This window comes from Felis catus, chromosome B4 (genome assembly GCF_018350175.1).
Source record: "Felis catus isolate Fca126 chromosome B4, F.catus_Fca126_mat1.0, whole genome shotgun sequence".
In the NCBI taxonomy this organism is placed as follows: Eukaryota; Metazoa; Chordata; class Mammalia; order Carnivora; family Felidae; genus Felis; species Felis catus.
The window spans coordinates 103,899,557-105,052,989 of NC_058374.1; the positions used below are offsets into that span (position 1 = coordinate 103,899,557).

General features: G+C 36.1%; 3 protein-coding genes, 3 long non-coding RNA genes, 2 other non-coding genes and 3 pseudogenes across 33 annotated transcripts; 4 read left to right on the forward strand and 7 right to left on the reverse strand.

Annotated features, from left to right (window-relative positions):
• Window positions 1-2,140: 2,140 nt before the first annotated feature.
• Window positions 2,141-128,118, reverse strand: LIN7A (lin-7 homolog A, crumbs cell polarity complex component). 2 transcript variants are annotated; one of them, XM_023257278.2, is made up of 7 exons: window positions 127,731-128,118; window positions 85,701-85,819; window positions 43,779-43,850; window positions 41,237-41,446; window positions 13,999-14,217; window positions 10,696-10,721; window positions 2,141-7,401 (listed from the first exon to the last, which is right to left on the reverse strand). In XM_023257278.2, exons 1-5 carry the CDS (start codon window positions 127,810-127,812, stop codon window positions 13,999-14,001), a joined length of 702 nt encoding a protein of 233 aa, XP_023113046.1. In that variant the 5' UTR covers window positions 127,813-128,118; the 3' UTR covers window positions 2,141-7,401; window positions 10,696-10,721. The 2 variants fall into 2 exon arrangements, with proteins under 2 accessions (XP_023113046.1, XP_003989126.1); XM_003989077.6 differs by lacking the exon at window positions 10,696-10,721 and having other exon boundaries at window positions 127,731-128,114.
• TRNAQ-UUG lies at window positions 36,016-36,100 on the reverse strand. Its single transcript has one exon. It is a non-coding gene; the product is annotated as a tRNA-Gln (tRNA).
• On the forward strand, window positions 128,018-131,518 carry LOC111561397. The gene is made up of 2 exons (XR_002743956.2): window positions 128,018-128,149; window positions 128,264-131,518. It is a non-coding gene; the product is annotated as an uncharacterized LOC111561397 (long non-coding RNA).
• Window positions 131,519-143,326: 11,808 nt separating this feature from the next.
• Window positions 143,327-144,362, reverse strand: LOC101091794 (annotated as a pseudogene).
• An 8,915-nt stretch (window positions 144,363-153,277) lies between these two features.
• LOC123386658 lies at window positions 153,278-156,948 on the forward strand. The gene is made up of 3 exons (XR_006600897.1): window positions 153,278-153,313; window positions 154,013-154,098; window positions 156,578-156,948. It is a non-coding gene; the product is annotated as an uncharacterized LOC123386658 (long non-coding RNA).
• Window positions 156,949-243,661: 86,713 nt separating this feature from the next.
• Window positions 243,662-400,906, forward strand: ACSS3 (acyl-CoA synthetase short chain family member 3). 2 transcript variants are annotated; one of them, XM_011284138.4, is made up of 16 exons: window positions 243,662-244,528; window positions 278,816-278,960; window positions 292,689-292,877; window positions 297,024-297,158; window positions 301,224-301,364; window positions 311,029-311,109; window positions 311,191-311,286; window positions 336,235-336,386; window positions 350,959-351,062; window positions 367,921-368,016; window positions 370,817-370,880; window positions 381,122-381,203; window positions 383,377-383,499; window positions 396,956-397,055; window positions 397,146-397,321; window positions 398,693-400,906. In XM_011284138.4, the coding sequence occupies exons 1-16, from the start codon at window positions 243,927-243,929 to the stop codon at window positions 398,759-398,761; spliced, it is 2,355 nt and encodes a 784-aa protein (XP_011282440.3). In that variant the 5' UTR covers window positions 243,662-243,926; the 3' UTR covers window positions 398,762-400,906. The 2 variants fall into 2 exon arrangements, with proteins under 2 accessions (XP_011282440.3, XP_044918047.1); XM_045062112.1 differs by lacking the exons at window positions 243,662-244,528; window positions 278,816-278,960; window positions 292,689-292,877; window positions 297,024-297,158; window positions 301,224-301,364 and adding an exon at window positions 308,030-308,220.
• A 721-nt stretch (window positions 400,907-401,627) lies between these two features.
• PPFIA2 (PTPRF interacting protein alpha 2) lies at window positions 401,628-879,822 on the reverse strand. Of its 24 annotated transcripts, none has more exons than XM_019835277.3 (34): window positions 879,646-879,820; window positions 875,203-875,453; window positions 795,804-795,857; window positions 600,406-600,507; window positions 589,762-589,926; window positions 583,656-583,730; window positions 551,264-551,380; window positions 524,740-524,961; window positions 515,664-515,810; window positions 514,513-514,647; window positions 509,544-509,630; window positions 509,033-509,116; window positions 508,640-508,771; window positions 507,043-507,105; window positions 502,177-502,268; window positions 497,850-497,985; window positions 495,797-496,017; window positions 483,076-483,313; window positions 479,720-479,749; window positions 475,733-475,863; window positions 472,432-472,586; window positions 463,237-463,330; window positions 449,482-449,490; window positions 437,979-438,060; window positions 433,852-434,052; window positions 425,905-425,967; window positions 424,324-424,353; window positions 422,543-422,718; window positions 417,779-417,876; window positions 411,255-411,430; window positions 410,296-410,364; window positions 406,552-406,711; window positions 405,247-405,338; window positions 401,628-402,998 (listed from the first exon to the last, which is right to left on the reverse strand). In XM_019835277.3, exons 2-33 carry the CDS (start codon window positions 875,449-875,451, stop codon window positions 405,280-405,282), a joined length of 3,852 nt encoding a protein of 1,283 aa, XP_019690836.1. In that variant the 5' UTR covers window positions 875,452-875,453; window positions 879,646-879,820; the 3' UTR covers window positions 401,628-402,998; window positions 405,247-405,279. The 24 variants fall into 24 exon arrangements, 23 of the variants coding, with proteins under 23 accessions (XP_019690836.1, XP_019690834.1, XP_019690841.1 ...); XM_019835275.3 differs by having other exon boundaries at window positions 422,543-422,736; window positions 879,646-879,752; XM_019835282.3 differs by lacking the exon at window positions 583,656-583,730 and having other exon boundaries at window positions 422,543-422,736; window positions 879,646-879,821.
• LOC102902549 lies at window positions 484,366-494,794 on the forward strand (annotated as a pseudogene).
• LOC109501687 lies at window positions 730,249-734,919 on the reverse strand (annotated as a pseudogene).
• A 53,269-nt stretch (window positions 879,823-933,091) lies between the features above and the next one.
• Window positions 933,092-933,197, reverse strand: LOC111561508. The gene has a single exon (XR_002744161.2). It is a non-coding gene; the product is annotated as a U6 spliceosomal RNA (small nuclear RNA).
• A 123,750-nt stretch (window positions 933,198-1,056,947) lies between these two features.
• On the reverse strand, window positions 1,056,948-1,071,951 carry LOC123386660. The gene is made up of 3 exons (XR_006600901.1): window positions 1,071,715-1,071,951; window positions 1,070,006-1,070,120; window positions 1,056,948-1,057,290 (listed from the first exon to the last, which is right to left on the reverse strand). It is a non-coding gene; the product is annotated as an uncharacterized LOC123386660 (long non-coding RNA).
• Between the last annotated feature and the right edge of the window lie 81,482 nt (window positions 1,071,952-1,153,433).

The following is a 1,153,433-nucleotide window of genomic DNA, read 5'->3' on the forward strand; positions in this document are numbered from 1 at the left end:
AAAACCTAGGAAATCAGTGATAAGAATTAACACTATTCTGTACCTTTTCTTTTCCTTTTAATAAAAATGCTCAGTAATTAGCATTTTTTCTTTTTTAAAAGTGTCTGGTGTTGAGTTCTCAATTCAGATGAATTTCACGGGTGAGCTTCAGAACACTGAGACCCCAAAATAATGCAGAAGCCATTCTGTGAAGTTGACAAGTGAAAGGTAATTCCTTTTAAGAAATATTAACACCCACTCCATACATAATTACTAACTGTGGGGCAAATTAGGATGATAAAGACACAAATAGGTATACCATAAGGGAAGCTAAGAAAAGAGCTAAAGAATGGTACAAATGTCACAGTGGAGTTTGATGATGGGGTAGATAACATATGGGTGGAAAAATAAGAAAAAGCTTCTTGGAAGAGGGACCATTTGAAATGTGCCTTAAATTTTTTTTTTTGCAGGCACAGATACAGGAAAGACAGAAGCATTTCAGAAATAACCAAAAGCTCAGGGGAAAGAAAGTTTGAGACAGTTTCCAGCAATAGGTAGTGGTCAACTTGGACTACAAGATAGTGGGGCACCTGGGTGGCTCAGTTGGTTAAGCATCAGACTTCAGCTCAGGTCATGATCTCACCGTCCATGAGTTTGAGCCCAGCGTCAGGCTCTGTCCTGACAGTTCAGAGCCTGGAGCCTGCTTCAGATTCTGTGTCTCCCTCTCTCTCTGCCCCTCCCCTGCTCATGCTTTGTTTCAAAAATAAAAATAAATAAATAATTTTTTAGAAAAGAGCAAGATGGCTAAAACTGCAGTGCTATCTAGTTAGGAAATACACTCATCCCATATAGTATGGAAATACATCTCAACCTATACCTCTCCCTAATGTTGGCATGGTGGCCTATCCATCCACATACACACATACATACACCTCAAGCAAATACTTTGGAATTTGTGGGTCACTGTTTGATGGAATCTTGGTATTTTCACTATACAACACTGCTAGTCTCTCTTTGCATTTAACTTCACCTTGAAAAAGAACTTGTAATTTTTTCAGTGTCATGAAATCCCATGACTTCTATTTCAAAGTCCATACACCAGACTTCAATATCATCACGTTTTGTATTCTAGGTTTTGCACTTGTGGATGGGAGAGCACTATAACGTCCTCCTTCCCCAACACCATATTAGTGTTCTGGTTCAGACTAAGAATGTGATTTTGTGTGTGTGTGTGTGTGTGTGTGTGTGTGTGTGTGTGAGTGTGTGAGAGAGAGAGATAGGGGACCCATCAGAGGATTTTGAACAAAGGAATAGAGCGAGTTACCTATCACCAATATATAGGGAAATTTAGGGAGACATGTTCATTGTGACAACAGTTAAAAGTTCATGAAAGTCCTGGTTAAAAAATACTAAGGTGCTATGCATGGGTAGGAATAGTTAGAATGGGTAAGAGAAGACAGTTTCAAAAGACTTTGCCAAGGTGAAATCTAAAAAGTCTAAGAATCGATGTAAACCGTAAGTGAGGAAGAGGACAATATTTGTACAGAGAATGGTAATATCAGTAAAAATAAAGGTGACAAAAGGCAGGTAGAGAGATGTTAAAAAGTATGACTTTGGAAATAAAGTATTTGAATTTCCCCATTGGCGTATTATATGCAAAGCTAAATTTTGCAAAATATTAATTATTTTGAAAGGGCTAATTGCTTAGGGAAGAATAATGATGTATTAAAAGTTTTAAGAAGGTTCCTTGCTGCCACCAATAGGAACCAGAACTTAAGATGTAGAACATGCCCATTTGACTGGGAGGGGCAGAGAGAGAACAGATGTAAATCATGTGTGGGATCCGTCTTTGTGAGTGAATCAGATGGAAGCAGGTGTTCCCTCTCCCCACAGAAGGTGTCAGTTCCTGTTAGCCTCTGGAAATGTGGTCACATCCATCTGATTGTGGTTATAACATTAGGCCAATCTCAATTTCTGCCTTTCCTATTGGCTTTAGAATCTACCCCTCAGTAGTGTGACCCCACTGTATGGTTTGGAATGAAGAAGGTCAAGGAACTTGGTGTCTAAATATTCAGGCACCATCAGCATCTAAACATCTTTCAATATCCGTATTTTAAATGAACTTAAAAGTCATTTGATAATGAAGACAATACTTCCAGTCTGGTGTCTAATACTTTTACTTCCCAGCAGCATAATACCACTTTGGTCAGGTTGAACCACTGCACAATTTTGCAGCTCTTTCAGAAAAATGAAGAAAACAATTGGAAAGACGCGATCACATGCAATGGTGAGAAAATAGTACTATTGCCCGATCTTTTCCCATAAATGTGAAATATCCTTGGTTCAGCTCCACACTGTGTACTTATTTTAAGCCCTTACAGCAAGGGATTTTGTTTCTTGTAGCACCAGATAGACACAGTGGCTAACAAATAATTCTGAAAAGTCATTGACATATTTCCCACATGTCAGAAATTTCCTGGATCTGTACTTTATCCGTGTCCCTGGCTTGAAGTGTTCTTCACAAGAGTAAGCTGTAACATAAGACTGAGTTCTTAGTCTGCTTCTGCCACTGATGTGGTCTGTTGAGCATAATAACTTCACTACTATGTTTTTGCATACTACTTTACAACTTCAAAGTAGTTTTATATACAGTGACCCATTTATATTAATGACTCCTATTTTTAATGTAATGGTGTCCCCCAAACCACAGATAATGGTTCGACGCATGAACTCTTGTTACACCACATGGGTTCAAATCCCCATTTCATCTGCTAGCTGTGTGACCTTGGACAAGTCACGTATCTGTGCTTCAGTTTTCTTGTCTATAAAACGAAACCTACTGGAGTTGTTGAAGGGATTCAATGATGTAGTCTATGGAAAGTACCAAGAACAGTAGAACCTAGTGAGAGTTCAGTAAGTGTTCATTATGAATAAATTATGACTTACCTACCTTGCTGGGGTAGAACTATGGTGTATGGATAAACTGAGCAGTATTTTTGAGTGATGTGTCTGAAAAGCAAGTTCACGTAAGTGTCTGCAGGGGGTTCTTTCATGATTTCCACGGAGTTAGGGATTTTATTTCTTCTGTTGGCTGTGAAGAGGGACCCGATGGAGAATAAACTCTACCAAAGTGTTGAGGAGTTCCTCATAGTAAGTTCCAGGAGGGCACTAGGTCTGTCTTGTTTGCCATTACATTTCTAGGACCTAGCAATGTACTAGGTGCACAATAAATATTTGTTAAAGGAATAAACACGTGGAAAAGTCTTAATTGCTATGCCATTAAGCATTAGCTCAGGTACATCCTAGAAATCAAATAGGAAAGAAGTGATCTTTTGAAAGCAGAAGATTTAGAGATGTGTCCCCAATTACTAGGAACTCCTTAGAGAAATGTTACTAGTAAAGAGATAAAACATTGAAAGAGATATCAAAAATGTGCTTGATGACATGACTTCTCTTCCTTTTTAAAAATTAAAACATAATATTTTATAAAATTCATAACTGGGGTTTTATGTTTTAATCGCCCTTGCAAAATAACTCAGGGAGCTTTCAGAAAAAACTAGAAAGGCTGAGTTTTATTCATTGTTAAAATATCTTACTCCCCAGACACTATCCCTTATCTAAATGCCCTCAAATCCTTGAAGCTTTTGAAGTAATTGATTCCAAATTCATATATCTGAAAAGCATTTATTTATGAAAAGAGTAAATCTGGTTCTGACTATGAAATTCAGAAATTACAGTGCCAATTACTGTAAATTGGTGAAATTTTTCAGATTATCTGAAAGCAACATTCACTTATTTGTCTATCAACCTATCCAATTGTTCATTCATTCAACAAACACCAACTGAGCGCCTATTGTGTGCCAAGCATCATACCAGATGCCAGGGATACGGCAGTTCACAATGCAGTCACAGACCTTTCGCTCCTGGAGTTTATGATCCAGAGAGGGACGAGATGGGTAGGACTGCCCCATTTTTGGGAAGATACTGCCTAACACTGGCTTCCCTGAATCTTCAGAACATTGATTTCTACTTCACAATGCTATTTAAAAGCTGGTCTTTGTTAACAGGCTGTATAATAAACACAAACCAGCTAAAAGATGAGAAACTCAGACATTATTCACACATTAACAGATATCTATAGAGGCTTAAGATAATGTAGACAAAATATCCCAACGTCTTGGAGTCCTATAGGCACAGCTGAGTAAAATGAACTGAGATCACATCAGTTTGATTTGTCACGGGTTAAGAACTGCATTTGTAAATTGATGTAATCCATCTCTAGCCAAGTTCTTCGGAGACAGCCTTGAATTCTTAAAAAGCCCCTGAAAGCTAGATTTTGCATTTAGATCTTAGCATTGTCTTAAAAGATAGTGGTAGTTCACATAACAAGAGAATTCCCTATTGATTACATGATTGAGGGAGCACAAAAGTCTGTTATTCTTTCCAAAGTCAATTGTAACTTAAGCTCATTATCTCCATGCGGATGTTCTATTTCAAATGGGAACAGAATCAAAATGTAAATGCTCCAAATGAAAAGGTTCAGGTTTGTTGTTTTTTTTTTCTTTCTTTTTCTTTTTTTTTTTTACTGAAGTATGCTCCGAGTACTGGCCTTCAAAATCACCGCAGAAAAGAGTTTAGAAAAATCTGGCCACCAATCTGACCAGGGGAAAGAACTAAAATTCACCAGGATCAAGAAGATACAGTCATACCAGATTTCCCCCCTAACTTTGAATATCTAATTTATTTATGATATTCAGGATTGAGCTTTATGTAAGAGGCACCTGTTATGTCTTTAATATGACTTTGGACATGCCAATAGCTCTACCAAGATCATTAATAGTAAACAACATTAGTACAATTTTTTCCCTTTCCCTCCGGCTTCAGTGAAACTTAGAGAACCTCAAAAGGACCTCTCTAAGTCTTAGGGTCAGCTACTTTTGATTAAAACTTTAAGGGAATGTTTATATTTCAATACCCAGATTTTACTGAAAAAAAAAAAAAAAAAAAAGACCAGCCATTGTATCATTTGTATGTAGGACCACCGTGACATGTACTCTGTCTTTAGATACCTTAGTTGTGATGGATTTCCCCTTCACTTTGACAAAGGACTTGGCATACATTTATTAGCATTTAACCATTATGCAAATGAAGCATAACATACAAAGACATCTAGAAAACACAAACGTAAAGTATCTGCTCACTTGATAGCTGCTTCTGTAACACCATGATAAGATTTATATTGATGTGAAAATATATGATAATTTAATATCAACCATACACTTATGGCTAAATGAAAACGTATCTTAAACTTCAAATTTATACAAGGCATTGAAATGTGTTGAAATGACCATTTTCTCATTACAAGGGTGCAAATATCTCCCTTTATGAGAATCTGTGGCATTGCCTGAATAGCTTTAACATTTCTTTGTTAAATGATAACTAAAATATATGTTTTATTAAATTTTTCTTATAAAAATGAGAACTACCTCTTTCAAACTGAGTAATACTCACTTAGTCTCCATTCACTCCCTTTAGTCATGCTTATCTCTTTTGTAAACCTATTTTACATAACATTCAGGGTCATCCCCCTTGCCCTCCCCTCCCCCCTCATTTCTCTCTAGTAAAAAATGATATGTTTTCAGGATGGTTGTTGGAATTGGTGTACCTCCTAGCTTCCTTGCTCTTTGCTCTCTGTTGGGTGACGCACTGTGAAGAGTAGGCAGAACTTGGTATTGATAATAACACCCTTTGAAAGGGCAAAATAAAATGTACTGGGTAGTTCTGATAGGTTTGGTTTTGTTTTCAAGAAATAGCTCCTGAAGTGAGCTTCATAAATTTCTAATTTGGGGGACTATCTGAAATGTAAAATTTATTTATGTTGGGGAATCAATTTCTGCGTTTGAGAAAAAGAAACATTCAAATATTGGCCTCAGTTTTAATCATCTTTCTAGAATGTTTCAACTGAACGTGTATTCTTTTTTCAGGTACATTTTTGTGCCTAAGGTATTTAACTGCGCAAATAATTATTGCTTTCTATTCATTCCAATGAGTAAAATCAGACTTATGTGCTTAGATTTACCATAAGTCAAAAGTGAAGATCTGTAGAGGTGGCTCATTTTCCAGCAAATGATACTTTCTGAGAGATGATATCACATTGTCTATTTTCCTATATGAATGTGTGTCATGAATTACGTATTTTTTCCCTCTAGAAGGAGCAGCATTTTTCATTCACAAAATTAATATCCTCATTTACATATGCCTAATTTTGAAAGGAATACTACTTTTGATCTTAGATTGCCAAAAACATCCACTTTGTCTTTGGGGAAACGGATTTAAACCTTATGTGACACATATATTTGTATATGTATGAACATATATCATAATTGAGTTTTGTAAAGCCTTAGGCTTTAACATATTAAATAAATTTCTATGACAACATATCAGTGTAGACAGAAAGATTTCTGACTTACCCAGAGTTTATCAATCAAAAAATATAAAACTTAACAAACAAATATTGAGAGCAGGGTTATATGGAAATATCACAGGAGGATCAGTTCATGAAGCTAGGTCCTTTGCTAGTATTCTCTTACCAGATTCATAACATTTGGTAAGAAAAGACCTCAGTTTGTAACAGATACACTCTGATAATATATATTTTGTGGAATAAATACATGTTATATTGTTAGAATTAATAATCATAGATACAAGTGATAGTTAAATTAAAAAAATATACAGTACTAGAGTTCTCTATCTGTGTCTCTAGCAAACCAAAAGTTGAGCTAAAATTGTCCCTCTCCATTAATGCATAATAAAATTCATGGAAACAGAAAATAAAAAGCCAATTGCTTAAAGAACCTGAACAGAGTATAAATATAGCATAAGGGGAATAAAGGTGGAATTTGCAATTAACTGGAATTCTAATTCAGACAACTCAGCAATATGGATGTGGAAGAGGTCAGGGTATAGGGCAATGAGTAGGTTTCTTTTAAGTGATGACAACCTTGAACTGATGCAGTTTAAACTATAGCCTAATGAGGGATTTGCTAATCTCTGGAAAAGCTGTAGAACAAAGATTCATTTAATCTTGGCCCGGTGATTTATCGGAAAGTCATGGACTTTATTCTTCTTGTAGCATTTCAGTCTGCGGACCGGAAAACTGCTCCCTTTACACACTGAGAATTCCCACTGCAGTGCATGGAAGGTCTGTGTGTGTAAAGAGCGCGTGAGCAGTGGGGATTCAGCCCCAGAGAAAGAAGGTGTCGAGTTGCCTGGGTGAAGAACTTCTGTATCACGTGGTCACAGCTTCTTGACAGGTATAATTATCAATGTTGTCTTTTCCTTTCATTATGTGCTGGGATTGTGAAGCACGGTTTCAAATTTGTGACTATCAGATGTTTGATCAAGTAGCCTCTCTTTAAGGACCTGAAAGGAGGGAAAAGAGTGAAGGGAAATCAGTGATTAGTATTCATTTGTCAACTACAATATGCTAAAAATATCAAAAGAGCATGTGCTATGTGAGAACAGCAAGGATTATTTTAGGCCCTATCACTCATGCACAATCTTCCACATATGAAAAAAAAATTGTTTGATGTTTGCAAAGGAAGTAATTATCGAATGAGGATGGAAAAGACACAGTTATTCCTTAAAATGAAAGACAGAACCCCAGTTTGGAAACATTTCAAATGTAAAACATTTCTTCCTCCCTATTCCAGATGACTCTGTTTTTCTTCATAAAAGCAAAAGATAGATAACCTTTACAGTGTGAGTCTTAGGGATCTTGTTGAGGTGCAGTCAGCAAAGCTTCTCTCTGACAGGCTGGAAGCACCAACATCCCTTCTCTGAAGCAGGTATCAGGCCTGTTTCAGGCCTGACACCAGGTAGCAAAGAGTAGGCAGCTGCCCTTATGGTCGGATCTGGAGGAGCAGCCTCCCTGAACACTCCCCCAAGACCCGTCCCTCTTCCGCCATTATGGAATCATTCCTTCCAGAGAGAACAGTGGTTTCCAATCTTTGTTTTTCAAGGCTGTGGATATTTTTATTTCAATGAATGCGAAGCATCATATACAAAACAGATTTTCACAAATTGTGGCAGGCCTTGCAATCTGCCTACTTTGCATCAACACTCTCCAGCTGGCATGCCTTCTAGAGATGTGCCTAAAAGCCCCTGGGGCCTGCAGTGTGGCTTGAAAGCCATGCACAAGGCCATTGTGCTTCTTCAGGAGTCACCTAACAACATATTACACACAAGCAGTATCTGTTAGTGACATTTTACTACTGTAATTCTACTACTACCCTACCACTTTGGAGTGCTCGCTAACTGCCACATATTTTATTATGAGTCTTACATATTTTTTTCTTACGAACAGACCATTTTACTGAGTCCTATATTGAATAACTGTCTACAGGTCCCCTAATTACCAAGTGAATTTTTAATGAATTAACTTATTAGATAGTTACACGTCCGAAGGGAATGGGACTCAGAACAGGTGAATTTTAGTAAGAGTCTTGGATCTTTTCATCTATCCAGGGGAGGGGGTAGGCCTGAGGGATATGCCAGCAGCTGAGATATGACTGGGCTTCCAAAATGTGGGTCACTGAAATACCCACCGGGAAGAACCATCTGCACCAAATGTTCTCATTATTTCTCTTATTCCCTTGCTTTGTAATTCCATAGATTAGTTATTCTTTTTATGCATTTAAATAAAAGCTTTTTTTCCATATTAGTGTAAATTTTACTGATCAAATTGCTTTGTTAATTGTATTTAATGTTTACTTATTTATTTAGAGAGACAGAAAGAGAGATTGCGTGTGAGTGAGCAGGAGAGGGGCAGAGGGAGAGGGAGACAGAGAATCCAACCAGGTCTGCGGGGCTCAATCCCATGAAATGTGAGATCATGACCTGAGCCAAAATCAAGAGTCAGATGTTTAACTGACTGCACTACCCAGGTGCCCCTGCTTTGCTAACTTTTTAATGAGTCATTGTGGTAGGCAGAATAATGGACCCCAAATATAGCCACGTCCTAATACCTAGTAGATTCCATGCTACAGGGAAATTAAAGGTGTAGATGGAATTAAGATTCCTAAACAGCTGATGTTAAAATATGGATATTAACCTGGACTATCCAAGTGGGATCTATAATCGATATAATTAAAAGTGGAAGATGGAGAGAGAAAAGGAGCCAGGAGAGTGGGTGCGAGGAGGAAGCAGAAGTCAGAGCACTGCAATGTGAGGACTTGACCACCTTTGCTGGTTTTGAAGAAGGAAAAGGGTCCAAGAGGCAAGGAATGTGGAGAGCCTCTAGAAGCAGGAAAAGTCAAGGAAATGAATTTTCCCCTGGAGCCTCCTAAAGCCCAGTGAGACTGTGCTGGACTTCGGTCCTACAGAATTACAAGACAATAAATTTGTGTTCTTTTAAGCCACCAAACTTGTAATTTTTTAGGGCAGCAGTAAGAAATTAATAAAACCAAAGTGATGGAAGTGCTTTGAGGTATGGGATGAGTGGTAAAGGTGAACTGGATAACTCCAGCTGTAAGTAGGGTGAGAATGAATCCCTGGAAAGCTTATGTGAACATGTCTGTGAGGAAGGATGGGACATGTAAGGGCAAGAGCCATCGAAGAAAAAGGCAGGGTAGCACAGTGATTAAGAGAAAGAGGCTTTGGAACGTATGTTTCTGGGTTTGAATCATGGCCCTATCACTTACTTACTAGCTGTGAAATGGTTTAAAAAAAATCCTACATGCCTCATTTTCTTTCTTTAAAATGAGATTTAAACTACTACCTAATACCTACAGGATTGTTGTGACAATTAAGTAATTTAACATATATGAAGCACTTAGAAGAGTTCTCGGCACACCTAATTGCTTAATAAATGTCATCCAGCGTTATGATTATTATTTTTATTATTCCAGTTTTCTACTCGGTCACTCTGGGTTCCTTGGATTCAATTTTATCAGAGGTATCCTTCCTTCGAGGCTGGTTTTCTCACTTCTGCAGTGGTTTTCTGGATCGGATCATCAAGATGGTGGCTGTGGCAGTGGTAGTGGAGGATATAGAACAGTCAGCAGTGGAAAAAGTAAAGGAAGTGGGGGCCTGACAGTTGGTGAGGCCACTAGCAAACTCCAGCTACTTTGTAAATATGTTAAGATCCAGAATGGTTTCAGATGCCATGAATTCTCCACCCTCAATCCAGCAACAGGAGGGCAGAGGAAGTTGACAATCTTTTAAGTCTTGACTTCCTCAGAATTTTTTCTAAGACAACTCAAGAAGGATTACTCTTCTTTCCCCCTTTTATTGTTCAAGAGTCTGGGTGGAATATGTATACAAATTCATGCTTTAAAAAATGAGATTCTGGGGCGCCTGGGTGGCGCAGTCGGTTAAGCATCCTACTTCAGCCAGGTCACGATCTTGCGGTCCGTGAGTTCGAGCCCCGCGTCAGGCTCTGGGCTGATGGCTCAGAGCCTGGAGCCTGTTTCCGATTCTGTGTCTCCCTCTCTCTCTGCCCCTCCCTCGTTCATGCTCTGTCTCTGTCCCAAAAATAAAAAAACGTTGAAAAAAAAATTTTTTTTAAATTAAAAAAAAAAATAAAAAATGAGATTCTGCAAGCCAAATAAATGTAACACTCTCTGTCAAGAAAGTGGGTATAGCGTAAAAGTACCTATATGCCTATTCTCTGTTTCGGTTTCTATAATACAGTTGTATAAAGATCATATCTATTACCTTTTAGAAGATGTAATCTACTCCTCCTGATTATCAAACATAAAGGGGAAAAAACAATTGAGTTTTATTTCAGGTGAGTTTAAAATTAAAAGTGAGCATAACAGACATTCTCCACACACCACTTGCATTCGACATATTTTCCATTTGTATGCACCACTTACCATGATTAGTACTTTATAACATATACCATTTTGGATTTAAAAAATTCCTAATTTAGAGAGAATAGAAACTGTATTTCATGTGGTAAACAATAAGACAGTATCTGATGAATATGTTGCTTTACCTGGTCTTTGCTTGACGTGTCAAACTTAAAAAAAAAAAAAAAAAATCAGAGATCTGTTCAGTCAGTTGGTCAAATTAGCTTCAAATTTCTTCCCCAAAGCAGTCATAGTATGAGTTAGGAAGTGTAACAAATCCCATTTAATCCTTAAAATCTAATTAATTAAAAGTTGAACAAGACCTAATGTAGGTCTCTTTGACTGAATTCACCATAAAATCCGTGCACAACATGACTTGGTTGTACTTGGCTTGTACTTGAAATGGTCACTACGGTTTCATCTCAAGGGGCCATGATGGTGTGTGTAGGAAGTGCTGTCTTGGCAGGCATAAATATAAATTTCATGTTCACTTAAGTAGAATCACCATATTGTGTATAAGGAAAAAAACCAGTTCGTAAATGTCTTTTATTAAAAATGTTAGTCTTTGGGGTGCCTGGATGGCTGAGTCAGCTAAGTGTCCGGTTTTGGCTCAGGTCATGATCTCATGGCCCATGAGTTCGAGCCCGTCAGGCTCTGTGCTGACAGCTTGTGAGCCTGGATCCTGCTTCGGATTCTGTGTCTCCCTCTCTCTCTCTGCCCCTTCCTGCTCATGTTCTCTTTCTCTCTCTCTCAAAAATAAATAAACATTAAACAAATTTTTTTTATGTTAATCTTTGGTGATGAGACAATAGGAAATTCTGAAGTAATTTAATGAAGACCGATGGAGCAGAGAAATGGAATTGAGTGCACAGCCCAGGAAATACAAAGATATTTGAAAGATATGAAGACTGAATGGATATAATGGTGGAAGCTTTTAGTAAGACCTCAGAAGTCTGAATGGCAACATATTTCTTTCAAAACACTTTAGAGTAATTTTACTCTGGGCCAGTGTGGCAAACCAATTAGAAAAATGGTACAAGTCTGCATTTTTGAGGATAGAAGAAAAAAAGGGGTTAGTGGAAAGCGTGTCCATGTTTGACTAAAGAATTGTGGATTGTTATTATTAGAAAAAAGATCTTTGAAGGGATTCTGAAAGCACCAAGGTAAAATACCTGTACATTTGGAATGGATAAGAGAGGAGAAGGATGTGGACGAAATGACTTGTCCACATGTATCCCTATCATTCCATCTCAACCCTATCATCCTGGCTAAGGCACCATATATCTTTCCTGGACTACTATATAATAGCCTTGTAATTAGTCTCTGTTCTCACTTTCACCTTACAATAATCTGTTTTCTTCAGAACAGCCAGAGTAATCTTTTTAAAAACATAAATCAGATCATGTCACTCCCTTGCTTAAAACCTTTAGTGGCTTCCACTGCAATAAAATCTAGCTTCTTTCAGTGGTTTAAAAAGCTTTCTGTGACCTGGCCCCCATCTACCTTCTTTCCTCACTCATTATTTCCTAACTAATTACACTGGCTCTTTTTCTATTCCTCAAACATCAAATAGCTCAGGAGTCTCTCTTAGAGCTACACACTGGCTATTTCCTCCTCTTTTTATGCTCATTTCTGGCTTCTCCTCATCCTTCAACCTCAGCTTAAGTGTCCCCTCCTTTGAGACGTCTCCCCTGATCACCTAATCAAAAGTTGTCACCTAGCCAATCTCTATCAAAGCACCCTTTTAACTCTGCAAAGTACTGGTTCCAACAGGATATTTTCATGTACCTGTATATTAACCATCTCCCCCAACCAGAATGTAAGCACCATGAGAGCAAAGACTTTGCTTTGTTCATGCTGTTTCTGCAGCCCATCGAACAGTGCCTGGCCCATGGTAGTACCAAATAGATATTTACTGCTGAATAAATGTAATTTGTAGAATGAATGGAAGGTGATTTTAGATAAAGTCACCAAACTGTGGTATATACAATAGCACTTACAGGCTATAAAAGAAAGACTGAATCCTCAGCACTGTCTGAGGACAAATCCTATAGTCTTTATGCTTCCCCCTGTAGCTTCTCCTTTTTGTGTTGCAAGCAACAGAAAGTCTTACGTCATATCCAATGTTTCCGGTTGTGCAAATAGTAATCTGATGTTGAATGACCTAAAACCACTATTACCCAATGTTCAAATGTCATTTTTCCAAGGACATTTGAAGCTTCAAAATCACATTTGCAGACATCACAGCACAGAGGTCTACAATGCTATTAACTCTCTTCCAAAGGATAGCAAGGACAATTTATAGAACTCCAGAATATCTGATGTTGGCGGTGAACTGCCTGCAAGAGCAAAAAGGAAAATAATTCTATGCCACTTGTAAGTGTGGCTGTGAGGACACCACAAAGCCATTGCAATTTCATATCATTCGTCTAAAAAATGGGATTTTAGTGATACCTTGAAGAGTTTTTCTGAGGATAAGGAAGAATACGTGAAAAGAACCTCACACATAGAGGCACTTCAAAGATGGTGATTCTTAACATTTTTTCTTGAATTTTCTTAAAAACATATAGCAAAACCTGACTTAGCATTTTTGTCACAAAGTGAAATTTAGAAAAAAGGGAAGAGCATCACATTTGAAGTGAGCACCCACAGAGAATTTCGAATCTCTTAGAACATCCACACTGGTCTCCACTTCATTCTTCAGAGTGGAGTAGTTTTCCAATAATTTGTAGTATTCTAAAGGGATCTTCCCAAGATCAGGTTGTTTAGTTTGTACACTGTGCAAAGGCAAATGGCCAAGGGGCTGAGTGGGGCTGGAATCCAACCCACACTCTTGTCATGTGGCTATGTGCCCAGTGATCTGGGTTACACAGAGGGTGTATTTTCCCGATTTGTATAAAGGCATCTCCTAATCTGTACCTGCCCCCCGCAAGTATATTATTTTCCAAAATATTTTACTTTTGCAGAAAATATGGCTGAATGACATAAAGTCAGCAACTGTCTTCTTGACATTTTCTGAGATCATCATTTTTTTATTTGCTTGATTGATTTTTGGGAGGCATTGTCAAACCTAATGACTTTAATCCAGCTAAGAAACTATATTAAAAACCGAAACAAACTTATACGGGTAAGGGACTTCCCTTGTGCGGAAGAAGGCACTTCTTACCTATGACATATGATTTTGCTGTGTTTGTTGCTGCTGCTGCTGTTGCTGCTGCTGGATTAGCAACTGTTGCTGCTGCCGACGCCGGGCGGTCCGGAGCTTTTCAAAGCGAGCCTCCATTTCTTCCAGGACTTTGGGGGTATATCGGACCACCAGCTTGACGCTGTCTTTAGCAGCCTTGAGTAGTTCTACCGCTTTCTCATGGTGTTCCCCTTCCACGCTCTGAAAAAACAGTGACATCTCTTAAAGGGGAGAGCTTGCATGTTCTTTTCCCTGCAAGACCAATCTGAAATTAGCATCTTATTAAGATCCCAGTTTGAAATCTCAAGAAGGTATGGCAAGTGGCATTCATTGCCATCATCATTATTTATTGCATTTGTAGATGAAGTATAGGCAGGTTAGGATGCAGTAGGGTACCGGATGGATTGAATGGGGGCTCACGTTCGGAGGATCAGAAGCAATCAAGACCTCAAATATCACACTAACGTTTAGAGTGGGATTTCTAAATTTCATCTGGAAGAATAAATGCACTAGTCAAGAAAATTCTGACAAAATTTTAAAAAAGAGTAATAAAGGTAAAGTCTCCCTATTGGATATTAAATGTTATTAAAAATCTATAATGATTAAAGCAGTGTCTTATTGTTGTAGTAAGAGTTCTGAACAGAGTCCAGAAGCAGATCCATGATTATGTAAAACTCTGTTATAGGACAGATGTGGGATTTAGACCAAAGGGGGAAAAGGACTGTTACATAAGGATGCTGAAACAAATAATAATTAAAGATAGAAAGTAATGTGGAGCCCAAACCTCATAGTCTATGCTAAATATAACCGATCAAAAATTTAAACGTAAAAATAAAACCATAAAGCAACTAAAATGAAATAGAGGTGAACGTTCATCTTGCAATGGAAAAAGAATTCTGAAGTAAAAATGCCAAGGGGAAAATCACAAAATCAGATGCATGAATTCTAAGTTTCTCTATCTCATATACCATAAAAGTCAAATAACAAACCAGAAAAAAAAAAACATTCTCAATTTCTGACAAATTTTTAATATTCTTAAATGGCAGTAAAGACCTAAGCAAAATGGGCACATGGACTCATGGACACATAATAATTAAAAAATAAAAACTCATGAAAGGATGTTTAAGCTTTCTTGTAATGAAATAAGTACAGATGAACACAAAATATTTCATTTTTAATTTAAAAATGGTAAATATGGTGTATTTGCAAGGATGCAGGGAAATGGCACTCTCATATACTGCTAATAACTTGACACAAACTGGTACAATTTTTCTAGAGGGCATTATTGTTATGCATTGAATAAGCCCTTTATAAAGAATAGTTTATTTTCAGAGAAATTTACTAAGGATATAATCAGATATGCACACATACCTATAAGGTAGGAGTGATAAAGCAGAAAGCAAAAAAATAAATCAATTCTCCGCTTTGGAGTACGAAGTCTTTTGAGCATTATGGTCCAGATGGTACAGATAATAGTTGGGGAAGCTATGTTTTTACCACAAGGAAATACAAAGAGGTTTCTTTTCCCAGAGCTTCTAAAGATTCTCCAGGTTAGGATTAGTGAGAAGCAAAACAGAAGAAAGCTGTAATCATATTACAAGGGCTCTGAGAAAAGGAGATAATCTTCTTCCCTCTCAGCTGATCTTCAGGGCAGATGACATAACTCCTATTTTGTAGGATCGAAGTACAAAGGTCTTTTGACTTGCTTCATGGATAGAGCTCCTAGGAGAATCATCTGTGTGAGGAGATAGGCTGAGAGACTTCCAGAAAACCTAAGAGTGGGCTAAGGTGGCCGAGAAGCCACCCAAAATTGGTTGAGATCACATTTTACAACCCAAGCAGAAAGGGGACTCAAAATGGATATTATATTGAGTTACTCAAAGTAAAGTAAGTTGCATTTTAAGCACACTTCAGCTTATCTTGAGATTCATAATTACTACATTATACAGATTTGGAGACAAAAGATTATGTTCCATTCTATCACTTGCTTCAGCAAGCTGGAGTAGACTGAGAAAACAAAAAAGTGAAAAAACCCCAAAAAACTTTGAATTTAGCAATGAGGCAGTCACGCTGGTGTGTAAGAATGCGGCTTCCCCATGTGTTGGAGCACTAGGCAGATACTAAGGGTTTAAGAGATGACCGTGGTGAGTCCTGGAGGCAACTTCCATGACTACTCCTTCACTAACTCTGTGGTCAATGGAGAACAAGGGCTTATAAAAAAAAAAAAAAAAGCTGCTGGGCAGAGTGAATTTTTGCCTAAGCTAAAGCTTAGGGAAATAGACTTATTCATTGGCGAATGTATTCTTTTAATTATTCAATCATGGACATGATCACTCAACAGATGCTTATTTAGTACATATTCTACAAATTATATCCTAAGTACTTTAGAAGAACATAAAGGACAGGTGAACACTTTGACAACTGTGCACAATATAATCCCTGTTTTCAGTGTGCACAAAATTTCTAATTTGCCCCAAGGTGAATTGTTACTGTGTGAATCTCTCCTTCTAAAGGAAAGTGATTTGGCTGTCCCTGCTCTTCTCTAGTTTCTTCTTTAATATTAAAATGTATTTGTTGATATGGTTCAATAACACTGGTTCACATGTTTTCTAGGCCAGATGATTAGTCTCCAAACTCCTTTTGGTTTTTGTTCTATTTGCTTTCATCTAATAGGGTTGGAAATTCTAGGCCAGACCTTTGGAGGCCCATTATCCCAGTTTAGGCATTATGCCTGCAATTTTGAGTTGCCACAGGAGACCTGTGGTACTAATACATGGGGCCATCAAATTCTCACCATAGGGACGAAAAGCTGAGAGAAATATGGCTGGTATGCCATACCGAACCCCACTGAACCATCAGTTATCCTCTCCAACCCCCAGCTCCACTCCTCCCCACACAGCAATTTATAAAGGAGCAGACGCCATGGTCTTCGAATCTAGAATTTTTGCCTTGATTCTCTATCTCTGGTTTAGATGATGACTCAGGTTCCTCTGAGCTCTCCAGAGTCAATAGGTCTCCTGGTTGGACTCTGCCTTTCGCTTTGCTTTCTTCACCAGGGCACAGAACCTTCCGAAGGTATTTGGGCCGAGTGTCATACTTCTTCTGCTTCCAAAAATGCTTTATGAAAATGGTAGAAATTACATGATTGAACAGTATAATAGAAACTAAGAGGTAATTCCAAGATTTGAAGAAGTGGAAGTATGTAAGATGTATTATTTCAAACACTGTTTAACTTTATGTTTTAATTGTTTTTAGAAAAATGTCTTAACTCTTGTCTTAATGACTGATCTGGATGCTCTTTTCCATTGGCTTTGCCTACTTGGTGAATACTATTGGGTGCAATTGCTTATCTCTTCAACCTATAATTTACCTCTTAAGTGCTTTTAGTCCCTCAGCATAACTTTTTTTTTTTCCCTGCAAATTTGTACTTAAATTTCAGTTAGTTAGCATATGGTGTAGTATTAGTTTCAGGTGTAGACTTTAGTGACTCATCACTTACATACAACACCCAGAGCTCATCACAAGTGCCCTCCTCACCACCCATCCACCATTTAACCCATTCCCCTCAGTACAACTTTTTAGAAGACAAAGGCCGTTTTCTCTCCTTTCTTTTTCTTTTAAGGCAAGAACAAAAAAGCAGATCACCTACGCATGGATGTCTTATTCCATGCAAAAAAAGAAGCCAAACTATCTGCTCAGTTAGGATACACATATTGATATGCAAGCACTTGTCAACAGGTATTCCTTGAGCCCTGAACATTTATCACCCATCCCTACTTCGGGCTTCTTCAATCTCTCACTCTTAATGAAAGTATGCCTTATTTTGAGCTAAATGTTTAAAACATGTTTTGAAATGCAATAGTTTATTTGTAAACGATTAAACTGTTTCTGTCAAGGCTGCACATCTAAAAGCCCTCCTGACTTGTTCTGTAACATTGTCCTGTAACAACCAGCTCAGTTTGATCGGTCACTTGAGAACCTGCAGCTCCAGTTTTTCACCCAGCAGGAGAATGTGGTCCTCCTGGAATGTGAAGAGACTGAGCAAGCCTTCCAATTTTACAGCAAAATCCCCTCTTGCATTTAAAACCTGAAATCCTTCCTATATGTTAAGATTTCATTCCCTTGCTTTGGAGTTTTTTTGTACTTACTGCAATTTTAGGAACTCATTAGCAAGGATTCATTTAATTTTTTTTTAATGTGTTATTTATTTTTAAGACAGAGAGAGACAGAGCATGAGTGGGGATAGGGCAGAGAGAGAGGGAGACACAGAATCCGAAGCAGGCTCCAGGCTCTGAGCTGTCAGCACAGAGCCCGACGCAGGGCTTGAACTCATGAGCTGTGAGATGGTGACCTGAGCCGAAGTCGGACTGAGCCACCCAGGCGCCCCGCAAGGATTCATTTAATAAAGACATCTGGTGAAAGTCAGATTTCAGTAAGAAAGGCGAGGGGTGGTCAAGAAGGCACGGGGGTATACAGTAGGTCCCTAGGAAATATTTAGACCAAAGAGAAGCAGGGACCGGAAAGAGAAAAGGTCCTAAAAAGAAATATGATCTACCCTACAGTTAGGCGTACTTTGGCCATGATCATTCACTGAAGTGAATTAAAATGCCCTAGGAAGAATGGACATTTCCATCCTGAAAAGATTTATTCCTTCTGCCGAACCTTTTAAAAATACACATAGAAATCAATATGGGGAGAATTCAAGCCATTTTATTGCCATTCCCAGATGCATAAATACAAGCTAATGAAATATTAAATTGATACAAAACCGTAAGAGCTGCATCTCCTGTAATGTGAATATATAAAAGAAGATATTTTCACTCAGGAAGCCAGGGAAAAATAGCTTAGTAAAATCCAGATGCATACTTGTTACATCAGCAATCCCATGCAGTTGTAAGTTCGAGGAAGCTTTAAAGCTAGTTAATTTAATGGAGGTTTAGCAAATCGGTGGCTGGCAAATGAACCAACCTAACAGTATGGCCATTCTGATCTTTCAATGGTTCTTCTATTTCCACACTTTGTGAGATATCAGAATGGTTGCTTTTTCATGGTATGCTCTATTTCCTAGCTGATTAAGAATTCTCTCTCATAAAAGAGACTTTGGATCACACCGCAGACACTAATTTGCTCATGACTTGTGTTTTCTCCTCGCTGCAATTGAGAAACTAGTTGTTAAATTTTGACCCTGGCTAGCCCTCAGATGGAAGAGATGCCTGCCCTGGGAAGGAAGCTTGTTATCTGTGCATAATTAGCTGTCAAATGGCCCATGCCCAGGTCTTTATGCAGGTCTTTCTCTGTGGGGATTACATGAATATAATCTTCACGGAGTTTGCTGATAGGTAAGTTGCGTAAACACTTTTTCTGATAACCAAGAGTTGGCTATGCTTCTCAGTTATTCTAGGCATATCTTGAGCGAGGTTTATGCATGGGTTCCTAAATGACATCAGTCATTCCTTTGGATTAAGGGCCAAATGATGTTATCAGGGAGTAAATGATATGAAGAGCATTGGATTACAATATCTAGGTAGCTCAGAAACACAGAACATTGTAGCTATAAAGACCCTTAGAAACAATCTTAGTTATCTCCTTGCATTTTAGTGTTTGTCTAGCTAACATCCATCACCGTTCACGTTACAAAATGTTCTTCTTGGGATGAGAACTTTTAAAATTGACTTTGTTAACAACTTTCAAACATGCAATACAGAATTATTAACTACAGTCACCATGCTGTGCATTATATCCCCATGACTTATTCATTTTATAACTGGAAATTTGCACCTTTTGTACAAAACTTGTTTGTGCCATGTGAAAAGGTAGGAACTAGTGACAAGGGTAAGATCTATAAGAGTTGGCTGGTGAAGGAGCAGCATGAGTCTATGTGAGGGGCTTAATATTAGTAGATTATGATTCTCAAGTTTGAAATGACCCGAAATAGCCGAAGACAGACCAACTCCTTTTCCACAAAGTTAACAGTGATCGATCATTTTGTTCTTATCACAGCTTTCCTTTTAGTCCGTTAAAGCATTTTATTAAGCGTGTGTGCATCTAGGGGCGTGTGGGTGGCTCAGTCGGTTAAGCTTCTGACTTCGACGCAGGTCATGATCTCAGGGTTTGTGGGTTCAATCCCCATGTCGGGCTCTGTGGTGGACAGCTCAGAGCCTGGAGTCTGTTTCGGATTCTGTGTCTCCCTGTCTCTCTGACCCTCTGCTGTTCACGCTATGTCTCCGTCTCTCTCTCTCTCTCTCTCAAAAATAAACATAATAAAAAGAATGCATACATTTATACATATAAATGTGTTCCTGTGTGTGTGTGTGCATATAGTCTAACATTTATGGAACACTTACTAAGTGCAGAGCACTGTTGGCTACTTTCTGTGCATCATATCTAATCCTCACAACTCTATAAGAAAGGTACTGGAGAGTTTAAGAAATTTATCCTAGGTCCCCAGGTAGTAAGCAGAACTGAGATCTGTTTCCAGAGATTAGGCTCTTACCTACAAAATCCATAGCCTTAAACAAGATACTAGACAGTAAATACTATATGGGTGGCTCTTCCTTATCTGTGGTTTTTTAGACCAGTAGTTTTTAAACCTGTATGTACATAGGAATCAATCGAGGCATTTTTAAAATATTAGAGGCCTAGACTGGGTCTCAAACTTGCTATATCCACAGCGGTATCACCTAGGAATATGTGACTTTATAAAACTCTGATATAGCCAGTCAGCCAGTCCCTGACACGTAGATTAGTGTTTGGACACAGTGCTCTAGACTATAACTAACCCAAATAATAAAAAGTAAGAGTTTCTTTACTAAGTTATTCCAGGAAAGAGACCTGGGTAGGTTAGAAACTCATAATTTTGCCTTGTAGTAGCTCTAGAATCATCATTTTTGGTCACTGAGAAAACGTATACATATTGATCGGTTGTTTAATTAAGAATGGAATATCTCTGCACAAGCTACAGGACATATTCAGAAAAAACTTTTTGACTTTTGATCCACTGTTTTCCTCAAATATGTTAATTTCTTGTTCTAAACGTATTCTCTTTTGCTGAAGGAAAGTGGTAAGTGTATAAAAAGTATCACATTTATCCCCTGGAAAAAATATGCTAATATTCTCCCATAGTACTTTGTTCCTGCCTAAATGATAATATCTATTTCAGTGCACTGTAATTTATCAGTTTACAATCATTCTGCTGTCACCAGACTGTCCAAGGGTAGGATCAGTCTTATTTATCTCTGTGCCCAGCATCTATTGTGTGCTCAATTAATAGTCAATGAATAAACCATCTTTCTCTTTTCCTCCTCTCCCTCCCGCCCTCTCTCTCATATATATATATATATATATATATATATATATATATGGCAAGCTGCGTAGTATCTCCAAGCTTTAATTTCTTCATCTGTAAAACTGGTATCATAGAGTATCTATGTATAAAGTTTCATTATGGGCATTAAACTTAATATACACAAAGCACCTGGAAAAGTGTGTGACATTTAAAAAGGACCCAACAAATGCTAGCTCTTTGTGATAATCTTACTGTAGGACTTCAGGGGCTTAAGGACAACAGCAACAACAAAATCTAATTCTGGAATAAGCAGAAGTTTCCTTTATATTATCCTGGGGCAAAGTTTACTAAATAAATTAACAGTTTGTTGGAAGAATGTTTCAAGCTACTTAAGTAAATCAACTGCTTCTAATCGCTGTTAAGTAATTTAGAAGCATCATTTCCATACATACAATTGATATGTTAATTACAAACAATCATTATTTATTCATAAAAAAATATTCTTCTCAGTCTTTCCACTAGGTCATATTTTGTTAAGGAGAGGGAAAGTGTGCAGATTTGCCTGATGCATGATGTGAGCAAACTTGAGAGGGAAAAGCCATCGAATAACCAAACACTACAAAAAAGGAGCAGAGAGGTTGACAGGAAAAAAGGTGTATGTAGTTACACACATTTTCATCCTGTTAGTTACAAATATAAAAATTTCTGAACCGTGAGCGTGGAGAGTATAGAGCATTACCAGCAGGCCCCAGGGGCAGAAAACCTAGAGGGAGCAAAAGCTTTAGAGAAAATCAGCACCAGCAATCACAAATCTAGCATTTGGGTGATCTCAGCTCACCTTTCAGATCTGGAGATTAAAATTGGAAACAAACGCAGCTGCTACATTTCAGTTGTAATGCTTTATAGTAACTGCTCAACCCTTGATATTCTGGCACCAAGAGGAGTAAAACCAATTCCTGATGGTTTTGGGGATGAAGAATAAACACACACACACAACTGCACATAAACATGCAATAAATACACACATGCATTCAATAAACATATGTACACACACGTGCACATACACTAGACATACACACCCATACATATGTGCACATAAATACACACACACACACACGCACACATAGCCATTTTCAGGAATACAAACGTGAGCACTAGAGATTTGGAAACAGAAGAAAGCTGCATGGGAAAATTATTCCTAGAAAATGAGATCTTCCAATGAAATCTGTTAATTTTTGAGTGGTAGGTTTCACCAAGATGTCGAGGTTACGGCGAACACTTTCCAGGCATGATTCACCTGATTTGTCCTTCTACAAGGCATGCTATGTCTGCTCACACTCTCCCAAGCTGTGACACTCTGTGACACTAAACCCCTGAGGAGCAGAGACTTGCTAATGTTCAGAAACAGGTGTGTGGAAATCGCCGGTTCTCGGTATTTGCTTCCGGGTGTAGTTTGGCAAACGGGGGGAGGTGTGGAGGTGTAATGACCACCAGCCCACATACCACCCAAAAACTGTCTCCTCCTCCATACTCAGCACTATTACAGAAACATGCAAAAATATCTCAGTCACTAAAACTTAGTGTGACTCCATCAAATCATCAAACTGACCTTTAGCCCAGCCCATGTGACAGCGGGAACAGCCCAGAGATTGAAGTCAAGAAGATTGGGGTGTGTGAAGAGTAGACAAATCACTGACTAAGAGTCTGATCTTTAGAAAATGCCCTTCCTCTTTGTGCCTCAGTTCCCAGCCAGAGACAGTCTTGGGTTTTAGCACTGATGTCCGAGGAAGTACCTCAGTCCCAAGCAATCGGAGACAGTTGGTCATCCATTAACATGCAGGAAGATGTTGCTGAGTGTAAATAGTAGTGCCCGGTACATGCTATTTCTTTAGTATACATTTGGTTATGTTTGTTTGTCTTTTTTTTTTTTTTTTTTAAATCAGCAGCCCTGTGGAATTTGAATTTTCAGTGGACATGAGGGGAAGAGATTTTACTAAACAAGGACAGGTCCCCTGACCAACAAAGGGCGACATGAGGAAGAGGAAGGGAGAAAGAGATCTGACTTAGAAGAAACGCTTGAAAGAGTAGGTTTTCTGGCACTTGGGTCATTATTGCTCACTTTGCAATTCTGCCAAGGCCTTAGATGCAGACCTGGTACCATGGAGCATGATCTCCTTCTGCCGCTGCAGAAACCCAAGAATGGTGGAGCCTGGCTTAAAACGGCAAACTAGTTTCGAAGGGGTACCCAGATTCAGTTGAGGTTTTAAATGTCAATGAAGTCGTGCTGCGTATCCGGACACTGGCTGAGATCCCTAAAGACAAACACCGAAGTCCCCCTTCCGAATTTTAGGATGGGTGGGCTGTTATTATGTCAGGGACAAGGCTAATGCTGGAAGGGTCTATGAAAGATTTTACAACTTAGAACAAAGGTTTAGTCTACAGGAGGTTTGGGGGAATCTTATTTAACTGAGTGTGGCACACAGCATCCTATCTCCTCTCCCTGCAATAACACTGGGATTCTGTCAACCAGAACCGGGTTTTTGTTTTTTGTTTTCCCCTTCAGTTATCTTACTCTAGTGATCTAGCGGAGATCACAGTCTTCTAAGGGGTGTCAGAAATAATAATGTGTTCCTGAAATTATTCAATCAAATCCTTCAAAGGATACACTTTATTATTTAACCCGTTTTGGAATCCTAGACACCCAGGCAATTCATAGAAAGCATAAGGGAGAAACAAAACAAATCTAGGCAGGGGCTGTCTGAGTCCACAGCTGTCAAATGTGTTTCTTGTGACGTGTGAAACAGCAGGGACATTTATGTCGCCGTGTACCATGAATGACAAACATTAATAACAGCTAAACAGTTGATTTAATTGCAGAGACTCAACATTACGGATGCCTTCTTGCAGGAGAAGTGAACATTTAAAGGATATTTCAGGTTTACTGTCCAATACCTCTCCGGCTCTGCATACACACGTCTTTACCAATTAAAAGCACACCCACAGAACATGTTCAGATCCGTCACCAGTGACTTACACTAAGATTTTTCATGTAGGTTCACAAAATAAAACTTATTGCCAATGCTCTAACTGGTTCTAACCTCCAAAGATTCTTCTCACCCCTCCTCTCTGGTTCCTGCCGTCACTAGCCACGCAGCCATCCAAACTGGACACTTTGGGGACATCTTTAATGCTCCCTTCAACTCACATCCAATTAACCACCACACTACTGACTGATATTCATTCCCCATGTAACATCTTACCTCATCCTCTCCTCCCTCTTATTTCTGATCATTTCTTGCCTAGATTTTAAAATATCCTCTACCTTCTCTCTTATCAGAACTCTTCTCCAGATTCTTGTCTGAGTCACTTGGTCTTTCCATGCTGTTGCTTAAATCTAGTGAAGGGCAGAAAATGCACAGCTCTGGTAGACACTGTCCTAGAGGCCAAGGACTGCGCCGCATCAATTGTTCTTCCCCAGTCCCCAGCACGGTGCACAGTACTTACCCAACAGCTCAGAGCCTGGAGCCTGCTTCCGATTCTGTGCCTCCCTTTCTCTCTGCCTCTCCCCCACTCTTATCTCCCTAATCTTTGCCCCCTATCAGTATTCACCCCACAGAAATAGTCACCGGGATACATGAAGATTTTCACTGAAGCAGTGTTCACAATAACAAAACAAAACAAAAAGCCAATTGGGTAGCAAGGTAAATGTCCATCACGGGGGGAACGGTTAGATTAACTGTGGTACTCACACACCATAGAATACTATAGAGTAGATTAAAAAATGTAAGTATAAACTGACATGGCAAGATACCCAAGACATACTTCTGAGAAAGCAAGTCACAGAATAATAAGCATGTGGAAATATCCGTACATTTTTAAAACTTATAATAATACCTAACATTCACGATTTACTATTTACTGGTAGGTATTGTTCTAGGTGCTTTAAATTTATCAAAATAGTTACTCTTCCTAAGAACGTGGTGAGGTATGTAATGTTATCATCCTAATTTTGTATGAGGAAACTGAGGCACAGTAAGTTTCCAAGGGCACACTATTAATGGGAAATGACCCTGTCTCCATGCTTGCCTTATAATCACTGCTCTGTCTTGTCTCATATGTTTACGTCTAAAATAATCACGTAAATGTGTGTGTGTGTGTGTGTGTGTGTGTACTTGAGTGCAAATAAAATGTTTGCATAAATACACATCACCATAGCGTATCTTCATGGGGAAGGTTTGGAGAGAGAAAGGAACTAGAATGGAAGAAGAGGCGAATGACTAAAGGGGCTTTTACAAAAAATTGACAGCAGTCTTTCTCACTGAAGTATTTGGAAATTTTTATAAGGATATACTCACATATTTTTTGTATAATTTGTTTTAATACAATAGTTCAGCATCATCATAAGGAAAATGAGAATAAACCGAAGAGGTGGGACAAAGGCCAAATGTGTTTAAAAAGTGCTTTGAAGCACAGCTTCGAAGTAATTTGAGCAAAAATAAATCATAACTGTAATTGCCTGGGTAATTTAGGTGAAATGAAGGGATTTTAGCTGCATTACCACAGAAATTATGGATGTAGAAGTGTGGTCTGTGTGAGCCTCAAAACCCCAATTATGAGAGAATGTGACTGAGATTCCCTTTGACCAGTCATGGCTGAATGTTTTTTCTGCTGGTACATTAATTTGCAGAAACCTGAGTTTTCCTTTCTTCCTCGTCCTCTCGGTTTATTGGTCTGTGCTGGCATTTCAGTGACATGGCCTGGTAGATCACTCATGTTGAAGTGGGAATGCTCTACATCCAGGTTTTCAGGGAATGATGTTTGAGAAATGGAGAAAGAACTATGAAATACTGCAGGTTTAAATTTTTGCTTCTCACCTAATGGCTCCTGAGATGAAAAACGGCAGTGACTTCCAGCTTGATAGATGTGAGCTCCCAGAGGGAGGTACACATCAGTCCACCTAGGAATTTTTTTGCAAATGAAATGAGTTGGCTTTATATTCTTGCTTTCATATGGTTATTATTGATCCTCTGCCCCTTGTCCCCCAAATAACAATGTGTTGTAACAAACACATTCTCTATATAATAGATTCATAATGAGATGCATGTTTTTCCTCTTACTAAACATTAAGTTCTATGCATGCCTGCCCGGTTGCCTTGCCTCTAATTGTGGTTCTCGCTAAACCACTTTGCACACTGCAATCAGAGTAATCACTCTAAAATGCACATTTAATCATGTCACTGTCTTGCCTGAAGTCCTTCTGGGTTGCCATATTGCTCAGACACAGCCCAGTGGCTTCAGGCCAGTGTGCCTCATCACAATATGGCCCCTGATTATATTTTCAGGCTCTAGACAGAAGAACTAGCCATTTTGTCTCATGTCTGGACTCTGGTATCGTTCTCCCTGAGGTGGCTCTGATATTCCTCGCTGCCTCCGTTCACCTACAGCATCTTCTCACCTGTGAGTCTCCTCCACAGGAGGAACCATCTCTAGCCTTTCCATGCCCCGGTTAGGTGCCCATCCATAATCTCCCACAGAACCCCATACTTAAGCCTATTTCTTTCCCATACCTATAAAGATAAAATCAGAGGTATTCATTTATTTATGTAAAAAATTTTTTTTAATGTTTTGTTTTGTTTTGAGAGACAGGCACGAGTGGGGCAGGAGCAGAGAGAGGGAGGGAGACATGGAATCCGAAGCAGGCTCCAGGCTTTGAGCTGTCAACACGGAGCCTGATGAGTGACGCCCGGCTCATACTCATGGACCACGAGATCATGACCTGAGTAGAAGTCGGACTGAGCCTCCCAGGCACCCCTAGAAGTATTTATTTTTTATGTCACCAATGACTCAGACAACACCAGACCCAGCGATATTTTGCTGAATGAACGAATACCTACATTTTACAAACTGACGTTCATCAACCAATTTGTAACTTAGCTGTGCTGTCACTTCTCTGAGAAAACAATGATCTCTTAGTTAAATTAATGGCTGCTGCCGTCATTATAAACTAGCCATGATCATCAACATTTATTCAGTTTTTATTATGTGTCAGGAACCGCGTTATGGCATTTTAACACCAAAACTTAAAAAAACGAGGTAGCCACTGTTACCATCTCTTCGCAATGAGGAAACTAAAGTTCAGAGAAATTACCAAATTACTTCTCAAATTCCAGGCATTCCATTGAATTCGTTTGTGAGAATTAAATCACCCAGCACATTCAGAGCGCTTGGCAAATGCCTAGACGCTCTCAAAGGAAGCCTTTTCTGTTACTTTTGTTCCTGAGTTTGTGACTACCGCCTGCTTTACTTCTAAACCAAGTACGCAGGGAATTTTAAATTGCCATTTTAATGTAGTGGCATATATATTGAATAGAAGATATATATATATATATATATATATATATATATATATATATTAGTTACATTTTTTAAAATTAGTACAAACTTGAAAAATTAAAAAAAAAAAGGGAGTTACTACCACTGACCTCATCTGTGGCTCCCCTGGTGCTTCTCTAACATTCCACCATGCCAGGTGTTCTTCCACTAGCTCTTTCCTCTGAATGGAATGGTCTTCCCTACATACTCATGTGGCTGACCCCCTCATCCCCTCTCATCCTCTCCAGTATCACCTTCTCTGACCACCCAGCACTGCACCCTCCCTGTCCCGTACCCTGGCACTCCCTATCCTCCTTACATTTCTTGTTTTTCCCTTCATACCTGCCACTGTCTAACACTGTATATGTTTGTTTATTTATTTCATTTATTGTTTATCTGGAATATAAATTCCACGAAGGAAAGAATTTCTTTCTTTCTCTTTTTTTTTTTTTTTCACTAGAGAATCCTGACTGTACCAAATAGTGCTTAGCACACTCGAGATGCTTAAAAAGTACTTTTTGAATGAATGAGTGAATATCAAGACTACAACCGGGCAATGTTGTGTAAACTTGTTTGGCCACATATGTGCTCCAGATACAGAGAACTTAACTATCTTTTGTCAACTGATTGCTCTATTTTTATCTCTCAAACTAAAATTTTTGTGGAATAACTGAGCAGGTAGGCTATTAGAGAAAGCAAATGACTGCGGTTAGATCAGGAGAGAGCTACACGACAGAGATAGTTAAAGTTTGACTCAGGTTCCCCATTTCTATAAATAATTGAAAACGCACCAGAGGGAATTTTAAGGAGTATAATTAAGTTTATTCCCAGAATAATCAAATATGCCTAATAAGTTGCACATAATTAACTTCTTGAGGATTTCCTTAAACAATACATTTATTAGAGGTCAAGCAGGTTAAAAATGATTGGGTTTCTTTGTGGAACACTCCAAATATGGGCAAAATATATTCAATGCACCCGGAGGAAATCACATTTTTAACATCTACAAATATTGACACCATAAAATGATGTGTGATCTGCGAGTTAGCATCATACAGCTGTTTATCATTCCTCCTGCCAATTCCATTTAATAAAATAAGGCCCATGTGAAATGGTGTGTGCAGTGGGTTCCTGTGGTAGTTAGCTCTGTCTCAATTGCTATAGCATGGGCAGTGATATTTAAAGTTGCTTCTAGGGGCGCCTGGGTGGCTTGGTCGGTTAAGCGTCCGACTTTGGCTCAGGTCATGATCTCACAGTCCGTGAGTTCGAGCCCCGCGTCGGGCTCTGTGCTGACAGCTCAGAGCCTGGAGCCTGTTTCAGATTCTGTGTCTCCCTCTCTCTCTGACCCTCCCCTGTTCATGCTCTGTCTCTCTCTGTCTCAAAAATAAATAAACGTTAAAAAAAAATTTTAAAGTTGCTTCTTACATTGCTTAAGAACGAGTAACGATGCAATCATCATTTAAATTTTCTAAAAGCAAGGACACAAAAATAAAGAGAATTTCAGGATTAGCAGCTGTCCGTCCTGTTTTTGCCTGGTGGCCAGCCTCATTCCAGACCCATGTAAAACTCAGACAGCTCTCAGTCTCAGGCTCCCTGCAGACTTCAGTTCCTGACTTTATGGAATGGTCAAATAGATACTGTGCCATCCAGATTGAGGCAGAAGAGAAAAGTTGCACAGCCTTAGCGTATTTCTGTTTATGACACACTGGCACAATATTTCTACAAATCACTCAAAACTATATCGAAGGCCAATTATGAGTAATGTAGCCATTTCTATTTATGAAAAACTTAACTTGATGTCTCCAGGAGACTTAGATAAAAGCGAGCCCCTTTAGGGTATGATCTATGTTTTGCTTAAACTGATCTTTTCCCGGTACCAGGCATGGGCACATGGTAAATAATTCTTTTTTTGACAGTCTGATTGAATCCGTTAAAGTCATTTTCTTAAAATACGGCTCGCCTGTAGACACAGATTCAGTCATAGAAGAGCTGTCAATCTCTTTGCCTTTATCACCCATGGTAACTAAGGTCAATGGCAGGGCTCCTGCTCATGGATCCTGTAATTCTGAGACATGCCTTGGATGAAGTCTCCTTTCCAGAATGGTTGTTATTTGTGAAATTCCCTACATGTGATGATTTGGTAGAAGTCCACTCTATGTTTCTCCATTTCAGAGTAGTCAGCAGTGATAAAATTACCCACTAATGATTCTGTATCTATGAGAGAAGAAGAGAGAATAAACCAAGGAGAGAAGGAAGGCCTATGGTTCAATATGACACACTTTGCAACTTCATTAAAAGTGGTCATGGCTGAACTTAGAAAGGTGTAGTCCTGGCATCATGACTGCCGAGACTCTCTCACCCCATTTCCTGTATCTGAGGCTCAGCAACTAACACCTAAGTTTGGGCATCTCACACGAACGTCTCAGTAATCACACATAGTTTATGATGTGTTACGTGCCTGCCATCTGTACCAGTGTCTTCTTTCTTTGAAAATAAAATCAAGAACAAGTCAAGATCAAAACCCATTGTGGAAAACTGCACAAACTCGAAGACTTGACTTGGTTTGCATTTCATTAGGTATACCTCCGGGACTGTGGTATATTAACAACATCTTAACTGTGCTTTAGGCTGGTGCCAGCAGTCTATAGACCAACGTTTAATAACCTAAAAGAATGTTGTTTCTCAAGCAAGTTAGGCTTAAACTGAATCACAAAGCATAGCTTTTAGGTCATAGAGATTGGCTTCTCTGCTAATGGTTAGAACAATAACTGGTGATTGGGTTTGGTGAATTCCTTAAAGCAAAAATGATACCAGAACTTGATCTAGTACAGAATTTTAAGACAGATGCTGTATTCCTTTGAGATAAACCACATATTTCTCAGCCAACAGAAGGATGATTACTCTACTTCCATTTTCTGCATTTGCAAATTAAGACTTAGTAGCAACAGGAAATACAGAGAGACCCATCTAAGAGCTTGGTGAAAAGGCTGCTGGATAATAATATACACCAATCATGGTGTGTGTTTTGTGGGAAGATAAAGTTTGTTTTTTGGGGTTTTTTTTTTGGACAATACTATCTATATTTATTAATTCTCTCTTTTACCCTCATTACTATTAGGCAAGGTAGATAGGACAGGTGCCACTATATCAGCTTTGCAGATGTAAGAACACCAAAAAATCCAATGACTCAACAATAACAACCAATGAATAGGATCCAACTGCCTCTGGACTTAGATGGTCAATGGGGAGGGTTGGGGGGGGGCATTTACTGCCTCTTGAAGATAAGCAGAGACCAGAGGAAATGGCTTGGTCTGAGCTGAGAGTTTAAATGCATAGGTAGGCAAAATTGTAAGATAAAGAGACTATTACCTGTCTTAAAGGAAAGGAATTTACCCTGATAGCTAATATAAATACTATTAATAAGAATTAACAGTTAGTGGCAGATACTTCCACATACTTTCTCTTAGTTAATCTTCATATCAGCCACTCTGTGAAAGAGGTACAGTTATTTCTGCATTATACATGATGAAACAGAGTTTCAAAGAGTAACTGACCATATTATGGTTAGAATATCCTTACACTCCTCAGAAGCTATAAGAACTTGAAATTTCTTGTCGTACTTGAAATGTTGAAAATATCAATTGGCAATAAAGTAAAAGTTTTGTAATTTCCATTGAAAGTAACAATAGAAAGACAGAAAATGGCTTCTGAAGTTGTTCTCAGGTGCCAGATCTTAGGTCAAGTGGTTTAAGGGTATAGAAAGAGAACGTCAGCATAGAAAAAACAATACTACTAAAATAGCGAAAAAGGATAATACATTTCATTTCATAATGAATAGCCATAGAAGGTATCAGAAATCCTTAGCCTAACTCTCTCTGTCTCTCAAAAATAAACAAACATTAAAAAATTTTAAAAACTTATAAAAAATAGGGGGCACCAGGGTGGCTTAGTCTTTTAAGCAAGTGTCCAACTTCGGCTCAGGTCATGATCTTGTGGTCCAAGGGTTTGAGCCCCATGTTGGGCTCTGTGCTGACTGCTCAGAGCCTGGAGCCTGCTTCAGATTCTGTGTCTCCATGTCTCTCTGCCTCTCTCCACGTCGTGCTCTGTCACTCTCTGTCTCTCAAAAATAAACATTAAATTTTTCTCCACCTCATGCTCTGTCTCTGTCTCTCAAAAATAAACGTTAAAATTTTTTTTAATTATAAAAAAGAAATCCTTAGCCTATCACCAGATTTCAGAATTGATGAACATCAAGATTCCTATTGTACTTACAATGAAAGGAAATAAAACCTTTTTGGTAGCACCTAGAAGAATCTGCCCTATCTGGTTTCCAACCAACTCTTCAGCTCATCTTATCTGACTCTCCGTGACCCAGTCGCTCTGTTCCTCTTTCAGCCACTGTAAGTCATTGACTTCCCTACTTGGGTATCTTCACCCAAGCTCCTTCCTCTGAGGATGATGGACTCTTCCTTGCCCTTCACCTCAGCCTATATATCACCCTTCAAAGGGACTATTCCTACCGCTATAAAGTAGCTCCTTGTATTCTTTTATATGGCGACTTGTTTTCTTCTGCTCCTTTTCCCTTTCTAACCCTTGTCATACTTGTCATGGTGTTTAATTATGAGGCAGTTTTATATCTTGAAATATAAATTTGTGTTCTTTACGTGTTCCCCCACCCAGCATCCTTCAGTCTCACCTAGGTGGCAAAAAAAAAAAAAAAGGACTCAAAAATAGTCGAAAACCCTTGGCTGTAAGAAAGAAAGAGATGGCAGCTTTTTTTTTTTTTCATCATCCAAAGACAAGATAGAATTGGGGCTGGAGGAAAGACAAAGAGAAGGCTGAAGGGCTTCATTGCTTGTATAGACAAAAAGTGGGAGAAAAGTGCCCAAAGTGGGAAGGGAAGAAGGAAGTTGCACTGTCAGAACAGTAGGGTGGAAAAGATTCAGCACATGCTGACTTGAGCGTCGAAAACCAATTTGTCCATGGCCTGCGGACAACTGGTCCTATGACATAGTACTGGACATGTGTCAGCTCACTGGATTTAGGATATTAACACACTGCATAATGTGCAGGAGGCTGAATAACGGCCCTCAAAGGTCTTCTTCCCTGGGACCTGTAAATGTTGCCTTACATGGAAAAAGGGTCTCCGCAGATGTGTTTAACAATCTTGTGATAAGGAGATCATCCCGTATGATCTTGGTGGGCCCTAAATGCAAGCACAAGTGTCCTTGTAAGAGCGGAGTGGAGGAAGATCTGACACAGAAGAGAAAAAGGTAACGTTACCATGGAGGCAGAGGTCTGAGGGCGGTGGCCACTGGTCAAGGAATGCAGGCAGCCACTAGAGCTAGAAGAAACAAGAAAGGAAGGGATTCTCCTCTAAAGCCTCAGGAGGGAGCACAGTCCTGTTCACACCTTGGTTTGGGGTCATTCAGCTGATTTCAGACTCCTGGCCTCTAGAACTACATGAGAACATGTTTCTATTGTTTACGCCATCAAGTTCGTGGTAATTTGTTGGAGCAAACTAATCCATACCTGGAGTGAAAACTCCGACCAATGTAGAATTGCACTGAAGCTTTGGGGGGATTTCCTTTAGGTTGGGATAAGTGATAGATCACTAGTTACACATACATTTATCATTTATTATTATTATCATCACCATCATTTTCTTACTCTGTACCAGGCAGAAAATTCCATGAGAGTTGCAACCTTTTTTTATTTTGTTCACCATCTATACCCAGGGCTTAGCTCAGCAGCTGTCACATAATAATTGCTCTACAAATAATCATCGGATGAATGAAAAAAAATGCTAAAATATCAGCAGAAAATGAGGAAAACACAAACAACACATGGTAAAAATAACTCTGAGAAAGACTGCACCAGCAACTACATTTATCAGTCACACACCCATTATCTGCAATCTAAATAGAGATTTAGGTCAGTCTGACCCCATGCGTAAGAATGCTTTCTAGCATCTACAGATTTGTACTTCATTACTCACTGACTGTGAGCGTGTCCTGGCACAGATACACTTTAAGTCAGCTTATCAGCACAATCTCAGTGCATGCTCAAAGCTCAAGCTGATCTGCTAATGTCTGAGAACCACTATACCCAGCGCTCATTTCTGCAGGCTGAAATCACAGGGCGGGGATGCGGCAGTTCTATCTGTGAGCTACTGTTACCGCTTCTATTGGCACAGCACAGTTCTTTCCTATTCCACTTTTTAAGTGAAAAGATCTCTGATCCTGAGCCAACTCAGAATGAGGGGGACCACACCACCGCCTGCTCAGGGTTGCAGCATATACTGGATTGTGGTGCCTTGCGTGTGTCATTCCAAAGGTGACTGGGATAAAACAACATGATCGCATTTCTCTTGGCTTCTTTACAATGGTGAGTGGAGTGTCACATGATGCCATCGGAGAACAAAAATTTTCAGTACTTAACTGGAATCCCAGCTTGCACTCCTATTTCGTTACAACCCAAACAACCTCCTACTTAGCTGCCAAGAAAGGTAAAGAATCTGGAAATGACTCCTAGACAGAAAGAGGATGGGAGGAGAATAGCTTTTCCTCGAGGCCTCGTAGCCTAGAACAGACTTGGGGATCCTGGTGCCAGGCCTCTAGGGAAAGCAAAGACTGAAGCTCAAACTCTCTGCCTGCCCCCTTAGGTCTGTGCCTGCTCCCCTCTAACAGCCAAGCAGACCTCGGCATCGAGTGTGGATCAATCCGGGCTGTAATTGGCTGTTTAGGCCACACTCTAGACTCTGAAATTTCTATGTCTGGCATGGAGTGGAGGGAAGGGTTAGGCAGATATAGAACAAGTCAAACACATTCAAACTAAACTCTTCAGGCCTCTTCAGTTTTCTGAGCCATTTGAATTCAAGTAAACTCCTCCTTTTTCGAAACATTACTATTTTTAGGAACGGTTCTTAACTTTTGAAACGGTAAAGCCCCTTGTGAGAATCTGAGAAAAAGAACAGATCCTCTCCCCATCAAGAATGCACTGACATAAACCCATAAAGGTTAAGAAACTTTGATGTTTTCTACAGATACATAAAAATACTAATTTATTAATGGCTAAGGTATATACTTACTTTTAAATTACGATGAATGAGGCCAGACTGCCTGAGTTAGAATTTCCAGTTCTATCATTACTTGATTTCTCTCTCTCTCAGTTTCCCTGTTTGTAAAATGAGAGTACTAACAATGGCACCTACCACAAAAGATCATGATGGGGAAATACTAAATGCATTACGTAAAGGGCTTACAATGGTGTCTGGAGTTCAATGATTCTGTATGGAGCCTCGACTACTTACAGGGACTGTTCTAAGGCTGAAGATAAGGCAATGAACAAAAATTACTGCTGTCAACGGGCACACATTTTGATGTGGAGCTTAAATTTTCATAGAAATCTTAGTGCATTTCATAGTAATTTTAAAAATCATTTTATTTGTGTTTTCTCTGCATTCAGGTAACAGGTAAATGAGTTTTTCATGCAGATTTGCCTTCTGGGATGCTACAGCCCCAGAGAGCTCAAATCTAAGGAATTCTCACTTCGCTTCGTCCACATCCCACACCTGACAGCCTTTCAGCATAAATAATTTAGACTGTGAGTACTCACCCTTAACTTGGCACAGGTAATTTATAAAATGGGAAAAAAGCCAAATTCCAGGAAAACAATTTATTCTGTTCCATCCCTAAACTTTTAGTCATTCATCTGTTATGCTTAAAAATCAATTAGCGTTGTGCATACACTGTAGCAACAGCTTCATTTAGGATTAACTACAGAGCTAGGCGAATTCAACTGCCATTTTCCCACCAATGATGCTCTAAAAACATGCTTGGATTTCAGAGGCTAATGAAAGCCTCTTTTCACTGTGACATATTTTTAAAATTCTCATGCTTTTATTTTATCTTTCTGTCTGCCTTCTGCTTCCCACCTGCCCTCTCTCCCATCAGTACCAGTAGGGCATCATATTTCAGGTTGATTCTTTCGGACTTTCTCTGTTTAAAACAAGATTATTAGGAAAGGTTATAGATTTATAGGAAGTTGAAAAGGAACAGACAGGGAAGTCTGATGTACCCTTTACTCAGCTCCTTCCAATATTAACATCTTACAAAACTACTGTATAATATTAAAAATAGAAAACTGACATTGGCACAATCCACAGAACTTACTCATATTTCATTGGGGTTGACATTGTTTTAATTTTTATGTCATTTATTTTTAATGTTTATTTTTGAGAGAGAGAGACAGATACAGATAGAGTGTGAGCAGGGGAGGGACAAAGAGAGAGGGGGACACAGAATCTGAAGCAGGCTCCAGGCTCTGAGCTGTCAGCACAGAGCCCGAGGTGGGGCTTGAACTCACGAACCGTGAAATCATGACCTGAGCCAAAGTCAGACGCTTAACCGACTGAGCCACCCAGGCGCCCCCAGGTGCTTTTTAAATAACTAATTATTACATTTGGTAAGTATCAGTGATGATCACAGTAAAGGCTGAAATTCAGTTTGTGTGTATTTCATGTGGGTTTCTGTGTATCCATTTCTGTATTTGTGTGTGTGTGTGTGTGTGTGTGTGTGTGTGCAAGTGTGTGTGTGTGAGACAGAGAGAGAGAGAAAGAGAGACAGAGAACAAATTCTGGCCCTACCCATTTCATGAGACTGTTCTAAGGAACAAATGGGAGAATCTCTTTTGTAAAAGCTGTTCGTAAGTTTTAAGTGCTAAATAAACAAAAAGTATTATATTGTAGTAGATTTCTAATCTGTTTAGGAAAAATCTCTCCTTAGTAGTGTACACAGAGAGTAGGTGGAGCCCACTTACCTGTATAAGGAAGGGTGTGGGGGTGTGTATAGCAGTGTCAGGAAAATCCCATCGAAGGGCATAGAATCACAGCTACAGAGTTAGAAGGGACCAACTGTTCCAGCTGTCTCTACAGGACACATGTTCTAAAGTACTCCTTCGAGGTGGTCTTCTAGTATCTGATTAAAACTTCAAATCATGGGCACATAATGTTTTATGATTCAGTCTTTCCCTATTCATAGAGTTCTATGTGTTTAAAAGCTCTTTAATATAATAAACTGAAATCTGTCTTCCTTGTGGCTTTTACCAGGGGTCTTGGTTCTGCCATCAGGCACCTGACACAATGCAGGACAACTGAAGACAGCCAGAATTCCCCTGAATATCCTCTTCTCTCTTCTAAACAACTCAAGTCCTTCTTTAACCTGTTCATTGTATACAAGCCTTCTCATCTCCAGATGAATTGAACTGTCCTCCACAAGGATGGAACCCAGATTGGAGCACAATGGGGTGTGAGCTGAACAGCACATTCCAGAGCACGACCAATCTCCTTCGATGTCTGTACACTGTATTTGTATTATTAGCCCCTATGCTCACATTAACATGTTTTTTGTGATTTTTTCCCTCAACTAACTTCCCTAATATTCCTCTTAAAATAAACTGAAATCCCCAGGATTTTGTTTGTTTGTTTTTTCAGGTTTTGATGGTTAGCCATTCTTCCCTGATTTTGCACCTATGTAGCAAGTTTTCTGGGCACAGGAACAGGATTTCATGTAGATTCTCATTAAATTCGGCCTATGCTACTGTTCTACTGAGATTTTTTAATATCTGGAATCTATCACTAAATTTATTTACTGTCTCTGCTGGCTCCACATTGGCTGCAGCCTTTATAAATGGTTCTTTAGTCCTTCTCAAAATTGCTGATGAAATACTTGGGCATAAAAGGGTGAAAAGAAGATCATTAGGAAGCTATAAATTCAAACTGTGACATTTTGACCTTCTGTTAATGTTAAATTTTAATTGAGCGTTCTGCTGTTTTTACTGAGGGTTGACCTAAGAAGTAGCCCTATACAAAGGCCTCTGTATTTTCTATAAAATTGCATTAGGTGATTCAGTGTCTCATCTGTAAGAATCCCATGGGAAATTTCTCTGGAGCTCAGGAATACACACACACAAAAAGCTTTCCTCCCAATGATAGCTGAGCATGTATGAGTTTCCTTCTGTTTTGACTTCCAAGATACTAATAGAGACACGGAAAAACACTTGCTCAATTGCTGTATCTTTTCTTTACTTCTACTTATTGATTTTCCCCTCTTTCCATCATCCTACTTTATTACCTAACAGCCATGTTAACAGTTCTGGATGCACATATTGTATTTTTCACCAAATATTGTGATATATCCTTTCTAAAAGGAGGCAGGGAAGAAAAACAAAAGTACATAATCAAGACATCCTTTCAAATGTCTTTTCAGATAAGATCCCCGGAATAATTTCTTCACTTTTTAAGCGGGACTTTAGGAAACTTTTCCCAGAGGTCGTGTACTGAAATAGTTCAGGTTTGCTTCAGCCCTTCAAATCACTTTCTTCTAAAATTTGTTCTCGCTTCATAATGACATGTTCTGAAAAGCTTTCATATTAATTTCCCCATGTGGTACTTTAAAGTGTAAGAAGAAATAATTTGATCATTTGCTAAATCTTTTCTCTTTTTTCACTCTTCCATTACAGAGTTGTTACTTTTTTTTTTTTTTTTAAGTACGTCTATCTGACTGAAATTTCTACTGAAAAGACTTCTGGATTGGGTTTTAGAAGCAAGGCCAGGTTCTTGCCTGGGGCTAACCACTCTGCATGACTATGAGAAATGCATGAAATTTCTCATTTACAGAATAAAAACTACCTCTTGATGAACATCTGAGCAATACTGGGTACTGTTAAAATGTATATAACTTACTTTCAAAGACTCTAAAATAGGTAGTTTATGATATATAGTTTGATTATATGGATGTACAATATTTTCTTAAACTCCAACTTCAGGAGCTTAAACCAGTCCAGGGTAGTCTGCAAAGCACTAAATCAGATAAGCAATACTCCAGAGCTTGGCTACCACAAAAGCATTTGTTATACCTATTTCAATGAACAAATGAAGCTTTGCTTATTAGCAAAAATAGGTCAGAAATGGATTCTCATTCGTAAAATCAGTGACTCATTAACTAGCATGGCAAATGGAATGTAAATGGTAAAATTAAAAGTTTTATATATATGTGGAATATTAAAGACTTTTGGAGACTTTGCCCACCTTTGCAGGAAAAGAATGCAAAAATCTTAAGAAGGCTCATAGCCCATACCATAAGATTAGTGGCCTAAGTTTGGTCACTAAACCTTCCTATTTCCAACTGCCAGTTTACTAGAATTTCTGGTTGTCTGAGGCTGAATATAAGGGTAACAAAATCCTGGCCCTGGAATGTTGTTTCATCTGCCTCAGTAAACCTTTTTTCCAAGGTAATGACTGGAACATTTGAATGGACAGAGAACTAGAATTTCATCAGCTTATGACAGAGGCTGCATGAGTGCCTTTTTGCTACTATGTTTGCTAAAATATGCTTACACGTGTAGCAGAATTTGCCTCAAGATTTTCTTTCAATGAGACTAGCATTAACAATATCATAGGGCTACTGCTAACCCTCTTCAACCTTCTTCAGTAACCACACTTACTTATCAAAGGTGTGTGTGACTGGGGCACATGGGTGGCTCAGTTGGTTAAGTGTCCAACTCTTGATTTCATCTCAGATTATGATCTCGCAGCTGTGAGATCAAGCCCATCGTCAGGCTCCATGCTGGGCATGGAGGCTGCTTAAGATTCTCTCTCTCTCTCTCTCTGTCTGTCTCTCTCTCTCTCTCGTTCTCCCTTTTCCTCTGCCCCTCCCTCACCCACATTAGCTCTCTCTCCCCTACCTCTCTCTAAAAAAATAAAAATAAAAAAAAGAAAGAAAGAAAAGAAAAAGTCTGTGGGACTAAATTATCACAGTACCATTCTTAAAAGATGTCCTGCCTCATTTTAATTTTCATCAGAGCTTTTAGTTACTACTCCCCTTATTCAGACTAGGAAATTCAAGTATAGGGGATATTAATTTATAATCACATGAACACTGACTGATAGAGACTGATGAGTCTGATTCCACTCTCCAATACCCCCTGCAGATAAAGCCACATGTTCATTGCAAGGAATGGATGAGAGATTATGAAATGCCGATAGCTGTGCCTATACATGGGTTAATAAACACAGGCTCTTTAGCTCCTTTAAAGACAGTTAAAAGTCAACCACCTATTACATTGAATTCACTTATATCTATTGTTGCTTCATATAATCACAATTTCTCTGACTGTGTTTTTGGTTCTTTTTTGTACTTTTCATTTTTAAAAAATCTATACTTTTTTTGATGTACCCAATATATTTAGATCAATTGTAATAAATTCATACACCGAGGCACAGATTACTTTGTGAAATAATTGCATGACCTAGCTCCAGAACCGTCTACTGGAAAGTTGGACTCTGAAATTATCAGCTGGAACATGCTTTGAAAAAGCCATAATTACCTAAAGGTCAATAAGAAAGCTCATCTCAAAACATGGTTACATACAAAAAAGTGAATGAAATGGTAGTTTTAGAATTGGAATTCTGAAGTGATATAGAATATTCATGGATTAATGATTTTGATGTATATCAGGGGTCAGCAGAGTTAAATGAGTAGTTTTGGGTTCTACAAAACTAGTCATGCTAAAAATAAAAAAAATAATAAACAAAATAAAAGATATAAATATACAACAATTTACCCCATAGTTACCAATATCACATTCTAAAAGCTGTTTATTTTGGATATTGTGTTCTTAGCAGAAATCAACAAGGTCACAAATAACCCAGGTCTAGTTTATTTATTAAAATCTTAAGTCCTTAGGGAAAAGATCTTAGGTTAATACAAACATAAACATTGATGTGTTCTTATTTAAACTTCTGAAAGTTATGCTTTTAGATTATTCTTAGTACGTGTAGAAGTTATGGGTAGAAAATTGTTCCTTTCAGATAAAGTTATTTCTTTAGCAGGTCTTTATTACATGTGGAGGTAATGGCATCCAAAGAATATGAATTTATGAACAAAAAAGTATGTTCCTACTTCTACTTTAAAATGTTACACATTTAATCTACCTTAACTTCATGTCAAAGTCAAAATATATATGATGAATAGATAATATAATCAAACATTTTTGGGGAAGAGGTTATTATGTTTTTATCATACTATAGCTGTACATTAAGGAATTATCTGCGCATTCTTTTTCCATGTGCGTTATTATTATGTATATTAAAAATATCCTTCCTCTTTAATTAAAAAACACAGGATGAGGAGTTCTGTCGTTACTTTTAAAATGCCTGTAATTGTTTATAGTAATTTGAATAGAAAGAACCTTGGAGTTATTATTATGCTCTTCTAAGCATTAATTCAACTTGAGTATCATATGGGGGAAAACTCTACTAGTTGGGATAATTTCTTGGGATAGTTTTCCAACTAGTTCACATTTATCATACCCGAACAGATGAAATGAGACATAAAAACTATAAAATTATTGCTTTTGTAGGGTTAATGTCCATCAATGCTGAGGAAGCTGTTTGGACACAAAATGATGATTTGTTCTAGGATTTCAACATTGACTTTAGAAACAGCAAGGGGCAAAAAATGTGCTTAGGGGAGAAAACCTCCGGTTATTTTATGAACATACCACTCCGTTCACGGATAGCAGCTGGTCTCCCCTTTTGAGGCCTCCGTGTCTTTCGGCCACCCCTCCAGGAATGATGCGGGAGATATAAATGGGGGAATTTTGCTCCTTTCCTCCCATCACGTTAAAACCAAGGCCTTCATCAGTCTTTGGCAGTTCGACTACCCGAGGGTGGGAATGGCCTTCACTAGCTGCAAAAGCTGCAACTGTTGCCTGAAAGAAAAGATGGTCATTTGGTAATACAACGAGGGAAATAAGGCTAATCGTATGCTTTGCAGTGCGTAGGATCAGGCAACTCCTCTTATTTTTATAGCTTTCTCCTGTGAAAGAAAGAACAAGATGGGGCTGTGGGGGCGGGGTGGTGGGAAGATTCGCTTCATTTAAACGTCATCTATGACTCCTTTGTTTGGTAAAGCCCTGCCTAGCTATTCCTGGCTTTCTAGAGCTTATCCATTATGATACAAATTTCCCTTCTTCATAAAAATCTTCCCCAGTTACCTTAGTTAGATGCAATTCCTCCTTTTCTTGGACTCCAAAATAGGTTGCGTCCTCCTATTACCTTTATACGGTACACACGCCATAACTGTTATGTATATGTGTTGACTATGAGCACCTGAAGGGCAGAGATGATGTAATCCACTTCTCTGTAGGACACCCAGTCTACCCCGGTGCATGTACATGAACGTTTATTCAATGTGCTTAGAAGCACTTATACGTGTATACTCTGGGGAATACATATATAATCTTGCTATTGCCAGAACACTGGCTTGGCACATTTTGTTTTTGCTTTTGTTTTTTGTTTTTTGATTGAGGATACCTAAAAGCAAATAAAAGCTAAAATAGGAAATAGATTCAAACGGATTATTATTATTTCACATCAGTACTCTGTGTTGTTATGAGAGGTCCTCTTGTCTGGTACAGATGTTTCCCCCTACATTTTACATTAATATTTCAACTCCTACGGCAACGTGGGCAAAATGAGCAGCTCATGGTTCTAAACCTAGATGTACAAAATATCATTTAATGTGGACGTCATTTTATTTTAAAATTCATACATGAATTTTTAAAAATAAGCTGGAAACACAACTTACCATTAGTTCCCACCCCTCATGGAAATAAAATAACAGCATTTAAGTAGTTTCTATCAAGAAAAGATCCTCTGCCTGCTTCTTATTTTCCATTTCCATTAACCTGACTTAACCACAGTTGATTAGATGCCTACTATAAAGTGATTTACTCAACACTGTGAAAATATTGATTGCCAACGACTGTACATTCTTTTCCACACACAGCATTATCACATCAATTGAGCATTATGCTACTGTCTGCATTTAGTGAAGTTTAGTGAATGATATGGAAATAATGGCTTGTTTTTAGCTACATGCATTTGCTCATGCAAACCTCGTCGTCATGCATAGATTTTAATGGCTGACATGGATGCAATGCAGACAGCCCAGAAACAACCAGAAAATATTGTGCTATTGCAACATTATGCTGCTATCCTGCTGTTCTACATGAATAAGAAATGAGAATGGTAAAACACTACATAATTCACTTTCCCCTTAATTAAACCATGTAGGGATCATTTTTCTGTGTGTGTTCCACTTCAGTACAAGCAAAGCATGATGTAACGATAATAATACCCTCCTTTTGCCTGGGTTAAAAAAACCTTACAAATCTACAGTGTTCAGTTACAGAATGAAAACTAAGAAATCAGGAGAGAAACCAAACAAGAGGTGATATAACACAAAAGAATTAAATGGAAAATTCTGATTATTTTCACCAGTTCTTATTTCTTACACATTATTAGAAGGATAAGAGCTTTTAAAAAGCAAGCTGTTGTGCGTCGATTACAGCACTTCTGTTTGTAAAATAAGAACTACATCAGTAATTTTAGTTTAAAACTACTGTTTCCTAATGGTCTATTTTCCAGATAATTTCACTATCCTATTGCTATAAGCTTACCATTCGTGTAAGATTTCCATTAGATTTCTCTGCAATGTGTGGATTTGAGTTTTTAAAGAGCACACGTGGTCACTCTCACAAAAGGTGACAGGCTTTCCCTTTAGGTCAGTGTCACATTCCTTCAGCAAGCTACCCACTGCTCAGCTGTATACTTGGAAGGATCCTATGTCAGTGGGTCTCAGGTGAGTTCTCCTCATGTCTAACTCAAGTCAAAGCTTTCGACTTGTGCAAGTAAATCTTCATGCACTGAAAGGCGAACAGGGTCTTTTGGATCAAAGGAACGTGTCAGAAAACCATGTATTATTTCATACAATGAACCAGTAGATTTGCTTGTGCCAAATGGACAGTTAGTGAGTTTAATGAAATCATTCTCCTTTCTTAAGCTACAGAAGCAGCAGAAACGTTCAATTTTCCATTAGGATTTTTACCTGGGAAGCAGTACTGGTTCTAGACTCTGGGCTGCCACTGATGTCTAAATTCTCTTACAGTGTACACACGAGAATACCTGAAACACACACGCGCACAATCAATTACTAGATCACTGGGGTCAAATGTATTTTTAAAGTTACTCAAGTCTTACCTTTGCTGTGGCCCTGGCACGGAATTCAGGACAGCCATTAACAGTTATCGTTTCATGCATATATTGATACACCTAAAATGTTCACATAAAAAAAAAAAAAGAATGTGTAAGAACATTAAGAGCATCAATTCTTTCACTGCAGATAGGATGACAAATTTTCATTTGTAAAACAGAAATTCTCTGTTACAAACTGAAATAAGTCTGAATCAATTATCCTGATGATTTGGACCAAAAAAAAAAAATCTCTCCTATTTGGTGGGTGAGGGCTGCAGCAGAGAAGGCAAGCACTTATTATTTGGTTATCCGTGTTCATCAGGTATAAAAACTCGGATACTTGATTTTATAAAAGCTACTTTGTCAGTAAAAATTTTTACCCCTACATATAGTGCCTTCTCTCAAATATCTGATAAAAATTTTATATATAAAGCTGCGTAACAATATCTTTTCCTTGCCTATCGGAATATATGTTACCTTTTGTGACACATATTCATAATTCATAAATAGAGAAATAAAATGATATCCAGGGGCAGGAACAAGTAAAATAAGAGATTTTAGCACTAGTAACACAGAGCAACCTATCAGCTCTGGTTCATGTTAACGTTTAAATGAAATAAAAAAAATACAGGTAAAATCTGGACCCAAAATGATATTGTAGAAAGCACATAGGTTTTGTTGGCTAACGGACCTAAGTTTCAGCCTTACAGTATAATTGATGGACTGTGAGGTCCTGGCTGAACCACTTCACCATGTTGACTCTCTTTTTGCCCTTCTGAAAAATGGGTAAAGAATATTTATTTCGTATGGGTTTCATTTGAAATAATACTTTCGAGGCACCTGGCACCTAATAAGCACTCCTTAAACAGCAGGTATTATTATTATTTATGATTTTAGGCACAACCACAAAAATTGTTAGTAGAAAAAAATGTTTTCCTTCTAAATTGTCAGGGATGGGATTATAAAATCTGTATATCGGTGGCAAAATAAATTGTTTCATTATAAATAACTTACATATACAGAATGACTCTTAAAGGATAGTTTGAGAAGATAGAAAAAAATAACAAGGCTAAGTATGTTAGACTATATGCCCATTTTAAAGATTTAAATAATAGTCATAAAAATCAACTGCATAATGTGCAGAGGTAAAAGTCCATTTGGGATTTCGCTGGGATATTTTTTGCGATTGGCCCATTAACTATTTTGTAAAAGATGAAACAGAAAGTTGCAATCAAAGATTTTTTTTCCTTTCTATTAATCATATTTTCCACACTTAAGTCCAAAGTTATTAAAGTGAATTCAGAATGTGATTAATACATCCATTCCACAACCATTCTTTGAGTATCTCTGACCAATCTCTTTCCAACATTTCTTGGCTGGCTCATCATTTTTCAAATACATTTGGTTGAATCTCCATCAATGCTGACTCATCTTTCCCAAGTAGCATGTTTGGGAAAAAGACAAAGTGGTCTAGACTAAAAAGGTAGGGGCACTATTTAGAATCTATCAGGTAGGCTGAAACTTCACTAAATAACTGGAGTATATACTATTTTAGTGAGAAATCGGAATGAAAAAGGAAGAGTTTTCCAGGAAAGCATTTGTGGAGCCTGGGACTTGTTAATGCAAATTTTCTAGGTTACCAGAATAGCTGCTTAACATGTTTCCATGTTATTTCCTTGAAAGTACATCACTTTATTTTGCAGAAATATCCCTTCTACAAATAAATTCCACTTACTTGATCTTACAGCCCATTTGGGAGGAAGATTTTCCTTACTCTGCTTTTCTTGTTAAGAAACTCTTTCAAATCTGGCCCTTCATTCTGTCTTTACTCATTATATCTTGCTCAAAGCTCTGCATTAGTGTCTTAATTGGGTTTTCCACCACCAAACACTACTGACTTTAGTTATCATTGTCAAGTGCCTACCTGATTGTGTCACTACCGAGCTTTTGGCTGTCTACTGCCCTTGGAGTAAAGGTTGCAAAGTCCAATGCCCACACGAGTCAAACCAGCAATAATAATGCAGAACGCAGCCTTTTCTCTAGTTTTATTCCCCAACTTCCTTTCCTCCATCCTCACTATTCCCCAAATATACAATGCCTTCCCAGTTGCCTAGGCCTTTGGATATGCTGTTTGCTCTGTTTGGAATGCCCTTTCATTTGGCAGAATCTTCTTTAACCCAGTTTAACATGATGATAAAAGACCCAATTCAAATTTCATTTTCTCTGTTCATTGTTCCCTGCCTCCTCCAAGCAGAGAAATTTCTCCCTCCTTGATTTTGGACCATTTGAATTTTTCTAGGGACATCTTGATTATCTTTTCCAGGGAAAATGATATATTTACATGCATCAAAGTATGTTTATGTAGACAATCATTTGTACACAGTTAGGAGATTGTCATCAACTGATAACAGCAAAAACTAATTTTGTAAGCTCTTAAAATAAAGAAATAAAAATTTAAGAATAACTATCCTTAACATTCTAATTTGAGCTGTGAATTAAAAAGTGGAGTATGCAAGAGGCAGTACGATGTACAGATAACGCCCAAGTTCTGCAGTGTATGATCTCGGTCAGTTACTTGACCAAGTGCAATGTTCTAATTTGAAAAATATGCCTTAGAGTTGTAACTAACTTCTAGGTCTGTTAGGAGGATTAAATAAGATTAGAACAGTTTGCAGCATATAGTAAGTTTATAAAAAATAGCTATTATTATTACTATTATTATTATTAATATTCAATGTTTCCCAACTTATTTGACACTGAGATCTTTGGGGAAGAATCTCCTAGGACTAGCAGTCCGTGAATACATTTTACAGAGAATTGATGGAAGACTGTAGTTCTTGCCTGGGGGCGTTTCTGCACCAATTTATTTGGCAATGTTTGGAGACGTTTTGGGTTGTCACAAATGAAGAGCAGGAGGATGCTACTTGTATGTAGTATTAGAAGACCAAGAGGCTGCTAAATATCCTACAATGCTCAGAGTAGCCCCCTGTAACAAAGAACTATGTCAACATGCCAATAGTCTTGAGATCGAGAAACCCTGAACTAAGAAATCATGCTGTATCATTTCTTCTTATACATAATAATTAGTAGGCCATAAAAAGACCCTTGCGTAGCAGTGAGTAAAGGATCTTGTAAATAAATTAAAGGGTCTTATTCAACGAATACGTCTTGAAGTAAGTAACCACAAGTCTTGTGTGCTGAATGCTCAACCGACTAAGCCACCCAAGCGCTCCAAAAATTTTTAAATAAATAATATAAATTTTACTTTTCTTTATATTAAGAAAGCAAATAGACTACTTTTTTCTAGATGGAAATTTTATCACTGAGAGAATAACAAATACAAATAAAGTAAAAGTTACACTTTTACTTCAACTTATTTACCAACTGTACAACAGAATTCCCATTTAGATAAATTAAACTGAATAGCTAAAATTCTAATGTAATAGGATTTTTGCTTCTGAGCTTTCATTTACACACAGGTTATGTAGACAATATCAAAATATAAACTTTACATTGAATTATTCTTTTTGATTCTGTACCCTGATTGGTACAGAGAGGTAGGTATGGGATGATAAATCTGTATTATGAGTTTCTCATCCTGATTCTCTTTTGTGTGTGACTTTAAGTGACCTACTATCTATGCATCTTAGTTTTCCATTATGTAAAGCCCTATCTTCGAGAGGCAGTCAAAGAAGATAAAGTATGTGGCTTTATAAACCATAACCTATTATTCTTATTAAATTCTTATGATAATAGCTACTATGTTTCTATTATTACTATTACAGGCATGCCTAAAATGCAATGGAAGTTACACCTTTAGAATTTAGCTGCTTGGTCAGCAAGTGTGGAAACACCTTGAGTTCAAAATTAGATTTTGATTGCTCTGTCTTCTGCTCTTACACTTTTACTGCCTTTTGTATTTCGTGTTATTTTTTAAAATTTTTTTAATGTTTTTATTTATTTTTGAGACAGAGAGAGACCGGGTGTGAGTAGGGGAGGGGCAGAGAGAGAGAGACAGACACAGAATCCAAAGCAGGCTCCAGGTTCTGAGCTGTCAGCACAGAGCCTGATGCGGGGCTCGAACTCATGGACTGTGAGATCATGACCCGAGCTGAAGTCGGACGCCCGACCGACTGAGCCACCCAGGCACCCCTGTATTTCGTGTTATTTTAAAATGGCTGTGTGAGGCAGATACTAGGTAGGCTCACCTTGCCCAGCCCCCATTTTCAGCCTCCTCCTCCTAGCACTGCCTCGCCATATGACCTAGTTCTTTCCAATAAGAATTTAATTGGAAGTAGGTGAGAGGCTTCTGGAAAAGTGTTGTCCTCTTGGTACAAGAGCTATCCTTTTTCCCTTCCCTACTTTTTGTTCTGAGTGTGAAGATGGTCAGCTGTAATAGCAACCTACGACTGCAAGAGAAAGGCCAAGAAAAAGTGTCTATATCAGCTCTGATTATGTGGAGCTCCTCAAACACTGTAAGCAGCTGCCTTTATCTCTCAACTTGTAATGAAGAAAAATATTTGTTTAAGCCAATGAAGTTGCATTTTCTGCTAGTTTCAGCCCAAAGAACTCCTGATTGCTGTATTATTTAAGTGAATGTTATACGGAACTGTGCTATCTTTAGAGTTTGTTTTCTTTGAGCCCCCTCCAATTCGAAGAGTTGTATAATTTGTTCACTAGAAATTAGTGAAAATTTGTTAATGTCAGGGTTTGGAAACTGAGAATCTGACTAAAACATAGTTTAAAAAAGTAGAAACTAACTCTCAGGGAAACTTTAAGAAAATGAAAAAACAACTTGATTAGGCAAAAATGTTTGTAAAACACATATCTGATAAAGGTCTCATATCCAAAATATATAAAGAATTTTCAAAAGTCAATAGTAAGAAAACAACCTAATTAAAAATTGGATAAACTCCTTGAATAGGCATGTCAGCAAGGAAGATCTATGGGTGCCAAATGTGAAAAGATACTCATCATCAAAGATACTCAATATCACTAGTCCCTAAGAAAATTAAAAATAAGGCCATAATTAGATACATCTACACTTTTATTAACATGTCTAGATTTTTTAAAAAATGAACACCTAGTATGGGCAAGAATGTTGAACAACTAGAACTCTTGTACATTGCTGGTAGGAATGCAAAATGGTACAGCCACATGAGAAAACAAGATGAACAGTTTTCTATATAGTTAAACCTACACTTACCTTAAGATTCCCTTACATATTTCTAGCTATTTATACAAGATAAATAAAAATGTATATTCATACAAAACTGGTATGCAAATACTTACAGTAGTTCTATTCATATTCACCACAAACTGGAAACAATTCAAATAGCCTTCAACTGTGAATGAATAATTAAATGGAAGCACACCTGTACAATGGAATACTGCTTGGCAATAAAAAGGAATAAACTACTCATACATGCAGCAATGCGGATGAATCTCAAATGAGTATTGCTTAAGTGAAAGAAATCAGACTCCATGATTATTTCGTTTATATGACACTCTGGAAAAAGCAAAATAATAGGAACAGAAAATAGATCAAAGGTTGCCAGAAGCTAGGGGTGGGGATGAGTTGACTACCAGGCATAAAGAACTTTTGGGGGGTGCTGGAACTCCTATACCTTGATAATGGTGATGATCACATGATTGCATGTCATAATTAAAAGTCTCAGAATTGTACACTGAAAAGAGGAAATACCAATATTCTATGAAAATTATACTTCCATAAACCCAACTTTAAAAAAAAGAAAATAGTTTTCGATGAAAATATTCTGAAACTTCATCAGGATTTTGGAAATTAAAAATAAGGGCTTTGAAACACAAAGACCTACCTATATTTAAGATGTGTTTAATATAATAAAAAGATGACATTAGCTCCCATTCCTTAAAGTTTATAAATGTGGAAAGCAACATATACTTTAATGGAGGGTAACATTTCTTTCAAGTACAAGATACTCCAGAGATTTTGTAGTGCATCATTGTGAACAGGCTGGCTACTAAAATGTCAATAGAATTACAATTAGGATACACCCCTCTATATCAGTGACTGCAAAAAAGAAATAAACCTTTCAGTAACTATGAAAAATCAAAATGTCTAACATTAGACCAAGGTACTTCAAGTAGAAAGACAAATGATCAGAATTATTAGAGCAAATTAATGAGGAACAAAGTCCAAACGGGAAAATGATATGGTCCAAATCCTACCACATTATAGTGTTCATTAAGGCTTGTTAAATGTATAGTTTTTGTTGAAAAAACAAGCAAGAATGTATATTTTTAAAGTAGGAAAAAAACCAATATAAGTATTAAGACTTTGTAGGGGCTCCTGGATGGCTCAATCAGTTAAGCATCTGACTTGATTTCGGCTCAGGTCATGATCTCAGGGTTCGTGGGTTCGAAACCCGTGTCTCGCTCTGCGCTGACAGCACGGAGCCTGCTTGGGATCCTCTCTCTTCCCCTCTCTCTGCCCCTCTCCCACTCATACATGGACACGTGCTCTTTCTGTCTCAAGATAAATAAATCAAAATTTTTTAAAAAACACTGATATTTGTATCTATATTTACAATTTTTAATGGTTTTCTTAATTTTTCAGATTTGGAAACTTAGATAAAAGTGGAATAAAGGAAAGTTATTTGATGCGGTATCTGATTTTAAAATATTTAAATATTCTCATAAACTAAAAGTAAAATCGATTCCTTCTGTACCCTTTTATTATTATAGGCCACCTGGCTGGGTGGACAACATTTACAATATTAAGCCACAATATATTTATCATAATATAATAAAAAACACGGCAGGTTTTCTGAAGGCAGAGTTTAGGCAGGGGAAGAGGTATCTATAATGAATTTGTGGCTCTAAATTTAACTGCATGTAGTGGAGTGGGTTTCATCCATGCAAAAATAAGTGCCCTGGTATGAATGTGTACACTATCGTTCATATGGCTGGAATGAAAGAGAAGTAAAGCTTAAGTTGCTGAAAACATAATCTGCTTATTTTAGGAGGTTTTGTAGAAATAATTCCAAATCAACTGAAAATTGGTTCATCTATTAATAATGGAAGAAATAATCCAAAAAGTATTTAATTTTTGCCTTGAATTTGTCTTCCATTTTGGAAAAATGGCAACCATAAATAAATGCTGTGTACTTAGAACTATAGCTATCCATGTATCTATCATCTATAGTTTCCATATGCTTTTGTAGCTGCAGAAACATTTTGTTTAAAATTGTAGTGTTGGAAGTCCTATAAACTAAGGGATTTAGGGTATGAGACAATGTCTAGAACCAACCATTTTGTTTGCAAAAAAAAAAAAAATGACCCTTACTGGTTACAAGTCATGTCTGCTATAATTAGACCATCAAGCCTCAAACCAATCCTGTGAAAGTCCAAGAAGGATAAAATTTCCAGAGAAATGTCTTTTTCTACATTTCTGTATGGCCATCAACTTTAGTGAAAACATGCCACCCACTGGACAAGAAAAATATTGACAGGTATAAAGAAGCAAAGGACAATACATCTCTATTAGGTTGAAATGATTTGCAAAAAACAGTTCAGTCATTAAGGCAGACATTTGATGGTATTACTGGTGAAATCAATATGGCAACTGATATTGCTTCCAGAAATGGGCCATCGACTTGAAGAAGCATTCCTCCTTGGTTCAGTGACAACTATGCCATGCAAAGTACTCTTTATGTTCTCAAAGCAGGAAGGGGAAGTTAAATGGACTCTGCAGTTTTTAGTCACAAAGGACACAAAAGACCTTTTTTAGGCAGTATGCTTCATTACTTCATTACTATTTTTTTCAACCATGCCGATGCAGTATATAGTAAGTGCCTTTGACAAGGCAGCATTTCTTTTTAGCACTCAAGAAAAAATCTCAGTTGACACTCTCCAGTGCAACTATATTGTTTTCAAGAATCAAATCAGCCTTACTGTAGAGCCTACTACTTCACTTGTATCCTGACAAAATACATCTGACAACTAAGTCATCAATGGGATGGCATTACCTATAACTAAAAACAGAAACAAACAAACAAACAAACAAAGCACTGAATTTGAAGATCGAAAACAAATATGACATTTTGGGACTAAAACCTTCTGGCCCTCCCTCCCACATATTAGTCTCTGCATCCCAGTTTTACTTATTGTCCCAATACCCCCTGGGAAGGAAGGCCTACTTGCTCATGCAATTGGTCAGCAACCAGGAACTGTATTGGGCCATGATTTTACTAGAGGTACTGATAGTATTTCTAAAAAGTTAGCAGTCATGAGACATACCTTCATCCCTTACTGTATCTATGTCACAAGAAATCAGGCAGGAGTTGCCTGCTTAGGGTAGATGTAAATGGTCCTGTTGTTTTCTATTCTACTTTCTTAGGCCTAACCAGACATCTCAGATTCAGAGTGGAGGAAAGTTTGGGGGGGGGCTGTTATTTAGGTGTCTGAGCCCAAGCTTCATTATCCAATCTATATATTTGGATATATATAGACAAGTTCTGTCTAGACCAGACAGAACTGCACTAGAGAGGATTTGGGTACTTCCCATGCAATTAACAAAGTGGTAATTTGTTTTCTCCTTCGTTTTGGTCCTTTCATCTAGCTTTCTTGGTTGCTAACTCCCTGAGAAGGAAAGGTGAAATGAAGATTTGAGTACTCCTGGACCACTAGCTATGACAGCATCTCAACAGCACTGAAACTTCAAGTCTATCTCTCACAATCCACGTATGTATGCCCAAGTTCAACTATATGACTCAGACTTTCTGCTGCAAAGTGATACATGCCATTCATGACTTGCTTTAAAGGATACTAAGTAACCTACAGCAGTAGAAAAGCTGAATTGAAAGGGTCCATAATTTGTGACCAATCCCATGTCTTAGAGAATTTATGTGAAAATAGCATTACTATTGCAAGTGATCTCCGATGCTTAGAGGTAGATGAAGACCGGGAATATTTTGGACAAAGTGATGCCTTTAAATATCTACCCACCTGCCTGGCCAAGTTACAAAGGAACTAGGAGCTTTTCTGAAATAGTGTGTATAGGTTAATTCTAATGAGAACACATTAAGAAAGTTCTCCAGCACTCTACCTCCTAACATATGTGGGAGGGATGAAAGGATCCTTAAGGAGGGTATTCTGGGACCACTTAACAGGGAGGATTAAACACCCCCTCGTGCCTGACAGTAAATGGCACATCTTTTTATTTGCTTTTGGTTTTGCAGGGACTCAGAAGGAAAGCATCAAAACTATTGGTATGCTACATAACACAGTCCTCAAATCTCTATCAATTTTGAAATTTCCAGAGGTTATTTATATCACTCGCTTTAAGTGAATTAAAATGACTATACTTATACTTATTTCCAAAGGCAAGAGAAAATACTTTGTTCAGTTTTATAGTTTTGTAACTAATTCTTCTATTGTATAAAAGCAGAATAATTAGTTGTAAAACCATAAAACTGAAGAATGGCTATAATTTTTAAAAATGTGTAACTAGCTATTAATTTCTCTCCTTATTTTTATAATTGGTTTGTATTTCCTAGCGGGTTCTTTACACATATAACTTTCATGAGGTAAGACAAATTAAATTCCTTGTACAAATCATTTAATAACTGGAGGAAAAAGTGAAATCATAAATAACAACATTTCCACAGAGTCCAAATGGCAGATGGCCAAGCCACCAGGGAGAAATCTCTTTCCTTATGGTTGTCTAAAAAAGGATTCCCTTAAGGCAGCTGTTCCCATCCTGTCCTTGTTACACAGCCAGAGTCCTCTGTGACAGGAAATGCCTGAGCAAAATGTTGGGAAGATGTCATTTCCAATTAGTATAACACCATTCAAAGGGACTGGATTATCTCTATTTTCATATTTGGGGTAAAATTCAAATGAGGTTTGGGGTTTAAAGACTTGTCTCTATATACTGATTGGATGAAGATGATATAAAATCTCACTGAGGGTCCCAAAATGCTAGAATATTTCTCAGTGAGGTTAAAATTTACCCATGTACTTAAAATTCTGCAAGAGTTGTAAAGTTAGTTTTTACTTCCAAAAATAGGTCTTTATGTGGTCAGTGAATTAATCATTTTGAGTCAATTCAGTGTATATTGTCATTGTCACAGGGATCATATGAACTCATAAGTAAACACTAAAGAAAAAATTTAACTCAGTTATTAAAAGCCAACCTGATTATTCAGTTGTTTGAGTTAAAATTATTATGGCTAATAATGGGTTTCCAGAGGTAGTAGTAAAAATAAGGGATGCTCAATTAAATTGGAATTTCAGACAATGAGCAGATTTTTAGTTTAAATGTGTCCCACACAATATTTGGGACACCATAAATGAACTGTGATGGAAAAGGAGACTATTATAGTTTGGCAGGCAGGAAGTGTTGGATGCAATTCAGAGCAAATTAGTGGATACAATTAAGGACTAGACCGAATGGAGCTTGGTGTTGGTAGGCTCTGGGTGAGAAAAGATGGAAAGAGGTCCAGGTTGGAGGTGTGGGCAGGCATGCAGGATAATGGGTTTGACTTTGGATGATATTGTATGAGCTGCCTTGTGATCTCCAAGAGATGTTCAGCAGACACCTAGATATGTAGATCTGAAGATCAGAGGAAGGATATAGACTGTAAGATATAATTTGTGAGTGATCTACTCGGTTGGCAAATGAAGCCCTCTGTGTATACGCTAACCTCTAGGAGAAATTTAGGTTGGGAAGATAAGGAGGTCTTGAGGGGCTCTGATATCTACTTAGGTAATTTATCAGCCAAGCCTTAGTCTTATTTTATTTTTTGAGAGAAAGAGAGAGTGTGTGCACACTTGCACCCGAGTGGGTGAGGAGCAGAGGGAAAGAGAGAATCCACACTTAGTGTGGAGCCTGATGTGGGGTTCAATCCCACGACCCTGGGATCATGACCTGGGCCAAAATCAAGAGTCAGATTCTCAACTGACTGAGCCACCTAGGCACCCTGCTTTAGTCTTATATTTAACTAGTGGAGCCAAGGCATCTGTTTTGAATTTATATAACTCACATATATGCCTTTTAAAATGGAATATATTCAAGAGAAAGAGAATACTAAGAAGTGCATTTTGTAAAAGTGAGTTGACAGTAAAAGTAATTCATATACGTTACACAAAATTTGCACAATATAGACCTGTATAAGCAAAAATATTAAAATAATTTATAATTCCGTACCAGGACACAACTACTGTCAACATTTTGGGAGACTTATTTCCAGTCTGCTTTATTTGTTTAAAAAATCAACATCAATTCAGTCACTGTATACTTTTTACAATCAATTTTTTACTTAAAATATTGAGAATATTTTTCCCATCTATTAAATACTCTTTCACATTATTTTAATGGCGCCATTATATCTGATCTTATAAAATGTGCCATGACATATTTATGAAAGGATGATAGGAAAATAAGAGTCACTCTATACTCTAGGTATAGATCTTACCATCTGTCCATGTGAATTTATCAATTACCCTTCCTGCTATAGTTTATATACTTGATGCTTATTCATTCCTATCTCTTCTTGCTTATGTTCAGATAGACTCAAGGAAATACAGGCCCATTTACTTGTAACTAGAAGTCTGTTAAACAATGGAAGAAATGGGATAGGGTCGGTAGAAAAGAGAAATAGACTATAATTATTTCTTGATCAATTACAATATGTTTACTGCCAAATATACATTAGACTTGTCCTGATTTTCTTTACGTCCTAAGCATAAAAAATTAGCATATAAAAATAAAATTAAACTGAGCATTTTACCAATTAGCATAGCCAGCTCATTAAAACACAAAAGCAGCCTGTATACATGATCATTACTCATCACAATCCTAATGCACAATCGTGTTAGGTAGTGCCTAAAATTCTGATTTTCATAAGAAAGTGTGAATTAGAAAAAAATCCTATTGGTGATAGTCCTATGATTTTTAAACCACAAAAGTTTGTTGCTCATGCAAAAAAACATTGGGATCAGGTTGTATGACTTACTGTTATAATCTACCAATTACTTTTTTATTGTTTTACTATTTTTCTTTCTACTTGATTACTTGAAAGTTTAATAACGTTAAAACTGGATTACAGTTGAATAAAAAGAGAAGATATTAACAAATTAATTCTAGTAATTCCCTATCTGAACCTCCTGCCAATTTATTTGGTATACAGAAACAAAGTTTTCTTATACTTACTACAGGAAGTAATTTTTGCTATAGATAAAATTTCCCATAACAAGTAAGAAAATTACTAAAACAGGTATTTCTTTTTTTTCATATTGATTTATTATTTTGAGAGAGAGAGACAAAGAGACAGACTGCAAGTGGGGAAGGGACAGAGAGAGAGGGAGACACAGAATCCAAAGCAGACTCCAGTCTCTGAGCTATCAGCAAAGAGCCTGATGCAGGGCTTGACCCCACAAACTGCAAGATCATGACCTGACCTGAAATAGGACACTTAACTGACTGAGCCACCCAAGCATGCCTAAAACAGATATTTCTGAAATTAGGTAATTGCCAGAAAAGATCATTTAATAAATGAACTTTCAGAACATGAGAGATTACAGGCACATATTGAAAAATGAGCAAAAAAGAATCCTGAGTTTTGGTCTGGGTTTTAATACCAAACTACTAAGATTGCATCATCACTCCGACCTTGTATATGTTCCATGATTCCTCCTACTATTTAGAAAATATTTTTAAAGGATGTGCTAACTCACCACTTAAAGACTTTTTAGGGGCACCTGGGTGGGTCAGTCAGTTAAGCATCCGACTCTTGATTTTGGCTCAGGTCCTGATCTCTGGTGGGGAGATCAAGCTCCACACTGTAAGCAAGGGGCCTGCTTGGGATTCTCTCTCTCCCTCTCTCTCCACCCCTCCCTTATTCACACTCTTGTTCTCTCTCTTTCAACATAAATAAATACACTTCAAAAAATAAAGACTTTTTAGATAGTGGTTGTGCAGTTCTCAAAATAAATCTTCAAAACAGAGAAGTAGAAGATACGGTTCTTTTCCAAAAAAGTTACCAGAAGGCAGATGTTATAACTGTCTGAGCTCTGACCAAGTCCTTCAGCTGCCACCAACTCTACAGCGAGGCACATTTTGGTGATCTCTGTGAAACTCATACAAATAGTTTCATCATAATTTCTAGGTATCTTGGAAAATAATAAATTATGAAACTTTATATTATACAATTGCATTCGTGGTCCTGATCTCTCTTCTTGAGAGATTATATTGAAAATGAGCGCTACAACTGATTCTTGTTACTTGTCATAGTTATGGTCTATAAAGTCTGCAAGTGCTGAATTAGCAAACACTGAGCCATTGTTCTTACGAGAAATGCAGGGCTAGGTTCCTACAAGCCTCTGGTCACAACACTTCCATCAACCTATCAGTTTATTAACTTGTTTTATGTGTGTTTTTTGTTTAAAGACACTTTACTCAATAAGTATTTTTGATCATTAACATTGAACTCAAGGCCAACAGCACTATAACTTATGCCTGCACAAAGTTAATCTAGTAAGAGCTCTCTCCGGTAAGACACATCCCAGCCTTCTTGTACTTAGGAACATTGGACCGCACTTTACCACTATGCATGGGAACCGGTTCAAACAGCAAAATCACCAAAATACAAAAATGAGATAAACATGACACTAAATAAACATGACACTAAACATGTAAAACATCTTTGCCATATATAAGAGCTGAAACAAGAAAGTGGAGCACTGCCTCGTTTTGTCTCAACCAGAAACATGAAGGTACTTACATGAAACATGAAGGTGACTCACATTTTTCACAACTCGAGCAAACAGAGTTTTGAGAGAATGGTCATTAGAGAATGACCACAAAATAAATTTTAGCAAATAGGTGAATTCACAAATACGGAGTACATGAATAATGAAGATGGACTGTGCAAGGATAATTCATTTAAGAAGCTGCAAAATGAAAACTATCAGAAAATGCTTGCCTTTCCTGACACTGTCCTGGCTCACTGTTACCAAAACACCAGACTATCCTGTTTGTGAAGAGTTTTCCATTTCGTCTTCTCTGATGTGCTCTATTAAATTCAGCTTATGTTCAAGGCACCAGGCTTTGCTCTGTTTAATTAATCTCGTAAAGCCCATAAAACAATCGCTAAGTTCTAATTTGTTCTCAAAGACGACCCCCTAGCTCTTAAACATGTGCAGGTTTGATAAAAAGAAAGAGGGAGGAAATGAAGGGGATTTTAAAACTGCTGGCTTAAGGCAGACTTCTGTTACAGTTCTATTTCAAGCTCATTCATTCAAGGGCTAAAGAGACACACAGAAATTGGTGATTTTGTTCTCCATTTTCTAGTCAGATTAAAAAGGTAATTGAAGTAGAGTAGGTAAATAAACATAATTAAACATACTTTGTTTATGAAGGTAGAGCCTAAAAATATTCTAAGTTTGGTCATACAGAAGGGCAGTCAGTGTGTCCTCTCACGGGTAAGAGAGAGAACAAAATCACTTACCCATGGGTGCACACAAACAACCAAGTTGTTCCTAATGACGGATTTTATTTGGCTTTAATTATCCATACTGCTCAGGTTCCTCCCCATTCTATTCTGATGAGTTGTTTACCTATATGTCCTATGATTATGATAGGTCATTCACCCAAGAAGGACAGAAAAGAGGCTCAAAATATCCCTTGTGGTAGTAAATAAGTTTTGAAAATGAGAATACTTTGATATGGTCCACCTGATGTGGCATTTTGACATACTTCTCTTAACATAAACAAGTAAATTTAAAATACTATATTTTTTTAATGACCAAGCAATGGCTATAACAGATATCTCTGGCCTTTACCCCATTCTGTACCCCATCTATTGGTGTGGGTCAGGCTTGCTATGATGCTTAGGAATAAGGCTGTCATGACTTTCAGGGCATGCATACCTTTTCAAGATCTTCATTTCAATTCTTTTGCATAAATACTCAAAAGTGTGACTGCTCCATCATATGGTAGTTCTATTTCTAACTTTTTGAGGAACCTGCATACTGTTTTCCATAACAACTACACCATTTTGCATTCCCACCAACCATGTGCAAGGGTTCTAAATTTTTCCACATCCTAACCAACATGTGTTGTCTTTGGTTTGAGTGAAATAAGGTAGTCACAGAAAGACAGATACTTCACGATTCCACTTAAGTGAGGGATATAAAATAATCAAATTAATAGACTCAAAGAGTGGAATGATAATGGTTGCTAGGGGCTGGGGATATGGAGAAATGGGGGTTTGTAAACAATGGGCATAAAGTTTCAATTAAGCAAGGTAAATTCTAGAGATCTGCTGTACAACATTGTAGCTACAGTCAAAAATACCGCATGGTACATTTAACAATTTGTTCAGAAGATATATCTCATATTAAGTGTTCTTACTACAATAAAATAACATTTTAAAAAGTGAATGGAGAAAGGGCATCTCTTGTGCGTACATGTGGAAATTCTTTTTTAAAAAGTAACTGATGAAAGGCTTGTGTTTTGGAACATATTAAAATGTTCCTTTGAGGAAAGAGCAGCAGCAAACATTCACTTTAACCCCAAAATATATCTAGAGTTTAGTTTTGTGAAAATCTCAGCTGCATTTTTGCAAAATTTCACATTTTTTTCCAATGTAAAAAGATTTGTTCAATTATATACCAATTATACCTGTAAAAGGATTTGTTAAAGATTATTTATTATACAGATTTACAAAGATCGTTCATTATTTTCATCTATAGAAATCTCAAAAGCCAAAGTTACATTCCTAAGTTTAAGGGCATATTACTTCTGGCAACTGTATTTCTTTCTTTCTTGATAGGAAATCAGTTTACCGGGACCTAAGGTTCAAGATGAGATGGCAAATGAAAGTCAATTCACAAGACTTGACCCTCTGCTCTCACTACAACTGCACTGCTTATCACACTTCCCCCTCTCTACTTGGAACCTGCATAAGATTTTGTAAAAGTTGGTTCCATAACAGGGCCAGAAAAAAAAAAAAAGTAAAAGAAAAGAACCACTTTATTGCTGCAACAGAACACAGCAAAAATGATGGGACAAAAATAATGGACTGTTTACATTTGCCATCTTAGGATGAAAGCATTTGGATTTTCTTGCTTTCAAAAATGATTGTTTTTATTTGCCAGGAAGTAGGCATGTGTTTTCATTAGGGATATTGTTGGAAGATCCCTACAAAGAAAAACATCTGCATCATTATCACTACTGTCGGAAAAATTCCCTGGCATGCAAAGCAGCAAATGCCACTCGTCTCGAGCAATGGAGATGCTAACTCATTACACAGCCCAGTCCTGAAAATGAACTAAACTTCATTTAACTTTTGGAAGTGATATGCCAGGTTTAATTATAGAATGTAAGAAGAAAGACACCAAAATGCAACATTTTTAATGTGAAAATATTTCATAAGACATTTCCTCTCTTGAAGAAAAAGTAGGTCAGTTTTATCAACACGGAAGATGATGTGAATCTGAATGCATTATTAACCTGTCCTTAGGCGTGACGAAAATCTGCCTTTGTATTTCCATATCCTTCAAATTAAATCCTGTAAAAATCTCAGTTTCAAAAGGGGGAAGAAAAGCTCAGAAAGTTTAATCAGGTTGAAGTGCTTCATTACTACGTATCCTCAATCAGGTAAATGTTATCAATTCAGATTGTTGCAAACAATCCCTCTCTCAGCCACTAATTATTTCTGTCACATTGCCCATTCATTTTTATCAGAAATAACTGTCAGTAACTCAGCACTAAAAGAAAAAAGCCTCCTGATACCACGCCTATTTCTAAATCTATAGTGTCCTCTATATTACGTTCTTACCCACCTATGTAAATACATATTTTCAAAAGTCTTTTATTTAAAGAAAAAGATTGGATAGTCACTTTTCTCATGTGTTGAGGAAATTATCTCTCTGTATTGTAAAATTTTAAAAATTCTACACTGGTGTGACCAATGAAATGCAAAGTCCATTTATCTGTCAATTTACAAGGCTTTTTTTTAAAAAAAAAAAACACAAAACATTAAGTGGATCTACACATTCAATACAATCCCAATCAAAATAGCACCAGCATTCTTCTCAGAGCTAAAACAAAACAGTCTTAAAATTTGTATGGAACCACAAAAGACCACGAATAGCCAAAGTAATATTGAAAAACAAAACCAAATCCAGAGGCATCATAATCCCGGACTTCAGCCTGTATTACAAAGCTGTAATCATCAAGACAGTGTGGTATTGGCACAAAAACAGACACATAGACCAATGGAATCAAATAGAGAACCCAGAATTGGACCCACAAATGTATGGCCAATGAATCTTTGACAAAGCAGGAAGAGTATCCGATGGAAAAAAGACGGTCTCTTTAGCAAATGGTGCTGGGAGAACTGGACAGCAACATGCAGAAGAATGAAACTGGACCAGTTTCTTATACCATACACAAAAATAAACTCAATTTGGATGAAAGACCTAAATGTGAGACAGAAAACCATTAAAACTCTAGAGGAGAAAACAGGCAACGACCTCTTTGACCTCAGCCACAGCAACTTCTTACTCAACATGTCTCTGAAGGCAAGGGAAATAAAAGCAAAAATGAACTATTGGGACCTCATCGAGATGAAAAGCTTCTGCACAGCAAAGGAAACAATCACAAAGCTAAAAGGCAACCGACGGAATGGGAGAAGATATTTGCAAATGACATATTGGATAAAGGGTTAGTATCCAAAATCTATAAGGAATTTACCAAACTCAACACCCAAAAAACAGATAATACAATGAAGAAATGGGCAGAAGACATGAATAGACACTTCTCCAAAGAAGACATCCAGATGGCCAACAGACATATGAAAAGATGCTCAACATCGTTCATCATCAGGGAAATACAAATCAAAACCACATTAAGGTACCACCTCACACAGGTCAGGATGGCTAAAATTAACAACTCAGGAAACAACAGATGTTGAAAAGGATGTGGAGAAATGGGAACCCTCTTGAACTGCTGGTGGGAATGCAAACTGGTGCAGCCATTCTGGAAACTAGTGTGGAGTTTCCTCAAAAAATTAAAAATAGAATTACCTTACAATTCAGCAATAGCACTACTAGGAATTTCTCCAAAGGATACAGGAGTGCTGATTCATAGGGGCCCATGTACCCCAATGTTTATAGCAGCACTATCAACAATAGCCAAATTATGGAAAGAGCCCAAATGTCCATCAACTGATGAATGGATAAAGAAGATACAGCTTATATATACAATGGAATACTACTCGGCAATGAGAAAGAATGAAATCTTGCCATTTGCAGCAACGTGGATGGAGCTGGAGGGTATTATGCTAAGTAAAATAAGTCAGTCAGAAAAAGAGAGAGATAGCATATATGTCACTCATACGTGGAATTTGAGAAACTTAATAGAAGACCATGGGGGGAGGGAAGGGGAAAAAGTAGTTTCAAACAGAGTGGGAGGCAAACCATAAGAGACTCTTAAATACAGAGAACAAACTGAGGGTTGATGCAGGGTGGAAGGGGAGGGAAAAACAGGTCATGGGCATCGAGGAGGACACTTGATGGGATGAGCACTGGGTGTTGTATGTAAGCGATGAATTATGGGAATCTGCTCCCAAAGCCAAGAGCACACTGTTTCCACTGTATGTTAGCTAACTAGACAATAAATTATATTAAATAAATAAATAAATAAATAATCCTTGAATCTTAAAAAAATGAAATAAAATAAAAAATTTAAAAAAATTGAGTGGCCTATCATTCTATCTAATGAGATTAGGGATGCCTACTTACATAATACCTATCCAGTTTTTTATGATCTTACTTGAAGACAAAGTAGGAAGTAAAGGCCCTGGTCCAATAACTGAGCAGTGAAGAAGAGGAATGGAATCAATGATAGGTAGGTGATACCAAGAACATTTTTGCAAAAACTGGAGGTTTTTTCTGGAAGCCATCATGTTAGATTATGAGGTAGTATGATCACAAACAAGGTCAAAGCGTAGGGTACCAAAACTTTCCACTCTTGGACTGGGGATGACACAGATTCTCAGCAAGATCCTAAGTCCACTGCAGTGTTTTAAAAGTGTGGGAAGAGACGCAGGCTGCTGCCCTCTGGCTCTTAAATAAGGAGACAGCTGAAGGGTTATTGCTCTGTAATCTCCACCCTAACGAGGTAGAAGACAGCAAGATCACCCCCTGAAAATGAGACAAAGTGTAGCCTTCTGGAGAGTAGAAAATGTTTCTTTTTGGTTAAGTCATAGAGTCATAGAGTCATAGTGAGCTGTTAGGTTTTTGCCTTGTCTATCCATGTGGAGTGTAAGTCACCATGGACCATTTCTTAGATGGTTTCGTAAATTCAATGTGTGTGTGTGTGTGTGTGTGTGTGTGTGTGTGTGTGTTTGCATGTGTGGTTAGGGGTTATTTGTAATAGCTGACAAGGATAATGAGTCTTCCTTTCTTGAAATTATATATAATAGAAGCCAACATTTGTTTCTGTTTTGTGGACATTCTTTAAGGACTAAATTTAATAAATATGGAAGGGTTCTCTCACTCATAATTATTTTACATAAATTAAACTTCAGGCTATTAAATAGCTATGAAGCTGTATAAAAGGAAATATTCAGTAAGACTACTCTATCAAGAGTTGTAGGTACTTGATTGCATTTGAATATGGTTCAATTAAATTGCTTAGTAACTGAAGTAGAATTCCTCTTGAAAACCATGAAAGCATTTTTTACTATTATACTCTTCTTAATATTGTTTCTGTTTTCTTATTCAGTGTAGCTACTCATATAATGCAAATAATGTTTTTTGTTTTGTTTTTGTTTGAATTCTGTCATTTCAGTTGGGAAGCACTCAAATGGAAATAACAAAAGATATACTTCAAAATGGCTCAAACCAGATGGTTTCCAAATGTTGCTACATAATGGAATCACCTGGGGATCCTTAAAATATACTGATATCTGGCTCCTACCCAATATTCTGATCCAACTGCAGTGGGGTGAGGGCTGGGCATTGGGAACTTTCAAAGATTTCCCAGTGATTCTCATGTGCAGCAAAGTTTGGGAAATACCGGCTCAAACACTGAGGAAAGTTCAAGATGAGAAGAATCTAGAGAATTAGCTCAGGGACTTAACCTTTTCATCAGACACCCTGGTTTTTACTCCTCTGGAATGCTCTGAATGTCAGCCTTGTCTTTGGAGGCGATTTCTCTTTGTAGCCCTCCAAAGGCTGTCATCATTCCAAAAATCACATCCAGACAGAACAATATCCCGTGGAAAAGAGGTAATCATCTGTTCCTATGTCTCTTTTTAATAGCTATGATATATTCCTCAGAAACATGTCATCGGACTTCCCCTCATGCCACATTAGCTAGATCAGGGTGACTTCCCCACCCTGCTAAACCAATCATTCACAAGGGGAATGACACTGTGGCATCTGTCTTAGATTAAGCCAATCAGATTTACCCTCCTAGCTGAGGGAGTAAATTCACCCTTTCCTGAATTATGCTGGGAGGTGTAGGCACCTAAATAAAAAATTATATTTCTGGCAGTTGAAGAGAAGTGATGAAAGCTTTTTGGTAGAAAACATGGAGTGCCTGCTCTTTCTTTTTCTTCCATATTCTACTCCATCGCTTGTATAGGTGTCCTCTTAAATAAAACTTCTATGCATTTTTTCTTCCATGTTTCTTTGCTCAATAAAAATAAGAAATTATGAAGGTGGCAGGGCTCAGAGGAATATCAACTGGAAATAATCCCATTCATTTTTTTAATGTTTATTTATGTATTTTTGAGAGACAGAGATAGAGCATGAGCAGGGGAGAGAGAGAATCTCAAGAGTCTAGCATGGGGCTTGATCCCACGAACCGTGAGATCATGACCTGAGCCAAAATCAAGAGTTGGATGCTTAGCCAACTGAGCCACCCAGGGATCCCAAAACAATCCCATTCTTTTTTTTTTTAATTTTTTTTTTCAACGTTTATTTATTTTTGCGACAGAGAGAGACAGAGCATGAATGGGGGAGGGGCAGAGAGAGAGGGAGACACAGAATCGGAAACAGGCTCCAGGCTCTGAGCCATCAGCCCAGAGCCCGACTCGGGGCTCGAACTCACGGACCGTGAGATCGTGACCTGGCTGAAGTCGGACGCTTAACCGACTGCGCCACCCAGGCGCCCCTCTTTCTTTTTTTTTTTTTTTTTTTAAATTTTTTTTTTCAACGTTTATTTATTTTTGCGACAGAGAGAGACAGAGCATGAATGGGGGAGGGGCAGAAAAACAATCCCATTCTTAAAGCATGTCCTTGGTGGCCCAGTCTTATCATAGTACATTCCAGTTTTTTTCAATTTTCATTTTGTTAGTATTTGCTACCCATTCCCTTCAGACTCAGAAATGTGTAAAAAAAATGTCTGCCACATGTGTTTTATATTGCCAATTTAACATTAGTAGAATTTTGATTTGCATTTAAGTATACTTCATGTATACAGTCCGCACAAATATGCTTATCCCTGAAGTGTTACTATATTGACAGCAGAGCAAAGGAAAAGCTGGAAGCAGCTATTCTGGGCCTCCTGTAGTGAAATAATGGATGATTAGCAACTTGACTGCACCTTGGTAGCATTCCTTCTCTTGGTAATGCTGAAGTTGCCTCCTACAAGAGTGTAATAGTAATTATGCGAGCCCATCTGTAGTAGCAAGACAATCACTCGCAGAGTTCTTCCAACATGTCAGTGTTTGCCTACTCAAGGACACAGGGACATCAGCCCTGCCGGTAAGACAGGAAAGAACCAGGCAGGAAGTATGCCTTTCTCCACAGCTGTGTGTTATTTGTCTTTTAGGTCAAACTTGCCAGGAACTAATTAATTCAGAAACCAAGAAGTGGCTAGTATCTCATTTAACTGTCCCCTGACAAGATAGATCAGAAACACTACCTGCCAACTTATTACTCAGCTTTAATTAATGAAGTGAGCATATAAAACTATTGGATAAGATCACTGAAGGCTGCAATTTGCCTCTTGGCTGGTTTCACAAGCGGGTTCCTATCAGTTATTAATCACTATCAGGTAGCAGGATGGGCTCACCCTTGAGGAAACCCTAGAGCAGAGACTGTTCTCCAATGTCAAAACCCAGACCCACTGCATCACAACTGCTCTGTATTTGACACTTAAGGTTGATAAGGATGTGACACCTAATCTATACAGTGACATGATTGCCCTCAAGAAGCTAGCTGCAAGGAGAAGCCACAAGGTGAAGAAGGTAAGGTGGCCTTAGTTTTGAATTAGGTGCAGAAAAGGCATTGGCATTTAACCATTTAAGCCAAAGTATCTTAAACTTTATTTTAAAATGTCATGTTGTGGAGCGCCTGGGTGGCTCAGTCGGTTAAGTGTCCGACTTCAGCTCAGGTCACGATCTCGCGGTCCATGAGTTCGAGCCCCGTGTCGGGCTCTGGGCTGATGGCTCGGAGCCTGGAGCCTGCTTCCGATTCTGTGTCTCCCTCTCTCTCTGCCCCTCCCCTGTTCATGCTCTGTCTCTCTCTGTCTCAAAAATAAATAAAACGGTAAAAAAAAATTTTTTTTAAATGTCATGTTGTATATGAGACAAATGAGCAAAAGCCTATGAAGTTCAGCCGAGGGCTTCATGGGAACTCACTTTAGTATTTAACATGCATATGTTTTTTGGTCAATATGAATTAGAGGATTCCTCTGTGAGGGGAATTCTGTGGGCATGTCTGTCCCTTCGACTCAATTCAGACTGCTTGGGGAGACTGCTGAGTTGGCCGGGTGTGGAGTCATTCAGGCACAGGGCACTGCACTCCATCAAGGCACTGTGGGATGCTCTTGGCAAAGAGTCCCCAGAGGTTTGGGCTGAAAACCACGTCTGTTGGAACCCTTTATTTTTTAAAATCACATCTCAGGTATCCTTGGAATGGACATATTCTTAAAGACTTTTGGAAATCATTTCACTGAGTAACATGTATTTTGGAAGATTCTAAGAAGTAGACGGCGATACAGTAGTATATGTATTGTTAGAAATTTAGATGACTATATAACTATTAAAAGCATAACTGAATTATGCCTAAAGCCATATATATATATATATATGTGTGTGTGTGTGTGTGTGTGTGTGTATGTATAAATGATATATATTATAGTTTCATATATTCAAAGTAGTCATTGAGGAAAACTCTCCTTTTACTCTTTTTTAAGCTGCCAATATGTACATCACTACCAAATATATATACATAATGTACATAATATACATAATATATAATGCATTTTGTCTTCTCTTCAGCCTGAGAGAAGGCCACACTTGAATGCTCTCAAATTTAGCCCACGGGGCACTGAGGGGTCGTGAATTACATAAGCGTGTTGCATGTAAACCAATCAGGCAAAGCTTAAAATTATAGAATCAGATATTTTCAGTAAGCATTTCTCATGAACTTTGGAGTTTATAGTTAAAGGGTATAAGTTAACTTATGAAGTTATAAGTTAACTTATAAGTTAACGATGAAAGTTAAAGGGTATAAGAATGCTTAAATTCAGGAGAGGCAGCTTGCTGGTTGCAAGGCTTTGAGAACTTCTGCTAACTCCTAATAGGCTCAAGATCCCTCTTAGAATTTCAGTGGACAAAGTATTACCATTCTATTATGAACGGACCAAATGACACAGAATATGTTATGAGAAATCCAGTCTCGTACTTAGCACAATTGGTGCCTCTGTGTGAGTTAGAAGAAGCTGGCACTTCTTCAAGACATAGCCATCTGCCAGGAAATGGCAATAATAAATATAAATCCGGGATGACCACAGAAATGGGTGATGTCCTTAAGGCGTGCACTGCACAGTCTTACTTGGTACCCTTGAGAAGTTCCAGAGGAATAACTAGAGCAAGTAGCCTCTCCTCTTCATTAGGAAGAAAGGGGAATCCTGCCAGGCCAGGTGATCAGACCGATGCCACACACAAGTACTGGACAAGTCCTGGGCACAGGATGGATGGAGGACCAGCTGATGTGAAGTAGAGCAGGGGGCTCAGCAAGCAGAGAGGACAGAAGAAATGTTCCAGACATACATGAAATTACAACTGGCATCGCAAACACCTCCTAGGTGTTTGGTGCCCCCATCTGTGGCTTATGGGGAGAGACCACTAAGGAAGACACAGTCTCCTGTGACTAGAGATTATAAACAGGGGAAAACTGGCTGAGCCAGGACTATGGCCAGACTATGTAGAGTCATTTCTTTCACCATGAGCTCCTCTACATGCCAGCTACAAATGGAAAATGAGTATTTCTTTGCACAGGGGAAAACATTTTTGTTGACTATCATGAGTACCTTCAGATTCACTGATCTGGTGTCTAATTTACCACTGTACATGAACACTGCAAATGGGATGTGTCTGTACTATTTTTAGCCACAAACGAAGATTCGAAGGAATTATTTGTACACCTTAGGAAAGGTCAATGGAATATTCTTCTGTAAATGGAAAAAGCATTCACGTAGAAATGATCTAAGCTCCGAGGTCACAAAACTAGTGACTGCTACATTTTTGAAAGAACCGATATCACAGTCAGAAGTAAGAAATCTTCAGCTGAAAACCGTGGCGGGGGCGGGGGAGGGCGGAATGTATCCATCTCATTCGGCTTCTTTCTCTCTTCCAGACACATTAGAGGATAAAAGCAGTGGGGTGAGAGGAGGTAAAGGGAATGTATCAGTGGTTACTTGATTTTTTAGAGGCTCATTGAAAGGGAAGCTAATGGAGAAGAATGGGGAAACAGGAAATGTCCCTCACAGTGAGCACACAACACATAATGAATTTATTTTCTAAATAACCTGCTACATTAAAATAAAATTATGTATATTGAATTGCAGTGTCTGGAACAAGATCTCTAAAAAATTATTTCTATATTAGCAAAGCAAGTCAACAAGCTTAATTACAATTCATCTGCTTTTAAATCCAACTAAATAGTTTTCTAAATTCAAATTAGTCATTGAGGAAAACTCTCCTTTTACTCTTTTTTTTAGCTGCCAATATGTACATCAATACCAAATGCGCTGAAATATATAGTTCAATAAGCATATGTTTTTCTACCAATTATAAATATTGCTTTCCTAAAAGAAAATCCATGTTTGTAAACCTCTAAACATTTGATAGTGAATAAACAAAATAGCCCGATAGATGATTAAGTTGTGAATATTTTGCTTGTAAACACATGTTTAATTAAGAACTCATTGTAAAACATCTTTCAAGATTAAATGTAAGTATCTGATGGTCACAAATTTTCTGAAGTCTTATAATAAATTAACAAACATAAATCTTTTCATCACTGGGAGTTCAATGAAAAAATGCCATTTTGTCTTCTACAGAATGGAAATATTTTATGGAAACGGCAATAGTTTATGGAATATAATCACATTAAGCATAATTCATTTTTCTCACTAGTAGATCATTATAACTAACTAAACTAAAAATAGAAAAAAATGTTCTGAGATTTTCTTTTACTAAGCTATAGCTTTACTGGGTCCAATTTTAATTATATAGAAATTCAAGTTAGGGAACATTCATTTATATATTCACATGTTTAAATGTGTGGCTACTTCAGTTTGTCTTTATACTGGGCAATGCAAATATTGTAAAGCCATAATTATACTAATAAGCAATTTCATTAAAAACAATTTTAATTCCATGATGATTAAATCAACATTTTAAATGGACTCTTTATTACGCAAGTTTATCCTTTCTAAGATGAAAATATGAGTATCAAGTATGACTCAGTGGCTCTATTATTTTCCATCAGTATGTCATGGAGATCTTAAAAATTCCTCCCTTGGCTGTAGTAATGTGCCAAAATTAATTAAGGCAAATGAACATTCTAAATGAATCTTTTCCTCCTAACTATTGTTTGAGTAATTGCCTATGCTTGACAAGGTATTTTGCATGAAATATCAACAATGTGATTTGAATCATATAATTACAAACTCTTCAACCATAGTAACTAATAAATTATTGTCCTCTCATGGGACTATCTTCAGACATTGAAAATATTTATTATTGAGAAGTTCTATGGAACTATTATGGTGTCTTTATAATTGTCTAAGACCTCAAATTTCTCCAATGTTACGATTTGGCCATTTTAATCTTTATCAAAATATAATTGATATGCAGATCTTTGTTATATCTGGATAAAAGACATATTTTTTTACCTTGTTTAGGAAAGTCTGATTTACTTAGCTAATATCTAGCAATCCCATTTCTCTCAATGTATAGTGGTAGTTGGCTTGTCTCTGTCCTGGACACAGAAGTAATTACTATCCCATCTGTGAGGAAATGGAATGATTTTCATAGAAATTTTAATAGAATCCAGTTATAATTCACTTTCCAAAACAAGGAGTAAAATATATCTGGTAGTCAAGCAGGTGGTCATAAAAGAAATTTAGCAGAATATCCTTTCAATTAGAAACTCGGGAGGTAGGATTCTTTAATTTTGCTGCACTGCCAGTAACCTTTCCCACATTGACTCCATATGGTATGGGTTTATATTCCTCCGAATGGTTAGCCACAGGTATTCTTTAGAAAGATGTGCGTGGCACCGTCATCCTTGCTATGGCTGCATATCTATATTGATATCCCCAGGTGGATAGGAGCTGGGAATTGTTTAGAAAGGTGTGTGCAAAAAATGATGTCAACAAAATCAGTGAGAGAGAAATTATCTATTCTACTGTGTGTTCCAGAAGGACTAATTTCCCTCTCCTTTCTTGACCTTAAATAAAGAGGGACATTACTGCATTTAATATGGAAAACACACATTTGTTTACTGTCATCAAGGTAATGCTTCTGTTGCTTATTCACACCTCTATGAATGCCCTGTCACTTGTCTCTGGTCACTGGCCCCATCCTTCCAGAAGAAAGACTGAGGAGAAGAAGAGGATGTATCTCTTTTGGTCCCTTTTGTTGATGGGTTTGTTCCTTATTTATTTTTTATATTTGCTTATTTCTTTGCATAGCCCCTGAAAAACTTGGAAAGATGCTTTTCAGAGTGATTACTGTCTCTTACCTAAGAACTGTGACTGTACCCCTAGGTGCTAGCAAATGGGAAATGAACTGCAAAGTAATTCTGGGCAGGACTTTAGGCAGTGGGATAAATTTGGGATGCACTATTGCTGACCTATGGGAAACAGCATGGAAAAAATGCAGTTCAAAAAATTTCCAAGTATTAGGCTTAATAAATATTTGGTATCTCTTATATAATCGAGAGGTAGACATGAGGAAAACCAAGTAGTCTGGAAGACAAGATTACCTGTAATAGGTTTTTCTTTTTCTGGGAGAGCAGGCATTCTCCCTAAAATATCTATTAGTTGAAAATGGCTTCACTGCTTCTAGTGCTAACATAGAAAGAAAAGGACTAAAGGCATATTTGAATAGACATGCATATTTGTGATAGATCCTGAAACACATTTGGAAAAGTCGGATCTCAAAAATACTAAATGATTTCAGCAGGGACTGAAATTTTCTGGAAATATCCTAACGCTTTTGGTGATATAATGCCAATTATACAATGATTAGTAACTAAACTTTTACACTGCCTCCTGGAAATTTGGATTACAAACATATGAGAGGATATATTACTAAGCCACAATGCATTGTCTTGTGTTAAATGAGGCAAAGAAAGAACTAGAAGGCAAAAATATTAAAGAATGCTGTTGGTACACATGGAACACTGATATGAATAGAAATTACAGAAACGGGAACCATGATGCGATTTTCCAATTATTTTGACTCATTACTGATAAGTAGTGAAATAATGTTTCATTGTTTCCACATTCCAGAATGTTCCGTTTTTGCCACTGTCCATAGCAAATAGAATTAGAACTGGACTAACGTTCAGGAAACTTTGCTCTGTTACTAACTCAGGCACTGACTAGCTTGAAAGACAACTTAAACTTTCCAGATCTATTTCCTCAGCTCTAAAATTAAAAAGTTATAACAGCTTAAGACTCCAAATGGATCCGTTTTAGATAATTTACCAACCACTGGCATTCAAAACAATTTGCATATGCATATTCCTTGAAAAGTGATCCATAATTTCACAAGATTCACAATCACGAGATTCACAAAGAAGTGTATGACTCCCCTATGTCTAAGAACTACAGGATGATGGGCTTTCTAAGGTTCCTTCTTCACCTTATACACATTACTAAATTTTATGTCAAATATAATAGTTATGCATTCATGACATGAAAACAAATCATATTTGCACATCTGTACCAGTGTATATATTTATGCAAATACATAAAAAACCTAGACATTTTTATGTTAATTAAAGATCAGTTTTCATCTCTGGAAACAATTTTTAAATGCAAATAAAATTTTAGTCATAATCACTGACCACCTTTCGAGGTTGGAAGCCGTTTTAACGTAAGTAAGATCTTATTCTAAACTAGCAGTGTTATCAGGTTTTGTCTGGGATCTGTATGAGCTCAGAATCCCATCTAAAAATCAAGGCCTATAAAAATCAAATATATGTTTGTCTACTAATGAAAAGGTCATCTTAATGAATTTGTTCATGCATCCAGCAAATATTTATTAAATGCTCGTTATTTGGTAGACAGTATGGTAGGCGCTAATTTTGCTATGATAACTGAAACATTCTCTGCCATCTGCTGAATAAGATTAATGACTGTACTTAAAACCTGAATTAACCTTGATGAAGGAAACTGAAAGAGACCCACAAATCATGAATGTGAAACTACTCGGTTTGAAAGCATTAAACTATGTTATTTTTTTTCTTTCCCCATGGTACCTCCAGTGCAAAAAACAGAATTGGAGTTATCATAATAATCTTTAGTTTATGGCACATACTTATTGTTCACTGATGCATGAATGGTTTGCTTTTATTAATTTACCTTCATGCAAACACACACATACACACACATGCAATAAGATTTCATAAATCTTCTAATAAAAGTGAAGATTAAAACTATGTGCCCCCCCAAGCCAACTCATTGCCTTGATTCTCCCAAATGAAATAGGTAGGCCATTAATGAAGGAACAGAGAAATTGATGAATTAATTAGAAACTCAGAAACAGATCCATGTACATAGTCTGGTATATATTAATTGGGCAAGTGACAGAGAAAATTATGAATTATTCAACAAATAGAGCAAGATATAGTTACCCTTACAGATAAAAGACAAAATCAGATCCCTCCTCACACTACATACAAAAAAATCAACTCTAGATGGATTAAGAACATAAATTTCAAAAATAAAAATTTTACTTTTAGTAGAAAACATAGATGAATATCTTTTAGACATTGGGGTAGGAAATATTTCTTATATAAGATACTCCAAAAAAGCATTGATTATTTAAAAGATAATCAATGGAGGGCACGTAGGTGGCTCAGTCGGTTAAGCATCCGATGTTTGGTTTTGGCTCAGGTCATGATCTCAAGGTTAATGAGTTTGAATCCCACATGGAGCTTGATGCTTGGGATTCTTACTCTCCCTCTCTCTGCTGCTACCCTGCTTGCACTCTCTCTTTTTCAAAATAAACTTAAAAAAATACAAAAAGGCAAAATAATAGACAATCAATGTGAATATTTAAAATTAAGAACTGTATGTATAAAGATATCTTAAGAGGCATCTGGGTGGCTCAGTCAGTTGAGCACCTGACTTTGGCTCAGGTCACTATCTCACAGTTTGTGGGTTTGAGTCCCGCATTGGGCTCTGTGCTGACAGCTCAGAGCCTGGAGCCTGCTTTATATTCTGTGTCGCCCTCTCTCTCTGCCTCTTCCCCACTCGTGCTCTCTCTCTCTCTCTCAAGAATAAATAAACATAAAAAAATTTTTAAAAAACACCTCAACTTAAAAAAACTAAAAAAACAAAGACACCTTGAAGACAAATTATAACGTAGGAGATACAATGTAGGAGAACTACATATACCATCAGTAAAAAGTTAATAACAAGAATATATAAAAAAATATAAGCACAAATCAGTAAAAAAAATACACGAACGAATTTTTCACAGAAAAAGAAACATCCACGGCCAGTAATTACAAGAAGGGCTATGCAGCAAGTTAGTGATCAACTAAATGCAAATGATGACTGCAATGAAATATTATTTTAGTATATTCAATTGATATGTGTTTTTTTGTTTGTTTTTTGAGAGAGAGAGAGAGTAGGGGAGGAGCAGAGAGAGAGGGAGACAGAGGATCCCAAGCGGGGTCTGTGCTGCCAGCGCAGAGCCTGACGGGGGCGCCACCTCACGAACCCTGAGATGAAGACCTGAGCCGAAGCCAGAAGGTTAAGTGGTGGGGCCACCCAGGTGCCCCACAACTGATATAGTTTAAATGTCTCCTATGACAATGCTGGAGATAGTGTGGATACACAATTTCTGTATTGCTTGCTGAGGTATAAACTGGAGCAACTAATTTTAAAAATTGTTTGGCATTATCTTTTTTTTTTTTTTTCAACGTTTATTTTATTTTTGGGACAGAGAGAGACAGAGCATGAACGGGGGAAGGGCAGAGAGAGAGGGAGACACAGAATCAGAAACAGGCTCCAGGCTCTGAGCCATCAGCCCAGAGCCCGACGCGGGGCTCGAACTCACAGACCAGGAGATAGTGACCTGGCTGAAGTCGGACGCTTAACCGACTGCGCCACCCAGGTGCCCCAGGCATTATCTCTTAAAGTTGAATATTTGTATACCTTCTGATCCAGAAATTCCAGATTTAGATATGTACCCCAAAGAAATCTTGGTCATGTGACAAGAAATGCATGTATGTTCACAGAAGCACTTGGAAACAACATAAATGCTCATCAATGAGAAAGTGAGTTAATAAATTACACAATGGAATATCACATTGCAGTCAAAACAAACGAACTACACCTGGGTGGCTCAGTCGGTTAAATGTCCGACTTCAGCTCAGGTCGTGATCTCGAGGTCCGTCGGTTCGAGGCTGCATCGGGCTCTGTGCTGACAGCTCGGAGCCTGGAGCCTGCTTCCGATTCTGTATCTCCCTCTCTCTCAGTTCCTCCCCCTCTCACACTCTGTCTGTCTGTCTTTCTCTCTCTATCAAAAATAAAGATTAAAAAAAAAATTTTAAATGCCAATTTGTAACTTAACATTCACTTTAGATGGCTTGTACAATTGGACTTGTCTACACATATGTTGCCAATACTGAGGCAATAAAAGGTTAAATGACTTTTTCACTGAAATAAAAATTGTCATCCATAATGCCATAAATAGAAGTTCTGATTTCCAGTCCTATGATCTCAACAGAAGACAGGATGTTCACTTTATCTGACTATATAAAATACAACTTCTTGGAGGACTCTATTATTTTGAACTACTATGTAAGCGCATGTAATTACAAGGTTCTGAAAATATGTACTGTTTATTTTACCATTTGTTACAGCAAATAGAAAGCCCAAGCTGAGTATTTACCCAACAGTGATGCTAACAGCATTCAGAGTCATTATAGACTGCTTGTGAGGGTCTGTTTAGATACCTTTAAGATCAATGACCCATTAGTGCAATTATAGTCTAAAATGGTTCCTGCCACACAGACCCTGTTCTTGCTACCAGAAAGTGACATATTGATGTTATAAACACCACTCACATTGTTACAAGTGTTTCTTTTCTGAGAAAGCTGCAGAAATATAACTTAGTTTACAAATTCCGTTTCTAGTGAATTGTCATTCTGTTTTCACAATTTTCTGTGATAAAATTATAAATTACATCCTTTGAAAAACTCAATAAAATGAGTACATTTACTTTTCTCATTATTTTTACCAGTTTAAAAATCTTTATAGTATCTGTCTTCCCTACCCATTCATACAGAGTCTCACAGAGTCACAAATGCCTACGATGCATACATGCTGAGCCTTATATAGTTCCACGTCATTTATGTGAAGAAAAACATGGGTTACTTGCTATGTAACTACAGATTCATCGAATTGGAAGGATTTTAGAGATGGAGACCAACTAGTCAAGTAGTATATGTCGACTGATACCAAAATCCTTTATTAGGGAGTGGTCTTCATTTTCTGGCAGGTAAGATGGAAAGATATATCATGGGCCTTTTTGAGAATCTCCCGAAGTTACGGTGTTATCTCAAGAAAAATACAATCGTGTGTAAATGTTCATGCTGTCTTTCTGCCTTTGACATGGAGCTATTTTATTTATTACAGAAGATTCTGTGACTTTTTCCTGTAAAAATTAATGGTAGCTTTCTGAAAAATAAAACCCAATTAACCAAATCACATTAACGAAAAGAAAACTTTCGTCTGCTTGAAATAAATTTCAGTGAGAAGACTGTTTGATTTGGAAGAAGCCAAAATTTGGAGTGATCTTTTACAAGGAAATGTTTATGTCATTTTTAGTATGCAATCAATTTTGAGTCTGTTTTAATACCAGCAAGGGCTCAAAGTTGCCACTCACACCACTTTCAAAAGCAAACGGAATTAAATTCCCTTACAGGAGAACAGACTTGTGTCAAGACACCTGCGCTTTCTTCAAGATACTTCAAGTTGAATTTAGGTCCTACCAAATCCTTTGTCCTCAAGGTAAATGAAGTTATTTTTAGAAAGGTTGGCATCTATGCACCCTCTGTCAGCAAAGAAAGACATTTGAAACCTTTTTTTTTCAATTTTAAATCATTTAAGCGGAAGTAACCTTTGAAAGAGTTTGCAGTCTTTCCAGTTGTTGTAGTTCTTCTCCGTGGTTAAACTGACAAGGCTTTCTCATTTTTGACTCCCTTTGCCCTCACAGGTATCCTTTCTGTAGCTCTGGAAAGGTCACAAGTTTTTGGCTCTAACTTCTGCTTCCAAAACGGCAGGTATTGCTAGCAGCAGTCATACAAGATGCGTGAATCTGGAATCTGATGACTGGCTTCCTTCTTACGGCCATCTTAGAGTTTACTACAAGAAAGTCTAGCCACAAATGAACCTCTCTTGTCAAACTGTTCTAAGATACAGCAAAAAATAAATCAGACCCTTAAACAAACAGATAGATAGATAGATAGATAGATAAGTAAATAAAGTGAAATTTCTGACTCAAGTTCAACCAAGTACATTAACACATATCCTCTGGAAAGCCTAAAGAAAACCAAAAAGACCAAAAAAAAAAAAAAACCACAACAACTTTTGACAGTGAAAAGAACACAGCTTGCTCTATTTAGAAATAAAAATGTAAATATAGGTTCCAAGCTATGACTGTGAAATTACTGGACCACTTTTCACAGAGCAGGCAAGGCATCTTTTAGGATAATTGTCAGAATCTTTGACACTAATGCATGCTGATGTTCAAAAGTAATAAACCTCCATAAAAAGTAAAAGCTTGGTCTTCTTCACCAAAATAATCAAGCTGGATGTTGGACCGAGAAACTCCACATGTACTCCACATGTACACAGAATATGAAGAGTTTTCCTCCATTAGGAGTTTTGCAGAACAAAGAAACTTTCTACTGTTGAACAACTTGGTCTTTAAAATATCAATGGGGTAACCCACATGTGCACACACTCGCGCGCACACACACACACAAAAGCACGCACACACATGGGCACGCATGCGCACACACACATAGACTTCAATAGGACCATCAGCATTCACATGATGGATAAAAATCAGAGCTTTACTGCAACAATCATAGTTTTCACTAATTGCCTGCCAAGTACAAATGGCACAGCTGTTATTTTCACCATAACTGGTTCAAAATATTAGCAAAATGTCAGAGTTCAGAAGCAGGTTATATCATGTGAACAGAGACACTATTTTTGCTGTTCTCGTGCTTCTGAGCAACCCACCAGTTCAAACGTTTCTAAAGTACAGGACTTGATCGAGATTTCTCCAATTATTCCTGGTTCCTTTTGCTTGGAAACGTGTCAAGACACGCTGGGACAAATCTAAGTTTTGGTACAGAAAATAAAAATTCTATATTGTGCAATGTATTTTCAGGATGTTCAGAAATAAGCTTTATTGACTTCATGCTCTTCTTGGCAGGAAACTTATCACACAAGAAACAATCTGGCTTTTGTGTCCTATCACATTTGGCAGTGCAAATAAAATCAAAGGAAATGAAAGAGCCATCAAGCTTTCTTTCCTTTGTCATCTGCCAACTTAAGTTCAATACGAACAGAAAGATATGTGTAAACATATGTCAGATATATTTTTGTTAATTCCCGCGAATATAGTGCTATTTTAAATGCCATTATATAACAGGATTCTAATTTTACATAATGAAATCCATGTTTAAAGTAAAACATTAAAAACATTTTGCCATAAATTTTTTGCGTGTAAATGGAAGGGAACAGAAATAGGGAAAGTAAATTATACGTATTTATATAGAAGTATTTATATAATTATACATTATAAAAGCATACATGTATATTTGCTTTTACTTCACCTATAACATGAAGCTTATATATGACCTTAAATTAAAAGCTCTTGTGAAAAAGTGATCTGAAATATGATCATCTAACCTTTGCTGTTGTTATAGGAAGCATCTTACATTATAAATGAGCCCATTGTTGGTTATCGCTAGTTATCTTCATCCTTCTACTTTTCACCCAGTGGTCTAGCATGGTTACCTTCCTCTCACCTCATCCTACCAAACAGTAAATGACAAGAATATTGCACATGATTCTTTTTCTTTTGTGGCTAACTATCACCAAGTCCTTAACTTTTTGTCAAATGACAAGGTTTCCAGATTCCTTACTATATTGGTTTATTCTAAAACCACTCCAGATTGCCAACATCTTTCTTAAAATGTGAGCCTCCTCTGTGCTGACAGCTCAGAGCCTGGAGCCTGCTTTGGATTGTGTCTCCCTCTCCCTTGCCCCTCCCCTGATCGTGTGCTCACTCTCTCAAAAAGAAACAAACATGAAAAAAACTTTTTTTAAATGTGAGCCTCCTATGGAGAAAAAAAAAATTATATTTGTCTGGATGGTTGGTAACTACAGAACTGTTATTCTCTGTATTTGTAACTAATATTTCTATCAGAATACAATAAAATTTTATTGTATTGTTACTAAAAGCCACTGAATTTTTCACCAGAGTAACTACCCTTTCTTAACTACTTACTCTTTTAGCTAGGTAGTGTATTAGTCAAGGTATTTTATAGTTTTTAATCTCATTTGATTTAATCTTCCCAACGTTATTATTGCCTTATTTCATGTTTAAAAAAAAGAGTAAACAAAACGAGGAACATAGAAGTTAAGTAATGAGTACAAGATCATATAATTAGATGGCTAAAGGATTTGTGTCCAGGTTGTCTGAAACGATTGTCAACACTCTGACTCCATGTTCTTGCCATATTTTTAATACACAACAACAAGCCATGATTCAGCATCAGCCTGCCTTCCATCTTTCCTTTCTTCCTGTCTTTCTTCCTTTCCTGTTTTCTGCCTTCCCTCTATCTCTTCCTTTCTACCTTCTTTCCCTTCCACTCTCCCTACCACCAACTTTTTTCTCTTTCTATGTATCCTTATTTTGTCTCATCTTGTCAGGATTGATCCAAGTATGTTTTCTTAAGGTAATTCTAAATCTGTTTTCTATCACACAACGCATCATTAGTTTTCTCATAAAGCTGATTACACTTGCTGGTCATGTTTTCATCCACACAGTAGATTAAGATGTACAGAACAACACCAAAAACAAACACGTGTGTCATAATGGTATGTCTCATATGATTGTGGAATTAGAATACAATGGCTCCATTTATTTTGTTTTCATGATTAATGGTGGGGCAATGACTATGTCTATTAGTCCTATGGATTTACTTAGATCTAGCCTATAGAAACTAACATTTCTCTTCCCATCTGTTACCCATTTCCTGACTTACCAAAACACTATACCTAGTGATAATTCAGGACTCTACCCTTTAATTACAATAGCATCCATTGATTGTGTAATTATTGGATGCCAGACTCTGTACTATGTGACTTTACATATATGATCTCTAACTATCAGAATCACTTCAAGACTGATGGTATCATTCCATTATTAAAAGTTGACAAATAAAATATTAGAGAGTTCTGAAATAAGCAGCCAAGTTGGGATTTGAACATTGGTCGACTTGACTACAACAATGCTCTAATGATGTTGCTGCTTCCCATGATCTGACAGAATGCCTCACTGCGAAATTTCACATGATATTGGTGGGAGTCACTGTGGTAATTCCCAATCTATAGCTCTCTCCAGGGGAAGAATCTCACTGGAGACTAAGAGCAACTGAATAGCAGATTGATACATCCTAACTATTCCTTCCATGTTGATTATAACTTTTAGTATATAAACAAAGAAATCCCTTTATTAAGCAACAGTGTAAGACTTGGATGGGGTAGGAGGTGGTGCTGGATGGTTAATGGGCTCCATCCTCAGGGAGAAAAAGTGAGAATAGGAGCAAATGGAAAATAATCTAGAAGCAAGATCTATGATCCAAGTGTCTCAGATTTTAAAATTTATGAACCATCCCATGGGTGTGGTACTTATATTGGTTATTAATTTCATATAGTTTTAAAAAGATTTATCATATCTTATTTAAAATAATAGACTTTAAACATTAATTTTGCTTTACAGCAGTTAAAAGGATGCTTGCTACTGCTTATAACCTTTATCCAAGCTAAATTTGGCTTGATGATCGTGTACTATCAGTCAGGATGGCTTGGATTATGTTCCAACCCAATATTCTAGAGGCTTAGAGTCACAAAGGTGTATTTCTTGCTCAGGCTGCCTGTTCGTAAAGGGTTCGCAGAGCCTGTATTTCTCATTGCCTCACCCTGCAACCCAGACTGATTGATCATTCACCAACTAAAAACATCACTAGTCGCATAGCAAAGGACAAGGAACACAACATACCATGCACTGACTCAAAGGTTTCACCAAGGAAGTGGCCCACACCGTTTCCATTCACACTTCCTTAGCCAAGGCATCAACCACATCTCGCCTTAAAGAGGATGGGGAAATCCAGTTGTAACATGTGCTGAGAAGAAGAGAACTAGAATGTTTTCCGACAATCCTGACTATCAGAATGATTCCATATGGAATTGGTTTATTTTCTTAATCTACAGTTCTACTACATTAGAAAATACTAACACACAGCATCTGGCAGTTGGCCAAAGAAGGCAGTTTTTGGCGACTGTGTCATTTGGTTCTGCATTTTTGGTTCAAAAATGCATAGGACAGCCATAAATGCGGGAGCAAGTCCTCACCACAGACCACTCTCAGCAGCACATCAAACACCAGATCGATGAGCACATTCCCCTGGAAAGCAGGAAGCCTAAATGTTGTAAAACTTGGAAGATGGTGATGGTAAATAGATTAAGTCTGTTTATTTTTTTATTATTTTAGTTTCAGAAAGAATTTCTTTGAACTGTGTTGCAGAAATGGGATGTCCTCTTAAAATATAACCACTCATATACTATTGATTTCTTTCTCTGAGGCATGAAGAATATGAAGTGTCAGGAAAAAGTTCATCGCTTGGCAATCGAACTATTTAAATTCAATTCAAATTCACCATTCAAGTCTCATAGGAAATTCTCTTACCAAAGCCAACATTTTACAATCCTTATATTTCAACCCATGTATTTCCTTACATTTCAATTTATAAATTTAGGTCGTTCAACCTAAATAATACAGTGACGAACAAAAACTTGAAGAAGACACTTAAAAAGACACTTAAAAAGGCCCAGAAATGGCCCTTACTGGGACTATCACTACCATAAAGTTTTTTATTTCATCTCTCATTCAAAAAGTTCTGTGAACTTTCTCTTGTCAGCTGGTACCTCTCACTATGGGAAAAGGAACATCATGTGTCAGTCCATTTATCGCCATGTACCCCAAAATTACTTACACAGAATGGTGCAATTTAACTATTAATCAGGTCCTTTGAGATCCTTCAACCAGAAAGTAAAATATCAAGGTAAGTAGTGCCATCTACTACCTTTATTCTATGGCTACAGCTGTATGTGGATTGGCATTCAAATGAAACTCGTTTATTAATACATCAATGTTAGTTGGGTACATAAATGGTCTTGTTTCAGTACTGGTCTCAACATGATTTTTTCTACCTTTATTACAGATTACAGAAGAATAATTAAGTAGAGAAAACATCTAATCTCTTTTAATCATTCATTTTCAGTAAAAAACAAAGTAAAATTTCATTAAACCATTCTTCCCATATAAGTGCTACCCACAGGCCAAGAGCTGATTCAGTGGTTTCATCCAAATGTAAAGCAAAACACGGGATTGCCTCAACATGTAACTATAACTACTGTTACACTAGTGTAAGGTGTATGGCAATTTAAAGAGTTGGCAACTGATTCTCTCCCTTTTTTTTTTTTTTGCATAATTTGGGTTTCACAGACTTGTTGACAATGACCTTTATCTGTTTTTGCTCTGGTGAATGCAACTAAGAATGATGCCCATGTAGTTCTTTGTCCTTTCTCTACCTGTCACGACAAAATTAATAACTGTCACACTGGAAAGTATGAATTAACAAATATTCCTGAAAAAACTCAATTAATTTAACCATCGAGATTCTAAGCATAACTTGAATAGGAAACTAAACCTTCAAAGGTTTCATGCCAGTAGAACAGTCAGTACCCAAGAAACCAGGAGGGAAAGGATTCTTGACTCAAGAAAATTTAATTTTCAGATATTTATTGCTGTATATTGCCATACTTCCCAGCTGCACTTTTCTTTACCGGCTTGTGCAGTCACCTGTCTGACAACATGGGTTCATATTTTATGTTTTTATTGAAGAACTTTTCACTAGATAGATATACAATATTATTCTATGATTCAGAATTATTGAATACCTATTGCTATTTTTATCATTACTTCCTGTAGTTAATGTAAAGTGATATAATGGGAATAATGAGGAACATTCCAAACTTAAATATGAATAATATCATAAAACTAGTGTAAAATGTGGGTCAAGATCAATTGATCAAAATAATATCTGTACAACATGCATTGCCCTTAAAGGACAAAATTATTATAAGGGCATTAGTATGAATCTAAAATTAATCTTGCTAGTCCAAATTTATAAAATGTAAAGCAGAAAAATTATATGATTTTTTCCCTCTGAAAGTATTGGACTGCCCATAATTCAGTTATAGATTTCCATGGACCACTAATGATGCACATAGGACACCTACCACAAACTGGGTTTGAAAGATATATTTATAATGCCTATACAAGGTCTTCATTTCTTTTCTATTTTACCCTTATTCTCTTTTTTGTTAGTAAACTCTTTAAAGAAAAAGGTCTGTGCATTTATTTGAACAGATATCTATACCACATTTATATCTCCAGACCCAACTTCTCCCCCAAGCTTCAGACTTAGATGCTTGTTAGACTCTCTACATGGATGTCAGAAAAGCATCATCAACTTGCTTTGTCCATAACAGAATTCTTGGACAGTCTTCTCCAAACTTGGTCCAAATGCAAAGATTCTATTTCCTTATGTAACTATCCATCCAATTGTTCAAGCCCAAACCTAAAAGGCGATTGAGACTTGCTCTCTCATCCATACATCCAATGCATCAACAATGCCTGTTGACTTTACTCTCAAAAAACACACATTGAACCTGAAGACTTCCCACAGCTTAAACTGTTATCACACAAGCAACCATCATCACATCTCTCACTTGATCTACTCATTACTTTGTTACTGGACTCTCTTGTTTCCTCTCTTGCCCACACACTTGCATTCTCACAGCATTCAGAAAGACCTTTTAAAAATCTAATCAGGTCAAGGCAAAATTCTCCAAGGGCTTTCTATCATGCTTAGAATGAAATCCAATCTCCTAACAACGGCATGCAAGGCCTCATGTGATCTGCTCTCTGGCTGCCTCTGGGAAGCCTACCTGGCTTATTTCACTGCATACATTCTGGCTTTTGGGATCTTCCTTCCATGGACTAAGATCATTCTTGGCTCTGGATTTTTGTACTTGTGGTTTCTTCCACCTGGAACACTGTATCCCACTGATACTTGTGACCTGTTCCATTACTTCAGTTAGGTTATTTTCCTACCACCCTAACTTCATAGAGCTTTATTCCTACTTCCCCTAATCCTGCTTCTTTTATTTCCATAGTTTTGTCACCCTTTGACATTGTATTGCATATTTATTTATCATCATTTTCTCACTGGAATGTAAATTCCACAAAGGTAGAGACTTTGCATTGCTCACATGCCAAATTCCCACTTAGCAGAGATACACATTTGATGTGTCCTATCCTTTAGTTAGTTCTGTGGAAAGTAAAAGAGTTGATAGAATATCTAAAAATGAAAAGTCGGCCATCAAATCTCAGGGGAGTAGCAAGCACTCTGTGAAGGAAGAAAAGAGCGTGTAGGGGATTTAACCTTGATCTACAGAGTGACTATAGGAATTGACCTGAAAGAGGCCCACGGGGTTTCCACATATCTATACCTTTCCCACTGAGCAGTCAGTGGCCGAGAACTCATACGCTTTCAGAAATTTCCTTTCAGCCTTTGGTTAAACCCATAGGTTAGAATTTGGAGACACAATTATGGTTATTTACTTAAGCTGTGTTCATCATAAACAAAAATCAAATAGTGAACAACTTCACCTGATAAAGATTTAGCACAAGCAGTCTAAATCAAATCTCAGCAAAATCCAAACTGTACCTCACTGGATAGGCTACAGTTTATTTTATTTTATTTTTAATTTTTTTAACGTTTATTTATTTTTGAGACAGAGAGAGACAGAGCATGAACGGGGGAGGGTCAGAGAGAGAGGGAGACACAGAATCAGAAGCAGGCTCCAGGCTCTGAGCCATCATCAGCCCAGAGCCCGACGTGGGGCTCGAACTCACAGACTGCGAGATCGTGACCTGAGCCGAAGTCGGATGCTTAACTGACTGAGCCACTCAGACACCCCTAGGCTACAGTTTAAATCTATAGTGAGAGAAGTTTTGTATGTCTCTGTCTTAGTCACCTGGGTCTTTCCTATGTAGTGACTACTCATATATTAGCATTGTTGAGGTAAAAATATATGCATTGGCCACAGGTAGAGTTGCAAAAAGGAAAGGAAGTTGGTAACAAGTATTCCTTGGCAAGTGTATGTCCTCTGCTACAACAAACTCTCCAGAAAGTCACTGGGTTCAACTGGTTTGGGAGATGACAGTAAATAATTCATTAGTGGGGACTTCTAGCAGAGCAAATATGCTGGAGTTATGGACTTCAGGTCCTAACTAATGAATTACTACTTTGTAGCTGGTGGGGAAGAAATGATGGACTTAATATTATTTTATTCAAGAAACAATATGGTATATACATCTTGAATGAACTTTATTTTAACAATTAAATTAATTAGTGAACTAGTCAGTTCCACCACAAGTCAATACAAGATTCAAACAGTCATTTCTACACACTTGTTTTATGTTAGGCTTCTTAAAATCTCTAGCAAGGAAAGCATCGCGAAGATTTGTTAGAGGGGCATATCAGTCTGTTCAGAGATTTTCCATTATTGCACTAGACAGTAATGTTTGGATAACTGTAACATTAGTCAGTAGGAGTTTACTCTTCCAGATTTATCTAAGGTTCAGTTGAATGTTGTTTTAAGAAAAGCACAATCCCCCACTAATTATGACTATTTTGAACTGAGTATCCATATGACTTCATGTGACCACTAAATAACTTAGACTGCAAGTAAGTAACAGCTACCTGCTGAGGCAGTGACCTCATTGGTACCATAAAGTCAACATTTGGTTTTATATGACTGTATAAATCCTGACTGGATCTAATTTATGAATTTAGCAGACTAAATTATATTTTATCATCTGTCCAAGCAGCTAAAAACAGAAAGCTAAGATGTAGTTCCAATCTTAACTATTTCAACTGTTTGTGTGGAAAAGACATCTTTTCTATTCAGGAGACATATAGCTAAATATCGTTATTAAAATTTTAGTGTCATACCTCTCGAATAGCAGTACAAAACTCACTCTGAAGCACTTTTTTGAGGGATTGTAGCTTGTGCACTGGTACTTCTCCAGATTCCTGTAGTTTTTCCAGTAATTCAATTGCTCTGGCGACATCTAAAAAAAAATCAAAATAGAGGGATCTAGAGTCAACTGTCTCTTATCAGCAAAGTACCATCATTCCAATGGGATGGTGTAATGAGTAAGTGGAATAAATTGCAAAATCAGAACTTATAATTCATAGCTTATTGATATCATCTTTTGATAAAAAGTCATTTTAATTTGTTCTACACAATTAGTCACTGAATACACCTTCTTTAATGGCATTTCATATATGTTCTCTGTCACGCAAATCAGTTTGAATATTATTTCGGGAAAGAAGAGGTAGCGTGTCTTTCATCGATACCTCAATAACCAAAGAAAGCCTGTCAATTTTACCTCTGAGATGTTGTTTTCAGTGTGACTTTTCCTTTCCCATACCACATTTATCACATCTGCAATTTTACATTTATTAATATAACAAATGTTTATCTATAAACTCTTACAATTCAAACTCTTACCCAAACTCTATCTTAGTTGGGTCACCTTGGCATCCCCATAGTATAATACAGTGAATAAATATTTGATGAATGAATGAAGGAAGGAATGAATAAATTTATGAATGAATGGGCTTTCTCCATATGGCTATTATTATTCCAAGCCCTTATCATCATCTCCCCTCTATCCAAATAGAGTCATTTCTTCTCCAGCCTCTTCATATGGTCCATAAGGTTATTTTCCTAAAATAATCTGATTGTGTACCCACCTACCAGCTTCTAAGAACAGTACCAAGCAAAAAAAATTCAATAATAAGTTAAAGGCTCATCTTTTGCTGGAGAATATCAAAGGTTAATGTATCAAGAAACATTGTCTTTTATACCCATAGCTTTAAAATTCCCAGGATGGTTTTGTAGTGCCTAGAGAAAATGATACGATGAAAGGACATTTTAAAAATAGCTTACGGTGACCTCTTCTATCTGTTGTAGTTAATAACTCAATGCAGTCACTTAGGCATTTATGTTTAAGATGGAAGGTTTTCAGTTTCTAAGTGATTAGCTCCAGAAAGCATCCCATATCCCTGCCAGATTATAAATTCATCCATCCATCCATCCATCCATCCACTAATTTCTCTTCCCATTAGACTTGGCACTAAGTTTAACTGGAAAAGTTAAGACATACTTCCTTTCTGAACTCACAATCAAATGAAAAAAAAATATAACAGCATTGCTACCTATAATAAAATCATTACCTCCTCAGAATTTGGGTGGGATTGGCATACATATATGTCTCTATCAAAGAAAATAACTAGTGAGTGACTTTAATGGAGACTCTCCCTTGAAGTATTGCCAACTGATTGTTAATTGTGGCCCAATGAAGCAAAAATCACGAAATCAACACAACACTGCCAGTCTGAAAAGTTTGTCTTTTTGTGCATAAATTGGAAGTCAATGTAGTCAATTAGACAATACCAACGGTATCCACAATCAATAAGTTACCAAGCTAAGAACGTATGCATTTTTAACTACACAAAAGACTACATGGATGTCTACAGGTATGTGGAACTCTCAACTGTTACAAACTGAGCTCATTAATTTTTTTCCTGAAACTAGTTCTTCTCTTTCCTTATTCCATAATTCCATGAATAGCATTCCTACCAAGCCTGTCCTCCAAGCTAAACATCATCTTTCACATTCACCCCCACATGCAGTTAGTCAGTAAGAGCTGTATATTCTATCTGAAATGTACGTTTTGAATGGAGCCCTTTCGCTTGATTACTTCAGAAAAGCCTTTATTATTTTCACCTGTATTACTGGAACGTCTCCCAACTGTTTTTTAAATTAGCCTTTTTTTGTTCATTCCATCCTCCACCTTGCTACCAGAGTGATTATCCTGAATGATAAACCTCACTATTATGCTCCGCCACATAAAACCTCTGACTTCCCACTGCCTACAGGGTGAAGTTCAGATCATTTAGGGTTACATACAGGGCCCTTAATAACCATCCTCTCCAGACTCATCTCTAGAAACCTCCTCCTGCCCATTCTATACTTTGGCCATCCAAAATATTTTTTATTCTAGGACATGCCACAGATTTCCATACCTATATGGCTTTGCACATATCATCCCTTATTCCTGGAATGCAGTTAATTCATTCATCCAATAAGGCCAGACACTGCAGTATGCATGGGACATAGTGGTGAAGGGGACAGCTGGTTGCTGTCACTTGCATGAAATTTATAGGTTTGGGGGGGGGGGGAGAGGGGGAGGAGTCACAGACATGCAATAAAATGGGCTTGTCCTATAAAAAAATTGCTTAAGGTTAGTGGATGAATGTATAACAAAGACATTTATCATAGCTCAGGAGGTCAGGAAGGATCTCTTCGTGGAAGTAACAGCTAAGCAGAATCCTAGGTAGGAGGTGCAGGTGGGGAAAATGGGAAGAGTGTTCTAGGCAAATAAATGCAGGTTGAAGTCTTGTAAGAGAGTGTGGGGCATTCAGAGAACTGAAAAGAATTAGGCAGGCTGAAATTGGAACCAGAGTAAGAGTAGCAAGAGATGAAGTAGAGAGATATCATATCATGGAAGGTGTTTTAAATCATGTATGGAAGACTTGGCTTAAGTAGCATCTCCTTAGACATGTCTATGTCTATGTTCTACATTTCTCTTTTCATTCAGCCACTGTAATAAATACTACTCAACGCTACACCTCTGTTGCATGTATACACGTCCCTTTACCCTTGCAAATCTATAAGCTTCTTGAGATTCCAGGAACAATATCTTATTTGTCATTGTATCCATTGTTCAATGCAGAGTACTAGACAAATATTAGGTGTTTGATACACACTTACAGAATGAGCAATAGATTAATTAATGAAACTAACTCAAAGGATTAGAGGTTTATGTCTAGGTGGACACATAACTTCTCATGAGACTAAACCTCCAGATCACTATGAACCTTGGTCAAGACTGGCATGGATCTGGTGTGGGGAAGGAGGCAAGCCTGCATCTGTAGGCTAAAGGGCACTGAGTAACCACACTGAGGGAAGTTCAGAAAAGCTGAAAATGACACCAAGCAGAATATTCAGGAGTTCTCAACTTTGACTGCACATTACATTCATCTGAGGTACATTTAAAAATTATTAGCACCTGGGACTCATCTCCCCCCCACCCCACAGATTATACCAGAATATTCAGAATATTGGTTCTCAGGGGCGCCTGGGTGGCTCAGTCAGTTAGGCATCCAACTTCGGCTCAGGTCACGATGTCATGGTTTGTGGGTTCAAGCCCCGCATCAGGCTCTGTGCTGACAGCTCAGAGCCTGGAGCCTGCTGCAGATTCTGTGCCCCCGTCTCTCTCTGCCCCACCCCTGCTTGTGCTCTGTCTCTCTCTGTCTTTCAAAAATGAATAAACATTAAAAAAAATTGTTTTAAGAATATTGGTTCTCAACCTTGGCTGTAGATTGGTATCACTTAGGGAGTTGTAAAAAAAAACATAGATGCTTACATCCCACCCAGGAGATTCTGATGTGATTGGCAGATAACGCCTGGGTATGAGGCTTTCAAAAAGCCTCCAGGTGATGCTGAAGTGCAGCCAAGGTTGAGAACCACTGGTCTATTTGGCATGGGTATCTTTATAGCCCCTATGTGATTCTAATGTGCAGTCAGGGTTGAAGAACTCAGGTACAGATTAATGGCTCTAAACCACGAATATGCTTAACAGTCGCCTGGGGGAAATTACTAAAATGTATGTTTATGACCCCTCTCCCACCCCCACTTTAGAGAGGTTAATTCAGAAGGTTGTGAAAGTAAGGCCTAGGAATTTGCCTTTTAAACAAACACTTCAAGTGATTCCAAAGTTGCCGGTTCACAGACCCCATTTGTTGAGAAAGTAAATAAAATGATTTTTCATTATTCTTTAATGCCCTGGATAACACTAAATGGGGTTTTTCCAAGGGTCTCAGAATGACTGATAAAAGCCCATGGATGAAAGTAATTAGTGTTAAGTACCACCCCATTCTAAACAGTGTTCCTTAGCAAAGGCTGTCACTAGAATCACTTGCAGAGTTTTTAAACCAGTCTGCTACCCCACACTAATTATATCAAAATCTCTAAACCTGAGATCCAGTCATCAGGATGTTTGTTTGTTTGTTTGTTTAAGCTCCAGATGATTCCTGTGACCATTCAAGGTTAAGATATATCATTCAAAAAAGGCGATCAAGGAAACCAGGCACATCCTATTAAAGGCTGGGCCAGAAATAAAAAATAAAAAATAAAAAATAAAGGCTGGGCCAGCCCTGTCACATTACATCATAGGCCTTTTCCAGTCCTGAGTAAACAGTAATTGTGAGATGAAAAAAAAAAAAAATCCATGGAGAAGTGTCACATCACTAATTGGGGTCACAGTACTGTCTTTGCTTCCCTTGTGTCACTGAAAAGTGTTCACAGTAGAACCAATGGTAGCCACTGGGGGTGCCTGAACAAAGGCAGACTAGACTCTTTCCTGGGTGCACAGGAAACGCAATGGACTTGGTGGTCTGCCTGCCATCTATGCCTATGTGATCAGAGGGAGAGAACTGGACAGCGGAGCCCACTGGAGCCTGACCCATCTTGTCGGTACCCACCCAAGAGAATCGAGCAGTATGAGGTTACGGGATATATAGCAGTTGGTAAAAGCCAAAAGAAGTCTAAGAACCTAACGTGGGAGAAATCAGATCCCTCCAGCCCAGACTTGGCTGGTGCTACAAAGAGGTGATGAGTGGATAAACTGGATACGAGACTGGAATTTTCAAAGTAATTCTGATCCCTTTTAGCTCTGTAAAAGTACCAGAAACCTACAAGGCCAGGACCTGGAAGGGAGCAAAAGAAGCCTTTGAGTCAGCAAAATGCTTGCTTTTAAAACTAATGCAATAAAGTGTGCGTAGTTTAGTTACGAGTCCACACAATGTTCCTATTCAGAACCTCCTTGCACTTATTTTATGAAACTGTTCTACCAAATTTGGTTACTAATATAGAAGTTTGGGCTAACTAGTTTAGCTCAGGCTAGGAGGAATATTAGGGAAGGATGGGGAGGCTGCCAGACAAACAATGAAAGCAAGAAGATCTCAAGAATATTTTCCAGAAACCCACTCCTCCTCTGGCCCACCATTTCTCAGGTTCATCCCCCTACTCATTACCTAAGCAAATGCTGGGTATTACCTTTGCCCCCTCACGCTTTCTCAAACTCTGGATTCCATTAAACCGCACTTCTTTTTTTTTATTACTAATGTAATTTTTATTGAAATATAATTAATATACAGTGTGATATTAGTTTGGGGCATAAAACATACTGATTCTTGAATTCTATATGCTATTCAGTGCTTATCACAATAAGTGCAGATAACATCTGTCACCAAACAATATTATTACAATCTTTTTTTTTTTCAGGTGTACAATTTAGTGATTCATCATTTACATACAAAACCCAGTGCTCATAAGTGCCCTCCTTAATCCCCATCACCCACTTAACCCATCCCCCTATCACTTCCCTTACAGTAACTATCACTTTGTTCTCTATAGTTAGGAGTCTGTTTCTTGGTTTGCCCCCTGCACCATGTTCATTTATTTTATTTCTTAAATTCCACATATGAGTGAAATCATATGGTATTTCTCTTTCCCTAACTGACTTATTTCACTTAGCCTCGTACTCCTTTGCTCCACCCAGATCATTGCAAATGGCAAGGTTTCATTCTTTTTAATGGCTGAGTAACACACACACACACACACACACACACACACACACATCTTCTTTATCCATTCATCAGTCAATGGACATTTGGGCTCTTTCCATAATGTGGCTATTATTGATAATGCTGCCATAAACATCAGGGTGTGTGTATCCCTTCGAATTAGTATTTTTGTATCCTTTGGGGAAATACCTAGTAGTGCAATTGCTGGGTGTAGGGTAGTTCTATTTTTAACTTTTTTTTTAAATATTTTTTTAACGTTTATTTATTTTTGAGACAGAGAGAGACAGAGCATGAACGGGGAGGAGGAGAGAGAGAGGGAGACACAGAACCGGAAGCAGGCTCCAGGCTCTGAGCCATCAGCCCAGAGCCCGATGCGGGGCTCGAACTCACAGACCGGGAGATCGTGACCTGAGCTGAAGTCGGCGCTTAACCGACTGCGCCACCCAGGCGTCCCTATTTTTAACTTTTTGAAGAACCTCCATACCGTTTTCCAGAGTGGCTGCACCAGTTTGCATTCCCAACAGTGTAAGAGGATTCCTGTTTCCCCACATCTGCCAACATTGTTGTTTCCTGTGTTGTTAATTTTAGCTATACAATAATCCTCACTTTTTAAAAATTTTTTAATGTTTATTTATTTTTGAGAAAAAGAGAGAGACAGAGCATGAGCGGGAGAGAGGCAGAGAGAGGGAGACACAGAATCCAAAGCAGGCTCCAGGTTCTGAGCTGTCAGCACAGAGCCTGACCTGGGGCTTGAACGCGAGAACAGCAAGATCATGACCCGAGCCAAAGTTGGATGCTTAAACGACTGAGGCACCCAGGCGCCCCAAGAGTCCTCGTTTCTAAAGGCAACCATAACAATAAACTTTTATTTAATGTCTATGAAGTAGGGGTCACTGTATACTAAGAGCTTTACATTTTCTCCTTACAACAACCTTTATGTGGTAGTAAATATCCACATTTTGCAATGAGAAAATTGAGGCTTCTACAGAGTTTTAAGTATCTCATTAACAAACAGGAGATCTGGGCCTGGAGTCCGAATCTAAGTGATTCTAAACCCTGTGCCTTTTATTTTTATTCCATTCACAGCTTTTCTTTTAGCAGCTTTTCCTTCAACATTCAGTACTTTTATAATAGCTCTGTGCTCTGCAGGCTTTCCTGGTCAGAGGCTGAGCTCTTAATCTTTCCTCCCTCAATAAAGATTAATCCCTAGTCCATTTACCAGTAGACCCCTTTCAGATAGTATTCGCTGATCATCAGAATCACCCGGAGAGCTTTTAAATGACAAGGAGTGGTTCCCAGTCTTGGCTACCCACTGTAGTTACCTGGGAGCGTTGGGGGAAAAAAAAAAAAAAAAGAAAAACACAACAACCCATACCTAGATCCTACCTACATATATTTCTGCTTTCATTGCTCTGGGGTATGGCCTAGACATCAGGATCTGCAGAGCTCCTCAGTGATTACAATGTATAGTTATAGTGAGAATCACTGATATGGAATCTTAAGATATACCCTGGGGATTTTATTTTTTTAATTTACATCCAAGTTAGCATATACTGCAGCAATGATTTCAAGAGTACATTCCTTAATGCCCCTTACCCATTTAGCCCATCCCCCTACACCCTGGGGATTTTAAATAAAAATGCTACTTATAATATTAGTATCAGTTATACATAATATTTAGTACCACACTTATTTAAACATTTTCCTCCTCTTTTTTAAAAAAAAGTTATTTAAGTTCAAGTTAGTTATCATACAGTGTAGTATTGGTTTCAGGAGTAGAACCCAGGGTTTCATCACTTACATACAACACACAGTGCTCATCCCAACAGGTGCCCTCCTTAATGTCCATCACCCATTTAGCCCATCCCGCACCCAGCGTTTTACTCTTCCTAACAGCACTATGAGATAGGTACTATTATCCTCGTTTTACAGAAAAGGAAACTGTGACCAATAGAGTTAAAATTACTTCCCCAAGGAAACAGTTAAGTTGTAGAATTAAGATTTGAATCTCAGTGACATGGCTCTAGAATCTGGGCTACACTGAGATGTGACTCAGAATCCATATTCTTAAAATCATTCCCAGCACTTCTCCAAGGTTGTTAACAGAGATTAAGCTAAGCTGATCAACAAATCCTTACTTGAGGGTGAAATGCAGTGGTTCTCAAATTTTAATCAACAAACAAATTTAACCCTGGACCATTTATTATTAAAAATTGACATAAAAAGGGGGCGCCTGGGTGGCTCAGTCAGTTGAGCGTCCGACTTTGCTTCAGGTCATGATCTCGCCCTTGTGGGTTCGAGCCCCGCATTGGGCTCTGTGCTGACAGCTTGGAGTCTGGAGCCTGCTTTGAATTCTGTGTCTCCTTCTCCCTCTGTTCCTCCCCTGCTCGCACTCTCTCTCTCTCTCTCTCTCTCTCTCTCTCTCTCTCTCTCTCAAAAATAAATAAACATAAATTTCTTTTAATTGACATAAAAAGAACATGGAGGATTGAGCCTTGAAATCTGCTCTTTTATTAGTCCTCTCAGATGACGCTGATGCAGGAAGCTGGTCACAGAGGCATCTCTTCAGTTTACTACTGACAGACAGTTTTCTATGTGATCCAGAGCAAGGTGAGGTAATGGTCATCATTTATTCAGTGCTTACTGACCCTACTTATATCATTTTGTAATATCCTCATAAATAAATAAAAGAATTACTATTGTTTCCTCTGTGTACTTAAAGATAAACAACGAAAAACTAAGGCTTGGAAAGATGAATTATCTGGGTCAAGACAATACAACGAATAAATGATAGGGCCAGGATCCAAAACCACATGTTTGACTGCAGTGTCCATGCTCTTATTTATTTCTCTATGCTGCCACAGAAAAGGGAGTATCAATAAAATAAAGGTATGGCCAAAAAAAATTTTTTTAGGGGCGCCCTGGGTGGCTCTGTGGCGTCTGACTTCGGCTCAGGTCATGATCTCGCGGTTTGTGAGTTTGAGTCCTACGTCGGGCTCTGTGCCAACAGCTTAGAGCCTGGAGCCTGCTTCAGATTTTGTGTGTGTCTGCCTCTCTGCCCCCTCCCCTACTTGCCCTCTCTTTCTTTCAAAAATAAATAAACATTAAAATTTGTTTAATTATTATTATTATTTTTTTTACATAGCATCATGGGTCATTATATGCTGGGGCAAATAACACTACCCAAAGTCTCAGGAGGTAACCCTTCAATATATTATGTTATAATCAATATGTTCATATTGATAACATATTTTGACCATTGAAAAGTGATCAATCATCAACTGCCTCATGGTAGCAAGATAACATATCTTGAAAAGATTTCCTTTAAGATAGGCTGGACATTACAACCCAAACCAAGAAAATACTGAGACTTAAATGGCATGTGCTTCTCGTGATCTGGAATAATCCAATTATCATTTTCTTTTTTCCTTTGCGGTGAATTTTTATCAACTTGACTGACATTCAGACTGAAGAATTTGACCTATGACTCATCTGAATCTGGAACCTGGGTGAAGATGGATCTGGGTCATTTAAAGCATATTGTCCACTAATTCCATAAACATGCACTGGGTTCTGTGGCAAACAATGCACATTATCTACTCCAAAACCATCTAAAACCCGCATGTCCCTTGCCTTCTACTATAAAAGCTGGAAAGCAAAAATACTTTTCTTTCCAGACTCTTGTCATCTGGCCAATTGTTTTAAGTGTAAAGGCACTGGGTATGGTTTCCAGGAAGTCTTTTTAAGTGGACAAACTGCTGACATATGCCTTCAGCAATTTGGTCTTTGCACCTTTCCTCTTTTCCCACTTTGCGATCATACAGAAAACCCTCCCATGCTAAGGAAGGTGGAGCAGGAAGAAGAAAGGGGCCTAGCCCTTGATGCCATCACTGAGCTGTTGTACTAGCCTTGAACTGTGTAACCCCATGATTCTTGATTCTTGCCTCTGAGACAAACACATGCTTTCCCACCTAGTTTTCTGTGACTTGCAATCAGATACAAACGAACTGATACAAGAACATGTAACATTTTTTTTTTAGTTTGTTTACTTATTTTGAGAGAAAGGACACAAGCAGGGGAGGGGCAGAGAGAGAGAGGGAGAGAGAGAATCGCAAGCAGGCTCCACAGAGTCAGTACAGAGCCCGATACGAGGCTCGAACTCATGAACGGTGTGAGCTGAAACCAAGAGTCAGATGCTTAACTGACTGAGCCACCCCGGCGCCCCACGGAGCACACTTTGAAGACACTATTCCAGGTTGCAGAGCTAAGGTTGATAACATTGAGTCACATGTGGTGGTCCCTTGATGAGGATAGTCTTGGAAAGCCTCTCTGGAAAGGTGACATTTAGAGTGAAACCTGAATGTTAAGAGACAACCTTATGAAAATCCAAATGAGGAACATCCAGACAAAGAGGATAGAAAGGGCAAAGACTTTAAACTGAGGGGAGCAAGTCTCCATGTTGGAAAAATAGGCAAAACCAGTGTCACTGGAACATGGTGAGTGAGGCACAGAGCAAAACAGCAAGAGTGGTGTCCTGGTAAATAATCAGTAACCAGCTCTCCAAAATAAATTGACAAAACAGAACAAAACAGAAGCCCTGACTGGTACCATTTGCTGATTTCTGTTGTGTAAATATTCCTACCATAGGCAGTTTCAAACCACCAATAAATTCTTCACTACTTCATAATCAGCTCCCACTACACAGATAAATGGTCAGTTTAAAAATCTAAAGCTGTACAACAGAGCATATGTGCCAAGAAAATGAAAGAAATGGTCAATAATGCTTTGCACTTCCATGGCTGTGTTGTGAAAGAAAACACTCTCACACTACCGGTTACTAATAAGACATGATCATCAGTGTGTCCTTCTCATCTACCAATCATTTCTGCTTTCATCCACCAAAAACTCGCCATGTTTCTTAAATGCAGACTAACTGGTAAACCCGAAAGATAATCAGCCCAATTTAAATGTGCTCAGATTAAAAACTTCACCCCCTATGGTGTTAAAGATATTCTACTCTGTGTTATTTATCAAAAACTGAATGACTTCTCTTCATGGGATTTGGGCTGGCATTGGAGTATATAACAAAAAACGTTTGACAATACTAGAATTGTTAAATCATGAATTTATATAATGACAAAATCCTGGCCCAGACTCTGCTTAAAGTGTTTGCCAAACCTACCACAACCAAAGGAATACTTTAGGCTCCAAAACGAAAAGCTGTAGTTGCTAAGAGAGTCTCTGAAATGGAAGGTACCTATTTCATTTGAAAGTGATTACTTACCCAATAAACAAATCTTTAGGTATACAAAGCTTAAGATACAGTTTTCTTTGTTAAACAATCCATTATGTGGTCAGAATGAGTAATGCTTCCCAGTTTTTCTAGGAACTATATTCAGCATTTTGTCCTTTTTCTTTTCTTCTTCTTCCTTCTCCCTCACCACCTTTTTAAATTCATTCTAATTTTCCCAAGCAGCTAAAATTGAATCTTGATTTGCCTGCATTACCTGAGACGTCAGGAAATCAAAATTCACTTCCTTTTGTTTGAGCTTTCTTTTCTATTATATTAGATGTCTTCCCTTTTCTTCTATAGTTTCACCTCACTTTTCTATTTAATCTCGCATCTGTGTCTGTACATCATGACAACCAACTATACCCTTGCTCCTTGAAATTAGCTCATTTCATTTTTTCTTGTTTCCAACCTTCATGGCATCCATGCAAATGAACACCTGATTTGATTGTTTTGGGAATCTGTCAGGAATTAGATCTGAACAAAATGTAATCTGTCTTTGCATGTTTGAAAGACGTTGAACAACCTACTGTCCTCTCCTATACTAAATACTAGGACATCCATGTCCTACTAATTTTTGTATATGCCATTGTATCCAATACAGCATCATGACAGTTGTAGGCACTTAAAAATTGTTTGTTGAGTGGAACTGATTGTATGGAATTAGGTTTTCTTGTGACATAAATATAAGTATTTGTATTCACTAGTTAACAGTGATACCTGTGTCAGGCCCTACTGACAAGATTTAGACTTCTTGCAAAATGTGAATTCTGAGAAAATGAGGATTTAAGGGACTGGACTCCATCTTTCTACAATGATCAAATTTAATCTTCCTTCCACAAGTGGGAGGAGTAAGAACCAGTGGGTATGACTCAAAAATATATCAAAGTTCATTTTAGCACTTGTGAAAAATTTTAAGGAAGTCTTATTTTAAGCTCTCTGGGGAGATATTTTAAAATACATTGTCCAAACTACAACATTTTGTGTGTAGACAAGTTGTTTCTGAAGTTTCTTAGAAAATGAATATAATGAACACTTATCCACTGGCCAGTTAAGTATACTGGATATATGACTGTAGGAATACAATAAAACTACCACATACAGATTAGCAATATGATACCTCAATAGTGCACACCCAGCTACCCAGCCTGTCCAGCCACACTATTATTTATTTATGCTTCATTTATGACCTCAACTGACCCTAGATGCAGCTGGATGAAAGAACAGAATATCTTTCACAGAGCTTTAAGTTTACCTTAAAATTGAAGTGTGTGTATTTTACCTTTTCTTCCACAACTCCCGATCTAATGATTTCTCAATAAAAGTTAAATACTTATTATTCAGCATCTTAAAATACTAGACACAAAATGATGTGGACCCTTCGGCTCTGTAATATTTCCCTAGCTTAGCACATCAGAAAGCAACCAAGATTTTATATTGGTAGTGATTCTACCCGTGCATATTGTAAAACTGGGAGGCTTTTTTCATAATTACCATTAGTAAATCCCAATTCCCTTTTTCATAGTGCTCAGGAAATTGGAAGAGAAAGACTTTATCAAGAAATTGCTGGAGAGACACCCAATCAAGCTGGGTAAGTTTTCAGAGAGCTTGTTATAAAGAAACCTTACAAATTTAACTTTCCATGTCCTCGAGTGTCTCCTCTACTAGAAAATGAATGAATGTTTTTATCCAAACTGACACACTTTGATATATTATTCTGCTATCAAGCTACTTAACAATATGTTTCCCCTTTTACCTTATCGCCGCTATATCATACTGTCATCCAATTTCTTAGTTACTTTGGGAATTGCATGGTGAGGTTAGCGTGATACTATCTACGTCTATATCTTTAAAAGATGTTCATAAGACAAGGTGAAGCTTGGAGTTTGCAGAAATGGTTATAGTGAATAGTTTATGCATTTTGTTAAGAACATGATTACTATTAAGATGATTTAAACTTCCAAGTAAAAAACAAAATAATGAGTTTCTCCTCATTATGTTAGATTCCCTGGGGCTGCTTTCTAGCTTTCTATTGATGTTTCTTTTATAAACTAAAGCTTGGGATAGAGAAGGAGGAAAAATACTTGTTTAGTAACTTACTGCATTTTCATATCAAACTAACAAGTAACTAATGAAGTGTTGCTTGGTTATAAGTATAGTTATATGGAATATTGGATAAAATTAAAGATTATCAAAAACAAACCTGAGTACATTTTCTCCTAATTATAAAACAAAATCACATCTTCTGAATTTATGAGGTGTATGAATCTCAATCCTGTGATTTAGACATTTTTTCTTTGTTTAAAAAATCTTTTAAGATTTTCTACATTTTTTCCTAAAATTAAAATGAAGATTTTCAAAGATGATGCAAAATAATTTAACTAAATAAATAACTTTAGGTTAAAATCAAAATAATATATTTTTTAATTTTTTTAATGTTTATTTATTTTTGAGAGGGAGAGACAGAGCATGAGCAGGGGAGGGGCAAAGAGAGAGGGAAACACAGAATCTGAAGCAGGCTCCAGGCTCTGAGCTGTCAGCACAGAGCCCAACTCAGGTCTTGGACCCACGAACCGTGAGATCATGACCTGAACCAAAGTCGGACACTTAACTGACTGAGCCACCCAAGTGCCCCTCAAAATAATTATTGTATGTAATTTTCTGACTCCTAAAATTCATTATTTTATCAAGACTTGTAATCATGGGTATACAGTGATTCCATTCTACAAAATGTTAGTTTTATGATAATCATTTACTCTGACATCAGATCATTTGTTATATTAGAATTAACCAAATGCTGGCTAATATTTTATTTATTGAGTTACAAGATACTATTTTCCATTAGTTTTAGTTAAAACATTTTAGAAGTCCCTATTCTTTGAAGGGTAGATTTCTGTAAATTCATTTGGAACTGGGGCCTTTCTTAAGGATAGGTTTTAGCTTTTCTTTTCAATTTCTTCTGTTATTAAGCTATTTCAGTTTTCTATCACCTGTCAGTTTTAATACTTTCTATGGTCTTAGAATGTGTATTTCATCTGGATTTTCTCTTTTTATAAGTTGTACCAGTGCTCTCTTTATTGACAAACATGAAAACATTTCACTTATGTTATTGGTCTTTTCAACAATCCAGTATTTGTTTTTATGAAATATATTTTGTGTCATTATGACTTACTAGTACCGTATGCTTTTATTCTTATTACTTTCTTCCTTGTAGTTTGCTTAGGTTACGGGTGTGTTAATGACCCTGCATGTTTCCTCAGAATCCCAATTATAGCTGTATCTTGTTTCTTTTGGCAGAGTGGATCATTTCATTCTTGTCTACCATTCAATTTTGATTTCAAATGTTACTTAGATCAAAAAAAAAAAAATGTTTCCAAGGGAATGGTTTTAAGAAGACTACACTTTTATTCTTTATTTTGTGATTTTCTTACATATTCATCAGAGAATATTACCTGTGTGATTTCTCATTTTTTATTTTAATAATATTTTTGGAGTCCTACATGGTAAATATTCCACAGATGTCTGAAAACAATAGATAAATATATATACAAACCTATATGTGTACTCAAGCTTGTTAAGTAATTTACTGAAATCTCAAATAGTCTTATTTTTTTGTCTGTTTGAGCTATTAATCTCTGAGAAAGTTGTGTGAATTGCTAATTTTTCTCACTATCAGTTTTTGCCTCATTCACATATATTTCAAAACTCTGATGCCAGATACATGAAAGTTTAGGAGGCTAATAAATTCTTTGTAATTTTTCTCTAAATTAAGTATTATCCTTTCTCACATTTAATTTTGGCTTAAATTCAATTTTGACTGGTATTTTAATATTGTTTTGCCATATTTTTGTGCTAATTATTCCTAGTATTTCTCTTTTTAGTGTATTTTTCATTTTGTTATTGTATTCTTCAACTCTGATAGGTTCCTTACATCTTTCATCTCTTATTTTCAAAGTTTTTCTTTATGATTGTCTCTTTTTCATATCAGCCTATTATTTTCTTGATTTTCTCTGATATTTAAAGAATGCAATCTGTTTGCTCTATGAATTCTATTTCCTCTGAGATAATTTTATATATAAAGATATACATATACCTTCTTCATAAAGAAGGTAATTCTCAAAGAGTCAGTGATTTTTTTGCTCTGCTTAATATGTATACTTAAAGACTTAGATTAAACTATATGCTTCCATAATCAAATATGCATTTCTATCTGTCAGTGGATACAGTTTCTAATAATAACAGCTTATTTCCAGGAGTAGGTATGCAAGTGACTCAAGAATGGCCACTTCAGCAAGGGGTAATAAAGAGATGGTCTGTCACTGTGTATGGTGGCTCAGTCCACTCCTGGCCTTTGGAAAGCATCTGGGGATATTGCTATGCCTCTTTTCTCATCTCAGCTCCTACTCCAAAATTCAAATGTCCTACTTTAGAGAGGTTTTAACCTAGGAACAACTGCTACTGTCTTGAAGTCTAAAGAAGGAAGAAAAGAGAGGGGATACACTCGATCAACTGAGTTCTTTAATCAATTACCAAATGTTTGTACTAGGAATCCCTTCTGCCCTTTGTATTTGAGTTTATGGTTTTTCTGTAGCCTTCACTGGGAGGATCTGCCCATACCCATGCACTACTTTCTCGGGTTGATGCTTTGAGTTTTAGTCTTCTCTGTTCTGGCAGAATATCACAGTGATTTGAAACAGACAAAACCCAGAGGCAGGGAAGCTGAGGGATTTGAGCATAGGGGATTAGATGGGGGTATTAACCTTACCTGAGTTTCCTTTTCATTAAAACAAAGATCATAATAGAACCTATCCAGGTGTGTGTGTGTGTGTGTGTGTGTGTGTGTGTGTGTTGAGGATTAAATAACATAATAAATAACATAATAAATGAAAATGGTCAGCACAGTGCCTGGTAAATGCCTAATAAATGTTACTACTGATTATTATTATTTTCACTCATCGATCTGATCCTATGTGCTTGTTACTTCCAGGAATTCTTCAAAATTTTGTCTTTTAATAATACCCTTTATCCCCCATCACCTTTTATTTTTTATTTTATTTTTTTAATGTTTATTTAATTTCGACAGAGACAGAGACAGAGCGAGAGCAGAGGAGGAGCAGAAGAGAGAGGGAGACACAGAAGCCGAAACAGGCTCCAGGCTCTGAGCTGTCAGCACAGAGCCCGACGTGGGGATCGAACCCACGGACCATGAGATCATGACCTGAGCCGAAGTCGGACGCCTAACTGAGCCACCCAGGTGCCCCTCCTCCATCACCTTTTAAAATTTATTGTTTGTTTCACATCTTTTTGACATTTATGATGCTTGAGATGGGAGGAAATAAAGGAAACAAAAACCTACAACCTTGGTACAAATCTTCCTTTTATCATGATCCACTTGCTCTAGAAATACATTACGGTATTATGAAAAACACAAAGGCTTAAAAAGCCAAGAGCCCTGGTTTCTAGTACTGAGATTGTTACTCTAACTTAGTTTTTGGAAATATGCTTAATTTCTGTCAACTTCAGCATTTTTATCTATAAAATGAGTGTCTTGGACTAGCTGATCCTCTTTTGGCCTTAAAACAAGAAGTGTTCTGCCTGAAAGACTGGTTCATTTAACAAGAGTGCTATTAAGTAACAAGTGGGACACAAAACATGAGTGGTGGGAGAGGGCAGTTTGAGTTCCCAAAACAACAGGCCAACACAGAATTTATGCTAAGATGGCTTCAGAGAGCTGAGTTCAAAAGGAAGAATCTCGAAGAAAAGGCAGTTATAGAATACCCTGCTACCAGGTAAACAAACAGTAAATATAAGACAGTAAAAGAAAATGAGTTATTTAAAAGTGCTCTCGATAGACAGTGAGCCTAATTTAAATTTTCCTATGTGCCTGAAAGTAATAAATCTGAATAGAAGCAATCAACTATTCAAATGGAAGGTACCCTAGTGGTAATCAAATTAGACTCCATAAATTTAAAGATGAGGAAACCAAAACCTTACTTGTCCATGATCTAAAGGTTGAGTACTTCTAAGTAGTGTGAAATAGTGATAAAGCCAGAACCAAAACTAAGATACTCTGAATCCCAGGGCAGATCTTTTTCCACTATCCTTTTCAATACTTAATTGAAATTGTTCAGACTTGCTTTTGTCCTGGAGTTCTAATTAAAAATAGCTTGCTGTATACAGAAATGTGTACCAATTATAAGAATGAGTCCAGCGTCTCCTGGGAGGCTCAGTCGGTTAAGCGTCTGACTTCGGCTCAGGTCATGATCTCGTGGTCCGTGAGTTCCAGCCCCGCACCCGGCTCTGTGCTGACAGCTCTGAGCCTGGAGCCTGCTTCAGATTCTGTGTCTCCCTCTCTCTGACTCTCCCCCCGCTCATGCCTCTGCCTCTCTCTACTTCTCTCAAAAAGCAAATAAACATTAAAAAAATTTTTAAAAATGAATCCAACATTTCCTAAAATCAATACTCACGTGTCTACTCTATCACTACTCATTTTTTTGGGGGGGGGGGTGGAATTCAGATAGATCAGTAATGAGAGTTAAAGTAAGAATTTGCCTCAGGGGAAAGGGTTATGAAAAATAATCAAAATAAATGCTATGGTTTTAAAATGCACAATTGTACGAGGAGTAGGTCTTACCAGAATTAGATATCTATCTGCATCTATTCATAACATAGATATGGCAAATGTAACTGAAGGAGGCTATTTTTGCTTGATTTTTATCAAAAAGTTGTCTCAATTTTAGGAGAGTAAACTAGTATCACAGGGTTGGAAGAGACTTAATGTTCCAAACTCTACATCTTACATTTGAGGAAACTGGGGTCAAAGGACACAATATGATTTGGCTGAGGTTTTGGACAGGGATAATTTTGGGAAGATGAGTGTTTATTATCAAATGAAAGGTAACTACTAGAGAAAGAGGATGGAAGGCATTGAGACTACATAAGAGATCTTGTATGAGAGAACCATTTCTATCCTGTCTGTAACTGAGCCAATAATCATGCACGGTACAGTTTACCTTTAAAAAAAAATCATACACAGGAATAAGGACTATTAAAAAAATCCTAATACGAGTATCTTTAGTGTAGTTTTAATTTGCTTTTCCCTAAATGCTAATGGTATTGAATATCTTTTCAGATGCTTACTTGGGTCCACTTATATATCTTCTTTGGTGGAGTGTCTATTCAGATCTTTTGTTTTAAATTGGGTCATTTCTTTTCTTTTATTGAATTTTAAGAGTTCTTTATATATTCTAGACAAAATCCTTTATCAGATATATTTTACAAATATTTTCTCTTATTCCTTGGCTTTTATTTTGCTTAATCTCTTTTGAAAACGAATTATTTTATTTTTCATTTTTTTGAAAACCAATCATTTTAGATTTGGCACTCTTTTCTATTATGGCTCGTGCGTTTTACAGTCAATCTAAGAAATCTTGGCTTAACCCAAAGTCTTAAAGATTTTCTTCTATACATTCTTTTAAAATAATATAGTTTTAGGTCTTACATTTATATTTATGGCCCATTTTGAGTTGATTTCTGAATATGGCACCACAGATATAGTTCATACAGGTATCCAATTTGCATAGTACCATTTACTGAAAGGCCTAGCCATTCCTCATTGAGTTTCTGAGCATAAATATTGAATATCAATTGACTATGTATTTGTGAGCCTTTTTTATTTTTTTAATTTTTTTAATGTTTATTTATTTTTGAGAGAGACAGCATGAGGGGGGGAGCAGCAGAGAGAGCAGGAGACACAAAATCCAAAGCAGGCCCCAGGCTCTGAGCTGTCAGCACAGAGTCCAATGCAGGGCTGAAACCCACAAACCAGGAGATCATGACCGGAGCCAAAGTCAGACCGACTGAGCCAGCCAGGCGCCCCAATGAGAGCCTATTTCTAAGCTCTATTCTATTCCATTGATCTATATGTCAATACTTAAACTAATACCGCCCTTTCTTGATTATTATATCTTTAGAATAAGTTTTGAAATAAAGGAGTACTATAAATCTTCCAACTTTATTTCTGCTTTTCAATTTTGCTATTCTATACCCTCTGCAGTTTCATGAAAATTTTATAATTAGCTTGTTAATTTTTCTTTTTTTTAAACAAGAGACTGCTGACATTTTCACTGGGATTGTCTTGAAGTTTTGTAACAGTTTAGGAAAAACTAACATCCCTACAATACTGAGTATTCCAATACCATAAATAAATGCCATTCCATTTATTTAAATCTTTAATTTCTTTCAGCAGTGTTTTATAGGTTTTAGTATTCAGTTCTTGCACATATTTTGTTACACTTGACTCTAAGTATTTCATGGTTTTGATGCTATTGTAAATATTACTGTTTCTTTTTTTAGTTTCTAATTGCTCATTGTTACTCTGTAGAAATACAATTGATAGTTTAATGTTAACTGTATATTTTCTCACCTTATAAAAATCAATTCGTTTTAGTAGCTTTTTTGGTAGATTGTGTAGGATTTCCTACATAGACAGTCATGTTGTCTGTGAATAAAGACCACCCACTCCGGCTATTTTGAACTTTTATTACAGGCTCATTCTTCTTTATCTGGCATGTTCTATCTTGCCACCAAGGACTTATTTTCATTTTTGTTTTAGACCCCCTTTCCTACAATCTTTACCAAGTGAAGGCTTATTCAGGCGTCAGATCTCAGATCAAATATACCTTCCTCAGGGAAGTTTTCTCTAAGAGAAGTCTCTATGTTATCCCTTTCCTTCAGTTATTCTTTCATTAATCCAGCCAACAAATATTAAGTGCCTACTATTAATGCCTACCACGTGCCTTCATTCTCTCATAGTACCATCTATCTTTGCTTCCTAGCATTTATCATTATTTGAACTTTACATTTATCCCCATAATTATTTGGCTACTTTCTCTCTCCTGTAGATCGTAAGCTTCATGAGAACAAGAACCATGATTGCTTTTTGTTTTGCTTTGACGTCCATGCCTAGCTTAATTAAGTTTGTAACATGACAGGTACTCATTAAGTATTTACAGAATAAATAAGTGAGCCAAAACAAAATACCTGTCCAGAGGGTAGAGGAAATATTTGGAGGTAGGGTTGAATTGCTTAATGCTATTCAACACACACTGTTGTTCAAAAGGCTGTTTACTGACTCTATAACAATAATTCAATCTGTATGTACATGAAAATGTATCAGAAACTTTTTTAAATGTAATTTTAAGGAAGTTCTATGAGATGAATTGGGACGTTGAGTTGTAGACAGCATGAGGAGTTAATGTTTAAATTCACAAGTAACATAATTGCATAAAAACAGATGCTACAAGCTCATATTAGATTAAATAGTAATTTAATATTTTGTCAGATGAAAAAATTTAATCCCACAGACCACTAGATGTCCTTAAAATTATACTTGTACCTTTTCTAATTCATGAGTCATTAGGATCTAATTAACTAAAATAAACAGGCAAATGCAATAAACCTGAAATGACTTACTCAACAAGGTCTCAAATTTATAGTAAATAACTTGGTTTTGTTCCATTTGAGAGAATATTAAATAAAATAAGCTTAACTTTATCTTTGGAACAAGATTCCAATCCTTAAATCTGACCATGGATTCTCTCTCCCTCCCTTTCTCTCTCTTTTTTTTTTTAGTGCAAGACAAATTACTCACACATGAACGAGTTTAATTTGAAAAGCATTTGTTTTTCAAGTGGTATTAAACCACTCCTGCCATAATTTACTGAGTAGTTTTATCTTATCTTTACTTGTACATACACTAAGCACCTTAACTCACGTGCAAATAAGTACTTCATCACATTTTACTAATGCTTTAGGCCCGTTACATTGATCAAAGTTATCTCTAACAGAAAGAGAAAAAAGTAATAGGTATCTCTTAGGAATCACTTTTCTTTTACATGCATCTCAATGTTAACACTTATTAATGCAAAAGAAATCACTGTGTTGGTTTATTAGGCACTGATAGAAGTAGCCTTATTATCTTTACCTGACATTTCAATAACAGAATGCCAGTTCAAATGCCATAGAAGTCTGAAAGCAGTGACTGAGAAAAGTACATTGTTTACCTGAAAATCATTGTTTATTTAAAGATATTATGTTCTTCTCAAGCATGGGGTAGATGATGTGTGCAGTAGAACGCGTGACTATCACATTCAAGAACATTTTAAATTCAATTAGGTATGAAATCTATATGGCTATCCTTATCATACATCATTGATCTACTTCTAAAATGCAGGCTATAGAAAAGATGTAATATATATTTTGAAATTGGACAGATCCTAAAAGTTACTCAAGCCAGTCTCCTGAAAAATGCAAAAAAGAAAACCTTTATGTGTGTCAAACCACTATACTTGCATTTTTATTATCATAACATATCATACAATTTGAATTATAAAATTCAAACAAGCATTCTCGGAATCCCCAAATATGAATATGTTACTTCATTCCAAGCAAAAATAAGAGTAAAAAACATAAGGGGTTTTTTTGGTGAAAAAAATCAGGATTTATTGTTTTTATTTTCAATTAAAATGTCAAATGCAAGAAATCACATGGCAGGGAGTGAGTTGAAGAAAACACAGGTGCCTAATTCACAAGCTACAGAAACAGTATAAAGGTGACCATCTGGGGAGAGCTGGCTGACTTAATTTTCCTATGAGCTTACCGTCTGCTCGATATTTTTCTTCCAAACTCCACATCCTGACCTTGAAAATGCATTTACATGTTTTGCTACATCCATTTCTTTCTGATCATAAATGCAGGGAGACCCAATTACATAAAGGGTATTCATACAACAAAGGACATAGTGCGTTATATTTCATTTAATTTCAGATTTCTGGATTTTTTAAAGGTTTTGTTTCAGGTGGTGGCGCTCTGTCAGCTTTTCTGCCAGTCAGTAAATTCCTACACTTTCCCTGATACACCTGTAATTGCTGACATGCACGGTTCTAAGGACAAATGCTTCTTTTTTTTTTTTTTTTTTAATTTTTTTTTTCAACGTTTATTTATTTTTCGGACAGAGAGAGACAGAGCATGGACGGGGGAGGGGCAGAGAGAGAGGGAGACACAGAATGGGAAACAGGCTCCAGGCTCTGAGCCATCAGCCCAGAGCCCGACGCGGGGCTCGAACTCACGGACCGCGAGATCGTGACCTGGCTGAAGTCGGACGCTTAACCGACTGCGCCACCCAGGCGCCCCGGACAAATGCTTCTTTGAGAACGATGGCTCTCCAGAAAGCCCAGAACGTAGACTTCTGAGCATGTCGAGGAGAGGAGACAGGAACCTAGTACTGTAATCCTGATGTGGCTACCACTGATGGATCGCCATCAATACTTACAGGAAAGATGACAAAGCTAAAAGAGTGAGGAATTCCTGACTTGTCACAAAACACTGAGTGCCCAAGTATGCTGAGTATGTTAGGATTTCTGAAGGAGGCATCACACTTTCCTGCCATGGTGAATTAATATGCTGAGCAGAAAAACATTTTTTACATTGGTTGTTTTTTTTTTTTTTTTATATTTCAGTCTGAACATTGAAAATGATGCAGTCATATACTAAAAAAAAAGTACTTATTTTAAAGTACTTGTTGCCATATCTCTTCTAAAACAAGTCTTTTTTGCTCTACCCTGCATTTTTCCTGAAAAAAAAATAGCAGCAGCTATTATTTCTTCAATATCCTTAATTTATGCTCTAATCATTCCCATTATTCTCCAGGTGTCTGTGCTTCTGAAATCTTTCCCGTCTTGAACCCTTTCCCAGGTCAAAGCCCTGGTTTATACTTCGTTGTTCCCCCAGCATCTCAAAGCTTGTTAAGTGCTAAGCTAAACTCATTCAGCTTTGGGGACCAAGATGTTTCTCTTCTGGCTTTTTCCTTTCCCTATTTTCACCACCTATTAATCAATAAGGCATGCTCATTATTGTCTCTTCCTTCCTTCCCATTCCTATAATTCCTCCTCAAGTTCAGGTTGGGTCATCCAGATCACAGTGATAATACAGCCCCAAATTGTCAAACTGTTCCAAAGAAAAATGGAGTTCTTGAACAAAGAGTTCTATGATGTGCATTCAACTTGGGAGACTCACAAAGCCAGTCAGAGACTACATTAAAGAAACATCTTTAAATCTGTTTAATCCAGTGTTTGGAAACCTGGTATTTCCTTATTTGTTTCACCATGGAACTTTTTCAAGGAGCATCCAATAAAATCTCTCAGAGTTGTGTTTGTAAAACACTGCTCTTCTCCATACATTTCAATCCTGCAGCCAATTTTCATATTAGTTAATAAATACACAGCTCAGATCATTTCACTTCCCTGCTTAAAACTTTCAAACACTCTTGACTATCCATCAAACAAAGCTAAGCACCCCTATCTATCTGCACCTACATATTTCATCTTATCTTTTGTGACTTCATTCATTTCTGTAGTTTCCTAGATGTCAGGCTTTCCTAGATGTCAGATCTATAGTACAACAATTGACCATTCTCATATAAAATAAATGCGTTTCATTAAATAAATGTGTACCATCACTTAGCAATAAATCAACCTTTCACATACAACTACTGTACTCCTTAAAGACTCTCCAAACCTAAATCAAAGTCTACTTTATTGAAGAAAAATAGATTTACTTTCTTTTCTCCATGGTTTGAAAAACTCTGCTACAGATAATTAAAGCTACCTGTCCTGAATATTTTAAGCAAATTAATCTGTCACATTGCATGGTTTTTCCGAAATAAAGGTGGTATGCAGTGTTCACACAATTAAGTCAGCTGGAGAATTGGGGAGTAAATGTGGAATAATCATATTATCTGTGATCACTTCATTTTTTTTTACCACTGTCAAAATACATATTCTGAAAAAGCAGCATCAATTGAAAATATTTCTAAACGATAACAAATTTGGGGTTGCAACTTTAGCGACATTGTACCTGTCTGCTTGTACTTCTACATCTCACTTAGGTCAGGTATTATGGTAAGCAAAAAGGAGTCAACCAGATGGACATAACTGTTAACCACAACGTACGGTTCTTACCATTCTTACAGACACAGGCATTGTAAGCACGTTGAGTATTATCTCTTCCTTCAACTACTCTATGATGTGTCTGCTACTTCTGAAAGCAAAAGTTCTCCAAAAAATAATTCACTCTGTCTTTAAAATATCTGCTTCCATTCCCTGTCGTAGTTGTTCCAATGAAGCCTTCACCTGTTTTTCACCAAAATGTCAGAACCACCAATGACGTCCACACGGGTAGACACAATGGTCAATTTCCAAATGGCATCTCCCCTCACCTAGTATCATTTCACACAAATAATCCTTGTCATCTTCCTAAACACCTTTTCTTGAACTCTGATCACCATCTTCTTTTGGTTTTCCTCCCCAGCTGGTGCTGGTGCCTCATCTTCTCCACCCTTAAATGTTGGAGTTGCCCAGAGCTGAGTCAACAACCTTCATCTTTTCATCCTCCAGATGGATTTAAATACTATCTATATGTTAATAATTCCCCTATTCACATCTCCATCCTGAACATTTCCCTTGAGTTCCAGAATTTTATATACAGCTGCCAACTCAAACTCTTCATTTGTGTGTCCAAATTTACACTCCTCCCGGAATAACCTCTTCTGCTCTGCTCTTCTGTTGTCTTTCCAATCTCAGTAAATTGAAGCCTCACTCTTTCCAGATACTCAGGCCAGAGGCCTGATTCATCCTCGCCTACTTGGTTTCTCTCACACTCTCCATTCAATCTCTCATCAAATCCTGCTGGCTCAACGTTCCAATGTATTCAGAATTTGACCACCTCTCACAGTTTTTACTACCCAGATCCCAAACACCATCATCTCTGTTCTAGATCCTTTTCATTACTTTCTAACTAATCTCCCTGTCTACTCTTTACCCTCTATGGTTAACATAGCAGAGACCTTGCTCGAACTAAAATCCCTCCCGTGGCTTTGATATCTTAGGGATAAAAACCAAAGCCCTAAAATAGCAAGCCTCAGCCTCAGCCAGTCCGTGGGCGCAGTGGCCTCCCTCCAGTGCTTGGCTCATCTCCAGGAAAACTTACATGCCCTCTTCCAGGAGGTGGGTAACGTGGCCCTCAGCAGCCACAGTCGTAGGGACTGGGCTGTGTGGGTCCCTCCCTACAGAGACCATCCGAGCAATACGTAAAGGAGCTGGGTGATGCTGACCTTCTGCTGCTTTGGCTGAGCTGGACCCAGTCCCAGGCTGTGACCACCGAACTGTACCTCAAACGGATCCCAGAACTGGGGACCGGGATCCCTTAAGTGGAGCGAACCCCCTCTGAGGATTCAGGAAAGGAGTTTAGGCCCACCAGCCTTGCAGAGGGCTGGTCCTGGAGTCCCCTAGAATCGCTGGCGGCCTCCGATCTCCCAGCCGGGGGCCGCACATTCTCAAGCGGCCAGTGCAGCCTGGCGCCATCTCGCGGCTGGTCCTGGGGCTACATCTTCAACGCGGGGTGCTCCTTTGACCATGTGCAAGGCAGAAGCCACACCCATCCCCTTCCCCCTCGGCCAAGCCCATCCCAGTGGTTGATAAAACATCACTAAAACAAACAAACAAACAAGTCCCTCTCTGACTTCATCTTGTTCACCCTTCCCCTTGTTCACCCTGCTCCAACCACACTGGACTCATTGCTGTCCTACAATACTTTTAGAACATTAGTGCCTCAAGGCATTTACCCTTACGTTTCCCTGTAACTAGACCACTTTCCCCCAGTAGTCCTCAGGGCCAATGCCTCATTCTCTTTAAAAACGTCTAATGCATGAGGACCTCCGTGGTCTCCTATGTAAAGGAGCTACCCCCAGTTCCTCGGCTCTTTCATTCCCCCTTAGCTTGCTTCATGTTTCCTCAGGTTACTTACAAGTAAACGCAATACTGTGTATTTACTTGTTTACGTACTTCTTGTCTGTCCCTTCCCACCCCAACCTCACTGGAATATAAACTTCATAAGACTTGGGATGGTCTGTTGTTTTGGACTGCATTCCCAGGGCCTAGGAAGGCATTGGGACATAGCAAGCACACAAAAACCATCTGTTGAGTGAATGACTGAGTGATAACCGGGAATTATAAGGTGCTCTGGAAGCACAAAACAGGGATGGAAGGCTGAGAGAACAAGAAAAGATTTCTTGCCAGGAAAAGGGATGAGGTGGACAGGAAGAACTTTCCCACAAAGCACAACATTGCCAAGACCTTGAGTTTATCTGTTCATTCAACAACTATTTATTAAACACCTACAATGTACCGGACTGTTCCAGGCATTGGGGACGTAGAGCAAAAGGGAAAGGTCATGCAGAATAAAATATTTGGCATATGCTCAATTAATAAAATTAAGAACATATAAAACATAGCAAGAATGTTGGACAAAGGGAAGTCACCGAAGAGTTTAACGCTAGGGATGGCATGACCAGATTAATACTCAGAAAACCAAAACCGAACATAAGGCTCACCCCCAGTACCTGGCTTGTTTAATATGTAACCCACAAGAACTTCCTTTCAGATTCCCCAGTAATTTCTAACTGAGCCTATAACATCAGATAAAGTGAAAAGGTTCCTATGTAAGTAATTTTTTTCCTGTATGTGAATGCACAATAATGGTCTTATAAGTAAAAGTTTTCAAATTTTTCAGAACTTTAATATCATTTAATGTCATTTTATTTTTAAAACAATCTTCTTTCAGTATTCTCTTCTCATATTTTTCAATTATGTTTCTCAAACATACCTATTACTTTTTCAGGGTCACATTCCTTCCTTTTAGTTTCCATTCTTCTAAACCACACTTTTAAAATAATTATAAATTGCTAATTTTATAGTCTCTTTCTGATTTTTTTTCCTACATCAACTTGTTTTCATTTTTCAGACACACCTTATTCTCTGCGAATTTCTGTTCCCTCTGCCAGAAATGCAGGGTTTATTCACTTAATGATTTGTCATGACTACTGACTCAGTCCAAGGTTCTAGTTTCTTCTCACATGTTTCTATTTATTTATTTATTTATTTATTTATTTATTTATTTATTTATTTATCTAGCTAGCTAGCTAGCTAGCTAGCTATTTTTAGAGAGAGAGAGAAAGAGAGGGAGAGCATGCACGAGCGGGGCAGAAAGGCCAAGGGAGCAATCTAGAGAATCTCAAGCAGCTCCAAGCTCAGCAAGGAGCCTGATGCAGGGCTTGATCCCATGACCCTGGGATCATGAGCTGAGCTGAAATCAAGAGTCAAATGCTTAACCAACAGAGCCACCCAGGTGCCCCTCTTCTCATATGTTTCTAATGTCTGTGAGTGCACCTCTGACAGGGATTATTTGTTTTATGAGAAACCAGCGTAGCTAGATGTTTCTCAAGAGTACTGTCTTCAATTTTCTTCCTCTAGTTTGTTCTAGCTTAAGAATCATTTTATGTAAATTTGAGAGAACATTTCCTAAACCAACTCCGTAGTGTATATTTAGAATCCTAGCTTAGTAACACAGGTTAAGGTATGGGAGTGCATATCTAATACCTCACCCCCAGTTCCTGCTTTGCCCCCAGCCATGGGGCGAATTTCTAAGTCTAGAACCACTTGACACATTTTTCATCTCCCTTCCCCTTCACTTCTACCAAGATGTCAGCTCAAAATCACTACCATTCTAGCCTTCACCTCCCTTTTCATTTTTGGCACCTGGAGATTATTCTTTCTCCCTTGCAATCTCAGCTATAGATAGTTTTATAATTGTTAGATTTTATCTGGCACATCTTGATGCTTGTAATGGGAGAGGTTCTGTGTTAGCTCAGTCTACCATATTACAGATTCAGTCAAATTAGTCTCTAAATTAGATTTTAATGTGAAATATGACTAACAACATAAAGACAGTCTACCTAACCTAATAGATACTCAGATGTGCAAATCAGTACCAAAAATTAACTAGGCTGTAAAAAAGCTTGCAAAGCCTGTCTTCCCAACTGGGAACACAATTCCTTACTCAACTAGGTTAGTATGAATTATAGCTCACACAGGGTGAGTTAACTTGGCAAAACAGTAGCTGCAAGGGTATAGAAACTCTTCCAAGCTGAGAGGGAGAATGAGCACAGGCAAATATTCATAGGCTTTTTTCCACAAATGTTTACTGGGAGCTCATGAGAAAGAATGGACCAAGATGAGGACCAGAAATGAAGACCCATTACAACCAAGAGAAAGTAAAAGAAAAAAACCCTCCACAACAAGGGGGAGGAAAAAGAAGAGGAAAAACAGTCCTAGTTCCAGGATCTTATGCGAATGCTATTAGAAATCCCCTACCACCAGGAACTCTCCCACATAAGACCCTCCAATGATGAAGGCACAATTTTTAGTCTGTAGAACAAAGACAGGCATTATCACTGAGAAAGCCCCATTCTTGAGACTTAGTTATAGGGACTTCCTGAGACTGAGGCTGGGCCAGGAAAACAGAGAAACCTCTCCTCCCCCCACCTCCTAGACTAATAAGTATCAAGTAACAAGCAAGAGCAGTCTGCCCTTGGGGGGAAGGCAGAGAGCAAGACGAAAGAACCCTCTGGAACACAGGTGACTAAGACTGAGAAGACTAAAAGCTGAGGGTGAAGACGCTCAAATGTTTAAATTGAAGGTAAATACAAAACACATGTTCTCTTCTCTATTTTTTTAATGCTCTAAAAGCAGAGGTCAGCAAGCATTTTCTGTAGAGAATCGGATAGTAAGCAGTGTGGGCTTTATAGGCCAAATGGTCTGTCACAGCTCCTCAACTCTCAACATTGCCTCTGTAGCTAGAAAACAGCCATGGACAAAATGTAAATGCATGACCATGGATGTGTTCCCATACAACTTTACTTATGGGCACTGAAATTTGAATTTAATAGAATCTTCATCCATCAAAATATTCTTTTGAGTCTTCTAACCATTTAAAAATGTAAAAACAAACAATCTTAGCTCATAGGCTGGATGGGATTGGGGGGCTATAGCCTGTGACCCCTGGTTCAAAGCAAAATTAGTAGCTGTGAATCATTGGTTTCCAACATGGGCACAACAATAGCACAAAAGATGGGAGTGAGCAGCGAGGTATATTGTTTGAAGCACAACTATGCTAAATTAAAGACGTATACTATACACCCTAGGGCCTACAACCACAGATAGAAAAAGGAAGGTAACAGCAAGATAAGCAAAGGCCTGCATCAATAACAGATCGGTAAAGTATTATTTGAATATAAGACAACATTAGTGAGCGATCCTTTACATTTGGAAAAGATATAATTTGCAAATAGAAAATCTCCTCTTGAAAAATATTCCAGAGAAACTTTTAAGAAAGATAAATGAAATGTATTTTCTTTTCAAGCCCTGAAAACAATGGAGAGCAATCCCAGAGAAGACGCTTTGAAAACTTGTTAGTACATGTAAAACAGAGATTTCTAAACCCGGAGAGGGGAGAAAATGGAATTAGGTAGGAAATTAGGCATGCTTTAGTGTGTGTCTATGTACAACACATCTTGCCTATGGCTAGTTGGTTTAGCTGCTAGGACAGAGGGTTGCTAAGGCCAAGACCGTGGGGTGAATGTTACACTGTCTTAGTTCAGAGTGACTATAGATATCGTCAATATAGTCAATGCAATGACTTAGATATCACAAAATAGCATAGAATAGGTGGCTTAAAAGGTATTTATTTCTCATATTTCTAGAGGCTGCGACGTTCAAGATCAAGGTGCCAGCAGACTCCGTTCCTTCAGTTCACTTGCTGGCTTGCAGCCTCTGCCTTCTGGATGTGTATACTCAATCAGTGAAGAGAAAACTCAGATGTCTTCTTATAAGGGCAATAATCCCATCTTGGGGCTCCACGCTCATGACCTCATCTAAATCTAATTACCTTCCAAAGTCCCCATGTCCAAATATTATCATCTTGGGGACCAGGGCTTCAACATACAAATAAGAAGGGGAGAGATACAGTCAGTCCATAACATATGCCCAACTTAACATTTTGCTATTTACAGTTATCATTTGGACGCCAAATTGGCAATGCTTGGAAAGTGTGTGACATCAGAAGAAATGAGTGCCTACGTGATCCAGAATTGTTCATTTATCCAGAGGCAGGTTATCTGTCAACCTCAACTAACTAAAATAGGTCTGAGAAGCAGGAGAGACGCAGAATTTCCCTTTGAGCCAGCCAAATAAGTACCTCATCATTCCTTCGGTAATGTGCATTAAGCCTCACTGACTTCTTTGTTTTATCTTCCACAATTCCTTTATAAAAATCCCACTTTCTGGAGAACATACACTGTACCAAAGAAGGAAAGTAAATGAATTTTTAGGTTAAAAATTAGTAAGTTTGGGGCCTCAAGGAATAAACTTCAGCTATTTGTTAAGTTTTATTTAGATGGAACATCTCTTTCACATTTAATGCTAAGCAAATACAGCATTACTTGGACCACTGGAATCCATATTAAAACCTCAGTGCATGCATTTTAATAATAATGAGTAAGCAGAGAGTATTTATAATCTTCAAGATATTTAAAGCTAATTTGGAAGAAGAAAAAGAAGTCAAATTTTCTTTGGGTCTGAAATTTAGGTCCTACTATATTCCCAAATTCCTCTCACTAATCCCACTTAGAGGCAAGGACTGTAAGGAAAGGGGATTTGGGACACTATTATCACTCACTTATAAGAGCCTGTCAAAATTCTATGTCTATTAAAGAAATTTTGGCAGTGCAATATAGGTCACTGAAAGGTAATCTGAATGCCACAGTCATTTTCTCTAGGTTCACTGGCACAACATGGGAAGGAACAGAATATTGCTAGTACTTCGTGATACTAGCATTTAGGAGTATTTTGCTCTTCGGTATTAAGAAATCAACAGTAAGCACCACCATTTATTAAACACTTGCTATTTTATAATAATTGTGCTAAACTTGTAAAATATATCACTTAGGGTCACCTGGGTGACTCAGTCGGTTAAGCGTCCGACTTCGGCTCAGGTCATGATCTCAGTTTGTGGGTTCCAGCCTCGCGTCAGGCTCTGTGCTGCACAGCTCAGAGCCTGGAACCTGCTTCACATTGTGTCTCCCTCTCTCTCTGCTCCTCCTGCATTTATGCTCTGTCTCTCTCTGTCTCTCAAAAATAAAAATAAAAGCTAAAAAAATTTTTTAAAATATCACTTACGTTAATCTTTACCAACATTAGTATAAGGTCCTTTTTGCGAGCATTGGAGAAAGTCATTTCTCTTTAGTCCAGGGTCACATGCTCTCCTGGTGTGCCTTCTGTCTGTTTGTCTCCTGAAGACTTTACAAGCACCTCTGCATCTTCTGTCCCTTAGAAGTAAGTTCAAATTCCTCAAAGCTTGATACAGACCCTGTTACAGACCTATGCCCTTGCTCTCCAGTGTAGCATAGTGAGTAAGCTGCAGGCCTCAAGAATAAACCAGCCTGAGCCTCGATCACTTTATTTAGCCTCTTAAGGCTCCAATTCCCACATCTTCAAAATACTAATAGCATCTGCCTCAAAGGCTCATTTTGACGACTAACTGGAATGAAATAAGAAGAGATCTATGCGTGGGGCACCTGGGTGGCTCAGTTGGTTGGGCGACTGACTTCAGCTCAGGTCATGATCTCGCAGATAGTGAGTTCGAGCCCCGCATCGGGCTCTGTGCTGACAGCTCAGAGCCTACAGCCTGCTTCAGATTCTGTGTCTCCCCCCCCCCCGCCCCCCCCGCTCACACTCTGTGTCTCTCTGTCTCTCAATAATAAATAAACATTAAAAAAAAAAAAGACGAGATCTACGTGCAACGCCTGGCTGTGTAGTAGTCTATGTAATGTGATGCAGTGTAATGTAGTAAATGCTCAATGTGTGAGCTATTATTATAATCCTTAAATTATGTTATCATAAGTCATCTGCTTAATGTCCATCTTCCCTAGACTGCAAGCTCTACCTCTAGCCCTTGACTTGCTACCAGGCACAAAGTAGACTCTCATTCACTCCTCTTTGAATGACTAAGTGAAGGAAGAATCAAAGGACTGTATCCCCACACAAAGTGAATGTCATCCCTGCATTAAGAATGAGAGAACTAAGATGTGGAGAGAATAAGCAATATTTTAAGTGTCCACGGATAGTAAGTGGCAGAATTGCAATTCAAATCTCTGTGTCTGAAACTGAAGCGTGTGCACTTCCCATTTATTGCACTGGGGGAAATGCATGCCCTGGGGAGAAGAGGTGGGGAATAATCAATCAGTATTGAGCACTTGTATGGACCTGGAAGTTCTAAGCACTTGCATATGTTTTCCCAGTTCATTTTTATAGCAATCTCAGGAGGTAAAGAAATACTATTTTCAATTTTACAGGTGAAAACTCAAATACAGAGAGGGTAGCAACAGGCCAAGTTTACATACCAAGGAGGAGGCAAGGATAAGTAGAATTTGAACCCAGGCATCTGGACCAGAGCTCACACCTCTGAGGGGCACATGTATGTTTCTCAGCATTTTGTGATGCCTAACAATTAAATAGTCCTAAAAAGGAGTTAAAAAGTCGTTTTCGGTTGTATTTTCCCCAGTCAACTATTTAATACATATTTGTTTGATATCTGCATATAAATCAAATCAAACATAAACAATGAACATCTACATAAACTCAAATCCCTGTCTTAAGCTATTACTGAATCTTAAAGTCATTCTGTAGCTTTTCCAGTTTGTCATTCAACTTTTGTCTGTACATTTCCCATAATCCAGTAAAAGGATTTTCACTGATTCCTGGAAGGCACTCATTTGAATTTTGGGCAGAATAGGTGTAGGGAATTTTTTCTTGAATAAAAAGCTATCATCTTGCGCCACCAGCTCATTTACCTAATCTTATCCCCCCACAAAACTATGCAACATGTGAAGACAAACCAGTGATTTATTTAATACACTGTGATAGGCAATGGGTACACAAAGATAGATGTAAATAACTTATGTTGTTAGGGTGACAGCAGTGTAAAAGAAAAAGAAAAGTTAATCCTGTGTGGTAAGTACTCCAATAGAATTATGAAGAAAAGTGTCATTTAAGCATCAAGAAAGAAGTGATCTGGGGAGAGGAAGTCGGCAAATGAGGAAACTTTTGGTTTCAACCTCCAGGCACTTCCAAATGCATCTTGCTTCTAGAGAATACCAAAATAAATAATTTCTACCTCTTAGTATAGCCTGAAGACAAGAAATATCTTCTGTCTTTGCCCCTTGGCAGTAGGGTGGAAGTACAGAACTTCCAGGACTCAAGGAAGAAATAATTATCATTGTCGAGTGGTTCCTAGGATGACCTGTTCTAACTACTTCATACATATTAACTCATTTAAAGCCAACATTTCATGGAGTTAGTGCTATTTTTGTCATTTGCCATTTTACAGATAAGACAATGGAGATTCAAAGCGGTCTAGCAACCTTGGAAGTTTGCAGAGCTAGTAAACAGAAAAGCAGGGCTTCAAAATCAGGCAGGCGGGCTGTGGAATGCATCTTTGCCATTTGACACCACCCCTAACTCCAGCCCAGGACTGAGTCATGATGACATGGCCCGTCTGTGGTTTTCAAAGTAACTGAGTGGAGTCTAGTGGGGCAGTATTCACTGGACAGTCTAACCAAGAGCAATAAATAGTCAAGGCTGGCTCCTTTTTTCCCAGTGGAATGAATGAATGAATGAATGAATGGAGGCTATATTCACTGTCCCTATATTTTTCTCTTATATTGTAACCTGCTATTCCAGCTAGGTATAATTTTAGAATATTGATAGGGTTTCTCAAATAATTTGCTATTCCTCCTAGTTCTATGTCACCTACATAAATCTTCTAGGGACTCTCATCCAAAATATCAGTAACCATGTCGAATAGGACAGAGAAGCAAACTGCCTTGTAGTAAGTAGTGTTTCAACCACTAGAAATCCAAAAGTGCAATCATCCACTTGACGTATTTCTACATTTTCCACAAGGCTTCTATAAAAGTTGTGATGTCATGGGTGTCATGAGGATGGTAGGGCCATAGCACACACTTGAAATTCGACAAGATCCATTCTTAGTGATCCCACGTAGGCTCTGTGGGATCACCACTTTCTTTTATAAGTGCCAATATCCCATTCTTTTATTAATATCACTAGAGTTTTTTTCTTTTTTTGCCAGAAAGCAAAAACAGTAGATTGAACGGTAGTCTCCTAAGACACTTTTCTCACCTTTTTGGAACCCAGGATATTTGTCCATGAGCAATTACTGCTCTTCCCCAATTTTTCTCAAAGACCTCTTTCAGGAGTCTCTCAGCCATATTCCCCACCTCTCTTATTATTATTAAATAGATTCAGCTGTAATTTAATGGTTTTCTTCCCCGCATAAATTGGGGGCTTAACTTGTAGTGTCACTTTGGATTCCCATTATCCTATCCTTTTTTGATTACAGATAATTCTTTGGTAGGAAAAAAAACCACAGATTTTATACTGAAATATCAGAACTATCACCACACTGAGCAAGTAAACAAAAATAGCAGAACTGGCTGGACCTGAAATAGCCACATTATTTCTGTGGGAAATTACCATCAGTTTAAAAAAGAAGCTATAGTTTTCTGTCCAATACAGATAACTATCCGAGTATAACTTCAAAATAAGTTTCAATTCAACATAACTTTTTTGCAAGTAATCCTTGGGCATATTTATATTTTATAAGACCAGTCTTCAAATTCAGCTAGCACATAACGGTGGTAAAATTCAATCATAAAACAACATGTCTATCACTTAAACCATTAGTAAATCATTGATGTAATCAATATGACTTTTAAAATGTGTGCTCACTTGCCAACACAGAGTGATTTCAAATTAAATCCATTTTAACTGCTTTATCAAGACACAGCTTTCTCATTCATCCATTTGTAATTTTTTAAAAAAGGATGAGGCAGTGTAGCTTGTGTGTGTTTGTGTGTGTGTGTAGAGGAAATTCTGCTAGACCTCTCCCCCTCACACACACACACACACACACACACACACACACACACTTTTTTTTGGGGGGGGATGGGGTTGCTTTTCAGTTGTATTTTGGCCTTAGTTTATGTGGTTCAAATAACAAGTTAAAATAGTGGGTGGAGGTGAGCAATGGAAGTAGGCTATGATATCAATACCATCACTTCACATCCTTTCTTGGCCGGGGAAAGCTGTCACTCTTAGGAGTTTGTTACACATAAGCACAGAAACAAAGTGATAAAGTAAGGTAGTCATCCCTTTCATATTATTATAGGTTGGAAGGCTTTGTTTTTTAAGCACTAAAAATGTGTCCATGATAACGAGTCCAGCTAGGTCAATTGCATTCACTCATTCAATCAACAAATATTAAGGGTGTGCCAACTATGTGCCAGACAATGTGTTGGGCTCTACATAAACAAATCCAGCATGGTCTCTGATCTGACGAAGACTGTATCCTAATCGACAGATGTCAAGACTAAGAAAAGAACTCTCTATTGGCTTTGCACTTAGAATTGCATCCCTAAGATCCAGTATACATTTGATGCTACTCTCTCAATGTTTCCTTTTCTTTACTAATAGTTAAGTCCTAGTTGTGATCCCTCATAGTTCTGTAACTATATAGTGCAGAATGAAAGACTCAAACATTGATTTGCCAAAAAAAAAAGTTCAGTGAAAGTATTTTTTTTAATGGGTAGTGAAGCTCACAGAAAACATGAGAAATCAAGCAAGCACTTAATGTTTGTAGACTAAAACATTCTGGCTGCTGCTGTGAGAAGGTTTTAGGACAAGAGCCGTATATAGTCAACCCCTCTTCTTTTTTTCTCCACAATCATGATCACTGGGGCATACATCTTTAAAGCAACAGAAGAAATAACTTACTTTTTTAAATTTTTATTTACTTATTTTGAGAGAGAAATAGAACAAGGGGGGGGGGGAGGCACAGAGAGAAAGGAGAGAGAGAATCCCAAGCAGGCTCCACACTGTCAGTGCAGAGCCTGACACAGGACTCAAACTCAAGAACTGTGGAACCGTGAAATCATCACTTGAGTTGAAATCTAGAGTCAGATGCTTAACCCACTGAGCCACTCAGGCACCCTGAACTAATTTAATTTTTATTTTCCTTTCTTAATCTCTCCTCATGTTAAAAAAAATAGTAAGGAGAGAGAAAAGGGGCAAGTCCCTTTGGACTGTGAACAAAAGCAATTTTCAGGCAAATATAGATTTTATAAAAACTGGTGAATACAGTCGATTAGAAAGCTATATGCTGCCCAAGGCTTGAATTGGGAGATATATAAAGTAATAAGCTCTGCATGCCTTGAAAAGTGAAAATAAAAGAAAGAAAAATTTTAATGTATCACAAATTCCATGAAAAGTGTGGTGCCCATGGGATTTTCATTTGCATTCAATTTCGGTTTTTTTTCCCCCATAAGGTTGAAACCCACAAAATATAAGCTCTTGGTTTTAGGTTTTATATTAGAATTTCTGAAGGACTAAAAGTTTTATTTTTTTAAAAGGGAAAACACATCAAGATTTGTTTAATCAATATCTTAGATTAAAATTCTTTTTAGAAGCCAGGAATCAAGATTTCCATTTATACTTTTGTGACTTAACCAAGTTGTATTTAATTCACAGAAAAAAGTTCGATGACTGACAATATTTTATTTTAAATAGGCACCTAATACAGATTATAAACTATCAATTGTGTCATTAACAAAGTCTCAAATATTTAAAATTAGGTAATTTTAATTACTCCTAGCAATTGCTTTATTTATCCCTATTTCTCCAAGACCTGGTTTTGTATTATTTGTTTATGAATGATGATTTAAAAAAAAAATCTCCCTCTGATTAAAGTTAGAGGGAGAAGTTACACAGACGTGAAATTTTGAAGAATTCTGTTGTATTTCCTTTTCCAACCTTGAGATGGAGAGTGAAGGAGAGTCTGAACTACTATATTTAAGAAAGTACCTAAATCCATGGAGTCTTGAATGTAGTGAAGTATTCCTGTGTTGTTACAAAAGTGTTAAGTATCGTAGATTGCATCCTGCTTTGTTCTCTTGAGTTTAGCTGAAGGTCATTCCTGGTTTTAGAGATTATAATGGGGCAAACTAACCTCTGGTGTAGGGAAGAATTGCTATAAACATCTTAAACTCTGGCAGAGAAGACTCCACGCTAATCTCCTTATCAGCCTCTCCTCTTTGCCACAAGGGTAAGTTATAGGCACTACTTCCTATATCACTAATATAAAATACTAGACTAAAAGCAACTATATCTCATATTACGACCACTTGGGTTCGACATGTAGATTTATGCATAGTGACATGTAAATTACAGTGTTCGGTATGCCTTTGAAAGTTTAATTATATGATATTTTAGCCTAGTAATAAGAAGCAAAAGCTGATCTATAGATTTCTCTTAGTATACTTGAAACCATATTCCTATCCTAGGATGAATACCTAGAGTGCTATTACTTCTTGGTAATTTTTCTTTTTGATTATATGTTTGGTTATAGATGTATTAATGGGATGGTAGTCAAGATATACACGTACTAGTTGCTTTTAGGGTCTTCTTCCCTTTATCCAGAATTATCCAGAATGCCGTTCCTAAGAATCTTATTAATATATCAGAACTCAGTTTAAATTTTCCTTTCTCATGGAGCTTACCTTGACCAGCACAATCTAAATAAATAGGTCCTCCCCCATTAGTCTCCATCCTTTTGTCATTTCCATTGTCTTCATAGTACTTCATACTTTCAACCCCAATCTAAAATCCTAATCATAAAATCCATCATCTGACCCCTGGCCACCAACTTCACACATTCATTTTCCACCAGTCTTCCCTGTGCTCCCATTTTCATGTTAACTTCCTTGTTTTCCCAGATTGCACACGTGACCTCCTTCTCCAGAATGCATTCCCCAAGACATCTGCAAAGTTTGCTTCATTTCCTTTGGATCTTTTCTCAAGCATCATCCATTTAGGAAGGAGGACCTTTTTTGACTATCATATGCACAACAGCAGCCCCTGCCCCTGTCCCTGACCCAGTCTTATTTTTTCTTCCTGGCACTTAAAGTTTTATGTGTATATGTTCTGTAAGTGACTCATTCATTAGTGTATAAACTCCATTAGACTTTATCTCTTATGCTCATTAGCCACAAACCTGAAAACAGTGCTTTCCATAAGGCTGACACTTAATACTTATTTGCTGAATTAATTAATTAATCCCTTATTTATTATCTATTACCCCCCACTACGCTCTTAAGGACCAGGAAAGCAGAAACTTTGTTTCTGGCATTTCTATAGTATATATATATATACTATATACACACACATATATGATACATACATTCAAGGAATGAATATTTATTGAATGAGTAAATTGTGTACGTGTGTGTGCAGGTGTATGTGTGTGTATTAATCTCTCTCCCCCCCATGGGCTCTAATTGCCACAGAGACTAGAATTATGTCTGTTTAGCTTACCACTGTATTAACCAATTCCACAGTAGGGTCTGGCTTATACCAGGCACTCAATGGGTTAGTGAAGAATCCAAAGTACTGGGACCAGAGTGAACAGGAGCCTACTCTGGCTCATAGCCACCCAGAGGCCTACACAGGGTTAATCTGAGGTCTTAATGACAGGTGGAAAAGAGTTTGGAATATGCACAGAGTGGTGAAAACCTTAAGTAACTCTGTTCATCCTTTCCAGGGCCCAGTCTGATCTTGGCAAAGGCTTTCTTCCCAAATAAGATCCAAGAAGCTAGTGCAGACCTCTGAGGGTCTTGCTTTCAGATAGTATCTTTTAAATTCTGGGAGGAGTAAATCTTAATTTCAATCGTAGGTTTGATTTCTTTAATTAAGACCTTTGCCCTGAAGATTCTAGATAAATCAGTTTATGGTGCCAAAGGGCATCAAACAAGAAAATCTAAATTTTACAAGAAAATCTAAATTTTAGCATAAAATGTCCCACTCACTAGTAGAGTAACCTTGAAAATACTTATCATTGCTTCTTCAATATTTTTCACTTGAAAAGGAAAGATGCTAGAAAAAAATCAAACTATGGATTCATGCTTTAGGTTTGCTGAGATGCCCTTGGAAGGTCTGGTCAAGCATCTTCTTTCCTTCTTCTCCTTTGCCCACCTGCCCCAACTCCTCTTGGTTATTAATCATAACTTTGGTGAGCTATGGTTACTGATTGGAATCCAACAAGCACACAATGGAAAAGAAAGGTTAAGAATCATTGGCCTGTGTTCTTCCTGCCATCTTTCCCAGGGCCAAAATATTGCGAATCTATGAACTGTACCTTGGTTCACTACTAAATCCCTATCTTTTAACATTGCTTAAATCACTGCAGTCCTTAGTTCACTTACACTAACTTACATTAATTTTTGATCTACTATGCATCAGGAACTATGACAGGCACAGAGAATACCAAGATGATTTTAGAAATGGTCTCTTCCCTCAAGGAGCACCATTCAGTAAGGAGACAGATACATCATCAGCATGTGAGAAATGCTTTGATAGGGCCAAATCAGTGAGTGACCTCCAAGCACATCAAAGGGCACCACAACAACCTGGGAGAGGGAGTAATCTGGAAAACCTTGCAGTAGATGACCAGACACTGAGTTCTGATTGCAACTAATCGAATTATAGACTGTTAAAGCTGCACAGTGTCAGAATCATCTCATCTAAATTCCTTATGGAGCAAAAAAACCAAACCAAACCAAAACAAACAACGCCCCTGCTCCCCCCAAAAGAACTGATGCCCAAAGATGCTAACCAAGCCATCCAATGTAAGTATGACAGTTATAACTAGATGGGACCAACGTACATATTATTATGCTGCCTTTTTTAAAAGACTTTGGTTTTTTTGTAGGAACATTTTCAGAACCCCTTCTTTCATTGGTTGAATGATGCTATTAATCAATTAATTAATCACATTTTAATAAGGTATGGGAAAAATATTTGACTTCATGCACAGCAATGATGTCAATAACCCATCATCCATTAATTACATACTTTGCAGTTAGCTTCTGGTTAATTTATTCAGTTACATCCACAGCCTCATTTTGCCTCTTGAGCTACTTACTAAACGGACCTAATCACACTGGAAAGGACAGGTACTGTCTGGCTGTGAACAAGAACAAACTTTAAGAATAGATCTAGGTCTGACTGCAGTTCTTCTCCACAACTGAGTAAGGAATCTAAGGGTCAGGATAAAATCCAAAAAGTGAAATATTTTCAGTGGTAGCAATATGTAAAATTGCCCAGGTATGCAGTTTTCTTGGAGTTTGTTTTTTCTCCCAATGTAGTCGTTTTACTTGGGATGTTTAAAGACTGATTTAGTAATGGGACAATATAAGAGCCCATTACATTAAAACAGAAATTCATGGGAAATCTATAATTTCTAATAGCTCGCCATCTGTTCGGCCCTTAGTGGCAATGGATTTATCCTGCTTAGTATAGATGATGATACTGGGGTGCATTCATGGATTATAGAGTGCATTTCTGAGCTCTTTAAGTACTGTTATTAATTTACTAACTTGCAAATCAACATTTCCCAACACAAAATCAATTATTACTTTTTTTTTTTTTTTTTTTTTTGGCTAATTTCTCAACTCTTACCCCAAGTAAGGTTGCTATGGGCACCACATAATATCTGTTCTGGCGCCAACAGATTGCGTTAAAGTCATCCTCAGTCTCTCCAAATTAAAGCCCTACTGAGTTCACCGGCTTTGCACTGTACTCGCAGCAGGATGCTCTTTTGCTTTGCTCCACAGTCCAGTTTAATCTGCTAGAAGAGTATTTTTAGAGGCACATCGGACTAAATCATCTTCGACTGAGCACACCATCTCCAAATGGCCGCCCAGGGTCCTAAATCCGGCCGCTGCGGGCCGGGACGAGCAGGTGTCCTCCGCTGCGGCGGCGTCGTGGGACTCCAGCGCCAACATAACTAGACGTCGGAAGCCAGAAAGGAAACCTGAACACACAGGCACAGGTATAACCTCGCACGCGCGCTCCAGAGAGGCCCCCAGCGCAGCGGAGCCTTCTAGCCTTAGGCTTGGCAAGGCTCTGGGGGGAAGCAAACACTGCTTCCCCCATTCAAGTCAGAGAGCAGGGCGCCGAGGGTCGCGGGTCAGAAGTTGAATTTCAACCCAGCCTGCGCAGCGTCCCGGCGCCTTCCGCAGCCCCGGCATCGCGCTGGCGCCCGGGCTGGGAGAGAAACCAGGCTGGCTGGGGCAGGAGAAACTGAGTTGCCACCACCGGAGAGCTGCGGATGGCGGGGGCAGAGGAGACCCCGACCACCTTCGGAGCACGAAGCCGAGCAGAGTCGGGCTCCGCTGCAGCGACGCTGCGCCCCTAGCCCGGCCACTGCTGCCCGCGCCCCGCGTTGCCCTTTCGGCCGAGGGCGACTCCCCGCCGCCGCAGCCCGGCAGCAGTGCGCCCCGGCACAGGCCACCCCGGGTGCGCCTCCTCCGCCCCCGGGCGGCCGCCTGAGCACCCGCAGCCGGACCGACCTTCGTCCTCCCCGGCGTCCGGACAAACTTCCTCCCTCCTGGACCCCCCCTCCCCTTCCCCCCCTCCCCCCCCCCCCCCCCGGGCCGCGCTGGCTAGCAGGCGGCTCTCTCGCCAGGCTTCCCTGGTCTCCGGCTGCAGGCGCCCTCGCCCGGCACGGCGAGCTTCCTCCCTGCCCCTCTCCAGCCCCGAGCCCGGGCGCCTACCGGTCCCTGCGCCTCAGCTCCAACAAAGCCGGCGGCCCCTAGGCGACCCGGTGAGGGGCTGGGAGTGGCGGCGGGGGCGCCAGAGCCCGACGAAGGCATCCCTCGGCCGGGCGAGTGCAGCGTGCGGGGGCAGTGGGGACGTGGCGGGCAGAGAAAGGGGAAGAAAGTGTCCTGCTCCTGGCGCGAACGCCTTCTACGCTCGTTTTCGCTCGTTTTCGCCCGCCCCGCAGCCCCTGCTCGAGCGCGTCCGGCTGTCCCGGTGGGAGTTGGCAGGGGCAGAGGGGCAGGCAGAGGGGTATAACCTCGCACTGGGCTGGCGGGCGAGCCGCTCCCTTACCTCTGTCCAGAGTGAGCGGCTGGACCACTGTCAATGTCGCCATGTCTGCCGTGGGAGCCGAAGTGACGCTCGGCTTCAGCATCAGCAACCGCTTGTAGTGAGAAAAAGAGGAGGAGATTGGGGGCGGGGGTGGAGAGGGAAGACGGAAAGGCGGGGGAGGCGGGGGGAAGGAGGGAAGGTGGTGGTGGTGGAGGAGAAGAAAGCTTGGGTGGGTTGGCAGCCAGATGGAGACGCAACTGTTCCGCGGCAGGCGGACCTTCAGTTGCGGCGTGAAGCTGAGCAGGTATCGGAAGGCGGCTGCATCGCGGGCTCCGGGCAGGAAGGCTCTGCCCTAGAACTTTGCTATGCCACCCCAGCGAGCGCCGGATGGGTGCAGCCGGTGTGGTGTTCGCTTTCAACTTTCCACTCAAATAAAAATGGTCAGAGTGTAGGTGTGCCTGGGGGTGGGGGGGGGGTGGGGGGGGAGGCGGAGTGAAAGCGGATGGGGAGGAGAGGGAGGGAGATGGAGAGATGGATTTTTTTTTTTTTTTCAGATTCGGAGAATTTGTCAATCCGGTAATCCCATCCCTTAGAGACAAAATGCTTCTAGTTCAGAAATGTTGGGATTTCATTATAGTTGCTGTTAATTTCTGTTAAAGTACCCCCCCCCCCTTTGGAATGTTGACTTGTAACAGTATATAAGATAACTGACTTAAGGCCAGGGTTCCATCATTACGTCTCCATTAGGGACCTGAGTGTATTGCCTAGAAAATTACTTACTTTAAACACAAACTTCTTAAAAATGATTTTGAATCAAAAAACACAAAGGGAAATTTCTATCACTCGGTTTGAAGAACATGTACCAGGTACCTAGCAGTTTGTCGGGTTAATTTATAGTCAGTCAGTGGTTACTGAGAGTTGCCACTTACTGATTAATTAGCATGTGTGACAGGAAATTAGCTAGGAGTGTTCCATGCCCTGTGCCGTGGTCTGACTTGGGGGTTCAGGACAGTTCCTGCCTTCATGTAGCCTGTGGTCTAGGAGGAGATGATGCTATTAAAAGGGTCATTTTAGAGTCAGTTGATCAAGATTCCATGACTAGACCTTCAAATACTGACTGTGACCCCTTCACCCCAACAGACTGTTTTCACTATCCTGCCACTGTAGGGACTTTCATTTTCTGATCAAGAAAATAAGGAGCATATAGAAATCTTATATAAGCAGAATGGTGATGACTGTGGGTTCAGGATCGAAAACGACAAGGCTGTCTCCATCCCCTTCCCTATGACAAAGCAGAATTGTTTTGGCTAGCAATCTACTCTTAGAGGCAGACACTGTTTTATAGCAAAATATTTGCATATTATCTACTTCATTGTCTTCAGATTATAGAAACCACTGGTTTCTGAAGATCTTTTCTATCCCATTTTCTACATTAAAAAAAAAAAAAAAAAGCAAGATTTCACCAATGATTCGAACAAGTCAAAGATGCCTGGCCACACACCAAATAGATCCTAAACTACTTAAAATAGTAGTTCAAAATGCCTGTGTTTTCACTTAGTGTTTAAGAAAGAACCCTGATCTTGAAATTCAAGTCTTAGTTATGTGCTCTTCAGAAATCATGTAATCTCTCACCGATCCCCTTCCCTCATCTGTCAAACAAAGGAATTAATAACCTTCCATTTCACTGAGATTCTGTAAAATGAGAGAAGTAATTCTACCCTGCAATCAAACTGAGTTTTGTGAAGGTCTGATGATACTCTGCATGTGAGCATGCTTTGGAAACAGTAAAGTATATATACATTTACTCATACAACAAACATACATCCCACATGAACTGTCCAGCAAGCACTATGCTGGGTGCTGGCCATGCAGAGATTAAAGAGAGTTGGCCCTCTCCCTGGACAGTGCTCAGTCCAAGTTGGGAGACAAAAAATGAGCAAGCTGTGAGAATTCCATGAAGTAAGTGCTCCAAGCAGCATAGAAAGGACAGGACAAAGCAACAACTATGGTTATCATTATTCACATCCCTTAAATCAAACAACAGAGAAAAGTTTAATTGTGCACAATAAACAGTAGAGTATGTTCTGTGGATTTGCACAAATATCCAACCTCATTCAATAATTGAAGATGAAAAGAACATACGAATCTCTTGGTCACTAATGTAGCTCTTTTAACAACATAGTTTATTATGAATATGCGTTTGAGTGGCTTGATTCATAAGTCTAAAAGCCATAATTGTACCAATTTCCACACAAATCCCAGATTGTAAGGTCTATAAAATTAGGTTTTTTGTCTTTTTGTTTTCTGATATATCCCCAGCACCAAACATTTTATAACGTGTTTCTATACTTATAACTTGAGCTCCCTAATTGAAAATTTGCTCTATCATTCTCTATGTTGACCCTGTGGGCTTTTGTAAGAATTAAAAGAAAAAGTAAGAGAAAGCACAAATCACCATATATTCATTAGTTATTATTTCTATTAGGGACAAGTTCAGTGTCTTAGCTTATGTGTATGTAGGTGTAGAAAATTAACAGCAAACACTGCATTATCTGTTAAGATTTATTTTTTATAGAATATGAATGACTATCTCCAATAGTATTTGTGAGTGTCTGCTTAAGACATGCAGACACATAAGAAAAGTTCCTTATCCTCTTCTTTTGCTTCAGTAGATGTGATCATACTTAGGTCTCGTGAATAATTGCCTGGATCACTACTATACTAACCATAGCATTTCATCAAGGTCAATATATTTGATCTATTCATATGTTTTTTGCTTTGTTGATTGTGTATTACTCAGGGAATTGTAAAACACCTGTAATTACGCTTGTACCTTAGCTATTGGGTTACACAATCACTACAGTCTTTCATTAAATCATGTATAGTATATGTGTAGTAACTATGTTTTCAGTGGAATTCATTAATTCAATAAATGATTATTGAGCACTTACTATATGCTAGGCTTAGTGCCAGGTTGGTTTCTCTCCTCTTTTTAGTCCAAAAAAGTAGGTATTGTTATCCCATTTTATAGATAAGTAAACTGAGAGCAGAGGGGTTAAGCATCTTGCTTAAGAATAGTAGCACCGAGGTTCAAGAGCCCCTGTGCTTTCTGCTAAGAAATATTACACCTCATTTTGTATTACTGAAGATTTAGGGAATTCAGCCTTTTATATTATATTTGTAATTGTGTAATATGTATAATATATATGTAATATGTATAATATATATGTAGTTTATATATATGTAACATATATATATATGTAATGTATATATAAAATATCTCTTCTCTCTTTTTGTTATGCTTGAGTTATCCTCAAAGAGAGGAATGCATGGAAGAAATTTAGGTCAAAGGAGAAAAGAAGTGTGATCCTGAATCCATTCTATATCCATATAGATTAATATTAAAATGACTACCTACTTTGAAATATAAAATCTGTTTTTTCTAAAAAAGTATTTCAAACCTATGTTAAGGTCTGTTTCACTTAATTGAATCTTTTTGAATTATATGACAAAACCAAGTGAGTGTTTGCATGAAGAATTAGTATACCAAGAAAATGAGTTTAGTTAGATTATAAATGGAGTATAATAAACAGTTTCATATGAGGAAAATAGCACCTTGAAACTGGAGTTCTTTCAACCTTAGGTGTTAGAAATTATTTTTGACTTATTCAAGATATCACATTATCTTCCTTGATTCTCACAGCTTTGTCAAAATAACACTAGATTAAGATGAAGTGCCAAACTATACTTTGGAATGTAAATGTTTGTGTTTTTTTAGTCATCATAAATATAGAATCCTACTAAATTTATTTAATCCTTGGATCTGTTTTGATTATTACTTTGTTCATTTAACAAATGCTTAATGCACTTGCTATATACTAGGCACTGTTCTAGGCACTGGGATATTACAGTAAACAATTATTCTCACTTGGTTTATATTCTGCGGGAGAGAGAAAGACAATAAACAGAGTAATAAACAAACACGAAAGAGTTCAATTAGTGACTAAGTGCTGTGCAAAGAATGAATGATTTGATGACGGAACTGGGTCTAGAATAACATTAGGTTTACAAAAGACAGTGATAGGGAGAAGGGCATTCCCAGAAGCAGGAGAGCAAAACCAGGGATGGGAGAACAGACATGGTGTATATTTGGGGGGAAGAAAGCTATTTAATCTGGAGTAAAAGAAAAACCTAAAGAGGGCCTTTGACAGGTTGTGAAAGATAATCTAATTAACAGAAATGTAATGAACCTTTTTATGAACTACTTTGTGTCCGTCATACAATGAAGTGTACCAATACAATGCAGGTAAGAAAAAACATTGTATTGTAGCATCTACATTAAAAATCACTCGCATCAGAATGAAATGAAGAGTTACTAATTCAGAGTTGGATGTTAGAAAATTAAAGATGAAATAAAAATACAAAAAGTCAACTCTAATTATTTTTTATTTCTTTCCAAAAAAATGAAAAAAGACTTTGAGAGACAGAAATCTGAAATATGAATAATTTTTCCTCAGTGGTACGGTCTTATTTGCATTTTTTTACATTACCAGTTATCCTGCAAATCATAAGTATAATAATTAACTTGTACTCTGATTCTGCCACAGGCAATGGCACATATAATAAGTCCAAAGTCTTTCTGGTACTAGGGTATTTTGTTTATGCCTATTTAACTCATTGAATATAACAATGTTTTTGTTTCATTTTGAAATGAACATTTTTATGTTTTCACAATTGCAAATTGTGACTGATCTTTTTATAATGAAATTTAAATTCAAAGCTCACAAGTTTCTTCTTTTTTTCTTTATACATCCCAACCTCTTATATACACCACTGAGAAAGCCTAAGAGATTTAAGAGAAGCAAGATAAAATGATTTTTACAAGGGATGCTGGACTTATCTCGTTCTCACATCTACTTAGGAGATATTTCCAAATGTTTAAAACTCACAACCTTTGGGAAAGGTTCAATAAAAGCAATTATTACTGTTACATTTTTTAACATTTAATATATTCAATTTCGAGTGGAGAATTACGTGTTTTACAAAAACTGCTTACTATGTCCTTGCTATGCTCCAGGCACTGTTTTATGGCTGGAGAGATTCGATGGTAAAATAGGATACATCCCTTTTCTTATGCACCTTAGTTTTTATGAAGGGAAACAGATAAACTACGAAGAAACAGTCATTATACAAAGTAATCTTAGTAATCTTATACCAAGTAATCTTAGGTAGTGGTAACAACCACAAACAGTGATCTGCTGAAACTTGTTCACACTGTTCACAAGACCCAATTATGTGCATAATATTCCAACATTGCTTTCAGTGACATCACGTACAAATGGCCACGGTGGGAGCATTTACACCCTGTGCATTGGCAAATACTCTATGCGAAGTTTTTTGTTTTGTTTTTCTTCTCCCCCCACCCACCCCGGAAAGTTAAACATTTACCAGCATACCACAAAGTCCACAAAAAAAATAAATAAATAAAAAAGGAAGTTGTGATGAAATATGCCTCAGGGGGTAAGTCTACTTTAGAATGGTCAGAAAATAGGTCACATTGTACTTGATAGAAAATTTGTTTAAATGACAAATCTACCCTGTAGTTGATGGAGTGCTGACTAGCATGAAATGTTATACTTTTGAACAGGAAGCTACTCTTTGCAGTTTTGAATCAAAGGATTGCTAACCAAGTGGGCCAGGATCTTTGGTGAGAAACTAAAGAAAAAGGAGGAATATGATCATTGTAATTGCGCATCTCCTTGATCCTTGAAGAGGGCACTGTGGCCAAGGCTTGTTTGTTTGGTTAGGTTCTCAGCTTCAATTAAAATATGGTTTACATGGGTTTTTATTGAAAAACACCTCAATCCTGACTTAAAAAAAATCCGCTCAACTTATTTATTTTTCTCTAATTCTGGTGCTATGGAATTAATTAAGGATATTAGGGAGAAACAGATGAAAAGGGCATCCTTGAATTCTTCCCAGATTGTGGTACAGTACAGTAATTGAGGCTAGTAACAGAATTTATTGTAGGTGTGCTGAGGGACATATATGTCAGTAATTAGCAAGCTTAACAGCAAAATGCAAAATTAGCATGGACAGCACATTCAGAACAGAGCTTAAAACTCTCATTTTTATCCTCCAGTGCTCTAATTTAAAGCAAAAATTGCTACAATTTTAATTGGTTTGCATTTAAATTTCTGACCCCAACCCAAAGCATTAAGTTTTTGGTTTTGTTTTTTGTCTTTGTTTGTTTTGTTTTGTTTTTGTTTTTAGTTTTTAGTTTGTTTGTTTTTGTAATTTAGCAGTTGGATTAAATTATGCTCTTTTATTTTTTATTTTTATTTATTTTTAATATTTATTTATTTATTTTTGAGAGACAGAGAGGGACAGAGCACAAGTGGGGGAGGGGCAGAGAGAGGGAGACACAGAATCTGAAGCAGGCTCCAGGCTCTGAGCTGTCAGCACAGAGTCCGACATGGGGCTCGAACTCACAAACCACGAGATCATGACCTGAACTGAAGTCGGACCCTTATCTGACTGAGCTACCCAGGCGCCCCAAATTATGCTCTTTTAAACTAAGTTCCTCTCTTTTAGCTTCTCTGCCTTCCCTGCCTTTCTGGTACTGGATGAACTCTTACCCATTTGCCTATGTCAGTGGCCCTTTCTGACACTTATAATCTCACTTTGCCTTTTCCAGAGTCTGTAGTTACAAGGTAGATCTGCCTCCTGAAATAGTGTCTCTGAGAAATTTCCTTTTTTAAAGATTTCTTAATTTTACTTCTTACTCAAAGCATGTACTCACATAATAAATCCAATTATGACTTGTATTTTTGCTTCTTGAGGATTTAACTAGAATAAGAAAAAAGTGAGGCAAATAGAAATGGTTTTAATTCCAAATATCTTCACGTTCCTGTCACCTGGAATTTTGCCTTGATCAGTAGTGGCAAATCAAGCCAAACAAATATTTTTGGCAGATAAATGGGGAGAGTAAACAAATCTCTACCGTTCGTCTAGGACAAGTAAATAAACTATTAAATATTTTATATGGTTTCTGTATTCTCTTTTTAACAAGTGTTTTTGTTTTGAAATTTTAAGTGTAAGACCATGCACATGGAAAACAATTCTCAAAAGGTACTGCAAAAGCTCTCTCACTCATTGCAAGCAATAAATGTTAACAGGGATTTTTTTTTTGGTGTATTCTTCCAAAAATTATACATATTATGTCACATTATATTATTGCATTATTATATTATACATATCTTATTAAATATTGTATATTATACATATATTAAATATTATACACAATATTTTAATTTCTATAGATACACACATGTGTATGCACATATCTTTTTTTAAACTCAAATAGCTTTGGGGCACCTGGTGGCTCAGTGGATTAAGCATCTGACTCTTGATTTTGGCTTAGGCCATCATCTCACGGTTGGTGGGATCAAGCCCTGTGTGGGCTCTATGCTTACAATACAGAACCTGCTTAGGATTCTCTTTCTCCCTCTCTCTCTGCCCCTTCCCCATTCATGCACACGTGTTCTCTCTCTCAAAATAAATAAAGCTCAAATAGCTTTTATTGTACACCATATTTACACCTTGATTATTTTATATACTGATATTTTCATAGCAATCCATATAGATATATATAACATTTCTTAAGTACTTCACAAAATTCCATTGAAATAGGCTCTTACAGGTATTCTTCCAGGTTTTTCTAGGTTTTTTTCCTATGTCAAACAGTGCTACAATTGACAATCTTTGTTATTTATATCATCATTATGAACGTAGATTCCACTCAGTGAAAGCTTTGTACTTTTGTATAATCCAGTGCTAAATGTGGCCATTCTCAATGATATGCTTCCAGATTGTAATACCTGTGACTATTTTATTCCTGCTCCATTAACATTCTATCATACACCAGCTGATACCTCTTAGCCACAGAAATGTTATATTTAATTGAATTTTTGAAACCTAAGATGACAAAGTGATTTAAAAAAATTAGTTGCCATAGACTGATGTCCATTATTCTGTCTAAAATATGTGGTATGATGCACCATCCAGCAATTCAGAAAGTCAATGATGATTACCATAATTTTCACCTAAGAAGCTAACAGTATATATGTCTAAAGCAAGTGAAAATTAAAAACTTAAAAATTCACTTTTAGATGTTTTTTTAATTGATTTTTCTATTTCCACCAAATGAAATGAGACAGGAACACCATGAAAACAAAAGGAGATGTTTAAGTACCTTATTTTTCAAATAAAAAGAACACATTGATTATTAATTGGAGAAAAACATAAGTAATATTTAAGATGAAAAATAATATCCTTTCATTAAATGTTGTTACTAGTTAGTATTCGAAAGAATATTTAAAAATTTAGTGCAAGCAGTGCTCTCTACTGGTCTTATATTTATTGCAACTACAATCAGTGTCAAATGGGTATTTATACAGAGTTACAAAAATCATCTCTATCCTAAAAGACTACTAGTATTTTTATTTTAATCTCTATTTGGTTTCCACTTTAACCGTGTGTGTGTGTTGCATGTATATGTATGTGTGTACATAAATATTCACTCTTGAATTTCTATACTAAATTTAGTTTTGAACTTTGCAAATGAATTGCTGTCATACATTATCACAAATAATTATATATTAAAGAGATAATACAGAAAAATGAATGGGGAGCTTTAATGTAAGGCATACTTTTGTATACAGTTGTTTTAATAAGCAGTGGCACTTGTTTTCCCTGATCCCTGGAAAATACAAGGGAAGGCCTCCCAAGGGAATGGGTGCCCGAGTATATGGGCAATTCAGAGTAAACAGTGACCACCACCATGGACTCTTTCCTCTTTTCTCTCTCTACCACTCCTTCCTATACCACTCTGCAAATACTAAAACAATCAACATATTGGTGCTTCTTTTAAAGCTTAGGAGAAAATTTTATTACAAGTACTTATGCAAGCCATTTGTTTCAGAAGGGTGTGAGAGAGAGAGAGAGAGAGAGAGAGAGAGAGAGAGGAAAATACATTCATTCATTCTGTGGTTTCATGTCAAGTGATTACCATGTGCTAAGCCTTGATGATAAAGCAGTTTTTAAGACAACAAGTACCCTACTGGAATTAATTGGTATTTATTGAATTATTTCTCAATTTAAAAAGTTATAAATGCTATTAAGGAAAGTACATGGTGCAATGAGAGTCTATAACCTAAACCAATCTGGGGATTCAGAAAAAACTTCTCCAAAGATGAAATGTTTATGGTGTGTTAAGGGAAATCCTTGAGCATATTTAAATACTTTTAAGGGAGAAGTAGCTACCAGGGATGGAAGGTTGAAGATATAGGAGAAACAATAATAGGTAGCATATGGTTATCAAGAGGGCAGGAGAAGGTAAGAGGGATCCAGAGAATAGGTGGCAAGATAGGTCTTGATAAGAGGAGAGAATAGAAGCTGTTGGAGGCAGGTTTGTAGAGTTTGTGAAGTGATTGGCAAAGCTCCCACTGCAAGGCTTCTATGATTTCAATGATGTAGGAAACGAGCCCATCTGTTGAGATAAAAGTGGGTCTGGGAAGAGTAGAGACTATCTGAAGCAACTATTTTATAGAATTGATAAAAGTGGATATAGGTCCAGATTCAATCAGTCTTAGAGGGATTTTTCTCCTGCGTTCACTAATAATGACTGGGTCTGTAAGGTCTTCTGATCTCGAATCCCTTAAATGCCAAACTGTGGACTCTGAATGGCTTTGTGAATTACTCTCTTTAATGTTCTTCAAAGTAGATCATAACATTCTATAGTTTATGGTTTAGCCATTGTTTAGTGTCCTTATTTCCTTCCTATAGCACTGAACTAATCTTGTGAAAGTCGTCTTTCCATCATGACTATCTGACTGAATAAACATGGCTGGAGGGAACACTCAACTCTGGCGCACTTTCTGGCCAGGAGTTTCCAGTAGGGAGGGCCATCATTTGTCTGAAGCAATACATACTAATCCTATATTTTTTTTATTATTAACATTTTGTAAATTATACTAGGCCTACTAAAATATTTGTTTGAAGCTGATTTCTTTTTCCTTAAGATTAAGTGCTTTTACTTAGTAAATACATGTGCCGGTACTCTATTTGGTCTACGCAGAGAGAAAGCAATCTAATTATTTTTTTAAAAAGACAACATTGATATTGACATATATATAATTGAACAAGTTGCATCCACTGTGTTTCTCTAGAGTCAAAATAAAATATAATGATATTTTTGAGCTATAAAAGATGGTAAAGAACATCAAATCTAACCGACAGTGGTAAATGAGATCCAGAGAGATTAAATTTGAGATTACAACTATCTGCACAACAGGGTAGTGTGTGGTAAATGCAACATACAAGACATATGAACAAAGCATTATGTGGAACATGGAAGGCTTTATAGAAGAGATGGCATTTATGCTGGGTATCTAAAAATAGGAGGATTTGTTAGATGGAGGTAGAATCAGAAGACGTTTTACTTAAACTGACAGAGCATGTAAATGGAGTCAGGAAACAATGGCATGCGTGTTATTGTTGAAACGGTTCACTTTACTAGAACATGGAAGACATGAAGTAAACAAATGTTAAGACGAGAAAGAAACCGGCAGGGAAGGGGAATGGCAGGGACTGCAGAAGGCTTTGGGAGTCACTCTCAGGACTTAGAATTTATTCAGAAGGCCCTTAGAGCTTTTGAGTGAGAAAGTCATATGTGGCTCTTCTTGAAATAGTATATTAAGATTTATTACAGAAAAATGATTACAAGTTCTAAATTGGATAAAACAGTCAAAATTATCCATATCAAGGAGGGATGTTCTAGCCACGTCACATTTGAAGACAACAAATCCATTCTGAGGTTATAGATACAGACCTTTACACCAAACTATAGCTCGATTCATTGGTTTGATGGCACTGACTACCATTTTCTTTATTGGGAGATGAGAAATTTTAATGTGGATAGGATATAAACAAAATATGGTATTACACCGAGGATAAGATGCTCATTAAGAAAGGCTTTAGGAAATTATCGAGGAAACCTCTTCATTCCCAGATGAGTTTTGAAATCATGATATGTTCCTTCAGTCGAAATGTTTTGAAGAAAATGAAGTAGGCAAGGAGAGAGAATAGCTATAGAGATTTAAATGGCGGCGCACACACGGAGTTACTTATGTCGTTCTTGTTACAATTACTATTAACACCAATTTTTAGATTAGAGACAAAACCCGGGAAAAAATGGAACATGTCACTGAGCCTGTAAAGATTATATTATCAGGTAGGAGAAATCTTCCTCTCCTTACCCCAAGTCTTTATTTGGACAACATTCCTACCAGAGACTTTCAGCATCATAATGTGTTAATGCACAGTGATTGCCATTTGTCTTCAGACAAGTGGTTATATAAGACAAAGATTCATGTGTGTAAGACATATCTTAAGCAAAGACATGAGATTTATCTTTCATTTTCATATGGGATGTATATAAACGTTATAGCTCTTAAGATACAAAATATCTGCATTTGACGTCAGTGGAACCTTCATGTTAGTAGATGAGATAAAATATTTAAAGAATAGGAGAGATGGTAAATGAGCAAGGTAGCAGTTTTGTATTATGTGCAGCTCATAATTGTAGTTCTGTAAAGAGCTCCCATTGAGTCAATGGGAAGTGTAGGTGGAGGTTAGTGCCAGGTTAATTGTTGCATTCAACATCATTCAGGAGAAAAAGTGGAGATAAAATTACAGCATTTATATTTCTGCCCTTCAATTTTCCTTCATCTCTATACTTGTTAGATTTTCTTCACTTGTTATTATTTACATCCCATGTCTGATTTTTTTTCCTCCCCTAACTCCTTGGGTTATTGAAGAAATATATTCCATAAAGTTGACTTTCAAGACAGTTTCAAAATAAAGAAAATGCCATTCATCTATTCATTTTCAATATAGAGTTGGAAATACAGTTTCATGGAAAATATTATCAAGTAACCTTTTGAAAAATAGATTTTATGAAGAAAGAGGTATTTTACTAGATGTCTCCATGGCATTCTAAAGATTGTGGTATATCACCAATGCTAAGCCTGCAGGTAATTTTAATTATTATCTGACAGGTCATTTTTCTCTTTTAGTAGTTTTCTAGTCCTCTGGGATCCACCTACTCAATGACTATAGAAATTTCTTCCCTGTTAAGAAAGAACTTTTGACTTCAAATACGCAGTTTCAATAATTTGGCTTTCATATTATCTGAGTCCTCATCTTTACAATGTGATTTAGATGTTGATTATACTATAATAATGTACTAGGATACTACTACCTAATTATCAATTTCATGTTGACATTGTCTTTAAATTTGAGACTTCAGATTACTATCAACATTGTTTACTTTGCTAATTCAGAAAGTTAATATTTATGTAAATTAAAAAATAGCTACATTTTTCTTTCCATCTACTAATGTATTATTTTCTTCATGCTGTCATTCTTCAAATTTCCACTTCTATGTTTGCTTTTATTTTTATCCTTTTTATTGATATTAATATTACCTTTCCAAATGTATATATTTTAAGACATTCCATTGTTCAGTTTGGAAACACACAAATCTTGATGAAGTTAAGGTGGCAAAGAGAAGTATAAAACAACCTTTTGTGAACTGTAAATTGTCATGCTTATTAAATGCAAAAATTACTAAAAAAGGAATAAACAAAACTTACTTTTCTTTTGTCTCTTCACCTTTAAAAGAGAGCTCTGGAAAAGAACATTCCATTGGGTTCCAAATTTTATTAGGTGGTTTAGTGAAACAGTCAAATTAAATTTATAGGCCTTTGTCATCACTTACATGTTTAAAATTGTATGGGGGTCCCTGGGTGGCTCAGTCAGTTGAGTGTCTGACTTTGGCTCAGGTCATGATCTCATGGTTCATGGATTCGAGTCCCGTGTCGGATTCTGTGCTGACAGTTCAGAGCCTGGAGCCTGCTTCAGATTCCATGTCTCCCTCTCTCTGCCCCTCCTCACTCATGCTCTGTCTCTGTCAAAAATGAATAAACATTAAAAATTTAAAAAAAAACTTGTCATTACCTTGCCCACCTCACAATTTAAGTTCTCTGTCAGAAAATGCCTATTTTGATAAAAAAAAAACAATCACTTAAAATTGTTTTTTAAGTTTTACAAAACTGTGTATATTCTACAGTAAAACTTATATATTTGTTCATAAGCTTGTCAGTGATTTTGACTGTTGTTTTATCTATATGGAAGACGTGAGTCATGCATTCATTTTCCTGGATATACAAACTACAAGTTCATCATAAAATTTTAAAATATTAAGATGTCTTTCTAAAACTTGACAATATCCTTGTCTCCACTAACGGAGATCTTCTCCAATGGGCATCACTTTATTGCAATGAGGGAATGTAAATGTGTTTCCTTCAGAGTCAGATGTAGGTTGAACTTCTTCATCCTATTGGCCTGGATTCTTCTCACAAGATTCATTTAATAATATTCTGGTAATATTCATGACTTAGAAATTTTCTTTTGGACAGAATAGCATTTGGGCATCAAACTTTGTAATTCTATTTGTAATGTTGGAACATTTAGAAATTAAAATCCAGGAATTCTTACTAAGAAAATTTTAAATGTGGAAACATAAAAATAGAATACAGATAACTGCATAGAATAGAATACAGATATCCTAGCTTGATAACAGATGGACGTTTTTAAGAGCTAAACACATTATTTCTATTATTTAGCAATAAAAGAAAGTGTTATGATGACAAGCAAATACATGTACCAAATTCAAAAGAGATTATTTTAATCCTCTTATTTTGCTGCAATTTTATCCATTAGAATTCTAAAATATAAGTATCGAGACATAATTCTACGCATCTTAAATTTTTCTATGGTTTTAGGCAAAAGGCCTAGTTCCACTGATTAATATTTGGCATGTTTCTTATTTATTTATTATTAATTAATTCATTTATTTATTTATTTTTGAGAGAGAGAAAGTGTGCAGGTGAAGGGTAGAGAGAGAAAGAGAGAGAAAATACCAAGCAGGCTCTGCACCATCAGTGCAGAGCCAGTTTTGGGGCTGGAACCCACAAACCATGAGATCATAAATCAAGAGTCAGATGCTTAACTGACTGAGCCACCCAGGCACCCAGGCATGTTCCTAGGAGGGAGGGCACTACTGAAAAAGGTAGCTGGTTCTTAGTCATTTGAAGGGCATAAGCTGAGCATGTTTGAGTTTTATTTTATTTGGTTTTGTTTGGTCCACATACCCAGCACATAGTAATGAATGAATTATGAATAGATGGAAAGAAAGGAGAGAAAGAGTCAAGGGACAAATGAGTGAATAAATTAATGAAGAGTGATTCAGGCTTGCTTGAAAAGGCGATATTGACAAAAATACATTTCTTTTTTTTTAGAAATATTTAGTGAATTTACTCAAATGAAGAAAGCTTAAATGATACAGAACTGAAAATATTAGAACTCTGCATACAATAAAAAGTGATTATAAATTAACCAACTCCATGGACATTTCTAGTTGAGCATTCATACAAATATATATTCCTCTTTTCCTTTTATATAGGAATAGCACATACATACATGACACGATTCTGGCAAAAAAAAATCAGAGATACTAAAAATATTCTCGTTTTAAAAATGGTATGGAATAAGTTTTAACAACATTCTACCTGATTGCATAATTTACTTCCATAATTTTATCATGCCAGAAGCATGGTTGGTATTAATTTTTTAAACAGATATTCATATCACACACATTGGCTTATTAGTAACTAAGGCATTTTGTATACACGGTATCTCAGTGTGGACAACAAATTTTTAGTATTGATTATTTCCTATGACAGTTTAAACTTGCAAAATCTTTTCAAAATAAGAAAATGGCTGCACACATTTAAGTGTTTTCTTATAAAACACAATCTTCAAAAAAGTCACAATGATTGGTCATTGTGATTCCTAGTAATAAGTCCTGTCTTCTTTCTGACATAGTATCAATGATATTCTTTTTTTTATTAAGAACATTTTTTAAATATTTATGTTTGAGAGAGACAGAGACAGAGCACGAGCAGGGGGAGGGCCAGAGAGACACAGAATTTGAAATAGACTCCAGGCTCTGAGCTGTCAGCACAGAGCCTGACACGGGGATCAAACTCACAAATTGAGATCATGACCTGAACTGAAGTCGGACGCTTAACCGACTGAGCCACCCCGGCACCCCTAGCATGACGCTTAACCGACTGAGCCACCCCGGCACCCCTAGCATGAATTATATTCTTATGCAGGATTGCATTAAGACCCAGTAGCTCTTGAACAATGTTACCAAATAACCATATTAGTCCCAAATGCAGCAAAGGCCACAGTCTTCACTGTGCACTTTCACCTCATTGAAGTTGAAGCTGCTCCTTTTGTATATTTTTCCACTTCAGTGTGACGTAGTTTGTTAGGGTTTCATTAGTGGTTTCATATGTGGCTTTTTAAGGAAAAAAAAAAGGTTTCGATTTCTTCCGCAATTCACAGTTCTCAGATGAGACTTTTTTTTTTTAATCTTAGTCTGGGGACATTTTAAATAATCAAATGTTCTTTATAGTAGACTGTGTCTCAATGCAACTGCAATAAATAAGCATCTACATCCTTGGCTATGTTACCAGTATATCCTGGAAGCAAAGTAAGGTGATTTTCCTGTTCCCATAATCCACTTAATTGTTGCTTTAAAATCTGAATATGTCCATCATTTATAGTTTCTGTTTTGGATGATAGTTCTGACCACCACCTTTTTATTTCTGCCTGAGGCCAATGTAAAGCAACTATTCTATATTCTTCAAATTTGCTTTTAAGTAGGGACTTGACCAGAGGTAACAAATCTACACAGCAGCCAAGTGAGATGTATTGTTTTTCCTTCTGTAAACTATTGGTGAGCACAAGAAGGCAATCCATGACAACTCCAAGGTATTCTATCCTCACCAAATAAGCTACAAGCTCACTTATACTTCTCTTTTTGCAGAACGTTAAAGCTATTCCTGCTGAACAAAACCTGTGCCATTGTTTCATGGTCCTGAGAAACCTCAGAGAAAAACCCACTATATTTTAATGATGGGCTTTCTGTCTGTGAAGAACCAGAATCACTGGAGTTAAGCAAGTATGTTCGACTATCATGGCGTAATTTTTCAGGTGGGTGGCCTGCACGAGCCAGTTCATTTTATTTGCCATGTCACAGCCCGCACTTCTAGGGGACTGTTTTTTTCTGTAACAAAGATTTGGAAAAGGATGATGCACTTTCTGCGATAGATCACCTCACGTAGTTTATCTGGGCTTTTCACAGCTTGTCCGACTGTTCTATTTATGTAAGCAGCCAACTGTTTTGGAGATTTCTTAACCTCCTTCATGTTCTTATTAGTAAAATTAGAGACCCTTTTTCTAGGAAGACCGGTGGAATAGGCCTCCATAGTATCACAATAAGTTCTTTTTTTAACACTCTGGGCTTCAGATGTCATCATGTCTTAGATACCGGCGTCTCTTGGTACCACAGCACCTCAGCCCTGCCCCAGGGCTGATAAACTGCGCCCAGCAGCCTAGAACGTCCCTCCGCTGCTGGGCCAAGCCCCACTCTGAGCCATTCAAATACGGCCGTGCCAATAAAAATACATTTCTAAGTACTTATTTTATATTTTGCATTTCATATACTAACTAATACCGCAGGCACACTAATGGTACCTAAAAAATGCCTAGGCCCAAACGAATAGATAAGTTATCCGTAGTTAGCATGTCCAAGAACCCTATTAGGGAGGGCTGGCTTCTACTTACATTACATTTACTTCACAGGCTGGCTATGATTTTGCACATTACAGTGAGATTGCTTCTTGCCAGGGTTAAATTCTCAAGTCAGCTAGTAAGGCAAAAATTGTCCTTGAATTCCTTTATATCATCTATAAAACTTGATTTGGGTCTATACCCTAATTCTTTTTTTTTTTTTAATGTTTATTTATTTTTGAGAGAGAGACAGACAGAGCACGAGCTAGGGAGGGGCAGAGAGAGGGAGACACAATCCAAAGCAGGCTCCAGGCCCTGAGTTGTCAGCACAGAGCCCGACTCAGGGCTCACACTCACAAACCGTGAGATCATGACCTGAGCTGAAGTCGGACACTCAACCAACTAGCCACCCAGACACCCCTTATGCCCTCATTCTTAAATGCATTAAAATCTGAGGACTACTATGCTAAGCTTAAAACCAAAGTTGAAACCTTCAGGTAGCAAGCGACTTGGTGCCGGGAGACAGTGTGGCCGGAGTTTAAGAGTCCCCCCCTTGAAATCAGCCCACAGACTTTGAATCCTAGAGCCATCACTTAGCACCTGTGTGACCTTGGTTAAATGACAGTGTCTCTTGCTCTGTTTCCACATCTGTAAAATTGGATTATAATTGTACCTATGGAATAGGCTGGTGTGAAGGTCAAAGGAGATAATCTGTATAAGCTGTTTGCAACCGTGTCTGGCATGTAGTAAATGTGTTCGCTATTCCTCCTGACTTGAAAACTATAAAAATCCTAATAGAGAGCAAATGATGGATGAGAATTATAAAATGTTTCTGTTTGCCTGAAGGATTTAGTCCATTCTGTTTTAATAAATCAGCCTCTGCAAACCTAACGAATATAAATAAATTGTTTCCTGGGAGGAGGTAACAAGATAAAATGTCACCTGGCACACAGTAGGTAAATGCTTACTGGATTTTAAGTTAAATCTTGTGTGCGCAGCTGGACTTGCATACTATTCTTGGAAAAAGTATGGAGAGGACCTTGACTGCTTGCATCTATGTTTCCAGTCTGTCAATACCTTTTTGAGGCCCCGCTGAACAGGAATCAGGCTCATGCTCTTAGGCATTAATGCCATGAAACAAGGGTTAGGTTCTAAATCCACCTCAAAAGTACCTATAATATAACTCCACTGCACTGAGACCTTCCAGGTCACTCCTTCGGCATAAAACGTTTTCAGCTTCTTGGCCAAAAAGCCCCCCCCCCCATAGTATTATAGCTCACCAAGTTTCAACAGCATATCCAACCCCAGCTAGAATTCCCAAAGGAATGGTTTCTCTAGGTGCTCTGTCTGAAAGCTGTGGGGTCCATTATTCACCCTGCACACACACACTCACACACACACACATACACACACACACGTTCTGTAACTCCAGTTACTTAAACTTCTACCTCTTTGTCACCATTACCTCCATTGAGCTTTTGCCTGGTAGAGCAGTCAGGAGAGCCCCTGCCTCTGCCAGTGTAAGGGCAGACTGTACCCTTTCCTGCTGAAAGCATACCTAGTCTGAATATCTCAGTCACCAAACCAATATGCATTCTGTATCGCAGCCTACCAGAGATCGCATAGTGCATTTAGGAGACCAATGGATGAGGAAGAAGATACACTGATCTCATGACACCTATGAGCTGGAAGGGAGGAATGAAAATTATATTAATGAAAATTTGCTATAATATATGCCACTGTTGCAACTGTGTACCTAACTTTCCTTTGTAGGATAGCAAGACCAGACCACATCCTACGTAAATATGAAACACTTGTCAACATTCAGGTATTATTCACATGTGAGGGGCAAATATAGTTGATGAGGGACCATAAGGCAAGCTGAGGGCCAAGCACAAGCTGGCATTAACCCTCCCCCCAAGGGTGGGATACATGTGACCTTCCTCAGACACTCCTGGCTGCCCAAGGACAAAGGAAAGGACAGAAAGCAAATGGGTAAACTGATAGAGTCTCCATCAGTTTACAAATATCTTACTAAATTACAAGAAAAAGCAATCTATTAATAGCCTAATCTCCAAAAACCTACAGACTCAGTTTCCTGGAGCCCCCAAATCACCTTCCCCTCCATAGTGATGTGGGGAACAAAGGCAAGAAGAAAGTGGCAGATAAAATTTGAATTTCCTTATAACCTGCAGCCCACTGACAAATACTTGAGTCAGGCAGAGTAAAATGTTTCTCCAGGAACTTCCTGATGTCTTGATTCTAACATCATTTTACTTAATCTTTCCTGTATCTCTATGAAGAAGATACTACTCTCTAAGAATAGAGAATCAATACACAGGCCACTTTCCCTCACGAGCTTGATTTCAAAGCCCACCTCTCTTTCTTTTGGCCCTATCTCCACCTCTCAAAAAGCTGCTTTTAAAGACCTACCCTGGACCATATCAGCTTTTCATCCACTGTTCAAAAGTGAATTCACCTATCACCTCCCCAATCTTCCTTGTTAATAATTCTGAGATTAATATTCAAGGCTGGCAATTGTTTAAATGCCAGCAGGTTAGCTGGCCAAGAGGAACTGTATTGATATGAACACTATTTTGAATAAGACTGTAATGTGGACAAAGCAGATAGAAATGCTATAATTATATAAAACAATGAGGATCGATGCTGAGGTTGATTTTTAGTTACAATGTATTTCTCACAAAAAGAACACACTCAAATGTTTTCTTTAGCTTTTCTTATATATGTATATAATTGGCCCTCAGATCTGAGGAGTGGTTTGAATGTACCACATAAGTGGAAAGTAATGTTGTTTCTTTTTTATTTAAATCTCTTGTTTATCCATATAAATCGTGCCCATCTCCAGCTCCTCTTAAAAAACCTTCAAGCATTCTCAAAGCACAGAAACAGTGCCTTAAAGACAATTTGCATTTTACATTTGGCTATTTCAATTACTGTGAATGGGTCCTTTCAGTTTTCTCTCTGTTTTTATGCTTTGTTCTATCATCCAAATGCCTTTGAAAAGTTTGGAAGTTTAAGAAACGGGAAAGGACCATATGTTTTAATCTCCTTAGTGAGCTCCATTTATCTTAATAATATTTCTTGCCCAGTTTCAAAGTTACTTTGGACATATTTACTTTCTCTAACATGATAGCTTTATGGCAATATAAACCAGGGACATACATGCAATGTCTCTGAGATGTTTTCTTCAACCACCTCTTTGTTGAGTCCCTAGGGCCCTTATCTCCCCTACTTTATTTTTTATATTCTTTTTAAAAATTGTGCTCTGTAACTTCATTATTGCTATGGACTGAATGTGTCTCCCCCAAATTCACATGTTTAAATCCTAATCCCCAATGTGATGGCCTTTGGATATGCAACCTTTGGGAGGTGATCTGATCCCAAGGCTGAAGCTCCCACAAATGAGATTAGTGCCCTTATAAAAGAGACCCCAGAGAACTCCTTTGCCCCTTCTACCTTATGAGAACCGGTTAGAAGATCCAGGAAGTGGGCCTTCATATAGTCTGCCGGTGCCTTGATCTTGGACTTCCCAGATTCTAGAACAGTGAGAAATATATTTTGTCTATGGTGTTTCTGTTATTGCAGCCTAAATGAAGACAATGATGAAACTTTCCACTGAACAACATATTAAAAATTTTCTTGATTTTTTAATGTTTATTTATTTTTGAAGGAGAGAGAGAGAGAGATAGAGTGCAAGCAGGGAAGGGATAGAGAGAGGGGAAGATACAGAATCCGAAGCAGACTCCAGGCTCCAAGCTGTCAGCCCGACATGGGGCTCGAACCCACAGACGGTGAGATCATGACCTGAGACGAAGTCAGATGCTTAACTGACTGAGCCAGCCAGGTGCCCCTAAACATATTAAAAATTTAAAGAAAACTTTATACCCTTGCATCCAAAGTTATTATCTTTCCTATAAACACCAAACATTGAAAGTTATCATTCCATCCTTTTTATTTTTTGTAACAATTTTATTGAGTTATAATGCACATGTCATAAAATTCATCCATTTCAAGTGTACAATTGAATATTTTCACATAGTTGTACATTCATCACCTCTATATAATTTTAGACTATTTTCACCACCCCAAAAGAAAACACCATATCCAGAAGCTTTCACTCCCTATTCCCACTTCCCCCCAGCTCCTAGCAACCACCAATCTTTTCTCTCTCTAGATTTACCTATTCTGGAAACTTAATACAAATGGAATAATTTTGTGTCTAGTTTTGTGCCCTTTACCTTGATGTTTCGAGATGATCCATGTTCCAGCAGGTATCAATACTTCAGTCCCTTTTATGGACAAATAATATTCCCTTATATAGATACACCATATTTTTGTATCCATTCTTCAGTTGATGAATATTTGTGTTGTTTCCAATTTTTTGCTATTATAATGTTGCTATGAACGTTTATGTATGAATTTTGTATAAACATAGATTTTCAATTTCTCTTGGACATATATCTAGGAAAGGAATTGCTGGATCTTTTTTTATTTTATTTATTTTATTTTATTTTATTTATTTTATTTATTTATTTTTTTTTTTATTTTTGGGACAGAGAGAGACAGAGCATGAACGGGGGAGGGGCAGAGAGAGAGGAAGACACAGAATCGGAAACAGGCTCCAGGCTCTGAGCCATCAGCCCAGAGCCCGACGTGGGGCTCGAACTCACGGACCGCGAGATCGTGACCTGGCTGAAGTCGGACGCTTAACCGACTGCGCCACCGACTGCTGGATCTTAAAGTAACTCTACCTTTAATAATTTTAGAAACTGCCAAGGTGTTTTCCAAAATGGCTGCACCACTTTGCAACTTCACTGACAATGTTGTTTGTTTAGTGACTTACCTGAGCTATTTCCACCTGAGTTCTTTGTTATGTGCAGCCAATGAGGACTTTTCTCAATTAACTTAGTGATCAGCTAGCGATTAGACAAATATTTCCTTAGAGGCCTTGAACCACTAAGTCATTCAGTCTTTCTTGACGGGCCCTGTATGCTGGGATATGCCTTCAATGCCCCATTATGCAGTTAAACTCTGCCTTAGTCTCTACTTCCTTCTTGGGCAGAGCATCAGTATCAGCCAAAGGTGAGAGACTAGAGCCTTCTCAAGTCATTCCTGGGCATATGCACAGCCTCGCAGGTGAGCATGTCCTTCTGGATTTCCAGAAATATGCTGGACCCTTTCAAATCCCCCAGGGGACATTTCATTACCCCATTTGCCTTGTTAAGATTGTGATTTTTATTTCTTAGCTAAAACTGGTATTGCTGCCTAAAGCAACCATAATGTTAAATAATTACTAGTAACCATTTTCCATGAATGCAATGGATGTAAAGCAAACAGAGAAGGAGTTCTGAGTTATGTCAACTAAACGCAAGCCCTAAGAAGGGAGCTATACCTTCTTTGCTGCTAGAAAGACCAAATAGCAACATTTCTCTGGGGATGGGGCTTTAGGAAGGTCCAAACCCACTCTGTTCCCTCCAGGGGCTGATGGGTGCTGATTGTTAGCTTGTGGGTTTTCAGTGATACTGAGCAGCTGGGAACAGGGTGATGGGAGTAAGGCAAATTAAAGTGCCACAGAGCTCACTGTTGTGATTCAGCCATCTTCCTTACATGAAAACTTCTGTAATCATTGTAAGCCTTTGCTTGATTTCCAGAGTTTTAAAAAAGTTGATTTTGACAATTGTTGCCAATGTTCTCATTGTTCTTACGGGGGGCAAATTTTCAGAAATCCTTATTCTGCCATTCAGGAAGTGCCACTGTGGCCATCCTTTCTTCTAGATCCCAGTGGTATCTTAAAGTCAACATCCCAAAATGGACTCATTGTATTCAACATCATCTTCTTTCTTTAATAATCTTTTGTTGTCTGTCCCAATGAAACTCCGCTACACTAACCAGAAATCTATGGGCTAATTTTTACACCTGTTTTTCTTTCTACACTAACAGAAACTACACTAACTAGAAACTACACTACACTACATTAACCAGAAACTATACTAACCAGAAATCTATAGGCTAATTTTTATACCTGTTTTTCTTTCTCTCTTTTATCTCCCAGCCCATGTTCCACCCATCACCACGTCCAGTGCATATTCTTTCTTAAATGGCACTCAAATCTATCCACTTTCTTAGAATCTCCAGAGAAAACATCATGACTCGGGTTCTCAGAAACTAACTCCCCTATACTGTAATAGCCCTTTAACTAGTGTATTTGAAACTGGATCAACCTTGTCTCATCATCTATCCACATAATAAACTACATGGCATGTTTGAAAGGCAAAAATAGTTACACCACTTTGGTTAAAACGCAATGTTTTCCTACTCTTTTAAGATAAAGGCAGATATTCTTACTGTGATCTCCAAAGCTCCTCATGGTCCACACTAACTTTCAAAGAATGTAGCAGCATACATTTTTCCCTCTACCTGGGAAATTTTCCCTCTTCTCCTGTTCTAGTGAACTTTGACTTACCCTTTAGGTCTGATCTCAAGTGTGATTGTCAGAGAAGATTTTCCAATTCTCTGATTATACCACATAGCACTATGTACTTGTTCTTCCTGCCAATTATATAAGAGGAATTTCACATTTACTCGTGATTATTTAATTAATATCTGTCTCTTCTATTGTCTTATAGGCTCCACAAAGACAGACACCCCTTTTTAATTTTGCTTACAATTGTATCCCTAGAGTTTTAGTATAGTATCTGATGCAAATTTTGTGATCAGTAAATATTTGTTAAATAAATGAAACTTGATTAATCTATGCTAAGGCTATACTGGAATAAGCAAAATTAATTCTTACTCTGGATCCAAGAACTGAAACAACATTAACTATTAAGCAGTCAAAGGGATCAGTCTGTCTGTTTCACCTTTACTGTTTTACTCTTCAATGAAATACCAGTTGTATTAAAACAACAACAACAACAACACTATGGACATCAGGCTAAAGCAAACATATGTAGAATTTATAATGCTCAATTTTTAGTTAGTCATTATAATAAAATTTTGACAATGAAGTTCCTAATAGCTCATTGTCTGATTTTTCTATATGTAAGTACAAATATAGAATATCGATAGCCAATAAATACATTCAATTTAACAGATATTCTCCCATCTAGTATCATGGAACTGATAAGTTAAATTGCTTTATTACTTTGAGTTGTTTGAGGACTATCTATCTTTAAAAAATTATTTCCTAGGCAAAGGTGGTATAATTCTGAGTGTTTCTATTCTTTCAGGGAAAACCATTGAAACCTGTGATTTGGGTTAACTGTATTCACAATAGCATGTCTTCTGAAGGGAATAACATCGTTTTCTGAAAGGTTGCATTGCTTCCTTGTATTTGAATAGATTGAAAAAGATATTTCCTGAGAATTGAATCCCTTTGCTTCTAGCATCAGAGGCCCAGGGTATCGATACCTTACTCCAACATGCCCTGACAACAGCCCTTGTGAAATATCCAGTTTCTCTTTTGGGAAAGGTTGCCAGTATGATTTAATTTGGCTTAGAGTCATCATTTTAAAACCAAGCATGGTGTCATGGATTAAAAATGCTTCAGATGACAGCTTTGGATTTTTTTGCTTAACTTTTTAAAAAAATTTTTAATGTTTATTTTTTAGAGAGGGAGAGAGAGAGAGCATGAGCGGGGGAGAGCAGAGAGAGAGAGAGAGAGAGAGAGAGAGGGACACACAGATTTTGAAGCAGGCTCCAGGCTCTGAGCTGTCAGCACAGAGACCGATGTGGGGCTCAAACTCACCAACCGTGAGATCATGACCTGAGCTGAAGTCGGATGCTTAACCGACTGAGCCACCCAGGCGCCCCTTTTTATTTAACTTTTAAAGCATTCAAACTTTAGCAGTCTCTAGAATAAACTGTGTGTCAATTTTAGATTTAGTCTTGGCCAAAAATTGCCCTTGCATTATAAGTTGCACATAATAAGCTGCACATTTTTTTAACCTAAAAACAGTTATTTCTTTGGGAAATATGCTTATGGCTTAGAGTATTTTTTTCTTTCAAAAGTAGGAAAAGTTTTTTTTTTTTTCTTATTATGCCCATGTCTTTCCTCCAATGTACAAATGAACTGCCACTTTATTGTACTGCTCTCTCTAATTTTCCTGACATTGTGCTAAGTCTCTTACTGCTTTTGGGTAGTTTCCAAAACACAATGCTTGAATTAAACATGTCCCCAGTAGATTTTACCCTTTAACTGTATCCCTTTCTCATTTTTTGTACTGCAATGACATAGAACCTCTGAATGACTTTATTATATTTCAGAACATGACTGCTATTTCCTGCTATTTTTGTCTTTTCTACTTGAAATAGAGTTTCTTATTTCTTTAGTACTTTTAGGATCAGAGCCCATTAGTTACAAATGCAAAAGCTGCAGAAATTCTCAAGTAAACATTTTAGTACAGTAGATTACTATAAGAGAATAAAAATATTTGGAACTTTTTTGTTCATTTTGTTCTGCTTTGTTAGAGACACATGGTGAAATAATTTCTACATGTAAATGCGTAGAGATAGCCATCCAAATACACTAGCTTTTCAAGTGTTTTCTCCCAAATCTTTATATAAACTTTTTCTTTTAACATAGTTTTAGATATACAAAAAGTATAAAAATAGAACAGAGTTCTGTTTACCCCAAACTGTCTCCTCTATTACTGACATCTTACATTAGTATGATGCATTGTTATAATTAATGTGGCAGCAATATTGATAGAGTATCATTAGCTAAAATCCATAGTTTATTCCAATTTTCTTAGTTTTTACCTATACCCTTTTTTTGTTCCAGAATTCCATCCAGGAAGGAACATTACATTCAGTAGGTATGTCTTCTTAGCCTCCTCTTGACTGTGACAATTTCTCAAATTTTCCCTTGTTTTTGATGACCTTGAGAGTTTTGAGGAGTACTGGTCAGACACTTTCGGAATAAGTCTCAATTGGGATTTTTCTGGTGTTTTTCTTATGATTAGTCCTGGGTTATATGTTTTGTAGAGGAAGGCCATGGAGGCAAAGTACCATTCTCATCCCATCATATCAAAGGTACATATTATCAATCTGACTTATTCTTGTTACTATTGACCTTGATCCCCTGGCTGCAGTAGTGTTAGTCAGGTTTCTCCACTCCAAAGTTACTCTTTTCCCTTTTTTTTTTTTTGTACTGTACTCTTCAAAGGAAGTCACTATTGCAGCCATGCTTAAGGAATGGACAGTTATGTTACACCTCCTTGAGGGCAGAGTATCTACATAAATTATTTAAAATTCTTCTGTACTGGAGATTCTTTGGTTTTATCCTATTAGTTATTTATTCAGTCAGGTATTTATATCACTTTGGACTCATGGAGATTTATTTTAGACCTTGAGTTACAATCCAATACCATTTTTTATTTGTCTGTTTATTTACTCAAATGTTTCAGCTTTTGCCATCAGGAGAACCTTCATTTGTCTCTTGTGTCGCGCTGACATACCCCTATTATTATTTATTTTGCTTTTTTTAATCGCTTCTTTATTTTTTGCCACTATAGGGTGCTCCAGGCTCATCCTGTGTATTTCCTGCCCCAGCCCTAGAATCAATCATTTCTCCAAGAAGCCCTGGTTCTTTTTACTGGAGGTTGGTTTAGAAAAAAACAAGACCCAAGGCACTAGGTGTTCTGTCATATTTTTTCAAGCTAAAAGGAACAAGACTACTATTTCTTGGTATTCTGCTATAATCTAAGCCAGAGATCAGCAAATGTTTTCTATAAAGAATAAGATAGTAAATATTTTAGATTTTGCAACCATTTGGTTTCTGGCACAACTATTAAATTGCTTTTGAAGTGAAAAAATAGCCATAGAGAAAATGTAAACAAATGGATATGGCTGTTTTCCAATAAAACTTTATTTACAAAAATAGGTGACAGGCTGAATTTAGTCTGCAAGTCATAGTTGGCTGGCTCCTGATATAAGCCAAATGTGTGGCATGTGCGTGCATGTGTGTGTGTGTGTGTGTGAGAGAGAGAGAGAGAGAGACAGAGACAGAGACAGAGACAGAGACAGACAAATGGACTGAAAGAGAGAGATGAATTAAATGAGTTAATCCTTAGAATAAAAGAGTCAGGGACGCCTGGGTGGTTCAGTCAGTTAAGCCTCGGACTTTGGCTCAGGTCATGTTCTTGGGGTTGGTGAGTTTGAGCCCCTTGTCTGGCTCTGGGCTGCTTGGGTTTCTGTGTCTCCCTCTCTCTCTTTGCCCCTACCCCCCCCCCGTGCCCCCCTCCCCCGCGCCTGTGCGTGCACTCTCTCTATCTCAAAATGAATAAACATTTCTAAAAATTAAAAAAAAAAGAGTCAGGGAATGAGTTCAAGGCTTCTCATTATAAAGTCAGTGTTATTTTTATTTCACCATAATGTCTTCCAGTAAACAACTTTGCAAATGACGTTCCAGCAGTTCTTTGGATTTTCTTCTTTCAGCTTTCAGAAAGCAATAAATTGTTTCATGTGTAGAATTAGCAGATGTCACAAGTAGTGTAACTGTAACAACAATGCTGATTCTAGTGTGATGCCTGGATATCGATCTTATTTATATTTACTCATATGTGGCATGGTTATCAGCTCCAGATTATTAATAAAGGCATCAACCTAACCAACAAAACTGCTTGCTGAGGGGCGCCTGGGTGGCGCAGTCGGTTAAGCCTCTGACTTCAGCCAGGTCACGATCTCGCGGTCCGTGAGTTCGAGCCCCGCGTCGGGCTCTGGGCTGATGGCTCAGAGCCTGGAGCCCGTTTCCAATTCTGTGTCTCCCTCTCTCTCTGCCCCTCCCCCGTTCATGCTCTGTCTCTCTCTGTCCCAAAAATAAATAAAAAACGTTGAAAAAAAAATTAAAAAAAACCCAACTGCTTGCTGAAAAATACTGTTGGGAACAGCCATTCAAAGTAAAGACATTTTTCCAGCTAACACAATTAATGTGTAATAAGGAGCCTCTTGTTGGCCAGCAAAAACAAGAATATAGGGCTGACAAAGTGAGTGATAGTCTTTGTCAGACAGCAACAGAAGAAGACAATGAGGAAAGACAGATATGACAGTTTTAAGATAGAATTAAGTCCTTGAAGAAAGAGAAGAATGAGAACCAAATCAAAATGAAGAGACTCTAATGTGAGCCAGATTGATCTCTTAGAACATTTTAAGTGCATTGCTGAGCCAGATGCTTTCCCTCCACATCAGTTTTATCTTTTCCAGATAATTTTTTTAAATTATTCCCTGGTTTTAAGCCCTCACATTTACAGATTTTTCTGTGAGTTTGTAATTCTAGACTCTAAGTCCATTGATCAAAGTTCCTCTTAGCAAGGCAGTCCAGATACTGAAAATAAACTACAGTTGTTTCAGCGGTACAAGGTCACCTGTGTGGTATATATTTTCTCCTTCAAACTGTTGTAAGTCATGAGTAATCAATAGAGAGTTAGAGAAAGATAATGTATTAAAGGTAAATCACACAATATTTCTTGACATGTTTGCTTTATGCAGGACAGAAGAACTCTTCTATTATTGATTACACATTTTTCTAATTGTTCAAAATCTGTTCTCCAAAACACCAATGATCTTCCTTAGACTGGTGTCAAAGGAAATAAATCTGTCCACCCATTAGGTCATTGATCAATGATAGATATAAACCCATAGTGGTGTATTTAAATGAGACAACAGTTCATACAACTATTGATCATTCATTATATATGCTTCTGGATCAAGGATTAAGTCTGTGGGGAAAAGAAGTAGAGGAGTGGATTGAAAACATTGGATAGGGATGTTATGTTCTTAGACATTGTGGTTCCTGGATAATGTTTCAGAGGATATGAATGGTAATATTAATACTATAACTGATATTAATAATAGAAATAATATAATAAAGTTATAAGAACTATGTCCATCAGTCGAAAAACAGAAACCATTAGATATCTCAAGTGTAAAAGGATTGAATGCACAGTATTAGGTACTGGCAGAGCTGGGTGAACAAAAGGGTACAGGGGTTTCTTCATTGATCCTGAGCTGGTAATATGCCTAGGCCAAAGCTCTGCCTAGCCACCACTCTGATGGGGGCTCTGTCTCTCTTGTTTTTGCAGCTGACTGGAAACCTGAGAGTGACATTCCCAAGGAAGAGCCTACTGACACTGCTGCTACTCCTTCTGCTGAAGGCATCTCCAAAAGAAAGGAAAATGGCATTTCTCTTCCTTTTGCTTTCCAAAAATCTGAGCCTAACTAACAAGGGAAATACGATTTTCAGGCTATGGCTCCTATAATTCACAAGGGAGTGTTGAAAGGCAAGAAGGAGTTATGGCAAGAGAAGATTGCCAAAAGATATGCGATATGATAGGCACCGCTTTAAGTCTTTTAAGATGATGGATAGTGATAGATAGATAGATAGATAGATAGATATTTTTAACTTTTTTAATGTTTATTTATTTTTTAGAGAGATGGACAGAGGATGAGCGGGGGAGGGGCAGAGAGAGCAAGAGACACAGAATCTGAAGCAGGCTCCAGGCTCTGAGCTGTCAGCACAGAGCCTGAGTTGGGGCTCGAACTCAGGAACCATGAGATCATGACTTGAGCCAAAGTCAGATGCCCAACCGACTGAGCCACCCACGTGCCCCAGATGGGTATACATTTAGTTCCTAACAACCCTGTGTGGTAGGTATGCTTTATATGTATTTCACCACAAGGAATTAGAGGTAATATGAAGCTAGATCACATCAATCAAACTCATATAGCTATCAAGAGGTGGAATTAAAATTTGAACCTGGACAATATGATTCTAGAGTTCATACCTGCAATTGTACTGCAATTCAACAAGCACAGGTGCTCAGCACCCTCATTCATTTGTCTAAAATTAAAAGCTAGTTTTTTCCAGGACCCCCTTCTAAGCATTGTGATACACACCAGCCTAGGTCTTTCATATGACCTGATCTTTGCTTACCACTGATGTTGACCAAATTCAATCTATACAGCTCTTTTTCTTTGTATAACCAACGATTTTAACATTATGTAATTTCATATAGGTTGTCTTGCTTGGTCACCTTTCCTTGAACCACTGCTGCTAACTATACTGGCCTCAGCATTTGGAAAGCTACTGTCCCTCCCTTTTCTCTCTGTGCTTAACATGAATACTTCACCCAGTCATGGAACAGACCCTCTGTTTAAGTTCTTATCCATTGGCTATCCATAGCCAAGAGGCTATCCATTGACTGGGTTTTACCAAAGGCTGGAGATACAGAAAAGCTATCAAAACACAGAATAAACACAATTACAATAAAATAAGGCTACTTTTGGAGTGCACCCCTCCTGGCTGATCCTTGAAGAATCCCAGTCACAGGGCACCTCCTGGCCTTATTTATGCCTCTGCTTGGGCAAAGCCAAGTTACTCTTACTACATGGCATGTTTTTGAGTCTACTTAGAGTCATCAGAGTCCTGGCCCACAGCCCAAGCTCCAGTTAAAGAAGTCCCTCTCTCACCCCAATATATTATTTTATTTTATTTCCTTTCCCTTACTGAGAAAAAGTATCCAAAATTTGGGGATACAAAGAATGACTGCACATCCTGTCCACGACATGCTAGAACACTAACAGCTCTAGTCAAAGTTTATCTGATTTTCTAGGAGGCTTCAGTTTTCTTTGATTTACTATTTACTATTGATAAAGTTCCAGACTCTGTGCAGTTAGATGTAACCTTTAGAAGATTGTTAAATTACAAATGATTTTTGTTCAGTTGAGATACAAATGAGTTCTGTCTGATAGAAAAGATAACCCCAAAGGTTATGTTTTATGGACCTGGAGGATATTAAATAGTTTTGTATTTAATTTAGCAATGCCATTTCAGCATTTTTTTCCCTTCTGTGACTATGCACACTTTGGTCTTTCCTATACTTCACTGAACTAGTTTAACCCTTAGCTTAGTCCCCTATGAATGTTTTCGACATGAGCTTACTTTATGTTTTTATGAGTTATATTTTTAACTGGTAGAAAATTATACTTTGATGCTCTGGCTTCTTCACAAGATTAGTGAAAATAAAAATGCCTACTTCCTTCAAAGCAAGACTCACTATCAGATTTACACCTGCTATTTGTGAGACCTAGAAAATATTATAAATCTAGGTCTATATACAATAAGATGGAATATTTAAAAGTTATAAATTAGACTTACAGGCTATTAAATGAAATATAGTCTTCCTTTTTACCTTGACAAACATCCCTTCATAATGAATACATTGAAATGTGTGCACTAAGCTTTGATAATTTTTATTACTGAAGGTCAGCAATACATCAAAAATGAACAAATTTAAATATGACACATGCTTGGCTATCCTATTGAAAGGAAGAAGGTATTTGGATGAATAATACAGCAAAGCAAATCATAAATTATTATATATTTATTTCACGTAATTTTCTAGCTCTCATGTCAGCAGAATTACTCATTATATTGCTATCATCAAGGTTTTCAAATAATTTTTATTATATTGACAGCAATGCCAAATTAGACTTTTGTCAAATCATCACAGTGCTTAAATACAGTGTATTTGCTTTAGTAACTTCAATTTGGAGAAATTTGTCTGGAATTGTTTATAAATTTATAGTGCAATAGTTGGAATTATTACATGTTCGAGCATTGTATTGGTAGTAATACATGAAAAATTAACACTTCACAGAAGCTATTACAAAAATATCTAATTGCACTATTTTATATTATTTATATCAAATTTTTGCCGTTTCATAATACAACTTCTAGAACTATATGTGTTTCTTTGACTTTTTCCAATAAGATATTATAATGAAAATTGAAAGTAGTAATATATGCTTCAGTTTGTATGTTTTATACTTTGAATTTACACTTTTTATACTTTGAATATTCTAGTTTTGAATTTATAGTATTTTATACTTTGAATTTATAATAGCTAGAAAATAGTATCTATAGACAGTTTCACTATTATTTGATGTGAATCTTCTCCTTTATAGTTATGCAAGTATTTTCATTTCCTTAATTTCTTCACATTTTATTGGAAATTCAATTTTGTTGCATATATTATATGCAGTTTTTTCCATTTAAAAATTATTTTCTCTAGATTTTGAAGTAGTGTGCTTTAAACTGTCTAAAATTGAGGTGTCCAACATTAGTGTTTTCTAACATTATCAATGTCAAGCAATAGTTCATACCAAACAATTGTATATAGAACAAAATTAAAACTGTTTTCATTTTCTGCCAAAGACCTTAATTCACTCCTTTATTATTGTTGATATTTGAAAGATTATTTTACTATTTTAATACCTTATCCAATTATTTACATTAATCCCAGTGGAAATTTTTAATATATAATGAACATTATCTGTAGTTAATTTTTTGCAGCACATAGACAACACTTTTAAACATCACTTGTGCAAAATTAAGGACAGATTCCAAAAGTATTGATAAACGTTGACATCTCAAATTCCCATCGCAGTATAAAGATCTGACACTATTTCAAAGATACAGCTCCACATTTATACACATCCCATGAGATTCTCAGACCTATTATGGAATTGGTCAAAGAGATACGAGAGTTCTTTGCTCAAGACAAATTCTTAATAATTTGGGTGTTCTGGGGGCAACACATGAACTGATTAACTTCATTTAACAAAACAATAAATATAAGATTTTGTTGTGATACTTGAATAACATATAGACCATGAAAGTTTTATAAACCTTTCCCCAAATGGAGCAAGATCTCCAAGCATCTCCTTTTCTTGGCACTCTTTGAATTTGGGGTCTGGTTTTATCAATCACTCCTAATTTGAGAACCTTGTTGGTTTTTTTCCCTTAATTTCTCTAGTGTGTCTTGTTTTAAAACCATGTGGTAGACATTTTCATAGTGAGTCTGAGTGTGGGATTTGGTATTTATTTCACCAGATATTTCAAAGAATATTTCCACTATTGGCCTAGTTGAAGCCCTGGGTTTTTTTGTTTGTTTGTTTGTTTTTATTTGTTTGTTTGCAGTAGTTTAAAGTAAGCTTATACACAGCAAACAATGTGATTCTAAGTGTTTGGCTGCAATTCTTGAATTTAGTACTAATTCGTGAGCTTGCCCTTAACATTATTTAACTTTATCATGTATTTTATTTTATTAGTCTTCTAACCTATTTAAGTAAAATAAAATGAAGCATTTAATCACTTTTTGAAATTTCAATTAAATCTTCCTAAACATTTTTACACTATCAATTGTAGCAAATACCAACCTATACTCACATTTAAGAGAAATATGAATTGTTTTATATTGTAAACTGTTTTCCAGCCTCCACAAGTGACTGGCACAAATATTGTACAATTTGAAACTGCCTCTGAGACTATGAATTGGATCAGTAGGCAAGAAAACATACACCCAGTTACAAATGGGAAATGAGATTTTGTTAGGCGAGACTTTGCTGCATGCCTAAGAGAAGGAATTTGAGAAGTTACTTAACTTGTCTTTTCTCTCACCTGTCGCCATTGTTCACCACTTAAATAATCCCTATCTTTGGAAGTACTAAGGTCTGTCTCAAACTTCAGCAAGGCACAGCACAGTGCGCAAACCTCCACACCTAACAGCAGGTGCCTTTGTTTTGAAGACACAAAAACGCTGGGCAAGAGATGGGGAACCTTTCCTGACCATTGTTTGTGATACGTGGATCCCTGTAAAGTGCTGGGCACATTATTTAATTCTTGGTTAAAGATCCGATACTCCTTACCTTAAGTGAGTGAGACTCCCTCCCCTCTTTATTTTATGAGTAACTTCCCCAAAGAAATAGAGCTCTGATTAATTGCCCCAGTTTCCTTTAAGAACAAAGAGGAGGCAGAGAACTCGCTTTGTTTATGTGTAACTGAATAGCCTAATAAAGTGTCTCCTTTCCCCAACAAAGCACTGTCCTTTAAAGGACTATTCGAATTCCACCATTTTCTCCTAAATTTCTTTCCAGTTCTCTTTTTCTAATTTTAGCTGACCTCAAAATTCAAGAATAATATTTTTCCAAATTGAGATCTAAAATGGTTAATGACTATTTTTTCAAGACATTTATTCATTCACACAAGCATATTTTATACTGCATCTGTTTCGTTCCAGCCACTATTCTAGTTGCTGGGAGTAAAAATGCACAATCGATGCTTTTGGTCATGTAAAGGATACATGTCATTGCCTGGCTTATTTATTTATCCAAGTGAAAATATCTCTGTAGGCAAGGTGCCTTGGGAGCACAGAAGGGATCTATTAGACAAGCAGGCACAGCCTCCTTTCTCAGTGCTATTTCTCCAGAGTAATGAGAATTAAATTCAATTCCCCATATTAATCTGCATTCATTTAATGACTGTTGATGACCTTGAACCCATGAATAACCACAATTCAACTGAGGGATTGGAGACCCCAGCTGAGACTCCTTTCCAATAATATATTGAATTCAATAAATAAATAAATAAATAAATAAATAAATAAATAAATAAATCCAACCTAGTTACAGTCACATTTTTACAATCCCCACAACTGTCCCCATTGCATAGAATTGCTTATTCTGCCAGAGGGATCAATGGATTATCTGTTGTTTCTGATAACTTGCATCATTGCTCATCTCTATTTATAGGTAAAATGGTGGTTTGGAAATAATACAATTAAGATTGAAGATAACAGCACAATGGATTTTATGAATTAATGTGAAGAATATAATTTGTTAACTCTATATAGCCATTGACTTAACTGTTTATAGTTGTAACGCAGGATAAAAAGGTCTGGGTATGTAATTCTGGGTTTAAGCTCGATGGCCCAGAAAGAAATGCTGTGAATGCTGGCCCATGAGGACTTACTAGAATGATCAAAACTAATGAACTCAAGAAGAAAAACTCAATAGCATTTATTCTGAATCATCTGAATCAGAGAATGTGATAAATCACTGATGCTTTTTTTTTTAATATATTGAATATATCTGTGTAATTTTATTTACATTAAAGTATAAAAATATTATTAAATGCCCATTCTATAGCTTCTCAATAGCAATTAATAATATAGTCTGGTTGACCTCTTAATCTACAGGCTGTTCTTCTAAATGACTCTTTCAAGTCTCTATACATACTCTTTCAAGTAACCCAAAACATGTTCACGTATATTATGCCACTTATCTTCATAATAGCCCCTGTGAGACACAGGGGAGTTATTATTATCACCTCCTTGGAAAAAAGGAAACAATAGGTTAAACGAATAGAAGCAAGCATAAATTGATTTATAGCTTCAAAGCCCTGCAAAATAAAATCATGCTTAGTTTACAATTTATTTTCAGAAATAATGGTTTCTCGGGTGTTTTAAAGACAATATTTATTGCCTTAGATTTTATCTGATAATTGTAGAATGTATCGGTTTTTCAATTACCCTAGAGGCTCATATTTTATTTCTGGAGGTATACTCCACATAAGAAAATAATGCCTGAATGATGTGTATCTAGCTATTATTAATACGATTTTGGTCAATAACTAACATATGAAGAAAATTCAACAATTTCCACTTACGCATGAATACTTGAGTAATTAACTTATGGGTAAATGTCAAAAATGCAGTTCACATTTCCCATTATGGCATTACGATTCTAAACATACCTCACATAATCATTCACTTTCAAATTTGCCATGTTGAGAGATTTCGTGAGGATGTAAACGGCTCATATATAATTCAGATTACTTTTATAACCTTGGTTCAAATGAAAATACGGGGAGAAAAAGTCCGATACGCCTTAGTTACAAAAAGAAACAACAAAACCCAGACAATAAATAAGATGATCTCTAAACCTTCCCTTAATAGACAGTCTGTTCTTGTGAGGCAACCCTTGGGGAATGGTTTAATTTATGTCCTAGCCTAAGGGGGTATGCCACAAAGGCTCTCAACCTGTGTTCCAGTATTTGGCTCTTCCCTTCATCTCTTTGCAGTATTGACATTATCTTTCCTTTCCTGATATTACCATATAAAAAGCTTAAAAATAAGTCAGAGGCAAGATGACAGAATCCTTTGTTTACTTTCTTTCTTTGTTCTTTCTTTTCTATTTTTTTAATGAAAGAGATTATGTATGTATATTTCAAATATGGTTACACTATAGGATTATCCATCTCCTAAATACACTTTCTAGGAGGGGATTTTATAAATATGCAGCCTTAGCCCCTGTGAGCGTGCATTTACTTCTTTTGTGGGAATAGGCACACTGCTCTTCTGTACTGATAAACCGTTACTATAGTCATGGAGTCTGCATGTTTACATCCCAATAAAAGCTGCAGAAGACTTGAACATAACTGAAGAGTGTTTATCAAAGGCAGAGGTTGATGCCCTGGGGAAGTATTTCAACGCCACATGGAAGGACACCTGGAGTGAGGAAATACATGCACAGTATCAAGCACATTCTAAATCTCTACTACCTTTTTCTTCCTTCCTTCAGATTGTGGGTGTCAGCTAAACCATTGTCCCATTTATGGAATATCATCTTCTGCATTAGCATGTGTGAAAAGCTCAGAGGGAGAATTTTTGGCTTTCTGTACATTGAGGTTCAATAAACGCCCTCCTAGATGTCAATGACTCAGATTCATTGGGTGCAGCAGTTTTGTTGCCCACTTAATCCACACGCTGTTAGTTTTTCTAAATGACTATTTCATTTGCTGTCAACACAGAACAAAATATCCTTGGTACTACATGGCACTTGAACTTCCCCTCATTGACCCTTTTTAAAATGCGGTTGTGATAAGAATAATTCTCCTTTTCATATCTGTCAATAAAAACACTGTGATAAAAATGGGAGTGTTTAGTGAATATAATACTGACGGTATTTTTAAATCTGAATTGCATTGGCTTCACATGTCTCCATGCCTGGAGCACTGCTCCGAGCCAAATGCACAGAGTCAGATGGCAGTGTGAATCACCACATTCATAAACCAATTTCGTTGTGATGGAAACTGTTTTGACTGGATTTGGACCAGGCCTCAATATTGGAAGGGTGACTGGTGTGACTGGCAAAACAGAGGAAGCTGATCAGGCTCTCTGGCGCCAATTTGGTCATAGTTCTTCCCAAACTCACTAATATATTTGTGGGCAATTGTTTGGGGCTAATTTTGTTTTTGTTTTGCACAGCACCTGGTGCAGTGTGAGCTCACCCAGAGAAGCACACTAATAGGTGTCAAGTCACACTAATAAGGTAAGGAGTGTCCCCTGACCACCCAATCTAAAGCGACCCATTCCCTGGCACTGCCTGGCACACCATCCTGTTTAATTTTATATGTAGCTCTTCTCACTATCTAATGTTTTCTAGTTCATTTGGTTTCCTGGTTATTATCTGGTGTCCCTATGAGGGCAGGGCCCCCAGCATACAGTAAACTGTCTGAAAGACTTTTGTTATAAAGTAAATATTTGTTCAATGAATAAATAAATGAAGAATGCTAAGGTTTGTAAGAGTTTCCTCCTCAGGAGGATGGGGGGAGCAGTTGACTGGCTCAGTTAGTTAACCCAAGTGTCCCACTTGGGTTCAGGTCATGATCTCTGTTCGTTAGTGTGAACCCCATGTTGAGTTCTGCACTGTCATCACAGAAGCTGTTTTGGATCCTCTGTCTCCCTCTCTCTTTGCCCCTCCCATACATAAGCATGCATATGAGCTCGTTTTCTCTCTCTCTCTCTCTCTCTCTCTTTCTCAAAAATAAACATTAAAAAAAAAAGAGTTTCCTCTTCAGGAAGGTAATGACTATCAGGCTTTCTTCCTTCCCACCTTTCCTTCATTTTGTGTGTGTGTGTGTGTGTGTGTGTGTGCGCGCGCGCACGTGTGTGTGTCTCCCTCTTTCTTTTTCTTTCTTTTCTTTTAGCTTTCACCCAATATCTCATATGGCACAAGAATATTGGTAAGAATTTGTGGTCACAAAATAAAAAGATAGGGCATTAGCAATGGATGAGAATGTCACTCAGGTCATAGATCTCGGGTTCTTTCATGTTTGACGATGACAATGACAAGACACATTCACATACACTCACTTTCAGTTTAAGAACTGAAAAGGCCACGTTATTGTTAGCTTTCACTGAGGCCACACTTCATGAGCTTTCCTATCAGAAGGAATAGGAATTATTGTGTGTTTTAACAAGCTGTGAGTCATGTATTGTCATCTCCTTGCTAGAAAATAGATGGTACCTTCATCATGCCCCAGCAGCCAATAGAACAGGCAAAGAGTGCCTGTGGCTCCCTCAAGCTGTTCCCAAAAGGAGGCTTAGCGCCACCACTTTTTTTTTTACACCACCACTTTTTAAAGTAGCTGAGCATCTGAAACTATGATTGTTCTCATAGATGCTCACTGGCTCACTTCAGTTCTTCCCAGTTAATAATACTATTTGAGTGCAAACCAACATGTACAGCATCATCACATATTATTTTCACCTTAGGACCTAAAAACTTTTCAAATGTGGTTTGGTGACCAACTAGAGAGTCTCAGCAGCAGGCGAATATTAACCAATAAACCATGACTAGAACATTCTCAGGAATTTTTCTGGTCATAAGCATAAACACCGTGTAAACGAATTTACAGTATTAAAGGTAGAATAATCAAAACTGGAAAGCTATAATAAAAACAAATGAAATTACAATGTGTTAATTTTATACATTTAGGGAACGCTTAGCAGTAAAAGCATTCTGTTGAGTCTTTTCCAAGGACACTCTTACTTAATCTTTGTAACACACCTATGACACAGCCATACTTTACTAACTCAGATGTGCCAAGAAGCAATGTCAGGTGAGGTGAAATTCCATCCATCTTCCTGAAGAAATCAAATCAATAGAACCTTCACAGAACATTCACAGAAGACCTAAAGAATGATTAGGGGTTGGCTAGTCATATAAGCATTCCAACCAGATGGAAAAACATGATGTCAGGAAAAGATGTAGTTTGGAGGAACTGGCAGGAACTAAGGTTCAAAGAGTGAAAGCACAAAGTGCCTTTTGAGCCATCCTAAAAAGTATAGATTTCATAGTGTAGGTGATAGGGAACCATTGAAGAACTATGAGCAAGAGATGACTATATTACTTGCTTGTGAAAAAAAAAGAAAACAAATCACCATGTGGTATGGAAGATGGGTTGGAATAATACAGATGAAGACTATAGACTTCTTTATTATATGTGTAGATATAACTCAGAGAATCTGCTGGTATAACCAGTATGGGCTTCAAGGACACAGAAACCTGGGTTTGATACCTAGCTTCACTACCTAGTAACTTTTTGACTATGGAAGTATTATTTAACCTTTTTTTAATGTTTGTTTATGTTGAGAGAGAGGAAGAGTGTGTACAGGGGACACAGAGAGAGCAGCAGAGAGAGAACCCCAAGTAGGCTCTGAGCTGTCAGTGCTGAGCCTAACATGGGAACCGTGAGATCATGACCTGAGCCAAAACCAAGAGTTGGACACTTAACCAACTGAGCCACCCAGAGGCCCCTAACCTTTTTTTGATTCTGTTTTTTCATCAGTAAAATGTAAATGATGACAGTACTTACTTTGCCAAATTGTTTAATGATTAAATAAGATAATGATTATAAACCCCTTAGTGTAGTGCCTTGAACATACAATGCACTAAAAAGTACTATCTCATTATTATATAAAATGCATCACACAGGATCTGACACATAGTTGCTTCTCATAAAATGGCAGTCTTTACACGTGTATTTATAGATATCAACATCTTTATCAGTGTATTTATCTACATGCCTTGGGTGTAGTACCAGATTTGTATTATACAAGAAAAAAATTGGAAAACTGGCTGAAAACAAAATGAGCAGAAAATAACACTCTAAGAACTCTTTTTCAAAGGTGAAAGATGAGGGGCACCTGGGTGGCTCAGTTGGGTAAGTGTCCAACTTTGGCTCAGGTCATGATCTCATGGTGTGTGAGTTCTAGCCCCACGTCAGGCTCTGTGCTGATAGCTCAGACCCTGGAGCCTGCTTTGGATTCTGTGTTCCCTCATTCTCTACTCTCCCCCTGCTCATGCTCTGTCTCTCCGTCTCTCTCAAAAATAAATAAACATTAAAAAAATTAAATTTTAAAAACAGTGAAAGATGAAAATGAATACTATCTCTTCATGCATTCCCACAAAGTCTCATAAGTAATCAGAGCCTCCCATAAGAAATCAGAGGTGCCCCACATGTTGTCCATGCAGAGACATCTGACTGAAGTGGGAAGAAAATTCTCTGGGCTATGATATTTCAAGAGCTAGGCAGCGGAGCCCACTACACCACAGGCACTAAGACAGTGACCTCAGCATAAAGCACCAGTAGAAAACTTTCCCTCTTTTTGTAGACAATCTGGATGAAGCTACAGCAATACCAAGGCAAGGGATATAGCAGCATGAGAAAGTTTCTTGTAATAATGTTTAAAATAAAATCTCTTACACATGTGGATAGAATTTTGATTTCACAGGACTTAAAAATGTGTGTGTGGTAAAGCCTCCAACGTAAATATATCAAGTTTCAATAAGAAAAAACAAAAATTATTCTAAGTAATATAAGAAGGCAAAGATTTAATACAAGGACTTAAAAACTTGGAAAACCATTGGGTATGTTGGAAGAGAAAAGGTAAAAAAAAAAAGGCTCTATAAGTCTCAGGTTCACTGTTAACGTTCTGAGACCTAAGCAACTTCAGGAAATGTGAAGATTCACTACGTATATTTATAGTCATCTATAGTATCCAAGCAGAAATTTATGGGAGAATTCTCAGAGGCTATGGCAAAACTTCACATCTGCTGAATCTCACATGTATCCCACTGTTGATCCAAGAGCAACCAGTGGCTTTTATTTCTCACAGGAGGGCTTTTCATGAAAAATTCATGAAAATTTGAGTCCACAAACCTGCCAACCTAGATGCAGAATAAGATGATTTAGGAATGATGCTAAATTGCCAATAATCAGAGATGATAATGACTGATAACTTTTATACCCCACCAGGTTGGTGTGACAAAGACATTCATAAGATTTATAACCCGTGTATGCGTTATTTTGTTAAAGAATGGATCTTATTTATACTGGCATGTGTTGCCAAATGACCTAGCAATTCCACTCCTAAGTGTGTACCTAGGACAACTGAAAACGTATGTCCACACAGCAACTTGTATATAAATGTTTATGGCAGCATTGTTCACAGTAGCCCAACTGTAGAAACAATCAACATTATCAGTCAACTGATGACTGGATAAACAAATATGGTATGTCCACACGTCCTATTTGTCCATAAAAAGAGGAAAGTACTGATACATGCTACCATATGGATGAATCTTGAAAATATCATTGTAAGTGAATGAAACTAGACGAAGAAAGCCATATATTGTATGATTCTGTGTATATGAAATGTACAGAACGGACAAATAGGCGGTGAATCCTAAGGACTCAGATAAAGGAGGAATGAGTATTGATTGCTCCAGAATTCTTGGGGATGATGAAATGTTCTAAAATTAGATAGTGGCAAATATACTAAAAACCACTGAATTGTACATTTCAAATGGTTGAATTTTATGGTATGCAAATTATATTTCAATAAAACAAATTTTATAAAATACCAGAGCTGAAATCTGAAGAAAAAAAAAAACGAACATTAAAATGCATACCACTTAACTTCTTATGTTGACAGATCATTAGAACTGTAATGTTATAAAATCCAAACTATAGGGGCACCTGGGTGGCTTAGTCGGTAAAACATCAGACTTCAGCTCAGGTCATGATCTCGTGGTTCATGAGTTCTAGCCCCGTATCTGGCTCTGTGCTGACAGCTCAGAGCCTGGAGCCTGCTTCAGATTCTGTCTTCCTCTCTTTCTGCGTCTCCCCCACTCGTGCTCTCTCTCTCTCTCTCTCTCTATCAAAAATAAATAAAAACATTTAAAAATTAAAAATAAAATAAAATAAAATCCAAACTATAAAACAATGAAATGAGATTTTTTTAAATTCACAGATGTAAAATGAGGAGGGATTTAGAGTGGTTTATGAATTAGATTGTAAATTACCAGAAGGCGATGAGCATTTATGTTTTGCTCTGTAGTCAGTTTTTCTAAAACACTAATTCACACAAGTGAAAAGCCTATAGCTAGTCTTTAAAGTTAAACCCATTAAAAAGATTCCTAGGAGCAGTTTGTCTTTGCTTACCACGGTTATTTCAATTTTCTACCTCTCTACAGGAATCTTAATCATCCTTACAACCCATAGGTTTTTTTAAGTTTACTGCACTGATGACATCTTTTTTGGATCTGGTTGACAAGAATCAACAGGTATCCTAGATGCCCTTGGTAGGATAAATAATGTGCCAGAAGTTCGCAAGTAATCTCCATGAAAATTCTGGAGCCTGCTACCTCAGCAAAGTTTCTAAAGTGCCAGTGGCCTCTGTCATCTTAACATGTTCCCTTCAAAGTACAAGAGAAGTTGCTACACCTTGCACTATCGCTGAGAACAAAGAGCCCCTTCAGATTCTGCAGTTAGCAAGCATTACCACCTCTCTCTCGGCCTACAAGGGTGACCTCGTGGGGAGTTTCTTATAACGGATTGTGTAAGAAAGAAAAATTCCAAGGCTGGTTTTGGTTTACACATAAAAAGAGATTTGCAACCTGTCAGAACTACACAACAGTAGCATAATAACTCTACTCAGTTGGGGTCCTAGAAGGCTGGGAAAGAGAAATCTTCCTAGTAGACTGAACCTTGAGCAAGGCATTTAGTGTTTCACTTTGCTGGTAATCTGGAAATGACCAGATATACAGGTATACACCAATTAATAGATGATTTTAATGGATTTACTAAATAGTGATAAATATGGGAGGAACATCACTGGAACACTGGTGACAAGGAAGTCAGAGAAGGAAGTAAATGAAAGATCAGCAGAAGAGGACTTTTTAAGTCATTGCTTAGTGTAAGGATTCTTGTGTCCCTATACGCTGCCTCACCAAAAGGTCATACACTGAGGAGGAAACTCTCAATAATCACGTGCATGTCAATCACTGTTTTTTAACAGCCACCCCAGCGTTTGCTCAATGAATTAAAAAACAAAGTATTCAATGTAGTTCAGGTGCAAGTCATGCAAAGTTAAGCCATTTGAGTGGAAGTTCTCTAATGCTAATCCAGCCAGTGAGTAGTATCACTGAGTCCCCAGTCCACCAAGGGCTGAGATGAAACCTGAGTCCCCAGTAGTGCACCATTCCCTACCATCAGCCAATCACATGGCGGCAAGTTGATCCATTGAATTTTTATATCTCATTAAAGGTAGCAATTTGAGCTCTGTTCAATAGACACTGTGGGTATAGATTTTCCTCGCCAGTCCCATAAACTTTGCTGGCAGAGTCAACCTCGAACTTCCTGTCATAGGATCCATTGCTTCTGTCAGAGAAAACATTGTTTCTGACCAAGGAACTGATTTATTGTGCTATAAGTGAGGGAATGAACTAATACCCCAAGGATCCACTGGTCTTATCAGACACGCAATCACCTAGAAGTGTAATGAGAATACAAGGGTCTGAAACTAAGGAAATAAGTGGGAGTGGCTCATTTCATTCTTAATGTCCCACATCCTGTCCTAACAACTTTTGCTTCCTGGGTCCCAAGGGAGGAATGCTTCTACTATAGGACAAATGGAATTTCTATGAAACTGGAAGATGAGATTGCCGATGAATCAATAGGTAAAGAAGAGGTTCACTAAAGGGTTTGGAGTGAATGGTCTTGATTATTAAGGAAAAATAAGATCTCTGCTACACAGTGGGATGGGGTGTGAAACAGAAGGGATTTTCTAGGACATTCTTATGACTTGCATCTATGGAGTACCATAGCAACCTAATGCAGGTGGGACCACTGAGGCTTAGGGCAACTCACCAGGTAAAGAACTACATGAAGCTAAAGTGCCAACTGAGCACAAAGGTGACAAAACAGTTAACACAAAAAGAAAGTTATTAAAATCAATTATTGTTTCCTATCTAGGTACAGAAATCACTATACTGCCCAGACATAATTTCTTGCCGGATTCATTATGAATATACTTGTGTATATTAACCTATATTATTTTTTTCCTTTCTCCTATTTTATATAAAGTATTCTGGTGGTGGATAACTTAAAAATTTATTGTTTAGGCTAAAGTTTATCAAAACAGTGTCATGACCAAACTAGAAGTGTAAGTAACATCACTCTGGTTTGGATAAAGTATCTGATAGAATTTGGTATCTTTCCCTTATAAGAAGAGAGTAGGGGCGTCTTGATTAAGTGTTGGACTTCCACGCAGGTCATGATCTCACAGTTTGTGAGTTCGAGCTCCATGTCGGGAGCCTGGAGCTGCTTCGGATTTTGTGTCTCCCTCTCTCTCTCTGTCCCTCCCCTGCTTGCACACTATCAATCTCTCAAAAATAAATAAACATTAAAAAATTTAGAAAAAAAAAGGAGAGTAAGCACACCTGTATTTAAATAAGAAATAATAGCATATGTTAGATTTAGGAACATTGTTATTTTTATTGTTGTTTTTAAACTTAAATATATGTAGAAGGGTCTATATGGATGCTGAATGGCCAAAGAAGTGACTTGCATATTATTTTTCCCAGAACGACTGGCATACACTTTTTTGTTTTTCTTGCTGTCCTCACATCACAGTGGCTGAGAGTCTAGAAAACACATTTCCCAGAATCCCTTGCTAACAGCTTTCTGGTTTAGAGTCCACTAAGCAGAGGTCACAAAGGAGGAAAGAAGCAGAAACCATTATTCTTCGTCCAGTAAGGAGACCTCATGGGCTTCAACAGATGTGATTCTTTGCAACTCCTTCGGATCCCTGGAAATTGTTCATCTGGTGCTGTGGTGAGCTGAGATCATTAGCGAACTTTCCTGTGACTCCTGGAACTTTCTAATCCTCTCATGGCTGGTGATAAAAGTGAATAACATTGAGTAATTGTGGGTGCTTTCCACAATCACTACTCCTCTAGCCCTTCTTAGGTATTTTTAAAAACATTTTTTTAATGTTCATTTATTCTTGAGAGAGAGAGAGAGAGAGACAGAATGTGAGCAGAGGAGGAACAGAGCGAGAAAGGGACACAGAATCTGAAGCAAGTTCCAGGCTCTGAGCTGTCAGCACAGAGCCCGACCCAGGGCTCAAACTCACAAGCCATGAGATCATGACCTGAGCCAAAGTCTGATGCTTAACCAACTGAGCCACCCAGGCGCCCCAATCCCTTATGTATTTTTAAGTCACTAGTTCACTGTATTAAATTTCTTCCTGTTCGAAATACCGGAGTAGTCCATTTTTCTGACTCAACCCTGACTGATACCACAAATTGCTTAAATCAATCCTGAAAATTTGAGATTTGGCAACACTACCTGTTTTAGCCTAAACTTTTTTGGTGAAAATTTGATTAACATTTACCACACTGAGCAAAATCCTTCAACAGGCTCTACAGGATAAGAAATGAGAACACTATTGATTTTGAGCGAAGAACATAATAAATCTATGATGCTCTATAATATCATTATAGTGAACTAACATTTCTTGAATATTTACCTTGTGCTAGGCTCTGTTCTGGAAACTTTATCTATCTTCTCTCATTTAATCCTCACGACTCTATGAGGTATACACTATTAGTACCACTATTTTGAAGATGTGAAAACAGAGGTTCAGAGAGGTAACTTGCCTGACACTGCATAGCTTGAAAATGGCAGAAACTGCATTTGCATCCAGGCATCCTGATTCCAGAGACCTTATTCAAACATTTAATGAGCTGCTTGTAATGTGATAAATAAAGGTTAATCCAAAGATGCATAGTCAATAAAAATGTTTAGAATGAATAATGTAGATGAGCATAGGTTTGATATAAATTAAAATGTTTCCAGAGGCTGCCTATGTGACATGAATGTGCTCATTTCCCTGTTTATCTTTTGTGGCCCAAAACTTCCACTGCTATTCTGGTATTACTCTTTGAAATAATACTCTTTGAAATAATTACTCTTTTGAAAAAATAATGATAATGGCTATGTTAATGGGTACCAGCTGTCGGGGAGAGATATTGGCCAGGCACTGTACGAAATCCATCACAAATGTATTTCATTCATTCCTCACCAGAATCTTACTACTGCCCACATTGTACAGACTGGAAAATTGAGGCTTAGGTGATTAAACTATTTGCCCATGAAAGTGACAGTTATAAATAATAACCTACTCTATTGGCTTCGGAGCCTGGCTTTTAGCCATCGGGCTATCATGTTTAGGAAGCTGCCACTATGAAGGAAATGCATTCATGTTCCTTGGAGAGAGCCCTGATATCTTAAAGGCATTGGAGAAATTCAAATTTAAACTTCTCTCTCGTCTTCTCTCTATAAATACCTCTGTGAAAATAAACTCATGCCCAGGACCTAAATTAAACTGAAGTGGCAAAGAAAATGAGAACACTAGCCTAAAAGAAAATCTATTTTCTGCTTTGTGGATAGTGGGTTTTTATGGGACTCTGTTTCTCAAGGAGAATTCTGGATTTATTTCCTGCAGGTGGAAACTTCTACTCTCTGAGTTTACAAGAAAGTGGACCTAACCAGGAGAAGTAAAGGCTGCACACGGGAATGGCGCGACTTTGCAGATAACTTGATGTTTGAGGCGACCAGGAGACATTTATTTGCTTTTTCATGACTGTCTTTCTCAAGTGATGTGAACACCTATTTTGGGTTGGTGAGGGGGGGGGGGGAACTGGATCCAAGCCCTTTGACGACTGAGGCTCCAGAACTCCAAGAGGAAAAGAGGATTAATAAAGCATGTCAGCAGACTGACACCATACATTGCCCTGTGCTTCAGTTTGATCTTCGTCAAACACATCAGCTGGAGAACATCCCTGTACCCATCAGCTGCCGGCCTTAATATAATCCAGATTCCACCTTTATCACAGCTTTGAAAAATGCATTGCTTCTCTCGGAGGCACTTACCCGCCAGGTGCCTCGTTATGTGTTTTCACAGCACCCTGTTCAACTTTCGTGGCACATACCACAGTTGTGATATGCTTATAAAATTGCTCTTTTTGTAATTGTCTTCTGCTTTGGCCTGGAGATTATGTCAAATTGTAGCCTCAAGAAGTTGGTTTAATTGTAAATGAATAATCCAAGTCTATAGTTACAAGGTTAAAAAATGATGAGTACTTTTTGAGGAGATAAATTAGTAAATGTGGTTTTACGTTTTAGAACTTTGGTGGACATATCACTCAGCAGGGAAATAAAAAAAAAAACCCAGATTTATTGCAGGCTTTGTCAATAATTCTGATTCTGTTGACTCGTGAATATTTGGGGTAGGAGCTGTCAAACCACTGGGTTAAATATAAATTTAGTTTGCAGACATTTACTGCATGTAGATTCCATTATGGTTAAAGTATCAAGAATTTTAGGCTTGGGAGCAACTCAAATGATAGTCAAATATTCTAATTTTGTAAGTGAAGATGTTAGGTACTCAAAGTCATAGTTACTCAGTTTCAAAGCTGAACTTAAAAGATGGTATATTCTCCTCCATATCAGTACCCTTACCAATAAGTGAAAGACATGACTAAGTTCCATAAATCTAATCAGCCAGTGAATGTCCTCTATTGTGAGCTATAGAAATGGACTCTGGTTAACTTTAGCAGAAATGCAATCTACAAAATAATTTCAGGGATTGTGGATAAAATGTCTATGAATTAGGCTTCAGTGGGGTCAACCATGAGGCAGAATTTCTTTGGTCAGAACTCCATTATCTTTCTGACTGCAGTAAACTCATTCTGACAGACTTCAGTGGTGATGTGGGATAATAGGAGATAACCAGGCTCAGTGTACCAATTCCCTGATGTGTTTGGGCCCGTTATGTGGGTGACTAGTCACGAGTGGCTTTAGGAAATAAACAATTAGGCTCATGTCAGCTGACTGACCTAACATATTGAATCAGTAATCTCTGGGAGGTATGTTTACATTAATACTTTCAGCTCAATTTCAAATTATATTAGTCCCTTTTTTTGAGTACTCTTAGAATCTATTTTCACTCATGTTCCCACACATTTACAGAAATAAATATCAACATTCTGAAATTCTTTGAGCCTATAGGAACCATGTTAATACCTGACTCCAACTGGAAGCCCAGAGACCATGAAGGATGGACCATGTGATATGAAGGAAATTGGCTTAATTTTCTATGTAACACTCTCATGCAAGAGAATTACAGTGTTTTAGGCAAATAAGAAAGGGCTTCTTTATATGGCAAAAGGAATTCGGTAGGATTGAAGAATGAGGATATTTCAAGTCCTCCAGAATCTCACCTATCTATCCCTATTGTGTCCTCACTTTCTCAACCAATGCCATAACCCATAAGCCAGAAATGTAAGTCTCATGTAGTTTAAAATTTTCTGGTGGCCACATTTTAAAAAGTAAAAATTAAACAGATGAAATTATTTCTATATTTTATTTCATCCAACATACCCCAAATATTATCATTTCAACATAAAACAGTATAAAAATTAATACTGAGATATTTTACATTCTTTTTTTCCAAGCATTAAGTCTTTAATATCTATAGAGTTTAGCCATATGGAGCTAGTGACTACCACAATGGACAACACAAGTTTTAGTCTCTTTCTTTTTCTTTCCAACATAATTAAAAGTAGCCACCCCACCTTACAGTCTTGAATTGTTCATGCCTTGCATACCTTTATTGCCAGATTTCCATGCATCATAATAACAGGAGATTCCCATTCCCCTTCCACATTCTTGAGCCCATAACTAATTCAAAATTTCTTATTTCTCTAAGTATCTGCTGTCTACAATCTATTCCCCCAAGTCAATTTCTTCACCAGAGCTTTTGTTGTAAGCAACACTATCAATTCTGGAGAACTTAAGAAAAATTATTTTTTTCAACTATCTTACAAAAACATCCAGGAACTAAAAACAGTGGAATACATCTATCTTCTTATTATGGCAAATGAATATATGGACTATAATAAATATGCTCTATAAAAACTAAGGACTAACCAACTTCTTTGAAATGAGAGCTTATTATTTTTTGTGATCAAATTTATATTGCTAAATATTTTAAATTTCAAAAATAATATTTCTTATTTTAACAAGTAGCAAAAAATTATAATCCTTCCTGCAGTAGCCAGTGTTAATAGTTTGGAAGGTTTTTTTCTATGTCAGGAGTGAAATTTTAGAGACTTCTCTGACCAAATTACTTTGAAGTGATAAAGAAAAGCCTCCATCCACTCTTTATACTTTTAATTTTGATGTTGTCAGAGTCTTAAAGTCCCTAGGAAAGGGAACCTTTTAGCTCTGAAAACAGCTTTAAAAAAAAAGCATTAAAAAAACTTTGTTATGAAATCAAGGCAGTAGTATAATACTTATTTTCAATAGAGAAGGAAGACAGTCACAGAATCACCACTTACATTAATTTCAATGTCACTATATTAGGATTTAAAATGGATTTTTATTGCCATTTGTCATGTCATCAGTTTCAAAGGTTAGAAAAATGATGTATACTATGCCCCAGTCTTCCCCATGCTTCATTTTCTCTATGTAATGAAATGTGAAAATGGCAAGACAGTGAACTCGGTGGATCAAAAGACTGTGTAAAACCTCATCACAACCAACCAATAAAGCCTTTTAATCAAGAAAAATGTACACAGGACACAACACACCCGAATTGTGATCCAGGGGCTGGCAGTCACATAGCAATGAAGAACTAGGAAAATTTTAAAATGAGTTGCAATCTAATTTTGATTGACTCTAAATGGAAAATGACACAAGGAAATTCAGGTGCTGAATGTTTTAGGGTGAGGTCTATTTTTCCTAATTTTCTCCACTGATGCCTCAGCACATATTTTAGGTTAATCAAAAACATTCATTGACAGCTAATAGAGTTTATATTTAGGACAATATTCCGGAGTCATAATGTAAAGATAAGTCTAATATTACAAAAAAAAATTAGCTGTGATGTTATTCTATTTTCCCTTCCATATGTAATAATTAACATTTTTAAGTGCCTACTAATGGCACATACTGAGCACATAATATTAACCCATATAAATGGGTAACTAATTCCACTTCCTTATAATGATTTGAAATGCCAATTTGGTAAATGTGTCCCGGCTGCTTATATTGGAAGCAATTTGATGTAATCAGCCAGCGAAGTGATTTATCTCCACCTGGCATATTGCTACTTTCTTCATTCTGCATCAGGAACTAGTGCCAAAATGAGCTATGATTCCGTATTTGCTGCTTTGGTATGCCCCTACCTATTCAGCTGTAGAACACTTTGCTTCTGTAGACACTGAGGAGCACCTTGAATGCTAGAGGAACAAACTCTATTGAGTGTCTTTATTTACCTTCTACTATGCATGCCAGAAGATAGGAAAAAATCAGTACAGAGTTGTTTTATATTTTTCAAGCTCTTATATTGCTCTTGGCAGTGAGGAGGAAGTCACAATGAAGATGACTGAATGAGACACAGCATCTGGGAATGGAGAAGCAACCTATCACTAGCATATCTGGTTCAGTTTTCCATCTTCTATATTCCCACCCTTCGTAGCACATGCTCATGCCATCATTTAATATTTTCATTGTCAATATGAATCCAGAGTACTGAGAACTTCATTCTTATTTTCTATCTCAAGATACTATCAAATATTACGGTCCTATCCAACTGTATAACTATTATGTGGGAATATAGAAACTCATATAGACCAGCTTCTGTTGGCACATGTTACCAAGAATACTAAATGCCGTATTGCATAATATAATAAAAAAAGTTTTATTTAAAAACGTTCTCCATTACTTCCGGTAACACCCTTGACATTTTCTATAAATACATTTCCATTTCAACCTGGGTTTTGTTTTTTGTTCAACAAATATTGATTGAGAAACCATTCCGGAAACTATTCTAGTAGCAGCGATTAGAGCATGAACAAGGGCATATAACATCTCTGACATCTCAAAACTTAAGTTCTAGAGTGCTGAGGCAGACCATAAACAAACAAACAAATAATAAGTAAAATATAAAATATCAGAGGGTGATAAACGCTATGAGGTAAAATAAATCAGGGTAGGGGACATTGGCAGCATATTTTTAAATAGGATGGCTAGGGAAAGGCTTGCCAGGAAGGTAACATTTGAGTTAAGACCTGAAAGAAGAGAAAGATCAAACATTGTGTATATCACAATTAAGTTTTTAGTAAGAAAATTGGTTTGGGTGGCTGGAGGTGAACTACATAAAAATGCATTAATGTAGGTATCATAGAAATTATTAACACAACAGCCACAATGCTGTTCTAGTACTTTTGACAGAAGTATTTAGTTTACTCTCAGAAGCAGATTCCATTTAGCACCTGTAAACTATGAATCAAACAACAATGGCAAGTTTGAATTAAACTTGAAATAAGAGCATAAAAAGCTCACAATATGCTGTGTTCAAAATCATATCCAAACTAGACGGCTGGAAATTAACCAAGCAGAAGGTGGCAACTTTTAAAGGTAATGATATATGATAGTTTGAAAAATGCATATAGTGTAATATTATGAGACAGGTTAGTCCTCATTAATATAAATCTACCACTAGAATTTTTAGGGACAATTTTGTTAGTGGGAGGAGAGACTGTACAACTGTGATGAATAATAAGCTTACATGTAGACGGCTTACGTGTAACTAGGATAAGAGTAGATCTTGTGTAGTGATCATTACCTAGAGCCTATTACCAAAAACATAAAAATTAGGAAGTTGCTAATACTTCTTTTTAATAGATATTTTAAAACTTACATTAATAGATATTAATGTTAATAGGTATTAATGTCCTTCCTCAACTTTTTAAAAAATTTGGATAGCCTTTCATTTTATATATAAAAGCTAAAGAAGTCCGGGACACAAATTAGTTTGATAACATCATACATACAATGAATCAGATCAAACTAATAAAAGAAGTCACAGAATAGTTCACTAGATCATATGAATAATTAATAAGTGCATGATAAAAAATATAGACTATTCTAGTGACTTAGCTTTCCAAATATTGAAGACATTCAAATAGACAATTAACTGTTTTTCTTTGGATTCATTTTATTTTTATCATTATCCTCCAAAATACCTTGTAATCCAGCTATCACTCTTGGTATGATTCCCTAGATATAAATTCAATTTAGCTTCTAAAATGTTAATCACACGTTCTTTGAATAGACACAGGATGCCTGAACATTAATTAACTTAAAGTTAGATGATGAAAAAGTTTAATTTAAAATTAACTTCAGTAGTGATGAGATGCTATAAAAAGGATATTCATATATTCAATGAGCAGAGACCATAGCAGAGAGAAAAGATCCTTTCTGCCATGGCAGATTTATTAAGTCACTATAAATATTTTACAAATTCAATCTCCAAAAAAAGTAGCAATGACTTAGTTACTTATCTTCCCATTGCTCTCCTACAAAGCATTAAGGAGAATGGAGGGGAAAAAAGAAGAATTTATAAATATTATTTTCTGCAAAACTATAAAGGATGGAAATTGTATGTACATCTAGCAAAAGCATGTGAGACTTGGGGAATCAGCAGGGGAAACAGCTGGGCACAGGGGCCTGGGGCTGAACAGGGAGGTCTGATTGGCAAGTATCAGACATTAATGGAAAATAATATTTCTCAGAGAGAAAGAGCCATACACAGAGTAAGAATTTAAAACCTTAATTAAAAAAAATCCCAAAGTAATTATTTGCTTAAATAGAAAATAAAATCTGCATTAATAAAATTCTTACATATAAAGAAAAGAAAAATGAGAGCTTGTAAGACAGATGGCCAAATGTATACTCAGAGGTAAAGTAACTTGCTTCAAAGAGGGCAATATGTTATTAAGAAAGGAGAAATTAATATAAATTATTCAAATAAAGAATACAGAAGGGACAAAAACAGTTAACAGAGAGTACTGAAATGGGAATAAATGGGATCAAGGTAGAAAATTGATAACTTATAAAATTTTAGTAAGAAACATAATTCATAAATTTAAAAATTGTGATTTCTGTTGTACTTGCTTTTGCTTTTACATGTGCGTGGAGGATGGGAATGAGGAGAAGGTGTGGTAGGATGGAATATAAACTCTGACAAATGTAATAAGGGAAAAAATAGCTTTAGACATAAAAGTAAGAAATATGTATTGGTTTTAAGAGACTGCTTTTCATAAACCTAAAAAATTTGAAAATATTAATGAAATAGATAATTTTCTGAAAAGTTACCAATATGGACACCAGAAGTGAAAAAAAAAGTATTCTGAATAATTAACCATGATAAAAATTTATGGGGCTCCTGGGTGGCTTAGTCGTTAGGTGTCTGACTCTTGATTTGGGCTCAGGTCATGATCTCACAGTTTGTGAGATCAAGCTCTGTATTGACAGCATGGATCCTGCTTGTGATTCTCTCTCTCTCTCTCTGTCTCTCTCTCTCCCTCTCTCTCTCTGTCTCTACCCCGTTTTGTGCTCTGTCTCTCTTTCTCTAAATAAATAAATATTTAAAAATATTTATTTAAATATAAAATAAATATTTATTTAAATATTTAAATATAAAATAAACATGTATTTAAATATTTAAATAAATATTTAAAAAATGAAAGCACATTATTAAACTTATTAAAGACATTGCTAAATTTATTTAAGAATTCTTCCCTGAATAGCTTTATTGCAGATGTAACAGGTGCTATGGGAACTACCAGAGGTTAGAAAAATGGAGAGTTTTTTCTATTATTTTCAAAGTTAACATATGTATTTCTGAGATCAAGACACAGGAAAGCACTCTCTCTCTTTCTCACTTAATTCAAACCTGCTTAGGAATATGTAGAATAAAAAAAAAACTTTGGAATTGATTACAAACAGCAATAGCTAATAATCCTCTGTAATCTTGTAGGTATTCATAGTAATTCAAGGATATATTAATATCAGGAAATATATTGATACATCATCAATGTATTATAAAGAAAACACAACCATTTAACAAGTGAGTGAAATAATACGTAATAAAATTATATGTCTAGAAGCTGGTGAACTAGGAGGAAAATGAGGCAAGGGTAGAATCATAGAAACCAGAGGAAAAAAAGTTTCAATACCAGGGTAGGTGTTGTTGGTTCTAAGAGTTGGAATATGATGAAGATAGAAAGCCCTTGCATTCTGTAAGATGAAAATCATTGTAACCGTGATAAGGAGAATTTCGGTGGATACAGTGAGGAATTATAGTAAACTTATGGTGTTTGGCTATAAGGTCAACAACATACAAATAATTAAATTGTGTGGCTAGCAATCCAACTTCATTAATATCAACCTGGGAATAGGTAGAATTTAGAAATTTGTGTATCTAACTAGTAATTCTATTATTTAGGAAATTCATTCATTTTTTTTTCCCTTTTATTCACCACTAGCAGCTAGTGAGTAGAAAGTACTATATCAAAGGATTTCAAAAACAAAATTCTATTCTATTCATGAGGAGTGTGTATTCTAGTTTGGGAGATTAGGAAAATTAAAATACAGAAGGGAAGGTTTAGGGCTCTAATAAATTTTTGTCCTGGAAAGAAAACTCACAGCAGCAGAATATTTCCCATAATACTTTTTCTGCAGGCCATAGCTTAAAATATATCCCAACAAAATGCATGTTGATACTTTTTAAATTGCACTGTGTCTAGAAAATAAAGGTAGAAATATGTAAATATGTTATACCATGATAATGTGGAACATCTCAAAATAAAAGGCAATTACTCGGATGCTTCTGGCAGTAATAATATATAACCATAAATCTTTCAAGGATAATTGTTGGTTATTCAGAATTTCTGTTTGGATAGCACAAATCTCATTCCTTCTGTAAATATTGACCTGATTTTAGTAAAATTTTGGGGTAGGACAGGTGAGTCAAAATCTTCAAATGTGAGGGATAGCAGAATTGGGCTAGGAAAACAAAAATTGCAAAAGTTGGAAAATAAGTTATTGATCATTCAGATAATTGGAAACTACTTTTTATTTGTTAATTAATTACAATAATGGATTGTAAGAAATTAATTCCTGAGCACCTACCTTGAGTAAGTCCATGACATGCGATGGGAGGAATACATAAAGGAGAAAGAGCAGTCTGCCCAATTCCATTTCATCATCTAGAATCTTTAGCATTTCTTGTAGTATACATCTCTGGTATGGATTATGTCAGTTTTGGCTTTACTGAAAAATATCTTTTTAAATCCTTATTGTTAAAGAATATTTTTTCTTGACATAGAATCTTGATTTCTTTTGGCACATTGAAGGTATCAGTCCATTCTCTTTATTTTTTTTTTCTAGTGAAAAATCAGCCCACTTAATTCATATTGCTATTTCCCTAAATGTAATATATCTTTTTCCCCCTCTTGCTGCTTAAGACACTCTCTGTATCTTTGATATTCTTTTGTACCTTAATTATGGTTTTCCTTGTGTCCTTTCTGTGCATTTATCTTGTGTGGAGTTAGCTGAGCTTTCTTGCTTGTCACCATATTGGTGAAAAATGTCTCCAAATATTTTCTGCTCTCTTCTTCTCTTTCTAGAACTCCATTTGCAGACCTCTTCATATTTATCACAGTTTAGTGAGACTGTGTCTGTTCTTTTTTTTTTTTTTTTTACAATTTTTTTCCTCTATCTTAAGATTGGATAGTTTCAACTGATTTGTGTTCAAGTTCATTGACACTTTCTTCTGTTATCTCTAATCCCATGCTAAGCACATTGGGCGTATTTATCATGGTTCCTTTAAAGCCCTGTCTGGTCATCCGGATGGCCAACAGGCACACGAAAAGATGCTCAACGTTGCTCCTCATCAGGGAAATACAAATCAAAACCACACTCAGATATCACCTCACGCCAGTCAGAGTGGCCAAAATGAACAAATCAGGAGACTATAGATGCTGGAGAGGATGTGGAGAAACGGGAACCCTCTTGCACTGTTGGTGGGAATGCAAACTGGTGCAGCCACTCTGGAAAACAGTATGGAGGTTCCTCAAAAAATTAAAAATAGACTGACCCTATGACCCAGCAATAGCACTGCTAGGAATTTACCCAAGGGATACAGGAGTACTGATGCATAGGGGCACTTGTACCCCAGTGTTTATAGCAGCACTCTCAACAATAGCCAAATTATGGAAAGAGCCTAAATGTCCATCAACTGATGAATGGATAAAGAAATTGTGGTTTATATACACAACGGAGTACTACGTGGCAATGAGAAAGAACGAAATATGGCCCTTTGTAGCAACGTGGATGGAACTGGAGAGTGTGATGCTAAGTGAAATAAGCCATAGAGGGAAAGACAGATACCATATGTTTTCACGCTTATGTGGATCCTGAGAAACTTAACAGGAACCCATGGGAGAGGGGAAGAAAAAAAAAAAGAGGCTAGAGTGGGAGAGAGCCAAAGCATAAGAGACTCTTAAAACCTGAGAACAAACTGAGGGCTGATGGAGGGTGGGAGGGAAGGGAAGGTGGGTGATGGGTATTGAAGAGGGTATCTTTTGGGATGAGCACTGGGTGTTGTATGGAAGCCAATTTGACAATAAATTTCATATATTTTAAAAAAATTAAAAAATAAAGTAAAAACTAACCTAGAAAAAAATAAAAAATAAAGCCCTTGTCTGTTACTTCTAATACCTTGGCCATCTCAAGGGAGTTTTCTATTGAACACTTTTTTAAAAAATTGCTTGACAATGATTTATATTTTCTTGCTTCTTTGAAGCCTAGTACTTTTTATTACATGTTAGACATTATGGAGGGGGGAGTTGTAGAAACTGTGCATTCTGCTACCTTTCTCTGAAAATGTTTATTTTTGTTCTAACAGGCAGTTAAATTACTCATCATTCCCCTAGACCTTGTGGAGGTTTGGTTTGATACTTTGTTACATTTTGGGGGCTCCCGGGTGGCTCAGTCGGTTAAGCATCTGACTTCAACTCAGGTCACGATCTCACTGTCTGTGAGTTCAAGCCCCTCGTTGGGCTCTGTGCTGACGGCTCAGAGCCTGGAGCCTGCTTCAGATTCTGTGTCTCCGTCTCTCTCTGCCCCTCCCTGTTCATGCTCTGTCTCTCTGTCTCAAAAATAAATAAAACATTAAAAATAAATAAATAAATAAAAATAAATACTGTTACATTTTTTATAAAATCTGAAACCTATTGTTTTAATAAATGATTTTTCACTAAATGTAGCTGAGACACAGTTGGGAACAACTATAACTGCAACAAGAAAATCTTCTAATGAAGTGAAAAACTTTTGAAGGATAGATTCAAACAAAAAGAGAGTAAACACAAAGAAAATAAGGCTGCTGCCTTCTCCATTGCCCATAGGATGAAATGCAATCTCCTGAGAATGACATACATCACCCTTCATAGTCCCATCCAAGAAGAACTTTCCAGCTTTCTCATCTCCGCTATATTCTACTAACACCCAGCAATAGAACTTACCTCTGTTCAAGCCTCACAGCTTTGCAAATGTTGTTTTCTACACTAACAATACTCTTATGGCTAATCTCTTTTAAACACTGCTCACATGTTACTCATGAAACCTGTCCTAATTCTATCAGATCCTGCACTTGAGACCTTCCGTAATACTTATTTTTTCAGGTCTCTAGTACGGATTTTATCTCACCATATCAGTTCTCTAGAGGAATTCTTGAGCATTCATTCATTTACTCAACAACAGCTATTCTGTACATAAAATGTATCAGCCATCAGTCTGGGTGCTCAGGATGCAGTGATGAAAACAATATAAATGATTTCTGGACTCAGCATATAGTGGGTGTTGTGTATACATTTTATCTTGAGGAACAGTACTGGAGGGTGTTTCAGGGAACAGACTGGAACTAGACTGAATGGTTCAAAGCCCACCTCTACCACTTATGATCTGTGTGCCCTTGAAGAAGCTACTTCTCTGTGTCTCATTTTCACTATTAACTATAGATAATACTTCATACATTTCATGTGAGTGTAAAATAACTTGAAATGTGTAAAGCATTTAAAATGGTGCCTGGTTGGGGTGCCTGGGTGGCGCAGTCGGTTAAGCGTCCAACTTCAGCCAGGTCACGATCTCGCGGTCCGTGGGTTCAAGCCCCGCGTCAGGCTCTGGGCTGATGGCTCAGAGCCTGGAGCCTGTTTCTGATTCTGTGTCTCCCTTTCTCTCTGCCCCTCCCCCGTTCATGCTCTGTCTCTCTCTGTCCCAAAAATAAATACACATTGAAAAAAAAAATTTTAAAAAAATAAAATAAAATAAAATGGTGCCTGGCATATAAGAGGTCAAGGAATATTTGATATTGTTGTTTTTGTCTCTCATACTTATTGTATTATGTCCAAACAATAGTTATTATAGACCACATACTGTTGAATGAATGAATACACGAATGAAGAAATATCCATGCTTCTGTATTGAAAATTACATATCATATGTTGAAGAAATTTTATATTACTTCTATCTTTTCTGGCTATGTTTTATAAAAGAAGCCTTGGCTAAGAGATGTTACAAGTGGATTTGTTAATGCAATAACTGTATTTGCTTCTTCCCTACTGCTACTTTCATTTACTCAACAATTTGTGTGTGTGTGTGTGTGTGCTCTTCTTCATTAGAAACAAATAAAAGTGACAGTTCTTAGGATTTTTCTAGCTAAATGGGAAAATGGTATGTTTAATTACATACAATAAAATGTATACAATGAGTACATGAGGGAATTAAATGAATGACACATTTGAGAGCATGCACTTCTTGCTTGACATATATTAATCTGAATTATATGAAATTGCCAACATTTTGATGCTTTAAGTATTTTAAATGGCAATCTTATATGGCTTAAAATAATGGCAGATAATAATATATATATTGCATCTATCAGAATAATATGTCATTCAGAAGAGGAGGAAGCGTTCAATCAGGATGAGCAAAACGAAACTTTAGGAGAGGAAGCAAGTGCAATAGATTTGAGGAAAAAGTAGATTAGGGTCAAGAGGTTCAAGTCAATAATTCTCAAAATGTGTCCCACGATTTTAGATGAGCATAGGAAATGGTGACCAAAATATAGCTAACGTGGAAGAACAATGATGAGGGGTTTTTGTTTGTTTGCTTGTTTGTTTTATTTTTTTGAGAGAGCATGCACCTGTGTGAATGGGGTGGGGATAGTGGGAATTGGGGTGGGAGGGGTTGGAACAGAAGGGAAGGAGTAGCAGGGGAGAGGAGGGATTCTCAAGCAGGTTCCATGCCCAAGGCAAAACCCCATAGAGGGCTGGATCTCACAATGATGACATCATGACCTGAGCAGAAATCAAAATCAAGAGTCAGATGGTTAACCAATGGAGCCTCCCAGGCACTCCAGGTATTTTTTAATAGTGATTTCACTTCCTTTTCTTTATTTTTCCTATAATATCCCACTTTCTGAAATTGGAAGGGAGAGAGAAAATTGCTCAAGACAGAGTATCCCTAAGCAGTAAACATTCTTATAATTAGCGAAATTGTACAGATCTGAGAATTTTATAGATCTAATAACTTCAAACATCTAAGTTTATGTGCCATATGGTAACATTTCTCCCAGGTAACTTTTACTTCACGTAACTTCTAAAATTCCAAGTGACTAAGCTGGTTTTCAGTTCTCTATTGTGTAGTACTAAAATATTCTCTGTTAAGTCAGAAAATTTTAAATTCAATTTCTGATCTACTTAGACATTCATTCAGTGAAATGCAACAACATGCATTCCAAGGAGGCAGCTCTTTGTTCAAAATAAAACATTTAATGAATAGAAGGAAACCAGAGCTACAGGACCCTCAATACTTAAAGCACTGCATAAAATTAAAAACTGTGAATTTAAAAGAGGAATTTTTAGTGAAGTTCCATGTTTTAAAGTGTAAGTAACTTGAACTCTAAAGATGAATTGTTTGTTGATATTTCTCACTTGAAGGCTTGGGTTTATGCTTTTCTAAAATGGAAATTTCAAAGGATGTATGTGTTATTTATGATAACTCTGCTTAACTAAGGGAGAGTTTTGACTATATTTCATATTCATTTGTAAGGCTTTAATGCTAATAATGTTATTTTAGTATCTTTATATGACATTAAAATAAGCAAAATCGCTACTCAGTTTTGAACAAAATATCGTATTACTACTAAAACAATGTGTTTTGCCTAAAATACTTATTCAAAAATTACTTCACTCTGTTAACTTACCTGAACATTATTCTCTTACAGTTATCAGTTCCATTCCTGAAACAATTATAAATAAAAATACATATGTAAGGAGACATTTTGATATTGCACAATCACTTCTGAACTGGGATTTAGGAAATCTTTGTTCATCACCTGGGAAATGAAGAGTGTAAATTAGATTGTCTTTATCAGCTCTAAAGTACCATGATACTAATATTAAGCACACAAAGAATTCCAAAACTACAGTAACAATGACTTAATGGAAAATGCAAAGAGTTTGACAGAAGATAAGCTATGTGTCTTGTCTTTTCCTTTCCCATAGTTTAATCTCTGTCTGTACATATCTCCTGCGTTTAGGGAGAAACAAAACAAAACAAAACAAAAACTTTAATACACGTACAAGAGATATCTGTTTAACTGAAAGCCCTTCCAAAGACAACAGAAGGGAGATAGAATTCTTCTCTATATTTAAATAATCCATAGGAAAGAATTAAAATAGAGTCTTTAACTTTGATTAAAGTATCCATTTTGCAGTTAATCCCACTTACAAAACAAATATATTTTTATAGAATTAATTTTTTTAACGTTTATTTATTTTTGAGACAGAAACAGAGCATGAACGGGGGAGGGGCAGAGAGAGAGGGAGACACAGAATCGGAAGCAGGCTCCAGGCTCTGAGCCATCAGCCCAGAGCCCCACGCGGGGCTCTAACTCACCGAGCGTGAGATCGTGACCTGAGCTGAAGTTGGGCGCTTAACCGACTGAGCCACCCAGGCGCGCCTATTTTTATAGAATTAAATATAGGCAAATCTGCGAAGAATCTATAGGAAAACGTCTTGAATTTCAAACATTTAATCATCACACTGGGCTTCTCTTTCCATTATCCTGATACCTTTTCTAACCTGGGCAGTTCTTTTTCCTACCCTACAAGTACTGAGACTAGTTTCCAACTGATACTTCCCTATAGGGCAAGCAGCCAGCAAGTTTAAGTATGATTCTACTCAGTGAGAAATACTTAGACTTTAATACTGAGGACCCAAAGGAGTGAATACTGAAGTGTTGAAATCTTGATATGACAATTTATTTAAACGAAATTGTCTTCTGTGAGACTACCAAATAGATACCTACAGGGAAAGCTGGTCATATATTTGCTCTTCTGTGTTAAACTCTAACAAATCTATTTTCTTGGGCACAAATTCACACTCACACTCACACTCACATCGACTCACACTCATATAAAGGAATAAGTGGTTTACAAGTTTAAAGTTAGGGGTAATGAGGAACTAGGTCTAGAGAGAAGCCATCAAAGGGATTTTTGGCAGTAGGAAGAAAGAGTAATTGTCATGCCAATCAAGCATCAACAGATAGGAACCTACTCAGGCAGAGAGGGGGAAAGCATCAAAAATGCACTGGAGGGGCAGCCTCTGTTGGATTTCAGAGTACACTGTATATCTGGTATGTGAAACACTGATGATGCTGATCAAGCTGAAACAGATTTCTTAGAATATTCAACTTATACTTGTGGAAGACTGTCCTTGTCTGAGCATACGTGCCCTCCATCTGATCCTTCACTAATGCTCTGCCCTTCTGAGAGTACCCAACAAAACACCAATCAACCAACCAGCAAATGAAATCAGGTAGACAATTTTTTTGCTTGATTTTTAAAATCATTTTACAGAATGGTGTAAAGTGAAAACCTTATTCCTTTATACTTGATAAAAATAAATACCTCTCTGGTTGATTAGACAGATGATACAGTATTTTTAAGTCTAGTTTCAAATAAGTAAAAATTTGGTGCAATTATAAGTGTTGGGAATAGCTAAAAGCTATCTAAGCTATGATGAAGAAATAAAAGTCAAAATTCCCGAATGTCTAGGACTGCCATTTCACCAATTTATGTATTATTGTCAATATCTTTCAAAAATATTTAAACGGTATATGTATTTTGCATAAACATTGTTTAACTATATTTGAACAAATCCATATTTCCCAAAATTCAGGTGTATTTGCTAAAATCTTAGCTCTCACATATTGAAGCGCCTTCAGAATTATTTTAAAATAAATAGCCGTTATAAAGGGTGAAATAGTCATAAAAATATATATTTTAGGTACAAGCTAACAAAACCCAAATGGTTAATTGGATTCTTCCACATTTTTAGGATGTTTTGACATTATCAAGACATGTAAAAATTATCTTCATTTTTATATTTATTCTTTTAGAGAGAAAGAGCATGAGTGAGGAAGGGGCAGAGAGAGAGAGAGAGAGAGAGAGAGAGAGAGAGAGAGAGAAGAGGGTGAGAGAAAGAGAATGCTTAAGCATGGAGCCAGACATAGGGTTTGATTCACGACCCTGGTATCACAACCTGAGATGAAATCAAGAGTCAGATGCTCAACTGACTGAGCCACCCAGGCACCCCTCATTTTTATACTTATTATGAAGCATATCTACATTATGCCACATTGATGACTTATCAGGGGGATGTTTAGATGATCAATTGGCACCTATAGTACAGTGGATGCAGTTACACGCACAGAAGGGTCTTCAATCCTTTCAAATTTTTTACTAGCTTTTGCCCTTCAGGTACTGAGACTTCATTAGCAAAGGTTATAAAAACAAAAAACTTTTAGAAAAAAAAAGTTATTTAAAAGATACCAAATACAAATAAAAAACGCTTTACTGGATTGTTGGTTATGGTTGATTGGTTATGAGAAAGATGGGGGAAATTATGCAATATACCAATCATTGATAGTCAGTAAGCTTACCTACCAGCTTGAAAAGAATTTTTGTCAAGAATTAACGTACTCTCTCATTGGTAATTGAGCAGAGATGGGAATTCTGAAAGCCTGAAGTAAGAATCCTGTGGAACTAACATGGAAGGAAGACAGGAGAAAATGACAGGAAAAATTTCTTAAGAGAGACAATTTACCACAAGTGACATGATAAAAAATAGTGTCTGAACAGCCCTATATGCTTTGAAGGAATTGAATCTGTAACTTAAAGTCTTCACAAAAAATAAAACTCCAGCCTTTACTGGTGAAGTCTTCTAAACACATAAGGAAGAAATAATATTAATCAAAAGGCAAAAAACTTCTTTGGCATATAAAAAGAAGGAATACTTCCCAGGGCATTTTAGGAAGCCAGAATAAATTTGATACTAAAACCTGAGAAGAACAATATACAAAAGAAAAATTATGGGTAGTGTTTTTCATGGTGTGTAAGTAAAACTCTTAAATAAAAATTAGCAAGTCGAATAAAGTAATATGCAGAATGTATGATATGGTATCATGATGAAGAATGTTTTATTTCAGGAAAGCAAGATTGGTTTAATATTAGAAAGGTTATCAATATAATTAATCATATGAAGAGAATAAAGAATAAAAATAATATAATCGTATTAATAGATGCAGAAAAATCATCTGACAATATTGAACACTCATTAGATATTAAAAAAGAAAGAAACCACAAATTACAGTGGAAGGAAGCTTCCTTGATTGGGTAAAGGATATTTACAAAAAACCCATAGGAAATATCATAACTAATGGTGACATATTTAACTTTTTTTTTTAGGGTGGGAACAAGACAAGAATGCCACTATCACCACTTCCATTAAATTTGTACAATAGGTTCTGTCCAATGCAAAAGACATAAAAAAAAGCATAAAATTGAGGGGACAAAAAAACAGATGACATGATTGTATATAAAATCTAATAATATTTATTTATAGATAAACTAGTAGAAGTTACTGTGTACATTTACCCAGGTTGTTGGATTCAAAGTTAATATACAAAAGTAAATTTTATTTTGATATGCTGAAAACAGCAGTTAGAAAATAACACTAAAATATTATTTATAACTGCACAAAAATAATTCCTAGGAATAAATCTTCCAATAGATGTGCTACAATGCAAACTATAAAATATGGTTGAGAGAAATTTAAAAGTGGCTTCAATAGGGGCGTCTGGGTGGCTCAGTCAGCTGAGTGTCCAACTTTAGCTCAGGTCATGATCTCGCAGTTCGTGAATTTGAGCCCTGCATCAGGCTCTGTGCTGACAGCTCAGAGCCTGGAGCCTACTTCAGATTCTGTGTCTCTCTCTCTCTCAAAATAACCAAAGATTGGGGCGCCTGGGTGGCTTGGTCGGTTAAGCGTCCGACTTCGGCTCAGGTCATGATCTCACGGTCTGTGAGTTCGAGCCCCGCGTCGGGCTCTGTGCTGACTGCTCAGAGCCTGGAGCCTGTTTAAGATTCTGTGTCTCTCTCTCTCTCTCTCTGCCCCTCCCCTGTTCATGCTCTGTCTCTCTGCCTCAAAAATAAATAAACGTTAAACTTTTTTTTTTTAAAAAATAACCAAAGATTAAAAAAATAATAATAAAAGTTGCTTAAATAGAGAAAATGGCATGTTCCTGTATTGGAAGACTTACTACTTTGTACTATGCAGAACTGTAAATGAGCTCTAATGATTCATACTTTATATAATCTCTTTTAGACTAGTGGTCAGGGCCCTTAGCTTGCTTCTTACCTAAGGAATATGGCAAAAGTGAAGGGATTTTGCAGATATAATTAATGTCTCTAATTAGTTGAAGTTAAGGAAAAGTGCAATTTTCCTAGGTGGGCCTGACTGATCACAGGAGCCCTTTAAAGATGGTTTAGACAGCAAAGAAGGAAGAAGTCAGAGACTCTCCGGGTCTTAAAGAACCAAGCTGTCAAGAGTTCTACATAGTAAGGAACAAATACTGATTCCTGACCGTTGAGTGCCCCTGAGGCTGACTTAAAGTAAGGAGAGGCCCATCCTAGGATTAATGGAGGGAAAAACATAACCAATGACCTGGTGAGAACCACCATGGCACTCACCATATTTAATGTAGAGGTCAAGGTAAATGTCATCTCCCCCAATGATCCAGGTCACAATCCACTTCCAGATTCACCTTGCACGTTCAGACAAGAGCTCATCAAGAGCATTGTGGCTGATGACTGTCCAGTTTTGTGTGTTGAACCCCTCTGAATGACCAGGCCTTGGGCTATCAGCTGCACCAACAGATCATGCAATTCATCTTCCTGGGAGTCAATATGTCTCCCACCATTTGTATGCATAACATAGACAGCCACACTATATGAACTTCACCACTGGCATCTACTGGTTTAACCTAATTGACCTCTACCTTCAGGACTTCAGTAGTATCCAAGGAATCAGGGAGAAAATCTTATGGCAAGCCTATGAGAACCAGGTGAAATTCATCTTTGAGTTGATGCAGAAGCTGACACAGACCCCAGCCAGTTTCTTATCTACATGAACTGAGGGATTGTGGAGCCAGCCAGATTAGGGGTGCCTGGCTCTAAACCAGGACTAACCCAAGGGGGAAAGCCAACCTTTGGTCTATATCATAGTACGTTGCCCAACTGCCTTGCTCATTTTTAAACTCACCCAAGTCTAAGGGTAGTAAGAATAGGCCAGCTAGAATCTGGTTCTCCCTTTCTTCTGACATCTCCATCCTTCTGACCAACTGACCTGTATTTATTTGCTATTGGCCTTCTTAGAAGGTATGTGGCTTCTCTGTCTTATGCTAATTATTTAGATGCTCCCCCCTTCAGGCTTGACTTAAGAAATGCAAATTTGAAAAATCTCAACCACTTTTTACCAACTGGAAGTGTTTAAATTTGGACACTCTTGCAGGACTGCTTTCACTAGGGTTTATATTTTTCTTCTTGTGGTAACTTCCTTTCCCTTCCCCAAATCCCCAAGTTGGATTATTTAGCTATCTCTTCATCTCTCCTCTCCTGCCCTGCATCCCATCCCTTCCCCTCCAATTTATTTTACTTCAGTAGCAGGACTTATTCAAACTCTGATATTACTGTCATCGTCACAACAAGTTGTTAAAAAAGTGATCTACACAGCAAATTAAAAAAAAAAGGAACAAGTACTTGGAAGAGGACCCCGAGCCTCATTTAAGACCCCAGATCCCACCAACACTTTGGCTGTAGACAAACAGCCTTGTGATTCTTGACCTTGGCCAGAGAACCCAGATAAACCATGCCCAGACTTCGGACTATGGAAATTGAGATAATTAATGTGTTGTTTTTATTCCTTAAATGTGGTAATTTGCTAGGTAGTGACAGAAAACTCAAATACTAAAGATTTTAGACCCCATCCAAATTAGTCTTTATATTAAATAAAATCCCAATCAAAATCCCAGCAGCTTTTTTTTAATGAAAATTAAGCTAATTCTATAATGTATAAGAAAATGAAAAGGATTTAGAAGGGTAAAGGAAATATTGAAGAAGAATAAAGTTGAATTACTTATATTAGTAGGTATCAATACTTAGTATAACGCCACAGTAATTGTGAAAGTGTAATATTGGCACGAGTATAGACATAGAGATTAAGGAATCAGAATGAGGAGTTCAGAGACAGATTCACACATACATGTTCCTCAGTTTTGTGATAAGAACACCACTGCAATTTGTTATACAAAGATGGTCTTTTCAATAAATGGTACTCTGCCAGTTGGATATTTATAACTAATAAAATTACACTTGACTCATAAAGGGGCACCTGGGTGGCTCAGCCAGTTAGGCATTTGACTCTTGATTTCGGCTCAGGTCATGAGCTCATGACTGTGGGCTGGAGCCCTGAGTCAGGCCCTGCACTAACAGCATGGACCTGCTTAGGATTCTCTCTCTCTCTCTCTCTCTCTCTCTCTCTCTCTGCCCCTCTCCACTCCCATGTGTGTGCTGTCTCTCCCTTTCAAAAATAAATAAACATTTTTAAAAATTTGACTCTTAAAAACTAGTTTGAGATAGATCATAGATTAAAATATAAAAGGTAAATTAATAAAGCTTCCAGAATAAAATATGAGAAGGCTTTCATGTTTGAGGTATGCAAGATCCCTGAAACAGTTCACAAAAAGCAAATCATAAAAGAAGGTTTGATAAATTAGCTTTTATGAAATTAAGACTATTCACAAAAGATACTGTTATGAGACTGGAAAGATAAGCCACTGACTAAAATGGATAATTGTCTCACATACATTCCTCAGAGGACTTGTCTCCAGACTATCTTATTCAATAAATAATCTATCAATAAAATTAAGGTTAAAAAAAAACAGTCAATAGGAAAACATAAATCTCAATTTTCTAAATGGGAAAAAGACAAAGGCATACAAAAGACATAAGAGTCAGTTGGCCAAAACTCACAAAATGTGCATTTATCATTAGTCATCAGGGAAATGCGAATTAAAATTGAAATGAGGTATCATTGCACAGCAACTGAAATTGTTAAGATAAAAAAAAAGGCTGATAATACTAAATGTTGTCTTCTTATATCTTTCCCTGTTAAAAAAGAACCTGGTTGGAAAGAATGATTCAGATCTTGATTTGGGATTGAGTTTGAATTGCTAATGCAGGGTCCTATTCTTTCTTTTACTTTTTATGTTAATATCCACAATGGACATTACAGATATTAACTAGTTAGCTTGTGAAAGATAATCTGTGGCTCTTCATGGTAACTAAGAAAACTATGGTATTCTTCAGTGTAGTGGAGAGAAGAGTCCAACATGCTAAGAAGAGAGGAAGCTCTTGGATAGCTTTGGACCAGAAAACTCAGTTATAGTGCAAGCCACTCTCTATAAAAGGATGTGAAGAGACATCTATAGCCATTATGTCCAGGGAAGTGATTATTGCACTTCCGAGTATGAGTTCTTGATTGTTCTATGTTGTGTTGTGTTTTGATATTCTCTTTTACTTCTTTGCTCCTGGAAAGAACATTTTTTAAAAGAATGAGTATAATAGCACAACACTTCCAGACAGCAATGTCTTATTACTGCAATATTCTGTAAAACGTGCTACTTACATGGTCTGCCATCACCAACTATAAGAACCTTAACTACAATTCTGCTGAAAGTCCCTATTTTGATATAACTTTATAAAACTATCAGGAAGGATTCTCTGACTCATATTATGAGAAATTGGTAAGAATGGTTCAACTCACACTACAGGAAAAAACAAGTATGTTATGAAGTTAAACATAAGTAATAACTATAAATAATTCATAAATTCCCCATGTTCATTACTAAAGCACTTATCCAGACCCTTAGACACAAAGCTAAGGAATTGTGCCTCTGCAAAGTATCTTTCCTGGTCCTTTGTCCAGCTTCTTCTGATCTCTGTATGCCCCGTTTTCCTCTAATCCTACTACGCATTCATATAGCATTGTTTCCTTTCATCAGAGCTGTTATACTAATAGCAAAAACTGGTCTATTCCTGTCCTCCTCATCCTCCTGTTCTTCCTCCTCCTCGTTGTCGTCGTCCTCCTCCTCCATCTTCTTGAACTATAAGATTCTTCTTACTAGATATAGGTGAGTGAATCATTCATGGACATTTAAACTTAGCTGGATCAATCAGATTCTTTATTCCAGGAATTTGAAACTATGATTTAGAAATAGGTAGACACCGGGCACGTGGGTGGCTCAGTTGTTTACAACTGAGCTCAGGTCATTTTCTCATGGTTGTAGGTTTGAGCCCCGCACAGTCGGTGCAGAGCGTGCTAGGGATTCTCTCTCTCTCCCTCTCTCTCTGTCCCGCCCCGGCTCACGCTCTCTCTCTTTCTCAAAAATAAATAAATAAACATTAAAAAACAAAGAGAAACTGTCTTTATGCGTGCATGAATATGAAGCTGTAAACTCAGGGAGTCTGGGGTTCTTGTGCATGGAAACTCCTGCTGGTTGAAGAGCTCTAAACTTATTACATAGCAGATGTGTGTGTGGTGGGGGAGGGGAGAGATGACAATATAAGCATTCTTTTGTGTAGGGACTTATTCAAACTATAAAAGCAACTCCTTGAAGCATAGAGTGCAATGAAAGACAGACTGACTCCAGAGTTCCCAATAATATGTGCTAAAAGGACCATAACATCTTTCACAAGGAATGTTACCATTTCAAGGATTAAAAGCGCTAAAGTGAGGCATCTGGGTGGCTTAGTCAGTTAAGCATCTGACTCTTGGTTGCAGCTTAGGTCATGATGTCACGGTTAATAGGTTCCAGCCCCACATTTGGCTCTGAGCTGACAGCGCAGTCTGCCTGGGATTCTTTCCCTCTCTCTCTCTCTCTCTTTCTGTCCCTCCCCTGTTCACACACTCTCTCTCTCTAAAAATAAATAAAGAAACATTTCAAAAAGAGAGAGATTTAAGGCATATAAAAATATAACACAGCCTCTGGGAAATAATAGGCAGTCAATAAATTTTAGCTAATATTATCATTATAAAAAATTGGGTTTGGTGAAGTGACATAGAATCTCTTATGATAAAAAAAGAGAGGTGCCTAGAAAGGGAAGGGAAAAGAAAGAGAGATGGCATGCTTATCAGAATATGTGAAAACATCTTGCAAGTTCACAAGATTGTGGTCAGAGTAGGACATAATATAAAACTACACAGTCACTCGGTTCTGAAAAAGATAGTTGAATAACTTCAACGAGAGGATTTCTTCCCTTTAATTTTCTGAAATGTGCTTTAAAAAAAATTACTCATTTTCTTTTAATCCCTTTAAATATTCAGCTCAAATTGGTGCATTTGAAAGTGTATCATGAACACATACAGCTTGAGAACCAATGAGCTAGTTAATGAAATTACTGTACTGTAGTTTTTATTTCCAAATAAACCATTGCTGAATAATTAATTTAATTATAAATATTTTTATGGAAATAAAAAGGGAGGATGAGAGCAAAGAATTGTTTGAATCAAGATATACGATTAGGCTCTCTGTATAAGTCAAATTCAGCACGTAAAATAACAACAGTTTAATTTAGTTATATAGAATAAGTATCCTAGAAAAATTACTTATAAGATACTCTATATAATTGTGCCTCCTATATTTTAGATTGTCTGCTAATAAAATCATCAAAGGAAATGAAAATAAAGTAAAAGCATTAGAGGAAAAACATTATCTCATGATTATGTATTTTTTACTGTGTGTCAGAAACTCTCCTGGGCACACTGTATAGATTACTTCTTTCACTCTATAACCACCCAATAAGGAAGGCTGCAGGGGACAATGATTTTGGCATTCTCCATTGCCATTTCTGTCTCTTCCCTCACTGTGAGCTTGCTATGTGGTGTGTTTACTACTGAGCCTGTGCCCAGATCAACACATTGGCTTAAGCCACTAAGAGTACTCCTCATTCTTCCTGCTGCAGAAACAATTTTTAAAACCTTCTAGATAGTTAAATCCCAATGAAACTTGAAGGGCTTGCATTTGACGATTGTAAGGTAGAGCTCTCTTACTCAGAAGGACACAGCGTGACATGGAAGCTCAGAACTATTGCAGGCATTTGGCCATCCTGAAGTAGGCCAACATTGTCACAAAACCTGAGAAAAATGAAGCCAGAGCTGGGATCAAAGACTTCTTGAGAACTCTGAACTCTTAATTTACATAGGCCACTGCATTTTGGTTATGGAGGTTTGTTTTGAGGAGTTTTATAAAACTTATAATCAAGCATCATAAATGATTCATAGGCATATTATTGTCTCCATTACATGCATGGAAAAAATAGTTTCAGAAATGTTATATCACTGTCTAGAAAATAAGTTCTAGAGCTAGGATTTGGATTCTGAAAGTCAGAACTCCAAAGCCCAGTGTGAGATAAATGGCCTTCCTAATTGATGACTGAAAACATTGTAGCATTTACTACCAGCACATTCAAGAAATTTTATTTTATTTTTCAACGATAGTTCAAATTTTTTTTTATTCAAGAAATTTTAAAGAGTATTTCTTTAGGGGCGCCTGGGTGGCGCGGTCGGTTAAGCGTCCGACTTCAGCCAGGTCACGATCTCGCGGTCCGTGAGTTCGAGCCCCGCGTCAGGCTCTGGGCTGATGGCTCGGAGCCTGGAGCCTGTTTCCGATTCTGTGTCTCCCTCTCTCTCTGCCCCTCCCCCGTTCATGCTCTGTCTCTCTCTGTCCCAAAAATAAATAAAAAACGTTGAAAAAAAAATTTAAAAATGAAAAAAAAGAGTATTTCTTTAATATTTCTCTATCTAATTCAAAAAATATTGATGGAGAAGTATTTTTTTTCATTTAATTTATTTGGCAAAGTGAAAGAAAAGATTGAAATAATTACTTGGATGTTTTGGAATCTGAATACTTGGGTTACACTGTACAAAAAAGAATTTTGGAAGTGTGTATAATTGTAATAATTGTCTCATTTTCTTAATTTGAAATCATTGTTGGGCTCTTGACTGTCCTCCTTCTCTGATGTATTGAATAGACCCCTTGGAGTTGTGGGAAGAGTATTAGTTTAGGGGACTAGAAGTTTGGAGACCTTTGAATTCTAATAGATCAAGTCGCTTACTTCTCTCAGGTCATTTGCCTAAAAGAAAAAAAGAATGCTTGAAAAGAAAAGAAATAAATGAGTGAATTACAAGAAATAGCATCAACCACAATAATAATATAAATAATACAGGGGCGCCTGGGTGGCTTGGTCGGTTGAGCGTCCAACTTCAGCTCAGGTCATGATCTCTCAGTCTGTGAGTTCGAGCCCCATGTCGGGCTCTGTGCTGACATCTCAGAGCCTGGAGCCTGTTTCAGATTCTGTGTCTTCCTCTCTCTCTCTGCCCCTCCCCCACTCATGCCCTGTCTCTCTCTCTCTCTCTGTCAAAAATAAATAAACATTAAAAAAAATATATATATATATAAATAATACATAAAATGTCTTCCAGGAATTAGTCATTATATTAATGTTCATTCCCATTTGTCTCTCTTACCTATCTTCTTCCTCATTGTTACCTGTGCACCACATCAGAGTATTCTTCTATGTGTAGAAAAATCAACATCTTTCTGCTTTAATGAATGAAATTTGTTCTCTTTGTGCTGAATATAGTTTAAAAGTGCTGAATATAGTTCAAAACAATGCTAAAACTAAAACAAACAATATTTCCTTCTATGTTTCAGATGAGTTAATGAAATCCTTCTGAAAATGTTGGAAAATGTTGGTTGGAAATGGAAAATGTTACTTTAAAAACTTCAAGTGGCTTAAGAAATGTAAGGTCCCTTGGAAGTCTTTTGTTTGATTTTTACTGTAAAATGTAAGACCATTTAATTCCATGTATTTTACTACACACACACACACACATGCACACACACACACACACACACACACACAGAAACCATACACAAAATAATATATCAAAATTATACAGATCCCAAATCTTTCTCTTTTTATTTATACATATATTGGAATTTTTAATCTGAAAAGCATAAATAATTGCCTTAGTTCTCCATTTTTCATGCATTTCATACATCAACTTTAAATTTCGCTCTTTTAAATTAACTTTGCTTGCTGTCCCAACAGACCAGCACTACATAGCATATATTAAATATGTAAAAAAGGTACTTTATAATGCATTATCTTCACCAAAGTAAATTAAGGCTCTTGGTCAAAGAAAAAGAATGTCTGTGTAGAATGCTAATAAGCTAAATGTTTATTCTTATGGCATCCATTTCTAACAAACAACAATGGTTCTTAAAAAAAAAAAAGAAGAAGAAGAAGGAAAAGAGCAGCAGAACAAAGCAATAGTCTAAAATAAAACCTGAGCAGGTGCAGAGTAATGCAGTATTCAGGGTAGAGTAGTGGTAACCTCTCCCTTTGGGTATTTGTCGTTTATGTATTTAGCATTAGCACGGTGTCTGTAAGAGATTAACTTATAAAAAGAAAACCAAATTGGAACTAAAGGCCTCTCTAAATGAGGTGTATATTGTGTAGGGACTATCTGTCATCTTGTGCTCCTGAGATTGGCTCTGACAATGGGCCATATTAGTATGCAGGCACTTGTGTTTTATTCCTTTTCCAGTTTTTGTTCTTGGAATGAGGTATCCCCATGAAACTCATTAAACCTCCTATTTCTGCAGCTGACACTTCACTCAGGCATGAATAATCTAAGGGGTAAACAGAAAGTTGATATAAATATGCAAGCATTTTTGATTAAACATAACATGATAAATAACTAAGAAACTAAAAGTGAGTCATCCACATGAAAAGAACATTTTACTACTTTTATTATGCTTAGTTATGAGAAACTTTAATCTGGGTTTTAAATGCTTGTCAAATGCATTTAGAACTCTTTAAAATTGTCAAGTGCTCATAAGGTATAAGATATTATTAGTATTATGACTATTTAAAGCCCAGGGATGAGAAAATTCAACTAAATAATTGTAAATTCCTTTTCCTTGATCACCTTTAAGATAGTCTTATATATAAGGTAACATTGGGGGAAGGATACATTATTTAATACATTCTTTGGGGATATTTGCTTCTCACTGAAAAAAATAAACTGGGATTCACAAATCATGCAAACTTAGAACACAGACCACCCATTTTGGAAAAGTAAGTGTGTAATATATCTCAAGTAAACAAATTGAAAGAAAAAACATCTTTGTAAAATGACTACTGATAGAACAATTAAGGCTTATCAGATTGGTGCAATTTAACGTTTGTTGATGCTCATGAGGATGTAGAACTCATACTTTACTAGTAATAGAACCAATTTAACAATTTCCTTAGGATAACAATTTTGGCAGTAGCTAGTGAATACGAAAACATGCATATTCTTCACCCCAGTACCTCCTCTTTTTCTTTTCCATGTGCTCATGGGCACAAGGAAGCCAGTTGCACCATAGTTTGTATTAGTGAAAAAATGGTTTCAATGTGGTTATTGATGCAGCAAAAATAAACTTTTGGAACCATACCTCAAATGATAACTAAAATCTATGGATTAAAGTCTCACAAGGAAAAGTAAAACTTTATAAAAATATTCACGAATGTATAGGACAATTATTTTCCTTACAGGGACAGGAGGTGGGGAAAAGCATAAAAACTTACCACCACAAGCCATATGTGACCATTTGTTGGGATATATACTACCTTAAAATGACAAGTTTTATTTCAAAAAGAGACACTGAAAATTAAGAAAACATACCTGAAACTTAAGAAAAAGATACTTGAAATGCATATAACAAATAGAGTACAGCTTTCCAGAGTAGGTTGAAGAATTATTATCAAAGAATCAAGAAGAAGAAAAGAAAACTGAGGAAAATAGGAGATATGAGCAGGTAATTCAGAAAAAATATGATAAGTATATTGAAATGAAAAACCTCATTAGTAATCACACAGTTAAAAATTTAAATAATATTTTGATAGCATTTCACTCCCAAGAGATTGGCAAAATTGGAACAGTTTGACAATAAAAATGTGGATAAATATATGTAGAACTGTTAAGTCTCCTAAAATATTGATGTAAATGTAAACTAGCAAAACTACTTTTATTTTATTTATCTTTTATGCCATTTTAGATAGCAATTTAGCAATATTTAGTAAATTTAAAGATGTATAGGTGCTTTGATGAAGCAATTCCCACATCTTGGCATATATCGCAGTGAAACTCTAGCACTTGTGTTCCAACCTACAGGCACAATTATTCATCAAAGTATTTAAAAAATAAAATTTGATTATTTTTTGAGTTCTGTCATCACACTTCTAGGCTTTTCTAAGTCTAATTGTTGCAATATTTTTATGTATTTATTTCTTATTTAATAATTTGGTACCTTTTCACTCATTTTGAAATAGTGGGTATAGTTTTAATATTTGTTTATTCTAAATAAAGTTCTCTAAGGAACTAAATCTTGACAGCAACCATGTGAGTGAGCCTGAAAGCAGATCCTACCCCAGTCAAGCCTTCAGATGCAGACACAGACCAATCCCTGATAACAGCCTCATGAGACTTACTGAGGCAGAAGAATCTAGCTAAAGATGGTATGTGTATTGTATCTGGAATCTCAACCCACAGAAAATGTCAGATAATAAGTATTTGTCAATTTAAGCTAAAAGTTTCTTATGCTATAATAGAAAACTAATATAATTCATATGTGCAAAATTACATATATGGGTATATACTTATATGTTGCCACATTATTTGTAGTGGCTAAAAAAATAGACACAGCTTAAATGTACATTAATAGAATAGTAAATATGCAAAGGTCCAATCATAAAATGAAGCATCATGCTACACTAAGAAGGGGTAAAGGATGCTCTTTCTTCACGGATGTGAAGAGATAATACATTATTAAGTAAAGAAAGCAATCTACAGAACATTACATAGCATGCTATCATTTATTTGTGCATTTAAAACATTTCTGGAAAGATACACAAGGAATCAGTAACCATGGGTACCTATTTTGGGGAATGGAGGTGGGTGGAAACTGGGTGGCTAAAGTACAGGGGTGGGAGGAAGACTTAATTCTACAGTGTTTTATGCTTATTGACTTTGGAACCATATGAATGGATTAGCACAAATTAATTAATTGTTTAAATGCTTAAGGAGAAAAACAAGTAAAATATTTAACAGGAATGCATTCGCTTTTTTGAACACAAACCAAAAAAAAAAGCCCATAATGTTGAATGAGAAAAAGCAAATTGCATTGTGTGCGGTGCATACGTAGCTAACCCTTGAACAACCCTTGACCCTTGACCCTTGGGTTTGACTGCAGGGGTCGACTTATGCGTGGATTTTTTTTTTAAATACAGTACATTACTGTAAATATATTTTCACTTCCTTATGACTTTCTTAAAGACATTTTCTTTTCTCTATCTTATTATAAGCGTATAGTATATAATATACACAACATGCAAAACGTGTAAATCATCTGTTTATGTTATTGCTAAGGCTTCCAGTCAACTGTAGGCTATTAGTAGTTAAGTTTTGGGGTAATACATGGATTTTTGACTGTGTGGGGGATTGACCCCCCAACCCCTGCATTGTTCAAGGGTCAACTATATATGTTTTCACAGCAGCCAAATCAATAATATATAATTTATTAATACCTGCTTATGTAGTAATAATTCCAAAATATGCATGGGAACAATAAATTTCAAATTTAGGTTAATGGTTATTTCTGGAAAGATAAAGAAGTGAATAGGATTGAAAGGAAAGCCAAGTGATTTCAAGAGTAACTTTCACATTTTAATTTTTGATTTTTTTAATGTTTAGTTTTGAGAGAGAAACAGAGAGAGCATGATCGGGGAAGACAGAGAAAGAGGGAGACATAGAATCTGAAGTAGGCTCCAGGTTCCGAGCTGTCAGCACAGAGCCCAACACAGGGCTCAAACCCATGAACCATGAGATCATGACCTGAGCGGAAGTCAGATGCTTGACTGACTGAGCCACCCAGGCACCCTCATATTTTTATTTGAGATTAGGTCACATAGATTGAAAAGTTCAGAAAAGGGCAGAAGGACAGATATACTTGTTTTTTTTTCAGATAAAGGAATTACTTTAGGAAAGTCTTTTGAATATATTTTATATTTTAATGATGTTAACATTAACTAGGATTCTGTAAAAAATCATGAAATTTTAAAATGGTTATAAATTGAATAGTCACTGGATCTATTTAAGAAGATTCACATAAAGAAACATAAAAGCTCATCTATCTTCAATATTAGGAGCTATGAAAGTACACTGTAGCATCATTAGGGTCTATTGATTATTAATTACTTTACCAAGGCAATTTCATTTTGTATTCATAATAAACAAATCAATCTGTAACACAGCTGAAGTTCACTTTTTTTTGTTTTTTTTTAATTTTTTTAACATTTATTTATTTTTGAGACAGAGAGAGAGAGAGAGAGCATGAACAGGGGAGGGTCAGAGAAAGAGAGTGACACAGAATCTGAAACAGGCTCCAGGCTCTGAGCTGTCATCACAGAGCCCGACATGGCGCTTGAACACACAGAACGCGAGATCATGACCTGAGCTGAAGTCGGACGCTTAACTGACTGAGCCACCCAGGCGCCCCTGAAGTTCACTTTGTAAAAACAAAGCATAATAAGTTAATTGTAACAATAAAAACAACCAAACTAAAACAAAACAAAAACCGTAATATTCCAAAGGTAGCAGAACCTATAATAGGTATAGTCACATATAATATGAGTCATATATAATAGGTATAGTCACATATGAGTAATTTTTTAGCACAAACTTAATAAAATCTAAGAATTTTTCTGAAATTCAGGAGTCTTCTAGTCCAACCTACTAATCCAATATAAAAATAGTCTCTGTTACACCCTGGAAGGTGTTTTTTAGTTCTATTTTTGTCCAGTTGGTCGCAATTATGTCCTCCAGAGATATAAAAAGCAAGCTCAAATCCTCATTACATAACCCTTTCAAATATTTGGAGATTGTTTAAAATACCTTCTAAATGTCCAAGCTGTACATTCATAATTCTTTCAACTATTCTTTTTATGATAAGTAATCCAGGTTTTAGTAAAATAGTTTTTAAATACTTCACTTTGTCAAATTCCTTTTAAACTCAGTCTTCAAAATTTGCTCTATGACTACTCTCAGTGCATAATTAAGTCAAAAAGGCAACTCATTGGAATTAGGAAGGTTAATTGGGATTGGTGGAGATCATGGTGAACTATAGACTGCCTACCACTGTCTGAAGAGACTGTATTAGGGATGCCTGGCTGGTTCAGTCAGTAAAGCATGTGATTCTCGATCTTGAAGCTGTGAGTTTGAGCCCCACTTTGGTGTAGAGATTAGTTCAAAAAAAAAAGAGGTTTAGGCTAACTATTGTAACAAACAATCTTCAAATCCTAATGGTTTAATACAGTGAGGGTTTATTTATTGTTTATGTTATAGTGTAGATTAGCATGGGAATTCTGTTCCATGTAATGGCTCAAGGATTCAGACTCCTTCTATGCCTCTATTGTCTCTTATAGCCTTGAAGTTTTCCAATTGTAGCCTCTGTACCAGTCTGACATACAAGGTAAGAAAGGGAACAGTGAGTATCATATAGGCAACTTTTTCAGCAGCCATTCCTCCAAGTTACATGTATCACTTTAACTATATTGTATTGGTTGAACTCAAACAGCCATACCTGTTTGATTGCAAATGCTCAGAAAAGAAGACAAGAAAAAGAAACAAGATTTAGTGAACACATAGCATTGTATCTTCTAACAGGATAACAGCTACTCAGCTCAAGCCTATTAATAGAATGAAGGCATGTTGGCCCAATGTTGCCAGATCTCTGAATTTTTTCAAGAACATCTAGAAATTCTATTTTCTTTTTTTAACATGACTTCTCCTGATTTTTAAATGTTGGCAACTAAATCACTCTTTTAATGACCTTACCGAGCCAAGTAAAATAGGTCTGTAAATCAGATCCAGTCTGTAGGCTAACAATGTGCAAACTTTGACTGTATTAAGATATCCTACAAGTGAGCACTGAGTGGGGCTCAAAGTGCAAAATTTCTTCTACTATGGATTGTGAGAACACAGTGTTCTAACACTAACATTCTAGTTGCAACTCATAAGAAGAGTTGATGTGTGACACCACAGAAGTCAAGGGGTGGGATGAAGCTTTGTAAACAATTCTGGTCAACAAGGTTACAGCTGCTAAACTAGATTGAAGGTTCAAGTGTCATTGGGTCCAGAAAATAAAAACCTTGGGTCAGTTACAATTCTATAGTAACATTGTACTCTCAGGCCTTTTGGAATTGAGATGCAGTTGGAAAAAGTCTGTATACAAACAGAAGTGCCTACAATACAATACCACCCAGAAGTTGTAGTATAGATGGAATACATGAAAATTCAGACACATAAATCATCATAATGAGGTTTGATAATCAGGAAAAGCTTTATGAGGAAGGGAAGATTTGAAATAGAGCTTGAAGACTTTAATAATGGAGAACCTGAGTATATTCACATAATAAGGGGAGATGTGGTAAAAATAATAAACAAACAAACAAATAAAAACAAAGAATAAACAGGGGGGTGACTGGGTAGTTCAATCGGTTAAGCATCCGACTCTTGATTTCAACTCAGGTTATAATCTCATGGTTCTTGGGTTCAAGCCCTGTGTAGGGCTCTATCCTGACAGCATGGAGTCTGCTTGGGATTCTCTCTCTTTCTCTCTCTCTCTCCCTCCCTCTCTGCTCTTCCCCTGCTTATCCACTCTCTCTCACTCTAAAAATAAATAAATAAACTTTTTAAAATTTTCTATAATTTATTTTTTTTCATAATTTACATCCAAGTTAGTTAGCACATGGTACAAAAATTATTTCAGGAGTAGATTCTTTAAGCCCCTTACCCATTTAGCCCATCCCTCCTCCCACATCCCCTCCAGCAACCCGCTGTTTGTTCTCTATATTTAAGTGTCTCTTATGTTTTGTTCCTGTCCCTGTTTTTATATTATTTTTGCTCCCCTTCCCTTATGTTCATCTCTTTTGTATCTTAAAATCCGCATATGAATGAAGTCATATGATATTTGTCTTTCTCTGACTGACTAATTTTGCTTAGCATAATACCCTCTACATAGTTGCAAATGACAAGATTTCATTCTTTTGGACTGCCGAGTAATATATATGTGTGTGTATATATAATATATATGTGTATATATATGTATATATGTACATATATATATACACCACATCTTCTTTATCCATTCATCCATCGATAGACATTTGGGCTCTTTCCATACTTTGGCTATTGTTGATAGTGCTGCTATAAACATGGGGGTGCATGTGTCCCTTCAAAACAACACACCTGTATCCCGTGGATAAATGCCTAGTAGTGAAAATTTCTGGGTCTAGGGTAGTTCTATTTTTAGTTTTTGAGGAACCTCCATACTGTTTTCCAGAGTGGCTGCACCAGCTTGCATTCCCACCAACATTGCAAAATAAATCTTCTTTCTCCACATCCTCACCAACATCTGTTGTTGCCTGAGTTGTTAAAGTTAGCCATTCTGACAGGTGTGAGGTAGTATCTCAGTGTGGTTTTGATTTGTATTTCTTGGATGATGAGTGATATTGAGCATTTTTTCATGTGCCAGTAGGCCATCTGGATGTCTTCTTTGGAGAAGTGTCTATTCATGTCTTTTGCCCATTTCTTCACTGGATTATTTGTTTTGGGTGTTGAGTTTGATAAGTTCTCTATAGATTTTGGATACTAACCCTTTATCTGATATGTCATTTGCAAATATCTTCTCCCATTCTGTCGGTTGCCTTTTAGTTTTGCTGATTGTTTCCTTCGCTGTGCAGAAAGAAGCTTTTTATTTTGATGAGGTCCCAATAGTTCATTTTTGCTTTTGTTTCCCTTGCCTCTGGAGACGTGTTGAGTAAGAAGTTTCTGCAGCCAAGATTAAAGAGGTTTTTGCCTGCTTTCTCCTCGAGGATTTTGATGGCTTCCTGTCTTACATTTAGGTCTTTCATCCATTTTGAGTTTATTTTTGTGTATGGTGTAAGAAAGTGGTCCAGGTTCATGTTTCTGCATGTCGCTGTCCAGTTTTTCCAGCACCACTTGCTGAAGAGACTGTCTTTATTCCACTGGATATTCTTTCCTGCTTTGTCAAAGATTAGTTGGGCTGTGGGTTCATTTCTGGGTTCTCTATTCTGTTCCATTGATCTGAGTGTCTGTTCTTGTGATAGTACCATACTTTCTTATGATTACAGATTTGTAGTATAGCTTGAAGTCTGGGATTGTGATGCCTCCTGCTTTGGTTTTCTTTTTCAAGATTGCTTTGGCTATTCGGGGTATTTTCTGTTTCCATACAAATTTTAGGATTATTTGTTCTAGCTCTGTGAAGAATGCTGGTGTTATTTTGATAGGGATTGCATTGAATATGTAGATTGCTTTGGGTAGTACTGACATTTTACCAATATTTGTTCTTCCTATCAGGAGCGTGGAATCTATTTCCATTCTTTTTGGGTGTCTTCAATTTCTTTCATGAGCTTTCTATAGTTTTCAGCATATAGATTTTTCACCTCTTTGGTTAGATTTATTCCTATGTATTTTATGGTTTTTGTTGCAATTTTAAATGGGATCGATTCCTTGATTTCTCTTTCTGTTGCTTTATTGTTGGTGTATAAGAATGCAACCGATTTATGTGCATTGATTTTATATCCTGCAACTTTGCTGAATTTATGGATCAGTTCTAGTAGTTTTTTGGTGGAATCTTTTGGGTTTTCCATATAGAGTATCATGTCATCTGCAAAGAGTGAAAGTTTGACCTCCTCCTGGCTGATTTAGATGCTTTTATTTCTTTGTGTTGTCTTACTGAGGCTAAGACTTCCAATACTATGTTGAATAACAGTGGCCAGAGTGGACATCCCTGTCTTGTTCCTGATCTTAGGGGGAAGCTCTCAGTTTTTCCCCATTGAGGATGATACTAGCTTTCATATATGGCTTTTATGATCTTGACGTATGATCTTTTTATCCCTACTTTTTTTGAGGGTTTTCATCAAGAAATGATGCCATCTTTTGTCAAATGCTTTCTCTGCATATATTGAGAGAATCATGTGGTTCTGTCCTTTCTTTTATTGATGTAATGAATCACATTGGTTCTTTTGTGGATATTGAACCAGCCCTTCATCCCAGGTATAAATCCCACTTGGTCATGGTGAATATTTTTTTTAAATGTATTGATAGATCCGGTTGGTCAATATCTTGTTGAGGATTTTTGTATCCATGTTCATCAGGGAAATTGGTCCTATAGTTCTCATTTTATGGGGATCTTTGGTTTTGGAATCAAGGTAATGCTGGTTTCATAGAAAGAGTTTGGAAGTTTTCCTTTCATTTCAATATTTTGGAATAGCTTCAAGAGAATAGGTGTTAACTCTTCCTTAAATGTTTGGTAGAATTCCCATGGAAAGCCATCTGGCCCTGGACTCTTGTTTTGGGGGATATTTTTGATTATTAATTCGATTTCTTTACTGTTATGGTCTGTTCAAATTTTCTATTTCTTTCTGTTTCAGTTTTGGTAGTTTATATGTTTCTAGGAATTTTTCCATTTCTTCCAGATTGTCCAATTTATTGGTGTATAATTGCTCCTAATATTCTCTTATTTGCATTTCTGTTGTGTTGGTCGTGATGTCCCTCTTCCATTCTTGACTTTATTTATTTGGGTCCTTTCCTTTTTCTTTTGGATCAAACTGGTTAGATGTTTGTTAATTTTGTTAATTCTTTCAAAGAACCAGCTTTGGGTTTCATTGATCAGTTCTACTGTTTTTTTAGTTTTGATTGCATTGATTTCTGCTCTAATCTTTATTATTTCCTGTCTTCTGCTGGTTTCGGGTTTTATTTGCTGTTCTTTTTCCAGATCTTTAAGGTATAAGGTTAGGTTGTGTATCTGAGACCTTTCTTCATTCTTTAGGAAGGCCTGCTATCTACTTCCCTCTTATGACTGCCTTTGCTGCCTCCCAGAGGTTTTGGGCTGCGGTGTTGCCATTTTCATTGGCTTCTATGTACTTTTTAATTTTCTCTTTAACTTCTTGGTTAGCCCATTCATTCTTTAGTAAGATGTTCTTCAGTCTCCAAGTATTTGTTATCTTTCCAAATTTTTTCTTGTGGTTGATTTTGATTTTGAGCATGGTAGTCTGAAAATATGCACGGTATGATCTTGACCTTTTTGTACTTGTTGAGAGCTTATTTGTGTCCCAGTATGTGATCTATTCTGGAGAATGTTCCATGTGCACTGGAGAAGAATGTGTATTCTGCTGCTTTAGGATGAAATGTTTTGAATATATCTGTTAAGTCCATCTGGTCAAGTGTGTCATTCAAAGCCATTATTTCTTTGTTGATTTTCTGATTAGATGATCTGTCCATTGTTGTAAGTGGGGTGTTGAAGTCCCCTACTATTATGGTATTAGTATCAATGAATTTCTTTATGTTTGTGATTAAGTGATTTATATATTCAGGTGCTTTCACATTTAGAGCGCAACTGTCTACAATTGTTAGATCTTCTTGGTGGATAGACCCCTTAATAATGATATGATGCCCTTCTTCATCTCTTGTTACAGTCTTTATTTTAAAGTCTAGATTGTTTGATATAAGTATGGCTACTCTGGCTTCCTTTGTCTACCATTAGCATGATAGAAGTTTCTCCATCCCCTTACTTTCAATCTGAATGTGTCTTTAGGTCTAAAGTGGTTCTCTTGTAAACAGCATACAGATGGATCTTGTTTTCTTATCCATTCTGTTACCTTATGTCTTTTGATCAGAGCATTTAGTCCATTGAAATTTAGAGTAAGTACTGAAAGATATGAATTAATTGCCTTTATGTTGCCTGTAGAGTTGGAGTTTCTGGTGGTGTTCTCTGGTCCTTTCTAGCCTTTGTTGCTTTTGCTCTCCCCCCCCCCCGTCTTTTCTATTCTCAGAGAGCCCCCCTTAAAATTTCTTGCAGGGCTGGTTTAGTTGTCACAAACTCCTTTAATTTTGTTTGTCTGGGAAACTTTTTATCTCTCCTATTTTGAATGACAGCCTTGCTGGATAAAGAAGTCTTGGCTGCACATTTTTGAATATTTCTGAATATTTTGTGAATTTGGCTAAGATATGCCTTGTTGATGGTTGGTTTTTGTTGAATCTAATGGGAGTCCTCTGTGCTTCCTGGATTTTGATATCTGTGTTTTTCCCCAGGTTAGGAAAGTTTTCTGCTATGATTTGCTCACATAGCCCTTCTACCCCTTTTAGTCTCTCTTCATCTTCTGGGTCCTCTATGATTCTGATGTTGTCTAACCCTAACCCTAACCCTAACCCTAATCCTTTTTAATGAGTTACTGATTTCTCTAATTCTTAAATTTGCTCTTTTGTCTTAGTCTCCCTCTTTTTTTCTGCTTCATTGTTCTCTGTAAAGTTGTCCTCTGTAATACTGATTTGGTGCTCTGCTTCAACCATCCTTGCTGCTGTGGCATCCATTGGAGATTGCATCTCAGTTATACCATTTTTTATTTCATTCTGACTAGCTTTTATCTCCAGCGAAAGGGATTCTAATCTGTTTTCAACTCCAGCTAGTATTCTTACTATCATGATTCTAAATTCTGGTTCAGACATTTTGTCTGTATCTGTGATGATTAAGTCCCTGGTTGTCATTTCTTCCTGTTCTTTCTTTTGGGGTGAATTCCTTCATTTCATCGTTTTAAAGGAAGAAAAGGAATTAATAAGGTAAAAAAATTACAACTAAAAAATTAAAAACAACACAAAAAATCAAATAAGGGATGCTACATTTTAGGTGTGTTCTGGTCTGGTTGTCGAAAGGAACTTGATAGATTAGAGAAAAAAAGGGAAAGATAAGAAAAGAAAGAAACAAACAAAAAATAGGAAAATGTTTGAAAATCTGAAAATTTGAATACAATGAAATAGAATAAAATAAAATGATGGAAGTAATAAAATAGAATTTGAAAAATTTACAAAAAAGTAAAAAATATAGTAGAAAAATAAATTAAATAAAAGTATTTATAAGAGAAATGGAAAATAAAAATAAATGTTTTCTCTTTCTGTATTCAAGAATAAGAAAAGAAAAAAAATTGAATAGATGAGCAGCAATCAGACTGAAGTACAACTGAAATTACATAGGTTTCCCTTAGAAGTCAAACTATGAAGCATTTTATAGTCTGTAAACTAAGCAAGCAGAGAGATTTGTGATGTTCCTGAAGAGCAAGGTTGGCCCAGGTGGGCGGGGCTTAGTGTAACAGCTCCATTCTCCACTAGATGATGTTGCTTAGCTTACTGAGGTGGATTGCTGTGGCGCCTGTAGGTGTGTATGCACAGGTGTTGGAGGAGTGAAAATGGCGTCATCCAGCTACCCAGTCTTTAGTATCAGAACTCTGTTCTCCCCAACTAGCAATTGCACATTCCTCCTTTGTCTCTGGCTTCCATCCACTGTCTGCTTTTACACTGTCCATGACCAAGCCATCAGATTGCCAGGCAGCACCTCCCTCCTGAGTTTTATCTCAGATGCAGCTGTGGGGTTCCCAACCTCTCACTTCTGAGGGACTATAGTTTTGACCCTTCTGGGAGAGGGTCATACCTTCTGGGAGAGGGTCTCACTGAGAAATGGCTGGGTGCTGGCCTGCCTCCAGGAACATTTGGGAGACCGTGCTGCTGATGATGATCAGAGACTCTGGCTGAGTGCCAGCCGGTCCCAGAAAAAGTTCACGCGATCATGTAGCAGCAGTGCTTCAGGATTTATGGAAAATCACAACACGCATCTGGCACCAGACTTCCTCCTTAATGTCATTGTTCCAACAACAGCAATGTGGTTGTTCTCCAGGGTCTGCTGGGACCTTGGCCTGTGAGGTGGCCACACAGACTTTACTAAATGTCCTCCCAGCAGGGGAACTGCCTCTCCCCATGTGGCCTGAGGACCCTGAGGACCTCGCTCTCTGCTCCTGGGGATTCGCCCTTCCCACCAGAGCACCGCCAGGTATCAGGCTGTGGAGTTTCAGACTCTGCACTCCCTCTGTTTATAAAGTCTTAATGGAATTTAAACCCTCTCCTTTCTCCTTTATCCCTTTTTTCTTCAGTCCCTTGTGTACTATTTCTTTTCTCTCCAGCTGCTTGGGCAGGGGTGGGGGGGATGCTTTCCATACTCTGTTCCCCCCATCTCCATACTCTCTCCTCAAGCAAAAACAGCTCCCTGCCCTCCGCAGCTTCTCTCTCCCCCAGTTCACCTCTCCAGGCCGGGTACCTGCTGAGTTCTCTGGTTCAGGTTGTTGTGTTAATCCTCAAATCAGTTTTCTAGGTGTGCGGGATGGTTTATTGTTATTCTGGCTGTATTTCAGGGACGGGTGACGCAAAAAAAAAAAAAAAAATTCCATGCTGTTTGACCATCTTGGCCCCTCCCTCAATAAACTTTTCTTTTATTTAAAGAAAAAACAGTAAATCTAAAAAGCTGATGCCTTAATTGGCTTCCTGAGTGGCAGAGGTTGTTAATTATCCCTTAATCACTATTCTCACTTTCTTCTCAATTTTTAGCTGGGCATATGGCTTCCTTGCCTTTAGGTTTTGACCATATGCCTAAATTCTAATGATGGATATGAGGAGAGAGGGGTGTGCAACTTCCGGAAAATGCTCTTAAAGAGAATCCTTTTGGGGCACTGGGATGGCTCAGTTAGTTAAGCGTCTGACTCTTGATATCAGCTCACATCATGATGTCCCAGTTGTGAGACTGAGCCCCAAGTTGGGCTTCTTGCTGAACATGTAACCTGCTTACGATTCTCTCTCATTCCCTCTCTGTATGCCCCTCCCCCACTCTCCCACTCGTGTTTTTTTTCTCTTTCTCTCTGTCAAAATAAATAAATAAATATTTTAAAAAAGAGAAAGAGAGAATCCTTCATCCTCCTCTTGTTGCTGCTTAGAACAAACACATAAATGCTGAAATGCCAGCAGCTACCAGGGACCATGATGGGGCCTTGGGAATGGAAGCCCATGTCATCGAGACAAGAGCCAGGGCTGGAAATCTTTGGGTTCCCTAAAGATATGAGAGAGAAAAAAAAACAGATATCCTGTTTATTACTGTTTTTCTTAGTTTTGCTGTTTTTTTTTCTTTTCTAATACTTAGACTTGAACATTTTACTTTATCTCCTTGAACTGGGATTTCCTTAAAGCAAGAGAGGTAAATTTATTAAACAGTTCCATTGACATCTTCATACTTTAATATTCTATATGATTCAGCAAAAACTTTCAAATAATTTATTTGAACAATCCATGCCACGTCACAGTCTGCATCAACACATCTCATATAGAAATGTGAAAAATTCAGTGACTCACTCAGGTTTTCCACATATACAGACATTTCTCTTTGAGAAAATATGTGATGATACACATCACACCTAAAATGTTATAGACTATGTCCCAATAAAAATTGGAATCAAAAAATATTTCAGATCTTCTCATTCACTAATATCACACTTAAGAAAAAAAACATCATTAATGATAGTATTAAACTTTTCATAATTGTTTCTTTAAAACAAAGTATTAACACTAGCTTCTACCAGGCCAACATTTCCCAAAGTACTTTCATTTGAGATCAAATCTTCATAAGATATCAACAAAACATGCTTGCTGCGGTGAAACCACTGTTTGTACCACTTTTATCCATATTTCCTTTTGAGGATTCACCAAACACATTAGAATACAAAAACCCCTAAGCCATCTCAAACAAGCAGATACACAAAAACATTCATTTTTGTTGAGTCAGTTATTTCTACATAACATGTAACCACATTGAAAGGCTGGGGAAACAGTTCTAGATCGCGTACTTGTCCAGAATTCTTTCTTTAATATCCTGCTGCTTTTCCATTTAGGAGAGTAAACAAAGCCCCAAGGTAACAGATAAGCTAAAATCAGTTTGCTATTTTAGGGCACATCCTGCAAGAAAACTGTTTGTAAACCACAGCTTGAGGTTCTCAGAGGAAAACAAGATGATCAGTGAACTCAGTTTAGACATTGCACATTTAATTTTGCCTTCTGGCTATGCCTATTACAGCAGAACTCAGCTTTGAATCAGAAGTACCACTGTCACATTATGAGCATCAGTCAGACATTTGATTTACACCCTGGAGTTTATATTCTTAGAGAGAGATTTTAAGAAGAGAATTTTAGTGGTTGCTTCTAGGTCTTTCCTTGGTAATAAACCTTATAGTTCACATAGGCAATAAATAATCTTTTTGTTACATCAGTAAACATGGAAGCAAGAAACTAACAAGTGAGGAAAGGACATACAAAAATAAAGTGAGTACTTGGAAACAGCTCCTTTCTGGTACAGAATAATTCATTTTGTTCTTTCAAATGTTTGTCTACCAAGAGAACAGAAATCTTCTATAGAGACTAGGAGATGTCATCGGGTGATTTTATACAATATTATTCCTTAAAAAACTCTATTTTTTCCCAATTTTATTACATCTAAAGACTCATTCTTTTGGGATTTCAGTGATTGTGCCTAGGGAAACAGATTTTTTAAATTTTTTTTTATCATTCAAGAAAATAAGGTAAAAGTTATTTTCATTATTTAAAACATGTCCATAGATTTGTAATGTAAAAGTAAGAAATGGAAGGTAAAACTGATATGTATCAAGAACCATAAATTCATAAAGTTGCTGAGAGTCCAAAATATTTTGAAATATGCCATCAAAAAAGATCTGAATATATTTCCTCTGGAAATCAAAATAACATGAAAAGGCTACAATAGACCGTGTTGCAAAGAGGTGGAATTTTAATACATAGAACAGATGGCAGGTTTTCATTTTATTCAATTGCTTTACAAATGGATGAAACAAACATCCGGTCAAATTTTTATTTTTATTTCATTTGCACTTATAACTCTAATTACATATAATGGGATAATAAGAACTGTTAACAGAACGCTTTTATAGAAATATAACAAGAATAATGTAGGATTATTGGTTCAAAACTGCTATTCTTGGGGAAAGCCTAGAAATCAGTAAGTTGCAAGTAAAATATAAAACATTTGCTTAGAAATAATTATCAACTTTACATTTCAAAATATGTGAATGATCATGTATAGCTATTTTTGGTAATGACTAGCCTTGAGGTATGTTGGTAGGTTAAAACAATGAGTACATATTATACAGAAAACAAAGAACATCTTTAGGAGATCAGACATGAGAATGCCAATTTTGGGTTTTAGCCAAATTGAATTTTACTGGGATGTTAATAATTTGATTGGTGGTGACCATTTGTGTTTATTTTTGGAAACTGTGCATTTTATATGTGCACAAAATGTGATAATGTACATGTAACTTAGACCAGAAAATACATTAATCTATAGACCTGAGGCTTCTTTGTTCAATTTTTATTTAAACGTTTACTTGCCCACAGGAATATTTTATGAAGCTCTTGAACTTATGAACTCATGGCATTCTACATGGCTAGTTTAACATGCGCGATGTTTGATTACTTTTCTGAATGACCGCTAATATTAATGCGTGTACATATTCAGAATATTCTATTTTGAAATCCAGAATAACATTGCATTTCAAACTACTGATTTAGTCTTCTAGGATGGACAGAGACTATTATATTTTTAAAGCTTCTTGGTGCTGTTCCTGTATCTAATAGAAATAGCCAATTGAAAATAACTACTGTGGTTTCTCCAGGGAATCTAGCTGTGCCTTATTACACAATGTCCTTTTTCTGAGACATAATGGAATCATAATTAATCTCAAGCTTATTAAATTTCTCTACTGGCCTTTAGAGATTGTTATTTTTTATGAAAATAAATTCTAAAAGTTTCTAAAGAAACAGTGAGGCACTGTGTGGTAATATTGTCATATACCTGCTGCTGTTGTGAAATTCACTGCTTCAATAAATGAATTTTATATAAGAATACCAAATTAAGGGGCACACCTGGGTGGCGCAGTCGGTTAGGCGTCCGACCTCAGCCAGGTCACGATCTCGCGGTCCGTGAGTTCGAGCCCCGCGTCAGGCTCTGGGCTGATGGCTCAGAGCCTGGAGCCTGTTTCCGATTCTGTGTCTCCCTCTCTCTCTGCCCCTCCCCCGTTCATGCTCTGTCTCTCTCTGTCCCAAAAATAAAAAATAAAAAAAAAAAAGAATACCAAATTAAGTATTAAAGATCACATTTTCAACAATATGTATTTTAAGTTACAATCCTATAGAATGATGAGAAAATTTAAAAAATTCTACTAAAATAAACACACTTCCTATTTGTTTTCAGAAAAAGAAAATCATAAGCATAATTTAGCTCTAACTTTAATAATTTAGAGTCCTTTCCATGACCATCAATTTTATTCATAGTTTTAGCATGGTTGTTTTTCTGTTGTCTATTGACTAGAACCTTGATTCAATATTTTATATAATGAATGGACATTTTTATTTGCTTTCACAAAAAGAAAATCATAGGTACAATTTAGCTTTATTTTAACAATTCAGAGTCATTTTCATGACCATCAGTTTTATTCTTGGTTTTAGTATGGTTGTTTTTCTATCCCACCCCTTGCTGTTATTTCACTATTATACAACATGTTAGTTTGTCAGTGCAGGGCTGAGCACATGGGAAGTTCTTTCAAAAATGTTTATGGAATGAATGCATGAATTCTCAAATGAAGCTTTAGTTCTTCTCCTTCTACTTTGATGTGGGCAGAGAAATCAAATACCCAAGCTTGTTGAAAATGTCCATTCATAATATAAAATATTGAATCAAGGTTCTAGCTAGTAGACAAGTTGCACGAATCTTCGAACACCAGGTATTTCAATAGGTCAGAAATGTCCCACTTGCAATCAGGTTCTCAGGTTGTTAACGATGCTGAAGCTGCCAGAAGACTGACCACTGACTAAATCAGATGTTCTTACCACACAGACAATGCCATGTGGAAAACAACATGTTGTACTCTTGGGCAATACTATTATATTAATAAATATATGCATCGCCTTAAATAGTTGTAATATATTTAGTCATTGGCTTCGATATTGAGGAAAAGTCTGTGCCCATTTTTATTTTATTTTAGTTTCTTATATTTTAGTTGTTTTATTTTATTATTGTTTTATTTTCACTTTTTCGCTGGATGCCGTCCATCCTTCGGGAACCCCTGGATTTGCTGGAGCTGGACTCCAGCACAATTCTACATTCTGAAGAATGTTAGAAATAATTAAGGGTCCATGATCTCTCTGATGGCTGATTACAAATAGCTTAGCTGTTACCTACCTATCATTGCCCTACTTTCTATCCCAACCCTGTTTATTTAAGCAGAACCTCAGGGAATAGGGACAGCTGAACTGTATCCAGACTGTAAATTATTAACCCAGGGTTTTCACTTCTTTGCCTCAATAGTGGAGAAATGGTGTTTGCTAAATCCAAGAAAGAAAGCCTCAAGAAGTGATACTCCATGAAATTAGAAGTCAATAGTAGTATCTTATTCCCCAGTTGAACATTTTTCTATGCAGCATATTTGTTGATTTATGCCTATCTGTTCAGAATTAAGAGAATTAGATTAAGGATATACATTAAACTTAATTTATTAATTTGTTAAAAATTTCCTATAGGTTTAACATGTATTTTTTTCTGGATCAAGTTATTTTAAAATTGTGTGCAATTCATCGAAACAACATATTCTACAAATGTCATCCAAAATAACAAAAGGTAAAATTTTATTACAAATATAAAATAATTAAAAATGAATCTCCTAATGAGACTGAGTTATCTATAAATTTAAATTTAAAAATATTAGTTAATATATGCAAAGATTAATATCATTTAATGTTAGAATACAACAAATTAAGGATCAATTCCATATCTGTTTTTTATAGTTGTATAGAGCTAAAAATATGCCTATATAAATATGTTGATAGGAATGATAGTATTTTTTAATATAAACATCACTCACTTATTTGAACTCTATGTTATAAGTAAAAATAGCACAGTAATCTATCACCAAAAATAACTGTTAATGAGCTATTTAGTCATAGCTCAGTTAGGTCTTCCTTCGGTTTTGTCAAAAGCGAATAATTTGAAAAGCACCAACTTGCAAAATGATTTGTTACCTAGAAGCGAAAATCATTTGCTTTCTCCAATTCTGGGAAGTATTCTGAAATGGCTGTACCAAAACTTACCAAACAACTGTTATCTGTAACAGTTACTCTAATAGTATCTAGTTGAACTGAATCATAGTTAAGACTTATTCTGTATATTTCTCACCATATGACAGGCACTGTTTGTTCTAAGAACTTTTTATATTAGGTTGAACCCCATGAAACTGAACTTATAGGTCAAAAGGTTTGGCACAGAAATTTCATACAGCTTAACCTATCTACTAACAATTCAATCCTCATCACAACCTTATGGATGGGTCCTGTTGATACCTCATTCTAAAGATGAAAATTGAGGGGCACCTAGGTGGCTCACTTGGTCAAGCATCCAACTCTTGCTTTTGGCTCAGGTCATGATCTCACAGTTTGTGAGATCAAGCCCTGCGTTGGGCTCTGTGCTGTCAGTATAGAGCCTGCTTGGATTCTCCCTCACTCTCTCTCTCTCTCTCTCTCTCTCTCTCTCTCAACATAAATAAATAAATAAATAAATAAACTTCTTTAAAAAAAGATGAAAATTGAAGCATGGAGAGGTTAAGTCACTTGCCTAATATCTCCTGGCTAGAAAGTGGTGAAGCCAGGATTTCCATTCAGATCATCTTGCTTTAGTTTGTTCTCTCACCCACTAAATTAAAGCTCCCCTCAATGTACTCAGAGATGTTTGGAAAATAAATTAATCTAAATTTTAATATATATTTGCCAATATAATATTTTTGATAATATGTTTTTCTCTTGCCATATGCTTTAAATAAGCTTTATAAAAAAAAAACTTTGGAGCTGCAGATTTAGCTAAGCTTGATTACTATGCAATTTAGTTAGTAAAACCATTTCTCATTGCCAAACCAAAAAAAAAAAAAAAAAAAAAAAAACAAAGAAAGAAAGAAAAACACATTATCAAAAATACTATCTGGAGCACCTGGCTGGCTCAGTTGGTAGAGTATACAACTCTTGATCTCAGGGTTGTAAGTTCAAGTCCCATGGTGGAGTAGCGATTACTTCAAAATAAAATCTTAGAGAAAATGCTTTCTGATGAGAGTCTAATATCAGATACTACAATTTCCAGAAAAAAGAACAAAGGTGATAAAGAGGAAATTCTAAAGAAATGACAGAAAAGAAGTTCCCAGAGCTAAAGAGCCAGGAGTCTTAGCACTGAAAGAACCCATCAAATACCTCGTATAACAGATGGGTAAAAATACCCAGAACCCACAGTGAGGCACTTTGAATATTTCAATATTCCAGGGATGAAGGGAAGATCTTAACAGGTTTTCAGGCAGAAAAACAAGTCTTCTTACAAAATAATAGGAATTATACCAATCTCAAAATGTTAGCAGTAACACTGGATGCGAGAATCTAATGGAGTAGCATCTTCAAAATTCTGTTGGGAAATGATTTGCTAGTCAGAATTTAATAAACAACCAAAACACCTAATCAAATGTAAGGGTCAACTAAAGCCATTTTATTTTTATTTTATTTTTTTTTAATTTTTTTTTCCTTCAACGTTTATTTATTCCTGGGACAGAGAGATACAGAGCATGAACGGGGGAGGGGCAGAGAGAGAGGGAGATGCAGAATCAGAAACAGGCTCCAGGCTCTGAGCCATCAGCCCAGAGCCTGACGCGGGGCTCGAACTCACGGACCGCGAGATCGTGACCTGGCTGAAGTCGGACGCTTAACCGACTGCGCCACCCAGGCGCCCCAACTAAAGCCATTTTAAAGTATTCATAAATGCAGTATTACCTCTGACGACCTCTTTGTTAGGAAGGGACTTGAGAATGTGTTCTTACAGAAGTGAAAGTAAATCAAGAAAGAGGGAACAGAAAATCTAATAAACGGTGAATCCAAACCAGAGTAGTGTTCTTCATCAGTAGAAAAGAAAAAAGTTTTGCATTAAATTGGCTATCTGTGACCTTTTGAAGCGGCAGCCTATCCTATCCTTGTTTGTTTCATTAAATTACACTCTCTCTTGCCTGTTAATAGAGTTGTTTGGCACACACCACAGACTCCTTGTGTGATACAACATGGATTGCTGTGTGCTACAGATTAGATGGTGTTCTCTAAATCTCAACTTGGGCAATAAAAATCTTAGCAAAATACAGTATGCTGGCTTATAGCATAGTTACTGATTCTGTCTTCTCATCTTCAAACAATACTATGTTACAAAATGGCTATCATCGCACTTATTTAATAAGTCAACGACACTACTAATTGCAAACATAACATTACTATTTGCCAAGCAAGTTTTTGCACTTGAACTGATGACACTAATAGTTGGACAAATCATTATGCTGCAGTTTAAATGCAATTATACATACCAGTGAATAAAGAAGAGACATATTCAAGAAATATCAATAGATACCTCTTAAAAATAAAACTTGGAAAACAGAAAAAAATACTTTGTGATAAGGAAAGTCTAATGGCATTTTTCTAGTCAAGTAAGCATGTTAATACTCGTTTTCAAAAGTATTACAAAAAACTGAGAAAAATAGTATAGAACATGTCTTGTAAGATAGAATCCTCTCAATCAAGATAAGATTAATTCATACAATTTTATAATAATTTATAAAATAAAATTGTAAATCAATGTACTATTTCTTATTACTAATTTTTAAAAGTAATGCATGTAACACAAAGCCTAGATCATAAATCATTTATTTACCCAGAAATATTTCCTTGTTAAATATGTGTACATTCATCTATCAGGGTCTGTTACTTGGTCACTGGGAATAATTAAATTTTTCCATATGAAATTAGAAAGAACACTATCAATTTTACTAGCTATCATGATCAAACTTTCCTTATATCTTAACAAAGGGAAATTTCTCTATTGTTAAAACCTAACCAGTCTAGAAGCTAGTATATACCTTTATTTTTCATAAATAAAAAGTAGAAAATATAGTCATTTTATAAGATGAGATAAGAGGAGAACTGAGTAATTAGAATAAGTATTTCATGATATGACTTGATAAAACAGGTTTTAACTCCTTTGTTGAATAATACATACCAACTCTGAAAGAAATCATAAAAATTTTATCCAAAGTATCTTGAAAATTTTGGTGGTCTCAAAAAATATTCCAATTATATTAAAAGGATCTACTTCATTAACCTATACTGCTTTAACTCTTCAAAATTTTTCTTTTCATCTAAAAACATGTCCCAAAGATGAGAAAGCTGAAAAGAACTGCTTACATTTAAATACATGAAAAAAGCTGTTTTCAATTTTTAATATTTCTTACCCATATGTTATTTGCTTTGCTTTTGTGGAACCCCCTCAAAATTGATGCATTCTTTGGCAAAAGTGGGAAGATGGAAGATGTATTGTTTAAACAATAATTAACAAAACCAATCCATTTTAAGTGTCAGTTTTTCAGCTTTAACAGAAATGTCTACAAGATAGGGAAAGGCACAAGTCGTAAAATGGTGTATATTTCCTTGGTTATCCATTGACGGTGATATATTTTCTTAGGTCAATATTTTGAAATCACTTTCTTTGATGTCCAGGGAGATTTTTGAAGTGTGTGCCTCAGGGAGACACAGGGAGAGAGAGAGATGGAGAGGGAGAAACTGCCTTTGAGTCTCTCCCACAGATCTCTCAAAACTAGATCAGTATTAGAAAAGAACACATAAGAAATTGAGTGTATGGAAACTGATACTCTTTCAAGTACCCTTGCTCCTTTATTACTTTTAAAGTCTTGGTGTTACAGCTGTGTGCAGACCTAGATTTAGAGACTGCTTCCAGAGCACTGCAAAGGCAGTGATTAGAGAAAACTAATGTCTCTATTTGTGCACAACCAAGTCCAGACTCTTCAATAACTGGATGAATAAATGGATGGATAGACAGATGTGCATGTATGTACACACATATTTTAGGTAATTCTATAGCTTCTTTTATCATCGTGCAACTGCCTTGTAATTTCTGTGTAAATTTGTGTTTATAGTTGTAGTAGACCCAGCTATAATGAGACTATGTTCAGTAGTTAATTGTAGTATTTCTCAATTAGGGTCTATAGACCCTTAGGGAACCACAGATACATTCTCAACAATCTGTAAGTTCTCCAGTCTGAAAAATTCTGGTCAATGGATTTAGTCATTAAAAGGTCAAGCTATCAGAGCCAATCTCATTAGGGTCAAATGCAGCTCTCCCACTTATTAGCTGTGGATCCTTAAACAAGTTACCTTCCTGCTCTGAATCTCAATATTTTCATCTGTAAAATGAGAAATTTAATGTAACACAAAATGCTCACTTCCTTTTAGAATTAAGGGGAACATTGCATTCACCCATAAAATTAGTAATCCAAAAATGCTATTTTAGAATAACAGTGATTCCTTGTTATTCTGATGTGGCTTCTGGGTATAATTAAGTGAAAATAATGTATAGTACTTTAGAAATAATGGTACTACTTTTGTTAGCCATCATGACCAAACTCTTTCTATGTATTTAAAGAATGAGAAACTTTATATTGCTAATAGCTAGTCAGTCTGATAACTAGCATATAATTTTGTTTTTTTAAATAGAAAGCAGAAAGTATATTCATTTTATAAGATTAAATAAAATGAGGATTAACTTTAATTTGAATGAGTATTTCATGATATGATTTGATAAAATGGGTTTTGACTACTAATATGGATTTTCATTAAATCAGACTCCCTAGAAGCCCAAAATATTCTTTTTCTACCAATAGGAAATTGTCCAGTAAAATGATCTTACAGAAAATACAGGCCATGTGGGAGAAGAAAGTATTACTAAGAACTAACAAAGGTATTCTAGTGTTCTGTGGGACAAAAGGAGAATAGTTTGGCTCTATGGTAAATACTATATACTTCTAATTTAAACTCACATTTTTTATTATAAAAATGCAGGAGACAATTGATAAATAGATTTCCTAGCAATATCCAGATCAATGCTATCTTTGTTTAGACCAATTTGTACACAATTAATGATAATTCAGTATGGAGCAAGGTTGAGCATGTTGGGTGGTATTTAAGAAAGGAAAGCATCAGACTAAGTTTAGAATCTTCTTCATATCCTCTATATTATTCAGATTAGACTATCTACTGTAGTAAACTATCCCTAAATCTCGATGGCTTACCATAGTAGAGATTTATTTTTTACTCATATCACCTCTAAGCCAGGAAGTGGTAGATGTTACTCTTCATGGTTTCTCAGGGATGTAGGCTTCTGTCATGTATTTCCACTACATTCTAAGGTCTTGGAGACTTCCAAAGGATTTTCTGCAGCTAGATAGCAAACAGGTAGAAAAAGGATCTGGAGCATCTTGTTCAAAGGTTTAGGAACCAGGCTTGGAGAATACACATCATTCAGGCCCACATTAGCTGTCCAGAACTTGAACTCTTGGCCCCACATCATAAGGGGCTAGAATGTAGTGTAGTAGTGTGCCAAACATAAGAGAACATAGATATTGATCATCAACTGGGTGGGCTTTGCCAGTGTTCTATAAAAATTAAGGAATCTTTGTTTAAGTTCACAGATTCTTGCTGATATAGTAATGGCATTATTTTTTACAAATATTTCTGTTACACTCAACACTATTTTATTTAATCCTAATTGAATTAATTCATTGATCCTAATTTCCTGAGACTCTGAACAATCTTGTATACATGTTGACTTAATTCTTTTGCAAAGATTGAGTTAATTATAATAAGAGCAATTAAATAATTGCCAGCAGGTTAAATTTGAGTGTTTTCAAATCCAATTTATTAAAGAAAAAAATCTACAAAGATTAAGTACAATTTTCCATAACCCCAAGTAAACAAGCAACAAGAATCTTGAGGTTAGTAATAAAAATAATGATCATAAAACTAAAATCTCATAGGAGATCTTCTTTCAAACAAATTACTACATTTATAGGTTATAAAATATAAATTTTATGATGGCAAGATGTAACAAGAAAGGAATATTACCCAAAACTTGCTGTTATATCTAACTGTCTTCAAAGGTATCTGACTTGTAAATATTATTCAGCCTTCTATTCTATTATTTACTAGATGTTGAAACATGGCCTATTGCTTTGTATATTCAAAAGAGTCATATGAAGAACTTTAAGTTTCTTATTCTCTCAAAATTCTAGTTACTCAAGCTTGGGGACAGGTGTCACTTCTAATTTATTTTAATTGACACTGCATTACAGACATTTGATATTTAAATTTAAAAGAGAGGGCTTAAATGAACAAAATTACTACTGAAAGAGAAGAAATAAGAACCAGCACCACAAAAATACAAACAGTTGAACAGAATATTATGAAAACCTCTATACCAACAAATTGAACAACTAGGAAGAAATGAAGGAATTCCTAGACACATTTAACCTACCAAAACTGAACCAAGAAGAAATAGAAAATGTGAACAGACTGATTACCAACAATGAAATTGAAATAGTTATAAACAAAGAAACAAACAACCCCCCCCCCAAAAAAAAACCTCCCAATAAACAAAAGTCCAGGACCAGGTGACTTCACAGGTGAATTCTACCAAAGAAGAAGAGTTAATACTTAGTTTCTCAAACTATTCCAAAAAATAGAAGAGAAAAAAAAACCCTTCTAAATTCATTCTATGAAGCCTGCATTACCCTGATACCAAAACCAGATAAAGACATTACAAAAAAAGAAAACTACAGGCCAATATTTCCAATGAACATAGATGCAAAAACCCTCAACAAAATACTAGCAAATCAAATCCAACAATACATGAAAAAAAAATCATTTACCATGATCAAGTGAGATTTATTCCTGGGATGCAAGGGCAGTTCAATATTCACATATCAATCAATGTGATACATTGCATCAACAAGAAAAAGGATAACAACTATACAATCATTTCAATAGATGAAAAAAAGACATTTGATAAAGTACAACATCTATTCATGATAAAAAAAACCTTCAACAAAAGACGCTTAGAGGAAATCTACCTCAATATAAAGGTCATATATGAAAAAACCGCAGCAAACATCGTACTCAATGGTGAAAAACTGAGAGCTTTTCCCCTAAGGTCAGGAATAAGACAGGGATGTCCTCTCTCACCCCTTTTATTCAACATAGTACTAAGAAGTCCGAGCCACAGCAATCAGAGAGCAAAAAGGGATAAAAGGCATCCGAATTGGTAAGGAAGAAGTAAAACTTTCACAACTTGCAGATGACATTATACTATACATAGAAAACCCTGAAGATTCCATCAAAAACTACAAGAACTGATAAATGAATGTAGTAGGATACAAAATCAATATACAGAAATCTGTTACATTTTTATACACTGATAATGAAGCAATACAAAGATGAGCAGTAAAATCTTTTTAAACATTATGGGTAAAGCGTCATTACAGTGTCCTGCTCTCCCTTCTTTCTTTTCATGTGTGCTCTTAAGTCTTTTTGTTTTGATTTTTTCTTATCTCATTCATTCATTCAGTCAGTCAGTCAACTGGCAGGTCAGATCCAGCCTCCAACAAACACTTATTAAACGGCCACTATGCAACAGTGTTATCATGGATTCCATGATTCCTCTGGAAGTTAGATCCTCACTTTCACAAGTTATAGTTTGTTGGGGCAGAGAGTAAAGTGTGGGAAGTGCTCTGACAGGCGAAGAATGTAACCAGAGGCATATACTGTGCTTAGCAAAGCTTTCTTGAACAATCAACATAGAAGGACAGATCTGAAGGCTAGGGAGAAATTAAGCAAGTGGATAAGGAAAGAATGATCTAGCAAAATGAAACCATGTGTAAAGCAGCAGGGGATGAGAAGCAGGCATAAAGAAAGTGAAAGTCCAGAGGCAACTTGGGGATGTGGCAAGAGATGAGGAAAGGGAGGTAAAGAGAGCATAGACATCAGAGAAACTTTTAAGTTAAGTGGAGAAATATGGAGTTTATTTGGAGTATAATAAGCATATCAAATTATTTTCCCAATTTCTCTTCTGTCTCTGACCCATTACGGTCCATTTCTTGCATCGCAATCTGGCATAAAAGCCTCTTGTGAGTTTTCTCAGCAGACAGTCATGTTTCTGTTGTCACCACAGCTGTCACTATCTTTTGGGCTGCACATTCTGAACATTTATTCCTTTATACTCTGCTGGGTTCAGTTTCTCTTCTTGCTGCATATATGAGTTTAGTATCACAGCAGATACTGTTTTCACACTGACTATAGAGCTATATAAATCTTAAATTAATGCTATAACTTTCAGCTTCTGGACCATTTCATCCGTGGGTCTTTTTTCTCAGCATCCAGGAAGATCCATTTCTCCTCTTCTCAATGTAAGTTGATGCTGTCTAAGTAAAGTACAATGAAGAATAGTACCCTCCAGGAAGCAATGGTGTCACATACATATGCACTCTATCTCTCTCTGTCTCTGTCTCTCTCTCTCTCTCTTTCACACACACACACACACACACACACACACACACACACTTAAAAACCTTCAATGACTTCTTGTGGCTCTGCAAATAAATTTCATATAACTTTGTGTGATTTAAACAGTACTAATATGACCTTGTAGGTCCTGATAACACCTTTCCTTGACCATTAGAAACCACTGTGTATGGGTGAGGTGGAATGGGGAGGGAGCATACAAAGAGGCAGAAAAGTATGCTAGACAGAGGTCACGGTAAGTAAAAATAACTAGAGGTGACAATAGGAAAAGTGTATGTCCATCTCAATCTCTGAAAAATAATAGGCCCATTTGCATATGCTTTTTCCTCTGTCTGGAGCATTTCTTACCTTGTTTCTTGCTTAACCCCTGTCTATTCCTGTATTTCTAAACTTTTAAAAATCATCTCCAAGCAGCTTTCTCTGGTTTACCTCTTCCCCCACCCTCTTCAAGAATGATCATGTGCTCCCATATTCCCACAGCACTTTCTTATAATGGATTATTTAATTTTCTGTCCTTCTTACTAAGTTCCATGACAAGAATCTTGCTTCTGTTATATTCCTATTCACCAGCAGAATACCTTGCATATATACCTGGTACCTAATAAATAGATGTTGAATGGATGAATGGAAATAACCATTGTTTAGTGTGAACAATGAATTAAGCATTGTACCAAGTACTTCCTATACATGACCTTACTTAAGCTTCCCAGTATTATTCTCATTTTAAACATGAGGCAACTGAGTCTTGAAATAAGAGACTTACCTCAAATTATACAGCTAATAAGAGACAGAATGTGGACTGAAATCAAGGACTGTCTGAGTCCGGAGCCTGAACTCTTAACGTCTATATGATAATAATTTCTCTCTGGTCCTCTCTTTGATAATTACTCCTTTGTTTTGATGGCCTAGAATTTACAGCTTATTTGGTCCACATCAAAGGTTATTGTGCAGAGTGGAAAAAATCATACAATTTTTAAATATTCTTGTTTCCTTTCTCTATTTTTCTCTCCTCTGGATAAATGTTAGCTACACATGTTTATTATCAATGTTTCCACATGTATTTTGAACAGATATATCTTCAAATTGTGCACCTCAAATTTTATTAATTTACCTCTACAGAATGGATAAAGGCCACTTTTTTTTTAATAAGTGGGGAGCTTACAGGTAAATTCAGAGTAGAATTTAAATAAAGAGTTGTGCTCTTTTAGGAAAGAGCCCAAATGTCCATTGATGGATGAATGGATAAAGAAGATGTGATATATATATATATATATATATATATATATATAGATAGATAGATAGAATGTGTATCTATCTACACACACAATGTGTATATATATATATACATATACAATGTATATGTATATATATATATACAATGTATATGTATATATATATATATACACAATGTGTATATATATACATATATATATACACAATGGAGTATTACTCAGCATTCAAAAAGAATGAAATCTTGCCATTTGCGACTACGTGGATAGAACTAGAAGATATGATGCTAAGCAAAATTAGTCAGTCAGAGAAAGACAAATATCATGATTTTGCTCATATGAGGACTTTAAGATACAAAACAGATGAACATAAGGGAAGGGAAGCAAAAATAGTATGAAAACAGGAAGGTGGACAAAACATAAAAGACTCTTAAATATAGAAAACAGAGGGTTGCTGGAAGGGTTGTGGGAGGGGGGATGGGCTAAATGGGCAAGGGGCATTAAAAGGAATCTACTACTGAAATCATTGTTGCACCATATGCTACCTAACTTGGATATAAATTAAAAAATAAATAAATTACATATAAAAAAGTTCTGCTCTTTTAGTTCTTAATAAATCTCTTTTGATTGCACGATAATTGAATCATTATTATTTTTTAATGTTATTTTTTAAAACCTATATTCCATCTCCAAAAGAGAAATTTGAAGTGGGTTGAACCTTTCCTTTGCAAGCTTACCAATTATAATTTTTCTAACCTAAGCTGGCTAAGTTTATTTTTTGAGAAGTGAAGGAAAAGTATTACCTACAAAACCCAAGTCTCCTGGATTTAAATCTTGCACAAAATCTTGATCAAATTACCAAAAGTAAAACTGTGGCAGTTCAGTTAAACATTCACATCATTCTCTATTTTGAATTCATTTAAATTTATATTACAATAAATCACTTAAGTGTTATTTTCTAATGCTATTTGTGGAGAAAAAAGCCAACTTGAAGGTGAACACAACAAAAGAAAATTTGATCATCATTCAGTTGTATACAACACAACCAAATCCTTAGGATATATTTAATTTATGTTTCACTGTAAAAGCATTTGCTTTGCCATATGTAATTGTTTTGACTTCCATATAAACTTAAGAATTTTGTTACCTACCTTAATTACAACATAATTTTAACAGCTTGGACTTTTTAATCACCAAAAATGCATTTATGGTGTTGAGGTTCAAATTTATTTTCCCTCTACAGAGTCTGAGAACAGTGCTGCTGCACACAGACGTTCCTTGTAGTGCTATCAAAACCAATGGACATTATATATTTACACGTCCGGTAGATAATAAAGAGGTACAGAGATGCAAAGTTAGTCACTTTTCTATTATTCCTTGTCTAATCCCAAAAGCATAAATGCTCATGTTTAAGGACATTTTGTTTTTTTTTTTTAAATCTAAATTTTTACTTCAAATATTGATTGGGGTCTAAGGGTTATTTATAACAATATTGTTCAAAGACAGAAATAAAGGTTTACTTTAGTTCCTGAAGCATCGAGTCCCAGGAAGACAAAGTATAAAGGGGGCATCCACATAACTGAGTCTCTTTCTACCTCAGCTATACTTGTTTATACAAGGTGCACTTTTGTTTGTTTTTAATAGTTTTCCATTATAGAAACCTTATATGGAAAAAGCATGGTCTTGATAATATTGAGGAGGAGAATTTTTGAGGAAAGGGGTAAGAAATATCTTTAAAAATTTTTTTTATGTTTATTTATTTTTTGACAGAGGGAGAAAGACAGATGGTGAGCTGGGGAGGAGGGGAGAGAGAGGGAGACACAGAATCTGAGGTAGGCTCTAGGCTCTGAGCTGTCAGCACAGAGCCTGATGTGGGGCTCGAACCCACAAATGGTGAGATTATGACCTGAGCCAAAGTCAGATGCTTAGCTGACTGAGCCACCCAGGTGCCCCAGGGGTAAGAAGTATCTTAAAGTAAATGATCTTTTATCTAAAGTTAGTAGGTTAAGAACTTTCTTAAGCGGTCTGAATGTTCTGGGCCTAGAATATCCATTGAATGTGCTCCAATTTGTAAAAAATAGTGATCAGTTATGTCACTGAATGAGCAAGGAATATTTGGCATTATCTGGCTGTGTTAAAATTGTATTTTTAAGGGCCTAATCCATTTAATCATTTTTAGTCTTAAGAAGCCCGGGATGGAGTTTGAGACGTTTGAGTTTTGGGGGTTCATTTGATTTTTTGGGAGGGGAGGAGGAGATGTGGAGGGGGAAGTTTCCTTATAGCTCTCTAATACGGACCTGACAAGGGAGTTAAAAAGGCTGAGAATGACTGAAGAATTGAGTGCCTGTGTAACCAAAAGGTAAAAGTAGAATATAGAATCTAGGAGAAAGGACTTCCTGAACTTGGGTGGGACTCTGTATTGAAGCTCCATGATATGTGAACATTGTAAATAGAAGAGACAGTGTACTCTTCTCAAACCCAAGCCACCTCTACTTTTAGATACTTTGAAGACCTTTTGTCACAGATGTAAATTCAGGAGCTAATGATTATGTTACCAGCTTAGGAGGGTCAGAACATCCCTTCGGTTTTTGAAATCCACCCAATGGCTCTCAACTGAATTTAAAACAAAACCTGAGCCTCTTTCCATAGTCTTCCTTCTTGATCTAGCTCCTCCTGTCTCTCATAATGCACCTCTCCATCTTTTGACATGCTCCAACTATACTTGTTAACTTTCTGACTCCCATACTTGCCAGACTTGTTCCAACAATGCAAACCTTGCACTTGTTAGTCTCTGTCTCTCTAAAGTTCTCGTTCCCCAGATATTCATCATGGCAGTTCTTTCCTATAATTCAGGACTTAGTTTAAATATCACCTCCTAAGGGAAGTCACTCATGCACCCTTTACTTTGTTTTATTTTCACCACAGTTCACATCCTTATCTGTAATATTTATTTATTGTATTATAATGTACTAGATTAGTATTTCTGGTATTTGCCCACTAGAAACTAAATATCAAGAGATATAGCTAAAAGTGTCTTTCTTTTTGACCTCTATTATCCATATATATGCCTGACATATAGTTGACATTGAATTGCTCTTTGCCAAAAGGCTACCTGAATGAATGAATATACATTGAAATAGCCATATTTCTAAGAGCATCGGAGGAGTTTAGGACCATGTGAAGGTCCAGGAAGCCATTCAGTATCTGGAAGATTTAGCGGAAGTCAGTCAAGGCATGATCATGACTGGCAGGCTGAATCTTTCATAAATAGAAATACACAAAAACAGACAATTCTGGGATCAAACACCAGAAGTAAAGCCCCAAGCCCTAGGAGGCTACTAAATGATTCTTAAATAGTACAGGTGCTTCTGTTAATAAGCTACTCCTTAAGTTAATGCATTTACATACTGCATTAACTCTTTTAGCATAGTAAACTTCAGTTTTCATAGCTTCAGATTACTGTTGTTCATAACTTAGCCCATTTCTCTTTGAGGATAGTAACCTTTTATCCTATCATTGTAGATCCAGTTTAATAAATTGTAGTGGCTGCAACATAAGATACATGTATTAACTCTTGGAGTTCAACATTTTAACATCATTAAATATACTGAGGCACGATTATTCTTTCTTGGTTTGTACTGGATCCTAAGCTCTTTAACATGAACATTTTCCAAAAGATAAGTGTATTAATCAGGTAGTGTCCCCTAAAATTTGCAAACACGATCTATGAAAACACAACTTTCGGTTATCCTTTGGTCAAAGATACGAGATGTTTATTGTAAAAACATATGAAATGTGAAGGTGAATTTTCACTTGAATAAGACATGAATGCAACAAAGCAGAATCTGGGTTGAAAGAGAGCACACCAGTTCTCAAGCTCTTACGTTCTGCAGTTCTCTCTCAAATGCCACCATCCTTGTAAACACATGTCCACCAACACAGACAACATCTCACTAAGTGGTTCATTCATTCAACAAACTTGTATTAAGAAGTATTTGCTGTGTGCAGGGACTGTGTAAGGTATGGGGACGCAGAGATTAAACTAAGATTATACAACATGTTCCTGCTGGGACTCTTAGTCTTCTAAGGGAGAATAGCTGGCAAAGGTAGTTACAGCAGTGTACTAAGTACTGTAAGTACTATAACAAAGATGTAAACAAGGCAGAGAAAAGCAAGGGCTCATCTGCTTAATGTGATCAGGGAATGCATCCAGGAGATGAAGGTATTTGTACTAAATCCTAAAGAGGGAGTTTGAAGGGTTGCCAAAGTGAAGAAGGCACTGCAGCCAGAAGGAAGATTTGTGGAGATCAGAAGAAATAGCATTTTATAGGGAACTGCCAGAAGCCAGGTATGGAGAGGCCCAGGTGTGTACATATGGGAAAAGGTAATGTACACCAAGCGTAGAAGAGCTATTTGGCAACACTGTTGACAGTTTAAAGAGTGGATACAATTCTTTCTTGTTCAAGACTTTAAAATCCTTGTTCTTTGCCCATGCTAATAACAATCACCAGTCATTATAACAAACCAAAGGTATCCAGTCTCCAAATGGTCCCCAATCATCTAGACTCTTGCTATGCACACCCTCGTGTAGTCTCCTCCCACTTTGCACTAGAGTTTGTGTGATCAGTGGCATGAAAGCAGTGACAAATTGCCTTTCTGAGATTGGATCATGAAAGACTGGGGAGTCTGTCTTGGTTTCTTTCTGTCTGTCTCTGTCTCTGCCTCTCTCTCTGTCTCTGTCTCTGTCTCTGTCTCTCTCTCTCTCTCCCTCTCTCTCTCTCACACACACACACACACCCTTAAATCACTCATCTCGGGAAAGGCAGCTGCCATGCCCTCTAAACAGCTCAGTGAGCTGTAGCAGTTTTCTGGAACAGCCACATGAGTGAACACAGTCCAGATTCTCCTGCCCTTTCAGATGACCATACTTCTTTAAAAAAACTTTTTTAACGTTTATTTATTTTTGAGACAGAGAGCAACGGAGCATGAACGGGGGAGGGTCAGAGAGAGAGGGAGACACAGAATCTGACACAGGCTCCAGGCTCTGAGCTGCCAGCACAGAGCCCGACACGGGGCTCGAACTCACGGACCTGGAGATCATGACCTGAGCTGAAGTTGGACACTTCACCGACTGAGCCACCCAGGTGCCCCTCAGATGACTATACTTCTGACCAACAACCAGACCATAACCTTAATATAACCAGAACTACCTAGTTAAGCCATTCCAATTCCTGATCCATAAATCTCATATAAACATTTGCTGTTTCAAGCTGCTAAATTGGGATAATTTATTAGTTAGCAATAGATAAGAATGCACTACTCACCTCCAAATGCCCTCCGGGAACAGTGTAAATAACAAATGAAAACCACAGATCTATGTGGAGGGCTTTAGACTTTTCACATTTAAGGTAAGGGAGTGATACAATTAAATTATGTTTTAGAATGACTATTTTTGCTTTGAACACAGAGTTTTCTGTTTGCTTCTCGGGTCCTTCACTATTGCCTTTTCACCTAGCTCAAAAGGAGTAACAAACTTTAATGGAATTTGTTGACTTGTTTTCCTCCTGACTAGACTGGGAGCTACCTGAGAACATAACTGAATTATTGGTCATTATAAATCATTCTTTGTATTCCCGGAATCCTTCTGACCATGGTAAGAGGCAATCAGTAAATACTTGCTGATACATTGAGTGATAGTAGGTAAATGAATCTGAAGACAGGATATTGGCTAGCAGGCTATTACATTAGCTCATTGGAAAAGTTTTGAAGAAAGAGATTTTAGGGGCACCTGGGTGACTCAGTTGGTTAAGTGTCCTACTCTTAGTTTCAGGTCAGGTCATGATCTAACAGCTCACAAGATCGAGCCCTGTATTGGGCTCTGCACTGACAGCATGGAGTCTGCTTAGGATTCTCTCTCTCTCTCTCTCTCTCTCTCTCTCTCTCTCTCTCTGCCTCTACCCTGCTCATGCTTTCTCTCCCTCTTTCAAAATAAATAAACATTAAAGAGAAAAGAAATAAACTTTAGAGATGTTAAAAAAGAAGAAAACAGAAATTAGTCATTTTACACACACAAGGATTTATAGTTAATTTTGCAGGTGTCATGAATTATCAAAAAGTCTAATTCTTTGTACTGCCTCCTGGTCTTGTCATAGCTTTTAAGCAGAAATACCAGGAAGACTGCTCTATTCTATTCTGCTAGAATGTCTGGCATAGCCCAATAATATTAGCTGAAGTTTGTAGTTATAAAAACAACAATTGAAAAAAAAAGGACAAATAATAAAATTTAAAAAGCCAATAACAGTTTTCTTGCTCTTTCAAATTGATGAGTTGGTTTATACTGAGCTGATACAAATATCAATAGGAATGAACAATAAAATGTTATAAAAATATAAACCCTATATCCACATAGAGTTATAAGTATATAGGCATAAAGAAATGAATTTTATATTTACATCAATGTATAGGAGTATCTGAATTAAAATTCCAAGTGTAAGCAAACAACAAAGACATGTTAATTGAGATAATTTTTTCAGAGAGACAGAGAGAGAGCATGCACAAGTGGGGGAGAGGGACAGAAGGGGGAGAGAGAGAAAGAGAGAGGGAGGGAAAGAGAGAATCTTAAGCAGGCTCCACGCTTAGTACAGAGCCTAACATGGGGCTCAATGTGCGGCTCTGATCCCACGACCCTGGGATCATGACCTAAGCCAAAATCAAGAGTTGTATGCTCAACTGCCTGAGCCACCCAGGCGTCCCAATCAAAACACTTTTTATACACAAACATCTCCACTGAAAATTCTGAATACATTCTGGATCTTTTAATAAAATTTACAAAAATCATTTTTTAAACATTTTTTAAAACGTTTATTCATTTTTGAAAGACAGTGGAGAAGGGGCAGAGAGAGAAGGAGACACCGAATCTGAAACAGGCTCCAGGCTCTGAGCTGTCAGCCCAGAGCCCGATGTGGGACTTGAACTCACGAACTGAGCTGAAGTTGGGACACTTAACCGACTGAGCCATCCAGGTGCCTCACAAAAATCTCTTTTAAAACAAATATCCTAAGCAAGCCTTAAACATTTACTTGTTCAACACTAAATACAGATAGAAAGTTGTATCAACAAATAAAGCATAAAGGTACCACAAGATTCATCTAAGCATTCCATCATTCAGCATGATGGCTGAAAAAGGGTGCCCATATACCTCACATGTACTTTATACTTTTTAGTTTTTTTACCTACACTGCTTCCAATAAATAAAGGAGACATCTGACTTCATGATCTATCTAAAGTAAGTCATTTATGTGTCCTTATATTTTTGTCTTCAATTAAAAAAATTTTTTTTACATTTATTTATTTTTGAGAAACAGAGTGAGACAAAGCATGAGCGGGGGAGGGGCAGAGAGAGGAGACACAGAATCTGAAGTAGGCTCCAGGCTTTGAGTAAGTGGTCAGCACAGAGCCTGTTGCGGGGCTTGAACCCGTGAGCTGTGAGATGGTGACCTGAGCGGAAGTCGGATGCTCAACCAACTGAGCCACCCTGGTACCCCTTTGTCTTCGATTTTAAAACAGCACTTCAGTTGAGATACTTGCGTTTTTTTGGAAACCCCCAAATTACTGCTCACCTCCTGGTTATATAAGAATAGCTCTTGTTGTCATAAACTGGCTTTAAGTTTCTTTTGCTGGTTCAATTTCATATGCTCCCTCCACATGTTCACAGAAACATAAAAAATGGCAACCTAATGTAATGGTAGGTAATTACACTGTATGAAAAAAATATTAGTACAAAAATATTTCTTTTCCTTTCATCGTTTATTTGCCGACACTAAGATAATTTCTTATGTATTCAAAGTCTTATTACAAATATATGGGCACCATAGAGTGATTTTAGTTGTGGAATATGAAACAGAAACAGGGCAATTTCTTAGCAATGATCTGTACAGAAGAATTAAAATGATCTCACAAGGATTTTGGTGATCTGAATTAAATATTAATGATTTGTATTGGAATTTCCATCACAACTTCATTATCTGATAAAGCATTTTTAAAGTTTTTATTTAGATTCCAGTCAGTTAACATACAGTGTAATATTAGTTTCAGGTGTACAACATAGTGATTCAAAACTTCCATATATCACCTAGTGCTCATCACCACAGGTGCATTCCTTAATCCCCATCATCTATGTAACCCCCCATCCCCACCCCTCTGGTAACCATCAGTTTGTTCTCTATAGTTAAGAGGTTTTTCTTGGTTTGCCTCTTTCTCGTTTTCTTTTTGCTCTTTCATTTTGTTTCTTGAATTCCACACATGAGTGAGATGATATGGTATTTGTCTCTGACTGACTTATTTTACTCAGTATAATACTGTCTAGCTGCATTCATGTCATTGCAAAAGGCAAGGTTTCATTCTTTTTTTAATTTTTTTTTTAACGTTCATTCATTCTTGAGAGACAGAGCATGAGCGGGGATGGGAGAGAGAGAGAGAGAGAGAGAGAGAGAGAGAGAGAGAGAGAGAGAGGAAGACACAGAATCCGAAGCAGGCTCCAGGCTCTGAGCTGTCAGCCCAGAGCCCGAAGTGGGGCTCGAACCACAAGCTGTGAGATCATGACCTGAGCCGAAGTCGGACGCTCAGCTGACTAAGCCACTCAGGTGCCCCGAGATTTCATTCTTTTTTATGACTAATATTCCTTTATATCTCTATACCACTTCTTTATCCATTTATCAATTGGTGGATGCTTGGGCTATTTCCATAATTTGGCTACTGTTGATAATGCTGCTATAAAAATCAGGGTGCACATACCCCTTCAAATCTGTATTTTTGTATCCCTTGGGTAAATACCTGGTAGTGTAATTGTTGGGTTGTAGGGTAGTTTTACTTTTAAGTTTTTGAGGAACCTCCATACTGCTTTCGACAGTGGCTACACCAATTTGCATTCCCAGCAACAGTGCAAGAGGGTTCTCCTTTTTCCACATCCTTGACAACAGCTATTGTTTCTTGTGTTACTGATTTTAGCCATTCTGACAGGTGTGAAGTGGAATCTCATGGTAGTTTTGATTTGCACTTCACTGATAATCAGTGATGTTGAGCATCTTATCATGTGTCTGTTGGCCATCTGGATGTCTTCTTTGGAAAAATGTCTGTTCATTTCTTCTGCCCATTTTTAAATTGGATTATTCATTTTTGGGCATTGAGTTGTATCCGTTCTTTATATATTTTGGTCATTAACCCTTTATCAGATTTGTCATTTGCAAATATCTTCTCCCATTATGTAGATTGTCTTTTAGTTTTGTTAATTGTTTCCTTTGCTGGGCAGAAATTTTTATTCTGATGTAGTCTCAATAATTTATTTTTGCTTTTGTTTTCCTTGCTTCAGGATATATATCTAGAGAAAAGTTGCTATGGCCAATGACAAAGACGTTACTTTCTGTATTCTTTTCTAGAATTTTTATGGTTTGAGGTCTCACATTTAAATCTTTAATCCATTTTGGGGGTGCCTGGGTGGCTCAGTCGGTTAAGCCTCCGACTTCAGCTCAGGTCACGATCTCACGGTCCGTGAGTTCGAGCCCCGCATCGGGTTCTGGGCTGATGGCTCAGAGCCTGGAGCCTGCTTCTGATTCTGTGTCTCCCTCTCTCTCTGCCCCTCCCCCGTTCATGCTCTGTCTCTCTCTGTCTCAAAAATAAATAAACGTTAAAAAAATTAAATCTTTAATCCATTTTGAATTTATTTTTCATTTTGGTGTAAAAAAAGTGGTCCAGTTTCATCCAGTGGTCCAGTTTCATTGCACGTTGCTGTACAGTTTTCTCAAAACCATTTGTTAAAGAGACTGTCTTTTGTCCATTGGTGAGGATGCAGAGAAAGGGGAACCCTCTTACTTTATTGGTGGGAAAGAAAACTGGTGCAGCCACTGTGGAAAACAGTATGGAGATTCCTCAAAAAGTTAAAAATAGAACTAACCAACAACCCAGAAATTGCACTACTAGGTATTTATTCAAAGGATACAAAAATAATGATTTGAAGGGGCATATGTACCCCAATGTTTAGAATAGCATTATCAACAATAGCCAAACTATGGAAAGAGCCCAAATGTTCACCTACTGATGAATGGATAATGAAGATATGGGTTATGTGTGTGTATGTATGTGTATATGTATATAAATATATACATATATATACACACATTTATATGTGTATAAATATATATGTGTATATAAATATATATACACATACATATACATACACACACACATACACACATACACATACATACACACACACACACACACACACATGCAATGGAATATTACTTAGTCATAAAAAAGAAATAAAATCTTGCATTTGTAACAACAAATGGATGGAGCTAGAGTGTATTATTCTAAGTGAAACAAGTCAGTCAAAGACAAATACCATATAATTTCACTCATATGTCTAATTTAAGAAAGAAAACAGATGAACATATGGCAAGGGAAAAAAAAGAAAGAGGGAACCAAACCATAAGAGACTCTTAACTATAGAGAACAAACTGAGAGTTGGGAGAGGGAGGTGGTTGGGTGATGGGCTAAATGGGTTATTGGTATTAAGGAGGGCATTTGTTATGATGAGCACTGGGTATTGTATGTAAGAATCATTACATTCTACTCCTGAAACCAAAAAAAAAAAAAAAAGAGTTAAGTATAAATAAAACCCAGAATACATAAGGAATTGATACAACTCAATACCCTTCAAGTGGTCCAATATAAAAATGGGTAAAAGACATGAACAGACATTTCTCCAAAGAAGACATCCAGATGGCCAACAGACACATGAAACAACCCAACATCATTCATCATCAGGGAAATGAAACCAAAACCACAATGACATATCACCTCATACCTTTCAGAATGGTTAAAATAAAAAACACAAAACAATAAGTATTGGGGAGGATATGGAGAAAAAGGAATCCTCATGGACTGTTGGTGGGAATACAAATGGATGCAGGCATTGTGGAAAACAGTATGGAGTTTCCTCAAAAAATTAAAAATAGAACTACCCTAAAATCTAGTAATCACACTACTGGGTATTTACCTTAAGAATACAAAAACACTAATTTGAAGGGATAAATGCACCCCTACGTTTATTGCAGCATTATTTATAATATCCAAACAATGGAAGCAGCTCAAGGGTCCAGCGATAGATAAATGGGTAAAGAAAACGTGGTATATATACACAATGGCATGTTATTCAGTCATCAAAAAGAATGAAATCTTGCCATTTGCAGCAACATGAATAGAGATAGAGAGTATAATGCTGAGCAAAATATGTTACTCAGAGAAAAACAAATACCATTACCATATGATCTCACTGATATATGGAATTTAAGAAACAAAATAAATGAGCAAGGGAAAAAAAGAGAGAGAGAAATCAAGAAACACACTTTTAACTATAGAGAACAAACTGATAGTTACCAGAGGGGAGGTGGGGAGAGGATGAGGGAAATAGAGGATGGGGATTAAAGAGTACACTTATCATAATGATAAATAAATGAAAAATATATACACAATTTATTGACACACAAGAAAATAAATATTTTGTATTAAAAAGCTGGAGGTTTAGAGGTATAACCATTGCAAAGGTTGTGATTAACCTGTCCCCAAATTAGTTAAATATACAGTTTTATTTTTTGAAGCAGTACAGAATGTATATGCATGTTTGTTTGTTTGCTTGTTTATATTTTAGAGACAGCAAGAGAGAGTGGGACAGAGGAGGGGAAGGAGAGAGAGAAACGTTCATATTCAGGCTCCATGCTCAGCACAGAGCCTGCATGATGCAGGGCTCAATCTTGGGACCCTGGGATCATGACCTGAGTTGAAATCAAGAGTCTGATGCTCATTTGACTGAACCACGCAGATATCCCCATGCTTTTTTTTTAATTTAAATTTAAGTTTTTAGTTATTATTTTTTTAATATTTATATTTGAGAGGGAGAGAAAGACAGAGACAGAGTGCAAGTGGGGGGGGGGGCAGAGAGAGGGAGACACAGAATCCGAGGCAGGCTCCAGGCTCTGAGCTGGCAGCACAGAGCCCAACATGGGACTCGAACGCACAAACATGTGAGATCATGACCTGAGCCGAAGTTGGATGCTTAATTGACTGCCCCCATGCACATTTAAATTAAAATAAGTTCTTTCATAATTTTCTGATTGTAAATTTTTAGGTATGTTGATGAAGCTGGAGGCTTTTGTGGTTGACCTTTAAGGTTGGTTGGTTGTTTATAGGCTTGGCTGCTGTCCTAAATTGGCTTGTTTTGCTACTGACCTGATGCTAATCAATGTACACATATTTAAGTCTTGCAACAATCCTGTTAAATAAGGATTGTGAGCCTCAGAATACAGATACTGATATTACAGTGTAAGAGAGTAAATAATTTTCCAAATTTCACCAGCACTAGGATCCAAAATGAGACTCAGTAGTTAATGATCTTAAGCTTAGTGGCCAGTCAACAGGCTTTGAGTGGCTTAATTTAAAGGCCAGTGTGTACCCTCTGACTCTGGTCTGCATTTGGCATTATTTTGCACTTCCATATGGAGCTCCAATAAAAATTTCTAGTCTCATTGCTCATTCGTGTTCTACTTATACACTATTATCTTTGCCTTTGCTGGACTGTGTCTTCACTCATGCTCTTCCTGTGGCCTGAACTGGAACTTACATTAACAATCTATTTTTTTTTCAAGAACTTTTCTTTCTTTCTTTCTCTTTCTTTCTTCTCTTCTTCCTTCCTTCCTTCCTTCCTTCCTTCCTTCCTTCCTTCCTTCCTTCCTTCCTCTCTTTCCTCTTTCCCTCCCTTCTTTCTTTCTTTCTTTTTATCTTTCTTTCTCTTTCTTTCTTTCTTTCTTTCTTTCTTTCTTTCTTTCTTTCTTTCTTTCTTTCCTCCTTCCTTCTTTTCTTCCTTCCTTTCTCTCTCTCTCTTTCCTCTCTCCCTTTTTTCTTTCTTTCTTTCTTTGTTTCTTTCTTTCTCTCTCTCTCAGAGAGCATGTGCATTTGTGTGGGGGAGGGGTAGAGGAAGAGGGAGAGAGAGGATCTTATGCAGGCTCCATGCTCAGCTCTAAGTTCCACATGGGGCTTGATCTCATGACTGTGAGGTCATGACCTGATCTGACATCAAGAGTTGGATGGCTCAACCAACTAAGCCATCCAAGGGACCCAGTAATCTATTTTGTACAATTACTTAAAATAAGACCATGTATTGCCAGGTCCAGAGAAAATGGTTTCACCCAGCAATGTGATAGTCTTTGTCTCACACAATGTTTCAATTAATGCTTCTGTTTTTAAGCCCTAAACCTTCATTTTGAACCTTCAGAGGAAAATCAGGGCCTTGAAATCCTGAGACATTCCAAGTTTCTGAAGAGAAAATCCCTTTCTCCAACAAAAGCAGTTAAATTCAAGACCCTCTTCACCTTTAAGTGACCCTGTAATTCTCATTTGGTTTATTTTCTCCTATTCTTTGCCCTTGTAGGTTTTTACCACCACTACTACTGCCCCTCTTAGATTCTCTTTCAGTGGGGTTTGTAGGAGAGGAATGGATGTGGATACTCAATTTGTCATATTTTATTGGAGTCTAAAATCTTCCCCTTCCTTCCTTCCTTCCTTCCTTCCTTCCCTCCTTGTCGCCTTCTGTTTCTGTCTCTGTCTCTTTCTAAATAGGAAGATTATCAGCTTAGTGCAAAAATTATAGATTTCAGAGTCAGATTCCCTACCTTATTCCAGTCATGACACACAGAGAAAATGATACTATTTGTATTCTGGGGTAAGGAACAGAAGTGGAGCAAACCGACTCTGAGAGAGCCCTCCACTTTGAGGCCATGGTGATCAGTGTCAAGGGCATTCAAGCCCTGAAATGTGCAGGGGCTGCCAAACTCTGAGCATCAACAAGGTCTGAATCCTATTTTGCTTGCCCTCAAGCAAGTTAATTTATCTCTAATCTCCATTTGTAAACATGGGGATAATAGTTCCAACTTCTTAGCACTTCTTTGAGAATCATAGGCACTAACATATTTGAAAGGGGAGCACCACATGTATACATAGTAGGTGCCAATAATGTCTGCTTCCCTCCTTCAAATCTCCCCCAACAAACCATATCTTGCAGGGTAGGTGCTCACACATTTCTTAAGCAAATAAGGGAACTGGACATCATTGTAATACAATAGGGGATAATTTGGAGTTAAGGGATCTTGTATACCAGGGAGCAGCATTAAGCAACTGGGCAGAGGAAAGGAGGAGACTAAGAAGTGAAATGGCTTTATCTCTGAGTTCAAGTGGTAGGGAGTGACTCTTCGCATTGGAAATCATTTGATGCGAAACCTTTGGAAGGAATAAAGTAGGCTGCAGGTGTCAGGGAAAAGTCTAGTGCCTTGTTTCTCAGTTGAAAGGGAATAACTGAAGTGGTTATTTAACTTTTCTAAGTTGTGCATTAGATTTATCTCTGTTCTGTTTAGCCTTTATCTCCGCATTATTCTGTTGCTACAGAGTAAACTGGCAACAGCTTCTCAAGTTTACTATCCTTCCCAGGGGCAGGGGACATTCCGCTATTTCTCACCTCTGATTTGGGGATACACAATTTTACAAATAAAATGGCAAATGGTAAGGCAAACAAGATCGCATCTGAATTTCACTAGGGTGTAAAAAACAGCGAAAGCGCTTTTAGAATGTTAAACCCAGATAATAATTTATAGCGCCTTTGTGTTTTCATTTCCCCCAGCTTCCTCTTTCTCCCTTTTGTTTGATTCACGTCTTTACCTAGTTCCTCCTTTTGGCTTTCTTGTTTTCTCATCAAAAAAAAAAAAAAAAAAAAAAAAAGAATAAATAAATAAATAAAAGGACACAGAAACTCGAAGGACTCAAATTGGAAGGGAAGAGATGCAACAAGTCGGTTCTGTTTTCAGCTCCTACACCTGTGGGGGAGTCGGGCAGCAGGTGAATCCGAGTTCAAGCGGCCTGTCAATCACTCTCACGAAGCACTACTCAATTCTTTGCAACCTTTCTCCACTCCTCCTACCCTCTCAGCTGTGATGAAATCCTGGAGCAGTCCTTGCCCTGGAGTCGCTTGTGCTTTTAATATCCCGGGGCTGGGCCGAGTTTAAAAAATAAACGAACACCGCAAAGGGTGCAGGGGCCTTGCCGCGAAGCCCACGACGGTGGGTTTCCGCCGCAGGCCAGAGGCGGTGCGCTTCCACCAGCTCGCAGTCCAAAGAGGAAGCCCGAGAAGCTGCGCGCGACCTGTTTGTTTGAAAACTGAGTTGGGCGCGTCGGCCTCTTCCGAGGGCCGCTGGAGGGTCTGCAGCGTTTCCCGGGGGAGCCGCGGGGTCGGGAATGCACCGAGCGGCTGGATTCCTCACTCTGTGGCCCCCCACCCCTCACCCCCGAGCCCCAACACTCCAGCCTGTTGCTTCGTCCCCACCCCCTCCGCTCCAGGTCGGCTTTTCCCGGCAACTCCAGTGTGACTTCCAAACTCCTGGGCCCCGGGCTCACCTCGGGATCTGCCTCCGCCTCCCGCCTGCTCCCCGAGGGCCTCAGGAAGTCGCCAGAGCCCCAGTCTTCGCCCGAGAGGTGCACTCCGGACCGCAGGCAGCGCTGCCGGCGGGGGGCCAGCCCGCGGCGATGAAGCCGTCCTGGCTGCAGTGTCGCAAAGTCACCGGCGCCGGGGGACTCGGGGGGCCCCTGCCCGGGTCCTCGCCGGCCCGGGGCGCGGGCACTGCCCGCAGGGCTTACTTGGCCCCCGGCCCGCGGGGCGCGCTCGGGGGTCGGGGCTGCCGAGCGCTGTCGTCGGCCGGCGGTGGCGGCGAGTACAAGACCCACTTCGCGGCCTCGGTGGCCGACCCTGAGAGGTTCTGGGGCAAAGCCGCCGAGCAGATCAGCTGGTACAAGCCCTGGACCAAAACGCTGGAGAACAGATACCCGCCTTCCACCAGTTGGTGAGTGCCTCCTTCGCCTAGCCAGAGCTCTCACGACTTTTGGGCGACAGGGCTTATCGTCCCTTTCTCTGGGAATCCGGCCTTGTGTCAGGACGGGAAATCAAGAGCGGAGACGTGTTCAGATCTTTTCATTCGAATCTCATTTAGTTCCAGAGTCAACTCTCCTCCCTTCTCTTGAGGAATTCGCTTACCCATTATGAGCCGAGCTTCCTATAGACCAGAGATTTACCAATATGGCAGGACTCCACTTGGCATTGGAGATGTTCCACGGTCAAAAACAAGGGTATGTCTCTACGGACAGCACTGTCTAGTGTAGGAGACAACCACGGAAACAAATAGGGAAGTACTGTCAAGTGCCCTATACTGCAGGGAGGAAGAGATTTGAGGAAAGACTTCAATAAAATCACACCTCAGTAGGGTCTGGAAGTATGGTTATATCTTCTCAAGGTCGGCAAAGATTTAATTATTAAGACCAGGAGGTGGCTGAAATTTGGCTGGTAACCGTGGTTGCAAATAATTGTGTTGACTGGAGAGGTGGGAGAGTGGGCTGGCTGGTGAGTCAAGGGTTGGGAGGGGAAGGGATTTCTGTGTGTTGACCAGTAGATTGGGTTAGATCCATAGCCCTGTCGTGTATAGGGAGCTGTGATATGAGGTTCTCCAAAATTATGCACATATAGCCAGGTAGTGCTAGAAATACAACTGTAGGAATACAATTTTTTTTTGTCTGCAGTTGCAATTATAAGTAGTTATACACATCAGTTTTGCATTACAACAAAACAGATACATTGTAGAATAAATGCCAGACTTGCCGGAATAGTAAGGGTGAGGCACACAGCTATGAGAGCTCAGAGTTCTGGGTGTTCTTTAGGCTATGTGCCTAATCCTTAAAAACGTGGTTGCTCTCATCTGCCAGCCATTAGGGAGAGTTGTTTCTTGTAAAAGTTTGAGAAACACTACAGTGGAGTTTCCCAAATTTCCAAATTCCCAGCAGTGAGTTGGGGGAATGACACAATCAGGTTTGCATTTGACAAATGTCTCCTTGTTGAGAGCAGGGGAGATGGAATGCAGAAAGGCCAAGCCAATCAGAGTCTGTTCTATATTGTCACTATGCCTGGTTCTCTCTTCAATGTTTGGAATATTTATGTTGTTTTCCTTTAGAATCTGAACACATGTTCTCTTCTAGTTCAGTTGTTTCAGTGGTGTTCGACTAACCCTTTTTAACAGGGCCAACAGTGATTCAAGCACTGTGTGTATGCCCATGAGTAATATAAGACCCCTGCTTTTTGGGAGTCATGGTGACTAACCGCATGGTCTGTGAAGCCAGAATACTGGGTTTGAGCTCTGGCTCTCCCAGTTACTGGTGGTGTGTTCACAGCCAAGTTATTTAACCTCTGCTTCCATTTCTTTATATATAAATGTGGAAATAGTATGAGGATTAAATGGGTAAAGATTTAAGACCCAAGACCATGTCTTGGGTGAAATAGACCTTATAAATGTTGGAGGAAGAGTAGCTAGCTATCTTTGCACTCTTTTTTTAATTTTTTTTTTCAACGTTTATTTATTTTTGGGACAGAGAGAGACAGAGCATGAATGGGGGAGGGGCAGAGAGAGAGGGAGACACAGAATCGGAAGCAGGCTCCAGGCTCCGAGCCATCAGCCCAGAGCCTGATGCGGGGCTCGAACTCACGGACCGCGAGATCGTGACCTGGCTAAAGTCGGACGCTTAACCGACTGCGCCACCCAGGCGCCCCTGCACTCTTAAACCACAATTATTTCAGGAGCAGAAAACCCTCTTTGTGTTTCTCAGATCAAAACAAAAATTAAATAACTTTCCTAAGAGTGTGTTCTCAAAGGTCTGTGTCTGCATATCTGTCCTAAGGTGTGGTACTGAAATTATTTATGTGACCCTCCCCTCCCCTTAAAACCATGTGCAGAGAAGTTAGTTTTTCCAAGTAAAAACCAATGGGGGCCAGATGTAAGGCAGTGACAGTGGCAATGAAAGGGAAAGGACAGATTGTTAGAGGCTTGGTTGGGGTTGGCAAGGGCCTAGGTGAGTGCAGAGAATGCAGAAATCAAAAGTTAATCAAGTAGACATTTTAGACCTGGAGGTTTTCTTTCTGTTTTTTTTTCTTCTTAATCTCTAATTCCTCGCCTAAATTTTCTAAAATTGTGTGCATAAAATGTTTTTAATGAGAATTTTTGCCAAAAGGTCTTTGTATTTTTAAAACTTCAGTACATGTAGATCACTGACATTTGATAATACTGTAGCTGAACTCTTCATCTTTGAGCTCTTGGAATTGGAATCGCATGGCCAAACCTGTTTACAGCAGCCCAAAAGATCAAAGTGAAAAAAGATAAGTCTTTGACTTTGTATTTATTTCAGAAGAGTGATTCAATCTTACTAAAAATTTTGGTTGGCAGAGCAGATTTGGGCAGGGAAATCGAGGTGGAAGATCACATATCTAATCTTAAACTTCATCAATAAGACTTTTCAGTTTCAAGTAGAATCCATTACTGTGTTGGACACTTATTTGCAGACACTCCTCATTGGTTAACAGTTTTCTATAAAGCTAAATTCAAGGGCAGGATGAAATGTCTCTCTCTCTCTCTCTTTTTTTTATCTTTATATTCCTAGGGTCTAGGGCAGAGCTGACATATGAGTTTAAAAAATTATAGTAAAGTAACAGAATGCATAGATTTGCTGATTTTTGCTACTATATGTCTTTGGGAGATAGTAAGAGGATATAGGCACAATTTGATGTGAAAGAGATTTGCTTATTTTCTTCGAAGCTGGGGTCTTGGAAATGTTGATGTGGGTAGCCAAATCTTTAAGAAAACTGAGGAGTTCATAGGGTGCTGTAGCTAACTTCTAGATGGAGCTGACATACAGGGAGTCAAGATCTCTGATGCCCTCTGGCTTCTCTTTTTTCATTATAATCTTGTCTGTTTGTTTTTCATGAAAGTAAACTCCGCTCAGAATCTGCAGGCCTATCAGAAGCCCCAACACATAAATAGTAATGCATATTAGCTTTCACAGTGGCATAAACTACCCAATGGTAATTTACATATGCAGGAGTATAAACATGGGATAGAAATCTCTTTTTTTTTTTTGTCAAGTTAGCCAACATACAGTGTAGTCTTGGCTTCAGGAGTAGATTCCCATAATTCATCACTTACATATAACACCAAGTGCCCATCCCAACAAGTACCCTCCTCAATGCCCATCACCCATTGCCTCCATCCCCCACCGAACCTGCATGCCCATCAACCCTCAGTTTGTTGTCTGAATTTAAGAGTCTCTTATGGTTTGCCTCCCTCTCTGTTTGTATCTTATTTTTCCTTCCCTTCCCCCATGGTCTTCTGTTACGTTTCTCAAATTCCAAATATGAGTGAAAACATGATACCTGTCTTTCTCTGACAGACTTATTTCACTTAGCATAATACCCTCCAGTTTCATCCACATTGTTGCAAATGGCAGATTTCATTCTTTCTCATTGCTGAGTAGTATTCCATTGTATGTATAAACCACATCTTCTTTATCCATTCATCAGTTGATGGACATTTGGGCTCTTTCCATAATTTGACTATTGTTGGTAGCACTGTTATAAACATTTGGGTATGCGTGTCCCTACAAATCAGCACTCCCATATCCTTTGGATAAATTCCTAGTAGTGCTATTGCTGGGTCATAGGGTAATTCTATTTTTAATTTTTTTAAGGAACCTCCACACTGTTTTCCAGAGCAGCCATACCAGTTTGCATTCCCACCAACAGTGCAAAAGTGTTCCTGTTTCTCCACATCCTTGCCAGCATCTGTTGTTTCCTCAATTGTTAATTTTAGCCACTCTTACCAGTGTGAGGTGGTATCTCAATGTGGTTTTGATTTGTATTTCAACATGGGATAGAAATCGTTAAGGGTGATAGACTGAAGGAACTTTCCACTGAAGTCAATAGCCCTGTAAAATATATTTCTTTTAAAAAATTTTTTTAATGTTTATTTTTGAAAGAGAGAGAAAGAGAGAGAGAGAGAGAGAGAGAGAGAAAGAGAGAGTGAGTGAGTGTTGGGGAGGGGCAGGGAGAGACGGAGGCACAGATTACAAAGAGCCTGATGTGGGGCTTGGACCCGTGAGCCATGAGATCATGACCTGACCTGAAATCGGATGCTCAACTGACTGAACCACCCAGATGCCCCAATACACTTCTGGTACTGTAATCTCTACAATCTTTGGAAAATAAATCCCAGTTATATGTAGGTGCTTTAGGAAGTTGTGAAGAACCACCTTTTTCTCAGTTTGGTGGTTAATTCACATTGTTGACACCTGGTTTCTGCGGTGATGAAATATCTATTTCAGAGACTTTAGTGGAAAACTATAGCCAAAGGGGAAGCAATTAGAATTCCTAGTAGTTTCTCTAATCCTGGAACAACAAAATGGATGTTTGGTTAGTTTCTCCTCACGAATTAGGCATCCTGCTGCCTATCCTGAAGTTGAAATCGAGCTGCCACTCTGTGATATAAAGATTAGGCAATCTACTTTTGCATTACACGTTGTGGTTGACTCTTCTGTCTAGTTCATCAATTTATTCCTTTCTATGGAAGCATTACAATCCCATTTTTGTTTATTTTTATTTAAACAATGTTCCATGATAAGACTCTCATATACTATTTGATTTAGAATTTAATATTTATTAACAGTGACTATAAGCTGAAAAGGAAAGACTCCAACTTAATGCAGATTATTAGAAAATGGTTTCAGGTTGGTTAACATTTCTATAATGGAGTATAGTTTTTTCAACATGCAAGATCTCACTTACTAGCTATGAGATAAAGGTTGTTTAATCCCTCCAAGTCTTAAAATGGTTCATAGAGTTAAAGATACCAATCATTAACTTACTGTGCGGATAATACAGAGAAAATTGTGGAAAAGGTAGTGAAGAAACTCACCACATAGTAGCAGGGGGGACATACATTGACTAAACTATCACAGAGCTATTTATTTAGAATTGCAGTACATACTATTCAGTACAATGGTTAGTGGTGGATTTAACATAGTCTTCTCTAGAAGGATCATGGGAGGAGTCTTGAGGAAATGATATTTAAACTGAGATTCCAATGAGTAGAGATTAGACATGAGAAGTGGGGAGGAACATTCCAGGCAAAGAACACAGTATATGCAAAGGCCATGAAGTATGCAGTAGCTCAGTAGATTGTAGAAACTGAAAGAAGACTAATGTGGCCGGGGCTTAAGGAATGATGGGGAAATTACCAAGAAATGGGAGAAAAGAGCCATATGGTGAATGGCCTTGTGAGTCATGTTACGGATTTTTTGATTTTTTTCCTGGTACATAATATATCATATAATGCATGACCAAAACATGAATTTCGTACTCTTCTTTCTGCACTGGAAAAAAAATAGTTATGAGCTCAACTCCAGTTCTGCTGCTTACCTTGGGCCAGCTTCAATACCCTTATTTGTAAAATGAGAATGATTGTAGTATCAATTTTTTGGGATTATATGGGGTGGAGAGGGGCTTGTAAAGTGTCTGAGACTGTGCCTGACACACAATACTAGGTATGAATGTCTTTGGATTTGGGAAAGATATTCCCATAAGCTAATGTGGTCTGGGAGGTTTTCAGAGAAATGATAGCGTTTGAAAATAGGACTTAGGAGGGGCGCCTGGGTGGCGCAGTCGGTTAAGCGTCCGACTTCAGCCAGGTCACGATCTCGCAGTCCGTGAGTTCGAGCCCCACGTCGGGCTCTGGGCTGATGGCTCAGAGCCTGGAGCCTGTTTCCGATTCTGTGTCTCCCTCTCTCACTGCCCCTCCCCCGTTCATGCTGTGTCTCTCTCTGTCCCAAAAATAAAAAAAGTAAATGTTGAAAAAAAAAATTAAAAAAAAAAAAAAAAGAAAATAGGACTTAGGAAAAAACTTTTTGTGTGTGGGAAACAAACATGACAGGCATAGAGGTTAGAAAGAATCAAGTGTGCTTAGAGAATAATGTAGTAGAGCAGTTGGCTTGTAGAGATTATTTTGGATTGTCCCCTTTATCCCCCTTATACATTCCAAGATCCACAGTGGATGCCTGAAACCATGGATAGAACTGAACACTTATATACTGTTTTTTCCTATGCATGCATACCTATCATAAAATTTAATTTATAAATTAGGCTCAGTAAGAGATTAACAGCAACTAATAAAATAGAATTATGATATAGCCTGTAATAAACATTATGTGAAAGTGGTCTCTCTCTCTCAAAGTATCTTATTGTACCGTACTCACCTTTCCTCTTGTGATGATGTGAGATGATAAAATGCCTACAGAATGAGATCAAGTGCAATGAATGACATAGGCACTGTGAGATCACATTAGGCCTGAGATTGACCTCAGGTAACTGAAACACCAGAAAGTGAAACCACAATTGGGCAGGGAAGGCGGGGCACTACTGACCTCCGATTCAGAAGGTAGTTTCAGGATGGTTTTAAAAAATCTTGGAATAATAAGAAAAAGGGATTTGCATTTATGTCTTAGGCTACAAGTCACAATCTGACTGTAAACCTGAAGGTAGGTTTTGTTTGCCCCAGGTGCTGAGTTTTTGTTTATTTAGGTAGTTCTCAGTATTTAAACATTGGAAGATTTTATTTAAAATCTACATTTCTATTAACAATTCCAGTTTTGGTCTTCTTTTGGGAAAAAAAAAAGCAGAATATCCATCTGCAATGGACAACACTTGGCTGGAACTGAGTAGCCCCTATGGAAGGCTAAATGAGACATCATGACTTCCTGGCAGCGGGATTCAGGGAAGGAAGGAATTTATGGTAACTGCAAGAATTTGAGTCAGATGTCCAACTGGAGCAACTGATTGTGAAGTGAAAGTTAATGGGTTGAAAACTGGGTGGAGCTTATGTAGAATTATAGATTTAACTGTAAGTTAAAAAGACGTGAGAGTTAAAGCCTGTGAATGTTGAGTGGAGAGTGGGGTGGAGGGGGAGAGAGGGAGAGGAAGAGCAAAATACTAAGAAGTGAACTTAGGAGACAAGTAGAAGAAAGAAAAAAAATACCCCGTAAGAATGGATGAGACTTGGTCAAAGAAGTAAAAGGAAGAGCAGGATATTTTAGTGTCATGGAGCATGAGGGAGAGAAGAGATAAAAATAGGGGAAGTCAGTAGAGATCAAGGGCTCTGGAGACGTTTTGAGGCTATTGAGGATTGAACAGGCAGTTTTGATTCAGAAACCCTCAGTGACTTTTCATAATGTGGTATCAGTATAGAGATGGAGGCCAAAGCGAGAATAGTGTGTTACAGAGTGAACCGATGGCGGAGGGGTTAGAGACAGGTACGGAGACCAGATGACTGTGTACCTGGGTTATGTAAGTTTCCTCGCCATCTTTATTTTTCCTTCCTCCCCTTTTAGGAGAAACTTCTGTCTAATGGCAGAAGTGATGAAATCTGTGACATAGGAATGAAGGGAATTTTGCTTATTCTGAAACCCATTCCTCATCAGCAGCTCTCCCTGTTTTTGCAAGTTGAACTTTGTGTGGTTTCTTATCTTTTTTGTTTGTTTAGATACTAGGAGTCCATGGAAGAAACCCAGTGGAAAAGCCTAAATGTTGAAATAAAGAGCTACTCAGGCAATTTGTATGTTCTTGTTATACATTGGAACAATTCTATTTAGCTAGATATTCCACATTTGATTGTGAGTTTGACAGGGAAGATACGGAGACAGTTGGAAAGGGGTGAAATAATTAAAATTTGTTGATTTGTTAAGTTATTCTGGGGTTATTAGGCATCATGTAAGTAAGTGGTTCAGAGGGAAAAAACGTTTTTTTCAATCTTGTATTTGCAACTTTTCTGAGTTTGACTTTGTTTCAAAGGAAAACAAATAAGCAAAATATAATGTGGATTTTTATGTAACCGGGAGGTAATTTAATTTCGCTACTGAATCTTAGTACTTTGGCAGTCAACTGGTTAGCCACATTAAACTGTTTGGGAATTTTTTTTAAACTTATTAAGAGTCTGTGAAGTTTCCTTCATATTTATCAGATTTTATTAAAATGATATTTAATTCTGGTTTGAAGGTGAGAGGTTTACCTAAAAATGAAAAATCGGTCCCCTTTTGACAAACTCTAAATGAAATGAATTTATTCATAATATTGTGCACAGTACAGGCATATTTAAAATTTAAATTATCATTTTTTTTATAAATACAAAAAATATTTTAAGAAGATACATGGTCAGCATGAAAAATTGCCTGCTGGAAATATAGTCCTGCAGAGTAACCTCATCAAGAAAGACCAATTTTAAAAGATGGGCCTTATTTTATATTCTGAAGGTCAGCAGCTTGAGGCTGTGCCATATCTAATTTTCTCAGTCCTCATGCTGCCGAGCCTTCAGGGCAGAAAGAAGTGAACTACAGGAACGCTGCAATTACATAAGCAAGGATGGATTGCCTCACAAATGGCACAATCAATGAACAATGGAAATTCAATCGGCTGTGACCCGATCAAGTACCAGGTGTAGGGGAAAATCCAAAGGCTTAGCACCTCCTGGAAGGTGGCTTAGTCTTCCTTTGTTCATGCCTTATACTGTTAGTTGAGGGGAAGAAATCCAGTGGTCGAAGTTACTTGCTTCTGCTGTTACCTCCGCTGCTGCTGCTGCTTCTGCTTCTGCTGCTTTTTAAAAAGAATTCCAGTTTGATAAGCAACAAGCAGCAACTCATTGCTTTCCATTGTGGTGTGACATTTGCAAGAGAAATATGTAGGAGGCTAATGAATCTTTGTGACAATATATATGAATCTAAGAACCTCTTTAAATTGTAGTTTTAGAAGCGCATCTGAATGTGGAACTCAAATCTTTTAGCTAAACCATGTGGATAGAGAATTTATTATGACAGATTCTGTGTGCTTGTGCTAGTATTGGGGCCAAATGAGGTAAAGGACAGTGCATGGAAAGGAGAGGTATTCTTCTTATGATATCTAGGAAAACTGAAGTTTAAGAACTTTAACTTGGAGGGGCACCAGGGTGGCTCAGTCAGGTAAGCCTCTGACTCTTGGTTTCCACTCAGATCACAGTCTTGTGGTTCGTGAGTTTGAGTCTTGCATCAGGCTCTGCACTCTCAGTGTGGAGTCCACTTGGAATTCTCTCTCCCTCTCTCTCTGCCCCTCTTCCACTCACTTGCTCTCTCTCAAAAATAAATAAATATACTTAAAAAAAAGAATTTTGAGTTTGAAATAGTCCAGTTGAAAGTCCTAGAATAGCTAACAACAACAAAACAACAACAACAATAATAATGATAATAAAAAGAAGCAGCACTTTCAGATTCTAAGCTAGAGAGCAGTAGAATTTAGTTTATGACTTTTAGGTAAATAGTGAATTTTACTGATTTAAAATATAAATTTTTCTAAGTGGGGGGAAAGCAATTAATTTCCATAGGTCTTTGACTTAAAAGCTGACTCTGGACAATAGGAATAACTTCTCCTTAGGTTTTGATATTAGAATAAAAACATTTCCCAAGTATAATCTTTCAAGACCTCTCTCCTAAGTGGATGCATTAGTTAGGTAAAAGAACTTAAGGAAGATTTAAAAAAAAAAAAAAAAAAAAGAATGCTCAGTATCTACCTTAGACATGACCAATATAGATATTTGTAAAAAAAAAAAAAAGAAAAAAAAGTTGGTATGATAGATAGTAGTCAAAGGGATATAGCATCAGTATCATTGACTGTTTGCTAAATAACTGTAAGCAAAGCATTGGAGCTTAGAAAAGTCCATTTTTGTACAAATCTAACTTTGCTTTCTCTCCACAGTTTTTCTTATTTTTACAGGGTTGTATTGATTCTCAGCTGAGAGTTAAGTGCTTTTCTAAACCACAGATGCCCTGACTTTGCCTTCCTCCCTACTCCCTGCCTTCATCAAGGCCAAATGAAGTTTGCCAGTTACCAATGGGAGTTTGTTAGACACCCGATTTTGGTGGGTAGGAGAAAAAAAAAGTCAAGGATCATTATTAGTGGAGAAAACAAATGATTCCTAGAGATTAGAATTTTGGTTCCAGTCTTTGAACAGTGCTTTGCCCAAAATAATTGTAAAATGGGAGAATTTTAAAATTAGTCTGTGATGGTTATTATTAGTCAGTGGTATCTGTTTTCTACCTCAGACATGCAGGGGGATTGGATATCCCCCTATACCCAGGGTTATATGGTTAGCTTTGGCCAAGGCGGTGAGAAGAGGAAGGTGTGTCACTTCAGGGTGAAGCCTTTAGCTGTGAGTGCTTCAGTCTATAGTTCTCCGGTCTTCTCCACCATCGTGGAACATGTGTGTAATAGATGTAATCTGCATTGCTGAGCAAAAATCATTGATGTCAATGCTTTGGGGAGTCCACCCCGCAGTGAAGTCATATGAATAAGACATAGACATTTGTTTTTGCAAGTTACAGAGAGTTTGCAATTGTTACTCCAGTGCAATCTGTCCTGTCTTTTTGACTGAGAAGGAAATAATAGGAAATAATATTTCCTCAGCACAGAGCCCCACACGGGCCTCAAACTCATGAGCTGGGAGATCATGACCTGAGCTGAAGTCTGATGCTTAACGGACTGAGCCATCCAGGCACTCCTCAGTTTTTTATTCTCATTTAATGGGTGTGGGAATGAAGATATGGAGAGTTTAAGAAACTTGCCTAATCTTATAAATCTAGTAAGTAGCAGATATAGGATTTGAACCCAGGTAGTCTGAGCTTAGCATCTGTACTCTTTCTAAATACATTATAGTGTTTCTGTAATAAGAATCTCAATTAGGGGCGCCTGGGTGGCTCCATCAGTTAAGTGTCTAACTTTGGCTCAGGTAATGATCTCACTGTTTTTGAATTCGAGCCCCCTGTGGGGCTCTGTGCTGACAGTTCAGAGCCTGGAGCCTGCTTCGGATTCTGTGCCTCCCTCTCTCTCTACTGCTCCCCCACTTGTGCTCTGTTGTCTGTCTCTCTCTCTCAAAAAATAAACATTAAAAATTTTTTTTAAAAAGCATCTCAATTAATTTTAGTTTTTCTTTCTTTTTTTATCCCTTCTCCAAGGAAACCATTAAAAGTAATTTAGAACATCTAGATCTAATTCCCAGAAACATTTGGAAAATATCCATATTATATATATGGAATAATATGTTGATACTCTTTGAAAAAAATAAACCATGTTTTATATGTAAAATATTTCAAATGTGTACCACAGTCTCAAAGTTGGGGGAAGAGAGGCTTTATATTAATTGTTACCTATCTTAGAAATTTTTCTTGGACTCTAGAAAGTAGTATTAATCTTCTCTCTAAAAAATGCTCTGTTGGTTTTCTGGCTTAAGGAAAATCTATAATGACCACATTATTCATTGCTTGCAGTATGCTTTAATATTTTTATTAGAAGATAGGAACAGTCTAATTAATTCATCTAAGTATGAATATTTGAACTTTTTTTCCCTCCAACCTTTCAGTAAAAGAAAATACTTGACTTCTTGTATGTTTGTAATTATGGAACTTGTTGATTTTGTTTACTGCATTTATTACTGATTTACACATTCATTTACAGTATTCTTTCCTGTTTTTCTTTCGTTGCTTTCATCTTGATCCTAGTGTGCATGGACAGACCTTGATAAATGGCTTATGTTAAGTGCAGAGATGAGTTTCTCAGGAATCATACTGCATACAGCTTATATATATATAATATTATATATATCATATATATCATATATTATCATATATTATCATATATATCATATATTATCTGATTATATATGGTATATAATATATATCATCACATATATAATCATATACATGATTATGTATGATGTATAATATTATATAGGATCATATATATGATTATGATATATATAATTTATATTATATATATTTTTAAAATATAATTTTTAAAAATTTTGTACAAGGACAATGAGTTGTAGGCTCTCCCACTTACTGTGTTATTGCACAGATGTAACAAACTTTAGGGAACACATGATGTAAAACTGTTAAAATGCTTTCTTTGAGTATTTAGAGGATGTGCCACATTGAAATTTGGGATGTTTGTAGAGTCTGTAATGGATTGAGAAGGGAATTCGCATGTAATTGTTCTCTAGCTCATGCCTGAGCTTTTCCATTCTTTAATACTAACAACTATGGCAATACAAAAGCAGTTAACTAATTATGGAACACTTACTGTGGCTCAGGCCCTGTGCTAAAACTATATATGTATTCTTTGACTCCTTCCAACACCTTATGAAATAGATTTAATGCACTTTTATAGCTCTGTAAACAAAAGGACAGAGAGATTAAGTGACTTGCCATATAGTGGTGGACTTAATTTTTCAACCAGTTGGGTCACACACTATGAAGCACAATTTCTGTAATGAGTTGTAACTGCACTCTTTAACTTCTGTCTGGTTGTCCTGTGACTGTTTAGACATCAGGACCTAGAGGGTACAAAAGAATGAGAACTATGTTACAATTCTAAAAATTTTTAATCAGAGATGTAGTTTCCCTTTTTGTCCTGTGTCAGTTGTGCTTCCATGTATCTTCCATTCTCTCATTTTAGAGGAATTGTAAATCTTCACCGCTTTCCCAGAATCAACTTTTACATGTGTTCTTGACTAAGTGTTGTTTTTTCCCCCTAAAAATCATGTCACCTTGAATCTTATTTCCTTTAAGTAGTTTGGCAAAGAATAACTCAGTACTCATTTCCATCCACTATACATCCACTTGATAAGCTCACACTCCGCGGATACTTTACCAGCAATTTAACCAATCATACTAGGTAATAGAAGGGCAGGGATCAGGATTCAGTCACCTTTATATCCACTGTGGAATGCAGATAACCTTGTGGATATCAGTTGCTCTGATTTAAAAACTTTGCCATGTGCAGATGTACTTTCTTAATCTATCTTATATTGGGGTTCCTATATAGATTGTAGGTACATATTACCTGAATCATCCATCCTACCTGAACCCAAAATGACTTATGAATCTTCTTGCTATCAACGCATCAAAGAGTTTGAAATTTTCTTTTTTTTTCCTCCAAATTTTTATTTAAATTCCAGTTAGTTAACATACAGTGTAATATTAGTTTCAGGAGTAGAATTTAGTGTTTCTTTACTTATATTTAACACCCAGTCCTCATCACAGCAAGTGCCCTCCTTGATACCCATCACCCATTCAGCCCATCCTGTCACCCAGCTCTCCTCCAGCAACTCTCAGTTTGTCTTCTATAGTTAAAAGTCTCTTTTATGGTTTGCCTCCCTCTCCTTTTTTTTTTTTAATTTTCCCTTATGTTTTTGTTTTGTTTTGTTCCTTAAATTCCATATATGAGTGAAATCATATGGTATTTGTCTTTCTCTGCCTGACTGATTTCGCTTAGCATAGTACTCTCTAACTCCATCCGTGTCATTGCAAATGGCTAGATTTCATTCTTTTTGATGGCTGAGTAATAGTCCATTGTATGTATATACCACCATTTTCCATTCATCAGTTGATGAACATTTGGACTTTTTCCATAATTTGGCTGTTGTTGATAATGCTGCTATAAACATTGGAGTACATGTATCCCTTTAAATCATTATTTTTGTATCCTTTGGGTAAATACCTAGTAATGCAATTTCTAGATTGTAGAGTAGTTTTAACTTTTTGAGGAACCTCCATTTGTTCTCTAGAGTGGGTACACCAGTTTGCATTCTTCATGGGTCTAAATGCCATTATGAGGCAGTTGGCTTTCTTTGCTTCTCTTTAGCTCATTTATCTTTAAGTTGTAGTAGAGACTATTTTACAGTCAGCATGAGTTTCTAGTCATCGAGCCAAAGACACACATATTACATGGAAGGAAAATACTTTACTTATGTGGTACAGACCCAGTGCCCATGTGAGTAGGGACTGAAAAAGTCTCTCTGGAACATACCAGATTCCCAGTTTCAGATTTAATAGTTGGACCAATAACATATTATCATATTGTCAGTTATTAGTCATTTTGTAGTCAATAAGTTAACCAAATAAACCAAATTTTATTGATCAAATGAAAATTATTGCTTAAAAGTGATAAAAGACAAATACTGAATGGCCTCACTTATAGGTGGAATCTAAACAAAACAAAACAAAACAAAAACCTAAGCTCACAGATACAGAGAATAGATTGGTGGTTGCCAGAGTGGGGAGCGGAAGGGGGTTGGATGAAATGGGTGAAGGGAGTCAAAAGGTACAAACTTCCAGTTATAAAATAAATGTCATGGGGATATAGCATGATGACTATACTTAATAATACTGTATTGCATATTTGGGAATTATGAAAAGAGTAAACCTTAAAAGTCCTCATCACAAGAAGAAAGAAAAAAAAAGACAAAAATTTTGTGCGTGGTGATGGATGATAACTAGACTTACTGTGGTAATGATTTAGCAGTGTGTACAAATGTTGAATCATTATGTTGTATACCTGAAGCCTGTATAATGCTATATGTCAATTATGCTTTAATTAAAAAAACATTAAAAAGTAAAAAAGTGATAGCAATGAGATAACCTAAAAATATTATATTTCTAGGACACATTTATGGTATTGCCATAAATAATGATATAAATCTTAATATTTTGTTATTTGGAGTAAAAGCTGAATATATTCTTTTAAGCACTTAAAATTTGAAAATATAAAACTGATTTTTATTAATTGTTTTATTTATTTTATTTTTTTTTTAACATTTATTTATATTTGAGACAGAGAGAGAGCATGAACAGGAGAGAGTCAGAGAAAGAGGGAGATACAGAATCTGAAACAGGCTCCAGGCTCTGAGCTGTCAGCACAGAGCCCGACGTGGGGCTCCAACCCACAGACCGCGAGATCATGACCTGAACCGAACTCGGACGTTTAACCGACTGAGCCACCCAGGCGCCCCTTTATTAGTGTTTTAAAATTCTGGGTTCCTGACTGTTTAACACCTGCTACATGTGTCTACTAGAAACATTTCATTATTTCGCCTGAATATTTTAAGAGCTATTTGAAATGTGATTTGTAATTACACGATTAGTCGATCTAATTTGATGACATTTTCTCTTATCTAGGTTTAATTAACTTATAAAAAATTTAATTTTTAAATTTATAATCAGTAAAAAATATCTTTAAATAGGAAGATTTTCCTTTTTTTAATTACATATCTAGTTATTTCAAAGTCTGTATCTGATGGAAATAATAATACTCTTAAATCAAAATTGCTTAAATCCTAGAAGATGATTTTGTTCTATATGTGTGTATTTGTATGAGTAAGTGTGCACACACGTGTGTGTGTGAGTTTGTGAGTGAGTGGTAAAGTGTTACAGAATACATAATATTTTATTACAGTAATGATAACAATGCATCGTTACCATAGTTATTTAATTTCTCAAGCACATACGTTCTGAAAGAAGAATTTAGGGAAGATTAAGTACCTTGTTCATGTTTACTTGGCATGCAGGTGGCAGATCTGGGATGAAAAACCAGATGTGTTAGACTCTGGAGTGTGTCAGCATCTCACTGTATCATAATCCATATCCTCTCCAGTTAATCCTATTTTATGCTCATAATACCAGTGTTTCAGATTTAAAAACAAGCCAGGCACGTATATACATATATGCACACCTATATGTTTGTGGTCCTACTATATTTATAAGAGCGGAGTATTTTTGGCTCTAGAATTTATTTATTCATTAACTCATTTGTTCATTCATTCTTTCTTTCTCTTGTTCATTCATTGAACATTTATTAAATGCCTACTACAATCCAGGAGCTATCCCAGATACTGAATGAGATTCCAGATAGATTGTAACTTTGAAGGGCAATTTCATACATCAAAGGAAAAAAGTGTGTTTGCGTGCAATGAGATAGCTTTCATTTTCTTGTTTAAAAAGAGTAATTATGAGTGCTTTGTACTATCTAGTTATAATTTTTGAAAATATGGGTAATAAAATTTGTTTTATTTGACAATTGACTCTACCCTGAATTACCTTTGACTGTTGAGGTGTGAATAGCTAGAGTATAGAACCTCACATTTTGGTCAACAGAAGCCATTTTCTAACTAATGAATCTTTTCATAGATAAGAGAATCAGCCATTTTAAATTTTACCCATTTGTACAATCTCTCATTTTCTGCTAGAGGTGCTAATACACAGGAAAGTGAGGAGAAGACAAGTAACAACAAAGAAAATAAAAGGAAATAATGGGCTTAGAACGAGCTAGACGATGAACTCTTGGATAATTGAGTAAACTGCACTGTATTCAAGTTTCATATTATGGAAATGTTAATGGGAAATGTTTTATTTATGAATATAATACATATGTAGATATTGGGGACATTGACAAGGATAAACCAAAGATACAGTTTGTGATATTGTTCTCAGATTATTTTGAGGATAAGGCTAGGGAAAAAGGCATAATTTTAAGTTATGTTCAATAGTATCTAGTCAAATTAGATGATCTTTGTAGATATGTCCATAGCATGCAGCTTGTATCTGAATGTAAGGTTGTTTCGGTGACGAATGAAGGTGGGAAGTTGCATGGGACATAGTAGGGTTTAATTAAGAGAGCAGAGGTTTTATGATTACAAGGCCTAGGTTTGAATTGACATGGCCTCTTCAGTGACATTGCTTTATTAAAAATAATTTTGATTAGGGGCACCTGTGTGGCTCAGTCAGTTGGGCGTCCGACTTTGACTCAGATCATGATTTTGTGGTCTGTGGGTTCGAGCCCCACATTGGGCTCTGTGCTGACAGCTCAGGGCCTGGAGTCTGCTTCAGATTCTGTTTCTCCCTCTCTCTCTGCCCCTCCCCTGCTGATGCTCGATTTCTGTCTCTCTCAAAAATAAATAAACATTAAAAAAACTTGATTAAAATTTAGGTTTATGCTTTTTTTCCCCCATAAAGAAGCAGTAGTTCTTTAAATTTTAATTGGGCAAACTCAGGAAAGCTGAAATAGATGGAAAATCGGCTGTATAGTTCAATATTTCAATACATTCTCAGTGTATATCTTGGCATATTTTGCATATTTTCCTTCAGCCTTTTTATTTCATTTAAAATTTTTATTTTGTAATGATTGTAGACTCACAAGAAGGTACAAAAATAGTGCAGAGATTTGTTTGTGCCTCTCCCTCAGCCTTTCCTAATGGTGATGTCTTGCACAACTAGTATATTATCAAAACCAAAACTATTATATTATCAAAACCAAAATCTACATTGGCACAGTACAATGAACTAAACTAATAAACTTTAATCAGATTCACCAGTGTTTGCAGGCACACATATTTATTGTGTATGTGTTTTGCTTTTTAAAACTCTATATGTCTGTAAGTCTGTGTGACACTCTAGGTCTCTATTTTTGTTCTTACAGAAAAATGGAATTATACTATCCATACTATTGACAGGTCTTTTTTCCACTGCAATAAGCTATATTTTTTCCATTCTTCTATTCTTCTATTCAGTGATTTTTTAATGTTTGCAGAATGTTTTAACATATTGGATGAATGTTATTTATTTCACAGTCCCTTCATGCTGAAATTTAGGTTGTTTCTCTTTATTGTTATTATAAACAGGCAGATATACTTACATCTTCGGATACAGCATTCTGAAGATTTCTCTCTCTGTCTCTGTCTTTCTCTGCTTCTTTCTTTCTTTCTTCTTGCTGATGAATTCTTAGATTTCCAGATCAAAGAGATATTATACCCTTTCTAATATAGAGTCAAATTTTTTGTTCAAAAACATTAATACTGTGAATAAGGTATCACAACCTTCTTCCTTATGAAATATCTGAAGAATAAATAAAGATAATTTAGTGGACATCGAACACCGGGCTTTGTAAAATCTTAATGTTGTATCACATTTCCTTTAAATCTTTTTGTTTTAAGCAGGAAAACAAAATTGATGCCCCCTTTGTAGCTCTGCCAACTACACAATCTTTGTAGAAACAATCTCAGAATAATTTATGTAGCTCAGTGGGAAGAAAAAGCTCTTTTCAGACATTCTAAGATGACTGATTGTATTCCTCCTCTTTAATAAGAGCTTGTATTAAACATCTCTCTGTGGACATGAGCTAAGTGTTGTGCAGAATGAGTTAATGAACGTGGTGTCTGCGTTCTGGGAGCCTCAGCTGTAGAGGAGAGTTTCATCAGAACATTGTGGTGTGTAATTCTACATGAGTTATAGCCTTAAAGAGAAAGAAATGGATAGCTAAGATGAAAATGCAATGTGAAAATAGGAAAAAATATACAGTCCTAACGTTCTCATGGTTAGAGCACATTAGTTTCAATCCTTACCTATTTCTCGCCTCACTTCCTATTTCTCCTTAACCAGAGTAAAGTAACACCATATTAACAAATTAACTTCCTTCTCCCCTGCATGGTCCTGGGGCCACTATCTCTCTTCTCCTTTCCTCCCCTCTTCCCCTTTTTTTTTGTTCTTTCTTCATCACTTCATCATTGTTATCAGTATTAAATTCTGAGAGCTCTTTTTCTTCCCTTCAACCAATACTGATTGACATTGGAGGTGTACCTTCTCTTCTGTCCCTTCCTGGTTCTCTGGATAGTTTTGAGGTTCCAGGGTTACCTTCTGGGAGACCTTTTGAGCACCCTGATCTGTAAGTCTGGTTTTCTAGGAACCTGCCCCAGTTTGGAGTTTAGTTCCTTATGAGCTCATCATGGCTTGTTTCTTAGTTGGTTGATTGAGGACCTCTGCTCCTAAGAGTATGCTAAATACCGTCTTGAAGAGGGCAGAATGATCCAGTTTACTTTCCTTTAAAATGTTCTTTTAAGTTTATATTCATTTATGATTATATTTCAATCTTAATAGATTTGTGCTTTGAAATTCAAATGTATTTCGATTGTATCTTTAACATTTGACCTTTAATATTAATTCATTATAATTTTCTCTTTTATTTTTTATATTAAACTGAATCCTATTTCTGTTTGCTTAAACCCTGTTTTTCCTGCATTTCCTCTAGAATAAAAATGAGGCAAACAAGGCAAAATGGTGTCTTTACTTTCAGCTTTGAATTTAACTGTCGGACATGACTCACAGTCTGTGGATCTTTAAAATCCTTCATTCATGCCTTTTCTCTTCATTGACAGTGTGGATCCAGTTCAGATAACAGGTATTGATTTCTTGAAAGTCTTTCTTTCTATTCTTTTTTCCTGTTGGCTGCATTTCTCACCTTTGGCAATTCACTCAGTTTTAATCCGAGATGATCTGGCAGAGATGCAGATGCCTGGGCTGTCCTTTCATGTTGAGATGGGACAGTCTGTGGCTAGGGCTGGTGGATGGGGCCAGGTTCTGCACACACGTACTCATGTATAAAGGATTGGTAGGGCTAAAGAATGTCGCTCTCTTTGTGTTAGGTTTTTCTGTTAAAATAATTGTCCTATAGAGAGATGTGCTTTCCAAGTACGTTTACAAAAACAATATCCCTAGTGGTTAAATTAACGTAAGGTTATTATGCTGCCCCAAGTAGGCAATTACCCAATTTGGAGGGTTTCCTGGAACAGTCAGTTGATACTGCTCAAGGCCAAGTATCTGTAATTTAGATGAGATGTCCCTGTGTGAAGAAAGCAATGTGATGCCCTCTTCAAAATGCTTAAAGCCTTGTCTGTTTGTGTGCAATAGTAGTCTTTGGAGCTTCTCATTGTTTTTACTGAGCATTTACCTCATGAGACTCTTTTTCTTATTTGTGTTAATGTGTCAGAAGAGTACTATTTCAATTCACGTTCATTCACACTTGCAGGCATTTACTTAAAAATAATTATTGAGCATTTGCTGTGTGCCATTAATGAGCTAGCATGTGGTCTCTGCGCACAGGAAACAGCTTCTCGGGAAGGTTCACGAATTACTCAAGTAAGCAGACAGACATGTAAAATTGGAAGCTCATCACATTTTCCTTAGAGGCAGAAAGCACTGGGCTATAGTCTGCCATGTGTTAGTTTTATAATTCTGGGGAGTTATTTGACCTCTCTGAGGCTCATTTCTCATCTATAACATGGGAATAACAGTGTCTTCCTCAAGGGATAGTGTGTGGATTAAATGATTTGATGCATATAAATTTCCAGATGCAGAACCTGGCATACTGGTGATTCCTTTTCATACTTCAAAACTGTTTCTTTTTCTTCTTATTCCAGGTCTCCCTTAAAGACAACATAAACTTGGCATCCAGCGATGGGGGAAAAAAACCCCTCAATTTTCTTTGATGTCACTCTTCCCCTACTTCTAGTTCCTTTTTAATTTGTTTCTATAATAGTTCCTCTTCCCCCAAGTTTTCATTACTTTGCCTTTCTTTGCTAGTCAGTATAGATCCTAACTGATTCCATTTCCTCCTTTGCCTCTTAAGACTGACCTGAAATCCATTTCTAAGCACAGCATTCTCCAGCTCTGAACCCTTTAATGGCCTGCCCTTCCTTAACTAGGCATTCCAGGCTTTTAAGATAAGGCTTACTCTCATCTTCGTTGCTTTAGTTCAGGTTATGCTCCACGCTAAACACACATCTCCTATTTCAGCAGCATTAATGCACTTCTAAAACAGAACCTGAACTTTGCCTACTTTTTGCACATGTTGCACTTGCCATTGCCATTAAAGAATCATATTTCCATTAATTTTCAATGCTGCCTCCCCTCAACTGCCTTCACTTTTCACCCTTTTGGATAAAAGCCAGTTGAAAGATTTGCACAAGCCCAAAGAGATGTCAGAGCATCCCCCTTCTCTTGATATCCTCACTTCTCAGCCACATTGTCTATACTCCAGGCTTTTTTCTCCCTTATACCCCTACATACCTTTTCCCTTATACCCCTTATATCCACTGCAGGGGGCCTCAATCCTCATTACTGTATGCAAACTGCTGTCCCCAAGATCACCAGTACCTGTTTGCCTTAATTCAATGGATTGACTTGAAGTCCTACCTCATTTGATCTCCCTTCAGTATTTGACTCTGGGGACCACCTCTGCCTCCTCTAAATTCCCTACAAGTGCAGTGTCCAACAGGAAAGTTGGTAGCCACATGTGGCTATTTTAATTTAAGTTTAATTTGAATTAAGATTAAAATTCAGTCCTGCAGTAACATTAGCCAAGTGTGGCTAACTGAGCACTTGAAAGGTTGGCTAGTGTGACTGAAGAACTAAATTTTGAATTGCATTTACTTTTAATTAATTAAAATTTAAATTTAGCCAGCTACCTGTGGCTATGCAATTGAACAGTGAAGGTACAGAAAACTTCCATCATCACAGAAATTTCTGTTGTACAAGGCCTCGCTAGAGACAAGACTGGCAAAGTTTTTAACAGGTCAAATGGTAAGTATTTTTGGTTTTGCGGGCCAGATAGATTCTGAGTGTTGCAAGCACTCAATCTTGCTATTATCGAGCAAAAGCAGCCACAGAGAATACAGAAACAATGGAGTGTGGTTGTGTTTCAATAAAACTTTATTCACATAGATTGTGGGCCAGATTTGGCATGTGACTATAGTTTGCTGACTCCCCTTGAGCCCCAGTTTCTTTGATATGCATTCTTTTCATTCTCTTCCTCTTTTTCTCTAAAATTCTTTTTTCAGTCTTCTGTATTTCTCAAACCCTTCCCTCCCTTCCATCTCTATCACCACAACATTATTATTGCAAAAAAGTCTTGAAACAGTCGCCCTCCCCTTATGTCCTGCTTCAGCCCCAGTCATACCCATTACCACAAAACTGTGCTTTCATAACTTATCTAATCCAGTTTCCCCATTTGTAAATGTGTATAATGATAGTAATTGCCTAATAGGGTTATTGAAAGGAGTCAAGGAAATGTGTATGAAAGCATGTTTGTGGAGAGTGTAGAGTACTTTCGTATTAACTACTCAGTGCAGAATAAGAGGTTGTGACTTGGAGCCTGACTGCTTGACATCCAGTCCAAGCCTGTAACACACCAATGTGGACCTCGACTAGGCCACTTAACCTCTCCATACCTCAGTTTCCTCATCTGTAAGATGAAGATGATATTGGTGTCTACACTGAGTCATTATGAAAATTGAATGAATGTGTGTTAAATGTTCATAGTGTTGTCTTGGTATAGAGTAAGTGCTCTGTTGTTGGGTTTTCTTTGTTTTGTTTTCCTGGTTTTATAGATGGAGGAAGAAATACCTAGGCATGTTAATTTGCCTGCAGGCCTGCAACTATTACATGACATGCCCGAGATTTGAGCTCTGGTCTTTTGACCTCAAGGCTCAGACCTTTATAACTAGACTACATTCCTTGCAACATCACCAGTTCCTAACCACATTCCCCTAGCCAGAATTAATCTCTTTTTTACTGTGCTTTCATCACACTTTGTTTCTACCTCTGCCAGGAAGTTGGCCACATTTTGCTTCTTATTATAGTTATTGTAAATCAGTATGCCTGTAAATCAGTATGTTCTGTAAATCAGAATGGTGGACATGTTCCCAATTATATTTTTTGCCTTTTCTTGACAGTTTCAGGTCGAACCAACAACAAATTATTGTTAAATTTGTTGGCTAAAAAAAAAAAAAACATTTGAAGAGAAAATCATTATTTAAAAAAAATTAATGTTTTTATTTATCTTGAGAGAGAGACAGAGAACACGAGCAGAGGAGGCACAGAGAGAGAGACACAGAATCTGAAGCAGGATCCAGGCTCTGAGCCATCAGCACAGAGTCCAACGTGGGGCTCTAACTCACAAATTGCAAGATCATGACCTGAGCCGAAGTCAGATGCTTAACTGACTGAGCCACCGAGGAGCCCTGAGGAAATAATTATTGATAGTTAATATTGGAGGTTGTAATCTGTCAAAGTCTGCCTATGATAAATTATTTCTTATAAATGTTACACATTCCTAATATAGATTTAGTATTTTAGTAGGTAGATAACCAAATATATCCATTACCCTCAAATTCTTTTCAGTATGTTATCCTTAGATTTATTTAACTTTTGAAAAAGAACTTGAATGCCAAAATAAAAACCCAAATAAAAACCCAAATAGGAGATCATCAAGGAAGGACATTGTAATATGATCCAGGGAAAGGAGCTCATATCAGAAGGTAAATTATATGTTGGACTTTCCAGTTATTTAGTAGAAAATGTATGTCCAGTACAGAAATCACTAGCTGGGACTACAGAGAGGGTTGCAACATTGCAATTACCAAATATACTCATGTCAATAACTATTTCATGCAGAGTGAAATATGGCAGTTTGTGAAAGAGTTTCATAGTCCACATGTATTGAAAGTACAATAAGTTTTGTTCTTGAAATAGGAGGGAGTGGTGAAATTGAGAGGAACATTTTAGTCTTTAGTTCTTCTAAAGAAGAAGTCAAATTCAAACAAGCTTCCCTCCAAAGAACTGAGTCAAAGTTTTTATTCTGGATGTAAACTAGCAGGGTTAATGAGGAAAAGGCTAGGGAAAATAGAAAATTATGCATAAGAAGAAGCCTTGAAAGAATTTCAAGAGCTTTCTTCTTTTTTTAAATGTTTATTTATTTTTGTGAGAGAGAGAGAGAGAATGAGTGGGGGAGAGGGCAGAGAGAGAGAGAATTCCAAACACACTCTGTGCTGTCATTGTAGAGCTCAGTGCAGGACTTGATCCCACAACCCTGGGATCATGGCCTGAGCCAAAATCAAGAGTCTGATACTTAACCAACTGAGCCACCCAGGCGCCCCAAGAGCTTTCTTCTTAAAGGAGCTCCTTCTGAAGCCTCTCAGCTCCACCTCTCTGAGCTCAGACACAGATGATGGTGCACCTTGACTTCTTTTCAGGGACATCTAACAATTCTATAGTGACTACATAATTATACCAGCTGAGATTACACTCATTTCTTTTGCCCTGGAATGTATCCCTCTGCCTCTAAAATTGTAAACTATGACAATTTTAAAGTTTGTTTGAGTTTGCCAAAATAGATGGGTCTGGGGACTTTTCTCTCAGTCGGAATAGACTAGGCTGTGCTGTAGGAGTAAACAGCTTTCAAATATCCCTGGTTTAAAATAGCCCAGGTGTATCTCACTCATGTAAATGTATCTTTGATTACGCAGCAAATTTGTTTCATATCATCCGTGTTCACTCAAAACTACAGGTTGGGGACACCTGGGTGGCTCAGTCAGTTGAGCATCTGGCTCTTGATTTCAGCCCAGGACATGATCTCGTGCTTCGTGAGTTCAAACCCTGAATTGGGCTGTGTGCTGACAGCATGGAGATGGCTTGGGATTCCCTCTTTCTCTCCCTCTGTGCCCCTCCCTCTCTCTCCCTCTCTTTCTCTCTCTCTCTCTCTCTCTCTCAAAATAAATACATAAACTTAAAAAAATACAGGTCGACAGTGCTGTCACCATTTGGAATGTCACTGGTCCTTGTGACACACAGAAGGAAATGTGGAAAACACACACTGAATCTTAAAGACTTCTTGCATTATTTCTGTAGCCACGTCATGGGCCACAGCAAACTTCGTGGCCGTGCCTCATTTCTAGTGCAGTGTTACAAGCGCCTGGAATGAGGGCAACCAAAATCACAGTGGGCAGCAAGCAAGAATGATGAACACAGATTTATAGTAGATCTGTCTATGCGATTTGAAGGTTCTGTCTAGCCATTCTTAGTATTACTGTATATCTGCTTGAAGTTGATTCTGGTGAGAAAAATAAATAAAAAGGAAAAGCAAAAATTTGATGGCCCGTTTTAGAGTTTTAAAACTGAGTTTAGATGTTGTCATAAGTATAAGAAATACTTCTTTTTACCAGAAGAAAATCGAAAAGAGATGTTTTAATTAATTAATTAAATTATTTTTTTTCATTAGTGGCAGTTATAATATAGATTTGATGATTCGGTCAATCCAAGAGCCAAGCAATCTTCTATTAAAATTTATATTTTTATTAAAATATATTTAATACATAAAAGAATATTGGTAAAAATCAAATCACACAGAAGTATTTATTACAGAAAAATATAGACTATTTTCTGTATTGCGCCTCAATTTTTCTTTTACCCAACTTTACCTCTCTTGTACATTTTTCTAGACGCTTTCTTGTGCTTTTATTTTTTATTTTTTAAAAAATTTTTTATGTTTATTTATTTTTGAGAGAGAGACAGACAGCGAGTGGGGGAGGGGCTGAGAGAGAGAGGGAAACAGAACTCCAAGCAGGCTCCAGGCTCTGAGCTCTCAGCACAGAGCCTGATGTGGGGCTTGAGCCCCTGAACCATGAGCTTATGACCTGAGCTAAAGTTGGATGCTTAATCAACTGAGTCATCCAGGCGCCCCACCTTCTTGTGCTTTTCTACAAGCACAGAGATAAACATACAGGCAACTTGCTTTGGCTGAGGTAACACTACTGTGTATTGTATCTTTGTATCAATCCAATGGGGAGAAATAGAATATTATTATTGTTTTAATGTTCATTTTCCTGATTGTCAGTGAAGCTGAGCATCATCTTTTTTTGCTTATTGGCCATTATCATTTTTTTCCTCTATGGATGGTGTGCTGAGATTCTTTACCTACTGGGTTTTTAATTTTTTCTGTATTGATTTTTAGGTACACTTTAGATATTGTTGAAGTTAAAAATATGCCTTTCCCCTTGTTATTTATGTTGACAATATGCCTTTCCCGCATCTCAGCTTTATGCTGTCCTCTTTTTCATATATATGTTCATACACACCTACATGAACACCCACACACACACACACACACACACACACACACACACACTCACTCACTCATCTGAGTGGCCAGGTTCAGGTAGCTAAGTGGACTACATCTCAGAATCCAGGTAAGGATCTTAGTTCATGTGTCAGTAAATGTAGATTTTGGTTACTTAAATCCTTCTTACTGGGATTGAGAGAAAAGAGGGGATTTCCAGGTGGCAATGGTATGTGGGGTTCCTAGGCCTCCTGGAAATTATATAGAACCTTGTTCTTGTCCTACTCCTGGATCATTCACGCAGAAACTTGTTTCAGAAAGTTAGCCTCTGGGCTGGTGAAAGTTTGTGCGACATGTATGTAGGTGTGGCTTATGTGTTAATAATACATCCAAACATTTATGGCCTGTTTTTTATTCCTTCTTGCCTCTGATCTTGGAAATAGTTCAGAGTTCTATTGAGAGCCTTTTAACGAGCCTTTTAATTACCTGCTTGGGGTTTATAGTTTCCCCATAAATGTATTCTATAGTATGGTCACATAATTTTTCTACACATTATTTTCTTTCTTTAATCTAACTAATAGTATCTAAGATGTCATGGAAATCTTTCCGTGTCAGGAGTCCACCGCATCTGCCCTGTTTGGCATGACTTCTGGGTTTAGCAGTTATTCTGCTTCTGTTTGCTTCATGTAGTCCCCAAATTTGCCACTGCTGTGATCTCGTGGTCACTCCATTTCTAGTGGTTCCACTGCTGCTATCAATTTCATTTCAGTTTTATATTTTTTTCTGTTTTTCGAATGAGCTGTGGGGTGCATTCAGATTTCTTTCAATTTTCTGCAGAAGGAATTCAGGGCAGAGATGGGGTAGAATAGAATATGAGGTTTTTTTCCTTTCTTTCTTCAACAGAACTTAAAGCTGACTGAGTTTAAAGAGAGAACTATTCACAAGACTCTACTGACAGAACATTCCAGTAGTTATAGCTAGAAACTACATAGCCTTGACAGAGACTCTGATATATATATATATATGTATATATATATATATATATATATATATATATATATATATATATAGGAGTATGTATGCATAATACATATGGGAAGAATGAAGCATCATAAAAAAGTGAGGACAGTAAGCATTAGTCAAACATTGATGCTTGTAAAATTGACTAAGGATAAATAAATATAATTGTACTATCATTTAATATATATATATATATGTATAAATACATATATATATATATCAATACACACTCAGATGTCATGTGTTACATATATGTGTAGATGTCTCTTATGTGATTTGAAGGTTCTATGTAGCCAGAACTTTTGAATATGTGTGTATACACACACACGTATATTATGTACATGTGCATAATATGTATACGTGCACAGTTGTCTTACAATTACATATGTATAATATATTCTGTATAACATGTATTACCTACAAGTTTTATACATGTATGAATATTTATTGGCTCATATCAAAGATCAATATAAAAACTGAAACCAGAAGAGAGTAGTATGAAGTTTCTTAGACAAAGAAATTGTAAAGGAAAATGATGAGTATTTGACTATATGCAAATTTCAGATAGTTTTAAAGTGTTTATTTATTTTGAGAGAGATGGAGGGAGGGAGGGGTAGAGAGAGAGAGAGAGAGAGAGAGAGAGAGAGAGAATTCCAAGCAGACCCTGCACTGTCAACGCAGAATCTGACATGGGGTTTGATGGCATGAACCATGAGATCATGTCCTGAGCCAAATCAACAGTAGGACGCTTCACCAACTGACCCACCCAGGCACCCTAACAAATTTAAAATATTTTTATATCAGGAAATGGCATGAATTAAAATTAGTGAATCAATTGAGAAAATAATTTGTAATAGTGTCAGACTTAAGTCTAATGTTCTATATAAAGTGCTTTTAAAACTTGGTAAGACATTATACTTAATACCAGTAACCAGAGAAACTAAAATTGAAACTATTTTTCAATTCTCAAATTGAAGAAGATTGAGAATAATCTGTATTTGGAGGAGTGTGATAAAATGGAATTTCAGGTAATGCTGATTGTAATATAAATTGATTCAATATTTCCAGAAGGAATTTAATTATTTGATGTATGTGTTTGATTGTAGGAATGACATTTGTCTGCAAATGTAATAAAAAACAATGTAACCAATATTTCTCTGTAAGAAACATCATTTCAGGATCATTTAAAATAATGGCAATATTATGAAAGGCAATTTGCAACAATACAGAGTTAACTTTATTATTGAATAGCCATTGAATGTAATATGATGCCGTCATTAAATGTGTGTTTTTTTTTTTTTTTTTAATTTTCAGGCTCCTGGGAAAAGCTCATAATGCAATCTTAAACATACAGGCAAAATATTTACATATATAAAAAATAAGAGAAAATACTCTGAAGTTATTTTCTCAGTTGTCTAGAGGGGGGCATCGGTTATTTTAATAATCTGGGGAGACAAACCCTTTGGAACCTACTCATGAATTTACAAGGGACAATGAGGAGCTATCACATAGAAGGCTTTCAGTTGACCTTTACTGAAATGATTTGAGTTAAAATGAAATAAGAATCTTGTCATAGTGGAATAATCAAATCTTTGAGCCGGAAGGCCCCTTGCAGGTCACTTGGTCCAGTCAACCACAGTAAACCAATCTTTAATTGAGCCAGTTTATACTGGTATATGCACTAACTCTTACCACCTCTGGAGCCATGCCAATTTGTCATCTCCTGCGGCAGTTCTTGTTTAACACTGTTTGCAGGCCCTTCCCTCTGAATTTCCTTTCTGCCCTCCTAAAGGGAGTCCTTAAAATTTTCAAAACTTCTGTAAGGGTATCCTTCAAAAAGAAACCCTAGGGTATAGTAACCTATATACTAAACTTGTACATATTTCCCCTGCTCTTAGCCAGTGTCATGGAAGCCTAGTGGGATCCTGAACTTTTACCCTAGTCGGGCGGTAATGAGATACCCCTCACGCCCACCAGTGTCAAAAGAGGCCATTAGGGGAACAGGGACTAACACACCTGTACCTGGGAATAATGAGATGTCCCTCTCCTCCATTGACACAGTGTTAGAGGAGGTCTGGAATTTAAATAGAATCTTTAAATAAGCTCCACAGTCTCAGTAAGATGCCCACGATGTCCAGGATACAACCCTAAATCACTCGCCGAAACTGAGATGACACAGAGATTGGAACACTCTGATAAGGACTTTAAAGCAGCCATCATGAAAATGCTTCAACAAATAATTATAAACATACACAAAAATATATTTTTTAAAAGCCTCAATAGGGGCGCCTGGGTGGCTCAGTCGGTTGAGCGTCCGACTTCGGCTCAGGTCATGATCTCGCGGTCCGTGGGTTTGAGCCCCGCGTCGGGCTCTGTGCTGACAGCTCAGAGCCTGGAGCCTGTTTTGGATTCTGTGTCTCCCTCTTTCTCTGACCCTCTCCTGTTCATGCTCTCTCTCTCTCTCTGTCTCAAAAATAAATAAAATGTTAAAAAAATTTAAAAAAAGCCTCAATAAAAGAAATAGAAAGCTTCAGCAAAGAAATTAAAGATATAAAAAAGAACCAAGTGGAAATTTTAGAGCTGAAAAATACATTTACCAAAATAAAAATTCTCTGAATTGGCTCAATAGCAGAATGGAGACCACAGAGGAAAGAATCTGTGAATTTGATGATAGTAAATAAATAATTGATAAATGAGTGAATTAATATGATATGAATTATGATACACGTCTAGATGCCTAAAGATTTAGGTTACAAGTGTGGCATTCTTGAATTTCTTGCCAAATGTCCTGGGAAGTATTCTTTTTAAGTCTCTGTTCTCTCAACTTTAAAATGAGTTAGTAAAAACTACCCTGACTACTCTAGCTGGATTCTAAATCCAATGTTTCTTGAACACCTACTAATATTTTTATTCATTGATTTATCAAATATATACTGCATCCAAATACAGAAGAGCTTCTATAGTAGGTCCTAGTGATGAAGTTTTGGGGTGATGGTGGGGTGGTCCGGAGCCAACAGCCAAGAAAGAATTCTTGAAGAAGTCTTTGATGCAAAAGGTGATGTTATTAAAGCATGGGGATAGGACACTTGGGCAGAAGAGCAGCTCTCTACCCTCAGGTTGGGAGATGGGGGGTCAGGGATAGAGTAAGTCTCTAAGGAATTTTGGAAGCAAGATTTCCAAGACCTTGAGGGGCTAGCTGTTGGTAGCGAAATTCCATTTATTACTGTTTAGTAAAACCTCAGTCATGAGACCCTTCAGATGCATATTGGGGGGCCATAATCTTGGAGTACGATTGCCAGCATATATCTTGGGGGCAGTTGAGCCAAAGCAAGTAGACTTACAGGATCTTCAAGGTTGGGATAATGTTAAACCAAGATTCTCTTTTGCTCCTAAAAGTGTCATCATCCAGGCAGCTGGGCTTTTAGAAGGAGGTCACTCTGCCAGTTTCAAGGACTTGTCAATGGGCTGTAGGCAGGAAGGGAATTTAATTTTTCATTTGCCTTAGTTTCCCACATTCCCATGGCAAGCATTTAAAACCCCTTTCCTTTGTTCTTGAGTATAGCCAGGAGTGTCTGAGGAATATCACACATTCCACTTGGTGGGGAGGTTGCTGTTAGCCTGTGTTTTGCCCTCAGCTTGCCCCACACTCCGACATCACTAGGACTATAAGGAGAATAAGGCATTTTCTCTGCTGTAAGGTAGATTACAGTATAATGAGGGAAATATATCAGTAGGTAGACCAATTGTTAATACAATGTGGTAAGTACTATGGTAGAGATGTGTGCATAGGGCTTTGGAACTGCTTGGGGGAGGTAAAGGTGGAGTAAAGGTAAAGGTAAAGGTGGAGAACAGTCACAGAAAGAATCCGCAGCTGAGCGGATTCAGGAAATCTAGATTTTATAATTCATTAGAGCTGGAGTGTGGGAAGTTGGATGAGGAGAAATAAAACTGAGATGAATGGGCTTTGCATGCCATCTAAAGATACATAGTTTTTATTCTGAACTTCATGCAACAGTAGTAAATGACTTTGAGCACCAAATAGTTGGTATGAGAACATTTATGAGGAAAAACATTCTTTAAAAACTTTTTTTTTAATTTGAGTATCGTTGACACACAATTTACATTAGTTTCAGGTGTACGGCATAGTGATTCAATTTATACGGTATACTATGCTCACTCACTACATGTGGAACTACCTTCTGTCGTTGTAAAATGCTATTGTATCATTACCTACATTGCCTAGGCTGCGCTTTTCATCTTTGTGACTTCATTACATAACTGGAAGCCTGTATCTCCCACTCCCTTTCACACATCCCCCACCTCCTTCCCTCTGGCAACCATCAGTTTGTTCTCTATATTTATAGGTCTGATTCTCCTTTTTGTTTGTTTATTTATTCATTTGTTTTGCTTTTTAGATTCTGCATTTGAGCGAAATCATGAAATTTGTCTTTCTCAGTTTGACTTATTGAGGAAAAACATTCTAATAGCATAGAGAGATGACTTGAGAGGATAGGGTAAGCCCTGGGGCAGGAGGATTAATTAGGAGGCAGTAATTCTAACCCAGGTTGTGAATGAGAGAACTGAATATTTACAGAGACTAATGTAATGTTACATGTACCCAACTGAATGTAGAGAATGAGGGGTCAAATCTGACTGTGGGGTTTCTAATTCAGGTCCTTGGGTGCAAGGTGGTTCCTTGAAATATGGAAAACAGGAGAAGGGGAGGGTTTGCATTTGGCATGGGGCTATGGGTTGAGATAGGGCGAAAATGACTATTGTTTTGGACATGTTATTCTTTCCAAATAGATGTTGTTGGAGAGGAAATCCTGTATCCTTCGTTGTTCTTTTGGCTGATCTATTAATTAAATTGACATAAAGTGAAATTAATAGGAGAAAAATTAATTTTGGATGTATGGGAGTCTCACACAGACATGAGAGGTTTGAAGAGAGTCAGACCGTTGAGGTTTATATGCCATCCTGCGCTAAGGAGAAGGGGGTAGGGGCCTAGAGCTTCAAAGGGAAGGAAGACAGTTCACAGGAAGATGGGAGGAGCAAGCGTTTGGTAAACAAACGTTTGCATGCCATGCAAAGGCCACCGGATACAGAGAGGAATTGAACAAATAGGCCCTGCCAAGTACTCTCCACTCCCCACTCCACCCCTACCATGCCCAGCCCATACTCTTTGTACTTATCTTTAGTGATAAGCCTTTCCTTGGACTAGGCCCTCTATCTAAATTCTTAGCAACAATAAAGAGGGGAGGTTAAAAAGTCTTCCTGAGTCTTGGTACTTGATTGTCTTCTACCCAAAATAACCTACATTCCAAAGTAGCATGTTTTGGGGAGGTTCATTCTGGACTCCCTTCAATGTCCAGCAGACTGTTGGCTATAAGAGTATGGAGCTCAGAAAGGAGGCCAGGGCTGGAGCTGAGGATGGAAGTTAAAGCCATATGAGTATTAAGATCGCCCAGAGAGGATATGCAGAGTGAGCCAAGGGATGGATACGGAACCTTAGGGATCACTGTCAAAGATCTGGCAGAGGAAGTAGACTCTGTGAAAGATATTGAGAAGGAAGAAGAGGTAGGAGAATAGTCAGCAAATGATAAAGTGAATCCTTCATCAATCTTTGGTATTGAGAGGGCCTCTTTATTGTGCAATGTCATGAGTGTAATTAACTGTTGAGCACAGAGTGGTAGAGTAGAAGTTGTAGATAAAGAGAAGGACAATAATAACAACATCAAGAAGTATTCCAGCAAGCCAATAGTCCATGTGTCCGAAACGTGTTCTTTTCAGAAACAAAAACAAAAACAATACAAATAAATATTCTTGTGGGAAAATTCCATAGAACATCTTTTCTTCTTTCTGATACAAAACATTGAGCAAACTATCTTTTTTCTTGGCATGTTAGCTAATTAAAGCCACAGTTATGCTGCATGTCAAATCATCATACCAAATGTCCAAATCATAACATATTCGGCAGTTATTTCCATGTATCTCTAGGTTGTCATGGGGTCAGATGACTGGAAACGTTGCTCCTAGACATGTATCTGACTGGGCTACACTTCCTGCTTCTTGGGCTCTCCTCCACCTGCAAATATTTGCTTTGGATACTAGGCCGAGGACGCAGCAGTCACAGACACCCAGAGGCTCTTCTGGAGAAAGTAGAGGTGAAGGAGGCTCTTCTGGAGAAAGTAGAGGTGAAAGACGCTCTTCTGGAGAAAGTAGAGGTGAAGGACGCTCTTCTGGAGAAAGTAGAGGTGAAGGACGCTCTTCTGGAGAAAGTAGAGGTGAAGGACGCTCTTCTGGAGAAAGTAGAGGTGAAGGAGGCTCTTCTGGAGAAAGTAGAGGTGAAGGAGAGCAGGCACAGGTGCCTTCACACCTCTGCTTGACTTATGTCAGCTCTTTGGCCAAAGCACAGTCACCTGCATGAGCCCCAAACAAGGGAAGTATTCTCCACTCGTGGAGGTGGGGCAAGGGGAAGAGATGGTATTTTTGAACAAACATTGAATCCTTCACACTTGGTGATTCAGAATCTTTACATTAACTGCTCCTTGTGCTATGCTGTCAGGTAGTCATATTCGGGTTATTGAAGTATATAGGGTCATTTGACCCTGAGTAAGTGATCCCTCCTCCTGTTGCATTCTCTATGTGTTATTTCTTAATGCTGCCACTGTATCTATAGCTGCTTTTAATTCACTGCTTCATTTCACATAGGGCTTTTTGGGTGAAGACCTGAAGGTGATGTTCTGCTATCTGACAGGACTTTTTCTTCTTGCTTCAATGTTTTTTTTTTTCCTGTTATTTTGCATTGTTATGATATTTGCTAGCCTGATGTTGGGACAAATAGACCATTACTGTCCTTGTATGCTTTGGTTTAATCCCCTCCTCCTAGAAAAGGGGCAAATGCAAAACTTTTTCTTTTGGAAAAAAAATGAGCTATATTTTTCAAAACGTTATCTCCATCCATCCATCTACATGATGTCTGTGTTTTCAGAGGAAGGCATTGATAAATTGGGAGATGAAAAGTACGAAATTGCAAAAGTTTTTGAAAAAATTAATTAAAATGTTATATTCATGTCCATACTTTATTCAAATTATGGAGCATTTCAAACATGCAGAATAGAGCTTATCCATTTGGGTAATTGGAGGCATCCCACTTAATTGAAACAAATATATATATGTGTGTGTGTGTGTGTGTGTGTGTGTGTGTGTGTGTGTGTGTATAGCTCTTTTAAAGGAGAATTGAATTTTCCAGTAAGCTGGTCTGTTTACAGCAGTTACCCAAACTCAGTCATACATCTGCCATTTGTTCTCTCAGCCTAATGCTTCCGTGGGCTGCACTGTACTTACATACAATTCATTTCATCCATTTCATGTAGATTATTTTGGTGTCTGTACTGTTGTTCTGTCCTAAGCAATAAAATCTACAAAGCTGTCGCCTTGAAGTGTGAGGTATATTTTTTTTCTAGTGCACATAAAAGCAAACACATATAAAACAAAGATGTCACTTCTGTACCGTCTTAAATGTCTACTTTCTAGATATTACCTGGCATTGCATGTGTGCCATGGGAAGCACTAATTTAAGGGCAGTGCTGCCAAACTAGAAATATACAACCTAGTTAAGCAACAATATATTTTGGAAAGAATTATTAACCTTTACCTTCCAATTTTTCAGGTTTGTGGAAGGAATGCTTAACATTTGTTACAATGCCGTTGATCGTCATATTGAAAATGGTCAAGGAGATAAGATTGCTATCATCTATGACAGTCCTGTTACTGATACTAAAGCAACTATTACCTACAAAGAAGTTCTGGAGCAGGTAATATCATACACTCTCTGTATATGCTGTTTGGAAATGCTATCGAAATTACTTAAAACGCATTCATATTGTTCAAACTTTAATTCACTTAATTCACTGACATGTGTTACTTTGCTTTTCTTTTGATGCACATTGGAAAAAATAGAGGTATGTTAACTTATTGAGTTTTTATCCCTTATATTTATATGTTATTGTACTGGAGAATACTCATTTTACAGGGAGAGGTGAGCAAGACTCTAAGAATATGTTCAAATCCTCTCCTGGCCTCTGCTTCCAAACATGTTGTCATCCTGTCAGCCTGGCTCCTCTCAGCTCTTGTACCAGTGCAGCAGCCTCTCCCAACCTCCCGATGACCAGCCTCCTCTCATGTTAGATCACCATCTAGTGTGACACCAGAGTTTTCTCCCTAAGGAACAACTAGTGAAAAATGTTTTCCTTAAAAATTACTGTTACTTAGGGGTGCCTGGGTGGCTCAGTCTGTTAAGCGTCCAACTCTTGATTTCAGCTCAAGTCATGATCTCAAGGTTGGTGGGATCGAGTCCCGTGTTGGGCTCCGCGCTGACAGAGTAGAGCCTGCTTGTGATTCTCTCTCTCCCTCTGTCTCTCTCTGTCTCTCTCTCAAAATAAGTAAATAAACATTTAAAAAAATTACTACTACTTAGTATAATCTAGACTCCTGTGATGTAGAAGACATTTGGAATCTGATCACAGCATTTCTGCAAGCTTTATTTCCAGATATTCTTTGCCATAAACACAACTCTTCTTCACCCTGGGGATCCTGTCTTGCCCTTAGGCACTCCTGGCCCTTTACAGGTCTTTTTACATACTGTGCCATTCCCTTATTTGTTCCTTTTTATTGTTCTTTCCCATCTGTTTAGTTCTTGGGTGAATTATAATACTGACAGATGAATTATGAGACTTTCTTTCTTTCTTTCTTTCTTTCTTTCTTTCTTTCTTTCTTTCTTTCTTTCTTTCTTTGAGAGAGAAAGCACACATGCACAAGCAGTGGAGGGGCAGAGAGAGAGAGAGGGAGACACAGAATATGAAACAGGCTCCAGACTCCGAGCTGTCAGCATAGAGCCCGACATGGGGCTTGAACTCAGGAACCCTGAGATCATGACCTAAGCCGAAGTCGGACGCTCAACCAACTAAGCTACCCAGGTCCCCCATGAGATTTTCTTTGAACATTAGGGTGGAAATGAGGTTTCACAAGTAATTATAAAAGGATTTGAGTATTGTGGACTATGTAACACATATTCTGTGGGACATTTACTTATATTGATTTAAAGGGAGATAATAGTATAGGGCAGGGTTTCTCAACCTTGACACTGTTGACATTTTTAAAGCAGAGAATTCTTTGCTGTGGGGTGCTGGTATGTACATTGTATGATGTTTAGCAGCATTCTTGGTCTTTAACCATTAGATGCCAATAGCACCCCTCCAGCAGTTGTGATGACCAAAATGTCTCCAAACCTTGCTAAATGTCCCCTGGGTGGCAAAATGGTTATAGTTGAGAACTACTGATTGGGCAAAGTGTGTCACAGTAGGGTTTGGAAGCATTTGCTTTTAAGTTAGGGCTTGTGGAAACACATTCTCTTCTTTTGCTTTTTAAACCTATTTGGTGTTTGTGCTGGATTTTTAGAAAATCTGGTCAACTTTCCTTGACTCTCTGAAATTATACCCTTTTATGTTAGCAATATTCTTGTTTATTTTTCTAAGAGATTTCAAAAAAGGCAACTGGGACAATCCAATGTCTCAATCCTGAGTTGTTGCAAACAAGAGAAAATTTACACTAGTTTTGCTCAAGCTGGGTCTCAGCCTGGTTGTATCAACAAATGCCAGCTTCAGCTGATGTAAATATAAGAGGAATTCATGAAAAGGGAAGACTGAAGAGCTGGATTCAGAAAAAAGTAGTCCCAAGAGAGAAAGGGCAGCGGTAAAAATTTAAGGAGAACCTACAAATTGGTAACTAGACTTGCTGACTTGAATTAATCTCCTAGATTGACATATTAGGAACACCTACGTGGCCAATTTTAGGTTACATGCCTAAAACACCAGGCAGTGGAGAAAGAGATGTCTTTTCCTCTTTTGATTTCATAGTAGGAATTCCAAGATAATAAGAGGGAAGTTCAAATGCTGGGCAGCCCAACACAGAACAAAACAAAATACTGCCACAAAGATACTGTTGGATACTTTGTATTGGTCTGTAAGTGGGAACTCTATTTTCAGAATGAATTAAACAGAGACAGAGCTCACACTGAGCCTGAAGAGAGAAAGAACTCCATTAGCAAATGACCTTGTTACTCATCTGAAGCCATGTTTTATTCGAAGAGATAATGAAATTTCCCGATAACCTGGTATACTCTGTGTTTTATTGTAGGTTTACATTTTCAGCTTTTAGATGAGGTTTTGTCTATGATTAAAATCTTATTCCTATGATTTGGGCATATTGTCACAGTTTCATTTTATTAATTTAAGGCCTAAGACTCTGGTGAATCTTAATTAGTATACAGATTAGGAAGCTTATTTGTATATTACACAGTATTATCTATGCCAATATTGAATTTGATTCATAACCAAACATCAGAGTCAAAAGGAAAGCTTTAGGAGAACCTGGGCCACCTAAGACTTTAGTCGGCTAAACATCTAACTTCAGCTCCGGTCATGATCTCACAGTATGTGAGTTCTAGCCCCGTGTTGGGCTCTGTGCTGACAGCTCAGAGCCTGGAGCCTGCTTCGGATTCTGTGTCTCCTGCTCTCTCTGCATTTCCCCGCTTGCACACTCTCTTTCTCTCAGAAATAAATAAAAACATTAAAAAAAAAAAAACTAAAGAAAAACTAAGAGAAAGCCTTAGAGAAACATAAAATAAGAAGAGTTAAGTAATTTGTTCATTTTCTTTTTTTTTTTTTTTTTGGTCAATTGTATGAGTGTATATGATAAATACACATTTTGCTTAGAAGCATTTCTGCTAACCCATCTTGATTTTCTAATATGGAGTCTGGACTCTTAGACCCTTTTGAGGTTTGTACTGGTTCATTGGTTTCAGTTTAGCCTGACATCAAAGTACTTAAAAGGCCTGTTTCTCTCACCTGCTGACAGCTTCTGATTCCCCAGGCTTTTCTTCTCTAAAGTACTAAAGGAAGAAGTGTTAGGAAAGAGGGAGGCATTGTGCTTGACTTTGATTACCTGCTCCTGGTTCCCTGTGGCCTTTATTTTATTAAGTAGAGAAGACAGAGGAAGAAAGATTTAATGGTAATGCCATTGAGAACAAACAGAGAAGTGGCTTTGTACTTTAACTTGTTTTAACCTCCCCCATCTCATTTCTACTGGGAGTTTCTGGCTATGTAAAACTCGATTAAGTTAGTTAGCATTTCTTATTTAATTAGCGGACCTACAAATGTTAGACTAAATTGTTTCAGTGACATAAAAGATCTGAATGATTCAGAAGTAGAGCTTTTCTGAAATTTTCATTTTTTATGTAGATCTGATAGTTCATACAACCCTTTATTAAGATTTTTGTATAGTGATTTGAAACTTGTTCAAGATCCATTCTTTATTCATTCAACAAGTATTGACTTTGTATGCCAAACCCTGTTAGGAACAAGGGATACAAGCTAAATGCACCATTCCATAACGTTAAGGAGCTAAGAAACCCATATAAACACGATCAAGGTGATGTTTGAGGGTAGTAGTATATTCTGTGGAAACACATGGGAAAACATGCAGTTCAGCCAACCGTTAATATGGCATAGAAAGACTTTCTGGAAGAATCAGTGCCTAAAATTGCCAAACCACCAAAAGTGGGAAGGGAAGTGGTGGACAGGAGAGTCCTGCAGACAGAGGAAATAGCACCTCCAGAGATCTTCAGGGCAGGGAGATCCTAGCACCTCCACAGTGGCTTTGGCAGAAAGCACAAGTGGTTGGGGGATGGGACTCCCATGAGCCAGACTCTCGAGAACTCTGAGTGTGGCACTACAGATTTGTTCTTAATTCTGAGAGCATGGAAAGAAAAAAAGCAAAAGCCACTCCCCGCTGTGACCTGTGCTTCTGCATGATTGCCTCCGGTGACCTACTCCCCAGCCCCACTGCATCGCACACCCCAGCCCCCTGCCTCCTGAAGCCAACTGTCAGCTTGCTCCACTCCCAACTTAGAGGCTTTGTACTTACCTACATTCTGCTGGAAATAGTTTTCTTCCAGATATCTTATGGTTCATAGGACCTAGGTATTACTTTCTCAATGAGATTTTCCCTGGCTGTATTGAAGACAAATGTTCCCATGTGCACATCACTTCGGATCTTCCTTTTCCACTTTCTTTTTAATTTTGCCACTTATTACTCAGTACCTTTGTTTATATTTTACTTGTCTATCTTCTTTAGTGCTGGTTCCTCTTCTACAATGTACTTTCCATCAGGGAAGGAAGGGGAAGGGGTTTTTGTTCTGTTCACCAAATAGTGCCTGGTACTTAGCAAACGTGTTCAATGATGAAGGAATGAATGAAACTGTATTTGAAATTTTTAAATGACTCTAACTTCCTTTATTGTGGGAACTTCTTATCTTTGAATTGGGTCAGTAATATAACTTGAACTTCTTTCTAGGCAAATTCTGACCTCTTACTATCTCTGAAGAATTGTAGCCTATTTACATTTGGCTTGGAAGTTCAAGATGAATATTTCCTCTTTGAATTTTCCACACTTACACCCAGATCTGCATTCCAGGAGAAATGTATATGCTTATTGTGTCCTTCTCTTAGTAGCTCTTTTCTTTTCTTTACAAAGTTTTTAAATGTTTATTTACATTTGAAAGAGAGAAAGAGACCATGCACGAGTGGGGGAGGGGCAGAGGGAGAGGGAGACACAGAATCCGAAGCAGGCTTCAGGCTCTGAGCTGTCAGCACAGAGCCGGGTGCAGGGCTGGAACTCACGGACCACGAGATCATGACCTGAGCTGAAGTCGGACGCTTAACTGACTGCACCACCCAGGCGCCCCTAGCTCTTTTCAAGTTAGTGGTTATATTAAACCTCAGCAAAGTAAAGGGGTGTGTATGAGAGTTTTTGTTTGTATTTGGCTCTATATGTTATATACCGTATTCGTCATTTTAAGAAATTCCTATTTTAATTTTTTTGAGTTTGTTTTCTCTGTCTCTAATTTCATTTTGAAGTACCTCTGAGTTTGCTTTATTTTTTTATTTTTATTTTTGGTATTCAAACAATTGTGAATTTTTATTTATTTGCTAAATAAAAATGTGACCACTAGAAATTTTCATGAATATATATATACAGGGAGAATTGAGGAAGCCCAGAGTGTGCCAAATTTTCTTGATTTAATTCAAACTGAAAGTGTCGATGATCTCCACTGAAGGCAATTGTTTGAAATATGATTACAGTGGTGGTTGTAATTATGAAGTTTGAGTAATTTGGAGGAGAAAATTACTCTGAAATCAAGGGTCATGTCCCACGAGAAGTCCTTTCTCCAGCTCTGCCCTTTAAGGTGCTCTTTTCAAAGTGTGATTTCCAACTTCCGGAAGTATGTCAGGGTATGATAATCTGATATTTCTTTGTCTGTCACATCATCATCATTTTCTTAAGCAAGAACTGAAAATGCAAAAACGCGCCGAACCTGCAGAAATTCAGTCCTGCCAGCACTTGTCTTGTTGAGGGGGAAGAATGCAACAGGGCGCGTGCGCAATTTTCGTTCTTTAAGCTTCTTAAATAAGCAATAAGAACTTCAGTTGTACTGCAGTCGGCTCTGCTAAAAAGTAGTCTCTGTAAGGTGAATTACCTTTTCCGTGCTTGATGCTGGAATCATCATTCCATGAATGATGCTGGTTTGAGGTTGAACTTCATTCACAGTGTGTTGTGTAGGTTTTTTCCTCGCATGCCACTTTGTCAACTTTTAATGAAATGTAATATACATTCAGATGAGTACACAGAACCGTGTTAGATTTTTCACAAACAGAACACACCCACGTAACCAGATCAGGAGACAGAAGATCTCCACCCCCAGAAGCAGGTACCATGCCTCATGTTAGTCATTTCTCATTCAGCCTTTATGGGATTATCATGCAGACGTTGGTACACCATCCATGATGACATTTCCTTGCTTTTGAACTTTGTATAAATTGAATAATAGGATGCACTCATTTGTGTCTGGCTTTTTTTACTCAACTTTTTGTTCATGAGATTCTTTCGTGTAATAGTTTTCCAGACTGGTTGTACCCATTTACCATTCCCCCTTGCAGTGTATGAGAATGCTAGTTGTCAATAGTTGGCATTGAGAATCCCAAGTCTTTTTTTTTCTTTTTTTAATTATTTAACGTTTATCCATTTTTGAGAGAGAGAGAGAGAGAGCGCGAGCGAGCGAGCAGGGGAGGGGGAGAAAGAGGTGGGGAGACACAGAATCCAGAACAGGCTCCAGGCTCTGACCTGTTAGCACAGAGTCTGACGCAGGGCTCACACCCACATACTGCGAGATCATGACCTGAGCTGAAGTCAGACACCTAACCGATTGAGCCACCCAGGCGCCCCCCCCCCACCCCAAGTCTTTTTTAATCTGGGCCTTTCGGGTGAATGTGTGGTGGTATCACATTGTGCTTTTAATTTGCTTTTCCCTAATGACTGCTGAAACTGAGCTCCTTCACCCGTGCTTATTGGCCATTTGTTTCACTTTTCTGGAGTGCTCATTTGGATCTTTTGCCCATTCATTCTCCTATTGGATTGTTGTTACCTTGTTAGCAAGTTGCAGGGACTTTCTCACAATTTAAAGCGAACATCTTTTCAATATCTGAAAACCTCAAGAAAAAAGTGATGAAGATCCTTTAGCGCAAGTGTTGATGAGTTAAGTGCCTTTCAGAATTTAAAGCTAAGAAAATATTCTCCCCTGTTTTAAAAATCGTTAATGATAAAGTCTACACTGTGCTATTTTGACTGGTCATTCTTTGCAAGGATATTTAGAAGCGAACGCCTTCCGATAGAATACCCTAAAACAGGAAGCGTTATTTCCACTGTTTAAGGCTGTAAATGATCTATTGAACATGATATTATGTTAAATGAATGTTAAAGAGTTCTAGTTATGTTGATTTTTGAGTGGTCTGGTTAAGTCTTATTTTCCCATAAGCCTTAATTTTTGTGAGCTATTTTGGGGGCACCTGGGTGGCTCAGTCGGCTAAGCATCTGACTTCTGCTCAGGTCATGATCTCGTGGTTTGTGAGTTCGAGCCCTGTGTCAGGTTCTGGGCTGACAGCTCAGAGCCTGGAGCCTGCTTCAGATTTTGTGTCTCCCTCTCTTTCTGCCCCTCCCTCACTCACACCCTGTCTTTCTCTCTCTCTCAAAAATAAATAAACATTAAAAAATTTAAAAACAATTGTGAGTTATTTTGTATAATTCAATGTTGTAAAATATGTTTTAGTAGACGCTTGTATTTCATGTGAAGTTGTACATGAGTAGGCACCAACTACTGATTTACATTTTTATCAAAATTGTAGCTAAAAGTTTGTTTTGAATAACTTCTCAACTTAATAAAATTTGTTAGATTAGATTCTAAGAATATTCCATGTAAATAAAATAAATATTATACCAATTTGATAGATAATATGGGAATTAATTAAATGAGAAAACAACATTTTAGTATCTCCTAGCTTCCTTTTTCCATGTTTAGAGTCATGTATTCAAAATACAAATGTCCAAATTAAATTTTTACATCAACCAAAATAACAATGCAACCATTCCCTTTGAATTTTCTCAGCAGACTTTTTGAGATTGTTTGAAGTGTAACCTCACTTCTTTTCACTTCCCTCTACAACAGAAACTATTTCACCATGATTTGAAGTCCAGAACACTTTATTTGTACCTTTCTCCATGTATGGGTTTATTTTTGCTTTTTACATTACTTATTAGTATATCTACTTATTAGCGTATTTCTTGGCCAAAGTAATACCCCTTGAAGATAGAGTTAATATATTATTTATGTATTTGTTTTTAGACCAACACAATGTCTAATACAGACCTCATAGCATACTCTCATATTATATAGAAAGAATAGTAACTCATCCATTAAAAAGTAAAGAAAAATGTAATCCTTGTCTGAGAGAAATAATTATTTCCAAAAATATCACTTGTCTCCTCCACATTGTGAGTTTCTTTTTACACTGGGAAATTTTTATTTTTTAATATGGTGAGAAATTTCCTTGTTTTAGTGCATTGCCTGACTGTGAAGGTTTATATCCTGCCTCAGCTAAAACTTTGCTTATAACATTTACCTTACTTGGCTTTCTTGCAAGCCTGAAGAAATTCTGGTTCATGGCTTTTATTCTTACATTTGCTTAACTGATTATTTTTATCATTCATTGATAGATTCTTAATAGATGATTTGTATTATCTTCAGAGTGGCTAAACTCTGACTTTTAGAAAGTCAACTCAACAAAATCAGTAGACTGTTTTGAATTCATTTTTCTGGACTAGAATGATGATGGAATCAATTTATTTATTAAAACATACTTTTAGGGCACCTGATCTATATGGCACTACTGTGGGCATCATAGACTGCAGTAGTGAATATTATAATCTTTTCCCATAGGGAAGTTGCATTCTAATTAGGGAGCTACATTGTGAACAAAAAGATAATACACCATAAATGAAAAAATATACAATATAAGTGAAGAAAAATATGCTACAGAGTGACTTGGGCTGCCATTTTAGATGTATGTCAGAGAAAATTACTTGTCATCGAGGAGATGACCCAGTGACACAAACCCAAATGCAGGCTGGGAGACAACCATGTTCCCATTTGTGTGAAAATCAGGTGAAACAGAGGCCCCAGAACAAGAACAGACTTGGACCACCATGGGGTGCCCGGAGGCCCGCCATGAGAAGAGAGTGGAAGAAGGTGAGGTTGTGGGAGCCTCCGGGAGTCAGATTCCATAGGACCTTGCACACCATTATAGAGACTGTATTTTATTCTAAGTATGATGGAAAGCTCCATCACTTTGATTTCTCCAAAGAGGAAGCTAAGGTGGGCAAGATTGGAAGTCAAGAGATGACAAATGGTCCAAGAGAGAAATAAATAGGTCCCCTTTAGCTTAAAATCTCCTTAACGATAGCAACAGTTGCTTGCATGGGCAATTAAAGGATACCACCACTTTGTGCCTTGTGGAAACTATTCCATATGCATATCTTTATTTAGGATCTCTGGCTATACCTACTAGGCTTGAAACAAGTCTGATTCGAACTTTTATAGAGCAGCCACTTGTAAATTCCCTGCTTGCTCCCCATTTTTCAGGGTGGTTTTATATAGCATACTAAGGGAAGGTTTCTGAATATTTTTCAAGTAGAATCCTCGGAAAAGAAGACTGTTTTCTCAGATACTATAATTGGTTTTTCAATTAGTTATATTTTCTGTGATTGATTAGACCAGGGTTTGCAGGGTGACATCACTGCAGCTTGAAAATAGGCTTCCTCGTGTCTTCTCTTTCATATAATTTTCTTTGACATGGCCCTGAAATTGCTCATAATTATTATCTTTTTGCTATAATTCGGACACCAGCTCTATCTTTCTCATACAAACATTATTTTCTTTAGATGGACACACTTGGCTGCTTGTGAAGCAAGTGCTAATTTGCTCTATAGAACATAGTGTTTGGTCAGTTTCACCTAATGTTTATATTTGTGTCCTGGGCATTTGATCATGAAACTATACTAACCCACAGACTGCTTGTGAATGAAGATTTTGCGGAATGAATACATAAAAAATCTATAAAATTCTTTTTTATTTATATGAGCATGTTTTCATTTTATAATTTTAAAATTTAAAGTTTTTACTTGTGTCAAAATAACCACGTGTTACATATAAACCAAATACATGTGTATACTATTTTATATAACAAATATCTGTTACTGTATTTTCTTATGTTGGTATTACTATTCATGTTATTTTTCCCTGGACTCTGAATTGCTTTGCTTTAAGGACTATGTCTTCCTCTTTTGCATTTGACTTGCAAACTTGACTTTAGTATACATAGCTGATACTGTATAAATTGAATCAATAACAGGGCACTTATATGTTAGAATGGTTTTAAATTAGTACCAAAATAATGATTAATTCATATAGTCTCTAGTGGAAAGAAACAAATAATGTTGTATCTAAATGAATGTGTGTATTCATTTTGTTTCTTCAGGCTTCCTTCACAGCTCAGTTATCATCATGCTAGCGGAGAGGCATGGCCTAACCATGACCGCATAGCATAGGTCCTGCCCTTAACTCAGACTAAAAACCAAATTTGGTGGTGTGAGTGATAAAATGATTAAATTGTTTACAAATTAAAACACAACTTTAAGAAGGTGCAAAAATGAATATGGATTCGGTGAATTGCACATGATTTAACTTTTCCTTTAACTATAGTTGAGAAACTATAAATTATACAAGATATATGTTAAATATTTTCCCTTTGGATAGCAATAGAAATTATAAATTTACATTCAGATATCTATGGTAGGATAAAACTATAACATTAAACAAAAAGAATATAGAATTTTTTTCTCTTTGATAATTTTACATCTGAAGGTCAATAAAAGCAAGGCGAGCCCTGAAATAGCAATCATCACATCCCCCTTTGTGTTGAAGCTTCATAGCACTTTGAGTGATTATGAACTTTCAGGTGACTGGGATTTCTAGATTTTTCCTCTGTTTGCTGCTGCTCACCCTTCTTTTCAAAATGATTGTATTGTGTCTGAAGTAAGACCTAAGTATTCTGTTCTAGGTCTCCCATATTAACTAATTCTAGATTTAATATTAGTAAGAAATACTTTTTAATGAAATATTATCACATATGTTCATATTAAACCAATGTTCATTCTTGCAATGAGTTAATATTTTGTTTTCCATATGCATATTTATTAGAAATCTCACCAGAAATGAATGTTTTCCCCTGTTTTCATTCATATATATAAATATATATGTAAAATTTCATATATGTATATCATTTATATCGATATAATTTCATACATGCATATCATTTACATAATTTACAATGTAAACTTTTGCTGGAGCGGCATTTAGCCCTGGAAACTACTGAAAAATAGATTTTCTCTGTTGATCACATATAGCTTTTTTTCTCTAGAGCAGCTCTGGTGTGGTTAGCACAGTATCAAAACATTGAATGGCTACAGGAAGCCAGTTTAAGAAGGCCAGATGGGCGCCATCTAGTGGTTGTACACACCTGCTGCAGCCTAATTTACTGAAGGTTGTCTTCGTTCAGGGAAGTGGTTCACAATTCAGATGCTGGAGCCAAGTAGATAAACATAAGTGGGAGAAGTGGGTAGGAAAAAAATTCATTATCAGTATATATCACACCTTTATGGCTATAGAACTATGGTTTAAGCATATGATATAAAATAAACAAGATGTAGAAGAATACATTTTAAACTCAGGATGGAAAGAAAAATTAATTCTCTGTCAATAATGCCCCCAGGAATGGTGAGCTCAACCTAGTAGCTGATCATCAGGTTCAGTTGATAGTTGTTATTCAAGAACACAGGCTCGGTGTTGCTAGACTTGGCAGTTTTTCAGGAGAACCTGGAAAACTGGATTTGTATATGAAACATTCTAATTTAATATGTTGGCTCATTTTTTTGAAGCTGTGGCATGACTCCAACTTAAATACTTCTTGGGGTCGCATTGGGTCATTTTGAGATCTTTTTTTCAAAAACTTTTGAATTCATTGATTTCATTTCTTTCAAAGGACAGAAAAGTTTTGGGGGACATCTTTCAGCAACATTGAGAAGTGAGACTAGAATATAAAGTTACTGAATAAGTACTAGATTGGGTGTTGGTTGAAGATTATTTTTATTCAACAATAGGCACTATTCAAGATGCTGAAGTTATAGCTGTAAATAGGACAGACTTCTCATTGGTCTCTCCTAGTGCTGTAGCTTAAATGGGATACCCAGTAATGTGATCACAGAGCATGGTACTTTTCTGCATGGATTGCACACTGAGGATTTGGATAGAACCTTCCAGTGTTTATTTTGGTCTTTAGCTCCAGAAAGAATTAAAGTTCATGATTATATCACTTTGGTATATCTTTCTCATAACTTGATGCTGGGCAGCTTGAGTTCTTAAAAAATAGCACTAAATTATACCAGGCAAATAGGAGAGAATAAAACACTAAGATAGCTGTTTGTTACTTTCTGTCTTTCACCAGAGTCCTTAATTTTGACCACATTTTTCCCCCTCTGCACAGAGGAAGGGAATAAAGAGAAAAAGGAAGAATGATCAGGATCCCAAATCCTTTCAAATTGTTGAAAAAGTAGGAAAGGCAGAATAAAATGAAAGGATCCATATAAATAGCCCTGCAGCCCAATTCCTTGTCTCAGGTCTCCTCTGTTCATTATCTTGAGCAGCCACATCCAAAGGCAAGCCAAAGTCCTTCCAGTTGCCCACTGGACCCCTACAGTCCTTTCGTTAGCTCTCTGACCTGATCTACGACCCCTTTCTCACTTGTTCTTTCTGTTCCAGCTCCCTAGTCTCCTTGCTTTTCCTCCATCACATCACAAATGATCTCCCTTACACCTCTGTGCTGGTGTTCTCTTTGCCTGAAATAGTATACTCCACTCATTCTTAACTTTTACATTCCTTGCTAAAGTGCTACTTTCTGAATGAGGTCTACCCTCACCTTCCCACTGAGAATTACATTTTCTGCATTCTCAATCCCTCCACTTTGTCCTGCCCTCCCCGCCCCCCCACAGTACTGACTACCTTTTCACATAATAGATCACTTACTAATTATGTTTATTGTATTTCTTCTGCTAAACCATAAGAGATCTTTGTCCTGTTTTGTTTACTGGTGTATCAGAAAATAATGTCTGCCATATACAGGTGCTCAATATACATTTTTTAAGTGAAAGAATGTTGAACTTCTTTTTCATAGGTCTGGGTGTATTTTTCATAACCTGTTTTAATTTCCAAAACACATGTTAAAATTTAAGCAAAGTTTGTATGTTTGGTCTCAATGTACAGGGCAGTCACTTTGTATAGATAATTAGTATAAAAAACTTTAAAGAAAAAATAATTGGCTCGAAGCAATAGAAAGGGCAAAGAATATGAGGTCAAAATATTTGTGATGGTATCCTGGCTGTATTTACTACCTCTCGGCTTCTGAGTTAGCTGTTTATTATATCTGAGTCTCAGCTACCTTATATTTAAAATAAGAATAATAATAACAGAATCTATCTTACTTACCTTATAAGTAGATGATATGTTTTCTTTCCTAACATGTTCTTGTCTCTTTTAATAGTTAACCCAATGTATGTCTAAATTTGCCATTATTTTACTTTTCTGTTCACTTGACAGATTTGCCCTTTAGAATAAAAGCTCCATGGGGATATATCTGTGTGTTTGTTTTTCATCATTATGTTCCTAACTCTAAACACAGTGTCTGGTACATCATAGTTGCTCAGTAAATATGTTGCTGAATTAATAATTAAGCAAATTTAGGCCATAGAGTTCATGTGGCATAATAATAATAAGTTGGTTCATAGTCAATTATTGTCGTACTGTTTGTTATTACTGTTATTATTCTCACTGTCTAAGCTCACATCATCATCAAATATGTGTTACTCAGGCTTCTTTAATCCACTACCAAGAGGATGATCAACTTCTTGTGTTACTGTCTTAACTTAGAAGTCTAGTGAAATGACACAGAAAACACTTTGCTGATGTAATGATTTTGTTGTAGGTCTCTAAGCTGGCTGGTGTTTTGGTCAAGCATGGTGTCAAAAAAGGTGACACTGTGGTTATCTACATGCCCATGATACCGCAGGCGATGTACACCATGCTGGCATGTGCAAGAATAGGAGCCATCCACAGTCTCATATTTGGGGGATTTGCATCCAAAGAACTAAGTAGTCGTATTGACCATGCAAAGGTAAGTGCTTTATTTGGAGAAATCAAGTAGTAGCTATGTGTAGTACAGCCATAGTTATCTGTGAAGGAACCATCTGGAAGTGCTCTGTACTTACTGGATTCCCCTTTCCAATGAGATGCTTAAAGTGTGTATATATATATATATATATATATATATATATATATATATATACACCCCTAGGTTTGCATTTCACTGTGTGTGTGTATGTATGTATATATATATATATGTATATATATACATATATATATACATATATATACATATACATATACATATATATACATATACATATACATATATACATATACATATACATATACATATATATACATATACATATATATATATACATATACATATATATACATATATATACATATATACATATATACATATATATATGTGTATATATATATACATACATACACACACACACACACACACACACACCACACACCAAATTTTATTTTGGGGTCAGTTTTATGTGAAAAACATCTTGCTAGATGCTGTGAGGGATGTAAAATAGAAGATTAGGTATATACTTTTCAAGTTAGCTTGCCATGTATATGGGTATATAAGACATACAGGGAAAATAACTAATAACCAATTTATTCACTTACCATATATTTATTAACTTGCCACAATATGCCAGGTACTGTCCTTAAATCCGGATAATGAGTCATACTTATCAAATGGATGGAACGCATATTAAAGTTTTATAATTTACACACGTCCAGGAATGGTGGTATACCACCACACAGTGGTTAAGAGCGGTGCCAGTAGGGGTGGAGTTACATCTTCAAATGGGGGTACTAGGATAACAAGCTTGATTAGGCTGTTGTGAAATGATGATTGAGATATTACATTGAAAGCATTTAACACAGTACCTGGTATTTAGTACTCATTTAAAAAAAGGTTAGCTATCGTCCCTCTATGAGTCAGAAAACTTTATTCTGGCAAATTACCAGATAGTAAATGTTTTAGGCATTGTGGTTTACAAGTGGCTGCAGCAAGTACTCAGCTGTGGTGTTGTAGAACACAAGCAGCCTTAGACACTACATAAGCAGAGGGCATGACAGTGTCCCAATGAAGCTTTGCAGAAACATGCTGTGGGCAGAGTTCGGCTTTCAACTGTCATTCGTAGACCCCTGACTTAGAGGAAGGAGTGATTTCTTTTAGTTGGGGTGGCTGAAGAAGACTTCCTAGAGGTGAGGTTTGGGTTAGATCTTGGCCAAGATTCAGCTAGTTGAAGAGAATGATGTCAGGGGATCCAAAAGAAGAAAAAAAGACTATGAGTCCAGCATTCGAGAGGAAAGGGTAAAATTCATTTGGAGGACAGTGAAGAGACTGAGGAGCCCAGAGAGGGAGAGATGGTGAGCTTGCAAAGTCAGTTTTTGTCTGAACTGGGTGCTGTAGACCTTGACCTGTCAACGTTTTTGAGCAGGTGGGTGTCTTGTTGTAGGCAATGCTAAGAGGAGGAAGGTCTTGCAAATAACATGAATGGGGGAGAGGGGAGGGTGGAAGAAGACATTTTGGCACGTGATCTGTTTGTGAAGTGATGGGTAATGTGCAGCAGAGTAATAGCAGTGGGAAGATTAAGGAAGGAAGGTCGTTATGGGAGTAAGAGATGGTTGGCTTTCAGAGTTCCATAAATCCGAGATGAGACATTCCTAACAAGGGAACTAATATCTGATATTAGTGCGAGATAGACAGTGAGGGTTTGCATATCTGACTTCATCTTGTAATAGATCAGTTATTAGAACTAGGAAGCTGGCTTGTGGACTAACTAGATAGATTTTTTCCCCTCTCTTTTTTAAACTTGTTGAGTTAGTGCTTATGAAGGTAAATCTAGGGGGAAATATCAGTCAGTCACTGACCTGGAAACCAGTGGGCATTTGGGGGCTTCTCCAACGAAGCTATAGACTCCAGTTTTTTAACTAAAGAAATCCTTAACACCATTTGGATAAAAGAATGAGATATATTATTTCCTTTTTAAAAAATTTATATGATGTGGGGAAATTTAGATACATAAAAATAAGGATTTATAAAATGTTTACTATATCACTTGCTAAGTTTTCATTACACACACACACACACACACACACACGCACACACACACACACACAACCTTGTTAAGCAGCTTAGGCAATGAGTGTATATTCCTATGGGCAAGACCTTTGAGCAGGTCAAATTAAAGGTGAGAAGATAGAGATATATATCTGAGATAGTTGGATAGAATTACTCAGGAATGATTGAAATCAGGAATGATTTTGATGTCAGGATTTTCAAATAAACTGGCTCAAGAAAAAGCTTTATGTTACCGGCTGACGATGGGAAGAATGTACAGTACCCTAACAAGTCAGTCTAGACTAAATAGAGCCTCCAATAAAAGGCCGTTAATAGAAATTTAGAAGGGATTCTTTTTCAAGATGAAGGTTCTAATTTTGAGTTTATTAAATTATTCAAGTTTTGATATATTCTCTATATATTTTTAATTTGATATGGAACTTACTTTCATTTATTCTGAATTCTAATCTTAGGAAATATTGCCTGGAGTTATTTTTGTGAGTATTACAGATAGTAAAATGTGAATTCTATTCAAATGCTGGATCTTTAAAAATATAATAAAAGGAAACAAGACTTATTTTTGTTTTCTTTCCTTTGTGTGTGTGTGTGTCTTTTAAAAGGTAGCTTGATATAGTGGGAAGAGACAGGTTCTGTAATCAGACAAAACTGGCCCTCTTTCTGATTCCACTACTTGTAACCTGGGGCAAGCTATGAAACTGCACTGAGCCTCAGCTCCATGAATATTAAATGATATTCAAAAAGCAGACAGTAATGATATATGCATATACTTGGTATAATATAAACCTTCCCTAGATGAAATGTATTGTAACTAGAAATCAGAATTCAGGAATAGATGCACTGTCTTGGATTGATTATCTGTCTCTTGAATAATTTATTAGCTGCCTCCTTTGCTTTGGATTTCTTGGTGAAGAAACAGTGTACTTAAAAGAATAAAGACATGTTTGTTTCTGCAAATTAATGAGAATTTTGCTTCAGTTCCAAAAACATTTGAGAGCTTACCGTATGGCAAGCAAGCATTGTACCAGGCATAGAAGACAAAGAGATAAATGGGATCCAGATTTGGCCTCAGAGAGCTTCCTGTGCAGTGTGTGGCTGAGGGAACATTTGACTATAGTAGGGCATCTGAGGCCTGCCCAGAATGGAGATTAACCCTAACTTCTTAAGCTTTCAGGGACTCCTTTTGGCTACATCTCTGTATATCTTGAAGGAGACTAGAAAGTTGTCAGGTAAAGAGAAGTTACCAAGTGTATCTTAAGGAGTAGGTTCAGGCTTGTGGGGCTTGAAGATTAAATCATTTGGGGGCCCTTTTAAGAAAAATACAACAAAATTACAAATATAGTATTTGGCAATGAGAAAAGAATCGTGAAAGAAAAATCAGAGATTCGAGCCCTTTTTTCCGTGGTCACATTTAAGGAGAGATGCTGACATTTAAAAATGTAGTAATGCTTCCTGATAGCAATTGGCTGGCTCTCCCCACCTGAGAAATACTACAAGGTCACAATAACCAGCGGGTACAAAGGTCTCATTAAGTGAGGGGCCCCTAGGTTTGCATTTCACTGGTTCAGGGCAAGTCTATCTGGTTTCATGAATTCTTTGGATAGTATTTTTTATTTAAAAAAATTTTAATGTTTATTTTTGAGGGTTGGGGGGAGAGGGGCAGAGGAGAAGGGGACAGAAGATCCCAAGCGGGCTCTGCGCTGATAGCCTGATGCGGGGCTTCAACTCATGACCCTGAGGTCATGACCTGAGCCAAAGTCAGAGGCTTAACTAGGTGAACCACCAGGTGCCCCTGGAAGGTATTTTTTAACAGCTCATACTCACTAGCCCAAAGCCTCACTGAACTTGTAGTTTCAAACAGGTTAGATCTGTGTGGAATTCGTTAGGTCTACAACATTTACAAATGAATTTTTTGTTTTCAAGCCATTTATTCAATAGGGAACAGAATCATTAAAACATTTCTTTAGAAATGTCAAATTGCCAATCTGCACCTAAAATATTGGGATTACCTTAATTGGTGTTGTTAAACTTTCTCAATTACTGTCATTTTTTCCATTGTAGCCCAAGGTGGTTGTTACAGCATCCTTTGGGATTGAACCCGGACGGAGAGTAGAATACATACCACTTCTAGAAGAAGCACTGAGACTAGGACAACACAAACCAGATCATGTTCTCATTTATAATCGTCCAAATATGGTAATCTGAATATTGAATTTGGTTCTTGCGTATGGTGATGCACTAAGGATTATTCTAGTGTTGACCTTATGAAATACTTGATTTATAGACCATTTAATATACTTCCTGAATGTCACAATTTTGGCAAAAAAAATAAAAACTGAAAAAGGTATGAATGATGTTTTCTGTCTTTATGGAAAAAAACTAGTTTAGGAACGCCTGGGTGGCTCAGCCAATTGGGCATTCGAGTTCAGCTCAGATCTCGCGGGTCCTGTGTTCAAGCCCCACGTTGGACTCTGTGCTGACAGCTCAGAGCCTGGAACTTGCTTCAGATTCTGTGTGTCTCTCTCTCTCTCTCTGCCCCTCCCCTGCTTGCACTGTCTCTTTCTCTGTCACTCAAAAATAAACAAACATTAAAAAAATTTTAAAAACTGGATTAAAACAATAAGATTGAAATACATATAGTAATAATATGTCATGTTGATGAATTGGATTCTCTGCAGAATCTATTGTGGTACCATATATTAATTTAAATTATAACAATAATGATAATTTTAACAAACACTGGGTGCTTACCATATGATTTTTGATATTCTGGTAATGAATGGTTTTTAAAAAATCTTTCTGACAACTTTGTGAGCCAGGTGATAGCATTATTCCTATTTTATGGAAGAGAAATTCAGTGAACAGCGATAAAATAACTTGCCCAGCTGGTGTCAGAGTCATGATCTGAACACATGCATTCTGACTACGTGCTTGATCCCCCAGCTATCCTGCCTCGTGGAGAGGTATGATTATTTGTATATAAAATTTGTCTTTCAATAACTTTAGAGAAGGCATTTAGTCTAGAAATAAAAAACTATGTTCAAGAAAACAAAATATGAATATTCTAAGCACATAAATTATTCTGTGATCCATGAAGGAAGAAAAAGCAGTATAATACAGAAAATGAATATATTTTACAGTGCTTTTCCTAGTAAATTTGATCTAATGATCACTTTATTTCTATATCCAAGCAAGTGTCAGCAATTTATAGTAGAACCATCTTGGGTTCCTAGCAGTTTAAAATTTTTTGCAGAAGAAAAATTATAAGAGTGCAAAGAATCGTGTAATGTTATGGAACTCTTGAGAGGTTATCTGCAGAAAATGCTTAAATGACAGGATACAAGAAGAGAAAGCATTAAAGCTATGTCACTTTGGTTACCACCTATCAATTCTCATTACCACATTAAATTCCTGTGTAAAGTTTTAGTAGTCTGTGGTTATGAACCACGTCCCTCAATGATTTTAATATTCTTACTGTCTCAAAGAATTTTGAGTTTCTTTCAGATGCCCTCAAGCATATTTTTTTTAAAAAGGCCTGTTGCTGTTAAGTTAAGGAATACAAAGTTAGCAATAAAAGAGGCTTGGGGTATGAGGAGGTTAGAGGAAAGGTAGGAACACATACACACAGGTGTTTCTGTGAGTATGTGTGTGCTAATCGTGTATGTGTGGGACATTCACACATACAGAAAGTCATGAATTTGTAAAGAATTTATGCTATGCCCAAAGCTAAGTACTTTCAAATACTTCTTATTTAATTCTCACAAACGAATGAAGTAGGTGCTATTACTGGTTCCATTTTGCGGATGAAGAAACTGAGTTATGGAGAGGTCATAGCTCAAAGTCACAGCCAATAATTGAGGCCACAATTTGAACTTGGTTTGATGACTTTTACCCAACAAGATATATGCTATTTCTTTTACTTGTTCATATGTTTACATATTCAATAAACATACTGAATATGGGTATGCAAGTTTCCTATTCAGATTTTTCTAATGCACATCTCTTCTCTTTCCTGCTAATAGGTACAGACCCACTGCTCCATCCCTCCCTCCCAAAATGGCATACTTTCCCTTTTTCTTGAGGCTCTTCCCTCTATTTTGACTTATCTTTATTTTATTTTTAAAGCTTATTTCTTTATTGCGAGAGTGAGAGAGCACGTGCATACAAGCAGGGGAGGAGCAGAGAGAGGGAAAAGGAGAGAGAGAGAGAGAGAGAGAGAGAGAGAGAGAGAGAGTGAGTCCCAAGCAGGCTCTACATTGGCAACATGGGCCCTGATTGGGGTTCCATCTCACAAACCCTGAGATCATGACCTGAGCTGAAATCAAGGGTCAGATGCCTAACCGACTGAGCCACCCAGGCGCCCCAACTTGTCTTTATTTTAGATGAGGGCTTTGGATGTCTCCTGTCCTTTATAGTAGGCCTGCTGTTTAGTTAGTAATTAAGCTCAATGGACTGGATTTGCTTTCAGCTTAGAAACACAAATTATGAGGCTCGGTGGTGTGTCTCATTAATCAGGATTGCGTTTTTGCCAAAGGAGGTAAAAACCTGGCTGCCACTCCTAAGCCTCAAGCAGGCAACGACAGAATCAAAGGAATATCACATCAGTCAACTCTGGTGCTCTGCCAATATTACTCTTTAGGAACGATAACGGGACACATCTATGGAAGTAAATGGACAGATGTAGAAGCTAATGCTGATTTTCCCTCTCTTCCTTTTGTCAAATCTTCTTTACATACGCCTGTAGAGGATTTTCTTAGCCTGAAGAAAAACCATTCATTCAAGTCCTCATTGTGTTCATCTGTAAAAATTTTTGTGATCCTCCAATTGACGTTTTTCATTATAGGGTGTGATAATTTTTTTATGGGTCTGTGATTGTAATGTCAGAGGCTTGGTAATTTGAAATTTGTTGTGTTTATCTGATTCATAAAAACAAGTGGAAATATACAACTGGGTTACAGTTAACTATTTTTACTTATCTCTGGTACATTCCAGCTCCATCAGAGTAAGGCTGGAGAAGACAATTGGGCCTTAAACTTCATCTTCATGAAGTTCTGTTCTGATGGTTATCTATTATTATTTATTCACAGAGGCATTTTATTTGTGACATATTTAAGTGTTATTTTGTAAATGTACTCATTTAAATACATGATCATTTTTTACAACCCCGATTAATATATTAAGGACCCTGAAGAATGGAAGTGGCCTGGCTTTTCTAAATCCCTCAGAGTCTCTGGGCTTCACCCAGGGATCACCTGGATGAAATGAATGGTTACATACATTTTAGGTGGTGGATCTTACTAACTCTCACTGAGGAATGTGTAGCCTATACTAGTAAATTCCCCAAATGTAAACTTTCTGGTGTGTCATCTGGAGCTTAGTTAACATTTCAGAAAATAATTAGACATGTACTGAGTCTTAATTCTATTTACATAGCTGTGACCCTCCATTAGAATAATTTTCCCATAAGCCACTTCCCTACTCTTTATCTATCTGGCTTATTTCATTGGCACCATCTTAAATAAAGAGGTCTAATTCTTTTTAAGGTGTCTCTGACTAAATCATGACTATTATCATAAGGTTTATAACACAGAGCTCAGTTCTAGGAACAAAAAAGAAAACAAACATGTCTGCCATATTAATCAATGACTTGTGGGAAAAATTGGGTAGCATTCTAGATATGTCACATACACTCATTAGTTTTCAAAATTAATTTTGTTCTTGAAAAAGCAAAAATAGATTTCTCCTCCACCCTTGAAAATGATTTAATGTTTCCTCATTTGGAAAGATGGCCTCAGTGTTAGTGCTAAGTTGCCCTTATATAAAGAAAAATTTTAATGGGTTAGTTGATACTGTATTATGAAGACTTTAGTTCCAAAGTAAAAGAAGAAAAGTTATAAAAATAGAAACTGGTTTATAAAGTTAATGGTGTATATATGTTTATGGAAAACATGAACCTCTGTTTGTTAAGCTCTGACTGTCGACGAAAACATGACTGCATCACATTGAATTTCTTACATATTTCCTTAGATGTGAATAAAACATGTTCTTTTGTTGAAGCCAACATCAAACTGTTGGACTTTTTAGGAATATTTATTTTAAGTCATGACCTTGAAATATATAGTCTTAAATCTGCTAGTTAGTGCTATATAGGCCTAGATTTCCAATCATATGCTCAGACTAATACAGATTTAGCCAGTCTGCATTGTTCTCCTGACTTAACCTCCTCTGTTCAGTGCATATTCCTGTATACTTTCTGTGCAGGAGACCGTTCCCTTGGCTCCAGGTCGTGACCTTGATTGGGATGAAGAGATGGCCAAAGCACAGTCACATGATTGTGTTCCTGTTCTTTCAGAACATCCGCTGTATATTCTTTACACGTCTGGAACAACAGGGCTGCCGAAGGTATTTGCTCTCTTAAGAATAAGTATCTAGCGGCAGATTTCTTTTGCCCTGAGAATGTTTGATTACTGACTGAAAATGCAACTGTACCTGAAGGATTAGACTTGGATACTTTGTACCTTAAAGCTATGTTATGTTCAAATCTAGAAAAATATTAATTATATTTAATGTCAAATGCTTTGCCCCTATTTCTTCCGAAATTTTCACATACATAAGCAAGCTGCTATTGATTTAGTAACCTATTAAAATGAATAGGTATTTGATCAAACATCAGTTGGTTTAATACAATTTTATAAAACTATATTTTAAATTAAATAGTTTTGTTTTCTAAATTAAGGTGTAACTTTTATAGAGTATGGAATTGATTTTTGATCTAGGGGAATTCAATTCTTTGTTATAAATGCAAGATTGAGAATTGGCCTAGACAGTTTGAACAACAGGCAATTTATCCAGAGTATTGAACTATGTGATTTGTAGCACTGAAGACACTCAAGGATTTTTAAATCTGCTTACCATGAAAGGTGTTTTCACAAAACAAAGTTAGAAGAATCAATATTTTTGCAGGTGTCAGATAAGAAATAAATATCACTTTTGTCTGTATCTCCAAATTATACTGTTTCTTCATACAACTTCATAAAGGCTTGCAATGTCATCTTCCTATTCATTTTTTTTTTTTAGTTTATTTATTTATTTTGAGGGAGAGAGAGAGAGAGAGAGAGTGGGAACAGGGAAGTGTCAGAGAAAGGGAGAGAGAGAGAATCCCAGGCAGGCTTGCACTGTCAGCATGGTGTCTGACATGGGGCTCGAACCCAGGAACTGTGAGATCATGACCTGAGCTGAAATCCAGAGTTGAAGGCTTAACTGACTGAGCTACCCAGGTGCCCATAGTAGGGAGTTCAGTAGTCACTGAATCCTAAAATTTTAGTGGGGGAAGGGGCTTTCACAATCACTCACATCCTGGAGGACAGTGGCCTCTTTATTAATAATTAGATTTCTGTAGCATCAGAGTTCTGAGAATGTAATTTGTTCATAATCATAAAATAGTGATTCCATTAGATTAGTTTTAAAAAGAAAAATTAAGATGTTCCACATCAAACTCACTTGCTTATAAAAAAGGAAATATTTGGTAGGGAGTATATTCTCTCTGAGGACAGAGACCATGTTTTATTACATTTTAGTCTACCATTGTGCTTTTTTTTTTTTTAAGTTCATCTTTATTTATTTTTGAGAGAGAGATAGAGTGAGCAGGGGAAGGGCAGAGAGAAAGGGAGACAGAATCCCAAGCAGGCTCCGCGTGGTCAGCCCAGAGCCCAGTTGTGGGGCTCGAACTCACGAACCGTCAGATCATGACTTGAGCTGAAATCAAGAATCAAGACGCTTAACCAACTGAGCCATTCAGGTGCCCCACTACCATTGTGCTTTGTATGTAGTTTGGTGCTTAATAAATTTTTGTTGCATGCATAAAAAAAACAAATTTGTGTCATTGTGGAATCAATCCCTTATGATTTTTTTCACAACTCTGGTCATCTGAAAAATAAATATTCCTTCATATTGATGACTTGTTCAAGCAGTCCAAATGATCTTCTGGACCCTAACTTTAACCTCCCACCTTTTGCAATTCCGCATTATGCACCAGCTGCATAGAGTCTAACTGGATGTGTGGCTGTAAAATAAAATGGGATCCACCAAGTTATAATCTAATAGAAAAGTTCAACATGAAAGGGAATCCCTGACCCTGAAAACATAGTATAACCTAACCGAATAAAAAAGAACCCTCCAAAAATCACTTTAGCTCCTATTAGCCTGAAGGGTTCTTATAAAAACAGTTGTGCCACTTCAAGATTTTAAGTTACCCTGAATTTCACTTGGTCTGGATGGGGATGTCTATGGCAGGAATGGAAGAGCTTGTTAGAGACTCAAACCTGACTCAGCCAGTGTGGTAGAGATGAAAGTAACATACAGAGCATCAAATCTGAAAAATGGCGGTTCCAAATAAGGAAGGATCCTAGCTTTTCCAGGTGTTGTTCGGGTCAGGAAGTCCTCTCCCGGCGATGCCCAAACTGAAGATCATTTGAAGTTTCAGTCATTCTCATTTACTTCCTTATGTACCATCCTAAAGATAATCTCCCTTCACTAAATTGGAGAAGGCTTTAATTGTGTGGAGGTCTCTATTTATGTCAAATTCAACTCCATTCAATATACGTGTATTGAGTGTTCATTCTGTGCTAAAAGATATGAGTGAACCACAGTCCCTTCAGTCTAATGGATTGAAATATTCATGAACACAGGTAGGCGAGGTAGACTGTTATCCCTGCACTATTCCTCTCTCGGAAAAGATGAGATTGAATGGTATCTGAAGGATTCCATTCAACAAATTCAACAAATATTACTGAGCACCCAAGTATGTGTTTGGTTACCTTTTTAAAAGTTTAAAAGTTTATCTTCTATAGCCAGGACACATAAACAAAGAGCTATTTAATATGTGGAAAGTGTTATGAAGAAAAAAATAAAGCAGGGTAATCGGACCGAGTGGTGGGAAAAGTGGGAGAGCTGTTCTAAGAAAGCTCTTATAAGGTGGTTTTTGAAGGATAAATAAAACGTCTTCATAGAGTGGCATCCTAGAGAGGAGGGCACTGTAGGCAGAGAGGGTCAGCATAAGCAAAGGCAGGAGTGTGCAAGAAAGTTTCCAGGATGGCTATTGCATGTGGTACTAATGAGGAGGATAAATGGTTAGATACATAGGCAAGGGCCAGACTCTTAGCATTTAGCCAAGAAGTTTAGGCTATATTCTGTATGGAAGGGACAGAGGGCACTAATGCTTTTTAGGCAGGAGAGAAAAATATGAAGGGTGGTAAATCCTTGCAACATTCTGTTGGAAAAATAAGCAAGTACACACAATAGAGGCAAGAAGATTCGTTTCCAGGCTGTTTTAATTTAGGACTTTACTTAAGATAGCACATTTAATAAAGAGAAATCAGATCTGGTTCAAAGATAGGCGTGAGGCAGAGGACAGGTCCAAGACTCAAAACTGAGAACCCAGGCAGATGGTTTTGAGTATTTGCCAAATAGAAACACAGGATGTGGTTTGGGGCTGGGGGAAGCTGAGAGTTTTTGAACATACTGAGTATAATGCATCTTGGACCGAGTATGATGCATCCTCAGATGCATACCGAGTATGATGCAACATGGAGATGCCTAACCAGAGGTTGGAGATGGAGGTCTGGGTCCTAGAAGTGCATCTGGGTTGGGAGGTAGACCTTTGTGGGTCATCAGCTCTGGTGTTTAAAGCATGGTGGTGAGTAGGTTTTGCAAAGTGGGACATGCAGAATGGCAAGAAAAGTAGTCATCTCTCAAGGTCCCTCAGAAATCCTTCCTTCATTCCTCTAGTGCATTTTAGAATTCCAGTTGCATTGAAATTATACATTGTCAACAAACCTTTAGGTCACTTATTTTATTCTACCTTATGGATACCAGTTTTTATTTGCTTATCTTCATAATGTTGCATATTCTCAGAAGTCAGAATATATTTCATGTATCTTTGAATCCACTATGTCACTAACCTAAAAACTGGGCCATGGTAAATTCTCAGAAAATTTGTTAAATGATCTTTGACTTCTTGAGTTAGTTCCCAGACTCCTCTTTATTCAGAAGATTCTCATTTCACTTCTGGTAGGTATAATCAGGCTTAATGGGATCTGAAATTTTAATACTTGTATTTCTAGAATAGAAGTACAGGAAAGATGAGCACACATACATTCATGAAGCATTTAAATAATTTTAATGTCATCATACAATTTGTTCTCTCAATCTTTGGCCTTCATGAGGAAAAATAATGTTCTGGGCCCATAAAAATATTCTGCTTAAAAATACTTTTCATAAGCACATATAAGGCACACATAAGGCAATCTGTTCTTTGGTTAGAAGTTGAAGATCTATTTAGGACATATTTGCATCTCTGCATCTGCCAGCCCAGGATTTGTCAGGTTGCTGTATGAGAGGTTAATCTGTAAATATTCTAGCAACCACAACTGAGCGACTTTGCATACATTTCTGCAATGTTGTGGGCTTCTGTCCTGTTTAGTCTGGGTGACTGTATTCAAGATACTTCAAAGTACTGCACAGTGGAAGAATTCTGCATCTGGATGCAGGGGCGTCCTTTTGGGAAGGGGAGATTTAGTGATGATAATACTTCTCTGCTTCCAGCTTGATATCATGAAGGGACAGTGATAATTACACACACACACACACACACACACACACACACACACACACACACACACAAAACAAAGTCCAGTGCCAAAACAGAAAAGGCGAACAAGAGAATAGGGGGGAAAAAGACAAGGATTGAAAGGAAAGCATGCGAGGGCATGATGCTAAGTGAAAGAAGCCAGACACAGAGAGAGAAATACCATATGAATTCACTTCTATGTGGCATCTAAGAAAACAAACCAGAAACAGACCTATGAATAAAGAGGACAATCTGATAGCTGGCAGAGGAGAGGGGCTGGAGAGATGGGCAAAATAGGGGAAGGGAATAAAGAGGCGCAATCTTAACAGCTAAAAAATGAAGAAAAAAACCACAGAGATACAATGTACAAACTATAAGGAATATAGTTAATATGTAACAACTTTGTATGGTGATAGAAAGTAGCTAGATTTATCATGGTGACCACTCCTAATGGATATAAATGTTGAATCACTATGTTGTACACCTGAAATAATAGAATATTGTATGTCAACCACACTTCAGGAAAAGAGGAAAGAAAGAAAGAAAGAAAAAGAGAGAGGGAGAGAGGGAGGGAGGGAGGGAGGGAGGGAGGAAGGAAGGAAGGAAGGAAGGAAGGAAAGAAGGAAGGAAGGAAGGAAGAAGGAAGGAAGGAAGGAAGGACAGGAAAGAAAGACATGACAAGAAGGTGGAAGGCCTTTTGTCCTGATGTGCATTTACACAATTTATGTCACTTTTATTCCCACATGTTGGGTGACATTCATATTTCTTACCCTAGAACAAAAAATAGGAGAAATACGAATAAAAAGCAGTGAACTTTTTTTCTTATCTGTGGTACAATTCTTGCAGTTAAGACGCTGAACTTGCTATACCTTTGCCCCTTCTATCACAGTTGTTCAGATCGATAAAAAATTATATTGCTGCTAAAGTATTCTCCATAGAGGTTGCTTCAGAGTCATCCAAAAACCTGTAGCAACAGATTTCATGTTGGATGAACTAACCCAAAAGGAGTCGTTCTATTCCCACCAGTATGATTCACTCAGTTCTACAAGTTTCAGAGCTTTCTCCTGAACAAAGAAGACGGTTATATTTTTCTTACATGTGATTATTCACTCAACTGTTCATGTATTGAATCGGTCAAGAAATGTATTCCATGCCTACTCCATGGCAGTTACTGTGCTAAAGATGAAGAGGGTTCTCCTCATAGCGCGCTCATGGTTGGGGGGAGACGCATCACAGTGTCAGGTTGCCATCCGGAGGAGGTTTGCAGACCCTGGGGACAAGGAACAAGACAGGAGAGACCATTACTTAACACAGACTGTGGCACTGGGGACAGCTTCTAGAAGAGGTGACACTTTCATGATGTCTTTAAGTACTTGCGTGATGAAGTAGGAGCTAACCAGGTTCAGGAAAGAGGTGGGGATGGGGTTCATTCTAGAAAGAGGGGCTGTCATCTGTAAAGCCATTGGAAGAACACAACTACTGTTGGTCTATTGGATTTCTTTTAAGTAATCAGAAGCACACCTCTTATTTCTCAGTGAACTGACCCCAGCTATCATCTGGTGATGGCTTTCTTTTATTTACGTAAAATACTCATTTATCCTTTCTTCTTGTTCTGTTTTTTACTCAACTTGTCGGGCCAAATTGAAACACACATGCACACACACACACGTTTACATATGTATGTATGGATAAATACATATCTCATGTATGTAAATATGCATATCTCTTTTGTATAAACCTTGTTACACAGTAGGAGGACAGAGGGGCTCAACTTAGAAAGTATGAAGTTTTGTTGAGTACTCCAGACTTCTCTTACCTGATTTTTGAGATTTGCTTTTCAGATTTTTATAGATCAATTAAAAAAAATAGGATGTAGAATTCCAAGCTCCTAATCTTACCACACTCCTCGGTCTTCTCCTTTTGATAAAACCCATATTGTTTTGTATTTTTCTTAAGTTGTGGCAACCAACACTGCATACCACACTTGATACTGACATGTTTTCTGTTTTCTTATGTTTCACTTTAATGGCCCCATTTATGACGTTTTGTGGCTTTCCTTGTTTTCATAGGCAGCTCATTAAGCTGGAAATCATAAAGAATACCTGTGATGACTCTGTGGTCCTATTCTTGGGCGACTTAATAACCAGAGTTTTATTTTACCTGTATGGATTGAAGTTTAAAATGCCATCACTTAAAAATTGTTGTTGTTGTTTTGTTTGTTTTAAAGAGCACTTTCATATTGCCCCCCTTTTGCATTTTTGAAAAAGTTTATTTACTTATTTTGAGAGAGTGCATGTGGGGCAGAGTGAGAGAGAGAGAGAGAGAGAGAGAGAGAGAGAGAGAGAGAGAGAGAGAGAGAGAGAGAGAATGAATCCCAAGCAGGCTCCAGGCTGTCAGCGCAGAGCCCAACGCGGAACTCAATTTCACGAACTGTGAGATCATGACCTGAGACAAGATCAACAGTCAGATGCTTAACCAATGAGTCATCCAGACACCCCTCCTTTAGCATTTTTGAGATAGAATTCACTTTCTCATCTTTATACAGGATGCTATTCCCACCCGGAAGTCTTTTAAGCTCTCCAGAAGACTTTAAGTGTTACGGCTAATACTCCAAACCAGAACAGTATATTGGTAGGTTCCAGGGATTTTCTGACAATATATTAATTCATCTAATGGTTTTACTTTCAGGTAGATAGAGTGTAAGTACATAAAAAGAGTAGTAACAGAGACTCAAGAAAGTAAAATGCAGCATGCTTGTGTTTGATACTGGGTAAGAATTTTTAATCTCATACTCAAGATTTCAAATATATTCTTAAGTAGTTTTCAGTTCCTGATTAATTTTGAATATTAGAATATAATGATTTGATTTTTGAACATGATTTATGTGTTTTTAGAGGCTGAACAGAGTTTCTCTTTTGCATTTTAATCATTACCTGGAAAATGTGATTACAAACAAAACAAGAAATGCTTTAGCACCTTATTTTCAGTCACATATTTAATATTATAATAAAGGCATTCTCTTTTTAAACTGAATCTTTCAATTTTTTTTACTTTCAAACTTTTTATGAAAGATCTAATGGAGAGTATGAAATTATGCTGCTTTTTTTTTTCTACATCATCTCAAATACTCAGAAAATTGAAAACATCACCCAATACTTTGGAGGCAAGGCCAAACCTCAGATTTCTTATCTAGATTAATGAATGGTAAAATGATACTTGACAGAAATTTTTATCCTTATTCTTAAAAAAATAAAAACAAGTGGATCAAAACTAATGAAAAACAGACGTCACAGCTTTTCTCTCTATTAGCTGCATTTAAATTGTTTTTAATGAGAATCTTTGATGGCAACCTTTAATTGTTTTGACATTTCTGCCTTTTGGGCAGTATTAGCACAGGGAAAAATAAAAAGCAGTAATTGCTAGAACTAAGGAACTAATTTTGCTAATAGGATACAAAATTCAATTGTAAATACTTTATGATTTTAAATGTGTGGTGTTTTTTTTTTTTTTTTAATGCCTGGCCTCATTTTTAAGTCTCACTTTTGTGGCATCAATTGGATTTAAATATCCACTATTTTATGGGCAAAGCAACAATGGTAAATATTCTTTAAAGAAGGGTAAAGGGTAAGTCCATTTGTGAGGTAAATAGGAATTTGATAACCTATTCCTTTAAATTATCTTTTTCACTTTACAAATGAGTGACTTCTTGTTTATATTTTTTCTAGCCTTTTCTTCCTTTTTCACTTCCAGTTGATTCATTTTATCCTCTGCACCATAAATTTACCCAGTTATAATAATATTTAGAATTACTGATAACGAGCTCTAAATGCAAGGACAAGTAGATGGAGAGAAAATTCTAAAACATTTTAAATGAAATCATTACTGACATTAATTTTCACTGTCTACCATAGTATATGGCTAACATCTATGAAAAGAAGCTTCACTTTTTCTTCTCTACACAATGAATAAAATTTTTCAGAAAAAAAAAGTGTTTGCAAGTTGATTCATGTCAAACTACTCGAGGAATTGAATCATAAGAAAAGATCTCAATGGAACAAACCAATAAGCAAAGTTCATGGAAGATGGCACAGAATATACTGGGAAAAGAGCTTACCTGGGAAAAGGCACATGTGAAACCCCCTTGCAGGAGGCTAAGGTTTCTAATACGCGATGGTGATCAAGAGAACCAGCTGTTTGCTGACCACATTGTACAACTTGGAAAGTAGCTGTCAAATGCCTGCATGTGACATTTGCTGAGAGACCAGGTGTTTTTCTGGTAGATAAAATGTGTTCCTCAGCTTGATACCTATGTTTTATCGGTGCCTGCAGAGAGCAGCAATTTTAGTAACTAATGGAAAGTCGATTTGTTTTTCATTTCTCTGATTCACGTACGTACGTTAAAGCTGCAGAGTTATGCCAAAAAGTCCCAACCTTAGTACATTTCTTAATTCCGGCCATGTTTGCCTTTAGGTAAAATATTAGGTAAATTATTTTCTGTATGCAGTAATAATAATTGTTCTACTAAAGGATGTTTCAAAATACATGTGAGTGGAATACAGCTTTACTTTTTCACTAGCTCATTCTGAATATTCACATGGTTAAGCCTTTTCAAGCCAATGATTGTTAATGTTTGTAATGAAGCAATAAATAAAATTATTAAATTTACCATCAGTTTTTATTTGTGGTGACTCTTGTGCCAGTCTTCAAATATTAATCTTGTATTAAATTTGAATACGTTCAGTATCATGGGTAGCTGCTAGAAACTGATTCATGAGAGCTGCGGCACTGTGATGTAACAATCCCTACTTTTGCCCCAACTGTAATATAAGGCAAGTCTGTGAGCCTTAGATCCAACTCATGAGGTGAGGACTGATTTGTTGGAATTCTAGAATTCATCGTTAAAGAATTGTTCAGCTCTAATACTGTGCTAGCACAATCCCTAGTGTAGCATTGTAACGAGGCTCCAGTTAGAATATGACTTTGCTTCTTCTAAGCATCCTATTAATATTCAATCATATAATGGAATAGCCATCCTTATGTTAGTCTGTCTGAAGAGCACAGCTACCTTTGATTTTTCTGTATACACCATTTGAGAATTTCCATTTTCATTCTGGAAATATGCCTGCAAATGTAATGTTAATTTATGTCACCACTGGAAAAAAAATTTTTATTGCATGTAATTCTGTGAAGTCGTAAGTTTTCTTTAGGAAGTCAAGAATGGTCTGTGAGAATGGATTCTACAAGTGAACTGATGTGGACATTATTAATGGGGGAACCAAATAAATATTGAAGTAAATACAATTGGATGAAAACCAAATACGTACTTTTATAGAATATAAAAGACTTTAAACAGGAACTTTTTGAGATGGATAGTGTGAAGGCAGAGAATCTTTTAACACATCGTTTATTGATGTTAACCTCATGTTTTCTCTCTTTTAGGGTGTGGTTAGACCCACTGGGGGATATGCTGTGATGCTAAACTGGACAATGTCTTCTATATATGGACTTAAACCTGGAGAGGTAATCATGGTTTTAAATTCATGTTACAGGAACATTTCTCTGATGAACGTGTATGTATTTTATTACCTTCTTATTTTTTAGGTGTGGTGGGCAGCCTCTGACTTAGGCTGGGTTGTTGGACATTCCTATATCTGTTATGGACCTCTTCTACATGGGAACACAACAGTTTTATATGAGGTAATAAGATTAAATTAATACCATCTAAACAATTTTTTTAACTGAAGGTTTTAAAGAAGTGGTTTCTAAGTGGGAACCGAAAAATTTGGATTTGGGGCATGACACTTTTTTATATCTTCTTCCAGTTAAAAATAGGATATCAAAAGAGAATGGAATACAGAAAACAATAGCCAGCTATTAAAATTGTGCTGAACAAAACCAGCAAAAATTATATTTTGAAAAACATATACTCATCAGCTTGATGTCTATCCCTAACGGATTTCTAGAAAGTAGTATACAAAGGCATTGCAATAAAATAAATGTTTTTTTTAAATAAGGATTCTCTTTGAAGTAAACAAATTAAGCCTCAACACTGAATCCCTATTATGAATTATGGTGTTAGTAACATACACATAACAGAGTTGAAGGTGCCATTGTAAGTATTTATATTTAGAAATATAAGCTGCCTTTAGAACTGAAGAACATACAATTCTTGTGCATTTACCATTGGCCTTTTATTACTTCTTGAGTTTATTTGAAACATGATTTTAATACTATGAAAGGGGTTTGGTGGTTTTTTTTTTTTTTTTTGGAATGATGTACTCAAGAGGAATGTAGATGCTTTATAAATATTTTTGTGTAAAGGAGTGAATGTAATAGCTACATTCTTAAACCTTTTATCTGAATTCTGGTTTCCTTCATACCAAGTGTAAATATCTTCAATTCTTTCTGATAACAAAACAAAGCTTTTTAGACCTTTGCCCACTTCTAGCTATCCCATCTTTATTTTCTTCTCCACTAAACTCCTTGAGAAAAAAATACCCAGTTCACACTGTGTGAATTTCATATTCTTCTAGTTCCTCTTTATCCCACTGTGGTCCAATTTTTATCCACATGACTTCATAGAAGCTGCTGCAGCAGAGGTCAACAGTGACTTCTTAACTGACCAAGTCAAAAGGTCTTCAATCTGATTTAATTTTCACTCTTTTAGTGCATCAACCGTGCTATTTGCTGCAAGTAATTATTTCTCCTCTTGAGCTCCCTGCCCTTTTGCTATTTGTTCAGGCTGTTTCTTTTGCCTGGCATGACTTTTCCTGTGTCTTTCCTTCCCTTCCAATCTTGAAGACTCTGCTTAGACGTTATCATCTCTCCAAAGTTTCCTCTTATATTCTTTGGTTTTGTTTAGGGCCCTTTCCATGGTTCCATTGCCCCCTGAGCACATGTCTATCACTGAGCACTGAGCTGAGCACACTGGTTTGCTTTGTCTGTTTGTATCCAGTAGAGTGTGAGATCTTCAAAAACCAGTCTCCCAGCACAGTGTGTAGCACACACTGAACACTCAATAAATGCTCATGGAACTAAATTGAGCTCCACTCCTTTGTTCTCCTCCTACCTCTCAAGACAGCTTGTCCTCCTTTTCCTCTCTTGGTTTCCCTTACTTTGGTCCTAAACACTGGAGGTTAGAAGGGTCTTATTCCTAACCTTCGTTTCTCATCAGATATATATGTTTTGTAATCTCCATGCAGTTGGATTTGAGTAGTACAAACTAAACCAAGGCTTCTGTCTACTCTTGTCTATATCAGATCTTCCTGCTGAGCACCAACTTATTGTTAGACCATCTTTGGATGGTCTATACACATCTTATGCTCAAGATGACAACCTGAACTCGCCATCTCCATTCTTCCCCGCAAAACACATTTCTTTCCATGTACTCTACAATGTTAATTTGACCTGCACTTACTCAGTTATCCAAACTAAGAATCAAGGAGTGATTCTAATTTCATTATCCTTACATATCACACCCTATTGGTCATTACATTTTGTTGAGTTTATATTTTAGTACCTATCAAGAGTATCCTCTTTTCCATGCCTCCTGCCATATATTCAAAGTTGATATTCAGCTGCTATGCATATGTATGTTGTTGACTGGTGTGTGTTCTGTGTTTGACTTCTGATTTGACTCGTGCCTATGCTTTGCAGTTGTAGATTTCAGATTATCCTCAGATAATCAGTCTAGAGCGCATTCTAACGGGTGCTCTTGCCTTTAAAGTTCCTTTCAGTCTACCTCTCCCCTAACTCCAGTTTCTGAGCTCTCCCTACTTATGTAATTATCTGTCTAAAAGGCAAAAGCCAACATAGAACTTTGTTGCTTAAAATCCTTCAAAGGGTTAAGTTCTACTTCTGCAAAGACGAAGATGACATACTTTTCTCTATTCCTGTCTCTAAATAGGACTAAAAATCATAAGAATTATGTCTAGTGAAAACATTACAAGACTAAAAGTTGGAGAGAAGAAGGGAAACTTGCTTTTAGGGACCTTGGGACCCAAGGAACAACATGGTGATAAGACCCTGGGTTTTATTTTTCCCTCATATATCCTATATTCACTGCTGAAAAAGCTGGTAACCCAGAAACACCAATAACAACAACAACAACAACAACAACAACAACACACACACACACACACACACACACACACACCTAAAAGAATGTAAAGAAACATGATCTCTTAAGCCAAAGGAATAGGAAAAAGAAAGCCTAAGTAAAACGTAAAACTTTTAGATGGTTCTCCTCTAGGCAAACACCATAGAAAAATTCATGCTCTCTCTCCCCACCCCCAACAGCAAAAGCTGAGCTTAGTCTTCCATATTTGTCAAGGTGTAAGGAGGAAGTGTAACCCTCCATCTTCCCACAGGGGTATCAGAGAAGTTTGAACTAGGGAGCCAAGACTTTTATCCCTGCCAGGTGGTAATGAGGACCCCTCAAACTTGTAGTGGCAGTGGAGACCATAGGAGTCTGGACTTATACCCCCTCCTGTCAGTAATGAGGTACCCCTCTTCCCATTAAGGTGGTATCAGGGAGCAGTTACTCTTACCTCACCCAGCCAGGGGGTTATCAGTGGAAGCCTACTGTTGGAAGTAGAACCCACGCAGAACAATGAGAAGCATCCTCCCACTTGGGTATCAGTGAAGGCCAAATGAGGAATCTGGATTTTTATCTCTACCTCTCCATTCCTTAATGGAGTGGAACCAAAGTAAAGCCATCTATAACAGAAGATGTAAATATGAGCCAGTCTTATAATATAATACACAAAATATCTAAGATTTGATGAAAAAAAGTCACTCCTCGTACCAGAAACTAGAATGATCTCAAGCTACTTGAGAAAAAACAATTTATAGAGACCAATTGAGATGTTAGAATTATCTGACAAAGGTTTTAAAGGAGCCATGATGAAAGTACTTCCACAGGGATTATGAGCATTCTTGAAACAAATGGCAAAATAGAAAGTCACACTAAATGTGTAGAAGTTATAAAGGACAACCGTATGGAAATCTTAGAACTGAAAATGACAAAAACCTAAATAAAAACTCATTGTGTGTGTGTGTTGGGGAGGGTGTGGTGGTGAAATAAGTGAAAGGGATTAAGAAGTACAATCTTGCAGCTATCAAATAAGTCACAGAGATGAAAAATACAGCATAAGGAATACAGTCAATAATATTATAATAATGCTGTATGGTGACAGTGACAGATGGTGACTACACTTCTCATGGTTAGGATCATGTAATGTATATAAACTTGTCAAATCACTTTGTTGTATGCCTGAAACTAATATAACATTGTATGTCAACTATAACTCAATCATAAAGTTAAAAAAACAAAAGAAAACACCTCAGTGGATGGGCTCAATGCCAGAATGGAGGGAGGGGGAAGAAGAATCAGTAAACTGGAAGAAGGAACAATAGAAGTTACCCAATGAAAACAAGAGAAGGAAAATAGACTGGAAAGAAAAATTAGCAGAGCTCCAGGGACATGTGGAATGATGACACAAGATCTAGCTTTTTTGATATTCGCGTCACGAAAGGAGAGGAGAAAGGGGGTCAGGCTGAAAAAAATAATGAAAATTCACACCTTCTTAAATTTAGCCAAAACTATACATCTATAGATTCAAGAAACAGAGTAAACCTCCAGACCGGATTAGTCTGCAGAAACACACACACACACACACACACACACACACACACACACAGACACACACACAAATCATAAATTTCTGAACACTACAGACAAAAAGTAATCTTGAGACCAATGGGAAAGAAAGAATACCTTATCTATGAGGGAAAGCCATTTGAATGACAGGATTTTTCTTTGGAGGCCAGAGGAAAGTGACACATTTTTCAAGTTTGGAAAGTAAGGAATTGTCAATCCAGAATCCTATATCCATCAAAAGATACTTTGGAAATAAAGAAGAAAGAAAGACATTCTCAGGATGAAGAAAAACTTATAAGAATTTGTCACCACAGGCCTCCCTCAAAGGAATGGCCAATGGCCAGTACTTAATGGTAAAAGATTTAATACTCCTCTTATGTCTAGACCAAGGCTAGGATGCTCACTCTCACTCTCTATTTCAACATAGTTCTGGAAACAAAAACAAAAACATTTCAGAAAGGAAGAAATAAAATTGTCTCTATTTGAGTCTGCACGATTATCTATGTAGAAAATTATAGAACATATAAAAACACATAATAAGTGAATTCAGTCAGGTCTCAGTATACAAGGTAAACACAAATATCAACTGTATTTCTGTATACTAGCAATGAACGTTTGTGGTCATGAAAAGGCAACAGGAGGAATCCATATGGAGCTGGAACTGTTCTGCATCTCAACTATATCAATATCCTGATTGTGATATTAAACTACAGTTTTGCAAACTGTTATCACTGGGTAAGTCTGAGTAAAAGCTACATGGCATATTTGCAGGTGAATCTAGTTAGCTCATATAAAAAGTTTAATTCAAAAATTAAAAAAAAAATTAAAAATCTTCAAAGAATTCCTGTCTCTTAAAAAACATAATTCAAGCTTATTTGCCAGATACAAATGATTGATAGTCATCTGCCCTTTGCTATGTTTAAATCTTATTTCTGACTCAGCTTCCCACTTAATAATCCTGTTTTACAGGCACTTACGTGAACAGAACTGCCAGTATTAGCTTGTTCCTGACAGTAAAATTCCACTTGTTCTGATCATGTAATAGAGTGGTCCATTTTCTGAAGAGATCAAGTTAAATATCATCTCCTATCTGATATTTCCTTTGCTTTTCTCAGGCTGATTGAGGTGTTCTTTGTGCTTCTATGATATCTAGATACCTCTGACCTTGTAGATTCAGTGCTGTGATACTGTAAACTTTAAGGGCAGGGGATGTTTGTCATTTCTGTACCCTCCCCATGCCTGGCACAGTGCCTTCCAGGTGGTAGGTAAAATTTGTTGTGTAAATGAACCATTTCTAAGGGGATTAACTGACAATGCAAGTGTGCAAAATGCAGGGAAAAAACTCACTTACTCAATTAAAGCTAAAATAAACTGGAAATGAGTTCTGATTTGTCACCAGTCCAGCAAGTGAAAAAATATTGATTAACCTCCCCCAAATTATCATCCTATTTGTGCCCCAATTTTAAGTGGATTACCAAATTCATATTATTTTATTTTTGTCTGGTTAGTATTTTTTATTTAAGAAGCCAAAATATCCCATTAAAAAGTTAAAAATACATTTTTTTTATGGTGAATAGAATACTTCTTATACTTCTCATAGGATTATCTCTTCTAAAGAGAAATAAAATCATATACATCTCAGTATGTTCAAAGTTTTATTTTCATTTTAAATGAGTTATAGAATTTCAAAGCTATAACATAGTTATTGAATTGGTGAGTGTGACAATATGTTTCCATATTGATGAATTTTGAGTTAATAAAAACTGATGTTCTGCAGTACTGGTTCATTATGTGCCCAAGTCATCTATGGTTCATAAAACATACCTCTTATTGAATGCAAATGGTTCGTGATATTTAATGAATGAATAATGAATGAATTTTTTTCTCAGCAAAGATCGCTTTTTTATATTCTGGAACTTAAAACACATCTATAGTTACATTGGCCAAAAAAACTTAAAAATGGATATAACTAAGTTGGATCATCAGTTTAATTTCTAGATAAGAGTCACCCACCTGAAATGATCTGTGTTTCGACATGAACACACACAGCGGATATTTAAATACAATTTTCTTTTCTGCCATAGTGTACATGTAGCTGTGCATCTGTAGAGTGAAAACATATTGGAAATTCTAACTGTGGGTTTGCCTTTAACTTCCTGATAATTAAACCAAATGAAAAAAAAATATGTTTGTTTATTTTTGAGAGAGAGACAGTGCAAACCAGGAAGGGGCAGAGAGAAAGAGAGAGGGAGACACAGAATCCGAAACAGGCTCCAGGCTCCGAGCTGTCAGCACAGAGCCTGACGTGGGACTTGAACTCATGAACCATGAGATCATGACCTGAGCCAAAGTCAGACGCTTAACTGACTGAGCCACCCAATCGCCTCGATAATTACCAAATTTTTAACACATTACTATTTCTTTCGTTAAAACAAACAGTCCCACAGAAATCCTTGATTCCCTTATCCCCTTGCATTTAGAACACTGTCTTCATCTTTGAAGACTTGCCTGCACCCAGTAGTTGGAAGTTACTCTGCAGTTCTCATGTTGGCATCTGTCACCATCATTCCATAATAACAGTTTTTGATAATTTCCCAAGTTCTCTCTGTTTTTCCTTTTTTTTCCAATGTATGAAATTTATTGTCAAATTGGTTTCCATACAACACCCAGTGCTCATCCCAAAAGGTGCCCTCCTCAATACCCATCACCCACCCTCCCCTCCCTCCCAGCCCCCATCAGCCCTCAGTTTGTTCTCAGTTTTTAAGAGTCTCTTATGCTTTGGCTCTCTCCCACTCTAACCTCTTGTTTTTTTCCTTCCCCTCCCCCATGGGTTTCTGTTAAGTTTCTCAGGATCCATATAAGAGTGAAAACATATGGTCTGTCTTTCTCTGTATGGCTTATTTTGCTTAGCATCACACTCTCCAGTTCCATCCACGTTGCTACAAAGGGCCATATTTCATTCTTTCTCATTGCCACGTAGTACTCCATTGTGTATGTAAACCACAATTTCTTTATCCATTCATCAGTTGATGGACATTTAGGCTGTTTCCATAATTTGGCTGTTGTTGAGAGTGCTGCTATAAACGTTGGGGTACAAGTGCCCCTATGCATCAGTACTCCTGTATCCCTTGGTTAAATTCCTAGCGGTGCTATTGCTGGGTCATAGGGTCGGTCTATTTTTAATTTTCTGAGGAACCTCCACACTGTTTTCCAGAGTGGCTGCACCATTTTGCATTCCCACCAACAGTGCAAGAAGGTTCCCATTTCTCTACATCCTCTCCAGCATCTATAGAGACTATAGATTTGTTCATTTTGGCCACTCTGACTGGCGTGAGGTGATATCTGAGTGTGGTTTTGATTTGTATTTCTCTGAAGAGGAGCGATGTTGAGCATCTTTTCATGTGCCTGTTGGCCATCTGGATGTCTTCTTTAGAGAAGTGTCTATTCATGTTTTCTGCCCATTTCTTCACTGGGTTACTTGTTTTTCGGGTGTGGGGTTTGGTGAGCTCTTTATAGATTTTGGATACTAGCCCTTTGCCCGATGTGTCATTTGCAAATATCTTTTCCCATTCAATTGGTTGCCTTTTAGTTTTGTTGATTGTTTCCTTTGCAGTGCAGAAGCTTTTTATCTTGATGAGGTCCCAATAGTTCATTTTTGCTTTTAATCCCCTTGCCTTTGGGGATGTGTCAAGTAAGAAATTGCTGCAGCTGAGGTCAGAGAGGTCTTTTCCTGCTTTCTCCTCTAGGGTTTTGATGGTTTCCTGTCTCACATTCAGGTCCTTTATCCATTTTGAGTTTATTTTTGTGAATGGTGTAATAAAGTGGTCTAGTTTCATTCTTCTGCATGTTGCTGTCCAGTTCTCCCAGCACCATTTGTTAAAGAGACTGTCTTTTTTCCATTGGATGTTCTTTTCGGCTTTGTCAAAGATGAGTTGGCCATACGTTTGTGGGTCTAGTTCTGGGGTTTCTATTCTATTCCATTGGTCTGTGTGTCTGTTTTTGTGCCAATACCATGCTGTCTTGATGATTACAGCTTTGTAGCAGAGGCTAAAGTCTGGGATTGTGATGCCTCCTGCTTTCGTCTTCTTAAGATTACTTTGGCTATTCAGGGCCTTTTGTGGTTCCATATGAATTTTAGGATTGCTTGTTCTAGTTTTGAGAAGAATTCTGGTGCAATTTTGATTGGGATTGCATTGAATGTGTAGATAGCTTTTGGTAGTATTGACATTTTGACAATATTTATTCTTCCAATCCATGAGCATGGAATGTTTTTCCATTTCTTTATATCTTCTTCAATTTCCTTCATAAGCTTTCTATAGTTTTCAGCATACCGAACTTTTACATCTTTGGTTAGATTTATCCCTAGGTATTTTATGTTTCTTGGTGCAATTGTGAATGGGATCAGTTTCTTTATTTTTCTTTCTGTTGCTTCATTATTAGCGTATAAGAATGCAACTGATTTCTGTACATTGATTTTGTATCCTGCAGCTTTGCTAAATTCATGGATCAGTTCTAGCAGACTTTTGTTGGAGTCTATCGGATTTTCCATGTATAATATCATGTCATCTGCAAAAAGCGAAAGCTTGACTTCATCTTTGCCAATTTTGATGCCTTGATTTCCTTTTGTTGTCTGATTGCTGATGCTAGAACTTCCAACACTATGTTAAACAACAGCGGTGAGAGTGGACATCCCTGTCGTGTTCCTGATCTCAGGGAAAAAGCTCTCAGGTTTTCCCCATTGAGGATGATGTTAGCTGTGGGCTTTTCATAGATGGCTTTTATGATGTTTAAGTATGTTCCTTCTATCCCGACTTTCTCAAGGGTTTTTATTAAGAAACGTTGCTGAATTTTGTCAAATGCCTTTTCTGCATCGATTGGCAGGATCATATGGTTCTTCTCTTTTCTTTTATTAATGTGATGTATCACGTTGATTGATTTGCGAATGTTGAACCAGCCCTGCATCCCAGAAATGATTCCCACTTGATCATGGTGAATAATTCTTTTTATATGCTGTTGAATTCGATTTGCTAGTATCTTATTGAGAATTTTTGCATCCATATTCATCAGGGATATTGGCTTGTAGTTCTCTTTTATTACTGGGTCTCTGTCTGGTTTAGGAATCAAAGTAATACTGGCTTCATAGAATGAGTCTGGAAGTTTTCCTTCCCTTTCTATTTCTTGGAATAGCTTGAGAAGGATAGGTATTATCTGTGCTTTAAATGTCTGGTAGAAGTTCCTTGGGAAGCCATCTGGTCCTGGACTCTTATTTGTTGGGGATTTTTGATGACTGATTCAATTTCTTTGCTGGTTATGGGTCTGTTCAAGCTTTCTATTTCCTCCTGATTGAGTTTTGGAAGTGTGTGGGTGTTTTAGGAATTTGTCCATTTCTTCCAGGTTGTCCAGTTTATGGGCATATAATTTTTCATAGTATTCCCTGATAATTGCTTGTATCTCTCAGGGATTCGTTGTAATAATTCCATTTTCATTCATGATTTTATCTATTTGGGTCATCTCCCTTTTCTTTTTGAGAAGCCTGGCTAGAGGTTTATCAATTTTGTTTATTTTTTCAAAAAACCAACTCTTGGTTTCATTGATCTGCTCTACAGTTTTTTTAGATTCTATATTATTTATTTCTGCTCTGATCTTTATTATTTCTCTTCTTCTGCTGGGTTTAGGCTGTCTTTGCTGTTCTGCTTCTATTTCCTTTAGGTGTGCTGTTAGATTTTGTATTTGGGAGTTTTCTTGTTTCTTGAGATAGGCCTGGATTGCAATGTATTTTCCTCTCAGGACTGCCTTCACTGCATCCCAAAGCATTTAGTTTGTTGTATTTTCATTTTCGTTTGTTTCCATATATTTTTTAATTTCTTCTCTAATTGCCTGGTTGACCCACTCATTCGTTAATAGGGTGTTCTTTAACCTCCATGCTTTTGGAGGTTTTCCAGACTTTTCCTGTGGTTGATTTCAAGCTTCATAGCATTGTGGTCTGAAAGTATGCATGGTATGATTTCTATTCTTGTATACTTGTGAAGGGCTGTTTTGTGACCCAGTATGTGATCTATCTTGGAGAATGTTCCATGTGCAGTCGAGAAGAAAGTATATTCTGTTGCTTTGGGATGCAGAGTTCTAAATATATCTGTCAAGTCCATCTGATCCAGTGTATCATTCAGGGCCCTTGTTTCTTTATTGACCGTGTGTCTAGATGATCTATCCATTTCTGTAAGTGGGGTGTTAAAGTCCCCTGCAATTACCACATTCTTATCAATAAGGTTGCTTATGTTTGTGAGTACTTGTTTTATATATTTGGGGGCTCCCGTATTTGGCACATAGACATTTATAATTGTTAGCTCTTCCTGATGGATAGACCCTGTGATTATTATATAATGCCCTTCTTCATCTCTTGTTACAGCCTTTAATTTAAAGTCTAGTTTGTCTGATATAAGTATGGCTACTCCAGCTTTCTTTTGGCTTCCAGTGGCATGATACATAGTTCTCATCTCCTCACTCTCAATCTGAAGGTGTCCTCAGGTCTAAAATGAGTCTCTTGTAGACAGCAAATAGATGGGTCTTGTTTTTTTATCCATTCTGATACCCTATGTCTTTTGGTTGGCGCATTTAGTCCATTTACATTCAGTGTTATTATAGAAAGATATAGGTTTAGAGTCATTGTGATGTCCGTAGGTTTCATGCTTGTAGCGATGTCTCTGGTACTTTGTCTCACAGGATCCCCCTTAGGATCTCTTGTAGGGCTGGTTTAGTGGTGACGCATTCCCTCAGTTTTTTTTGTTTGGGAAGACCTTTATCTCTCCTTCTATTCTAAATGACAGACTTGCTGGATAAAGGATTCTCGGCTGCATATTTTTTCTTTCATCACATTGAAGATTTCCTGCCATTCCTTTCTGGCCTGCCAAGTTTTAGTAGAGAGATCCGTCACGAGTCTTATTGGTCTCCCTTTATATGTTAGAGCACGTTTATCCCTGGCTGCTTTCAGAATTTTCTCTTTATCCTTGTATGTTGCCAATTTCACTATGATATGTCGTGCAGAAGATCGATTCAAGTTACGTCTGAAGGGAGTTGTCTGTGCCTCTTGGATTTCAATGCCTTTTTCCTTCCCCAGACCAGGGAAGTTCTCAGCTATTATTTCTTCAAGTACACCTTCAGCACCTTTCCCTCTCTCTTCCTCCTCTGGAATACCAATTATGCGTATATTATTTCTCTTTAGTGCATCACTTAGTTCTCTAATTTTCCGCTCATACTCCTGGATTTTTTTATTTCTCTTTTTCTCAGCTTCTTCTTTTTCCATAATTTTATCTTCCAGTTCACCTATTCTCTCCTCTGCCTCTTCAATCCGAGCCGTAGTTGTCTCCATTTTATTTTGCAGCTCATTGATAGCATTTTTTAGCTCCTCCTGGCTGTTCCTTAGTCCCTTGATCTCTGTAGCAATAGATTGTCTGCTGTCCTGTATACTGTTTTGAAGCCCAGCGATTAATTTTATGACTATTATTCTAAATTCACTTTCTGTTATATTGTTTAAATCGTTTTTGATCAGTTCGTTAGCTGTTGTTATTTCCTGGAAATTCATTTGAGGGGACTTCTTCCATTCGTCATTTTGGATAGTCCCTGGAGTGGTGCGGAACTGTGGGGCACTTCCTGTGTGCTGTCTTGAATAACTTGCACTGGTGGGTGGGGCCGCAGTCAGAACTGATGTCTGCCCCCAGCCCACCTCTGGGGCCACAATCAGACTGGTGTGTGCCTTCTCTTACCTGCTCCTAGGGGCGGGATTCACTGTGGGGTGCCGTGGCCCATCTGGGCTACTTGCACACTGCCAGGCTTGTGGTGCTGGGGATCTGGCGTATTAGCTGGGGTGGATCGGCAAGGTGCACAGGGGCAGGAGGGGCAGGCTCAGCTCACTTTTCCTTTGGAGATCTGCTTCACTGGGAGGGAGTCAGACCCGCCCCCCGCCGGAGGGATGGATCTGCAGAAGTACAGCGTTGGGTGTTTGTGTGGTGCAAGCAAGTTCCCTGGCAGGAACTGGTTCCCTTTGGGATTTTGGCTGGGGGATGGGCGAGGGAGATGGTGCTGGCGAGCGCCTTTGTTCCCCGCCAAGCTGAGCTCTGTCCTCTGGGGCTCAACAACTCTCCCTCCCGTTGTCCTCCAGCCCTCCCACTCTCTGAGCAGAGCTATTAGCTTATAACCTTCCAGATGTTAAGTCCGCTTGCTGTCAGAACACACTCCGTCCCGCCCCTCCGCTTTTGCCAGCCAGACTCGGGGGCTCTGCTTTGCCAGTGGGCTGCCCCTCCGCCCCAGCTCCCTCCCGCCAGTCCATGGAGCGCGCATGCCTCGCCGCCCTTCCTACCCTCTTCCGTGGGCCTCTCGTCTGCACTTGGCTCCAGAGAATCTGTTCTGCTAGTCTTCTGGTAGTTTTCTGGGTTATTTAGGCAGGTGTGGGTGGGATATAAGTGATCGCAGGACACAGTGAGCTCAGCGTCCTCCTACGCCACCATCTTCCCAGAAGCCCTCTCTGTTTTTCCAAATGCTGATGGCCATTTTCAGTCCTACTAATACTTGGATTCTCAACCCTTGAAGGTTGTTGAATCTCTTCCCTTATAAGGCACACCCTTCTGGAAGCTGTTCTAGTGCTCATTCTCGCTACAGGAATTTGCCCATTTGTTGCCTGAAATATATTTCTCTTAACCTTTAGATCTCAGCTCAAGTGTCTTTTCCTCCTGGAAGTCCTCTCTGACCTCTCTGATTAGCTGAAATCTTGTCATCTCTCCTAAGTTCCTTATGTTTTCCCTCCTGGTTTGTGTCCCAGATACAGTTTCCTATTAGTTTATTGGCCCCTTTAATTCGCTTATTTGCCCCTGTCTGCTCTTTGAGAGGGAAGAGATCATCTTAACATTTACATATCATCGATTCTCAGCTACTAGCCTTTAAAAAAATAATAATCGTACTTTAATATATATGTTTCATATATATTCAGTCACTTATAGCATAAGTATTATTTCTATTGAATTTTTTTGCAGTGACAGTTGAGTAATACACAAAACCTGGAATGTGTGTGTAATAGGTGTCCTTAGCCTTGCTCTCCACATGTATTTGGTTCCTACTAAATATTTGTTAAATAAATGCCTGGGTGAAGATATCAGTAAAAAAATAACTTGAGTTGTAAGTAAAGACCTGTCCCTCTGAGGGAGGAAAAAGTAATTCTAATTATCTTTACCAGAGAATTTCATGAACAAATTAAATAAATAAGGTAATAGGTTACATTTTTAATAAGCAAAGATTTATTATTATTCATTGAACTGGACATATTTAATGTTTATTTTTGAGAGAGGGAGAGAGAGTGTGAGTGGGGGAGGGGAAGAGAGAGAGTGAGACACAGAATCTGAAGCAGGCTCCAGGCTCTGAGCTGTCAGCACAGAGCCTGATGCAGGGTTTGAGCTCACAGACCGTGCGATCATGACCTGAGTCGAAGTCAGACACTTAACTGACTGAGCCACCCAGGCACCCCTGAACTAGGCATATTTAAAGTGTACAATTTGGGAAGCCAGATTGGACTGGCCAATTGGACTGCAAACCAATTCTGAGTAACTCAGACCTTATTTTTGAGATGAAGAAAATAAACAGTGCTTTTCAGAAACTTACTTTATTAATGGAGCACTGATTCCACAGACTTAACTCCAACAACAGATAGGCAAAGACATATTTGGTACAGCAGTTTTGTCAAAGAGGAGAAATTAAACAAACATTGCTTTAATATAGGAACTTTAATGTACAAACAACTTTAGCAACCTGGTATGTGTGTGTAGGCACATGTAAGTGATGGTTATACTCAGATATGCTTTCTGGTTTCTGTCTTCTATTTTGTATCTGTCCCCTTTTTCAAAAAGCCTATCACCTGCAGAATCAAAACTCAACATTTCTTCTCAAGGTCTAAGAAATCTGCCCGGGCCCCTTTTCTCCTCATCTCTCCTTGGGTACTAATGTACAAATGTATACCTTGTACATACATTTCAATTACAATAATGCTGTGAAACCCAGCCTTCTGTAATGGCGGCAGTGTGGCTAAGCAAGGAAACTTTACTCAACAGACATCTATCTCCCCATTATAGTCCTTTATGATACTTTTTATTTCTGAAGCATCTGTTACATTGTCTGCTGTTTCTGATTTTATTTATTTTGAGTCTTCTCTCTCCCTAGTAGTCCAGCTAAAGGTTTATCGATTTTATCTTTTCCAACAACTCTTAGTTTTTATTTTTTCTATTGTTTTTTATTCTCTATTTGAAGTATTTCTACTCTAGTCTTTATTATTTCCTTGTTTCTGCTAACTTCCATCTTAGCTGTTCTTTAGATCCTTGAGATGTAAAGTTAGTTTGAGATCTTTCTCTCTCTTTTTTAATGTCAGTGTTTGTTGCTATAAACTTGCCTCTTAGTGTCACTTCTTTTGTTGCATCCCATAAGTTTTGCTATGTTGTGTTTTCATTTTCATTTGTCTCAAGATACTTTTAAAATTCTCTTTTGATTTCTCTATTGACCCAATTGCTATTCAAGAGTATGTTGTTTCCACATTTTTGTGAATGTCACTGTTTTCTTACTATTGATTTCTAGAGTACAAAGTTTCAGTTATTTAAGAGGAATAAGTTCTGGAGATCTAATGTGTAGCGACACGACTATAGTTTAAAATACAATACTGTATTTTGCTAAGAGGGTGGATTGCAAGTGTTCTCACCGCCGCCCCCCCCCCCACACACAAGAAAGTGTATACATGTATCAAAACACCAAGTTACACATTTTAAATACATACAGTTTTTATGTGTCATTATACCTCAGTAAATCTGAGGAAGATTATATAAAACTATGTGTACATAAAAATATACCAAAATATACTAAAATAGGTTTTGCCTTAAAAAAAAAAAAGAAAGCAGCATACTATTGTTGGCTAAATTACCTAGAATGGAATGCTAGATAATGGTCTCCTTAACTTTAGCTTGGCATTAAGTCATAAACTAGTTAGTATGCTTGATCTTGATATGGCAGTTCTCATTTTTATGTAATAACTGTATCCTTGGAAGTCCTCAAGGAAGGAAAGCCTGCTCTCATTTTACGTCTGTTTGCATTTCACAAACTCTACACTTCATAACAGCAAGCCATTTCAATAAACTCTTATGCATGCTCACTAAATTAACCAGGACCAATGGCTGTCTGTTAATTCAACAATTAGCTTTGAAGATATATCCTATATTCCTCCTTCTCAGACAATAAATTAGTTACAGGAGGTAGAGGATTTATTTAAGATTCTGAATTGTGGTAAAGGAGCATGGTTACTGGACTGGAAATACCAACATCTGTGTTGTTTATCTTCCTCTGCTTTTATCTACCTGTATGACGTTAGGCAAGTTAATTCAACCTCTCGGGGAATCCGTTTCTTCATCATTGAAACTAGAGGATTGACACATGGTCTCCCCATTCTGCACTTCCGTGAATCTTCTCCAAATCAATTTTTTTTTCTAGAATAAGTATATTATTTGGTAACATGTTTTAAATTTTAATTCTGGAATTCATTTCAATTTTTTTCCCTAGAGAATGATACTGACTCTTCAAATGTATTACTGAAGATTTCATTCTAAATTAGTGAAATTAAAAAACATTTTTTAAATGTTTATATATTTTTGAGAGAGAGACAGAGTGTGAGTGGGGTCGGGTCAGAAAGAGAGGGAGACACAGAATCTGAAGCAGGCTCCAGGCTCCAAGCTCTCAGCACAGAGCCTGATGCGGGGCTCGAACTCATGAACCATGAGATCATGACCTGGGCCCAAGTTGGATGCTTAACCGACTGAGCCACCCAGGTGCCCCCCAAAATTTTAACGTTTGAGAGGCAGCATAGCAGTTAAGACTTCCATTGTAAGATTCCTGAAACTTCCACGTATTATTTGTTTGGCCTCAGATAAGTTGCTTAACTGCTCTCAGACTCAGTTTTCTCATCTATAAATGTCAATATTAATATTACTTCTCAAAAACATAACAGTACTTTTCTCATATATCATTAAATTGGTTAATCCATGAAAAGCCCTTAGAAAGGTTGCCGGGCTATAATAGTAGAATAAATGCTGGATATTATAAGCTACTGTCATTATCCAAACATATGAATCTATTCTTTGCCAGAATAAAATTCTACAATATAAACACCAACCGTTCATTCCCATGCAACCTGTCATTGTAATGCTTGAATATTCAGGTGCTCCACATTTCTTCCTTCAAAGTCTATCCTCCTAACTCTGCAGCAGTCATCAGAGCACTAAAGGCAGCTCTCTTTGGAGCCCATTAACTTTCTTCTAAGAGCCAGGCAGAGGAATCAGCACACAAGGATGTGTTGATTCTGCTAGTACCGATTTTGAAGAATGAGTAGCATATATGGAAAATAATCCAGTGATCTGTCCCCTCAAGGATCTGTCCTTTCAGAGTTGAACCAGGAGTGAAAGAAGAGTAGCCTTGATGCCTTTCATCTGTGAATAAACCAGTACATTTAATGGCTGACCATTATCCAAACATGTATAATCTTTCTCTTCTATTTTTTGGTGGGCTTTATCATTGCTGGTTTATAAGCTATATGTATCTTTAAAGAATTCAGAATATTCAGCTTGATAATTTCTTACTGAGTGCTCTTTTCCTGAATTCATAGGAAGAAGGAAGAGTTTAGATACTATCTATTCTTTCTTCATAGAATGATTAGTGTGAAAATGAGCTCTACACTTTCCTTTATTTGCATGGGAATCAGATAAGATAATGTATATGAAATTAGTTTGAAAGCTGCAAAGAAATATCACAATATGTGTGTATAGTAAAATATGACCACACACATATCTTACACATAATTATTATTACTTTATATACATGGATCAAAACTTGTAGCCATTTTTCTATGTGAAATCTCATGTTTGAGAGTATTGAGGATACTACTTTAAATATTTTAAAATTATTTTTGTATTTAACATTCGTTAGATCATCCACAGCGCACCTTCAATGCACATGTCACCTACTTCTGTACTGCACTGGGCCTATAATCTCCGTGAAGACATCCTATGATGTATGTTCCACACGTGGACCTTCTGAATTCTTATCTCCTTCAAGGCTTCATTTTAAACATGTAATTGCTTGCATGTATAGAGTTACCTTCTTTTTGCAAGAATTTTGCATTTTACGTGTTAGCTTGTTTTATCTAATTTGATTATCAGTTGTTTTCAGGACAGAGATTTGCTTCCTCCAAGCACAGGGATACGTTGCTTCCTTTTATGACTAGTAGCCGTGATGTTGTTAACTAGTACCCTCAAAGGCACTCATCAGAGTCGTCCTACCCCCTTATCGAATGGAAAATGATTTCCTTCTTTCTTCTTTTTTAATCTAGTATAACAGCAATGTATTTTTATGTATGTATCGAATGAGAAAAATGATGACACAGTTATTACTCTAATTCAGGCTGTATAATTTGATCTTCTCAATTGGAAAAGATTGCAAAGCTGATGCCAGCATCTTTTAGATTTCTCACATGGCTAGTTGTTCAAAGATACTTATTCCGGAGTTTATTTTTCTCTCTGTGTGCCTGTGTTTTATGTTGGAATAAGGAAGTGCAGCTATTGTCATGACTCCATCAACAATATTTATTGGTGCTTGTTGTGAGCTCAGTATCTTCTAGGGGTTGAGAGGGAAACGGAATAAGTATCATACATACTCCTTGCTCTGAACACACTGACACTATGTTAAAAAGAAAAAAAAAAAGTAAGATTAATGTAAAGGACAGAAAGCAAACAAACCAAGACACTACCTAAGAAATTTCTTACACAATGTAGAAGATATAAAACTTTTTTCCAGAAATTACATTGAGCCATTGCCTATGGTAAATAGTCTACATTTAATTTTTGTACTTCTTTTGATGCAGTTTTCTGATGATAGAACTAAATAAGGATCAAAGAAATTAAATAAGTTGCTTTAGGTTACATACCTTGTAAAATGGCAGATTGCATTCCCACCAGGCTCAAAATCTGTCTACTGGTCTCTTAAGGGAAGTTTAGGATTAAAGTAGATAGGGAAAGCTTTGTGGATGAAACACTGCCAGTAATAATAATAGCTACTGTTGATTGGGTGTTGCCTGATAAGAACTCTACTAAGCGCTTTATGTACATAGCCTTAACTATTTCTATCCATACATCCACAGGATAAATATTTTGAGTCCCTATTTACAGCTCTAGAAACCAAGGATGAGAGACATTAAATAATTTTACCAGTGGCACATGAGTGACAGAATTGGGATTTGAAACAGGGTTCTCTGCCTCCAAAAACAGTGCCCTCCGACCATAATTTAGAGATGAACAATTGGGAAATTACTGAATAATACCAGCTAGTGACCAGAACCGGGGTATCAGTGATCTTTAAAGGCAAAGGCAGGATATTAGGATGTCAGGTGGATATTGTAAGATTGAGCTCAAGAAGTTGAAAATAACTCTGATGTTTTCAGCTAAGATAGCCAATGTGATGGTGGTTGCCAACTGAGCTGCCATAGTAGGAGTTACAGCTATCGTGGAGCAGGAAAGAGTATTTTTAGTTTTGGTAATGTTGATTTTAAACCTACGACGCAGACATTTGTATGATATTGGGAAACTCAGAAAAATGTTCAGAATTGGAGACATAGAAGAGTTAATAATTCAAGTTCCTAAGGTGATTAAAATACTCAGAGGTAAAGATTAAGAAAGGGAAGCTATATAAACTGAGAATGAAAAATTAGGCAGTGGGAGGACCAGAAAACCGGTATCCTGAGGTGGAAGGGAGGTTTTCCAGAAGGTGGGGGATCATCAGTGCCAACTGCTTCAGAAAAAGGTCTGCTAGGACAATAGATGAAGAGAGTGTTTGGAATTAGGGTTGTATTAGTCACCCTTATGGCAGCACTTCCGTAGGAAGGTTTGCATGTTTGTTTTGTTTTTAAACATGGGAGGAATGTGAGAATGTTTGAAGGTTATCTTAGGTAAATTTTTGGATGGTATGGAGTAGCTGGGGTTTGTACGACCTCAGGTTGAACTGCATTGTATGTACGGAATAGCCACACTTCCCTTCCTGGGCAGAAATCTGTTAGCATAATAAAAGCAAGCCATTTAATTTCTCTGCTTATAGCAAAGTCTAACTACTCACTATGAGTAAAGAAAACCCTAATTTGTCCCTCTTCTACAGATAGTAGTGATCGCTCATCAGCATGGAGGAATTCAGAGGCGAAAGCAGTCCTGTTAGAAGCCATGAGCTACCAGCTATCCTAGTGACAAATGCTCTTAGTGACTGCTGAGAGTGGTAAATATGTCAGAGTCCCTAATTAGCTCAGCACTGGGTCTGCAGAATTACCAATTCCAGTGCTCTGCTTCATTTACTTGGCATTAATACTTTCAGAAGTAAGCATCTTTTTAGTGGGACAGATGGACTCTTATGACTGGGGTGGAAGCAGTGGCTTATTCATTGGAGGGTAGCCTCATCACAAGGTCCCAGATGGTTAACTCTCTCAGAGATGTGGGAGAAGGCAGGAGAAGAACTGAACCAGAGCGTAGATCTTTTTTTTTTTTTTTAATTTCAGCTTTATTGAGGTATAATGAACAAAATTGTAGGATATTTAAAGTATATATCATGGCATCTTCAATTTCTCTCATCTGTTTTATGGTTTCCAGTTTTATGGTTTTAGGCTTTTATGCTTTTATGGTTTTGGTGCCATTGTAAATGGAATTGTTTTCTTTGTTTCTCTTTCTGCTACTTTGTTATTAGTGTATAGAAATGCCATCTATTTCTAGTTATTACTTATGTATCCTACAACTTTACTGAATTCATGTATTACTACTAGTAGTTTTTTGGTGGAGTGTGTATAAGTATGGATAGTATCATGTCATCTGCAGATAGTAACAGTATAACTCCTCCTTACCAATATGGATGCCAAGCTGTTCCTCAGAGCTAGACAGAAAATCTTTGAAGAGATTCTTGTGTTGGGGAGGCTCTCATAGGCCTAGAAACCTTTTGGTTATGGACTCCTTTTCAGGATCTGATCATATTGACTAATCTCCCTAGGAAAACAAACATACACATTTAAAAAAAAAAATCAGAACTGTCATAAACTTCCCTGACGTCTGGTCAGAAACCCTTCATCTAAAAGATTAAGACATAATTATTTCAAGCAGTGATACAACAAAACAAAACCCTCAAACTAAAACTTAGCTTTCAGAAGTATCTGGGCAACACAGGAGCTGCTGGCCTGGGGCTATTCTTTCCATCTTAGGAAAAAGGATAAGTGTATTCAGGGTGTGACAGCCTATAAATCTTAATATGTATGTACAATCTGGAATCTAGTTTATAGAACAAGACAAAGGATGAAGCAATTCTCCCCAATAACGGGGGAAAAACCCAGCAAAGGCTAATCTTAAGTTCTAGGCTCATCCCCTAAGGTAACCAGACAGGTGGGTACTGGATAATGTCCTAGCCTCAGGTAATGCCTCATATATAAGGACTATGCATTGGTTCTCAACCCTGGCTGTAGATTAGAATTACTTAGGGGACACGTGAAACAACAATGCTAGACCCAAATTAAGGCCAATTAGATCAGAACCTCTGGGAGTGGGGAACAGACACTGGTACCTTTCAAAAGCATCCCAAGCAATTCTCATGTACATTTAGGGTTGACAATCAGTGGATTAGAGTAAAATTAGCCGGTGATATGGATAAGATAAAGGAAAGCTAGGTGGCAGCATATCCCTACAGGTGAGGCCCATGGAATTATGGGAAATCTCTAGCAAACAATCAGCCAAGTCAGTTGATATAAATTCTTAGTTATCAGATTGTATTTATAAGTAAGTTTTTACTCCTTAAAAAGTAATCTGCTATAGTAACACAAAATCATAGATCTGAAGGTTTTAAGGCATAGTGTAGTTATCCCATATGGCTTTAAAACAGCGGTAATGTTTTCAAAATTGGAACAAGATAATGTGAGCTATTGAGAGAGGGACTTTGGGGAAGAAAAAGCCCATTTTTTAAAAGCTTGTACACTCATTTGGTTCATATTTCAAAACCCACAAAAGGGTAAAGAGTGCAAATCTCACTGTCCCCCGTTCCCAGCTGTTCAATTTCTCTGACTTGGAAGCAATCTTATGTGTATAATGGTTCGTTATTGTATAAGCAATGCCCCCTCCTTTATTTTCATACAGATGGCATTGTAGAAATGATATGTGCAGTATTCTGCATTTTACCTTTCTTTCACTAAATATTATATCCTGGAGAACTGCTTATGTTTTAATAAGTCTCAAGTTTAGATGTTGCACGCCCAAACTTTCATCTCTTGGTAAAGGCACAAGGCATATAGTAGGAATTCAACACATGCTATTGCCAGTTTCATCACGCTTCCAAAATAAACAAGCCAACACTGCTGCACCTGTCTGCTGAAATTAAATTCAGGACTCTTCTAAAAGGGATGTCGCTGTCTTCGCCTTAGAACCGCAGTGCAAACATGCCTTTGGTGATATTCTCAGAAGCGGCGTTCAAAAAGGTACCAGGTGTGTTTCTAATCCAGCCACAAAAGGAGGCAAAGACTACAGTTGACTCAAAAATGTGTATGTCAAAGTCTGAGAAACTGCACGTAGCCCTGACACCAAGCCTTGGGTAAACCGAAATCATAGGATTAATAAAACAAATATTATTTTGCTCAAAGATCTAGGTCTAGTGTTTAAGCTCATCTTCGTTTTGTTAAGTTGCTGTCTTTCACTACTTTCCTGTGCTGAAACTTAACCTCAGTAGGGGTTATGGGAAAAGTTGAGATATTACCTGGTTTTCTAGCTCAGGGTCTATCATTTATGGTTCCTTAAAACTAACACAATGAATCATAAGTGGTAGAAATTTGTACGTGCAACTTAATCTTAAGGTATTTATCTGCTTGGATTCTATGCTTTGTACCATCACTAACCGCATTATAAATATTAGCAGTTAGTGTTTTATAAATCTCTGATATTAAAAATTCACGATTATAATAGCTGAAAGCTTAGAATCTCTGCTTCGCCGTTGTAGGGATCGCTTTCTGCTTTTGTGTTCTGGGTGGCAATAAACACTTTACCCCTTAGTTTGGGGGAAGGAAATAAAAGCAAAGGGTAAATTACATCAATGGATTTGAGTTTTGAAGAGTTTTTAAGTTATTGATACCTTTTAGCTGCATTACTGTTTTTGGTGTATATGTTGTTTGTTAAAAATCTCCATAATCTTAGGATCTTTTTCAATTGTTTGGGCTGTTGCTTCTCACTGAATATGCAAGTTCTGGAATCAGGGTCCTTTTCTCTAGGTAACTTAGAGTGGTTAGCATGTTATTGATTAAATTTACAAAGTACTATAAAGGGATTATATTGCCTGTGTGTGCATGCACGTGTGTGTATTTACACAAGCTTGTGTATGTGCAGGAGGCCAGGGGAGAAGAGTTTTCCATAAAACCACTAAGCTATTGAGTCACTTAATTCTAAAATAGTAAAACATATCATAGCATTGAATGATCCTGTGAGAATAGAAAATAAAATGGAAAAATCTGAACCTTTCTGAGCTCAGCTAACTTACAAAGGAATATGGTGAGATTTTATACATCACTTCCTTTAGTATTTTAATAGTAATGCTACGTTATCATGATTTTTATTCTCAATAAATAGAATACTGATGGAAATTTATTTGGTGCAGGTCAGAATTGCAGCAGCAATTATATTATTTATAAAAATATGGTACAGTTTTTAACTAATATTTCTAATGTTTAAGCTGTCATTATCATTAGACATAATTAATTGAAGGCATTGTAAGATATGTGAAAGTCATTATGGTATAGTATTTTGTTATGACACTAATATCACCCTTTTGTGGGTATATTGTCTTTGTCCCATGACACTGGAATTGTAATGAAATTCAACTTCAATTGGCTATAAAATATCTTTCTTCAGTAGAGGTCAAACTACTGTAAAATATTATCTCAATGCTTTTATCGAGGAAATATTGGAAAAGTGATTTATTCTTATTTAATGGGCAAGAAAATGGCAACATCGATAGGGAAAGTCAATTGCACATGATCAGTTAATAAATACTTTTTATGTAGATGAGATCAGATTTCCAAAGTCACAATCTAGTACACCAGGGACTGATCAGTGCCTAAGACAGATCGAAAAAGTAAAAGTCAAATGTTTACCTCACTTGCTTCAAAAGAATAACTTTGCTGACTCATTTTAGACTGATGTGCTCAAGGCTTCAAAATGTGTGAGTCAAGTTATGTACATGAGTTGCCAAATTGTATCTGGCAGCTTTCCATACTGTATCAACCTCATGACCTGTATGAGGTGGTAATGGAATAAACTGAAATCAAAAGTTTGGGATAGTTGTGATAATAAAAGTGAATTTCTAGTTACAATAAATACTGTCTTTGGTATTAAAAGAGCAAGAGAAAAAGCAACAGAATATAAGAAAGGGGTTATATTTTTCAAAAAGAAAATAAAATTACATTTAAAGAATATTAAGGGTAACCATTAAAAAGAGGAAAGTACAAATTAAGTAACGCCCTATCAAAGATCCAGTCAGAAGTAGATACTGACTCTAAATTACTAGACAGCTATGATTGGCCTCTTATTATCATCCACTCATTTATTATTCTGTGTTTGAGGAGAGCTCTAAGTTTGCTGTTAGCAACTTCTTTCCTCTTTTTACCTCATCAGTGTTTCCCAAGTGTGTTCTCTAGAATATAAGATCTATGAGATGTTCATATAGCGAATGTGGGCAGAGAAGTTTAGGAAATATTACATATGGTAACTCTCTTTAGGGAATTCCTGATGTTCTTTAACATCTAATTTTCCAAGAAATGGTCCAAAATAAGAAACCTGCTTTCCTTTTTTTATCCCAACCCCTTCTAAAAGGATTTGATTGTGAAATATTACATATAGTAATTCCTCTTTTGGGAATTCTTGATTTCCTTTAACACTTTTAAATCTTCAAGTAATGGTCCGAAGTAAGAAACCTATTTTCTTTTTCTTACCCAACCCCTCCCAAAATGATTTGATTGTGAAATATATATTACATACCTATAATACATATTTTTTCATATAACATATATTAACATTCCAGGCACCTTGCCTTAGAATCAAAGGAAAAAGTAGCAGTGATGTGAATGGATTGAGGAATGAGGGGATATGGCTGGGCCAACACAGATTTTATGTAACAGAATTTTTGCAGAATCACTGATTTGTGCTATGCTCATTTTCCACTTTGCGGAAACATCAGTAATAAAAATGCTTTGTGTCCCTTTGATTACGTATTCTATAAAAATTGTTAGATTTTTATTCACAGAGTTTTCACTGCACATGTGAAATGTCATTTTGAAGCTATGGAAAGCATACATCTGGAGATATCTTACTGAATTTTTAAGTCACAGAAGTTGCTTTCCTTGGAGTGAGGCATTTAATTGTAAAGGTTATTATGCAGAAATACTGTGATTCCAAATTTTTCTCTGTTCTCAAAAATTTAGAGAATTGTTATTGTCACTTTTAGAAGTGATTATGAAAAAAAAAGTGTCAAAGTTAGAAATTCGTAGCAATCATATTTCTCCTTTAGCCCTACCACACAAAACAATGTCTTGAATTTCTTGGAAAACAGAAGGCTGTTTTATGTTATTAATTTGAATGTGATATATATACCCTATCCTTTATCATTCAAAACTTGAGAAAGGAAAACAGTGCAATTTGAAAAGCTTTTAGGATGATGTAAGGGAGCAAATGGCCCCTCTGAAGCCTGGGCGTTTGTTTGTTTTCTTATGTATTTATTGTAGAGTATGGGGACATTTTAAAACTCAGATCTGTCGAGAACCCCGTTTTATTAACATTGCTGTGTTAAGTGTATAAGCATTGAACTGTCAGTGAAGTAGGAGACATTTTACCCGGTGACATTTTAAATGAATCTCATCGCAGGGAAAGCCTGTGGGAACACCAGATGCTGGCGCTTATTTCCGTGTGCTCGCGGAGCATGGAGTAGCTGCCTTGTTTACAGCGCCGACTGCAATTAGAGCCATCCGTCAACAGGACCCTGGGGCAGCCTTGGGGAAGCGGTACTCTCTGACAAGGTGAACTTGGGATGCGCGGGGCAAATTACATTAAAAACTGCCATCAGAATGAATAACTGAACATTATACATTTTTTTGGCACTGCGATACCTCGATGGAAAGAGCCAAAAGATTCTGCATGTTATTAAGAATGACTGTTCTAAACATAGCTTTGAATTAGTTAGAATTTTAACTATACCCGGGAATATTTTTAATACCGTATTGTGTTTATTTCAGTTCAGATCTTACCAAAATATTTCTCTTTTTTTAAACTGTTTTTCTTGTATTTCCCTTAAAGTAAATGCAGACCATGACTTAACATGCATTTGCACATGTATAATAGCATCTAACGATCCTTTGAAAATAGAATAATAGTGTAAATAGAGGGAAAATATTATTCGATTTCATATGTACAGATAAAACGCGAAAATTATAGTCCAAATTACTGTTGTTGAAAGAGTGAAGGAAATTATTTTTTCTGTTGTTTTATAGTAGTATGCTCTGAATAGTTTAAATATTTTTTGTTGGTTTATTGACATCCATTTTAGTTTAATGATATGTATATTTGAAGATAATTATAGCAATTTGTATCTGCAAGGCAGTTTCCAACATCAATTCTTATTGAACCTCTTTGAAATTGGTCACTGCTATCATAAACTAAAAGAAGGATTTTGTAATTTCTTCAAGCCAGAAAAAACGGGTTTGAATTATTGTTTCGAAATTTTTAAGTTAAGCACCAAATGTTATGAATTGTATGTTGTTATAACCCAAAGAAGGAGTTAAAATAGATATCATACGCTGCAGGTGTAAGGAAGAAGCCTCAGTTTGGGCAGTCAGTGACTTTGTTTTTCATTCTTGTCCTATTTTTTTTTTTTAATTTTATTTTATGAAAACTCAGGTCTGGATTTACATAAAATTGCACCTGTAACCTAAACAATATACTCATTAAAATAAAAGTGTTCATAAAATGAACCTTCCATTGTAATATTTCCACTCACCTTCTATTTGTTCCTTCATTTACTAAATTTCAATTTTGTTTCCTCCATTGCAGCCAAAAAGATAGAAAAGTAGATTTTGGTATTAACGTCATAGGCTGTGTATAGTCTCTATGTCTTAGTTTCAGGGAGTTTTGAAGAAATAGTGATTGTGGTATCTTGCACTGTGTCTTTACTAACAAATGCATTCTGATCGCAGGGGGTGAAGTCGTGTATCCTGGAAGCTAAGGTCTCTCATTTGCTAAACCATCTTCTTTTCGCATTTGTACATGAGTTTTGAAGGTTATCCATTACTGTGAAGGCGGGAACCTTTTCCAATTTTCCTGATATATACAATATTGAACAGCACCAAATGCCTTTTTTCAAACTAATACTAATATGGCATATGAGATCTTAGTGTAAGGAAAATTGCAATAAGTCCCCCCTGATGATGCCCTTCTGTCTTTAGGCACCTATGTTATTCAGGATGGTGTGCACGTAGGTTTTAATAGATGTTTAATGATGCAGACTGTGAAAACACCCTCAATTATTCAAATTACTATTAATAAATTCAAACATTTACTGATTACCAACTACGTGCCAGGTATAAGCAGTTTAAGTTTCTCTCATTCAGTCACCACAATAAGGAAGAATTGTAATTATCCTCATTTTACAAATGAGTAATATTAGGACCAGAAAGTTTAAGAAACCTTTAGAAAGAAATTAACTCAGGCAATCTGACAAGGGCCCACATTCTTTTTTTTTTTTTTTTAATGTTTACTTTTGAGAGCAGAGAGAGAATGAGCAGGGGAGGGGCAGAGAGAGAGAGGGAGACACAAAATCTGAAGCAGGCTCCAGGCTCTGAGCTGTCAGCACAGAGCCCGACATGGGGCTCGAACCCACAAACTGTGAGATCATGTTCTGAGCTGAAGTTGGACGCCTCACCGACGGAGCCACCCAGGTCCCCCGAGTCAATTCAGATAATACCTTCACTGAACTTTAATGGATCCTCCCTTGTGAACTAAGGAACTGTTAGAAGGGATGTCAAAAATCTAACTCTCTGATTTTAAAAACAGGGAAACCGAAGTCCAAAAAAGTTAAGTTTGGGTTAGAGACAGAATAAAGACCAGGACTCAAGTCTTTTCACACAACTGTATCTTTAATTTTTTTTATTTATGTTTAAGACTTTTCATACTTATTTACTGCACTGACACTCACTAGGTATTATGACTGCAGGCTCGTGATATATCTGCAGAACTTAGCCTCTCTCTTCTCTTACAGGACATTCCAAATGATGCAATTGTATTTTTAAAATGTATCACAAATCTCATTAAATATTGTTTTAAAGTAAATTTGGGGGAGGGGGCTAGGTGGCTCAGTTGGTTAAGCTTCTGACTTTGGCTCAGGTCATTGTCTAGGTTTTGACCTGACATTGTCTAGGTTTGTGAGTTTGAGCCCCACACTGGGCTGTTTGCGGTCAGCACAGAGCCTACTTTGGATCCTCTGTCCCCCTGTCTCTGCCCCTCCCCTGCTCACACACACACTCTCTCTCTCTCAAAAATAAATGAACGTTTTTTTAAAAAACAAGTAAATTTGGAGGGGTGCCTGGGTGGCTGGGGTTGGTTGAGTGTCTGATTGATATCAGCTCAGGTCATGATCTCACAGTTTGTGGCCCCAAGCCCCACATCAGCCTCAGTGGAGCCTGCTTGGGATTCTCTCTCTGTCTCTCTGTCTCTCTCTCTCTCTTTCTCTCTTGCTTGCTCACCTTCTGCCCCTCCCCCTCTCTAAATAAATAAATAAATAAATAAATAAATAAATAAATAAATAAATATTTAAAAAATCAACACATAAAATAAATGTGGAGATCTGCCAGAAATTTTCACTCCCAAAGCAAATTTCAAAAGATGTTCTGAAACAGGGTACTAAGCAGAACTATAAATTCATTTTATCATAGACGAGTAGAAGTTAGAAAAACAGATTAGAAGTCACCTAGGATAGTTACCTCATTTCGCAGTTGAGAAAACTTTGTCACAAAGAGGTGAAGGTGAAATAATGTTCCCAGAATTGCAAAGCTCCCTGCAGCAAAGCTGTGACTAGGCAGTGCAGTGTCATATAGTTAAGATTCTTACTCTGGAGTTAGACTCACTGAGTTTAAGTCTACCATGTACTGGTTGTATGACCTCAACAATGTTACATAGCGTCTCTGTTCTTTTTGTTGTTGATTTGTTTTCTTTTTGCCCTCCTTCCCTTCTCTCCTCCTCTCTTCTCCCTCCCTTCTCCCCCCGCTCCTCCTTCCAGAATATAAATATAGTAATAGCACAAGAATATAATAAAATAAAAGCTATATGATCCACGCAAAGCACGTGGAACAGTTCTTAACGTAGACTGTCATAGCTATTATTATTGTCTGCCTTCTAATTTACTGCTCTTTTTCATTATGTCATGTTGATTTATTTTCCCACGTTCTTCTCCTAGTTCAATCTTAATAAAGTTAGAAAAAATTCAGTTCTGGTACTTCCATTCAAGGTATCACAGTACCTCATGCTCCGATGCAGCCCTTTTTTTCCCCCAATTGCACTGTAATGAGAGATAATACAAAAAAGAAAAAGCAGAGCATCAGAGATGAGCTCAAAATTAAAGTAAACGTATCTGCGGATCAGAAATGGAACAGATTTGCAAAGTAGTAAGCATGGCTGAAGCCAGAGGCTTGCTAGGTGTAAGAGCAGGCATTGACAGCCTAGTAGAAACTCGGTATTCTGCAGCTTTGATTGTGGAGTCAGAGCCAGCTCAGTGCTTGAACTTGCAGTGCAGTGTTACCCTTCACTCATGAAAGGAGATTGATAGTGATGGTTAGAAGTTTTCTGGGACTAGGACTTATAGCGAGCTTTGGTACAGAGGTCTGAATGAAACAGAGAATAGCCCAGCAGCTGTAGACTGAACTAAACTGCCCACCTGCTGTCCTAGAATTGGATCTATGATATCCTGAGTATCACTGTGTATTAAGAATTCTGGACCATCATTGTGGCATCGGATCGCTGGGGGATAGCTACATCACCCACAGACGGCGAACATAGGAGAGGGAGCAAGAGATAAAAATAACAACAAAGAATCTCTTTTTCTTCTACTTAAGATACGAGTATAGAAGCAGGGATCAACAAACAAGACTAATAAAATTGAATAACGGATCACATTGCTATGGAAACCTGATTTATAGAGGACGTGGTTTAACAAACGAGTGGAAGAAGGGTAGACCCTTAGATAAATTGGTGCTGGAACAGCTGGCTGTATATGTAGAAAAAAATGAGTTCCCTACCATATATGATACACAAAAATACATTTCAGCTGGATTCAAGGCTCTAAAATTGTAAAGCAAAGACAATACTTTCAGAAGAAAATGAAAAAATCTTTTAATATATTTTTAGTAGGGAATGACCTTTTAAAGTGTAAACCACAAATCATTAAGGAAAATATTGATGAAATTTACTACACTAAAATGAAAAATCGCCCACTAAAAGAATAAACAAAGTTAAATGATGAATGATTCACTCAGAGAAGATATTTGCAGCATGTATAACCATTAAGCAATTAGTGTAGAGGATATAAAGAGCTTCTACAAATCAATAAGAAAACACACCATCCAATAGATGAATGGGCAAAGGATATGGACAGTCAGTTCATGGAGAAGACAAGAGTAGTCCAAAACATTAAAAGATCTTTAATCTCACTAAGAAACAGAGAAATGGCATTTTATTCCCATCACATAGACAAAAGTTAAAATACCTAACAATGATACTTGCTTGCAAGGATATAAAGCAGCAGAACTGTTTTTACACTACTATGGAGAGAATAAAGTGGAAATATGTAGTAATAGATATTTATGCACTCAAGATGTCCCATGATCAAGCTTTATTAATATGGAGGGATGAGAATGAGAAACTCTCAGAAATGTGAACAATAAACCATGCATTTGAAGGTTTCTAGCAGGTTTGTTTCAAAACAAAACAAAATATAAGTAAGTACATGTGTAGTAAAAACATAGTAGAAAATAGATTATGTATTGTGGTGTATTAATTCAACAGGACATTCAGAAGTGGAAATTGACCAAAACTTCAATATTAGCATGGATAAATCTCAAACACATAATGCTGAGTTTAAAAAGCAAGTGAAAAATGATTATTTTTCTCTTACACATAGCAAGAGAAATTTGAAAAATTATGAAAAACCATATTGTCTTGTTTAGGGATACACAATAGGCAAAAAAAAAATTAATGCAGGAAATGAAAACCTCTGAGTAATGCTAGTTACTGAGACTAGGTGGCTAGTGGGGGGTGAAGAGAACTAAGAGTTAAGTAGGGTTTGGGGGAGAATTCAATAAAATCAATGCTATTTTATTTTCTAAGTGAAATAAATATGGCAGAATGATAAAACTGAGAATTATCCTGTAACTGGGCAGTATGTACATAATAAGTCCATTATATTATCATCTACTCTTGTCCTGTTTCTAAAGGAAGTTAAAAATCTCATAACGAAAAATTCTTCCCATTTTCTTTATGTGCTCATTTGACATGAAATCTCTGAACCACCTTGGTAAATCGAAGATGTCATACTATAGGTGTGCCTTCATAGAAGGAGAGGTGGGCGAGGGTATGTATGTGTACATGCTTTGCACCTCTCTTCATTTGGTCTAACAGAGCTGGCAGCGCCTAAACAAATAACTTTCCTACTTCAGTGACAACGACTATTAAAATTTAAACAAATGAGAAAATCTCAGAGTTATCAATCCTTTTTTAAAAGCTTTCAGAGATCTCCTACATTTGACTCACTGCTCCAAATATGTGGTCTTCCGAATCTCAGAATGACAGTGACCATATGTTGCCTGTCTTTGGGTTGGTGGTGGATTGCTGATGAGCCATCCAAATATCCAGCTTGCATTGTTGAATCTTTTAAAAAAACTTAGTTGCCAGTTATCACCATGGTAGTTGAATCAGAAAGTAAATAATTTAAAGCCATTATGTGAAGAAGTAAATATTTATTTATTTATGTATTTATGTATTTGTTTATTATTTTAAGAGAGAGTGTGTGTGAGTGGGGAAGAAGGGCAGACAGAGAGAGAGAGAGAGAGAGAGAGAGAGAGAGAGAGAGGGAGAGACTCTTAAGCATTCTTTGTGTACACCACAGAGCCCCAACACAGGGCTCGATCCCATGACCCTGGGATCAAGTCATGAACCGGAATCAAGAGTTGGACACTTAACTGACTGAGCCACCCAGGCACCCCAAGAAGTAAAATCTTAATAATTTATACAACATAGAAAAATATTACATCTCTTGTTTATTGTATTTTAAAGCTTATTGCTTTTTCGTATTTCATCAGCCATTTGAAGATTCTGTTTTGTGAAATGTTTATCCAAATCTTTGGCACATTTCAGTTTTCTTTTTCTTGTTGATTTGTGGGACTTTTCATATACTTTTAATCCAGTTTTTTTTTTTTTTACTGACCATATGTATTACAAATAATCTTTACCTTGTGATTTGAATTTCTCTCACTATCTTAGCGGTGACTTTTGATGAAGAGGTGTGCCTTTTCGTCAATATTTTTTCTCTATGGCTAGTGCTTTTAAAATCCTATTTAATACATGTTACTTATTTGAAGATCAGAAGTTATTCTTCTATGTTATTTTTTTTTTTTTTGATTTAGAGAGAGAGAGAGAGAGAGAGAATGAGCGCATATGGGGGAGGGACAGAGAGGGAGAAAGAAAATTTCAAGCAGGCTCCAAGCCCAGTGTGGGGCTCCATCTCATGAACAAGAGATCTTTTTAAAAAATTTTTTTTTATTTCTTTTTTTTTTTTTAATTTTTTTTTCAACGTTTATTTATTTTTTGGGGGATAGAGAGAGACAGAGCATGAACGGGGTAGGGGCAGAGAGAGAGGGAGACACAGAATCGGAAACAGGCTCCAGGCTCCGAGCCATCAGCCCAGAGCCTGACGCGGGGCTCGAACTCAGGACCGCGAGATCGTGACCTGGCTGAAATCGGACGCTTAACCGACTGCGCCACCCAGGCGCCCCAAAATTTTTTTTTATTTCAAAATAATTGTAATTCACAGGAGATTTCAAAGATAGTACAAGGAGGGCCTATGTACCCTTCACCAAGTTTCTCCCATGGCTTCATCTTCCGTAACTGTAGTACAATACCAAATTAGGACATTTACATTGATAAAATATGTGTGTATAGTTCGATGAATGTAAGATCTTGACCTGAGCCGAAATCAAGAGTTGGATGCTTAACTGACAGCCATGCAGGTACCCCTCTTCTATATCATTTTCTAGAAGTTTTATTGTTTTACCTTTCACATAATCTTACTGGTTTGATTTTTGTGTATGGCATGAAGTAAGGGGTCAAACTTGTTTTTTTTTTCTTTATATGTATCCAATTAATCAAGTTCCGTTTATTTAAGTGGCCATACTTTCCCATGGCTCTGCATACCACTTTTGTCATAGAAGTGTTCATAAGTCCTTTCTGTTTCTTGCTTTAATTCTGTTTCATTGATTGGCCTATTTGCCTATATTTGTGCTACTCTCACAGTGTCTTTGTCATTATAGATTTATAACAGGTCTTGATATCTAGTAGTAGTAGTAGTAACAGCAGTACATCACCTTGTTCTTTGCTCTTTAATCTGCTCCATTGTATTTCCATACAGATTTTAGTATCAGCCTGTTTATACACACACACACACACACACACACACACAGATAGAACTGCTAGAATTTTGTTTGGGATTATTTTGAATTTATAGATTTCTATGTTAAAAACTGGCAAGTTAATATTGAGACTTCTAGGGGCGCCTGGGTGGCGCAGTCGGTTAAGCATCCAACTTCAGCCAGGTCACGATCTCGCGGTCCTTGAGTTCGAGCCCCGCGTCAGGCTCTGGGCTGATGGCTCGGAGCCTGGAGCCTGCTTCCGATTCTGTGTCTCCCTCTCTCTCTGCCCCTCCCCCGTTCATGCTCTGTCTCTCTCTGTCCCAAAAATAAATAAAAAAAGTTGAAAAAAATTAAAAAAAAATATTGAGACTTCTAGTTCATAATTATAGTATATCTCTTAATTTATTAAGGTTATTATTATTTTAATTTATCGCATTAATGCTGTTTTGTTTATTGCATGAAAGACATCTTTTCTTAGATTTGTTTCAAGAAATTTTCCTTTTTTATTTTTTCCATTGAAGTATAATTAACACACAGTGTTATATTAGTTTCAGGTGTACAATAGAATGATTCAACAATTCTATGTATTTCTCAGTGCTCATCATGATAAGTGTACTCTTGATCCTCTTTATTTCACCCATCCTCCCATAAATTATGGATTCAATTTCATTTCATTCAAATTGCTTCTTAAATTTGTAACTTGATAGCTTTCATTATTTTTAGAAACTCTTTTATCCATTATCTCTTCAAATATTGCTTCTATCTATTTTCCCTTCTTAGGCATTGATACTTTAATGGCATTGGTTAGAACGTTTTACCCTATTACCCATATCTCATAAACTCTATGTTTTTTCTCCTTTATTCTTTTCAGTTGCAGATTGGTTATTTTCTCTTAACTTACATTTTGGCTTTTCAATCTTGTTTTCAGTTGTATATAAACTTTCTTTAGATCTAAACTTCTCTAAGTTTGTACTTTTGTATTTTTAGTTCAGAGATATTTATTTGATGCTTTATTATAATTTCTAGTTCTTTGATAATTTATACAAATATTTCATGGACATATTCAGAGTTATTGCGAAGTCTATGTCTAATAACAAGACTATCTGTGAATCTTTGTGATTTTTTTTCTGATGACTCTATTTTGCATGTTGGTCACATGGCCTTCTATCTTAATGATCATCATATGTTAAAAATTATATAGCTACTTTGACACTCTGGAGTTGTTAAGGTCCTACAAAGTAATTCTTATTTTGGCAGACTGTTAACATAAGGGAAGATCACTTTGATCCAGTTCGGGTTTTAGCTGATTTGCAGCTGTACTTCAGTATTTAAGAAGGCAAGTTTCTTTCCAGTTTATCCCTATTGTTAGGATGTATATCTTCAGGCATTCCAATGGAAACTTGAGTGTTTTACAACCCTCTACTCCTTCTTTTCCATTACGAGTCTTGAGTTCCAGGTTGGTTTGTTTCCCGCCCCCCCCCCAAAGAAATTGTGGTGGCAGGAATTGCTGTTCATTTTCTAAGCCTCTCAGTCACAGTTTTTTGTTCAGTTTCTCAGTTTTTCAACCACTAGTTGCTTGGGCAGATATTCCAAAGGGGGAAAAACGGCATGTCAGTGTAAGACGTTTCTATACATTTTTTTCCTTGGGATCTTGGGATGTTAATGCTTCCAGTGCTGATTGTCTTTGTAGTTCTCTGATACCTGAAAGAGATGTTTCTATTTTACATTCTGTTTAGCTTTTCTGGTTGTGCTTGAGAGAGAGCCTGGTGGACAAAATGCTAGTAGGTCCTTGACAGAGTGACAAATGCATGTGTAATACTAACACTAGTGTCTGTAACATTTTAAAACTGAATTCTAGTGGGGAGCAAGTGGAGGAAAATAGCATGAAGAAAAAATGGAGATAACCTCAGGGACACTGGTGGCAAAAGTAATGATATTCTGTAGACTAGAAGTTGACGAGGCATTGCCGAAATGATCTATTTTTATTTAACTTCTTTTGGCACAAGTGAAGAGTACTTTTCACTTGTTTGGTAGTTTATGGAGCTTGAAAGAAATATTCACTTTAGTTTTCTTCTGTTCTTAATTTGTTACCTGAAAATTCTTCATCAGAATTTATCTTTAGCTTTTATCCATTTTTGGGCAGCTTCCTTTTTATTTTGGACTAAAATTAATTTGACAATATTATTGTTTTTCTCTTTCTCTTGGCTTAATTTTCAGCTTCATTTGAGTGTTGAATTGTAGTCCATTTTACACAGAATTGGGGAAAAGTAGACAGGTTTCATTCCCATTAATTCTATCCCCCTACTGGTTTTTTCTACTCTAGATATTGTATGTTATAATTTTGTTTAAGTTTTTGGTAGTATATGCTTGGAAGTAAATTCATCTTTCCCTGTGTTACTATCATCAGAATATTACCCGTATATTTATTAGTCTATCAAAATCTATGGCAGCACTATACAATAAAACTGAGCTCTGCAATATGGTAGATAGAAGTTGCATGTGACTATTGAACTCTTGACAAGAGGATAATCCTATCATGACATTGATATTTTTTTTTAAATTTTAACTAATTTAAAATTTAAATAGCCACTTGTAGCTTAGAGCTTCCATATTATACAGTGTAGTTATAGCGTAGATAGAAGATCTATGTAATTAACTTAGGTAAATTTGGATTCCAGAGAATCCAAGTTACTATGAGAGTGGCTAATATTAATCTTTATAAAATGCATTTTCAAGGAAAAATTGTTTAAATATTTTCATTTTGAGGTATTTGTCTTTTCATATTATCAATAAAATATTTGCAAGGTCATTAATGAGAAGTTTATTAAGTGATGTTACTATTCTTTTTTTATTATAAGCCACAAAATGTCCTTTAAAAAATAAGACTGACCTAAGGCATGAGTTTATCTTTAAATTATCTTATAATTTATCTTTATAATTATAGATTTATGCTGTTTTTTTTCTTTCAGTAATCATCTTGGTTATAGAAATATCATATCACATTGAATGGTTTTATTTACTATGAGGAATTGAGAGTTAATAATATACATATTAAATAAGCTTTTTAAAAAAAATTTTAATGTTTATTTATTTTTGAGAAAGACAGATAGAACATGAATGGGGGAGGGGCAGGGAGAGAAAGAGAGACACAGAATCTGAAGCAGGCTCCAGACTCTGAGCTGTCAACACAGAGCCTGATGCGGGGCTTGAACTCCTGAACCATGAGATCATGACCTGGGCCAAAGCCGGATGCTCAACTGACTGAGCCACCCAGGCACTCCATTAAATAAGCTTTTTTTAAGTTTATTTTTTGAGAGAGAGAGAGAGAGAGAGAGAGAGAGAGAGAGAGAGAGAGAGAGAATGAGAGGGCAGGGGCAGAGAGAGAAGGAATCCTAAGCAAGCTCTGTACTCTCAGCAAAGAGCCCAATGTGGGGCCTGATGCGGGGCTTGATCCCACAACCCTGAAATCATGCCCTGAGCCAAAATCAAAAGTCAGATGCTTAACTGACTGAGCCATCCAGGTGCTCCAGGAGTTAATAATATTTGATTAAGTATTTATTACAAGACTTAATTTTTTCATTAGTCGTATTCTATTTGTAAATCTTTGTATACAGTATGTTAATGTTCAATAATGTTATACAATTAGGAGTCTGTAATTGACAAAAGTAATAACTTTGGGGCAGTTTGAGGAATTTTAATAAAAAAGTAGATTGATAGTTTTTAGTGTATTTAGGGAAAGGAATTAATCTACTTTAACATTTTTCTAAATCACCAATCATCTTGCAATTTTTCCTCTGTTTTAGTAAATAATAAATGACTTTTTTGGAAATGGAAGAGACTGACATGCAGAAAAGCCAGATATCACCTTTACTACTCATTATGGAATTTCATCTTTATATATGGCTTATTAGTGCCAGCATGACTATTGCTACCATAATGATAAAAATGTAATTAAATTCTAAGAAAAATAAGTGATAGAATTGTACTGCAAAACCACAATAATAAATACTAAGCTTTAAAATATATAATGTGGAAATTTGTCATCAGATAAAAACTCAATACTAGTTAATAGTTTATCATTATAACCAATTAATTAGATTAATTGTAATTTACTTGACTGGGGAAAAAAGCCAAAAAAATAAATTAAAACTTGCAAAAATGGTGGTGATATCAAGATGTCGGTTGCCCTTTAATTAGCCAAAAATTATTTTGTATTATATGTTAATATTTTTAATTGACAATATTTTACCCCATGTTTTCAAAAACATATATAATTCTAGATCTGCAGTTTCACATATAAACTGAACACCTGACCATCTGAACAATCTAGAGCTCTTTGGAGTAATCTGTGACTTGATAGATGATGGAAATATGGCCTCTGATATCTGTAAAACTTCCTTTTTATTGTTCTTTGCCACACTGTTGGAATCACCCAAACATATCATTTATAAATTTTAATACAAATTATCTATGTGCATAATGGTTGTAATCACAGACATTTTCTAAAATATTAGGAATCTGTTTTAAAGAAAATGTAATTAAAATAAGTTCACATTTTTGAGTCATAGGATTATCAACAATATGGGCCTTTATATTTAAATTTTTGTCTTGTTTTTACCTGGCATCTAAAAACACAAATGTATTGACTTCATCTTAAACTTTAAAACTTTACACTAATCTTTTTTTTAAATTTTTTTTTTAATGTTTGAGACAGAGACAGAGCATGAATGGGGGAGGGGCAGAGAGAGAGGGAGACACAGAATCAGAAGCAGGCTCCAGGCTCTGAGCTGTCAGCCCAGAGCCCGACGCGGGGCTCAAACTCACGGACCATGAGATCATGACCTGAGCTGAAGTCGGACGCTTAACCGACTGAGCCACCCAGGCGCCCCTAATCTTTTTTTAAATATTTTAACCTAGTTTTAATAATTTAATGTTTTAATATTTGTTTTATTGTGCTATATCTCTTTTGCCAGATGAGGTCATATTTGGTGTCCACATTTTAATGTTAAGCATGTTATAATGAATATACATTTAATTATCTAAATTTTATCTCAGGTTGCAAACATACATATATATTATGTAAATATATATAATATATATATTATATATATACATATATATAATATATATATATATATACATATATATAATATATATATGTATATATATATACACATAATATATATAGTCAGAAAGTCTAATTTATTCTTTTCTAGTCTCTGTCTCTTATTATTCTCCCTTTTTGCTTTCCTACTTTCATCCCTTTTCTCTGTTTCCCTTGAGTGCTCTTAAAGATTGAAATTATCACCTAGCAGCCTTGCATACTTTGAGAGGTGACTCACCACAATGATTGATCCACATTATTTAAATGGTTTCTTAACAAAGACTAGTAATGGGTGATCTGAAATTTGAAATTACATCTCTCTGTCTTTATATTATTTTTCCTGATATCTTTCTCCATCACGATTATTCCTACTTTGCTTCCCTATTTCTTACACCTGCTCTAGATTTGCCAGACAGCAATTTTAGCGTGACTTGCCACCCATTATTTCTGTACTACATGCAGTTTGTGTTGTCTCCACTTGGCCTCATAGACCTACTAATTGAATCAGTGAAAGAAAGCCAAGTGGCTGCTCTTCACTTCTTTTGCTTTTATGTTATTCATTAAAAAATTCCTAAAATAGCCAGAAATTTTCTCTCTTCAAGTCACTTTCCTATTGTCTATTTCCATGCTCTAACAAAACAGCATGCTTCCTCTTTTACTTAGAAGAATGAGTCAAGCTGACATAAGTTTTACCTATACCCCACCTCTCTACTTCATCTTCCTGAGCTTCTAGAAACGTTCAAGTACCTAAAAGTCCCAGATATTCCTTTATGGGTATTGACGTCATGAAGATAAATGCTCTTAAGGAGCTCACGGTCCACTGTGGGAAATAGACAAGAAACAAATAAGTATAAAATGATGTATATGCTTATAACCAAGAGGGGAAATGTATATTGTTGGAGCATAGGTGTGGGAGTATCTGCATCTCCATGGATCTTCATGAGATGATAAGGGAACTGTAAGAAATCTCCTGTGGCTAATATTATATTGTTTAGAATGGGTAGGCAGGTTTTTATTTATTTGATTGATTTTTACTTTGATGACAATGAATTAACTCTTCATACATACATTTTTTTTTGATAGACCATGGAAACATTGAGAATAAAAGAAAAACAATCATTCTTTTAATGAACCACCAAAAGTGTCAACCCAATTCCATTTATCTATTTCATCCTTTCTATTCTGTGGCATAGTGCTCTCTTTAATAACCTTGTATTCCTTTTGATAAGAGTCTTTTTGACCAGAAAGGTCACAATGGTATTTACTTTTAAATAACCTGTTTTTCCTATGTGTGTCCTTGGAATAGGGCAAATATGTATTTGAAATCAGAGTAATTTTTATCAAAGGAACTCACCAAAATGAACAAACACATCATATTTATGAGCTTGTTTGTTGCCTTAGCTGATATTCAAGAGTATATTTTTGTGTATAGACTTAAATAGAATAGCAATCAAACATGGAGCTAAAATTAGCAGACATAATGTCAAGGAGGAAAAAGGTTTTCATCTTTGATCATTAGATGAATATGACAGATGCAGTACAAAGATCAACTCAATTGCTCTTCTCCAAACTGAGAAGCTGTAGCTGTAAATTCTTTGGAAGTACCTTTCTTCAATTTTGCGATGTCCATTTGGCTACATTTGGGTCAAAACAAATAATCCTTCTCACCATTCTATAATATGATATAGTGGTAATATGGTTGTTTTCCTTGATGGAATTAATGTGGTTGGATTCTAGAATGTTTTAAAGAATGAGGATGAAATTATTTAGATTTATTTTCAAGGAATAATTTGAATTCATGCTTCCTCTTATATTCAGGTTCAAAACGTTGTTTGTGGCTGGAGAACGATGTGATGTGGAGACCCTGGAATGGTCCAAAAAGGTCTTCAGAGTACCTGTCCTAGACCACTGGTGGCAAACTGGTGAGCATTTTCCAAACATGTACAGAAATATTGCAGAAGTGTTCGAAAACAGTGCAAGGATTGGAGAAGACCCTGAGCTATTACCGTCAAGCATAAACTCAGGACTTAGGTGGTTCTGGCTTCAGTAGAAATAAGCAATTCTTTGGTTATCCTTTTGTTGAAAATGTCTCTGTAAACGATATCAATGACGCCATTTTCCTGGTCTCTAGGTATAGAGTATTGAAGATCTTGCTTGCTTCTCCTCCTCTTTGTTTTGCCTGTATCCAGTAAGTGACTAAATCTCAGATTTTCCTTTGAAGCGTCTGTTGGATTCATACCACCTCAGCACGCCCACTGCCTTTGAGCTGTGGCAGCTGCATTATCATCTGCCCCGATTTAAATTGTCCTCATCACTCATCTCTGTTCCCTCTGCTTTGCTGTAGGGCTGGCACAGTGTTCCCAGAGTACCTTTCTTAAAGCAGTGTTTCTCTCATAAGATTTTCTGTGGTTCTCTGGCTCCCTTCTTGTGTTCTATAAAATTAAGTGTATCTTTCTCCAAAACATTTATCATTATATGTGTAATTTATTTACTTACTTATTTTGTTTATTCTCTATTTTCCTCCCACTAAGTGATCCCTGGGAAACAAGTTGTCATATTAAGCAGATGTAACATGAAATTTAATACAATTTAAAAAAAGAAAAAAACCTTTCTGCTGCTTCTTTTCTTTTAAGTTTATTTATTTATCTATTTGAGAGAGAGTGAGAGAGAACGAATGGGAGAAGGACAGAGAGAGAAGGAGACAGAGAATCCCAATCAGGCTATGTGCTGTCAGCACAGAGCCCATCATGGGACTCGAACTCACAAACTGCGTGAGATCATGATCTGAGCTGACTGAACTCAAGAGTTGACACTTCACTGACTCAGCCACCCAGGCGCCCCTATGCTGCTTCTTTTTAGGGATATTTGTGTATATATGTGAAAGTAAGGAAATTAACTGGAACCTGTTTTCCCCTTCACTGAGTAGAGAGGTTTTGTTGGGTTTTCCATTTGACTCACAAAAAGTAACTGAGCTATGAGAACCTTGTGGCCTTTTTATGTACATATTTTAAAGCAATTTTTTAAAAGTTTATTTATTTTTGACAAAGAGAGAGTGTGAGTGAGGGAGGGGTAGAGAGAGAGGGAGATGGAGAATCCCAAGCATGTTCTGCATTGTCAACTCGGGGCTTGACCCACGAACCATGAGATCATGACCTCAGCTGAAATCAAGTCAGACACTTAACCGACTGATTCACCCAGGCACCCCTGTATGTAAATATTTTAGTTCAGTTCTACTTAGTTTAGCAAATTACATCAACCCTTTTAGATTAATGTTTTCAGAATTTTTATCTTCTGAGTAACTGGGCAGAGTATCAAATTTGAATGAAAACAATTTTTAAATAAATTTTTTTTGCAAAGATTAAGCCTGATTTTAAAAATAGTAAGAGTCTAGAAAATCAAGTGAGTGACTAAAACTGAAGTTCATTGTTTGATATTTTAGAACTCTTTGATTCTGATAAATGATACTTTTTATATTATCTTCTTGGATATTGCTCTTTGGAAAAACATGTTTTCCATATCTTTGGTAATACAAAATATAAAATGAATGATCAGAGTGGAATACATTTTCCTTAAATACAGTGAAAATCAGAAAGAGTTTCTATTCTCTCTAGTTTTATTTGCTAAGGGAAAAACTTCTTACCTAAATTCAGATTTGTAACTATTTAGGAAATAAAAATGATAAGACTGAATTCAGAGAAAGAGCAGTGCCATATGTAGAAATATACAAAAACAAGTGAAGACTTATTGTTTCTGCAAGGAAGAGTATTTATAGGATTGATGCATCCCCTTATTCACCAGGAAAATTCTAACTGTTACTCTCCTAGGTAGGAAGAGAAAAATATCTTATCAACTTTAAGATGATTTTCCTTTCCTTTTCCTGGTCAATATGAGGGGTTGTTTCCAACACAGTGACCTCATGCAAGTGCTTGCAGAAAAATATTGTTTTTCCCCCATTATAGGTGACTATGCCAAAGCCTACTGAAGGAAATCAGCATATTAATAAATAAAATTATGATTCTTTTTTTCTTGTTAGTATCTTTATATATAATAGCTTGTGCAGATGTATGTAGTTAGTGCATCCAGGCTTACGAAAAGCTTACTGACACCTGAAAAACACACATAGGAGTTCCCTGGTGGGTACTGAGTTTCATGTGAATTTGCAATTTTTTCTTTAATGTCTTGTTTAGAGAAAATTAATAGCAACATTATGTCAGTGTGCCATCATTTTAATCAGGTTTGAAGGGCTGCTCAGTACTGTGGAAAACATAGTGGATTTCTACTAATAATGACTGATTCTATCCCCTCCCATCTGATTTTACAGAATTTGATGTTGTGTCCAATTAAAGTACAGAAATACATACATGTGGAGAGGTGGATAGGTAGCCAGTCAGGTAGGGAGTTTTGTACTTTATAGAAGAAATTCATCCTAGGTGATGCAGATGTCAGCTACTAACAAAATTTCCTTCAAATTTTTATTCAGTTGCATAGAAGGAATCAATTCATTACTTTCAAAGTTGTATTGGGGCGCCTGGGTGGCGCAGTCGGTTAAGCGTCCCACTTCAGCCAGGTCACAATCCGGCAGTCCGTGAGTTCGAGCCCCGCGTCAGGCTCTGGGCTGATGGCTCAGAGCCTGGAGCCTGTTTCCGATTCTGTGTCTCCCTCTCTCTCTGCCCCTCCCCTGTTCATGCTCTGTCTCTCTCTGTCCCAAAAATAAATAAAAAAGTTGAAAAAAATTAAAAAAAATAACAAAGTTGTATGATGTGGCAGGTAACTGCAAAGTGATACTCAGGTTTAATATTTGCAGCTTTTTTTGAGAGAGAGAAAGAGAAGGAGTATGAGTGGGGGAGAGGGGCAGAGGGAGAGAGAGAGAGAGAGAGAGAGAGAGAGAGAGAGAGAGAGAATGAGAATCTTAAGCAGGCTCCATGCTCAGCAGCAGAGCCTGATGTGGGGCTCAATGCCCACATGACCTGAGCCAAAATCAAGAGTCGAGATGCTCAATTGACTAAGCCACCCAGGCACTCCCCACGGACCTTTCTTTTCTTTTTTTTTTTTTTTAATTTTTTTTTCAACTTTTTTTTATTTTTATTTTTGGGACAGAGAGAGAGAGAGAGCATGAACGGGGGAGGGGCAGAGAGAGAGGGAGACACAGAATCGGAAGCAGGCTCCAGGCTCTGAGCCATCAGCCCAGAGCCCGATGCGGGGCTCGAACTCACGGACCGCGAGATCGTGACCTGGCTGAAGTCGGACGCTTAACCGACTGCGCCACCCAGGTGCTCCGCCACGGACCTTTCTTAAAGTGATATCAAATTAATGTTAAATCACCAGGGAGAAAAAGGCAAGTACTTTGTGGGTTATTATTAACTCTTAGGAAAGAGAAAGGAAAATTCAATGTGTTTGGCACAGTCAAGAATTTCCTACTATTTACATATTAAATGGATGGGGGCATGTCCACAAGAGTGGCCATGTGAAAACCTGATAGCATTTGAAGGCATGTTAAGCTTTGGCCAAAGAAATACTTTTCATTTCAAATTTCAGATTTTCTACAAGATCTTTTTTTCTTGTTATTGACTTAGAAATTGATTTTTTTATATAATCGTACACTTTTATGAGCCTTCCATACAATGTATAATTTATGAATTTGCTTTCTGATTACATTAATATATGTGTACAAATGGCTGCTTAGAAACTGTGATGTATGATTTAGAATTAATTAGGGATATGGTAAGTAACTAAAATGTATGAATAAAAATTGATTAATTCCTGTGACTTGAGTTATAAGAAGGCATTCTGCAGTCAATCCATTTCATTACCATGTTGTTTTTGTTACGTTAGTGAAATTTGTATTAGCAATAACAGATTTCTGGTGACTGGCATTCTCTTTTGGCCCCTTGATATCAACACTCTTTAATATTTGATTTAAATAATATATAAGATTCTAAACTGAGAACTAATCTGTGGAAAATTTGAGAACCAATCAACTCCTTGCAGGAGCATTTAAATAAAAACATCATTATTCAACATGACTGAAATATTAAGCCCTTGTTTTGGATTGTGCTAATGTAAACACTTAATGCTTTCATAAAGAAAATTTGTCTTGCTAAATTTAGATAGGAGAGTTGTATATATTTGATTCACAAATCTGAATAAAAGACAAATTGTTGTCATTCATTCAGATTTTTTATCTTCACCATAACTTATCCATAAAATGATTGAAAATACTTGCATAATTGACTGAATCTTTCATTTTCTGTTATACATAGAGAAAGAGAAACAGAGGTGCTGCAATTATAGTTTAAACAGGGGAAATTAAGGGCACCTGGGTGGCTCAGTCAGTTAAGTGTCCAACTCTTGATTTCGGCCCAGGTCATGATCTCATGGTTGTGAGATTGAGCCCCGTGCTTGGGATTCTCTCTCTCTCTCCCTCTCTGTCTCTCTCTGCCCCTCCTGCTCATGCTTTCTTTCTAAATAAATAAATAAATAAATAAATAAATAAATAAATAAATAACATTTTAAAATTTAACAAAACAAAAAGGAGAGATTAAGAGAATAGACAATCGTCCCATTAAGATATGGTAATTCATGGGCAAAAATAAATAAACAGCCAAAACTTCATTATCCTTAGGTATACATCACCAGATAAAACACCCTACTGTTATTAATCATTTTTAGCTTTTCCAAAAATCAGATACAAAGCACAATTTTGGAAAGCACGATACAGTGCATGGTGTCCTTTGCAGGAAGTTGTTGTTGTTGTGTTTCTGACTAAAGATAGCTATAAATATCTTTTTTTTATGTTTATTTATTTTTGAGAGAGAGAGAGAGAGAGAGAGCGAGCACGAGCAGGGCAGGGGCAGAGTGAGGGGGAGACACAGAAACTGAAGCAGGCTCCAGACTCTGAGCTGTCAGCACAGAACCCGACGCAGGGGCTCAAACTCACGGACTGTGAGATCATGACCTGAGCCAAAGTCGGATGCTCAACCTACTGAGACACCTAGGCGCCCCTGTCTGAAGATAACTATAAAGGAATCATTTTCCTTATGAGTGAATGGCCAAATACAAAAAAAAAAAAAAAAAAAGATTCCTTAAATTTCAGAGACTATTAGAACCCAAAACACAGTAGACCTTATTCTTTTTAGAGGTTTTCTTCTTCCCTTCCCTCCCCTCCCCTCCCCCTCCCCTCCCCTCCCCTCCCCTCCCCTCCCCTCCCCTCCCCTTCCCCTCCCCTCCCCTCCCCTCCCCTCCCCTCCCCTCCCCTCCCCTTCCCCTCACCCTTTACTGCAAGACATGATACTGGTTTAGAAGTGATTGTAACAAAACAGCTTGCCATCCCACTTTTTTTTTTTCGTTTTTATTTTTTTTATTTATTTTTTATTTTGTATTTATTTTTGGGACAGAGAGAGACAGAGCATGAACAGGGCTGGGGCAGAGAGAGAGGGAGACACAGAATCAGAAACAGGCTCCAGGCTCTGAGCCATCAGCCCAGAGCCTGACGCAGGGCTCGAACTCACGGACCGCGAGATCGTGACCTGGCTGAAGTCAGAGGCTTAACCGACTGCGCCACCCAGGCGCCCCGGCATCCCACTTTTTAATGTTAGTTAAGTAGAAACCCTATTTTTTCACATGCTACCAGTCAATTAAAGACAACGACTGTGAGGTTAGAATACCCAAGTTCCACAAAGGCTTCAATAAAGAACACCTTGGTAGGTAAAGGGTTGAGATGAAAGGAATCCGTGATTCTTTCTATCTGCTGTCAGAATATTGTCTGTGTGATTCCCATCAGAAGATACAGAGCTTACATTGAAAGTATGTCAAGTACCCAAGTAGTGATGAAGTAGTGATGATGTAATAGCTACCAACTTGAGCGGCACTGGGTGGTTTTGTTGTTTGTTTACTTGTTTTGTTTCTATCACTTTAATGAGGGAATAAGATTCTTCATAGTATTTGAGAAACCCTGAGGAGGGATTTCAATGAGAAAACAGTAGCCACCTAACAGATTGAGACATTGGTGACAATTAAGTTATTGATCTTACTTTATCTGCCTTGAGCCATCTTTGCTGAGTTCTTAGGTCTCAGAGTAATCACAGTATTTCTCTCTCTGTTTGATTGAACTGCTGCCGTTTTAATTGCAGTTGCCAGTTCTGAAGTCACTATGTTCTATACATAGACTAAATCTTCCTCCTTTGAGAAGGAATCTGATAATTTTGGATTTCGTTAAAGTGGATTCAAAGCCTTCAGCAAACTTCTATCATGCCAGTTCTTAAATCAAAATCATTGATCTTAAAAGCACACCCCCCCCCAATACTACCTTATTAAGATATGTCAAGGCCACTTGACACAATAATCCTTTTTTTCGCACAGTGTAGTAGGATATACTTCCTAAGAACAGACAACTCAACCACAGTTTTAACCACAAAAATTAGTTAGGCTGACCCAATTCAGTCCCTAGTCTTAGGTTAATCTCGACCAGATCCTTTAGCCCAGGTATTTAAAAAAATTTTTTTTATATTTATTTTTTTGAGAAACAGAGTGAGACAAAGCGTGAGTGGGGGAGGGGCAGAGAGAGGAGACACGGAATCCAAAGCAGGCTCCAGGCTGGGTAAATGGTCAGCACAGAGCCTGATGCGGGGCTCGAACCCACGAACTGTGAGATCATGACCTGAGCCGAAGTCGGACGCTCAACCGACTGAGCCACCCAGGTGCCCCAGCCCAAGTATTTTTTTAAAGACAGCAATACATTTTCTTTACAAAAATCAAAAGTACAAAATGGAATAAGTAATTACAGTTTAGTAACAATTCTCCTAAGCAGAGACCTCTGTAGAAAATGGTACATTTCAAATGTACCTGTCTCATTCCTTCCAAGTAGACTAATTGTGAAACAGCCAACATTTGAGGATTTGATAGGTAGGGTATCAAAGTTGAAGCCACTTGCTGTTTTGGGTCATACTCTCCCTTATTACCCCTGCTTTCTCAGGCATTCTGCTTTTATAAGTAAGTTGGTACACTTTTTGCTGAGAGATTCTAATCTGTCAGTCTGGAGCCCTAAATTTACTCTACAGTAGGGACCTTTCTTCATCTTTGGAATTCAACGTTGGAAGCTTTATGACTCTTATTATTTCTGCCTTTTTAAAATGTTTTATTTACTGTTTGAAAGTAAGAGTGTAAGCAGGGGAGGAGCAGAGAGAGGGGGACAGAGGATCTGAAGCTGGCTCCGTGCTGACAGCACAGAGTCCATTGCAGGGCTGGAACTCATGAACTGCGAGATCATGATCTGAGCCAAAGTCTGATGCTCAACCTACTGAACCACCCAGGCTCCCCTATTTCTGCCTTTTTTAAAATAAATGTACAACTGTGTGAAAAATTTATGACTTTCTTCTAACTTAAATGTACTTGTGCCTCACGTAAAATCCTGTATATTTTATCGCAAAATGCTTTTCTAGGACTCAGGCATAAGAGGCCCTACATGGCTGAGATGACAGTGAGGAAAGCATCTTCTTGATGACTTACCTTGAAGCTTCTATCTTTATTTAAAACATATTTTCTATAGTTTGGGTGCCAAGAGCTACTAGCAAAACCTCCCATGGCTGCAGGTCTCAGAGTCAGATACCTGTGTACAACCAAATGCTGCCTTCCTAGGTTCACTTTTGGACTCTTTGTTATTCCTTGCTTTTGGGTTTTGCTTCATGTCTGAGTCCATCAAATTCAGGTGCTATGGCTTCATTAAAGTACAGGCCTGTGTTTTCAAAGACAAAGGATTGCACTAAACTCTTGAAATACACACTGTGGAACCCAGTTCACTGGGTTGAACTGCACTGGACTGACAATGCCTTTGCCCCATGAATGGGGCTGTCCAGGATGTACCGTATGCTACTTTCAAATAGTAGAATGCAGAGTCTTTAGTTATGTGAATGGATTACTACTGTCTGCTGCACTTTTTTTTTCAATGTCACAGTCAAAAATAAGTTCATCTCTTTTTTTCATTCATGGGGAAGAATTTTTACATAGTTTAGCATGAGAAGTTGTGATTGGGGAAAGAACAGTTTTATGGATTCAGTGGCTTCTCAGCAATGTTCAGCTAGTGATGCTGACACTATCCATCTGGTGAGAGAGAAGAAAGTCCTGATGCCATCTTTGTTGCCTGGCAACAGGATTTTTTTTTTCATTTAGAGCAATCTTCATTAGTTTAAGGTAGGTAATTTTTACTGATAATTTGAGAAGCAGGGGCTTAGAGGTAAGCTACATGAATTTGATTTGTGGAAGGAATAATCTCTTGTCAAATGTAAGGCAGGCTTCACAAGGCTTTTCTTTCTGAAAGCGAATAACTGTTTACAAATTGTTAATCCATCTGAAAATGAATCTTCCAAGTCAAATACCACCCTTCGAATCAGACGTTGTCATCTTTATATTATGATCATGTGGAAAGAACATCGTTTCTTTTTTTTTTTTCAAATATGATTACGTGAAGTAGTTTGGATATGTATAATTGCTTTTTAGAATATTTGTTTGTACTCATTATTGTATTAGTGGTCATGTTTTCACAAGAGACTAAACACTGTAAAATCAACGAATGATATAAAGTTGGTTTGGCCTTTGAAATGTCATCCATTCTAATCCTCCTACCTTGGGCAAGAATCACATTTAATCCACTCTTGAAAGGCAAAAATATGTTATGGTTTTGTTGATCTCTACAAGAAAAAAGAGTTCCTAAACCCTTCCTTGACAAACCTTACTGTCTGGAAATTTGATTTTCCCCCTGTTGCTTATAAACCCTTACATCGTGGACCCACTGACCCTCCCCCCCCCCCCAAAATAGTTCCCAATTCCTCTTGTACTGTCAGTTCTAATTTCAGAAACCACAGGTGACTGTTCTCCTTGGAAAAGCAGTGTACGTAGTGAAAAGTGATGCTGACTCCTAACAGGACTGCCTTTCAATCCTGGTGCAACACTCACTCTGCAGCTATAGGCAAGGCCTTGATCTTCTGCGGGCACTTTATCTCACGGGCTTGTAGGAAGCTTGAAGTGAAGTGAAATATGTACAAACAATGCAGCAGAGTTTCTGACCTACAGGAACTCTCAATAAATATTTTCCTTTTTCCTTCCCTTTCTTTGAATCACCTTTCATGAATATAAAGGCCATCTTTCGCCTCCTGGCCTGTAGATAATCCAGACTCAAGAAAACTTGGAACGTAAGAGTTCAATTTGTACACGAGAAAAAGTAATCATAGAGAGTTTAATTTCCCGGAGTCAACTTGCTGGTTAAGATTAAAACGGGAACTCTCATTTCTCTGTTTTGTCCACTCCTCCCTTCCTAGGTCTTATCGTATGCCTTCATTAATTCAGCGTTTCTTATCTAACTTAACTGCAGGTAATTTATGAGTTTCTCCACAGTTAGAGGCAGTAAGGGGCTGGTAAGGGAGAAGGATAAGACCACAACTCAAATTAATGGTCTGCTTCCAGTACAAAAAGTTAGGCTGCTTTGAATTAAGTATTTTAAACTGTAATCGTACCATCTCGTGAACACAAGGATTCAATTGATTTTCTTTCACCGGTGTACATCTCACTGTTCTGCTTCCCCTCTGCCGCCACCATTCAAGTTATTTATAGCACACTGCATAGATTCAGAATTGGAGAGAATGGTTTCTTTACAAATTGCTTTTATGCCCATCATGATGCTGTGATTAATATGACTCAGCGGTACCAGGCTGCTGAATTGATTGATTTCCAGGACTTCAGCTCTCTGCATGGGCCACCAACTTCTAAATCCATATTGCTTCAATGTAGTGCTTCTAGAACCACAGTGTGTACAGAATGGCAGATTTTCAGATGCAGCGGGAGCTCTTATTGACAGAGATGGGCTTTGTGAACCTGCCACTGTGTTCTTCCTCTTAACCCTCACTCACATCTACTCTTCTTTCTGCATTGCCTTTCATTTATGAGCCAAAACCCTGGGGTTGTCTGGACCTCTCCCTCTTGCGCTTTCTCCACACTCAAACAATCACCAAGACCCTCTGATTCTGAGTGTAACTCAGATTTGATCTCATCTTCCACGGCTCACCCCTCATCAAACCACCAACATCTAAGTGACTTCTGCTCTGGATTGGGATCCCCAGTTTAGTGCTCCAGTTTGCAACTGAAGAGATTTTTGTAAAATGCAATTCTGAGCAAATCACTTCTGCTAAAACCCACTCTGCCTCCCATTTTTCCTGGAATGATATCTAAATTTCTTACCCTGGCACAAAAGGCACTTTTTGATCTGCTTCTGCTCATCTCTCTGACTTTGTCTCTTGTTGTTTCTCTTGTCCGCCCTACACCCCTGAGCTTTGCTCTGCTGAATGTCTTGCAGTCAGTCCCTTGATGGTCTAACTTCTCAACCTTTGAACATGCTGCTATTTCTGTTTGGCATGTCTTTCCACCCTTAACACTGCCTTCCCGTTAAAAGAAATGCCTTTCAGGGAGAATTCCATAAATATGTATTGGAGGCCTGACCTTTTAATATCATTCTTGGGATAAGAAAATGTTGGAACAGAATTATAATGATAACATACAGCTTTTTCTCTTCTGAGTCCTCTGTTTCTCCCGCTCCCCATTTCATTTTGGGATTGCATTATTCTGTGATCTGCTATTTATTTTTTTAAGAACCCTGACCTTAATAATGGGAACTGGAGCCTAAACCCATGGAAGAAATATGTATTTACTAGTCAGCAAACAATTCCTGAACATAAAATGTCAGGGACTAGACTGTGTTTGGTTCTGCTGATTCAAATGATTCTCAAGCACTCAGGAAGAACCTGATTTGAAGAGAGTGTTTTCATATAATTATGTGCACAATTCTTTTTGAGAATTGCGCTGATTCTTTTTTGGAAGATTTTATAATATTTTTAGTGGCCAGTGTTCCAAGTGTCCATTGCTGTATTAACAAACAAACAAACAAACAAAACCAAGCTACTCCAAAACCTAGTAGCTTAAAATAACAACCATATATTATGGTTTTATGGATGAGGAGTATGGGCAGTGATCAACTAGAGGTTTTACACAGCATGTACTCTTTTTTTAAAAAAAATAAAGTTCATTTACTTATTTTGTGAGAGAGAGAGGGCAACTGCACACGACTGGGGGAAGGGAAGAGAATCTTGTGCAGGCTCCGCACTGCCTGCACAGAGCCCAATGCAGGGCTCAAACCTACAGACAATGAGATCGTAACTTGACCTGAGCTGAAACCAAGGATGGATGCTTAACTGACTGAGCTAACCAGGGGCCCCACACTCCATGTATTCTTGACTGAGACAACTCAGACAGTATTTAGTGGTGAATAGGCTGGTCTGGTGGGTCCAAGATGGCTTCACTATCATGCCTGGGAATGGCCACAAGGTTGGAGTCAGTCAACACTTTTGACGGGAATGCCTGCAAGTGGCATTTTTAGCCTGCAGGATTCAGAATAATGGGCCATTTTACATGGCAGCTCAGAGGTTCCAGAGATAAGGATCTAAAATTCTTAAGGCCTGTGCCTGGAAACAAAGAGTCACTTCTACTCTTTTCTATTAGAGCCATCAAAAAGTAGCTGAGACTCAAATCGAGAGGACATAGGTCCCACCTTTCAATAAGATGAGGATCCAACAAATTGCAGCCAATCTACTCTCCATAGTGAGTACATTTCAAAATTGTGGATATAGCCTTCTGAATTGATCAACATAATTTCCCCTTCGCTCACCATTCAGAAATAACTTGTCAATATTTTAATGTGTATCTTGCCAAGATATATATTTTTGCTCAGTGCATATTACTTACGTAAAAGAATCATATTATGCATTCTGTTTTACAGATTTTCTAAACAATACTTTGTAAAAATTATTTCCTATCAGACATTATTCTATGATGTTTGAGTAGCTTTGCATTGATTCTTAATATGGACTGATCTCTGTGGACAGTCTTCTAAACATCAATATAAACAATACTGTGATAAATATCCTTGATGCTTAATATTTGTGAACGTCTACAAACATTTCCTTGTATATATTCCTTAACGTGAAACCACTGGGTTAAAGAGTAGGTGCATTTTTAAGGGTTTTTATAGTTGCCAAAGTGCCTTTCAGAAATGTTGTGCTGATCTATATACACACTAACACTTATATAACAAAAGTGATTATTTTGGTTGATGTGGGCAGTTGTCTTCCCTGCATCACCTGACTGGACCCTCGCCTTTCAACTAGTCTAGGGCATTTTCATGTGAATTGGTGCCTGAGTGTTCGGGAAGACACAGAAATCTCTGTGTCTGAACCAACCATTCTAATGCAACATCTGTCTGTCCATGCATTTTCTCACATACAGCTCTCTCAAAACCCAAATAAAATAAACTTGGCCATAGAACTGAATGTTGTGCAGATATTTACATAAACTTTATTTGCATTGTTGTGATTCATTACTTTTTGTTCAAAAGCCCTCATTAGCATTCAGCATCACTCAGAACTAAAGCTTGAGGTCTTACAAGGACTTCAAAGAACTTTCAAATGATCTGTCTCCTCACTACCTATCTGAGCTTATTCCCTGTTAACACTTTCCTCCTTTATTCTGCTTCAGTAACACTAGCTGACTAACCATTCCTCAAACACTCTACAAATAAGCTTACCTCAGGACCTTTGCCCTTGTGGTTCCTTTTCCTGGATTCTTTGTCCTTAGATGTCATGTGACACAGGTCCTCACTCACTTCAAGCCTTCACTTAAATGTTACCTTCTCAGAGAAGTCTTTTCTAGCCACCCAGTCTAAAATCGCGATTCTTCCCCATCACATCGCACACCCCGTCTATGCTTTCAAAAATTTTCTTAGTGCTTATGACTCCTTAACATGTCATATGTTTTATGTGTGTTTTTATTGTTTGTCTTTCTGACTAGAATGTGAGCTCCACGACAGTAAGAATCACGGTCACTTTTGTTCATTGTTCTAGCCCCAGTTCTGATGACAGCACCTAGCACATAGTAGCTGCTCAATAAATATTTGCTAATAAGTGCTGTGTCCCACCATTACTTCCATTTGCAAATCTGAAAGACTGGGCTCACTGTCTATCGCAAGGATTTTTCTTCCTCTGAGACAGTCCAGGTGATTTCTCTTCAGCCCTTCATATTCTACTTAAGAACCTCACAAGTGGTATGCTTTTCTATTTCATTCTGATCCTTTTCTGTAAGAACTATGCAACCAGGAAAAATGGTTTCAATTTTCTAGGTCAGTCCTTAGTATTTTTCATTTGTAAAAAGAATATCCCTTTTCTTTCTATCTCCCTGTGTAGTTGGATTAAATGCAATAACATAAACAAAAAACATTTAGCATAACAGCATAATTCATATTTAAAAAAACGTATGTTCTCATTATTTTTCTTTAGAGTTAGAGGTTTTAGGGAAAAATCCTCCAAGTAATAGCTCACCAAATGCAATAAGGTGGAGAGGCAGTAAAGATACTAAAAAAAAAAAAAAAGTGAAGTGTCTGCATTAGCTGTTAATGCAGTATGAATATAAATGTACCAATCTAACGTCTTCTTCACAGCCTTCAGCTCCCTGCCACCTTCTTCCTGGGTGTCTCTTTCTAAGATTAGGTATCTTTGGAAAGATTTCTCCAAATGAAGCATCCAATTCTTTTCCTCAAAAGAATGTTCTGGTTGGTTTAAATGCAGCCATTTCTCGGTCTCAGTGTGACATCCGGATTTCCTGTCTTCTTAGATAACTGCTAGCCAGTTAATTATAGCCTGGGCAGTGTGAAGCAGATGTTTTAAGAACATCTTCGCAATGGGGCTTTGGGAGTCCTTAGAAGTTTGGGTCAGGGCGGCAGTGTGCCTGAGGGCTTTCCCCAACCAGAAGCCTACTTTGCACCTGGACAAGCCTGAGAGCCAGGGTGGCGACACAGTCTGTGTGCATGAACGTGTGAGCACACGAGTGTGCTTGCCATGCAGGTGGATCAGTACATTCTTTGGGTCTCAGGACGTTCAGAGGTATACAGAGAGACAACCAAAGTTTCTATAGCGACCATTATGGTCTTTCTTATCCCACTTTGGTCCTAACTATGGCTCCCTGTGTGGAGAATCCTGGAAACTGTCATTTCATCTGAATGTATCTTTTACATGTCACTACCAACAGTTCTTTTCCCAAACCCCCAAATGAATATCAAAATAAAATCAACAAGGCACTCAAATTACTAATGTTCCAAGTATAAACCTACAGTATCTGCTTTAAATACCTGAATGGATAATCCTTTTCATTGCCCTTAAACGTGAGTCAAAGTAGTCTTATAGAACAACAGGCTGTTCATTTAACTTAACAGTCATTGATTATAACAAAACAGCGGAAGGTTGACAAGATTATAAATATGTAGTCACTATACAAAGATGCTTAAGAATCTCAGGAAGTATGCATAGTGTCAACTTACTTAGGACATACCGTGCTTCACTAACTTGTTCTTGTGTCTTTAAGACTAGGTTTTATTCTCGCTTCCTCTAGCCCCCATCCCCTCTCTCCGGTGGTATAAGAAGGGCAGAGGGCGGGCATCTTTCATGAGAGTCCGCATGGACACGAGATGAAGCAGAGTGCAGTTAGAGCTTGTTGTTGTGGTTTCTGTTTGCTTCTCTGAGACAGCAGGTCCTGAAGTCATTGGAAGGTTCATTTGTAGGTTCTGAGGCCATCTCTCGACAAGTTGCTAAGAGGCTTTATGGCGTTTAGAAATGTAGAGAGTTTGAACTTGAAATGATTGGAGTGCCTCTAGTGATAAACTAAACTTGATGAGACACACTTTTAACATAGAAGATGTACTTTAGCAGCTGCTTTCCCCCTCCCCCGCCTTGGGGTGGGAGAGGGAACAGAGGCTCCATAAAGGGGACCTCTCCCTTCCTCATGCGTCCTAGTAGCTTCTGCCCCTGTTGTCACCTCGCTCTGTCTGTATACCTTCCTTTAAGCACCTCACTCGACAGGGTTGCTTCTTGTCATCACACTGTTCTTGTCTCTGTCAGTTTTGGAGGACAGCTGAGGTCAGTACTGAGACATTTTTAAAAAGGCAGAGGGGAAAATGTTGCTAACCTTTCCAAAAAGGGGGCTTCCTTCCCTGCTTCGCGTGCACCGTAGGAAGAAAGGACAGGGGTATTGCATGACTGATGGAATGCCATTGCATAAAATGCCTGTCTGTTTTTTTTTTTTTTTTTTCATAGTATGAAAGTACTTGAGAATTTTTTGTTAAACATCAGAAACGTCTGCTCTGGTTACTTGCTGCTTCTCCTCAGCAGTGACCATATGGCTTAGCATCTTAAGCACTGGACTGTGACTTAGGAACTGTGTTTTAATGTTCGAGGGTCCATCTTCTGTTATTGATGCCAGCCGAGCCACCATCCATAAAATGTGAATAATAAACTGAGCTACTCTGGAAAGTAAAGAACAGTAATAAATTCCTCCCACCATGCTAAAGTGATATAAATGTATGAAAAATTATGATAGAAACTATAGTGGAAAGAATACATTCTGAGTCCTTAGGAAGATAGATGTTTTTTAATATTTTGGATTCCCCTGGACCCAATTGGTTTGACAATTAATCCTTTGGGGATATGTACGTGTATGTTTCTGTGTATAATATTAAGCCAGTAGTTCCAGAACTTTTCACTGTCAATACTCTTATCCAGCTCCTCCAACACACATGCCTCATATTTAAAAGAGCTCTTAACCCCAAACTTGTGTTTACCAATAATAACAAATGCATTTGTCCATAAAAATAATCATTTTCAGAACTTATGGATATCACATAATAGCTGCTGTTATTCGGTTAGCAACTTGAGATAGAGAAAACTAATCTATCATTTTTGTTAATTGATGCAGGTTAACGGTGGCTAAGTGTCTGCTCTTGATGAAATCGTCAGCATACAGTAATGTCCTTCCTCCCTCCGTTCCTTTCTTCCTTCCTTCTTATACGCCTGGCTGCCAGACTTTTGGAAGTTCAGGAACAGCAGGCTGAGAGCAGTTTGACAAAGCATTGTTAAGTTCAAGTTCAGATGCAAGGTCTGTAAGCAGGGGTAGTTCTTGAAAAATTCGAGTTGATATTGTTCATATATTCCCCAAAATTTTTGGATTACTAATTTTAGAGATTAATCCATAAATAACAGAAAATATTTCACAAGTAGCTGTTATTTACCATGGTAAAATAACTAGGTGAATTAAGTGAAGGCATCTTTACTAGGGATCTTTTAGTGTTTAACGTGTGTTGTAAAATTCTCAGTCATGGGGAGCCTGGGTGGCTCAGTCAGTTACGTGTCTGACTTCAGCTCAGGTCACGATCTCACGGTTCGTGAGTTCGAGCCCTGTGCTGTTGGGTTCTGTGCTGACAGCTCAGAGCCTGGAGTCTGCTTCAGATTCTGTCTCCCTCTCTCTCTGCCCCTCCCTGACTCACATTCTGTCTCTCTCTGTCTCTCAAAAATGGATAAATGTTAAAATTTTTTTTTAATTCTCAGTCACGTAATTCTCCATTTTTCATGCCTTTTGATTCATAACTAAGGACATTAGAGAGGCCTTTCTTTTCTTTAGAAGAAGCATTACAATATATGTTATTCTCAGTTTGTATCCTTAAGTTTTAAAAATGTTGATCTGGTATAGATTGCTAATATATTTTTTTTCATTTTTAAATAATACACTTACACTATTTATTCCTCATGCAGTTAAATTTGTTGAGAAACGGTGGGGTGGGGGGCAGGGAGAAATGCATACACTGAGGAAACATCATGATTTCAAGTTGAAATATTAAATGATAAATAATATTTATTTCTCCAGAGACTGGATCCCCAATTACAGCCTCATGCATCGGATTAGGTAATTCTAAAACCCCTCCTCCAGGACAAGCAGGAAAAAGTGTTCCGGGATACAATGGTGAGAAATGATTCTGATCATTTGAAATATGTAAGGTTAATACATTTGGTATTTGTTCTGTGTCTAATGTGAACCAAAATGCATAGTAGGTACTTAAAAGCATTTGATTGAATGAATACTTTGTACTGAAAATAAATGCCTTAATATTGTTATTAGTCAATTTGATAAAAAATAAGATTGTTAACTTCCAAGGACATGTCCTACATGACTGTCATAACCAAGAAAATAATATTTATAAGGCACATTAAGAATATGGCTGTGAAATTAATATGTATGGAATATTTGCTAGGTATGGAGTACTTTGCATACATCATTTCATTTAATGATGAAGTATATTTAATTTAGAGGTATCATTACCATTTTAAAGATGAGTTAGCTGCTGCCCAGAGAGACTGAATAACTTTGCTGAGGTAACATGGCTGGTTAGGTGCTGTAGACAACACCCACCATCATGTTTTATTTTTTTGTTTATGTCTTTGCTTGTTTTTCTCACAAAAGCTGTAGTTCTTTCCATTATATATATGCTACCTTTTAATTTAGGAGTGATGACAAATCTTCTGAACCTCGTTGGTTAAAGATAAAGCCTAAAGATTCCAAATAGAAAAATCATTTCATTCATGCCAGTGGTATGTGAAAATGAGATACAATATATTTTAAATATTTGTTTTTAGATTGTTGGTAGTGGTTATAATAGTTCAGAAATTCCCCTTGGGCTCTACTTTCTAGTTGTATAACTTTTGCAACAATTCACCTAACTTTCCAAAAATTCAATTTCCTTATTTCTAAATGAGAATAATAATACCACATGCTTCATAGGGTCACAACGAAGCATTAATGCAAGCTCTTGCCAGTAAACAGACTGAACTAAGTCTCACCTAGTAGTGTGCTGAGATTTCAGAGAAGCCGGACGAGGTGACTCAATTTAGACTTACACATTCATTTTCCAGACAAGGAAAATGAAGAAAAGAAGTTATTTTATTTGCATAAGGTCACACAATTTAGCTTCATAGATTTATGAGGACCCATCTTTAGGTGACAGAATATGGTTCCTACATAGAGTTCCTATTTGCATGTAAATTATAAAATACAGAGATTTGTCCTTGCTTCTCTAAAGTAGCATGTTAAAATAACATGCATTTTCTTTTCAGGACAATGATTAGTTAAGGAAATGGAGATCATTCAGTTTAGTCTAGCAGATGTATTTATAAAAAGACACTTAAGATTTTTTTTTTAGAGCAGAAATAGATATTCTGTGAAGTCGGTGACTTTTCCAGGCATGGAAGGTGAACCCAGCTTTAGTGATATCCTCACTTTGAACAGTTCTGTCATCCCTATTCCTTTTATCAGAAAAAATGCTTTATGTTGAGCCATTTTTAGGGGCTAATGTTTATGGGAGATGTTAAATACATTTCCCTTTCAGAATTTCAGTACCATTTTTATATCCAGCTATAAGAATGAGTTGAGCTTTGATGCCTCATGAAATTTCAGTATAGAAGTTTCTTGTTGTCTGTAAGCCAATGGCTTACAGACAGCATAGGTTAAACATTAGAACTAAAGTATTTATAACCAGAGAAATAGTGACTTTATGACTCATGACTTTTGTGTTTTGTGGTTAGTCAGAGATTCAAAGCATAAGTTGTATCCACTTGGGAAAAGAAAGAAAACCATTTTTTATGTGAAAAATATTCAATGTAATGTAACAATTTCACATTCATTGAGTACCTTTCACAAGCTTGTCACTTTTTTTTTTTTTTCAAGTAATTCTGGTAACAAACTATGAGAAAAGAATTACTCCCACTTTTTATATAGAGAAATTGAAGGGGAATACTTGTTCAGGGTAAATTGAATAAATTGACCACTGTGCTGGGATTTGGGGACAGTTACCCAATTTACTCAATTGGGTAAATTGAGTAAATTGACCCAGAGTAAATTGACCACTGTGCTGGGATTTGGGGACAGTTAGGCATGACCTCCACCCTTAATGATCTCACCATCTTATGAAAGGGATATTTACACCACTACTAATTGTCAAAATAGAATTTTAAAACAAAGTGCTCTGGGAACACAAAGAAGGGATGATTAATTTTTTCCTGGGGACAATGTCCTTCTTTTCTCATAGCTTCACTCAGTAGAATAACCTGGATGGATGAGGCCGCATACAGGATAAATTAGAGCTTAAAACATGATATATCCTCATTTCCAGTTTGCACTAGTGGTTGCTGAATGGTGATACAGGCTTCGGCCTCCTAAAATATTTCAGGATTGTAACAGCTTAGCACAGAAAGCATTGGGATAATATTTGGGAAGGTTAAATGGAGCTTTAAGGCTCATAAGTGGATATTCAGCCTCAAATTAGGAAAAAAAAGGGGTTTTCCAGGCTTTTAAACAGTTTATTTTTATTACTTGAGATATTTTTTTTGGTGTATTTAAGAACTTGATTTGTTTCCTTTAATTTTTGAAAAACTGGATATATTTTTAATGTTTTTGATAGAATAGAAGGATATATTGAAGTGGATATAAACATAGATTATGAAATTAACAGCATGTTTGAAATACGATGTCTTTATTTAACGGAGGTTCTGAAGGAAAATTCATAATCTTATTAGGAATCAAAGCATATGCTCTTTTAATTTTTTGTAAGATGTTAGCATAGTGATATATGTTCATGGTCTCATAGGACTTAAAAGATACCTTTAAAGGCACAGTTTTGGGGGCTGGATATTGAAAATATGGAAAGGTTTAAGCTTTAAGGTTATGCATTTTTATTCAAATTTATATTTGTTTATATTTTACTTTGCAGTTATGATTTTGGATGACAACATGCAAAAACTGAAGGCTCGATGTTTAGGAAATATTGTGGTAAAGTAAGAAAAATTTGCAATGCTACTATTTAAAAGAGCAATTATTAGTATATAATATTAAGGGAAAAATGGAGGGACACCTGGGTGGCTCAGTTGGTTAAGCATCCGATTCTTGGTTTCGGCTCAGGTCATGATCTCGCCCTCTGTGAGTTCGAACCCCGTGTCAGGCTGTGTCCTGACAGTGAAGAGCCTTCTTGGGATTCTCTCTGTCTTCCTCTCTCTGCCCCTCCCCTGCTCTCTCTCAAAAATAAATAAATAAACTTAAAAATGGAGTGGTTGCTGTGACAGTACTAAAGAACGGGTTGCAAAGTAAGCTTGCGCATTGTGTGAGAATACACAATGTCAACTCTTATGGTTGAAGCACGGAAGCCCCATAAGGTAGAACAAATTTAGATACAATTTTTAAAAAAATAAATCCTGCATTTCAAATAATTTTTGATTATACAAGTAATGTGTAGGTAGTGAATTTAACTTAAATACCAAATATATAAAGAAGTAAATAAAGTTTCTATACTCCCACACTTTAGCAATACGGCATTAATTTTATAATAGATCTGACTTTTTACTTTTTGGCCAGCATTTTAGAGTGTTGAAACAATTCAGCTTATTCTTCTGTGGTGCTGTTTTTCCTTTACCCTGTCTCACGAGCATTTTGAACTTCAACTCTGCCTCTCAAAAATGTTTATCCCCATTCTAGACCTTTTAGTCTTTTTTGAAAATTTATGATTATAAATAATGCTATATTGAACATCTTTTTTGTGTTGTCTTTTCTTTATTTTTTTTTCAAATTTGTTTTTTGAGAGAGAGACAGAGAGAGACATGAGCAGGGGAGAAGCAGAGAGAGAGAGGGAGACACAGAATCTGAAGCAAGCTCCAGGCTCTAAGCTGTCAGTACAGAGCCCGATGCGGGGCTCGAACTCACGGACCGTGAGATCATGACCTGGGCCGAAGTCAGATGCTTAACCAACTGAGCCACCCAGGTGCCCCTGTGTTGTCTTGTCTTCTCTTCTGATAATTACTATAGAATTGAATAGATTTCTAAAAGTATAATTACTAGGTCAAATAGCAGCCCAATATAAAATCCATGATTTAGCAAGTACCACAATTCCTTGCTAACAGTTTTCATCCTTGTTCATTTGGTAAGCAAAACATGTCAAAATTTGAAGTGAAAATATTAAAAATTGCTTTGATTAAATCCATACTTTAAAATCGTTATGATAGTAGAAGCTGAAATGCAAGTAGATTAAGTTGAGGGACACACAAGGTGTGACATTGTAATAATTGATATAGGTTGCTGGAGTGCCTCCGATTAGCATGATACTGGCCTCTTTACTCATATGGTTTATGTGCTCGCTTCGGCAGCACATATACTCATATGGTTTAAGTAGTAGAATTTGGCAGAAGGAGCTGTTTTAAATAAAGAACGTTCTATGTCAAGCCTTGAAAAGGATTCGTTTTCTCATTTATTTAGAAGAATTCTTATGACTTGACATCCTCAGATTGATATGAAATTGTCTCAGGTGAGGTCTCTGAACTGCAGGATACCAAACACATACTCTCACCCGTTCCCTAATCTGAACCTAAATCCTAGATCTGAGAGAGAGAAAAAAAAAGGAAGATATGGTATATTTATACAATGGAGTATTACTCAACAGTGATACAGTATGAGATCTTGGCATTTGCAATGACATGGATGGAGCTAGAGAAAACAGTTTTTTTTCCCCCTCAGGTTAAAAAAAATTACAATTCTGTGAAAATTAAATGAAAAACAGTAACTTTAAAAAGAATGTATTTCTTCTGGTCGAGATACTTTGGCCTTATAGAAAGCTAACCGGAGATATACTTGATGATACACTTCTCAGATTCTCATGTTATCAGTAAACATGTAAACGTTATATTACTCTTTTCAAGTTTAAATTTTAATAAATCTTGTTGGCAAGATGGAAAAATAAAATACTGAATATGCCGTTTATAGTCACAATTTTTATGAGCCAGAATCCATGTTCTGGTTGAATATCTGCTTGAAATATCTGGTTGAAATCTGACCTCTTAGGGGGGAAATGGTAGGGATGGGAGGATGGCGTTCCAAGGAACTAATAATCTGAACAAGATCGTGGGTGGATGTTTAGCTTACTTACGGAAGCACATGGTTTTCGAGAGCCTTTGAAAGCACTCTAGCGGCATACATTTTATATAACTGCCTGACTCTATGTGAGTCATCTATTTCATAAAGCAACTCTTCCTGTAAGATCCTAGAGGTGGCATTTGATGCCAGCATTTATACACCCATCTGTGTTCTGTCATTCTCATTATTGGTGGCTTTGCCCTACTTCCATTCAAAAATAATAAAGTGTAGCAATAACCCACATAAACTGTATTTGTTCTTGAAGCCATGAGTATTACTTCAAGTACTTAAAATTAACACAATTGCCTTAAGTCATTCTATGGTTTAAATTGCCACCAATTCAGAATTATTTTCTTCCCTCTGCATTCCTAAACAGGGAATTTTATTATGCTCATGTGGATTCTGAAATTTCTATGTGAACTATTTGGAGATACACTATATTATGACATGCAGTGGACTTTGATCCCTCCCATACATTAATGGTGAAACTAGATGTTTGAAAATATTATATATATATTATTGTATTCAAAAGGTTAAAGTAGAAAAAATAGGAAAAAAGTTGCCACCAAAATCCCTTTTTTCTTAAAGAATAGTTGGCTTGGAATGTAATTTTAGGAACTTATTTTTATCTGTGAGAGCAAGGATTTCCTTTTGAAACCTACATCTCTAGAGGACATTCTATCCTAACCCACCAACCTCAAAATTATTCGTGCATCTGAATGGCTGCCCGCAGTATGCATAGAATGTTTTCATGTTTAACATCTATCCATAAGACTTGTTTGTGTCTGTCTATAGCTGTTCTATATGCCTTGAGGGGATACATTATTCATCCAGAATGTGAAATAGCCAATGAATGCTTTTTAAGAGCTCATAATAAATATATGTTTAGTTGAATTAAGGGAGAGAAAAAAACACAGCTTTTTAACTTAATGAAAATTATTTTGGTTTTAAAAAGGAGTGTGTAATTTGGGAGATAAAATTCTTTCTGTGTTGCTCACATTCTAAAAGGTCTGTGATGTGAAAGCAGACTTCTTTCCAGAGATTAGCTACACGGGCCCCCATGTAAAAGGGATTATACATGGTGAGAAGGGTCCACAAAATATCTGAGATTCTAAATTTTATTTATTTATTTATTTATTTATTTATTTATTTATTTATCATCTGAGATTCTAAATTTTATTTTATTTATTTATTTTAATGTTTATTTATTTTTGAGAGAGACAGAGACAGAGCGTGAGCAGGGGTGAGACAGAGAGAGAGGGAGACACAGATTCCGAAGCAGGCTCCATTGCTCTGAGTTGTCAGCACAGAGCCCAATACAGGGCTCGAACTCACAAACCATGAGATCATGACCTGAGCCAAAGTTGGACTCAACCGACTGAGCCACCCAGGCTCCCCTGAGATTCTAAATTGAAAAAGAAAATGTATTGACCCTCAAGTTTGAAAAACGGAACAAAATTAATACGTATTTCATTAAATATCTTTGAAATTTAACATCCTAACAACTTCATTGTCAATTTAGTCTTAATAAAGTTTTCATTTCATTTGCAAACAATTTTTAGGTCTTATTTTCTTACTTGGCATAATTTCCGAATATGTACAGTGACTGCTGACAAATAGTAGCCAATCGTAAACTAAATGTGTGGCTTCTTGCCAAATAATTTTAAAAGCAAAATTATTACTTTTCTTCCAGAAAAAGTTCTAGTTTCTATGGTGTATTGCTATGCTTTATTATTTGTGCATAGATATGGGGTGAGGCCACCAGCAATAAGAATAATTAGGGTCTATGAGGAACTTAAAACTGAGCTGGTATCCAAAGCCAGCACCGGGAGTGATCCCTGGCCAGAGATAGATGTCCACTCTCAATTATTCATGCCCATGCTTTTCTTTATTACTTTGTATAATAATGGAGTGGGAGCAGTTTGAAAGAGCAGTATCCCCTAATGTTATTTATGTTCACTAATTATACTTATAGTAGTATAACCAAGAATGCAAGGAAAATCTGCATAGAATATTTGCAATGTATGGGGCTCAAACTATCTTAAAGTAAGTCAATAAAGAAAATGACTCATTGTTTTAGTCCCAAATTTGTTTGCTTTTGTAAGTACTGCTATAGCTTCTTGTTTCGCTATAAACTCTGTTATGAACAGTATAAATAACATTGGAAACTATCTTTCTCTGACAGTTTCTTTAAAATCTGAAGCTATAATCATATTTTTACCCTTTTCAAGATATTAAGTGCAATGATTCATATTATCATATTAAGATGATTCACCCTAAAATGAGAAATCATGGTATGTGGAAATGTTGAAAAGAAAGCTCTTGTTCCACTTCGTTTTTTCCATTTTCTTTGTTAACGCTTTTTAGAAACTGCTGTTTTGCTCTCCTGGGGATCCTTTAACTGGAAGGTAGATATTTAAGTGATTCCTAAACTACTGCAGACTCTAGGATGTAATAAACATGAATCCAAGGCTTTTGTAGATTTCTTGCATTCCTAGGATTTTTTTTCCTTTCTAGTAGAAGAGAAAACTACATGTCTGCCTGGATGTTAGAGAATTCCTTTGATTTTGAAAGCTACGCCAGGGAAAGTTATGGCATCTGAATTGCTATGAATACAGGATGTTCACGCATTTGGGGAAGTGTTCCTGCAGTTGTGTCCAAAGCTCTAAAGTGCAGAAATAAAACTGAGTCAGTAATGTCCAAGCACCCAGAGCAGGGCATGAAAGAAAATTTTCATCGCAATTGCCTTCCTCGGTACCACAGTGCTCACTGTTATTAAAGCCATAGGTCTCTGGCTATTGTAATGAGTAGGCAAGAGTTGATCATAACCAACTTGCACTGACTAATAAATTGTTTCCACAGCATTCAGTTGTCTAAAAAAGAAAACAGAAAGTCCTCTTTTATGGGCCTGCATTTCTTGGACCAGATCCAGTTGTTGCTACCGGAAGTGGGGCCTGTGTCCCTGCTGTGTGCCCCCAGGCAAACCTGGGAACATTGCCCCACCGCCAGTGGTGGGGTATGAGGGAGCCGGATAGCATTGTCCAAGTGGCTTCTACTCGGGTGCCTGGTGATAAATATCTCAGCCACGAGATATTGAACTCCTATCCCCTAATGCTGTTTATTCACATCTTTATAGCTTTGCAGGAATGATTCAGTCACTCTGCTGCTGTCTTGGGAAAGGGTCAGACAGCTTTCTTTTCATCAGTGTAGCCTTTGAGTACAAGTTTGTCGCATAATTGTAATCATGTTCCTTTTCTAAAGGTCATATACAGATTTTAGCAAGATGTTTCATTAGCCTTACAACATCACTGTGAGGTAGACAGTGGGCCAATGTCATCCTCGTTTTAGACATGGGTATCTAAACATCATTAGTAGTTACACAGCTGGAGCTCACATTCAAAGCTAGTCTTTTGTCTGTCCAAAGAGAAAGAAATTATGGCCTAATCAGTCTCTTTGTGGGAAGACAAAAAATAGCCTCACATGAAAATCTCAAGTAAAGCCTAAAGACTCTATCGGAAATATTCGGGTGCAAAGTTGGGATCTAACCCCAGAATTCTCCAGGAAACTGGAGTCATATCTTCAATTTACTTCTGTTACCATGGAGACTTTTGATGGAGCAGTAAATACAGACCAGCCTGTATCTGGGAATGGAGGCATAAAAGGAGTTTGATATTTCAGAGTGGTCAGGAATGTGTCACCTTCTACAATGAGGGGCATTCCCTTCCTTTCTAAGAAAGGAATTTTTCAGCATCCCCATGCTTCCCCATCATGTGTTCCCTCCACCCACCCCCCAATGGGATCACTTCAGTTATTTCTCTTTCCCCTTAAGAATGGTCTCTTTGGAAAGACATTCTTTAGGGGTAACTCTTGATTCACAATTAGACAGGTTGCAACAAAACCCTTTTCACTCTGCTTGAAAGAGTTGGGAAAGGTATCACAGGGTGGTAGCATTTTACCTTGGATTTGAAGGAGGAGTACAGATGCTAACCAGCAGATGCCTTGGGATTTTAATATCTTCCTGTTTCTTCTGCCAGTCCAGTGTATCTTTATGTTATTGTAACTACAGAAAAAAGTTCTTTTTCTATAAGATAACTTCAGAAGAAAAGCCCCAGTGCACCCACTGTTCCAGAAAGAAGACCTACATTTAGTATAGAATAATCATTTGGATATCAACAAGAAAAGTGTTAATTTAGAATTCTTCCCCCCCCCACCAAAAAAAAAAAACCTGCTCTAGCTCATATATACCTAACTTCTGTCTGAAGCTCATTGCTTCTCTTCTCACATGTTTTATTTCACATATATTTTATATACCTATAGATAATCACAGATATTCCTAATTCTGGAAACCTCTCTTCCTGCTTTTCCTTAGGACTATTATATGGCATCTTTCAAGGTTCCTTTTACAGAGTTCTTCTCTAATATTGAAATAACAACATGAGACTTTATTAGTGAAGAACAGATAGCATTCCCTCATTTTATCCCATTAATTAACAATTTCAATCTCATATATGCTTTCCAGCCTGTTCCTCAGTTAGATTTGGAGATAATGAAGTAGTTTTCTGGGGACATCTCAAAAATGATCAGGAGGCACATATGCTATTTCCAGTAGATCCACACCTTGGCTTATTAGGTGTGACTTAGTTTTAGGGATAAAACCTTCCCTTCCAAGAGCTCCTGCCAGTAGAGAGTTTAAGGACCTGCTGTAAAACTTGCCTGACAAACATCTTTACCTTGTTATTTCATTAACGTGACTGAATAGATATCATTCATGACAGGCTTTCTCCCTATCTGTATGGTAAAAATACATTTCTTGTAGTACACAACACACCAGGATTTTCATATGTCTGAGACCAGAGTTCTTATATCTTTGTATCATTGATGTCTATTACAATGACTGAGGAATACTGGAATCGAACAAATACTGATTGAATGAAGAAAATAAATACATGAGTGAATGAATGAATGAATGAAACATAAGTTCTCTGGCATTTTCTTCTCTTTCATATCTTCATCCTCTCTCCACTGGCTACTTCTACTCAAATCTTCCCCATCTTAAATCAGCCTGCCTCTCTGCCTTAAACAATGACATATCTCTCCTGCCCGTCACCCACAAACTTTTAAAAAATATAGTCTAAACTTGCTGCCTCCACTTAACTTCCTGTTTAGTTTTTAGTCACATCCCTTGTTGGCCGCTCCACACCACTGAAATGGCAATCCTAAGAATACTCAGAATATCTCAATCACTAAGTTCCCTAACCTCTCTTGAATCCACCCTCAGACAAAATCCATGCTTTCATTTGACCTTGTTGAACACTCAGTCATTATTAAAACTCTACTTTAATGGCTCCTAAGTTACTATTTTTTCCTAGTTCTCATACATCTCTGTTTTATTTTATTTTTGTTCAATAGTCTTTTTTTTTTGGTCCTTAAAGAACAATAGCATTTGGCCTTGAATTTCTCCTTCCTGTTTCATGCTCTGTCCCTGGATCTTATCTTTGGTATGTTGTTCTTAATTCTCAAGGTCTATGGGTATACCCAAACTTATGCAGACCTTTCACACAGTAATGAGAAATGGTATAAAAATCCCTACTGTCCCTGTTCTTCACAAAATTTAAGCAGGTATTTAAAATTTTGTGCAACAGCTGAAAAAGCCCAGGTCCTTAAAGTTTCCTGCCCCTCGCCCCCGGAGGATGACTACCTAGACTTTAATCCTCTAAGCTTTAATTAATTATCAGAATATAACGTATCTGTTATGTATTGTTAATACCAGGGGTAGATAAAGTGAAAGAGAAGCCTGTTTAACAATATGTCCTTCTATATGCATAGTTTTTAGTATGGGCAATATTAAGAGACTCAGTATTTGGACGGGCATTTCTGTATGCCAGGTGGAGTTAGGAAACAGCTGCTCCCGTTACACCTGGCATGTACATTCTAATTTGCCTCAGACCGCACCACTCTCTGATGTATGCCAAACAGCCTAGTGTCAGCTGGCATTTATTATGGCAGTTATCTTTTATTTTTCTTAGAATATTGTTTAAAAATATCACCATGAAAAACATACTGGATTATATATCATTATATATTTGGGGAGAAACAATTGAAAATGATTTATTTAATATGTAAGCAGAATCTATCTCCAGCAGGGTTATTGTTGGCGTTGCTTATTTTATGTATAGTCAGCTTCACTGACTAAGGTTACCTCTTCTGGCCTGTTTTGGCTTTTGATTCGCCATCTACCATCCCTTCTTGGTGTCCTCTTCACCTCTTCCTCCTCGACATCTTGAAAATGATGCTAAGTTGAATGTGTTTTGGTGGCTTCTCTATCCATATTTTCTGTCCATGTTTACTAATCAATGATATACACTGATCTGTAAAATATTAATAATAAAAACACACCGATGAAGTGAAATTATATACATAGTGATTTAGGATTGACATAGTAAAGTCCGTTCAAAGGACCTGAAGGGATCATCTGCTTCAGCCTGCCTCCTGCCCACAGACCTAGTGATGAACAGCAGTAGTAACAACAGCAGAATCTCTGTAGTTTTCTTTATGGATTACAGAATGCTTTCACATGCACTTTTATGTCATGACATGAGGTCCAGAAATGCAGATGTTGCATTTCTCGTCCATCTTAAAATGTCACCAAATGAAGCCCTCGCAAAGGAGGACCTGCCTGGAGGCTGGAGAGAGTGGGGCTGGGCGATCGCAGCTGGGCTCCTGATGCCACCTGTAACAGCACTTTCCGTCCGACCGAATGTGAGACTACAGTTCAGCACCTCGGAGGCCTAATACTGGGGTGGGGTTGTGTGTGACATTGCCTCACCTGGGCAGCAGCCACGTCTACTTTGTTTTCAGTTTTCTCAGCAGCCGTACTGTATGGTCCCTGCTTCACTACGTATTTTATTGTATGAGTATGGACAGGGAAGGTTTTTAAAAATCCTTAAGTTTTACGGTATCTAAGTCTTCAAACTTTAAAGCATCTAAAAGACTTCTGTATCCAGAAAACAACTTGAGTGGGTATTTTTGTCAGGTGGCACTTCTTACAGGGAACCAATCTAACATTTACCTGTCAGAAAGATAGACAGGGGTGCCTGGGTGGCTCAGTTGGTTAAGTTTCCAACTTCAGCTCGGGTCACGATCTCGCTGTTCGTGAGTTCGAGCCCCGCATTGGGCTCTGCTGACAGCTCAGAGCCTGGAGCCTGCGTTGGATTCTGTGTCTCCCTCTCTCTCTGCTCCTCCCCCACTCACGCTCTGTCTCTCTTTCAAAAATACATAAAACATTTTAAAAATTTTTTAAAAAGAAGGAAAGATAGCTACAGATTAAGCCTTGCCATGCGTAAAACATCTGTTTGGTACTTTGGAGGAAAGCAGGAAATACAAGAGCAAATTGGTTGGAAAGAAGAAGTGTATCCAACCTTATATTTTATATTCTCAAGTATCTCCATGTGTTCATAGGATGAGAAATCACAGAGGTTGGGATGGTTGTGAAAAGGAAGAATAGAGGGCGTACTGAGAGGGAATTCCCTGAGCCGGGAGGGGAGGCAGCTTGACTGTGAAGATAAGATTGTTCCTGGGATGTTTAATTGGAGCATTTCTTCACAGAGACATGCAAGGGTGGCAGTTGGGACCTTGATACTTAAAAAAAGAAAGAAAGAAAGAAAGAAAGAAAGAAAGAAAGAAAGAAAGAAAGAAAGAAAGAAAGAAAGAAAGAAAGAAAGAAAGAAAGAAAAGAAAGAAAAGGAAAAAAGAGAATTTATTTGCTTATGGTGGAAGCATATTTGTCCTAAAAAGTCAATTCAGTGATACATTTTTTATTCCTTTTTGCAGATGTTACGCTTCTTATTGAAACAGTGATTGCTGCTAATATGTCTTTGAATGCCAACTGCACGTGCCTTTTGTGCCCTTTGCAGAAACTACAGTCATCCCTCAATGATGCTGCTATGTCATGATCAAACTACTTCAGCCCTTATTAGACATGATCGATCCAGCAGATTTAGGGGTTGTATTCGATGTGGGATTTGACTTGCAATTATCCATCACACTAGAAAACTATTCGAATCAATCTTTCTTTATTACCATTTTGATCATAATTCTAACTGCTCTGTTTTTATATAAGGTTGCCATTACCACCTGGGGCTTTTTCAGGACTCTGGAAGAACCAGGAAGCATTCAAGCATTTATACTTTGAAAAATTTCCTGTAAGAACTTTATTATACTTTAAACAACAACAACAACAACAACCTTCCAAAGTACTTCTTTATAGTTCTTGCCTATTAAATTGAGCAGCTTTGTTCTGGAATCATAGATAATACTACAACTCTTAAAGTTTATCTGGACCAAGTTCTAGATCTCAGAAATAAGAGTGTCCAAAGTAGAATTATCTAAATGAGTCATTTTTATATTTATTTTTCTCAGTCTGTGGACATAGAAAATTTTCAGTTTCTCAGCACATTTTCCTGAAATTTAGCAGCCCTCATTATCAGGAAAGTTTCTGTCAAGTTAAAAACTTTGGGGCCATCTATTCTTTCCTACGTTGGATCCCTCTGCAGAATGAAAGCACGGGATGAGAATTGTACACTGTCACTAGGCCCCCTTCACCCCCTAAGCTGGTTATGTGAGCAAAGTTCATTCAGATGGCCCACAAGTTGTATTTTTCTATCCCTTGCCTATTTTTGACATTTTGTTCCTGAATGTTCTCTCTTAGCTTTTTATTTTAAACTCTCATTTTTAAAATAGGGACACATGCTAGAGACGGTGTTCTCCCAGCACAACCTCCAGTACCCTGGATAACAAAAAGTGTTCTCCTACTTTCTGTTTTGTCATTTTTTACCTGTTTCTCCATATCACCGTGATGTGTTTTGTGTTTATAACAGCACTTTACTGATAATCCACATCAGGTCCCACCATCATACTGCTGCTGTCCTTTCACCTCTGTTTCTTTCCCTGAGACATCCTTGGTTCTCCTCATTATGCATTAGATGAAAAAAAAAATAAATAAATGGTCATAATTTCATAAAAAAAACGAAGTCTCAGTATTTAGCATTTTATCTTTATTATTTGGGAGTGAAAGACAGGTAACCTCATCAGCCAGACAAATGACAAGATTTAAAATAGCTTCCTTTAGAAGGAGATCATGGAGTTAAATGACCTCAGTAGCTAAGATTAAACATGCCCCAAAGGACTGTGGCAGGGAAGATTTGTCAGTAGGGTTGACTCCTGTCAGCCCAATCTATCTGCTTGATGGGCCATTGTGAAGTCATCAGAGTTCTGATGTGATTAATTACACCCGACAATGGCAGATCAGATGTGAGTGTGGTTTTAACATGATCACCTTTAACACTGAAAGCTCTTTCAAAGTCTCAGTTTATGGTTAAACTGTATGGAGTGACTCTACACTCGCCTTGTTACCCTGACCTCATACTTCTCATTAAAGGGCTTGGCCACAGTACAACAAGGTTGAGTAACTTGCCTGTCATTTAGAAGTGATGGAGCTGAAAATTGAACATAAAATCTGATTCCAGAGTCCATTCTCTTTAACTGTAGTCTAGGTTTTCTCTCCAACAGAAATCGCAATAAGAGCTGACAATTACAGAGGGCTTATGATGTGCCAGAGTCGCCCTCTAGGTATAAACCATCTCATTTATGCTTCATGGAAGCCTTACAGGGTATAGTTCACTACCCTGTTTAACAGATGAGCGTCCTGAATCTCAGAAAGATTAGGAAACCAAATAGTGACTCATCTGGATTGTTCCTAAAGTCTGTGCTCATTATGCAAGAATCAAGATGACTGAAAAGCATTAGAAGAAATATTTCTTTCTACTTCTTATTCCTCTTTATTCATCATTCTATTGTGATTTTCTGGGTCAGTGAAGATGTGCTGCTACTTTGAGTTGATTAAAAATTATACTTCATCCTTATTATATTTCACGGAAGCTTGAGTCCAATCCAAATTCATGTTAATAAACTTAGCGCTGTATTTTCTAATTATTCATAGAGAGCTTTAAAGCTTTTAAAAATTAATATAACTAATGAAGAAATCTATCAGAATTACTTTACAAAACCAAAGTATATTGGAAATATTGAACTATTCTTCATTAAAAAAATTGAGTTCATAAACTTTATAACTTATACTTCAGACACTTAACTTGACCATATATAAGAACACTTAAATTGATTCCTGGCTGTTAGAGGAGCAAAGAAGTTCTAGTAAGTTACCAAAATCAAAAGGAATTTAATTCCATAGTCTAGGTATGAAAAAAGTCAAATGCATGGAGTAAATCCATTTTTATCACATTTTATATATACCAAGCTTAAATGATTGTCTTACCTAGCAATACATGCTAATTAGACATTATTGATTCTTATTTACAGGGATACTATGACACCATGGATGCTGGTTACATGGATGAAGAAGGCTATCTATATGTTATGTCTCGAGTTGATGACGTGATAAATGTTGCAGGTCACAGAATTTCTGCAGGTGCTATTGAAGAGGTATTGATGAATATTGGTTTACTATTCCAGGTAGTATTTAGAGACAGAGCTGAACTTAAGTTAATATTGAGGTTAAGTCACTGTACCTGGAAAATTACTGTATCCTCTGGAAGCAGAGGCTAGATTACTCTAGTATTTCTCTTCCCTTATTTCTTCTTGTGTAAATCTTCATATTCTCCAAACTCTCTGATCTCTGCCTGGGTGGTAGTGAGGAATTTTAAGGATATATATGTGTTATTTATAGAAAAGCCTATATATATATATGTATATATGTGTATATATATACACACACATACATATATATATATGTATACATATATATCCTTAAAATTCCTATATATATATATATATATACACATATATATTTATAGGCTATAGCCTATAAATATATATATTTAATTTTTTTAATGTTTATTTTTAAGAAAGACAGAGAGAGAGAGAGAGGGAGAGAGAGAGAGAGACAGAGCATGAACAGGGGAGGGGCAGAGAGAAAGGGAGATACAGAATCTGAAGCAGGCTCCAGGCTCTGAGCTGTCAGGACACAGCCCAATGCGGGACTCAAAGTCACGAACCATGATATCATGACCTGAGCTGAAGTCGGTCGCTTCACTGACTGAGCCACCCAGGCGCCCCACTAGAAGGAGAGCCTATATATTTTTGCTTCTTGATAGCCTCTACTTGTTTTTCTCTTGCTTGATAACCAGGTTGCATATAGCCTTTAAGTGGTATGAGATTTAGACATTTTATTCTAATCTTAAATCCTGAGAATTTTCTTCCAACGTAAACACATTGCCACAGAGTCCCCAGAAGATTTTTTTTTAATGTTTTTGGTTTTTGATTTTTCCATTTACATAGAGTAAAATCCACTTTATTGTTGTATAATACCATGAATTTCTATACTTGTTTGATTCTTGGAACCATCACCACAGACAGGATACAGAAAAAATGTCAACACTGCCAAAGATGTCTGTCATAAAATTATCTTTGTATTCTAACCCTTCCCATTCCTAACCCTTGGTAACTACTGATTTTTCGTTTCTATGTTTTTGCTTCTCTAGAATGCCATATAAATGGAATAACACTGTATGTAACATTTTGAGACTGGGTTATTTCATTTAGGGAAATACATTTGAGATCCATCCACGTTTTGTGTATATCACTAACTTGTCCTTTTATATTGCTGTGTGGTATTCCGTGTGTGCATGTACTAACCAGTTTCTGCATCTATTCACTCATTAAAGGATATTTGGATTATTTCTAGTTAGGAAAAATTTTGAATAATTCTGTTATATACATTCATGTATAGGTTTTTGGGCAAAATTCATTTTCATTTTTCTAGGATAAATACCTATAGTGGTTTGATGGTTTATATGGTAAGTGTATGTTTAATCTTGTAAGAAACTGTCAAACTGTTTTTCTATAGTGTCTGTGCACTTTTACGTTCACACCAGCAGTGTTTGAGGGTTTCTATTTCTTCTTCATCAACACTTGGAGTTGTCATTATTCTTTATTTAAACCATTCTAGTAGATGTGAAATGGTATCTCATTGTGCTTTTAATTTGCTTTTCTCTAATGACTTACTGACATTGGGCATCTTTTGATATGCTTGTTTCTCATCCACATATCTTCTTTGGTAAAATACTTGTTGACATCATCTGCCCCCCCCCCCTCTTTTTTTTTTTTAATTAGGTTGTTTTCTTATTTTTCAGTTTTGAGAGTCCTTTATCTGATACATGATATGCAAATACTGTCTTCCAGTCTGTGGCTAGTCTTTTTATTCTCTTAACAGTGTTCTTAACAGAGCAGAAGTATTTTTTATATTGATGAAGTCAAGTTCACTAACTTTTCTTTGACAGATCGTGATTTTGGTGTTGTATCTTAGATTTCTTTCCTAACCTAAGGTCATAAATATTTCTCATTTGTTTTGACCTAAGAATTTTATAGTTTCATGTTTTACACTTAGTTTAGTATTTCACATTTTCTATCAGTTTACATTTACATTTTGAGTTTTCATGTCTGTGTGTGAATGGTGCAGGATGTAGTTGAGGATTATTACTTTTTTTTTTTAATATGGATGTCACTGTTCCAAGTATCAGTTCTTGCAAAGACTCCCTTTCTCCTTTAAATTTCCTTTACACCTTTGTCCAAATCAGCTGACAGTGTTTGAATGGATCTATTCTTAGAGCATGTCTTCTCTTTCATTTTTCTTTGTGTTTATCTCTTTACCAATAATATTCTGTCTTGACACTGTAGCTTTTATGGAATGCCTTCCAGTTGAATGGTGTCCACATTTGTTCTTCTTTTTCAAAGTTGTTTTGGATGTTCCAGTTCCCCTACTTTTCCATGTATATTTTAGAACAAGCTTTTGATTGGGTCTTAATCTATAGATTCTTTTGAGAAAAATTGATATCTGACCTATACTGAATCTTCCAATCCATGAATTTTATACATGTCTCCATGCCTTTAGGTCTCTTTTGATAGGTTTCGTCAATATTTTATACTTTTTAGTATACAGATTCTGAGCATATTTTGTTAGCTTTATACCTAAGTATTTAATGTTTAAGGTATTGCAAATAGAATCTTTTTTAAAATTTTGGTTTCTAAATTTTCACTGCTAGTGGATAGAAATACTATTGACTTCTTTGAGCTGGTATTTTTTATAGATTTCTTGAGATTTCCTATATAGATAATCCATCATGTTGTCTGTGAGTAGGGATAGTTTTATTGCTGTCTTTTTAGTCTGAATGCCTTTTATTCATTTTTTCTTGCCTTCTTGAGCTGGCTAAAACTTCCAGTATGATATTGACTAAGAGTTGTGAGAATAGACACCCTTGCCTTGTTTTTATCTTAGGGTAAAAAAATTCAATACCTTACCATTATGAATGTTTCCTGGAGCGCTGTGTGGCTCAGTCTATTAAATGTCCTCTTGATTTTGGCTCAGGTCATGATCTCATGGTTTGTGAGTTTGAGCCCTGCATGGGGCTCTGCACTGACAGCATGAAGCCTGCTTGGAATTCTCTCTCTCTCTCCATATATCTCTGCTCCTTTCCCACTTGTGTCTCTCTCTCTGTCTCTCTCTCTCTCTCTCTCTGTCTCTCTCCACCCCCCTCAAAATAAATAAAATAAACATTAAAAAAAAATGTTTCCTGTCAGTGTTTCTGGAGATAAACTTTATCAAATTAAGATGTTCATTCTATTCCTAATTTGATCAGTTAAAAAAAATGTTTTTAATGTTTATTTATTTTTGAGAGATAGAGACAGAGTGTGAGCAGGGGAGGGTCAGAGAGAGGGAGATACAGAATCAGAAGCAGGCTCCAGAGCTGTCAGCACAGAGCCCAATGCAGGGCTCAAACTCATGAACTGTGAGATCATGGCCTGAGCCGAAGTTGGACGCTTAACTGACTCGGCCATCCAGGTGCCCCTGTAATTTGATGAGATTTTTCAAAAATCTTGAGTGAATGCCAAATTTTGCCAAGTGCCTTTTCTGCTTCTATTGATATGGTCATGTGGCTTTTCTTTTTAAGCCTTTTAATATGTGAGTTACATTAATTAATTTTCAAATGTTCAGTCTTGCATTACTAGATAAACCTTACTTGTTTGCAATGTTTTTATATATTGATTTTTTACAAACATCTATAGTAATTCTCTTTGTTCTGAAGTTGGTCATCTGTGGTAATCACATAGCCACTCCATCTTTTGTGTTTCAATTCTGTCTTTTGCCATCCTTTCATTTGTATCATTATGGATCATTATGGATCCATATAAATCCATCATCTGGATCATTATGCTTTCTATGGACTTATAGATAGCATATAGTTGGATTTTCCTTTTGTTTTTATCCAATCTGAAAATCTCTATCTTTTAACTGGTGGTGTTTTTGGACCACTTACATTTAAACTAATTATTCATATGTTTATATTTATGCCTATCAGTTTATTGGTTTTTCTTTTTGCCTTTTCTTCATTCCCCTCATTTGCCTTTTTTCCCTTCTTTTAAGTCATTTCTCTTTTTTTCTTTCTTTCTTTCTTTTTTTTTTTTTTTGAGAGCTTTTGTTTCTTTACTGAGAACTTCTGTTTCCATTCATTCCAGGAAGGTTTGCCCATACTTCTTGGGCCATGGCTATTTCTGGGTTTTTAATATTCATCTTTGTCAATTTTATCCTGAATGTGCAAATGGGGTGTTATAGGTCAAAGACAGATTTCTTGGTAGTAAGTGTGTCATTGCCCTCTTACCTGAGGTCTTAGTCCTAGTCCTACATAAGCACCAGACACTTCTAGGTGACAGAAAAGGGAGATAATTTTTCTCTGCTTCTAAAGGGGAATGGAGCAGCTTCTTCACTCCTCCTCAGAAGGTCTCCTAAACTGAAGGGCCTGCATCCAGACTCCACTCTTTGATATGTAAATAAAATCTCTCCAGGAGCCGGACAGCCCTGTGAATCTCAACTCTTACAACCTAGAAATGTTTCCAAGATCTGAGGCCTCATCTTTTTTGACATGTCAATACCTAGGAAGCTAGTGAGCCAGTCTCCCTAGCACTTTGTAAGTTGAACCTAGGGAGCTAGTCTAGACTTTAATAATTTTGCCCTCCCAGATAAATTAGAAAAAAGTCTTATTATCCTGTCAGATCAGAGCAATTAACTCGACAAATAGCTATAGATCAAATTCTCATGGTATTTGAAGATTCTCAACAGGCTAGGGCTTTTTATAGGAACAATGAGGAATCCAGGAAAGTTTTATCCCCCTGCTGCCATTATAATAGCTGCATTAAAATCTTTGTCTGATAAATCTAATATTTGGGTCATCTTGGAGTTGGCATCTATTGACTGATGGTCTTTTTTCTTGAGATGTTTAGGTTTTCCCGATTTCTTTTATGTCCAGTAACTTTAGATTTTATCCTAGATATTTTGAATATGACATTATGAGATTTTGGATCCTGTTTAAATCATCTGGATTTGCGTTCTTGTAATTATTTATTTTAGTTAAAATCAGATCATGCCCACTTTCTATGGGCTGTGGTTCTAATGTCAATTTAATTTTCAAAGACTCCAAAGTGCTATTTGATCCACCTCACTTGTGTCTCTCCCGGAGGCCAATCTGAAACTCGAGTTAAGTGCTCAAAATCCTCACTGTGCTGATTCTGGTTGGATTCATGCCTGCACAAATCTGGGGTGGGCTCAGGACTACTTTAAATACGAAGATTGAAAGTATGCCTTTCTCCAACTCCTTCCTCTCCATAATTTAGTTTGTACTTTCTGATTTCCAAGGCTCCTCATTGCCGCTCTTCTGGGTAAAAAGTCAGGGCTTTACCCTCCCTATGTTCTTACCAGGGTTCAATACTGCATGTTCTACTTACACAGCGTGCCTGGGCGGAGGATGGGACTCTGTCTCATTGACAGCACTCTGTGTAGAGCAGGGCAAGTTAACAGGGACTGCCTGGCTGCTATTGTGGGAGGAGGGGGCAGGGGACAAATGACATTGAATCTTTCTAGACTCCCTTAGATTGGGTGCTTTTTTTTTGGGGGGGGTCTCCCAAGGCGCCATCCCACAGGATGCACACCAGTAGTGGAGGAAGGAAAGGACACAGCTCTTTGCTGGCCTTCACTTGGAGTAGGGTGTGGAAAGTCAACAAGGTTGCTACAGCTCGGTAGGAAGGAAGAGGGGCAGTGCTTCCTTGTTGGTGTTCACCTAGAGGAGAGAGGTAGCATGAAAAGGATTGTTTCCCAGATCCTCTGCTCCTTTCCCTAGACCTCTGTAAAGGCAGATGTTTTGGGGGCTCTTTCTGTCTGCACTTATTGGCAGTTCCATGTCTTGTGCTACTCCAGCATCCAGGCCGGAATATGCAGGAGGCAAACAAACAAACCATAATGACAACAAAAACCAAATCCTACAAAGAAACAAACAAAAAAGAGGGGATTCACCATCAGGTTGTGTCTCAAGTTTATAATTCTAATAGTGTCATCTGATCTGGTTTTTTCAGCCCAGAGTTTTTCATTGCAATTAGTGAAAGCGGTAAGGTGGAGTGTATTTATTCCATCTTTATCAGAACCAAATCCAGAATCATTTTTAAATGGAATAGAGCAAACTATAGTTTAAATGAAAGAAAATATTTAAAGTAGTAGGAGTAGTAATCCAGTGGGATCAGAGCATGCAGAATCAAAGTTTACTTCTCTTTCCTATAATTAAAAGATGGTCACCTTCTTTAATTTTTTTTAACATTTATTTATTATTTTTTAGAGACAGAGACAGAGTAGGAGCAGGGCAGGGTCAGAGAGAGACACAGAATCTGAAGCAGGCTCCAGGCTCTGAGCTATCAGCACAGAGCCCGAGACAGGGCTCAAACTCAAGAACCGTGAGATCATGACCTGAGCTGAAGTCGGTCGCTTAACTGACTGAGCCAGCCAGGCGCCCCACTGGTCACCTTCTTTAAAAATCATACTTACTTTCAGCTAAAACAAAACATATGAACACTTCTTGTCATGTTGGCGTGTGTGTGTGTGTGTGTGTGTGTGTGTGACAGTTTGATATTATTTGAGTAAAAAGAATTCTATATAATATTTTGGGATATGTGGCTTTGTGCTCTATTATAATATTATCTTGTTTTTAACCTACTCTGAATTTTGTGATAACCTGAAATTGAAATTTATGCTTCATGGATTTTGGTGTGTTGGCAAAAGGTTGTTCTGGTTGCACGAACTTTTAATTTCTTGCCTGTAGGAGATTACCTCCAATACTCACCTGTATTTCTGGCAGACTCAGCTAATCAAAATTTGGACATTACATATGCACAGCTTTTATTATCAAAGTTCTTGGTTCTCTCTTTTATTTTTAGAATAAAAAGGGAAGTATCAATCTATTTAAATATATGTTTCTACTGACATCCTCACTGTATGTAATCAGGGAATGAGGCAGGCAGAAGATAGTTAAAATGACAAAATTGGAAAAAAAGAAAAAAAGCATGCTGGAATCAATGCTTCCCAACAAGAATTTTGTCACTAGATCTTGGAGTAATTACAGCACATAATAGGACACCTGCCAGCCTTCAAGCCTTCTTGAAGTCAATGTCTCCCTTTGTATAAATTAAATGATTAACTCTATTGTATACTTATGTCTAATAAGGAAGTTAGTAACTCAATTCATATCAGGTTTGTTTCTTTATGATGACATCCTTTAAAGAGTTGGGAACTAACATTTTTTACTGGCTTTTTCCCACATCCTATAAAAATTGCTTAACATATTGATAATTAATATGTATGTGAAATGTTTTTATTGATGACATAACCAACTTTTATTAAAGTGTCCAAACCTTACTTTACATGTAGATGCTTTCCAGGATTCCCATTAGGATTCTCAGTTGTCAATTCTGAATGCTGAATTCTATTTTGAGTTTTTGAAATAGGATTTGAGGGTCTCAGTGCATGGGAGTGTCATCTGTAATAATTAAAAATAGACTGAATATTGCTTTTATATATAGTAAAAATCTGTGCCTTCCCAGTTTCTTAAAGTAAAATATGACAAGTGCATTACATAAGACTAATCAAACAAATTCTATTAAAGTTACTACATCAAAAACATTTTAGGAAACTATATGTTCTTTTCTGTTCATCATAAGAAAACAAGAATTCTAGAATAGCTTTTATAAATTTAAGAGGATCTTATCCTTGCAGATCTCAACACCTGTTAGGGCCTTCTGTAACTATTAAAGAACAATTGTATCTATTTGAAAAATTAATCTCTGAAAGTCTGACATCTAGCTAGACACTTGGAATATCCTGGTGGAAGTTCAAGGTGTTCTTAAGAAAATTGGGTCTGAAATCTGCTAGTTCAGGTCTTATGAGCCAAAATTACCAGGAGCCAATGCGGTCCTTCTTGCTTGGTGCTCTTTCGCTGCTGTGGGCAGGCTATCGTGCATAGACACCTCCAGGGAACAAATTAGGCTCTCTGATTTCATTCATTCACTTGTAGTTTAAAATAATCCCACTGGTATTGTTGGGAACTTGGAAATCTGGCATTAAAATACTGCACTTAAAGCCTAGGGCAGTGTTCGTTGCAATTTGCCCTTTGGAAGTTTATTCTAACCATAGTTTCACTGTTTGTTTTCCAAGTTGGCTATTTTGTTTGCTATTTTTAGGAGTGATTTCTTCAGGATCGAATATATTTCCATAAAGTGTATATTCAACAAAGATGCCATATAATTTCTGTTCTACTCAGCATTAAATGATTACTGGATTTAAATAGTTGTCAAATTGCTGAATATTTTCCTGAGTATGAATATGAATACTGATAATACTGTAGAATCTGACTCCAACATCAGAGGGAATGAAAAAGCATTCTTCTTTTCCCTACTGCAGATACAATCTCCCACCAAAACTGGCTCCTTGCATTTTATGAAAGTGCTTGATTTAAACTAATACTTCTAAGATTAAACTACTTAAAAACATAATTAATAGATCTGTATAATTCAGCTCACTAAAGCCACAAAACCTTCCAAATCCATTAAAATTTACCCAGAAATGACAGTACCCCAAAAACAACAAATGACAAGCATTTACAAGGACTATTACCCTAACATTTATACAGATATTCCTCAATTTGAGAAGACGTTATGTCTTGATAAACTTACTGTAAATTGAAAAGATCATAAGTTGAAAATGCATTTAATAGACTTAACCTGCCAAACATCATAACTTAGCCTACCTTACCTTAAACATGCTCAGAACACTAACATCAGCCTACAGTTGGGCAAAATCATCTTATGTAAATACTTTATAACAAAGTGTTGAATAGCTCGTGTAATTTATTGGCTATGGTACTGAAAATGAAAAAGAGAATGGTGGTATGGGTAGAGAGTGGTTGTAAGTGTAACAGTTGTTTACCCTGTGATCACTTGGCTGTCTGGGCGCCGAGGCTTCCCCCACTGCCCAGTGTCTCAAGAAAGGATTGTACCACATATCCTAGCCTAGGAAAAGACCACAATTCAAAATTTGAAGCATAGTTTCTACTGAACTCATATTGCTTTCAGACCACCCTAAAGACGAAAAGACGTAAATTGGAACCATTGCACACTTTTGGTTGAAACAATTACCTTTTAAGTTGTGTTAGTTTTTTAGTTCTTAAATGCCAGTTAATCACAGAGGCTTATGGATTTTATGTGGAGAAAATATATGAAAATGGCTCTGGATATTTTTAGCCCCCCAAGACATTTGTTTGGTTTCTGTCCCTTAAATGTTGCCAAGACATAATTTGATGCTTTCCTTTTTAATGATTCAGTTGTTGCAATCATTATTTAGCATGTAAATATTATTTATGGAGCCAACATAGAAAGCCATCCCCCCCTTCCTTTATGGCATCTTTTCAATACTGATGGATTAATGTAATATTTTATCCAGTATAATAATGAATCTTGTTTATAGATGACATAAAATTCTGGTAAATGATTATGTTTTTCACAGATTTTTAAGAGCTTGTCTACAAACTAGGAAAAATGTGAAACTCTGATACTGTAGAAAACTGTGTTATATATTCTGATTTTAAAGTACTCTGCCCATATGGAAAACCAGTCAGAATTTTCCCATCCACATCTTTTAAAAAATTTTTTTTAAATGTTTATTTATTTTTGAGAGAGAGAGAGAGAGAGAGAGAGAGAGAGAGAGAGAGAGAGAGAGAGAAAGTGAGCAGGGGAGGGGCAGAGAGAAGCAGGCTCCAGGCTCAGAGTTGTCAGCACAGAGCCCGACATGGGGCTCGAACTCACGAGCCGTGAGATCATGACCTGAGCTGAAGTTGGATGCTTAACCAACAGAGCCACCGAGGAACCCCCCCCCCCCATCCACTTCTAAACATACTAATACTGAGGGTAGAAACGTGGTGAAATTAAAACAATATGGTGAATGAATGGCAAACTAGAAGGTTTGATGTTTGATTTAGTTAAAATTACACTGGTTAGGTGACAAATACCTGGATGATCAAATTTTTTTTAATAGTAATTTGAGCAGATACATTGGCATTTAAAAAACTAAGGTAGAGAGGCTTATGGCACCAATGAACACTTTAACAATTTCTTCTTTGACAATCAAAACTCTGGTTAGCCAGAAAAAAGTTTCTCTCCACCCATGAAGGGAATCCTAAGCCAGAAGTATAGGATCGGGCCCACCAAAACGACATCCTATCTGCCATCGACAAAATATTGTCTCCACAGACTGAGTATACTAACTCCCAGTATAGATCTCTGGCAATGAAATTTGTCTCTAGCATCTGCACCTAACACATAAATAAGATCTTAACAAATGGGAAGCCGTTGGAAGCATTTTGAGAGTTCCAACTGAAGCACTGGGAGAAAATGGTGTTGTGTGGTCTATATAGTACATGTTTTGCAGGAGCTTTTTAGTCAGACCCAACTAATGGAAGATGCAGTACACAGCTCTATCTCAGCAGTGAAGTGAATAAAATATGTACCACAGAAAATAATTTATTGAACACATCCTATCATCAGCACTGGAAGAGTCAAACACTATGTGGCTGGCAACTCTTATAACTCAGTCCTTCAAAGTGGATGGTAACAACAGGATATGGGAGAAATGTTGATTTCTGTGCTTAATCAGGGGCAGTGTGAGGTAGTGCACCGGCTTTGCACCCAACATTCTAGTTGTTCGCTGAGTCTTCCAGGACTCATTTTCAACTTGGTGTAATTAAAAGAAAAAAAAAGATTTTCCTGGAAACTTTGGGACTGGAAAGCATCATGTCCCAGATTCTGCTGTGTTTTTCCTGTCTCTCTGGTTGTGCCTTTTTCGTCTTGTTTGTCAGCTTCTCCTTTTTCATGTAGCCATTAAATGTCAGAGTTCCTTAAGGCTTTCGTCTTCTTATTGCTTTCTCCCTAATTTATTTTTTATTTTTTTAACATTTATTTTTGAGAGACAGAGAGAGAGACAGAACATGAGCAGGGGAAGGGCAGTGAGAGAGGGAGACACAGAAGCCAAAGAAGGCTCCAGGCTCTGAGCTGTCAGCACAGAGCCTGATGTGGGGCTCGAACCCACAAACCGTGAGATCATGACCTGAGCTGAAGTTAGATACTTAACCAACTGAGCCATCCAGGTGCCCCAATCTCCCTAAATAATCTAATCTTTATCTGTAGCTTTTGTTACCATTTATGCATTAATGACATTTACATGTGCATCTCCAGATTAAGACTCCCATCAGACTCAACTGCTTTGACTTAGATATCTCAAAGATGCCTCAGTGGAACATCTCCAACACTTAATACATGATCATTCCTTCCAAGCTTAGCCTTCACTAGCATTTTCTGGCTTAGAAAATGGCACCACTATCCAAACATCTGTTCAAGCCAAAGAACATAGAATCATCCATAACTTCTCTACCTTCTTCTTGCTCCATATCCAATTTATCATAAAAATATGTTCATTTTATCTTTAAAGAAACTCTAGAATCCCATTACCCATTGTCATAGCCTTAGTCTACTTGTAGCCTCATGGGTGATTTGAATAAATTGTAATACTCACCCTTAACGATCCTCTATTTGTTCTCCACAGTGAACCCAAAGTAAGTTTGTGTTTCACAATACAATCTGAAGCGAAAGAAGCCAATCTGAAAAGACTACATACTATATGATTCCAGTGTTCTGGAAAAGGAATTTGGAGACACTGAAAAGATCAGTGTTTGCCAAGGGCTAGCAGGAAGTAAGGATGAATAAGCAGAACACAGGAGATATTTTAAGGCAGTGAAACTATTCTGTAAAATGCAATATAATGGTGCACACATTTCATAAGATCCATAGAATAAACAACATGAAGAGTGAACACTAATGTAAACTGTCGACGAGGGCGAGAATGACGTGTTGATGTTGGTTCGTCAATTCTAACAAATACACCACTCTAGTGAGGGATTTTGAGAGTGAGGGAGGCTGCACATATATGGGGGTGGGAGAGATATGACCACTCTGTGCTTTCCATTCCATTTTGCTATGAATCTAAAACTACTCCAAAAAATAAGGTCTGTTAAAAAAATCCACGAAGATCTTGTATCTCCTCCTCAACTCTTGAAATTGCTTCATCGCCTTTCCAACTCTACTAAATCAGAAGTCCTTAGCACAGTCCCTTTCTACCTGTTCAGCTTCCTTTCCTCTTGCGCCTCTCTCAGCCTTGCTGCTTTCCTACCACATTAGTTTCTTTCAGGTTCAAATACTTTGTGTGAAGTCTCTCCTCAGGGATTTGTCCCACCCTTTCTCCTTGCCTAATCAGTGTCTACTCATCCTTGACACCTGAGCTCATTGTCATTTCCTGAAGGCTTCTCTGAGACCCCTGTCCTTCTGCTTTTGCTCTGTATTTCACATAAAAACCTAAGTTATTTTGGAGGCTTTTGCTATAGCTTTCCTATAAAAACCCGGTTACTTCCCCAGAGCCCTTACCACTTTTATATTTAGACATTCACAATAACAAATATTAGTGATTGTTTATTAAGATTGTTCTCATCTATTAGACTGTAAGCACCTATTTTTGCTCAGCATTGAGCCTGGTGCAGTGGTTGGAACATAGAAGGATTTGGTAAATATTTGTTGAAAGAATAAAGAATAAGAAGTGTCAAATGGGCTGTTGGTATATTGCCCACTGTTTTCTCTAGCTATTAGAGATTTGCAGTCACTGAAATACCTATTACTCTCTCAGAAGAGGACATTTTGAACAATCATTTTTAAAAGTACCGTCACAGCAGAAATGTTTTTTTAACCTTAAGCTTCTGTATTTCATGTGGTTACTCTGTGGTTTCTTGTGATTCTAGATTGATAGCTGCTTTGTTCTTTAAGATATTTAGAGCTTAGAGTAAGCAGTATGAAAATGGCTCCCTGACAGGGGTGATTATCTGAAGTCAGGGCTTCATGCTATCTCCAGCCTTTTCTTTGAAGTTGGAAAATCCTCTCTGGATGGGTGGTCATTCAAGAAAAGAGATGCTCTGTTCATTGCTTAGTAACAGATACAGAAATAAAATCCCTGTTTAGTCATGGGGCTGCCTTGGATTTCTCTGGAAAGTGCACTTATGGTAGCCAGCACTAACGGTAAATCACCATGAGGCCCTTTTATTTCGGATGCACACTGCAGTGTGTTCTCACTGCATACCTGCCCTGACTTCATTAATAAACAAGTGAGGTGAAGAAACAATTCTCCTACTTTCCAGGTAAGCTAAGCAATTTGTCTTAATCACTGTTAGCCTTTTGTGAGTGACTACCATGGGGGTCCTAATCATTCATTCACCCTGGTTATAATGATACGAATTGTGAATTAGTAGTAACTTTCACGCAGGCAGCTATAGGGTTTGAGTTCTCTGACGTGTACTTTTTTTTTCCGATTGAAATACGTATGTCCGTATCTCTCTCTTTATATATTCTTATATACACACACACACACACACACACACACACACACAGATTTTCTAAATGAATGCTTTCCTTATTACAGTCGGTCCTCTCCCATGGCATGGTAGCTGACTGTGCTGTTGTTGGTAAGGAAGATCCTTTGAAAGGTCATGTCCCCTTAGCACTCTGCGTGTTGAGAAAAGGTGAGAGATCTTTGTTCTCCCAGAGTGTTTGGACCCTGAATGATTAACCCTAGTTAATTCAGTGCTTATCCACCTGAACTTTCTCCCTAGATATTAATACAACAGAGGAACAAGTTTTGGAAGAAATTGTGAACCATGTTAGACAGAGCATTGGCCCTGTGGCTGCTTTTCGAAATGCAGTGTTTGTGAAACAGTTACCCAAAACGAGGTCTGGAAAAATTCCCCGGTCAGCTCTGTCTGCCCTGGTCAACGGCAAGCCGTATAAGGTAAATTATCCAAAATGTTCAACGCCAGGTTCTGAAATGTTTTTACATTTTTTTTTTTTTTAATGTTAAGGGGGAAACTGCATAACCACTCTCTAGGAATGAGGGTTGTGGAAACACGTATTAATTAAAACCATATGCTTTGAGATTATAGGAACCAGTGTGTGAAAATACTTTTACTATCAGTATGTCAGTTAAATGCAAACAACTAGTGGAAATGCAGTCTTAATGAATTAAAGACACATCTTCCTTCATTGTAGTCATTAATGGCTATTACTGAATGAGAAAGCAAACAATTGAGACTGGTTATGCATGCTGGTTATATACATGCTGTATATGTGCAGATATATATGATATATATATGTGTATGTATCATATATATAATATATATGCTGGTTATATAGTTCTCATTCATATATACTCTATAGTTCTAATTGATATATATTCTAATTATTTCTATTTTGAGTGAAAATTATTTTGGAAAATGTTAGGCTAATTCAAGTGTATGTACTTAATCACCAATATCTACTAGAAGGTGATGCAACAGTAAATAGTTGTATGAGAAAATGCAAAAAAAAAAAAAAAAATTCAAAAGAGGCACAAAGAAAGACTCATTAGAGGGATTCTAGAGAAAGTACCACTTAGTGAGCATAAGGCAAGTTGACTTGCCCCAACTCCCCCACCCCCCAGGTAGGCTATGTGACACATTCCTCAGGCACTCCTGGCTGCCCAAGAACAAAGGAAAGGACATAAAACAAATGGCTAAACTGATAGAGTCTCCATCAGTTTACAAATATCTTAGTAATATTACAAGAAAAAGACCATTTTATCAATAACCTAATTTCTGTGAACTCCCTATCTTAATGATAATGCTTTGCTAGAGGGAAGAACAACCTTAGCTTGACAATAGGTAGGCTTCCAATAATCTGTAAATCCTCTTTAGCATGTGGAAATCCCTTTAAGAAACTTCCTCTTGACTTTACCTCCCCCAACAGTATATAATAAAGTCACTCCTCACAACCCCAGTGCAGCTCTTTGTGCCCATGGGTCCTGTCCCCATGCTTTAATAAAATCACCTTTTTGACACCAAAGACTTCTTTGAGAATTCTTTCCTGGCCATTGGCTCCAGACCCTCACCAACACCCCAAAACCCCATCATTTAGGACCAATAGTTTTGCTAAATGAACAGTTTATTATTCTGGAAGACTACAAATTATATTTTAAAATATTAAAATCAGAGTTCCCTTGTTTTCAACATTTTTATATGCATATTATAAGATAATGGGAAATACAACATTGCATGTAATTGTTTAATTATGGAGAGATGGAAGGGGTTCAGGGACGAACATTCATCTCTCGTTTTTTTCTTTCCAGATAACACCTACAATTGAAGACCCCAGCATTTTTGGGCACATAGAAGAAGTGCTGAAGCAGGCATCATGACTTTCTTTTTTCCTATTTTGAGTCAATTTGAGTCAATTTTCTAACTGGAGTCAAATTTTTTGAATTCTTTCCCATAAATAAATACTTAAATAGAAATTACTCGCAACCTGAAATGTGAATTATAAAGCTTGGTCTAAAAAAAAAAAATAGTATTTGAAGACTAGAAGAAGACCTGTGCCTTCTGTTTAATTAGACGCAATTAGCATCTTTTTCAGTTGCCTGGAACATGGTTCATTGTAGATTGTCTATCACTTTAATTTAGGAAAAATATAGCTAATGTATGATTTTAAAAAGCTTACTCCCTCAAATATTTTAATCGAAAGTGACACATTAACATAGAGTACTTCCTGAAATGAGGAATCTGTAGCTTTGACCCAGAACCTAAAACTCAAGTTGAAGTCAGAAAATAATGGTAATTTTTCTTATAGAAATTCTGAATATTTTCTAACATTCTTGAGATGTCCCCATGCATGGTTATTAAAAAAAAATAAATAAATAAATAAAATGGGAGGCTTTAGGGAATCACCTAGACCGATGACTTTGAAATAGGAGCATCCATCTAGACCTACATTTCCTGAGGGAAGCTTAGATACCAGGATACAGCTCTGCCCTCGGGTCATTTTGACCTTGTCAAGGGAAATCACAAGCCTGACAGATCCTAGAGGTCATTTAATCCAGTCTGTTTGTCAGGGAGGTGAGAGCGCTTTGGAGTTCCTCCTGTCTCAGGTTCTTAGTTGACCGTACACTTAATGATTCCAGCTTCCTATAAAAACAAGGAAATGACACAAAAATGCAGTAAACTGACAAGGAAAACTCTTAAGGAAGAAATGTAAAAGTTTTTATATTATGCTAAAGACCAGGAGTTTTTAAGTAATCCCAAATCTAGATTTTTATGTGAAATCTCTAATTTTTTAATAATAACTCACTAAAAACACATTGTGACATTCAAACACATGTTTCCATTTAAACTTATCTAAAACTATTGAGAATTTAAGAAAAATTCCTGAAAATGAATCTTTGTTAATAAGTTTATGGTAATGTACCAATTAGCCAGAGTAGATAATTAAATATATGATTTACTTAGGATTCTACATGCTATCAGTTATTGAAGAATACATTTAAACTAAAAAAATATATATATACCATGCCCATTGAGTCTTTGATGGTGCTTAAAGTATTTCCCAATCTTTCAGTCCATCAGGAAAATTATTTTTTAAGAGCAGCTGTCCTAACATGATAGTCTGGGTATATGAAATATATGTGAGAGATAACAGAGAGCTTATTTACTGGTTTATTTCATAAAAATTGCTTACAACTTATATATAAAGACATTATGAAAATGATAGGTTTTTTTTTTTTTTTTTTGGACCATAAACTATAAATCAATGGCTTCTCAAAGTAAAGTCCTCTTTGCTTAAATTGGCTTCTTGATTGTTACACCTGAAAAATTTTTCAGCTAATTGTTCTCTTTAATTGTTTCGGTAGCCTGCACTAAACCAACTAGATAGACATTCAACTTATAATTTGAAGCTGTGAACTTCCTTAAAGTGTCCCTTCTGTTGGGTACATTTTACTCATTATCACAACTGTAATCTTAAGTAATATATTCTTGTTAAGAATATAACAATTATTTTTTCGTGTAACATCCCGTCAATTTGAAATGGCAAATTCTTTAGCTGAATGTGTACCATTGTTCATTTGTAAGGGATAAACAAAGGCAGATCCGAGAACTGTGTGAAGGGTGTATCTGTGGACCTCTTGCACATTTTTTCCTAGCCATCAATTCTGAAGGGACACATTAGCAAGCAGGCTCAAGTTATTTTCCAATAACTCGGTGCATGAGACTGGGGAGGAAGTACTGTTCCTGCATCTGGTCGAGGCAATTTATCTCCTCCGAAGAGTCAAAGGAAGTACTGTTACTTTCATGTGATTAAAAGTGGGGCAAGAAAGATACACTTGAGTTGTTGGACTGCCTAAAATTTGGTAGGAAAAAAAAGGAATTTTCTCTTACATACTTACCATAAAGCACTTTCAGTAGATAGTACCTAGAATATTCTGGATTAAATGTATCTTTAAAAATAACGATATAATGTTACTAAAAATACAATCATTGTCTTTTCTGAAATAAAGTCCTCATGACTTTTTCTTGGTATTGTCATAGGATATTTTACTGTAATACATTGGAAAAATTTAAATAAGATTTTCTTTCAAATCTATGCAAAAGTGTTTTCCAGTTATTTTGCTCCAGACAATACATTAAATATATAAAAGATCTGCTTTATATCTAAGGAGCACTTTTGTTTATATAAAATTGTATTTGAGAAGGCTCTCATCATTACAAATGTGAAAATTCATAAGTCTGATAACTGGTCAGAAGGAAAAATATTGAGATTCTGAGCTTAATCCAGTAAATGGATTTTAGATTCTGGCAGAAATTATACTATAAGTTGAAGATTTTATGTTTTGTTTTGTTTTGTTTTGAGGGAATAGCTAGATCTTTTTCTCTCTATACATTAGAATCTATTATAAACGATTAACATTTCTTACTGGATATTCTCTAAGTCATGTATTGAGAGTAGATACAGATCTAGTGTGTTGTTATAATATCATAGTTTCTGTATTATATTTCATTTCCCTAAGTCAAGATCCCAGTGATCAGATGAGCTGAGAAAGCTCCTTTGCATTGTTTCTGCTCAGGCAACATTTCCAGAAAATTTAAAAAATCACCTTCATACGCAAGTTCAGTGCTCCCTCTTGTGGCAGACTCACTTTTGAAGGTAAAAAATAGACTGAAAGTCACTAGAAGACCAATTTTCATTATAGTTTAAATATTATATGACTAGAAAACAAAGATTAAACAGAGAACTGGAAGTATTTTTTTTTATTGACAATGGAGAGGGTTTCTGTTACCATTACCTTTTGACTGAATCTGTTAAACAAAAATAGACATCAAAACAAATGTAATGTACGTGCAAACAGCAAATTAAATACAAAAAGGAAATTACTAATGACAGGTCTTGCGCTTCATAAGATCAAGCAGCAGAAAATCAGCAGTTAGATAAATGGTATTATTAAATAGGTTTTACTTTGAAATCTCCCGTATAAACAAAGAATAAACAACAGTAACACCACCAAATAAAGCCACAGGGAAGAGATTACTCTTCTATACTTTTATACACTATATATGTTAATCATTCTGTCTTTCATTTATTTCCTCTGATAAGACTGACTTCAGGGAAGTCGCAACAAGGCCATCTTGGCTAGAAGCTTATAACATTAGACATGAGTCTGGCTAATGCCCTGTTACATTGACAAAAGGGAAAGGTTTCTGGGTTTTTTGTTTTTTTTCAATGGAAATGAGCCTCGGACTCTGCAGTGGTTGACATTCACTGAACAGTGCCGGCTGGCGGTTCGAGATATCTGATGAACATGTGGTTCTTAGTAAAGAAGTTTTTTTTTTTGTTTTGTTTTTTCTCTTTTTTCTTGGTCCACAGATAACAAGAGAAGATGCTGTTTATTCCTTATAAATTATTTTTTTAAATATTTGCTCTTGACTCTTGTAAACAGTTTAGCTTTGTTTTGTGTTGAAAAGGAGATCGAGCCATCACAGTGCTATTTCTAAAGATATAGGACATCCCTGATTGCCTTTAAAGGACTATTTTTGGCTCCAGTTCCAGGTTAAATCATTCCTTTTTACATGATCAGAGGCAGGTTTTCAGCTTTAAGTATTGACAGACTTGAAGGAGAAACATATCGATTTGACTGTTACAATTCAGAAACTGTAAAAATGGTGGAATGGTAAAATACAAACAGTACTTGGAATTGTCAAATGTTTGCACTCGAGACTCCATGAACCATATATTTTATTTTTTTAAAAATCATATTTATATCCATTTACATAAGACTTACACATTTAAAAAGAAATACATACACAGTAATACATAAATGCCTAGTATTTTACAATAAAACATGAAAAAACGAGTGGCTCCATTTCATAAAAGCATCTGTTGTACAGAATTTATGACGTGGATGATGCTTATTATTCAAATGACTTAAGCATTTTCTTACAATTGTAGTAAACTAATCAAACTTAATATTTGACTCCCCCAAAATCACATTTTCAGCATAATAAACCACTGGTGGTTATTTCCTTAGAATTCAGTCTTCACAAAGGTTTTACTGTTTGTCTTCATAGATGGTAGTGCACTTTAGGTAGAGTAGGCTGAAAAGACGACATCTGAAATATTTAATGAACAGTGTTAGTCTGCTGTCAGCTCCCAGACTGGAAAGTCCCCCTGTGCCACCAGTGAGACTCCTTCATGGAGCCTGCCTACTTCCATCTTAGGAGTCTACAAACGGAACGCCATCTAGGATCTGGCCGATAGCTGGACATAATTAACATTTGCTCCTTCTCCAACTTTGTGCAAGCCAATTTAATAAATCACAAGATTTGCTCAAGTTTGTGGAAAGCATGGCAGTAAATATAAACAAAGGTATTCATAGAAAATGTGAGCAGTCCTTTTGAAAAATCTGCAGCTTGCTCATCAGTAAATTCGGTCGAGTTGACTTCTTTCATGGAATGGATTCTTATTCTAGTTCATATCTTTTAGAGCTCTTAAAAAGAAGACACCTTTATTTTTTTCTTTTCTTGCTTTTTTTTTTTGTTGTTGAAATTGGGCAGGGGGAAGGGCAAGCTGAGAGGGAGAGAGAGAATCCCAAGCAGGCTCTGTGCTGTCAGCTCCGAGCCCAAAGTGGGGCTCTAACTGACAAATAATGAGATCATGACCTGAGCCAAAAACAAGAGTTGGACGCTCAACCGACTGAGCCACCCAGGCGCCCCTGAAAAGACATCTTTGTTGTGACAAAAACACCATATTTCAAAGGATCTGGATCAGTGTCTGGATCAGTGATGTGGCATCACTGATTCTTCCTGTCATAATATACTTAGAAAAAGCTCACAATTTCTATTTCTGACACAAATGAAATGATAAATAATATGTTCTGAATTATTTTAATTATAAAAGTGTTAATGTTTCGTCAAAACAGAAACTGGCTGTCCTTGATTGGGTTATTGTAAACAAATACCTTTATCTTATTTAATGGTAAAAATTAGGAAATATGAACTAGAATGCCATGCACAAAATACAAACTGCAAATAGCTAAAGAGTAATTCTACCCATCAGTCAAAAACTAAGAAGCGAGCCCTATTCAACATATTAGTCATTTGTAAATTAGTGAAGTATTCAGTTCCTGGGGAAATTATCATGTTATGTGTAGAAGCTATTACAAACAGTATTTTGGAAAGCCTCTTATTTAGCCAAATCATTATATACTTTAGATCATGCCTAATTAGATGCCAAATTGTATACCATAATTAAATTTTTAATGTTAGGGTTTTACATTCTGAAATTAAATCTCTTAAAGCTTTTTATTTTATCAGCAGCTTCAAACAGTGACCCAAATAAGGCAGCACACCAGCTCCCATAGTAGGCCCCAAAGACCAACAAGAAATTGCATGGAGCTTTCATTCAAGGCGATGAATAAACAACACAAGATGAGCTGTTCCTCTGCCTGTAACTGCTTCTTCTCCCTGTCCCTGTGCGCGCACTGGGTTCTAAATATTGCTCTAAAAAGTCTTTTTCCAAAATATTAATTTATTATAAATGGTAAATATTTTGGTAAAGCTCAGTTTTAGGTTAAACAAGTTTCATGAGCATTTGACACGTACAGCCTAGGAAACCACAGGTTTACTACAACTGTTTTTCAATAAAACTCCATTTTTGTATGGACTTGGAAGTAGATCCCATCAGCCAGTATTTCTCTAAATACAAATGCCTAATATCTTATAATTATATATCAAGGTTTTAGTCCTATTTGCCATTCTTATAATTTCACTTTGTTCCTATGCTGTGAGCCCCAGATCCTTAAAGCTCATATTTGTTTTCAGCAAATATAAATCAGTGATGAAAAACAATACACTGAAATTCAAAATTATCAGTCATACTTTGGCTTCTAATAATAAACTACCTCTACATCATTTACCTGCTTCTGCTGCTAGTTGATTCCGTGTACCTACTAGAATCACTTTCTGCTTCCTTTAACTTTCCCTATATAAAATATTCATTTAAAAGTGTGTTACTCTATGAGTGCCGAATTCTCTTCAATAAAACGCTATGTGCGTCCATATAAAATGCTACTGAAAAGTAGATGGCGGTGTCTGGGGCTGCGACCTGCTGATGTGTAATAAGATAGTGATAGGCCTCCAACAGATGGACCTTAAATCAGAGCAGACAGATGGTGATCAGAAAGATGAGATTAAGAGCTACGATACTAAGACTCCTCTTCCACCCTCTAGCAGTCCAAAAGGGACATCTCCCCTCTGTACTGCCAGGCCATACCAGAGAGTATCGTGTGGATTTACTACTCTATGTCGGTTCCATTTTTGGGTGGTTTGTTTTTTTTGTCAGCCGAGGAAAGCTACTCACAGCAAGTCAGTGCTGCCTCCTTTGAGTGGCTTGTCAACATGAGTATGTGCGAACAGTGGAGTTGTCTAACCTCTGCAGTCTTGATGAGGCAACTGCAAACGGAGAAAAGGGCTTTAGAGGAACTTGGATGATTGAGTACAAAAATCTCAGATGAGAAAGATTATCCCCTGAGTAAAGGGATCCTGAACATACTAGTAGACCTTCTTTCTCTCAGACATCAGCCACTCCTATCCCTTCCCGCTAGACCAAGTTACTAATGAAAACTTATTCCATTGTGATTCGACTGTACTTTCGAGTTGCTGTGTATTCCTCCTTAGATGAAGCCTGTAACAAAAGCAGCTCTCCATGGTGTTTCTGTTTTTGAAGCAAAGATTGCTCCCAGAGAATTCAGGATAGAGGATTTTTTCCCCCTCCAAGTGCTGAAGAGCTTCTTCACTAATTTTAGTTGCAATAAATTCCTCCTGAATTTTTAAATATGTTCCATGATATTAACAAGTTAGAAGACATGTAGAACAAAGATCACGGGTTATACTGGAACTAATTTTAAGGGCCATGATAGCTACAACCCTGAAAAGAAATAATGGTTCTAGGCAATTTTCTTAATAAAGAGAGTGGGGCTATTTTTTTTTCTTTTAATGTCTACCAAATAGAAATAATTTTGTGACTGCTATTTCAAAGTGGTCTCTCCTTCAGAATGGCTGTTTTCCTTTGTGAGGTATATAACACAAGTCTAATGTCCACAGAAGGAAATAATACTAATTGGGAAATTACTATTGGCTTTGTGTTTGTTTAATTCTCTTCTCATAGTTGTGCTTGTTTATTTAAGGCCTTCTGCCTTGGTCAGAGGTGAAAATATCTGAAGAATCTGGGTTTCTAAGATGAAATACAAAACTTGCAATATTCAAACATGTAGGGTGACTGTGGAGTTAATTTCCATTTACTAAGGACCTTTTAGTCCGAATTCATCTTCTAACTAAACAAATTCTTTGCTTTGAGAATAGAAGAGTAAAGAAACACAAATCATGCAGATGAGTATTGTTCTTCCTAGATGTGGACATTAGCCAAAACTGTCCTTTCCAGGATTTTATAAATTATGTTTAATAATGTGAATGAGGTGCCATGGGTTCATGCATCAGCCGTTTGCAAGAGTCTGTTTTTGATGAAAGCAAAGTAAACTTCAAGCAGAGCAAACCAACTTAAGAATTTCCAGAAAGCTATGCAAAGTCAGAGAACGATACTAGCATTTGCTAAACAGGTAACATTTTTTTTTTTTACTTTATAAGCAGAAATGCAAAACTACTGTACCATCCGTTGTCATTTTCCTCGACTGCCCAGATGTTGTGGTTAACCTAAATCCAGCTGGTAACGTTTCTGAGGACCCAGGCATCATGCTGATTCCGTGTACTTCACGGGGAGGAAACTGTCTTCTCCATGTTGACCCACGCCTGAAATTCTTATCATCACTCTGCCAGTACAGAATTATAATTGGATGTAATAACAAGTAAACTAGTCCAGGTCCTTAAAACTGTGCACTTAGAAACATGCAACACTGATATCTACAGTCTGTCTGTAAAGCACACCTATGGAATATTATGTTTTATTTGGAGAGTTCTACTGATTCCAAAACAATAACACAGGAGATTTGCAGCAGAAATGTTTTCATAAAAATTTTCCTCTGACTCCAAATCTAAGGTTTGCTATCTGTAAAAGTAAATCGTTTTGAAAACCTAAAGTGAAACCCCAATGTTATCTCTTCTTTGTCACACTTTATGCCAACTGATTTTATAGTATGAGAGTATATATTTAGTTCACTAAGTGTTACACAAACTGTGTTTGACTCACAAACTTAAATAACTATTTCATGAGTTTTGCTTTTAAGTAAACAAGAGACATATGGGAGACCTATATTTGATACAGCCTGGATCATATCAGATAAATAACCTATAGTTTGTGTAAGAAACCAAATTTGTCATTTGTTAGATTTCAGCTGATAATGAATTAACTTGTGGTTTATTGAAAAACCTGTGGAGCTTGTAAACCATCCTTTTAGCTCTTTAGACACCACTAAAAGCATAATATAATTCTGGTTGCTGTTTTACAAATGTATTTCTGGCTGCTGATTCTGTTATATCATAATGATATAATCTCTTCCCTCTCTGCGCATACACAAAGCATCTGCTTAGATACAATGAACTTTCTCTATATTCACAAGGAGTGATATGTAATCTACTGTTTAGCAAGTATTATTCTTTATTAAACACAAGTTATTCTTTATGTCAAATTCTAAGGAAAATATTAATCATTCTACGTAGATCTTATCTTCTTATGTCACTATGTTTTTCATGTAGGGAATGGTTATCTATTCCCTGAAGTTAATCTCAGTGTGTGTGGTTACCTTTATTAGCTCAGGTGACTTCATTTTGGCATATAGAATAATAGGTCAGTACTTAGCTCAAATTATCATTGTTCTAAATAAGTAAAACTATAAGGTATTCTTCATCATGGACTGCTAATTTAGTTGACATTCAGAGTCAATTTGGAAAAAATGAAATCACCTATGAAATTATATATATCCATTGTTCTACTAGGATCCATAGCATCCAAATCTAAATTTTGTTTAGATTAGGGAGCCATTTTACAATTTAAGAGATGTCTGCTACTCCTTTTCTCCACTGCCAGGTTCTACATTGTCCTAGGCCTCCAAATGTTTATAAATAGAGAAAAGAAGCAGAAGTTCACAGTTGTGGCCTCTGATTTCTTGGAAATCAGAATTTTGGAAGAGTTGTTGCATAAACATAAACACTCTTCAGTTCTACAAAACACTATATTACAGTGTAGGGATATACAACTCCTGCAATGTAAGGGGTTAGGGACTCAAAAATAAGCAAGTGGAGGATTTAAATCATGATCTCTTTTGCTCTTTTAGCACTGTCTTCCCTCAGAAAGTTAATGGGACCTATCAGCAACATCAGAGGGAAAAGTTTCCATGAGGTGAGGATAAAGGATACCCACTAACTTGAAGTGAAAGTCTGTAGAAGCACAGGTGCACTTCTCAAATTCTTTCTGTGGGGGCTGAGTGTAATCAGCCCCAGAAGCAAGCACAGGTTCTGGGTAAGTTGTTTAGCTACTTTTGCTCACACTCAAAAAACAAAAACAAACAAACAAAAAAAACAAACAAAAAACTAGGACAAAAGAGACTACAGGGTTGGAATGATAAAATCATGTACTGTGTTCTTTATTTAATAAATAAGAAAAAGATGCAGCATATTTTAAAGGCAGATAGTCACATACCATTTAGACCTTTTGGCTTTTTATTACTTTCAGAAAGCAACACTAACTCATATATGCTTGAGTCTCTACCTGGCTCCTTTGAGTCAATCCACATTTTAAAATGTAGCAATAGGATGGTTCTTTAATTATTTTATTTTCTTAAAAATTTTTTTTAATGTTTTTATTTATTCTTGAGAGAGAGAGAGAGAGAGAGAGAGCGCATGAGCAAGGGAGGGGCACAGAGAGAGAGCAGGACACAGAATCCAAAGCAGGCTCCAGGCTGTGAGCTGTCAGCACAGAGCCCGATGTGGGGCTTGAACTCACGAGTGGTGAGATCATGACCTGAGCTGAAGTCGGACGTTCAACCGACTGAGCCACCCAGGCACCCCAATAATTTTTATTAACATTCCTTTTGCAACTTAAAATTTTTTTTTAATGTTTATTTATTTTTGAGAGAGACAGACAGGGGAGAGCAGGAAGGGGAGGGGCAGACAGAGAGGGAGATACAGAACTCCAAGCAGGCTCCAGGCTCTGAGCTGTCAGCACAGAGCCCGACGTGGGGTTTGACCCCATGAACCATGAGATCATGACCTGAGCCAAAATCAGATGCTCAACCAACTGAGCCACCCGGGTGCCCCTCCTTTTGCAACTTTTAAACAAGAAGAATAATTGCATTCAAAAGCATGTAGGGCTTATGTAGATTATCTTTTTGATTCAACAATTAAGAATAAGGATTAAAAAGATTATCAAACAACTTATAAAATTAAAATCATTTAAGTATTAACTGTTTTAAAAATATCAATCATTATTCTGCTTGGACAGGAGTATGGATTTATAGGAAGTTAGCTGAGGTCAAGACTAGAGCTAATCTGTCTACAACCTCCTCTACAAAGGAAAGCTTGGATTTTATAAATCCAAGATCATCTTCCTTGCTCATTTGAATGTGAAATAATTGCCTCATTTTAGGATTTGCTGGGTTCATTCACAAAATTATTTTAATCAGCTTTTATTTCTAGTCAAGAAACGCCTGCATTTTGCAACACAGAATTATGCCTCTCTGCATTTTCCATTTCATACTCGGGTTTTCTTTCTACTTCTTCCAGAAAAACCCTGTAAAAAACTCAGAAGGACTAATAAAATCCACAGCATCTATCAATGCACAGAGTTTGCTAATGTTCCTTGTATTCCTTTGTCTCAGGAGTCTACTCATATGTTTATTATTTTCCAAATAATTTAAACATGCATATATTATGTTTGGGATTCTTATACTTCATGTAACTTTTAAATCCTATGACTGTTAAAATGTTACTCATATGTTTTCAGGGAAAACTCAATGTCACTTTCTAAAACAATAAAAAGCTTCCCATTTACCAAAAGCAAGTTTTCTTTTCATTGTAATATCCTAAAATTTATTGTAGGATACACTGATATTTAGGAAGTCAGCACACAATTATTTAAAAGCTGAGTTTATCAGGATTAATGTTATCACTGCTTTTTTAAAAAAGGTCACTCATCATAATTTTGCCATCACAACTCATAAGAATCTGTTTTTAAATTACTTCTAGGTGTTTCTAACTGCTGATATGATAATATTTATGAATGCATAAAGGTTTTTCCAAAACCAAATGACTAATAAAATTTAATAATTAGGCACAATACTGGGGAAAATTCTAGATTCTATCCAGAGAACAAGCTTCTGATTGATTTTTGAGCACTATTCCTTGAAAGTTGTTTTATTTGTACTCTTAGATCCCTTGTGAATGACAGATAAGGACTTACTTCATCCAGCCGCCGTTCAGTTCCCAGAGCCAGGAGGTTATTGTATTCCCTTTCAAGAATCTGCCTTGCCTGTTGACATCAAACTACAGTTACTATCACTGAGGTCACAGTTTACTTTAAATATCATAGAGATTATATTCATCTGAGAAAACATTACAATCCTGTTTTATTTAAAGCGTCTTAAGATTTTAGTCCTCCGTGTCTAAAAGCCACTGCAAGTTTTAGTTATAAATACAAGGTAGGGCCATTTTCTTTATAGTCAGTCTGTGGACAGTGGAGAGACAGCCTCACATACATGTCTGAGGTCAAGGGGCACTTCGTTACTTTAATCCAACTGAATATTTTATATAAACTTTGCAATAAATGAAAAAAATGAAAAATGAAGTTAGACTGCCAAATTTTTGTCAAGTCTATAGAGATAGTTCTCAAACCTGGCCAATGCTCATTATTTGGGGAAACTTTAGATAAATTAGATTCCTATACCCAATCTCTGGATATCTGATTTCTTAGGCCTGTGCTGTAGCTTGTAGGTTTTATTTTAAATTTTTAAGAAACTCGGCCGATTTGAATAGTTATCCAGGTTGGGGAACCAGTGGCATACTCAGTGTTAAATGTCTGTCTAATTCAGACATGTAAATAGAAATGAACGCCTCTCAGAGAGACAGAGACTGAAAGCCATCTGCCAGGGATATTGTTTTGGGAAATCTGGCATTCAGGTGGAAGGCTGGACTACATAACCTCTAAATCCCTTTTCCTGATTAATTTTATGATTTTGTTTTGGCTAGAAATCCAGTGGCTTCAAATTAAAGCCCCAGTGCCATATTTCAAAGGTTGAGCTGAGCTAACTCTCATTAGGGCTCATGAATACACAGCCAACTTTTTTTTTTTTTCTCCCTACAAGTGTACTTTATCGCTCTATAAACTAGGGCACAGTGCAACTACAGCGGAAAGGGGCTTGCCTGGGTGTTCTGTGTTGGAATCTGTAGTAACAAAGCTAAGCTGCTGTAGTCAAAGTTCTCATCCAAGGCTATCAGTGAGCCGTGCACACCACTCTCAAGAATATTATTTGCATATTCTCGAAGTCCAATTGCTTGTATCCAGCGAATCACTCGATCGTTGCTCCACACCAACACATCTAGGAAAAGAGGTGCATCGTTTTAGGCGACAGTATTTCGCACAATAAACAAAACTACCGGCTGAAATAAGCCACAAGTGTCTGGCCAAGTCAGCATTTATGCTGATTTCTTTATCCACTCCCCAATGCACCTGGCCCCCTTGTGTTGCATTTCATTCTCAGAGCTAACCTGTCCTACTTTTAGCCTAGAAAAAAAGTTGTCTTTTGAAGCGTGTTTGTTATCACTGAAAAGCACTTCCAGCATATGGAATACAATGTCTCACTGTGTTTCCTGTGCGGTTGTGGAGCTCCAGGGATCTGTCCCAAGCTTAATGTTTTTTTATTACCAGACAGGAGCATTTCTTATTCCTGCCTTGATATATAGCTCTTTAGTAAAGACAGAAAAATGAGAAGCTAATATGGTTTTTCATCATTGTTTTTTAACCACTAATTAAATACTGAATATAGACTAGAAGAGCCTTTTTTTTTTAACCTGAAGCAATTAATCAAAGAACAGAAGAGTAAGATAGAACAGGGATTCCATAGCCCGAGATTTACCCCACTATTTTGTCAATTCATTATGTTTCAATCACATGCTGATGCAAAAATCAAGCACTTGGTCAAGTCACAAGTTGTTTTTCCTTTTAGGTTGAAAGTAGCATTTTATTGAGATATAAAACCCTTGCAATTTTATTTTCTAAAACTAAAATCCTTAGAGAAAAATGTCATATGTGCCTTTTTCAGACTTTTGGTCTGGAGTGTCATAGTATATTCTATCATTTATATTTTTTCCATTGTTCTCATTATGAGTTGACAGAATTCTACATAAAAATCAGCAAAATAGACAGAAGACGACAATGTTCCACAGAAAGGAAAGAATGTTAAAGAACTAAGAAGGAAATGTGAAAAAAAATGATAACTTTTTTTTTCTAATCCTGTAAAAAGGGAAATAAAACCCAGAATTTAATTTTATGCTAAAATTTAAGTTTTCCTGTTAATTTTTTTTTCTTTCTGAGAGAAATGTATAGCTTTTCCAGAAAAAAAAAATAAAGAATACTCTGGGATATATTCTTCAACTTCAACCGTTTATCATGTTCCTCTCCCCCCATTTAAATTATAAAAGTCTGTAAAAATCAAGGTAGTAGTTGTTTTTGTTTTTGCTTTTTTGGCAGTATCAGAGAGAGTATATATGGTTTACGTTTTTCAAAAACATTACTAATTTGTTCTAATACATTCATTTATAATCAAGTTAGGTTTTCTTGTGCCTAATATTAAAGCAATATAGTGATAACTCAGCCCAATGGAGACCCCTTATATCATATTCTCAGTCACTGACCTCACACCAACAGTAACCAATATTCTAACTATTCTCACCGCAGATTAGTTTTGCTTTTTAGTTTTGACTTTTTAGCTTTTTATAAATAAAATCGTACAATATGTACTTTTGTGTCTACATCTTTCACTCAATATGAGATTTATCCCTGCTATAGAAATGGAAGTATCTTATTTTCATTGTTATATAGTATTCCATCGTATAATTATACCACAATTCATCATTCTACTGTTGATGGACATTTGGCTAGATTCTATCGTGGGTTATTAAGGATAGTGCTGCTTTAAATATTCATAGATATGCTAAATAAATTCCATTCTCACAATTAAAACCCCAGTAGCAATGTATAAAAATCTGCATCTTTACCAATACTCTGTATTTCTCAATTGTTTTATTTGCTTTTTTAGCCATTATGGTAAACTTCTTATTGTTACGGGTTGAATTGTGTCCTCTCAAAATTCATATGTTTAAGTCCTAATCCCCTGTACCTCAGAATGTGACCTACTTAGAGATATGGTTCTTATTGAAGTATTAAAAAGAGATTTTTAGGGTGGGCCCCAATCCAATATGATGGTTTCCTTCTAAAAATGGGAAATTTGGAAATAAGATATGCACACAAGGAAAACACCACAAAGAGCAAGGCAGAGATCAGGGTGATGTGTTCCTTGATAAGGAACATCAAGACTGACAGAAAACCACCAGAAAGTAAGGCAGTGGCATGGAACTGATTCTTCCTCACAGCCCTTAGAAGAAATGAATCCTGCTAACACCTTAATCTAGCCTCCAGAACTGTCAGACAATACATTTCTGTTGTTTTCCAGAAAAAGTATAAAGAATACTTTGGGAAATATAGTTGCTTTTCCTATTAAAACTGTAAAATAGTCTTTATTTATTTATTTATTTATTTATTTATTTATTTATTTATTTTTAACGTTTATTTATTTTTGAGACAGAGAGAGACAGAGCATGAACGGGGAAGGGTCAGAGAGAGAGGGAGACACAGAATCGGAAACAGGCTCCAGGCTCCGAGCTGTCAGCCCAGAGCCCGACGCGGGGCCTGAACTCACGGACCGCGAGATCGTGACCCGAGCCGAAGTCGACGCTTAACCGACTGAGCCACTCAAGCGCCCCTAGCCTTTATTTTTAAAGAGTATTTTTTTAAGGTTTATTTATTTTGAGAGAGAGCACGTGGGCACGAGAGAGCACATGTGCACATACGTGATCAGGGGAAGGGCAGCAAGAGAGGGAGAGAGAGAATCCCAAGCAGGCTCCATGCTGTCACCACAGAGCCTAATGTGGGGCTCGATCTCACGAATTGTGAGATCATGAACCGAGCCAAAATCAAGAGTGCAATTGATGCTCTACTGACTGAGCCACCCAGGCACTCCTTAAAGAGTATTTTTAAGTTCACAGCAAAATTGAACAGGAAGTACAGTGTTCCCATATATCCCCTGCCCCATAGATGCACAGCCTCCCTGACTATAAAATCCCTCACTCGAGTGCTACATTTGTTATGATAGACAACCTGCATTGACACGAAGTCCATAGTTAACATTAAGGTTCATGGTGGGTGTACACTCTACAGGTTTGGGCAAATGTATAATGACATGTATCCATCATTACAGTATCATACAGAATAGTTTTACTAAAAACAGTTGCCCTAAAAATCCCCTGTGCATCATTTATTTATCTCTCCCTCTCCACTAACTGCAGGCAACCACTGATCTTTCTCCTGTGTCCATAGTTTTACCTCATTCAGAATGCCACAGAGTTGGAATCATGTGGTATGATTCTTACAGTATAATCACATAGTACTTTTCTTTCAGTTAGTAGTACAAGCTAAGTCACTCCATGCCTTTTCACAGACAGCTCATTTCTTTTTAGCCATATTGAATTTTTATATACAGACCCTTCTAAATTCACATATTAATTTGAATTATATGGCATATCATTAGATTACTTGGATTTTCTATATATCTTTTCTAATCCTTATATTTTTTTAGTTAATGAAGAACATGTGAAGAAAGACCCACAATATCCTCTTCCTACAGTCTTATTACTATTTCCTGTTCCAGTCAAAGCAGAATTAATTTCTTAAGGGAGTAGGATGTTTAATGTCTCCCTCAGACTTTTGGCTCTTTTTCGCCTTTCTTCATCAATGCAAGACTTCCTTAATGATCTTTAGTATATTTTATATTACACACATTTTATATATTATACTATATTATATATTATACTGTATTATATTATATATCATATTATAATATATATATTATATATATTATATATATAATATATATATTATATATATTCACTAGGTCTCCCTGGGTCATTCCTAAAGTATATACTTTCCTCTGAGTTTTCTTTAGCTTGTTCTATTGCAGTGTTATATCTCAGAAAATGCGATATAAATTGGTGAGTATTATATTTTGGTTACATTAATCAACTTCTGTTGATAACAACTGATTAGTTCCAACTGTTGGTTATACTAAACTTGCACTTCAAAAGTTGGGCAGGAACTGACAGCATCAGTTCTCCCACTGCTTTGACTAAGTGCAGCACTTTTTTTTAAAAACAAATGTGACAACAATTTCCTCAAAAAATAACAAAACTGTCCAGTTTTCCTTGCATTAAGTGGATCTGCAAGTAAGAAGTGTTTGCTCTTTTCTAGAGATGAGTTTATATTTTGATAGTCTAAGACATTTGTAGTTATCATATTTCTGCAAATATATCTTCGTTAAAAATGTCATTGTCACACCTGTAGTTAAGAGTCCTCAGATTTACAAAATATATTTACAAAATAATATGTAGGAAATAATTCAACTGAGTTATAATTCAAGGTAAATACGGCACCAATCTAAGCTTTTCTTTTTCAGAACAGCAACGTACCTTTCTTTTTCATTTTGTAAATCAGATCCCTTTCTATAAATCTGTTTTCAAGCAAAATTTATGCCCTGACTTTAAAGCTTTGTAAGGATCCTCTTGACCTAAACAATAAATGGCTAGAGATCAGTGTTGACTGTTTCCTAGCAACAAATGAAACGTTAGTACATTGTTGATATTCACTCGGTCCCCTCACTTCAGAAAGCGGTTTATTAAGGTCAAGGTTAATTAACACTTCAGATAATAACAGAGACCCCTGGTCACAGTTAAGAGTTATTCCTGTAAATGTCACTGGATCAGTTACGGGAAACAGGGGTTATTTATGATCTCACTCACAACCACCCATCATATAGAGCTGTCTGTGTATAATCAAGTGAATCACAGTAGCTTTTCTTAGGGCAGTGCTCTAACCAGCAACTGCCAAATACTAATATAATATTTGGTGTAGGGCCAAATGGGTAATTCCTCCTTCTCTTTTATATCTATCTATATATGAAGTATTCTATGTGGTGAAACCAAGCAAAAGAAAATATACTTGGAAAAAAACCACTTCAGACAGAAAACTAGAAGTGGTATCTCATGGGTAAAATATGTGTGCTAAAACTAAAACATCTTTTGTTAAGTCAAGCATGGACTTCCTTCAAGGGTCTTTGTGTGATCAATTAGTTCCCAAATTTCAGTTCAACTGAATGACAATGTACTGAAAACAACTTGCAATTTCCTGGGGCCCAAAATAAAGTGAAATCTAACAACTCAATTTTGATAATGGAAAAACACTTTCTTGCTCCTAAGTAATGAGTCAAATGAACTGTTACAAGAAATCCATTGTGTGTCTATCTAGTCTCCAATGAACCATATATAGAAAAATATATCAACCAATCACCTTTGCATGCATTGAAGCCCATTGTACTAGAATTAATGTGCTGTCCAAAAACTGCCAAAGATAAAAGTAATTTCTGACATTGTTTATCACAAATGAAAATGATAGAAGTCTAAGGTAATCTTAAAGAATAAAACAATGCTAAGCTTAAGGGGAAGGGTAACATAACATGGGGTACATACTATTTTCATATCTAAATTGGGCCCCAGAGGAAGTGAAGATGAAAACAGAGACTCATGGCTAACTGTAAACAATTAATGTTTAAACCCCTATTCAATCTGGTGAAATGCTTCCACATGTCAACTCCTGGTAACAGTAAATGGTAATACAACTGATAGTTTATTTTGCTTGTATCCAAAATTTCCCACAAAAACTTTTGGTTATGTTTCCCTTAATGAGAATGTTTTCCTTTAAAAAATATAAATGGACATAAGTGGACTGATGATTTTCACCAAAAAAGACCCATAGATACTTATACCCAACAATTATATTTTCTTTCATCAACAATAATAAAAGTAATGTGGTCTCTAATAAGTACAGGATCTAACGTGTTGTTCTTTTAAACAATTCTTTCCTCTGTATATTAAGGTATTTCTCAACATTTAGAGGATTAATTATTAATATGGTGGTGTTCTAATCTTTAATAGGGAATGCCTTTTCTTATTCAAGTCAAACATTTTTGTGCACATAATAGTTGCAGCAATTAGGGATGCTTCTAACCATTTATTTGACTTAATAATTATAGCTAAAATTATCAATGGACTAGTTTCATTTATAGGTGGGAATCTCTATGTAACTTCTATATAAAATACCTACATAATATCTCTGTAACTATTATACAAAAATAACATTTCTAAGCACTGCAATAAAATTCAAATGATACACACCAAAGATGAACTACTATAAATAAATTATATACCATGTTTCTCTGAATCATATGAGAATGTTCTATTAAAAGTTTGACAAAAATATCTGCATGGAGGCATCTTTAGGACAAACAGAATGTATAATTAATAGGTTCAGAGGAATAAATGTCAATTTAAAAAATCAAGAATATGTCTTAGATGGGATATTCACCGTATAAAGTGATGATACCCTTTCAGTGTTTCAATCATAAAAGTAATGAAAAAGAAATAATGATGACACTATTCCTGCCAAATACTTACGCTACTTAGTGACCACTGTTAACATATAAAGAATTTTAGGTTCATAAAAGTGAAAGCTATCCCCCTCCCCCCAAAAAGGTATTTGCTATGAAAGAAAGACATATTACCCTTTATTTCATGTTGGCTTGCTTCTCGTCTTCTTTCTAGTTCTTTTCTGTCATAATTTAACCTCTTTAAACACATAATTCCATATTGTAAACTTGTTCTGTTATTTTTTTAAAAAAAGAAGAGAAAACAAATTGAATTTACTCAGCAGATAATGCATGTTCTTTGATTAAGCATAGTTAACATTTTGCACTACTTCTCAGGGCAACAGAATAATAAATTACGTTTGTAATTAAATCCTTTAGTACTGGAGGGAAATAAACTGCAGTTATTCTAAGCACACAGTGTTTCTGAAGAGTAAAAATATTAATTTCAAAATAAGAAAACCACCCTCCTTAAAATGATTATGGATTATGTTGTTCATCCATATGTCTTTGTCTTCCATCAGGCCGTCTTGACATTATTTGCTGACAAATGAACATTTCACTCATTTGGAAAAAAATTTAAGTCGCTAATATGAAAACAGGAAGTAATTTATGAGAAATGAATACTTTCTTCTTAAGCTGCTGAGAAAAATAATATCAAAACATGAATAAGTTAAAATAAGATAGAGAACCACATACCAAAATGAATAGCCACCACCTCTCAGTGATACAGAAGTATGTGATTGAAACAGGTCACCAGACATGAAACTCCCTGTGGAAAGGATATCGTGGAAGAACAGAAAACTGACTGTCCTTAAACGATCAGGTGGGAGAGAAAGAGTCAATAAAGAAATTGGAGCCCCATGAACACAGGGTTGCCAATGAAATTTTAAATGTGTGGTGATAGTGAGACATACTGTACAGTGTTGGAAATCCATGATAGGAAGTAAGGAGGAAAATGGGGACATATATACGGGGTAACATAACGGGGTAACATTAAGGAAAGCTTGCATTCAGCGAAAGCGCGGAACACATGCAGGTGATTGAGAAGCACTGAATGGTTTCACAGGGAAAGAGATGATCATAATAACATTTGCTATCAGGTTAGTCTTCCTTAGACCAAAATGATCATTTCAGTTTAAGAAGGCTAACCTGGTAGCAAAATCAGAGAGAGAGAAAATAGGTAAACCTAGGAACAGGGCAACCAATTAAGGGGTCAATGCTGTGAAAATAAAGGGCAGAAAAAGGACAACTGCCATGAACATATGAAGCAAATCCAGAAACTAGAGATGTTCAGAGAGAAGAAAGGGGAAGACATGGTGATATTAGATATAAAGGATGTGACAGAGTGCAATAGGAAAAGAAAACTATCTAGGCTTATTAGTGATTTCTGGTTTAGAAATACACACAAATTTAGACATACACACTGGCCAGGTAATGCCGAAGCACTGTATGCATTTCTAAGCCTTTCATTTTAATAAAGACAATGTTGAGTTAAAATATTTCAGAATCGGAGGAAACTGGAAAAAAATTCCAAGTGTTATGGGCTGAATTATGTTCCCCCAAATTCAAATGTCCAAGCCTTAATACCCAGTATTTCAAACGTAAACATATTTGAAGATAGTGTTTTTAAAAAGGTAATTAAGTTAAAATAAAGCCCATAGGGTGGGTATTATTCCAGTTTCACTGGTGGGTGTTTTCACAAGAAGAGGAAAGTTGGACATGCAGAGAAATCAGGGGTGCACACACAGAGGAAACACCATGTTAAGGATGCAACAAGAAGGCAGCCATTTGCAAGCCAAGAAGAAACCAATTGTGCTGACGCCTTTGTCTTGGATCTCTAGATTCCAGAACTGTGAGAAAATACATTTCTGTGGTTTACGCTACCCAGTCTGTGGTATTTTGTTATGGTAGCCCCAGCAAACTAATTCAGTGGAAAAACAGAAAATACTAATGTAATAACAGTCATAGACATTAGGCAGCTTGAGGTTAAACCAATGGCTTTTGGCTAATTTCTGCCAAGTTTTTATAGGTAATATAAAACAGTACCAGAAAGATGATACATATTATTATTACTTTAGCATCTGTGAGATGAAAAACTGGGCCATAAAGACAGCGGGATGCACTGTGTAGTCAGTACTACCTGCTTTAAGTCTGAATTAGGCATGGTGCAGAGATGAAGCTTGTATATTTCCCAGAACAAAAAGAACCCTGCTGTTTCAGTAATTTTTATTAAAAAAAAAAAACTTGGAGCGTTGGAGTGGCTCAGTCGGTTAAGTGTCCAACTTTGACTTACTCACGATCTCACAGTTTGTGAGCTGGAGCCCCACACTGGGCTCTCTACTGTCAATGCAGAGAAACTTCCAAGCTCTGTCTCCCTCTCTCTGTCCCTCTCCCACTTGCATTCGTTGTGTGCTTTCTCTCTCTCTTAAAAATAAATACACATTAAAAAATTTGACCATTGTAATAATCATTTTTACCATAATGTAAAGCAATTAAAAGTCAATCTAGTGGGATGCCTGGGTGGCTCAGTCAGTTAAGCATCTGACTTTTGATTTCGGCTCAGACAGTGATCTCACAGTTCCTGAGTTTGAGCCCTGCATGAGGTTCTGTGCTGACAGTGTGGAGCCTGCTTGGGATTCTCTCTCCCTCTCTCTCTGCCTCTCCTCCCCAACTCAAAATAAATAAATAAGCTTAAAAAACCCCCATAGATTTAAAAAAAGTCAATCTAGTGAAGAATGGAAAATAGGCACAAATATGCCATCAAAGATTTTAGTATTCAAATATCTAATACAACCACACAAAATTTGAGGGCCTAAATGTTCAGTGACAAGGAACTCACTACCTAACAATGTGTATACTCTATGGCAAATGAGAGTTATACAGAGCTCTCTTTTGGACAGAAATCATTCACCCTACTACCTACACATCTGAACTAGAAAAGTACATGTTCAACAGAGCAAATATTATTCTTCCAACGTGTAATAATATCAAAACATGGGAAAACATATAAAGTCTACCCTTATTCAAGCTAAATGTCTTCAATTTTTTCAACTTTTCCACCGGGATTTTACCAATCAATAACAATTTAATGCCCATAAATTAATACAGTTTCTTGTTGTCATTTCACCACGTGGTAGACTTTTATTGTATCTGCCAAAAACCACAATCTAAATATGCCCTGTGAATCCATTAAACAAAACTGAGATTTTAGTGCCATCTATATATTGTATCTTTTTTCACTTGATCTACTTTTAAATCATGGATTCCCCATCTAGCATTTTAATGGTATTTAAATTTATACCATATTTATCTCTACCAAATTTAACCCAACAGTATCAACAACCGTGTTAAGATTCAAAACATCTCCATAAGTTTAATCAAAGAGGTCCGATTGTTATCTCTTTATCCTATCTTTATGTCATCAACATATCTGATATTTATAACTTTTTTATTTCAGTCACTAATTAAATGTTGGATAGGATGTAATCAAATAGGGTTTTATAAGCCAAATAACCTAGATTTATATGTATTAATTTACCATCATCATAATCTGTATATGAAACCATAAAACAAGCTCTTAACTACAGAGAACAAACTGAAGATTGCTGGAAGGGAGTTGGGTAGGGATGGGCTAGATGGGAGATGGACATTAAGGAGGGTACTTGTGATGAGCACTGGGTGTTAAACGTAAGTGATGAACCACTACATTCTACTCCTGAAACTAATATTACACTATATGTTAACTAACTGGAATTTAAATAAAAAATTGAAACAAAAAAGAATCACAATCCAGCTGACAATTTTTCACATAACCTACAAAGATATCAGCATGACATTTATGACATGATATTATAACAAGCTTCTTTTTACCCCCCTAGCTGGTAAACTACCTGAAAAGAGAGGTTGCATTTTATTCATCTGTGTGCTTATAGCTGTCTCACAATCTATTCACTATTTTTTTCTGAGAATTAATACACAAAGAAGCAAAAATATATTAAAAGCTTCTTATGTGGGGCGCCTGGGTGGCGCAGTCGGTTAAGCATCCGACTTCAGCCAGGTCACGATCTCGCGGTCCGTGAGTTCGAGCCCCGCGTCAGGCTCTGGGCTGATGGCTCAGAGCCTGGAGCCTGTTTCCGATTCTGTGTCTCCCTTTCTCTCTGCCCCTCCCCCGTTCATGCTCTGTCTCTCTCTGTCCCAAAAATAAATAAACGTTGAAAAAAAAATTAAAAAAAGCATCTTATGAGAACAAAAGAATTTGTCTTCAGAGAATTCCTTCTCAAATTTTTTCTAGTATATATCTAAATTATATAATTGGTAACCACATATATTAATAGAGTTGCAACTGACTTAATTTTAAAATTCTTATTAAATAATTTTCTTGGGGCGCCTGGGTGGCGTAGTCGGTTAAGCGTCCGACTTCAGCCAGGTCACGATCTCGCGGTCCGTGAGTTCGAGCCCCGCGTCAGGCTCTGGGCTGATGGCTCAGAGCCTGGAGCCTGTTTCCGATTCTGTGTCTCCCTCTCTCTCTGCCCCTCCCCCGTTCATGCTCTGTCTCTCTCTGTCCCCCCAAAAATAAATAAACGTTTAAAAAAAATAATAATTTTCTAATATAAAAACATACATAGATACAAATCACAAACATGGAATTTCTTAAAGAAAAAAGATTTATGTTGAATGAGAATTGTGTATATGTGCAGTTCCATAAACTTTGGGCTCATAGTACGTGCACAGCTCTACATTAGATAGTCCCTGCAATTTGCTGCATGAAAATATTTTGCCAAGTATATGTACACACATGTCTTGAATAGCACACATTCTCTATTTCCTAGACATCTTTTTGTTTTAGTAAGGTATACATTATTTGTTTCATTTTAATTACTGTTTGAAAAAAAAACCTACCGATGGAAACTATCCACCATTTTTAAATGGACACGGAGATCTTTTTTTGTTAGGTGATCTAACATTCTTGCATCTACCAAGCATTCCATAAAATAACTTCTGTATTGAGGTAACCCCAGGCTGGGAAGCCATTCGTTTCCAATCCACTCGTGGTTCATATCTCCATATGCCAGAGTCTGTAGAAAAACCGGACACTAGAATTGTTTTATAGCAGTCAAGTTTCTTAGCCAAAAAAATGAGATGGTAATAGGAGGATACTGTATATTATTTTAACTGACATTTAATTACTATGATATATAGGACAAAAGCAAAAATAATACTTAGACTCAAAGTATTTGATTTAATTTGGTATCAAATGGAACTCTGGGTACATGTATCATGGTACCCACCTCTAGAAAATAACTGTGTTCACTTTATATTCTCAAAAGAAATTACATTCTATACAAACATGCATTTTTAAATTAAAAAATCGAATTAAGGGTATAATATAAATGCTTAGCTTAAAAATTCTTTGTATAGATAGGTTTATTTAATTTATTTTTATCTGTCAGCTAATACTCCATTTCCTTCTCTTCGAGGATACTACTACCATTGTTATGGTATAATGGCAAATCTCAATGTGAAAATAGAAACCTCGATAAACAAATAAAGAAAGGAGCAACAAGGCTAGAGAGACAGAATGCTGAAGCTTTGTGTGGACCATGTTGTTATCTGGTGAAGCATGCAGCCAGTATTCCAGAAAGATCATTGGAAAGAATCAGTCTCTTTTTAGAAATCAATCAGTATAGGTTCTGTATTTTAGAAGCAGGATATGATAAAAAAAATAAAGACAAATAATCTAATTCTTTAATATAACAATATGAACAAAGTCATCTAACCAAACATTGCTCATAACAGCCGAAATAAAAACTAAAGTCAACCATCCTCTCTAAGCCTATTTTTAAAAAGGACTACTACTATCTATTAATTTTACTATGTCTTTGATTCAGTTTTTTATGGTACAACAAATTCACAATTGCGATCATAACATGTATTTCTACTGAAAATCTTAGGTGCTCCCTTTCTTTTGTGTATTCTTGAAAATGATGAAATTCGAAGCAAAATCAAAACCAAATACCACCCTAATTTACGGAATGTTTAAATACAGGTCCTAGCAATCAATACTGCCAAAATTCTCCTTCCAGGCAGAGGTCTGAATCACATGCACTATTCCACGCATTAATTCTTTTCAGTTGTGCGTCACGTGGAAATGCTGACAAATGTTCAGCTCCCTTGCAAACGTACAGACTTGTTCAAAGTCCATATGCTTGCGTCATAGCGCCGTCTCAATTAACGGACGTCAGTTCTGACTTGCAGTCACAATGCTGACACATGTTCCTCCGACCCCAGTCCTCCCACACTTTCCGTTATACTTTAAAGCAGATGTTTAATAAGGTTTTTTTTTAATGCCTCCCCCCTTTTATATGTCCAACTTGAATGACTCCTGATTAAATATATTCAGGGGCAATTTCAGAGACATTTAAATTATAGTTCATTCTTTGGAAAAGAGAGAGATAATTTCCCTTTCCGAAAGAGGCCACATATGAAATGATAATCATTTTCTTTGCAAAATATGGTGATTTTAAGAAGGCATATATAGTATTACACATAATAAATTCAAATATACCTATTAGCCTAATCCTAAGCTAAGTGAAGGTTTATAATATTAGGACATACTACAGTTTCTTACTTTATATCCTCATAGCGTACTAAATGGTATTTAAAGCATTTGGATTTCCTACCTGGGCCCAGCTTCCTTCCTCAGATTCTTTCTGTGTTAGCAGCAGAAAATGATTAATAAAGCAGATAAATATAAATTAATCTCAAATGAAGACAGTAAAATTTATCTAGCAGAAGCAAACTTGTTATTGAAAATGTTAATTATGACATAAATAGATAAATACATGGATCCTTATTCAAATCCACAGCAATCAGTTTAGCAGTTCAAGGGCAACTACAAGGACAACTACACGGTTTCTAGTTAATTCCAGTTAAATATACACACATATGACATATGGGGTTTTCATGATACATTTGATCTGGTCATTCCAAAACTTTTCATTCTTAAAAGTGTGTAGTTTTCCAAATGTAATGAGCTATAATAAAAATTTCTGATTATATGTATACAAATATACAATACACATATATGCATATATACATACACATATACACACATACATTTAAAATAAAGAAATCTTATATAAAGTAAATTCATGTGCAAAAAGTAACTTTTTCCCTCTAACAAAGCTTTGTGGTAATCCAGTAGATTTCAGCAACAGTCAACAACAAACAAAATTAAACAACAATAAAACCAAACACAACAAATTGAACTAGAAATGTAATTAGGAAACATTGGCATTTTTACCCTTCATAAAGTAGATAGTTGATTTTTTGAATATGGATAAAACCAAAAGGACATTAAATTAAAAGAAGCTGCTAAGAATAAAATATATGACATACTTAACTTTGTTACTTTAAATGAAAAATGACTACATATAACATTATAGTGTTAAAAGCTGACAATTAATCAAAGTCACACACAAAAAAAACTTTTCAAGCCTGTATTTGAAAATCAAATGAACAGAACATTTTGGGGAGGGGCTGGTTTAAGCTCTGTATTGGTAAAGTACAAGAAACTAAATTATTCCATTAAAAATGAGTATTCAGGGGCACCTGGGTGGCTCAGTCAGGTAAGCATCCAACTCTTGATTTTGGCTCACGGTTTGTGAGATTAAGCCCTGTGTCTGGCTCTGTGCTGACAGTGCAGAGCCTGCTTGGGGTTTTCTCTTTCCCCGTCTCTGTGGCTCCCTCACTCACACTCTTTTAATTGGGTAGGGTAACATGTACTACCTGTGAATATGCCCAATACTAAGTGATATCTGTTACTAAAAAATTCCCAATGTCGCAAAATGGATAAAAAAGTGTTTTTAAATTCTTGGGGTGTCTGGGTGGCTCAGCTGGTTGAGTGACCGACTTCGGCTCAGGTCATGATCTCACGGTCGGTGAGTTCGAGCCCCGCCGTCAGGCTCTGTGCTGACAGCTCAGAGCCTGGAGCCTGCTTTAGATTCCTTGTCTCCTTCTTTCTCTGCCCCTCCCCCACTCACACTCTGTCTCTGTCTCTGTCTCTCTCAAAAATAAACATTAAAGTTCTTTTTTTTTATATCCAAGTGCAGTAAAATAAAACCTTCATGAAAAATGTTGTTTTCATGCATATCACTATGTCAACATACCCACTACTCTGATCTGTCACAAACAAGATAGTTTTTCACCCAAACAGCAGCAAAATAACGTTTCTTCATGTTCAACAAAGGCGTAAGACTAACCGTTTTCGCTGGAGCGGCAAGATTTTCCATTTCTTCATGGGTCACCCAAACGTTGCCTGAAGGCTAGTGAGGCGGTTCAGGGGAAGCGGCGGGGTCCACAGGAGGGAAGCAGTGGTAAAGAAGAAAGGCAGCAGGACTGTAAGTTAACAGCAACACGACATGCTCTTGCCTCTATGGCATGCACAGGAGAGACAGCATTGCTGGTTTGCTCAGAGCTCCCTTTTGCTTCTACTTAAAAAAGATTAGATAGAAAGAGGCATGCTGTGAAGCTCATGTGGGATAGATTTAAGATGATACTCCTGCAATTATTAATGGGGAAAAAGGCTAAATCACAATTTGCATTGCAAAGGTATGTAGCTATTGGATCCATTTTTTTTTTTCGATCATGAAGAACTGATTACATTTGATCTGTGGAGGAACGTATTTGTTTTTTCTTCAGAAAACAAAGGCACAGGTACTTTGCTGTGTGATTACCAATATTTCATTCACAAAGGTTTGATTCTTCAATGTCCTTGAAAAAAGAAAATTTGTTGTCAATACAAAGCTGAAAGCACTATCATCATGTGTCTGGAAAGTAATATCAGCTTTTCCCAAATGATTTCTTCCTTTTACAATTCAGTAGGTATGTTGTGTTCTTATATTCTTATAGAGAAAAAAGAAGTGAAATGCTATTTTTAATTTAATAAAGGGTATTTTTTCAACCTTGCTAAATATTGTTAGAAATTAAAAAAGCTAGGCTTCCTAATTTCTCAGCAGTGTGCTATACGATTACAGAGAAGAACATGATATATATATATATATATATATATATATATATATATATATATATATAAAATTCCCTCCAGCAGGCACTATTCTTTTATAAAGTCTCATTTGCTTTCTAAATAAGATAACCCATGATACTTGTTCTAGACACTGAATGATGTACAATTTCTAAACTAAAGTCCAGTCAGTAACATACAGATAAGACATTTTGTTGATGATAATGGCCCTTGGGAACCACTTCCTATTAAATTCCACTATTTCACTGGGAAATCCTTATGAACATAGCAAGCTTCTGCAAATATGTCCATCCTATAGTTACAATGGAATTAATATTCTATGCATTGCTTACTACTTGTTTTGGAAGGGGTCTAGAATCTGAAGTAGCTAAGTTGATGCACCAACATGAGCCTTCACCATAAATCACTCTGGCCTCTTCTACCAACACATACAGTATACATGTTAATTTTCCTTCTCTTACAAATTATGTAATTCAGTATAATTTGAAAAATAATTACATATAAACTAAACTGATGAGTATAAATCAATAAAAGAGAAATTTCATTAGAGAATTATATATATGAGTAATGAGTAATATAGAATGAGCATTTATATATATAGTTGAGTAACAAAGGGGAATTAAGTAGTGCCCCACATTGGGTGTAGAGCTTAAAAAAATCCCAGAGGATAGTCATCATATGTGCAAAATTTGTATGGTAAAAAAAAGTCTCACTTCCCTACCGTTTTGGAATTTAGAGTATATCTGAATTTTTCCCCTATAAAACTATGCACACCTATAAACTGTATTTAGAATACAGAGGTCATCCATGTTACTAAGAGCCCCTCCCCTCTACTCCCAGCTTTTGGGAATGGTGCTCATTATAAACAAAGAGGCACATGAGTGTATGAATCATTAAATCACTTGGAATAAATACCTTTTATAAACTTTGTGTGTGAGGAGTGTACTATACTAAAAACTCATGTGTCATACTCATGTGTCACATGCCCTTTATACCCAGTGACCACAGTGCTTTGCCTGAGTGGCTGTGCTGTTTGTTCAAAATGAGCTATTTTAAATGAATTTCCTCTCAGGTGGTAAGTACCTGAGAGGAAATTCATTTAAGCCAGTCTCCTTTTACAATGATTTCTGTAGCTTCTATCTTAACTGTGAATCCAAATAATTAAGAGCTTCTTCCTTCTACAAGAAACTTGACCAGTATTATCTCATACTGGAATTCATACCTGTATAATCTCTTTCACGGTTTATCTTAAAGTGTATATTTACCAGTTTATCATCATATTGTGGAATAGGCAAGATGCTGGAAGCCATTGGTTTTATCTTTAGCTTTACATGCAAAGTAAGTATATATGCAGGGCAATCTTCTAAAGTATGGTTGGCAACCTTTCCTAAGTTGTATGTTAGTCGTTCTCCTTTGATCTTCAAGTTTTACTTGTGAGGCGCGCACTGCCTGCTCCAGAATCTGGTGAAGGAACTCACAAAATAGCTTCTGCACAACCCAAACATTTAGACATTAGTGTAGGTTTCAACAAGTCGATTTTACAAGCAAGCCCATGCACAGAGGGCCAAGTATTCAGATTCCTTTCTCTTCAGCACCAGTTAAAGGTATGAAGCTTTCACCTGGGTGAGTCATAAAGTGGTGCTTCGGAGCAGAAGCATTTCAGTGAAGGGTGCATCTTAGATAAGAGCTGGAGTGGGAGACTTTGAGCAGCCAAAGGACAGAGGATACTGTGTCGGGGGCCAAAGATAAAGAGTGCAAAAAAATAGCTTGGAAAAGCAGAAAGGACACGGATCACGTAATTTGGGTGTGGTTCTCTGAGAACCGTTGAGAATTACTCATTCCTTGGCAGTCCATGCTGTAGCCCCTAATATCTTAGCTGGAGAATGCAAATCTGTAGTCATTTGTGCGTGTGTGTGTGTGTGTGTGTGTGTGTGGTTCACAGTCTGCATCTAAAAGGTGATTTCTAAAATTTCAACTATCTGAAAATTTACTAAATTATAATCAAGAGGCTTGAGGTCTACCATGCCACTTTTTAATAACTACCCTAGGACTTTCCCTAACCTCTCTAAATTTTAGATTCAACATCTGGTAAGTGGGCTAAAAATATACTTCATCCTAGAAAAAAAATATTGAAAAGTTTAAGCTATGATATTGCAAATTCTGATACAGGCCTGAGACTAGGATAAGGCGGATGGGATGCCAAGGGAACTCCATTCAAGGATGCTCTCACTTTCCTGGCAGTGCAAATGCAAGGTCAATACCCGACAGTGCGTTCCTCCCTCAGTTTTGTGTTTGACATGCCTCGATTGCCTCACCTTTGTCCAACTAGAGTAGAATATGGATATAGTATTATCAAATGAGAACTGGGAGGAAAATTCCTAAAGGATGTTCAGTATTAAAGCACTTACCTAATTAAATCATTCAGGAGAGATTTACGACATGAAAATAAATATTAAAATGAGTTTAAAGGATAAACCATGAAAATTAATTGTGGGAAAATAATTAATTCTCTTGCCGTCAGAAATATAAAATAAGTAAAGCAGTCAGACCTCAGAATGATCCTAAACCTTACCCGCCTGGTAGTAACTTCTGTTACTTCCTAGGTCATTTTGCAGTATTTTTCTACTTTATAATTGAGTTACAAAGTAAATAAGCTTGAAATTTACTTTTTACAACCAAAATGGCCTAGATTCACATGTCTCCCTTATCTGAATTTATGTTTCTCAGTATGAGAAGATGAATACTTCTCATTATAATAAGACTAGTATTTGCACAATGATCCCTCACTTTATTATGAGGTTACTAATAAAGAAAGGAGGAACCAAAGCAGGCTGGAAGAATGCTGTAAAAGAGAAGAAAACAGAGTGCAGGAAGGAGTGTGTACTTATTATTAGCAGCATAAACTTGGGTAAACCACACAGCAGCTTGACCTTAGACAAGTCACTTAACCTGTCTGTATATCAGTTCTTCCCATCTATAAAACAGATGTGATAAAAGTACTTATCTCATAGGGTTGGGCTTATATGAGTTATTACATGTAAACAGCATGTGACACTTAGACATCCAATGATGTCGGATATTACAATTTCTTTAGAAATTTACTACAGTTTCATTAGGAATTTTGTTAAGCAATCTCCATTCAAGTAAGTCTTTCATTTAAGAAATGCTGTTTCTCCTGTACATTATACCGACTGATTCCTATTTTATGCCTTACATTCCTGCTCAAATTTGCTGAATTCTATGTTCCCAAACCTATTTATTTCTACTGCACTATTTTTTAATTAGGCAACTGAAATATATACTACATAAAACAAAAATGAATTTGGCTCATGTATGAACACTAAGTTGAATTATTTGGAAAGACCAGTATAGGCAAACCTTAACACATTGCTATCAATGAGATACAACTTAGTCTGGGGAAAAAACTGTAAATGTTCAGGAGAATCTTGCACTCCAACAGAGCTTTTTAAGTATCTTAAAGTTATCACATTAAAAAGACACTCCAAACTAGAAAAATTGAAGATGTTTTATAGATGAAGTTATAAAAGAAAGATAATGTCGAACTCCAGGCACTGGAATTGTACTCAAAGAAAAGTCCTAAGTGTTTCATCTAAATTTGCAAGTGCCTGAATATTTACATATTTTATCAAAGATAAAGTATTTAAAGTATGTACTTATTCCTTATGACATCCCCCTATAACCAAATATTTCATTGGACTGATATCTCTATCCCTATTCTATGAGGTAAGAGACCTTCCATTGTAACAGCAGCTCAGAAGAAGAAACAGAAAGCTGGAAGATTAGGGCTGGCCCAAGAAAATAATAAATGTGAACATTATATTTTCCTTTTGGTGGTTCAGCCCATTTCATGTAGACAAGAAAGGAGGCAGAATTAGAATTTCTTTTTGGGTAGAAAATTAAAAAAAAAAAAAACCAAGTGAAGTAATTTGTCTTTTTCTCTTGAGAATTTGAGGAACTAAGCAAGATAAACCTGACTGAGGAACTCAAACCCAAACCTAAACACACAGAAACACCTGTATGACCTGAACTAGTCACAGTGTTCTGGGAGACATAATACCATTTCCTTAAAAAAAAAAAAAAAAGACAACCTGCTTTTTTATTTTTTTTAAATGTGAATCCTAATATATAATTTTATGTGATGACTTTAGTTTTCACTTTATATGGTGTATTCATTAATATCAATTTATAATCACCTTTTTTGCAAAGCAAATAGTATTTAAAATATATTAGAAAATGAATAAATATTTCCATGTAGGTGGAGTAAAAGGAAGAAAACCTACTCAGTAGATCATTTTTAAGACAAATAGATACAACTTATCTTTTATGTAATTTGTATTAATATTTGGTAAAGGGCATATATATCCTCTCTGAATAAAGAATTTTTACACATTAATAAAAAGAGGTATAGTCCTAGAATTCTTTAAAAAACTGAAGAGATTACTAACAGGTAATTCATTTAAATACCAAATCAATAAGCATATGAAAAAATTTTAACAGTAGTAGCATTTTTAAAAATATAAATTTAAGCAGCATGATAATGCTGATGAAAGGATGAAGAAAAGGCTACCCAATATAATTTAACAATTAAGATTGAAAAGTAATAAGAATATAAAAACCCTATATACAAATACTGCTATGGAAGTAATCAGTTTATGCAACAATATAACTTCATGTGTATCCACTACGGTATTGTGAATAACGATGAAAATTGTCAAATAGGCAAAATGTCCAACATTAGGGATTTGGTTAAATACGTTATGGTATTTCCATGAAGCAGTTATTCAGCAATTAAACATGATATTATAATTGCATATTTAATAAAGTGAGGAAAATGCTCATGCTACATTATGAAGTTTTAAAAAGAAAAATATAAAATATGATATGAAATAACTCATATTTCATATCATAAACAGATGAAGAAAATAGACTGAAAGGTAATCTGTCCAAAAGTGAATATTGAAAAAAATAATTTTTAATAATTAATAATATATTACCTGTCTTTGAAATGTTAAATCCTCTTTGAAGCCTTATTAGGCCAGAAATGGTTTCCCCTTCTTTGGAATTCCACAACTCTTTGCTTCTACCTAACACTGAGGAATTAAACTATATCATCTCCTACTTAATCTAGTGGTGAACAAGGCTCACCTTCTTTACCATAGTTATCCTTTCTGAAGTCAGGATATTTTATATCCTCTGTAATGGTTGGTAGAACGACTTAACTTATACAATCACCACTTTTAAGATGAATTTTACTGATCACTCTCTACAATTTTCCAGGCACTGAATTAAGGCTTGCGGACTATGGAAAACTGATAATATCTTTGGTTGGCTTTGCACAGGATAAATTAAGAAGAGAAAATTATAAAATGGCTTTTGTAAGCATACAGAGTAGTAATTCGGGAAGGGAAGCAAACCAGATTTTGGCGTCTGGTGAAAGATTTCTCAAGGAAAAACATTCAAGATTCATTCAATGAAGGATGAGTTGGGGAAGGACAGTGATCCTGGAGTGGGGTAAATGTTTCAGTCACAGCACAGAGCTCATAATTACAAAAGCTCATAATTACCCAAGAGCATAAAAGTTTAGCAAAGTGAAATTAGTTCTGTGTCGCTGGGGTCCTGACCTGAGGAGGTGAAGTTGAGGCTAGATCGTGAAGTCTCATAAATTCTCTTCACATTTGACTGTCCTTTAAACAACTGAATATGCTTTTACTTTTAATAGTTTGTGATTTAAATTTCTTAAGTTCACTTAGACATTTTTAGAAAAACAGTGCTCAATTATTCTATTTTCCAGTAAGAAATAAATGGATTAGGATGCTAAATAAAAATACAAAGCATATGCTACTTTTCATCTTGAAATTGTGACTTCAAATGTTCTTAATTTTGCATTTTTAGCAATTATGCATGCATTTGCTCTTAGGAAAAGAGTGCTGATATAAGCCAGTTGTGATGCTTCTCTGTCAGTTGGAAATTATGCAGGAAAATCTATCAGATCTGAATTCAGCTTACAATACCTATTTTAATGGCCTACTCCGCTTTTATTTTAAACATATTCTGTATTATTTTTCAGCTTGAGTAGTATTTTAGCTATACTAAACATTTTTTACATTTAAAAATAATGTTATACATAAGAGTTTGTTAAATTATAGATTTTTTTCTACATCTTATTTAGAAAGAAGTTAAAATGGAATTACACAAGAAAGATAAACCTTTTTAAAGCTGACCTGGTATTTCTGGCATTAGAATCTGGAATACTGGGAAGGAATGTAAAGATAGATACAATAAACATGAAGCTAGTTCTTTAAAGCTGTTTAAGACCACATAGAAAAAGTAAACTCAAGTTAGTTTTGTTCCTGAAAATTGCAATAAAGTAATACCACTTTTCTCTTACTTGCTACTCAAATTTCCCTCATTCTTCCATATTTTATTATTCTGCATTAAGAATAATAAATTTCCCAGTTTCTTTGAGATCAGAGAAATTCAGTTAACATCAGAAATCATATCCTTTATCAGCAAAAGATATAATTCAGAAATGGACTAAAGAAAGAATGAATATTATTTGGAGTTGTTCTTACTATATGAATTTGTCATTTGGCATGCATTTTTTAGACATTTTGTTCTTTCCTAACATTAGGATAGGAACAAAATTACAGAAGAATAGGGATTTATAAATGAGAAACAAATAGAATTTGAAGGAAGGTATTTCACTTGGTATCTATAAAATATCAAATATGTGCATACTTTCATAATTATGGAAACTGCTTAAGGTAAGCACTGTATCTTCCAAAAGCACTAACGCCAACAACTCATCTCCTGAGATACTGGATGTTGCATTTTTTTAAAAAGGGGAACATCCTAAAAAAGAGTAAAATTGGGGTCTTCTTGCCTGGGAGAAAAACCTAGACTTCCGTTAGAGACTAGCTCAAAAGCCTATCTTGGTTTCAGCCTTCAAGTCTGATAGGAATCACAGCTCCTCACTTGAAAACCTATTAACAGTAGCAGCAAGGTTAATGAAGAGCAAGTGAAATCTCTTCAGAATAATTCATGCTGACATTGAAATGTGTGCTGCCACAGTCTCGCTCTGTGGACTTAGAGAGGCTGCCACTTGCCCAGCACTGGGAGAGGGAAGGAGCTCAGCTTGACTCACAGTTCGGGATGTCGGAGGAGCTGAAGGACTCGTTAGGGAAACCATCTCCTGGATTGCTAATCGCAGCTTTAAGCGATGCAGGGGATTGCTGATTCCAATTTCTCTCTGGATCTCAGTGTCTGATAAAGCAGACATGATGGCACCACTTTTCACGTTGGCTCGGCAGGCTGCTACATACCAAGCGGGCATTCCCAACCAGAGCTGTCGGATAGGGAACAAATACATACACAGGTTATACCAATAGTTACACAGTTTAGTGTCTTATGTGCCAGGCATTTTCCTAAGTACCTTACATGTGTGAACTGTTTTGTTGCCCACACCCCAAAAGATAGATGCTATTATTATTTCCCCCAGATGACACAGAGCCACTAAGCAATTTATTTAAAAATATCAGCTAGGCAGTGATGGAAAGGAAGATTTGAAATCGAGTCTCCAGGGTGTCCAATTTAACAACTAATTTATATTATTAGGCTAAACATAATAGGTGCACATCACCAAATCCAGCCCTGCCCGCCCCCTCCCCCCCCCCCCCCCCGCCGTGGGTTTAAGGGCAAGAACAGCCACAAGCTGCATTTGGTGAAGACTCAATCGACATTTGTTTAATGCGTGGTTTCAATTTATAATTCTCCTTCGGAATTCTGAGTGCAAAGAAATCCAGCTGCCCTGGAAAGAGACTGAAGCCTGTATTGCATGTAGCTAGACCCCTTTCTCATGTGATAGTTGTGTGAACTTAATTTGATGTCCTGCACGAACAAAGTTTTGGAGAACAAAATGATGTGCTAAAGGAAGAGGCTAAAGCCATACACATCTGGAAAACTTTAGGCAAAGAGAGTAACTAAATGAATAATGCATTAGAAATTAGGGATTCCAATTTTTCAACTTTGCTAAGATGCTCTTGAAAGACAATCGAATCAGTAGTGCACGGAGCACAGCACAGTGTCTGCACACACCTTAAGCACTGGGTGAATGCCAACTCACATGGATTGTGTTGCAGCATTTGAATTACACACACTTAAAAATGGAATATTCTCTCCATTCTCCCTCCCCACCATCACTAGATAAGAGTAAGAAGCAAGGCACATGCGAGTAAAGCAGTTTAAATCTTGGTCTTTAAGTGTCCAAAATATTGATTTTTTGGACTATTTTATTTGTTGATGTGAATAGACTGAGCAAAAGGGAGAGAACATGAGTAAGAAGAGTGACAGTAAGAGAAAGAAGAAAAGGTATAAGCCAGCAAAAGTCAACGCCAAGAGCTCTGGACTAGAAGGCTGGGCTCTAATTCCTTCAGTGTCACTGGTGAGTCATGTAACTTCTCTAAGCCTCAGTTTTACATCCTCATTTGTAAAACAAAGAAATTCAGCCTTATTATTTCCAGGGCGTTTTGGTAGGCAGCTTCTAAGAGGATCTTTGGGATTTCCTCTTCCTGATATTGCTTTTTCTTTTTAAGGTTTTTTAAAAAAAAATGTTTATTTTTATTTTGAGAGAGAGAGAGAGAGAATGAGAGCACACCAGTGGGGGGAGGGGCACAGAGAGAGGTAGAGAGAGAATCCCAAGCAGGCTCTGCACTGTCAGCGCAGAGCCCCACACGGGACTTGATCCCATGAACCGTGAGATCATGACCTAAGCTGAAATCAAGAGTCGGACGCTTAACCAACTAAGCCACCCGGGGGCCCCTCCTGACATTTCTGCCTTTGTGTAATTCTTTGCTTTTCAGTTTGGGCTGAAATCAGTGACTTATATCTAATGGATTATGAAAATGACAGGATGCCACTTTCCAGATTAGGTTACAAAGAGACTCTGGCTTCACTCCTGCTAGTCCTCTCTACTTCCCTCCTCTCAGAGCTCTAGCTTGGGGAATCCAGCTGCCATGTTGTGCACAGCCCTGTGAAGATGCCCACATGACAAGGAACAGATGTTTCTAGCCAACCACTGGCAAGGAACCCAATCATGACTGTGAAAACAGGAGTCAGCTTGGAAGTGGATTCTCCCCACGTTGAGCCTTGAGATGCCTGCCACCCTGGCTGACACCTTGGATGCAGCCTTGTGAAAGACTTTGATCAAAGCCCCAAGCTAAGTCAAACTCCTGACCCACAGAAACTACGAGGAAAATAAATGCTGAGTTTTGGTGTAATTTGTTACATGGTAATAGGGGACTAACCTAGACATCCTTCTATTTTAAAAATTCTGTCATATTAGAAGGCTACTTGTTTCTATAGGGGAGACAAACAAACAAACCAAAAGCCAACTTTGAGTCATTGTGGCCTGGGCTGTGACTGAGGTAAAAGACAGGAGAGAGGGGAATCTAAGTAGGGCACATGACTGAATAGTTCATACTGTCTTCCAGCAGGTGAGACACAAGGAATTGGCCTTACCTTGACAGGTACCATTAAGTACCATTAGGTACCACTGATGGAAGATGGGACTTAATGTCTTAGTTCATCAACTCAACTTGTTCAAAAATAATTAAAGATCTAAACATACCTTTGCTGGACCCTAATGGTTTTTCACTCCCTCTTTTTAAAGATATTTTTATTCCCATACTGAGTAATATTACCCAAATGCTTGCCAATACCTTGTTATCAGTATCAACTCTAATTAGACTTTCAAAAAGGTTTTGGTGTGATAAATGGTGTGTGAAGCATCAGACTTCCTTCTGCTCATCATTCTGAGCAGGCTGTGCACATGAGGAGGTGCTAAAGGAGGTGAGAGTTAAGAGCTCTCATTCACTGGATCACCCCACTCATTCATCTTGTTTATTCCATTTTACAATTTGAGTCACTTTAGGAAGCACATTATGAGCAATTTCTGTGTGCTCAGGATAGGTTTAATTAGCACAAAACTTCACTGCTTGTCATTTCCTAGCCCCTTAATGTCAGTAAATCTTTTTTTTTCTTTTTTTAATCTAAGGGTTTGTTCATCATTTGCCAAAAGAGGAGCTAACTCTCTGTCACTGCAGCTCATTTCACTGGAGTGACACTGAACAAAGAGCTGCTATTAATTTCGAGGTGTGTTTTCTTAAGCATTTTGACTCATAATTGATTTTTAAAGTATAGTAATTTTAAAGGCACGTTTGGAAGAAGCAGCTCTGATCATTAATATGCTAAAAATTCCCTGACTGCTGCAAGAGAATAAAATAAAGCAAGACATAGGCCTCTTTTACTCAGTCCAAGGAAAAAAAAGGCAAAGCATATTATTACATCTATCTATTAAAGGCTGTTTTTTAAACTAAAAAAGGGTTTTAACGTTTCATCATTGATTATTTGTTAGCCCTGGATATGATATGAAAGTGAGTGATTTTATAATCGCCAACCAGTTAAAACAATGGGTTCGAATTGCCTCTGCCAGGCAAGGAAAGCATATTTTCTTCTTTGCCCCGACATTGGCATATCCTGGTAGCTGCCGGCAGCCCACATTAGAGGACTGAATGGAACAGGCAAGTGAACACTACTAGTAAGTGGTATGAACTGGTCCTTTGTAGTCAAATGCGTTTCTTTCACTGTTGCAGTCTGCTTCTACTGGCCTCCACTGTGCTCAGGTACTGTTTTTATTTTTCCCGGCCCCCGTGTTACATAGAAAATGCTGAATTACATTCAATTTAGACCCAGAAGAGAACAAGGGGATAAGTATTTTCTTGCTTAATTCCAAGTGTCTAAACCTAGCTGGCCTCTGGGCGTTAGAGAATTAGGTTCAGGAATCATTTTACAGGCAAAGAAATGGCTCTCTGCGCAAATAGGTGACAGTGATATCACGGATAACATGTTGAATATAGAGATGGGTCTTGTTTGTAACCTGCTGATGAGAAAGAACTCTAGACTGATAGACTAGGGCAGATGTTTTCTTGCAACATGAGAAATGTGGCTCAATACCTGCCTTCCCTTCTTCTAAAGATGAAGACAGTGAAATTTAGAGCAACTTCCTTTTATCCTACTGGGTGCTTCCTTCGGCCACAATCACAAGAATGCATCACAACAATGCTCACAGCCCCCTGGATAAAGCAAATATTCCCTCTATAAGCTACTCCAGGCTAGTGGAAAGCTGTGACTTCAGGAACCCATCTTCACCTGTTTCTAGAAAAACTATCAAATTGAAGTCATTAATTTAAGAGCTTTCTGGTTTAATTCTCTTACCTCCAGCCATGCAACGACAGTGGGCCCATCCCACTGAGCAAAAGGTAATCCCTTCCTCCGAGCTTCTTCTAGAAGTTCATGCCTGAAGTACACAGCAAAGATCATTAGTCAGGTAACATGGAAAAAGATGGTAGTGATTAATTTAAATGCCAATATTTTTAAAAAACCAATAATCCTTCACAAGCTTTTTCTGAGTTAAAATAGAATAACAGAATTCTTTCATGGAAATCAGCCATTGATTTTATGAGTAAAACATTGACATCTAAAAATAATTTCTCCCAACATTTATTCACAAAATTGAAACATTAAATGTTAATGGACTAAGAAGCTGAATTATATTATCAGCAAATATCCTAGCTCTTTAACAAGAAAATGGCACACATGTGCATTTTCAAGCATACATTATGGGATCTAAATGAGGCTTCTTTCAACCTACTTACTTTCCCTTACTATTTCAATGATAGAGAAAATGTCTGAATATAGAGGCAGTGGATAAATTTGGTTATTTTATCCCCATTTAAGAGATGTGCCTCATTTTAGTATGCTCTCCAGGTCAAGGTAGCTACATTAGGAGTTTTTTTTTTTTTTTAATCTAGACTATGAAATTGCCTCTCATTTAAAGAAAACTTAGAGAGAAATTAACTTCTATTACTAGAAATCAATGTAAGGTGTGAAATTCAATAGTACATTCATTTTCATTTATAATCACTCCTGTTTTTAATGAAAGTGAAACATTTCAATGAAAACAAATGGTTGTTTCTGGTAGCAAAATGTAAAAAGCCTTGACAAATGCATTATTAATCATTGTCCCTACAACTGAGCCTTATAACTGACATCCATTTACAAAGCCAATTTGAGTCATTTATTGTTAAAATATCAAATATGTGTTTTTACTGAAACTCAAATTGGTATATACCTGACCAGGGCTATATTGGAAAATATATTCTGTTCCTTAGTATACTTTGATCTTACACACAAATGATAAAAATGTAGTGTATATTCACTCTTTTGAATGTGTGTCTTTCATGGTTAGGAATCTATCAACAATATCATATATGAACTCCAAAATGAAACACTTGATTATTTCCTACTATCAATCAATCAACTGATTTTTATAATTTGTTAAGATACAGTTGACCTTTGAACAACATGGCAGCTAGGAGCGCCAACTCCCTGCATAGTTAAAAACCTGCATTTAGCTCTTGACTCCCTCCAAACTTTACTAATAGCCTTGACTGGAAGCCTTACTGACAACATAAACAGTCAATTGACACATATTTTGTATGTTATACATGTTTCATCCTGTATTTTTACAATAAATATAGAGAAAAACTATTAAGAAAATAACAGGGGCGCCTGGGTGGCTCAGTCGGTTAAGAGGCAGACTTCAGCTCAGGTCATGATCTCGCGATCCGTGAGTTCGAGCCCCGCGTCAGGCTCTGTGCTGACAGCTCAGAGCCTGGAGCCCGTTTCAGATTCTGTGTCTCCCTCTCTCTCTGCCCCTCCCCTGTTCATGCTCTGTCTCTCTCTGTCTCAAAAATAAATAAACGTTAAAAAAAATTAAAAAAAGAAAATGTGCGGATAAGTAGGCCCCAGCAGTTCAAGCCTATGGTGTTCAATGATCAACTGTACATAACCAAAAATGCTTTTCAGCGAGAACTTTCCATATTTGCAGTGGATGCTACCAACAAAAGTTCAGTGTGACAAAGAAACAAAGAGGCAAAACAAAAACTGAAGTTATAGCTGCTGAAGAGACACATAAATCAACTGCTGTTTTATCTGAATAGCAAGGAAAGCATAGGTGAATTCTGCAAGTAACTTTTTCAGCACCGAGGACAGGGAAAAGTGATCTCAGCACCCCTGAATACGAAGTGAAAATTAGAGGGGCTTCCTCACCTGCCTTCCCATTCCCTTGCACTTCCCAATGACATTCCTTCAATGAAAACCTGACTTGAATAGCCTACTCTCACAGTTACTGGTATTGACAGAAATGGGTTGAAGGGTCAAACAACCAACCATCAGGTACTCATTGAGCATCTGTTGTGACCTTAGATCTGTGCTCAATGTGGAAGACATGGGCTCAGTTTTTCACAAGGTCCCTAGTTAGATAGAAAAAGCAAACACACGAACTGTCCAAAAACACAATACAATACACAAATAGATGCTAAAACTCAGTGATGCACATTCTGGGCGTGAGGATTTTGAAAATGGGTTAACAGCAATGGAAACGATTGGTGAAGGCATTTGGTAACTGAGCTGGCTTTGAAGGGCATGTGGGAAGGCATTCTAAGCAGGATATGCAGTAAGGTTGAGCCTGGACTATGTGCAAGACAATTGAGATTAGGCCTCCACAGAGCTGAGGATTATTATTAAGAGTTGTAATGTTATACCCAATAGGGAAGAAACACTTCCAGTTATGTAACAGCTGAGTGGCATTAAAGGAGAAGAAACAAATATACATTTACAGCTGGGGTTTTTTTTGGCCACATTTAGTAAAAAGGCAAGTAAATATGCACTCAACACCTAGGAAGTACATAACATTTAACAAGTGAATTATATGAGCTGTACAAAAGACATTTTTAAAAGTTAGAACATTTTAATTGTGAGACTTCTCACTAGTTCTCTAAAAATATTCTACCACACAAGCGAGAGTGAACTTGTTAAAACTTAAGTCAGATAATGTAACTTCTCTGCTCATAACCTTCAATCACTCCTTGTCTCACTCAGAATAAAAGCCAAAGCAGCAGTTAGGATCCGCCTCTACCCTCTCTGATTCAGTTGCTACCTCACACAGCAACACTGGCCTCCTCACTGATCCTGGAAATAGCTCAGGCTTCTTTCTGCCTCAAGACCTTTGTACTCGCTATTGTCTCTGTATAGAATGCATATGCCTCCATCTCCACATGGCTCACTCCCTCTCTTACTTTTAATCTTTACTCAAACGTCACCTTCTCTGAATGTCTTCTTCCCTACCTCCTTCAACCCTCACTAGACATTCTTTATCCCTGTTCCTTGATTTTTCTCCACAGTACTTACCTTCTAACACAGAGTATCATTTACACCTCCATCTATTATATCCCACTCAAGTATAAGCTCAAGGAGGACTGATGTTTTCACATATTCTGTTTAGAGATAATTAGAAGAATCTAGAGCAAAGTCAGGCACTGACAAGGTGCTCAATAAATATCTGTGAATGTTGAACATGTTTGCCAGGGTTCACATTTAGGTACTTCTTTTTTTTTTTTTTTTTTTTTAATTTTTTTTTTCAACGTTTATTTATTTTTGGGACAGAGAGAGACAGAGCATGAACGGGGGAGGGGCAGAGAGAGAGGGAGACACAGAATCGGAAACAGGCTCCAGGCTCTGAGCCATCAGCCCAGAGCCTGACGCGGGGCTCGAACTCACAGACTGCGAGATCGTGACCTGGCTGAAGTCGGACGCTTAACCGACTGCGCCACCCAGGCGCCCCTAGGTACTTCTTTTTTTCAGTAAATTGAGTCTCTCTCTCTCTCTATATATATATATCCCCCCATAATTGTATGGAGGCAATGCATATATATATATGGTCCAAATATCCTTTTATATTTTGGCTTACAATGCCATTCAAATGTTTATGTTTCAAAGAGTAAAAAAAAAATCCTTCAATTTTGCTTCCTCTTGAGCCAGTTTGTCAGAATAACACCCATTCCAGTTGATGCCAAGAATCTGATCTGGCCTGGAATCCCTGACAGGAGTCTGGTTAAGAGGCAATCCAATGTGCTCAGATAGTTCTATTCTTCATCTGAATAGAAATATAACTGCACAGTTGTTTGTGAAATCTTTGCGTGATCTTGTTCTTGAAAAAGTTTTCTTTGTTTTTGCTTTGTTTAATCACAAACTCTTGTAACATGATAACTTTAGTAAGAGTATGCTAAGATAATAAGAAAAATAATTCTAGTCAAGTGGATGCTATTCTTTGGTCCCCAGCTGGCAGGGCTGAATCCCCAGCCTTTGAACTGACACACTTGAAACTGGGGAGGAACTGCCGGGTTAGGGGTAGATGGCTGGGTTTTGCAGCAGGACTGCATGTCACATGACTTTGACTCCAGATGTGCTTTACCTTTATCTGAGGGCAGTATCAACTGTGTAAGAAAGGCATTGAAATTCTCAGAGCAATATTACATTTAATTCTTCTCAATTAAAAAAAAACAACTCTCACCATATTTATGAGACATATTTATAGGAGACACATATCTGGGTGTATTCCATGAGAAAGAAGCAATGTTAAAAAAATAAAATAATATGGGCAATGCTATAATAATTGGAAATCACTGAGTTTAACACATGAAGATTTCCTAACAGATTATTAAAGGTAGCATTAATTGTATGGGGGCATGCTTCTTCCCACCAGATATTTTGACAGAGAAACAGTGATCTGAATTGTTTAGGAAATATAAAATAAAAAACTGATTTGCCACAAATAGGCATTTTGAATATGCTGGTGTTCTCTGTTCAACCACCCTATGTATGAAAAGGTATGTATTTATTCTGTACCTGAGATTCAACCTTTTCAAAGGTCAGAAGACAGTTCTTCCAGAGCAAGGCTAGGATCAACTTTCCCTAGTATAAGTGTGAGTCTGGAAAGTGCTGTTTTTCTATCTAGACCTGAAGAAATATTTTTGTTTTTCTTTCTTTTTTTCCTCCAGATGATCTAATATTTAATCATCCTTTCCCAAAGGATCACTTATATATCACTATAGTTAAGGATATGCATTTTTGTTTTAAGATTTAGACTAGATTTTAGAGAATACCAGTAGCACTTCCTTTTAGAAATTCTATCTGACATAGGGTTGTCATCACCTGTGTGAAAACCCAAAAAAGAAAAGTACTAATTGTAAAGGAATGTCATTTTGAGTAAGAAAAATTTTTGAATTCTTGACTATTTTCAAGAAACACATTCTCATCTCTAATAAAGAATGCCATTAGACTCTCTTGAAATAGGTGTCAATGAGTTACTGTGACTGGAAAGTGACACCTTAGGAAGGCCCACCAGGTGCATGAGTCATTTGCATGCTCAGATATAACTGTGCACAGGGAAGCCTGTGCATGCTATGCCTGGTCTGAGATAGGAACAAGGTTGGGCACCCTAGTAATAACTAGATCCAAGGATTTCTGAATAAAAATCGAGAGTGTCTAAAAAATGTACATGAATCAAAGGCAGTTGCCAGGCTTGTAGTTTCTTACTCCTAATGCACACTAATTTAAGCAAGTTTGACTTTGCTTAAATGACTCAAACCAAATGGAAATGTCTGGCTTCTACTTTTTTTGGGTTTTATGTCTCTGCTCAACTATTGCAGTTTTAACCTAATTGGTACAGTATGCTTGCATTTGTAAGCTACGTTTCTATCACACTAAACAATGTCCTCATGTCTCCATGCCTTGTCTCCCCAGTCACTTTGTCTTGATTTTTAAGACATACTAAAATACTTCCCTGAAGCCATCTTTTCTCGCCCCTGAGGCAATATCCACTACATCTTTTTATAAGCCCCCTAGTATACCAAGCATTCTTACCTAGAGTACCTTTAACATTTTATTGACTCAGAGATTCAGTTGGTCTTATTCTTTGCTGAACACAAAACCTGGTACGCGGTAGATCATAAAAATGAGATGACTGACTACCTAACAAATTTGGTTCATCCTGGAGTAGGAAAAGTCCCTGTATTCATGCCCTCACAGTAGGGGAACTAACTTATAAATCAAAAAAATTCAATCAAGTGTTAAACTCTGAAAAATAAAATTCATTAATTACTCAAGAAAGTCACAGACCATAGGGCCAGTAGTCTCCTTTCTCATATTCTTCCCAACATGAATGGTTCATCACTGTCAGTGAAAACAGACTTTATTCTCAGACCACTTAGCCTCCAGTGCTATTTTAGGATTGCCAATTTGTGATATGACTGTCTGAATACTATACAGTACCCTTTCCTCTGTCACTCGGGATGGCCATTTCAGTCACTTTCCATTTAATGCCTGCCAATTTCCCCCTTCATATTTTCTATTTCATCTTCCTTTACTTTCTATTTTTGTCACCACCACACTCCTTTTTTTTCACCCCTTTAATTGGCCCCTATCTCTAGTCCTCTAACCCTCTTAATACACTGGCATAAGAAGAAAATCTGCCAAGAAAGCAGCCTCTAAAGTCTGATGGTTTGGGCCTGATTCTTGGTGCCTCCTCTTCTTAGCTGTGCATCCACAGACAAGTCACTTTACCTCTTTGTACCTCAGTTTCCTCATCTGTAAAATAAAGCTGACAATACTAGTCCCTACCTCAGGAGGTTGCAATGCAAGTTAAATGAGAGAAAACATATGGTAATGTGATTACAACAGTGCCTCACACAAAGGAAGCAGCTAATAAATGTGAGGTGTTACTTTTGTCATAGTATTGTCCTCTGAAAACCTGCCAACGGCTTCTTAAATGCCTAAAGTATAACCCTCAACCTGCATTACGAATACTAAAATAGGTTTAGTCTTGACTTACCTTTCTAACCATCTTCATTCACTTCTAACCAGAACTGAAAAACTACTTTTGCATATAATTTGTGCATTCTAATTTCTCATTGCAAGCACCATTTTCCAGGGCTGGTAAGTTCTTTCCCTTCTTCAACTATCAAAATCTTTCTGTTTGCCTAAATTAAGACTCTAGCTTTCATTTTGTGATAATCCCATTCCATAAAGACTCTTTATCCTTCAAAGTCCGGAAACTTCTAGTGTGTCAGTATCACTCATACAGATTGTTGATTAGCACCACATGTGTGTGCCTCATATCCCACCCTCAACTCTAAAGTCCTAGAGATGAGAGCTTGTCCTTCCACTGCATCATGCTTTTCATCATCTGCTCTAGCCAAGAAAATCTTTCGAATGACTGTTATACTGTAATCCACAAAACTCTCAATGTTGACAACCACCTGGGATCTTTGATCATAGGATGAATTGTAAGTATTTTGATTTTGTTAACATCAAACTATGCATCGCATCTTAAAAAGGAATAAGCATTTTGTTTAGCAGTTACCTATACTGGCTGCTCAGAAAGAGAAAAACATGAACTCTCTAACATTAAATAAGATATTTTGCAAATTGACTACTACCAAAGCTTCTGTTCAAATCCTCATCATTTGCGGATCATGGCAAAGGACTCCCAGAGTCTCTCTGTCTCTGGTACCCCTCCGCCCATGCTTTTTCCAACTCCCAGTGAGAACTTCCTAAACACAAATTTTTGTTAAGACTTGCCTACTTAAAAACCTCCCCGTTGTCCTAAAAATAACGGTCAAATATCTTAGCATGATGAAAAAGACCCTTAGTAATCTAGCCCCAGCTCTCTCCAGACTCTTCTGCTCAATCAGTACTGAAACACTTGCCATTCCCCCATACCACATTCTACTTGACCCTCTGTGACTTTTATCTCCCTTTTTCTTCTGATTGAAACATCCTTCTTTGCATCATAATCATGGCAAATTCATACTTGTCCTTCAGGCATAGCTCATGCTTTATCCTTCCTGTTAAGATTCCAAGACCTTTCCCAGGCAGAATTAATTTTCTCTTCTACACAAATATTATGACTTGTGCATACTCCACTGATTGCACTTATTATACCTCTCATTTAAAATTTAAAAATATATTTAAATGTAATTTTTAAGATTTTACTACAATTCAATATAGTACGTACTGTAATAGAGATTTTTCTAATGTGACTTCTTGTTTCATTTAAACCACTTTCTATTCTTCTGAGATATGATATCATGGTTTGAAAGAGCAAAGGTTCTGGATGTAGACAAATTAGGGTTTAGATCCCCGATAACAACAGCTAACACGCATTGCCACAAATTCTGTGTGAAACTCTATCCTAAGAGCTTTGTATGGATAATTTCTTTAAGCTTCACAACAATAAGATACATATTGATACTCATTTGCAGATGAGGACACTGAAGAACACAAACCACTTGGAGCATAGAGTGAGCAGTGGTAGAGCCAGAATTTGAGCCCCAAGACCTTGGCCACAGAGTTAACTTTCTTAACCCCCGTTCTATCCTTTAGCTAATTAATCTCTTGAACTTTTTGTAACTGAAAAAGGAGGATAAATTGATTGCAATAATTTGATTATATTAAAAGCAACTTCCTTGTTAGTATTAAATAAAATGGTATTCTCCCCCTTTTCTTTCTTTTCTTGTGGTTCATTTATATTCAGAAGTGGCATATATTTATTTGACCTCCTGGGTAATATGTATAACCTTTACCCGCTTACGATCACACCCTTTAATTCTTGACATTATCAGATAAATAAGGAGCTTTGCCTTTTCTTTTCTTCTTCCTCCCTAATATCAGGTTCCGCATCTCTGCCAGAGGAACCAAGATTGGTCTTAATTATCTCATTTGGATGGACAAACTGGATTGCTTGCACTTTGTGTCAGTTCAATTGATTTTGTATAATTGCAATATAAAGGAATTCTCTGATTGAAAAATATACCTTAAGGGCTTATTAATTTACTGTGGCACATGACAAGTAATTAGTTATTGATATAACCAGAAGAAATAAATATGTGGCTTGATAAGAACCAAGAATAAAACATAAGTCAAAATAATTTGACAGTTGAATCTACTTCTTAACAGTCCAGTCCAGAGAATAAATCTCTCTCACATAACGTAGCCAGTAAATTTACTTATACTTCATTTCACACCGTTATTAATTGTTCCATTAAAATTCAGTAGTCAGGAGGGTAAGTAGGATATGATCTCAAATTCCCAGCAGACGATGAGCTATACATCTATCATTCAGAAATATAGACTTGTTGATCAATGCTATGAAAATCAACATTACATATTTGAGAAAGTATTTGAAATTCTGGTCAGCAAGTATGAACAAAATGTGGTGCCACCCACATTTTTTCTAACATGTGCAAGCTGAAAATGTATATCTTAATTAACATAATTTTTCTAAACAGAAATGTCACAAATCCCAATCAGCTGCTTCAGAACATTGATTGCCTAAATATACATATTTAGCTCCATAAAATTAAGAGTTTTGAATTCAACATTAACAAGGTTGACTTGATTTTAAAAAGCATAGCATACTGTGATTTTGTGTGTGTGTGCAAGTGTATGTGTGTTTGTATATCCTATAATGGCACATTTTCACATGAAGTGCATATAAAATCCATTACACTTCTAAGTACTATTTTATTTGGATTCCAAGAACACATGCTAGGTTGTTTGGAAATGAAATAGTTTGACGACATTAAAACCAAAGTTTATTCATACTGAAACCTTTTTTCTTCAAGCTGCTCTGAAATGGAGGGCACAGTCTCAGAAACAAAATGTAATTTATTTGTGAATTTGAGTTGGGATTTACATAATTTCTTTCCTCACTTTATTTTGAATTTAGTCAGTTTCAAAGCCATTAAAAAGGTATAAACACACACACACACACATGCACACACAGAAATGTGATGAAGCAATACAATTACTCATGCTGTTACTGAAAACTAAAGGGATTTGTATTACTTTCCATTAAACAATTTCATTTTTGAAAGATTCTGTGGTCTGTTCTCCCTAGTCACCTCCTGATAGTAAATTGGGGACTTATTGGAGGAACAGTGGTAATTTTCAGGTTATTTGGATACCATTTAGACTAGATTACCTTAGTGCCTCATCTAATTTTCGCCCTCTTTAACTCAGATTTTGAAGTTTATAGTTTTCATGCTTCTTGAGGTTATAGATATTTTCTCATCCTCTTGTGAGGTTCAGGAAGTTGACAGTAGTGTCAGTAAGTACAGAGAACATGTCAGTCACTCAAGGGTACGCAAAACAAATGGGAAAGCTGGGGCTTACATTCTTACCTTCTCATCCCTAATTCAGGGAATGATCTTTCCACCTCCAATCTCCTATCTTCACTAAGTTTGTACTATCTTCTCCTGACACTTTAACCTCCTAAGCTTTCTTTTAGCAATTCTACCGGGGAAATGATTTTAAAGTCCTAAAATGTTAAATTCCAGGAGCGTGTACAAGACGGCAAGAATCTCAATTTTAGAATGAATTCCATCAGTTTCTTAAAGTACATAAATGACAATGCAACATGCATTTATTATTTTTCAATATTTAATTCAAAAAGTGAAGGGAAAATGAATGGGATTATTCATTCATGGGATTGAATATTTTCAATACTCAATGGGATTATTTTCCTTATGAAACTTAAAATGGGATTATTTTCCTTATGAAACTTAAAAACCATGAGAAGACAGACCACTGATATTACATGATAACATGAAAACAATGTTTTAAATCTAATACCTAGAATATTCATTATATTTAAAAAGAGCTTACAAATTTGGCTATCATAGTTGAATAGTACCCTAACCACGGCTTGCCTTGCATTTTTAAGAACACTTACTAGGCTTTCCTTAATATCATAAATTATCCTAACTGAAGTAAATTCTGCATTACTAAATAATTAGTAGTACTAACTAGAACTTAAAATTAGAGTAGAAAAATATAACAAATATAAACCATACTAATGAACTAAGCAATACTACAAATATAAATATGTTATATATTATATATTATATATATTATATATATATATATATATTATATATTATATATATTATATATATATAATATATATTATATATATATATTTGGTTTTCAATTTAAAAGCAATACCTTTCCCAAACAGAAGTGTTTTTAAAAGCTCACCATGTTACCAATGTAAAAGTTGAAACCAATGTAAATATTTTATAAACGTTATGCATAATTTGTTTTACTTTGAAGCCCCATTTGTCTTAGGAATAGATAATTAACATGTTTTCATTTTAGTTCAAAGAGAAGGATTTAAAATTTTGTACTGTAATCTGAGATGTTTAGATTTTTAAATCTTTGAAAATTAACCTGTAGTACAGGAAATAATGGGAAGCACACACAAAACCAAAGGAATAAACCAAAACCAAGGATTACTTTGGAATCTAAGTGTAAAAGTCCTACTGGGGAAGATCCAACATTTATCCTCTTCATTTAAGTGCAGTTCTAATAATTAACAAAGAAGTTTGTCTCTGGAAGAGAATGTGGGTGGAGAGCCACTAAGCACTAACGAGCACTCAGGCCAACCCAGCCATGCAGCGCAGTCCAAAATAACAATGTGGCCTCCAACTACTACTTAAGCCTCACCGAGTGCCACACTAACTCCTAAAGCATGACTTGAGAAGCAAGGAAATGACGTCTGGAATATCTTTTGACGTGTGTCTAATAGAACTGAATAAACAGAAGTGCCTGCAAGGCCAACATAATTGAGTGTGAACATTTCTCTGAACCAATGATTCCTTTTACAGTGTGGAAATGAATACACTTTGCAGTTTTCATTTTAGGTCAGAGGCAGTGCAGCTTGTGTTAAAACTGAAAAGAGAAATACTAAAGATAAAAGACAAAAAGGATGGTGCTGAAAATAAACATGTTCAGCAGCCATTGTCATTCAACTTACCCAGATGTGCTTTTCATGAGATGGAGAAGGATGGATGGAAAAGAAAAGCACACAAATGTTAATGGATACATTTTAGTCCAAAGAAAGCCATGGAATAAAACAAGAGCATCATTTCAGATGTGCAAAAGCTCAGATATGAGAAAGACATGGTGTCTTTTTTTATTTCACCGTGGCACACATACTCACTGCGTCCAAAAGCATGATCAGGTTGAGGGCAGGTCTAATTGTTGACTAGTTAAGTCTGTCTCTTGAAAATGAGCCACTCTGAAACATGCATGACCACATTTTTCCCAGCCTCTAGTATACTCCAGGAAGAAATCAGGCATTTTATTAAAGAACATTCTTGACCTCAGGCCACTCCTGGGTTGTTTTACAAATAGAAGCAGAATTTACCAAATGGTGCTCAGATTCTCATACAGCCTTACATGTCTACTGTTTCAGCTCAAGAAAAAGTACAAGAGACCCCTGGAGAGGCAGCAACTTAAGAGAGCACTGGTGTGAGCGTCAGGATATCGGGGTTCTAGTTTTTATACATGATTTGGTCAAAATTACCAGCAGGTTCTGATTTCCAATCTCCTTACCTTCATATGGGGCAAGAAGAAAATTATACATTCAGGTCCATAATTGTAATATTCTAACAAATGCCGTAAGAATAATAATTTTTATAATATGGCATTTGCCAGTAATCAGAACATGAGAAGGATAAAAGAATCCCATGACTCTTTTCCCCTTGCTGCAATAATTCCTTCTCCTCTGTTTGAACTGGCAAAATAAATGTTGTTTGTGCCAACTGAGTCTCTTTCGACAGAAACATTTATTTGGACAGATGTTTATAAATGTTGCTCTGAGGAAAAAGGAAACTAGTTTGGTTCACCAATATTACCATAAATCATCGCAAAACAGCATTGATTTAAATATAATTTTTGAGGTAGCCCACTTGCTCCCTGGATATAGTAGTGGCACTGGGAAAATATGGAATTTAAATAATTCAACAAAAAGCCATGGTAATATTATTTAAAATTTTCTATACGAGCATAGTAGACTAATTCTTAGAAAAAATAAAACTTTTACTACAACTCATAAAATATATTAAATATAACAAAATATGAAGCAGAAATCCATATCTCAGATATTAGGCAACTTAGAGAGTTTCTTTTTTATTGCTCAGTCATTATAAAGAAAAGGTTGGCGTGCAATGAAAACACCCTGTACGTGCCTCATCTAAATGCATTCATTCAGAGAAACCATGTATTATTTTATTAAATAGGCCTTTTGGAGAAATGCGTATTCTTTGACCTTAGCTCCAGAACAGCTGTGGGAAGCTCTTTAAATATTCACATAAACAAAAACATAAATGTCCATACATATTGGCACCACAATAACCTAAGAAATTTAAGGCATTTTTTTTTTAACATCATACATGGAACAGAAAGAAAATTAAAACCAAAAAGAGACAGTTTCTAAATTGTTAAAATGGCTTTCCTGTCAACGTATCTGTGAACTCTTTGATGAGCTCTTAAAAAAGGCAATTTCTGAGCTTTCCAGGAAAATTGCCAAAAGCATTTGGGGCCAGTTATTCCCATGGACAAAATCATCTTTCTCAGCCTACCAGTTATCTAGTAATTGCTCTCCAATAAAACAAGTTGATTAAATATGTGCACAATGGAATATTAATAGTCCCCATGTATTCATTTAGCATTTTCAAAAATAGAAAACTAATATCAATAAAAATACCTTAAATATAAAATGTAAGAGAAATTATGAAACAAACAGGAAACACAAATATAAAAAACATTCAAAAAGTGTTACTTAAATTTCTAATATGTTATCAATTGTTATAAGGTTTCTGATTTTTCAGAGTTTTTATGAACTTTCTTATTCTCCAGAGTCAATTGAAAGCAATACTGAGCAGTTACCTCACTTTAGAATATTAAGGATTTCAGCTCATGATGAAAAAAAAAAAAAAAAAAAAAAAAGTCCTGCAAAGGACAAAAAGCTAGTCATAAATGACTCTGACATATCTCAGAGTGGTAAATACTCTAAATTCATGTCAGAGGGAATATATATTTGCAGAGTTTTTTCATCTGGATAAAGTATTTAATTTTTCTTCTATGTTCTTTCCTACAAGCAGTTATTTACAATAACACATAACCTCATTATTCGTTTTCTCTTCACTCCAGATTGTCAAGATTATGATAACATCAAGACAGAATCTGTGAAAAATAAATGTTCTTCATGTAAAGATCACTGTGAGTAATAGGCAAATAACAAGTTTTAATTGACACAGAAAAAGAACAGGTTTTAAGTTACCATTTAATGAATATGATCAAATCCAATTATTGGCATGTTTTCCTTGGGAACATCAGCATACATCCAGACACAAGTAGACATTACCAGCGAACATCTGTCTTTTTTCCAAAATGGTGCCTGAAACTGTTCAGATGTCTCATTTTAATCTTCTAGATCTCTGACTACATGAATGGGCCATTTCCTGTTTATAAACTAGTCAACTTTGAATGTTAAAACTTCACATGATACATAATTCACTACATGAGCTTCATATGTGAAATGTGATTGCTTCTCTCTTCTTAAGGTTCAAATTGGTGACTCAGAAAGATTCTAAAATCAATTATTAATACCAGATTGAGGAGTGAATGGGTAGCAACTGATGTGAAAAAGTAGAATAAAGAAAGGATTTCCTTTAATAGGTGAAACCTGAGAATGTTTAAAGAAGAGAGCAGAATCTGAAAGTATAAGAGCAAATAAGAAGTCAGCACAACATGACTGAGAGACCGGGAAGAGATGAGCACTCAAGCAAGAGGGTATCCTAGTTTCCTGTAATAAAACAAAAAAGGGGCTAGTGTTAGTATGCATTTGGCAGCAAATAATTTAGGGCACTCAGATGGTTTCTTCCTTCTCTCCCTCTAAAGCAGAATGTGAGTTCATCTGCAGAGGATGCCCCTTTGAGAACAGTGGAGTTCTCTAACAAAAGTTTCAAGGAGTAGAAACAAGATTGGTAAGAGAAAAATACTGTAATTACAGGGCACTGATGAAATGCCAAAGGAAGCTGGCCCGAAGTCTTGTACTATAATGTTCCTCAGCAGCATAAAGGTGTTCAGTTGTAGACATAGAGAAAGAAAATTCATTGGTGGCAGCAATAGTGGCATGTGGATACAACCAAATGAAAGAAGAGCAAAAAAAAAAAAATGAGGAATTTTTGAGTGTGTTGAAATCATGGACATGGAATCTAAGCTAAATAGGAAGCAAGGAGAGAACAGAAAGGGGCAACTGTGCTGGGAAAGGATAGAAGTTAAGAAGAATGATAGTTGACGAAAATGACAAAGCAAAGCTGAGAGAAGACTATGGTTAGGAAGGAATGATCTGTTTGAAGTAGTAAGAATTAGTAATTTTGGAATAAGAGTGATTTGGAGGAGATGAGATGATATAGAATATGACCATGGAAGGTGTCTGACTTGAGTAGAGAATGGCATTGGAAGCCATGACACTTACAGATTAAATTGTGAGTGGGTGATCTATGTGGATATTAGGGCACCACAGGGTGATGGAAAGGTCTACTTTATGTATAAAGACATGGGACACATTGAAAATAAATAGTCAAGCATATTTCTAGAGATCTTTATAAATGAGAGGAAATGGTTCAGAAGTTTTCAGTATGGTTCATCATCACGCTACTGCAGAAATAACTTTTCTTTAAAGTTAATACTGATTTCACTCTAGTTCCATCTGTGTCATTGCAATGGCAAGATTTCATTCTTTTTTTGATGGCTGAGTAATATTCCATTGTACATATATATCACATCGTCTATATTCATTCATCAGTCGATGGTGTTAGAGTGTATTATGCTAAGTGAAATAAGTCAGTCAGAGAAAGACAAATACTCATATGTGGAATTCTGGAAACAAAACAGATGAACATATGGGAAGGGGGAAAAGAGAGACAGGAAGCAAACCATAACAGATTCATTCCTATAGAGAACAAACTGAAGGTTGTTGGAGGGAGGTGGGTGGGGGAATGGGCTAGATGGGTGATGGGTACTAAGGAGGGCACGTGTTGTGATGAGCACTGGGTATTGTATGTAAATGATGAATCACTAAATTCTGTTCCTGAAATCAATATTATACTATGTTAACCTAAAATTTAAAGGAAAAATTAGAAGGAAAAAAAATCAAGTTAATACTAATTTCAAATAGTTAGAGATTTTTGAGACTCTTTTCAAGAGGTTAAGAAATCTTTATTCTTCTAAGAATTTTGTTCATTTGCCTAGCAAATCTAACCCAGCCAAACACAGTTAAAGTTGTGGTTCTGTAAAATCTGAAACAAAGACATTTCTTTGTATTTTTACATACATGTACATAAAATACACATATATCCATACATATGTTTTTAGGGGACATATAGAACTAGTTTTTAAAATAAAACTCTGGAAATAAGATACAGATAATCACTGCTCTCCTTAGAAATGTAGAAACAAAGAAGAGAATCTTATTTGATAGGTGGCTAATTTTAAATAACTGTGGGAAGAGAGAGCATCTTCAAAGACCTTATGAAAAACCTATGCAGAGCCAATATAAGATCCTATATTTGTGGAAACAAATGTGGAGAATTCTTTCCAGATTAAGATGTCAGCAGTATATTTAAAGGTACCCTAATTAGTGAATTTTTTTCTTCTAAAAAAGGAGCTTAATTATCCTTGGTATTCGATACTAACTTTTTAAGTTTTATTGGAATGAATTGTGTAAGATTGATTCAAGCACACATTTAAATTTCTTACATAGCTTATTTGTAAGTGCTCATTACCATTCTTACATCAAACTTTGAGATATTATGTGTGGCTAATTATATGAAAAAAAGCAATTTTATAACACAGCTACATTTTGTGCTTTGAAACTATCTCCTCTTTCCAGTATTAAAAAATAGTTTGGCTTGAATATATTTATTGCTCATGTTGAAAGATGGGATAAGGTCAGATGACAAACTAATTATCCTCCAGAAAAAAAAATATGCTACTCTTTTCGGAGTATAAAGAGGGTGAGGGATTCTCTTTTGACTCCCTATATAAACCATTCAAATATATAAGATATAAAGGTGCAGCTGACAAACAACTACATACTTTAAATTGCAGCTTTACCCTGAGATCCCAAATAATTTAGAAAAAGGCTGGACTGAAGAGATCCAGACTCTTGTATTGTACAGTGCCTGGAAAGCTATGTTTCCTCATAGGTGGAGGAAAATCTACCTCAAAGGCTTTGTGAAAATTAAAAGATAATACATGGAAAATACGTAGTATAGTACCTAGAATGCTGTAAATGCTCAATGTGATTATCAAATTCTTATTACATATATAATAAATATTATCATTACTATACAAAGAATGAGGAGGAGAATGGAACAGGGGTAATTACAAACAAGTATTAGATATTAAGTATATTAAGACAATAACATACAAGATGGGAAGTAGAGAGAGATAAGGCTGGTGAGATAAATAGGAACCAGATGATGCAGGCACTTATGGGCCATATAAAGTCATCTGGAATTTATCCTAGAGAAGCTAGATAATAACTGAGGGATTCTAGGCAAGTTCAGAAATATAATTTAGATAGATCTCTTTAGCTGAAGTACAAAGAACGGATTACAGGAAGGCAAGAATGTATCATGGTTTTAGTATGATGGTCTGAAAAAGGAAAGAAAAAAACCAATACATTTGAGAGATTTTAAAGAGATAGTATATGGAGCAAGAGTATACAGAAGTGCACAGAGGTACACAAAGGAAGAATAAGGACAAGGACGACCAAGGGCAAAGATGAAGCCTAGTTTTCTGGTTTGGTCATCTGAGCAGAAGTCACTGCCCTAGTTCCTATTATTTTCTTAGGATTTCTTCTTTACTTGAGAGTTCTTTCTCTTGGCAGAATCTGGATCTCTGTTGTTTATACCCCACACATTCCTAATTATTTCTAGCATACCTTGAAGACATGTTTGATATAATCTTGCTATACTGGTCATGTTCCTTGGAACATATGCTGGTTTGAATATATCCACTTAAAGTATATTTCCCAGAAATTAACACAATATCCAACTATAATCTGAGCAGTACATAGAATTTTGGCCCTATCCATTGCTTTTATCGATACTGAAAATCATTAACGCCCTTGCTAGACATTGCTAACTTGTCTTTTTTGTAGAAACAGAGATCTTAGGAGTTGCAGTTAAGATCCCTCTATACCTACACGCATACCATATCCCCCATACACAAGTAACCAGTAAGTAGAGTCATAAAATTGGAGGTAGAATTATATAAACACCCCTATTAAACTTTATCTTGTTAGATTTGGACCTCTATGTAAAGGTCTTCCTTAAATAAAATAATTTATCTAAAAATTTAACTATGTCTTCCAGCTTCATTCTTCCACAAATCTGATACTCTTATTTAGGTCACCTGTGAAAGAACTGAGTCTGTCACCTTCTATTTTACTTAGTCCTCATCAGTTCTTTTGTTCAGCCCCTTCGGTTACAATGGTTTCATCAGTTATAAACCCATTTTGTTAGTTTCAATCCAATCTTGTGTCTAGAAGTAAATTAAATACCTTGCTGAACTCAATAAATGGTGTTTCTACAGTATTTTTTGTCTAGAATGTCTACATGTCTAGAAAATGTTTGAAAAGTTTAAGGGCACAGTTTATTCTTAAAGGATTCCGTTTACTCTTGGTAATCGATAATCTCCTTTCTTACTGATCAAAAATAATCTAATAAATATTATAGATTTATTTTGGCAACTAACAATGAGGTGAGCAGTCCCTAGCTTGGAGAACAACTTTGAAATAAGAACATTAGGTAGCTTTAGGTTTGCGGCACTTTTTTTTATTCTGTTCAAAGACTAGTGATTTAGAGAAAGGATCATGGCCTCTGAAATACCCAAGTGCAATTATTTGTTTTCACATCTGTATTTCTACAAGTGCTCTGAAAAATGGAACTGTGCAATTTGAATATCAGTAGTTTCCAACACAGTTCTTGGGACATAATAGGCATTAAGGGAATGAGTAAAAAATGATCATTTGTGTATTCTATTAATCTAGGATATACTTCAGTAAAGACAAATGATATGGACTTATTTAGAAAAGGAGATCATTCTTCTAGTATATGTAGCTATCTTAAGTTTTAATTTCCTATTACTAATTTTTATTTTAATCATTCCATATCATAAATGTTTCCCCTGAGCAGAAAGTATAGGGACTATATAGCGCTTCTGTTCTAGTTATTCTGATCTATGAACATTGCACTGTTGGCTCAAAACAGCAGCTCTATTCATTCTGAATTCTTTTCCTTCCTTCAAATAGATAAAATATATCTAAATATAGTTAGTTATAAAAACACTTGGATTTTCCTTAGCTTTATTTTTCCTAAAAAAAAATCAATGCATTTTGGCCTTTAGCCTTCAGATATTATTATTTTCTTAGGTTTAGGGAATTTTTTACAATTGTCCATGGTTGGAGTCAGACGGCTACGTAGGATCAGATGGCAAGGCAATGTTAGCGCTAGCTCAGTGCAGGTAGAGAAGACATACTCGTGAAGTTTCGAGTAAGAAATCGAGACACGTTTCCCAGAGAAATATTGAGAACATTAGGTTTGGGTTCTGAAGTATTTTATATTTTGTTAGATCCTTTTGAGTTGAGTCGCCAGATGTTCCCCTTGCAGTCATGTCTGTATAAAACAAACCTATGACTATAACTGATTGACCCAAGCACACATATCTGTTCCTCACTAAGCCAATCACATGCTTTCACCTAGGAATTTAAAATTTGGACTTAGGTGACACAGAAAATATGAGTTCTTGGGGTGCCTGGGCGGCTCAGTCGGTTAAGCTTCTGACTTTGGCTCAGGTCGTGATCTCACAGTTTGTGAGTTTGAGCTCCACACTGGTCTCTGAGCTAACAGCTCAGAGCCCACATCGGATCCGCTGTCTCCCTCTCTCTGCCCCTTCCCTGCTCATGCTCTCTCTCTATCGGAAATAGATAAATAAACATTAAAAGAAAGAAAGAAAATATGAATTCTTGATAACACTCTGCAGAAATATTTCATAATCTCTTACCGCTGAAATTTTGGAGGTGTGCTGGCTCTGTTGTTTCTGAAATCTCTGATACTCTAATAACCTACCATGAATTCTCGTTTTTGCTTTAGTCAGATTCAATTCCTATAACAGGCTTACAAAATAGATTTTTGAGGAGGAAGCAAAGACATTTACCTTCAATATATATAGCACTACTTCGAAGGGAAAATGTATTCAAAGCTTCCAACACATGTCATACAAACTAACCTCTGGAATGCAATTCATTTATAAGTTTAACTTGGCACACAGACACTTAATAAATATTTATTAAATGAGAGAATGTAGTGGAATTTATGTGATACCTCTAATTATGAATATTTTCAGTGATATTTATTTTACTTAGAGATATGCAAACTCTGAACCTTCCAAATGCCAAAGATTAAAAGTGCCGAGTCTCAAAACACATTAAAGATTATGCACTGAGGAAGACCCTTAGGACTGCAATGGAAATAAATTAACTAAATCTATAGAGCTTCACTTTTATGTCTTTGAAGTTCTAACATAAAGATTCATTGGTAGTGATTAACTATGACTGCCATGCTTCAAGGATAAAACCGCTTCTCTGGAGGATGCTACTGATAGCTGAGTTGGAATGTTAATTTCATTTTAATGATGTTGAAAAATTGATTTCAAATCCATATTCATTTAGCAATGATATCCATTTGGAAGAATATAACATATCTAACACAATAATAATAATATATTACCTACATTATAGCTAAAGAGTGAAAATGATAAATTAGTGTATTAATATTTATATGGTACTTTTCAGTTTTAGTCTCAAGGTACAAAAGATTTCAGTATACATGCACGTTTCAAAAAAACATATACCGTGTAAAAGCGCAGGAGGAAAATCAGCAGATAAAAATTAGGATAAAGACTTCAGAACATATATATCTGGAGATATGTATCCATTTACAGGGTATTCTGTCAATTTTCATATGTTCACTGACTATCAAAGACTGTCATGAGAATTAGGTACATTACTATTGAAACAAACAAGTTCATCTTTAATCTCATAAGTCTCTAAAAATAAGCTTCTTGGAAGTAAAGTTGAGCCTAAAAATGAAATTTTTAAAAGTCAGTACATGTAAAACAGTTCAGGTTAACAAGTCTCCAGATTGCAAGTATAAAGTAAAAATATGAAACAAAAAATATTTGAATGGAAACATGCTTATGATATTTCTGAACCCGAAGAGAAAAATCTTAACATGTTCAGAGAGAGAGAGAAGAAGCCCTACATGTTATATACAAAAGTGACAACTAATTGACATTAGATATAACTAGAGGCAAGAAGAACAGTAGCTTTAAAGTTTTGAGAGAAATTACTTTCAACCAATAGCTGTACACTTCTGGCCATTATCAATGAATTTTAGATGTAAAATATATTTCCAGATCTCTAAGGACTCAGGAAGGTTGCCACACACCCAACATCATGTTTCTAGAAATGGTGATATGGGAAATTGTCAGCTAAATTCCAGGAAAATAAATTCCAGGAAAATAAAGACAAGAAATATGATGAGATATTAATACAAATACACTAACATTGACACTTTAAAAATTCTTTTAGATGCTAATGACCTAAACTTTCATTTCTTTCCTTGTAAGTTTATAGTCCTTGATTCTAGAGAGACACATTTACAAAATCACAATATTGTAGATGCTATTTTCAAGGAGAAGTGGGGATTATATTTGTACACCTTGCAAGTCTGTGACAACCCAGCTTTTTCTGTGTCAGGTAAATTTGTTGAATTTTGGGGTTCAGTTTTAGGAAACCACCCCTTTTTTGCCATATATTTAAGTCATATTCTAACAATTTGATTGGTGATAAAGCTGACATTTTGATCTCTAATTGCCTGACTCCTTTGTCTATCATCAAATAGATTCTCAACTTGGAATATGTTGTACACCTGAAACTAATATAATATTTTATGTTAATTACACTTCAATAAAAATATTATGCTCAGAGAAAACAATAAAAAGAAATTCAGGTTTTTATGAGCCAGACCATGTAAGTTTGTGACCTTGCAATAGTTTCTATCATGCCACACAATTACCTTTTGTATTTGCGTGGCTGGCTTCAGTTGGCCACTTTGAGCAAGTAGCTGTAGGTCTTAGATTAAAACATTAGCTGGAGAGCTAAGAAAGGGAAATGAGTTCTTAAATATCAGGGTGACAGTTACAAAAGGGAAGAGGTGGAATTCTCAGGTCTAGTTGATCATAATGTGAATTTTAGAAATGGTAATGCCATTTAGTATGTGTTGAGTCAGAGAAGGTGCGTGGAGTCCACTGAAATCAAACAAAGGATGATGGACAAGATCTCAGAGAGCAGTGACACTCCGGAAGCAGCCCACATCAAGAAAACTACAAGAATCACAATTTTAATATGAAGAGAACATATTGAGAGTACTAAGTGACTCAATGCTTAAAGATTAGGAGAGCTATACCATGAGGCTATAGAAAAACTGGTCAAATTTTAATGGGGAAGACCAGAAAAATTAATGTGAAGTACTCAAAGAATTACTAGATGAGTTTCAGCTTGACACAATCATTGTAGGTATTAACTGTACCCTCTATCAACCTGCTGGAACAATGGATGCAATTAAAGCTTTAAAGGAAAGTGTAGTAAAGATAAGGCATAGTAAAAGCAAACCAGGCAGAACAATAGTAGATCAACTTCAGGCCTAGGTGAGACTGTGTTCTGATGGGATAGCACCTGAGTGATAACTCAGGTCACCCAACTCAGGAAGGGAAAGGTTGGCAAGATTTTCTTGAAAGTGGGTGCTTTCGCAGATCCAGTGTTGTCCTATTCCTATTTCTGATCATAGGGAAATAACTAGAAATATAAGAAAAACAAATGCCTACAGCACAAAGCAAAGTAAAAGAATGAAGTAGGGACACAGAGCCAGTAAGCTGTCCTAACCTATGTATGTTGAATATACTGGATCGCAAAAGTGCCTCAAATTAGACCTTTGTTTGAGAGTGCTAACATTACAAATTTCTGAACTTTGCAGGAATCTGGACTATCTTGCATGCTGTTCTCTGTAAGTATCTCCCACATATGGGTTTTTTTAAAAAAAAATGTGTCATAACTAACTTCTTTAGATAAGATTTCTCTCAATTAAATTTAAATTCACAGATTGTCAACTTTAGATACCTGATACGCTAGTAAAGTTGAAAATAAGATTTTTATTCAGCTTTGCTTATTACCATTGAGACTAAGGAAGCTCTGATAGGAATTTTGGGGCAGTGAACATAGGTCTAAGTTAATGCTAGACCTTCATGCTAGACTTCATGCTAGAAACATCATTTGGCTTGGTCAATGGATAGAATGTAGATAAACAATTGGCAGGAAGCCACAGTCATTGCGACTATGCACATAAACTATAATTGTTCAAAATTTTGAAAGAAATTACCTCATTTTTGCTTTTGTTTATTTTTCAATAAAATGTATTTGATTTTTTCCTCCATCTTGAAAGACTAATAAACATGAAATAATTTATTTTGTCTAGCTTATAAAACTCATTAGATGAGATTTTGGTAATCCAGAAACTAAGGCATAGTGTCATCCAAGTCCTGAATAAGTATTAGCACTTACATACATCTCATAAATACTGGTTACATATTTATACACATGGAATAATCAATAATACCAGAAATACTCCTGTCCTTCCATTAATCAACTCTGCCTTGTCTTGTTGGATCCATTTTAACCCAAATACTATTATTCTATAAGAAATAATTGTACTGAGAAATGTTATTATTATATTATAGAATTTTCTTAATATTCTTCTTAATATTAAAGACCAGTATTTCATTTAACACATTATAAAATTATATTTTGCCAAAACATATTGCAAAATAACACTCAAAAATCAAGTACAGTAAAATCTTCAAACTAAGTCCAGAATTAAAACTGGTTTCTGACTATGAGGGTAGTCAGGATTTGGGAAATAATTCCATAAAGTTAACATTAAGTCAATCCAACAGAAAGAGATAAAATGTAAATATATTATTGTTTAAATCCTGCATAATTGGAATGTTTAATTTTAGTGGCTGTTGAAAAGGACATTTAATTTGGTTCCATAAACAACCAATGAACTATGTTGTTTGTCTCAATATCATCCTTGCATGCAATGTGAAAACAGGCCAAATTGCCATTATATGTAAGTATTTCATTATAGGAGAAATGAAAATTAACCTTTAAGTGAAATAAAACAAGTTCATTAGCCAGGCTGGGCTTTAATCACTCTTATTCCTTTAGACTGAAAGTAATTTTGAATAAATAAAATTGAAAGTTCTTTACACTTGAAATAAATTGTAAAGACTCTATCCAAAGAAGATTTTTTAGAAGAATGGTTTCTCAATAAAGAGGCAAAAAATTGAATAAAAAATTCCTTGATAGTAATAAATAAAGGCAAGACATTTCAAACAGATTGTGATAATATTTAATTATACATTTAGTGATCAGTAATGAAAAAAGAAATATCTACTAGTATTGAATAACACCGAGCAGTTGGCTATATTCAAGAAATAATCTTCTCAAGGTAATTTTTTCTGCACAGTATTTCTATTAAATTTGGATATATATGTGTATATAAATATAATATATATATTGGATATATATATACATTGGATATGTATTATGGACTATGTAGAAAATTAGTGAAATAATTAGGCTAGCGAGCTTTTCTACAACTTGCAAGTCTGCATTTCCTCATTATTAGTAAACATCTGTAAAGCAAATGAGAAGGCAAAATATGAAGTCAGTTGATTACACTGAATACTATAACCCCATGAGCATATCTGCTACAATAATGATGACTAGAGCAATGAATATTATTTCATGGGAAATAAAGTAAACATAAAAACTACAAACACAACGTAATAAAATATATGAGAAGGAGGAGAGGAAAAGAAGTAACCCACCAATAGATTCTGGAAGAGAGAAATCCTTTGGCTTTTAAAGAACATGTTCTATAGATACTAGTTGATCACTGAAAAAATGTTACTTTGTATTTTAAAAATATGTTACTTATGGACCCCACTAGCTTTCTAACAGCTGCTGAGACTCAACATTTGCCAATTTTGCAAGTCATTTAAATGTTCCACATTATATATATGAATGAAAAGATACACTATAATTTCCTGCCAGATGCAAAACAATCTGCTCTGGGTCTAAAATAAATGTATGTTCAATCAGTCAGGGAAATATTCTTTTAAATACTCCTGTATAAGAGGAGATACTTTAATTGTCAGAGGAAACACGAAGTTGGATAGTATACATTCCCTTTTTATCATACCAATTCAGCCCTGAATTTCATATCAAATAGATTATCACATTACTTACAAGGCTACATTCAAATATTTTAAATATATATGATTTTTGCAATCAATGCATTGGTCTCTTAGAGAAAACTGTCGATTTCTACTACAGGTCAGAGATGTGTACATCTATTTCAAACCGTAGCTCAGCAGAACCAGAAAACTCCAGAATTGAATAGTTTTAGGGAATACTAGAACAACAATGGCCTTAGTCTATTGTTTCCAATGACTGTCTTTTTAACTCCCCCACAAATGATAAAGAGTAAGTGCAAGTTAGAAAATAAAGGAAGAAAATCTCCAAACCTACTTTTTCTTCAGTCTTCTATCCTTCTCAGCTTGAGTTCCAAGTTTGCCTAACCCCAGGGACTCCTGAGCAGCAGCTTCAGTCTCCATAAAGCCTCCTGTGAAAAAGTAACTATTCATGTTAGGTTGGATACACTGGGTCAATTCTGAAAATAAATTTTTAAAAGTTATTTGTTCAACTACTCAGTATCACGAATTCTTTTTCTTTTTTAGATCGTCCTTATACTGCCAAACCAACATGCATAAAATGGCATGGGTACATAAATGAACGTACACTGAGAGAATGAAAAGAAAAGGTAACGACTGACCTACTATTCATACCACCCTCGACATAATACATAATCTATGGAATATACACTCCATGGAATATACAAGCTTCAAGGTCTCGTTTTCTTCTTATGAAAAAGAAGAGCACATATCTGTGTAGTGAATGGAATTTGTTTATATTTGAAATTTGACATATTTGATGTAAAATGGGACAAATGATAGCCCAATGAACACAATCGGGTGCATGTCTTCAATTCTAAGTCAAGAGACTACAGAAGTATTTGCTGACGTCTAAAGAGTTTGCATATCCTCCTTCTGGCACCCTCTTTTCCTCACCTGGCTGACTCCTTTATCCTTCAGGATATGCCTTACTTCCAGAACTTCATATGTTCTGGCAGGTTAGTTTTGTTTTGTAAATTTCAGAATTATATCTGAAAAAAAAACCTATATCTTCAAAAAATCTTGGTAAGCATGGTTCTTATCCCAGCAAGCCACTAATTATTTGGTGTAGCATCATTTTTATTGGTGCTAAAAAATACACAATACACATAACCTTGAAAGGAAAGGAAGAGGAAAGAAAAGTATGTTGTGCATCAGATAGAATTAGATATTTCACAATGCAATTATTTCATCCAGGATCCATAAACATATAGTTAATTCATAAATTCTTTGTTACACTTGAAAAATGAGAACTTAATCCTGGATGCTGTTTTCTTTTTGGTATTTACTATATGCAAAAAACATGAAGTCAAGGTAAGTGAAAAAAATGTTCACTATTTTTAAGTGGGTTAAAGTACACATATTTAAAAAAAAATTTTTATTTATTTTTGAGACAGAGAGAGACAGAGCATGAATGGGGGAGGGTCAGAGAGAGGGAGACACAGAATCTGAAGCAGGCTCCAGGCTCCGAGCTGTCAGCACAGAGCCCGACACGGGGCTCAAACTCACGGGCTGTGAGATCATGACCTGAGCCAAAGTCGGACGCTTAACTGACTGAGCCACCCAGGCGCCCCAAAGTACACATATTTTTTAAATGGAAGGGATTTCAATTCCAGTTAAGCTCAAGATTAGGTAGAAAGAATTAAGCTAATACCAACTCTTACAAAGACGACTACTACTATCCACACAAATTTCACCAATATGTCAATAAATAAAATTATTAAAGATAATTTTACTATTCTGCCACTGTAATTTCCTGACTTCACATTTGCAGGGCTTGACCAAGTTATGGTTTCTCTAGTGAAAAGTAGTATCTTATTAAAGTGTCAGTGAAAAATTTTATTGTTACTGTTTTTCATAATTTATTTTAGCAAACAATTTATAATACTCAATGCTATTACTTCTGGAGCATTGGTATAAATGTTAATCTCATAGCCTAGTAACTCTGTTAACTGAACTGTATCATTGTAACACAATCCTCTTAATTTTTTTTTTTTTAACGCTTATTTATTTTTGAGACAGAGACACAGCATGAACGGGGGAGGGGCAGAGAGAGAGGGAGACACAGAATCGGAAGCAGGCTCCAGGCTCTGAGCCATCAGCCCAGAGCCCGACGCGGGTCTTGAACTCACGGACCGCAAGATCATGACCTGAGCTGAAGTCGGATGCTTAACCGACTGAGCCACCCAGGCGCCCCAACACAATCCTCTTTAATTGAAAACACACTGACTGCTGTCTAGATCTAATCAATACTTTTGAGTTCAGGGGCAAACATTTACTTTATTCAATTATGCACATGTGCAATTAATACTTAAAATTTTTTTTATTATGAAAGAATTTCATTGGTGGTACCATTAGGAAAGTCATCCACTAGCTGACTGAAAGACTCTTGGGGTTCATTTTTAAATGTGGGATTTTCCATTTATTCACGGCGTGTGAATGTTTTATTTCTCTCATCGGTGTACTTGCCTTATTGTATATCTAGAAATTATTATTCACAGTCTGCAAGTAACAATAAACTTGTTTTCTTGAAGTGAAAACTAAAATGAATGATTCACATAAAAGTTACGAAATTCTTGATCAGATGGGGACACAGAGACTGATGAAGTAGACCCATTAAGTAAACAATGATACACTTCATCCACCAAGTGGTTATATGAATCAGCCTTTTTATATTTTTCTGAGCAAAGAAGAACATATAAATTATCATTTAAATGTTTTTAAGAACCTAACATTTTAATTAGCAAAAATAACATTTAAAAAAATTAAAAGCTCTGGGAGAGAAACAAAGAAAGTTCTAGAAGAATATTGTGAGTCAAAGCTAGACCCAGGAAAATAGATATTAGAATTGTTTCCCATAAATAAAACCATAAAAATAAAAAGCATGAGGAGCTTGGAAATACTCTGAATACTTCAAAATCTAATATCCTTGGAATAGAGCACTTAATAGAGAATTATGGCTACACCCTACTTCAAAATGCCAATATAAAATGAAACTTATTGCCATAGTAGGTACAATTATTTTTAAGCATCGCATGTAGGACAGTACCCTTAAGCAGGAGCAAAAGTCTAGTCATGTGCATTTGTTTTAGCCCAGCTAAAACATTTCTGGGTGAGAACCTTCTTTCATAGAAGAATTTTCAGGTTCTGGTAAGGATGATGTCAGCCAAACCAGCTTATGAACTCTTACTTTATGAATGATCATCCCAATCTGGAGAGAGTCTGCCTCATTTTTGCCCAGCTGGTAGTGGGTTCATATGGCTGTGTGGGTTTTAAGAATGTCTACCTATTCATCTATACCAATATTTTATTTACTAGTCACACAGGGCTATGAAACACTTGAAATGTGGTTGGTCCAAATTAAGTGTTGCAAGTATGAAATACACATATGATTTTGAAAATGTAGTGTTAAAAGAAAGAATATAAGATATCTAATCAATAACTTTGTATTGATTACATGTTGAAATACTTCTGATATATAGACAAATAATTATTGAAATTTATCTCACTGGTCTCCTTTTACTTTTCGTAATGTTATATATGGGATTCACATTTGTGGCTTGAGTTACATTTTTGTTGCACAGCTCTATATATCTCGGTGGTTGTAAACTGGAGACTGTACCAATCTCCATAAGAAATATGAGTATTTGTGTATGTTCGTTGGAGGAGAGAGGCACATATTCAGATGTCACAGTGACTGCAAAGGGCAACTGATACATAGTGGGCAGGGAACAAGGATTCTAAGCATTCTTCAATGAGAAGAAAATCCTCTAATGTGTCTTTAAAATGGCAGGAGTGCCCCTGATATGAAACATTAGCCTGTGGGAATCTGGGGGGTTGCTCACTCTCCAGGAGGTCTTCTAAGAATATGAAGAGAATATCATTAGCTCCACCCTCTCATGGCATGAGGTATTCAGGAATACAAGGCTTGAGTTTCATGATTCAGAGGATTACTCAGATAATAAACTGCTTATCACTTTTCAATGGCCACCTTGTAGTTGTGCATGCAAACACCAAGCCCAAATCCTCATCTTCAATGAAGTTCTCTGGGCCATCACTATCACTCTTACTTTGGCAAGGTCTTTGAGGAGTTGGAATTGTTGGACACAGGACCACCAGTGGGATGTGAGTGTTCCACTAAAGTATTTTTTTTCTAGCTCCCTTTCTACATAAACATCTTGAGTAACCCCAAATCAGCAGGACAAGGATCTGGTGGTCCAATGTCATACAATATCATTCTAGAGAGCAGGAGTGAGTGGTTCACTTGTCAGATCACCTTCTTGGAAACAGAGTTAGGCCAGTGGCCCAGAACAACTCCATGGCTCTAAGCCTCTGGGCTCCCTGGGATATCTGGTTGACCCCAAGCATGAGGTAGAGAGCATACACTCTGAAGGGAAGCAACAGAGACTCAAATCCACATGGTTTGGTTGGATCAGACACCATGGCTGGATGGCACTGCCTCCCTGTTTTGTCCTAGTGTCTGAAAGGTTAAAAAAAAACCCAAAAAACAAAAAACAGTGCTTTCAGTGATTGGACCCACACAGGTACGAATCTTGGCTAAGAGTCCTGCCCAGATAGCACTGCCAGCCCTAGTCTCTCCCAGGCAACAGAGAGGGATGATAGAAAATTCCAAGGAAAGTACTGCAAAGTATGAGGCTTCCTAAGACCCAGGTCAAGGAGTTCAGTAAAGGACTCTCTTATACCTGGATCTATGAATGGTACTGGTTGGAGCCTTCTGTTCATCCAGACTGTGAGGGCAAATATCTCTATGTTGCTTGGTCCTTTGATTCCACTCAAAATAATTTATTTCGTGTTGGCCCTTGAGGTACAAGTCTGTAGGAATTTCTAGCCAAAACCCACATTGCAAAGTCTGTGCCTCTTCATTTGTCCAATAGACAAATGGACTTAAAAAGGGACTTCTCACTCTAGAGAGATTAAGACTGCAATCTGTTGCCCATTGGTGATTTCATCTTTTTCATCTGATCTCTCTTCAGTATTAAAGCCATAGCATTCAGTGGGATTTAAACACACTTTGAGTTTGTAAATGGTTACTTCATTGCTCTATATCAGTTACTCCATTAGCTCTCTAAAAAATGCACCTAGACACAGGGCCTGGCTCAAAAAGGGTATGTGATAAACGCTCTCATAATTGAAGCTAAATAGTGTTTTCTTCACAAAAGGCCCTTTCACCATGCAGAGTATGAGTCATCTTTAATAGATACTTTGTGGAATTTACATTGTATCTGTTGGCTCCATAGCATCTAGGAACAATCTAAATTTGGGAGTAAAGGCCAGCACAAGTCACGCAATTTTTATGTGTAGAAATATGCTTGCCAAATAATCCTGGTGCAATGTTGATGCTGTTTTCGTCATTATGAAGTTATTTTCTTTATTATGTTGATTATTGTCAAGTTCAGGCAACTATAATACAATCTGTCAGATGACCATAAAGGAAACAGAATTACAATGTAGTAGGCAAAAAAAAAAATCTCTTGGAGATGTATAGCCTCTCATATTAATTTAAAGGAAAGTCACAAGAGTACCTTTTATTTATTTATGTACTTAATTATGTATTTGTGTATTTTTACTTAGTGATACATGTATTTTTACAGCAATAACTGGGGACATTGCCTGTTCAAATTTAATCTATTTTTTTCTTTTTTACTGTTTCATTTTTCATAGATTTGTCTCATTTGGTTCTATTGGATCAAGTCTCCATTCTTGAAAATCTTTGTCTTTGATTTGTGTTGCCCTCTCTTACAATGCCTGTCAATGGCTTCTTTCCCTAATTTTTTTTAATGTTTATTTTATTTTTGAGAGGGAGGGACAGGCAGAGAATGATGGAGACACAGAATCCGAAGCAGTCTCCAGGCTCTGAGCACAGAGCCTGATGTGGGGCTTGAACTAACAAACTGTGAGATCATGACCAGAGCCGGAGTCAGACACTTAACCGACTGAGCCACCCAGGCACCCCAATGGCCTCTTTTCTTTATACTTAACATTAATTGTTAACATCAGCTAGGGCGGTCATGTGCATTCTGTTCTTTTTTTCTTTATAGTCATTATAATTGGAGTTCTCTGATGACCTGGGAAAGCTGGTGCTTCCCCAGGTAGTAAGCCAAAGAATGTGGTAAGATCACAGAGAGAGAGATTTTGGACCCTCCATAACTCAGTTTTTGAGACAGTCTTTAGAAATAACACTTTTTTTTCCATTTGTGTTTCCTATCCATATCAATAATCCAAAAATCAGATACTGTGCTATTGAAATATTCACATACAGTGACTAGGGATGTATTTACCAAGGACAGAGTGAGTCCTAATTAGGCCATTAGAAACCCTTGATCCAAGGTGTCATCATTCTACTTATTAGCACGGTAACAGGAGGACTATTCAACCAGTTACAAACCTCACTGCATTTTTCCATCACCTAGGCCTCATTTTGACATCTTGTCCACAGGGATGCCATGAGTCACAGCTCACCCACTGCCCTTCCTATTCTCTTCCAGAGTAACTTTGTCAGAGAAAAAAAAAAATGAGTGTCATCTGATACAGTTATTTTTAACACAGTTTAATTTGTTTTGCTTCAAAATAGGTTAATGCCTTCAGATAAAATTAAAAGGCAAGCCCGTCAGGATTCCAATAACTGATGTATAATCATAGATTGTGGGGTTCAAACCCCTTTTCCCTAGCTATGCTGGTAGGATAGACAATGTAGCAGGTAAATTTTTTCTGGGTCAGAAATACGTTGAAGTTTTGTTTTGTTTTAAATAAAAGGTTGTATATGCTTATGTACTCTATCCTACTAATTTGAAAGCTCCTTGATGCCAACAGTTATGCTGTAGCCATTTTACTAAGGCTCATGGTTGGTACTCTAAACTTAAAAGTGTTTCAATATATGCTTATTCACTCAAAGTAGGAAGATGTAAATGATTTTGGATTATCTGTGTGTTCTTTTCCTTCCCTCAAATTCCCAAGCCTATTGGGTTTCTCCAGGAGCTTTGATTCACCTTCAATATAGCTTCTACATAGCTCCAGAGGAGTACATATTTGTAACTGTCTTCCTCATCAGTATTGCAGTCCTTAGAGTGATTTCGACTCTGGTTTTGTTTATGTGGTGACTTTTTTGTTCTTCAGGGTAAAACAAAATCGCTCAGAGCTCAGAAATCTTCCCAGGGTGATGGTATGATCATGAATAACTATTGCTAGTTTCTGATTTGGATGGAGTTGATCACTGATTCACTTTATAACTGGTATGACATAGAGACACAAAGTTACTAAAAATGGGTAAGAAAGGCTAGGTTTCAAGAAGAATGTATATTTTTCTAGACTTTAAATTATATTTTGGATACCTTGATTTTGACAGAATATTGTTGGCAAAATTTCTAATGATTTAGTAACTCTTCATCAAAATTAAATTTAAAATAAAATAGAAAAAATCCAAAAGAGAAAGGCAATGGAACATATTTTAAAAGGGAAAGTAAATTATAGATCCCAAAATGAATATATATGTTTAAATAGGAGTAAATAAAATGATTACTCTGTTAGCAAAATAGTTTAAAATAACTACCTACATTATTGTTAATTACACTGTAATATATTGGAAATGACAAATAATTTGGTAAGAATATAAATAGTTATCAAACAAGAAATTAAAACAATGCCTTGACAGGCACATTTTATATCCAAAAAATAATCATCTTCTATCTTCTTTCCTTATGCAATAATTTTTTTATAGCCTTAGGAGTTCCTTTCCTGAGAAACAGAAGTCCAAAGAGGATTTAATTCATCTGTTGAGTAACATTTAATCACACAGCTGTCTGGACATTACTTTTTCATGGCTTCTGATACACTGTGTGGATTTTAAAAAGGCACTTTTGAATATACTACATTTGTACCTCCGCAAACATAAATATTGCTCTCAGAAATTCTTTCGGTGCCAGGACAGGAAAGTTAGCCAGGAAGTTGGAGCATTACTTGTAAGTAATCATTCCTTTATTTGGGAAACTAAAGAAAATGCTAAGAGATTTGTATCATTCTGTTCAGCATTCACCATTGGAGGAAGGAGCTAAATATTTTTTCAACAGATTAACTATATTTCTACGTTAAATAAGAAAAGATAGAAAAAAGAAGATGCAATCACAATAACCAATGTGATGAAAAGAGATTTCAGAAGAAAAAATATAGGAAGACACACACACACACACACACACACACAAACACACACACACAAGCCAAGTGTATATTTACCTAGGGTCATTTAAAATGTACTGATGTATGTATGTATGTATGTATCTATCTCTTTTAAAGTTTATTTATTTATTTTGATAGAGAGAGAGAGCACACAAGTAGGGGAAGGGCCAAGAGAGGAAAAGAGAGAGAATCTGAAACAGGCTCTGCACTGTTAGTGCAGCCCCTGATGTGGGTCTCGAACCTATGAACCATGAGATCATGAATTGAGCCAAAATCAAGAGTTGGACACTTAATGAATTGAGCTACCCAGGCTCATATACATATATATATATGTATATATACACACACACACACACACACACATATATACACACGTGTGTATATATATATACATATGTGTGTATATACACATATATATAAAGTTTACTTATGTATTTTATATATAAAGTTTATTTATGTATTTTGAGAGAGAGAGAAAGTGTGAGCTATGGAGGGGCAGAGAGAGACAGGGAGAGAGAGAATCCCAAGCGCTGAGAGCACAGAGCCAGACACGGCCTCACTCTCACAAATCAAACTGTGAGATTCTGACCTGAGCAGAAATCAAGAGTCGGATGCTTAACCGACTGAGCCACCCAGGCGCCCCTGTACTGATCTATATTTTTATTCCATTAGTGTCCAACAATAACTAACACAATCCCTACTGCCCTATTCCTTCCTCTGTCCTCCCACTTACATACTGTAGAGTTTATTCTGTGCAAAGCTGTGATAGCTTTAAATAAAGAAACCTGTACTTTTTTGGCCTGAATATCACAATTCTTTATTTTGGTTAAAAAGTTATTATGGATTTTTTGTAGGCATCTCAATTTTTTCAACAGAAAAGCATTTATATACATCTGTGTTTTAAGTGGTAGTATACTCAGTGGTTTTAAACATTGACACTAAGATGAATATTTCAGTTCTGTAAATTACTAAGACATTGTTTACTCATCGATAAATAAGAACAACAGTAATAACACTTGTCTTGTAGGGACCTTGTGTCTATCAGAGTCAGTCCTAAATAATGTATAGCTATTGTTATTCACAGAGGAATCAAAAGGATTGGATGTTTTATAATATTCTTCCCTTGTAAGTTTTGTCAAACATTATTCAGCTAAATTGAATTTACAGAGCTGACTGAAAAAGGAAGTGTGTCAGGTAGGCAAAAGAAAAATGCAGAGACGAGAAATGAAATGAAAACTAGACAGACCCTCACAAGTGACCAAAATGAGTTGCAGTGGAAGTTGTCAAATTCATGCACACTTACGGAGCTGCCCGAGTCGGGCTTTTTCCTTTTTACCAAACAGACGTCCTATTGAAGACTTGATTCCTTTCTTCTTGGGGGCTTTGTGAAGAGAGTCTTGGCTGCTATTGGAACTGCCAAGCCCAAGGCTTTCTGGCTCAAGGGAGGCAGATAAACTACTGCAAAACACAAAAGAGGGCAAACTGCTCATCCACAAGGTACACAGACTTGTTCCTTCATAAAGGGACAAACGAAAGAACACTTACTGTCTTCCTTTCCTCCCACATTTGCTCTTAAGCATATTGAAATTTGTGGTTGTTGTTTTTTTCCCTCAGCCTTAGGGCTCTGAGCCTCCAAATTTTGTTTAAGGAAAATGATTTCTGTTCTAAATGATTTTCCCCCTTATTTTAATACAACCAATGAACATAGGCCGGCTTATTAATTGCATGTTAAATGACCTTCCATTATTTAGCAAGTGACCCTTTACCTATTTCCACCTCAGAGTATGATTTTTTTAGTCTTAAACATAATGACCTATGATAAGACATTGACATTTAACTAACAGTGAAGTTTAAGCTGCTGTTCCAGGTCACAGCTTGACCTGATTTTCTTCTAGCCATCTTTCTCTCTCTCAGTTTTGGAACCTAATTCATTTATTTTTTTAATTTAAAAATGTTTATTTATTTAATTTATTTTTTTAAAAGTTTACTTATTTGGGAGAGTGAGAGAGAGAGAAAATGTGAGCAGGGGAGGGGCAGGAGAGGGGGAGAGAGAGAATCCCAAGAGGGCTCCACACTCAGCTTGGAGCCTGACAGCAGGGCCCAATCCCAGGAGATCACAGCCTGAGTCAGTATCAAGAGTCAAATGCTTAACCACCTGAGCCACCAGGCACTCAGTAGCTAACTATAGATGCACAGATTAACAAACAGGGCACTGGCAAATGAAGTAACTTGATCTCTTCCTTTAAGAGAGATTGGTGAACAGTCAGGAAACCAGAAAAGAGGCATTTTTAATGGTTAAATTAGTTTGAGAAAGAAGAAAAATCTTAACCAGAAATAACTCCTAGTTGGTATTAGCAGATCATCACTGTTTTTATGAGATGACTATTTCTCTTTTTGATATTAAGTTTTCAATTTTAATTCTAACATAGTTAACATGCAGTGTTATATTAGTTTCAGGTGTACAATACAGTGATTCAACAACTCTATGCATTACTCAGTGCACCCTAAGTGTATTCTTCAATACTTATCACCTATTTCACCCATCCTCCTACCCCTCCGCTCTGGTAACCATCAGTTTGTTCTCTACAATTAAGAGTCTGTTTGTTGATTTGTGTCTCTCTTTTTTTCCTTTGGTCATTTCAATGTGTGTGTGTGTGTACCACTTGTTCTTTTTTTTAAAATTAAAAAAAAACTTTTAAAATGTATTTATCTATTTTGAGAGAGAGAGGGAGAGAGTGAGTAGGGGAGGGGCAGAGAGAGAGGGAGAGAGAGAATCTTAAGAAGGCTCCACACTCACTGCAGAGCCCAATGGGGGCTTGATCCTACAACCCTGAGATCATGACCTGAGCCAAAATCAAGAGCCAACTGCTTAACTGACTGAGCCACCCAGGTGCCCGTTATTTATTTTAGAAAGAGAGAGAGAGAGAGAGAGAGAGAGAGAGAGAGAGAGAGAGAGCTCACATGCAAGTGGGTCAGGACAGAGAGAGAGGGGGACCAAGTATCCTAAGTGGGATATGCACTGACAGCAGAGAGCCCGATTAAGGGCTCATACTCATGAACCCTGAGATCATGACCTGAGCCAAAGTCAGACTCTTAACTGACTGAACCACCCAGGCACCTCTGGTGCCTCATTCATTTAATTTTAAATCATCTAGGTGGGATTTAAAAGCAAATACTCATATGCTCTAGTGATCATTTTGTTTTTTCTTACAGTTCTCAGGTATTCTTTCAGGTACATGATAAACTGAAATGATTTCCAAGAAGTTGCTCTAGACTCCATTCCTGGTCAATGTAACTGACATAGTATTATTAGGAGAGGTACAATAGATACATTGCTATCTATTCTACAGCTAGCTGTCCATTTGACAACACCATGATGAATTACTTAACTTTACTTATTCATCCTCTTTAATGAGTTGACATTCTCTAAACTCCAAACCAATAGCTTTTCACATGTTAAAACAGGAGTGATTCTTTTCTTGGAGGATGAAAGCAGATAGTTTGAAGCTGGAGTAACTGGGGTTTTATACTCACATTAGAAATTAAACATAAACAAAACAGAAAGGAACAAATGTCTGCCAGCACAGAACCTCTGTTTTAAAGCATATTTGTTGTAAAACTCATACTATTTAGAAGATACATTCTTACTTAAAGTGTTAATACTAAGCCATTATGCACAGCCATATCAATGATGTGTCTTGAGATGCTGCAATTGATAAGACTGTAAAAGCATATATATTTAAGATGTGAATTGCATGCTTAGATTTGTTTATGCTACTTATTATAGCGATCCGCTTGCAATTTTGTAGGCAGATGGAAAGCACCACAGGATGAGTTGCTACAACAAGTAGGGTATTTCCCCTTACCTCTTCTTTTAACATTTTGGCAGATATGCTTTTTCCCCCTCTAAGAACTTTCTGCTTATTAGCTGTTATAGCTGTCAGCACCAGACCCTGGGGGGTAGTATACATACCTGTTTGCTAAAAATAAATGAACTGCAATTATGGACTTTTCAGAACTTAATTACTTTTTAAAAAATGTTTTAGTTATTGGTGGGGGGGGGGGGGAGCAGAGAGAAAGGGAGAGAGAGAATCCCAAGCAGGCTCCATGCTCAGTGCCGAGCCCTGTCTCACCACTGTGAGATCATGACTTGAGCTGAAATCAAGAGTCAGATGCTCAACCAACTGAACACCCAGGCATCCCCAGACCTTACTTTTACACCTAAGCCTAAGCCAAATTTATAGTTTTGTCCTAGAGTCTGTTAAGTTTTTTGCTATTCTTCCTAGTGAGTCTTTCCATTAGCCTGACTTCATTTTAATACTAAATATCCACTAAATATAGAAGAGATAATCTCATCAATATTGGCTAGTAATAAGACCACAAATACATAGTTAATTTTAAAACTAAAAATTTGATCTCAGAATGCATTTTTTTTTTCACAAGAGGAGAGGGGAGAGGGAGGAGGGCAATACTCTAATGGAGAGTTATAGCTCAAACCAAATTTCTCATATAAATTTTTAAGCAGTCTATTTGACAGCACTTAAAGAAAGAATATTTTCAGAAGGAGAGCATGCAAACTGTGAAGTGAGCTGAGACAATCATACCTTCGGGCATCATTGTGGTAGGAGGAGGGAAGGGTGTGAGTCATCCTGATGGCTCTAGGGGTAGGGGGAGGAGAAGTTTCACATTTTATAGTTGCTTTATCCTCCCGACCATCTTCTTCCACCACTGCAATCTAGAAATGAAAACAATTCATTCAGATGAATTATTTCTAGATTTCAAATGAAATTGACAGAAATGGAGAGTCATTAGCAAAACTATTTGAGTAATTCTAATACAAACACAAAACAAAAAACTTGGGGCATATAGGTCTTAGACATATAAATTCTTATTACTGAAGCATGTGAGTTTAATAACTGTTTTAAAAGTGAAGGTATTCCAGTTTAATATATAACCTGGACACATTTCATAAAAAAACATTATTTAAGAGTGAATAAGCACCATAGATCAATATCCAGGAACTATGAAAAAGCTATCACGGACTCCGTTTCAACATACCAGAATGTAAAGGCTTACAAAAAAGTTACTGGGTACATATTTGAGTTAATTCATTAAGAAGGTATGCATAGTCAGGTTATCATAACATAGAAATCTTTTAAGTAGGAGATTTTTGTAATATTTATTTTTGAGACACAGAGCACAAGTGGGAGAGGGGCAGAGAGACAGGGAGACACAAAATCCAAAGCAGACTCCAGGCTCTGAGCTGTCAGCACAGAGCCCGACATGAGGATCAAACTCATAAAGCATTAGATCATGACCTGAGCCAAAGTTGGATGCTTAACCGACTGACCACCCAGGCCCCCTTTAAATAGGAGATGTTTGAAATGGGAAGAGAAGATGGCAAAACTACAACTTTATCAGATAAAGTGTATTATTAACACAGGCAAATGAAATGTGGTCCAGATGTTTAAAAAATGAGTTGTAGCTTATTAGAAAAAAAATTCTTTTTAAAGTAAAGATTATAAAAGGTAAGAACATAATTCTTGCAAACAGTTTCATTTCACTATCTCCCATGGGAACACAGACAAAGGCATACAGAAACCAGAAGATGGATGGAAGGGCTTTCCTTAAAGAATTTAGTTCAGGCGCACCTGAGTGGCTGAAGCATCCAACTTCGGCTCAGTCAATTGGTTAAGCATCCGACTTCAGCTCAGCTCATTATCTCGTGGTTTGTGAGTTTGAGCCCCATGTTGGGCTCTAAGCTGAGAGCTCAGAGCCTGAAGCCTGCTTCAGATTGTGTCCCCTTCTGTCTCTGCCCCCCACCCCCACCCCTCGTACTCTGCCTCTCTCTCTCTCTCTCTCTCTCTCTCTCTCAGAAAAAAATAAACATTAAGAAAAAGAAAGAATTTAGTTCAGAGTCCAGAACAATTCAAGATACCATAAATTTTGTCAGAGATAGACATATAAAACCGCATTACAGTAAAGATATTCAATGGTAAAGTTGACTGTGAAGAGATATTTTTTACAACAATCTTGCATTTCTTTTCATGGCATCACTGTGCGTTAAAATACCTATACATAGAAAGATTGTGGAAAGCATAGCTAATAGATATGGCTCTGGAAGTTCTAATGACAAAGAGCAATATGGCTATAGCAAAAAAATTAAAGCTGTGTTCTCATCTTATGTTTACATAATGTCTTGCTTTGTTTCTATGTTAGGCTATTATGCATAAATGTGTTTCTATATGATACATGATAAAGACTTCATGCATTGAAGAAACTGAATGAAGTTGTTTGTCTGGGCTCTTGTCATCCAAGCCTTGATTCCTTTTAACGATTTAAGTAGGCATCTATATAGGATTTCCTCTCTCCATTTCAACTAGCAAAGGGCCACCAGAAGAATCTTTTTCAAGAACTACTTTCAGCATGATGTTAATCGTACAGAAAACTCTTTCTAAACTCACATCTCATCTAAATTCATAAAGTGTGTTTCTAAACTCTTCTTGATATGTATTTATGTCTTCACAGTTCCATGATCTAGCCATAATTGTTTTCTGTGATTATTTCTGCCAAGACTGACCTTTCTGCTTCTATTACTTTTTTTTCCTGAAACACCTCCTAAAATGCCTTCCTCTTTCTATTCTGCCAGTCAAACTATGCAAACTTTCCAAATATCAGCTCTTAAAAACATCATGGACACTCTTCCTCTGAATAATGCTTAGAGTTAACACTATATAAATAAAATAGAGGAGAAAGGATTTGGAATCAGAGATGGATTTGAATTCTGGTTTCTCTTATTTGTTGAATGACATATGCTTATTATTTACCTGCTCTACGATTCAATTTCCTCATCAATAAAATGGAAACTAACAATACTTACCTTAATGTGTTCGTTTCAAGGGTAAATGGAATCACACTTGTAACTCCTTAACCTGATGAACAACAATTTTTAGTTTGTGGCCTTCTTTCCATGACCTACCTTTCTTATCAACTATTTCTTCATCCTATGAATTCCCTGAGCCTGCATTTCTGTATGGAATCTTCCTTTGTGACTTTTTTTCTTATATCCACTAAACTTCTTTTATATCCATCATCTACTCAGATATCTTTCTATATTCCCAGTATAATTCTTTTCAGTGGCAGAGAAAGTCAAAGACAAACAATAAGAACATTATGATGGTAAATTTGATAGTTGAGAACCAAGTGTTAGTATCAAGGAGAAGATGCTATAGGAAGATAGATGATAACTCCGGAAAAGAAATTCCATCAATCTATGCCACACAAGTTAATATAGATTCCCTTAATTTAAAAAAAGAAGCAAAGAAAAAAATACTTTTATAGTTTTAGAAGTGGGCATAATCTGACTACCACATCTTTTTTGTTTTTAAGTTTATTCATTTTTGAGAGGGAGAGACAGAGCATGAACAGGGGAGGGGCAGAGAGAGAGAGGAGACACAGAATCCTAAGTAGGCTCCGGGCTCTGAGCTGTCAGCACAGAGCCTGATGTGGGGCTCAAACTCATAGACAGCGAGATCATGACCTGAGTGGAAGTTGGACGCTTAACCAACTGAGCCACCCAGGTGCCCCCTACCACATCTTGATGATGCTGAAAAACAGATTTACGCTCTGGAGAGTAGGTTCAACCTTTGAAATCTTTCCCATCTGATATCCCATGAGTCTGAATTCTGCTGTTATCAATTATCTAAGAAGATGTCATTTTGTGAATCAGGACTGGAGTCAATTTTGTTTCTCATTTCCAATATGTATTTTTTGATGTCACATTAAACAAGAAAGGAGAAGATTAATTATATTTTTGTAATTTCTATATTCTTGATGCTCTGGCGTCTGGCACCATGCTGACCCAGGACAGAATGCACGTCCCAGGACTAGCTAATTCCTAGAGATTGCAAACTACTTCCCTGGAGTATGACTTCCATATGTACATCAATCTATCTAGACCAGTATCCCAAATCATATTCTTGATCTGGCTCTTGTAATACTCCAGGAGGCAATATTCCTCTGCTTTAATCATGCCAGGCCAGGAATCAGACAACTAGAGACAGCCCCTATACCCAGAGCCCACAGAAATGATTAAAACAGGCCAATCTTAAGCCTGCTCACCCTGCCTTGCCTTTCCAACAGAAACTACAATAAAACTCCTACCCATCCTTTCTCCTAGTTCTTTTTGCCTCAGGACCTACTCAGGTGCTTTTGCCTTCGCAAAGGGAAGGGTGAGTAACAAGGTATCTTTTCACTGGCAGTAGTCTCCTGATCTGTTGGTCTCACATCCATGGATAATAGTAAAACTACATTTAAAAGTAAGCAGCATTCTTCTAGCATTGACAATAAATAATCTAATTCTAGGATATGTAGACTACATAATCTAATCATTACTCTAGAAAACATAAACAATTTTATTTTGAGGCATTTGCTCTTATAATCATATTTAAACAATTCGATAATGCTTAAATACTTTTAATATTTCTGTTTATGTTAATAAAATGCTTCAAATAAAGGGAATGCAATTTTAAAACTTTCACAGAAAAAAAACAATATTCAACTAGTAATCACACAAAAGATATTTACATTACCTTTCTCCGATGTTTCCTTAGATCACTTGGCTGTGATTGGCAGTAATAAAAGCAACATAAAACAGAATTAATGAGTATCATTTGACCATGTTACAAGTTTTAATAGTATTCTGTAACTTGACTGTCTTGTTTTTTCATTCCATTGTTTTCTAAATAAATGTCTTTACCCATTATAAGAGGACTCCTCCTGAAAGTGACTTCAGAGAGGGAACTTCTTAGACGGAATGGTGGGGTTTGGGGGGGGACAGGTCTACATGATGGGGTCAAGCATACATGCATGGGATCTGAGACATGGAACCCTGGGGAATATGAAGCACATGTAGTGAGCTAGTGAGAAATAAATATGGGACTTATCTTCTCCCCAAAATATAAATGGGAATGAAAGAGATTATCCATAAACAAAGATCCAATGCACATGTATGGAGTTTGTAAGCATTCCCTCTTGCCTTATCTATGCAGAGCCTTGGTCCACCCTTGGACAGGCATACTGCTCCTGAGCTATCTCAAACTTCCTGGCTTCCTAACTAGTCTCCCATTCCCAAATGCTAAGAGCTCTGGCCTCAATAAAATATGTTTTTAGGGCTGCTGTTTTCTTGTCAACGTTACAATGTTACAAAATTACATAATTTTTTTAAGGTTAATTCTTTATGATTTCAGATGAATCTTGCTCACTTAATATCTTTGTTAATTTTTCTTATGTAAGTAAAACAATTTTATTCCATTATAGTTATATTTACATTTATATATTTTTGTTCCTGGAAAATGGGTTGATTTACTCCACACAATATTCTTACTAAATATTGGCAGGATGTTCCTTATGCTTATGGATTTGTGGTGAGGTAAAAGTAAATAAAAGTACATTTTATAATCAGGAAAAATAACAATCTTTGTAAAACATGTACACACATACAATACAAATGAAAACAATGTCTTTTCAATCTCTGCTTTTCTGTCTCCCAAATTTTTCATTTTCCTCTGAATATTCAAACATGGATTATATTCCCCCAAATTATGCCCTCCCTCATATTTTCTACAGGTAAAAGAAAATCTACCTGCCTTTCACTATAACAGTGATGAATTTAATGACGACGTTTTATTAGGTGATAAAGACTCCCTGAATTTCATTTATTGTTTTTCTGAGTCAGATATTGACATTTTAAGTACTTTTTTACCCTCAAGAAATGCTTTAAATATTTTTTAAGTACTGTAATTATAGTATAATAATGTTCATTTACTATTGATTTATTTATGACTAACTGCTAAAGAAAATGCATGAAAGCAGTGGCATCTTTTTCGTATATATATATATGTATATATATATATATATATAAATGTCTAGATGATTATAAATATGTTATTTTGCTATTATAAAAATATTAACATTATCAAGGATTAGGATACTAATGTTTATGAACATACTTAAAAAGCTAAATATATGTAGCAAATATAAACAGAAACTAAGCCAAAGATAGTATCATGTCTAGTTAATAAAGTCAAATTGATGGTTCCTAGATTTCTAAAATCACCACATCACAATGTAGCTCAGTATATTGGGTTATTATATCTTAGTACATTGACTAAAAAGTTTGTGCTGTGTCTAGGTGGGGTCAGTTCTGATTACCGTCCTTTGTTCTGAACAGGCATTGTCTATGATGTCTATTTTAAGAATATTTTTAATATCAAGTCTGGAAATGAGCACAGAATAGAGGACTCAATGGCTTAAGAAGGTAAATGTTTCCTTTTTCAAAAATATTGCCGTTTCTCTTTTATGTTGACTTTATTGCATTGAAGTCCATAATTGCAAAGAGTCTGAATATGAAAAATGCTGCCACACCATACAGTTTTGTTTCAATTCACAATTGTAAAATTAAAGAAAAAAGATATTTATACATAATAAATTTTATAAAAATAAAAATTAAAAAAATATGTGTTAGTTTTCCCTAGACGTGAGAGCATGAAATATACATATATATGTATATGTGTATTATATATATACACATAGATATATATATATATATATATATATATATATATATATATATATATATATTAGGTACAGTACACATTTTTGCAACATATTTATTTAAAGGTGCTATTTAGAAAATTAATTAAAATTTTTTGTTCAGATACTTTACACACATACATACACAGATACAGATATTGTGACACTTTTTATAGTAGCTTCACAGCTTTCTGAACATATGCAGAAACACTATATACACTTCATGTTCTTCTGTGGTAACATTAATTTACTCTCCATTTGTTATATTTGTGCTAGTTTTACAGTCTCTAAGCTATTATTTTATCTATTTATTTTTAATTAATTTCTACCCCCAAATTTATGTTTAGTTGGAATTTTGTTTTAATAGTATAGTTTTAATATTCATTACAAAACCAGAATTTTACCTCCATAAATAGTTTAGAATGTTTAAATCTTCATTATTGTCATTTAAACATAGTTCTAGGTAATCACAGAAAAAAATAAATGGACAGAATAGTATATGCTTTTGCGTCAGCAAATTTGAAAGACCTACAGCTCCATTTACGTGTTAAACGTGGGCAATTTACTCATGCTCTCGAACGCCCGTTACGTCTGCTTTCTATTAAAATGGTGTCCTCTGACGTGCAGATGTTATGATGGGAAGTAAAACATCACAGCAATCAGTAGTCACTCCTATCATTTTTTTTTTCCAGGTTTTTCTACCTTATTTTTAGCGAAGGGCATTTTGATTTTCTCTGTTATGTTCAGAGCACCTCCTAATAATTTAGGTTTCCAACTTTTAATTCCTAATAATTTAGGTTTCTGACTTTTAATTCTAAACATAAAAATAAATGAAACAAATGATTAAAGAATAAAGAAGTGTAAAAATATTGACATGAAATTCTAAAACAAAATTGGGAAATTGTTGCTATTGGTTTTGGTGGTTCTTTTTATTAAAGTTATATTATTTATATTATAAAAATTTAACATTTTAGGTTCTTATATTGGAGCAATTAGAACCAGTATTTTCTGTTATTTATTGTGTTAAAAGTAAAATACTCACTCCCAACTACTTCACCAAGATATCATAAGGAAAAATTTACTTAATGGTTTCCATCACTCAGATTTCTGATGTGACATTTAGATTGCTGCTCTTCTATTTCCTTATTATGTGACTTGAAAAATTACATCTTTGTAGGCTACATTTCCTCCACTCATAATGGGATTAGTAGTTGCACCTACCACATATGGTTGTTGCAAAAAAAAAAAAAACAATAAAACACACAGAAAGTCCTTAGAACAAACACCCAATATGAATCAGCTAATGCACATGAGTCTTAATGGGGTCAAATGTTCTCTGTGCACATCATCATACCAGTGTCATGACTCCCATCCGATCCATTTCCCTGGCAGGGCTTCGCGGGGTGAGCTTTGGCGTTGAGTGTCCACTGGGGGGAGATGAACTGGCCAGCGAAGAAGCTGTAACCGAGGCAGTGATAGAGGTACCTGGGTGGACCCTTGCTAAATTCAGGCCTTCCAGGCTCACACTAGCCACCCTATTCTCAATTTCTTCAGCACGTAACTCTGTAGATTCTTTTTCTTCCTGAATTAGCCTAAAAGACACAGTTGAATTTGGATCCATTATATGCTGCTATAGTGGTAATGAGAATTCACATAACAAAAAGCAAATAAATACATAAATAAACAAATAAATAAGTCTGTGAGCATTTTATATCAAATCTAATGTTTTCTTTACTCAAAGGCAATATAACTTTCAATAAATTTCAGACACTTTCTGGCTGTAATTTAGAACATCTTTCTTTTCAAATGATATACAGCTCCTCCCCACTTTGACCCTCTTTCTGTCTATACTATCACCTGCTAAAACCTTTAAAACCTTGCCTGCCTAGATAATTTTGCCACTAATCCTAATCTTATTTTTGTTTGTTTTTTTTTTCCTAATCTTATTTTTGAACCGAGGTGCCAATAAATGAGACTTTTACAAACTCAGGTCCTAACAAAGATGTTGAATCTTACCTCCCAACTGATTAAAAAGTATACTTGATAGAATCTTCAATAAATGGTCACTCATAATTATCATTTGGTCAAATAAAACCCTTACACTTTTTTTTAAACCAATACCTACTCAGCCACGTCAACTTTAAATAAGCACCACGTGGGGTGCCTGGGTGGCTCAGTTGGCTGAGCATCCAACTTTGGTTCACGTCATGATCTTATGGTTCATGAATTCGAGCCCCACATCCGTGCTCCACATCAGGCTCGCTGCTGTCAGCCCAAAGCCCACTTTGCATCCTCTCTCTCCCTCTCTATCTGCCCCTTCCCCCACCTCTCAAAAATAAATAAACATTAAAAAAAATAAGCACCAGGCAATTTAATAATGTGGAGATGATCTATCTCTAGATAGATACATACATCATACTTACATACATAGTGAAAAAATGTTTTAACTGTTGATATAAATGCTTTTCAGAAGACAAAGCACTAATACTCCTTTTTTTTAAATAAAGAGAAACTTCAAGAATATGTATAAATGAACTATTACAGAGATGCAAAGAACAAAGAATTTTAGCGGGGTTGCATAAATACCCTATTTAAGCTGTATCTATTTGTTATAATGAAACTGTACCAGTAGGTGATTTAAAAAATGGGGTTTAGAGCTTCTCCTAAGACATTTTCCTCGTAAGTATAAATGGCTTATTGTGATCTCCTATGATATATAATCCTTAACTGTAAGGTTATAATCACCGTAAAGTTTTATTTTTATATATTTATTTTGGAAAATTGTTTGGTGGTTTCTTATAGAACTAAACATACTCTTAACATATTATCCAGTAATTGTGTTCTTTGGTATTTAGCTAAATCAGTTAAAAACTATGTCCACCCAAAACCAGCACACTGATGTTTAGAGCAGCTTTATTCATGACTGCCAAAACTTGAAAGCAACCAAGATCTTCTTCAATAGTGAATGGATAAATTGAGGTACATCCAGACAATCGAATATTATTCAGAGCTAAAAAAGAAGTGAGCTATCAAGCCATGAAAAGATATGGAAGAACATTAAATGCACACGACTAAGCAAAAGAAGCCCAATCTAAACAGACTACATATTATATGACTCCAATTACATGACACTCTAGGAAAGGCAAAAACTATGAGGACATTAACAAGATCGACAGTTGACAGAGGTTGGGAGGGGGAAGAGATGAATAGGCAGAGCACAGAGAATTTTTATGGCAGTGAAAATGTTCTGTATGAAACCATAATGATGGATACTTGTCATACATTTTGCAAACCCACAGAATGTACACCACTAAGAGCAACCTGTACTGTAAACAATGGAATCTGGGTGATTATTATGTGTCATATAGGTTCATCAATTGTAATATACTACTATGGTGAAGGATGTTGATAATGGGGGAGGCTGTGCATGTGTGAGGCCAGGGCATATATGGGCAATCTCTGTACCTTCTTCCCCTCAACTTTGTGTGAACCTTAATCCACTCCAAAAATTTAAGTAAAAAAAATATTGAGCAGACTTACTCTTTTTTTAATGAATATAATTTATTGTCAAATTGGCTTACATACAACACCCAGTGTTCATCCCAACAAGGAGGCATATTTACTCTTAATTATAATTTTTCAGTTCCACAAAGAATATGAATTCTGTTACTTTGAAGTTTATTTTCATGGATGCACTTTAAGTTCACCCAGAGGAAAGCTTAATCAAGTAACATAGCACAATATTATTAATGTTTTAAACACATTCCAAAGGAAACACTGTCTCCTCTTAAAAAAAAAAAAAATTTGTACTTTAAAATGATTGGTAGGAGGGGCGCCTGGGTGACTCAGTCTGTTAAGCGCCCTACTTCAGCTCAGGTCATGATCTAGTAATTCGTGTGTTCAAGCCCCGTGTCCAAGCTGTGCTGACAGTTTGGAGCCTGGGGCCTGTTTAGGATTGTTGGCCTCCCGCTCTCTCTGCCCCTCCCCCACTCCAGTTCTGTCTTTCTCTCAAAAATAAACAAACATTTTAAAAAGTTTTTAAAAATGGTGGGAAATAACTCTTCTAAAAAAGTTTTTTCCTAAAATTAACTGTAGTTATTAACTCTAGGCATTGTATTAATTGTAAAGGAAGAGTCACACCTTGAGGAAAAAGCTGAGTAAGAAGTAGACTGAAGTTTAATTAAATAGGAAATCGAATGCTACCTTAGATATTCAGTTCATTTGGAAAAATAAATGACAATCCATTTATCTTTAGAATCTGGATGTAGTTACAGAAAGTAAAAGAACTAACAAAACAGACACCCTTTGAAATGTCCCAGTGTGTTGGGGAGGGCGTACCATATACAAAAGGATGAAACAATAAGTAAGACCACAAAAGCAAGGGAGTCAAAATAGTAGCTAATTAGCTACTATATATATATTAATATATAATATATAATATATATTATTATAATATAATATAATATAATATAATATAATATAATATAATATAATATATATTAATGTTTATTTATTTACTTTGAGAGCAGGAAAGAGAGCGTGCATGTGTCAGTGTGTGTGTGGGGGGAGAGAGAGAGAGAGAGAGAGAGAGAGAGAGAGAGAGAAGAGAGAGAATCCCAAGTGGATTATATGCTCAGCGCAGAGCCTGATGGCAGGGGCCAGTCTCAGGAGATCACAGCCTGAGCCGATATCAAGAGTTAGATGCTTAACCACCTGAGCCACCCAAGTGCCCAGTAGCTAACTACTGATGCACAGATTAACTAACAAACAGGGCACTGGCAAATGAAGTAACTTGATCTCTTCCTTTAAGAGAGATTAGTGAACAGTGAGGAAACCAGAAAAGAGGCATTTTTTAATGCTTAAATTAGTTTGTGAAAGAAGAAAAATCTTAACGAGAAATAGATTCTAGCTGGTATGAGCAACTGTTTTTATGAAGATGCCTATTTCTCTTTTTTATTTTTTTAAAAATAAACGGGGTTTATTCATTTTGAAACATTCAAAATGAATACATGTACTATTTATTCATCCAAAATTCAAATGTTTTAAAGAAAAATAGAAACATAACTTTTACATTTACACAATCATCAAACAAAATATTTGTATCACAGCACTTAAGTAGCAAAAATTTGCTAACAGTTGACACTATTTCTCTTTTTTATATTGTTTTTAATTTTAATTCCAATATAGTTAACATGTAGTGTTATTTTAGTTTCAAGTGCACAGTATAGTAGTTCAACAACTCTATGTGTTACTCTGTGCACTCTAAGTGTATTTATTCTTTAATCCTTATCACCTACTTCATCCCTCCCTTACACCCTCCCCTCTGGTAATCATTAGTTTGTTCTCTACAATTAAGAGTCTGTCTCTTGATTTGTGTCTCTCTTTTTCCTCTGGTCATGTTTCTTAAATTCTACATATGAATGAAATCATACGGAATTTGTCTTTCTCTGACTGACATTTCATTTAGCATTATACTGTTTAGCTCTATCCATGTTGTTGCAAATAGCAAGATTTCAGTCTATTTTTTATGGCTGAATAATTCTCCAGTGTGTATGTGTGTGTGTATGCCATTTGTTCTTTTTTTAAAATAAAAAAAAATTAAAGTTTATTTACCTATTTTGAGAGAGAGAGGGAGAGACAGTGAGTAGGGGAGGGGCAGAGAGAGAGGGAGAAGGAAAATCCTAAGCAGGCTCCACACTCACTGCAGAGCCCAATGCAGGGCTCGATCTCACAACCATGACATCAGGATCTGAGCCAAAATCAAGTACTGGCTGCTTAATCGACTGAGCCATCCAGGGACCCCTATACCACTTGTTCTTTATCCATTCATATATCTGTGGACTCTTGGAGTGCTTCCACACTTTGGCTACTATAAATAATACTGCAATAAACACAGGGGTGCATTTATCCCTTTGAATTAGTATTTTTATATTTTTGGATTAATAGTAATGCAATTACTGGATCATAGGGTAGTTCTATTTATAACTTTTTGAGGAACTATTTTCCAAACTGCACTAGTTTGCATTCCCATCAACAGTGCCCAAGGGTTCCTTTTTCTCCACATCCTCACCAACATTTGCTGTTTCTTGTATTTTTGATTTTAGGCATTCTGACAAGTGTGAAGTGGTATCTCTGTGTGCTTTTGATTTGTATTTCCCTGATGATTAGTGATGTTGAGCATCATTCCATGTGTCTGCTCGCCAACCTGCATGTCACCTTTGGAGACCTGTCCATGTCTTCCGCCCATTTTTCAATTGGATTATTTGTGTTTTGCATGTTGAGCTTATAAAAGTTCTTTATATATTTTGGATACTAACCCTTTATTGGACATGTCATTTACAAATATATTCTCTCATTCAATAGGTTGTCTTTCAGTTTTGTTGATTGCTTCCTTCACCGTGCAGAAGCCTTTTATTTTGCTGTAGATCCAGTAGTTCATTTTTGCTTTTGCTTCCCTTGCCTCACGAGATATATCTAGAAAAACGCTGACATGACCAGTGTCAGAAATTACTGCCTATGTTGTCTTACAGGATTTTTAGGGTTTCAGGTCTTACTTTAGATCTTTAATCCATTTTGAATTTATTTTTGTGTACAATATAAAGAAGTGGTCCAGTTTCTTTTTTTTGTTGTGTTTTTTTTTGTTTTTTTTGCATGTAGTTCTCCAGTTTTCCCAGCACCATTTTGTTGAAGAGATTATTTTTTTCCCCATTGTATATTCTTTCCTCCTTTTTCTAAGATTAATTGACCATATGCTTGTGAGTTTATTTCTGGGTTTTCTTTTCTGTTCCATTGACCTATGTGTCTATTTTTTGACAGTACCATACTGTTTTGATAACTACCTGCTTTATAATATAGCTTGAAGTCTGGAACTGTGATCCCTCCAGTTTTTTCTTTTTCAAAATTTCTTTGGCTATTTGGGGTCTATTGTGTTTCCATACAAACTTTAAGATTGTTGGGGCGCCTGGGTGGCTCAGTCGGTTAAGTATCCGACTTCGGCTCAGGTCATGATCTCATGGTCCGTGAGTCCGAGCCCCGTGTCAGGCTCTGTGCTGACAGCTTGGAGCCTGGAGCCTGCTTCGGATTCTGTGTCTCCCTCTCTCTCTGACCCTCCCCCATTCATGCTCTGTCTCTCTCTGTCTCAAAAATAAATAAAACATTAAAAAAATAAAAAAAAAAACAACTTTAAGATTGTTTGTTCTAGTTTTGTGAAAAATTCCGTTGCTGTTTTGAGGGGGATTGCATTGAATTTGTAGACTGCTTTGCATAGTAAAGACATTTTAACAATATTTGCTCTTCCAATCCATGAGCATGGAATGTATTTCCATTTCCTTTTTTTAAATTTTGTTATTTTTTTGTCTTTCCATTTCTTACTGTTGTCTTCAATTTCTTCACCATTGTTTTATAGTTTTCAGAGTAGCATCTTTCACCTCACTGGTTAAGTTTATTCCCAGATATTTTATTATTTGTAGTGCAATTGAACATGGGATTGTTTTCTTAGTTTCTCTTTCTGCCACTTCATTATTAGTGTAAAGAAATGCAAGAGATTTCTGCACATTGATTTTGAATCCAACCACCACTTTAGTGAATTCATTTATCAGTTCCAGTAGTTTTTTGGTGGAGTCTTTAGGGTTTTATATATATAGTATTACGTCATCTGCAATTAGTGAAGGTTTTAGTTCTTCCTTACCAATTTGGATGTCTTTTCCTTCTTTTTGTTGTCTAACTGCTGTGGCTAGGACTTCCAGTACTATGTGGAATAAAAGTGGTGACAGTGGACATCCATGTCCTGTTCCTGACCTTAGGGGGAAAGTTCTCAGTTTTTCCCCCATTGAGTATGATTGCTGTGGGTTTTTCATATACAGTCTTTATTATGTTGAGGTATGTTCCCTTTAGAAATACTTTGTTAAGGGTTTTTTTTTATTTTTTTTAACGTTTTATTTATTTTTGAGACAGGGAGAAACAGAGCATGAACAGGGAGGGTCAGAGAGAGGGAGACACAGAATCTGAAACAGGCTCCAGGCTCTGAGCTGTCAGCACAGAGCCCGATGCGGGGCTCGAACTCACGGAACGCGAGATCATGACCTGAGCTGAAGTCGGCCGCTTAACCGACTGAGCCACCCAGGCGCCCCTAAGGGTTTTTATCTTAAATGAATGTTGTACTTTGTCAAATGCTTTTTCTGGATCTATTGAAATGACCATATGGTTTTTATCCTTTCTTTTATTGATGTGATATATCACATTGATTGATTTGTGAATATTGAGCCACCCTTGCATACTGGGATGCATCCTGGGAATAAATCCCACTTGATCGTGGTGAATGATTTCTTTTAATGTATTGTTGGATTGAGTTTGCTAGTATTTTGTTGAGGATTTTTGCATCTTTGTTTATGAAAGATATTGCCCTCTAGTTCTCTCTCTCTTTTGTGTGTGTGTGTGTATACGCGCGTGCGTGTGTGTGTGTGTGTGTGTGTGTGTGTGTGTGTGTGTGTGTGATGTCTTTATTTGGTTTTGGTATCAAGGGGACACTGGATTTGGAAGTTTTCCTTCCTTTTGTATTTTTTGGACTAGTTTGAGAAAAACAGGTGTTACCTCTTCTTGAAATGTTTGGTAGAATTTGTCTGTGAAGCCACCTGGTCCTGGACTTTTGCTGGGAGTGTTTTGATTACTGATTCAATTTCATTGCTGGTAACTGGTCTGCTCAAATTTTCTATTTCTTTCTGCTTCATTTTTAGTAAGTTACATGTTTCCAGGAATCTATCAATTTCTTCTAGATTGTCCAATATATGGGCATATGATTTTTCAAAATAATTCCCTTACAATTGTTTGTATGTCTGTGTTGTTGGTTGTTGTTTCTTCTCTTTCTTTTGTGATTTTGTTTATTTGGGTCTTCTTTTGTTTTTATGAATCTGGCTAGAGCTTTACCAATTTTGTTGATCTTTCCAAAGAACAAGTTCCTGGTTTTACCGATCTGTTCTATTGTTTTTGATTGTTTTTGTTTTTGTTTTTAGTTTCTATATCATATATTTCTGCTCTAATCTTTATTATTTCCTTCCTTCTGCTAGTTTTGGGTTTTGTTTGCTCCTCTTTCTCTAGCTTCTTGAAGTATAAAGTTAGATTGCTTATTTGAGATTTTTCTTGCTTCTTAGGTTAAGCCTGTATTGTTATAAACTTCTTTCTTAGAACTGCTTTTGCTGTATTCCAAAGATTTTGGACTACTGAATTTTCATTTTGATTTGTTTCCATGTAATTTTTTATTTCTTCTTTGATTTCTCCATTGACTCTTTCTTTGTTTAGTAGTATGTTATTTAGCCTACACATATTTGTGCTCTTTCTAGATGTTTCTTGTGGTTGATTTCTAGTTTCATAGTGTTATGGTCAGAAAAGATGCATGGTACGACTGGTTTTTCAAATTTGTTAAGACTTGTTTTGTGGCCTAATATGGGATCTATTCTGGAGAATGTTCTATGTGCACCTGAAAAGAATGTGTATTCTGCTGTTTTTGGATGAAATATTCTGAATATATCTTTAAATCCATCTGGTCTCATGTGTTATTCAAAGCCACTGTTTCCTCATTGATTTTCTGTTTGGATGATCTGTCTTTTGATGTAAGTTAAAGTCCTCTACCATTATTGTATTGCTACTGATTAGTTCCCTTACATTTGTTATTAAACCTTTTATGGATTTGAATGCTCCCATATTGGATGCATATTTACAATTGTTATGTCTTCTTGTTGGATTGTCCCCTTTATTTCTCATATAGTGTCTTTCTTTGTCTCTTGTTACAGTCTTTGTTTTGGAGTCTATTTTCCTGATATAAGCATTGCTACAATGGTTTCTTTTGACATTCATTTGCATGATAAATATTCTTCCATCCCCTCACTTTCAATCTGCAGGTGTCTTTAGGTCTGAAATGTATCTTGTGTAGACAGCATATAGATGGGTCTTGATTTTTATCCAATCTGTCACTCCATGTCTTTTTATTGGAGTGTTTAGTCTATTTATATCCGAAGTAATTATGATAGATATGTATTTATTGCCATTTTGTTACTTGTTTTGTAGTTGTTTTTGTAGTTTTTCTCTCATCCTTCTCTTTCTCTCTTTCATGTTTTGTTGGCTTTCTTTAGTGATATACTTGGATTCCTTCCTCTTTATTCTTTGCATATCCATTACTGGTTTTGGACTTGTGATTACCATTAGCAGTCAATATTAAGTTGATGGTCACTTACATTTGAAACCATGCTTTAATCCTCTCCACACCACATTTTAGTCTATAGTGTCATATTTTACATCCTTTTATTTTGTGAATCCCTTGACTAATTTTTACAGATATCTTTTCTACCTTTAGTTATGGAGTTTTTTCTTCCAGTCTTCTAATCATCCTCTGGGTTATTTGCACTGACATGAGTGTTATCTAGTTGTTTATGGGATGAGGCAAGGTCCTCCTACTCCACAATCTTTCCGTGATTTCCAAGATTCCTGTGTCTTTTGAATGTTACTATACACTTAAATTATATGTACTTCTTAATTTCTTACAAATTAGCAACTATATTAAATACATTACTAGGGTCAGCAAAGAAATATATAAAAGGACAGTAGTTTGAACATACTATTTATCAAACTTAATTAGCCTAGGTCAAGATTATAACTGGGCTTTACTATCTTAATGTAACAAAGCTGAGTTCCTGGAGGGAAACAGGTTGTTATTGAGGGTGTGTGTATTTATTTTCAGAGAAAACAAATATCACAGAGATATATACTTGATTTCAAATCTATGCAGTGAGTTCAACCATTAACTGCAAAGTATCAAAAGGTGTTATTTAGTTTGAATTTACGTTCTATATTCCTTCTTTTTCTTTTTTTAAATTTATTTATATATTTTGACAGAGAGAGAGAGAGAGAGAGGGAGACAAGCACATGAGCGAGAGAGAGAGAGAGAGAGAGAGAGAGAGAGAGCACATGAGCAGGGGAGGGGCAGAGAGAGAGAAGGAGAGAGAGAGAATCCAAGCAGAGCCTGATACAGGGTTCAAACTCATGAACCATGAGGTCATGCCCTGAGCCAAGATCAAGAGTCAGACACTTAGCTGACTGAGCCACCCAAGCACCCCTATATTATTTTTTCTATTTATGCTAATCTATCATTATGAAGCACTTTCTATTTATCAAGAAAAGTGCCAAGATCTGGACATAAAACAGTGAGCAAAGCAAGATCCATTTCTTGTTTTTATATAATTTACAATCTAATAAAGGTAAGGAACTGAAGGACAGTAAAACAAACTGAAGGTCAGAAGAAGGAATGGTGGAGATGTTCATGGTGAGTAAGGGTAAAGAGGGTGAAATGTTAGGGCACAAGGGCGTGGAATGAGGATAATGTTCCAGAAGAAAGGAACAGCAACAACAAAGCAGAGAACATGGAACATTCAAAGAACTGGAAGTCATGTTTAATGGGATATAGAATAAAGTAGGTGAGAAAGTTGAGGCAGATGGGGCATTGTAGACCATATGAAGTATTTTGTTCTTTATCTTAAAAGCAACTGAAGGGGTTGAAAAAGGGTGACCTTACATAAGCAAACTGGGTTTTAAAAAGTCAGATGGGGAACCCGTATATCATGAAGAAACCAGGCAGAAACTATTATTGTCATCTAGATGAAAACTTATTATAATGCCCAATAGGGTGATGATAGTAGAGAACTGGATAGATTTGAATCATATTAGGAGGCCAACAGATTTAGCTAGAGCCAGAAAAACAAAAACATTGTTCAAAATAGTAAAATACTGTTCATTTGTTGAAAAAAAAAACAAGAATAGTTTCTCAATGTTCAAAAGAATATAAATCCACTTGACACAGCTGGGTTCTTCACTGAGGTTAGTTAAGTCAATGATAACAAAAAGAAACTATGACCCTTCCACACAGTCACGCTGATCTAGTACCCTTGCCTGGAATCAGGCTGAAATCTTAGCCTTGCCACTGCCTGGACCATCGACCCCCACAAAGTGAGTGAGCGTCAGGCCTTCATAAAAATGAGTAAGCAGTGAGAAAAATGTGCTTCCTGCGGGAGTGGGCAGAGAGCATGGGGGGTAAAAATACCACCTTCTACTCATAAAACTAAATCAGAAGACAATAAATATCAAGGAAGAAAAAACAGATAGTAAGAAGGTGGAGGAAAGAAAAATACAAAGACAGACCATCAAGTGAGGAGAGTGATCTAGAAATTAACAATGAAGGTATGATTGAACCAGATACTGATGCCCCTCAAGAAATGGGAGATGAAAATGTGGAGATAACCCAGGAAATGATGGATCAGGCAAATGATAAAAAAGTGGCTGCCACCGATGCCCTAAATGATGGTGAACTACGGAAAACCACTGACTTGTTCACACATGCCATTAAGCTGAATCCTCGCTTGGCCATTCTGTATGCCACGAGAGCCAGGGTCTTCATCAAATTATAGAAGCCAAATACTGCCATTTGAGACTGTGACAGACCTATTGAAATAAATCCTGACTCAGTTCAGCCTTACAAGTGTAAAGGAAAAGGACACAGACTTCTGGGCCATTGGGAAGAAGCAGCACATGATCTTGCTCTTGCTTGTAAATTGGATTATAATGAAGATGCTAGTGCAAAGTTGAAAGAAGTTCAACTGAGGGCCCAGAAAATTGCTAAACATTGGAAAAAGTATGAGCAAAAATGTGAAGAGAGAAACATCAAAGAAAGAATGGAAAGGGCTAAGAAGGTTTGGGAAGAACACGAGAGAGCTCAGAGGGAGGAAGAAGCCAGAGGACAATCAGGAGCTCAGTATGGCTCTTTTCCAGGTGGCTTTCCTGGGGGAATGTGTGGTAATTTTCTTGGAGGCATGCCTGGAATGGCAGGGGGGATGCTTGGAATGGCAGGAATGCCTGGGCTCAATGAAATTCTTAGTGACCCAGAGGTTCTCGCAGCCATGCAGGATCCAAAAGTTATGGTGGCCTTCCAGGATATGGCCCAGAACTCAGCAAATAGGTCAAAATATCAGAGCAGCACAAAAGTAATGAATCTCATCAGTAAACTGTCAGCCAAATTTGGAGGTCAAGCATAACGCCCTTCTGACAAATAAAGCCCTTGCTGAAGGAAAAGCAACTTAGATCACCTATTGGATGTCGCAGTAACACAAACCAGTGTACCTGTGACCTCCTCGTGGAGAAAGCTGGAGTGCTGTGAAGATAATCCCCACCCCTCTGCCCCACATGCAACTGAAACATTTTATAGTGGTTTTCCATTAGGGTATTCATTCAGATAATGTTCAGATAATGTTTTCCTACTAAGAACTACAAACTGTAAGCATTTTTTAAACCTTAAAAATATTTAAAAACATATTCAAAGGGTGTGTTAATCCTTAAATTTTTCTTTACTAAAAAAAAAAAAAAAGAGAGAGAGACTATGATCATCATTGGGATTCAAGAAAGTATATATTGTTAAAGTTGAAATTATCCAAAAAAAGAGAGATTATCTTAGTGACAATATTTCTCAATGTTTGAATTGTTAACTTATACAACTTAATTCCATAATTAATCTACTCTTTGGAAGCCATCTAATTATCAGTGTGGTGACAGTGTGTTTTTTTTTTCATATCTAGTATATAATAATTCAGTCATAGTTAGTTTCACTCTGATGTCTATATACTTTTAAGGAGCTGGCTGCACATTAATTGCATGCTATTCAGTACCTTTACTGTAGTGTTAAATGTACCTTCAAAATGTACCTTATTACCACAAAATATCATTTAAATAGATTTTAATTTAAAAGGGGACTTAAAATTCATCAGAGAATATTTTATCTTTACCTTATGCTTTTATATTGCCCTAAAATCATTAGTTTACCTATGTTTCATATATGTTCCTTATAAAGATCGTCCTAATTTTACACAGGACGTGTATAGCTATCCTAAGAATCTTGTGAAAATGCACATTCTGATTCAGTGTAGTGTGAGGTCTCAGAGTCTGCAGCTCCCAAGTGATGCCAGTGCTTCTGATCTAATCATGATATTTTTAGGATCAAGGTCTTCTAATCCCTTAAAACCATCAGTGATAATTGAACTCACCTGATTTCTTTGTTGATGGCATCCAACTGTTCTTGAAGCATCATGGCTAGAGTCTGGGCATCAGAATGACCACTTGGCGAGAGAAGATCCATTGAGCTAAAAATAGTTTCTCGGTCATCATCATCAATATCAGACATTTCAGTGTCACTTTCAAAAGGGTGGCTGCTTAGCACTCCAATTTGCTGAGTTCTATTCCACTCATGATCCCCAAGAGATTTCACCTGAATGGTAAATGAGTAATTATTGTACATATCTTATTGCTCATTATCAAAGCACTAGTCTGAAAAAATTAACTTGCACACACTCTTTTGTAGCTTACTTAGGAAAAGCGGAACTGATTATTAAAATTTTAATGTATTGTTTTAATAAAATATTTCTTTGACATCTTAAGTAATGGCAGGTACTAATTGTCAGCATAAATATCAAGATTTTAATAGGAATAATTATGATAAACTTACACATGATTTCTGGTTCAATGTGAGGTATCAATTACTTTAAAGCATCTATGTTTGAAACATTTTCCTTCTTTCTAAATATAACAACCTCTATTCACTTGTACTGATGCATTTCCATCTCTTATACTAATTAGTCTTACTTACACTTTCTTGTTACAGGCTGACTACAAATATTGCCACACAAATTATATAATAATTCTCTCCCCAACATTCATTTACATAGGTTCTAACAACATATTATTAAAAAAATATTAATTTCATCTCTACTGTCCTGATCACTCAAATGCTTCCTTGATTTTTTTTAAGCCCAAGGCACACTAATTTACATGGCTATGTTTTTTTTTATTTGATATAATAAATCCCTCACGTGAATGAAAAAAATAATTTTGTAAATAATCTGAAACACCCAATGTGGGGCTCCAACTCATGATCCCAAGATCAAGAGTCGCATGCTTTATTGACTGAGCCAGCCAGGTGCCCCAGTGAGAATCTTCAGTAAGCAGCAGACCAGCATTTTTCAAGCTGTGATCTGAAGGTAGGAGAGGAAGGAAAGTAAGAAAGAATTTTTTGCATTAAAAAAAATGTTTTTCATTTTTGTGATGATGTAAAATGATTTTTTTGGAGGGGGGGGGAGGGTGACCACATGATTTTGCCCTGAGTATTTATTTAAGATTGATGACCTGAATTAGTATTTGTGTCACAAATTGGTTTCGTACAAGTGGCACTAGTTTATTTGGCATATGAAAAGAACCAAGATGGATTTGATTTAGTCTTCCTCTGTTCACTTCTTTATTCATTCATTTAACAGATATTGAATGCCTACTATGAGGGATTAAATTATGCATGACATGGGTACCAATTAAAAACCATAGGGCATCCAAGAACCTGTGTACAAATGAGGACAAGTAGGTTATGTAGTATTTGACACATAAAAGTGGTTGGGGAGAAAAAGCTATACTTAGGGCACAAAGGAACTATATCACTTCAGTATAAAATGCAATGAAAAACTTACAATATACATAGCTTGCAAATTAACTGACTGAATGAAAGACAGCTCTGCAATTTATCAGGAGAAGTTCTCCATAAACACTTGCAATAGTGTGTGTACATTTTTCTCGAAGTTTTATTAAAATAGTAATTCTACTTAAAATATTTAATTAATTTTAATTGACAATATGAATGCCAATGCATAAGTGCCCAAGCAAACCAAAAATCCATTTGTGTGGCAACATAGCATACTGGATAAAAGCATGGAATTTGAAACAAATAGAGGTTCAAGTTTGGATCCTCTCGCTTTGCTGGCTGTGTAATTAATGTTGAGCACTTAAAATTTCTGAGCTTCAATCTTTTTATGTCTGCAGTTGACATAAAAATAGTACCAAATTCATAAGGTTATGTGGATACACACATGGGAAGTGTATAGTTCAACTTCCAGCACACAGGGGTAGTTTTACATTAGTTATAGTTTAAAAAAAATATGTCATGCTTGAAACTAAAAATTCTAGCAGTTTAAATTCTCTCAGTATTAAAATTCTATCCAAAATGGAACAGTATATTTACTGAGAATCATCAAAGACTTGAAATAAAAAAAAATTAACCTTTGGCTCATCTCGTCGTACACCCATGCGACCTCTCCTGGGTCTTCTTATTACTTTAGTTGTTCTGTAATCAGTCTGGCTGTCCACTAGGGATCCAACAGAATACCGCAACTCAGCTGAGGTGTCTAGATGAGTTCTGGAAAAGGGAAAAATATGACATATGCTCAATCTCAAAAGTTAAACTTTCCAGCAAATCACTATGAACTGCTCAATTTTCAATAAAGAATAAAGTATAAAAAAAAGGAATAAAACATAAATGCTCAAGAAAAAAGAAAAAAAAATCACAGAAGAAAACTGGTGAATTGTCATGACTCTTTGGGGTCTCTTCTGAAGCTTAGGTCAGAAATTGGTTTCAGGTCCATTCTTGAAGGTCAAGTGACCTTGTCTGTTTAAACAGAATATAAAACATCTGTCTGTTAATTATCATTTTCAAACGTGGTAGTAAAATAAAACAGTTAAGATTGACAACCAAGATCCACTGGCTTAAATTCTGGCAAATAGGATAAACAAAACTAAATAGAATTGTAGTTGAATTATTTAGTGTACATACCAATATATGTTATTTATTGCTGTGTCTGTTTTAAATATTTCTCACTAATCTAACAGTAAAATGTGTAAACTTTTGAGGTCCCAGAATTCTCTCTCAAGGTGTTCTACTTTTCAATTTAGGAAATTAACAAAATACTTAAAATTAAATGGACCCAAGGTTAATAATCTTATTTTTTAAATATAATGGGACCTACCACCAGGACAATTTTTCAGCTTTTGATAAGACATTGTTTCAAAAAGATAAAGAAAAATCTTTTGATAAGCACATTTGATTCTGAAATATGGTTAGAGATGAAATAGTTGCAAAATTCCGGTTGAAAAATATCATCACACTGGTTTTCAATAAACACTGTAATCAAAGTGTAATAAATATTTTGCTACACATGTTATTTATATATAGATTTATAGCAAGTTCAGTTTATTGCTATGATAATGATGATAATAGTGACAGCATGCTGTCCTATAAAATGATCCATCATCAGTAGGAAATATGTTTAACACTGTATTTTCTCTTGAACTTGGGGCTCCTACTGATCTACTGTGCTCTGTTAGTTCCTTTTGTGAAAAACAAAACAAAACAAAACAAAAAACCTAGCATTTCCAAACTATTGGCAAGATCAGAAAAGGTTACGTGAGGTCTAGATTTTTGCAACAATAGAAGACACTGACCTAACTAATGCAAATCCCTGTTTTGTCAAGCAGAAATTTAAAGCAAATGAACTAAGGAATCATCCTCCAAGTGGAGGGCAGCTATTGTTTTTATAGCAGTGAACTTGAAACTCAATCAATGAAACTGGTTTTATTATGGAATAGCCACATATAAAAACTAACGAACCAGGTCACATTCATAAATAGGACCTCTCTCAGGACCTATTTATAACAGGGTATATGTTTCATGAAGACAAAGGTCAGATTTTAGTTACCATTGTATGCGAAAGGAGGCATTCCTAGCATATAATAAACACTTCATAAATGTCTGGTAAGCTCATAAATGAATGAAATTAATCATAATACAGTCTAAACTGTCTACCTTAGAACATTCTAGGTATCTTGTCTGTCACTGTTTGGGTAACGTCTCTTTGGTCATGGGAGGGGCGATTCTAAAATTATAACTCATCTTCCTAGGAGTATTGTTTTCTTGTTGTCTTATCTCTCAACTCCAGGTCATTTATAAAAATGTGAACCAAAACACAGATCTGCTACTATTGATGCCCTGCTTAAAACCCTTCGATGGCCTTACAAGGCCCTCTACAATCTGGAACCCTGCTTTCTAGCTTCACTTCTAGTTACTATCTGCCTTCTCTCTCTCCATCCAGCTGTACTGACTTTCTTTCAATTTCTTGAGTAACTCACACTTTCCTTTGATCCTGAGCCTTCGAACATGATGTTCTTTCTGCTAGAAATAGTCTCTTCCCACATTTATGTGGTTGACATTTTTAAAGTCAGCTTAAAATTCCCATTGTCTTATACTATTGTAGCCCCTTGTATTCCCTTTATTGTAATAGTCCTCAGAGTATCCCTGTGTTTCCCATTTGAAACAGGTATTATTCATCCATCTGTAAGATCAGTGAAGTTCCTATGCATCTTCTGTTTTCTTATTGCTGTTTAAATTGTGCATTCAGAAGCATGTTTGTTCAATAAGTAATTGCCATTCAACACATATTGTTATCCTATAACATATTATAAATTCCATCAGTTTGTCTAATCAGTAATTCCTATAATACTGTGTACTTTTTGATTTACTGTTTACAAAACCCCCTTTGCTCACTAGTCTCATTTTATCTACAAAGTAAGCTTGTGAGATAATCATAAAAATATTATTTTATATATAATTCATGTAAAATACATATAAAATTTGAACTTCTTAAGGTAAATGGGTTTTCCAAAATGAAACAGCTAATAATTGTATGTATTAGACCTAGAAATGTCAATCTTCTTATTCTTGGTCTAGTTTTGTTTCTACTACAATCTCGTATATCAAAGAAGAATTGTTCTGTATGTAGTTCCCAAGCTTTCAGAATGATCCTTCATGGTGGATAAATGTCATATTATTAGGCTGTCCATGATGACTCAGTGTAGTGATGAACTTTTAGAACTTTTAGATAACACTTCTACAACTCTCTATTTTTTAAAGATATTATATACATATATGTATATATGTGTGTATATATATATATATTTAATTTCAGTAATGTACAGTGTTTTATTAGTTTCAGGTGTAAAATACAGTGATTCCACAGTTCTATACATTACTCAGTACTCATCATGATAAGTGTATTCTTAATCCCCTTCACCTATTTTACCCTTCTCCCTACCGAGCTTCCCTCTCTTGTAACCACTAGTTTGTTCTCTATATTTAAGAGTCTCTCTCTCTCTCTCTCTCTCTCTCTCTCTCTCTCTCTTTTTATACAACTCTGAGATCAAATTTCTGAGACCAAAGGTCAAAAAGCCAACAAAATGACCATTTGGTTCTGTTAAAAAAATACTAAATTTGTTGACTGGATGATGGTCATTCTATGTATTTATTCTGTTGCTATTTTATCAGCTCTTTTTCTCCTTCATCAATACCATCATCATCACCCTACCTTGTGAACATATATCACTGAATTAATAATTTCAGTTCAGATACATAAATCATAATAAAGCATTTAGAAAAATAAACACAATTTTGTAAATTAAAGACCTACATGTTTAAAAGTTCTTTGGATGTTTTTTTTTTTTTGCCTGCAGAACTGTTTCTTATATTAAACTGAAGGTAAAAATACTCAAAATACTGAACTTTATTTTTACTAATACTTACAGTCAAGAGAATATAAGCACCTTTAGGATTTTTTAACTTGGATTTTTGATCTGAATATCTAAAAAATGCTTTATTACACATATTCATTTGTTCAATGATATCTATTGAGAGTATACTATATACCAGGTTTGGTTTGTTTCTTTGTTTTAGGTACTGAGATTACAGTAACCAAAACAAACATAAATTCCAGCGCCCATGGAATGAACATTCTTAGAATAACTATAAGACCAAGAAAAAAGAACTTCTCAAAGTCTGTGGTGGTCAAATGTTTCAAATAATTGATACGATTGTGTTGTCTAATAAATAAATAATCAAATGAGTAAATCCTTGTAGGGTTTCTCATTAACTTTAAATAAAAGGCCCTAAGCACAAAAGAAAATTACATGTGAATTATCAAGATCAATGTATTTATCTAAAGAGTAAATAATTATGTCATTGCTTCTTTTTTTCAAGATGAGGTACTGAGTCAAAGCAGATGAGTATGGCTAAATTTACTTGTTTTCAAAACATGTATAATTTCTCCTTCACTTTGTATTTGCAATTAATTTAACAAGATAGGTGGATGCTAAGTGACCATAATCAATGATACTTCTTCAGTAACATTATACATTGAAAGCATTTCTGCATGTAGAGAAAAGAGGTGTTGCCTCTTCCTGGAATGAGAAGTAATCTCCTCACATACAGTTCTATTCCTTCATTTAAGACTCTTTTTACGTTATTTATAGCTGTGTAATTAAATGCAGAATACAAAATGTAATATTTAAAATTTTTATTGCATATTTGCAGAACAGATTACTAAGTTAGAGAATTATTTTTGAATATAGAAATAGTAAATCAGTAAGGAGTAAGGAGTGAACATAGGGTAATGCCTGCTGGGCAGTAAGAGGCCTGTTTTATTTTATTTGAGGCAATATGGGACCATAAAAAAATCATATTGATTTTTGGCAAACTATAAATAAGATTTTAATTTAATGTTACCTTGATATTGTGGGTTCAATTAAAGAGCCAGTTCTCATTTTCAATTGGTCAAGTTCAGATCTCAGCTTTTCAATTTCTTCTGCTAATCTTTCCTAAAAATCAAAGATGTTTGACTCAGAAGATATGCATATGCCAAGAATACCAACATTCAATTATGATAAACCAAGCTATCAATCTTAGTGGTTTTTTAAAAATGGAAAACTGATGGATATATTTTTATTACAGGTCATTAGACATGACAGCAAAATATGCCTCATTTTCCCCTTGTAATGAAAATGTGAAAAGCACAAATCAATAGAAAGTTATCTAAACATTAGTGCCTTGAAGATGTTTTATAGAGTAGTACTTTAGATTGTTGAGACAAAAATAAACACAGAATAACATGCTATGCTTAAAACTTCACCATCAATGAACTGAACTCAATATATGAATGGTCATATTTCCTAGTACAACTAATATCAATTCTTTCGATCTTTATTTCTTGGCAATCACTTTCATGGTGATCAGTTAGTTCATTTCTGATGAAAAGATGTGTCAAAAACTCCTAAAGTTTGTTTTGCCATTAGTTAGTTGGGGTTGAAAATAAAAAATACAAATTTTACTTCCCTAAAAAAAAATTATCTACATTGTCTTGCATTCATTAATCCTAAATTTTTGCAAACATATAGGAATACTAAGATCATCACTAGCTATGTATACATCACTTCAAAATGCAAAGTCATAATCATAGCAGATTAAAAAAATAAAGAAAAGGTCTTATTCATGAAGAAAAGGACTTTGATTATTCTATAAGGGTTGTAATACACATGATGAAGGAGAAAGAAAAATGGATTAAAAAGATGAGGAAAAGTGGGCAACTGGGTGGCTCAGTCAGTTAAGCATCCAACTTCAGCTCAGGTCATGATCTCATGACTCGTGAGTTGAAGCCTCACATTGGGCTCTGTCCTGATAGCTCAGAGCCTGAAGCCTACTTTGGATTCTGTGTCTCTGTCTCTCACTCTCTGCCTCTCCCTCACTTGCGTTCTCTCTCTCTCAAAGTAAAGATTAAACAAAAAAAAAAAGATGAGGAAAAGAGTCATTACGTGATATAAGTTAAAACTGTGAGCTTGATATTGGTAGAATTATTTGTACACCTGAAAATTTTCTCAGATTGTCATTACCAGTTTCTGTCCATAAATCTTCAATGTTAGGGTCACCTAATAGTCCTTAATTAAATGCATATGTAAGGATTTACTTTGTTTTCATGATTATAACATTTTATAATGTTGTGAAAGTTTAAATATGTCCTTCTAGATTTCCTCTTACTGTTTTTTTCCCGTCCCAGCAGCCAATGCTTGACATTTTACTTGACTCATACTTCGTTTCTCACCATACTTTGTTGTTAATGTGGCTTTCCCAATATTTCTCTTATCTGCCCTTTTTATTCTTACTAACATCATCCTACTCGACACCTTTTTACGTTTTTTCCTGAATTACTTCACCAGCTTCCACAGAGGCGGTGCTTCCTTCAATCTCTTCCCTACACATTTCTCTTTTAGATGTATCATTTAAAAAAACACATATGATCAAATAAATTATTTGCCTAAAATGTTAAATGATTTCTTATTGCATTCATTAATCTCTGTTTGTTATTTCCACATACACACATAGGGCACCTCTATTGTGCTATGCCCTAAGATAAAGTAGTAAGATAAAAAATTCCCTGCCCTCCTATAATTTATAATCTAGTAAACAAGACAATAAACAGAGTCTATAGGATGTTGGTAGGAAAAAGAAAATAAGAGAAGCATGGAAGATCTCTCCAATAAAGTGCTATTTGAGCAAAAACCTAAAGAAAGGAAGGGAGTTAAAAAAAAAATAGGGATGTCTTAGGAAAAGGTTTAGCAGATACAAATGCTCCCTAGTGAGAAGGAGTATATTTGTTGAAGGAGAGGGCAAGGAGGTCATTGTGGCTGGGTTGGACAGTAAAGAGAAAGACAGATAGGGAATAGACTTAGAAATGTTTTGGTTGCAGAGCTTGGGAAGGGTAGTCCTAAAAGGCCTTGTCAACCATTTTTAAGTCTTTGGTTTTTACTCTGAGTGAGGTAGAAAATGACTGGAGGATTTTTGAGCAAAATGGTGACATGATCACTCCTGATGAATGAGACTGGGAGGGAGGGAAGAAAGATAATTATTACTGTCTTTCCAAAAACATAGGCAAGAAAATTGTGGCTTAGACAATAGCAGTGTTAGAAAGAGACTGGATGGATTTGGGTTATATCTTGAAGACAGAACTAACTGAATTTGCTATTGGACTGAATGTGGAGTGTGAGATAAAGGGGTCAAGAATAACTCCAAGGTTAACCTGGCTAAGAGGAGAAGTTGTAATTTACTGAGAGGACTACTGCTGGCGGTGGTTGAGGTTGGTGGTGCTGGTTTTGGGGGTGGGGGGATTGAACCTGTGAACATTTGAGTTGCCCAAGTGTCCAAATAGAGATATTGAGTTGGCTCGTAAATACATGAACTCTCTCAGTAGAGAGGACCCAGTCGGTGATCTAAATTTGGAGGTGCTCAATTTATAGATGGTTTTAAATCCATGAGATCAGAAGAGCCTCAACTCAATGAGTGAACATGAGAAGAAATTCAAAACCAGTCCTAGGAATTTCAAATTTTAGAGATCAAGATGATGAGAAACAAGAAGAGGTTGAGTACACAGGAGATTTGGCTAATGAATGACTGTCAGTTATAGAGAACTGAGTGGAAATTTCAGAAGTTATAGGAGATGTGGTTAGATTAGGAAATATGTTTAGCTGTGTGGGATGATATTCAGAAATGAGGTATGACCTGGGATTTGCTTCCTCTAGTTACTGGAATGAACAAGGGTGCAAAGCATGGAGTGATTAGTACTGTTAGTTGCTTAGGCAGATTGTTGAAGCTACAAGGTTTGGGTAGGTGGTGGGGGAGTGGGTTCTGGGGATCTTGCCAGGAGCACACAGAGCTTTGGAAAACATAACATTACATAATAGGATCAAATCCAAAATCCACAATCTGGGCGCAACCTAGTTCTTTAAACACATACCAGTCACAGCAAACTTCTGGTAAATCAGCAAATCAACCATCTTTGTTTTCTCTGTGCTCTCACATAGGCTCTGTCCTCTGCCCTACCCTTGCCTATTTGGCAAGATCTTTTGTGCCTTCAAGAGCCTGATGAAATGGCATCTCCACTCTGTAGACTTTTTTTAAAACTACTTCAGAAAGAATTAGATGCTATCTTCTAGGGACCATATTGTATTGCCACAGAGAGATCTATCTTTCAGATCATATATACGCTGACTATGGGGCCACATAGTTTTAAATTAACATCATAATATGTAGAATTTAGTGGGGCTAAATGTACAGTTTTCCTTTTTTTTTTTAAATCTTTCTTCTCTCATCTTTTCCAATACTTTCCTATGCCATACTGTTCCCAGATATTCCCTCCTCTCCCTCCGTCTCTTCTGTCCCTTGCTTCTTCTCTCTCTCTCTTCTCTTTTGTTCCACACACATTGTAGGTCACTTTTTAAGTCAATAATTTTATATTACATTATTTTCCTGTGCCAAACAAAATGAAATCAGACAAAATTGCTAACAAAAATTTATAGGTGGGGCACCTGGGTGGCTCAGTCAGTTAAGTGTCTGACTCTTGATTTTGGCTCAAGTCATGATCTCATAGTTGTTGGGATCGAGCCCTCCATCGGGCTCTGTACTGATGGCATGGAGCCTGCTTGGGATTCTCTCTGTCCTCTCTCTGCCCCGCCCCTGCTCTCATGCTCTCTCTCTTTCAAAATAACTAATAGACTTAAAAAATATATAGGCTAATGAAGAAGAAGATATATTAGCAATTACAGTTTTTAACATTTCATAATTTGGTCCTTAACTGCCTCTTATATAATATGTCCTATAACAGGAATAACTGATTCCAGCCAAATGTTATGCTATTATTTTTTTAAAAAATTAAGAAAATTTTATTTTAGAGAGAGAGAGAGAGCAGGGGGAGGGGCACAGAGAGAGAAAGAGAATCTGAAGCAGGCCCTGCTCCCAATGCAGGGCTTGATCCCATAACTCTGGGGTCATGACCTGAACAGAAATCAAGTCGGATGCTTAACTGCCTGAGCTACCCACGTGCCCCAGGTTATGCCCATCATTATTTAAGAAATGAAACTCCCTACCACTCCTGCCTCACACAAAGCACTGGCAATCATGCCACATGCACTGTATTTGAAAGGCTTGTAACATATTCTTCCCTTTCCATAGAGCTTTGTCAAGTGACACCTCCCTGAAGCCTTATTTATAGCAGCACTATATGGTAGTCTCTCCTACCTGTAGCTCTTACTACATATTTCACTCCTTCGACACTTGGCATCTGTTCCTCTGCAACTTGCTGCTTTGTCAAAGGTGTGTTCTCTCTCAATTACATTTTTCAGCTATTTTGGAACCAGGATCATGTAGCAAACATAATTCAGCACAATCATTGTTCATGATATTTAATACATGTCTGCTTAAATGATATCTCAAACTAAATACAAATTAGTTTACTCCACTTTAAGCACAAAAAGTCAAAAGCATTTTTTTTTTTTTAGAAATAAGACAGTGATTATCGTTTAGGATAAGAGTAGTAATTGTATTTGAACAAGAAGGGGGCTACAAGACTTGATTTTCAGTGTGTTTGGTTTGTAAAAATTTATCAAGCTCTCTAGATATGTACACTTTTCTGGACGTATAAAACAAAAGTTAAAATTGTTTTAAAAAGGTAGCATCCTAAATTTATTTCTTATCAAATTTATTTTACAATAACACATTTGTCAGTCTAAAATAGAAAAATGGGTAAAATGTAAGTTTCCATTATACCTTGTCATGTAAAGATTCTTCCAGATTCTTTCTGAAAGTTTCTGATTCTTGAATTAAAACATTCTAAAGAAAAGAAAGAAAAATAATTAACTAAAGAGAAAATAATTGAATATGTAGATTAATGTTTTATTGCTCAAGAATCTTCTTTGATTCCTTCTCTTTGATTCCTTCCTTGGTGCATCTATTTCTTGGTTTCCATGGAAACCACATTTAAATAGAATCCTTAAACATAATACCTTAACATTTAGAAAAATACATAATTTAAATGGGAAATGTTATTTTATAACACTTGGACCGGCAAATGGAATAAATATTATCTTCTAAGCTATATTTTCTTCTTCTCAGTGTTTTAAAATTTGAAATAATTAGGTTACTTTTAAAATGAGAAAATGTGAGTAATAAACTCAATATTAGCCAAAGGTATTACAGATAAAGGATTCGGATGAACTCATTTTTATCATCTGAGGAAAAAAATAAATTATCAGATCCTATTTCTGGAAAGTTTAATTTCTGGCCTTCTATTTCAAATACAGAATAAATAATTTCCAATAAAGGTTAAATCATTAGAGAAATATAAATGAAATTTTACCTATTTACAAAACTGTTACATCTCATGACATGTAGAAATAAGCTGCATCATAGAAATCATTTTTAAAATTTTGTCATGAAGTGATTACTATCGTAAAAGCTTTATGCTTTTTTATATTACCACAAAGCATGATTTTTAAAAATGTATTTTTTCAAATTTAATTTTAGTAAAACTAAACTAAGAGTGTAGTGATTGGTAAAGTGGCTATGCATTTGGAGTTGAATGGGAAGAAGGCATGCCTTATCACTTTGTAATGAAAATTAGCCAGTCTACTTTAACAATTTCAGGGGAGTATTTTTTTCTATTTTGGTTTATTGTCTGGGTCAGGGGAAAATGTCTAGCTTAAGTAGTGACTGGCATTCATTCTCAATTTCCAAAATGATTTGTCCATCTGGGTTTTAGCCCCTACCTTTGTATCTGCTCTGAAATCGGCAACCAGCTCATGTAACTCGTGCTGGTGTGGTAGTTGCCAACTATCAACAAGACACATAGCATTGTGAATGACATTGCACACTGTAATTTTTGGAAATGATGCAGCTGAAATTATTGCACTCCTAAACTGTAGTAGGATTAGTTCTATTGGTAATATAAATTCAGTTACTCATTTTGGCTTTTAGACAAGCAGTAGATTTAGTTACTCGAAACATGTGAATAGTTCAATGCAAGACATCCCCAAAATAATCGATTTTTGTCTCATTGCTCTTTTTTTGCACACCAGGTGAAGAATAACTAAGTATTTTCACCACAAAATACATTTTAATACATGTATCTATATGATCATGAGAATATGCAAGATATACATACCATGCAGCACTTTTACTCATTTAAAAATTTATCTTACGCATTTTTACAGAAACTACTCGTTCACTTCTAAGACTATGTCATATATACTTAAGGAAAATAAATGGATCATCCGACCAATACAATAATTACAGCAGGGTATAAAACAACCATGCTCTTAAGAACACTGATAAATATTCATGTGATTCTACTCTTCTGTCATTTTACCTTCTCCTCTAGGGCAGCCATTCTTTCCTTTAAATGTAGTTGTAAGCGTTCATTAGATTCAGTCAGAAGTCTGTCCACCGTATCAGATAGTCTTTTGTTGTGCTCCTCATTCATTTTCTCTCTTTGCCTAGCCTTATATTCAAGAAAAAATAAATAAACTTGACATAACAATCATTTAAAAAGCACTGGGTTTGTTTTTATATTTTTCTAGTTTAAAATTGGATTCCATTTTATGTCTGGTGTGATTAAATTGGCAGAACCTTTTCTTTTTTCCTTTAAAATGCACAGAGCATATTCATAAGATTTTAAATATAACCTATCATCAAGAAAGACATTCATTTCTTACATGCCCATAGACTGATGATTGAGGGGAGTGGTCCTTAATATACATACCCTTTGAAGTTCTTGATTTTTCTCTTCAAGTTGACCTTCTAGATGTCTCATGCGTTCTTCAATGTTTCCATGTCTCTCTTCAGCCTGTTAAGAAATATGAAATATGTACCTGACATGTAAGATTTGATTAACACTTTACCTCTAAATAAATTGAAATAAAATGTAAAGCAAGCTACTACCAACCGCAAATGTAATTTTCAAAAAATAAACTTTTTTTAAACAGGCAGCTGAACAGCATTGCTTGAAATGTGTCAGCTACAAAGGCCTGTTACATCCAAGCATCAGCAAAACATTGGACTTATTTATGAGCAATGAAATCAGCCAAATGTAACATGCAGACTGTGCATGGTTTGAACACAAACCTGCCATTGTCCAATCTTAAGCTCCTGAAGCACTGAACTGCACAGATGGTTGATTATCAATAAATAAAAATAACATAATTTTTATAAATGAAAAGAAAAACTTAGATGGATTCTATTTAGCAATAGAAAGTAAAGTCCAGTAGGACTACCTTCCTACGTATGGAGATCATTTCTTGTAGTTTAGCTTCCATAACATATTGATAATCATCAGATGAGGTAGAAGAGGTTGGATCAGACTAACAAGTCAAGGAAAAGGAGAGGGACAAAATTGAAAAATCAGAACTAAAGACACTGACACTGAACAGAACATAGCACAGAATGCTTAAAAGAAAAATGTGACAGCAAATTTAATACTTTAATAGACAGAATTTTACATGGAAAGAACTACACTGATATCTGGTGAACACGATGCAGTCAATGGTTATAAATGAAAAACAATGATACGCCCAAATAAAAAGCTACCAACCTAAGGTATGGAAGGTTAGTGACGGCTGGCGATGAAAGACTACTACAGAATGAATTAAAGCAACTCTGAAAGAGTCATGTAATAGTTGGAATTATGGGAAACCAAACACTAGAATATGTCTCTGATAGACTGTTAAATGTTTTGTATTTTGGTTTGTTTGTTTATCATATTACTAAAAAATAATGCAAACTGTGTGTCTCAGCGTTGAAGTGTATGCTAGGACAACGACCCAGGTGAAATAAATTTGGAAAAAAATTTATTACAAACCTAACACTGTAGACATCAAGACAAACTAAGCCACAGGATTAATTATTATGGGTATTCTCCAATTCCAGGGTTGAGTTTCCTCAGCAACAGTGACCAGCTGACAAACTGACTTCTGGTCTCTGAATACAAGTGTGTAGTACCTGGTCTAGTACCCTGGCTCCTATTCTCAGATGTAGTCTTAATTTGACATTGTAAATGAAAGCGATTAGAAGTCCTCAAATTATCAAGGTGACAATATATTGTGAGGACAAGAATATTTATTTACAAAGTCTCCTGAATGACACTAGGAACCACTCAGAAACTGTTTCTACATTGATTTGTTGCCATGGAAACAAAATAGCGCCCTAAAGTGAAGAGGCAGCATGGTGCCTTTGTCAGCTAATATTTGCCCAGTGCCAGGATTCGTTACATGTCTTGGAGGTGATTGTCAGGTTATCACAGACACAGAGTGTTAACACATGTGACATTGCTGATAGCTGAATTGTATTAGTATGTTATGCACAGATTACATGTAAAGTTAAATCAACATTTTGATCATAATTACAAGTATATATAACATCAAAATTATTCTATGTTAGATCTATAAGATTTAACTCCAGAGCATATTCCATTACATTCTCTAAGTTTATTCTAAAACAGTGAAACTTACTTTATGCAAATATAGGACTATATATAAATATGTCATGCAGTACCTGAAAAGAAATAGTAGCCTATTCATGTATTGGCTCACACACATATATACTATTTTATGCAACAAATTCCAACTAATCTATAAAATAAACATTTAACATTTAACTGGTGTACTTATATAGATTACAACTCAATATTTACATTTGTAAGATTTTCCTTTTGAGATTCTTGTTTCATAAATGGGGAAAATAATGAAGAAATAACAACCAATTTCTCTCCCCAAATTTCCAAGCAGAAGAAACACAGAAAGCTACCATAGTTCCCAAATGTCACAAAATGGTTTTCTAATATCACTTAAAACCTAGAATTCAAATAGGAATATAGTAAATGGGTCAAAATGTTGTTGAAATGATATCATCTAAATTCATTAAGATATCTGTAATCTCTCAAAAGTACATTTTAACATGCAGTTGGTGGTATAAAAATTAATCAGGTGACTGATTCAAGGTAGTCAAAGCATGAACATTTCAATTTCCAAAGCTGTCTCTTTAAAAACACAAGCCCAGTAGGTCTTCCCAAAGGTCCTTAAAACTCCTACCTCTTTCCATCTTAACTATTGAAAACATACTAAACATTGTAAAAATTCACTTAAAGATTGAGCAAGAATTCTGTCAAGTTTAAATTACTTTGTTATTGTTGATATGTTTTACTGGTACTAAAAATGAATGAAATACCTTATGGAATTCAATACGAATTATGTCCTTGCTGAGGGAATATGCACTTTAATTAAAGAAGTAAACATAATAAATCATAAAATTGGGATTCCAAAGTCTTTATTGGTTAATTTTGTGTATACTTGCCATAGCCAATGTTAACATTTATCTGTAGCCACTCCTCAATATTTCTGACTTTCTAAAGCCTTAAATGAGCTTTCTTTACCTATCTATACACACACACACACACACACACACACACACACACACACACACACATACACACACATCTTATCAACCACAGAATAGATTCAGACATCATTTCTAAACAAAAACTGGGATCAATTTCAATAGTATTGATTTATGTTCATCTTAGCCTTGTGAAGACTGTAGTTTAAGTAATTAGTGTAAATACAAAAGTCACACAAAAACAATCTATTTTTTGTACTCTTTGATGGGATATAGGGCTTATCTTGGTTTCATTCTTTAATATGACATAGGAAAATTTCAAATGAGCTACAGTTTAGAGGAAATTATAGGCAGAAATGGCTTTGAGAAAAACATGAGTAGATTTTGAAATGGGGAAGAAATAAAAGTCAGATGGGGTGGGGCAAAGAGAAGAAAACAATAGGTAGCAGATAATAAAAGCAGAAAAAAATATATAGGCCAAATAAAATGCCTGAAACATTATTTAGAATGCCATTCCTAATATAGGAGAGGGAAGCCTAGGTTTAAGCTAAGCAGAAATCTTTTTACTTTAGTATCAAAAATAGTAAGAAGTAGAAAAAGATGATGATAATCAATAACAGTGAGATACTGAAAATATGGAAGTGATAAAAATATATAAATAAAACTGGTTCTAGTGATAGTCCCTAAAAGTGTCTGAACAGAGGAGAAGAAAAAGTACAAGATCATTGTAGCCATAAAACTTGGGAAAACAAATGAAAGAGCATCTTCAAAAGTTATAAAAATGTTACAAGCATAGGGAGTGTGCTGAGGGTAAAACCTCTTCTCTAGACAAGTGTATATTAAATATGGCAATAATCCAGAAACATTGTAGTTGAAATAATGGTGTTGATATAAAGTCAGCCTGAAGAGAAAGCAGTAAAAAAGAGAAACACAGTGAACTCTAGCATTTTTAACACTTCTTAAGAAAGATGAAACTCTACTGAAAAAGGAGGAAATCAAAAGGATTCAGATGAAGTGAAATTTTAGCAATATATTATTAGTTAGATGTAAACTGAAGAAATTATTTTGGGTACATGAATGAAAGTATGTAACAAAAACAAGTAAGAGCCCCAGAGAAAAAATGAGGGGAAAAAAGATAAGACACCTATTTCAAGTTTGTTTTTTTTTTTATATTCTAAGGAGTCTAAGGATGCTTACGGATATATACTTTGAAGCCTCGTAAGTCAAGTATTGTATTTTAAAGTATGTTTTGTCCTCAGTCCATCAGAAGTTAATTAGGAGCAATTATTTGGTGAATTTTAAATTGTATTATTTTGGAAGAGATTCCAGACTTTCTCGTATTTTACTCAGGATAGTATTGATGATTATTTTACACTAAAGTTTTACAAAATTATGTTTATTATTTAGTCACTCACTTAAAGCTCCAGAAAATAGTTCAGTTCAATAACTCTATATAAGTTCATGTTCTTCAAATGAAGAGCCTTAGTGTGTGTGTGTGTGTATATATACGTGCACACACACACACACACACACACACACATCCTTATCCATATTTGATTAATTTTAAATGTGTTTGCAAGAAAAAAATAGAATATTACCACTATATTTGCACATTTTTATATAATTTAGAGATTATTTCTCAAATCAAATGATAAATTTATCTTTATTTGAGAAAGCACACATTTCTAAAATTGCCAGAAGGGTTTATGGTATGTCTATGACTATAGAAGGATCCAGATTGTGACATTATCCTAATCACACTAATGTTTTATTCAGCTGGTTATTCCAATACTCTGTAGACAAGCAATTATTCCAAAACTTTCTAACCCTGCTCTACTTTGCAAATATTTGTCTTTTCACTACCTGACTAATTATCTTATTTTAACCAATAGGCATCAATCTACTTTTCCTCTTTAATTATTTACTTTTTTGGGAAAGCAAATGTGTGTGCCTACTTTTGTATTGCTGTATTGACTGTTTTGGATAGTCCTAATGCCAGAATTTGTAACCTGTAGTTCATATATCTGTCTTACCCATTTATTAGGTGCATGGAAAATGTAGCACTGAGCAATGATTGCATGTATATCTAAAATGTTTGAACATTTTTGAACTGATATTAAAAGTAAAACATGCCTTTAGTGAGCAAAGCTGAAGTTTTGTGGTACATATACACTTTGAAGCACTGTCCTTTCCATTTCACTGTGAATGATGTCATTTTTAACATTATAATGGTTGCAAAATTTACAATATGTGTATAATTGTAGAATTTGACAGCCATAACATGGCAGATAATTTTGAATATTCCTCAGATTATTATTGAATTTAATTGGTTCAGAAGAAACTGTAACTATTAAAACCACTTTCTATTTAGTAACTTTATAATTTAGACTTTTGCAAATCTAACTTCCAACTGCTAACAAATGTTTTCATATATAGTCAGAAAGGAACTGCTTATGATATTTCCTACATTTTTAATACCAAACAACTTCTGTTAAGGCTATTAAGTTATTGCAACTTATCTATATACATATTAAATTTCATCATTATTTGTTTATATTCAGTGATTATTCTAATGTTCAAATATTATCATGGAAAATCAACCATCAGGATACAAAATTTTGTTTTTGCTAACGTTTACATAGGCAAAGGTATCATCACATTCATATGTAAATCATTCATGTCAGCATAAATAAGATCTATAATATGAAAAACTCATCTAAGCAACAAACCAGTATAATAAAGACGAAATAAACTTAAATTTCATGAAACCTAAAGACAATCTATAGATTCCATTTGGATCACTACTCCTTTCTATGAGTGTATCTAGACTGACTAATTGTTTTATGGCAATACCTTTGTCAGAGCTGCAATTCTCTGAGCCAGTTCAGCCTCTACTTCAGGTAAGGTCTCAGCTTTCCTCATAGTCTGCTGCAACTTTTGCTCAGCCAGCTCAAGACGCTCTTGTAACTGCCTGTTCTTCTCTTCCATCTGAAACAGGGATGGAAAAAGAGACACTTAAAGAGTCCCAGTAAGGATAACTAACACCAGACACTAGGGTTTCTGCCATTATTCTAGATTTAAAATCAACCACACTTACTGTGCAAAGAGATGACTGTACTCATGTTTTTATATGTTACTTACTCACATTCCTTAATAAAATTCAGCACATTAAAAAAATAGAAAAGCTCGTACCAATGGCAACAAAAAAAAATAAAAGTTACTAGTGAATATAAATGTGGACATGTGCAGTATAACTCAACGCTAAGGTTTCAGACGTACCATGAGAGCATATTATTGAAAATTATAGTATTAACTGGAGTGAGAGATGAAATGTAGCACAATGACTAACAGCCCAAGCTCTACAGATAGGGTTAACAGAACTTTTTTCTCTGAAGGGCCAGATAATAAATATTTCAGATTTTGTGTATCATTTAGTCTCTGTTCCAACTATTCAGTTCTACTGTTGTAGCACAAAATCAGTCACAGAAAATGATTAAATAAATGAGTATGGCTATGTTTCAATAAAACTTTATTTATAAAACAGTTATAGTTTTGGCACATGGGCCATAGTTTGTCCAAATATGGAGCTCTGGAGCCAAATAGACTCTGCTCTGGAGCCAAACAGACTTGGGCTTCCATTAAGAACTGGCATTTTCCAGATGTGTGACATTGGTAAAGTTTTTATGTCTCTGAACCTTGATGCCTTGGTATAATAATTGTGCTTACTTCACAGCTGGTGGTTAGATTTAAGTGAGGTAATTGTTAACTGCTTAGCAGTGTCTGACTCATGTCTAGACCCAAAGTAAATATTAGTAATTATTTTTATTATTATTAAGACATATTTGTGAATTACATGCTAGAAATCACATCTGTTGAGTCAGTTCCATTCTAAATTTTAGAGAACAGTTGAATGCCAAGAAATACTGTATTTTATTTACTCCGTATTTTGTTAGAATGGTGAGAGCACACATGGACGAGAACAAAACCAAGATGAGATACTCAACCTGCCGTAGGATGGCCTCTTTATTTGCTAACTCATTTTCTAATTTATCATTCATGTCATGTATGGAGGTAGATTCTCTCTGAGCACTGAGGTAACGTTTCTCAAGGGTTGTGATTCTTTCTTCCATATCTTCCTTCTGTGCCATGGCCTACAATTAAAATAATAAATTAATTAAAATCAGATTTTCACATAGTTTACTGTATTGTCTTGTTATTTAAATAAAATAGTAAGATACAAAGGCTACCGTTTTCTTGAAGCAATATTCATTCCTTTCTTTTTATGGAAAGCATGCCAAATTTCATGTGAATTTTCCCACTTTACCTGTCAGAATTCTTTTTACATCTTGGGTTAACAAAAAGTTCCTCTCTCTGAGAATGGAATGGAATACAAGAAACTGCCTACTGTAGAACGGGCATTGGAAAAGAAGTGGCAGATAAATTAGCTCATTATACAGTAGAGATAAGTACAATTATGGGTACAGTTGTAAACCATAAAATCAGTAAAATGGTGGCTACCATTCCAAACTGCAAATCAATCTTCAAATAAGGATAACCAATATCACCAGTATCCTCATCTACATATATAAGTAAGAGTAACCCAGTGTTTAAAAAAGGAGGCCAGGGGTGCCTCTGTGGCTCAGTAGGTTGAGTGTATGACTTCAGCTCAGGTCATGATCTCAAGGTTAGTGAGTCTGAGCCCGCATCAGGCTTGCTGCTGTCAGCACAGAGCCCGCTTTGGATCCTCTGTCCCCTCCTCCTCTGCTCCTCCCCCACTAACGATCTCTCTCTCTCTCTCAAAAATGAATAAACATTTGTAAAAAAAAAGGAGGGCCCAGAAAAGTAAATTAGAGTCATATTCACAAACGAATTGACCAATTGACTTGGGAACTTAACCATTTTCCTTGTTACACATATTCCAATTAAAAAAAGATTTTTTTAATGTTTTTATTTATTTTTGAGAGAGAGACAGAGCACAAGAGGGGAGGGGCAGAGAGAGAGGGAGACACAGAATCAGAAGCAGGCTCCAGGCTCTGAGCTGTCAGCACAGAGCCCGACGCGAGGCTTGAACTCATGAATCGTGAGATCTTGAGCTGAGCTGAAGTTGGGTGCATAACTGACTGAGCCACCCAGGTGCCCCAAGAATTTAGAAAACTCAAAGAATACACAGCTCTATGGAAAAATCAGCTATCAGTGTGAATGTAATAACCATGGCATTAATATTATTCTCAACTATAATTTTTAAACCACCTAATTCATAGATAATATGGAGATGATTTTATCTTCCTAACAGCTTACATGAACATTTACTAGTAGGTGGATAACCTACTTTTTAAAAAAAGATATTAAGAAAAGCCAGCTGCAGAAGCAAGCCTCATGGGCCTGTGGCGGTTTCCTGATAATGTGGGGAGCTCCTTTGCGTAAGGAGCCTAAAATTGAGTTGGTAGTGGTGGTTTCCATATGTTGCTATCCAAATTCCTTTGGTCAATGTTCCTAAGCAGCCCTTCTGGTCCTCTCCTTCAGGATCTGGAGCCAGTCCTGCCACATGCACAGAGCAGATACATTTTCTTCCATTTTTTTCCAAAAGAAATAGAAGTCCTTAAACGAATAGTCCTTCATTTCCCGATTTTCCCTCATCACCACCTGGAAATAACCATATGCACGAATCCTTAACTTCTAGCTTTTACTTTTACAACAGGTGTTCGCCTTCTCTCAAAGTTTTAATCATTATCTGTGCTCTAGTTTTTATGCCTTTTCTGCTTTAGGGACCTTGATCACTTTTCTGTCCTGGATTTTCAAGATGATAGCAGAAGTAAATCCCACAACTACAGCTAAAACAATGAAGCAGGCCTACAAATAAGCTTGTACAGATGAGACGTGGAGGGAAGAGGAAAAAGGAATGATTTAAAGAAAATAAAAATAATAATGATAAATTATCCGCTTGATCACTGACCATAACTGAATTGAAATTATGCAATTCTACTACCCTGTTGGAGCGGCTGTGAAGATACACCACCGTTTTAAAAACAAGCAAGGAAATAAATGTATCAAGTAATTAATAAAATCCTGGAAAAACAAAAAGCTGTACAACAAAAGGAAATGCTATCAGAGGAAATTACTACTTGGATCAGTTGTGGAAATGATCTACACAGCCATAATAATGGTGACACTAAATGTGATTTGGGGGTAATTGTAGTGGAAGGATGATTGGGAGAGAAAAGTAGAGAATAAAAAAGCTAAAATCCTCTGGGTGCCTGGATGACTCACTGGGTTAAGCATCAGACTCTTGATTTTGGCTCAGGTCATGATCTCAAGGTTTGTGAGTTTGAGCCCCGCGTTGGGCTCTGTGCTGACAGTGTGGAGCCTTCTGAGATTCTCCCTCTTTCTCTGCCCCTCCCCCACTTGCACACTCTCTGTCTCTCTCAAAATAAATAAGTAAACTTAAAAGAACTAAAATCCTCATATAATAGCAAGGCATCGATTAAATAAGAGAGAAAATAGCGCAACTAACAGCGAAAGGATTGAAATTAAGAATCTCAGGCAAGTGAGATGGAAAGTAGGTGGGCACTCTGTGTGTGTATGTGTGTGTGTGTGTGCGCATGTATTTAGATGTGTACCCTCTTGACATTATTTGTCTTTGAAAAATTATGTATTGTTAAACTGTATACTGTTAATTTCATTTTCATATAGAACTCTGGTAATATTGTGTCAATTTTGTAACCAAAAAAGAGAATTCTGAATCTAGCCTACATATATAACTTCTTATAAAATTATAATAGCGATAAACTCAGTTAAAGACATATACATGTTTCTTGACAACATGAGCATTAGAGTAACACTTACTAACTCCAAATCTCAGTTTTTGCTACTTATTAACTCACTTATCATGGGTGAATGCTGATTACCTTTTCTATAACTCATACTCTTTTCTTTTGTTTTTTGGTTTCTCTGCTTGCTTGTCTATTTTGTTTTCTGTTTTAGGTTGGGATACTAGTATCTACCATATAACATTGTTGTGATACAGTATTTTAAGTGCCTTGTGTAGTCTTATGCATAATACACACTCCATAAATAATAGCTTCTTGATTATTACTTACTATTGTGCCTATAATTAGCTGATCTGACTCTATGGCATACATTTCATGCAGGAGTCACTGTACAGACTTTGGTACTGCATTTTTGATTCAGTGATTCATGTGGGAGATTCAATTTTTAACTGCAAGCTGTGTTGCCAAAAATAAATTTTGAATTTACAAGTTGGAGATATATCTTTTCCCTGTGTGTCACTTAGAAATTCTAAAATGGGAAGCTTTTTCTAGTCTCTAAAAACTGTTCCCTAAAGAAAGAGGAAAACAGTATAAAGATTCAATTATCTCTTGACCTATGGTTTGTTTACAAAATAGACTTTATTATAGCAAATAAATATAACTCTATAGTAACTCAGACATAGTAAACTAAAAAATAAAACTCCATGTTTCAGATAATGGAAAAGACAAAACTGGTATGTATTCATTTAATTACTTAGGAATTTTTGAAGAACTCTTAATAGGAAGTTAGAAAGATAAGCTGGTTTTATTCACAAAACAATATAGAATTTAAATTCTAATTCTTTGTTGGGGTGGCTCAGTTGGTTGAGCATCCGACTATGGCGGCTCAGTCAGTTGAGCATCTGACTATGGGTCAGGTCATGATCTTATCGTACGTGAGTTTGAGCCCTGCATCAGACTCTGTGCTGATAGCTCAGAGACTGGAGCCTGCTTCAGATTCTGTGTCTCCCTCTCTCTGTGCCCCTCCCCCACTCACACTCTGTCCCTCTCTCTCTCAAAAATAAACATTTAAAGAAAAATTCTAATTCTTTGCACATCAAAATTTGCAGAGTATTTGCATATTTTGCATAATATTTAATAAAGTATTATTCAATACTCCATTAGTAGTTTTTTTTTTTAAGTTTATTTATTTATTTATTTGAGAGAGAGAGACAAAGCACAAGTGACAGAGAGGCAGAGACAGGGAGAGAGAAACCCAAGCAGGCTCTGCACTGTCAGTGCAGAACCAATTAGGGGTTCAAACTCATGAACCGTGAGATCATGAGTCATACACCTAACTGACTGAGTCACCTAGGCACTCCCCCAATTAGTAGCTTTCTTAATTATAAAGTGGAGAGCTAAGCATGTTATAAGATTGTCTATGTTTTTAATATGTGTACTGTTCTTTGCTTTACTCCAGCCCCCAACTACATATAGGTCACAGTCAATTTAAGGAGCAACTAAGACAAAACTTCAAAGAAAGTAAATTTTAGAAAGACAAATACCATACGATATCACTCATATGTGGAATTGAAGAAACAAAATAGATGAACATATGGAAGGGAGGAAAAAAAGAGAGGGTAACAAACCATAGAAAACTCTTATTGACAGAGAAAAAAACTGAGGGAAGATGGAGGGAGGTGAGTGGGAGATGGGCCAGATGGGTGACGGGTATTGAGGAGGGCACTTGTTATGATGAGCACTGGGTGTTGTATGTAAGTGATGAATTACTGAAGTCTACTCCCAAAACCAATATTGCATTATATGTTAACTAATGATAATCTAAATAAATATTGAAAAAGAAAAAAAAATCATAAAAAATAAAGTATATCTCATAGTCATCAAAAAAGTAAATTTTAAATAGATTTACTTATTGATGAGGAATAATGACAAAAATATATTCTAAAAGCATTAATGAAATATACTTACATAATTCATTTTAGATATACTAGACAGTCCTCACACATAAAGCAAAATGCATTGAAGCTTTTAATTATATGGTTTTTCCTACTCTCCCCTTTTTTCCTTAATCAACAAATATGTAGTGCTAATACAATACATAAATCATACTGTGCTAGCAATGTTACACATTGGGTAGCAAGAAGAATCACTTTTTTTAAAGTTACTTATTTATGTTGACAGAGCACATGGTGGGAGGGGCAAAGAGAGAGAGAGAAAGAGAGAATCCCAAGCAGGCTCCACACTCAACACAGAGCCCTAGGTGGGGCTCCATCCCACAACCACAAGATCACAACCTAAGCTGATATTGAGAGTCAAGAGTCGGAAGCTTAACCGACTGAGCCACCCAGGTGCCCCCACTGTTTTTTTCCTCTTATAAATACTTGCAATCTAGTAGACCTTGTGTGTCCACAGACCACAGTCTGGATTATAAAAGTGGAAGCTGGAGTTTTGAGTGTAAGTGATACCTTTTTAAAGTCCATGGTTTTCTTCTTATTGGAAACAGAGAGCACAAGATTATTTCAGTGGTGGTTACAGTGCAGCTGCATTTTTTATGCCATTGCTATCACTGGTAAATGATTCTGTTTTGTTGATTTTAGAAGTTGCTCATAGTGGAAGAAGCACAGGTTTTGGAGCTGGGCTGATCCTGTGTCTTCCTGGTGCTGAGGGTTTGGAAGGAGTGCAATGCTCGGAGGGCAGTGCATATGCCTTTGACAAGTCACTTTACCTCAACTGAGAAAAATGGGCATAATGATGAGTACCTTCTGGATAGGACAGATGTAAGAAATTAGACAAATTAAATATAATACACCTGTAATAGTTTTCATGGTTGGTCTTTAAGAATTTCCTAGAAGTAAACCAGGGCCTCTGGCAATCAGACCTTTTTGGAAACATTTTATTTGGCCTTTCATGGTGTCCTTAACACACACGCGTGCACACACACACAGCACATATGATGTATACAGAAAGTCAGGCAGTGTATAGGTTTCTTGCCCAGGTCTCATTAATTTCTAGCGCTTCCTATGTTATACCTTTACTGCCGAATGTGTCATACATTTATATTGCCTGACTGGCTCTTGAAGCATCTGTATTTGCAACCTCCCTTTAGAGGTGAATGATGAGAGATATTCTTCATGAATCTCTTCTAAAATATAACTACATAAAATTTTAGAGATGATAATAGTTATATTTAATTTTTTTAAATGTTTTTATTTATTTTGAGAGAGAGAGAGAGAGAGAGAGAGAGACAGTGAACAGGGGAGGGGCAGAGAGAGAGCGAGAGGGAGACAAAGAATCTGAAGCAGGCTCCAGGCTCTGAGCAGTCAGCTCACGGGGCTCGAACTCACGAGCTATGAGATCATAACCTGAGCCAAAGTCAGACACTCGACCAACTGAGCCATCCAGATGCCCCAAGAATAGTTATATTTTATTTTACTTTTTAAAAAAAATTTAACGTTTATTTATTTTTGAAAGAGAGAGAGAAAGAGAGAGTAAGTGGAGTGGGGGCGCAGAGAGAGAGAGGGAGACAGAGAATCTAAAGCAGACTCTAGGCTCTGAGCTGTCAGCTGAGAGTCCGACACGGCTTGAACCCATGAACGGCAAGATCGTGACCTGAGCTGAAGTTGGATGCCTAACTGACTGAGCTACCCGGGTGCCCCAAGAATAGTTACATTTTAAAAGAATTCCACATGAAAGCAGAATACCTTACCTATTCGAAGAGATTTCCTCATTAAAAAAAACAAAAACAAAAACAAAACACCTGGCATCAGATGATTGATATTTTCCATCTGAATTAGCTTTTTGTCACCTACACCTGAAGATGATTAGAATCAAGGAATTATTTTTACATAGTCAATAAGAAAGGGGGAGCTGGAGATACTGGGCTCTACCTGTGACACTGCATTAAATAAACATGAAGAGAGGAAGCGAGAGGAGTGCTAAATGAAAGGAAAATTGCTGAATCTCTGGAGCTAAGAGAATGAAGAAACCAGGATAAGCAAGGCCTCAACAAATAGCTTTACAGCCAGAAATTGTAGTGTTTCTTAACAGTGATATAGAAGAGTGGCAAACCTTCAGCTAAGGAGTGAAAATGACAGACGTGTCTTTGAACGATCAATTCATATAAAGAAGTAGAGAGCACAGTATCATCATTTGCATGGTAGCAGAGCAACCTGCCACTTCATGGATCATCGACATTTTTTCTGAGATAGTAGGTATTGTTCTAACCCATATTCTAATCTCATCCGTGCCTTTTGACATTTACATCAAACACCTATAAATATCCATTCTTTCAACAAAGTTTTCTTGAATGCCTATTATAAGCTCAATAGTTGTGTTGGTGATTAGAATAGAGAAGTGAACAAAACACAACAAAACAAAACTCCCAGCCATTATGAATCTTTATGTATAGGGGAGAGGGAGGTATATGACAAACAGGTAAATCGGTAAAGTATATATTGTGTCAGATGGCAGTAAATACTGTGAGATAAAACAAAGAAAATGAAAGAAGAGGAAGAGTGTACATGTGCAAATAACAAGGTTAGGGAACACTTCACTGGGAAGAAAACATTTGAGCAAAAGGAAGAGGGAAAAGAAAACCCAACAGAATAGGTCTGGCTAGTTTAAGAGGCCATCCATCTTAACTGAACAGAGTGGACTAAAATGAAACAGCAAGAGATGAGTTCCCAGAAGTCAGAAAGGTGGTAGTGGAGATTGTACATGGCTCGTAGACCACTGTAAGGACTTGGATTTTCCTGTAAGTAGGACAGGTAGCCATTGAAGCAGAATGGTAACTTGAGCTGACTTAACATTGTAACAGGTCACTCAGGTTGCTATGTTGAGTATAGACTGAAGCGGAAGGAAGACTAGTCACAAGAGTACTGTAATAATTCAGAGAGAGATGGTGGTTGTGTGGAATAAGGAAGAGCTATAAAGATTGTGAGAAGAGGTCACATTATTGATAAGTTTTGAAGTTGGAAATAATGGGTTTATGGCTGAATCATATGCAGTGTGTGAGTGAAACGGGTACCAAGGACAGCTCCAAGGCTTCTGTTCTGAACAGTAACGGCATTGAGGACAGGTGGGCTGTGTAAGAAGACAAGAAACTCTGGTTCCTTGGGGGTGGGAGAATAACAGGAAAACACTCTTGAATATATTAATTTTGAGAATATGTTAATTTTACAGGCAACTGGGAAACAGGACACAGGATAAGCCGGAGATATAAACTGGGAGTCATAAGGTAGTAGGTGTTTTTTGGAGCCATAAGACTGCATGGACTTAGCAGGGAAGTGAAAGTAGATTGAGAAGGGAAGACACTACAAGTCTAGGGAGACACTGAGCAAATAAAGGAGCCCGAGATAAGGGGAGGAAGTAAAGATGGATGAAAATCAGAAGCATATAGGGTGCTATGACCCAACTGAAGACGTACTTCAGGGAGTAATGATTGGAAACAGTGCTGGGTTCAACAACATGGAGGTCAGCAATCTGTTCTTATCAAAGAAGGGGATGTTGGAGGCAAAAGTAAGTAAAATGGGCTCAACAGGGAATGGGAAAAAAATAATTGAATACATGGAGTGGAGTCAACTCCAATAACAATTAGTTAATTATATACAAAAATGTAAATAAGATACAATATGTAATTTAAACAAATATGTAAAAATGACAAAAGGTGAAAGGTCACCAAATAAATTTTTTAACGATTATGAATAATTTTCTTTTTAACTGAATAGAATGAGAAAGTGAAAGGTTCTAAACATTTCACCTTAGTTGGTAAGATGATTAGGCAGTGTTACAAAAAAAATCTCGTATTTTTTGCAGTAACTTTCAAGTACTCTATTAAACAGATGAAGTGATGTTACATCTAAGAAGAACCAAATACATGGAGAAAGAAAGGTGCACACATTCCCAAATATATATTCACACTCACAGACACAACACCAAAATAAGAGGGGGAAAATTTAAAGTAACGATTTTGAGTATTCCCATTTGCTAAGAGTGTAGCAATTTCATTATTCATACCCACATCTAAAGCTATTTAAAATTAGCAGCTTAAATTTTTTAAAAATTCATTAAAAACTATAGAAAGTTTTTACTCTACCCGAGACTTGATATGAAATTCCGTACATATTTAAAGGGTCGATAAGTAAATAAACTATTTTTTGTCTTAGTGGACATGCTTCATAACTAATATCATGCATCCCAAATTTTGGCTTTCTGAATAGATGTAAAGATTATATGCCATTAGGGGAGATTTGCAAAAAGCATCTCAGAAGCAGCATTCAGAAAGCAAAGACTGAAACCGTTATGAATCACTTACCTCCCTAATGTCCCTTTGATATTTAGTGTTCATTTCTTCTGTTTTAATGAGATCCTTTCTTGCTGTCTCTGCTTCCTGTTCCACCTCTCCCACTCGGGAAGAGAGTGCTGCTAAACGTTCCTTCATTTGAGCCATTTCATAGTTTTGCTTTTCAAGCAATTCTTGTAGTTCGACTATTTGGCTAGTTTCATCAGTTGAGTCTATAGAACCATTGGACAAACGCTGCAGGAAAAGAACAAGAAATGGCACTTAGGATTCCCTTCATCTTTAATTTAAAATCCATGAACTTAAAGAAATGAAACTGATGGAGCTTTCACCCTGAGAAATAAGAACCCTAACTAGTTTTGAAAAAAAACTAAGTTTTTGAGAAAAGTCTTAATGGACATTAAAATATAAAGGTAGATCAGTAATTTTCAAACAGGTTAACAGATGCATTTGAACAGATGCAACTTAGCATGAAACACTTGTGTATCCCAAACATTTAACAAATGGCAGTTATTATTTTGTCAATTATATCCAAAGCTTACTGTAAATAATATTTATATAAGCAGCATATTATTAAATGATAAGAAGGAGCACAGAAACTGTGTAATAATATTTATTTATTTATTTATTTATTTATTTATTTATTTATTTATTCATTCATTCATTCATTCATTTTTGAGAGGGATATCATGCAAGCGGGGGGGGCACAGAGGGGAAGAGCAAATTTTTTTAAAGTTTTTTATTTTGAGAGACAGAGAGCAAGGGAGGGGCAGAGAGAGAGGGAGAGAAGGTGAGAAAGGGAGAGAAAGAATCCCAACTAGGCCCTGTGTTTTCAGCGCAGAGCCTGACATGGGGCTCGATATCATGAAATGTGAGATTATGATCCAAGCCAAACTCAGGAGCTAGATGCTCCTGACTGAGCCACTCAGGCATCCTGGGAGAGAAAGAATCTTTTTTTTTTCAATATATGAAATTTATTGTCAAATTGGAGAAAGAATCTTAAACAAGTTCTCTTCCCAGCACAGAGCCCAACAAGGGGCTCGATCTCAGGACCATGAGATCGTGACCTGAGTTGAAATCAAGAGTCGGATGCTTAACTAACTGAGACACTGAGGTGCTCCATATTTTCTATTTTTATTCAAGATCCTGGTGCATTTGCAAGTTTCATTTTCAATGACTCTCAGAGAAAGAACTTACACACATTTTTCTTTTAACGAAGGTTATTCCTGGCGTGAATGTGACCTAGCTAGAATAAAGGTATAGCATAAAAAAAGCCTTGATTTCTATATTGTTAAGAACATAAAAGTCATGAATGCACACAACCCACAGGAAGGAGGCTTAAAAGGATTAAATACTTTGAGACTGATTTCTCCCCTTGCTGCTTAGAAACCAGGGTGACCATGTCTTCAGAAGCGTGTTCTACAGCCTAACTGTACTGGAGAAGTTCTGTGGTGGAGACAGGGCCACAACTGGAGAAATAGCACTAAAAGAAAAAGGGCACAGCCAGGCTGAAATAAGAAAATGATGATGCACTTTGCCTTAACATAAATGCAAATAACAGATGCCCAAATTAAAAGGGCAAATTAAATTTGCCCAAGTTAAAACCCAAATTAAAAAAGATAAACATGAAAAAAGAATGAGAAAATGAGAAAAAGCAAAGAAAGTACTGTTAATTTTAGTACAGTGCTTGTTTGGAAAACACGAATCTGTGTTAATACAATAGACACACGAAGAAACTATTTGAATGTTACATAAATTTTGCGTTTTCCTTTTTTCAATATATTGAAGTCGAGCTGACCTACAATGTTCCATCAGTTTTAGGTGCACAACATAATGATCCGACGGTTCTATATGTTATGCTGTGCTCTAAATTTTGTGTTTTCTTATGCGCGACTTCCTTCCTGAGAATCACTGGTTAAACACAGAATCCCATACCCAGCTGAACTGAGCTGTGTAGGAACACACAAAATGAACTCGTGCACGCTCCTCAGACATCTAACATCGCCTCAGTGTATCTCAGGCTTTGAGTCGAACCACCCCCATCGTGTTACAATTTTCTGTCTGATTTCAGATACCCCACTTTCTATCACTTCACAGTAATGCACAAACCCCCAAACCCATCTGACATCCATTTCTGCAAGCAAAATTCAGGTCTTCTTCAAGTCCAAGAGTCATATTTACAGTATTTATGCAACTCTTGACTATTTAACGTGTAAAACGGTGCTACAATTTTCATTGGTTTTCTATCTCTTTGTTTTATGCCATTGATAAAGTTGTGACACAAACCCCTCTTCTTCCACAAGCCCTGTGTTTTGCATTGTGCAGTTTTGCAGAGCTCAGAACTTTGAGGGATGCAAATGACACATTAGAGCAGCACTGACTGTAGGAGAAAAGAGGGAGAACAGAAAGCACCACAAAAGCAGTGAGAAAGAGAAAATAGAGAGCAAACAGGGAGCACAGACCAATGGCAAGGGGTGTTTACTAAGTCCAGGAACTAACACATGAAGAAGCAGCCTGGAAAATCTAAATTAAAATAGCAGAAAAGATGGAGTTAATCTTAAAATGGTATCTAAAGATGCCAGATCCACAGACCTAATACCTTGAAGGTATTACTGAACTCTTAAATTGCAGATACTGAACATCTGATAATCTAGTAAAAGAAGGAAGAGACTTGACAAATATGTAGGAATGTCAGAGATGCTGCTGAGATCCAGCAACTCTATTTCCCCGACTGCTGAGATGGCTGCTTGCTGAGGGATCAGAGTCCCTCAGGGTCTTTCCAAAGATCCCTGAGGTGTGCAATGCCACACACAATGAAGAGGTACTGGGAAGCTAATGCAAAACCAACTTTCTAGACAGTTTTTATGGATACAAAATGCAAACACATTGATGGTGACCCTTATACAGGACACAACTATGTGTACATGGAGCTGAGATAATCCAGTTTATAATCATTAGGCAACAACTGAGAACTGGTTTAGGGAAGAAGGCTAGAGCCAATTGCCAGTCAGTTATGCCCAAATTTGGTATAACTGAGGTATGATATTACAGGGTTTTTTCATAATAGGAAATATCTTTGAACTCTGTATACTACTTACAGGTAACTAAGCAATCTTAAGCTTTAATAGAACTTCTACTTCCTCACATTGAGGACTTTCTTTAGTCAACTAAAAAAAAAAGGCAATTTTTTAGAAGCTACACAAATCACTAGAAAACAAATTTTTGCTTTGAAAAATGTTTTATGTAAGTGGAGAAAATACACTTAGGTTCCTGGAACCCTAAAGAACTTGGGAGAACTGAGACTCATGTAATCACACAGAGCTGATTTGAATTAAAATGCAGAACTTTTCTTTTCAAGTTTATTTATTTTGAGAGAGGGGGAGAATTAGAGCATGCATGGGGGAGGGGTAGAGACAGAGGAGAGAGAGACTCCCAATTAGGCTCTGTGCTGTCAGCGCAGAGCCTGACTCTGGACTTGATCCCATGATCTGTGAGATCATGACCTGAGCCAAAATCAAGAGTCAGATGCTCAACAGACTGAGCCACCCAGGCACCCCTAAAATGCAGAACTTTTAATTCCCAGTTAAGTTCATCTACCCTTTACCATATTGCCTTTACTCAGAATACAAAGATCAAAAGATACAAATTATGCATGGTATATGGTATATACAAGTAGCAAGAATGTAGTGTGTATTCATACACACACACATATGCATTCAGTAAATATTTGTTAAGTCAACGGAATCATGTTAATTTTCTAATTAGAAAAATGATTAGTCCAATTCTGTGCACCTGAAGTCCATTAAAATCTTGTTTAAAAATTGCATATTTTGAACGGGCTCAAGGTAAGAAAATTTTAATTAAGTATAAACAGTAATCAGGCAACTAAAAAAAACACTTAAAATGCTAACCTTTTTAATTCCTTTAGTAACAGATGTATAACATAAGGTCTTTACACTACTTTGAAATTTGGGACTATCCATGGAAAATTTCTGAACTCTCAATTTTTCTGAAGTGTTTTTAAATCTTTTATTTTTTTTTTAAATTTTAATGTTTTATTTATTTTTGAGAGAGAGAGAGACAAAGTATGAGTGGGGGAGGGGCAGAGAGAGGGAAACAGAGTCCAAAGCAGGCTCCAGGCTCTGAGCTGTCAGCACAGAGCCTGACGCAGGGCTCGAACTCACAAACTGTGAGATCATGACCTAAGCCAAAGTCGGACACTTAACCGACTGAGCCACCCAGGTGCCCCTTAAATCTTTTATTTTTTAAAAAATGTGTAACATTTCATGTATTCAAATCACCTTAAATATATTTTATGGTGAGGTTAATATATTTTCTCATAATTCCATAGTAAAAGTTCATTTAAAAACTGTGATTTATATCTTAGAAAAAGAATACATAACTTTTGTTCGAAATCATTTAACAGTGATTTGTAGATTTATCTTTAAAATAAATTGTGGCACTTTAACTGAAATGACCTATTATTGAATTAAAAGAAAATCCAGTGGTTCTTTTAAACAGCTTTACTGAGATAGAATTTATAACCATAAAATTTGCCCACTTACAGCATAAATGTCAATGGTGTCTAATATACTTAAAGAGTTGTACTATCAACATAATCTAATTTGAGAACATTTCGTCACCCCAAATAGAAACCTCTTGCCCATTAACAATCATTTGCAGCTGACCCCCACCTCCAGCCCTAGGCACGATTTATCTACTGCTGCCACTGTAAATCTGCCTATTTGGTACTTTTCACATAAACTGAATCAGAATAGATAGTCTTTTGTGACTGGCTTTATTCGCTGAACAAAATGTGTTTGAGTTTCATTCATGTTGTAGTATCAGATTTTTTTTGATTGCTGAATACTATTCCATCATGTGGATATACTACATGTTATTTATATATTCATGTGGTAATAGACATTTAGATTGTTTTCACCTTTGGGCTAATGTAAATAATGCTATTATAAACATCTGTGTACAAGTCTTTGTGTGGACATGTGTTTTATATTCTTGTGGATAGATTCCTAGGAGTAGAATAGCTGAATCACATGGAAATTCTACATTAACATTTTGAAGTACTATTTCCCCAAATGGCTGCACCACTTTACATTCCCACTGGGAACCATGTGACTTCCAATTTATCACATTCTCACCAAACCTTGTTATTGCCTTTTTATTACAGCTACTCTAGTGTGTATGAAGTGGTATCTCCTTGTGATTTTGATTTGCATTTGATTTGATTTGATTTGATTTTGATTTTGATTTGCACTTCCTAATGGCTAATGATATGGAGCCTCTTTTCACGTCTTTATTGTCAGTTATGTATCTTCTCTGTCTATTCAAATTCTTTACTCATTTACTAATTGAGTTATTTGTCTTTTTATTAATGAGTTACAATAATTATTTATATATAGATGTGTGTGTGTGTACACACACACACACACACACACACACACACACACACATATACAATTCCTTTATCGGTTATATGATTTCCAAATAGTTCTTCTCAGTCTATAGATCATCTTTTCACTTTGACAGTGCCGTTTGAAATGCAAGTGTTTTTAATTTTAATGAAGTCCAATTTATCATTTTCCCCTTTATACCTTGCACTTTGGTGTTGTATCAAAAAATTATTTCCTAACACAAGGTTATGAAGAGTTTCAATGTTTTTCTCTTAAACATTGTACCAGGAAGAAAGAACTAGGTGTTGGGATTTTGTTAAATGTGCTGATACATTCCTGACATCAAGGAAAGTCTCGTCAAGCAGAGGAATAGCACATAAATAAGCAATTATTAAGTATGACAATGAATGTTATCATAAAGTTTTATGATAAACATCCTAAATATTTATGACATGGGAGCAGAGAGACGATACTATTTGTGATACTCTTTGACTTTGATCTTTAAAGATGAGTAATTACATTTAAGGTAAAATAAGGAGGGTATTTATTTCAGAAAGGTAAAGCATGAGCACAGGCAGGGAGGTAGTTTCTGCAGGGCAATTACAGGTTGCACTGTGTGGAGAGCCAGAGACGAGTGCTGTAGACGAGTGCAAGAGACTGGGAAAAAAGGCTGCCATAGATTAAGATGGCTTTAGCTTTTTGTATGAAATACAATGCACTTTGAGTACTAAATAGAATGACAGAGAGTCATCAAAGGTTTTTGAAGAGGGAAATAACACGTGAAAACCTGCTGTCAAACTGTTCATCTCTCTTCATGACCTGGTAACCTATTTAAAGCCTTAACTACCAGTAACTTTCTCTTTCCCTTTCACTTTCTCTTTCCCTCCCCCCATGGCTAGAGTTGATGGATAAAATACAGGATGTCCAGTTATATTTAAATTTCAGATAAACAACGAAAAATTTTTAGAATAAGATATCACATGCAGTATTTGGATTAAGCTTATACTAGAAGAATTGATGATGCAAAGAAAACACTGAGCCCAAATCCAGAATAAGAGCACATCATGTATTTATCTGGCAGAGGAAATAGAAAAATCAAAGGCTGGGAGACACAAGCAGGTTTAGGATTTTCAAGGGGGACCAGTATAGCTAGAATGGAATAGGCTATAGCAAGAAGATGGGAGTGAGCATACATGGGCAGATGATGTTGATTCTTGAGATGCCAGGGGTTCCTGAGTTCATTGTAAGACACTGACTTTTACTCTGGGTTAGATGGGCCCCATAGGAAGGTACTGAGCAGAGGAGTGACAGTCTTTTAGAAAAAAATTTGTCTGCTTTACCTTGTGACATATTTGAATTAGACCCATTTCTATGACCTCTTTATGTGTCAAGGAACACCTTGTGTGTTCAATCCTCTTTGATGACTCTGAACCCTTAGAAGATGCAGTAGGCCAAGGTCTGCGGGCTCCAACTTCTGGCAGTTGGTATTGTTACAATCTTTGCCATCCTCCACACCAATCCTCACCTGGGATTTGTAGCTGGATTTTCCTGTTCAACACATGATGTCTGGGTCATCTACTCCCACCTGAATTACTATAATAACCTTCTAACTGGTCTCTTTGTTTCTAACCTTATCTTCTTACTCCTATTTTTTAAAACAGTCAGAGTGGTCCATGGTAATCTTGTTACATGGTAGTCAGATCAAGTCACTCCTCTGCTCAAAACACTCCAGTGGTTTTCCATCCTACCCAGTACAAAAGCAAAAATCTTGTAATAAGCAATAACCACCGCCCCTGACTCCCTACTCCACTGTCCTTCCTTCCATGCCACAGCCTCCCTGACCTCTCTCCTACTATTTTCCCACTGGCTCTCTCAATTCAGCCACACTGGCAATCTCACTGCTCCTCTAATAAGTCCATTACACTCCCACATTGCAGCCTTGCCTTTAGATTGTCCTTTTTTTTTTTTAATTTTGTTTTTAATGTTTATTTATTTTTGAGAGAGAGAGAGAGTCAGAGCATGAGCGGGTGAGGGGCAGAGAGAGAGGGAGACACAGATTCCAAAGCAGGCTCCAGACTCCGAGTTGTCAGCACAGAACCTGATGTGGGGCTCGAACTCACAAACCACGAGATCATGACCTGAGCAAAGTTGGGTGCCCAACTGACTGAGCCACCCAGGTGCCCCTAAATTGTCCTTCTGACTGAAATGTTCTTCCTTAGTGTTCCAAGTGGCTAACAACCTCAACCACTTCAAGGAAGCCCATCCTGACTACCTTATTTAAAACAGAAAACTGCCCTTACCTCCACATCTCAGGACTCCTGATTTTGTGTGTGTGTGTGTGTGGGTGTGTGTGTGTGTGTTTATCTACTTTTTCTTTTCTTCAATATCAGCTTCTAACATACTAAATGACTTACTTATTTGTATTTATTGTCTATTGTCTGTTAACCTCTTCCAACTTGCTAGATCGTAAGCTCCAGCCAGGAAAAGAGCCTTTATATGTTTTCTTTTTTGTGTATCACAAGTGCATAGAATGATGCCTGGCATGTGATGGTAATGAGATAGAATTTGGCTGACTGAATAAATGTTTTGATTACTTGTGCCTCTAGTGAATAGAACAGAACCTTCCACAAAAATATATTTGTTAAATGAATGAATGAATGCATGAATGAGTGAAAGAAAATTTCTGGTAATAAGTAAGATGAGTTTTAGGAAAAGCAGTAAGGATTCAAAGAAAAACAAAATACAGAGACAATATTTTCAGCCATCATTGTGCAAAGTTGATGAAAAAATATTTTCATAAAACGCAAATACAGGGGCACCTGGGTGGCTCAGTTGGTTAAGCGTCTGACTCTTGGTTTCAGCTACAGGTCGTGATCTTGCAGTTGGTGAAATTGAGCCCTGCATTGGGCTCCACACTGACAGTGCAGAGCCTGCTTGGAATTCTTTCCTTCCCTGTCTCTCTGCCTCTCCCTTGCTCACTCTCTCTCTCTCTCTCAAACTAAATACACAAACTTAAAAATATAAGCAAATAGGAAAGAGAACTTACTCATTTTTCTCCTGTTTTAAAGCAGGAGAATTATCTTTATGGTAGAAAAATCTGAAATAAACTAAAGAAATATTATAAATGTACATTAAAGTAAATGATATGGTAGAAATATACAGCCTACATCTAAGACCAAATGAAGCGAATGAAGCTGAAGCCCCAGATGTCCTACCATGTCATGGCCATAGTGCTTCTAAAGTTAATCCTGAGATAAAGCCAGAAATATAAACATGTTCTTCCATTTTCTATCAGGTAAATACTAGAAATATGTCTCTCTGTATTTGATAATCTTCAACAAAATGACTTCACCATTAATATGTTTTTCTTCCTACTTCTGGCTTTAATATTGAGTTAAAAAATAGTATAACATGTTAAAAAAAAACCCAGTTGTCTTGTTAAATTACTAATTGCCCATTTTCATTCTGCATTTTATCTTGGTTTAATGGTTGTTCCTTATTTTGAGCATATTTTAGTGACTACATAGTGCTCCTCTACCCCACTAAAGAATAGTAGTTTAGGAAACATAATAGTGAATAATTTTCACATTTCTTTTAAATGGTAAAATAATGCCTGTTGAATGTACAGAACAGAGGGCATTTAAAGTGCTATATTAGTATAACAATAATTAAGTTCCCCTTGGACAGTTTTTTTGTTTTGTTTTGTTTTTTGTTTTAAGAGAGAGAGAGAATAAGAGTGCAAGCAAGTGGGGAAGGGGTACAGGGAAAGAGAAAGAGAATCTTAAGCAGGTCCCATGCCCAGAGCAGAGTCTGACACAGGACACAATCTCATGACCATGAGATCATGACCGGAGCCAAAATCAAGAGTCATACAGTTAACCAACTGAGCCACCTAGGTGCCCCTTTATAAGATCTCTGAGGTGGATGGACACTGACTATGCAGAACAAAATACTTGCTTGACCTCTGCCTACACCAAGAAGCCATTATTTTTGAGAGCTGATACCTTTTCCTCAGATTTATTGAGATATACTTGATATATAACACTTTGTAACTTTAAGATGTACAACATGATAATCATTACATGTAAATGTCATGAAATGATCACAATAAGGTTAGCTAACACACATCCATCATCTCATGTAGTTACCATTTCTTTTCTGTAGTGACAACAGTTAAGACCTACTCTTAGCAACTTTCAAATATGTAATATAGTACTCTTAACTGTAGTCGCCATGGCAGCTGATAATTTAATCTTATTATGAACATTATTTCCACATGTGATTTGCACATTTTGACACCTCTTTTCTAATGTTTTTCATGCCTAACACATAAGTCCTTGATTCTCTCCTAATGAATTTCAAGTAAATCTCTTTCTCTTATGCATTTTATTTCTTATGGTTTATTAATCTCTCTGGAGAAAATAAAAAAGGTGGGGCCAAAGAGTAGAAAGTAGGAATTTATTTTACTCTCAGTTAAATCCAGATATTAAAGACACAGATACACTTAAGACTTAGCATTGAAGGGGTCACACCAAGCCCTTCCATTCCATTTTTGAAAATAGTTCTATGAATATTATGGTTAGAAATAAATTATTGTTTGGTCAGAAAAATACACTAAGATTTGCAATCATTAACATAAGCAATCTATTTCTAATAATTCTGTGGAGGATTGGGGAGAATCTATAAAATGGCAAAGTCTTATAAGATATATTTCACTCTGTGAGAGGAAAAATATAGTATTATTGAAATATACAGCCAAAAATAATGAAATAACACAAATCTAGAGGAAAAGCATTCATAAGCACAAAAATAATAGAGAAAAAAAAACCTAGAACCAGTTCATTGGAAATTTCCTAAGTGAGTCAGCAATGTTGGAGTGAAAAAAATGTATATAACAGAAAAAAGACTGAATCAATCAGGGATTCCATGGGCTGTTAGTGAAGTCTCTTTGCGAACTCTATGAGTAAATCCTAGACCAAGCATTGACTCAAGGAGGGACTTTGGAAGACTTCAGCCAATCTGATGTCCCAGTAAATATTTCCTTTCATTCCAAGAGACCATTATACTCTTCATTTTACTTTAAATCCGCAAATTTGGATTTGCCTCCAAATCCTCAATAGGATTGTATCTTTCATTAGAATAATGACAACTATCATTTACTGAGTACTTACTTACCCTGACATATTCATAAGATGTCTGGCTCTATGCATGGGTTTCTAATAATTATTCTACTTCACTAATATTTGTTAAGTTCTGACGATGTGTTAGGCACTGTTACAGAGCATGACGTGTCTAAACCCTATAAGGAACTACTGTATACAGAAAAGGAAACTGAAGCAAGGAACACAGGTATTTTGCTTACGGTCACACTACTAAAAAGTGATGAGGTCCAAACATGAGCATAGGTATTCCAGTGTCATATTTCTAGGAATTTTTTTCCTTTCTCCTCTCTCTCTTCTTTCATTCTTTCTTTCTTTCATTCTCTCACTTTCTCACTCTCTCTGCTTACTTTTGTTTCTTTACTCTTTTATTTATGAATTTATTCAATCTCTACTTGTTATTTCATTTATCCATTCATTCAATCACTAAAACTCTGTTTAGCCTTTACCATATGCCAGACAGTAGGTTGGGGGCTCAGAATATGAGGATTCCTACCTGAGTGTAACATAATATAGGAAAAAAGAGTAAACCAAATCAAGCAACTAAACAATTAACAAAATTCGTAAGGACCAAAAAGTATTTAAGCATTAAGGAGTCCAAATGCTTCAAAGCTATGATTCTGGGCATTTTGTGTCAGCCTAGACTGTTTCTGTTAATTTGCATACTGCTTTTTAGCTCCCAGAAATCAGACCTGAACTCAGATTTCAAATCTTTTCCTATATGTACACACATTTTGTCTTTGTTCTGAAATTCTCCAGCACAGAATTCACAGCTATTATTTCCAATTCCACATTGACTCTTTAAATCTGTTTAATCATACGTAAACCATCTATTTATAAACCTTACAAATCTAGAACCTAGAATAAAGCAGACATAATATCTGTACTCCATATCAGTTATTCTCAACCACGACCACACATTAGAAACTTTGGGAGGGTTGAATAAAAATATAAAGTGAATTCCACTCTAAATGTGATACACATAAGGCTCCTAGAAGAAAACATAGGCAGGAATTTCTTTGATATTGGCTGTAGAAATACTTTATGAGATATGTCTCTTCAGACAAGGGAAACAAAAGCAAAATTAAAGTATTGGGACTACATCAAACTAAAAGGCTTTTGCACAGCGAAGGAAACCATAAATAAAACAAAAAGGCAACCTACTGAATGGGAGAAGATATTTGCAAATGACATATCAGATAAGGGGTTAATATCCAAAATATTTAAAGAACTTATATAACTCAACATTAAAAATACAAACCATCCAATTAAAAAAATGGGCAGAGGATCTGAATAGACATGTTTCCAAAGAAGACACACAGATGGTCAACAGACACATGAAAAGATGCTCAACATCACTAATCATCAGAGAAATGCAACTCAAAACCACAATGAGATATCACCTTACATGTGTCAGAATGGCTAAACTGAAAAACACAAGACAGAACAAGTGTTGGTGAGAAAGTGGAGAAGGAACCCTCACACACTACTGGTGAGAGCATGAATTGGTACAGCTACTGTGGAAAACAGTATGGAGGTTTCTCAAAAAGTCAAAAATAGAATTACCATGTAATTCACTAATTCTACTACTGGGTATTTACCCAAAGAAAATAAAAACACTAATCCAAAAAGATATATGCACCCCTGTATTTATTGCAGCATTATTTACAATAGCCAAAATATGGAAGCAGTCCAAGTGTCCATCCATAGATGAATGGATAAAGAAGATGTGGTATATACATAAATACATATTTATGTATATATATATGTGTATACACACACACACACACACACACACACACACACACACACACATGTATAATGGTATAATACTCAGACATAAAAAAGAATGACATCTTGCCATTTTCCAACAGCATGGATGGACCGAGAGGGTATAATGCTAAGTGAAGTAAGTCAGGCAGAGAAAGACAAATACCATATGATTTCACTCATATGTAGAATTTAAGAAACAAATGAACAAATAAAGAATAAAAAAAGAGACAACAATCAGACTCTTAAATACAGAGAACAAACTGGTGGTTGCAGGAGGGGAGGTGGATGAAGGGAGGAGTGAAATAGATAAAGGAGATCAAAAGTACACCTAACTGAATGAACACTGAGTAATGTAGAAAATTGTTCAGTCATTATATACATTTGAAGCTAATATAACACTGTATGTTAATTATACTTCAATTAAAAAAATGATCCCACTCTAAACCATATCCAATAGTGGAGTCCGGGTATATACTTGTTTTTAAATCTCCCTAAGTAATTGTAATGTTTAGTTGTGTTAAGAACCATAGATCCATATTATCCAGGTACTTTACTAATTACTGTATCCAATTTAGTCATCAAACCTAAAAAATTGGCATAAAGAGGGAAAGAATTTAAAGTAATAAAATAATATAATGACTGGTGAAATGAATGTAATAAAAGATGTAATAACAGATCTGAGAAATTAGTGTTCTTTATTGTAGTATCAACAAATTGTTTTAAAATATATTTAATGGTTCAAATGGAAAGATGTGACTATCTCTTATTTTTGAAAGATGGAAAGAAATAAACCTCTATATAGAGTTGACTGAAAATTGCCCTACTTGGAAAATTTCTAGATCAGATGATTTCTTATAGTTACTTCCCCATTAATGATTTTATTATTCCACATTGAGAATTACAAAGTTATTATGATACCATAAATTCCTAGAAATTTTATTTAGTTAGAATATCTAGCTGATGGACTTTCACTTGTCAGTTCTTTAATGTGGTCAATCATTTCATTAATAACTATAAAATATATTTATTATTTTCTCAGACGTTTAAGTCATTCTTAATTTCCACCAAATTTATTTATTTATTTATTTATTTATTTATTTATTTATTTATTTATTTAAAAAAAAATTTTTTTTCAACGTTTATTTATTTTTGGGACAGAGAGAGACAGAGCATGAACGGGGGAGGGGCAGAGAGAGAGGGAGACACAGAATCGGAAACAGGCTCCAGGCTCTGAGCCATCAGCCCAGAGCCCGAGGCGGGGCTCGAACTCCCGGACCGCGAGATCGTGACCTGGCTGAAGTCGGACGCTTAACCGACTGCGCCACCCAGGTGCCCAATTTCCACCAAATTTAAAAGCAAGGATATTTTAATCTGAGGAATATCTGTTACTTTGAAGTTCTAATATTTTCATAATGTTTAAAGTAGAATATAATTTATTCACTATATCTGGTAAATGTAGCTTGATAGAAATATACTTCACTCTGTAGTGTCTTGAATCTAGATGAAACATGAAGAATTTCTATTCAATAGTCCCATGATTGATATTAATAATACTCAGCAATGTAAAGAGTAGTTATTTCCCATATTACCACATGAAATAAACATACCGAATGATTAATGTGGAAAAACATTCATCTATAAAATTCTTAAATGTTCTAAAAAAAGAAGATATAAGGAGGTATATGTATAGCGGAGAATTTTTGGTTTTTGTTTTTCATTTTTGCTTATAACTGAAAATCTTGAATTCCTTCTTTGTTTAGCTATAGAATAAAGAAGTAACATTGGAGAAAATCTTTTTTCTTCTAGGAAGAATCACTCAGCACTCCTTTTAGATATGTAAATATAAGGCTAGTGGGCACCCCTGCCCTAGAAGAATATTTAATGAAACCTTGACAAACTCTCTTCCAGTGTTTCTTGATATAAGAGAGGATAGCAGGAGGGTAATTTGCATAATTACTAGGAAACCTCAGGGGAGAAAGGAAAAACAAGACTTCTTTCCTTTCAGTTTTGAAGTTCAGTTATTCCAAATTATCCTACAAACTAAGACAATTGACTGAATCATTATAGTTTCCAAGAGCTAGTGAAAAGAATGTAGGAAGTGGGAGTAGGCACTGGGACCTGAGTCCAATATCCAACATCAGTCATGGTTCCAGCTCAGTGGGTAGCTGGCTCTGGAGGACATTCCTGACTCAGTCATCTTGATGAGTTTGGTAGCCTAACTGTGAAACTAAGCCCCCAAGGTGGTATGACTTGAAGAAGGGGGAATCCTCACTGAAGAACCACTCTGCCATGGGATGTCACTACTGCTGGCGGAACTTCACACCAGGCCAGTGACTGGTACGGAAGGATTTCACTTAGCCTGTATGTCAGTGGGCTATTGCAATGGTACATGGATGACATTTGACTTTGAGGAGCCACCTATTTTTAAAAGTGATAATTTGAAAACTCAAAAGAGGCAATGGCAATTAAAAAAAATTGTTGCTCACTTGTTACCTTATCACATTTTCTAATTCTCTTTTTACAAAATGTTAAAAAAAAAATGCTTCTTTTGACCTGATTAAGTTTTAGAGGTTCTTAGATAATTCAGGCAGAGCAAGAATGGTCCCAAGAGAGAGCTACCAGGTTTACTGTTCATTGGGTCACGTGAGTCCTCTTGTATTTAAGTTAAATAGTCAAAAGAGGGCTCAACTTATTTGTAGCCCAATCAGATCATAACTGTTATATATGTAAAGAACTAATAATGGACATAAGAATAATAAATGTGAATCAAACACTTTTATTTTAAGTTTTTAAATTTAAAATTTCTATGTTTTTACATTAAAAACTTTTTTTTAATTTAAAATTTAATTTCTATTAGAGAAGCATGCAGATGGTTAAAAAACAAACATTTAATCCCCAGGTTAAAAAAAAAATACTTTACCATCGGAATACCTATCAATGAAATTCATCACTCTAAGAGATGTCTTAGTCTTGATAATAATTCTTAGAAAACTTGTAATAGAAGAGCAATTCCAAATCTGAAAAATGGTTACTATGGAAAGCATCATAATTAATGTTATCATTACAGTCTAGATCATTATAAAGTTGCATAAAACGTGACTTTATAAAATCAAGTATACCATTCTGACCCATGCTACTCTTTGGTGTACTGAAGTCTTAAACATTGTATTGGACATTGAAGTCTTGGGCAATATATAAGAAATAAAGAAATAAAAATTGGGAGGGAAGAGAAAAAAGAATAAAATACTTCTAAATTTCTTAAACTCTTAGAAAAGTCTAAGACCACAACATACTCTTGAAATCAATATGTCAGACAGCTTTTTTTAAAAAAATTTAACTTTTATTGATTTTTGAGAGAGAGAGAGAGAGAGAGAGAGAGACGGAGCGTGAATGGGGGAGGGGCAGAGAGAGAGGGAGACACAGAATCTGAAACAGGCTGTAGGTTCTGAGTCGTCAGCACAGAGCCCAACATGGGGCTCAAACCACAAACTGCGAGATCATGACCTGAGCTGAAGTCAGATGCTTAACCGACTGAGCCACCCAGGTGCCCCAATATGTTAGCAAGTTTGATGGATGTCATATCAATATTGAAAAATCAATAGATCTTTTCATGCCAGCATTAATTTATTAGAAAAAATATGAAAATAATCAAAATAGCAACAAAACTATAGATGTCTAGAAACAAATAACAATCTTCAAGACCTCTATGTGACAGATTAACAATTTTATTGAAGAGCATAAAATAATTCATAAAAAAATGGAGACAGAAGCCATGTTACAGATGGCAAGACAGCACATCATAGAGGTGATTATTCTCCCCAAATTAATATATTAATTTAAGTAATTCCAAAATAATCTCCCCAGGGGTTTTAAATGGGATCTGAAAAGTAGATATTATAATTAAGCTCTAAGAATTAAGATTTAAAAACTAACAATAGTTAAAAAGCATGGTACTCATTTATTTATGTACTGAACATATACTTGTTAAGAGCTTACCATGTGCCAGGAGCTGTTCTAGACACCTGAGCCTCATAATGAATAAAACAAAGATCCTAACCTTCATGAAGCTTACTCTTTAGCTGGAGTAACAGACAATAGATTACAGACAACATAAATAAATAAATTACATGCCATTTAGAATATGTTATGGAATTTGAACAAAGGCTTGATGGAGGTGACAGAAATAGCCATGTAGATATCTTGAAGAAGGTCATTCTAGGCAGAAGAAAGAGCAAGTCAACAGGAGGCCAGTGCAGCTGGAGTGGAGACAGAGGTCAAAGTCAGGAGACCAAAGAGGAAAACAAAAAAAAGGCAAATCATTTAAAGCCTTGTATAAATGGGAAGCATTTGTACAGAGCATTTGCTCAGACTTTTGAGCAGACTGAGATGTTGAAAATAAGACTGTGAAGGCTGCACTGGAGAAGCAGAGAGACGGGGCGGGAAATAATTACAATAATTCAGGTGACAGATGATTGGAAGTGGTTCAGAGTGGAGAGATTAATAGAGATGATGAGAAGTGGACAGATTCTAGGTATAATCTGAAGGCAGGGCAAATCTAGTTCTTTACAGTTTGATGTGGGGTGTGAGACATAGGGAGGACTTGAGGGTGACTCAGTATTTTTCAACTTGAGCAACTGGAAAGGCAAAGTTTCCGTGATTTGAGAAGGAAAAGATGCAATTTGTTTGGGTGGGGGGATACAAGAGGTGGGTTTTTGACATTTTAAGTGTGCAATATCTTTTAGATGAACAAGTGGCAATGTTGAATAGGCCGTTGGATAAATGTTTGGTTGTAGAGTCTGAACTAGAGGTAAAGATTTGTAAACTATTAGCATATGGATACTAGTTAAGACTGACTGGCAATCATTGAGAGAAGAAATGGAGGACTGAGCCCTGGATCACATCAAGAAGTCCGAAAGAAGAATATGGTCCAACAAGACAGGAGACTGTGACAGAGCCACTGGTGAAGTAAGAGAAAAACAAAAATAGTGTGGTTTCCTGTAATGCAAGTTAAAAAAAAAAAAAAAAGGAATCAAGGAGGAGTGACCTACTATGACATCAACTACAACAAAGGTTGAGAATTGGCCTTTGTATTTACCAATATAAAATCAGTGGTGATGGTAACAGGAGACGTTTCTGTGGAATGGTGGGGCAAAGACTCTATTGGAACAGATTTATAAAAAATGCAAAGAAAGCAATTGGGGAAAGTGAGCCGACAACCCTGTTGAATAGCTTTGTGGCAAAAGGGAGCCAAAAATAGAGAAATAGCTGATTGTAGAAGTAAGGTAAAGAGAGAATTTTTTTTTTTTTGAGTTGCAAGAAGTTTCTTTGTTCTAGGAATGGGATAAAGAAGAAAAATGACAAAAGAGAGAGAGACCAGTAAGAATTGCCAGAAGTATAATTGACTAGGTGATTGCTGAAGACACCAACATAGGAGGTAACAAAGTTTTCTTTGTCTAAGGTTTATTTTTGAAAATTTTAAAGATTCATGCTCGTCTAATAAGCTCTTTCATCCTCTTAGACACGTGGGCAAATTTAAGTAAACACTCTTGCTCAAAGTAAATACTCTTATATTTCGAAATCCATGAAATCAGGTAGTTGACATGTTGCCTTTCTTCACTCTTGTTCATTTTTAATACGTGCATGCTTGTTATGCTATTTCCATCCACTCCTCCTATTGATAAACTATAGGACTTTGAGCCAGTAATTCCTGCTCTGTAAACCTCACAGGGTTATTACAGGGATCAAATAAAACAACTGCGTGAAAGCACTTTTGGAAAGCTGTGAAGAGCTTTATACAAGTTATTTATCTTGTTCATACTTGGGGTGTAGCCTTTGCTAATAATATTTCCAGACAGGTTTGAAGAATAGTTTGCCTTTCTTTAAAAGGCCAAAGGGGTGCCTGGGTGGCTCAGTCAGTTAAGCATCCGACTTCGGCTCAGGTCATGATCTCACAGTCCATGGGTTCGAGTCCCATGTTGGGGCTCTGTGCTGACAGATCAGAGCCTGGAGCCTGCTTCGGATTCCGTGCCTCCCCCTCTTTCTGCCCCTCCCCTGCTCATGCTCTGTCTCTCCCTGTCTCTCAATAATAAACATTAAAAAAAATTAAAAGGCCAGAGCCAGCATTAAGAAATATTCTTCAGAACACTCATCCTGGCATGTGTAATTTTCCTGCAGATAAAGGGGATTTCTGGTCATACAAATTTCGGAAAAACTGAATACTGTTCCCCTTGGAACTTGACAATATTAAAAAAATAAAAAATTCTAATGAGTACTACAGTAAAGACATCAATTCAAAAATATACAGCACAGTATGTCCTAATATTCTTGTCCTAGGAAATCTCTTTTTAGGGGAGTGGGTTCTGTAAAACACCCATCAAATTCCTGGCAAACTAGTGCTTTATGAGAATTTTAAGATGGGTAAACTCCACAAAAATGAAAAATAAAAGTAGAATCAATTGCAGAGTGTCTGAATAATAGACTTAAACATTTTCCTGGATTGGCTTGGCAGATCAGAGAAGACAATACACAGGGAAGGAAAAACACTTGTTCTTCTCTATATCACTTTAAGGGAGCAAATTCATGGCATAAAATTTAAATTATATCAATAAAATAGAGATAAATGAATACACTTTCTGTCAAGGTCTGTGAGTCAGCCTTTTAAAATCTTAAGATCTCTGACTTTAGCAAAGGTGTGTTTATTCTTCTGTCCTCAGATCTAGACAGATAATATAAAGGATACTGAATCTGCTTATAGAGATAAACAAGTCAATTCCCCTTTCTCTTCCCATTTAGTAAGGGGGTAGTTAAAGCACAAAAACCCAGTCACTGAAATCAGAAAGAGATTTATTTTGAGCTTAATGAGTCCCCACACAACATTAGAACATTTTTCTTATTCTTGCCACTGCATAGAGAAGATGCCTAACTTGTGGTCATAAGCTTTCTCTCCAATTCGGCTCCTATAAAATTGATATGGGATAACTTCATGTACATATGAATGAACCATGGAACATCCCACACTTGCCTCTGCTGGGCCCTTTCCTAGCCACAGACCTCTAAGCCACTCAGCCACAGGTATCTACAGACCTTTTCTTTCCTGAGAGGTGTGCCAACTCCAAGATGGCAAATTCATAAATCCCATCCTTTTGTTTGGTTTTACTGCTTGAAAACTCAGTTGAAGAATGAAAGAGACGTGTACACATTATTATCATGTTACTATGAGGAATTAGATCACAATATATGGGATTCATGCACAGAAGAAAATATTCTGTTAGGGCTATTCAGATGTAAATAAATCCAATTATTGTGCATAATAGAACACAATAGCATGATGAAATACAATCCTTCTGTCATCATTGAGGATCATGCTGCTAATATAGCTTTATGAACTTTTCCTAAATGCCTATATTTTTGTCATTGGTAGTTCAGTCTAAAACATAGCATGCATTGCTAGAAATCCACAAAACCCTTAATTTCGGTAAAGGCGCATGCCATATTTCAATTTTTATAACACATTAGCTCAGTGTCCTTCATGACCAAAGTTCTACAATGCAAGCATTACACATGCAGTTACTAGATCTTCTGATCTGAGGATTATTCTTGCCACTGGTTCTTCATTTTGATCTGTAAATTTTTTGGCTTAAATTTTCCTGCCTATCTGGCAGGAACTAAAGAACTGAAAAAAATGCAAACAAAAACCCATTTCTGAGTTTGCATTTACACAGCTTTTACATTTACATATCACTGTTGCTTAAATTGCTATGTTACATTTTATTTTAATTTAAAAACAGGAAGTAATGTCAGATTTTAAGAGAGAATAACAGAGCAACAGTTTTGAAAAGGGAAGATGCAGCTTGGATCATCCAGAGTACCTAGGTTCAAAGTGAGGATGACAAGGGAAGGAAGAAGCTTCAGAGGGTAGCAGATAGCCACCAGCCTGGAAAGGGTCTCACACGTCCAGATATGCCTCAGGTGTTGGATGGTCACTGATAAATCAGCCACCTCCTTCACTCTAACCTCTGTGAAGAACTAAAGTTTCAGTCACTGATGAATAAGAAGTAACAAGATGTATGGCCCATGGTAAAATGTAACTATTGTTTGGTGAGACTTTACTTTCAGTTTTACACATACAGGCAAACAGATGTAATACATATATTACAGAGTAAAAGGTTGAAATTAAATTGTATTTCTTACAGCGTGTAGTAGACGGGTAGGTCCCTAGTATTTGTGGGGCCCAGGGCAAAACAACAAAGCGCGGTCCATATACCATAAATCTAAATATTTAACAATTATAAATCAAGTTAGCAAACTGTCAAGTAAAAATACAACCTATTATGTTTCACGAAAATATACCTTTCACAATGACTGTTGGACCAGATTCTAAACAATAATTCTCAGTCTCCTGGAAGTTCTACACCAAGACTTAGCTAGATATGATCCCTGAACTACAGCCTGCTCCCCTTCTCTTCCTGGTTTCATCTCCTTCCAGAACACTGATCTGTTTTTGCCTGAATGGATCCCTTAGCCAACACTTTCAAATCTTGTGTAACCCCAGCAAACAGGCTTCCTTGGCCACTCCTTCAGTCTAGGAATGAGTGCATGAGAATGCAGGCCGACTATAGGCATTGCTTCTGGGAAGAAGTCAATAAAGGCCCTGGAGGCAGGCTAAGGTCCCTTTGGTCAGAAAGTCCTGGCTATCAAGTACCAGGCATGTGGTCAAGAAGGGGTGGTGGTGTGGCTTACAGGTGTGCAATTTCCCCTGGCCCCGTAAACTTCTCATCCTGTAGAGGGGCACAGAGGGCCACAGCAAGGCCCACTAAATCACGGCCCCCTCTTGCCTCAGTTTAAGAGCCACACTTGGAGTGATCAAAACTTGTGAATGCCATTGCCTTGGAGGAAGGATCTGTTCAGAGTAAAAAAATAACTGGGAGAAGTTGAGGGAATGATGAAAAAAAAAAATCCTTTTAAAACACACTCTTGAATAGAATAAAATAATCAACTCTAAAAAACAAATGAGTATGTGTAATAATAAAGGAAGAAAAGATCAGAAAAAAGTTTGGGTTAGAATGATTTTTTTTGAAAATCAACAGTAACACTTAAAGAAATCATGCTGGCATATGAGAAGAAATGTGAAGGCATAATATTGTCTGGAGGTGAGAAGACCAGGGTTGTGGCCCTCCTCTGGACAAATAAGTCATTTAATCTTTCTAAGTAAGCCTCAATTTCATTATCAGTAAAATTAAGAAAAGGAACATCTCTATCTACTTCAGAAGTCTGATGTGTGAGAAAATGACAAATGGATATAAAATTGTAGTGCAAACGATTTTTTAAAAAGGTACCTAATCAAGATGCTTCTAAGTTAAAACACTTCTATATCTTCCCATTGCTCTGAGAATAAACTTGGGCTCCTTGCCACAGCCTAGGAGAACTTACATGATCTGGCCCTGTTCACTGCTCAGTCCTGTCTCCTGCTGCTCTCTCCCCTGACCCCTAGGCTTCAGTCACCCTGTCATCCTTCCTTCCCAAGAATGTGCCAAAGAAGCTCTTTCCCACCCTTGGTGCATTTGCCCTTAGGATTTCCTTTGCCTCAAAAACTCTAATGGCATAGAGTTCTCCATATGGTTGAATCCCTGTCCTCTTTCAGGTTTCAGTTCAAACCTCACCTTCTAAAAAAAATCCTCCAGTGCCATGTCTATTTAACATCTCCCCACCCACTTTGTACCTGCCCCTTCAGCACATCAGTCCCTCTGATATACAACTTGTTTAGTGCCTGTGCCTTCATCTGCCTTGTTCGTTACCACGGTCCAACCACCTAGACCAGGACCTATATCCTAGCACTATCAATAAAGTTGTCACTAAATATTTATTGAAAAATGAATGAAAACACAGGATTAACAAATAATATAACCACACCATTTATTGCTTGTAATCAATGTGCCAAGAGTTTTGTTATTCATAGTCAGTGTCTCTACTCTTTACAACAAAGCTGTAAGCTGGGTATGACTATTTACTGGTAAGTGATGCTCAGGGAGGTAAAAGTGTAAGGTCACACAGCTAATAATTGGCAGATATGGAATTTGAATCCAGGTGTACTGACAACAAACAAATCACTACTCCATGCTGCCTCTCTACCACCTCCCATCACAATTAATTTATTTTCCTTCAAACTCTAAGATCATTTTTGACACACTCATTTATCATGTTTTGCAACAGTAATTTGGGCATGCTTATTTTTCTCTCTAGTTTCGCAGCAAATTTAGTACCAGAGACTATGTCTTCTGAACCTCTACCAGTGTCTAACAGTCTGGTTATCCATATCACTTAGCAAATTTTGCAGCTGCAAAAAATAATTGGAATTTCAGAATATATATGTCAGGAGCATTGTTAACTCCTTTACAAGAGCAGTGTGTTTACTGCAAAAATTTCACAAATTCATTCCCTTCTAGAAAGCAACAGGAGTAAAGTTACTGAGCCCAGTTCTGAACTTATTATTAATGAGGTAAAACTTAGTATTCTGAACATTTTTATTACCCTGTGAGTATGTTCTTCTAGAACTGATTAAATTTATGTCCCACAGAGACATTTAAACTAATTCCAGTTAAGCTTATTTCTTTCTTTTAATTTTTTGTTTTTAAAATGTTGACAATAATTACACAGCTTTTCTGTGAGTAATAAGGCCTGTTACAGACTGTGCTTTTATGAGACTATTTTTATCAACTATTTTGTCAACAGAGTTCTCAAACCACTGACATAAAACATCTGTTGGCTAATTTACTACCCTAAACAAGGGGTAATCCTTGTGACTAGGATTTACAAGTCACTTTTTGACAGCTCCGTAGTATCTAACAATAGTTTTGTGTATTTCTCCCCAACAACCATTTCGTAATTTATACACTAATACTACAGTCATGCTATACTGATAATCGCATAGATACTACCCAAAATAATATTTTTTGTTTGAATATACTTTTTTAAACAATTCCCAACAAAAAATTAAGTGGTAGGATTTAAATTACAATCTTATAACACTTGTTATTCAATGCTATTGATAAGCTTTAAATAATCACGTTATAGAGGATAATAAAGGAAAGATGCTTTATAATGTTTACTGAAGTTAGGAGTATTTATATAAGGATGATAACTAATGATTAGGATATCATTTAATATTTTACCTATAAATGTCAGCAGTTAGAATATTGTGGGGAATCTAACAAAGCATGGTGACTATTATCAGCAATATTGTATTAAACACATAAAAGTTGCTGAGAGTAATTCTAAAATGCTCTTAGCACACACGCACACACACACACACACACACACACACACACAGACACACACAGGTAACTATGTGAGGTAATGTATATGTTAATTAACCTTATTGTGGTAATTATTTCACAATATATACATATGCTAAATCATCATCTTGTATACCTTAAACTTACACAATGTTATATGTCCATTATATCTCAATAAAACTGGAAAAAAATGGTGGGCAAAGAAATGTGATATAAATGAATGAATAAATGTAAAACTGATGGTTGCCAGGGGTGAAGGGGTTGGGAAATAGATGAAATAGATGAAGAAAATTAAGACATACAGTCTTCCAGTTGTAAAATAAACAAGACATGGGGATGTTATGTACAACATAGGGAATGTAGTTAATAATATTGTAAAAACTTTGTGTGGAGACAGATGTCACTAGATTTATCATGGTGATCATTTTGTAAGGTATATAAATATCAAATTACTGTGTTATACACCTGAAATTAATATAATATTGTATATCAATCATATTTCAATAAAAAAGAAAAAACCTCAAAATACTTTCTTGTATCATCTCAGGAGAAATATGAATTGAAACAAGTTACTTATTTTTAAATTAGACACACACACACACACACACACACACACATATATATATGCATGATATATATTTTAGGTTTACATTGGAAGAGGATAGGGGCATGATATTTTAAACAATACTAGTATATCATCATTTCAAAGCATTTGGAAATCACTCTTCCTGCAATTATGGGAAATTGAAAAAAAAAGAATACTAATAATTACCATGTTTAAAAATCTTTAGTTACATCCGTAAGGAAGAGTGAGTAAGTTAGCAATGGCACAGAATTTCCCTTCCATAGTGGCTGAAATGCCTTCTCCAAGAACTGGAAGGCAAGTTAGAGACAAGTACTTTATTTACATCACAAACTACTCAGAATCCTCCATGTATGCACCTTATCTGTGGAGTCCAAGAGAGACAAACATCTATTATACAGGGGTTCTTTGGTGGCTCTATTATACAGTTGGTTGAGCATCCAATCCTTGATTTCAGCTCAAGTCATGATCTTGCGGTTTCATGGGTTCAAACCCCATGTCGGGCTTGGGAGGAGCCTGCTTGGGATTCTCTCTCTCTTTGTCCCTCCCCAGCTCACACTTTTTCTGTCTCTCTCAAAATAAATAAATAAACTTTCAAACATCTATTATACATAGGTCCTCATCCTAATCTTGTAATCAGTTTCTGAAAGTTAATCTGACATGAATTGTCTTGCATTCTATTATGTCTGGATATTTAGGGGTTGTATGTTTAAAAAAACAACATTTGAAAAAAATATGTGTGAGTACTCGCCCCTCCCCCAAAAGTACTAGAATAATGTTTTATATATCAAATGGTTTGTTAGAGAATAGACAAAATCTCAGGTTCTTTATGCCTTTCAAAGACATACTTCTTTATAGTCTGGATTAGTATTAATACAACACTGTTAAAAACACAGTATTTTGTAGATTTCTATGAAAAGACTGCATGACCACAAAGTCCATTTTTATACCCAAACAAGTATACTTTAGAATTCTCTGGGAAAAGGTATAGTACTGTATAACTGATGACATAATTAAAATGAGACAATAATAGAAAATTACATTAGTTTCCCAAACTGAGTTTTGTGTGCAAACATTTTATTCTGAAGAGCTCAGTGGTTTGTTTACTGAATTAATGTCAGCTCATTTATCTGAAGGGAAGAGAAATAATTTTCTTCAAATTTGAAATACAGCTCATGAAATCTAGCTTTCAGGTTTTAGTTTATTTTTAAAACTCAACTTGAGATTTCTATAAAATACATGGATAAAGGCTAAAATAGTGAAGCCTTAAATTAAGAGCTATTTGCTTCTCAGCCACCAGAATTGATGGCAGTCTCAGGAAATTAGTCTGGATTACTTGGCTTCCTTTGCTTTTACACTTGGAGGAGGAGACATAAGAAGCCCCTCCATTTGTTTCAACTGGTAACGAAGCAAGTGTTCAATTTCCTTTCTGGTAAGAAGTCTGGTGCTATTGTTTTGTGGTCCAGTCACTTGCTTCTTAATCTCTGTTTTAAAACCCCTCAACATTCACAATGACACCAATTTAGCTACTTAATTCATGTAGTCTTGATGATTAAAGAGCTTAACCATTGAAGAAATAACTTGTAAAGGCAAATATTTAGCAGACTGTCTATTGTCATTGGATATGCAAATGCCTATATAATCTTATCTGATCCCTACCTACCAGCAACTGACCTTCTTTTGTGCTGGAAAAGATGGCTGAGCCCACAAAAGGTCCAAAGAGACCGCTAGGTTTTCTTAGCCTGGGTCTAAGCCCCACCAAAAGGAAAATCATTCCCTTCTAAACAACAGTAAAAGTCCCAAGACTTCAGATTCTTCTATATAACTTTTCTTTAACAGGAGTACTGTTAGGACCTTCTTAAATACACAAAAAATACTAAATCATATAGGAGATTACCAAAAAATTTTTGCTGTGATAAGCCACAGATTAGTCACCAACTATACATAATACCACTTGTAAATCAAAATTATTGTTATTGTACTTTAAAAAGTCTTAGATGTAAATTATTGATGTATCTAACTATACAAATATATTTATTTAATTATATATGTTCAATTTGATGCATAATTTAATTCTATTTCAGAGGATCAAGTTAACAGCAAGTAATGAGAAATTCAAATCTATGCGTATCTATGCATACACACATATATTATTTTTAAGCAAATCAAATTAAAAGCAATAAGTGAAAAGAGAAATCATGGACGTATGACCAACAAATCAAAAAATAATAAAGAATGTTTATCACATGGATTTCATATTTCTGTCAAAAGATATATAGCAAGTGAACATTTTCATATAGGGCCATGTCATAAGTGTCATACCTTTTCATGGACTTTCTGACCAGGTTCCATCCCTTCAAGGTGTTCTGATTCTGTGGACCCCTCACTTGATGCCATTTTTCTTTGTATATGAACATTTTGTTCACGCAAGGCAACAATCTGCAAAATAAAAGCACTATCCCTTAAAAATCTAAAATATAGTATAAAGTATAGAAAAACTGAATTTATCCAAATGTGGTTTAGAGCTAATGAATATAAGCAAATAATCAGAAAATAAACATTAGATTTTACTCATATTATTACTTAAAAATCTTTTTAAGATTTAAATTAGCATTTTGAATATTTATCATACTTACAGGAATATGAAATTTATTGGAGAAAATATTTTCTAGTTGCAAATGTATCTATCTAGTTGGAAATGTGTCTAAATCAATGCCATGATCTGTGTGTTATTCATTCAAAAAGTACTTTTAAAATTAATCTATGAAATGTGACAAAATTCATACTGAATTTTTAAAGTATAAAAGAAAGATAAATGAAAACATGCAGGCTGAAGGCTAGGTATGAGCACATTCTTTTACCCTAAGAGGTAGCACATCTGTAATTTTAAAATAAACAAATATATAAACTGGACATAATTTTGTGGCACCATCATGAATACTTAGAATTAAATTGGTCTCATTATCAGTATTTTAATGGCGATTATCTTAGCACTGCTAGTTCAAATATAGTTAGTTTGCAAAATAATTCTCAGAAGGCAAAATTCTTGAAAAGTTTCAGCTTAATATTCAGACATATATTTTAAACTATGAAAGATTCTCAGTTCTGGTTTAAGTAATCATAGTAATAAACAGAGGAAAAAAATAGCATTCTAGCATTTTAAATGATGTTTTAAAATAAAGTTGCTATTTATATATATTTTTAAGGTATTTTATGTTGTTACCATAACTTACTTATGTCATGGCAAATTTTATTATACTATCAACTCAGATATGGAATTAGTGCCTCTTGGGGAAGTCAATGCCCATAGTATTTAATGCACAATAAATAGTCAATCACATACAATTTATGTTTAAATTATGAGACCAATAATATGTCACACAGATCAGGAATTAGCAAGTAAACATAAAACATCAAGAGGTTGGTTTTTTGCCATGATCGCTGCCACTGCTTCAATGCCCAGATGCACAATGATGTGTTTGTGAGATCGGGTATCTTGTGTACGACCTGCAGCATTTGAGCACACAACATATCTTTTTGTAAGGGCATATCACAAATAATGAAGAACAACTCTGTAAATGCTCTTCTTGGAGAAGTGCAATCACCAAACAATTAGCTCCCTTGTTCCCATTCTTGCCTATCTACAATCATCCACAAAAGGGCCAGATGCATCTTTTAAACTTAAGTTACATTGTGTCCCTCCTTGCTTTCTAAAGAACCTCAACGTTTTCCCAACTGAAACTTTTTAACAAAGCCAATAATATCGTATATAATCCCTTCAGTCACAATGGCCTCATTTCTGTCTCTCAGATACACTGGGCTCTTTTTCACCCAGAATTTAGGAACTTAATCTTCATGCCTGAAACATTCTTCCCCAACTCAGACCACAGTTGACACAATCCCAGATTTCAAAATTCAACTGAAATATCATTCCCTCAGAGAAAACATGCTTTGCCATTAATTACTTGTTACGATGTCCCTGTTTATTTTTGTGTGTATTTCATTGATTAAAATCTACTTTCTATTTCTTAATTTAATCACTTTGCTTATTTATTTAGCAAGCAGAAGTCCTAATATCTCAAGGGAAAATAATTTTCAAAGAAATACCTTATTGAAAACAACATTTTCATATGAAGTAACACATCATATTATTATGTGCAAGGTTTATTTTATTCAATAAAAATGTGTTGATTTAAATAATGAATGGATAGGGATAAACAAAGAGTGTAAACCTAATTCATTCAGAAATAACAAAAGATAAAGATTTAGAGTGTGTGGAAACCTACAGAGACATTTCTCTGATGTTAGTTAACATAGAAATGAATTACATCAAAGGAACACATATAAAATAGTCCCTGGTATATCATTTTTATATTACATTCTTAACATCTTGTCTCTTGAATACAAGAATATTATATTACCACCAATACATAATGGAATTTTATTCTGAATTTTTAAAAATTCAAACATTGTACACGAACATTCTACTAACATAACATCCATGACTTAAATATGTTGTGGGATGCCTGCGTGGCTCTGTCAGTTAATCATCTGACTTCAGCTCAGGTCATGAACTCACAGTTCATGAGTTCAAGCCCTGCCCCAGGATCTATGCTGACAGCTCAGAGCCTGGAGCCTGCTTCAGATTCTGTGTCTCCCTCTCTTTCTGTCCCTCCCCTGCTTGCACTCTGTCTCTCTCTGTCTGTCTGACTATCTCTCTCACTTCCTCTCAAAAATAAAAGATTAAAAAAATTAAAAAAAAAAACCAAGTATTTGACAAAGGTAATAATAGATTTAAAAATGTTCTGCATTTTCTTCCATTAGTTACTTAGAAGTGAAGAGAGACCTTTTTAAAAAACATTCAAACCAAATTTAACCCTGTTTACAGAGGAATTTCTATTTGTTTAGTAATTCAGATAAATTTTAAATATGTCCTACTGCCTAAAATAAAGTAGGTGCTATACAAAGGTTTACTGAATGACTCAGTGAATTAATGCCTTTATAATAATAAAAAAAGTCAAAATACCAAATTCATATTGAAAACACTCTTTGCAAATACAATTGTGCAGCTACATTAAAAATATGACAAACTAAGTGTTTTGCAAAGTATACGCATGACAGTTCCAAGAAAGACATCAATTTCAACCACTAACATGCAAACTGCACACTTCTGTTGCTTTAATCAAGACCCCAAATCATGTTTTTGAAACAGAACAATAGATGCAGAATACTCTGTATTCTTTATCACTGTTAAATTTTATTCTGTTCTATTTTTGCCCAATAACAAATTATCCTGAGTAGTTATGAAAGCAAAGCTTCAGCATCTGATTTAATTGTAGGTGTTAATAATGTTGATTTCTTTCTTTCACACTGGAAAAAGTGAGAGGTTTCCTCCTGTGAATGCAACTTTGGGGGATGGCCCCCTCTTTAATGTGCTCAAGGGGCAGAGATGGTCACCTAGAAATTACAAGGGTTCCAACACAGGCCTCTGTAGGAAATTCTCCCAGCTGGCTTGAGAAACAAAGGCAGAAGATGGCTTCAGAACTAGCTTGCAAGCACAAGCATAATGAAAAGAAGCTGATGGCTCCCAAACATTCTCTGGCCTCTCAACTGACAGAAAACGCTGTAACAGGGAGGGGGCAGTGACTGGTCTAGGATACCAAAGCAGACCTGGATCCCTCATTGCTAAACAGCATGACCTACTACAACTGGAATGGCATGGCAGGCAGGAGGAATAACTTCTGGGTAGTCTCTGGGGCTTACCCCGTGTTACATTACTGCAGGAAAGTACTGGAAACTCAGCATGGGCCAAGGACTGTGCTAAAAACTATTTTAATCTGCAAACAGTTTTCATGATCCACGCTTAACAAGTGATTAAACTGGGATAAGCAGAGTGTGATGAGAACTAAGTAGGAATCAAATTAAAGTTAACTCCTTGTCTACTCTGTCACATGGTCTCAGATGGCTTTGCATTTGCACTCTCTTAAGTCAGGGTTAATTAGTAGTGGGTGAGGATGGGGAGAAAGCTTTTTCTTTCCAAGTACTGTTACCTTCCAACCCTGGAATCCTTTGTATATCATTAAGGTACGGACTCCTCCCTGGAGAGATTCACATACATCTTCAGGGTATCAATCCATTGAAGGCCAACGGAATTCTGGTTAAGAGGAACTGTCCACAATAATTTTAACTTAGCAACCATGGTTTGTCAACTGTTCGTTGACATTTGTTTTTAAACGCCCAGCATCACTTTGATATTCCTTTTGTTAACAGCATCCTACATTTTCACTGGGGAATTATCCTTCCCTATTCTAATCCTAGAAAGACTATCAATTAGGGGGCCAGAGCTCAGGGCAAATCATGCGTACATGATCCAAGCCAGGGCAATCAGAATATTGCTTCAGATGTTTCTGGCAGAGATATGGGGGCGGGGAAGATTCTTTTTCTACTGTGGGAGATAAGCTGACAGGATACAATCAGGATGGCTGTTTACCATCAGTTCTGCCTTATGAAGAAAAGCAAATGAAAAAGACAGAGCCCTAATGAATCACTTCTGTTCCTAATTCTAGCCATTCTCAAATCATCTCTATCCTTGGCATTTCTTTAATATGAGCTCCAAATTTCTCTTTTTTGCTCAAACTTGCTTTTCTGTCACTTACCACTAAAAGTGCCTTTGCAAGTGTAACAGGGGACGTGGAAGGCAACAAAGAGCATGGAATGTCTAAGTGGAGATTTTGAAGAGTGGCTAAGAATTTCCCAGGGAGACAATGGGAGAAAACTGTCCATTTTGTCCATGTCCAAAACTGTCCATGTGGATAGAAGAACACAAGCTGTTTGTGTTCCCAGTATTATAGGTTGTTCAGTATTCCTGTGGAAAATATTATGTGGATAAAGATAAAAGAATGACAGCAAACTAAAAAAAAAGTTAAAGTACCTCAACAAACACTCTGCTATTTCTGTGCTTCTTGCTGTATGGCTTATTGTTATTCTTTTAAATGTTTATTTTAAGAGAGAGAGAGAGAGAGAGAGAGAGAGAGAGAGAGAGAGAGAGACAGTGCACGCGTGCACGCATGAGCGGGGGAGAGGGGCAGAGTGAGAGAGGCACATAATCTGAAGCAGGCTCCAAGCTGTCAGCACAGAGCTGGACATGGGGCTCAAACTCACATACGGCGAGATCATGACCTGAGCTGAAGTCAGACGCTTCACTGACTGAGGCATCCAGGCGCCCCGGTATTATTATTGCTTCGCCTTGACCCTTATTTGCATTTCCAGATTGCTCATCTAGCTTCTGAGAGCCTGACCCATTGTTTCTAGGCATTCCCAAACTATGGTATTTCCAAGCCAATCTTCCAAGTTTTGTTCTTGCCTTTGCCTCTGTCAGCTGCTTTTGGCTCTTCTCAATCTCTGACAAGCTCTGACCCCATAGAGTGGACTACTGGTGTCCTGTGTTCTCATGTGGAAAATACCCCAGCTCTCCATTCCTTTTTTTCTACCAGGCTATCTCTGGGATCCCACTATGTCTTCCCACAGACCCATTCTTATCCCCTTTCCTTTGAACAATTGTTTTCCTTAATGGCCTGGAGGAATTTATTCATTTTAATTAGGAATTAGGTAATTTCTACAAAGAGACCTGAAGATAAGAGGGAAGAATCAATGTGGATATCTGGGAGAAGAACTTTGTAGTCAGAGGGTGTGGGAAATGTAAATCATTATTAAAAACAAAAGCTTGAGACTTATGCAAAGTTTCAGTGAGTTCTTCAAATGATGTAAATGTCCTCTTTAAAAGAAAGTTAAAACACAAGTAAAAGTTGAGAACTTGGATACTTAAGGTGTCAGAAAATACACAGAAACATGGATTCTTGGGAGAAATGTGATTTGGGAGAAAATAACAGTCTATTTAATATTTCTGTATTCTCAAACTTGGGGACTTCTCTAGTGTTTAAAACGTCTTAATCCATTTTTTCAACAAACTTTCATTGATTCCTGTTCTAAGTATCAGATGCCACGGGGGAAAATGCAGATAAAAGTCCTTCTCTCCAGGAGATTACATTCTAATAAAGGAAGGGAAAAAAGAAAGAAGCAGTGAGAAAACAACAACAAAAGTCCTTCATTGAGCTCTTACGATGTACAAAAATTGTGCTAAGCACATTATATAAATTTGCTTCTTTGCATCAACTTTTCATCTATACCATCCTTTCTTTCCAAGTTTGAGATTTCTTGAAAGTAGAAACAAGTAATTGGTAACAAATAGTGTATTTGGGAGACAATTTCCAGAAGCATAGCATTCATTAAATATTTTTTTTAAAAACCAGGTTGAGTCTTGGTCCTTCTAGATATTACTGGTTGTATGACTTTGTACAAGGTACTTAACCTCAAGTTCATGTTCCTCTGCTGAAAAATGAGGGACAATAACACCTACCTTTTAGTAAAGTACTTAGTCAAATATGATGTATACTAATCATTCATTGTGTAGTGACGATAATGGAAACTCCACTCACCACTTCATCTTCTTATTCATACTTTATGCTCTAGTTCATTGAAGACTTGTAGTCACATACAAAATGCCATCTTGACTGCAAGTTTTTATATTCAAGTGAGTTGCCCTTTGTGAGATAACAGAAAATATATACACATCTCTGCCCCGTTTCTGGCACAGAGCTCCTAAAACCCTTGCAAATTCCTAAGTGAGAAGAACGCTTGGATCATCTTTTGATCTAATGATGGGACTTTGGATGGGCTCCTAGATGGGGACTGGTCATCAGAAGGTGAAGCCATGATTAGAAACTTGGAATTTTTAACTCTACCCCCAATTATCCAGAGAGGGGAGAGGGCCTGGAAATGGAGTTAATGACTGATCATGCCTATGTGAAGAAGCTTCCATAAAAATCCCAAGTATGGGGCTCAGGGAGCTTCCAGGTTAGTAAACACATCCATGTGCTGGAGGGGTGACACACTCCCACTCCACAGGGACTGAAACTCCCGGGCTGGGGACCCTCCAAGGCCTTGCCTTACGTACCTCTTCATCTGGCTGTTCATCTGTATCCTTTAATAATGGTAAATGAAACTGTTTTCCTGAGTTCTTTGAGCTGCGCCAGCAAATTAATAGAACCCAAAGAGGGGTTATGGGAATCTCTGATTATAGCCAATCAGTCAGGAACACAGGTGACAACTTTACTCATAACTGGCATCTGAAATAGGGAGGGAATAGTCATGTGGGACTGAGCCTTTAACTTGTGACACCATTTTCAGGGAGTGTCAGAATTAAGCTAAATTGTAGAACACATAGATGGGGTTTCAGTGAATGCTTGGTGGAAGAACACTCCCTACCACATCCATGCATGCATACATCTGATGTTAGAAGTGTTGTGAGTGTGGTAGTCATGTGAGAGCAAAGGAGAAACACAGGAGGTGGATTGGGGTTTTCCCCTACACATGCTTCTTCCTTCTCGACTGCTTCTGAGTCACCTTTTAGGTCTTCACTTATATGTCACCCACTCTGGGACAGGTTCTGGAACCATCCTCCTGCCAGGGATTTAAGTTATGTAATTCTTTAGCATTCTCCAATAACTCATGTCATACAAATTATTATTCTTTATCACAATTAGCTGTTGGTTTTCTGAATGCCCCTTTTGACACCGAGTGCCTTGAGACCAGAAACTATATCTGATTATTTATTCCCAGCTCTTAGGGCACTGATGGACAAGTAGGAGACACTCTAGAAACACTACAGGTTGTTGAATGAAAGTAGATGATATGACTGGAAAAGACCTATAGAGAGTTGGAAAAATTGGATGGAAAATTTCTTGAAAATTTATACATGAAGAAGAAAATTAGTCATCTGTGTGGAAGACTATGTGAACCTAAAATCTCCCCAATGTTCACACCACATGATTCAAGGTTAGAAAGGAGTCATGAGAATGGAAGAACTCACTGAGAAAAAAATAGAAGAATGAGAAGTAGTGGCATAGCCTTGTGGGATATTCACAGCTCTAGTATTAGGAGGCGGACAGGATGGAAGGCATAGGCTATAAAGGAGGATGGGAATGGGATCATGGGAGGGCAGCTTCATGAAAGTCAGCCAGACTTTCTGTCTCATTGTGTCTTAAAATATTTACAAGTATACTGCAGCCTAAGTAATACTATTCAGGTGTACTGAAGTACATGCTATGTTTAAATGTTTTAGATTTACAACAGATCGACATTAGATGGAAAAATGGAATTCCAAGGGTATCTAGAAATTCATTTCTGCCAAAAGAATTCTTAAAATAAAAAAGAAAAGCAACGTAAATTAAATTAAATTTTCACTTGGTTTTACTCTTCTTCATTTTTTGAAAATATTAGTGTATAGGACATTCCATGAAGTTACATAAGGAAGGAGGAGAAATAAAAAGAAATTTAGAAATTAAATTTCTAATTAAGAACTGCTAGCAATAATAATACTTGTATATGCTCAATATCTATTACATGCCACATACATGAAAAATAATTGACATGCATTATTTCTTTTCATCCTCCCAACAGTCTTATAAATTGGGTATTATTATTTTTATTTTACAAATGAGGAAACTAGCACAGAGGGAATAAATAATATACTTGAAATTGTACAGAAAAAGATGTGACACAGACAGTTTTCCAATCCAGGTTTGATAGTTTCAAAACTTGTTCAAGCATTATGCTATAATGACTTTTGAAAATTACTGAAGTGAGTCACTGCATACACAATCCAAACACTTATCTAGGTCAGGACTACAGTTCTATGGTCTGATAGCAAGGGAATTTACCTGTCCTGATTTGGCAAAACAATTTAGATACGGTTAGAAAATATCTTCAATTACTCCTAGGATAAAAATCATGCTGCTTACATTTTTATTTATAACTCTTATGTGGCTCAAGCCTTTCAATTTACTTTGAAAATTGCCCAACTACTTTTTAAAATAAATCATGTCTATGCCTCATGCTAATTCTCCAAGGATCTTCATTCTGATATTTGTGAATTCATACTTGCCTTTACCTACTTAACAACAACTTCCAGACAGTGCCCATGTCTAATTAACAAAGATTCTTTTCATCTATTTTTACCCCAAACTCAATTAACAATTCCAAGAGTGAGACTTACAGAAGTCTCACTACACTAACACATAATTTGCTTCTACACATATACTTATTCTAATTTAGCTGAACTCCATGCTTAGATTCCACTGACGTTGCAACATGAAAAAGCAAAAAAAGAAAAAAAAAAGGCAACTAGTAGAACACTAGAGATTTACAATTTACACTTAAGCAACTCTCTAGTCACAATAGTTTGGATTTGTGTTTTTATATGGGTTTGTGTTAATTGGGAAACTATAAAGATTTAGATATTTATTCAAACAAGCCAATAGCTATTTCACTTTCTAGCTTTGGCTCTTGGCCACTGATCTGTAAGCACCACTGAAGCATATTAAAACCAGAGTAAAACACCTTCATGTAGTCTAATGCATTTTGGTCAGCTCACATGTAATATTCATTTTCACTCTTTTTCAGTGAGCATGGATAACCTGAAAACTTGTGAAACTGAGCAGATTCGATGAATGATCAAATTGTTTTGAGATAAGAATCAGACGTTTGCACTGTGAGATTCTGCCTTTTTCAGGTTCAGAAAATATTTAAACAATGGTTTAATAAATGAATCCATATATCCTAGTGAAAAATCAAATAGCTTGGAGGTAAAAAAAGATTCACTTCGTGGTTGTTTAGAATTTTTACCATCTGTTACCTCTATTCTGTCAACAAATATTTATTGAATAAATTAGAACACACTATGTACCTTTATGTTTAACCTGCTCCTCTTTGGCTAACCAGCCTTTCCAATCCCCATTAGATGAATTAACTGGGTGCTCAAATTTAAATGCAAGTCACAAGTAAGTTTCTGGTGATTTTTTGATGGAAAATACAGTACATGAACAGTACATGAACTTTGGCTATTTCCAAATTTTACATATGAAATGATTTTGCTTATACCTAAAAACGTAAGGATTCCTTATATACTTTTTAATGGTGAAAAAAATCCTTTTAACAACTTAAAAATTTTAAGGCCCATTTTAAAACAATAACTGGCATGCAAAACATTTTTTTAAAGTTTATTTTTATTTATTTTTGAAAGAGAGAGAGAGAGAGAGAGAGAGAAAGAGCAAGTGGGGGAGGGGCAGAGAGAGAGGGAAACAGAATCCCAAGCAGACTCTACTCTGTTAGCATAGAGCCCAAAGCGGGGCTTGAACTCATGAACCATGAGATCATGACCTGAGCCGAAGAGTTGGATGCTTGACTGACTGAGCCATACAGGTGCCCCTAAACTCTTATTTTTAGTTTTACGTTTAAGACAATGGAATAGATAGATAGATAGACAATAAAATAGATAACAACAGTATTTCAAATGTTTGCTTGGATAGATTTGTTTTTGCATAGAATGCTTATGGTGTTCATTTTCAATTTAATTATAATCAACAACAGTAATTTCAATAGCTATATATTTAATATAGTTACTAATACCTAGTTCTAATATGAATTACAACTCTTTACCAAACTGTCTATTCTGTTCATCTAATTGATATTTCAGTCATTTCATTTTTGATACTTGGTTACTCTTTAATTTATTTCCATTATTCAAATATTTCTCTAATCTTTAAAATTATAATAAAGTCAAATGCTGGTATTTTCATTAGGGGCATATACATGACTACAGAAAATGCAAAACAATTTAAAATGGACAGGATTAGTGAACATTGTTAAGGTACAGGACTGGTGTTATAGCAGGTTAGCAGCTTAGAGTGTCATAAAATCGAAGAATAGTAATAAAAACGACCAAGGAAGCTGCTTTGTGGTAAAGTATAATAATTAGTCAAGAGAACAAAAAGCAAAAACAAAGTCCTAAAGAGTTTTCCAAAAGTGTCACTAACAGGAAAACACATTCTGAACAAAATATACTTACCACTGCAAGAAAGCAAGCCACCATTTAAAATATAAATAAGGAGCACCTGGGGTGGGTCAGTTGTTTAAGCGTCTGACTTAAATTTTATTAAATTTCAAGAAAAAATACATTGCAATATCCATCACCCAGGATGATGCCAGTTGCTAATAACTTGTCCCCCAACCCCGAAGACAGTAGAATCTTATTTTAAAAATAAACTGTTAAATTAATTAAACAAAGGGGCCATTAGACTGAGGTGGCTTTAATGCCATGGCACCCTATATAAGCAAACCAAAATAAGACTCTATAAATGCCACAGGGTTAAGCAATCAAAATGTTAAGGACTGCCAATCACAAATATCCCACTAGACTTTACAATAGCCAATCAAATAATATCCTTCTTTGTGTTGGCACTCTCTCTACACAGTCTGTCTCTACCGCTATCTTGTCAGGGAGGGTTCCCAAACATTTCCAGTTTGACCCTGCTGCTCAATTCGAATGGATTTTTGCTTAAAGAAACTCAGAATTTTTAATATGCTTCAGTTTACCTTTTAACATGTCTCACAGTGAAAAAAGCAAATAGGAGTTACTACTAAAGGTATTGATTATCATAAAAGATATTTTGGCTTTGAACAGAGGCTTCCCTTCAAGATACTTCCCACAATCATTTACTCGACCCTTTACTTAAAACCAGAAGCAAGAAACAAAACAAAACGAAACAAAACAAAACAAAACAAAACAAAAAGAAACATGCTAACTTGACATGGCCTTCAGCAGAGGGCAGGACAACTGACTGTAGTAATTATCCCATACCCTCCAAATTAAAAAAAAAAAAAAAAAAAAAAAAAAAAAAAGCAAAAATGAGGAGACCAAGACTTGCTGAGAGGAGAGTCACAGCAAACTACATGGTCTAATGGGTCTAGACGTGATTAGTTTACAGAGTAGCAAGGAGGCTCTGTGAGTAACAGCCTGTCTTTAAAAGTCTCAAGAAATGTTTATTTTTATGAACTATGTTAAGACATGAATAAAAGTTTCTGCTTTAGTTACCTTATATACACTAAGAACTATTAAATGCCTTGAGTAAATATTGATTATTAAATTAATAAAGGTAAATCTACCTAATACTAATCAAATTTCTGTCATCTGTTTACTCAAGAGTGATTCATCTGCTGTCAGGAATTTTTGGATGTTTTAGAATGAAATTTCCAGGGGCGTCTGGATGGCTCAGTCGGTTAAGTGTCCTAGTGGCTCAGGTCATGATCTTGTGGTCTGTGAGTTCAAGCCCCGTGTTGGGCTCTATGCTGATGACTCAGAGTCTAGAGCCTACTTCTGATTCTGTCTCTCTCTCTCTCTCTCTCTCTCTCTCTCCCCCTCTCTTCTGCTCACGCTGTCTCTCTGTCTCAAAAATAAATAAACATTAAAAAACATCTGGAATAAAATTTCCACCTTAATAATCCAAACACACTGTATTTCCATCAACAAATATTCGAATCTTTTAAAATGTCACGTTAAAATTAATCTCTCTGATTTGAGTACTAAGCAGGCCCCCACCCTGCTTAGCTTCTGAGATCAGAGAAGAGATTTAGCCATTCAGAGGGTTGAGTTGAGGGGGAATTGTTGCTCAATGAATACAAACTGTCAGTGAATCAAGATGAATAAATTCTAGAGACTCCCATACAACAGAATGCCCTTAGTTAACAGAACACAAACTGTCAGTGACTCAAGATGAATAAATTCTAGGGACTCCAATACGACAGAACGCCCTTAGTTAACAACATGGCATGGTGCACTTTAAAATAAGCTGAGAGGACAGATCTCATATTAAGTATTATTACCACAACAAAATAAAAACAAAAACAAACCAACAAGAGAACATAAATATTTTTGGAGGTGATGAATATATTCAGTACCCTGACTGGTGATGATATTAATGTGTATATACATATGTCCAAATTCATGAAACTGTATACATTAAATATGTGCAACTTTTGTATATCAATTATACCTCAATAACACTTAAAAAAAGAGAGACGGCCAATAAACATATAAAAAATAATAAATGAAAGTAACCTTTTTGAAGATGGACTCTAATCCCTTTCAAGCACTATTAGATTTGATGTCCTCAGCCAGGCACAGCTAACACAGTGAATGCAAACTTGAGTTTTTTGTTGCCCCTCCCTTTTTTTCCCTATCAGGGCAGAAGTGACAAAATTATAGGCCTCATCCTGGAACAATTCTTTTTAGCTCTGTTAAGGTAAGGGAAAAAGTCTTGAGGGAAAGAAAAGCATTTCAAAGTGCTTGAAAAGTACTTGAGAAAATGTAAAAGCAGAAACAATACCCATTAGTCATTCGTGCATATAAAAAAGGAAGCCCGAGCAATACAAAGAGTTTATTCATTTAGTTCTTCCTTCGAAGTAGCAAAAGCAGCATACTAAACCCATTATTCTGAATAACTCCTTTTAAAGTACCTATTTGCTTGGGTTCTAGTGGTAATAATCATGTGCTATGGTTCTTTTGCACACATTCCAATTTTATTTTTATGTGATTTTTAAATGTGTATATATCATAAGAGGTCAGAATGGAAAGGGACCAGAACTTATATAGTCTTTATACTTTATTTTCATAGATGAAAGATAAATAAATTTTACAGAGGATGAATGATAAACCTTATTCTGTCCCCACAACAAACTTTACCTAGTCAGTCCCACTGTGGGACACACACTCCATCTCTTAGGACCTCAGTTCAATCATCTTTAAAAGGAGTTGGACAGTATCATGACTAAAAAGATCAATATCAGCATTAAAAATATTTACTGAAAGGTACTTGGTGCCTTTAAGCACTTTACCTGTATTAACTTATTAAAACCTCACAACAACCTGATAAGTTCATTAGGAGGGTTGAGCTAATTGAGGCAAAGAGGATTCAGGAAATTGCCTACAGTCACAGAGCTAGCAGATGCCAGAATGGCTCAGGGAGAAAGTAAATTCCCATGCGGGCAGATTACAGCTCCCATTTGTGGTGTTTGCTCCTTTCCTCTCTTGCCCTCACGCTTCTTTTCTCAGTCAGGGCAGAATTTATTCACAGCACCCAATTAAGTATTCTATATAGAAGAGGGTTTTAAACTTGCCACTTTCTTCCTGCTTGTCCACACTAACTTCTAACTACTCCCTAGTATCCACTTTTCACAGAATATCTGGTATTCTTTGTTTGGCTCCTGCTGATTTCTACTGAGCTGCTTATCTCATTGTTTTGCAATCTCCAGTTTACAGGTTCTGTGTTCCATGTTTATGTTATATTTAGGTCCAGGTTCTTGTTAGCAGCTCAAACTCACATGCATCAAAATCTCCTATGATGCTTGTTAAAAATGTAGACTCCATTTTAAAGAATCTGAATTTGAATATACTTCCAGGTGACCATTCTACACCCTTCAGTTTGAGGATGAGTGCATATGAAGTCTTCAGTTCAGGGTTTTTGTCTCATCTCTTGCGCAGGTTGAGGCAGGCAGGTGCAGTGAAAAGCTGCTGAAGGCCTGTGACAGTGAACCTCCAGGACAGGCCCTAAGTGATCATCTGGTGCAAAGGTATTCAGTTACAGCCCTCAGGCTGCCTGTTTTTGTCAGGACTGAAAGCTAAAAATGGTTTGTGCGTTTTTGAATGGTTGAAAAATAATCAAAAGAAGGATAATACTTCGTGACACACAGAAAGTATAAGAAATTCAATTTCCAGTGTCCATACATCAATTTTTATTGGAACATGGCCAAGTTCATTTGTTTACATGATTGTCCATGATTGCTTTCACTCTACAATGGTAGAGTAGTTGTGACAGACCATCTGGCCCACAGAGCCCAAAATATTTATTAGACGGTTCTTTACAGAAAAGTTTTGCTGATCCCTGATGTAGTAGATCATGCCTATCTCTTTTTTAAGAAGCTGCAATGGGTGGGGGTGGCTGGGTGGGGCATGCCTGGGTGAGTCAGTTGGTTGAGCATCCAACCCTTGGTTTCCGCTCAGGTCATGATCTCGTGAGTTGGTGAGTTCGAGCTCTGCATTGTCAGTGTGGGCCTGCTTGGGATTCTCTATCTCCCTCCCTCTCTCTCTGCCCCTTCCCCACCCTCTCTCAAAATAAATAAATAAACTTAAAAATATTTTAAAAAACTAAAAATAAAAAACAGCATAGGGGATACAATCAATGATATTGTGGTAGCGATACATGGGGACAGAGGGTAGCTACCCAAGTGGTGGACATAGCATAATGTGTAAACTCATCGAATCACTATGTTGTACACCTGAAACTAATGCAACATTGTGTGTCTACTATATTCAAATAAAAAAAAAATAAGTGAAATAAAAAAAAGTCAAAACCGTTCAAATGGACCCAGTGCAAGTCAGAACTGTAACTCCATTTCTTGAGTTTTTAGGCTTCCGTTCTCTACTCAGTTTCACACATTGTTTCTAATGCCATTTAAGTCAGTAGAAATATAGGATAAATTATCCTTGACAATGAAATTACTCAATGAAGTGAATGTGTTCTTACGTGCTCTTTGGTATTCTCTGGTCAAAATAGGAATTTTGGATGACATAATGACAATGATTAATAGTATTACAAAAGTAAGAACTGAGAGAACAAAGAAACATCTTAAAAATAATTGTAGATTAGAGTTGCAATATTTTCTATTCATAGCCCCATGTGATTTATTTCATAGAATTTATTACTGTCTGAAATTATTTTTAAATTTATATGTTTCTAACACAAGCTCTTTGAGGTAGGGATAATTTCTGATTTGATTACTGGTATGTCCTCAAGGGCCAAAACAGTGCTTGCTACTTGTCCAAGGGGATTATACAAAGTGCTGATCAAGAGCATGAGATATGAGACTCCTGGGTGGCTCAGTTGGTTAAGTGGCCAACTTTGGCTCAGGTCACGATATTGTAGTTCAGGAGTTCGAGCCCTGCATCAGGCTCTGTGCTGATAGCTCAGAGCCTTCAGCCTGCTTTGGATTCTGTGTCTCCTTCTCTCTCTGCCTCTTCTCTGCTTGTGCTCTGTCTCTCTCACTCTCAAAAATAAATAATAAAAAACATTAAAAAAAAAAGCAGGAGATATGAAGTAGAGTTCTGGTTCTGCCACTTTCAACAGGATAAACTTACATGAATTATTTACCTTCTCTGGGCTTCAGTTTCCTTTTCTGTAAATAATGATGTTTATAATAGCAGCCTCAAAGACTACTAATGTAAAGACACAATGAGTTAAAATGCATAAAACACTTAGAAGAGGGCCTCTCTAGGCACTCTATAATTGTTAGTTACAATTGTTATTTCAATGAATGTTGAGTGAATGTTGTTTCTGCTAAATATAAATAAGATCTTAAATTGTTACCTTTGCATACATTTTTGATAAATCATTTTTGATGGTCTTCAATTTTTGTTATTTTGATTTTGCTACTTAAAATTTATTTTTTTTTTATTTTAGAGAGAAAGAGAGTGCATGAGTGGGGATAGGGGCAGAGGGAGAGAGAGAAAGAATCTTAAGCAGGCTCCACATTCAGCATGGAGCCAGATGCGGGGCTCAATCCCATGACCTTGGGATCATGACCTGAGCCAAAATCAAGAGTCTGAAGCTCATCTGACTGAGCCACCCAAGTGCCCCTTGATTTTATTACTTTTTATTTCTATTTATTTATTTACTGCTAGTGTGGGAATGCTACTGATATTTGTGTACATATTTTTATATGACTTTATTCAATTTACCAATGAATCTCAAGCATTCTTTATTTTTTGAAGTTTATTTTATTGATTTTGACAGAGAAAGAGAGAAAGAGAGAGAGAGAGAGAATACGGGAGGGGCAGAGACAGGGATAGAGAGAGAATCCCAAGCAGGCTCTGCACTATCAGCATGGAGCCCGATAAGAGGCTTGTTGACCTAAGTCGAAACAAGAGTTGGACACTTAACTGACTGAGCCACCCAGGCGCTCCCCGAGCATTCCTTATATTCCATGTGTTCTAGAGGCTCCTTGTTGCTCACTGATATCAATTCCCCCATTCTTTAGCAACAGAACTTCTGCATACAGCCATCTGACTAGAGAATGCACTTGTTGGTCTCCTTTACAGCTCAGAGTATTTGTTCAATGGCATGCAAACAAAAATCATGTGTGCTGCTTCCTTATCATGCCCCTAAAATTTATCTTTATATACATCTTCATCCCCTTCTTGCTGCCTAGAGTGATGACAACTATGGCAGGCACTTCAACCCAAAGTCATTGTGCGTGTGTGTATGTGTCGGTTGAGCCAATAAAAATTGTGATAAACTCTTATCAGTAAGAAAGGATAAAAACAACTTGTAGAAATGGATGTTATGACTTAGAACCAGCTGTATATTTTAGAAGCACTATATTGAGTTTATATACAGATAAAATTAGTTACTTTGGTTGTTACAAGAAGTATGTCTAAAATGATGCACTCTCCTTGTGATGAGTCTAATTCTGACATAAATGGAAGAAGATTCTTTAAATTTCAAGGGAGCATGGCCCTGAGCAATGAATTTAATAACCATTAGGGTTTCTGTTACCATGGTCAGAAGTGTGAAAAGATAGTAGAGCATCTTGGTTGGAGCACCATGTTGGAATGGGGGCTTTGCTATAAAGTGGTCATATTGGACAGATGGACCCTACTTAATATTCTATCACTTGGGGCGCCTGGGTGGCTCAGTTGGTTAAGCGTCCAACTTCAGCTCATGTCATGATCTCGCGGTCCGTGAGTTCTAGCCACGCGTTGGGCTCTGTGCTGACAGCCCAGAGCCTGGAGTCTGCTTCATATTCAGTGTCTCCCTCTCTCTGACCCTCCCCTGTTCATGCTCTGTCTCAAAAATAAATGAACGTTAAAAAAAATTTTTTTTAAAAATATTCTATCACAAATAGCCAGTAAAGCAAGGTGACTCAGAGTTTGATGTTAGCTTAGTCATACATGTAAATCAGAATACATATTAGAGCTGGATTATGGTCTGAATGACTAGAGGTAAGTTGGTTCAAACATTTATCTCATCAGTGTCCTCTTGCAGCAAAATAGGACTTAAATCTGCACCCGTTAATACTTCCACATTGAGCCTATAGGTGTCATCCTTTTTGAACCTTATGTTTGATACCTGAAATAGTGTTTTGAGCATGTTAATTTCAAGAAAAGTTTTTTGAGATTTAACCATACTTTCCAAATCATATCCCTAGAGTTTCTAACTAGCTTTGGGAAGAATGGTCCTGAGCATTTGCATAGCATGTTAATCATCTCTTCATGGAACAAGTTTATATGTCTCCCAAATTATTCTCATTAGAGAAGTAAGAGCCATCACCATTTTGATTATCAGCATGATATTTATCATTTATTGAGTATTTTTATATTGTGCTAGATTTTTTTACTTTGTTATTTCATTCTTACAGTAGGTTTGTAAGTAGTTATTGATCTCATTCATATTTTACTGATAGACACTCACAGGTTTAAAAATGTTAACTGATTCATTAAAAATATTTAGGGGCAATACTGGGTGGCTCAGTCAGTTAAGCGTCCGACTTCAGCTCATGTTATGATCTCACAGCTCATGAGTTTGAGCCTCGAGTCGGGCTCTGTGCTGACAGCTCAGAGCCTGGAGCCTGTTTCGGATTCTGTGTCTGCCTCTCTCTTTCTGCTCCTCCCTGCTCGCACTCTGTCTCCATCTCTCTCTCTCTCTCAAATATAAATAAACATTAAAAAATGCTAACTAACTCAGGGAAAATCATATAGCTTATAAATGGCAGGCTAGAAAGTCAAACCTGTCTGCTTCAAAACCCATGGTTTTTCTTTACTATATCCTTACTCTAGTACTAATCTTAGGCTAATGTAAGAATCAATTATAACACTTTTTCTCTTAAAGTGAATATAGCCAGGTCTCATGCTAACAATGGATAAGAATTTCTAGATACATTTATATTTTTAAAATGCTTTATAGGTGATGCTGGTTGAGAACTATTCAATTATGGTATATTTCCTCTCCATTTATTTACCTTTTTTAGTGACAGAATCCTATATATCAGAAATAACTGATTAAAAAAAAAAGGACTTCAGCAGACTGCTTTTCTTCTAACATTACAGTATTAACTTATTTTCTTCCTCCAACTGCTTTATTCAGCATACAAAAACATACAGAAACATTTGTGTGGGTGCAAATCCATCCAATCATTTGGATAGAAATAGCTACACTTCTGGAAATCAATGGGGAATAACCAAAACCTTATGAAGAGTTTTAAAAAGTAAGGATCTGAAGAAATGAATGGAGCCAAGAAAACCGTGGTGGCTCAGTAATTTACTAGTTGTATATTTCAGGTGAGTTACCTCTAGCTTTAGAACCATGTTTCTGCATCTCCAAAATGGCTGTACGGTGTTGAGGCAATAATAGGATCTCAATAAATTTTCACTGTTAATAGCAATTACCTCATGATGTAGAGATCCATAAACCAACCTGAGGAGAGGAGAGGCAAGTGATTGAATCTGCCTAAAAGAGAGTATAAAAGCACCACTTTAGTGTTTGGCCCAGCCTAATGCCTCCAAAACAGTAGGTGCCCCAAATATTTCTAATGACACTATACTCTGTTTTGCAATTTTCTCTTAAAAGACTATTTTCCCCTTCTCCCTCTGTCATGGTTTTTCTGTTACAAAACTTTCTCAACAAATATTCTGATCCTGCTTATAAGTTACTATCCTCCTTATGTCCCACTGGCAGTGTTTTCTGGGTGAAAAATAACATATTTGCCTTATCAACACGTTACTAAATAAGGAGATATTATCAGCACTTAGTGTTTGTAAAAATCTTCAATTAAGATAGAAAGTTAAGATAATTTATTGTTATATAGTAAAGATTTTGGCCCAACCCTTAGCTTTTAGGAGGTGATCTGTGCCATGACTTCTAGGAATGTCTTTGTTTAGGGCAAGGTCTGGACATTGTAGTTCCTAGGATGGCACATACAATAGTCTTAAGTTGGGGGCCGTTTATCCCAGAAAGACCAACCATATGATTTAGGAGATTTTGTATCTTGACTTGGAGGCTGAGATCAGCCACATGGACAGTCATGTTTATGTAAGGAAATCGTAATAAAAATCTAAGCATCAAAGCTTTGGTGAGCTTCTCTGGTTGGTAGGCTCTGTGCATATTGTTATGGACCAATTCTAGGAAGGTAATGCATCCTGAGAACAACGGAAACAGCCTCTGGAGCCCTCCTAGACTTTGCCCTATGCATTTGTTTCCTTGGCTGATTTTGATCTATATACTTTCCCTGTAATAAAACATACCCTGAGTGTAACAGCTCTTAGTGAGATCTATGAGTCTTTCTAGTGAATTACTGAATCTGAGAGTGGATTTTCAAATCCCTTGAACTTGCAGTTAGGATCAGAAGTGAGGCTAGTCTTGTAGGGGACTGTACCTTCAAACTTTGCAGTTTGGCTTAGTGCTTTTCTAAACATGTTTCCCCTCAAAATTCATATGCTGAAATCCCTCTGTCCTCTATTCCCCTGTAAGATGGTATTAAGAGATGAGGCCTTTGAGAGTGATAAGTGCATTAGGGCTCAGCCCTTATGATTGGGATTAGTGTCATTATAAAAGAGAACTCAGAGGGGCACCTGGGTTTCTCAGTTGGTTAAGTGTCTGATTTTGGCTCAGGTCGTGATCTTGTGGTTCATGAGTTCAAGCCCGTGTCAGGCTGTGTGCTGACAGCTCAGAGCCTGAAGCTTGCTTTAGATTCTGTCTCTCTCTCAAAATTAAGCATTTAAAACAATTTTTAAAAAATAAATAAAAGCGAACCCAGAGAGCTCCCTTGCCCATTTAGCCATGTGAGTACACAGTGAGAAGATAGCCATCTTTGAACCAGGAGTGGGCTCTCACCAGGCACCAAATTTGCCAGCATCTTGACTCTGGACACCTTAGCTCCCAGAACTATGAGAAATGATGTTTGTTGTTTAAACCATCCAATGTTATGTTATAGCAGCCCAAATAGAGACAAACAGCATATGATAAATACTAGCTGATCAAATTTGTGATGTCTTCTGCTATTAAGTTTTTAAAAAGTATAATCATGAGCAGTCAAATTACTAATTACAAAAAAAAAGAAATTAAAGCAATTCATGCATCCTTTTTGTTCATCCATTTCCTTTCCTTCCTTAAAAAATTTTTTTTAAGTTTATTATTTTTTTTGAGAGAGACAGAGACAGTACAAGTGGGCGAGGGGCAGAAAGAGAGACAGAGAATCCCAAGCAGGCTCTGCACTGTCAGCTTGGAGACTGATGTGGGGCTTGAACTCATGAAACCATGAGATCATGACCTCAGCTGAAACCGAGAATCCGACACTTAACCGACTGAGACACCCAGGCACCCCCATCCATTTCCTTTTAATGTCTCAAAAGTTCACCTATTTGAAACTTCCAAATTTCTCAACACTAATTATTTTTTTGTTTTTCCTTGACGAAAATGAAATGAGAATAAAGAAGTGCTATAAAAACTCTCTGATCTTCTTCAATATAATCTGAGGTCTCACATTTTCTACATTGAAAACATAGGGGCCAACACAACATTGCCATGCTATTTACTTCAGGACACTAGTCAGAGTCACTGACACTGAAGTCTACACCAAGAAAAAACACTTAGATGCAAAGTTTAAAATCCAGTAATCTTATTTTTCCAAACTGCAAATATCTAGATGTTTAAATCTTTTCTACAGAGTTAATTGTTTAATTTCAATCCAATATTCAACAGTTTAAAAATTGACTAACTAGTTGATTTAATGTATGTTTTATTAATTTAGTTAACACCTATTTTTATCCCTGTCAATACAATGAAACTATGAATCTTGAACTCATCCATAAGAATATAACAAATATGAGGATGTCACGATGAATTTAGTTACTGGTAGAAGGCAAACTATTTATTTAAAAATACAGTTTTCATACATAAAGACATTTTGTGATTAAGAGAAAGGCCATGCAGCCTAGTGGCTACTGTTAAACACTCCAATTTCGAGTCAGATATCCTGGCTCTGGATTCTTACTGACTAATGATAACTCTCAAAATAATTCTATTAATTTCTCTAAGTCTCAATTTCCTCATTTGCAAAATGCTAGTAATATTTCTATTTCTCTCATAAATTAATTGGGATGATTAACTGAAAACTGTATGCATGTGTTTGGGGAGATATATAGTGCTCAGCAGGCACACAATCATCTCTCAAAAAACTGTAGACTGCTGTTATTTTTACCAACTGCATAAATACGTGAATTGCAAAGTAATTTATAAAATGCATGTTGTGCTACACAATCATCTTATGAATAAATGTTTATTTATCCAAGAAAAGAGATTTAGTCCTGGGCATAAAAGAAAGTACTGTTATTTTGTTTACCATAAAGTTGAAATTGTCAACAGAAAATATTTTTCATCTTCTCAACTAATAAGTAGCTGATATTGGCCTTTTGAGCCTTGTAATAGCAATACAAGTTTGGCACTTCAAGTTTACCAAGTACTCCCTTGTATATAATCTCATCCAAGTATCATGCCTTCTTTGAAAGATAGGCTGGTCCCAAATTTATTAGTATTCTATTTCACAGATAAGAAAACTGAGCTGCAGAGACAGTAAATAATTTGCCAGCAGTTACAAAATTAGAAAGTGATATTCTACGACTCAACTGGAATCTTTTTTTTCCTCTACCTTGTCGCCCACTAAATTTCAGTATTCCTTTTATATTTTTTAAAAGTAATCTTTTTCAAATTTGTCAGCTTTAAAATTAATAAGAACACTTTAGTAAACATATGGGTAAAATAAAATGGGTCAATTTATGATGCTTATGATCAAAGTATTAATGTCAAGCATGATCTTGCTGTTAAAAGATTAAAAAAAACAGTTCATAATCTCCATATGCAAAGATAAAAAAGTCATTCCTGCTATCTTAGAAAAACAAATCCTATGCTTTCATCAGGGAAAAGATTCTAACCAAAATGGGAAAAAGAGTAAAAAAAATTGGCAAACAGACTTCAAATGTTTCATACACAACAGGAGACAACTTTAACCTATATTTTAAACAATTGCTTCACACAGGTTTTGGAAATAGTAAAAACAGTGGGAGTAGCAAACAGCCATTTCTTTAGCTCTTTTCATTGTTGCGTTTTAACATATGTTGTCATAAGACATCTTGACTTCCTTTTTTGGGGGGAAAGATTCTTTGTGTTGGAACAGTACAATTATCAACAGCAAAGAAGACATTTCCTACTGATGATAATAACGTGAGCAATTTACAGTATCTACACTTATCTTTACAATACAGTATCATCATGAAGGATAATCTAGAAGTATAATAAGCAACTGTAAGCCTTTGTGAATAACAGTTGGTTTGACAATGCTGAAGCTTTGAGTTTACAGTAAAACAAAAAAAGGACATCATTCAACTATTATTAAACTCTTCCATGAAATAAAATCAATTAAGAACTACCCAATTTTCTAACCCAAAATGATACAACTCCAACAGGAATTATAGGTTTCCGATAAGTGAGTCTATCAGAAAGTCATAATAGTTTGCAGGCAAGCTAAACATGTCACATTGGAGAGTTTTACATTGTCTTCAAGGGACAGAAGTTGGGAGCTGCAAGATGTCATTACTCTATGCAAACACTGCTGTCATTAAACAAATAATATTTTCAGGTAAGTGTAGTGATAATGACTTGCTTCAAATGCTAATAAAACACAGAAAAACTTGTATTTGACTTTCTGTGAGAATGTTAATTCAAAATTGGTCATTGAATTTACTAATGATGAAAATAGTTTCATACATTTACTAATGGTGAAAATAAGCTAGTCACCTGAATTAGGCTATCTGGAATATGTAAACATGCAGGAAATTAGAAGGTTGTTGTACGATTAATCATTTTTATGAAGGCAGTAATAGACATTCATCTCATGGAACTGGGAAAGAGAATGAAAAGAACCAAAAAACAAGTAGTTGGCAGAGTCTATCGAGATAAATAATTATGAATTTTATGAATCTGAAATAACTCAAGAACTTTTGCAGTGGTCTCTTATTTCTACATCTGGAGCCTTCCACTCACAGAAATGGCAGCTTTAATTTGAAGAGGAAAATGGCTTGGTCATTTCATTAAGTCTGCAAATAAATGATCACATAAGTTTAGATGAGTATTGCTATCAGTTCCCCCAAAGCAAATTTCTTTACTAAAGCTCTCTCACTTTCCACATTTTTCTGGATCATGTTCAGCTACTAAATTTCTTTCCAGCTATGTAAATATAGCTAAGTTGCTTGTGGATTTTAGAAGCTTCCTGATTTTTACCCCTGTCAAATTTTAGAAAAGCATTTCACTTCTGGATTTGTTCAAAGTGGCCAAAGTCATCTGAAACAACTTCAATTTCATATTCCTATTTCTTTCTTTCAAATTGTGATGTATAACAAACCTTGATACATTTACATAAGGAAACATCATGGTAGAATCCATGTTGTTTCAGTTTGTAAGTGTTGTGGAAACCAGCCATTATAAGTTCACTGGGGAACTCAATGAGCATCTCCCCTGAGAGATTTTCCTTGTTTAATCTTTTTTTTTAAATATGTTTATTTATTTATTTTGAGAGAGAGAGAGAATCCCACACAGGTTCTGTGCTGTCAGCCGGAGCCCAAGGCAAGGTTCAATTTCATCAACTGTGAGGTCATGACCTGAGCCAAAATCAAGAGTCAGATAGTTAACCAACCGAGCCACCTGGATGCCCCTTCATTGTTTGTTCCTACTGGCTCCTTACCATATTCTACATTGTCTTATTTTAATTTTATTTAAGTTCATAAAAAGTATCTCTGTTCCCACCTCCCTTAGGAAAGCACCCTTATTTCCTTGGGAAAAATATTTCTGATAAAATCTCTATGCCTTCTTTTCCCTCCAAATCAAACTCCTCCTTCATCTCTACACTACATATTCCATTCTCCCTTGTCCATTTCTCAGAGGAAAGAGTTCTACTACCTACAATAGATCTTGAAACCATGCCCATCCTCTATTGTGGGTGCCCATCAAAAATCGCTTCTCCTTTGTTTTTTCCTTGGCTGAAAGCTTTTTCAATAGGCTATTTCTCAATATTGCCTACCTTTTCAGCTTTTAACCTCCTCTCTCCTTCTTTGCCAAACTTCTCAGAAGAATATTACTCATCATCTCCATTTCTAAACTTATAATTGACTCATAAATTCTTTCCATCACAGCTATTCTCCTTCCATTATATTTTATTGGAACTGTCCTTGCAAACATTTCCAGAAACCTAATTGTAAATCTTATCACCTCATATTAAACATAATCTTTTATGTCTTCATAAGACATTTGACACTGTTGGCCATCTCCAATCTCTACACTTAAAACTCTCTTCCTCACTTTCTCTTTTTCTTTTTGCTTCACTTAAAAAAATAATATTTACTTATTTTTGAGAGACAGAGAGTGAGCAGGGGAGGGACAGAAAGAGAGGCAAACGTAGAATCGAAAGCAGGCTCCAGGCTCTGAGCTGTCAGTACAGAGCCTGAGGTGGGGCTTGAACTCACAAACTGTGAGATCATGACGTGAGCCAAAGTCCAATGCTTAACCGACTGAACCACCCAGGTGCCCTTCTTTTTGCTTCGTTAACTCTTGACTCAATTGAGTCTCACATCTCTCATTGCTCCTTCCCAGACTTTTATTTGCTTTTTAAGGTAGGGTCTCCCTTTACCTGTATCTATTCACTGTCTCCATTCATCTCCATGGATTCCACAGAGTACTGGGTCTTATCCAAACCCAATACATCATTTTGATGACTTAATGGTGTAATGTATTTAAAGCAATGGCCACAGTCCATGGTCCTACAAGTTTCCCAAATGTGAACTTGCTACCAGTAGCTCCTCTCACCATTCTGATCCAATATTCTGAATGCAAATGATACTTGATATACCCATGAAAGTTCTTTAATTTTTCCTTAGGAAATTAGACTCCCAGGATAAGGCTGGTTATAGAGGAAGTGAAATGAAATGCTAATTTCCTTAAGAAAATTCTAATTGAAAGTTGGTAAATTCACCGCTTAGAATAAACAACACAGAATGAAAGCAATATAAAAAAAATTATATAGTTCAGCCTACAATTCAATGTGCCAGTTCTTTTTATGTATAATGCAGCCATGTAGAAAAGCTTTTAAAATAAGCACACCTGTACATTCAGTGAAAATTAGTCTGTCAATTAAGTTTTTACTGTAACTTCTAAATAATCCATTTTGTCTCATTTAATTAAATAATTTTAAGAGTATATGGGCTTCTGCTAAAATAGAACACATTGTTAGGAAGTAATCTCTTTATTCTTCTTTGCACTTCCCTTTATTGTACATTTTGTGTGTGTGTGTGTGTGTGTGTGTGTGTGTGTGTGTGTATGTGTGGTTTTCCAATTTTAAGCAGTAACAAAAATACTCTGCAAGAAATAAAGGTTTTATTGTATTTTCTGTGTCTAAATAACCTGAACTCACTTTTGTAGGACAATGGCCTGGAAAATGTATTCAACGTTAACAATACAATCTACCTAAGTGGGGTTATTCAAAGAGGCATAAAATGACAGCAAATTTTTATTATGTATATATATTTATTTACAATATTGTCTTGATTCTTTAATTTATATTATTTTCCGTTACTAAAAGAACATAAAAAATGCCAGACTTGGTAATACCTCCATTCTACACAGTTCAGTATTTTCTGACACTAGTCCCTTGTTTCTTTCAAAAAATCATAGTGAGTTTTCAAAATCTGAACTATAAACATGGTACTTTGGCTATCATATACATTTTTTTACCTTTAACCTTTGGAGGTCCCACTGGTCTGCAAAATTGACAATGTGATCACATTCCTTCCCTCCTTAATGACTCTTCATTGGCTCATTGTTGCCCAGGCTCCAGGCGTCCCTACCCAGATCTGCTATTTTCTGCAGCCTAGTCCCCATCCCTCCTCCTGCCTGCTTCCCTTCTATTCCTCCAAGTCCATCTGGTAAGCTCTTTAAAGTCATCCTTCAAATTCTAGGTAATTTTCTTTTCTCTAGGAAGATTCTGAAATATTTTTCCACCTTTAGTGAGATACGATTGATAAATACATTGTGTAAGTTTAAGGCATACAAAACAGTAATTTGATATATGTACAGATTTTGGAATGTTTACTACAATAAGGTTAGTTAATACATCACCTCCATCACCTCACATAATTAGCATTTTTTAGTTGTTGCTGGTGAAAACATTTAACATCTCCTGTTCGAGCAAATCTTAAAATTTGCTGTATACAATATAGTATCATTAACTACAGCCACCATGGTATATACATCAGATCCTCTAATCTTATTCCTTATAACAGAAAGTTTGTATCCTTGACAAACCTCTCCCATTTCTCCCACCCCTCCAGCCTGGGCAACCACCAAGCTACTCTATTTCTGTGAGTTCAACATTCATAGATTCTACATATATAAGTAAGGTCTTACAGTATTTCTTTGTCTTGTTTCACTTAGTAATGTCTCAACATTCATCCATGTTATTGCAAATGGCAAAATTTCTCTAGGAAAGCTTTTATAATACCATCTGCTTTTCCTCTTTTGTGCCCATACAACTGGTTACTCTGTTTTGTAATATTATAAAACCTTGTACTTACTCCCATTTTCACATTAGTCATATTGTATTATAATTAATTTCTTATTGTAGTAAGCTGTACCATTTACCATTTTAACCATTTTTAAGTGTAGAGGTTAGTGACATTAGATATGATTACATTGTTATGCCATTGTTATACCACCATCCATCTTCAGAACTTTTCTCATATTCCCAAACTGAAACTCCATCCTCATAAATAATAACTTCCCACTATAATTTCTTTGTAACATGTCTATTTCCCATATTTAAGAGAACTACTGATTTATCAATGTCTGAGTTTTATAAATATATTGATATCTAGTACTTAATTCATTGCCTGGGAAACAGAAGATGCCCATTAAATGTTTGTTGAATTGAGGTGTCATGATCAAAATCACGTAGCAGATAATTACATCAGCCAGCCATGCCAATCATGTCAGCTTTCAAGCTCTACTCCACTCTAACCTAACACTTTACAAAAAAAAAATAATAATAATAAAATAAAATAAAAAAGGAACATACTTTCAGTGGTTTTCACTTTACCAAAACAAAACAAAACAGAAATAAAACAAAGCCTTCAATGCTTTCTCATTTCATTTCTTTATTCTCATAACGTATGAATTTTACACTTTGCGTATGGCATTTAGGGCCGTCTTGAAATTGAGTCCTCCCCACCACCCCACTTTCTACTGCCACATCTTTTCACACCTAAATCCTTACCAACACAACATCATCCTTTACTCTTGAAATGGCCAATTTCAGGTTTTGTTTTGTTTTTTCCATACGCTCTGCTCAGCCTGAAACATTTTCCCCCAGTTTTAAGGCCAAATAATAGTTTTCCTTCAAGGGTGAGCCTTCTCTGATCCTTTGGTTCAGAATAAATACCCTCCTCTCTCTGCTTTTTGGGTCTCTATTTTTCATTTATTTAGTTTTGCACGACATTATATCTTACTTATGTTTACATGTTCGTCTTCATGACTTGAGGGAAAATTGCATGAAAATTTGCATTATGATTCACTTATTTTATTTTTTTCCTATTCTTCCTGTCAGAGACTTGGAATTTTCTGCACTTGGTGGTTACTCAATAATTGTATTTGGAAAGACATCTTGTTCATATAATCCATATAATCAACACATTGTGGTTTTTGAGCATGAAGGTTATTTAAACTTGAATATTAACGAAACAGCAAAAGAACAATGTGACAACACTGGTTAGAACAAATCTATACAATGAAATTTGACAAATATATATTAATCATGAGGTTCATATCACTGTGGTGAATACAATAAATACAAATGAACAAGATGCAGTCCACTTTATCAGGGAACTAACCACTTAGGCTTAGACAGATATATAATCAACCCCAATAGTTGTTGAACAGTCATAATAAATGCTGAAGCAATGAGCTTTAGCAATTTAAACTAAGGAGTGATGACTGTTAGCAAGAAATCATAAAATATTTCATTAAAAAGGTAATGTCTGAACTTGAGTTTAAATGGGGAAATATGATTTCAGTGTGTGAATTGGGGTTGTGGAAGCATTCCAAGAGAGACATTAGCATAAGACGCAGGAAAAATGTTGGCTGATTTCAAAAATAGTGAATACTATATTTTAACAAGACCTTAGAATGACTCAGTCAGGGCAGTAAGGGGGTGGGAGTTAGAGCTAGATTTGTAAGTTAGGACCATTGAAGAGATTCTTGATATATCCCTATATTATTAACATATGATAATACAGTATATCGTTATGTTATTAATACACTAATATGCTATATATTACATATAAGTATATATTACACATTAGAATATGTTATTAAAAATAGTCACTATGATTAGAGCTTTGCTTAGCAAGTTTAACCTTGGAAATTATATAGCAGAAAAGGATAGGAGACAAGAATAAATAAAAATCTATAGTAATATTCCAAGTGAGAATTTATGAAGACCTGAACTATAGTGGTTTTAATGTATATGTAAAAAGAAGGGAGTAAATGAGTAGCCACAGTTAAATGGAGGGATTAGCACTGCCTGAATACAGAGAGTTAAGACAAATTCAGAGATAACAACATTTTCTAGTAGGAGAGAATGGCATATTAGGAGACATAACCTCTCTAGGTTCATCTGTAAAATAATAGCAGTACCAAACTTCCAGGATTATTCTGCTGATATATATGTATAATATAACGATGACAGAATAAACTACATTCTATCATTTTCTCAGACTCTACAAATATATATCTATATATCTATATATAGATATCTATATCTATATCTATATCTATATCTATATATATATCTCAAGGTATCACTTGCAGTCTTAACCTCTGCTCTCTGATTTCTCCTTTCTGAATTTTGGAACTGAAACAATTCAGGAAAATGTTTGCATAGATTCCTTGCTATCTGGATGGTTATTATCACTACCAGAAACTCACGAATCAGATTCTGATAATGTGGTATCCTCACTTGTCAAGCTTGCTATATGAACTCAAGAAATGCATAGATTGAATTATAAGGGACACTTGTAAGTATTTTTAATTTTAATTTAAAATCTGAAGCAGCAAATGAAATTTTCCCCAACGCTTTGCTAATTGAGCCATATGCAGAATTTTGTTCTAGTACCTGGTTGTTTTTGGCTATGTTACATATTTTTGTTTGGTTCTTAAGAATGTGTTCTTCAATAGTTCTTTTTTTTTTCTATAAAAAATTGTCCTTTGTTTTCTAAAATATTTTCAGTTACTTCCTCTAATAATCAAACTTTACCTATTTCCCCTTTCTAAAACTGCCAATAATATACATTTTTTCTAAGCTTATTTTGTCAGATTTCTAAATGTTTCTTATCATCAATACATGACGCCTTACTTATAAGAGATTTCATGTACAACTGCTGTTCTAAGAACTCACACTGCAGGTGTCTTCTGATCTTTCTCTCTCTCTATTTTTGATTTTCATAGTGAAATATAAATTTCATTATGAAGTAAAAGTTGGTTTTTCCCATGCACTCTCTCTTAAAATCATTAATTATTTATAAATAATTTATTGTTAGAAAACTAAGATAAGTTTGCTACCCCTTTCCCCATCTGTGGATATGTGGCTTCCTAAGTAGGGAGTCTGGTTAAGCCACCTGGAAGTTAATAAAAATCAACAACAAAAAGAAAACATATTGAAGTTAATAATGAGCACACAATTACTATCCTCTTATACAAATTATTTAAAACAAAACAAAAAGCATTTAGAAGGACGGCAGTAATTGTAGAATGATGTTAATGATTTAAAATATATTTAATTTATATATAAGAATCAAATGGACCATGCTGCCTATAAGAGACTACAAAAAAATTTGAGGCTAAAATGTTTAAGACAACCAGCAAAAGTCTTTCCTCTGCTTTGGTTCCCTCAAGTGTTGTTCTCCCATTTTATATCTAATTGAACTATTCAGTTGCCATTTCTGGAGCTAATTTTCAGCTCCTCACTTAAACTTGAGGGATATTTTTATTGCAGCATACATACTTTGGCCAAGGGGTCTCACCTCACCTTTGTTTATAACAGACAGAGGCTTTATTACTGTATGGTAAGCAAGGCTTTCATATTCGTAGTTGCCAAAGCTTTTGTTTCTCTACCCTTAATGATAAAATGTTTTGAGGGATGTACCCAAAATAAATGTACTTTTAAACATACAAGAAAATCAAAATTAACAATGATAAAACACAAAATAAACAAACATTTAATATTTTCTTTCTGGACGTTCCAGGAATGCATATACCTGCTGTATAGGTAAAACCTATCCTTTCTCATAAAAAGACTGAGTTCTTCGTCATCATCCATTATCTCAGAGGTTCTTTTCTTCTGTGATGACTAAGATGTACCAATCTCTTATTTCCCTTTGTTTTATTTACTTACTTATTTTTATTTATTTGAAGCCATCCAGTTTATTCAGCTGAACTGAATGCTTTGTCTATTTATTTTTTAACTATTATGCCACCGTTTATGTTTTTAACACAGCTAGCATTTAGTTGACATGGAACTGATTGTCTCTGCAATTAAAAGTCCATTTTTTCTAAAGTTTAAGTTGTTAAACCCAGAACAAACAAAGGCAAACTTTAAACTTGTTTTTTTTTTTTTTTTTTGGTTTAGCTTATTTTAAAGAACAAGGTGATTTGTACTAGATGAAATTTTTAACATGCCTTAAAAATGTGTATTTGTGTGTGTAATGTAAATGCAAATATTATTGTAGTAAGAATGCCCTGATAATACTTATAATTAATGACATTAGCTGCCCACATATTTAATTATTTAAAATAAGAATATTTTGTAGAGTTATTTTAGTATGTCCAACTAGCCAACGCCAATATTTACCTTACTGGAATACATTTCTGGAGGAAAAAGTAGCCTTACAAGTATTCTCTCTCTTAGAGACAGAGAAAGAGATGGGTCGATTTTAGTGGCCTATACATATTATTGTTTATATATTTTAATATATTCTTTTACAGATATATATATATATATATATAGATATATATATATATATCTATATATATATATATATATATCTGGTCTAGTGACCCAAGTTAATCTGTATACTAAAAACCAAAATAAGTCAATTTTTCTACAGAAAAAAACCCACAACTTTTTAAATCTCAGAGATGGTTATAATACCTTAGACATGAATGAGAGCAAGAGAAGTGGATTTAATGGTGCCACTAAACACGGGCATGATGCTTTAGATGATAAGAATAGTAAGAACCTTCAGGGAAGTATGTTTATATCTCCAAGGACTTAACTTCATTTGTGCCATTTTCTAAGTTTAGCAGATATTTGACATGCTTTCCAATTTTGGAGCTGTGTTTTACTCTCTGAAAGGACTGGCATTCTGACTGCAGTCTTTCTAAGCCACTTTGTCACTAGAGCTTGATAATTTTCTTTTCATCTTTAAGTGACTGATCTGAACCACCAGATATCAGGAAACATGACTCTGGCAACTGGTTTCAACACACCTTGTTCAGTGGCATATACAGAATGTAATTTATTTTTTGTGACAGTTTTAATCAAAGTGATGTGAAACACAAGGGCTATAATGCTCGTGATATCACACCTCAAAAGAGGAGAAAGTTTGGTATGTTACCTCCTGATTAGCAGCAGCTAGTTCTTCTTCCAGTGCAGAGACTCTTTCTAAAGAAACCCTCAGTCGCTCCCTTACCTAGAAGAAAAACCAAAATATGTGCAGTAATGTACATCCCATACATGTTAAACTGTGCTGAATCCATCATTAACATTATCCGAGACAGTCATATTTGGCGAATTTTTAACGTAGTTATAGCCCTAAGTGCTCATAAATTCTATGAATACATTGTCACCTTATAGCATCTCTCTATCACGGTATTTCCTTATAAGCAAGTCATTTTAGTCTCAATGACAGAATTTCTAACGGGAAAGAGACAGACCTGCTTATTCTTAATTCTGACTCACAGTAAGTGGAGGCAAAGTTCAAAAATATATTATGAATTCCCCTGAAAAAGACTCACTGATTAAGTAGGAGACATAGGCAAAATCTTTCTTTCTACTTTTTAAAAAATAATATGTGAGCTTCATTTGGTATGAGTAACTTCATAAAAGATTCTCAGAATCTGAAAAAATGTTGTCTGTTGCTCATAATGTTGTATTAGTTAGAGGTCTACATTGCTACTGAGGGATTGAAAACTATTTGATTACTCTGGAATTCCTAACTAGCTTCCAGATACCAAAGGTTAAGCCATCATATTTTATAGAACCGAATATTCTGCACATTTAGTTTGAAAATATTTATGATTTGGAAATAATATGATTTACAAATGTTTCACAAATAAATGAAACTAAAGAAGTGGTCTTTAATTCTTGCTTTCTTAGAACTTCTAAAATTGTTTTAGTTATTATATGTTCAGATCTTTTAGATATGCTCTATATTACATATACGTAAAATATATATTATCATGTAAAAATTTAAGGAATTCAGAGAAAGGATTTTAACTGAATTTAATTTAATTTAATTTAATTCAAATTGGAATTAAAATTAATGTCTACAGTGACTTAATTTTCCTTAGAAAAGAATCAATAAAATACACAGTTCTTCAACTTAAGATGCAATTCATGGTGAATTTTTGAATATGAGCTAACATAGAATTTGCTCCATGGGAATGTTATAGTATTTGTGCAGTTAATATGTATTTTAATATATATTTTTATTAGCTCTAATTTTATTAATGAATTGACAGTATATTTTAGTGTATCACATTTTCCTATTTTAAAAAGATAAGATTTAAGTGATAATATAGGTTAAATATATTTTAGAAATTCACATAATAATTAAAGTTGAATTTAATGTTACTTTTCAATTAGTAAGCAGACAAAAACCCCCCACTAATATCCTATTAATCTAGAATCTAACAAGAAATTTTAAAAAATATCAATTATATTTTTGTGCTGTATAATGATAACTGATACATATTCAGGTGACTGGGTGCACTTCACTCCTGAAATGTATCTTTAGTTAGAAAGAATAACTATCTGAGAGGAGTTTAATATGAATTATATTTAGTTATGCTCAAATCCTCTGAAAATTAGTAATATGTACATGAATTGATATTTGATATCAAAGATAATTAATTACATAGGATCTTTCATGATATTTAGGTGTGCTAGATAGCCTGACACGTACCCATGCTGTTTGACAAATATCCAATTGTTCATTAAAATGCATAAAACTAATAATACTGATTAATACATGAACAAGAACTACTTGAAAGGAAGTCTTTGATGATTTGACTTGGGGAATACTTTTTTTATGAGCAGCCTGGATAGATGTAAAAGAAGCAAATATCTGAAGGCTGAAAATAAGGAGGATTGCTGATGCGTGGAATTCAGATATCAACAAAAATCTTAGTAGATGTGCTTGATATTTAACAGGGTTGATTATAAAGTTTTACACCCACTTCCTAAAATACCAGCTATAAAATTCAGGTGTTCTGAGTGAGAAAGTTCTAAGAATCGTAGTTGATGAGAAGAGCAATATGAAATTGTCAAAATGTAAGTTAACGATCTCACTATAAGCAACATTGAATACTATCACATTAACACTGCTGTGAAGAGGTTAGGTGTCTTATTTTAAGATATACTGATACACTGGAATGTTTCTAAAAGAGTTCTTCAAATAATTTACAGAATGGCTGAAACCAGGCTATCCTGTAGGCTAAAGTATCTTCCTGACTTTCTTTGCTAAACTGATGATCACAAAAATTGTTCTAATATGATTCCTATTTACCACAAAGTTAAACATTTTTATTCTCATTATAGTGAGTCTTCAAAGGGTAAAAAATCATTAAGCTTATCAAACAACTTGAATATAGAATAACCCCTCAAATAAATTTAGAATGGTATCTACAGCTTGAGATTATATTACCCACAAAGTAATGAATCTAAAGGTGTCTCTACAAGAAAATCAAAACAATTTCTGAATATATTTTGAATTAGTTGTAAATCCAAAAACTGGGGCGGTAAATATCAATACATTATGAGATAAACGTATGATTCATGTTTTTATTAGGATAAATTATTCTCTGTATTTAATTCATATTGCACTAATTTCTGCTAAACTGAATAAGACAAACAAACAAACAAAAAAGGTGGGATGCAAAAAAGTAACTTTTCTAAGGCATAAAGAATCCCAAAATTTTACCTTGTCTATATAGCTTAAATTGCATTAGCAGTGAAAAAAATATTGTCTCTGACCAGCTTTTAGCTTTTTGCTCTGCTCTGCTAAGCACAGCACCAGCAGAATGACATAATTACCTTTACTTTCCTTGTTGGATTTGGTGTGCTGTGGAACTATCTAGACATGATTGATATGTCATGAAAAATTATAATTTTAACTTTTTTTTTTCTAAATGTAAGTACACAGGTGATATCCTTAGCTCTATATGTAACCTTTTCTGATTTCTTTTGCTATTTAACCACATTCAACGCATCCACTGTTTGTAGTCTCTTAGTTAATACATGTTAATGTTTTAATTTATAGAACTATAGTATAACCTCTAAAATATTTATATACACCTAGAATTTTTTATTTATAGTTTCATCTACTATATCAATTTTCTTCATAAGGGTATAAAAAATAACTAAAGAATTTTTTCCCCAAAGGATGTTTCAAGGCTACATACATCCTATCCCTGAGAATTTAAGATAAAATAATTCCCTAAAAATAACAAATGTGTTTCAGGATGAAAAGAAACTTTGGTGGAAGAAGCATACATTCCAAATTAAAAGTAAGGTACGGCAGGGTTTCATTTTGGAATTATCAGTCCTATAACAGAAAACATTGTAAATGTTTTCTCCTTAGACCAGAAGTTCAAATCCAGTTTTGGCAATATAATATTAGATCACAGAAATATGTATGGAGTGCATATATATATTTACTATGAATTTTTACTTATACTTAAACATGTATATTTATCATTTCCTCCAGCCTCCAAAATTGGTTAACACACTGGAGAGTGATATTCAAAGTTACGGTCAGTCTTCACTAATAAGGAAAATTCAAACTTACAACTCAGTGGATGTATAAATAAGGACATTAATAATGACAACTGCCAGTAATTGTAATCATCCATAGCTATGCTTAATTTTCTCTACTTTGTTTAGCTCTTCGTGTGTAACTTTACCCTGTAAAGTTGGTAGTGTCTTGTCCTCAAGAAATGGTTAATTGCATCTTCTTCTGATCATCTCTCTGTATTATAACATAGTATCCATAGTACTTATAGAATGTTGTAATTTGTTTCCCCACCCTTCCTAGCCTCTTGAGTAGCTGTGAGCTATTCCTAGGGGAACTGTCCATGAAAGCACAGATTAATCCTTCAATAACTAAATAAAATGCTACTTAAAACAAGCATGTGGATCAACAGTAACACCAACATCTTTACTTAGTTTGAAAGTTTTATCAAGTGCTGAAATTTATTCACATTAACAGTAATACTCATTAACATTCAATGAGCACTTGGCATATGCTAAGTACCATATAAGAGTTTTTTGCACATCAGATCACATTTAATCCTCATGGCAATTCTATGAGCTAAGTACTATTAGCTCTCCATTCAAAAGAGGAAAACAGATGTTTAGAGAAGTCACTTGTCCATATCTGTCCAACTCCAGAATCCAAGCTCATAACACTTTTCCTTTAGACTGTTCAACAATACTTAGCTGATAATCACTTCAGTTGCCTATTAACTAACCAATGTCCCTAGAACTTCTGGTGAGTTAGTACATACTATTACAGCTCCTAGCGCCATAGTATAAAATGCTTCATTTAGTTATGCTAAACTCACTGAATGTCTACATAGTAGATTATTTGTCTGGTCTAAGTTGTGCAACAACTATTTTCTTCTTAAATGTATTCACACCCATCAGGTTATTTGTCCTGAATACTGTTTACTGCCTTGCATGCATTCTTTCATAAGATACCGCTCAAGTGATGTGGGAGTGCATATAGGGAACTTCTAAGATCACACATTCTCAAGCACTTTCATTCAAGGCATTCAAAAGTATTACATTTTCTCTGGAGAGGCCGTGCTCTTCTTATACATCTGGGTCATTTTACATATTGATCCTGTTGCTCAGAGTATCTTTATTACTCTGCTTAAAAAACTCCTACACATTCTCTAATATTCAAGTCCAAATGTCATACCCTCTGTGAAGACATTCTTGAACTTTTTAAAATCACTTTCTCAAGTGGAATTAGTCACTTTTCCTGTGGCTCCCTACTGCATTGTACATACTGTTTCTTAACATTACCCGTTATTGACCCGTGAATCTCTAGCAATAACTTTGAACTCCTCAGTCGTAAGGACAATGTCTTATCTATTTTTGTTTGTCAACTATCTGTCTGACTTATAATAGACATTCCATAAATATGAAGTCTTGCAAATTCTTAACAATGTATTTTTTTAATAATAAAGGGAATATGAACTTAAACATCAAACATATTAAGTATTTGATACTTGATAGTAGTGATATTATATTTATCAAGGATCTTTATATAATATCAATTTCTATCTTACTCAAAATTATTCATAAGCTACTTTCCTCTCATGGCTAAAATGAAAAATAAGCTACAATTTCTTCTTAACAATCTAGAAGGTAGAATTATAGTTATCCTTATGCACATACTTCACATAATACCCTGGTCTAAGACCATCTGAAAGACCAGTGATAAAAGTATATATGTACATAAATTTTAACTAGAGCACAAGTGTCTGCATGCTTAAAACCTAGATACAACCAGGTAGTAATCTCTCATTTGGATTTTAATACTCAGAACTTATCAGGTACTTTCTAATTGAAGTGCCCCAATTCCCACTCTACAAAATCCTAAAGCTTTATTAATTTTAAAAAGTTAATTCTGTAACATTTCACAAAATTAAAATCATGTCATAAGCCTTATTAATCTCCCAAGGATATTATCATCATATTGGCTTATTTATGTCAGTCGAAGTTTTTTGAGTAACAGCTAAAAGAAGCTTACTGCCACTTTTTTAAAAAGACCTAAAGCAGGTTTTCTCCACTGATACCTTATGCTGTTATATTCAGAGATTCCTCAAAATATATACTCAGAATATATACTCAGAAGGTATCAGAGATCGAATAAAATGTATGCTTCTAATATAAACCTCCAAAGGTTAGAGTATACATCCAATTTATACTTCAAGATATGTCGAATTTCCAGTTAGTGGTCTTCTGTGTTGGGATCTATAGACATGCATTTCAGAGAGGGGCTGGGAGGAGAGAAAGAGAAGGAGAGAGAGGGAGACTAAATGACAATATTAAATTTCAAATGGCCATCTGGACTAGGACCATAATGCACCACAATAAAAGTGTAACTTGATAAGCCATAGATTCGGTGGTATTAAAAAAAACAGGGTTATGAGCATCACCAATATACACACAATAATCCAGCTGCAGTTATAAAAATGATTTTCCTATAATTCAAACGTGTTTCTCTGTACTCATTTACGTCAGGAGTCAGCTGAGTCATGGATGAAGACAAGGAACCTGATGTTCATGACGAAAGCACAGTGAAGCTTGAAATCTCCTGTCAATACTCTTTAAAATTGGTAGCTGAAGTTTATTTTATTTTTTTTAAATTTCAGCTTCACTGAGGTATAATCGACACATAAAACTGTAATCAACCTTTCTAAATACTGTACCTTTTCATCCAAGGCCTTGTGGTGCTCAAACAAAGATTTCAGTGCCTTGAGAACCTCGACTTCACTGGACACTCCCGAGGGGGACTGGGCTTGCCGTTTTACCACCGTCATTCTTAGCGACCTTTCGTGTCGTGACACCAGGCATTCCAAGTGCTCCAGTAACAGCTATTGGGCGTAACAGAAAATGTAATTACCCTAAATGCAATTATCTTATGAACACAAGTTACTAATACTTATGAATGACTTCTATCTGAAAAGCTTGCAGCTTTACCTAGCATCTCATGATAACCTCAGAGTTTACCACAGGTAGCAGCAAAGAAGCACACACCTGAATCTAAGCCAGGGTCCATAAAAGGCATTAAAGGTCCATAAAACTGCATCTCTATCATATAATGGAATTACTCATTTAAAAAATGTAATGTAAATTCTTATTCATCCTTTTAGAAAATTTAATAATTTCAGCATGAGCTCAGTAGAAATAGAACACAAAACAGATGTGATCAAATAGAGTAATTATTGAAGAACATTGCACAATGCATGATGATTTTGTTAGAAGAGTATTAAAAGTCACAACTAACTTCATACACATTTGGTCATTTAAAATTGTTGAATTGAAAGAAATGAGCATAATTATGTTGCTCTGAATGTAATTATAGTGATAATCACATTTGTATAGTGATTATAGTAATAGTTATAATCACATGTTGCTATAAAAATCACAGTGAAAATCACTAATAATTTTATTTACAATTAATTCTTAGGTTACATAATAAAAAAGTAGATGCAACCAAGTGGAATATAGGAACTGAGGTTTTGCAATAGTCATTTGGGGAAAGAGGTTTTTAAATAACAGTCTACTTGGGAACCTACACTCACCCAGAGTAGCCTCTGGGGCCATGAAAGTCCAGTGAAAAGTGTCTCAGTCTGTTCCAGACCTAAAGAAATTTTACTTTCAAATGTTTTGTGTGGGGCGACTGGGTGGCTCAGTCGGTTAAGCATTCGACTCTTGGTTTTGGCTCAGGACATGATCTCACAGTTTTGTGAGTTCGAAAGCCTCACTGGGCTCTGTGCTGACGGTGCAGAGCCTGCTTGGGATTCTCTGTCTCCCTCTCTCTCTGCCCCTCTCCCAGTCATGCTATCTCAGTCTCTCTCAGGATAAATAAATAAACTTAAAAAAATAAAAATGTTTTCTGAATTGGGGCTTCACCTTCGTTTAGTTTAGTAAGGCAGTTCTGCTACTAAAAACAAAGATACCTGAAAAAAAAAACCTGCTGGGTTAACTTCTCAGTTATTAATATTTTGGTCAGGGAAGAATAATATATGAGCAGGAAGTTTTGTGGGAGAGATTTTCAGAAGGGTAGTGAAAAGGATAGGCTAACAAAGCAGGCAGAAGTTACTCAAATAAAATAAAGCAGAAGTTACTCAAACAAAAAAGGAAAAAGCAGATATAAGATACTGGGATGGAAAGAAATAAAGAAAACATATTTTTTCAGGAGTTTTCCTAAAGCTTACATTTCCTAAAGTAGTAAAAATGTTTGGTTTTCACAATGTCATTGTTCGATTCGGTGTCACATATTAGTGTCACATTTCTTAGTTCTTAATAAATTAATTTCTCTACATTCACCATCAGTAGTTATGGTTCGAAGTGTCAGAAAACTTTGCCATGCATTGGCACAGAAGAACACAAATCACTGAGACCCTAAATGTATAGATCAATAGGTAGGGATCATATTTAAGGGTCAAAATAATATTAATAGTTCTTCCGTGTGAAATGACACAATGTTTTCAAAGAGCTTTCCTTTTATTTCTCAATCTTTGATTATATTCATGGTATTCTACTCTCTTGAAGTCTACAGATACGTGTGTGCACTGGTTAAATCCGAGCTGTTTCACGTAGGTTATGGGAGTTTGTACAAACTTAACCCTAAAACAGAGAGTTATGGGAGCTGAAAAGAGGAGAGACCTACTTTGCATAGAGCAGTAAACAGATGTTTCATTGAGAGGATGATATTGAAACTGAGACTTAAAAGATGAGAAAGAGCTGGCCAAATGAAGAGCCAGAGGAAGAAAACTCCTGGAAGAGGACACAGCTGGGCATATCGAGGAACTGAAAATAGACTGGTGTGGTTAAAGCAAAGTTTGTCAGGGAAAGGCTAACATCAGATGATGTTGGAGAAATAAGCAGTGTTAAGTTCACACAGAGCCCTAGAACCTATGAGAAATAGGTTGCTCCCAAGCAGACTTTGCAGAGTCCAGATACTCGAGTTATCCGCCTCAAATGGTGTGCTGACACTGGCCCATACCAGCTTGTTAGAGGGGATTGTTAATTTTCAGGAATTCTGTGAGCCGGTGGTTAAACACAGTTATTGTTGAAGCTTAAATTATGTAAGCTTATAATTAAACAATATTTGAAAAGATAATAAACACTCAAAATGTATTAACTCCTAATTATTTTACTAAATTCCAAGTTTTTAATAAAATTCCTAAGTATTTTACCATTATCTACACTCTTTGGGGTGTTTACGTCTATTGCATCTGAAGGTAGAAATACCACAGGTTGGTTCCCTATTGTGCATCATTTCACTTCTCAGCTTTCAGTGATATCATGTTGGTAGCCTGAAGTCAGCCACCATGGGAGTATTAAAACCATGGGAATTCCAAATACTATAGGTTAGTGCTTTTAAAATTTTTTCTGGTAAAATAAATCATTTACCAGCATATCATTGTCACTAGCCATCAAGTCATCGGGTTGCGAGCCCAAACATTACAGAGCGGAGAAGGGCCATCATTACTGTGCCCTTTCTGAATCCCTGACCCATTGAATTGGTGAGTACAGTATAATGTTGTTTCTGAGGTTAAATTTTAGTGTGGTCTGTTATGAAGCAACAGCTAATCAAAAGATCTTCTCTAAGAGAACCCTCAACTATTTAGCATGGTAACAGTACTGAGGAAAAGAAAATACCAAATTTCTTGGATGTTACCTCTGAACCAGGACTAGTTAGTTCAACAATATGCTAGACAAAAATTAATCACCTTGTGGATATCAGCCTATTTCTCTGGCCACCACAATATTTGTTCAATGGGTATAGAAAGTGACCATGGTTTCAGGGATAGAAGTTATTCATTGACCTGGCAAAATGGGCTTCTCATCATTAAGGTTGATAGGGTTACCACCACAGCTGAATGGCCAAGCGACCAGCTGCAACCATCAATCTTGAACCCCTGACATGATAACAGTCCACCTAGAGGCCAGGCTAGTCACCTTGATGCAAGCAGATCACATCAAATCCCTTCCGTCAAGGAGGGGGTGTCTACCTTTTCTTAATGTAATAAATGTTTTTTTGTGTGTGTGGATATGGATTTGCCTTCTCTAATGGCTATGCTTCCACTGGCAATACCATTTTATCAAGATTTTTGCTTACAGTCTTGTTATCATACACATTACTTCTGACCAAAAAAAAACACATTTTAAAGTAAAGGGGGTAATGCAACTGACTGATGCCTCCAGCCTGGTTTCACTACACTATCACATCATTCAGAAGCAGGTGATTCTATAGAATGGTTAAAGGATCCAAAGAAGAGTCTGTCTTAGTTCAATCTTGAAAATAACACAGTGCTAGGCTGGGAGGCTATCATCCTGAAATTATGTACTTAGAGCTGGTGATGAATATGTATCAGTTCATCTACAGAAGTCCAAGAATTGAGGTTTAGAATTGGAATTTATAACTGCTATTAGGACTTTTTGACCAGCTGGAGAAAGGGGGATTTTTTTTTGTTATATTATATATACATAATGTATATTGTTCTCCCTCTTTATTTTATATTGGATACTTGATTCTGATTAACACTTAAAGTAGTCAGTAGGTTATAGAATATTAAGATATGATTGAGATTTAATAAGAGCAAGAGTATACATATGGACGAACCCTGGTTATGTAGCTACATTCATGGACTTTCTTTTTTGAGAAAAGGTGATTTTGTTTATGTTCAAGTATAGTTGTATTGCTGGATAGATACATGTCAGTATCACTGCTGTTTACAATTTTAATATGGAAGAGTACACCAAAAGTTGTAGTGGAGACGTATTTGTGGTTGCCCCCAATTTTTTGAACATATCCTCCATCTTTGATAGTTCTCTGCATTCTGAATGTCATCCTCCCAATACTGGATTAAAAACATTTCTCAGGCATGTTTAACCACTAGGTGGCAGACATGTGACTTAAGAGTCAGCCAACCAGAGTCACCCACATAGGGCAGATTCTGAAGGGAGCCAGATGAAGAAACTTGCTAGCATGGGGGTCCATTTTGTTGGCACAGGTGGTAGCAGAGGCTGCACGTTTCCGGGTCTGGGAATGTAAGGAAAACCCACAAGGCTAAGAAATATGGTCCTAGACATTGTGCACAGAAGTTATGTTTAGAGATTTCTCATATTCCTTAATTAATGTCTTCTTGATTAATACAGTTAAGCTGTACTGCTTTATGCAATTAGGAACTTTCATCTATCTAATAATAACACAAAATAATGTGTTCTTTAAAACAGACTTCTTAAGGGCTTAAGAATAGTGAATATTCCTCAATAGTTACTGAATACAAAGGGCTCCTGAATACTCCTCAATACTTAGGAAAATATTCTATAGAATATGTGCTTAATACTCACTTGTTGAATTGAAGTAAGATAAATGTAACTTATCTAGCCTAGAGAATGTGGCCAAAAATGTTCAAATCTAGCATATACCTACAGCTTTGAAGCTTACAAATTTAAATAAATGAAAAATAAAGAGGAATTCAATAAGATACCACTAATAATCTACTAATTACACACCTTTGCTAGGAGCTACACTTTTATTTATTTATTTATTTTGAGAGAGAGAGAGAGAGAGAGGGCACATGAACAGGGGAGAGGGGCCAAGGGAGAGAGAAGCCACGCTTAGCATGGAGCCCAAAACAGGGGGCTCGATCCCCATGACCCTGGGATCATGACCTGAGCCTGAATCAAGATTTGGACTCTCAGCCAACTGAGCCACCCAGGCATTCTGCTAAGAACTACTCTTTTTCTAATATTTAATAAATCTTGCCGAAGGCACTCTCCCTGGTGTACTCAAAAGACTGCAGGGACTACATAAATGGCCACTAGTTCTACAGTGTAATTCATTTCAAATGACCACAGATTAGGGGCGCCTGGGTAGCTCTCAGTTAAGCATCTGACTTCAGCTCAGGTCATGATCTCACAGTTTGTAGGTTCAAGCCCCACGTTGGGCTCTGTGCTAACAGCTCAGAGCCTGGAGACTGCTTCAGATTCTGTGTCACCCTCTGTCTCTGACCTACCCCCACTTGCGCTCTGTCTCTCTCTGTCTCTCAAAGATGAATAAATGTTAAAAAAAATTTTTAATGACCATGGTTTATATATATATACACACATATACACAAACATATAATATATGCATATGTACATATTGCATCATTGGAAATTTTTGAACTAAATTTCTAAAATTATACAACTTATTATTACATTTAAATTCCACCTAACCTATGTGAAATAAATTCTTTTCTTTTTTTTAAATTTTTTTAATGTTTATTTATTTTTGAGAGAGAGAGCCACAGAACATGAGCAGGGGAGGGTCAGAGAGAGAGGGAGACACAGAATCTGAAGCAGGCTCCAGGCTCCAAGCTGTCAGCACAGAGCCTGGCACAGGGCTCAAACTCATGAATGTGAGATCATGACCTGAGCTGAAGTCGGATGATTAACCAACTGAGCCACCCAGGTACCCTGAGTGTGAAATTATTTTCAATCACAAATGACATTCAAGTAGAAATACATTCTGGACTGTATACTAAATTTGGCTGCTGTAATACGGCCACATAATACATCAGTAACATCTGAGAATGAGAAACTTCAAACTAGTTGCTTTTGTGCTCAGTGTACTTAACATCCTCTACCCTCAAATACTGTTTACCATCCGTTACAGTTCTATGTAAATGCTTAGGTCTCATGTTGCAAAAGTTGTGCTATTAGTTATGTCCTTAGTTATGTTATATGTTAGTTATGTGTCCTCTTCTGCTTATCATATCCTATCAGAGCACTTTCAGATACAAGCACATATGCATGCACATGTGTCTTCACCTGCCTTCAACTGCTAGGGTCTTCCTTTCAATTGGCCTGTACTTTCTACTCATTGAGGAAGTATGTTTGAAGGGATTTTATTAACTAGTGTAGACAGAAGTTTGTCAAAAATGGGAAGCTTCTCTTTAGTAATGGAAGGGGTCTCATTGTAATTAAGCGTTTATTTGTATAATTTCTTGGCTTAAAACAAAAGTAAGGGCATTTTAAGGAATGTTTCAAATTAGGTCTTTAATTTGAATTGAAGATAATTAAGTCTTTTAGTTGGTGACCTATAAGATAAAATTATAGCTTTACTATTTATAATTGACATTAAGAATGCCTCATAATTTCTTTTACAAAGTCATGCAATAGCTACTTTCTAAAACACTGCCAATAACATAATACATTCTTTGAAATCTTCAGCCACAAAAACAGTTAAAATGGTTCCAAAACAATAAAAATTCTCCACTCTGATATTAAGAAACAATAACTGGTTTATTATTTCTGGTTTTCTTTTAGCTTTTTACTAATTAATTCTACTAAAACATGATAAGGTTTAGTAGTCGATCTGAGTTATGTTGAAATAATGGCAGGAGTAAATTATTTTCTATAAATATAATTTGCCTAAGTATGGTCAGAAAAGTTTTAGAAACAATAAATTTTGGGGGTGCCTGGGTGGCTCAGTCAGATGAGTGTCCATTGGACTTTTAATTTCAGCTCCAGTCATGGTCCCAGGGTCGTGCGATTCAGCCCCACATCCTACTCTGATCTGAGTAGAGAGCCTGCTTAAGAGTCTCTCTCCCTCTCCCCCTCAGTCCCTCTCCCCTGCTTTCTTGCTTTTTCTAAAATAAAAATAAATAAATAAATAAATAAATAAATAAATAAATAAATATTAAAAAAAAGAAAAAATAACAAATTTTGCCTAATCATTTTTCTATACTTACAGTGTGATAATATTAAACAGTAAAGTTTTTTGAATGTTTTTATAAATATTCTCTACAATTTTTGAAATTTCTACTTTTGCATGGTAATTAATAATATTAGGATGACTTTTATTTGGATGTCCTAAATTTAATTACTTGAGGCAACTGAATTTACTGATTACTTTGATTTCCTTCATTCATTCATATTTTTGAGCTGGGGACCAGGTGTTACTATAGTGACAAAATGATAAATGGCCACAACTTTCAGCTCTGACATCAGAATAAATACCTCGTATTTATCAATTTGCACACAATTGATACAGAATAAATTACTGAACATTAGAACTGAACTATAGAAAAATGGACAAACTCTCCTTTTTTCCTAAACACAACCCTTGTATCATGTATGATTTGCAAGTGACATTAGGAATATGGTCTCTTAAATATATATCCTGTGGTTAAGCTGAGAAGTAGATACCCTAAATGTGTCACTTATAAGCTGGGTGGCCTGGGGCAAATTATTTATATGTTAGTTTTACAATCAATTAAATGGGAATAATGAGATTTCTGTAAGGATAAAGTGAGTTAAACATACAAAAGATTTAGAAAACAGTTCACATGTAATTAATGTTAGCTAGTATAATATGATCATTATTATTAATTGCTATATCCAATAAATCATTTATTGAATTCCCTCTGACACATATATTCTTAATTGATTCAAGTATTATATAGTAGAGCCCTGTCTCATTTATTGTTTTGATGATACTCAAAATTAACACAAATACTCTATCCTCTTATGAGTTCTCTTTGCGGACTTTTTTTGTTGTTGTTATTTATCTCAATTCATGAGCAGATGTTAACTCGCCAACATGGAAAGAGAATGGTATCAGAATGCTGGAAATGGAGACACTCACTTCTACTTTAAACTGCCTCACAATATAAACCAAGAGCAAATTCTGTAGCTCTTTCTCTATGACTAAATAGTGGTGTTTACAGCAGGGAAAAACAAAACAAAACAAAAAACCCCAACAACAACAAAAAACAGAACATGTAGACATGTAGAAGGAGAAATTATTACATAAATTTATAAAAAGTATTACATTTTACAACATTGAGAGGGCATTATGGGGGAAGGAAGAAGATATGTTTGATTTTTAGCCCTGGATATTTTTTGGGGGAGGGTGATAGGTGATTATGTAACTTAGGAAGTTGATATGTAATTGATACTTTGCACAAAGAAGGTTCCATAAATCTTTTTTCCTTGGTTTAATCAACAACAAAAGTCCTCCACACAACTGCTTTAAGGAATGTGGAAAAAGTGTTTTTCTGCTCTATTCATGGTTTCAAAGCAAATATCATTCATGTTCAAAGTCATGTTTAAAATCAATGGCTTCTGTTACCCTACTGGAATTTAATATTTCTATCTTTCTCACTTTGACCCCTGAAGAGGTATTTCAAGTACAGCTTGCCTTACTTCCTGTATCCTCCAAGGTTCCTTTGCAGGTGTAACAGCTGCAGGTACTCCTGGACCTCGTGGAGTGTAATATGATGAATATTGTATGGATGCTGCTTCCTAGTTCTCTGAAATTAGTCACAATCAGGAAGGAATGAGGTACTCACTCCATATTGCAATGGTTTATTCTTAGGCAATGTCTTCTCTAAGCTGTTGTAAATCTTTGTTGTTTTTTTTTTTTTTTTTTTCCATAGACGTAACTTGAGTAATTATGCCAATGGTCTCATGGCTAAAGGCACAGGCTCTGAAGTTAGACTGCCTTAGCTTTCAAATGCCTTCTCTTCTATCTATTCACTGTGTAAGTTCTGGCAAGTTATATGCCTTTTTCTGAGCAGTTGCCTCCTCTGTAAAGTGGGGTTAATTATAATGTGTCCCTCATAGGCATTAAGAAGGAGTAAAGGGCTGTAGGGAAAAAAAAACTGTATAAAGAAGAAATACATAGCTAAAAGAAGAGTTTCTGGTGTATTTTAAATATGAGAATTAGTTGAAAGTCTACCAAGAAGTTTGCATTTCCCTCCATGTTCAGTTTCCGGATCCTACTTTTACATTTGGCTGTACTGTGCTACAGCAGGGAATGTAGCCTAAAGCATTAAAATGGAAAATAGTGAAATAGGGCAGAATAAATCTCATGGCAGAAATAAATTTTAAATTTGCATAAAAAATCATAACTTAAAAATCAAGGGTGAAAAAAATAGAAAAAATTCATCTGACACCCGATAACATGATCTAAACTGTCTTTGTTGTGTTCTCTTTGAGGCAGCCCATGTAACTGGCTCATCAAAGTCTCAATGAAAATCAATTCCTTGGGGGGCCTCGGTGGCTCAGTCGGTTAAGTTGTCTGAGTTCCATTCAGGTCATGATCTCACGGCTTTTGAGTTGGAGCCTGCATCAGGCTCTGTGCTGACAGCTCAGAGCCTGGAGCCTACTTCAGATTCTGTATCTCCCTCTTTCTCTGCTCCTCCTCTGCTTGTGCTCTCTGTCTCAAAAATAAATAAACATTAAAAAATAATAATAAAAAATAGAAAACCAATTCCTTGTGTGTATGCTGTGTGAATTCTCTTTACCATAAAATAAGACCCCTAAGAATAAGGAGATAAAACGAGTTTGATCATATAGCCATTATTCATACAATGCATACTTCTCATTAAAGGCACAAGCTCACTGTTTGTGGAGGTATTATTTTTATGTTACTTTCTAAGTCCAAGCATAAAATGAATACACTATTAACTATACCTCACTTTCTCATTTTATAGTATTAATCTGAGAGCGTTGTAACCCTGAAAATATTTTTCACCTACTTCATGTTGAAATTGAGTTATATATCCACACAGAAGTGTTTTTAGTAGAGAAATTTATAGGTAATCTGGTGATTTATATATTTTATGAAATTTAGTGACTTTTCCTTCTGAATAAGAAAATGCAGCATCTTTGATCAAATTCTGGACTTTAATGTCACAGGGCATAAGACTGAAAGAATATATGAGTTTCCAAGAACAGAATACAGTAAAGCCCATCAGTATCATGAAATCAGAACATCAGAACTGGAAATCTCAATCATCTTCTGAAATAGAAAAGGTATGCCTCTCTTAATCAGGAGAGTTCTGCTCCAGTGGTTTTATACGTTCTCTCTTTTTTTTCTTTTTTAATAAATACTTTGCTGGAGTGAAGCGAGGACCAATGCCCAGCCACTCCCTCACATCACCCCACAATTGAAACTTACACCCTCTTAAGCCTCACCTCTTCTGCCCACTTCCAGCCTCTGGGGTATTGGTCCCTTACTCCAATACAACAGTTTGGAAGTTTGAAACTCACTACTGAAATCCAGCCCTTCTTTTTAAACTCAAATAAAGCAAAAGAAAGAGGAATAAAAACATTTTCTAAGGCAACATAGTGATTTAGTATCTGAGACTGTAATTTAGGTTTCCGGCCTTCCTGTTTTGAGTTTTATAGAATATTCTCCTTAACTTTAAATAACACACTATGAGTTAGTATCTGCTTAAAGTCTTCCTCAAGCTTTAAAATATTTTATTTGTATGAGTATACAAGAGATAAGGCACTGCATTGTATATGGAATTAATTCCAAGCAGAGGCAGTTTTATACTTACTCTTGTGTTGTTTCTTTCAGCTTTCAGTTCAGAAATTTCTTCTTCCTTTTCTAGAAGTTGTTCCCTACAAGCATTGAGTTCTTTTGTCAGTGCAGCAAATTCCTGAAAAGGGAATAAATAAATTTGAAGACATATTTCAGATATAAAAAGAAATGTCCCACAGGGATAAAAAAAATCAAAATATAAACTTCTGAATGTAAAAAATGGAAATAATGACTTCAATGACAGGAATATAAATATATTGCTATTATTAAATTAATTTGGTTCCAATGGTCAGAGAATGCTAATCCATGATATTTAGCATTCACATTTTATTATAATATGTTGCTCAGATGAGTGTATAAAATATATTTCAAAATGTATCAGATACATCACATTGAAATTACTGGTTTAAATCTGGCCAATTTTGTGAACAACTCCAAAAATCTCACTTTAATCCCTATTTAGCAATGTTCAGACTGAGTATACTAAATCATCAAAAATCAAAACACAAAACAAAACAAAAACCATTACCGACAACAACAAAAATCCTACTAAATGCTATGCTATTTAGAGATTAAGATGTTCATTTATATGTTAACAAGATGAAAAAAAAGAATGTACCTCTTACAAAATAATAAATATCTAAGAGTTAATAAAATCATCTAGCAAATTATTAATTTATACATTATTCTGTTCTTCCCTTTGAAGCATAAGCACCTTGTGAACTGGGACTTTGTCTAGACTTCACTGCTACACTCTCAATGTCTAAGACATAGCGTGTACTCAGTATTTATTTTCAATAAAAAAATTAAGGGTTCTGGAGTAATCCTCTCTCCATGTGACAAATGACACTTTGGAGGAATCTTCAATGGCTTCCCCAAAATGGGATCAGAGATTGTATAATCTGGGTATTTTTACCATGAGGCAGAGAGTTTAGACACAGTAAAGATTGCTTAAAAAGAAAATCAAGAAACTTAATTCAATTATTTGGCTATTCCAATATGTAAACAAATATTATTTTAAAATAATTTTGAAAAATAGTAAAGAGATCCATGTTATCATTACAATGATCATTAAATTATTTAAAAGTTATTCTCAGTAATAAAACTGAGAATTGTTAAATCTTTGCCAAATATTTAAATATTTGGGAAAACGGCCTGTGCTCAGAAGTCACTGTCAGAGGATCAAACATAAAAATGAAAATCAGGGAGACAGTTTGGTTAACCTAACCTCTCTAAAGGCAAATATAGTCAAAAGTAAGTGAATATGATGATTATGCAAAGCTGGGAAAGATTTAGGGTTTATATTTTTGTTTGCTTCAAACCATTTATTTTGTTGAGTTTCTGAGTGGCTATAGCCCAAGTGGGTACTTCAAAGACCTCAGAGCAGACTTAGAGCTTAGAATCAAGATGAAAGAATTCATTGTTACACTTAGGCTAGCATTATAGATAAATGTTTTCTCCCCCCATTGCTGCCTGCTTAAATGTTGTTGATAGTCTCTGAGCATATTCTTTAAGCGGAGAATGGAAATAAGCAACAAGTAGAAAATAATAAACATTTCCATAAAAAAAAACTTTTTAAGAACAGCATAATTTTGATGGAGAAAAGAAGAAAGTGACAATTCCGTATTATATATTGTTAACAGAGGCATTTAAAAGTAATCTTTATGGATATTACTAGACAAAACATAAATCGAATCTATGTTTAACATCATATCAATTTAAAAAATATATCTGGGTTTATCTTTCTAGAGATGCAGCTTACTATATATGAACAGAAAGACAAAATACCAGAAGGAAGAAATATTTCAGAATTTTAACATGATATATTTCCAGGTGGTAAAAAAATAAGTGAGGTTTGTTTGTTTTTTTTCTGCTTCCTCCTATGTATTTTTATCATCAAAACTCTCTACAATGAAGAAATATGCTTTTATGCTTAGAGAAGAGAAAAATACAAATTTATAAATGTACTGAAGCAATCACGTATTCAAAACCGAGGACGGCAATTGGTCAAGATGTTATTGGCGATAGATGACTTTGGATTTGTTTTATTTTTTATCATGGAACTGAATCCGAGCACGCTATTTGGTGACTGCTTGTATTAAGATTAATTTTAAATTTATTAACTTCCTAGCAAATTGCAGGCACTGCTTGACATTCCTTATCTCTTCTTGCTCTCCCCTAAATAACCAGTCGGGTAGTCTCATTCCCATTTGATGGCTGAGAGAACTGAAATACTAAGACTCAAATCTTAAGTTCATGAAGCTCACAACCCATAGAAAGAGGGTTAGACTGTGAACATAGTTTTCTAGACCCCTTGTCTAGTGCTCTTCTACTATATCACTTCACCCTAGCTGTTTGTCAGGTTTATATGATTCAGATTTGAAGTGCATTTATCAGTAAGTTTCCCCCCCTTATCTGAAGAATTAGATAACCATTACGTAAACCATCCCTCTTACTCAGTCCAAAGGGAGTATGGGGAACTAGAAGGCCCAAGGCAAAGTATACCTTCCATGCAGAGTAACAAGAATTTGACAAGCACATTCTGTGTATCTGGGACTGCATTAGATGCAGACACCACATATAGAGTTAATCATCAAATGTTTTTATACTTTTCCTGTGACATTTGTCTCCTCTGTACCTACTTCTCCATCCTTACTGTGAAAATGAACTGAGTTTTATATATCTTTTATGAGATAATAATTACACCAAAAATAATTAACACTGATTCAGCCCTTACAATATGCCAGGTACTCTGCCAAGCAATTTGTATGATCTCATAAATCATAATAAAACTCTGTAACAAAATGCTAGAATGTCACTAAATAAAACTAAACACTCTTACATGCAATCCAGCAATACCACTCCTTAGCATTTACCCAAAGGAGTTAAAAAGTATGTCCACATAAAAATATGCACATAGATATTTATAAAAGTTTTATTCATAATTGCTAAAACTTTGAAAGCAACCAAGATGCCTTTCAATAGGTGAATGAATAAACTTTGGTACATTCAGACAATAGAATATTATTCAATGCTAAAAAGAAATGAGCTATCAAGACGGGAAGAGACACGGAGGAAACTTAAATGCATGCTACTAAGTGAAAGAAGCCATTCTGAAAAGGCTATATATACACTGTATGGTCCCAACTATGACAAAAGCAAAACGGTGGAGATCAGTGAATGACAGGGTTTGGGTTGGGGAAGAGCACAGAGGATTTTTAGGGCAGTGATAATACTCTGTAAGGAGAAATGTTAGATACATGTCATTATATACTTATCTAAACTCATAGAATCCACAACACCAAGAGTGAACAATTACCAAGAGTAATGTAAACTGTGGACTTTGGGTGATAATGATGTGTTAATGTAGGTTCATCAATTGTAATAGATGTACCATTTTGATGGGGGGTGTTGATAATAGGGGAGGCTGTTCATGTGTGGGGGTAGGAAATCTCTATACCTTCCCCTAAATTTTGCTGGGAACCTAAAACTGCTCTTAGAATATACAGTCTTAAAAACAAATCTCACTGAGGCCTAGTGAAAATAAGAAATTTGCCCAATGTTAGAGAGTCAGTCAGTGCTATAGATGGTAACTTGTTTGTTTTTTCCTCCTGATCTTTCTAATTTGTCCTTCTTTCAGTCTTTGCAAAAAATTTATTGGTCTCAAGCTCACAAAACTTCTCAGAGCTTCCTACTTTCAAACACACCAAATGTAAACAGACTTTAACTTTTAAAATTGAAACACTCTAAAACATGGCCCTTTCATAATTAATTCACTTTATCATTGAACAATAACTACCCTTTTGAGCAGGAGTCATTTTGCTCTGCCCTGACATTAGCATTTCATATGAATTACTTAATCTCTTCCCTATTTTTCAGATGAGGATGCTGAGGCTTATTATGGATGAATAACTTGCTCAAGGTCACACAGCTACAAATAATCCACCCTGATTCCAAAACTCCTTAATTTCTGCAACACTGCCTTCTTTGGGCTGAAAATGAAAAATTATCAAATTTCTTAATAGTTCCAATTGATACAAACTTATCATCCTTCTTATCCATCCACCCACACAACATTTATGGGGCACCTACTACATTTCAGACCCACTGCTAGGTGCAGAGGACACAGATAACTTAACACTAGCTGCCCTGACCTCCTAGGTCTTTCAGAATTCACATTTGAGGGGCATTAGGGGTTTTTGTCACTAAAAGCCCATCACTAAAGTTACACACACTTAACTTAATGTTAGTCTACATTCTTAGAGACATTGTTGATTTACAGGTGACTCTGAAATGTAAAGCCTCCTTCTTAGAAGGTCCGTCTTCTGCATCTACCACAGATTTTTCTGTCTTGTTTCTATTTCCACCTTTCCATTTCATCTCTCTCTGTTTTTCGATTTCTTTCTTTCACATACTATCTCTTAAACATCCTCTTCCTATACTCCTTATATTTCCTTATACTCTTCCACATCCTCTCTGCCTAATTTATTTTTAAATTAGCAGTACACATTGTTAATGTTCTACAGTACCTTGTCCAAAATCTATCAATGCATTTACTAAATTGTTTTTAAAACAATTGAATTATGTGTTTATCTTCTCTAAGTAACAGTATGACCCTTTAATACAAGGTTGCTATCTTGCTTATTTTTATATTCTTAGGATCTAGCATAGTTCCTGACAAATTATACACTGATTCCTTGTTTTTACAATAAATGAATGGATCACTTTTGCCAAACTTTTTTACTATAATAGCCAAATGATTTTTAAAAGGTATCATTTGGTAGTTCTTTTTCTGATATCTTTAGAATTTGCACAACATATAACATGTCTGATATCCTTTTTATTTTGTAGCAGTTGTTTTTGTCTACATCTGAAATATTATGCTGTGCTATATTCTACACAGCAATGGCATTATTGTCTACTATGTTTTATTGCATGTATATATAAAGTGATACTATTATCCCAATAATTCATGCATTCAGATGTATTATTTACCCATTGACTATATTTTTTAAAAATGTTTATTTTTGAGAGAGAGATAGATTGCAAGCAGGGGAGCAGCAGAGAGAGAGGGAGACACAGAATCTGAAGCAGGCTCCAGGCTCTGAGCTGTCTGCACAGAGCCTGACATGGGGCTTGAACTCACGAACTGTGAGATCATGACCTGAGCCAAAGTCAGACGCCTAACCAACTGAGCCACCAGGTGCCCCTGTTCATTGGCTATATTATATTGTCTTATTCATTCTCAGAGAAAAAAAATACATATTTAATCCATGTTACTTCTCTAGCCTATTGTCTATAGAACTGTATTTCTGTAAGATTTTCAGAAAAAAAATCCACAGTCAAATGAATTTAGGAAGTGATTTACATTACATATATTTGCTGTTGGAACAACATTATGGGCATCAGAATATTAGAGATTCTGAGGAAAGCTGGCTTTGTGGCCGAGAATTGGGAACAACCTGGATTTCCATTTATAGAAAATGGGTGAATTAAATATAGTAAATGCACATGATGGAATACTGTACAAAGGGCAGAATGAATAGGCTACATCTTTTTATAGAAATATGGAATGATTTCAAAAATATAATTTTAAGTGAAAAAGTTAAGAAACAGAACACAGTGTTTAACAGTATTTTCAGAAGCTGAGGACAACAAAGATAAATGTTATAAGAAAACTTCATTCATAACTTCACTGTTTCTGAGTTCAAAGGAGTCTATAGGAAGAGCTCAGTTTGCTTTGAATCACTGAGACAGGACTAGTAGATTAGTTACCAACCATAGGCCATATTCAACAACTTTTCAGACTAATCGTTTGTTTTCCCAATGATAGTCTGCCAAAATTCCTACTTTTCCCCAGGACCAAAATGACTTTCCGTACTCTATTTGTTTCTTGTAATTTTAAAGAGCGGTCAGGACACAAAGTGCCATGTAAGTACCCTCAAACCAAAGGGGATGTACTGTTCTTTGTTAACACATACTCATGCATCTGACACAAACACACATGCGCACACACACGTGTACACACACACATCTATGAGCACTCCCTATGTACTGACACTATTCTAAGTGCTAGGTAGATGACAATAAAAGAGGCAGCTTAAAAATCTTTGCTCTCAACATGTTTATATACATTCAGGTATTCACCATTGAAGCAACTTTTACTCAAGAGTGAATCATTTCTAGCTATATCAATCACACTAAAAACTAATTCTTCACAATGTAGATTAATTCCTTTAAAATATAAAGCAAAAATTAACTCTTAGGACTGCATCAAAATCAAAAGCTTCTGCACAGCAAAAGAAACAAACAACAAAACTAAAAAATGGGAGAAGATATTTGCAAATGATATATCTGATAAAGGGTTAGTGTCCAAAGTATATAAAGAAATTATAAAATTCAACACCCAAAAGACAAGCGATCCAATTAAAATGGGCAGAAGACATGAACAGACATTTCTCCAAAGAAGGCATACAAATGGCCAACAGACACATGCAAAGATGCTCAGCATCATTTGTCATCAAGGAAACACAAATCAAAACCACAATGAAATACTACATAACACCTGTCAGAATGGCTAAAATAAAAAAAAAGAAAACTCAAGAAACAACAAATGTTGGCGAGGATATGGAGAAAAAGTAACCCTGTGCACTGTTGGTAGGAAAGCAAACTGGTGTAGCTCTTGTGGACGGCAGTATAGAGGTTCCTCAAAAAAATTAAACATAGAACTATCCTACGATCCAGTATCACACTACTGGGTATTCACCCAGAGAATATAAAAACACTAATTTGAAGGGTTATATGTACCCTTATGTTTATTGCAGCATTATTTACAATAGTCAAACTATGGAAGCAGCCTAAGTGTCCACTGATAGATGAATGGATAAAGAAGTTGTGAGATACACACACACACACACACACACACACACACACATATACACACACACACATAATTCAGTCATAAAAAAGAATGAACTCTTGCCATTTGCAACAACATGGGTGGTGCTGGAAAGTATAATGCTAAGCAAAATAAGCCAATTAGAGAAAGACTAATACCATATGATTTCACTCACATGTCGAATTTAAGAAACAGAACGGTGAACAAAAGGGGGAAGAAAAAGAGAGACCAACCAAAATACAGACTCTTAAGTATAGCAAACAGATGGTTACCAGAGGGGAGATTGGTGGGGGGGGGGGGAAGGGGGAGATGGGTGAAATAGATGAAGAGGATTAAGAGTACACTTATCTTCATGAGCACTGAGTAATATATGCAACTGTGGAATCACTATATTGTACCCTTGAAACTAATACAACACTGTATGTTAATGACATTGGGATTTAAATAAATAAATAAAGCCAGCCAAGTAGAAAACTGTAAGAATTCTATTATATATGTATATAGACAGAATTTTTTGTTTTTTTAAAAATTTAAAGTATCATTATATACACAAACACAAGCCATCTAGTTTCTGTATACCCCTAATTGTAATTTACAAGTCTTATAAACTGTATGAAATCTAAAGTAGTCTATTTCAGCTGAGTTGCTAGTCTTACCTCTTTTCTCCTCTGCCCACATCATTCTCTTCTTAAGCTGTTATTTCTTGAGCATTTTATTATAGGCTTGGGATGTTGCTAGGAACTTTACATCTGTTATATCATTTATTCATCATGGCAGTCTTAGTCTCCCCAGAACACATATAAGAAAACTTGATTAAAAGAGATTAACTAACTCTAGCAAGGTCCATGCTAGATATGGCAAAGCCCAGGCCTGTCGGATCCCCAGAGCAGAGGTAACCTGCTTTTGTATCTGAAAAGTGGTTTTGCCTGTGCTTGCTGGGATGAGAGCTAAGGATGAACTTGAGAAATTCAAGTGTCTGAGCTGCTAATATTTGAAATAATAGCCTTTAGGTCAGTGACTTGTTCTCAACAGGTTTCATGCAAAGAAGCTTCTCTTGTTTTGGTTCCTAGATGTGTTATTCTCAAAGCGAAAATTACGAGGGCAGAATACAGATTGACTCAGTTCCGGTGCCTAATTACGTTCTATAGGAGTAACCTGGACAGAGGAGTGTTTAGATCAGAACTTCCTCTAGTCATCGTTTCTCTTCCTTTCTCCTCATGTCTCTTTTCACCTGGTAATTCCCTGAAGCCCACTAGGCTGTCCATCTTCAGACAGATGCAGAAATTTCTACTTTGATACATGTTCATTTTTAAGTGAGTTTTCTGTTATTTAATATTAAACATTGGACTGAAATAGACTACTAACACTCATTTCAGAATGTTGTGCTTACTCGAGGGGCTTTATTTGGGGGAAAAAAAGACATATTTTCTGTTCAAACAAATGGTTGAAAGGCTTTATTTAATAGGTGAATCCTCACCTCAGAAAAGCAGGTCAGGAGAAGCTGTGTGACAAGAGGGAAATTCAACCTTTTAATTTCAAGTTACTGACACCAGGCAGCAGTCTCCAGAGTAATCTCTGACAATCCATTCATCATAATTACAATTTTAACCCTCTTTACCTTCCAATTAAACCTGCATTCTCTACTCTTGGGTGCCACTTAATTAATTAGCTGGCAATGGCCTTATTTCTGCAATTTATCTGAGTATGTACTGGCTGAAGAAGCGTAAGCGAAAATCAGTCGGAGAGAAAAGAGAAAAAGGGTGAGCTGGAATTCAGCTTCACTAAGCACCACCAACAACCTCACCAACCACAAAAAAAGCATCTTTTAAGTTTATTCTCCAACCATCTAACATTTGTGCAAATCAAAAATAGCTCTGAGGAAAGCATATGGCATGGAAGCATGCTGACTTGACCATCTAGCATTTAAATTAGACAAAATTAACGACTTCAAAATGTTTTTATAATGACTTCCTTAGGCACTATCTCCAATTTACTATATTTTGGTGTCTCATCTTCTGAAAATTGAAAATTCTTCTAACAATTTTATTTGTAATGCTCAGTGGAAAGCTTTGGATTTTAAATCTACATTTCTTTGGATATAACTGCACATAAATTTACATGTATAAGGATACATATTTCCTTCCCTGAACCATAGGACATATTTTCTAGAACAAATTAATAGCAGAAATATCACATTGAAGAGATGAAAACAAAAAACAAAAAGTCTTAATAGAGTCTTTACATTATCTACATACACACACACACACACACACACACACACACATATATATCTCAGAATATCAGGTATAAATTCACAAGAGTCTGTAGATTTTCAGTATGAAAACAAAAAAGCATTTGTTTTAAAGAAATTTATATCCCATCTCTCTCTCTTTCTCTCTTTCTGTATGTATATATACATTTCTTTTTACTATTATTATTGCCATATTATGTTATGCAATCAAATGCAGTGTTAATGACCTCTGGTCTCATAATTGCCTCCTAGACTTGCATGAACTCAGGAAAAGCTGTCACCCAAAATTACTGTGCGGAACAGCCATATCTCATGGTCAGCCTTGGGCTAAATGGCTTGCAGGTAGGCTCGCCTGCATAACTAATACAATTTGACAGGCACAACTGGACTCTCAGAGTTTTCACAGAAATTGTTGAGTAAGGCTGCCCAATTTAAAAGGAAAATGAGATTTAAACTCTGTGCAAATAATATTTTATGCCCCCTTGATTTTTATGTATCCATATTCCAACAAGAGAACTGTGTTGTCTTTTCCCTACAACTGCATAATAGCAAATTCTATTAATGTATTACGGTCACCCGAGAGATGTGAGTCTATTTAAAATCAATCAAGCTACAAGACTCATTTTATGCTAGATGTGGACACAGGTACCAGGTAACTTTTGTTTTCAAAACTTTTCCAATCAAGGAAACTGGCATCATCTAAAAAGTGGATATTTGTTGAAATCAAGGATAGGTGCTGTCAGGCAGGCTCGGGCTGTCTGACCATGAAGCCATGTTCTTACCGTGCCTCGCTTACTACATTTCCACTGAAATGTTCCCATCTTCTATCTTATCTCTGCTCTTCTTTCTACTCTTTAATTTGTCAGTCTGTGTATAGAACTGCCCCAGGTATCAGATGCTCTTTAAAAGCAGCTGTTAGAAATAATTCAGTTTTGTTGTTGAATCCCAGAGGACAGGCAATGCTATCATAGATTGGCGGGGGACATATTTAGAGGGAAGCACATTTTTCAGCAACCCCAAAATTGACTACTCTGCATTATGACTTCTGTGGGCCTTAAGTACTTTTGCCTTTGTGGGCCCCTTCATTCAAAAAAAGTGTTAAAAGCTGTATTTTGTGATTGTGTTGATATAAAGATTAATATAATCTAGACTGGACAATATTCATTTTTGCTTTTAATTTTAAAAGTAATTGGAACATTTGCATGTGCCCCTAAGAATATCGTGAACCCTAAGCAGTGCTTTCACTGCGCCTAATGGGTAAATTGGGCTTATACTCTGCCTACTCCTAGAAGTCATATGTGGCTTTCGGAGTGAAACAGAGCTAGGTTCATATCTAAACCAATTAGTAGTGAACTTTTTAAGCCACAGTTGTCTATGTAGGAAATGTAGGTAGCAGCGCTTTCTTATTTGATGAGTGTGGGTAAAAATGAGCTCATTAGTCCATATGATTCAGTGGTTGTGCTCCTTCACATTTATCCAAAGGAACTGAAAAACGTAAGTCTGCAAAAATCCCGGCAAGTGGATGTTTATACTAGCTTGATTCACAATTGCCAAATCCTGGAAGCAACCAAGATGTCCTTCAATAGGTGAATGAATAATAAATTGTGATTCATCCAGACAATGAAATATTACTCCGTGGTAAAAAGAAGTGAGCTCTTGAGCCATGAACAACATAGATGAACTTGAAATACATATTACGAAGTGAAAGAAGCCATTCTGAACAGGCTACATACTGCATGATTCCAGGTATAGTTTAAAGTTTAAACTATGGAAGACATTAAAAAAAACAAAAAACAAAAAAACAGCAGTTGCCAGGAGTTGAGTCAGAGGACGTTGGCATGAATAGATGGAGTACACAGGATTTTTAGGCTGTGAAAATACCCTGTATTATAATATAATGATAGATACATGTCATTATACATTCCCCCAAATCTACGGAATGTACAACACCAAGAGTGAGCTGTAATGTAAATTATGGACTCGGATGACACTGATGTGTCAATGTAGATTCATCAATTAGAGAAAATTCTTGATAATTGAGGTGGGGGCATGTGTGGGGGCAAGGAATACCTAGCAAATCTATGTACTTCCCACTTAATTTTGCTGTGAATCCAAAACTGCCCTACAAACATAAAATCTTAAAGTAAATACATAAATACGTAAATAAAATAATGAGATCATTAATATAAATGTGACTAGCATAGGTCCTGGTTACAACAGATGTCCAATTAATGATATAGACTGTTATTTTTTAGCTATGTGTGGTTATTCTATATACACTTTTATTTTCTTCTAAGACCCAGTTTTCCATATTAGGATTTTATATTTAATTATATGCTTTACAATATCATGAATTTTCTTTTCCCATTCATGGCAACTGACATGCAACTCAAGAGTCACATAACTGACTTAAATAAATCAGTTAAATAAATTTCATTGAGATCCCTACTCCCTGCCATGCACACGTACTTTTCTTTTGGAAGATCCTAATAATAAATCAGGGAGGGCAGGAATGCTCTCAAGAGGAACAATAAAGAAAGGATCCGGGGCGCCTGGGTGGCGCAGTCGGTTAAGCGTCCGACTTCAGCCAGGTCACGATCTCGCGGTCCGTGAGTTCGAGCCCCGCGTCGGGCTCTGGGCTGATGGCTCGGAGCCTGGAGCCTGTTTCCGATTCTGTGTCTCCCTCTCTCTCCGCCCCTCCCCTGTTCATGCTCTGTCTCTCTCTGTCCCAAAAATAAATAAACGTTGAAAAAAAAAAAAAAAAAAAAAAAGAAAGGATCCCATTGGATTATTAGTGGAATAGCATGGTAAAAATGATAGACATTAATGTGACAGAGTAAACACTTTTGTAAGAGAAAATGCCTTGTTGTACCTGTTTCCTCCTTTGCACCTAGTATATTCTTTCTCTTCCATTAATTTGGATAATATTACCAAAAACACATCAATTAACACTCTCTGTTCTCTTAAGCATAATATTAATGTCTGTAAAGACAGAAACTATGAGGAAATTCTCTGGACATCATAAAACTGTTCTTAAAAGCCTCCTAAAATGCATGTGACCTTATCTGCTCTAATTCCCTCCACACCTCATTGTATCTTTTGATCCTCCCCTGGGGCTTACACAACTCTCAAGATGTGAAATTACAAATGTGAAATTACAAAATAATGTATATTTGAGGAGCTTTCAGTGAACCCCTGTGTTGGTTGCTATGAGCTGTTGTTTGAGAGCAGCCCAGCTGCCTGCAAGTCTGGCTGGAACCCAGGGTTACAGCCTAAAGCCTTTTATAGATTGCCTGACTCAGGTGAGTGGGATGGACCACACTGAATGAAGAGCCCTTCCTCTCGGGATCTGGCTCTAAGTTTGACTAGCTTTCCAAATCCTATCTTTGAGTTGCTTCTGTAACTTCCAAATCCTGTTGTGCCTCTGCATATTATTACTGAAATCACAAAGACAGACAAACTCAATGGCCTAGAACTATGACTGATGTTACACACTCCAGGTATCTTTTTCCTTTAAAACTGCTCCAGCTCCCTCTTGTACTTTTACCCAAATGGGAATAGCCCTTGGGCCCGGGTTTTATTGTTTCAGACATATGAAAAAAGAGAGAAGATCCTCAGAGAGAAACCCTACCACAGGAACCAAGCCTTTTAGTTCTGTAACCCCATTAACAAGCTTGTCCTTGGGCTTGACTCATTTTATGGAAAGAGAGGGAATGAATCTTTTATTCAAACCAATGTCCAAAAGATATTTTTTTTCTTATTAGATGCTTGAAAATAATTAGAAAATTTATTAAAACTCAACATTCTAAGCACATTAGTAAAATCACCTGGCCCAGTAAGCATCGTAGCTAAAGCATGTCAGGGCTGAGTCATTGCCAACCGACAACTCTGTTGGCAGGAAAAGCCAATTTTCAACAGCTCTAACGGTGTAAAGCAGGAGGCATGTTTGACAAGATGCTGCGTATTAATTTAAAAGGCTTTAGCATCTGGTTAGGTAACACCTGCTGTGGCGAACATTCCCAGGCACACAAAATAGCATTCAAGCTGAATATTTAAATCTCCCCACATAGCCCAACAAGGCTCTAACTCTAAACAAAACAAAACTAAATCATGTCTCTAGTCAACAGTTATAATTATACAGCCAAAAATATTTGGGCTAGGACAGTGTTTGGTATCCACTGAGTTAAAATGTTCTAGTGGGTGCCCTGAAGTTAGAAAGGATATTAAAATATATTGTCCTGCCTTGGAGAATTTTACTGTATGCAGCATTCAGAATAAGAACACAGCTCAGAGAATAACACTTGGGGTCCTATTATGTTGTATTAACACAAAAATAGGCAGAATTTGTCAGTGAGAAGGGGGGGGGGTGGCAGCCAAAAAAAAAAAAAAAAAACAGAGAAAAACAATCCAAAGAAAAGAGCTGGCAGGGATCTTCTAAGCACACTGTCTCTGAAAGGGAGTCAAGGCTCAAGGGTTATAGTCATGTGAGATTAAGGGTTAAGACAAGTACATGTGTACTCTGGAATTATCAGGACACACTAACATGACCTGGTGCCATAAATGTTCAAATAATGTAACATGTTCTGAGCCCATGGACAGCAAGACATAGTATTAGAATAACTGAATTTTCTGGGCAGTTTCTTGCAGAGAAGAGACATGCCCTGGTTGGCCTAGTTTGGATACCAGGTCTGCTTGACAATTCTATCTCTCACCATGAGTTAATAAATTAACATTTTGATCATTTCTTTATTGGCCCCATAAAATATTCTTGAATGCCTAATATACAGGAGGTCCTGTCATCTTTTCAGACTTTATAATATGTACAGTGGAGAAAAAGACATAGTAAACAAAGGTGGCCGAAGCAATTACCATACAATGTGAGAAATGCTGTATTGGGGGCTGAATCCAGGGTGCTGAGCATACACAAGCACAGATCAACCAAGCCCTGCAGAAAGTATGTGTATGGAGGGAGCACCTGAGATGACAGGTGAAAAATGAGTAAGAATTAGCCAGGCAAAGTGTGTGTTGAGTAAAATATTTTCCAGATCAAAAAAAAACACCATGAACCACTTCCTGAAGTCAAAGCAAATGAACAAAGAAACAAAACACTTAAATATACAAAAACTGTAACACTCTTAGAACAAACCATAGGGGTAAACCATAATCTTGGATTAGGCAATGGTTTCTGAGATACGACACTAAAAGCTCAAGCAACAAAAGAAAAAATAGATAAAATGGACACCATCTGCTATGACCTGAATTGTGTTCCCCCAAATTCATATGTTTAAGCCCTGTTTGCCAATGTGATGGTATCTGGAATTGGGGGCTTTGGGAAACAATTAAATTGAGATGAGGTCATGAGGGTGAGCGTCTCAGGATGGGATTTCTGCCCTTATAAGAAGGGGAAGAGACACCAGACCTCTCTCTCTATGATGTGAGGACATAGACAGAAAGCAGCCAGCCGTGTGCAAGTCAGGAAGAGAACTTGGCTATCCTGGCACCCTGAACTCAGATTTCCAGCCTCCAGAACTGTGAGAAAATAAGTTGGTTTCAGCCATCCAGTCTAAGGCAGACCAAGCTTACACCACCAGAATTTTGACATCATTTAAAGGAATAACTTTTGCACTTCAAATGAAATCCTGAAAATGAAAAGACAACCCACAGAATGAGAGAACATGTTCTGCAAATCATATATGTGATAGTAAGAACTTGTTTCTAGAATATATAGATAACTATTACGACTCAATAATAAATGACAAATAACCCAATTAAACAATGAAAAAAAAGTCTGAATAGATAGTTCTCTAAAGATCTACAAATGGCCAGTAAATGAATGAAAAGGCATCCAATATCATTAATCATCAGAAATACAAATTAAAACCACAACGGAATACCATTTCACACCCACTAGGATGGCTATAATCAAAAGATAAATAATAACAAGTGTTGGCAAGAATGTGGAGAAGCCTCATACACTGCTAGCTGAAATGTAAAATGGTACAGCTGCTTTGAAAAAAGTCTGGCAGGGTCTCAAATGGTAAAACATAGTTACCAGATGATTCAGCAATTTCACTACTAGAGATACACTCAAGAAAATGAAAAACATATGTCCACACAGAAACTTACACATGGATGTTCACAGCAGCATTATTCTTTATAGCTAAAAAGTGGAAACAACCCAAATGTCCAATAATTGAAGAATGGATGGAAAAAAACATGTAACATATCAGAAAATGGAATATTATGTAGAAATAAACAAAATCCTGACACATGCTATAACATGAACACACCTTGAAAATGTTATGCTAAATTAAAGAAGTCAGCCCCAAGGGACCATGTATTGTATAATTCAATTAATCTGAAAGGTCCAAAACAGGCAAATCTATAGAAACCAATAAAGGCAGCAAGGAGATTGGAGGTGATAGTTAAGAGAAGCAGGATTTCTTTTCGGGGTAATGAAAATGTTCTAAAATTGACTGGGGTGATGGATGCTTAACTCTGTGAATCTAATAAAAGCCAATGAATTGCACTTTAAATGGGTTAATTACAATGCATACCACGTTTTTTCGTGCTTCATTTTATTGCTCTTCACAGAGAATTGTGTTTTTTTACAAATTGAAGGCGTGTGGTAACCCTGAGTGGAGCAAGTCTGTCAGTGCCATTTTTCAACAGCCTTTGCCTCAGTTTGTGTCTCTGTGTCACGTTTTGGCAATTTTCCCAATATTTCAAACTTTTTCATTATTATTATATTTGTTATGGTGATCTGTGATCAGTGATTATGACTCCCTGAAAGCTCAGCTGATGGTTAGTATTTTTTAGCAATAAAGTATTTTTAAATTATGTACACTGTTGTGGCAATGATGTGGAAACATTGGGGTTCAGAGAGAATGATCAAGAAGGAATTCTTGAGGTGTTTTTGGTGCAAAAAGGTGGTATTACTGAAGCGCAGGGACAGGACCTGTAGGCAGAAAGAGCCTCACTAGAGGTTTTCTTTTGCCTTTGTTTCCCGCATTAATGCTATTGTACATTATAGTATAGTGCAGACACGACTTTTATATGCATGAGCAAACCAAAAAAAACCTCATTTGACTCTCACTTTATTGTGATATTCGCTCTATTGTAAGTGGTCTGGAACCAAACCCACAATATCTCCAAGTTAGGCCTGTAAATGGTATGTGAATGATGTTTCAATAAAACATTTAAAAAAAAATAGCAGTTCAGTATGGCTGCAGTGGAGTATAAGCTATGCTTGCTATTTGTTTTGGTCTTTGATAAAGAGAATGGGAGCGATGGAAGGGATTTAAGCAGGTAAATGACATTATTAAACCTCATCTTCCTTCATAGGAGTTTATCTACCACTCACAGACATTGAAAAATAACAAACAAATTTGTTTGGACCTTGCTATGCCAGTTGTTGGACCTTGCTATGTTTTTTTTTTTTTTTTAACGTTTATTTATTTTTGGGACAGAGAGAGACAGAGTATGAACGGGGGAGGGGCAGAGAGAGAGGGAGACACAGAATCAGAAACAGGCTCCAGGCTCTGAGCCATCAGCCCAGAGCCTGACGCGGGGCTCGAACTCACGGACCGCGAGATCGTGACCTGGCTGAAGTCGGACGCTTAACCGACTGCGCCACCCAGGCGCCCCGGACCTTGCTATGTTTATTAAGGTAATAATACCCTCGCACACTCTTTTTAATAGCCATTTGGTCTTCTTCTGGACACCTAATTGTTTCAATTTCAAAAACATTTGCTTGTTGCTATTTGAAAATTTTCCATTCCTATCCTTTTGATCATCTTGGTATTCCTTCCCCAGCAACAAAAGTTATTAAAAACAACACTTTACATAAGAAATATGCCACTGTTCCTTCTTTTGCCAGGGGACTTCCTCTAACATCTGAATCTTTCTGGTCAGTAGAAGCAAAAAGAATCTCAGAATACTGCTTCCTTGGGAAGCAATTTGTAAGATACATTTGTCAAGAAGAACATATATGGAAAAGCACTCACCTATATTCTTAACCTTTCAACTGCTCATAAGAAATCTTTGGCAAAGACTTAGCCAAAGTTAGGAAAAACTCTTGACCTACCTGTATTGTACAGATATTTACTCATTTATAAAATAAGCCCCATCAATATTGAATTGCTACACAAACACACAGTGCATAAAATTGCATATGGATAGTAAAATGTACATTCAGCTACATAATTGATTTTTGCTATCTTACATCATCTTTCTATAGCGGTATCAAATAACCCACATGAGTATTGACATTCTATCCTCCCTTGCCTGGGACAACTTTAAATAACCATTTGTTTCATGAAACAGCCTCATAATATTCCTCTTGATGCAATTTTAAGCAGCAGCTATTTACTAACCCAAACTGGTACCCAAGATGAATCCTACTTGCCATTATGTTCTGGAATTTACTTTTTTTTATATCTTCAAAAAATAATAATAAATGTTTCAAGTAATCTGAGTTAGAAACTTCTATTATAGAAAGTTCTTCAACTGCAGAACCATGACTTAGATTATCATTTGTTTACATGTATAAATTATGCAGAGAACAACATGGAAAAGCTACTTTATTTGACTGAGTGTCCATAATACTCCTTACTTGTTTTTTGTCTTGTTTTGTTTTGTTTCCTACGCTAATGTTGCTTGAGAGAATGAAAAATAGCTATGAGTCAAAGTATATATCCAGATGTTCTTTTTTCCCGGTTTTATCTTTTGGTGTAAAAATAGTTTATTTAATAATATACTTCAAGAATAAGAACATATTCTATGAGTGAGAACTTTACACAGAAAGAAGTAAGAGGAAGTTATAAATCTTGGGGAAGAAAACATTTTTAATACTTCCTTCCATGTTGAGTTTTTACATTTTTTTAAAAACAATACCACACTTGTAAATATATACTAGCACCCACTCCCATTGTGTAATAGTTTAATTGCTCTGAAATACAATTATTGTCTTCTGATTATGTTCTTTAAAAATCGTGCATCTGGGGCATCTGGGTGGCTCAGTCACTTGAGCATCTGATTCTTAATTTCAGCTCAGGTCATGATCCCAGGGTTGTGGGATCGAGTCCTGCGTGGGGCTCTATGGTGAGCATGGAGCCTACTTAAGATTCTCTCTCTCTCTCTCTCTCTCTCTCTCTCTCTCTCTCTCTCTCTCCCCCCTCTTCCCCTCTCCCCCGCACTCTCTCTCTCATTCTCTAAAATAGAAAGTAAATAAAAATAAAAAATAAAAACCCCACTCTTCACAAGTAAGCAAAAATCACTTTGTGTTTCTAAGTCTCTGCCTCCAGTGTATTAAAAAAAAGCTTTTTAATTCCCTATAAGTTTGTTAATTTTGCTCTATTTGAATAGATCACTCTTAGAATCTGTGTGGTAAAGTCAATAGTACATAGAAAAGGGAGACCCTGACTGAAGAACTTTGACAGATGTTGAAATGTAAATTGTTCAGAACACAATGATACGTAAAACATAAAAATAAAACGGTCTTTTAAAAGTAATGAGAATTTTAGGAGAGTTATCTCTCATTTTAAATTACTCATGCCACTCTTTGTTTGACTTTAATCTAGAGTCTAAATCTTCAGATCCCAGTAAGACAGAGACTAGAAGGTTTAATTCTAATCCAAGATAAAAATTTCCTCTTACACATGGTAAATTATGAGGGCTAAGAACTAAGATTTTCTGGCCTCTGTAATATAGTCAGATCCTCACACTGGGCCTGTCATAGAAATTACATTTGTTAAATAAAAACAATTTTTAACTGTTCATATTTAGTAATGACAACTTTAATGCAAGGTAATAAGCATTTTTAAGAAAAACAACAGAAAATTTTGTTTCTGATAAAGCTATTGAGGAACAAATTTTAAAATAGGCATACTAGTTTCATTCTTTTTAATTTTTAGATGTTTATTTGTTATTTTGAGAGAAAGAGAGCAAGCAGGGGAGGGGCAGAGAGAGAGGGAGGCAGAGAATCCCAAGCAGACTCTGCATTGCCAGAGTGGAGCCTGACGTGGGGCTCAAACCCATGAACCGCAAGAACATGACCTGACCTGAAACCGAGAGTCGGACACTTAACCAACTGAGTCACCCAGGTGCCTCTCATTCGTTTTAAAGTGTTATTCTTTAAATATTTTAAACTTATATTATGTGTATTATAATTCTAATATTCAATATCCTTGAGAATAGAATTTGGTATTTACTGTTTCTTCTGATTCTAGCACAAGGCAACTTAGTTCCTCTTATGACTTAAAACAGTGATTGCAAACTCATATTTGGTTTATCTTAACCTGTGGGAAGTCTGTAAGGTCTGGCTGATAGAACTTTCTTCAGTGAGAATATATTTATCCTTCTGCTAAGCACTATGAAGCAGGGACTACTTTAAGTTTAAATAATTAATAAAAAGTATGAACTTCAACTCTTTTCAAGGGCAAGATTGTGTTGTTAATCATGGTTTTTGCTGTGGTTTTTCTAAACCTAGTTTCCTAACTCAAGTTTATACTGATAGTCTTCCTGACATTTATTTGCTGATGCCGGATTTATTCTAGGCTACCCTATCTCTGAGGGGTTAGCCATTTACTAGTCCTGAATTCATACAGGGTTTTAGTATCAATTCCCTTTCTTCCTCCCCTGCTCCCAATTTACCCCATTGCAATTAAACCCAAGTTGCCAGTTCTTCAGATTAGGAAATGTCTTCAGGTTGCTCCAGTCTTCAGAAAACATTGTACTGGTATTTTAGTGTCCTTTTTCGTGCATGTTGGCTTTTGTACTGGGAAGCTCTTTCAGACGTCTATATTTACCACATTGGTAGAACATATAAGTTGAATAATACATTTATAGATATTTTATTAAATGATAAATACAAATCCCCATTTATTTATTCAACATTTGAAAAATGTCACATGTCAAAATTGTGCTGATATCACAAAGATGGCTTTTAAATTCTGCTTATAGTCTAAGGAGGTCATAGACATGTTCCAGATATACTGTGATATATATTATATTATGATAAAAATTAAATAAAAAAAAGTTAGGGATGTTTGGGTGGTTCAGTTGGTTAAGTGTATGACTCTTGATTTCGGCTCAGGTCATGATCTCACACTTGGTGAGATGGAGCTCCTAAGCGCAGAGCCTGCTTAGGATTCTCTCTCTCCCTCTCACTCGCCCCCTTCCCTGCTCACCCTCTCTCTCTCTCTCTCTCTCTCTCTCTCAAAATAAATAAATAAACTTTTTTTTTAAGTTTCTTTCTGTCTGCTTCTGCCCTCTCCCTCGCTTATACTCTCGCTCTCAAACAAACAGAAAAAAAAAAGGAAGTTATTACAAAAAGTAGAGATGGAATTTTTCTTTAATTCAACTGTATATCATAAAAACTTATTTAGAACCTTCATTCATCATTGCTGGTGGGATTAAAAAATAGTGCATTCACTTTAGAAAGAAGTTTGGTACTTCCTCAAAATGTTGAACATCGAGTTACCACATAACCCAGAAATTCTACTCCTACTTATACATCCAAGAAAAATAAAAACACATAGTGTACACAAAAAATGTATATGATTGTTCATAGCAGCATTATTCATAATTGCCAAAAAATGAAAACAAACCAAATTTTCATCAACTAATGAACTGATAAACAAAATTTTATCCAGAGTGACAGATCTATATTATGGAATATTATTTACCAATAAAAAGGAATGAAGTATACGAAAATATACTACCACTTAAATGAATCTTGAAAATATGATAAGTGAAATAAGTCAGTCACAAAACACCACCTATTGACTGAGGTCAATTAAATGAAATGTCCATAATAGACAAGTAGTAGACCAAGAAAATTGTTCAGCAGTTGGCAGTGGTTTCTAGAAGAAGGAATAGAGAATGATTATTAATGAATACAAGGTATTTGGGGGGAGGGGTTATAAAAATATTCTAAAATTAGATAGTCATAAAGGTGGTACAATTCTGTGAGTATGCTCAAGAACACTGAAATGTACACATTAAAGGGGTAAATGTTATGGTATGTAAATTATCTTAGTAAAGTTGCTATAAAAACTATAAGGGAAATAAAGTTATACAAAACATTTAAAAATCAAAATGAAAAAGGACTTTCATAGAAGATAGTTTTCCAATTTCTGAAGTCTAGTATTTTCAGTTCTATAGGATATAGATTTCAAGTTTAATTAAATTCCTCTTTGCATACTTGGGAATTTTTAACATTATAGATGCATTCATTTCAAAGTACTTTATAGAATTACTCCCTGGTTTTTCTTTTGTTTTGTTTGTTCTGTTTGGTAAATATACAAAAATAAAGTAGTTCTTGCCCTTGTGCAGAAAATTTAAGTATCTCTAGGGGAGGAATCACTGTTTTAAATGCTCTACTCTTTCATTTGCGGTACTATATTCTTAAAGAGCACTAAAAAAGAAGTGGGGTACTGCCTGGGTAAAGGTCATTTCCATATTAATAAATCCATTATAGTCTAGTAATTTGAGTTTTTAAATAAGCCCAAATAAAAGACCTGGAATATAATTAGTTTAAAAGTCAAAAGCTCTTGAGATAGGTATAATGAATAAATCTTAAAAATTAGTCCGTAGTGTTTGGAGCCCAGCTCTCTGACAGACAAGTTTAAATAAGACGTAGTTTCAAGTGATGTTGATTACCTGGTGGGGAAAACAAAGCAAATGAATAGTTATAGGCCAGGGCCTTATGATAAAAACATGTGCAGAGTGCTACAGAAATACTCCAGAGAAAGTGGGATTAATGGTGAATATGGAGCCAAGAAAGGCTTTCAAAGATAGTTGTTTTCCTATTGCCCAGCATATTCCAACACTCAAAGGCTTTATTTGCTGTCATGCTTCCATATTATTCAAATGCATATATTGTAATTTAATTATACCTTAATAAATTGAAATAATAGCAACATTTCTTATGGCACCTTGAAAATAACCATTAGAAATAAGAATACACATTTCATAGTAGGTCAGACCCTTATTTCAGCAAGAAATGCATTAGGTTATATTGAATCTTCTCAGCTTTCAAATTTCCATTCTAGGTTTCTGTTGGGTAAAATTTCATGGTTTTCTCTATTAAATATCTTCCATTAAAATACAAATATCATTGCTGATTTCAGGTGCTAATAATTTTATTAAGAGGCTAAGCTTTAATAATTACCTAATGTTTGGGGCACATTTGTGGGTCAGTTGGTTAAGCATCTGACTTTGGCTCAGGTCATGATCTTGCAGTTCTTGAGTTCAAGCTCTGCGTTGGGCTCTAACAGCTCAGAGCTTGGAGCCTGCTTCAGACTTTGTGTCTCCCTTTCTCTCTGCCGTCCCCTGCTTGTGCTCTGTCTCTCTCTCAAAAATAAATAAACATTAAAAAACTAATTTCCTAATGGTTGAAAATTCCATTTAAAATGTAATTATTTTGGGGGACACTGATTTTTTTTTGATTTTAGGTTTGTTCTGCTTGGGTGAAACTTGCTGCAATGGATTGAAGGAGTTGAGGCATTGGCCAAAGTGCTTCATTTACGGCCTCAATTTTTGTTTTCAGAAATAATATATTAAACTAATTCAAATTTTATCCATTATTACTGTGAAAATTGGATCGACAGTGAATTAGTTATCTTTCAACATCAAGATTTCCTAGAGAAAAATTACCTTTCAATACCAAGCTTTTACTGAATGAAAAAATGGAAACTTCTGAAGAATATTTCCTCTTTTGACTTTGTATTTTATTTCAGTAGTTCATTGAACAGAATCTGTTGTATTGTCACACATTTTCAGCATTAGAAATTAATTTTTAAACACAATGTAACTCATAGGAGCAATAAAAATAACAGCAAACATATCTTGCACTATATTTCAAGCATTATCTTAGGTACCTTGTATGTATTGACTTACTTAATAATCACAATTTCATATAGTATCGCTACCAGGATTATCTCACTTTGCATGTGGAAAAATGGAGGCACAGAGAATTAAACAATTTTCCCAATGTCTGATATGTTTTAATGTCTTATATGGAGGAGTTAATACTTGAACCTAGTCACCTGGCATCAACTTTTTTAAGCATCACACTGTATGTCAATCTCATTTGTTATAACATGAACGGTGGTAGTTCAGTCTAATATAAAAGGCAGAGAACGTCAGGATGTAAGCTCAGAGAAAAAGGGTAAATACCCATGGTAGCTCTAGAAATGATATTACCAATTCATTTTTCAGGCACAAATTGCTTTAGAAAAAGTATCTATTTACTATAAACATATACCAATATCTTGTTTTATTTTTTGTTTGTTTGTTTTGAGAGAGAGAGAGAGTATGTGTCTGGGCAGGGGAGGGGCAGAGGGAGAGGGAGAGAGAGAGACAGAGTCTTAAGCAGCCCCCATGCCCAGTTCAGAGCCTGATGCAAGGCTCCATCTCACAATACTGAGATCCCGAGCTGGACATTTAATGGGCTGAGCCACGCAGGAGCCCTGTATATGCTAATTTTAAGCTGCATAACTCTATTGAATAAACTTACACAAATATTTTCAAAATTGGTTGCTGAATCCTCAACTCAGCTAGTGATTACTTCTTAAAACTAACAGGTATGCCTTGTTTCATTCACATAATTCACACTAGCAGTAATAGGAAATTAACTGTACATCTTTAGCTTAGAAGAGTCATGCTCATATCTACTCTTGGCTGGTAGGAATCATTATAATAATAGTAGATAACATTTTTAGTCAGTCTAAATATATTATTTTTACATAACTGTCAACTCCAATCTGTTGATGAGAGAATGCAGTCAAACTAAAAGAGAAATATGTTTTTTTATGAAATATTAATTTTTACTTTTAAGTAAACCTAAAAAACATATGCCACTCACCTCATGTCCTTCTTATTTTTTTTAAACGTTTTTAAAGTAATCTCTACACCTAACTTGGGGCTTGAACTCATGAACTTGAACTCATGAACCTGAACTTATGTCCTTCTTATAGTCAAATAATGAATCATGTAAAATTCTGGGAACTTCTTTTTAAAATTTCTTTAAAAATGTATAAATATAGGGGCGCCTGGGTGGCTCAGTCAGTTAGGCGTCTGACTTCAGCTCAGGTCACTATCTCACAGTCCATGAGTTCGAGCCCCGCGTTGGGCTCTGGGCTGATGGCTCAGAGCCTGGAGCCTGTTTCCGATTCTGTGTCTCCCTCTCTCTCTGCCCCTCCCCCGTTCATGCTCTGTCTCTCTCTGTCTCAAAAATAAATAAACGTTAAAAAAATAAAATAAAATAATGTATAAATATAAATATATATATATATATAATTTTATTCAATGGATATTCCTGTTTTGCAAAACATAACGTGATCTCTACTTTTCACAATGAAAAGCATCTGAACATTCACAACACTGTGTGCTGAGTTTGAAGCATCTGGAACCTCATCTGGCAATGGATAGACTAATCTATCAGGGGTCAATTTGTCACTGCCCTGTTTACATGAAGGAGAAAGGTGACTTCTGGGAAGGTAAAGTAGCAGAGTGTTTAAAATTTTCAGCTCTGGAGGCAACTCTTTGTGTTAGAATCCTAGCTCCATCTTTTAGTAGTTGTATACCCTTGGGAAATTTGCTTTTATCTTTTTGTGTCTTACCTTATTACCTATCTGAAAAATAGGGATAAATCACAGAACCAAACACACACTGTCTCTGCAAGACAAGTGTAAGTACTTGCTAAGTATTAACTATTTATTATTGTTGGAACAAACTCATAGCTTATGGCTTTAAGGACAGGACACTCATGTCACAGGTCATTGTAAGAGTAAGCTATATGTCCCCAAACCCCACTTATGTATAGGGACTGACACTGTCACTTTGTTATTTTTTAAATGTTTATTTTATTTTTGAGAGAGAAAGCATGAGTGGGGTAGGGGCAGAGAGAGAGGGAGACAAAGGATTCAAAGCAGGCTCTGCACTGACAGCAGAGAGCCTCGTATGGGGCTTGAATCCACAAACCATGTGATCATGACCTGAGCTGATGTTGGCTGCTTAACCGACTGAGCCAACCAGGCACCCCTGACATTGTCACTTTGATCATCAGCTTCCGTGACTGGTATTTCATATCCACAGTCTCAGATCCACCCTCAGAATTTTATCCTAGCGATGTCCAGTTATTTCTGTTATGGCAAGAAAAACACCCAGTAATATTGGGCCTAATATCATGATAAAGACATCTGTTTGATGGCTAACCTGATGTATAAAGGATCTGGACAGAACCGAACAGAAAGAGTAATTAATATAAATGGCCATAGAAGACAAAAGATAAAGATTATACAAATAATTTGCAACGTATGCGGGGGTAACAAATCTCAAAATACGATTTCATGATTAACATTTGCCCTTCCACTTAAGATTTGATACTTAAATCAGGGATTTAAAAGACATGTAACACAGTTAAATACTTTATTAAAACATTAATCATGGGGTGCCTGGGTGGCTCAGTCAGTTGAGCGTCCGACTTTGGCTCAGGTCATGATCTCATGGTTAGTAGGTTCAAGCCCCGTGTCAGTCTCTGCGCTGACAGCTCAGAGCCAGGAGCCTGATTTGGATTCTGTGTCTCCCTCTCTCTCTGCCCCTCCCCTGCTCTCTCTCTCCCTCTCTCAAAAATAAATAAACATTTAAAAATTAAAAAAAATGCATCAGTGTCTGAAGTAAATGAGTTACAGCTATACTTTTATGTCATTTTATTTCAAAAGCAATAGAAATGTGAGTTCAAGCCCCGCATCAGGCTCTATGCTGACAGCTCAGAGCCTGCAGCCTGCTTCAGATTCTGTGTCTCCCTCTCTCTCTGCCCCTTCCCCACCTGTGCTCTGTCTCTGTCTCTCAAAAATAAATGTAAAAAAAAAATTAAAAAAAGTTAATCATTACTGAGAATTCCAGCATTTATATATGTATATGAACAATATAGTACAAAATAGAATTTTGATGGTCTTTCATTGTCTTTTCCCATTATTTTATTATTCCCGTTAAAAAAAATATTTGTATTTGGAAAATAGGATCAGACAGTTACATACAGAGCGTATGATTATAATGAAGCCAATTTTTACTAGTAAATGTGTAAAATGTGTAATAAGCACTTCCGTTATATATTTCCTCCCACCACCCCTATTTAAAATTTTCATCACCTAAAATTTTCATTTTGCCATTTTAGAATTTATTTATTTAATTGAGACATAACTGACATTATATTAGTTTCAGGTGTACAATATAATAATTTGATAACTGTATATATGATGAAATAATCACTGCAATAAGTCTAATCTACTATCTTAGCAACTTTCAAATATGCAACACAATATTACTAACCATAGGGTCCATGCTGTGCATACCCATGACTTACCTATTCTATAACTGAAAGATTGGATCTTTTGAGCCCCTTCAACTATTTGCTCACTCTCTAACCCATCTCTGGCAACCACCACCAATCTGTTTTCTGCACAGGTGAGCTTGTTTTTTTTTTTAAATTATTATTATTCCATATTTAATTTAATTTAGATTCTACATTTAAATGAGATAATAAGATATTTACCTTTCTCTGTCTGACTTATTTCACATAGCATAATGCCCTCAAGATCCATCCACGCTGTCACAAATAGCAAGATTTCCTTTTTATGGCTAAATAATACTCCATTGCATGTATGTATACACACACACACACACACACACACACACACACACACACACACACACTGCATTATCCATTGATCCATTGATGATACTTAGGCTGTTTCCACATCTTGGCTATTGTAAATAATGCTGAATGAACACAGGGGGTGCACATGTCCTTTTGTAGGATTCATTTTTAAAGACTGTGTGCTATACGTCCCTGTTCTATTATAATTGGAAATTTCACTGAAGTTACCAACAAACACAGATACAAACACACAAATTAAAAGGGACGGCAACAAATAATACAAAAATTACTCCCTGTCTTTTGTCATAATATCCAACTGATTATCATGTTCTGTCATTCTGCTTTTTTGATAGCTCTTGTATATATCACCCTTTCCTTCTCGATTACTATTATCTTAGGTAACATCAAGATTATTTTTGGCCCAGACTCCTATCAACTCTTCGTGCACCCGGTGCCTTTTCTCTCCACATCAACACCAAAGTGATTTTTCAAAAACAAAATTATCATCCTGTGACCCCTCTGCTTTAAATTCCTGTGTAATCTGGTTCGTGACAACGTTTGAGTTTGGTCACTTAAAAGCTCATGAACTTACAGCATTTGCCTAAGGCACTGGATCTCACTTATTTTGTTCTACCTGTTTCCTCTGCTCATGTTGACCTTGCTTGCCTTGTCTAACTGAACAACTCCTCTTTATTGTCTGAGACTTAGATGCCATACCCTTTATTCTAAGAACCCTGTCTTCAACAAAAAGAATTTAGAAATCTGTCCTGAGGTTTCCCCTAGACTAGGCAATCTATTTATGGTACTGTAATTATGTGTGCAGATGTCTAACTCCCACACAAGACCACATGACTCTGTAGGGCAGAAACTGTGGTCTTTTTATTGTTCTAACCTTCTCACATGAGGTGTTTGACCAGAACAGAATCTAATGTATTTGGATGAGTAATAAATAATGGAATAGAGGTAAACTGAGCACAGTACAATGATTTTAAGTTCATAGAAATCAGTCATATAAATAAGACCCTGCTTTACTTTTACAAATTACTTAGACCAGATCACCAATATTCAATTTTTATTTGATAAGATATACTGTTTACCATATTCTCACTATATTTTAATTTGGTAACACTGAGAATTACAAAAATGATAAACAGTACAAATGGGCATTGCTAATTACTCAGGTAGTTCATGAATTTTCAGGTATTCAAAGTGGCAAAGTAGAGAAAAAGCTCAAAAATGGTTCTCTAGTAGCTCAGTATTCTAGGAATAATATATAAAGAAATTATTAATAGATCAAAATATTTATAGCATACATTTATTTTTTAAAGTATTTTACCAAATATTTTGAGGGTAGCAGAAAAGTTCAAGATATTTTTCCCACATTCAAGGACGTTATTTCTGATGAAATAAATATGTTTATTTGGATGTTTCCATGTGTATATGTTTCAAAGTACCATTTTAAAGCATTCAAAATAACACAGAGAAAAATTATTAGACAGTCTGGATCATGGAACAGGTGGTCAAAAATATACTTTAAAAAAGTCTTTTTCTTGCTTTTCTGCTAAATAATTACCATACCCCATTACCACACAATCCTGAAAAAACAATCCCCAAACTTGTCTTAGATAAAAGCTTAATTTTCACATAATTTAAAATAATTCAACTGTTAGTTGTTACTCCCTATATAGTTTTTGCTGTGAAATAAAATTTCTATCAAGTACTTTTTTTTTAATTTTTTTTTCAACGTTTATTTATTTTTGGGACAGAGAGAGACAGAGCATGAACGGGGGAGGGGCAGAGAGAGAGGGAGACACAGAATCGGAAACAGGCTCCAGGCTCTGAGCCATCAGCCCAGAGCCCGACGCGGGGCTCGAACTCCCGGACCGCGAGATCGTGACCTGGCTGAAGTCGGATGCTTAACCGACTGCGCCACCCAGGCACCCCTTTATCAAGTACTTTGAAATTCACCTATGAATCATAAATAACAATTCAAAACATCGCACAAGTGGAGGTTGACCAGAATGTGCTTCAACTTTTTTTTTTTAATGTTTCTTTATTTATTTTGGAGGGAGGGAGACAGAGAGAGAGAGAGAGAGAGAGAGAGAGAGAGAGCGAGCAAGCCTGCTCGCAGGCATGTATGTGCAAGGGAAAAGCAGAGACAGAGAGAGGGAGAGAGAATCCTAAGCAGGCTCTGTGCTGTCAGCGTGGACATGAACCCGTGAGATCATGACCTGAGCCAAAATCAAGAGTCAGACTAAGTTTAACCGTCTGAGACACTCAGATGCTCCAATACTGACATACTACTATTAACTAATATGACTTTATTAGGATTTTACCAGTTTTTCCACTCATTTCCTTTTTTTTTTCTTTTCTTTTTCATTCTACAGTTCAATCCAGAATACTCTATTGCCTTTAGTGGTCCATCAGTTTTGTGATTTTCGGGGTTTAAATCATATATCTTGACTAAAGATAATATAATTTTGCTACTTTTCCTTCCTCCCAGTCATCTGTTTCCTATTCATTTCAATAAAATTACTGTGATTTTAAAAAGATTCTTAATGTTTGCCAAACAACTCAATAAATGTATAGATCTGCTGAGTTTCAGGAGGTAGGTTTAAATGAAAGTCAGAAAGAAAACTTTGGGAAGGGATAATATGATCAACTCTTCTGAAGTTCATACGACAAATGAACATCATAAGACCCAGTAGAAGAAATTACTCTTCTAAAATTCTACAAAAGCATTTTATACCACAAAGTTAGAGGTAAATTAATCTGATTGCTGCCTGACGTACAAATTCTTAGTCTTCACAAGACAGAATTCCCCTTTGTAGAAAATCAAATTACCTAAGAATTCTAAGATCAGAGTTAGAGAGAGGTCATGGTAGAAAAGGTCAGCAAGAGCACTAACTTTGATACAGGACACCTTGCATAATTTAGTCTCTTGACATCTGTGAGCACCATAGAGATTAGCGAGATGTTGTGTGGCACCATCTCTCTTATTTTCCCAAACTTCCCGGCTCATCGCATATTTGTGTCGCTTGTAGATGAGCTTCTCCTTGATTTTACTTTAGCTATGAAGATTTATTTATGATCTGTACAAACTATCTTACTCTACTGAATGTCATTTTCCTAAGGATGAACATTTTACATTGTTTTGTTTTATACTTAGTTTTCCTTTCTTTAATTTATTATTATTGTTCTTTAAAATAAGGAATATATACGGGGCGCCTGGGTGGCTCAGTCGGTTAAGCGTCCGACTCCAGCTCAGGTCACGATCTCGCGGTCCGTGAGTTCGAGCCCCGCGTCGGGCTCTGGGCTGATGGCTCAGAGCCTGGAGCCTGCTTCTGATTCTGTGTCTCCCTCTCTCTCTGCCCCTCCCCGTTCATGGTCTGTCTCTCTCTGTCTCAAAAATAAATAAACATTAAAAAAAATTTAAAAAAAATAAGGAATATATACATATGGTAAAAAATCAAGGTTTACAATGGAGCTTATAGGGCAAACAAGCAGACACCCTCCCCCTTTTCTAGGCCCAGACCCCAGAGATAAACTCTTTTCATCATTTACGTTTTGCTTCTTCTGGTGGCTACATTTGAAACTCTAAACAACATATTAACACCATATTAGGAGCAACTTATCAACTTATCTTTGGAAAATATGGAAATTTACTCTATACTCAGACATCTGGCTCTTCTCCAACCTGGTGTCTGCTCTCCTTCCCGGTTTGATAGTCTTTATCTTCACTTTTCCCACAAGACACCTTTGTAATTTAATACTATACTAAATATCCCAATTCTGGTTCCACTGCTTTAGACAATGCTTTTGTTCTCCTTTTCCCATTATGCACAATAGGGTTATTATACCCCTATTTCTTCCCTGCTGAGGAAGAATGTACTGAGCCACCCAGGCGCCCCAGATCCTTCTAACTCTTGCTGCATAGCTTGCTATTGATATGCTCCCCACCTATCAGGATCCATTTTGTATTCACCAGTATAGAAAAGGCTACTCAGATATTCCCCCAGTTAGAAACAAGTGAACTCTCCCTTCCTTTTTCTCTTTCTCTCGTTCTTATCTATTATCTATTTCATATCCTCATACTCCCTGCCCCCTCTTTTTTTACTTATTGTCATGGTCTTCATATATACAGATATATATAGATCTATCTATCTCTTTCTATCTATCTATCTCTCTATCTCTCTCTCTATCTCTCCAGGTTCTCCATTATAAGATCTTCCTCACTGTAGGAACTAACATTTTCATGGTATCATGAATAAACATGTTAGCAGTTTTGAGCACATGGTAGATGCTTAATAAATTCATGTTGAATTAAACTAATTAGGTAGTTTAGAAATACAAAACTGGAAGTTACAACATCTGCTGTTTCACAGATGAGTCCCTGGGAATTTTAGGAGCTAACAGGTTAACCCTTTGGAAAATTCTAATTTTATTGTTGTTGTTGATAATTTATTTGGGGGCATACAGCTTTTTAGGATATTTCTAAAAATACCATCCATTAGAAATTGCAAATGCAAACAGCACAAACTCTGCATAAACATAAACACCTGCCTCAGTGGAAGGGCATTATTGCCAAATAGAGAGAAATGCATCCCGGCCATTAGCACATTCTTTTCCGTGGTTTGTCTCTATCACTAATTTGCCATTACTAATGTTTCTAAATAGCAACATACTATCTCTTGTAAACTGGATATTTATGTTTGAGAACACTTAAAAGTAAAAGCACTAAATACAATTAAATGTTTGCTGAAGTTTGTATATTTAAAACATAGAAATTCTGGGTGTCAGATTCACATTCAACAGATAAAAGTAAATGCTGGTAAGTAGCTCTGACTTTGACTTTGCAAGAGAAAAGGCAACAACAAAAACCTCTGCAGACTTCTAAGACTTCCAAACCATCAGATTCCCTGTTACAGCACCTTCCACCTCCTACCTTTCCAACCTGACATTTTCCCTCAGTCTTATTGTTCTTTTCTTGCTTTGTTCTCATTTCATCCCCCTGCTGATGACATGCAGACATTTGCCTATACGCGTTCCATTGATTCTCCTCATGTTTAACATTCTCAATTCATTCAACTTACTTTGAAGCATAACTCCTCTACTCAATATCTTTTAATTGAAGGAAAGGATTCCCTAATTTGTCAACTGCAAGCCATTATCTCATTTCCTTTCTTCTAGGCTTCTGACTTAATTCCCGACCTCATCTCCAGCCATTTCCTACTTGAGCATAATGCTTCTCTCACCCATCCTCTTATCACACCAAATTCTCACCTGCACATGGACTTTGCATTTGCTTTTCATTATGCCTGGAATGTTGTCCTCTTTTCAATACCATCTTCTGAGAGAGGTCTTCCCTTTCACCCACTCTAGGTTAGGTTTCTGCAACCCTTTCTTACCAGTTACTGCATCTCTCCATTCTATCATGCTTCAGGAAAATTATTTTCTGCTCTTTTCCCTGAATTCAACATTACTTTTCTTTTTCTTTCTTTTATTTTAGGCTTCATCCCCCATTCTCCTGAAATAATTGCCAATCCAGGTTCTCTATCTTCAGTCTTTCTTATGTTTAATTAGTCTTACAGCCATAACGTTGTCTATTCCAACACTTTGTTTAGCATTTCACTCCCACATTACCCCATCAAAATATGTCACCTCAATGTTTGATGAAACCCCCTGGCCTATCAGATAAAGTGAAAAGCTCTCAGCCCTTTGTTCAACGTCACCATGTACGAGCCTCTACCTACAGTCCTAAACCATAACTTCCCTCCTTCAGCAGGAATACTCTGCTCAGGAAGAAAAGCATGTTTACACACATTCCTGCCTGTTCAGTGTAGTTTCACATCACTTCTCTTGCCTGGATCACCCTGTTACTCACTTTCTGCATTGCTAAATTGTATGTTCTTTATTTAAAGTCTAGCTCATGTCCTACAACTTCAATAAATACTTCTCTAACTGTCCTAGAATTTAGTGATCAATTCATTTTTTCTTCGTAATTGCTCAAACCTAAGCAAAAACAGTTTGGTGTCTGAATTATCTTCTAAATTGTTTTAGGAAAAGAATTATCATGTAGGTATTATGCTACTAAGGTTTTATACACTAAAATCTGCACACACACACAAAAGAGGGCATGCAGGAAAGTCTCTTGTTTTTGTTTTTGTTTTTTTCAAAAATTAATCATTCATGGATTCACTCACTCAAAAATATTGATAGGCTTCCTAGAAGAGGTTTGGGCACTCTGACAGAGAATGGAAATACAGTAGCTGACTATATTCAGTCAAACCATACAAAAAAACTTGCCCTTGGGAAGCTTGCAAGGGATGGTGGTGGGGATCCTTGTACAGATAGTGGAAGGGGCTGGAAAGACAGACAATAAGGAAGACAAAGGCAAATAGAGAAAATATTAGATGGTGGCGAGTACTAAAGGAGTAAAACAAAACAGGGAAGGTGGAAGTGCAATGTCGATAGGAAAGGAAGAAAGCACTCAGGGATAGTGTGACATTTGAGCAAAGACGAAAAGATGAGGGAGTAATGATGTGGATACCTAAGAGGTAGAATATCATATCATATCTGGTATGAAAGAAGGGCAAGTACAAAGGACAGAGTAGTGTGGGTGGAGTGAGCAAGGAAGAAAAGCAGGCCAGTTCCCAGAGGTAACTTGGGACTCAAGTATGTGGAACACTATAGGCTGATGTAAGGATCTGGCTCTTGGAAAGCAATTGGAAGATTCTGAGCAGGGAAGTGACACGATCCAATTTCAGTGTTAATGTAATCCTTTGGGCAGCTGCTTGTGAGATAGATTGAAGTGAGGCAAGAGAGGAATACCAATGACAGTGCAACTGCAAGAATCCAGAGAGAGGTGATGGTGACTCGAACCAGAATATTAGCCATGGAAGTGACTGAAGTAGCCAGTGTATAAAAACTATACTGTGAAGATAAATCCAACAGGATCTGTTGAAAAATTATATGTGGGTGTGAGATAAAGAGATGAGTCAGTGAATTTTGGCCAAAGTAACTAGAAGAACAGAATAGAGATGCAGAAAATTTTGAAAAGAGTAGGTGTGTCACAAGGGATAGGAAGTCAGGAGCTCGGTTTTTGATATGTTAAATTGAGATGCCATTTAGAAAACTAAGATGTATTTTTGTTTTAATCTGAAGTTTAGGTCCAAGCTGGAGACATTCATTTGGGGAGTCATTATTTATAAAATGGTAGTTAAGTCTATAATTCAGCCAAACTCACCAAGGTATGTAATAGAATGAATAAATAAAGAAGAGGGCCAAAGACTGAGTCTGGTGTACTCCTCAATACCTAAACATTGGGATAAGAAGAGAGCTAATAAAAGAAACTGAGTCAGAGTGGCCAGAGAGGGAGGAGAAGAACACAGAAGTGTTATTACCCGAAGGCTGGAAGATGCTGCAGGAAGAGAAGTGTGCCAAGTATCCTTGAAGACTAAAATTTAATCACTGGATTTGGCAACATGGAAATCTCTGGTGTTCTTGACATTATTAGTTTCTCGGGAGAGATGGGGCAGGAGACTGAGAGAATTTGAGGAGGGAAATTGGAGACAACGAGCATTCACAATTTTCTGAGTCACTTTGCCGTAAAGGAAGTGAGAGAAATTGTGGTGAGAAGCGTAACTAGAGCCACAAGTGAAGTCAAGAGGGTTTTTAAAGACAGTATTTGCATGGGAACAATTTCAGAGTTTTGAACTTTGATGGAAAAGACAAGGAGAAAGAGAGGAAGATTATTGAAAATGCATTTTGAGCAGGCAAGAGGGGAGCTGAAGAAGGGATTTATCTCCAAGATACAGGACCAGTTTCCCACAGTAACAACAGAGAAGATAGAACAGGGGTATAAAGTGTAAGGAAATGGGATGTGATGATGGGAACTTCAGTTTTCTTGGAGGAAGAAGTAGAAACAACACTTGAGAATGAGAATGGGAAAGGCACTGTCGCAAATATGAGAGAAAGTGGCAGTTTGACAAAGTTGAGGGCACTGGCCTTCAAACATATTTGTTTAATTATCCCCTATGAAATTTAGGGAATGTAACTCCTCACACATCTTTAAAGTGAGACACAAAATTTGTCACTCTATGTTTAACTGGAAACAAACTATGCAATTTCTGATATATGGTAGTGATATATAGACATATTTAGCATATTAAAATAAAACTATTATGTCATTCTTTTAAATACATCAAACTGAATCATAATACGTTTGCAATTTTATATCACCATTATTACTAAACAACAAAACCCACAAATTCTCCTCTGAGACAGAAATTGTACATTTTTCTTTTGCCTAAATTGTATTTCTATTTCATTTCTCACTGCACAGAATGTATTTTAAAGCTTAGAGTCACTCACTAATCACTGAACATAATTGCCTGCAATAAATATGTTTAAATAGGTGGTAGTAAAAATGTATAATGTCATAAGGCTCCAACTTTTTAAATGTTTTTTATTTAAAAAAATTTTTTAACATTTATTTATTTTTGAGAGAGAGAGAGAGACAGAGCGTGAGCAGGGGAGGGGCAGAGAGAGAGGGAGACGCAGATTCTGAAGCAAGTTCCAGGCTCGGAGCTGTCAACACAGAACCCAATGTGGGCTCGAACTCACGAGCCATGAGATGGTGACCTGAGCCAAAGTCGGACGCTTAATCAACTGAGCCACCCAGGTGCCCCTATAAGGCTCCAACTTTTAAATCTTCCTTCTGGTTTGAATTGTTATAAATTATTATTAATCAAATTGTTATTAGTTAAAATCACCAACTAATTGTTAGTCAAATATTATTCAAAGAAAAACAGTATACATATATTACAAAGTCTGATGTTTCTAAGATATAGGAAGTAAATTTTATTGGCAATGCATAGCATAATGAAAAAAAGATAGGGAGGAATGTTGTAAGTTGATTAAGCAATATTTCATAGATGCCAATGCTATGCTTTGTTTTATTGTTTGGCATCTCAGGAGTTTTTATAACTTAGAACTATGTACCGTGAAAAATTCAAAATGGATGGAAGTCATGCATTGCATCCCTCCTTCCCTCCCTCCTTCCTTCCTTTTCTCTCTCCTTTCCTTTCTTCCATCCTTCCTTTCTCCTTCATCTTCCTTCATTTCATATAGAGGGAGATGGGCTTTGTGACATGGGGTGTGATAAAAAAGAATCAGCTTGATTCTTCAATAGGCAAATCAATTTTAGGAAATGGAGTACGTGGAATATCCAATTATGGATCCATGTGATCCTTGATTAAATTCTGGACTGAATAAAAGACCTATAAGTAATAAGAATATTTGGGGGAGAATGAGAGAAGATTGAATATGGCCTGTTAGAGACTAACATTGTGTGGCATTCTTGAGTGTGATAATACTATTGTATTATAATAGGAGAAAGTCTTCACTGTTACAAGAGACACGCTAAGTCTTTAGGGGTGAGCCACCATGTTATCTGCCACTTACTTTCAAGTGTTTCAGATAGTTCTCCACCAAGTTGGAGAAGGATATACATGAAACAAATATGGCAAAACAATCATAAATCTATGTGAAGGGAAAAAATGATAACAATAACTTTGACTCTACATATTTTGTCAGCTTTAATACAAATGATCAGAGTCCAATGTTTCTAGCAGCCACCTCTCTGGATGGTATGAGATAATTCGTTGGGAAATAAAACAGAAGGGATAGCTGAGTAGAAGCGTATTGTGGGATGTTGATAATGGTATATTAGTAAGACTAGAAGGGTAGTTTAGTATGATAGAAAAGGAGGCCGCTTTGAGTCATAAAAAATAAATCTGAGAAAATAGGTTACCTTACGTGATGAACCATCGTGCTTTTCTTGACTATGACATGCCTCCAAGCAAATAGGGCTGACTTAATAGACATTACAGTGGCTTCAGCCATAATGTAGCACCATCTCCCTAGAGAGTGGAGTTACAGCTTTTTTGAAAGAATTCAATAATTGCTAACAAAAATTTGTCATAATTAAGAGTTCTAAATCATAAAGGTCAAAATATATGTCCTAACCCATGCTTAGTTCCTCATGCATGTGAGCTGTTTGGCAGCTGTCCCACTTCCCTAGAGACAACCAAATGCTTTATTCACCAATGACAGTTGTGACTACAGAAATAATCCTCTTAGAGATTGTTCTTTGTGATTAATAAAAATGAGAACAGAAGCAACTGCACTGAGGCCACATTTTAAGGTCATTTCATTATTATTTATTTGTTGGCTCAACAATATTGAAAATTAAGGATTAAAAAAAATGAGATGCTTTGAATTTCTGGTTGAGACCAGTGACTTACTATCTTTTCTTCCCAAGATTATCTGTAAATTAATTTTCTTTCTATTAGAACACAGGTTTCCTTTATGCTTTTACTATATGAGTTTCGTTAAGAAAACATAATAGGGATGAACTATAAAAAGAACCTTTTTCCTCTTGATATTTTTGCATCTAAATAAGTCCCCCTATTTCTTACATCTTTTTTGGATACTTTTTTAAAATTTTTTTTTTAACATTTATTTATTTTTGAGAGAGAGAGAGAGACAGAGCATGAACAGGGGAGGGGCAGAGAGAGAGAGAGACGCAGAATCAGAAGTAGGCTCCAGGCTCTGAGCCATCAGCCCAGAGCCTGACACGGGGCTCGAACTCACGGACCGCGAGATGGTAACCTGAGCCGAAGTCGGATGCTCAACCAACTGAGCCACCCAGGCGCCCCTTTTTGGATACTTTTAAGCACTACCTTAGCTTTTAGTTCTAAAGAGTTTCCTTCACTTTATGTGGGCAGGGACCCATTTCTTTTTTCCACAATTTTCCCTTTCTCTGGCTCTTCAATAAGATTGTTTGGGAAAGAGACAGACGGGGAGACGGCACTGTATTCCAAATGCCGATAAAATGAACAAAAACCCTAACAGCTCTCATTCTCACAAATTTACATAAAGCTGACATGGCTCAAGAGCCTATCCGTGGTATGTGCAACATAATTTTTTTTTAATTTAGTTTGAAACAATTTTAAATCTACAGAAGAGTTACAAAGTTGGCAGAGTTCCCCTATACCCTTTACCCAGCTTCAATGACTGTTAACATCTCGTGTAACCATGAACATTTCTCAAAGCTAAGAAATTAACAGTGGTGAAAAACTGGGGCACCTGATGCCTCAGTCAGTTGAGCGTCTGACTCTTGATTTTGGCTCAGGTCATGATCTCACTGTTCGTGGGTTCGAGCCCTTCATCAAGCACAGAGCGTGCTTGGCATTCTCTCTCTCTGCCCCTCCCCCACTCATGCCCATGCACTCTCTGTGTCTCTCAAAAAAAGAAAGAAAATACCTTTATGAAAAAATTGTGGTGCAAAACTATAAACTATTCAGATTTCCTAAATTTTTCCACTAATATTCATATTCTGTCCCAGGATCCAATCCAAGACATCAAGATACCATGTTTTTTAGTCATCATGTCTTCTTAGCGTATTTTGCCCTGTAACAGTCTCTTCTTTCTGTGTCTTCCATGACCTTGACCTTTTTGAGGAGTACTGGTCACATATTTTGTAGAATGGCTCTCAATTTGGGTTTATCTGATATTTTCTCATGATTACACTGAGATTATGAATTTTTTGTAAAAATATGACAAAGATGATGTGCTCTTTTTATTTGCATCCTTTCAGGGAGTATGGTCATAGAGATTTAGGAATGCATGGTTCCCTTTGGGAAGTAAGATAAAAGCATTGTGCATCAAGCAATGGAAGAAGAAAATTGTTATGATACTATTTCTCTGATGGCATTTCTGGCCTACCAGCCATAAACCAATACTACAAGCTAGCAGGCATTGTGCTACAAGAACTTCTGTGCTTCTGCCACATTAATCTTTGCAGCCTGCCACCCTTGCAGTGACCTCAAGGAACATCTCTCTTTGCTAGGACATACATCCTATCTCTGTACAATGCCTCTGTTGCCTCTTCGAAGGGTGCACCATTCCACATCTGCTCTCCATCTTCTGTTATCAACCACAATAACAACTAGGGGGAGTCAGTGACTACTTTTTTCTTTTGTTCCAGCTACAGAAATTGCTGATAAACTAAAAAAAAAAAAAAAAAGTCTATAACTCTCATATTCTGGTTTTTTTTTTTTAAATCTCTCTCCTCTCTTTGATTCTACATCTGAGCAGAGAAACACAGTCAAAAGCAATGCCCCAGAGGAGTCCACCCTCTTCCATCAGTTAATTCTCACCCTGGGAGTAGAGGTTTAGCTAATAATAATTATTTGTGGAGGAATAGGGAAAGGGGGAGAAGGGAAAAATGACTCATCCTGCAGGTCCATGCCGAGCACTTTTCATTAGATCTCATTTATATTTGAGAAACCTATGAGGTGAACATTATTTTCCCTATTTTACAGATGAGGAAAGTAGAGTTCAGTGGGATTAAAAAATCCTTCGAAGTCAGCCAGGTAATAAAGGGTAAAGACCAAAGGTCTCTGCCCCCTCACCTGAAGGTGGTAAACCATGTAAACCCTCTGAGTTCATGGTTGAAATGCACACATCTTCCTGATATCCCCAAATGCAATCTCGATCCCATTCTCTCAGAGGGTCGATGGCCTAGTAATTGCCCTGAGATAACTGGTAGTGGCTACTTCTGTGCTTCTGATTCCTTTCGAAAGGTAGAAATGATGTGAACAATAACATCTGCAGCACACAAGGGCTGCAAAAAGTTCTTATTTAATGCTATTCATTTGTACATAGAATGAACTCTGTTAAAGGTCTGAGGTGTGTGTGTCTCCCTCTAACGGCCCGGTGCTTCCCCGCTCACGTGGCCAGTCCTACTCTAAAACAAATCTAAAGTGCAAATAAAAATTATGTTTTTCTGTGTTTCTGATGGCTCCCTGAATCTCACCCAACAATAACTAAGGATTTCTTATAGGAAATGTGGCAAAATGAGAAACTAAACACAGAAGATTCTTACTCTTTGTAAGAATTTACTCTTGGCTTTAACATTATCTGTCTGCAAAGATGTTGAACTTACAAAACAAATTTCTTCATGCCAATGCATTAACGCTCCCTATTAAAAATGAGAACCCCTGTTGATCACATAATTCTAATGGAAGTATACACAGTCCAGTGCTTCCTAAGGACTTTTAATTTCATGTGAGGTTCTGGGTCTGGGTCCCTGATCATTCTCCACGCCTAAGTGTCTCTTTATAGTCTCTCCAGAACACTACTGTTCCAATACTCTGCATTGCTATTTCCAGTCTTTATCAGGAATTCTAAAACCAAAGGACATGATCCTCCTGCACCGATTTACTTCGGCCAACACAACTCTGACCTTTTCCTCAAAGCAGGGAGCTGTCTGTGGTTGTCATGAGAGAGATGCTCACAAATATTTCAAGTCTTCTTTCCTGTTGGGCACATAGCAACATGCACTTCCCTTTCCCCCATGAAGTTAGCTATGGCCATTTTCAAATCCTAATTCTTCCCTTTGCTAGTTAAGTGACTTGGCCAAGATAGTTAACGCCCCTGCTTCTAAGTTTCCTCATCTGTAAAATAAGGAAAACATATTTAATTCAGAGAGCTGCTATAAGGGCTGAGTGTATAAAGCTCCTAGAACAGATAGTTGCAGGATTTTCTTTTCATTTTCCTCCTCTCATTACTTCAAACAGAATCAAGCTTTGCCTTCTCTCCACTATACTCTCAGGGTATATAACATATAGGAAGTTTTAGGGAACACATATTCACATGGTGTAACCGTTGATTCTTACAAGTTGCCCTTTCCTATCATAGTGGAAAATGCTGGGCAAAGCTTATTTCTTATAAAGATTAGCATTTTCAGTTCTTAGCACAATTCCAGGATACAGCATACACAAAATAAATATTTATTAATTAAACTAACAATGAATGAATGAATGATGACCTCCACCTTGAGCATTCTTCAAAATCCAGCTTATTTTCTCCCTTGCATACCTGTGTGACATCTTTCTTGATTCCTGCAATTACACTGAATCTATTTTATGACACATAACATTATGAAATGTAAATTTATTGTCTTAACCTATAAACTCTTAAGCTCGGACAAAAAGCAGCAACAGAACAACTGTCACCATTAACTGGGTCATTACATGCTTGGCTCTCTGCTAAGCACTTCAGATAATTATTTAATTTAATCTTCCATCAGCCCTATGAAGCAGAAATTGAGATTGCCATTTACACTTGAAGAAACTGAAGTTTAGAAAGATTAAATTACTTACTCAATGTCACAAAGTTAGCAAGTATCAGAACTGTTATTCTAGCTTCTCTGGTCCAAAGGTTGACCTCATAACCACTGCAGTCCTATGCCCCCTCCCTGTCCTATGCACCCCTGTACCACTCATCCCTGCCAAGCCCATATTTGTAGTAAACTGCTTGGAACACAATGAATGTTCCATAAATGCTGTTGAATTAAGTAATTTCCATGACATTTTATTAATTTTGAGTATATTTGCATATTTTATCCAAATTGCTAACCCTTAAGATCAGAAAGCTTTCAGATCAAAAAGCACACTCTACAGACAACACTGCTTTTGGCACTCAGCATCCAGGATCTCGTCAATCTACAACGTGCCTCCACTGATGCACAAGAGAAACTATTCCATTGCCATTTCCATAATAAGTTATGTTTTTAAATATAATTCAAATTAACATAATCATATTTTATCTTACTTGGGTGTTATGCTGTATTGAATAGAGTCAAGCAGTCATTAATTCATATCCTGATCTGCTATATGACCCATACCTTTGAACTGTGACATTTTTGGAATGTTAGCTGTTAATTTGACCCTGATTTCTCAATCACTGTTTGTGTTTATCCATGGACTTGATTCTTGTAGTCTTGGCCTCTGCTCCTCATAATCAGATTAACTCAGATAAAGCTGCTTCAGGGAAGAGGTCAAAACCAATAATAGTTGTTGCCCTACTTTGGTCTATTTTCAACACAGTAGCCAGGAGATCCTGTTTATACTAAAGTCAGACCAGTATAACTACCCCTTGCTCACCGTCCTCAAGTGGCTTCTTACCTCACTGACAGTAAAAGTCAAAGTCATAGCTATTGCCTGCAATGTCCTACACGATCTGCGCCCCTCTTCTCTGATTTAACACAGGATATTTTACTCCTAAACCATTTGTAGTAGACTTGGTCTCCCTCTGTTTACATATGCCAGGAATACTTCCACCTCAGGGCCTTTGCACTTGCCATTTTCTTTGCCTTTTCCCAGATTATTGCTTCTCCAGTTTAGTCAAATATTTATTTGAATGCCCTCGTCTCATCAAGGCATTATCTGACCACCTTATTTAAATTTGCAGCACTCTTTTTTACTTTATTTTCAACCAGGGTATTTATTACGAGCTAACATTCTATATATTTGCTTTAATGAGTTGATTTATTGTCTCCCCTGAACACGGTGTAAGCTCCATGACATAGGCACCTTTCTCTATTTTGAGCATTGCTAGATTATGGAGCCTAACGAAGAAGCTGATATTATGCAGGCATATTTTGTTAAATCTTTACATTTGTTGTTAGAAGTTTATTACTATTACTATTTTTATTTTTTAAATAAAATGTTTAAAAGTCTATGCTGAAGGCAGTGGTATTTCCAAGGTGAAGATTGGCTCTTAAGTATAAATAGTGCTCCTAACATTGCTATTGTCAATATGCTCCTAAGGGTAGATCAAAGAACAAGAAACTGAAAGCCAAAGATGCATAGAGCTAGAGACACTAATGTGGCTTTGAAGAGGAATAGATCTGAGCCCTGGTGTTGAGAGGAAGTTACATAATAAGGAACATTTTCTCTCTCTCAAAAAAAAAAATGAGATGTGCATTTTTGAGCATTTCTCTGTTTTCCAGTGGAAGACCGTATTTTCATGGAAGCCATGCCCTGACCTAATTAATAATTTTAATCAAGTAGATCAAGTGACCTTTTCTCATTATGAGCAAACCTTTCAATCTTTCTCTTTTAGCCTCACTCTTAGAGAATCTGATTTAAATTAACCTGAATTTATTTTTTATTATTTATCTAAATAATATCAAAGATATGGTAAAACTAGGCCACCATTTACTACTTAATACAACTTATACTGGTCCCTTTACTTGGAATGTCTCCTCTAGAAGAAACTGCAGTCTTCATCAGCAGCCATCTGCCCACAGAAATTTTAAGAGAGAGAGAAGAGAGGGAGACAGACACACAGAGAGAGAATTTAATTTCACCTGAGACCAAACACAAGATCTTCAATTATTTTGAAACCCTGGCTGAGGTTTTCGTTCTCCAGACTGAACACTCCTTCTTTCCATAAGAAACACTTCTCTTTGATTAGCCCTTTTTTCTCATTCTCTCCCTTGCACTGCCACTGCCAGGGTCCACTTCCAGCAAAGACTATGGTAACAGCTTTCTAGCTAGTTTCCTGTGTGTTGTTTTCATGTTTGTTTTAATATTCAGTCTGCAAACATCCCTTCAGAGTCCCAAGAAATATCCCCAAGACTCAGATCTGATCATCTCATTGTCAAAAAAAAAAAAAAAATCCAGACAAATCCCCATTGTTCAAAGATCAAGTTTAGAATGCATACACACTTTTCCACAATCTGACTCAGATCAAATTTTCCGGTGCAACTCTAGCTAGCCAAACCTAGATACATAGGACTACTCACTCTTTTGTTGTTTCACAAAAAGAATAAACTTTACTAAGTGAAGAAATAACACAGAAAGGATGAAATCTTTGTCATTGATGCAGTTTTTGATAACCTTATAGGTAAAGTATGAGCTGAAAACTATAGTCTTTGTACAGAAACTAATTTTCTTGGGTGCCTGGGAAATTGAGTAGATTGTTCTTTTCTCCCTATTTATAAATCCTACATTTTTAAAGTTCACCTCACAGCCTAAATAGTCATGCAAATGTCTATGCATAAACACACAAGAAAGTTATTTTAAGAAGAACCTACAATGTATAGAAAACTGGGGCAGACGTCTAAGTAATGCTGGCTTTAAAACTTATTAAAAAGAAAATCTCTGGGTTGTTGTAGTTTATGAAAAAGTTACAAAGAAGGTGATTTGAGCAAAGTAATACTATGTTTAAAGTAAGATGATTAGAGATGGTGATATTCTGGAGGCAGATTACAATTGGTTGAGATATTTTTATATGCGGTTTACAGTAAATAATAAACTAATTATAAATAAGTTAGCTATTTCCCGAGTATTTAAAAATATTAATCCTTTCTCATAAATTTTTGAGGCTCAGAGGCAAGCGAACTATGGAAAGGAAAGGGAAAACTTAAAAAGAAGGGTCAGCCGAATGTATTGAGAGTAATGGTAGAGTAGCTGTTAGGCTTTATCTTTGTAAAGAGATAGAAAATCTTGGCCATTAATCAAAAGGTCAGGATCTGGCATTCTGTTCTCTTTGGCCACATGTTTTTCCCATGATCGTTTATATTTGGTGTCTTTGTTGAGTTCTGGTTCCCTATGCAAGTGGGTCTGATCCAAACCCAGGTCTATAGTGATGGCAAGCAGCTGGAACTTGTTTTCTGGCATCTGGCTACAGGCTTGCCCAGAACATTTGCAGGGTCTACAACAAGAATACAAATGGAAGTTTGGTGCTGTCCTCCTTTTCCCACCACCAGTTAAACTGGGCTTATAAAAAATTCTTTGTACTTATTTTTCAACAGAGACCAGCTATAGACGGAATGTATCCCCCCCCCATTTATATGTTAAATGTTTCTTCAGTATGAGGTGGGGTTTTTGGAGGTGATTAGGTCATAAGGGTAAAAGCCTCATGAATTAGATCAATGCTCTTAAAAAGAGACCCCAGAGAGCTCCCTTCTCATTTCTACCACGTGAGGACACAGAAAGAAGACATTCATCTCTGAGGCAAAAGGCAGGTCCTTACCAGACATTGAATCTGCTGGTGCTTGATCTGGGACTTCTCTGATCTGATCTGGTGTTTATAAGCCACCCAGTCTATGGTACTTTTGTTATAGTAGTCTGAATGGACCAAGACCCACATGCTTTTATAACTTTTATTCTTCGTTCATGCATCTCTCTCTCTTAGGATGCTTCTTTCTTGTCTTCCTGTCCAATTTCCAAGGTCCTCTGAAGCCCAGGTCACATGCCTACGCTGCATGAACTTTCCCCAATACACCATCAGCAGAATTACCTTAATTTCAGATAGGTCTTTGCATATAACTCTAACTTAACATTGCCACACAGCATTACATCTGCTTATGTGTATTTTTTTCTATTACCATATAGGCTCATCAAGCACATGGATTGTGGCTCATTCTTGCTTAACTCCAAACCAAACACAGGATGGGATCTATGCTAAGGAACTATTACTTGATGAACTGGATTAAATTAAACACATATATCAGGTTTTCTTATTCCTACACTATTCCATTGATTTCTATCTTGAAATTAATGTTCATGATTTTTTTGTGGTAAATGTGACATAATATGATATTATATAATCAGGAAGGTTTACAGTAGATATATTGTTTTCATTGAGTTTTTTAGATATTAACAAGGCAAAGAAACTTGAAATCACCCTTGACTCCTATCTTTCATTTCACTCAGTCTATTAAGAGATTCCATCAGGCTCTACTTTTCAAAACGTATCCATTTCTCTCCCAGCAACCATGCTGGTTCAAGCCGTCCTTATGCGTATTCTGGATTATCGCAGTGACGTCATAATTGATTTCTGCTTTTATCTTGTTTCTTTCTATCTATTCTCACCATAGTTTCTACAGAGATCTTTTTAAAACAAACATGGAACACACAAGTCTCCCCTTTGCTCAAACCCCAAGACATAATAAACTTTAAATGAATAATAGTCTGTCTATTAAAAGGTAGAGGGACCTGTCAAACTGTGACCGGTTTGAGACTAGCATAGAGAACATCTGGCATTTGTGGCTCTGTTATATGACCAGAGCTTCCTCAATTTACATCTATATGCTGATGATTTTATTAGTGTTAGGGATTTAAAAAATAATAATACCATAGAGCCTTTACTCCTACTTCTGACCTAAGTCTTAAGTTCCTTAGCTCTGGATTCTAGTCACATTTTATTAAACTTTATGGCATGGCAATAACTTTATCATCTGTATATTTGGTTTTCATCTTTGAAATAAAGTTCATAGTACAAATCCTATTTCTTATATCATCTGCAAGTAACAAATGAGAAAATATTTATGGTGGAACATTTTAAAATTTTAAATTTAAAAAATTACAGGGGCGTCTGGGTGGCTCAGTCAGTTAAGCATCTGACTCTTGATTTTGGCTCAGGTCATGATCTCATGGTTCATGAGTTTGAGCCCTGCAGTAGTCTCCACGCTGACAGTGCAGAGCCTGCTTGGGATTCTCTCTCTCTTTCTATCTCTCTTCCCCTGTCCTGCTCTCTCTCTCAAAAAAAATAAAATAAAATAAAATAAACTTAAAAAATTAAAATTTAAAGAATTACAAATAATAAGAGCATATTTTATAGGCATTTAAAGTATAGAAACAATACCACTTCATTGAGGATCAAAGCAAAATAGAACCATTTATCCATGAATTCCTGGTGAGGCGTTTGGGTGTATAGACAGTAGAAATCTGAGTAGTGCCCTCCACGAGGGCTCGTAGACTTCACGTATTATATAGGACTTAGAAAACGGTAAGGGAAAAAAGGCTTTTAACTCTAGCCTTCCTGTTGATGGGGACAGACCTTCAAATTATATTACTAAGGGTGTCTTTTCCATCCTCCTCTTCTCTCACCTTTGGTCTGAGATCATGAATCAGGGTCAAATACCAGGTTTGGAGCTGAGGTGAACAAGCTTTTAATTGCAGGGATTTAGATAAAGTGTCCCAAGGATCTCAGTGCTCTTGGCAGCTCCCCACTCTTCACCATGTTTGCTTGCTCCAGGGAATAAATACTTCCGGACCTTGTGGTCTAAATCTACTTGCTCCACCTAAGCCATTCTGAGGACGCTTCATTTCAATGTTAGCTCTTGATCCCAAACTTTCTCTTTAAACTTAAAAATGTGTAAAGTCTTCCTGTGTGAAATGCAGTCTTTGGTTTCTCTCTGCCCCAAGCTCACAGCTGCGGATGACCTCTACTTACTGCCATGATCAAATGTGGCTGTTGTTGACCCAGAACAGGTCAGAGTTCCAAAAGCCTAGCTTGAACAAGAGAGGAAGTCGGACACTGACTGCAAAGAAAAAGTTCTCTCTCTTCCCTGACAAAAAAGGATTCAAGATGGTTTCTGTGAGAATTCAACCTTGTCTTTCTTCATCAGAAGTAATGTGAACATTTTTAAAAGTTCAGAACCATTATATTCTGATAAATATTAAAGGAGAGTAGAAGAAGAAAAAAGGAAGACACACATTCCACAGATAAAGTGCAACCCAACTATTCGAATCACCTAGTTGCCTATGCCTTATAGATTGGTTTCTTTGATTGGCAGATTCCAAAGGTTATCTTCACACACAATTCCAGATCTCAATTGCATATCCAAAAATTGAGTATTTTTCAAACAGCTCTTCTTTACATTTCCTTAATAACATATATACAAATAAACATGAAAGACAGATGCATATGTGTATATACACATACAAAATATATACATATATATAACAACTTCCTAGAGAAATATACATTTCTCCTGAGCTCCAGGTAATTTGAACCTCAAATTTGTCTACATGTTAATTTTTCTATTTATTACAGAAAAAATTCAAATTTGTTTTTACATTTGCGTTTTATGCTTGTGTAACTTTTAATCTATTAGCACAGCAACATGAAATCATTGACTACTGAATTGATTTTTAGAAGAAAAATATATGATACTATACCTAACATTTATTAATCACTTATTAGGTGCCAGATACTATTCAAAGCACTGCAGATTTTACATCTTTAATTCTAGACAACACCATGAAATAAGTTTCATGATTACATCCATTTTAGTGATAACAACGGAGGTACAGAAAATCACAAATGTGATAAATGTGTGGCATAGCAGGGATTTAAACACAGAATATAACTCCAGAGTCTGCTCATAACTATTTCTGTTTCATTTAATTAATGTCATGATGTACTAATTTTGTATATCATCATAAAAGAAAAGCCTTCAAAGAAATTGCTACTGCAAACAAAATATTCATGACTAGAAATAATAAAAAGAAGGCCAAGCCTAAAAACATAACCACCCCCACAAACGTAACTCAACTTCAGCCAGGAAGCCGTTGTGCCCAGTAAAATATTCTAATTAACTGTCTTATTTTTCTTGTTTTCTATCTTCATCTCTTCCATAATCTTCAAATAGAAGTAGACATGTAGTTGTTAAACTCACAATAATAATTTACTAGCAACAAGAAAAGCCGCATATTGTAAGATTTTTATTGCAAAATAAATGACAGCTTTTCTAAAAATAGTCATTGTTAGCAATAAAAAATTTGAAAAATTTTCAACCAAAACAATGAAAACTGAAAAAATCCTTGGCATTCAAAGAGAATTCTGAAAAATGCTAGGTCAACCTTGTGACCATTTTGACCCATCTTTGCACATTTTCCAACAATATGTCAAGAAATAACATTTAAAAAACTCCTCTCAACACTGTTACTGGGCACTTTGCTGGTGGGAGTGTTAACTGGTACAACCTTGTGCAAATTTTTTTGTTAAGCAAGTAATACCTCCTCTAGAAAATCATTAGGAGGAAATAATCAAAATTGATGATCAAGATTAATATACAATGATACTCATAATTAAAACTGATTAAAACATAATTTAAAATCATGGAAATTTGAAAGCCATAGAAAATTTTTCTTGAATAATATTGTTTTATAAAGCACTAGGCAAGTGTGTGTGTGTGTGAGTGTGTGTAGAATTTGATTTCAAATACATAAAAACACACAAAGCTGCATTAGACCCTCCTGTATACTGGAGGGTCCATTAAGGAAAAAATTGTGTTGTTCATTCCCATGTCTCCAGGACCTAGTTCAATATCAGGAACATAACTAATGCTCAGGGCAAAAACAAACAAACAAACAAAAAACAAAATAGAAAATTAACAAATGAGTATTTATAGCTGCATACCTGGTAAGGAGTTCTTCAAACCCAATTGTTTCCAACTGCTAAGCTGACTGCCCTTCTTGATAGACCAAGCACATCTACCAAGCAGATATTCTCCAGTCAAAGGAAGGGACATTTGCATCTCCTTTTAATTTTGCAAAATTAGGAAATAGAGTCTTTTTTATTTTTATTTATTTATTTATTTTTAAAGATGGGTGCCTGGGTGGCTCAGTCAGTTAAGCTTCCGACTCTTGGTTTCAGCTCAGGTCATGATCTCATGGTTCTGAGTTCAAGCTCCACATGGGCTCTGCATTGGCAATGAGGAGCCTGCTTAGGATTCCCTCTCCCTCTTTCTCTGCCCCTCTCCCACCCACACTGTCTCTGTCTCTCTCAAAATAAATAAATAAACTGTAAAAAATAAGTAAAAAATAAGTTAAAAAAGATAGCACCCTAGAAACAACCTCATAATGTTCTTGTGCAGCTTAAATGACACAAAGTATGAAAAGCATTTAACCATAAGCATACAGCACTAAACAAGTAAGAGCTACAATTATCATAATAAATTTAATCCCTTAGGATCTATTGAGATGGACTATGTACTTTTTTTTTTTCTGCCTGCTTTTAGTTCTTTTTTCTGTAGTGTCCATCAATGTCAGCATGTTAGCTAACGGTGTGTTTAATACTTAGTAGATGTTACCTTATTATTTCTTACTTAAAATCCCATAATGGCTTCCCATCCTCAAACTGACACAAAAGACACTTGATGGGCTGGCACATTTCTACCTCTCCTGTTCCATCTCCCACTAGTGTCTTGTATGTACCCTCAGCCAAACTAAATTACTTACATTTCCTGAACTCTCTACTTTAGACTGTATTTTCTGTACCCTAGTTTGCAATACAATTTTGCCTTGATCTAAGTTCTAATCTTCCTTTAAAATTCACCACAACTGTCACCTTTCCCAGGAAACTTTTTCTGTCCTCTCTTTCCCAGCTGGACCTGGGGTTCCTCTTCTACACATGCCTAAGTGGCTCTGATATCATTGCAGCTTTCCTTGACTGACTTCCCCCCACAGTGGCACCTATTCAAGGTCAGGTTCTGTATCTTAGTCATCTTTTCTGGTGCACAGCACATAGCTTGGCCCAATGCAGAAGCTCCATACATAGTTATGGGGTGAATAAATTGCCTAGCATAGTGGTTCCAGATGGATGAGTACAGAAACAGGAGCAGAACTTGTGAAATCTTCTTATTGATGTGATACATTGAATTAGTTAGAAATTACAGTACTCAGGCTCGAAATCCAAAATGGCTTAAAGTTTCAAAGAACGTTTTAATTATTTAGGGCAAGTTTACCAAAGAGGCCAATTAAGCATAAAAGCACATTTAGCATGGACCGAGCTTTCCAAGTTACCTTGCAAATTAGAAATGAACCACTTTATGTTCATAGGCATCTCACAGGCACACACACCTCTTTTTCTAATACAGTGCTTTATTGTTATGGGCTTTGATCATTTGCTTTTTTCTTCATCATTAGCATATGTGTGATCTTGTTTGATAAAGGCATTTCATATTTCAAATACCACTAAGACTCCTTTCCTAAAATAATCTAACAGCTAATGGGAATGCCTTGATACTATTTTTTCTAACAAAGTAAAAAATTATATTTGAGAGTATATTTACCTTAGTCCTTAATGTCTTCAAAGTGTAGACTTGGGGAAAATAATCAAACACAGAAACCAAAAAGTCAAGGTGGTTTATTTCTTGTTGGGATATGGGAATCATGTTCTTGATGTTTAGGTAGACATATAAAACCCACTGTACAGTTATTGACAAACAGTGTCAATGTCTACCAATGAAAATAGAAGGGCTTAGATAGATTAAACTCAAACCAATGAAAATTTACAAAGTGATTTTTAAAAACTAAGCCAAATTTATTTTGTAAAACTGAACAAAGGGCAGAAAAAGAGGGATTACCAAGTGATACAAAAGGCCAATAAATAAACATAGAAATAAATATCCCATGTGACTAGAAATACACTCTCCTCATTTATGACAGGGAGCCAGTGTTTCCTTATAGTATCATAGATATCATATATAAATTCATAAATATCACAGATGCCATTATAAGGTGACTTAGGTAAACTAGGCACACACTCGACTAGGGAAATATAAAGTCATACATATCTTTAGGAAGGAACTTGGTAATATTTATTAAAATTAAAAATGCAGGTAGTCTTTGACTTAAATCTGCTTCTAAGACTTAAAATGCAGGTACTCTTTGACTTAAACCTGCTTCTAAGACTCTTTGACTTAAACCTGCTTACTACATACCTTCAAAATTATTTAAAAGGTAGGTAAATGTATGTTCACTGCATATCATTTTTTGTGTCGGTATAAAAAAATAGAAATAATCTAATGCCCATTAATTTATATATGATTACATACATTATTATACATTCACACAACAGAATACTATACACTCATTAGAAGAAACAGATATTTTATTTTAACCCTGTTAGAAGTTTTATTTTTTAATGTTTATTTTGAGAGAGGGAGAGAGAAAGAGAGAGCGAGCACGTGTGTAGGGGAAGAGAGAGAGGGAGAGAGAAAGTCCCAAGCAAGATCCACACTCAGCGCAGAGCCCAGAGCTGGGCTCAATCCCACAACCATGAGATCATGACCTGAGCCAAAATCAAGAGTCGGACGCTTAACTTATTGAACCACCCAGGCACCCCACAGAAGTACATTTTTAAAAGAGTATTTTCATCTACACAAAATTAGGATCTTTTTGAAGTTATGCATTCTCTTATAATTTAATTCACATGTAAGTAAATTATTCAGCAAGACTGTTTAATTAGAAAAGAAAGATTTAGGGAGATAAAATAGTATTCTGATACAACTAAATGATACATTTATAACACAGCTGGAAATTTAAAATAGTTATTTATATATAATAATAAATTTGATTTCTATTTCTCAAAGTAAATATATTAAACTATCCTACATGGTTTAGCCTTTTTCCTTGCTTCAACCCACTGTCCTTTTCTTGATAACACATTGTAGAAATAAATTAACTCATTTGTTATTCTACGACATTTTACTACTTAAGCTGTCATTTATGCTTTTATTTTAAAGAAGAATCACTTGTAGATTCTTAGTGCCTTTCTTCTTATGCATTTTTTTGCATTCCTTCAGTGTTTTTCCCTGCTATTTGCTTTAATCTGTAAGATCATAAGCGGGGAAACTAAAGTGAATTTAATGAGAGAGAAAATATTAACATGATCCTATTACTGACATCTCCATGAATTTTACAATATTCGTTTGCTTTTATGTACTTTAAAATCACAATACAAATGAGCTGACAAAATTATACTTTATTTGTAATGAACAATGTTTGGAATTTGAAAAATAACAGATAATGCTAACTCAACAGTAATGGAAGCTACATTAAGACTACACCCCTCTTGGGGCGCCTGGGTGGCACAGTCGGTTAAGCGTCCTACTTCAGCCAGGTCACGATCTCGCGGTCTGTGAGTTCGAGCCCCGCGTCAGGCTCTGGGCTGATGGCTCAGAGCCTGGAGCCTGTTTCCGATTCTGTGTCTCCCTCTCTCTCTGCCCCTCCCCCGTTCATGCTCTGTCTCTCTCTGTCCCAAAAATAAATAAACGTTGAAGACTACACCCCTCTTTCCTACTTGCTTGATATATTGAGTTGTTGGCAAAGGGTAAATTAAAAGGAACCTTACATGTAGGATAAAACCTGCTATTTCTCAGAAGTCTTGAGGATTAACCAATATGTATATAATCACACTCTGATTATATAAAATAAATACACAAATCCATATGCATAATACTGATATTGATCAACATACTGTGCCTACATAATTAATAAAATGTGTATTTTCAAAAACAAACATCATGTCACAATTATTTCCATTTCATTATCCATTTCTCTTATTTCTGACTCATGTTTGAATTTGACTACTTTTCACATTCACTCTGATATTCAGTCCTGGCTTCTGAAGACTATTGTTGGCTTTTTCCATAGGCTCAGATTCTCATATTTGAACTTCATCTGGATGTTTCAAAGTCACCTCCAATCACATGCCCTCAAAACTTACTTTTCCTGTATCTTCTCTTTTTGGATATGGTTCTATATACACATGAATGCTTTCATGACTGACTTCCTTTTTTTCAAAACAGAAATCTGGAAATCATTCTAAACTTTCTTTTTTTTCTCATTACTACACATCTAATAAATCATTAAAACTTACAAATACTACCCAGATATATTTCTGGGATCCCATCCCTCCTCTCCTTTTCCACAGTCCTCATCATCTGTTGCCAAACCTCTTACCAAAGTTTCCATATCAAATTCTCCCATACCTGGAAGGACCTTAAATTCCAAGCATACACATTTTCTGTGCCGCGTGGTTGAAGTAGTTCAATAATAGTTGAAACAATTTATTTTCCATGAGGATTGCAAGCATTGAGAAAAAGATGCTTTCTAGATTTATAATTCTTATGTAGCTTTTCTATTTTGGGAAAACAGTGGAGAAGAGTGGAAAAGTGTATTGGATTTATTTTAAATAGATCAGTTCTAGAATTTCAGAGTTCAAACACTTGTCTTTATGCTTATTTAAACTTGGCCAAATTATGCAAATACCCAGAGACACAGTCTACTCATTGGCAAAATGAGGATGGTATTTCCTGCTACAGTTCTTGTCAAAATTAAATTAGTCAATTACAGTTCTTGTTGAGATTAAATTAGTAAATTAGTTATACAATCTTCCAGTCTCCATTTATCAACTCTACTATACACTTGCCTTTTAGACATTTGTATTTTTATTTGGTTGTTATGGGTTAAATTGTGCTTTCCCACAAGGTGTTAAAGTCCTAACCTCCAGTATCTATGAATGTGACCTTATTTGGGAATAAGATCTTTTTTTTTTTTTTTTACATTTATTTATTTTTCAGAGACAGAGAGAGACAGAGCACAAGTTGGGGCGGGGCAGACAGAGAAGGAGACACAGAATCTGAAGCAAGCTCCAGGCTCCGAGTTCTCATCCCAGAACCCAATGTGGGGCTTGAACTCACAAACCATGAGATCATGACTGGAGCTGAAGTCGGATGCTTAACCGACTGAGTCACCCAGGTGCCCCGGGAATAAGATCTTTGATGTTCATATTAATATATGTCACTGGGTTGGGTTCTGATCCAATATGATTGTGTCCTTATGAATCAAGGAAATTTGGACAAAGAGACAGACATTTACAGAGGGAAGACCAGGTGGAGACACAGAAAGGACACTATCTACAAACCAAGGTCCCCGAGGCAACCACCAGCTAAATGCGAGGCACGGTACAAACCCCACCTCACAGCTCTCCGAAGTAATTAAGCCCGCCAACAGCTTGATTTCAGATTTTGAGCATTCAGAACTGTGTGACAATAAATGTCTGCTGTTTAAGTCACCCAGTTTGTAAGACTTTGTTACAGCAGCCTGGGCAAACTAGTGAAATTGTTTTACTGTATTTTCTACAAATGTTTCTGTTCTTTTGTTAACTATTTTAGAAGGTTAATTATGAAAAGACATGCACCTGGAGTATGTAGATCGTTTGTCATATGGCTTAGTAATGTACCACAGATAACAAGACAATTAACGAAAAATATTGATAATGCCAGACGTGGAATTCTATCAAACCTACATGAAAACATGTTGAAATAAATAGTCCTTACATGCTACAGAGCCAAAGGGAAGACTTCACGATCAAAAGCGAAAGCTGTCATTTATGTAACATTTTTCCTTAACTCCACCCCCCCCCATATGTCTACCATGTGTGGAAGTCCACGACACTCTAACTCTTCTATATGGCTCGAGCCTCTATTGGAGAGACCAGAATCCACTTTAGTTGTGGGGACATTTGTCACAGCATGTTGAATGACTGAACCACTGGGTGGGCTAAAGAAACAGACTTTAGGTTAAACATTTACTAACTAACCTTAAAGATACTACACGGAACAAAGATCCAGGGGAACTGCTCTCCCTTCCCCAAATCAGGAAGTCTCTGCACCACCGCACTGAGCAGAAAAACAAAAGCAGTGGCAGCTCCAGAGCCATGACACATAAAATGCTCCAGTCTACACCAGTGAGATCTGTGCCACATGCCCTGCCTCTCCGTGTCCACGAGGGGCCTGATGAGATGCTGACACTGCCACTAAGTCTGCATCCGAAGCCCCACATACCTCTCTGGTGTGCTTGTCAGCCAACTGAGCAGAAGTTACAGGATGAGAGCTTTCTGAGAGGGCATAAGATTAGACCTAAATCACATGTGATTAGCCCTGGCTACAAAAGAATCTTGAAAATGTAGCTTGAAGCTGTCCACATTCTGCTGGTCATCAAGGCCCATTAGAGCAAGGGTGGCAAAGTGTTGAGCGCCAATCCACAATAGCCACCTGATAAACTAGTAACGTTGGTTTGTTATGGAAGCACCTTAGACGCCCAATGAAAATGCCTGGTATAGGCGTCCTTCTCTTCACTGCCTCTTCCAGACTACTTGCTTCCTGAAAATTGTTACCTTGAAGCCCAAACTCTCAGATTACACTGCCCGCCACCTTTCTTTGTTGAAGTAATTTAAAAATGTAATTTAATGATTTCCACTCATTCCTTAATGAGTTTAACACCTGGCTCACCACCACTTTGATTTCTCCATTCAGAATTCCTAATAATTCAACATTCATGGAGAAGAATCTTGACTTTCTCTTTTTCAATGATTTGATTCTCAATCATATCTCAGCCACCCACTTTCAGGCTTATGCTCTGTCCACTAATAATATAACTATACCCCAATTCCCATAATTTCAATGATGAACAACTCATTCTCTATAAACCATCTTCTACTGTCTCATACTCCAAACTCAGGAATTGTTCAAAGCTAGAAGGAGCATATCCACTGCCTATCATTTCTTCATTCTTTCTCATGTCCTCACATGCCGATATGCCCATCGGAGATACTACAACTCATCATTATAATCTCGTACACTGTCACCTTTTCAAGTATCTCCTTCTCTTCCCTAACATTCTCTAAACCACTTTTCCCGACTTAATAATTTTCCATGAAATCTATCTATCTGTCTGCCTGTTTTCTTACTTGAGTGTAATTTCCATGAGGCCAAAGACTCTTTTCTTCTCTGCTGTTGCCTCAGAATGTACAATAGTGTCCAGCATAAAGTAAGAGCTCCATAAATATTTACTGAGTAAATTAACAACATAATTATCTAGTAATAAATCCTTAATTTAACTAGAACACTATACATGTTCAAATATTTTGCTGAATAAATGAGTTATATAGAATGCAATTCCTTAAAATTCTATTTGGTCTACCCATTAATGGAAAGTGGAAAAGTTCACTGTAAAGTCAGTGACATACAAAAATACAAATGTATTCTTTTGGCTATATATTGTGAAATTGGAATATACATCTATGAAAATTTTCGTTTTCTATTTCCTCTTCTAGAATTTCCCACTTTTGTAACAATAATTACTTCAAAAAGCAACAATATAATTTTCAAAGATTAAAAAGTATATGATACCTAATTGAATGAATTCTTAAAATGGCCAATTAAAATAGCAATAAATTATATTAATGTTGTACTGAAACTCTTATTCTCTTCTAATTGATTCTACTCTTCAATCTGTCTTTAAGAAAGGAAATTAAATAGTTTAAAAATATTTAAAGATTCATTTAACGATGCCTTTCAGCAGTCATAATGTAGTTCCCAAGTTATTAATTACATCAGGTAAATCAACCATGACAATCTATTAATAGGAAATGGAGAAGAAAATTAAATTAGTAAAAACTATTAAACTGATTAGCTAATTATAGAGACTCATATTACATAAGCTTGAAATAGGAGAGCCTATATCTGTACACTTACATGCATGTTACTTTGATTGTTTACAGCAATGTTGCTTTCATTACTATAATGAACCGTCCAAAGATCTACAGTATGTCAAATCGCATGAAATAGTATACTTAAAGAAATGTTTCAAGTCCTTATGTTAATTAACATGCTCCTAAAAAATGGCACAGTTTTATCACAGAAAATGCTGTTTAGAGCTTATCATAATATTCATGATGAATTAGTTTTAAAATGGAATTATTTGGGTTTATGTATCTGTGACTCCATCAAGTATGCAATAAACAATGCAAAAGACAATTGTTATTCTCTTCCCTTTTTCCTTTTTTTTTTCCTTTCTTTCCTTCCTTCACTTCCTTTTTCTGGTTATCTATTATGTGCTAGTCACTTTGACAGGTTTGACAGAATAACAAATAAAACAAACAAATTAACTGAGATCTGAAGGATAGAAAGCAGGCAGTCAAGAGAATAGCTGTAAGGGGGGGTCAGAAGTGACTGTCTTTCCTGAGAGCACCCACTCAACTTTCCTCTAGTGGGAAAAGCAGAGTATATTTTAAGAACCAGTGTGCCGAGAACAGGGTGGGTGACAATAAGTGTGTTAAAGAAGAGAGAGTAGGTAGGCAGGGTTGATACCATGCAGTGCCTGGTATTCCAAGGAGGGTGTATGGATTCTATCGGAAGTTAATAAGAAGCCATTGTCTGGGAGGGAGGGAAGGTGGAGGAGTGCCAAATTATCAATGGATTGTCAAAGATAATAGTAGAAACTTCTTCTCATTTATATGTCACCCTATTTTGTATATAATGTTAAAGAATCACATAAACCCAAAAATTATAGTACACTTATAAAAAAAGAGTAGTGCTAGATACTCATAAAAGAAATACTAGAGTGTAGCTAAATGATCAGTGGTAATGGAAAACAATGTGTTCCTGACACTTCTTAGAGATTTCAGGAGTCATATGAAAGAAAGCGTGGTCTAATGATCACTAGCAAAAGATCAAAGTGAGTTTCCAGCCATCTGCATGCCCTAGATAACAGCCACTAATAAATGCTGCTTATACAGTAACTCTGGTGAGTGGTAATTTGACATATTAATCATAGAATTGAGTGGATGGAAGTTTATTCTGATCTTTACTAATCACAAATTCTTTGGATAAGAGCCAATATATTGCAAGCACCTGAAATGTCTGAGCCACAATATTAAGTGCGGTCTGTATATGCAGTAAGTGCTTAATAAGACTATTTTCTTAATTTAAGTACAATTTTGAATAGCAATACGTCATCCAAATTGAGACATTTTGAAATGTTAATAGAGTTTTGTTAAAATCACTGCACACATACACACGCACATAATATAATTCTTATATTATGAAGAATTTAAATTATATCTGGGCCTGCTTGACTCTATGTTCTAAAATTTACATTGCAGATTATTATGTAGATGTGAGAGCATAGATTGATATTTATGATTGTTTTTATTCCAACAAAACATAATCACATAAATATATTTATCTCAGGAAAGATATTAGGACTAATACAATATTTGAAATACAACTATCCTCATATTTGTTCCATTATAGCTTTTTGAAAATATTAAATCTATAGATTCAAGAGAAGAAAAAACATATAATAAATGTGAACTGGAGTACAAACATTCATTATTTAAGATATTTAAAGCTAGTTATCTAATTGCTTTGAAATAATTTGTTGCAGGCTATATTTTCTCTTGGTTCAAGTACCTACACCTTCCCAGGGAATTAAGTACTCTCCAATATACACAAATAACCTCTTTTTAGAAATACACATTAATCATTTAGTGTAGATTATATATATATATATATATATATATATATATACACACACACACACACACGTATATATGTATATACATATATATATGTATATATATACACGTATATATGTATATATGTATATATATACGTATATATATGTAAAATTTAATATAACTCTATATGCCATATATTCAGAAAGATACGATACATTAGAATAGAGTATTATAGGGGTGACTGGGTGACTCAGTCGATTAAGCATCTGACTTCTGCTCAGGTAATGATCTCGTGGTTTGTGAGTTTGATCTCCACATCGGGCTCTGTGCTGATAGCTCAGAGCATAGACCCTGCTTTGGATTCTGTGTCCCCCTCTCTCTTTGCCCCCCACCCTTGTGCTTTATCTCGCTCTCAAAAATAAACATTAAACAATTTAAAAAATAAATAAGAGTATTATACCTATCTAAAGATCAGCTCTCTGAAAAAATGTTTTAAAAGTTCTTATACAGAATGCTTTAGACATAAAAAGCTTGAATCAATCAGTACTACCTAATTTTTTTAATGTTTATTTTTGAAAGAAAGAGAGATAGACTGTGAGCAGGGAAGGGGCAGAGAGAGAGAGAGAGACACAGAACCTGAAGCAGGCTCTAGGCTCTGAGTTGTCAGCACAGAGCCCGACATGGGGCTCGAACCCATGAATGGCTAAATTATGACCTATGCTGAAGTCAAACCCTTAAACGACTGAGCCACCCAGGCGCCCCAATACTACCTCTCTTTTAAGTATACAATAAAAATATTTCTGAATCGGGAATCACACAAACTTTCTGCCTGCAGGCTCCTGCTGGTTCAGTACTACAATTCTCCCTACATATTGCTGCAAGACTTATCTTTATAAAAGTTAGATCGCTTCTTCATTTCACTCCACTTTGTTTCCCTCCTATCCAATTTTTTCCTCGGAAGCCCTTTCCCATAATAAATCACTCTCTTATTTACTTGCATTCTTCACAGAATGCTTTTCCATCTGCCTGTTTTGACTGAAACCGAGCTTTATTTAGAATGCATTGCTCTCCTATGCTTTTATCCATGGAGACAATATCTCTTATTAGTTATGGTAATGGTAGCTTTGGCAACAGAGAAACCCTTTCATCTCAAGAGAAGATTTTTTCTAATTAGTGGCCTGGGAAACTTTGCTGCACACACTCACTCCAGGACCCAGTGGATGGACGTTCTGTGATCTTTAACAGGTCCTTTCTAGTTTGAGGATAGCGAATGGGGAGAAAGATGAGGGAAAGTTTAGAAAATATTATTACCAAACTTTGTGCTCCCTTCCCAGTTTTAACAAACATAAGTAAAGGAACTGAATTATTTTGAAATAATTTTGGTTGCTGAACAAGATTCTGTGGATGGCAAAGTCTCTCTGGGACTGAACCAAGTAAGCTACAGATTTATAATTATCTCATAGTCCCATTTATACAATTTGTTAAATGAATTCGGCTCATTACTCACTATACTGCAAGTGCCTGGTGGCAGGGAAAGGCATATCCTTGGTATCTAAGAGGTGCTTTCTACAAAGTACCACTTTGTCAATACTGATGGATGAATGAATGGATGGATGCATGGACAAAAGTAAAAATGCCTGTGATCATTCTCCATTGTCTACAGAGGAAAGTGTAAACTTTTTATGACATATTATGATGTGGCCACACATAATCAAAACTAAAGACATTATTGTTTTCTTACCAACACTTTGGTTGAACAATATTGGACCTATTTTTCTATTCTACTTTTAATCACTTTTAGAACTCCATATACACTTCTATTCATTTTAATTCAGTACCCACATGTCCTTTCTTCTCTTATCTAAAAATATCCTAGGGACATCTGGGTGACTCAGTCGGTTAGACATCCAAATTCGGCTCAGGTCATGATCTCACGGTTTGCGAGTTCAAGCCCCGCATCAAGCTCTGTGGTGACAGCTCAGAGCCTGGGCTGGCGCCTGCTTCAGGTTCTGTCTCCCTCTTTGTCACACCGTCCCCCGCTCCCACTCTGTCTTTCTCTGTCTCAAAAATAAATAAACACACACACACAAAATTTTAACATCTTATTTTCCATAACCAAACTCACATTTTACCCATTGCATGAAGCCTTCCTTAATCCTCTGCTCCTCTAGATAGAGTCAACTTGGCTCCTATGGTGAATGGAACCTAGGGACAGGGTCATGACACTGATATTTTATCCTCTGGTGTTCACTTTCCATATATTCCTTCTCTTGAGTGTGGACAGGACCTGTGACTTGTTCCTAGCCAACAGATTATGACAAAGGTAAAGAGATTTGTGCATATGCAATTAATGCTCCATATTTGTTGATTTTGAGTTAATCAAACGTATTATTTTTGGGGGTGGGATTGATCTATTCAGGTGGAAAGCCTTAAGAAAGACACTGGCCTCCCTTAAGATGAAAGACTCTCCTGTCGAAAGGGATTGTAGGTGGTCTCTAGGAGCTGAGGGCCTCCACGCTGCAATCACAAGGGTCCGCATTCTGCCAACAACCCTATGAGTTTAAAAGAGGACTTCAAGCCCCAAATGAGTACTGAGATCTGACTGACTGAAGCCTTAATTATGGGCTTGTGAGACTGAGCAGAAAACCCAGCTAAATCGTGCCCAGATTCCAGAAGCAAGACAATTGTGAGATAATAAATGTGTATGTATTATTTGTGGTAATTCATTATTAAGCACTAGAAAACTAATACAGAACTTTTATGTATGTTATCCCAGGAGTGTGTACTAATTCAGTCACAACACTTAACATGCTATAACTGTGGCTTGTTCAAATATTTTTTTCCAGTAAGACTCTGAGTTCCCTGAAGGCAGGAATTACTCTTAGCTATAAAATTCAGTAAATTAGTAAATCTTTTATTGCTAATAAGTATCATTTATTTAAGTATATTTTAATAATATACTTACACAAGAAAATTCCCGTACATGTCCCTCTACTCTTGTCTAGTAAATACAATCATTGGTAAAAGAAGCAAAATAAAAAAAAAAAAAAATCAGGAAATTATTATAAAAATCTAGGTCAGTGGTGACACTGCTGGTTCCTTTTATCCTAAGTATCCAGATTTTGGAACACTTATTTACCCTTCCTACATGTATCCCAGGCAGTATGAAAAAAAAAGCTAATTAATTTCATAACTTCAGAGAACCTTTTTGATTTGAGAGTCAGCATTATTTTCTTGTCCTCAGACACTGTCTTAGGGATGTACCCTCTGTGACTATTTTACTTGGAATTCTGGAATCATAAAGTGTTTTGTCTCCTACTAGATGTGAATAAGGATGTCTGTAACTCTGGTTGCTAATGGAAGCCAATTTATGGCCATGTTTTGCCTATTTGATGACAGAGATAATGTTTCTGGAGGGCAGAACAAGGAAACAAAAGAAATCGTGTTTTTCATGACATTACTGGAAATATTGTACCACCAAATACTGAATCCTGCTTTATTTGGGGATTTTCAGTTACCAGTAAATCACAACATAGCTTAAAACCAGTTTTGGTTGGGATTTTGTTGCTTTCACATAAAGTTAGAACGGACAGACTTTCTAAAACTACATTCTCAAGGAATTACTAGGATTTGGTATAAATATCAGTCATTCAATTAGTGGTTTGTTCACAAAATATTAAGTAACTGAACTGATAATTTTGGTATTTTGTTAATACTTTCCTCATATGATAACACAAACCAAAAATAATGCATTTTACCTCAATATTGAGTTACAAAGATAAAAGTAACAAATATCAGATATTTTAAAATTCTTAACACATTTGATTTCTTAATGATATTTATCTCTAACTACTTGATAGTTCTGGTCTAGTGTACACATGATTTATGTTTGTTTAAATGGATAGATACTGGTACTCGAATTTTGGCATTCCAATAACAGAATCTATGCTTCTAGAAAGGAGTATGACCTAATGGTTAAAATAAAAGATTTTTCTCTATGAGAACATAAATTAGCTTTTGATCAGAACTAAGGCTGTGGCATAATAGCACAACTGGTGGGAAATTCAGCTAATCCTATAAAATGGTAATGGCAGGAAAGATTAATTTTGGAAAATTCATGATCAACATGTTTGTGTCTTGATATATTTTTTAAACCATAACATTTTCTTTGCCTGTAGGAACTGGGCTAATCAATATCTTATTTTAATAGGTATCAGCACTGTATGAGCAAACTATGAAACCAGATTTGGGCATCTGATGCATTATTATTTTTTTCTTTCCACTGAACCATTTCCATCAGCATACAAACATGCTGCAATTTCAACTATCTGGAAAGCATATCATTAATCCTCTTATCTCCTACTTGCTACCATCCCATTTTTCTGCTTTTTCTTAGAATAAAATTCTTTGAAAAAGTGGTCTCTACTCATGGTATTTACTTCCACTCTTTCTGTTTTCTCTCAAACCCTATTAACTAAAACTCACCTTGAAAAGGTTCACAGTGACCACCCCCATACCCTCTCATATATCTGCATTGTCCCTTTCTCACCTTCTTTGAGTTGTGCAAATGTAATCTTAGATAAGCCTTCCCTAATACCTCCAGGGTCCTATACTTTACATTTGTCTTTAGTGCTTAGTGATCGTCTGATATATTATTACACTTTATTTATTTATTATATATTATATATTATGTTTATTATATTTATCATCACCACCATTCATTCCCACTAAATTGTAATCTTCACAAAGGAGGGTCTCTATTTTATTCATTAGGTTATCCCAGTTCCTAGAAAAGTAGACACCCAATAATATTTGTTGAATGAATGAAGGAGCACCATTTATCAAGTGAGCAAAAATTAGGGCAGCCACCATCAGTAGCCACAGGATGTCAGGGTACATACAGTCTTAAAGCAGACAGGTTGATTAAAAGAGATCAAGAATCAGATAGTGATATAGGTAACAAGAATTCAGAGACTCAACAAAAAGACTAGGACTCCACCTTCTAGAATAGAATTAGATATAAAGCATCAGCTTTCAACTGGACAAAATATCCATATAAACATATGTTCTAGAGGCAGCACTTGTTTTGAAAAAAGCTGAATGTAAACGAAAATAGGAAAACATAACTTCTAGGTCTGAGGTGAAATAAAAGAAGTTCCTGACAATGGGTAGAAATTCGCATTCCATTAAAATTACTGAGTACTTTTGTGTTCAGACCTAAACAATAATAATTTATAATTGTCTATGCCCACAAAATGTTTAAGTTCACCAATTTGTAATTAAGTAAGTAAATAAACAGAAATTTTACACCAGCAACACAATCTACAAAAAGTGTTATTAAAAGTATTTCCACAGCAACATCAGAATAATTACCTCTATAATCAGCAGCAGAGGAAATGTGCTAAACCCAAGCTTTATTTTTCTCAGAATCATGGGACTGCAGTGCTCACCCACACAACAGAAAATTATATTTTATATATGAAACAGCCATGGTGCACTCTACAATTATAAGTAAACCAGTGAGTATTAAAATATATATTTTATGATAACTACTATGAAAAGAAACATTGTGATATTTTTCACTACCAGTGGGATATATCATATTCTAACTTTGGATTATTTTTCTAAAATTAAAGCATTGCAGCTAGTGTTCCAATTTTAGAAGAAGAAATGCAAAAAATCAAATATCCTAATTTATACCTCATTAATGAAATTCATTTTCTTCTCAATGCTAAAAAGAGTTCATCTGGAACTAGGAAAGAAATACATTATCAAAGCCAACGTGTCAAAAGAAGAAAAGATCCAACTGACAGCTAAAATGAGAATCATTTTTATTTTAGTGAATCACATTAAACAAACAAATACCAACAAAGTAAACACTTCTCTGTATTAAACAGGAGACGGGAAACCATCAAAATCCTAGAAGAGAACACAGGCAGCAACCGGTTTGATATGGGCCGCGGTGACTTCTTACTAGACACGTCTCCAGAGGCAAGGGAAACAAAAGCAAAAATAAACCATTGGGTCTGCATCAAAATGAAAAGTTTCTGCACAGCAAAGGAAACAATCAACAAAACTGAGAGGCAACCTAAGGAATGAGAGAAGATATTTGCAAATGACCTATCTGAGGGTTTGTATCCGAAATCCATAAAGAACTTATCAAACTCAACACCCAAAAAACAAATTATCCAGTTTTAAAATGGGCAGAAGATATGAATAGACAGTTTTCCAAATAAAACACCCAGATGACTAATAGATACATGAAAAGATGCCCCATATCACTCATCATCAGAGAAATACAAATCAGAAGCACAATGAGATACCACCTCACACCTGTCAGAACGGCTAAAATTAATAGCACAAGAAACAACAGATGTTGGAGAGGATGCAGAGAAAGGGGAACAATCTTACACAGTTGGTGGAAATGTAAATTGGCACAGCCACTCTGGAAAACAGTATGGAGGCTCCTCAAAAAGTGAAAAATAGAGAACTATCCTCAACCTAGCAATAGCACTACTGGGTATTTACTCAAAGGATACAAAAATATGTATTTGAAGCACACATGCACCCTGATGTTTATAGTAGAGTTATCAACAATAGCCAAATTATGGAAACAGCCCAAATGTTCAATGACTGATGACTGAATAAAGAAGAAATTATACACACACACACACACACACACACACACACACACACACACACACAAATAGAATATTACTCAGCCATCAGAAAGAATGAAATTTTGCCATTTACAGTGACATGGATGGAGCTAGAGTGTTTGTCAGAAAAAGACAAATACCATATGATTTCACTCATATATGCAATTTAGGAAACAAAACAGATGAACACAGGGGAAGGAAGAAAAAAAAAGAGAGGGAGGCAAACCATAAGAGACTCTTAACTATAGAAAACAAACAGGATTGCTAGAGGGGAGGTGGGTGGTAGATGGGCTGAATGGGTGATGGGTATTAAGGAGGGCACTTGTTGGGATGAGCACTGGGTGTTATATGTACTTGTTGAATCACTAAATTCTACTCCTGAAACCAATATTACACTACATGTTAACTAATTAGAATTTTTTTAAAAATTGAAAAAAATTAAGTCCAAAATAAAAAATGAGGTAATCATATATTTTCTACCAAAAAAAAAAAAAAAAAGACATCTGAGCCTAATGCTAATATTTCACTTACCTTTCCAGCATCAAGTGATAAGGCAGTATCATATTTTTTTAAGTTTATTTATTTTTGAGAGAGATAGAGACAGCATGAGTGGAGGAGGGGAGGAGAGAGAGGGAGAGAGAGAATCCCAAGCAAGCTCTGCACAGTCAGCACAGAGCCCGATGCAGGGCTCAAAGTCACTAAACAGTGAGATCATGACTTGAGCCAAACCAAGAGTCAGATGCTTAACCAACTGAGCCACTGGGAATATCATATTTTTTGCTTTGTATTTTTCTTCTATTTTCAATCTAATGCTATTCACTTTTTAATTTAGTATTGCATAATTCTAGACTCATGTGTATTAAAAAAAACAAAACAGAAGTTTAGAGGGAAGGGAGAGAAAAAAGATGGGAGAAAATCAAATGGGAGAACTAAAACCCAATGCAAGAGTCCACCATGAAGGAATAACCTCCAGGGAGAACATAAGCTTTATATTCCTGTTCTAGACACTAAGAATATTTTGGGAGCAAGACTGTTTCTTGTTCTGTGTCATTTGATTTAGAACTAAAATTCTTATTAAGTTTGCAGTATTGAAATATTTAAGGGAAATTAAACTTGAATATATTATAATTAAGGTTTGACAGTAACTTAAGCAATTTGAAATGATGTTATCTGTCAAACGATTAAAGTCATTAAAAGGGAAATCAAATTTATTAACTACATGATGCAGACCAGAACATAAAAAAATGTATTAATTAAGTTTATAAATGGTAAAGTATGGATTTAACAAAAGCCTTGTAAAAGTTAAAATCTCCTAAAATTTTGAGTAGAAAAGTATGACTCACAATTTAACATTTAAAGCTTTATATGAGAGAATTAAGTTTAGAACTTATAACTTTAAACCACTTTATATTCCTGTATTTCTGAATATTAATTCTTAAAACTATAGTCATCATCAAATAAGTATTTTCTATGTGTTAAAATAGACATTATGGATGTATGCAAAAGGTAGGAATGGAGAACAAAATTAAGGAAACAAACAAACATGGATGTGCAAAATATATATTAAAGGGATAATATAGATTAAAGGCAAGTGGATCATAGGATGATGAGAGAAACATGAATTGAAGGAGGTGACATTTAAGGCTGATTCAAATATCTAGAGTCAAAGCACTTGGGCAGGTTTGAGTGTAGCACTTTAGGCTACAAAGGCCAGAGTGAGGATTTGAGGGATTTTTTTCCCCCAAATATTACACTGGGAGGCACTGGAAAATTTTAACTGTGGAAGGCACAAGATCGGATATGCATTTTTCAGTTATCGCTTTGGTAGCTATGTAGGGAAAGAAAAATGGAAGCACAGTGGCCAGCTAAAAGACTACTGTTATATTTCAGTTAAGATTTGACAATGCTTCATGCCAAAAGAAAATTAGGATGTTTGGATGCATGAAATCATGTAAAGCTGATAAAATTTGCTGATGTCCATTGGGAATTTGTGGATGGGGGAGACATATGAGAAAAAGAGAGAGATTAAGAATGAATCCTAGGGGTGCCTGGGTGGCGCAGTCGGTTAAGCGTCCGACTTCAGCCAGGTCACGATCTCTCAGTCCGTGAGTTCGAGCCCCGCGTTGGGCTCTGGGCTGATGGCTCAGAGCCTGGAGCCTGTTTCCGATTCTGTGTCTCCCTCTCTCTGTGCCCCTCCCCCGTTCATGCTCTGTCTCTCTTTGTCCCAAAAATAAATAAACGTTGAAAAAAAAAATTTAAAAAGAAAAAAAAAAGAATGAATCCTAGAATTTTGGGTTGAGAATCTGAAAAGATGGTGGCATTATTTATTGAGACTGAAAAGAAACAAGATTTAAAGGTGGAAAATCAAGATGTCTCTTTTGAGACATTTATGAGATATCCCAGTGGAGATGTGAACTTGGCAGCTGGATGTACACATTAGGATTCGGTGGATGTCAGGGCAGGAGAAACACATTTGAAATTTGTACCTGTTTATCTGCTTCCTTGTTTTGTATTAATATACTTCAAATTCATTTATATCAATTAGGTGGTAAGCCTAGAGTATAAGTATCAACAGATAATTTTGATTTATCCTAGGAATATTTGTGATGAAAAAACTGATGTTACTAACACTAAAATGTCAATATTTTTCTATAATATTAGTGCTAAGGACTTGTTAGAGATCATTTATTCCTCATTCTTCATTTTATGGGCGAGAAAAATAAGGTACAAAAAGTCATAATTTTTTTGGGTCAAAGATACAAAAATCATTTCAAAGAAATAACTTGAATTATTTTCCTAACATATCATTCACATTTCTTAAGTTTTTCAGTTTTCTTATATTCAGGGAATGGATGCCACATCAGCAGATCAAACTGGCATAAGCAGTATAATCTCTATTCATTAAAACATGCCTATTGATCAGTTAGTTACAATGTACCTGGAACTTGACTAGGCAGTGCATATTCAGAGGTGAAAGATAATTCCCCTGACCTTCAGAAAATCATAGTATTGCAGAAGAGACACATAATCAAATAACAACATTAAAGAAATATGATGATAGTGTAAGTAGAGTGCACCATGAAATCTTAGAAAAGGGAAGCAAAGGACCACATCAAAGGATCAGAGACTTTCAGGGTAAATTAATGTTTGGATAGAATTTTAAATAATCAAGAGTTCCCTGGGCTAGTAATGGATCAGTTTTAACCAACTGCATTAAAAAAAAAAAAAAAAAGGACTAATGATAAGGAAGAAGATAATACTAGTTGGCAAGCAGCAAGTGATCAGGATGAAGGACAGATTGGTATGTGATGATATGGCAAGACATGAGACAGAAAGGAAGAAGGCCTAGAGTCCCCAGAACACAGTAGGATATGTGAAGGAAAGACTTTTTCCTAACGGTACTGGGAGGTTGTAAAGATTTTTTTTTTCTTTAAAAAGGAGAAGAACACAGGTGGGTACACTGAAATGGATTGAGACTAGAGACAAGAAGAATGAATTTAAGGGCTATAATAAACAAAATTGGTTAGAAGTAATTAGAACAGAGTCTGAAACTAAGAAAGAAACTCAGAGATCAACTCTCACATTTAAGAAATCAGTTCTGGAAATAATTCAGAATTCATTAAGCAGATATTAATTAGGAAAATAAATGTAATGGACACATTTCCTGATAACTGAGCTGCTTGGTTTCCTGAATGATCAGCATTGTCTTTAATACAATCCTGTACCCCCAACCACAACCTTTGGCGATAGTCAGAAGAGACTCTTAAATACAGAGAACAAACTGAGGGTTGATGGTGATGGGGGTGGGGGTGGAGGTGGGTGGGGGCAGGGTTAAATGGGTGACAGGCATCAAGGAGGGTAAGACTACACTGTATGCTAACTAACTTGAGAATAAATAAAATAAAATAAAATAAAATAAAATAAAATAAAATAAAATAAATTGAAATAAAAGCAGCCATGACATTTGCTAGATGAAATTTAGGATTTTGGTAGTCTGGCTTTAAACCAGAGATGTGCTAATGCAATCAGATGAGAGATGTAGAGATTGTTACTAGTGAGCTATTTACTTTACAGCTGGGGGATTATGTGCCCTCAGGTTCTGGAGTGGATGTTTGCAAATTTCTGCAAACTTATGACTAAGCCAATTCATAAAGAAAGGAGGGCAGAACAGACATAAAAAAGGAAAATTAGATAAGAATCATGTAGTCTTTGAGGGACTGTCACAGCAACTCAGTTCTTAAAGGCCTGCCAGTTCTCATGAAGTCAAGTAGTCTTTCCCTCCCGTGCTTGGATTTTGTGAGAGTCTTCAAACCTTTATAATCAATACTCCCTCTTCTTGATCTGGTTTGCATGTACGTATATGTTGCTTGCAACCAAGGCAACACTGGGTAGGAAATGCAATAAATCAATCAATAGATAAGATACTATGTAGTTAGGAATTTCTTTTACTTATTAAGTTATTTAGCCTCTTTATGAATACCTAGGTACTAGAAGCGTATCTGTTTTGGATAGTCTGTTCTACTTTCAGAATTTTAGGTGTTAAGTATTAGCAAGTTCTTGATATTATGATGGAATCTATCTTGATCCTCATTTTTATTATCAAGGCAAGAACTATGCCTATTGTTTGTTTCCCCCATTCCATAACCTCTTTCTCTTTAGAAGAGTACCCAGAAATGTTTTTAAATTGTTATTTGCCTCTTTCTCTCAACATATTAACTAAAGTAGCTTCTCACCAATGGAAGCAAGAGCCCCTTTATCTCAACCAAGAATCAGTCTCCATTTATCAAATATCACTTAAGAGTTTTCTATATAGTATGTTTCTCACGTATCTGGTTTTTGGCCAAAATTTAGCTGACATTCCAATTTCGCATTGTAACACTGGTGTGAAATGCTGTGAAGGGGTACTTAGCTTTCTGAGTAAAGGAGGGTTCAGTTTCATATCCAATGTCACCTGGCTGAAAAAAAGAAAGTAATAGAGTGCAGTGTGTAACCATGATGAAAAGGGCACTGGTTAAAATGTTCAAGATGCTTGTAAGTATTTAGGTATGGTACTGTTGTAAATAATACTGCAATATTTTAATACAAAAGGATACTGTGTAAAGGTACTAATTTTCTCTAAAGATCATTTGTGATTCTAGGGCATATCATATATATGTATAGAAAGAATATATATATTCTTTAAATGTATGTCTTCAATATTCTTTTTATCCTATTGTTTAGGCCCAGGTGATTTAAAAAAAATACAACTGAACAGACCTCAAGATCTATGGCAAATAAGTTCTGGTAGATTACATTCGGTTGAAGACTGTCCATAGTGATTTTCCACTACTTATGAACTTTTAAAATTTGTAAAGTTTCAGGATGGGAATAAAATTGGGTGCAAAAATTGCTCTTAATTAGAAATAGTCCTAACATGATAAATGTGTGAAATATTAGAACTTATCAATGGTATGGCAAAGATCTTTTTTTATTTTAAATGCATTTATTTTATTTTAAATGCATTTATTTATTTATATAAAATAAATGCAGTTATTTTAAATGCATTTATTTATTTTGAGATAGAGCAACTGGGGGAGGGGCAGAGAGAGAATGCCAAGCAGGCTCCATGCTTCCGGCACAAAGCCCAACGCGGGGCTTGAACCCACAAAACTGTGAGATTATGACCTGAGCCGAAATCAAGAGCTGGATGCTTAGCCGACTAAGCCACCCAGGTGCCCCTTATCCTCTTCAGTCAAAATGGTTTCTAACTTCAAATTTCCTTGCTTTGAGCCACTGTCCTATCCCAGTGACTTTGCATAATAACATCATATCTGTCTTTCATTTATCACTCCCTTGCTGGACTTTTTATAAGTTGAAGAATGGAGACAATGAAGGGGGTCTGTGTTTTGAAACACTGCCAATACATTTTCTCCTCTTGGAAATTAAATTGTTTTCTTGTTACTTTTCATCTTTTGGAATACTTTTAGAAAAGTCTGTAACAGGACCTCAAAGACTAAGAACTCGTTACTGAACTTTGAGTTTCAAACTTAAGTCATTGGAAAAATATCTATTCATGTCTTCTGCCCATTTTTATAATTGAATTATTTGGGTTTGGGGTGCTGAATTTTATAACTTCTTTTTTTTTTTAAGAAGGTTTTTTTAAATAATTTTTTTAATGTTTATTCATTTTTGAGAGAGAGAGAAAGAGAGTGAGAGAGAGAGCAGGGGAGGGAACAGAGAGGGAGACACAGAATCTGAAGCAGGCTCCAGGCTCTGAGCTATCAGCACACAGCCCAACATGGGGCTTGAACCCATGAACTGTGAGATCATGACCTGAGCTGAAGTCTGATGCTTAACTGACTCAGCCACCCAGGCAGTCCTCTCTATATTTTAGATACTAATCCTTTATCAGATATGTCATTTGCAAATATCTTCTTCCATTCCATAGGTTGCCTTTTAGTTTTGTTGATTGTTTTCTTCACTATGCAGCTTTTCATTTTGATGTAGTCCCAATAGTTTATTTTTTGCTTTTGTTTCCCTTGCTTCAGGAGATATATCTAGTAAGATATTGCTTATGTCTGATTTTCAAATTTATTCCTCAAATACATTTTCACTCATCATCACAGCTAAGTCTGCAGTGAAAACATGAGTGTAGTAGTAAATATAGTCGGCATCTCCACCTGCACAGAATACACTATAAGAATCAATTATCAAAGCAGTTAATATTCATCAAAAATCACAACAAAGTTGACAACTATTATTTACTACCATATGAGACTGGCTTAAGATAAACATGAAACAAGATAAATGTATCATCTGTTCTGAACTATCAAAACAGTAATCCTCACTAGCTCAGAGTAAAATTTCCACATTTTACTCTAACATACTCATGAATATTTAATATTATATATAAACTGTAATTTATATGACTTTTATTGTGCTTTACAAATAAAGCTTTTAATTATACTTTCCAAACTACTCAAGTACCATACTAAAAACTATCAACCACCTTATTTAAACTTTTTTTTTTTCAACATTTATTTATTTTTGGGACAGAGAGAGACAGAGCATGAACGGGGGAGGGGCAGAGAGAGAGGGAGACACAGAATCGGAAACAGGCTCCAGGCTCTGAGCCATCAGCCCAGAGCCCGATGCGGGGCTCGAACCCACGGACGGCGAGATTGTGACCTGGCTGAAGTCGGACGCTTAACCGACTGTGCCACCCAGGCGCCCCAACAACCACCTTATTTAAGACACCAGCTAAAGATCACTTGTTTTCCCCCCAATGATATTACTACAGAAAATCAAAAAGAGAAACTGTCTCTCAAAGTTCCAAAATTTTTTATTGAGCAGAATAAAATTATTTAATTTCTCTTAAGGAATAATAAAAATTACGAATGGCAAATTAGCTACTGTAGATTATCAAATTACTAATATATATTATATAATATACATTCAGTGTAACAATTAAACATTTTTGAAAACCCATGAATGATTCCCTGCCAGTGCCATACAAGCTTATGATTTTACATCAGTAATTATTAATTTATCAAGCACATACTGTTTATACTACAGGGCCCTAAAAACCTAAGTAGGAAGTGGAAGGAAAATGAATTAAAACAAAATATCTTCTGGTGCTCCTGGGTAGCTCAGTTGGTTAAGCATCCAACTTTGGATCAGGTCATGATCTTAAGGTCCGTGAGTTCAAGCCCCGTGCTGGGCTCTGTGCTGGCAGCTGCCCTTCTCTCTCTGCCCCTCCCCTACTCTCTCTCTCTCAAAAATAAATAAACATTAAAACAAAAGTATCTTCCAATAAAGCACCTAAATACACATGTTATTTTATAGATGACACAAAAGATTCAACCTGAAACACTGATAGGGAAACCAGGCCAAAAAAAAAAAAAAAAATTAATGTGATATAAGTTTAGAAAAAAAGTTCTCTGCTGGGACAATTATGTAGTAGATTAAAGCCAACATTTAAACATTTAAACATGTTAAAAAACATCAATTTTTTTTCCCCACAAATCTTCCCCACTGGCAATCCAGACACTGCCCCCAAACCCCTTACTCCCTAACTAATAAAGAAAAAGGGAGAAACAAAGGAAGGAAAAGAGGTAAGGGAAAGAAAGAAAAATACAATGTGGCCTGAACTAGAACCAAAGGCATCCAAGAAGACATCAGCTCTTTCTCACTGCTGTGTCTTTGCCCATACAATGGATATTTGGATTCCCTCTACTGCTCTCCACCAACGTTTGGTAAATAATTTACTCCTCTAACCCAGGTCCCTGAGATGCCTTTCTACACCTCCTGGCAAACATACATGCTCTTGATAGACCATTTATTCTACCATTAACACACCTCTAGTAGAGTGCAGATCACAAAGTATTTTAAGAATCCCTTCTTCCTGTTAGCCTGTGAATGAGTTCTTTATCTCACCAACGTCTTCCAGGGCCTGGCGCAGTGCCTGGCCTATGCAGATGTTCAGTCTGAACAAGACACTTGAGCTCTGAGGGAGAAGAGCGCTGAATGCTATGAAGGATCTCAAGGTGTGACATTTCCTTACAGAATCTTCCCCAGATCAGTACCTTTCCCACATCTTGTATGGTGAAACATTTGATATGGACAGTACGCTGAGAGAGGACCCACATTTTAAACTGAGACTCACATCACCCATTTTCATAATTTGACATGAGCACAAATCCCAACAAGTGAATGTCAGGCATCACAGCCTTGTGGTTCAGCTTACAACCCCTGGATCATATCTTATTAAATCAAATGTCGCCGTCCCCACTAGCTGCTGGTGTTGGAAGTTACTATATCCCAATAAGCCTGTTTCCCCATTTCTAAAATAAGTATAATGACAGATAACCTCAAAAGTTGGGTTTCAATATTAGAAAAAGATAAAGTAGGATAAACACCACAGCACAGTCACTGCATGTTCACAACAAGTAGCAAATGTTCCTATTGCCGTAACAATAACAAAGGCAAAAAAGATGAAGTTGTGGATCCTGATGATTAATCAATTCCTTTCTTAAACATATTCTTATTGAGTGCCAGTCACTATTCTAGATGTTTGGATACATCCATGTACAAAACATTACAGAGTTTATATTCTGGTGGGGATGGAGGTAAATATAAAAATCCAATAAATATATATATTTAATATAACATATATTTTATATAATTAGAAAGAAGATGATAAGTGCTGCAGGAAAAATAGGAGAGAAGATACAGAGAGACGGAAAATGCTGCAGAGAAGGAGAGGGAAGAGGAGTTTAAATTTAAATTGGGAAATTCCCATCAGTCTCATTAAGAAGATGCTATTTGAACAAAGTCTTGAAGGAGGTGAGCATGTAGATTTCAGGCATAGAATCATCTTGGCATGAACAGCAAATGTGAAGTTCTTAAAGTATAAAGCCCTGACATTTTGTGTAGAAGAGGATGGGGGCTAGTATAGCCTGAGTGGAGTGAATGAGAATATCGAACGAGGTGAAGCCAGAGCATGAATTTTGTGTTGTCCTTTTAAGAATTTGGGGTTTTATCTGGAAGGAGATAGGGAGTCTTTGGAGGGTTCTGAGCAGAAAAACCACAAGAACTGACAGTTTTAACTTCGCTCTGACATCTGTTATGAGGATAGACTGTAAAGAGACGAGAGTAAAAGCAAGGTTTAGGATATATACTTAGTCCTATAATAATCCAGAAGAGAGGTTTGCTCAGAGCAGGGTAGTAGCAATATAAATGGTTAAGATCTGGTCAGATTTCTGGATATATTGTATTATGTAAAAGAGAAAGATCAAGGATGATTTAAAGATTTTTACACCAATCCATTAGAAGAACTGACTAGTCATTAACTGAAATGGGCATGTCTGTGAGGGAGCAGTTTGGGAGCAAAGTTCAAGATTTCTAGTTTTGTACCTGTCAGACTTGAGATGTCTATTAGAACTAGAAATGGAGATGTTGGGTAGGCATTTGGATATCTGTGTCTGAAGTTCAGGAGATGAATGTGGGAAGGAAATATATACATTTGAGAGTGTTTGGCTTACAAATGGTATTAAAACCCCTGAGACTGGATGATACCTGATAAGATCATCAAGTAGCCAAGGACCGGGCTCAGTGGTAGTCCAGTAGCAGGAGGTCTGGGAAGGAGAAACATCAGCAAAGGAAATTGAGAAGGTAGAATCAGTGAAGTAGGAGCAAAAGGTATGATTTCCCCCCAACTAGCATCAACAGCATCACAGGAAAAGTGTTAGAAATGCAATTCTTTGGCCTTACTCATGCCTTAAGGAGTAAGAAGCTTCAGGGTGGTACCAACAATTCATGTTTTTAGTAACTCTTCCAGATGATTGTGATGCATGCTTCAGTTTAGGAACCACTGCCTTGGAGGTACAGTTGGATTTGGGTTAAAATGGAGGAACTCGCAAGGATTCTCTTAAATGTTAATAAAAATTTGTCATGGAGCCTGTGTGAAGAACCACACACTCGACTAGATACAGTATTGACCAATCACTCGGAGAGCGCAGACCCTAAGATGTTACTACACTTAGATTATTGCTTTTACATACTTTCATATTTCTTATTTTCTCATTTTCCATTTCTTTTTAGGCATGATTGCTTTAAGCAAATTTTATACTCCCCAGTTGATTTCATTAACTTCAATTCCTTTCCATTAAATCTAATTAAAGCAATGAAAATGTAACTAAGGTTTTTTACCCATCTAGGGATAATTAGCATTCTGAAAGAGAGCTTGTTTACCCAAATGAATTCCCTCAGTGGGGAGGAGGGATAGAAAAAGAGACACACACAGAGAGACAGAGAATGTTTATATTAATTGCCTATTTCAGGCAGATTCTATACTTCTTCTCACCAACTCCCACTCCTACCTTCACCAAAGCAAATAAACCAGATAAAATCACAAATAGCAAGGGAATAAACACATAAATCAGTGAGTAAATACACAACAGATCTTTTGAAATTTTCTTTAATATTTAAGGATGGTAGAAAGATTTGTCTTAAGAGTTAACAGTTAAGAACTGAAAGAACTGTGTTTGATATTAGCCCAACATCTAACTTGGGGAAAGTGATTTAATCTCTCAGAACCTCTTCATGTTCAACAATAAATATGTATACAAGTAGAAAAACTTCCCTGTAAACTTACCATGAAGGCTGAGATTGATCTCAATATTTTATCAAATCAAGAACTAAGTAAAGATTAAGTTGCTATTAAGATAGATGGAAAAAATTATCTCTCATTAAAGGATGGAACTTTGGGACGGGGAATTTATCAACTATTTCATTTTAAATAAATATAGCTATTCAACTAGGACTTTAAAATATTTTAAAGAGAAAAACTATATATATATATCTCGATATACCCTTTTGTATTATTGATAAAAAGGGGTATTCAAAATAAAAATTTACATACTCAAATAATTGTATGATAGTCATATATTATTTTTTTAGAATTTTTAGGTATTTTGGTACATTTCAATAAAAATAGCATATTGAAAAGTACAGAAATAATATGACATATAACCCTTATGTATCAAGATTTTAGAGATCTTTCATGTTTCCACATTAGCTTTAGATCTTTCTTTAGAAAAAAAATCACATGTCACAGATACAATGAAAGACCGTATCTCCTCATCTAGTCCTTTTTTTATCTCTTTCTCCCGGGATATGCAATATCTTGAAATGGAACTATATTACTCCCTTACAGATTCCTGCATATTATACACATATATGTGTATTCATAAAAAATATAGTACCATTCAGTGTTTGAATATTTGCATAAATAATTTGGTTTATAACTTATCATTAGGTTTTCAAAATTTATCAGTATGGATATATGTAGCTGTAGTTCATTGGTTTTAATTGCTAAATCATTTTTATTATAAGAACAAAACAGTTTATTCTCTTACAGAGAATCAGGTTATTTCCACTTTTTTTTCCCCTTGCATTACAAACAATTCATTGGCAGGAATTTTCTTTTTTAATGAGTGCTATTCAAATGAATTCAGCTGTAGGAAATTGTCCATGGCATAGTCAAATCTAACAACCCTGTCCATGAGCCCCTCCTTAACAACTGTCCATACTAATACAAGATAATTTTGTGTAAAAACTAATGTTTCTATAAGAAGTTCCCATGAGAGAGGCTGTCTTTTGTGGTGGGAAATCCAGTGCTAAAGGAAAATCGTGAACTCCAAGAAGAGATATACAACAAAGTAAATTAATTTTGGTGTGTCCCTATGTGATCTTTATAGTATCTACAATGTGGAAAGGGTTTTATTTTCTCTGTAAGAAAATCAACTTGTATAAAAACTGTCATTGATCAACAAATAGTTCCCTTTTTATATTAATCAGATGGACTGTCTTTATTTTGTTTAAGTTTATTTATTTTGAAAGAGAGAGAGAGAGAGAGAGAGAAGAGACAGTGTGTGTGTGTGTGTGTGTGTGTGTGTGTGTGTGTGTGTGTGTACAAGTGGGGGAGGGGCAGAGAGAAATGGGGAGAGAGAGAGAATCCCAAGCAGGCTCTACATTGTCAGCACAGAGCCCAATGCGGGGCTCAAACTCACGAACCATGAGATCATGACCTGAGCTGAAATTAAGAGTTGGATGCTTAACCAACTGAACTACTCAGGTGCCTCAGGCTATGTCTTTATAATGATCAATAAACAAAAGACTTCTAGTTGAGTGTTTCAGATATCTGGGATCAGGCTTGTGAGATAAAAAGAAAGTTTTTCTTCAGATGACTTGCTCCAGGCTATCAGTAATTTAACACCACTATAGATGTATGATGGAATTGAACAATTAACTAAACAGATGGCTTCACATGTATCCTTACAAGAGAGGGAGTTTTGAGACAGAAGAGGAGGAGGCAATGAGATCACAGAAGCAGAGAGTGGCCTGGTATGGCCAAAAGCCAAGGAATGCCTACCACCACCAAAAGCTGGAAGACACAAGAAATGAATTCTCCTCTAGAGCCTTGGGAGGGAGTGTGGTTCTGCCGACACCTCAGTTTTGGACTCTAGCTTCTAGACTGTGAGAGAATGTATTTCTGTTTCACTTTTTATGCAATTTGTTACAACAGTCACAGGCAACTAATACAGATCTATCTATCTAATATCGATCTATCTACCCTATCTATCTATCTGTATGTACATATACTTATGAATTAGCATATGCATATAATTAATTGTTCTGTCAGCTGGGAAAACCTAGAAGAAATGGCACCTCAGTAGCAAAGGGAAAATTGACCAGACTCGATTTTATTTGAAAACATTTTGCAAAACTCCACTACCAGTGAGTCAAGTCACCAATAGAGCATATTTCTGCCATATTCACAGAGATCGAACATACAAATAAACAATAACAAATTCATTATGTCTGGACAGGCCTGAACATTTATATATTAAAATACATGCTATTTGCTATGCATTAAATTTCTTTTACACTTCAGTTATGGTATTATGTTGACTTTCAAAAAATTACATATTTAGATGAATTATATTTGCGTGAATGTCACTTTAGGAGGCAAAAAAGAGCAATGCATTAGAAAGTATTGGGTTTATTATAAGTCAGGGTTGTAGGGTCTGGGAGGCTTGAGCACCACTGGTCGAGGAAGCTCCTGATTCTGTTTGCTTTCTTCTCCAGTATGGAAAGAGTTAGCAGGTTGTGACTTCTCAATTCCTAATCATGTCCTAAGCCTGGCAATGAGAAGTGTGGCAGATGCTGGGGATGGGTGTGCTGGAAGAGGAAAGGAAATAATATTTTCCAGCACCTAGATTCTGGTGTTGGCAGCAAAATTACTAGTCCATGACAATCTGCATTTATCTTTTATAGAAACTGTGCTCACTTTATGGAATTATGCTCACTTTAAATTAACTACAAACCTAAGTTGTATTGTATAAGTTTTGTTTGTATTCCTATTTTATTACCAAAACATCTTATTGATCAATTACACATCTTGAATGAAATTGAATCTAGGTATCAACCCACAGTCTACCTTTGAGTCTCAATCTGAAACAAAATTCTATACTCTTCACTTTATGGTAACTATTAACTTGTTGATTAACTTGTAAATGGATCAGTGATAAATTTATGTGAAGAGGCAACAGAGAATTAGAGAAAAAAACAAAGAAAACTGTGCATTTGAGCTCAATTCCACAATGATTTTCTATATGGTTCTTTGACAATCTCTGTGAATTCCATATAACTATTATTTTGAGTAGAAAAAAAATAATAACTGATCTCTAATTATAACAATAGCAAGTACCTAGGAAAAATGTAATAAGGAAATGAAACAAACTCTACTGTGTTTTTCTGGCAAAGGACTATTCTTATTTTAAAAAAAAAGTAAGCGGGTAATTAGAATATTTACTTTCCTTTAAACAATGACAACATTAATTCATGACACCTGTAGCCACAGTTAGGAATTATGAGGGTAATCATTAAACTAATGTTACAATAGATACTATGATTTTACACAAAGACACTACAGGTGCTTATTATGGAGCTATAATACCAAATTTGCAAAGGAAATACATGTGTTATTTCAAAGCTTTAGTCAGTAAACTTTTTACTAGCAAAAATATGAGGAGGCTTAATTCCCCACAAGAGAAATAAATAGTAGAAATCATGTCTTTGAGCCATAGCTTGCCTCCACACAAGTAGAGAATCATACTGTCCCATCTGTCCTAACCCAACTATATCCTTTAGAAACACATGCCTTCCTGGAAAGAGCACTGGCACATATATTATTATTGCCTTTATTTATATATAGTTCTAGCTTTATATCTGTCTTCCTAGAAATGTTTGTCCTTTAATGATGTTGAGTAAGAGTTACATGTTTTATTGGAATATACTACAGACTACCATTAAAATTGAAAATATTTGAATTGACAAGTGGAAAGTTAATGCGTATTCTAAGAAAGAAATCTACTTTTAAGATACCTACTGGTGCATACATACTAGAAACACTACAGGAACTGATAGAAATTTTAGCTTCTATTAAAATAGGACCTCAATGTCAATGGAGGTCTCCTTCATTTTGAAATTTAAATAATACTGATTGCTAAATCCACATCATGTCCTATAGGAAGTCCAATACACCCCCACCCTTGATATTTTTTTTTAAATACAGAAGTGTTCATTCGCACAATCTCATCACCCCAAAGTGCTTAATCTTACTGAATTCTTGAATATGGCCCCTTTCCCTAAATATTCTCAAAACATCATTCACATAAGGCATTTGCATGTTCAATAGATATTGTCTAATACAGTAATCTCAGAATAGATAATAGTACGGCATAGTAGCATCAGGATAAATAATAACCTGAGCATAAAGCTTTTTTACTCTAAAATGTATTCTGAGACACTATTTCTCCACATCACTGAAAAACTTACTGTCCAGCTGACCAATTTCCTGTTGGGGTCCCTCTTATTTTCTCTCCATTTGCAGAGCCCAATTAACTTATTATGTAAAGCAATTTATTTGTCTCTGTTTTTTCCTAAATCAGTCCAAACCATTTATCTTAACAAGAAACCAAGTTCATTAAGGTATATTCCAAAACAGTTTCCTTCCTGACAAAAATTTGTGATCTTTGTGGTAAAAAAAATAATTTAGTCTAATTTTTTTTATCTTTAATCTCAAATAAATCGACCAATTAATTAGCACTAGACACAGGAGATACAGACTAAATAACAAAACTGTTCCCCTTTTCAGAATTCAGTCTAGTCAGGAAGATAGGTGAAAAAGATGACAGGCAATGCACTAAGAACTATAATGGAGCTGTATGAGATGTTTAAGAAGTAGGGAAAATCCAGAGATTACAGAGCTCATGGCCTAAGGCAAAATTCACGTAGAAGGAAACATCTGATCTGAGTTAAGTCTTCCCAGATGCATAAGAATTTGCTAGGCACTAGGAAAGTTAAGGCACTCCAGACCCAGGGGAATAGCATTTGTAAAAGCATGGAAGATTTTTATTTGGAAAAATAATAATAAGATATCTTTTACAGGATACACACAGAATGATGCAATGCAATTAGCCAGAAGGCAGGGGATTAAAGTGATATGTTGTGAAGGTCGTAAAGCAGGCAGTGGAAGTAAACAGTACTTAGAGGATTTTGAGCAGGCACAAGTTTCCTGTTAAGACTTTGGTTTCAATGGACTCAGGATTCTGGTTGAGGAAACCCCACAGAGCAGTGTTAGAGTTTAATGATGGTTTTTAATTTGGCATTTGAGTTAAGCTGATCTTGACATGCACATGGGACATCTGGGAGTAGAAATAAAGTCAAGATGTCTTTGCTATGCTATTAGTATAAAAGAGAGAATGAAGGCAACTATGTGAATAAAAATATTGAGAAAGAACATATAAGTGAAAAGACCAGTGGACTGAGGACTGAACCCTAGGGAAAATTAATATTTAACGGCTAAGGAAAAGAAGAATCTGAGATAGGAAGATGTTTGAGAAGGAAATCAGAAGAATCAGATGATTGAACTCTTACAATCCCAGTGAGAGAATTTAAGAAGGGGTTATCAACAGTAATAAATAATGCAGTGAGATCAAATAAGACATAAATTGAAAAATATTCATTGAATTTGGCAAACAGGACAGAAAACATGGCAAAAGCAATTAATTGTCATGGTTAGGGAGAACACAGATTATATTGAGTGGAGAAATGATCAGGCTACAAATTTACACTCAGAATTTGGTGGCAATGTCAACAAACCAAGGTCAAAACAATAAGACTTAGCATATGGCAGATGCTGAATAAAAGACTATGGGGTAACTGAATGAACAGATGAATGACAAATGAAATTCCAGGTTTACTCATATCCGAAATGGAATATCAACAATGTTCCTCATTATTGGGTGCTGTGTTATTATACTATATTAGTTAACTTTGTTACATTACAATACTATGATATTCATAGGAAGATGTTTTGTTATAAGCAAGTAGTCTCTTTTTAGAGACTATGTTTTTATAGTTACTTAATTTTTTTTATTATTAAAGTACAGTTGACATACAATTCTGTATTAGTTTCAGGTGTACAACAAAGTGATTCAACAATTCTATACAGTACTCAGTGTCCACCACAACAAGTGTAGCCACCATTTGTCACCACACCACATTATTATGATACATTGACTATATTCCCCATGCTGTACTTTTCATCTCTGTGACTTATTTTATAACTGAAAGTTTAACTCTTAGTCTCCTTCATCTGTTTCACCAATGCCCCTACCCACCTCCCCTGTGTTTGTTCTCTACACTTATGAGCCTGCTTCTGACTTGTGTTTGTTTGTTCATTTGTTTTGTTTTTTACAATATCCAAGATATGGAAGCGACCCAAGTGGCCATCAATAGATGAATGGCTAAAGAAGATATGGTATAAATATATGCAGTGGAATATTACTCAGCCATAAAACAAAATAAAATCTTACCATTTGTGACAAAATGGATGGACCCTTGTGGGTTTTATGCTAACTGAAATAAGTCAAATAGAGAAAGACAAATACCATACGATTTCACTTATATGTGTAACTTATTTTTGTATTATAAAATTTATAGAGTAACTCTGTGAAATTCTTATTTTAAAAGTGTTTTAAAATTGTACACATAAACATCTTTTCAAATAAGTGGATTAATGTATTCCTTGCCATATCCTTAATTATAGTCTCAGTTGTATCCCTTTTTAAAAAAAATAAAATAACGTTTATTTATTTTTGAGACAGACAGAGACAGAGCATAAATGGGGTAGGGTCAGAGAGAGAGGGAGACACAGAATCTGAAACAGGCTCCAGGCACTGAACCATCAGCACAGAGCCTGACGTGGGGCTCGAACTCACGGATGGCGAGATCATGACCTGAGCTGAAGTCAGATGCTTAACCAACTGAGCCACCCAGGCGCCCCTCAGTTGTATCCCTTTAAAACTTTTCTCCAAAAGAATAAGAACATACACTGTAACTGTTTTAGTAAAAAAATAATCTGATTAATTAATTCAGTTCCTCTATTACTCAAAATGCTCTTTTCTATACAACCACATTGAGATCTGGATGTAGCCAATATCCTATTGAATATTGAATATTGAATACTGAATATCCTATTGAATATCCCCAGCTGGGACTTCACATGACTCCATCCCCCAACTGCTTTCCAACTGCAACTGCATTACAGACTCCAGTAAGCATCATTTAGTCAACTCTTAGATCATGAGAAATCATGATAAATGGTTGTTTTAAGCCACTGTGTTTTTAAGTTTTTGTGTACTAAGAGTGTTTTGATGGTGATGAAGGGGTAGGTGGCAAGAGACAGAGCTGGATAAGAAGCTGGGAATCAGATTAAGAATGGTCTTCTTGACACTGTAAGATTTTGGTTTTATATTAACGGGAGTGATAAAACAAAACAAAAAATGATCCATATAAATTTTTTTTGCTAGGAATTGATCTCATATAATTTGCAGGTTAGATATTTGAACTTAAATTGAAAGAGTCTAACATTAGAATCAAGAGACCAGGTAAAAGAGTGCTTCACTAGTTGAAATAAAAATATTGAGACTGAAATAAAATGGTAATAGTGGGAGGAAGGTGGGACACAAATGGTGTCAAGATCTGTATAGGAGAAAAAATTTTGTAGGACATGATCAGTTGGATGGGAGATACAATTTGGGTTATTCAAATGGTCAAAAATTACAGCAAATTAAATTTTATTAAGGCAACATGCGGCATATTTGCAGAACAGTGGGGTTTCTCTTAGAACTGAAAGATTGAGATGTGTGTGTCTGGGTGTCTGGGACAACTGGAGCTAGGAACCCAATGTCCCCAGATCTCTTTCTACTTTTCTTCTCCTCTGAATTTTCTTTCCTTCTTTTCTCTCTCTGTATAATGGTTTCTTCCAATTTTCTCAGGTAGGAAATTTTAGATTTGACAAAGAAAATTGGATGGAGGAAAACATGGCCTCCACATAAGCTAAGATTTACATTTAATAGTCCAAAATCCAATAGATTTACATTTAATAGTCCAAAATCCAATAGAAAGCCTACTTTGTCTTTCTCAGGTCGAGAACAAATTGTTTCAGAAATACCTGGGCAAATATTTGAAAAAGAATTGATTTCTTAGTGCTCATATTCTCAAAAGTGGCAAAGGGGAGTTTTGTCTGTGGTGTGAGACAGTCTTAGAGAAGAAGATGATTATGTCCAAGTGAAAGCACAACAGATCAAGTGGAAGTTATTTTTGTACTTGAAATAGAAATGTCTTCTGAACTAAAAAGCTATGCACTTTTTTTCAGCACAATAACTGAAGGCTGTTTGAAATGTATGCTAGGGTTTTTCTCATTCGGTACCATGTGAGTTGATTTCAAATTATCAGTGATAACATTGGATGGATATTCTAATAAAGGAAGACTCTTCCCCTTTATTTAAAGGTAGCCAGTCTTTGGGGAATAGGATTGCAGGGTGTGGTTTGTGAGCAAATCTTAAGAAAGTTCATTGTCTTTACAAGAGCATTTCCCAAAGAGTATTCTTCTAAATACTTTAAAAACATAGACCTTTGTGGTCATGTGATTCTGGAAGTGCTACATTCTATGTTTGCCTCTTAGGCATTCACTATATAGATTAGAAGATCTGAAAAACTCTCTGTCTCCCTCTCCCTACTTTATATATCCATAGTGTTATCTAACGTACTTGACAATATTCAAAAATAACCTTTCTAATATCCTGTATTACATGTTGTGGAAAATGCACTTAAGATAATATTGATTTAAAAATCTATTCCATGATTTCAAACTAGAAAATATTTAGACTACAATTTCAATTTAGAGTATACGTTGTGTAACATACAACATATAATAATGTGGATAAAATCATCACCATATATATTATTTGTTGAAAGAAATCTCATTAAATATGATAACTGTAACTAAAAGATAACACTGGCATTAATTCTTTTCCTATTTTTTCCCAAAAGGAAAAAGCATTCATCTGAGATCCTTTGAATTGTCAATCTACATATCTTACTAGGCATAATTTTCAGACAATGACAGACTTTCATTAGGAGAAAATATACAGTTATTTAGTCACTGGTTTCTGTTATTTAATCTTTTTTACTGATACTTTGAATGGCAAAAACACAAAACATTACAAATAATTTTACAAAGGACAAGAGTAAGACTACAGCACAATTTAATTATTCAGTAAATTGACAGAATTGAGATATTTTTCCAAATAAATAATAGCATTTTAATCTTTCTTAAGAAAATATCCAGAATCACAACTCATGTCTGCAGATCAAAAGTTTAAAGATTAGGGGTGCATGGCTGGCTCAATTGGTAGAGCATGTGACTCTTGATCTTAGGGTTGTAAATTCAAGTCCCACATTGGGTGTAGAGATTACTTAAAAATAAAATTAAAAAAAAAAAACAAAAAAGCTTCAAAATTGGAGATGCACATGTTACAGTTATACTTCTGGGTGTTCAAATATGGCCCTCATTAAATATAATAGGACAAAAAAATCAGTGGCTCTGGTATCTTGCTGCTTATCAGGAAAATCCAAATAGTTTATAGTAATAGAGACCCCAGGGGTCTTTAACCCTAAATAAACTGAGTAAAAAGTTTTTGGAAACTCTTATTAGAACCATGAAATCTTTATGTTCAAAAGCACCTCTGATGATCCTGATACCACTAATCCATGACTAGCCATGATATATGAAAATCACTGGACTGGGTATTTGAAGGTCACTTACCAACTATTTCCAAATACTCTACATAATGTACATTATATTGACACACTTTTTGATTATCATTACTTATTCATCATAATGAAAACTTACTAATTAGGCCAAATACTTTGAAATGATGATAGTTCAATAATTATTCATTGATAAATGTGTGGTGGTTATTTTATCAAAATTAACCCAATGAATAAATAAGAGTCTTACGGCTATCAAATGAATAACACATCTTATCATGAATAATAGAATGGGTTCATTGAGATTCTAACATTTTAAACTAGTTCCCTGTTAAACTTGATTGACTTTGATTTGATGATCACTTACAGAGTATTTCGTACAATTTTCCATGCACATTAAAACATGCAAAATTCTGAACTCTTCTTTTACAAACTAAATGTAAATTTGTTGATTGGACTTAATAGGTGATCCTACGACTGAAAGCTTGTTGCTGAAGGTGAGATTAGGTAGGCAATGAAGTGGGAACAGAAGTGGAGAAATTTGAGCCAGCTTTTGATGAATGCATTGTTAGGTTGTTTTGGTTCAATTTACCCACCCGCTACACTAACTTCTGTGGCTGGTAAGACATCAAGCAAAATCTTATCAGTGACAACAAATTTAGAGAAACTTAGAGAAATTCCACATACAGAATGAAACTTCATTGTTGGGGTCCTTATTACTGAAATTCATGATAGATATAAGAGAAGCTAACATGTAGGGTGTACATAAGGATGGTGCATCTTGCACTTCTCGACTTATTTGTATTTTTTATTTAGTAGAAAGAATATGGCAGATTATCTAATTTTTGGATTCAATATAAATTTACACTAGCAGCTCTTAATTTCTTAAAATGCTGAAAACAATCTTCTATACTTATATTGATGTTATAAGAAAAAGAAGGGATTAAATAAGAAGTGGTTTATCAGGTCTATGCAAAACTTACACATGCGCATGCACGCACACACATACACACACATACACACAATGGCGGTCTTTTTCACAAAATGAAGTTAAGACTATCTAACCAATTCAATCCTACCAATCATTCTTGCAATTTTGGTTACTCTAATTGATATAGTTCCCATCCCTATTCACGTTTAGATATGTCATTGTAAAACCAAATCAATTTACCAATAAATTGTGGTTACAAAGACTGCTAGAGAATTTATGAGATACCGGATTTATGATCAAGAGCAATATAATTATACTCATCTATGGAAGCCTTTTCTATCTTCTTCCCAAGCTGAAGAAAAGTCATTCTAACATGCTTGTACACAACTCTGTATCTTTCCTTATCTATAGCTGTATATTACTTAGATTACTTGATTCATTTTGTTGGCCAACTGGACTAAAATTCCATGAGTGGAGGGTTCAGATCTACTTTCATTCATCATGATATTCCTAAATCAACATAATTTCTTACCCCAGATAAATTCTCAAAATCCACAAATCTTTTTTTTAATGTTTATTTTTGAGTGGGAGAGAGAGAGAGAGGAAGAGAGAGAAAGAGAAAGAGAAAGAGAAAGAGAAAGAGAAAGAGAAAGAGAAAGAGAAAGAGAAAGAGAGAACGAGCAGAGGAGGGGCAGACAGAGAGGGAGACACAGAATTGGAAGCAGGTTCCTGGCTCTGAGCTGTCAGCACAGAGCCTAACACGGGGTTCAAACTCATGAACTGCGAGATATCATGACCTGAGCCGAAATCGGACACTCAACCAACTGTGGCACCCAAGCGCCCCCAAATCTCCAAATCTTAAATGAATACTTAAAATCCTTTCTGCTGCAGACACACAATGTCATCACTGTAGTTAGAATTCTTGCCTATTTTCCCTTCTGCTTACTAGAGCAGGATCTTTAAAATCGATCAACCTTAAAAAATTATAGAATTGTTACACTTAATGTTTTCTTATTCAAAATCTTATGATAAAGGTTACCAACTGTTCTGGATAGCACCCTTTTCAGCAATTCCCACCAGCTATCATTAAAGTTAGTCTTCGCATAGGTGAATAGCTGTAATAATTTCCTTTTTCTATTATTTAAGCTAATTCTTGAAAATACACTAAGTGTAGGTCATTACTCAGAGTTAAATACTTTCAGATCATAACTGAGCCTTCTCAAATTAAATAGCATTTAGCTCACTAAATGGGTAATTTACTTAAAAGTATTAATGGTCTGAAAGAATTAATGCCTGTGCAAAAATGTACCTAGAAAATCTCTGGCTATAAATTATTTCTCTAATATCATCTGAGACCCAGGAAAGCTGTCTATAGGAAAGCTAAGGCCTAATTCCTATGAACAAATTATTACTGCACTAAGCTCACACGCTGAGATCTGACTAGATACTATGTCTCTCAAGAGCCAAGTGTATTACCATAGGAAAGGGAATCAACAAGCTTCTTGAAGGACTGTGAGTTTCCAGTTACAAGTCATGTACTTGGGAGTCAGTAGCCTAGGTCATAATTTTAAAATTACACCAAAATTTCCTTCTAATTTCATTTTTTGGTCCACACAATTTGGTGGGTGTGTAATATGATACTTTCTTTTACTTCATCAGAGATGAAACATTTTAGTGACAGTCTTAAAAAATATGTTGAGGGAGGCAAACCAAGAAACAGACGCCTAACTATGGAGAACAAATTGATGGTTACCAGAGGGAGGTGGGTGGGGGGATGGGCTAAACAGGTGTTGGAGATGAAGTTTACTTGTTGTGATGAGCACCGGAGTTGTATGGAAGTATTGCATCACTATGTTGTACACCTCAAACTGATATTACACTGTATGTTAACTAACTGGAATTTAAATAAAAACTTTTTTAAAAAGTTAAAATGTTTCATGTGTGTTTTTAAGAAATCTACATAGCTAACAGAAACAAAATATAATGTAGACCCAATTTTTCCTTATTAGCCAAAAAAGGTGACATAGAAATTTTCAGTCTAATTCTTTAAAATCTGAAAGGCAGGACTATGGAATTGTACCTGGGTCAAATTTCATGACAGCCATTAACATAGTCCTTCCTTAATTGAAAAAAAAAATTATTATATGAATACGTTATAATTCAATTTTGTAAGTCATTAATATGTAGAAGTGTAATAACACAATATTTTAATTTATTTTGAATAATGAAATAAATGGTCTCTATTTTAAAGATCATTTAAAGAGTAAAGAAATACATTTATCTAATTATTTGACATCATATTTAGCTATATTTGAAAATGTCAGTCTTATAAAAATTATATTGTGCATTTAATTGCTGCTATTTGACATAACATGCAGATAAACAATATTTTAATATAAAATCCACAGTGTATTTTTGAAGCATTCATAACAGAATGTTATAAATTTTAAAACTATGTACACATATCGAGGGTGAACATTATAGAATGGAGAACGAAGTTATAGAAGCTAACTTACTCTTGCTGATAAGAAATGTATATATTTTGGTAAACTAAAGAAATTCTTATATCAGAGCCACAGGATGGCAAAACTATAGGGTTCTCTCAAGGTGGTCTTGCCTGAGAAAATGGTATTATAGTAGGGATAGTATTTTGAGACATTATGTTATATTGAAGATATCCCTTTTATACACAAATCACCTTAACAGTTAAGATTCTACCAGGTTTTATCAAATTATAGCTTCTTGGGATCCCTGGATTGTGGCTCATTTCTCAAAGAATATGTAGATGATTAACTCTGCCTTGTTTGTAAGAAATATTATTGTTATGATATCTGATCCTTCTCATTATTAAATTAAAATATAGTATTATAGTCATGGTTTTCCAAATGTTCTCTATGCTTCTCCATTTGTGAAGCTTGGACCTGAAACCAATATTTAAAACAAATGGAGGACTGATGCATAGTTACTATGATCTACTATATTTAATTACCTTAATGCAAATATATTTGCATATAAATTTTAATTTGGTATGAGTCCACTGAGAATAATTAGGAAATCAAGATAAGCAAAATACAAATAAACCGCTGGTAACTGCACTACCCAGAGAAAGCATTCTCACATATCTGCCTGAAACACAGGATGGCCAACCTATCTGTGAAAGTGGAGACAAGCCCATCTTACATCACAGAGCTACAGAGTAGTGTATGACAATGAGGCCAGGACAGTCCAAAGAGCCAGGACAACTGATGTGCATTACTCAAGGGTTTGTTTAAGAGGACTCCTCAGGCATTTCTGGAGACCTGGAAAATACCTGAAGTTGTGGACAGCTCCGTGTTAACTAAAGGCCTGCAACGGCAAGTAAGGGAAGCACTAGTGAAAAATGGGTTACTCTCCACTAATTTACCCTCTGGCTGCAGTGGCCTGAGGAAGCTCATGCTGTTACATTATGAAGACATGCGTGTTTGATTCTATATCATACAGTAGTATTGGTACCATATCTAGAGGAGTATGTTGTGTGTTCAAAAGGCTGAAATACAGTCCTTTCTGCACCAGAAAAAGCATGAAATTTGTTTTCTAAGTTTATGAATTACAATTCGGGCTATTTGGATAATCTAAATTCTTTTCTTAAATCCAAAATAGTCCCAAAAATTAAAAAAAAAAGTTGAACCTTTGTGAATAATGTACTTCATGAAATAATTGAAACAATTTTAAAACAAAGAAAATGCCATCCTTCATTTCTTTAAAAGAGTCAAGATTGCTTTAGGATGCTCCAACTGGCACAAAATTCAGGTAATAATGGCTAATTACATTTCAAAATAAGTGTTAAAGAGCCATGTTCCCATTAAAAAAAAATGTGTGTGGAAGCAGTGGGTGTATGTATGTTTGTATGTGGTAAGTGGTTTGTATGTTGTAAGTGGTAAGGAAACAAGAGGACAAGAAAAGATGATATAAGATTGAAATCCCATGGACTTGCGTGTTATAGGTTCTCCTAAGTTTTATTCACTTGGAAGGAAAATATCTTTTTATCTGAAAGTTAAATTAGTGTTTTTTGTCGCACAATGAAAATTATGACTTCAACCTAAGTGAACTTTATAAATATATTAAAAATTATACCCAAGACACCATTACAAGACTTTTTTCTTAGGGCTCAGTAATTCTAGACCGAAGAATGGGTTTGGGGCACCTGGGTGGCTCAGTCGGTTAAGCATCTGACTCCTGATTTAAGTGCAAGTCATGATCTCACAGTTGCAACATTGAGCCCGCATGGGGCTCTGCACAGACAGTGCAGAGCCTGCTTAGGATTCTCCCTCTCGCTCTATCTCTCTGACCTTCCCCCTCTCTCTCTTGTGCTCACACATTCTTTCTCTCTCTCAAAATAAATAAAGAAACATTGAAAAAAATTAACATTTATTTATTCTTGAGACAGAGACACAGAGCATGAGCGGGGGAGGGGCCGAGAGACGGGGAGACACAGAATCTGAAACAGGCTCCAGGCTCTGAGCTGTCGGCACAGAGCCCGACGCGGGACTCAAACTCAAACCGCGAGATCATGACCTGAGCCAAAGTCGGACACTTAACCAACTGAGCCACCCAGGCACCCCTAAAAAAACATTTTTAAAAAGAGAATGGGATCAAGTGCTACTGTATCTAAAAGTTCACAAAAACATCAAAAGAAAAACATCTTTATACTTAGGTGGGATGTTGTAAGCCTCTAAAATTGCAAAATAATGATACTTATTAAATGATTTTTACATTTCATTTGTTTTTCTTATCCACTGTTTGTTCTGTGACGCTGAGTTATTTGGCAGTCTTCTGGCTCATTTTCCCCTTAGACGGATGTTGACATACATCTGCTCAAATTAATTATCAGCCTACTTCAGTAGACTCATTTGGCCTGAATAAAAAAGTTCAAATGCTAATTTATGGTTGATCTATGTGGCCTCCTCCATTGAAAATATAACACATGTTATTATGCCTCACAGTGACAGAGGCACAAAAGCTGTGAACCCTCTTTCTTATTTTTAACTGACCTGTTTTTGTGTTTTTATCGGCCTGTACCTGGGTCTTGGGGAAGACAGGTACCAGTCACTGGGATGCAAGAAAGTTAAAATGTGGGTGAAACAGCACAGTTACCAGAGTTAGCATGGTTAAAATGTTTAAAACATTGTCAAAAGTACTGGCATCTTGTTTTTGTTTTTTTGTTTTTTGGTTTTTAAGACAAAATACTGTGTGCGTGTGTGTGCATGAGAGACAGAGAGAGACAGACAGCCAGGAAAAGAGAAAAAAATCCTTTAGCGCTGGACATAGAATTGTATGTGAAAAGCAATATGTAATCATATAACAATTGTTGTAGTATTGAAGTGTTCTCACCATTTACTTGTTCTTATAAAAAACTAACAGAGGATCGTATGTGTTTTGAAAAGAACTAGATTTATCAGGATGTCTTAGTTTTTGTTAAATAAAAACTGGATTGACTTATTTAATAAATGTCCACAAATGTCCATTAAGGGTCTACACTTTGTCAGGCAGAAAGTGGGCTCTCTCTCATAGAAGACTTTTTCAGATCTTAAGTATATAGCCCTAAACATTTTAATGTAGCTTCAATGTCTCAACAGTTTGCCTGTACTATTTCCCAGCATCATGTAACCTTATACTTGTAAAGCAAGAGAAAGCACGGAATAGGAGAAAGAGGTCGCAGAGACCTAAGTTTAAGTTTCAGTGCTAGGGCCTCAGATCTGACTATTACGGGAACGATTTTGAAGCTTAAATTTAGAAAATTCAAAAAGCTTAACAAAATACATCTACCTCAAAACAGCTGATACATTTAATTTATTGAGACTTCTGATGAGGGAAGAATAGGCATCAGATAAACCACATCTTATGCAAAAGACATTCTGCACAAATTATAATAAACGAGCTTTTATTCTCAACGAAAAGCTAACTGCTTATTTCTGTATATACCTTAGCTATTTTACTGCTATAGTTTACTTAATTCACTAATAAATTTAAAAGTATAATAACATGCCAAAATTATTCCTATGATTCATTTAAAATGATAGCACATATTTCTAATGTGGCTGACACAGGAGAAACGACAGACACAGACTATATATTATATGAGATGCCAAAGAGCAAAATGCATGAACATACAATATGCTGACTCCTATGTCCCACTTTTCTCTTATGATACTGGAACTAATTTAATCTCACTAGTTTGAAGCATAACATTTCAATTAGGATATAAGCTAATAATTCATAAAGTGGTTTGGGGTGTCTTCTTTGTGACAGGCGACTATGATAGAATAAGCAAGAATAAATTAGATACAGTTCATGCTCCAGAAATTCTACAATCTCTTTGGTGAAGCAAGTAGAAATAACAAATTAATGAGATAAGTCCCAGGATGTGCATACAGGCATACAGGGGCACCAAGAAAATACCTAATTGAACCTATCGCTATGGTAGAAAACCTCTTGTCCACGGGCTCATTCAGCACCATCATACTCCCTGTCCTTCCTTTGAACTAGCTAAGTCCAAGTCTTCTTTCTAGTTCTGGACTTCCTCAGGGAAGTTTTTTCTGAACTTCATCCCTTTACTTTATAGGTCTTACTAATTTTTATATTTATATTTCTTTGAATATTTGATAAATATTTACTCTCTTTTAGACAGGAAGCTCTAAGACAGCTGCTTTAATATAATTAGTAGCTACTCAATAAAAACACTGTTGGATTAATAAATAAAGACGTGAAATCTGAAGAAGCTTAAAGGTTAAATAGAGTTACCTGGTAAAGGTGGAATAAATTCAGCAAAGCACACAATAAGAAACAGGCTTTAATGTGGAGGGCAACTAAGCATAATGTATAAAGTAGACAAGAGCAAGAAATGATGCCAAAAACATCCAGAGGATGTTAAAAGCCAACCTCTAGGGCTTTTAAAACTCTGTTAGTAAGAATGGGCAGTCTTCTTGGAGCAAAATTAGGAGCCTTTGTGGGGTTTTAATCTAGGAAGGGTAGGGGCAATTAATTTTTTGAGGAAATATTTATTTATTTTTAAGAGAGAGAGAGAGAGACAGAGTGCAAGCGGGGAAAGGGCAGAAAGAGAGGGAGACACAGAATCCAAAGCAGGGTCAAGGCTCTGAGCTGTCAGGACAGAGCCAACTTGGGGCCCAAACTCATGAACCACAAGATCGTGACCTGAGCTGAAGTTAGACCCTTAACTGACTGAGCCACCTAGGTGCCCCCATTGTTACATTTCTTAAATTCTACATATGAGTGAAATCATATGTTGTTTGTCTTTCTCTGAGTGACTTATTTCACTTAGCATAATACTCTCTAGCTCAACCCACATCATTGCAAATGGCAAGATCTCATTCTTTTTTATGGCTGTGTAATATTCCACACACACACACACACACACACACACACACACACACACACACTTCTTCAACCACTCATCAGTTGAAGGATACTTGGGCTCTTTACATAATTTGGCTATAGTTGATAGTGCTGCTATAAACATGGGGGTGCATATATCCTTTTGAATTCATATTTTGTATTCCTTGGGTAAATATCTGGTGGTCCAATTGCTGGATTGTAGGACAGTTCTATTTTTAACTTTTTGAGGAAACTCCAAACTGTTTTTCAGAGTGGCTACACCAGTTTGCATTAACTATGGGAGAATTTTAGATCCTTTGTATTTTGAACATAGACACATAAAGCTGAAAGTATTTTCAGAAGAAATGTACTCAGGTAAGCAAGTAATTTGTTGACACAGAAATAACCTATTGTTTGTAAGTTACACGTCAAAGAACTAATCCTTCAAAGCAAACCATAACAGGCTTTTCTGAGGGTACAGTTTCTGTTTTCTCTCCTTTTTAATAGGATTTCTATATTATACTAAACTATGTGGCATTATTTATTATAGAATTTATTTCATAATTTTAAAAGTTTATAAATGTCAAACACTATATAAATATTTCACTATCTCACATCAAATCTCACCATATTTTATCTCATTTTAACTGACCAACAAATAAGGAATGTATTTACAGAACCAGAGTTAACAGACAACTTGAATTTACTTAAGTAAGAAGGGCAAATTATTATAATAGATGTCTCACAAAATTCAGGGATGGGAAAAGAACTGGGTCTCAGGAATTAAGAAAGCGTACTTGAATGTCCATAGACTCACTCTTCTTATCTGCACCCTTGTCATAATCTGTTACTCCTCTTAAGTTCTCCTTTTTCTACCATAGGCCCCCTAATTTTGAAAAAAACATGGGACTTCATACTGCTTCCAAACTTTATGTGTACAAGCACAAAGCTTCCTCTTTTCCTGTTTCTCCTAAAATTCCCTAGCAAGATCTTATTGGCAAGTTTAGATAGGTGGTCACTACTTGACCTGAAGTAGCCAACCCAACCTGAGTTAGGTGAGAGAGTGTTAGATGGAGGGATGGGTGGGTCTCCAGGAAGAAAATATCTGCATTTCGCTGCAAAAAAGTCAGATCTTACGTTGATCCTTAACAACTGGAGCACCAATACATTCAGACATTTGGGTGTTTCTACTTGAGGTTTATAATCTGAGACTTGTGATAAACAACAATACGGACAGAGCCAGTTCATTCCACCAAAGTGGGGACAATATTATCCAATGTCCAGTAACAGCCTTTTGTGCCCAGCGATCTGGCTAGGCTTTCTTTTAACTGTAACAAATATTCTATGTTCACATTTTTTGCTAGTGACAGAAAACAGAGGTAGCATGAACGATAAAAATCCTTTAATAAGTTAATATTGACACAACTTCTTTAATTCTAAAGTTTTCTTATCTCTTAAGTGGAGGATGGGACTGCATGTTTTTCAGACTTAGTTTTATAGCTGTTGTCTGTTAGCAAGCACTGCAGAAAAATAAATATAACTTAGGGGACATAAAGAGAAAATTCTGAAGACCCAGTAGAACAGAAGAACTGAATGACTCTAAAAGTGGTAAGTTACTAAGAAGAATAAGGTGTATTAATATAAACCAAGGGTTAATTGCATAGGTATTCTCCATGAAAGTAACATGTGACAAATGATTAAGCCAGCATATAAAATAAAAATAATCTGGAGAATGATAGTGCATTGTTTTCTTGCCAAACAATAATTTGTTTTTTTTTTATTATACAGATAACTATTCAGAGAAAACATTAAAAACTTCTGTGTGGTTAGGATTAAAGGTGATAGCTGAATAAGGTTCACTGAGGAATATTTCAAGAGCATATAGCTATTTTTTAAGAGAGTATATGTTGACTACGCAGTAACCACAGGCTCTGGAGAATTCCAATATGGTAGTATTAAGACCTCTTCAGGTTATTAGGTAAGAAGAGACATTCTTGCAAGTCATTATGCATGACAATGGACATATGAACAATGAACACAATGAACACTGTCTACACAGAGAAGTGACAGCCTCCACTTTTAGTGTTATTTAGGAATAAATTTCTTCATTTTGCCCTCTTTTACATGTATTTTCTTTTTTTTTAAGTTTATTTATTTTGAGAGAAACAGAGACAACATGAGTGGAGGAGGGGCAGAGAAAGGGAGGGAGAGAGAGAGGATCCCAAGCAGGTTCCACGCTGCCAGCACAGAGCCCGATGCAGCATTTGAACCCACGAAACCCTGAGATCGTGACCTGAGCCTAAACCAAGAGTCAAACACTCAACTGACTGACCCACCCAGGTACTCCACATGTAGTTTCCTTTTAAATTATCTTTTCCAAAGAACTCAACCATCTATTCCTTTCTAAAAGTAAACATTTTTACATGTCATTACTTTTGTCTTCTCCCTCCTCTGATGTGTCTGTCACTACACCACTTACCCTAGGTACCATCCTCTCCCAGTATCTCCATCGGATCCTTCAGCATGACCTTCAAACATTATATACTAGTAATATATTCAAAGGTTTAAAAACGATGCCTTTAATATATGTACAACCTTTATTCTTCTGCCTTAGATTTCTCCTTTTTATAACTATGCTTCTTAAAGGGTATAACTTCACTGCTTCCATTTGGTTTTAATTTGTTCATTGCACTCCAGTTTCATTTTTAATGGATTAAATCCATGGTCCTTTTAGTCCACATCTAATAATGTGTCTAGCATTTGACACAATTTATGACTCCTTCCTTTAAAACTATCTCCTTTCTTGACTTCAATAATGACACAGTGTTCAGTCATTATTCATTAATTGGTTCATTTAACAGATATTTAATCAGTATCATTTGACAGGCATCATGGTAGGTGCCAAAGTATAAACTTAAATAAATAATATATGAACTTTTAAAGGAAAAATACACAAATAATTGTTATAAAATATGATAAATGCTATAAAAGAAATATTTACATTGTAAAATCGTATCACGGAAGAGGTCTCATTTTAAAATACTTCAATACAAATCACTGTTCCCATTCAAATATATAAAGTTAAAATATATATATAAATCTGTTCATTTTAATGGAAAGAAACAAACAGAAATAGCTTCTAAAAAATTCTGTGTGAATGACATAAACCATTACTCATTCTGCAAAACAGATTAAGTATGAAAAACTAGTCTAAGTGATAGTATTAGTTCTGATTAACGTTATAGATAGAAAACATTCATCTTCATTAAATACTTATAAAAATAATTATTAATCAAATGGCACTTCAAAGGTGGTGTAGTTGAACTGATAAAAGTCTTTTAAAACTGAAGGGATCTCAGAAACCATCTGGTCCAAACTCATTGTTTTATAAAGACAGAACTTACTCTGGAAGACACTTGTTCTAAGTCACACATAGGGCACAACAGGATTAGAACCCACGAGGCTCTGTTCCAAATGATCTTTCACCAACCAAAAAAACTGAGCACAAAAGTAAGACTACACAGTGAAGTGCACACACCCCTTTCTGGAAAACGTTTATAATAGTCCAGAGAAAAATATATTAATGTGTATATGAGTATTACACGCTTTTCCCACCCCATCATTTATTCCAATTATAAAATGATGGATCAACTCCTAAATGCAGTATTAAACTCCCAGGTACCCTCAAATGGATGGTACTTAACACAGCTGAGACTGTGTTGCTCTAAGAAACAAGAATAAGAAAATAAGATTCCTAGAAATGTCCTTCATATCTTATAAAAAAATTACAAGATGTGTCTCTAAATATCTCATAGATAATGCAAGAAATATTTCCTTTATCTGTCATCTGATCACTTCATTTTAGCACAAATCCACAACTATTCCTTTTGAAAAAATTAGTTGCCAACGGCAGACCTGAAGCTGATGTTCTCAAAATGTACATATTTACAGGAAAATTGCATCTTCTCTGTGGGGTGGGTTTGGTTTTAGAAGTCAGCCCATAAGGAAAAATCAACTTACTCAAAACCACTCTAAACAATTCCTCAGGGAGACATCACACAAGAAACTAACATACTATGCCTCACTCAGTCCACTCTGAGAGATTTTCCTCCCAAGTTAAGAGTACAACACTCCTACAGGGGAAAAGCACCAGATGGATGACCTATCCTACCATAAGGACTTTGTTTTTTTTAAAGTACAATGTGTACTTTTTAATGTATGAGAAATATCTTTAAAAACAGACTGATTCAGCATCAAGAGGCGTTCACATCATGAGCACAGAAGCAACTTCAGAAATTGTTCAGGTTTCTGATCTCGCATTCACTAGGAGAGAATACGCTCATTGTATGTAATCTTCTGTAATTCTTAAATGGTTGTCTCTCCGTTCCTTCATATGAAGTTGCAGTATATGAATAATTACATTTATATAAGATATATATGTAAGTGATGCCATTCTACTTTATATACTCTTTTTCATATATATGAGACATACCTGTATATATACTGATAAATATAAATACATATATGGTGTGTATATATGTATATCAATATTCAACTATATACATATATAAGAAATGTTTTGACGGTATTAAAGCTTATTTCAGAAATCTACTGAATTTTGTTAAAATGCTCCAACAACAAAATATCTAGTGATACAATTTCTAAAATACACAAACTGTTGCATAATAAAGAATATGTCTGGTCTTTGTCCCAGGTTTCTAGGAGGGAAATTCTAAACTCTTGGAATGTCCCCAGTGGTGAGTTGTCTTTATTACTTATGATGGGTCCCTTAAACCACACCTGACTTTATGTTCATAAAGTGACTCATGGTAGTCCCTCAGATAGTTTCAGGATAGGGTCTGGGCAATCCAGAAAGATCAACCATGTGATTGGAGTAATGAGGCTTTCAGCCATGTGGTATTAGCATGACTTCATGATCTCCAATGAGAGGAGGGGACAGGAGAGGAAATTCAATCATTTGGCCAATGATTCAATTAACCGTAACTGAATACCTGAAGACTGATGAGCTTCCTTATTAGTGATTAAAATATGCCAGGAGGATGATACATTCTGAGAACATGGAAGCTTTAAATGTGGGCCCCTCCCAGATCTCATCCTGTGTCTCTACATTTAGCAAGTCGTAATTTGTAATCTTTTTAATGTTTATTTATTTATTTTTGAGACAGAGAGACAGAGCATGTGCAGGGGAGGGGCAGAGAGGAAGAAACAGAATCCGAAGCAAGCTCCAGTCCCTGAGCTGTCAGCACAGAGCCCGACACGGGGCTCAAACCCATGGACTGTGAGATCATGACCTGAGCCCAAGTCGGATGCTCAACCGACTGAGCCACCCAGGTGCCCCTTAATTTGTAATCTTTATAATGAAACTTTAATTGTAAATATAGCATATTCCTCAATTCTTTGAGTTGTTCTAATGAATTATTGAACTTGAGAGGGCTAGAGGGGGTCCTCAAATTTATAGCCGGTTGGTCAGAAGTGTGAGTGGCTTGGGAAGCCCAGAGCTTGCAACTGATGTCTAAATTGTATCCCTCAACATGTGAAGCCTATGCTAACTCTGGGTAGTTAGTATCAGAACCATAGTGCAGTGACCATGCCATAAATGTACTAACACTATGTTTGAAGGTAAAGAGTGACCTGTATATCTGCTTAATATGTAACTGATCTAAGCTTCTTCAAGAAGCTACACACACAGTAGATAAAAAATGAACTTAATCTAGTCTGATAATGTGAACAGTCCATTTATTTATTTATTTATTTATTTATTGAGAGAGCGAGCGAGCAGGGGTGGGGCGGAGAGAGGGGGAAAGAAAGATAATCCTAAGCAGGCTCCATGCTGACGGACAAAGCTGCCTCTCAACATGTGGCTCAAATTCATCAACTGTGAGATCATGACCTGAGCCAAGATCAAGAGTCAGACACTTAACTGTCTGAGCCACCCCGTACCCCTGAACAGTCCCTTTAAATAAAGCTATGATTCCCCAAGACTTCCATATCTTGTGCCCTGGCTATACTCTGAGATGACAGCTCAGGATGATGGAACCTATACAAACTCACAAAAAAGGATTAAGGGTCAGGGGCCACAAAAGATGCTGTCCTTTACCTCCTCCATCCCTTGTCCGTCTCCCTTATAATCACAAACTGTCTCTGGTTAATGTTACTTGGGATCTCTGATGGAGCCTGGTCTCTGTTGCCAGTCAGCTTATACTTACCTAAGCCCCATGCTCCATTGAGTCTCCTTGTACGGGTCCGTCCACCTCCCACTTTTACTGCAGGGTCAAACTGCTTTTTCCCAAGGCTGGCCCAACTGCAAACCCACAAATACTCAAACCAATTGCCTCCATCATGTCCTCTCAGGGAGATTTGATCTGAGAACCCACGGGCCTTTTCATCCTACAGAGAAAATAGGCATGTCCAGGAAACCACATTCCCTTATACCCCTAGTTGAGGGAGTCTCATCTCAGAATAAAGAGTGGGAATCCAATATGGTCAAATCCTCCTTCTTCCTTATATGCCTCTCTTTTATCTAATATATCTTTAGATCTTTAACCTGACCAATATCTGTCCCTCCTTCCTGTCATTTCTTCTCTTATAGAGAGAATCAGGCTTTACCCATTCTTTACATCACTACTCAAGGTCAGAGTTCAGAAGCTACAAATGAAATTTCGGCTTAATGGAGAAATTAAAACAAAGCACTTTATCTTTTTTCAAAACATTATCCTTCGTTAAATAAGGATATAAACTTATTGTTATCTATTTAAAATAGTAAAATACGTGTATATGGCCAATTTATAAAACCTGTTTAAAGTAAACTACATTAGGTATTTTTCTGCTTTTCTTCATAATGATATTGCTAAAAAACAAACCAATATTTCAACTATTTTAATTTAATCAATGTGCATTCATCTTGAATCATGCTTTTATTGTTTTATTTCTTTTCAATGTTTATTATTTTTGAGAGAGACATATTTTATAATATGTAAAATCAGGAAAAGAAAAATGGTTGTAATAACTTTCAAAATATATTTCCAGAATTTTTAAAGTTCATTCACTCAAAAGCATTTATAACAAAAGGATCATACTGTACATGGAACATTGTGTCCTATATTTTTAATTTAACACCAAATAATAAACATAATAGTAGAATATTAAACAAGTTTGGAACATTTTTATTGTGGAATTAAAGAAGAATTAAATAATAACATCAAAACATTCCACGAGCCCTTAATAAATAAAAGAACTGTGCAAAGAGCTTCATATATGTGATTTTATTTAATGACACAAAATCTATGTAATGCGCACTATTATTCCTTTTATTGATTTTTTAAAAGGTTAGAAGTGGTTAAGTCAACTGCCCAAGGTTACAGAGCTATTAATATGTATCTCTGATCACTGTGGTTGCAATCAATGATTAAATGATCATTAATATAAATGATTGTTCAAATACAACTTTTCCCATTAAACACACTCAAGGTATGTCTTTAATTCTTGAAGATAAAATGTTTGGAAAGATCAATAAAAAAGTTATTTTTCTTTATTTTTAAAGAGAGAGACAGAGCACGAGCAGAGGAGGTACAGAGAGACACACACACAGAATCCAAAGCAGACTCGTCTCTGAGCTGTCAGCACAGAGCCCAAAGCGGGGCTCGAATCCACAAACTGTGAGATCATGACCTGAGCTGAAGTCAGATGCTGAACCAACTGAGCCACCCAGGCACCCTTAAAAAACAGTATTTTTAAATGTAATTTAAATGTAATTTAAAAATGCTCTCTTGATAAAACCTCTAGCAAATGTGTGTGTGTGTGTGTTTTAATACAAAATCTTTTCCCCACATTATTGTAATAGAGATAAAATTACTTTTGGGGGGCCTTGTAGTTTAAGATTTGCTGTTCCTAGTAAAAAATACCAAATTTGTAATTTGGTCCATGGTATATTTACACAGGAAAAAGAAACATTTATTTGAAACTGTGTATAAGAAGCTTTTAAAAGCATTCATGGTATTAATACATACAACAACTTAGATGGCCCTCCAAAGGTATTAGGTTGAGTGATAGCAGGTAGTGCCCTGAGGTTAGATTATATATGATTCCATTTACGTGACACTTGAAAAGATAAAAGTAAAATTATAGTGATGGAGAACGGATCAAGTTGCCAGGGGATAGTGGGCAGGGGGTAGTGTGATGACACAGTGATAGCAGGAGAGAATTTTTGGTGTGACAGAACTGTCCCATGTTTGGGTTGTGGTAGTGGTTGCATGCAATCTATATATGCGTTATAATTCATAGAAACTTATACCAAAAGAAGTCAATTTTACTCTAGGTTAATTTATAAAATAGAACAAAATAAGAGTTTTCTTAGAGTTATAATAATTATGACCATATAAAAAAACATGATGCTCACTAAGGCTGTTTTTCTAGAAATGTCTATTTTTTGTCGTTAAATAGTGTGAATTACTAACATATCATATGTAAAGAAAATATGTAAAGAAAAATTAATAAAAATTCATAACCTACATTTAAAATTACCAATGCAATATGTAACAAGAACTAATATTGTTTAGTTGGTATCATGAGAAGGCAATGAGATTGATTAATTAATTAATTAAGCTAACAAGTTTAAATGAAATGTCATGCTCCAAATGTCATATATGACTATCAGATTTTTAGATTGTGCTGCAGATTGGTGGGAAGGAACAGCACAGAGATATGTGTAACAAGTTCTTAATCAATATGGTGACGGTCACCAACCTTAAGAAAAGAGGGGGTACCACACAAAGCAGTAGCATATCTTGGCCTGTCTTCTCCTTATCCAGTGATCTCCTAAAGGGTAGGTACACAACTGCTACCACATTCTCTGTAGTAGTGCGAAAATAGCCAATTCTTTGCTACTGACAACGCGTGTGTTATGTCACCATTCTGGAATGCTAACAATCCATGCATGTCCATCTAACAGGTATTTACAGACAGCCATTCAGATTCTTGAACCACATTAGACATTAGTGAGACTGCATCCTCAAAGCAGAAAAGGCAGAGTCAATGCTTAGGTTCTCCACGTGATCGCTATTTCTAGGTCCTTTCTGATAAACTTGAACCCCGCATTCCTCTCTCTGCCTCTGATTTCAGAGCTTTCATCTGGTGATTCTGATCCTGTGTGTGGTCTGACAGTCCAATCACAAATCTTTCCTTGCAGCTAAGAACGTATAACCCCCTGAAGGAAGACAAAAAAGAGCAGCAGGGCTTCAATCCCTGAGGCTACCAGGAGCTCCAAAACCGCTATTTAAAACGCTCCTGCAGAATAGCAATTAAGTACACCCTTAACTATATTATATTATTTTTGGAATATCTATTACGGGTGTTAAAGATACTTTGGTTGACCCCAAGATCTCAAAGCGGTCAATAATGCTGCCTTAAAAGCACTCTAATATCATAACAAAAGGAAAAGAATCCATCTGTATACCGTTCCAGGCTATAAACATTCTCAGTAGGAATTGTACCTCTGACTTTCACTCTCTCATTAGAGCTTTACTTAATATGTCAGATCTGTGATCATGATTTTGGCTTGCAACTAGACAGATGGTATTCCATTGCACATTTAATGTTACAATTTCTAATATCACAATACAAAAATAGTGATCATGGGCTACATATCCATTTTCTGTAGACACCCAGGAAAAATAACTCACATTTCCTCTTTTATCATCTACTTCTGTGCAGCCAGAAGGTTCCATGCCACGCCTTACCATCTGTTGATGGATTGCTTGCTAATATATTTTTGTTTTAATTAGGGAATTAATGGAGAAATCTAGATAACATAATATTCTGTGTAATAGTGATGGATGATCAGTTTTTAAAGAGTTTTAATATATCTAAGATTAACGCTAAATGAACCATTCTTGACTTTTTTCTTGATGTTTCAGAAGCCCCATCAGGATTTTGAAATTCCTTGTATTTAAAAACAAAAAGAGCTTACAAAAATCCTACTAAATAGAAAATAGTCAGAATTAGAGCAGATGATTCTTACTCCTATGTCACTGTGTTCAGCTTCCCAGGCACAAAAGTTCGCATCCTTCAATTAACACTAAACGAATGCAGTGATAACACATTGCACAACCCGTCAATTACCTCTATAGTAATATGATCCCTAGAATACCCTTTGACTTTCCAGTGCCCATGAACAAAATATGTGCATCTGCATTTCTACCTGAAGGCACCATGGTGTCCTTACAGACTTTTTGTTTTTCTTAAAAAAATAAACCTCCGCTCTCCTGAGAGGGCTTGCATTCAATGAGTCACATGTTCCTTTATAGAAACACAGTCCTAATTTGATTGATTCTTTTATAGTTTACACTGCTCTCACGTTTCCCAAGATTAATTGTTTGCTATGGTAAGGCTTTGTGTTACCTGAGGTTAGATGACATCCAAACAAAAAGATTTTGATATCTTCTCCTACTTTCAGGTAATTTTATTAAAAGTAATTTGAATGTTAAGTAAACTAATGTTTCCTTTGGTTCTGAAAACTGGCAGATTATTCTATTATGAAGCAAAAAACATATATATAGTTATAGTTAGTTATATAGTTATTAAAATTTTTTCAAAGTTTATAGGAGGTTGAAGAGTAATAATTTCCAAAGGATGCCCTCTAAATTTAAATTTAAAAATGCACTATTTTTGAGATCACTGATTTTAAAATTGGTAAATTTTTATCTGTGACATACACACTTGATGTAATTTATGACCATACACTTAATAATTACTTTTATTTTTTGAAAAATAGAGCACAAGTAGGGGAGAGGGGCAGAGGGAGAGGGAGAGGGAGAGGAAGAGGGAGAATCTTAAGCAGGCTCCACACTCAGTGTGGAGCCAAATGCCGGGCTCAATCCCACGACTCTGGGATCATGACCTGCGCTGAAATCAAGGGTCAGATGCCCAACCAACTGAGCTACCCAGGTGCCCCAATAATTACTTTTTAATACCCCCATCTCCACAATGGAAATAATTCCTAAAAGTAAAGACAAATGTAATTAAGACAGCTGGAAACTGAATTTTATCACAATATGATGACATCAGTGAATTTCATCCACCAAAATACAGTATTTCTCATACCGCTCCTTTCACCAATTAATTCTTTAAAAAAATTTTTTTAATGTTTATTTATTTCTGAGAGTGAGAGAGAGAGACAGAGCATGAGCAGGGGAGAGGCAGAGAGAGAGGGAGACACATGTCTGAAGCAGGATCCAGGCTCTGAGCTGTCAGCACAGAGCCCGATGCGGGGCTCGAACTCACAGATTGTGAGATCATGACCTAAGCTGAAGTCAGGCGCTTAACCAGCTGAGCCATCCAGGCGCCCCCACCAATTAATTCTTATAACAAAGTAGAGAGTTACAAATCCATTACAACCACTGGCCATACAACCAGTGCAAACATGGGCCTGAAACATAATCATTATTCACCGTATTTCATAGAAATTTAAAGTCCCACTTAAACTTATCAACCTCAGCTCATACATACTGACCCTGTGATCATTCTTTATTGAGCAGATATCTATGGAATATTGACTTTGTGATCAGCACTATGACAGGCTTCAGTGAATAAAAGTAAGCACAAGTATACTGGGCCCTGCTGTCTGGAGTCTACACTGAAAAAGAAAGAAAGCCAATTTACAGAAATGTATAATTATATAGTGACATAACTAGTATGAAAGAAAAGAATATGGTGCTATAAACCTATGAAAATAGAGAAATCTGACCTTACCTAATGCGTAAACAAAGACTGTTATATAAGTTAAGCTAATGTTCAGTTGCATATAAAAATCACAAAATAAAAGTGACAGAAACAAGAGAGAAGTTTACTGCTCCCTCATAGAAAAAAACCTACTGGATATATGTGGTCCAAGGCTATTTATGGGAAGTCCAAGTAGCCAGAAGCCTATACTCCTTTTTTGGTTTCTGCCAATTTAAGTATGTGCTTCTGCCTCATCGTCGAAGATGGCTGCTTGAGCTCCAGCAATCAGTTTGCATTCAAATCAGCAAGAAGGAGTGAAGTGCGGAATAGTGCCTTCCATCTCTTTTAAAGAGCTTTCTAGAAGTTTTGTACAACCTGTTCCCAAACATTAGTGGGTGAAAACTTAGTCATACAGCCATACCTAGCTATAGGAGAGGATGGTGCGGCCATGTGAAATGTGCCTAATTAAGAATTAGGAGTCTTGTAATAAAGAAGAAAGAAATTGATATTTGGAGGCAAGTACAGTGTCTGCCATAGCTCGCCTGAAAAGATGACTTTAGATCTGAGGTTTGAAGGTGAATAGTGGTGACAGATGGTGACAGAAGGAGGAGAATGAAGGGCTTTCCAGGCAAAGGCACAATCCACATGGTTGTGCCGGCGTCCCTTGCAGTGGGATGTGGACCACTGGTGTCCAGTAGTCTTTTATGTGGGAAAAGAAAGAACTTATCTCTTGTTTTAGCAGTGCTGTTTTGAGATTTTTTTTTTTCCCTAGAGAAAGAGGGCGCAAGTGGGTGAGAAGAGAGACACAGAGAGAGACAGAGACAGACAGAAGCAGGGCTCACCTAGAGCAGGGCTCGTGCTCACCCAAGGTGAGACTTGAACTCATCCCTTGTGGGGACTCGAATTCACAAACTGTGAGATCATAACCTGAGCCGAAGTTAGATGTTTAACAACTGAGCCACCCAGGCACCCCTTGAGATTTTTAAAATATGCAATTCAAACTAATCCTAACTAATCCTATACAGCCTTTACTAACCCCTTAGATAAGGTCTAGTTTCCATATTTTACTATTTTTCTTGAGGCTGGTGCATAGTTTTGTTTTGTTTATTAATAATCATAGGTTTACAATGAGTTTGTGTAAGCTTCCAACAGTATCAAAGACACAAGTAAATAAATCTCTCCTGTCAATATCATATAAATGTCACAAGTGTGTGTGTGTGCATAGACATATACACATATTGTGTATGTATACATATATATACACACAAACACACATATACATACATACATATTTTATAAAAGCTGTTTGAAGTACTTTTGCTAAAGTAAAGATTTTGAAAATTCTTCGGTGATAAATCTCACATTTTAGAAAATATTCCTTTGAAAACATATCCTAAAGTCCATTTTACTGCTATGCTTTCATCTGATACATATTCTCTGGAAATATCCCCTGCCCATTTATTTTTTGACGAGAGGGTATTGGCAATTTATCCAAAACTATTTAAAATACTTTTAGAGCAGTCATTTTTTTTTTAAATCCAGACTTGGCAGGAATAGTTTTGAAATACAGCTGAAGATACTAGAATTTCAGATAAACATGATCATAAGTCAAATATGAGAATTGTTATTTTGAATTTTGTTGGTCAGGATAATAAAATGCATCACTAAATAGGCTATTCTGATCTATAGATTTACTCAATAGGGATTCAAATTCTTTCAATACATAATGGTATTTTACCTAAGGAAGTTAAGCATTAGTGTATTTGGTCTTAAAATATAAAAAATAAAAAAACACATAAGGAGTTACTTCTTTTACTTTTTTTTTCTTCTAAATTTTCTCTTTGGATTGGTTATTTCCCATATAAAAGGCTCCTGTCCTAACTAGCAAACAAACAAAAGCAGAAACAGACCCATAAATGCAGAGAACAAACTGATGGTTGCCAGAGGAGAGGAGGGTGGAGGGAAAAGGGTATTCAGCAAAATGGGTGAACAGAGTGGAAGTTACAGGCTTGAGGTTTGGAATGATTAAGTCACGGGGATAAGAGGGACAGCATAGACGGGGTGCCTGGGTGGCTCAGTCGGTTAAACACTGATTCTTGGTTTCAGCTCAGGTCATGACCTCATGGTTTGAGTTTGAGGGATTCTGTCTCTTTCTGCCCCTTCTCTCAAAATAAATAAATAAACATTTTTTTTTAAAAGGCACAGCACAAAGAATATAGTCAATGGTACTGTAATAGCATTTTATGCTGAAAGATGGTAGTTAACTTGTGGTGAGCATAACAATGTACAGTTATCAAATCACTATGCTGTACACCTATTGCACACTATGTCAACTACATTGTACAATATTACTAATGTAATATTTGTCAACTATACTTCAATTTTAAAAAAAGGCTCCTGGAGTGCCTGCATAGCTCAGTTGGTAAAGCGTCAGATGTCATTCGGCTCATGTCACGATCTTGCAGCTCATGGTTTCGAGCCCCGTGTCGGGCTCTGTGCTGATGGCTCAGAAACTGGAGCCTGCTTCAGATTCTATGTCTCCTTTTCTCTCTACCCCTTCCCTGCTCTTACTCTGTCTCTCTCTCTCTCTCAAAAATAAATAAACATTAAAAAAAGTAAAAAAAAAAGTAAAAAATTTAAAAAGAAGACTCCTTTCCTATGCACAGTATTAGCAAGTAGACATAACCTTCAATCACCTGCTTTTTCTACTAAGAAAAAGCCATTGGAAAATACCAGAGAGCATACATACATACATTCTTTTAAAAGAATAAAAGAAGTTAAGTTACCTGCTAACAAGCAACTTCTAAGGGTACTGTGTAAATATCTTAGAAAAGACTTTCAGGAAGAAAAGTGCATAAAATAAGTTTAATGTGAAAGATATTGATGCTGTAAGATTTATATATTCATGAAGTAGATGCACTGAGAAGTAAAGTGGGGAGCAAAGATAAATTAGGTGGAGAAAGAGCAAGTCAGTTTGGCTAGGAAGGCTCTATTAGAGATAATGAAATATATCTGGACAGAATACATTACCATCAACTTGCTTAGAGATGACAACATTGTCTTTTGACCTTTGTTATTGTGTTAGTTACCTATTGTTGCACAACAAATTCTAAAATTTAGTAGCTGAAAAGCAGCGATTATTTATCATCTGTCATTGTTTTTATGAGTCGTCAGGAATTTGGGAATGGCTCAGTTGGATAGTTCTACCCGGGGCCTCTTCTGAGGCTGCAGTCAGAGGTTGGTTGGGGCAACAGTCATCTGAAGTCTTAACTACTAGAGGATACACTTCCAAAATGGTTCATTCACATGATTGGGAAGTTAATGCTGGCAATTGGCGGGGGGGGGGGGGGGGCAGCGGCTCTCCATGTGGGGCCATTCTGACAGGGCTGCTGAGCACCCCCACAGCATGGCAACTGGCTTGTGAGCAATTCCAAGGGCACAAAGTACAGGCTGCAATGCCTCATGATCTCATTTCAGAAGGCACGCACTGTCACTTGAACCCTGTATTATTCACACAGCATCAGTTCTAGTTTAATGAAGGAGAGTTCTGGGGCGCCTGGGTGGTGCAGTCAGTTAAGCGTCCGACTTCAGCCAGGTCACGGTCTCGCAGTCCATGAGTTCGAGCCCCACGTCGGGCTCTGGGCTGATGGCTCAGAGCCTGGAGCCTGTTTCCGATTCTGTGTCTCCCTCTCTCTCTGCCCCTCCCCCGTTCATGCTCTGTCTCTCTCTGTCCCAAAAATAAATAAACGTTGAAAAAAAAAATTTTTTTTAAATAAAAAAAAATGAAGGAGAGTTCTACACAAAGGCATGAGTTAAGGTGGTGAGAATCATTGGAGGTTATCAGGAAGTCAGAAGACAAATCAGGTATTACTAATATTAGTATTATCACTATCATCATCATTTTTATTATAAAAGGGCCTACCATGTACTTAGCAGTATACTCATTTCTAATATTCATAAAATTCTTTTGCATCATTTCTTAGCTTCCTAAAATTCTAGGGAGACAGGTTTAATTATTTTCATTTTAAAGTGAGAAGACTAAAATTCAGAGTAATCCAATAATTGGCCCAAAGTCACATAGGCAGTAAGGCAGGATATATGTTGATCTGATTCCAAATCTTAACACTCCTTCAACCATACATGATTCTCAGAAAATATTATCTGCTCTGGGCTGACCCTGCTAGATTAAAAATGTCTGGGGGCGCCTGGGTGGCGCAGTCGGTTAAGTGTCCGACTTCAGCCAGGTCACGATCTCACGGTCCGTGAGTTCGAGCCCCGCGTCAGGCTCTGGGCTGATGGCTCCGAGCCTGGAGCCTGTTTCCGATTCTGTGTCTCCCTCTCTCTCTGCCCCTCCCCCGTTCATGCTCTGTCTCTCTCTGTCCCCAAAATAAATAAAAACGTTGAAAAAAAAATTTAAAAAAAATGTCTGCATAATGACCACTGTCCCTCTTAAATACAGCACAAAGTGCATGAGATGGAGACATTAGTCAACACTGATAATTCAGGTATTTTAAAACAATTGTTTCTATAATAGGTAAAATATATTTAATAGCTGTTATTTTACAAAATTAGAGTAATATTGTCAATTTTCTTCTCATTGAAGCTAAATTAAAAAAAAAATCTGGAGGGGCACCTGGGTGGCTCAGTTGGTGAGCATCCGACTCTTGGTTTTGGCTCAGTCATGATCTCATGGCTTCGTGGGTTGGAGCCTCACATCAGGCCTTGCGCTGGCAGCACCCATCCTGCTTGTGATTCTCTCTCCCTGTCTCTCTGCCCCTCTCCCACTCGTGCCGTCTCTGTCTTCTCAAAATAAGTAAACACACTTAAAAAAAATTCTGGAGACAAAGAATTAGTGAATTTACAACTAAACAGTTAACTTTCTTCGTGAGGGTTTTAAAATCACAATTTTCTTATGAACCCATGATTTTGAAGTTGCAAATATAACCTGGTATAAGGGCAGATATTTTATGAAAATTAAGTGCCATTCTGTATGCCTTAAAATTGAGATTTAGCTGAAGGCATAAAGATAATGGCTAAACACACAAGGAGGGATTATTCTTGATAACTGAGAATCGTGTAGGCCGGGTAGAGCAACCACCTAACACCCCTCTTCTAACGAACACTTATTATTTTAATCAAGTTCTATTTTAAACTCACGATTTAAAGAAAAAAAAATGTTAATGTTTAATCATCTTTGAGAGACAGAGAGAGACAGAGCATGAGCGGGGAAGGGGCAGAGAGAGGGAGACACAGAATCAGAAGCAGGCTCCAGGCTCTGAGCTGTCAGTACAGAGCCCGACGCGGGCCTCGAACTCACAAACCGCGAGATCATGACCTGAGCCAGTCGGTTGCTTAACCGACTGAGACACCCAGGTGCCCCTAAACTCAGGATTTTTAAAAAGGAACTGGTTATTTTTTATATTATAACCAGTGAATAATTCAAAGATTTTGTTTAATCCTACACAGTTTCTAGGTGACAGATAAATAAATAATTAAAAACAAACGAATATTTTTCTTGACCTGGCAATATATGAAGTCTGAATTTGGAAATTCTGTGACCAACACAGGCCCTAAAGGAAAGATAAGCTAAAGTTCACCACTCTTGAGCACTCGTCCTTGATTTAATCAGGTTCTCTTGGCAGTAGTTTGGAATCCTCAAAATCCATACGTCAATTGGAGTTAAAAATTGAAACATGAAAAGCAGTAACTAAATAACTTCATCACAACAAATCAAAAGCATGTCTTTCTAAAACAGAATAATTATAGCTGTCCCTCGAACAACATGGGTTTGAACTGCACTGATTCAGATTTTTTCAGTACGGTAATATAAATGTATTTCCTCTTCCTTGTGATTTTCCAAATAACACTTTATTTTCTCTAGCTTACTTTATTGTACGAATAGAGTATATGATATATACAACACATAAAACATATGCCAATTAACTTATCGGTAAGGCTTCTGGTCAACCGTAAGCTATTAGTAGTTAAGTTTTGGGGGAATTAAAAGCTATACAGAAATTTTCTATTGTTCAGGGTGTCGGTGCCCCAACTCCTACATTGTTTGAGGGTCAACTGTATTGAAAACTGGAGCAAGGCCTTATGGGTGTTCCACCTATTCATCAGCTGTACTTCAAACAGAAAGTAACTCTCACAGTGCTAAAAAATTCTCCACCTCCTGTCCACTGTTTCCCAATTTGTGACATTTCTGAACAGACATCACTTGGAATTCTATTTAAAATGAAAATTCTTTGGCCCTTAGCAGATTTTCTGAATCATCTCTGGGGGTGGCACTCGGTAGCCTGCATTTTGGATAGTTACGTATTCCGAAGCTTGAGAATCGCTATAACAATTCTAAGGATCTTTAACACTGATCCACAAGAGAGGAAGGATAAAATAAACTGTAGTCAATAACATAATATCCTAAATTCCAATGTCAATTCCCAAAAAGAATATGCACTGGCAACAGGAAGTAATTATATTCTTTAAAAAAAATTTTTTTTAATGTTTATTAATTTTTGAGGGGGGGGGAAGAGAGAGAGAAAGAGAGAGTGCATGGGGGAGGGGCAGAGAGAGACGGAGACACAGAATCAGAAGCAGGCTCCAGGCTCTGCACAGAGCCCAACACGGGGCTCGAACCCATGAACTGAGAGATCATGACCTGAGCCAAAGTTGGACGCTTAACCAACTCAGCCACCCAGATGCCCTGGGAAGTAATTATATTCTTGAGAAACAAAGTATTTCTTTCAAATATTTGATACTTCAATAATAATATTAATAAAAAGAATTCTGTACTTACACCTGTTTTATATTTGTGCATGTTGACTCCTAGAGGGAGCACTTCAACAGACCTTAACTGTATTTTAAAATCTATACAAAAATAAATTATTCCTTAATTATAACTTCTGTCATTTTTGTCTGTCTACTCTGAGAACCAAATACTGTTCTACCATGACTTTTGGATAACTTTCCTTGAAGACACTCTAAGATTTTTAAGTGCAGAAACCAGGTGTTTTGGTCACCATTGTAAAAGTCTGGCATAATGGGGATACTCAACAAGGTGTGTTGAATGATTTGGTTCTTTTTTTTAAATTTTTTTTTACATTTATTCATTTTTGAGAAACAGAAAGAGACAGAGCACAAGCAGGGGAGGGGCAGAGAGAGAGGGAGACACAGAATCCGAAGTAGGCTCCAGGCTCCGAGGCTCCGAGCTGTCAGCACAGCGCCCGACGCGGGGCTCTAACTCACAAACCGTGAGATCACGCCCTGAGCCAAAATTGGACACTCAACCAACTGAGCCACCCAGGCACCCCGAATGATTTGGTTCTTTATGCATTAACTATTTTAATGTCTAAACAAAATGCTATTAAACAAATAATGTAGCTTAACAATGATAATGTATAATTCTTCAAATATAATAAATATATAATATTTTACAATAACATACATTTTAGGATTTCAAACAAGGTTTCCTCTTTTAACATGAATCAAAATACACACGTGGCTTTCTACAGGCCTATCATAACTTCAAAGATGGATCATTTTAGAAAACAGATTAATGCTATGCTAAATAAGAAAAACAAATAAAAGGAAACCGTATACTATATAACAGTGTAAAATGACACTGTAGTTCAGAGCTGTCACTTTTGCACTGAATGTACCTGGTAGAGAAAAACTAAGTGTAATGCTGTTTTCTATGAATCTTCTGTATTTTTTTTTCCACCAACATAATTGAAATTGTGAATATTTAAGCAACAGGAACTAGGTTACAATAATTTCTTCTTAATGACATCGTTCAGCTTTCCATTTAACTTTGCCAACTCTGCTCTGTGATTGAACACATCATTTTGTGAAATTCTTTAAACACATTACACACCTTTTAGTATTGTTAAAATGCCTCATTATTTGTGAGATGCTCTGCAATTCTCAGATGCTTCTGCTGCCAATAATAAGATTTAATTTTGCTGGCTCCCAGTAGCATAAACTACTTTAGATCTTTACATAGTGTATGGAGCACCCAACATACAAAGTGAGATACTCTCTAAGAATTTTTAGATATTTTGAATTTTATACTACATTAGCCAATTTCACAAACCGGTGATTTTAAATTTGCATTTGCATGTGTGCAAAACTTTAGATGATAATAAGTGATAATAAATAATGCATTTATAAAAAGGAATCCAAGTACATTTTCAAAAGGATATGTAGTATCAATGTTCCAAAAGTATACATTCTATAGGCACGAAACTATTTTATATAAAATTAAGATCTTGAAAAGTTAATTAAATATATTTTAATAAGCTCCTGTACATGAAGTAAAGTGGTAAAATCTGCTCTCTTAGCATTAATTTTTTCTAAATTTAAAATAAACCAAAAGGAAAAATATAACTTGTAAAATAATTTATGCTTTTAGTTGGAAAGTTCATTAATCATTAAAAACAACAATAGCTAATCTTGATTGAGGGCCATGTTTATTAGAAGGAAATACTTTACACGATTTCATAAATAATTTACTTAGCATTAATGATGACCTCATGACTTACTCTTTTACAATAAATAGTTAAGGGAAGCAAAAATACAGAAATGATTCTTCTTGCTCATAGCCACACTCCCATAAATGGCAGAACTTGGTTTTCAATCCTGTGTTTAATTCCAAAGGACACAATCTTAACTATTATGGAATTTTATTGTTACCAATATGGTAACAGTAGAAAAGTTAACCATGAACTAGAATTAAAAGTGGATTTGAAGACAGAATTATTTAATTTAAATTTCCAAGTTATGATAAAACTATCTTTATATGTACCTTTAAAGTCAAAGCATTTTGGTTGTCTACTCCAGAGAACCAAATAATGTTCTACCGTGACTTTTTGGATAACTTTCCTTGAGGAAACTCTAAGATTTTTAAGTGCAGAAACCAGGTGTTTTGCTCACCATTGTAAAAGTATGGCATAATGGAGATACTCAACAAGGTGTGTTTAATGATTTCATGAAGTAATAGAGAAGAATTAATTTTAGGCAGTCTCCAACTTAAACATGAATTCATTCATTCATTCAAAAAATACAGACAACCTCTGTTTAACAGACATTAGGCTAAGTGTCAATGAAAAACTGTAAGTAGCTAAGTAAAATACATTTCATGCTTCCAGGAGTTCACAGACTAGTCTTAGAGAGAGCTAAGTGAAAAACTACAAACAGTATCATAAGCGGTATAACAGATATACGTCAATTACTTTACGCAAGTGTAAGAATTAAGGTTCAGGAATGACATTCAAGGAGGGGGTTGAAAGAGAATTTTAGCTTCCAAAACGCATTCACAAAATAAAGCAAACACACACATAAAGAGGCAGGAACATCTAACTTGACAGAGAAAAACCTCAAGAGTCTCTCATTTAGCTGGAGACCTCTGCCTGAATTGCTATGCAACCCTGGAGCCACGGGGTCTTTCTTATCTCTATAGGGCTAATTTGCTTTCATTTCTTTCTTTTTCTTACTTTCTTTTTTTTTAAATTAGGTTCAGGGGTGATATTCAAGGAGGACTGATAAAGAAAAGGCTTCCAAATACGTTTATGAAACAAACCAAGTACATATACTCATAATGATACTTCTGAGTAGGTCAATATGTCCAAGGATTTCATGTCCCATCCATCTGCCCCCTTCACCTCATTCATTGCCAAAGTCATTTCATCCATTTCCATAGTGTTCTCTACTCTGCAAGCAGATGCCTCCCACATTTACATCTACTACTCAGACCTCTCTCCTGAGAGGCACAATTGTGTTTCCAACTGGTCTACTCAATCTGTCCAAAACTGAACTAAATATATTGTTTTTCAAAGCTGTTCCTCCTCCATATCCTTCTTTCCCTCATTAGAAACTTTGGGGGTAATCGTGCCTTGTCCTCTTTTGTGTCCTATATTCAGTAAGTTAAACTCTTTAGAATGTATCTCTTAATAGCTTTTCCCTCATGCTTAATTTCTTTTGGCTCATCCTTGCCACCTCCAGTGTGGTCCACAGACCCCATCTCTGCTGCTTCTGATACTGTTGCTGCTGGTTATGGAACCCTTACTAACCACCTGGCACTGCGCTTGGTGCATGAAATGATTATCTCAGGAGCATTTCAATCATTTCCCTACTTCCAATTACCCTCCCCTCCAGACACTACCTGAAAAATGAAGCTATTTTAGCTAGGTATAAGTGAAATATATTTGTGGACATCAGCCTGGGAATCTTAGAACCATTTATGTGTTCCTAGGGGAAGGTCATTCTATATCAGGCTATCAGTAATGCCTACATGATACAGGACAAGACATTCTTCCTTTCAACTTGCTAATCAATTCAACATTATTTGCTAATCATGGCTGTGTGCCAAGCACTCTGCTTGGTGTTAGTGATTTAACAGTGAAAAGAAGGACGCGGTGCTCACAGAACATATAGTCCACCAGATTTTCAATAAGCAGAAACCTCTGCAGGTTAAAGAATTATGATTTCCTACATGAAGCTCCAAGGGCTACTCATTGATTCCCTTGGTTGGTCTCACTGATGTCCAGAGTATTATTTAATTAATGCAGGCATGTATTCAGGAGAGCTTTCCCTCCCGATTTGATTTCTCTTTTTGTCATTCAGTACAATTTCAGGATATAAGTTTACTGATATAGTAATAGGATATAGTATAGGATATAGTTTGGTTACTATAAAAATGCCTTTCTAATAGGAGAATGTCGTGTCAGTAAAGATAAAATGAGGAGGGGTAACTAAATGAAAACCTTAAACACACACACACACACACACACACACACACACAATGAGACTGTAGTACAATGTTTTTAGTGGTAGAGCAGATTTCTATATGTTTATAAATAAATAGATCACTGAGGTTGGAAATTATGTAGCTTGGAATACTTTTGCTAATATATTTAAATATCAACACTACAGGCAGCAGACTATAAGGGAAAGAGCATGGACTTTTGGGTTCCTATAACTTTGATTTCAGACAGAAACTACATTATTTACTCTACACTGTTAACAACTATTTGAAATCCTTTTGTGTGCATCAGTTTTTCTGAGTATCGGTTTAGTGTTTGTTTTCATCTGTAGCGCAGAGAAATCATAAAGATTCATCTGAATTTTTCTGAAAGCTACTGAATTGTTCTCTCTGCTCTAGTCCTATCATCAAGCCAAGGCACAGTTCAAAATTCTAACTAAACAGCAACTCCAAGCTTGTCAATCCTCACTGAAAATCCTTAAATCTCAAGTCCAAGATCCCTGAGGATGACATTCAAATTTATGTTTAATTTTTGAGTTTGCACACTTCACTTTTAACCATTTCTTATCTCCAGTTTATGTTCCTGTTATACTAACTCTGCCTTTCCCACACACCAGTAAGTGCCTCTGAATATGCTAGTCCATCTGTTCCACCTCTTATGTATCTCTGCCACTCGTAATCATGACTGCATACAACTGGATGATAGAGAAAAAACGCAATTCTCTCATTTAGCTGGGGATCTCTGCCTGTATTGCTATGTAACCCTGGAGCCATGGGGCCTTTCTTATCTCTATAGGGCTAATTTATTTATTTCTTTTTAATTAATTAATTTATTTATTTATTTTTAAAAATTTTTAATGTTTATTTATTTTGGAGAAACAGAGCGTGAGTTGAGGAGGGGCAGAAAGAAAGGGAGACAGAATCCGAAACAGGCTCCAGGCACTCAGATGTCAGCACAGAGCCCGATGCGGGGCTCAAACTCACAAATCATGAGATCAAGACCTGAGCTGAAGTCGGAGGGTTAACTGATTGAGCCACCCAGCTGCCCCAGTTTTTTGTTGTTTTTTTTTTTAACACATAGCATGTGCCAAGTGTTCTACTAGATACTTTCAATGCATTTCAAAATCATCAACAATAAGAAGTTACAATGTGCTCCAAATAACAGAAAAATAACAGTGGACTCCTAGGTAGTACCAAAAGAATAGATGTTAAAAAAAAAAAAATCTGGCTCTTTGCTAAAAAGCCAGAATTATCTCAACCTCATTCAATAACAAAGATATGGTGTGCCACACTAAAAACCAGTAAATCTTTTGAGTAAAATTCTTCATGCAATTGAAATTAGTAGCTTACTTTTTAGTATTCTATTTTGGGTGCTAATCCTATCTGCTGAATGGGAAATCTATATACTAATGAAATTTTAAATCTCTCTTGATGAAATATAAAAAAAACCTGAGTAATAAGGAATGGTAAAGAGATAGAAGAAAATCTCACGGAGATTTTGTCTAGCTGCCATAAAAATGCATCTTTTTTTTTTAAATTTTTTTTCAACGTTTTTTATTTATTTTTGGGACAGAGAGAGACAGAGCATGAACGGGGGAGGGGCAAAGAGAGAGGGAGACACAGAATCGGAAACAGGCTCCAGGCTCTGAGCCATCAGCCCAGAGCCTGACGCAGGGCTCGAACTCACGGACCACGAGATCGTGACCTGGCTGAAGTCGGACACTTAACCGACTGCGCCACCCAGGAGCCCCAAAAATGCATCTTAAAAATAATAAAATTAACACTTTTCCTTGATTACTCATGTAACCATTACCTACTTTGAAGAACTTTGAAGAACAGCAGTACACAAAAGTTTACTATTAAATTTACCTTTATATACACTTTAGATATTTTAACAGTAATGCTTCACCTGCTGCCTATATCATTATAAAAAGAATTTGTTGCTGATTGTTTTAAGTTTTCATATTTTTATCACTTACCTTTCTAATATATGCCCCCAGCTTATAAAACAGAGATACTGACAGTATCCATGTGCTAGGGACACAGATTGATAAAATGTTCTTGGGGATTAAGACAAAGCGTGATAAATGCTCCAATGATTGTACGCACAGGCAAAGGAGCAAGGGGAAGGAAGCCACTTAATACAGCCTGCAGAAATGAGGTGAATGAGTAAAAACTTCACAGGAGAGGTGGCATTTGACATGAGTCTTCAAGTAAAAAGAAAAAAAAACAAAACAAAAAAAATCCCAGTGGGCAGGTTCATGGAAGAGGCAGGCAGCAGAAGTATACAGACAGTATTCTGGGAGAGCAAAGCCAAGTAAATTAGCAGTATGTTGCGTGTGCACCAGACCATGAAGAGCTTTTCATGCCAAGCTGGAGAGATGAACTTTATCCTTTAAGGATGGAGGATACATGAAGTATTTATTTCAAACATAAAAATGGTGATTACTATGTGGCCATATTTTGTTTTCTGTGGGTCCCAGGGGGCAACAGAGTCAGTCACTCTTATACACAGTCCTGGCAGTTGATGTTATTAATGCTAGGATTAAACGGTAAAAAAAGGTATTCTAAACAGAAATAACTTCCTTGCAGATTAAATAGACAAAGTTGCTCTCATCAGAAATAAATTCCTTTAATGTGAGGAAGTAGTACATAACCTTTATTTTGTTCTGTTTTTGATAACACCATGCTGTTTGTTATTATTGCTGTTCATAAAACTTGCATAGAGCTCCAATGAATAAAACTGGTAAATACAGAATAGGGAAACATTAAGAGCCTCAGAGTGTATTCTTCTTCCCTACTGTTTATGGCATCTACTAACAAACTTTCATGAAGTCTCAGGGCTGCGTGGTTACAGTCTGAAAACCACTAGGTGAAGACAGTTTATCTCTAGAAAATGAGGGGTAGTAAGCTGGACCCCAATACCTCTGGGAGGATTCACACTTTAAGTCATGATTAGCCGATCTAGAGATTTAATAAAGCATATAGACTGTTTTATTTGCAACACTACAGCTAAATGTGAAATCACGTTGGGACATAATTGTTATGGACATAAAATTAGGGAGAATTTACTGCATTCTTATGTATAGTGTGTGTGTGTGTGTGTGTGTGTATATACACACACACACATATATATGCACAATATATACACATACACACACACATATATATATATATATCCATTCAAATTTGTTTTAAATAAGATTTCCCACTTATACACATTTGAGCTCCATAAATTGGCAGTTCTAATACACACAAACATTATAATCAATTTTTTCTTATGGTAGCATTTAATCTTAATTTTTGTCAACCAAAAGGCATTCTAAGCAACCACACTCCAGAACTTGATTTTGGGGGATAAACAATTCACTAAATATATAGTGCAAATTGAGTTCTGGCATCATCCAGGATCAAAGCACCTCTGAATTAAAAACAAAAAACAAAAAAACAGATACGCGTATATTCACAGTAATATAGAACTGAGATCTCACACATAAGGAAATTAATTTAAATTAAGTGTTAGATAGTCTATACAAAAACAGTATTTGCATGTGTATGTAGAAGTATGAATATAGTTGACTAAATTAAAATACAATGAAAAAGAAAGTCTTAATATCCTTTAGCTTATTTGTTGGCTTTTTACCTTTGAACTGTTCAGGTCAAATACATTTTAAATCTTACTCTTAAAATTTGGTAATGTACAGTTTCAGCAAATATGACAGAACAGTTTGAACATTTAATGAGAAGATGGAACTGAAACTGAATATTATTCATGCTAAGCTATCTTAAATGTTTTGCATATGCTAACTCTTATGCTAAAATAATTTTAAGAAAGTAAGCATTAAAATCTCAACTCCTTGATGCAGAATCGTTTCTGAAACACACTTATGCATGCCATTCCATAATGAGAACCACTTTTGAAAATTTAACTAATCATTTTCATGTTTTTCCCCAGAAATGGTCTGTTACTTCTCCAGCATCTCATCTCTTATAACAATATGTCAACCAAAGAAAATACATTGCCTTAAAATAGGCTGATACACATAACGAAGAAAACTAATCATGTTTAATTCTGCCCTTTGAAAATAAAAAGAGTCAGCTTTTATCAATCTTTACCTTTATGCTTTAAAAAATGATCTTTTTTTCTTCCTTCTCTTCTGCCAAAAACAAAAACGAATAGCAACAAAAAGTTAAGCTCACATTGCCTGTTACCATAAATGTCAGGATCAAATGTCACTTTATGAATTAAAAATGTGAAATAGAGTTCATTATTTGTCAACATTTCTATTTTGTCCAAATTCCTAGAGTTTGTACATGAATCGTTATAACATCAACAACAACAAAATGAGTGTTTAAAAATCATTCCAGTGTGTTTTCAAAGAAAATCATCTGCCAAGAAAGGTGTCAGCAAGATCTTTACCGAAGGAATTGTAAAAAGCTTGTGTCATGACTGAGCATATGGAATTTACTGACCCTTAAACTTTAAGAGACTGAAGTAGAATACCTAATGTCAAAAGCTGCCCCAAAGAGCCAGCTACAGGATATTGTAAAGAGTGTTTATATCTCAGTGTACGGAGAAGAAAAAAAAAAAAAAGTAATAATTCTGCAGAACAGCCCCAGGGCACTTGCATTTTGAGTCACTGCCACAATACGCAGATCGCCACCGGGAAGTGAATATATCCTGCACCAGCACAGACTTGCACTATCAGTAGACATCAGTGTAAAGCAGGAGAGGCAACAGGATTAAAAATAGAAGTATAAAAACGGGGAGAGAGATGGACTAATTATATTTACTGCTCATAGTTTGCAAAGGCAAAAGACATTAACAAATCAGATGTGCATTTATTCAGAGCCCTCTTTTAAAAGAATTCTGACTCTCTCCCATATTAATCTCTAGGTCTTTATATATATTTTTTTCAGAACACTGTAACTGTAGAGCTAAAATAATTAAATGCCAGGCTGTTTATATTCCCATAAAGTAAGATATATGGAGGGAAGAGGTTCATTTTCTCTTTTCATGTAATGATGAAATGACTGAATTACAAAGTAAACCTTAGTACTAAAAGATGCAGTTTGAGGACAAAAATGAGGAAGAATCTGATTTAGTTTAGGCTTATCCATTTTCCAGACTGATGACTGATTTATTCACAGGCAACTGAAATACATTTAGTAGGTAACAGCTTTGTTACTCACACTTATATTTATATTATAAATCATTCTGACTTCTTGATAACACAGAAAAGCTTCCATCTTAATGAGTTTCTACTTGATCTCAAATTGTAACGCATACGAAACATGGTATGTAAGCTTCCTATATTATTGATTGCCTGTATATTGCACATGTAACAAAATTAACTAACAAATTCTGTTGAGCTATGTGTATGAAATAGAAAACATTTTTCTAAGCCCAGAGGACATAGTTTTCAAAGTTCCATAATATGTCTCTTACTTCTATTCTCTCTGTGATATAGAAGAGAAGTAACTCTAATATTCACCATATTATAGCCATAAATAACAGTATCAGGAGACTCATCTCATAAACCCTCAAGGATGACACAGTAGCAAGTTTTAAAATCCCTGAGAAAATTAAGTGTTCGTTATTATTTTGCTTGAATTCACAGAGAATTCTAATGCCATCCTATTTCCATATTTAAAAAACAGATTAAACTGACATGCACATTATCCATTTCTTACATCCTCTTTAACACTTGCACACTTTGCAGTTTTCCTTTGATTATATTTCCTTTTATTAAAAGTTTGACTATACATTAACTTCCTAAGTAGTGAAGCCATTTAAAACACACTTACTTGAAAAGTGTAAAACCGGGTCCCATTAGGAGGATGCACTTTAGGGGAGCCAGAAACGGTGTTCATATCCGAGAAAATCATTTCTGATCACAGAGACAATATAATCCACAAGGAGCTACAGATGCAGAGCAGAGAGCTTAGCGTACAGATAAATCCGTGCATGCATTGAGGGAGGCTAGAGGGTAAAATGAAATCTGCCCCATCCTTCATAGATACACAGTGATAGCATTTTGAATCTTTCTCCTACGTTTGAAATCTAAGCTGAAAGGTTATCAGCCACCGACCTTTTGTGCAGCTAGTTCTTTAGAACGTACAATGTTTTTTTAAAAAATTAAAACACAGAAGGGAAAAAGCAAGAACCAACAATAAATGGAGCTTGTGCAGAATCTGGCAGTGCTGTGGACCTGCCCATCTGTTCTCAGTGATAATCACCTCCCTCCACCACAGTCTAGCAGAGTGATTATGCTAAATATCCTGGTTAACCAATAACATACAGTTTCATTTCAGGGAAGCGCGCACAGTGTAATACAGAGGACCTCTTCTGACTAACCTGAAGCATGTTTCGTATGCTGTTTAAAGCCATATTTAGCAACAAATTATTGTTCCATCACTCTTATTTCTGTATGTTTCCAGATCTCTTTGTTACTCCCAGCCTTTTCAATGAGATTTTAGACTTTTGTACAAATCCTTTTCTTTGAAAGGGAAGAATATTTTTAAGTTTAGAGATCAAAGCATATTATAGTTGGCTAGAACATTAAGGCTCAAGACATACAATTCAGAAAAGCTATATAATACTAGGAGTATTATCAAATAAAATGCACTAAATATTTCTACTTTTCTGAACTCTTAACGCACATCACAATATGAGCATAATCATTACTCTACTTCTCCCATTTTAACTCAAAAATCATTAAGTTTCAAAGTTAACTAAAAAAGGACAATACACTTGTTTTTAAAAAATCAAAACTTTAACTCTCATATATAGAAAAAAATTATCTTTTAGATACATGAAGATTTTTAAGTCGATATCCAAAAACATTAACTGTAAACTGTAAACTGTACAGGCTGTGCTGCAAAGTGTGTTCATTTTTTATGTCTTTTAACACAGATTATTCAGTCTGTATAAAAGATCATATTCAGATGACTTTACACTTTTTAGAGGTAAAAATAAATGCTCCATTTACACATGGTTCAAAGGTGGAGACTTCAGGAGAACAGAGATGAGAATGAGCCCAAAGTGGTGACTTTGTGAATGTATCTAAGATGGCATAGTTATATATAATTAACAACCAGGAACCACCTGCTTTGAACCTGAAGACTATCAAACTATGATGGTGATGGGCTCTGAAAACTTAAATTTTTATTCATTTGTAGCTTTTATTTGCCAACTATGATTCAAATTTATATCAATGAGGAAGAAGCAGAAACATGATTCTCAATTCTTTAGATAGGACCCCCACATTCTGGTAAATTCTGCAAGTAGGTAATTGTTTGCTCGGTAAACTGCTAAATAAACCAGAAGATAATTTTTAAACAAATGTTTAATTTGAGAATAATCTTACATTTATGGAAGAGTTACAGAGATAGTACAGAGAGTTCCCATACATCCCTCAACGGATTTCTCTGTTAACATCTTGTATTACTCCAATACATTTGTCAAAACTGAGTAACTGATATTGGTACATTATTATTAAATAAACTCCAGACTTTACTATGGTTTCACTAGTCATTCTACTAATGTCTCTTTTGTGTTCTTGGTTCCCATCCAGGGTTTCACATTCATTTTGTTTCCGTGTCTCCTGAGTTTCCTCTGGCCTGTGACACCTTCTCAGCTTTTCCTTGTTTTTCATGATCTTGATAATCTTTGGAAGACTTAAGATTTACTGGCCAAGTATCCCACAGGCTACCCTGCTTTGATGTTTTTATTAACTTTATTTGATGTTTCCCTAATGATTAGCACTGGGCTATGGGTTTTAGGGAAGAATACCACAGAGGTAAAGTGTCCTCATCATATATTAATGAAGTGACCTCATCACAACATCATGGGAGTATGTGATATCCACCTATCACTAGTGATATTAACCATCACTTGGTAAGGTGGTGTTTGCCAGGTTTCTCTACTGTAAAGTTACTATGTTTTCCTTTCCATACTCTATTCTTTGGAACTTGGCCACTAAGTCTAGTATATTCTCCAAGAGGTGATAGAAAGTGGTAAAATTAAGCTTTACATCCTGGGGGAGGGTAGTGTTTATATGTATTAAATGGAATTTTTCTGTAGAGAAGATTTGCCTCATCTATAATTATTTTTTCAACTATTTACTTCTACCAGTATGAACTCAGAGATATTTATTTTATACGTAGAGTTATTATACAATATAATTTATTTTGATGCTTAAATCGTCCCAGATTTGGCTACGGGCAAGTCCTTCAGGTCGGCTCCTATTTCCCTTTGATGTGTTCCCATCCTTTTTTTCCTTTGAGCACACAGATGATTATTTTTTAAAACTGCTTTTTTTCCTCCTGCATGATTTACCTAGTTACTAAAACTATTAGTCATCTTAACTATAACTCTACCACTGCAATTTAAATAGGAAAATCGTGCTTTCTTTTTCATGATTATTTAAGCAGCTACCTTATATTTTTTAAATATTCTTTTTTCCCTTCTGATTTTTTAGGCTACATGGGATTCTTTCAAATGACTATCAAATTAAATAAAGTAAGTATACAGGCATACTAGCTTTGGTAATTAGCTATGTATGTAAAAAAATTTAGTTTTTCCCACTCAGAGATACTTCCTCTTATGGCTGGCAGGGCCAAGTAAGTCTGCTCCTCAAAGAGCTATCAGTGGAAACAATGTCTCGAAAACAAATGTGAAGCTTCTTGTGAACCCAGGTTTTAAAGGAATTTTTATTTATTTTTTTTGCCAAATAGATTATTATGGTGCAAATAAAACCCGTGTGTTTTATGCTTACCTGTAAATTGGTTCTGATGTAATACAGACCATATGATTCACTAGATTTCTTCTTATTATTTAGAAGGCCAGTAAATCAAATATTCATGGTATAATATTACATATCCCCGGCATAATTTCATATATTTGCTGAATTTGCCTCAACCAACAAACTATTTCAGCAAGGAATTCTGAAGCTTTTTGGCCAAGAAAGGTACAGGTTTTTCTTTTTCACAGTTTTTGTGTGGGGAGGGGAAGAAAGAATTAATGTTGAGTAAGCTGGAAGGAGAAACAGTATAAATATATAATTATTTTAAATACAGTGCTTTACTCTAAATGTTGCAGAAATTGCCAAAAGATACATTCCTCCCCAAACTTTTGTTTTCTAAGCAGACTATTTATGATAATGATGGTATATAATTGTACTGAATGTTTATTTGAAGATAACTTTCTTTCTCTGCTTGGTAGCCAACAGGGAAAGTGGTGTCCACATCTGAAAATTGAAAGGATACAGAACCTTGCCTTGTCCATTTTGGTTATAGAAGTCTGGTACTATTTCTTGGCCCTAGCATCACAATTATAAGAGATACAGTCTCTGTCCTTATTAAGGAATTTTAAATTTGGTGGGAGAGACATCGATTACTAAGAGGTTATTAACTAACAAGACAACTGACATGAAGTTTAGTAAGTGCTAATGACTGACTTAATGTAAAGGAGACTGAGTTCATCTGAAAAGTATCTAACACAGGGATATATCAAAATGACCTTGGCAAAGGCAGGAGGTTGAAGGAAGAGAAGGAACAATGCATGAAGACATACAAGATGACAGGGAATGTTTTGGGAAATATGACTGAAAGCATTTCAGGGCACCTGAGGTAACTGTGTTAGACGTGTTTTCTCATATATAAACTTTTCTCAAATGAAATTAATAAAGAGACATTAACCTGGTCAACACCCCATTTCTATGAAATCAAGTAAAGTAAGAACATTCTTATCTCAAAAAATATATAAAATGTAGAGACATATTTTCATACTTTTGGTTAGTATATTTTGACATCTTTCTTAAGTTTTCCAAATAGCTTTCCAAGATTTTTTTGGCTTGTCAAAAACTTCATTCTTAGTTTGATTGCGTTCAATTTATAATAACACTATTTTAAGTATTAACTCGAAAGTAAAAGATAGTACAATATTACTATGTGAAACAAAACTTACTGTGTTCAGGCCAGGACTCATTAGTTTCTGGGCCATGTCTACCAACCACATCAAGTACTGGTAAGATGTCCATTTTAATTGCTACCCACAGACCACCGCCCAAAAATCTCTCAAGATGTATCTCTTCTCAAAAGAAAGAAATTAAGAATACAAACTCCAGAAAAGTTTAATTCTAGCTGTCTCAACCACTTGAATTTTTACAGAAGGAAATCGAAAATGAGAAAGTAAAAGGATAACTAAATTACACTTTCTTAAAAATGGGTAAAATAAAAGTCCTGAAGCCAGACACTGTTTTTAATAGATTTACAGAGAAGATTCCCAGAAGTCATTGAATCTACCTCTTGGCCTCTGAGAATAATTATTCTTAAAGCCTTATGAAATGTATGCTATCAACTTGATTTGATAAAAAGTTCAAAAACATACTTTGGAGTCTACTATTCCATATGCTGTCAGAAGGATTCAGCTCACACTTTTTTTATATCCTTTCAATGTAACCTTTTAAACAAATAACTGTTCGGTATATTCTACTTCAATACAAGCAATTCAATACACCTTTTTTTGTTCATTTACAGGTATTGAATAAGAAGCTCAAAAATTTGCTAGAGTGATAATATTTTGGGGAATTAAAGAAATACACTGAAAGGGCTGTTCATGTGCTGTTAGTTTCTGATAAATGCTCAGGAGGAAAAATGCCATACTGGACAAAAATAGGAATGAGATAGAGAGAGAAAGAGAGAGAGAAAGACAAGGACGAGGAAGAGAGATATCACTACAATTTACACCATAACACTATAGGATAACAAAGAATTCTCTAGCCAAGCGTTCAGCTAGAAGTCATGCCAGATGGAGTGAAATTTGCAGTCCAGATGGGCAATACATCCTAGTGATCCATATGGATGGCATGTGGAAGCTAGTTAAGTACATATTGCCAGCTAGATTATCTATCATATCTATCTACTAAATGTGTAGTCATATTTATGCATCTCTATATATCTGCATCCTTCTCTTCATATCATGACTTCTACAAGATTGAGCAAAGATGACCCTGTGTACACAGACAAAACTGTAAGTTTACTTTTACACCCTGCCTCAGAGTCTCCTTCCTGAGAGTCACAGCTGCTTGTGCATAGGTTGGTAGGTTTTGTTCATTCATTCATTTATTTATTTATTCATGCATTTATTCAAAAAATTTTTATCGAAGAGCAATGAAGTGCCAGACACCTTTTACAGGTTAGAACAGAAATGAAGGGCAGGTGAATGAAGTGAAAGGAAACACTCACTGTGTTTGTAGTAAGCCAATGAGACACTCCACCAACAGGTATAATCAATTCCAGCAGTGAGATCTTACATTAGAAGATCCAAATTAAAAAACAACGAACAAAACAAAACAAAACTTGTAATGCCTCAAAGACTTTCTTCCAAGTTCAAGAGATTTTTTTAGCTACTTAAGTACTCATTGAGAGTGTCTCAAGTAAATAAATATAGAACCCTTTGTGATCCTTCAAGATTTGTAGCTATGTGGACTAAATAAATAAACACAAATCAAGCATATTGAAATTTCCAAACTTCCATTTGTAACAAGACACAAATATTAAATATGCTTTCAGTTCACATTTTGATGATAATGTGTTGGGTTATTTTTTTTTCACATACTCTCATAAAGTTTTTTATATATGTCTAGATACAGGCAGGTATGTAGATGCATGTATATATTTATGAGCATGTATGTTTTGTGTGTGCATTATACACATGCATGACTATACACATGTGCATACACATATGTACACATACATGCACAAACATACCTACATATATATTGTCTTCCAAACTCAAATTAGAAAATTTTAAAATGGTATCTTCTTTCCATAATCCTTCTTCTTTTGCACTTTGGTTTCTCTTTGCTTGAATGACATTTTTCACAAATATTTACATGTATTATAATAGCCCATAAACATCTTCATGCTTAAATTAAAAATATTAAACTGTCTGAAATTCAGGATTAAGCTTTGTTTTGTTTTGGTCCTTTAACAAAAAAAAAAAAATACTGATTGATTAGAACTCTATAATTCTATGACTCAATAATTTTACTATATTTTGTTAAGCTTCTCTCATGTTCTAAAATACATGTCATTAGCCTGGTTTACAAATCTCACATTACAGTTTTATGACAGGATGTTATTTCTTCATCTACCACTGTGGATACCAGACGCCCACATAGTTTAAGTTTTTATAACATCTGAAGGGGTTTCTGAGTTCTGACTTTTATAAACATAAATAGTTGAGAAATACTGGGTCTATTCTATGGCATGAGACCTACATATAGAATATTACATATTGAACTTAAACATGGATATACCCTACATGCACTATACTATTGTATAGTACAGTTTTGATGTTAAATTTCCCTTTTTCTTAGAAATTGGCTAAATTCTTAGCTATTTGTGACCAATATTTCCACTCTGGATAAATCAATCTTTTTTACTTTATTTATTGTCCAGTTTCCATAGATGTTCTCTGTTACTATACACCATAATTACCGCATCAGGATGCAAAAGAATTCTCAGTAACCGATACAGAATTTTTATTTTATATTTTAAATCAAGAAGCATAATTTCCAGCTAAAGTCTGAGATGAAATAAGATTCCTTAGTGTGCAAAAGCGGCCTTATATAGACCTTCTTGTCTATAACTAACAAAACCAGCACAACGCAAGGCATAGAGAAGGCACCCAATAAATATTTGGGAAATACTTGACACGTCTTCCTCTGGATGTTTTGTTTCTCTCTTTTCATGGGTTGTATTTTAATAGTAATTATCTCATTTTGACTTGCTGACTAGTCCTGAGAACTCAAAAAATACTTATTCTTATTCCCAGATTCTTATAGTTAATATGTGGTATATATAGCATTCAAAGTTTGGGCTGAATGCACTTCTTGGTACATAATAGTCAAGTTGTTGGTGAATAAATGAAAAACAAAAAGAGAGAATGTACAAATCACAGATATTCTAACTACCAACTCATATTGTTTGTATTAAATAATGCTGCCTAGTAGTTTAGAAAATGGATTTTTTAAAAAAGCTTCAAAAATAGATTTTAAAAAACAGGAAACAGATTGGAGCCCCTGGGTGGCTCAGTCACTTGAGCTCCAACTTCAGCTCAGGTCATGATCTCCTGGTTCATGAGTTCAAGCCCCACATCAGGCTCACCTCTGTCAGAGTGGAGCCTGCTTCAGATCCTCTGCCCCTCCTCTGCTTGTTCTTTCAAAAATAAATAAACATTAAAAAAAATGAAATAGAATGAGAAAGAAACTTTGCAAACTTACATGTATCCACCCACTTAAACGTACACACACATAAATTCATCTCCATGCACACATTCATGGAGTTTTGGGAGAAATATCATATTAGAGAGAAGAAAGGTATATTCCAAGCAAACAAAGCAGATGTTCTAATGCTCTTCATATAGTTCATTTGATGTTAAATAGTTTGTCTATACCATCTCAGAAGGTACAGGTTTAACTGATAGGATGAGAGGAAGAGAAGAATCATAATGGTGATCAATTCTATACAAGAGCTTTTCAGATAATGTTATCATAGCTATCTTGGAATAACAGAACATTTAAAAAAACATTAATTTATAGGGATAGACATTCTACGCATAATCCCATGTTTAAGATTACAAAGATTATAAGATTACAGGAACAAAGGCAATATTAGTCAAAACTGTGGAAAATATAGACTAAAGCAATCTTTAGACTATCATTTCTTATTCTTTAAGATCTCTACTGCCTCTACTGCCTCAGTTGCCATGGTAGCGGGTACATTATTTTCTCCTTAATTTGACTTTTTCCAAGAATTTCATTTGAAAGACAAAGCCAATCACTATCCTGTCTTATTTTGTTTAAGAGCAAGAACAATAATTCAATAGCTGCTACTTATTGAATGATATTATTTATAGGCATGCCAGAGTTGTCCTTTACAAAACCTTCTAAAAGGAAGTATTTATTCCTCACTTATATATAAGGAAATGGAGTCTTAGGGAAATATAACTGTCTAAGATCACAGCTTAGGCAAATGGGAAAGTCACATCATTTGAAACCAGTTCTATCTGATTACAAAGGCACACCATAAATCAAAATTACATCTTGGCACTTCTTTATCTGGTACTGATTTTAATTCAGTATACAATATGAAAATGGAATTAATAAATTCCTAACTGATTTCACACATGAAATAATTCTTTGGTGATTGGCTATCTAATGATCTATTTTAATTTTTTGGAAGTATTCAGGTTCTTTTGATGAATCAGAAGTGGTTTGTGAAAGACAAAAAAGGAATCCAGAACAACTACAAGGTTTTTGGCCTGAGCAGTGAAAGGAGGAAATTGCTACCAATGAGATGAAGGCTGTGAAAGAAGCAGGTTTGAGAAAAATCCAATTGTTCAATTTGGTCCATGTTGAGTTTGAGATTCTATTAGTCATCTAAATAGAGATGTCACATTGGCAGTTGAATATACAAATCAGTAGACCACATTAGCATACAGACTGAAAACCAAAAAACTGGAATGAAGTCATCAGGAAGTGAATGTAAATAGACAAGAGAAGTGGTCCAAACCCAAGCCCTAGTATACTCCAAAAATAAAGAGTCCTGGGAGACCAGCGAAGGAGAATGAGTAGGAACAAATCAGCGGAGTGAGGTGGGGGCGGTGGGGGGGGGGGTGACTAAGAGAGGGATGTGTCCTGGAAGTCCAGGGGTGAGCACTGAAGCAGGTAGGCAAGAGTGATCATCTGTATCAAATGGTGCTGAAAGATCAATTAAAACAAGGACTGAGCACTGGCCACTGGATTCAGCAGATGGTTGGGAGAAAAGCCTTTTTTTTTTTTTTTTTTTCTGACTACAGATTTATTCAACACAAAACAACCTCCTCCAACTTTAGTGAGGTGGCTGACCACGTCTATGACCAAATCTACTTCTAAACTGGAATGCACTTACTGAGACAGTCCCGGACTCAGCTTTCTTGTCGGCACCAGGGGACACAGCGCTTGGTCTATAGGTGTCTATCAGCTTCCCTTTGTGTGAGTCTTGCAGGTCACTCTCCAGAACTCTGGGCTGTGGCCTGCCAATCTCAGGACTTCTGCAGCACAGAGTGGTAGACACAATCTCAGGGGGCAGGTAAAAGTAATCACAGAGATAGTGGATACACTTGTTGGTGAGCTAACAATAGAAATGTTTCCAGGCAAACTGTTCCTTTACACAGCCTCATGATTCGAGAGACTGCAGGACTTTCATGACGTGAAGACTGGGCACATTCTTGTCTGCCAGCTCAAGGTGTTTAGGCATGTGGACATCCTTCTTAGCCACCATCACTCCCTCCTTGAAAGGGAGTTCATAAATGGCAGTATGGTTCTTCCTGGGCATCAACATCTCGGCACCTGCTATGTCCTGGTCCAGAGTTGGAAAGGAAGGGGCATGCACAACATGCAAAAAGCCTCATCGATGTAAATTTAAAATGAAATGGGAGGAGAGGAATAGAAACCATGTGTCTATACAATACTTTTAAAGCACACTGCTGTACAAGGAACCAAAGAAATGAGACAGTAGCTGACAAGGAAAGGAGGGAAAGAAATACGAACAAGCTGTGCTGAGGGAGACGGTCTAGCAGAAGGTGAAAGATTGTGATGTAGGCTCATCATAGGTGAAGAAGGTGAATTTCTGGAGAAATGTCCTTCAGTAGGTGAAAGGAGGTAGAACATATGAGAGAAGACACTGGTTTTAGAGAGAAGACAACACCATCTTTCATAACAGGTGGGAAGGCAGAGCATGTGGTTTCCCTTGCTGGTAACTATAGTGGTGGGGGTTTGTGTAACTGCTCAGGAACTTAGGAAGCTGAGATATCAGCTGAGAGTCAGCTTAGGGGAGGGAGTAGTGAATGTTTGAAGAAGTGAGGAAATGGTATGAAACTGTCATGTAAAACTGTCATGTAAAAGAGAGAGAATAATAAAATATACCTATATTAAAGAACAAGCTTAGACATGCAAGCAAATCAGTTGATTTTAACTTCTTCAATTAAAAGCTTTGGCTGTGAATGGGTGGGTTGCTAGAAGCTAGAGTTTTTATAGCATGGCAGAAAGCAGTTTAGAATGCATGCTCTTTGGAGGAGGCAGTTCCACAGACTGAGAACAGAAGGGAGGAAAGGGATGAGTCACATATGCCCAGTTCATTCTATCAAACTCATCTATTAAGGAAGTCATTTCTTCCTGGGGGCATACAAGTTACTCTAATGGGGCCAGAAGAATTACTCTAATGTGAGTCCAGCCACCTAGAGTGGAGGGGAATGTATTCCCCAGAATGTGACTCCCCTTTCTTCCATTCTCGTGTTCTCTTATTTTCACTACACTTTTTCTTGGACATCATGAAAATAAATACCATTTGACCAAGTTCTGTCCCAATCTATCTGCTAATTCCCATTTTCACTCTCTCTATACCCAACCAAGAATCCATGGTCCATCATATCTTTCATTCTCTTGCCAAAACCCTCACTCTATTTTCTTAATATACTTCTGTTTGACCCATTCAGTAAACAGTTGTATTAATCCACTCGTCCAGCTTCTCTGCTACAACGTGAGTTGATGTGTGTTGTTGGAGCACCTCAGATAATCAAAACACTGACAAATTCATAATCCTCAACCTCAGCAGTGCTCTCTGTACTGCCTGGCCCTTCATACCTTACATTCCTTTCATAGCAGGTCAATAATAAACATTTCTCCAGTCTGCTAAGGCCTCTCTTTGCTGCTTGCTCACTCATTTGCGGCAGATTAAGGGTTGATTGTTTTATACTAAAATTCCTTTTCTTACAATCTCACATCTATTTGCCCCTATCCTTATCTCTTCTTCTCTCATCTCAAAAGTCTGAGACTGATACTTCCACTTGAATCTTGTCACAAGGAGAAAGGGAAGCTTCCAGGCAATTTTAACTCTGGGGATCTTCTTAGGCATCATTAGCAATGGTTTGCACTTTTTCTGAAAGACAGTCTCTTTTGCGGGTTTTCCTTAATTGTCCCTGCAAAGCATCCACATATTCGATGGCTTCTCCAAACTTAGGTTGCTATAGACTATCTCCTAACATCACTTAAAATCCTAGATGGTTAGAGATATAGAACACACTAGTGATCATCTAGCGGAGTAGGATGTTCTGCACATTAGCATCCTCTATGGTGCTTTAAAAAATACCAATGGTTAGGCCTCAACGCTAGTGATTTTTTATGTAATTAGTTTAAGGATGTCAAAATGGTGTTTTTCTAAATCCCCCCAGATTTTTTTTTTTCAATGTGCAAACAGGATTAAGGGATAGCTGATGTAGTGGAATTCTTTTTTTATAGTCAAACCGAACATAAGCAAGATAAAAATGTCCTGCTTTTCTTGGTGATACCATGAATCATTCAGAGCTAACTAGGACAGAGCTTCCCAGCCGGTGTGTTGCAAACAGATTACAGGTGTACTGAAACACCAGTCTCTCAGCTTCAGAGTGATTTGTCAAATCCTGGGACTTCCAGAGCTCCTGAGGTACTCAATACTAGGCATGAGCACCCTTCTCTGTCTACATTAGTATAATGGAAAACTTTATGATTTCCTCTTTATGCTACAATGTGAGCAAGATCGAGAAACACTGACCTGGTGTGTGCTTATACTCAAGAGCCACTGGCTAATATTTCTTCTTTGAGAAGTCTGTCTTTTCACCTTTTCTCCACTAAATTCCATTTTTGGGGCACCTCGGCGTCTCAGTCGGGTAAGCGTATGACTTTGGCTCAGGACACGATCTCACAGTTTGTGGGTTTGAGCCCTGCTTTGGGCTCTGTGCTGACAGCTCAGAGCCTGGAGCCTGCTTCGGATTCTGTCTCTCTCTCTTTCTCTCTCTGCCCCTCCCCTGCTCATACTCTGTCTCTCCATCTCTCTCAAAAATAAATAAAACATTAAAAAAAAACTTTTGTAATTCCATTTTTAATGTTTCCTCTCTCTGCTAAGCCCAGGTCATGTGACCAATTTTGTGTTATCAGTAATTTCTTCTGCCCAATAACTAAGTAAGGAATGAAAAGTTAAAACACCATGTAGAGGATGACCTCAGCAAAACTTCATTTTAAATGAATGTGAGTATTAGTGAATTATTATAAGTTATTATTATGTCCTGGATCACAACCTCCTGGTTGGAAATGTAGACATCTAAATGACTATGGTCAAGTCACAATTTTTCAGCTTGTTGATTAGAAGGCCATGCAGATTCAGAATCAAGAGTTTATTATATCATGATAAATTATGGGCATACATTAATTTCTTCAATTTATCTGCCTTGTACTTGACATTCACCACACATAAATAAATGAAAGGAACATAAATATTAACATTTCATAACAAAGACAGAAATTCTTATTATAAATGCATTGCTTTAATATCAAAAGGGCCATAATCAGTAACATGATTACGATGCCTTGGACAGCATTACACACTCTAGCATCCCCAGTCATACAAAATAAATATTAATGTGATTGAACTTATTAGATGCAAGGAATTGGATAATTCTTCGAACTTTGATTGTATTATTATTAAATTACCAACTCAGTACATGGGATCTAGCACCAAACAGATCCAAGTTCAAATCTCCATGCTTCTTTCTTGATTAATAAAGCTTTGACTTAGCTTCCCTGTGCATCAGGTTTCTTTGAAGTGGGGATTAAAATAGGTTTCAACTCATTGTAAAAACAGAGATAATGTATTTAAAAAAACTTACTGTCATTGTTACCCTCTCAGCACTCAGAATCCAAAACGACTTTCCAAATTTCTTTATTCAACCCAACAACAATTGTGTTTCATTTATCCCTTGCCCAATTGTTTTTGGTTGCCTGGAATTTTCTTTTTACTCATTTCAAGATCTAGTTTCAGTGCCCCCTCATCTATGAAGTCTTATCAGTCCAGAAACTTTTTACTGTCACACAATTAGTCCACACTTCAATTGTGGCCCTTACTAAAGTCTGCAAAAGGTGAGTTATTAGCATGTTGGTGTGCTTGTACATTCAACTGGGGGCTGTTGGAGAATGTGGATTGTTCTCCACACAGAAGCCTGTAAGATCTGTTATATATGTGAATCAGGCCATTGCATTCTCTTACTCTCAACCTTCCAGAAGCTTCCTGTCATATTTTGAAGAAAATACAAAGTCCCTAAATACAATTCTGTCCTCAGTTCATGCCACCACACCCCTATATACTGTCCACTGCCAAATGATCTCCTTGCAGTTCCCAAAATATAATGTCAATTGATACAATGAAGATCTACTGAGTACCAGCTATGAGGTGGATTCTATTCTAGGCATTTAGCATATATTGGTAAACACAATAGACAGACACCCTTCTTTGTAGAGCTCTCACTGCAGTGGGAAGAAGTGCAGAAACCAGCAATACATAAGTAAATTAAATTGTATGTCAGAGGGGATAAGTGTAATGGAAAGAAGAAGAGTGAAGAGAAACAGGCACTAGAACAAGGGAAGAGGGATTAGTGACCTGTGATTTCAAATTCCATATTGATGTTGCCTCCTTGGTATTTGCAACTGCGGCTCCTTTTGCCTGGCTCTCTCCCCAGCCCACCCAATAGTCAGATGGTTCTGTCCATCAGTTACTTAAGGGTATGCCTAAGTGTCAGCACTTCTGTAAGTTCTTATCTGAAGACGGTCTAAAAAGTATGTCCCCACTCTTTCCCTGCAACACTTTATTCACTTAGTCAGCTTTATTTTCTCCATTGCACTATATGTGAAAAATGACATTTATTCATTTTATAAAGGAATGTATTTTTTGTTTTATTAACTGTTGCATTCATTCCCATAATGTTTGGCATAAAGTTAATAAATATTCATTGAATGAATGAATGTAGGTAATAATTAGCTTCAACTAATCATTATTAAATATAAGAGGTAGGGCCAAGAAGACTAAAATTTAGTCAATAATCTATTATTTCTCAATAACTGGGAAGTTTTCATATTTTAAAGTTCTGCTTCTGATGTCCATGGCACTTCTATTGAAAAAATTTCCTGACAAACTTCTTTAAATTGGACCACTGATTCATGAATTCAACAATTAAAAACTGAGTGCCTATAATGTTCTCAGCTTTGTACTAAGCACTGGGGATACAGCAATTCACTATATTGTGCACCTGAAACTAATATAACACTAAGTTATTTATATTAGAATTTAAAAATAAATAATAATAAAATTGTTTAAGTGGAGATAATTATTTTTAAAGTAATCTTTAATAAAAACCCCTATACATATATTATAAAAATTAAAATCCAAAAATTGTGAATATAATCACACTGCTAATCTTTTTGAGTTAAATTACCATTCAGCAATGGTCACAGAAGCTTGATATTTTTGTATGTGTCTCCTCCCTGGATTCAGAGTAAAGTTAACTGTTTCTCCCTGGTGAAGGACCAGGAGCACCTGAATTGGTAAATGTTCCTTCTATTCTTAGGAGCTTTGGTCCTGATGACAATGACACTTAGATTAAGGGTTAGTGAAACATAAAGGTTTATATGGTTCAAATTTGTCCTCTGGGTCAAAAATGATGCAGTACCAGATCTACTGAGTAGTTTTTATAATCTATAAGTTAAAATGTACCAACATTTATACTTTTATACCTAGACTATAACTAATACCTAGAATGATATAAAGATATAAATATCCAAACTTTCATGTGAGAGACAGCCAGTAAGACATAATCTGAGGCAGAGAATGACCAATAAACTTTATGAACTATTATGTCTACTACTGATTTTAAATTATTTTCTGTTCGGTGATGTAATACCTTCATTATCTTAAAATTATCCATAAAAAGCTGTATTTGTTACAATTTAGGGAAAGAAGGTAATGGAAATGCCTCCATGCATGAGTCAAGTAGGTTCAAGGAGAGGACAGATTCTGGTAGTATCTAAGAGTATCTAAGGTCACTGGAATTGAGCCTGCAGCATAAATCAGAAGCAACAAGTTTGATGCAAATGGCAGGCAAATTTAAAGTCCCCCCTTACATCTACAGAAATGTTAAGGGCACTTTAGCATTTATCATACCCATGATAAGATAGATATATTATTTAGATATTAAAGGAAATGTCTTAACAAAATGTAAGGGCACCTTAACATCTATCACACCCATGATAAAGTATATTATTTACATATTTCAATATTAAAGAACTTAAAGAAATGTCATTTATTTATTTAAAAATATATATTTGTGTGTATGTGTGTATATATATATATACAAATACATGTGTGTGTATACATATATGTATATATACTTTATTTGTGTATATATGTATATACATATATATATGTGTGCTTTAGGAAATCAGTGTGTGTGTGTGTATGTGTGTGCGTGTGTGTGTATACATACTTTCTATAAAGCTGTTTGAACTGTTGAGGATGCTACTGTGGACAAAACAGAAAAAACAGTCCTTTCCTCATGGAGCTTATCTCCCAGTGGAGTAAATAGGAGAACTGAATTTTTTAAAAGGTAATTAGAAAAGGCCCCCAGGAAAAAGTAACATTTGAACAGAAACAGACTTGAGGTGAAGAATGAGCCATGGAGGTATCCAAAGGAAAAGGGTATTAGGTAAAGCAAAGAAGAAATACAAAGGTGCTAAGGTGGTAGCATGCTCAGGGTGTGAATAAAGAAAAGGGAGGGTGGTGTCCCAAGCTGGGTACATGAGCAAGGGAGCTTTAGATGATGAAATCACAATGAGAACAAGAAGCCATATTATGGTGGATGTTATAGGGCATTAACTGGGCACTGGCTTTTATTCTGAGTAAGACAGGAGGCAGGGTGGAAGGCTATGGAAGGCCTTGAGGGGAGGAGAGACATGATTAAATGGTTGACCAACGTTTTAAAAGAATCATTCTGGCTTCTGGGTTAAGAATAAAGTATAGACAATACCCAGTAGTGGGATTACTAGATCATAGGGTAATTCTATTTTTAAATTTTTTGAGGAAGTTCCACACTGTTTTACACAATTGCTGCACCAGTTTGCCTTCTCACCTATAGTGCATAAGGGTTCCTTCTTCTCCGCAGCTTTACCAACACTTGTTGTTTCTTGTGGATGTTTTTCTAGCCATTCTGACAGGTGTGAGATGATAACTCACTGTGGTTTTGATTTGCATTTTTCTGATGGGAAGTGATGTAGAGAACCTTTTCATTATTTACAGTAGCCAAGATATTGAAGCAACCCAGTGTCCACTGATAGATGAATGGATAAAGAAAATGTGATATATATGTTTGTATGTGTATATATATATGTATACACACACACACACACACACACACACACAATGGAGTATTACTCAACCATAAAAAAGAATGAAATCTTGCCACCTGCAACAACATGAGTGGATATAAAGAGTGTAGTACTAAATGAAGTAAGTCAGTCAAAGATAAATACCATATGATTTCACTCATATGTGGAATTTAAGAAACAAACAAAGGAAAAGAAAGAGACCACCACAACCACCACCACCACCACCACCACCACCAACAAATTCTTAAATATAAAGAACTGGTGGTTGCCAGAGGGTCGGTGGGTGTGTACATGGGTTAAATAGATCAAGAGGATTAAGTGGTAATAACTGAGTAATGTACACAAGTGTTGAATCACTATATTGTAAAACTGAAACTTAACTATATTGGAATTTTAAAAATACATAAAAATTTAAAAACAAAAAAAGAATGAGGCTTGGGGAGGGGAGGTTAGAGCGGTACAAGGGAAATGAACTAGGGCGCTATTCTGGTGAAAGCTAATGGTGTCTCAGACAAAGGTGGAAGTGGTAAAGGCGACTGAGACCTAGCTGGACTTTAAAAATATTTTGAAGGTAGATTTGGAAATAAGAGAAATAAGAAACCAGCATAACTCCAAGAATTCTACCTACATGAAGACTATGGTTGGATCAAGTTTGGAAGGAAGATCCACAACTCGATTTTCAACATGGACATCTATTAGACATTCACATGGAGATTTTAACTAGGTGGTTGGACACATGAGCTTGGGTTTCAGTGGAGAGTCTTAGCAAGAACAATAAATTTGGAAGTCTTCAGTGTGTAGACTTAGGGGAGTAAATACTGGAAAAAAAGAGAAGTCTAACTACTAAACCCTCCAGTGCCCCAATATTAAAAGAGTCCAGCAAAATGAAGAAGGGCCAGCAAAAGAAGCTAAAAGGAGGGGCCAGTAAGCAATACACTAGGATGCGGATGGTGTTTCACCAGTGGAGCATCCCACTCTTAGTCTCCTACCTGAAGCAAAAGGCTTCTACTTAGAGAAGGCAGCCTCTTTGGCCAAGCCGATAACTTGGATAGCAAACCAGGTAGACTCAAAAAGGAAGTGGCATTTTTCTGGTCAACTAGATGATGTTCATGATGTTGATGTTCAGTCACATGACTATATTCCCATTCTGACTCTAATGGAGGGTCAGGAGGGGAATCTAATAATGAACAACTTGTGCCTAAATTTGATACAGAGCTCAACACCAGTACCTGAAATAATCTGGGAGTGCTAGATGTCAGCAGTAAGAGGCATAGTATAGATTCTTCGAGTAAAATGTTGATATAATCCAGTGATTGATAATTTTCTTTTTTTCTAAATAGAATATATTTTATTTATTTTATTAAGTGTTTACTTTTAATCCCAGTATAATTAACATAGTGTCATATTAGTTTCAGGTGTCAAATATAGTAATTCATTCTATACATTCAATTCTATACATTATTCAGTGCTCATCAAAATAAGTGTACTCTTTAATCTCCCGATCACCTATTTCACCCATCCCACCTTCCACCTCTGCTCTGGTAACCATAAACAGAATGTATTTTAAGTGAAATTATATGTGGGAGCCCAAGATGTAAGCCATATAAAAGTGGAATTTCTTTGAGTCAGAATCAGAGTCCTGCTTGTTCACAGTCCTGCTGAAGCTATCCTCATTGAGGCATCCTGACATAGTCCTAGGGCCTTGGTAAACATGGCTTAAAAACACAAGCATAAATGTAAAAAAAAAAAAAAAAAAACCTTAATCAGTTCAGAGGGTAAAATAATTGGCATTTGCAGCAGTCAGGAAAGGTTTGGGGGAAAAGGACCTCCATAAAATATGTCCAGGTTGTCAATGTATTGTTTTTCCTCCCTAGATTATGATGTGCAAAATCTCTAAAACTACTGATAGCATAAAGAGGATAACCAGGGCTATCTATCAATCATTTTAAATAAATTGTAATTTAAAGAAAGGGAGAAAGTTAATACAGAAGAAAATTAAACTTGATGTAAATAAGAATACACACATTTAGTGAGGTTTATCCATTTCAGGAATACATTAAATCTAAAATAAGGGAATAAAAAGATGCATTTAAAAGTTTAAAACAGGGGTGCCTGGGTGGCTTATTTGGTTAAGCGTCTGACTCTTGATTTCAACTCAGTTCGTGGTTTCTGAGACTGAGCACACCCCTCCCCTCCATGCCCACCCCCTCCCACCATAGGGCTCTAATCTGGGAGGGCAGAACCTGCTTGGGATTCTCTCTCTCCATGTCTTTGTCCCTCCCTCACCCCCAAAGTAAATAAACTTAAAAAAAAAGTTAAAAAAAAGAAAAGAGAAACAACATAGTGACTATGCTCTTCCACAGCCACCAAGACAGAAGTTGCAATAAAGAGGAGGCATGATAATGAACTCACAGTTGCAATATTAATCTATTTTAATCAAATGAGAGATAAGCCTTTCTGCCAGCACTAAGTGGAAGTGTGAATAGGAAAGCAATCTTGTGGGGTCCCTCAAGAGGAAAACTCCAGCTTATTTAGAGATGTGAGATATTCAGGAGATATTCAAAACTGTGAGAACAGAGATGCTCAAAATGTATAGCATTAATTTAAAAGAGTAGATGAAAAGGAATAAGTGTCATGAGAAATATAAACTGATATTTATAAATGCTCATTAAAATTATGAGTATCTTAGGCAATTTTAATGACCTAAAATGATATGCCATTAACTTCATCCATCTACTATACAGAATTGGAACATTAATTTTCTGTCTAAGGCCAACAATGTTTACAAATGTGAGCAGTTAAGTGATCTGCAAAGATGTCAGAGTAACTAACATTTGCAATGCAAGACTCCCACTACAATCTGTTTTCAGACTGCATATACAGTATATCCACAATTGCATCCTATGGGTATGTGGGTACAGTTTCTAAAACCAGGCATTCAAAAGAAGAACAAATGTTCTAATGATTCAGATATGCATCTGGACTTTTTCTTTATACAAATTTGATACCAAAAAACAAACTAACTCATTTTTTCCTTCTACTAGAATTATGTAAATTATGTAACGGCAGGGAATTTTGTTTTGGTCATTGTTATAACCTCATTGCTTAGAAGAGTGCCTCACAAAGTCACAACTCAATGAATATTAGTTGATAGAATGAATGCCAGAAACATACACAAGATACAGTGACAACACCATTCCCTGGAAGTCAGTAAAAAGGTTCACTTTATTTTTTTAATTTTTTTTAATTTTTTTTAACATTTATTCATTTTTGAAAGGCAGAGAGAGACGGGGCGAGACTGGGGGAAGGGCAGAGAGAGAGGAAGACACAGAAACAGAAGCAAGCTCTAGGCTCCAAGCCATCAGCCCAGAGCCCGACACGGGGTTCGAACTCACGGACCACGAGATCATGACCTGTGCCGAAGTTGGCCACTTAACCAACTGAGCCACCCAGGCGCCCCAAAGAGGTTCACTTTAAAGAAGCTACTTTGAATAGTAGAATTATAGACTTGCATAGATAGGAGGCCCTAAAATGTATATTCACTATTTACTACCATATTATAGACAATACACTCCATTTTTGGTGAATATAGAAACATAACAACATTTGGTAATTAAAACAAACTGCAGGAGACAGGAACTGATTTTTCTAATTGTCCCTATGCTGATAATCATCAGAAGTAATTAGGGAAAGAGGAAAGCCTTAAAACATGGTTAGGTGGCATTAGATTTTTTTACTCAGATAAGAAGTAGGCCAAAGCAGGTTAAATCAAAACAAAACAAAAGTATAGAAGCAAAACAAACAAACAAAAAAAAAACAAAAACAAAAAACCAACCATAGGTGGTTAAAATTCAGTTTGCAGGTCGCCCAAAAGAGAAATAAATATTTAACTTTGAATTCTTAAAAAGCCTCTATGTGTGTGTGTGTGTGTGTGTGTGTGTGTGTGTGCATTTGTGTGTGTGTGTATAAAATAGAACAAAGGAAAATCTTGCATCCTAAATAACTCCGTTTATCATAGTTGCAACCAATCCTTGTGTGAATTACTATGCTGTAATTATTCATTCAATATAATATATAAATGTTCATATAATAATTATCCATTCTTATATTCAAACAGTGGTATAATTTCTCCTTCTCAGATAGTCCCAGATCCTACTGTCTATAGTTTTATTAGAAGGCTTACAACCTTATCTCTTACAGTAGAATTATTTGTATATTCATTTCCTTCAATTCACTGTCAGTTCTCTTAAAGACCATGGATAATGGCTTGTTAACCTTTAATACTAAGTTACTGATGGTTAGATCATAAAATGTGACAGAAAAATCTGTATTTTTTCTTGCTTTATCTATAAATTGATTCTGTAAGTCTTATGAGATTAAAGACCGTACTCACAACTTTATCTTCTACGCTAAGAAGTTACTAAAACAATATTTACTGAATGGTTAATTAGAAAAATTCATAATTGGAATAATTATGGTTTTGAAGAACCACAGACATGACACAAGTATACACGGCAATTAACAGAACTTATACAAAGATATCAAAAAATTAAAATTTAAGTTAGATAAATCAGGACACCAGGAAATCTTTTGTGGAAATGGAAATTATTATGTGTTAGCTAAAGATATCATGTTTTTGAGTTTGGAGTCTATTTTGAATAGAGAAGTGTTAACCACATCATTTTCCACCTAAGATGTGATGAAAGTAAGACTGTGACATTGGGGTTAAAAAAGGCAAATTTTACTTAGTACTCTTTTATCTCCTGTAAACAAGGCAGTTACATTTGGGCATTAGTCAAATAGTTGCATAAAAAGAAAACACACCACAAAAAACAATGTTCACTATGTTCGTGATCAGAACATTATGCCACCAAACCTTTATAGTGAGTCACTTGTCATATTTTATACTAATTGGTTTGCAATAATAGATCTTTGGCAAGGGAAAACATTCCTTGTGAAATGGTGACTAGGAAGGAACAGGTGCAACAGAAGAGACAGGTGGTTTGGAAAATGGATCTTCATATGTATAAGCACTAAACATCAAAACACAGTCTTCCTAGGGTAGTTGATAATCATATGACAATCATAATCAAACTGGCAAATCTAGAGAAATATAGAGTAGATACATGCTCATTATATATTCTGTTTCTTAATTATTAATTTGTTAGGTTCAGAGCCAGGACAAATCGTATAATTTATACACTGCTTTAGCACTTGTCCCAGGTCGCAGGGTTATATATAATATCTAACTATGATAAGGGTGATGACAAAATACCTTAAGGAATTTCCTCTCCACATTTTACCCCAGACAGCAACCAGAATTAAGGCAATGAATGGCATAGTCTTTTACTAGTCCCAGGCTTTCTCAGAATTTTAATAATGGAAGTAACAACTTCTAAGTGACAGGTTATATAAATGAAAAAGACCCTTTCATATGCTAAATATGATATCAATGCAAAAGTGAAGGAGGTTAGGCCACAATGCAATTAACTATGCTATAAAAAAACATTTCAGAATAACTTAGTCTGTTAAAATGCTAATAATTGGGCAAATTTCATACAGAATGAATTTGAGGCAGTTTGTTAAAATATAGAGGTAATGATGCTATGAAGTAATGCTGTGATTATAATAAATTAATCAGTTTTATTCTCTGAAGTGGTACTAGAATTTACTAGAATTCGTCCATGTTCATCACCAAGTTTGTCTTGAGTCATAGGAGGACCTACTTAGCTAAAAACTATGGTTGTTTAAATAAAAATTTATGAAGTATGGGACATGTCACTACTCTCATTAAAATAAAAAAAACTGCATATTTTATTTTTCTAAGGAAAAATACCACAGACATGACACAATATATATATGATATATTGATATGATACACATATCACACAGACATGTGTGTGTATGTATAATATATATATTATGTATACACAATATATGTCTGCATGAATACACACACACACACACATACACACACACATATAATCGTGCTCTACATAAAGAACAGGAGGCTTCTGGGATATCAGAATTGCTTCTGTTCAGCTTATGAGAATTTTTTATAATCTACAGACAAATTGGGCTCAGATTGGTGCCTAACTGCTAAATTTGTGCATTTACACACTTTAAACCAGGTCATGGTTGGGACCTAACCTTATCAGTCTCAGTAATTATGAAAAGTCAAGGTTGTCTATACTACAGTCAATTTGCATGGACATGTCCTGAGCACTGGAAAAAAAAGCTGTGAATGGGGAATTAGAAGTCTGCATTTACATCCCAAAACATGAAATTTAGTGAGAAAAATCATGCTTGACTTCAGATACAGTGTTCAGATTCGTTATTAAAATTTGAATTCTCTATGGATAACACTCCAAGAAGGCAGGAAAACTCAATATGAAAGGAAAGATCTGGAAGCTGTGTGTCAAAACTCAGCACTGGTGTCATCAATACAGTGTGGGAAGGAAGGAAGGAGGGAAAGAAGGATGGAAGGATGGAAGGATGGAAGGATGGAAGGATGGAAGGATGGAAGGATGGAAGGAAGGAAGGAAGGAAGGAAGGAAGGGGCCTAAAATGAAGCCCGAAAAATCTTTAGAAATCTGGCTTAAGTTGAGTAACATAGCAGTAACATCTGAGAGCGAGCCCCTTATTCCCTGTGGTGCCTGGGTGAGTCAGAGCTTACGCACAGACCACAAGAGCTGACAGCACATGGGCAAAGCAGGGTTTAGGGCAGAATGCAGGGGAGTAAGAGCATATGTGTGGAAAAGTGCCTTGTACTCTGTATTATGTTTTGGTGTCTCTCAGATACCATATCAAAATTCTCCATTTCCAATCCTGGCAAATTATATTCCTCTTTCTTGCTTTTACTCTATTTTCCCTTTCTTTACATCCTTTCTCCTTCTGACTCTTCTTTCTATTAGGCATTATGAATATTCAAGAAATTTTGTGATCTCTAGTATTCTGGTAGTTTAGTGATTTCCTTTAGGAACTTTCACAAGAGCAAAACAAGCAAACAAACAATAACAAAATCACACACACACAAACTGGATTTGGTCTCAGATGGCACCAGCTGAATCATGGCTCTGCTACTTTGCATAATGGCTATTATGTGTCCCTGGGCAAGATACTTAACTTTTAACATCATGGTTTCTCAGGCTGTAAACTAGCTACAATAACACATACCTGAGAAATTTCTTGAGAACACTGTAACTGGACATATTATTTGAAAATAACTAACATTATAGACACCTTAATATTTGTTGATTTCATTTTTTTGTTATTGCTATTATTCTGTGGGCATTTTCTAAGCATTATTGTTATTTCCTTATTTTTCCCTCTCTTCTATTTCTACATCCCATAATTTTTTTGCACTATAGCTTCAGTGTCTGTGACAAAAAGAAATATGATGCAATAGTCACAGAAAGAGAAAGAAACCATACTCAATAGCAAACGTTATCAGGTTTCATTAAAAAGCCCAATCCCAGAGCCTCACTTAGTTGACGGAAATGCCCAGTTCCTGCAGCAGAACATGTAAACCTAGTTTCAGTTACTCCTTTTCTAAGTTTGATCATTAACTCGTGGTGCTACCATTTATAGCAACTTAGTAAGTGTAAATTTTACACCATACCTAATACAGGAACCTTAAAGGTAGTGACAGGATGCTTCTTAGGTCAAAAAGAACTTTAAAGAAACGTAAAAGAATTATTCTCTGTAAGTTAAAAAAAAAAAAAAAAAGCTATTTTCAGGGCACCTGGGTGGCTTAGTCAGTTTAAGCATCTGACTTCGGTTCAGGTCATGATCTCGTGGTTCATGGTTTCAAACCCCGCATCAGGCTCCGGGCCAACAGCTCAGAGACTGCAGTCTGCTTCAGATTCTGTGTCTCCCTCTCTCTGTGTCCCTCCCTGCTCATGCTCTGTCTCAAAAATAAGTAAACATTAAAAAAAGCTATTTTCAAGCTTTTTTCCATTGCATATTTTCAAAGGAATGTTTTCTATTAAGTAGCTTAGTTAATTTATAAAATCGCAAATTAAATCTATAGTACATAGTCTGAGGTACCACCAAAAATATAATTCTGTAACAAATTTGTTATTATTGCATCTTTATTAAATTTGAAAAGTATATAATCTTAAAAAAATTAAGGGATGTAACAAATAAACACAATGTTGGATATAAATAGAATTCTCTTCTGAGCTGTTTGAGTCACCCTGCAGTATGTGTGGTAGAATGGGCAGAGTACTGCACACAATAATGAAATTAATAAAACTGGAATTGTGCGCTGAACATTATGTCCTTGGCAGGAATGAAGGTGATGCTATCATAAAGAACACCTGCTTCCAGAAATTTGACTGGAAGACTCCATTGCATTATTTTCCTAAGAACAAAAGTGAATGTACATTTTAGATGACATGTATTATTTTGGGGATTGTTGGGGTGGGAAGTTAGTGTGGGCAGAGATTTTTGAAGTGCTCAGTATGCTAAACCGTTCTTTATCCTCTAAACACTTTTTCCTCTTTGGTCCTGTGAAGAGTTATCATTCTTGTGCTACATTAACTTGAGTCATAGGGATGTAGATAAAATTAATAATTGATCTACTTCTACCTATCAAAAAAGCTTTTAATCCATAAGGGATCCTTTTATTTTTCCTTATGTCTTATGTGATGTGCACCAAAGCAAGAAATACCTTTATCAGTGATTAAGCAAGAGTCATCAAAATTCACGACAACTTTACAAATAAGAATTATTTTGATCACTGTCACTCTCCTAGGACAGTATTGACAGTTTACTACAATTGCTTTTCTGAGGTATCATTACAAGAATGTAATCTTATTCCAGTGTCACACATGGGATATATCTATTGCATAGCTATAAACATTACAACCTATAGGAAAATGTAGGGTTTAATTTGTCTTATTTAAAATTAAATACTATGTAGTTACAATGGAACCCTTTTATGTATCCCGACAATGATGCTAAATTCACGATCAAAGGTACCTAACATCCACTTATTAAATGCTATGGTCCTTGCAATTGCAATTATTTTCACAGATTGCCCTCTTGTGGCCATATGTGATGCTACAAACAACAAAATGAAAATTTTTCATGTGTGGTATTTTTTTTTTTTCTATCTAGGAAATGATTTGAGGGTTTATATCTTAAAATTCACTTTATAATGTTTCAAGATGAAATATCCATGAATATTCTTCAACGTAAATTAAAAGTAAAATCTTGATTTCTTTTAAAAAAAATTTTTTAATGTTTATTTTTGAGAGAGAGAGACAGAGAGACAGAGCACAAGTGAGGAGAGGCAGAGAGAGAAGGAGACACAGAATCATAAGCAGGATCCAGGCTCTGAGCTGTCAGCACAGAATTTTATGTGGGGTTCGAACCCACAAAATGCAAGATCATGAGCAGAAGTTGGATGTTTAACCAACCGAGCCACCCAGGAGCCCCAAATCTTGATTTCTGAAAATTCAAAACTGGCTGCAATAAAATTATTCAAGAAATACAATAAATAAGTAAATGGAGTCTTGTTATGGTTATTAATTTTAAACTGTGGACACTTATTGATCCATAAAACTAATATGATTTAATTTCATCAAATTAAGTTCTAAAGCTATCTGTAACATAATTTTCAAGAGAAAGGGAAATTTTAGGATATAATCTAATATTATTATAAGAAAAGTACTAGTATTAGAAAAGGATTTATTCTTGGTTACCTAACATACTTTTTTTTTCAACGTTTATTTATTTTGGGGACAGAGAGAGACAGAGCATGAACGGGCGAGGGGCAGAGAGAGAGGGAGACACAGAATCGGAAACAGGTTCCAGGCTCTGAGCCATCAGCCCAGAGCCCGAGGCGGGGCTCGAACTCACGGACCGCGAGATCGTGACCTGGCTGAAGTCGGACGCTCAACCGACTGCGCCACCCAGGCGCCCTGTAACATATTTAATAAACTGAGCACTTTCATTTTCAAAGACAGCTTAAGAAATAATACAATCAGACAATGAAGCTGCTAAAAATGTATTGATCTTGAGCTAGCTATTTAAGCTTTCTAAGCCACAGCTTCCTCATTTGTAACATGACAAGTTTGACCCAGGTGATCTTAACATCCCTTTTAGCTGTGGCCTACATCGCATTAGCAAGAACTAACTAGCAATGAAGAGTTATGTTCTTGTTTTTTTTGTTTTGTCTTTCTAGCTGAATTCTAGAATGTAAGTCAAAATATCTATTAATTCCTCTAAAAAAGACGCTGCCTTGTCATCACATTTGTAAACTTCAGAGAGAGTTCTTCTCAGAGCAAAAGGACACAGTGACACATGATATTTACAGTCCCTGTTGCTTTCAGTGTTGGAATAGCAAGGAGTGGCCCAGAACAATAAAAGGGAGGGAGAGGACCACAGGCAGAGAGATGCTAAGCAGGCTTCCCTGGGTAAACTGAATTAGTTGACCTTTCTACCTCTTCCAGAAGGAATAAATGCCAAAAAGAAAGGTAAAACCAGCTCTGTAGTCACCACCACAATGAGAAACAGACACAAACTAAATCATACAAGCTTTGTGAATGTTCATGTAACATAGATCTCAGGAGATACCTATCTATATATATATATAGACAGAGAGACTGATGGACTGATTTTATAATGCATTGATTACTTTAATGCAATGTACATTACATTGAATGAGCATCGATAGTTTGATTTAACTATACAGCAAGTTAAAGTCCAGGAGTCATTTAAAATATTTTAAGATGTTTTTAATGTTTATTTTATTTTTGAGAGAGACAGAGAGACAGAGTGTGAGCAGGGGAGGGGAAGAGAGAGAGGGAATCAGACAGAATCTGAAGCAGGCCCCAGGCTCTGAGCTGTCAGCACAGAGCCCAATGCGGGGTTCAAGTTCACCAACTGCCAGATCATGACCTGACCTGAAATCAGCTGTTCAACCAACTGAGCCACCCGGGCACCCCTAAAACATTTATTTTTAGATAAAATTCCTTTAAGATTAAAAATAACTGCTTAATCTCTACTACATTTACTCAACAAATCAGTGATTAGCCTTTATAACAGCTAGAAGCTGGAAACTTAATTGTTTTTTGTTTGCTGGTTTTGGGGGGTTCTTGTTGCTGTTGTTGTTTTGCCTGGACTTTCCATCTTCAAATATCATTTATCTCACCCATACTAACTATATGGTCTCTCTCTCATACAGAGATCTAATTAACTTAAGCAGAGAAGGAAAGTATAGAAAAAGTACGCAGTAGCTCATAGAACCACCAAAAGCAATTGAGGTACCTGGCTTGGAAAAACAAAAACAAAAACAAAAACAAAAACAAAAACAAAAACAGAGGGTCTGGAGTAATTGGGACCACCCCAAACCACAAGACCCATCAAATGAACATACTACTGTCAGAGAACACTAAATGCCAATGGGCTGCAGATGTCCCCACCAAAACCTAGATCACTAAAGCCCCTAGGAGATAAATATCGCTGCTTCCGTTGATCCACAGAAAGGATCCACAGAAAGGATTTTTGTAGCAGGTAGAGTTATGGCTCCTCAAAGACATCCACATCTCTGAAATCTGTGAATGTGTTGCTTTACATTGCAAAAAGGCTTTAAAGATCTAATTAACTTAGGGATCTTGAGGTGGAAAGATTATCCTGGATCATTCAGTGGCCCCAAATGTAACCACAAAGGTCCTTAAAATAGGGAGGCAGAAGGCAAGGGTGAGAAGGTGATTTGAACATGATATGCTACTGGCAAGGCCATGGAGGAAGGGGCCTTGACCCATGGAATGCAGTAGACTCTAGAAACTGGAAAAGATAAGGAAACAGGCTCTTAGAACCGCCAGAAAGAACACAACATGGCTGACACCTTCATTTTAGCTTAATAAGATCAATTTCAGACCTCTGACTTCTAGAAAAGATAATACATTTGTGTTGTTTTAACTTACTAACTTTGTGGTAATTTGTTAGAGTCGCAGTAAGAAACAAATACGTTACCCAATGCAGATGCCTCCTTGATCACTAGTGCTCATTTACAATGCTGGCTGGGTACATCAGACTTGCCAGGCCCAGGGAATGCAGCTAATGCCTAACCACATGACAGCCTATAAAGCCAGTATTTTTGTAGCTTCTATAGGGCACAGAGGCTCTGCTTCCCTGTGACACACACAGTGAGACAAGCAACAAAAGCAAAAATAAATGAGTGGAACTACATTAAATTAAAAAGCTTCTGCACAGCAAAAGAAACAGCTAACAAAATGAAAAGGCAAACTATGCAATGGGAAAAATCCATATGGAATGGGAAAAATCCATGGGAAAAATGCCAATCATACATCTAATAAGGGGTAAATATCCAAAAAATATAAGAAACTCTTATAACTCAATGGCAAAAAGAAACCTGAAATAATCCAATGTAAAAATGGGCAAAGGACTCAAACTGACATTTTTCTAAAGAAAATATTCAAAAGGCCAATGGACACACGAAAATATACTCAACATCACTAAGCATCAGGGATGTGCAAATGAAAACAATGAGAAATCAATTGAGTCCCATTAGGATGGCTATTATCAAAAAGACAAGAGATAACAAGTGCTGGTGAGGATGTGGAGAAAAGGGAACATTTGTGCACTGAATGTAAACTGGTGCAGCCACTCTGAAAAAACAGTATGGCGGTTGCTCAAAAAATTAAAAACAGAACTACCCTACGACCCAGCAATTGCACTTCCGGGTATCTGGCAGAAGTGATATCACCATCCTGAAGAGACAGCTCCACCCTCATGTTCATTTTGGCATGATTCACAAGAGTCAATAAATGAAAATAACCTAGATGCCCATCTACAGATGAATGGATTAAAAAAATGTGGTATATATAGGAAGGAGTATTATTCAGGTATCAAAAGAAGGAAATCTTACCTTTTTGACAACCTGGATGAAACTTGAGGGCATTATGCTAAGTGAAAAAAGCCAGAAAGAGGAAGAAGAATGCTATATGATCTTATTTATAGGTGGAATCTTAAAAAAACAAAACAAAACAAAAAACCCAGCTTATGGATACAGAGAATTATTGGTGGTTGCCAGAGGTGGGGGCTGAGGGCTAAGAGAATGGGTGAAGGTGGAAGGTGGTTAAAAGGGACAAATTTCCAGTTAAAGATAAGTATATTCTGGGCATGTAATGTACATAGCAACTATAGTTAACAATACCGTACTGCAGATTTGAAAGTTGCTAACAAAGTAGAGCTTAAAAATTCTCATTACAAGAAAAAAATGTTAACTATGTGGTAACTATGTGAAGGGATGAGCATGAACTAAACTTACTGTGGTAATCATTTCACAGCATATATACACGTGTATATACACATGTATACATATATACATACATATCAAATTGTTATGTTATATACCTTAAGCTTACACAATGTCATGTTTATCTAAATAAAATTAGATGCAGTGGGGGAAGAAGTAAATGGTGAAGAATTCTCAAAGCATAGGAGAGATTCAGGTGCTAGGAAACCCAAAGAAAGTACAAGTATCTCTTATTATTATACTTTCATATTATCATTATTCTTTGGATTGTATCATCATCATATTGCTTTTGGAAGCCTGATGTTCTAGTCCTGATGACTTTCTATCCATTACCTCCATTCTTTCCCAGATCACTACCTCCAACAGCTCAAAGCAAAATCATAAAACTTCAAAAACTAAAACTTCTACCTTAGCTATTAGAGATCAAAGCCAGTTCCTACTGTAGCTAAAACTATAGCTATTTCAGACATGCCATGATATTAAAAAAATAAATATTTTCTATATAATTGTGTCTTTTCTATATAATGCTTTCATTAAAAGAAAAAAAAAAATTCCTGCTGCTAGTCTCTGTCCCATTCTTACATAAACATTGCTATGGAAGGGCTGTAGAACTTTCTTTTAACCTGATTTTGATCCATACAATTAGACATTGATTTCAATGCTATTAGTAATGTTTACACTAAAACACATTTCTAGTTATTGTAATGAATATAAAATTGGATTATACTATTGAATTTGTCAGTGTTGTCTGGTGAAAAAATGATGAGTTAAGAGTCTGGATAAATTCACAATACAGTAATAAAGTTTTTTTTTTAAGTTTATTTATTTATTTTTGAGAGAGAGATAAAGAGAGAGAGAGAGAAAGCACAAGCAAGGGAGGGGCAGAGAGGGAAACAGAGAATCCCAAATATGCTCCACATTGTCAGCGTAGAACCAGACTTGGGGCTCAAACCCACAAATCACGAGATCATGACGTGAGCCAAAATCAAGAGTCAAGAGTCGAACACTTTAACTGACTGAGCCACCCAGGCACCCCTCATGATAAAGTTCTTATTGAATAAAGAGCTGATCTTGTGAAAATGATTCTAAGCCCAGTTCCTTTGGCTACACCTCTACCTCACCTAATCGCAAGGTCTGATGGTATTTAAATGAAAGAAAACAACTGACGACATTGTACAGAATTATAAAATTGCTTACAAAAATAGACAAAAAGCAAAATTTGAAATTAAGTTTATCTTTCTTTCTCAACATTTTTTCTGGTGATGAATACAGAAGATCAAAGTTATGAATTGCTAAATCTTAAATTTAGAAGATACCATCTCAACCAAGTTACAACATAATCACCACAAATCCTACTATGTAGTAGTGTTTATGTTTCTGTAAATGCTTTCATCCTAATTTTGTTTTACAGTGACTCCAAAATATTTAAGCAGTGTAAAAATGTGTTCAAGAACAAAGTCTTCATTCCCAATGGACATGACTTCCAGCTCTGGCTCTCACCTGTTCTAATTACAATCTCCAAATAACTTTCTTCATGCGTGAAACTGAAGCAATCATAGCACTTACTGTACAAGTTAGTAACAAGATTCCATGGCATGACATATAATACCTAAGAGACTTGACACATTGGGGTGACTGGGTGGCTCAGTTGGTTGGGTGTCTGACTTCAGTTCATGTCATGATCTCATGGTTCATGGGTTCAAGCCCAGGTCGGGCTCTGTGCTGACAACTCAGAGCCTGGTGTCTGCTTTGGATCTGTGTCTCCCTCTCTCTCTCTGCCCCTCCCCTGCTCATGCTGAGTCTCTCTCTATTAAAAATAAATACACATTAAAAAAATTTAAGTGACTTGAGCACAGAAAAACTACTCAGTACACGTTAGTTCTTAATTTTAGTAATGTTAACTATGACAAGTCAAATATGTATTGAGTGTATTTGTGTTCATTCTTAGGGACACATACTATTTTTACTGTACACATTTCTACTACTATTAACCAGTACATGTACAAATAATAGGTCTTTTAAAACATATTTCTCTTATATTCTCCTAGAAATATCTTTTATACATGTGTCTTTACATAATGTATTCCATGCACCAGTGTGGTGAACATATTTTTTTCACTGAAATAACACTATCCTTCTTCACAGTATATGGCTAGTATTGTTATAATCATCTTTTGTAATGTGCTTTTACATAGTATTAAAGTAGATTTCTTATCAAAATACAACGTTCAAAAGTATTCATTAACAGAAAATAACAGAAGTGGCGTATTGGTTTGTATTTTCTAATTTCAAATAATGCGTAAACCATGAAATAACTCTGAATATAAAAGCAAAGTAATCAACGACTCTGTAAACTGCAGTCATCTATTTTCCTGTTTTCATTGCAGTTAATTACAAATATCACCCAAAATCATTCTGCAATATTTTTGGCAATGAAAACTTTGTCACCCTACCAGACAAAAGTATCTGATTTCTTTTAAAGGTCACCCATACTGGGTGGCTCAGTTGGTTAAGCATCCAACTTAGGCTCAGGTCATGATCTTGCGGTTCGTGAGTTCAAGCCCCGTGTCGGGCTCTGTGCTGACAGCTCGGAGCCTGGAGCCTGTTTCAGATTCTGTGTCTCCCTCTCTCTCTCTGACCCTCCCCTGTTCATGCTCTGTCTCTCTCTGTCTCAAAAATGAATAAACGTTAAAAAAATAAATAAATAAAAATAAAGGTCATCCTTACATCATTTGAAAAACATATAATGAAACCCACTATATATATATGCATGTGTAGAAATATATATGTATATGTATGCAAGTATGTATGTATGCGTGTGTATATATATACACGAATCATCTTTCTGGAAGTGATCAGGTGTATACTGCACTAAACCTGTTAGAAATGCAAAGGCAGTTAACAAAGAGATCAAGGCAATACAAACATAAGATAGTTTGATGGAAAGAAAAACTCTAAATTCGGCTGGATATCTTTGCTACTCCATTCTTCTCTTTGCATTTCTCATTCTCCTTGTTTTACCAGTAGCTTTCTTTAACTGGTGATAGAAATTACATAAATTTACATTCTCAGCCCACCTAGGAATAAGAAAGGAAGCCTGCAAGATGCAAATGCAGTCCTTCTAAGTCTTTGAGCCAAAGAAAAGTAAGCAAGGATGTTTGTGAATGCTCCCGTTTTTTTTTTTTTTACAGTCCGTGGCTTGTGCCCCGAGGGCTTCAATGGCCCTAGGTTGTTCTGAAATGCTCTGCTCTTTTCTGTCCCAGCCTCTGTGGGCTCTGGCCAAGTGATAGGTCTCTATTAAAGTTCTTGGCGTTCTTATTTTTAGTGGCACTGGAGACCTAACTGGAATCTCAGTTTCTGCCTGACTAGGAAACAAAATGAATGCTTACACTGTGCAAAGCACTCTATTACATTTACTTGTGTTTTTTACATTTAATATTCATGGCAACTCTTTCGAGGTAGTTATGATATCCACGAGAAAACTGAGTCTTGCAGAGATTTTAAAAATTTGGTCATTTTCGCATATCTAGTAAGTGATGAATGTGGGAACTGTCGGACGGACAAAACAGAGTGTTGCTATTTTTATTATAGTGCCCTTCTGCTTAATGGAACTAAAGGAAAGAAAATACTTTCCAATCTCATACTCCTAAAGCACACCTGCAATTTCTCTTTCTTACGCAAAACATAAAAGAATAACCTGTAGAAAGGCTTGGGATTATTCGAAAGAAAAAAAGTTTATTTTCTCTTAGGAAATATTTAATAAACCAGACATTGGAGTCGTGTGCTAGGTCCTGCCTTAGCTACTGGAGATTTAGTGATAAATTTCTCATTGTCACCACTTTTCATTGCTGAGAAACTTGTGGAGAAGCAGATGTGCAAACAACTCTAATATAATGGGACCTAAGTCATTCTGGTGATCACCCAGGAACTTAGATGTGAAATCTAGTGCTGTAATCCTGGTTAGCTTGTTGTAGCTGCTGCTGCTTTTCTTTACGTTGCAAGACAGAAAAAACAAAACAAAACAAGACATTCAACAAAAAACAAAAGCAAACAAAAACACTATAAAACAACAAAACTGGAGAGACTTCCCGGCAGAAGTGGCTTTTAAATTGGTTGTTAAAAGCTAAAAGGCAGCTTGCTAGTAGAGAAGGGTATGGTCCATGTACGGATAGGAAATTCCATGGGAGAGGAATTTTATGAGCCAGGGAAAAAAATCTCAATAAACCGAAGTTCAAAAACATATATACAGGTAAAAACCATACGATTAAACATATGAAGATAATGAGACTAAATAGAAACCATCAAACAAGATAGAAGAGTATCAAAGTAGCTATAATTCTCCTCTGGGTAATGTGATTTTTGTTAAGGTGGTAAGGGGGGCAATAGGCTGTTTGTATTTTTACTAGGAGCTCAGGAATAGATGCCAAAAATGAGAAGACCAGGTACTTTAAACACTGCCAGGCTCTTTGGCAAAGCTTGGAGGTAAAGGGGCGCCTGGGTGGCGCAGTTGGTTGAGCGTCCGACTTCAGCCAGGTCACGATCTCGCGGCCCGTGAGTTTGAGCCCCGCGTCAGGCTCTGGGCTGACGGCTCAGAGCCTGGAGCCTGTTTCCGATTCTGTGTCTCCCTCTCTCTCTGCCCCTCCCCCATTCATGCTCTGTCTCTCTCTGTCCCAAAAATAAATAAACATTGAAAAAAAATTTAAAAAAAAAGCTTGGAGGTAAAAAAGAATCCACTTAAGGGTGCTCTGTGTTCAGCTGGTTTTCACTTCGGGATAGCTTGAAATATAAGGAAAAAGTTACCATTTCTTTCTTTTTTTTTTTTTCAGTAAAGCAGGTTTTGTGCCCTGCCACACCAAATATGGATTCCAAATAAAAGTTCTTTCATTTCTAGAAAGTCTCTAACCTTTACAATAGTGGGTTTTGTTCTCATGGGCTGCTCTGTGTAAATTGTAGGTTTGAAGGTTGGCATCTTTTTGTAGCCTGCAAAATGAAATTCATAGCTGAGGGTTTGAAATTGTGGACAAGTCAAGAGGTCTCCATTCTTTCTTTGAATGTTCCTGCTGTAACCACTAACACCATTTTTCATAACACCAGAATGATTTCTGTAAGCTTATTTTGTGCGATGAAAAAATGTTTAAGTTTTTCCTTTTGTATTCTTTACAGTAAACAGCGTATTTCCGGCCTTCAGGTGAATTGATGAAGCGGTCCAATCCAATTGTGATTTTGTAGTTCCCCAGAGTTGAGAAGGCTGTTAATAACCTCCTGAAACTGAGTCATTTTCGTGACTTCTACATTAATTCTTCGCGGTTAAAACCATCCTCCTCCCAGATGCTTTTGCATCGCCCTCTTGTGGTGAAAGTGGAGTATTTTTCCTTGAAGGGACATGCTGTACAGTACAATGTTCAGATACATTACTTCTCATAATAATTGCTTTTGAGAACCACATTAGACAGTGTAATAATTTTTGTTGCAGCCATTAAACAAACTTTGAAAATTCAAGAGAAGGAAAGTCTGTAGCTCTGCCTCTTCCATGTTTTTGCTTCTTTCCTGACGTTCCAAATGGCCTACTGCTATTTTATTTGTTTAGAGAACTGCCTTTAGACATTCTTTTAAGTAGGTCTGTGGATGTCAAATTCTCTTATTTTGCAATCACCTGAGAATGTCCTGATTGTCCTCTGTATTTTTAAAGGATACTTTCAGTAGATAAGGATAAGATTCTGTGTTGACAGTTCTTTTCTTTCAGCACGTAAAACACTGTATCACTTCTGATAGCCAAGGTTTATGAAATACTACTCTCATTCATATTGTTTTTCTCTAATAGATAATGTGTCATTTCTCTCTGGTTGCTTTCTAGATTTTTTTTCTTTCTCCTTGTTTTCAGAAATTTCTGGTGTAGATGTTTGAAATTACCCTATTTGGTTGGGGTTTACTCAAAAATAATTTTTTAGCTATTATTTATTAGAATATTTTTTTCAACTCACCTTCTTTCTCCTTTCTTTCTTGGACTCCATTGACATGAATAGAGATTTTGTTTTAGTTCCACATGTCTGTGAGACCGTTTTCCAGTTTGTTTACTCTGTTTTTCAGAACAGACAATCCCTATCTTTTTTTTTTCCTCAAGTTCAAATGATTTTTTTTCTTCTGCCTTCATTCCACTGTTAAGCCCAGCCATTGTGTTTTTACTTTTGGTACTGTAATTTTTGGTTTAAAATTTCCATTTGGCTCACTTTATATTTTCTAATGCTTCACTGATACTTTCTATTCTTTAGCTGAGACTTTACTTTTTATTTGTTTCAAGCACGTTTAACATTACTCATTGAAGCATTTTTATGATGGTTGCTTTAAAATCCTTGTCATAGAATTCTAACCATTGGGCCATCTCAGGATTAACATCTGTTGAAACCTGGACATTCTGGGTATTATGTTATGATCCCTGGATCTTATTTAAGTCTCAGGTTTCAGGGGCGCCTGGGTGGCTCAGTCGGTTAAGCGTCCAACTTCAGCTCAGGTCATGATCTTGTGGTTCATGAGTTCGAGCCCAGCGTCGGGCTCTGTGCTGACAGCTCAGAGTCTGGAGCCTGCTTCAGTTTCTGTGTCTCCCACTTTCAGCCATTCCCCTCAATAATAAACATTATTATTATTATTTTTTTTTTTACAAAAAAATCCCATGTTTCAGCATGCCTCCAGTCTAGTGCTTAGGCGAGGGAGATGCTGCCTCATTATTTCCAGGTGAGGGTAGAGGTCCAGGTCCTCCTACCTATTCCTATCACCATTATTAATGGCTTGAAAAATCATAGGAAATTCATTCAACAAAGTGCTTTTTGAGCTTTTCAGTCTCCTCACCTCCAGTAGTTCTTCTCTGACACATGCTGATGGGTATACCTTGATCTTATTATCATCATCAGTGACAACGTGATTTTCTAAAGCTCAGTTTCAGGATTCTAACAGTTTGACTAGTCTTCTGTGCTCCAACTTACTTCCTCAGGGATTCCTTTGCAGCTAAACTGTGATCAGATTTATACATTATGGAAAAACACAGTGTATATTTATAGAATAATTTGAGGGAATGAAGCAGGGTATAAGGAATCTAATAAAGAGGTCTAACTGCAAGACGGCAGTGATTTAGACTAGGGCTGTGACAGTGACAAGAAAGGGAAATGTTTGGTTTGAGATGTATTTTGAAGATTAAATTGATGAAAATTGGTAATGGAAGAGTGGTTCAAAAAAAGAAAGATTCAAAAGAACAATATCCAACTTTTGAACTGGGGTGCCTGATTTGGTAGTAGAACCATTTAGTAAAACATAGAACACAAAAGAAAAAATTAAGGTTAATTACTGGATTTGTACTTGAGGTGCTTATGTGACACTCAAGTTATAAAGTGGACCTAGAGCTCAGGAAAAACCTAAGTAAAAAATAATAGAAGTATCTATATAGTAACAGATAAATTTAACCTTACACTGATAAGTAATTTTTATAGCTATACTTGGAAATCATGAGTTTCGAGATTTTATGGAGAGAGAGAAGTAGAACGCGGAGGATGGATCTTGAAGCAATGTTTGTTTAAGATCTATGCAGGATGATAATAATTTTATAAAATTGGAATCTCTATACAAGAATTTCTTAGAGCTCCATATTTAACACAGTAAAATGGAAACAGTAATGCTAGCCTTTCCTCTTTTTACCTTAAATTTTCTCTCTTACTTCTATATATTTTGGAACCTCTTTCCTGTATTTCTTCTCTAGTTTCTTGTCAAGTTTTCTCTTCTCTCCTTCGAGGGAAGTACTTGTTATTAAGGGATTTGTCAAAGTCCTTAGTGCGTCAAATATGAACGCCAACAATTTGTTCATCATTCAGTATCTGTTTCATGAAAAACACAAAACTACAAAAGCAATAACAACTACCAGATGAGTAGTGTAGGAGTGTTTGACTGGTATTGATTTCCCCCTACTTTTTTTCTCTTAAAACATGTTCCTCTGGATCAAATTTCCAAATACCACCTACAACAAAAACAACTATTCAGCATATCTCTGACAAAAGAAAATAGAAAGTACAATAAAACGTTCACTCCTAAGCCTTGAAATATCCCCAAAATATCCAAATACCACCTACAGCCTAGAAAAATAAACTACAACCTCCCACATCCCCTCCTACCTCCAGCATGACTCAAACACACACGTTCCCCTTAACCACATTTACAAAGAATGTCTACTCAGTTGAAATAAATTAGTTTTCCTGAAGTCAGCAATATAAAATAAATTATATAGTCACCATAGTCTACCAATGCTGAAATGTCCTATTTTGGGTTTTTTTTGTGATTTTAACATAAGAAAGTTAAAATATATGTGTTTCACACAAAGGTGGCAAACGTTTTATTAATAAACAAGAACATTCTTCACATAGCATATTCTAACAATATATTCTAACTTGAATAGGACTGAGAAATGATACAATATTTCACAGAAGAGTTCACACTAAGATTATAATACTAAATTATACAATGGAGACGAAAATTGTTGATCTGGACAATGCTCTGCCCTGGGGTGAGCCATTAATAAAAAAAAAAAAAAAAAGGTTGTGCTTGAAGAAACCAGATGGTTCCATGTTTTCCTATATCAGATATAATTAGTAAATATTATTTGTACCTGGCAAATTTATACTCAACTATCAGGAAGAACTATTAGTTTTTTTTGTTTTATTTTGTTTTGTTTAATTTGAGTTTGGGGAAGTTTAGCTATGATGCATGATATTCAAATGTGAACATGATTATATATAAATATGTGATGAGATATGTTTAAATTTAATGTTTATCATATATGAAGTGTTATAAAATTCTGGAATCCTATTATGAATCTTGCATTTCCTTTTATTCAATTAAAATATTTCTTGAGCTGTTATTTGCTTACAATACAGGCTGAGATCATTAAGCATGGAAAGCAGGGGATATATGAATAATTCTTTGCAGAATAGGATCTAACAGTTGGTGATGACAGTAATGACTGAAAACAGAATGAGCAAAAATTTAGTGCCAGGAAAGCAAACAACAACAAAAATACCATATTACCTTATATGTTTGATCAAACAGGCTGAATTAATCATAATCTAATCTTCTAAATTCCTAAATATTTAGATCTGGCTGCGTGTTCTTTTCCTTGCACAGATTTTTGCTCTATATTTCCTCCATTACCTGGTTTCAACTATCATCTCTATATGGGTATCTCAGTCTCTGATTTCCATCTAAAGCTCCAGTTTAAAATATTCAGAGCCCCAGCAACTATTTCCATTGACAATACAGCCAAATACTGTCCCAAACAGAATTATCTTCAACTGAGTTTTCGTCCTGAGATGTGGTTTTGTTGTAATCAGGATACTAATTGTAATACTACCAATAAAGTATGAATTCTGTAAATAATGAATTAATGACACTTTTGAACCCTTAGTATAAAAAGCATACAATTATGCACTTTACTTGCATGATTTCATTTCATTCTCCCAATCACCTGAGGTAGCTGTTATCATTTCCAGTTTTTTACAAATGAAGGAACAAATGAGCTCTTAAAGAAATTAAATGAGATGCCTAAGGCCAGTTTTTAGGAAGGGAATTGGTAAAATTGAATGGACTTTTAATCCAGGTGAACCTTACTACAAATCTTTAACCATATAAAGTATGTTGCTTCTCATGAACTAAATCACTTAGTTCCAATAATTTAAACTTGACTCTTCTTCATTTATTTGTCTGATTCCAAGTCCCACTGATCATTATTTCAGCATGTACCATTTTCATTTCCATGGATGGCGACCAATTCTGATTGCAGTAGGTTACAAAAGTGACCACAATTCTTTGCAGATCTATCTGCTAACAAGGGGTGCAGTCACCCACTCCTCGAATCTGGGCTGGTTGGTAATTTACTGTGGACCACAGAAGCTCCAGAAATGAGGTTGTGTGAGTTTGGAATCAAAACCTCAAGAGACTTTTCATGTTTCTGCCTTCCTTCCTGAGATTTCTGCTCCTGCTAGCTATTAAACATATCTGCCCAGCAGGAGGATGAGACAGCTATACCAGCTGAGCCATCTTGAACCAGCCAGCATCCTTGATCTGACAACTGATTAGAGTCATATGAACAGGCCCAACCAAGCTCACTTGAGCATTGCCCACATCAGCAGAACTGGCCTGGAGAGCCCACCCCAAATTGCTACCCCACAGAACTACAGGCTAAATAAATGGTTGCTGTTTTAAATCACTAAGTGCCAGGGTTTCTAGTATGCATCAAAATGTAGGCTACTTATTTATGAAACTCTGCTCTAGTCAAAGCAGCCTACTTACTATTTATTCCCTCACTTTTATACTTACATACTGCATTTCACAGTTTCATATTATTTTCTCATAATGATGTCTTACTGATTAAATTTATTGGCATACTTTACCTCCTGATTACATTATTGTAGTTACCCCAGGCTTGCTATTTCAAATACACACACACACACACACACACACACACACACACACACACACACACATTTTATCACATACCTGTTATAAAAAGACTAACATAAAACTGCTTATGTAACTGAGTTAAAGAAATGCAGAAAAAGGTGGAAGATTAGCTCTCATTATAGAACAATTTCTAAACAGAATTATATAAGATTTTATATAGGTTATTTTATTTTTCTGGCCTTAGTTTTCACATCTGTACAATACTTAGGGCCCTCTGATGCTTCTATTTGCTACAAGATTTTCCTGGGTATATGATGATGATAATGTTAATAAAAACTGCAAACATGTTCAGACACTTCTGGGCGCCAGAAACTGTACCAAGGATTTTATATACACTCATTTAATTCTTGCAACATACATATCCAAATTATTTAAAATATCATTATAAAAATATGCTATCATTCAATACTCTATTCAGATTGGCTTAAGAAGCAAGAGATTAAAAAAAAAAAGAAACAAGAGAATTATTATTTGAAATTTACCCAAAATAATTTATTGTCACGTTGTATCTCTGAAGGATAAGTTTCTAGTAAATATACCGTAAGTAAGACTTCTAAAAACTGAAAGATAAATATCAAAGTCCCCTAAAGCACCAAAATATTTTCAGACTTTTGTCCTAAAGTTTCTGTAAATGACTTCTGGAAATCATGCATAGTTCAATAAATCTATGCAACCCAGTTCTTCAGATTCATGCTTTGTTAGATGCAATAAACTATGAAATGAAAATAGTTACAAATAGATTTATATGAATTATATTTGGCTATAAGACTAAAGAGATAAATACTACTACAGCCCAACAATCCTGGTGAGTATAATCACCTGAGTCAAGGCTCTTGGAGAAAAGATAAGGATACACAAGTTGGATGATGTGGTGAGATGGTTTCTTAGCAGAACGAATAACTATATGGAGAGTCACTTAAATGTACCAGAAGCAAGACTTAAGTTTTTATAATTGGCCCCTCCTAGTTTACTGTTGTTATTGTATATGAAGACTCAAAAACATATTTATAAATTATATTTATCACTCAAAGTTAGAGAAATAAGAAACAAAGAACAGAATCAGAATTCATGAAGATTCCAACAAACTGGAAGAATCAAAGCCAGATTGCTTAACCTCACCAGAAATATTTGCCCAACTCACACAATTTACAACAGGGGAAAACCTGGCTCAACAACACTCCATGTTTAAAGAAAAATAAAACATCAACAAAAAGCATATTTTATTCTTCTGCAATTTCAACATGGAAGAATGATTATGACTTGATATCAAAAAGTAGTAAGGGAATCTGAAGTTCCAAAGCAGAAGACCAGTGTTTGAGTTTGTGACATAAAGAAGCCTATTTGTTTTTTGTTTGTGGAGAGAACTACTTTTTTTTTTAGTCATGGGCTCCTCATCCCATGAATATCAACAAATTTTAGTCCAATCTTTGAAAGTAAGCTGAGATGAAGGAATGTCAAATGTAGAACTTTTTAAAGAACCACCAATACTTTAATCCATAAAAATATTAAGTTTTTTTTCAAATTAAGTTCCATGAGACAAGAGATACATTATTTGATGTTAAAAAGTAAATAAGAATAATACACCATAGAAAGATTGTAGAAAAATAATCATTTTAAGCATACAATAGTATATTATATATTATGCATTGCTTTACTATAACAAAATTCACTTTTCTTAAATAATCTATTCCCAGTAGAGGTCAATGAAGCATTATCATATTCTAATTTCTGCTAATTGATCAAAACCAGTTATGCAAACAGCAACAATGTTTCAATGAATAAACCTATCCCACCATTGGTTATACCTAGTGGACACACTAAATACACTCCCTCAATTTTGATTTCCTTATTTTTAAAGTAAGGCTTTTTTGGATTAGATCATCTTAATAGTTCCTTATAACAATGTTTACTATTTTATGGTAAAAATCAGTTCTAGAATAATGTTTATCTAAAAGGAATCATTAGCAATTGTAATATTGCAGAAAATTCTTACTGATTCATAAGGTATGAAAAAGACTGATGTAAATTGCACAATAAAAATTTTCTAATTCTATCTTGATATCTCTTAATCTTCCTTAGGAAAAAGTATGATGTTTTCTTTTTACACTAATAATTTAGTATAGATTATAGGTATTGTCAAAATGAGGTTTATTCCCTTACTATTTCTGTCTCACATTTCATATAAATACATATTCCCACAAGGTGGTGCTCTTAATTTAAAAATTCTACCAGAAAGCAGTTTTGTTCTTTACTTGCATAGTGTTCAAAGACATTACACAAGCTTCAGCATATTGTGAATCATCAAACGAGCCATGAAAATGCATGCATTAGTTAAAATTTATTTTTATTGATCCCATGTCACGTAGTGGATTAAAGTTGAATTTTTATTTAAAAATTGCTAAATGTACTAGTAAGTTTTAGTAGCAATTCAGTTACTAAAAATTTGGATGTCTTAATCATTCAGGGTTAAAATCTGAACAATAAAATGCATTCTATTCAGAAGAAAAAACATGAAAGGAAAGAAGAAAGAAGATAAATGTGTCTGGAATAGATATTCTTCTCTGCAAATACAGGAAAACTAAAATAGAGCATGGAAACACTATCTAGAAAGCTTTTAACTTTAAGTACAGATTCAGCTAGTGGGGAAGGAAAGAGGAAAGCCAGAAAGAGAGAGAGAGAGAGAGAGAGAGAGAGAGAGAGAGAGAGAGAGAGGAAAAAAAGAAAAGAAATTGAATAACAATAGTGATTTTATTCGCCATTTCTTTCAAGGATTGTATTTCCTCAGTATAAAGTGGGAAGTTTGAATCTGCTATTTCTTCAGTGCCCTGAGTTCCCTCAATTCTCTTAGAGTATTACATCTCACCTTCTTAAGGCCCATTCTAGTGTTCAAATTGTTATATTATGTTTACATCAGTCCTCAGGGAAAGTCAAAGAGTTCATCCAGTAATCAGCTAAAGAAGAAAAATATATTTCAATACTGGAAAAAAATAACTGGATGAGGAGTTCTACTTCCACTTAGGATACAGAAGCATTAAGAGAATACTGCTCCTATGCTAACAATGAGGAATAACCAGGTGATCTAAAAAACCAATTTTGTTTCTTTAACAATCACAAAACTGAGGACACAAGGCATCCAGACGAAACAAATTTCCAAGGTTGACAAGCCCCTCTAAGGAAAAACAGGATACAAAAACTGTATAATTGTTGGCAGAACATGGGAGACAAATAAAAGGTGGCGTAAACGTAAGTGAGAAGAAATAAACTCACATTTTAACAAACTCTTAAAAGTCTAGTGTGGGCTCTCATGAGAGATCTGAATCCTGGGAGCTCCATACCCAAAGGGAGTCTGCACCTGTCTACTACTAGCTCTTTAACAAGATGAGCTCAGCTGCTGCTTGGGGACAGATATGAAAAAAGAAAAAGATATCTGCCACTGGGAGAAGGGCTAGAACCCTTCTAATATCAAACAACTGATTCTGCTTTAATTTTTTTTTAAAGTCATCTATCTACAAGAGATAGAAAGTCCCTGCTGTAAGTCCCAGGTAAAGGTTGGCTTTCACTGAGGAAGGGATCAGAAGCCCTCTCACCCCTTGCTCCCAGGCCAAAGGCAATCACCACTGGGAGAAGTACAGAAATCCACTCCCTCTAACCAGCACTGACAGTAAGAAAAAGTTATCTGCCACTGGGGGAGGAGCAAGTAACCTACTCAATTCCAAGAATCTACAATGATCTAAAGAAGAGGTCTCTTGCTTGAGGGAAGCAGCAAACTGCTTGTTGAAACACCTACTGAATCAAGGCAGTCAGCTACCTTGGAGGAGGGATAGAAAATTTTCCACCCTGGAAGGGGCAGGACAATGCAGAAACACTTGGTCCTGAGGCTTGGTTCATAAAGCCAGTTTAAGGCTAAGAGTTGAGGAGAACTATCAAGTCCCAGTACCTCCTTCCCCTGGCTCCTACCATGAGCCTTGCCATGAGTAACAAGCAACTGCAATTTCTTGCTAGAGAAGATGCAAGAATGCAAATAGACTTCTCCCAGCCCCCCTTGTAGGATAGGCATATAATGTCTTCTAGAAGTTGAGAGAGGAATAGAACATTTCAACAAACCATTTGTCATTCCAAAACTCACATAAAATACAAAATAGATACAATTGAAAAATGGGGGACTTTTAAGCTTGTGTTGCAATGAAAGTGTCATTCTCCCTCTAGCTCTCCCTCTCTGTCTCTCTTCCTCTTGAGAGAGGAAGAGATTGAAAATTCACTTGATAGACTTAGAAGCAGACAAACTTGAAAATGAAAATAAGTAAATAGAAGTTATTCATACTGAAACTTGTAGAGAAAAAAAGAATGGGAAAAAAAATTGAATAGAACTTTCAAAACCTGCAAGACCGTTTCCAACAGTCTAAAATACATGGAAAACTTCCAAAACTAATGGAAAAAAGAACAACTATATATTCAAGAAGCTCAGAGAATTCCAAGAAAGAGAAATAAGAAGAAAAACATAAATAGGCAAATCATAGTAAAAGTACTAAAAATCAATGATAAATAGAAAAACTTGAAGGTATCCTCAGGAGAAAAAAGACACTAAATATGAAAAAAATAATTACAAATTAAAGGATACTTCTTGTCAGAAACTGTGAGTGCATGTACACAATGAAGCAATACCTTTACTGAAAGGCAAAAAAAAAAAAAATCTCAATCTAGAATACCATAATTGATGAAAATACATTTGCCCAGGATTATATAAAAACCACAAGGCTTCATATTGTAGTATAGGAGTAAAGCTAGTTCAACAATCAAAATTAATTCATAGAATTTACTAGACAAAATACATTTTTCACTTAATAGAAAATCAGAAAATAATTTCATAAAATACAAGTCAATTCATTAAAATGGTCCCTAAAAACTAGGAAATTCTTCAATTTGAAATGGAAGAAGTTATTAAAATTAGATAAAACAACACAAAAAAGAAAGCCCTAGAGCTAATATATATGTGTGTTTTTAATTTCCCGTAGAGTCCAATGTGGGGCTTGAACTCACAACCCTGAAATCAAGACCCTGAGATCAAGACCTGAGCTGAGATCAAGAGTCGGACGTTTAACCAACTGAGCCACCAAGGCACTACCCAACATCCTTCTTAATAACAAAATACTACTCCTCCTAAAAACAGGAACAGGAAAAGGATGTCAGAATTACCACTGCTTTTCAGTGTTTTTTGGAAAGTCCTAACCAGATAAAGTCTGTCTTTTTTTTTTCACAAAATATGATTATCTACATAGAGAGCAACTGGAACTAATAAGTGTATATAGTAAGATGGTAGAATATAAGGTCAATGTAGAAAAATAAACTGTAAGTTTATATACCTTCAAAGAATATTGGAAATTAAAATATTAAACCAATTTCTGAGATAATTTTTTTAAAAATCTAAATAAAGAGGGATATCCGACATTCATGGATTGTAAGATCAGTTCTCCCAAAACTGATCTACAGGTTTAATGCAATCTCAATAAAATCCTGGCAGGTTGTTTCGCTGCTTCTCGTTAATAGAACTTGATAACTTGATTCCAAATTTTACATGGAAATGTGAAAACCTAGAATAGTAAAAATAAGAACAAAAGTGTAAATCTTTCAAGAATTAGTATACTATCAAACCACAGTAATCAAGACTCTGTGGTATTGAGAAAAGACAGACTTACATATCAATGGAAAAGAAGAGGGAGTTCAGAACAGATGAAAACAGATATGGTGAATTTATTGTGGTAAAGGTTATGAAGAAGCCATTGTCTTTTCAACCACTGAAACTGAAGCAAGTGAACATCCATGTGAGAAAACACAACATTGACACATGATCCATGGAACACAGACGTAAATGTCAGAGCTAAATCTATAAAACTTCCATAGAAACTATAGGAAAAAATGTTTTTTTATCTTTATTTAGGCAAAAATTTCTTGGGACCCAAAACACAAATCATAAAAAAAAACATAAATTGGACCACATCAAAATTAAAATTAACTTTTTGCAAGATACTGTTGGAATAAATGAAGGTAAGCAACAGATTGGAATATATTTATAAAACATCTGATAATGGACTTGTCTCCTCACTATGTAAAGAACTATGAAAACTTACTAATAAAGACAAAAATATCTTTTAGTGGACATATAGCCATTAATCATAATGGCTAATAAGCATTAGATAGCATGTTCAATATCATTACTCATCAAGAAATGAAAACTAAAACTCTAACAAGATACCACGACATACCCACGAGAGTGACAAACATAAAAAGAATTGACAATACCAGGTGTTGGTGAGAAGGCTGGAACAATTAGAATTCTCATACTTTGTGTCAGTGATGCAGAATGATAAGTAATTTTGGCAAACAGCTCGTGAGGTTCTAATAAAGACCACTTAATAGACAATCTAGAAATCGCACTTGTAGGTATCTTTTCAAGAGAAGTTAATACATATTTGAATGCTCACAGCAGGATTCGTCACGATAGCCAAAACTAGAAATATCCCTAATGTCTATCAACTGGCAACTGGAAAAACAAATTGTGGTATAACTATACAGCGGGTTACTACTTAGTAATAACAAAGAATATACTACTGATACAGGCAAAACTATGTAATAATCTCAAAACTGTTATGCTACGTGGACGTAGCCATACTGTGTGATTCCATTTATATGAAATTACAGAAATATCAAAATTATCCTCACAGAAAGCAGATTAACGTCTGCCATGGTTTAAGTGTCAGGAAGGGTTTTGACTACAAAGGGACACAAGGAAAGTTTTAGGGTAACAGCAGTGTTCTATATCTTGATGGGGGTGGTGACTAAAAAGTAATCAAACAGTATACTTTAAAAGTATAAAATATACTCCCTATATATTACACCTAAATAATTTTTAAATAAATATATTGGATGAGTTGAACATAGTGTACTTACTATCTGTCTTTATAATGGCTTCTTCCTAAGGGATTTTCAAAAATAATTTTAACTCTTTTCCTTTCTTTCTTTCTTTTTTTGTCTTCTGGCTCTTAGAACTCCAAATGCATAAGAAACAATCCACCTAAGTATAGGCTTATAATCTATAGTCAGCAGGAAACAGTAAAAACTCCTGAATAGGAGAATGAAATCAAATGTACAATTTGTAAAAATGTACAAAGGAAGGTAAAACTAGATTTGGTTATCAGAAACAATTGGTAGGGAGAAGGGTGGGTCACAAGTTAAGATACCTCTCTGTAATACTCCTTAAATATGTGGGTTTTTTTTCCTTTTAATTGCAAGTGGAAGATTAGAGACCAAAAGAGACTTTAGGTCTGCAGCCAGAGATTTTAGATTTAGCTGCACTATAGTAGAAGCCATGGTAGTTCTTAAGCACTGTAAAAATGTAAGTATGTGCAGAGAGAAGCATATGACCAAGGACTGAATTTTAGGATATGTTCACTTGGTTGCAGTGGGAGAAAGAAGAGGAGTCTTTCAAGGCAGGGACAGAGCAGCATCAAGTGCCACAGAGAGAGCAAGGGAAATGAAGAATGAAATTAGGTCAGTGGATTCAATTACGACAGCTCCAAATATAATTTTCAAACATTCTGTTATAGTTTGGGAGTAGACATAATTTCACAGAAAATGAAGGAGAGTGGGAGCTGAGCAACTGTAGCAGGGGGCACCATGTGGTTTGAATCTGGTTGTGTAGAAGAGATACAGACCCAACTCGAGAGGACAGTATCATCTTACAGAAGGGTTTAAAGCACAGGGACTATTTGAAAGTAGAGAAAGAGGGGTCAGTGGAAAGGTAGAGATTGCTGGAGGGAAAAAGTACTATCTGAAGGTTAAAGATCCCCAAGATGCTGAAAGAAAAAGGGGGAGTGATACTATAGGTAAAAAGCCATGAGAGATGGGAAAAAAGTAATCTAACAAGATGGGAAGTAGTGAAGGTTTAGAATAATAATAAAAAAAAAACCTGCTGCAGGGGAAGTTTATAACATTTTTTACAAAAAGCTGTAAAGTAGCTGTATCTAGTAATAGATAAATAGTTTAAGGTCAGTGTATTGGTGTTACACGTACATGACCAGAACTTTAAAATACTGTTGTTTTTATCTTTGTTTTCATGACTTCCCTCTTTCCTCTACTTGATTCTTCCTGTCAAGGCCAGCTTCCAAGGTGAGTCAAAATTGTGTTCCTTTAGTGGTGTTATGACTGAAGGCTACAAGAGACTCAGAATCTTAATGATTGCTACTAAAGGATCATCGCAAACCCTCACATAAGAGTGCATTTGTGAAATGCAGGTTTAATTGTACAGATAAGAAAACTGATGCTCTGTGAGAATATGCTGCCTGAGGAAAATCAAAGTGCTTATTAAAGTGATAAAACTGGGATTAAACCTTAGGGTCCTTTATTACAACTTGTATAACCACAGTATATAATTTTTTTTTTATTCTTTCCCTCATGAAACTAGAACCTATTATTGCCTTCTGAATGATAGCATTCCCTTATCTATCATAAGGGAATAGTACAGTTTTGACCAAAAAAAAAAAAAAAAAGCCAGTTCCATTTCAGCCAAGATAAGACTATACGCAAGTTTGGTTTTTATTTGGTTGGTTTTGCCTTTCTGATTCTTGATTCCCTTATTTTTGAGTAAAGATATACTTCCAGACAGTTTGTAAGACCTTCCAGTTCCACACTCCTCTGAGTCTAAAACTGGAATAACTGCTCAGTCATGTGTATGAACAAAACTTTGGACTGGCTGTGGGTTTATATCCTCCTTTACTTGCTACTTGGCCTTTACATATAGACACTTTTTTTTTAAGTTATACCATTTGATCTGATTATGAAATTAAGAAGGGAATGCTATTGAGGTTTATTGCTCTTAGAAGCTATTGAAAGCAAAATGAACTAGATTTGTGACCTTACAAAAAATGTCTTTGGCAATTTGCTTCAGAATTCCATTTCTGTATCATCTTCAATAGTAAAAAGCAGCACAAAGACAAAAGACACAGATATGCTACAGTCTTACTTTGAATGTATTGCTGGGGAAATTTTTTCTCAAGATGTTAGGCTAAAGTCCTGAACTCTAAATCATTTGACTCATAAATCCTTCATTTACGTACAAGTAAATGTTATATGTACTCTAATATCGTGAGGCAATAGAACTTGGCTCCCCACTTAGAGCTCTCTTCTTCTATAACCTAACACTCATTACGTTTTTATCCAGGAAGCTCCTTATTTAATGCCCTATATTGCATACTTCTCCTCTAATTTGCTTCAATATTGGCTTGGACTTCTCTCTCCTCTCTTTCTACACTCTTTCCCTAGAAGAACTTAACTATTCTCATGCCTTTAAATATTATTCATATACTATCATCCCGGAAATTTACATCTCAATCCATGTAAACAACTCACACCTGTCAAGCTAAATAACATTCTCCTCCTTCCCTTTCTCCAAATTTTTCTCTTCTTTGTTCTTGTTTTGGGAAATGTCATAATCATCTATCCAGTAGCTTAGCCCACAACTTAAGGGCATTTTTTTATTTTTGTCAGCACATAAACCCAAACCACCATCAAGACATCAACTGTAATTTCAAAATATACCTCAGCCTAGTTCACTTCTCTGTCACCAACAACTTAAGTCAGACTCCCATCATCTCTTACCTGGACTCACACAGTTTTGATTCCTGCTTCCATTCTTGTCTTATTCCACTCATTTTTAAAGAGTGTAATACATCCAGCATAATATTTTTAACATATGAATGTTATCATTTATTTCCCTCACATAAAACCCTCCTATGACTTCCCATAGCAAATGAAAAAAACCCCAAACTCCTATAAGACCCAATATGATGGGCTGCGGGGGAAGTTTAATTTAACATCACTTCCCTGTAGCTCACTAAACTTTAGCCGTGTTTGTCCAGGTCCTGTGCACCTTGTCTTACTTTCCTAAGGGTGCTGTAATAAACTACCACAACCTGGTGGCCTAAAACAATAGAAATTTATTCTCTCATAGTTCTGGATGCCAGGGGTCTGAAATCAAGTTGTTGGGCAGGTTGTTTTGTTGCTCTTGTTGTTGCTGCTGTTTTAAACATAAATTCTGAGGGAGAACTTATCTCATACTTCTCTCCAGCTTCTGGTGGCTATCAGGAATCCTTGCCATTCACTGATACATTAGTGCATGAGATACATAAGTGCATGACTCCAATATCTGTCTCCATTTTCATGGTGTTTTCTGTGCGTTTCTGTGTCCTCTCATCTTCTTATAAAGACACTTGTCATTGGTTTAGAACCCATCTTAAATCCAGGTTGATCTCATTTTAAGATCTGTTTTGTAAATAAGGTCACATTCTAAGGTTCTGTGTAGACATGAATTTTGGGGGGCACTATTTAATCCACCACATTCTTCATATTATTGCCCAGATCATTCATCATCTACATTTTAAATGGTTCATCTTTTTTTTTTAATGTTTATTTATTTATTTTGAGGGCGAGAGAGAGCTTGAGCAAGGGAGGGGAAGAGAGAGAGGGAGACAGAGAATCCCAAGCAGGCTCCTCACTGGCAGTGTGGAGCCTGACACCAGGGCTCGAACCCATGAACCGTGAGACCATGACCTGAGCTGAAATCAAGAGTCAGATGCTTAACCAACTGAACCACCCAGGTGCCCCCTTAATAATAGCTCTCTGTTGCTGCCTTCACAATACTAGCCAAACATGCATAATTTCAGTGGTATATTTTATATGCAGCACATTGTGTATGTGTACATGTACATTATACACACACACACGCATACTGAATACATATAATATATATACATACTAAATATAAATACATTCTAAATATAAATATATACATATAAAAGAAAACATAAATATAGTAACATATTTGTATGCATGTGTACATGTACATGCTGTATGATCACTTAAGAACATGAAAACATTTCTTTTTTCTTTTCAAATTTTTATCTTAATTGTAGTTAGTTAACATACAGTGCAATATTGATTTCAGGAGCAGAATTCAGTGATTCATCACTTACATACAACACCCAATGCTCATTATACCAAGTGCCCTCCTCAATACCCATCACCCATCTAGCCCATTCTCCACCCACCTCCCTCCATCAACCCTCAGTTTAAGAACACGAGAACATTTTTTAATTTAATTTTGTCATGGTATATACTCAAAGGAAGCTAGCAAGAAATGAGTGGGATATTTTAGAAATAGAAAGAGTTTTTAAAAATCACCTTCAGTATAAAGAGTACAAGGAAGGAGGAAAAGAAAATGAGCAGGAACATCTGTCGGTCTAAAAGGTATCAAAAGAGGGGTGCCTGGCTGGCTCACTCAGTAGACATGTGATTCTTGTTCTTGGGGTCATGAATTTCAGCCCCACGCTGCGTGTAGAGATAAGATAAAAAAATAAATTAAAATTAAAAAATAAACAGATGTCAAAGAAAAAATATGAGAAAATGATGGAAATCAAAGGGAAGACATGGGGCAATAACACTTAGTATTATATGAGTTGTTAAAAAAACAAAACAAAACAAAACTAAAGTTAGACTTTCCAGTCTATTAATCTCAGTGTAAGGACTAAAGAGTCCTCTGATAGGATCAGCAATAAAGAACTATTTTTTGTCTTCCAAAAAAAATGAGCTTTCCAAAGACAATAGCATCTTAAGAGTGGAAAAGGAAGGAAAGTAGGCTTCTCAGTCATTCCTATTAAATCCAACCTTGACAGGAGATAAGAGTGAGATGTGTGGCTATGGATATCCTGATTGATGTAGGTATCTACATAAAACCTTCATGCACTTTAGCAAAACCTGCAGTTTTATAGTTACACTTTGGCAATACATTTGAATTCTTGTCACATCTTCAACATTAATATAAATGAAACTTCCTTTCAAGTATTTGCAGCAATCTTTCTTACTATAATGTCTCGAAAATGGAATTCCTTCATGTCCAAATAAATATTTAAAATTGTTTGAATAGCATTAAAATATGTGAACTTAAGCTGATGTCTTGATGATTTCAGAATTACATTTCTTAAGAGCAAGAATTTGGCATTTTTCCTATGTTCCTTATGGCATCTAACCTCATCTAGTTTAGATAAGCAAATCAAGACAGCCATATAATCCAATCCAAAGAGCTGATTACTGCCCTCAAAGAAATTGATTCATAACCAGAACTTTAAAGGGGGAAGGGAGTCTTACCATATGATATCAATGGTATTCTTTTGCTTAATACTAGTAATGTCATCTAAAAACTTGAACTCTTTTTGTTTTCCTTAGGCTGAGAGATATTAAGTCCCAATGTTAACAAATATAAAATAAACAAAACATAATTACAAGTAACAAGTTCCAGACATTTATAAGTACTTTAAAAGAATACTATTGTAATCCCCTCCCTAATTATTGCTAGTGATGTATGCATTTTGGTGATTTGTTTGTAGAGTTGAAGTTCTGCACAGAGCAGCAAAACAAAGAGTATATTACTTTTCAAGTCTTCATTCTGGAGCAGGTTATCGTTTTACATAAAGAATACAATGCTATTTTTATACTTTGTATATAAATACCTTCATGTTTGCAAACTTTTCCATACTCCTAATTAACTGGGAAGTATATTTTACATAATTTACTTGTAATAATCTGCCTTCTTTCCACTTTAAAAACAAATCAAACTAAGTCATACTTCCTTGAAAATTTTCATTTCGTTCATTTCATAGTTTTAAAAAATATGTGTGTGATCTATTAAAGGGGACTAGTTATATTAAATAAACCTTGAAAATTGGACACAACTCCAACTGCTAAATATGGAAAGATAAGGAAGAGTTACTAAGTTTGGTTAAATAAAAGGAAGGAAATTCAGAAGGAAGGACAGGAGGAAAAATATTTATTATCAAATAGAAATAAGTTCAGATGTAAATTTTGATTAGTGTAAAGTACTTTGTGTGTACTTCTGATGTGTAAGTACTTTGATAAGTATAACGTGGGATAAGTATAGTGAACGAATATGAAGAGCTGCCAATATTTTAAAGGGAGTGATCTTTATGAGCACACAGGGACAGGGAAAATAGTTGAGTTCCTGATGAATATTAGTTGTTGAATAAATATTTGAATAAAATAATGATGGAGTAATTAATGAATAAGAAAGTTCACTTCTATTCCTAGAATGTTGACATTTTATCATAAAAATAATCATATAATTAACATATAATGATATTGAATCATATGTTATATATATGTGATATATAAGAATATGATATATAAGAATATACCATTTTAAATAAGTACTTAGTTTTTATCTACATGTTGTCTGCACTTATGTATGTATATAATATGCACATAAATCTGCACATATTATACTTATGTATACAATTATATGATGAATTACATTCATTGATTTGTGAAAGTTAAAATAACTTTCCGTTTCTGGAACAAACCCAACTAGTTTCTGATGTCATATCCTTATGTATGGCTTCATTTAATTAGCTAACATTTAGGTGAATTTTTCAGGCTTTGCTTTAAGATTTTTCTCTCTGGCTTCATGTAGCAGACCCTAGGATGGCCCCATGTTCAGCCTTTCTTTAATCCCCTCCCTTTGAACATGGGCAGTGTCTGCGATTTGCTTCTAATTAAACAATATGGCAAAGGTAATAGGATGTCACTCCCACTGTTACATATGTACGTGTATATGTGTGTGTATATTTGTATATATGTATATATAGGCATATATACCAACAATTGCATGAACTTGGAAAGGGAGCCCAATTCCATAACAAAATGCAGCCTAGCACACACCTTGATCACATCCAGCTAAACCCTAACCAGTATACCTGGCTAGACTATTCCCAAACTCCCGACCCACAGAACCTGAGATAATTAAGTGTGTTGCTTAAAGCATCTAAGGTGTGGTAATATGTTACACAGCAATAGAAAACTAATACACCTCATAAAATGACTTGGAAAGTGTTCTTTTCTTTTTAATTGTCTTCTAAAGCTTTTAATAGTTGGTATAATTCCTTTGTTGAATGATTGTAGAATCCATTGGTGAAGCCATCTGGTCCTGTAGTTTTCTTTGTGTGATTTTTATTTGTAGATTTCTCTCATAGTAAAAGTATTATTTGTGTTTCTTACTTCTTCTGTTAAACTGGCTATGTGTGGTTCCCTGGGAATTTCCTCATCTCATCTACAATTTAAAACTCATATGCATAAATTGTGTTCAAAATTCCTTTTATTATATTTAATTTATTTGCACCTTCTCACTTGGTTATTTTACCAACCCACCAGAGAGTTATTAGCGTTAATAATTTTTTCAACAAACCAATTTCTAGCTCTATTTGTAACTTTTAAATATTTCTACTCTATTAATTTCTGCTACTTGATTCATTATTTCTTGTTTTCCATAAACCTTAGGTTTTATTTGCTTCTTTTCCCATAGCTTCATAAGATGAATATTTACATCATTGTTATTAGCCTTTGTTTTTTCTAATATATATAAATGCAAATTTCTAAGTGGGGCTTTAATTGCCTCCTCCATGTTTCAATATGAAGTATTCAATATCACTGAATGTAAAAATTTTTAATTTTTGAACTCTTCTGTAACCAGTGAGTTATTTAGATTTAGCTGCCATACTTTTCAAAAACATATTTTCTAATTTTTTAATTTCATCTTTTTTACTAATTTCTAGCTGAATTCTGCTATTATAAGAAAATATTCCAACTGATTCAATTCTTTGAAATTTGTGGAGTCTTCCTCTATGACACACATTTGGTTAATTTGGAGAAATCTAGTATATATGTGTATACATATACATATATATATATATATATCCCTAAATATATCACTAGGCTCCCTATATATACCACTAGGCCATGCTTGTTTTTCATATTGCTCAACTTATCTTTACCTTTACAGATTTCACCTTCTTGTTCAACCAGGTACTAAGAAAAATATTAAAATGTTCCACCATAATAGATTTTATCTTTTTATTTCTGTTAATTTTTGTTTTCTATTTTTAAGACTACGTTATTAGGTGCATAAAATTAAAAATTTTTTATCTTCCTGTTATATCAATTTTTATTCTTAAACTATTTCTCTTTTTATATTTAGCAATTTTTTAAAGATTATTTTCTGATGTTATATAGTTGCATAGGTTTTTTTTTCTTTAGTTAGTATTATATGGTACATATTTTCTATCATTATAGTTTCAACCTTTCTTTATTCTTATATTTAAATTTTATTTTGTAAACCCATAACTCTTAAAAAAATTATTCAGGTAATCTTTATCTCAAATTGACCATTTTTCCCCACTTAAATGTAATTCAATTACTTAAATACCTTTATTTAAAAGTTAGAATAATGAGGTAGGATACAATGTAAAATTATAGTTAAATTCTTGCTCTTTTAGAGAATGGTAATATAAATTAAATGAAATCCAGTGCTTCTGAGTAGGCATAACAGGAAGATTTTTTTTTTTAAGTTTGCAGAGAGAGGGGCGCCAGGGTGGCTCAGTCTGTTAAGCATCTGACCCTTGACTTCAGTTCGGTCATGATCTCACAGTTCGTGAGTTCGAGCTTGTGTCAGGCTCTGCACTGACAGCGTGGAGCCTACTTAGGATTGATTCTCTCTCTCCCTCTGTCTCTCAAAATAAATAAATAAACTTTAAAAATGTTTAAATAAATAAAGTTTGCAGAGAGAACTGTCTATAGAGAGATAAAATAGTCATTTATGTGGATTACTAGTTTTTATCTGTGATAAAAGAAAGGGAAAGTAGAAAAAACAACCAGGCTTTTCCATAAAATTCCAATAAAAATATAAATGATTTCTATTAGTGAAAAAAAAAAATCTGCAGAATTTGTTATGTAGCCAGAACACAATTTAGAAATTTTCAGAAAATCTTGGTGAATTCTTTTTGTCAAATATTAAATTTCTGGTATTTTAACATTCCACTCTTCCATAATGCTTATAATTTTCTAAATATACTTCAACAGCTTCAAATATCTTTTTGAAAAATAATTTAATAGCCTATCATAAAATCTTTAGGACATATTCCTATCATACAGTGTTCTTGAAGCAACATAGATAGACTGTAACTGAAAGTAAGAATTCTGCAGAATCTCAACTTTAACTTATTATGAATATACCAGCAGATTCCTTTTTAAAGCTCCTGCCATGGTTATAATTAATATTAATTGAAAGAAGGATATGCATGCAATTTCAAACATTTGCATTTTGCTGGTTCGTGTTCCCTGACTGTGTGTATCTGAAAAAGACTTATCTGGTTATAAAGACTAGTCAGAGCAAGTGATTTTCCTTCCAGATAAATGTTCCTTCACACAGAGACACAAGTTCCTGCGGTAGGGCTAGAAGGCAAGCAAGCTTTCAGGCGGCCTCCTGTCCCCTGGAGGCCAATGAGGGAAAAGGGGAAGATCATGGCCAGAGGAGTTTGCAATTTCCTACCAGTAAAACTTTAATAAATAACACAAGTGTAAAGGGGGTAAATTCTTAGAAAACTAGCTCCTTTTCATCTTTCCAAAGAAGGTAGAACATCACCTAACTGGGATTCTTGGAAAAGCAAAAGCAGCAGCCTTGGATCTGAGCAGGTCCTGTCACCTCAAACTATGCTGAATTGCCCACCAGACCCTTCCTCTTAGAGGGCCCCTCGGGGCAATCAGAACCACTTTCCAGAATGGCCAGCAAGCATCATCCAGGAGCCTAGTCTCACTGAGGGTGAACCAATGTTTAGTTCTTAAACTACAAGGCACGTGGAGGTTATCTGGGGCTTCCTAGAAAAACAATTACCCACACACTTTTGAAAAGGATATCTAAAAACCAAGTTGCAGCAGCCAGCTTTATTAGTTACTAAAACCTATATATAGAATTGAACTACTTTAGATACGAGGATGATTTCCTTCCATCCAGAAAATAAGTTTTAATTTAATGCAAATTAGCTCTTTAAGACCTGGCTTAACATTTACCTTTCAAAACAGTCTTCCAAAAAAATGAAAATCAAATACCCAAAAACACATTTCCCGTAATTATTCCATATAATACAAAAGTAATTATGTATCTATATACCCTTTTTTATACTTATTAAACATGTTTTAAAAAGAAACAATTGCTAAGCAGTTAGAGTGCAAAAATCTATTGCACTGACTTGATATTTTTTCTAAAGTGCTTAGAATAGCACTAAGTACACAACAGGCATTACAGATATGCTTTCTAAATAAACCTTTATTTTTACTTTATATTTTTCACATTTTAATGAGCAATTATATGTAAAAAGCTGTATTCGTCCATCTGTCTTTTCAGAAAAACATCCTAAATTATAAGTATCTTTGATCAAAAATAAAAATAGTTCCACTTTATTGTGTTAGATAATAACAATCTAATTAGAAACCAGCCTCTTATTTAGCTAAGAACTCAGACTAAAAAGTCTGTTCTGTTTTTTGTAGGAAAAGTATATATATATAAATATATATGAGTACATATGTTATATATGTTATATATGTGTTTACATATGTTATATATAAAAATATACATATGTACATATACACAAATAAACGCATTATGTATAATAAAAATAAATAGTAGAGAAAAGAAGGCAGGAACAAAATATAAATAGGTACAATGTCTGTGGTTGAAATTATATTACTATTTTGGAAAAAGGTATTTCGGAGAGCAAAGATAAGTGCATTAATTTATATTGAACTTCATATGATCAGAAAACAGAATATATCAGTATATCTTCCAATGTTTAATATTATTATTAACAAAAATAATGTATCCTTGCAATAATGTAAGTTCACAATTTATTTTACTTCTGTCTTTTTCATTCACATGAAAAACTTTGGTTTTCCCTCAAATTTTTTTCAAAAATCTTTTTTCTTAAAATTAAAAATTAACAGTAAATACCAAGACTCTATTTCCAACAAGGAGTTGTTTCATTACCCGAGCTTCTCAAATAATGACCTACACTGGGGAAATCATTTCTAAAATATTTCTTATCACGTTAATCATTAGTGAAACAATATGCTGAAAGACCTCATAAATGCTTCCTACATTCAGTATTATTCCAAAGCCAGCTTTCAGATGTTAGTCTATAATTCATCTCTTTTCTCACTTTCACACTTACCACATGCTTTTGAATATAGGAAACCACATTCTAATGTCCCCTTTAAGTGAGTAGTTTGATTGTGCTGAAATATAAACGCTCACTTAAAGAGTTCTAATAAGTAATGCCTTAATGAGTAGGAAATAACAGAGCATGGGAATCATGGTACCATATATGCTAAAAATCACATTTCTCTCATGATAAAATTTCTGCATCTGAACTACTTTCAGCATTTTGGCTACATATTCATGCCATCAATATTTTAACTACCTTTTCTGACAAGTTAAAAGTATTAATTGATTGCAATGAAACAGATTCCTTTCTTTCTTATTCCCTATCCACCCTGGTATATACCCACGTCTTAAGAAGAACATCCTTAGGAGTTCATCAAATTATTGGGTTGGACTGATTTAAATATAATTTACACAGACTATTGCTTTTCCATCTCCAATTAAAATATAGCATACACTCTAAGCCAATTCTTTGCAATGACCCCATATTACTTAATGAAGACTTTCATTTATATAAAAATTACGATGGTAAACACTGAGGATCTGCACATACCACACACTATCTGAAGCATTCTGTATGTGGTATCTCATTACATATAACCACCCTGTGGGGGCACCTGGGTGGCTCAGTCAGTTAAGTGTCCAACTTCGGCTCAGGTCATAATCTCATGGTTCGTGAGTTCAAGCCTCACGTCAGGCTTTGTGCTGACAGCTCAGAGCCTGGAGCCTACTTCAGATTCTGTGTCTCCCTCTCTCTCTGCCCTTCCCCTGCTCACGCCCAGTCTTTCTCTGTCTCTCAAAAATAAAATAAAATAAAATAAAATAAGCATTAAAAAAATAAAAAAAAAATAACCACCCTATGAAAGAGATTATATTTTTACCCTCATCGTATAGTATGAAGTAAGTAACTTCAAATAAGTTGGTCAAGATTACACATACCTAAAAGGGACAGAGCCAAAACTCAAATTGAGGCCATTTTCCAGAGCCCACACTCTAAATTACTACATCTTATGCTATTTTCTCATGGGTTACAAAACAATTCAAGTATAGATTTACAAAAAATGTAATTTGTATACTACATTGCTGAATGTGTGTGTGTGTGTGTGTGTGTGTGTGTGTATAGACAGAGAGAGAGAGGGAGGGAGGGAGGGAGAGAGGGAGACAGAGAGACTATGTCTATATATACATATATATATACATAGAGAGAGAGAGAGAGAGAGAGTTTAGTTTTTGTAAATTACAGTCTGAGCAGCATCTATATGTACACTTGGTATGAATCATTACAGAACGTTTCCTACCAGTTATTAACTTGTTTCATCTTTAGGGGATACACAAAATGTTAACCTTTCTAAGTCACCAAGTCTCTCTAGCATGTTTATCCTGTAGTATTCTGTTTGCTCTTTATCTTACTTTCCACTCTTCCCTTCAAACTTTTCATCATGCCTTCTGAAATTCCTATTTTACAGTAAATAATCTTTCCTGTGTATTTTATCACTTTGTTGAAGGAGATCACCATCGCTTCATCTTAACTGAAATGAATTTATATGGCTTCATGGGTAGCACTAAGATTACTCTGTTCATAATTTCTCAGCTCACTTCAGAAGGTAAAGATGGCATCCTTCTTGAAAGCCATTAGAATTTCTAATCCATTACTCCTCCAGTCTCAAGTAAAACCATCTTCACTTCGAGTAAACCCCCCGCTTCACCCCTCCTTGTCATTAATAGCTATAAATGTCATGGTCTTTCCACAATATAAATGACTTTATTTAATGAGCTGAATTCAATTTAAATGAGTAACTGCATACAGGTAACAGATCTAAATAAATACCAACTTCATTTTTCATCCATCCTTGCCATTAAATAAGCTTTGTCATATATTCCCTCCTTATGTCTAACTCCTTGAGCTTGAGCATATTCCTTATAAGAAAAGTCTTATTTTGGATTTTAAGACTGTATCAAAACTTTAGTTTCTTTTTTTTTTGTTTGTTTGTTTCATTTGGAATACTTTATTTTTTTTTCTTTTCCTGAAATTTATTATCAAATTTGTTTCCATACAACACCCAATGCTTATCCCAACAGGTGCCCTCCTCATTGCCCATCACCCACTTTCCCCTCTCTCCCTCCCCCCATCAACCCTCAGTTTATTCTCAGTTTTTAAGAGTCTCTTATGGTTTGGTGCCCTCCCTCTCTAACTTTTTTTTCTTATTCAACTCAATTGATCAGTCCGATTTAGGACTGAGGAACTCATATTGGGAAGAGGGAAATGATTCTTTTTTTTTTTTTTCACCTATCTTCTTTTTCACAAACCTTCCTTCTAGGTTAGGACAGGGGTATGAAAGAGATAATAGACAAAAATAGGCCAAGTCTTATATGATTGGTGACTTATATATGCCAGGTGCCTAAATATTAAAATTTTAAACTGGGATTCATTAGGGAATTCCCTGGACATCCTCCCATGGGCATGTCCCATGCTACACAGTTCATTGACACAGGCATTTTGTTATTTGCTTCATGACTAACCACTTGCCTCCCCTCATATCCCAGCTTCCATCTTTGGCAGAATATTTGACATTCTTTTAATTCTTAATACTGGGTCCCATTGTGGTAGAAAGTAGCCATCTTAGGAAGGTTCCATTATCCTTCTACCTCATCAACCTGGTCCATGAGAAGCTCATGCATCTTTGACACAACAAACTCTAGTTGTAACAGCCACTCCTATTAAGACCCCGTTCCATTGCTCTAATCATGCTTCTGCCATTCAAGTTTACTACATAGGAAGCAAATATCTAATTTACTGGTTATGCATCCAAGTGATACACATTAATTTCTTTCCCTCCTTACTTTACATCTATCCCATGGAACCACATACTGATTTAGCTACTGAATAAATATCCAAACATGCAGATGCCACTCGGTCCTTCTTTGAGTCACTGTTTTGGGCTCACCTTCATTTGATTTAGGAGAAGCACACCCTTCTCTCTTTCACAGGGTAAAAACCCTGTAGCACTCCCTACAGCTGAAATTTTGCTGACTCCTTTCTGGTCATCTCTCAGAATCAAGGTGATCATTCACAGTGGCAGGACTGATATTACTGTAATTATTACTTAGTAAGTCTGTGGTGAGTATGTCTAGTACTTCTCCATAGAATGTGGGGATATTTAACATTAGTAGTATATGTTTTGGAGCTTAAAGTAGTATTTTGAATCAACAATGGAAGTTTCTTTTTTTTTTTTTATCTTTTATACTACATCTCCTTTTTTTCCTCCTTTATACTGAAGTTTGCAATACTTGGTTCACAGTTTCACCTTCTGAAGACCCTTTAGCATTACTACTCTTGCTTCATTCATTTGATCATTAAATGCTTACTGAAGGCCCACTATGTTCAAAGCATTGAAAATGTGGCTATAAGCCAGACAGAAGCATTCTCCTTTCAAGGGGAATTATTATATAGTGATAATAAACAAGATAAATAAGATACACAGTATCCAAAAATATATCCTTCTGGTTTTATATTGCTGTTATTTTTTTTCCCAGTGGCCAATTTTTGAATTTATCCATGAGTCTCACTTCCTTCCCCACCAAAAAGTTCTACCAATATTGTTTTTTTTTAAGGTTTTAACTCTCTGCTATTTTAATTCTTACTACCACTATCATAGTATAACTGTGTAATCTCATTACAGAATTTTTTATAACATTCTTAATCTCTTTCTCTGTGCAGTATTCTAGTAATCATTTTAAGCACACAAATGTAAATCATGTGCCTAAAATGTCATATAAAATGTGTCATATAAATCATGTGCCTAAAACGTGTTTGTTCTTACTTATTCATTCAGCAAATCTATACTGAAGAATTCATATAACAGATTTTATTTCTAGATCTTTGGATGTTATACTGAACAAAAGAGACAAAGACCCTAACCATATAGTTTGTATTCTAGTTGAAGAACACTAACAGTAAACACAGAGGCAAGGAAAAGAATATTGGGTGTTCACGGATGATCCCTCTGTTCAAATAGCATTTTAAGGGAAACGTAAAGAAAATGAGGGAGTAAGCCATGGTGATATCTGGGGAAGGAGCATGGCAGGCAGAAGAAATAATAGCAAGTGCTTGCCTGGGTCAAGAGTAGCAAATTATTAGTACAACCAAAGTGGAATGACCTTTGGAAAAATAAAAAGGTAGATGAGTTCCTAGAGGCACTGTAATGAGAGAAGTCATAAAGGGTCTTAGAAACTACTTCACTAGCTTTGGGAATTTTATTCTGATGGGAAGCCAACAATGATTCAAGCCTAGATGTGACATGATCTGACTTTAACAAACTTATCCTGCTTGGTTCACTGAGCATATGCACATGAGAAAGAATGATGGCTTTGACAAGGCTGGTAGTTTTCTAGGGGTAGTGAGACTTGGTTGGATTCTACATAAATTATGAAGACAGAACCTGTAAAATGACTCTAGGTCTTGATTTTTTTGAAATAGTAGCCATTAACTGATATGGGGAAAACTGCAGGAAATTTGTAGAGAGTGACAGAGTTGATCAGAAGCTCAATTTTTAATTTGTCATGCTTTAAATTCCTTTTTTGAGTGTATAAGACGATATGTCAAACATTTAGTTGGATACACAAGTCTAAAGTTCAGGAAAGTTATCCAGTGTAGAAATGTAGATTATTCAGTTATCAGTTCCTAGATGCCACTTAAGCTGTCAAATAGGTTGGGATTATCAAGGGAATGAATGTAGTAAGAAAGATTGCAGGATTCACAGAAATGATCATCCTACACTGGTCCCTCACTGTCTTGGCATCCTCAAACTCAATGAGCCTCATTCCCTCTGCACTTCACCCATTCCCATGACCACAACCTGGATCTTATTAGACTTGGCAATGTTTGGGTCCTGAAATGCTTAAATCAAGCATCTTACTCTCTCACCATAACCTTTTATCCTTTTCCCAACACCCACTGCAACTATTTTTCAAATTTATTAAGACCTTTGAATCCTCTTGTTTTATCAATTTCTTCCTATCTCCACTGCAATTCTTATTTAGCTTAGACTGTACGGCATCTTTGCTAACATTCTCCATTATCTTGCCCCATTGCCCTTCCATAGCAATGGTCTGGCAGAGCAACCTGAAATTAAAATGCTTGCAGGCATTCTCCCCTCCAACACCTGAGCACTGTTTTGAAAACACACCTGAGTCACTTAAAATCATTACAAATTCACTGCCTAAAACCACATGTGGACCCCTAACACTTTCCAGTAATCCATCTGTGATTTACATAGTTCTCCCATAATCCATAATGGCTAGATAAATCTCTGCATTCCTGAAATTCCTTATTCTATTTTCTTCCCTGCTACTATCAGCTAATTAGCACCTTTATACTTTGTGAGGAAAATAAAAGCTATTAAATGGAAACTTTCAACTTCTTAAGACCTCCACCTGTGAATGTTTTTGAGAAACATATTTCTGAAAACAATCTTTTCTTTCTCACTCATTTCACATTTGAAGACACATTGCTCTTTCTCCATAATATGCGCTGGAGTCCTTGCTTTTTTGCCTCACCTTGTGCTCTATCAATTAATTTATCTTTCCTCAGTAAATTCTCCTCCCGCTTTATGTGCTTTCCATATGTTTCAACACACTCGATCTCATAACCTATATCAGGTATTATTCCCTCCCACTTTTCATAATCAAGCTCTTTGAGATTGTTTTCTGTAGTCACTGAATCCAAGTCTTCCATTTTATCGTTCAGGTCACTGGAAATGTGACTCTACCCAAGTTAATTCCATTTAAATTATTCTCACCTAGAACACTTTATCTTCCTGTGGCTCAATAAAACGGGCACTCTGTTCTCCTTGAACTCTCAACATCGTGAAACTGCTAGTAACCCTTATCACCACTTTCTCTTGACTTTAGCATGTTTGATTCCACAGCTTCCTGGTATTCCTTCCTTGCACCCATCTCTGCTCTTTTTTGAGGCCTACTTTCCCTCTGATCTTTCCCTTTCCTCTGATTATTACTTAAATTCTTTTCTTCCTCTGAAGTTTACAATGAACATCACTTGGAATACCTTTTTTGGAGGTAACTTCATCAACTTCAATGGCTTCAATTACTGACTATTCTACATGTCCAAATCAATGGCTCTAAATGAGATCTCACCTAGAAATTCCAACATCATTCATACATTCCCAACTGTGTCAGCTCAAATTAATGTGTCCAAACTGAACTCATCATTCCCCCTCTAAAAGTGCACTACCTCATGGTATTCTTGTCTCTATTCTTGTCTTCCATTCACTCAATTGCCAAAACAAAGTCAGCCTTAAGTTCTCAGTATGTCTCATTCTCCCCTCTCCGAACAACCCCTTATTCTTGAGTATTCACCGTGTCCTTCCTAACTCATCAATCGGTCCATCCCTCTCCATTCTCACTGCCACTCTATAGGTTCATATTAATCATTCAGTGTTTCACTCAAAATGTTGACATTCTCTTGAGATATGGCCTTCTATTAGTATTATAATTTAGTGGGATACACACACACACACACACACACACACACACACGCTGCAGTTATCATTTATATTATCTTTCTTTTGGATGACTGCAAGAGCCTTTCACTTGTTCTCTTGCTTTTTAGACTTTTATAAATCACTCTACAAGTGGAATAAAAAAAATGTTTGACAGAGCTGATTAAGCGATCTCCTGTTTAAAGACTTTAATGGTTTTTCATGGTTCTTACTATAGAGAACAAATTCCTTCCATGAAATTTCTCATGTCTTGCCCTGGCCTAACCTAGCCTTTTATCTTCACCATTACCTCCAACACTCCAGCTTATTCATACTCTAGCCACAGTAAGTTATTTTCACTTTTTTTGACCTATGCACACACACTGTTTCCTCTGCTTAAAATGCCATGCCCACTCTCCTCAGTTGGCAAACTTCAACTTATCCTATACTTATTAAGTTAGGCAGTATTTTCTTCGATTCACCTTCCTTGATTCTCCAGCCCCTTTCACTTCTAACAATCAGATTATATGAATTATCTTACTCATTTTCATCTCATCCTATGTTTAGTTTACACTGGAATTGTTTTTACCAACCTGTCTACTCCGCTACATCGTAAGATTCTGAAGTGAGAAACTGTGTGTTGTACATCACTATTTCCAAAACCTAAACGAATGTCTAACACATAGTGTATACTCAAATATACACTGAATTTCAAATAAATAAATAGAAGAATTAAAGTATGTAATATAGCAATATAAAGTCTAGGTTGAAATAAACTATATTATATCACAATTCAGATTTACTTTTTTTATTCTCTTATCTTTTGAAGCAAATAAGTAGAACACTGGCATTTTTTGAAAAATCAAATTAAAACTGGTTTTGGAGACTAAAAATTTAAGACCATTCAAAACTTGAAAAATATATAACCTGGTCTAAACACCACCCTCAAGAAAATAAATTTGTTTCAAATTCTATGGAGTATTTACCCAAATTGCTCAGAACCATCAGGAAGATATTAAAATGAGAACAGAAAAAAGCAAAATATGGAATGTACGATTCTGGTTCTTTAGTGGAGAAAATTAATAAAGCTAGAGAATGTTTAGGATGGTGTACATATCAAACCCAAGGATATGGCTTAGATGGGCATCCACTTATTCACCACACTTTAGAAATAAAAAGAACCATTAGCATTTGGATAAAGGAAACAGAACAATGAAAAGAACTAAGTTCTGTAAGAAGCAAATTTATAGATCCTGTTACTCCAACGTAACAAACAGAAAGAAAAACAGGGAAGGGACTGCATAGCCCCAGTTTTACTGCTATACGTTCTGGATGAGGCAATGAGGTAGACTTAATTCAAACACTGATACTAGCACTATGAAATATCATGACATTTCCGCATTTAACCAATGTGTATGTTACAGTGAAATATGTTCAAAAATGTGTTTCATGTAGTTTAGGGTTTGTCCCTATCAGATTTTGCCCATATTGACCCTTAAAAAGAATCAAAAATGATAGGAAAGCAAACAGCTAATTAATAATCAGACATTTCTTAAACCAAATTAAGAAGAGAAACCTTCCTCATTGTGTATGTTAGTCTGTATGGGTCTGCTGTCATTAAACTTAAGTTTTATGGCCAAGTCGAGCTACTAAATTCTAGCTTCAGATTAGAATTAGCCCATAGGCTGGGACAAATCCTGGTTCTTGAGTGGGGCTGGTCAACACCTCTGGCTCTGGCTCATGGGCTAGACAGTGTCCATCACAATACTGGTTTCACATGACTACATACCACAGCTCTCCAGATACCAACTGCAGCTAGAACATCTGTCTAGGAATATTTGTGCTTTGTGCCCCAGTCTTCAGTATCCAAAATCCTCTTGGCTCTCTGAAGCTGAGTGGTTTAGATCTTACCCTGGTCTTCCTAAACGTTGTCTGACAACTGATCACCTGGACACCCTCATAAGAAATTTCATCAGATTTTTACATTTTAATATTTTTTTTAAACTTTAAAACACCATGAATTGATGTTGTACTTTGTCAAATGCTTTATCTGCATCGATTAAAATGATCATATGGTTCTTACCCTTTCTCTTATTAATGTGATATAACACAATGATTGATTTGAAAATATTGAACCACCCTTGCAACTCATAAATAAATTCCACTTGATCATGGTGAATGATTTTTTTAAACATATTATTGTATTTAGTTTGTTAGTATTTTATTGAGAATTTTTGCATCCATGTTCATTGGGGATAATGGCCTATAGTTTTTTTTTTTTTTTTAGTGGAGTCTTCACCTGGCTTTGGTATCAGGGTAATGCTGGTTTCATCTAATGAGTTTGGAAGTCTTCCTTCTATTTCTATTTTTTTGGAACAGTTTGAGAGAACAGGTAGTAACTCTTCTTTAAATATTTGGTATAATTTGCCTGTGAAGCCATCTGGCCCTGGACTTTTGTTTATTCGTTAGGAGATTTTCTTTTATTATTGCCACTTACTGCTCTGTTCAAGTTTTCTATTTCTTCCTGTTTCAATTTTGGTAGTTTGTATATTTCTAGGAAATTATCCACTTCTAGGTTATCCAATTTGCTGGCATTTAGTTCTACATAATATTCTCTTATGAGTTTTTGTATTTCTGTAGTGTTGATTGTTATTTTTCCTTTCTCATTTGTGATTTATTTATTTGGGTCCTTTCTCTTTCCTTTTTAATAATTCTGGCAAAAGGTTTACCAATTTTATTATTTTTTTCAAAGAACCAACTCCTGGTTTCATTTATCTGTTCTATTTTTTTTTTTTTTTAGCTTCTATATCATTTATTTCTGCTCTAATCTTCATTTCCTTTCTTTGGCTAGCTTTAGGCTTCATTTGTTGTTCCTTTTCTGGCTCCTTTAGATGTAATATTAGGTTATTTGAGATATTTCTTGCTTCTTAAGGTAGACCTGTATTTCTATATACTTCCTGATGTTTATAGCAGCATTATCTACAACAGCCAAATTATGAAAACAGCCCAAGTGTCTATCAATTGATGAATGGATAAAGAAGATGTGGGATACAAATAGTGAAAGTAACACTGAAGAAGACCAAAGCAGGAGGCATCACAATTCCAGACTTTAGCCTCTACTACAAAGCTAATCATCAAGACAGTATGGTATTGGCACAAAAACAGACACATAGACCAGTGGAATAGAATAGACAACTCAGAATTTGACCCATATACGTATGACCAACTAATCTTTGACAAAGCAGGAAAGAGTATCCAATGGAAAAAAGACAGTCTCTTTAGCAAATGGTGCAGGGAAAACTGAAAAACAACATACAGAGGAATGAAACTAGATCACTTTCTTACACCATACACAAAAATAAACTCAAAATGGATGAAAGACCTGAATGTGAGACAGGAAACCTTCAAAACCCTAGAGGAGAAAGCAGGCAACAACCTCTTTGACCTCAGTCGCAGCAATTTCTTAATCAACACATCTCCAATGGCAAGGGAATTAAAAGCAAAAATGAATATTGGGACCTCATCAAGATAAAAAGCTTCTGGACTGCAAAGGAAACAATCAACAAAACCAAAAGGCAACTGATGGAATGGGAAAAGATATTTGCAAATGACATATCGGATAAAGGGCTAGTATCCAAAATCTATAAAGAACTCACCAAACTCCACACCCAAAAAACAAATAATCCAGTGAAGAAATGGGCAAAAGACATGAATAGACACTTTTCCAAAGAAGACATCCAGATGGCCAACAGACACATGAAATGATGCTCAACATCACTCATCATCAGGGAAATACAAATCAAAGCCACAATGAGATACCACCTTACACTGGTCAGAGTGGCTAAAATTAACAACTCAGGAAACAACAGATGCTGGTGAGGATGTGGAGAAACAGGAACCCTCTTGCACTGTTGGTGGGAATGCAAACTGGTGCAGCCTCTCTGGTAAACAGTGTGGAGGTTCCTCAAAAAATTAAAAACAGACTACCCTATGACCCAGCAACAGCACTGCTAGGAATTTACCCAAGGGATACAGGACTGCTGATGCATAAGCGCACTTGTGCCCCAATGTTTATAGCAACGCTTTCAACAATAGCCAAATTATGGAAAGACCCTAAATGTTCATCAACTGATGAATGGATAAAGAAGATGTGGTTTATATATACAATGCAATACTACTTGGCAATGAGTCAGAATGAAATCCTGCCATTTGCAGTAATGTGGATGGAACTGGAAGGTATTATGCTAAGTGAAATAACTCAGAGAAAGACAGATATCATATGTTTTCACTCATATGTGAACCTTGAGAAAGTTAACAGAAGAACATGGGGAAGGGAAGGGGGAAAAAAGTAGTTACAAACACAGACGGTGGGAAGCAAACCATAAGAGACTCTTAAATACAGAGAACATACTGAGGGTTGATGGGTGGTGGGGGAGAGGGGAAAGTGGGTGATGGGCACTGAGGAGGGCACTTGTTGGGATGAGCACTAGGTGTTGTATGGAAGCCAATTTGACAATAAATTGTATTAAAAAGATAAAAATAAAAATAAATTAACATTAGGAAAAAAAAGACGTAGGGTATACACACACACACACACACACACACACACACAGAGGAATATTACTTATCTATACAAGAAAATGAAATCTTGCCATTTGCAATGACATGGATGGAACGAGAAAGTATGCTAAGCAAAGTAAGTCAGTCAGAGAAAGATAAACTCATTTGATTTCACTCATATGTGGAACTTAAAAAACAACAAATGAGCAAAGGGAAAAAACAAGAGAGAGAGGCAAATCAAAAAACAGACTATATAGACTACAGAGAACAAACTACAGAGAACAAACTATAGAGAACAAACTGCTCGTTACCAGGGGGAAGGTAGGGGTGGAGATGGGTGAAATTGATGGGGATTAAGGAGGGCACTCGTCGTGATGAGCACCGGGTGTTGTATGGAAATGTGGAATCACTATATATCTGAAACATAAACTGTATGTTAATTACACTGGAATTTAAATAAAACCAAGAAAAAAATTAAAACACTATGGCAAATGGTATATAAAAAGCACTATTTAACTTAATGATATTTTTACCCTTTAGATTTTAATTATACGTTTTCTTTCACTTTATTTTTATACGTAAATATATGTTATGTTTTTACACTGGAAGTTAATTTGTGATCCAATTTTTGTGAATGAAAAACATATGCTAAATGTAGACTATGTCTGATACAGTTTTTCAAAAGCAGTTTCAAGGTAATATTAAACTGTTAATACATTTCTCAATGATAGAAGAGTTCTTAAAATAACTGTGATTTAGAAAAATCTGTAAATTCTATCTACTGAATCAATTAATTTTCAGTTTCTGAATTAAAAAAAATCCTCTTGAAATCCTTTTCAGAGAAAGAAAGCCATCATAAAACTTGAATTGCTCCTGAAAATCATAAATGAATGATACTCCCATTCATTATCAGTATTGAAACTGAGACTGCTTGAATTTTCAAAAAGAAACTTGCTAACATTTATTGTTAAAAATATTAATGTAAACTATATTCTTGGACTTCCTCAAATTTATTCTTTCCAGGTATGCAAACTTATTTATAATTACATTTACAAATGTACACAACTTTTTGTACATGTATACTATTTAAACTAATATAAACTTCACTTTTTTCCCATGCTTCAGAAATAATACATGCATACCCAGAGAAAAAAAATACAATTTTTTAATATAACACATTTAAAAATATCCCTGAGATTTCTGTTATACTGGTAAAGAAATGATTTCACAGCTCTGCACCATTGTGATGTATTGTAAGACGCCATTCATTCAGCACTTTATACATTCTGTATAATGAGGGGGAAGTAAAGGACCTTGAATTTCTTACCAATAAAAATTTCATTGTTGAATAATTTTGGTAATATATTGTAAACACTTATGCAAAAGACATAACTTTAGAAATGGACAATAGTATTTAGATGACCTATTATAAAGATGTTTTTTAGAGAAGGGAAAAGTTATATAAAACTTCAAATGGGTTTAGGTTATAATTAATATAATCTGACTTTCAGTTTTCTAACTTGGGGGCAAGAACAACAACTCCATTCAATGTCTTACTCTTAAATGACTGAAGTAACACTAGATACTATTACCATTTCACCTCTACTTAGACTGTTCTACATAAGGTTTATATGGGACTAAAAATGATTTTATTAAATAGCATCAGTAATATATTCTAGATAAATCTTTAACAATGGGGGAGTACTAAATTTATGTGTACTGTTAACCCCTAATTAGATTGCCTAAGCTCTTATGTACTCTAAAATCTGCAAGTTTTCCATTCTACAAAAAGGTAAAAAATAGGCATAGTCATTGAATTTCTGAAAATACAGGCAGCAGTATAAAATATCCAACATCATGGTAGGGCACGGCCAAGAGGGAACATCTATCTTCACAATATTATAAACTACACACACACACACACACACACACACACACACACACACACTTCACTTTTAGCAATTGGGAATGAAGTTGATGAGGCTTGCCTTCTGTACACCATCATTCCTTTCTGTGATCTTTTTTCCCTGCAAGGAGCTTCTTTCAACAACTAGGCTTTAAGCCCACTCAATTTTCCATATTTGGAAAATGTTATCTTGAAAGGACATGCTTAACTTATTTTAACATATAAATAATGAATAAGATTTTAATCACCCCTTGCAGAAAAGAGGTGTTTAATTTTTATTTGAGCCAGGGACAAATCCCTTTAAAACCAACTGATCTCTAATTGTGGAATTCTTTTAAGAATCAGTAGACCTATGAGGGTGCAATTTGGAACGAAATGGGTTTACTTTCCTAATAAAATTTGAGTACTACGTAAAACACCATGCTAAGCAGCAGGCTGAAATTACATCACATAAACATTCACCTACACTACTTGAATATAGGGCTGCCTGTAAATCCTGTCACAATATACTCGCTGGCTGACTTACATTTCATCTTGCTTTATACTGTAATGTAATAGGTTCAGGGACTAAATATAAGCAGATACCTGAAGACAATACATTTTTCCCACATAAATTCAGACACTGAAAATAAAAGGAAGGGATAGGACTAAAATATGTTGTTTAGCCTACTTTAGGAGTAATTTGATGAAGATCAGACAACATCATGGACACATGAGGGAGACAGGAGAGAAAGAGGTGCCGTTGAAAGTTGTCTTTGAACACCTCACTGATGTTTTAATGTGATTATGCACTCCACCTAGATCCTAGAGACCTAGAGGAAGTATAGCTAAAATTGATGAGAGTAGGTTCTGTGTGTTCTGCATTAAACCTCACAGTGCCAAGTGAAAAGCAAACAGTGATAGAAATTTATGCATTGATTTTCTGTTGAAACAGATTGAATCTTATTACTTAAGATATGCACCACGAACTCATGTTTGTACTTCAAACATGGAATCACATAAATGTTATCTTAATCAATATTTTCTGAAAGCAGATATCACAGAAAGTACCAAGATATTCCAATACTAGACTATTAATCTCTTCTTATTGCTTACACATAATAATCCTTTAAAACTTTAGAGCACTTTTTCTAATTTTCCAGAAGCTTCCCAGATAAAGTAGAAAAGAAACAGCAATATCACACATTAACACTGTTGATAAAATGGGCTGATACAATAATTTTTCTCAGTAATTAGAAAATATATTGCAACCCAAATCATACATTCATATTTAGAATGGTAAAACCTCCCCTCATGTTCCAAAAGTTTTGGTGTAGGCCATAGGGCATAAAGTATTTACACATTCTAATGAAGATTTTACTCTTATTTTTAAAGTCAGTACATGGAGATAATTTTATGAGATCTTAAAACTTTTAAAAATAGCAAACAACACCTCAAATCAGTTCACACTTTTGTATTAGTTATGCAATAACTACAGATTTCCAAAAGGTATCTATATCACAAATTGTATACAAGTAACTATCTCATGATCTGGTGTGTACATAATTCAATTTGTCAATAGTTAAATTTAATGAAGAATCTAACTTACCGGTGGATCAGCCCCCTTAGAACCAGTCAGCCCTCCTGTTAGGGATTCGATATCCTGAAAAGGGGAGAGGTGTTGATTGTAAAATGCTACTCAACAGCATGGAGAATTTCCCAAACCCATAGTATAATATTTTCTTTAGCTACTAAGTTAGGGCACACAGCTACATTTGTTTTCTTTGTTTTGTTTTCAGACAGTCTTGCACACTGTAACACTATACAAATAACCTGTATCTAAAAATCTAGATATTTCCTCTAATTCTGCACACTCTGTAAAAAGAAAAAAAATGTACATAGACAAGTCTTGAAATATGAAAAAAAAAGGTTAGGCTCTAGGTAGGAAAGCAAATGTTTTGTTCTCTAAGGTGTTGAAATGAGGACAGAACAAAAAAAAAAAGCAATTTTAACAAAACTGCAATTTAACATATTATTTGCAAGAATACAAATCCCATGGAAAACGCTGAACCTATAAAAATTTTAATTATATATAGTCTACTCTATTACTGTACTTGGAAGATAAAAATATTTTTAAAAGAGACTAGCTATTCTTCTACAAGGACTGATTTCGTTTTTTTTTTTTTTTTCAACGTTTATTTATTTTTTGGGGACAGAGAGAGACAGAGCATGAACGGGGGAGGGGCAGAGAGAGAGGGAGACACAGAATCAGAAACAGGCTCCAGGCTCTGAGCCATCAGCCCAGAGCCCGACGCGGGGCTCGAACTCACGGACCGCGAGATCGTGATCTGGCTGAAGTCGGACGCTTAACCGACTGCGCCACCCAGGCGCCCCTACAAGGACTGATTTCGAATCTTGAATCAGTAACCGCAGAAGATCACACCTGAGTAATGATTATATTGTCAAAGGTATCATAAACGGAGAAACAGGTGACTGCGACAAACTGGAGAGCATGTGCCTGTTTATAGGTACAAATGCAGCTCCACCTTGGTTGCAGGACTTTGCTTTCAGGGTTACTAACCATGTGACTTTTTCAAAAGCTAGAATTCTGGATTTTTAACTACAACCTCTCAGGATTTTAATGCTTGCAACCATCGTAGTTTTAAATCATACCCCAGTCCCCCCAGTGAAAAAACAAAACCAAAACTCTCTGCTCAAAGGGGGCTGGATAGGAGTCTGGGGCTCCACTGAAGAGTTATACTTCATAAAAAGCTTCTTGGTTGTGACCCTGGTCACTTATCTGTCTGCATCTAGTTGAAAGGATAGGGATAAGGAGAAATACAGTTGCAGTAAGAAATCAAAGATGAAAGAGAATGGAGTCAAGATTGAAGGAAGAGAAAATTAAATACCTGTGATCAGAGAAATAGCTGATTCCTTTATACTATTAAGAAGATTTATGCTACAAATTCTTTCGTGACTTAATCACATTATTTCCCTAGTATCTCAAAAATAGGGAGTCCTAACAAAAACAAAACAAAACAAAAACAAGGGGCTGAAATAAGCATGTGATGACAACATTAGACAACATTAAAGGCAGGATAAGGGAGAAGAAAGGAATGGTGTGATGGAAGTTTCCATCAGAAGAAGCTGACTTTGAACAGGAACTCAATGGGCGATGAATTTCTACATGCATATTTTATCAAGGGCCATAAATGATAAGGCAACCACAAGGAATGCTTGCCAAGAAAATTATTAAGTTGTCTTCACTGTAACAAATATATTGTATATCATATTTTTCCATAGTCAGCATCCCTTTGAGGAACTTCCTCTCCCTCACTCTAGCTCCAAAAGAGGCTTAGAAAGACTGCTTCCAATGAGATAGAAGTCTTACGGAAAATTAAGGCAATGTGGATTTAGAAAGATATAATGGTAGGGTCCAAGTCCTTGATTCTATCATTTGGGCCACATTTGAAACTACATGTTCTCCTGCCTGCAACTTTAAATTTCTGCCTCTCAAAAACAGGAAGATCCCAATTAATATGCCTGCATTGTTAAGTCTATTGTAAAAGGCTCTCCCTGTCTTGCTGAAGTTCTTTATTTCACTACCATGTACACCATAAACAATCAAATCATTTAAATTATTTCATCTAACAAGTTCTTTAACGTTATCATTAAATCATTTAAGTAATCTTATGTCCTTAGATAATAAAAGTAAAGTATGAAACATTTATAAACTGGCAAACATTTTTAATCTAAAGGTAAAATATAACTTAAAACTTTTAGAATTTCATGGAATGAACTGACAAAATTAGGTAGTAAAGTAGCTAAAATACTAGATAAATAGAAAATAAAACACACAGCCATTGCACTGTTTATAAACACACCTGTTATGACCATGACAAAAAACAAAGTTCTATTCATATTAAAAGTTATTTCTAAGTACATTTAAAATGAAAGAAAATAACGTTAAATACATTTTGAGTTAATATATGCCTTTCTAAATAGACATACATATAAAGTACATTAAAGATAAACATTTCTGATGTCATTATCAGAGAGGTAACAGAGAAACTGATGCAGATTCAAAGTAGTTTAGCCATTTATTTAATGCATTGCCATTTTTTAATTTTTTTTATTCTTTTTAATTTTTTTAACATTTATTTATTTTTGGGAGAGAGAGAGAGACAGAGTGCAAGTGGGGTAGGGGTGGAGAGGGGGGAGACACAGAATCTGAAGCAGGCTGCAGGCTCCGAGCTGTCAAGTACAGAGCCCCATGCGGGGCTCAGACTCACGAACCGTGAGATCATGACCTGAGTGGAAGTCAAACACTTAACCAATTGAGCCACCCTGGCACCCCTGCATTGTCATGTTTTTTTTTAATTATATCTGAAGATTTCTTGGTATCATAGATATGAAGATTTCTTGCTATCTTAGATAAACTGAGCAAATTTTCACATTTCTAAAATTTTAAGCCTTTCATGATAGCTATCATCTTCAGAAAAATTAAGCAAAAGAATTTAGAAGATGAATTCAAAGGCATTGGTATTTATGATTTTTAACATGTTGAATTAAAGCACACTAGGAACTCATGGCTCTAAACAGAGTACAGATGCACATTCTTACTGTTTATTCATTTAATTGAAAAAATGATTTTTTGGGCTTATGTGCTATTTTGAGTATAAATTAGAAAAAAGTGTCCTACTCGGACAGATGCCAAAATTATAGTTTATCTATCAGTTGATGCAAAAATAAATTTTTCAGGTATGAATAATGAGCGTAAGTGTGCATGAATGCATTTATGTTGTAAAATTAAAAGGTGAGATAAATAAATCTTTTGAGGAACACTGAACTGAAAGTGAGTCCATTTTTTGATGGTTCTTGAATAGTTTGCAAAATATAACTTAAATCCTTAACAAATCCATCTATCTTGTTACTTAGATATCTTTCTATATAGATAACAACAAAAGTACATCAAAAAGTAAAAAACATTGATTTCCTAGAAACTTTGTTAACTTACTATTATAATAATGTTGTTTGACTAAAACATTGAAAACAAACTGATTTTTAAAACCTGTTACAGGATTTATTTAACTATATTACGTACCATGTTCACTTAGATTTAATAGCTTCATTTACATCTAATAAAATATCTACTACTTAAACATTTATTACATACCATGTAAATGTTTTATAAACATTAACATTATTATAGCTTTATAAGGTACTTATTTCTTTTCTTATTTAAGAGGTTAAAAAGTTTATGTAACTTGGGGCGCCTGGGTAGCTCAGTTGATTGAGCATCTGACTTCGGTTCTGGCCATGATCTCATGGTCCGTGGGTTCAAACCCTGTGTCAGGGTCTGTGCTGACAGCTTAGAGCCTGGAGCCTGCTTCAAATTCTGTGTCTCCTTTCCTCTCTGCCCCTCTCCTGCGCGCGCTCTCTCTCTCTCTCTCTCTCTCTCTCTCTCTCTCTAAGAATAAACATTAAATTTTTTTTTAAAAAGTTTATATAACTTACTCAATATCATATAGCTATCAGGAAGTGGTGTTACAAACATATTTGCAGGACTGCAAACCTGTGTTTTTTAATACCAGCCATAGGGAAATAGCTTTACCCTTGCATTCTGGTTACCTTGAACATATCCACATGGGCCATGTAGGCAGAGTTAAACAACAGGCTGGCCTAATTCTTACTGGAATGTCCTGCCAGCCTTCTGAGAACATAACAAGGTAGGCAGTCTTAGAAAGAGCTTCCATACAGCTGTTTCTCATTTGCTCTCTGGCACCAATGAGGCAGGGAACTTTCCACCTCATTCTTCCGCAACCTAGATCCACCTGCGAGCTGTACAACTGCTTAGATGCACTATGGAATTTGCTACTCCCCGTTGCCTCTTCCTCGTACTATTGCTGTCATCTGGTCCACCCAATTTAGTGTTGTCCTGTGGGACAAGAGACCAGGCCAGGAAGAGTGAGGTAACTGATACGTTTAGGGCACACAATTTAAGGAGGCATTCGTTCCAAGGGTCATACAAGTACTGACCTGACCCTGCAGGTGCAAGATCCTGGCAGTGAGTGCCTCCTTAAATTTTATCCTTTAGGCACCTGATTCTTACAGGTGCCTACAAGAGCAGCGTTGGCATCTGTACAATCCTAGGAGTCAGTGACTCCTCAAAGTTTGTGCCCTAAGCACCCCACCTGTCTCACCAAGTCCTGACCCTCTGAGGGATATGGAGAGAGCTAACACCATGGTGACCTTGGTCATGCTGTGTATGCAACAGACTCTTTCAATACATTTGACTTGTTTCCCGGTTGAACTTATAAAAATATGCCAAGCCAGCCTAGTGCCTGCCCACATGCTGCTGCTCAGGTACCATTGCTGCTAAACACCTGTATTACATCGCCTCCACCATATGTGTTGCTATCATCTGCTGACTAGGATCCTTCACTATACAAACAATTTTATCTCTTAACATGATTTTAGATCATGAAAGTTTCACTTGTCCTGCAAGGTGTGAAATACCTAAGAGACATTATTAGTCAGTCCTTGACACAAGCCATGTAAAGGCAGCCTCGTCTAATGCAGGAGAGCTCTGCTCCTAGGTCAGCCAAGGCTGGCTTATGAATCAGAAGTCTCAAATCTTGGGAAGGTTGAGCTGCAAGAGCAGCAATTAGTGTCAGGGCTCCAAGAAGTGTAAGATTTGAGGGCAGCCTGGACACCGAGGATCGCATCAGGAAAGGTTAAATAAACTCCACATTGTGCTGCACTGATGCTGTTGGTTACCCAGCTGTACCCTCCTCCCTGTGACTCCTTCTCCAAGAGTTGACATATTTTCCCCCTTGACAGAGACTTTGAATAATGGAGCTTAGGGATTAATCATGTGGTTTTCAGTGCACATCATTTAAGTTTGCTGTTTAAGTCTTGCTTCCCCTGAATACAGGTGGGAAAAAAAAAAAAAGATTTTGGGATTGAGGTCTCCCTCAGGGCTACTGCCATATCCTTACTTTTATCCCTAAAGAGTGGATCACCCAGGTATGGTCAAAAAAAAAGATGTTAAAATAGCTTGGGTATCAAATACGTTAAAAATGAAGAAAATTAAATTCTAAATAACACACTGAATCTAACACTGCACATGACATAAACCCAGACTATCTCGAAATCTGAGAGTTGCATTTAAATTAATATCAAATTTTCAAGTTTCACACTTCTAAAAAATCACTTTACATAATATAAAAATACTTAAAACATTGTAATATTGTTATCAGCTACTGATATTTTAAATTTTGGTTTATACATATTTAAAATTTGGGACCATTTTAGAAATTGTTTGAGGGAAAGAGATTCAGTATCAATACAGAGTGCATTAAAATAATCTATCAAAAGTCTATCAGTATAGTGAAATCAATAAAAAAAAGATATCAACCATTTTCACTGAATGATTATATTTATAATTTGTGCCAAGGTATTTAAAAACACTTAACGGGGTATTTTATGTTGGTAGAGAAGCTTACAAAATTTATATATTCAAAATATCAAAATTAAGCATTTCTCTCAACCTTTTTACAGAAAAATTTCTCGAATGTGCCTCATCTCCCATTCTCTCTTCATGCAGCTTTTGTCCCCACTGGATCACTGCAACCCTCTTATTAAGGCTGCCATTGACATCCAATTGGCTGAATCATTGGTCATTGTTCATCATCACCTTCCTTGATCATAAGCCACACTGACAAAGCTGACGGCTCCATCTTCCTTCAAATACTTTTCCTCGTGGTTTCCATTTAGTTTCACCCTCTATATGATTGTACTGGCTACCATGGCTTTAAATATCATGTATGCTGATGAATTAGGAAATTACATATTCAGTTTCAACTTATCCTCTGAGATGCACACTGCCTACTCTGATCTCCACTTGGATGTATTACAGCCATTTAAAATTCAATAATGCAAAGTCAAACTTGATTCCCACTTCTACCCCTCCCGCAAGTTAAGTTCCTGTCCCGGTGCTCTCTATCTTCACATCACCTTTCACCCAGCTTCTCAGCAAATCCTGCCAATTCTATCTTTAAAAAATGGCTTGGGGTGCCTGGGTGGCTCAGTTGGTTGAGCATCCGACTTCGGCTCAGGCCATGATCTCACGGTTTGTGATTTCGAGCCCAGCATCAGGCTTTGTGCTGACAGCTCAGAACCTGGAGCCTACTTCCAATTCTGTCTCCCTCTCTCTCTGCCCCTCCCCCAGAGACTCCCACTCTGTCTCTCTCAAAAATAAATGAAGATTAAAAAAATTTTTTTAATAATTAAGTAAAAAATAAAAAATAAAAAATGGCTTGACTTTGACTATTCCTTACCACATACATTCCTACCATCCTATCTCATTGGACCATATCAATATTTCTCCCTTGACTAAAGAAATAGCCTAACTGTTGTCTCTACATCTGTCCATGTCTCTTCTTTCCCCCACGTATTCTCCACACAGCAGTCAGGACTATCCATTCAAAATGTAAGTTACGTCAGATTCCTCCTCTGATCCAAACCCCCAGGGAGGTTTCCATTAATCCTAGAATAAAACACAAATTTATCACCATGTCCTGCAATGTCTTGTAGTGATCCGGCCATCTCTCTGATATCATCCTTTTTTCCATTATCCAACTCTCTCATGCCACCCAGTCACACTGACCCCACCATTGTTCCAAAAACAGTCCAAATATGACGCCTATCTTAGGGTCATGTTTACACATGCTTTTCATGCTTCTCAGAATACTCATTTCCTATACATCCTCCTAATTAACTCACTCCATCAGATCTCAGTTTAAGTATCAAAATCTCAAACAGACCTTCCCTAACTGTCTAAATCAGTGAAAGTTCCACCCGGAAACAAATGACAAACTCAAAAACATCATAAAAGAGCAATTAATACAAGGATGCTTTACAGAGGTACCGATGGTTCCATGGATCCAGGAGAATAGGGAAGCACAGGGATTAGTAATAGCTGGAAGTTTTACCCAACCCTAAATCCAAAGAAGATAAAAGAACAATGTTGTCAAGAGCCCAATAAAGGGTGAACACCTCCCATCACTCTCTAGAACAGCTTGCCACACAGTAGGAGCTCAATAAATACTTTTTGACTGGATGAATGACTGACTGAATAAAGCACATAATACCATTTTTATACACAAAATAGCTGAGGCTCAGAGTATAGAAATGATGAAGAATTTCTCATTTTTGTATAAATATATCACTTTGAAAGATGGCTCAAGGCAACAGTGTTTGCACAACCCATCTTTATAGAATGCCTGAATGAACAAACTAATAAATGACTTGCCCAAGATCAAACAGCTGGTAAATTCTGGAAAGAAACTTTGAAATCCCAAGTGTTATAACCCCAAGCACCACGCACATTTTTTCCATTATACATCACTGATCAGACATCCTACTAAAGGAAAAGGCACTCAACTCTGTATTATCTTAAGGCAACAAATTTCTATATATCCCAGGGTTTCTAGTTCATAAGAAGAAAATATACAAAATGACTTAATAGATAATAAACAATATATTAAATTTATCTTCTGGTGAAATACTGCCAATACTTCAAGTTAAAGACCTGACACCTTAATCATTATACAGTGATATGCTTGAAAACTTGATCTAACATATATGCTTAGCAATAATAGTTCAAACACATTAAACTACAAGTCCGTAATGTTTTTATGTAACATCTCATAGTGTGTAGGTTCACAGCCCTGAGGAGTAATAGAAGAAAAAATTTCCTTAAAAATCATTCAGTTTTTCACACAATGCTTAATGGAAACAAACTTCCATCAGAGAACAGCATCTCCTTGAGGCAAGCATCCAAATAATGAAGCTGAGTTTGTTAATGAGGCATCTTTCTCCTCTACCAGACTTCAGCTGTTAGTGTTTCCTTGGCAACTTTACAGGGTAAATTTCCTGGGAGGCAGAGAAGCAGGAAACACACACAACCAGTTTTATAAACCTCCTTTCCTACAGAAGCCAGAAAAAGCCCTTTGTAGTCATTCTTTGAAATTAAAAAAAGGAAAATATCTACACTTTTACTTTGACCACAGTCCAGCCCAAATCTGAATGTTCCATGAGCCACACAATTCTTTCATAAAAGAATAGGGGCACCTGGGTGGCTCAGTTGGTTAAGTGTCCGACTTCGGCTCAGGTCATGATCTCACGGTTTGTGGGTTCGAGCCCCGCATCGGGCTCTGCACTGACAGCTCAGAGTCATGGGATCGAGATCTGCATCAGGCTCCATGCTCAGCATAGATTCCCTTTCTCTCCCTCTGCCCCTCTCCCCCACTCACTCTATCTCTCCATCTTTCTTTTTTTTTTTTTTTCAACATTTATTTATTTTGGGGACAGAGAGAGACAGAGCATGAACGGGGGAGGGGCAGCGAGAGAGGGAGACACAGAATCGGAAACAGGCTCCAGGCTCTGAGCCATCAGCCCAGAGCCTGATGCGGGGCTCGAACTCACGGACCGCGAGATCGTGACCTGGCTGAAGTCGGACGCTTAACCGACTGCGCCACCCAGGCGCCCCTATCTCTCCATCTTTCTAAAAATATTGTTAAAAATTTAAAAATTAAAAAAAAAAAAAGAATGATTGAGCCTATGTGGTGACTGTGCCGAACATGAAGAGCATGACGGTAAATAAGTCAAGGTCATAGCTTTCAAAGAGTTCTGAGTCTGGTGGGGAGTCAGAATGGCAAAGACAATTTAGTCAGTATATGTATATTGTACACATAATAAGCACAAGGCATCACACAGAATTTGGTGTATGGGATCTAGAGGCTATGACATGCTTTCTCAGTTCAAGGATCTGTTCAATCAAAGAGTGTGTCAATCTAAGAGTAAAAGTAGATCTTTCGGGGCGCCTGGATGGCGCAGTCGGTTAGGCGTCCGACTTCAGCCAGGTCACGATCTCGCGGTCCGTGAGTTCGAGCCCCGCGTCAGGCTCTGGGCTGATGGCTCAGAGCCTGGAGCCTGTTTCCGATTCTGTGTCTCCCTCTCTCTCTGCCCCTCCCCCATTCATGCTCTGTCTCTCTCTGTCCCAAAAATAAATAAAATAAAATAAAATAAAATATAAAATAAAATAAAATAAAATAAAATAAATAAAGTTAAAAAAAAGTAGATCTTTCAATCTAACAACATGAGGAAGAATCCTGAGAAACAAGTTGTTAAAATTATACTATACAAGTGTTGCAGGAGTAGATTTTATAGGGTGACAATAAGTTTCCATATTTGTTTTTGAATGCATACTGGGTAAGTTTGTCCTAAGACCTTGGCTGGGTAACAAAATAACATTAACTGGGCACTGACTATACCAGACACAGTATAAACAGCTCTACTGTCTTACTACATAGCATCTTAGCTCCTTTAGATGTAATTTCCATCATTTTTAAGATGGAAGAGAGTCTTCCCAAAATCGCAAAGCTAGTAAGTGTTCAAATCTAGAAAGGCTGACTCCAAAGGCAATGATTTCTAACAATTATGCTCTCTTAAATAAGTGGAGGTGTGGGGAGAAAACGGGGAGAACTTCCTGGGATGCCACATAATGACTTGAGAGAAAACATATTTATTCAATATTTGTGGAAAGAATGAATTGACTTGCAAACAGAATTTTTCTGAGGTGAAGTGGATCTTCTCTGATGGGAAAAAGAATAGCCTTGTTTGACCTAAAGATATGAGAGTGAATGCCATTGAATTTAGCAAAAAAGTACAATTCCAAAGATTTCTGGCATATATTTTTAATTTCAAAGCATTGTCCTCAAACTCACACCTAAACAGGAAATCTAAAATGTAGCAAAGACACAATTGTGCTAGTGTTGCATGGAACAGGATTTTCTGAAGAAAGTACCAAAGAGATTTAAGGTTCTGCACCTTTTCTATGAAATACCTTCTCTGAAACGCTTTCCTTTATGAATGTTTTGTGTGTTACTTTTTCTTTTTCTATTCCCTTCCATATGGCTGAGGTGATAAAGGAAATCTTTTGCTGAATCCTGACTCAGTCTCTGTCAGCTCCTCTTTGCCAACTTTTATACACTGATGTATCCTTGTTATCTCAAACTCGACAAGTCCAAATCAGACATCATCTCCTCTCCTCCTCTGCAATTACTATGGTCAGCTGCCTCCCATTCAATTTCTTCCCCCAGTTCTTATGTTATTGGTCCTTCCAATAAACATTCAGTTGCCCGATCTGGATTTCTGGAGGTTCAATAAAGTCTTCCCTCATCCTGATATCTATATACCAAGCCAGTTCATTTTTCCTTCTAAAATATCTGCTCAGCTCAATCTATTGCCTACTTTTAATAACTACTGCATTCACTGCCTTAGTTTAGAATCTCATTTTATTTTTACCCCAATGTAGGCCTTCTCCAAAATAGTGTATTTTTTGAGTTATTTTTTCCACTCTCACACTCATACGATCTCATCTACTGAGAAGTGGTTCTCAAAGAGTGGTCTAGGGGCCAGTAGCATCAGCGTCACCGGCAACTTAGAAATATATTTTCTTCAGCTTTACTCCAGTCTTACTGAATTGGAAACTCTGCTTAACAAGCCCCCCAAGTAAGTCTGATGCAGGCTAAAGTTCGGTAACCACTACTCTAGAAAGATGTGTTTCAAATACAAATATGTGTAGATTATTCCCAAATTCAAAATTCTTTTTTTTTTTAATTTTTTTTTCAACGTTTATTTATTTTGGGGACAGAGAGAGACAGAGCATGAACGGGGGAGGGGCAGAGAGAGAGGGAGACACAGAATCGGAAACAGGCTCCAGGCTCTGAGCCATCAGCCCAGAGCCCGATGCGGGGCTCGAACTCACGGACCGCGAGATCGTGACCTGGCTGAAGTCGGACGCTTAACCGACTGCGCCACCCAGGCACCCCCAAAATTCTTAATAAAGTCCCCATTCTTCTTAGGAAGAAAAAATATCAAGTGTATTTATGCATGAGGTCTTTCATTATATCATTATGGACTACTTTTCTCATTTTACCTTTCACCACTTCCTCAAAGAACCCTTATACCCTTATCATAATGAATCCTGTACTTCCTTTGTTGTGTCAAGTGTTTTCTTACTTCTATGCTTCTGCATCACAGATGCTAGTGCCTAGAAAGCCACCTCCCTCCTCTGGATAAATCTTACCCTTTTTAAAAGGTAAGACTCAGGAGACTTTCCTGAGTCCCTCAAATGAGACTGCTGGTTCTGCTGTCATCCCCAGTATTCTGCACCTAACTCTATCACAACTTTATTACACTATTTTGTAATTGTCATTTTACTCATGTGTCTTTCCCATTCATTTGAGGGTTAAATCAGCTCAGTACTGTACTTATTACTTCTGTATCCTAAGAAATTACCACAAAACACAACCAATAAATGTTAGAGGAATTTGATACATTTATGTTGAATTTAGCTTCCTATGAATTCCTTCTGCAAGGAGAGGATGAGCTGATTGGCTGACATTAGTGCTTGGGACTGCTTTGAAATGTGCATTATCCTATAATAATAGATTTTCATTCTTATTACATATTTGTTTTATTAGTGTAAAGCAACCACTGAGGAACTGATTACCTTTGAATTTACTGCAGAAATTCAACTTCTGAATGACAAGAGTGATCAGATATTTTTGTTAACACAACAGAGGCACCATCCCAAGAGACCCTGCCTGAGCCCTTCAATTCTACCTCAAGTCTGCAAAATGCAATAGATATGAAAGAATAAATACTTCAGTGACTAGGAGAATAGGTTCAAGCCTATGTTCACTACTTACTAGCTGTGTGAATGTAGGCAAATTTATGTTCCTCATGTAAAATAAGTCAATCTATGTCCTAGTACCTATCTTAGGAGGACACTGGAATATTAATTGTGACTGTTCATGGAAAGTTACTTATTGACAACTTAGAGTAAATATTCAATTAATATTAGTTATTACTATACATGAAATAATGCATCGACAAATTAGATTGTAAACAAGTAAAATAAAGATAGGTTATCAACACAGATTACATGGTATACATTGAAACAGATATGGGTTATCAACACAGATTACATGGTATACATTGAAATAGATATGGATTAGAATACATATGGATAAGACCCAGATACAGATTAATTCTAGCTATAAATCTCCATTAGATTTATAGAATGTATTTTCCCTGAAAGGCAAAAGACCCTAAATTCTGTATTTTACCTCCTCAATGCACCCTACAATTTTTCAGGTATTTTTGTGGCTTTGGTTATTATAAATTTTCACCATTAGTTTTAAATATATAATTTTTATTCTTCTTACTAAAATTTGAGCAATCTTTTTGCTGTAGAATTATTTACTGAATAAAATTCATACCATCAACCTAAACACAACTTATTCCTCTTTCAGTGTGTGTTATCTGACATCACATATTTATGTACCATAGTGGGCACTTTTCAGCCTGTTCAAAATGTGCTATAGGAACTGAAAGAAAAGATCTGGCATTTAAAAGAGGATATCAATGCTATAATCCTAGATACACATAATTTATGGGAGATTTATCTATCAGCCTTTGTTGGTTGAGAGTCAGAGACTCAATTACTGTGATCTTAGTTTACAATTAAACCTCCAATTATATTATACTTAGTCTTCCCCTACCAGACACAAAACACAATAACTAGGAAAAAATACAATATCTTACCCTTTTAAAGTATCCGGTTTTATTTTTAACTCCATAAATAAGAGCCTAAAATATTTGCTGGGATGAAAAACTAACTGGAGATTATCCTATCTAAGGTGATTTTTAAAAATACATCTATCCTTCCAACAACTATTATCTGGAATTTCATTAATTACACTAAAATACCTCAACACCATTTATCATTTTGACTTATAAATACTTGCAAGAAAGAACTGCTTGTGAACTGAAAACTAAAACAGAGCAAATAATTTATTAAAAAATATATGTATATTAAACAGATAATTCTAACAAATATCTAACTATCTCTCTCTCTTAATATATTTAAGTATTTGGCCAATTAACATTAATAGTTTTTAAGGTAATTAGAGAAGCTGGCAAGAGAGCAAATAAAATATTGTCAAATACATTAAGTTCACACTTTCAGAAAAGTTTGGCACGGGTTTGTCAGCTAAACGTTATGTATTGCATGTGCATACTTTAATTTTGGAAATGACAGCCATGGAGGAATCAGATAGAACTAGGGGAGAGATGAGAACTTGAAAACACAGGAATCAGTAGCACTATCTAAAATCAGATATGCAGGGCACCTGGGTGGCTCAGTCAGTTGGGCGTCCAACTTCGGCTCAGGTCATAATCTCAAAGTCTATGAGTTCGAGCCCCGCGTCAGGCTCTGTGCTGAGAGCTCAGAGCTTGAAGCCTGCTTCGGATTCTGTATCTCCCTGTCTCTCTGCCCCTCCCCTGCTCAAGCTCTGTCTCTCTCTGTCTCAAAAATAAATAAAAACATTTAAAAAATCAGAAATGCAAAATTTTCAGAATGGAGTCTAATCTGAATCTAAGGGATATGCAGACAAATTCCCTTTGCATTGCTATTTACTTTGGCAGGAAAAAAAATTACCAAGTTCTAAATCATAAGAAGTAAATTTCAAATTCATTTCCTATTTTTTCTGCTTTTGACATGATGAATGATGATTAGAATGGTAACTAGAAATAGCAATTAAAACATATGATTTCTCTACTTTTCTTCTGGGCAGCTCCATTTCAACTGATGCTACCAAAATTCTGATATGAATCAATGTTTACAATATCTATATCATATTCTCAAAATACTATTAAATGAAAGGAAATGAACTCACTGAAATGAGAACATAAAATGCATTGATGTTATGCTGCTAAATTAATTGAGATTACAATATAATGCAAGAGTCGTCTAACTTGAAGACTTAAAGAGTCAATGACGGAATGTTCTATAATCAGTTTATGCTCTATAGACAGCCTTGTTTTCTTCTATTCATTTGATCAGATTCCCTAAATAAATAAATACATAAATAAATAAATAAATAAAGCCAAGCTTCACATTTATAATATGCTTTGATTTACTATGCTTTAAAATATTTTGTATTCAGATCTTTCTTTTCCTTCATATTTCTGGAATATATTTTTCACTATTAATTATTCTTCTCAGATGTACAGAACATTCAATTGAGCCACACAGCCAGGTTAAGAATTCCAAAGTGAACAGAACACTAAGTCTCCTGGGATTAGTGCAATAACAAAGAAGTATGAATATTTCTCTTGCTTAAAGCCACCCAGACAGAAAATGCAGACAATCCTCCATTTTGCATGGCACAGTGTTAGCTGAAACTGGTAGATATAAGAACCATGTCCTGACTTTGCATGGCTCTGTAGTAACTCAGCTACTGTATAAAGCAAGGACACCACTCTCTGGTTCTGACACCCACTGGTTTCAGGTAACACAGTACATGTAAACTAAGGACTGCCTACAGTTACTTTGTAATGGTACATCAGTCTTTATTTCTTTGCCTCCAGCATCCCCAAAACTGGATTGTGAATCCTGAATGCATAATGCAGTGGCTATGTATAACCCAATATTAAAGTTAAAAACTGTCTCAATTTTAGTTTGGCCCAAAACCAGGAACAATGTTATGGTGACAATTATTCCCACATCCTCAAGCAAGGAGCTACACCAGGCCATGCTAGTATACTATTAAAAAAAAAAAAAAAAGTTTCTGCCAAAATTCACAGGCATCTTGTCTTAAGGGGGGCATTATTGGTATATTGGGTAAGAAAATCTTTCTATACATATATTCTACTATAATGAAAACTTTTAACATGGCATCTAACCCCTTAAAATTTTAAGTATATATTAACTATAGGCATATGTTACACAAGTCCCTGGAACTTACTCATTTTGCATAACTGCAACTTTGTACTTGTTGATTAGCAATTCCCCATTTCCTCCTTTCCAGAGTCCCTGGAAACCACTATTCTCTGTTTCCATGACTTTGACTATTATAGAGACCTCATATAAGTGAAATCATGCAGAATCAGTCCTTCTGTGACTGGCTTATTTCACTTAGCATAAAGGCTCAAGCTTCATTCATATTGTTGCATTTGGCAGGATTTCCTTCTTTTTTAAAGCCATATAATATTTCATTGTACATACATATGTATTAATATGTGTGTGCACAGTATATGTGTATATATGCACATGTGTAAACATACATTTTCTTTATCCATTTATCTATTTAAAATTTTTCCACATTTCTATGTAAATTGTGCTACACAGAAATCTTTTCAAGATCCTAATTTTAATTCTTAATTGGATAAATACCCAGAAGTGAGACTGGTAGATCACATGGTAGTTCTGTTTTGAATTTTTTGAGGAACCTCCATACTGTTTTTGATAGCAGCTGCACCATTTTGCATTCCTACCAACAGCGTACAGGGTTCCAATGTTTGCATATCTTCACCGACATTCGTAATCTTCTTCATGCACAATGCAGTATCTTTGCCTTCAGGATGTGTGGCAACTTCAGACATGGGCACTAAAGCACATCCCTATTTCTTTGATTTTTGTTTTCAGTTTATTTATTACAAAGACAGTGCACAGAAGAGGCAGAGAGAGAGAGAGAGAGAGAGAGAGAGAGAGAGAGAGACAGAGACAGAATCCCGAGGAGGCTCCACACTGTCAGCGCAGAGCTCAATGAGGGATTCAAACTCATGAACCATGAGATCATGACCTGAGCCGAAATCAAGAGTCAGATGCTTAACCGACTGAGCCACCCAGGTGGCCTCCTATTTCTTATTCACTTAACCCAACACACACACACACACATACACACACACACACACACACAATCCTGAAGACCATATTTGGGCTACACAGGTGGGAGTACATGCTGAAAGGTAGTTGACCCAAGAGACTTCCTAGAAGGGTTAAGTAACTTAGCCTAGGGATGGAGAAGTGGAATTTCAGGGAATAAGAAGTGTATTGATTTCTTATTGTTGCTGTAACAAATTAGTACAATTTAGTGGCTTAACGCAACACACATTTATTCTCTTACAATTCTGGAGGTCAGAAGTCTAAAAATCAAGGTGTTGGCAGGGCTGCGTTTCTTCTGGAGACTTTGGGGAGAACTCTTTCTTGCCTTTTCAGATTCTAAAGGCCATCTGCATTCCCTGTTCCATGGCCCCACTTTCCAACTTCAGAGAGCAGAACTCCAATCTCTGTTCTACCTATACATCTCCTTTTTCTGATTCTAATCCTCTTGCCCCCCTCTTATAAGGCCCGTTAATGATTACAGGAACTCATCCAAATAATTCAGAACCATCTCCTCATCTCAAGATCCTAAACATACTTGAAATGTCCCTTTTACCACATAAGGTGACATATTCACAGGTTCTGGGAATTAAGAGGTGAATACCTTTGGAGGTTTGCTATTCAACCTACCATAAGGGGATATTAAAAATATAAGCCAGAGTAGGCTTAGCCTATATCACAGGAACTGTAAGGATATCTCAGATTCAAAACAAACAATACTTTCTGACCAACCCAGCCAGAAGTGACCTCTTCATCCACTGACCTTCCGTTATATTTTTTTCATGTACAAATTGTCATACATTCTGTTTTCTTTTTGTATAAAATTTTAATTTCCTTAGCAGAGATTTATCTACACCTCTCTATGTTCTATAATCTCTTGATAAATATGTCAATTCAAAAACCCCAAATTCAAGGAAGGATGTTTGGAGTATACAGTTGTCTGTGCAGTGGAAGCAAGGTGTTCTTAAAGCCTCTACCAAAAAGGATTCCCCTTTAGGTCCCATTACTCATCATTCTCCTATTCTAAGGCACTGAAACCTAAGACATAATTAAAAGATAACTCATTATTGGAATTAGTCACTAACACTAAGTGAATCATTTCAACATATTCTAACCCATCTTAAGTAGTTTCAGCACAAACTCATTGGGAGGAAGTACATTAAGTTACTCATTCTTTTACTGTCTACGCTGCATTTGCTAAGCATCTTGAACACAAAATAAGATTACTTCAACAAGTACCTACTGATGGATAATAGCTCAAAGCAAACTTTAATCCATCGTAGAGAAGAAACAAGTCATTTCAGACCCAAGGAGAGAATTCCGTAAGGAAGAGAGTTATCAAAAAGGGAAAGAGAAGAAAAAAAGATACATCTCCCTTCTTCCACAATATTAGGGTTTTTTTAAGGTTATTTATTTATTCTAAGAGAGAGAGAGAGAAAGAGAGAGAGAGAGTGATAGGAGTAGCAGAGAGAGAGGAAGACAGAAAATCCCAAGCAGGTCCCAAGCTGTCAGCACAGTCAGACACAGGGCTCAAACTCACCAACCGTGAGATCATGACCGGAGCCAAAACTAACAGTCAGATGCTTAACCAACTGAGCCACCCAGGCGCCCCTTCCACAATATTGTTTAGTATGTCTTTGGACACTGTGGTAGAAAGACTCTAAAATGGCTCTCAATGATTTCATGTTCTGGAATTCATGCCCTTGTGTAATCCCTTCCCCTTGAATGTAAGCTGGACCTAGTGAAAATGTGATAAAAAAAAAAAAAATGGGATGTCACTTCTGAGGTTAGGTTAGGTTTTGAAAAAATTGTGATACCTCTCTCTCTCTTTCTCAGAACCCTCTAGAGGAAGCTGCCACATTGTGAGCATCCCTGTGGGGAGGTCAATGTGACAAGAAACAAACATCTCGTGCCAACAACCAGCTGGGGACTGAAGCTTGCCAAGCTCATGCAAGTGAACTGAGAAGCAGTTTCCCCCTCACTTGAGCATGACATTTCTGCAGCCCTGGCTAATATTTTGATTGCAGCTTCAGGGGAGACCTTGGGTCTGAGGACCCAGCTAAACTGCACCAAACCTCTATCCACAGACACCGTGAGGCAATAAATGCTGTTGTTTTAAGCCACTAAGTTTTGAGGCTTACAAAACTGTGTAATTGTTTACAGAAGACTAGATAGTTAATACAGCAAGTAAACCCAATATTCATAATTTCTACTTTATCATTCAATTTTATATATTCTCCATATAAGTGCTCTTATAAAACAAAAACACTGCACAAGATTAAACTTTTTATACTAATAAATCCAGAAAAAATAAGCATTCTTCTATTTTTTATGCATCTGTACAACTGTAATTATATTTTTAAAATCAAAGCTATGTTTGGGGGAAAAAACACTAAGTGATCAATTGATTAGCTGCATCATTGATACTTATCACTATGAATCATAAAAAAGTATGCATAACTCACAATATGCCTTCTTCCAAACACATTTCCATTGTCTTGGCCATTTCTGAATACTTAAAGATTCTTAAATTTCTAAGAAAAACATTTTTTTTGGTGATGATTACTACAAGGTTGAGTTTTGATACCTCAAAGCCTTGTAACTATCAGTTACAATATGGAATCTTATAAAGAAAAAGCAGTTTCTTTTCAATTATGTATGAACAACTTAGTCAAATTGACACAGCAGAATGTTTTAAAAGCACTGTGATTTTTAGCTACTGAATATACCATCAGAGCAGATGACTCATACTTTATTTTTAACCTGAGATATTTTACAACAGAGATTAAAAATACTCCTCATTCAATGTCTGACCATCTAATAAAAATATGAGCATATCCATCCAATTCATTTCTACCCAGTGCTTTAGTAATAAATAAGGCAGTTTAAAAACATCCTTTTGAGGAAGCACTATAAAGTACAAAAGACACTAAAATTCCTTATAAAGAATTCCCCTTTATATGAGCATTTACAATGATCTGGCCTCTTCTGCACGCGCGCGCGCACACACGCACGCGCGCGCGCGCACACACACACACACACACACACACACACACACAAACCAGCCAGAAACATTTTAAAAACATTTTCCTAAAAACCCTTATCTTTCTGCTCAAATGATCACCATCGATTCCCACTTCTTCTAAATGGTTTTGCATTTTATATCCCCAACTCATTTCCTTAGGCAACTCCTTGACCTCATTCCTTATTTCCAGGACTATTATGTAATTGTCTGAACAAGCAGGGTCCCCCAAAATGTGAGACAAATTTATCCAGAAGTCTGCACCGAGAAAACAGACTAGGAAGATAATCTAATTTCAACATCTGTGGTTCTGTGTCATATAGTTTGGTGGTAGTGTTAATATGTGGCGTTGGACAGTGTAATTAGGGAATAAGAGCTTTTGAGCCAGAATCCCTGGGTTTCAATCTAACCAGATATGGAACCTTAGGTTAGTTACTTAATATCCCTGTGCTTTCCTGTCTCACATATAAAACTTCTGTAACAGTACCTGTCTCACAGGGTGGTAGGGAGAGTAAATGACTGTGCATAGCAACCGAAAACAAGGGTTAGCACAGGCAGCAAAAGCAGCTGCAGGCGTAGTCACCGCAATATTGTTTTGATGTATTTTGTTTTAAATTCTGAATTACATACTGACAGAGTGAAAAAAGTCTGGCCTTTCAATTTTACCAGGTTTGCGGCCTCCAGGCTCTGCATCTCATCCAATCATGAGGACGTGGTGACATAATTTCATCAGGAGACAATGTGACTGAATGAAAAGGAAAAAAGACTGACATATTTAAATATTGGCATACTTAAACCCTGAATATTTGACTTACAAAATCATGAAATAACCAAGCTTCTCTTATGAAGCAGAGGCATAAGGCAGGGTTAACAGATCTCACGATATTTTTACAGGTTTAGTGAGACCTAAAATTAAGCAGGATCTCTTCAAGTCTTCTTGCATTTCTCGGCTTCAGCAAAACTTTTTGTGTTAACACACATTACTGTGCTTTCACTTCTTTGAAGCTTACTTTTGAACAAGCAATTTCTCAAGCCATATCATGTTTTCAATTCTTCTCTCAGAAAAGGAATTAAAAATGTTTTGGACACTTTTTGGAAAACAGACAATAAAAAAGTTAACCTATTAAAATAGGATCTAATTAGTCTTGACCTATTTGATCTCCTGCTATGTTTTTCTACACAAGATGAAAAGATATTCTTTTAGCCTTAAACCTCATATACTTAAAAGGAAATAACGTTCTATCTTTTCAATTTGATTGTTTCTTTTGAGAAGCAAGATACTGTTTGCCTGTGAAAGTAAAAGATTTTAATCTTAAATGTGGATTTATTGTGAATCTAGAATAATTTTTTGTGGTTAAAATGAATCAGACAGACATTACCTAATACAGAAGTGGCAGGCTTACATAGAAAATGTGGACTGTCCCTTGAATTTCTAAATTTTCTCTAATGAATATGTTTTAATTGTGTAATGAATTAAACATAGAAAGGAAGACAATCTTTTCCTCTCTCTCACTTTGGAGGTCTTATCAGAAAGTTATCAGAAAATTTCTCAGTAAATCATTTTTAAAACCTTAAGGCTATTTGGAGTCACTAAATGTTATACCATATGGTAAGTTACAGAAAATTATGCTAAATTATTTAAAAACTGATTCACAAAATACAATTATTTACTCTAGTTACAATTCTTTCCCCTTACAACAATTCTCAGCTCAGACTAGGAAGAGATATTTAATTAGTCTGGGGAAGGAAAGGAAAAGAGGATAAATTAAATAAGTTGGATTTATAATTATGACGAATTTTAAGGCCATTTCAACTGAAAAATCTATACATAATTATATCACACTATTGGATTTAGATTTACGTTATTCAGAAGAGGATAATTTACACTTTTTGGTAATAACATTAACCTAGAAACCGCAAGAGAACATGGGTTGTCCTCAGTAAAATGAAAATCAATCAATAGAAAAACTTCCAGAATGTTACAAATGCTCTCACATTGTCTCACTATTCAGCACGTTTCCTCATGGCCAAGGCTTTGTTTTGTTCACTGGTCACTTTACAGGTATCTGGGTCAGTGTCTACAGGTACTCAATAAGTGAGATTGAATGACTGGATGAATATACTATTTTAATTCAAATTAGGTTACAATGATCAATCGAGGAAGTATGTGAAATTAATTTTTAAATACCTTCATCTATGGTGTTTGGAATTTGCAAAACAGAATACTATAACCAATGTGATAAGAATAATCCTATTCAGATAAATTTGTTTAATGACATTTTTAAATGAGCCATATTTTATATATACATATATTTTCATATAGGCATATATATTTCTACACACACATATATCTTCGTATATATACATATATATTTATACATATACATATACTCACATATATACACATAGGCTTTTACATACACAATCATGCGCACACATTTTCATATACACAGACAAATGTAAATATGTTATACACACACACTGTTAGTGGAAACATATTTCCATTAGTGGAAAAGAAGATTCATTCCATTTCTTCTTTAGAGTAGCAGCTTTAAGTAGACTGGACCTAAGTTATTTGTTGCATGTTCCATGATAATTCCCATGTATCATAATAAATGCATTTGAGCAAAAGGGACTTTACTATAAATACTGGGAAAGCTAAGATATTTGCTATCCATGAGTAACTCTGAAAACAAACTTATTTCTTCCAACTCAGAAAAGCCTTTAAATCAGTATTCTACTATCAAAGGATATAAAGAATCAGATAATAGATCTACTATAAAACAACATAAAGACTTCAGAAATAAAACATGATAGGATTCAAGAAATTAAAAGAAATCACTAAAGATGATATATAGAGTAGAAACCTTTTTTAATGGGCAAATTAACTACCCATATCCTCAAACATTAATAAAAGATAAAACAGGATCAATTTGACTTGTATTTGATTTGTTTCAGTAGCAGTTTAAAAATCTGATAGGGTTGGAGCACCTGGGTGGCTCAGTTGGTTAAGCATCCAACTCTTGATTCTGGCTGAGATCTGATCTCACAGTTCATGTGATGGCCCCATTTCAGGCTCTGTGAAGATAGCATGGAGCCTGATTGGGATTCTCTGCCCTTCCCTCACTCATGCTCGCATTCGCTCGCTCTCTCTCTCTCTCTCTCTCTCTCTCTCTCTCTCAAAATAAATAAATATTAAATTTTTTTTAAATCTTCTAGGATTGAGCAGACCCTACTCTGGTATACATTATATGAAACATTTTATTTAAAAAATATAAATAAGGGTCACCTGGGTGGCTCAGCTGGTTGAGCATTTGACTTCAGCCCAGGTCATGATCTCACAGTTTGTGGGTTTGAGCCCTGTGTTGGACTCTATGCTGACAGTTCAGGGCCTGGAGCCTGCTTCAGATACTGTGTCTCCCTCTCTCTGCCTCTCCCCTGCTCATGCTCACTCTCTCTCACAAATAAATAAACATTAACATTTTTAATATAAATAAATAAATATAATCTACATAAAAATTACTTTATTTTTAAATGATTTTAAGATTGTGAAAACACTAATTTTTGGATAGATATTTCCTTCTTGTTTTAAAATTTTTCCCCAACATTTATCATAAACATTTTATGTGTCAAAAATTGTGTAGTGGTAAAATTACTTTGTTCATAGTAGTCATGTAAGCCCTTATCCAGAATATAGAAACATAAAAATTATTGTAAACTCCCTAAAACAAAAGTTAGCTTCTCCCTTGATCATTAAAATCAAGTGTAGATTAAGTGTAATCTAATTACAAAATGTAAAAAGAAACAAATTATTGGATTCTAAGATGATTCCATAAAGATAAAAGAATACCTTTAGTGGTTTTTATCACTATCCTTTGTAATTGTCTTACAACATTAAATGATATTAATTATTGTATCTTAATATACATTTCTTAGCCCTGAACCATCCTCTAGGTATCTTCCTGTCTTTCCTGCCTTTTAGTCCATCTTTTAGAAGAAGCAAAGGTATATTAGCTTCCTATATCTTCAATTATTCAATACCAAACCTGTTTCTGCTTCTACAAATTCTACTGAATTTTATCTTGCCAAAGGCACAATGATCTTTATGTATGTCTAAATAATTTTTTTTTTAATTTTTAATGTTTATTTTACTTTTGAAAGAGAGAGAGAGAGAGAGTCTGAGTGGGGGAGGGGCAAAGAGAGAGAGTGAGACAGAGAACTTGAAGCAGGCTCCAGGCTCTGAGCTGTCAGCACAGAGCCTGATGTGGGGCTCAGACCCACGAGACATGAGATCATGACCTGAGCCGAAGTCGGACCCTTGACTGACTTAGCCACAAAGGCGCCCGAAAATAAAATTCTTATTAGATGTCCACACGGCTATAACATGGTTGAATCTTCACTCCTTGAAATTTTAACCTATGAAACTTGCTTCCATGAAAATATTGGACTTTCTCCTAGTTCTAACCCTATCCCCAATGACCACTCCTCAGATTCTTTCATGCCTGTCTCTACCTGAAACTAGTGTCCCTCAAAATTAAATCCTTGACCCATCTGTCTTCTTACTCTGTGATTCCCCTGGAGGATCTCATCCATTTATAAGGAAATAATTACCAGCAATAGTGTGCTGATGATTCCTGAAACTTTATCTGTCCTGTGGCTTATTGTCACTGAGAAATCTCAAATGTAATGTATCCAAACTGAAGTCTTCATCTTTTCTTCTCAACTGACCCTCCCACCTCAATTAATACCACCATTCATCACCCAGATCAGACTTTGTAGAACCCCTGGATGATTCCTTTCTCCATCACATCACCCAGGCCTTCTAATTTTACCTCTTAAGTAAGTCTCAAATTCTGTGCCCATCTTTCCAGATGTGAAATACAGAAATACAGATTCTACATCTTATCCAAAAGTTTCTGATTCCGTGGGTATAGGAATAAAAATCTGCATTTCTAGCAAAGGATATTTGTTTTTGTAGGATGGGTAAAATCTGAGGTGTACAGGCTGTGTATAGACTATAGATAAGGAGTCATCGAAGAATAAAACAGGGAACTAATAATGGTGCTAGGCATGTGAAATCAATCCTATAACATTTGGTAAAACACTGGTTTGGAAGGTAGTGGAGAGGACATGTACAAATTTAAAGATCCCATTATCATTCTATCTAGTCTTTTCTTAGCTGTATTCCTCAAAAAAATATTTTTTTTCTGTTTATTCAAGATTTTTGTTGTATCTTATTGTTGGAGATTATATCCTTTATTAAAAAAAAAAAAAAAAGACAACAGGCCCAAAATGGATTTGCTTATGCTAAACCCTATGTCAATACTGAACCAAGACTTCTCCCAGAAATGAAATCTTACTTAAACCAGTCAATCAGGAATCTCCTGATCAGCACTAGTTAGGTAATATTCATGGCAGACCCTTATAATCCCCTAAAACAAAAGTAACTTTGAAGTAATGAACTCACTTTTTTGCCTAGTATAACCTCTTTCTCCCTTCCTTCTATAAGAGTCTTTAATTTTGTACTACTCCTCAAAGCTCCTTCCTATAAATTAGATTGGATGCTGCCCAATTTGAATCAATGTTTGCTCAAGTAAACTCTTAAAATGTATAATATGCCTCGGTTTATATCTTAACAGTTCTTAGTGTCGAAAGACAAAATCAAAGGATACCCCCGATCTCCCCGCCTCCCAAGCTCCTGGAGCAAGGAACAACCAGACATGGATGGGTACCTGTTGAGCCTCTTGAGCTCACTGCTTTCTCACTGCCTCAAGGGGTCCTAAGTCCTTCTCGGATCCTCTGCAGCTTTGCGTTATGAACTTTCAGACTCTGAGAATTTCTTTTTCTGGACTGGACGGTGAAACCAACTGGGCCTGGACGGGTCTGACTTAGAACCAGACTGGGTTCAGGGTTGGACTGGGTCCTACAAAGAAACGGGACCGGTCCAAGTTCAGGCAGGAACTGGCTTACAAACTGGACCAGATCCAGGACTCTGTGTAGAAACCAGACCAGGTCCGGCGTTGAACTACTTCCGGCTTAGAAACCAGATCCTGTCCAGGGTCAAATTGGGTCCCACTCAGAAACCAAACCAGGTCCAGAGTCGTTCTGGTCTACAATCATTCTTGGTACGACTTAAAGCTGCGCTGGGTCGAGTGCAAAACCTCAGGTGTGTAAAATTCTACTTCGAGGCTGAACGAGCAGGTTAAACTTATCAAAGATAGTCTTGAATTACAGAGGCCTGTAATTTATGAGCTCATCCATTTATGAGCTGCCCTACAGAAAAAGGGGTCTCAGCCAAAAACTCACCATAAAGGATAAAGGGTAATTATTTTTCCTAGTCTACAGTTTATCATTACTAGGATGAGATCTGCTCATTCCAGAGTCTGCAGACTAGATTCTGGGAAAAATGGCAGAAGCTGACAAACGGTAAGAATTCTTACCAAAGCCAGCTCTCCTAGATAGCTATCTGTGTGCCTGGTTGAGAGAGGAAGATGAAATTTTATGTTCCCTTTTCCTTTCCAAATTCAGATTGGCTGGCAAAAACAAAAACAAAAACAAAACAAAACAAAAAACCACCATAGATATAGATAATAGATGATGTAGATACAGATAGATAAATATAGTTATAAATATATAGATGTAGATATAGACATATAGAAATAGATATAGATATAACTTCTCTTTAAATTGTGACCCCTGAATTTGCTTTCAGGCTTTCAAGTATTCATTGGTTGTGGATCCTTTCTCTTTCCTGAACAGCTTTGACCTCTTGTTCGACTTGTTTTGTCTCCTGAGAAATTTTTTGGCAACTCTCAGGTTGAGGACCACAAAATTATGGCTGGACAGAAATGTGAGTTGTTTTCCATTTGGGGGTAGGATCCTACTGACCCTGATCTTTGGGAGTGGCTTGTATCTTAGGAAAGTAATATCTTTTGCACCCTCTCTGGGGCGCCACTGTGTTTAAGGAGTTGTTCAGTGCTACCAATGAAGTCCCCAGGTAAGGGCCAAAATGACCAAAAAAATGGATTTTTTTTCTTTGCCATAAATGCTAAGTCTGACCTTGTTACATAAAATCATTTGGCTTTTTGGGGCTATTCTCTGGGGACCACAGTTAACTCAGAAAGCACAGTAAGCCTATCTAACCACAAGGGTAACAAAATTGCACTTGATATATAAATGAAAATATTTTTAAAAATTACAATTGTTAAGGACAAATTTTGACTCAATATATGTCTATTGCTTTCAAATTTAAAAAAGGTAAAATTCCTGTTCTTATGCTTTTTAAAAATGTTTTCTTCAGTTAAATATAAAATTTATCATAGCTTGTGAAAACATAAATGATGAGCTTATAAGAAAAATATATAGAACCTGAAAACGTTTTCTGTCCAAAGGTTTTTGGGGTTTTTTTTTGTTTGTTTGTTTGTTTGTTTTTTTTTTTTTTTGGCACATTCCACAGCATATGGTTTTGGAACATGTGTTTCAAAACAATTTTATGTCACCATGTAAAAGATTACTAGTTTCATTTCTGGCATTGTGCATTATGTTTGAATTTACATTTCAATTTCATTCAGTGTTCAGAATTATATAAAAAGTAAGTGATGGTTAAAATTTACCACAGAAATATTTCGGAGAACAATTACCAATAACAACCAAGAAGAGAAAGAGAGAAAGAAAGAAAGAAAGAAAGGAAAAGAAACATAAAATTTGAATAAATTAGTTGGATATAAAAATTGAGTGAAAAAAATTGAATGGAAATAAATTTCACTGAGAATGCTCAAAATATGAATTTCCTATATTTTTTGTACTTTAAAAATCAATAAAATGTTATCTACAAGTTGTTCCCAATTGGAGTGAAAAAAAAAAAAATCTGGAAGATAAAGCAGAGACTGCTATGGAGAGTTGGGTACACTCATCAAGAATTTTGAACAAGTAAAAGTGTTCAAGATTTTGAAGTTGATAGCCTAGATTCTGGGGTAATATTGTGTCCTCCAGTACTTATGGGCAAGGTGGCAAATTACCCCACTCTGAATCTCACTTCCCTCATCTGTGAGATGAAGACCATCGTGAGAGCCCTGCACAGGACTGTTGGGCAGATTAAATGAAATGCTCCAAGTAGAATTGTGGGCACAGTGCCTGGCATTCAGTCATCATGTAACAAAGATCATCTCTTACCAAATGTGACTGTCATAGATGTTGCTAATACTACTACTTGTAGGTGTTGGTAGAAACACGGTGCCCTCCTTTCGGGGTGTGGGTCAAACTGATCCATGCATTTTGAGGGATTCAGAAGGATAACATCTTGAAGGAGCTACGTAATGCTGGCACTGTTACTTCATCCACACCATTTCCAGGCAGCAAGATTTAGGGGGTTAGAGCCTAGGCTCTCTTTCAGACTATTTGGGCTCAAGTCCCGGCTCCAAAAAGTTGCAAAATGCATTATCTTAGTTACTTAACCTCTTTATTTATCTATTAAACAAGGACAAAACTGATAGGTAACTAAATGGATTATTGTGAAGTGTATATAGCACATGTCACATAAAACGTGTAAACAGGGGCGCCTGGGTGGCGCAGTCGGTTAAGCGTCCGACTTCAGCCAGGTCACGATCTCGCGGTCCGTGAGTTCGAGCCCCGCGTCGGGCTCTGGGCTGATGGCTCAGAGCCTGGAGCCTGTTTCCGATTCTGTGTCTCCCTCTCTCTCTGCCCCTCACCTGTTCATGCTCTGTCTCTCTCTGTCCCAAAAATAAATAAACGTTGAAAAAAAAATTAAAAAAAAAAAACGTGTAAACAGTTTATGAAGCATAGTCAGTGATCAGTAAGTAAATATCAGTCACTGCCTAATATTCTACCATTCTCCTGTTCTTTTTTTGCAAAATAATAACAAAAGATCTCAATTAAAACTAGAGGTGTATTATTTAGGCTTCACTTTATCAGTCACATAACTGTTCTGATAAACCCTGAACTGTACTTTTTCTGATTTCAGTTAATTTCATAAAAATAAACTTAGTTTTTATGGCAAGGTAAAAAGAATAAAAAAGACAGTGGCTAGAAGCTTAGATTAACAAGAGTTGGATAAGTAAGGAAAGAAAGAGAAAGAACAGCAGACTGGAAACTTGAGAAAGTGAGAGAAGACGTGGGATGTAAGCAGGCATTTCCTATCACTTGCTTCTTAGCAGCTGGTTGCTGGAGATGAATAAGAAAAATAGGGCAGCTGGCAAACACCCGGAGTGTAGCTTCTTTCTCTGAGACCCACCCCCACCACAAATGGTACTGTGACTACTCTTGTCTAGTGCCATACTCTAGCCCAGATTTTGCAAGTTGATGTAATTCTGCACACACACCCCTTCAATATGCAAAAGTGCTATAGCATGTCCCAGGCTAAATGTATCTTTTCCCAGTCCATTTTCTTTCCCAGCTACTACTCTCTTTCTTGCCATTGATAGCCAAATTTTTAACGTTGTCTCCACTAGTTCCCTTCACTGTATTGCATGATAGCATGCAATGAGTACAACTCCCATCTGCCTTCAAATACCACCACTCCTGGAAAGCCAATCTTGTTGACATCACCCAATTATTTAAATACATTTTACTTGGGCGCCTGGGTAGTGCAGTCGGTGAAGCGTCCGACTTCAGCCAGGTCGCGATCTCGCGGTCCGTGAGTTCGAGCCCCGCGTCAGGCTCTGGGCTGAGGGCTCGGAGCCTGGAGCCTGTTTCCGATTCTGTGTCTCCCTCTCTCTCTGCCCCTCCCCCGTTCATGCTCTGTCTCTCTCTGTCCCAGAGATGAATAGACGTTGAAAAAAATTAAATAAATAAATAAATAAATAAATAAATAAAAATAAATACATTTTACTATGTCAGTGGCATCTCCTGGAGGTGTTCGCATCCTTTTTTAAAATACTGAGATTTATAGAACACACTAAAAATCTTGGGTTTTATCCAAAGTGCCACAGGAAGCCACAAAAAGATTTTTGGGGGGAGGGCAAGGCTCCAAATACACTACAATATCTGAGTTTTAATCCTACTTCCCTGGTGTATTCTTCTCAAACAAAAGTTGTCATGGACTGAATGTCTGCATCTCCCCAGAATTCATATGTTGAAGCCCTCCACTCCCCTCCCCACAGTGTGCTAGTATTATGAAGTGGAGCTTTGTGGACAAGATTAGGTTAAGATCAGGTCCTGAGAGTGAAGTTCCATGATGGGACTCCTGCGCTTATAAAAAGGAGACACAGAGCTGTCCCTATTTCCTCCGTGCGAGGATACAGGAAAAAGGCAGCCGTCCAAAAGCAGGAAGAGGGTTTTCACCAAGCACAAAATCTGCTAGTACCTGGATCTTGGACTCCCAGTCTCCAGAACTGTAAGAAGTAAATGTCCCCATGCTACAATAAAAGCACCATTTTGCTCTGAAAAAGAGAAATTATAAATAGAGCAATAAATAAACAGCCTGCCTATGGCATTTGTTCTGGCAGCCTGACCGCAGACAGGTATTCCCCAGGGTTTAGTTCGAACCCTCACCTCTTCTCTACACTTTTTCCCCCCAGGGGTCTCTATCCAGTTCCATGCTTTAAAGGCTACCTATGTGTGTCAATGAATTCCACATTTGTGCATTTTGCCCGCAAAGGTTCCTCTGAACTCCAGATATTTGAAACAATACGCCTATTTGACATTTTACTGGGCATGTCCCAGACACCTCAAACTTAAGTCTATTTTTTTTTCCTTTTCTTGTTATTTAAGTTTTTTTTTTTAATTCCAGTTAGTTAACATACTGTGTTATGTTAATTTCAGGTATAGAAAATAGTAATTCAACACTTCTATACATCACCCTGTGCTCATCATGACATAATCCCCATCACCTATTTAAACCCATCCCCCACCCTCCTCTTCTCTGAGCACATCAGTTTGTGCTCTATAATTAAGAGTCTGTTTATTGATCTCTCTCTCTCTCTCTCTCTCCCCCCCCCACCCCCACTATCTATCTCTTATTTTTCCCCTTTGCTTGTTGGTTTTCTTTCATAAATTCCACATATGAGTGAAATCATATGGTAGTTGTCTTTCTCTGACTTATTTTGCTTAGCATTATACTCTCTAGCTCCACCCATGTCATTGCAAATTGCAAGATTTCACTCTTTTTTTATGGCTGAATAAGATTCTATTTATATATAATCTTTTCTGGGGCGCCTGGGTGGCGCAGTCGGTTAAGCGTCCAACTTCAGCCAGGTCACGATCTCGCGGTCCGTGAGTTCGAGCCCTGCGTCAGGCTCTGGGCTGATGGCTCAGAGCCTGGAGCCTGTTTCCGATTCTGTGTCTCCCTCTCTCTCTGCCCCTCCCCCGTTCATGCTCTGTCTCTCTCTGTCCCAAAAATAAATAAACGTTGAAAAAAAAATTTATATATAATCTTTTCTTCATCAATTCATAAATCAATGGACACTTGGGCTGCTTCCATATCTTGGCTTCCATATGTTGGCAATTATAAATAATGCTGCTATAAACATAAGGGTGCATTGATCTCTCTGAATGAGTGTTATTATATTCTTTGGGTAAATACGCAGTAGTGTGACCTCTGGATCATAAGGTAGTTCTATCTTTAACTTTATCAGGAACCTCCATACTGTTTTCCACAGTGGCTGCAAAAGTTTGCATTCCCACCAACAGTGCACAAGGTTCCTTTTTCCCCACATCCTCACCAATACCTGTTGTTTCTTGTGTTGTTGATGGTAGCCAGTCTGACAGGTGTTAGATGATATTGCACTGTAGTTTTGATTTTTATTTCCCTGATGGTAAGTGATGATGAGCATCTGTTAATGTGTCTGTTGGCCACATTCTTCTTTGGAGAATGCCTGTTCATCTCTTCCACCCATTTTAATTGGTTTATTTGTTTTTGGGTGTTGAGTTTTACAAGTTCTTTATATATTTTGAATACTAACCCTTTATTGTATATGTCATTTGAAAATATCTTCTCCCTTTCCATAAGGCTACATTTTAGTTTTGTTGATTGTTTCCTTTGCTTTGCAGAAGAAGCCTTTTATTTTGATGTAGTCTTAATAGCTTATTTTTACTTTTGTTTCCCTTGCCTCAGGAGACATGTAGAAAGAAGAGGCTACGGACAATGTCAAAGAAATTACTGCCGGTGTTCTTTTCTGGGATTTGTATGGTTTCCTGTCTCACATTTAGACCTTTAATCCGTTTTTGACTCATTTTTGTTTATGGTGTAAGAAAGTGGTCCAGTAACACTATTTTGCATGTGGCTGTCCAGTTTTTCCAACACCGTTTGTGGAAGAGACTGTCTTTGTCCCATTGGATATTCTTACATGCTTTCTTGAAGATTAATTGACCATATAATTGTGGATATATTTCTGGGTTTTCTATTTTGTTCTATTGGTCTCTGTGTCTATTTTTGTGGCACTACCATAGTGTTTTGATTATTACTACATAATATAACTTTTACAATATAACTTGAAGTCAAGAGTTGTGAGATGTCTGGCTGTGCCTTATTTTTCAGGATTGCTTCGGCTATTCAGGGTCTTTCATGGTTCCATACAAATTTTAGGATTGTTTGTTCTAGTTCTGTGAAAAATGCTGGTGATGTTTTGATAGGGATCACATTAAATGTGTAGATTGCTTTGGGTAGTATAGACATTTTAACAATATTTGTAATTCTAATCCATGAGCATGGAATGTCTTTCAATTTCTTTGCGTTGTCTTCCATATCTTTCATCAGTGTTTTATAGTTTTCAGAGTATAGGTCTTTCACCTCTTTGGTTAGGTTTATTCCTAGGTATCTTATTATTTTGGGTTCAATTGTAAATAGGATTGTTTTCTTAATTTCTCTTTCTGCTGCTTCATTACTGGCATAGAAATGTAACAGATTTCTGCACATTGATTTTATATCCTGAGAATTTTGTGAATTTATCATTTCTAGCCAGTGTTCAGTGGAGTCTTTTGGGTTTTCTATATATAGTATCGCGTCTTTGCAAATACTAAAAGTTCTACTTACTCCTTATCGATTTGCACTCCTGTTATTTCCTTTTGTTGTCTTATACCTGGAGCTAGGACTTCCAGTCGTATGTTGAATAAAAGTGGTGACAGTGGATATCCTTATCTTGTTCCTGACCTTAGGGGGAAAAGCTGTCAGTTTTTCACCACTGAGCATAATGTTCATTGTGGGTTTTTCATAGTGGCCTTCATTATGTATGTTCTCTCTAAACCTACTTTGTTGAGGGTATTTATCATGAATGGGTATTGTACTTTGTCAAATACTTGTTCTGCATCTGTTGAAATGACCATATAGTTTCTATCCTTTCTTTTATTGATGTGATGTATCACATAATATTTAACTTTGAAAACTAGAGGGGCTGAATTCTGTGAGTTGTAGAATCAGTGGAACTTGGAGCCTGGAGCTTTAAAAGTCAGCTGACTCAGCACCAGGCAAGTTGGGAGAGCTAGTGATAGAAGGTTGGTACCCTTAAAGAGATAGCAGCCTACACAGGAAAGCAACGTAAAAATGGCAGTGTACAGAACACCATGGGTAAATGGAAGACAGATCTGTTCCTACTAGCTTCAGAGCAAGTTGAGGGACTTCTCCAAAAATGAGGGACCTGACAGGAGCCATTTTCTTACCCTTTCCCCCAGCATAAGAACAGAGACACCTATGAGAGATGGGACTGCACAGACACTTGCTACCCAACCCACTAGCAGTGTGCCATCCCCACTTATTTTCATGAGGACCTGCATACTCCAAGTCTGATAGCTTCAGCCCTGGACTCCAAGCAAATCTTATTAAAGCCGGGCATGCACCCCGCCCAGCCACTGGGTCACACAGCTGCCACTGTGCACTGCACCCATCTGACATGCAGTGCCCAGCTGTGCATCCTCAGCCACCCTCAGGCACTAGACCCAACCACACCCAGTCATCATTGTGCAATGCAATCAGGCTCCCACCCCCAACTACCTTGGTATGTAGCCCCTAACCACTGCAGTGTTTGGGGGGATCCGGCAAATACTAGGGGACCAGCACAAATTTTGCTAACACTGCTGCCCCACTCACTAGTTCCCCAGCAAGCACACCCCCTCAAAGCTGTCCTTCCTGGGTCCCAATAACACCACAGAGAGCAAGCACAGCCCACAGAAGGCAGAGTCAGTACAAATGACTGAACCAAAAGGAAAAGTGACTTAGACATAACAGCAGGGTGTAAGCAACACACATAGGATGTTCTCCTGAATTGCTAGGTTTTGGTGAATAGGAGACACTGCACTGCAGGACACTCCAGGATCTCTTCTTCATAAAGTCATTACTTTCAAGAAGACACAGCTGACTTTCTTAATACTAGAAACAGACACAGAGAGACAGACAAAATGAGAAGACAAAGGAATTATTGCAAATGAAAGAATAAGACAAGGCCATAGACAGAGATCTAAATGAAACAGATATAAGCAACATAACTGATAGGGAATTTAAAGCAATGATCATAAGGATACTCACTGGAGTTGATAAAAGAGTGGAAGACATGAATGAGACCCTTAATACAGAGATAAGCAATAACACAGCAGAGAGAAAGTTCTCAATAAAGGAAATAAGAAACATATCTGATGGAATGAACAGCAGGCTGGAAGAAGCAGAGGAATGAATTAGTGACCCAGAAGACAGTGTAATGGAAAGTAATCAAGCTTTACAAAAGAAAGAGAAGAGAACTATATAGAATAAGGATAGACTTAGGGAAATCAGTGACTCCAGCATATATAATAACATTGATATTACAGAAGTTTCAGGAGAAGAAGAAGAAAAGAGAGAAAAGGGGGTAGGCAGTTATTTGAAGAAATAAAGGATGAAAATTTCCTTAATTTGGGGAAGGAGACAGATATCCGGAACCAGGAGGCACAGAGAGCAACTATCAAAAGCAACAAAAGCAGACCCACACCAAGACATACTGTAATTAAATTTGCAAAATATAATGATAAAAAATTTTCAAATCAACAAGACCAAAGTAGTCAGTAACTTACAAGGGAAACCCATAAGTCTAACAGGAGATTTTCCAACAGAAACTTTGCAAGCCAGAAGGGAGTGGCATGATATAATCAAAGTGCTAAGTGGGAAAAATATGCAGCCAACTCTATCCAGCAAGGCTATCACTCAAAATAGAGGGAGAAGTGAAGAGTTTCCCAGAGAAAAAGAAAACAAAAACAAAATATTGAAAGGCGTCTATTACCACTAAAACAGCTCTGCAAGAAATATTAAAGGGGACTCTGAGTAGAAAGGAGAGATCAATAGTGACAGTATAGATGTAGGAAACATCAAAGCAGTAAAAATGAATATTTCTGTAAAAAATCCATCAAGAAAACTCACAAAAAAGAATGTAATATATAATAACATATACCTAAAATGTGGGGCGGAAAGAAGTAAAGAATGGGTTCAAACTTAAATGACCATCACCTTAATATAGACTGCTATATGCAGAAGATGTTATGTACAAACCTAACGGTAACCACATATGAAAAACCACTAACAAGTATGCAAAGAATAAAGAGAAAGAAACCAAAATATATCATTGAGCAACCTAGGCCCTCAAGGGCTTGCTTCCCTGCCCTCTCTACATGCAAAGCTGCCTTCCTCCTACAAGCAGACTCCCTCTGCCTCTCTGATCTTCTCAACCTTCCAGATGCAGCTGCTTCTTTACATTTAGATGTGAGTTTGTTCTGTCAGTCTTTGGATCACTCTCCAGTTTATTGACTTGCATGTGGATGATACCTAGTTGTAAGTGTGGGATGGGATAAACTCAGGGTCCACCTCTGCCATCTTCTATCCATTCCTAAAAACTATTTTTAACAACCCTCTTATTGTGTTTTCTCTGCCAGCTCATTTAAAAAAATTCTAACATCCACAAGTTGCAAAGCAGAAAAATTGTTAGTCATTTTTGATTCTTCACCCTTCCTCAATCCTCATCTACAATCTCTTGATAAATTTTCTGTAAACTGGTGCACAATATGTCATCTTCTCTTTGTCACCATTGTGACAACTCTAGCCCAAGCCACCAGCTTCTATCATAAGAATTCCTATAATGTGCCCCTAATCTTATTCCATTCGCCCTCTTGCTCTCCTCCACTAGTTTCTGTTCAATATGAGTCGTGTCCTTCATTGCTAAAAACCTTGAGTAAAACCCAATTCCTTAGCATACCCTGCAAATCTCTGCTTAATCCTGTGCCTTGCCTCTTCCTCCATCTTCATCCCATGCCACTCCCACTGGCTCACAGGGTCCTAGCTGCATTGGCCAGTTTTTAAATTCCAATACGCACTGTGCTCTTACAAAGGCTGTTTCCTCTCCTGGGAATGCTCTTTCTCCCACCTTCACACAGCAATGATTTACTAATCACTCAAGCCCCAGTTTGGTAAACTCTACACCCAACATGGGGCTTGAACTCATGACCCTGAGATCAAGAGTCTCATGCTGTACCAACTGAGCCATCCAGGGACCCCACTCAAGCCCCAGTTTAAATGTCCTCTATTTGTAGAGTCCCTCTCCACTGCATCTATTTGTATTCCTCTTGTTTTTTTTTTCTGTTCCTCAACCATTCATTCCTTCATTGAATTAAGAAGAATTCATTTATATGTATTTGCTTATTTATTTGCCATGTGTACTTCTCACTATACTGTAAAACACACAAGGGTGGGCTCTTGTCTCTTGTTTTCTTTAATGCATGCTCAGTATCTAATACAGTTTCTGCACTCTAATTTGTTGCACTCAACAAGCTGAATGAATAAACTCAAGTATGAAACAGGCATTCAACATACACTTAAATAATTAAGTTGGGTTTATTATAAATTATACAATATTAAAAAAAATTTAACTATATTGATATATAGTAACCTCTCAATATTACACATAATTGTTATGCAGGAATATTGTGGGTTCATCAAGAAGATTTTACTGAACCTAGTACCTACACTATTCCCAGAAAACTGCTTGGTGTTATGGGGAGAGTTGAATAAAAATAAAAATAGTCATTACTCTCTAAAAATGTTTACATTCTTGAGGACCTAAGTTTTAAAAACACAAAGCAACGGTTAAAGGATACATGAAACAACTTCATGATGTCACAAATAGTTGTAAAATATTTAATAAAACTTAATGATAACAAATGGGTCTCTTTGATGAGAGCAACCTTAAATGTCCACGGCCCTTCAAAAGGTGAGCACCAATGAAATGAGATGAAATCAAGGACAAAAGTAGATCCCACTAAGTAGCAGATTCAAATTACATATAAATGTGCACATACAAGCTTCCTGTGCCTTGAGGAATTTTAATAACTATATAGATAACTTACAAGAAAAATTCAGAATTGTGGTGTACAATACTTTGAGATAGCAATTTAAATATAATATATAAATATTTATTAGGGACCTATGTTGTGTCTATCCTCTAGCTGAATTCAGGTTGGCTGAAATGAATAAGATATGGTGTGTACTCACAGAGCGTCCATAATCCAGTTGGAGAGAAAGGGAAGGAAGATAATGAGACGAATGTCAAGTCTATATACACAGTGCAACAAGCAGTATAGAAGATATAATACAATGTTATGGAGGCCCCACTATTGAGAGGTCAATGAATTCTATCTAGTGGATTCTAAGATGGATTTACGAGGCACTGGAGCCAATTTACAAATTTACAATTTTACAGTTTACAAAGCATTGGAGCCAAGCGTCAAAGGTAAGTAGAGTTTTGATTCTCCATAAAATGACAGTAGCTTATTCCAGATAGAAAGAATGAATGACCTGTTCAAAGTCATAGGTCTGGGGAGTGGGGGCAGGGAACAGGGTATCTGAGGAATACGGAATGCAAAGCAGTCCAGGTCAAGGGTTGAGAACATCTCAGTGAATTAATACAAGTTCTTGCAGCATAGAAGACTGTTCACTCAGAGTCATAACATCCCACTAAAAGGTAAAAAGGCAAAAATCCAAGGCAAAGTGATACATTTAGTTGCTGTCATGATACAAAATTATTTAATCAGTCATTTAGCCTTCTACCACTATAACCATCTTTGCTAATTGAAACACACTTTCTCTTTTGGAGAAACTACAGTCTACAGGGACTCTTTTAAGTCCTAGATCAATGCATGTTCTAAAGTTTCTTTGACCAGATTTGGAGCTGTTAGCCACAGGTGGCATCTGAGCACCTGAAACGTGGCTACTGCCACATGCTGATTTAAATAAAATATATTATTAATATTATTTCACCTATTTTTCTGTTTTTAAATGTGACTTCCAGAAAATTTTAAACTACATGTCCAGCTGTTTCTATTGGACTGTGCTGTTCTAAGATGTTTATAAAACAAGTTAATACTATTCTCCAGGAATGGATAAGACCAATTTAGAAGATTAGGGATTACTCAACACTGAACCCATAAAATCCTCTCTAAATAATATGTGCCTTAAATGAAAACCATAAAAGTTTAGCATTATATAACACGGTAGTAATCTGTAATACATGTGGGGAAGCATTGAGCATTTTTAATGTAGTTTTACCTAGGGAAACTGTATTTTATAATTTTAATTTAACCTAAAAACATCTAAGGTGTCCTATACTAATGGGAAACTTCATAACCACCTTTATTTTTTTAATGAGGCTCTTTATTATGTTACTTTTCTTATTTCCAGAACCCTAGAAAATTAACATACAAATATGCTTAATTTTTCCAATCCATGTGTCCCCTCCTTTGAATCTATTGATTTCTTTTTTTTTTTTTAATTTTTTTAATGTTTATTTTTTTTTGAGACAGAGAGAGACAGAGCATGAATGGGGGAGGGTCAGAGAGAGGGAGACACAGAATCTGAAACAGGCTCCAGGCTCTGAGCTGGCAGCACAGACCCCGACGCGGGGCTCGAACTCACGGACTGTGAGATCATGACCTGAGCCGAAGTCGGATGCTTAACCGACTGAGACACCCAGGCGCCCCTGAATCTATTGATTTCTAATAGCACTTTATACATGTTAAAGCTAAAGATAAAATAACCATCAGGTAGAAATGTGTAACGATTATATATTCATGGTGATTACCTTTATATTTTTAATTTTAAAGAAACATAAAAGTACAATGATAACATAACTTAAGAATTAAGTTAAAAATGACTTCAAATAGTCAATATCTATTTATGAAACCTAAACTAGATATTTTGAGAACCATTTTCATTAATTACTGTAAAATTAAGGAAGGTACCTTTAAAAATTACTTTTAAGTCAATGACCCTCATATAAAAAGTTTTCTGGTTATTTTAATAAAATCATTACTTGTACAAAAATTACAACTAATATTTTATTTAGCTGAGTTAATATAAAGCAATAGTGGCATTCAGTAACATTAAACTAATTACATAGTGCCACCAATTTCTGTGAAATGCCTTAAAATAAAATGGATTGTTACTATCTACTGTGTTTAGGGAATCTCTATGAATGTAAGAGACTCAGTTTACAGCTTCCTTCAAATGATTAGGAATAACACAGCTGTTAAAATGCATGAGATTACACTGTAATAGCATTCTTTACCTAATAACAAATCAGGCCACAAATACTAATAAACATAATCACCGGGCCCTTAATGGAAGATTTCTGCTAATTCTGAAAGCTTCACAATTAGCTGTGATTCAGTGAACCTGATTCACTCTTAAATTAAACTTAGGGAAGGGGAAGGTGAAATACTCTTGTTTTAGGAAGGCAATAACAATTCTATTTGAATTTTTTTACTTTTCAAGGCAAGGGAACTTTAAAAATAAAATTATTTCATTAATTTTTTGTATCTGTAAAATTTAGTCCTGCTTAACTCATACATGCACTAAAATTAAAATACACTTTTTTAAAAGACTCCTAACTGGATTCATTGGACTGCTAGGGTCTCAGATTATTTTTTAATATTTAATTTTTTTTTAATTTTTTATTTTAGAGAGAGTATGTGTGTGCAAGTGGGGGAGGGCCAGAGGGAGAGAGAAGCAGACAGAATCTTTCTTTTTTAATTTATTTATTTAAATTCAAATTGGGTAACACACAGCGTAGTAAAGATTTTTTTCTCACACTCTCTCAAGTGAGAGAACAAGATTTTTTGCTCAAATCTCTGTATCACTTAGGGCTTCTTTCTGCTTGAGCCCTACAAACCTATCGTGGTCAGAGAATCCTTGTCTTTGCTGTTCCCTCTTCTTAGAAGGCTAGATTCCTCAATCCTCTTACAACAAGCTCCTTCTTTTCATTTAGGTCTCAGTTCAAACATTATTACTTAAAAGACATCTTTCCAGAGTTCCTTTTTTAAGTACCATCATTTCCCCTAACGCAGAAATTATTCCTTTCTTTTCCTCAGAACAACCATCAACTCTGAGTGTATCTTGTTAATTTGTATGCTTAGTTGTTTACACTTAAACTTCCCTCTGTAGAACACTCCATGAGAACTAAAACCTTATTTGCTTCTTCCACTGCCATTAACAAACTACCATTAACAAACAAACTGATGGTATGCATACAAACACACATACCACACACATACACATACACAGATTCACATATGTATATAACCAGGTTAATTTCATGTTGCTACTGATATTGGTAGCCAGGTTTTTTTTTTAGTAAAAATCTATTATGAGAGCTTTCAAAATCCATAAGCATATCTCTATAGCAAATTTTTTAAAGATTACAGGCTGGCCCACCATCCAAATATAGTAGATATTGTTATCAAATTCCCTACTGTTGATATTTAGATTAGTGCCTTTTTTTTTTACTGTTATAAACAATATTTTTATTCGCATCCTTGTACATAGATATTTGAGCACATGCCTGATTATTTCTGCCAGATAAATTCCCCTAATTAAACTGCTAAATAAATAAAAATATACACATTTTAAATTTTGACTCATATTGCTGTACTCTCCTCAAAAATGTTTTCTCTTCCTAATTATATCAACATTGTGCAAAAGTGACTATTTCTCCATATTCTTGGCAATACTGAAATTATCAATACTTGCCAATTCAATATGGGTTGATATATCATCCCCTTTTCAATAAATGATTTATGGCCTGTGATAATTTTCCATTTAAAATTTATCATTTTCATTGATTTCTAAGATCATTCATATATTAATAGTATTTAATACATGTACTCAACTTGCAAATATTTTTTCCAGTTTTTAATATGTATTTTGTCTTATTGTATGTGGTTGGCTGTTTTGTAGTCAAATTGGTTTTCCCTCCACCATTTTTATATCAAGTTTAATTTTTATACCAAGTTTTTTATATCAAGATTTGTAGTATCAAGTTTTAAAAGGAACTAATTTATCCCAAGACTGAAAATTACACACACCACACACACAATATACATATATTATAATACATATGACACATGTATGCTATATGTTAGTAACACTTTTATCTTTAATATTCAGCAAAAGTCAAAAATAATATCAGAGAAACCATTTTGCAAGTTTGAATGTGTTGAGGCTTGTATCAAAGTGCCATTTGAATAGTTTGATACAAAGTACTTAATGTTTCCTATTGATTGCAAAGAAAACATCCCTAATAATATTGCCTCTATGGGACAAAAATGCTTATTTGCAAATGCATCTCTCCCAAATGACAGCAAGGCTGTCTAAACTTCTAAACAGACTTGGAAACTTAGCTGAGTAATAAGTATCAGTTATAGAGACTATGTGCCTTTTACTTTACATTTCAGTACCACATATTTTTAGTTATGACTAATGAACAGCCCACTCTTAAATATATCCTGAAGGTAGATAGAGTTTGAAACATCATGATTTAACAGGTGGCTTACCGGGTGACTCAGCCCCTTCACTCTGGCTCTAACAATAACACAAAAGGATGTTTTAGTGGGACATCACTGTTTTTTTTTTCTTTTTCTTTTCTTTCTTTCTTTCTTTCTTTCTTTCTTTCTTTCTTTCTTTCTTTCTTTTTTTCTTTCTTTCTTTCTTTCGGACATCAACCACAAAGAGACTAGGTTATACTTCCAATTGTGGTGCCTTTCACTGGGCTCATGGAGCTGCCATCCTGTCCATGCCTAAAACTTCCTTAAAGGTTCTGATATTTTTAACTACATCTCTAAGAGATGGTGTGGCTAGAGTCCCACTGAGTAGGTAAAGTTTTGTTTTATCATTAGGTCATTATTCTCAAGGCAAGGGCTGGAGCCTATTTCTGGAAATCTAAAATACCACGATTAACTTTTTTCATTTTTTCACTCTTGCTTAATAGTAAGTCAAATGTACACCCATGTGATTCATGTTCGTGATTAGTATTTCTGTGATTCCCTTAATATTTAGTACAAGTTTATTAGAAAATACAATCAAAGTAGAAATGTTTTGAGGGCTGATTGCACGCTAAGAGCTTTAAGGGTACTCATTCAGTTAACCTTTAGCAAACACGAAGTTAGTTCTATTTGTATTACTAATGGAAAGACAAGAATATTGACACAACAACAAATTCAGATACTTGCCAATACTTATTATCTAGGAGTAGTAGAGGTAAGACAAAAGCAGGGCAGACTGCTTCTACCTCCCACTCTCGAAGAGTATACTGTCTAGTGCTTGATGTAGCTTACACTTTTTTTTTTCCAGCTACCGTAGTCCAAAGTTATAACAAGGTCATAATGAAAATTTTAGAGACAGCATTTCCTTGATTCAACAGTGCCAACTTCTACAGTTCTACAGCAACCCAATTTTAATTACCTCTAACAAGTTCTGTAAATCCTAACGTGTTAGCAGTATATCATGAGCTTGCCAATGTACTTAACCTATAGCATATTCCTCATGTCATTATCATAACATTTTCTGCTGTCTAATTTAACCTGCAGGTCAGTTTGATTCTTTTGTTCATCAGAATTTATTTAATGCGTACTATGTGTCCATTACTTGTTGCAGCCATTGCGAAAATGGCAGAGAATAAAATAAAATTGCTGCTTTAACAAAGCTTATATTCTAGATAAGGGTGGTGAGTGTTAATTAGCCAGTTATGCTACAAATACTTTGTAAGAAAAAGTCAGAGATGGGGAAAGTCATTTTATATAGGATGGTGGGGTAGTGCTCAACAAGAGATTGATACTTGAGTAAAGGTCTAAATGAAGAAGTGATCCACATATATCTCTGGGAAAAGACCATTCTAAGAAGAACAGCCAGGGTGCCAGTGTGCGTGGAGGAAAGAAAACAGAGGGGGGAGTAGTATGGATTAAAAAGATGCAGGGGACAGATGAAGTGGGAAATGTGTATGTAAATATGTGTGTGTACATGCATATATACATAAATGCATACATTTATGTACTGAAAGTAGAGCCAAGAAGGTAAGTGCTGGTTTGGATATATATGAAAGAAAAAGAAAATTAAATATAGAATTAGTTCAAATTTTGGTCTAAGTAACTGGAAGAATACAATCTATTACAAAGATGTGGACGGCAGTTGGGTGAGCAATATTTTTTGAAGGGTTGGATGTGGAAATCAAGTATTCAAGTTATAAATATGTTAAATTTCAGATTCCTATTCAATGTCAAAAAGGAACTGTTGAATAACCCAGTTGCAGATATGAGTCCTCCTTGAGGAAGAGTTACTAGCTGTACATGAAATCTGGGAGTTGTCACATTATGCATCATATTTAATGCCATGAGACTGGATAAGATCACCTCAGACTCAATGTAGAAAGAGAAGACACAGGACGAAATTTGGTGCATAGTGACATTTAGAGGCTAGGAAGATGAGAAAGAAATTATATCATCTGAGTAAAAAAATAACTAGACTATAGAACATGAAGGAATAGAGAGAGTCTGAATATCCTTCAGATAATATTCTATAAGAATACTATGTTTTGCAACTACTCCTTTAATAATAAAAGATACACTGTAAAATTCATGGAGATATAGTACTTGGATAAGGGAAGATCCTTTGGCTTTAACAATGAACTAAGAGGAATATAAAGTTGATATTATTTTATGCCACAGACTGTGAGTTTGGAGTTCTCTCTTGTCCAGCAAGAGAACAGATGCAGAAGTGAAAATGAGAGACGCTAATGTCTGGGAGGAAATAAGAGCCCTGAGCAGGGGTTTCGTCTCCATATTTATTGAGTGCTCAAGATCTTACACACGTGGCGAACATGAAGAAAACAATCAGATAGTAACCATTAACTCCTGTGTGTAAGAAGTAAAGAGTCTGGGCGGTAAGTGGAGTTTGTGGTCAAAGTATATTGGCGCCAGATGCAAAGTTATTTCCTGCAGGTGATACAAGTTACTCGAGATATTATAATGGTATAATATCTCACTAGCTAACTTTGGGTGCTTTCACTCTGTGGCGGCAGCTTTCCACCCTAAGCTTTTTTTAACCCATTTATGTAAGTATAAGGAATTCTTGAACTTATTTCCCCACAATTTTATGAAATAATGGCATTGAAGAAGAATACGTATGTTAATTCTTGATATGAAATTGGGTCAAGAGCAGAAGCCAACATTTATCATTTCCAACAGTTAATGGTGGAGGATTTGTTATAAATAAAGTATCAATAGGGACACCTGGGTGGCTCAGTCGGTTAAGTGTCTGACTTTGGCTCAGGTCATGATCTCGTGGTTTGTGGGTTCAAGCCCCGCATCAGGAGCCTGCTATCAATTCTGTGTCTCCCTCTCTCTGTCTCTGCCCCTCCACTGCTCACGCTCTGTCTCTCATTCTCTCTCAAAAATAAGTACTAAACAATTTTAAAAAGTGTAAAATATTTGTAAATGATCAATGGATATTAATGAAAAGTCTGTTAACAAATTCTCCTGAGTATTATTAGCATTATTCATATTATTAATCAGGGTGTTATTCATACTATTATTCTGTCTAGCAGGAGAAGTTCAAATTGTTGAAGATATAAACATACTCCCTGACTCTAATCTCATAAAACGGCACAAGAACCCTGGTATGTATATGCAGATAATTTCCTAATGTTAACAGAAGACCACAGAAATACAATATTTATATATGTGTATAGTCCTGGGAACAATTTCTATACATTTATAAGACTGAGAATTCTTTATTTTCATTAATCTATTCCCTCTTTTTACTAATATTAACAGAATTTAATTATGTCATAGCTGAATATACTACATGTTAGTAGCTACATACTAACTGCTGAGTCTGGTACACATTTTTAAAATCATGTTGGTATCCCAAGTTTAATACAGACAACACTTTTTAAAAAGGGAGGGGTATAATAAATAAGACTTCATTTTTTCAGCTGATTTAATTTTCAAGCCTCATGTTAGCTGCTGGGTATTAGCAGATTAGGAGATGATCAAATATGATGTACTTTCTCTCAGCTTTTTTTCTTTTTTTCCCCCCAATAACATTAAGGTGAGGACCATAACATCAATGAGAGTAATGTAACATTTGCTGGTAGACTTTATGAATGTAATCTTCACTGCTAGGGTAAATAATGAGAACACATTTGTAATTTAAGTGTAATGCTTTTCAAGCTGGAGTACAAAGTTTAGGCAAGGAAATCTAAATTATATAAAACAAATGAATAATTACTGATAAAAACATATAATTCACATGACTTTAAGAGAAGCTAATGGCCTATATACCTCTGATCTCATTTTACCTTTATTTTTTACTATTTAAAAATAACTTTTAAGGATATAAACTTTCATCTATAAAAAAATAAGTCAAATCATGGTGATGTAATATACAGCATGGTAACTATAGTTAATAAAAATATATTGTATATTTGAAAGTGGATAAAAGAATAGATCTTCAAAGTTCTCATTGAAGGAAAAAATGTAATTATATATGGTGATGGATGTAACCAGACTTATTGTGGTGATCATTTAACAATATATACATATAATAAATTATTATGCTGTATACCTGAAACTAATATAATGCTATATATCAGTTATAGCTCTATAAAAATAAATTAGAACAAGCTTTAGTGTATTATTAGCAACACAATTACAGCTTATTACATATGAATGACCTTGGTATATAGACAAATTTTAATTTTTTTCAGCCTTATTGAGATATAATTGACAAGAAGCATTGTGTAAGTTTAAGGTGTATAATGTGATGTTTTGATATACATATATATTATGAAATAATTACCATAATAAGGTTAGGTTAGCTAACACATCCATCCCCTCACATAGTTACCTTTATTTTTCTTTCTTTCTTTCTTTCTTTCTTTCTTTCTTTCTTTCTTTCTTTCTTTCTTTCTTTCTTTCTTTCTTTCTTGTTAGAACACTTAAGATCTACTTTCTTAGCAACCTTCAAGTATACCATACAGTATTAGTCCCTATAATGTACATTATGCCCTCATAACTTATTCATTTTATAACTGAAAGTTTGTACCCTTTGATCAGTTCTCCCACCCACACCCCCTGGAAACTACTCATCTACTCTCTAACTTTGGCTTTTTTTGGATTCCACATATAAGTGATACCAAAAAGTATTTGTCTTTTTCTCTCTGACTTATTTCACTCAGCATAATGCCCTCAAGGTTCATCCATATTGTCACAAATGGCAGGATTTCCTTCTTTTTTGTGGCTGAATAATATTCCATTCTATATATAAAACCACATTTTCTTTCTTTTAAAAAAAAATTAATGTTTATTTACCTTTGATAGAGAGAGCACAGGGGGAGGGGCGGAGAGAGACAGAGACACTGAATCCTAAGCAGGCTCCAGGCACTGAGTTGTCAGCACAGAGCTCTTCATGGGGCTCGAACTAACAAACTGTGAGATCATGACCTGAGCTAAAGTTGGGTGCTTAACTGACTGAGCCACCCAGGCGCCCCCAAACCACATTTCTCTATCCATTCATCAATCAACACTTAGGAAGTTAACATGAAAGTGCAGATATCTCTTTGAGATAGTAATTTCAATTCCTTTGGATGTAGACCCAAAAGTGGGATTGCTAGATCATATGATCGTTCTATTTTTAATTTTCTGAGGAACCGTCATACAGTTATCCACAATGGTTGTATCAATTTATATTCCCATCAAAAGTGTGCAAAAGTTCCCCTTTCTCCACATCCTTCTTGTTTTTTGTTTTTTGTTTTGTTTTATTTATTATCTCTTGTTTTTTGTTTTGTTTTATTTTGTTTGCTTTTGTTGTTTTTTGATAGCAACAATTCTAACAAATATAAGGTGATACCTCACTCTGGTTTTTACTTGCATTACCCTGATAATTAATGGTAGTAAGCACCTTTCTAGTACCAGTTGACCACTTCTAAGTCTTTTTTAGAAAAATGACTATTCAGTTCCTTTGCCCATTTTTAAATCATTTTTTTTTGTTTTGGTTTGGAATTTTTGCTATTCAGTTATATGAATTTCTCATATATTTTGGATATTAACTCCTTACCAGATTTTATGATAACCATTCCATTTTTTGTCCTTTCATTTTAGTGATTGGTTCCTTTCCTGTACGGAAGCTTTTTAGTTTGATATAGTCCCCCTTGTTTATTTTTTTATTTTTGTTGCTTGCACGTTGGTGTCATATCCAAAAGCTCATCACCAAGACCAATGTCAAGGAGCTTTTCCCCTATGTTTTTTTCTAGGAGATTTGCAGTTTCAGGTTTTACACTTAAGTCTTTAATCTATTTTAAGTTGTTTTTATGAGCGGTATAAAATAGGGGTCCAATTTCATTCTTCTGCATATGAATATCCAGTTTTTTCAACAACCCTTATTGAAGACGCCATCCTTTCTTCATTGATTATTTGTGATGTCAAATACTACTTGACAATATATGTATGGATTTATTTCTGGGCTCTCAGTTCTGTTCCACTGGGCTATTATGTCTATTTTATTACCAGTACTGTACTATTTTGATTACTATAGCTTTATAATATAGTTCAAAATCAGAAAGGCTGATGCCTCCAACATTGTTTTATTTCTCAGGAATGCTTTGACTATTCAGGATATGGCTCCACAGGTGAATTCTACCAAACATTTAAAGAAAAATTAAAGCCAATTCTTCTCAAATTCTTCAAGAAAATTAAAGAGAAGGGAACACTCCTAAGCTCATTTTATGAGGCAACAATTACCCTGATATCAAAGCTAGATAAGATGCTATAAGAAAAGAAAACTATAGGATAACATCCCTGATACAAACACTTGCAAAGATTATCAACAGAAATCTAGCAAATAAAAGTCAATAGGATATAAATGGATCATACTAGTAACCAAGGGTACTTCAACCTACCCTTGGGATACAAGGGTAGTTCAACATATACAAATCAATCTACCATATTAATAGAAGAAAGGATAAAAATCATATAATCATCTCAATAGATACAGAAAAAGCACTTAACAAAATTCAACATCCTTTCAGGATAAATACTCCCAATCAACAGGGTATAGAAGAAACATACCTTGGCATAGTAAAGGCCATATATGACAAGCCCATAGCTAACATCATACTAAATGGTGAAAGGTTGAAGGCTTTTCTCTAAGGTCAGAGATATGACAAGAGTGCCACTCTCACCACTCCTAGTTAATATAGTGCTGGAAATTCTAGGCAGAGCAATTCATCAGGAAAAACAAATAAAAACAAGAAAGGAAAAAGTAAAGTTGCCTCTGTCAATGATATGATCATGTACACAGAACCCTAAAGACATAAAATAATATTAGTACTAATAAATTCAGTAAAGTTGCAGGATACAAAATCAACATACAGAAATCAATTGTGTTTCTATATACTAACAATGAACTGCAGAAGCAATCCCATATATAACAGCATTAAAAAAACAAACAAAACTATTTAGGAATAAATTTAACCAAGGAGTTGAAAGATCACTACACTAAAAACTGTCAGACACAAATTAAATAAATTGAAGAAGACACAAATAAATAGAAAGATATCCTGTATTCATGGATCAATAAAATTAATACTGTTAGAATGCCCATATTTCCTAAAGCAATCTACAGATTCAATGTACTTTCTTTCAAAATTCCAGTGGCATTCTTCACAGAAATAGAAAAACAATCCTAAGATTTGTATGGAACCACAAATTTTAAATTTAAACTCAAAGTTCAGAGAAATTTTAGGTAGAACTGGAGTAAATTTCTTTAATCAATTTTCTTTAATAAATCTTTAATAGATTTATTGAATAAATCAACTAATAACATTAACCTTGAAATAGTAACAAAAATTGGTTCTAATATTGATTGTCATTATGTCAACTAGTCACAATGGCTAATTGTTCACTTTTACCTCTGAGTTTTGTTTTTTTATATAATTTTGTAATGTTTATTTTTGGGAGAGAGAGAGAAATACAGCATGAGCAGGGGAGGGGCAGAGGGAAAGGGGGACACAGAATCCAAAACAGGTTCTAGGCTCTGAGCTGTCAGCACAAAGCCCGACACAGGGCTCAAACTCACAAACTGTGAGATCGTGACCTGAGCTAAACTCAGACGCTAAACCAGCTGAGCCACCTAGATGCCCCTACCTTTGAGTTTATATTTATCTATGCATCATCTAGAATAATAAGACTTATAAATATTAAAATATAATCTAAATATCTTACATAAAATAAGGTTTCTTCTCAAATGTGTATATAAGCTGTATAATTAAATTTTACTGGTTTCATCCACACTGTTGCTGTAGTATCTATGCTAATAAAGATCTGGACCAGCAAAACATCTCATCAAATTGACGTTTCAATGGCCAAAGAAGAGCATAAAGCTAATTAGCCTATAGGAAACAAGTTCATCCTTTTCAACTCATTGGCACTATGATCTAACTACTGAAATAGTTAAATCATAAAGCAGTTCATAAAACTGCCAAGACATTCATTTTTAACATCAAATGTAATCCATGGTTATTGTTTGAGATTCTATTTCTCACCTAACAGTTCTTCAGCTGGATAATAAACTACCTCTTAGAAAGCATCAACACACACACACACACACACACACACACACACACACACACACAAGCTTTGGCTCCTCTCTATACTTTTCATAGGAATTAAAAAAAAAAAAAAAGACCTGTTATCTAAGAATGCAAGTTAGAGATAGTGACCAAATTTGTTTCATATGGAATAAAAGACTGTGGGACTTATATCTGATAAACAATAAAAACTTAGAAGAAAATTGCCACAAGTGGAGATCTTTCGTTCTATTTTCATGTATTCTATTTTTTTTTCTTGTTTCTACTAGTAAGACTGTGGCAGGAATGTTTTCCTGGGTAAGACAGCAAATATACTCAGAGAGAGTTGTAAATGTTTTGGATGACTAAGAAAGTTACCAGCTAGACATGTAACAGCTGGTAAGTAGGAAAAAAAATGAAGTTCCCAGCAGGAAAGAATAAAGTTAGTTTCTTGAATGAAAGAAGTCAGAAAATAATGACATGGAAAAGTATGGTGTCATGGGTCTGTTGGATTAAAGACATTTCATGATCTAAAGTGATAATGAAAGGTGCTTATAAGAATCCAAGAGGTAATGAAACATGAGAGTCTACATCAGCAAACATTTTCTTGCAGTGGGCCAGAGAGTAAAATTTTAGGCTTTGTGGGCAGTATAGTCTCATAATTACTAAAAATTTCTGCCTTTGTAGCATGAAAGTAGACATAGACAATACATGAATAAATGATCATGGCTCTATTCCAATACAACTTTATTTATGGACACTGAAATTAGAATTTCATACAACGAAATTCCCATGCATCATGAAATAGTATTATTATTTAAATCTTTTTTCAACCATTTAAAAATGTAAAAAAACAAAAAAAAAAAAATTCTTATCTTATGGACAATACAAAACAGGGCTGGATTTGACCCACAGGTCAGAGTTTATCCTAAATCTTCACACAGAACTTCAAAAAGCCCACTCTCACTGAGAATAATAGAAAAGATTTAGGTTAGTGAAACTCATTTTAACTGAATTTTAAGATGCTTGCAAGTGGAGAATATAATGTTGGTTGATTTTTATTTGTTATTTGTTTGTTTGCTTGTCTTTACCCAATATAGAATGAGTACTCAAATCCTCTAAAATAATTAGGGCCTTCAAGACTAAAACAGTCATTCTAAAATATTTAAGTATTTACAGATGCCAAGTTGAATGCTGAGAATGTGGCAGTGAATAAAGGACACAAATTGTCTAACCTTAGGCAGCTTACATTCCAAAGTAGTGCATTGAGTCAACTTCCATAGAAGCAGAGGCTAAGGAAGAGGAGAATGGAGGAGGAAGATTTAGTAGAAGAGGTAAAATCTAAGCAAGAAATAGTCTTATCTGGGGACAGGCTTCACATTGATGCAATGGAGAAAATTTACAGGAAGTTACATATATTAAACATATTCCTCAGAGACCTGAGGAAATTAAGAGTTTTGGTCATGCAGTTATCCAAAAGAAAGACTTTAACTCAAGACAGAACTAGCCTTGGGGGCACCTGCGTGGCTCAGTCGGTTAGGCATCCAACTCTTGATCTCAGCTCAGGCCATGATCTCAGGGTCGTGAGATCAATCCTGTAGTCTGGTTCTGCACAGGGGTTGGGGGGGGTGGGGGAGCAGGGAGCCTTCTTGGGATTCTCTCTCTCTCTCTCTCTCTCTCTCTCTCTCTCTCTCTCTCTCTCTCTCTTTTTCTCTCTCTCCCCTTGATGCCCCTCCCCAACTCATGCGCGCGCTCGCTCTCTCTCTCTCTCTCTCTCTCTCTCTCTCTCTCAAAATAAATAAACTTAAAAAACAAAAAGAACTAGCCTTAGAATCTTCTAGGAAGTTTGAGAAGGTGGATGTGGCTGAAGTAGTTGAGGATGGGTAATGAGATAGGTAGGAACTAAGCTGAAGAGGAAAGAAGTGGTGACAAATCATAAAGAGCCTTATAGATCATTGTAGGGTGTTGAGCTCTTATACTAAGAAAACAAAAGTGCTATGTTCCACAAGATATCTTTTAGAACCAGAAGGTCTCTAAAAGCCATCTGGTCTAACTTCTAAATTTTAGGGAATTTCTACAATGAAAAAATCTCACTGAAGCTAAAAGACAAGGATAGAGTTCTAAAGTATATGGAAAGCAACTTCCCAGTTAGTACATTTGAAGGAAATTCTGCTATAAATATTTGAGCAGTTTCTGTGTATTAGGTTTCATTTAAGTCCTGAATCTTAATGTCACCCCATCAATGGCAAAACTGCAAGAGGATGAGAGTGAGCTGGCTGATGTACCGAGAATGCGTGCTCACAGTCTGGCATGAGCATGGCATTTATTCTAGCTGTAACTCCAGCACACTGGGGAGGAGAAATGGTGATCTGGTTTCAAGCAAGTGAGCCATATTTTCCTTACAGGCAACAGTCAGCTACTTCCAGGACGACTATAGCTCCATAAATTGTCTGTTCTACTAGGTCCAATGCAAAGTATTTTATGCTCAAGTTGATGAATGGAGAACAGCAGACCATCCTTGAAGGGTAATCAGTAAGTAGTTATAAAGCAATTTGAAAATGACACTGCACATGAATACCCAATAACATTAATGATATCCTGTTGCTTCTATTAGTTTGAAAGAAATACCCCATTTCATATTAGTATTGGCCTTCATAGAAATATTTATTAGTTGCTTCAGTGCTCTGTTGTTGTTGTTGAATGTAGAGTAACTATATCCAGTAACTCAATTACATCAAAATACTTTATATTCTCCAATGCAAAGCCATACTTTGTTTTCTTCAAACACAATTTCTTGTTTCTGGCTTTACCTTAAACAGTCCATATCTCATTCTGATGTCAATCTCCTACATAAGAGTTTCTGATCCTAATAGTGCTTCCTGATTATTTGCCAGTAAAAACTTCTTAGCGTGGGGGCACCTGAGTGGCTCAGTTGGTTAAGCCACCAACTTTGGCTCAGGTCATGATCTCATGGCTCATGAGTTTGGGCCCCACACTGGGGCTCTGTGCTGATAGCTCAGAGCCTGGAGCCTGCTTCAGATTCTGTGTCTCCCTCTCTCTCTGCCTCTCTCCTGCTCATGCTGTCTCTCTCTCTCTCTCTCAAAAATAAATAAACATTAAAAATAAAAAGAAAAGAAAAAAAACTTCTTCATGTGGTGATTAGCCCTTTCTGAGATATCCTTGAAATAGAAGCCTAATTTCCATTTCTGTGTCACACTTCTCTTTTTTAAATATGTTGAGATATCAATGACATTAGAAAATGATGTCAAACTGATATATGTGGAGGAGTTAAATCTTTCAATTAAACATCTTTATCTATTTTAATTAAAACAATATTCAAGGGGAGCCTGGGTGGCTCAGTCAGTTAGGCATCCAACTTTGGCTCAGGTCATGATCTCGAGGTCCGTGAGTTTGGGCCCCACTTCGGGCTCTGTGCTGACAGCTCGGAGCCTGGAGCCTGCTTCGGAATCTGTGACTCCCTCTCTCTCTGTCCCCTCCCTTGCTCATGCTCTGTCTCTCAAAAAATAAATAAACGTTAAAAAAATATTCAAAACAGTATTTAACCAGAGATCTTAAAAAGATAAATGAATAAAACTTCAATTCTTTTCTGCAATTATATATACTTTAATATTTTGCCAGGACAAAGTCATTACAAAATAGTGTATATGTCCTCTGACTTTTAAAATGGCATATTTCTGGGGTGCCTGGGTGGCTTAGTTGGTTAAGCGTCCGACTTCAGCTCAGGTCATGATCTCACAGTTCGTGGGTTCAAGCCCCGCATCAGGCCCTGTTCTGACAGCTCTGAGCCTGGAGCCTGCTTCAGATTCTGTGTCTCCCTCTCTCTCTGCTCTTCCCCCACTCATGCTCTCTCTCTCGCTCTCTCTCTCTCTCTCTCTCAAAAATAAACATTAAAAAAAATTTTAAATAGTATATTTCTGGTAAGTAACATATAGCACAATTAGTTTAATTTATTTAAATCTCTTTTTAACTATATAGACTATTTGGGTGTTAAAGCATTTATTTCATTTGCTTGTAGTTTAAGAGTGATGTTTGCTTTACTAACAAAATATCCCTTCTAATGTTTAGAGTTGGTAAACCTCAAGAATACTTAATGCAGTTTAAACCTAATCTGGCATTCTTTAAGGGGTCAAATATGAGTCCCTTAAGGGGTCAAATATGAGTAACCTATGATACAATTGGTGAAGAAGCATCGCCTATATATGTTCATGTCTTAAATTTCAAATAAAATCAAATCCTTAATTGTTACTTACTTCTGGGCAGACAGTTGCTCTCAACAGGATTCTTTAATTAGGAAGAGAAATGTTTCTGGAAAAAGCTCTAACTGATTATAAAATATGTTTTTGGAGGAAAAATTGGTTGAAGTTACTGGCACTAAATACATTTGCATCTGTATGTCAAATGCATATTCTAACTTCATTTTTGTACAGCCAAGAGCTACACAAGTATGAGTAGAACTAAAATGGATCAAATTTAAGACTCCAGCAGGAATGTCATCTACCAGTTTCCCTGCACAGTGCCTATCCCACCTTTCTGTTAATGAGACCTCAGTTTCTTAGAAACATACCCCTCTCTATCACCTACGCTAAGACCACTGATGAAATTATTGCTCCCTTCTGGCCAAAGTGTGAGCTTCTCAATCAACTTCAGCTGCTTCAGTTCTTTCACCTGGGATTGTGAATTTTGAACAGAGTCAGAAACACTGAAAAGAATTGGAGGGGGCTCAACCCGAATGCAAACACCCCAATGACTTTAGCTTTCTTCTTGCTCACATCCCTGGATTTTCTTTCTTGCCTATTCTTTCTGAGACCTAACTATTCGGTTTCCTTTCTGAGACTGCACTGCTTTGTATATGTCTAATTAATTCTTTTTACACTATATTTAGTTAAAATTAACTTCTGCAACTTGCAAGATCTCTGACCAATCAAAGCTCCTAGAAATGATGAAATGTAATATGCTCAGAGAAAAATGAAATGTTTCTATGTGGCAGTAATAACAAATAAATCAGAATTGGCTTATAGACTGTCCCATAAATCTCAACTTGGAAAGTGCAACAAGCAGATGATTATGAAATAAATGATAACACCTTAGCAAGACAAAAATATTGACAGTTCATACTGCCTCCTGCAAGAATTACAAATTACATTAGTACTACAATAAAGGGGAAAAGCGTAAAACCTCCAATAAAATGGGGAAACCGGTGTAGATGAGGCCAAATTTGGAAATTCTTTCATGTTGATCCCAAAGATTTTCCTAGAAAAATTCCCCTGATCATTTTTGCATAACCATAGTCTGCTCTTCAGGACTGTATATTTTGCTGTATAGGTGTTCTAAACTCTTTTGTATCCCTCCATGCATTTTTAAGCTCCAACTAGGCAGGGCTTGTGGCTACCATATTTTCTATATCTGGTAGAGCGAATTGTGCAGAATTTTTATTCCATTAATACATGTTTATTTCATTCCACTTAAGAAGCATACACACACACACACACACACACACACACACACACACACAAGGGCTATTGAAGCTCTAAAATTGTCCCCAGTGATTAGGTAGCTGTAATTAGGGGTCTCACAAAGCATATCCCCCCAATTTTTTCATTAGAAAAGTATTATTTTACTACAAGTATTTTCTAAAAACAACTCCACTCCTTTCTTCATAATCTCATGATATAGCACTGATACTATACCATCCATATATTTTTAGCTACACAAATTTCATATACTTAAGAATAATACAACTCCACTACAGAAGCTCTAATACTCTTCCATAGCAATCTATTTAAATTCTTTTTGACAAAATTTATGTCTATTTAAAGTCCAAGTTCTTTATACAATTACACGAAGAGCACTATTAGCACAATAGTCAAATAAAGCATCCTACAAAAACTTTGGCATGCCTAAAAAGAAATGCACAACAAATTATGTTCATTAGAGAACTATGAACATTAAAAATCAATACCGGAAAGAAGAAAAAAATTACTGTTCAATCATAAATGTTCTGAATATCCCGATGATCAAAACAAAGAGAACATAATCACTTTGATCATTCAGGGTCTCAGCTCCCATGAGTACAATCGTGAGAGCCCTGGTGAAATGTGCCTAATGGATCAATTGCTGCTCAGTTTAAGCTCATTGTTTCCATGAATAAATACAAATCTAGTCATCAGATTACCCAAGTTTTAAGAGAAAATAGAAAATTGCAGATATAAAAATCTCCCAAATTTAAAACTAGGATATCAACTCGTAGTTGGTATTTTTTAAAAAATTAGTTCTGAAATCAGACTGCCTAAGCTTATGCCTTGGCTTCATCACTTATTGGTGTTTTACCTTGGACATGACAATAATTCTCCTTACCCCTCATCTGGAATACAAAATAATACAGTTGACCCTTGAACAACCACTTAAATGGTCCAATTAAATGCAGATTCTTTTCAATAAATATGCACACAGCACTGTAAATGTATTTCCTCTTCCTTATTTTAGTAATAACATATTTTTCTCTAGCATACTTTATTGTAAGAATACAGTATGTAATATATGTAACATACAAAGTATGTGTTTTTTTTATTATCAGTAAGAATTCCAGTCAACAGTCGGCTATTAGTAAAGTTTTTGGGGACTCAACAGTTACACACAGATTTTTGACAACAAAGCGACTGGTGCCCCAACCCCCATGCTATTCAAGAGTCAACTGTAATTATCAACTTCAAAGGAATTTTGTAAAGATTTAAATGAGATAACTGAGTGTCTGATGTATTATAAGTGCTTAATAAACACTGGCTATTTTTACTATTTAAAACAATGTATTGTAAAACCAAAAAATATCTGTATGATAAGTATAGGTCACTAATTTAGCTGTAATTTATAACTGTTCCTAATGTCCAGAAGGGAAAATGCATCAGTTTTTCAGAGAAAAACATTTCCTACAGCATTTACCTCTAAAATAATATAGTTTTCATATAGATGATGATATATCTTCATATAGATACAGAATAGGTATAAACCATATGAGTTTTGTGATGTAACACACTTCTCACCTTCTCCCTTAATTCTGACTTTTCAACCCAATTTAATCTTAACCAAAAATCAAATGGTCTTAAACTTTGCAATAATGTCAGAATACATTATACAAGAATAAGCACTTGATTTCATCTATATCAATCTGACTTTGAGATAGATGTTTCTCTAAGATTTATTGCCCATCAAGTCATTATTTATGGGGATTCTCTTAATGTGTATGTAACACATATCTTATTCCCAAATCTAAATTCGCTAAATCTGTACTAACATTTTTAATGTATTTATATGATAAAAGGTAACAAAGCTTCTGTAATTTCCTTCAAAACTTTATAAAAAATAATTCTTCATTTATCAACAAAGTGTTATCTAACATCACAGAACCCCATGAGAGAAAGGGCATCTATCCCACTTCCTATATTAAACTTCAGCTTCCCACAGAAAAATCCCTCGAGGAATAGTTACTATATTTTCTCCTCTTTGCCTTCCCAAATGCAAATCAGGACACCATTTCAGGCAAGCTCCAGTTTCTACACAGGAAGTTGTTTTTTTGTTTTGTTTTGTTTTGTTTTGTTTTGTATTATCCAGAATTCAGGCCTTAATATTGATTTTCCATATTCTCTCATTCCAACCCACCTAAGCAAGATTCCTATTCTGAAAAATCTGTCCACTTGATGCTTATCTAATCTGGTCTTGCTGCTTTGCCAAGATATGATTTATTTTCAAATTTCTCTTCTGAGAGTTCACAGGTGCAGTGCAACAAGCACAAGGGAAATTAATTACCTCTTCAACTTGTCAGGTTTCTGACATACATGAATTACACATCAATTGACAATATATAACTGCAAACAATGGAACCTGGCCAGAGGATATAACCTTCTATCATCTGTGCCTCGCCTCAATTAAAAGTTCAGTTGCACATGTGTACAGGTTAAAGCATGTAGGCAAACATGTTCAAGAACATAAAGGTTATGAATACACTGTGCCTTTCCTTTGCTGCCTCGTAGTCCACTAACTCCATGCATCCCCTTTGAAAGCTGTAATTAACATCTCAAAATACCAACTAGCTCACTGCACCCTTTCTGCTTGCAGTTGAATACAAAACATAAGGAGGACGTGTTTGGTCAGTCTATAGAAAATGCAACTGGAAGACTGCACAAGCTGCCTCATAGGTTATAGTGACAATTAAAGGAGATGATATGTGACATACCTACATTTAGTTTTAAATACATAGAGCTAAAAAAATTAATAAGTAGAAAACTAATTTTTTAAGCCTCCTAAAAATAATGACTAAGGGGAAACACTCTGCAGAAAACTGTCCCTATTGATGTACTTGGGGGGAATCAATGAAATACAATTTTAACTATCAATTATCGTCACCTATTCTGAACTTGATATACAATTCTAGTACATTCCCCAAGTATCCAAGAAAAGAATTACTTTTCTTCATGAAAAAAATCATGTCATTGCTTAGTAGAATACAATTCCCTCTACACACTGAAAAGCTTCCAGTTGAGTGCATTAAGTTCTTGCAAAAACATCTATTATAATGCAAATTATGAAATATAAAGACACCCTAGAATTTCTGTCTATAAAGCAAGCTCATTGAGAAAATTCTGCATATTACAATGGGATAATTTCCCCCCACTTAAGGTGCTTTATATCTGAAAGAACAAATTAGAGGGTAAAATTAAGAGACATTTCTCCTTCAAGACTGAAAATGAGATAAATTATAAATGATATTTGCTGTTAATTTTATCTAAATTGTCAACTAAAATGCTGAGATTGAAGCACATTTAAGGCAATTTCAAACTATTATTGCTTTGCTTATTTTAAATAATGGAGCTATCTGCAAATACGAGAAAAATAAAGTGGAAAATACCACTATTTCATATGAGAGTATTTCCAGTCATCTTTTGTCTTGGTTTCAACTGTTTATCTTAAATTTGAATAATCTTAAAAATGTTAAAAGATTTATAGAATATCCTCTTTTAAAAGGCTGTATTTGACATTGTTAATAGTGATCATTAATTATTCTACTTATTATAAGTTCAGAATGACATTATGTTATGCCTGGCTGATAACTTGAAAGCTCTGTAATTATAAGGAATGACAAAATGTTATTAAATTGCCTATATAATTAATTCAGATTTTTCTCAGTTCATGTGAGATCAAGTGAACAAAAATTAAATAACAATTTATAAGAACTTAATAACAAACAAGCTAGGTCTACATGATATCCACATTGAATTCTACACTTTGAAAAATAATAAAGTTTGATTCCCAAATTCCCTTAGTTCATAAATTTTGCCATATTGGAACACAAAAAAATCAATAATTTGAAATCTGGCACTAGTAGAGACCACATTTTCTGATCACAATGCACTACAGATAGAAATAATAATTAGAAAACAAGCTAAAAATATCCCATCACCTAAAAATCGAAAATTTTCATCAATTATTTAATATTTTAAAAACGACAGAATATCTTAAATACCATATATATCTGAACCTAATGGAGAGAAACCAAACAGTTCTCAGGGGGGAAAAAAGCCTTAATACTCATATTAATGAAGAATAAATACTGAAAATATGTGAATTAAACATGCAACTCATAGAAAAAAGAATATAAACTTACAAAAATAAATGAATAAGGAAAAAAATTATACAGCTGACAATCCAAACAGTAGTTAATTGAAAAGAAACAGATAACCTTTTGAATCTTTTAATCAAGAAAGAAAAGAGGGGCGCCTGGGTGGCGCAGTGGGTTAAGCGTCCGACTTCAGCCAGGTCACGATCTCACGGTCCGTGAGTTCGAGCCCCGCGTCAGGCTCTGGGCTGATGGCTCGGAGCCTGGAGCCTGTTTCCCATTCTGTGTCTCCCTCTCTCTCTGCCCCTCCCCCGTTCATGCTCGGTCTCTCTCTGTCCCAAAAATAAAAATAAATAAATAAATAAATAAAAATAAAAGTTGAAGAAAGAAAAGAGGGGCGCTCAGGTGGCTCAGTCAGTTAAGCATCCGACTTCAGCCCAGGTCATGATCTCGTGGTTTGAGTTTGAGCCCCTCATCAGGCTCTGTGCTAACAGCTCAGAGCCTGGGGCCTGCTTCAGATTCTGTGTCTCCTCTCTCTGCCCCTTCCATGCTCATGCTCTGTCTCTCTCTGTCTCTCAATAATAAAATAAAACGTTAAAAAATTTTTTTTAAAAAGAAAGAAAAGAGAAGAAAGCATAGATACACAACGCAAAAAGACAATAGGTAAATAACGGATGCTATAACAAATCTTAAGAGGGTTGTTAATACTTTTCTGCAATTATACCCTGTATTGTAATTCATTTTTTCTTTCACACTCTTAGGAAACTATTTCATATCTTCTATCCTCAAACGTCCAACTTCTTTCCCATAATCATTCTGAACTTATGCCCTGCTCCCTACTGCACTGAGAAAATGGAAGCAACCAGCAGAGAACATTCACAGACTTCCTAATCACCTCTGTCCACTTACCAATACCTCTACCGACGTATCTCAGTTACTAGCATACAAAAAAATAGGTATTCTCTTACTGAAACCATTCTCATTATCTTCCCTTTCCACCTCCTTAAAGACCTAATCCAGGAAGTCATCCCCCACCCCACCTTTATACATCACAAATTTATGGAGATTATTCTCATCAGCATCCATCAGCATAAAAACATCCTGTTACTCTGTCTGGAAGGAAAAGAAACAAATTATTTCTTTTGATTCCACTTCCCCTATCACCTGTTTATATCTTCCTATTTATAGCAAAATTCCTTGAAACATCTCCTTATACTTGAAATCTCTAATTCTACTCTATTCATTTTCTCTTAAACTCATTGAAACTGACTTTTGCCCATCCTACTTTACCAGAAATTTGCAGGAAATTTACAGTATTTACATGATGCACAGTGTTAGAAATAACAAAGTTGAATAGATACAGGCTTGGCTTCTGAAAAGTTTCTAACTATCAAGAGAAGAGATACATGCCATTTATTTTTTTAAAGCACAGTGACATTGTTCAGTGCTCAAAGGTACTCTTTAATGATAACTCTTTAATGATAAGTCAACAGTCTTGGCTTAAGCCATTACTTCTCTGGGTCTCCTGCCATCCTGATACTGCTACTCTGATTACCACCACTTCCATACGCTAACGTCACTGTCACCACTGCTATAAAGCTCAGGTGAAATACACTCTTGGCCTTCAGAAGTCTGTCTTTGGATGCTGCTCTGTTGGCCTGGTGCTGGCTGCTCAAAAATGCTTTCTTCTCTTTCCTCTCCCTTTTTTCTTTTCCTATCTGATCCCAGCAGTTAAAAGAAGGCTATCTCTGGTCTGTCTGGAAGGATTGAAACTCGAATTGTAGGGGCGCCTGGGTGGCGCAGTCGGTTAAGCGTCGGACTTCAGCCAGGTCACGATCTTGCGGTCCGTGAGTTCGAGCCTCGCATCAAGCTCTGGGCTGATGGCTCGGAGCCTGTTTCCGATTCTGTGTCTCCCTCTCTCTCTGCCCCCCCCCCCCCGTTCATGCTCTGTCTCTCTCTGTCCCAAAAATAAATAAAAAACGTTGAAAAAAATTTAAAAAAAAAAGAAAGAAAAAAAAAAGAAAAAAAAAAAAGAAAGAGAAACTCGAATTGTAACTTTCCAGTGTCCCTTTCCATTGTTCCACATAACAATGTGAAATACTTTCAGTCCTTTTTTTGCTGACTTTTTATTGGCTACGGATATGAACCTCACTAATTTTTCAAAAACGAAGAACTGGGAGGCACAGAGAGGTTCAAGACATTGACGTAACTTGAAATCTAAACTTAAAATTTCACAGGCAATGCTTTTCTTTGTGCATCAAGGCCTAGAGTCTTGTAGAGTTCAGGGTCTCAAGTTTCACAAAAGGGCTTTATTTTGCTAGTATCTTATGTGAAAAACTTCTCAACCTTTCCTTTTAAGACATATCAGTTAGTTTAAAAATATGTAAGTTTGAAATGGTTTTAAGAGTTGTGTATCAGTCCAGTTCAGAAATTAGACCATCATGATGGGAACTGAAAGTCTACCATATACTACCGTTGTAGCCTGGGGACATGCTCCATGTTAATTTCCTTAGCTGTGAAAGGGGTATAATTACAGTACCTCTAGTCCATATTGTGGTGGTTCAAATTAAATTCGTTATTTAACATATATAACATATTTACATAGACATGTAAAGTCCTTAGAACTGTATCTGGTACAAAAACTCTCAGACAGAGGCTGTCATTTCTGTTTCTGGTTGTAGTTACCACTTGAAGAGCTAGTGGTGCAGGGATGCATGAAGATCAGTTGTAAAAACTTTTAAACAAGAAAACACAATGAAAACATGAAAGCCAATTACAAAACCTGTGACATGGCATGACATAAGGAAATAGGCGGATATAACATGAAGTTTGACCTTATATTAAATCAGTAGACACTGCCCTATATGTTCAGTGTTCAGAAAACATGCCAACACTCAAATACCTTTCTGAGAAGGTTGACTAAAGTTACATTCCATTAGGCCAATGGATGAAATCAAAATGAAGTATCTTCCTATTTATAGGAATAAATGGATAAATGGTGAATATATAAATGATACAAACATTCAAATATATTAAACATTGCATTTAAATAGGTGCTGAATACTTACCTGCAACCCCGAATGCAATTATGGACAACATCTTAAGTAAAAAAAAAAAAAAATGCATACCAGTTTTATGTTAACACAGATGGGCAAGTTCAGTATGGGAAAAGAGCAAGAATAGGGTACAATAAATGTAATTAATCAAAAATACAGCTTAAAGCAATTTTATAGTTTGGGCAAAAGTCATACAATTATTTTCCTGATTTTGCTAAATAAGGAAATATAGATAATGGTTTTTTTTTTAAACTATCTTTGACTATCTTTGACTCTATAATCTTAAGTGCTATAAGAGAAGTTTCATTTTAAAGGTGCAATACTACAAAGTTTCAGTTATGCAAGATGGATAAGTTCTAGAGATTTGCTATACAACTTTGTACCTATAGCTAACAATACTGACTGTGCAGTTAAAAAAAATTACCAGGGTATATCTCATGTTAAGTGCCCTTACATACCATAAAAAAGTAAAATAAAATATAAAATGAAATAAAATAAAATTAGAGAAACTTGAATTTAAATCCTGCTTTTGACATTTACCAGTAATCTGACAGTAGGAAACATACTTTCCTGAGATTTCATTTTACTATGTCTATGTAGAATTAAAGAGATTGATCTCAGGACTCTTCTGAGGATAAAATATGATATTCGAACGTGGCAACTAATGTGATACATGATTATACATGTATAATACATGACCAACAAATGCTTCTTCTCTTCCCCCATTCCATTGCTCTGGTCTCCTTGCTTTTGTTCATTAGCTACATACTTCTATCATTGTTATACTTCTATCACATATCATCATAAATATTGGTTTAATCATCAGTCACCTCAATCGATTTTTGTGTAATCATCTTTTCTTCTGTGACCTTGCTGAAATAGTGTATTGGTTCTAATAATGTTTTTGTTGTTGTTTTGCTTTGATTTTTGTGGACATGGAAGCATTTTAAGAAAGGAGTGGCAAAGTCAGATTTGCATTTTAAATAGAGACTTTTGCAGCTGTGAGGAGGATGTATTTGAAGGAGGAAATGCTGGAGGAAAGATTATTTTTCAACACTGTTGAAACAGTTACTGACATCCAGAAGCCTACCAGGAATATATAACAAGACTAGGAGTATACTAGAAAATGAATTAAGAAAGATAATTGCTTAATTTTTTCACAGAAATTAGCATGTTTATTTTAAGAAAATTGCTTTCAGCTCTCTTTTCAATTAATTACATTTATTGTACTCATTAAAGCTCTTGGACTTCTGTTTCTGGTAATGTCAGACTGTGCAATTTGGACTACTTCTCTTGATAAGGAAAACTAAAAACACTGGAGATATATCTATCTATACATATTTCTTTATATCTATATTTTATTTTGTATTCATGTATGACCTAATATAGAAAGATAGTAAAAAATTGAGTATTTGGGATCAGGGGAAAAGTTAGGTCCCAGACATTTAGATCTGCTTTTCCCCTAGTTTTAAAGGGACTAGCTCAGCACATGTGACTGTTTCACAGGACTAGAGGGACAGGAGTTGGAGTCAAGTTCTGATAAGATGAAGGGGCCCTAGGAAATCCTCCTCATTTGAAGTTGAGACTCTGAAATATCCCTGGATGATGGGTCCCTAGAGGGAATATCCCTGGATGATGGGTCACCCCAGGAATTTTTGAATAAAGGTGAATGAGGATTGCTATTTTCCTAGGCACCTGGCCAGAATAAATACATGTTCTCCCTGTAGGAAGATAATATAATTCTAGAACTAAAATGACTTCCACAACTTTATAAATGAAATGTCTGCCACACAGTCAAAAATAACCATACACATGAGATTACAAGAAAATAAGAATAAATGATAATACAAATAGTAAACAACAGAAACAGACCACAGGAGTCCCAAACATTGAAGTTATCTAAAAGACCTAAAATAACTATACTTACAGTGTTCAAAGTGATAAAAGACGAGATTGTAAAACTTCACAGAAAGCTAAAAATTTACATACAAACAAATGAAACCAGAAGGGACAATAAACACAGTAAAGAACCAGATAAATAAGTTAACATCAAATAAGATACAGTAGAGAAAATTAGTGAACCAAAGGATGGGTACAAAAAAAAAATCCTATAAATCACAGAGAGATAAAGGAATAGAAAATACAGAAAAGAGTATAAAAGAGAGAATAAAATGAGATTAACAAACAAGTAGAATTCTAGAATGAGAGGAAAGATGGAATGTAACTGAATTTTTAAAATGAGTAAAAATGTTCCTACCTAATAAAGGGCATTGAGTTACAATGTCAATAATCCCTCTGAATACAAAGCAAAAGCAAAAAAGAATTTAAAAAATACATATTAAGCACATGATACTAAAACTTCTTAAAAAAAGAATTATTCAAGGAAGCCAAAAATAAAAACAAAAACCAGGACTCCTGGGTGACTCATTCAGTTGAGCATCTGACTCTGGATTTCAGCTCAGATCATGATCTGAAGGTCTTGGGATCAAGCCCCCAGCAGGTGGGCTTGCAGGTGGACCCTGCTTAAGATTCTCTCTCTCTCCCCTCCTGCCCCTCTCCCCTGTTCATGCTTTCCCTCAAAACAGAAAACAACAAAAGAAATTTACCCTCAAAGAGGCAATAATTAAATTCACAACTGTCTGCTCAATAGCAAGAATGGTGGTCAGAATAAAATGGCATGTAAAGAATGCCAAAGGAAAGGGGCACCTGGGTGGCTCAGCCAGTTAATCAGCTGATTCTTGATTTCGGCTCAGGTCATGATTCACAGTTCATGAGTTTGGGCCCCGCATCATCGAGCTCTGCACTGGCAGTGCAGAGGCTGCTTGGAATTCTCTCTCTTTGCCCCTCCTCCTCTCTCTCTCTCAAAATAAATAAATAAACTTAAAACAAAACAAAACAAAAAAGAATGCCAAAAGTAATAACAACTAATTTAAAATTCTATATCCAGTGAAAACATCCTTCAGGAATAAAGGTGAAATAAAGACGTTTTCAGAAAGTCTTAAGCTGAGAAATTATTCATCTGTAGACTACGCTTACAGAAATATTGAAGGTTGTTCTTCAGAAAGAAGAAAAATGATCTCAAATGGAAGATTAAATATCCAGAAAGAGGAATTAGTAACACAAATGGTAAATGTGTGAATAAATTTAAAGGAATATTGCCTGTATAAATCTACAAAATAATATCTTTCACATCACACACATGGGAATAGATGGCAGGAATAGTACACATTAAACATTACATTTTGGTATAGTGAGAATGCTCATCACAATTTATGTGTTAACTGTTAAAAGAATAGCAAAAGAATATGAAACTGCCAGAACAATAGAGGGGGAAATTGTACAACAAAAATATATATTCAATCAATTCAAAAGTTAAGCATGAAAGGTTAATAAAAGGAACACAAAACAGAAAAGGAAAAGAGAAAGCCCTTAGTAAGACAGTATATTTCGCACAAACATTCAAGTAATTGTAGTCAATATAAAGAGACCAAAAAAGAAAGACTGTCAAACTCATAAAAATAAAATTTGCTCTCTGTGAATAATGCACATAGAAACACAGACACTGTGATAGTAAAAAGATAGATAAATGTGTACAGTACAGACTAGCAAAAAAGAAATCTTCTATCGTACAATTAAAATCAGACAAAGCAGAATCTATGAGAAAATGCCTGTTTAGGAATAAAGGTGATCATTTCATGATGATTTTCAATTGACCATGAAAACAGAATAATGATAAAGTAGAATGCAACTAATAAGAGTCTCAAAACATGTAAAAATTAATAGAATTGAGGGGAGAAATAGAGAATCTACATCATAGTAAGAGATAAAATTTGTGATCGTACCAACATAGAATTTTAGACTTAGAGCTGTAAATTGAAGTTAAAGTTTTAGAAGAAAAATTAAATTTACCTAACATAGTTACTAAAAACTCTGATTTCAGACATCAAATCTTTTCTACTAAAAAGATATTAATTGATAAATTTCTTCTAACTCAAGCAATATCAACTGCCATGGATTATTTTGTACATATTGAATATAGTTCATAGGACTGTATTTTGATGACAGAATAGACCAGACAATTAACTAACAGAATTTTCTAAATGACATTTGTATAAATATCGCTAAATAATGTTTTCCATATACAAAATTAACAAAGATAAAATAATCTCACTATCATCTGGAACTGATTTTTCTCCTTTATCTTAGAAATAGATCATTAGGTAAGATTTTATCATGAAAAACTTTTAAGTTAATGACCACTATTTTTTAAAGCTCATCAATTAGTGATCTTTTGTAAGTCACCAAAACATAAATGCATGTTCTAAGCCCTAGCATAAATATATAATAAACTGAGCCAAAATATTATATACTTTAATTGAAGCAGATTATCCTAAAAGTGGGCATAAAAAGAGAATCATAAGTAATAATAAAACAGGAAAATTAGTTGAATATAAGACAAATAGTGCCAAATTCTACTTGCTCACATCCATGGTTGAACAATTTCCTTTAATTAACATCAAAATGAACATGGGCTTGCAGGCAAAGTAGTGTTGCAAAGCAGAAATCATTTTAGGCCAAATACCTTAGGAACTAGTGTCAATCCTCACACCTGCCTTTGCAGGCAATCTGACACCTCTAGATCTCCTGGGAGGGAGACTCAAGAGGAATATTTACCTTGTTCCTACAGAACCTATTCCAAGTTCTGCTATCAAGGATCTCACTTCTTGGGAAGCAAAAAAGGATTTAAAAGTTCCATTTTGGGGAAAATTTGTCCTAATTCAAGGCCCAAGGAAGAAAGTACCAATCATTCAAAACCTCACTCAATAAATTCTGTCACACTTGGGGGAAATTAGTAGAACTGTATTTAAAAAAAAAATTAGAGTCACAAACTCAATTGCAATGCAAAGAATAATTTAAATTCAAGCACTATTTCCCTTCGATCTACTAATCTTCACTAAGAATTATTCACGTAATCTTTATGATTGTTAAGTAATCAGACAACAAATTTTAGGTGCCCACTAAGATCTGTGACATATAAGCTAATAGAGAGCTAAACCAATTAAATGGCAGAAATGGATGCAAAAATGTGTGATATAATTAACTAGAGTGTGAAAGTCATGTTTGTAAAGCATTCTAAACTACAGTTCTAAACTCTCTCTCTTCCCAAACTAGAACATTGTGATGGTTGCTATCTAGCCTTAAGCTATAAGGTCCTGAAGAAAAAAGACCAAGAAAAAGTAAACTGTAAATTTCAAGGTCTCTGTTACTGAACCTAGAATTTTTCTTCAAAGATTAATAAAAACGAATGAATCATATGCATGCTAGTATTAAGCACACCTAATTATACTATAAAATTGATTGGAAAACTCAAGTTAGAAATTCATCTTGAGAATACTAACAGCTGTTTTTCTGTTGATATAATTCCTTCTGAGAGAATAAGAGAGAGAGAGAGAGAGAGAGAGAGAGAGAGAGAGAAAGAAAGAAAGGAATAGAAAATCAGTAATTAAAAGATAAACTGTTAAAAAATAAAAATTAACCAAAATATTCTTTTATTTTTCTGTTTCCATGAAATAAAACTTGTATATAGTTTTCAAATCATGGTAGTAGTATTATGACATTGCACAGCTCTCCACATCATTTCTTTCATGAAAGCTGGTTTAATTTAAGAAATAAATTCCCTACAAAAGAACATGAAAATGTGAAAAAAGTGGAATTTGAAGTAAAAAAGCCTTGGACTAATATCTTTTGTTCATACCTTCAAAGCAAGCCATTTACATTCTGATCTCCTTGCTCTGATTTATAAAATATTTTAAAAATGCCACAATCTTTTGATATAAAACCCACTTCATTCTAGAAGGACCTTTGAGGTGTAATATCAACACCAGCCCCATATATACTATGACTTTAGTGTTATAAACACTTTAGCCATAATACTGTATAAATTGTATTTGTTTTCCTGTTCTGTCAGTATATGTAATTCTTTATGACTGTATGAGACTTGCCAAATAAGCACAAACTAGATACCACAGAGAATGTGTTCAATAAGCAAAAGAATGACTTTTGTTTTCATTTCATTATTTAGTATTTTTGAACAATAACTAAGTTCCAGATACTGTTGTGGGCAGAAAATACAGCTGTAAATCATTAGAAAAGAGTTCCCGGGTTTCATGGAACAGAATCTAGTGGAGGAAGAAAGACATAAAAAATAAGGCAAAAATAAATATATAAATAAATAAAGTATACACTGTGTTGGATGCTGATAAGTGCTAGGAAGAAAAAGCAGAGAAGAGGGATTGGAAATATTAAGGAGGGAGCTATTTTAATTTAAAATACATTGTTCAGGTAGGGCCTCACTGAGAAAGTGGTATCTGAGTAAAGCCCTAAAGAGTTGAAAGAGTCAGTCACATAGCTGTCTGGGGGACAACTTTCCAGGCCTAAGGAACACCAGTGCGAAGACCCTAACACAGTTGAATGCCTGACATGTTGAACAGCAAGGACACCAGGATAGTGGGAGTAGAGTGGATGAGCTAGAAAACTACAGGAGGTGCTATCAGACAGAAAAAGGGGAGGGGGCTGTTAGAACTTTAGTCCAATTTAAAGACCTGGGCATTTACAGTGAGAAGGGGAGGCATTTCACACACTTGAGCAGATATGAAACAAAACTTGACTTACCTTTTATCAGAATCAGGATCTTTCTTGTTGTTATGTTGGCAATAGATTAATGAGGTACAGACATGAGCAAGGAGAAAGGAAAATACTGTCTAATCCAGGTAAGAGATGGTGACTGACTAGGATGGAGTTGTAGAAGTGATTATTGTGGTTCAAGTCTACATATATTTTAAAGATAAAATAGAGACACTTCACTGCTGGATGGAATACAGAATGTGAAAGAAATAAAACACTGAGGTTTTGGCCTAAGCCAAAAGAAGACTGACGTTGCTATTAATTTAGATGCAGAAGAGTAAGTGAAGATCATGAACTCAGTTTGAGACATGTTTAATTTCTACATTTGACAATAGGAGTCTGAAGGTCATGGGAATGTCTGGGTTTGGGAGGTCAACTCTGAAGTCATCAATAGTTAGATAATACATAAAGCTAGGAGATAGGAGAAATCATCACTGATATTAGCCTAAGATGGAAAGAGAAAAAGTACAGGAACTGAATCCTGGAATAATCAAGCATTAATAGGTCAGGAAGATTAAGAATGACTAACAAAAAAGACTGAGGAGTGACCAAAGAGATAGGAGGAAAAGCAGGCAAATGCACTGCACTAGAGCCAAATGAAGCAAGTGTTTCAAAAAAGAGACCCAAAGTATGTCATACAGCTGATAAACAGGAATGAGACTGAGAATTGACCAATGCATTTAGCACTATGGAGATTACAGGTATTGTTCACAAAGCAGGTTAGAAGTTTTTGCGGTAAATGCCCAGCTAGAGTAGATTCAAGAGAAAATGGAGAAAACAGGACGAGAGAAATGAGAAATAATGATTGTAGACAATTTTTTTAAACTTTTGCTGTAAAGGGAAAGAAATGGCGTGGTAACTTGGTTAGGTGAGTTGGTAATAGAATTTTTTTTTAATGATGTAGGAAAAAGAGGGGAAACGTTTTGTCCTGAAATAGCAAGAGGGGGTGATTTCTAGAACACAAAAGAGGGACTGCCCTTTTCAAGGAACATGGACGGTTCATTACATTAGAGGATAAAAGGCAATGGAGCAACTAGAAATAACTCTCATTTCAAAGAATTTACTAATGAACATGATATCCAGTGGATTGTAGGCATTAGCTTCTTGTCACAATACATTCCTAGGACTCATGGTTAGTCAAGTTTTAAAATAAAGCATAGTTATCAGCAACACTATACTGTAAGCATAGAACCTCACACAGGGTAGGCCCTAAAATATTTGTTGTATAAAAAACAATTGTTTGGGGCGCCTGGGTGGCTCAGTCAGTTGAACGTTCAACTCTTGATATTGGCTCAGGTCATGATCCCAGAGTCATGGGATCGAGCCCCACGTCAGGCTCTGCACTGAGTGCAGAGCCTGCTTAAAATTTTTTTCTCTCTCTCTCCCTTTACCCATCTCCCTAGCTTGTGTGCCCCCCCCAAATAAAAATTAAATAAAAATAAATAGCAATTGTTTATTAAATTGTGATTATTAAATCAATAAAGCTGAAGTCTATACCCTTATAATCATCTGAAATTAACAAAAGTATTCAACATATTAGAGGGAACCAGAATTACCCATTTACATGTAAGTAAACAAGAAGCCTCAGCAGTTCACTGGTTTTTCTGTGTCACGGGGTTTCACAAAGTTGAAAATGAAACCCACGTACTATAATTTCTGGTTAAATACTTTTCCATGCAACCCATACACTCTTGCTTATAAAAAGTAGATGATGGGCTATGAAGTATGCTTAATACATTAAAAGGTAAATTTATAAATACAAAGAACTGAGATTCTTAAATAATTGTGTGTATAATTATATGAACTCTAATAATCTTTTCATATTTAAATCATAATGTTTGCCTTATTAAAAACTTAGGAGTAGTCATGAGAAATACTTTCAATGGCCCATGTCTCATAAAGAAGGTTTCAAGAAAGGTTTCTTTATATCTAATGAGCATAATGAGATGAAGGAGATGGCTCAGAGTAAAACAAAAGTAAGCCATGAATAAAATCCTGGTGAGTACCACTTACCAACTGTGTGGTGTTGAACAAGTTACTTAACCTCTCTGTGCCTCGGTTGTATCATCTGTAAAATGGGAATAATAATAATAACGACCTCATTGGAATGTTTTGAGGATTAACTGAGATGATACATCTAACCAGTTTAATGAAGGAGCTGGATTCAGAAATCAACATTTCTGTGTCTCCTGATTTCCTCAGGTGAAGAAATGAACCCCAAATAAAATTTCAGGTGGGTGTCTTAGCTTTTCTGCTCATGCTTAGAAAATAAGCTATCTATCCTTTTGTTTGGGAACTAAGTAGTCTAACAATTTCATAGTCTCATTCCATATAGGACTATATAATATACAAAGCCCCAAGCTTCTGTCCTGCCTAAAGCTCATCCTTTCACTTAGCTCAGGTTTGTTTCAAGCTTTAAAGTCTACAATGGAGGGTGGGACAAGGTAGTCTCCTTCATGCTGATAGCCTACATTCACAGCAACAATTCCTGACCCTTCCAGAGTCAGACCCTAGGAAAGTGAAATTGGAATGAAAGATCACAGTGGAATGTGGCTGACACAATTGTCATGTGTGTTCAGGGCTTTCTGAATGGCAAATACACAATCAATGACCCTTCTTCTGGGGCAGGTTCATGGCTTTCTCAAAGAATCTGTCTTCCCCAGTTTTATTTGACTAGCTCTGTTTGTCCTTTGAAATCAATCCTCCAATTTCTCTCTCGTTATTCACCACCTGGGACCTGGGCTTCAAGATATTACCAACCTTTATTCTGACATTGGAGGACTTGAAGCTTTCCTACCATGTGACTTTCTAATCTATTATAGAGGCAGGGGCATCTCCAGCCACAGCTGTGGCTTTTAGACTTCAGACTATATCCTTCGGCTTCTGGAGGAAATACATCAAGTTCTCATAAGTGTCTGCCCTGAAGTTCCTCTCACTTGGTTCAACTGAATGGTAATCACCCCATCCCTCCTACATGGAATGGTAGATTATGTACAACAAACCAACCGCTCTCCAAAACAATCCAGTCTCTGTTCTAGCTTTACCACCTCAACCTTTGTTGAGACTTAAAATGGAGTTTGAACTAACGTTGGACTTATTAGTTGGATTATGTCCTAGTACTTTCTGCAAATAGTTACACCTCACTTATTTAGCCTCCCTTCAAAGAGAAAGACAGAAAGACCCCCATTTTAATATCTGAATACTTAAATAGAACATTGCCTAGCCTAGTGGGAGTGTTTAGAAATATTAGCTATTGTTATTATTCATTATATCTTTTTTTTTAGGTTTATTTATTTATTTTGGATGAGAGAGAGAGGGACAGACAGCATAAGCAGGGAGGGTAAAGAGAGAGAGGGAAAGAGAGAATCTCAAGCAGGCTTCGCACTGTCAGCCCAGAGCCCTATGCAGGGCTTGAACTCATAAACTGTGAGATCATGACCTGAGCGAAAACCAAGAGTTGGACACTTAATTGACCAAGCCACCTAGGTGCCCCCATCATATCTTTATTATTTAACATTTAAGGAGTGGATTCACAGAAAAGGAAATGGGGAGGAAAAAGTCAAAAATGTTTAAAAACCAAGATAGTGTGGTGTCATACAAGTTAACAGTGTAAGGTGTTTAGCTTTTTAGTTTGTTTTGTTTCACTCTTTGAGAAGGGAGTCATCACAGTGTCAAATTTTGCAGTGAATTTTAATAAAACAGACCTACTGCATCCATCACTTGGCTGCTGATTACATCATTTTGAGCAGGGAATCTGAGGGAAAGCCAGACTTCAGTTGCTCAAAGGTGAATAGAAAATGAAGAAATTGAGACAGTGAGAACAGGCAAGTTGGGAAATAAAGTTACAGGAAAAGAAAAGATAGACTGGTGGCTAAGCGGAGACACAGTGTTAAGCAACTCTTTTGTGGGTATTGTTGTACTTTTACTTTTAAGAAATTGATTTGAATATGTTACAAAAAAGCCAACTGATAGAGCGAGAAAGATTGAAGATAGTAGAGACAAAAAAATAATCAAAAGGACATGAGAAGGGGACATCAAATATCTAGAGGCAGGTACTAGCCTTAAACAAAAAGGGCAATGCTTAAGATTGGAGAACACAAGTAAATGAAGATGAGTATGGAATAAATAAGTGTACAGGGATATGTGGGAAGAGAATCAGTATTAGAGGACATCAAAACTAGTAATCTAGGAAAGGAATGGTTATAAAGAATTAAGGACATGGGAATTATAAGATGAAATAATTAATAGTATTTCTTGGCACAGAGATGCCAAGGAGCATGACAATGAAAGAGGATCACTAGATTTGCAAAATCTGTATCCAGTGATGGCATGCAGAAGTGTATTTTTAAGAAAATGGTGATGATAGACGTCTGAAAACAAAGGTTGAGAAAGACATATAAATAAAGAGATCTAAATCATGAGAAACAAAGGCTGCTTGTGAACACCATTTCATTTGGCCAGGGGAAAAATAACTAACTGGAAGAAAGAAAAGCACATTAAGAAAATAGAATAACTATAATAAGAGGCAGCAAAAGATGTAGCATCTTTGACAGAGCAAGGGATAAAATGCTTAGTGCACTAACATTAGGTTTCATTGAAAAGGAAAGAGTTCAATCCAGATATTATCTTCTCAGTAGAATAAGAAGGGGTGTTGTTTGACTCAATCAAGGGACATGTGAAACTGGTCATTGAGGAAGTGGAAAATTGGGGGAAGCCATTTAGAAGAGTGTAGTTAAGATTTTTTTTTTTAAAAAAAAGATAAATCAAAGGACTTCCAAAATTTGATAAAGATTGCAGAGAGTATGGCGTTTTAGTGCTTTCAATTCGTGCTGGTGTTCATTATTACCCAGCAAAATTATGCAGTTAAGGTTGGCTAAGGATAATGATGATAATATCTATAGTAATAATAACAGCATCAATAGCGGCATTTAACATTTATTGAGTATGTACTATCTGTGAGGCATTGAATTGATCATTTGACATGTTCCAGGTCATTTATTCCTCATAATAATCCTATGAGGTAGGTCTATCATTATTTGAAGTAACTACTTTAACCAGAGTCACTGAGCTAGTACGTTGCAAGCCACAAAGATACCTAGGAGGTAGTCTGTCTCCAGAATAAAAGTGACTCTCCATAAGTGTCACTTAAATATTTTGCATTTTAAAATGTCAAAATATAAACATATTCCTGCTCTCCATAAGTAGCTTCCTTTAACTTAATTCCTCTCAGAGTAAACTACTAGCACAAACCAATTAATGAAAAATGACTCCTGACATTTTTAAATGTTCAAGGTTTCTGAAGAATATATACATGCCTCCTTTTAACCACTCCCAAGAGGGGATATCATCCCTCCTTTGAATTAAGGAAATAGAGTTTCAGAGAAGTCAAGTTACTTACCAATGGTCCCTCAGCTAATAAGTGGAAGAACTCCAATTCAAATTCAGATCTTCTGACTCAACTTCCAAGTCTTTGCCATTCAGTTCATTACCAGTCTTTGTCCATCCTTTCTCCCCAACATTCTTTACATTTCTATTGTCTTTCTTAGATTCAAGTTGCACAATCCTATTTCAAATTCCCACAACCCACCAGAATTATTACATTATCACAATAAGCTCTCCCTAACATAATAATGGCCCAAATGACCCTTTTAGCTTATATTTGTGATAGACCAGTTACCGTGGTGGTCCTTATGCTTCATCCCCTCCTGTAATTTTGCCATGTAATTATGTATTGCCTTCCACTGTGTCTCTGGGCTTGGCCATAACTTTTACCAAAATAAGACTCAACCAGAAGCTTAAAAACCACTTGCTTGTTTCTTCTTTGCTCTTACTCCTCTTCCACGACCATGAGAACTTGCCAGGGCTAGCCTATTGCAGGATTACACACATACATAGAGATGAATGGCCCCAGTTGGTCCAGCCAAGGCCATCCTAACTCAAACAATAGCCACTTAACATACAGCTAACTGAGCCAACCTTCAGCTAACCATAAATTGGGCTAACCATAAACTGGGCATAAATGAGCCCAGGCAAGATCAACCAATCTAAGTCAAGATCAGCTGAATTCCATAAATCCAAAATTTTACATGAGGTTTTACACTGAGATTTTGTGTTTGTTACATAGCATAATTTTATTTATTAAGTGTTCTTATTAACATTCCAGTTAGTTAACATACAGTTCTATTAGTTTCAGGTATATAATTGTAGTGATTCACCACTTCCATACAACACCTGATGTTCATCACAACAAGCTCACACATTAATCCCCATCACCTATTTTACCCATCCCCCCACGTACCTTCCTTCCAGTAACTATTAGTTTGTTCTGTATAGTTAAGAGTCTGTTTCTTGGTTTGCCTGTCTCTTTTTTCCCCTTTCCTCATTTGTTTTGTTTCTTACACTCCACATATGAGTGAAATCATATGGTATTTGTCTTTCTACACAGCGATAGATAGCTAATGAGTACATTATGTAATCCATCCTAAATCAAAATGGCAGAGTAATATTCCTTCATCATTACCTCATCATGTCACCAGTTCACTCAAAATTCTACTGATCATACTGTGTACAAACTCCTATTGTTAAAGGTCATATTCCTCCACTGCCAATATATAAAATTTCATTCCTACACTACAACCCTTTGACAAACAAATCTTTCAGTTATTCTCCTTATTTGATTCCTATATAGTCTTTCAAAAAATAAAAACAAAACTCAGGCATGCTGCTAGTTAATCTGTCTCCTTTGTGCAAATTAGGAACCTCAGGCCTAGACTAGAAAGAAGAGCATAGGCTGAACTTTAACCCCCCAAAAGTCTTTGAGAGGGCCCTATGCACAACTCTACAACTCCACACAGAATATATTTGAATTATTTCCAACATTTTCTTAAAAAGACCTCCTTAATATCACTTTACACGTGAAAGTTTCTATATTTAATCATATGCCTAGATTATAGCTCAAAATTTTTTCAATACTTGTACAATCTTCTGGTACTATATTAAGTTGGGTTCGTTTATATATTGTTTCTAAGCAAATTTATTTCCTAAGTTCTCTGGGAGCCAAATAATGTGCCTTTTCTCCTTTATCCCCTTTTCAAATATATGTAACTAGTTAATAATACACAGAAGATCCTCAATATATGCTAAATGAAGAACTAATATATTTTATGTATAATATATATGTATATATCTATATATAAATATAAATAAATATAAAAACATAATATAAATAATATATTACAGTAATATTTTAATACTGTAAATAAAAATATGTAAATATAAACTAAATATAAATATATTTTTATATAAATTATATATATATATAATGGACTTTTTATAATGGAAAGTTCACTCCTGTTACCTCCTCTTACCTTTCCTGTAAATATTCTTAATAAGCATATTAGTAATTGACAAATATCTGTCCTATACTCAAAAATTTTAAAACTATTTGATTAATATTCCTAGTAAATTATTCTAACGCTCCATACATATACAGAAATTAATTTATCTTTTGGCATTGGAGACAAAACAAATGCAAGCCTTTTTATATTTATACACTGCAAATTAATTAGTTTTTACTTATATTATTTTCTTTAATCATCACAGACTACCCTGTGAAGTATTAGTATGAACTGATTTTTATAGACTGGAAACCTGAAGTCCTGACTCAAGTTGATGATGCACAGAAGAGCCACAATACAAACTAGATCTTCTTGTATCAAGTTTATTGCTACTTCTCCATCCAAATGAATGGAGATTTAGTTCTGATTTTACTTTAAAAGCCTCACTCCAGACCTGGTACTCCACTGGTTCACAGGGTTAGAGGATTAAGATATGCTCCTGTTCTGAAGAAGCATATAGTCCAGGTTGGGAAACAGGCATATACACAGATAATTTAATAATAATATGGGAAATTATAAGGCTAAGGAGCACAGAGGAAATGTACCTGGGGGTTCAGAGAAGCCTTCCTGGAAGAGATAAAGTCTTGGCTAAGTTTAGACGTGAAGCAAAGACATTGAGGAAAAACATTATGGGCATAGAGATGAATATGTACAAAGGAGAGACCGGAAAAGCCTGAAGCTTATGGAGATCCTGCAAGCAGAGCAATATTATTCAAACACATGGCATGACTCATTTGCTAAAGTGGAAATGTTAGGAGATGTAAAAACAAAGAAGTTTGGGACCAGGTGCAAAAACAAAAACAAACAAAAAACAAAAAAATATAGAGAGATTTGAGAATTATTTAGAAGATTAAAAACAATATGGCTAAATGATGACTGAATTTAGGACTGTCAGGTGTCTGGGTGAGGAGATAGAGCACCCAGATTTGGGTGGGGAATGGGAGGCAGAGGATGACTGAGTTTGGGGCATGTTGAATCTGAGGTTCTATGGAACATTTAAATTCATCTGTGCATAAGAAAGGTAGAAAATTGAGTGTGAAGGTTAGAAACATCAGGCCTGGTGATGTGCAATTATAAGTACTCTTTAAACACAGTTACGCCCAATCAAGTGATGAAAAACTAAACACTATGGCTACAAAATACTTTATATGGTTAGGATTGTTAAAATCATCATTACGTTTGTTCATAAAGGAATGTTCTGAGAGAAAGTGACTAAAGCAAAGCATCAAATCACCAACACCTAAAAGTATTATATAAAACATAGTGTGTCATAAAGTTTGATTGACTCTGCTTTGAATTCTATCCCATGTTTGTTAAAATAATTTTCATTTTTATGTTATTGTAGTAGTTTTCAATTTTACATGCTTTATTCTGCCTCAAAACACACATTTATAGTAGTCATTTTCTCCTTCCAGCTAAATATCCAATGCAATGCCACTAAACAGTGCAGGCACATTGCTTACAAAAAAGTAAAAAATATTCAAAGATACCAGTTAAAGAAGAATATTCCTCTGTTGCTTGCAGGATACCCAGAGCGCTTAAGTTACAGATTAGATTATTTAAAATTTACTTTAAAAATATTATAGGACCATCACTGTCTTTAAGGACCTGTGAATTGCAGGCATTATTCAAATACATAGAATAGTAAGATGTAAATCAACAACAAGAAAAGTGTCAAAGTATTCACAAAAGACTTTGGGACTATGTCCATCTGAATATACAGGTTCATAATCCCTAACCTATAATTCCAAAACCCATATACTCTGAAAACTGATATTTTATTTGTAAGTGTGTTGCAAACTTGATAGGTACAAAACTAAAGCTGTACTAACATGAGAGATTTATGGTCTTTATTTTTTCCATGCAATAGGAATATTCATATAATTCTTTTCAGATATGAAAACGTAGAATTATAGGGTGCTTCCCAGAATGCATCTAGTTTTCCATAATATACATCATATACTTACAAAAAAGTCAAGAAAATTCTGAACTCTGAAACACACTAGCCCCAGAGTGTTGAGATAAGAGATTGCAGACCAATATAATTCAAATCCAAAACTTAAAATTTTAGGGGTGCCTGGGTGGCTCAGTGGGTTGGGCGTCCAACTTTGACTCAGGTCATAATCTCATGGTTCATGAGTTTGAGCCCCACGTCGAGCTCTGTGCTGACAGCTCAGAGCCTGGAGCCTGTTTCAGATTCTGTGTCTTCCTCTCTCTCTGCCCCTCCCCTGCTCACACTCTGTCTCTGTCTCTCTCAAACATAAATAAACATTAAACAATTTAAAAAAAACTTAAAATTTTAGATGTTATTATAATCAAAATGTTCAATACAGCTGAAAAATATAACTCTAGGTAAAGATATGATAGCTGTCTTTTGAGATGAATCAACTCATTCTGTGTAATTAAATAAACCAGTGTACCAACGGGTGAGGGTTACAGAAAACAGTATTGCATCTTAACACAAGACAAACTGAAAACAAAAAGGACTACAACAAGAGTTCTTCATATAGGGTTATGGGGTTACCTAGTGGGGATGTGATAAAGGATTCTAGGTGATCCTTTCCATTCTGAGAGTCTTTAATATCTCAACAACACACTTCGAGTTAATAGTACATCTGGGTTTAGAATTTTATCAACTTTGATTATATAATTTTCAATATTTATGAAAAGATATTTGCTACAAGACATAACTTCATGGAGAGAGGTCAACTCGTCAACATTTCTATACTGTCGTTAAAGTGGAGGGCCAATCAAATTTGTATTTAAGAGAGAATTATAGTGTATTGGGGTTGATTATTAAAAATCTCATTCATATTCTATAATTTTTCTCATACCTAAAACAAACACAATTATTCTATTCTTAAATAAGAAAATTGAGTGTCAGTATTAACTTTGTATGTAAATAAGCTTGAAATTCTTAAAATGATATCTTTTTCTATAAAATAAGATGCTTGACAAACATATTGAAAAATAGCTAATCTAACAATTTTGTTTGTTAGAGTAAGGCTGAACTTTTGCCTTTTCTCTAACTTCCAAAATATATTTTCAAGAAACTGGTTGAAATGTTTTTGAAGAAGAGGGTATAATACATTGAAAATTCCAAGAATTTTTGAGCAGGTGCTAGGCATTTTTAAAGAAAGACAGTAGACTTCCAAACTACGATTATTTCCAAAGACAGACCACACAGCTGAAAATGGAAAACACATATTTCCAAATGTCATAATACTGTTTAAAGAGCAAGAAAGAGAAAACTAACTATTCCCATATTTGGGTGATTGAAAGCTGATCAACAGGTGATTTTTCTACACCCACCAAAACATTCAGATAACATTTTCAAAAGAAAGACCTGATAGGAACTCAGCCTTCACACCCACCATCACCAAAGTACTACAAATTTAAGATAAGATTTTATGTGAACCAGTAGTAATCTATTCTTATGCTTTTCTCACCAAAACATACATATCATACATTTTAAGCAAAAAGATAATTCTAAGAATAGAAATAAAGCAAAGTCTTGTCACATTTGTGATTGCAATAGGAAAGACAAATATTACCAGGAATCATACCTGTGGCAGGGCTGAATTGAGCTGTCTCTGGAGCGAATCTCTGTCATAGATGACATCCTGCAGTCTTTGCTGGGCAAGTGAGAGGCTTTCTTGGGTCTCCCGAAGGGTGTCTAGAAGACGGTCCCTTTCATCTAGCATATTCACCATCAGCTGCTCAAAATGGGAGTCTGAGTCTGAGCCACTGCTTTGGGACCCCCTTTGGCTCATTGGGGTGTCCTCATTAATCGTGGGCATCACTTCACACATCATTGCTTAAAGGAAGTAAAGGGGAGGGAAGTCTTAGTACTAAGAAACTACTTGCGATAATGCCACTTGACCCTCAACTCACCGAACTCTGCAACTCATTAGTCTGATTGTCTCTTTCTTCTCCTACACACTATTCCAACTCCAACTAAATATTTTGACCTCAATGAAATATGATTCATTGACTTCGGCCAATCTACATCCTTTCTCTTTTATTGATAATCTATAAAGCTTCTACCCAAGATACAACTTGGTTTCACCTACTTCTCAAAGATTTGGGTTTTTTTTCATGATTTATTCCTCCAATTCAATTTATAGTAATATGTTATTCAACTTACTAATAAGTGATCTTCACCTGTAAGTTTACAAATCTCTTATAGCTAACACCTCCATTTTACCCTTATTTGTTATATTGTTAAAAGCAAGCAGAGTGTCTGGCTGTTAATGGGTAGGAAGTAAATGATTTTTGAATGACTTAAATAATTGAATGAATTAATGTTCACTCGTTCATTTAGGAAACCTATGAATAATTGAGTATTCATTTTATATAATAATCAGTTTTGACTTTTTAATTTAACCAACAGATTTTTTTGCATACCAACTAGTTTATAGTTTCTTGACTTTACAACTCCCATTTTATTACTTTTATGTGCTCTCTACCTAAATTGTTAAGGTAGTCTACATAAAGTAGATAAAGTGATATTGGCTAAATTTGATAGAGGCTTTATGAAACAGACTGAGGTGCATAAGTTTGTTTAGGTCATTATTCCCCTAATTACTGTTAGTTTCCTTTGTCTCCTGAGAACTGCATTGTCTGCTTTCCATCCAAACAATACAAGCTAACACTCTTTCAAATATTCCACAAAACAGACACCATAAACTACATTATCTAATGTAGTAACTTCATATCTCAGCTGTTAATCACAAGGTTCCAGTCATGAAATAAATGAACTGCTTAGAATATTTTTAAATCATTTATTAATTTGATTTAAAATAGACAACAGACTTTTAGATATACTGATATACCGTATAGCATTTTAAAAATCAGAAATTATCTCATTTTCCCTTTTACCTTCTATCTTATGTTTGAAAAAGAATCAAACCCATCTCAATTTCAGTTGTTGTACTGAGGCCAGGAGCTATTAATTAGAGGGCTTGGTTTTGCAGAAGGCTGATGTGGAGATATACTGGTTTTGCTGTTGATCCTGGAGCATTCTTTGGTTTTATAATGCAAGGTCAATTCATTTTTCTGCCTATATATTCCTGTCCTTGGGGAAAATATTTCTGGTGATATAGTCAAATAAAATGTCAAGACTTAACAGGTCAATAGTTAATTACTTTTATGCAATTCTTCATATAAATTGGGTTATTGAGGAGATAAATTCAATTATCTGAATGATTTGGTCAGGGCACACTGAAAACTAGGAGAAACTTTTTAAAAGATAAAAGGAAAGTATCTTGTGACTGATATTCTACATAAAAATTTAAGGGGGGGATGAATTGTAGGATAATTCAAGATAATAGTTTGAATTGTTGCTCATCACTCCAAACACTGGGCTACCTGAAGGCAAAAGAATTGACTTGTTCAATTTCTTATTCACCCTAAAATAAGTAAAAGAATAGATACATAAGATGTATTTAAATGCACACGCGAGTGCACACACACATTGTTACTATTGCTAACCACTTAACAGATAAAAATATAATATTTTTTGTATTTTTCTCAATTTGAATTTTTTGAAACACTATCACAAAAATGGAAAGAAGACTCGTTTCTAACTGCTATACATCTTCTTTTCGTTAATTGAGAAGGAATTGGGAAAAAAAATGTTCCAACACATTTGAATATTAAAAACAATTAGTTCACATGCCATGCATGAAAATCCACACACTGAACAGCTGTGTCATTCTGAGAAATCATTAGCAGGAGCCAATGTGTTTCTTTTTGACATTTAAGGTTAAAACAAAACACTGGGAGAGGAAACGATAGCACTGTGACAATTTGTGCCAGAACACTTGCAAGGTTTACATTTTAGGGTTACTTAAACATTCTTAAATCCGTATTTTACATCATATCCTTCTTGGGAAAAAGCCCTTCGTGCATCTTAACTCTGAATTACTCATAAAAACTTGAAATTCCAAGGAAAAGCATAACTGCGGTGATTACCTCAGCTACAATGCCCTCCTGGATATACTACCCTAGTGCTAACAAAGGCTTGGTGTCACCATGGGACATTACACATTCACGAACTTTGGGCTCTTATATCAGTATAAGAGCTGGTGCTGATTTAGTCAGTCCAGAGATGCTACAATGAGAAGTAGCTTAGGGACTTAGGGTCTTAGCCTATTAATTCACTCAACTTGATTTGATTTCACAACTAAGGCATTGGAAGGAGAGCAAGTCACATCACCTCTCAAAACCTCAGTATTCTCTTCTGTAAGGGAGGGGGAGAATCCATGATTTTCTTTTAAAACAAGCCCATTGTAAGGCTTCAATAGAATACCTGACTGAGATAACACAGTAAAATTCTAAAGGGCAATTAAAAATTCTAGTATTTATTTAGTTATTGTATAAAGTGAACAACATTAACCTTTTCAGACAGAATATTTTGCCTTTATGATTCATTCTAATTCTAGGCCTAAAGTTTTAATTCCAGTGGGTACTCTGAACTCTTCAAATCCAATTGGGAGAAATTAAACTATGCAAAAGTTACTTAGGAAATAGATGACTTAATCTGCTTTTTCTTCACCAACAGACAACCCAGATGAGCAAATCTAAAGTCTTTTCACCAAAACTAGAAGAAAATTTTTTTTTCTAAAAAATTTAAAGGCCACTTTCATGAACTAGCTTAGTTTCTGGCACTAGAACTCCTATCCTGTCTTATATAAATGACAAAATACTTGTATAACCCTGAAAACAAAATACAACCTATTTCTAAATGCATATTTGGGTATTAAGATCATATATTCAAGGTAAGAGTTAAACACCCTATTGTAGAATGGCCAACATCTGAAGCAACTTCCAAAGGCTGTCTACCCTCTAGTGTACTCCATCTTCCTATACCACTTTTAACTTTTACAATCATTTTCAGTCTTAAAAATTGTATTGTACCACATAATTCCTGAAAAACCAGGAAGGACATCCTAACAGCTCACTTGGATATTTGCCTTTTCAGCACCCCTCTCCAAAGCCAATTGAATTTATGAATTATGTTATCCTCTTCTAGATGTTGATGCCTGTTCATGAAATTACCTAAGGTTTCAAGACCTAGTTAGAGACATTGTTTATTTTGTTGTGAAAGGAAAAAAAAAAAAAAATCTGATTGGTTTAATTGTCCCAGTGCTTAAATTTAGCTGGAAGAATTTTATACCAGGAAAACCAACTCCCTTACTCTTAGTATGTAACCTTGACTGTCTTCCAGATCTCACAGATTTCAAAATAAAAGTTTTGAATGCCCACTGGAGTCGTTACCCAAGGGCTTTCAAGATCCAATGTGTTTCTTAGTAATATACGCCTCTCAAGAAGTACTTATCCAGATATGACAATGTTACAAAAGGCTTTTTTTTCTGTCAATGAATCACTTTATTGAAGCAAATCATTGGGATTTAGACCCGACTAGAGGCAAAGATGCAATTATTCTGGGTAGTTAGTTTCCTCTTCAAAGATTTAGTCTTAAGAACCAACCCAGCTCCACCTCAGTTAACCCACAAGGAGTGAGAGAAATCCTAGCCATTGTCTGATTACATTACATGAATATTCCTCCTCCTATTTAACTCTTTGAAATCCCTCGTCCTCAGGAAATATTATGACCACCTCTAATGGAAGCATTTTGCACTTTCTTTACCCCAGTGCTTTTACAGATGGCCAGGAGCCAGCCCTCGCCACACAGCTGGACAGTTATCTCTCAGCCACACCCCCCCACCACCACCCTGAAGTTGACTTCATAATTTCCACACTAAAATTCTGTATGGTTTGCCCAAAGAGAGACAGCCAAGTCGGGAGGAGGTGGAGAAACAGGAGAAGGGAGAGGATGGGGGCGGAAAGCAAAAGGTATGGAACAGTAATTGGCAAGGAGGAATTTGCATCTCATCTTCCCTGGGGGCGGGGTGGGGCCGGGGAGGGGGGTGGTAAAAAATAAATAAATAAATAAACAAATAAGGCGGAATGGAAACCTTGCAACTCGAACACAGTTTCGGTACCTAATGTCTGTAATTTCGGGTCCTGCTTCTTCAGTTGATCAATGACAACCGCAGTCTCAGGCTTGACGAGAGGGGAAGCTCACAGCCGGCACTCCTGGACCATTTCCCTAGCAACCGGAGGAGAAAGGCAGCTTAGACACTCGCGTGCCCCGGCGCCCTCCCTGAACGTGCCCCGGCTGGGTGGCGTGGCAGCAGCCCGGCATCTTCCCGCGGCTCCGTCAGCAGCCAAAAGGAGAAGCGTCCATCGGAAAAATGGCATATTACAAATTTTGCTTTGGGAAGCAGAGCTCGGTTCAGACCATTGTCAAAGGGAGGAGAGGGGGAGGCGGCTCTTAAAGCAGTAGCGGCCCCTTTGGCGGAGCAGCCTCGGCTTCCCGCGTGCAGCTGGTGACCCGGGGCGGGGAGCCGGGAGCAGGGGACTGGGTTGGACTCACAGAAACTTAACCGAGCGGCGCCGCTCCCCCCCACCCCCCGGCCACCATCCCCCCTCGCAGGCCACCCGGAGGGGGTCCCTGCAAACGCGAGCTTTGGGGAAAGGCGAGAGGAGTATCTGGAAGAGAAGTTCTCCACCCATGCCCCCACCCGGAGCCTCTCCGGAGTTGATGGCTAACGCCGAGAGTTGGGAAGCTAAAGGGAAGCGACTCCCCAGGGATGCGGGGAGCACGACAGGTCGTCTCCCGGCCCCCAGACTGTTTCCGCGCCAGGGCGTCTCATCGAACTCAAAAGAGGCGCCTCTTCTCGGGAGAGGCGAGCCGTCGGCCCCCCACACCCGACTCTCCTCCCAGCCTCTTGGCGAGCCTCGTTGCTTGCACCAGTCGGCCGGGGGGGACCAACCTGCCGGGAGCCGGTGCGGACGCTACAGCATCGTCTCTCCTCACTCGCCTCGTGCTGTCGCTGCCGCCGCTCCTCCTCCCCCGCCTCTCCCCCCTCCTCCTCCTTGGCAGCCGCCACCTCCTCTTCCTCTGGAACCAGGGCTTCCCCTGGAAGCTGCTGCAGTGGTTTCCACCGGCCCTTAAATAAATTCTGAAGTAATCACGTCTTTGCTCTCCTCCTCACGCACACGCGCTCGCGGATACACACGACTCCCTCAAAGCCGCTCCCGGGCTGCTGGGGCTGGCGGCCGTCCCAGCGCCCCTGAGAAGCCAAGGCTGGGGGTGGGCAGGTGTGGGCAGGGGGTGCGCTCTTCCTCGTCCGGGCTTCCCCCGCACAATGGTCGCCGCAGGAAAGCGCGTGTCGGCTGGTGCTGTGGGGAGGCCGATGCGCTTGGGCACCTTCTCGCTCTCTGGCCTTCCGTGCTTGTCATTTCTCTAAGCAGCGCCCTGCTCCCCGGACCGAGGCACGGTGGTCATGGTTGACCTGAGTCAAGCTAGGGTGTGGTGGCATCTGTCACTTCTCACTGCCTCTCCAGCTCTTCTCCATGCATTGCTTTGGCGATAAGGATGGTGTGCGAAGTCCTCCCCGCCCTAGTAAATTTCAGCTGTGAGCAAAGTCTGGTCTTTGGAAAGGGGTTCCAGTCCCCCTCTATACCTACACATCTCTTTAACCTCTTCTCCTTTCCTTCTGCCGTCAGTACAGACTCATTCCGCCAGGAATAGGGAGGAAGCAGGAGACAAAACCAGTACCCTCTCTGAGAAGGGAGGAAATGTTGTCAGGGAGGGAATTTAGCCTCGCCTAGTTTTAGTGAACGGGAAGAGGCCACGGAGAAGGGAACAAGGAGAAGGATTAAACTCTGTGTATAATATGGGGATTAATGCAAGTATCCTCAGGGTTTAGGGCAAGAAATCCAAAAGGCATGTTTTGCTTTTGTGTATCACAAAGAGTCCGAAGCTAACTGAAAAAATAGTTTGTGAACGCCATCTCACTTAAATCAAGTACAATATCAGGAAACAGGATCTTTTCTTCTGGAGTAGCATTTAATTCAGTTAGCAACCCCAGAGTGAAATGCAAGGCCAAGTTCATATATTTCCCCCTTCTCTTCTAGACTGTTATTCAAATTCTGCATCATGACATAATCCTATAGTAATTAAATATAAGAACTAGGTATTTATCCAAAGGATACAGGAATGCTGTTTCAAAGGAGCACATGCACTCCAGTGTTTATAACAGCACTATTGACAATAGGCATAGTATGGAAAGAGCCCAAATGTCCATCGACTGATGAGTGGATAAAGTAGATGTGGTGTGTGTGTGTGTGTGTGTGTGTGTGTGTGCGCGCGCACGCGCGCGCGCGTGTGTGTAGGAATATTACTTGGCTATCAAAAAGAATGAAATCTTGTCATTTGCAACAACGTGGTTGGAACTAGAATGTATTATGCTAAGTGAAATAAGTCAGTTGGAGAAAGACAAAAATCACATATGATTTCACTCATATGTGAAATTTAAGATACAAAACAGATGAACATAAGGGAAGGGAAGCAAAAATAATGTAAAAACAGAGAGGAAGACAAACCATAAGAGACTCTTAAATACAGAGAACAAATTGAAAGTTGCTGGGAGGGTGTTGGGGTGGAGGATGGGCTAAAAGAATTGGGACATTAAGGAAGACACTTGTTGGAATGAGCACTGGGTGTTATATGTAAGTGATGAATCACTAAATTCTATTCCTGTAATCATTGTTATACTTTATGTTAACTAATTTGGATTTAAATTAAAAATAATTAGGTATAAGAATAATTAGATGATTCATTAGATGTCTACTGAAGCATTATTTCTGAAACATAACATGCATATAGATTACCAATGGATCTTATTAAATTGTGGATTCTGATTCACCAGGACTGGGGTAAACCCTGAGCTTGTATACCTCTAACAGCTCCCAGAGAAGATCACACTTTGACTGACAAGGGTCCAGACCACTCAATCAACCTACCATTTGATGTGGCTTAACCACTCTTAACTACAGAAAATTCATTAACTCATGCGATAGTCCAGTCCATTTTCAGACAGACCTAATTTAATAATAACTTTTGCATATTAATCATATATCAGTACTCTTTTAACTTTCACTCTCTGGCATTTCCCAGAAGACATAAAATGCCCTTTATACTTGAAAAAACTTCATATGTTTAAAGACAGTTTATATGTCACTCGGTAGAAGAATTCCTTTCTTATTAAACCTTGGTTCTAATTTCCTTAGTAATCAACATTTGCCTTGTACAGCTTCAGATATTGTAACCATTTCCAAGAAGAGTGTTGATTTGCCTGACTCCCATTCACACATCAAATAAAAGTTTTAATTCTCAGTATAATCCCTACATGCGGCTGACACACAATTAAAGGATACCCAGTAGATGCTATCACAAAAAGGAAGAACTTGATAATGGAAGGCTGGAAATAGTCATAGGTAAAAAATATTTTAGTAAGAAGAGATAGTCTTCATGGGCACTCTCAGCTTAGAAACGATACGTTCTCATTTTCTTACCACTAACATCACTACAAAAAAAAAAAATAACCTTTTCAATCAAAACTGAGGAGCATTTATAAATAGCAATTTTGCAGAAGAAATTAGGTCAGCCAATTCACATGAGTAAAGAGGAGTCACCCTCTACACCAGTTCTTCTAGTTTAATAGCCCTCAAATTTAGCATGTAGGAGAATCTCCAGAAGGCTTGTAACAACACAGATTTCTGAACTCCATCCCAAGAGTTGCAGATTCAGCAAGTCTGTGGTACGGTCAGGGAGCTTGCACTGCTAATAAATTCCCGGGCGATGGACTACTGCTAGGTCAAGAATCCCACTTTGAGAACTACTGCTTAAATAAATCTGAAGAAATTTGGGAACAAAATACATAGAGATCCAAAAACACATTTCATCTTGTTCATTGAAGACAAAAAGTCTCTCAAAAACATATAGAACCAATTGATATGCTACAGTTATCATCTGCTCTTTAATAACCAAGGATCACTGATTAAGATGAGATATGCTTATCTTCTGGTCAACTAGTTTTAGGAAGAGATAGTGCAGGGCACCTGGGTGGCTCAGTGGAGTAAGAGTCCAACTCTTGATTTCGTCTCAGGTAATGATCTCACCGTTGGTGAGTTCAAGCCCCCACCTTTGGGCTTGTGCTGACAGTGGGGACCTGCTTGGGTTTCTCCCCCTCACACGTTGCCTCTCCCCCAGCTCACTCTTTCTATCAAAACGAATAACTAAACTTTAAATAAAAAGGGGGAAGAGGTAGTAAAAATCATCCCTTTCATTAGTCCCAATACCTTTTATCAATGGAAAGATTTAGTCCATAGAGGTATACAGTGTTACTAGTCACACTTACTAATGTTCCCTCCATATATTTTATTTTACATACGATTTTTTTCTATATATTTTCTTAAGTGGGAGGTGTCATACAACTACTCTTTAGTAATAATAAAAAGGGCTTTTTTTTTTATCAAGGATGGTTTTGTTTACAAGGATTAAGTTACTGAGATCAAAGCACAAGAGAAGCAAGGGCCATGACAACAACAAAGATTCAGTAAGTGACAGTAATTTGTCTTTTGAGTGCAAGGATAATTTGGATGCAAAAAGAGAGCAAATAATATTAGTTGTAATAGACATGTTGATCTCAATGTCACCTCATTTCAATCGTATAGTTACTCATTCTAAAAATATTTCGCCTATATTCACAATAGTTTATGTTAACATTGTTAAAATAATTAAATGACATTTTTTTGCACTTATGCTTACTGTTGAGTTTAAAACTGAAGACAGATTTGAATAAAAAATAGAAGTAACTCCTTTCATACACTTTACCTATAGTTTTGTGGGAATGTGAATTTTATTTTATTTCATTAAGCAGCAAGGCCACACAATACTATGACATCGTATTATTTAGAATAAGCAACAAAACACCAAATACATAATGACTCAATACCAAATGAAGTTTATTCTTCACTCTCTCAATATTCCAGGGTAAGACTTGGTTAGTGGTCTCCTTTCTTTCACACGTAATTTGGGCACCTTTCTTAGCTGGCCCCTGCCATCTCCTCTGGTTTTATATCCAGATGGTGAAAGGAAAAATATAGGGTACAGGAAGCACCCCACTTCTAAAACCCTTGGTCCAGAAGTAACACACACTTTTCTCATGTTCCATTGCCAAGAACAACCCACCTGGCAATATCCACTTATAAGAGAAGCTGGAAAAGTAGTCCACAGAGCCTTAAGGCTGAAAGAAGAATAAAAAGGCTCTTGTTGAAAACTTAGACAGTTTCTCCCACATACTGTTTGTGAAATGATAATAGAAAGAACAGGTATGTAAAAGCATATTATGTTTAATTTTTCTGTTATGCACACATTAAAAAATAGATCAAATGCAATTAATTGAAGTGAATTGTCATAAAATTCATATCTGGTTCTATCATAAATAGTAAGCACTTTTTATTATGTAGGTTTCATGTTTCTTGTGTTAATGCTACACATTACTCTACTTACTTGTCTAAAAAACAAACTGCAGAATAGGAGAGCTATACTAAGCACATTGTTGCTAACACTTGTGCCTCCACATGAATATATAAGCATCAATTCTCACAAGATAAATTGTTGTGAAAAGACTACATTAATCAGCCTTTATCTATGCATTTACATGGGATTACTGTAAAATGTACCAATTTGACAAATAGTCACTGAGATTTCAGCTCATAACTAAGAGTATCTTAGCATTCGAGAAAAGCAAAAACTGTTAGTTATTGTCTAAAGTCAAAGTATGAGAAGAGAAGGCAAGTTCCAGAGAATTTTCTCTTGCATCATTCTGTGCTATCTGACATCAAATCTAAGACTAATACCGAGGCACTGGAAACAAACAAAATAGTGAAAACTTCAGAAATATTTTTTCTCCTTTTAAAAGGAAAAATAACATTTGTAGGGGAAAAATCTGTTATGTTCCTCCTCTTTAGATCACTATGAGGGAGAAGAAACATCCTAAATACATTCAGCAGTTGTTTTCACCTAGATTTACTCTAATATAAAGCCCCATAATAAAGTTTTTCATTTTTGCCTCTGCTCAAATTCTGGGATCCGCACTTATAATTCTCTAAGAATTATAGAATTTTATGCTGGGAACACTAACCTAACTCCATTCTTACAGGTGAGTAAATTAAAACTCATTACTAATAATTCCTGGGTTTTCCAGCTCAAGCACCTGAAGAAGCTAGGTACACACGGCTTGATTTCTGATATGCACTTTTTCACTTCTGTCAAATATAAATCTTCCAGAATTTGACTCAAACTTATTTCTGATTACCTAACTACCTTGATTATCGACATCACTGATACCAATCTAATATTTCTTTGAATCAGTTGGCAACACAAATAAACTGAATAAAGTTGAGCTCAGTGATTACTGCTGTTCTTTTGGTGAGACATCTTTGGGAAAAAAAAATCACCATTTCTTTTTCATTCAAAGACATGTGCAAGCAGTCATAGACAGTCAAGTAAACAATGAAAATAACTTAGATGGGTAATCTTCACTTTGGATATACTTTAAAAATTCATAGAGTAATGAAGCACATAAATGTATGATTTAGAAAGACTATAATTAGAAAAGAGTATCTTCAGTATTAAAGTAATAAGAAAAATTTACTTTTTTTTAAGTTTATTTATTTTGAAAGAAACGGAGAGAGCATGAGTGGGGGGGGGGGGGGCGGGAGGAGCAGAGAGAGAGAGGGAGAGAGAAAGACTCCCAAGCAGTTTCCACACCAGCAGCGCAGAGCCTGATGTGGGGCTCAAACTCATGAAACTGACCCAAAATTAAGAGTTGGATGCTTAACCAAACTGAGACACCCAGGTGCCCCTAAATTAATAAGAAAAATTTAATAACAAGAAGTCCTAGACAGTTGAAGTCTGTACAAAACTTTCTTCAAAATGACAATTATATAATGTACTTAGCAAATGGCTCTTGTGTTCTCAGGCTGAAATGGAGTGGAAATAGGTTCATAAATGTAGAGGGGTGAGATGTGGAAGGGAGGTCAAGCCTAGGTGGGGAAATGGCAAGTGTTCTAGCATGTGCTAATGGGTAAAAAGTCATTCCAAAACCTAGTAATGTAAAACAACAAACATTTTCTTATTTAATCATGGTATCAGTTGGTCAAAATTTGAGAAGTTCTTGCCTACATAGTTCTGGCTTAGAATCTCTCATGTGGTTGTAATGTGACAGTGGCTAGGCCTGGGAGAGTAGAAACGCTAAAACAGCTCAGGCTGACTGGGGAGATATGTCTAACTCTATTTCTCTTCTCACCCCCTCCTTCTGTGGTCTTATGGCTTCTACATGTGGATTGCTAAAAAGGATAGGTTGGGCTTCCTCGCAGCATGGCAGCCTAAGGGCAGTCAGATATCACAGCAGAAGTCAAACCAAGTGGTGAACAAGGCAGAAGCTTGTTATGTCACTTTTTATGACCTAGCTTTGGAAGTCAAGGTGTCACCTCTGCAACATTTCATTATTGGATGCCAGTCACCAGCCCACTTGATTTCAAGGGAATGAAACATAGACCCTCACCTCTCAATGGGAGGAGCATCAAAATCACATGGTAAGAGAAGTAATATTGAAGCTATTTTTAGCAAATACAATCACCCACCGTAGGCTACTTTTGTGAAATGTACATTTGCTGTGAAAATATTCTATTATATGAATAATAAGTTTTTAGTTTGTAAAGTGTAGGCAAAGTATTTTAGAATGTTTTAAAAATAGGTGAAGTGTTGGTAAGTAAAATGTTTGTTAGAAATGGGTGGAATTCATGAGAATTGTCCAATATAAGATAAGTAGTTATAAAGCAGAGCATACTTGTGTTAAACATAGGCAGAGAGGGATGGAAATATCAGAGATACATAATATTCATGAGACACCTGGAAACTATATATTTATAGTATGTAAATATACCTAATAATAAATATACAAGAAGCCTGTATGTATTTAGGATACAATAGATATACATGAAAAATTATCTTTCAAAAGTCTTTATTTGGCCATCATTGGTGACTTCAATTATGACTTTATATGTCTTCTGCTTAAATAACACAAATAAAACTCATTTCTGTTCATTAGGCTAACGGGAGAACTACATCTATCAGCCACGTGTATTTGTCCCTGCACCTATGAATCATTGAGCCAGAGTGCATTTTGTCTTTTGAACAAAGCTCAAGCTTCAAGCCTGGTCTTTGTGACCACACCATCAGTTTGGAAGGTTGATGTAGCAGAGAGAGGAACAGGACATTTGATTATTGCATAACTCAGGATTATGACTGTGTAGCCCTTCCACACTGTACCATATTCTGTGTCTTAACCTACCCTCTTTCCCCTTGCTTCTGTGTGTTTTTTAATAAACTAGATAAAATGTGTCATTTAAGTATTTTAACTTGTTCTGTGAGCTTTTCTGTATCATGACCTCCTGGATAGTGTGCTGTTGATCTACTCAGAGGCTACCATTGTATTAAGGTAATGTCCTATGACACTTCATATTGGGAAGTGAGGAGGCAAAGTTTGGGTTCTTTTAACTCCAAATATTTTTCCATATTTTTTGGATTGGGCCCCAAACAAAAACAAACAAAAAACAACAGTAAAAAACCTGATCTTCACCCACCAGGTGCCAGTCAACTGACTTTTCCCTGGAATCCCTGAAGTCTCATTCAGCCACAGAACCCAAAATTATGCCATATGTGTAAGTTGTGTCAGACAACCACCAACAAATGGTGCCAACCTGCAACTGGGTCCAGGTTAAAATTGTATAGGGGACCCAGAACCTGGACTCCTGGCAAGCTGGCAGTAAAGGCTCATTATGATCCTTTGATTAATCTTGAAATTATGCAAATGTGCATATTATGTAATTAAATTTATTTTAGTAATCATTTACTATAGTAAATATTCGTTACAGTACACGTCTGTGTTTTCTTTTCATTTACTTTCTCAATCAATTTTAGAGTTTTCGTATTATAAAATGAGTCTTTGGATTTTGGATATCATACATTTGTAAACAAAGTTTTTATTCCTGTTTCTAGGAGTCCATGAATCATCTAAGAACCAGCTGGCATAGGGAGTCAGGAGTCACACAATATGATAAGAGAAAACTTGGAGGTGATATGGGAACCCAGAAAAGAACCATCTAATCTATTTATGAGAAATCAGAGCTGAGGAAGAGAAAGGTTTACTAAGTAAATCATGAATGGATGGTGTGAAAATGTAATAGCAATGGCAAATAACCAGAGACAAACTATAACTTACATACAGAAGAGGACATAGTGACAGTTTGGCTACTATGTGAAGATGGGGGAGACATAGACTGAGAGAAGAGAATAAAAATCGAAGCAGCAGCCATGACCATGAAAGAATATGTAAATCTTGTTAAAGAGCCTAAAATTTATCTTGAGGGAGCCTAGGAAAATTTAAAATCAAGAAAAAGGAGAACATATTTTGGAAGGAGCAGGATAAAAAAATAGGAAAGAAGAAAGCTATTATAGGTAAGGTATGAAGATAGAAACACTCTTCAGTGGCATATGAAACAGGCAGGAGAATATTTAGGTTAAAACAAAATGAATGTAGTTTTGACCATGTTGAAATTTATTATCTGTGAGCCATCCATTTACAGATATTCAAAATACGTTGGAAAAGCTAACCTATCAAATGAGAAATCTGATTGTTTGGAAATCATTAGTGGTATTTTAAACCATGGAAGTGAACAACATTGATGACAAAAAGTGCAGGATTAGAAAAGAGAGCTGAAGTCCAGAATCCCAGTGAACACTAATATTTACAAAATGATTCTAACAAGAAATAGGCATATAAGAGAGAAAAATCAGGAGGGTATATGACATGGATACAAGTTAAAAAAAAAACATTGCAAAAAGTGGGGGATGGTGACTAGTGTCAAATATTCCTGAAAAATCAAGTAAGATTTAAAAAGGGGAAAATAACTTGTGTATTTAGCAAGAAGATATTACTAGAATATTGAGTAAGGAAAGTTTCATTGAAGTGATAATTATAGAAGACAAATCACAATGGCTTAAGGAGATTACAGGTTGAAATAGTGTCCGTCCAAGGAAGATGGCTACTGGTGGTGGGAAAGGGATAGAGGAAACTGAAAAGAGAATATAAGAGTTCTTGTCTTGGAGTCACTGGAGCTCCACATAGTCCTTTGGTGGGCTTTAGAAAGTTCTAGAATCCCCTGAAATAATACGCAAAAAATAATTTGTATGTGTATATACACAAGTGCATTTTTTAAATAAATATTGATAGTATGAGATTCTTGAGGGGAGTCAGAGATCAAAAGATTAGTAACCAGAGCTGTATGTAATATATTAGATACCCATTAGTTTTTATACTCTATGTATAATTTTTATAACTTGCAGAGACCTAAATTTGTATATAATCATAATATATTATTGTGACTAGTTTTTGTGAGACAAGAAAACAAATCTACTTACTTTATTATAATGCGTATTGTTATATATTTTATTACTATTTGCTATTACTCACAATATTCCCTGAAGAAGATTTTAAATCCCCACCTGTTGCAATGCTTATTGCACTGCCTTCCATAGGAAGAGTATGCATCCCTCCTGTATTGACATAAGCCTGCTCATGTTTCTTGACTGTGTTCATGGAAGTGGCCATACCGGGACCTAAAAAAATTTTATCACAGTTTTTCTATGGCTCTTTTCCTTCTGCCACAGATCCAAGAGAGATGCTATTCCTTTAGCCTAATATATTAATGTACTTTCCAAAATCATATCTTTGGCTAATGTGTTCCCACATCCATATTCTTGGGATATTGTTGCCATTCTCAGGTTTTTCTCCTTTTCCATTCTATGTAACCAATGCAAAGGAAGGACTGCATCAAGAATTTTATTTTTTTTCACAGAACAAGTATATATTGAGAAATGACAGCATTAATATGAACCATGCAAAAAGAAAATTGGCCACACTCCCTGGGGTCCTAAGGAATAAATAAGACAAAATCACAATGGACTTTAGCATAAAAATGTAAAGGTATAAGCCAGTGAAATTTTATGGAAATCAAAGCAGTAATGTTCTCAAAGAAAGTAGATGTTAATTCGATTTTAAATGTTTTGTTTGTTTTTTTTAATGAGTAAAAGTATGAGTAAACAGCTTGAAGAGTTACACATAATTAATTTGGGGGATGGAGGTAGTGGAGAAAGAGTTATGATGAGAAGGACCATCTGACTAGAAAGATGTCCTAAGACAGTGACAAGACAGCAAAATTGCCAATTATTCACCTGCTCAAATAAGTGACACCAAAACTTTTGTGAAAGAAGGAACCAAAGGCATTTGGAGTACAGAGCAAAAACATCATTATGTTGATTGTAAGTGGAAATAGGTAACAGAGGAGGAGGAACAAGGAGTTAACTTGGAAATACAAGATGATGTTTAATACTTGGTTTGGAATTAAACATATAGGGCTTGGAGGAACAGCGTTAATCCAAGTGGCTGGAAATACATTTTCATATTCATATAATTTCTTCCCTCCTCTAATTCATTCCTTATTTATGGATTTCATTTCTTTCATATTATATATGTCTTAAGCATCTTGATGTGTCAATGTTAAGGAAGTGGCAGTGAATTTTAAAAGACAAACCTGTGCTCATGGAGTTCATATACCAGTATTCATTTATTTCAAAATATTTATTACAGATCTTCTTTTTATCAGACAATTCATCAGTACAATGGGACCCAGTAACAAACATCAGTTATTGTCCAGTGCCTTGCAAACCACGGACCCATGGTCTGTGTGTACGTGTGTATATACAAAAAGAATCTTTTACCCAGAAGCATGTCATAAATATCCGACTCTTAAAATGCACTTTACTTCTATATCCATTTCTATTAAGGTACAGAGAAGCTTAAACATAAAATGTGCTTTTAAAAAACATATTTATTTTTTGGGAGAGTGCAAGTGGGGGAGGAACAGATAAAGGGGGACAGAGGCTCTGAAGCGGGCTCTGTGCTGACAGGCTAACAGTACCAAGCCAATGTGGGGCTCAAACTCATGAACAGTGAGATCACAGATCATGACCTGAGCTGAAGTCAGACGCTCAGCTGACTAAGCCACTCAGGCACTCCTCAAATGCACTTTACAAAATTGTTCTTTATTGTCTCATTGTATTTGTTTATTTTCATGTGTGGCTTTTATGACTATTGTGATGTTTCCACATTTTAATAAAGTTGACAAGAAAACAATTTGAAATAATTATTTGGAAATAAAAATGCACAAAATTAGATATCTGATAAGGGGTTAACATCCAAAATATATAAAGGACTTATACAACTCAACACACACAAAAAACAAATAACCCAATTTAAAAATGGACTGAGGAACTGAATAAACATTTTTCCAAGGAAGGCTAAGAGACACATAAAAAGATGCTCAACATCACTAATCATCAGGGAAATGCAAATGAGAACTACAACCAGATTTCCCTCACTCCTGTGAGAATAACTAAAATTAAAACACAAGAGGGGCATCAGGGCCTCTCAGTAGGTTAAGTGACCCACTCTGGATCTTGGCTCAGGTTGTGATCTCACAGTTTGTGGGATCAAGGCCTTGTAGGCTGTGAACTCTAACAGCCTGCTTGGGATTCTCTATCCCTCTTTCTCTGCCCCTTTCACTAGCATGTGCATGTTTTCTTTTTCTCTCTCTCAAAATCAATAAATAAACTTTAAAAAATACACAGGAAACAAGTGTTGGTCAACACTGGACCGCTCGTGCAGTGTTGGTGGGAATGCAAATTGATATAGCTGCTGTGAAAAACAGTATGGAGTTTCCTTAAAAAATTAAAAATAGAATTACCATATGATCCAGTAATCACACTACTGGGTATTTACCCCCCTCCCATATGAAAACACTAATTCAAAAAGATATATGCATCCCTATGTTTATTGCAGCATTATTTACAATAGCCAAGATATGGAAACAACCCAAGTGTCCATCCATAGATGGATACATAAAGAAGATATGCTGTGTATACACAATGGGATATTAGCTGTAAAAAAGTGAAATCTTACCATTTGCAACATCATGGGTGGATGTAAAGGGTATAGTACTAAATGAAGTAAGTCAGTCAGAGAAAAGCAAATACCATATGATTTCACTCCTGTGGAATTTAAGAAACAATACAAACAAAAAAATAGATTAAATACAGAGCACAAAATGGTGATCGCCAGAGGGCAGGTGGGTAAGAGCATGCGTGTATAGATAAAAGGGATTAAGAATGACACAAAATTGTATTAGTGATTTCTGAACCTCTTCAAAATCTAAGGACAATCAATTTTAAAGATATACCAAAGAATATAATTCTCTTGGAAATTAATTTCTGTCCATTTGGGTTTCAGTGCCCTACATACAAATTAAAAAAAAAAAAAAAAAGAACAAAAGAGAAGTGAAGGAAAACAAAGATAAAAAATATTCTTTGCTCTCTAAAAATATAACTGCACCAATTTATTAAATACTTAAATGTTACAAATAGTAACTATGTACAACTTCCCAAGCAAATTATCAGGAACAAATCTCATAATTTTTTCCTTCAAACCCCTGTTTCCTTATGAAATAAAATACACTAAGATAGTTATTAAAACACCTTTAAAATGACCTGGAATTAAAATTTAAGCATCATTAATCAGAAACTTTTAGACTGATTTTTAATTTCATTTAGTAGTTATTAAGGGTAAAAATAAAAATTCTTAGAGCGCCTTTAAATATAATACTGAAAGTTTTTAAGATTAATTGAATATGCCTGTAAAGCAGATTCTGCTTTAAGTGACAATATTTGATATATTCTTCGATTTATTAACAATTGTAGCAAATTCAATTTGAAATGAATTGGCCTTGAAACTGTCAAAATTAGATATCAATCTATGCCTCAGTCATTTAATTACAATTAAATTTACAGTGAAATTCCAGAGCACCTATTATGTACTTCTTACTGCAATTTCCCAAGCTCCTGCTATTTCAGTATTTCACTATGAGATATTGAAATTTAAAAATATATATCATGCATGGTGATCAAATAAACCTGTGGACATGGTGATATCAAGAATCTCTGTACATTTCTCCTTTGCTTCAAACTCATGGGAGCCAAAACCAGGTTTATTTCTTTTCTTTGTATCCCTACCTCCTCTCAAGTTTCTCTTTGCTCTGAATGACACATCCAACCTTCCAGTAAATAAGCTTCATAATTTTGAAATCTCTATTTAATTAATTCTATATTTTGGCCTGGTATCTAGTATGATAGCAAGATTTGTTAAGTTTTAACTACAAAGTATTTCTGGTTTTTTTTTCTTTGTTTCATTGGGATGTAAATCTTATGCCATATTATTATAGAAGTTATTTAACTGACTGTAATAATCTTGTAGGCATTCAACAAGTGTAGGGAGAAGTCAGAATACAAACAGTCTTGGGGCAAGCCGCAAGTAGGGAGGTGTAGTGACAGATTATACACAAATATTTCAGCAGGCAGAGCATCTGAACCATCATGTCCGCACATAACAGGTGAGACTCCAGCAGTCAAGCAGGAGCGAGTGGGATGTCTGGCAGCATGTGCGGTTTACTCGGATACACACTGAAGCACAATTTCAGCCCACATGAGGGTTGCAAGAGAAAGGCGGCAAACTTGCCCCAAGGAAATAAAATGTCGTCCTGAAAGCATTATCTAAGCAGACTGCCTGGTTTCAAATCCTATCATAGGCTAGCTGACCTTAGGCAAATGATTTAAACTTTATTTAAAATAAAGTTAAATAAATAAATAAATAAATGCATGGGAAATAACAGTCTTTCCCATTTCATTATGTGTAAAAGAAGGATAAAATCGTATCTATATCGTAGGATTAAAGAAGATCATTTACATACAAAGCTAAATAAATGCCAGCTATTATTAGCACCAGTGATTCCAGACCTGAGAAGCCAGGCAAAACCTAGTATTTGCAGCTAAGACAAAAATTAGAGGTCACAGTAGAGCAAATTTGTACAAGCAGATAAAAGTCAGGGATGGTCTTGACAGATAAACATACCTTGCTCTACCCTCTCAATTCTGTAGCTTCAAGTAAAAAATGCATAACTAAATTATACGGAATTTATGTTAACATTTAAGGCACCAGCATACCATTTCGTTTATTAATGATTTTATAAAATGCTTTCTAATACATTTATCTTCATTGCCTCTTTATCAGAGTGTAAACACGTGGTTAGGTAGATTGTTAACGTGTGAGAACCCTTTATATCTTCGTTTGGGGGAAAATACATTTCAAATTACCCTTTTTTGGGACTTCAGCTTGTATTCCTAAACTGTATGGTATGGAGCTCAAACAGTGTATGAGAGGGCAGAGCAGACAGAGATATCCAAATAATACTGATTCGCCAGACAGAGATATCCAAATAACACTAGTTCTCTAACAAGACTATCTAGGAGTTCTTTTATTCAACATTTATTTATTTTTGGGACAGAGAGGGACACAGCATGAATGGGTGAGGGGCAGAGAGAGAGGGACACACAGATACGGAAACAGGCTCCAGGCTCTGAGCCATCAGCCCAGAGCCTGACGCGGGGCTCGAACTCACGGACCGCGAGATCGTGACCTGGCTGAAGTCGGACGCTTAACCGACTGCGCCACCCAGGCGCCCCTAGGAGTTATTTTAAAAGGCATGAAAACACAAGGCAAAATATTATTAATATGACTATGTTAGGATTATACATGTTTTTGAACTATAGAAGATATCCCTGTGTTTAAATTCATAAATTATTAATTCATCCAAAAATATTTATTATGTCAGATACAACACTGAATGTGACATACTTTCTTTGAGCAATTAATATAATTGTTAACTTCAGATGAGTAACTTATCAAAACAAGCAATATCTACTTAAACTATTGTAAGGTATTATTTTTACTCTAAAATTGGTAAGAAGTATGTGCTTCCATAGCACTCCAATTTTTCATAACTGCTTTACTCTATATCGAACTGTTTTATTTATTCATTAATTTATGTATCCCTTCTACTTCACCAAGATGTCATTTATTTGATTTCCATGTCAATATTATAAGTTTCAGGCTAACTTCTGATATTATCAAGGATAGTAGTTATGAGAAAATATTTTAATCTCCCATTACTGGGATTTTGCATTTCCTTACAAGAGAACATTTTCTTTTCTTTTTTCTTTTCTTTTCTTTTTTTCTTTTCTTTCCTTTCTTTTCCTTTTCTTTCTTTCTTTCTTTCTTTCTTTCTTTCTTTCTTTCTTAGAAAAGCAACCGTCTTCAAAACCTTAAATAAAACGTGTACTTTTTTTTTTTAAATACTGAACTCACAGTAACTATTTTTATGGTAAAATGTGACACAATTTCCAAACAGAAGGCATGTTACAGGAAACTCTCTTAAGTACTCTAAGATAATTTGAATATTTGGGTTCATATCAAAAACTGAACATTAAAATTATATTGGGAATAAAGCTGGGAGTTTCTTTTTTGTAACATGGGAAAATACAATTTAACTTTTCCATTTTACTACAAGAATAAACAATATTCCTGTCAGTGTTTAAGAATATCATTATATCCTTTTATGTTTATTGCCATAAACACTACATTTCAAGAATTTAAATGGGTAATTCATATTTTGGTTCATTTCAGAAAAGACATTACATTATATTTATATCAAATGGTCCAATTTCAACAAATAAATTATAATATTTCATATGAATGTACTCTAAATATCAACTCAAACTGTGCATAAAGGATTATGCACATTTAAAATTGTCTAAATAATTGAAGATAGGACTAATAAAATAGGTGCTGCCATAACATTGTAAAATGAGCATATATCTAAAGAATGATATCTTACATTTATCAATTACCAGCTCCATAAAATAGTTTATTCCCAGTCACTGCATATTTACACAATTGCTGTTTTAACACAATATCTTTCTTTCTATCCACACCTATACCTACCTATCCATCATCAATCTATCATCTATGCCTACCATTTGCATTATATGGATAGGAGATATTATTTCCTACATGCACGTTTATATTAGGCATTTTAGTTTAAATCTTGCTTTATATTATCTTACTAACCCACATTACTTGAAAAGTGTCTTTACTAATATTTTATTTACTTTCTTGTCTTTTACTGTAATAATGTACTTACCATGTAAATCGAAGACTGCCTCTCTGCCTAAAAGTCCTTCAAATGATTCAATTAATTGCATTTTCATGACCCAAAGATATGATTAACTTATTCAAGTAGGAAAACTACTCAAGGTTCTAGGGTTGAGCTGATATCATCTACTTGAGGAACTTTAGAAAAACCTATACTTGTGAAGGAAGGGCACATTTTAGAAAGAACTAGCCACATTGGCCAATCTGGCCAAGATTAATAAAACAGCACTAGCTTAATAGGCTACATATGTTTATGGGTCAGGCAACATGTGGACATCAAGAGTAATCTAATATTCTCTTTCTTTGTCACTTACCTACCAAAGAACAAAAGAACTATACAGATGGTCAAAGTAATTGAGTTTTGACTAATTTTCAATGATTATTTAGTGATCACATAGACAGTGGGTGTTAGATACAGTAGTTTGTCCTTTAGAAATTAGATAAAGATATTGAAGATAACCTTCAGATGGTGACCTTTGTTCCTCGTCAACTTCAGCTAATTATAAGTCCTGGTTTCAAGGTTAATGTTGTTATATCCATTATGCTGTCAATTTTCTAAGATAAATCAATTCTTAAATGATATCACTGTAGTGCAAATTTTTCACATCAGGAGCCATTATGGCCATGCACTTCACAATTTAATTATTGTGAAAGGAAACTACATTAAAATGTAGTCATGTTAAATGATGCCTTTAAACTGAGTGTAACCACTACACTTTCATTTAGATCTTTGAAAATAAAAAGTAAAATCACTTTAGAAAATTTTAATTTAAAAATGCAAAAAAAGACAAAATAAAACAAATCATTTGCTTATCTTTCCATCATAGATTGAAAAATTGTTCTATATCTTTATCTAGATAATATATACACATAATTATATATAATGCATATGCATATAAATATATATATAATTTGTGGAAGACAGAGAACAGTAAAACTAATATATTGCCTCTCTTCAAAGAATTTCCAGTATGATCAGATACAATGGTAGTAGAAGTAAGTAGTAAATATGGTGTATGGGGCTTAAAATACACGTAAACATTTCTAACTCGTTCATGCACAACTAATTTATTTGCATGTAAGAAACTTGAGAATAATATATGATTTCCATAGTGAGATTAATTTTTGCCTGCCACAATATATGACCCCACTCCATGATCCCACTGTGAACTAAAAATAAAAAAAAAAATCCATCCTTAACAATAGTATTAATATAAATAATAATAAAGACTTTCCTGTAAAGGAAATTAGGTCATAAGTATTAAATCACTTTTTTGTTGCATACAGTGGCTTATAATCAAAGCTAGAACTAAAATAAAATATCCACTCTTACAATCTGCATCTCTGATTAGTCAGGAAACATCTTCCAATACTACACACTAAAATATAGATATGGAAAGTCTTGGAAATTAAAAATGGTACTTTGAGTTCTAGTTCGAGGAGTTATTTACTTGAGTGTACCATTAGATCATCATTATGATATTTCAGTTTAAAGAACATATGCAATTCTAAAAAATATGCCAAAATCTACCTAAGAACTCTGATATAGCATTCTAAGAGATCAGGTAGGAGGTTTTTATTTAGTCGAACATAATTTGATGAGGCTAAGGGAAAAATTACAGAAAAAAGGTATCATTCTCTTTTGTGTCCCTCAGTATTTGGCCAACAGGTTAAAGGAAAGCTAATTAATTATCTCTGAGGGTTTTGCTCTGGGAGCTTTTAAATTTAAACTTCACATTATAACTATTAATTTAATCAATTATGTCACAGATCTATTCATCAATGTAAATGATGTATAATTTAACTTCACCATCACATTGTTCAATATCATTTACCAAAGGAGCTAATGTTTCTTGTTATTTTGCACCTCCTTTAGAACATTTAGTCTCTTCCAATTACAAGAAAGAAAAAGAAAAAGCACGTGAAACTGGTATATGCCTTGAAGTTTCCTTGCCACTGAATTAATTAAAAGCATAGCCTGTAATTTGCATCTTCAACATTTTCGCCACTCTGCCCTCTTTTATTTTCTTTGTACACAGCAACCTGACAATGAAAATATCTGCAATAGATAAATAAATCACAAGTTTATTGATTGTAGTTATCCATTTTATACCACATTTCAGACACCATATTATTTGAACAATAAATTTACCAGCAAGGAATTCAAGCAAAATGATCTCTGCCCTCAAATAGCAACTGTAATCACAACATTCAAGCATCAGTGTTGACAGTTTGCCTGAATGTTTCATCATGCACTTCATTCTCCACAATAAATTATAGTTTAAATTAGAGTCATCGTTTTGGCCTAGGAATCCATATTACCTTTTGGAAATTAAAATACATATTTAAATCCATACTTACATAAAGCTCAGCTATCTTCCTTTTGTATTATATTCTGTCATTTTATGTTCAAATTATTCAGATATCAAAAAGTCCTGCTGTTTTGCCTTTCTCCACGAGAATGGGAACTAACAATAGAAATGTTCAATGATGAAACCATGGTTACATTAGAAGAAGTTCTGCATTAGTCAGAGATTCTATTAATTTGTGTTATGTCCATCATTTGAGGGATATTTCAGCATTTTTAGGCAGCTTCTACTCTTGAGGGAGACACAATAAGAGCAAGGGTTTTAAAAGATCAACTACTTATATTAAATAATATTGGCAGCTCCTAAAAAAAAAACAGAAATGAACAAAGTATACACTTTCCTTTGACACATGTAAAATACCATTTCTCAGACAAAAATCATCATCGTATATGTTAGATGACAGCACAAAAGCAAAAATACCTCTCACATAGCTAGAGATATCCTTCTTCATATCCATAAGCAAACAAACACTATTTTTCCTAAAATATCACAACTACATATTTTCAAAACATAAGGTATATTTAGTGATTTAGTCATTTTGTTTGATGAAACAAGTTTCAAACTCTTGACTATTGTTCATTAGCTACAAGAAAAAGTTATATTCTTCAAATTAGGAAACGTAGGCAAAAATAATCTTAAACACATGTGCTAATTTTTGTCACACATGTAGAAATAAATAGGTTACAATTTTATATGCTATATATGTACGCATTTATAGACAGATAGATCTATATGTGTCAGGTAGTCACTACATAGATACACACATAGATAGACACAGATACACTTATATAATTTATTTTGAATTTCCAGATCTGTAATTTTTAAGTAATGGCTTACTATGTAGTCTTCCTTGACATAGTCTGTGAACATACAAATATTCATATCGTGTGTATATATATATAATAAATATATATACCATATATATACACCATATATACAATAAAATATATTTTTAATATATGTTTACATAAGTAGAATCATTTAAACAGTAACAATCATAGGTAATATCAATTTTCTAAATGCACATAAAATATTGTGGGTTTTTTTTAAATGTTTTTATTTTAGTTTTTAGAGAGAGTATGAGTGGGGGAGGGGCACAGAGAGGGGGACAGAGGATTGGAAGTGGGCTCTGTGCTGACAGCCCTAAGCCCATGTTGGGCTTGATCTCATGAACCCCAAAATCATGACCTGAGGCAAAGTCAGACGCTCAACTACTTGACTGAGCTGCACAGGCACTCCAAAATATTGTGTTTTAAACCCACTTCCTAAATTCAAATCCAAGCTAAATTTCTTGTTTGATAAACCAACCTTCAATATTGAACCTCTCAGTTTCCTCATCTTTAAAATTAGGAAATTAGATGACAATGATAATACAAACAATTATATGATATTTGCTATGTTTCAGATGCTATTCTAAGCCATACATGTATATATATATGTACACACACACACACACACACACACACACACATATATATATCTCAGCTTATGTAATGCTCTCTATTCCAAAGCTATTGAAAAGACTAAAATAGTACATATAGAGTGCCTGGAATATGTGGTGCATGGTAAGTGACCAGTACCTGTTGCCTTTTATTACTAATGACCAGTCTTTTGGGTCAGTACATTACACTCATATTCTCAGTTAACCTTCATGATAGCCCAGTGGAACAGAAAGTGTCTGCTTTATCCAGGCATGGGAAAATTAAGGCTTAAAGAAGTTGAGCAATTTTCCCAGAGCTACTCTAGTCAGTGGTATAGCTGAGACTCAAGCTCAGACTCCAGAATCTTAAGTTCAACAGCCGTGATTTACTGCCTCCCATAGTCACCTTCCTTTTGTCATACCAAACAACATATATTGCCTAGGGTTCCAGCTGGCTACTTAAAATAATTTTAAGGGTTCTTTGTAAAGTCTTGGTTGAGGTGAAGAAAAACCACAAGGATTACTGGAAGCTGGTAACTGTGGGGGACTGGTAAGTAATAGGAGGGCATCTTCCCATCTCTCTAGACCTGGAAGAACCCCAAAATACAGATCCAGAGAGGACTGGGTATATAGGATTGCCTTCTAGGAACCACCAGCCCACTCTAACCTTAGTCACCCAGCAGGGAGTGGGAATGGCAGAAAACTCCCACTGTTCTTCCAGTCCCATCCTGACTGGAAACCAGAGGTCAAGGAAGCTCTTGGTGACATTTCTACAAGTCTAGATAGAACTTAGTAGAGAGAGGGAAGGAATAGATGTGGAGGGGCACACTGACAAAATCCAAAACATTGTCCTTATAGCACATCCTTTTAAAACCTTGCAGAATATTAATCGTGTTTCAAAACTTTAATTTTCTTAAGTTTATTTATTTATTCTGAGACACAAGGAGGGGGGCAGGGGAAGAGAGAGAGAATCCCAAGCAGGCTCTACACCATCAGCGTGGAGTCCAATGCAGATCTGGAACTCATGAACTGTGATATCATGGCCTGAGCCGAAATCAAGAGTCGGACATGTAATTGAGCCAGACAGAAGTCCCAATATATTATATATTTTAATACACACATACACACACAACCTGGTCATAGAATGTGCTCTGTACAATTTCTAGTACACCAGTATTTTGAAGTTTACTGAGAATGTTTCATGGCTCAGCTACACTTGCTGATGCCCTCCATTACATTTTCCTTATTCCAGAGAAACGTGTGAAAGTCAGCAGCGTGATTTTAGAATTAGTTTTATGAAGACATTTTCTAGAGCTAGTTCTTTGAAGAGCTGAGAGTGCTCCCAGCTGCTTCTTTCCCCTACTCCTGTCACATTTGTATAGTCTGAAAGTTTCTACTCTAGTTCCCTAATTCTGTCCAGTTCTTTATGAGATTGAGGGTTTGCCTTGAAACTGTTCCCACCACTGGTGACAAACACTGCTCGGTTCTTCCACCTGTGGTCCTCTGGGAAGTGGACCCTGCTCCCTGACACCAGCTGCTTTGCATGTGGTGCAGTGGGCTAGGTGACCTCTAGGAACCAGAAAATGACCCTTGCCTGCCATAAACCCCAGAGCCTGAGCACTGCTGTGGGCTAGGAGTCCCTGTTGAGTGGATCTGTTCTTTGGATGTGGTCACCATTTCCAGTAACTTCCTGTTTACAAGCAGCCTTCATCTCTAACCCCCATTTTTGGATAGATGCCCTCCTCTATACAAATTAATCTCCCTGCATTTCCCATACCCAAATTCACCTGTGATAGGACACTTCTTTTAAAACCGTATATAGAGTGGCAGAATTGATTATTCCACCTCATGACAGATAAGTATTCTCTCTTTCTCAGCATTATCCCGTTAGGAATAGGGCTTGGCAAAGTCATCTTTTCCTTTTATAGCTCAGTTGTCTTCTTCCCCAATGTGGAATCAGATCTCCTACAAACTTTTCCCTTCCCTTTCTGCCTTAAAAATTTCCATACCAAAGAAACACCTGTCTTCCTGGGTAATCTATCACAACTGCTTACAATTACACCCTGACTGCCTTTCCTCATTCTAGGGGCTCTTTTTATGTTACTCTTTGGACCACAGCTACTCAATACGTTAGTATCCTTTGTCTCCTCCAAGGTACCCACCACCAATTTCTAACTGGTCCTCAATCAAAGATATCAACCTTCAGATGCTTACAACTCTTTCCTTTGGGAAGGAAGTCCCTGGAGGAAGGCTGCCAACCACCACTGCCTTCTCTCATCCATAGTGAGCAAGTGTTGAACTCCCAAAATCTTCATAATGCCCCCAGCAGCTTGAAGAAGCCACAGTGGTCATGTCCCAATTTCCAGTAATTTGGGGTCCAATCACTTGAGCGGGGGATGTTAGACAGCTATTTAGGCATGAGTGAGAAGAGACAAAGCAGATGCTCACCACACCCTCGGAGGAGCCACTTCTAAAAGGCTAACAGAACAGGAAAGGCGTAACCACAGAGCTGGCTCAAAAGCCATGAGGGGACTCCTAAGAACTGAGCATGTACACAAAGGGTGCAACTTGCCCTTAAGTACGTTTAAGGTCACAACAAAGCTTATTAAATGTCCATAACTAGGCAACACATAAATAAGTACAATTATAATGCATCATGGGTATGTGCATGCGCAGAGGTCAAAATGTTTTATAACCACCAGCTGTCAATCAAAAATGTCAAAGTCAAATTTACAAGTTAACCAAGCGTACTTAAAAGGATGCAGCTAGAGTTTTTTGGTGCCATTGCCACTATTGCTCTGGAAGTGGCCCCCTTTTACTCTTGAAAGTGTACTATACTTACCTACTCGATAAACTCTATCTCCCCATTCTGGTCTTGGGTGTCCAATTCTTTGGTGCATCTGGGACAAGAACCGAGAGACCCAGTAACATACTGAAACGGCTTTAAGTTATTTTTCCCCCTTTATCATTACATAGTGTGACTGCAAACAACAGTGATAAACAAAACGTACTTTAAAAAAAAGCTGTTTCCATAAATTATGGAATTTATTTAATTCTATGCTGTCACTGAAAGAATCATTTTGTAATTAGGATTTTTAAAACCAAATTAAATTCATTTGACTTAAGAAGTGATGAGTTATGGGGCGCCTGGGTGGCTCAGTCGGTTAAGCGTCCGACTTCAGCTCAGGTCACGATCTCGCGGTCCAGTCCGTGAGTTCGAGCCCCGCATCAGGCTCTGGGCTGATGGCTCAGAGCCTGGAGCCTGCTTTCGATTCTGTGGCTCCCTCTCTCTCTGACCCTCCCCCGTTCATGCTCTGTCTCTCTCTGTCTCAAAAATAAATAAACTTAAAAAAAAAATTAAAAAAAAAAGAAGTGATGAGTTATAATTCATATTTCACATAACACCTGTCCATAATAAGAATAATTAAGGTAGGAAAATAATTAATTAACAATTTTGTTAATTAAATAATCAATATGTAGAATAAGCTATTTCAATTCAAAAGGGCTTGGGGCCAAAATGTATGGTTATGTCATTATCCAAATTTGTGGCAAATGAAAATAAAATTTCACAGTTTCATAAAACCCATCTTGTATGTTTACTCTCCTAGTATCACAATTTTTGAGAAATAAATCACTCTAATTACCAGAATAGGAAAATATTAGTAAAGACATTTTTGTATAGGTCTTTACAGTTTACAAACAGCTTTCACACATGGGTAATCATTCTAATAAAAAAGAAAAGATAAAACTAGGCAAAACTTATGCTCCTTTGGTTTATATCATTCCACCTTTCCTTGGAATTCTTTTTAATGATTAAACTGAAGTCACACATTAAATATTTTTTGAGCTCAGCTAAAAGATACGTTTAATTTTGAAAAACTATCTCTTTTCTCAATATATATTTAAATATGGTGTCGTTCATATGCATTCTTTCCCTGCAAGAGAACAATTTGTTTCTGACCCACATTGTGAGTTTTTCAGCACTACAAATCAACATCAGTTAAACTATTTTGACTCATTCTGATAGCAAGGGAAAACTGTTTTATTAAAAATATTTGAGGGGCACCTGTCTGACTCAGTCAGTGGAATATAGGACTCTTGATCTCAGGATTTACTTAAGTCCCACATTGGGCACAGAGCTTCCTGAACAACAACGAAAATATTTGAATACATTGGTTAAAATAATTACAACATTAAATAGAATATATCATTAATAGCTATAGTAATCTCTAAATGCTATAGACGATAGGATGGTTATATCTATGAAATTTGTTCCCTTGTGAATACGTAGAAAGTTGTTATCTTATTTAATTTTACTTGCAGCAGTGAAATATAAACAGACAGTCTGGTGTTTGTATTGTTACACAATGAGAAGTCACATTCCTATATATTCCACATAGACTATAAGGTTTCTCATTTTTAGGTTGTTACTAAGAGTCACTACATCATCTACCTTAATAATGAAGAAACCTTATTTTTATCAGGCATAGCATATAAACAGATACTGATTTCTTTCCAGTAGTGACATAAATAATGGAAGGATGGAATGACACAGCCAAATGTAGGCAATAAATGAAACCTTTATCTAGTTACATTGCTATGTGAGAAGCAATGACTGAGTGGAACCAAAGTTTTTAAACAGATGAATTCTTTAATTATATCTCTACATAGTAGTTTCACTGGTTTTCAACTCTTAAAAATTTTTTTTCAACCCTAGTGAAGTTTCAGAAATTCTCATTCCAGAAACTGTAAAAACTATTTTTTAATGTTTTATTTATCTTTGAGAGAGAGAGAGAGAGAGAGAGAGAGAGAGAGAGAGAGAGAGAATGAGTGGGAGAGGAGCAGAGATAGAGGGAGACACAGAATCTAAGAAGCAGGCTCCAGGCTCTGAGCTGTTAGCACAGAGCCCAATGTGGGACTCGAACTTGTGAACCACAAGGTCATGACCTGAACCAAAGTCAGATGCTCAACTGACTGAGACACCCAGGTGCCCCTGTAAAAACTATGAAACAGAACTTTAGTTTCCATAAAAACATTTGGAGCCAAATTTTACTGAGATTCAGGATGATAAATGAAAGCTTAATTATTTGAGCTAGAATTATATTTATCTGAACACTTTAATAGCACTCTTGTTATAGGTTCCATTACTATTTTGCATTTCTAAGGATTATCACTCAATTTCCACTTGAAAATTCTGACCTAATTATCACAGCATTTCATAAAACTTAAAACCCATTACCGCTATGATCAACCTTCTTAATATTTTCTCATTTATTTAATGTATTTTATAATGAAATTCATTTCAAACTACTGAAAGCTCGTCTTCATAACTTAGTAGTTTACCCCTCTTAAAAAGTGTTTTTTATGTTAGTTTTGTATGTTTGTATTTGTATGTTAGTTCTATTGGTTCTAATTCACTTTAGATTTACTTCACCCAAGTACAAATGAACTTTTTATAAGTATTCAAAATTTATTTAAATTCGTTTCCAATACGTGCCTGTCTCTAGAGCTCTTTCCCTGTTTTGTTCTACTCATCTTTTCTCTCTCTCTTTATTATCAACCTTTCCTCTTCTTTTGACTCCTTATTATTACAAGTATATAAACTTACCCAAGTCCTATCCATCTTTGAAATTCCTCCTAGGACCCATCTACTCTACTAATTACTACTTTAGATCTCTTCTTATTTTCAGTCACGCTTCTTGACATATTCACCTGTCATCTGTCCATTTCATTAGCCCCCACTCATCCCAACACCCACTCCGATATTCTCTAAGTAAGGTCAGCTTTGAGCTTCATGTTGCTAAACCAAAAGAATGCTTGACAGGCTTTATCTAATTTGAGCTCGAGACACAGTTGGCAATGTCGACAAATCCTGTCTCCCAGAAGTCTCTCTTCCTTGACTTTCCTAAAACCACATTCCCTGACTTTACTCCTGACCAGAATGATGATATTTCTTGGTTTGCTCAGGAGAGCCTTGGATTATGCTTGCTGGTATGGTGTCACATCCAGTTTTTATTTGTCCACAAATTTTTTATTTTTTTAATAAAATATAACTATTAATTCTTGCATTAAGTATGGCAAGATGTGTTTGGGAAACCACTACTTTGAAATGTCTAGCTTCAGCTCTGGTCTTGTCCAGCATAGGCAGCGCAAGGAATTCTCATTTTAATATCACTTTACACATTAGTATTACAATATTGCCGTATTAAGATATCCTTGGACATAGTTTCATGGGGACTTTGGCTTAAATTTATGTTCACAACATATTCGAACAGAGAAAAAGATAGAGATAGCATGATTAGTCCCTAATTAATTACTTCTGTGCCCTTCCCAAATAGATGTTCAAGCTCTTAGAAAATGTATGAACTGAATCCTCGGGATCATCGTTCTGAAATACACAGTCTTCTACAACACTTTAAAAAATTCATTTTCAATTTTCTTTAATCTGAACTTTCTAGCTATTCTGGGTGTTTTTCTTTCTCTTTCACACACACACACACACACACACACACACACACACACTAAAAGGCTCGCCTACTATTTGATTTGCTTTTGGCTTATTATGCTTCACCACTGATTTCCTGTAGTTGAAGAGCTGAATCATCCACTCAGGGCACATACTTTTAAAAAATATTCATTTCCTTGTCAGGGACAGTGGTAGATAGATTGTGACTTGCACAGCTCATATTTATTAAAGTTGATGATGAGAAATACGTGTTTGCCGACTTGGGCATTTGTCCTTGAGCACACTGTGCTGTTAAAGTCACTTTTAATATTAAGAGAACACTTGCTATTCTCAATATCTGGGTTTAGAGTTCTGGAAACTCTATTCTTTTTCTCGAAAGACTTATATAACCATATTAATAACAAACTGATGCATTCAAGAAGCTGGACTGGGATATAGGGGAAACTGTTACTGTTTTTCTATTACCCAGAATCTTCAAGGCTGTATCTCAAACACTTCATTTTGTTTTTTAAAACAAAATCTAGATTCTCCACACTTCTGTTTCTTTTCCCTACCAAGAGACATAATTATTCTGACCAAACTTTTTACATTTCTGTTCATCTAGTATCACTAAAATGATTTGAAAATCAGTATATTCTTTAAGCTTTTTTAAAAAAAAAATTAATTCACAGAAAGTCCTTCAACAATGTAAATATTATGCAACTCTTAAAAACTGAAATGCATTTTTAAGCATATCTTTAGAAATTTAGGGAAGATAACTTGGGGCACCTGGGTGGCTCAGTCAGTTAAGCGGCCTACTTCCACTCAGGTCATAATCTTACGGTTAGTGGGTTTGAGCCCTGCATCAGGCTCTGTGCTGACAGCTCAGGGACTGGATCCTGCTTCAGTTCTGTCTCCCTCACTCTCTGCCCCACCCCCCACTCATTCTTTCTCAAAAATAAACATTAAAAATTTTTTTAAAGAAATTTAGGGAAGATAACCAATAAAAACTATTGAAAATATATGGATTGACCTGAACAATCATAAAGTACTAAGCAAATGTAGAATAATACAGTTATTGTTATTACTCAATTGGGCACTGGAATTATTGTTATTCTGTGTAGGTGGTCAACAGTGAAGGGAGGAATAGGATCTTGGGAGAAAGCAGATCCTGAGGGCACTCTCTGTGGTGCTTACACATCCCTGTGAAACAGTCTGGATAAAGCCCTGTGTGCTCTCCCTCAGCTCTGTAGCTAAGCTACGTGCTTCAATTGCCACAGCTTCTTTGACCCTGTTTTATTAAATTCAACACTAGCGCCAGCATGTGAAGTTGCTAGGGACATAATTTGTAAAGAAACTTCTTCAGAACCCCAAGTGGTTTCCTCTGGATTAATAAGTAGCTCAATGCAATTTAATTCATTTCAAATCAATGATGCTACCAATGTATCTGTGGAAGAAATTGTGCTTATCTCTATTTACATTTGGTGAACGAATTACCTATTTGTGCTGCTTGCTCCTCTCAGTCCTTAAATGCTTTTAATTCCAATGTGAACAGAGTTATCTGTCTGCACAATTCCAGCCTTTAACACGTCGTTAAAGTTTTGCAATAGCTTTCTAACCTCCCATAACCACTTTTGGTGTCTTGCATCAACTCATGCCGAGAGCGCTTGCCTAAGACAGTGATCCCACCATGGTGCTTTTGGCTCAGAAAAGGCCACTAACTTATGAAAGTCACAGAATCTTTCCTTTTGGGTTTCTGAAATTCCCTAATAATGATTATCCTGATCAATCATTTGTCAAAATCATATTCTGTATTATAATGCTGATTCTGTGAGTGTGTGTGAGTCATGTATCTGCAATTATATTCCAAGCTGCTTATGGAGAGAAAACTTAGATTTTAATTTTTGACTTCTAGCCATCTTTTAAATCATGCCCGGTGTGTTCTAAGAACAATACATATCTCCGATCTCTAATTGCACAGCACTTCCTGCTAGGTATTGTCATCATTTGTATTAGGGAAACTAGGTAACACAGAGATGTGGGCTTGTCTGAATCCACACTCCTGACAAAGTGACAAAACCACAATTCAAACTAAAGACGCTTGGCCCTAAAACCCTCTGTCTTCACACCACAACATACTGCCTTCCAGACACTTGTGTTCATTTTTTTGTGAAATTTGGTATCAAGAAAACAAAATTATCGGCAAGAGGATACACGCTGGATGAAAGAAAAACCATTGAGACTGCTGCTACCTTCTCTGTTTGCTTGATTATTAGGGCCCAGAAGGAGCAGCAAAGCAAAGAATCATAAAGCAGATGGCAGGGAAAAGATTCAGCCGGAATGGGGACACTGCACACTGGTCTTGTATGACACATTTTCCAAGATTCAGTAAAATGTAAAGAAATTATAATAGTACGGGCACCTGGGTGGCTCAGTCGGTTAAGCATCCGACTTCAGCAACGGTCATGATTTCACAGTTTATGGGTTCGAGCCCCACATCAGGTTCTGTGCTGACATCTCAGAGCCTGGAGCCTGCTTCAGATTCTGTGTCTCCCCCAACCCTGCCCTGCTTGTGCTCTCTCTTTCAAAAATAAACATTAAAAATATATTAAAAAAAGAAAGAAATAGTAATAGAAATAAGCCTGCTTTACTTAGACACCAATTTGTAAGGTAATTGAGGAGGGGGAAAAAAAGCACAAAGAGAATTGGCACCTGATCATTAACATTCTCTCCAGGTGTTGAAACTCAGGCAGAGTAACTTTTCCAACAGGAAATGCCACTGGCTGCTGGGAATTTTTGGTGGTCTTTGTTCATAGACACGGAGAAGGCAGTACATATAGAATACAGGGCTTTCCTGAAATCCTAGGTCCACACTAGACAAAATGTTTCCTACATGTCTATTGAACATTTTGCCTGATCTCATGTTTAGTCCATTAGAAAAAATTCCCTTCATCCCACTGGCAAGAGAGTAGAAATCTTTTTTTTTGTTCTGGAGACTTGTAGACATGATTTCCTTAATTTAAAAAGGGAGTCTTTTAGTATTCAGTTTCTGTGCTACCTAATCAGCCCTTGACAGTCAGATAAAGACAAAAATTAAATTTTTTTTTCATAGAAGATACCACAAAAAATGAGTTATCTGTCATTTTATGAAATGTTGGAATTAGCAACATCTATGTTCATGACTTTGAAAATCTCTGTTAGAAGTGTAAACAAAGTGTACTATCGGGACTCTAGTTATGACACTCAAGTTCCCTGTAGAAATCATCTGATCCCTTCTCCACCCGCAGGGCCATTTGGCATTCCTGCCCATTTGATCAGTTCTCACAAGTCACAGTTTTAGCAGTGTGGAGGGCCTTTGTGAATGCACATGTTACATGAATTTTACATGCATACAAAATTGTAGAAGTCTTAAAATCCTTTTGATGGAAATTTTATGTGACAGTCTCTTTTGTAGGAAGGAAAGCAGGAGTTGTCTGCCAGGGATAGTAGTTCAGTGAATTTTATCAATTTCCAACACTATAGGAGAGAAAACATTAGAGAACCAACTGGAATAGGAAAGATTAGTAGTATTACATAATAGAATATGGTCTCTAAACTTAATAGTACCCTCTAAGGGTGCAGCTTTCATTTTTTTTAAAAGAAAATATTAATATAAAAGACAGGCAATTATTAATATTACTATTCATTCTTGCTCTTTTTTTTTTTTTCTGGACACAATGCAATCTCATTTCCCTGGCAAGTTAAATAATTGAGAGGAAAAACCAAGGATTGGCCAAAATATGTCAAATAAGACAAAGCCCACTTTATAAAAACAAGATGGCGAGTGACCATCTATATTACCAATGTAAATTTGATTCACCATGGAAATATGTGACAAAAAAAAGGCTAATTTTCAAAGACAAGCCCAATTCTGATATATTCTGATATAATTCTCACATGTCCACAATTTAGAGAACGATAGTAGATTGGAAATATGATATAATTGTACTTTTTGTGATAAATATATTGCGATAGGATTGCAATCATTGTTGCTATTGTTGACTGCAAATGCAGCTGGAAACAGCATAAATCACACTGTGCAGATGCAAATTAGAGCTGCAAGTAACCCAAGTGTAATGGAGTCCCTGTGATCAGCATCTCACTCTCTTGTGCCTTTCCTGAATCATCCCAAGAAATTTTTGTACTCCCTACCTCAGAGTGGATCCAATTCTAGAAAGCAACAGTTTGCAATGTAGATTTTACCAAAGCGGAAATTCATTGCAACCACATAGCCAAACTTAAGACTATTCACAAACACCTTCTGGTCTATTCTCCTTTGTTAGCTCTCTTTCCACAAAGGTCTCTCCAGACTCCAGGGCCACAGCTTCTTTATAAACCCCTTGGAATCTGCTCATTAGTTTCTTCTTCAGCAGAATTCACCTACCTATCAGATTTCCTAGTTTTGTGAATTTCGTCATTCCTATCACCCAGCTCAGCAAACAACACTTTGGGGACTTGAAATATTAAACACTTTTTCCCTGTCACAAATAATGTATTTTATTCACAAGTAATACAGATATCTGAAGATAAATGATATTTATGGATTGGAACATGAGAGAAAAAAACATTATAGGATAAATTTATAGGAATTTATCAGCACAAATTGGTTAAACGGGCCACCAAGAAAGGGAGGGAGCAGAATATTGATGATTGAGACAGAAAGGGTCTTATTTATTGAGTTCTGCCACATGGTAGCAATGTCTCTCCGTTTGTGATATACCTTTATTAAAATTTATTTATCAAAAGACACTATTCAAAGCCAAGGTTCAGAGAGATGATATTTGTAATACTTGTGTCTAAAGAGAAATTTCATTCAAAATACTTTAAATTCAAAAATTCCAGCAAGACAAAGATAGATGATTCTTTTAAAGAGAATAGACAAATGACTTGAATAAGCACTTCACAAAAGAGGAAATCTAAGCGGCCTTTAAACATCCGAAGAGGTGTTGCATATCCTTAATGAAAATGAGCAGTGAGATACCAATCCTCACCTTAAGAAATAGCTGACAATGCCACATGTTGGTGAGGATAAAGAGCCATTGGATATTGCTCCAAGGAGGATAAATACAATCTCTTTGGAAAACTGTTGGATGGTATCTAACAAAACTAACTGTAATCATTTGCTCCTGGGTATATACACAGCAAGTAGACATGCACACAGAAATGTGTAATCTGAGCACAACACTAAATTAATAGCTGCATTCTTCATAATAACTCTAAACTGGAAACAACCTAAGTAATCATCAGCAGTAATAAGTAAATAGTGTCACATTCTTAAAATGGAATATTGTACCACAATGAAAAAAAATCAATGCATTATGTTGGGCAAAAGAATCCAGGCAAAAAATCATATACCAAAAGATCTAAAGATCTGAAGATATAAAAACATTGTAATAGGTCAACTTATAAGATATCAGAAAGCTTATTGTACATAAGTTCAGCTTAAACTCACCTTTCATGAATAATTGAGATAAAAGGCTTATTTAGTTCCCTATTAGGGTTATCGTAAATTACTAACCAACCTATCTCTCTTCTGTGACCTCGCCTGCTTGCTAAATAGATAACCTAGGATGCAAAACGCTCCCCACCCCCTCTACCAAGATCTGGCCTAGGCAAGACCAACATGTAAAAAGTCAGGTACTCGCTGCCCTTTGGCATCTCAGGTGTCTAACTATGATTGGTCATTTTAAACCCTCTTAGGAAAAAGAACTTTAAATTGATAGGTTCCCGCCAAAACTAACGTCTGTGTGTCACAATATAATTGGCTACCATGAAACGCGTAAATTGTAATTGGTTAACCAAATAATGATGTATTCTGACTTGCTAAAATCCATATAAGCTCACTGCTACCTTTGTTGGGGCATTCTCTGCACTTTTCTCCTTAAGATCAGGAGATCAGAGGGCACCTGGGTGGATCAGTCAGTTGAGCGGCCGACTTCGGCTCAGGTCATGATCTCACGGTCCTGTGAGTTCGAGCCCCGTGTCGGGCTCTGTGCTGACAGCTCAGAGCCTGGAGCCTGTTTCAGATTCTGTGTCTCCCTCTCTCTGACCCTCCCCCATTCATGCTCTGTCTCTCTGTCTCAAAAATAAATAAACGTTAAAAAAAAAAAAAAAAAAGACCAGGAGATCAGGTTTGGCCCTGCCATGAATAAAATCTTGCCTCGCTTCTATTCAGCATCTGGTGTTTTTTTTTTCGACAGCACCTTGTTTGAACATCACATACTGTTTAAATCCACCCATGTAAAATGCAAAAAGGGCAACAAAACTAATGTATAATGATGCAAGTTGGAATAGCGGTCATCTGCGGGGACAGCACGGGAACAGGCATGAGGGACTCTTCTCATGGTGCGAGGTCTGTAGTGTATTTTGATATAGGTTACATAGGTGTATTTATTTCAATACTTAATCAAGCAGTACAGTTATGATTTGTGCACTGTTATGTATGTACAATGCAGTTTGATATAAAAGTTAAAAAATAAATTCAGTGACATTTTGAATTTCCTTCCAGTCTTGTCACCCCAACAAAAGCAAACGTAGAATGTCTGCTGCTTCAGTTTTTCTGTGTTCAAGATATAGATGCTTCAATTCATTCACTTGTTGCCATTGGCTGTGTTTATCTATGCAGTAGCACCCATTTGAAATTATACATAATTAGAAGGGAGAGAACAGACTGCCTATCAAATTTGCAAAGATTACAGGATGATGGTGTTGGTAAAAGTGCATGAATCAGACACTCTTTCTTCCTCATGCTGGAAGGAAGGCCCAGAACAATCTTTTGGGAGGCAGTCTCATATATTAAAAAAAAAAAAAATCTTTACAAATATTACATACCCTTTGACCTAGTGTGCTACTTCCTACTGTTCTCTATCCAGAGGCAATAAAAATTCTGACAAAGATTAATGCACAGATATGTTCATTGTGGTATCACTTTTAATAGCAATATATTGGGAACAACCTACATGTTCAACGTTTGGAAAATGATTAAAAGAATATTGGCACATCTTTCTGCTTTTGGGAGACTAGGTAGGCATAGATTTAAATACTGATTCTCTCTCTTCTCTGTGTCTTGACTGTTTCTAAGTTAGTTCACTTATCTTAGACTTCATTTTACCAAATGCAGAATGGGGCTGGTAATACCTTTTCAAGTGAATTGTGGTCAAGAGTAGATATGATGATATATTTAAAGTGCCTGGCACATATGGGACACTGAAACGTGGTGCTTAAGAAAAGTTTTCCAAATAAATGTTTGTGTGAATCAAATTATATGAATTGGTCTGAATATTTTGGGGGAAAATCTGTATGTAAAATTTAGGATAGCGGCGCCTGGGTAGCTTAGTTGGTTAAACATCAGACTCTTGATTACAGCTCAGGCCATGATCTCATGGTTTGTGAGTTCAACTCCATTGTCGGCTCTGTGCTGATAGCACAAGGAGCCTGCTTGGGATTGTCTCTCTCCTTTCTCTCTGCCCCTTCTCCACTCATGCTGTCTCTGTCTCTCTCGAAATAAATAAACTTAAAAAAAAATTCAGGTTATTACTATGCTCATTCCCTTGATTCTGACATGCTTGGGCAGGGTGCTTTGCTCCTTCTTCATACTTGACCTGAATTTGGAGCCTGGATTCTGTAAACTGAACCTCATTAGGTAAATAAGGCTCCTTTCCCAAAAGTAGAAACAGATTTGCACACAAGCAGCAGGGCCTGGGGATGTTGCCCTCAGGGAAGCCTTCAGAATTGCAGAAGCCTCTTTATCAGCAAGCACTGCAAAAGCGTGAGCGGATTGATTACTTGGGCCACCTAAGGGGATTTTCCCCCACCGGTTCAAGAAAACTAGGCAGTGCTGTTTGGTGTGAACAGTGTGACAATAAGCTGGAAGACACTTAGAGGAACATTACATCATTTACTCACTTATAAACAAATACAGACTGAAAAGACAAGACCTTCAGATGTGATAAGGTAGAATTAAAGTAATTCCTCAATAAATAATACGAAAATTTATTGAGCTTCCAGGTGCTAAGCATGGATCTTCATACTTCAGTTCGTGAACTCATGAATTAGTTCTGTGAGTTGGTTCTATTATTAAATCGATTTGATAAAGGAGGAAACAGATAGAGATGATAAATGACTTATCCAGGGTCATACACCTAATATTGTCTGAAAACCCAGATCTAGGAAGTCTGATTTCAGAATCTGAGCTCTTCAACAATATGCAGATCTCGCTCATTGCAAGTAAAGGCCACTTTTGAATGTTGGCTGGACACTAGGCTCTGTACTAAGTATTTTACAAAACTTATCTCCTTCAATCCTCAGAAAACAATCTCTGATCTACATGCATTGTGTTTTTCTGCACAATTTGTGACTGGTTGATACCAAACATGAATTTGCAAACCATTTGGCTATAGTTCTTTCCACTGGAGCCCCAGAAAAGTCAAGGGCATACCCCTAGTGATTGTAAGTATTTTTGGTAAAGGAAAGAAAATTAAGGATAAATATGAATGTGGGACCCAAGGAATTTAACAAAAATCCCCTACCCCTGGACCAGCAGAGCAAGACTAACTCCGTTTTGTGCTACACCCACCATCTCATGTATAACTCCCACATGACCTGCTTATTGCTTAAGACACTCCCCCACCCTAGTCAAGCCGCTGAGCACACCCTTACTGGAAACCAGCTCAAATAGGAATGCGGAAGCCCTAACCGCCAAAGAATGTAAACCCTGCCTTTTGCCCGCCAAACTTGCGCGCCAATTCTGACCAGAGTGATAGGCTAGTTCAAACAGTTACTATAGGGTAAATTGTAATTCAGTTGGCCACCTGCATGTGGACTGACATGACTATGCAACTTTCTGTGTGTGTTACAATCTCATTGGCCACTGGCCCCTATAAAACTCCTACGCCTCTTAACCTAGGGGTCCAAGTCCCTGCTCTGCTGTGTCGGGTATACTTGGGCCCAAGCTCCAGCTTGCAAATAAACCCTCGTGCGTTTGCATCAGTACCGGCTCCTTGGTGGTCTCTCGGATTCGAAATCGGGGGCATTACAATGAAGAATTCATGCCTACACACTGAATTGATAGAAAATAGATTTTGTTACCTGGAATCCTGACCACTATTTATTCAATGGTTAAAGATTTTTGTGTACTTTCCCAATTATAGAAATTTAAGAATAAGCTACCATATAGAATGTATGATTTTATGGGATATAAAAGCTTATATACTCCCAAGTATCTCCTTCGACTACCTACTGCATATATGAATTATCATCAGAATTATTCATATAATAATAGAGTGTGTAGCTCCAAGAATTGTATTAAAATGCAAATATATTACCTGATGTATTAATTTCCTATGGCTACTATAACCAGATACCACAAATATGATGGCTTCAAATAACACACCTTTATTCTCTTATGATTCTGGAGGTCAAATATCTCAAATCAGTTTCACTGGGTCAACATCAAGATATAGGCAGTGCTGTGCAACCTCCAGAGGCTCTAAGAAAGAAGCCATTGCCTTGACTTTCCAGCTTCCAGAGCTGCATTCCTTGGCCCATGACCCTCTCTCAAAACCGGCAAAACCGGCAGTATGGCATCTTGCTTCAGCGGTCACACTGCTTTATTTGTGTCAAATCTTCCTTTGCCTCTCAATTTGGGATTTCATTTAGACCCCATCTGGCCAATCTAGGATAATTTCTCCACCTCAAGACCCTTAACTATTTACATCTGCAAAGTCCATTTTGCCACACAAGGTTACAAAGATCTCAAAGATTAATACTTATTACATTTGGAGCCATTTTTCAGCCTATCCTGCCTGAGAAAGGTCATTATTTTCAGTAACAGCAGATAGTGAATTAAGAATCTAAAAGAATGAGGAGAAAAATAAATGTATGCTGTTTAGTAGTTACAACAGGTGATAAACCTGCACAGATCATCTCAGAGTGTCACAATCAGAGAAGGGTTTTGACGTTTACTAAGTACAAGTTAGGGGGGCCGTGAACTGCTATTCTATCCCCAAGATGACCCTTTGAATTTGAAAAGCTTACCTTTAAATGTTTACCTTGTGGAAAATTGGAACCCTCATACATGCTTATAGGATGTAAAATGTTACATCAGCTTTGGAGAATTGTCTGACGCTTCCTCAAAAGGTTAAAAAGAATTGTCATAGGGCCCAGTATTTCCAGTCCTAGGCATATGCCTTGGAAAACTAAAATATGTCCATACAAAAACATGTACATGAATGCTCATAGCAGCATCTGATTTAAAATAGGTGAAAGTGAAAATAAGTCGAATGTCAATTGACGAATGGATGAGTAAGCTGTGGTACATCCATTCAATATATTACTGTGGAATATTATGTGGCAATAAATGAGATGAAGTACTGATACATGTTACAACATGGATGAACCTTGAAAACATTATGCTAAGTGAAAGAAGCCAGCCACAAAGATCACATATTGCATGATTCCATTTCTACTTGATGTCCAGAATAAGCAAATCAATGGAGATAGAAAGGTGATTGGTGGTTGTCCAGCCCTGGAAGAAGAAGTACGGGGGGTGGGGTGGGGGTTGTGGGGGGGGAGGGGGCGGTGACTGCCAATGGGTACAAGGTTTCTTTTGCGGGTGATTAAAATGTTCTAAAATTGATTGTGGTGTTAGTCGTATGACTGTAAATATACTAGAAATGACTGAGTTGTACATGCATAAATGAGTGAATTATAAGTTGTATGAATTATATCTCACTAAAGCTCTTAAAAATGTTTGCTTTGACTTTCATTTATACCAAAGCCTGTAGCGTCAGCTAATACTAGAAGTATTCAGAATAAGAATCACGAAAAATTTTAGAATTTAAAGAGACATGAGATATTTTCTATTTCAACCTCAGTTTACATATCATAAAACACAATAGTCACGGTCTTTCCCCAGGCTTCATAACTAGATAATAAAATTGTCCTTTAGAATCTAGACTATTCCCTACCACCTTGCATGATTAATATACACTTAATTCCAACAACCTTGCTTTAGATACACTTTAGCAAGAAGGGCTTCCAGATCCTGGTGATTCTTGATAAGACTCTGATGTAATTTTTTTTTTTTTTTAACTTGCCTCAATCTATTTCATTCAGGTCTTACCTCGGACATCATTCACTCAGAGGCAGACTGTGAATACCCAATAAATTAGTTTAATATGTGGTATATTTATTTATGGATTGTCCATCTTTCTTATCAGAATATAAGCTCCATAGGGCGGGGCAATTTTGTTGTAATTTGATTTAAATAGATTTTTTGAAGCGCCACTTTTAAGCTTTTATTCTTTTAGTTTTATGTTTGTACATTATAGCAACTGCCAGAGAGGTAGCCTTCCTTCACAGCTTTCCTTTTCTTCCACAGTTTTACTGCTAGATCAGAATGAAAGTTATCTTAGACCAGTTCTGTTACATGTCAGATTTTGGTAAATGTACAGTCATTAGCAAGCAGGCACAAAATAAGTCACACAAAGTATTTTGTACATCAAAACGTCCCAGCTCTGTCTTTTTAGGGGCTCCAACCACACTTTTTTTTTTTATATAAGAGGCAGAAAAAATAATCCTCTGTTACACTTGTGATCATCTTCAGGCACCAGCCATCACCCTGCCTGAGGCTAACTGTAGGATACGAGATGCAGGATTGTTAGAGTCTTATGCTTCATGGTGCAAAGCCAGTATTTCTAAAAACATGTTCACTAATGGATATTTCTTAAATATTATTAGATTCTCTGCGGAGAGCCCAAATGCAGTATTCATCATTATAGGACAGAGTCACTACTTTTCACTAATGAGGACTGACCACCCCAGACTGTGCATTCTTGATTACAGCAGCTAACAGTCCCTAGTTATGGGCCCTTAAACCAAATTTGCATAATGATATCATCCTCTCTGGGCAGAACTATTTAAGTATGGTTCAAATATCTTAATATCTCTTTTATTTGTTACTATATTCTCATCACCTCCAACTGTGTCTTAGCATAGTATGGATGCTCTATAAATATTTCCTGAATAAATAATTTCTGCAGATGTTGGTAAAGTTCTTCAAAACTATCCATCGTGAGTTGTATTTTTAGGATATTTATTTTCTTATGAGAAATCAGTTTCAGAAGTTGGTTTCAGGATTTTTCTCCAATAGAAATCATAAGAATTACATGCATCCCCCTCATTTATATGAATTAATTTCCTCACTTATTAAACATACACCAGTTTCCTGTCATTGTATATTAAAGTATTAACAAAAACTCAAGATAATGCTCCCTGTCTCTTAGTGGCATAGTTATAGTATATAATCAGATCTATTATAATATCTTAAACTGAAGCTATGATAAAGAACTTTACTTAAAGAAAATAAAAGAACTAAATGTGATGTTCTCCTGAATCAAGTTCATTCTTATTCATGAGTTTTGCCTTATTCTTTTTCTTTTTGTATTCTTTTCGATGTGCTGACCAAAGGATTTTTTCACTGGGACTCAAGTAGAATTTCAACTGAAAATCAATTTCTTTTGTTTCCTGGGGAAAAATTAATATTGCACACCATGGCTTTTTTATTATAATTGAAAATACTGTCATCTTACTATGGTTTTGACTAAGAATTATGGTCTCAGTCATGAAGAAACTTCTGTCATGATAGATCAGAATTAGTGTTTAATCATGCTGCGTGTTGCATAGTACATAAAGTTGTTCAGTCAATAGTTAATATACATATTACCTAAAATCATAAATGTTTACTATAACTAAAGTTTTATCATTACAATGTAATTTATACTTATGAATGGAGATAGATAATGATCTTTTCAAAGCTTCTTTAAGTTTGAACACATGCCAAAAGATAGACTCATGTCAGTGTGGCAGATGCTGGCTGTTGGCTCACTCATGACTCACTGCCTTCCTCTACTCTGAAGGCTGGGAAGCAAAATACTCATTAATTACTCCAGTGTCCTTTGCAACCTCCCTACAGGGTTGGACAGGAGATAGAGTTTTGGCAGCAGAATGTAGAAGATACCCCCGGTTTTACTTCCTGAACAAAATGTCAAAATTTCTTGAAAATAAGACTTTTGCCTTTGACCTTCCCCTTTCTTCTTCCTCCCCTCCAGAATGTAAAGATAATCACAAGTGCAACAGCTTTCTTAAAGCCAGCGAATGAAAAGGTATATGTTAAGGATGGAAGAGGATGATAGAAGCCTGGTTCCCTGAAGACATCCCTGAATAACTTTGCTGGATCTCAACCACGTAACCTTCAGATTTTTGATCATAAACAAAATTAACTGCCTCATTATCCTAATAGAGCAAATATCTAATAGAATTGAAAAAGATAGAAATATTTGCAGTGATCAAAGTATATTTTAAAGACAAGACAGAATGCTTTCCTTTTTCCTACCAAAGAAAATTATGATAAACTGAAGGATGTGATTTTTTTTTTTTTTTTTTACTTTGAGGCATAAAAATGACAGAATCTTACTATGAGATAAATTTGAACTCCATGCTACCTTTTGGTAGTATAACCCACCTAATTTTAACATATTTTGTTAAATATGTATTAAGAACAAAATAAATCAGAGGTACAATTTGAGAGTTATGCTGTAAATTATGACAGAGTGCTGACCTGTTGTTTTTATTCTTATGCATAAAGGTTTCAATATTCTTATACAGGGGTCACTTTTGGAACTTTGATCATAAAAGTTCTTTTATCCCAGGCAAATAAAAGCTAGAGTTTGAAGGGTACTAACAATGGGTAGCGTAGAATTTTTAATTGTTTTTGTTAAAAATATCAATTTTCTATACTTTTGAGGGTTTTCAGATGCTTACATCATTATTCCGTGTTCCATTATGAAGGCGTATGTTGCGAACAAGGTAAGGGGGAAAGAAAAGCTGCTGAAAGACACAAGTTTGTGTGCTATGATTTATATTTTGCAAATGGTAACCCAAATGTATTTTAATTTTGCCTTTAAATCATGTTTGATTTTTTCATTTCCCACCTCCAGAATTAAGCCAGGAAGTTTATAGTTTTCTGAGAAGGACGGGGTAGAGACTTTGCTCTCTTTAGCAAGACACTGGTCATGAAGAGCCAGTTCTATGAAAAGAAAAAAAAAAAATTAGCAGACTGTTTCAGCTCCCATTCAACATTTTGAGGAGCAGTAAAAAAGGACACAGGCATAGCAAAAGGAAGATGCCTCTTCCTCCTGTCACAGTTCGGTTTTGAGGCTTTTTGTTTTTAGTAGGAGGGAGCTGAGGCATGGAGGATAGGGATAAGCCAGTCCTTCATTGTTCCATGGAATTATGGAAGCAGGGAGGAGGGAAGGTGAAATTGGTGTGAGTTTTCCTTTCCAGGATTTGACACAAAAGAAAGAGTCAGATAAATGAGGGAAAGAGGCTCTCTGGCTCCATATCCTTTTGGATTATGAATAAAACTTGGGACACCTGGTTGGCTCAGTCAATTACATATCCAACTCCTGATTTCAGCTCAGATCATGATTTCATGGTTGTGAGATGGAACCCAGAGTTGGCCTCTGCGCTGGGTGTGGAGCCTGCTTGAGACTCTTTCTCTCTCACCCTTTCTGCCTAGTATAACAACTTTTGCTTCCCACCCAAGAAATGTGAGTAAAATGATGTTATTATAGGGCTAGCCTTGAATTCACTGGTTTTTCTATTATGTTTTATATTTATTTATACTGGGCATAGGAATGCTAATGATTTTACTAAGTGGAACTTATAAAGACCAATGTTGCTGAATCACTTATAATTGTTTCTTGATTCTCCCAGATTTTTCTATGTAGACAACTGTATCATATGCAAATAAGAGGATTTATCACTTCCTTCATAATTCTTATATTTTCTTTGTATTTCCTTTGTGTGTCTCATCTTATCCTTTGGATTAGGAACTCTCTCTGTCGAAATGAAAGAGTAAGAACAGACATATGTATCACAATATTCTTCCTTTTTATGGATGAATAATATTCTATGGTATGTATAGACCACATTTTGTTTATCCTTTCATTCATTGATGGACACTGGGTGGACACATCACGGGCATTGTGAATAATACGGGTAGATAGCCAGAAATGAAATTGCTAGATCACATGGCAATTCCATTTAATTTTTTTAAGGAATGAGTATACTGTCTTCTACATTGGCTGCACCATTTTACATTACCACCAACAGTGCACAAGGTTCCAATTTCTCCACATCTTCAACAATGCTTACTTTTTTGTTTTGTTTTGTTTTTATGATAGTCATTGTAATGGGTATCCAGTGGTACCTCATTGTGATTTTGATCTATATTTCCCAATCTGATTAGTGATGATGAACATCTTTTCATGTGCTTCCTGGCCAATTTGTAATCTTCTCGGGAGCAATGTATAGTCAAGTAAGTTCTTGGCCCATTTTTCTGTTAGTTTTTTATTGTTGTTGTTGAACTGTAGAATTTCTTCACATTTTTTAGATATTAACCTCTATTTTTGCAAATATTTTCTCCCATTTCATAGGTTGCCTTCCATGTGGTTGATTGTGTCCCTTGATGCATGGAAGTATTTTTTTTTTAATTTTTTTTCAACGTTTTTTATTTATTTTTGGGACAGAGAGAGACAGAGCATGAACGGGGGAGGGGCAGAGAGACAGGGAGACACAGAATCGGAAACAGGCTCCAGGCTCCGAGCCATCAGCCCAGAGCCTGACGCGCGGGGCTCGAACTCACCGACCACGAGATCGTGACCTGGCTGAAGTCGGACGCTTAACCGACTGCGCCACCCAGGCGCCCCTGGAAGTATTTTTTTTTAAACCTATTTTTATATTTGTTGCCTACCTTGTAGTTTTTTAAAGCAGGGTGTGTGCCTTTTTTTCCTGCACGTGTTCTAAGTCATCGAGACTGAGTGAGCAAGTCAGTCTTTCAGGTATCTCCCAGGCAGACTGGAACAAACAGGGTCTGCATTTGAGGAGAGAAAACCAAGACTGTGGGGCATGAGTAAGGAATCATAAACCCCCCCTACAGCTGTGAACATGGCTTTGCTTGTTTGGGCTTTTGCCTGGTTGCTGTAAACCTTTCATTGTTTTCCAGTGCTCCTATAGAATTTGTTCAGACAGAGCCTGTTCTGTTTTCGGCTTTTTGTTTTGTTTTGTTTTGTATTGGTGTGTCTTTGGGGAAGATGGGAGCTTGGATCTTCTTAGTCTGCCATTTTGCTGACATCACTCTATGCAGGTGTCTTTTTTGATGGGTGGTGAGAAGCACACTTTTGATTATTATTTACTTTTCTAATTTTTAAAAATTTTACTTATTCTGAGAAAGTGTGCACACAAGCAGAAGGGGCACACAAGCCCCAGCATGGGGCTTGATCTCACGAACTTTGAGATCATGACCTGAGCTGAAGTCCAGAGTCAGATGCTGAACCCACTGAGCCACCCAGGTGCCCTAAAAGTATAATGCCTGATTGAGGAAGGGAAGATGGTGGTGAAGTAGGAGAACCCTAGGCTTAACTCATCCCATGAATACAACTAGATAACTATCAAATCATCCTAAATACCCCCAGAAATTGACCTGAAAACTGGCAGAACTTCACAAAAGATAGAGAAGAGCCACATCAAAGAAGTAGGAAGTGTGGAGTGTTTCAGTGGAACCACCCTCCCCAGTCACACTTGCCCTAGTCCCAGCACAGTGGGACTCTTCTCCCAGAAAACTTGCTCAACCCCTACCAGCACTGCATCTCCAGATTTTGGCATTTTGTGGGGCCTCAGTTCTGGCAGCCATGGCGACAAGTCTTATTTCACAAGTAGACCGAGCACATCTAGTAAAACACATCACATTCAGGTCTGTAGTGAAAAAGATATAAGTAACATGGCTGATAGAAAATTTAAAGTAACGATCATAAGGATACTCACTGGATTTTAGAGAAAGGTAGAAGACATCAGTGAGACCCTTAACACAGACATAAGGAATAACATAGCAGAGATAAGGGGCTCAAAAAATGAATTGAGAAACACACATTATGGAATGAAGAACAGTCTGGAAGAAGCAGAGGGACAAATTAATGACCTAGCAGGCAGAGTAATGGAAAGTAATCAAGCTGAACAAAAGAGAAAAAGCATTATGCAAAACTAGAGTAGACTTAGGGAACTCAATGACTCCATCAAATGTAATAACGTTCACATTATAGGAGTCCCAGAAGAAGAGAGAGAAAAGGCAGAAATTTATTTGAAGAGACAGTAATGGAAAACTTCCCTAATCTGGGGAAAGAAACAGATATCCAGATGCAGGAGGCACAGAGAACCCCAAATAAAACCAACAAAAACAGATCCATGAGTAGACATATAATCAAAATAGCAAAATAAAAATGACAAAATAATGTGATAAAGAAAAAAAAAATAAAAACAGGAAGACAGAAGAATACAGTTACATACAGAGGAACCCCCATTAAGCTAGCAAGGGATTTTTCATCAAAAAATTTGAAAGCTAGAAGGGAGTGACATGATTATTCAAAGTGCTGAATGGGAAAAAAATCTTCACCCAAGAATATTGTACCCAGCAAGATGATCATTCAGAATAGAAGGAGAGATAAAGAGTTTCCCAGACAAACAAAAACTAAAGGAGTTCATGGCCACTAAGCCAGTCATGCAAGAAATACTAAAGGGGACTCTGAGTGGAAAGAAGAGATCAAAAGTGACAGTATAGAAGTAGGAAATACAAAAGCAGTAAAAATGAATATCATTCAAGGAACTCACAAGATAAAAGGATGTAAAATATAACAACATATACCTAAAAATGTGGGGAGGAGAGGAGTAAAGAAAGAATTCAAACTTAAATGACCATCAACTTAAAATAGAAAAGGTTATATACAAACCTTCTGTATATAACCTTACAGAAAAGGTTATATACAAACCTAATGGTAACCATATATCAAAAACCACTACTAAACATGCAAAGAATAAAGAGAAAGAAATTGAAATATATCACTAAAGAAAATCAGCAAACCATGAAAGAAGATAAAGACAAGAAAAGATCAGAGAAACTCTTCAGAAACAACCATGAAACAAATCATAAAATGACAAAGACTCATATCTATGTAAATGTATTAAACACTCCAACCAACAGACATACAGTGACAAAATGGATAAAAAAATAAACAAGACCCACATATATGCTGCCTATAAGAGACTCATTTTAAACCTAAAGACACCTGCAGAATAAAAGTGAAGAGATGGAAAAACATCTATCATGCAAATGGATGGCAAAAGAAAGCTGGTATAGCAATATTTATGTATGACAACATAGACTTTAAAACAATATTTAACAAGAAACAAAAAGAACACTATATGAAAATAAAGAAACAAGCAAAAAGAAGATATAACAATTATAAATATTTATATGCCCAACATAGGAACACCCAAATACATAAAACAGTTAATAACAAGCATAGAGAAAATTATGGATAATAATATAATAATAGTCAGGGACTTTAACACCACACTTACCCATGGATAGATCATGTGAACCAAAAATAAACAAGGAAACAATGGCTTTGAATGACACAAATTTAACAAACATATTCAGACCGTTCCAGTCTACAACCGCAGACTACACATTCTTTTCAAGTGTACATGGAACGTTCTCCAGAATGTATTACATATTAGCCCACAAAACCAGCCTCAACATATTCAAGAAGATCAAAATCACACCATGCATCTTTTCTGACCACTGAAACTAGAAGTCAACCACAAGAAAAGATCTGGAAAGACTACAAATACATGGAAGCCAAATAACATGCTACTAAAAATGAGTAAGTGAAACAGGAAATAAGAGAAGAAATGAAAAAGTACATGGAAACAAATCAAACTGAAAACACATGATCCACAAACTTTAGGATGCGGCAAAAGCTTTTCTAAGAGAGAAGTTTAAGCATTACAGGTTTATCTTAAACAACTTAACCTTATACCTAAAGGAGCTATAAAAATAACAACAAACAAAACCTAAAGCCAGTAGAAGGAAGGAAATAATAAAGATTAGAGCAGAAATAAATGATTTGGATACAAAAACAAAAAACAAACAAAAAACCACAATAGAACAGATCAATTAAACCAGGAGCTGGTTCTTCGAAAAAAAATCAATAAAATTGACTAACCTCTAGCTAGACTTATCAAGAAAAAAGGAGAAAGGACTAATATAAATAAAATCACAAATCAGAGAGGAAAAATAGCAATCAATGCCACAGAAATACAAATAATCATGAGAGAATATTATGAAAAACTATATGCCAACAAATTGGACAACTTGGAAGAAATGGATAAATTCCTAGATTACCAAAACTGAAACAGAAAGAGTAGAAAATTTGAACAGATCAATTACCAGCAAAGAAATTGAATCAGTAATCAAAACCTCCCAACAAAAGTCCTGGATCAGATGGCTTCATGGACAAATTCTACTAAACATTTAAAGGAGAGTTAATACCTATTCTTCTCAAACTATTCCAAAAAACAATAAATAAATAAAGGGGGGGGGGCTTCTAAATTCATTCTACGAGGACAGCATTACTCTGATACCAAGACCAGGCAAAGACTCCACTGAAACAGGACCACATGCCAAAATCTCTGATGAACATAGATGTAAAACTCCTCAACAAAATACTAGCAAACTAAATCCAATAATACATTAAAAAAATCTTTCATCACAATTAAGTGGGACTTATTCCTAGGTTGCAAGAGTGTTTCAATATTCACAAATCAATCAACATGATACATCACATCAGTAAGAGAAAGGATAACAACCATATGCTCATTCCAATAGACTTAGAAAAAACATTTGACAAAGTACAGCATTCATTCACAATAAAAACCCTCAACAAGTAAGTTTGGAGGGAATATACTTCAACATAATAAAGGCCATATATGCAAAACCCACAGCAAACATCATACTCAGTGGTGAAAAACTGAGAGTTTTTCCCTTAAGATGTCCACTCACTCTCACTACTTTTATTCAACATAGTACTGGAAGCCCTAGTCACAGAAATCAGACAACAAAAAGAAATAAAAGGCATCCAAATTGCTAAGAAAGAAGTAAAACTTTCACTATTTGCAGATGACATGATACTATATATATAGAAAACCCAAAATATTCCACCAAAAAAACTGTTAAAACTGATAAACTCAGTAAATTTGCAGAATACAAAATCCACATTCAGAAATCTGTTACATTTCTTTACAACAATAATGAAGCAGCAGAAAGAGAAATTAAGAAAACAATCCCTTTTACAACTTCATTAAAAATAATAAAATACCCAGGAACAAACTTAAGCAAAGAAGTCAAAGACCTATACTCTGAAAACCATAAAACATTGATGAAAGAAATAGAAGACAACAAAAAGAAATAGAAAGACGTTCCATGCTCAATCATTAGAAGAACAAATACTGTTAAAATGTTTATAGTCCCCAAAACAATCTACAGATTTAATGCAACTGTGTCAAACTACCAACTGTTTTCACAGAACTAGAAGAAACAATCCAAAAAATTTGTATGGAACCACAGAAGACTCTGAATAGGCAAAGCAATCTTGAGATATACGTCATGAAGTGCCATCCAGGCACTCCAAAAAATCCACATTTTAAATCAACATTTCAACCCTAGTGTGAATAATTTTTCACATTAAACATATAGATATTTTGAATAAACTGCCTCTCCTTCATTTTCTCTCTGTTGAAATAGTCCTCTTTCTTTAAGATATGGCGTATTTGTCTGCCATATCTGCTTTGAAGTCTTCCCTGATCACCAGAGAGAATTGAACTCACCCAATCATGAATTCCAATGGTAATTGCTTTGTACTTATCTTATTTCCTGATACTAATTAGTTACCACTCCATATTTTAGTTATTGGTTTATATGCATTACCTCTAAGGTGATGACTATATAATATTAACCTAATATGACCACCTTTAGGAATAAAAGGGGCATCAATATTTAAGGTAGGGACACAGGTATAAACTCAGACTTCTCTGAGGAAACTATGAAGGGTGGTTATATTTTTATCTCCCTTATTTGAATGAAGCACATGGATTAGAGCTATGTTTTAGTTCCTTTATGGTATTTAGTAATGTTCATGACAATCAAAATAGAGGAACTTAAAAGAATTTATTAGATGATTACTTTACTTGTTAATTTTAGAAACTTCTTTTTATTCAATTCCAAATAGTTCATCTTTTGGTTTATGGAAAATCAAGTCATTACATGGACACAGCTCAGATAAACAAGAATTTCATAGATTCTATAATAAACATTGTTCATTGTCTGGTCCAGTAAATGCACACATACACACTTGCAAATATGAGGTTGGTAGACACATTGCTACGAACAAAAGTCAGTCTGTATCACGCAACATAATATGTACTTTTTAATTTAATTTACCACAGGCCAAATTTGAAAGATTTGGATCTCAAAAAAGGATTAAACCAACAAAATTAATTACAGTAAGGGAGATTGAAGAAAATCAGTGGTTTATCACATTCCAGAAATTCAATATTATTAATTATAATATCTGGATCATTCATCTTTCTAATTGATATAGTTTTCTAGAATATATTTCATATTTTTTCATTGAAAACAATGGTAACATCAGAGCGCCTGGGTGGCTCAGTCAGTTAAGTGACCAACTTCAGCTCAGGTCATGATCTCATGGTTAGTGGGTTCAAGCCCAATGTCAGTCTCTGCGCTGACAGCTCAGAGCCTGGAGCCTGCTTTGGATTCTGTGTCTCCCTCTCTCTCTCTGTTGCTTCCCCACTCATTCTCTGTCTCTCTCTGTCTCTTGATAATAAATAAATGTTAAAAAAAATTAAAAAAAAAAAAGAAAACAATGGCAACATTTTTTTCTGTATATTATCTATAAAAGGTTATATAAAAGAAATTCAAGGATCATCAACAATCTTAGATCTTGAATAAGATTGTGACATAACTCTTGGATGCTTTACCTGATATTTTTGGTAGTTTTTGTTTGTTTGTTTGTTTTAAACTAAGTTTTCATTCATTCAACAAATAGCTCAGTTTACTGTAATTCATTAAAAGTAAGTTGCTCACCGTGCTATAACCTGGAGACAAAACACTAAAGATGATATATTTAATCAGAAAGAAACATCATCTTAATTATATTTTAAAAGTATTTGAGGGGCACCTGGGTGGCTCAGTCAGTTAAGCGTCCGACTTCAGCTCAGGTCATGATCTCACAGTTCATGGGTTCGAGCCCCGCATCAGGCTCTATGCTGACAGCTAAAAGCCTGGAGCCGGTTTCAGATTCTGTGTCTCCCTCTCTCTCTGCCACTCCCCTGTTGATGCTCTGTCTCTGTCTCAAGAATAAATAAACATTAAAGAAAAAATTTAAAAAAAGTGTTTGAATTAGAACCTAGTTTTATATTTGAGGATGTAAAATGTATAAACTGAAGTATTACTTTAAAAAATAATATACTGTGGTGCCTGGGTTGCTCAATCAGTTAAGTGTCTAACTCTTGGTTTCAGCTTAAGTGTCTACCTCATGGTTGTGAGATGAGCCCCAGGGGCAGGCTCTGCATTAAGTGTGGAGCCTTATTGGGATTCTCTCTTTCCCTCTCTCTCTGCCCCTCTCTCCTTCTCTAAATAAATAAATAAATAAATAAATAAATAAATAAATAAAATATTAAAAAATAAAAATTAAAAAATAAAATTAAAAAATAACATACTAAACTAAATACAGTTAGGACACCTTAGGTGTATACATGATTTTTACCTACATATAATTAAGCAAAATAACAAATGTAAAGAAGAATTCACTTAAGTTTCCTTCCTATAAGTAGAATAGTATGTAATTTACCATATAAGTTTTTGATTTTGAAAATTAACTTGGTTTTTGGTAGAACAACATTACATTCTATTACAGCTGACTTTAACAAGTCAGATTGTATTCAATTTTTATCAAGCTAGTAATTTCAAAGCTTTCAAGATTCAGATTATTTTCTTTGGCCAAATATATTTCTTCAGTTAGTTTCATATTGAATATCCTGGGAGAAAGGAGGGAGGAAATAAAGTTAAATACTGTAGAATATGGCTGCTAAGTCCCCACTTTTTTAGCTAGTCAAAAAAACCTAGGTTGGTGATTGTAACTGCCTTAATTCATAATACATTTCATATTCTCCTTACTCTCTGCCAGAACTTTTCTGGACAGTGTTCTTTAATGTGGTAACCTGAACCATCTGTCCTATGAAACCTGACACATTGCTTTACCACTGTATTCCACTGATTATGGGTATTAATAAACACAAAGAAATAGCAAGAGGTACCACAGAAAACCTTCTGGATTCCAATAATAGCCCTCTTTTTGTACATTATTGCAATACCTCCCTGATAAGGGAATCTAATCAATAACATTGGTAAGTTCCCTTCTTGTTGATGAAGAAACATGAGAAGCCCCAAGTGGTCAGGAGTAGATTTAGACTCCCATTCATTGAATCATGATTGTATCTTTTTGAGTAAACATTCCTGCTTTGGGCACTAGAATTCTCACAGTCAATTCTCACAGTCACCAAGTTCAAGGTTGCAGTGACAAGAAGAAAATTTTCTCAAGGGGTTACTATATGTAATAATGATAACCTTCACTGTTACCTCTTGGTTTCCAGATCTATGCATTCTAAGCACTTATAAACTGCTAGTTCAAGGTACAAATCACATTCTATAAGCCTACCATGTCCTATTTTCTCCCAACAGTTGAAGTCCTTGATGATATGTGCATGTAAACCATAAATCCCATTAGGCTACCTCTGTTAACCAGCTACTCCTATATTCTCAACAGGAGCAATATCACCCCCAGGTGGGGGAAATTGGATTTTGAGTGTGAAAAAATCTGGGATATTATAATAGCATTTAATAATGTCTAAAAATATTCCTTAGGGGATAGATAATGAAAAAAATGTTGAAAAACAATGAATTACTGTATCACTTAGAGTCCCAGGAGAATTCATTTCAAAAACTATTTACAAAGCTATAAGGAAGGTGTTGGAAAACTACAAATGATAGTGCAATATCCTGGGGCTAGTATCAGCGAGGGCAGGTATTATCAACAGTATGCCCTAAGAGAAAAAAAAGAGATGTGGAGTTAAGAGAATCTAGAAGCAAAAAATCATATTCCAGTGACCAATTTTAGAAGAACTGGGACCTTTGACAAAAACAAGCAATTCAAAGTATTCCTTTAGGAAAGACTTCAGGGTAAAAGATTCCCCAACCTTACTTTCCTACCTTTTTCTGATCTCCTGCAAGTTCCCAAATTACTGATTCTAACTGAAAGCTATAGGGAAAGGGAACCCATTGGTATAGTCTACTCAGGTCAGTCTTCGATCTCAGAAAGCAGAGTGGAAAAAAGGTGGTGGCATAAACAGATGTTATCTAACACAGTAACATTTAATAGTAACCAGAAACAGGAAGACTATGTTTTAAACTTTGCCTGCTGCTTTATTGTAGGTGAAAATATGTGGACTAACCATTATCTTTAAGATATATGTCTAAATAAAATCTTTTGCATCAATCTCAATCTAAATTACGGTAAGAAGTCTGTACAGAAAGTCTATATAGAAGATTCTAGTTTTATCTAAAAATAAGTAAAGCTAGTATGTTTTTTAGCCTAGATGTAGCATATCAAGAGTTAATCAATCAATGCTAAGAAAAGAAATTCATTTCCAAAATACCCCCTCTATGTGGTCTGACACTTGACCATCATACACTTCTCAGTTTGCTGCACATATCTGTCCACAGTTACAGCACTTGGGGAAGGGAATACCAGGAGGCACTGAAAATGGATCACCAGGGTTTCACATGCATTCCTTTCTTTCCTCCTCAGTAATACTAGTCTCCAGTCTTCACCTGATCAAGGTCATCTCCTGATTGTTTTCAAGGGGCTCAGTGTTGATTTCTATCACTGACAGTTGCATATGCAGAGGCAGCAAAGGCTAGATATACATTGGTAACAGACTTCATGAAATTGAGCCCATAAATAGTCTCCATCTCTGACACTTTGGCCATTTTTTTTATTGTGCTCATTATCCTAATTACAGGATGGTCAATGAAGAAAGCTGGTTAAGTCATTTTGTCTACTTCATTGTGCAGTGCCTCTTCCATGATGGATGCTTTCTGATATAAATACAAAAATCTTCACTCTATGCCCTCTGCCATATATCCATTCACACAACTCTACCAAAGACCTTGTCTCAGATCTCTCAGCTTTTTTTCTTTTTTTTTTTCAATATATGAAGTTTATTGTCAAATTGGTTTCCATACAACACCCAGTGCTCATCCCAAAAGGTGTCCTCCCCAATACCCATCACCCACCCTCCCCTCCCTCCCACCCCCCCATCAGCCCTCAGTTTGCTCTCAGTTTTTAAGAGTCTCTTATGCTTTGGCTCTCTCCCACTCTAACCTCTTTTTTTTTCCTTCCCCTCCCCCATGGGTTCCTGCTAAGTTTCTCAGGATCCACATAAGAGTGAAACCATATGGTATCTGTCTTTCTCTGTATGGCTTATTTCACTTAGCATCATACTCTCCAGTTCCATCCACGTTGCTACAAAGGGCCATATTTCATTCTTTCTCATTGCCACGTAGTACTCCATTGTGTATATAAACCACAATTTCTTTATCCATTCATCAGTTGATGGACACTTAGGCTCTTTCCATAATTTGGCTATTGTTGAGAGTGCTGCTATAAACATTGAGGTACAAGTGCCCCTCTGCATCAGTACTCCTGTATCCCTTGGGTAAATTCCTAGCAGTGCTACTGCTGGGTCATAGGGTAGGTCTATTTTTAATTTTTTGAGGAACCTCCACACTGTTTTCCAGAGTGGCTGCACCAATTTGCATTCCCACCAACAGTGCAAGAGGGTTCCTGTTTTCCACATCCTCTCCAGCATCTATAGTCTCCTGATTTGTTCATTTTGGCCACTCTGACTGGCGTGAGGTGATATCTGAGTGTGGTTTTGATTTGTATTTCCCTAATGAGGAGTGACGTTGAGCATCTTTTCATGTGCCTGTTGGCCATCCGGAAAAATATGGAACACTTCACGAATTTGCGTGTCATCCTTGCACAGGGGCCATGCAAATCTTCTCTGTATCGTTCAGTTTTAGTATATGTGCTGCTGAAGGGAGCACACTCTCAGCTTTTTTCCATCCAGACCCCTGACTGGTTGACCAGGCCAATGGTCATTAAAATGAATCGATATATATTCTTAATTCAGGTCATTTTTTGTTCACTCTATCACATTGGAATTATGTCCAATGATGTAAGGGTTTAGTCTGATGTTCTACGGGATTTCCCTCTAGTCTGAATCTCTTTGCCTTCAATATGAGAAAGCATAGGAGAGTTGACACGGTCCTAAGATAAAACTATAAGGCCATTTTCAGGGAGGCCGACTTGAGAGAGCTCATTTTTGAGACCCTCCAGATGGGAGCCCAAAGTCTAGGAGAGCAGTCTATTATGAGTTTCTCTCCCACAATCTAACACTAAATATATGACCAATTTACCAAACAAGATTGCCTCTGAATTTATTAGATATTATGTATGAGGGAAAAGTGCTCAAATTAAAGTTTGAGCATTTTACATGAATGTGATTCCAAACCTACTTCAAAGTGAAACAGATAGTTGTAAAACAATATATATTGTATTCTGGGAGGAAGATGGCGGAGTAGGAGCACACTGGGCTCACCGCGTCCTGCTGATCACTTAGATTCCTCCCACACCTGCCTAAATAACCCAGAAAGCCACCAGAAGTCTAGCAGAATGGATTCTCCAGAGCCAAGCGTAGACGAGAGGCCCACGGAAGAAGGTAGGAAGGGCGGAGAGGTGGTGTGCACTACATGGACTGTCAGGAGGGAGCCGGGGCAGAGGGGCAGCCTGGGCGGAGGGGCAGCCCACGGGCAAAGCAGAGCCCTTGAGTCTGGCTTGCAAAAGCAGAGGGGCCGGATAGAGCGTGTTCAGACAGCAAGCAGGACTTAACATCTGGAAGGTTATAAGCTAACAGCTTTGCTCAGAGAGCAGGAGGGCTGGAGGACAATGGGAGGGAGAGTTGTTGAGCCCGGGTCGACAGAGCGCAGTGTGGTGGGGAACAAAGGTGCTTGCCAGCACCATCTCCTTCGCCCATCCCCCAGCTGAAATCCCAAAGGGAACCAGTTTCTGCCAGGGAACTTGCTTGCACTGTGCAAACACCCAACGCTGTGCTTCTGTGGATCCATTCCTCCAGCGGGTCTGACTCCTTCCCAGAGCCTCAGGGCCCCTCCTGAAGCGGATCACTGAAGGATAAGTGAGCTGAGCCTGCCCCTCCCTCCCCCATGCACCTTGCCGATCCACCCCAGCTAATACTCCAGATCCCTAGCCCCACATGCCTGGTAGTGTGCAAGTAGCCCAGGTGGGCCATGCCACCCCACAGTGAATCCCGCCCCTACGAGAGGGGAAGAGAAGGTACACACCAGTCTGACTGTGGCCCCAGCGGTGGGCTGGGGGCAGACATCAGGTCTGACTGCGGCTGCCCACCAACGTAAGTTATTCAAGACAGCACAGGGGAAGTGCCCTGAAGTTCCTCACCACTCCAAGGACTATCCAAAATGACAAAACGGAAGAATTCCCCACAAAAGAATCTCCAGGAAATAACAACAGCTAATGAACTGATCAAAAAGGATTTAAACATTATAACAGAAAGTGAATTTAGAATTACAGTCATAAAATTAATTGCTGGGCTTGAAAACAGTATACAGGACAGCAGAGAATCTATTGCTACAGAGATCAAGGGACTAAGGAACAGCCAGGAGGAGCTAAAAAATGCTATAAATGAGCTGTAAATAAAATGGAGACAACCACAGCTTGGATTGAAGAGGCAGCGAAGAGAATAGGTGAACTGGAAGATAAAATTATGGAAAAAGAAGAAGCTGAGAAAAAGAGAAATAAAAAAATCCAGGAGTATGAGCGGAAAATTAGAGAACTAAGTGATGCACTAAAGAGAAATAATATACGCATAATTGGTATTCCAGAGGAGGAAGAGAGAGGGAAAGGTGCTGAAGGTGTACTTGAAGAAATAATAGCTGAGAACTTCCCTGATCTGGGGAAGGAAAAAGGCATTGAAATCCAGGAGGCACAGAGAACTCCCTTCAGACGTAACTTGAATCGATCTGCATGACATATCATAGTGAAATTGGCAACACACAAGGATAAAGAGAAAATTCTGAAAGCAGCCAGGGATAAATGTGCTCTAACATATAAAGGGAGACCGATAACACTCGTGACGGATCTCTCTACTGAAACTTGGCAGGCCAGAAAGGAATGGCAGGAAATCTTCAATGTGATGAACAGAAAATATATGCAGCTGAGAATCCTCTATCCAGCAAATCTGTCATTTAGAATAGAAGGAAAGATAAAGGTCTTCCCAAACAAACAAAAACTGAAGGAATTCATCACCACTAAACCAGCCCTACAAGAGATCCTAAGGGGGATCCTGTGAGACAAAGTACCAGAGACATCGCTACAAGCATGAAACCTACAGACATCACAATGACTCTAAACCCATATCTTTCTATAATAACACTGAATGTAAATGGACTAAATGCACCAACCAAAAGACACAGGGTATCAGAATGGATAAAAAAAACAAGACCCATCTATTTGCTGTCTACAAGAGACTCATTTTAGACCTGAGGATACCTTCAGATTGAAAGTGAGGGGATGGAGAACTATTTATCATGCTACTGGAAGTCAAAAGAGAGCTGGAGTAGCCATACTTATATCAGACAAACTAGACTTTAAATTAAAAGCTGTAAGAAGAGATGAAGAAGGGCATTATATAATAATTACAGGGTCTATCCATCAGGAAGAGCTAACAATTATGAATGTCTATGCGCCAAATATGGGAGCCCCCAAGTATATAAAACAATTATTCACAAACATAAGTAACCTTATTGGTAAGAATGTGGTAATTGCAGGGGACTTTAACACTCCACTTACAGAAATGGATAGATCATCTAGACACACGGTCATAAAGAAACAAGGGCCCTGAATGATTCATTGGATCAGATGGACTTGACAGATATATTTAGAACTCTGCATCCCAAAGCAACAGAATATACTTTCTTCTCGAGTGCACATGGAACATTCTCCAAGATAGATCACATACTGGGTCACAAAACAGCCCTTCATAAGTATACAAGAATTGAGATCATACTATGCATACTTTCAGACCCCAATGCTATGAATCTTGAAATCAACCACAGGAAAAAGTCTGGAAAACCTCCAAAAGCATGGAGGTTAAAGAACACCCTACTAAAGAACGAGTGGGTCAACCAGGCAATTAGAGAAGAAATTAAAAAATATATGGAAACAAACAAAAATGAAAATACAACAAACCAAACGCTTTGGGATGCAGCAAAGGCAGTCCTGAGAGGAAAATACATTGCAATCCAGGCCTATCTCAAGAAACAAGAAAAATCCCAAATACAAAATCTAACATCACACCTAAAGGAAATAGAAGCAGAACAGCAAAGACACCCTAAACCTAGCAGAAGAAGAGAAATAATAATGATTAGAGCAGAAGTAAACAATATAGAATCTAAAAAAACTGTAGAGCAGATCAACGAAACCAAGAGTTGGTTTTTTGAAAAAGTAAACAAAATTGATAAACTTCTAGCCTGGCTTCTCAAAAAGAAAAGGGAGATGACCCAAATAGACAAAATCATGAATGAAAATGGAATTATCACAACCAATCCCTCAGAAATACAAGCAATTATCAGGGAATACTATGAAATACTATATGCCAACAAACTGGACAACCTGGAAAAAATGGACAAATTCCTAAACACCCACACTCTTCCAAAACTCATCAGGAGGAAATAGAAAGCTTGAACAGACCCATAACCAGCGAAGAAATTGAATCAGTTATCAAAAATCTCCCAACAAATAAGAGTCCAGGACCAGATGGCTTCCCAGGGGAGTTCTACCAGACGTTTAAAGCAGAGATAATACCTATCCTTCTCAAGCTATTCCAAGAAATAGAAAGAGAAGGAAAACTTCCAGACTCATTCGATGAAGCCAGTATTACTTTGATTCCTAAACCAGACAGAGACCCAGTAATAAAAGAGAACTACAGGCCAATATCCCTGATGAATATGGATGCAAAAATTCTCAATAAGATACTAGCCAATCGAATTCAACAGCATATAAAAAGAATTATTCACCATGATCAAGTGGGATTCATTCCTGGGATGCAGGGCTGGTTCAACATTCACAAATAAATCAATGTGATACATCACATTAATAAAAGAAAAGATAAGAACCATATGATCCTGTCAATCGATGCAGAAAAAGCATTTGACAAAATTCAGCATCCTTTCTAAGTAAAAAACCTCAAGAATGTTGGGATAGAAGGAACATACTTAAAGATCATAAAAGCCATTTATGAAAAGCCCACAGCTAATATCATCCTCAATGGGGAAAAACTGAAAGCTTTCCCCCTGAGATCAGGAACATGACAGGGATGCCCACTCTCACAGCTGTTGTTTAACATAGTGTTGGAAGTGCTAGCATAAGCAATCAGACAACAAAAGGAAATCAAAGGCATCAAAATTGGCAAAGATGAAGTCAAGCTTTCACTTTTTGCAGATGACATGATATTATACATGGAAAATCCGATAGACTCCACCAAGTCTGCTAGAACTGATACATGAATTCAGCAAAATTGCAGGATACAAAATCAATGTACAGAAATCACTTGCATTCTTATACACTAATAATGAAGCAACAGAAAGACAAATAAAGAAACATTCACAATTGCACCAAGAAGCATAAAATACCCAGGAATAAATCTAACCAAAGATGTTAAAGATCTGTATGCTGAAAACTATAGAAAGCTTATGGAGGAAATTGAAGAAGATATAAGGAAATGGAAAAACATTCCATGTTCATGGGTTGGAAGAATAAATATTGTCAAAATGTCAATACTACCCAAAGCTATCTACACATTCAATGCAATCCCAATCAAAATTGCACCACCATTCTTCTCGAAGCTAGAACAAGCAATCCTAAAATTCATATGGAACCACAAAAGGCCCCGGATAGCCAAAGTAATTTTGAAGAAAAAGACCAAAGCAGGAGGCATCACAATCCCAGACTTTAGCCTCTACTACAAAGCTGTCATCATCAAGACAGCATGGTATTGGCACAAAAAGAGACACATAGACCAATGGAACAGAATAGAAACCCCAGAACTAGACCCACAAACGTATGGCCAACTAATCTTTGACAAAGCAAGAAAGAACATCCAATGGAAAAAAGACAGTCTCTTTAACAAATGGTGCTGGCAGAACTGGACAGCAACATGCAGAAGGTTGAAACTAGACCACTTTCTCACACCATTCACAAAAATAAAATCAAAATGGATAAAGGACCTGAATGTGAGACAGGAAACCTTCAAAACCCTAGAGGAGAAAACAGGAAAAGACCTCTCTGACCTCAGCCGTAGCAATTTCTTACTTGACACATCCCGAAGGCAAGGGAATTAAAAGCAAAAATGAACTATTGGGACCTCATGAAAATAGAAAGCTTCAGCACAGCAAAAGAAACAATCAACAAAAGTAAAAGGCAACTAACGGAATGGGACAAGATATTTGCAAATGGCACATCAGGCAAAGGGCTAGTATCCAAAATCTATAAAGAGCTCACCAAACTCCACATCTGAAAAACAAGTAATCCAGTGAAGAAATGGGCAGAAGACATGAATAGACACTTCTCTATAGAAGACATCTGGATGGCCAACAGGCCCATGAAAAGATGCTCAACGTCGCTCCTCATTAGGGAAATACAAACCAAAACCACACTCAGATATCACCTCACGCCAGTCAGAGTGGTCAAAATGAATAAATCAGGAGACTATAGATGCTGGAGAGGATGTGGAGAAACAGGAACCCTCTTGCACTGTTGGTTGGAATGCAAACTGGTGCAGCCACTCTGGAAAACAGTGTGGAGGTTCCTCAAAAAATTAAATACACCTACCTTATGACCCAGCAGTAGCACTGCTAGGAATTTACCCAAGGGATACAGGAGTACTGATGCATAGGGGCACTTGTACCTCAATGTTTATAGCAGCACTCTCAACAATAGCCAAATTATGGAAAGAGCCTAAGTGTCCATCAACTGATGAATGGATAAAGAAATTGTGGTTTATATACACAATGGAGTACTACGTGGCAATGAGAAAGAATGAAATATGGCCCTTTGTAGCAACGTGGATGGAACTGGAGAGTGTTGTGCTAAGTGAAATAAGCCATACAGAGAAAGACAGATACCATATGCTTTCACTTTTATGTGGATCCTGAGAAACTTAGCAGGAACCCATGGGGGAGGGGAAGGAAAAAAAAAGAGGTTAGAGTGGGAGAGAGCCAAAGCATAAGAGACTCTTAAAAACTGAGAGCAAACTGAGGGCTGATGGGGGGGTGGGAGGGAGGGGAGGGTGGGTGATAGGTATTGGGGAGGGCGCCTGTTGGGATGAGCACTGGGTGTTGTATGGAAAGCAATTTAACAATAAATTTCATATATTAAAACAAAACAAAACAAAACCTATAAATTAGTATTGCCTATCTGATGTGAATGAAAACTGTTTCTCATTTCTTTTATAATTGAAATAGAAAAAAATCCATTTGTGAAATAAATGATCATATACCATTTGCCTGAGACATTATTAATCTGTTCTAGAAGTTGGCATCATGCCTGATGCAGCAAGTGATATTGGGGCTACTACTTATAGACCCAACAATAGTCTATAATAATTAATTCTCTAATTTCTGCAGGGGCTACACTACCAAATTAAATGTATATGTTATAGGGACCCAATACCTCTGTATCTTTTAGGTCTAATAGTCACACTAGTCTTCATCATATATCTTAGGAAAAGGTATTGTTTCCTTGGATGTGGTTGGGAGCAGGAGTGATTTTAAAGTATTCTATTAGGCTTCCCGCATTATATTAACTTTTACTCCATAGATCAGGGACTCAATCTGGAGTGACTCCTACTGCCAAGTATTCCAATTCCATTTCTGTGCTCAGGAATCAAGAAATGACCACAGAATGAGTCTGCAGACCCAGTGGGCTTACTGTGGGCCAGACTTTCACTAAAACTTCATTTTTTTTAATCTGGCCCCTATACATTCCCCTTTGAACAGGGGACAGAGAAGAAGAGCATGAAAATGCTTTGGATCTCCAGGTATTGATGACAACTCAGATCTTGTTTGCAATAGTCCCTGAAATGTTTGCACAAAAAGAAATAGAGAAGGAATTAGGGAAGGGTGGAAAAGTTGTCACACTGTGATGTAAATGAAGGACAGAAGAAGAGAATGTTGGATGGAGTTCAAGGTAGGCTCAGCAAAGCCATTTGTGAGTTGAGAATCAAAGTTGGTCAAAAGAGTCTTGTGTATCCTAGAAGGGATCTGCTTTAGTATTCCCACTACATTTAATCACTGGAGGGGGATAGGCAGGCAGGCTGTGGAAGGCAGGCAGGCTGTGAAATAGATTTCAAGGAGTACCATCTTGTGCCTGCAGTCAATTATCCCCCCTGTTATAAGAGATTGGCTGGGTACTTGCTCATGCCTATCCCATTACCATAATGTGGAGAGGACAGAACTGTTAGTAGGATCAAAAATTGGATTACAAATAGAACTAAACTGGGGCAGCCCAGAAATCTGTCTTATTTTTTCAAAGTCCTTTGTTTTAAGCTCATAGACAGGACCTAAAGGTGGCACTTACTTGAGAGATGAAGGAAGAACAAGAAGGCGAGCTGGGTGAAGGCAGTTTAATTCTACTATACTCTAAGCCTTAGGAAGAACTGTCTGTCTCAGTCCACTCTATTCTCTATCACCACAGCCCATTTACTGTGAAATGTGAGAGACCAAAACCAGAGTGTGTCCTTAACACTGAGGTTTATAAAAATCTTTTTGATATCATGGTTCTCATAGATCTTCTGCTTAAAAGATGTGTCTTCTACATTCTTAAAAACTAGGACATCTGGTGGCAGGAATCCTTGAAGAGACTGAATGGCTTCATTGTTATCAATCTAATATATACTTTTCTCTGCTCCCTTTTATAGCAAGAAACAAACAAAATAAAAACAAAAACAAATCAAAAAGTCATATTTACTTAAGTTTCTTTCTTGTTCTCTCTTTGAGTCACTCACTGGATTTCCAGAGACACTAAAACTTCTATTTCAAAGTTACCAGTTGCTTAATCTCATAGGCAATTCTCACTGCTCATCTTACTTGATCCCTCAGCCACATTTACAGTTGATCAATTCTACCTTTATTCATTATACTCACTTGGCTTCCAGCACACCATACATTCTTGGTTTCTTCTTTTCATTGTGGCTACCTTTCAGTCTCCTGTGTTGACTCTCAGTTCCCCGGAATCGGGTCACTCTCCTTTGTACCTAGTCTTTCCTTGAAGATCTCACTCATAAATAATGGATCTACAGTAATGACTCCCAAATGTAAATCTCATGCTCAGTTCTCTTCCTTGAACTCCATTCTCATACATTCAATTGCATTCTCAACATTTGAATGTGTAACGGACATTTCAAAATTAGCATTGCTCTAACCATCTCTGCATGGAGCCTCTCACACCCCTCACCCTGCATTAATACTTTAACAGTTAAAGGCTATTTGTTCTTCTAGCTACTCAAGTAATCAAACAGTTGGAGTTATCCTTGCCATCTCTCTTTCTTTCATACTCCACATTCAATCCATACACATCTACTCTTGGTATATGTATATGCTGATCACTACCAACCACCACCTCTTGCCTAGATTCTTGTAATGTCCTTATTATCTGCCTGTTTGCACTCCTACCCTCTTAAAATTTATTCTCAACACAATAACAAGAGTGATTCTTTAAATAAAAGTGTAAGAGATCAAGCCACTTCTCTGCACAAAATCTTCCAATAAATGTCTACTTAAACATGAAAATTAAGAACTTATGTTTTTAATTTGCTTACAAAGCCCAACACGAACCTGTTACTTATCTCTATGGTTTCATTTCCTTTTACTCTTCTCACTCACCTTTCTCAAGACACACTGGCCTTCTTGTTTTTCAAACAGATTAAATACATGTCTTATCTCAGGGTCCTTGCACTGTGTTTCCCCTTTGCTTAGAATACACTTCACCTCGATATTTATCTACATGGTTTACTACCTTTTCTCTTTCAACAATATGCTTAAATGCTTTCTTTTCAAAGAGATCCTCACATACCATCATTTCATTATTATTTTTTTAAAATATTTACTTATTTATTTTGAGAGAGAGGGAATGGGGAGGGGCAAAGAGAGTGAAAGAATCCCAAGCAGGCTTCAGGCTCAGCGTGGAGCCCAACGCAGGGCTCAATCTCATAACCCCGGTCGCGACCTGAGCTGAGATCAGGAGTCAGGCACCCAAGCCACTGAGCCACCCAGGTGCCTCAGTCCCAGCCCATCATTTTAAAAACTGCAACCCCCACTGAGATATTCAGTTTCCCCTGTCCTTATTTATTTTTCTCTATAGCACTTATTACTTTACAGTATATTATATATTTTTTGTTTCCTTTTTGTCTTTCTCTTGACAGTATAATATAGAATCCATATTGCAGAATTTTTTTTTCAATTTTGTTCACTGCTATATCTCTAGTTCCTGAAGCAGAATATGTCATAAAAGAGACATTTTACCAACATTTACTAAATGAATGAGTTTACATTTACTTTTTAATACCATATTGCTGCTTTAAAAAAGGAGTTAATAGGTTGACCATACTCTCCCATATTTGCTGGAAAACTCTCTTGCATGTGAAATAAGGATGTAGTCATTTTATAACACTATACAAGCAAAAATAATATCAAAGTCTCATCACTTTAATAGCACTTTCCTAGTGACATGAAAAAAGCTGCTTTAAAGCACCTATTTTAGTAAATAATAAATTAAATTCATAGCTGAAGAAAATCATTCTTATTTAGTCTCTACCTGAATGAAGTAATGCTAACTTCTTTTTCTTGCTATGTAAATTTTGTCATTAATTAGCAAATGCAAGTTGTGTACCTGTAAAGTACACATAGGACAGACATGTAGATAAAGAAAAGCAGTGAGGAGAGCACGGAATCTGAGTACTCCAACATTCAGAAGTTTGAAAACAAGAGATTCAGCAAAGGAGAGGGGGAATAGTCAGTGAAGTAGGAGGAAAACTGGCAAAATCTGGTATTATGAAAATATGCAACAGGCAGTATTTCCAGGAGGTCAAATGTGTCAAATGATACTGACTTGTCAAATGTAACCTTTTTCTCAGGAAAAGGAAAAACAAAGCTTATTGCTTACACCTGACCTTTAATCAAAGATATGTGTTGAAAAGGCAAGACAAGTTCTCAAGGTCCTCGTATGTACCTGTTGAATAAATTAGAATTGAAGGTCACACCAGGATTTTGGATCCAAATCATGGTACATGATATAACATTTGGCTGAGCACATATTTTGTCACTTGGGATATGGGTGTTAGCTTGCTTTTCAGTTTAGATAAAATGATCATGGGGCAACAATGTTGATGGCTGACTGTTCTGGCTGACAACTCAGGTAGTATAAAAGAAGAGAAAAAAGGTGCTAAGCAAACACTAATTTGCACCTGGAGTCAAGTAATGAGAGCCCTGTAAAATTTGTTAAGAAGAAAAGACATGTACCACAGACAAAATTATAACTGATTGCACTGAATTATTTTTTCTTGTAGTAATTTGGTAAAGAAATGGTAATAGGTAGGACTACTTACCTATTATTATACAAGGTATTTTAAAAAATAGGCATCTTGAAAGAGAAATAATTAACTAAATTAATAATTTAAAGTACACAATTCAATGTTTTTTTTTAATATATCCACAGAGGTGGCCAACAGTTACCACAATCAATTCTAGAATATTTCCTCACTCCAAAAGAAAGCTTTGTATCCATTAGCAGTCACTCTTGTTCTTGTCCAACCCTTCTCCTAGTCCTAGGTGACTGAGATGGCCTTCCCAAGAGCTTGACTAAACTTTAGATGATTTTTTCCCTGACTATAGACACTTGACCCCTCCTACACACCCCCCATCTTTCCTTAGAAAATTTACTTTAAAAACTTGTGATTGCATATTCTTTTTCTGCTCTTTTGAAATATAGATAAATCTTCCTCCAGCCTCTTACCAGTTTTTCAACCTAGGAATGTCTTTCACAAGGATTTGGGAGTCATCCTTTTGAAATATAATCATCAAAAGACATACCAGCACTATCCCCCAGTCTCTGTAGGAGTGTAGAATCCAACTACATTAGCAAACATAGATGGCCTAATCACACTGATCTACTTCACCCTAATATCTTCTAGTACTTTTCCTTTAGCTCACCCCAGCACTTAATCCTATCACCTTTTGTTTCAGAGAAAGGAAGTTCAGTCTCTCACCCTGATTGCAGTAGTCTTGAATAAAGTCTTCCCTGCCTGTTTATCTGGTGCAATTTTCCTTTGGCATAGGTAACCATTAATAATAAAGTATCTATTTTGTATATCTATGCATCTGCCTACTCTGAGAAATTTCATATTAATGTAATTATATAATATGTGGTCTTTGTGACTGACTGATGTCTTTCATTTGACATAACGCTTTCAAGTTCCATCCATGTTGTGGCATGTATCAGAACTTCATTACTTTTTACTGCAGTATAATATTTCATTTTATGGATTATACTATATTTTGTTTATCCACTCAGCAATTGATAGACATTTGGGTTGTTTCTACTGTTTGGCTATTATGAATAAGGCTGCTATAAGAATTCATCCACAGGTTTTTATGTGGGCATATTTTCACTTCCCTTGGATATATACATAGGAGTAAAATTGCTGGTTTATGTGCAACGTGCAACATTTTGAGGAACTGCTAAACTGCTTCTCAAAGTGTCTGTACAGTTTTAGATTCCATCAACAATGTATAAAGGTCCAAATATCACCGTATCCTTGCTCACACTCATTATTATCTATTTTATCATAGCAATTCTAGTGGGTATAAAATGACATCTCATCCTGGTTTTGATTTGCATTTCCTAATGACTAGTGAAATAGAGTTCCTTTTAATATGATTGTAACCTTTGGAGAAATATCTGTTTGAATTCTTTATATGAATCTAATTAAAACTGAACTTGTCTTGAGTTTTCAGATTTTGAGGAGATTTTCAAAGAGTCTTTCAACTGTCACTACAAGTGCTATTATGGAATAGTAAATTAATGGGGGTCATAAAGAAATAGAAACATTTTTTTCTTTATTAGTTGTACTGTTTATATTTGGATCTCAGCCATTGTTGATTTATATAAAACATTAAACCATGAATCTTGTCTTCAAAGCTTGAAATTGTTTCCTAAAATATATATAGATTTGAAATGCAGATGTCTAATTTCTTGGTTATTTAACATTATATGTTTAATTTTTCTTCTTTTAAGTTCAAGTGTGTCTCGTTCTAGAAAAAATGGAATAAAAAGGCTATATTTACAAAACAAATAAATTAGTATAAGATCATATGTATTTTTACCAAAAAAAAAAAAAAAGAAAGAAATGATTAAAGAATTCTTTTAAAGCATTAGCCCACTGGATTTAATTACCTGACTAATTAATTTTGAATTTACACAAAATATTTATGAAACATATTTGGGAAAAATCCTATATCTGTATCTTTATGTTCAAATAACAACATATGCAGAAATAAATCAAGTCAAGTCTCCAGTGTAATTAAATCAATCTGACTAACAATGTATTACTGTAGTCCCTCTGTCCTATAGAGGAAATGTCACTAGAATTAGAAACAGAATAATTAACTTTATGGCCTAGGCATGCAGCACAACAGTTGAATGAACCTGGACAAGAGAGGGAAAATTACGTGGTAAATTCTGAAGTTTTATGCAAACATAAGGTATTATGAGTTCTAAATCTGACAATTAGAAGGAATATAAAGAACAGAAGACAGCAGGGAAACTCATCTAAAGGGTTATATAATAGGATATATTATACAGGTTATATAATAGGATATATATATGGTTGACCCTTGAACAACACAGTTGACTCCCCTGAACAGTTAAAAATCTTTGTGTAAACGTTGACTCTTTAAAAATTTAATAACTAATGGGGGCACCTGGGGTAGCTCAGTCAGTTGAACATCTGACTTCAGCTCAGGGCATGAGCTCACGGTTCGTGGGCTTGAGCCCCACGTTGGTATCTGTGCTGACAGCTCAGAGCCTGGAACCTGCTTCGGATTCTGTGTCTCCTTCTCTCACTGCCCCTCCCCTGCTCATGCTCTGTCTCTCTGTGTCTCAAAAATAAATTAACATTGAAAAAAATTTTTTTAACTTAACAATGAATAGCCAGCCTACTGTTGATAATATAAACAGTTAACACATATTTTGTATGTTATATGTAGTATGTACTGTATTCTTACAATAAAGTAAGCTAGAGAAAAGAAAATGTTAAGAAACTCATAAAAAAGGAAAATACATTTACAGTACTGTACCGTATGTACTGAAAAAAATCCATGTGTAAGTAAATCTGCACAGTTCAAACCCGTGATGTTCAGGGGTCAGGAATATGTACACACACACAGTTCAGCTACCCTATTGCATATATATTATATATACACATATAATAGGCCACTACAACCTGAAGTGACTTCATTATGACTTTTAAGTAGCTGATGATTAATCATACAGGTAATAGTTAATAATTATTTTCTTTCTTCATCACACTCAGAACCAAGTTATAATATAAGGAAATTATATTAAGGACTTTTTAAAAAATTTCTAAGCATAATAGTATTCTGTATCAAAGGATGTTTCTATATGAAGGAATACCTAGACTTGTATTGAAAAAAATGTCTGTGAGAGAACATATTTTAAAAAGCTTTTTAAAAATACAGTAGCTTGTGGTGTTACCTGCAAAATGACAAGTTGTACACTTGTTTCAGGAGAGAATTCTACAATAACCAAATTTATGATAACAAAACTAATATTAACTTTCAACCCCTCCTAACAGCTATCCTGCTAAATTTCTCTGGTTAAATTGCTTTCTTACTGTATAAACTATTTGAAAACCTCTCTACTCTACATCCTATCCTTTGCGTCCCTCCCTGTCAGCAAATGGTGTCCCTTGCTATTTCACAGAAGGAAAGGATTCAACTTCCTCCCACCTATCTTGCAAACCATTTATCGATACTCATTCTCTCCTGTCTTTCTGCTTTCAAAAGAGGTGTCCCTCATCCTATCCAAGCCCAATCCTTCTATTTTGGACCCCTCTGATCTTTCAGGAACCTCAATTCATGACATTGGCTGTTATTTCTCTTTCCTTTATATCCATGTTTTGTCTTTCAAGTGTTTGCATTTAAAGATGAGCAAGGCTATAATATAACAGACAACAAACACAAGCCCTTCCTACATCATACAACCTTATCTGGCTAACAACCTATTTTCTTCCTGCTTCTGATAAAGATATAAAAGAGTTCTGAAGGATTTAAAAATATTTTTTCCAACTCTTAAAATCTACATAAAAACGATTTTCAAATTGCATTAAAACAAAAATAATTGCAATCCAATTTATAATATTTTCCTAAAACAGTCAACTGCTGAAGTATAAATTTTCTACATAACTATTTGGAATTTTATTTTAGCTCAATGACATTTGCTTAAATATGAAGGTGATGTATAGTGAATTTCTTATCCTTACATATCATTTGATGAGTCTAGATAGTCTGAATAATTTCAGTGACACATTACAAAATCCAAATTTGTCCATAATAAAAATTACATCTCACTGGAGCTATCTCCAGTTTCACTAAGAAAAAAATACCTGCCAATTTTATATTGTAATAAAGTAGTAACTCCTTGCTTGCCATAGAAAGATTTACAGACCAATTAAAATAGGAACTGGACTTTGTCTAACCCAACTAGGGTTCTCAAACAAAATCCAAGGAACTTTGAATAACAAATAAAATTTTAAAAATGAAATTTTATAGAATTTTACCACTAACAGATTATAAAGCTTATTACAAAGCTACAGTAATTAAGACAGTGTGGTACTGAAATAAGAATATTCAAATAAACAAATGACTTGAATAGGATGTCAAGAAGAAGATTTAAACACACTAAGTTATTTTATTCATAAATACACATGCCAATGCCAGTCAGTGGAAAATGGGTGGCCTTTTCAGTAAATGGCACTAGAAAATTAAATATAAATAATAAAAAATATATCTCTATTCTTATATTTATCATAATAAAGAAGAAATTCAATTCTGACTATTGATGCAAATGAGAAAGGTAAAAGAATATTACTTATAGAATAGAACATATGGGTATATCTTCGTGACCTTAGAGTAGGCAAAGTTTTCTTAAGCAAAGCACATAAAAGATATTCACTAAAAAATTGCTAACTGTATGACATTAAATTAAGAACATCTGTTCATCAAAGATTATCAAGAGAATTAATATGGAAGACATACTAGAAGAAAACATTCACAATAAATGAATCTGACAAAGGACTCATATCCAGAATATAAAAAGAACTCTCACTAAAAAATAATGAAAAGATGAGTAACTCAGTTTCAAAAAGCGGTCACAAGACTAACCAAACACTTCAAAAAAGAGGATGCTGAAATGGTCAATAAGCATATGAGAAGTTTCACATTATTTACTATCAAAGACATTAAAATTAAAACCACAAAATGCCCACTACAGTGACTTAAATTAAGAGAATATTCCAAGTGTGAAAACAGAGATGGAAGAAAGAAAATCCTCATACACTGCTGGTGGTCATGTACACTGGTAAAACCACTTTGGCAACCTTTTTAGATGGTATTTATGAAAGTTAAACCTACAAATTACGCTAGACCTCTACGCTTAGATACTCCTAAGAATGAATAGGTATACCAAATAATTTGTACATAATAGCTTTACTTATACTTCTCAATTACTGGAAAAATATTAAATGTCCAAAAACAATTGAATGGATATATAGTCTGTGTATGTGCATACATAGAAGAATACTACACAACAATAAAAAAGAACAAATTTGTGGGGCGCCTGGGTGGCTCAGTCTGTTGGACGGTGGGGTCATGATCCCGCGGTCCATGGGTTCGAGCCTCGCGTGGGGCTCTGTGGTGGCAGCTCAGAGCCTGGAGCTTGTTTCAGATTCTGTGTCTCCCTCTCTCTGACCCTCCCCTGTTCATGCTCTGTCTCTCCCTGTCTCAAAAATAAAGAAAAACGTTAAAAAAAATTTAAAAAATTAAAAAAAAAACAAATTTGTGATAACGACAATGGCTTAAATGGATCTCGTATATATTATTTGATTGAAAGAAGTTATACATATGGTATAACTCAATTTAGATTAGCTTCAGGGGTAAACAAATCTGTGGCAATATATAACAGAATATTAGTTCTATCTGGAGAAAGGTACCCTGGGATGGAGCACAGTTTGAAGGGAATATTCTGGAGTTCAATACCTTGATCTGGATAGTGGTTAGATAGGTATATTCATATGTAAAAATCATATGTTAAAATTCCTCCAGCCATACACTTAGATTAGTGCAATTAACTGTTTAGATATGGACTTCAATCTAAAAATAAACAGACACACACACACACACACACACACACACACACACACACACACACATGAATATGTAGGATCAAATGCTTTGAAAACGTAGGGGAGGAAGCTGTGATTTTTAGCTATGGAAACTTAAGTGAGTTCAGCTGAAAAGATGTCCCACTAAATATACCCTCCTATAATATGCTTCCTGTCTAAGACTGAGTATAAGCAAGTCTGGAAAACACTTAGTTTGGTTAAATTTTTTATACTGATACATAATGACTTCCTTCTATTTTCTTCATGCTTTGTGAGGCTTTGCTGACAAGATCATGAATCTTTTTAAATTAATGTCCTGACATGATGAATCACTTTTGAAAATGGAAGATTTTTTAAGGAAAATGTTTCTTCGTAATAATTAATAATTTTATCCCATAACACTTGCATGCTTAAATTCTTATGTCCTTTTCCCTTCTAATGAGGCACATAGCTGTGAACCTGGATGTGGTTTTCAAATAGGAATTGAGTGCAGAGCTTGTTTCTTCAGTTACTTGTACTTTTCATGATGCCTACCATTCTCTCATCTATTCCCATATGATTGACAGCTCTTGAAAAACACCTATATTACTTTACTTTGTTGAATACTTAATTTTGTGCTGCTAATAAGTGCCTAATTAAATGATATACATTGAATGAATTAAAGATATTTTATATAATAGTTCATGTTAAAATTATCATCTATGTACAAAAATGAAAATAAAAGAGAAAAGATGATTTATTAATTTGATAAAGCTGAAAGGGAGCAAAATATGTCTCTTTGGCATATTGATTTTTTTTTAATGGTTATTTTTAAGAAGTGGCAGACACAGTGAAGCTCTGAAAACTGAATAAAAGTTACCCTTTTGTAAGAGACATTGACATTCATAGGGGAAATCTCCTTAGTTGTAAGGGGATCTCCTTTGCATACCAGGAAGAGGAAGATATCGAAATCTTTAGAAACTGCAATCAAAAAAAGACTTACATGTGCATTACAATCTTTCTTTTATTTATTGTGCTTTTCCTGGTAGCCTACCATGACTGTCCCTCTCATTCACAAGCACCTCCCCCAATATGTTCTTTTGCCTTTAGCTGAAGATGATATTTAAGTTGATTACTTTGACCATTTTAGAGAGTTGCACTCTGTTTTCTTGGGTCTCTCCCACTTATACAGTAGGTATGCATGTTATTAAACTTCTGTTTTTCTCCTGTTATGCTATCTTTTATCTATTTAATTATTAGATCAGCCAAAGAACCTAGAAGGGAGGAAGGGAAAACTTTTCTGTCCCTATAAAGCTTATACTTACTTTTCAAAGTAAAGTTGTGTAAGAAAAACCTTAGCACCATGAATGTCAATTATCAAGTGAAATGCATTGAATTTCTTAGATATATATAAAATCTATATCTTCTATCTCCCATAAAATATATGGCTTAATAAATCTTTTCTTTTTTGAGACAATCAAAGGCAAAAGATTTTATATAATAAAACAATTTTAAGAAAATAATTTAAATCATAAATGCATTTTAAAGGATAATCATTTTTTTCTTCTAAAACATTCATTCTCTTTGGTCATAATGTGCATGAGATGAATAGAAGAGTAAGCAATAAACTTGTAATTTATCATTTACTTCAAAAGTGATAAATTCCATGAGTTTAGCAAAAATAATTAATCAACTGGAATATAATTTATCTTCAGCTTCATGAGCCAATATAAAAATTCACACATCAAAAGTATGAATGAGAATTCAAGTAGTATAATTTAAAAATAGTTTTTCTTACTATTTGTCCTATTTGTTTCTTACCTTTTCAAACTGTTTCCTGTTCCAGTCAAAAATTTTAAATATGATATTAATATAGTATTATTCCTAAATTTAACATACTCATATATGATTAAGTCAAAGATCTTGACAAGAAATAGAAATTAAGTGAAATTGATGGGAGCAGTGGTTTTTAAAAATCTAGCCTTCAAAACATTCATTGTCTACTGTTACTGCATTCATATTCTCTGTTCCCTTTATCCATGGTCCATGCCTATGACTAACTCCTGTTCCCCAATACTAAAAGTTGGCTTGTTTCTCTTTTGATGTTCTTCTACACGCTGGTATTGAAGAATGTAGCTTTCATAAGAGGTGGAGAAGTTATTGAAGATTTTCTGCTTAGAATGAGAAAGGACACAGGGAAGATCTAAAATCAAAATGAGGGGAAAACTGGAGGCGGAATTGATATACTGTCCTGCAACTTACTATTTTTTCCTCAATCAATCCTATCTGTTCCCTCCAAAATTATTTTTAAATTCAAATACAATCATGTCACATTATGTAAATTGACAATGTCTTTCCTTTGATCCTTGGACTGAATTCAAAATCCTCAACATAGCCTCCATCATTTGGTTCATGCCTGACAAAACTCATGGCCTACAGGCTGTATGGTGTTGAGGAAGGAAAACTTTTATCTAACCTTTAAAACTTTTTCTGGCTGGTCTAAGAATTAAATTGACATGAGACAGATTAATAATAGAAAATCAAATTTGATTTCACATGTACTGGAACCCCACATACATGACAAGTTCCAAGACAAAAAAGCAAAGTGAGGTACATACATCCTATCCTAAGACAAGGAATAACATAGAGACCTGGGCTTCACAGGGGAGGAGGGCATTTCACAAGACAGTAAGAAGAGCAGACACTTGGTAATTAGATGTTTGTCCTGCAATACAGATGAATCATTCGGGTAAAATATACCTCTGGTAATAACTTTAAGTCTGGGAAAGACCCCCAGATTGTTGTGGTAGTAAATGGAGGGGTAAAACTTTCACGTGAGCCTGCAGTCTCAATCTCCTTCAGCTCAAAATGGTCCACATGCCCACATGGCACATTTGGGGAAACTTGTTCTGCACAACTTTAACAAATTTTTCAAAAATAAAATTTCAGCTGGTTGCTCGAGTGAAGGAAAATAATTGAAACAAAATACCAGATGCTTTATATATTCCAAACAATACCAAATAAAGCATTTGAAATGGAATATTGGCCTCTCTCTTTCTCATGTGAGCTTTAACTATGACTAATCCTGTGTGGCTTCCAGAATGAGAGCATACTTAGCATAGGAGGGGTACTGTGGTTATACAAACCTTTCATAAACAAATGCTAAACAAATAAGGAAATTCCTCAAGCTAATTTTATATAAAGTATATTTAAAGGAACTAATAAGTCCTTGATATTCTTTACTGTAAGATATTTCATTTTCAACTCATAATTTGAATAAAAAGCTGAGTAAATATTTATGAATATATATCTTTATAATATATATTAAATGTTTGTATAAATATTTAATATAAAAAGAATTGCTTCTCAGGCCACATTTCCTTACTGGTGGTGATAGAACTATTCAAGACATAAGAGCTAACCATAGAACTAAATGACAGCTTGATGATATTTGTTCATGTCACATATCAGTAAATATCAATGACTTAAGTCCAAGTCCCTCTAAATCTGTTGAAGGTTAAGCATTATTTTTCTTTCTAGATATAGTCTGAAATGTACCATTAGCTATTCTACTGTAACTAAAATTTTTCAGGGGCACTTGGGTGGCTCAGTCAGTTGAGTGTCTGACTTCGGCTCAGGTCATGAACTCACAATTCGTGGGTTCCATCCCCATGTGGGGCTCTGAGCTGTGAGCTCAGAGCCTGGAGCCTGCTTTGGATTCTGTGTCTCCCTCTCTCTCTCTCCTCCCCCCTCGCTTGTGTGCTCTCTCTCTCTCTCAAAAATAAATAAACATTTAAAAATAAATAATTAAAATAATTTTTTTTCAAATCTTTCAGTATTGGTGATATAGACATATTTCCAACATGTCCCAAAACGTATCTCACAGACCATAAGTTTTCTATGGATTTTAATAGATGTTTCATTTTTTTAAAAGATCAAATATTAAATACAATTGGAAAATTTGGGTTTAAATAAAATTAAATAGGTTTCTCTACTTTAGAACTTCTTAGATATTTGATAGTCTAATATGCATTGAGATTCAATAATGGTAAAATAAAGTATGCTGCTATTCTCAAAATTAATCAAGTGCATATTTTATTTTATTTAAAAAAATTTTTTTAATGTTTATTTATTTTCGAGAGAGAGACAGAGCATGAGCGAGGGCGGGGCAGAGAAAGAGGGAGACACAGATTCCGAAGCAGGCTCCAGGCTCTGAGCTGTCAACATGGAGCCCCACGCGGGGCTGGAACCCACAAACTATGAGGTCATGACCTGAGCGGAAGTGGGACGCTCAACCAACTGAGCCACCCAGGTGCCCCTAATCAAGTGCATATTTTAAAAAAGAGAGAGAACCACATCATAAAATTTTGAAAGGGCAGGCAGAAACAGTTGATGGGTAGGTAATTTACTGATTAAATGTTCTAATTTACATGACCAAAACCAACTGTAGTTTTTCCTACTGATGGTTTATTTAGCATTTAGCATCTGAATAGAATGATTTTATAACATTTTTTCTCTTCTCATTAAAATAACATAAGAAATTGAAGCATCCTTTGTTTTAGCTGCTATGATTTGGAGGATCTCAAATGTTATTTCCTTTGTAAGCCTTTCTTTCACCATATAAGTAATTATGTAGTCCATCTTCTCTCATATCACCATTTTCTTCAGAACATACATATCCTCCCATCTGCCTCCTCCCTCTAGAATTGTTGTCTACTTCATTTCTATAGTCCCAATGCCTAGGCGGTGCTTAACACATAATGAGTGCTCAATTAATATTGGTTGAATGAATGGATTAGTGGATTAGGGCTTTATGGTTTGTAGCAATTTAAACAAAAGAAAAACACTTTAGAATTATATACATAAAAGCAGTCTAAAACAGGAGCAAAAGCCACATGCTCTTCTAAAGGACAGTATCAATTCAGTTACTTAAAGTTTTGCCAATATTTTAGTAAAAGATCCCAAACCCATAGGGACAGCACCAAAAGTTGTGCAGGTTGTTTTGTGGAAACATAATATTCTTCAAGCGGGCTGGCTTCACTCTCCTTTAGACAGTTCATTATTCCCCTCAAAGTGAGAACCACCCATGTCAACTAACACTGAAAAATATGAAGTAACTGAAGAATGTTGTATTTGCCATTTCAGAACCCACTGAGAATAAAAATTTAAAACACATTTAAAATATATAATCCCTTTACTTCCTGGCCCTTTACTTCCTAGAAAGAAGCTTGGAACTTGTATCTTTTCCATATACTTAGCTATACAATTATTGTCTCAAAAGATTTTCACTTATTTACCAAGGAGAAGAAAAAAGTTTTTAAAAGTACAAAATAATTAATTATAAAGGTTTATAAGAACAGTTATCAAAAAGCAAAATAAGTCAGTCGGAGAAAGACAAATATCATATGATTTCACTCATGTGTGGAATTTAAGATACAAAACAGATGAACATAAGGGAAGGAAAGCAAAAATAATACAAAAACAGAGAGGGAGAAAAACCATAAGAGACTCTTTAATGCAGAGAACAAACAGAGTTTCTAGTGGGGTGTTGGGTGGGGAGGATCAGCTAAATGGGCAAGGAGCACTTAGGAGGACACTTGTTGGGATGAGCACTGGGTGTTAAATGTAAGTGATGAATCTCTGGGTTCTACTCCTGAAACCATTATTGCACCGTATATTAACTAACTTGGATTTAAGTTAAGAATAAATAAATAAATAAAAATAAACGTTAAAAAAAGGAATAGTTAGCAAATATTTTCAAATACAAGTCTTTCATTCTGCAATGCTTTATTAAAAGCATTTTAAATGCTATACAAAATAATTATACAATGTGAAATTATACTTGCCACGATATTTTAAGCTAGAGTTTCAAAAATGGAAAATTTTAGAATTCAAATTGTTGAATTACGTTATTTTTTCAATATTGGCATTTATCCATTAAATAAAATGGATTTTAAGAGAGGATAATTTTAGTTGTAAATTATTTTTTATATTACTTTTGTGCTTTGAATCATGCACTTTAAATTGGATTTCATCACTATTTGTAAAAGAAATTTAGCAAATGCAAGGAATGTTATATTTTCTACTTATGTCCCATCTTGATCTGTATTCAACTTGAATTATGTTAAAAGCAAATTTCAAATTGTATATACATTTTATTAATAGTAAAAAAGTGTGTCCTTTTATTTGGGGAACAAAAAGCACACTTGACATATCATTTTTTTTGTTTGTTTGCAGACTGATAAAGTGGAGCATGTTATCATTAGTGTGATCATTTATTTTGCTCTTCAAATTGGGACAATTTTGAGAGGGCAAAGGGACCTTAAAATTAAGTCAAAAAATTTAAAATATTTATATATTGGCTTACAAAACTGTTTTATTTTTTGTCGTTGATCTATAAAATGCTTATAATCATGACTATAATCTTATGATCTTATGACCCAGTAGTTCTACTTCTATTTATGTATTCAACAAAAATACATACGTATGTTTTCAAAAACGTATACTAAAATAGTCACAATAGCACTATTTCTAATAGCTCAAACTGGAAACTACCAAGATGTCCATCAAAATTAGAATGTGTAAATAAATTTTGGTATTCACGTAATGCAAATCTACAGAGCAGTGAGAATGAATTAACTACAAATATATGTATGAGTGACTTTCAAAACATTAATTGAGGGGCGCCTGGGTGGCTTGCCGGTTTAGCCCCCAACTCTTGATCTCAGCTGAGGTCAAGACCTCATGGTTCATGAGTTCCAGCCCCACATCAGGCTGTGTTGACACTGCAGAACCTGCTTGGGATTCCCTCTCTCTCCCTCTGTCTCTGCCCCTTCCCTCCTTGCAAGTACAAGCATGCGCTCTTTCAAAAATAATAAATAAACATTTAAAAAGTGAAGAAATATATTATATTGAGATATGAAGCCAGGTAAAACTGCATGCTGTATGAGTCCATTTATATAAGTTTCAAAACTGGCAAAACAAATCTATAGCTTAATAGTGAGTAGAGGGATCATAAGAAGGTCTTATGGGGCCCTGGTAATGTTTTGTTTTTGATCTGTTTTCTGGTTACATCAGTGAGTTCAATTAGTGAAACTCTACGGAGCTGTACATATAGTATTTGTGCACTTGTATACATATACTTCAACTAATAATTTTTAAAACTTACTGATAAATTATATAAGGAAAAGAATTATTCTTGGTAAGTATTCATAAGCTTTAATGAGTTTCATAAATGTCTCTTATTCTAATGTCATATCTGCTACTTTTCTGAAGAATAAATGGTCTCACAACTTTTATTTTTCATAAATTTGTCTGTAATTAGCTTCAAAATTGCATTTGTGGCTAATAACTTTTAAATGGTTGACTTATTTAATTGAGCCTCTTCTAAAGATCATAATCTTATTTCAGAAAATAATGTCTCTATAGGCACTGAAGTAAAGGAAACGCAGAGAAGATTTTGGTCAATGGAGGGTATTTTCACTTTTATTTTTTAATATTGAAATGGACATCTATTTCAACCCAAACATTTACAAATATACCTGAAATTTTGCCTTCACTCAGAGGAACTTTTTATTACATCTTATAAGTAAACTAGACAATAAATTAATTCTATATTTACTTTTTAAAATTTCACAAACTCTAGATGCCGCAAAATCATAGGGCCCCTCAAGCTAATTCAATTTTGGCATAGAATATAAATTTATTCAATTAAGCATATGAGTTCCTTCAAAAGAGTCTTAAGACAAATCGATACATAATAACAATTACTCTATTTCAAAACTACATCTCATATATGTGTCCCCATCATTTAATTTGCTCACTTCCTCCTTTGCTTTTGTAGATAGCAAATGAATTCCTGTTTCCAAGTGTCATTTGTGGTAATTGTAACTTACTAAAAGCTCTAAAAGCTGGAGATTGTTAGTGCATCATTTATTGGTTACAGGTTTCCAACTGATTTTGGCCAAATGCAAATAAATTTAGAACACTAATCCGTAAAATAAGTTCGATATTATATTAAGACACGTAGATTATTTACAAAGTAGTTCATCAAAGGCCCAATATTTTTAAAACCCAATTGGAAATGGGCAGCAAAGATAGAAATTACATATTGCTATGCTAAGTAATTTTTTGGTATTTAATATCAGCTTCATCGTAAAATATTTTAGTTCAATTAGTTAACAGCATATACTAAAAAAAATTCTTGTAATTATTGTACAACCCTATTTTGATTGGTGGAATATCACAGTTTGTTTCTACACAATTACAAATTTGCATGTGCCCCGCAATCAAAATCAAATCACATTACTATTCCAAGAGTTCTGAATTTGATAAGAAACAGTTTGCCCTGACATTGTGCTTCCTCAAAATCTGCATTTAAATTTTCATCATAAAATCACTAATTTTATGGTAAGCATTGAATTTCTAAACTGAATTTACAGCAGCATTCATAATAATGTCAGATATTTCACCATGTGTAGAATGAACTTCCAAAAGCTTTACTTTGATTTCATGAAATGAATGAAAACAGTGAATTCATTCAACTGATTTTCTCTCTGGTAATACTGACAAAAAGTCACTGTGGATGTAAAAACGTATCCTTTACTTGTTTCTACAGTTCTCTGCTAATGAGCCAACACACTGACAGTGACGGTTTTACTTTTTGTACATGCGAAAGAAAACTTGGGAGAAACACGGTGACATTATTTTAAAAGAATACTTGTTTGCTCTAAATAAAAAGTCATGGTTTAGAGAGAGCTCCCTAAATACATCTACTACAACTACATGAGTTAATTATTAATCTTCTGGGACATCTTACAATTTGAATCTTACAATACTTACATTTGAAGTAAATGCTGATGCCTTTTCATCAGATTTATAACTTTTTATTTTCATGGGCCATTGATATCATTATAAGCCCCGAGGCAGATATTAAATGTAAGCAAACATTTTGAGCAAGTTACACAATCAACATCGGTTTTCATGTGAAATGGATCTTCAGTATTTTGCATTTTATTAAACAAGAGATTATATTTTTTGACTTGTCAGAATTTAAAGATTACAAATATAAAACAAAAGCATATATTAATAGTTATGTATGTACATCAAACAATAAATGGGAAAACCGTGGTAGGAAGAACATTCAGAATCTCTATACTTTCTAAAATTTTTTTTTAATGTTTATTTATTTTTGAGAGAGAGACAGAGACAGACAGACAACCGAGTGTGAGCGAGAGAGAGGCAGATAGGGAGGGAGACACAGAATCCCAAGCAGGCTCCAGCCTCTGATAGGTCAGCACAGAGTCGGATGTGGACCTCGAACTGACAACTGCAAGATCGTGACCTGAGCCGAAGTCGGATGCTTAATCGACTGAGCCACCCAGGCACCCCTGGACTCTGTATACTTTTTAAACTACTAGGCTCAGCCTCTATTTCTTGCTCATATTTCCTACACCTAACCTATAATTTCCTGCTGATGCCAACTGCTCATGCAGCTTCCTCTATCATTCAGGTTGTGAAATGCACCATGATGCCCAGACTGTCACATCAGAGTCTAGCGGGGCCTAGAAGGTCTTATTCTATTTGTTCTTCACGTTGTCCATGAAGAGAAGTGTTTGTTATCTTGTGCCTGGAGAGAATGGGGCAAAAGACATAGGTAGCTGCTGGTTGTCTTCCAGTTTTACACGCACTTTGAAGTGAAAACTGTGTACCCCATGTGTATTTTAGATACTGCTAGGAAATATTATGGCAGAAATGGGGCAGAGTCAAGTCAACCAATTGCACGTCAGCTTATTTTAATGTGCTATTAGTAATAATACTTAATGAGAAAGAGAAAACTCTGGGACATACACTAAATAAGATGAGATTCCAGAACAACAGACACCAGTTGAGAAGATGTGGTTTGCAGATGATGATCCTGAAAGGATTCTTAGAAGAGCTCGCCCTAAATTTAGGGATTAAAAGGTGAAGCAGTGTTGCTGGGATGAGCACTGGGTGTTAATTAAGTGATCAATCACTAAATTCTACCCCTGAAACCATTACTATACTACAAGTTAACTAACTTGGATTTAAATAGAATTAAAACAAATACAATACTGGTAATTAAAAGCCCCTTTGTATTACCTTCCAGTCACTATCCTTCACCCAAAGTGGCCATCATTATTTCTATTTGCATAGATTTATTTTTATCTATTTTAATACTTTAAAAAATGCATTTCTTCAGCATATACTCTTTGAGCCTTGCTTCTTCGGCTCAAAAACATTTTGTGTAATCCATCCATGTTGCTGCTATAGCAATAGGTCATTCATTCTCATTGCTGCCTAGTGTTCATTTTACTGACTACAGAACTATTTATTTATCCATTGTACTGTTGATGCACAACTGGGCTCTTTCCAGTTTGGATTGTTATAAATAGCAAGTATATGAACATTCTGGGGCATGTATTTTGTGAATCAATATACACATTTCTATTTGGTTAAAAAAAAGATGAAGTGTTTAACAGGCATAAATGGGAGTGAAGATACTTGAAACAGAAAATGGCTGTAGCAAAAATTCACAACTATTTTACTGTCGGTAAGTAAACCAACTTTCTTGCTCTCTGTAGCAATAATACCAAAACTTAGAAGGTACTCAGATCCCCTAAGAAACACTAATGCTTTCCATAAAAATAAAATCTCCAATACATTTTCTTGATACATTCCAATATGTGGGATCATACCACTGGTGGCAAAAGACGATTTTATGTATGTGAACACAATGTTAAAAATTGAATCAAAGAGTGAAACATGTACATCTTCAATCTCTCTCATCACCTCAGAAAGAAAATCTCACTTTGCTGTCTTCAATACCTTTCTAGACTTAATAACATATGTTTTTCAAGTAATATTTATCTGGTAAAATTTTAATAATTGTAAAATAGATTATACAATTTATAAATTTATTTATTTAAATAAATAAATGTAACAAAATTGTTTTCATTTTATTAACTTTCATATTTTATTTGTGGAAGTTGATTTTTTTATATAAAGACATGATATATAGTTTTATTTTTAAATAAATCTCTTCAAGTGAAATAAGGAAAGTTGCTTTAAATGCAATATTTAACAAATAATAGTTAATGCAGTTTGCAAAATGGTAAAAATTTCAAAGGTTGTACATTAGTGCTTAAACTTAGGGAAATAGTATGTTCAAGATTTGAAAGCAATATATAAAGAAAAATCTAAATTCACCAAAATAGTGAACATTTTAATATGTCAAAATAAATTTAGAACTAAATTTGTCTTTTATAAAGACTTTTCCAGTCCATTCTATATAGAATGCAACATTTATTTAATTCTAAGGTTTATCTCCTTATCTTTTCAACATGTAGTCAACCTGAAAAACTTTAGGGTAGTTCTTATATTTTTTCTTGAATATTTCTCACGAATTCTACAAGTGTGGTATGATCTTGTTTGTTGTCTGACCTTTCCCTTCCAAAAGAACATATTTAACACATTTCCCCTTTTGTATCTACATTAAAAATATTCTGCAGAAACTGAAGGGGGAAATGATATGTAAAATATTTTAATGGAATATTCCATAAGTTAACCACTATATTTGATTATCAGAGCACTTTGAACTACAGTGTGTGTTTATTACTATCTATATAATAAATTTGCTTCCTTTTGGTTGGAAAACATTTCTACTGCTTTTGAAAATAAAATGACATAACAGTATAGCTGTAACTCATTTACTTTGGACACATGTATTTTAAAAATTTTTTAAATGTTTATTTATTTTTGAGAAAGAGAGAGAGAGGGAGAGAGAGAGCGGGGGAGGGGCAGAGAGAGAGGGAGACACAGAATACAAAGTAGGTTCCAGACTGAGCTGTCAGCACTGAGCCTGATGCGGGGGTTTGAACTCACAAACCCACCACAAACCTCAAGATCATGACCTGAGTTGATGTTAGATGCTTAACCGACTGAGCCACACAGGTATCCCAGACTTTGATGCGTTTAAAAATAAACCTAAACACTCCACTGCAATTCCTCTATTCATCACACAATACTAACAATACTAACACACAATACTAACAACTCATACAGAAAGGACATTTTCATATGATACCAAAAGAAAAAAAACTCAGTTATATTTTATATCACATGCATCATTTCTTTGGTTAGATTAGAGATTGTGCTAATAGTTTAACTTGCTACATTATAATTTATTTCTGAAAAATTGCCAAGACCCTGAACTCAACCATTATTTCCCTTCCTCTCTTACATCAACTCCTACATCATGCCTCATGTTTCTAAACTAGGCCCAACATTAACCTGTAATCAGACATTTAGATAAGATTTATTGAACATTAATTATGAGTTGATACGATCTCAGAGCCACAAAAAATATTAGTGTTACAAAAATGTAAAAAGACAGAATCTCTGCTGTAAAGTATAAATGCTATTTAGGAAAATAAAAAATATAAACATAGAAAAACTTTAAGGGGATTTAAGAAGTAACTTGCAATTTCATATAAATTAATTTGAATAGCAGTTGAAAATTAAGAAATACAAAATGAAAGGTGAGCATATTCTCAATAAAGGTCCTAAATATACCATTTATTAGCTGTGTCATCTTAAGCAAGTTTTCTAAAAATTCTACAGCTCACTTCCCTCATCAGTAAAATGTCCATTACATTAGCACATACCAGACATGTAGGTTAGCTGTTTGACACTCTCCTCTTCTATGTTAGTCAGTTTTTGCTGGAAGATGTTTGCTCATCTAGAGACTCCACTTCTCAGTTCCCATTGCAACCAGGAATGGCTATGTTACCTATTCTTACTGATAGAATCTGAGGAAAAGTAATGTTTGTCTCTTCTGAGCCAATATTATTAAGCAGGATATTTTCCTCCATGCTTTCTTTTTCAGTGCATTGAATCACTGCATGGAGAACATCTGTCCAACAACCAGCAATAATATCCTTGGACTATTCAACTAAGCTTTTGGATTTGAGCCATTTGCCAGTTCACCCTACTCTAACTAACACAAGTGACCTAGGGTTGTAGTGAGGAACAATGTAACATATAGTCTCACCCACAGTAAATGCTTCGTAAATGTTATCAGCAATGCTTCCATTATGAAATATTTCTTGACATTTGCTTAGTTGCCTTATCAACCAGTTTTTCCTATAAGATAGCTGAAAAACTGTCAGTCGACTATAACTTGAGAGAATTTAAACAGTAAACCCAACTTTTAAGGCCATATCATTAGCATACCATTTGATCCATGAAGTATTCCATATTACCTGAAGAAAATAAATTATTCTGCCATACTGAATCTCCAGGGGTTTGTACAATAAATGCCTGTTTCCTTTATATTTATTATTGTAATTATTTGATAAATGAATAAATGAATGATCCAAATATTGATAATCATCTCTAAATCTAACCTATAGTGAGTTGATATGTTGGCTTCAGTGTATGCACTAAAAATGATGGGATAAAGGTTCAGCAATAGTTTTTTAGTCTTTATATTTGTTGAAGAGAGTTAGTATCTTCAATAACTCAATGATGAATTTTATAAAGTGGTAATACTACATTTTCCTGGTTGTCTTTTCAGTGGAGTAATCCATTGAATAAACTGTTCAGCAATTCATTCAATAAACAACAAGCTATTGATTTTGTTGGGTGTATAAATCCAGTCTCATGTAGAAGTTACTACTTGACAACCTATATCACACATGTTATTTCTTAGGAGTCGCTGCTTTTGCTGCCATTTTATCAGTCACTTTCAGAATATACGACATCAGTTTCTGTTGAAGCACCCTGTAACGACAAACCATCATCTTCCAACTTTTTAAATCGTATAGGATTTCTGTCATTCACAAACCAGGTTATCTTCCTACTGGTTCCGAGTATTTCACAACCAATCAAATGGCAAGTGATCTCCACTTTCTGCTTTATTCTACAGGAAATATAAATCTAAGCCAGTGACACTGATTGCGAATTCAATTTAAGGATCTATTTTTACACAGTAATGCACAATTTAAGTACAGCATATTTGTCACTCTCACACTTTTTATAAATTAAAAAAATAATAAATTGAAACATTTAATACACTAAAGAAAATAGTCTGAGGAAATATGGACTGAAAATAAGCTTTGAAAATTTTTTGTCCTGAGACAAAATTTGGCAGTAAAGGAATTTTCTGAGTTCTCTGTCATCAAGATAGTTCTGTAGATTTCTCCCCAAAACACTACATACATAAGAATGTGTCTAGAACTGGATAACTAATTAATATGAAAAGACCAATTTAAATCAGCAACATTTTCCAAAATCCTTTTACAATTTATTTTTAACTGAAGAAAAGTTTATAATACCTTTAGCAGTCTGAAATAAATAATGAACTTTCACAGAGACATATTCAAGAGTGAAGATCTCCTGACTATGTTTCTACTACTAAGGACATTTCCAGTGAAATTTAAGTAAACTGCTTCAAATTTAATATGATTGAAATATCCATGCATAAGCTGAAAGACATAAAATTGTGTTTCCCTTAAAGAAAAACAAAAGAGTTGTATTTCTTAAATATCGCTCATTATCTTGAGGATCACAAAGAAAGGAATCCCCCACGTCTTTTTCATCATAAAACACAATGTTCCTAAGTATATGAGTAGTATAGCTCTATGGGGTGGGTTGGGGATATAATACAAGTACTTTCATTTTAGTTGAGAGTCGCTAACATCTGAAACAGATGTACCTAAGATAAATAAATTCTATTCTAAAACTCGAGGCTTAAAGAACAACACCTCTAATCAAACACCTGGTGCCTGACTTCTGGTTTTCACACCATCCAAAATCCAATTCCCTCCCCACATGAAAAGACAGTTGTTCCCTATTTCCTAACCAAGTAATGTCTGAATGTTTCATATTTTTTTCAAGGTCCTTTGTTCAGCATAACCTGTTCCTAGTAAAGTCAAATGCCAGAAAAATATATCTACAAGGGGAGCAATCATTTAAAAAATTTTTTTAGTGTTTTTTATTTATTTTTGAGACAGAGAGAGGCAGAGAATGAGCAGGGGAGGGGCAGAGAGAGGGGGAGACACAGAATCCAAAGCAGGCTCCAGACTCTGAGCTGTCAGCACAGAGCCCAGTGAGGAACTTGAACTCACAAACCAAGGGGTCATGACCTGAGCCAAAGTCGAAGTCGGATGCTTAACCAACTGAGCCACCCAGGCACCCCTGGAAAGCAATCATTTTAAAGGACTACAGGTGGTCCGGGTAGTTGTTTGGCTTCATTTACAAATTAAAACCAGGGACTCTGCAAACATCAGGTGAAAATTGAAACCAGCTAAATAGTAAAAGACATCTATGAAGGGGCAGTACTTCTGGATCCACTAAATACTGTTTTTCTGCCCAATTGGGCAGCACTTACTGGTCTATCTTTTGCATCCGAATTAGATGATAGCTGGGGCACCTGGGTGGCTCAGTCAGTTAAGTGTCAGACTCTTGATTTCTGCTCAGGTTCTGATCTCACATGACCCCGTCGTTGGCTCTGCTCTGGGCAGGCATGGAGCCTGCTTAAGATTCTCTCCCACTGCCCCTCCCCTGCTCTCTATCTCTCAAAAACAAAAACAAAAAACCTGGATGATAGCTGACATTTACTTCACATGCATCAGATGCCAAGCACCTATCTAAGGACATTACATACACTAACTCATTTAATTCTTCCAGCAACCTATGAAAGTAGATAATCTCATTGTCCTTTCTTACTATTTGACAAATAATGCTACCAAAGTTAATATTGCCCATTTTCATAGTTAGCATATAATTTGCTGTCTATGCAAATTATACTGTGAAAGAGAAAGTATGAATATTTAAGATAAGACGACATAAAGTAGCACTATCCGAGGGAAAATGAAACGTATGGTCATCCTACCCATATTTTAAAATGGATTTAAGGGAATAGAAGTTATGCTATATATGTTACTCATTGTTTTTCTAGTACTTAAAAATCAGTATAGTTCTAAATTTTTATTTTATTTGTTTCAAATACTCGGGATTGGTTGTACGGTACCTACGGAGCAACACTAAACAATGTTCAGCAATGTTTGTTTTATGTTTCACATCAGCAGAAATACAATTTGGCAGAGGAGCTAGATAAGGAAGAATACAGAGAATTTTATCTTCTCTTTAGATACACAGAAAGTTCAAGCTTTTAAGTAAGAATGCTTAAGTCATTTCTTTAAAAAGGGTAAGTATAAAACAAATTAGAGCACTATATAGAAACCTAAATCCATCTGTAAAAGTTAGTTTTTCATCTCAGAAATGTCTACATGAAACAATTACTAAAAACTGTACATTTGTTCAGGACACACATGAAAAGTGGTAGTTTAGATTCTGTCTAAATACTGCATGACACATAGTCTCAATTAGCTAGAGAAATTGATTTAACTGACATTTATTGACAACTTACTATGTGCCAGGCAGATAGGAATGGTGAGAAGAAAACATTCAAATTCTACTGAGGGATGTGTGTGGGGAGAGAGAGAAAAGAATTAGCGGTGTAAATCATCACAAATAATCAGAATTTGTCAGATATTAATAATTGCTATAAAATATATTATTGAAATAGTGACATGAGGATAGCAGGGTACTTTTGATTGAATTATTAAGGAATTTCTTCTTTAGGCTTAAACATTTCAGCTGAGATTGTAATTATAAGAAGGAATTAATCATGAGAAGGTTGGGGACGTACCTGAGGCAGAGAAAAGAGAGCAGATTCCGAGCCCGAGATGGGAATAAAGTTGTCCGTTGGAGAGGAAGAAGCAGCCAGTCGGCTAGAGCTTTAGCACAACAGGAGAGCAGGGTATCAGGTGAGGTTGGGGAAGTCAGCACAAGCCAGAATACCAGTCGTGTAGACCCTGGTACATGTGAGTTTATTCTAATATAAATAGAACCTCTAGAGTTTTAATGAGTGGGTAACATGATTTGGGATACCTTTCAGATACATCACTCTGGCTGAAGTGCAGAGAACAAAGTATAGGAAGGCAGGATGGAAACACAGACTAGATGAGTTATCTTCTAGAGAGCCAAACAGTGGCTACAGTCTGAGAGGGGCTTTGGAAGTGGGAAGAGGCAGGCAGATTTGGAATGCATTTTGAATTAGAAAAGGAAAGGGTTACTACAGACTTTCTGGTAAAGAAATCACAGATCCTTTTTATCTGCCATCATTTTGGCTTAATTAATGAGCTCAGTTGTTGCTGTTTTGTTTTTCACCTGTCAGAATTCAGGGAGTCAATGAATAGATTTCAAATGCTCAGAGAACGCTCTAAAATTGTATGCAAAATAACTGAATATATATATATATATATATATATATATATATATATATATATATATATATATACATACACACACACACACACACACACACACAATTTTGAGGGTAAGTGAGTTAGTTACTTCCACCAGGTAATGAAGGATCTGTGACCCAAAGCAAGAGAAGAAACTATTTTATCTACAAGATACTTTTAGTGATGTCTTCTGGAATATTGGGATCTTAAGGATTCACGGAATTATGCTGTGGCTGCCATGCTTTCTGAAGAGATAAAGAATTTCTTTGTTTTTCTTGAAAACATTTCTTAAACCAAATACACAATCTACATATTAATGCCACAATGTAAATAGTGGGTTTAATAATGAGCCCGTAGGAAGTCAATATTACAGAGGTAACAAAAAATCTTTGTCTCTGGAATAAGAGAGACTGGAAATCTAAGATCTGTCACTTACTAACTCTGTGACCTTGGGCAAGTGAATAGATTTCAGTTTCCTTACATTTAACGTAGGAATAATGATAGCATCAACCTTCTCTTGGGTATATTTTGGGGATTAAATGTGATATTTAATGTAACAGGGAAGCACGTTAGAGATTATTCAATAATGTCAGCTGTTATAAAATAAAGTCAGAAAATCACTGAGAAACTACTCAGTAATCACAAAATAATGTCTTTAAGTAATATCTGGTGACTGTGAATATAGAGCTTTTTGAGTTTTATTCCTGGGACTTACATCATGGCCCTCTGAGGTCTTCCTCACTTCAGTGGATATGCGTACCAACAAATTAGGCCATTGTGAAAAATGCACACTTGACCTGGTTGTTAGTGAACTACAGCTTTTTTCAGTTGGGAGAATGTTTGTTCCCTCCCATTAACTGTTTTTCAGTTAAATCAAAACTGAAAACATAATTATTTCAGTTTCTTTTCCAGATTGCTGAAAGTGATGACTTCATTTATTATTAAGAGCAGCAGCTGGTAACATCTCAGAGCACGCAAATTTGTTAACAGTATGATTTGGTCTTCATCTCTTGTTTTGAGTGGACTGCAGTTTTCTTACCGATCCAAAATGGAATTATGTTTAATACAAGAAAAAATCAGGTTTCTTATCAATATCAAATGGATCATGCACTGTGAAGATATAGAAGGTTTTGTGTTGCTGGAATAAGAACTCCTAGCATATTACAAGAACGTGATTGTTAGTATTTAATTTAAACATGAGGAAATACTTTACTAATGTGATAAATGATTGCAATGCTAACTTGCTTACCTGTGTCATCTGAATTAGTTATATTATAATAATGATCAAGGCAAGTTTTGGCTAACATCTCTCAGAAAGAAACAAACAAACCTATTTTATTTTTGATAAGCTATTGGAATCAACTCCTGTGTGGAATATAAGATTTTTAAAAATTAAGATATGAATCCAATTTCATTTCATTAGTGGTCTAATAACAAGATGGAATTCTTACATAAAATTAACATGTTTAATAAAATCATAAGCCATATCCTTATTAGAAATGTTAGTAAATCTTGATGATATTTATATTGTTATCACAGTAGACAATTGTTTCATGTTCACCTTATCTAGTTCTTTTACAGGGTAAAGAACCAGGAAAATGGGAAATATTCTGTCTCATATGGAAGGAATAAATATTTCCTAGCCAAAATTCTTGGCTTTTCCCATTTATCATTTACCCTTTGATTACAAAATAATTATAACTGTTATTATACAAATTGCAGCATAATATTATTCACATATTGCTAAGTACATTTGGAAATGCAAACCTACTATTCTCATAAGACTTATGAATATTAAATGTATATTTCATAAGTGTCTTCTATGAAAAACATGACTAATGCAGACTAAAATGCTAGGCTTTTCCCTAGACCATGCCAATTATTTGATCTGGATTCCATTTTTTATTGGTTTTCTAGTGCACACATTCAGGATAATATTATTTTTAAAAACCCTTATTATTTTTTTTTTTATTTTTTTATTTATTTATTTTTTTTTTCAACATTTATTTATTTTTGGGACAGAGAGAGACAGAACATGAACGGGGGAGGGGCAGAGAGAGAGGGAGACACAGAATCGGAAACAGGCTCCAGGCTCCGAGCCATCAGCCCAGAGCCCGATGCGGGGCTCGAACTCACGGACCGCGAGATCGTGACCTGGCTGAAGTCGGACGCTTAACCGACTGCGCCACCCAGGCGCCCCTAAAAACCCTTATTTTCAGAAAGTGTCATAGCCAGACAGAATATTTCCTTCATCACCATCACACTTACTTTATTATGTCTCTAAAGTAAAATAGAACTCAGAAACAAAGATATTGCTGAATTTTAAAATATACATAAATATTTTATTTTATTTTTTTAATTTTTTTAATGTGTATTTATTTTTGAGACAGAGAGAGACAGAGCATGAACGGGGGAGGGTCAGAGAGAGAGGGAGACACAGAATCTGAAACAGGCTCCAGGCTCTGAGCAGTCAGCACAGAGCCTGACGCGGGGCTTGAACTCACGGACTGCGAGATCATGACCTGAGTGGAAGTCCCACGCCTAATGGACTGAGACACCCAGGTGCCCTGAAATATACATAAATATTTTAAAAGAAAGAAAACAAACATTTCCATTTGGAAAGCCAAAAAAAGTTCTCAGTGACAAAAATATCTTAACTGAAATTTGGCAAAATTTCAAAGAAAACCAATTTTGATTTTTAAATATATTTCATTATGTTGCTGGCTATTTTCATTTTAATTTATCCATGTAGTTGATTACTTATTACTCATTCTACTTTTTCTCAGTTATTTCAAAAACTAGAGAATCTGTTGTCCTTAAAACTAAACTACTTTTGCATTTGACTTAAAATCTTCAAAGTTTAAACATCCTTTAAATTCTCTTACTGTGATAGCTGCATGCTGAGAACAAATTTCCACTTTTGAAACTTCTTGAAGAGAATGGTGTTTGGCCTTTTTAAATTTTGGAGCACACCTGGAGATTTGTTGATTCTGCACCACAGACATAACCTGACTCAAGTAGCTAACTGAGCATTCTTCTGTAAGAGCTGAGACACCCAGGCCAGAGAAGTAGAAGAGGATTTCCCTGAACATCCTGAGGCTTTCCAGTCAGAAGATGAAAGGACAGCTGAAGCACAACCAATGAGAACATAAACAATTTCTGCCCAAATTCCAAATACTCTTCTTTTTTTCTTTTTGGAAGATAAGTAAAAATAATTAGATAAACAGCTTATTATAATAGCTTATAGTTCATGAAACATTATTCACATTGGCTTATACATGGCCTTCTTTCTGTCTTGTATTCTTCATAAAAATAAGAAGTCCCATAAAAAGACTGCCCATTAAAAATTATAATATTAGCCCTAGTGGATATTTATTATGGATTATTCCTCTGATCCAGTCTGTAATCTGAGTATTATATCTTTCATTGCAATATAAAATTTCTTTGGATCTGCATTTTTCACTCAATATTGTTACTAAAATTCATTGCATATTTTCCTGTACTTGACTATTTCCTGTGCTACTTCTATTTCTTGACTGTTTTAGATCTTTCATATAAGTAGAATCATGCAGTATTTGACCTTCTCTGACTAGCTTATTTCACTTAGCATAATGTCCTCCAGGTTCATCCATATTGTTGCAAATAACAAGATTCCCTTCATGTTTTTGGATGAAAGGCCTAAATGTGAAACAGGAAACCATCAAATCCTAGAAGAGAACACAGGAAGTAACCTCTTTGACTTTGGCCATAGTTACTTCTTACTAGATATGTCTCCTGAGGCAAGGGTAACAAAAGTAAAAAGAAACTATTGGGACTTAATATAAAAAGCTTCTGCACAGCGAAAAAAATAATCAACAAAACTAAAAGGCAATCTAAAAAATGGGAGAAGATATTTGCAAATGACGTATCTAATAAAGGGTTAGTATCCAATATCTATAAAGAACTTATCAAACTCAACACCCAAAAAACAAACAACCCAGGTAAGAATTGGGCAGAAGACATGAATAGATACTTTTCCAAAGAAGACATCCAGATGACTAGCAGACACATGAAAAGATACTCAACATCACTCATCAACAGAGGAATACAAATCAGAACGACAATGAGATATCACCTTACATCAGTCAGAATGACTAACAACAGGTGTTGATGAGGATGTGGAGAAAGGGGAACTCTCTAACACTGTCGGTGGGAATGCAAACTAGTACAGCCACTCTGGAGAATAGTAGAGATTCCTCAAAAAGTTAAAAATAGATCTACCCTATGATTCAGCAATTGCACTAGGAGTCTTTTACCCAAAGGACACAAAAATCCTGATTTGAAGAGATACATGCACCTCAATGTTTATAGTAGCATCATCAACAATAGCCAAATTATGGAAACAGCCCAAATGTCCATTGATTGATGAATGGATAAAAAAGTGGTGTATATATATATATATATATATATATATATATATATATACACATATATATATATACACACATATATATATAATAGAATATTAGAATAGAATATTACTCAGCCATAAAAAAAGAATGAAGTCTTGCCATTTGCAGTGATGTGGATGGAGCTAGAGAGAATTATGCTAAGCAAAATGAGTCATAGAAAAACAAATACCATATGATTTCACTCATATGTGGAATTTAAGAAACAAAACAAATAAACATAGGGAGAAAAAAGAAAAGAGGGGCAAACCAGGAAATAGACTCTTAACTATAGAGAACAACCTGAGGGTTAGTGGAAGGGAGGTGGGTAGAAAGGAGGGTTCAATAGTTGATGGGTATTAAGAAGGGCATTTGTTGGGATGAACACCAGCTGTTGTATGTAAGTGATGAATCACTAAATTTTACACCTGAAACTAATATTACACCATATGTTAATGAATTGGAATTTAAATAAAACTTAAAAAGGAAAAAAAATAGGTGATAGGGATTAAGGAGTGTACTTGTTATGATAAGCACTGGGTTTTGAATGTTAAGTGTTGAATCACTAAATTGTACACCTGAAACTAACATTACACTGAATGTTAATAACTGTAATTTAAATAAAAACTTAAAAAAAATCCCTTTACTTTTTGGACTGGATAATATTCCATTGTATGTATATGGCACATTTTCACTTGCTTTCTTATGTATTCTTTCATTTTTTTTGTTAATCTATCTAGTCGTTTATTTTTTTTTAATTTAATTTTATTTATTTGGAGAAAAAGAGAGTACATGGGAGGGGCAGAGAGAGAGGGAGAGAGAGAGAATCCCCAGCAGGTTTCACACAGGCAGCCCTAGGCCTGATGCAGGGCTTGAACTCATGAACCATAAGATCATGACAAGTCAAAACCAAGAGTCAGACGCTTAACTGACTGAGCCACCCAGGTGCCCCTAGTCATTTATTTGTTTTTAATGAGACATAACTGAATTATAACATTGTATTAGTTTTAGGTGAATAGCACATTTGTTTTATCCATTCATCTATTGATGGACATTTGTATTGTTCCCATATCACAGTTATTGTAAATACATGGGAGTGCAGATATGTCTTTGAGACCTTGATTCCAATTCTTTTAGATATATACATAGAAGTGGTACTGCTGAATCATGTACAATTCTATTGTAATTTTTTGAGGAACCTCTTTCCATATCAGCTGCACCATTTTACAGCCTCAGCAACAGGTTACAAAGGTTTTAATTTCTCCACAATCTCACTGATACTTGTTATCTTTTGTTTTTCCCATAATAGTTATTCTAACATTTGTGAGGTGATATCTCCTTGTGGTTTTAATTTGCATGTCCCTGATGATTAGTGATGTTGACAACTTTCTCATTTATCTATTGCCTACTTGGATGTTTTCTTTGGAGAGATGTCTAGTCAAGTCCTTTGCAGGTTTTTAAAACTGAGCTTTGTTTTTATTTTTCCTATAAAGTTGTAGGAGTTTCCTATATATTTTGGATTGTATATATTGCATAGTACAAGTGTGCTGAAGTTTCCTTTGGGTATATGTACCTTGAAATGGAATTACTTGAAACCTTATGATTGTTCAGTCACAATACAAGGTCAAACTGATTTGTGAAATGGTTCACTCATTAAGTATTTATCGAAAAACTATAGTGCCAAGCATCATTTGTATCCATGGAATACATCAACGAATGAAAGAAAAGAACAGCCTTCGTAGGGTTTACATTTAGATGGAGAATGCGGACAATGCATAAAATAAGTAAATTACAAAATATGCCAGAAGGTGGTAAACATAATGGAGAATAGAAAAGTACAATAGGTTTAGGAGAATTGGGAAACTTGTCCAGGGGAAGGTTGCAAATAAATTCCGTTGAAAATTGGGGCGCCTGGGTGGCGCAGTCAGTTAAGTGTCCGACTTCAGCCAGGTCACGATCTCGCGGTCCGTGAGTTCGAGCCCCGCGGCGGGCTCTGGGCTGATGGCTCAGAGCCTGGAGCCTGTTTCAGATTCTGTGTCTCCCTCTCTCTCTCTGACCCTCCCCCGTTCATGCTCTGTCTCTCTCTGTCCCAAAAATAAATAAACGTTGAAAAAAAAATTTTAATAAAAAAAAAAAATAAATAAATAAATTCCGTTGAAAATTAACTTGAGCAAGAATTAAAGGAAGTGAGGTAATAATTCCACACATATGTTGAGTGGAAGAACATTTCAAGTAGAGGGAGCAGTGCAAAATGTCTTGCATATGAATGCCATTATAGATGAAGGAATGACTAAGTAGGAGGTGAAATCAGAAAGACAATGGAGTAAGCGGTGGCACAGATAATTCAGGAAATGGTAGGTCATTATAAGGACTTTGGGTTTTATTCTGAATGAAATGGAATTTTGAACAGATTAAAGACATGATCTGATTAATGTTTTAAAGGGACCATCCCTGATACTGTATTGAGAATATACCATACAGGGGCAAGGATAGAAACAAGGATATCTGTAAGAAGGCTATTACAATAATCCAAGTGAGAGTTGATGGTTGTTTGAATCAAGTTTGCATCATTGAATTTTGTAAGAAGTGATTGGATTTTACAATATTTGAAAATTAGACACAAAAGGACTTCTAAGAGGATGCATGTGGGGTGTGAAGATAAATAGAAGTCAAAGATAACCCCATGACTTGTGGTCTGAGCAGCCAGAAGTCTGAGTTGCCGTGACCTGAAATGACAAGTCTGGCAAGACAACAGTTTGTTGAAGAAATATCTTGGAGCATACTTTTGGAGGTCTTCATCCAAGTTTAAAATATCCACTTGGCATTCAAGTAAAGATGTTAAATATGTAGTTTTTTATTCATATCTGGAGTTGGAGAAAGAGGGGTCTTAGAAAGAAATACAAATTTGGAAAAAATTGGGGTCTCCTGGATAAGACTATAAGGAAGAGGTAAAGAAGAATGTCTTGGGACATTAACACTAAAAGGTCAAGGAGAAGATAATGGAGACGTAAAAAAGAAAAATAAAGAGAGATTAGGGAGGAAAAAAATATTTACCCAGAGAATAAGAAAGTACTAATTTAAAAAGATATATATGCACCCTATGTTTATTGCCACATTATTTATAACAGCCAAATTATGGAAGTAGTCCAAGTGACCATCAATAGATGAATGGATAAAGAATAGGTGTGTGTGTGTGTGTGTGTGTGTGTGTGTGTGTGTGTGTGTGTGTGTAGTATAGTGTATATATAATACCCACTATAGAATATTACTCAGTTATAAAAAAGAATAAAACCTTACCATTTGCAACAACATGTATGGGTCTAGAGGGTATAATGTTAAGTGAAATAAGTCAGTCAGAGAAAGACAAATATTAGATGATTTCACTCAGAGATGGAATTTAAGAAACAAAACAAAGGAAAAAGATACAAACAAAAATAAACTCTTTTTTTTTCTTTTTCAATTTTTACTTAGTTAACATACAGTACAATATGGTTTCAGGAATTGAATTCAGTGATTCCACTTACATACAACATCTTTTTTTTTTTCATTTTTAAGTTTTTATTTTAAAATCTAGTTAGTTCTTGGGGTGCCTGGGTGGCGCAGTCGGTTAAGCGTCCGACTTCAGCCAGGTCACGATTTCGCTGTCCGTGAGTTCGAGCCCCGCGTCGGGCTCTGGGCTGATGGCTCAGAGCCTGGAGCCTGTTTCCGATTCTGTGTCTCCCTCTCTCTCTGCCCCTCCCCCGTTCATGCTCTATTTCTCTCTGTCCCAAAAATAAATAAACGTTGAAATAAAAAATTAAAAAAAAAATAAAATCTAGTTAGTTCACGTACAAAACAAACTCAACTATAGAGAACAAACATGGTCACCAGAGAGGAGGCTGGGGGGGGATGGGTGAAATTGGTGAAGGGGATTAAGAGTACACTTATCGTGATGAGCACTGAGTAACATATAGAATTACTGAGTCACTATATTGAACTTCTAAATTAATATAACACTGTATGCTAATTATACTGGAATTAAAATAAAATTGTTTTTAAAAAGAGGGGAAAGAAAAAATACCAAGAGTATAGTGTCCAGAAACTAGTGGCAAAAATGTATGAAAAAGTACACAGTGATCAACTTTGTCAAATGCTGCTGGGAGGTCCCATAAAATGAGAACAGATTTGACCATTAGGGTTCAGCAGCATACAAATCATCAGTGACCTACATAAGAGCAATTCCTACTGGAGTAGAGGAAGTGAAGGCCTAGTCAGAATGATATGAGAGAAGAAATATCAGTTTATAATTCCACCAACAATATATGAGGTCCTGCAACCCTCAGTCGAGTTATAACCACCCTCAGCTTTCCTATTAACTCATCATCCACATGTAGTCTGCAAGTTCTTTTTGGTAACAAATTTTTAGGTCTCTTCCCTGTATTCTATTCTCACTCATTCATCATCTCTTATTTACACTATTAAAATTGTATCCTCCAGGGTCTTCTCACCTCTCTTCTCTATCCAACCACCAAAAGACCACTATGCCTTTCCACAACAAATCTGTTAACAGATTCTTTAGCTGCCTACATACTACAGATATATAATTTTAAATGGAGATATTTGTCCCCCTTACTCAACTTGCTTAAGATTGAGCAACTTTAGGTTCTGTGGAAAGTCGCCAGCAGCCTTGAAAATAATAGATAATGAGGACATTTGTGGGAATAGTTGTGGAGGTCTCAGACTTTGACAAAAGGTAATAAGAAAAATTGCATAACAAATTTTAGAGGATTGAAAAGTTCCTTCTCAGAAATAGGAATAATATACAATTCCTGTCAAGGTAAGATGCCAAACACGTATCAGTCAGTACTTTTGATTTAGTAAGACAAGGAGAGGATGATAATGATGGTCCATATGACAAAGTGGTCTACGAATGGAGGTCCTTGAATATTTGTGTGAGGAGTCTGAAGGTGTTTTTGAGAAAAGACTAATATTGATAAGCCCTCTTTTTTGTATCTTGCCCCATGTGGATTAAGCATACCTTAACAGCAGTCAATAAACTGATGTAGACAAGTTATTTGTTCATTTGGTTTTTATTAAACCACTGAATCTAAATATGCTCAATTCTGAAACTTCAGAATCTCTTAATGTATTGAATTGTCATGTCCTTGAGTATTTACTACTAGGATAAGGATGGACATTTGAAAACACTACTCTTCTATTTAAAAACCTTCAATGGCCTTTATGAGATAAAGTCATTACTCTTTTTGAAATTATTTTTTAATGTTTATTTATTTTTGAGAGAGAGAGAGAGTGCCAGCAGGGGAGGGGCAGAAAGAGAGGGAGACACAGAATCCGAAGCAAGCTCCAGGCTCCAAGCTGTCAGCACAAACCCCAATGCAGGGCTCGAATTCATGAAATGCGAGAACATGACCTGTGCTGAAGTCGGATGCTCAGCCAACTCCAGGCCCCCTCATTACTCTTTTAATGAAATGAAAATCCTTTATATCCAGTAGCTTCTCTTGCTTGTTATCTACTATCCTTACTAGTCTGTATCTGGGGTCCATCAGGAAATAGATAGTACACTCACACTGGGTAATTATGGGGGTTTTTAAAAAGTGGTGTCAAATACATATTAGATATTATAGTATACATAATTCAATAGAATAATTGCCAGAAATAGCATCATAAAAGCATTGATAAAAGTTTGTGGTTAGTTTATGATGTTTGTTATGTTTTTGTTCTTGTTTTCTTTCTTTCTTTTTTTTTTTTAAGAAAAACTGCCTGAAACACTAATCTAGTTTCAGGGCAAAGCATATATCCAATTCAAATGCAATGATCACAGTTGATAAAGCACAAGGAAAATTAAAGATGAATAATAGAATTAACAAGAGGGTCCAGATAAAGTTATGTTCAAAACATCAATGAACATAGACATACTTCTGTTCTTGGCAACCTTTGACCTCCCTAATTTTACTGAATAATTGGTTCTATAGGAAGAATATAAGCTAATTATCTGTGTACATGAGTTTGTTTTGTTTTCAAAGAGAAAAGAAGTGGGACAAGGACTGTTTATTTTGCCATCAAAGGTTGACTTTGTAAAATCTGGACCCTATAATTTGATATCAGTTGGTAAAAAAAGAGCCCCTGACTGGAGTGGGTGTGTGATCAGAAAGGAAACAATGTATTCATTGTAAATAACATGTTTTCATTCATATTATTGCACTAAACAGAACGTTGAGGTCAGCAAAGCAGAGCAGGTTATGATCCCTGCTTGACAGCTGAGGAATCAGAGGCTTTAAGTGTTTGCAAAAAGTGGTCCACAGACTATTAAGTGTAGAGCTAGAATATGAATCTAAGTCTCCAAAAATCAGACTTCAGGAATCTTTTATGCAATCCAATTGAATCCAATCAAACTGCCAAGAATATAACATATTGATCAATGTTCATTCCAAGTTGATGAAAAGGAGTTCTATCCTCTAGGAACTTTTAATCTGGTTTGAGAAAATAAACCTACAAATTTGGTATCATTGTTCAGAAACCCTTTCTGAGACTTACAAATTTTTTTTTAAATATAAAGCACTATATAAAGAAAAAATGAAAAACCACCGTGATAATTTTGTGCTGATAGGGATTGCATGAGTAAACAATGTGTAATTTAAATCCTACTAAACAGAGAAAATAATTACCATGCATTTATATAAAAATGAATAAACTACTATTTATACATTCTAAACCAGTTTTCTCTGATTTCTTACAAAGCTTTTCCCCAAATACTTTATGAAACACTGTTTAAAACATTTTGCATTCTGTAAGCACTTCCTCTGATATGTTAAAGTCATACAAATGCATAAGTGAAAATGGCTATTATATGAATCTAGAGAAGGAGCATATAATTATTCATATTACTTGATGTCAGCCCTTAATTGCACATTACATGGAATTCAGAATTATCTCTGTGGTGCAGTAAAATTACCTTTGATATTGTAAGCCTTAAATACAGTTGTTATACTCTTTAAGACATATATGGCTTAAATGTACAGTAGAATGCCTTAAATATGTATGCACTCGGGATGTACAAATTTTTTAAAAACTAAAATACTCAGTCAAGGAAATCATAATCATTTTGTGACCTCCTCTACTCTACAAAAAGTCAAGTTATTATATTAGGGCAAATGCTGATTATTTGGTATACTATAATATTCCTTGGAAAAAGCATGAGTACATATTTCTATCTTTTCTAATGGTTACCAAAATTTCAGGGTTACTAAGGGTATACATACATTATCTTATTTATTATACACAATTGTTAACTACTTTTTCCATTTTCAGTTAAGAAACTGGGGTTTATAGAAGGTAAGTAAAATGCCAAATATATATTCACTAGATAAGGGATGAAAATTCCAAATTCTCTAATTTTAGCATCTGATTTTTATACTCCTTATTTCACCACCTCATAATATCAGAGTGATTACCTTTAAGCATTACAAAAATATATAATTTTTAAGAAAAGAATATTTATTTCCCTAGAATTCTAGAACTAACATGGATTAATTGATGGTACACAAAATAGTTTTTTCTCGCCATCTGTTTCTTGGATCATTTTGGTTAATAGATAGAGATCATTTTATTTCATTTTACTATTTTAAAAGCAATAATAACATGTCCAGTACTAGTTTCTTCATTTTTTATATAAATGCATGGCAATTATTTTCTCTGTTTAGTAGGATTTAGGTTATCTTTTGAGGGGTGTCTGGGTGGCTCAGTCAGTTAAGTGTCTGACTTCGGCTCACGTCATGCTCTAGGATTTGTGGGTTTGAGCCCCTATTGGGCTCTGTGCTGACAGCTCAGAGCCTGGAGCCTGCTTTAGATTTTGTGTCTCCCTCTTTGCCTCTCCCCCACTCAAGCTCTGTCTCTGTCTCTCTCAAAAATAACCAAACATTAAAAAATGTTATCTTTTGATCATACTTTCTAACTCTATCTTCTCTAAGAAAATACATGCTAGCCATCATGTATTCCTAAAACAAATGAGGAAAATGGTTAATCCAAAAATTATATTTAAAAATTTTGTTCCTATTCCAAATTATAATATTTTATATTATAAATATTATATATTACATATATACAATAAAATTATAAAATTTTAATATTTATAATTATAAATATTACAGAAATTATAATATATATTATAAAATAAAATTATAATATTTTATATTATAAATATTGTATATATTTTACATAAAATATTAGACATTTAATATGAAAGACATACATCTATGTGATCATCCCATAAAAAATTCTAGGAACCCGCTTAGATAAATGAATAACCCTGAAAGACATTAAGATGTGAGGAGGATTTTCAGTGAAGTTTTTCAAATCCTTTAAACATTAAAACATTATAAAGGAAGATAAATACATTTTTCTTCCTATTCTAGTAAATATAAAAGAGACAAAACAGAACAATATGATGAGAATCCTTAGATGTATATTATGAATCATTAAATGTGCATTATGAATCATCTCAGAACCTTTTTGCATCTTTTTATTGATGAAACCAATTTCTTTACTTTGCGATGTGTGGACTGCTGCTTTAAACAAACAAAAAAAAGCAGGACTTTTTAACTCTTCCTTAACTTCAAAGTTGTACCCTTCAGTGAAAGCACTCTTCTGTAAATTTCTGTGACAGGGTAGCATTTATTAGGTCTTGTGAGACTTGAAAAGAGTGGGCAAAATAATGGAACCAAGGCTTATAGGGTGCTATGCTAGAATACTTTAAAAAATCACTTCCTTATTTACAGTAGGTATTATTCCACCCCCACCCCCTTCTTGTAAGATGACGAAACGAAGTCCAGAGAAAGATGAGGAAACTAAGTCCAACTAGAAACATATAGCAATTATGCTCCTTCCTCAAAAGGAAGAAAGCATCATGGTGTTGGTTAGTAGTACTATGTGCCACTTGTAATTTTGGTAATTTGCTTTCAAGGTTTGAATACATCTGGGAAGTCTTTGGCTGGCATTTTTCTTATCTTTTAAACTTGACCACATTCTTGACCACAGCTCCTGACTTTACTTCTTGTAATTATCCTGGGGGTCTCGGCCATTATCTGGTGAATAGGGACATGATTATGTATTAATTATACTGTATGAATTTTCAAAACATATCAGGAAGTCTGAGATTCTGGATGGTATTGATTATACTGTGCAAACCATTTTTTAAAATATATGAACTATTTTGTAGTTGACATTTTGTTTCAGAAGTCAGAAAGTCTGCAATAGGGTAGAATTTCTGTAGGGATATGACCACAAAAGCCCCATAGTTCCAGGATGCATTATTCCTTTATGTCACTCAATGTTCCCCTCACTTAACTACCTTTATGCTTCAATGACTGGCATAATTTTGTGGGAATAACAACAAAAAATAATTTTACTGGATCATTTGAACTTAACAGATGATCTGATCAGTGAAGAGAAATTGTCTCCTGTTCTGTACAAGGTACATTAACATTTGATTCCATCTAACTCATAAGCTTTTGAAAGATATCTCTATTTTCTCTATTTTCCTATATCCATTTTCTGCAGTTTTTCACACATGAAACATTCAACTAGTTGTTACTACAACTCAATTTAATATCAGTGCTAATGGTCAGGATATTTTGAAAATGATTTACCATCTTTAAAGATGCTTTTTATGTTATTTAGAATAAATAGTGACAGTTTTATTAGTAACTATAGCAACCTGAAATTCTATTTAAAAATGTGACATTCCATTTCCTCAGAAGACATTTTAATTAAAACATACTCAAGTGTTTACTGAAATGAATATCTAATCTCACCATCATAGCAGGAAGGCATACACTATAGCTGTGTCTGAGTACATGTCACTGAAAACGAATTGAATTGGGGAAAATGTGTTTTTTTATTTCTGCTTAATATTTCACTAATTACACTTACCACTACCACCACTACCTATAAGTTAATTCTCCCACACTCTTGACTTACTGAATCTATAGAAGTTGCTCTTCCTTGAATACCAGCCACTGTTTCATATTTCTTCTCCCTGATCCTGAAGCTTACAAGTCCACAAGGTAAACAAACATCTTTATATCTTAAAGACTCAACTCAGATATTCTTCTTTAAGGCTATTATACCATTTCCCTCTTGGGAAGAATTGCCCACTCCTCTAAGCACTCCTGGTGTTTTCTATATAGGTCACTAATATGTTTTATATGTGTTTAATTCTGTTTCCTCTTCACTGAGTCAGTATGTCTCAAGGGCAGAGCTGCATTTGCCTCCTTGCATCGAGTTCTAGCACTCAGAATCATAGGCTCTCAAGAGTAGAATAATGCCTGATGTATATACAGGCATGCAAGAATGAATGAGAATGAACCAAATCACAGGAGGTAATAATTTACAAAGACACATGTTTGAGAGATCTCATGAGAAGAATGAGTGTTATATATCTATATAGAAACTCTGTATGTGTGTGTGTGTATGTGTACTTAGAGATCTTGAAGGGGTTCGTTAAAGTATAGTAATGGTTACATTATGGTGTTAAAATGTTATGCCTTTTTTCTTTTAATTTTTGAAATTTATTTGAATTTTTAAGTTAATCATATAAATTTACTTTAAAAAATCTATTCCCTAAAGGAAAATATATTAGCAAAAATTCATATTAAATAAAAATATGTTAATAAAATGCACATAAATACTGTGACTGAATGATTCAAAGTGATAATAATATTTTCCTAGGTGATGGGACTATAGTTATCATTTTTCCTCTTTTTTATTTTTATTTATTCTTAATTCTTTTAAATGTTTATTCATTTTTTTTGAGAGAGAGAGAGAGAGAGACAGAGCATGAATGGGGGAGCAGCAGAGAGAGAGGGAGACACAGAATCTGAAGCAGGCTCCAGTCTCTGCGCCATCATCACAGAGCTCAATGCAGGGCTTGAACTCATGAATGGTGAGATCATGACCTGAGCCGAAGTCGAAGGCTTAACTGACTGAGCCACCCAGGCGCCCCTTCCTCTTTTTTAAAATATGTATTTTGTAAATAATTGTCCAAGCATGACATTTTTTCACAATGGAAAAAAAGGTAAGCTTTAAAATTAACAACAGGGAAAAAAAAAATAAATGAAATCCTTTGCCATGTCTCTAATTGCTTACTTCCAAGATTTTTAAAAAGGGTAAAGTGTAATGTCAGGTAAAACAGGAAGCATTGCACACCAATAGTCCAGATGATTTTATAGATTCTAACAATGAAGACACTAATAGATAATGATGACAGGCATCTATATATAATGGGACTTCTGTTTCACACATAAGTGGCTAAGTGAATTGATAAACCATTCTCACTACAGTCAAACTATATCCTAAATAGAACACTTTCCATGAGGCATAGTTGACTTCACAAGAGTAAAGAGATCTTTGATTATTCTCCTCATAATGAAAAAAATGTGATCTGGTGCTGGGACAATACATGCCCACATTAAAATGGGTCGTTCTGAGAGTTTTCCAATGATAACAATGCTGGCAGGATATTCAGTCTTAGATGGGATGGAGCAGAAAAACAGAGTCTGTGATTTGCCCACTGATGATGGTCAGCAGGAGGCTGATCTCAGTTTGGACACTAGTAAATCCAGAATTAAATCTTCTCTGGAAGACATGTTTCCCAAATTGTTTTGTGTTAGATTCTCAATGGATAAAGTCAACCAATGATCACCAAATGTGAAAGAAGTCAAAGTGCATAAGTCAGAGTCAGATGAAACAATGAGTGAAAAGATTTAAATATTCACTTACGAAGACATGGAATTACAAATATTAGAACAGTTACATATGAGTTGTTTTAAACATTTAGTCTGCGTAATATATATAAGGAAAAAAAATAATTAGAAATAAACTTCCAGGAATAACCATAGATGATTTTGAAATAAAAAAGAAGCACTAGTAGGTTAAATAGTGGATGAGAAAGAGACAAAAAGGTAATTTGTAAACTGTAATATGGATATATGACCAAAATACATCACAGAATTAAGGGCATGAATATATTTTTATAATATTAAGAAATATGGAAGGCAGAATGAGATATTCTGATTGGAATATCAGAAGCAAAGAAAAAAGTGAAAGTAAAACAATCTAAAGGCTATACCCAACATGCACTAACCAAAACATTTAAAAAGATAATGGTTGTGAGTTCTGAACAAAAATAACAACATACCTATCCAGAAGGCACATTTTATCCCAAGCAAGATAAAATAACTTATAAAGAACAATGGTAAAAATCAAGGAAGTTTTCTCAATAAGAATAAAAATGCAAGCCAGAGACAGTGACATAAAATGTTTAAAGTATACAGAGAAAATTACTGTCAGTATAGAAATACATAAATAGCAACACTACCTTTAAAAATAGGAAGCTGTGGTGACTTTATACATAAAGCAAAAGTTAAAAATAGGAAACTAAAAAAGCATATTAAACATAAAATAAATGACCTGAAGAAAACCAAAAATTTTGATTGTAATGAATATAACTTGGTTAAATTCTGTATTAAAAGAAAAAGCCTCACAAGTGATTTTTTGTTTGCTTTTGTTTTTTTACTACTAAATAGTTTATGAATATGGATAATTCCTTAACCTGATGCAATACACAAAAATAGTCTCTCCCTCTATACCATCTGTTATTAAGATCAAATCATGAGGCACAATCCCTTCCTGTTCATGAAATTGATATTTATGCAAATTATTACCCTGTTTTGCTACCTTCTAGCTTTAAGAGAATGAATTGAGGACCACAACACCTGCTTTATCCTTCCCCCAATCTCCACTTATTTTCTGAAGGTCACCAATGTGTGCTTTATACATTCTCAAAGATATTCTCTCAATTCCTTCTACTTGTTTCCACCTGGATGTGAAGCTCTCATACACACTAATGATGTGTCAGTTCTCATGGTCTCAGAGTTGCAGTTTGATCTTCACAGAAATTGAAATAAAACTCCTGACTACTCAAGATCACACTTTATCTCCGAAACCCTGAGACAGCACTATATATTCCCTGTATTTCCCAAATCCCTTTGAAAATGTTTCCCTTCACTTTTTAATTATGGTTCTCTTGTTAGGGATTTCAAAACTAGTAAATGGAAGCAAGTTTGAGCATAATCACCTTGTACTCTCCTTCTCCCCACCTAATCCATCACTTCCTCTAGGTACTGCACACAAAAATGTCCTCTCTCCCCCTAACACTACACTGTATCTGGTTCTTAACTGTATATCAGTTAAAAACAAGAAAGTTAAACAGTGATAATGTTCAATACTTTCAGCAACTTGTATGTCATGAGAACTGCCTGAATGATCAGAACACCCAGTCAGTATGACATATGTATATACCTGCTGAGGCATATAATGGCAATACTAATAGCATTACAAAGTTATATTTCATCTTATGGTGGCTTGAGCAGGTTGAAATGTCTTACTCTGCATAGTTTTCTTCTTGTCACTGTTTATGATTCAATATCTACCCTCCAAGGTGCTGTCAAAACTGAGAACTCGGAAGTTTTTGATATTTTGATGGCAAAATGATTGATAGTCCCAGTTTTAAAAAAAAGTTACAGTTTAATATTATCTGCAGAAGTGGAAGCCTTTACTAGTTGAGTCAATTTTATAGTTTTATATTTTTGTAGAAACAAAAGTCTTTTAACACTCAAAATGGCCACTGGCCCTTTTTTCAACGTCAGTCTAACGCATGATAAATAATTTTTTGATTTCTAGTGTCATGGAGGATGATAAGTTATAAAATGTCTGGACAGTAGCTAGTATTAAAAGCCTCACATGGGCTATTGCCATTGTATTGACTTGTGTTATAAGCAATTGTGGGAACTAGGCATGTCTGCTTACCTTTTTCTGCGAAGTGATTGGGAGGAAGGCAGGAAATAGGAGCAAGTTTCTCACATTGCAGCATTTCAAGTTCTAATGTAACCTCAATTGTGATGCCCAGCTACCCTTCATGCTTCCACTTTTTCTTCTCTACTAAGATGAGTTAACTCTATTACCACTCCTTATCCAGTTCCATGATTACACAAGCATGAAGAAAAAGACAACACAACACATTTTCTGTTTGCACTTCTTCCTCATTTATATTTTAACAACTAAAAATTGGCCATTGCTTAAGTTTAGAAGCTAAGTGTAAAATTTTTAAATGAACATAAAAAAAATGAAAAAGGTCGCATGTGATAATGGAAAAAGTATAGATACATACAGTCCTAGCCAATCCCCTCCTGTTATAATTTTCAAGGTATAAATCCTGGGGTAGTAAAAAGAAAATTCTTATTTTTGCCATTAGGACACAAATCTTTAAAAGAGAAGTTGAAAATGTCATCACCTCCTCTACCTAACTCCGAAGAGCAGCAGTAAGATTTTTATTAAATCATATTCCTCTGCAAAAATCTGCTTATGTTGAGTATCAGAGCCCAAACATAAAACACGATTCCTAACATTTGGGAATCGGGGTTACTTATATGCCATTAGTACTTAATGCACACTGAGTTCTCTGTTCAGAAGTGGAGAGAAATTTGCATTGATCACTCACAGTGTTACATATCATTCTTGCACATGACATTCTCTATAGCATTTAAAAATTTACAAGTATATTAATATGTATGTAAGTTTTTGCTTTCTCAGTAGAAGGTATTTTTGCTTTGTTTTATCCAATTAAGGTAACAGATATGCAGAAGCCCTAAATAATTGGCAAAGCACAGATAGCTAGAAAAGGGGAACTAAAATTAAGATTCTCTAATTTCAACTCCAATGTTTTTTTTTTCTATTTGCAATATTATTTTGTAATTACGGAATAATTTTTAGCCATGAAGATAAAATGGTTAACAAGGTCATATGATTATTAAAACTCATTCATTCTAAGTGGAAAATTACAGAGAAAATCATACTGAGCTTTGAACCTTAATTTTTTCCCCAAAAGCCTACATTCAAAAAAAAAAAAACCAGGAAAACTAAACGAAGACACTTATTGGAAGAAATTTAATAATTATTATTATTAATTTATTGGTTAATGCATTGTGAATTATTTATAGGTAAAATTATATGATTTAGTAGATTTGTTTTAAACTATGCAAGCCAAAAAAGTGTGTCAGGAAGATAAATAAAATGAAATAGTAGAGGTTTATATAATTATATATGATTGAAGTTGGGCAATGGGTACAAGGGAGATTATTTTATTACTTCAATGGATTCATGTTTGGAAAATTTCCATAATAAAATGCTTTAAAACCAAAAGTGGTGCAAATCTATGCCAATGAACTTGAAGACTTAGGTAAAATGAACAATATTCTAAAACATACCTTATCAAACCTAATTTTTAAGAAATACATATTTTAATAGATGTATAACCATTAGAAAATTAAGTCAATAACTAAAAATCTATACTCATACACAAACACATCTAAAAGTACTGGCCTTAGGTATTTTTCCCAGTGAGGTGTATATATTCACAAAATAGATCATTTTAATTGCATGCAAATACTTTCAAAGAATGATAAAGTGATTGTATTTTCTATCTCACATTATGAAGCTAGTATAGCATTGATACCAAAACCAGAAAGGACAATAAAAGAAAGAAAATTTACATATTCATCTCACATATTATCATGGATGAAAAATTCTCAATAAAATAGAAGCAAATTTTATTTATCAATGCATTAATACAAGTAATGCAAAAGAGTTTACCGTCAGAAAAGTCTTCATATGCTTTGCTTTAGTCATCATAAGAGAAAATACAATAATCTTAATTTAAAAGTGAAGAAATAGCATTAAGCATAGATTAATTATGCTTTTGTAATAAAAAATAATAATAAACTCTCAGGACACTAGGAATAGAAGATAATCCCTTAAGTTGATAAATGCTTCTATACAAGCTCATATCAAACATCATACTCATGGTGAAACATTAAGACAATCTCTTCTGTATAAAAACAAGAACAGTATACCATGATCAACACTTTTACTCAATATGTTTCTAGAAGTCCTAACCAAATGCAGTAATATAAGAGAAGTAATTTTATGATGATTGAAAAGGAAAGAAAGGTAAAATCATCCGATATCATAGATGATATGATTGCCTAACTAGAAAGCTCACACAAATCTACAAATTATGACACTTAGTTTAAAAAGGGCTCTTAGTTTTTCTATGAGAAAGGTTGTGCCATGGTTTGCAAAGCCAAGGATATTTAATAATTGGCCTTTAATAATTTGTTTAACATTTATTCATTTTCGAGAGCGAGAGAGACAGAATGTGTGTGGGGGGGCACAGAGCAAGTTCTAGACTCTAAGCTGTCAGCACAGAGCCTGATGTGGGACTTAAGCCCACAAACTGTGAGATCACGAGCTGAGCTGAATTTGGATGCTTAACTGACTGAGCCACCCAGGTGTCTACTAACTGGCTTTTTATAAAAAAAAAAATTGACTACCCCTGACTTAGATCTCCAAATAAAATCTATTCACAACCCAAACAATTAGAAATGTAATTTATAAACACCATTTACAAAAATTAATATACAGAGTAGGACTAATGTATGAAAGAAGTAAGACTTTTGTACAGAAAATTATAAAACTTTTTTGAAAGTTTTTTCCAACTTTAGCATGTAAAAAAATATAAAGAATGTAGACTGGTACAGCCTCTCTGGAAAACAGTATGGAGGTTGCTCAAAATAGAACTACCCTACAACCTAGCAATGCACTACTAGGTATTTACTCAAAGGATACAAAAATGCTGACTTAATGGGATAAATGAACCCCTGTGTTTAAAGCAGCACTATCAACAAAAGCCAAATTATGGAAAAAGCCCAAATGTCCGTTAACTGATGAATGGATGAAGAAGTGGTATATATGTACAATGGAATAGTACTCAGCCATAAAAAAGAGTGAAATCTTGCAATTTGCAATGATGTGAATGGAGCTAGAGAGTATTAAGCTAAGCAAAAAAAAAAAAAAAAATCAGAGAAATGCAAATATGATGTGATTTCATCCATATATGAAATTTAAGAAACAAAACAAATGAACATGGTGTTGGGGGGGGGAGAGAAAGGCAAACCATAAAACATACTCTTAACTATAGAAAACAAAATAAGGTTTGATGGAGGGGCACAGGATGGGCTAAATGGGTGATGGGCATTAAGGAGGGCACTTGTAGTGATGAGCACTGGATGTTGTACATAAGTGATGACTCACTAAACTCTACTCCTGAAACCAATATTACACTGTATGTTAACTAACTGGAATTTAAATAAAAACGGGGGGGGGGGGGAAGAGAGAGAGACAGACAACCCCTACGAAGCAGTTAAAAAAAAGTTACATATTTAAGTAGAAAATGGGTAAGAGCACAGGAAATACAAATGGCCTGTGAATATAAAAATATTTGTATATCATTAGGAATTAGGGAATTGCATATTTAAACCATAAGGATATACTATCTCATACCTATCAGACTGGTAAAACTTAAAATTTGACTATGTCAAGTATTGGTGAAAATATAGATCAAATAACGTTCTAATATTCTGGTACAATCTCTGTGGAGAAAAATTTTAAAATACCTACTCATTTTAAGATATAAATAATCAATGCCACAGCAATTTTACCACTGGGAATTTATTCTGTAGAAACTTTTGTTCATTTGCAAAAGACAGGTTTGTACTAGAACATAAGCTTCGGGAGAATGGGGAACTAATTTCCTTTTGTATCCTTGATGATTAATAAATATTTCTTGAGTGAATGAATGAAATAAAATTGGTTACCAACTAAATGTCAACCAACAGGACAATGGATTTATCTTGGTATAGTCGTAAGTAAAAAATCTATACAAAAGGCAAATAAATGAACTAGGTCCACATGAATCAACATGATGAGTCCTAAAGGTATAATACCGAGTAAAAAACAAGTTGCAGAAAGATACATACAGCACAAATATATAGTACTAAATCTTAAAATGGCACTATACATTATTTAGAGCCGGGAACATACTGCAAGTGTAAAGACATTTATGGATCTGGTTTTCTCTGAAGTTTAAGAAGGGGAGGAGAGGGGCACCTGGGTAGCTCAGTCGGTTGAGCGTCCGACTTCAGCTCAGGTCATGATCCCCAGTTCGTGGGTTCAAGCCCCCATCAGGCTCTGTGCTGACAGCTCAGAGCCTGGAGCCTGCTTCAGATTCTGTGTCTCCCTCTCTCTCTGCCCCTCCCTGCTCATGAGCTGTCTCTCTGTCAAAAACAAATAAACATTTTTTTAAAAATTAAAAAAGAAAGAAGGGGAGGAGAGGAGGAGAAGATAATTAACTTCCAAGGTTTCTTAATGCTTTATATTTTATTGTAGGTGATGAGAACATGAATATTCACCATATATTTTTATAAACTTTTTTCATAAGTCTAATATAATTGTTAAAAATAGGGATGCCTGGGTGGCTCAGTTGGTTAAGTGTTTGGCTCTGGATTTCAGCTCAGGTTATGATCTCACGGTTCATGAGATCGAGCCCTGCATCGGGCTCTACACTGATAACACAGAGCTTGCTTGGGAATCTCTTTCTCCCTCTCTCTCTCTCTGCCCCTTCCCTGTCTCTCTCTCTCTCTCTCTCTCTCTCTCTCTCTCTCCCCCCCCCCCCCACACACACACACACAATATAAAGAAACTTAAAAATACTTTCAAGTATTTAAAGAATAGCAATGAAGTATTCTGGAAACAAGGAGAAGAACAGGTTATAGGAAAACTGAACTATGCTATTTATTTGGTACAAGATGAAATGCAAAAACAGAAGGCTTTTTTCCCCTTTTTTTGCTATGACCTGTATCCCTGAGAATAACTGCTAATGGAAATCAACTTTATAAGAATGCAATCTGAGTTTAGGAAATTAAATGGTAGTTTACTCATAAAGGATCATGAATGCTAAGTAAAACGTTTAAATCCATTTCTGAAAACAGTGCATATTTTCTAGCAAGCAGATGATGCACTCAAATGAACATTTCAGAATGATGTGCCTAAAATGCAGTGCCTAAAATATAAAGGGAAAACTATATGGAGACCCTTAAGATAGTTTAAGTGTTATTTTATGAAAATCTGAACATATACCAAAAAAATAAGACTTTATAAACAATATTGAGGGAAATAGAAAAGCTAAAGATGAGCTGAAGTTTTCACATTGAATTGAACTGTGGACAAAAGATAGCAGAATTATCTGGACAGTAGGCAGCCTGAGAGAAAAGTTCACAATGTCATTCAAAAAAAAAAACAAAAAACAAATGAATTGGTTATGTAAGTGTTGAGTTTGAATTTCCCTAACTTACAGAGAGCAAGATAGATTCAGGTAGGTATCATGATTCAGGAATACCACAAAGAACCACTGTACCTACCCCTTTATTTCTTTTTTAGTTGATGGCTGATAATGTTAATTTATTATGTGAGAAGAATCATCCTATAGGCTTTGTATTTGATTCTTCCATTGTCCTCTGAGGTAGGCTGCCTTAAATTACCACAAACTGGGTGGTTTAAACAACAGAAACGTATGGCCTCAGAGTTTTGGAAGCTAGAAGTCTGGGATCAAAATGCCACCTTCTGAGGGCTCTGAGGGAAAATCTGTTCCATGCCTGTCTCTCAACTTCTGGTATTTGTTGGCGGTTGTTCGTGTGCCTTGGCTTGCAGATGTCAGCCTTCATCTTTAGTGTTCTTACTGCGTGCATGTCTGTGTCCAAATTTCCCCTTCTCATAGGGATGCCCATCATTGCATTAGGGTTCCACCCTATTCTAGTATGACATCATTTAACTAATTACATCTATATATGACTCTATATCCAAATAGGGTAATATTTTGAAGTACTAGAGGTTAAAACTTAAACATATGAGTATTTGAGGGACAAAATTCAAGCTATAAAATGTAGGCATTATTTTCAAGCCTAATTTTTACAGATGAGTAAACTGAGGAGGAGAAGGGTTAAGTCAATTTCAAAGGCCACCCAGGTAGAAAGTGAGGCAGTTAAAATGTGCGTTTAAGCAGCCTGGCTTCATATGCCACTCTCTAATTTGGAGGTTAGAGTTATTTTAAAAATAGCTTTTGACAGCAACATGTCTTACTTGGTGTATACAAAACGCAGTAAGAATGTTTAACTTCAGGGAGAGTGATAAATTTGGCTTTAAGAAGTGTAAGTAAAGCATGTGAACAGTAGGTACGAAGGGTAAGGATGAAAAGATGGATACAAATGCAGAAATATGACTCTCTGGAAGATTAACTTTGCCAATAGTCATTTACCCCAGGCCTTCCTTGAATCTGCTAGTTTCTTCATAAATCATTAAAGTCAACGGGAAGATTGCAGATAAGGATGTGAGAAACAGCACAAGTCTTGAGAAAATTAGAGATATTTGAAGTGGTCTTTGTCTAACTCAGTTTGCTTTAACTATAATATCTTAAACTTACAGACCAAAATGTAGGTATTTCTAAAGGTCTACCCCTATTTCAGGCTCCCATTGTTACTTATTCCAGATGTTTCCGAATGTTTGTGTTCTAGATAATGCTGTGAGAAGCATCCTTGCTACTCTATCATATTTTCCTTTCCACATTATTTTCTTAAAATAAACTCCTAGACATGCAATTGCTTAAATTGTACATAACCTCCTAGACTGTTGAATAAGTTTCCCAAATGTCCTCAATATTCCTAAGACAATGGGATATATAATATATATATATGTGTGTGTGTATATATATATATATATATATATATATATATATATAAAATATAAAACACTCTGCCCTCTGTCCCAATACCATTTTTAAAAATTTTTGTCCATGTTTATTCATTTTTGAGAGAGAGAGAGAGAGAGAGAGAGCATGAGCAGGGGAGAGGAAGAGAGAGAGGGAGCCACAGAATCCGAAGCAGGCTCCAGGCTCTGAGCTGTCAGCACAGAGCCCATCGCAGGCCCGAACTCACAAGCCCCAGATGGTACTCACAAACCATGAGATCATGACCTGAACTGATGTCAGACACTTAACCAGCTGAGCCGCCCAGGGGCCCCTATCCCAATACCCGTTAGCATCCTTATCTCTGTCATCAAAGTCATTTTCCCATCATGTGGGTTTACTTATGGCTCCCTGAACTGCCATGTGCTTTCATATATCCCTTCACTATATGATAAAATCATAGTTTTCTTTCTGAGTCCAATTCACTGTTACTGCTTTTGGAGGAAACTTTCTAATTTTCACGGCAATATTAACCTATCCTTCCTCCGTGCTTCCTTTGCAGTTGCCTGGGATCATGACCACAGTTATCACATGGTACTGGTCAGCTGTCTTTCTGCCAGATAAGTTGCTAGTTCCTTATAAACAGGGACCGTGTCTTTTCCTCTTTATAGCTTCAGCAAGGACTAGTGTGAGTAATGTATGATCAGATTTTGGTAAATGTTTTTGAGCGAGTAAAAGAATATATTCTAGTTTCCCAAGATGGACCTAAATTCTCTGCCCCAGTTGTTGTTATCCCCTTAGGCAGTAAACCATTCTGAGAACTGCTGACTCTGGTAAATCTCAATTCCAAATTATTTGAGATAAAATTCAAAAAGTTGAATAAATTTATAGAAAGAACCATGTTGGGGATTAAATACGGATTTAATTCACATTTTATTAGTGGCTGTATAAATGGTTTCATTACCATTTTAATCATGTTTACTCTTAGAGCAATGTCAAAAATAGACGAATTGCATGTATACTGAAAGGAAAACAACAGATTTCAAAATTGTTTTTCATGAAAGGATAAGAATTAAAAAGCACTCCTGAGATCAAACTACTATAGAATATTAAACGTATTGTATGGCAGTCTCTTTCTTTAAAAGACATGTATATTTAAACACACATTTTAGAAGTCTGCAACTGACTCAGATTGTTCAAAAGCCAATGTGAGCAGCTTTTTAATCTGCTAGTATTTGTATTCACCACAGGTCAGGAAAGTTTTACACATTAACTTCAAAAGTAACTTTGTTGCTTTCTGTGGACTGTTTTAACTTCCTTCACAGCCTGATCACGCAGACTTTCATCGATGTTTGGTACCCATTGCTTCTGAATGCAACCCCATGAACACTTACATATCCTTTATATCACCTTCACTGGGAACTTTATTCCCTGCTTGGGCATTAACAATCCAATCTTTGTAAATGTGAGATTGAAATTACCAATGTCTCCCATGATACACATCTGCTCTCTGCCTGGAAATTTTGTAGAGTTCCATAAACCAAAAAAAGTCTTTATTTATAGGAATATGATAGCATAGCAGGTATGTTGGGGAATCATTTTCTAACAGCAAGATTTTGTACATAACCTAAGGAGGTGATCATAAATTCAAATTTTGTAAAGGAGTAGGCAATGCGGATCTTGGTGAAAGCCCCATCTAGGGCGTTCTGCAACTTATATATTCCAGAAGATTTTTTGCCATGCCAGATAGAAAGAATGAAGCTCAGGGTCCCACATTTCAGTTTGTTATGAAAGCAAATATTTTCAAATTGTTGTTAAGTTAATTCAATATTTTTTAAACCTTGTGTGGGCCAAAAAGAAAAAAAAAAAAGCCTCCAGGCAGGATGTGATAAGGTGGCATTCAGTTTGCAACCTTTGTGGCATAAATTGTGTCAAAAATTCTGCTCCTGGGAGTAAAGGCTCTAATTCCTAATCCAAAGTGCCGTCGGGGATCAGAAAAGTTCCAAATTGAAGCATTCAAGTTAGGAACTTGATCTAGTCCCAGATCTGATTATTTGCAGCTATCTGGAGATAGGAAGTGTGAATTTGCTATAGGAATCTTTTGGAAGTGTTTAAAGTGTGTTTTAGAAGTGGAAAATTCCAATAAAAAGGGGGTTTTGCTATGGATATTTAACATGGTAGGTGGGAAACATTGACAAAAAAATCAGTGAGGCAATTTCAACATGATCTAAATTGTCAATTCTCCCAGCCTTTGCTTCACTTGTTATGGCTTATGTTTATCTTTCCCAAATTGTATGGTTATACTTTAATTGGAAAAGAGAAAAAATGAACTCATATTCTTATGAGTTCACATCAGTTTAATCATCAGTGACATTGTTTCTTAACACTAATAAGTATAGTCTTTAAAAATTAACCTTTCTCTAAAAGAGAAAGATGCTGATATTTTTAAATATCATTTTTCTGTTATAATAATGAATAAAATTTCATTGCAGAAAATATGAAAATAAATAAATTAATAAAAAAATTCTTCTTATTATCAACCCATATTTTCTTGATAATCTTATCCCTTTATTTGTCCAAAATAAATTTAGGATCACTGACGTTAAGTTACATTGTTAATGTTTCCTCAGGTTCTTCATTATATACCTTGTACTGGGTACATTGTGATAACTTACATTTGTGTAGAAAATTAGCCATTACATGAAGTATTTCTAATTTATGAAAATGCTATTGGAAATTATAATCTCCTATAATTTAAAAATATTTTATGTGATTATATTTTTCTATTTCTAAATTTTGTGCATCTGTGTTTTCTCTAACATATTTCTTTATTAATGTTATGAGTATACTTAAAGCCTAGATGTTATGATTTATTTAATAATAACAATAAATAAAATTATTTATTTTATCAGTATTTTTACAATATTTATATACTAATTAATTATTGTGAGCAATTTAGATAGTGCAAAAGTAATGGTAGGTGGAATTATTGGTGCCTTAGGCACTGACACCCAACTGTACTACCAATTATTATTGCATTTGACCATGCACTTGCAGAAAAAGTCAGTTGTGCATAAAACTAAAACAGTAAAAATTATTATTTTTATTAAATGTTGGCTTTTTAATGTTCCATGTGATGAAGTGGGAAGTATGCATAAAGTACTTTTCCTAGAGGGGCACCTGGATGGTTCAGTTGGTTAAACACCCGACTTCAGCTCCAGTCATTATCTCACAGTTCCTGAGTTCGAGCCCCATATTGGGCTCTCTGCTGTCAGTGCAGAGAGCCTGCTTTGGATCCTCTGTCTCTGCCCCTGCCCCGCTCCCTCTTTCTTTCTCAAAAATAAATATAAACATAAAAAACAAGTGCTTTTGCTACATAACTAAAGTGTGGTTGAACCAGAAAAAAAAAAAGAAACTTGTATATTTTTCGAGTTGAGAGCTGAAGCTAGCTGCCTTTTTCATGAAACAACATTTTTACTTGAAAGAACTGGCAGATAAACCACGGTTATTCAGACTTGGGTAATTGGCAGACATTTGCTTGAAAATGAACAGAGTGAGCCTGTCACTTCAAGAAAACAACCGACAGTATTTGTTGCCAAAGATTAAATTGGATCCTCCAAGTAAAACTTAGAACTTTGGAAAACTGCTATTTTAGATGGCATGTCAAAGTGTTCCCCTCATAAGAGAGATGCTTGAGCAGATACCTGAATGAAGCAAAATACAAGTTATGGTACTCTCTAGGAGGAAAGCTTTCCAGCCATATGGGTGGCTCAAATAAGTGCCTTATAATATGTGTTTTCAGTTGTAGAAAATATAAATTATACACATCTCTTGAAGATCCCCAGCACATCTGTGCATGTTTGTGGTACCCCAGTGATCCACAACGCTGACTGAAAATCAGTTTTGATAGGATAAAAACTACTTTCTGTTTTTGCATTTACTATGGCCACACCTAATTCTGTATTGATGGGTCTCAGAGTAGCAGTTAAGTTAGGTGGTCAGTACATCAGCACTGGGTCTGCTTCCACTTGATTACCAGGCATTCATTTCTAGTCTGATGTTGCTCTACCCAGAGCTGTCACTGGGTGATAAGCTATCATCTGATCTCAGACTTCTTGAACTTCCCGTCGATTAAGCCATGTATAAATCGTCTTGAATTATGGGATCAAATATACTATCCTCTTGCAGAATTTCCCTTTTGTGCCTTTTGTCTTTGCAATTTACACATGTGAATAAGAGGAGGACTAGGGACCAGCAAATTACAAAATTCCTATTAAATGCCAGGTATTCAATAGATACTTTGCATATCTTATCTACTTATCTTAACAACTCATGAAGTATTATTAGCTCCACTTTGCAAATGAGAAACTGAGATAGACTAAACTTAAGGAACATGTACAAGACAATTCTGATTGTGGCAGATGGAAAAATATGAATCCAGGTAAGATTGACTCTTAAATCCTATCCTCTTTCTAGCTTTCTTTCTTCATAAAACCGTGAGCTTCTTCTAAAGAAAATAATCCGCTTATACTATCTCCATGTTTAAAATTGTTAGATGTCAATATCTCCTCTACTGTCTTTGGGACTAAAACTAAACTTACAACATGTTTTACATCCCCTTTCAGAACCTAGCCCTCGCCTGCCCCTGACCGGCTGGGAATCTCTCCTCATGTACCATATTCAAAAATATGAAGCATATTTATCTTCCTCTAATGTGCCCATGTTCTCACTCATGTCTTGGCCTTTGTTATCAATTGAATGGGTTCAGTTATAAAAACCAAAAAGTCCTAATTGAGTGATTTAAAGGTAATATTCCTTTCAAGTCTTAGGTGTGAAGTCCAAATAGCTCTTATTAATGGAAAAAAGAATCAAGCAGCCTTTTTAAGACCAACTCATACTTCAATCTTTTCATAAGACAGGAACAATATATTTGATTACAATTACTAATTCTATAGTATTTGTCCAGAGTAGTGCTGTTCAGTAGAACATTCCATAATGACATGAATGCTCTCTACCTGCACTGTGCAGTCAAGTATCTGCATGTGGCTTTTGGACACTTGAAGTCTAGCTATTGTGATCAAGAAAAGGAATTTGAATTGTATTTAATTTTCAATTTAAAGAGCCATTGTAGTTAGTCACTTTCCCATTGCATAGTGCAAATCTAAGGAAGTATATGAAAAACAACTTAAGAAAACACTATAAGAGGCAGCAGCATATGTATAAAAAAAAATTCAGTTCATTCCTTACACCCTTGCTCTATTCTAGTCATGGAAAGTCCATATACTCTCTTACTTGACCTTTTATATCCCCTGATGAAAAACAAGCCATATTTAGTTTAGAGCACCTTATATTAGCAAAGTTAATATCTATTTCAAATAAATAATGATGTAGAAAAGACACCATTTTTTTCTCAACATTTTTTAAAGATACTTATATTGGGGGAAAATCTGGTTGAGTTGGGATATAATTTAAAACAGCACTGTACATTACAAAATCATGGATTTGATGGTTAATTTTATGTATCTTATTGGAGAGTGTTATGGGGTGAAATTAACCTTTAAATCTGTAAACTTTGAGTAACCACATTGCCTTCCATAGTGTGGGTGGGCCTTATCCAATCAGTCAAAGGCCAGAATAGAACAAAACATTGGCCTCCCTAAGCAGAAGGGAGAGACCTTTCCTGGGTCTCTGACTGTTGACCTTTAAACTGTAACTGCATCATCGGGTCTCCTGTGTCTTAAGCCAGCCCCCACACACTGCAACTTTGAATTTGTCAGTCTCCATTATTGTGTGAGCCAATTAATATAAGATAAATCCCTCTTTCGATGGATAGATATATAGATGCATAGGAAGATAGATAGATATACATATACATCCTACTGGAGCTATTTCTCTGGAGAACCCTAATGCAATGGACTTTTAACACTTAAAATTTTCATTGGTGTGCCTTCTTCGATATTACCCTTCGATGTTTTCCTATCACCTGGGTGACTGTAGGCTTTCACCAGAGAAGTTAACAACAACAAAAACAAAATTATGGAAAAAGAAAAAAGTTTTAACTTCATGAAAAGATATTCAACAGAGGAAATATAAATCACAGTACACTCAACAATGGATAATATTCACATAGCCATGATAAGATAAACACTGATTACTGATTTAACTACAAATTATGATTTCCATATTGAGTGGAAGAAAGAGAATAGCAAGAATGCAAGGAAACTAACTCTTCCTCAGCCATAAAAGGAAGTCAATAGGTATTGTACAAAGATACAAATTAAGAAATAAAGGCGTTAAAGAAGTGTTTGTCACTGGGGATTAACAGTAGAGGGTGTGATTTTCAATATTATGTATTTTTAAATTTTATGTCCATATTACTTTGATAAATATATTTTATATGAAAGCAAAAATAGGGAGGGTAGTCAATGGAGAGAAAAATGCAGCAGTCTATGAATCTAGTAAAATGGAATGTTACAATATGCCTGATGCAGCAATTATCCCAAAACCTAATCTTATTATAATTGCTGAATATATATGTAAAGAGTACTCTCTATGTAGAAATGGATTAAATGAGTTCTTTAGTTTGTAATCTCAAGCCATGGACTCTTCAGGCTGGAAAGCGCCATAGAGATCATGTATTCATTTCTCATTACTCTTTCTTTTGCATCTACCATTTCCTTTATATCACAAAGAGGTGGAAATGTGGAGATGTTACAGAACAGGGAAGGGGTATGCCACAGATTCTGTCATGCTTACCTGTCTGCAATTCGTCAAGTGGGGTTAGCCAAAGTAGAGAATCTTAAATCTATGAGGAAAAATCAAATGATTTGCTTGATAAAGTATTATTAAAGTAAAAACGAAAGTTAGACTTTCTTATTAACTACATTTTAAGCCCACTATTTTAAATATCAACAAATTTGAGTCATCCTCATTTTAAAGTCTTCCACAAATTTTCATGAAACTTAAGACTTTTAGGTCTTCAAAAATGGGGCTAGATTAGACAAATTAAGATGAATACCCACAACAGTTAACATAGCAGTCTTTTTCTTACCCTAGAGTAAGAAATGTTCAGAATTGGACTCTCTGGAACACGATGATGCATTTCTTTATCCTAAGAGATCTCTGACAAACTGTGCTTCCAGCTGTTTTTATCATTAGACTAAGGAAATAATAGTCTTTCACTCCCAGAAGGATTTGCGTGTGTGTGTGTGTGTGTGTGTGTGTGTGTGTGTGTGTGTGTGTGATATCATGGCTACTCATTTATCTTTCTTTTCAGTTGTAGTCAGATATACTAACGTTATGATGGCATTACAAGTACACTAATAAATATTTTTGTAGGGTTTTAATCTTATTTCTCTTGCCTTTCTGCAGGGAAATCCTACTGCCTGCATTATACACCTATAGAAGAACACTAAGCAGTCCCTTGGCTTTGAGACTGCCCACATCCTCAAACAAGCATTTGGGGCAGAAATGAGGCATTGGATGTGGATTAGTTAAGGACACTCTCTACTCTGGAGCTGAGAAATCAGTGACAATTAGAAAGAATGACTGTTAAGGCATTACTAGATTCAAGATATAAGGATGAAGACAACAAAGGTTCCAAGTAGGGTGGAGATAAAGAAGATATGCTGTTGTTGAAGATGCAAATCAATCTATAAGATTAGATTACTAAAATATAATTTTCAACAATTTCTGTAAATAGAAAATATTGAGATTTCCAAAGAAATTTCTTATTCATTATCTCATCATATGTTAAAACATCAATGAATCTTTTGAGGTGAGATATTGTCACTGAGCCAAAAGGCTTGGAAGGGATAAAAATTGACAACAGCTGGTTGGGTTGTATGTGCCAGGAGTGAAGAGATGCCTGACAAATTGCTAAACTATAAATCTGGAAGACAAATGTTGTAAGTTGACACAGAAAAATTTGAATTAAGAAATTTATGGAAAGTATAAGAATATGAAGTTTCCTGCCTTCCATGGTCACAGTGGATCTGAGTGATAGAAATATAGACCTCTCATAGATTTATTTGATATGTTCCAAAGGACGTTTGGCCTTTAAAAATATTAGATTTATTTGGTATCTTGTATTTGTACTGTTGATAAAGTACATTCCTGGACTAAATTAATAAAACTTAAAGTACTAATTATGCAGTTTAAAATTTTAATTAAGGTATGAAGAAAATTATATAATGTGGCTATAGAAATAAAAATTCTCAATTTTCTGTTTGAGTTTCTATCTTGATCAAAGGCTGTGGTCCTCCCTTTTTAAAAGTTTATCTTTTTGGCAATGAAGACCTTGAAGGACTTCTTAGACATCCCATTCTTATCCCAGTAATTCTGCACCTGCTCATTAAAGATCTCCTGGAATCCCATGTGGTGTCATGGAGACTACATTATGCTCTGGTGTGAGCTTAGGAGAAATTCTAAACAGAAGGTTGCAATGTTGATTTCTTCACCAGCAGAGAATTTTAAGAAGTCATTAATGGCATCATGTAGATTACCTTCCTGGAAAAATTTATGCACAAACATTAATTAGAAGAGCATAGAATTTTAAAACCTAGCTTTAAGTTCATTGTTAAACACCCTATAGCTTTAAAGCATAAACACCCAGGCCAACTGGATGTTGTGGCTATTGTCTGAATTAAGTAGAAGTGAGCCACTCTACTAGCAGTGTGAAACTCAGGGAGCTGACAGGTAATCACTGGCTATTTTTAGAATCTTTGTTCTATGATTTATCTTCTTCTTACTTGCATTGTAAATTGAGCTGTATTTGAACTACACTATTGTACACAGAGGAGTCACCCAGTTGACATAAAACAAAATAAATATATTTCTGCCACTGCAGCAGTTTTGGAGGGTGCACTTGAATTTTTATAAAATGACAATAAATTCATCATGAAGACTGACATCTTGAAGTTTCACTACGCTACTTTCTAGTTATTGGTAAAATATTTCAGACTGAGCAAAAACAGACAGACTTAGTAAAATGTTGTATTATGTGCCATATATGCTAAACTGCTGTACTGTATACAAAATGCTGTATGGAATTCTATTAAGATGCTAACAATGAGAATAAATCTTGGCCTAATAATAATAATAATAATAATAATTACCACTAATTGAAAAGTTACAATGCACTCAGAAATATACTGGGTTTTAAACAGTATATCTTCGGGGCGCCTGGGTGGCTCAGTCGGTTAAGCGACCGACTTCAGCTCAGGTCACGATCTCACAGTCCGTGAGTTCGAGCCCCGCATCGGGCTCTGTGCTGACCGCTCAGAGCCTGGAGCCTGCTTCAGATTCTGTGTCTCCCTCTCTCTCTGACCCTCCCCCGTTCATGCTCTGTGTCTCTCTGTCTCAAAAATAAATAAAAGTTAAAAAAAAATTAAAAAAAATAAATAAACAGTGTATCTTCCTAGAAGAAAATTTATTAACACTAACTATATATGTTTTGTGGTCTTACTATTGAATGCCTACTCGATCAGAGTACCTGCAGAAATAGACGTTACACTCAAATGGGTATCTGAGGAAATTCTGATGAAGGGCAGATTACAAGGCTTTAGAAAGGGTTGAAGAAACCAAAGGAAGAGGATGAGAGTCTTAGAATTAAAACAAAAGACTTGTCTCCTAAGAAGCAAAGACAGGAAGCAGTTACCAAAACCTGGAGATCCTATAACCTTTGGAAAGGAATTATGGGGCAGCCCTGGCCTTCACTGGACAGATATAGTCACTACTGGTGTGCTGCAAGAGAAATGAATATCCAACCTAAATACCCTTTCTCTTCCAATCCTCTGAAAATGTTTCCCAGTTGGCAAACATCTGAGTGTAAGCCGGAGGACGAGAGTCCAGATATACAATCTGTAGAGGCCAGCCTCCCATAGCACAGAACTGGCAAGAAAAAAACTTGGGGTAGATCTGGTGTAGCAAATGAAGACTATCTAGCACTGTGTTCCTGGTATTCTTCTAGGTTCAGTGATATTACATGTAAACACACAAAAATACCTGCAAGCAAGGAGCATACATTCTACTGTGACAATGCATAAAATAAGTAAATATATATAGTACATATCAAGATGGTAAGGGCTATGGAGACACATAAGGCACCAAAAGAACAGAGTAAAGAATAGGAAGTACAGAAGTTGGGGAGACAGGTTTTAAATTTTAAATAGGGTGGTTAGGGAAGGTCTTACTGAGGAAGTGAGCCAAGACCCATCTCCCTATTTGGCAATCTAGGGAGTACATATTTCAAGTAGAAGGATCAGCAAGCGTGAATCCCTAGGTGGGAACATGATAGGTTGTAGTGAAGTAGTAAAGGAGCAAAAGAAAGCCAGTGTGGTTGCTGAGAAACACTAAGGGGGAGCATGGAGTGGAATACGGCTGGCAAAGTAGTAGAAGCCTTGAAGGTCATGTAAAGAAATCCTGTTTTATTCTCAAAGCAAAGAGTAGTCCTTGAAGAATTGAAAGAAGAAGTTGATGTGATTTCCAGATATGCATTCCAAAAAGATCATTCCAGCTGCAGTAAGGAGAAGTGAAAGGGATGTGTTGGTATGAGACGGTGAGGAAAGGGTGAGGAGGAAAAATGTAGGTGGTCCAGGCTGTTGCAGTCATGTAGATGTCAAATGATGGCAGTTTGGATAAAGATGGTGACATTACAGATGGATGGAAGCAAAAGCATTCAAAAGATATTTAAGACATAAAAGTAACAATTCATGGTAAAGCACTGGATATGGAAGGTTGTTTGGGAGAGGGAGGTGAGCTGTGTGCTACTTTTCATAAGACAGATATGATTGGCAAAGGATCATGCTTGGCTTTAGTTCAGCTTCACATAGATTGAGGTTTTTTATCAGATACACAGGAAAAGTTGTCAGGTAAACTATTGGTTTTGCTTTGGAGCTTAGGGAATAGGCCTGCATCAGATGCACAAATCTGTGACTCATGTAGCCATCACACTTCATGTGGTAACACACACACACACACACACACACACACGCACACACACACACACACCATATGCAGAGTGGGGCATAGATGTAATTGGGTTGAGAATGTGGATGAAGTGATTAGAGACAGTGGTATAGAACCAAGTTTTGAAGAGCTTTTTTTTGAATAACTTCAAATTTGATAGCAGGTAGAGATGAAAAATCTTGAAAAGGAAGGGAGAAAAAAAGGCATATATACGTGTGTGTGTGTGTATATATATATATATATATATACACACACACACATATATATATATATGCCTAAAATACGTATAAGTATAATTAAAAATGCATGACCTCATACTAGAATGAACTATACCTAATGTTATAATTATCAACCAGGCATGAGTAGTTATAAAACTACAACTAATATAAGGCTGTATCTATAGATGTGTTCAAATACTAATGTTATTTTCTCCTCAGTATTTTCAGAAAATTACCTCTTTTCTTCACGTCTACAAGTTTTCATCATAATCCTTGTTTGATTTTCTTTTCTAATTTTTTTTTTAATTTTAATTCCAGTGTAGTTAACATACAGTGTTACATTAATTTCATGTGTACAATATAGTGATTCCGCAGTTTCATATATTACTCAGTGCTTGTCGAGACAAGCGCTTTTACTTCTTTTGAGTGTACCCTCAAGTGGAATTGCTAGATCCTATGGCAATTCAACATTTAATTTTTTTAGTAATTGCCATATTGTTTTCCACAGCAGCTGCACCATTTTACATTCCCAAGAGTGCACAAGGCTTCCAATTTCTTCACATCCTTACAAACACTTGTTAGTTTCTGTTTCTCTTGGTAGTAGCCATTCTAATGGATGTGGGGTGTTATCTCATTGTGGTTTTGATTTGGATTTCCTAATGATTTTTTTAATTTAAATTTTACTTAGTCAACATACAGTGTAATATTGGTTTCAGGAGCAGAATTCAGTGATTCATTTTACTCCTGCAACCATTCTGGAGAACAGTATGGAGGTTCCTCAAAACACTAAAAATAGAACTACCCTACAACCCAGTAATTGCACTATTAGGTATTTACCCAAAGGATACAAAAATACAGATTTGAAAGGGTGCATGTCTCCCAATGTTCACAGCAGTGTTATCAACAATAGCCAAACTATGGAGAGAGCCCAAATGTCCACCAACTGATGAATGGATAAAGAAGATGTGATGTATATATATACAATGGAATATTACTCAGTCATCAAAAAGAATGAAATCTTGCCATTTGCAATGACATGGATGGAGCTAGAATGTATTATGCTAAGTGAAATAAGTCTGTCATAGAAAGACAAATACCATATGATTTCGCTCAAATGTGGAAACTAAGAAACAAAAAAGATGAACATATAGGAAGCAGGGAGTGGCGGGGGGGGGGGAGAAGAGAGGGAAACAAACCACAAGAGACTCTTTTTTTTCCTAGACATTTCCAAATATTTGTTCTGAACCTAAATATCCATTCTTTTCTTTTGTAAAAATACTATATTGTATACCTGGAACCAATATTAAACTATATATGTTAACTAACTGGAATTTAAATAAAAACTTAAAAAAAAAACCCACATATTCCAATGTCTTCAATTCCAGGATTTTGGTTCCATCATATCTAAGAAAAGCATTTGGATTCCAGAATTTGGATTCCAGCATATCTAAGAAAAGGTAACCTGAAATTTTGTCCTTTCTTTGTTCAAAAATAATGCTCATTTTTTCTTCTTACCTTTTCCAAGGGATCTCCCAGACCTATTGTCCTTTAAACAGTCTACTGACAAATTTCCCTGTGTACTTTCAACCAGCTTAAAAAATAAGACAGCTCAAGAAGCAGTAAGTATAAAATTTTAAGCCAAGAGAGACTAGAGCCTTTTGGAACATAAATTACATATCAATCAGAAAAGAGAGAAGAGAACAATTTACTCGTAGATTTTCTTCACTGAATTGCCTGAAATAATATTTTGTCATGCAATGGTTGTTTGCACTTTGATTTACAATTTATGGTTCTGCCAACCCTCCCGCAAGGTAACCCTGGTATATAGAGTTCCTTTCTACTTAACAGAAAGGTTTATTCCTTTTTTTCAACAGTTGGGCCTCTCATTGTCCCTCATCATCTATGAAAAAATATTGGCTGCTTATTCACCCTGGGATAAAGAGTCCTCAAATACTTTTGCCTATTATATGGAAGCCTTAGTTTTATGGAAACATAATTCTTTGAACTAAAACAAAATGTACAATGAACCAAATTCTCTACAAATTAATCATAAGGTTAACTTTGAAATAGTAATAAGTTATTTGCCCCTAAATGCCTTCAGAGCACAAAGTATAGAGTGCATTACTGTTTTTATGAAATCTTCATTTCAAGTTCAATAACTAGGATATTGATATAGTTGACTAAGATAGACTTCCTTAATGTTCCCTTAAGTTCAACAAAACTTTAGGCCAGTTTCTTCCTCTGTATAGTTCCATGACCTCCCATCTTAGGATATTTACTTTAGAAACCTTGAAATTGTAAATTCTTGCTCTGACCCTTTGAGTTATAAATCTTATACAATCAATCAATGCTTTCTCAAGGACTTGGAAGTCATCCTTTGAAATGTAATCCTCAAGAAAAATAATACCCCTATCTCCCAGTTTCTGTGGGAGGGTCAGAATCTAACTTCTATAAATGTCAATCAAAAGACACAAATGCCCAATTCATTAACTGAACCCTCCACTCCACACAGTGTACTTCAGTACCTTTCTGCTTTTCCACTTTGTTTCTGTGGAGTGGAGTTTAATGTTATTTCTCTATTACAGTGATCTCTCTCTTCTATTGCAATAGTCTTAAATAAAGGTGACCTTGCCTGTATAACTGGTTTGTTACAAGTTCTCTTTCAGTGAAAATTATGCAAACATTTGGCTCATATGGACAGAGATTCAATCCTGACTTATAATCTAACTTTCATTCACTCAGTTAAGCAGCACATATACAAAATTAAATAAGACTGTGAGGCTTAACATTTCTTGAACGAGTTCATTGGTTTCTCTCCATCTTAGTATATTTGAAAACAAAAATAATTGCCATGATCCTGTTCCATATTGTTTCAAACCCATGTCTTTTCTTTAAATTTTTGTGTTTAAATTCTTGCCACATCCATGATCTAGTTTTAAAAATTATTCAATGCCATTTTCTCATGGATACCTTGATTTTAGAACTTGATAAATTATTATAGAAATTAAAAATTAAGTCATTCTAACCTCTTTTGTATTTCAAGTGGCTACAACTATTAAAAACAAAGGTGAACATGTTATTAAAAAGTTTAGCAAATAAAAGAGAAAGTACAACATGCTCAGGAAAAGGACACATTTTAGTGTACTCTAAAATACAAATATAGTGATCAAATATTTTAAAAATGTAACATAACAGTAATTCCACTTAGGGCAATGGACAATTTTTTTCACCTTTATTGAGGCATAATCAACGTAAAGTTGTAAGAAATGGAAAGTGTACATTGTGATGATTTGATGTATGTACACATTGTGAAAGGATTCATCCCATCTGTATAAGTAACACATGCATCATCTCACATATTTATCTTTGTGTGTATGCTTGTGAACATTAAAGTTTTACCCTCTAAGCAATTTTCGATTATATAATACAGGGTTAACAACTATAGTTACCATGTCATGCATTAGATCCTCAGAACTTACTCATCTTATAATTGAACCATTGAACTCATCTTACAATTCTACCAACCTTTCCCTCTTTCCCCCTACCCCCTATCCCCTGGCAACCACTTTTCTACTGTTTCCATGAGTTGGACTTTTTATTTACTTTCCACATATAAGTGACATGCTATAGTATTGGTCTTTCTCTGTCTGGTTTATTTCACTTAGCATAATGCCTTCAAGTTTCATCCATGTTATCATGTTATTCACAACAGCCAAAATATGGTAGCAATAGCCAATTTATGAATTATACAAACAAATTTGAAAGATATTGTCTGTATTATGAAGGTTCTGAAGACCTTGTAAAATTTCACCTTATATTACCTGAACTTACTCAAAATCAGAATCAGATCTTTAGTGGTATAAACATTCAGGTTAATATTTTCTCCATCACTTCTCCTTGCCTTCCCCAACCAACAACCATTCTCTGCCCTGCTCTGTGCTCTTGCAGTCTGAACTCTGTGGGACGGAAGACTCTTTCACCTCTGACAGCTGGACTACAGGGATGGAAGACAACAGCAGGGGTTAGAAGATGGTGCTTTCCCTTCAGGCATGTTTTCTACACAGCTCTACCTTCTCCCATAGACCCCTCCCAGAGCTTGTTCTCACAGGTTTTAGCATCACTGTTCCAATTTCCTGCTGTCTCTACAGTCCCAGGTGACACTACTTCCACAAATCCCTCAGGCTTCACCATCCCTTGGTTTCATTCACCCTGAACTCACCTCTATAAATAAATAGTTCAGGCATTAAACTTTCATCAGTTAACTTCTTGGAGGATGCCATCAGTTTCCTGCCTGATATATACAGGATGTATCATACTGAGCTACATATGAACTGAGTTCAAGTTCCTATCCTGAACAATTGGGAAGGGAGGAAATTAACATTACATTTTAAAATAAGGCCCATTTTTCTCCTTTCTCTTCAAAGACAGTAAAATATAACTTCACAGGTAACTTCATGTTCTCTTTATAAATTTGCATTAATAATATTTCCAACATATGCAATAGTAGGGTAAAATAAATTTTCATGACTCCCATCATCCAGTTTCAAAAATCATGACTATTTTGCTATATACTTATTTCAATCTATTTTCCTTGCCTTTTGTGGGTGGAAGGGGGGTAGGGGTAGGGGTAGGGCTGAAGCATTTTATTTTATTTTAAATTTTTTTCATTTTATTTATTTTAGAGAAAGAGACATTATGTGTGTGGAGAGGTGGGAGAGTGGGCAGAAAGAATCCCAAGCAAGCTCCATGCCTAGCATGAGTTTCAGTGTGGGGATCAATCCCACGACCCTGGTATCATGATCTGAGCTGAAATCAAGAGTCAGACACTCAACTGACTAAGTCACCCAGGCGCCCTAGGGCTGAAGAATTTTAAAGCTAAGCCCAGGCAGCAAGTCATTTTTATTTCAATATACATCAAAGGCAAATTAAATCAAAACCATAATGTCATTATAATTACACATAATTAACAACATTAGCAATACTTTTTTTTATTATCAGCTAAAATGTCCTTGTCTCAAAATGTCTTTTTACATTTCCTTAGTTTGAATGAGAATGGAATCCAAACAGTCCACTTTTGTATTTGGTTATTGTATTCCTCCCCACCCTTCCCTCTCTCCCTTCCTCCCCTCCTTCCCTCTCTTCATTGTTTTTAAATATAGACAAGTCTCCCTCCTCCTATTCTATTTTTCACGTCATTGCCTTTTTGAAAAAAGTAGATCAGTAATCCTATTGATGATCCACAGTCAAGATTTGGCTGATTATTTCTTGAGGTGTTGCACAATACATTCCATTAGACTGGATATAAATTCTTTTTCATTTCTTTTTAAAAAAATATTTATTTATTTTGAGAGAAAGAGAGAGAGCATGAATGGGGAATGGGCAGAGAGAGAGACAGAGATAGAGAATACCAATCCCTCTGACAGTTCAGAGCCCGATGTGGGGCTGGAACTCACGAACTGTGAGATGGTGACCTGAGCCAGTGAACTATTGGGACCTCATCAAGATAAAAACTTCTGCACTGCAAAGGAAACAATCAACAAAACTAAAAGGCAACCAACAGAATGGGAAAAGATATTTGCAAAAAACATATCAGATAAAGGGTTAATATCCAAAATCTACAAAGAACTTACCAAACTCAACCTGAGCCAAAACCAAAAGTCAGATGCTTAACTGAATGAGCTACCCAGGCTCCCTGGATATAAGTTCTTAAAGACAATTCAATTCAGGTACTTTTTCTTTCTTTTTCACAAGAGCATCCTATAGGTAATCCTTTGTACTTTATATTGCATCCCTTTGGAGGCACACATTGATTGTCTTGCTTCAGTGATACCGGTTGATATGTGGTTTCAGACAGTAACATCTTGATTCCTTCAGTGCAAAGTTCCCCATTAGTTTCACGGAATGGTTTTAGCATCCATTATTGAACATTTCCTAAATCAGTCCTTTTGTATGTGGTAGCAAAACAGTGATTTTCTCATTGTCATTCGTTCTGCCTTTATTAGCTGTAATTATTCTCTGTAAAAGAACTTTTCTCCAACAACTGCTAGTATCTTTTTGTTACCATAAGTTACAGTTTATGTTGAAAGGTAGAATAATTGCATAATTATTTCTTTTTAAATTATCAATTATTAGAGTTATTGGTATGCTATCTATTTCCAGTGATATGCACTGAGTTTTATTTCCTTTTCCTTTCCTTTTTTTTTTTTTAACGTTTATTTATTTTTGAGACAGAGAGAGACAGAGCATGAACGGGGGAGGGTCAGAGAGAGGGAGACACAGAATCTGAAACAGGCTCCAGGCTCTGAGCTGTCAGCACAGAGCCCGACACAGGGCTCGAACTCACGGACCGTGAGATCATGACCTGAGCCGAAGTCGGCCGCTTAACCGACTGAGCCATCCAGGTGCCCCACCTCTCCTTTTTCTTTAAAAAAAAGTGCTATATGAAATTCATGGTCTTTAATACTCATTATGTTTTAATCAAAATCATTTTTTTTCCTGAGACTCACACTGTCCCATCTTCAGTCAGTGACAGTACCTGTGAAGTTTTGATATCACCTTGTTAGTTTTTTATAGCTTATTTTCTAGCACAACATGATGTCATAGGCTCCTCTTCTACATTTTCTAACCCAAACTTGAAATCAGCCATGTTTTCAAGGAGTCCTCCTATCTTTTGATAGGAAATGATATTACAGACCAATACTTAGAGCTAGGAGGGTTCAATACTATTATGCTGTCTTTGCCTCTAGACCTTTGCAATCAGTAGAGATGGGGAATATGTAAATTTTCAAAAGGAAAGTTAAAGTGATCTTACTATTTCCCATGAACAGAAGAATTATAGGGTTTTCCTTAGCTTCTTTGCTTTAATTCCTCCATCATTTTACTTTATGCTAAAAATGTTTGTTACCAACAAATAATATGTTACAAAAGATAACACTTATTTACTTTCTCCTACAATACACATGTCATGTTTATAATTTTAGGACCAATTCAATGCATATCTTTCAGGAAAAGAGAGTTCTTAGGAGAAAACAAAAACACACCTGATTTTATTTTGGTCAATAATTTATTTTTTTTTAAATGTTTTTTTTTTCAACGTTTATTTATTTTTTTGGGGACAGAGAGAGACAGAGCATGAACGGGGGAGGGGCAGAGAGAGAGGGAGACACAGAATTGGAAACAGGCTCCAGGCTCTGAACCATCAGCCCAGAGCCTGACGCGGGGCTCGAACTCACGGACCGCGAGATCGTGACCTGGCTGAAGTCGGACGCTTAACCGACTGTGCCACCCAGGCGCCCCGGTCAATAATTTATTTTAAAAAACCTCACAGTTCCAGCTATAATGGAGTAATTGGTATTGTGACTATCCTCCACCATAAATAATTATAAAACTAGACAAAAGCCATGAGTCACGGTCTCACTGAACTAAGCGTCACAGACTGAAGTTAGGGTTTCAAGGTTGATGAGGATTCAGAAGTCTGTGTGCGGGTTCCTTATGAGTCTTGGATCAATGGCTGGGCTGCAAAGGCAAAGGGAAACACCTAAGCTGCTTGGCTGAAAGAGGAGAATGTTTTTGGAAGGCCATCACTCAAGTGAGACCCCTTAAAGTTCAAATCTTAAGAGGACAGACCATGCATAGAATAAGACCACACTCGAGGAGTGGAAATAAAATTGAAATAAACTGCCCAAAGAAAAAAAATGGAATCAAAGGGATCCCCCTGCCAGAACAAAGCTTGGTAGTCCCCTTTCAAAAAAGTTAACATAATCCAGACTCTTTTTAATTATGCACCATCCATAATATTCAACATAAAATAATTTATCTAAATATTTCTTATTGTTATCACTTGTGTTTTTAAAAAAACAGCAGCTCATCCCTATGTATTGTATAATAACACTTTTTTTGAAAACTTCCCTTTTGAGCAAGTATAAACTTTTAACATTTTCGAAGACCTGTTCTGTCTTTGCTACTGGTTTCCATTGTTGAAAAGGAGAAGAGGGGTAGAATTATATATAATATCAGTATGCTTCTTTGTATTTTTGTATTTTTGTATTTTTTTGTATTTTTGTTTTGTTTTGACTTCCAATGAAATTATTCTATATTCTATTAACTTTATATATGACAGAGTCCCTTTTGATGATCCACATATTTCTGATTTTTGACAGAGATGTATTAATATTCATAATAATTAGGCAAAGAAGAACAGAAGTTTCTTTTCTCTAATTTATAAAGATTTTTCAAGTATTATTTAATCTCCTATGCTACATAATCTCTTATGTAGCAAAATGGAGGAGTTAACGAATTATGAAAAATTTTGAACTGTAAAAAAAGGAGAAACTGCTGAGGAAGAAATACATATATGTCTGGAGGTGATGGTCAGTCCAGTTCGTGGTAATTGTGAATATATTTTCCATGATGGAAGCCAGGCACGCCAGCAGATGTACCAGGAAGGGTACCTTCCCAAGGTGCTGGGTAGCAAAAAACCCAGCACCCTGAGTTCCTGAGCTTCTCTTCTGTTTCCTGTGTACACCGTCATTGACTTTTCCATTTCTTCAATCAACTCTCTGAGCTGTTTTGTAGAGTATCACGACTAAAGAATGAGGAACTTTATTTTAACAAACATAAAACACTGTAGGCAAGCGGGTGAAGGGGAGTGGGAGGTACAGGCTTCCAGTTATGGAATGAATAAGTCACAGGATGAAAGGCACAGCATAGAGAATGTCATCAGTGCTATCATTATAGTGTTGTCTAGTGACAACTGTAGTTACACTTGTGGTGAACATAACATATAGAGTTGTAGAAACACTATATTGTATACCTGAAACTCATGTAACACTGTGTGTAAACTATAATTTAAAAATGATTTTAAGAAGGGGAAAAATTAATAAAAAATAAAACTGTAAAAGTACATATTAGCTTCTAAGTGCACTCTCTTTGGCATTGTCTGTTAAGTACTACCAGAATACAATGTGGTCTTAAATCCTTGAAAACTAAAAAAAAAAAAAAAAAAATAAGCTTATAATAATTGCTTCAAACTATTATCATAAAATTCACAGCCTAGGATTTTTAAAACATAGTAGTATTAGTTTTTCATTAAAATGAAATGGAGTTTCTTGCATGTGATTTTTCAATTACTTAGGCAGTAATGAGTTATGGAAAAAACATGGAATCTAAAGTCAGCCAGATTTCCATTTTAAATTCTGACTTTTTAATTTCTAGCAGTGGGTCATTTAAACAAATAGTTTAATCACTCTGTTTCTCAGTTTACTTATTTGTAAAACAATCACACTAATGCCTTTATTTCAAGAGTTTTGTGAGGATAAAAACTGCATAAGTAAAATTTCTCGAGTGCCTGGAATGTGGTATATATTCTCTAAATGTTAGTATCCTTTCTTTTCTTTTTTCTTGTCTTTTTTTTTCTTTTCTTTTTTTTGTTATTCTCTCATGAAACAAGAAAAGTTCAAAAATCATACTTTTTTCCTGAATTTTCAGACAATGGGAACTTGAGAGAGATATTCAGATCTTATTACAAAACTTTTCATTCTCTCACTATAATATGCCTCAATCTACTACACTATAGTCATCATTTCCTCTGTCTCACCTACCATTTTAAGAAATGAACAGAGGTGCCTGGGTGGCTTAGTCCCTTAAGTGCCAACTCCTGATTTCAGCTTAGGTCATAATGTCACAGTTTGTGCATACGAGTCCCACGTTGGGCTCTGCACTGAGCTTGGAGCTTGCTTGGGATTTTCTATCTTTCTCTCTCTCTCTCTCTCAATCTCTCTCTCCCTCTTTGCCCCCTCCCCTGCTCGATCTCACTCTCTCTCTCTAAAAATAAAATTAAAAAAATTAAAAAGAAAAGAAATGAACAACTTGTATTTCTAAACGCCACTGTGCCCTGTATTTACGTGCTTTTACATAGTCTAGAGTTTTGCTTCCAAAATTTCCCTCTTTCTCTCTCCTGTCCTCCTTTTCTCCTGGATTATCTTTCATGGTGTTTTTTTTCCTTTTGTCTTAAGAAACAAAAACAAATTTCTCTTGCCTCACATTCTCATTCTGCACCATTTTTTTCCCTATAAGCAGAAGTAAAAATTTGCTATACTTGCTATACTCTAACTCCAGGCTTTGCCAAATTCAGTATTTTTTTTATCTCCTACCTTAAGATATCCAGCACCACATAAATTATTCATTTTTATTCCAGTGTGATTGTTTAAAAGGTTTTTTAAAAGGAAACTAAAATTTGTCTTCTCAAGCCATACTAATTTCTCTTTGAAAAACATCCTACTTAAAATTTTAATGGGTAGACTTCATCTTATCTACATTCTAGAAACTAATTTTGAAGTACATAATGAAGGTCAGATAAGCACTGAAGAATTCATGTTCCATATTTTTCAAAGAAAGGAAAATAGGGGTGCCTGGTTGGCTCCATCAGGGGAGCACATGACTTTTGATCTCAGGGTCACAACTTAGAGCCCCACGTTGGTTATAGAGACAACTCAAGTAAATAAAATTTAAAAAAAACAAAGAAAGGAAAATACAAATATTAATTAGGTACAATGGTTTTATATTAATCAAATTACTTTCATATGAAATTTTAACCAAAGGTTTTGTCAAAAACAATCATAAAATACACATGATCAATTTCTTTAAAAAATTAGCTTATCATGAACTAAATGAAGTAATAGGATAAGAAGGGGTGCCTGCGTGGCTCAGTCAGTTAAGCGTCTGACTTCAGCTCAGGTCATGATCTCACAGTTCATGGGTTTGAGCCCCACGTCGGGCTCTGTGCTGACAGCTCAGCACCTAGAGAGTCTGCTTTGGATTCTGTGTCTCCCTCTCTCTCTGCGCCTCCCCTGCTCACGCTCTGTCTCTGTCTCAAAAATAAATAAACATTAAAAACATTTTTTTAAAGAAATGAGGTAATAGGATAAGAAGACAACTAAAGGTTGTTCATAGTGTCCACCAGAATTTACTCAGTGGGATGAATCAGTCCACTTACCAGACTGACCAACTGGTCAAAAACAGTAGATACAGATACCTTCTGGGAGGTGTTAGGAATTCAAATAGGCGTAATTGCTTTGAAATAATAAATATATCTCTTCTAGCCTGTAACTTCAGATGGCCTTTGTACTTCCAAATGATCTAACGATTTGATGAAAAAGATGAACTTTTTCCTTTATTTTTATCATTCCCTTTATACCTCATTTACTCCATCTATTCAAAATACAGTTGACCCTTAAATAACATGGGTTTGAAATGGAAAGTTTACTTATATACAGATTTTTTTTGGTAAACAAAATACAGTAATATAAATTTATTTTCCTTATGATTTTCTTAATAACACTTTTTTAATCTCTAGCTTATTTTATTGTAAGAATAAAGTATATAATACATATAACATAACAAAATATGTGTTAATTGACTATGTATGAATAAGGTCTCCAGTCAACAGTTATGAAGTTTAGGGGGAAACAAAGATTTTTTGCAAATTTTTTAACTATGTGGATAGTCAGTACCTTAATCCCCACATTGTTCAAGATCCAAATGTATGATTATATAGTGGTAACTTTTATTACTTCTATAGCAAAATATAAAAAAACTTACAGAAGATTTGAAATCATACTTTTACTTTCTGAATCAGATGTCTATTTTTATGTATGCCTATATTAAATATATATTATACATATATACATATTTATATAATATGTAAAAGAGAAACCAAAAAATAAGCCAACATATTTTAAAGGGGAGAAATAACTTCTTAAAATCAAATTCCCACTCTAGGTTTAGTGTAATATGAAAAGATAATCACATACAACATATTCCAGTTTTTAAAATATCAAATGCTTATCTTATAATTCAAATTAAAATACACTATTTCTTAAATAAGGTTAGCTAAATACATATATATGAGTAGTATGTAGTTTCAAATTGTAAGATACTATTCCACTGCATTGGGACTCCCATTAGTTACATAGAGAAAACTGCTGACAGATTAGCATTAGTTTTCCTCTTTTTGTTCCTCCAGCTTCATTTATGATCTTGTCTTTGCCTTTCGTGTTCTGAATTTTCACTCTGATGCATCTGCAAATGTGTTGCTTTTTGTTTTCCCTAATTGTGTTGAGCTTTTGAATTCTGAGTTAGTCTTTTATAAATTCAGTAAATCCTTGGCTAATATCATAGAGATCCTATTCTCCCTGGGAATTTCCTTTGCTATTTGGCTTAGATTTGAAGCAGCCAATGGTTTAACAGCTTGCACTTGCAAGCCAGTATGAACTGGCTCCAGCCAACTACTGAATGGACTTTTAAGTGACAGTATTTTTCTCTCTATATTCAAGCTAATTATTATACTCTTTTGACTTCTGATTTTATGGAGAAAAGCCTACTGTGAAAAATGACTGAGAAGGGGCCAAGATGGCAGAACAACATAGAAGTTTTTTTTTGCATCTCTGAAATATAGCTAGATCAACACTAAACCACCCTGCACACCTAGAAAACTGATTTGAGGATTAACACAACAATCTGCACAGCCTGAACCATAGAACTCAGCATGTATGTGGCATGGAGAGGTGAACTGGGGGAGAGAGAGGCCAAGGAGGGCAGGGAGCTGTTTTTGATTGCATAGAAGTTGCAGACAGGGGATGGGGGAGAGTATGAGAAAGCATCCCCATGTCTGAAAGCAGCTGGAGAGAAAAGAAAGAGTACTCATGGGAGTGAACAAAAAAAAGGGAGAAAGGAGAAAGGAGAGGGTTTAAAATCCATTAAGACTCTAAACAGGAGAAGAACCGAGTCTGAAACTCTGCAACTCAATACCTAGTGGTGCTCTGGTTAGAAGAGAAAATCCCCTGCAGCAGAGAAAGAGGTCCAAGGGTTCCTCAGGCCACATGGGGAGAGGTGGTTCCCTTGCTGGGAGAACATTTGGTAGGGGCTATGTGGCCTCTCCACAAGCAAAGGTCCCAATGGACCCTAGAGAACAACCACATTCGCTGGTGCTAGAAGAAGGATGTTAAATGGGAAGCGTGGTGCCAGATGGGTGTTGTGATTTTCCATAAACCCTGAAACATTGCTCTACATGATCATGTGAACTTTCTCTGGGGTGGGCTGGTACCCAGCTGCAGTCTCTGGGCATTGGCAGCAGCATGGTCCTGCGAACATCCTGGGTGCAGCTGGCACCTGGCCATTGCTCAGTGACACCCTCCCCCAGAAGGTCTGAGCGGGTCAAAGCTACAGTCCCTCAGAAGTGAGGGGTTGGGAAACACAGCCACTTCTGAGATAAAACTCAAGAGGGAGGTGCCATCTGGCAAACTGATGATGTGGTCATGGACAATGTAAAAGTGGGGAGTGGACAGAAGCCAGAGACAAAGGAGGGGTGTGTGATTGCTGGTCAGGGAGAGCAGAGTTCTGGTACTAGAGACTGGGTAGCTGGGTGACGCCATTTTCACCCATCCCACGCATGCAGACACACACCTACAAGTTCCACAACAATCCACCCCAGCAAGCTAAGCAGCACCATCTAGTGGAGAACAGAGCTGTTACACTAAACACCACCCAACTGGGTGCTGCTTAGTTGGTCTCTGCCTGCTTAGTTTATGGATTATAAAGTGCTTCTTAGGTTGACTTCTAAGGGGAAACAATGTAATTTCAATCGTATTTCAGTCTGTTCACTGGTCCATCTATTCAATTTCTTTTCTTTTCCTGTTCTTTAAAATTTTTTTTTTAATTTTTAATGTTTATTTATTTTTGAGAGAGAGTGACATAGCATGAGCAGGGGAGGGGCAGAGAGACACAGAATCTGAAGCAGGTTCCAGGCCCTGAGCCATCAGCACAGAGCCCAACGTGGGCTTGACCTCACAAACCATGAGATGATGACCTGAGCCAAAGTTGGATGCTCAACCGAGCCACCCAGGCCCCCCTCAAAAATTTTTTTAATGTTTATTTATTTTTGAGAGAGAGACAGAGAGAGAGCATGAGCAGGAGAGGGGCAGAGAAAGAGAGGGAGACACAGAATCCAAAACAGGACCCAGGCTCTGAGCTGTAAGCACAGAGCCCCATGTGGAGGTCAAACCCACGAGCCATGAGATTGTAAGCTGAGCTGAAGTTGGATGCTCAACCGACTGAGACATCCAGGCACTCCCTTCTTTTCTTATTCTTGAATACAGAAAGAGAAAAAATTTATTTTTATTATTAATTTTTATCAAAAATATTTTCCTTTAAATTTTTTACTGTACTTTTTTCTTCTCTGTAAAATTTTCAAATTCGAATTTACTTCCATCATTTCATTTTATTCTATTTCATTGTATTCATTTTTTCAAATTTTCAAACGTTTTCCTTTTTTCTTTTTTCTTTTTTTCTCTTTCTTTTCTTATCTTTCCCTTTTATCACTAATCTATCAAGTTCCTTTCAACAACCTGACCAAAACACACCTATGATCTAGCATTTTATTTGATTTTTGGGTGGTTGTTTTAATTTTTAATGTTTTTTTTTTTACCTTATTAATTTCTTATCTTCCTTCAAAATGATGGAATGAAGGAATTCACCCCAAAAGAAACAGCAGGAAGAAATGACAGCTAGGGACTTAATCAACACAGATACAAGCAAGATGCCTGAACCAGAATTTAGAATCACAATAATAAATATACTATCTGGGGTTGAAAATTGATTAGAATCCCTTTCTGGAGAGAAAAAAGAAGTAAAAGCTAGTCAGGATGAAATAAAAAAATGCTATAACTGAGCTGCAATCTCGAATGGATGCCACGGCGGCAAAGATGGATGAAGAAGAGCAGCAAATCACTGGTATAAAGGACAAACTTAAGGAGAATAATGAAACAGAAAAAAAAGAGGGACACTGAAGCAAAAGAGCACAACTTAAGACTTAGAGAAATCAGTGACTCATTAAAAAGGAACATCAGAACCATAGAGGTCCCAGAAGATGAAGAGAGAGAGAAAGGGGTAGAAAATTTATGTGAGCAAATCATAGCAGAAAACTTTCCTAACATGGGGAAAGACAGATATCAAAATCCAGGAAGCAGAGAGAACTCCCATTAGATTCAACAAAAACTATCCATCAACAAGACCTATCATAGTCAAATTCACAAAATACTCAGGCAAGGAAAGAATCATAAAAACAGCAAGGGGAAAAAAAGTCCTTAACCTACAAGGTAAGACAGATCAGGTTTGTATCACACCTATCCACAGAAACTAGGCAGGCCAGAAAGGAGTGGCAGGATATATTCAATGTGCTGAATCAGAAAAATATGCAGCCAAGAATTCTTTATCCAGCAAGGTTGTCACTCAAAATAGAAGGAGAGATTAAAAGTTTCCCAGACAAACAAAATTAAAGGAGTTCATGAACATTAAACAAGCCCTGCAAGAAACTTTAAGGGGGACTTTCTCAGGGGAGAAAATATTGGAAAAAAAGACCAAAAGCAACAAAGACTAGAAAGAACCAGAGAACACCACCAGAAACTCCAACTCTACAGGCAACATAATGCAATAAATTCATATCTTTCAGTATTCACTCTAAAAGTCAATGGACTAAATGCTCCAATAAAGAGACATGGGGTAACATAATGGACAAGAAAACAAGATCCATCTATCTGCTGTTTACAAGAGATCCACTTTATACCTAAAGACACCGTCAGATTGAAAGTAAGAGAATACAGAACAATCTATCATGCTAATGGTCAACAAAAGAAAGCCAGAGTAGCAAACCTATATCAGACAATCTAGACTTTAAAATTAAGACTGTAACAAGAGATGAAGAAGAGCATTATATCATAATTAAGGGGTAGGGGTCTATCCACCAAGAAGACCTAACAATTATAAACATTTATGCTCCAAATGTGGTGGAACCCAAATATATAAGTCAATTAATCACAACCATAAAGGAAATCATTGATAATAAGACCATAATAGTAGAAGACTTCCACACCCCACTTACAACAGTGGACAGATCATCTAAACAGAAAATCAACAAGGAAACAATGGCTTGAATGACACACTTGACTGGATGGAATTAACAGATATTCAGAACATTTTATCCTAAAGCAGCAGAATACACATTCTTCTCCAGTGCACATGGAATGTTCTCCAGAATAGATCACATACTGGGACACAAATCAGCCCTCAACAAGTACAAAAAGATCAAGGTCATACTGTGCATATTTTCAGACCACAACGCTATGAAATTCAAAATCAACCACGAGAAACAATTTGGAAAGATAACAAATACTTGGAGACTGAAGAACATCCTACTAAAGAATGAATGGGCTAACCAAGAAGTTAAGGAGGAAATTAAAAAGTACATGGAAGCTAATGAAAATGATCACACCACAGCCCAAAACCTCTGGGACACAGCAAAGGTGGTCATAAGAGGGAAGTATATAGCAATCCAGGCCTTCCTAAAGAAGGAAGAAAAGTCTCAGATACACAACCTAACCTTACACCTTAAAGAACTGGAAAGGTAATGGCAAATAAAACTCAAAACCAGCAAAACACAGGAGATAATAAAGATTAGAGAAGAAATCAATTCGAAACAAAAAACAAAAAACAAAAACAAAAGAAAACAAACAAAAAAAACACACAGTAGACCAGAAAAATGAAACCAGACGCTAGTTCTTTGAAAGAATTAACAAAATTGATAAACCACTAGCTAGTTTGATCAAAAAGAAAAAGGAAAGGACCCAAATAAATAAAATCAAGGATTAAAGAGGAGAGATCCCAACCAACTCAGCACAAATATAAATAATAAAAGAATATTATGAACAATTATACACCAATAAAATGGCAATCTAGAAGACATGGACTAATTCTTAGAAGCATATAAACTACCAAAACTGAAACAGGAAGAAATAGAAAATTTGAACAGATCCAAAACCAGTAGAGAAATCAAATTACTAATCAAAAATCTCCCAAAAAACAAGAGTCCAGGGTCAGATGGCTTTCCAGGGGAATTCTACCAAACATTTAAAGAAGAGTTAACACCAATTTTCTTGAAGCTTTTCTAAAAAATAGAAATGGAAGGAAAACTTCCAAACTCTTTCTACAAAGCTAGCATTATCTTGATTCCAAAGCCAGACAGAGATCCCACTACAAAGGAGAACTATAGACCAATTTCCCTGATGAACATGGATGCAAAAATCCTCAACAAGATATTAGCCAACTGGATCCAATACATTAAAAGAATTATACACCATGACCAAGTGGGATTTATACCTGGGATGCAGGGCTGGTTCAATACCCACAAAACAATGTGATGCATCACAACAATAAAAGAAAGGACAAGAACCATATGATCTTCTCAATAGATGCAGAGAAAGCATTCAAGAAAACACAGCATCCTTTCTTGATAAAAATCCTCAAGAAAGTAGGGATAGAAGGATAATACCTCAAGATCATAGAAGCCATATATGAAAGACCCACCACTAATATCATCCTCAATGGGGAAAAACCGAGAGCTTTCCCCCTAAGGTCAGGAACAAGACAGAGATGTACCCTCTCACCACTGTTATTCAACATAGTATTGGGAGTCTTAGCCTCTGCAATCAGACAACACAAAGTAATAAAAGGCATCCAAATTGGCCAGGAGGAGGTCAAACTTTCACTCTTTGCAGATGACATGATATTCTATATGGAAAATCCAAAAGATTCCACCAAAAAACTGCTAGAACTGATCCACGAATTCAGCAAAGTCACAGGCTGTAAAATCAATGCACAGAAATCAGTTGCATTCCTATACACCAATAACGAAGCAACAGAAAGAGAAATCAAGGAATTGATACCACTAACAATTGCACCAAAATACATAAAATACCTATGAATAAATCTAACCAAAGACGTGAAGAATCTATACACTGAAAACTATAGAAAACTTTTGAAAGAAATTGAAGAAGACACACAAAAAAATTGGAAAAATATTCCATGCTCCTGCATAGGAAGAACAAATATTGTTAAAATGTCAATACTACCCAAAGCAATCTATGTATTCAATGCAATACCTACCAAAATAACACCAGAATTCTTCACGAAGCTAGAACAAACAAACCTAAAATTTGTATGGAACCAGAAAAGCCCCCGAATAGCCAAAGCAATCTTGAAAAAGAAAACTGAAGCTGGAGGCATCACAACCCTGGACTTCAAGCTGTATTACAAAGCTGTAATCATCAAGACAATATGGTAGTGGCACAAAAACAGACACTCAAATCAATGGAATAGAACAGAGAACCCAGAGATGAACCCACAAATGTATGGCCAACTAATCTTTGACAAAGCAGGAAAGAATATCCAATGGAATGAAAACAGTCTCTTCAGCAAGTGGTGCTGGGAAAACTGGACAGCGACATGCAGAAAAATGAACCTGGGCCACTTTCTTACACCATACACAAAAATAAACTCAAAATGGATGAACGACCTAAATGTAAGACAGGAAGCCATCAAAATGTAGAGGAGAAATCAGGCAAAAACCTCTTTGACCTTGGCTGCAGCAACTTCTTACTCAACACGTCTCCAGAGGGAAGGGAAAAAAAAGCAAAAATGAAACAATTGGGACTTCATCAAAATAAAAAGCTTCTGCACAGTGAAGGAAACAATCAGCAAAACTAAAAGGCAACCGACAGAATGGGAGAAAATATTTGCAAACGACATATCAGATAAAGGTTAGTATCCAAAATCTATAAAGAACTTATCAACCTATAAAGAACACCCAAAAACCATATAATCCACTGAAGAAATGGGCAAAAGACATGAGTAGATACTTCTCCAAAGAAGACATCCAGATGGCCAACTGACACATGAAACAATGCTCAACATCACTCACCATCAAGGAAATACAAATTAAAATCACAATGAGATACCACCTTACACCTGTCAGAATGGCTAACATTAACAACTCAGGCAACAACAAATGTTGGTGAGAATGTAAGCTGGTGTAGCCAGTCTGGAAAACAGTATGGAGGTTCCTCAAAAAATTAAAAATGGAACTACCCTACAAGCTAGCAATTGCACTACTACATAGTTATCCAAGGATACAGGTATGCTGTTTCCAAGGGACGCATGCACCCCAATGTTTATAGCAGCACTATCAACAATAGCCAAAGTATGGAAAGAGCCCAGATTTCCATCAGTGGATGAATGGATATAGAAGATGTGGTATATATACACAATGGAGTATTACTCAGCAATCAAAAGCAATGAAATCTTGCCATTTGCAACTATGTGGATGGAACTAGAGGGTATTATGCTAAGTGAAATTAGTCAGTCAGAGAAAGACAAATATCATATGACTTCACTCATATGAGGACTTCATGATACAAGATAGATGAACATAAGAGAAGCAAAAATAATATAAAAACAGGGAGGGGGACAAAACATAAGAGATTCTTAAATATGGAGAACAAACAGAGGGTTGCTGGAGTGGTTGTGGGAGGGGACATGGGCTAAATGGGTAAGGGATGTTAAAGAATCTACTCCTGAAATCATTGTTGCACTGTATGCTAACTAACCTGGATGTAAATTAAAAAATAAATAAATTATTTAAAAAATTAATAATTCATCTGTACCTGATCTGAATTTTTCCTACATTTGATTTTAAGACCTGGTCTTGGTGTTCTCTATTTTTACTATAATATTCCAAGGGGTGGCTTGATTTTTATTCTGGTTTCTCAGGAACCCATTGTGATTCTTAAACATGAGGATTTATGTCTTTTATCAATATTAGAAATTTTTAAGTGTTTATACTTTCAAATATTGTTACTTCTCATTTCATTTAGTTTCTATTTATGTAATTCATATTCAGTATATACTGAATCCTCCCTCTATATTAATTTCTCAGATTTTCTTTATTTAATTCCCATTGCTGCATTTTCATCAATTTCTTTCAATCTATTTTCCACTTTACTAATTCTATGTTATGTTGTGACTAAGTAGCTATTTAATTCATCTACTGGGGTTTTCATTTTAATTTCAATAACCCTACACTTTAATTGTACACATTTTATTTTATTCTTTTTAAAATCCCATCAATTTTCATAAAACATTGTCACTTATTATCTTTTGACATTTTATGCCTTTATTTTAAACATACTTATTTAATAATGAGACTATTTTTCTTTCCAGAGTCCAGGCTAAGGCAGACAAATGTCCTTGTCATCTTCTCATACTGACTTGTGTGTATTTCTAGTTTATCCTTAATGATTTCTCCCAGTGCTATCTCACTCTCCCTTCTCCACCAAGGCTGCAGCTCCTTTCCTTATATGAAATTTGAAACTCCTGTCTCCAGTAGTAAGCTAATTACTCAGACTTTGTTAAATTAGCATAGTCTATCTTTCTTGCTCATAGTAATTGGTTTGCAGTTAGTATTATCATCCAAATGTGAGAAATCAAACTAAAATCAGAATGTTTGCATTGGACTTGCTAGAATGAGGTTTATGAAGTCCTGAGCAGTGAAGGAGACAAATGGTGAAGTTGGGAATCCAGAGAAAAGCAGAGGTGAAAGATAAAGAATGGGAATCCAAAAATTTATCATTTTATTTGGGCCTCTCAGTTCAGCAGCACCTGAAGTTAGCATTGTTCCCAGATTTTCATTTTATATGTGCTGGAGACTGCTTGAATCGGATTTCTGCATCTTGTTCTGAGTCATCGCTAGTATAACAACATAAGAGTTGTTCCCAGTCTCTCCTCATCTTTCTCTGCCTGGCAAGTGGCAGGAATATAAATTTGAATGTAAAAGATAGAGAAATAATTTAACTATCCCATGGTGAACACTGGGATGCCTACCCAGTGAAAGATTTCACTCCCTTCTGGAGTGACAGATTAATCCACCAGCTACTTGACATTCTGTTTGTAGACAATTCTCAGCCGTCAGCTTGCATCAGTTAAAGTTCAACCAAAGAAACAGAACCAGTAGGAAGCAGATATGAAAAGAGTTATTGCAAGGAATTGACTGACACAATTGTGGGGACTGGCAAGGTTAATTCTGAAATCTGTAGGGCAGGCTAACAGGAGGAGCAGACTGGACCTTCTGGGCACCAGCTGAAGCTGCTGATCACAAGTAGAATTTCTTCTTCCTCAAGTAAACCATAGTTCTTTTCTTAAGGCCTTTCAATTTATCAGGCCCAACTAGATTATAGAGGATAATCTCCCTTAAAGTCAACTGACGTGACCTTCACAGCAACATGTATATTAGTGTTCGATTGCATAACTGGAGAGTATAACCTAGTCAGGGTGATAAATAAAATATACCATCACAGAGCATTCATTGAGAAATGTTATAGTTGAAGAGAATCTCCTCACCCAGGGTCATGGCTCTTCCCAGAATATCCAGCATTTAATGACTGTTTGAGGCTATTAAAGCCTGTTAAAACTTGCCCTAACTTAGGAAAACTCTCTAAGGTCATATCATTTTCTGAATTTCTGGATTGGCTGAAGCCTTTGCTGTGTTTGCATCACAATTGCTCTCCCTTTCTCCAGTATGCTTTTTTTGCCTTCCTTCTACAATTGTGGAAATACTCCTTAATAAACTTCACATGCAAATCCTTTCTCAGAATATCCCTCAACCCATGACAGGCTCCAACATTACCTTTAGTTATCTTCCTAAAATACACATGAACAATACTTCACATGTTTCCTTTTAAAACATATTATAAAATAGTAAGACTATAAGTCTCCAGAATATTTTAATGCTGGGACTATATCCAAGTAGTTCACCACTTTATTTGGAAAATTATGTGCTCAATAAATGAATATACAGCATAATATTTGGCTTTCACTGATAGTAAAATCTCTGTTCATTAACTTAAAATCAGATTGTTCAGATCAACATCTAAATTTAAAATTGTACTATTTTTTATACAAAACATAAAGCATGGTGTTTATTTTAGATTCAAGTTTTTATTTAAATTCCAGCTAGTTCACACATAGTATAACATTAGTTTCAGGAATAGAATTTAGTGATTCATCATTTACATACAATATCCAGTGCTCATCACAAGTGCCCTCCTTAATGTCCATTACCCATTTAACCCATTCCCCCACCTACCTCCCTCCATCAACCCTCAGTTTGTTGTCTATAGTTAAGAGTCGATTTTATGGTTTCCCTTTCTCTTTCTTCCCCTAATGTTCATTTATTTTCATTTATTAAATTCCATATATGAGTAAAATCATGGTATTTGTCTTTCTCTGACTGACTTTTTTCACTTAGCATAATACCTTCTAATTCCACTTGGGTTGTTGCAAATGACAAGATTTTATTCTTTTTTATAGCTGAGTAATATTCCATTGTATTTTAAACTGAGGGAAGACTGGAGCACCTGGGTGGCTCAGTTGGTTAAGCATCTGACTCTTGATTTTGGCTTAGGTCATGATCTCACAGTTCATGAGATAGAACCCTATGTCAGGCTTCATGCTGACAACATGGAGCTTCCTTGGGATTTTCCCTCTCTCCCTGTCTCTCTATACCCCCCTCACTTCTGCTTTCTCTCTCTCAAAAGTAAATAAGTGAACTTAAAAAAAAAGAGTGTATAAACTGAGGGAAGACTATTGAATGAATATTTTGCCACATTAGAAATGATCAATGTCATATATCAAGATTCCCCAAATTAGGGGAAACTTGTGATGCTTTGATTCAATCCATTTAAATTCTGGTCTACTGGAATGGTAATGACTCTGAATTTGGACATCATTTCATTCAATTCTCTTAGTGTCTTTATTATGAATATAATAGCTTTATTATTATATTTCTATTATTCCTACTTGGATGGAGGAAGAGGAAAATTACTATCACTTAAAAAACCCATAGCACACACATTGTTTCATTCTAGAAATTGTGATGTGTGAACATTGTTATAATAATGTTGATGAAATGACAGACATGTTTACTTCCTAAAAAAATTTCTCAAAAAAAATTCTGTGTAAATGACAACCTTTAGATAGATGCATTTACCTCTCTTGTCCATAATCACTATTAAATTGAACAGTGTTCAATTTTTGGGAGGGAGTATTTACACCACAAAAATCAGAAAATGCAACAAATCAAGGCTTTTCTCCAGAGAGTTTGTTGTTCATATGTACTAGCACACATCCTACTGGCCTCCCAATTACTCAAAGATGTTGTTCTAACAATTTTTCTTTCTCCTTATCATCCAGTTTTAATCAAATAAAAAATGTAAAAAGGATTTAAAGAAAAATGAATGAGGACTAAGACAACCAAGTTTTTATTCATCTCTTCAAGATAGTAAATCAGTTTTTAAATATGTATTGATTATATAACAAAATCATCATGTGTGTTCATTAGCATTTCAAGTCATAGATAAGGTTGTTTTTGCTAAGGAGTTTATAACTTATGGGAAAATAACACCATATCATCTATTTGGAGAATTAGAATCAGAAAGCATGGCCCTATTTTTATTTGTGTGCTTATTTACGTATCCTACCATATAGAGAGTTTGTTTATGACAAGGGGAGATGATATGCACACTTATTCATTATGGAAGCTGGGTACACTATTAATTCTGCTTCCTCACTTATCTTTCCTGTGTTCAAAACCCTCCAATGGCTACTGTTTTCCTGCTGAGGAAAAGCCTTACAATGGCCATATAGAAGGCAGCCTTTATGAGAAAATGGACTTTGTTTTACTTACTGCTATTTGATCAATCTGTAGAACACAATAGGTGTTCATTTGCATAACTGGTCAAAAGGTCAAAATTTAAACTCAAATTACCAAAGGTTTGTTGGGGAAGGTGTGAGTTCCTTGTCATTTTCTTCTTAGGTCATAGATTTTCCGTGGACATTGTCCAAATGGTAGTCATAATTATACAATGGTTTCAGAGACTTAAAGTGTATGTTCAGCCAACCTGAGAAATTTGAGTTAATCAATAAATATATTGTCAAAGAAGAACTGGTCCTTTTAACAACTAGAAAATTTAACCATTTCTTGGATCTTTCTGGAAGAAAACTTAAATGAAATTATTACACATTAAAATAAATTGAGATATAGATAAAAGATATTTTAAAAAGCTTATACCTGGAATACTGCAGGCTGGATAATCAGAGTAGTAGAAAATGAACAAAGGCTAATATTTATCAAGTACTTATGATTTGTCTGATATTTTGCTAAGTAATTTGATTGCACTGTTTCTTTTTTTACTCTTAATGACTCTATGATATAAGTGATTTTATTATTTCATATAAGAGATAAGCTAACTGAGACAAATAATTTTTAAATAATTATTCATTTGGGGGAGAGCAGAAGTGAGGAAGGGGCAGAGAGATGGGGACAGAGGATCTGAAGCAGGCTGTATGCTGACAGGCTGACAGCAGCGAGCCCAATGTGGGGCTCGAACTCGCACACTGCAAGATCATGACCTGAGCTGAAGTCAGACGCTTGACAGAAGGAGCCACCCAGGCACCTGAGACTTAAGGAATTATTAAAACTTGCTATGGTATGTTCTCCACACTATAGCATGGTTCTCCAGAGAAATCTTATAATGTTTCTATAATAATATTTCTAATATTATTTCTATATTTCTAATATTTCTATAATCATATATATACACATATATCTGTCTATAATGTTTATGTATTTTCTATATATAGAAATAGAATATATATTTTACCTATCATCTATCTATCATCTATCTATCTTCTATCTATCTATCTATATATCTATCTACCTACCTATCTCTATCTAAAGAGATTTATTTTAAGGAATTGTTCATGCAACTGTGGGAGCTGGCAAATTTGAAGTATGCAGGGCAGTCCGGCAGGCTGATATCTCAGACAGTTGATATTGCAGCTTTGAGTTTAAAACCTAGAGAGCCAGGATGGATACTTGGGTAAGATTAATACTTTAGTCTTAAAGGACAATTTCTTCTTCTCTAGGAAACCTCAGTTTTAGCTCATGGTTTTCTTTGCCTGATGGATGACTCAAATGTTCATTCCTAAAGCACCTGGACATTAATAGTACTAAATTGTTATTGTAGTTTTCCATTGACTTTATTCATAGGGTATGGTAGTAATAAGAGATATCCTTAAGGGATGTCTTGTATTCCAGAAACACTCTTTCCTTAAAATTTAAATCTATTAGAAAAATTACAAGACTTGAGGCACCTGGGTGGCTCAGTCGGTTAAGTGTCCAACTTCGGCTCATGTCATGGTCTGGCAGTCTGTGAGTTTGAGCCCCGCGTGTGGCTCTGTGCTGACAGCTCTGAGCCTGGAGCCTGCTTTAGGTCCTGTCCATTCCCCATCTCTGCCCCTCCCCTATTCATGCCCTGTCTCACTCTCTCTCTCAAAAATAAATAAATGTTAAAAAAATTTTTAAAGTTACCAGATTGTATTTTGGATAATGCAATACAATTCAATTCTACCACCCTGCCTGAAGAAATCAGCTTGTGAATTTTGAACACAACATCTACCTAGAAAATACCAATGAAGATGTGAAAGATGAAAGATGTGAAAATGAAGATGTGAAAATGAAGATGTGAAAAATTCCTAATGGATAAAAGCTTTATAAAAACAAATGTCATAAAAGAGATACTAATGATATCAAGAATTAATTTCTGAACTTAGAAGGTGAAAATCCAAATAGGAATTTGCCCATTTTTCCAGATTGCCCAGTTTGTTGGCATATAATTTTTCATAGTATTCTCTTATAATTGTTTGTATTTCTGTGGTGTTGGTTGTGATCTCCACTCTTTCATTCATGATTTTATCTATTTGGGTCCTTTCTCTTCTTGATAAATCTGTATAGGAGTTTATGAATTTTGTTAATTCTTTCAAAGAACCAGGTCTTAGTTTCATTGATCTGTTCTACTGGGTTTTTTTGTTGTTGTTTCCATATAATTTATTTCTGGTCTAATCTCTATTATTTCCCTTCTTCTACTGGCTTTAGGCTTTATTTGCTGTTCCTTTTCCAGGTCCTTTAGGTGTAAGGTTAGGCTGTGTGTTTGGCATCTTTCTTGGTTCTTGAGATAGGCCTGAATTGCTGTATACCTCCCTGTTAGAACTGTCTTGGCTGCATCCCAAAGGTTTTGACAGTCGTGTTTTTTCATTTGCTTCCATGTTTTTTTTAATTTCCTGGTTAACCCATTCATTATTTAGTAGGATGTTCACTAACTTCTATGTATTTTAAACCATTCCAAGTTTTTTCTTGTGGCATGAATTCAGCAAAGTCACAGGACATAAAATAAACATGCAGAAATCTGTTGCATTTCTATACATCAATCTCAAAGCAGCAGAAAAAGAAATAAAGAAGTCAATCCTATTTGCAATTGCACCAAAAACAATAACATACCTAGGAATAAACCTAACTAAAGAGGTAAAAGATCTATTTTCTGAAAACTATAGAACAATTGAAAGAAATTGAAGAGGACATGGGAAATGGAAAAGCATTCCATGCTCATGGGTTGGAAGAGCAAATATTATTAAAATGTCTATACTACCCAAAGCAATCTACATATTTATGCAATCCTTATCAAAAACCACCAGCATTTTTCACAAAGCTAGAACAGATAATCCTAAACTTTTATGGAACCACAAAAGACCCTGAATAGCCAAAGCAATCCTGAAAAAGAAAAACAAAACTGGAGGCATCATGATTCCAGATTTCAAGCTATATTACTAAGTTACAGTCATCAAGACATTATGGTACTGGCACAAAAAAAAACAGACAAATAGATCAATAGAACAGAATAAAAACCCAGAAATGGACCCACACCTATATGGCCAACTAATCTTCATCAAAGCCAACTATTCTTCATCAAAGAATATCCAATGGAAAAAAGACAGTCTCTTCAACAAATTGTGTAGGGAAAACTGGACAGTGAAAAGCAGAAGAATGAAACTGGACCACATTCTTAAACCGTATACAAAAATAAATTCAAAATGGATGACTGACCTCAATGTGAGACAGGAAATCATCAACACCTTAGATGAGAATATAGGCAGAAACCTCTTTGGCCTCAGCCACAGAAACTTCTTACTAGACATGTTGCTAAAGGCAGGGGAAATAAAAGCAAACATGAACTATTGGGACCTTATCAAGATCAAAGCTTCCACACAGCGAAGGAAACAATCAACAAAACTAAAAGGTAGCCTAGGGAATGGGAGAAGATATTTGCAAATAGCATATCGAATAAACAGATAGTATCCAAAATCTATAAAGAACTTATCAACTCAACACCCAAAAAGCAAATAACCCAGTTAAGAAACTGGGAAGAAGACATGAATAGATACTTTTTCAAAGAAGACATCCAGTTAACAGACACATGAAAAGATGCTTAACATCACTCATCATCAGGGAAACACAAATCAAAACCACAATGGGATGCAACCTCACACCTGTCAGAATGGCTAAACTTAACAATACAAGAAACAACAGGCTTTGGTGAGGATGCAGAGAAAGGGAAACTGTCTTGCACTGTTAGTGGGAATGCAAACTAGGGCAGCCACTCTGGAGAACAGGATGGAGGTTCCTCAAAAAACTGAAGGTAGAACTACCATATGATCCAGCAATTGCACTACTAGGTATTTACCCAAAGGATACCAAAATACAGATTCAGGGGCACCTGGGTGGTTCAGTCAGTTAAGCATCTGACTTTGACTCAGGTCATGATCTCATGGTTCATGAGTTTGACCCCAAGTCAGGCTCTGTGCTGACAGCGCAGAGCCTGGAGTCTGCTTCAGATTCTGTGTGTGTGTGTGTCTCTCTCTCTGCTCCTCCCCTACTCATCCTCCATCTGTGTCTCTCTCAAAAAATGAATAAACATTAATTCTTTAAAAAAAATACAGATTTGAAGGGGTACACGCATTCCAATGTTTATAGCAGCATTATCAAAATAGATGAACTATGGAGAGGGCCCAAATTGTCCATCAACTGCTGAATGGATAAAGAAGATGTGATATGTACACACACACATGCACACACACACACACACATATTCACACAGGAATATTACTCAGCCATCAAAAAGAATGAAATCTTGCCATTTGCAATGATGTGGATGGAACTAGAAGGTATGCTAAGCAAAATCAGTCAATCAGAGAAAGACAAATACCATATTATCTCACTCATATGTGGAATTTAAGAAACAAAACAGATGAACATATTAGAAGGCGGAGGAGAGAAGACAGGGAAACAAACCACAAGAGACTCTTACTGATAGAAAACAAACTATGGTTGATAGAGGGAGGAGGGTGAGAGATGGGTTAGATGGGTGATGGGTACTAAAAAGGGCACTTGTGTTGAGCACTGGGTGTTGTATGAAGGTAAAGAATCACTGAATTCTATTCCTGAAACCAATATTGCACTGTATGTTAACTAAAATTTAAATACAAAAAAATTTAAAAACAAAAAATAACAATAAAAAGAAACTGAGGCAGAGAAAAGTAGGAGGCTGCCAACTGCAGATCAATTTGAAATAAAAGCTAATCATCTTTGAAGAAAATAATAAAATCACCCTTCATTAAAAAATCCAAATAAAAAATTGTGTTAGTATTCTATAATAAGGCTTACATTTCTTTATCTTTATTTCTTTATTCCCTCTCTCCACCATGATGGTCCCAGACTTACTCCTGATCTACACAGAAATATTTGTGAATGGGAGAAAGCAGAAATTTTATAAGTAAGTAACTTAATTTTAACCTCTCTAAACTTGTATTTCATTACCTGTCTTCAAAAATCACTTTAATACTCAAGAAGTGCTATATTAGAAAGAACACATAGTGTGCATCAGAATTGGGCTGGTAAACCCATTTCTCTACCTGCTGTCTATAAGAGCTTGGACAAGTTTCTCACTGAATAATTTTCAATTTCTTTATCTGCAAAACTGAGTTAATAATAGCCACTTCTAAAAAATTTACTTTAGAGAGACAGAGAGAGAAAGAGAGAGAGAGAATCTCAAGCAGGCTCCATGTTCAGCATGGAGCCCAACACAGGGCTCAATCCCATGACCCTGGGATCAAGATCTAGGCTGAAATCAAGAGTTTGGCTGCTCAACCTACTGAGCCCCCTGTGCACCCCAATGACAGCTACTCTTAAGAGTTGAAATGAGGATGTATATCCATCTGTGTCTATTTTTAGATCTCTCTCTCTCTCTCTCTCTCTCTCTCTCTCTGTGTGTGTGTGTGTTTCTTTGTTTCCATCTGTCTGTTTGTATGCAAACACTGTATCAGGCTCTATGTACGTATTTTGGTATCAATAGACAGTGCCTGAAAAATAGTAGACACTCAACATCAGTCATCTATTCCTTTCCCAGGTTCTAATTCTACATAATCATTTATTTAGGCCATTTTCCTCTTTTAAGACCCAGATAAAATCCATTATTTTCCACTTGAATTTTGTTGACATTCCCACATCATAGTAATTTGTGCTCACTTGCCAATTAGCCTTCACATTTTAGTACTGTTTGTTGTTTGTTCTGTTGGGTATATAAATAACTGCTCTCTGAACTCCCTTCTAAGCATCTTGAAGAAAAGCATTATACATTTTTTAAATGCATATACCTTAGTCTAATATAGGACTTAGATATTTAATTAAGACTGAGTATAAAGAAAATGTTATTCATTTGTACCAAAGATCTATATGGAGCTTGAACCAAGGTTGTGTCTTCCTGTGTTTACTTTCTCACTTGACCCACTATTTATTCAAATAAAATTAGTTAACATTGACTGAGCTTCTGTGGTGAGCCAAACCCTTCGCATTTATCATCTTAATCATCACAGTAATCCTGTGAGCTATAAATTATGAATCCCACTTTGCAGAGAAGTAAATCAAAATTCATAGAGGTTAACAAAACTTCTTCAGGTGCTCATAGTACTAAAACATGAATTAGACCTAAGTCTGCCTGACTTCAAATCCAGGTTTTACCAAGATACTACAATGTCTACTTAGATAAATTTTTCTTATGTTTCTTCCAAGTTTCTCACTAAGATTTACACAGACTTCTTATGTTAAAAATTGTGTGACTCTGGATCAAATACACATAAACACACACATTCACATACTCAATCACACACATTCTCCAAAAGATAACTATTTGTTCTCAAAAATGATAAAGTAATAAGGAGAAAAATATTTTCCTAAAGATCCCCAAAGTTTACATGCAATTAGTACTCTAACACTACTGCAAATTATTTGTACAGTGTCTTAGATTCTCATTCTTGTTTGAACTAGTGTTTCCTTAGTCTTACTGAGATTAGAAAGTAATTTACCACTGAGCCTCCTACTTCTTCAACACTACTCAAATAAGAGAAATGTCTAGTCAGAACTGAAATGAATGTACTGACTCAAAATCTTAGTATCTGACATACTGTCAGGTGAGTGTGTGTGTAGGGGGAATTGATGAACCCCTGGCAACCATTAATCTGTCTACTGTTTCCATACGTTTGCCTCTTCCAGAATGTCAGATCATTGGAATTATACAGTATGTAACCTTATAAACTGGATTAGTTCACTTGATAAAATACTTCTGAAGTTCTTCCATGTCTCTTCTTAGCTTCATAGCTCATTTTTAAAATCATTTAATAATATCCCATTGCATGGATGTACCACAGTTTTGTTTATCCATTCACCTATTGAAGCACATTTTCATCGTTTCTACTTTGATAATTATGATAAAACTGCCAAAAACATTCATGTCCAGGTTTTTGTGTAGATATTACTTTTTGACTCCTTTGGGTAAATAAATAAAAGTGGGATTGCTGAATAACATGGTAAGACTATATTTACCTTTGTAAGACACCATCAAACTGTCTTCCAAAGTAGTTGTACTATTTTGCATTCCCACCAGCAGTGAACGAGAGTTCCTGTTGCTCCACATCATCACCAGTATTTGGAGTTGTCAGTGTTTCAGATTTTAGCTATTCTGATAGATGTGGTAAGATCAGCCTTTGTTGTTACCTGTATCAATCTTTGCTACTCAAAGTGTTTCTCACTGTTATCTCCACTTCAAGATCTAAAGACAGTTGTCTCTGGCCTTGAGTTTCTGGAGTATCTGGTCCTATTAATTCTTGTCTGTACATTCAGAAAATTCATTTTTTGAGTTCATCTTTCTCTAAAATTCCTGGGCAAGTGTAATCAACAATGAACATGCAGGTTGGCATTCTCTTTCCCAACTTTTTTCCCCTAAGACTAAGATCATGTGTACATGATATGTCACCCAAAGTTAGCTTAGGAGATAGATTTACCAAATATTTTGCTACAGCATAAAATAGATGCTAAACTCTTTTGAAAACATTTTCACAAATACACCCAAAAATAATGTTTTACAAGCTCTTTGGACACCCCTTAGCATAGTCAAGTTAACACAAATTTAACCATAATAGTAGACTCTCCCTGACAGGTGCCCTCAAAAACAGTTACCTCAGCTAACTTTGGCTTGGGCTTTTAAGTGTGGAGTTCAAGTGCAATTAAAGTAACAAAGTTGTACTTATTTTTATTTACTTCTTTTATATTAAAGCATCTCCAACTCTTTGTGATCTGAAAAGAGATTTCTAAGGGATTGTCCCCCGACCCTTTCTCCCTTCCTTCCTTCCTTCCTTCCTTCCTTCCTTCCTTCCTTCTTCCCTTCCTTCATCTCTCCCTCTTCCTCTCCCTCTTCTTATCCCTCTCCCTCTCCCCTCTCTCCCTTCTCTTTTATTCACCAGAAAGAGCCTATCAAACAGAAACAGTGTTCCATGATGGTTTAGAAATAACAAGAGATAAAGTCAGACAATATGAAAAAAATTCAGGAGAGGGTAGCCTATTAGACATAAAATAAAACAAAGCTCATTCAAGATAGTTGTTTCTGCCTGTCCTACATTAATTTCCAAGAGCATTAGGGAATAGGGATTGTTCTCTATTTTAAAGAAAAGGAAGAAAGCAAACAACTAACAATTTAAAACCATGTGTATACATGTTTTTTCCTTTAAAATTTTTTGAAGATTTTGATCAAATGGCCACATTTTAATAGCTGCAATGTAATAAAGCGAAACCAAGTTTGGTTCTCAAAACTAAGATACATTGCTTTAATAGCCATGCTTAGTTTAAAACTCACAGCTGTTAAATCCATGATAACTTACTTTAATAATGCTGGTTGTTCCAAAATAGGAAAATTGTATCAAACTACTTCAATTAATTCACTTGGAAATGAAAATCAGAAGTAAATATTTAAACATATCCCCAATTATAATTCTTTATTCACACAGGGCACCATTCTCAGAATTTGAAAGAACATTAAAAATCTATGATCTGATTCTCTTTTTTCTTTTTCATGTGTGAAGCAGCATCCATATTGTTCCCTTCTCTGCAGAACACTGAAGTTTCAGTAGAAAGTAAAAAAGAGTTCCTCTTCCCTAAAATGTATCCTTTATCTTGTGCTCTGAATTCAGGCCTCCCTTAGCTTGCATAAATTATTCATACAGTCATAGATTCTCCAATATTGCATTTAGATCCTACTATGTACTCAGCACTATGCTAGGCACCAAGGATACAAAGATCCTGGAAAATATGTTTGAGAAAACAGGAGAAACCTGGCAGTCAGCTCCTGTTCTCCATCCAGCTCCCATTCTCAAACTGGAATGAATCAAAGCTCTTATTTTCTGAAAGTCAGGAAGTATACGACAGGGGTTGGAGTCAGGCAGGAGAATACTTTCCTTTTCTGCAGGCATCGGAAAATATTTTTGTTAGCAGTATTTTTCAGTCCCAATTTTACAAAAGCAAAACAAGTAGGAATATTCTTGGAATTTCAAGTGCTGTCCTGGAAGTCACAGCCAGCTTTAGGTCCTAGAATCATCTTCATGTATATTTAGGCCAGAGCAGAGAGCAGCTATCAAGTCATGCCAAACACCAGCCAGGACAAATTGGATTTGGATCTTGCAGACAGACCCCTGGAACTCAGGATGGATAGCTGTGTAGACACAGACTTCATTTCATTAATCTTGCAATTGTACCCCCCCACCCATATTAGGTTATTTAATTTTGGGATCATTCTTGCAATGTTATGGTGGGGTAATTTACAAGAGAGAAGCATTTTTCCATTGTGCCATGGTGCAAAGAAGGGCAAAGGAATAAACACAGATGCTGATAGTTTTCAGTTTGGGTGGCAAGGAATTAAGAAATGTTCTACCTCTTGACTTCTATTTCTTTTGTAATTTAGGAAACAAGCTTATCTGATGAGAAGGGAGAGACAATATAAATCTGAAAATATACACAATAAATAAATAAAATTAATAAAATAAAACAAAATAAAATGAAATATACTCAGGTCTTTAACAACCTGAAAAAAAAGAAAAAATGTTCCCAGGCCCTATGCTTTTTCTCCCTCAACACTCCTCCAACAGATACTTCCTTTTCCTCTACTTCTGAGCCCTTTTATACTCCTCTACTTCCTTCTAGGTCCATGACTCTATTTTTATTTCATTTGTTTTACTTGTTTGCTTCAACTCAGCCTGCCATATATGGTTTCCACATCTCTCAGTTCTAAAGTTTAGTTTCTTAGAAACAAGAGTCTGATGGGTGAGCTTGGCTCAATTGGACCCACCTGAAATATTCAGCTATGGCCACGAGTCATAGCCATATAGTTCTGGTGGCCATTCCCGCATATGGAGACTATTTATAGAAAAAGGGAAAATTGTAATATATCAGATAGTCAAATAATGTGTATCTATGACACAAAACCATGCCCATGGATTCTGTGTTTCTAGTATTCTTCATTTTCATAAGGTTCCTTCTCAGTCTCCATGTTGAACTCTCATTCCTCTACCTTCAATGCTGGTGTTTGTCAAGATTCTCTTCAAGATCTTCTCTTCTCACTCTAGAACCCAGATGTGATTTCTAGAACCCAAAGGTGATTTCATCCTTTCCCAGGGATATAATTAATAGTTATGGGGTGATAACCCCAAAATCTATACCTTTTTTTACAGGTCTCACTCCTAAATGTCAGGCTAGTAAAAACTACTGAGAACAGAGCTGAGCAATGGAGAGAGAGAAAAATCTTGATGACATCAAAAGTATCAAAACCCTGGATTGAACTGGCCTGAAATTATATCTGTTTCTTGGATGTTTTGTAATAAGGATTCTTCTTACTTCAGCCAGACTGACCTGGGTTTCTGTTACTTACATCCCAAAGCATATCTGACTGATCCAGGGATTTTTTTTAAATTTTTTTATTAAAATGTTTTATTTATTTTTGAAAGTGAAAGAGAGACAGAGTGTGAGTGGGCAGGGTCAGATAGGAAGACACAGAATCTGAAGCAGGCTCTAGGCTCTGAGCTGTCAGCACAGAGCCAGATGCAGGGCTCAAACCCACGAACTGTGAGATCATGACCTGAGCCAAAGTCTGACACTTAACTGATAAGCCACCCAGGCACCCCCTGATCTAGGGATTTTTAAAGGTTGGTTTCTTTCTCAGTGCTTCCTCTTACCATTTGTTCAGTTCTCTTTTTGGCCACCTCTTTCCTTCTCTCCTGAGGTCAGGCTAATAGCAACCCCACAAACATTCTCATGCTCTTCCAGAAACATTCATATTCTTTCCATTATCATTAATCCCCTTTCCCAAGTCAACACACACACATGCATGCACACACACTGAAACAAATCCAGAGTGCTAGTTATCATTTAGCTCATACTTGATAAACAATTAATTTGAGAATGTGCAGTCATCAAAGTTAATCCAAATGATATTCTCCATTTTTATGAGAAAAGGAGACGAAGTTTCACCATGACTTGTATTAAAAAAGGAACCCAAGTAACCTGAGAACCAGTCCCACCTGTTCTGACAACAACAACAAAAGAGCTGGGATAACACATTTTTAGAAAATATTTGTCTTTTTATTTCTATGCTAATAAAAATTATAACATATGTTCTTCATAGTGTTGTCACAAAACTTTAATTAGTAAGAACTTTGAAATGCTTTGAAAAATGAAGTACTGCTCTGTGATAATGATATAATAAAAGAGGTAGATATATATTATAAAGTAGAGGAAAATTAGGTGGTATTAAGCAAATGACCTCTTAAAAATGCATATGTAAGTACTTAGATATACGCCATTTTTATCTGGATATATATAAGAATACTTACATTTTTATTTATCCAATCCATAATTTTGAAAATAAAACCTTCCAAGTTATTTTCACATATTTACAAATATGGCCATACTCTGTGGAATTCATATACAGTCCAGCACTTTGGTATGTATACAAATGATTCAATTTAAAGAGAAAAGGAGGGGCACTTGGGTGGCTCAGTCGGTTAAGCCTCCGACTTTGGCTCAGGTCATGATCTCACAGCTTGTGAGTTCGAGCCCCTCGTCGGGCTCTGTGCTGACAGCTCAAAGCCTGGAGCATGTTTCAGATTCTGCGTCTTCCTCTCTCTCTCTCTGCCCCTCCCCCACTCATGCTCTGTCTCTGTCTCTTTCTCTCAAGAATAAACATTAAAAAAATTTTTTTTAAAGAGAAAAGGATATCACATTGATAAGAGAAAGGATGAAAAACACTTGATCATTTCAATAGATGCAGAAAACATTTGACAAAGTACAACATCACTCATGATAAAGCCTCTCAACAAAGTAGGTATAGACGGAACATATCTCAACATAATAAAGACCTTGTTTGAAAAACCCACAGCTAACATCATATTCAATGGGGAAAAAAACTGAGTTTTTCTAAGGTTAGGAACAAGACAAAGAGGTCCACTCGCACCACTTTTATTCAATATAGTACTGGAAGTCCTAGGCACAACAATCAGACAACAACAAGAAATAAAAGTCTTTCATCCAAATTGATAAGAAAGGAGTAAAATTCTCACTATTTGCAGATGACATGATACTGTATGTAGAAAACTTGAAAGACTACCAAAACACTATTAGAACTGATAAATGAATTCAGTAAAGTCACAGGATTCAACATTGATGTGCAGAAATCTGTTGCATTTCAATACACTAATGATGAAGCAACAGAAAGAGAAATTAAGAAAATAATCTCATTTACAAGTGTACCAAAAATAATGACAATTAGGAATAAACTTAACCAAAGAGGTAAAGGAACTGTACTCTGAAAACTATAAAACATTGATGAAAAAAATTGAAGACCACACAAAGAAATGGAAAGATATTCCATGCTCATGGATTGGAACAACAAATACTATTAAAATGTCTACACTACCAAAAGGAATCTACAGTTTTAATGCAATCCCTATCAAAATACCAACACTGGGGCACCTGGGTGGCTCAGTGGGTTGAGCGTCTGACTTTGGCTCAGGTCATGATCTCGTGGTCTATGAGTTTGAGCCCAGTGTCACAGCTCAGAGCCTGGAGCCTGCTTTGCATCCTGTGTCTCTTTCTCTCTCTGCCCCTGCTCATTCTCTCTCTCTCTCAAAAATAAATAAACTTAAAAAAATACCAACACCATTTTTCATAGAACTAGAACAAACAATTCTAAAATTTGTATGGAAATACAAAGGACACTCAATAGGCAAAACAATCTTGAAAAAAAAAACCCAAACAAAATATCACAATTTCAGACATCAAGTTATTTTACAAAGCTGTAGTAAAACAGTATGGTACTGGCACAAAAATAGACACATATATCAATGGAGCAGAATAGGGGTGCCTGGGTGGCTCAGTCAGTTAGGCATCCAACTTCAGCTCAGGTCATGATCTCACAGTTTGTGAGTTCAAGCCCCATGTCGGGCTCTGTGCTGACAGCTCAGAGCCTGGAGCCTGTTTCAGATTCTGTGTCTACCTCTCTCTCTGCCCCTCCCCTGCTGGTGCTCTCTCTCTCTCTCTCTCTCTCTCTCTCTCTCTCTCAAAAATAAAAATAAAAAAATAACAAAAATAAAAATAGATTAATTGAGCAGAAGAGAAAGCCCAGAAATAAACTTACAATGTTATGGTCAATTAATCTTCATATCTATGTAATACAGATTATATAAATATGTAATGGAATATTATTCATTCATAAAGAATGAAATCTTGCCATTTGCAACAACATGGATGGACCTAGAGAGTATAATGCTAAGAGAAATAAGACAGAGAAAGACAAATGCCATATGATTTCACTCATGTGGAATTTAAGAAACAAAACAGTGAACAAAGGGAAAAAAGAGACAAACCAAAAAACAGACTCTTAACTGTATAGAACAAACAGATGGTTACCTGAGGGGAAGTGGGCAGGGGGAGGGTAAAACAGATGAAGGGAATTAAGAGTACACTTATCTTGATGAGTACTGAGTAGTATATGGAACTGTGGAATCACTATATTGTACCCCTGAAACTAATAGAATCCTGTATGTTAACTATACTGGAATTAAAATCCAATATAAAAAATTAGGGGAAGAAGAACTCAACCATTGTTTAATATCATACAGACATATTTGTATCTTAATTGCATGAATATTGATCTAGCCAGAAATGCAACATTGACCTGATCACAAATGTAACTGTGTTTCTATATGGTAGATTTATATAAAAGACTGAGTGCAACATAATAAGATGCTGTAAGCAAATGCAAAACAATACTTTAGAATACTCCCAAGCAATTCCTAGGGCATTGAATAAAAATGAAATTCAATACAAATTAAATATAGATAATATACTTTATTTCTAACATATATCTTGCTTACAGCATATATCCCAAAATAACTTAAATAAGACGTATAATCTTATAGCAATAGCAATATTGATTAAATATTAATTTATTTTTTGTTTATGTAAAATATTGTTTAAAAAGAGAGCTTATGAAATTAGAACTAGATAATAATCGTCTTGCATCTCTAACCAAATCCTTAAAAATAATTCCTTTAAGCTAAAGAGCTCACTTCTTTTTAAATGTATAACTACCTTTAAAACAATTTGTTATAAATAAGCATTCAAAAGGATAAAACCAAAAGAATGAGTAGAATAAAAAATATATAGTGATGTAGTAGAAAGAATGGAAAGGGAAGAGAATGAGGTCTTTGCCCTAGTTTAGCTTTTGTATTAGATAGCTATGTGAATTTGTTCTAGTCATCTGCCTTCCTTGGGGCTCCGTTTTCTAATTTTCTAACCTGAATAAAGGGAATGTTGGTTTCATTAAGAAGATTCCTATTCATCTTAAGATGCATTTTTGGTATGTCAGCTATTATTTAGTGTAGTAAGGAAAGGAAGTAATAGATATATAATGGAAGCACGTGCTCAATCTTAAGTAACATTATACAGGAAAGTAAAGGGTGACATTTTTCCAAAAAGAAGTCCATACATCTTCTGAAATTGCCAAATGTATTTATGGAATGGTTAGCTCCAGTTTACTCTTAAGAACTTGGAAAATGTGGTTGTTTACATATAGTGGATTATTTGTGATCTTATGTTGTATCTTTCTGTACTAAATTATATGCCTCTTTTGTCACTCTTCTTCTAAAAAGCTAAGAATTTAGAGGATTAGGCTATGGTTGGGAAATAAGGAAAAGCACTAGGTGACCTAAAACTGTTTAGAATTTATTTGTGTTCCAATTTAAGAAAGACAGTAAATCAAAGAAGAGTAAGTAAAAAGTTGCCTGGGGCTACTTTAACTTATGCACAAACAGCACACACAAGATTCACAGGGTGCTTCGAATAACTACCATTTTTCGCTTTCTATTGAAAAGCAAATGCAGCAGGATCCACTTAAACATTAGTCATGTCAAATTGATGCTGGATTCCTCTTCTTTCCTGAAGGCACTTCTATTAACACAATTGTCATTACTGTGGAAGAAGCTGAGCCTAGCTCTGTGCTCAAGATGCCAAAATAATTTAGTCATTACCAAATTCTATAGTTTAGCATCATACAAACATTGCTTTATACTTGGACTAGTCTGTCTTTTGAGATTGTTCAGAAATAAAACATAAGCCACCTGCTCAATCAACAAAAGCAGTTAAAGGAAATGAAGTCAGGCTTCAGTGCAAATAAAGGTTAGAACAATAGCCACCTGGGGACAGAGTAACACCAAGCTCACTACTGAGAATTATTTTAAGGACAAAGGAAGGCAATTTCGTCCATTTAGTGGGGAAAAATACTCTAATGAGACTTTAATGAGGGAGGAAAAACACATCCCCAGGCTTAAGTGGGGTATTCTGTGAAACTCCTGACAATGGATTTGAAAGTTACCCTTCCTTCAAACCTGCTATTCTGCCTTTATTCATTCACATAATAATTATGAAACATCTACTGTATACCAGATACTTGCTGGTCATATGGAGATGAAAAATAAGCACTTGGTTTGTAGAGTGATAATTGCTGTAATAGGATTGTGATAAGAGACAAGAAGAGTAGCATGTGGCCAATGCTGGAACATTAAGGAGGATGTCCCAGAAGAGGAAATTATTGCCATAAGTCTTAAAGATTGTAGGAGTTAGGCCAGGTGAAGAAGTGGGAATAGGCTTTTCCAGGGGAAAGGACATTTTCAGTAAATCATGATAGATTCAGGAAAATTGCTGGAAGATCAGCTATGTGTACAGGAAGAGTGAGAGATGAAGTTAGAGGCAAGGATCAGATCATGGAGAGCCTTGTAGGTTACACCAAGAAGCTTAAATTTTATTTAGAAAAGTGTGGAGATATTGGCAGAATATGAGGAGGCAGAGTAACAAGATTTGGATTTTTTAAAGCTTTCTTTGTATGTAGAGTTTCATCTTTTATTCATATATTTGACAAATATTTGTGGAACATCTACTGTGATCAATGTACTGTATCAGAAAAAGAAAATGCAACTATAAATCAGAGTGTCAGGTTCCCTGCCCTTCATGGAGTTTATAGTTTCTCAATAGAGATGAATAGCCAATTGTTTTTTACTCAACAGGTTGTTTCAACATTCATGGTAAGAAATAATTGGGTTTCACAATTCAGACAATAGCAATAGAGGTAGAGAAGAAGGAATACAAGATAGGAGTAGAAGTAACAGCATTTGGGCTCCTGGTGACCTTAACATAGGTAACAGTTCTTTTTTTTAATTGTTTAATGTTTATTATATTGGAGAGAGAAAGAGAGAGTGTGCCAGAAGGGGGAGGGGCAGAGAGAGAGAGAGAGAGAGAGACAGAGACAGAGACAGAGACAGAGACAAAACCTGAAGCAGGCTCTAGGCTCTGAGCTGTCAGCAGAGGGCCCGATGTGGGGCTAGAACCCAGGAGCCATGAGATCATAATCTGAGCCAAAGTCAGATGTTCAAGGAACTGAGCCACCCAGGCACTCTACACAGGTAGCATTTCTAATAATAATTATGTAGCTGATAAAAAGTTATCTATTGATTGGCTACTCTTTGCTAGGCACTGAAACAAGCACTCTATTTTACTCAATGCCCGTGAAAACTCTACAAAGTATATTTTATTTGTCAATTTTATCAGAAATGCATAGATTTCAAAACTGACCTCAGTACTTTGCAGCTCTTCCTATCAAGAGATAGAGTCTGGGGTGACTGGGTGGCTCAGTTGGTTAAGCATGCAACTCTTGATTTTGGCTCAGGTCATGATCTCAGGATTTGTGAGTTAGAGCTCCACATCGGGCTCCACACTCACAGTGTGAAGCCTGCTTCGGATTCTCTTTCTCCCTCTCTCTCTGACCCCCCTCCCCCCCTCCCCCCCCCCGTCTCTCTCTCTCACTCTTAAAAATAAATAAACTTTATTTTTAAAAGGGAGATAAAGTCTATTCTCCCACAAGTTTTGATATCCTGACTTGCTTTCACCCACACAACACAACACGAATGACATTATACCAATTCAGGGCTTAGGCCTTTGTCTTGTGAGCCCTCCTTTGTCCACATGCCCATAAAACCAATGAACAAAACTGAGAATGGGCCCCATCCATATAGAAGCTTTCCTAAATTTAGGGGGTACTTATTTTCACATTTTTCAAAAAAGATACTATTCTTTACAAGTTTCAAATTTCATATCCTTTATTTCTGGATATCCATGGCACTCCCTATTTTTAACACCATGGCATTCTGGATCTTCAGGCAAACTCAGAGAAACTCTCTGAGAAACACTGTCAAGTGTTTGTGGTTCAAGATTCTCTCAGTGGCAGGGAACCTCTAATGGTTTTTCATAGACATTTTAAAATATAAATCTCTGTTTATGTAATTGCTTACTATAAAAACTGTGAACCAAGAATCATACCACAGAACCATTTACAGAAAAACATATCAGAAATTAGAGAAAATATATTCTAACTACCTGCTTCCACATATGAGAGAACTGAGATTCAAAAATATTGTCTGTCACCAGCCCAGGGTCATACAGTTCATTAGTTATAGAGAGGTGGAATCTTCCAAAACTGTCCAATGGCATCTCAACATTAAAAAGCATTGCTTCTGGGATGTCTGGCTGGCTTGGTCATGTGAGCATGGAATTTTTGATCTCATGGTCAGGAGTTCAAGCCCACGTTGGATGTAGAGATTACTTAAATAAATAAATAAACTTAAAAGAAAAAAAGAAAAGAAAGCACTGCCTCTATCCAATGATTAGTTAATGGAGGCAAAGCTAAAATAGGCACTTTTGTCTCCCTAGGAAATGTTCAAGTTCTGCAATATTAAAGTACAACTAAAAGACAGGAACCTAAACAACTAAAGCACAAGAGAACATGGGGGGAGAAAACACAATAATACACTTCCCTTAAACTACATTTTCTAACACTTTTCTTGAAAGGCAAAAATCAATTTTTATAGAGTTCAGTTGAGAGGAAAAATTCAGTGGAGACTATTTTTAAACAAAATTAAAAATTCAAGAAGGCAGTTAAAACACAGTTTAAAGAATTTTAAAAAAATGTTGTAGAGCAATAATTAGTGCCTAAAAAGGAATCATTATAGAAATAAAATGATTGTGATTATTATCTTTCCTAAGGTAATATAACCTCCAATAATCATTTTTTATTAAAAAATAGTAACAACTTTTGAAGTTTAAATACTCCTATTTCACCCAAATTTTAATATACACAACTGAACTATCTAAAAATATGATGAATTAGGGTTTTTCTAAAATTCTCAAAATAGTGCATATAATTATGTTATTTATTCTCACGAAGAGAAGTTTACAGTTCTGGGATGAAAGGTTTCAATGACTTGTTGAAAGTTACATAGGAGAGCTGAAATAAATGTAAAAACAGAAGAAAGCTGGTGAATCTGTGGATATACCACGAAATGCCTTTGCAGCCAAAACTTCTCTGAGAAGCATCCTCAGACCCAGACTCTGATAAAGGGGCGGGCTGCCCTCCTATGTGACTGTGACTTCACTGCAAGCACAATTCATGGGAACAAAGGTGCACATGTATTACAAAATAACCTAATCTTATTCTCTCAGAAATTTGCTTTCTAATTCAGGGATTTAGGTTTTTGGTATTGTTTCTCAAAGTTATAAGGTGTTGTTCAGTGGGTGTGTGAACCACGTCAGACAAATAGCTAGAGTAAGAGAGAACTAGAGTATAAGGAAGAGAAAGGACATGATATTGGGACAGAGGCTGCTTATTAACCTTCTAATATATGTGAAATCAGCTGTATTTCCTACAACTGGGTTCCTTGAGATTCCTCGTACTCCTCAGTGCTTTACAGGCCATCAAATCTGTTAGGGTCATTCAGAGATAATAAATTAGGTTCCCAACTTGGAACCAATTGAGAAGTAACTTTAGAAACATAAAATAAATCAAATAGCTTTAGTGATAAAAGCTAAGTCTGTTAATAACTCACCCTAAATTTGTCAGATTTACCTACCCATGCACAACCTCAGAAGGAATACTACAGGTGTCAAGGTACAAGGGCCTGTAACTGAAAAAAAAAACACAGTATGGAGGCACAGGTAATACATATCTCTGCACTTAGGCAAACTTCAAAATGAGAACAGAAAGAAGTGCGTGAGCTCCGCACATTCAATGTATCCTTCAAATTCACCAAACAAGGTAAGTCATGTCCACCTCTGTGATGTTAGGTCTCATCCCAGACATTCTTATGTAATTAGTCTCGGTATTATCAGACACTCAGACTTTTAAAGCTCCCCAGATGATACTACTGTTCAGTCCATCTGTAGAACCTCCTTTCTAGGGAAGACTTGCTAGAGAAAGGAGTGGTCTTGGTCCACCACTCCCCACCCCCAAGCTTTGTGCACTCTTAGCTATTGGAACGATCATTTGACTTACGGCCAACCTGGGCAGTGATTGCGCCTCTCATGAAAGCATATCAGTATTTTTGTCAGAACTACCCTGCTTCCATACTCAAGAGGCTCCAACCAAAATATGAATGACTTCTGTCTGGACTATCTTTAATCCTCTGATGGGTAATGTATATCCCACAGAAAACTGAGGAACCCACCAAAAACTACTTTATCAGTTGAATTAACACCAAGCATGGCTCAATCCAAAATTGCATACTTTTCTATTTTTCACCTCAAATTATGTTAATTCCTGTTCATTATAGCTCATCAAAGTTTCTGCAATAAGATTAAATGACTAAGATATGCCAGTGATAAAATAACAGTTAAGATATGCTCCATATTTGAATACAAATCTCTTCCATAATTATTTCATGGGAAGATATGGAAAAAAGTCCAAAGACATTTTATGTTTAAAATCAAAATATCTTGTTCAGATGAAAGAATTTAAAGCCTAGTGAATTTAAAGTTCCCCTCAATTTCTTATCTCATTTAATCTCTGCAAGAAGAGGTCATGATACTTATAGAAATTGTATTGTTTTCATGGAAAAGCTATAAATCCCATAGTACCTATAAAGTTGTATTTAAAATCAAAATCTCTAATGTGCCTCATTAAAAAAAAATCAAAGCATTAGCAGGACATTATTATTATCACAGAATTGGACCATTCCTGAAAAATATGGAAAACAAGCCAAACCACAACACCAAACATGCCCTGTTAAAATTATACTACAAGAATATACTTACTGTTGTCATCAACCAACAGATCACAGTCTTATCTGTATATTATAATCACCTGAAGTACTTGTAAAAGATTCTGGTATCTTTCCAAGCACAATTAAATCTATATCTCTAAAGAAAGAATTTGTGCTGATACATTTTTTAAATCTCCCCAGTTTTTTTTCCCTTAAAAAAAAACTTTTTTAGCAGTTTTATGTTAACAGAACAATTGAGCAAAAAGTACAAAAAGTCCCCATATACTCCCTCACTTCCCCCTCTGTTCTCTGCTATTATTAACATCATGCATCAGTGTGGTACATTTGCTACACTGATTATCCTATATTTGAAACATCATTTTTAACTAAAGTCCGTACATTACATTTATATTACAGTTCACATGACAGTTCACTCCTTGTGTTAAACATTCTCTGAGTTTTGACAAATGTATGCTGACATGTATCCATCATTACAGTATCATATAGAACTTTGCCCTAAAAGTTTATCCCTTCTTCCTTGAACCTGAACCTGGGACAACCACTGATTACTGTCTCCAGAGTTGAACCTTTCCACATGAATTCCCTAGTTGGAATTATACGGTATGCAGCCTTTTCAGATTGCCTTCTTTCACTTAGCAGGATGCATTTAAAGTTCCTCCATGTGTTTTCATGGCTTGAGAGCTTATTTCTTTTTATTGCTGAATAAAATTTTAGTATATAAATATACCACAGTTTTTATATCTATTCACCTATTGAAGTACATCTTGGCCCAAAGTACTTTAACATCCAACCAGAATTAAAAATCTACTCCCATACACCAGAGCATAAACTCAACAGTTTTTGAAGAAAGGAGAAGAAATGCAGAAAACACTTATTTTACCCATGGTGGGATTTCAGGGACTCAATGCCAGCATATATTTAAATACACGTGTGAGAAACATAATTGAGAGAAAATTCTCATCAGGAGTTAATATTTTTCACTAAACATTTTTCATTTTGGGGTGAAAGTCACCTATTCATACTGTCTTCTCATGCTGAGTTTGAGCTATTTTCTTCCTACGATGTCTAGAAATTTGCGTTACTAGCAGTTCCAGTCACCTTTTGCTGTTTTACCTCCTCCCCATCTAGCCATCAAATTTAATCTCTCCTAATCCATTTATTGGGGGGGGGGGCTTTCACACTATCTTATAAATAAACATTTTAGCCCCATGATGTAGTTCAGTCATTTAATAAGGACACTTATTAAATGGCATAGGAAAGGTTTCCCCTAATCTTTTCATTTGTTTCAACTAGAGATATACTTTTCAGCATATTTCTAAGGAAATGGTCTCCTGTTTTTTTGGTTTTGGTTTTTGGTTTTTGTTGCTGTTTTGTTTTGTTTTGTTTTGTTTTGTTTTGTTTAGCTTGTGACTCCAGAGGCCTACGATGGATCCACTTCTGTCATATAATCCTCAGTACATTTTCCTACTGAGCTTTGGAAAAGTCACAGGTCTCATGCATCATTTCCCTTTTTGTTGTTGTTTGTTTTTATTTATCTTCAGCCAGCTCTACTAAGATATAAGTCACAATTCATTCTGTACAATTCATTGATGTAAAATGTAAAATTCAACATTTTTCAGTATACTCACTGGGTTGTGCAACCATCACAACAATCTAATGATACAACATTTTTGGCTCCTCTAAAAAACCTATTCTGATCTTAGTGTAAAACATTCATTCTTTCATCATAAAACACAGCATTAGCTGTATTTTTTTTATAGATATCCTTATTCAGGTTAGGAAATTCCCTTTTACTCCTAGTTTGTTGAATGTTTTTATCATGAAAGCGAGTTAAATCTTGTCTAATGCTTTTCAAATGATTATATGATTTTTGTCTTTTATTAATATGATGTGTTACATGAATTGATTTTTGGTTACAAATTCAACCTTGCATTCTTGGAATAAATCTTACTTGGTCATAACGTATAATCTTTATTTTGTTTTTGAATTTGTGTTGCTAGTATTTTATTGAGTAATTTTGTAGATATATTCATAAGAGATATTAGTCTATGTTTTTTTTCTTTTCTTGTGATATTTAGCCTAATTTTCATATCATTGTATTACTGGACTCATAAAATGAGTTTACAACTCATCTATGTTTTGAAAGGTTTTGTGAAGAATTTATATTTAGTTTCTTTGGATCTTTGGTAGAATTCACTAGTGAAACGTTTTGGGTCTGGATTTTCTTTTGGAAAGTTTAAAATTATCAGTTCAACCTTTTCACTTGTTGTCAGGCCTACTAAGAATTTCTATCTCTTCTTGTAGTCAGATTTCATTTGTGTCTTTCTAGGAATTAGTTCATTTTATCTATTATCTAACCTGTTGGTTCATAGTAATTTATTTATAATATTTCCTTACAATCTTTTTTATTTCTGTAAGGTCAGCAGTGATGTCCCTCATTTCATTCTCAATTTTAGTAATTTAAGTTTTCTCTCTTTTATTATTGGTTAATCTACCTAAAAGTTTGTCAATATTATTGATATTTCAAAGAACAAAATTTGGGGTTTATTTATATTTTCTCTATTGTTTTTACTTCCTTATTTCATTTATTTCTACTTTGATATTTATTATTTCCTTCCTTCTACTTGCTTTGAGCTTAATCTGCTCTTCCTTATTCTAGTTTCTTATGATGGAGGGTTAAATTATTGAGTATGTATCTTCTAATATAGGCATTTACAGCTTTATTTAAATTTTTATTGCTTTAGCCATATCCCCATATACTTTTATATTTTCATTCTACTCAATCTATTTTCTCTTTTGTTATCTCTTTGATCTATTAATTATTGAAGAGCATGTTCATTTCAATATATTTCTGAATTTCCCATATTTTCTTTTATTACTGATTTCTAATTTAATCTTATTGATATTGGAAAACATCATTTGTATGATTTCAATCCTATTAAATTTATTCGGGCTTGCTTGATGGTGTAGCGTATAGTCTGTTTTGGATAAGGTCCCAGGAGCACGTGAAAAGAATGTGCATTCTGCTGCTTTGGGGTGGATGGTTCTATCTACAGATGTCTGTTACGTCTGGTGAGTCTGTTTCCATGTTGATCTGCCCAACTGTTTTTCTGTTATTGAAAGTGTAGGACTGAAATCTTCAGCTATTATTTTGAGCTGAATATTCCTCCCACAATTTAGTGCAATTTTGGAACTTCACTGTAAGGTGTTTATAAATTTATAATTGTTACATATTTCGTGAATGGATCCTTTATCATTGTAAAATGTTCATCTCTGTGTCAGTAACATTTTTGTTTTAAAATCTATTTTGTCTAATGGGAGTATAGCTACTCCAACTTTCCTTTCCTTCCTGGTGCATGGTATAGCTTCTTCCACGCTGGTACTTTCAACCTACTAGTGTTTTTGAATACCAAGTATGTCTCTTCTAAGACAAAACATAGAGTTATGTTTCTTACATTTAATCTGACAATCTCTAACTTTTGATTGGATTGTATGATCTATTTACATTTAATATTACTGATATGATTGGAATTAAATCTGCTATTTTATCTTTTGTTTTCTATGTGCCTCATTCTTTTTTTGTTCCTCTACTCTTCCTTTGTTAACTTCTTTTATATTAATCAGATTATATTTAGTATAACACTTTAATCTCTAGTAAAGTTTTGATTATATTTTTGAATGTAATTTATTACTGGCTCCTTAAGGACTTACAACATGTCATCTAAACTTATTAGAGTCTGTTTCAGATTAATACTGACTTAACTTTACATAAAATATAAAAATTTTATGTAGCTCCATTTCCTCCCTATATTTTTGTGCTATTATTGTCATTTATACTACATCTATATATTTTACAAACTTAACAATATATTGTTATAGTTATGACTTCATAGAATCATATGTTTTAAAGAAGCTAAATAGGGGCACCTGGGTGGCTCAGTCAGTTAAGCGTCCGACTTCAGCTCAGGTCATGATCTCATGCTCCATGAGTTCGAGCTCCGCATCAGGCTCTGTGCTGACACCTCAGAGCCTGGAGCCCGCTTCAGATTCTGTGTCTCCCCCTCTCTCTGCCCCTCCCCTGCTCATGCTCTGTCTCTCTCTGTCTCAAAAATAAAATTAAAAAAAAATTTTAAAGAAGCTAAATAAATAAAAGCATGTATATATGTTAACTTTATTATTTACCTTCTCTAGTTCTCTTTACTTCTGTCTAGTGTCATTTCTGTACTCCAACATGGCTTTGTTCCTGTTCATCCCTTTGTGCTGTTATTGTCAAATATATTACATTTCCATGCGTTATATGCCCAATAATAGCATCACGTACATGGTATGTTATACAATTCCTTTTTAAATCAGTCAACAGAAGAAAGAAAAGAACTGGGCAGTTACACTGTATTTTGTAATTACCTGCATAATTACCTTTACTGGGACTCTGCTTTTTCTTGTGGTTTTGCATTACTCTCTGTGTCACTTGCTTTCCTGTCATAAGAACTTCTTTTATTAATTCTTTTAAGGTTGATCTGCTAGCAACAAATTCTCTCATCTTTGTTTATCTGAGAATGTCTTTATCTCACCCATTTATCTCACCCACATTTTTGAAAGATAATTTTGCTAGATATAAGATTTTTTAACAGTGTTTGCTTTTATCACTTTGTGTCATCCCACTTCTTTCTGAACTCTGTAATATGATGTTAGGCTCCTTCTTCTTTTGCTTCTTTCAAGATTTTCTCTTTATCTTCCAACATTTTGACTGTGACTAGTATGGGTGTTTTCCTCTTTGTGCTTATCTTCATTTTTTCTGGTAATGTTTATTTATTTTTGAGAGAGAGAGATAGTGTGCCTGTGGAGCAGGGACAGAGAGAGAGAGGGGACAAAGGATCCGAAGTAGGCTCTGCAACGACAGCAGAGAGCCTGTTGGACATAGGGCTCGAACTCACAAACCATGAGATCATAACCTGAGCCAAAGTCAGACTCTCAACCAACTAAGCCACCCAGGCGCCCCAACTCTTTGTGCTTATCTTATAGTTTCTTGGGGTTCTTGGCTTTGTACATGAATGTTTTCCATCAAACTTGGAAATTTTCAGCCTTTGTTTCCTTGATTATTTATACTCTCCTTTGCTTTGGTTTCCTTTTCGTAGCCCTCTTGCAAGTATGCTACTGTGTTTAATAGTGTTCCACATTTCTCTGAGAGTCTGTTAATGTTTCTTTGTTCTTTATTCTCTTTTTCATATTACATAATCCTATTGCTCTATTTTAAAGTTCACTGATTTTCTTCTATAAGCTCAAGTCTACAGTTGAACCATTCTAGTGAATTTTTTATTTCAGTTATTGTACTTTTCAATCACAGAATTTTAATTTGGTTCTTTTTAATAATTTATATCTCATCATTGATATTCAATATTTTATGAGATGATCATCATACCTTCTTTCATTCTTCAAGCATAGCTTCCTTTACTTCTTTAAACGTATTTGCAATAGCTGCTTTAAAGTCTTTGCTAGGTCCATCGTCTGGATGACTTCAAAGATCTATTCTATTGCCAAATTTTTTGTTGTATGTGAGTCACACTCTCTTGTTTGTTGTCATGTTTCATTATTTTTGTTGAAAATGGGGTATTTTCAAAAATACATGGTACAAATTCTGGATTCTAATTATACCTGGTTGCTATTTGCTCGGTCATTGGTTTCTTTGTTTAGAGACTTGACTGAAATGATTCTATAAGGTACATTTTTCCTGCAGTATGCAGCCTCTGACATTGTCACTCATATTGTCCTCTCTTATTGTTGTTGTAGTTTAATCTTGGTCACTCTTGGGTCAGCATAAACCACTTATTGGTCAAAGATTACACATAAGCCTCCCCTTAGGCAGTTAGATTTTTACCCTTTACTATTGGACATGTGTGTGTGGTTTGGAGACTATCATAGTCCAGGAATTTTATTTTACTTTTTCCCCCATATTCATCCAGGAAGAGTAGGTTGGAGGTTCTCTCTTTGATCATTCTTGAGAGAATGTGGCCTTGGGCATTCATATAGTTTTTGAGGCTGCCAGGGATGACTGTAACATTATTTTAAAACTTGGCTTCTTAAGAAGTCATCTCTGATCAGGAGTGCCTGGGTGGCTCAGTAGGCTAAGCATCTGACTTCAGCTCAAGTCATGATCTGACAGCTCGTGGGTTTGAGCCCTGTGTTGGGCTCTCTGCTGGCAGCTCAGAGCCTAGAGCCTGTGTCAGATTCTATGTCTCTGCCCCTTTCCTGCTCACTCTCTGTCTCTCTGTCTCTGTCTCTGTCTCTCTCTCAAAAATAAGTAAACATTAAAAAAAAATTTTAAAGAAGTCAGATCTGTTCAGAGCAGGTTATTGTTATGGCAATGTCCCATTAGAGGTGGTGTTTCAGCCTCTTTGCTGTGAAGCTTCAGACATTGTTGATCTATTTGAGCCTTGGAGAATGCTTTCAAGTCTACCCCACATCTTGACTGTTCCTGAGCAAGTTCAGCATAGAAAAATATGTGCACTGACTTTCCAAACCCTAGAGTTGTCTGTAATCCCAGGAGGGTTTTTATTGATTGTCTCTTTCCCGGGTTCTCTTTACTCAGCTTCTGGCTACTCTGCCATTTTATTTATATGAGAACTACCAGCATCTTAGCCTTGAGGCTTACAGTAATGTATTTTTCTACCATCACAACCTTGGAAGAAGGATTATTCTTTTTATAATAAGAAAATTATTTCCTTTTATTTATTGACTTATAAGATCTATCCCTTCATTGTGAAAGAATGACACATTGAGGCTTAGCTATCTAAAGCTACTTTCAGAATTCAGTGATTAACAATTCCAGAGCAGGTTGGTTGAAAGTTGTCTTGACTGCAAGACAGTATACCTAGCACGGTGTGCCTGGCATGAACGATTTTAATCTAAAATATCACATGGTTTCTATAGCATCATGTGGAACTCAACTCTGTGTATAAAAGCCTAGACCTCGGCTTATAGATTTAGCTTAAAAAGTCTATTTAAGAAACTGAAAGATTACTTCCTACTGTAATATCTAAAGGTCTGTTTAGGAATGATTCCCTGTGGTAGGCAGAATTGATAAGAATAAGATATCCCCTCTCTCTGCCTCAAGATTCCCAGCCCTTGCTGTACAAACTTTTTCCTAGTGATTCAAACACTAATGTGTTACTATGGGTTTAGCAGATGTAATTAAAATCCTTACTCAACTGGTTTTAAATTGGAGATACTATCCTAGGTGAGTCTGATCTAATTAAGCAAGTCCTTTAAAATAAAGTGAAGTGGCAGGATGTTCTTCTTCTTTTTCTTTTAAGGCTGAATGATATTCCATTATTTGTATATACAAGATTTTCTTTACCCATTCATCTGTTGACAGACATTTAGGCTATTTCCATATCCTAGCTATTGTGAATAATGTTTCAGTGAGCATGAGAATGCAAATATCTCTTCAAGATATTGATTTCAATTTGGGACAATATATATCCAGAAATGGGATTGCTGGATGATATGAGCGTACTATTTTTAATTCTTTAGATTTATAATAACCATCTAACAGAAGTAAAGTGCTAGCTTGCTGTAGTTTCGATTTGCATTTCCCTGAAAATTAGTGAGGTTAAGCAACTTTTCATATACACGTTGGCCATTCTGTATTTGTTCTTTAGAAAAATGTCTAGCAAGTTCTTTCTCTATTTTTTAATTGAGTTATTTGCTTTTTTTGCTATTGAGTTGTACGAGTTTCTTATATGTTTTGGAAATGAACCCCTCATCATATATATAGTTTGAAAATATTTTCTCCCTTTCTAGGTTGCCTTTTCACTCTGTTAATTGTTTTCTTTACAGTGCAGAAGTTTTTAGTTTTATGTACTCTCACATTCTATTATTGCTTTTAAGGCCTTTGCTTTTGATGTCATATCCAAGAAATCATTGCCTAGACAAATGCCATGAAGCCTTTCCTCCTGTTTTCTTCTAGAAGTTTTATAGTTTCAAACCTTATGTTTAAGTCTTTAATCTTTAATCCATTTTGAATTGATTTTGTGTGTGGTAAAAGGGTCCAATTTCTTTTTCATGTGGATATCCAGTTTTCTCAACACCACTCAACAACATGGGTGAACCTCGAGGACATTATGCTAAGTGAAATAAGACAGTCACAGAAGGATAAATACTGCATGTTGCCACGTATCTGAGTATTTAAAATAGTCAAGCTAAGAGAAATAGGGAATAGAATTTTTAGGGACTGGAGAGAGTGATAAATAAAGAGTTGCTGTTCAATGAATGTTCAGCTGTTCAAGACTAATAAGTTATAGAGGTTTGCTGTACACAATTATACCTGTAATTAACAATAGTGTACCGTGTCTGTCAAGACTTGTCAACAGGGTAGCTCTCCCATTAAATGTTCTTATTACAATAATAGATAGAGAGATGATAGCTATATACATAGATTGATAGATAGATGATAAATAGATAGATAGATAGAGAGATAGATGATAGAAGGAATAAGGTGAAGCCTGAGAGACCTTCTCCTGTTGGCCTGGAAGAAAATGGTAACTGCCATGAGTTCTACAGATGCAGAGAAATGAATCTTGCTAACAAATTGAATGAGTGTGGAAGAGTTTCTCAAACTTCAGATAAGAATGGAGCACCCTCCCCGCCAACCAAGAGCCTGACTACAACCGTGTGAGACTTGAGCAGGAAGTCTACCGGCCCCTTCACCATAGAAACTGTGAAATAATATATTTGTATTGTTTTAAGCTGCTAAGGTTGTGGGAATGTGTTACACAGTCTCAGAAAACAAATATACTCTTTTTCTCCATAATTGAATCCTTGCCTCTGCTCTGCTTGATTGCTAAGGGCAGGACTGTCTTCCTGCATTTGCTAATGTTGTTGCTGTAGTCCTAATGATTTAAAAACGGCCTGAGTAAAAGTCGCTCACCTAAATAAAAATCGCCACAAGCCTGTGAATAAAGCCTTCATAAAGTGTGGTAACCTGGCAAGTTCGTAAACCCATGTGGCCAGCCTTTACAAGGAGCTAAGTTCAAAGCAATCTCCCCAGGCTATAGGTAAAAAGTCAACCACAAAATAGGAAACACTAACTTCAAGAAACTCATAGGCTGCTGAATATAATTAAGGTCAAAACCTACCACAGTTCCTACTTGCTAACTTAAGGCTTAAAATTACCTTTAAGCCCCAATAGAAAATCTCCAGGCTTCGGGAAATATACAAATCTTGGAACAAATAATACAATAAAACAATAAAAATAACAATAATAAAAAAAAGATCTGTGCAATTCCTAAAGACTGAGTTATCAGGGTTTTTTTTAAGTTTATTTGTTTATTTATTGAGAGAGAGAGCAAAAGCTCAAATAGGGGAGGGGCAAAGAAAGAGAGAGAGGGAAAGAGAGAGATAATTCTGAGAAGGCTTCACTCTGTCAGCACAGATCCCGATGCGGGGCTCAAACCCATGAACTGTGAGATCATGACCTGAGCCAAAACCAAGAGTCAGAGGCCTAACCAACTGAGGCATGCAGGTATCCCTGAGTTATCAGTTTTAAACATGATTACCTTTCTGTATGATGTATGTATATGTATGTGTATGCATATATTTCAGTAAATTCATTGAGAAGGAACTAACTGCTGTATATGTAATTAGGCAATAATTTCTAATCTTGAGATCAGACACTTTATCAACCATTCAGGAGAGTATCCATTAGATTTTAAACTGACCTCTGTCATTGCATGCAGTTTACATATAAAAAATAATTTGGCAGATGAATTCTTTAAACCTCCCTGTAATGTAAAAAAGTACACATTTTGTTTTGAGGAAATAGTCCAAGTTTTGTATACAAAAAATATTGTCCATATATTATCAAGCTTCAGAAAAATTAAAATATATGAAACATTTAAATTTACCTTTATTATGCTCTGTAGAAATTAGTGTTATCTTCTCTTCTTTGATAATCCTGCCATTATTAATTGGAGCACAGGCTAAGCTGTTATAACAAAGAATCCAAAAATACAGAAACTTAAAGAAAACAGATGTTTATTATTTCTTTCATAAGTCCTTACCTCTCCAGAAGTAAGGAGCCTGGATTAGAAGGTAATTCTATAGTCCCAAACACATGACTTCCATCTTTGGGTCCACAGTTGCTGTCTTGTCAAGTACTCGTCACCTGCCACAGCAGGGAATAAGAAGGCAAGAAAGCATAAGTACAATTCTTTTTATGGGCCTGACCAAATAGCATTCTTTATTTCCAGTTATGCCCTATTGTCCAGAACTCAGTCACACGAGTACACAAACTGCAAAGGAAGTGGGAATGTAGCCTGCAAATGAAAATCACAGGCTCAGCTAAAACTTGGGAGCTTTAATATTGAAGAACGAGATAATGGATAGATATTGTTTGACTTCTAGTATTTGTCCTTAGTTCTTTATCTTACCACACAATAACCTGTTGTGTTTGCCTTCTCCTGTTGTCAATGACGATATTCCAAAATTACTTTTCCTTCCTTTCTCACACCAAACCAATTTACCATGACCTCAATGGTCAGGTGTAGTGTAATTATTAGACAATATTTTGATGAAGTTCAATTATAAAATGTGAAGATTTAATATCATATGATACTTTCTAGGATATTTTCATTTCAAACAGGAGGATACCCCATACCTTTATTTTACTGGAGCAGACTAAAGATTCTAAGACCGAACTTTGATCAAACCAAAATGTGATAATGTATGGACAACATTTCTGTGTACAAAAATTGGGGGCAGTGAATAGGTAGGCATGAATCAACTATAAGGGAACTGAGTCCAGTTTCCCACATCCATGCTTCTCATTACCATGAACAGGGATGGCACTTCTTTGAATGAACAGATTCTGTATGTCACAAGTCTTGTCATTTCTCTGTCTTTAGCAGTCTGAGACTGCATATTTTGTTTGCATAAAACATCCTCTCTTGGAGGGGCACCTGGGTGGCTCAGTTCAGTTAAGCGTCTGACTCTTGATTTCAGCTCAGGTCATGATCTCATGGTTGCTGAGTTCGAGCCTCACATTGGGCTCTGGGCTGATGATAGTGCAGAACCTGCTTGGGATCTCTCTCTCCCTCTCTCTGCCCCTCACACTCTCTCTCTCTCAAAATAAATAAACTTAAAAAAAAAATCCTGTCTTGGAGATTAGCATCTACTCTTTGTCAGTAGTAAAGTTAAGGGCAAGAAACATAATTGCTATATAAAAAGCATTATATAAAAGTAATTGCTTAGGACTGTCAGGAGAACATTTGTGTTTTTTCAACAATGCAGTTCCACTTCAGGGATATAAACTTAATATTCCAATATTGAAAATACAACAATGAATCCACAAAGTTATCCAACCTGGAGCTTACATCTACAACAACCTTTACCCTAAGCTATTTTTCAAATGGCCTAAAAATGAAGTGACTGGGTATCAGCAATTACTATGCAACAAAGAAAAAAAAAATACCATAAAATAGTTGCACTAATCACCAGTAGGGACTCAGCATCCTCTTCCATAGTATCAAGTCACATTTATGTATCATGATTTGGTGTGAGGTAAGTAACAAATTATTTGTTAATATTAATAAAGTGCCAGAATCTGCAAGCCATTTATTATTTAAAAAATAAATTAGAGCATGAAGTTTAAAACTTCTGTTCCTCAAAGGAAACTATAAAGACAATGAAAATATAAGCCACATACTGAATGAAAATACTTATAAATCATGTTTCTGGTAAAGAATTTGTATACATAAAGAACCCTCAGGACTTGGAATTATGAAAAAGAAAACCCAAAAATTTTAAAAATAGGCAAATATTTTAACAGGCATATTACCAAAGAATGCACAGATCTCTGACATACATGTACACAAAATGCTCAAATCATGAATCATTAAAGAGATGCATGTTAACCACAATTATATACCACCACCTATTAGAATGGCTAACATCAAAATGATTGACTATAATGCTGATGAAGACAGAACACCTGGAACTCTTATACACTGCAAGTCAGAATGTAAAATAGTATAACTACTTTGGAAAAGAGTTGAGCAATTTCTTAAAAGGTTAAACATATACCTACCATATGATCCAATCATTCCTAAGTATTTATCCAAGGGAATTGAAAGCACATGTCCATACAAGTTATATATACGAATGTTCATATAGCTTTGTTTTGTAACAGTCAAATATTTGAAACAAACAAATGCTCACCAGCAGGGAAATGGATTAAAATACTGTGGTATATTTATATAGTGAAATGTAACCCAGCAATAAAGAGTAATGACCTATTTATACCTACAACAAGAAGGATGAACAAAATAATTGTGCAGTATGAAAACCCAAATCCCCACCTCCCGCCAAAAAGTATCTTCCTATTTCTTGATTTCATTTGTTTAAAATTTTAGAAAACTCAAACTAATCTCTCATGATAGTAACCAGATCAGTAGTAGCTTGGGGACAGAAAAATATGGTGAAGCAGAAGGGAGGAATTGCAAAGAACCATGAGGAAATCATTGGAGTTGCTAGATACATTCATTATATTGTGATCATTTTTCAGGTGTATACATGTGCCAACACACGAAATTGGACACTTTATATATAAAGTTTATTGTATATTACGCCTGAATAAAGATGTCTAAATAAATGAACAAAGGCAGATTTAACAGTGGATTTCAAAATATGACAGAGAAGGGGAGAAATTTCCCATGTGGACATGGAATAGATCATAATCACATGCGCTTCTTTAAGTATGGATTGTAAGTGTGACTATCACCTGTTATATGTGTCTCAATGGAAAAAAAAACCTGGAACTTCTGTTTTAGGCTGTGTTTGGACTTGAGACCTGAGAGAGAATAAAACATGGCTCCTGTGCTATAAAACTCTCACAAGGAATCGCAGGCAATGCAACTCTTCTCGTTCTACATTTCAATTAAATTGTGAATTCCTGGAGGAACATGGTATTCTAGACTCATAATATATTAGACAAGAAAGCAATTTAAGTTCATGTAGCCAAGCCTAACTATTTTCAGAAGATGGAACTGAACTTACACATTATCACTCAGAAATCTATCAGTATAGTTGTGACCAAATTCCACCTCTTCAACTCCCTGCCCAGAATTTTCCTCATTACATCATTATGCCATTTCCCTTTTACTGAACACTATACCCTGAGTATTGCCAGTCATCAATAGACTTTCTTACAAGCTGATGACCTTAATTGACAAAATGTACAGAAAGAGTCCCTTCGCAGTTATGTTATACTCAGGAGGTTGAGGGACAAATAGTTCACAAGAATAAGAAATAGTGGAAAAACCTGAATCTCCCTGTTTATTACTCCTTCTCCTCTTTCTTTAAGACTAGCTAGAGTTACAAATAAGTACACTAAAACAATTAAGGGCCAATTCTCTACAAACAGTAAAAAAAATTAATTGGGACTGTGGTGGGGAAAATCCAGAAAAAAATGCTAAAATGTCAATTTATGAATTAAGACTATTAGTAGAGATTAAATCAGTCTGGTGAACAATCAGTGGGAGACCTTTGAGAAACTCCATGCTATTTATAGTAGACTCTGAAGCCTTACTGTTCATTTATATTAGGTAACAAAATTACTACTGCAACAGAAGCACTTTGTAGGATCTATGGCACTTGGCAGGAAAAGAGAATTGATTCCAAGCCAAGGAAATGACAGCACAGTATAGCTGCTGCTGACTTGAAGGAATTAAAAAAAGAAGAAGAATGGATAATAATAGATGCATATGGGCAGTGAAGAGAAGTGCAATCAGCTCAGATTAATTATAAGCCCAATACATGTGCACGAGACACATTTTGAAGGAGACCAAGATAAAAGGGGATAGGCATTTAAGGTGACTGTCGGGAATTGACACATACAGGGAAAAAGGAAGCTCTATATTCACATCAGCTAGGACAAAAGACCTGTCACAAAAAGAATGTCATGAATGATTCTGTAAGTGGGAAGAAGCAATCACAGGCCCTGGCATACGGAGACACTTTTAATCTGCCCAAGGGACTTATTCGTAGTTCTCCCTGTCATTCTGTGATGTTCATTTTTCTTAGGCCATCTTGGGAAACATATCATGGTGAGCAGGAGCACTGACGACTTATTAAGGAAACACATTACTTGAAAATATTAATAAAAACATAAACTACAAACTTTAATTTCTAATTGAGTCACATTATCATATCCTAAAGTGACACATTCAATTCACCCATATAGATCATAGTCCATAGTTACATATATGAAAAAAACAAAGCCCACAAAAATTCTGTGCCTAAAAAAGATATCACAGAATCTATGAACTTTGATCATACAAGAAATATTTATGATATTCCTTAGTTACCATATGACTCTTGATTTAAATTTGATTTCAGTAAGATTGTGTTCTCCAACAGCAGATATACAACAGCAAGTTCTGGTGGGAGGAACACTGTTATAAATAGTTTAACAGTAAGAAAATGTATGTAAAACCAATAAGGTAAATGGGATTCACAAATTATAAGAATGGACAAAATAAATAAATTCTAGAATCAGAGGTCAATTAATGTATAAGCATACATTTCAATATTTCAATCAATCAATCAGTCAATCAATACCAACACATTCTGTGATAGAAGATGATCTATGTTCAGAATGATGACTCAAAATCATTGGAAGAATGAAAATTCATATTTAGTACACTCCACAGCAAAGATATAAAAGTGAAAAGTACATTATAGAAAAACGCCTCCATGCAAAATTATTTTTAAAATGAAAAAAAGTATTGCCTTGAGCATAGAAATTATTGGAAAAATCCCCTTACATGTAACACCTTATTAGTCATGAGGCATTTTCTAGACAGACCACAGTAAACTCACTGGCAAAGAAAATAAATACATATTTGTCATATCTCTTTTGCTTGAAAGTGAGAGAAATCCAATTAAAATGATTACAGAATTTTTCAACTCATGACCTGAAAGACTAATGGGTATGTCTGTGCTCAAATATGGCTGAATAGAGGTACACAAAGTTTCCAGGAATCTAATCTTAATCTGTTGACTCAATTTCTTTTTGTGTGTGTTTCTTTAACTTTGATTTTGAAAGAGTTTTAGACTTACAGAAAATTTGGAAGAATATTACCAAGAGTTCACATATATTCTTCATTCAATTTCCTCTAAAATGTTAACAATTTAAGGGCACCTGGGTGGCTCAGTTGGTTAAGTATCCAATTCAATTTCAGCTCAGGTCATGATCTTGAGGCTTCATGGGTTTGAGCCTCACGTCATGCTCTGTGCTGACAGTGTGAAGCCTGCTTAGGATTTTCTCTCTCACCTTCTCTCTCTGCCCCTCCCCCACTTGTACTGTCTCTGTTTCCCTCAAAATAAATAAATAAACCTTAAAAAATAATAATAAAATAAAATAAAATGTTAGCAATTTAGATAGACATAATACAATTTTCAAAACCAGGAAATTAGACGGGCGCCAGGGTGGCTCAGTTGATTAAGCGACTGACTCTTGATTTCAGCTCAGGTCATGATCTCACTCTTTATGAGTTTGAGCCCTGCATTTGCCCTGTCAGAGCAGAGCCTGCTTGGGATTCTCTCTCTCTCTCTCTCTCTCTCTCTCTCTCTCTCTCTCTCTCTTCAAAATAAATAAATAAACTTAATTTTTTTTAAAACCCAGGAAAATTTAGTGTTGGTACAGTATTATTAAACTACAGACCTTATTTTTAAACTTCACCAAATTTTTTTGCCTAAAATCTTTTTTTATTTTCCAAGACCTAATCCAGGTTGCCATATTGCATTAGTTGTTCTGTCTCTTCAAAACTTTCCACAGTCTTTCCTTATCTTTCATTATCTTGGAACTTTTGATGAATACTGGTCACTTATTTTGTAGATGTGCCTCATTTTGAGTTTGTCTGACATTTCTTCTTATCTGATGATTAGGTTAAGTTTCTGAATTTTTGGCAGGAATACCACAAAATAATGATTTATTTTTCCTCTTTAAGTATATAATATTGAGGAAATATAATGTTAATATATCTTATTTCTGGTGATGTTGACCTTGACTGCTTGGTTAGATTTTGTCTGCCAGATTTCTTCATTGTAAAATTAAGATTTCTCCCTTTGTAATTGATAAATAACTTGGAGGAGACACTTTGAGACTATGCTAATATCCTGTTTCTCCTCAAACTTTCACCTAGTGATTTTAGCATTCATCAGTGGACATTGTTAGGAACAGGTATTCTTTGGTGTTTGCCTTGGCACTGTTTCTTCCTCACTAGCTTCAGTCTCAAAGGGATGTGCTGAAGAAATAGTGACTACAGTAGCTGTACTCTTAAATCCAACCAGCTCAACAATCCCAGTGAAAAGAGCATACCTCTTTCCCCTTTTGCAACAGAACACCTAGTGCTAATTGTTTCCTTTGTGTCATGTATTAATAGCTGAATTACCACAGGGATAGCCAAAGGAAAGGCCACTGTCATGGATAAGGCATAGATTATGTTCCCACTTCTGGGGTTGGAGGGTGGGTTGTCCTACGTGACCATATGAACTGAGAATGGAGGAGAGATTTCTCAAGGGAAAAAACAAAAAATCAAAAAACCCAACAACAACAACAACAACAACAACAACAACAACAAACAGGATGCTGTACCAGATGAGACAATATACACTGCACAGGCTAAATCACCAGATATCCATTACACCAAGATATAATTAATTATGCTTGGTGTGTTTTGAGATCTAAGCTTGAGAAAAACAATTGTTAAGCCTATCAATACTTAAAAGTATAAGCATTTCAATTTACCTTATTTATCACAATGTGGAAGACTGTAAGTTCTTGGTTATATATTGGAGTGTTTCCCAGCCTTTGTATTCACTATAATTTAAGAGTTCCTTCTCCCCTGCCCATGATGTAAATAGAAAAAATAACATAATTGCTTCTACAATTAAAATACAGTGCTTGATATGGTACATGGCACATAGACAACTGCTCAAAAATATTGTCACTGTTACTATGGTAATTATTGTTATTAAAATATTCAACTTGACACATGTTGAATGCCTGTTATATACAAGACACTACCAGATTATGAGAACTCAACAACAAATAAGAAAAGGTTCTGTGTGCCTGTGTTGGCTTAGTTGGCTAAGCATCTGACACTTGATTTTGGCTCAGGTCATTCATTATCTCATGGTTCTTTGGATTGAGCCCCATGTCGGGCTCTGGCTACAGCACGGAGTCTGTTTGGGATTCTCTCTCTCTCTCTACTCCTCCCCTACTCGTTTGTGAGTGCACACTATCTCTCTCTATCAAAATAAATAATTTCAAAAAAAGAAAAGGTTTTGATCTTAAGGAGCACAGAGACTAGTGTGGAGGATAAAATATGTGCAAAAAACTAATACCTCAGGCAGAAGGTAACAAGTTTTTATAATAGATGCATTAGTGCTATGCATGTAATAGATATTTATGTGTTTTAAATATTAACTCCCTACTTAATCACCTCTTCAGGTAACACAAAAACAGAAAACAAAGAACCTCATTTTCATCCAGCTTTTTTCTTAAAATATTAGGCTGTTATATGCACTTAACCTTTTGGACATAAATTGGATGCCACATCAACCAGTAACTGAAAAGAGCGAAGAACAAATGACTTCATTGTTATTAATGTTTTAAATAAAAAGACTTAAAATAAACATCACAACAAATAATTTAGTCAGAATGTTATTTTTCAGCATTTAATACAATAGTCCTTTTATGCACAACAACGGACGTTTTCTCTGCATTTTTTTCTATACATGAAAAAAAGTCAAAATTTTCTTATTTCTTTTTCACAAAAGGCTTTGTAATTTAGAAGTTGTTTTGAAATAAATGACCAGAATGTTGCTAAGCAACGGTGTAAAACAAGTCTTAAATATGAAAACATGTCTAAAATATGAGCATGTGAAGTCTATGGCAATATGTCTGACATTTTTGTATATCCAGTCCATATTATTTTCAAAATAAATATTTTCAGTGTTCTCTTTAAAAAATGAATTATATGTATGTGAGTGTATTCAAAGAAAGTGGATGGATTGAGTGTGAAATAGAAAGCAAAATCTTAACCCAATCGAGTTAGTTTTAAATAACAATTTTTCAGTTCTGAATTGGCCCTGTTAGCCTGCCAAGACGGAATTTTTCTAAATACTTTTTTGGTTTTTGTTGTAAATGTTGAAGCACTTCTAAACAGACAACCATTTGGGTGTTCTGGATCAATGCATTCTGTTCTGGAAATAGAGAATTTTACAGATATTATTTCTGGGAAAATACCAAGACAAGAAGGTATTACCTGACTTGATAGCATGTATTCTAATTTAGAAATTACTACACAATTAATGTAATTTTATTATGAATGCACCACTAAAAATACAGCAATTTATTACTTAATAAATGTATGTTTTCACTAATACTACAAGGCCAGGAATATACTTGTCACTTCTTAACCAAAAAGAGAAGACTCACTTTTCATATAAAGTTGTAAGTGGTAAGTTTGGTCTTTTTATGACAGGGAAAGATAAAGTAGGCAGAGAGGGAAACATTAGGACCTGAGTTCCTTGGGTAGGGAAAACACTTATTTTGGAACAATGCTGGGAGTATCTGACCATAGCAAACCCCCTCAAGGGGTAAAGTTCCTCTTAAGGATGTAACAGACACCACCTACTACCCCTCAGGTTCCCCTAAGAATTTGAAAAAAGACCCGACTAAAAACAAGTAGACCATAAAACATATGACCCACAAGGAACAGTAAGGCCATAGAACACTCGTCATACAAGGGAAATGAACCAATCAAAAAAGAATGACTAGATATTTAGAGTTACTCAGTCAATAAGGGTAGAACCTGAGAAGAAACAAGGGAGAAAGGAGGAGTAGGAGTGGGGGGCGACCAAAACCTTATAAAATAAAGACCCTTGCCTATAGTCATGGGCATTCACTTTCAAATGCACCCTCTCTGTAAAGAGAGCTTTCATACTATTCTTACTTTCTCATACTGTAATAAACTTTTGCCTGCTGCTTATTTTATTTTGTGTCCACCTCTTCATTCTTCGAAGCAGTAGGACAGTGAACCCCAGGCATTGAGGTAAAAAAAAGAAATCCTGAAACACTTTGAAGCCAAAGGAAGAGCCCCTTGAATTATTTCCCTATGAAATACTACTTTACTTTTACAGAGATAGCTTTCCCATAGGATGAGTTTGGCGACTGATGAAGTGATCACTGTGAGTTGTTGACCACTAACCTCAAGACGTCCCCTACAGTCCTAACTACAGAATGTCAAGCCCTCACTTATTACAAGTGAACCCTTTCTGCCTCCTTAATCTAAGGATATTTCATTCACAAAAGTCATTTGGACAAGGCAAAATAACTTCCCTTAGAAGGGAAATGCCTTTGGCTAATTATCCTGTTAAGCTACTTTCTATAGAGGGTAAATCCTACGAAGGTTAGTATCAGAAAATACCAAACTATGCAATGGTGATACACTTTTCTGTAAGAAACAAAGATATGAAGTTTTTGTTCTTAGGAGGGAAGTGTATGGAGACAAAGAATTGTGAGAGAGTCAGAACCAGAGAGATGGAGCATGGCAGGGACATCTGTAAGAAGTATCCATTAGAAACTATCTACTTTCTAACTCTTTCTGTTGCTTCAATGTGCAGCCTCTCTTCTGTCAGCCCCAGCACCCTACCATCATCTTCTTCTCAAATAGTATTTAATGGAACTATCTTAGTTACGAGTGATTTTTTTGTAGAATATTTTTCTTGATACGTTGCAAATGGGGATAAACTCACTTCTGGGTTGTTTGAAGGTGAAACAGCATGTACAAAAGCATAAGCCCAAAGGCAGAGGAACCATACTCACAGAAGCTCACATAATGTTAGAGAAAGGGCTTAGGTTTCCAAAGGTTATGTTTGGAGTCTGAACCTGTCTTAAGTTATTTCAAAGGAACAGGAGACTCCATCCAGAATATATCTGGTTTATTGATACAATAATATAAATGAGTTTGGTGTCTTCGGTTATTTCATCTGCTGAATCTGTTGAACTGCCATCCTAAAAAATTGTGTGTAACAAATATAAGCTGTCACATATAAAATCAGGCAGTATTATGTTTGTTGCAAGAGTGTTTTATGCTTCTTGCATCTTTGAAATGTGGATCACTACTGTTCAAATCAAATAAAACCAATCAGAACTCTAATTTCATAATTACATAATTCTCTAATTATGTTAAGGTCACATATAGATTGCATTTTACAGCACCAGTCTTGGTACTCGTTAATATACTTTATACAAAATATAAACCAACCCAGGGTGCCTGGGTGGCTCAGTTGGTTAAGTGTCTGACTTCAGTTCAGGTCATGATCTCGCAGTTTGTAGGTTCAAGCCCCGTGTCAGGCTCTGTGCTGACAGCTCAGAGCCTGGAGACTGCTTAGCATTCTGTGTCAACCTCTCTCTCTCTCTCTCTCTCTCTCTCTCTCTCTGCCCCTCCCCCACTCATGCTCTGTCTCTCTCTCTCAAAAATAAATAAACATTAAAAAATTTTATTAAAAAAATGTAAACCAACTGAAGTAGTGTTTAGTGACTAAAAATAAAATAATAAGATTAGACCCATGACAAAAAAATCAATAAACAAGAAAAATAAGACCCTTATTTATATTATTCACAAAGAAAAAAGCAGCACACTTTTGAATAGAACAGAGTATCCTACTCATACATTTCCTAACACTGGGTATTCCTTTGTTCTTCTTCTTTCCAGGCCCATGTATTTCCTCATCCAGAAAGCGAAATGATATAGCAAAGATTATTTTTATTCATAAAGCTTTTGCCCCTGGAATCACATTCAAAACTGAAGATAAATTACAAGGAGGAACAATTAACTGAAACATCTTGTCAGAGTACTAAGGGAGTACTCACACCTTCATAGATTACGCATCATTAACTATGTAGTCTAGCAACCAAATCATGTGAGGAAAGATGTGGCAATTTTTAGTATTCTAGCAAATATGACTAATTATGGGGTAGACCTTTACAATTTAATTTAGAAGAAAATTTACCACCACATCTCAGGGTATAGTTTTTTAAATGAGTTTAGTGTAAACTGTATTAATAAAGCAGTATCTTCTACTTGGTTCAATTCTGTGAATTTAGTGTGGCTCTTGGAAACATTTTCAGATACAATGTGTTCTGTGGTAACTGTAACAAAAGAGTTATGTGCATTTAATTTTATAGAGAGCTGTAAAGTTGCTCCAGTGATACTGTCCTTGAGTTTGATGATATGAAAAATAATGCATGTTCTTCCTTGGACATATTTATTGGATATAGCTAAAGGTCTTGGGAATAAACTTTTGTATGCCTATATTAAATCTATTTAGGGAAAGAAAAGACATTTCCCCATAAGGATTAGCAATTTAATACAGAACAGTAGTTTAGCAAAAACCCTACAATGTGTATACTGTAAAACAAGGAACTGGATGCTGTAGGCAGAAATAGAAGGGTTGTATCTAGCAATGCACACATAGGCGCACACACACACACACGCACACACACACATGTACACACAGTACACACTGCACACTTGATATACTACATGACAGTGCAAGAATAATAGTGATAACTTAAAAGATCATAAGTGATGAACAAAAGTGATGAACAAAAGAATTTCCTCACTGGGAATTAGGTACTACTTTATAAATATCTTCTCACATTAGGATACAGTAGACAAATGGTCTACTACATATAACTTAGAAGAGTAATAATATACAACAATTAGAAAATTTTACCCAGGTCCCATTTCTGTAGGCCACAAATTTGGTTTGAACCAGCTTTGCTGCATGAACTGGGCGTCCTTTATTTGCTTTTATGTTTGTACTTCCAGCTCACTACACACAGTATGACAGTGCTCATCCTTGCTCACCCTATTAGTAAGATTTATCTTTCCAATGCGTATCAACTGAATAAAATGACACATACTCTGGGCAGTATTTCCTTTCATTATGCTATTCCTCTTGACTGTGCAGATTCTAATGGAATTAAAGCAGATACACAGGCCGCAAAACTGCATCAAAAGATGTAACAAATATTTGACCTTGACACCTTCAGTGAATCTCTGACAAAGAATCCGTTATTCCATAATCTCCTTGCAGGAGTAATTAACACCTGTCTTTTTTATTGTTTTATCCCCATTACATGCTACAATAACACACAGTAGGTGCAGAAATAGTTTGCTGAATTATTTAGGAATTTTTCTACTGGTGAAAAGATGTCAATTCCAAAGTAGAAAGTCATTTCCTAAAAATCTATTTCAAGATTTAAAAAACATCAGATTCACATTTATTCGCACTGAATGTTTAATAAATGAACCATAAAAGATATTCAAGACAATTTCATTTTCTAATTTTGGCAATCTCAACAAAATGCCTTTTGGAACCAAAGGCAAAAGATACCTTCTTGCAGAAATACCATATCAATTGAGTTTCCACTGTTTAGTAGAAGCTCTAATGGCTGAGATATTGTATTAGCCATCTCTTCCCTAGAACTGTTAACTTAAATAGTCAGGGGCTCAGTAAGAATTTGAGTGGAGAATGCTTTTTATTAGCATTTTATAATTCACTCATATTTAAGACAATTTCAATTTCTCCAGAGTTGTCTGCCTAATGAATAATAAGAGAATATGTGTGGAAGTCTTGGAAATATTCCACTGTCTTAGATCTGCTGAGAAGAGTATAATGTACTCATAAACTCAGGTGCTACATATCTAAATTTCCATCCTATCAGTAACCTATTATTCTGCTCAGCTGCAATAACACAATACTAATGACTGGGTGGCTTATACAACATAAATTTATTTTCTCACAATTCTGGAGGCTGGAAGTCCAAGACCAAGGTGCCAACATGATTGGTTTCTGGCAAGGCCTCACTGCTGGGTTTGCAGATGTCACCTTCTTGCTGTGTTGTCACATGGCCTTTTTCTTTGGGTATGCATGGAGAGACAGAGTGCATGGGTGAGCTCTGGTGTCTCTTCCTCTGCTCATAAATATATCAATTCTATTGGATTAGGGTCCCATCCTTATGACCTCACTTAACCTTAATTACCTCTTTATGGTCCCTATCTCCAAATAGAATCACAATAAGTATTAAGGCTTTAACATATAAATTTTGGGTGGACACAATTCAATCCATAACATCACAAGACTTCCCAGTGTGCACTATTCCACCAGAGACCAACTGGTCACTTGGGAAACCAACTGCCTTGGGCTCTCCCATGCTGATAACTGTTGTGGGTCATCCTCATTGTGATAGACACTTACTCAGGATATGGATTTCTTTCCTGCCTTCTGAGATTCAGTTACCAACCACTATCTTGGGGCTTACAGAATGTCTGATCTACAGATACTGAATCCCTGTATCACAGCATCCAATCAGCAGACCCACTTCACAGCAAAGAGGAATGAGAGTGGGCCCATGACTATGGGACTCACTAGTTATTTTTGGCATCTCATCATCTAGAAATAGCCAACCTTATAGAACAATAGAACAGCCTTCTAAAAGCACGGCTGAAGCTCTAGCTTTGAGGCAATATCCAGAAAAGATGGGATGATATCCTTCATGATGTTATGTATGTATGAGATCAGAGAACTCTACTATGATGTTGTGTCCCAAGTGGGAAGATTGCATGTCTCTGGGAATTCAGGGACAGAACCGCTGAGTGTCTTTAGCATTATTCTTACCATCACTCCTCAAAACCTAGTGGAGAATTTTCATTCTTGTCTAAATCAACTCTGGGATCTCTAGTGTTGGATGTTGTGGTCCACAAAGGGGGGCATATCCTTGCCTGAGGATACAGCAAGGATCTCATTGAACTATAAGTTATGTCTGCTACCAGAAAAAATTTGATTTCTTATATTTAGGACCCAGTAGGTAAGAAGAGAAGTCATTATGGTGGCATAGATAGTTGACTGTGATCATCAGGAAGAAGTAGGGATGCTTTTACACAATGGAGGTATGGGGAAATACATATGGAACCCAGATGATTCATTTGATCCTTCTGGTATTACCTGACCCCACTGCAAATGTGAAGAAGCACATACAGTGACTCTCACCGGAGGAGGGTATAATTATCAAGGTCTCAGACTCCTCAGAAATGCAGGTTTGAATCCCCAAATTAGACCATCCACTAAGACCTGATGCAGTCATAGCTAAAGGTGAGGAGTGTTTCGAAAGGATGGTAGAGAAGGAAGCTCAGATGTGGCCTCTAGATCAACAGCAGGGACATTGACTTTTGTTCATGCTACTAACAATAGTCCTCAGGTTTTTTTCCTCAGGTTGAGAGACCCACAAGGGCATGCGGAGATGCTCCTGGAATGTGCATGGAGAAATAGATGTGTGCTGCATAATGGGTAAATCTTGGTGACCCTGATAATGAGCCACATAGAACATAACTGACAGCCCACCAGCTATGTCTCTGATCTGCCACTGCACTGAAACTTTTAGACTTGCCCTATGGCTTAAAATTTTGCATATTCAATTCTTTTCACTCCTTGCACTCCTTTACTGGCATCAGACCTGTGTCATGATGTGAAGATTTTCTCAGTCTTCTCCAGTTCTCCCCGCTTGTCTCAGCCTAGGTGTTTCCTGCAATAAATCTCTTGCATGTCTAGTCCCATCTCTGCAGCCACTTCTAAGGAGACCTAAAGCAAAACATAAGGATATAAAGACACGAAGTATCTAATTATAAAGGACAGACATCATAAGAGACTATAAGAAAACAACTAATTATTAATAATTTAGAGATTATGGGGATTTTTATATTTTCATAAATACTCTTTACAAAATAGTCTAGAGTGAGCAAACATTTTTGTAATCATAGAAAGCAAACAAAATAGAGGGGTCCCTGGGTGGCTCAATCTATTGAGTGTTTGACTCTTGATTTCAGTTCAGGTCATGATCTCACAGTTTGTGAGATTGAGCCCCAGGTCTGGCTCTGCACTAACAGCATAGAGCCTGCTTGGAATTTTCTTTCTATCTCCCTCTCTCTGCCACCTCACCTCTTCTCTCTCTCTCTCTCAAAATAAACAAACAAACAAAAAAATAAAGAAAAAGCAAACAAAATAGAAATACTCAGAGAAGGACTGAAGGGTATGTCCAAAGGCAGTATGGGCAGGAGATTTCTCAGTAGAGTGGAAAGAAGATCCTAGGAGACACTTTCAGAGCAACAGACATCACAATCTGCCTAGTCTGTGATCCAGGCAAACAGCAAGTAGAACTGTGTCAACCAGCTTCTCTGCTGAGAGCAAAAGAAAATGTCGGTCCTTCTCCCTTTTTGATAGCCACAAAGGCCATTTGTCAGATTACCTGTAGTCAAAGCCCAGGTCCACACTATCTCTGAGCTCTTGGCCTCAGTCTCCTCATTTGTAAAATGGGACTAATAATAGTACTGCCAAGTAAGTTTGTTTTAGGATTAAATGAGATAATACATCAATGTGTTTAGAAAAGTGTCTAGCATGTGATGTGAATGCAATTAATATTATTGTTTTCAATATGATTTTTCACAACTATCTCTCATGTACTTTGTATAAAATATGAGGTTAAATCATAAAATAACTTTTCCGCCAGATATGTAGTAGAACAGGAGTAAAGACAAAATAATATGGAGTTTGGAAGGCAAATCTCATTCTAATGATTTTCTGATTTATATGACCACAATGTGCAACTCTGGGTTTCAAGGGTTTTGAAAGTAACTTTAAAATATGCAGATAAGCAAAATGTATATACAATAATACCTTGGTTTGCAAGCATAATTTGTTCTGGAAACGTTTGTGATCCAAAGCACTTATATATAAAAGTGAATTTCCTCATAAGAAATAATGAAACTCAGATGATTTGTTCCACAACCCAAAAATATTAATATAAAAATGATTACAATACTGTAATATAATAGAAAATAATAAAGAAAATACAAAATATAAAGACAAGTAAACAAATTAACCTGCACTTACCTTTGAAAACTTCTGTGGCTGGTGTGAGGGAGATAAGAGAGAGGAGGGTTATTGTGTAGGATGACTTTCACTATCACTAACAGATGTTGAGAACAGTATAGTATTAATAAATTCTTGTCTTATACTGTATATAATGTAACTGGAAATAAGGCAGCAGAGAAAAGGGTCTATGTCTGCAGGCAGCCTGACCTAGAAGGAAGCAAGGCATTCCTAAACTTACTCTTGTACAGGAAAGCAAAGTACTGTCCATAGATGCTTTGAAGTGACAAAAAATACACTAGTGCCAGTCATGGCACCTTCCAAGGTTCTGAAAAATCAGTTTTTTGCCAAACACTTCAGCCTGAGACCGAGCATCCGAGCGAGGGATATGATCATCCACAATCCCAGAGAGAGAGAGAGAGAGAGAGAGAGATTGAGAGAGAGAGATGGAGGGAGACAAAGAGAGAAAGAGAAAAGAACCATTGGCTCAGTTGTCATCCTGTGACGTTCGGCATTTCACATACTACTTGTATTGCGAGATGTCACTTGTTCATCAAGTTAAAATTTATTAGAAATGTTTGCTCATCTTGCAGAACACTCACAGAACAAGTTACTTTGCAATCCAAGGTTTTACTGTAATTTTCAATTAGAGATTTAAGTAGAAAGTATCCAGTGTTTTCAAGTGAAACCATCGAGCTTTGCCAAATTAAAAAGTAAATCTTACAGAATGACCTATTGGCCATGCATTTGAGCTTTTTAAAACTAATGAATATATTTCACAGATACCAATTTTCACATAGGAAAAAAAAAACCACTGTCACTGAATGAAGAAAATTTCAACATTCACAGTCCTTATCCAGCTTCTGGAGAGTAGGGGAAGAAGACATTCCCAGGAAGACTGTCCACCATCTTGGTAAAGCACAATCGAGGTTTATAACCAGCATTGTTTGTATAAGCTATTGTACTTCATTTTTATTACATTCGTTAAAATCATAAGAAAAAGTGCTGATTGAGAAATTACTGGGCACCAGGTTCTGTCAGTAAAACAGAAGATAGGGCAGTCAATATGACACACTAGCTTACTCCTTCAATAAGCTTGTGTTCAACCAATGAAAACCAAACAGTAAATAAGGACACAAATAAATAAAATTAATTAATATAAGATGTATACAATAAACAAAAGAATGGTGTAATGAGATGATTGGGTGGGAACATGGGAAAATAGTCCGTTATAGACACTATAGACTATTGTTCATTAAAAAGCCTCTTTCTTAAAAGGTGTACTTAAGCCAAATTTGAATAAAGAGAAAGAGTCAGACATTTGAAGATTCTAGGGGAAATTTTCATGAAAAGGAAGGAGGAAATGCAATACTTGAGAAGGAAGTAATACTGGTTGCTAAAAGAATAAAAAGAAAATTGGACCCTGAGAATGAAAGAGAAAATGTAGGAGGTGAAGACAGAGGAGCAATCTGATTAAATGTAAGTTCCATGAATGTTTTTTTTAAATTATAATATACAATAACCAGCAAGCATAAACTCATCCACATTGCAATGAAACAACATAGAGTTTTTAGAGAAAAAAAATGGAGGAATCATCAACCATTATATTACATGGAAAAAAATTAATTGTAAAGACAATGTCAACTAAAGTAGATGTCTGACTTTCTTTTGAGAAGCTATTGATCTACCAAACATTTTAAGCCTCAGAAGTTTAAAGAAACCTTGACTTGCTCATGTTGTTCTTCTCTTCACTCCTATCTGTATGGAAGAATGGTAAATTCCTCTCTACTTTAGAAAGGTCTAGGTTTAGAAGATCAAATTATTTCTTCAGGAAGTCACATCTCACAGGACTATTCTGAGCCTGGTAAGAAGCAGAGATTGAAGCATGTCAGCATTTGCAGCCACACTTAACAAGTTTTCTGCTAGTAGACACAACCTAATTCCACTCCATGCATTTGTACTGCAATGTGCTTTCAATAAATGTCACCATGTACTCAGGAAACAACTCTAAAATTAATCCCATCTGTGGTAATATGTCTTTGCACTGGACAGGATAAAGGCTCCCATGAAATTTTACATGATATTTAAATATCAGATGTGGCCATTCAATGTAATTAGGAACTTGTTAGTTGCAGGAGTTTTGACTTATGTATAATTTATTTATATGTTTTGGTCCATAAAGTAGTTTTAAGGAGACATACAATGAAAGACAGAAATGATATAGCTAGGTAAGATTAAATTCTAAAATGAGAAGAAAAATGAGGCAAAGAGAAAATAAAGATGGAGAAATAAAATGGAGCCAGCATGAACTTAGCACAAATAAATAAATACTATTAAACTTTTGGAGGGTTCACAGATTGGCTCCAAGCTTTCCAGAAGAATGACATGTATTCAGTTACATTCTCAGTGTCTGAAAACAAAAACAAAACAAAACAAAAAGTAGTTTCTCAAGGAAAGCTATAACTTTCTGGTTCTGAGGTCAGAGTAAAATGTATCTTGTGGATACTTATAAAAGACCCTCTTTAATGCACTGGGTGACATCCTCAACAACATTCTTATGGTAAATGTAAGATTCATGGCATTGTTTTTATAAGGAATTAGATGAATAAGTCTTTCATATCTACACATGCAACAATAATATTTCCTATGTCTTATTTTAAACTGTTTTCAGCATTGAGAATAAACAAGCAGCTTAGACTGGGCTTGCAAGAGGTTGAAAAAAATGTCCATGAACACACTCCCAAGCTCTCTAAACACTCTTTGCTCAGATGGACACTTAAGCAAAGAACGGTGAAATGATATCATCGTATTTATTGAATCTGACTAATTCGAGGAGAGAAATGATTGGGATGCAAAGAGATGTGCAGGAGAAAAAATGTACTTTTATAAATCTCTATTATTGGTGGATGAGAAAGTTATGGCTCTGAAACAGCATAGAAAAATGTCCTAAGGGTGCATGGGACCAAGTACATTTCTCTTATAGAAGAGATTCTGAATTTGAAAACAAAACAAAACAAAGCACATAAATTTTCATATATATATTTTTTGGGTCAAGGACTCCTTTAAGATTCAGATGAAAACTATGCATTGGGAAAAGGCACTCACATTCTACTGTAGCCAACAACTTTCAGCCCACCCTAATTTTAGAAAAATTTTGATGCTGACATTCTAGAGCAAGGGAAAAAAATCCCAGGAATATTTATTTTCTTGGTTTATCAATCTGAAAAACAAGAAGCAAGCTACCAAGTTACAGGTGCATACATATGGAACATATTTTGTCTAAAGGTAAGAGTGTCTTAGTGTGTAAGTGTCTACTAGTTCGAATTGAAATGACAACAGATACTCAGTGGCAACAATAGGTCTGAGAAGGATATTGGCAAGGGCTGTAGGAAACTCTAAAAAGTATATTAATGGGGATAAGTAGAAAATGATTGGGGGCATCCTTGGCAATGACCATGACATTGACACAGCACAAGGGAGCAGAATTTGCCTCGACAGGGTATCTTAAGCCTTTGTCTTTGCAATGCCAGGAATTCAAGTACTAGGAGGCACATAGAAGAAAGGGTAGGCAATGACATTATCCCATCTTACATTTGAGAGTGTAGAATGAGGTGGCTGGGGTATGTGAACAGAGAGGAAGATGAGAAGAATGGTTAAGATAATTAAATGGAGGAGCATAAACTCAGTCTTTAACCTAAAATCAAGTTGTTGATGTGTTCTATTGTGCGATTTTAAAAATTAGTTTCCCGTATGTAAAATTCATATATCATATAAATATCTACATTTCTGGCTTCACAAAAAGAAAACACCAAAAACAAAACAAACAAGCAAACAAAAAACCCCAGAAGATCTGGAAATGCTTGACTCCAATTTTTGCATGCAACAATCATTCCCTCACAGCACCAAACCTTGCTTTCCCAACACTGAGACAAAATTATCTTCAAGCTTGAGCAGTGTTCCTTTCCAGTAACTAGGCTGCCTACTTTGTTCATTTATATTAGATAATATGTATGTATATTAGATAATATAGACTCATACCTGTAGTTATTTGAGTTTGTAACCTAGCCCCCTCTACCCCTTGAACTAATGTATTATATTTTATTCACTTAATATGGCAGCATGAGGATGCACCCTGCAGACCTCCAGGTCTAGGAAACTTAATTGGCCAAAGGCATTGGCTGCTACACTCTGAAGACACCACCACATATTTCACCAAGGCCATACTCACTGGCTTCTCCCTGAGCACACAGGGATCCTAAAAGGCCTCCAAGACTCTGATGATTCTGCTGAAACTTCTAAGATAGTGGGGCAGACTAGGATGCTTCCATACAACTTTCTTTAGTAAGGGTCAGACTTACCTCTCCCAGGTTTCTCCAGCTCCCTCACATTTTCTGTCACAGAGACATCTCCTCTAAGAAAATCCTTGCCTAACTAAGCCCATCTTATTATCTACTTCTTATTAGGTCTAGACTACAGAAGTGGTATCAGAATTACAGTAATCTGAGAAAGCGGGAAGTAAGTTTTGGATTTGGGACTGACTCGTCATCACCCCAAGAGTGAAGGGAATGTCATTCTGGTTGATAAATGAGGCATGGGTGATCCCTAGTTCAAAGTGGCAGTGTAATTGCTAACAATTTTACGTGTAGTGACTTGAAAAAAAAATAAAACGAAAGAAGAAATCAGCCCCAATGGAGAAGAGTGCCATGGCAGGTGACATGAATGAAGGCAATGAAAAATTTGACGGGGTTGGGGGGATGCTTACAAAGATAGTGGAGTTGCCTGGGTACTGCTATATTGTATTGCTGCCCTGTGGAAAAATAATGAGAGACTCAGGCTATTAACAAGCAGTTAATGGCTAAGTTCTAGAGCCAAGAGCCTCTGCAATAGAGAACCCTATTACCTGCAGTAGAAGGACAAACACAGTCAAGCACCAGGTTGAAGATTGTTAGAGTACAAAGCTCCAGAGATATTAGAATGCTCAATTAAGGCAAGTATGTTATACAAAGTTCAGGGCCTGGTATAGAAAACCTGAAATGCTAAAATATGGTTCAGAGACATCTGAATGGAGATGCCTGACTCACTCAAATTCTCAGGTCTAGCAGAGAGTTGACCCATGCTTCTCTGGTAAGAGCTGACCCATGCTTCTCTGGTAAGAATGAGCACTCCACTCTGCTATAATATGCTGCAGGAGCCGCTCTGTCAGGAAGCATCAGGTGTCCTTCCGCCTTCTCTGGTGGCCACTAAGCTGACAACCAGAGTAAAATCCCAGTATAACTCAGCTGGGGATGTGCTCAGTCTGATAAGGTAGGATAGAGACTATATACAATAAGGAATTATAAGAATTAGCTGGCATTTATCAGCAGGAGCCTAAAGAGTCCTCCTGGGATTAGATTTGAAGTGTGTTTAATTAAGAGTGCCAGAATGTAAGACTGAATAAACAAGAATTCATTGACTTGGAAAGGTAGAGCATTTTCTTGGGACATGAGATTTAAAACTCTACCAAGGACACCATCAGATGAAGGAAAGTTGCAGTGGAGTGGTTCATAGAAGCCTGGGGAAAAAATGATAGCCAACTCTAAGTGAAGTAGAAATGCCTGAGTTTCCCTGGCAGATGATTGAGAAAGGAATTAAGAGTCTAAGAGAAGTGGGAATGCTGGAATGGATATATTATGTAAGGACAAAGGACCCACCAAACAATTCTGATCCAGGAGAGGGTCCAAAGAATACACAATTCACCAAATCCTACAGGCATGTGTGGTGACAGGAGTACCATCTTTGATAGATCTTCTCTAAGGCCCAGGGAAGTAGATGTAGAAGAGGAGATAGATCAGTGAGCTGCTGTCATTAACATTCTTGGGCGAATAGGGACCTCAGGGTAATAGATGTTATAGGTAGTACTTAATATTCAGAAGCCAAGAGACAGTAATTACTGTTTGACAGTAAGGTCAGGGGAGCAAACAAGGGGACTTTACCTGCAGAAAGTTGTGAAGATGATTAATAGACCATGGTGTCCCTAAAAGAAAAATACCGGGGCAGTTAACAAATGTGGAAAAAGTTCAAGCTGAAAAGAATGGCAAAACAGGAAGATGAGTCTCAACTAAAATCACAATTCCTTGCTCAGTTTCCATACGTGAGCCCATTTTCATATCTGGAGCCTACAAATTGAAGAGGTGTTCCAATCTCTGGGAAGAATAACCTGGCAACACCATGGCAAGTATGTAACATGGAAACTCTCCAAAGGGAGTTACATATGACCATTTACTCAGATACTGTAGCCTAGTTAAAGGGAAATAGCCAGACTTCTCAATAACTATTAGACAAATGTTCTGAGATGACTTTGACACCTAAAGACTCATAGTTTTATCACAGTCCTTTTTGCCAAAGTCTATAGAAAACAGGTAATGAACAGAATCCTGGCAAAATTCTAAAATACTGTGTGCCCACTGGGTCCAGAAACCCAAGTCAGTGTTTGTTTTCCCAGTCCTTGAGGGAATAGTGGAATTAGTGTAGAGTCCATAAGAGTCCCTAGTCTAGAATAAGAGCTATAATATTAGGAAAGGCCAAAGGGAAATCTCTGGAACTGTCCATTTTCCAACCATCCACTGCCAGCCAAGATGGAAAATTAAAACCAATATCATGTCCTAGCAGTTATAGCAGAGATAAGTGCTATCATTAAAGACTAAAGATGAAGGGCAGTGCTCCATATTATACCTTAACTTAATTCACAGACTAGCCCCTGAAGAAATGGATACTGAGAATGGCTGTAGACTATTTCCGATTTAATAAAGCAGTACTGATAACAGGGACTGTTCTGCTCATGGTTTCATTGCTGGAATAGATTATCAAAACCACAAGTATATGACTGGTGGTTGTTAATTTGGTGAATGTGTTTTTACCATTCTAATTAGAAAAGAAGATAAGAAATCACTGCCATTCATATGGAATAGACAATTTTCACTTGCATATTTGCCTCAGGGCTGTATTAATTGTGTTATCCACTGTCATAACATAGTCTGAAGAGACCTGTATCACCTAGACATTCCACAGAACATTTCACTGATCCATTACATTGATGAACATCATGTTGATTGAACAGGATGAGCAGAAGGCAGTTAGTAGTTTAGAGGCTGTGGTAAGACACATGTGTTCCATAGTAATGAGAAATAAATGCTAGAAAGTTTTAGAGACAGGAAACTCCAGTAAAATTTTCAGGAATCCTGTGGTCAGAAGAGTGTTGTGTTTTCCCACAAATTCAAATACAAATTGCTGCATTTTGAATTCTCTACAGAATAAATGAAACATGTAATTGTAGGCTATACTGAGTAGGGCCTGGAGCCCAAAAGGATGCTGTAGTAGGTCCAGAGTTGGTACAGTCTGCTCTCCTGTTACATTATGTGATCCGGCAGATGTTATGGGGTTGGAGACGTCCATGATGGGAAAGGATTAAATGTGGAGCTTATAGCAAGCTCTCATGGAGAATCAGATGTAAACCACAGGGACTCTGAAGAAACACCGTGTGGATAATTGTATGCCTTTGAAAAGTAAGTCTGAGGACCTGATAGAAAAGAAATGTTTGACCAAGGGGACTTTCAGTGAATATGCATCCACAGCTACTCACGATGAGTTGGCTTCTTTCAGAACTGCCAAGTCATAAAGTTAAACACGCCTAACAGCAGCCCATCAAAACAATGAAAATAACACAGCTGGGATCAAGCCCAAGCTGCTCTAGCGTAGCCCCAGTGACAGACATGAAGAGTACATATGGATACCAAAATGATGGACTCCACCTCTCAAAGTAAATTTACCTACTAATACTTCTGAGTGTCTCACTTGTCAACAACAGACAGCAACACTGAGCTCTCAAAATGGCATTATTCTCTAACAAGGCTAAGCAGCCAGTGAATGCCAAATTGGCTATATTAGCCTCCTTCCATCCTAGAAGGGCCAGCTATTTGTCCCCTCAGAAGGAGATACTTACTTTGGGTTAGGTTTGCTTTCCCTTCCTGCAGAGACTCAGCCAATACCACCACCAAGAGGCTTATAGAATATCTAGTTCTTAAGCGTGGAATCCCACATGACATAGTTTCTGGTCAGGGCACTCACTTCACATTAAAGTTGTGAGAGTGAGCCCATGACCATAGAATCCACAGGTCAAATCTGAAACCTCACCATCCAGAAGCAGCTAATCTCATGCAATGCTACAACAGTCTTCTGACTGTTGTAACTGTTGTTATAAGTGAAAGCGCTATGAAAAGACAATGCATTATCCTTCAAGGTAATGTAGTCATTAAATCATGGACCACGGTATAGGGCTGTAATAGGAAAGCTACATATAGGTCCTTCCAGGAAGCAGGAGTTATCCCACTTATCATCCCTTCCAAAGACACTCTGGAGAATTTTGTGCTTCCTGGCCCCATCCCTCTGAGCTTGTCAGTGCTTGAAGCCTCAGAGCCCAGAGGAGGCACAGGCTCATCAGGAGATACCACAAGGGGCCTATTGAATTATAAGTTGCAGCTGCTGTCAGAGCTTTAGGCTTCCTCTCGCAAGGAATCAACGGCAAAGAGAGGAGTTGGCCATCATCTTTGGGATACTGACTCCAATCAGCAGGAGGTGGAGCTGCTTTTACATGGTGAAGACAGAGAAAAATCTGTGTGGAGATCAAATGATCCACTTGGGGCCTTTTGGTGCTCAGTGTCTCACTGTTACTGTGAACAAACACATAAACCAATCTTAAATTGAAAAGGGTGTCATTACTAGGGCTCAAAATCTCTACTAACCTGAAGAAAAGCAACATATGGTAATGGCCTATATCATAGTGGAACTGATCTCTAGTCATACTGGATCCCTTTAATCCTCTGACCTTATTCTGATCTTGCACTTAGTAAGCATTTGCCCTGTACCTGAAATGTTCTTTCTTAGGAAATTTACCCAAGTGTTTTGGTTTTTTCTTCACCTCATTTTGTCTTTGTTCAAATATCACTTTCTTAGTAGGAGCCCTGTGACTGCCCTATTTAAAACTTCACCATTGCTTCCCAGTTATCTATACTTCACTCTGGCTTTATTTCTCTCTATGACACGTAGCATTACCTAAAATACAACATAATTCACTTTTTCTTTGTGTATTGTCTATCGCCTCTTGACCTTTAAAAAAACTGGGACTGGATGGCCTGGGTGGCTCAGTCAGTTAAGCATCTGGCTTCAGCTCAGGGCATGATCTCACAGTTCATGAGTTTGAGGCCTGCATTGGGCTCTGTGCTGACAGCTCAGCACCTAGAAAGTCTGCTTTGGATTCTGTGTCTCCCTTTCTCTCTGCTCCTCCCGCACTCAGGCTCAGTCTTTCTCTGTCTCTCAAAAATAAATAAAACATCAAAAAACTTTTTTAAAAGACTGGGACTTTCATCTGTTCATACACTGCTATATCTCCATCCAATAGAACAGGGCCTGGTGCACTGTAGATCATTTTGAATGATGTGACAAACAGTTATCATTATAGGCAGCAATTTTTTTAGTGTGAAGTGACATAGGGGGAAGCTGGATTGCAATGGCATTGCAGTGTAATAGACACTGATAAAATAGCATCATCATCATCAACATCATATTCTCTCAACAACTGACATTTATTAAATGTTTATTATTGGCTAGATACTTTACAATCTGTTTTACGTACATTAGCTTATTTAATCTTCCAGACTCTGTGACATGGTTTCAGTATTATTCCCATTTTTTTTTGTACAGCTTGGAAAGGTTAAATATCTTAATCAGGATAGAGATAATTGGCAGAGATGTTATTCAAACCATTTCTGACACTAGAGCTTTAATTCATTACCTGAACTCTCTGATGAACTCAGAAATCAAAGGGAATAGTTTTAGAACTTTGTAGAAATGGAAAAGGACAGAAAACTATTAAAGTAAGCAATAAGAAATGTAAGCATTTAGGGGCAACTGGGTGGCTCAGTCGGTTAAGTGTCTGACTTCAGCTCAGGTCATGATCTCATGGTTCGTGGGTTTGATCCCTGCATCAGGCTCTGTGCTGACAGCTTGGAGCCTGAAGCCTGCTTTAGATTCTGTGTTTCCCTCTTCTCTCTGCCCCTCCCCAACTCTCTGTCTTTCTCTCCCTCTCTCTCAAAAATAAATAAGCATTAACAAAAATTAAAAAAAAATAAATATAAACATTTCTTATTTTAAAAGTGTGATTTAATAAAAATATGGATAGTATTTTTAAAGAAATCAGAAAAAATACCAAAATTAAAAAAAAGAGGAAGCTTTATGCTACACCCTAGATATACATCATTGCCTTTATTGAAAAAAATAAGCAATGACTATGCTCTTCCATCCGTCTTTAAATCAATTTTAATGAAAGCTTAATGAAGAGATCTTAGCGATATTACAGCAGAATCATCACAAAGACAGGTAATAGCAATATTCTAAGTCCAGTAATGAAAAACAGAGATTTTACAGAGGAATAGTAATAATATGTGTTTTAGAATTTTAAATCACTAGCTTTAGCCCATACTATTCACACACACACACACACACACACACACACACATTCATGCACCAAATGGCAGTTTATTGTGCTTTTTCCAATTTGTCTTTTGAGGTCTAATTGAGACTCAGGTGCAGGAAATCATAAAAAAAAAAAGTCTGTTATCTCATAAGCATAAAGCTAAACATTTACTTTAAAACATTTACTTTTTAAAACATTCAAATTCCAAGGACAGTTCTTTCTGTTACTTCAATGAAAAGTAGGTGAAAACTCTACAGAAAAGTAGAAAACTATAAAAGAACTGCAGATATGGAAGGCACTTAGGTCAAGGCTAAGAAACAATGGTAGATATATGGATTTGTGTACAGACTGACCTCCGTTAATATGAAAATAAAGGACACATTGCCTTTGAAAATTCTCATTGCATTTGTTGTTTTTATCTATATTTTCACTTTTGCTGAAAGAAATCTTCACTACGTGAAAAATTAAAAGAAACATTTATTGTGCTTTGCTGTGCACATAGAATTTTAATTTACCATACTGCTACCTTGTATGTTTATTACACACACACACACACATACACATACACACACACACACGCACATATTAATTTTTAATTAATTAAAAATTGTTTAGGTGTTGTTAGGTTTTCTTGTAAACATAAACAAGAATTTTTCCTTGCCCCGAAAGGCAGGTAGTGGAAACATACACATGCCCTGAAAATTGCAATACAACGGGAGAAGTGGTATGGAAATGGGTAGAACCTATTCCCCGGGTCCTGGATGAAAAATTGCTGATTTCCAAGGAAAGATTCACAGACTATGTACATTTCTAGGAGTGAAGGATATTAAAGGACAAATGTTAGTCATGAAAAATCTTGAGGGACTCAAGAGTCTCAATATGACAGATACTCAATGGGGCCAGAGCACGGGTCGCACAGCAATGAGGTGAGGGGTAGAAGATGGGATTAGAAAGTGAAGTGTGTGCATCAAGTAACATAGGGAAAGTAAAGCATATTGTAAACAGGAAAACGATGTCATCAGTCTTGTTATACAGGAGACCAGTACATAGTATGCAGAGTGTACTTGAGTTATTAGAGATGGAAGGCAGAAACAGTGTATAGTAAGGTATGGTCTAAACCAAGTTGTGACAATTAATCTAAACCAATGTAGGACTTATTTGGGCTGGTATAAATAGCAGTGAAATTAGGCAGATGCTATGCATAGGGTTCATAAATGCATTTATTGCCTGATACTTTTCTTTCTTTACACATTATGGAAGAGATGTTAACAGCACAATTCCCTCAGGCATTTAAGTTTGTGAGATCTGATCTAAATTTGGGAGTAGCAGAAGAGTTGCAGAGAAAGAATCAGGTAAAGCTGGTTTTCCAATAGGATGTTTGTGATGCTGTCACCAGTACTAACTTATTAATGTTTTTCATAGTTGAGAAAAAGATTTTTGAGTAATAGAATTATGAATGTCTGTGACTATAAGTTCATTTTTAATTGTAAGGGTTTCTATGAAAACTGCTAGTCACAGTGTTATATGTGTTGAAGATTATCAATATTTCATTATATATCATGCATTTTCTTCTTGGGTTCATTATCGATGTCCCCCGATCCTACACAAAGTACTTAGCATTTAACGTGTAAGTCACATTCTCTGGAAAACAATTATGAGAAGAAGCACAGAGAGACATATCACAATCAATGAACCAATTTCAGGTCAGGCAGTGAAATCCAAATATATGAAATCAGTTCACAACTTGAAGAAGACAATAGAAAGCCTGATGTAAGTTCATTTTATGATAACTACTCTGTACTCCCCAGTGAGAAACAGTTGAGAACTGTGGAGGTCATCATTAAAGGCACAAAATTTCATTCATCATGCACAAATTTTTAGAGATATTGATTTGATGGAAAAATTCCACAGCGTATTTTGAAACCAGAATCTTCCCCCAAATAGCTTGTCCTATCAATCCAAGACAGAAGTGAAATGAAGCAAACACTATAATTCTGCGTGTGATCTCTAAACTGACAAAACAATTACCCAGTTATTTTCTGTGAGATCTATAACTGCAAATGCCAAAAAAGTGCTTTGTGTTTGGGTCCTTTTGCTCTTCTATGGGAAGAAAAAAATGGACTCACATTCCCATTAATATTTCTGCCTTTAACAAATATTTACTTTGACAGTACTGATGAGAGAATTAAGGTGTTTTAGAAAAAAAAATTGTCTCACCAGACATGAGATGAAAACATTATTTCAACCTAAATTAAACTGCTAATTGTACACATTATTTGTTCTAATTGCAAAATCCCTTATGTGAGGGAGATATAAAAATATGTAAGTTGGAAGAAAAAGGATGAGGTAGCTAGGAGCTAAGACAATTTGGCATACAAGATAACTAGATCTATGGCATAATTAAATGCTTTTAAAAGGGACTTTAATGAGACTGACTTCTTAAAGTTAAAAAACATGAGTAATTATTCAGTAGGTCACTACTATAAAGTCAGTCCTTATAATTTGTTCATAAACCTTGATTACATAGTGGTTCTTTTCTCTATTCATGAAATAACTGATTAAATCCTCACTTCACTTTACATAGATATTACCTAAAATAGACATCTACCATTTTAAGGCTTTAAAGGCTTGTTATTTCACAATTAAAGAAGCTGACATGTAGTTTCCTGAATATTAATACTTCATATTTATTGAAGGCTTCTTCTATGGCCAGCACATTACGTGTTCTATATCATTAAAACCTCATACCAACCTCTGACCCAGTTCCATTTTTATCCCCACTTTACATGGGAGAAAATTGAAGTTCAGAAAACTTACACAACCTGCTAAAGGCCACCAAAACTTAAAAATTACACATTTAACATTTAAATTTATACAGTTTAAAAAGCCTAAATTCTTTTCAATTTTTTAATGTTTATTTTTTGAGAGAAAGAGAGAGACAGAGTGGGATCAAGGGAGGGGCAGAGAGAGAGGGAGACACAGAATTTGAACCAGGCTACAGGCTGTGAGCTGTCAGCACAGAGCCAGATGCAGGGCTCAAACCCACGCACACAAGATCATCTCCTGAGCCCAAGTCAGGCGCTTAACCAACTGAGCCACCCCGGCACCCCAAAAGTCTAAATTCTTAAATGCTATATCATACTACCTCCCATCTCATAATGTAAATTACAACAACAAAAAAATCAGTAGCATGAGAAATGTAGAAAAATGCTGCTGATATTTGAAATCTATCACAAAAAATTTTCAACTCTTGATTAACATGTACCACCAAAAAGACTCGTGAATCACAGTTTTTACTTAAAATTAACATTCACTTGTTTATTTAGTAAACCTATGAGCTAATTAACTAATTGGGAGTTATGATTTTCATTCATAGATCTGTCTCTTATGCCTCATAGCAAGTTCATTTTATAAAAAGGAAAGCAAATCCATTTCTAGTTTTATTCTTTTCATTCTATGTTCATCCAACAGCTTGGTTGTTTATGCCTTTTTAAGAATTTGAGTTAACTTACACAGTTACACATATGCAAAATACAAGCATTTTTATAAATGAGGCAATATCTACCAAAGACGTGCAATTAACTTTGAATAATTAAGGCCCGAGGAGCAGGAGAGTGGACACCACACACTTTCTGCAGAGCCCTGTCTTGCTGGATCCCACTCAAAGCTTATGGGTGAGGGCATCAGAGCAGCATACTGAAATGTGGCCTCTACACCAACATCCAGAGAGGTTCTTTAGGTGCTGTGCCTCTTTATTCATGGGTGAGTGGTGTAATGTAGAGAAATGTACCTTTCTCTTTAAACAGAGTCCCCTGACATGCGGCAGATGTCTCAGCCTCTAGAATCAACACAGAAGTGGCAGGCTTCTAAGTTTCATGGAGTTTATCTCTCATTCTCTGGCATTCATATGTTACTAATCCCTTGGGTACTCCCTACTTTCTACTTACCACATCCAGTGCATCTAGGGGCGGAGAGAAAATAGAGAAAAGCTGGTACACTCTACAGGACTATTCTCATGGAGACAAAATGAAAATATGAGACAAAATGAAAGGGGTAATATCATGGTGTTGACTTTACTACAATAGAAAAATCAGCAATTGATTTGATATCTTACTTTAATTGGTTGTCTAAACAAACCAGGATGAATATTGCCCAGTTGTCAGAAAAATAATTTCAGTTTTAGCACACTGGCTCAAATAAAATATTTTAGTTTCTTTCTAGACAATGGAAATCAATAGAAATGCTTGTAGCTAACTCATGTCTTATGACCAATGGTAGGTTGTAAAGAACCACTGAAATGATACCACTGATGAGTGGATTATGATTTGGGCAATATTTATATTTTAATGTCAGGTAATTTTTTACATGTGTGACAGTGTTCCCTAATAAGTTTTTCCCATCATTCCCCTAAGGTAATGTATAACACAGATTAATAGAATTTGATAGGATCTTTAATTCAATATAGGAAATTAAACACTTTTTCTTTTTTTTTTCCTTTTGTGTTTGAAGTTTTCTTCATTCAAAGTAATAGACAACTTAAAGTTGCCAGACTCATATTTCATAGTGCTGTTTTGATTCTTTTTTTTTTAATTTTTTTTTCAACTTTTATTTATTTTTGGGACAGAGAGAGACAGAGCATGAACAGGGGAGGGGCAGAGAGAGAGGGTGTTTTGATTCTTAAAATACGGGTATGGTTATAACTACATTTCCATTACCTATTAAGCCTAACATTAAGCAACTTACATTATTACTCATAAATTTGACTCAAAAACAATTTTCAGAAAGGTGCTCTAAAATACTTAATATGATATAAATCAGTCACCAATGGCGATTATTTTTAAAGAGAAAACTCAATATAGGTATTTTACTTCAGTTTAAAAGTCTTATGACTTCACTTCTCACCTTGATTACTTCTCTAGGAAAGAAAAACTCAGGATCACAAATAAAATCATAAGTGATTGTTGAAGAAGGCTGATGATGCTTATAATGAGTTGAGTTATAAGAATTTGCTAGAAGACTGACTATATATATGTATATATATATATATATATATATATATACACACACACACACATATACATATATATGTATTTTACATATGATTTTCCTAACAGATATAAAAATATGATAACCAATGCAAAAAGAGGGAATCACAATTCAATTTCATCTCGTTAGTTCTCTTATAATAAACTTGATTCTAAAAACAATTTCAAAAAGGTGCTCAAAGTATTTAAAATAAGACACTATCATTTATGTAAATGTATAGGAAATAATGTACAATTTTGTAAAGTGTAACCTCATAAAACCCGGGACTCTTAGAACATTTTCCAGGCAAATAAATGTAATTTTATTAACTAGAAACAAGGATTAATCTAAGTGTGGTATCATTTTTATAAATTAAGTGTTGTAAAAAACACACCCAAAATATATGTAAAATACCACCCATCGAAAAGTCAGGCAAAACATTCAAAAAAACTTTGCAACGATCTACCATTAATATTTTGCAACAAGAATTGCTCATTTTGTTATTTTCTCTCAACTTCCACTTTGAGTTTGGGAGCTAGCAAGACTCTATTTTGAGCTGGCCAAAGATATCTTTGAATTATATATAGAATAAGCAGGCATATGACTTAAATGAGATATTTCCTTCCTATAGAATAATATAGAATTATGTGTACCATTTATAGTACTTAAGACCAACTTCAGTTCCATATTTAACAGTATTCTTGAATAAATCTACAAATGAATCTGGAATACATTATAACACTATGTCCTTTTTCTATAAAGGACATGTAAGAACAGAAATAACAGTTGGAATAAAATCTGTTTACAGTGTCTTAACAAATAAATTATTTGAAGGTATCATTTTTTGGGGGGTAAATTTGCATCATCAGGTTTACCAATTATTTTTGGGATGTTAATTAGTTTTTCAACATGAAATCAAGGTATACAAATGGATTTTTCATAAGAAAACTATATATAACTTAAGGAAAATAATTAGAAGCTAAAAAAATAAATGTGTGGCTAAATATGGGACACCTCATATTCTTCTATGAAAGGAATTAATTTGAAATGGTTAATTTTTCTCCAACTTTATTGACAACTGCATTTCCCAACTACAATCAACAAATAAAATCATATGTATTTAAATTGCTCAGTGTGATGATTTAATATACATATACATTGTTAAATGATTACCATAATCAAATTCATTAACACATGCATCACTTCATATAGTTATTTTTTGTGTGTGCTGAGAACACTTACGTTTAATCTCAGCAAATCTCAAGTATACAAAATACTTATTATAGTCACCATGTTGTACGTTAGATCCTCAAAAATAATTCATCTTATAACTAAAAATTTGTACCCTCTGACCAATATCTGCCTCTTTCCTCCACCTTCAGAGGAACCAGTAACCACCATTCTATCTTTGTTTCTGAGTTCAATTTTTTTTTTTTGGTCCAGATTCCATATATAAGTGATACCATACAGTATTTGTCTTTTTGTGTTTGGTTTATTTCATTTAGCATAATGCCCTCCAAGTTAATCCATGTTGCCACAGAGGGCAGGATTTCCTTCTTTATTAAGGCTGAATAATATTCCATTGTAGAAACATATCACATTTTCTTTCTCCATTATTGATAAGCACTTAGGTTGTTTGCATATCTTGGTTTTTGTGAATAATGCCACATGAATACAGGTGTGCAGATATCTCTTCAAGATAGTGATTTTGTTTCCTTTGGATATATACCCAGAAGTGGGATTGTTAGATCATATGATTGTTCTATTTTTAATTTTATGAGGAAACTCCATGCTGTTTTTCATAATGGCTATACCAATTTTCATTCCCACCAACAGTGCACAAGTGTTCCCTTTTCTCTATATTCTCTCCAGCACCAGTTGTCTCTTGTCTTTTTGAAAATAACCACCCTAACAGGTGTGAGGTAACATTTCACCATGGTTTTGACTTGCATATCACTGATGATCAGTGATGTTGAGCACCTCTCCATATACCTATTGGTCATTTGCAGATCTTTGCCAAACTGGCATTGGAACTAATAGGGAGAGAAATATTTTCAAACAGAAGAAATAATAATATATTTGTATACTGATTCAGCAGCAAGTAAAAAAGAAACAAACATATTGGAGAAGAGTGCATTCTGGAATAATAACATTGACTAGGTGACAGGAGATGAGATCTAGATCATGAGCAGAGGTGTTATGTTTAAATAAAAACACTGTGGTCTCATATATGGCAACAAGTACGAATACTGGAGTATGAATATGCTAATATTGGTGGCTGGTTAAGAAGTGTAGTCATGGATTTCTGTGAAAGTTTACTGATGATAGCTATAATTTTCTCAGCAAAGTAGAAAGTAAGGTGAGGATGGAGACATGTAAGAATTTGAGAAGGAAAGAAGAGAAACGGTCATTTAGAAGATAAGAAATATGAAATGATTAGGGATATATAGTGTGATTGCTGAGAGAAATGGAGGATTTGTTTGTGATTCAAAATCATGAATTGAAAGTAAAACAAGTTAGCATAGTTGTGTTTTTCCCCCAGCCTTATGGTGCACAGGTGGAGCTTGGTATAGGAGAAGAGTTTAATTAAACGATATTTGTGTTTTGCTAAGGAGGTAAAAAATAAAGCAAGGATAACATAAAGAAAAGACTATAGGGAGGATATACAAGAAATTAAAATCAGAAACCATGATTTTAAGCTGAGTGGAAGAAAAAGACATGGGGAGGTGTGGTTAGATTGAAGAAGATTAGGGGTCTGGGTCTTGAGGTAAAATAAGAAAAAAGAAGAGGATGTAGTTAGAGGGATACATAAAATTGAAATGTGGAGTGGTTGTAATTATAAAGGACAAGAAAGGACAAGATCTTTAGGGTATTCCCATGGAAATGTATGGCTGAGGCAGGTTGAAGGACAATGTCATGGAGGAGAGGAGGTCAATGCCAGAGGGTATAAGGTAGTGGAAAGATTATTTACATGAATATATTTAAATGCTTAAAGTTAAGTCATAAGGGAGTGACTGCAAAATAGGAGATAAAATTCTTGAGAAATTAATATCATTTATGAAATATATTCTAATGAAGAAAATGATTGATGTAAAATTTGTGCTCCCCAATGGTCTTATTTATTTATTTATTTATTTATTTACTTATTCATTATGTTTATTTATTTTTGAGAGAGAGAGTGCAAGCAGGGGAGGGGCAGAAAGAGAGGGGGATAGAGTATCCAAAGCAGGCTCCGCATTGACAGCAACAAGCCCAATGCAGGGCTCAAACTCAAAAACCGTAAGATCATGACCTGAGCTGAAGTGGAACTCTCAACCAACTGAACCACCCAGAGGTCCCTTATCTTAATTTAAAGCTTTGTTGTTGAATGAAAGGCTGACCTGAGTCAATATTTATATACCATATATAAGATATTTCTGGATTTTATTTTTTAAATAATATTAAGTAAAACTATATGACTTTGTGAAATCAGACTCCAAAAGAATACATTCTATTTATAGAGCCAGGGTTGCCAATTGAAATGCAACAGGAATTCTTCCTCCATGCTATAAATGCAGGGAGAGAAAAGCTTATTTTCCTAGTGAGATCAGAACAACTTCTCAAAAGACTGATACATCCTCTTATTACAAGCAATAGTGTGAGTAGGTATCAGGTGAACCCCTATGGGCAAGATGCTTATTAATTTTAAGAGTCAAACCCATGGTCAGTTGTGGCTCACTTAGTGGTGGCTCACCACTAAGATTGTGTGAGAATATGACAACTCAGACAAAATCAGAGAACATATGGATGTGATTTGAAAGAAAAAAGTAATAGCATGGAAAACCAGGTGTAATTTCTCCTAGGAGCAGAAAAAAGGATAAGAATTATGGGGATTGTAATGTAATGATATAACAATATATGACAATTGAAATAACAAAACTAATGTGCTCCAGTAAGATATCTTGATATAAATTTTAACAAATTTTACACCATTCAAGATCCATAGGGATATATTCAGAAGAGAAAAATTATGTGTTAGCATAGGCAAGGGTGTCTAAGTTATGCTACAGTAATAAATAATTCCCATATCTCAGTGCATTAGCACAATAAAGGGTTATTTCTCCCTCACACTACATGTCCAAAGCAGATCAGCAAAGAGCCTGTTCATGTAGTTCATTCAAGGTCTGGGACTGATAGTCTCCATCCCATACTGACATGATAACACCTGGAAGTTCTACATACCACATTTACTCATAATTTGTCCGTCAAAGCAACAAAGGCAGAGAAATGGAATATTTGTGAATAGTCACAACAAAATTATAAGAAAATAAACCAGTTAAATCAACAACAAAATAACAACAAATAAACAGAAAAATCCCCCCCCAAATATGCACATATAAATGGTGGAGAAGGGGAAAGACTCAATTCAACTAAGCAGTTAAAATCTCCAGTTCCTAACAAATCTATAATATTGTCTTACAACTTGCACCCTTTAAAAAAATATAGAAATTGGCACCAAGTCAACCTATCCCTCTAGCTCATCATTCTCAAGGGAACAAAACTGACCCTTGCATAAAATTGAATGTAAAATGAAATATAGAGGGTATTCCCAGTCAGGCAAGAAGGATTAAATCATACTTCTAAGCCAATATTCTTTTTAGAGTAATTTTAGGAACATCTCCCTTACTCTGCAGTAATCTCTTTTTTCTCTCTGTCTCCCTCTCTCTCTCTCTCAGGTGACTCTCACTTCTTCATTAGACATGATTTGATGGCTGTATAATTTGAGATATAAAACTGAAAATAAATATCTAATTACACTGATAAGAATGCATATGATTTCAAAAAGAAGCTGAGATCTTCCTCCAAAACATTCAAAATCTTGGTTGTTTTTCCTTTCAGCAACATTGTTTAGCTTCTGCTCTGTAAGGATAAATGGAAACTGTCCATGGAAGTATTTTGGTCATGCACAGCTGCACTCAGGCACTGTTAGCAGAATGTTGCTGTTGAGGAAGATAATATGGGTCAACATTTCCACACTTATGAGGACTTCATTGTAAAATCATGATTACTTCCTTTAAGCAAAGGTTTGATTCTAGAAGAATTAATATATCACTGAAGGATTCTTTGTTTTGATAGAAGTGACAGGGAAGGTAGGAGGGAAGCCAAGAGAGAGCCCAATAGCTATCCAACTGTCACACACAGCTGAGGAGCCCAACGCTGAGAGACAGGAAGTCAATTTCCAAATGGATCATATAAGACCAGAAGTTTGGTGCCATAACCTCAGATACATAAGATGAATCCAGCACACTCTGTGTGGTTGTCAAGACAGTCTCATAGACAGGATTTCTGAGAGTTCTTTGGAAAGAGTTGGGGATGACAGCAACTTAGGTTGTGGAGAGTAATGCAGAGAAAGTATATTATGATGGACAAAAAGAAAGAGACTTTTCTGTCATTTATGTTTGGAACCCACAGAATGGGGAAAAAAGGGAATATTATGTCATAACATGCATTTTCTTTAAAAGATCTATGCTATATTCAAAGACAATGTTTTCAAATTAAGAACAAAGAAGTAGTCCTTATTAAGTATTGATAGCTAATATAGCAGAAAACATAGAAACATGAGCCAGATTATGTGGATCCAAACTCTGCCTTTGCTATTCATATGCTGTGTGAGTTTTCACAGGTTACCTGTCTTTCTGTGATTCAGTTTCATCTATAAAATGGTATAAACATAGTAAGCTTTTGTTTCAATGATTAAATAAGTTTATATGTGTAAATCACTTACTAGAGGGTCTGGTACATACAGATCACTCAATTAACTTTATTCATTACTGTTATTATTCAAGTTAATAATGTCTTATTTGAATAATATGTCCCCTATAGGAGTCTGGCAAAGTACTCAAATAATTTGTAGGTAATGTTGAATTAGTCTCCATAAACTGACTCTAGGGAGAAATAGCTACTGACAGTAAAATGCTTTAAATATACCCATTGGAAATATGTCCACTTTACTATCTATATGAATACCTATATATAGTATATTAATTAAAATATTTTCCCAGGTATGCCCCAATTTTGCTTTAAAAACAGGGGCACCTGGGTGGCCCAGTCAGTTAAGCATCTGACTTCAGTTCAGGTCATGATCTCACAGTCCGTGAGTTCGAGCCCTATGTCGAGCTCTGTGCTGACAGCTCAGAGCCTGGGGCCTGCTTTGGATTCTGTGTCTCCCTCTCTCTCTGACCCTCCCCTGCTCATGTTCTGTCTCTCTCTGTCTCAAAAATAAATAGAAACATTAAAAAATTTAAATATATATATATATGTGTGTGTGTGTGTGTGTGTGTGTGTAAGTATTTATATTTGCAAACATAGAATATTATTTCAGGAAAGATACAAAAATCTGTTCATTGTTATTACCTCTGAGGAAGGAGATGTGGATATGTAATGGAAAGAAACTTAACTTTCATTGTATTATCCTTAATGTTAGGATTTTTAAATCTAATGCCATTTCAATAAACACTAAATAAAAATATTTTCTTTCCCCATACAAAGCAATTTATTTTGCCTTATCACATGTATTTTCTGTTTCAATGAAGTATTTTTCTTTTGCAACGATAGGCACAGTCCTCAGAAATCAGAAGGCACATGTTGAATTATGCATGAATGTTAAGAGAACTTTTTAACTCTGGCATTAGCAGAACTTCCTACCGGGGTAGGGCAGGAAAATACCCTGTTCATTGATGACCTGTCAGAGCAAGATTAACACTAGTGCACGTTGCCAAAAGTAGTATTCTCTATTCTAGATTATTTAAAGTATGTAGTCTTCTAAACCAGAAAGCTATATTGGGATCCCATTACCATTTTTGTCTCTGACATCAATAAATCAAAGAACTGTTTGGTACAAATACAATGGACATATCACAAGGTTATAATGGACCATTGTGGTTCAAGCAAACAAGGGATCCCTAAATGAAGAGTATACTTTTATCCTGAAGAGAAAGAAAACCAAAAAATAGCAGAATTTTTCCAGTACAATTTCTAGGAAAGTTGTGAAATAACCTTCTTTTTATAAAGTGTTGCAACTGTTGACTACGCATATTAAAGGAGCACATATTTTTTCTTCTTTTATTTTTAACATCTTTGCAACAATTATTATCTAACTTTGAACTTGTGCAAAGTTTCTTTAAGGATAGTTATTTTAAGTCATCAGAGTGAGCACTTACACTGGGGGATATTTTCACTTTTATCTATAGACTATAAAAAGTAACTTAACAGGTATAAATTGCTATTTTGATAAATTCATTAGCTGAAATATTTTGTAGAACCTGTGTGCAGAATTAATTGCTTTCCCTCTCAGAATAATCAAGCCATGTTTGTTCACAAAAAGTGTAATGAAATTATTGCAGTAATTTATAATTATGCCAATGCTGGGAAAATTCATTGTTTTCTAATTGCATAGAAAATGTACAGTACAACCATTATGTTGTACGTACTAAAAAGGAGTTTGTTATACTATAGAAAATGAATTTTATTTTGAAACAAACTCCTTTTTAGTACGTACAACATAATGGTTGAGCTGTAATAAATTCTTTTGCCTTTTTAAAAAAATACTTTACTCTTTTAGAGCAGTTTTAGGTTTACAGAAAAATTAAGAGGACGGCACAGGTATTTCCTATTTACCCACTCCACATGCAGACCCTTCCCATTTCCAATATCTACTACCACAGTGGTACCTTTGCTACCACTGGTGAGCCTATACTGACACACATCATATTACTAAAATTCTGTAGTTTGCCTTAGGGTTCACTCTTGATGCTGCAGAATCTAAGGATTTGGACAATTGTACAACGGCACATATAGAGGATTTTCACTGTCTTAGTGTAATAACATTTTACCCTGAAAAGTTTGGTCACAAATAACTCACATCTGACAACACTATTTGAAATGCAAATTTGAAACTATTATTTATTTAATCAGTATCTTTCCTCTAGCATAATACTGATGAAATAATTAATAATATCAAATGAAATGATTAAATGTTAAAATCTCCGTACAATTGCTTCTGGACAAGAGCTATTGGCATTAAACAAGAAACCCCATAGTACTCTGCAATCTAATTCCACATTTAACTAAGACGTCAAGCAGAAAATTACTCATCCTTCCAAAAGAGGTTTAAGTAACCCTTTAATCACGAGGGTCTGAATAATGCTAATCACTGAGGAAAAAATAATTATTAGGTCAGAGGAGAAAGTCACTAAGTGCACTTATAAAAAAGATGCTAATATATGTATTGTGCAGCCATTGGGATAACAAGTAAGGCAGGCCATTACTATTTTTCTATAGACAATTGGAGGCCTGTGTACTTCTGCAAAGTCTGTGAACTTTGACCTTTAACTGCCACAAAAATAGATAAGGTGTTAACTATAGGGAAACAGCTCCACCATTGTGCCCTGGTTACCTTGCACACATCCATACAAACAGAGGTTTGAATCACATCATATCTGAGTCTTGACAGGATGCTTTATGATTCTCTTGGAATAGGAGAGATGCTGGAATTCATAGAAAGGTAATTGTTAGGAGTAAGGCTTTGACGGTGAAGTTGACTGTATAAAGTTCTGGTATATATTGGCTGCGGAATGCTCCAAAGAGTAATATTGTTGTGTGGATGTTTTTTACGATTATATTATGATAATATTGGCATATTCTGCTAGGAAAAATAGGGCAAAGGGGTCTGCTGTACATTCAACGTTGAATCCAGAAACGAATTCTGATTCTCCTTCTGTTAGGTCAAAGGGAGCCCAAGTACTTTCTGCTGATGTTGAAATGAAGCATATTATGGCTAAGGGTCTTGTGGGGAAAACTAATCATAGGTGTTCTTGGGCGGTAATTCATGTGGCTAGTGTGCAAGAACCATTTATTAGTAATACTGATAGGAGGATGATGGCTAGTGTGAGATGTGAGCGATAGGAGGATGATGGCTTTGTATGAGATTGTTTGGGCTTTGGCCGGGAGGGCTCTGATTAAAGCGTATTTTGAATTTGAGGCTCATCTTGACCGTAAGATTGAGTAGACGGGGAGGCTTGGCATACCCAATATAAATAGCACTTCTAGGCTTATGTTAATGAGTGGATATGGTATTGGTAGAGGGATGCATATGGGTAGGGCGAGTGAGAGGGCTAAGATGGGTGCTATAATGAATATAGATATGGAGGATGTGAGGGGTCAGTGGGGTTCTTTGGTGAAAAGTTTTACCATGTCTGCAGTGGGCTGAAGCAGGCCATATGGTCCTACAACGTTTGGTCCTTTGCAAAGTTGCAACCTGTAAGGCCCTGTCCTACTCACTCTTTTTATCCCATGAGAGGCTGTTATGAAACAGTTTTTCATAGTCTCTGGGGTCTGATGAGGTGTGGGACTTTCTAGCTCATCTCCCCCAGAATAGTGTCAGAATATAAACTTACTTAGCTACAGTCTATATTTGGTTCCTCAGCAACAGTATGTCCAAAAGATCTCATTGCAACCTCCCATCCTTTTCATTTCCATATTATCCTTTTTGGTGTATGGAACAAAAATAGCGTGGAACGGGCACCTTTGGCTTATAATTCTTTTCATTGTTTATGTAAGTAATAAACTGTCTAAATCTGTAAATGGCTCATTGTATCCTTACCAGCTCAAGTAGTCTGGCCTTGGGCTTGGCCTTGCCAATCTTGTGTGTTTGCTTGACAATAACAGAAGCTCTACATTGAGTATATTACATTTAAACTCAGAACATGAGATGCCATGAGGTATATAGAAGGAGTCCAGAACTGAAACAACAAAACTGTAAAAGTATTTTGGATGGAGATCCATTGGTTGTCTAATAATTTATTTCAGTTGTTTATAATCATCATTTTTAAATAATGAAATAGAAACAAAAAAGAGGGAAAATGAAAATAGACTAGTATAATTATAGAAAAAAATCAGAGTTCATAGCATTTAATAATGTTCAGCTAGCATATAAAAACATTGTTTTGTGAAATTTATATTTCAGTAATTTATATGAGGATCCTCTGTATCATTTAACTATGGCCATAATAACTCTATACTAAAAAAAGAAACAGGGAAAACTAAATCTCAGCAGCATACAGTAAAATTTTATTTAGCTCCGAAGTTGGTAGGTTGGTTAGAGTTTGCCTATTCTAGTCTAGGCTTCACCGAATGCCTCTACTAATCTCAACTGGGCTCATTCATTTTAAAGGACGGGTGTCAATGGTTCTGTGGTCAACTTGGCTCAGGTTGGCTCTACTCCATGATCTGTCATCTTCCTCCTAGGACCAGAGAGCTGCCATTGCATATTCATGTTCTTCCCATGGCAGTAGTTGGGGCACATATACTTTTCATGCTTCTGTTTGCATTATATCAGCAAATATCTGGCCAGACCAAGTCACCTAAGAACCTAGAGCCAAGAGATCAGGAAGGACAGTCTTCTTACAGTGGAAGGGCACTGCAAAGTGACATGGTAAAGGGTATGGATATATAATCCTATTACTGAAGAGTTGGAACAATAATCCAGTTAGCCACATTATCCCTAGCCAAAGTTTCTCTATCTGAACATATGCTTCAATGGAATGCAATCATGTGTATTCAAAATATCATGTCAAAATCTAAAAAGCTTTATGATAAATATATATGCATTTTCCAACAAAAATAGTTTAGTTGCCTGTGAGTCTAAGAAAATATAAGATCAACTTGTTATCATCGTTCAGATTTTCTTCAAACAGGATCAAATTGTGTACTTCTGTCATTTAAATGTATTGTGTATTATGGCTACAACCCACCCCTTATTAACTTAAAAATGTCTTCAAAAAATGGTACATGTTTTCAAATAAGGTAATTGAATTCAGAGACCTAGAAAGGCTCATGCATTAGGAGTTGGAAGTTGTAAACCATATAGAGTAAAGCACATAAAGGTTGTAAACCTGGACATGAGTAAGAAAATAAACAAATATGGTGGACATGGCATTTGATTCTAGAAAGCTTTACCATGTTACCAAACTACGATTTAATCTTTTTACACTAACTAAAGAATCTTTTCTGTAATGGATTATTGGCCATCAAGTATCACATGCATACTACAAAATATGTTGTACATATTTAAAAATCTGAGGAAAGAGGAAATCAAGAAAGAAGTTGATTTGGTGCAGAAATTGGGTTTCAATAAATATTGGATGCATCAATGACCTGAGAAAAATATGCAAATCTATATAAGATAATGGGTGAAATGCCTTCCACAGATAGTGAGGCGGAAACAATTTTTCCCAAAAAATTACACTAAAAAGCAAATTTCCATGCTTATCATTGAAGCACTCAGTCAATTTAATTTTCACTGTCAATCTAAAGATCCAGGGATACTTGACATCAAATATTAAAGGAAAAAGAAAATATTAGAAAGACAAAGTCATTTAAATTGCAATGAGAATGAGTGTGACATAAGCTGAAAGCTTATTTTCAAAAATGCAATTACAAAAAAAAAAAAAATCCTGGTTTATCAGGCCCAGAATTAAGCAGGGAAAGGATCTCAAGAAGACTTTTTCTGTTGTTCATTGCACTGCTTTGACTAAGGCTTCAGACGATAGGTGATGCATAGTCATTTTCTTAAAGAATCTTGGGACCCAAGAAGAAAAGACTACCAGATCTTTGAATTTGTCACAAATGGAATTTGGACATTTACTCTTTTACTTGTTCCTTCACTGGCTCATTCTCGCCCATCCCTCAAACATCAATGATGATTACCACATTCATCTCCACCTTCTCACCACTAAATCCTACTTCCCTTCAACTGATAAGTAGCTTTCATTTTAAAAGTTTTTACATTTTTTTATTTTTCCAAATGTATTTGGCTTCATTATGAAATTTTAAAATATCATGCCATTAATTGTTTGCATCATATTATGTTACATGTCCCTTGCATTGAAAAATGATAATGTAATTTGTATCTAATAAAATGCACAGTATCATTGTGTTTTTCCTCAAAATATGCCTACAAATGAGTTCGTTAAGTGTTACAATATTAGTCAACTAGACTTTTAAGTGATTTATAATATCCTTAAACTCCTAATAGATTTTTATATATTCATTTGAGTTATTTGTTTTAATAAACTTTGGCAAAGTTTGAGGGGACTTTTGTATGGGCTGAGAAATCATTGAATTTTTTTAAATGATGAACATCAAGGTTCCTACTATGTTAAAAATTTTATATTAAACAAGTTTACAGAAATGGGCTAAGTTTCAGTAATGAGAGATGCCTATATTGTGTGCATGTGTGTGTGCATGTGTGTGTACTTGATCATGTAAGTCACTATCAGAAAAGATTGGAAGCCCCTAGAGAACTCTTTTACTCCAACACTATAGAAGTGTTAATTTAGGTCTCTAAAAATAGGGGGTAGGGGACAATCCACACTGAATTCCATGACCTCATAACTATATTTAATCCAAAAGTTACAAATGCTTTTCCTCAGATGAAGGGAAAAGACAAGAAAAAATATAATAAGCATTTACTGGATACTTTTCAAATATTGTAGTTAGTCGTCACAGCTGCTCTATCATTAATTCAGCATTGAAGGCAGTGGAATAGCCAGCAAGAACCAGGAGATCTCCTTAGCCAGGACTCACTTAAATGAGGAATTTTGGTTATATACCATATGAGGTTATAAAAGGAACCATGTTTTTGTATGTAGTTTCTTGCATTTTTTATGCTTCAGAGAGTCCATTTATAAACAGAGAAAAAAGCTCCCAATATTATTTATTTAAAAGTAAATGTTTAAGGATGCCTGGGTGGCTCACTTGTTTGAGTGTCCAACTCTTGCTTTTGGTTCAGGTCATGATCCCAGGGTTGTGCGCTGAGCTTGGAGCCTGCTTAAAATTCTCTCTCTCTCTCTCTCTCTCTCTCTCTCTCTCTCTCTCTCCTTCTGCCCCTTTCCCCCACTCACACGTTCTATCTCTCTACAAAATAAATACATAAAAGTAAATGTGTAAAATACACCACAGGTTTTATAATTCTACTATATAAAATTGGGCTTCTTTGTTCATTTTATAATGGAATTCCCAGAAAGTGTAACTTAGTCTGGCCTCTGTTACCTGATGACATCTCTTGCATGGGAATGGTTATCACCCAATGTTACATGGAAGGAAGATGAGATGAAAGAAGTAATATAGCTCTTAAGCAAGAGATGCATGATTCAAAAGCAGAGAATCCATACATCTCTCACTACAAAGCATTTAAATCAACTTTAAGCATGCTTGACTTTTTGATAATCTTACAAATTTTGATATTTGGAAAACATTTTTTTCATTATTGTAGCTATACTTTGCAGGTGTAAATAATCAATGATAAAATTGTGTTGAAACACTGTTTTTTGTAGAGTAAAAGAGCAATACTTTCAAATGATATTCTTTTGTTTAACATAAGGATAACAATAATATGTATTGATAATTTATTTTTAGATCCAATAATAATCTTAGGTCTATTATTTATTTCAAAATGAAAAGATAACAAAGCTTTTGTTCATCAGACTCAAGGAACAGTGGAACATAAACTTGTCTTCAGTATATCTTTCATATAAGTTTAAAACCATATTTTCACTAAAAATGTTGTTAATCTATACACATATTTAGTTTTCCTCCCATGTCCTTAGGCACTTGATGACACATAAATATAATAGAAACACTTTCGAGCTATTTTTCTGAAGTGCCTCCATGAGGCCAGAAGCTTCTGAGGCCTCTAAATTCTATAACTTTACAGAAGAATACAATTGTACAATATTCATAACAAAATTGCACTCGTAACTAACTTTGATCAGTAGTCACATTATTTTTGTGGATATGTCTTAAAAAAGTAATAAAGATGATTAATATCTATCAATATTCCCTCAAATACAGTCCCTCAGGGACCAAACTCAGGCAATCTACTCAGCTACCATCTGCTGCACAAGGTTACTCTGTCCCTACTTGCAAATGATTCCAATTCTTCCATTAGCCTAAGACAGGACATTGTAGGTATCTAGAGTAAATACAGTGTTCCTACCAGGACTGGATTCTTTTAAATTCTTTAGAGAATAGAGACAACCTGCTCAGGATATAAAGTAGGAATTCTCTGCCTTCATTCATTATTTCAGAATTTGTATGGTAGTTTCTTGGAGCTTATTTATACTTTGTAGACCTCATGATCATACAGAAAAAAAGGTCTTCAGTATTTTTTTATGTCTATTTATTTTTGAGAAAGAGAGAGCATGAGTGAGGGAGGGGCAGAGAAAGAGGGAGACAGAGGCTTCAAAGCGACTCCATGCTGACAGACAAAGAACCTAACTTGGGGCTCAAACTCATGGAACCACCAGATCATGGCCTGAACCGAAGTCAGACACTTAACCGACTGAGCCATTCATGTGTCCCAGGTCTTTAATATTTTTTAAGCAGATGTTGTTTAAGGAAAGATGTTGTTTAAAGATACAAACTTGCAAGTGGTAGATAAATAAATCCTGGAGATCTAATGTATGGTGTAGTGAATATAGAAAACAATATTGTATTATAACCATCAAACTTGCTAAGAGACTAGATCTTAATTATCCCACCACAAAAAAGAAATGATAATTACATGATGTGACAGAGATACTAACCCTCCCTGCAATGGCAATTGTACCACAATATATAAATGGATCAAATCAATATGTTGTGCACCTTAAATGTACATGATATTATATGTCCAATATATTTCAATAAAAAAAAGTTTTAAACTGGTTCTAGCAGGATTAAACTGGTTCAAACATCAACAAGTACATTTTTTTTCTCTCTCTCTGGCTATGAGCAGAAGTAAACTAAAACAACAAAAATGCTATGAATAAAAATTTCAAATGTATTAAAATGTTCACATTCCCCAAGATAATTTCATTCAGAGCATTATAATTTGTATTTGACCATTTACCTCTGAGAATTTCTACCTATAGTCTATTAACCTTATAATCAACTTGCCAAAAGCTGAAAGCAATGTTTGCTCTACTGGCAATCTTTTCATCTCTAATAGGTCCCTAATAAATTATTTTCTGTAATTGAAAACATTATCTAAATACACCCAAGACCCAAGCTTGTATAAAGGAGGAAACTTTTTGCTGTAAGAAATTTATATTATCGTTGATCCCTAATTTTTAAAAAGTAGTTTTTAAATCATTATTTCCTTTAAGACTACTTTTCAAGGACAAAGAAAGGTAAGTCTCATTCCTAGCTGAAAAATAACTATATAAAAACCAGTTAGAAATATATATTTGTTTCTTCTTTTTCACGAAAAGCTTCTCAGAGTTGAGCCTTCACACCATTCAGAAAGTTATATCCTCTTCACTCAAGGAGAAATAGCTTTAAATGTAGTACTTGGACTATCCCACTAGCTCATGTTATATATGGAAACTAGGTATACTGTGTTGTTTGTCTTGCTGAATAAAGTTATGTAAAATCAGACAAATGGCAGATGGCTATGCATGGGCTTTAATGGTTTTTAGAGTCACTGGACTCTTTTCTTTAGCACCAAAGCAGAAACAAACAAAGAAAAAACAAAAACACTTGTGTTCACAGGCTGGCTACTGGTAAAGACTATCATCTCCTATCTCATCACCAGTATCTAAGAAAACCAATCTGGATTGGAATTTGATTCTTCTCAATTTTCACAGTGGATGACATTTCTCTTGTTTTCATGAACATAATAATAAGAGAACATCCTTCACTGATGAATATACTAACTCAAGAAAAATGTAAATGGAGTAGCATACCCTATGATGCACTGAGGTTATTCATATCTGAGAAGAGATCCTGCTGTTAGCCTCAAAACCTTGATCAGAGCTGTACATAATTAGCATCCAGCACTTAATTAACATTCAATGAATGTTAGTGGAATTGGAAATGAGCTACTACAACTCATCATGTTTTGTGGGTTTTTAACATGATGAAGATGATATAGGAAAAAGGCTAGGATTTAGAGTCAGAATATCTAAGTTTGAAGGCCAGCTCTGATATTTACAAGTTTGGTGTCAGAAAAGTCACACAACCTCACAAAGTCTCAATTTTTCTCACATATAAAATGAGAATAAAGATGATTTTCCAAGAGGATTATTGGGAATATCAAAAATATAAAGAATAGGAAAGCATTTTATAATATGAAATATCCAAATACTCTTAAATGAAGGTAGAATATAAATAAAACAACAAAAACAAATTTAACCCGCCAGTATTATGCAAAAATTCTAATTAGTGTTACAGTACCAGTGGTGTTTGCCTTTTCTTGTATCCTGGAATAAGAATTTCTTCAAATAACAGTAGCTAGGATTAAATAACTGAGTAATATTGACACCACAAGAGTGCACTGCAATTAAACAACATAGAAACATTCACAGATTAATCACTTGTCCTCTCATTGCAATTAGTTCATTTATTCCCTCTTTTCTTCAGTGGCAATTTTTCTGTGTAATCTACTTTCATTCTTAAGGCATTAGTGTATAACAAGACAAAAGATTTCTGTTCATTAGAGAATATGTAGTGAGTTATGATGAAATCATGTTTTGATTATGTCTAATTTTAGTTTAATTTTCATCTTGTACATTTTACCTATAGGGATAACAGAAAAATCTGAGAAAACAATGTTAATGCAACAATTTGGAAAGAATCAAAATTAGGTAGCAATGAGGAAAAGAGTAATAAGTAAGATAAAGAGATTTCTGGGGCATATGGGTGGCTCAGTTGGTTAAGCATATCCAACTCTTGGTTTCAGCTCAGGTCATGATCTCACTATTTGTGAGATTGAGCCCTGTGTTGGACTCTGTGCGGACAACATGGAGCCTGCTTGGGATTCTCTCTCTCCCTCTCTTTCTCTCTCTCTCAAAATAAATAAAAAAAGATTTTAAAAATGGATTTCTGAGAAGTACTAATATATTACAGCAGCAAGAACATAAAATTGACATGAAATACATGCATTTAAAAATATTACAACACATTCTACATTGTCAAGTAAGGATTAATATAAGTAGCTAATTAGGTTTGAACTAGCCAAACCCACTGTGTATAATTTAAGACTGCTGTTTTCCCGAAAATCTATAGCTAAGTAAATATTGTTTGTAAATAAAGCCAAGAATAGATCAAGTTGTAGCTTCAACACTCTTCAAACAGCCTTTAATGTTGATCACCTCTGAGGGCCCCTTTAACATTTGATGTGTCACTTAGAAATTATTTTTAAATACTGTTTATAAAATAATTCATTTCTACTCTATAACTTATCAGGAAATAACTCCTATAATTATAGTCACCTTTGCATTTATTATGCTTTAATATTTTCTTCAAAATGCTGTAGCTTCAGATTGCATGTTTCTGGGGTACACTGTTTTCAGTTGGCTGCACTCCTGAATCTCCACATTCCCTTAGTCACAAAGTCCTGACGGTTCCACCTCAGTATCTTTCTGTTGTCCGCTGACCTGAGAAGTCTGCTTCTAATCTTATCACTTTCACCAACTCAATGCATCCTCCAAAGTGCAGCTAGAGTAAAATAATTCTTCCACAACCCAATTCTGAGTATAACACTACACTCTGAAGTCTCCTGGCTATCATTCACTGACTCCAAGACAGTCCAGACTTTCCAAAAACTGTACAACCATTCCCCTGCATACAACTGAGCCCTTTTTCTCTCTCCATTACCAAGCACACACTCTCAAGTCCCACCCATACCTACACATATGTTCTATTCTTCAGTAATTCTCCATGCTCTTCCTAATCTCAAGTTTAAACATATACTTTTTTCCATTTGTTCAACCTGCCCTTCCCCTATTTTGTCTAGTTAATCCTCATCCATCAGCTCTCAGTTTAGGTGTTACATTCTTCAGAAATACTAAGAATCAGTATAGGTTTCCTGCCTGTATGCCCTTTTGTATCCCCCCTTATTTACCATGGTATCCTCAGTATAGCAGAGAGATAGTAAAATTGGCAGTTAACAGACACTGAATAAATAAACAATAAATAAGATGACTATATTAGATAAATTTAAGTGTCATGTATAGCCAAAGTGTAATTCTCATTACATTTTATTTATTTTTTAAAGTTTATTTATTTATTTTGAGAGAAAGCTGAGAGAGCACACTTGTGGGTGAAGGGCAGAGAGAGAGGGAGAGAGAGAGAATCCCAAGCGGGCTCTGGCTGATAGCAGATGTGGGGCTGGAACTCACGAACTGTGAGATCATGACCTGTGCCAAAATCAAGAGTCTGACACTTAACCAACAGAGCCATCCAGGTACCCCATCATTACATTTTAAACTATAACATTTATGAATTACTTCCTAAATTCACTACTCTATAGGATCACCTAGTGATAAAATACAAAGATACATAACTGAAAAATTCTCAAGGTAAAAGTGAAGATTTTCTTTTAAGGTAGAGATGAAAAATAAAACTTGTTAAATATGTAGAAGAATTTTTTATGATGCTGAAAGAGGTAGACGTGTTGACCGAATTTTAGTGTCAAATGGGCACTGAGGATATAATGTACATGGCTCAATGAGAAGCTAAGAAAATATGGCATATAAATTAGTGTTAATCTGAGAGAAGAGGAAATATGTTGGAAAAAGTTTGAACACTGAAACCAAACAAATCTAGGTCAAATTCTAATTCCATCAGTCATTAACTGCATGATTTGGGAGGAAGTAAATTATTTGAGCCTCTGTTTCCTCATCAATAAAATGAATATGATAGTAATACATCCTCTTATGTAAAATTTGGGGAATAAATTTTTAAAGCCAATACTGCAATATCTAACACAAACTGGAAATGTTGGTAATGTAGTTAATGTTGGTAATATAGTTAATATGGAATAGTGGAAGAATTAGATCACTAAGAATTATGGCCATGAGAGAAGATCTTATGTAGAAGATGATTTTAATCTGGGCCTTGAAAATGGCTAAACATTAGGAAAGTGATAGAAATAGGATGGGAAGTCTGGATTTACACTTCATTCACATCTTTATTATGGAACATTTATTAAAGACTAGACTGTGCCATTGTTATTTGTGAATTAACAAATGTCCTCTACTATATCACAAATTTCTAGAAGAAAGAGAGCATTTTTTCACCAATTTTCCTAACTACTTAGCACATAATAAGTCCACAATATTTTATTGCTGTCATTCATTTAAATAGCTGTTTGGGTATCTCTGAGGGGAAAAGTCTGATTACCAAGGCAAAGCTATGTAGTTTGAATGAGGTCCTGATATTTTGGAGGGCCTTCAAAACCAGGCAACATTTATACTCAATTTTATTACAAGTCTTAAACCTTTAGTAACTGATGAGTTATACAATAAAACTATGAAGTCTTCTTAAATTAACATAAAAATCACAAAGGAAAAAAATATGCAAGGATTGGCAATATTTTTTATTTTAAATATATTTTAAAATATTTATCTTTAGGATAGAGGGTGCCAGTGGGGGAGGGGCAGAGAGAGAGAGAGAGGGACAGAGGATCCGAAGCCAGCTCCATAGGGGTGCCAGCCTGAGGCCTGGCTAGAACTCACAAACCACAAGATAATAACATGAGCTGAAGTCAGATGCCCAACCAACTGAGCCACCCAGGCACCCCAGCTATAATATTTGTAAAGAAAAATGCTGAAAGTACATATTCTTAGCTATCAAAATTTGTCTTAAAGTAAATATTATCAAAACTGTCTGACAGAGACAAATAGATGAAATAGTCTAAAGCTGAGACACAGATTCAAAAGTGGGCTGTTTTGACCACATTCTAAAAGATTCTGAAGGTTAGGGACTAAAGGAAATCCTTTCAGCAGGCAGAATATTAGCCTTATATCTCATTGTCCACTGCCTGCAAAGATAGATAGCCTAAGATAAGGAGACGTACCAATTATTGAGCTATGGATTATAAATACTTGACTAATGATCAAAGACTTGTAAAAAACAAGGTTAAAGACTTGGGACTAAGAACAGTAGGGGAGAAAACTCAACAAAACACTCTCACAGTGAAGTACACCTTCAATAATTGGATGCATATATTCATCTACTTTAGGTGTATGTAAGCTTTCTTCTCAGCAACCTTGTGCTTGTTCAGTTGGCTCATAAGTAAGGGGGGTGGCCATGGTGGCATGGGCATAGAATGAATATGTACAAACATAATGCCATGAGACTGTCTTCTTGAAGACTGACCTGTCTACTACCACTGTCATCCAGTTTTTCAGAAGTGGTGACTAGTCCCTCAGCATTGTTATCATGCTTCAGTAAAATCAACCAGCAAGACAATACTGAAATAGATCACTACTTTGGATCTCTTCCACCATGAAAAAGGCAGTAAAACATCCTCATGGAAATAAACACTCATTCTGCTTTTGAATTTGCTTTCCTTACTCATTATCTTTTATCAGAACCACCATCTGTGGACTTACTAAATGCCTAATGCATCAACATTTTGTCCCACACATTACTTCTAATCATCAGACAAATGGCAAAAGACATAGACAAAGGGTTAGTGTCTATGGATTTATCGGTCTTACTCATAAAATGGTGGAAAACCCAGTGAAGACTCAATTATGTCCTTAACTAGAGGACAAAATGTCTAGATACTGCTATCTTACCAGCTCTTAATAATTACTTACTCTGTACCTCTAACAGAATTAGATTCTGGATAGAGATTCCTTAGATAGGAAATTCATTCAGGTCCAATTCAGACACTGAATCTATAATCCTCAAATTAGATACAACCCTAAGAATGATGGGAGTAAAGGAAAATAGCATTATTGAGTACTTAATATGTATTGTGCATAGTGTTAGACCTATTTTACAGGTGAGAAAGCAAACTTATGGAATAAGAATTTCATCTGTCTTGTATACTATTATAGCCCAAGTTCTTCAAACAGTATATGGCTCTTGACATATACTCTGTATGTATCTATATCAATGAATGAATGAAGCAAAACTAATGATTTCCAGTCAACTACCTCTCACCCTTCCACCAGAGGTTCATCCTTCTACAAATTGAAGTTCAAAGAGTAACTACTTAAGGGGCCCTTTGGTTCGTAATAGACCAATCTCATCAATCTGATATTAGGTTACAGTTGAAAGACTTCCTGGCTTGATCAATGACTCTACCTTCATTTAGAAAGATGAATTTGAGGGGCACCTGGGTGGCTCTGTCGTTTGAGCGTCTGACTTCGGCTCAGGTCATGATCTTGCAGTTTGTGAGTTCAAGCCCTGCGTCGGGCTCTGTACTGACAGCTTGGAGCCTGCTTCGGATTCTGTGTCTCCTTCTCTCTCTGCCCCTCCCCCACTTGTGCTCTGTCCTGTTCAATCAAAAATAAATAAAATATTAAAAAAATGTATTTGGAATTGTCAGAAAACACTGAATATTAGTAGCCTGTGAACCTACTACTGACTGTCCCTAGTGAGCTGTGAGATCTTGAAAACGCAACTCAGTGATCTGGTTATATATTTCCTTATCTCAAAAATAAGTTGAAGAAGTTGATCTCTCAAACCATCTCTGTAATCTAAAATTCAATGAATCTAAGAATTTACAATGTGGACTGTTTTGTTCATTTTCCAGACAAGTGGGATATTTTCATTTAGCCTATAAAATTTATAATTTAACACATAAAACCCCATGGAATAAGACATATCTATTTAAATCTAAGTATTCATTTACAGTAGATAACAGGAAAAATATATTATTATGTAAATATAAAATATGAAAATAGAAAACATAATAGAAAATGGTAGAAAATGTGGCATAAATTTAATTCTATTGGCTAAGATAGTTAGCTTTTCTTTTTTCTGATCATGTATATTAGGTACATATTTTGTAGTTTCCACCCAAAAGATTACTGCATAACAAAACTGCTTAAGACATTCAATTCTCCCTTAAAGATAAAGTAAGTAGTATTTATTGCACAGTAGCAGGAAGCAAGGTCTTTTCCATACATCTTAGGGAAACGCAAAATACCTTCACTTCAGTAGACAAAGAGCTTGATTGCTGTTATTCAATTGCTAAATTGATAACATTTAAAGGTCCATGGTATTCAATTTTCTTAAACAAATTAAAAATACATAGGAGATATCTCCTTTTCACTGACTTTACAAAAATCCCTGATTAACATTCCAGATGCCAAAGCTCTTCAAGCCTGATGAAGGCTCCCTGGAGTTAATGTCCTTTCCGCAGTTACTGCCAAAGTACTGAAGCAGATTGTGCCAGGCTGCATAATCATATGATTTTACTCCTATTGAGAAACTACTGCTACAGGGAAAATCAACTGCCTTGATGAAAAAATTTAAAACCATAAAATATCTGGATAATAAAAAATTTTTCATACAAGTCAGCGGTATGGTATCCTTTGGCATTCTAGTGCTAAAGTCTATTTCAATTCCTTCTAATTGAAATGAAAATCATACCTTTTTATCACCATGAAACAAAAAAAGCTCCACAGCAGCCTGGCTAAAGAGAGAGATGCTTTGGTGGGTGCAGGTTGTGTGTGTGGATGTTATAAATAAAAATAAAAGATAAGGAAAATTAAATTGCCTGAGAAGTTTTATTTTTTAATTGAATTTTCACATTCCTTTAGGGTACATATTCACCAATTAGGACTATCATAAACAATCATGGACACGAATCAGCCCATAAAGCAGCACATTTACACCAAAGCACAGAGAGTCATGACGACCTATTTCACTGTGCCACTGGGTCAAAATGGCTAGCTGTGGAAGGTACTATTCTCCTGCCAGCATCCACTCTCCCTTTCTCCTTTGCTAACAGAATCATATTTTCTTTGGGAAAGCTACATGGCACCCCAGTGATGGATCATGAAAATCAATCGTGACCATAGTTTCTCCTAATTTAATGGCTATGGCATCTGTTTCTGAATTAAAAGACTTAAAGAAGTTAAGGAGAAGTTAAAGTTAAGTTAACTTTTGAATAAGTTTCTGGGAAGGTTTTCCCTTCATGATAAAACAGAACTTATGCACTTAGCACATCCCTTTTCCTTTCAGCCATTTCCTGGCTCACTTTTTTTGTATTCAAGAGGGAACAAGTATGAGATTTCCCAAAGAACCACAAAAACATTGGTTCTTCCATCGCTGAGTTCCTGAACCAATTTTAGCCACCATCTACTTCCAAGCATCTGTTTGTGAAAGAAACAAAGTAGACATTTATGGCTGCAAGTTGGATTTTCTATTACTTTCAATCAAATGCCTTTCTAATTAGCATGTTCAGAATTGTATCCCATTTAAATATTCTTACTAACACACCAACATCTCTGGCCTGGATCAGCCATCTAATTAGTCTTATTGCCTCCAGTTTAATCCATTTGCTATCAGATAATCTTTGTATAATCCAAAACTTGTCCATGCATCTCCTCTTCAAGATCCTATAGGGGCCCTTGAGTGGCTCAGTTGGTTAAGTGTCTAACTCTTGATTTTGTCTCAGGTCATAATCTCACGGTTCATGGGTTGGAGCCCGATGTTGGGCCCTTCACTAGCAGTGTGGAGCCTGCTTGGGATTCTCTGTCTCCCTCACTCTGCCCCTCCCCCGCTCATGCTCTATCTCTCTCTCTCTCAAAATAAATAAATATTTTTTTTAAAAAAAGATCTTTCAATGGTTCCCCAATTCTGTCAACATAAAATTACAAAGCCTTATCATAACCCAAACGACTAGCACACAATTGCCTCTCCAGCTTCATAAATTCATTTATAAATTTAACAATTATTTATTAATTTCTCATATATATATATATATATATATATGGTTCTAATAAATATGTGGCCAACACAATCCTACCTCTATAGAGCTTCCTTTTTATCACCATTTCCCCTTCTTTAAATGACCACAAGCATGAATATTGCCCTGAATCCCATGTTAGAAGCTTTAGCAAGCAAACTGCTCGGACTTTAGTCTTAACTTATGTATAGAAAATAATATAAAAATACATTCCTGGTCTTTTAGGTCATAGAACACAAAATAATTTCCAAACTAATTTTTTAACTATTGCTATAACATATGAAGATGCTGAAATCTAATCTGTGGGCTATCAAAACTACACCAGTGAGCACTGAGGGCCAGTTAAACCTTCATTCCCAGATTATTCACTTGAATCTTCATTTCCTTATGAGAAGCCAATAGCTGGCATGGATTATTATTCAGTTTTTCATTTAGTTAATTAGCTAGAAACATAAGTTACTAAACTTTGTCAGTAAATATGGCTGCTTTTATTTCATTTTATTTTTAAAAAAAATTTTTTAATGTTTATTTACTTTTGAGAGAGAGAGGGAGAGAGACACTGAGCATGAGCAGGGAGGGGAAGAGAGAGAGGGAGACACAGAATCTGAAGCAGGCTCCAGGCCCTGAACTGTCAGCACAGAGCCCAATGTGGGGCTTGAACTCACAAACCATGAGATCATGACCTGAGCTGAAGTTGGATGCTTCATCGACTGAGCCACCTAGGTGCCCTGATTTTATTTTATTTTTTTGTTTCAAAATTTTAGTTAAATTCTTGTTAGTTAACATGGAGTGTAATATTGATTTCAGGAGTAGAATTTAGTGATTCACCACTTATATATAACACCCTGTGCCCATCACAAGTGCCCTCCTTAATCCGCATCACCCATTTAGCCTACCCTTCCCCCTCCCAGCATATGACTGCTTCCGGAATTGACATTAGTAAAGCAACAGGATTAAAATACAAACATCCACTAACAACACATTCAGTTGAAAGGAACAAAGGCAAATCTATCATGGTATCGATTGAAGCAAACCATTCACAAAAATGCACATTGGTAATGCCTCAACTAATGTCAAGCAATCAAAAACGAAATACACCTCTAAATCAAATTGATATGTAAGATAAATTACTCAAAATTGACATCAACACATATATTTTCATTAATTTAAAAATGCTTCATCTCATAGGGGCACTTGTACCCCAATGTTTATAGCAGCACTCTCAACAATAGCCAAATTATGGAAAGAGCCTAAATGTCCATCAACTGATAAATGGATAAAGAAATTGTGGTTTATATACACAATGAATAACTACGTGGCAATGAGAAAGAATGAAATATGGCCCTTTGTAGCAACGTGGATGGAACTGGAGAGAGTTATGCTAAGTGAAATAAGCCATACAGAGAAAGACAGATACCATATGTATTCACTCTTATGTGGATCCTGAGAAACTTAACAGAAACCCATGGGGGAGGGGAAGGAAAAAAAAAGAGAGAGGTTAGAGTGGGAGTGAGCCAAAGCATAAGAGACTCTTAAAAACTGAGAACAAACTGAGGGCTGATGGGGGGGGGTGGGAGGGAGGGGAGGGTGGGTGATGGGTATTGAAGAGGACATCTTTTGGGATGAGCACTGGGTGTTGTATGGAAACCAATTTCACAATAAATTTCATATATTAAAAATAAATAAATAAATAAATAAAATACTAAGTAAAAACTAAATAAATAAATAAATAAAAATGCTTCATCTGAATACTTGCATTTCAGGTAATGTGCAGTTCGTATAATATTCTCATACTACACCTTAAAGGTTATTTTCTCTCATAAATTTCATATATGTAGAAATCTTTCAAAAATAGAATCTACATGCAAGAAATAGCCATATATCAGAAATATGTATAGAAATCCATGCTGTCATAGAAATGTACAGTCTAACAAGCTAATGTGTATTAAAACTCATTTTATGTACAAAAGGACAAAATTCACTCTGTTTTGTCCATGAGCAAATATATATTGACCATCCACCATAAGACCTATGAAAATCATACCAGGACTTATATTGCATGTTTTTTTGCAGTTGCGAAAGTTTTGTTTGCATTTGCTTTCTCATTTTATTCTTACAACAAATCTGTCAATATAGATATTTTTCTTCCTTTAAAATGGATCTAACTAAACTGGAAAAATATAGCATCCCAACATTATGGATTTAAATCTTTCATGTTTGTATTTGGCAGTTTTGTATAATGTAAAATCAGTCATTGGAGTCAGGCATACTCATATTTAATTTCTGGTTGTGAAATGTTTTAATTTTTTTTAAGTTTTTATTTTACTTCCAATTAGTTAACACAGTGTTATATTAGTTTCAGGTGTACAATATCCATACATCACCCTGTGCTTATCACAACAAGTACACTCCTTAATCCCTATTACTTATTTAACCCACCCTCCTCTGGTAACCATCTGTTTGTTCTCTATAATTAAGAGTATGTTTCTTGGTAATTCTCTCTCTTTTTACCTTTGCTTATTTGTTTACTTTCTTAAATTCCACATATGAGTGAAATCATATGGTATTTGTCTTTCTCTGACTGACTTATTTCGCTTAGCAATATCCTCTCTAAATCCATCCATGTCATTGCCGATGGCAAAAAAGAATTTCTTTCTTATGGCTAAATAATATTCCATTGTACATACCACTTATTTTCTTTATCCATTCACCAATCAATGGGCACTCAGGCTGCTTCCATAATTTGGCTATTGTAAAAAACACTGCTACAAGCATAGGGGTGCATATTTGAATTAGTGGTTTTGTATTCTTTGGGTAAATACCTAGAGTATAATGACTGGATTATAGGGAAGTTCTATTTTTAATTTTTTGAGGAATCTCCAAACTGTTTTCCACAATGGCTGTCCCAGTTTGCATTCTTACCAACAGTGCACAAGTGTTCCTTTTTCTCCACAGCCTCACCAACGCTGTTTCTTGTGTTGTTGATTTTAGTCATTCAGACAGGTGTCAGGCGATAACTCACTGGAGTTTTGATTTTGCATTTGCCTAATGGTAAGTGATGATGAATATCTTTTCATGTGTCTGTTGGCCATCTGTATGTCTTTTTTGAATAAATGTCTATTCATGTCTTCTGTCCATTTTTTAATTAGATTATTCTGTTTTTTGGGTGTTGAACCTTATAAATTCTTTATATATTTTGGATACTAACTCTCTATTGGATATGCCATTTGTAAATATCTTCTCCCATCCCAAAGGTTGTCCTGTAGTTTTGCTGATTGTTTTCTTCACTGTGCAGAAGCCTTTTATTCTGAAATAGTCCCAATAGTTTATTTTTGCTTTTTATTCTCTTGCCTCAGGAGACATATCTAGAAAAAAGTTTCTTTGGCCAGTGTCAAAGAGGTTATTGCCTGTGTTCTAGGACTTTCATGGTTTTAGGTCTCAAAGTTAGGTTTTTAATCCATTTTGAATTTATTTTTGTGTATGGTGTAAGAAAGTGATCCAGTTTCTTTCTTTTGCAGTTGCGAAATGTTTTAGCTACATGATATCATTTAATTTCTTTAAGTAAAAAGGGGGTTGTCAAGGCTTATTGCAATTATGGACAAGAGTAAATGGATTGTCTAACACAAGCCTGAAAAATAGCTAGGACTCACTATACTCCCCCTCAACACTCTTCATTTTCTCTCTTTTTCCCTCCTTTCTTTGAAGACATGTCCATGGGTTTAAGAGAAAGGAAGGCTGAAGAAATAGGATAAGTATTTTCTACATCATGGAAAAGTGGTTAGTCTTTCTAAGTTTTCCTGAGTTCATCCTAAGAATAGGTTTCAGTTACTGAAAATTCATCATGCTGAACTCCTGACCTAGTTTATAACCCAAAACACAAAATGGAATAACTTAAAAGTATTTTAGTTATCTATTACTATGTAACAAAATATTCCCCCAGTTAGTAACTTAAGTTACAAACATACATTATCTCAACAGTTTATAAGGGTCAGAAATTCAGGTGGGGCTTGACTAGGTGCTTCTGGCTGTCTTTGCCTGTGATTGCAGCAAAGTCATCCAGGGCTGCAGTTCTAGGGACTGAGAATCCATTTCTAAGTTCACTCATGTGACTTCTGATGGAGGTTTCATTTTTTTTTCTACCATATATTCCTCTTCCTAAAGCTGCTCACACAACATCGTGACTTCCCTAAAGCAAGAAAAAGAAAAGAGAAATCTCAAGACAGAAGCTTCAGTCTTTTACCCCTAATTTTGGAAGGGACATACCATCACTTCTGCTAACTTCTATTGATCACACAGACAACCTGGTACAGTGTGGTGGGGGACTACAAAAAGGTGTGAATTCAAAAAGGTGGGAATCATTAGGTGTCATCTCAGACGCTGGCTACCAAACACACACCGCCATTATCCACCTTGTGGAGCAGAGCCCACTTGTTCCAATGGCCCAGACAAGGTGTGCTGAGCAAGCTGGATGTTTTAGAGACATAGGTTTTATTCTAACCTAAGATTATCATGCAAAAACAGTGGAGATGTTTGAGCTTCACTGTTGCAAAGCTGAAAGCGTAGAAGAGGACAAAATGTTTGCTGAGCATCATGCTTTGCACATGTTACCAACCAACTAAATACTTAGGCAAATGTGTCCCATTAAGTCTAGATACTTTGAAGGGTCTCAAGTTTATTCATATCTACCCTTTAGAAGAAATATATTTTCTCCCCCTACCCTTTAAGGTCTCAGAGCTACAGAGTTCACACTAATTGTAAAGAAAGACTTCCAAAAACCAGGGAATTTTCATTTCAATGATATAATTTGATGGAATTCTATTGATATTTTTAATAAGGTTATATTACATTGTGATTCAAATAATTGAGAGTGATGAACACACAGTGCTTGGCACATAATAGGCAGTCTAAATATTTATTGATTTAAAAAGTACAAAATTTCTACCATTTTTATGTACAATGACAGAAGAAAATATTGTAATAGGTTAGATTTTTTTGCTAATATTTCAAAGAAAAGTGGTCCTTCTAAGAAAAACTAAAAATCCATAGTAGGGAATAAATTTTAAAAGAAACATACACAAGAAGCAAAAATGTTACTGCCAGGTTAGAAACTTGTATTTCCAAATAACTATAATTTGAACAAGAAATGAAAGTTTTTTGTATCTTTTTTAAAAGTGTCAGTACTCATAAAAATAGGAAAAAAAATCTCCTTCCTTTATTATAGTTTATCTGTCTAGTCTCAATAAAAATTGTATCAGGACTCAAAAGCTGAAATTAAGGTAATTTCAAACCACTTCAAAGATGTTATGAAGTCCCTGTTATTAAATCTTATCTCATAGGTACTTCCAAACTATAATTTATAATTCATGATTCTGAAAAGAAAACAAAAAACTGACATTAAGAAATCATTTTAAAGACAATTTTAAACTGACAACTTGCTCAAAGATATGATTGAGGAATTTAAATATTCATAATTTTTCTCTAGGCTTTATTATTTTAAGTTATCATAACCTATACTTTAATAATAATCTGAACTATTCAAACACAATGAATAAAAGGCTAAGAAGATGCCTAACGATTCTTAGAAATATTACTTGCACTTAAAATGTAGAGTGGGGGAGGTTCAAGAGAAATGTTTATAGGTGATGATTAAACAATGGTCTTTCAGTGGCTGGTCATTTACTTCAAAATGTAAATCATTTTCTATATAAAAAATAATTGTTACGAACATTTTAAATGACCAGAACAATTAAGTTTCTCAGATTTTACAACACTGTCAACATAAAACAAAAGCCCAATTTCTTGAAGTTTATTCATTCATTCACTCTGCTTTCCCCCTGATCTATGCATCTTCATAGCAATTATCACCACCTAACCTATTATGTAGGTATTGTTTCAGTGGTGTGCTGTCTATATCTACCTGCGAGAATATGAATGCCACAAGAGGAGGATTCTCTCTATAATATACTCTGTTTTATGCCCAGATTCAAACCAAGAGCTTTTTTAAATTTTTTTTTCAATGTTTATTTATTTTTGGGACAGAGAGAGACAGAGCATGAACGGGGGAGGAGCAGAGAGAGAGGGAGACACAGAATCAGAAACAGGCTCCAGGCTCTGAGCCATCAGCCCAAGGCCTGACGCGGGGCTCGAACTCACAGACCGCGAGATCGTGACCTGGCTGAAGTCGGATGCTTAACCGACTGCGCCACCCAGGCGCCGCAAACCAAGAGCTTTATAAACATTTACCGAGTGGATGAAGGAACAAATTGTTATCACGTGTCATGCACTGACCTGGGTGCCAAAGGTGTAGTAATAAACAATGTAGACATGGTCCCTATCATGAGAGAGCTTATAGTTCACTGAAGGTATAGACAAGTCAACAATTACAGGAACCAATATCATAAACACTGTTAAGAGAGAAGGACACAATGGTGGTATGAATTCTGAAATTGGAGGAAGTCTTTTGGAAATCAAAACTCAGATCTAAAAGACGTTTGGAAATTAGCCAAGTTTTGAGAAGTGAACAGAAAAGAGAGAAAACTGTTCAACATGAGGAAACCGTATGTGCAATGATCCACAGATAAGAGAAAGAATGACCCGAAAGAAATTCTGTACAATTCCATTATAGAGATTAAATTGAGGTGAGAGAGGTAGAAGTTAAGATATTTTCAACAGATGCTTTCAAAACCAAGTAACAGAAATAAATCCTTCTAGGTCCTGAGATGACTGTGCAAGCAGTTAGGCTAGGACCCAGTTAATTTTTTTCTTTTCCCAGGTCCAATTCCTCACCAAGATTTCATCCTTGGCACCCTAACACTTGCACTGATGGTCTCATAGTGACTATCAGCACCACACAGACCTGCTTGCTTTCTCATCACACCCAGCATAGAAACAAAAAAGGAAGATGAGTCCTATTTCCAGGAAAATCCACAGATTCACTTTGGTTGGTCCATTTAGGTCACATGAAAGCTAAGTACTGAAACAAACTGAGTGGCCTTAGCCGGGTCTCCTGCTGAATCCTTGAAACTTACATGGAATCCGTATCCCTGACACCATAGTGAACCAGTAGAGACCAGGGGCACTTGATAATGGAAAAAGGAAAATTAAGTATGTAGGCAACTGGCCTGTTGTATTTGGCAGGTAACTTCAGATTCTATCATATAAGCAAGAGCCACTGAACTGTAAAGGAAGAACCCACTCAGACAGTCATGTTAGAAATGTCACTTTTTCTGCAATGTAAAGAGCAAACAGAATTGAGATAAGAAACACAGAAACTAGTTACCAGATTGGTGCAAAGTGCTATCAGTAGAGATAGATTAACAATAAATGATTCTAGAGATATCCAACTATTAGAATTGACAGACATTGGGGGCGCCTGGGTGGCTCAGTCGGTTAAGCGGCCGACTTCAGCTCAGGTCATGATCTCGCGGTCCGTGAGTTCGAGCCCTCGTCAGGCTCTGTGCTGACAGCTCGGAGCCTGGAGCCTTCTTCGGATTCTGTGTCTCCCTCTCTCTCTGACCCTCCCCCGTTCATGCTCTGTCTCTCTGTGTCTCAAAAATAAATAAACGTTTAAAAAAATTTTTAGGAAAAAAAAAAAGAATTGACAGACATTGGAGAAGATTTAAATGTAAGAAGTGAAGGAGAGAACAATGCCATTGACAATCCCTGTGTAATGATTGGCCATGTGGACATGTATGGAAGTCCCATGAAACCAAGAAGGAAAAACACCTTGTGGCAGAAAATAATGAGTTGATTTCTGCATATGAGGTTGACATGTCTACAGGTTATAACTTTAAAGTTGTTTCAGTTCTCAGAGTCTTGCCTTTTCAGATGTTAAAGAAGTTGTATAGGGGCGCCTGGGTGGCGCAGTCAGTTAAGCATCCAACTTCAGCCAGGTCACGATCTCGCGGTCCATGAGTTTGAGCCCCGCGTCAGGCTCTGGGCTGATGGCTCAGAGCCTGGAGCCTGTTTCCGATTCTGTGTCTCCCTCTCTCTCTGCCCCTCCCCCATTCATGCTCTGTCTCTCTCTGTCCCAAAAAATAAATAAACGTTAAAAAAAAAAAGAAGTTGTATAATTCTATAGCAGAAGTAAAAGGTAGATATAATATCTGCTAGTTATTAGCCAAGGATCCATTTACATTTTGTGCTTAAGTTTTTGTTCCATAATTTCTAAATACTAAGCTATTTTCCCAAGCTAAAGTTTAGGAGGAAAAGTGAACAGACCAGAAGCATATAATAAATCATCTGTGTTTTTCTCTAACAAGAAACATAAATGCATATTAAATACCAACTGCTACAATGATATGGAAATAAAATAAGAATTAGAAATATCTTGATTCAGTGTACAGAGGAGCAACACTGGATTAGATAATATCAAGGTCAAGTAGTGACACAGGCAAATAGAAAGTAGAGCAAGATTTTTTTTAAGTCTACCAAGATAAAAAAAATTATTATTGCAACATGGATACCCCAATTGCTTATAAAATTGGGAGCATCTTTGTGTGGGACAGTATCTACCTGAAACATCGCTTGGAGGAAGAGAGCTAGGCAGTAAGATTAGCAGCTGCAGTATAAAACTGATTCAGCAGCAGATGTGAGGCAAAACTCCTTGTTTCCAAATTTGCTAGAGGGATGTAGCCTTATTAGGGAGGAAGCTGAATCTAGGTTATACAATAATGAAGTAGACAAAAAACATAGCTGAACTGTACTTCATAATAAATCATTGAGAATTTTAGGACGGAAGAGAGCAGAGAAGAAAGGAGAGAAGAGAGGAAGGAGGTGGGGGAGGAGGAATAGAATCAGACAGGGAGGATGGTATAGTGGAGAGGAGTTCAGAGGGGAAAGGGGGAGAGAGAAAGAGACAACACAACAAAAGAACCAGAGGATTGCTTTCTTGCGGCTAAAGGCATTGTTTTAGAAGAGAGTACTTAATGTTCAATTCTAAGCTATTTTCATTGATATAATATTAAACCCGTATTTTCAGGAAAGTCTGATATACTGAAATGTCCACATGTGGTGATACTGAGGAGAAAAGAAACGGATTAGTCATGGGATATGTGGTCCTCTCTACAATTACCCCTTCTACCAATTTGTGATAGAGTACAACCATCTTCTCAAGAGGAAAGATCAACAAGAGTTCCAGGTCCCATGTGTCCTGGCAGTTTCCCTTGCATTTAGGCTTAGGTTTCATTCTAATGAATTCAAAATGAAATTATGTTTACATAACATAATTCCTTCATGTATTCAACGAATGCAACCAAGAGCAAATTGAATGGCTGCATGTGGCATAAAGGACAGTGTTTTAGTGAAGCAGTTATAGAATAGAACTGACCCAAGAGTGAGCTACAAATATACAAATAGTAGCTGAACTTAATTACATCAGTGGCAAGTAAATTAAAATGGGGCAAGTCTGACATCTTTGCTATACTAGAATAAATCTGTACAACATATACAAGGTTTTAAAGGCCATTCTTTTCAACATTTATCAATATGATATATTTTTGAGCATGTAGGACCAAGGTTCTAATCATAGCTCTCATGCTATATGCCTTTTTCTAACGTGTTTGCATTTCTACTATGGTTGCCTTACTTAAGGGATTTCTATCCAGTCATTTTTGAAAATAATTCAAAATTGAATATAAGCTCTTCCAACCCGGGGCACCTGGGTGGCTCAGTTGTTTGTGCGTCTGACTTCAGCTCAGGTCATGATCTCATGGTCTGTGAGTTCAAGCCCTGTGTCGGACTCTGTGCTGACAGTTCAGAGCCTGGAGCCGCTTCAGATTCTGTGTCTCCCCCCCTTTCTCTTTGCTCTTCCCCCACTCATGCTCTCTCTCTCTCTTTCTCTCTGTCTCTCAAAATATAAATAAATGTTAAAAAAAATTTTTAAAGATGTGCCAACCCATTAATGACCTTTTTAAATAAAAGCTGTGCAACTTTTTTTGTAGAAAAGAAAGATAGTCTACATTATGACCTATTGGAAACAATGATCTTTTGCAATTAGTGTCTTCTGATATCATGCTTCTTATTTATGGGATTTTTATAACCTTCCCAATTTGACTGTACTGTTAAAAAAGTGAAAAAATAATTATTTATTTATATATATATTAATTTTTTAAATGTTCATTTATTTTTGAGAGAGAGAGAGAGAGAGAGAGACAGAGCACAAGTAGGGGAGAGGCAAAGAGAGAGGGAGACACAGAATCTGAAGCAGGCTCCAGGCTCTGAGCTGTCAGTACAGAGCCTGACGCGGGGCTCGAACTCACTGACTGTGAGATCATGACCTGAGCTGAAGTCAGATACTTAACTGATTGAGCCACCCAGGTGACCCAAAAATTAATTATTTCTAATTGCCATGACAGATTCATTACAAAAATCACTTTTGGGAAAGTTATTAATTTACTTATTTAAAAAAGATGCATTTTGTAATTACCAGGAGTAAGAGCTGCAAAACAAAACGAACTCTCCCTGTCCAGGATATTCGTAAATATCTGAGCATCCAAATAATAGATGGTATTTTAAAGGAAAATGGCAAGAAAGTATAGAAAGGGTGCAGGGTCTACTCTGGTTGAATCATAATATCTCTGTAAAACAGAGATGATAAAACTAACATAGTTGCTGTGAGCATCAAATAAAATAATGTTTGTAGAGCACTTGAGACATGTATTGTTTAGCAATTATTTTACTGAATCCTCCCCACAGGTCCAAATATCCCAGTTTTACAGATGAGGAAACTGAAGCTAAAATTATCCAGGTAGTAAATGTGGAGCTGATATTCAGATCCATCAATATGACTCCAAAGGTGGTAGTCTTAAATCATGTACTGTAACAATATTCAAAAGTACTACTACTATGCCCACAACTTCTTGCATGGGGCAATAGAGGTTTGTTTGTTTGTTTGTTTGTTGACAGTTAACTACTGAATGAAACATTCACAGACAGGTCAGCATTTATCCTCCAATGAATATGGTCATGGGTTTACACACAAGACAGCAAAATTATTTGCAACAGATAATTAATCTTAGGGATTCATGTCTTATTGTAGGTATGGGATATAGGCACTGATGACCAAGCCAGGGGAGAAATAAGACATATTCAATACAGGAAGCAGTCAGAAGCACCATAAGGCTGGCATAATATTCAAGTAATAAGGGAGGGGTCAACTCAGGTAGGTGATACCTACATAGAAGATAACAACAGATGTTACCAAAGGCAAGTATAGAAATAGAAGTAGGAATACCAGTGGCAGGAAAAATGAAAATAGTAACAAGAGTTAAAATATAGCAAGTACAGCAAAATTCCATCATAATACCTGTATGTGAGATTTAAGAAAATGACCTGTACGATGTGAAGTTACACTATATGAAATTAATAAAATAACTGGGGTGAGGCTGCTGCAGAGGACTCGGCTAACTGCAAATTACATTCTATCCAAAATGTCATTATTGCAGAGTACATTATCTCAGTGTTTCATTCTGCCAGTCACACACCCAGCAAAACTTTAAGGGGTTTACTTGTAGTAAACTCATTTAATCTTCACCAACAATCCTATAGTTAGTATCATTTCTCCATCTATGCAGAGCAAGAAAACTGAAGCGCAGTGAGGTTAGTAACTTGCCCAAGGTTGAACAGCCAATAAAAGGCAGAACTAGAACAAAGACCCATGGTTTCCACCTCTAGAGTCCACTCATAACTAGGCAACCCTGTCTCTGCAAAGTCAGGCATCAAGCAGCTAATGTCAGAGAATCTGGCAGCTGATAGCAAGACTCACATCACAAGTTAGAGATCTGAGGTATGGGGTCAGAGCTCCAGTCTTTATGGCACAGAAGATGTGAAGAAGCTAGAACAGTGGCTGGCATATAATAAGTACTCAATGAATGTTAGCCAGAAAAATAATAATAGTTGTTGCTATTGTAACAAAAGAAGAAACTTCTATAAGCTGAATCTACTCCCCTACCAAGTTCATCATACATTGAAGTCCTAACCCGCAGTGTAAAATATGACTATAGATAAGGTCTTTAAAGAGGTAATTAAGTGAAAATGAGGTGTGCTCATCGGAGTATGCTCCATTCCAGTAAGAAGAGAAGATTAAAACACACATGAGTACAGAAAACAGACATGCACAGAGGAAATACCATGTGGAAATACAAGGAAAAGAGCCATCTGCAAGCCAAGGAGAGAGGCCCCAGATGACACCATACTTGCCCACACTTTGATCTCAGACTTCCAGCCTCCAGAACTGTGAGAAAATGCATTTCTGTTGTTTTAGCCCCCACCCACCCCATCTGTGGTGCTTTGTTATGGCAGCCCTAGTAAACTAATACAGGGACCAAAATGTGTGAAACATAACATGAGCAGGAAATGTAGTATGAGATCTGCATTAAATTCAATATGAATGAGATTGAGGCCAATACTGCAGGAACCCATGTAATAGAGAGGGACTCTAGACAAGAGCTCAGATACTTGGTCTAGGGCAAATTAGAGCATGAATAATAGCAAAAGTAGTTAGAGGCCAAGCTGCTCTCTAAAGCATCTTAAACATCTACTGCTAAGGAGGGGACTGAAGCTTAGGGATGGAGCAGAGTTGTCATCAAGGGAATGCTAAATGTGTGCAGGTATAACTAGAGAGTCACGAAAAGTAGGAGACTGCCTAATTGTTATCATGCATTAATATCAGATGCAAAAAAGCAATCTTAATTTAATTATTTTTTAAATGTTTATTCATTTTGAGAGGGGGGAGTGGGGGAGGGGCAGAGCGAGAGGGGGACAGAGGATCTGAAGGGGGTACTGAGCTGACAGCAGGGATACCTATGAGGGGCTCAAACTCACAAACCTTGAGATCATGACCTGAGCCAAAGTCAGACACTTAACCATCTGAGCCATCTAGGTGCCCTAAAAGCAACTTTAATTTAAAAATCCTTCCAAATTAAACTTCAATGTATATTAAGCCTAAACTAGGTCACTACAGATGTACTTTGTCTATTTCAGTGATGAATGGCCCAAAATTATGGTGAAAATTTCCTAAAAATGATATGATGGTGAAATCTGTAAGTCATGAAGCATTCAAACATGTGTTTAGAACTTCCTTGTCATCTACTAATCTGTTTTAAATACTAATTTTTCTGCTGTTCCTATAGGTTTTATTACTTTTTGTATATACCTATATATCTTTAACATTAGTTATGTCTGGATGTGAGTAATATACATTGGATTGAGTTGATAAGAAGAATGGCATCAACAATAGTTTTCTTTCCTGTTGGATCCCCCCCCACCCCACACATACCTACTGTATTTAATCCAATATAACTCAACAAACAAGATCTGTTTGTGAGATCATTTTTCTTTGCATTCTTCATTAACAATGTATATTGCATGCTCACAACATCAAAATTGATCAAATGAGCACGAGCAAACTAAAATTTCAATTAGTGATATTATAACCAGTTACAATTTCCAGAAATAATAAAAAAGCATACAGTGTGGAACAATTGTCAGGTGAAAACATTCTGAATGTGGAGGGTTTCGGTTTTCAGAACTCAATTGCAGTAAGGAAAGCAGAAAGAGCTCAAGCACACCCTCCCTCACTCTTTGAACATACTCCCCTTTTACAGGTGCTTCACTGCATAGCCCATCAATGTTTTCACAGGTTTGATGGTGAGGCTCAACAGAAACAAATCTCCATTCCAGATTAATGAAACCTAAAAGCAATGATCATTACAATAATCGAAAGCATAGAGGGGCCACTGCCATTGTTTCAGGATTTCTATGTAAGGAAAGCAGTAAGGGATTTTTTTTAAAAGCTTTATTTTTCATGGGGCACCTGGGTGGCTCAGTCGGTTAAGCGGCCCACTTCGGCTCAGGTCATGATCTCGCGGTCCGTGAGTTTGAGCCCCGCGACGAGCTCTGTGCTGACAGCTCGGAGCCTGGAGCCTGCTTCGGATTCTGTGTCTCCCTCTCTCTCTGACCCTCCCCCATTCATGCTCTGTCTCTCTGTCTCAAAAATAAATAAACGTTAAAAAAAATTTTTTTTAAAAAGCTTTATTTTTCAAATGATGCTTTTAAAGTAGTAGATGGAGAAATGCTGTGTGTATTAGTCATGAGCAAAGAATGTATAGCTGCTGTCCAGCTATGCATTCGTCAGGTGCAACTTATCTGTTGTCCTGTTTTCCTTAAAGAAGGAAACACAGTAGTCTCTATTATCAACAATAAAGTGCCCATTAGCATGATGTTAATTAGCATATTCATGTTGAATCTTTGTAATACTTTAAAGGAAATCATGACATCCTGTGATGAGGACAGTTTTCTACTTACTATTGAAGATGACACCATCTTCATGGGTAACTAAGGCAACAGTGGAAATTATCAGAGTCCTGATTTTATGTCAGAAGATCATACTGACAGCTGTCCTCCTAATGCAGTCATTTGTTAAGATGAGCAATATGGCTGACATTTTAAGATACCAGTTATGTGCCCTTACATACTAATGACTTTTTAAATACCAAAAAAAAAGTACACATTTTCAGTATTTTAACCCCACATTCAAATAAGATTATTTAGACTTTCTTTTATTCTCCTTCAAAATATGCTAAACCTCTGCAGAGATCTTTCTAGCTTTTAGCTACCAAGGAATTAATACATTTTTCTTGAACAGTAGTTGTTATTTTCAGATAAAATGTGCCAGAGTCTGAGGGTTTTATGTATGTATAAAAGAGTAATCTTAGCCCTCAAAGATTTTCCAAGGAAAACTACAATGGGAATAAATCTCAACATATTTTTTATTAATATGAATTAGAGAGTCTTACAGATGAATTAAATATCCAACATATTTCTGCTTGTTATACAATGCATATAACCTAAGATTAAATGAAAAACAAGCATTTTTCTATAGGCTTCAAAATATTTGAGTTATGCTTTCTGTAATCTTTTGAGCCTCTGAGAGTGCTATTTTTAAATTTAAATAAATGAAAAACTAGAAATAACCATAAGGAAATTAACTCCTTTAAATTCACTTTTTAGGCTTTCTAGTGGAAAGTTTCTAAAACTGATTTTTCTCAGAATCTTCAAGGCCTCTACACACTTAGGGCAGATAAGAAAAACCTGGGAACTCCTATAAAGATATTGGCAAGCTTTTAGACAAGAGCATCACCCTTATAATCAATTAGTTTTATTTTATAAAGTCAACTGAGCTCTACTAAAATTTACTAAGTACCTACTGTGTGTAGACACTAAGGTAAATACTGGTTTCCTTCAACCCAGAAGTTCCATTCTTTGAAAAGAGAGAGAGAGAAAGAAAGAAAGAAAGAAAGAAAGAAAGAAAGAAAGAAAGAAAAGAGGAGAGGAAGGAAGGAAGGAAGGAAGGAAGGAAGGAAGGAAGGAAGGAAGGAAAGAGAGGGGGAAGGGAGGGATGGAGTGAAGGACAGAGGGAGGGAAGGAGGGAGGGAGGGAAGAAGGAAGGAAGGAAGGAAGGAAGGAAGGAAGGAAGGGAAGAGAGGGGGAAGGGAGGGATGGAGTGAAGGACAGAGGGAGGGAGGGAAGAAGGAAGGAAGGAAGGAAGGGAAGAGAGGGGGAAGGGAGGAAGGAAGGAAAGAAGGAAGGAAGGAAGGAAGGAAGGAAGGAAGGAAGGAAGGAAGAAAGGAAACAAGGAAGGAAGGAAAGAAGGAAGGAAGGAAAGAAGGAAGGAAGAAAAATGGTCAGGAGACAAAATCTCTATGTTCTCCTGATTATCAGCCAGGGTAAATCAGAGCCAGAACAACCATTTCTAAAATTACTTTTTTAAATCATGATAGAGTCAGAATCATGAAAAACTAAAAAAACTTTTCTTCTGTTCATGGGCTCATTAATTATTCATTTATCTCTTAACAAATATGTATTAAGTATATTTCTGTGCCAGATAATCTTCTAAGCACTTTATATAACTTACTACAGTAATGTTTTTAAAAATCTTATGAGAAAGGCATTAAGCTATATACTTTACATTTAAGGAACTACAAACTTCAGTTAAAATTTTTCCATGATTAACTAATCTTTCATGTTTTGGGCAATCAAGTTCCAATTCACTCATCCTTCAAAAATGAATTAAGTGTTTGGTACGGGGAAACCATGAGCAAAACAGACCCATTCCTGCCCTCTTGGAACTCATAATAGAGACCAAGAACTCCCTCAGATCCAGGCTCTGCTCTTCAAGAGGCCCTACACATTCATGGGCTTTCCTCAAAATTGTTAAAATTCCCCCTCTGTGCCTGGGGCCAGTTGATGCCAGAAATTATGTCAGGGCAGAGTCTTAGGCTCAGAGGAGGAGCCAAGTGGGGTTCCCTGGTCTCTGTGTTTCCCTTTCAGATACTTCCCAAATTTCAATCCTGTGCACAAGATCAACCAGAAGCCCCAAGGTGCTCCATGACTCATGCCTGGGAGGTCATCCCAAGGCCCCTGGGCTAGGCCTTATTTCCTGGAGGGTGGCCTAGAGGGTGGCCTTGCTCTCTGCAAGCCAGTGTATTATTTCTTTCACAGGATTACATAAGATTGGCTTCCAGAATACCCCTTGACAAGTGATTGTGTATGATGCTCACTAACATTGGGCATAGAATGAGTTCAGAACTTTGAGATACAAGCAGTGCGCTGCTCACCCTTTGACTTGAACTCATGTGTTGGATCTTATGTTAAAATCATGTGTCAGATCTCATATATGTGCTTTCTGACCACTGTGCTGCAGTATCTGAATATGGTGACAGGTATATTTTCTCTTTTATTGTTTTTTTGTGTGTGTCCTTTTTTCTTTCTTTCTTTCTTTTTTGAGAGGTATATTTTCCCCTGTGTATCCCCCACTACTAGCACCCAGGGCATCACCATCCCTCCGTAGGCTCTATGCCTTATGTAAGGGAGTCCCCTGGGGCTGTTGCACCTAACCCATACAAAGGCTTCTGAGACTATTTTTCCACAAAACCCTCTGATCAATGCCCTCTTTTGCCTCCCATAGATGTAGTGATGGGTGTAATACTTTCCCAGGTCAGTCCCAATCATACAGGACAAAGACAAGAAACAGCCATTCTTTGCTCAAATAAGACCACTCTTCTCATTCCACCCATGGGGAAAATTTTGTATTCCACTGTGATTCACTACAATCTACTGCCTTTGAAGGGGCCAGCTTAGTAAACTATATTGATATATAATGAGGGTCATTGATCTTTGTAGTCACTGATCTTTGAGGGTGGCACTAAACTGTCATTTATGCATCTCAGATGCACTATAGTTTCTGATTTATTAATCTGGCCAAGATAATATAGTTTTAGAGATCTGGCTTTTCCTTACATGGAAACAGTATGACGGTTCTTCCATATGCTAAATACACACATATCAGATACTCGGGAAATTTTCAAATAACCACACAGGTTAGCCCTGGACTCCTCAAAATTACAGTAAGAGATGCTTGAGCTCTCAACTGACCTCCATAAGCCCCAATCTAATACAGGCTCCTTGATGGCATTTAAAAAATTTTTCAAAATATTTATTTATTTGTGAGAGAGAGAGACAGAAATGGAGATAGAGCACGAGTGGGGGAGGGGCAGAGAGAGAGGGAGACACAGAATCTGAAGCAGGCTCCAGGCTCTGAGCTGTCAGGCTCCAGAGCCCTATGCAGGGTGCAAAGTCACAAACCTTGAGATCATGACCTGAGCCAAAGTCGGATGCTTAACTGACTGAGCCACGCAGGTGTCCCTTTGATGGCATTTTTGAACTCCCAATATCAGTGTAAGCTTGAACCCTATATCCAACAGCTTTCAAAAGTTTTGGAAATTTCTTTTCCTCAGAATGCAGTTACTCTGAGAAATGACAGTAGTATTTGGGGGGTTAATGACTGAGGGAATCCCTACTGTATATCTTTGGGTTGTTGTGGGATTCTTCTAGAGAACATGGCCTATTCATCAATTGATGGGCTCTAGGTCTGACAAATGGATCGAATTTCAAACCTGAATAATGATGGTCATTTTCCATGGCAGTTGGTGGCATCAGCCACTTGCTTATCCAGTTCTAATCCACCTAGTGCCCAAGAACACCCAGGCTGATCCCTGCAGTTGATAACTCCTTGGAGCAATTTGGTCTGCTGCCCATTATGTTGATATCATCTACCTTGCCTCAAATGTTTAGGTGCTATCCCTAGCTCCTCTTCTGGGAAGCTATTATTTTAATGACACTCGAGAACCTGTTTTCACCAGAATTTCCTACAACCAACCCTGCTCAACACAGGATAGGCAACACTGAGCTTCTCAGTATTGCTGATAGCCCCCTTTACAGTACATTCCTTGATCTGTTGTTAAGAAGATACCCTATTAGCACCCTAGGGCACATGTTATCTGTTGGGTACTGAGATCTTGCAGTACCTACCTCTCTGAGCTTTCCTCCACACTCTAGTAACGCATACCTCGCATCGTCACCTCATTTCAAATGCACCATTATCTTTTCCAAGTTTCCAAGATCCCCCAAGCATGCTAATAAGACAGATTACAGGTTCTTTTCCTAAGAACTTGAATGTGAGGTAATAAAATAGTGCCCTTTCCCTCAACAAATCTTCTCTTATCCAGTCTTACAATATAATCTATAATATAATCTATGTAAAATAGTATAATCTAGCCTTATATGCACATATATATACAAAAATAAATTATATAATCCACATTTCCAAGGGAGATGGTGACTTTTTAGAATAGTTTTAGATTTACAGGAAAATTGCCAAAATAGTACAGAGTTCCCACATACCTCCAACCTAGTTTCTCCAATTGTGAACATTAATGCAGTTGGTTCATTTGTTACCATTAACAAATATTGAAACATTATTAATAACTAAAGTCAATACTTTATTTAGATTTCTTTAGCTATTACCTAATGCCCTCCTTCTGTTTCAAAGTCTTAACCAGTACACTACATTCCCTTTAGCCATAACGTCTCCTTATGTTCCTCTTGACTGTGACAGTTTCTCAGACTCTCCTTGTTGTTCATGACCATGACAGGTTTGAAGATTGCTGGTCAGGTATTTTGTAAAATGGCCCTCCACCAGGATTTGTCTCTATATTTTTCTTAAAATTAGACTGTGGATTTGGTGTGATGGGAAGAAGACCACAAGGATAAAGTGTCATTTTCATCACATCATACCAAAGGTACAAACTATAAACATGACTTACCACTATTGATATTGACCTTGGCCACTTGGCTAAGATAGTATTTGTCAGGTTTCTCCACTGTAAAGTTATCCTCCCTGCACCTCTTTCCATACTGTACTCTTTGGAATGAAGTCACTGTGTACAACCCATATTTAAGGAGAAAGTAGTTATGCTCCACCACCTAAGATCAGAGTATTGACATATATTATTTTGAATTTTTGCATAGGACATTTCTCTCTTATTCTTCATTTATGTGTTATTTAATCATCTATTTATATCAGTATAGACTCACATCGATTTATTTTATATTTTATGTTATAACCCATTACTACTTTATTTTGTTGCTTAAATTTTCCACTGGGAGAATTTTCAGTTGGTTCTTGTGCCCTTTGACATACCTCCTTCAAAGCAATTTGCACTTTCCTCATTCTCACACAATATGATGCTACAGGCTCATCTCATATATTTCCTTTCCCAGTCCTAGAATCAGCCAAGTTTCCCAAGAAGCCCTGGTTGTTGTTTTTGTTTGTTTGTTTGTTTTTATTTTTGTTTTTGTTTTTACTGGTAAATGTCATTAGAAAATAAGATCTGGGAGGCAACTGAGTGGCTCAGTCAGCTAAGCATCTGACTCTGGATTTCAGCTCAGGTCATGATCTCATGGTTTATGAGTTTAATCCCCGTGTTGGGCCATGAGCTGACAGTATGGAGCCTGCTTGGGATCCACTCCCTCCCTCTCTCTCTGCACCTCATGCTCTCTCTCTCAAAAATAAATAAACTTTTTAAAAAAGGGGGGCACCTGGGTGGTCGGTTAAGTGCCCAACTCTTAAAAAAAAAGATCTGGGTTTTGAGTATGATCATTGCTACTAAATGCCATTGCTTCTAGACTCTCTAGCTGAGAAAAGAAGGAAATATATGCATGTATATTAACCCACACACATGCATGTGTGTATATATACACACATATTGTATACACTCATGCATATACATATATGCTTTTGTTTGTGACCATACTTTTGTGTCTATATTAAGCTAAAATGAGTTCATATTGATAATCTCCACTCTAATCCATGCCACATGGAATATTCTGATCACTTTCCCATGCTTATCTGTAAACTTACCCTCCCAACAGTGAGAAACCTGGTTTCCAGAGATGGTGCTTTTTACTTAATCTCTGTGAGGGCAAATAACTAACACAGCTCCAAATTCTGCATTTTAAACTATATATACCTACATTGTACAAAATACCATGCAACACAGCTCTCAGCTCCAAGCTCTTCATTCCACACATTTTTCTGTGATGTTGGTGTGGAGTCTATGAAAATTACACTTTCCAGACTCCTTTGTCAGCTGTTAGGTTCTATCTTGGGGGGCAATAAAAAGAAATGGGAAAGTGTGTGAGGGAAGGGCCTTGAATCACATTTTATTCAGTTTCCATCAGCACTGATCCAACAGCAGCAAATTGTTGGCTGTAGCCTACAGTTTCTTCTTTCACATCAAACAGTGGCCTCACCACACCCACTCAGGTTTGGATATAAACCTGAACCTGTTCCTATGCCTCACTTACTTATCCTTTGAGCTAAATGCTCCTTTATGCTGGGGCAGCTGGGTAGCCTCAGTTAAGCGTCCAACTCTTGATTTCAGCTCAGGTCATGATCTCATGGTTCCTGTGTTTGAGCCCCACGTCGGGTTCTGTGCTGCCAGCAGAGAGCCTGCTCTCTCTCTCTCCCTCTCTCTGCCCCTCCTTTCCCCCGCCCTCTCTCTCAAAATAAATAAATAAATAAATAAATAAATAAATAAATAAATAAGTAAGCTTTTTTACATAATAAAGTTTAAATGATCCTTAGGCTATCCAAGTATCCAATGGTATCCTTGGTGGTCTGTGTACCTTGCAGATTATGACACTTTCACAGAGATCTGACACCAGTTGAGAAGAGCTTTCCCAAAGAATTCCAAGCCTGAGCCCTGGTGAGCAGAGCTTGCCCAAGGAAGTCCAAACTTGAACCCTGTAGGCTGTCTTCTCTAATCTCCTATGATCTGATAATATATCTCTTCTCTTTTGTTTCCTAGCTCCAGGAATGATGGCTGCTACCAACCATTTTTACCTTTAATGCGGGTTTGTTTTGTTTTTGTTATTGTTTTTGAGAGAGAGAGATACAGAGACCGAGAGAGCAGGAGAGGGACAGAGAGAGAGGGAGACACAAAATCTGAAATGGGCTTCAGGCTCTGAGCTGTCTGCACAGAACCTGAAAATGGGGCTTGAACTCATCAGCCATGAGATCATGACTTGAGCTGAAGTCAAACTACTGAACCACTCAGTGGCCCCAACCATTATTATCTTTAGATGTTGTTGGCACCCCCTTTTTGCTCTCTTCCATCATTATTTTATTTGACTTTCATCATTATTTTATCCTCCATATTAAATGTAGTCTGAAATACTTGGTATTTTGCTTTCCTCAATGAATTCTAACACTCTGTCTTCCTCACTTTTTCTGCAAGGTACATATTTTAATGGTGCTACCTCAATATGTTTTTGTGAAGATTAGCTTAGTTTTTGCATGAAAATTACTTAACACAATGCCTCACAATTAAGAAATGCTCAATCAATATTTATTGTTATTTTTCTCACCAACTACACTAGTGTAATGAGATTTAAAGGCAATCTTCCCATCAGAAGAACAATGTTCCAATATAAAATCTTAAGCCTGGCTAGTTTTAGTTTTGTAGACACTAGTTTCTCTCATCACCGTCTTTTTTTTTTTTTTCATATGCTCAGGACTATATCAAACTAGTACATACTATGTGACTATACTATTTGTTTATGATAAGAATGCTCATACATTAACTGGCTAATAGCACCAGCACTTTGTCCTCTGAGTTCCTTCTCATTGCCCAAATAATTTCGTCGTTTTCTAGGACCCATGGGACTCCCCCTATTTGGCAATGAAAAGCTAAATGCTTCCAGGATCCTGTTCCAGTGTTAGGGTCAGTATGTGTTCTAATTGGTTTACATGTATCCCAAACATAAAGATTTTGTGTATCACCTACATATGTGTATTGTCCCTCTGTCCATCAAGAATATTTCTGAAGTTAACATTTTGGAAGTTCTTATTATGTGCCATATGGAGGTATTGACTATTATTATTTTCCCTTTTGCTTTTTAGCTAAGAAACTCAGACACAGAGAGATTTTATAGCTTGCCTGAGGTCACACAGCTGTTGAGTGGTGAAGCCAGGATTCATGTCAGATTGTTTGACTCCAAAGCCTGGGCTTTTGACTGAGGAACATGAGTTGAGTTTAGTTGGTGCAGAGCAGAGAGGGACATAAGAAATTAAAGTTTTACTTGGATGTGGATTCAGAAGAGACTACATGAAGGATAAAAATTCATCACAGTAGATGAAGGATTGAAACCAAGGTTATAAAGTAGATTTTTTAAAACCAACTTGTTTCATTCATTGAAGATAGGTAAGTTCTTTATTCATTCTGAAGCTATTCTGTGACTCCTTGTCAAAATTTACTGGAAGAACATGGTGTCTTCAAGTCTATCTGAGTCGCATGATTCTGTGCTCTCCTCGTGGTGTAGCCTTACAAAACACTGTGCTCTTAGGATGACCTTTGGAGCCAGACCTGGATTCAAATGCCAGTTCTTTTTATTAGTTGTATGATGTTGGGCCACCTAAACTTCACAGTCTCCATTCTCTAAATCAGTAAAACATTGACTCCATTTCCCCTACAACTACTTGTAGGATTGAATGACATCATTCATTTACAGTACCTGGTCTTTATAGTGGTCTTTGTGACTATTAAATTCTTCATTCTCTACATTTCATGTTTCCTTCCATTCTTCTTTTAGGTTTCATAATTTAGATTTTTCATTATGTGTCTGCTCTCTAACTTTCATGTTCACTTGGGTAGTTCTATTGATGTGCTGATACCATCAGTTACCATATGACTTTCTAAATAAGCCTAGTAATTGAGAATTGAGAGCTGTTAGCTTAAATTATACCAATAATAGTCCTAAGTGTCTCAAAATTATAGTTATCCCTTCCTTAATTTTCTACCTATCTAAAGAGCTAGTCATCTAGAATCCATTTTGCGTGATATGAACAAGCTCCCAGATTGTATGAATTGATGCCATATGCCCTTTCCCAATAATTGTAAAGAGGGACAGAGGGAGGGAGAGAGATGGGCTGGGTATAATCTATCTGCCAGTGTCTGATTGTATGACTTTCTATAACTCATCTGTCTGGTTCTCAAAGAAGCTACACTGCATTCCATCATTAAGCCCCACTTTTCTGCATAAACTACCTTGCGTTTTATATTCACATTTAAAAAAATTACTGAATTCCTAACAAATGAAAATTTGATTCCTGCCTAGAATCTTGATAGAAATAATAACAAAAAGTCTCCTCCTAAGAATTTGCAAAGTCCTGCCATCATATAAGGTTAGAGTGTGAATTTTGACTTTATAATTTTATATATAATAAATCCCATAGGTGCCTGACAGAAGAAAATATATTTAATTGAGGCCCCATAAGATTCCCACAGATAAATCTCTCATGAAAATAAGCATATTATACAAATTTCCATAATATGGGAGGGAAAAAAAACATTGTGAGAGTCAGTAAAAGCAACACATACAATAATTAGACCCCTGAGAATTACAGTTAAAAAATGATCAAATGGATATTTAAAATAATTATACAAATAAAAATTGAAGATATGAGAAAGAAATCTATAAAAAAACAAGACCAGAAAAGTTGGAAAAGAAGCCAAAGAACTTATAGAAATTGAAAATGTGGTCATTGAAATAAAAATAAACCTCAATGGTTTGGTACAGACCAGACATTGTTCAAGAGATAATTAATAAAATACTGGTTAGAGCTGAAGAAATTATCTGAAATGTAGCAGGCAGAGATAAAGAGAGAAAAGTTTTATAAATGGACATTAAAGGACTCTCGAGAGAGTAAAGGTATAAATTTTACCAAGTGGAAAGCATAGGGGAGAGGCAAAATTTCAAAGAAAAAATCACTAAAAAATTTATAGAATTGATAAAGGAAAATCAAGTAACAGCAATCAAGAAGTATAAGAACAGGGGCACCTGGGTGGCTCAGTTGGTTAAAGGTCAGACTCTTGGTTTTGACTTAAGTCATGTTCTTGTAGCTTTGTGGGTTTCAGCCCCACATAGGGTTCTGTGCTGGCACTGTAGGGCCTGCTTGGGATTCCCTCTCTCTTTCCTTCTCTCTCTACCCCTCCCCTACTTTCTCTGTCTCTCTCAAAATAAACGTTTTTAAAAAGTATAAAAACAATTCAGGGAAAATGAAACAACCAAATCTGTACTTTGACACATCAAAATGAAACTGTAGAATGCTAAAGACAAGGAAAAGCAACCAATGAGAAAAAAAACAGATTACCAAGAAAATAATAACAATTAGTAGATAACAGAACTCAACAGCAACAGCAACAACAAAAAAAACTGTAAAACAAAAGAAATATACTTTTCATATCTAAAATAAAGTAACAATTAACCTAGAATTTTATGCCTACCTAAACTATCATCTAACAGTGAGTGTGAAATAGAGATATTTTCAGACACATAGGAATTAAGGAAGTTTACCCTCAACAGATCCTCAGTGGAGGAAATTATCTTCAGGAATACATTACAGAAAGAAAATTAATCTCACAAACAAGCAGAGATGCAAGAAAGAATGCAATTTTGTCTAGAGCCAGCTCTGACCTATTACAAGTATTCAAAAATCACTTGTTAAAAAAATCAATACGTTATTTTTATTTACATTTTAAAATAAAAAGTGGTCATAAAACCCTTTTTGTTCAGGACAAGAGGAACATGGCCCAATTTTAAAAGAATTACCAAATTCTGAAATAAAGACTATAGGTCAGACAACAGAAAATTTATTTTTTCCATACTGGTTTCGGGTTTTGAGTTTCTTAACAGAAAAACTAGAGGTTGATATCAGAACTTATATATCTTTGTATTTTTGTTTATCTCAAACAAAAATAGTCTTCAGTCACTGTAAATTCTCTTTTATCTTTTGAAGAATATTATCTGGCCACTATTTGTGTCAACATCAATTAATGACATCTGAATAAGTATCCATGGTTAGTAGCCATTGATAAACATTGAAATCAGAACTTTGAAAAATTTAAATGTGTCTTAACTTTCCTTTTCTTTTTAACTCTCCTTCTTGATTAAAGAGCAGGATACTTTTTTTATTTTTTTAAGAAGGCTTTGAGCCCAACAAGGAGCTTAATGCATGGAGCCTGAACCCATCACCATGATGTCAAGACCTGAGCTGAAATCAAGAATTGGAGGCTTAACCGACTGAGCCACCCAGGTGCCCCAAGAACAAGATACTTCTGAGCAACCCTTTCTATATCTCCATGTAAGTCAGTGTCTAAACTACTAAACAGAACAAAACAATGTCAATGCCTTTCCTTTGTGTTTCTTGAATCTCTCCCATTTAATAGGATTCCTTAAAAATCATGTTTGGTACTTTCTTCCGTAAATCCTCTCACTGCTCTAACATATAATTCAGCTAAAGTAGGCCAAGACACAGCTCATTTGAGCATCTAAAACAATTAGTTCTCACATTTCTTGAGTGAATTTTTTTCCACCAAGATTATTTATCTTAAGGGCAAATTTCCGTTATCTCCTGGATATTCATTAATACTCTTCTTTCAGCCAGCCCCAGGACTAAAACCTTATCTCTTTATAGAAAATATAAATGTAAAGGCTCTCTCAGTATTTTTTTAAACATTTTGAATGTATCAGTTCATTTAGGGTATTAGTCTTCCCGACACTATTCTTAAAATTTAAGTATTTAAAAAACTTTTTATAAATACTCTTTTAAAATGTGAGCTCAAGGTAATTTAATCTGCCTTTTTCATACCTTACTTTTATCCTTTGTATAGTTCAAATCTTAAGAAGATCCTTACTGGGGCGCCTGGGTGGCGCAGTCGGTTAAGCGTCCGACTTCAGCCAGGTCACAATCTCGCGGTCCGTGGGTTCCAGCCCCGCGTCAGGCTCTGGGCTGATGGCTCAGAGCCTGGAGCCTGTTTCTGATTCTGTGTCTCCCTCTCTCTCTGCCCCTCCCCCGTTCATGCTCTGTCTCTCTCTGTCCCAAAAATAAATAAACGTTGAAAAAAAAAAATTAAAAAAAAAAAAAAAAGAAGATCCTTACTGTGGTATGCAAATGGCCCTCCAAAGATACCCATGCACTAATCTCTGCCTTTTAACATGAAAAAAAAATACAGGGGGGCTTTGAAGACATAATTAAAGTTACAGGCTTTAGGAAAGGTCAAGGATTCTGGATGATCCATATGTACCCAATCTAATTATAAGAATTCTTTTTTTTTTTTTTTAATGTTTACTTATTTATTTTTGAGAGAGAGAGAGAGAGAGAGCATACAAGCAGGGGAGAGGCAGAAAGAAAGAGAGGAAGACACAGAATCTAAAGCAGCCTACAGGCTCTGAGCTGTCAACATAGAGCCTGATGCTAGGCTTGAACCCACGAACCTTGAGTTCATGACCTGAGTCAAGTTGGATGCTTAACCAACTGAGCCACCCAGGTGCCCTTCACAAGAGTCTTAAAGGCAGAGAATTTTTTACATATGGAGTTAGATAGATGCAGGAGGAAGAGAAGTCAGAGATATTCAAAATGTGAGGGGGCCTTGATGTGCTGTTACTGAAAACAGTGACATAAAAAGCATGAAAGAGGAACATAGGCAACCTAAGAATAAAGATTAGCCCCAGCTGACAGCCAGCAAGGAAATAGGGATGTTAGTATTACATTTCCTCAAGGAAATGAATTTGATCAACGACCTGAATGAACTTACAAGTGAAATTTTCCCAGGGCACCTGGATGTCTCAGTCCATTGAGCATCTGACTCTTGATTTCAGCTCATGTCATGATCTCACGGTTCCTGAGATCGAGCCCCACACCACGGGCTCTGTGCTGACAGTGTGGAACCTACTTGGGATTCTCTCTCTCTCCCTCTCTCTCTGCCCCTGTCCTGCTTGCACACTCTCTTTCTCTAAGTAAATAAATAAACATTAAAAAACAGTGTAATTTTCCCCAGAGCCTCCAGTAGGACTCTAGTCCAAACAAGATATTAAGTTTGGGCACATAATGCCTTAAGCCAAGAATCTGGCTTAGCCTCACTGTGTCCAGACTTCTGAGCCACCAACCTGTGATAATAAATTGGTGCTGTTTTAAGTCATGAATTATGTAATAATTTGTTATAGCAGCAATGGAAAACTAATACACTCACAACTCTTCCCTTGTGGAGTTCTAGCTCATGGAAGTGAGCCTATAAATCCATGCATTTATAAAGCTGACCTTCACCATATGTAGACTATTTGTCAATACACACCCAGACTTTCCTTCATGGCTTTACTAACTTGCAAAACAGCATTGTTTCTTTTCCTCAAGGCTTTCCATCTCTTTTAGCCTACCAATTATTTTGAGAAGAGGGTCAAAATTAGGAGAGCAATTTCTGTTCTTGCTTTTTCTGCCTTTTGGGAGATGAAGTCATCAGCAAGGCAAATCAAGAACTTGTCAGATACTGTGATTTTAGCCAACTGAGACTTCCAGCAGATGTCCAGAAAGTCCCTCACTTTGCCTCTGTGCCAGTTCTGTAATTTGTGTCAGAAACACATCATCCATTCCCTCCATCTGTTAGTCTGTCACCTTCAAATGTAAGAATTCTGAAGAAGTAGCATTTATGTATTTGGCTCTGAGATGATAATGATGTTACTTGAGCACTTTTCTCCTTTACTTTCTCACAAATGCTCTCCAGTTTGATGTCATTTTAACATTAAGTCACAGACTTATACTTTGCTAGTTCATTAATTTCTCATGTCTGGCTGTAGGCTCTTAGTCCATCTTTAGTTCAAGTAATAGCTAGTGCCCTCCTCCAAAGGGCTCAGTTCTCAATCAGGATTACACAAAACATCTTACCCAGCACCAAGCCTTACTACTAACTCACAAAGGACACAATCATGAAAGGAGACATAATCAGTGCCAAATCAAAATCTGGGATGTCCTAACTCCACCAGAAGTCCCTTTCCTAGAATTACTTCCACTCTGAAGTGTGTTGCAAGTTAGAATGACCAGCACTAACAGTGTCTGCTATAAACTTTACAGGGAAGCTGCTTAATTTGAGGTTCTCTTAGATTTCACACCTTATAATTCAGGTAGCTACACAAATTATGTGACTAATTTCTATTTTTCAGTTTGGCTATATCTCATCAATCCATAAATTATAGGTTTATTTACAATAAAAAGACCTCTCAAGCCAGTTCTCTGCTAAAACAATAGGTGGTCAGTATACAGGAGCTCCTGGAAGATCTTTATTTATCTTCCAGCCTGAAAATTTCACCAGAATATTCATTCATAAGGAGGTACAGTCCAGTCAAAATTGCCTGCCCAAAGGAAAACGTGAGGAACTCAGTTATAAACTCACTTTTCTTCCAACTCCCCATTACAGTCAAGGCCATTGCACTCCTGTGATGCTCAAAATTTTTCTTTCCTTTTAAAGAATTATTTCTCAGGTGCCAAAGAGTCCACCCCCACCCTCAGCCCATTATAATTTGGCCTCTGATGCCTCCCATAGTCTCAATTTACCAGTAATGCCTATCTAGCCTAGATCTATACCCTAAGTACTGAACAAGTGAAGGTTTATTTTGTTTGATTTGTTTCATTTTTGTTTTGTTCACATTGTTTTCTTCAAGAGGTTCCTAACTCCATGAAGATGAGTGCACATAAAATATATGTATACTGGCATTAGGAAGAGAGCATATTCACATCTGTTACCAGTTACAGCTCCAGTGAATTTGGGAATTCAGCGTATATTATCATATTTCTTCCTGATGCTGGCTACTGCTGGTCCTCCTCTCCTGACTTTTATGTGTATTTTTACACGTTCCAATTGCTTATCACCTTTGTGAATCCATTCCAAGAACTCTTCAGGACATTAGTGTGGTTAAACTTTACCACCTTATGTAATAATCTCACATTTAGTTTATTTAGTAGCCATACCCTGGAAATTGGTATAAGATACATCTGAGACCATAAATTTATTTTATTTTATTTTATTTTATTTTATTTTATTTTATTTTATTTTAGTTTAGTTTAGTTTAGTTTAGAGAGAGAGAGAGACAGAGTGTGAGTGGGGGAGGGGCAGAGAAAGAGGGAGACACAGAATCCAAAGCAGATTCCAGGCTCTGAGCTGTCAGCACAGAGTCTGATGTGGGGCTTGAACCCATGACTGTGAGATCATGACCTGAGCTGAAGTCAGATGCTTAACCAACTGAGCCACCCAGGTGCCCCATAAATTTTATTTTTTAATGTGTCTTAAATAAATTGTATTTATTAATAGTTAGTAATCCATGGAACGTGGGTGGTTCAGTTGGTTAAGCATCTGACTCTTGATTTTGGCTCAGGTCATGGTCTCACAGTCATGAGATTGAGCCCTGTTTTGGGCTCTGTGCTGAGTGTGGAACCTGCTTGAGATTCTCTTTCTTCCTCTCTCTCTGTCCCTCTCCTACTCACACACTCTCTCAAAAGTAAATAAATAAACATTTAAAAAATATAATAATAATCTTAAAATTTGTATAGAACTACAAAAGACCCTGAATAGTCAAAGCAATCTTGAAAAAGAACTAAACTGGAGATATTGCAATTCCATATTTCAAGTTGTATAACAAAATGGTAGTAAACAGTATGGTACTAGCATAAAAATAGACACATAGATCAATAAAAAATAATAGAGAGCCCAGAAATAAAACCATGATTATATGTCAATTATTCTCTGACAAAGAAGATAAGAATATGCAATGGGAAAAAAAACCATCTCTTCAAAGAATGGTTTTGGGAAAACCGAACAGCTACATGCAAAGGAATGAAACTGGACCACTTTCTCACACCATACATGAAAATAAACTCAAAATGTATTAAAGACCTAAATGAGAGACTTGAAACCACAAAAATCCTAGAAGTGAGCACAGACAGTAATTTCTCTGATCACAGAGAAAAGGTCACAGCATTGGTCACAGCAACATGTTTCTAGATATGTCTCCTGAGGAAAGGGAAACAAAAGGAAAAATAAACTATTGGCACTGCAACACAATAAAAAGTTTTTGCACAGCTAAGGAAATCAACAAAACTAAAAGGCTACCTACTGAATGGGAGAAGATATTTGCAAATGACATATCTCATAAAGGGTTAGTATCCAAAATATACAAAGAATTTATAAAGCTCAATACCCAAAAAACAAATAATCCGATTAAAAAATGGGCAGAAGACATGAACAGACATGTCTCCAAAGAAGACATAAGCATAGCCAACAAAACACATGAAATGATGCTCAACATCACTTCTTGCAGAGAAATGCAAATCATAACTACAATAAGATATCACCTCATATCTGTCAGAATGGCTAAAATCAAAAGCTCAAGAAACAAGAGTCAGCAAAAATGTGGATAAAAAGGATCCCTCATGCACTGTTGGTGGGAATGCAAACTGGTGTAGCCACTGTGGAAAACAATACAGAGTTTCCTCAAAAAGTTAAAAACAGAATTACCAAATGATCCAGTAATTCCACTACTGGGTATTTGCCCAAGGAATACAAAAACACTAATTCAAAAAGATATATGTATCTTTATGTTCATTGCAGCATTATTTATAATAGTCAAATTATGAAAACAGCCCCAGTGTCCATCAAAAGATAAATAAAGAAGTGGTATATATGTGTGTATATGAAATATTACTCATCCATAAAAAAAAGAATGAAATCCTGCCATAACACAGATGTATCTAGAGGGTAAAATGCTAAGTGAAATAAGTCAGTCAGAAAAAGACAAAAACCATATGATCTCACTCATATACAGAATTTAAGAAACAAAACAAAGAAAGAAAAAAAAGAGACAAACCAAAAACAGACACTTAACTATAGAAAACAAACTGATGCTTACCAAAGAAGAGGTGGAAGGAGATGGGTGAAATAGGTAAAGGGGGTTAAGAGCACACTTATCATGATGAGCACTGAGGAATGCATAGAATTGTTGAATGAGTATATTGTATACCTGAAACTAATATAACACTATATGTTTATTTTACTGGAATTAAAATAAAATAAAATAAAATAAAATAAAATAAAATAAAATAAAATAAAATACAGTACATTTTTAAAAAACAAAAATTCTTCTTGGTTTGTGTGACACTAATTTCTTAGTCAAGGACTCAAGCTTCTGGTGTTAGGATTCAGATTTTAGATGCCCTTTTTTACCACTTGTAATGTCTGAATTCACTTGAAAACATCACTATTCCTTGAAGTACTTCCATTTGCTGTTCAAAACCACATTACACAGTTCTCTAAGATTTTAGGGAGCTTCGTTCTGGAAATATCATTTACCTCCTTATTATAACTCAGCAGCAACAATTAGCATCCAGCAGATTAGACTGAGTAGAGGCAGGATGTCTGTTACAATTCCTTACTTAAAGAGCACATCTTCCAGTGGATCCCCTTCTTTCTACAACCCTCAGCAGGGAGTCAACAACAAATCATCAGTTCTTTCCAGGAACAAAACGATTATTGGAATCACTGAATCTCAGGGGATTTATTACACTGCTAAATTGTTTTTTTCCCAGAAATCTATGTTTCCTATAATAGAACATGCTTACTGATTTTAGAGCTCCAGTAGATCAGTTTATCCCTCTACTCTCCTAGTTATATCACTTTTCTAAACTCTCTGTGTGACTTTGTCTTGATTTCCAAATATTTTCTCATCTTTCTTTCACAGAACCCATGTTCCTCCCAAGTGTGACCCTTGATGCCACAAGTCTCATGTATTAGTTAGAAAGCTACAGAACTGTTGTCTCCATTCGTGAGACATCAGTCTCCATTTCTCTGACTGCTTGATACAGATTTTTTAGATGTTCAGTTTTCTTAAGACTCTTGTGCTATTTCTTCTTTCACTAGTGGTTACTCCATCATAACAGAGGAGCCGTGTTTGGCAAAATAAACACTTACCATAGGATCAAAACTACATGGATATTTTTTACAACGTGACCCTGGGCAATTAAAAACTATTTCAAGCATCTATTTCTCCTCTAAAAATGGGAATAATGATTACTACCTCAGAGCTGTTGTGAGGTAAAATAAGACAATATATGTGATTGTCTACACTATAGAAATCCTTGGTATTTAGAAATTAGTGACCCTTCATTCATTTATTCATTTATCCATTCATGTTTTCAAAAATATATATTAAACTTTATGTGATTTTCTTTTCACTCCAGCCCAAATAGTTATTCAGGACCATGATGCTTTTTTAGCTTAAAGATTTTTGCTCACCAAAACAGAAACTACTGGAAGACAGTATTTTTTCCTATTTTAATTAGTAGCCTATTTCATTAAAATATGTTTTCAAAGATCATAAAAATGAAAGAAGATGTTTCCACAGACTAAAATAAATTTGGAGAATGGGGTAGGGGGAGATAGTTTCACCCCTATGTACTTTAGGACAGTAGCTGGGAGGCTGGTAAAACTCAGAAAGGCTTGTGTTACATACCTAAAAAATTGGCATCCAAACAGTACTCACCAAGGAGTACTGCGATGGTTAATTTTATATGTCAACTTTACTAGCTTAAGGGATGCCCAGAAAGATGGTAAGACATTATTTCCTGCTGTATTTGTGCAGATATTTCTGAAAGAGATTAGCATTTATTTCAGTAAAGGGAGATTTACTTTCACCAATACGAGTGACATCATCCAATCCATTGGAGGCCTGAATGGGGAAAAAACAGGTAAAGGAGGGGCAAATTCTGTCTCTTCTTGAGCCAGGGCATCCATCTTCTCTGCCCTCAGACATTGGAGCTCCTGGTTCCCGGGGCCTTTGGACTCAGACTGAATTATACCACTGTTTTTCCTGATTCTCCGGTTTGCAGATGGTGGATTGTGGGACTTAGCTTCCATAATCATGTGTGCCAATTCCTGTAATAATATCCTCTTATGTATATCTCTATAGATCCTCTTGGTTTTGCTTCTCCTGAAAACTCTGACTAATACAAGTCCCAACCTTTAAGGTAATTTTTAAGCATTAGAACAGCATCTGTAGGCTAGGTCAGTGAGCATTATACCCCAATTAGCATTTACAGGTAGAAAATATCTTGATGCTGCACTGAACTATGGATACATCGCATACCTGGGAGAAGGAGGAGACCTATGACTGAATTTACCCATAAACCAGGGAGATAAATCTAGGTTAGACTCAGATTTAGTTATTAAGAAAGAAAGAAAGGTTTGCCTATTGAAAACAAATAGATATGAGAGAAATATCTCCCCCACACACACATCAGAAAAAAAGAAGAAATACTCATTTCCTTATATCTAGGTTTTTACTCATTAATATAAGCAATAAAAACATAGCATAGTGTCCAACAACACTGGGCTTGTTTCTATGGCTGCCTAGGCCTTTATTAGGCTCTGGTTAGCAAGTGAAATTACATTATCTGACTGCTTTTGAGAATTACTCCTCCTGTATTCAACAATAAATTTCAGGATAAATTGCCAGTTTGATGGACTTTTTTGCTCCTGGTTATTTCTTAAACCAATATACTCCACAACCGTATGAAAGAATATTGTAGTGCCAAAAAAATAACCTTTCTGAAAACTAAAGAGGGGGAATGCTGAGGATATATCTTTAAGTAGAAAAAAGTACAATCCAGAGCTGAATAAATAGTATGATGCAACATTTTTGTTAATAGAAGTGGTGGTGGTTATTTGTATGTATTTATCAAGACATATAAAAGATAGATGATAGGTGGAGCTGAAATTCACTAAATTATGCAAGTGATTTCCTCTGAGTAGAAGAGTCATGTTAAACTCTTACTTTTTTCTTTATATTTTCCATATTTTTTAAACTTTCAACAAGAAGAATGTACCATTTTTATAATCAAGCAAAAGCAATAAATGTTATTTCTGCAATTCCCTCTGACACTTCTGTTATCTCCTTCCAGTTGTCAAGGAACAATTGGTTGCCAAATACCAGGAAATTAACAGCAATTATCACCAGCTGGCTAGCTGCTAGGAGTAGTTGCTGGACTGTAATCCACTCAGCATGAGATAGAAAACCTTGAAGGAATAAAATCAATGATAAATTAAACTTGAAAAATTAACTTCCCAGGATATCACACATCAAGATGGCTCACTTACTGAGCACTGGACATCATTCTTTTTTTTTTAATGTATATTTATTTTCAAAGAGAGAGAGAGAAAGAGTGCAAGCAGAGGAGGGGCAGGGAGAGAGAGAGAGAGAGAGAGAGAGAGAGAGAGAGAGAGAGAATGAATCCCAAGCAGGCTCCATGCTCAGTGTGGAGCCCAATGCAGGGCTTGATCTCACAAACTGTGAGGTCAAGACCTGAGCTGAAGTCAAGGGTTGGACACTTTACCAGGTGCCCTGGACATTCTTGAAAGTCCCATTTAATGATTTCAGCAGCATCAGATCTTCAAAACAGATTGCTGAATTTCATGTGTTTCATATTTCATGTTTGAACTCATATGTTTGAGGTAACTTTTAAAATTCCAACTAATATTGAAATATCTCCTTGTCCAGGATGCAACAATAACATTTATATATAAGCTACATTTTATTTAATATGCACTGAGTTCAAGTACACAGTGAACAGCAGTGGACTGCATACTGGCTTTACAAGGTAGACAAGATATAGACCTCTAAATTCCCTTCAATCTAGGCAGGTCGACTGACTGCATGAAAACATGTGCTCATTTTGAGATTTTCAGAAGTCGCACGCAGTAAGAGCACCCTTCTTCCCCACTCAATTTCTGATCATGTCAAAATACACATAAAATATTAAGACAGAGAATGAAAACTGGGTAAGGCATTTCTATTTATTGCAAAGTAGGGTTACTTATATTGACCCAGAATTGGACAGACTTACCAATCTTGTTAGACGTGACTGTAGTGCTGGCCTTACCAGGGAGGCAGAAGCTGCCACTGAAGAACTGTTAACATGGCAGAGCAGAACAGAATGCATGCTCTTTTTTGCCAGGGAGTTACTACAGAGTGGTGCTCAAAGTGCGTTTCCTGGATGAGCAGCCTCAACATCACTTGAGAATCTATTAAAAATGTAAAGTCATGGGTCCACCCTAGACCTGCTAAATCAAATCTCTGGAGAGAGGGCTCAGAAAAATTCTTAAAGAGTATCTCTAGTATATTTAGTATCACACTAAAGTTTAAAAATCACCTGTGTTAGAGAAAGAGAGAGAGACTGAGAAAGTAAGCTCTCCAATAACATAACTAACTCCTCATTTGTGGGAGAAGTGGGGGTAGAGGGATAAGAGAGAGGCAAGGAGGGCTATACTATGGAAACTCCCTCCAGGGATAAGGAAATATCAAGAATAGGAAGAAGCATTCCCCTACTAACCTTCCTTAGCTATTGGTTCTCTTAACCCATTGACTTTAAACATTAAGTGTATGGTTACATGGGGGTTTGTTTGTCCCCATTGCTGGAGATTACAAGAGAATCATGACAGTTTGGATTTTCTTTCATGAAGCCACTACTCCCCTTAACAATCTTTGCTTCTTATAGTACCTTCCTGGGACCAGTAGACAGTGAAGATTTTATTTCTCAAAGCTTCCAAAATAATTAAAAATTCCAATTAATTAAATGCTGAGGAAAATTTTCTGACTAACTCCTCCAGAAGGAAAAGTTTAGGGCTACTCTTATGAAATGCATAGGGCTATTTATAGACTGTTTTTGATGACAAGGAAGAAAAATCTTTATTCTTAGCTCCAGAAATTTTTAAAAAATTAACTCAGAGGATTTATCTAAAAGTTTCACAGCCAAACTCTGCAAGTCAAGCTCAAAGAACCTACTTCCAGAGTTTCAGCTAATTACCTACTTAACCAGGCAACTTTTCTTTTTCTTTATTTAATCAGAGAAACGAAAAAGTGCAAAAATACTTTTAACAGTCTGATAATTCATGTGAAGAGTAAATTTGAAAATCCTAGAATTGTTTATATAACTGCATAAAATTACACACTGTTGAAATTAAAGGCACAGGGCCATCGCAACTTGAACCTGATGATTTTTTTCCTTGTGTACAAACTAATTACCATGGAGGACTGATCATTTCCTGTTCCACTAGGAATTCACTCCAAGTCCACTCTGTACCTAAAGTCATGGCATACTCTCACTTCTATTTTCCATCTCAAATTATATCCACCCACACTATCCAATATAAGCAAAGATTTTGCACATAGGTTCAAATGTTAAATTAGGATAGTCCAATAATAATAGTAAAAGTTTACAAATCTAAAATAAATTTCTTGTCATTTTTTATATTCCAATGAAGAAATTAAAATGCAAAGACTAAATCCTGATATAAATTAAAAACATCAAGATTCAAATGAGCTAAAGCTTCAGTTGAACCATCTTGTTCTTTAAGTACAGCCTAAAGAAATAAAATTCTTCTCCAACTTCTTATCATGCTGGATCTCAGTCAATGTTCTTAATGCTCCTTATGAACTTGGGGTTTCTTCACAACCACAGATTGGAGGTCTTCCAAAGAATTTAGTATAGCTTCTTTAGGACCTCATAAAATGACCTTGTCTCTCCTAGAAACCATTTTAAAATTTCTGAAGAAATAACAGATGGAAATTGTGCAATAAGGCAGATAGATATCTAAGAGATTCTCTACTAAAAAAAAAGACACTTTTAGATAAAAGATACTTTTTAAGCCATTGTTAAATTTAAAGTAACCAAGAGAAATGTCCAAAACAACAATTTTATGTCCAGAATAAGAAAAAAACAATAGCCCATGAGCTGAAACTTGAATAGGAGTGATTAATGGTCAGTGAAAGTGAAAGGTAGGGCTGCCCATGTAATTGCTCAGATCAGAATACTAAACTTTGAGGTCTCTGGTGAGATAAGGAGCTAAAATTAAGTCACTTGCATTAAATTTGGGACCTGGTTCCAGCAGAACAAAATAGAATTTCCCTTTCCTTCCAGGAGAATATCTTAAAAGCAATCAGATATGATTGCTAACCAAAACCAGAATAATTCATCAGGAATAGTAACAGCAAATGTAAATTGACAAAGACATGGTATTTGGGCTTGTTTTCTGTTTTCAAATAGGGATCGATTTTAATTCTGAATTGTTGTATAACAAACCATCCCAAAAATGTTTGGCTTAAAATTAAACAGTTTATTTTGTTCAAACTTTTGTGTGCCAGGACTTTGGAAAAGTCCAAGCTGGTCGGCTCATACCTGATCCACTTGGAATCAGTGGGAATCCCTAGAGCTGGAGGAGCTATTTCCAAGATGTCTTCTTTAATCATATGGCTGGTGCCTTGATGCTCCTTGGCTTGTCTCTCTCTCCACATGGTGACTCATACTACAAGGCCTGGTCACTCAGCTTGAGCTTCTCAAGAATGGTTGTTTCAGGTTTATCACACTTCTGGTATGTTTGTTGGCTCTCAAGTAGGATTGTTGTGTTCAGCAAATACAAATTCAGGACATGGGGTGCTGGTGGCTCAGTTGGTTAAGCATCTGATTTCCACTTAGGTCATGATCTCACAGCTTGTGAGTTAGAGTACCGCGTTAGGCTCTGTGCTGACAGCTCAGAGCCTGGAGCCTGCTTCAGATTCTGTGTCTCCCTCTCTGCCTTGCTTCTGCTCACGCTCTGTCTCTCTCCTTCAAAAATAAATAAACATTAAAAGAATTTTTTTAAAAATTCAGGACCCCCACTTCAATCTGAATTTCAGATAAACAAACAAATTTTCTTAGTGTAAAATATCTTAAGTATTTCCTGCGACACATTAACACTAAAAAAATTATTAACAATCTTAACTCTTAGAAGCAACAAGTGGAAGTCTCCCAGGCCATGTAAGGACCTTGCTCAGAATTGCACCAATGTCATTTCTACCATTTCTATTTGACTGTATTGGTCAAAACAGTCACAGTTTTGAGATCCACCCGGATCTCACGGGTAGAGACAGAGACTCATTTGTTGATGATGAAATGGCAAATTCAAGTTGCACAAGGGCATGTGAGATGGTATATATTGTGATGGCTGTTTTTGGAAAATATAGTCTGCTGAAAGAATAAAAATGAAAGAAAAATTTCAGAAAATAAATTATGGTAATACTGGTCTTATAAAAGGAATTTGGAAACGTTGCCTCCTCTTCAATTTTTTGGAAGAATTTGAGAGGGATTGGTATTAACTCTTCTTTAAATGTTTGGTTCATGGGTGAAGCCGTCTGGTCCTGGATTTTTCCTTATTGGAAGGTTTTTGATTATTTATTGAATCTCCTTATACTCATTATTAATCTGTTAAGATTCTTTTCTTCATGATTCAGTCTTGGTAGGTTGTATGTTTCTAGGAATTTATCCATTTCTTGTAGTTTATCCAATTTGTTGACATATAATTTTTTATACTAGTCTCTTATGATTCTTTGTATTTCTGTGTTATCATTTGTAATGTCTTATTTTTTATTTCTGATTTTACCTATTTGAGTCTTCTTTCTCAGTCTAGTAAGGGTTTGTCAATTTTGTTTATATTTTCCAATAACCAACTCTCAATTTCATTGACTGTTTTTTTTTCTATTTTCTACATCATTTATTTCTGCTCTGATCTTCAGTACTTCCTTCCTTCCACTAACTTTGGGATTAGTTTGTTCTTCTTTCTCTAATTCCTCAAGGTGTGAAGTTAGATTATTTCCTTGAGATCTAACTCTTTTTTTTTTAATTTTCACTATAAATTTCCCTTGTAGAACTACTTTTGTTGCATTCCATGGTATTGGTATGCTATCTTTTCATTTTCATTTGTTTCTAGATATCATTTTGTCTTTTGATTTCTTCTTTGACCCATTGGTTGTCCAAGGATATGTTGTTTAATTTCTAACAATCTCAAAACTGGATCAAGGTATAATTTGATTTTTTTAAATATTATTTAAAAAATTTTGTTAATGTTTATTTATTTTTGAGAGAGACAGAGACAGAATGCAAGTGGGTTAGGGGCAGAGGACACAGTATCCAAAACAGGCTCCAGGCTCCAAACTGTCAGCATAGCCCATTTCAGATTCTGTGCCTCCCTCTCTCTCTGCCTCTCCCCTGTTCATGCTCTGTCTCTCTCTGTCTCAAAAATAAATAAACGTCAAACTGTCAGTACAGAGCCTGATGCAGGGCTCGAACTCACGAGCTGTGAGATCATGACCTGAGCTGAAGTTGGACACTCAACCGACTGAGCCACCCAGGTGCCCCTAAGTATTACTTTAAAAACTATATCACAGTATCACTGAAAAAAGTAAGTGAGAAAAAATAAAGGTTATAGAAAAGGCAAGTGATAAGAAAAAAAAGCACAAAAACATGATAAAATAGAAAAAAAAAGTAAAATGATGAAGACAAGTCCAAAATTACCAACAATCACAATAAAATTAAATGGACTAAACTTGCCAAAGATTCTGATTTGAAAGGGGAAGATATCTAACTACATGGCCTTTATAAGAGACATACCCAAAATATGATAAAATGCAAAGTTTGATAGAAGAGGCTGGAAAAGGATACACCAGCAAAATACTAAAAAAAGAAACCTGAGTGATTCTTTTACTTTCAGACCAAGTCGATTTCAGCCAATGAACTTGGTTGGGGTACAGCCTGAGCCACAGTAACAAATGAGACTCCAAACACACCTGTTCTGTCATATGACAATCCAGAAGCAAGAGGTCAGCCAGTTGTGGGAAAGTAGCAGCAATGGACCAGAAGATCATTAAGAGACTCATAGTCCTTCAACCTTGATGGTCCACCATCACTTTGAGTATTGCTTTCTTTTTTGTTTGCTTTTTTTAATGCATAAATCTGGGTCAACAACATGTCTCAGCCAATAGAAAGAGGAAAAGGAGAGAGAGAGCAATTACCTTCCTTCTAATGCACATAATGAGAGGTTATTTCACTTTGCTCCCACTACATTAATTAGAATTTAGAACACCTCATTAGTTAGGTTTATGGATACAGCTTGTTGCAAAAGAGACCAGGAAAGGAATTTTCTAGCTAGGAAGCTATGTGCCATCTAATCCAATTGAACAGAAAGATGTAACAATTACAAAATTGAAAGCCCTTAATAAATAGCTTTAACATACATATAAGGCAATTAGAGTTATAGAATGAATATGATAAATTGACTATTACAGTGAAATATTTCAATACGCCTTTCTCAATGATTGATGAGCCATGAAGGAAAAAAGTTAATAAAGATGTAGTAAGTTTATAAAGCATAACTAATAATCTTTATTTAATGGATACATATAAAGCTCTGTACCCACACATTAGAGGTGCACATTTCTCTCAAGCACACATAATTTCTTTACACAAGCCACCACACACCAAGCTATAAAACCACTCTCAACCAATTTCAAAATCCACTATCTGAATTATACATTTTGTGACTACAATGATATTAAATTACAAGCTAATATCAAAAAGGCACATTTAGAATATTAAAAATACCCCTTCCAATACTACATGAGTCAAAGAATTTATAACAAAAATTCCTAGGGGACTAGTTTATTTGATACCTAAGCAAATCTAGACAAGAGAGATTGAAAATGTATGAAAATACTTTCTCACAGGAGATTTTTCATGCCATTACACTAGACTATTCTCAGTTTTTATTGAATACCGGGGAGCCTGACGTATGGCGCTCAGAGAGGAGACAGAAATTAAGATATATTTAGTATAGGGGTGCCTGAGTGGCTCAGTTCATTAAGCGTTGGACTCTTCATTGCAGCTCTGGTTATAATCTCACAGTTAGTGAGATCGAACCCCAGGTAGGGTTAGTGCTAACAGCGTGGATCCTGC

What these genes read in the sequence shown, in the direction of transcription:
- LIN7A (XM_023257278.2), bottom strand. Translation starts at nt 127,812, where the DNA reads ATGCTGAAGCCGAGCGTCACTTCGGCTCCCACGGCAGACATGGCGACA. An exon ending in GTGCCAGGGCCACAGCAAAG is followed by an intron (nt 41,447 to 43,778) that starts GTAAGACTTGAG and finishes CTTTTCTTTCAG; the next exon opens with GCAACAGTTGCAGCTTTTGC. An exon ending in TGCTATCCGTGAACGGAGTG is followed by an intron (nt 14,218 to 41,236) that starts GTATGTTCATAA and finishes CTGTTTTTTCAG; the next exon opens with AGCGTGGAAGGGGAACACCA.
- ACSS3 (XM_011284138.4), top strand. Translation starts at nt 243,927, where the DNA reads ATGCACCGAGCGGCTGGATTCCTCACTCTGTGGCCCCCCACCCCTCAC. An exon ending in AAGCGGTACTCTCTGACAAG is followed by an intron (nt 336,387 to 350,958) that starts GTGAACTTGGGA and finishes TCTTATATTCAG; the next exon opens with GTTCAAAACGTTGTTTGTGG. An exon ending in CTGCAGGTGCTATTGAAGAG is followed by an intron (nt 383,500 to 396,955) that starts GTATTGATGAAT and finishes TCCTTATTACAG; the next exon opens with TCGGTCCTCTCCCATGGCAT.
- PPFIA2 (XM_019835275.3), bottom strand. Translation starts at nt 875,451, where the DNA reads ATGATGTGTGAAGTGATGCCCACGATTAATGAGGACACCCCAATGAGC. An exon ending in CTAAGGGGGCTGATCCACCG is followed by an intron (nt 600,508 to 795,803) that starts GTAAGTTAGATT and finishes TTCCCTTTTCAG; the next exon opens with GAATTTGCTGCACTGACAAA. An exon ending in TTCCAACACAGAACACCCAG is followed by an intron (nt 410,365 to 411,254) that starts GCAAGCCCCTTT and finishes TGATGTCAACAG; the next exon opens with GCAAGGCAGATTCTTGAAAG.